At 43.7% G+C, this 1,153,433-nt stretch overlaps 2 protein-coding genes across 2 annotated transcripts; one reads left to right on the forward strand and one right to left on the reverse strand.

Annotated features, from left to right (window-relative positions):
• The first annotated feature begins 307,625 nt into the window (after positions 1–307,625).
• FAR2 (fatty acyl-CoA reductase 2) lies at positions 307,626–940,698 on the forward strand. Its single transcript, XM_029599995.1, is given in 13 exon segments — positions 307,626–307,796; positions 509,402–509,636; positions 689,227–689,402; positions 693,997–694,176; positions 744,118–744,295; positions 748,660–748,704; positions 789,335–789,453; positions 820,615–820,651; positions 820,653–820,683; positions 873,828–873,999; positions 884,866–884,995; positions 913,039–913,166; positions 934,849–940,698. Coding segments are annotated over 12 exon segments (1,548 nt in total). The 5' UTR covers positions 307,626–307,796; positions 509,402–509,447; the 3' UTR covers positions 935,012–940,698.
• A 27,509-nt stretch (positions 940,699–968,207) lies between these two features.
• On the reverse strand, positions 968,208–1,130,725 carry ERGIC2 (ERGIC and golgi 2). The gene is made up of 15 exons (XM_029599996.1): positions 1,130,501–1,130,725; positions 1,118,269–1,118,350; positions 1,102,636–1,102,781; positions 1,088,534–1,088,642; positions 1,071,642–1,071,688; positions 1,065,097–1,065,167; positions 1,062,816–1,062,856; positions 1,061,182–1,061,283; positions 1,037,269–1,037,364; positions 1,034,624–1,034,679; positions 1,017,590–1,017,688; positions 1,006,118–1,006,215; positions 991,157–991,319; positions 974,579–974,658; positions 968,208–968,939 (listed from the first exon to the last, which is right to left on the reverse strand). The coding sequence occupies exons 3-15, from the start codon at positions 1,102,739–1,102,741 to the stop codon at positions 968,874–968,876; spliced, it is 1,134 nt and encodes a 377-aa protein (XP_029455856.1). The 5' UTR covers positions 1,102,742–1,102,781; positions 1,118,269–1,118,350; positions 1,130,501–1,130,725; the 3' UTR covers positions 968,208–968,873.
• Positions 1,130,726–1,153,433: the final 22,708 nt, after the last annotated feature.

Consider the following 1,153,433-nt stretch of genomic DNA (forward strand, 5'->3'; position numbering starts at 1 on the left):
GGCAAATAGTATGTGCACATTATAAGTAAAAGAACATCACATCATGGATCATGCATATATAAATATTGTGTAGCAGTGGTACCAACGTGCGAGTGGAATGACAGCATCTTAAGCAGTGATATTGTTTCTCCTCTACCGGAGAGGACGCTCTCGCGCCATTTTTCAATGAACTGCAACCAATCAAAATTCAGGCTCCACCCAGGAAATGACGCACATGGTTGCTAGGTGATTTACAACAAAGAATACCATTCAATAGCTGCATTGAGCCCTTCGGGTTCTACACATCGTAATTGAAATATCCAGCGCTGTTCCTTCAGATTAAGAAGTTTCTGAAGATCTCCTCCTCTCTTTGTGGGGAGAATACGGTCAATGACCCGCCATTTAAGGTCAGTGAATTGATGTTTGTTGTCGAGGCAATGCTGGACAATTGGTGCATTGATTTTGCCCGTATTCACACAACTGCGATGTTCAATTAGACGTGTCCTGATGTTACGTTTTGTTCTACCAACATAAATTTTAGTGCATGGGCAAACAATTATGTAAATCACATGAGTAGAAAGACAGGTCGAATGAAAATAAGCCTCATGGGTCATGCCTGCATTATCAGTCCAAAGGGGGCCATCCAGAGATTGTGCACACATTGAACATTTACCACAAGCCCAGTGGCCGGGAGGTTCATCAGAGCCGATAGGAGCATCAGTGTATGTCCGGGTTTGAGTCAGCAGATCCCGGAGGTTTTTGCCTCTGCTAAAAGCAATTAGTGGAAATTCAGAAAAAATTTGATGAATCTGAACAATATGCCAATGCTCTCGAAGGATCTTGACAATATCTTGAGATCTGGAAGAATAACGGATAGTGCATACCAGCGGGGGTTCTGATCGTGCTTCAGTAGATTCCAGTAACAGCCATTCACGCTGTGCGTTAGAAGCTCTTTTTAAAGCTTTTTTGATTACAGACGGAGGGTAACCACGATGAAGTAATCGGGATGCCAAGTCTTGAGCTTGATAGGCAAACTCTACTTTATCAGAACAGAGTCGTCGGAGGCGCAAAAATTGGCCAATAGGAAGGCTTTTTTTTAAACTATAAGCGTGGAAACTCAAAAAGTGGAGTAATGTATTTCTGTCTGTAGGTTTTTTGTAAAGAGTAGTGACAAAATGGTCATTGTCTAATGAAATTAAAATGTCCAAAAATGAAATACTTGAATGATGATATTGCATAGAAAAACAGAGATTGGGATCTAAAGTATTTAACCACTGTAAAAAATTGTTTAAATGAGTAACGTCACTGTGCCAAAGAAAAAATATATCGTCAATGTACCGAGTCCAATTGGAAATGTATGAAAAAATAGGAGCTGGATATAGTAGCTGTTCCTCGAAATTTGCCATGTACAGATTAGCTAAACTGGGGGCCATAGTGGCCCCCATCGCTGTTCCATGTGTCTGATTGTAGAAATGATCATTTTCCAAAAAATAATTGTTACACAGGGCAAATTCAGCCAAAGTGACCAAAAATGTAGTAGGAACCCGATGAGGTCTGGGACGGGTGTCCAAAAATTGTTCCAGGATCAAAAGAGCCGTGGCCTGCGGAATGCTGGTGTATAGAGCTTTTATGTCAAGGGTCACGAGCAGACAGGTAGTTGTTACATGTATAGAATCCAAACGAGTAAGCATGGATTTAGGCACTATCTTCACCTGGCAACTTCGCAAAGTACCTAAACCACGCAAAGTCGCCTTTGCTGATTCTTCCTCTGGTTCTGATGAAGAGATCCCTGTAGCTCAACCACCTATAAATCCGGACTCGAGGTATAACAATTATCGCACTTCAAATAGGCGCACTGGTCGCCGTTTTTTTCGACAACGCGGGAACAATTGGCCAGACACGGGCGGCCGCCCGCAGACCAGATCTCAGAGCGACCGCAACCCACCGTAATCAATATATCATCACAGCAACTTTCATCTGCCCAACTTTCCCTGCTTGAGAAGGGGCTTTCCTTTGTACCATCTTATTGTTATGACGCTTTCTTGACTAGATGTGATCTATTTCAATTTTTTCGTAAATTACAGCTGAAATTATTTTTTGCTTCCCAACCGCCTACTATAGACAGTTCTATTGTTGCTTCTAAATCTTTCTGGCTTCCCCCGGGTCCAATCGACCCTTACATTAAAACTTTTATTGATTTAGTCCTTAACGCTTTATCTCGTATTGAACATAATAAAGAACAGGTTCAATTCAATTTATCACGTGATCAACACAAAGCGCTTTTAGAATTAAAACAATCTTCCTCCCTTGTTATCAAACAAGCCGATAAGGGTGGTGCCACCATCGTCATGGATAAAGTTTTCTACACATCTATGGTTTCTGTACATGTCTCTGACATTAACAATTATACTATGCTTCTTCATGATCCCGGTCCATCTCTGCTCACACAGATAGAGGACTGCATTGAAGATGGCTTTGCCACTGGTTTCATTACAAAAAAAGAAGCTGGCTTCCTGGTAAACAAAGATTACAGATCACCTGTTATTTATATGCTTCCTAAGATACATAAGCATCCAACTAATCCTCCAGGTAGACCCATTGTCAATACAATAGGATCCTTGTTAGAACCTTTGTCCATCTTCATAGACAGATTTTTACAGCCTCTGATTCCCCAGATGGCATCTTTCGTTAAAGACACTAAATCCATGCTTACTCGTTTGGATTCTATACATGTAACAACTACCTGTCTGCTCGTGACCCTTGACATAAAAGCTCTATACACCAGCATTCCGCAGGCCACGGCTCTTTTGATCCTGGAACAATTTTTGGACACCCGTCCCAGACCTCATCGGGTTCCTACTACATTTTTGGTCACTTTGGCTGAATTTGCCCTGTGTAACAATTATTTTTTGGAAAATGATCATTTCTACAATCAGACACATGGAACAGCGATGGGGGCCACTATGGCCCCCAGTTTAGCTAATCTGTACATGGCAAATTTCGAGGAACAGCTACTATATCCAGCTCTTATTTTTTCATACATTTCCAATTGGACTCGGTACATTGACGATATATTTTTTCTTTGGCACAGTGACGTTACTCATTTAAACAATTTTTTACAGTGGTTAAATACTTTAGATCCCAATCTCTGTTTTTCTATGCAATATCATCATTCAAGTATTTCATTTTTGGACATTTTAATTTCATTAGACAATGACCATTTTGTCACTACTCTTTACAAAAAACCTACAGACAGAAATACATTACTCCACTTTTTGAGTTTCCACGCTTATAGTTTAAAAAAAAGCCTTCCTATTGGCCAATTTTTGCGCCTCCGACGACTCTGTTCTGATAAAGTAGAGTTTGCCTATCAAGCTCAAGACTTGGCATCCCGATTACTTCATCGTGGTTACCCTCCGTCTGTAATCAAAAAAGCTTTAAAAAGAGCTTCTAACGCACAGCGTGAATGGCTGTTACTGGAATCTACTGAAGCACGATCAGAACCCCCGCTGGTATGCACTATCCGTTATTCTTCCAGATCTCAAGATATTGTCAAGATCCTTCGAGAGCATTGGCATATTGTTTAGATTCATCAAATTTTTTCTGAATTTCCACTAATTGCTTTTAGCAGAGGCAAAAACCTCCGGGATCTGCTGACTCAAACCCGGACATACACTGATGCTCCTATCGGCTCTGATGAACCTCCCGGCCACTGGGCTTGTGGTAAATGTTCAATGTGTGCACAATCTCTGGATGGCCCCCTTTGGACTGATAATGCAGGCATGACCCATGAGGCTTATTTTCATTCGACCTGTCTTTCTACTCATGTGATTTACATAATTGTTTGCCCATGCACTAAAATTTATGTTGGTAGAACAAAACGTAACATCAGGACACGTCTAATTGAACATCGCAGTTGTGTGAATACGGGCAAAATCAATGCACCAATTGTCCAGCATTGCCTCGACAACAAACATCAATTCACTGACCTTAAATGGCGGGTCATTGACCGTATTCTCCCCACAAAGAGAGGAGGAGATCTTCAGAAACTTCTTAATCTGAAGGAACAGCGCTGGATATTTCAATTACGATGTGTAGAACCCGAAGGGCTCAATGCAGCTATTGAATGGTATTCTTTGTTGTAAATCACCTAGCAACCATGTGCGTCATTTCCTGGGTGGAGCCTGAATTTTGATTGGTTGCAGTTCATTGAAAAATGGCGCGAGAGCGTCCTCTCCGGTAGAGGAGAAACAATATCACTGCTTAAGATGCTGTCATTCCACTCGCACGTTGGTACCACTGCTACACAATATTTATATATGCATGATCCATGATGTGATGTTCTTTTACTTATAATGTGCACATACTATTTGCCCTTGAAGAAGGCTTTTGAAGCCGAAACACGGTCCGTGTCGGGCTTGCCATCGTGCACGTCCTCACCTCCATGTCTCTGCTTACTCCTCGGAACTACTAAGCTAAGTGCTTTGCTTGAAATGCTATGCAAAATTTGCAATGTTACTTTTCTCACAATATGCCAACGGGCTTTAATGTTCACGTATGCAGAAGAAAATTCTTGAAAAAATTCTGGACACTATATGACCAATGATTATATTGCGGTATACTTATGCTAATTAGCATGAAATACGTATATCTTGTATGAGGTCTGCTATATATAAGACTATATTGTGTACTTACACCATTATTGAGCTTAGAATTTGGGTCCCTGGCTGATATTAATTTCTGTATTACTGGGCAGCCATTCCCCCCTTTTAATTGGGTGCTTTAGGACTGGTGTGATCATAATTGTCTTTTATTTGATACATGCTTTGGTCCATTTCCTCTCCCACAAAAGGTCCTTTCAGGACAGCCTATTGCAATCAGTCTTTCACCCACATACTGCCATGCATGTAACTACCCATGCAGATCTGTAAACTAATCTCTACCCTTCTTTCATCTGCCCTTACAGCTGGCTATGTGTAAGTTCTGGTTGTTAGGGTGTTCAGTGTATACTTAGTTTCTCTGAATGACCTTCCTGTAATGTACACAAAATTTCAGAGAGTGTAGTCATCATTTAACTCTTAGCTCATGGCTTTTCAAATTGTGCTTCAGGACCTGAAATGGAGTGACAAACCTCCATTTGAGGGTCAAAAGTGCCTCAAAGGGAAGAATTCTTTTAGAGATACCAGCAGCATTAGTAGTGGAAATGAGTGTATTGTCTGTGAGCCAGGATGAGAGCTGAGGAGCCTGCAAGCCAGAACACCTTCTTCACAGCAGAATGGATGGTACTCAGCAGCTGTGAGAGGTGTGGGAGATCTGGATACGGAAGGCCTTCAAGGTTAGCAGTTTATACAGAAAAGGCATATAAAATTGCTTGTATGTAATGACTATAATAATGAAAAGCACCATACATTTATATAAGTAGTCCCTGTCCAGTTAAGATCCTGGGCATGTGGACACACAGGGAGGGCCATGAACCACTCAAGGCCTCATAACCTCTCAGAGTTCCTGCACAGGGGAGTAGGTAGTGGGATGGAGGCGGGGGGCGGGGGGGGGGGGGTGTGGACAGAGTAACTTCATGGCCATAATGATTTTTTAATCACAGAGCCTTTTCCTGCTCACTAGTCAATCTCTCCAAAAAAACAACTCTGTACACCTGTGCTGTTGTAGGAAACAGGGACGGTAATTTTAAATATGAGTGTGCGAGCGCCTATATGCTGGAATTTTAAATCATGCGTGCAGTTGCGCACATAGGGGCGGATTTTAAAAGGGTTACGCGCATAAGTCCCAGGGCTTTGCTAGGGAGCGTGTCGGGGGCGGTGCGACATTCGGGGTGTTCCGGGGGGCGTTCCGGGGGCGTGGTGCCACCCTGGGGGCATTCGGGGGAGTGGCCGAGGCCTCCGGACCAGCACCCGGGTCAGGTGATGGCGCGCCAGCGGGCCACCAGCGTGCAAGAGTTATGCCTGCTTCGTGCAGGCGAACTTTTGTGATAAAGGTAGGGGGATTTAGATAGGGCTGGGGGGGTGGGGAAGGGAGGGGAAGGTGGGGGGAGGCGGAAGGAAAGTTCCCTCCGAGGCCACTCCGATTTCAGAGCGGCCTCGGAGGGAACGGGCAGCGCGCGCAGGGCTCAGCGCGCATAAGGTGCACAAATGTGCACCCCCTTGCACGCGCCAACCCCGGATTTTAAAAGATACGCTTGGCTACGCGCGTATCTATTGAAATCCGGCGTACTTTTGTTTGCGCGAACAAAAGTACGCGCTCGCGCTTTTTTTAAAAATGTAACCCATATGATTTAAAATACACCTACCATGCAAATGTGTGCTCCTAATTTTAAGCAGTTACTTGAGCAAACATATTTCGCATGGCTTTCTTAGGAGTTTGTTGGCTCACGCACAAGTGAGCAGATTTTAAAACATGCTCGCATGAAGGACATTCTCAGTTTTGCCTATTAGTCCACTAGTTTGCCCAGTCCATGTCGAGGTAATCCAGACCCTTCTAGTTCGTCACTCCCCGCAGTTGACCCAAACCCCTCACCCAGTTGTTTTAGGCATAAACAGAGATTTATGTATCAAGAGAAGAATTAAACATGTGTGGCTAACAGTTCACTGTGTGCTGTGGCTGCTGGATCTAAAATAAAGATTTACGTGTGTAAAGTTTGGCCCCGTCCCACAATGACCCTGACATGCCCCCAACTCCACTCCCTTATTTTTTACTCACACACGTGCATATATATGTGTGTATTTTGTGACTTTAAAAATATGTGTTGCTCATGCTTGGCCCATATATTCATGTATATGGGCCTTTTAACGTCAGCAATGCTTTTAAATTTACTCCAAAATGTTGGACTAATTGATGGCTGAGAAATGAATCTCCAAACTACTTTACATTATAAAAGTGTTTCTTTTTACCTCTTGACCCCAAAACAAGTCAGATCTTTGGGACAAGTACCACTTCAATCTTGGACCACCCCATAGATGGAAGTTCACTTAAAACCTTTTCTCTTAAGTATTTTTCTTTCTTTAGAATCCAGAACTGCTTGACTCAGACTCTGGTCTCCATTCCCTGATAGGGTGCCCTACCTCTTGCTACCTCCCTGTATCCTAGTCCCCAGCTAGTTGGACATCTTTCTCTCTGCACTCCTATGTACTTCCCACAGTACTCCTACATTATAACCCTTCTCCTCTCCTCTACGCCTCAACTGTGGAGATAACAGCCCTATGCTGCCTCTTAGTGAAGACACCCTGCCCAATGGGGAGTGCTGCTCCTCCATGCAACACTGACACAATGCTGACACCAACAGGCTAGGTCTAGTGAGGCTTTTGTCATGCTGAGGGCACTCAGACCACCTGAAGCCACATACAACATGTTTGTAAGGGATTGTGACATTTTTCATGGTTCAGAAAAAAAAACATATTGGAAACATGAAATGGTAGAGAAGGCTGATAGGGTCAGCAGTCAAAAATCATACTAGTTTGTGAGTCTTCTGTGTCCATGCCTGCTGGTGTTTTAGAAGTGCTATATGGTACCTTTCTCAGCCACAGGAAAGCCTAATAAACTGTTTGTGCTGTAGTAGGAGGTGCTAGACTAGGGCCCAAAGAGCTGTTCTGTTAGCCAAAAAAGAAGGCCCAGTGACTGTATAAAGAAGAGCCCACATTGAATGTGTATTGAAAATATGTACTCTTTCTCTTTTTTGCAGGGGAGGAGACAGGAGAGCCAGTGGCTTCCAACAGGCAAGGAGGCATTTAGGGATGTTGCCCACAAACCCAGAAGAGGCACTGAGGAGGAAGAAGGAGCAGCAGATAAGCTTCACCACACTGTCATTTATTTTCTTTATTTATTTAGATATTTTATATACTATCGTTCCATGTAAAGATTACAACGGTTTACAAAAGTAACATTCATAGCTATGATTCACATAAAGATGGGTCACAGAGGTAGCATTCATCAACAGGCATCAACTGAAATGTTCCATTACATATTAACTAAAGATCTAGGACATAAGGCGAGAGGTACAGAACATATAATAATAATGCAGCAGATTTCACATAATAAGTATAGATCTGCCATTAACACTGCAAAACAGGATTTCTATTCGGAGAAAATTCACAAATTTCAATTCAGTCCTAAAATCTTATTTGCTTATGTGTCAGATCTTACCAAATCTAAATTTTCTTTACATTCATCAGACAATCTAAATGACAAAACCAATGAATTTGCCACTTTCTTCATTGACAAGATTTCTCAAATCCTAAATAATCTCTCCACCACATCTAAGCAAGTCATTTCTCTCCCTTCAAACCCATCCATTAGCTGGTCATCTTTTGACCCTGTATCCTCCATTGAAATCGCCAATATTCTTAAAAAATGAATCTGGTGTCCCATCCTCAAGATTTCATTTCAATCAAATTGCTTCAATCGATTCCAGATACAGTTGCTCGATCATTAGCTGACATTGTCAATATTTCCTTAGAAAAAGGGCATTTCCCAGATTCACTAAAATGTGCGGTTGTCAAACCTATATTAAAGAAACCACAACTAGACTCCGATAATATAGCAAACTTCCAGCCAATTTCCACTCTCCCCTTCCTAGCAAAGCTGTTAGAAAAGGTAGTTAACAAACAACTAATGGATTATCTGGATAACAACCAATTGCTCTTTCCGTCACAATTCGGATTCCAAAAACTTCACAATACAGAAACTCTTCTCATTTCTCTCTCGGATACCATGTTAAGAGGTCTAGATTATGGAAACTCTTACCTCCTAATAATGCTCGATATCATGGCGGCATTCGTTGCTATTAATTATGATTCAATGATTATAAGACTTCAAGAAATCGGCCTTAAAGAAACTACACTTGCTTGATTTAAATCATATTTTTCAAAACAATCCTTCAAAGTAAAAATAGGGCCTGCTGAATCCAAAACAGTTCCCCTCATTTCTGATGTCCCACAGGGCTCAACCCTCTCCCCCATGCTTTTCAACATTTACATGGCACCGCTATGTAAACTTCTGGCAGGACTAGGACTAGGACTAGTCATGAAAAGGCTCAAACCCCTACTCCACTTCCAAGATTTCAGGACAGTGCTCCAAGTCACACTCTTTTCCAAAACAGATTACTGTAACTCTCTTCTACTCGGGCTCCCAACTTCATCCATCAAACCATTACAGATGCTCCAAAATGCTGCGGCAAGAATCCTGACTAATACCAACAGAGGAACACACATCACTCCCATACTACAGAACCTTCACTGGCTGCCAATCAAATATAGAATATTACACAAGGCTCTGACTATAATCCACAAAGTCATTCACAACCAACAACAACTAGACCTCCAGATTCCCCTCAAATTATACTCATCAGACAGACCGATTCGAGAAGCATACAAAGGCACCCTGCAACCCCCTACAACGAAATCCTCTCGCCTATCATCTACCAAAGAACGAACCTTCTCTACAGCTGGCCCAACCATCTGGAACAAGAAGCCCACAGAACTCAGATTAGAACCATGCCCGTTTACCTTCCGCAAAAAACTTAAGACATGGCTCTTCATCCAGGCCTTCACTTAATCTACAGTTCCAGCAATTCCTTACTAATTCAGACAATGACTTTTACCTAAAACTCTCTGACAAGTGTAGCCTATACACTTATGCCTCTTCTCATCATATTATTGTATTATCTAATTTGTTCAGTTATTCTTTCTATCGCTCCGGCTATCCTAGCCCTCCAGGTTAATACCCCTTGTTATATGTAACTTTCATTTCTTGTTATATGGTTGACTTTGTTATTCCCCTCATGTTATCTGTAAACCGATCTGATATGAATTCTCTTTCATGAAGGTCGGTATATAAAAATGTTAAATAAATAAATAAATATATCTATGTGGACGATGTCCAGATTCTCCTTCCCATTAAGGATTCTATACACAACACTCTTAAACTCTGGGAAATCTACTTTTGCTCCATAAAGCAACTTCTCACCCAAATGTCTCTCGCCTTAAACAACTCAAAAATGGAAATGTTGCTTATATGCAATAAAATTACAGAAAAAAATTAAATAAACATCAGTTCGTGCCTTCCTTCCTATGAAATCAGTCAAGAAGCTAGAAGTTTAGGCTGTATCTTGGATACTGAACTCAATTTGAAAGCCTTTATAAAAGCCACAGTCAAAGATGGATTTATAAATTACAAATATTGAAGAAATTAAAACCTCTGCTTCATAGGAGTGATTTTAGGACTGTTCTCCAAACCTTACTACTGTCCAAACTTGATTATTGCAATGCTCTCCTTTTAGGACTGCCCTTAGCATCAATTTGTCCCATGCAGCTCTTACAAAATGTGGCTGCTTTTCTGCTTACCAACTCCAGGAAATTTGACTATATCACTCCCATATTGATGGACCTTCATTGGTTACCAATTCATGCCCGAATTCAGTATAAATGATTAACCTTAATCCAAAAAACAGTACACTGTGAAAGCACAGACTGGTTAAATGCATCTCTTCGTAAACATACCCCCACCTCAGCCCAGGCCCGGTACCAGGGCCTGACCCAGAGGCCAGGTCCCAATGCCTTGGCCTTAGCAGAACCAGGTCCAATGCTGTGACCCAGATCATAAAACAAGGTTCCAATGCTGGGGCCTCAGCCTGGACTCAGGCCCAATGCAGGGCCGTGGCCTGAAGGTTGGGTTCTAATGCCTGGGTCTCTGCCTGATCCCAGGCATGATGTCGCAGCCCAGCTCAGAGGCTGGGTCCCAATTCTAAGGCCTCAGCCTGGACACAGGCCCTACTCTGGCGTCCTCCCTGGAAGCTACGTCCCAATGCCTGGGCCTCGGCCCAGGTCAGGCTCCGATGCCTGGGCCTCATCCCAGGCCCAGCACCAGGGTCTGACCCAGAGGCCAGGTCCCAATGCTTTGGCCTCGGCAGACCCAGGTCCAATGCTGCGACCCAGATCAGAAGCCATGTTCCAACGCTGGTGCCTTGGCCTGGACTCAGGCCCAATGCAGGGCCCCGGCCTGGAAGTTGGGTTCTAATGCTTGGGTCTCTGCCCAATCCCAGGCATGATGTCACAGCCCAGATCAGAGGCTAAGTCCCACTGCTAAGGCCTCAGCCTGGACACAGGCCCTACTCCAGTGTCCTATCTGGAGGCCAGGCCCAGCACCAGGGCCTGACCCAGAGGTCATGTCCCAATGCCTTGGCCTTGGCAGACCCAGGTCCAATGCTGCGACCCAGATCAGAAACCAGGTCCCAATGCTGGGGCTGGCCTGGACTCATGCCCAATGCAGGGACCTGGCGTGGAAGTTGGGTTCTAATGCCTGTGTCTCTGCCCGTTCTCAGGATGATGCTGCAGCCCAGCTCAGAAGGCTGGGTCCCAAATGTAAGGCCTCAGCCTGGACAAATGCCCTACTCTGGCGCGCTACCTGGAGGCCAGGTCCCAACGGCTGGGCCTCGGCAGACCCAGGCCCAATGCTGCAACCCAGATCAGAAACCCCAATGCTGGGGCTGGCCTGGACTCAGGCCCAATGCAAGGACCCGGCATGGAAGTTGGGTTCTAATGCCTGTGTCTCTGCCTGATCTCAGGCATGATGTTGCATCCCAGCTCAGAGGCTGGGTCCCAATTCTAAGCCTCAGCCTGGACACAGGCCCTACTCTGGCACCCTACCTGGAGACCAGGTCCCAATGCCTGGGCCTCGGCCCAGGTCAGGCTCCGATGTCTGGGCCTCATCTCAGGCCCAGCACCAGGGTCTGACCCAGAGGCCAGGTCCCAATGCCTTGGCCTCGGCAGACCCAGGTCCAATGCTGCAACCCAGATCAGAAGCCAGATTCCAATTCTAGGGCCTTGGCCTGGACTCAGGCCCAATGCAGGGCCCCGGCCTGGAAGTCGGGTTCTAATGCCTGGGTCTCTGCCTGATCCCAGGCATGATGTCGCAGCCCAGATCAGAGGCTGTCCCACTGCTAAGGCCTCAGCCTGGACCAGGCCCTTTTCCAGTGTCCTGTCTGGAGGCCAGGACAGGCCCAGCACCAGGGCCTGACCCAGAAGCCAGGTCCCAATGCCTTGGCCTCAGCAGGCCCATGTCTAATGCTGCAACCCAGATCAGAAGCCAGATTCCAATTCTGGGGCCTTGGCCTGGACTCAGGCCCAATGCAGGGCCCCGACCTGAAAGTTGGGTTCTAATGCATGGGTCTCTGCCCGATCCCAGGCATGATGTTGCAGCCCAGCTCAGAGGCTGAGACCCAATGCTAAGGCCTCAGCCTGGACACAGGCCCTACTCCAGCACCCTACCTAGAGGCCAGGTCCTGACACCGAGGCCTAAGTCTTGCCAGGGTATCCCACTGGACTAGATAAGTGGGGCCAGGAGTTTCCTTGCCCCGGCATTTTTCCAGGTGGGAGGGATGGGTGATGGGAACAGAATGGGAGGCCTTGGGAGAGCCTGTTTTTATATTTAAGTCCTTTTTGGCTCTTTAGATTTTTTTTTAATGTATGATTCATTTTTTACACAAATAAAATGAATCAAAATGAATCAAATGAATCAAATGAATCAAAATTCCACAAATCGAAATTCATGGGGAAAAAGCTCCCGTAAACAAACTGAAAAAGAAAACCAATATGTTATCCCTGCACACACTTAGGAAGCATTAATTGTATATAGTATTCAGTACATTGAGCACTCCTTGTAAATAAATGCACCTTCATCTTATGAAATGTCTTTAAATCAGTGTTCCTTTCCTATACAGCATAATATTGAGTCTGGTGATGTATCTCCTACAGTTCCTACTTATTCAGGTCGTGTGCCTCCTCCTCTTCATCCAGATTATTTTCTAATCCCTCTAGAGAAGGAAGGCCTCTGGTTTTGGCTAGGTTGTTAGACATGCAGTATGCCATAAAAATTGCACAGTCTTTAGTGGGGCTGTAGAGAAAGCATGCCCCTGATCTATTCAGGCAGTAGAAATTTCTTTTGAGTAGACCAAAGGTTCTCTTAATGACTGCCTTGGTCTGCCAGTCCTGTTGTAGCGAGCATACGCAGTGATATGTGGGTTAATTAGCAGGATCATGCGCCAGGTTTTGAGTGGATATCTTCAATCACATGTAGAGGAGAACACAGAGAAGAGCAGAGATGATATCTCTTAGGGGGAAGGGGTGTAGTTCACTGAGCAAGGTTGGAGCAATTCTCCTGGGCCAATGCTGTAAGTCAATCTAGATAAGAGAGAGACCAAAAGAAGAGGTTAGTTGCTGTGTGATTGTAGTGAGAAGTACATTCTAGAGATGTGCATTCATTTTAGACAAATTAGATAATTTCAACAAAATTGTCTAATTTGTCCTGTTTCAAGAGCACCCCGAAACGAATAACAATTTGCGAAATTCGGGAAAAATTTGAATTTCGTGTTAGCACATTTAAGACTAATCAGAGAAAATTCTTTTTCACTCCACAATTAAGCTCTGGAATTTGTTGCCAGAGGATGTGGTTAGTGCAGTTAGTGTAGCTGGGTTCAAAAAAGGTTTGGATAAGTTCTTGGAGGAGAAGTCCATTAACAGCAATTAATCAAGCTTACTTAGGTAATAATTGCATGGGATCTTCTTGGTGTTTGGGTACTTGCCAGGTTCTTGTAGCCTGGTTTGGCCTCTGCTGGAAACAGGATGCTGGGCTTGATGGACCCTTGTTCTGACCCAGCATGGCAATTTCTTATGTTCTTAACTGAAAATGGGACTTAGTGCACCTTAACTCCCTTTAGTGCACACTAACATGAAATTAGTGAAATATGAAAAAAAAAAACGTGGAAAAAATGAAGTTAACCATGGAAAAAACGAAGTACGAACTGATATGATATATAAAAACGATACATTCCTACCAAGAAGCCAGCCCCAGTGATATGCCCTTCCTGTATTGGTAATGAATTTCTGACTGTGAGAGGATGTGAACATCGTGACTGGATCCTGGAAACCTGGCCACAACATCTATGATGATCCCCTTGGCATCACAGACCACATGCATATTGGTCTGTGGAAGCCCTTGTGGTTATGGTAGGTGGCCTTATCATCTGCTTCTCTTATAGGAATGTGAGTGCAATCAATAGTCTCCAAGACAGAGGGAAGCCTCTAATGTTGTAAAAATTAGTAATAATTTGTTATTGCTGAATGCTCTGAGGGAAAATATATGTAATGGGGTTTTTGCCTGAGAAATGCAGACAGGAATTGCTATCTCTATATATGGAGGTTGCAGAGTGGCTTATTCTAGCCAGATCCTAAAGGTGTCTGGAAGTTGCTGGTAGCGAAAAATGAATACAGAGTTCTGTTGACATCTCATTGATGGTCATTCAATGAACTTACTGCTGTGCTTCTCCTGCCAGGCATGCATTCACCTCAGCTCACGGGCCTTCTTTTTCAAGTCCTCAATAAATAGAAATAAGAATAGAAGGGTTAGTTCAATGCAACTGCTTATAGGACCTCCAAAATGTCATGTTATCATTGTTTCTATTGAAGCTTTAAGTCTGCTTCCTGGCTACTTGCTCTCCCTTCATGCAGCTATATGTAGGGTCCTGGTACCAGGCCAGGTTATAGAAGTGAGCAGGAGCAACCTCAAAACATTCAAAGTACCCAGTATCAACAGGGAGAAAACAGGCCAGTGCAGGCTTTGGACAACTGCATTCTGAAGCTTTATGATTTAGGGACTACTGATACCTCACAGCTTTGGGGTATAAGTTAACAAGTACGAATGGTGAATGCTCTCCCTTCTGGAACAGGGACACTGGTCAGCTAGACAATAAAGTCCAGCAAAGAATAAAGAGATATGTCCAAGAGGAACTTGTTTCCCTTATTTAGATCTTTACTATATACATATGACCTTGGTATAAAGTTGTCCCTGTTTTTCCTACCCTTATATTTAAATATCAGTATGTAACATTAACAGCACATGTACATATGTCATGTCATTAATATATTACAAAACTAGTTCAGCATTCATATATGCCTATTGCCTCTTGCCCAACCACAGACCCACAATGGCCCCCTACCACCAACATCCATAACCCTTCCCATCCCAAAGGCCCCACCATCCTCCACCCACTTAAAGCCTCCCAAATGCCCTCTAATGCTCCAACCGCAAACCCTCCCCTAACACTCCCAACCCATCTTCAACCACCTCCAATTGCCCCAACACTTCCTTCTCCTCAATTCTCTATTGCCCCCTAATTGCTCCAACACCCTTACCCCTACCCCCCACTTCAATTCCTAATTTCCCTAATACACTATACCCCACTCCAATACCCTATTGTCTCCTAATTGTCCCAATATCCTCTACCCCCTTCCATAACCCCCTTTTGCCCTTAATTGCCCCATCACCCCTAACCCCACCCTTAACCTCCATTTCCCCCTAATCCAGCCTAACACTCCCTACCTACATATCCACCCTCTGAGTCCCATCCACTTTCCTAGTTCTCCCAATGTACTTATCCCTAAGGAGTTAGGAAGCTGGCCTATTATACCTGGCCTGCAGGTCCCTCCAGGCCTGCCTAATGTGTTGGTTGTGTCATCTAACATTCTGGATGGGGAACAGCTGATCCTTGTTACCCACCACCAGGGGACATTAGGGTATGTACATCCCTGGTGGTGAAGTTCAGCTATCTTGCTGGAGGGGCCCATCTTGGAATGAGCCCACCACAGAAGAGCCGGACGTTCACACATGCATGGAAAAACATACACATGTAGGGTCATGATTTAGCACAAATGTACACGCATATGAGTTCACTTGTACACAAACATTTACTCAAATAATTCGCTTTTACGCATATGTTTTCTATTAAAAATATGTATATTTTATAATCTGAGTAGGTGTATACATGCATATTATAAAATACAAGTGTACTTCTATGCGGCACTATATACTCACGTATATGGGGCCATGTAAATTGTTTGAAGATTATCCTCCCTGCCTGAAAGACATAATACAGAACTTTACAGTTATACACTTGAACAAATCAGGTTAAATTCATCATTTATTGAACAAGGGAGAAGAAAAGAGTTGACAAACAGTTTGAAGAGAGAGAAAGAGTTGAACAGCCAGAGATACTGATAGGAAGAGAACAGAGATAAGATAAAACAATAAGTTGAAACAGAGTTACTTTATTCAGTGGAATTTTGAATACAAGTAGGGAAAGTTTGACCTGGACTCTGAAAGAGACAGGAAGAGTGGATTTTCCTGAGAAATTAATTAATACAGTCATGAGTAAAGGGGCAAACTATAACATTCTGGGCACTAGGCAGGTGTGTTAATTTTCTAACACAATGAAAAATGCAACAGCAAAAAAACCCCAAACCTTGTTTCAGTTCATTAGAAAATGAACCAAAAAAATGGCAACAAAATTCACATTTTTTCCTATTTCTTTTCATTTGAGAAATGGGTGGAAAAACCCCTACATAATGTCACAATTTAAAAGTTAACCCCCCTCCTCCAAGCCTTGCTGAGTCCTGGACCTGATCTTACCCACTGTAGGGTTATAAGCAAAAGAAGCAGTCAGAATGAGGCAGAAGTGAATCCTAGTCGCTAGTCGCTACTACCCTGTTAGGCACCGTTTTCAAAATGCATTGGCCAGCCCAGAGGTCAACACCATTTTGTGAGCCAGTAGAGATTCATCCAGTTTAGATACACTCAAAGTCTCCAATACAACCCAACACCAACACTCTCCTTCCCTCAAGTCTTTTACCTGTTCTTCTCAACCCTTTTCTTGACACTGTCCCAAGCATGCCCAAACTTTGTCAAAATGATAGCCTCCCCATCTTTTGCTAGTAGGCCATTTCAGGCCCTGCCATCTTCAGCTTTATTTCTTGAAAAACTAGGTCTCAAGCCAAACACCCCAATGCAATCATATCAGTGCTGTTATGTGCTGAACTGCTGCTCTGTGCTGGTTACCCAGTGTGTCATTATCATCATTTGCCTCCAGTATCCCACTGTTTTTTTATTCCATTTTTGTCTCCATCATTTCCTCTAGAATGGAATTGTAAGCATACGCCACACTCTCCATAAAAAAATACTTTCTGACTCTGGATCTGAGTGTAAAATAAAGGAGCTAGATGTCATGACCCTTAGCTTTAGAATTTCCTTCAAATGAAAAAAAAAGTTTGGCACCACAAATATTTATTAGAAGTCAAATGCAACTTCTAATAAATACCTATTTGTGGTGCTTCAAACAAGCAAGTTCTGCTTTCTCCTTTCAATACTTGATATGGTCTTGAAAGAGGACTCATTTGATACCACCTCAGAATTTTCTCCATTGAATAATAACTGCCAAGCATTTGACCACTCCTCATGTCTCGTTCTGTCTATTCCCTCAGGGATGTCAACTCTGTGGTAGATCTTTGTGTTATCCACAAAAAGGCAAATTTTCCCTCTACCTGTTCCACAATATCACTCACAAAGATATTGAACAGTACTGACCCCAGGACTGATCCCTAAGGAACTCCTCTAATCACCTTTCTTTCCTCAAGTGAATTCCATTTACCTCTACCCTCTACTATGTATCATTCAACTAGTGTTTAATCCAGTCCACTACCTGAGGACCCACCCTCTGGCTGCTTAGTTTATTAATGCAGAACAGTATCAAAAACTTTGCTGAAATCCAAGTAACTCACATCTAATGCAGTGCATATCCTTGATTTAATTATCTAGTCACACAATCAAAGAAATTAATCAAATTTGTGTGACACAATCTAACACAGTTGTGAGCCCTTGGGCTGTGGCACAGTTGACTCAACCTAGTAGGTGAACCTACGGGGACTGGAGTTGGAGCTTCCCCTGTACCAGCCCTGTTCCCTGCTGGCTGAGCAAAGGCTCAGCCAGCAGGGAACAGGGCTGGTATTCCTAGGGCCAGCAGGGCTTAGGTGAGTGTCCCTTAAGGAGCGGTCATATAGAATCCAGGTTCGGGCAATGGTCAGGCAGGTAGCAGGCAGATGAAGTCAGAATCCAAGGCAAAGGTCAGAACTGGAGAATCAGACCAAGACAAACAAGACTCTGAGAGATAAGGCAGGGCAAGATGGACAAGTGAAGGTGGACAGGGCAAGGTAATGAAAGCAGGGAAACAGTACAGACAAGGCAAGGCAAGACAGCAGGATAACGAGGGAGGTACAGGGACAGCAAGTAAATGAACGGGAACAGAGAGACAAGGCACGGGGAGTAGCAACAAGCACTGCAAGGCAGGAGGACCTGTTGTTGAGGTGCTAAGGAATGAGATGGCTGGGCTTAAGAGGGCAGCCTCCCATGACATCATCAGGCAGCGCCACTGGAGCTTTCCTGCCACAGGTCCTATTTGAGAGGAGAGAGCATGTGCACTCGTCCCTATGGGTGCACATGGTAGCAGCAGTGTTCCAGCCATAAAGGAAGCAAGTTTGGTGTTAGGTGGGCCAACGGCTTCCAGAGGTAAGTGCAGCTGGTCATGGGGTCATCCTGCGACCAGCCATATGTTACACAATCTGCCTCTGGTAAAATCATGTCGCCTTAGATCCTGAAATCTACTGGATTGTAGACCACCTTTCCATTAGTAGAGTCTACATCTATTTATCCACCACTGAGGTAAGGCTAAACAATCATCTATAATTTCCAATCTCCTCCCAGTTACCACTTTTAAGTAGCGGGACCACATCTGCTGTAATACAGGCCCATGGACCTATACCTATCTCCAAAACTCTACTGAGCAGGATTTTCAGTGGATGTACCACAATCTCTTCAGCTCCCTTAATATCCTAGGATCCATCTCATCTGGCCCCATGGCTTTGTCCACTTTTAGTTTTGCTAGTTGGATACAAACACTCTTTCCTGTAAATGGTGTCATATTTATCTCATACCCTTGGTAATCATCAGTGGTCCTTCTCTAGTTCCTTCTTTAGTGAAAACTGAAGAGAAATATTTGTTTAGCATTTCTGAATTTTTCTCATCTCTCTTCACACATTGCTTCTTGTATTCTCTCCATCTTACAATCCCACTTCTGGCCTTCCTTCTTTCACTGACATACCTGAAAAAAGGCTCATCATTTTTTTTTTACCTCTTTACTATCTTTTCTTCTATTTTGTACTTTTGCCACTTTGACTTCTTTTTCCACTTCTTTCAGCTTTACCAGATATTCCTCTTGTGCTCTTCTTTTTGAGATCCTTTGTAATTTTAGAATGCTATTTTTTTTTTTTGCCCTTTACCTTATAGGCATTTCCTTGGAGAACCATACCAGTTTTCTTTTCCTTTTAAAGCTTTTTTCTGTCATATAAATCTATTGCCCTTACTATAGTTCATTTTCATTTAGCCCACTGATCTTCCACTCCCCACACCCCAGCAGCTCATTAAGGTACTTAACCCTTTTACCAAATTCAGAATTTTTGAAATCCAGAACTTTAAGCTTTTCATAACTTCTAGCCATAATGCTATTACATACCATCTGATGATCACTGGTGCTCAGGTGGGTGTCCACCTGAATTTAGAGAATCTGCCTCAGCGGGTAAGCACCAGGTCCAGTATTGTCCTTTCCCTCATGGATTCCATCACCAATTGTCTGAGGAGACCCTCTTGAATGGATTCCAGGATTTCTCTACTTCTCACCAAGTCCACTGACAGGAAACTCCAGTCCACATCTGGCAGGTTATGATCTCCCATGAACACCAGTTCCCCCTTCTTTTCTACCTGTTGAATGTCATTGGCCAGATCTCTGTCCAATTCCTCTCTCTGAGTCAGAGGTCTATAGACAACACCAGTGTAGATGGAAGTGACAATGTTCCCTTCCAATATATGTAGATGCCTCCATCTCTGATCATAAGGTTTAATACGGGAGCAGCTAAAGGTGACAGCTTCTCTTACACAGGACCAGAGGAGACAGAAAATCAAGCTAAAGAAGAAACAGGGGTGAATGTGTCTCTTTAATATTGCTGTTAGAATTTTTATTTGGTTCTAATTATGTTTCTTTAAAAATTGTGGTTATAAATAATGCATGCTGGTAGCTATGGCACTTGGTAAATACCAACATAAGCAGTACCTCCACCTGAACATCACTTAGAGTCGTATGTGCTAAGTATTTTTTCTATAGACACAAAAGGGAAAAAAACATTTAGAGCATCTGGCCCATTCTTTGATACACTAATGTAGCTGATTAATTTAACCAGGGGATTACAGAAATTGCTCAATCACTTCTGGATAAACCTTTGATTTTTTAGTGATTTATGCAATTATGTTCATTAAGGAGATGGCAGAGGAGATTTGAGAAGCTGGTTACTTTTTCTTGCCAAGCAATGCTTGGGAGGTTCTTATTTTCTATAAAATACCTCCTAGGCTTCTTTCTGTGATTGAGAGATTTCCAATGACTGTAAACAAACTTCCTCCACACCCAAACACCCACCCTTCACACTTCCAGGATTTTAATATAAAAAGTTGGCAAGTGTCTAACTTGAATTTGTGCCATTATTAATCTTCACTTGGAAAAAATGATGGAAAAATGTACCAGGTTTTTAAGTGCTGAGAAATGTGTTGAGAATCCTTGTGCTGAAGTATTTCCAGTGATGTAGAGTTTCTGCTTTATGTAAAATAGCCTTCCTGCAGCCAGGGAGATCATTTTGCTATCAAAATGGGGTCTGATCAAACTGCACCCATTGAAAAGCTCAATGATTGTCTTACAGCAATAGCCCAATGACTTAGCAACCACAAACTCAAACTGAACCCTTCTAAATTGGAACTCTTCTGACTCAACCATCAGGGTAATCTCCCTGTGCTCATTACTCTGCAGTCTCTTCTGACCCCTCCATTTCTGGCCCAATGGATGCTCACATTGGGCCGGATTTTAAAAAGGTAACGCACGCCGGGCCTGTTTTCAAAAGGCCCGGCGACGCATGTAAAGACCCGGGATGTGTGGGGGCGGGACAAGGCAGTCCGGAGGCGGGGGCAGGGGAAGGCTCCCGGCCCAGCATCCATATTAGCCACTGTGCCAGGGATCGCATGCCGGCAGTCGACCGGCAGGCGCAAAAGGTTAAATAAAAGTTGGGGGGGGTTAGAGTAGGGCTATGGGGAGGAAAGGTTAAGGGAAGGGGTGGGAAGGTCAGGTAGTGTGCGCACATGTACGCCCGCATGCAACCTTTTAAAATCTACCCCATTGTGCGTGGTACTCGATTGGGAACATTGTACTCGGAGAAGGAGGCTGGAGAGGTTGTGCTGGCTTCCCCTCTGGACCTATTGGCCTCTCTCTCCCCGATCGTGAGGGTTCCTCCAGCAAATCCTGCTGTCTTCAGGGACCCAGATGTGCTGTTGGGAGGGGTATGTGCTGATGTTGCTGATGCCCTGCGATCCCATGCAGGGTCAGACCATTTGGAGAGCAATGGAGGAGATGCCGGTGAAAGCCCCCTTGTAGGCTGTGCTACTCACCGATGGAGGGAACTATCCAGACCCAGACTGATTTTGTCTCTACCCCAGCTACAAGGCTTTTACATAGATTTTCACAGCCTACCCTGGTAATACCTAATTTGGTAACCCTTGACTCTATATGGGAGGCGATAAAAAATCTTGCAATTCAGTCCTGTTGTGGATAGAATTAATGTAAATAAAACTAGAGTTAATCTCCTGGAAAAGTCTAATGACTATCTTCAAAAGGGAATTAAGGAAATTAAACAGGAGGTACAAGGTTTGAAGCTTACCTAGGATCTACTTATAAAAAAAAATCAACTTTTGCATAATGAACTTGAGAAATTGGAAAATGCAATATGTGGGAAAAATCTTCATTTTATACATATTCCTAAAATTCCTGCAAAAGATATGTTTAGGATATATCTAATGGAAATTCTCAAGTTTCCTGAGATGGCGATACCTTTACAGTTGGAATCTCGATGTGGGATGTGGACCCTTGGCCTGAGTTGGGATTGTTGCAACCTGGGAGGATGACCTACCGCAGGTTCCCAACATCAGGAGGCGAGGATGGTGGAAGGCAGGGGCCGGCTGGAACTTCGCCACTACCAACCTCGTTCCCCGCAGGTTGAGCCCTTGGGTGCAGGGGCTGGCTGGACTTAGGTGGGTCCCTGTGTCGAATCTCCGAGGACATATCAGGAGCGAGATCCAAGAAGTGGTAGTAGCCAGATGGAAGGAGATCTGATCCGAAGTCCTGGGCAGGTGGCAAGTAACCAGCGTGAGGTCCGATCCAAAATCCTGGGCAGGCGGCAAGTAAACAGTGTGAGGTCCGATCTGAAGTCTGAAGCCAGGGAGGTCCATCCGAGGGGAGAAGGAACAGGAAGGGTACTGGAAGACAGGAGCAGGTACTAGAAGGCAGAGGCTGGAACTAGAACTGGAACGGAAAAGCTGGAGCAGGAACAGGAACTGGAAGGTGGAGCAGGTACCAGAAGGCAAAACGCAGGATCCAACGAGGAATGCAGCATGAAAGGAACTCATTGCCAAGTCGTGGAGGTGTTAAGGAAGCAGGCTAAATAGGCCAGGGCTGATGATGTCATCAGGCTGGGCCCCTGGAAGTTCCTGCTGCTGGCCCTTTAAGGCCACAGCCGCTCAAGTGTACGGGAAGGGCCCGGCTGGTTGAGGAGCTGGCGGCATCCAGCACACCGAGGGAGGCCCGACGTGGGAGAAAAGGAGGGCTGAATGTCAGCATCACGTCGGAGAGGGCCCAGGAACCGGAAGGCCGGCGGAACGAAGTTGGGGGACGCATGGGGCCGGCCGGTGAGTGCAACATCTACTGTCTAAATCATATTATATACCTCTTTTCAAGAGGCAGGAAAACTAAGCAGGTTCCCAGGGTCTGGATTCCATAATTCCAAATATGGATATATCTAAATTTCTAGAAACCTCAGACAGTACCCTTGCGAAGTGGCCTCAATGGTGGTCACCTTTGCCTTTGAATTCGATCATGATTGGGTCCTGAGATTATTCTTCAGGCACCGTTCTGAAATTTTTCTTCACTTTAGAATTAAGGTTTACCCCGATGTTTCTTGACAAACACAGAGGAGGAGGCAACAATTCTTATTGATGCAACCCAGAGTTATTCAGATTGGCACTTTCTTCGTCCTAAAGTTTCCATGCAAATATCTTCTAAAATATAAGGGTTTTTCCCATTTTTTCCTTACTCTCTCTCAATTTGATTTTTTCCTTAGTGAAAAGCCGACCTTGCAGCCTGTGGGAGATGAATTAGTTCAGCCTGTTCCTCCCTTAGAAGGATGAGTACCCTCAAATTGTATAACCCACTATATTAGCTAGGGATGTGAATCGGGCTTCGGACGATTGAAAATATCGGACGATATTTTCAAAATCGTCAGAAATCGGGGGCTCCCCCAAAACAATAGGAAAACCCTATGGTATTGATCGTGGGGGTTCTCTTATCGTTTTGGGGGAGGATGGGAAAAACGGCATACAAAAATAATCCCTAAACCCATCCCGACCCTTTAAAACTAATCCCTTAGCTTCCCCTACCCTTCCAACCCCCCAAAAAACCTTTTACAGGTACCTGAGGTCCAGTGAGGGTCCCTGGAGTGATCTCCCGCTCCCGGGCCATCAGCTGCCACTAATCAAAATGGCGCCAATGGTCCTTTGCCCTTACCATGTGACAGGGTATCCGTGCCATTGGCCGGACCCTATCACATGGTAGAAGCACTGGATGGCTGATGCCATCTTGTGCTCCTACCATGTGACAGGGGCTGACCAATGGCACCGGTAGCCCCTGTGACATAGTAAGGGCAAAGGCTATCGGCGCCATTTTGAATACTGGCAGCCAACGGACCGAGTGCAGGAGGTCGCTCCCGGACCCCCGCTGGACTTTTGGCAAGTCTTGTGGGGGTCAGGAGGGTCACCCAAGACTTGCCAAAAGCCCCTGGTGGTCCAGCGGGGGTCCGGGAGCGATCTCCTGCACTTGGGCCATCGGCTGCCAGTAATCAAAATGGCGCCGATAGCCTTTGCCCTTACTATATCACAGGGGCTACTGGTGCCATTGGTCAGCCCCCATCACATGGTAGGAGCACAAGATGGTGCGGGCCATCCAGTGCTCCTACCATGTGACAGGGTCCGACCAATGCCACGGATACCCCGTCACATGGTAAAGGTAATGGGCCATCGGCGCCATTTTTTTTAGTGGCAGCCGACGGCCCGGGAGTGGGAGATCGCTCCAGGGACCCCCACTGGACCACCAGGTACCTGTAAAAAGTTTTTTGGGGGGGTCGGGAGGGTAGGGGAAGCTAAGGGATTAGTTTTAAAGGGTCGGGGTGGGTTTAGGGGTTATTTTTGTTTGCCGTTTTTCCTGCCCTCCCCCAAAACGATAAGAGAACCCCCATGATCAATATCTAAGGTATTAGTTTTAAAGGGTCAGGGTGGGTTTTTTGTTTATCGGCTCGGGCGCAGCCGATAAACAAAACCGCGATCGGGCCCGATGAAAAAAAAACCACATGTGAATCGTAACCGGAATCTGAACTGATTCCGGTTCCGATTCACATCTCTAATATTAGCACTGCCTTTTTTTCTTTTCCTTATTCCCCCTTAAGGGATTTCTTTGAAATTGTGATATTGGATCCCTTATTGTGGACTTATGGAACTGAAGAATGATGTATTCCGTATTTTTATTGTTATTTGTATGTTTTTCTTTTTTTTCTTTTTTTGCTCGATTGTTTTCTTGAAAACTTATTGGAAAATTGCGTAAAGAAATAATAATTAACTAAAAAAGGTGGTAAGGACTACCTTTATGTACATGCTCCAGATTCACCAGCTATGCAACTGGCTAGACAACACTGTCTAGGCAGTAATCACCAGCCAAATTGACTACTGCAACTCACTGTTTGATAGAATCAGACAATATAGTATGAAACATCTCCAGCTCCTTCAAAGTAGGATTTTGATTGACGCCAAAACAACTGACCATATAAAACAAATACTCCATCAACTGTACTAGTTCTCATTCAAAAGCAGGATAACATTCAAAACTCTCTGCTTCACTTACAAGCATGCACCCAAGTACCTCTCCCAACCTCTCTCTTCCTACATACTCTCAAGAGATTGCTGGTCCTCCCAAATGACTTTCTCCATCTCTGACCACTCCAGATTGTCCTGCACTAGACTTTGTGCTTTCAGTTGTTATGCACCAAAAATCTGGAACATGTTTCCACTGCCCCTACAATTTGAACCTTGCTATCTTACATTCAGGAAAAAAGCTAAAGCATGGCTTGTCAGCTAGAGTTTCTGTGCCGAGTCCCCATTCTCTCTGATCTAACTCGCCTGGATCTGATCTAAGTCTTGAAGTTATGAACTTGATCATCACCTACTTCCTTTTCCTATACACATATTAGGGATGTGCAGAGCAAAATTTTATGTTCATATTTTTTATGTCCGAAAGGGGGTCCCACTTGCGGCCAATATGGACATAAAAAAAATCCAATGAGTTGGGTATATGTACATATGTGCAAAAAAAAAAATTAAACCCCCTCACCCTCCTTAATCCCCCCCCCAGACTTACCACAACTCCCTGGTGATCGAGCGAGGAGTGAGGACATCATTTCTGCAATCCTTGGCGAGAAGCATGTGACGTCGGTGGCACGTCGAGTGACGCGGCGTCACGTGATTCCCGGCTCGTTCGCGCCGGACGGCTCGTTCGGCCCAAAAAGAACTTTTGGCCAGCTTGGGGGGGCCTCCTGACCCCCCCAAGCTGGCCAAAAGTTGCCGGGAATCACGTGACGTCGCGTCTGAGTGACGCGGCGCCACGTGATTCCCGGCTCGTTCGCGCCGGACGGCTCGTTCGGCCCAAAAAGAACTTTTGGCCAGCTTGGGGGGGTCAGGAGGCCCCCCCAAGCTGGCCAAAAGTTCTTTTTGGGCCGAACGAGCCGTCCGGCGCGAACGAGCCGGGAATCACGTGACGTCGGCGTCACTCGACGTGCCGCCGACGTCACATGCTTCTCGCCAAGGATTGCAGAAATGGCGTCCTCACTCCTCGCTCCATCACCAGGGAGTTGTGGTAAGTCGGGGGGGGGGGGGGGATTAAGGAGGGTGAGGGGGTTTATATTTTTATTTTGGCTCAACAATCGCGATTTCCCACATATCGAACATATCTATGTTCGATATGTGGGAAATCCGATCGTTTATGTCGAATCAATTTTTTAAGTAAAAAAAAAATATGAGTTGCGTTTTACTAATGCGGTCAATCCGAATGCACACCCCTAACACATATTATAGCAAAAGGTATAATATGGTCTATCAATGCTATTGACTTCACTCACACTTATATACTGTGCATCAACTATTATTCTTTTGAAAATATAGCTATAAATAATAATGAATCTAAATTATTTAATGTTTGCAATAATTTCAGTTGCAAATAATAGGTGGGACTCACCTGAAAGGAGCCCACCCTTAACCGAAGCAGCGTCCCACATGAGGGACGGAGGGGAGGAAAGGGGGGGCGCCAGTGCGCACTCCCTCGCGGGTGCGGGCGCCCCTCCCGGCTTCTTCCCGAGGCAAAGAGTTCCAGCATTATTATTATTATTATTATTAATAAAGGCTTTTATATACCGACTTTCTGTCCAGAGCTATGAAGCAAGGAGGGAGCGACGCCGGCAAGGGATGATGATGTCGCAGGCCCCTTAAAGGGCCGCAGCACCTGGGAGGCGATCCCTTTTGTATCCCTCCCGATAAACCCACCCACCCACTCTGCAATTAGAAGATAATAAAATATAGGAGCAGTCAGATTGTTGAAATGATAATATTAACAGTTACAACTTTGTTTAACATGTTTATGTAGGTAGTGGGTAGAAAACCTATGTTAGTTAATTACTTAACCATTGTATAATGTTTGGGGGCCATTATCGCAGCTTGGCAGGAGGGCGGTGACCCGGGCAGGATGGGGCCTGGCAAGTGGTGTCGGCGGTATTGCAAGATGGCTGGGTAGCCGATTAGTGCTGAGGGAAGTGCAAAAGGTGACGGTGTGGAAAGTGCCAATGGGTGGGACCCCCCTTGCTCATGGACAAGGCAGGGGGCCAAGGATTAATGCTGCCTTGCTTGGTCATTACGGTGGGCAGCGATGGACACAGATTGCTGGCCTGGGTACCCAAGAAGGTTTATGATATGATGTGTAAATAAAAGCTGTGGCCTTATTCAACCAACATCAGTTTCAGTGTGGTTTACTATTAGAGATGTGAATCGTGTGATCGATCGTCTTAACGATCGATTTCGGTTGGGGGGGGAGGGAATCGGATCGTCGCGGTTTTGTTTTTTTAAATATCGTGTAAATCGGAGGAGGGCGGGAAAACCGGCACACTAAAACATCCCTAAAACCCACCCCGACCCTTTAAAATAAATCCCCCACCCTCCCAAACCCCCCCAAAATGTCTTAAATTACCTGGGGTCCAGTGGGGGAGTCCCGGTGTGATCTTCCACTCTCGGGCCACGGGTGCATTGATAGAAATGGCGCCGGCGCTACCTTTGCCCTGTCATATGACAGGGCAAAGGTAGCTCCGGCGCCATTTTGCTTCCTGTCCCCCGACGTCACGAGCATAGGAGATCGCTCCCGGACCCCCGCTGGACCCCCAGGGACTTTTGGCCACCTTGGGGGGGGCCTCCTGACCCCCACAAGACTTGCCAAAAGTCCAGCGGGGGTCCGGGAACGACCTCCTGCACTCGAATCGTGTTGCCGTACGGCCGGCGCCATATTGCAAAATGGAAGCAGTTTCCCTTAGCACCTTGGATGATACACTGCCTCCGGCAGGGCAAGGAACCTCAACACAGCAATTGGGTCCGAGCCCCGAAATGGGTGAGCGGGGCTTACCAATCTGAGGGGGCTGTGGAGATGGAAGATCCAGCGCAATCCTCCACGAACAATGGAGAGAGCTACCGCGGAGTTATGGATCAGGATAGAGGAGGAGACCAGACCAATGGAGAAGGTGAGCGGTCTGTGATATGCCCTCTTCCTCCCGAAGTAGCCTTGGCCATGCAGAGGCCGGAGGTAGTGACATTAGATTCACTATGGAATCTATCGCTTGCCATGGTAAAGGCTTTTGAGATATGCTCAGGGAAAATAAATACCATTTCACTACAAATGGAAACATTGAACAAGAGTTTTCAAGGACATAAATCAGAAATTGTTGAAAAAATTCAAAATATAGAGACTGAGATTAATCAAAGCAAACAAGTGCAGGCAACGATTATACAAGATTGTAATGCTATGAACAGGAAAATCGAAAATATAGAGAATAAATTGAGACATTTGAATTTGAGGCTACTCAATTTTCCCCAGGGTGGTTGGAGAAATTCCCAGGCTGACAACTAAGATATTTCTCTGAAGTATTGGAAATTCCCTCTGAGCAGACTCCACCCCTGGAAAAAGTATTTTTTCTACCTATTCTGGGTAGCCAGCAAACACAAGTGGCTCCTAATGTGTTAGAAAATCTAACAGCTTTTCTTGAAACATCTACATGTGAAGTTGCAGAAAGATCTACTTTATTAATTTCCTGTTTTAATGAAAATGATTTGGGAACAATCATGCGTGCCTACTTTAAGAAAATTAAAGCTGTGATTCTGGGATCAAATGTAAGAATATTTCCGGACTTAACTAAATCAAAGCAAGTTAAAAGGAAAAACCTTCTTGCTCTAAAACAAGAAGTACTTGCAGTGGGAGCCTCATTCTATCTAAGGTTCCCCTGCAAATGCATTGTAAAGTTTGAAAGTAACAGCTACATCTTTTTCCAACCAGAGCAACTCAGAAGCTTTATTGAGGCAAAGAAAACATCGCTGCAGTTAGGTAGCGGTTGATACCAACCATATAAGAAAACAACCAATCTCAACAAGTCGCCTATTTTTCTAAAAGTTATCTATTACTTTTTTTTCCCCTTTAATTTGCATGTACTCTACCCCTATTATTTAGGGGTCTAAAGCAGTGGTCCCCAACCTTTTTTGCACCAGGGTCCGGCTTCAAGCAAGACCATTTTTCCATGGCCCGGCAGGGCGGGGAGGGGGTGGGACAGGGGCGGGGCTTTGGTCATATGGGGGCGGGGTTATGGGAGGGGGTTAGATTTTAGTGCACACTTATTTAATTATGACATTTATAATGTGAATGTGACTCAACTCACCATAGGTTCTCACATGCATGACATACTGACCCATGATCGTCACGGGGCTAGATGTAAAAGTACAGTTTGCATCCACGGGAACCCCCCTGACCCACAATAATGGATGTAAAGCAGAATTATGACATTCCCCATACAACTCACCCTACAAAAAAGATATTATGGTTCTGGTGCCATCTCAGTAACAGCAACTCAAACTCCTTCTACTTCCAGGCTCAATGGCCCTATTTATGAAAAGACAGCAGTTTAGCACCAATGCATGTCCTCTTGAGAAAACACAACAAATAAGACCGATACAAACGCTTACATGCTAGTAAAATATCTCATCTCGGTAACAGACACAGAACCGACCTAACATACTCCCAGGATCTGTAGTAATGCACATAAACTAATCCGCACACAGTTACACCTGTATTATGGAATACACTCAAACAGGAGCAACCCTATCTATGAAAAGGCAACACTACAAATATTAAATCAGGTCTTAAAAACCAATACACCTCTTATTAGGAAAACAGTACTAGCAAGCAGCTATAGATCCCCACTCAGAAATAATTATAAAACTATACTAATAAGCAGAATAAATGTTTCAAAACAGCTATGAACAGAATAACATCCAACAATTAAAAACTCATAAAAACTATTAAACATGCTCCAAACACCAATAAAATATTTCAAAAAAGCAGACATCACACAATTAAAATGGCAGTCAAGAAAAATAAACTTAAAAAGCCACCTTTACTTACCTCCTCCAGCAGCTCTCCTACTCCCCTTCCCTGCAGGCCGTGGCACACACCAGAAGCAGCAGTAGAAGCTAAGCTCTATACTCATGGTCCTCTTCCTTAGTACCCATGTCTCTCACACACACACCATACCAGTCATGCCCCCATGACCAGTTTCTGTCTCTCACACACCAATCATCTCCCAGTCTTTGGCAAACGCACACCAGTCACCTTCCTGAACAGTTTCTCTCATGCCATACAAACACACACAGGCTTCCCACTCCCATGTTCTACTTACATATATGGGCTTCTCACTCTCATAATCACTTTCTCTGTCTCTCTCAAACACACACACACTCCCCAGTCTCTCACTCCCATGTTCTCTTTCAGATATACAGGCTTCTCACTCCCATGCTGTGTCTCACACACACCCAGGTTTCTCACTCCCATGCTCACTCTCTTCACATGCACAGGCTTCTCAGTCCCATAATCACTTTCTCTCTGTTACACACACACCAGTCTCTCTCATTTCCATGCTTACTCTCCACATGCACAGGCTTCTCATTCCCTGAATCACATTCTCTCACATTCACACACACCAGTCACCTTACCAACCAGTCTCTCTCTCTCATGCATGCACACTCACCCAGGTTTCTCACTCCCATGCTTTCTTTCACCCCCACAACACCAGGCTTCTTACGCCCATGCTTTCCCACATACCCAGACTTCTCACTTCCATGCTTTTTCTCTCTCTCACACACACACACATCAGTCACCTCCCTGACTAATGTCTCACACTCTCACATGCACATCAGTCATCTCCCTGAGCAATCACTTTCATTGTCTCTCACATACACACACACACACACATCAGCTCTCTGACCAGTCAATCACACACTGGCTGGCTGCTTCTCTCTCTTTCTCTCACTCAGTTCCTCCCCCCCCCCCCCCCCGAGCACAAATGGGAGCTGCAGCAGCCCCCGCAGGCCAAGAAAGAAGAATCCCATCGGCCGCGGGAGGCTCATGCTGCTGTCTCCTTTCCCGATTACCGGCTGCTTTGATTACACGGGGGCCAATGCTGCTGCTGCCGCTATTTTTCCACACGGCACGTCTCTTTCTCCTTCCCGCGCACCACTTCCTGTTCCGGTGGGGGGCAGGCTCGGGAAGAAGAAAAGGCCAGCCATGGGTGCCACAGCTTCCTCAAACACCGCTGCCGTTCCCACTGGGCTTGAACGTTCTGATAGCCCGGCGGCAACGGCAGCAGGGAAGGAAGAGCAGCGGGAGAGACCGGGAGCACGCGACACACCTGCCTGTGCTTGGCGGCAGTGCCGCGGACCGGCAAAAATCCCCAACGGCCCGATCCTGGTCCGTGGACCGGTGGTTGGGAACCCCTGGTCTAAAGGGTTAAAATCAATAATTTAAGTTGAACAAATCTGTAATTGTATTAATGTGGATTTCTTTTTTTGATTGTCTTAACCATATTTCATGACAAAGTGGATGCTTTATATGTTATGTTTAAAATTAATAAAGATTAAATATAAAAAAAAAAAGTCAAGCATTCAAATGTACGGGGTTCTGGAATAGTTCTTGAAGCTTCCTTCTCCCTTTCGGGGCCTGTTTGCTCCTTTCTGAGTCAGGTTTTTATTTCCTTCCCAGGAAATAGCCTGTTATCTAAATTCCCACTTTGGGTTTTAAAAGCTAGACCAGGCCAGATATCTGGTCCCAGTTGCCGGCACACACATGTTATAAAATCACAAATCCATGTGTATTTTTTAAAAATCTACCCGATAAAAAGGCAAGCCATTCATGCACAAAACATTTTTAAAACTTTCTATTATGGGTGTCAATCCTAAGCATGCCCCAGAGATGCCTCTCCTCTCCCAGAGCATTCAAAATTACATATATAATGAAATTAGTTACTTGCATATTATAACTTTGTTGAAAACCCACATTGGGCTCATACAGCTGACTTACCACTAACTTTCAAACAGCTGTGGAGGTGCTCATGTAGTGAGTGCCGACACAGTTACCACTTCCCCAGTTCATTGTCAGTTAGCCCAGGTAAAGGATAGGACTTTCTAACATCCCATGTTAAATAGCCTACCTTTTGCTCTGTTAGCCCCTATCCTTAAAATCCCATTAACCTCTTTAGATTTTTTGTTTCAAGACTTACACGTCATGCATAGCAGAAGTAAGGTTATGCGAGAGGGGACCCCGGTGCGCGCTTGCACATGTAAATACTTATGCGAAGATTTCATTGAGAAATCTAGGAACACCCATGCCCTACCCACAACCCGCCCATGCCCCACCTTTTTTTGGCAAAAACATTTTTGTTCACATAATGGGAGATACATGTGTTCTCGCACGCTTTTTGAAAATCCACCTGGCCTGACTTCTGTGCACATCTGCCAGCTTCGGCACGCATAGGGCTTTTAAAATCTGTCTTTTATTTTACAGTGGAAATTTTGAAACATTGAAACTTAGCCAGCAAATATGCACAAAGATGATTCACCAATTGTCAAAGCAGATAAAACACATAAGACCTCTATGAAAATTATCTGGTAAAACTATATGCATACAGTTCTATCTGCTTGTCATTGTGCATATAGTTTTGCTGAGAGAATTGAATGCGTACTTCTTAAAATCAAAAAGCATATCCATATGTTCCAGCCCCACCCAGACCTGGAACGTCTCCCCTATGCACTTAAAAATACAGCATTTTCCCAGTTTTCTAAAGGGTCATGTCTGCTGGTAAAGCACTGCTTTACCTGCAGAATCCCATTGAAAACTACCCCGCCAAATAAGCTTTTAAAAATGTACACCGAAATATACAATTCAAGACCAAGGAGAAGATGTACAACACATATGGGAAATCTTTTGAATGTATTTGGTAAGTTTTCTATTTCCAAACATTTACTCATGAAATTCTAGCTGCAGATGAAAGTCAATATATATATCATGCAAAATAGAAAGCGAGAACTGGTAAATAAAATGCCCCTGGGACTGCCTCACTATTTAAATTTTTAGTGATGTTGGAGATGGTAACCGCTTTCCTAATGCAGCAGTAGTGTGGGGGTAATGGAAAATCTGGAAAAAACCCTAGAAGCAGGTTCATGGTTAAAACTGTGGCAAAAGGTTTTGTAAATTAAAACGTAAATCAGCCCCTCTTAATTTAATTAACCCAGCCAAGAATACATATGTAAAAAATAAAGCTGTTTCCAAGCTTAAAATGGGTCACAAATAGCTAATACTCCAGGAGCTTTGGAGGTATTTGTTTTAAGGAGCGCGCTGTCTGTGCCATAGGTAGGCTAATATTGAAAGCCATTTTCTTGTATAAAACAGTGTTTTCCCTGAGGAAATGGGTTTTTTTGAAAATTGCCCTCTCTGCAGGCAAACTTTTGCATGAAGTGCCACTACACGCGTAACTTCTTTACCCACAGTAAGACGAGGCATTCCTGGGGATAGGTTTAGGGAGGGGCTTGCACGTAGGTGCATACTTCAGTGTATTTTTTCTTGAGAAAACTACCTGCAGAAAATAGCAAGTGTGCAGGGACTTTTCCTGAGATAATTTCCAAAGTGAAACTACATGGATACTTTCACTTTGAAAACTGGGAAAAAGTCTGTGAGTCAAAAGTGCCCATGGACATTGCACCAATCTGAGCAGTTAGAAAATGACACCTCGCCCAGCGTCCCCTACCCGCACCCTGATAGTAACTACCAAGCTGCCATTTGACAAGTAGCTGAGTAGAATTTGGAGGGTTTCCAATGCACTTCAAAGCTTTGTGGGCAACCCCTAGTGTGGAGGTATTCACTCCCCACCCTTGAGGCCCACAAACAGGTCAGGTTTTCAGAGTAACCTTAATAACTATGCATCAGATAGATCTGCATACAAGGCAGGCAGGGTGCATGCAAATCTATCTCATGCCTATTATTAGGAATATCTTGAAAACCTTGACCTGTTTGCAGCCCCTGGGGGCTGGGAGTGAATACCACTGCCCTAGAGAAAAATCCATGTCCATGTCCCATTTTCAGTTTTCACTATGGCTGCTACATATGTGGATTTCAGTAGGGGATGGTTAGAATGGAATACAGAAAGTTTGCCTGAAACATGCACATAGGTGTCATTACCAATCTTTAAACTGAACATTATAAAACCAGAATCGGCAAACACATACCATATTCCACAAGTGTATCGCTTAAGATCCTTTTGCACTGGTATTATGCTTGGATTTTGCTTTCCGCTTGTAAGCAAAGCCAGAGAAATGCCATTAGAATTTGTTTTCCTTACTTGTAACCTGAGGGAAGCAGGACATGGAAATTCTCTAGATATCTGTGGCATAGTTATGAAGTGAGAGAGACCTGGTTTGTGATCTTGCCAATGATATCTGGACATGTTAAGAGCTTTATTTTGTATATATTGGTGTCAAAATGGCATCTAGCTGTGTATGCAAAGGAAATGCTGCCCCACAGGGAAGTCTAACTGCCAATTACAGTACTATAAAAATTCCTCACCATGAGAGCAAGACTTCTTTAATTTTATAAATGCAATGCAATCAGCCCAGTGCAGCTTGGAATAAGGTGGACCCTGGCAACAACAGAATGGGTGAACCATAGCTGACCTTTGTGCTTTGGAACGTGCCTATTTATGGTTCAATTTATTTTGAGCAACTGAAGCAAAAATGGCTACATTTACATGGAAAATAGGGCCTTGGGTATGTGTCAAATCACTTCTATCATTAGACTTTAAAGAGTGGGATCATGAGAATGCATTTTAACAATTTTCGAAATCTGCAGGTAGTTTCTACTCACAGACTTTGCACTCGAATTGACCTGGGAAAACTATCTGCACACATATACACCTGGTAATATATGCAAGTAGTTATCTCAGTGAAATTTATGTCCATACTTGAAAGCTCTCCCTGACTCTACCCCCATAGCATACAGATAAAAATGTGCACATACAGACTCATTGATGTGATGTCTGTAATTACATGTTAGTAAATAAATAATTAACTTTTACCTACATTTTGGACAGGCAATTTTAGAAAAGCCTATTTCCACAAGAAAGCATCAGTAGAAACAGTTTTTAAAATTGTCCTTACAAGTTACACAAAGTAACTTGTAAGTCAGGGCTTTTTAAACTAGTCCTGGTGATCCTGCAGCCAGTTAGATTTTCAGGATACCCACTATGAATATGCATGAGATACATTTGCATATAATGGTTCTCGATTTATAATAACTTATCTTGCACAAACTTGTGCATATCTTGCAAACTCAACTGTCTGTGGGGTCACCAGGACAGGTTTGGAAAATCCTGTTGTATGTCATGCAAAATTTAAATGTTGCATGGTATACAAAATAGTATTTATACATAGGGCCCCATAGGGTTCCCTACTAAAGTTATTTGGAAGACAGATTAGGCAGGTAGCATAATCTTGGAGGCACCTACCATCTATTCCACTGCACGGTTTTTTTTTATTTTTAATTTATTCATTTTACAACAATTAAACAAATAATTCTTTGCTTTGAAACATAGATGATAACATATAAGAAATCTATTCATTTTTAATGTTTATTCAAAAACATAAGAATATCATCTTACTTTTTAAGAAATCAATTGGGAGAAAATCGGAAACATCAACTGAGGAGATACAAAAATGAAATATCAATAGGTTGAGCTATCCTGATTACCACATTTTTATCTATTATGCGTGATACCTGATCTAACTTAAGTTGTGGGGTTATGTACCCTAGTGTTTAAGAACTCCCTTAATTGTTCGGAATTATAAAAACGCTGGGGTAGATTTTATAAATTTGCACGAGCGCATACTTTTGTTTGCGCACCAGGCGCGAACAAAAGTACGCTGGATTTTATAAGATACCCCCGTAGCCGCGCGTATCTTATAAAATCCGGGGTCGGCGCGTGCAAGGAGGTGCACATTTGTGCAACTTGCACGCACTGAGCCCGGCGCGTGCCTCCTGTTCCCTCCGAGGCCGCTCCGAAATCGGAGCGGCTCGGAGGGAACTTTCTTTCCACCCCCCCCCCCCCCCGCACCTTCCCTTCCCTTCCCCTACCTAACCCACCCCCATGGCCCTATCTAACCCCCCCCTACCTTTGTTGGCAGATTTACGCCTGCTAAAAGCAGGCGTAAATCTGCGCGCGCCAGCGGGCTGCTGGCGCGCCATCACCAAACCCAGGGGCTGGTCCGGAGGCCTCGGCCATGCCCCTGGGCTGGCGCCACACCCCCGGTCCCGCCCCAAACCGCCCCTGACCCCGGACACACCCCAGACATGCCCCCTCCCCGCCCCTTTTACGAAGCCCCGGGACTTATGCGCATCCCTGGGCTGTGCGCGCCGGCGGCCTATGCAAAATAGGTGCGCCGGCACGCGAGTGCCCTGCGTGTGTAAATCCGGCCGGATTTACGCGTGTAGGGCTTTTAAAATCCGGCCCTAAGGGGTAGATTTTCAAACCGCGTGAATTGGCGTACTTTTGCTGGCGCATCAGGCGCCAGCAAAAGTACGCAGGATTTTAGTAGATACGCGCGTAGCCACTAAAATCCTGGATCGGCGCGCGCAAGGCTATGGATTCTGTATAGCCGGCGCGCGCCGAGCCGCGCAGACTACCCCCATTCCCTCCGAGGCCGCTCTGAAATCAGAGCGGCTTCGGAGGGAACTTTCATTTGCCCTTCCCTCACCTTCCCCCCCCTTACCTTTGTCGGGGGATTTACGCCTCCCGGAGGGGGACGTAAATCCCCGCGTGCCAGTGGGCCGCTAGCGCGCCGGGACGCGACCTGGGGGCGGGTACGGAGGGCGCGGCCATGCCCCCGGACCGCACCGGTCCGTAACCACGCCCCCGGGCCCGCCCCCAAAACGCTGCCGACACCCCCCCGAAACACCGCGCCGGCCGGGCCCGCCCCCGACACGCCCCCTCACCAAACCCCGGGACTTACGCGAGTCCCGGGGTCTGCGCGCGCCGGTAGGCCTATTGAACATAGGCGCACCGGCGCGCAGGGCCCTGCTCGCCTAAATCCGCCCGGATTTAGGCGGATTTAGGCGAGCAGGGCTCTGAAAATCCGCCCCTAAATGTATTACCAGAGTACTTTATTACACACTTTGCTGGATATCATAGTAGGAAATTTGCACCCAATGAAGTAACTTCTGGGCGCATGAGCCTCTCCCGGTCCGTTTCAGCATCCGGTAGCCCTCCCGACATAGTGAGGGCAAAAGTAGCGCCAGTGCCATTTTGAATATTGGCAATACGGCCGGCGCTACTTTTGCCCTCACTATGTCGACATAGTGAGGGAAAATTAGCGCCGGCGCCATTTTGAATATTGGCAATACGGCCCGCGTGCAGGAGGTTGCTCCCGGACCCCTGCTGGACTATTGGCAAGTCTTGTGGGGGTCAGGAGGCCCCCCCAAGCTGGCCAAAAGTCCCTGGGGGTCCAGCGGGGGTCCGGGAGCGATCTCCTGCACTCGTGACGTCGGGTGACAGGAACCAAAATGGCGCCGGCGCTACCTTTGCCCTGTCATATGGTATGGGCAAAGGGCCACCGGCGCCATTTCTTTTAACGCAGCCATGGCCCGAGAGCGGGAGATCGCGCCGGGACCTCCCCACTGGACCCCAGGTAATTTAAAACATTTTGGGGGGCTTTGGGAGGGTGGGGGATTTATTTTAAAGGGTCGGGGTGGGTTTTAGGGTGCCAGTTTTCCCGCCCTCCCCCGATTTACGATTTTTTGACGATAAATCAGGGGAATTGTTATTGTATCGCAGCTCTAACGATTTTTGACGATTTAAAATATATCTGACGATTGTATTAAATCGTCAAAAAATGATTCACATCCCTAATAATATTTACAGCTCCAATTCAGATTTTCAATTAAAATCTATAAATTATTAGATAGCAGAAAGATTAATAAGCTTATGACTCCACTTCTTTAGCAGTCTCACATCTCTTCTGGAAGCACTTTTAATCAGAAGAAAATACTTCTTTTCCCAGTTACTCCAAATATCAAATTTATCAGATTGAAGTAAGTTCAATTTTCCTTTAACGTTCCCAATTTATTTTCCCAGTGCTTCCCACTAAAGGTGGTCAGAATACAATCCAAATAGTTTCAGAACTTAATACCATATTTGATATTCTTCCTAAATCCTCTTGAATCAGTTAACTCCTTAGGCAGCACCTTAGGAGCACCTTACTCTCCCCTTATGTAATACTTCATATTGCAACCACAAAGTTCTTGTTACCTTTACTTTGCATCTTTCAGTTTCCTTCACTCAGATGAACTTCTCCACTTTTCTGTTTCTTTCAGAATGAAAGACTCCACACTCCCAAAGGTTTGGTTACTGAGTCCTGGGTACCAAGGGCCATCAGCTCCAAGTGGAACTAACAGTCTTTTGAACCCAAAAAGGGGAAACATCCCCAAACAGATGAGACAGTGCAAAAGACAGTTACTACAAAATATAACTCCTCTGCATCAGGTCACTTCAGATCTAACCTCTGAAGGAGAGATATCACACTGCAGGTCTTCCTTACCTCAAATCCAGCCTTGAATATAGGGACGCCCCAATCCACTACACCTTAGGGGACTGGCTCTCACAGGGAATTTTCAAAAATTGGCTTAAAAGAGTCAAAAGCAAGTTTAAAGTCTGGCTAGACAGGTCAACGGGAAGCTGACCCCTAAATGGGAAAACTTCCTTACCCCTTTCACATAAATTAGGAAAAAATGTAAGACAGGAGGCAAAAAGCTCCTGCTTCAACAAAATCCAAACTAAAATCCACAATCTGCTTCAACAGAAGCTGAACTAAAAATCAGTGAGGATAGATTATGTTTTGGGATGATAAATAGTCAGGTGACACCATCTGCTCTTCTCATATGAGGATCAAAACGCAAACCTCTCTCACTAGTTTCTACACAGAACCTCCCCAATCAATTGGTACATTCCTTTTAGTTAAGGAAACCAAAGGTTCCCTACAAAAGGAACAATAAAACAAGCAATAAAATAATGATAAAGGTAGTAATACAACAAAGTTGCTGTAAGCAACACTGTGATTCCTAATCATATCAAGACTATGTCAACATGGCACCAAAAGTGGCATGAAGAGCTCAAGGCCCTGCAAAGGGGCAAAATACTACTAGCAGTGGCAGAATTTCTCCAAGGCATTGTCAGTGTGATGAGCAGGAGAGGTGAGCCTTAGGACCACTCCTGGGTTGACAGAACCTTGGTGATGTTGGCTCAGCCCAGGTCCTGGCAGGTGGCAGTCCAGGAACAGTCTGAGGTCAGGGCAGGCAGCTAGCAGAGGGGTTGAGATCCAGTCCAATGTTTAGGTAGGTGGCATACCGCAGGAGCCAAGAAAAAAGCAAAGATCAGGGCAGACGGCAATCAGGTGAGGCCAAGGTCTATTCCAAATCAGCACCAAGAAAATTGCCTGAAGAGTGGAAATAGATAGGGCAGGAAGGCAAGGCAGAGGCAAGGCTGGGATGAAGCAGGAGTTGGAGGAGAAGGCAGGAACTGGACAAAGGGCTGGAACTGGAGGCAAGACAGGAACTGGAGGTGAAGGCAGAAGCTGGAGACAAAGCAAGAACTGCAACACACAACACACACTGCAGGCAAGAGCACGTATGAGACCTCTTGCTGAGGTGCTGGCTGGTAGAAGACTTCCTTATATTTATTTATTTAGTTATATTCCACAGTATTTAAAAAAAACGTTCATTGTGGATAACAATAAACATTCACAATCATCAACAAATAAAACAATTAAAAACAATAAAACAAATTCACATATTAAAAGCACTTTTAAAAGAAAAGCTTTCACTTATCTACAAAACATCATATCTGAGATGCTGTATAATTTTGAAAGCAAAGAATTCCAGAGTGTTGGGGCAACATATAAAAATGCTCTTATTTGTGTTCTCGACAATTTACATGCCTGGACAGGTGGCATACATAACAAATGTGCATCTTAAGAAAAAAGTGCCCTTGCTGGCTCATATCTCTAAATAGTATCAGCTAATGAGTATGGGTTTTCTGTGTGTAATAGTTTCAAAATAATAACTAACAGTTTAAACTGTGCTGTAAAATTAACTGGCAGCCAGTGTCGCTCATAAAGAATTGGTGATATATGATCCCTGATTGATATTCCAGTCAATACCCGCACAGCTGCATGCTGAACAGGTTGGAAAGCTTTAAGATTTTTTTTTAGCAAGCCCATGATAAAGACTATTACAATAATCCAATAGACCAAATAATAGTGCTTGCAGCACCAACCTAAACAATGTCAGGAACATTATAAATTTCAAATGTCTCAATACTTCAAACTGGTAAAATGTTCTTTTTACCACCTATTTAATTTGTGGGACAGAGGTCAAGCCAAATCAGTGTTGCGATCATCGCTGCTCAATGTCCTCACTCTGCCCTCTTTACCTCTGTGGCGACTCCCTCCGGGTCTGATGGACAGCTGGCTGCCGCGGCGTCTCCATGCCTTCTCCCTCCGGCGTCCCTGGACCGGCTCGAAGTTGCAGATCCACCATGTTGCCTGAAGACCTAGGGCACGCGCGCGTGCTCTGATTGAAGTGCCAGCAAGAGCACGAACTTCAGGGGCGTCCCCCTGAGATGACGTCATCCGCTTCCAATATTTAAAGGTCTCTATTTCGCTAACAAACTGGGTTAGCAAGGAATGTCATCAGACTTGCTTCGGCTATCCAAGCTACTCTGCCTCCTCGGACTTACCAGAGGTACCCGCTCCTCGGGGGCCTCGCTCTTTTTCTTTACTTTCAGATTACAGATAGGAACTGGTACTCGCTCCTCGAGGGCCCATGTTCCTGGACACTCTGAAGATTCTCTACTGCCTGGAAGCTATCGCTGCTACAAACATTTGTGAGTTAACATTGCTCTCTATCAGAGCTTTCCCTGGAACTAGGTACTCGCTCCTCAAGGGCCTAAACCTTTCCAGCTCCTGAACTTCCTTGAGACCTTATGTGAGTTTTGTCATCTAGTTCTGTTCATGAACTCTGCCTACTCACTTTCTACAATTTCTCAACAGCATGAATCCCCAGGCTGCATAAGAGAGGCAAAGTTGCATCAAATGTGGCATGAACAGCTCAAGGCACCATGAAGGGGGAAAAAAGCAGAAAAGACGTAGAAAAAGCCCCAAGACAGGGAGTCAAAGTAGCAGAAAATGTGGCATGAAGACCCAAAAGCATCACGAGAGATACAAAGCAAACGGCCAAAATGGCAAGAACTCACCAAGGATTCAAATGAGGGCCAAAGGGCACCAACCAAATTGGTATAAAGCCCTGAGGCGGGAGAAGCCAGAGGAAATCCCTGGAGGAGGCCTGATGTAATTTCCATATGGCATCATTAGGAGAAGGGGCTGGCTGTTTAAGCTTGGATTTCATCTTCCCCTTTGCTGTGTCTATTCTCAATATCATCTGCTTCCTTCATCTTTTCACCAGAAGCTAAAATGCTACTGACTAAAGACACCAAAATTTCTTCAGCCACTAGCTGTTCAATAACATGTGATCCAGGGAATCCAGGGTGATTCCCCTTCTGAATCAGTTTTTACAAATACTGCCTCCATTACCTGAGAAGCAGTAATGGAAGAGTGAGGTTCTGGTTTTGGTTGCTGCACTTCTGACCCTGCCTTTTTCTAATGTAATCTATCGAAGGCTAAATACTGGATGAGAGAAGAAAGTTTGAAGAAAAAATCCAAGAGGGCATGAAACCATTAAATATAACTGGTTAAGGTCTAGATAAAGAATCAGATTGTCAGGGAAAGACCAAGAGCTGGCAAGTACTTTAAGGTAAGAGAATTTTGAAAGAATGTCGAAAAAAACTGGAGCAGAAGAAGAATCACCCAAGAGTAGCTTACAGCACCCACCGCAGCAACAGTGGCACAAAAAAAATCACAAATGATAGGTGCAGAGCAATGTAGCAAGGTTCCGAGAGGACTGAGGCAGGAAGAAGAATGGCAACAAAAGCCTAAGGCAATAAGAGGGACAAAGTAGTATTAAGAATGGCATGAAGGGCCAAAAGTCCATGAATAGTACAGCAAGTGTACAAAGCATCATATTGCCAGGTCAAGACCAAAAGTCAGCAAGCACCATAAGGGAATGAAATTTGAAAAGAACCTAAAAGACAGCCAGAGCAGAGCAGGAATCACCTAAAGGTAGCAAGAGCACAGTAGCAGCAATGACATTGGTGATTAAAATCACAAACAGAAGGTGTAGGGCAATGAGGCAAAAGGAGTTGCCCTGCTTAGCAAGCAGAGTTAGAATGCTTGGCAATGCCATATTCTGTCTATTAGCTGGCTATTGCTATGTTGTTGAGTACATTACTAAACCCAACAACTCTCACAGTGTATGCCAAACTGTCTCTTACACATTGTGTATGTGTGCTGATTCTTTGTGCTCACACAAACTCTGAGACAGAGAAGATGCAGGCTGGTGTTCACTGCAGTCTGTTTTTGAAGTTAACAGTAAGTGCAGAATAGAAGACAAGACAGCAGTATACAGAGTGAACCAGAAAGACAGAGTGGCATCAGCTCCCTCCACCCCAAGTCATACAGTATGGGGAATCACAAACATAGAAACATGATGGCAAAAAAAGACCATATGGTCCATCCAGTCTGTCCATCCATCCAATTAATTTAGTATTATAATTCCCATCACTTCCATCAATATCTCCTGTATTTATCACATGCTTTCTTAAATTCAGATTCTGTTTTTGTCTCCACCACCTCTACTGGGAGGTTGTTCCATGCATCCGGCATCCTCTCTGTAAAGAAATATTTCCTAAACTTAGTCCAGAATCTGCCCCTTTCAACCTCATTGCATTACCCTTCATTCTAGAGCCTCCTTTCCACTGAAAAAGACTCACCTCCTTTGCATGGAAAGCATTGAGATATTTGAATGTCCCTATCGTATCTCCCCTAGCTTGCCTCTCCTCCAGGGTGTACATGTTTAGATCTTCAAGTCTATCCCCATATACGTTAGAATGAAGACCATTGATCATTTTAGTAGCCACCCTCTGGACCAACTCCATCCTGTTTATATCCTTTTGAAGGTGCGGTCTCCAGAACTGTACACAGTATTCCAAGTGAGGTCTCACCAGGGACCTATACTGGGGCAATATTACTTCTCTTTTTCTGTTGACCATTCCTCTTCCTATGCAGCCAAGCTTCTTTCTGGCTTTTACCATTGCTTTATCCACCTGCTTGGCCACCTGAAGATCATCAGATGCAATTCTCCCAGATCCTACTCTTCCTTTGTGCTTAGAAGAATTTCACCTCCAATACTTCCCTTGAGTTTTTGTATCCTAAATACATTTTTTAGTATTAAATCTTAGAAGCCAGACCTTAGACCATTCCTTGAGCTTTGCTAGATCCATCCTCATGTTTTCCACACCTCCCTGTTACAGATTTTGATATCATCAGCAAAAAGAAAAACCTTTCCCAACAATCCTTCTGTTATGTTGCTCACAAAAATGTTAAAAAGAATTGGGCCAAGTACCAATCCATGAGACACACTGCTAGTAACATCCGCCTCTTCAGAGAAAGATTCATTTACCACCACTCTTTGTCTCCTCCCACTCAGCCAGTTTCTAACCCAGCCAGTCACTCTAGGATCCATACCAAGGGCGCTCAATTTATGTCTTCTATGCAGAACCGTGTCAAAGGCCTTGTGAAATTCCAGTACACTACATCTAGTGCTCTCCCTTGATTCAACTCTCTGGTCACCCAATTAGAGAAATTGATCAGATTCATCTGACAAGAGTTATCTCTGATAAAACAATGCTGCCTCGGATTTTGCAATCCATTGGATTCCAAAAATTGCACTATCCTCTGTTTTAACAGTGACTCCGTTAGTTTGCTCACCACAGTGTTCAGATTAACCAGTCTGCAGTTCCTAGCCTCCTTCTTTCTTCCAGTTTTATGAATAAGAACCACATCCACCCTTTTCCAGTTCTCTGGGACTATTCCAGACTAAATAAGCATTAAAAAGGTTAGCCAGTGGAGCTTCCAGGGCATCTCTAAGTTGTCTGTTGCCTGCCCAGACCCATGCCTCACCTTGGACTCCTCTCCGGACTGCCTTAGGAACCTATTGAATACCTGCCACTACAGAACCCAAGGGCTCAAGAAGGAGGTGGCCGGTTTAGGTAAAACTCCAGCCAGTCCCACCTCCGGGCTTCTCTGCCAGCTGATGGTGTGGGCCTAGTAGGCTTGCACACTAGGCGGTATCAACTACACCTCAGCACCGAGGGTCCACATTCCTGTTGAGGCATACAATCAGTATATGTACCTGCATTACTTACAGCAAGTATAAAAGTACAAAGAAAGGGCAGAGCAGTTTTAATGTTTTTATATTTGAAACAGAGTGTTATTTCCTGGTTTGTGCTTTAAATGATATATTGTTTTGTACTGTAAGCCACCTCGGGCTACTCTGTAGAGTGTGGGATATAATTTTTAAAAATAAATAAATAAAATAAAGGGCACCATTGTAAAAAAAAAAAAGGGTATGTGAGGGACACATATGAGCAGAGGGAGTAGGAGCAAACCTAATTTGTATATATTTATAAAAGAACATCAGCTGTGAAACATCATCTGGAAGAGAATACATTTGGAAACATACAGGGAAAAATACAGATGGGAAAGGGAAGGGGTGATTGGAATATAGGGCATGCAACAGAGCATGGGGTACAATCTGAGTGATTTCAGTCTGTAAGGAATGAGTAAAACAGAATGAGTCAAGAGAAAAGGGAGCCAATGTGACAGCGAAGGTTAAGATGGATGAAGGGAGTAGGAGTTTGGAAGAAAGAAAAGTGAAAACAGAATTGGGAACTGCAAGAGGAGCTCCATGGGGTTGGGGGTATGTACCTGTAAACACCAATCAAATGAATTTAGTTCTTTCTGGGCCTATAGTAAATTGGTCTTTCTAGAGTCATTTGCACCTATTTTTGAAAAATAGATTCTTCCCATGGCTGGGGAGATGGGAGACCAGGAGCTTTACGTGATGAGCCAAATACCCCACAACTTGAAACAAAGTATCTTTACTGCAGAATAAGAAAAAATGTAATGGTGCCATTGATGTGACTCGGGTGTCCTTCAGAACAGAGATCAAGGTTTTCTGAATGAAAGTAGGCATTTGTCCTTAGGTTCAGCTTTCATCCAAGACATGCATAAGCCAAATCTAAAAGTCACTTAATTTTATGAAATAAGAGTTTAATTGTTGTTCTCAATGTTTACAAATTATTAATGGTAACTTAGTTTTGGACAGGCAGTAAATCAGAGACTTAAAACAGAAAAACATAGAATTCAGTTTGCGTAAAGATTTAACATTTGATTAGACTAAAACTGAAGCAGTTCCCTGGACTTTGGATTGCAAGTCGTTCTCGAATGTTTATGATGGCAAAGGCAAATATGTCTCATGATTTCCTGAACTTAACTGCTGGCTGTCCTTTCTGTACAACAACCTTTTGCCCTGCTCTATGACTAACGTTTTCATCTATAAAAGAAATTAAAGTGACGTACAAACAGGCTCACAGTGTATCTAAAACAGGATGCCTTTAGAGGCTTAGGCATTCCTTAGTTACCAGATCAAAATGTTTGCTGTCATTAGTAAAAATTCCCCCACTCTTTATTTACAGTATAAACACTGATTTCTGTTGGGGTTTTTTGTTTTTTTTTTTGCCCTTTCTCTGTCCTCAATGCTGATAATATGAATCTTACTTCTTGCTCCTTTTCTTTTTTTTATTCTCAAAGTTCAACTTAACTTTGGTTATTTTCTCTTGCTTTCTGAATTGCCAGGGCTGTGACTTAATGTTTAAATAAATGAAAGAATGCAATGAAATATGGGTGTGCAAAAGTCTCTTAGTTTTGCCGACATACGATTGTGGACAAGGACAAATCACTGCGTAAATGATAATAAATAATCTAAAGCACAGGTAGTAAATAATCTGAAGCACAGGTAAATAAAGTGCTGCAAAAGATATTTATGTTGATCTACTGGGTTAACGAATTCCTTAGTTTGTAAAGTAATCAACCAGACGGAGCATTTCCCACATTTAAAGTGACCATGACCTGGCTCAGAGGAAAGGATCTGATCATGTGATGTCTAAGCAAGTAAAGTGGAGAGAGTCACAAACTTGCTCAGATTTCTAGGTTTGGTGTAAGCAAATTGTATCTTTTTATCTGCAAACAAGGATGTAATTCCAGCACTGAGCAATGCTTTTCAATGATCTTATTGATTTTAGAAGCAAGATATGAATGATGTATTATAAATGTCAATGTTACGATCCTGCTCGCGGAGCCCATCCTGTGAGCAGGCCTCTCCACTTACCTCAGGCTGCCGCTGTTATCTGTCTTCGCGGCCTGGTGCCGCCGCCGAGTTGTTGCTCCTTTGCGGCATGGAGCCGCCACCCCAACGCCCTGTGGATGCCGCAGATGTTCTTCCCGAGCGGCAAGGAGCCGCTCCTGACACCGCCCTCCGTGATAGGAGGGCCGCCGCTGTCTCTTTCCATTTTTTGCGGCCTGGTGCTGCTGAAACATCGCTCCTTGCGGTCCTGAGCCGCCGCTGCTTCTTCCATCTCGGCGCCGCCGTTGGGGCTCTACTTCGCAGCAGGAGGCTGCCTCTGGATCCTCCTCTCTTGCGGCCTGTACATCGCCGCTGGTGCCTGCTCCTACTCACCATGCAGCAGGTACGCCGCTGTCCAGGGTCCTGCTTCTCCCTGGGCCCTCCTCTAGGCGCTGGCGCGCGCCTCTTCAAAGATATTTAAAGGGCTAGCGGCGGGAAAAGCCCACGGCCCCACCAGAAGTCTTCATTCTTCAATTTCCTGTTTCAGCCCTATAAAAGGGCTCAGTTCCTGTTCCTCGGGACCTTCGGATCCAGAATTCACAGTTGTCTGTGTTCCTCTTTGGGTCAAGGTCCTCCGTGGTCTTCACTTGTCTAGATGGCTCTTCGTTCCATGTTCCTGGTCTCCTTGTCCTGATGTTCCTGGGCTCATCCTCCATCGGAGCTCTTTCGATGCCTGTTCCAAGCCCTGATGTTCCATAGTTCCATTCCTGAAAGTCCTGATGTTCCAGATTTTCCATGTTCCTGATGTCCTGATGTCTTTGTCTTCGCCTCTGCAACCAGTTCCCAGATTCCTTGCATCAACCTTTCCTGGCATGCCACCGTCGTGGTCCGTGACCAGCCCATGGGGGGCTATGTAGGGCGCTTCGTGGTACAAGGCCTTCTTCTTGTCTGCTGTGCAAATCTCCAAGAGACTATTGTTTTTAATGTTCCAAGTTCCGAGTCTTGAATCCTGTCCCAGTCTTTGGAGTCCCATGTGCCTGCTTCCATCTATGCCCAAGACTCTGCCAGAACCTGCTCTGCTTCAGCGTGGTCCGCGACCAGCCACAGGTGGCTGTGTAGGGTGTGTCCCGGTGCAGGCCTCTACTGAATCTTCGACATGTTCCAGTCTGAAGTTCCACTACTTCGCCTGGAGTCTGCTTCGCGCTCAGCGTGGTCCGCAACCAGCCATGGGCAGCTGTGTAGGGTGCGCTGCGATGCAGTTCTCACCCAGTACTTTCGCCTGAGTCCTGAAACCTTGTCCGAGTCTTCTGAGTAATCTGAATCCTTGTCTGACTCCTTCCAAGTTCCAAGTCTTCGTCTCAGTCTTCCAAGTAACCTGAATCCTCATCTGAGTCCTTCCAAGTTCCAAGTCTGCATCTGAGTCCTTCCAAGTTCCAAGTCTTCCAAGTAACCTGAGTCCTCATCTTGTTCCTGCCCTCAGCCTCCGTCTGGCCTCACGCACTCATCGTTCCCAAGCGGCGGATCCAAAAGGGCTTTCGAGTGGTTGGAGGGCTACTCCTGAGACCAGCATTGCGTCGCTGGGTCTCCTTGGTACGTGTAGGTCAAGCAGAGGGCTGATCCTGCTTGGTGCCTGTCCCGAGTTTCTTGCTTTAGTTCCAGTCCTGCTTTGTTCCTGCTCCACCCATGCTTGCATGCGCTGACTTCCCACGGTGTAGCTCGGGGCTCCTCTGAGTCGTGCCATGTTTCAGGGGCTCACACTCTCCCAAGAGCTAGCGGCCATGCCCACATCAGGACCTGTAGGTCGCGGCCGCAACAGGATCTGAAGGTCATGATCCCAGTTAGCTGTGCCTGTGATGGGCTCAGTTCCTGGATATTTTTTTAACCTTGTTCCTTGCATAGAAACATTTTTTTGCTCCTAGTTCCTGGACCCTTTTGCCTGGTTAAAAATTTTTGTTATTGGTCTCTCTTCTGAGTATGTCCAGATTTTACGACCCACAGGAGGCGCCTGCATCTAGATTTTTTTAAACCAGTCCAGTCCTGGAACTCCTTTTGACCAGCAGGAGGCACGTGCACTTGTTCCAGAGACCATCTCTGCTCATCCCGCAGAGATGTGGTGTTCCATCCTGGGTTCCACACAACCTGAAGGAGGTGCCTGCGCCCAGGTTTCCACATCACTGTTACCAAGCTCTGCTGCTTTGCTGAGCATCTTCAAGCTTCAAGGAGTGTATGCCTACTTGAATTAAATTAAAGCAACTCCTGGCGTGCCACCATCATGATCCGTGACCAGCCCATGGGGGGCTGTGTAGGGCGCTTTGTGGTACAAGGCCTTCTTCTTGTCTGCAGCACAAACCTCCAAGAGACTATTGTTTTTAATTTTCCGAGTTCCAAGTTTTGAATCCTGAGTCTTGAATCCTGTCCCGATCTTTGGAATCCCATGTGCCTGCTTCCATCCATGCCCAAGATTCTGCTAGAACCTGCTTCACTTCAGCGTGGTCTGCAACCAACCACAGGTGGCTGTGTAGGGCGCGCCCCGGTGCAGGCCTCTACTGAATCTTTGACATGTTCCAGTCTCAAGTTCCACTACTTCGCCTGGAGTCTGCTTCGTGCTCAGCATGGTCCTCGACCAGCCATGGGCGGCTGTGTAGGGCGCATTACGATGCAGTTCTCACCCAGTACTTTCGCCTGAGTCCTAAAACCTTGTCTGAGTCTTCTGAGTAACCTGAATCCTTGTCCGAGTCTTCTGAGTAACCTGAATTCTTGTCTGAGTCCTTCCAAGTTCCAAGTCTCCATCTGAGTCCTTCCAAATTCCAAGTCTTTGAGTCTTCCAAGTAACCTGAGTCCTCATCTTGTTCCTGCCCTCAGCCTCCATCTGGTCTCACGCACTCTTTGTTCCCAAGCGGTGGGTCCGAAATGGCTTTCGAGTGGCCAGAGGTAGGGATGTGCAGAAGGAAAAAATGTGTTGCTATTCGGTATTCGTTGCGCCGGGACCCAAATCCATTGCATCTGTTTTCGGGGAAACCAGATTCATCCATTAGTTGCATTCAGTATTTGTTTTCCATTAAAGTTGGAAAAACAAAAAAAAAAAAAACCCATCCCAACCCTTTAAATTTAATTAACTACAACCCCCCATCCTCATGACCCCCCCAACACTTGCCAAAGTCCCTGGTGGTCCAGCGGGGGTCCTGGAGCGATCTCCTGTACTCGGGCCGTCGGCTGCCGGTATTCAAAATGGCACCGATAGCCTTTGCCCTTTCTATGTAACAGGGACTTCTGGTGCCATTGGTCGGCCCCTGTCACATGGTAGGAGCAGAAGATGGCACCAGCCACCCATTGCTCCTACCATGTGACAGGGGCCGACCAATGGCACCGGTAGCCCCTGTGACATAGTAAGGGCAAAGGCTATCGGTGCCATTTTGAATACCGGCAGCCGACGGCCCGAGTGCAGGGGATCACTCCAGGACCCCCGCTGGACCACATGGGACTTTTGGCAAGTCTTGAGGGGGTCAGGAGGGTAGGGTTTTATTCGTTAATAATATGTTGCATTCATGGGGTTTTGCCATACGTTTCATGGACCACTAATTCAATGAATATGAACCTATATGTTGTAGATTGCGCATTCGTTCAAAACGAATGGATATCCCTAGCCGGAGGGCTACTCCTGAGACTAGCATTGCGTTGCTGGTTCTCCTTGGTGCGTGTAAGTCCAGCGGAGGGCTGATCCTGCTTGGTGCCTGTTCCGAGTTTCTTGCTTTAGTTCCAGTCCTGCTTTGTTCCTACTCTGCCTGTGCTTGCATGCGCTGACCTCCCACGGTGTGGTTCGGGGCTACTCTCTGAGTCGTGCTGTGGTTCAGGGGCTCACACTCTCCCATGAGCTAGCAGCCACGCCCGTGCCTGCATCAGGACCTGTAGGTTATGGTCACAACAGTCAAAACTTCATCCATAATAGACATATTTCAAGCTTTTGTTAAAAGTAATGCTCTATTAGAAAAAAGAGTTCTCTTGTACTTTGGTAAAACTAAGAAACGTTTGCATACCTGGATTTCAGAACACAAAAATTATACAAAGAGCAAAAACTTGAAGTACCAATCATTTCTCATTGTGTAAATAAGAATCCTGATTTTGCACTTTAAAATGTTTTGTGAGCGATTAGATTAAAAGTAACCTGAGGGGAGGAGATAGGGATAAACTATTAGTACAATTACAGCAGAAGTGGATTTTTCATTTAAAATGACTGGAACTTCAATGGACAACTGAACAATCAAAGGATCACTGCTGTGGGCATCTATCTATCTGGCAATTCTAGATGTTTGGCTCCTCAACTAAAAACATTGAAATGTAACATAGAAAATGGACGACAATGTGCCCAAGACACATCTAGTCTACCCATTACTGAGCCAAAGCTGCAGAGTCTACCATCTCTCAGGCATTCTTTTCGTATCATGTAAGGACCCTATGTGCTTATCCCATTCTGTTACTGTTGTAGCCTTCACTATCTCCATTGGGAAGCTGTTCCATATATCTACCATCCCTTCATTGAAAAATTATTTCCTTATGTTACCCTCTTTGAGTTCTAGAGCTTTCTTTGCACTGGAAAATTCTTTCTTCATGTGCATTACTTACAGTTTTGAGGTATTTGAATGTACCAATGCTGTTAGCTTATGCAACCAGCATGGATGCTAGAGCAACACCAGACATTCCAGGAGCTGAGCATTTCTTTCCAGCTTCTGGCCACTGGAACAGGTTTATGGGTATTGCATTCCTCTCTAGATCAAAGGGAAATGTTCTGCTAATGGAGAAGGGGCTAGGCCAGAAGACTCCCATTGGGCACTATAGGCAAAGCAGAACCCGAGGAGAGGTTGCTGGTCACTGTAAGACTGCTGGGAGAGACAAATCCTGTGTCCAGCCAAATCCACTGTTCCCCGTTCACCCCTTCTTCCAGGAACAGTGTACATTAGACAACAACACACAACTAGTGGTTTTATGATTTACTGATATGCTGTATTTATGACTCTTTTAGAAAAAATTACTTGAGTAGGAACAATAATATATAGGCAGTAAAGCAAAGGCAGAGGTGCTAGTAGACAGACAATAACAAAAGACATTCAATATTAGGAAAGTTAAGGAACAGTCAGGCAGTGATTTCTCTGGAACTAAAACATGCAAAGTCAACAGTGACCACAAACAATTGATACTAATACAGGCTGGCGTGCACATGTTATAAAATGCCAAGTTGGCATGTACAAAGGGGGGAAAACATATGCACTTACGCGCTGTGAAACATCGGGGCCTTCCCAACCCCCTAGCCTGACCTCCTTTCCCCTTCCCCTATCTTTGCCCTCCCCCTATCCATATCCTAAATCCCTCCAAATGCTTTGTCCTACTTTTTGTTCCTGCTTCTGAGCAGGAGCAATCCCCCAGCACAGTGGCAAATGAGCAGGAGCAATCCCCCAGCACAGTGGCAAATGGCAGCTGTGCCGGGCGCCTCTAGCCCTGCCCCTTTCCTGGACAGCCCCTTTCACTAACCCCTGGACTTACACACGTTCTGGGGGTTTTCGCGCGTGGCCGGGCCCTTTGAAAATTGGCCCAGCACGCATAAGGCCCGGCCATGCGCGTAAACTCCCAGGATTCACATGCGTAAGTCTTTTAAAATCCGGCCCATATGGTGCAAACTTTATACTAAGATCTCATGATATTCTATATAATCACTTTTGATAAAGTCCTAATTGTTCTCATGCTTAAGTAACAATTGTCAAACACTTAACAATACTTTCAATCCTCCCCCAACATGGAGCACTTTCGTTTGCTTTGATATAATGTTGATCAACATTATATCTGACCCACTAGGCTTTTAATTTTATTTTTGAAAGGATTGGGAAAAAGTGGGCTTGACCGTCAGGGACATGTTTACATTTACCTGGAAGGGGGAGAGAGGAAGATTGGGCTGGGAGGACTTAAACACAGACTTTATTGTTTTTAAACACATCAGCACTTAACCAGATATATCCTTTGAATATAGCTGGCTCTGGCCAAATTTATCTGGGAACACGTTTCCAGATAACTTTAGACCTTCACTCAAGCATGTCTAGAGATAACTGAATATTTTGTTTGGCTAATTCCAAATATCAGAGATAGCCAGAAAAGTTATTCATCCAACTTGTTCCTGCCCCAGACCACCCCCAATATGTTCCTTTCTTATTTGGCTAAATCTTAGTAGAATAATGACTAATCCAGCTAATTTTTAGCCAGATAAGCAAATGGGATATTAAAACTTCCATTTGGCAAGAGGACCAAAACTTGGGCTTTCTGGATACTAAACTAGCATTCCGGATACTAAAATAAACATGGAAACTGAAATCACTACAGCTCTATCAATTAAAGCAGATAAAACGATATATTAAGAGAAACAACCTAGCCACTCTGACATATGTATTTGTCCTATCCTGTATAGACTACTGCAATACACTTTGGGGTGAATTTTCAAAGACTTGGATGCATAAAAATTAGTATATATACACATAAGTAGCATCTACTTGCACACCTGCTATTTTATAAAACTCAAACATAAGGGTATATTTTTGCTTTTGTTTACACATATACATGCATAAAAAGTGGTGTTCTAGGGGCATTCTGGGGTGAGGCTCAACATTTGCATGCTATTTTAAAAGATACTTATGCACCTAGATTTGCCAACTTACTTGCATAATTTTACACCTGCTGATTATCTTGCGTAAGTGATATTAAATGTGTTTATTGTGTACTATTGGCCATGTGAGAAGTCTGGATGAACTGAGCAGCACTTCAGGCTGAAGAACCAGGAAGGTCTCAGTTATATGGAAAAGGACTGGGCAAATGGTAAATTGGTAAAATTGGTAATTTCACTTGTGCATGCATATTTTAAAATATGCCGACTTATGTGCGCAAAACCTACTTTATATTCATGTGTAAAATATCCATGCATATACTTTAAAAATAGGAAGGAAAAGTATGCACTTTCAATTCATTGCTTGTATTTGCACATATGTTGCAGGGTAAAGATATGCATATTTTATAATAAGTATAGGTTATAAAATACGATGATAAAACTACAAGTGCCATAAAGGTGCATACAGTATATACCACAACATGCAGTTGTTTGAAAGTTATCCTCCCAAAGTAGGTCTCCCACACAAACTCCAAAAACATGTACAGTTAGTGCAGAATGCTGTCATATAGATCTTATCTGACTGCAGCTACAGAAACCACATTAGTTCATTCCTTCAGAGCCTACACTGGCTATTAATCCCCTACCAGACTCAATTCAAAGACCTCTGTATTGGCTTCATGTCACTAGATGACCAGGGCCCAATTCATCTAAAGGATCACCTGTCTTCCTACAAACCCTCTTGCAGACTAAGTTCTAAATTAAAGATACTCCTACAACTCTTTTTTCCTAAAGATTTTAGGTTGGCCTAGGTTTTGACATTCTCTCCCAATTTAAGCCAGACTGGCCATTTTCATATTGACATTCCACCATACACTGAAGACTTGGCTCTTCCACCAAGGTTAGCCAGCAACATCCTTTTGGTCACTCCTCTAAGCAAAAATACTGCCTCATATCTCTGACACTCTCACCCCAAAACTCTTCCCATTGACGTCACTGTTTTCTTACCATCCATCTTGATGTGTTATGTATTTAAGCTATGTTTTTATATTATGTATTATAATGTATTCGTATGTAACATACTGTGTAATCCTGTTCCTCACGCTGAGTACTCCAGTAAGAGAATAAGTAATAAATTTGCGTTATAAATAAATAAATGAAGCGGTCCATATACAACAATGGTTCAGTGTGTATAGGATAGGATAGTAAAAATAAATAAATAAAAATATTTCATGCTTACATATTGATGGGGGCACCTATGCCCCTGGAGATACCTCTTGGCATTGATCGTCATGGTCAGACGATGCAGGACAGCTGAGGAAAATTGGGAGGGCTATCATAGCCTGGGTGTGGTGGCCAGGCACCATTGAAAGCCCCTGCTGCACTTATGATGATTCCTGGAGAGCACTGAGAACATAATGAATTAATAAATGGGGATAGATTTGTTTATTTATTTTAATATTCCATTTTTCAAAAAGATATTGCAGATATTTCCCTATCCCCAGTGAGCTTATAACCTAATTTTGTACTAGAGGCAGTGAAGAGTAAAGTGATTTGCCCAAGGTCAGAAAGAGCAACAGTGGGATTTGAATGCTGGTTTCTTGGTTTAAAGCCTGCTGTTCTAACTACTAGGCTATTCCATTTGAGTACTGGGACTAGCCTGGGCGGCCTCTCACCACACCTAAGGAAACACTAAAGGCACATTTATTCGGGTCAGATGGAGCATGGATAAACAGCTCTTTAGAAATACAAGAGTTCCTTTTCAGGTTTTACTTCCAGCAGCTGCCTGTTCAGAATTTTGTCATGCTAACAGAGGCATGCTGATGGCTGCAGTCCCAGCCCAAGGAGGAAGCCTCTTGGGTGTGGGAAAAAAAAAACAATGTGAACTGTCAGCAGAGGGATCCCAGGGGAGCAAAGAGACCAGACGCCCTGGGATTTTGGGGGACAGAAAAGCTAATATAAAAAATGTAAAAATAAACTTGAAATGTTTGTCATCTATAGTGAGGTACTGAAAAGCTGATAGATGTAAAGGAATGTGAGGACTTTTAAATTGCACCACTTTCTGAGTGATATCAGCAGAGCAGGGATCTTCCCTGGAGGGAAAGAATTACAGTAAAAAGAAAAACAGTAATTCTGAAGATGGCTGGTGATTGGAAGAGACAGAGGCATAGTTCATTAGCAATTCCTGGTTAATATAAGACAATTAATATAGCCAGCTATCTTAAAGTTAGCCGGATAACTTTATCAAGCTAACTTTAGGACAGTTCTTTGGAATGACCAGACTTGGCTGGATAAGTTATCTGACTAACTTTGAACATTAGAGTTAGCTGGATAACTTATCTGACTAATGTTAACTCCTTCCCGAAATTTCCTAAATTATCTGGCTAAATTTTAGCTGGATAAAAAGATATCCAGCTATAATTTATACAAATAAGTACCTCTGAGTTATCCTGCTAAATGTCTCTGAATATAGACCTCTTAGAAAACACCAACCACCCAAGTGGGAACATTTATGGGAATATATAACTGATTAGTGTGTGAATGTGTGGGTTGGAAGGATGAATGAGTGACTTTGACAAAAAGGTGTTGCTGTTTCCCTGCAACCAGAAAAGGGAGAGAATAGATAATTTTATAGAAAAAAGTGGGAACGCAGGAAAGAACATCCTTCTTCATATATAGGGGTAGATTTTTAAAAAATGCGCGTTCGCATACTTTTGTTGGCGCACCAGTCGCAAACAAAAGTACGCTGGATTTTAGTAGATACGCACGTAGCCGCGCGTATCTGCTAAAATCCAGGATCAGCGCGCGCAAGGCTGCCAATTTTGGGCAGCCGGCGTGCGCCGAGCCGCGCAGCCTGCCTCCGTTCCCTCCGAGGCCGCTCCAAAATCGGAGCGGCCTCAGAGGGAACTCTCTTTCGCCCTTCCCTCACCTTCCCCTCCCTTCCTCTACCTAACCCACCCCCCCGGCCCTATCTAAACCCCCCCCACCACCTTTGTTTGCGGATTTACGCCTCCCGGAGGGAGAAGTAAATCCGTGCGTGCCAGCGGGCTGCTGGCGCGCCAAGACGCAACCCGGGGGCGGTTCCGGAGGGCGCGGCCACGCCCCCGGACCGCCCCAGGCCGAAACCACGCCCCCAGGCCCGCCCCCAAAACACAGTGTCGATCGGCCCCGCCCCCGACACGCCCCTGACACGCCCCCGACAAAAAACCCCGGGACTTACGCGAGTCCCGGGGCTCTGCGCACACCGGCAGGCCTATGGAAAATAGGTGCGCCGGCACGCAAGGCCCTGCTCGCGTAAATCCGGGCGGATTTACGCGAGCAGGGCTTTTAAAATCCGCCCCATAGAGAATAGCATAAAAAGGGTGAAAGTGAAAGTTTTCTTGGAGAAAAGAAAAGAACTGTGTGATAGAACACAGAGTATCTAAGAAACTAATAGGGGTGTGCATTCAGTCCCTACATATTGGCAATCCACAACGGATGTGGCCATGTTCGTTGTATTCGTGGGGAAGCAAAACGTATCGTGATTCCCCACGAATACACAAATCTTCGCCGAATTATTCGGCCGCCTAAAGAAACCTCACTCCGGCCGTCAGATGCCAGTACTCAAAATGGCGCCAATCGCCTTTGCCCTCACTATGTCACAGGGGCTGATGGTCGGCCCCTGTGACATAGTGAGGGCAAAGGCGATCAGCACCATTTTGAATACTGGCAGCCGATCGCCTTTGCCCTCACCCCGTCACAGGGGCCAACCGTTGGCCCCTGTGACATAGTGAGGGCAAAGGCGATCGGCACCATTTTGAGTACTGGCATCCGACGGCCTGAGTGCATGAGGTCGCTCCCGCCCCCCGACGAATCTGAATCCCGAATGCAACATATGGCGTCCCTCTGCACATCCCTAGAAACTAACCCCCTCATTTATCAAAATGCGCTAAGGCATTTTTGCATGCGTTAAGGGCTCTTTGCATAGGTATTAGCGCAAATTGCAATAAACTGTCTATTAGCATAAAATACGCCCCTTTTGCTATCGCATGCGATACTTATCACATTTTGATAAATCCAGGCCTAAGGAAGGTACTTGTAATAGTAAGCGGCCTTTGAAGGAGCTGAAGCAGAATATCTTTCTCTTTCCCATTTATTGACAGACACTGTCATACTGCTGTTATGCCATCTTCTAATCCTCAATCTGCTGAAAGCCTCAAAATAGGTTTTTCACAGGAATGGAGGTTCATAAGAGAAACTGGCATCAAAAAGAAAGAGTGGCAAGGTTTGAAAAAGTAGCTCAGAGAAAGCCTTACAGGCAGAAGCAGGCTATCTCCTGGCCCTCTTGGAGGAGAAATCATGCTGTGTGAAAAGAAAACACATCTTTCCATAAACTAGAGATTGACAGTTTAAAATTATAATGAAAATATAAATGAATGCGAGAGAGTATAAGTTTGAGGAATGTTCCCCTAACAAGGAAATAACAGATAGGGATTCTTGATTATCTGTTAATTTTTTCAGTTAATGACACCCTCACTAAGGAACATTCAGGATAGTAAGAATACACGACAGAAGGACACCTGACAAGGAAGAAACAATGAATGCCACAACCAGGACCATTGAAAGGAAGCTTCAAGAAGCATGAAGGTCAATATTCAACCGTGGAGCGGCTAGTTAAATTAGCTGGATGTAGCTATTTGGCTAACTTAACGAGGATATTCAGCAATGCAGCCATGCCACTGAACATCCTCGGCTATCTTAAAGTTAGCTGGATAGGTATATTCGGACAACCTTAGGACAGCCCTACGGCACAACCAGAGTTAGCTGCATAAGTTATGTAGTTAACCCCCCCCCCCCCCAATAAATGCTTCCTGCCTGCTCCTGGAATGCCCCTGACTTAATTGGCTAAATTTTAGCCTCATAAGTCATTATGTGGCTATAATTTAGCTGCATACAGCTTTATATATAGCCAGCTAGCCATTCAGACAGTTAACTTTTCAGTTATCCGTCTAAATAGCTTTTGAATATCCATCTCATGAAAGCTAATTGAGCTCATCCACATTGAGTAAACAAAATACTTTGAAGAAAATTTTCAAAAGAAAATGTAAATATAATATACTATCATAGAAATTTTCAAAGTCCATTTACCAGTGTTAAGTACACTTAAAGCTTGTAAAACCTATTGACAATTTAATATCATATATTGAAGCAAAGGCCAGGTGGTGCCATTTTGGACAACAACACTGCCTGGTCCCAGAGACTATGGGGAGCTCTGGGCCCCTAAGACCTCATCAATAATTAATTTGAGGTAAAAAGGGTCTGGGGGGGACTAAGAGGAAGATGGGGTGGATCCACTAGCCCACCAGGGATAATTTGTGGTTGGGGGAGGCCTTAAAGGAGGAGTCTTGGTCCCGGCCTATGGGGACCAGGTTTTATTGTAAAGGAGCAAGATTGGAGTTTCACCTTCAAGGGCAGCCGGGGGGGGGGGGGGGGGGGGGGGACAAGTGCAGTCTAAGCATACAGTACAGTGTACAAATCTAGTTTTCTTTCAACTCTCAGTGCTCCAAATGATACCCAATCTTCACAGGTGTCTACGGTGCTGTTTGTACCTGTAAAGGTATATCTAAAACTGCCCCCAAGCCTTCCCCACCCCAACCCCTCACCCTGGATTTTAAATCCACCCTATTATAGTGCTATAAATAGCAAAGTGACCCCAATGAAGGGGAAATAGGTGTAGTTATTTCCAGTGATAAAAGTGTTTTCACATGCAATAATGTATTATCGCATGCATTAACTGCCAAACATTACTATAAACTCTATCCTAACTCCACCCACATGAATACCTAATGCATAATCTGCATATTAACACACGTTACGATAATTAACGTGCACATTAAAGCACTAATGCAGGTGTTAAGCCCTTATGGCAAAATGATAACTGACCCTTTTAGTCAAATACCTTACTCCGTCTGAGTATGTCCCCACCCTCAAGCTAACTGAATAACCTTTTAGCAGAATAAAAAATTATCTGGCTAACTAGGGGGCAGACAGATTAGCAGGGTTTTCAAATCCCACTATTTCTCCAAATAAGTCCAAATTTAGCCAGACAAATGTTACCGAATATTGGTCTTGAAGTGTTCATACTATTAAAGATTTTTGTATCATTTGAAAAAAATGTTAACTTGTCCTATCAGATCGTTTACAATATTACTTACAAAACTATTGTTTAAAAATGGACCACATAGTTGCAAAGTCCATGAGCACATTTACCTGCAGACTTTGCACCAATTCTCAAAGAAAAAGTGCAAGCATACTTTCCTTTTGAAAATTGTGCATTCAAAAAAATACCCACAGAGATTTGCATCTACTTTTTTATGCAGATTCCTTGTTCTTTCAAAACATGTACACTTGTATTTACTATTTTATAATCTGCATGTGTATAAATTCACAGATTATAGAATAGGCATATCTTTTATCTAATATATAAGTATGTGAACTACGTTCACATATATTCATGCATCTGTGAACTTATACCATGAGCATGGCGGGCTCATTCCAAAATAGCTCCTGCCAGCATGCCAGCCAAATTTCACCATTAGGAGAATCTACCAGTTCCAGATTTCACATGGACCCTAGAGAAGGTCTCATGCATTCAAAGGTGGCCCCAGCCATCGGGCCTCCGTTCCCTGCAGTGCTTCTTGCGATTCACAAACTTTTACAGGTATTTCATCCCACACTACTCTCGTCTGGTCACTCCTCTCACTGCCCTCACCAGAAAAGCAGCCAACCCCAAGAAGTGGCCCCCTGAAGCGGTTATAGCCTTTAATAACCTAAAACAGGCCTTCCTTCAAGACACTTGCTTGTGCCACCCAGATCCTTCACGACCATTTGTCCTAGAGGTAGATGCCTCTTCTAGTGCAGTAGGTGCGGTACTGAGCCAGTGCTCTAACAAGGGGAACTTATGACCCTGCTCCTTCTTCTCCCAGAGGTTCTCCCAGGCCAAAAGAAACTACGGCATTGGGGATAAGGAGTTACTGGCCATCAAGATGGCATTTGAAGAATGGCGACAGTGGCTGGAGGGCACCCAACATACCATCACGGTATACACCGATCACAAAAACTTAGAGTACTTGCGCCACACCCAGCGTCTCAACACCTGCCAGGATCGCTGGTCCTTATTTTTCAGTTACTTTGATTTCATCCTCCACTACCACCCAGCCTCCAAGGATGTTCGGGCCGACTCACTCTCATGGGCCTTTGACTCTGACATGCCCGACCCTAAATATTACATTATAGGGATGTGAATCGTTTTTTGACGATTTAAAATATCGTCCGATATATTTTAAATCGTCAAAAATCGTTAGGGCCACGATACAATACCAATTCCCCCGATTTATCGTCAAAAAATCGTAAATCGGGGGAAGAGGGAGGGCAGGAAAACCGGCACACTAAAACCCCCTAAAACCCACCCCCGACCCTTTAAATTAAACCCCCCACCCTCCCGAACCCACCCCAAATGCCTTAAATTACCCGGGGGTCCAGCGGCACACTAAAACACCCTAAAACCCACCCCCGGCACACTAAAACCCCCTAAAACCCACCCCGACCCTTTAAATTAAATCCCCCACCCCAAATGCCTTAAATTACCTGGGGGTCCGTAGCGGCGGTCCGTAGCTTAAATTACCCCCGGGTCCGTAGCTAAATCGGGGAAAGGGGGAGAGCAGGAAATCTGGCACAGTAAATCGTGGTGTCTTCAGCCGGCGCCTGACCCCCACAAGACTTGCCAAAAGTCCAGCGGGGGTCCGGAACGACCTCCTGCGTCGAATCGTATTGGTCTATGGCCGCCGCCATTTTGCGGCGGCCATTTTGCAAAATGGCGCCGGCTGAAGACACCACGATTTACTGTGCCGGATTTCCTGCTCTCCCCCTTTCCCCAATTTAGCTACGGACCCGGGGGTAATTTAAGCTACGGACCGCCGCTACGGACCCCCAGGTAATTTAAGGCATTTGGGGTGGGGGATTTAATTTAAAGGGTCAGGGTGGGTTTTAGGGGGTTTTAGTGTGCCGCTGGACCCCCAGGTAATTTAAGGCATTTGGGGGGTGGGTTCGGGAGGGTGGGGGATTTAATTTAAAGGGTCGGGGGTGGGTTTTAGGGGGTTTTAGTGTGTGTTCACGATTTTAACGATTTTTCACGATAATCTAAACACCCAAACAGCGACGATACGATTCCCTCCCCCTCCCAGCCGAAATCGATCGTTAAGACGATCGAGGACACGATTCACATCTCTATTACATTATTGACCTGGCATGGATACTACTAGCTGCAGCACTACCGGCACCCCCTGGGAAGACTGTAGTCCCCTTGCGACATCACCAAAAGCTTTTGAGATGGGCCCACTGTTAGGAAAGCTCTGTGTTAGAGCTGGGAGTAGCAATCTGTTAGCGATCTGTTAGCGATTTGCTAGGGAGTTAGCAATCTGATGATTATCTGCTGCTCGAGTTAGCAATCTGTTATGGAGAAGATGCTTGATGGGAGGAGCAATCAGATAGGAGGAGCAATCTGTAGAGAAAGCTCTGTGTAGCGGGCTCCTGGAGAGGGAGGAGTCAGCGATCTTGTAGTCTCAGATATCGTCTTGCTAAGGAGTAGCAATCTGTAATGAATCTGATATAGTTGTGGGTGGATCCCTGGGCCGATGGCAGATGACCACGCTCTCGGGAGGATACCCCGAGAGGGACCACCAACTAGGCTGGAGTATGGAGACAGGCACACATTAGTTCTTTTATTAAACAGGTTATAAGAAACCACCATAGGTGGCAGTAGTGAGCTGATATGCCCGGCAGGGCTGTAGTCCCTCAGGAACTGGAACAATGATCCCAGGATGGCTGAGCTGTTGAGAAACTGTAGAAAGTGAGTAGGCAGAGTTTATGCATAGAACTAGATGATAGAGATGTGAATCGTGTGATCGATCGTCTTAACGATCGATTTCGGCTGGGAGGAGGAGGAATTGGATCTTCGCAGTTTGGGTTTTTTAAATATCGTGTAAATCGTGTAAATCGAAAACCGGCACACTAAAACATCCCTAAAACCCACCCCGACCCTTTAAAATAAATCCCCCACCCTCCCGAACCCCCCCCCAAATGCCTTAAATTACCTGGGGTCCAGTGGGGGGGGGGGGGAGGGTAAGGGGGAGGGCGGGAAAACCGGCACACTAAAACAACCCTAAAACCCACCCGACCCTTTAAAATAAATCCCCCACCCTCCCGAACCCCCCCAAAATGCCTTAAATTACCTGGGGTCCAGAGGAAGGGTCCCGGTGTGATCTTTTACTCTCGGACCTCCGTGCGTTGTAGAAATGGCGCCGGCGCTACCTTTGACCTGTCATATGACAGGTCAAAGGTAGCGCCGGCGCCATTTTGTTTTTTTGTCCCCCGACATCAGGAGCGTAGGAGATCGCTCCTGGACCCCCGCTGGACACCCAGGGACTTTTGGCCAGCTTGGGGGGGCCTCCTGCCCCCCACAAGACTTGCCAAAAGTCCAGCGGGGGTCCGGGAGCGATCTCCTACCGCGAATCGTTTTTCCTTACAGAAAAATGATTCGACTGCAGGAGGTCATTCCGGACCCCCGTTGGACTTTTGGCAAGTCTTGTGGGGGTCAGGAGGCCCCGCAAAGCTGGCCAAAAGTCCCTGGGGGTCCAGCGGGTGTCCGGAACGACCTCCTGCAGTCGAATCGTTTTTCCGTATGGAAAAACGATTCACGGTAGGAGATCATTCCGGACCCCCGCTGGACTTTTGGCAAGTCTTGTGGGGGTCAGGAGGCCCCCCAAGCTGGCCAAAAGTCCCTGGGGGTCCAGCGGGGGTCCGGGAGCGATCTCCTACGCTCCTGACGTCGGGGACAAAAAAACAAAATGGCGCCGGCACTACCTTTGACCTGTGACAGGTCAAAGGTAGCGCCGGTGCCATTTCTACAACGCACGGAGGTCCGAGAGTAAAAGATCACACCGGGACCCTTCCTCTGGACCCCAGGTAATTTAAGGCATTTTGGGGGGGTTCGGGAGGGTGGGGGATTTATTTTAAAGGGTCGGGGTGGGTTTTAGGGTTGTTTTAGTGTGCTGGTTTTCCCGCCCTCCCCCCTTCCCCTCCCCCTTCCCCCGATTTACGATTTTTTTATGATAAATCGGGGGAATTGTTATTGTATCGCGGCTCTAACGATTTTTGACGATTTAAAATATATCGGACGATATTTTAAATCGTCAAAAAACGATTCACATCCCTACTAGATGACAAAACTCACGTAAGGTCTCAAGTAAGCTCAGGAGCTGGAAAGGATTAGACCCTCGGGGAGCGAGTACCTGCTTCCAGGGAAAGCTCACAGTTTTTTGTAGCAGTGATAGCTTCCAGGCAGTAGAGAATCTTCAGAGTGTCCAGGAACATGGGCCCTCGAGGAGCGAGTACCGGTTCCTATCTGTAATCTTAAAATAAAGAAAAGAGCGAGGCCCCCAAGGAGCAGGTACCTCTGGTAAGTCTGAGGAGGCAGAGCAGCTTGGATAGCTGAAGCAAGTACGTAGTTGTTTTCTTATCCGTATCCTTGCTAACTCCATTTGTTAGCGTTTTCAAAGACCTTTAAATATTGGAAGCAGATGACGTTATCTCAGGGGGACACCCCTGAGGTTCGCGCCCTTGCTGGTACAAGAGTCAGGATGCGTGCGCATGTGCGCCCTAGGCATCAGAACAAGATGGCGGAGTTGCAGCGTCGAGCCGGTCCGGGGACGCCAGAAGGAGACGGCATGAAGACGCCGTGGTAGCCAGCCATCCTTCAGACCCGGAGGGAGTTACCACAGAGGTAAAGAGGGCGGAGTGAGGGCGTCGAGCAGCGACGGACGCAACACCCATGACTCACGCTTCGCAGGTCACCTTGGGAGGCTCTGAATTCTGGAACTCCTGCGACAATACTACTGGTGGCGGCACGTGGAAAAGGACGTGAAAGCCTATGTGGACTCTTGTCCGGTCTGCACCCAGCAAAAGCCAATGATTGGAAGCTCTTGGGGGTTCTTACAGCTGTTGCCAGCCCCCAAGGAACTATGGACCCACCTCTCCACTGATTTTGTGTTGAACCTCCCCCTCTCAAGTGGCTGCCATATCATTTGGGTCATCATCGACCATTGTTCGAAAATGGCCCACTTCACTGTTCTCCCTAATCTACCTTTGGCCCCATAGCTAGCGACCACTCATATATTTTGACAGCACGGCCTACCACAGTACATTGCCTCGGATCAGGGAGTACAGTTCACCGCTAAGTTTTGGTGCTCACTGTGCCACAAGTTCAACATTCAGTTAGATTTCACCACGTCATACCACCTGCAGGCAAATGGCCAAGCAGAGCGAACCAACCGCACCTTAAAGACATTCTTTCATTCGTTCATCAACAATCACCAGGACGATTCTGCCTCCCTCCTCCCCTGGGCCGAGTTCTCTCACAACTCTCACCTCATCTCGGCCACAGGCTCCTCCTCGCCATTCCTCCTAGTGTATGGGAGACAGCCCATGCCACCACTGTCGATACCGCTGGCAGTACCCTTCCCCACAGCTCAGTTATCTGCCCAGGCACTCCAAGACCTTCGGCTGTGAACCCAAAGTATGATCCCGGAGGTGGCTCGTAAGGTGAAATAAATGGCAGATAAGCACCAATGAGCAGCACCCCTATTCAGCCCAGGAGACAGAGTGTGGCTTTGCACCCACCACATCAGATTTAGAGTACTCTCAATGAGACTGGCCCCCTGCTATATTGGGCTTTTTTCAATCATCAAGCGTATCAGCCCGGTCACATACCAGCTACGGATCCCTTTGTCATTGAAGATTCACAATAGCTTCCCCATTTCCTTGCTTAAACCTCTGGTCCTGTCATGGCCTCGCTGGAAACTCCCAGATCCGCAAGACATCATATGATGAGGACCAGATTTACCAAGTAAAGGAAATCCTGGATGTCTGGCGGCGTCACAAGAGATGATTTCCTGGGAGGGCTTTGGGGCCTAGGAAAACAGCTGTGAACCTGCCTCCAACATTTTGGACAAAAGCTTGCTCAGAGATTTCCATACCTCATACCCCAGGAGACGCAAGCCTCCAGGAAGGGGGGGTAGAAGAGGGGGTACTGTTATGGTGGCTGGCCGCAAACATCCACGGCCGGCCTCCTCCATCCTCCACCATAGGACTCACCCCGTGTCGCCTCCAGCCTGCCGAAGGATTTGCTCCATGAGTGTGCAGCAGGGAGCCACCGCTGCCACCCCTCTCGAAGCCGCCGACACCATCAACCCCAGCTGGCCTCCCTAGGCATGCGTGCGCATGTCCCTCTCAATTTAAAGGGCCAGCGGCAGGGAAATGCTTTTGGCGTCCCCGCCTGCCAATCTGGTCAGGGGCCTATTTAAGGCCAGCTGTGTTGCTCTCTCCTCACCTCAGCAACAGGTCCCGCTCAGCCTTGAGAGAGAGTTGCTCCTGGTTTCCTGTCCATGATCCTGTGCCTGCTCCAGCTCCATGATCCTGTTCCTGGTTCCCCGTCCATGATCCTGTTCCTGCTCCAGCTTCTCATCCCCCTCGGCTTGCTTTCTGGTTACTGACTCAGTTCATCCCTGGATTCCGCTCCATCCACTGCCTTCCCTGATCTCTGGCCTGCTCACTGACTTTCCATCCTAGCCACCTGCCTTGACCTTCGGCCTGTTCCTGGTCTCCGTTGCCTGCTGCCGACCCTGACCACTGGTATGTCTAACTATGCCTCTGCCTCCCTCCTTCAACGGATTGCCTTCATCTGGAGGCCTGCACCTAAGTCCTGCTGGCCCTGTTACTCAAGGGCTCAACCTATGGGGAACGAGGGTTGGTATAGGTGAAGGGTCTCCACTGCCTGCATCTGCCTACCGATGATGAGGACCTATAGGGAGTTCCCTCCTATAGGTGGCACCAACATCGCCTCAGTTCAGGGGTCCACTCTCCTCACAGAAATTGGTATAAATATTGCAATTTTTCTCTCTCTTGTAACGTATTGAAGTCTTTACACAACAACAACAATACTAGTAGTTGAAATCAGCATGTGGTATGTGAGCCTGTACACACTGACAGGCCTTGGGGTTCTGTTTTAACAGGAAGCCCTACCTGAGGAAGGATTGGGATCACAGCAAAGTCTGTGAGTTTCTATGTTTCAATTGGCTGGTGATGATTTAAAGTATTGTAATCCCTTTTTTGTGATATGCTATATCCTAAAGGGCCATAAAAGAATTTGTATCTTGGGGCTAGCTCTTTTTTCCCCTTCTTCTGGTCCCAAAGGATGAATTATTTCTGTTGGGGGGAAGGATAACCTACTAGGCCAAGGGCATAGATGACATCCCTTGTGTGTTTGATCCTATGGCTCTTTAGGACATGTACAGTGATAAAATAGGCTGGACTTATTGGATGGATGCTAAAAATAAAATTTACTGTTATTGATTGTGAAAGAATCAATAGGAGCAAATAATAAAGTGTCCAGTTCATCCAGGTTCTTCAGTCATATAAGAGTACAGATTTTTGGTGTGTCTATCTCTGTGAATGTGTCCCTCAGGGTAGGATTTTGAGACTTTCTTATCCTCCATGAAAAAAGTGTCCCAAATTTGCCGGGGCATCCTAGATGTGGATGTCCCTGTTCCTCATCGTACCTGAGGTTCACAAGTATTCCCAATCCCCTATCTTTTCTTTTTTTTTTTTATAATTTTTTATTTATGTAGTTTTTTTTTTTAAACTTACAAGTATCCACTTGAACAGAAAAAGAAAAGATTAAATTTAAACAATACAAGATGTAGACAAAGGAACATTCTTAAACCTTTCAATTCCAATAGTCCTCAACTGGGGAATCTAAGTGAACTACTCAAAAAACAGCATTCAGAAACAAATATCAATGAAATTTAGAGAGGTATTTTGATAAGGTACTCAAACAACTAAGGAGGCAAATCAGAAGGTAAAGGGACCACTATCCCAGATTGAGGAATCACTTTATCGCTAAGAAACATTGATAACTGAGAAAGATAAAGTTATTGAGACCTTCTTAGTTATTCCCCTTGTCCTCCCTCAGTTCACTCAGACCTTCAAAATAATAATAGACAGAAGAATCTGATATCAAGTGTTCAAGATAATTAGTAGGTGTAAAACTGAGTGAATAAGTTGCCAAATATGCATGCATAAAATAGCAACTTAAGAGCGCAACTTTTAACCCCATGTCGGAACATCCTTAGAATGCCCCTTTTATGTGTGTATAAATGTGCACACCAAACCAAAAATCTGCACATACTTTTGTTGTTTATAAAATAGCATGTATGCAAATAAAAGCTACTTATACATATTTATGCTAATTTTACATGCATAACTCATTTGAAAATACACCCTTTAGTTTGTAAGCCCTCTGGGACAAGGAAATATCCACAGTACCTGAATGTAATTAACTTTGAAGTTTGTGAAGGGTGGAATATTAATAAATTAATAAAAAAAATAATTCAACATAAGCCTATTTGCATGCTGTTTCAAAACAGTGTGTTCTATTTTCAAATAGCACACATGATCATGAAATAATACAAATTTGTCTAGTATGTACTAAACAAAATAGCATACATTGTTATGAAACAAAATGAAAATATTTGTACAGCCCTACTTGCTGTAACCTCACCATGAGCATTTTTATGGAAAGGTGTATAAGAAATAAAGTGATCTACCTCTGGTGAAATTGTGTTGCCTTGTATCTTAAATTCAAGATATTTTACTATTTCCTGAATAATGACTCCATTAATTTGCAGTTTCCACCCCAGAGGTTAGTCTGACTGGTCTGTAATTACCAAACTCTTCCCTATTTCCAGATAAATGATGTCCCCTCATCTCCAGTTCTCTGGAATAATTTCTGTCACCAAAAAATGACTGAATAAAACTATGACAAGAACTGACAGAACCTCTTTGAGCTACTATAATATCCTAGGATATCCCATTTGACCCACACTGCCTTATCCTCTTTTTTAGATAATTGCATGCAAACCCTATCTTCCAAAAATGGATTAATAACTATGCCTCTGCCATATATATTCTTGCCATCTACCTCAGGGTCTTTACCAACCCCTTCTTCAGTAAAATTGAACACAAATATTTATTCAGTATGTCTTCCTTTTCTCAATTCCCATTAGAAGTTCTAGGTATTATACAGTTAAAAAATGTTGAATTTTTTAATTCAGCTACTTCCCTCACCTCCTTACATAGCAACAGAAGTCAATTTTGAGAATTAAACCCAGATCTCCCACATGGCATTTTACAGCTCTGCCACTGAGCCACTGGACCAACTCGTGACAAAAATTATTTTTGATGATTCTTAAGCAATCAACTGCAACTATTGAGTTAGTCTACATCTCCCAGACAGTATGGTCTGAAGTATAATCAAGAACTCATGCTTTCATCTATCTCATCCCTTAAATATTACAAGATGGTATACAGCAAGGAGACTTCTCTATAGGTCTTCCAGATTGCATACATCTGGAACACTAGTTTCCAAGGAATGTGTATTAAATAAATCCCATCCTTAGCAGTCCAAAACAATTATTCATGCTGCCTAGTTATTGACTATTGTCCTCTTTCTTTTCTGCAGCACAAAAGTAAGAAAAGAAGCAGGGAGGGAAAATACAGATATTCTTCCAACACTATAAAATAGTGCTTGACAAGCAGATTTCCAATGATTTATGTACCACGGAATGTTCCCCAGTTCTTAAGTCCCACATACTACAAACTATTTCATCATTGCTATTGGAAAGGCAGAGCTGCCAAATTTCCCTATTTAGGAGGGAGATTCCCTCTTTTTCAGTCAAAAGTGCTATCCTTTTTCCACTCTTTTTAAACATTTCCTTAATTTATTTGCGTTTTAGTGGGGGGATTAAGGCATCTCTCTCTCTCTTTTTCTTACTACATCCCCTTCTTGAGAGCTTTCAGGCTTTGGCATAGTTGGAATGGTGTCCCAGATACTGATACATTTTTTTTCTTCTTTTTTTCTTCCTTCCCTTTTACTCAGCACAAAATATGTCTGCTTTTCTATCTTGCCAAGATTTGCATATTTGCAGTTACATGTGTTGGCCAGAAGTTGGAAAAAAGTATACATTCCATCAAGAAGTGAGCCATTAGCAATAGGAAAAACTTGATTAGTGGATGGAGGCAGTATAAAAAAAAGTTCCATGCTGAAGCTCTAATTCTTTCGGTCTCAGACATTTCAACTATAAGTTCTGAAGTAGTTGGAAAAGAAGTGTTCATATCCCTGCCATTTACAGGTTGGTCAAATTGTACTATAATTTTAATTTGCAATAACATGGGTATGTTGGATTTGCTGTCTGTCTCCCAAGCCTCTTACCCATCACAAAATGAAGCAGACAATTGCGTATTGGGTTAAATTTGGCCGTAGTTTATTGACAATTTCACAACTCAACTAGAGCCCAATATATGTCATTACAGTACATCTAATTCAACTTCAAAGATAGTCCAACCCACATCTGGCCAAGCTTTGGGGTGACCCGCCACCAACCAGCAGTACCACCAAGAGTCTTACCAGTTTCCAAAGTAGCCCACCCATTCCACCCCCCCCCCCAAGTCCTCCAACTCAACAGTCCCTCTCTGCCACAACCCAGCAATATGGCCAGTGACCCCGTCACACTGTGTCTACTCCAGGGTTTAACTTTCCCAGTTTCCCCCATCTCAACCCCTAATATTTTTCAACATAACATTATGAATACAAAGTGTACACAATATTCAATCTAGACTTGGGTTATCCAGAACTGCAAGAATCCAGAACAATCTTTTTTTTTATGCTAAAATGATTTGGACCCAGAAGGAAAATATTTTTCCTTCTCTGTCCCTCTCTGGATGTCTTGGAGTTCTAGAGCCTTGCTTCTGCTGCTGCCCAACCTACTCCAGCTGCCCTGCCAACCCTCATGCCCTGCAGCTTTGCTGTACCACTTTTGTGGCCCGGGCTGTTCTTCCAGTTCTTGCTCAGTGTCTCTGTGTTGTTTGGCCATTTTTAGTACCTGGCCTGCTTCTCTTGCCTCTCTCTTTGTTATAGTGTGGTATTTTGTTTTAAAAAATAAAAAAAATATTAAAAAAGAATTGCAAGCCCTTCTTGGTTAAAGAATCCCTAATGAACAGGTTACAGCAAGAATCCCTAATGAACAGGTTACAGCAAGTCCCAGGGCTCTTCACAAACATGGAACAAAGTCAGCATGTCTTTACCCAAGGCAAGTCTTGCCTCACAAATCTGCTTCACTTTTTTGAAGGAGTTAATAAACATGTGGATAAAGGTGAACCGGTAGATGTAGTATACTTGAATTTTCAGAAGGCGTTTGACAAAGTTCCTCATGAGAGGCTTCTAGGAAAAGTAAAAAGTCATGGGATAGGTGGCGATGTCCTTTCGTGGATTGCAAACTGGCTAAAAGACAGGAAACAGAGTAGGATTAAAAGGACAATTTTCTCAGTGGAAGGGAGTGGGCAGTGGAGTGCCTCAGGGATCTGTATTGGGACCCTTGGGACCCTTACTTTTCAATATATTTATAAATGATCTGGAAAGAAATACGACGAGTGAGATAATCAAATCTGCAGATGACGCAAAATTGTTCAGAGTAGTTAAATCACAAGCAGATTGTGATAAATTGCAGGAAGACCTTGTGAGACTGGAAAACTGGGCATCCAAATGGCAGATGAAATTTAATGTGGACAAGTGCAAGGTGATGCATATAGGGAAAATTAACCCATGCTATAATTACACAATGTTGGGTTCCATATTAGGTGCTACAACCCAAGAAAGAGATCTAGGTGTCATAGTGGATAACACATTGAAATCGTCGGTTCAGTGTGCTGCGGCAGTCAAAAAAGCAAACAGAATGTTGGGAATTATTAGAAAGGGAATGGTGAATAAAACGGAAAATGTCATAATGCCTCTGTATCGCTCCATGGTGAGACCACACCTTGAATACTGTGTACAATTCTGGTCGCTGCATCTCAAAAAAGATATAATTGCGATGGAGAAGGTACAGAGAAGGACTACCAAAATGATAAGGGGAATGGAACAGCTCCCCTATAAGGAAAGACTAAAGAGGATAGGACTTTTCAGCTTGGAGAAGAGACGGCTGAGGGGGGATATGATAGAGATGTTTAAAATCATGAGAGGTCTAGAACGGGAAGATGTGAATCGGTTATTTACTCTTTCAGATAATAGAAAGACTAGGGGGCACTCCATGAAGTTAGCATGGGGCACATTTAAAACTAATCGGAGAAAGTTCTTTTTTACTCAACTCACAATTAAACTCTGGAATTTGTTGCCAGAGAATGTGGTTAGTACAGTTAGTATAGCTGTGTTTAAAAAAGGATTGAATAAGTTCTTGGAGGAAAAGTCCATTACCTGCTATTAAGTTCACTTAGAGAATAGCCACTGCCATTAGCAACGGTAACATGGAATAGACTTAGTTTTTGGGTACTTGCCAGGTTCTTATGGCCTGGATTGGCCACTGTTGGAAACAGGATGCTGGGCTTGATGGACCCTTAGTCTGACCCAGTATGGCATGTTCGCATGTTCTTATGTTCTTATGAGACGCTTTTCACAAACATGAGACTCTTGACCCTGGGTGCTAGGATTCCACCGGCAGACGAAGCACCAAGCCTTCGGGGCCCTAGATGGTGTGGGTGGTCTTTCTCCATACAATCTCAAATTTCCCACTCTTCACTTTCATAGATCCAATTGGTACTCACTTAGGTCATGTTCTTCAACCAGTTTCAAAGTAGGAGGTAACAAAACCACGTAATAGACGGGGAGTGGTGTTAAAATAAAAAATGGTTACTGCAACTTAAAAAATAAGATGCACACCAAGAACAGAAAAAAGCATCATTAAGAATGATAGCTCCCAGTATTATAGTCTCTTTATCCATCTCCAAACTTGAATCAATGTCCTTTCCCCATTGGTTGGAAAAGTAAAACAGTACTACAAAAGAAAGGGTAGGAAAGTGAAGGCCAAAACCACAATAACTTCTCTTTGACTTAATAAATCTCTTTCTGAGCACTGCAAGCCCACTTGACTAGCAGACAGGCAGGCAATCTCAATCCTGTTCCTTCCAAGAAGGGGGGCTTCCCTTCCAGGTTGGCCAGATAACAAAATAATAGGCCCAGCTCTCTGTAAGACAAAATTCTTTTCTTTTGTTTCTTTCCAATAGGATAAACTCCTGCTCTTTGAAGGTATAAAAATAGGATTTCTCTCTGTTATTCAGAAATCCTGGGATAACTGGATAACTCTGGGCTCTGGCAGAATAAGACCTGTGATTAAAAGACACTCTCTCTCCCTGCTGCTACCCTTATATAACTCCTGATATTGTCAGTGATCCGTGGGCATGAGCTGCCACACTTACCTCATGGGGCGCATCTCGCCCTTTGCTCCCTGATGCGGCTAGCTTCCTGGAATTCTTGTGGTGTGGCGCCACTCAAGGGTGAGGCAGGATGCCACCAACAGCCCTCACAGCAGGATGCCACCAACATCCTCCAGCTCAACTCCTAAGGCTTGCATACACCAAACATTGCTAACTGTAAAGGGCCTGCAGTAGGAAAGGGATGAGGGCACCTATGGATAACATCACTCATCCGGCCTATAAAAGGCTTCTGCAGATGCCCCACTGATGTCTTGGCAATACTGCAATAGGTCTCCCTACTGAGTAGCGTGCATTACCTCCGTGTTCCTGTCTCTGTGTCCTTCAGCTCCTGAGTCCTCATTTCCAGTTCCTATGTCTTCAGTTCTAGTATCTTTGTCTCCCATTCCAGTGGTCCTTGTATTGTCTATCAGTCCCAGTGGTCATCTCTTCAGGTCTTCAGTGTACCATGCCTCCTATGTTGCTCCTTGCCCACCTATCCTGCCTCTCCATCCTGCCTTTCCCTATGGATAGATTCCCAATATTGACTTTGGCCTGACTTCTGGACATCCTTAAATGCCACCTGTCACTGACCATTGCCTGCATCCTAGACATCCTAGAATGCCACCTGCCACTGGCCCTAGCCTGCATCTGGATTTTCCAGTACTACCCAGAGACCTCTAAAAAACTTCTGACCATCAGCAGAGGCCAACATATAAGACCTGCTGGCATTGGCACCCAAAGGGTCAACCCAAGGGGTACGTGGGCTGGTATAGGCAGGCCTCTGCTTCATCCACCTGCTGATGGTAGGGACCTGCATGGCTCCTTCCTGCAGGTTGCACCAACTCCATCTCAGTCCAAGAGTCCATGATTTCAACAGATTGCGGATGCCATGGACCCGGGAGGACTTGACATCTCTTCAGGCCATCCTGGATCTTGCTCTTAAGCAGTAGGAACAGCAGAAGATCATTGAGATCCACATGGTTGGACATTCCTATCCTTCCTTTGGCGCCACAGCCTCCTGTGCCTGTATCGCTACCGCCTACCTCTTCTAGTTGACCTTTATCTCAATAACCGGCCCAGCCTCGGCACGCCGGGGATCCCAAGCAATGGTGTGGCTTCCTAAACCAGTGCCATGTGCACTTCACTTTGCAGGCACCATTTTTCCCAGATAATTTAACAGAGACCACTTATATTCTCTCGCTTAAGAACATAAGAACATGCCATACTGGATCAGACCAAGGGTCCATCAAGCCCGGCATTCTGTTTCCAACAGTGGCCAATCCAGGCCATAAGAACCTGGCAAGTACCCAAAAACTAAGTCTATTCCATGTTACAGTTGCTAGTAATAGTAGTGGCTATTTTCTAAGTCAACTCAATTAATAGCAGGTAATGGACTTCTCCTCCAAGAACTTATCCAATCCTTTTTTAATCACAGGTATACTAACTGCACTAACCACATGCTCTGGCAACAAATTCCGGAGTTTAATTGTGCATTGAGTGAAAAAGAACTTTCTCCGATTAGTTTTAAATGTGCCACATGCTAACTTCATGGAATGCCCCCTAATCCTTCTATTATCTGAAAGAGTAAATAACCGATTCACATCTACCCATTCTAGACCTCTCATGATTTTAAACACCTCTATCATATCCCCCCTCAGCCAACTCTTCTCCAAGCTGAAAAGTCTTAACCTCTTTAGTCTTTCCTCATAGGGGAGCTGTTCCATTCCCCTTATCATTTTGGTCGCCCTTCTCTGTATCTTCTCCATCGCAATTATATCTTTTTTGAGATGCGGTGACCAGAATTGTACCATGGGCATCCCCTCTCTGGGAACATGCAGACCCTCTGTTGCACAACCTTTCACAATTCACAGATCTGTTCAAGATGGTCTTTGAGGAACCTGGTTGAATGACTTCGGTGGGCACAGACCTACTCCACTTCTATTAAGGCTCCAGAACCCTGGCTGAATATGCCATTGAATTAAGAACCTTGGCGACAGAGCTCAATTGGCAGGAGGACTGTCTGATTACTATATGATGGTGTTTCCTCCAAAATTAAAGATGAGTTCGCTGCACAAGACCTTCCTGCCTCATTGTAAGGACTCTTTGAATTAACTGCAAAATTAACTGACAACTTCAACAGAGAGAATGGGAGGTTCGCCCCTGCATAAATAAATTACTCTAGCACCCTGGTTCCCAAAGCTACTCTCACCACCCACTTCTGCTTCCTTGGTTTCTTCCAAAGAACTATTGTAGATGGGCTGCAGCCATCTGGCCCCTGAGGAGAAGCTCTGTCGAAGACTGCAGGGGCTATGCTTATATTGTGTCGGCCAATGCCCGCTGAAAGCAAGAAACTCCAGTGCCTAGGGTCCAGTGGGGAGATGACCCTAGGCCTTACTGTTCCAATTCCCCAACTACTATTGCTTGTGACCATAGAATTGGATCCCTTCAGCATCTCCATTCAGGCGTTCATGGACTTAGGTTCTGGCAGGAACTTCATTATGAAGGAATTCATGGATCAGCTCCTCAATCCCACCATCTGAATTAACTCTCCTTTGATAATCTCTTCAATCCATGGATATCCTTTTCCCGGCCAGATCACCTTAAGTACTATATGGGTAACACTGCACACAGACCTCCTCCACCGGGAAAAAATTACCTTCCATGTGAACCCCAGGGCTATCCACCCCATTGTGCTGAGGTTACCCTGGCTGCAAGAACATTATCCACAATTCGATTGGACTACCCTACTGATCTCCAGCTGGGGTCAAGAATGAACTCCTGCCTGGAGCCTGTGAGACCTCCTCAATGCCTGACCTTGTTGACCACTCTCCTGAGGCTTCCCCTGCACTATGCAGAATTCGAGGACATCTTTTCTAAGCAAAATGCTGAGACCCTGCCACCTCACCGGTCATACGATTGTGGGATTGAGGTCCTCTGGATATCACACCACCACGGGAAAGGGTATATCCTTTGTCTCTCCCTGAGACTGGAACCATGACAGAGTATATCAAGTGTTCCTGCCCTTTCTCCTCCCCGACTGGAGCTGGGTTTTTCATCGTGGAAAAGAAGGATGGCTCCCTCAGGCCCTGCATTGTTTATTGGGGCCTGAATGCAATAAAAAAAAACAAACGACTGCTACCCCTTACCATTGATATCAGAGCTCTTTGCCTCCAAGGCACAAAGATTTTTTACCAAACTAGACATCAGAGGGGCATATAATCTTGTGCAAATCAAGGCGGGTGACAAATGCACCCATGATGGACACCAAGAGTATTTAGTGATGTCCTTTGGCTAATGTAATGCAGCAGCAATTTAATAAAAGATGGTCAATGAAATTTTTCGTGACCTACTTTATACTTGTGTAGTCATGTACTTAGACATCTTAATTTTTTTTCAAGACCTCAACACCCACCGCCGAGATGTATGCACAGTCCTGCAATGCCTACAAGAGAACAATCTGTTTGCCAAGCTAGAAAAAATTCATTTTCGAGCATGAGGAGCTCTTCTTCCTGGGATACATCATCTCTCATGATGGATTCCACATGGACCCCAACAAGGTAAAAGAAATCAGGGATTGGCCATGCCCCGTAGGGCTCTGAGCTCTCCAGAGATTCCTGGAATTCTCCAACTATTAACAGTAATTTATCCCAAAGTACTCCATCGTGGCGGCTCCTCTCACTGCTCTCATGTGCAAGGTTGAAAATTATAAGGACTGGCTCCCTGAAGCCTTAAAAGCATTCCAAGATCTAAAGAATGCCTTTCTCAAAGGACCTTGTCTGCGCCATCCAGATCCCATGTGGCCCTTTATCCTGGAAGTGGATGCCTCAACACTGGGCATCAAAGCAGTTTTAAGCCAGCATTCTCTGAAAGGAGTACTTCATCCTTGCTCTTTCTTTTCAAGGACTTTCTAACCTGTGGAGAGTAACTATGACATCAGTGATTGAGAAATCCTGGCCGTGAAATTGTCTCAAAGAATGGCATCATCTATTCAAGGGAGCTCAACACAGTATATATATATATATATACAGATCACAAAACTTTTGACATATTCACAAAGCCCAGCAACTAAATAACTAAATGCAAGACAGGCTCACTGGTCCTTGTTCTTTGCCCACTTCGACTTTGAATTACTATATGACTCCATGATCAAGAACCAATGGGAAGACACTTTCTCACTTCTTTCAGATGGAGGACACCCTGGAGCCTCCCAGGCACATCATTGATCCTGCTAAGATCCTTCTGGCCAACTCTATGACCATCCCTCCAAGGAAGATGGTTGTACCCTCCAGCCTGCACAAAAAAAGTGCTAAAATGGGCTTATGACTCCCATGTCTCAGGTCTCCCTGGACGGGCACCCTTGAATTGCTTCAGTGGTATTACTGGTGGCCCCAAATGAAGCACGATGTCAAAGCCTATGTTGACTCATGTACAATTTACTGCAAAGTACTGGCATTCTCTTTGCGAGAAGCCACAACCGCATACCAGCCTTAAGGAAATGGACAAGCTGTACATACTAACTGGACTCACATGACCTTCCTTTGTTTATACATCAATGAGCACCAAGACAATTGGGCCACTCTCTTGCCTTGGGCAGAGTTTTCCCACAATACCCGTGTCAATGCAGCCATTGGATCCTCACCCTTCTTGCTGGTCTATGGGAAATAGCTGTCACCCCCTCTCCCATTACCGGAGACAGTACCCTCACCAGTGCCCAGTTGGCAGCCTAGGAATTGCAAGAACTATGGGCTCAGATCAATCTTTTAATCCAAGAGGCCGCTGATAGAGCCAAGAAAATGGCAGACACCCACAAAAGACCAGCCCCACAATTTAAAGTTGGGGAGAAGGTATGGCTCAGCACATATCATTTATGCCAGTCACTAACATTATCCCTACGTGATTTTTCTATCTAGGGACAGTAGGATGGGTTTTGATATTTTTTATTCCTCCCATTGGTATAACCCCACTTATTGGGAGTTAGGTTTTTTTGAGTTATATAGTATGATGGAGCATGCCCAGGCTTCAGTGGGAAGGTGACAGAGGAAGAGATAGGAATCATAACTAGGGATGTGAATCGTTTTAGGATGATTAAAATTATCGTCCGATAATTTTAATATCGTCTTAAACCGTTATGGAACACAATACAATAGAGATTCTAACGATTTATCGTTATAAATCGTTAGAATCGTGATCCGGCACACTAAAACCCCCTAAAACCCACCCCCGACCCTTTAAATTAAATCCCCCACCCTCCCGAACCCCCCCCCAAATGACTTAAATAACCTGCGGGTCCAGCGGCGGTCCGGAACGGCAGCGGTCCGGAACGGGCTCCTGCTACTGAATCTTGTTGTCTTCAGCCGGCGCCATTTTCCAAAATGGCGCCGAAAAATGGCGGCGGCCATAGACGAACACGATTGGATGGCAGGAGGTCCTTCCGGACCCCCGCTGGACTTTTGGCAAGTCTTGTGGGGGTCAGGAGGCCCCCCCCCAAGCTGGCCAAAAGTTCCTGGAGGTCCAGCGGGGGTCAGGGAGCGATTTCCCGCCGCGAATCGTTTTCGTACGGAAAATGGCGCCGGCAGGAGATCGACTGCAGGAGGTCGTTCAGCGAGGCGCCGGAACCCTCGCTGAACGACCTCCTGCAGTCGATCTCCTGCCGGCGCCATTTTCCGTACGAAAACGATTCGCGGCGGGAAATCGCTCCCTGACCCCCGCTGGACCTCCAGGAACTTTTGGCCAGCTTGGGGGGGGCCTCCTGACCCCCACAAGACTTGCCAAAAGTCCAGCGGGGGTCCGGAAGGACCTCCTGCCGTCCAATCGTGTTCGTCTATGGCCGCCGCCATTTTTCGGCGCCATTTTGGAAAATGGCGCCGGCTGAAGACAACAAGATTCAGTAGCAGGAGCCCGTTCCGGACCGCTGCCGTTCCGGACCGCCACTGGACCCGCAGGTTATTTAAGTCATTTGGGGGGGGGTTCGGGAGGGTGGGGGATTTAATTTAAAGGGTCGGGGGTGGGTTTTAGGGGGTTTTAATGTGCCGGTTTTGCGATTTTACGTTTTTTTCGATTTTTCACGATATTTTACCCCCCCAAACGGTAACAATACGATTCCCTCCCCCTCCCAGCCGAAATCGATCGTTAAGACGATCGAGGACACGATTCACATCTCTAATCATAACTAGAGATTCCCCTAGGATCTCACAGCAACAGTGGGTCAGGAGCTAAGGAAAAGAAAGTAAACTAGAGATTACTCAAAGATCTCAAGGCAACAGAACAAGAGATTTCCCCAGGATCTCAATGTAAGGTGGATGGAGAGCTGGAGATTCACCCTGGATCTTACAGAAGGTAATCCAAGCATTTGTCAAAAAGGTTTTGAGGAAGAGATTTTTAAGATTTCTTGGCCTTTTGACTGACCAGTGTCTGAGGGAAGGGCATACCCCTATTATCCCTCTCCCGGTGACTTGGGTTCTTCATGACACTTTTTGTTCAGCTTTGTCCCTGTCACAATCCCTTGGGCTATTCACGTTGCTCTTGGTGCTACTTTGCCCCACTCTAGTAGTCCTGGATTGCTGTTCCTCTGCTGCTGATACCTATCTGCGAGTTTCATTAAAATTGGATAGAAAACCCAATATTAAAGCCCAAAATAGCCAGCTTTCTTAAAGGTAGATTTCGATGTTATAACAAAAAACAAATTGTGGAAAAAATGACTTTGTTATAATACATAGGAAAAGAAAATCAGTAGAAAAGTTATGTTTCTACTGATTTATTTTTTTTTTGTTATCACATTAACATCCTCAGGAAAAAAAATAAAAATTAAAAACAAAGGTCCCTATATATGGTGTATATAACACTTGTTCATTAAAGAATCATTTGGATTACTTAAACACAGGGTTAGAAGAACAATTTTAGCTCATATTGGGTGATGTCTCTGCAATAGTGCAATTTTAATATGTTATTATAGTATCTCAAGCACCATAACAAAAGCAATTCTGTGGTCCATAAAAGTCTATACGTGCATGCACTGGACCCTATAGAGATGCAGTTCAACATTTTATTTTAATTACATAAGTAAAGCAAGATATACAGAGCATTTATATGTCGCATTAATTCTGTGAACTGTTTTTTACCTCCCATGCAAACAAGCGCCATAGGCAGCTCAGCAGAGATAATGTTTGTTCAGACCACCCATGTAAATGTAAACTAAACCTAAACCAACTTGAAAGGAAAAATATTCACTTTTTCAAGACAATCCAGAAAGGGCAACTTGTCTCTCACAGCACCAAACAGAGCAGAGGAGAAGACGTTTACACCTGAATATAAAGCAGGAAGCTATTTCCAGTCACACCAGCCATGCTTTGCTTCTTTCTCTTACATATTGATTAAACCCTGCTCCACATTTAGTAGCAGGCCCTTTTGGGAGATGAGTTACAAGGGATGAATTGTGTCAAGCAAAAGAAACAATGCCTCCTTGCTAAGCTTTGTAGCGGATTCAGTATAAATTTGCGTAAAATATTATGTGGGATTGGTGCAGTCAGCCAAGAGTTCAGCTGCAGAAGCCAGCAGAAGAACGGGCATAGGGCCAATGAGAGAAGCAAGAGATGAAATGAAGGATATTTGCCAAGAGAGGGGAAAAACGAGTGTGTGTGTGTGTGTGTGGTGGGGGGGGGGGGGGGGGGGGGGTATGCCAAGCCAGGGCTCCAGTAGCATAATAATGGAAATTAGAGTGCATCTGTGTGCCTGCCTGTGCTTTTTGTAGTTGTTTTGAATTACAGTTTTGCTCACACAGTATTCATAAGAGTAATACATTAAAAACAAAAGAGAAATATACCACGTCTCAAGGACATTTTTCTAGAAGGTTTCATAAAGGCAAAGTTCTTACAACATATCATCATTTCTTACCTTATATTACAGATGGGAAATCTCTGCTATTCTTACTAGAGATGTGAATCGTGTGATCGATCGTCTTAACGATCGATTTCGGCTGGGAGGGGGAGGGAATTGGATCGTTGCAGTTTGGGTTTTTTAAATATCGTGTAAATCGTGTAAATCGAAAACCGGCACACTAAAACATCCCTAAAACCCACCCGGACCCTTTAAAATAAATCCCCCACCCTCCCGAACCCCCCCAAAATGCCTTAAATTACCTGGGGTCCAGTGGGGGGAGGGGAAGGGGAGGGCGAGAAAACCGGCACACTAAAACAACCCTAAAACCCACCCCGACCCTTTATTTTTATTTTATTTTATTTTATTTATTTATTTATTTATTTATTTATTTATTTTAAGTTTTTCTATACCGGCATTCGCGATGGGTATCGCATCATGTCGGTTTACAATTAACAAGTGAAGAGGTAACAAGAGGTCATAAATAACAATAAATAACAATAAATAACAATAAATAACATAAATTATAAAGGTAGTAGTAATAATAAACAATATACAAGTGAAAGTTAAGAGTTGCAGTTACAATAAAACAAGGGAGTAATATAACTTGGAACAGAGAAAAGAAGCAGGGGTTTTAAACTAGATACATATGATACATATATGCCTATCTATGCATTTGAGGTGATAACGAATTGCCCTAATGCTGTGGAGTTAATTGTTATATTAAGGTAAAGTCAGAGTGACTAGTGAAAGACTGATTAAAGTTCAGTTTAGGTCAGGAAATGCTTTCATAAAAAGCCACGTTTTGAGTCTTTTCCTGAATGTGGGGAGGCAGGGTTCCTGTCGCAAATCTGGTGGGATGGAGTTCCACAGTGTTGGTCCTGCGGTGGAAAAAGCCCTGTCTCTGGTTGTTATGTGTCGCATGGTTTTGGAATGTGGTACTTGTAAGGATTCTTTGTAGGACTCTCTGATTGGTCTGTTGGAAGTAAATTTTTTGAGAGGAATTTGAAGGTTGAGCTGAGAGTGTTGATGTATGGTTTTGTAAATAATGGTTATGGACTTATATATAATTCTGTAGTGAATTGGCAGCCAATGTAAGTCTTTGAGAATTGGTGATATGTGGTCTCTTTAAAATAAAATAAATATTTAAAATCTTTAAAATCTTTAAAATAAAATAATAAAATAATTAAAATAAAATAATAAAATAATCTTTAAAATAAAATAATAAAATAAAAATAAAATAATCTTTAAAATAAAATAAATAAAATAAATCTCTTTAAAATAAATAAATATGTGGTCTCTTTAAAATAAATAAATTGGTGATATGTGGTCTCTTTAAAATAAATCTTTAAAATAAATTTTGCGCAAAATGGCGCCGGCTGTACGGCAACACGATTCCACTGCAGGAGGTCGTTCCGGACCCCCGCTGGACTTTTGGCAAGTCTTGTGGGGGTCAGGAGGCCCCCCCCAAGCTGGCCAAAAGTCCTTGGGGGTCCAGAACGACCTCCTGCAGTCGAATTGTTTTTCCGTACGGAAAAACGATTTGCGGTAGGAGATCGCTCCCGGACCCCCGCTGGACTTTTGGCAAGTCTTGTGGGGGTCAGGAGGCCCCCCCAAGCTGGCCGAAAGTCCCTGAGGGTCCAGCAGGGGTCCGGGAGCGGTCTCCTATGCTCCTGAAGTCGGGGGACAAAAAAACAAAATGGCGCCAGCGCTACCTTTGACCTGTAGGTCAAAGGTAGCACCGGCGCCATTTCTACAATGCACGGAGGTCCGAGAGTAAAAGATCACACCGGGACCCTTCCTCTGGACCCCAGGTAATTTAAGGCAAAATGGCGCCGGCCGTACGGCAACACGATTCCACTGCAGGAGGTCGTTCCGGACCCCCGCTGGACTTTTGGCAAGTCTTGTGGGGGTCAGGAGGCCCCCCCAAGCTGGCCAAAAGTCCCTGGGGGTCCAGCGGGGGTCCGGGAGTGATCTCCTACGCTCCTGACGTCGGGGGACAAAAAACAAAATGGCGCCAGCGCTACCTTTGACCTGTCATATGACAGGTCAAAGGTAGCGCCGGCACCATTTCTACAATGCACGGAGGTCCGAGAGTAAAAGATCACACCGGGACCCTTCCTCTGGACCCCAGGTAATTTAAGGCATTTTGGGGGGGGGGGTTCGGGAGGGTGGGGGATTTATTTTAAAGGGTCGGGTGGGTTTTAGGGTTGTTTTAGTGTGCCGGTTTTCCCGCCCTCCCCCTTCCCCTCCCCCTTCCCCCGATTTACGATTTTTTGACGATAAATCGGGGGAATTGTTATTGTATCACGGCTCTAACGATTTTTGACGATTTAAAATATATCGGACGATATTTTAAATCGTCAAAAAACGATTCACATCCCTAATTCTTACCATTCTTCATGTTGTGCTCATTGAAAGAATGAAAATAAACATATGTAAATGAGATACATGTAGGCAATGATATATAGAGTTAATAAAATACTAATAATATACCACTGAAAAATATAAACGTCCGCATTTTAAAATGGACGTGCGCATATAAACTGGCACTTACGTGTGTGGCTGGGCCCTGCGAGCACCATGGGCATTTTCAAAACGGCGCATAGGTGCCGATACGCGCACAAGTGCCGGGTCCTGAAAAAGGGCCGGGCCGGGGGTGTGGCCTGGGTGGGGAGAGGTGGGGCGGGATGAAGGCCAGCCAGGACAGTGGACATTAGCCGCTATCCCAGGGAAACATGCGCCAGCAGTTGGCCAACGTGAACAAACTACTTCTGCTCTAGGGGACAATAAGTAGTAAAACAAAACGTAAGTTGCTGGGATGGGTTTAGAGGGTGGGGAGGAGAAAGGAAGAGGGAGGGGGTTTAGGTAGGGGGTAGGGAAGTTCCTTCCCAGTCCACTCCATAATTGGAGCAGATTGGGAGGGAACTGGAGAAGGCCCGAATGCATCGTCACCGGAATTTAATACATTTCCGCTCCCACACACGGCCTACAGATTTTATACATGTGTGCACCAGCACGTGCATGTTATAAAATCCACGCATCCATGAGCGTGCACCGGGAACCATGAGCGCATGGACACGCACACGCGCACCTTTTACAATCTGTCCCAAAGTGTTTTAATCAAGGCTCATATTATTCCTCAACAGTGCAATCCAAATTTTATAAAAAATACTTCATACAATACTAAAGGATTCATCTTGCTGTTATACACATTTGTTGCACTTGAAAAAAATAGATTATAGAGCATTTCAAGAACATGGATAAAACTTTTAAGACTAATGATTATAAAGTGGGACGTTCTTAATGGCAGTGTTTACTGCAAGTATATTGTCCCTTGTGTATGATGGTCTTTATCTATTTAGAAATATGAGCCTGGGTTAAAATACTTTATATTTTTCAGTGGTAGTTCTTTTAGTATTTATTCAATATCTCTACTACAATTAGTTTATTTGTGGGAGTTACATAAGAATTAATTGTCATTTCACATTGATGAATACTGAAATCTGATAAAGTCCTGAAGGCACAGTCTATGAGTTCAATTTATCCAAATTCAGGGAGCTATTTGTTGACTTCAGCAAATAAAAAAACCCAGCAGCCTAAGTTACAATTAAATGCAACATAGGGGCCTTTTATATTGTGCCCAAAAAGAAATACATGGTGCTTTAAGACTAGTCCCTGCTTGGAGTCATGTAATTAATTTATTTATTTAAAAACTTATAGTCTGCATGATCCAAAGTACTTGGCAGATTACAGAGAAAACATACATATTCAAAGCAATAAAAAGAAAATACAATTATTTTACATAATTAAAAATCATAAAAAACAGTTAAAACATTCTAAATAATCATGAAAGACAAAACCAAAAACCACTGCTTATGGGATGTCATACTATTAAATTTCTCTGCAAATCTGTTTAATATACGCCCCCCCCCCCCCCCCCCCCCCCCGGAACTCTTGACAATAACCCATCCCCCTTTATTGAATATATTGCCAAAAACATATCCATAGACACCCCAGCAATCATTCTAGGTGATCTAAATCTACATTTTGACAGCACACCTCAAACTCCCTCATGCAACATCATACTTGAATCTTTGAGCGCATTAGGATTCAAGCAGACCATCAACTCCCCAACACACAAAGCGGGTCATACCCTTGACCTAATTTTCACCAACTCCCAGATACAGGCGGATCCCCCAACTTGCATGCCCATCCCCTGGTCTAACCACTACCTCATAAGAACCTCCTGCTCCATAAAGAAACCTCCTAGCTACCCTACCTCAGGCAACACCATACACTACAGGAAAACATGTAAAAGAGACTATCTCATCTCGGCCCTCTCTAACATGCCAGATAACCTAGATCTGTCAAACGCCAATGCTGCCCTATCATCATGGCACAACATTACAAATTCTGTGGCCAACAAGATCTGCCCTTTACAATCAAGACATATAAACTCTCAGCATAATAAAAGAAAAAAACCCTGGTACACTGAGAAAAGCTTATGGGGTTGTTGCACTGGCTAGACCCCCCCCCAAGAACTAAAAGACATGAAACAGAATCTTAGAAAAGTAGAAACGGCCTGGCGTAAAGATCTGACCCCCACACTCCTTGCCCGATTCAAATCCTCTTTACATTACTACAGGGAAAGGCTAAATAACGTCAAAAGGGACTTCTTTTCTTCCAGAATTCACCGATTTCAATATAATCCACAAACCCTCTATGACTATGTTGTTTCACTAACCAAAACAGCACCCTCAGACATACCGGAGGAAGTAGCCAAAACCAAATGCAGGAACTCACAATACACTTCCAAGACAAAATCAATAAACTGCTTACACGATTCCCCTCCTCCTCCTCACCAAACCAATCCACACAAGAAGCCTACCCAGCCCTTTCAAAACCCCTCACCAAAGGCCTGAATTCCTTAGAATACACCACTTCTCTGGAAATTGAATCTTTTCTTAAGAAAGCCACACCTTCCTTCCACCCCTCAGACACAATCCCCACAAAACACCTCCTCTCCATCCCTAACATAATAGCCCAACCCATAGCCAACATTATAAATACCTCCATCACCTCAGGCTTTGTACCAAACCCCCTCAAACAAGCAGTAGTCAAGCCAATACTGAAAAAACCTAAGCTTGACCCCACCAACCTGTCTAATTACCGTCCCATCTCAAATCTCCCGTTCATCTAAAATATTCTTTAAAAAATGATCAATAAGCAACTCACTGATGTTGCAACCATTGCTGCCCGACGTCTCCACTCTGCCCACCTTAGCTCTTATGCGACTCCCTCTTTGGTTGATGGACGTTTGGCTGCCGCGGCATAATCTTGCCAACCTCCTCCGGCATCCCTGGACCGGCTAGACGCTGCCTTCTGCCATGTTCTCCTGAAGCCTAAGGGCGGGCACGCAGTGTGGCCACGACTCAAGTACCAGCTGTGGTGCGAACCTCAGGGGCATTCCCCTGAGATGACGTCATCCTCACCGGATAGTTAAGGTCTTTGTTTTTGCTAGCTATTCGAGTTAGCAAGGGGGATTCTTCCAGGTATCACTGTGGATGGGATTCGCTCTCTGCATACCTTGCTACTCTGCCTCCTCGGACTTTACCAGGGGTACCCGCTCCTCGGAGGCCTCGCTCTCTCTCTTGCTTTTCAGTCGCAGTCTGGAACCGGTACTCGCTCCTCAAGGGCCCACGTTCCCAGACCTGCTACCGAATACTACTTCTACCAGGAAGTCACTGCTGCCTACAACACCAGTGAGTTACCATCTCTCTCTCAGAGCTTTCCCTGGAACCAAGTACTCACTCCTCGAGGGCCTACTCTTCCAGCCTCTGGGCTGCTTCAAGAGACTATTGTGTGAGTGTTACCACAAGGTTCTGTTCCTGAACTCTGCATACTCTGCCTACTCACTATATTCAGTTTCTCTACAGCTCAGCCATCCTGGGATCGCTGTTCCAGTGCCAGAGGGACTACAACCCAGCTGGGCTCTTCCAGCTCACTATTGCCACCTCTGGTGGTTCACTATACAGTTTAATAAAAGATCTAATGTGTGTGTGTCTCCCAACTCTAAGCCTGACCGGTGGCCCCTCTCGGGATCTTCCTCCGAGAACGTGGTCTTCTGCCACCAGCCCAAGGATCCACCCACAATTATCACAAATAATAACAATTGAATACCTTGATGACCATCACATCCTCTCTCCATCTCAGTATGGATTTCGTAAATTCCATAGCACTGAAACCCTCCTCCTTTCCTTGTCAGACCAACTCATTAAAGGCCTAGATAAAGGACAAGCATATATCTTAGCCTTCTTAGACATATCCTCAGCTTTCGACACCATGAGCCACAATATCCTCCTGCAGCAACTTAATGAAATTGGAATAGCAGGTGTTGCCCACAGCTGGTTCAAATCCTATCTCCATGAATCCAAAGCAATACCCCTTGACCAAGGAGTCCCACAAGGTTCCTCCCTGTCTTCCACCCTCTTCAACATTTACATCCTACCGCTCTGCCACCTCCTATCCAACCTCAACCTTCCCCACTATATTTATGCAGACGATGTGCAGATAATTATTCCATAAGAACATAAGAACATAAGAAAATGCCATACTGGGTCAGACCAAGGGTCCATCAAGCCCAGCATCCTGTTTCCAACAGTGGCCAATCCAGTCCATAAGAACCTGGCAAGTACCCAAAAACTAAGTCTATTCCATGTTACCATTGCTAATGGCAGTGGCTATTCTCTAAGTGAACTTCATAGCAGGTAATGGACTTCTCCTCCAAGAACTTATCCAATCCTTTTTTAAACACAGTTATACTAACTGCACTAACCACGTCCTCTGGCAACAAATTCCAGAGTTTAATTGTGCGTTGAGTAAAAAAGAACTTTCTCCGACTAGTTTTAAATGTGCCCCATGCTAACTTCATGGAGTGCCCCCTAGTCTTTCTACTATCCGAAAGAGTAAATAACCGATTCACATCTACCCGTTCTAGACTTCTCATGATTTTAAACATCTCTATCATATCCCCCCTCAGCCGTTTCTTCTCCAAGCTGAAAAGTCCTAACCTCTTTAGTCTTTCCTCATAGGGGAGCTGTTCCATTCCCCTTATCATTTTGGTAGCCCTTCTCTGTACCTTCTCCATCGCAATTATATCTTTTTTGAGATGCGGCGACCAGAATTGTACACAGTATTCAAGGTGCGGTCTCACCATGGAGCGATACAGAGGCATTATGACATTTTCTGTTTTATTCACCATTCCCTTTCTAATAATTCCCAATATTCTGTTTGCTTTTTTGACTGCCGCAGCACACTGAACCGACGATTTCAATGTGTTATCCACTATGACGCCTAGATCTCTTTCTTGGGTTGTAGCACCTAATATGGAACCCAACATTGTGTAATTATAGCATGGGTTATTTTTCCCTATATGCATCACCTTGCACTTATCCACATTAAATTTAATTTGCCATTTAGATGCCCAATTTTCCAGTCTCACAAGGTCTTCCTTCAATTTATCACAATCTGCTTGTGATTTTACTCTGAACAATTTTGTGTCATCTGCAAATTTGATTATGTCACTCGTTGTATTTCTTTCCAGATCATTTATAAATATACTAGCAGTACCCGGCCATGCGTTGCAGTGGCAGAGTCAGGTTCTTTACCCTCCCTCTCCCTTCCCCTTGCTCATTTACCTCAGTCACTCATCCTCCTCCTCCCTGGTCACTCACCCCCCCTTCCCTCCCCTGTCCCCACTCCAACTCTCTCCCCTCACACACACCTCGCCCCTCATTCTCCCTCCACTGACACTCATCTCCCCCCCTCATTCTCCCTCCCCTCACTGTCACCTCCCCCTGCCTACTGCCTACCCTTCAGATCAGAAAACCTTTGTCTTTCTATTTCTGTGGGAACCCCCCCACCCCAACTCCCCCCCCCCAATCCCAACCCTTTAAATCAAATAATAACCCCCTACCCTCCTGCCCCCTCCCAAGACCTGGGAAATTAAAATTGTTGGTGCTACATGTGGTCTGTCCCTGGGCATCTGTGCATGTTATGTAGCCAAATAGGGGAGTGCCTAACCAAATTTGCACTTCCAAATTTGTTTTGTGGTCTGGGGAGGGCTATTTTGGTGCGTTCCCGAGATCGTGCAAGTTTAGTGTATGTATTTGTGTGTGAACCTCCCCCTTCCCCCAAAAAACAACCCTATGAGAAAAGTTCTCTTAAACTAACCACCCCACACTCTCCTGCCCCTCCCCCCCAGCCCTGTGAAAAACAGTAGCCCACCCCCCTGCCCCCCAGAGATGCTGAATGAATGAAACCTGCCCCCCCTCATGACCCCTCCCCAAGATGTTTGCAATAAATTCATTACCACCCCCCACCCTCCAGACCCCCCCAAGACCTGATAAAAATGTCAGTCGGTGGAGCGGGCGTTCAGGAGCGGTCCGGGAGTGATATATTGGTGTTGGTCCGTCAGCTGCGAGTACTGAAAAGGGTTCCAACGGCCCTTTGCCCTTACTATGTCAGTGGGGTGGAGCAATGGCAGCGGTAGGTCCTCTGACATAGTAAGGGCAAAGGTCCGCCGGCTGCCAGTCCTGAAAATGGCACCGAGGGGCCCTCGCCCTTACTATGTCACATGGGCTACTGCCGCCATTGATGTCCCCGAGTGGCATAGTAAGGGAAAGGGCTGTCGACGCCATGTTGATTGCTGGCAGCCGACGGCCGTAGTGCAGGAGATGTGTCCCGGACCGGTCCTGGCCCCCCGCTGGAGCCTCCTGGACTTCTGTCAGGTTTTGTGTGTGTTGTGAGGGCCTGGGAAGTAAATAAATTTGGCATGTGTGTGGGGGGTGTGAGGAGGATGGTTTTGTGTGTGTTGGGAGGCTGTGGGAAGTAAATCAATTTGGCATGTGTGTGGGGGGTGTGAGGAGGGTGGTGGGTGTATTTTATCAGTAAAGGAAATAGTTATCTTCCAGCGAAAAAAGTGCGCGAATGTGTTAAAATGGAAGTGAAACATGGACCTGGACTGGCGAAATGATTAGTGTAGCGTGTATTAGTGTAAGGTGTAACAGATGGCGCTTACGTCCAGCAGATGTCGCTGTTTTCTCGAAACAATTTTTAAACCTATTTTACCTGTCACAGGTGTGACATATCTGTAATGTAAGTACAGAAGAAGCTTCCTGTATGCAAAATGAAGGTTGTGTCCAATTTGAAAGCAATCAGTTCAGTGGTTTCTGAGATTAGCGATTTTGTCCAAACTATTTAACATTTTTATTTATATAGATTGAAAAGTAAGGGTCCCAATACAGATCCCTGAGGCACTCCACTGTCCACTCCCTTCCACTGAGAAAATTGTCCATTTAATCCTACTCTTTGTTTCCTGTCTTTTAGCCAGTTTACAATCCACGAAAGGACATCGCCACCTATCCCATGACTTTTTACTTTTCCTAGAAGCCTCTCATGAGGAGTTTGTCAAACGCCTTCTGAAAATCTAAGTATACTACATCTACCGATTCACCTTTATCCACATGTTTATTAACTCCTTCAAAAAAGTGAAGCAGATTTGTGAGGCAAGACTTGCCCTGGGTAAAGCCATGCTGACTTTGTTCCATTAAACCATGTCTTTCTATATGTTCTGTGATTTTGATGTTTAGAACACTTTCCACTATTTTTTCTGGCACTGAAGTCAGGCTAACTGGTCTGTAATTTCTCGGATCGCCCCTGGAGCCCTTTTTAAATATTGGGGTTACATTTGCTACCCTCCAGTCTTCAGGTACAATGGATGATTTTAATGATAGGTTACAAATTCCAGTATCCGACACCCTTACTAAAGCCGTGAACATCTGGGAATCTATGCTACTTTCAATCAACAAGCTCCTATCCAACATTCACCTTGCCCTTAACATGGCAAAAACTGAACTTATGCTTATCTCACCACAGAGTTACCCCAATACCCTTCCCCTACTTCACTCCCTATCTCCACCAGTCTCGTTCTCCCAACAGGAACGAGATCTAGGGGTCATTCTAGACAATCAAATCAACCTCAAGAAATTCATTAACAATACATTGAAAGAGTGTTTCTTTAAAATGCACACTCTAAAGAAATTAAAACCTTTGCTCCATCCTCCTGACTTTCGTACAGTACTACAAACTACAATATTTTCTAAAATCGATTACTGTAACTCACTTCTCCTAGGCTTACCCAAAAACTCCATCCACTCACTCCAAATTCTACAAAACACAGCTGCTTGGATCCTTACTAACGCGCAGAAATGAACACATCTCACCCATACCAAAGGAATTGCACTGGCTCCCTATTGCATCCCGAATCCAATATAAGACCCTCTCTATCATACATAGGGTTCTGCACAATCCTGAGATGAACTGGTTCAATGATTCACTCATATTCCACGATACCTTCCTACCATACGTACACCTTCCCCTAAAAGCACCAACCTGGTATCCACAAGAGCACGTGCACTCTCCATAGCCGGTTCCACTTTATGGAACACATTGCCTGTAGATTTAGGCCAGGAGGAGTGCCATAAAATGTTCAAGCATAAACTGAAGACGTGGCTTTTCGCACGAGCTTACACCTAATCCTACCCATCCCTGTCAACAGCATCCATTTCTTTTACCTCCTCATCTTGATATTTATATACTTGAGACCTCTGTCAATATTCTTGATACATGTTTAATAATCTCTATCTCCTAATTGCTCTTACCTAATCTCTTAGCTACACTCTGTACCATACCTCTCTCTATCCTACACATACCACGCTCTATTCTGTACCTTATAACTTCAATCCACATTCACTACAGCAACTAACTGATAACTCTCCCCCTAGTGTATTATAAGCAACCTTGTAAATAATGTTAGTGCTGTGTATATAGGTCCTTATATCTTCTCTACACATTTGTCCCCCCATATATATTCATATATACATATATATATATATATATATATATATATATATATATATATATTCATATAGACATATATATTGTTCTTGGCATTGTATGTAATTGTTCTTGGCATTGTACTTATTTGTTATCCTGTTATCTGTCAAACGCCATTTAAGCATAGTTTCTCGTTTATTGTAAACCGGTGTGATATCCATGATGAATGTCGGTATATAAAAACCGTTAAATAAAATAAATAAATCAATTAATTAAATGCCTGAGAAAAATAAAAGACTTTTAATTGTCTCCTGAAAGTGGAATAACAGGAAACTGAGCAGATTTCACTGGACAAGTTATTCCAAAGGACCTGGCCTGCAACATAAAATGTCCTTTCCCTTGTCTCATCTAGGAGAAGGAGCATCTAGTAGGTTCTGACCTGCTGATCTTAAAGCTCTTGAAGGCTGGTATATTTTCAAAGAAATTACTTACACACAATGGCATATTATGACTGAGTGTACAATGGACTAATTTTGCAATTTTGAATTGTATCGTCCAATATATTGGGAGCCAATGCAATGTAAACAAAATAGAGGTGATTTGATCAACAAGGCTGGCTCCAGTTATCAGTTTACCTGCGGCATTCTATACTGCCTGCAGTCTCTTCAACATATAAGCTGGAAAGCTCACATACAAGGAGTTGCAGTAATACAACTTCAGCAATACCAATGATTGAATAATGGACCTGAAATCATTCATAGTTAGATAAGCCTTTAAATTGCAAAGAACAAGGAGTTTACCAGAGACACTCTTCATTCACCATTGTCTAAAATGAGCAAATGAAGCACTGAGCATGCTCAAACTAAGGAGAAGAAGCCCAGAATTCTTAAAGCACTGCCTCATTTACATCTGCTCAAAAATAATTATGGAACTCAGCTTCACAAGAAAAAATGGGGAAAAATGTCTTAGCATGGGATACCTTGACAGTTGACAGCAAACTATACAGAGCATCCTAGCACGGGATAAGTAGGGTGATGGCAAAAGAGATGCTCACCTGCTTCAATCAACACAAATATCCTCAGCTTTTAAAAGTTGATCACTTGATATACATAACAACAGAGAAGAGGCACTTTATAATCTGTAAAATATAGCATATATATACACACACACACACACACGAAATCTCACAGACAAATCAGCTAGATTTTGATATAAAATCTAATCAAGAAAACATTAACCCTGCCCTCTAGGACTCCACTGAAATGTTGACTAATGAACTGATCTTCCTGAGATGTTGCATTGCCTGAAGGTTTCACATTCTTTTCTACTTCTGTGCATCCCACACCTCAGCCTTCACAGGTTCTTCCTTCTGCCAAGGCAGATGATGCCAAACATACGTCTTATGGGGCATGTAGCATACCACAAGCACTTTACATGCTTTGGTTGGAGCAAAGGGCAGAAAGCATCTATGTGTTTCAAACAGCAAAAAGGAGTTTTCAGGAGTTAACAGCCAAGGCAAGAGGAAATACCTATTATCACCTTCAAAAGAAAAACAAAATAATGGCACATTATCACTTAAAATATTTTCTCAAGTCAGTCTGTTTTTTAGGATATCCACAATGCTTATATATGAGATAGATTTGCATGCACTGTCTCCATTGCAAGAAAATTTATCTTATGCATATTCATTGTGAATATTCTGAAAACAGACTGGCTAAGGGGTACTCCAGGACCAGATTCAAAAACCAACTTACAACACTCACATCACAGTTGCCTTACAGCACAGAACAACATAATACAACACATAAGGACTCATTCACTCTCATGCCTATCTTGGAAAGCTCCATACTGAAGATCATGAACACACATACACATACTGGGGAATTATATCTTGCTGTTATATTTACACTAGTTATGTGAACTTTGAATTGATAGATTTATGTATTTTATATTTTCCCTTTGTGCATTTATAACAGTATCTTTAATTATGAATTTTTGCTCAGATTAAAAATTCTTTATGCTTCCCTGAATCTACCTCTTCACTAATAAATATGGGATGCTTTATTTGGGGAACAAGAATAGATAGGTGCAATTTATTTTGAATGGGGCAATAGTTGTTAACATTAAGCATTAAGAAGACTAGGCTATATTATCTGACAACAAACTAGGAATAATGTGACGATATAAATGCTGAAAATATTAAAAAGCAAGCAGTATCAGCAGCCAAAGTTGAGTGCATGTTGTTATACATTTAGGGGTAGATTTTAAAAAAGTACACGCGCACTACCCAGCGCACATGCATGGACGCGTGATTTTATAACAAGCGGGCGCTGGCACGCACATGTTATAAAATGCCAAGTCGGCGCATGCAAGGGGGGTTATAATTTAGCAAATTCGTGCTCGGGGCCTTCCCCAGTTCCCTCCCAGTCCACTCCAATTAAGGAGGGAACTTCCTAACCCATTACCCTAACCTCCCTTCCCCTTCCCCTATTCTACCCTCCCCCTATCCCTATCCTAACTACCCCTATTTTTTTTGTTTTGCCTTTTGCTCCTGCCGGCACCCTGCTGGCGCGCGATCCCCCGGCACAGCAGTAAATGGCCGCTGTACTGGGCGCCTCTAGCCCCGCCCAGCCCCCAGACCACCCCACCCCGCCCCAAAAATGCCCCCCGGCCTGTCCCCTTTCAGGAAGGCCCGTGCTTATGCGCATACAGGCCTTTATGCGTGTGGCCAGGCCTTTTTGAAAACAGGCTCGGCGTGCGCTAGGCCCGGCCATGCTCGTAAAGGCCGGATTTTACTCACGTGGCCTTCTGAAAATCTGCCCTTAAATGGGAAACGGAAGCAATGAATGAAGATATTATCCTAACACTGAATAAGTCATCTGGCAGACCGTATATGCAGATCATTTTTCAGCAGGGGCGGCTCAAGGCAGTCTGCTGCCTGAGGTGAAGGATGAAATGGCCCCCCCCCCCCCATGGCCCGGTGCAGGTGAAATCACTGAGGGCCAGGGCAAGGGGAAGGCAATGGAAGGTGAAGTGACCTGCCCAAGGTCACAAAGAATGGCAATAGGATTAGAACCCTGGCTTCCTTTGCTTGCAGCCCACTGCTCTAACCACTTAGTTTTTGGGCTTAGAAATAGGACTCCTCCATTCCCTATTGCCTGCCTCCCTCCTTTCTCCAGGATCTGCCCCCTGGGGGTGTGAGAGGTTGGTGAATGATGGGAGTCTGTGTGTGTGATACACTCTCTCTTAGGGCTGATACAAGGTTATTAGATGCCCTAGACAAATCTTACAGCCTTTCATCCCCCCTTCCCTCCACTTCCCACATAATTAAAACTATTCTTTTCCATTTTAAAATTAATTAACTTCCCCAATCTAAAAAAGCAGATTGCATATAGAAAATAGACATTCAAAGTAAAATCTTCAGAAGTAAAAATATCACAGCAACATATATATTACATAGGCATACACTGCAAAAAACACACTTTCATTAATAATAGTTAAATAGACTTAATAAATTACCTTTCTCATAGGAATCAAGGTGGTTTACTGGATCCCATATTGCATTAGACCTATGGTAGGGTGCACTGGGTGTGGACTTGGCACACAGAAAGAAAGAATAAACTGAACTACAGTTCCAATATAATAAGCCTTCAATATCATAATTGCCAGCACTCAACCTATGATAAAGCCATACTGCAAATATTACATCAAGCTTTAAACACCAATACACCTCCTATTAGGAAAACAGATTGAATCCAGATTGTTATAAATCCCTACACAGAAACCTCATGCTAACAGAATACCTAAAGCCTCAGGCACACAAGCAGAACACAGATAAGACTCTCTCCAAATACAGAATAAATAGATCATAAAATATAAATTGAAACGTGCAGACAAAAACTGAACTGGAAATCACAAGAATCCAAACTCTGCAAGCAATGCAAGCACAGTCATCTATCTATATAAATAAAAATGTAAATGTTCGTTTGTTCAAAATCATAAATCTCCGAACGTTCTTCACCGATTGCTTTGAAATTTTGACACAACGTTGCATTCGAATATGTGCATTTTTATATACCTATATTTATATAGATGTCACACCTGTGACAGGTAAAAACATGCTTTTTTGGAAAAACAACACCATCTGTTGGACGTACAAGCAACACACGCTATCTACAATATAAATGGGCTCTGACTGACGGCCCGCAAATGCGCAGTAGAGAGCAGCTCTACTGCGCATGTGCGGACCATTGAGCTCTGCGCTATGTGCTGGGTGTCACAGAGGGGAGGAGGAAAGGACAGATGAGTTGCTGCTCCGAGAAACGGCTCAGCCTGTTCCTCCCCTGCTGGGGAAGGGGGGAGGGAGTAGGGACTGCCGGACAGTTACACACAGGAGGAGGAAAGGGTAGAAGAGTCGCCGAGCCAGTCCGTCCACCGCCGGGCAAGTGGGGGGAGGGAGTTGGGATGGCCGGAGCAGAGCAAATGCAGTAGAAAGCAGCTGTGAAGAGATCAAAAGCAGCTGCAGCCTGCAGCAGCCAAAGCGCAAAGAGCTGAACAGAGAACAGCTTGCCCTCCTTCCCCGCCCACTGAGTCCCGCAGATAAGGAGAAGCCAAGTAAATATCCTGCAACTGCTGGTGGGGGGGGAGGGGGAAGGCAATACTGTCAGCCCGCCTGTGGGTCTCAGCCGCCACGGGAAGAGTTTACATGGGCATCACTCCACCCCCACTCACAGCAAAGCACCGTGACGAAAGTGAAAGCCAGAGCCCTGCTCCCTACTCCCTCTCAAGCCCCCGATCAGATTTTTTAAAGGCACAGGTCTGCCAGAAAGAGCAAAGTAAGCTAGGCAATGTGTCCCAAATCTGTTGCAGTGCCTGCCACCTGCCCTTTGTGAGGGGGGGGACGGAGTGTTTTCTTCTCTCTCCCAGACACAACTGGCGTGGGAACTTTGCAAGCTCTTGCGAGTGCAGAGCAAAGACTTAGGTGTGGTGGGGACAAAAATCCCGCCCATTTTAACTGTGTGAGAGAGAAGTGTGGTAATGTGCTCTGAGTGCCAGAGAGAGAGGGAGACTACGTGAGGGATTATGTATGTGTGTGAGAGGGATTGGGCATGCGTGTGTGAGGGACAAAGGGAGAGTGTATGTGCAAGAGAGAGAGAGAGAGAGGAAGCCTATGTAGGGGGCTGTATGAGAGAGAGAGTCTCTACCCCCCCCCCCCCCAGCTCTCCACTTATAGGTTACAGTGGAAGGGGTTGAGTGTAGAGGGGAATGGGAGAGCAAAGGAGTTGGGGCCTGTAAGGATAGAGTGAAAGGGGTCTGAGCCTGTCCCTCCGCCACCGGGGAAGGGGGGAGGGAGTTGGGATGGCAGGACCAGTACGCCTCGCGAGATCCCCCTCGACTACTGCTGCATCTCCTACCACCGCTGCCGCCTCTGGCCCTTTGTGGTGCTGGGGGGCGGGTGGAGCGGAGCAGAGCAAAGACGTAGGAGAAGAGGGGACAAAAATCTTGCCCATTTTAATGGGCTTAATGGCTTGCACTAAATATTTTACGATTCCATTTCAATGTTTCCGATTCCATTGTTAAATTGAATTTTCATAGATTTCAATTTATTTTCATTTTGATTTAATTATTTCGTGTGACATTGCGTTGGAATTGAGCTGTGTCGTTTACCATACCATTCATTTACTGAGTATAGTTTATGTTTTTTCTTTTTTCATTCTTTTTCATTTCTAGATTTATGCGGTTTACATCTAGACACGGATTGCTTCTCACATGGACAATTATATGTTGCGTGTTCTAGAGTCGGCAAACCAGACAATCTTTATATCTGCACAGACAATGGAACAACACTTGTATTTAATGGTTGAAGATATAAATGTACCTATTTTAACAGAAGCTCATGTCCTTGGTGTTTGTTTTGATTCAAAATGTACTTAGATTGAAAGATTCAGATCAAAGAGGTTTCAAGATCAGCCTGAGTAAAAGGCATAGGAGTAAGTTTTCAAAGGGGTTTTGCATATAAAAATAGCATATGCATGCATAAGTAGCATGTATGCACTAAAATGCTATTTGATAAAAATTGTGAGTATGCACATAGGGGCAGATTTTCAAAGGGGTACGCGCGTAAGATACGCGTGTACCCCCCTAAAACCTGCCCCAACCTCCCCCGCGCACACCGAGCCTATATTGAATAGGCTCGTGGCGCTCGCAAACCCCGGGATGCGCATAAGTCCTGGGGCTTTGCTGGGGGGGGGCGTGTCGGGGGGCGTAGGGAGGGTGTGTCGGGGGCGTGTTGGGGGCGGCACAACATTCGTGGGTGTTCTCGGGGCGTGGTGCTGGCCCGGGGGCATTCCGGGGGCGTGGCCACGGCCTCCGAACCAGCCCCCGGACCGGAACAAAAAGATGAACAACTGGAAATCAACATAGGCTTAGAGTAGCTTGTACCGTCACTTAATTACACACTTCTCTTCCATTTACTGTCAATTTTATTAGGATACATAATACTTAACAATTGTTTTTTTCACACTCTCAGGCTATCCTATGGTTAAGATATATAAAAGATTATTTCTTTAAATAATATATGGAGTTAGAGAAAGGTTTCATATATAATGTGTAGGTGCCCAGCACCACTGTTTAGTGGTATTATAATCATTAACCTTTCTCCTCCTCCTTGAGTTCTTTTTTTAAGGTTTTTTTTGGAATTTGTGGTATCCCAATAAACCTGAAGACTCTTCCGTGGCGGTGGAATATTATTATTATATGCGTGTTCTGCGTTGTTAACTCTATGAGACTAAAAATGATGTAAATAAAGAGTAAAAAAACAGACTTCCCCGATTATTGTTGGTATGTCCGTCCTTTAGTGATGATCCCGACATGCACATTGCATGTTTCAGACGTAAAAGCCTTTCCTCAGGGGCCTCGATGAATACTGAAAACCAACTTCACGGAGACTGCAACTCTTCTCTTAGCGGTTCTTAAAATGCTGACTGTCTCTGCCACGTGGCGATCTCCCTCTACCGATCGCCGGAAGAATAGTCCGTCGGGTTTACTCTGACCCCTTTTATATATATCGGCTGGGACGAAATCAACCAATGAACAACCTCAAAGAAGTGAAAACAGTCATAACGTCACAATCGGACTTTATAGAGAACTTTCCTAATGCAGTGGCTATCAAATGTGCGGACCTGAAAGGGTCACTGTACCCAAAATGTTCTTGACTCGTTTTCGTTTCACTGATGACGTGGTATCTCCGACCTAGTTGGAAACTATAAGCGTATAAAATCTCTTTAACAATCCGGACCTGAAAGAAACATACTTGGTTTCACAACTGTTGATGGCATGATGAAAAATCTTTTTTGTCCGGACCTGAAAGATAGGTGTTCTTCCTGTTGATCAATAAAACGTTGAACTGTCAAAGCTCATCTGATGTAGTTCACAAAACGCTTATGATACCTTATTAAATAAAAATCTACAAAAGAGTGTTGAAATTAAGTTCATCATTCATACCTCGGGGTACGGAAGTTCTTAAAGTGAAAATCCAAAATGCTTCACGTAGATTCAAAGAGATGCGTATATCACCACCGCGTGGTGGGGGTTCTACGCGTTCTATCACCGTCCATTTTAAATCTGTGATGTTGTGTCCTGAATCTGTTAAATGTTGTACCATTGGTGCAGTTAACTTCAATGTAGTGAATCTGGATTTGTGTTCTCCTAGCCTTACCCGAATAGATCTCGTAGTTCGTCCAATATATAACTTAGGACACGGGCATGTGATAACATAAACCACATTATTAGATTGACAATTTGTGTTACTCTTCCTCCAAACTTTATATCCTGAAAGTGGATCTTCCCACGATATGCCTACAATCGTTTGTGCACACCAGGTACAATGGCCACATGGTTGGTGGCCCACTATAGATTCTTCTTTGTTAAAATTATCAATTTGTGCATGGACTATCTGATCTCTTATGTTTCTACCCCGAGACATTGCAAATGTGGGAAGTTCCAAAAAGATGTTATGCATGGAAAGTATGTGCCAATGCCTATGAATGGCTGCTTTTATTATACCAGCTGCTGTAGATTGCTTCAATACACATGTCAATCGAGCTTCATCCTTTCTTGGTTTATACTGTAAAAGAGCTGTACGTTCACTGAACTTAGCTCTTTTGTATGCACTATTGATAGCCTTCTGCGGATAACCTCTCTCCCGGAATCTGCCTGCCAGGATGTCTGCTTGTGTCTCAAAGTCCTTCTCAGTAGAACAAATTCGTTTAGCTCTAAAGTACTGGCTCACTGGTAGCCCCACTTTAAAGCTGTGAGAATGATGACTTGAAAACCTTAACAGGTTATTCCGATCGGTGGGTTTCCAATAGATAGTGGTGTAATATTTCCCATGATCTATGCTAATAGACACATCAAGAAATGTGATCTGGAGCTTTGAAGTATGAGATGTGAATTGCAAGTTGTTGTCCACTGTGTTAATCCATTCTAAAAAAGATTGTAACTGTATCTCTGAGCCTTTCCAGATGAAGAAAATGTCATCGATAAAGCGATACCAAGACAGAATGTACTGCCACCAAGTCGAAGTGTACACCTGGGTGCTCTCAAATTGGGCAACATATAGATTAGCTACCGACGGGGCTAACGGAGACCCCATGGGGATGCCGTGTATTTGGTGATAACAATTCTGGCCAAACCAGAAAAAATTGTTGTGTAACACTATTTCAGTCAATTCTAACAATGTGTGGGTTTTAATCCTTTCTGTTGTACTTCGTTGGTTCAATACATTTTCCACAATCTCCAATGCTCTATTTTGCGGTATATTGGTGTATAATGAATTTATATCCATGGTCACCATAATGATTGATTCCGACTGTACTTTTAACGCTTCCAAATTCCTCAAAAAGTGTACTGTATCTTTAATGTATGAAAGGGACTGTGCCACATAAGGTTGCAAAAATAGATCTAAAAAATTAGCAACTGGCTCCAGAACTGACCCATTTTGTGATACTATAGGTCTAATGGGCGGAGCAACTAAGCTCTTGTGTATTTTAGGAATGGAGTAAATCACTGGTCGCCTGGGATGGGTAACCGTGAGGTACACTTTCTCTTTGGTGGTCAGCCTCAATTCACATTCCACCACTTCTTGAACTTTGGACTTAAGAATCTCAGTAGGATCCTCTGTAATTAATTGATAGTATTTAGAATCATTTAGGTGAACCATTAAATCCTCTATGTACTTGGTCCGGTCTTGTATTACCATGGCACCCCCTTTGTCGGCTGGTTTAATGATGATCTGAGATGCTTTTTTTAGACTGGTCAAGGCTTCTTTCTGTGCTGGAGGAAGATTTTATGTTCTCCGATAAGACTTTGATTCAAAAGCTGATAAATCTTTTAATACGAGAGCTTGAAACGTTTGAATGTAAGGGTCCACTGGACCCGGTGGTGTCCAATTAGACTTGGGTTTCACTACTGAAGGGTCTGAATCCACTACAGGTTTGTCTGAAAAAAATAATCGCAAATTCAATTTGCGTATGAAACATTGAATTGAAATACGACTTTCAAAAGCCGAGTGTTTGGAGGTTGGAACATAAGAAAGTCCCTGATCCAAAACTGCTATCTGGGTGTTGGTCAAGGGGGTAGAGGATATGATGATAACTGACGAAGACTTGGAACCTGATTCCTCTAGTCTCCCTTGACTGACTGTTTGTCATTTTTTTTGACGCGTGGACCGTGTGGATACTGATCCCCCGCGATTATCTTTCTTTCCTCTCCCACGGTTGGACCAACGATTACCCTTGCTTGTTGTGCCTGAGTGTTCAGTGGTATCTCCAGGAATGACAATGGTGGTCTGATCATCTCCCTCGTCTGTACTTGAATTCTCATCCAATGAAAATGTAAACCGGACCTTCTTCGATGGTATTTTAGGACCCATCCAGTGATACACCCTGTCTAATTTGTAATCTGTTTGGTCCCGTTTTAATTTGGATACTTTAACGCTTTTAATAGCTGTCCGAAATTCTTCCAACGTATTCTGGAATTCTAACAACTTGTCCTCTAAAGAGATGACAAGAGGATCGGTGGTAAGTTGTTCCATAATGATTTTAGTTTGTTCGGTGAGTTCTTTTGTGCTGGACTTGGCTCTGTTTATGATTAATAACATCAGATCCAACGAACATTTATTAAGTATGGCATACCAAGTTTTAACAAATTCTGGATCTTCATTGAACAACATTGGGTCTTTAAGCATCCGAAGACCTCTAGGTATAATTTGCAATTTCACATACTCCACTAATGTTGCTCCATGTAATTCTGACCTGATCAATTTTTTAGACAAGCGTAAATATTCGTCCCAAGCTGCTTCTTGGTTGATCGTACTGGAGACTGCGAGAAGGGACTCTTCTTTTAGCACATCGGCTACCTGAGCTTCTGAAAAGCACATCGGCTACCTGAGCTTCTGGTCTTTGGATGCTTAAAGACCCAATGTTGTTCAATGAAGATCCAGAATTAGTGTTACACAACAATTTTTTCTGGTTTGGCCAGAATTGTTATCACCAAATACACGGCATCCCCATGGGGTCTCCGTTAGCCCCGTCGGTAGCTAATCTATATGTTGCCCAATTTGAGAGCACCCAGGTGTACACTTCGACTTGGTGGCAGTACATTCTGTCTTGGTATCGCTTTATCGATGACATTTTCTTCATCTGGAAAGGCTCAGAGATACAGTTACAATCTTTTTTAGAATGGATTAACACAGTGGACAACAACTTGCAATTCACATCTCATACTTCAAAGCTCCAGATCACATTTCTTGATGTGTCTATTAGCATAGATCATGGGAAATATTACACCACTATCTATTGGAAACCCACCGATCGGAATAACCTGTTAAGGTTTTCAAGTCATCATTCTCACAGCTTTAAAGTGGGGCTACCAGTGAGCCAGTACTTTAGAGCTAAACGAATTTGTTCTACTGAGAAGGACTTTGAGACACAAGCAGACATCCTGGCAGGCAGATTCCGGGAGAGAGGTTATCCGCAGAAGGCTATCAATAGTGCATACAAAAGAGCTAAGTTCAGTGAACGTACAGCTCTTTTACAGTATAAACCAAGAAAGGATGAAGCTCGATTGACATGTGTATTGAAGCAATCTACAGCAGCTGGTATAATAAAAGCAGCCATTCATAGGCATTGGCACATACTTTCCATGCATAACATCTTTTTGGAACTTCCCACATTTGCAATGTCTCGGGGTAGAAACATAAGAGATCAGATAGTCCATGCACAAATTGATAATTTTAACAAAGAAGAATCTATAGTGGGCCACCAACCATGTGGCCATTGTACCTGGTGTGCACAAACGATTGTAGGCATATCGTGGGAAGATCCACTTTCAGGATATAAAGTTTGGAGGAAGAGTAACACAAATTGTCAATCTAATAATGTGGTTTATGTTATCACATGCCCGTGTCCTAAGTTATATATTGGACGAACTACGAGATCTATTCGGGTAAGGCTAGGAGAACACAAATCCAGATTCACTACATTGAAGTTAACTGCACCAATGGTACAACATTTAACAGATTCAGGACACAACATCACAGATTTAAAATGGACGGTGATAGAACGCGTAGAACCCCCACCACGCGGTGGTGATATACGCATCTCTTTGAATCTACGTGAAGCATTTTGGATTTTCACTTTAAGAACTTCTGTACCCCGAGGTATGAATGATGAACTTAATTTCAACACTCTTTTGTAGATTTTTATTTAATAAGGTATCATAAGCGTTTTGTGAACTACATCAGACGAGCTTTGACAGTTCAACGTTTTATTGATCAACAGGAAGAACACCTATCTTTCAGGTCCGGACAAAAAAGATTTTTCATCATGCCATCAACAGTTGTGAAACCAAGTATTTTTCTTTCAGGTCCGGATTGTTAAAGAGATTTTATACGCTTATAGTTTCCAACTAGGTCGGAGATACCACGTCATCAGTGAAACGAAAACGAGTCAAGAACATTTTGGGTACAGTGACCCTTTCAGGTCCGCACATTTGATAGCCACTGCATTAGGAAAGTTCTCTATAAAGTCCGATTGTGACGTTATTACTGTTTTCACTTCTTTGAGGTTGTTCATTGGTTGATTTCGTCCCAGCCGATATATATAAAAGGGGTCAGAGTAAACCCGACGGACTATTCTTCCGGCGATCGGTAGAGGGAGATCGCCACGTGGCAGAGACAGTCAGCATTTTAAGAACCGCTAAGAGAAGAGTTGCAGTCTCCGTGAAGTTGTTTTTCAGTATTCATCGAGGCCCCTGAGGAAAGGCTTTTACGTCTGAAATTTGCAATGTGCATGTCGGGATCATCACTAAAGGACGAACATACCAACAATAATCGGGGAAGTCTGTTTTTTTACTCTTTATTTACATCATTTTTAGTCTCATAGAGTTAACAACGCAGAACACGCATATAATAATAATATTCCACCACCACGGAAGAGTCTTCAGGTTTATTGGGATACCACAAATTCAAAAAAAAACCTTAAAAAAAGAACTCAAGGAGGAGGAGAAAGGTTAATGATTATAATACCACTAAACAGTGGTGCTGGGCACCTACACATTATATATGAAACCTTTCTCTAACTCCATATATTATTTAAAGAAATAATCTTTTATATATCCTAATAAAAAATATATACCACTTGTTGTGTAGGGACAAACTTCACATTTAAATTAATTAAAAAATAGTAGAATTAATTTTGAAGTTGATACTGTTGACAGCGACAGAGCACAGCTCTAGATTGTTTTGTTCAGTTCACCAGTTCGCTGTATTTTGTGGTGTATTTTTGATAGATATTGGTTTAACCTATGGTTAGAGCAGACAGATTCTGTATAGCGACTCACTGAACTGGAAGGCTCCAGATGTGTGCTACTTTCCAATCTCTTATCCAGTTCTCTTAGGCTCTTCTTATTTTTCCCACTTTAAACACACTGTAGCAAATTTTCAAAGGAGTTACACACATAAAAAACAAGCATATGCATAGCAGTTTTCAAAAGCCCATACATACATAATGGGCCTTATTTTCAAAGGGTTACGCACGCCGGGCCTATTTTCAAAAGGCCCAGTGATGCACGTAAAGCCCCGGGATGAGTGTAAGTCCCGGGGCTTGCAAAAAGGGGTGGTCTGGGGGCAGGGGCGGGGAAGTCCAGGAGCGGGGTGGGGACGGGGCAAGAGGCTCCCAGCACAGCGGCCATTTACTGCCGGTGCACACAACTTACTTCAGCACCAGGACTGAAGTAAGTTTTGAAATAAAAGAACACAAAAGAAAAAGGTAGGGGGGGAAAGGGTGGGGGAAGTAGGGAAGGGAAGGTGGGGTGGGGGGGGTAGGGAAGCTCCCTCGGAGGCCGCTTCGATTTCGGAGCGGCCTGGGAGGGAACAGGGGAAGGCAGCGCGGCTCGGCGCATGCAGGTTGCACAATTGTGCACCCCTTGCACGCACCGATCCCCGATTTTATAACATGCGCGCGCCTGTGCGCATGTTATAAAATCGGGCGTCTTAAAATCTACCCCACAATCTTTTAAAAATTCAGCCTTATTATGGAGTGCATTTTCAAAAACGTTATGCATGTAAAAATAGCAATTTTCCAAAGCTCTTTATGCAAGTAAACCTCAGTTTTATGTGTGAAAATCCTTTTGAAAATTACCTCTGTAGTATTTTCTTTAGGTAAAAGCACAAACATTTTTCTACTCTTGTGTCCCCTTTCTGGCCTCTAGTCCGAGAAATTCCTGCTACAGATTCCAAACTGGAGAACCCTACTTCTGCAGCAATGTATCTGGGATTGGGGGTGGGGCTTTGGGGTTGCGGGTTGGAAGGGGAGAAAACATTTGACTTCACAAACTTCCTTCTGAATTCTCTGGCACAGTGAGGACATTGGGGAGCCATATTTCTCCCAGCTTTTAACCACCTTCTCTCTATGAGGAAGAGGAACATATTCTCTCTTCCAAGGCAATCTCAATGTAAGGATCCCCTGGTTTCCTTACCAGAAGGATTATAATAACTAGATGGAGACGTTCAGAGACATTTAATAAAGATTGGGTTAGTTTTTTACTCCCCTAAGAGGAAGCATCAGATGGTGTGCTCAGTTTATAACCCCCTGGATCTTAGGGTATGGATTTTTTTTTTTTTGGGGGGGGGGATTCTTCATTAACTTTTCAGAAGGCAGGATGTCTAACTTATTTAAGAGGGTTTTCCCAGTTTATCTCTGAGGGATCAGTCTTTTGCCTGATCTATATTTTTGGCTTTGTTCTTTGGTCCATTTTGGAGACTTTCACTGTGAGAGACTTGGTACCTCCTTCACAAAGGATTGGGTCATCCCTATGTAAAGCTGGATCAGGGGTAGGGAAGATTCTGCTGCTCTCTATCTCATCTCCGATATATATAGATCAGTCAATGACTAGATGCAGAATAGTTTCAACTCTGATTCCTGTTGCTCCTCTTCTCATTTGGGAGACAAGGAAGTTTTTCCACCCTTCTTATCTCTTGGTTTTTTTTATTTTATTTTTTTTTGGGGGGGGGGGTTATTTCCCCAGTTTTGTGTAAAAGTTACATTGTTACATTTGTAACTGATTGCCCCTGGTACCAGGGAAATGGTTCCCAATCTATTAAGGAAGAGGACTCTTTCAGTAAGGGAGACCTGACGAGTGGAAGATTCAAAGGGGAGATAGACCATATCTAGAAGGAAGAAGCTGAAGGTATTGTTCACGAGTTGTGTCTCTACTGAAAAGAACGTGATCAATTAGTGATTTCAGGAGGTGATCGAAGAGACATTGGGAAGACTACAGGAAATGTATGAGAATTGAGATTTGCTATGTTCTGATAAGGAATTGGGACTGAGATCCTAACACCTCACAATGGGAGACGATTGAGATAAATTTGTGAGTTTGAAGTAGCTTTTAATCTTTGTCAGCCTGAGTAATTAGAAAGGAAAGAGAGCTCTATGGTTAAGGAATTGGCTTTCATGAATCAGACACTTTGCTAAAAGAGTGAGGTCTTCTTCACTTCTTCACTGCTGTTCATAAACGTTACTTAAGTGCTATAGAGAATCTTCACTCATTCTAATCACCTATCAGTGAAGAAGTTGGAAACCACATTGCCTGTCAGTGTGATTTTTACTGTTAAAAACCACAAAGATTATCAGTGCTGTGTTCAGAGACTATGAAAATGAGCTGCGTAAATTGATTAATGCAAAAGGGCCTTGAAGCTCTGCTTTCCCCCACAGGGACCTCTGGACCTCAGAGGTGAATGCTTTCCTGGGGAACTGGTTGCAGATAGGGTCCATTTTATTTCTCTGTGTCCCTGGGTCCAGTACATGGGTTCTAGCCCACCCAGGGGTTACATCAAGATTGAAAAATTCCTATGGAGTCTCTGCTCTACCACCTATTAGCAACGTTATTGACTTTTCTTAGTTTCTCTCATGTTCAAGATGTTAAAGCAATTTAATTTACTTCTTAGGTTGATTTATATCTTCCATCCCTTTGGATGTAGGGCAAAAATGGATGTATATAAATGGTGTAAATGGGCGTCAAAATCTATCCCTTACTAGCAGTGTTGCCTTTGACCTTTATGGCAGCAATTGCCTCAACCGGCCTAACATGCCAGCAATGTGATTCAGAGGTATGAACAGACCCTGCCATTTGTGAGGTCAGTGTAGTGAGGTGTATTAGTGACGTGTACCGCTCTCCTTTGGGAGGGATCAAAATGAAATGGGTTTTTTGGAGTATCAGATAAAAGTTTCTTTCCTGAGGAAGATCTATAGGGCTACCTGACTGATTAAAGGAATTAGAAAGGAGATCTCTGTGTGGTGATTCAGAATAAAGGAAGAGAAGAAGATCTGACACCCAAAAAGTATTGGGAGGGCCTAGGGAGGAAAGGTGCCTTTCCATAAGAGCCTAGCTGTTTGGGGAAGTGTTTGAGAATGTGAAAGAGACCCAGCTTTATTTGTGTAGTTTTGTATTTTGTTACTATTGGTGCACCACTCACTAGTGTACTTGTTTTAGATTTTTTTTTCTGCAATCAGTTTTCAGTAAACACTTTTCTTTTGAACAACAAGTTTAGAATGGAGTGTGATTTTTTGGTGTGACTGAACTGGTATGCAAAAGAGCTCCAAAAAGGTGAAGAAAACCCAAAGGGCTTTGAAAAGCTTGAATTTTCCTCCCTGTGCGGGAATCCCAGGAGGTCATTGGGGGGGGGGGGGGGGGGGTCTGAGACCCTCCCTGTGTGCCCCTGTGCCCGAGCTAAAAAGGACCACAGCTACAGTAGAACGTACTCTATGTTAGGGAATGTGTTTACCATTTACCAAGGCAAACTTACTGTTGTATTAAGGGAAAGGCTGTTATAAGGAAAAGGAGTGTAAACAAAGGTGAGGAAAGAAAACAAAGGGGGAAAGAGAGCGAGAGTATAACTTTCAAACAACTCCATATGGCAGCCTATACGTGCATATATGGCTGCACATAGATCTACGATAGTATAGTATATAAACCCATGTGTATCACCTATGCATGTATTATAAAATATGCGCCTCTATCCTGCAACATATGCGCATATGTATGCTTAAGTGCGAATACATGCAATGCATCGAAAGCACGTGCTTCAATGCATTGAGCATGCGTGCTTTTCCTATCTATTTTAAAATATACATGCATATATGTTATGCTCAATAATGAAGGAGGACTTATTCGAGTAAAGCCTGATTTACGCGCATGTCAGTATATTTCAAAACATGTGCAGGGAATTGTAGTTACCATTTTACCAATTACTCCACCAGTTTGCCCAGTCCTTCTCCAGCTCATCAAGACCCTTCTGGTTCTTCAGCCTGAACTCCCCTCGGTTCACTCATCTCTCCCACTCAGTAAGATAATACACCAGTGGTCCCCAAACCTGTCCTGGAGGGCCACCAGCCAGTCGGGTTTTTGGGATATCCTCAATGAATATGCATGAGAGAAAATTTGCATGCACTGCCTCCATAACATGTACATTTTCTCTCATGCATATTCATTGAGAATATCCCAAAAACCCAACTGGCTGGTGGCCCTCCAGGACAGGTTTGGGGACCACTGTAATACACTATAAGCAAGTCTGATATCAATAATGCAAGATAATTAACAGGTGTAAAATTATGTGAGTGTCTTTTAAAATAGCAACTTGCTCCATCACACCCTTCGACCCCTTTTTTCCACGCGTATATGTGCACATGAAATGTAAAGTGAAAGGAATGGTGAATAAAACGGAAAATGTCATAATGCCTCTGTATCGCTCCATGGTGAGACCGCACCTTGAATACTGTGTACAATTCTGGTCGCCGCATCTCAAAAAAGATATAATTGCGATGGAGAAGGTACAGAGAAGGGCTACCAAAATGATAAGGGGAATGGAACAACTCCCCTATGAGGAAAGACTAAAGAGGTTAGGACTTTTCAGCTTGGAGAAGAGACGACTGAGGGGGGATATGATAGAGGTGTTTAAAATCATGAGAGGTCTAGAACGGGTAGATGTGAATCGGTTATTTACTCTTTCGGATAGTAGAAAGACTAGGGGGCACTCCATGAAGTTAGCATGGGGCACATTTAAAACTAATCAGAGAAAGTTCTTTTTTACTCAACGCACAATTAAACTCTGGAATTTGTTGCCAGAGAATGTGGTTAGTGCAGTTAGTATAGCTGTGTTTAAAAAAGGATTGGATAAGTTCTTGGAGGAGAAGTCCATTACCTGCTATTAAGTTCACTTAGAGAATAGCCACTGCCATTAGCAATGGTTACATGGAATAGACTTAGTTTTTGGGTACTTGCCAGGTTCTTATGGCCTGGATTTGCCACTGTTGGAAACAGGATGCTGGGCTTGATGGACCCTTGGTCTGACCCAGTATGGCATTTTCTTTTGTTCTTATGTTCTGTACTTTTGACTTTTATAAAATAGCAATTATGCGAGCACAGGCCACTTATGCACCAATATGCTAATTGGTACGCACATAACTCTTTGAAAATTCACCCCAAGGAGCACAAAAGGCAGACGGAGAGAGCGAGAGAGAGAGGAAGCAAAGGAAAGGGGAACGTGCAAAGGAGAGAAAGGAAGGAAAAAGCAAAGGGAAAAGAGAAGGAGAGAGGAGAAATGAGGCAAAAGAGTAGGAGAAGATAGGGGGGTATCTGACCGCATCTCTGTGGGGAGAAGGAGCAGCCACTCAAAGCCAATGCTGCGGAAGAATTACAGATCTCACTGGCATGGAGAAGAGCAGCTGGAAAGCAGAAAGAGAAAAAAGAAGAGAGCAGACCCCCCTCAGGTCTTGCTTGTGGGCTCAGCCCAGCCAGAACCCATTCTTCCATCCACTCCATCCACACCACAGCCTAGCAGTACAGAGACTGTGAGGCAGCATGCGCTTATGATCCTTGCAGTGACCCCCTTCCATTGTCATTGTGTGGATGATAAGCATGTATTGCCTCAGAAGTTCTCATGCTGCCAGGCTGTCGCTATGCCTTTTGGTGACAGGGAATGGCGTGGGAAGGGTAGATCAATGAGCACTGGGACATACCCTGGGGGAGGCCATGCGGAGGGGTATATTAGAATGCAGGTGCTGGGCAGGTTGATATTTTTCATTTCTTTCTCTGTATTTAGAAATAAATGCAATGGGTTTGGGGGTTATGTTTTAGTTAACCATTTTTATCCTAGTACTGTGTTGCACCTCTGGGCAAAACAAACCACTTGAATAACAGCTGAAAGAGTATCTACCCTGCAAGTATATCTGTCTGAAAAAGTAATTTTTTTTTCCAGCTGATGGGAAATGTGATTTCTTTTCATGAGGTGTTGTAGTTATTTCATTGAGAGAGACAGAACAAAACCTGCACATTGTCAATCCATGATTAAAAGAGGTTTCCCTCCTGGCTATGAAAAGTACTAACTACGGCAACATCAGTTTAGCTTTTTCAGACAGCAAATACGAACAAATCTCTAGGGCTTCCAATTGTCGCCCTTAAAATCATCTTCAAGTTTGCCTTGTTTAAAAAGGGTGTGACAGCTACAAGAAAAATGATACCATTCTATTTTATGCAAACAGAAGCGTAACCACATCTGTCAGGGGAAATGAGAAACTCTCCTGGCTTGTTCTCTGTGTGAGAAAAAAATCAATTATTAGGATTATCAGGTAAATTATATTGAAATCTTCAAGAGACCTGCAACTGCTTTCTGAATTTATAAGGGCCCATTTTCAATAGGGTGCCTAACTTTAAAAGTATGTGCACAAATTCAGCTGATTTTCAAACACAGGGTACCCAAGCGCATCATTTTTGGAAACTGGCTGGCTAAGTGGCTAAGAGCATGCAGGGACACTTAAGTGATGTTGAATGATGGCATGCCGTGCAGGCATCTATTTTCAAAAATTAAACATACACGCTTAGTTTTCAATTGCGCCTTCAAAATGCCCCCCTCTGGAATGCAATCTTTCTATACAACTAAAAATGGGCATGTTGTGAAAGTGCATACATATTTTTAGATAAAATTCAACATATGCAGCTTCTTACTCCAAAGAGCTAGGAATATTAACACTCCTGGAACAGCTCTCAAAGTCACTCTTGGAACCCATCCAAAAGGAAAGGATAGGAAAGAGTACTCACCTTCAGATATATGCAAAAGGAAGCTATCATTTCTCCCCTTGGAGCCCTAAAGAGCAGAGCCCCTTGGTTGCCTCTCCTACGTTTCCTAGAAGATATCTCTACTCCAGTGACTCAATGAGTTGCCTATTCAACCTCTAACTACTGGCCCATCCTTCTGGAGATGGACACTTACTATGAATGTATAGGGATCTTCTTAGTCCCCTACTAGAGTTAGGTAATAGAATATACCAATTGGTGTGGGTAGCCTAAGGATAATATTGTGGGTTTACTTTACAGCAAGCCCATGTGGAAGCTTGTAATGGTATGTCTCTCTAGCACTTAGAGCCAGTGCTCCATTTTGCTTTGTGGATTCCCCTTTTGATTTTAAAAAGGGGAATTTTTAAAAAGAAAGCAGCCTTTTGCTATTCTCTAATTTTTCCATTGATTTACTTCTGACTCCATGGAGCATATTATTTGGATGGGAGTTTCCTGCCACTCTTCCAATCCACCCTTGTCTCTAATTAATTAATTTAAAACTGGAGTGCCCAGTTCTTTGGGACTCAGTTAAGCTTGCTTAATTGTGCTCATCCATCAAATGAAAGAAGATCCTTTCCAGCAAGAGGAATCTGAGATCATCAGCATCCAAGGAGAGTATGACTTCCAGCCATCCTATGGAGAGGAAGAAAGAGAGAGGGGAGAAAGGAATTGAAATGGACCCTAACTGGACCCATGCACATCTAAAAAAAGATGAGGGGAAGAGGTGCTGCTAGTATCATCATGATACTGAACTGGGGAGAAAGGAGGAAGATGTATGACTTTCAGGAACAGTGAGGAAACTGAGGAGTTTCAAGGAACAAACTGCAAGGAGATAAAATGACTTTGTAATATAAATGCCATCAAAGGATATTGTTGCGGTCCCGGGCCGTACACCGGTCCCTCCTCCTACCTCAGGGACCATCCGAGACGCTGCGGCGTCGCTGTGGCCTGATCCGGCCTACCTGGCTCCTGCCCGCGGAGTTTCCTCCTCGAGGGAAACGCCGACAATGCGCTGTAGCTGGCCCCGCCCCCTATGTGCACACACGCGCAGGGGCTCAGCATTTAAAGGGGCCAGTGTGGGAAACTTAGCACCGCCCCGGGGATGACGTCAGACGCTCTCAGGGTTTAAAATCCTGCAACTAGCTACAACGAGGTTGACTCCTTGGAGTGTGCTTGTTGCTGTTCCTGTCTTGTTCTTCCTTCTGACTTCGGCTCATCCACTGGCTTCTGACTTCGGCGCGTCCACTGGCTTCTGTCTCTGGCTTGTCTCCTGGTATTCCGCTCGCTACCTGCCTCGACCTTGGTTCGTCTTCAGTTTCTGCTGTCAGCCGTCTGCCCTGAATCCTGATTTATTCCTTCCTTCTGCTCTTCTTCGTCCGGACCGCTCCATCCAGGAGGCCTCGCCTAAGTCCAAGTGGCTCGGGTCCTCACGGGCTCCTCCTGGGGGGACCTCGGGCTTCCAGTGGTGAAGTTCCGGTTGGCTTTCTGGTTCCAGCTTCTCCTCTTCTCCGCACTCCAGGACTTCTCTTTGGATACTCGCCCTCAGGAGACCGTACGTAAGTCCAAGCGGCCCAGATCCTCTAGGGCTTCTCCCGGGGGGAGGGGGGGTGTCTTGGGCTTCCAGTGGTGAAGATTCGGCTGGTCTCCTGGCTTGGACCGCCTCCCAGCTACAACCTCCACGGTGGGCCTTCCCACGGTGCGCCATCATCAGTTCTAGCTGGCTCAAGGGTCCACGGATCCAACAGATATATCACCCACAGTGGGAGGGAAGCCAATAACCTTCCCTAAATCCAATGGGAGGGAAGATCTAAATCACCTTAGGAAGTAAATTAAATTGCTTTAACATCTTGAACTAAAAAAGATTATGAGAAGTCATTGATTAGAGAACTACATCTATGTGCTTTATCATCTGCTTTATTTTGGGACTGAAAGAATCACAAACTTACTAAAATGTTTGTATTATGTTGAACGTGAGATACACAGCTGTAAAGACTTTAAATCATTTGCACCTTATCAGTGAAAAGAGAAATGTTGGAAACCACCTAACAACTCTCTTCTGAATTATTGAGTAGTGACTTTGATCATCATCTGTGCTGTGTACAAAGGACTTAAAAGTGAGAGACATAAGAGCAATATGAGGGCCAGTAGGATAACCAATTAACTTTCTTAGGCTGGAGGCAGGAACCACACTGACTCCAGCCTTTCTTCTTACAAATTCCAGCTGTATTTACAATTATCAGCATACAAATATGCAAGCTGCTTACCTCCAGCACTGTACATCCACCATCACCTTCTACCAGTGATGATTCAGGAGCTGCTTTCTCCTTGAGATGCAGGGGCCTCCTGTTCCCAGATAGGCTCAGCCTCTTATCCTGCTCTCTCTCTCTCTCTCTCTCTTTAGGGTTTAAGGTGGACCAGGCTAGATGCCTGGTCCAATACAAGTTAAAGAGAGGTATAGGGCCAGTCCCTTATATAACCTCCCCCTCAGCTTGAACCCATTGAGCGAGCACTCCTACTGAGCCTAGATCCAATTTAGGGAAGTAAGTTATCTTCCCCATGTGCCTCTTCTAGCAAGCCACCAATGAAACTTTGGGTAAGGGTTATATGGTGTTCTACCCTCTCACAACGGTTACTGTTAACCAACCCCCAAATATCACAACCACTCCTTCTCCCCTTGGCTCAGTCGCTACCCATAGTCTTTGATTTGAGTCCACCTGAGTTTTGATTTCCAATCCTCCCCTGGCCAAACTCTCTGGATTGCACTTAAATGTTCTTGTGATGGCTTTTCTTCCATTCACTGTAAACTTGCATTCTGTCAGGCTTCAACTCTCTTTCAACTTTTCTCATGGCGTCTTCTTCCTCCTCTGTGCCGTCTCCCTCTGCAATGCTGCTTTCTGGTGATTCTGCGGTAGTTGTATCTGGTGCACTGCCCCACCTCTCTCTGGTCTCTCTGTAGTGCTTCTTTTTGGCTCCTCCATACTGACTTCCCTAGGACAGTCTGTGCTGCTTCCATTCAACCACTTGGCACTGTCTCCTTCAGGGCACTCTGTGGTGCTTCCTTCAGGCCAAGTTTTCTGCCTGCACTCTTACACAACAATGTTACACATAGCATTAGAAACTAAAAGAAAGACACAGTATACTTTGGGGGGTACTCTGTACTGTTACCCAGGGGAAGGAATTTTCAAAGGAGCTATGCATGTAAAGTAGTATATATCGTAGCAAGTTTCAAAAACTCATTTACGCACATAGGGGCAGATCTTAAAGCCTGCGTGTGGGCGTAGATTTATTCGCGCAACCCGGCGCAAACAAATCTACGCCCGATTTTATAACATGCGCACACAGCCACACACATGTTATAAAATCTGGGGTCGGTGCACACAAGGGGGTGCAAAATTGTGCACCTTGTGCGCACCAAGCCCAAGTGGAGCCCCGATGGCTTTCCCCAATCCCTCCAAGGCCACTCCGAAATCGGAGTGGCCTTGGAAGGAACTTTTTTTTCGACCCTCACCCCCCCCACCTTCCCCTCCCTTCCCCTATCTAACCCACCCCCCAGCCCTAACTAAATCCCCCCCCCCCCCCCACCTCTGTTTCAAAAGTTACGCCTGCCTGGGGTGTGATTTTGGATCCACCACAGAGCAGGTAAGTGGGGACAATTTTTAGGATCTTGGCTGGCATCAGACCTGAGCCGGGGCCAAGACCTCGGCATTGCGTTCGGGGCTAGGACGGGCTAGGACATGGCTACTGCATTGGGCTGTGACCTATGATTAGGTGACCCAGCTGCTTTGGGCTAGGGATGTGAATCGTGTCCTCGATCGTCTTAACGATCGATTTCGGCTGGGAGGGGGAGGGAATCGTATTGTTGCCGTTTGGGGGGGTAAAATATCGTGAAAAATCGTGAAAAATCGTGAAAAATCGAAAAATCGAAAAAATCGCAAAACCGGCACATTAAAACCCCCTAAAACCCACCCCCGACCCTTTAAATTAAATCCCCCACCCTCCCGAACCCCCCCCAAATGACTTAAATAACCTGCGGGTCCAGCGGCGGTCCGGAACGGCAGCGGTCCGGAACGGGCTCCTGCTCCTGAATCTTGTTGTCTTCAGCCGGCGCCATTTTCCAAAATGGCGCCGAAAAATGGCGGCGGCCATAGACGAACACGATTGGACGGCAGGAGGTCCTTCCGGACCCCCGCTGGACTTTTGGCAAGTCTCGTGGGGGTCAGGAGGCCCCCCCCAAGCTGGCCAAAAGTTCCTGGAGGTCCAGCGGGGGTCAGGGAGCGATTTCCCGCCGCGAATCGTTTTCGTACGGAAAATGGCGCCGGCAGGAGATCGACTGCAGGAGGTCGTTCAGCGAGGCGCCGGAACCCTCGCTGAACGACCTCCTGCAGTCGATCTCCTGCCGGCGCCATTTTCCGTACGAAAATGATTCGCGGCGGGAAATCGCTCCCTGACCCCCGCTGGACCTCCAGGAACTTTTGGCCAGCTTGTGGGGGGCCTCCTGACCCCCACGAGACTTGCCAAAAGTCCAGCGGGGGTCCGGAAGGACCTCCTGCCGTCCAATCGTGTTCGTCTATGGCCGCCGCCATTTTTCGGCGCCATTTTGGAAAATGGCGCCGGCTGAAGACAACAAGATTCAGGAGCAGGAGCCCGTTCCGGACCGCTGCCGTTCCGGACCGCCGCTGGACCCGCAGGTTATTTAAGTCATTTGGGGGGGGTTCGGGAGGGTGGGGGATTTAATTTAAAGGGTCGGGGGTGGGTTTTAGGGGGTTTTAGTGTGCCGGCTCACGATTCTAACGATTTATAACGATAAATCGTTAGAATCTCTATTGTATTGTGTTCCATAACGGTTTAAGACGATATTAAAATTATCGGACGATAATTTTAATCGTCCTAAAACGATTCACATCCCTACTTTGGGCTAGTCCCAGGCTCAGGCCCCCAGCATCATGTTCAGGCATAGGCCAAGGCCCTTGTTTTGGGCCTCAGGCCTGGGCCTAGGCCAAACAGATCACTATTTGCTTTTGTTTTCAAAATGAAACATGAAAACCAACAAAATTTTGTCAGATTTTCAATTGTTTTGTTTTGAGAATGAAATGAAACGAAACAGGAAATTTCAGCTCATTTCTTATTTTGTTTCTCCAGAATATCCATCCCTGTCATTAACAAATTACAATTTCCTGGAGCAATATCAGTTTGGATTCAGGAAACATCATAACACAAGACTCTTTTACTTTCATCTGTTGAGATAATACATAGAGGCTTTGATATGGGTACAAAGTTTAAGTTAATTTCCCTTGACATTGCAGCTGCATTTGATTCCATAAATCATGAAATTCTTCTCAGCAGGTTCACAGCTCTTGGAATCACTGGGATTGCTATGGCCTGGTTCAGGTCAGACCTATCCCAATGCTTCCAGCATGTCCATGTAAAAATGCTAACCAGGAAATGGAGTAAAGAGAACACACATTCAAGTTACAGAGTTCAGATGTGTGAGACTAGTAATACTTTTCTATGTGAAGTCACATGGTTACCAATTGTGACTAGAGTTCCTCAAGGGTCTGCTTCACCCTTAGCTCTTCTCAATGTTTATATTATTCCCCTCTGTCATTTACTATCTAATCTGGAAGTTCATTATGAGCTAAATGCAGACAGACAATGTCCAATTCTTCTTTCCACTTAAATCCACTCACCACTCAATTTCCTTCCTTGGCAAACTGGTGATTGAATTGATGAGACTGGTAATTCCCTTCACGTGCATGTTTTAAAATTCACTGACTTGCGCATGTAATAGCTATCAACAGCTAAGGAAACTATGCGTGTGAAATATCCATGCATTAATGTTTAAAATTTGGGCACAAGGTAAGGATTTTCCAAAGGAAAAAGAAAGGAAGCAACTCCTAATGATGAGAAGCGCAGTAAAGAGTTATATTACATGAAACAATCAGAGGGTAACTTTCAAACAGCTGCACAGGCGTACATGTACGTGCATATGTCGGCTCATGCCTAGAGATGCAACCATTTTATAACATGTGCATATATGTGCATATGATATAAAATCAGCTGTATACACATACATGTGTGCACAATTTTATATGGACGCATGCACGTGTATGCAAATGTTGGCTCATCTGCGTAAGTGGGGGGGATTTTATTAAATACGTGTGCCTACACAATAGTTCTTTTTCACACTTTGCTCCCAATTCACCCAGTTAACAGATTGCATTTCCTAATCACCCCTGTTATTTAGCCTTCCTTTTATCCTTTTAACCTGATCTTTAAAACCCTGCTGACTCCCTTAGATATGCGGTAGGGGACCCTGGCGCGCACTTGTGCTCATAAATACTTCCATGCACATTTCAAACTAACTTCCCAGAATACCTATGCTCCACCTAGACCACATTCACTCCCTTCCCCTTTTTTAAAGTTTTTTTATTTGGGAGCATACCGGGAGACATTTGCATACTCATGTGCTTTTTAAAATCCGTGCAGTAGATTTCCCCCTATCTTTGGCCGGGAAGGCTAACTTATTCCAGATGATCATCTTGCCTAAATGGCTCTATATGTTCCAGACCATCACTTGTCATTTAACGCATACGGATATACAACGTCTGGAAAAATTAATGCGAACATACCTTTGGAAAGCCAATAAACCTCGGATTACCCTTCAAAAACATATGCACAAATGGGAACAGGGGGGACTGGATCTAGCTGACCTTAAATTGTACAATATGGTCTGTAATTTATGCCATGTAGCAGTTGGCTTTTGGGAACCCAATTCTACACGCCTCTAACAGTAGAGCGCTTTTTGCTAGTTCCATATAGATTGGGCAATCTTTTGCATTTCAAGCTCACGATACTACCACTCAACACAGACGGAGTCCCTTAGTGCTCCCATTGGTGTATGGGTGGCAGATGTTTTGTCGTATGCTACAGCTGGATTGGCGGGTCTCCCAGTGTTTGCCCTTGTTGGGCAATAGGGCATTTGAACCAGGATTAACCCAGGGGGCTTTTGGTAAAAGGAACACAAAGGGGTTAGCCTGGATCGCACAATTCTTGGAGGAAGATGTTACCATGCATTCTTTCCAAACCCTGAGGGAGGAATATGGGCTAAATAATAAAGATTTCTTTGCTTATTTGCAAACTCGGCACTATATTCAATCTTTACATGTGAATGATTGGGAAAATGATCAAAGATTGCTTCTATCAGAGCTTTTTGACATAGATGACCCTTCACACCATTCGATATCTTATTTCTATGCTGTTTTATGTAAACTTAAATCCAAGTCAGATTATGGTACCATACTTAGTAAATGGTGCGCAGAGTTGGATATGGCTCTCCCATTGACCCAATATAAACGATGCTTTGGGTGAATTAAATCTTTCACCACCAACATTGCACTCTGTGAAACTCAGTACAAATTTTTAGTGCTCTACTATTGCCCTCAGAAACAGGCGTAACTCATGGGAATTGCCTCCACAGAGATGTGTCCCAAATGCAAGGAAGTCCCTGGGACATTGGGGCATCAGTTTTGGTCTTGCCCCAAAATTCAACCTTTCTGGTGAACTCTCCTTACATATATTTAAAATGTAACAGGTTTTTCTATTCCCCTACAGGCCACGGTGCTTCTCTTTTGCACCTGGGTGCAAATATATGCTTGATGTTACCCAGGTAGATAGTCCATCAAGCTAAGAACATTGCACAAATCTCATCTTTGGGTGAGTTTCCTCACTCCGAAGGTCATCAGATCTTCACAAGAGAGCACTGTTCTATTCGTATGTCTCACTCTGAATGTCAAAGTGGCCCCTAACCCCTACACTTCTACCTAAACCTCACCTCGAGCAACTATGTGGGCCTTATATAGAGGTATAAATACCTAACCAGTGTGAGGGCATTATGGCTAGTCTCTCTCTCTCTCTCCCCAGTGGTTATAGGTAGGAATTACAGCAGTTGTGGCACTTACCACAAAGTGTGAAAAGTTATTGCACTCTGTGGTACTCTCTATGCAAAGCACTATGATAACTTATTTATTGCAAAGTGTGTTATTACCACACCCCATTGCATGCGATAGTTTGATGAATCTAGGCCTTAGATTGTAAGCCCTCTGGGGATAGGGAAATACTACAGTACCTGAACGTAATCTGCTTTGAAGTGCAAAAAGCAGAATATTAAAAAAAATTTAAATTAATTTATTGCAACTTCATTTTGCATATTTAATTTTTGTGAATGCAGCAAAACTGCTGCAGACATATGAGTGAATTTTAAAAGCCCTATGCATGACAAAGCCAGGAGTTAGTGATACGCATGTGTATCAGCCCAATGCATGCTGAGCAGATTTTAAGAGGTGCCCGGGTAGACGCATATCTCTTGGCACACAAGTAACATTTTTTCATAAAAGGGGTGAGGCATGGGTGTGGCATGAGCATTCCAGGAAATATGAATGAAACCAACCGGTAAGTATTTACTCACACCAGCATTCACCGAGGTCTCTATCCATGTAACTTTACTGCTGCTATGGATGATGTGTAAGTCATGAAACAGAAAAACTAGGCTAGTCAGCGGGGTTTTAAGGGTCGGGGCTAATAGGGTAAAAGGAAGGCAAGTTAGCTAGGGGGTTTAGGAAGTCCTTTCCTGGGGTGAACTGGGAATGAACTGGGGAAACAGGTAATTGCATCGGCACGCGTATCCACTAAAATCCCCTCAACTTATGTGATCAAGGTGGCATTTGCATGCACATGCGCACATCAGTGTAAAATTGTGCGTACATATACTTGCGTATAGATGATTTTATAATAGGTGCGCATATGTTATAAAATCACTGCGCCCATGTGTGCGAGCCAGCAAACGCGTGCACATGTGCTCCTACGTGTAGGCCTTAAAATTCACCTTTTAATGCACAGTGACACAATGTTGGATTCTGCAAACAGAGCCCTGTGTGTCCGGACAAGCAACCTACTCAGGACTTAGCTACTGAATAAACCTGTGTTATCCTACCTTCTGCCTCTGCTCACTCATGGCGACCAGCAACAGTCTGCATAAAAAAAGAGCTAGCAGCAACTGGCATCTGTACAGCATGGAAAAGTGTGAAAACTGTTCAGAAATAATATTTTCATTGCGTTTACTTTAATTCTTTTTCATACATCATGCATTTAGCAGCGTGAGCCAAACCTTGGGATGTTGGTTTAATTTTACCTCAGCTTTCTCACATAATCAATGTTGCATTTGAAAAACTTGCCACTTTATACATTCAGTGCACCACAGTCAATGAAACTCCTTTTCGAGAAGTGTTAGGAAAATTGAATTTTTTTTTTTTAATTATCATTATTCTGTTGGCGTCTTGTACACAAAGGGAAAACCTACTCTGACCAGATTATTTCTTCTTCATGGGTTCCCTGGACAGTTCTTTCTGGACAGAAATGATTATTTTTAGTTCTCATTTATAAAACTACAGTAATGAATTGTACCAGAGAAATGTGATATGAAGTAATGTAATTCAACAGGTTGTATCAAGCAAATGTAATATTCTCCCCCACGCACCTCCTATTTTTCAGGCACTTCCAGAAATAGGCAAGGTGCCGCCTTCCCATGCTGTTCAGGGTTGAGGAAATCCTGCCTGCAACTCTGGATCAGGATACAGCAAAGCAGTAAGACCCAAGGGGATCCCTCACAAACATGTGAATTTTCAAAGGTGTTGCATGCGTAAATGTAGCATACTATCATTAGAGATGTGAATCGTGTGCCCGATCGTTTTAACGATCAGGTTCGGATGATGGGAGAAAAAAATTGTATCGTTAGAGGTGTGAATTGGAATCGGTTCTGATTCCAATTCACATTGTTAATTTTTTAGTGAGGCCTGAGCAGATAAAAAAAAACCCACCCCGACCCTTTACAAATGACCCCTTTGCTCTCCCATCCTCCCGAACCCCCCCCCAAAATGTTAAATTACCTGGTGGTCCAGTGGGAGGGGGGGTCCCGGCGCGATCTCCCGCTCTCGGGCCATCGGCGCCATTTTGGCTACCACTGATAAAAATGGCGCCGATGGCCCGATTAAAAAAAAACCCACCCCGACCCTTTACAAATTACCCCTTTGCTTCTCCCACCCTCCCGACCCACCCAAAAACCTTTTACATGTACCTGGTGGTCTAGCGGGGGGTCCGGGAGCCATCCCTTCAATCATACCCTCGGTGCCGGTGCCAGTGCTGGAGTTTCAAAATGGCGCCGATCGCCTTTGACCTCACTATGTCACAGGGAGCGTTATCAGTGGTAGCCAAAATGGCGCCGATGGCCCAAGAGCGAGAGATCGCACCGGGACCCCCCCCCCCCCCCACTGGACCATCAGGTAACTTAACATTTTGGGGGGTTTCGGGAGGGTGGGGGAGGGTAAGGAATTGGTTTTAAAGGGTCGGGGTGGGTTTAGGGGTTGTTTTGGTGTGCCGGTTTTCCCGCCCTCCCCCAAATAATTCCCATGCCCTATTTAACGATACAATACAAATGCCCCTGACGATAAATCGGGGGCATTTGTATTGTATCGTGCACTCTAATGATTTAGAATGATTCTAAAATTATGTGACGATAATTTTAATCGTTCAAAAACGATTCACATCCCTAACTATCATAACATTTTTTCAAAGGCTATTTATCTGAGTAAAGTGCTCTTATGTGAGTAAATCCTATGGACATTTCAATGGCATTTATTGTAGCAATTTTTCAAAAACCCACTTACTCGAGGAAAATGCATTTACACATATAAAACCCAATTTTAAGTGTGTAAATGCTTTTTAAAATCAGGCCCATAGTCTCTCAAAAACAGAAAGTCTATATCAGAATGTAGTTTCAAGACACTTTTGCTGTAGACAGAAGTAAAAATTTGTGAGTGCAAGAAATATAAAAACAATTTTAAGAATCCACATGTTCATTAGCACAAAAAATATTCAGTTTCTCATGCTACTTGAAAATTTTCAGAGGGATAGCCATATTAGACTAGGTATAGCAAAAATGACAAGAGGTACGTGACACCTTATAGACTTGCTATGGGTGGTAAGCCTATCCTGGCTTGCCAACAACTCCCCAACTTCAAAGAATACTCACTATCAATCACAAATTGTACAACAATGACACCAACTCAGGAACCAGACCCTACCAGAAACCCAGATGCCAACTCTGTCCACATATTAACCCTGACAACATCATCACGGGACCCAATGACATCAACTACAATATCCGGGGCTCATTCCAATGTAATATGTCATTGCCTGCCAGCAACGTCTTTCTGATTATAGGACAAACCGGTCAATCCCTAAGGAAAATAATAACTTGACATAAATATGACATTAGAAATGGCATCATTCAGAAAGCAATGGGTTGACTTTAAAGTTTCCAAACTCCTACAAAGGAACTTTGAAACTGCTCAGTTGGAAATCATTTATTTATTTTATTTATTTAACAGTTTTTTTTATACCGACATTAAAATACACATCATATCGGTTTACATTATAACAGCAGGTAGAAAGTACATCGAACAGGGAGATGGGGGTGGAGAACCAGCAGGAACAAGAGTTAGAGGGGCTCTAACAGGGAGCCCGAGGCAATAGTTAAAATAGAAAAGGGGGAGGGGGGAGGAAGGGGGATCTATTTACACAAGAGGGAGTTGGATGGGTGTAAAATTAGGGGGGCTAAAATACAAGGATGGGGTGGAAGGAGGGGGGGCAAATATTTACAGGGACGGAAGGTGAGGGTGGTTTGTAGCAAAGTTAGTCCGGAAAGGCTTGGTGGAAAAGCCAGGTTTTTAGCATTTTACGGAATTTATTTGGGCATGACTCCAGGTGGAGGTTTGATGGCAGAGCATTCCATTGGGTTGGGCCTGCAATTGAGAGGGCACGGACTCTTGTTGAAGTTAGTCTGGCACTCTTAACGGGTGGGACTTGTAGGGTAAGTTTGTGGTTTGCTCTGGTGGGGCGGGTGGATTGTGTGAGACGGAACGGTTCACTGAGCCAGTTGGAGTTATCTTTGTATATAGCTTTATGTATGATGGTGAGTGATTTGAAGAGTATGCGTGATGGGATGGGAAGCCAATGCAGGTCTTTTAGGATTGGAGTTATGTGGTCTGTTTTTCCAGTGTTGCTAATTATCCTTGCGGTAGCATTTTGGAGGATCTGTAAGGGTTTAATGGTAGAGTAGGGGAGACCAAGGTATAGCGAGTTGCAGTAGACTAACATGAAAAAAACTTAACACCAAGGGCAACTCAATGTGATCTGCTGCCATAAGGATTCAGGTAATGAGCTCCATAATGTGGGTGCAGCAATTAAGAAGGATCTCTCTCTTGTCTCACACAATCAGGCAGAGGGCAAAGACAGTGCATCAAGAAGGCCTCATTGAGAAGATCTGATAGACCTGGATGGATTGTGAATGTCTAACATTGAGTTCAGACATGGTAATGCTTCTGAGCTGGTCATTTTCTGAACAAGACAAGCAAATTTATATTGATTTCTGAAATACACAAGGAGCCAATATAGCTCTTTCCGTAGAGGTGAGATATGGGGGTGTCAACCAAAAAAAACCCTGAAAAACAGCAAGACACTTGGAACTCACAATATATTAGGCCTATTGTAAAGTGTGTTAGGGGTAAGGCTGGCCCTCAGAAAGCCATGAGTAAGTTGAATTACATATTATAATAAACCTCCCATATCAAAACAATGTTGCCAGCACTCAAACCGTAACTACCCTACCCATGAATAGCAATACTGTATATACTACACTAGGCCCTAAATCACCAATACAGTTCTTATTAGGCTGCTATAGACCCCTACACAAAAACTACACAGTAGCAGAATACTTCATCTTAGTCACACATGCAGAACATAGACAGACCCTAACCAAATACAGAACTGAGACCATAAATTTTAGATATGTACAGACAAAAACTGAACTGGAAACTGCAACACGCCAGACTCTGTTAGCGTGCACTAACAAAAATTAACAAAAAGAAACAAAAAATAACAAAAATAAATGTTTTTTTGTTAGCGCGCACTAACCCGAAAAACGATTTTCACGAAAATTTGTGGGGAAAAGTGTTCGCTTCTCGTTTTAACCAATATATAACGAATTAAGAAGTACCCTTCTGGTACTGTCTAAGGAGTTAAAGGATATCTAAAAGATTTCTTGGAAGACATTAAATCTGGGACTAAGTTCTTATTAAATATTGGGACTGTATACATTCTAACCACTTTCAGTGGGAAGATTTAAGAATTAAATTAGGAGGTAGAGTGTAACCCTTTTCTGGAGGATTGTTCCTCCTAAGGGCATCCAACTAATTTACATGTTCTGAGGCTGCTCCAGCTAGCAATTCTATCCTACGCTGACTCTCAGTGCCTGGGAGGGGACTCTTTTCATGGGAGGAAGCTCTCACTCATGGTCCAGGCGCTGAGAAAAGGTTGCCAGTGTGTGTGTGTAGTCATTTGGTGCTTTCCATGAGGAGAGTGTTGCGCCCATTGGTCGCAAGCGGCTGTGACCTTTGCTGCTCACCACCTTTCTCTATGCAGCTCCAAGTCTGGGGAGAATTGTGGCCTCCGCTTCTACACCCCGACCCTCATGGTGTGCCCGGGATGGCGTGGGCGCTCCCGGAAGCCATCTTACATCCAGGGTTACCTAAGGCATGCGCGCAAGCGTCTGCCCCCTTCTTAAACGCGTCATGGTGGGAACCTGGGGGGTGTCCCCACCGCATCACATCATCCGCTTACCATACTTAAACTCAGCTGACTTCTTGCAAGATGAGTTAGCAGGGATTCCTGTCCTGCTATTTCTGCCACACTAGGACTCCATCTCACTATCCTACTGGGTGATCTATGTACCCGCTTCTCGGGGCCCTTGCCGAACTCAGGGCTATCTGCTCCTTGGAGAGCCATTACTTTCTGTTTCTCTGTTCCAGTGAGTTCCTGCATCGTCCTCAGATGACCCTTGCTGTTCTTATTCGGACCTCCTCGGTGCCTGATCCTCCATCTACTTCCACAGTACTGGAGTGAGTACAGAACCTGCTCTTCTACCTTTGTGGCACGGATCCTCAGGTTACCCCGCTTGCGGGCCACTACCGGATCCCTCCAGTCTTGTGCAACTTCCCATCATCTTTCGGCCTACCCCACGCTGTGGATCACTACCGGAGTTGCCAGCACAAGTTACGCCTAGAGAAGGTATTCACCGGACTACTCTACGCTGAGGATTACGACTCAGACCGACCAGCTGCAGGTCACTCTCTTGGGACTGACTCTATTGATCCGCTCCTCGGATCACCATTGAATGTATAATAAAGTTGTTTCCTCTGTTGTCCATCACTGCTGAGACCTTGCCTGTTGTGGTAAGGGCCCACAGGGCTCCTCCCTGTGGACGGTCTTCACTCGCCATGACCCAAGGGCGCACTATTAGTTCAAGACACACAGAACGTAATAGTGACAAGCTGTAAAAACTCAGACAGGATCTGGTCTGGGTGTTAAAATAAAGTTTACTGATTGATAATAATAATTTAAAGTCCATTATCCAGAAGTGTGAGTTTACATCTGGGTTTTTTTCCCCTATGTAGGTAGGTGTCATTAATTCAGACCTCTGGGTAGAACCCATGGTGATTTTAACTGTGCAAACTCTCCCAGCAGCTGTATGGGAATCCTAGTGGAGGTATCCCTAGATTTACTGCAAAAATCCTATCTTTTCGACATCTTCTCCTTGGACATTCAGCATATCCTGGTCCCTTGGGTGGAAATCCGGATGGGATCTCCTGATTCTGGTTCTTCCTTCCTTTAATGTGTTTGTTCTTTCATCCTTTACTCTCTGATGTTTCTGGAGGACTTCTGTTAAGGAAAAGTCAGTGAGATTAGGCTATTACCCCTGCACTGAAATCCTACTGGGGAGGGGGGATCCACTCTAAGTTGAAAACATACTTTAAACGTCGAACTGGATATCTTCCTGCCCTCACTGTCTCTCACAGCAGGATACATCATTGGTGCTTGCCTGTCTAGGGAGCAGAGTAGGCTCACAGGTCTTTGGTTCCCTGTAGAAAGCCTTTTCATCCCAAAGAGGTATCAGGTTTAAACTCTCTCTCTCTCTGCAACTTAGGAGAAGGACCCTCAAACAGGGAGTGCACTGGAAGATATCACTTTTAAAAGAAACTCCTTTGGATGAAGCTGAGAGGCCCCACCAGAGTGTGGAAAAATTACATCTTTACTCTTGACTTCTCTCTGACTAAATCCCACAGTGTAATAAAATGGGTGGGCTAATTAGTACTGAGGCATCCAATCCAGAGCCTCCAGGTGCGAGGGACTGAGGGTATGGATGAGTCCTTAATAGAGGGTGACATCTGGTGGGCAAACCCGGTAGGGGTGCTACAGGAGGATTGAACTAACTTCAGTCTACATAATCTAAGGAAATTGAGTAAATGGGAGAAGAAGAAATTTCAGTGTAATAAGAAATTCCAAAGTGATTAAGACACTTTACTAGAAGATGTGAAGTCACAGGTTTATTCTGTCTGCTGTCTTATTGTTTATTGTGGCTAATCAATTAAATAAGAGAAGTGTAAATATTATTCACTCATCTGATCAAACTATCAGTAAAGAAGTTGGAAACCACCAGTCCTCTCCTGTGTGTTTATTGGATGTAAAGCCAGTGTAAATTGGCAGTGATGTGAACCAAAGGATGGAGACAAGGCTTGATCTTTAAAGAAGTAGGGTGTAAGACCTATTGTTTGTCCCGACAACTGGGAGCCTGACCTCAGAAACTAAAGCTATCTGTGGAGTAAGGGAAATATATACAGAGACTGTGGAGATGTTTTAAGCAGACGGGGTCCAAAGTTTATTCTTTCTATGTGCTCCTGGGTGCCAAATAGAGGATCCATCCCGCACAGGGATTTCAGTACAAATATCAATTAATTTAACTGTTCTCAGATCATTCTCTCTTTTCACTTACCTCGGTTGTCAGTAGGCTGGACTATAATTAACTATTAACACTATCTTTCCTTACCCTGCCTGCCTAATTCAGTGCCTTCTCTTTGCTCTGTATATTACCCACCTCTGTATGACACTTCCTGCATCTGAGGAAGTGGACTCTGTTCTCATAAGCTCCTGCCTCTTGTCATTCATGATACTTGAGTCACTTAGTAGGAAACTGGGGCCTCTTCGTGCTTCCCATGGGGTAAGCTTTCCCTTCAAACCCCCCCAGAAACTGAAGAATCCTTCTCTCCCAGTTGAACAGTTTGGCAAATACCTGGTTTATTTCTGCAGTCTTCTAGGCAAGCTATCCTGCCCCTGCTTCCCAGACCACTGCAGGCTACAAAACTCTTCCAGGAATCCCTTCATCTGATTTAACAGAGAGGGGAAGAGAGAGAGAAAACATCTTTTCCAAAGGACTAGAAAGACAAAGCCCCTTTCAGTTCCAGGAGTTAAGAAGTGCCAGAGCCCTTGCTGCCTCTCCTATGCTCTCTTAATCGATGACAGTATATGAGAGCAAATGCCCACCCTTTTTGGGGATAGACTGAGTACCATTCAATTTAATACACATCAGGGCCGATGCAAAATAGTGTGCTCAGCGCATTGTTTAACCCGCCTTTGGATGCATGTTGTGTAGGCTTCGTCCACTGCCTCTTATGCTATAAGGGGATTAGCGTGTCCACAATGCATGTCCAATGCTTCGCGAAACTAATAGTGTTCATCACACGCAAATGCATGTCGATGAGGCTATTAATTATTCAACCCACATGCAAAAAAAAAAAATATGTGTGCCAGACCTGCACATTTTTATGCTCAGAAATGAATGCCTGCCCAGAGTAGGCGTTAATTTCTGAGCACCCAAAAAAGTTGTACAGAAAAGCAGAAAATACTAGGGTGTGCATTCGTTTTTGACGTATTGGCAATCCGCAACATATATGTCCCTATTCATTGTATTCGTGGGGTCACGAAACATATGGAGACCCCCCACGAATACAATGTATCTAACGAATAAACTCGCCACCCTCCTGACCCCCCCCCCCCCAAGACTTACCAAAAGTCCCTGGTGGTCCAGCGGGGGTCCTGGAGCGATCTCCTGCACTCGGGCTGTCAGCTGCCAGTATTCAAAATGGAACTGATAGCCTTTGCCCTCACTATGTCACAGGGGCTACCGGTGCCATTGGTTGGCCCCTGTCAAATGGTAGGAGCACAAGATGGCGCTGGACGTCCATTGCTCCTACCATGTGACAGGGGCAGACCAATGGCACCGGTAGCCCCTGTGACATAGTGAGGGCAAAGGCTATCGGCGTCATTTTGAATACCGGCAGCCGAGAGCCCGAGTGCAGGAAATCGCGTCTGGACCCCTGCTGGACCACCAGGGACTTTTGTTAAGTCTTGGGGGGGTCAGAAGGGTGGGTGGTTATAGTTAATTAAATTTAAAGGGTTGGGATGGGGGTTTTTTTGGGAAACGAATACATACGTAACTAATGAACGGATCGGGGTCCCCCAAGAATGGATGCAACGGATTTGGCTCCCCACAAATACGAATGCCGAATGGGATGAATCCGACCCTGCTGCACATCCCTAGAAAATATTGCTTTCCTGTACATCCTCCAACTTAATATCATGGCACTATTAAGTCAGAGGAACCAAAAGTTTAAAAAGTTAAAAAAAAAATAAAAAAGTACCAGTGGTCAAGTTAGGGAAATGGATGTTCAGTTAACGAACATCCATTTTCCTAACCCGGGGCTGTGCACCAGTTAGGAAAACAGACACTTGTAAAATTGAGTGTACGCTTTCCTAACCCACGGACAGCCAACCTCTTCTGGGCAACCACTGCCAAGGAAATGCTAGGGGCATGCAATCAACCCTAGCACCTCCTTGGCAGTGAGACCCCTAATTTAAATATTGCATAGCATCCTCAGGAGAGGTGCCTGGGCACACGTTAGGAAAGCAGGTGCATCGGCCCCATCAACTGGAAGGGCTGAAAGCAGTGGCGTAGCCACGGGTGGGCCTGGGTGGGCAGGTGCCCACCCAACTTAGACCCAGGCCCACCCAACTGGCACCGGAACTGCAAGGCTGTCGCGGGATCCCATCCCCGCGACAGCGAACAAGAGAACCCACGCCTCGCGTGCCATCACGGCACACATAGGGAAGCGCTGCTGCGGCCGTATGGCCAACCGGTCTTCCTGTTCGGGGGGGAGCAGAAGCGCCGCGCGCAGCTTCCGCTTCCTCCCCCCAATGCAGGAAGATCAGCTGCCTCTCCTGCTGCCACCCGTTCTCCTGCTATCTTCGGACCAAACGGCCCGCCGAATTTCCTGTTTGGGGGAGCGGAAGCGCCGCGCACAGCTTCCGCTTTCTCCCCCAAAGCAGGAAGATCAGCTGCCTCTCCTGCTGCCTCCAGCCTCCTGCTATCTTCGGGCGTCGGGCCGTATGGTCCGCCGATCTTCCTGCTTGGGGGGGGGGGGAGGAAGCGGACGTTGTGCGCTGCGCTTCCGCTCCCCCCCGCCCCCCGACAGGAAGTTCGGACGCCCGAAGATAGCAGGAGTCCGGTGGCAGCAGGAGAGGCAGCTGATCTTCCTGCTCTGGGGGAGAAAGCGGAAGCTGTGCACGTGCTTGAATGTGTATGTGTGGATGAGAATGGGAGTGTGTGTGGGTGAAAACTGGAGCCTGGGTGTGTATGTGGGTGAGAATGGAAGCTTGAATATGTGGGTGAATGGGAGCTCGAATGTGTGTATGTGTGGTTGAGAATGGGAGCCTGGGTTTGTGGGTGGGTGAGAATGGGAGCTTGAATGTGTGTATATATGGGTGAGAATGAGAGCCTGGGTTTGTGTGGGTGGGTGAGAATGGAAACTTGAATATGTGGATAAGAATGGGTGCTTGAATGTGTGTATGTGTGGGTGAGAATAGTACCTTAAATGTGTATATGTATGGATGAGAATGGGAGCTTGAATATGTGTGGGTGAGACTGGGAGCATGGGTTTGTGGGTGAGAATGGGAGTCTGGGTTTATGTGTGTGGGTGAGAATGGGTGCCTGGATGTGCGTCTGTGTGTGCATAAGAATATAAGCCTGGGGAGGGGTGAGAAAGTGAGAACTTGAATGTGAGCTTGTGGGGGGGGTGGGGAGAGAGCATATGAGAGTGAGAGCTTGAGTGTGTGAGAGGGAGTCTGTGAGAGAAAGCGTGTATGTGTGTGTGTGTGTGTGTGTGTGTGTGTGTGTGTGGAAGGGAAGAAGACAGTAATAGAAGAAAGACACTGAAAAGGAATTAGGAAATGAGCTATAAGGGAAAAAATGGGAAAAAGAGACCAGGACCAACTGATTAGAAAAATACAAAGATCAGACAACAAAGGTAAAAATATATATCTATATTTTGAGATGTTAGCAATTTAAATATAAGCAACACAACCGCTCTCTCAAAATTTATGGACAGGTAGGAGCCGTGTATAAAATCGTAATAATAAGAAGGCTAAAGTACCACAAATCACCGTGAATTATGTTTGTATCATTAAGTAAACCTCATACTTAGGCGTAGATGTGAATGCTATGCTGCATAATTTGGCATTATTTATCAGTAAAAAAACAACTAGTAGACCTGCATGCCTACAGCCCACCCATGTTAACCTTGTGCCCACCCAAAAAAATCAATTCTGGCTACGCCACTGGCTGAAAGTTTGCACTTTTCAAAGATTTAGGGAAACCTAGTCAGTCTTACACAAACTAAAAACAAGGCATGGGTATCAAACTCAGCCGTGGGGCTGGCAGATGTTCCAAGGCCCTGGCAGTCAGTAGACAGCAGGACCACAGTTGACTAGACAGGAAGTGAGAGGAAGAGCTTCGGACAACGTTGCTGATTCTCCCAGACTCCCAGCTCTTTTTCTTATACTGCAGTGAAACAGACAGTGAGCCATGAACTGCTGCTGTACTCTGTCTCCCACATGTGCTTCTTGTTGCTGTGGGAGCAAGAGGGAGAGTGGTTGAAGCTGGAACAGAAGCTACTGCTCTGCTCCCAGGACTTCTGACACAATGCTGGATACCAGCGGGGAGGAGTAAGGAGCCTTCCGGCAAACTAGATAATGTGCAGTGAGAGACATCAGTTCTGAAATTGGTTGAGACAAGGAGGTGGAGAATGCTGGGGGTAGGGTAGGCATTGATGAATGTCAGGTGAAAGGTAAAGAAGGAGTGAATGCTGGGGGAGAGGCAAGGTAGGGGTTAATGTCCTTTTCCTGAAATGAGCACTGACACCTCCCAACTCCTCTTGCATCACGGAGCCCTCGCCAGGACACCTCCCTCCTGATTGCCCCTTCCCCATGGCAATGAGAGTGGATGCCTCCATCCACCTTCCACTCGGGATGTGCCTCTTTCTTCACTGGCAAGAAGGACTGTAGACCCCCCTCCTGCCAGCACAGTTGCTGAACTCTGAATACTATTGTCTTCTCTAGTAGCATTTCACCATATATCTGGCATAGTGCCACTAGGAGTTATCATTTGGATTTCAGCATCTGTGCCGGCAGGATGGATCTACAGTGCCTCCTGCAGGTAAAGAAAGGGTTAAATTCCCATTCTAAAGAAGTGGATAGAGGTGAAGGGTCTTGGGTACCCCACAGAGGTCTCTTTCATTGCCGTGGGAATGGGAAGTGGGAATCTGCAGAGAGTGCCCCAGAAGGGGGCGTTTTGTCATTGCCGTAGGACCAGGGAGATCAAATCTCCCCTACTAACCTAGCTTTTTCCTCTTCAAGCCAGTTTAGCAGCAAGGATGTCCTGGCAGCTAGTGTGAACAATACATTTTTCTGTATTAATGTCCATGTTAGTACCAGGGCCACACTTTTGAGGGAAAGTTTTAGAGTGCCCTTGGTAAAATGTGTTGCATAGCATTTAAAGTCCTGTTTTAACATGCGTGTAAACATTTTAACAAACTACATCTTTAATTATTCCATGGTAAGCACTTTAGTATATACTGGTGGAATATCTGTGCAGTTAATTATTCCTCATTTGCATGCCCAAGCCTATTACCATATTTACATAGGCCACCAAGATAACGCTTATTGTGGTCATAGCAATGCCATTTATCACATCTTAACAGACATAGTAAGCAGTTCTTTCATATTGCAAGGTGTTTCTCATGTGAGAAATGTTTTATTCTATTTTAGTGCATCGGTCCTCATGTCTTTACAGGTACAGTGAAAATATTACTGTAGAGTACTTTAGCATTAGTTTAAAAAAAAAAACAAAAAACCCACTGAATTGCTTTGAAAATGTGAAAACCAATACATTCTCACCAAATGGCCTCTCCTCTTTTCTATATGCCCAGAAGTACAAGCTTATAATATACCTGTTCATACAGGCTTCACAGTGACTCAGTGTTGTATTAAATCTGACCTTTCTGAGTGAGTCAACTGGCTTTCAGTTAAACAGATGTGGTGATAGGCCCCTCTCAAACCTGCTGTCTCTAACACAGGACTTTTTCCACATTTTCCTGAAGGAGTGGAGGGGGGAAGCCGTCTCAACAGCAGCCAGCTTCTGTGACCGACATGCCCTATGTTTCAAAATCCCAAAGTTTGTTAGTGTGCCTTAAGCAGGGATTCCATGCTTACATATATACATTTTATCAAATATTCTTTGTGAACGCAGTTTGACCAGTTCCCCTTTTAAATGTGAATTCTAATGTCTTTTCAGTCTTTCCAATTTTCCTCAATTTATCAGCATTTTTATGCTTCTGCTGCTAAATATAACTTCCCTGAGTATTTTTTTTCCATTTCATCTGGATTTACTTAGCTGTGATCTCTGTTTTCTATATTTTAAAGGGCAGCCTTTTTTATTTTACCCTTGATGTACCTTATCCCAGATTAATATTGCTGGGCTAGTTTTTAAAAAAAATCTGCATCTTTATTGAAAATGGAATTTTGTGGCTCCTGTTTCAAAAGTGAACTGTTAGCCCATTCATTTTTGAACTGCACACATTCACTGAGGTCCAGAAAAGAATCTTCAGAATGCATCTTCTGTCATGATTCCGATTTCCTGGGAATTCATGAATGTTTCATTTTATTATCAAATGAAATCCAATGTAAAAAATAAATCAGTTTGCATAGTATGAAGACGCTTTTATTAAATGTTCTGAAACACAAGGACACCATATGCATATTGTCATTCTCTAAGACTGTTCGCTACAAACCAAGTCCTTCTGAAAACTAATTTGTCACAGGTGGACATCAGCCATGACTTTCTGAAACCAATTGCTTGATCCAACTAAAAAGAGTGATTGTTGCAAAAGTTACTGAAATGTAACAAATGAATATAAATAAAAATATGCTACAGTTGGGTCAACCCAGTGGTTCAGGAGGTTATCCTTTTTAAGACTAATCGGAGAAAATTCTTTTTCACTCAACGCACAATAAAGCTCTGGAATTTGTTGCCAGAGTATGTGGTTTGTGCAGTTAGTGTAGCTGGGTTCAAAAAAGGTTTGGATAAGTTCTTGGAGGAGAAGTCCATTAATGGCTATTAATCAAGTTTACTTAGGGAATAGCCACTGCTATAAATTGCATCAGTAGCATGGGATCTTCTTGATGTTTGGGTAATTGCCAGGTTCTTGTGGCCTGGTTTTGGCCTCTCTTGGAAACAGGATGCTGGGCTTGATGGACCCTTGGTCTGACCCAGCATGGCAATTTCTTATGTTCTTATGTTCTTAACCTCCTAAGCCATTGGACTAGACCAGCTGTAACAAAAGACTTGGCCTAGGATTGATTCTGTTTCCTGGGCCAGCATGGGTTGGGAATATTGTGGAGACTGTGTTCATGGCCCCTGGAGCAGAAAGAATCGCAGTCATTTCTCAAGAGGGACATCTACTTGTTGAACTTAGTGTCCACAGTCACTAGGTTCTGAGAGGAGCCATGGCCCCTGGCCCCAAGCCAAAAGCTGCTGCTGAAAAGGCTAGGCTCAATTAGGAATGAGGCGATATAAAATAGGGGGGGAAACACTGGATAGTAACAAGTGAAGGCTCTTAGCAATCCAACAGAATCCCCATCTCTGACTGAGCTGAAAACCCAAGGGAGCAGGAGGAAAGTGCCGAGACAAAAAGAAAAGTGTTAAGATGAAATTTTTTTGAATTGTCAGCTTGGGAAATATACATACTGAGGCCAATATTCAAAAAAGTTTAGAAATGACTAACTTATCCAGCTAAAGTTAGCCAGATAGGTTAAACTGGATATTCAGCCTACCCACATAACTTTGAAACCTAACTGGCTAGATTTGAATATCAGTGTTAGGTTGCAAAGTGTCTGGAAAGGTTTATCCATATTATTTTAACTTAACTAGTGATATTCAAAGAGCATCACTATTTAAGCAATGATTATTACCAGAAAAAAACACCTTCCTAGTGTGCTTCACTGCCCGATTCCCCATCATCCCAGTGAAATATTCCTGAGCCCTCCAAAATGAAGATTTTATTTATTTCCAAGTTGTGGACTTCTAGGTCCAAAAAGCCTTTCACTTCTTCCCCTTTCACTTCTCTCCTCCTCACCCCAAACACATAAAATAAATATCAAATCAACGCTGTATGCACTGGGAGTCAGACACAAGATCCCGGTCAGACACCAGCTCCCGGTTGCCAGTAAAGTTTGGGGGGAGTGCAGGAGAAGCAGGAGGATAGGAATGAATTGGTGGGGGTAAATGGAAAGGGGGAGGAGATGGTACTGAATGCTGAGGCCCTAAAAACGTTTTTTGAACTTTGGGGGAAGGGAGGAAGTGGAAGGTTTTTCGGGCCTAAAGGCTCACAACTTTAATCCTCATTTTGGGGATAACACCGTAACGATTGAGATAAATACCGCAATGCAAAACACATATACAAATTTCAAGTTAGTAGACAAGTGGGAGGAGTTTGGGCAGGGTTAATGAAAATGAGGATGTGCTAGCACTGCGTGCGATAGAGTATCGCACATTGCTGGATTTATAGAGGGAAATAACTACACCTTTTTTTTTTGTGGTACAGTGAAAAACGTATTTATTGCGGCCGATATCACGCTTATTATTGTGGCAAATATCGCACACAATAAAAACTGGAATGATAACAGACGCACCTAGCAGGCCTTTCTGGCCCAATAAAAATACCTGTTCTTACCTGGTCTACCTTCCTAAAGCCATATTGTTTGTGGCAAGCGTAATTGTCACGGCATACTGGATGCACTGGCAGGCTCGCCACAGATGACAACATGCGGAACAATAACAACCTCAAGTACAGCCAAGGCCTGTTCCAAGCCCTCCTAGGGAAGCAGCAGCAGTGCAGGCAGAGTCACAGGTCCTGCAGGTTTAGGGCCTGGGCCAGTGGCCAGTGGCCAGCACGCAGGCAGCCACAGTGCAGGAGGTACAGGAAGCATATCTTTCCTCCACAATCATCCTTGCTGGGCATGCCAGAGGACTTTATGGTTAGCAGGTATTGCCTCAGCTCTTGCGCTATCCTGGAATTATATGAAGAAATCTGAGGGAATCTGGCTCCACTCACTGAACGATCCCATACTGTCCCTGGCCTCACCAAAATCTTGGCCACCCTGCATTTCACAGCAAGTGGCTCCTTCCAAACCACAGTAGGGGTCATGGGGGGAATGTCCCAAATCACTTTTTCACACTGTCTGAACCAGGTCATCAAAGCAGTCACTGACCGCATTCCTCACTACATAGCATTTCCTCATAACAGGCAGGACTTGATGGACTTGAAGAGAGGGTTTTATACTTTCGCATACTTTCCCAATGTTCTCAGAGCAATTGACTTCACTCCGTGGCCATCGTTCTACCCCGTCAGAGGGAGGAAACGTACTGCAACAGAAAGCTCTTCCATTCCATCAACGTGCATGTGGTCTGCGGCACTCAAATGTGCATCCTGGACATGGTGGCCAGGTTCCCAGGAGCTGCACATGATTCCTTTATACTTACGCAATTGGGCCTGTTTGAAAGTTTTGAGGACGGCCTGTATGGTGACAGTTGACTCGTTGGTAAGACACATGCTTCTTTCACAATTACATCTCTGCCTGTTTGTGGCAAATGCCACACAAATGGGGGGTGACTGGGGGGAGGAAAGGATCAGTGCTTAGCTAGCGCGGTGTGGCTTCCCAGTGGACCCCTCCCCAGTGGACCCCGTCCAACCCCTCACATGTATATTACATAGTGCCAGAAGTGTGACGCCACCCCAACTCCTCAAGCATGGAGAGCTACAGCTCTAGAAATGCTATAAATGTCAAATAGCTCTGAAGCTTAAAAGGCACATCTGAAAGATACAGGTTAGACAGTTTAAACTTTCACTGAAAGATTTCCCATATTACACCCTTATTCCAAGGTGCTAAAACCTGTGTATGTGAAGTGAAATCCCTGTACTGGGTCTGCTTACTGTCATATGGCCATGTCCATAAAGAGCTGACACCACTTTCTCACCAGTTTAAGAGCCACTGCAGACTAGTAATTCCAAGCACATGCAGATTTACAGCATATGTAGATCCAGTCCTGGTCTGACTGCCATGCATGCAGGTCTTGATAGACTTGGTTAGGCTTGCAAAATCTATAGGAAAATCTGATTAAATGCTTGCATGCAATGGCTTCCAAACCAGAACTGGGTTTACATGTCCAGAAAATTGGAGCTAGGTGGCAACAGTTATGGGCACATCACAGTGCTGTAGTAGCACGCCTTACATTACAATCTAGGTGAAAGCAGTTGTGCTACCTGGTGCTGTTCCCACAAGCTCCTTCCAGACTAGCATTCCTCTTGGTCATTGCCTCACCCTGACACAGATGCACCCTACTACACCTAGGTATGCTATGTATAAATGATAATGTGCAAAAGGTGAGGGCTTTGGCTTCTGTGATATCATGTAGGTTGTGTTTGCTTCTTGGAGAGCCTACACCCGGCTGCACGTGGGGCTCTGTGAAGGCAGGATTGGGAATCAGATAGTGTCCTGCCTTCACTTGTACTTTTCTATCACCTCTGAGATGTCACATCACAGTATAGTTTCTAAGCAGTCTTACAGCACCCACATCTCTCCTGAGCCAAGATTCACGTCATACAGGTCAACGGTAATGTATGTTTGAACCTCCAGCATTCAACTGTGCCATTACACTTACCCTTACTCAGAGATGGAGATGTGATATTGCTGCAAGTCCCTTGTGTGTTATACGTCACAGGTAGTCATGTGGCGCAGCTGTATGCACATATGTATGTACTCAGAAAATATGCATAGTCTTTACCTTTTACCTATACCTACTACGTCTTACAGTCCTACAGCGATCTGTGAACACCCTTAAAGCACATAGGCTGAACATTCCTGCGCCAAACAACTTGCAGATAGTTTCGTTAGCAACGTCACTGCACTCGTTTCCATTCTTTCATAGTTGCAGGCCCTAACTGATCCACATTCATGTCACAACTTCTGGGGAATCAGGAATGGCTGCTATCCTCTAGGCTATGCGTCATGTGGTGTCAGTCACTTCTACAGTTAGTGGTGAGCAGGGCAGGTGTGCTCCTACACTGTCAATGAATTGCTCCCTCTAGTGGGCTGTCTTCAGGATCTGGATGTTTCCTGTAAGGTTATCCTTACATTACACATATTAAATAGCCACCCGAGCCAGGCCAGTACAGGGGTCTGTGGAAGTGTGCCTGCTCCCCTGCAACAGAGGCAGCAGCCCTCTATGCCCTCAGCTCTTTGCCTGTGGACATTGAGGAGAAAAGACTACTTCCTCACTCCTCCTCCCTACTTGTCACAGTGCAGCGGACACTGTCACAACACTCAGCAAGTACACAGCCTATTAGGTTGACTGTGAAAGCTACAAATGATTGTTTTCACATACCCTTTCTATCATGACACAAATAAGGGGGCCAAATAGCAAGTGTTGTGTGATGATGACTCTAACTTCCCCTTAACACCACACAAGCTCTACATGTACACAATAATCTGTGTTGGGCAGGAAACTACTGTACCTGTCACATGCAGGTCCCTGTAAGCAAGAGTGGCCTAACATTATAGTGTGTGAAGAAGGCAACAAGAGGCTATAGTAAAGGTCCCCAGTAATGAGCTTCTTATTTACCTCTGGCTGTCTTCCTTAGAACCATACACTGAGGGTTCACTTGCATGGCATAGGCCATATGGTCTTGCCTGCTAGATAAGTGCCAAGTTTGAATATGCTAGGGCATTCTAGCATGCAAAGTCATGTGGAGGGAAAACTTTGTACCTACTGAACCGTTAACACTAAAACCACACAATGAAAGGAGACAACCTGGATGTTTCTTTTTCAAAAGTCACCATTTTATTAGAAAAGACATGTAGTCCACTGTTTGAAATAAAGTCAATGTCTTAGGTAATGACAATCTGCAAGGACAAGATAGCAAATATCAGACAACATTGTAAATTTCATGAACTGCACATTCTGTCTACACCTGTACATAAATAGTTAGAAATGGCATCATTAAATATACTGGCTTAGCATCTTATCCTTTACGCACAATCATGATTACAAGTAAAAGAACAGAAAGCTGAAATGGCACCCCAATACTTACAGTATTGCTGTAATGTTACAGGTTAAAGCAGCACTACTATGTGCTGTAAATCCAAGGCCCCAGACAATCCATGTTGAAAGAGAGTACTGAAGGGGACAGCTTAAGGGTCACAGCAGCAAAGTTCAGCATGGAGGCAGCAGGACCAAGAACAAACAGTTTAGCATGGAGGCAGCAGGACCAGGACTGGAGAGTGCAGTATCAATGCAGCAGGAGGAGGTGAAGACCCAGCAGCATGGAGGCAGCAGTTGCAGGAGATGAGATGTGATGAGAAGAGGCAGCAGGTGGACAGTTTGTGGAGGCAACTTCAAGGAGGCTGGAATATGGGCAGAGCATCCAGGATGCCTTCTTAATTAGGCTACTACTGGATGACAATGGTTGACCATCCGTTCTGCATGCAAACACAGGAACTCTGTGGAGAGGATGGGCCCAGCAGGCTTCTTCCATCTAAACGGCACAGCAATTCTATAGTGAGGACGGGCCCAGCAGACTTCTTCCATCTATACAGCACAGCAACTCTGTACAGAGGCTAGGCCAGGCTTGTTCTGTAATGTTCTTCTTCGACCTTAGAGGCCAGGTGTCTCAGCTTTTCATGGCCCCTTGCCACATCGAGGCTTGCCACTAAGCACGCACCCCGATCCTTCAGATTTAATTATTTACAATCCCCCACCCTCTCGACCCCCCCAAAACTTGACTAAAGTCCCTGGTAGTCCAGCGGGGGTCCCGGGAGCGATGTCCCCATCTCAGGCCATCAGATAGGGATGTGCAGAGGGACGCCATATGTTGCATTCGTGATTCGGATTCGTCAGGGAGCAGATACGTTGTATTCGGCTGTATGGCACCCCGATGCTTAATACGGCGATTTCTATTCGTGTCCCAGCTAAAATTAAAATTAACTACAACCTCCCACCCTCCTGACCCCCCCCCCCCCCAAGACTTACCAAAACTCCCTGGTGGTCCAGCGGGGAGTCCGGGAGCCATCCCCTGCACTCTCACACCCTCGGTACCGGTTTCATCATGGCACCGATAGCCTTTGTCACAGGGGCTACCATCACATGGCCATCGGCGCCATCTTGTGCTCCTACCATGTGACAGGGGCTGACCAATGGCACTGGTAGCCCCTGTGACATAGTATGGGCAAAGGCTATCAGCGCCATTTTGAGTAATGGCATCGGACGGCCAGAGTGCAGGAGGTCGCTCCGGGACCCCTGTTGGACCCCCAGGGACTTTTGGCCAGCTTGGGGAGGCCTCCTGACCCCCACAAGACTTGCCAAAAGTCCAGTGGGGGTCCGGGAGCGACCTCCTGCACGCCGTCCGTCTGATGCCAGTACTCAAAATGGCACCGATCGCCTTTGCCCTCACTATGTCACAGGTACTGACGGTCGGTACCTGTGACATAGTGAGGGGAAGATTCGTATATTCGTGGGGAATCGTGATACATTTCGCTTCCCCACGAATACTACGAATAGTGTAATATACGTTGCGGATCGCCAATACGGCAAAAACAAATGCACACCCCTACCATCAGATGCCACAAATCAAAATGGTGCCAATGGCCCTTTGCCCTTACCATGTGACAGGGGCTATTGGTGCCATTAGCCGGTCCCTGTCACATGGTAGGAGCAATGGACAGCCGGCACCATCTTAAAAAATGGTGCAGGCCATCCATTGCTCCTACCATGTGACAGGGGCCAGCCAATGGCACCGATAGCCCCTGTCACATGGTAAGGGCAAAGGGCCATTGGTGCCATTTTGATTTGTGGCATCTGATGGCCCGAGATGGGGACATCGCTTCCGGGACCCCTGCTGGACCACCAGGGACTTTAGGCAGGTTTTGGGGGGTTGGGAGGGTGGGAGATTGTAAATAATTAGATCTGAAGGGTTGGAGTGGGTTTGGTGTTTTTTTTTCTGTGTGCTGTTCCCCACCCCCCTCACAAAATGATAAGAAAACCACACAAAATTTCGTGGAGTTTTGCTATCATTTTCAGGGACCCCCGATACATGACGAATTATGAAATATCGTACGGTATTTTAATTCGTCATAAAAACAATACACATTCCTACTGCTCAGTGCTTCTTGCTACTCTGCTGCACCTGCTGATAGACTGTGTTATATTCGGCCAGATCTGCCTCTTGGCTGCATTGAAGGTCTTGGCTGCTTGGTTGCCAAACAGCATCGGATAATTTTGCAGGATCTCTGGGAAGACCATATTGTTCTCTTGCTTGCTGAACTTTATTGCCCTGAGATGCTAGCGTGGTGCTGCCTGGCTGCCTGAAGGGGATGCCACATCCTCTTCTGGAGAGGTGTCCTCCCTTTCCTTACTCTTTGTCCCATTCCCCTCTCCACTCCCTTTCTCCCCCCCCCCCCTTCCTGCTCCTGTCCTGCCAACTCCCTTCCCCTCTGCCCTCTCTCTCGACCCTTAGCCTGCCATCCTCCTCCCTCTGTCCTCACCTGCCTATCCCCTTACCCCTCCCAACTCCTCCTATCCCTTCCCTCCTGCCTATCTGTACTCCTGACCCTGTCCCTACTCCTACTCCTACTCCTCCTTCCTCTGGCACTTTTGCCCTGCTCCCCTCACCTCCAGCCTCCTACCCCTCCTCTCCTGTCACTTCTTCTTTCCTTGAATGAGTAGATGTGACTCGGTTATTTACACTTTTGAATAATAGAAAGACTAGGGGGCATTCCATGAAGTTAGCAAGTAGCACATTTAAGACTAATCGGAGAGGCGTGCCGGGGGGCATGGCGGGGGCGTGGCGGTCGTGAAGCAGCGTTTCGGGGGCGTGGTGTGGGTGATGCAACGTTTCGGGGGGTGGCACTGCGGGCGTGGTTTCGGCCCGAGGGCGTTCCGGGCCCTCGGGCCGAAACGCCCTCGCCCCGCCCTCCGGAACAGCCCCCGGGTCGGGTGATGGCGTGCGCAGATTTACATCTGCCTCCGGCAGGCGTAAATCTGGCGATAAATGTAGGGGGGGGTGGGTTAGGTAGGGGAAGGGAGGGGAAGGGGAGGGGAGGGCGAAAGAAAGTTCCCTCCGAGGCCGCTCCGATTTCGGAGCGGCCTCGGAGGGAACGGAGGCAGGCTGCGCGGTTCGGCGCATGCAGGCTGCCCAAAATTGGCAGCCTTGCGCGCGCCGATCCCGGATTTTAATGATACGCGTGGCTACGCACGTATCTATTGAAATCCCACGTACTCTTGTTCGCGCCTGGTGCGCGAACAAAAGTACACATTCGCGCTAAATTATAAAATCTACCCCACAATGCACAATAAAGCTCTGGAATTTGTTGCCAGAGGATGTGGTTAGTGCAGTTAGTGTAGCTGGGTTCAAAAAAGGTTTGGATAAGTTCTTGGAGGAGAAGTCCATTAATGGCTATTAATCAATTATACTTAGGGAATAGCCACTGCTAGAGATGTGAATCGTGTACTCGATCGTCTTAACGATCGATTTCGGCTGGGAGGGGGAGGGAATCATATTGTTGCCGTTTGGGTGTGTAAACTATCGTGAAAATCGTTAAAATCGTGAGCCGGCACACTAAAACCCCCTAAAACCCACCCCGACCCTTTAAATTAAATTCCCCACCCTCCCGAACCCCCCCCCCCAAATGCTTTAAATTACCTGGGGATCCAGCGGTGGTCCAGAACGGCAGCGGTCCGGAACCCCCGCTGAACGACCTCCTGCAGTCGATCTCCTGCCGGCGCCATTTTCCGTACGGAAAACGATTCGCGGCAAGAAATCGCTCCCGGAACCCCGCTGGACTCCCAGGAACTTTTGGCCAGCTTGGGGGGGCCTCCTGACCCCCACAGGACTTGCCAAAAGTCCAGCGGAGGTCCGGAACGACCTCCTGCGTCGAATCGTTTTCGTCTATGGCCGCCGCCATTTTGTGGCAGCCATTTTGGAAAATGGCGCCGGCTGAAGACAACAGGATTCAATTGAGGGGGCCGTTCCGGACCGCCGCCGTTCTGGACCACCGCTGGATCCCCAGGTAATTTAAAGCATTTGGGGGGGGGTTCGGGAGGGTGGGGGATTTAATTTAAAGGGTCGGGGGTGGGTTTTAGGGGGTTTTAGTGTGCCGGTTTTCCTGCCCTCCCCCTTCCCCCGATTTACGATTTTTTAACGATAAATCGGGGGAATTGGTATTGTATCATGGCCCTAATGATTTTTGACGATTTAAAATATATCGGACGATATTTTAAATCGTCAAAAAACGATTCACATCCCTAGCCACTGCTATAAATTGCATCAGTCGCTTGGGATCTTCTTAGTGTTTGGGTAATTGCCAGGTTCTTATGGCCTGGATTGGCCACTGTTGGAAACAGGATGCTGGGCTTGATGGACCCTTGGTCTGACCCAGCATGGGTCAGACCAAGGGTCCATCAAGCCCAGCATCCAAGGGTCTTCTCCACAACCTCCACTCCTCTACACACCTCCGCACTCCTCCACTCACACACACCACTCTTCCACACACCACCACTCCTCTACCATCACTCCTGGACACAAAGATAGACAGACAGACAAACTGCATTAACAAACAAACACTTTCAGTCCAACAAAGAAGACAAAAGACAAAAGTAAAGGGAAACAGATGGCAACAGAAAACAGTACAACTCACTCAGATAATCAGAAAAAACACCTCTAAACTCCATCTAACACTAACCTCCTCGCTCACCAACGCCTGAAATACCCTCAAAGAGGCACGTGCAGAAAACCTGTATATTTACAGGGAAAAAATAACACAGCGCACGATGCCACAACCCCACATCAGTAATTAGCTATGCAATGCGGCAGGCTGTTAATTATCCTTAACATGCCCCTTTTTTTTATTGCGTGCGCTATTTTTGCTATATTTATAGCAAAATGAGGAATCTAGGCCTACGTTTGGCTAAAATATGGCATCTGATTTAGGGGCCTAATTTTCTGGATCCTGATTTTAAAACCCTAAATTGGGTGCCTAATTTCAACCAAACTTAGGGACCTATGAAGTCGATACTGAGAAAGCCTGGGGAGTGGGAAAGTTTTGGGCATGTTTATCTGGTAACTAGAACTGGATATTCAGTGAGACTTAGCCAGATAAGTATCTCCTGGCTACATACTCGGATAAGTTTACCCAGGTAATTGTAAGGCAGTGATTTACCTGACCAGACTTACAAGGATAAGTTTATCTTGCTAGTGCTAAATATCAGCAAGTCAGGACCCCAGAATGCCTCCTGCCCTGCTTCTTTATTTTCTTGGCTAAAATTTCACTTTTAAGAGAGGCAGGAAATGTATAACTCGGGGTTTGTTCAAGTTACCCAGACAAATCCTTTTGAATATCAACCTCTAAGTTTTCAGCTAAAAATTCACCTACATTTCAGTTCCTAAAACTTAGTGTCTAAATTCAGACTACTTTCTATTTATCCTAGAATTAGGATCCAAAGGGCTTGATTTACTAAAGTTTTTCTCCTAGTCTGTGTCTATGGGGAAAATGCTTAGTAATTGAGGCCCAAAGTTAGGTACCTAGTGCTGAAAACCAGTGCTAAGTGCCTAACTTCTTTTTCAACCTATGTTCGCCTCCATATCCACCCACATTTTAGGATCATAAATTTATGACAGAGCCATGCGACACCTGAGCACAACATACAACACCACAAGCTAGGATATTGTTAAATGGAGGGGGGCTTTGAGTTTTCTTTTGATCCAGCAGTTTCCTCCGGCACCTTTGGGCTTCCAACTCAATCAGAACTTGAAGAGAGATCCTGGTGCCAGAAGCCTTCATTCACAACTCCCAGGGATCTTTTATTCCCCTCAACTTTCTTTAATCCAGTCATTGCAGTGTCTGTACTAAGCTGATGGCCATGCACCAGGACTCCATTCAGAACACTGCAGTCATGGGACCCTAAATCAACCACTAAGTGTCACCCCTCTCCCAGTCATGCCCTCCCCACACACAACTAAAGATTATTCAGATTTTACATGATTTTATTCTGAGCTAAAAATATCGGAGAAAATATTCAACCACTATACAGCTAGTTGTTAGCCAGATACACATAGCCGGCTACATTAATTGGGATAGTCAACGGTATAGCCGCACTGCTGAATATACCCGGATAAGTTAGAATTAGCCGGATATGCATTAACTTAACCGGCTATTTCTGCTCCTCCCCGGAACGCCTGCCTCCTACCTAGGAATGCCCCCCCCCCCCCCAACTTATCCAGCTAAATTCTTATCCAGATAAAATTTAGTCAGTTAAGCTTTTTAAATATGCAGCTATGTCATTTAGATGGATAACTTTCCTGTTATCCATCTAAATGGCTTTTGAATATGTACCCCATCACTTACAACAACATCTATATTATATTTACATGCATTGCTGTGGTGCTAACTAGAAAATCCTGCAAAACAAGTAAATGAAAAAAGTCACTTGGAATCAGTATGGTATTAGGCCTATGGCAGCGCATGTTAGGTGTAGGCTTGGCCCTCAGAAAGTCACGAGTAAATGGAATTGCAATTACAATATACTAACCCTTCCATACCAAGACAGGACTAACTACCAGCATTCAATCCTACCTATGAAAATACAAGCTAGCAGAGCACCTCACCTTGTTCACAAATGCCGAATGCAGACCCTCACCAAATTACTAACAGAGAGATTGTAAAATGTAAATAGAAATGTGCAGACAAAAACTGAACTGGAAACCACAACAAGCCAGACCGTATGCAGTGCAACTATGGAAAAACAGAAATACCGCCATTCCTCATAAAACAAACAAAATCTAGAAACATAAATCATAAATAGTAAAACCATACTAATAAAAATTTTAAATATTTCAAAACAGCTGATGGATAGAACTTCCACTAATTAAAAACTCATATCTTTATCCATTTCTAAAAGTCACTAAAATATTTCAAAACAGTTGATATATCAAATATCACCCAATAATTAAAACTAATAAGGATAAAAAAAAATCTCCAGCTGTCCATACCTGGGAAATGTTCATTTCCAAATGACCTGAGATTGTCATGGATTAGTAGGGAGAGAGGAGGGGGTTGTTGCATACGAACTTTCTTCATGCTTTCCCTCACACATGCGCTATCATATACCACTTGCACACTTTTGTTCTCTCATGCTCAACTATATACACACACACACATGCTCATTCTTTCTATTTCTCTCACACTCAACCTCACACACTCACACCACACATTCATATACTCATTCAATCTCTATAACATGATAGATCATATACACATAGAGGTTCATTCTCTGTCACAGGCTCAGTCATTCACAGATGCTCATATGCTTCCTCTTACACATGCTCAATCACATACACGTACACACTTGTTCATTCTCTCATGCTCAACTATACACAAACATACATATACTCATTCATTCTCTTTCATATGCTCAGTCACACACACAAACACATGCTCATACCTTTCTCTCACATGCTCAATCATACACAAACTTATAGGCTTTCCCTCATATGCTCAATCACACACACACACACACACACACACACACAGGCTATCTCTCACAAGCACATACCTCTCTCACATGCTCAGTCAAACACACACACACATGCTCATACCTCTCACTCGCATGCTCAATAATACACACACACACATAGGCTCTCTCTCACATGCTGAATCAGACACACATGCTCATACCTCTCTCTCACATGCTCAGTCATACACACTCATAGGTTCTCCCTCACATGCTCAATCATACACACACACATAGACTCTCTCACAAGCTTATACCTCTCTCACATGCTCAAACACACACGCTCATACCTCTCTCGCACATGCTCAATCATACACACTCATAGGTTCTCCCTCACATGCTCAATCATACACACACACATAGACTCTCTCACAAGCTCATACCTCTCTCACATGCTCAAACACACATGCTCATACCTCTCCCTCACATGCTCAATCCCTCACATGCTCAATCCCTCACATGCTCAATCTCACACACACACAGACATTGTCTCTCTCTCATATGCTCAACTGGACACAAACACTCTCATAGACTCCCTCTCTCATCTAGCTCCAGATATGCTGAAGCATGGGGAGGGATGCCAATGCTTCTTGGCATCATGCAAGCCATGCTGCTTCTGTTCATTGCTGCTCCTTGCATCCCTGGGGCCATACTGCTCAGCACTACTGGGGTGGGGAGGCGGGGGAGAAGGAGACTGATAATTTTGGCTGCCCTATGGACAGCACTACTTTTCATTGCCGAGGTGAGGCAGAGGGGGTCAGGAGTGTGAGCCATATCTGTTCTTCATTGGCCTGGTGGGAAGAAAGAGGAGGAGCTCAAGTTTTCAAGCCAGGCAGGGGCGTAGAAGGAAGAGGAGGCTGGAATCTGATAGTTTTCACATAACGGCATCCCTAGAGGATGGCATTTATGGCCGAGGCCACATCGGCCATAGGCTAGCTATGGCTCTGATTTATGAGCCTAGAAAAACTAGGACCCTAAATTTAGGGATTCATCCCTAGTTCATTTTCAAAAGAACCAATTTGGGAGTCTAACTCCCAAAGTTAGGACCCTAAACCCTTTGAAAGACTGACCAGAGAGGGTAGTTTTGAAAAGTATTTCTGCAGGTAAAACAGTGCTTTATCCACCGAAATGGGCTTTTAAAATATTTGTCTGCCCAATATGCAGGTGAGCTTGTGTGCATATTTATTTATTTATTTATAACTTTTATATACCAAGGTTCAATTAACAAGATTAATTATCACTTCGGTTTACATTACAACCAGCAAAATTAACAGAGACAAAGTCTTGTTTTACAAAGAACAGGGTAGAAATAACCTGGATAAACAATGAACAGGGTAGAAATAATTTGGAACAACATATTCTGGATAAACATAAAGTGGGTGAAGCAAGTATAGAGAATAGGGTCTGTATAACTTGGGCGAAAAAACAGGGAAAATTGGGTAGGGGAGGACTATGAAGGCCTAAAGTTGGATAGTGTACTTATGATGCGGATAAGAACCATGGCTGAGGTGAGAAGTTATGGAAAGGCTTGTTATGTTATGAAAAGGCATATGTCCTCCAAGCATAAGTTTATCTGGATTGAGCAGAGACATTCTTGTGGGTGGATCTGGGAAGGGTTTGTACTTACCACTTGCATTTAAAAATTCAAACATATCCACATAAATTTTCACAAAATAATTTCCACATTCTCATTAACAAGTGTAAGTGCATGCAGGTAAATCTGGTGAGATGATTTTCAAGTGGAATTACGCATTTAAGCCCACTCAAAAATTGGTGTAATTTATGAATATATTTGGCAGCTAACTTATGTGCTAATTATCCCCAGCAGGTCAAGATTCAGCAGCATGGGGAGCGGGAAGTTAGTCAGATAAAGTTACATACCAAAACTAATAAAAGATCATTGGTATGGGTTCCATTATGAAATCATCAACTTTGTATATTATAAAACCCAACCTTTGAATTTATTAAATCTCACCACATGAGGCACTTGACGTATAATTAAACTTATACACTTCAAAGTAAAATTTTTATAGGGTGAAGGTAGTGATTTCATGCACTCTTATGGCAATCACCATCAAGATTATGCCCCTCTTTTTTTTGTAATCATAAACACACCAACTCTCCTCCTATTTATATTTTCAGTTTTGGTTCTCCTTGAAGGCCCAGGTGACTTTAAAATTCAATAGTGAAACATTGAGTGTCAGACGGCCATTAGCACGCTGGGGAGGAGGCTATCGAGCACCTATGTTACACCAGAGTGGAACAAACTGCAGCATTATATGAACAACGGCTCATAATGACAAGATAACCCTTGAAGAAAAACTTTATTCGAAACTTGTACAAGTCGGGCGGAGTGACGGATGAATGGGTTTAAGGAGATGTTACAATCCACAGCTAAGTAACTTTGGCGGCGGTCATTCAATAATCAGGAAGCCATGCACGGCTCAATACAAGAACAAAGAGTTTATTTAGGTGGCACATTAATTTAACAAATTTCCAAGCATTGGGCACAAAGTTGAAAACTGAAAATATAAATAGGAGGAGGGTTGGTGTGTTTATGATTACAAAAAAAAGAGCGGCATAATCTTGATGGTGATTGCCATAAGAGTGCATGAAACCACTACCTTCACCCTATAAAAATTTTACTTTGAAATGTATAAGCTTAATTATACGCCAAGTGCCTCATGTGGTGAAATTTAATAAATTCAAAGGTTGGGTTTTATAATATACAAAGATAAAGTTACATGGCAAACTTTAGCCAGGATATTCAGCAAAACAAAAGTGCCACTTAATATACTTGACTAACGTTTCCCAGATAAAGTTATCCAGGTACCTTTACCACTCACTGGGCTATTGAATATTGTGAAAAAAGAAATGGCAGGCTGGAAGTGGGTCCTTCCTTCCACCCCTCACTCAAGTTCTTAAAAAAAAATATCCAGGGATGGGTGGCTTATTCAATTCCATCCCATCCCAAATCAAATTAAAAAAATAATAAGCAAGGCCAAGCGAGCAATCAGCCATCCCCAAAATGGGTTCCAAATTTTCATTCCCCCCACCACCTCTACTCCAGCTCTCAAAAGCACCTGAAACTCTTGTGGGACATAAGAGAAACGTTTACTTCCTCCCATTTGACTGCTGTGTAAATGCAAGTACAGTTCTCACAGTTCAGTTATGGGGCCACTTGCAATAGTGATCATACAATTTAACTTGATAACTAGGCGGAGAACATTAAGGGAAAAATAGTGCTCTAGCAATTAACGTTCAAAAGGTAGACTAGACTATGATAAAATGAGGAAAACAGAAAAAAAAAAAAAAGATGCAGCGGCAAATGTTAAGAGTTTCAAATCAGGAGTGGACATTGTTTAAAAATAAAATCTTGGAAGCCCATACAGATGTGTTCCATGCATTTAAAAAATATGGAAGGAAAGCCAAACAAATGCTGGCATGTTAGTCCTTAGAGCTATGGCATGTTTGCTTTTTCTATTTGTTTTAATTTTATGAAAGTTCACTGTGTAAACTGCTCAGAGCTATAGTGATTGGGAGATATCTAAATATTTTAAATACATAAAAAAATAAATAAGTGGTTAAAGGATGAGGTAAAAGACCATTATAGTCAAAATAATTTCTTTCAAAAAATGGAACGAGATTCGAATGAAGGAAATAGGAAAAAGCATAAGCATTGGCAGCTTAGATGGCAGGCAAAAAGGGAATTTGAAAAGAAGCTTGTTGTATAGGCAAAATTTAGAATAAAAACGTATTCAAATACATCCAAAGCCAGAAACCTGTGAGGAAATCAATTGGGCTGTTAGATGATTGAGGGGTAAAGGGGGCATTTAGGGAAGACAAGGCCATAGTAGAAAATCTAAATTAACTTTTTGCTTTGGTTTTTACTGAGAAGGATGTAAGGAAGATACCCATGCTGTAAACTGTATTTAATTTTAATGATTTGAAGGAACTGAAACTTAACCACCCCAAAGTGTCACACAGCTACCATACCAAATGCAGCAAAACAAATTTGCTGTTTTATAGGGATGTGCAGAGCAAAATTTTATGTTCATATTTTTTATGTCCGAAAGGGGGTCCCACTTGCGGCCAATATGGACATAAAAAAAATCCAATGAGTTGGGTATATGTACATATGTGCAAAAAAAATATTTAAACCCCCTCACCCTCCTTAATCCCCCCCCCAGACTTACCACAACTCCCTGGTGATCGAGCGAGGAGTGAGGACGTCATTTCTGCAATGCTTGGCGAGAAGCATGTGACGTCGGTGGCACGTCGAGTGACGCGGCGTCACGTGATTCCCGGCGAGTTCGCGCCGGACGGCTCGTTCGGCCCAAAAAGAACTTTTGGCCAGCTTGGGGGGGCCTCCTGACCCCCCCAAGCTGGCCAAAAGTTCTTTTTGGGCCGAACGAGCCGTCCGGCGCGAACTCGCCGGGAATCACGTGGCGCCGCGTCACTCAGACGCGGCGTCACGTGATTCCCGGCAAGTTCGCGCCGGATGGCTCGTTCGGCCCAAAAAGAACTTTTGGCCAGCTTGGGGGGGCCTCCTGACCCCCTCAAGCTGGCCAAAAGTTCTTTTTGGGCCGAACGAGCCGTCCGGCGCGAACTCGCCGGGAATCACGTGACGCCGGCGTCACTCGACGTGCCGCCGACGTCACATGCTTCTCGCCAAGGATTGCAGAAATGGCGTCCTCACTCCGCTCCATCACCAGGGAGTTGTGGTAAGTCGGGGGGGGGGGGGGGGATTAAGGAGGGTGAGGGGGTTTATATTTTTATTTTGGCTCAACAATCGCGATTTCCCACATATCGAACATATCTATGTTCGATATGTGGGAAATCCGATCGTTTATGTCGAATCAATTTTTTAAGTAAAAAAAAAAATGAGTTGCATTTCACTAATGCGGTCAATCCGAATGCACACCCCTACTGTTTTATGATTCTGCTGTCCTTGATCCAGCTGTCCCTGAATATCATTATCCTCTCAGGTAGACAAGTTTGCATCTCAATTGCGGCATCTAGCCAAGCTACCCTGGAGCTGAGGCTTCTTGTCCATTCCAGACAGGTTCCAAAAAGAATTCCACTACTGTTACCATATGTGAAGGCTCCCTATCTCCTGACATGGATGCAGCAGCTCAAACAGAGGGACAGTTTTTGTTTTCTCGATTCTCCAGCACCAACTACCATGTAGCTTATACTCCCAAGGCCCAGCTTCAAGCCATCAACACTCTGGTTCCCAGTCAAAGGTGAGCAGGCAAAGGAAAAACAGATCTGACTCGTGAACACCGGCACGCAGGCAAAGGAAATAACCAAAAACAGCCAATACTGGTTTACTAAAAAGAAGAAATAAAGCAGGACAACACAGCCTCTGGTTGAGCCTGCCCCTTTAATTTCCTTCTGATTGCTCCAGAGTGGCTGGGATTTACCTTTTCCCCTAGATACAGCAGATTGAATGCTCAGGAAATTCATCCCCTCCTTGTCTACTTCCTCTCAGAGCGGAAAACCTTTTCTAGGAAAGACAATGGTGAAGTCCAAAGATGCAACACTTTCCCGCTAATTTCACACTGGGACTTTTACTGCTTAGCTGTTCCTGCCCTTCTCCACTACTTTCCCCCGCTCAGGTGTTTTTTGTATTTTATTAATTTATTTTATTTATTAATTTATACCCAAAATGTATACTCCTTCACCACAAGCAACTAACAAGGCCAAAAAACACAATATATTTCACCGCTTGGAGGAAAGGGCTCTTCACTCAAACAGCAATTAAATGGTAAAACATTTTACAGATGTAAACTATCATGATTGGAACTTGAAACAACTTTGAAAAATAGACAAGTTTTAGAGAGAAAGCAGATCAGTGACTATGATAATGTTGTCAATGTTTAGGGAAAGTAGCTAATCCAGAGATTTAGTGGACTTACCTTGTGCCACATATACACAGTTTGTTTTTCCACAAAGAGATCATTATTAAGCACATACAAAAAAAAAAAAGACTAAATTTGATGGTCTTTTATCAACCTAACCCATTTTATTTTATTTTTAGAAAGATCAATAAGAACTTGTGCCATGTTCCTTTTAATGAGATGGCATCTGTTTCCTACTAAATGCATGTGGACATTTGGCCAAAGTTTAGAAAAGGTTTTTGAGGTTGTGTTGTGAAAAAAATGGGAGACATAGCTATATGTTACTTTGAAAACATACTATAAAAGCTTAAATATATTAATATGCATTTGGGGCTAGTGGAGAATGTATTATACAAAATACAATTCAAATAGAAACCTATGACATAAATAGCCTCTCTTGGGTGCCAAACATTGCACTGATATTTTGAGGAAGCTTACATTTCGACCCCAGGCAATACCAGAAAGGATTAAAAGTTGTAAATGAAAAAAAAAATAAAGATGTGAGCCTCTGGAGACATAAGCCTACGGCTCAATGTAGCCCAAACATGTCTACTGTGCACCTAATGTCTCCTGTACAGTGTCTATAGCATTTACTGCAGTTGAAAAACATGCAAAAAGTAAGGGACGTCTTTCTTGTAATCGACAGACTAATTGCTGCAGTCAGCACAGAACAATTCATTTAATTAAAAAAAATTGCCATTTGCACCAATCCCAAAGTTATCTAATACTGTCCTCCAGCACAACCCTTTCATGCATACTTAGCAGGATTGGAAAAAAAAAAGAATATAATGAGTTTTTGTGTAGTTGTGGATAATGAAAGCTGTTTTAACATCTACAGGGCTTTTACAGGTGAAATTTGAGCCAGTGTACTGGTTAGATGCCAAATCAAACTCAGCCACCCTCCCAAATCAACAGCAGGGCACAATTTAATTCTATGTTCCTTTTCCCACCTTTATCTTAAAAGAGTAATTCCTTGAAACTTACTTTACATCAATGGGTCATTATTTTGGGTTGTTGTTTTTCTAAGAATTAGGTCTACTGTTTTGCTTCAGAAAAAAAATTAATGTGATTATAATACTTATTTCACCAATGAGGAAGAAATACACGTTTCTTACCTTGAATATATGCCCTGGTCTGTTTTAGAAACAACTTAACACTAGCTAAAAGCCTCTCATCCCCTTTTCAAAATATCACATATTTGATCAAGACCACCAAAACCATTTCCCCTGCGACTCCAGACCAAATTGAACCCATATGGAGAGACTGGAGCAATTACTACAGTGTGCTATAGGCATATTTTATTCATGCTTTTAGTTTTTATTCTTTCTGCAATATTCTTGCACTTCTTTTTTTTTATCACCCAGCTTTCATCAAAATTCTCTCAAGCTGAGAGTCTAGGATTAAATACTTCCTACATATATGTCCAATAGTGCTGTGACCTGTAGTGATTGAAAAAAAAAGTAGGATATGGCTTTATAAAGAGATACTTCCAATTCTCTACTTTTGCCAGATACTATTATGTGTTGCTAGCATATCCAGCAACATTTGAGATCCCAAATCAGGTATAGTTTAGCTGGCCAAGTGAGCTAGGGTAGCATTTCAAATGCAGGGAAGGCAGGGTCTGAACGAAATAGTATGCTTTTAAAAAGTGAAAAAGAAGATGGAAAGAATAGTGTAAGGGTAGCAAGAGAATAAAGGGTAGGGATGTGCAAAGGCAAAAATGTGGTTTGAAGTTGTTTATTTGAATTATAGATGGCAGTCATTCATTTGGTTCATTTCAAATGAAAAAAAAATGATTGTGTTTATTCTTTTTATTCGGTCATTCATTTTCCATTATAGTTAATGTAGGAAGCAATGAAGCCTATTTTAGGCTCTGAAATTGGGATTTTTCTAATCACTTCTAATGAAAATAATAGATAGACATCATCAGAAGGGTGAAAGCAGGCCAACACATGAAGACGATGTCAATGCGGCACCGTAAGTGGCACGAAGAGCCCAAGTATTTGCAATGTGGCAACATGGTACCAGCAGTGGCAAGAGTTCTCCAAAATACCATCAAAGGAGAAAAGCAGCAGCGAGCGGCCAGAACGCCCAAGGAGCCAAAAGTGGGGCATGAAACCCCCCAAGGTTGCAAGAAAGGGGCAAAGTGGCACCAAGTATGGCATGAACATGAAGGGGGAACAGAGCACCAAAAAAAAGGCAGGAAAATCTGCAAGACAGTGATAGGTCAAAGCAACGTAAAGAGTGGCATGTAGACCCCAAAGCATCACGAGAGGTGCAAGCCAGGCAGAAACCCAGAGTAGCACGAACACCCCAAGGTTCCATATGAGGGGCAAAGGGCACCCCCAAAATTGTTAGAAAGCCCTAGGCAGGGAGAAGCGAGAGGAAATCCTTGAAGGAGGCCTCATCATTTCTGCATGTCATCCTTAAATTAAGGAGATGGTTGTTCAGGTTTGGGGTTGGTTTTCCCCTTTACTGTGTATAATCCGATTCTCGGAAACAATAGAGTTAGCTAAACTAACACAAACCCACCTAAAATATAATGAAATAAATATAAAGAGTAAGACAGTAACTTTTAAACAGCCGCGTGGGAATACATGTACGTGTATATGCCGGAAATGGACTCAGTCATTTTATAACATACAAGCCGTAAAGCCCGTTAAAACGGGCTACATCCCTCTGTCTCTCACCTCCCCCTCATTCTCTCTCCCCTCACTCTTCACCACCCCCCTCCCCCACCCACTCCTCTCCACCCTCCCTCTCCTCTCACTCAGTCCCCCCTCTCCCTCCCACTCAGTCCCCCTCTCCCTCCCTCCCACTCACTCAGTCCCCCTCTCCCTCCCTTCACCCACCTCCATTTCCTCCCGGCGCCGTAAGCGCGACTTCCCGCAACCCTCACCCGGCTCCATTAACTCCTCCCGCTCCTGCCGGCAGATCTCGGGGGGGGTCACTCCCGCGCGCGCGGCAGTGACCCCCCCGAGATCTGCCGGCAGATCTGGGGAGGAGAAGTAGCTACTTCTCCTCCCGCTCCTGCCGGCAGATCTCGGTGGGGGGGGCGCGGGAGTGACACCCCCCCCCCGAGATCTGCCGGCAGATCTCGGTGGGGGGGGGCGCGGGAGTGACACCCCCCCCCGAGATCTGCCGGCAGATCTCGGTGGGGGGGGCGCGGGAGTGACACACCCCCCCCCCGAGATCTGCCGGCAGATCTGGGGAGGAGAAGCAGCGGCACCGCGCGCGCGCGCGGCGCCGCTGCTTCTCCTCCCGCTCCTGCGGCCCCACCGCCATTTTTTTTTTCTGATCGACATCCTTGCCCGCACATGCGCAGTAGAGCTGCGCTCTACTGCGCATTTGCGGGCCGTCGGTCACAGGCCATTTATAAGGTAGATGCACGTATATGCGCACATTTTATAAAATCTGCTGTACATGTGTGCGCAATTTTATATGGACATGCACACGTGCGCGTAAATGCCGCCTCTACTGCATAAGCGAGGGGATTTTACTAGGCATACGCGTCGACACAAATACCCATTTCCCCAGTTCATTCCCAGTTCTCCCCGGGAAAAGAATAGGACTTCCTAACCCCCCTAGCTAGATAGCCTGCCTTTTACCTTATCAGCCCCCAACCCTTCAAACCCCGCTGACTAGCCCTGATTTTTTTATTTTAAAACCTACATGCCATCCACAGCAGAAGTAAAGTTACACGGTAGGGAACCCCAGTGTGCAGTTGTGTGCGTAAATACACGCACACTTCAGGTTACAGACCCAGAACTCCCATTTCCCACCCAAGCCCCAACACTTTTTTTTTTTTTACTTTCTGATATGTGCATGTACCGGGAGATACATGTGTACTCAGGTGCCTCTTAAAATCTGCGTGGCCAGACTGGCCCATGATACTCGCATATCTCCCAATTTTGGTGCGTGTAGAGCTTTTAAAATCTGCCTGTAAGCATTCAAACCAATATAACAGAATATTTAAAATAACTGAAAAGACAACAAAAACAACAATTATAAACAAAAGTAAAATTATATTTAAATAACAATCACTAAATAACATTTATATACAAATCTTCAAAGAACATAACCCACCTAAAGGTATACAAATACCAACCTCCACTTTATTTTACATCATATCCCAATCACAATTTTAATCACAAAATAATATACAAATCCACAACACAAACCTGCCCAACCCAAAAAATATTTTTCATAACAGAAACCCCCTCCTCTACATCAGACATTTTCCCTCATACAACCAACCAAACACAATGCAATAACTCCCCCCACTTTTTAAACTTAAAAGCAAAAATAAAAATATAAACATAAAGATTTTGCAGCACTATACTAGCCCACCAAATTTTTCAAAGGATGAATACTTTCTTTAATACTAGACACAAAATCACCAGTGCCACAAAATTCTTCAGTTCTCTACTCCTGCAGCACCACAAACTTCCAGTGAAGTACACATGTACATTTGTCATTTTAAACACTCCTGTAGCATCACAAATATCTGATGAGATCAGCATCGCATATCACCACAAACAGAACCTCACAAAACACCAAAGACTTCAATCCCAAAGGAAAAAAATCAACAAAGCATGTTCCTAAAAGAAATGTATCTAAAGAGCTGCTGATGGACACTGCATAGATTCAAATCAAAGCTCTGCAAAATCATTAGCACAGTCACATTTTGTGATAAAAATATCCTTTCTTGTTTTAATCCCTGTGGAAATTAGCATTTTTGGAAAAGGGCTTTCATTTGTCTTTACAGCACAATATGATCCTTTAAATTTTGTATATGTTTATTTGGTTTTAAGAGATTTTTGAAGATTAATGGTTTTTCTGCCATTATCTAATGAATCAGAGATGCTAGTGGTAGCTAGGAAGTCCATATGGCTTCCAACTATTCCAACTATTATTGTCTTTGTTACCGACTAAAATTAGAACAGCCATAATGCCCTCTGCCGAGATAGGTATTTAGATCCCTATGGAAGGCCTACCTAGTAACTCGAGGTGAGGTTTAGGTATTAGTATAGAGGTTAGGGGCCACTTTGACATTCAAAGTGAGACGTACGAACAAAACAGTGGTCTCTTGTGAAGATTTGATGATCTTCGGAGTGAAGAAGCTCACTCAAAGATGAGATTTGTGCAAGGTTCTCTCCACCTAGCTTGATGTTACCCAGGTAGAGAGTCCATCAAACTTGATTAATAGCAGTTAATAGACTTCTCCAAGAACTTATCCAAACCTTTTTTGAACCCAGATACACTAACTGCACTAACCACATCCTCTGGCAACAAATTCCAGAGCTTAATTGTGTGTTGAGTGAAAAAGAATTTTCTCTGATTAGTCTTAAATGTGCTATTTGCTAACTTCATGGAGTGCCCCCTACTCTTTCTATTATCCGAAAGTGTAAATAACCGATTCACATCTACTCGTTCAACTCCTCTCATGATCTTAAAGACCTCTATCATATCCCCCCTCAGCCATCTCTTCTCCAAGCTGTACAGCCCTAACCTCTTCAGCCTTTCCTCTTAGGGGAGCTGTTCCATCCCCTTTATCATTTTGGCTGCTCTTCTCTGTACCTTCTCCATCACAACTATATCTTTTTTGAGATGCGGCGACCAGAATTGTATACAGTATTCAAGGTATGGTCTCACCATGGAACGATACAGAGGCATGACATTTTCCCGTTTTATTCACTATTTCCTTCCTAATAATTCCTAACATTCTGTTTGCTTTTTTGAATGCTGCATCACACTGAGCCGACGATGTTTAAAGATGGCGCCGGCCATCCAGTGCTCCCTCCATGTGACAGGGGCCGGCCAATGAAACGGGTACCCTGTCACATGGTAAGGGCAAAGGGCCATCGGTGCCATTTTTGATTAGTGGAGTGGGAGATCGCTCCCGGGACCCCCACTGGACCAACAGGTACCTGTAAAATGTTTTTGGGGGGGTCGGGAGGGTGGGGGAAGCAAAGGGATTAGTTTTAATGGGTCAGGGTGGGTTTAGGGGTTAAATTTTGTATGCCATTTTTCCCGTCCTCCCCCAAAATGATAAGAGAACCCCCACAATCAATATTGTGGGGTTTTCCTATCGTTTCGGGGGAGCCTCCAATTTCTGACGATTTTGAAAATATCGACGATATTTTCAATCGTCCGAAGCCCGATTCACATCCCTATTAGTTAGTGTGAACAGTTCAATAAGCTGTCGAGAACATTACAGGCTAGGGAACACGTGTAGTTACCCGAAGACAAAGTGGTGAAAGGAAGTTAGGTTTCTTTATTGATTTTGTAAAGTGTTAGGTAATAGGTGCTGAGGAATGAGGAACAGAGTCGGTAGAGAGGAAAAAATCCAACCAACACACCCCAGCAGCGAACCACAAAATCAGCAAGCAAGAAGAAAGAACAGAATGTATAACAAGTGTGTACATACCATCACAACATACAGATCTGTTTGACAAAGACAGTGAGTTACAGAAAAAGAAAACACTAATAGAAAAGAAAGAAAGAAAAAATAAAAGGAGAATAGAAAAGATATATAAAGAGAGAGACAGAAAATACAAGAGAAAAGTACCATACTTACCTCCAAAACACTCTTGAGACTATCACCAAGGAGATCTTCAGTGGTTTCCTGAAAACAAAAATAAAATACCTACAAAGAATCAATTCTTGCAGTTACAAAATAGAAATAGAAAATTAAAGTGAAGTAAACGTTATTGTATTTATACTAATACTTATCTGATATTAGACAGTAGAATGTGTAATAGGGGTGTGCATTCGGATTGACCGCATTAGTGAAACGCAACTCATTTTTTTTTTTTACTTAAAAAATTGATTCGACATAAACGATCGGATTTCCCACATATCGAACATAGATATGTTCGATATGTGGGAAATCGCGATTGTTGAGCCAAAATAAAAATATAAACCCCCTCACCCTCCTTAATCCCCCCCCCCCCGACTTACCACAACTCCATGGTGATGGAGCGGAGTGAGGCGCCATTTCTGCAATCCTTGGCGAGAAGCATGTGACGTCGGCGGCACGTCGAGTGACGCCGGCGTCACGTGATTCCCGGCTCGTTCGCGCCGGACGGCTCGTTCGGCCCAAAAAGAACTTTTGGCCAGCTTGGGGGGGTCAGGAGGCCCCCCCAAGCTGGCCAAAAGTTCTTTTTGGGCCGAACGAGCCGTCCGGCGCGAACTCGCCGGGAATCACGTGGCGCCGCGTCACTCAGACGCGACGTCACGTGATTCCCGGCTCGTTCGCGCCGGACGGCTCGTTCGGCCCAAAAAGAACTTTTGGCCAGCTTGGGGGGGTCAGGAGGCCCCCCCAAGCTGGCCAAAAGTTCTTTTTGGGCCGAACGAGCTGTCCGGCGCGAACAAGCCGGGAATCACGTGGCGCCGCATCACTCAGACGCGACGTCACGTGATTCCCGGCAAGTTCGCGCCGGACGGCTCGTTCGGCCCAAAAAGAACTTTTGGCCAGCTTGAGGGGGTCAGGAGGCCCCCCCAAGCTGGCCAAAAGTTCTTTTTGGGCCGAACGAGCCGTCCGGCGCGAACTTGCTGGGAATCACGTGACGCCGCGTCACTCGACGTGCCACCGACGTCACATGCTTCTCGCCAAGGATTGCAGAAATGACGTCCTCACTCCTCGCTCGATCACCAGGGAGTTGTGGTAAGTCTGGGGGGGGATTAAGGAGGGTGAGGGGGTTTAAATTTTTTTTTTGCACATATGTACATATACCCAACTCATTGGATTTTTTTTATGTCCATATTGGCCGCAAGTGGGACCCCCTTTCGGACATAAAAAATATGAACATAAAATTTTGCTCTGCACATCCCTAATGTGTAATATTGATGTCTATATAGAATTCTGAAGGAATAGTAGCTTTAGTCTAAGACAATGGAAAACATAATGAAAGCTCTATTTGTTATATATTGTTTAACATTGGTTCAATAACTAAGACATTGTTACCGCATACTATCTTAAAATAAACATTGTTACATTTTGAAACCTTTTAAGGGATTTATTCCTTAACTTTATCCTCGCTTCCCTTCTTGACCTGGGAGAATTTGTTTGGTGAGTTTCAGACCTCTATCCCTATTTCCTTTGGGAGACCTAACAAGGAGGAAGGTATTGTAACTGTCAACTGTGCATCATCGTAAGATCCTACCTAGAGGCAGAGCAACTATACTGGTACAAAAAAAAACTTTTAACAGTAGGAAGGAATCTTTATTATAGGGTGGCAGTTTACATTTTGTACATCAATGAACCAGAGACTCCGGTTCAAGTCTCCTGATTGGGGAAGGGGTATGTGTGTGTGGAAATCCAGAATATCATGGAGGCAATGATCTTGAACTCTTCTTACAGATTCTTGTATGCATGTGTTTATCTTGACTAGATTGTAAGCTCCATAAAGCAGGAAGTCTTATGTGTGTCTGTACAGAGCTGCATATGTTTGGTAGTGCTTTATAAATGATAAATAATAGTGGTGTGCATTCATTTGCAATGAAATAGGAAATAAAGATTATATTTCCTATTTCGTTGCATTTCAGGAAGTGAACAAAAAAGGAAAACCCACAAATTTTCATGTGGTTTTCCTATCGTTTATTTTTTTTTTGGGGGGGGGAGAAAGGGCACATTTACTTAAAAAAACAACCCCAAACCCACTCCAACCCTTCAAGTTTAATTAACTACAACCCTCCCCCCCCACGACCCCCCCCCCCCCCCAAGACTTGCCGAAAGTCCCTGGTGGTCCAGCGAGAGTCTGGGGAGCAATCTCCTGCTCTTGGGCCTTCAGCTACCAGTAATCAAAATGGCACTGGTGGCCCTTTGCCCTTACCATGTGACAAGGGCTATTAGTGCCATTGACTGGCCTGTGTCACATGGGGTTGTAGTTAATTAAATTTGAAGGGTTGGGGTGGGATTTTTTTTTGTTTTCCTGAAATTGTACAAAAAAGGTTTTCCGATCTGGGGAGTGGAAAGACCCAGAAAGAAACTCCAATGAAAAAAAAAATGTATGCATACCCCTAAAATTATATAGTAATAGTAGTAGTGCTAACTCCTGGGAGGGATGAAGGGCCAGCATCACTATTATAGCAATCATTGGTGGCACAAGAGTGATACTGAGAGTTTGTCTCAGAGATTTTCCTGCCAGTCAGTTGCCAGTTAGAACACTTTTACCACCTGGCCCTAACATCTGGGAACAAGAATTAGGATAATGGTAGAGGGTGGGGAGGGAGGGTGAAGTTAAAAATAGAGAAATGAGGGGGGTCACTTGATGCGGTGACGCCGAGCGGACTCTCTTAGCCCGGGCTCTGTGCCTCGCCCTCCTACCATCGGCTAAAATCCCCTTCATCTCAACACCAAATTGCGATTTTTTCAAAAGGTAACAAAGATCAATGTCTATAGACCAATTTACGTTAAAAGGCACAAATGCCATGCCTCTGAAGGGAGGAAAAAAAGATAAACTGGCTACGACGGAATCTAAAATGGCGGACGCCCCAGCGAGACCGTCTATGCCGAGTTCACCAGCGACAACCCCACATTCAAATGAACTCACAATAAATGTCACCAATGCAGTCGTGGCAGCCCTGGACGGTAGATTCAACAAGCTGTCCACACAATTTAAAGAATTAAAAGATTCCTTCACTGAAATACACCTGCGTTTAACATCGGTGGAGGGGCAGGTTTCCTCTATCGAGGATGAACATCTCATAACGCAAACCAAGTTAAAAGAGCTGGAACAAGTGGTTATTACCCAATCGGACAAAATAGATGACTTAGACAATAGAGCATGCCGCAACAACATTCGATTGGCAGGCTTCCCGGAGGAGGCAGGGGAAACTAATTTGGAAGTGATGCTGGAAGCATGGCTTCTGGAGGCCTTGGATTTGACAGACATGCGGCCTACCTTCCATATCGAGAGTGCGCACCAGCTTGGGAGATGAAAGGAAGGGGATCAGAGACCGCGGCTCACCATCGCCAAATTATTAAACTGGTCTCAGAAACAAAAAATAATGCAGGCTTACAGAACACATGCTGCATTGAAATACAAAGGTGCAGATATACGCCTCTTCCAGGACTTTTCGGCAGCCCTTGCCCAGAAGAGAAACCAATTCAATCCCTTGTGTATGGACTTGTACAACAAAAATATCAGATTCCAGCTCGCCTATCCAGCTACGTTGAAATTTAGTCATGGCAGTAAAGAACACATCTTTACGGAGTTGGCACCGGCGAAGCAGTATATAACAAACATCGGAACTTGAGGATTCTTGGTTTTTCATGAAGACAGGACCCACCGACTGGCGAAATTCACCTTTCAAAGTACCCTGGTACATGTCATCTCGGCTGAGGGAAAGATGGAAGGAAAGAGGGAAGAAAAAACTGCAATTTGCAACTGAAGTTCGGTAAACTGCATGAGAGTTAAGAGGCATTTTGCTCATGAATGGCTTCTGCATACCAGTATCTTATTTCAGGCACGTATGTCTTTCTTCTGTCTCACTACCCCCACGGACAACTAAGAACACCAATGGCATTTTACTGCACGTGCCAAGGTTGACTAGTGCCGTAGAGTCACATCGCCATGACACAAGAGACTCCAGGTATGGACTGTGAGACAGACTTCGTAAGGGGTTTAATGGAGCTAAGTGACAGACTGTGTACACGCACTTTTCATAAATTAAGGAACTCAGTTTGTTTTTTTCTCTTTCCTAAGGTCAAACAGCCAAATACTGTGAGGGTGAACTACCGTGGCTGATAGCGTGGGATTCCTTCTGCTATAAGAATGTGTTTTTCAGTTCAGTTGTGGGAGTTTTGATATTTACAAAGTTTTTAAGCTTGTTGTATACCTTATCCATGGAGGGCAGGGCACGACACATCAAAACGTACCCCCAGTTATTTGTTTCCTTGTGAATAAAGAAATAAAATGTGACAACTAAATAATCAAAGGGATAAAGGTAGGGAGGGGGTGGGGGGGAGGAGGTGGGGAGGGAACCAATACACAGTGCAGGGGATTCAAGCATCAATAATGTTATTTCATACTCTAGACTACCAAATTTTAAGCAAGCAAGAGTGCGAGACGGGGCAGAGCTCACTTTAGTTTTCTTTTCGTTGGTGGGTTCAGGCTGGGGAACCCACTATTTTCTCTGGATAATCACCTCTCATAGTATTTCTACTAAGAGACGCTTGGTAGGTCTTACATGAAACTAGCCAGCTTAAATGTTAATAATTTAGACCACCCTATCAAAAGAACTAAAGTACTGCAATTTCTCAAGAGGTTGAAAGTCCAAATTGCCTGCATTCAGGAAACGCATCTCAAAGCAGTACAAAATATAAAGCTAAGAAGAGACTGGGTAGGTCAATGTTTTTTCTCTGCTGCAGTGGGAAAAAAAGCAGGAGTGGCAACTTTAATCCATAAAAGTCTCTCCTTTCAGATGACGAAAGAACTAGTAGATCCAGAGGGTAGGTTCATTGTGATAGTAGGGAAATTGAATGGGAAGGATATAACCATTGGCAACATCTATGGCCCAAACTCTCCTTCTCCGTCATATTTCATAAATATCATTAATCTCCTTACCACTCATGGTGTGGGAGAGCTGATTTTAGCGGGAGACTTCAATACTGTGCATGACCCTTTATTGGACTACACCCATGTATCTAAAGCCCATGGTACGCTCTCACATATAGACTACATACTTGGATTGGTAAACTTGTTTCCTTTTATTACATCTGCAGGTATAGGCACTACAGGCATGTCTGACCATGCTTTAATCTGGGCTGACATTAATTGGGTTGACAAAGTACCCCAAAACAATTGGTGGAAATTTCCAACCTATATGAAAGATGACAGAAATTTCCAAGATTACTTAAAAAACAAGTGGGAACAGTTTCAGGAATTCAATCACCAACACAAAGGGGACCCGGAACTGTTTTGGCAAACAGGAAAAAGTCATATGGGGGAGATAATCCCCCATTTTATGCCATAGGAATAAAATTTTGAATGCGGATATATTAAACCTTGATCGACAACTTAAAACGGATAAGTTAGCCCTAATACAAAATCCGTCCCAAGCTCACTGGGCAAAATATCATGAAACGCTAGGAAATTTTCAAGCTTTACTACACCAAAGGGCTATTAAATCTTTACATTATAAAGAACACTCTTTTTTTCGTTTTGGCAATAAGTCAGGGAGGACATTAGCTAATCTGGTCAGACTCTGTCAAACTAAAACTTATATAGAAAAACTAAAGATGTCAAAAGGCACTTGGGTGCATAAAGGGGAAGAGATAGGCGAAATAATGAGAATATTCTATACTCACCTTTACACGGAAGACCGGACAGGTGGGCCTACTGAGGAAGATGAATTCTTCCACAGCATCCGCCTTCCCACCCTAACAGACTCTCAGCGCGAAAAACTAAATGCCCCTATCACAAAGCAAGAAATCCTGTCTGTTATAAACAAAAGTAAATCTGGGAAAGCACCCGGCCCAGATGGGTTCACATATGATTTTTTCAAAATACTTGGAAATAAGATAGTGGATTCTCTACACTCTTTCTATCTCAATGCTCTTTCTATCTCAATGCTCTTTCTATCTCAGTTATTGCCATTGTTGAAGTCTTCTCTTTGTCTTTTGAAGCATGGGATGGATATTGAGGCTATAGATGGTGTCTAGTAACTTGGGTACTAATACTCCTAAATATTTTATAGGCCCTAGGGCCCATTTTAGCTGAAAAGACGGGCCCCAGATTTGTTGAAGGTTACCATATATTTCCAGGGCTTCAGATTTATCAGTGTTTATTTTAAGACCAGAAAAGCTGCTGTAGGAAAGTTGGTGCGAGAGTACTTTTGGTAAAGCTTGTTGTGGGCTTGTAAGGAAAATTAGTATATCATCAGCGAATGCTGCAATTTTAAAAACTTGTCCCTTACAGTCTAGACCAGGGATCTGTGTATCCTACGCGATACATCTTAATAATGAGTCGATCGCTAAGATATATAATAGGGGTGACAATGGGCATCCTTGTCATACCCCTCTTTGTGGAGTAAAATCCCTTCTGATTTTAATAAGGCATACATAACTGTTCTTCCCAAACCTGGTAAGGATCCAGGTCAACCAGCCTCATACCGACCAATTTCCCTTTTGAACTGTGACCTCAAACTCTTAGCGAATGTCTTGGCAACCCGAATGAGCCTAGTCTTACCTGACCTTATTTCTTCACACCAGGTGGGCTTTGTCAAGGGACGCTCCTCGAATTCGCACATAGCTAAACTGCTCACAGCAATTCACTATTGTCAATCACACCAAATCCCCGCTATGGCTGTGACCTTCGACTCCGAAAAGGCCTTTGACAGGGTCTCCTGGGATTAATTATTTTCAGTACTTAGACGGTTTGGTTTTCAAGGACCTTTGCTGTCATACATTTCTCTTCTCTATCACCAACCATCGTCACATATACTAGCGAATAGGGATGTGAATCGTGTGATCGATCGTCTTAACGATTGATTTTGGCTGGGGGGGGAGGGAAATCTGATCGTCGTTTGTTTTTTTTTTTAAATTGTTAAAAATCGTAAACCAGGGGAGGGTGGGAAAACCGGCACACCAAAACAACCTTAAAACCCACCCCGACCCTTTAAAACAAATCCCCCACCCTCCCGAACCCCCCCCCCCCCAAATGTTTTAAATTACCTGGGGTCCAGTGGGGGGGTCCCGGCATGATCTCCCGCGATCTCCCGCTCTCGGGCCACGGCTGCGTTAATAGAAATGGCGCCGGTGGCCCTTTGCCCTTCCCATATGACAGGGCAAAGGTAGCTCCGGCGCCATTTTGGTTCCTGACACCCGACGTCACGAGTGCAGGAGATCGCTCCTGGACCCCCACTGGACCCCCAGGAACTTTTGGCCAGCTTGGGGGGGCCTCCTGACCCCCACAAGACTTGCCAAAAGTCCAGCGGGGGTCCGGGAGCGACCTCCTGCACTTGCGCCGTATTGCCAATATTCAAAATGGCGCCGGCGCTACCTTTGCCCTCACTATGTCATATGGGTCTATGGTGGGGGGATTTGTTTTAAAGGGTCGGGGTGGGTTTTAGGTTTGTTTTGGTATGCCGGTTTTCCCGCCCTCCCCCCTCCCCCGATTTACGATTTTTTGACGATAAATCGGGGGAATTTTTATTGTATCGCGGCTCTAACGATTTTTGACGATTTAAAATATATCTGACGATTGTTTTAAATTGTCAAAAAACGATTCACATCCCTACTAGCGAATGGCCTTCTTTCAAAGGCTTTTACTCCACAAAGAGGGGTACGACAAGGATGCCCATTGTCAACCCTATTATATATCTTAGCGATCGACTCATTATTAAGATGTATTGCGCAGGATACACAGATCCCTGGTCTAGACTGTAAGGGACAAGTTTTTAAAATTGCAGCATTCGCTGATGATATACTAATTTTCCTTACAAGCCCACAACAAACTTTACCAAAAGTACTCTCGCACCAACTTTCCTACGGCAGCTTTTCTGGTCTTAAAATAAACACTGATAAATCTGAAGCCCTGGAAATATATGGTAACCTTCAACAAATCTGGGGCCCGTCTTTTCAGCTAAAATGGGCCCTAGGGCCTATAAAATATTTAGGAGTATTAGTACCCAAGTTGCTAGATACCATCTATAGCCTCAATATCCATCCCATGCTCCAAAAGACAAAGAGAAGACTTCAACAATGGCAAGAACTGCCTCTCTCTTTGATTGGACGAGTCCACCTTCTAAAAATGATGGAGTTGCCAAAATGGTTATATCTGTTCCAAATGCTCCCAGTCTGGTTAACATGAAAGGACCTATTCCAGCTGAATGGAGACATTAGAAGGTTTTTATGGAAAGGGAACAAATCACGTCTAGGCCTAAAATACCTTATGCAAGCGTCTGGAGAGGGTGGACTAGCATGCCTCGACCTCCGTAGATACAACTTGGTTTGTATGTTACGCCATATTAGGGATTGGTTATTAGGCACGGAATATTTTTCCCCAACCGCCTTCTTACAAGGCGGTTTACAGGGAGCTTCCCCAGCTGTGTTGATGCAGATAGATTCGCAAAGTTTACCACTGGACTGTAAACAGTTCCTACTGGTTAACTCTGGCAGGAAGGCCTGGGCCCATTTCTGTAAGATTATTGCACTTCCTCGCCCAGAGACCTCTATCATACTAACCCTAACTTTACCCTGGGACAGGGACATACTGTCTTCCAAACTTGGGCATCTAAAGGTTTGATTTTGGTCTCTCACGTGATCCAACCAGCTACCGATCACCTGTATAGCTTTTCTGAACTCCAAGCCAGATTCGACCTACCTAAACATGATTTATATGCCTACTTACAACTAAGGCATTACATATATTCAACTGGATTTCTCACCATATCAGCTATTTAAAGAGAACGCGTAGAATGTATTTTAGACATCGGACACCCCATGAGGTTCTCGTGTTCCCTCTTTTCCAGGTTGTTAAAGGGTCGCCTGGGCTCTACTGCATGCCAGACCATTAGCGAGCATTGGAAAGGAGTACCAGAAATGGCCATCACCCCTGAAATGGTCAAATGTTACCTACTTAATATTAGAACTATTACTGAAAATGTAACCCTGCGAGAAATGCAATTTAAATTTATTTGGAAACTTTATTGTACTACTGCCAATGCCTACCGGATGGGGATTAGTAACACACCCATATGCTTGAAATGTGATCTAGACACTGGAGATTATCTCCATAGTTTTTGGTCCTGTGTGAAGATTCAGTCTTTCTGGTTTGCTATACAAATTCATTGCTCAAAGCTCTCCAACTGTTTACTCCCCTTACACCCTACCTTTTCGCTCCTGGGCAGTGAAATGTTCTCTTCTCTTGACCTGGACCCTTTAGTAGCACAACTAGTGGATAAAGCTGGTTTACTAGCCAAACCATTTTGGCAAACTGGACCTCTAAAATGACTCCACATTACAATCAGTGGGTACAAAAGATGATCAAGTTGGCAACCTTTGAGCAAATGATGGCCACCAAGCAGAGTGAAGGACATGACGCAATTTGCCCTTATTCAGTCTCTCACGTGGACTTTGCTCCAACTTTGCGATTTATTTAAATTCACCAGTCTTCCCAAAAAGCTATTTGCCACAGCCACCTTTCTGGTCTCAGACTGAATGAGTCATTTCTTGTGATTATTGCAACATTCTGGTACACAGTGTCAGGGATCCACAATCCAGCATGGCTGATTATTGAAAGCATGATGGATGCCATGTGGAATGATTCTTAGCACAGTGCTCTGCAGATAACTTTAAATAAATATACTGTAGCTTTCCATAATGGGATATCCTAGATAGAATGACAAGTACCGGTAATACAGTAGATTCTTATAATTTAAGTGATGAAATACAAATAAAAAAGAAATAGTCAATTCATTTTCAATCCATGTAGATAATCTGTTTAGAATGTGTCTTCACAATGACACTGTCATAAGCATCGGCGTTCCTAATTTCCTACACTTTCTTCATCACAAGTGTCCTGCACCGTGAGAGTTGAAGCCTTAAAGTCATGGATTAGCTCACATTTTCATGGGTTTTAGCTTTACTGCTTTTAGTTCTAAATGCTTAAATCCAATGCTACTTGCTAGGTTTTGACCTCATAATGACTTGACTAAGAGAGAGTCATAGCTCTTCCCTAGTAACAAAATGAAATAAGAATAATAGAAACAGAAGAACAGATCACCAAAATACCCTACATGTTATTGACCTGTTGGTTCATCTGTTCCTGTGTACAGTGTTAGAACTGCAGTCACTCCTCAGCCAAGCCACCATGATAGCTTCCAACACTGCCTGCTGTGCTGCTTGGCCTGTGCTGGCAGTCCTTCAGCAATATATGACCCAATGATTTCAAGGTTTGAATATTTTTAACGGATTCCCTAGGGTCTTGTTGGCTAAGCTGAGAGGTTGAAGGACGTAAAATTGAGCAGTTCTTCCCCTAGTTAATAGGTGTCAGTGTAAACAATGGGAATTACCGCAGAGGGCTTCATGGATCATTGGCTGAACATAAAAAGCAAGAATACAAAGAAAAAGAACAGCTGACACTTTATGAGATCAGATGTTACTAATGAAAAGATATTTTGTAACATAAAGGAACTTTTGGACTGGGCACTGTGCCATGTGTAATGCAATGCTGTCCTGGTTGATCCCATCCTAATTAGATTTAATATGAGATAAAGTCAACAAATAGCTTCACAGTCACAGATAAAGACAAGAATTCTAGTTGTAGCTATAATTGCTTCCAGGAAACTGTCATATACCTACTTTTTATAAAGCATGGTAACATAGAGAACCAGAAATCAGATATCTGGAATCTGTCATTCAGACACAGGATCTCTGGCTAGGCTCTTCTACCCGCTCCTTCTGCTGCCACCACCATTCATCTCCCTCTCACATTGTTCACAGCTTAGATCAACTGTTTGAATTGTGTGCTGCTAATCTACAGGTGATTCAAATAGCTGATCTGAATTTTGACCAGAGTTTTGAACCAAGACAAGCAGTGGCAGAAGGAGATTGTTAAGAGGAAAGCTGGGCAGCGTTGCACCATGGGATGGGGGGAGGCCACGTTAGAACATGCGAAGTTCGGAAGGGTCAGGACATGGGCTGGACATGTTGGGCTGCTGGGATTTGGGTGAGCCAGAACTTATATTTTCCAGAAAAAAAAATCCAGAATGGGCTTGATCCTGAGCTTTTCAAGTAAATGGTACTCAATTGTACTTTACAGTACAAATTTTAATATAATGTAGGCATTAAAGTATTTAACTACTGAGAAGTCCATATTCAGCTGCTGGCTGGCTAGCAAAGATATCCAAATCAACTTACCTGGCTACTTTGGGAGGGATATTATTCAGTGGCACAACTCTTCAGCTATCCTAAAGTTATCCAGCTATTTAGCCAGATAATGCTGAAAATAGCCAGGTAGCATGTTCTGCCCCATCCCGGGAGTTAGCTGGATAACTTTTTAGATGGATAAAATGTTATTCAGCTAACTTAGGACCAGTCAGAATGGCAGGATTTTAAAAGTTTATACTTAGTTAGACAAATAGCACTGAATATTGGCCTCTATAGTTTCATAATACATTCCCAGTATTAAGAAACTGGTATAAAATTGTAAAATATAGAACACAAATTATTAGTAACAAATTTTATGTAGGGATTTTTTTTTAAAGAAACAAAGGAGAGAGGAGCCTAAACCCACTCAATAATTACAACATACACTTTTCAAAGGAATTTTTGTGCAACAATTAATTACCCAACAAATGACAATATCATAAAGATATCCGCTCCAGTAGTGTAATCTGCAGCCTCTCGCCACGCAATGGGCCGCAGGCTGTTATCAGCTTAAAGAGCTTCCTTTATTTAATCATTTATTGTCATTTGTCCACCCACCGGTTACCTTTATTCAAACTAATTCCATAGCAATATAAATTTTTAAAAATGGCGCTACAGCTGTAGCTGTAGCGCCATTTTTGAATCCCCAGAGAGACTGTAAAACTTTTGGTCCGGGGTATATGGACTATATTGGCCTGATTTGAGAGTTACAAATTCCCCTGAAGAAGACTGATATCTCAGTTGAAACATGATTCATGTTGGGATGTTTAAAATTTAACAGCAATGCACTGTAGCTGCTTGATTGAAAACGTTTACGGCTAAGTATTCTATTTTTTGAATTTGACATTTAAAGAACGTTCAGTTTTAAGAAAGGTTGATAACTTAAAAAATTTAAAAATTTATATTGCTATGGAATTAGTTTGAATAAAGGTAACCGGTGGGTGGACAAATGACAATAAATTATTAAATAAAGGAAGCTCTTTAAGCTGATAACAGCCTGCGGCCCATTGCGTGGCGAGAGGCTGCAGATTACACTACTGGAGCGGATATCTTTATGATATTGTCATTTGTTGGGTAATTAATTGTTGCACAAAAATTCCTTTGAAAAGTGTATGTTGTAATTATCGAGTGGGTTTAGGCTCCTCTCTCCTTTGTTTCTTGATCAATTTGGAGAGGTAGTTGCTTCATTATTGTGGGATTTTTTTTTATGCTGAATATGTTTGTTTTAATTTAAGTTGACAGTAATTATTCTTATAGATATTTATATTGCACCTTTCAGGCACTTCAATGCAGATTATATGCAGGTATTGAAGATAGGACCTTGTCCCTAGAGAACTCATAATTTGTGTTTCTATCTGAAACAATGGAGAATGAATTGACTTGCCTAAGGTCACAAGAGCAGTAGGGGGTTTTGATTCGAACACTGGCTTCCCTAGTTCATATTACTGCTTTAACCACTAGGCTAATTTTCCATTCTTTGGTTGCATAGAATATCATACTCAGCTAAATAAATGCATTGCTTGATGCTTAGGAAGAAGAAAACTATATACTTTGCCTTGTTGAAAAAGTGCACAGAAATCAATCTGGCCCTTTGGTATATTAATTACATAAATCAGCATCATATCTGTTGCATAATTCTTCATTTTCAAAGAACTGGAGCATGATTGAAGTTTTTCAAACGATTTGAATAAAGATAGGATAGTCGGTACTGTCAGTCCTTTCTAGGGGATAGGAGTTCTCAACTTGGTCCTGGAGGCACACCCAACCATTCTGGTTTTCCAAATAGCCACAATAAAAATGGATGAATATATTTGCATGCCCTGGGTCTCCTGCACATTTATTGTGAAGACCCTCAAACAAAACAAACCAGTTCAGTGTACCTATGGGATTTATACCCTGCTTTATTCAACTACACAAGTTGAGCTCCAGAGTCTCAATACATGGTTGAGACAATGGTACAGGGAGGAGGGCTTTCGATTTGTTAGCAACTGGGGAACATTTGGGGAAGGGGAGCCTATTCTGACAGAATGGGCTTCACCTTAACTAGCACCAGATGTGGGCACTAGCAATTAAAAAAGAGACAGAGCAGCTTTTACACTAGATTACTGGAGAAATCCAACATTCGCTCAGGAGCACATAGTTTAGACTGAGGTATCTTCAAAGGATATTGAGAGGAAGTAAGAAAAGCTGAAGTAGCTCAGGTAAATTTAAATGAAAAGCAGACAAATATCAATGTTTCAAAATTATCTAAATCTTTGGTTAACAATAAGAAGACTATTATTAAGGATACAAATTATTTATTAATCTGATTACAAATACCAGAAGTCTAAAAAATAAGATTGGATTGTTAGAATGTATGGCACTGTATGCAGAGACATAATAGGCATCTTAGAGACCTGGTCGAAAGAGGATAACAAATGGGATATGGTGATATCAAGGTATAATATATAGCAAAATGACACATAGATCAAACTGGGGCATAGGGTGGTACTATATGTTAAGGATGATATACAATCAAGAAGGATTCAAGTTCAACAGGAAACTGTTACGCATCCGCTTACCTTGGGCCAGGCTGCAGCACACCCCGGACGACAGGTATCTAATTTAATGGCAGCGCACGTGGGGGTTAGTCAGGGAGCGGTGTGGTTTCTGACAGGCGCCCCGGACGTCAGGTCTCTAAATTAATTTTGAGTTTGCCTCTGGGATCGTTCGCTGCCGGGGGTTGGTTGCGAGTCCGAGGCGATTGTGTGGTCAGGGCTCCATCATTCTCCTCTGTGTTTCCGGGTGTTCCTGACATCAGGTTTCTAAGGTTCCACGATTTGTTTACTTTTATTTTTAAAGGAGCAGTAATTTCTTTTTTTTCCCTTGAGCCTATTTCTGTCATCACAATGACATCACAATGCAGGGATTATAAAGGAAAGTTCCAGCACAGCACTAGTGCTTTGGCAACATTTTCTTTCAAGTGTGAAGTCCTTTATTTTTTATCTCCTGTAACTCCTGAGGTTCTGGGCTTTCCTGTGATATTTGGACTTGCTGTAATTTACAGAGTTTTTCCTTGTATTTTATGATTCCTGTTGTCAAATATCAGTAATTATTTTTAATAAATTCTTAAATTTTTGGCTGACATCCATTGATCTTCGCTTTCTACTTTGATCCACCTGTCTGTGCTGAGTCCGGTCCTCAATCTGAAATCCCACGTAAGTCCAGCTGACTCCGGCACCCAAGGGCTCAACCTAAGGGGAACGAGGGTTAGTTTTGGAGAAGATTAGTGGGGTTTCAGTGTTGTCCAGTCTTGTCTCCTGAAGAAAGGATTTCAACTTACGTCCTGGTCACCTTTCTTCAGCTTAAGGGTCCACTTCATAATAGTCTAGAACAGATTTCCAAAGCATGGATCCTGCAGAGGCTATTCCAGGCTTAGCTCAGAAGATTTTGGAACATCAAAGAGGTTTGGAGTCTTTAGCAGCTTCTATGGATCGGCTCTGTGCTCATTTTGATTCCATGGTATCTGGAAACATACCTTCAACTTCATCTATGCCACTACCATCTGTCCGATCAACTATTTCACTACCTACTCCTCCTCGCTATGCTGGAGATCCGTTGCGATGTCGAGGATTTCTTAATCAGTGCAACATGCATTTCTGCCTCCAGAGTTCTTTGTTTCCAGACAATATTACAAAATCTACATTCATTTTATCTTTACTTGAGGGTAAAGCATTAGCCTGGATGTCTCCTTTATGGGAACATTCTGATCCCATACTCCAAGATCTCCCTCGATTTTTAGAACTTTTCCGAATAGATTGTGAAGAACCAAGACCAAGGACGCTGGGCTGGCAATACCCATGAAATAGAGGCCCAGCATCCTTGGTCCAGAGATTTCTCAGTGATGGGCAAGTCACTGCATCAAGGATGCTGGGCTTGGCCTGGGTGTTTCATGAATGCTGATGGCCCAGGGTCCTTGGCCTAGAAACTGCAACTCCACTGTAGAAATCTGGACCAAGGATGCTAGGTCTGTAACCTCCATGAAATAGAGGCCCAGCACATAAATGGGTTTTTGAAAATTGCTACTTTTAGGGCTGAATTTTTTTAAAGACTTATGTGCGTAAATAGGCTTTTGATAATTGCTATGGTATATACTACTTTTACACTTAAGACTAGTAGTATAAAAAAGATTTGGACAAGTTTCTGGAGGACAACTCCATACATAATTATTAGCCAGATAGACTTTGGTTTCTCCATCCCTAAGTTATTGGGAACAGCGACATGAAACAGACTTTTATATTGGGATTTTGCAGGTACTTCCAGGTGACCCACTGTCAGAGATAGAACAGCATGCTGTGCTCGATGGACCATTGGTCTGACTCAACATGGCAATTCTAATGTTTTTATGTTCTTACTGTAAAAACAGAATAAGTTTATAAAGTGCTGTCATATCTTTCATGCATGACCAACTTAAATATTGCATGCATTATTTTTATTTCTTCTTCTGTCATTGCATACAGTGCTGCCAAGAACCTTAGCAATAAAAATGCTGGCAAATATATTTACAATTCATCTATTTCTGCTGCTGTACCTTCCCATTAGAGCAGCTCTGTAAAATAAGTAATAACATAGCAACATAGTAATGATGGCAGATTAATACCAAATGGTCCATCCAGTCTGCCCAGCAATTATCTTATGGTAGTAACTGCCATGCCGTGCAAGTTACCCCATGCGTTCTGTTGAGGGTAGTTACTGCCGCTCTGTGCAGGTTACTTCCATGTAGAACTGTTACAACGCTCTTTCTTCATTTCAACTTCAAGCCTTTATGGATCTGCAGTGTTTGTCCCATGACCTTTTGAATTCATTTACTACTCTCGTCCTCACCACCTCTTCTGGTAGGGTATGCCAGGCATCTACCACTCTCTCTGTAAAGAAATATTTCCTGATATTGGTTCTGAGTCATATCCCCTGGAGTTTCATATCATGACCTCTAGTTCTACCATTCCCCTTCCAATGGAAAAGGCTTAAAAAATGTGCATTGTTAATATCTGTCAGGTATCTGAAAGTCTGTATCATCTCCCCTGCATCTCTTTTCTTTCAGGGCATACATATTTAGATCCTTCAGCCTCTCCTTGTAAGTCTTCTGAAATAAATCCCATGCCATTTTGGTCTCCTTCCTCTGGACCATTTTCATTCTGTCTCTATCCTTTTTGAGATATGGTCTTCAGAACTGAACACAGTACTCAAGGTGAGGTCTCACCAAAGATCTGTACAAGGATATTATCATCTCCCTTTTCCTGCAGGTTATTCCTCCCTCTATGCAGCCCTGCATCTTTCTGACTTTAGCGACTGCCTTGACATATTGCTTCACAGCCTTCAGATCACTAGACACAATCACCCCAAGGTCCCTCTCCTTGTTCATGCACATTAGTCTTTTACCCCCACCTCATCACATCTAGGGTCCAATGCAATAAGACGCACAGTAAAACGGGCACTCGTATTGAGCACCCGTTTTCCTAATGCATGCTCAGCCACCTCTCCTGGTCAACCAATGATATATTAAAATGAGCTGGTGCAGTAAAAAAGTAACGTAAGGATAAATTGTGTGTCCCTTTATGCTCAAAAGCATCTTGTATCCAGGAGACATGGCTGTTTGCTATGGACACTCAATACAATTACTATAGGCACTCAATAAAGAATTCTAATGTAATGGATGAAATACATTTGATTTCATCCATTACTTATACAAAACTGGATGCACAATATACATGCACATTCACATGGGGTGAAATTGGCCTGGAGTGTGTGTATTGTGCATCCAGAAATTTTTTTTTAATCACCAAAAACAGTAGATGAACCACAAAGAACAGTATTTTTGAATTTCTTATAAGCCTTTGATTCGCAAGGCCAGCTTTGGGGTTGGCGTAAAATTTGCTGTGCTAAAATGTGTGTGTTGGGTGCCCAGGGATTTATTGCATCAGGTAGTAGCTAATAGCCTCTTCTACATGGAATTTACATGTGATGAGCGCTATCAGCTACTCTGTTGTTTGGGCATGCGTTTTGGATGCGCTAATCCCCTTATTGCTTCCGGTGTTAGTCTAGCACGTCCAACTGCATGTTAACCTGTGGTCTAGGCTGAGCATACTTTATTGCATCGGCTTCTCAGCTCTTTTGGATTATCGCATCCCAGGTGTATTACTCTCCAATTCTTGGCATTGAATCTCAGCTAATAGTAGTATCTGAACTTGAAAATAGTTCTATCAATATACCAGCCTAGGGTCACAATACCGCAGGGTGGTATGATGGTCCTTTACATATAAAATAGTTATATTAAATAAGATGTGGCATACAATCAAAGTGTTAAACTTGCTATATGCGTACATTTTCTACTTTTAGATTTATCATATTGTATGCTTTGATATTGGGATTATATTTTTGTAATTGAATCTCAGATGCTAAATCTTCAGCCAATCTTCAATTTTCTTAAATTACTTTTTATTCTCTCTATTCCTTTAGGCATGTCCACTCTGTTGCGAATTCTTAGTATCATCCATAAAAAGGCAAACTTTTCCTTCTAATATCTTCGCAATGTTGCTCGCAAAGATATTGAACAGAATCAGTCCTAAAACAGATCCTTGAGGCACTCCACTTAGCACTGTTCTCACAAAAGAACAGGTTTCATTTACCATTACACTTTGTCTGTTGTCAGTCAACCAGTTAGTAACCCACTTCACCACCTTGGCACCCACACCCAAACTTCTAATTTTACACATGAGCCTTCTATGTTGGACTGTAACAAAAGCTTTGCTGAAATTCAAGTAAATCATATTGAGTATTCTTCCTTGATACAAGTCTCTATTCAACCAATAAAAAAAATCAATCAGATATTCTCTGACATGACCTTCCATTGGTGAATCCAAGCTGCATTGGATCCAGAAACCTATCTGATTATAGATAGTACACTATCCATTCCTTCAGCAGAGTCTCCATTAATTTTCCACTCATCAAGCTGAGGCTGACCAGGCTGTAGTTTTCAGATTGCTCTCTGTTACCACCCTTGTTTATTTATTTATTTAAAGCTTTTTTATACCGGCATTCATGATAGAATCACATCATGCCGGTTTTCAAATAACAAGGGGGGTGATAACCTAGAACATTTAACAGGTGACAGGAAGCAAGAAAGTTACAATAAAACAGGGGAAGCAGGAACTGGGAGAAGACAAGAGGCCTGAATAGTTTTTAGGAATAAGAACAAAAAGGAGAACTATTTACATAGTACTGGAAAGTAACTTGGTGGTTGTTGCAGTCAGTCCGTTGGGTCCATTGGGTCGGGAAAGGCTTGTCTAAATAGCCAAGTCTTAATTCTTTTTCTAAATGTTAATAAGCATGGTTCCTGTCTGAGGTCCGGGGGAATTGCGTTCCAGATAGACGGTCCTGCAGTGGAGAAGGCTCGTTCCCTGAAGGTGAGGTGGTATGTCGCTTTGGATTGGGGGACATGTAACGATCCTCTGTAGGCTTCTCTGATGGGTCTGATTGAGGAGTGTCATTTGAGCGGGATTTGAAGGCTAAGAGGGGCTTAGGAATGGATGGTTTTATGGATGATGGTAATGGACTTATGGAGGATTCTGAAATGTATTGGTAACCAGTGCAGATTTTTGAGAATAGGAGAAATGTGATCTCTTCTTCTGGTGTTTGTCAAAATTCTAGCTACTGAGTTTTGGAGCATCTGAAGAGGTTTAATGGAGAAGGAAGGGAGACCTAGCAAGATAGAGTTGCAGTAATCTATCTTGGAGAAGATCACTGCTTGGAGAACTGTTCTGAAGTCCTGGAAGTGGAGGAGTGGTTTGACTCTTTTTAGTACTTGCAATTTGTAGAAGCCGTCCTTGGTGGTGCGGTTAATGAATGATTTTAACTTCAGCCTGTTGTCAATTAAAACTCCAAGGTCTCTTGCTTGGGTGACAAAAATATTAGATGGTGCGCTTTGTGTGATATTGCTGTTTTCCGGGGAGATGAGGAGGGGTTCTGTTTTAATTGCGTTTAGTATCAGGTTTAGACTAGAGAGAAGAAGGTTAATCTCTCGTCGAGAAGTTTCCCAGTGCTCAAGTGTTTTAGTAATGGATTCTTTGATGGGGATCAGTATTTGCACGTCGTCTGCATAAAGGTAGTGTTTTAGTTTGAGGTTAGTTAGCAGCTGGCAGAGTGGAAGGAGGTATATGTTGAAAAGGGTAGGGGAGAGGGAGGAGCCTTGTGGAACTCCCAGTGATGAGTCGTAGCGGAGGGATTCTTTGCTATTAATTTTGACCTTGTAACCTCTGTTGCTAAGGAAAGATTTGAACCATGAAAAAGCCATTCCTGATATTCCGATGTCTGCCAGACGGTTCAGGAGGATGGAATGGTTGACGGTGTCAAAGGCCGCAGACAGGTGGAGGAGAATTAGTATAAAGGATTGGCCTTTGTCCAGGCCCATGATGAGGTGATCAGTCAGCGAAATGAGAAGGGTTTCGGTATTTAATGCCTTGTGGAACCCGTATTGGGTGGGATGCAGTATTTTATGATCTTCTAAGTAATCAGAAAGTTGAGAGTTGACTAATTTTTCCATTATCTTGGCCACAAAAGGAAGATTGGAAATGGGGCAGAAATTATTGGGATCTTTAGGATCAAGATTCGGTTTCTTTAGGAGAGGTTTCAGAGATGCCAGTTTTAGAGCGTCTAAAGTTTTAAAGCGTCTAAAGTAGTTGTTAAGTAGGACCCCAACCACTCTTTTCCAATCTTGCAACATCAAGCCTGTTTCCAGGGATCTATTGAATAGGCCTTTCAGTGGACTCACCAACACATTTCTGATCTCCCTTAATATCCTTGGATAGACCCCATCCGGCCCAATGGCCTTGTTCACTTTCAATTTTCCAAGCTCTTCCCATACCTTCTGTTCTGTAAACATAATTGCATCTACCCCACTCCCATCCATGCTCTTGTCAACCAGCAACAGTCTATCTCCAGGGTTTTATTTAATAGGGATATGCATTTGGGAGAAATTAAATGGGAAATTAAAATAAAATTTCCTATATTGTTTTGGATCTTTTTTCAAAACAAAACAATTTAAATTCCTAATTTTGTCGGAAACTGATATCATTCAGAAAATCTAAAAAAAAATTAAAAAGTAATCCTTCAAGCCTATACCTAGGCCCAAGGCCAGGGCCTCACCTAGAAAATAGGCCAAGACCCATAGCAGGGGCTGCAGCCTACTTCCGAGCACAATATCAGTGCCTCTGGGCCTAGCTTAGGAATAGACCATGATGCAATGCAGGCATCATGGCCTATGTCCAAGCACAAAACTGAGGTCTCAATCTAGGCCGAGGCTTTGGCTGAGAGCTGAGCAAAGGCCGAGGTCTGAAAGATTTTGCTGGGCTTGGGAAATTTTCCTGACCCTGACTTACCTTCTCCGTTGGAGATCTGATGCCATGAGCAGGCCCGTGCCTGATGCCAGGCACCTTCCCAGAGGCTGGGACTGAATGCCTAGACTTTGGCCTAGCCTACAGACTGGGGTGAGATCCGACATTGGGGCCTGATCCAGAGACTGGGTCCTAATGCCTAGGCCTCAGACCGGGCCAAGGCGCTAGGTCCCAGCCCAGAAGCCTGGTGCCAATACCTGGGCCTGAGCCTAGTGTCAGGCTCTGGGGCCAGAGCCCAGGTCTTAGAGGTCCTCTTCCTAGATCTTCTTTCTTCACTCTTCAAAAGACGGCGTCTACTCAGGACATGCCGGAGTTAATTAACTCCCCAGTGGAGGGCACCATTTTATATACAGCTGCTAACTGAACTGCTGTAAATCAAAACAGTGCCCTCCGCTGGGAAGGATGCGCCATGCTCATGTAAATGAAATTACCAGTTTTCTGATTCCTCTGCCAGTTGGCCTACTACTTCCCCAGATCATTGAGGCCTTCCTGGTTCTTCAGCCTGAACTCTGCCCACTTCACCCACCTGGCCAGTAGTGCACAATAAACAAGTTTGACATCAATAAAAGAACATAGAAACATAGAAATGAAGGCAGAAAAAGACCAATCGGCCCATCCAGTCTGCCCAGCAAGCTTCCACACTTATTTTCCCATACTTATCTGTTTTATCAACCTTGTTGGTAACTATTTGATTCAAATTTCCTGCCATCCCCTTTCATTGATGCAGAGAGTAATGATGGAGTTGCATCAAAGGTGAGCATAAGGCTTATTATTAAGGGTAGTAATCGCCGCATCCAGCAAGTTACCCCGCTGCTTGTTTGCCCAGACTGCACAGATTGATGCTTTGTTGGATGTTGTCTGAATGTAAATCCTTCTTTCCTCATTTTCCCCTACTGTTAAAGCAGAAAGCAACGCTGTATATGCTTTCAAAGTGATGTATTAGGCTTAATTGGTTTAGGGTAGTAACCGCCGTAATAAGCAAGCTATCCCCACGCTTATTTGTTTACCCAGATTATGAAGTTGCAATACTGCAATATAAACGGCTGAATTTTAAATACCCAGCGCGTGCAAAAATCAGTACTTATGTGCGTGGCCGGGCCCTGCGCACGCCGCACACATTTTCAAAAGGCCACTTACATAAGTGCTGATATGCGCACAAATGCCGGGTCCTGAAAAAAGGGCGGACAGGGGCAGGATGGACTGGGAGGGAACTGGGGAAGGCCTGATTGTATCGCCACGCTTAATTTGCAAATATTTACCCCCCCACACATGCGCTGCCCTCACAAGCGCGTGGGGATTATAAAATATAGCGCAGATGTGCACGTGGGCACCAGATTTTATAACATGCGCGCATAATGCACATAATGCACTTACTCGGATAAGTTCCAATTTATTTAGCTTAGTAGTGGCAAAGTTGCCATTTAGTCAGGTAAGTCTTAAAACACCACTTATCTTGCTAACCACGAGATTCATCAAAATGCTATAATATCTCATGGATAACACCTGCTGTAAGGGTGTGTTTAGGGTAATTTTTTAGAATTACTGCACTACACAGTAACATAGTACAGTAAACATTTTGCACCCTGCAATACTTCTTATTTTGCAGCTCATAAAGGGGCAGATTTTAAAACCTGCACGCGGGCACAGATTTGTTCGTGCAACCCAAGGGAAATATCTGCACAACTCAATAGTTAGGCAGCTACATCCCCTTTGAATGTCAAACCCGTAAATATCCTTAAAAAGTCACCTCAGATAGATATGTATTAGGAAGGATATCATATGGCCTGAATGATGCTGGATTACTTATACACTTAATGACCTCTTAACTTCAGAATGACAGTTAGGGGAATCCAGAAGGGAAAGAGGGAAAATCATTAATATCAAGTTAATATAAATAATGTGCCTTCTATTCCGGCTGTGAAATAGTCTATCAATGCAATCATGTTGGAATTTCTTTAACTTGTTTTTCTTTTTATGACGTGTTCATGTCTATTTTTAAAATAGTGAGATTTTTTTCCTGGAAAATCTGGAGCATTTTGAATGGAAACTTCAAATCATTACCTCAGGCTTATGGTGCTAATTGTTATTAACCCCAGATGGTGAGGACTATTTCAAGTCAAAAATGTCTGAATACCGAGTAATATGGCCTGTACATATCAAAGCTGAAATACAATTATCAGGCTAGTAGGGAGACTTTAAATAAATAACTATCTTTCCATCAGTGCCTATTTTTCTCTGATATGCAAACAGCATTCTTCATGAAAGTAGAAATGAAATATTCCAGCACTAAGCAAAGTGGTTACAGCAAATGTGATCTAGTTAAAATGGAAACCTATGATCAATTGGTCTAAACTAATGAACCTATTTGTTCATATTGGGCCTGATCTTAAAAGGCATTTATGTGAATAAAATTGGGTTTTACATGTGTAAATGCACTTTTCTCGAGTAAGTGTAGCGGTCACGATGGAGGGAGCGCTAGGGGGCACTCCCCATTGTGGGACAAGGAATGTGCACCCTTGCGGTGAGACGTCCCTGCTGGGAAGACTGGAGATCCCGACCCTCTGCCGTACTTGCACACTTCTGTGAGACCACCAACGCAATGGTGGTCTCTGAATGGTCCTCCGACCATTCCAAGCCCTTTCGGACTAGCCACTGGGTAGCGGCTTGAAGCAACAGGCTGGACAGAGGTCATGGGTGAACGGGGACGTGGCACAAGACATGGCAAGACAGACAAAGACATCAGGCGTGGCAAGGCAGACTAAGACAGGTGTGGCAAGGCAGATGAAGACTCAAGGCGTTGCAGGACAGACGAAGACTCAAGGCATGACAAGGTAAATGAAGACTCTAGGCCAATGCCAAAGGGCACCCTACTCAGCCCAGCCGGGCTGGTCGCGGACCACACCTTAGACAGGCAAGACAGAGTTCTTTCGAGGAGAAGGCAAGAGCAGAAGGAGAGACAAGTCCTCCAAAAACCACGGACAGAACCCCAGGCTTCCCAGGCTCGGCGTACAGAACTCGGAGCAGAGGCTCGGAGACAGGCCAGAACCGAGGCTGGAACCAGGAGCAACAGAAGGTCCCGGAGAGTTGAGCTGCCAATCAGGAAACAGGTCAGGCAAGGTAAAGCAAAGCAAGGCAAGGCAGATATCAAACACGGAAGACATCAGGACATCAGGAACAAGGCAGGCCAGACAAGAGATGAGATGACTCCATGGCACTGTCAGATGGAAAGACCCACCAGCGCCCTACTCAACCCAGCCAGTCTGGTCACGGACCACGAAGGATGGGTCAGAGCAGAGCTGAAGACATAAGGAACAGATGGGCATCGGAACATCAGGAACAGGCGGACAATTGGACGTCATGAACAGGAAGACATCTGGACATCAGGAACAGGTGGACTTCTCGACATCTTGAAGATATGGACATCAAGGAACATTGAAGACATCGGAGCAGAGACCGGAACATGAAACAATGACGAAGACATGGGATCCCACACAGAACAGAGTGCCTAGGAGGAGAAGCAGACTTGGAGTCCAATGGAGAACTTACTCCTTGCGAAGGCGATGAAGGAATTACCTGAAGAGCCTTTTGTAGGCTGAAGAGGCAGATCCTGGAAGTGAAGTCATCCAGGGCCCATTTCCTCACTGGCCAAGAAGGGCAGAGAGATGCGGCCCCGCGCCTCTGGAGAGGCAGAAAGAGGAAATGCAGGACCACGGACAGCAGTCCTGCTGAAGATGCTGAAACACTGAAGCAGGGGAGGAGCTGGAGCTCAGCTGTGCAGGCACCAATGTCAGCGGCAGCATCCCTTCCGCACAGAGAGGATTGAGGGTGGCTCCAGCTGCAAGAAGACACTGAGGACTGCAGTCTCCGGGCCGTGAAGAGGAACTGGAGTCTGTGGCTCCCTGCCGCGTTGGAGAGACGTCGGCAGTGGCCTCCCACAGTGAAACCCCGGCACGGCCCCTGCCACCGGAGGTGGACCCTTGGGCCAAGGTGGGGTTGATGCAACCCGTAGGAAGGATCCTACAGGTCCCCACCATTGGCAGGCGGAGTGGGCTGATGGACGGAGGCTGGCTGGCACTTCACCAATACCCACCCTCGTTCTCCACTGATTGAGCCTTTGGGTACCAGGGCCGGCTGAACTTAGGTGGGCCTCTGTATGTTGTCGTCGATGGAAGGATCGAGGTCAGCCCAGAGACAGAGGTCTGGGCTTGGAGAGAGTCAACAACTTGGTTAGGCAAAGCAGAGTCAAAGTCCGTGAAGGCAATCTGAGGAAGGGTTGAAGTATAGGAACGCAGGAACAAGGAAACCAGAAACAGGAGTCAGCGAGGATCAGGAACACAGGAACGAGGAGAATCCCTCAGGAGGCAATGAGCACTCTACCAGCGAGGATACCTGTTGCAAAGGCAAAGCTAGGGAGCGGAGCCCGGGCTTATATACCGGTGATCCGCTGATGTCATCATCCGGGGCCATGGATCGGTTCCCGCCGTGGGCCCTACTTAAGTCACAGTGATGCACGCTCATGCACCTAGTAGCAGCGTCTCTCCACGGGCAATGTGGAGAGGCCCAACACAGAGCAGCAGGAGCGGTAGCTGGATTAGAGTCACTTGAGAGAGGTAAGGGGGCCGGGCCAAGGGGCTGCCGCGGACGGCATGCATAACAGCAATTCTATAGCGGTAAGTGACAGGCCTCATTGGTAATGGTTGGAACATGGCATGCCATACCTGTAAATGACAGGCCTCAGTGTTAATAGAACATGGCATGCCCTAGCTGTAAGTGACAGGCCTCATTGGCAAAGGTTGGAACATGGCATGCTGTAGCTGCTTTAAGTGACAGACCTCATTGGTAATGGTTAGAACTCGGCATGCTGTAGCTGTAAATGAGAGGCCTGATTGGTTTTGGTTGGAACATGGCAGCTGTAGCTGTAAGTGACAGGCCTTGCTGGTAATAGTTTGAACATGGCAATCCATAGCTGTGACAAGCCTCATTGGCAAAGGTTGGAACATTCTTATGTCCAAAAAATGTAATAATCTCACCCTATTTGTTCATTCTTGTAATCTAACAACGTGATTGCTAGTGGTTAAAAAATAATTTAATGCGGCCTTGCTCTTATTTTGCTATATAATCATTAACTTACCTCCCTCCCACTCCCTTTATTTTATGCAAAAAAAAATTTTTAGAATTTTATTCAATACTTTATTTAATTCATTTTCTTAAAAAATGTGATATTCACCTTATCTCTAGGCTTTCCACATTTTTGAAAAATTCTGCCTTTAAAGACTTATGAATGTTTGCTTTTAGTGAAAACTTGAATCTTATAACCTAATCGATGAGGAATGATATCACTTTTATCTCCAACTAAGAACTTATTCGTGAAAACGCCAGAATTATATTATAAATGCCATATCGTTATTATATATCATAAGGAGATGTCTATATGATATATCATATAGTCTATATGAAATATCATATAGAGATAAGTCTATATGATATAAGAAGAGGTATCCTTTAGGATGTAACGTCCTCTGCTTGAATGATTAAATGAGTGTAATATTCAATGATCCATGTAGGGCAGACCTCTATTTGTGAAGGCTCTAGATATATTAAATTAGTATGGTTTACAAGGGTTTCCGATGGATGTGTTTTTCTGAAGAAGGGTATTACAATATGAGGTCAATATTTACAGCCATTTAGCCAGTCAACTGGATAAATGATAACTTTTTAAATATTTGGCCATTTACCTTGCAGCTTATGCTTCCAGCACTTGTTTTATCAGAAAAGCAGTAGAAACACCAAGAGAGGATAAGAGGTTACCTCGCTTCTGGCAGGGGATTTTGGGGTCTATGGGGTTGGACAGTGGGGGGTGCAGGTTATTGAGGTTGTGGATGGGCGGAAGGTGAGGAAGGTGGAAGCAGGGAGGCTTTTAAAAATATAACAAAACAGAGAAGGAAGGGGCTATACAGCATCAGAGTCATGATAGCTAGACAGACTAGCAGGAAGACCTCCAAGTTGTAGAGTGCGAAGAATCACAAACAGCAGAAAGGCATGAAAATCTCCAAGATGTAAATTGCAGGAAATTGCAAACAGCACAAAAGCATGAAAACCCCTAAGATATACAGTATGGGAAATCACAAACAGCACAATGGAATGAAAAGCTCTAAGGCCTACAGTGTGAGGAATCACAGACACAAAGGCATGAAAACCCCCAAGGAGTATACTGCATGAAATCACAAACAGCACAAAAGCATGAAAACCTCCAAGGCATACAGTGCTTGAAAGTGTAAATAGCATAAAGGAATGAAAACCCCCAAGGTGTACAGTGCAGGGAATTGCAAATAGTGCAAAGATGTACAAACTCCCAAGGTTTAGAGTGTGGTCAAGCACAAACAGTATAAAATGTTAATACCCCTAAGATGTAAAATGCTGAATTTTCAAAATCTGTGTTTATAAACAATAGCACTTACATGTGTAAAATAGTATATACATGAGTATATGCTATTTTAAAAACTTCAACACACACACATAAATCAGGTGAGTAAATTTACATATGTAAAAAAGGGGAGAGCCAAGGGCATTCCAGGGAGGGAGGCCAACATTTACTTAAGTTGCTATTTTATAACCAATTTATTCGTGTAAATATGGCATCTATAATTCTCCTGCTTAGTATCAGGAGTAAGTGATCATAAACATCTTAAAAAAAGACAGAGTAGGGGGTCTAGGTAAAATGGGGAGACTTAATTTTGAAGAGCGAGGAGAGTCTTTATGACCTGCAGATGGACTGGGAGAACTGGTAGGTTAATTGCTAAAACTATATTATTCAATCAATCAACAGAAGCTAAATATCCTCACCTACCAATTCACTCAATACAAAAAAGGAGCATGTATTATATTCTTTTTTATAATTTTTAAAGTGCTAAATAGATTATCCTTATAAACTAATTACATAGGAACGAATACCATCAGTATTAGTGCAAATGGAATTTAATCCATCGCCTCCCGCCACGCAATGGGCCTCAGGCAAATTCAGCGATTATTCAAGCACTAGGTGTATAATCATTTGGTATCGTTCCTCTATTTATTCAAAAGCATTTTTTAATTTTAATCCACTAAAAAATGTTTATATTATTTTCAAAGTTCATTTTATCCCAAAACCCAAAAACTCATTTATTTGTGTGTTTCTAAAATCTCTTATACTTATTTTACCCTTATCCCTTCCACAATTTGAATGTCCACCGTCATTTAATTTGTTCAATCATTGAAATCCTAGAATGAAATCCTAGAATAAATTATACTTAGCCCCACTGTAGATGTATTATTTCTCAATTTGAGACAATTTGGGACAATTTGAGACAATTTGGGACAAATTGAGAAATAATACATCTACAGTGGGGCTAAGTATAATTTATTCTAGGATTTCATTCTAGGATTTCAATGATTGAACAAATTAAATGACGGTGGACATTCAAATTGTGGAAGGGATAAGGGTAAAATAAGTATAAGAGATTTTAGAAACACACAAATAAATGAGTTTTTGGGTTTTGGGATAAAACGAACTTTGAAAATAATATAAAAAATTTTTAGTAGATTAAAATTAAAAAATGCTTTTGAATAAATAGAGGAACGATACCAAATGATTATACAACTAGTACTTGAATAATCGCTGAATTTGCCTGAGGCCCATTGCGTGGCGGGAGGCGATGGATTAAATTCCATTTGCACTAATACTGATGGTATTCGTTCCTATGTAATTAGTTTATAAGGATAATCTATTTAGCACTTTAAAAATTATAAAAAAGAATATAATACATCCTCCTTTTTTGTATTGAGTAAAACTATTTTATTGCCATGTTTATGTTAGAAAATCATCTGACTTACGCATTTAAAAGCCAACTTACATGGGTAAATGCGTCTAAATAATGTGAGTAAAATCTACTCACTTATCCCTTTAAAATTTGACATAGAAATCCATTGCTTTATCATTTGCATATTCTTATTTGTCTAAATTCTGACTTATCCAGCTAAGTAGCACCTTAGCCACTACTTAGATGGACAAATTTGATCTTATCCGGATAGGTAGCAGCCCTTATCTGGCTATATCCCAATTTATCCAGCTAAGTAACAGCAGGCACTACTTAGTTGGATAGGTCCGAAAAGTGCTACTTGTCCATCTATGAAGCACTCGTCAGACTCATCCAGGTAAAAAGCTAATGCTGATAACCTTAACCTTGCTTAACCCTATTTCTTCAATTTTTGACCAAGGTCATTCAAAAACTGGTTCTTTGCTAACTGCAAGAATTCCTACATTACAATAACATTCCACATCCCTCACAATTTGGGTTTTGCCTTCATCATAATACTGAATTGCTTTTGCTTTCAGGTTTTGAGGAAATATGTCAAGGAATCAATGTGGTTACAAATATCTTCTTGTCTTATTAGATCTGATGACAACATTTGATAATCATGCTATCCTACTATAGCACATGGAACTGCTTGGTATCTCTATCATAGTCCTTTCATGGTTCTTCTCTTATCTAATGGATTGCTTGTGTAGGATGACACTGGAGGATTTTAGCTCTCAATTAACCTCTCTATCTACAGGGGTACCACAAGGTACATACTTGTCACCATTACTTTTCAACATTTATCTCCTTCCTTTATGTGAGATTTTAACTCAGTTGATATCAATTTTACAATATATGCAGATGATATACAGTTTGTTCCCTGTTATTTCATGGGAGCTAGCCATGGAAAACCTTTATAGCTATCTACAGAAAATTGATGAATGGCTTAGCTGTGAATGTGACTGAGATCCTGCTATTATCTTTCCCTGAGGTAGATGATGCTCCTTCATCTTGGTCATTTGCATGTCCAGAATCTTGATTAAGTCTGAAAATGTTTTGGAGATTATCATGGATTCTACCCTATCTCTTTGTCTTCAAGTACAAGCACTATTTCAGAGTTCTTTTGTTTTTTAATTTGTCTTTTATGCTCAATTAAAACATTCCTTGGGTATGTAGCTTTTCAAGAGGTTACTCAATCTTTGATACTATCCTCACTAGATTATTGTAACTCACTTTTCCTGGGCTTACCACAGTCCACATTGAAAGCCACCCAATCAATACAGCATTCTGCAGCCCATTTGATCGCTAACTGCTCAATACAGTCTCACATTACCCCAATGTTAGCTAACCTACACTGGCTGACAATTTTCTGGTGGATTCAGTTTAAAATATTATCCTTGGTATTTAAAGCACTTCATTGATTGGGTCCTCTATGTGTTTCATCAAGGCTGATGCCCTATTGTCCATCGCACACATTATGCTGATCTGCCAAGAACCTTTTGAAGATCCTCTCATGGAAGGACATTAGGCTGAATGAATCATGAGGGCCTATGATTAGGGTTGCAGGTCCTACACTTTGGAATGATCTCCCAGAATCTTTAAAATCAGAACAGGATTTCCTAGGGTTTAGAAAATTATTAAAAACTCCTCTGTTCAATCTTACCTTTGAGGGGTATGTCGACTCTTCATAACACTATAGAAGAATGGGGATGATGTAACCAGTGCAATTTGGGGTATGGGTAGGGAATAGTAAATTGGCAGGTTGAGTTTTTTATGGAGTATATATATTTTTGGATTTATGTTCTATGAGTGTTATAGTATTGTGATTTAATTATGTATATAATTTTGTAATCCATTGAGATTTGTGGACCAATTGAATATAAATTTTATAAATAAATATGTAAGACAGCCAGAAAAATGTAAAAAAAAAATTGCTTCTTAGCTGCATAAGTCTTAAAATGTTATTTATCCGGCTAAGTCAGATAGCCAGATAAATCTAACAGCTCTTCCTATCCAGCTATCAGATTTAGTTGGATATGTAGTACTTTTTCCACTTCTCAGGCTTTTTGACTTAGCAAAGTAAGTAGCATTTTAAGGCTTATCCAGCTTTAGATTTATCTGGCTATCATACATACCTGGCTAACTCCGAAAAGTTCTACTTAGATGGACAAGTAATGCTTTTCAGACTTCCCCAGCTAGGTGCTGTTACTTATCCAAATAAGACCCAAACTTGCGCGGCTTGCAGTTTTTACATGCCCAAGCATGTTTGCATGCATATGTACTCATATTTTATAACCAGTGCATATCATTTTTCTGCAAGTTATATAATACAGTAGTAAATTTGCATGCACCCATACACATGCATCTATGGGTGCATGTGAGTAGTTTTGATAGTTATCCTCTCAGTGTGGGTCAATCACAAAGAGCACAAACGTGTCTAACCCCTAAAGCACAGAGTGTGGTCAATTACAAACATGTGAAGACCTAGACAAGGTAGTCAATAAGACAGAAAATAAAAAAAGAGGTAGGGTAGGAGGAGAGACTCATATTTTTTTTCTTCTGTCACATTTGTATTTTGGGGACAAAATACCCCAGTATAACCAAGAAAGTAGGGTGAGAGAACTAGACTGGAATCTAAACAGCAAATAATACAGATGCACCAAAACTTTGAAGTTCGTACATCATAGGCATGGCAGGAAGGCAGGGTGGCAGCAAAATCCCTAAGGTGGTACATAAAGGGCATGGCAGATAGATATAGCAGTAGCAGGAAAACCCTCAAGTTGCTATATCAGGGTCATGACAGCTAGCTTCCGGCCTACCCCGCGCTGTGGAGCACTATGGAGTGCCAGCACAAGCTAAGCCTAGAGAAGGTATTCATTGGACTACTCCACGCTGAGGATTCTACTCGAACCGTCCAGCTGCAGGTCACCCTCTCGGGTACTGACTCTGTTGATCCGCGCCTCAGATCCTCATTGGATCAGAGTGGCAGCAAGAACTCCAAGATGTTTTCAGCCATTTTGAGATGAATAAGAGGAGATATGATAGAGGTCTATAAAATAATGAATGGAGTGGAACAAGTACGTGTTACTTGGTTGTTTACTCTTTCAAAAAGTAAAAAGACTAGGGAACACACTATGAAGTTACTGTTACATTCTGTGTGCCTTGAACTAGAAGTGGGCCCTTGGGTCGTGGCTAGTGAAGACTCCACCCACAGGGAGGAGCCCTGTGGGCCCTTAGCACAACAGGCAAGGTCTCAGCAGTGATGGACAACAGAGGAAATAGCTTTAAAATACAGCCGATGAGGATCTGAGGCATGCTGAGGATTCTACTCGAACCGACCTGCAGCTGGTCGGTTTGAGTAGAATCCTCAGCGTGGAGTAGTCCGATGTATACCTTCTCTAGGCTTAGCTTGTGCTGGCACTCCGTAGTGGTCCACAGCCCGGGGTAGGCCGGAAGCCGGTAGAAAGCTGCACAAGACTGGAGGGATCTGGTAGTGGCCCATAGATGGGGTAACCCGGGGATCCATGCCACAAAGGTAAATGAACAGGTTCTGTACTCACGCCAGTACTGTAGAAGTAGATGGAGGATCAGGCACCGAGGGGGTCCGAACCAGAACAGCAAGGGTCTTCCGAGGACAATGCAGGAGCTCGCTGGAACAGGGAAGCAGAGAGTAATGGCTCTCTGAGGAGCGGATAGCCCTGAGTGCGGCAAGGCCCCTGAGGAGCGAGTACCTAGGTCACCCAGTAGGATAGCGAGATGGAGTCCCAGTGTGGCGGAAACAGCAGGACCGGAATCCTTGCTAACTCGTAGTGCAAGAAGTCTGCTGAGCTTAAGTATGGTAAGCGGATGACGTCATGTGGTGGGAACACCCCCAAAGTTCCTGCCATGAAGCTTTCAAGAAGGGAGCAGGCATGCGAGGATGTGCCTTAGGTAACCCCGGATGTAAGATGGCTGCCGGGAACACCCATGCTGTCCAGGGCACGCCATGAGGGTCGGCTTGTGGAAGTGGAGACTGCCATTCTCCCCAGATTTTGAACTGCATAGAAAAAGAAGGTGAGCAGCAATGGTCACAGCCACCTGCTACCAACGGGTGCAACAGTTACTAGGTGATACACTTAAAATTAATAAGGGAACATATTTTTTACTCAATGCATCATTAAGCTCTAGAAGTCATTGCCAGAGGATGAGGTAAAAGCTATTAGTATAGCTGCATTTAAAAAAGGTTTGGACAAATTCCTGGAGGAAAAGTCCATAAACCAATAAGCAGCATGGTATCTATCTACCCATTTGGAGCCTGCCAGATATTTGTGACCTGGATTGGCTACTGTTGTCTCTTTGGTCTGACCCAGTATGGAAAGTCTTATGTTCTTATGATAAGAACATAAGAACATAAGAAATTGCCATGCTGGGTCAGACCAAGGGTCCATCAAGCCCAGCATCCTGTTTCCAACAGAGGCCAAACCAGGCCACAAGAACCTGGCAATTACCCAAACACCTAGAAGATCCCATGCTACTGATGCAATTAATAGCAGTGACTATTCCCTAAGTAAACTTGATTAATAGCAGTTAATGGACTTCTCTTCCAAGAACTTATCCAAACCTTTTTTGAACCCAGCTACACTAACTGCACTAACCACATCCTCTGGCAACAAATTCCAGAGATTTATTGTGCGTTGAGTGAAAAAGAATTTTCTCCGATTAGTCTTAAATGTGCTACTTGCTAACTTCATGGAATGCCCCCTAGTCCTTCTATTATTCGAAAGTGTAAATAACCGAGTCACATCTACTCGTTCAAGACCTCTCATGATCTTAAAGACCTCTATGATATCCCCCCTCAGCCGTCTCTTCTCCAAGCTGAACAGCCCTAACCTCTTCAGCCTTTCCTCATAGGGGAGCTGTTCCATCCCCTTTATCATTTTGGTTGCCCTTCTCTGTACCTTCTCCATTGCAACTATATCTTTTTTGAGATACGGCGACCAGAATTGTACACAGTATTCAAGGTGTGGTCTCACCATGGAGCGATATAGAGGCGATATAGAGGCATTATGACATTTTCCGTTTTATTAACCATTAACCATTGAAACTCTGCAAAGCCCAGAAAAGGCAAATTGAGTTTCAAAAACATCAACTTTTCCATTAAGTAACTTCAGCCTGGATCAATGAGGGATCACAATGTCCCCTGTCACTGAGAAGACATGTTCACTGGGCACACTGGTTCGTGAGCCATCTTAGCCAGCTATAGCCCAACTGCCAACTTGTGTGCACAATCTGCCAGTGCATCTGTGTCCATGTCTGCAATGAGATCTGTGAGATAGTGTGTCACAGAAATTTCTGCTACGGTTTCCTTTGCTGTGGTGGGCTGAGGATCTCTTTTGCTAGCTGCTTTTTGTGCAATCTGTGTCAGGGGAGATGGTTCTGTGTGGGCAATCTACCTTTGGCAGATTGAAGTGGGGGATGCGCTAGTTGACAGGGTGCTGCTCGCACTATTCTCTCAGGTGTCCACTCTTTCCTGCACTACAATCATAATGTGCCTCTGTCTCTGGCACTCTTTTCACACACACACACACACACACACACACACACTAGTTACCAGTAAATCCTTCATGTATGTGAGACACTGGGACAGGAGGGTGAGACTGCTTTTCACCTGTGGTCATAAAGTGTAGCAAGTATGCATGTATTGCTTTTATTTTCACTTGCACCAGCTGCTGCAAGGGTCCACAAACTGCAACACCCCTGCTTTCATTCCCTATTGCTCATGGAAACCCTCTAAGTTTTCCTCCAGATGATCCCACCAGCATGGTGCTTCTGGAACTCAGATCCTCCATGGCATCCTTGAAAGGCTTCAGGGTTTATATCAGTTACTTTATGACTACCCATTCATGATGCCCCAGGGGGTGATTCACACCTATCTCTGTTTCCAAAGACAGATCATGAAAGGGTGTCTGCTGCTCCATTAACCTCTGCAACATGATATAGGTTGCAGAGGTAAATGGATCAGCAGACATCTTGAATCAGACACTTATGAAGTATCTTGACTTTTTTCTGCTTTTCACAGTGAAGCTGACCTCCCCCCCCCCCACCCCACCCCTTTCACTCTTTGATGGAAATGCCTATTTTTCTGAGACTCTCTATCAGATCCTTTCAGAATAGATCCCTGTCTTGGGACCTATCCCCAAGGCATCCCTTACTGCTAGGTGCAGCAAATGTGCAAATCAACAGCTCCAAAAGCCCCCTTTTCTATTGCCGTTATCATATTTTTTATACTGTCTGTCACAACAAAACCTGCCTGAAAACTCCTGACTGTCCTGTCTAGCTGCCAACCCTCCAGCATCTTTCTTATGGCTGATAGAATATTGCACAAGCTATGAGAGCTATCCATCATCTGTGTGTGCAGCATAGCTCACCTGCACCCTTTTATTCAGGATCTGCTAGAGCTGCTGCCTATGCCAGCCTCATCCAGTTCCCACCAATGTGCCATCAGGGAGAGGTAAATGTGTGTAGTGTTTGCACTGGTCCAGATATTGCAGATAAAATACATGCTACTCCCTTCTGCCTTAGCCAACTGCACTTATATGTGACTACAGCACTGGTTGCATAGGGTGTGGTCAACCTGTGTACTAAATGTAGTACTGCAGGGAACTTTGTAATTGGGGGCTAACATATGCAACAGATGCTTAAAGTCCATGTTCTTGACTATCTGCAGAGGATGGTTATCCAGGACAATTATTTCCCTAATGAACCTTGTTTCTACTTTCATTGTTGTCTGCCTTTTGCCCTGGGAAAATGATGCAGAACACCACTCCATTTCCTCTATGATGGGTTGCCACTGCAGACACATGGCAGGAGCCTTCTGGCCTGCTATTTAACTGGTAGAAGAATCATGGGATCAGCGTGCAACAAAGTCTTACCCTTTTCAAACCTTTCCTCTGGCTTTTACTCTGAGTGGCAGAAGGGGTCACCAAGCTAGTACTGTGATCCTTCCCTAATGCCAATGCTAGCAGTTACTAATTCCGCAATTGATTGTACATGCCAGCATTTGTAAGATGCCCCACTTACTTACCTTGACTTATATCATTATTGCAGTGAATACACTAAGAAAAATGTGGGTCTTCCTTCAATTTAAAGTGGCTCCAGACCAGGGGTATCTTGCACAATCTCTTCTCTGCATCAATGGGGGCAGATGCTGGCACTGGAATTGAGGTTGAGGGTGAATCTTAAGGAAAAAACCTAGGGTCATTGCTCATGCTCTCTACCTCCACTGCCTGCTCTTCCTGGGGATTGGTCTCAAACCAATCAGTATCATCTATCTCCCACATCACCTCACTGGAGACTAAGACACTACTGACTAATCTCCCAAATTTTCTTCAGTTTCTAGTTCTTCAACAACTTCTGATTCAGGCAATCCCAGACAAGACTCTTCCTCAGAATCAGTTGTTGCAAATACTGCCTCCATTATCTGAGAAGCAATAATCACTGCTGGTTTTGGCTACTACATTTCTGCTGCCCTTGTCCTGCTAATGCCGGTCTTAGATGGTTCTCCCACTTTTTACACTTGCTCCAAAACAAGAAGAAATTGAACAGGTGGTGGTGGCATATTCTCTCCAATTTTCAATTTCTAATGCCTTGAGTTGACTTCCACTCCTGCCATTCTGTAGCTAAAAATGTCTCTGCTCAGTTTAGGGGCAGGACTGTCTTTTTTCTTGCTACTACTAGGAAAATCATCTCCCCCCTCCCAGCCCCGCCATTCCCTGCTCTGCCGTTTCCTGTCATGTGGGAATTTGAAATGCCAACTGTGAGTTTTGATATCACAAAGGAATTAAATTTATTGATATTGTACTACCTTTGCAGTACCACTCTAGTATATGCAAAATTGTCTGTCAGTGTCACACATAAACCTACATACATACAGTGTATGTGTGTGCACTGCCAATTAACTACTTTTCCACAAACAGAAAAAAAAAGACTATAAACAGAACCAAGAAGGCTGGTAGCCTGGCAAGGCTCTTCTTCATTTCAATGCCTCTGCTGAAACCTCACTGCACTGTGCTATGTATGTCAGTCACTCAGAGAATGAGACAAAAAGATTACTAACACTATTCCAATCTCTACTCCAATCCTACCCTCCCTGTTAGGATTATTCTACTCATTCCAGTACACTGACAAGTTTGTCATAGCTTGCATGCTGCTACCAGTCCCCCACGTGACAGAGATGCCACCAGCAGCAAGGCCCAGGATGCAGCTCCACCCTTCATGGGGTACTACTGACTGCCACTCCTCCCAGCCTCCCATAGGCATGTGCATGCCCGGCAGCCCCACACTTATAAAGCCTGTGGTGGGAACTTCGCCGTGATGCCCTCTGATGACATCATGACCTCATCTGCATATAAGGCTCTTCTGGGGGTGCATCAAATGCCTCAGCATCAGGTATTCTGTTTGCAGTGTGTGTTGCTACTTCCTGCATTCCTGGTTCCCACATTCCAGCCTTGCCTCATCCAGTCTTACCTCATCCAGCTTTGTCCCCCAGCCTCATCTTGTCTCATCTCATCTAGTATCTCTGTCAACCCTTGGCTTTCCTCTCTGGATCTTGACCTCTTGCCTGGACCTGACAACATTTGCCTGCCACCTGAATCTGGACTCTTATCTGGATGGTCTATGTTTGCCTCCTGTCTAGATCTGACCCCTTCCCTGTCCCTGGCTATTCTTGCTAGCAGCTTGCTGGGACCATGGCCCATCTCTGAATCTATTAGCCTGCTGCCTGCTCTGACTCTGGTCTCTAGTTATCACCACCATCCTAGGGACCTGCCTAGGTCCTGACAGCCACCAGATCCCAAGGGCTCAACCTACAGGGGAGGTAGCTGGTAAAGATGGAGTTCCAGATTGTCCTGCTACAGGGCACATTTTCCATCTGCCAGCATAGGCTTCGGGGGTTCACCATCAAGGCTGCATCACCTAACCCACAGCACTAAGGGCTCACACATTTTTTTAAACTCTGAGAGAGCTTTTCAATAATAGATCCAATTGGAAGAGAGGTGATAGAGTTTCTTGCACATGCTCAGACCTTTCAGTGGGAGGATGTCAGCATCACTTGATCCAGATGGCAGCTATATGCTAGTTAAAAAGATGCTTCATAATGATCTGTCCTCCATTTTGTCTCCATGCCAATTTTTCCTATATCAGCTCCCAAGAGGCTGTGATATCACACAGGGAAGAGTTGGTTGCTATAGTTACTAGTTTTGTTTGTTTGTTCAGCAGTGCACAGCCATAGACTTGAATGGAAAACTATACAAATGAGATTAAAATTTTCATTCAAATTTGTGGTCCTCCTCCATTTGTTTCAGAAGTCCACAAATGAAATAATAATAGACTCATTCATTCCATTTTACTCATTTGTTTCAAATGAATGTACATCTCTAGTATTAACACCAGTTGTAAAACCTGTTTAGGGTAAGGATCCAATCCATACAGGAATGGATGACCTATCTTGTAAATGTTGAGATATGTGTTGTGCTGTTGCGAATGTATTGTGCTGTTTATTGTAACTGGGAAAGATTTGGTTTATTTGTCTTTACCCACAAATATTTTATTTTGGGAGGGAGTGGATATCATGGGGTGCATAATTCTCCCCTTTCTAACAGTAGTACCCTCTCACTCTTATAGCAGCAGTGGCTTTATCAAGTCTGCTCACCAGAGTGTTTCGTCAGAGGTCTCAACAGACCCTGCACCTATGTATAAGGTCAGATTAGTAAAGCGAGTTAATGTAGTATATTACTCTCCATTGGGAAGGTTTGTGATCTAAGAAAACTCTTTTGCCAATGTGACACAAGGGGAGGCGAAAATCAACCTTAGTACAGGGCTGAGGGTGTGTGTGAGCCCTTTATGCTGCAGTGTAATTGACACAATCTCAAGGGTGAACCCATGAGGCTTATGATGACAGCTGGCAAATGATCCCTGTGGTGGGACAGCCTGTAGCTTCACCTATACCAGCCACCTCCCCCGCAGGTTGAGCTCTTGGGCTCTGGTGACCGACAGGACTTAGGCAGGTCCCTAGGGCGGTGAAGAGAATTAGAACCCAGAAGCACACCAGGGTCAGGGCAGGCAGCAGACTAATGGAGTCAGAGACAGGCCAAATTTGGGGCAGGTGGCTAGCAAGAATGTTCAGATCCAGACAAGAAGTCAGGTCCAGGTGGCAGGCAATCATGATCAGGTCCAAGCAAAGAGTCAGGTCCAAACAGCAGGCAATCATGGTCAAGTCCAAGCAATTGATCAAGATCCAGAGAGACAGGCTAAAAGTAGACAAGGACACATGGACAACACTGGACAAGATGAATAGGACAAGGCAAAGCTGGACAAGGTGGGCTTGACAAGACAAGGTTGGACAAGATAAGACTGGATGAGGCAAGGATGGAAGGCAAGGCTGGATGAGGCAAGGATGGAAGGCAAGGCTAGACTCAGGACAGGAACATAGGAGAACAGGAGCCAGAAACATGCAAACAACATATACTGCAAGGTAGGAGACCCATTGCTGAGGAGAGGTAATGCTGCAGGGCCCTTGCTTAAATAGGGAGGCACCATTCAGATTTTTTGCCACGGGGCCTATATTATGCTTGCTCATAAGTGCACATGTGCCTAAGGGACGGTAGCAGCCTGGCTACATCAGTAGTGGTCAGCAGCATGTGGCAACGGTGGCTTTCTGTCACAGCAGAAGGCCTACAGGAGAGTTGGTCAGCAATGGGGATGAGTGCAGTGACTTGCAGGGAAGTCCTGTGATCCATCAAATGTCACACTCTTTATGGAGATCACCTAGAGGTCTTATCCCTCCACAGGCAAGGTCTGGGGAAAGGAAGAAGTTCAGTGTTCCAGAAAGGGAAGTAACCGGTAGCCCAGAGCCAGGAGTTCAGAAGGAAGAAGTTCTGGGATTCCAGATTGTGTTCAAGAAGAGTCCTGTTGAAAAGGAGTGAATCAGAGGAGACCAGGGATTTTCCAGAGTTCTAGATAAGTGTACCAGGAAGGTTCTAGAGAAGATATTATTGGCCTGGGAAAATCCACAAAGTTAAAGACTGATCTAGAATTTCAGTCAGAAGCTCTACAGAGGAATCAGAAAGAGCGGAAGTTAAAAGAGAAGAAGATTCAGCCATCCAAAAGATATTGGGATAGTTTAGAGAGGAATGGTACCTGTCCCTAGCAGTTTACAATTATGGGAGAATTATGAAGTAAGTAGAAAGTGACGGTGTCTGAAATTTGTGCTAATATTCGAATTCTGATACTATAGTGCACTACATACTGGTTGTTAGGAGAGTGGATCCTTGGGCTGTGGAGTGGTAGGCACAGCTGGATGAGCAAGCAAGGCCATATAGCCCACACCAACAGCTGGCAGATGTATCCCAATTTGGACTAGCTAGAGCTCCACCTATACCAACCATCTTCACTGCAGGTTGAGCACTTGGGTTCTGACAGCTCACAAGTCTTAGGTGGGTCCTTGGCGTAATAGCTAGAGAGAGAACATTCAGGTCTAGGTGATGGTTAGGGCAGGCAGCAGAGAACGAGATCCAGTAAACAGGACAGAGGTTGTGTGAAAAGGTTTGATAGAAGTATTGGGGTTCACCACTAGCAGAATTAAAAGTTATTACAGAGGATCCTGCTTGGATGAATACCCTATACTTAAATCCTCCTTTCTACCCCTCTTGCCTTATAGACAAAAAGTTTATTATTTAAATGTATTCATTTTATTCATTTTTATTCCAGAACTTTATTGACCAATAATTCATGCAGCACAGCATGCACTTAGAATAAAACCAAACAATTTGTAGTAAAAAATATTTTCTTTATTTCAGATAAAGAAAGATATCAATATTAAAATCTCTAAATGATTCTAAGAAACATTTCTATGTTCAAACCTTAATTTTATCAGACTATACGCTACAATCAATGTGAAAACCATTAATAGGGTGACTGAAAAAAATTAAAATTAGATAAATGTCAACTAATGACATTATCTTTTAATTAATTAATGCATTTCTAATACATATGCCAATCTAGAAACAATAGTAATTAACGGTTCTCATATGCTTGAATATAAGATAATATCTTTACCAGATATCTGAAGCAGTCCTGCTCTTTGTCTCTCTCTCTCTCCACGTGTAAGGAAAAAACCAAAGTCCCAGTTTTTTCTTTCTTTGTCTGTGTCCCGTTTTATACCCTAAAAATCCTCTGATCTAAAGCAACTGTATTATTTCTGTCAATACGACTATCTTTAGCCTTTGAAGAACTTAGGGGGTCATTTATCAAAGTGCTATAATGGCGTTTTTGCATGCAAAAAACACCATTAACGCATGCAAAAGCACCATAACGCATGGTGTGATACAAATAAGAAAAAGGGGAGGATATTGGGGAGGGATTTTTGGCCAAGTGGGCTGGGCTCACAGTTTTGCAAAGCCCTATCGCACAGCTTTAACGTGAATTTTAATTAACTACACCTTTTTCATTTGCGTAAAGCTGTGCGATAGGAATTTGCAAAACTGTGAGCCCACAAATCCTCCCCTCTTTGTTATTTGCATCGCATCATGTGTTATGGTGCTTTTGCATGTGTTAATGGCATTTTTTGCATGCAAAAACACTATTATAGCACTTTGATAAATGACCCCCTCAGTTTGAAAACCTTGAAAAAGGTTCAAACAATTTAATTAATATCAGGATATGGAAAATAAAATTATAGGAGTTTTTCCTACCCGATTAAAGCGTTGTCCATTTTCCAGTCTTTTATTCAATGCCAAGGTGTACCAGGTGAAAAACACTCTTAAATTCTTTTTCTTTTCTTCTAACAGTTCAGAGACAAGAGACCACGCACTTCCCTCTATCCTAGGATACACACCTGAGCAACCAAATGGTTGAGGCTGCCCAAGGCCATAAAATTAAACATTCCTTTCCCACTATAGATAAGGGATTAGCTGTAAACAGCTCTTCTCAAGGTCTGTAAAGGGGGAGAAGAGGGGACTGAAATTTTTCCAGCAGAGGCCTTGACTAATGCTATGGTTTCTCTTATGGCCTATTGATTACTGACTACACTGAATATAAGTATTTATCAATAAAGCACAAAATAATAACATATTTCCTGACAGTTGAGGCAGGCAGGAGACAGTAAGTCAAGTCCAAAGCAAGAGTCAAGTCCAGGAGACAATCAGAAGAGTTAGGGAACAAGCTGAGGTCAAACCAGGAAGTCAAGCCAAGGGAGACAGCACAAGACAAGAACAGGAACAAGCACAACAGAAAGGACCAGGACTGCACAGAGAGGACAGACCAGAACACAAAACCACAGCAGGAAGCAAGAATACATGAACATAAGCAAACAGGATCACGTGCGGACAACGCAGTGAGAAGTAATATGCACCGAGGAGCAGATCCCTCAGGAGACCTGTTGCTGAGACAAGGAATGTGGTACAGAGCAGGTTAAAATGCCTAAAGGCCATTGGCATCATCCAAGAGTGACTCCTGCATTTTCCCACTGTGGCATGTATTTTATGTGCATTCTTGGGAGCACACACCTAAGGCATCCATTGCTAGATCCCCTCTGTGTGCTTGTAATGGCAGCATTCTGCAGTGACTCTGTGGGGAGAGAGTAGCTGGGGACCCTGGGTTCTACGACTGGTGCTCCAGAATGTTATATACATTGTTTTTAACTGCCACCAATTTCAGTAAAGTCTTTCAGTTTTAGTGTGAAGAGTGATGACTGGTCTGTAAAGCATCCCCAGAAAGAGGAAAAAAAAATCCTAAGGGCTTTGAAAAACAAGTCTTTTCCCTCTGTGCGGGATCCCTGGTATGTCATGGGGCGTTGCATTGTCCATGACCCTCCTCATGTGCCCCCAAGCCCAAGAGCTGACCAGGAAAGGGGGTGCACAAGTTACTACAATGCAATATATTTTTCTCACCAGTTTATAATTACTTTCATGATACCAGTCAACGTTTCCATTTTATTGAAGTCTCATGCTGTTGACTTGGTGCTTAAAATCCTTAGAAGCATAGCAAGCTTTTATTTTACAGTTTACCACATCTAGGGGCTGATACAATACAGTGTGCTCAGCCGAGGGCATTGTTCAACCCACAGTTGGACGTGGGTTGTGTAGGCGCTACCTAATCTCCTTATACAATAAGGGGATTAGCGCCTCCACAATGCGTGGTGAAACTAATAGCACTCATCAGATGCAAATGCATGTTAATGAAGCTATTCGTTATCACCCGAAATGCATAAAAAAAACCATGTGTCTAAAACGCACAGTTTTGCGCTCAGAAATTGATGCCTGCCTAGAGCAGGTGTTAATTTTTGAGCACTCCCAAAAGTTGTATGGAAAAGCAGAAAATACTGCTTTTCTGTACATCCTCCTACTTTATATCATTGCAATATTAAGTAGGAGGAAGGAAAACTTTAAAAATGTTAAAAAAAAAAAATGTTTAAAAAATAGTGCCGGCAGACAGGTTCGGGAAACGGAAGCTCAGTTAGCAAGCATCCATTTCCCGAACCTGTAGCTGTGCACCAATTAGGAAAATGGACACCGATAAATTAAATTCAGCATCTGTTTTCTTGACCAGCAGACGGCCGCTGACAGCTGATCGCTCTCAGGCTCCCGCTGTCAAGGAGGCGCTAGGGGCTCACAATCGACCCTAGCACCTCCTTGACAAAGCGACCCCTAATTTAAATATTGCATGGCGCCCCCAGGAGAGGTGCCTGGGGGGAGGCGTTAGGGAAGTGGACGCTGAACACGCAGCGCCCGCTTTCACCGCATTTTGTTTTGCATCGGCCCCGTAGAGCACTATACAAAAAGAATGCTAAATCAGCACTTTATAAAGTGAATTTTAAAAGCCCAAAGCCCACCAAAACCAGGAGATGTGCGAATATGTTAGGCCAGCGCTCACCGAGCGGATTTTAAAAGCTGCACGAGTATGCACATATCTCCTGCTGCACCCACAAATGGAAAGTTTAAAAAAACTGGTGGGGTGTGGGCGTGGTTTCAGCAATGCCTGGACATTCCTGGATTTCAACTTCAAATTAGCATGTAAATACCTATGCGCACAGGCACGCACCGGGGTCCCCTGCTGAGCAAATTTACTTTTGCTATGGATGGCAGATAAGTAATAAAATTAAAAAAATCTAGGCATGTCAGCAGGTTTTAAGGTCAGGGCTAATAGGGGGGAAAGAAGCTGTTAAACTATTGAGGATTGAAAGTCCTATCCCTTACCTGGGAGAACTGAGACTGAACTGGGAAAACTGGTAATTGCATTGGCGCACATATCTATTAACATGCTTTCCCACCACTTACACAGTAGAAGTGGCATTTGCGTGCAGCAAGCGCCGAATTAAAATCAGGCGCACATGTGCATGCATTTAGCCTATTTCATAACATGCACGCATATGCATGTATGTTATCAAATGGACACGTCCCTGGGCACAAGCTGGCAAATGTGCACATGTGCGCCTGCGCGCCTCTGTAAAAGTTATTAAGGGCCTGGTCAGAGGATTGGAGAAACACTTGTGTGGTAAAGCAATCAGTACTTCACAGGGTCCCTATTTGGGGGAACTCATTTTACCAACAGATCATAAGAAGTCTCCCAATGGACAACTGACATGTTGCAAATGCTGTCCCACAGAAACATTAATAAAATGTTAAAAAACTGCTGATATATATTAATCTGTGGCTAGTTCATGGGCAGATGTGGGCTATCTTGTGAGATGTGCCATACAAATAATAGTGTTGCCTGTTTGTACCCACATATTTCTCAATTATTGCCTGAGAGGATTTACAGCTTTCTAATAGTACATATTGTATTTTGCAGAGGCTGCAGAATGTTCTATTAAATTTATTGACTTTCTTTCTTAAAAAAACAAAACAAAAACTGGGAGCCAGCGATTCTATTTGCAAGAAAAACTCTCTAGAGTAGATTAACATTTATGAAGTAAGGTTGCCTTTTCCCCTATGCTTAGGCCTCACCATCCTCCCTCTAAAACCCAGTTGCCATGGCATTAGGCCTAGGATCCCTTAGGATCCAGGGGCCACAGATCCTGTCAGAGCCTGAAACTTGGGCACCCTGATTCCACCCATCATGTCACTGTTGGAAGTTGATTGGGAGGCCATGCATGCCTGTCCTGTGCTGGCTGCATCTGCGGCATCCCCAGACCCTGCCGGCTCGATGACCAGGATGCAGGTTCAGGAATTGTTCACAGGTTGCTTACATGGCAGTGCAAACCCTTGGCACTGAGCCATCACACCAGCTTATACTTTGTAAATGTGGAAAAATGTTGACTTTCACGGTTTCATTGCTAAAGAATTTGGAAAATACACTTTGCCAGAAAAAAGAAGTGACATCACAACATTGTACACCGTAGGGAAAAATCTACAGTAAAATGTAAAGAGATTTGAAACGAAAGAGTAGGTGCTCAAAATAAGTAGAAGTTCAGCTTTGGGCCTGATTTACTTTTTTCCCATTCTGGGGTAAATCTTACTCATTCAAAGTGCTGTTCTTTTAGTTGGGCTATGTTTGTGTGGGTAAAATCACTACCCGGAGCCCACATGAATTTAGCAAGGTAAAAAAAGGGACCCAATCCAGGCATTTCCAGGGCAGGCTGTTTAAATTTGATTGAATAGCGGACAACTCTATTTACACAAAATAACTGTCTTAAAACTATCCAGACAATATTTTGCAGACAGATATTGCCCAATACTCAGGGACACTTTTGGCACATAATTTGTTTAGCACATACCTGAGATACGCAGTGCTGCGCAGAGGCACATAGGAGGTAATTCTCAAAGAGCACATAGTCTGGGGATAGTGTAACCCATAGACTTTAGGCAAAGTCTCACAGCAGATGTATACGCTTACCTTCGCTTTGAAAATTACCCCAGGAAAGCTACCCGCACATATTTATTCCTGGTAATATGCACAAGTAGTTTTCCCAGCAAATTTACGTGCATAATTTTTTTAAATGCAAAAATATGCACATAACTCAAAACCCCTTCCTAACCCCCTCCCTTCAAGAATGCCTTTCTAGTATGTGAATTAAACTGTGTGCATACAGATTGTACGCATATATATTTATCACAGATCAGGTGGGTAATTGTATAAAAGCCTATTTCCTTGAAAATGGCTTTTAAAATTGCCCTCTCTATGGACCGTCCCTAATCAGACCTCTGCTAGATATATCTGGATCTGTTCACTGCAATCAATGCAGATAGAATATATCATCACATCGATTCTAATAAAATCTTTGCAATAGAACAGAAAGGTAACAAAAGAGGAGCATATAGAACAAAAGACCAATTGATGCTGAATAAAGCAATTATGACCAGTTGTATACATAGTCAAAACCTTAGTATAGCATGAATGATTATAAGAAAGCCTTTGATAGCATTCCATACTCTTGGATAATAAATTCCCTTTAAATATATAAAGTGAATCCTGTACTGCATAATACATCAAGTTCACCATGAAAATGTGGCAATATTAAGGTCCAGCAAGGAATATTTCAGGGAGATTCCCTGTTACACTTTTGTTTTGTCTGGCATTAAACCCACGGAGTGATCTCATTAACTTTTTGGGTTATGGCATTGGCCTTAATCCTAGAGTGACCAGTTCCCTCCCAAAGATATCTCACTGTTTGGTGATGATCTGAAACTACAGTTCTTGTGATGCTCATATAGTGGAATAACTTTTTGTGGTGAAGAGTTTCTCAGATGACATCAGAATGATTTTTGGCTTGGACAAATGTGCTAAGGCAACTTTCCTTAAAGGAAAATTAAGCAATACTGAAAACATCTCCATAACTGAAGATTGCAATATAAAGGAACTAGAGCAGGAAGGTGTATATAAATATCTAGGAATAGAAAAAGATTGAAAAATTCAGCATAAAGTATTGAGAGAAAAGATCAGTAAAGAGTACTATAGAAGAGTGAAGCTGATATTGAAAAGTGCCTTAACAGCATAAAATAAGATACAAGCTATTAACCAGCTTGTAATTCCTGCATTATCATACAGTTTAGCAATAGTAGATTGATCTCATAAATATCTTGAAGAATTTGATGTTAAAACAAGAAAGCTCTTTCATGCCCATCAAGTAATTTATAAGAACCAGTTTATGCCAAGATTGTACATCCCTAGGGCTGAAGGTGCTATGGGTCGTATTGAAACTGGTTTCACCTAGACAGCAACCATAATAGGCCTTCAAGCATACTTAATGGTACCATGTGATGAGCGATATTGCATTCACTCTGCGTCAGATGCACATTAAATATGTGCTAATCCCCCTATTGCATTAGGGGGTGGATTAGCACCTATTTAACCTGTGTCCGAGTACAGGTTATACAGTGCGCTCGGCTGAGCGCACTGTATTGCATCAACCCCATTGGAAGCACAACCCTAATAGAATTGAATAGAATGATAAAGTTGTGATCACTGGGACATTCCTATTCCCACCAATAAGAAGACTGATAATGCCTAAACCAGATATTGTGGTGAAGGAGAAGAACACATGAATCACATTGTTGATAGAGGTGTCAGTACCCAGCAATTATTCTGTAGATTGTATGGATAAAGCAAAGATCCTTAAGTACCAAGAGATGCAATCAGAGACCAAGAAAATAGAAAGATACAGAAATAATCCAAATCATATTGGGTACCACTGTTCTGATTAAGAAGACTTTTCAAGCACATCTTAATAAGTTGATTGTTAAGATTACACTTTATGAACTCCAGAAGGAGGCTTTCTTTGGTACAATGCAAGTAATAAGATGCACTTTAGCAATAAATTTGAGAGATTGAGATCATCCCCAACATAACATGGCTTACGAATGAGGTTCATTTCTTTCAAGGGATGCACAAAACAAACCCATTTGGAGCAACTGTCCCAGGAGCTCACAAATGGAAAGTATGCCATTTCAGAGATATAGTGTGCCGCTTGTATGATAGGATCATCCACATTAGGAGAGTGTATTGAGCAAAAACTAAATCACCCAGCCTTTAGAGAGGAATAGGAAAAAGAGCACCATCAGTACCATCGAACAGTACAACTTATACAGTAGACACATTTCCTTCACACTCTGACAAACAGGCCGATACAGTACAGTGCGCTCCAACGGAGCGCACTGTTAGCCTGCTCTTGGACGCGCGTTTTCCCTTACCCCTTATTCAGTAAGGGGAGGAAAACGTGCATCCAACCCGCGGCACCTAATAGCGCCCTCAACATGCAAATGCATGTTGAGGGCCCTATTAGGTATGCGCGCGGGATACAGAAAGTAAAATGTGCAGCCAAGCCGCACATTTTACTTTCAGAAATTAGCGCCGACCCAAAGGTCGGCGCTAATTTCTTCCGGCACCGGGAAAGTGCACAGTAAAAAAACTGCTTTTCTGTGCACCCTCCAACTTAATATCATGGCGATATTAAGTCGGAGGTCCCGAAGAGTAAAAAAAAGTTTAAAAAAAAATTTTTTAATTCGGCCCGCGGCTGTCGGGCCGAAAACCGGACGTTCAATTATGCCGGCGTCCGGTTTCTGAGCCCGTGGCTGTCAGCAGGCTCGAGAACCGACACCGGCAAAATTGAGTGTCGGCTGTCAAACCCACTGCTTTCTGTCAAAAAGGAGGTGCTAGGGACGGGCTAGTGTCCCTAGCGCCTCCTTTTGCCCGGATCTACCACCCGCTCTCCCACGGACTTTACTGTATCGGCCTGAAAGTTATTTCATCAACCACATTCAACAACAGTTACAGCAGTTTCCCATTCAGAAGATGACAACAATTAACATAAATGATGTGCCAAGTCAACTGTGGATCAGTTTCCTCCATCATTTCATCACAAGGGGTCACCCCTTTTTACTCTAAGCTTACTATCATAAAAATCAGGTTTATTTATGCATTTAAAAAAATATATTGCCTGCATGCTTCACTTTTCATAGCAGGTCTCATAAAAACATTCATATAAAAACAAAGGTACAGACTAACAATGATCACCTAACTTCTTGCACCTATTGGGTACAGACACTGCATCAAACATTCTAGGGACCTTTATAGTGGCTTGTTGCTCAAGGTTGGCATGCAAGTTCTTTTGGCCTGGACTAGTTTCAACTTTCATTCTCTTGAGATCAGTCTCACTGCTCAGCAGCATTTAGATACTATAGCATTCAAAGACAGAATTTGAAGCCTGCCTGTCAATTTAGCCTTTGATCCAATTGTGATCCCAGTTCTGATGAAACTTCACCATGTTCCATTTGCACTCCTTTGATGCTGAACTGGATCACCTCATTGCACAGAAAATTGTAAAGCTTGTGTCGTATCCCTCATGGGTGACACAGATTGTCACCCCAATAAAGGCAAATGAGAGAATTAGAATTTGTGGTGACTACAAATGCACCATGAACAAAGCCCTGAAATAGCACCCATAGCCAATTCCAGTGGTGAGTCATCTCTTGGCTTCTCTTTCAGAAGGCAAGATTTTTGCCAAGTTGAATCTGGCACAAGCATACAAACTGTTGATGCTATGGCTGATGCTCAGACAGACAATCACCACTCACAGAGGAGCTTTCCAAGTAAAACGCCTGCATTTTGAAGTCAGCATAGGTCTTGGAATTTTCCAGAGTTTCATGGAAGACATCCTCAAAGGAATTCCTGGGGTTGTTCTTTAATGTGATAATGTTATGATTGCTGCTGTATCTGTTGAGCAACTTAATATGCAGCTGTGGGAAGTTCTGTGCCTATTTGCTAAAGCTGGTCTATAAGTCAAATGAGAGAAGTGTGGATTTGGCATTACGCAGGTTGAATTTCCTGCCTACATTATTGATGCCAGTGATATAATTGTTCAAAATTAGCCAAGGTTCAAGCAATCCATGAGGCACCCATAATACCTCAAAATAAACAGGAACTTCAAGGATTCCTGGGATTTTTTTTTTTTTATCATACCTTCCTCTGTCATAAGGCCACCATAGCAGAACCATTTCATTGATTTCTTGACACGTGTGCAGAATGGAAGTGGACGGCCCAGCATCACCAAGTTTTGAGTGATGTAGTGTGAGTCTTTTAATCTCACAGTCCATTACGAAGAGCAGAATGCAGGCCATCCTCAGTCATCTCCATGAGAATTGTCGAAAGGTAACCATTGCTTTTTCATCTAGAACCTTGATATCAGTTGAAAGGAAGTATGCCCAGAGTGACAAGGAAGTGCTTGCAATTGTGGCGTGCGAAGAAAATCCATGAGTAAGGGCTCTATCCAATAAAGTTTAAAGTGAATGCAAAGTCCTTTTAGCACATGTTAAAAATATTGTGCTACACAGTAAGAACTTAAAACAAATGTTAAAACTAGGGATGAGCATGGAGATTATTTTCATTTTGTTTTCATTAAGCGCCATTTTGTGGCTTTTTTCATTTTTTAAATATTTTGTTAGGTTCCAAATTTCATTTTAGTGTGCATTAATCACCATTATTGCATGCTATTTACCATTAATGTACCCTATTTTGATTCAGTGCATACTATCTCTATTTACGATAGTGCGCAGCGACTCAAATAGTGTACACTATTAGCGAATAGTTAGTGGCATCCTACATATGACTCCACTGCTTGGCATCCCATGACCCCAAAAGGCATCTCTTTTCCTCTGCTTCCCATCCCATGGCATCTCCTCAGATGTCTCGCCTCCCCCTGTATAACAGGGATCCACCCCCACCCCTCTGGAAATAGGTCCTCACAACTGTTCCAAGCACTTGTCTCTCTCTCTCCTGCAGCTCCAGGGACTCTAACCTTAAGTCCTTGGACTGCCTATGGAATAAGAGTAAAGAAACTTCTGATTTCCTCCACTTTGAGTCTCTTCAACCCTAGACCCTTCCCAGTTGGGAAGTGTCAGAAAATATCATCACATTTCTTACCTGACCTCACTGTTATATGTCTGTGAAACCGCCCATGCATCTCTAGTAAGCGACAGGGCTATTTTAGAACCTCTTTACATACACAATGGGACCTCAGCTCACATATGAGGGATTTGGTACATTACTTGACAAAGGGCTAATCCACTATGTCACTTCAGCTCCTTTCCACCCAGCAACCAATGAGCAGACAGAACTGATAATCAGGATGTCAAAGGAAATAGTGAAACAGATTTTGCTAGCACCTGGAATTGATACCTCACAAACTTCTTTATGTCACAACATATTACATCATGTACTACCACCAGTGTAGCTAAATAGTGGTGTGCAGATCAAAAACGTTCTTGTTGTTTCATTTCATGACATTTTTCAGTCAAATTTCTGTGTTGTTCAGGGTTTTTTCCATTTTTTTTGTTTTGTTTTAGATTGATTAAAATAGTTCTCTCTGTCTCTCTCAAATTGCACATGACATAACGACTCTAGCACCTCATAGAAATACCTACTCAAAAACAAAGTCCTCCAGCTCCATGTCTCACACTACTGAACTTACCTATTGGTGGCAGCTCCAGCACAGTGTTCTCTTCTTTGGTGGTATTGGCTCTCACCCTCTGAGCCTCGTGCTGGTAAGATTCTGCCACTCTCAAACTTTGGATGCTCTAGGGGACTGCCTAGTTTGCTTAATGGAAGCACCAGTACTGCTCCTGGGAGCCAGACCACCCCCATCCTAGCCCACCCTCCTGATATTCTAGACTTACCAAATCTTCTTTGGTGGTCTAGTAGGGGCCTGGAGGGACTCCTAAGCTCTGGACCCAGTAGCCGCCATTTTCGAAAATGGCACCAGCCAGGCCTTTGCCCCTATCAAATGACAGGGGCTACCGGCAGGGCCAGTAATTCCATTAGGCAAACTATGCCCAGAACATCAAAATTTTGGGGGTGCTGTGCTAGAGCCAATACTGGCAAAGAAGAGTGTACTGTGCTGTAGCCATTGCAACCAGTAGGAGGGAGTACTGTGCTGGAGTTGCAACAATAAATAAATTGGGGAGGGGGAAAATGTTCAAAGATTTGTCTAAGGCATCAACTACACTTGCATCAGCCCTGGCTGCCAGCGCCCTTTGAAAAATGGCAGTTCCTGGTCTGAAGTGTAGGGGTAGTTTTGGGCCTTAACAAGATCACCAGGGTAGATTTTGTAAGTCGGGGAGGGGGGGGGGCATGAAGGTGGGCTGGGGTGGGGGTTGGCAGGTGAGAGCAGCTCCCAGGGAACTATTTTTCAACAAAGGGGAGGATTGGGAGTAAGGGGCGAGATCTGTGCCCATCACAGCTTAAAACCTTTTTAGGGGAATTGGTGCTCTATTTCTTCACTATTTCCAAATATTGAACCCAATTCCTGAATAGTGTGCACTGTTTGCAAATAATGCACACTAAAAACGATAGAAAATAAAGCATGAAATTTCAGGGGTGGGGAAGAGGGGGGGAGTTCTAGCTATCCTTTTGTTTTGAAAATGACATGAATGCACATCCCTATAGTCAAACCATTCATGAAAAGGCAAGTTTCATCCTATTGGATCACATGATTCTTGACATGACTGAAGTCCATCAAAGGTTGCTGATGGTAATGAGGCTATCAACAGAGTACATATTTTAGTTCCATCTAATCCTGTATATGTTAGGATCTACAGTTATGGACCAGGACTCTTGCAACTGTGACTCAGGCTACTCCTTCCAGTCTCAAACACTAGATCATCTGGTATTGCAGTGAATCATTGAACAAATGAGGGGTCATGTTCCAAAGCCACAACTTCCCATACAGCTTAACAGTGATATTCCTCAGGTCCCAACAAATCTCACTGTTTCTGAAACAAAATGAATTAAACCAACATTTGACACTGAACCAAAGCAGGAGCTCAGTGGTCATCAGGCCCCTAGACACATTCCCAGGCCCCATCAACTGCACAAAGATGTTGTCAGAGCCTAAAGTTGGACGGGACAAGGAAGAGGAGGAGAGTGAGAGGAGAAGGGAGGCCAGAGCAGGTGGAGAAGGAGGAGGAGGAGTGGGAGGAAAAAGGAGGGGGCTGGGCAGGTGAGGATCAGTGGGAGCGAAGGAGAATGTAATGGGTAGGTGAGGTGGGAGAGAAGAGAGGAGCAGGAGGGGAGAGGGAGACCGGAAGGAGTAGCCTGAGTCACAGTTGCAAGAATCCTGGTCCATAACTGTAGATCCTAACATATACAGGATTAGATGGAACTAAAATATGTACTCTGTTGATAGCCTCATTACCATCAGCAACCTTTGATGGACTTCAGTCATGTCAAGAATCATGTGATCCAATAGGATGAAACTTTCCTTTTCATGAATGGTTTGACTATAGGGATGTGCATTCATGTCATTTTCAAAACAAAAGAGTCAGACTAGTGGGTGAGTGAAGGAGAGGGTGCTGCAAGGGCAAACCAATGTATGAGTGAAAGGGAGAGGGCTGCAAAAGTGAACCTGTGGAAGAGAGGAAGAGTATTGGGAGAGTGAGAGGGGAGGGGGAACAGTGGGATGGGGAGAGGGAGAGGGATCAGCGGGAGATTGAGAGGGGAGGGAGAGTGAGAAGAGAGGGGAGAGGAGAGGAGGGGAGGAGTAGCATAGGGCACTTTAAAACTAATCGGAGAAAGTTCTTTTTTACTCAACGCACAATTAAACTCTGGAATTTGTTGCCAGAGGATGTGGTTAGTGCAGTTAGTGTAGCTGTGTTTAAAAAAAGGATTGGATAAGTTCTTGGAGGAGAAGTCCATTACCTGCTATTAAGTTCACTTAAAGAATAGCCACTGCCATTAGCAATGGTAACATGGAATAGACTTAGTTTTTGGGTACTTGCCAGGTTCTTATGGCCTGGATTGGCCACTGTTGGAAACAGGATGCTGGGCTTGATGGACCCTTGGTCTGACCCAGTATGGCATTTTCTTATGTTCTTATGTTCTTATGGAGAACTGTAGGGGGAAGAGTACACATCCCGACACCTCCCCCCACTATCCACTATGCACACCCCCCCCAATTTGCCCAGCCCCCAACACACACACACATGCACCGCCTAAACACACACCCACATACCTCCCCACACATACCCCGCCACACAAACTCCACACATAAGCTTGCTCACCCAACCAAACAAACATGCATAAATCCCCAAGCACATACCCCCCACATTCACATGCCACGCACACATGCACCACCCATATACATAGCCCCACACACATGTACCCCACACCCATACATTCACCCCCATACCTCCCACACACACATGTATGCACCCCCACACAAATGCACAGACCACCCATGCACACACATGTACCCCTCACAAACACACATGCATGCACCACCACATAGACACATGCACAATCATACACGCAAATGCGCATCTCCCACCACACTCACATACCCCCCCACACATGCACCCTCCACCAGTCACACAAACATGCACTCCACGCACACATAGTCACCTACACACCAACAACCCCACACCATCCCCATATGCATATACCACATGCCCAGCCACTCCTCAATACACACACACATTTACACATACCTTCAGTTATTTCTCAACACTCATCAGTCACTCACATCAACTCCCCCTCCACAAACCCACAGCTAGGGGGAGATGAGGGGAGGGGCAAAGTAGAGAGTGTGAGGTGGAGACTGTACACACACACACCCCAGCTCACTCTTCCCCAGACATGTGCACTCACGCATACACTCACACACAAATATGCACATACACACAATTCATCTTTAATATCACTCACACCAGCCCCACAACAAGCACACACATGCACACACACATATTAAGTCACACACCCCCCCACACACCCCCCCCCACAGGGAGGGGAATGCAAGAGGGAAAGAGTCAATCCCCCAATATGCACTTACTCTCATTCTCACCTTTGTACAATATACACACATCCCTCCGCACGCACACACACACACATATTCATGGAAGAGGAGGAGGAGGGAAGGAATGTGGATCTGGGGAGTGCAGTGCGGGAGAGAATGAAAGTGCACATGCAAACACACTAACACTCCCAAACTCGCACATTGGAGGAAATGGATGGTAGGAGGGTAGGTGGAAAATAGAGATGGATCCTCCCCCTCATGCACACATACATACTCCATGCACCACCTAATACCACTTACACAGCTACCACTCACAGTCACAACCCATATACACGGTTCCCACACATGTGAGAAGAGAGGTAGGAGGGAACATGGAGAGTGCAAGGGGGAAAGGTGCATGCACACATAGCCCCCATCAGCATTTGAACCCTCCCCTACCACCACTCACACCACCCCAGCAACACATACCACTTACATCACCAAATACTTGCATGCACCTCACCCATCACCATATACCCCACCATCACCACCTGCACCCTTCCACCATCTCCCTATGCTGTTGCCATCTCCCTATGCCGTTGGACCTAAACCCTTCCCCACTGAATGCTCCACACACACACCCACAGAGACATCTAACACAATTCCTCCACCTCCAACAGAGCAAGTACAAGACACCAATAATGTCCACATCCAGCTCATGGAGTCATAAAATATGCTTTTTGATGTTACCATGCAATTATCACGTTCTCTTTTTTAGGGGTTCCTTTAACATCCATACACAATCAGTCAAGGGAGAAAAATAAGGGGTGGGATGGAGAATTCTATGACTTTCTCTCTGTCCTTCCTTTCATTAGGGTTACTTGCCCTACCCAGCCATTCCTTGCATTTTCTACCTACATGGAACAACATAGAGTCTAGAGCAGAGAGCCGATTGGCAGGGTTGGTGAGTGAAGTAAGCAGGGGCGCAGCCCCTAGTAAAAAATAGTTACATTACATTTTGTGTTCTCGGAGTAGCCTAGCATTGGAAAAGTGGAGTGCTATTTCTTCAGGTAAGAAAAGGTGCTGCTGTGCCATCTTAGCTGCCACTATTACGCCTTAATGGATAGGAGAAGAGTTAATCAGACCTCAACGAAGTGGGGATTTTTGGCTTTGGATGAATTTTGAATTCTGGCTGTCTGTGACTACAGTTCACAATAACAAGTTTTTGATCTGTGTCCTTCTGCTAGCTATTTCTGCATTGTTTCTTATGAGGCAGGAGCACAGAAGGGTTTTTAGAACATATTTAAATAAGGCCAAGTAGCACTTTAAATGTGGTTTTGGCATATTGCCACACACTGATGTCCTGTCGTGAACATGTTCTGTGCATTTCCATTGCCTTATTCAGATATCGATGATGTCAGCACAGAGGCTTTACATATACAAAAAGGCACAATGGGCTCTCTGCATGTTGTAATAATGTCAATATTAAATGCCATAGATCAGAGGCAGGCCCAAAACACTGGGTAGAGGGGCTTCATTCCATTTTTCTCAGCAGCATTTTTCTAACTCAAGATTCAATACATTTATTTGCTCAAGCCAGTAAATACAATATTCATACCAGAAATGTTTCTAAGTCAGAATGAGGAGTGAAACGACATCTTTAAAATCTCCTAAGACGAGCTTTCAGATTTTGCCATTTACACATTTATTTGGTGAAACGGTTTCTTGGGGCTTTGTGGCATTCATGGCTTCATGTTTCTAGAGGCTATCCATTTAAGTCTCCGCCGAAGCTGTGTGTTTTCACTTTACAGTGCAAGGACGAAAAGTAGTGCAGTAAGTATTCCATTTGGGGAGCTCACTGAAAGCAATGTAGCATCCTTGTTCTCAAGCCATGCTTCACCCCTTTCCCTGTACCTCCCCTTGTCCATTTCTGGCTGATAAGCAGAACAAAAGAAAAAGGAAAGCTGTTGTTCAGTCACATTGTCCTTGTTTAGCACGTACAATGTGAAGGCCGAATCAGACCACCTAACATGAAGATCTCCTTCTTAAAACAACACCCAAAGAAAATGATCCAACATAGGATGCTGGAAAGGTTGGGATTTATGAAATGAGAGTGCCCTCTGATGGTACGAATGGGAAAATACCAGTCTGAAGTGGCTTTTCAACCCAAATCAAAAGTTGGGAGATTGATCAGGAGAACGTCTGATATGCTCCAATTGAAACTGCCATGGCTGTCATGACTGTCCTGGTTTGATATAGAATTTCCAGAAATAAAAGTAAAATTTCCAAGAATTGAATCTCCTAATTAAATCTCAGAAGACGAGAGTCCAAAATGGACAAATATGTTTTTTAATCTCCTCTAGGTGAATCCTTTATTTATGCAACCATAAAGTGTGAAGCATAATCTAGTTGTTACAATGCAGAGCTTCAAAATTTAGAAATCCTGACAATAAAACTCAAATTCCACATTTGAATATCATTTCCATTGCTCTTACTGTATGAACCTTGATCAAGGTGCCAATCCTGCCCAAATTTCCTCTCATTCTCTCTGTTCGCAAACTGCTTTATGAAAGGCACTGGATGCTGAGATTGTTTTTTCTGGAACAAGGACTCTCTTTGTTATGGACAAAATATCAGTTTTATTGGATATATCAAAAACAAAAGATTAAGAGGAGAGCTTTTTTTTTTTTTTTTTTTTTTTTTAATGATGCATCAATAATTTCCAATGGCTCAGATATTTTCTTAAAATTTCATTTTAAATGTGTGGTTACATATCAGGGAAAATGATTTGTCATTTCTAATCCTATACATTTGAGAGTTTTTCTTCAGGATAAACCCATAAAAGGTGACCTCTGCTTCTGAAGATTATAATCCCTATCAGGACAATTTTCAAAAAAAATTCTTAGTGCTTCGCTTAAGTGCCTTAACTTTTAGACTGCCAAATTTTGGCAGATTTTCAGCTAAAAATGTTCCCTAAAGTTAGATGCCTAAGTTTTGGGCACTTATATTTGGGCCTGTAAATCATTTGCTTAGATTTAGGGACCTAAACTAGGTGACTAGGGCTTAAAATGAATGCTTAGTGCCTAACCTTTTCCCCTGCCCTAACTCCACCCCCGACCCTCTCCAATTAACTATCCACTTTTTAGGGACTTAAATTTAAGGAACTGGGGTTTAAGTTCTGATATTTGTATTATTAAGGCACTGAGTTTTAATTTGTGAACGATGGAATTGTATTTGTTTTCTTTTGTTATTTCTTTTACTTTAGTGCCCCCCTTGAATTTAAGGGCTACACTCAGCATTGCATGGGGTATTTAAGTTTATATTTCTTCATGTCCTTTTTTGGTTCCTTATAGGTTTAATAATATAGAAAACATGGATATAAATGTATTTCCATTATTCCTTATGGATATATTTTAATCTGATTTTTTTTTTTTTTTTAAATGGGGGTGCATGAGGACCTACCCCCTGGCTCAGGCAGTGCTATGGATTGGGAAAATTAGGTCTGGGGCCAGTCATTAATGGTGGTGTATTCAGGATGGAAGAGGGAGGGAAGATGATCTTCCAGTTAGAGTTCCCCACAATAATAGGAGATGCTATCTCGTGAAAGGGATTCAGAAGTGGGGAAGGGCACATAAAATGTGAACGGGTCTGGCACCTGAGTGAGCCAAGTGCTAGTCTCTTGGTATGAGTTTAAGAAAATAAGGGCCATATGATATAGTGGGCTTGGGCCCAGAGGCAAGGGCAAGTTTTTCCTACCGAGCAGGATAAGGAAACCATTCATTTGGTTCTCTATCTACCCCCTTGACTGCATGTTCAACTTAGCCCCCAGCGACCTTCTACCAGCAGATAAAATAAAAACTTGCTCTGAGGTACAGCTTAACAATAACCTTTATTTTCTGTTGTTAACAGCAGTCAAAGTTTACATAAAGGTTTAAAACAGTAATAAAATCAAGAGTTCATAGGCTCTTATAATCAGGCTATAGCAGCATCAACATTGATATCAACAGGGAGGATAACTTTCAAAAAACGACATGCCACTGCTTATAGGCTTGTATATGGCCACCTGCAGTTTTACCACTGCCTCTATCACATAAGCATGTATTTTAAAATATGTGCATTTTTACCCCACAACATATGAGCACATATTTGTGGTGAACCCCTGATTGGTCACTACATGGCCCTAGTTTTGTTTTGTTTTTTTTAACTTCTCAGTTTTGGTCTTCCCGTTATTGTTAATGCTGTTTCCTTCTTTCACCGTATAAAGCCTGTTACCTCTGTAGATCCCCTGAGGTCCCTGCCCTGTTCCATGTAACTTTCATCTCTATTGTTAACAATGTTCGATGTAAGCTGGCATGATGTATTTACGAATGTTGGCATATAAAAACCTTAAATAAATAAATACATAAATAAATAAATAAATAGTTCTCTACCCTAGAAGATAGCTGTTAAGGGATACTACTGTTCATCACCTCCCCCAGAGGCTCACTGTAGTGAGTGGACCTGTTTACTATAAGTAGGGGCTAGGAGTAGTAAAGGTGTAGCACTTGAGTTGGCTTTTAGAGAGTGAGGAGCTCTGGGAGTTTTTTTTCCTTTATAGTGAGGCCTACTCCCTCACTGAGGATATTTTTGGAGTGAAGTCTTTTCCAGGTACTACCTGCTTGTTAAAGATGTACTTCAGCTTTAGAACATAGGCTTTATTTAAAAAGATTTTCTAATTGTGAATTATTTTACTGGAGGGCAGTCTAGTTTGCTCTTGGAGATGGCTTTTCCCTGGATCCGGAAGCCAGGACTTTGAAGATCTTCCAGTATTCTTCCAGGTCAGATAAGGATTGCAGTGACAGAAGCATTTTGGAAATTTTAGTGAAGGATTTCTCTTTTGTTTAAGAGAAGGTTTTTATCACCCCTCCACTCCAGTGGAGACTGGACTGTATTGCCTGATCTCCATCAGCTAAAGACTTTTTCCTCTGAAAGGTAATTAAAAATAGAGGTTGGAGAAGAGAGGACGAGAAGCCAGAATTGGAGACCCACCACTGGATCTCCCCCTTGAGACACAGGCACAGATTAGGTGAAAGGAAACCAACAGTGGACTCAGGTAGACAGTTCTATTTTCAAGGGGATCCCATGCAGAATAGGATTTTTTCCTGATTTTGTGACTTTACCTACACAGTACAGGAGTGACAGGAATCATCACTAGAACCTGAGTCAGATACACATACACAGAGAGAAGAGGACCACATCTGTAATTTCAGTTATCAAACTGAAGATTAATTTAAATTTTATTGAATCAGTAAATTATAATTTGGTCACCCCGTACTGTGTCCTGGTTCATCTGTCCCTTGCTAGCAGCATTACATCACATCCTTGGACAAACATACACAATGGAATTTACACCACTGCCTGGGCCATAAGCATCAGCTTCCCCCCACAGAAAGGACTTACTCCGGGATAATTCAAGCAAGAGGGGATAAGTATCAGTGAAGGTAGCCCCAGAGATATAAATTACATTTATGTGCCCAATTTACATGCATAAGTCAGCAAATTTTAAAACATGTGCACATCAAGGTAATTAACCGGTTTATCCATTAGCCCACCAGTTTGTCCAGTCCTTCTCCAGATCATTGAGACGTTCCTGGTTGTCAGCGAGAACGTCCTCCAATCCACCCAGACCTCCTATCCAGTCAGAACTATACAATAAATATATTTAATATCACTTATGCCAGAAAATAAGCAGGTGTAAAAATATGAAAGTTGAAAAATGTGCACACGTGTCTTTTAAGATAGCAACATACACGCTAGCAACTTCTAGTCCAGAGTGTCCCTCCCTGACTGGTGTCCCCGGGTGACCTGAGTGAGGAGAACACCCCATACAACCCATGGAGAGATGATGTGTCCGAGTCCTCCTCAGAGGACTGAGAAACTGCCCTCTGATGGCTGCCAGCAGCTGCCGGCTCCCCTTTCCCCAAGGGAGTTGAGGCCCATGATGTTGATGCCAAGGGACCAGATGACCTGGGGCCTAACAGCTTCTCCATTTTGTCAAGGCGTGCATGGCGACCCTTGGGGGTTATTTGGGCCCAGCCTACTTCTATTTCTTTTCATTCCAGGTCTGGGTCATCTCCATCTCCCTCGCTATTGGGGAAAGACCGGTCCGAGCACCGTGGGAAATCGAGAAAGCACCGTCATCGGTCTCCGTCCTCGCATGACACTAGGTTCAGGAAGGCACCAGCACTGACTGAGATGCCTTCGAAGCAGCCCCAGCCTGAGGAAGTGTTGACCTCCATTGAAGCTGGAGGCCCGAGCTAGTCCCCACTGATTTCGGTGCATGACACTGGTCTCCCTTGGGGCACCGGGGGAGTCCAGATCACACTTTCTGCTCCTTCTCCAACTGTCCTTTCTTTTTAGTATTTGAGGTCAGCTGGTGGTCAGTTGGTGGTCAGATGAGCCCTACAAGGTATGGACCCACCAGCCCCATCGGGGCCACCACTGATACTGGAGCCTGTGCCGTCGGTGCTGGCACTGTTGCTGGAGCACTTGGACTTGCTCCTTGGTGTACTACCTACACAGCCGATGCCAGTGCCCCAGGTGTCCATAATGCCCCGGGAGCACCGATGTTACCCCCAACAGAGTCCATTCCCATCTCCAATTCCTCGGATGAGGGTGGACCATCAGGACCAATGGCTCCGCTTTCGGGGACGACCCTGCAGCCAGCGTTGCCCAAGACCCTGCCAGGTCCCTCAAAGGCCTTAAGGCTCCCATTGCCCTTGGTGCCATTGGTGCCATCGGTGCTTCAGGCAAAGGGCATAGTAGCGGCATAAGCTATAATGGCAATGTTGGCACCAGAAAACAAAACTAAAAATGTTTTGCTGCAAATTTTCAATTGTAATCATTGTCCGACGCTTCGTGGATGAGAGTCCAACAATAGTCACCCAGCATGGAGGGGTTCCACTTGCCTTGATACCGTTTCTCCATTTTGACAATGTCTTGATGAAATCTTTCACCATATTCATCACTCACAGCGCCAAGGTTGTCTGGGAAGAAATCCAAGTGGGAATGAAGAAAATGTATCTTCAATGACATGTTGCACTTCATCAATTTGTATGCCTGAAGCAGATTCTCAACCTGTTCTACATAGTCTACTGCCTTATAGTTGCCTAGAAAGATATAAACGACATTCTTGAAGGCTGTCCACGCAACACATTCTGTACCTTGCAGAAGACCATCAAAGTGACTGTCCTTCATCACAGCTCGGATTTGTGGGCCAACAAAAACACCTTCTTTTTTCTTGGCGTCACTTATGTGTGGATGAGCTGGGGCTTGCCCGAGCAAGTTCTGGCATGATCAGGCACAGTTACTTGGTGTATTTTAAAACAAGTTAGTCTCTGTTACATGTTATGTTGCTTATGGCCATCAAAAGTATGACATGAATTTTAAAAATCATAAAAACTACTGTCCAGCAAGTAAATATATGTTCGCGAGATTATGTTTTAAAATTTCACAATTATTGTAACACAAAATTGGCTGTTTTTCAAAAACAAATTTCAAAGTAATATCTGTGATCAGCATAAAAAAATCTATTTGGAACACCAAAAAGCCTGAAGGAAACAAAAACTTTGTTTACCAGTGTCACCTGCCCTCTGAGCCATCTCCCCTGGAGGAGAGGCATTGATCCCTTCCCGAGGACCTGACGCCTGTGGGTTTTGTACGGGCCTGTTCCAACTCCTGATGGAGGAGGACTCCAGGCACAAGATGCTGGAAATCCTCCAGTTTGTGGATGTGCCTATGGAGGTGGTGGCTGTCCCAGTTCATGACATTTTTAAGGACTTGTTTGTCAGACTCTGGAAGCACCCCATCTCGGTATCCCTGGTGAACAGGAAGACTGATGCGGTGTATCTGGTTCAGCCCACCAAGGGGTTTGAGAGGCGTCAGCTCTCAAACCCCTTGGTGGTTTGAGAGCTGTGGTGATAGAGTCCGCCCTAAAGAAAGCAAAGTATTCTCAAACACATCTTTCTCTCCCCGGGCCAAGAACACATGGCCTGTGTTCTTGGCCCAGGGAGGAAGGTCCTTAGGGAGGAAGACCTTCCTCCCTAAGGAGGAAGGTCTTCTAGGGCTCCATGCTGGCAGCTCAAATTGCCTGTTATCAGCTGTATATGAGCCAATATTCCAGGAATCTCTGGAAACAGGTCCAAGATCTGGTTGAGCGCCTGCCTCAGCAACTGCAGGAAGACTTCCTGAAGGTGGTCCAGCAGGGTTTGGAGCATGACAAGCATGAGATCTGGTCTGTCTATGATTTCTTTGAGACAGCGGTGAGGATGGCGGCAACTGGCATTGGTGCCTGCCATATGGCTTGGCTCCAAATCTCCAACCTCCATCTGGAGGTTCAATAACGGCTTGCGGATCTGCCCTGCACTGGAGAGAATCTATTTGGTGACAATATTAAGGAGGCAGTAGTGCAGCTGAAGGATCATCATGAGAAACTCCAGCATCTCTTGGCCAGCATCTCAGACCAACATTCCTCGGGCAAGAAGTCCTCACAGAAAGGGCCCTGGTGCCCTTTCTACTGTTCGAGGAGGTACTACCCTCCAGCAGCCAGCGTTAGGTCTCTGCCCTTGTAATGGTCAGGGCAGTCAAACCTGTCAATGTAATGGCCAGGGCAGTCGAACCCATCCCCCCAGGGCAATGAGGCAGCAGCATCTACGCCAGATATTTCCTGATTCCAAAGAAGACAGGGGACTTCATCCTATTCTGGACTTAGGGCCTTGAACAAATTCCTTAAATAGCAAAAGTTCAAAATGGTTTCTCTCTGCACCCTAATACCTCTCCTGTGGAACGGGGACTTTCTTTGCTCCCTCAATCTAAAGGACGCCTATTCCCATCTCGAAATTTCCCGTGCCCACAGGAAGTACCTGCGGTTCATCATGGGCAGGAACCACTTCCAGAACCGAGTGTTGCTATTCGATCTGGCATCTGCATCCTGAGTTTTCACCAAGTGCCTAGTGGTGGTGGGCATCTACTTGTGGAGGCTGCAGGTGCAGGTTTTTCCCTATCTGGACGACAGGCTCATTAGGAGTGCCAACCAGGGGGAGAACTGAGGTCTCTGCACGCCACCATTCGGGTACTAGAGACCTTGGGTTTTCTGGTCAACTACCCGAAGTCTCAACTGGTCCCGTCAACTCAGTTGGACTTCATTGGGGCCAGGTTCGACATGGCACAGGCTCAGGCATTTTTACCCCAAGACTGTGTGCTCAGCTTAGTGGCCTTGGCAGGAGTGATCTCTCAGAGTCGCCAAGTCTCAGTACACTGTATGCTGTGGCTGTTGAGACACGTGGCGGCTACTGTCCATGTCACTCCCTTTGCTCGTCTGCACATGCGCAGGGCTCAGTGGACCCTCCGATCCCAGTGGCGGCAGGCCACCCAGGACCTTCGAGCGTGCATCCGGGTTACTGAACCGCTCCGGGTCTCCTTGTCATGGTGGGAAACCCTATCCAATTTAGAGACAGGGTTACCCTTCCAGACCTCCTCTGCTCAAGTTGTGCTCACCATGGATGCCTCCCATCTTGGCTGGGGTGCTCATGTAGAAGGTATCTGCACCCAAGATCGGTGGTCCGCTCAGAAGGGCAACATCAGATAAAGTTTGTGGAGTTCTGGACGATCTGATATGCACTTTGTATGTTTCGAGAGCACCTAGCCAACAAGGTGGTCCTTATCTGGAAGACAACCAGGTGGCAATGTGGTACCTCAACACGCAGGAAGGCATGAGATCATTCCTCCTATGCCAGGAGGCAGTCCAGATATGGTCATGAGCTCTGTCCCAAGGCATCCTGCTCTGTGCCATGTTCCTTACAGGGATGTAGAATGTACTGGCAGATGGCCTAAGTGCTCATTCTGCCCCCATGAATGGTCCCTGAAACAGGAGTTTGCAGATCGGATCTTCCATCATTGGGGAACCCCGGACGTAGATCTGTTTGCCTCTCCCTGCAACAAGAAGGTAGCTTGTTTTTGTTCCCTGATTGGGGAGAACAGAGAGCCAGCATCGGACGCCTTTGCACACCATTGGAGCAGGGGTCTCCTGTATGTGTATCCTCTACTTCCACTAGTGTTGAAGTCCCTCATGAAGCTCCAGAAGGACCAGGAGACCATGAACCTCATCGCTCTTTATTGGCCGCAGCAGATCTGGTTCCCACTCCTGCAAGAACTTGCCCTGAGGGAGTCAATCCATCTGGAGGCCTCCCCAGACCTTATCACACAAGAGCGCCTTAGCCTTTTACCTGGAGCAGACGACAGGTCATAGGCAATCTATGCAACTCTTTCTCTCTTTTGACAGAAACCGATTGGGAGTTGTGATAGCCAAGCAGAAATTGTCCAACTGGCTGGTGGATTGTATCTATTTCTGCTATGCACAGGCAAGACTACAGCTGGGGGCCATGTCAAGGCTCACTCTGTTCGAACCATGGCAGCTTCAGTGGATACTTGCGAGCGGGTCCCGTGGACAAGATCTGCAAGGCAGTGACATGGAGTTCCCTCCACACCTTTGCCTCGCACTTCTGTCTGGACAGGGATGGCCAAAGTGATTGCAGTTTTGGCCAGTCTGTCCTCCAGAATCTCTTTCAGTATAAAACCCAACTCTTCCTGCCTCAGCCTTGTTTGGATTCAGGCTGACTCCCTCTGTTACCCACAGCACCTTGGTTATTGTGCCCGTTGGCACCTGGTTAGGTCACTGTTGGTCCCCTTGTTTCAGGAACAGCCTGTAACTAGGTATTCGCCCACTTGTGAGGACTACCATCCTGCTTGTCCTAGGAGACAGCAGAGTTGCTTACCTGTAACAGGTGTTCTCCTAGGACAACAGGATATTAGTTTTCAGGAAACCCGCCTGCCACCCTGCAGAGTTGGGTTTTCTCCTCGTTTGTTATTTTATTTTTTCGTAATTCCACATTACAAGATTGAAGAGGCACCCCACATGGGCACATGAATAGTAGCATGCTGGGCATGCTCAGTGTGCCAGTCAAAGTTTTCCATGCCGGGTTCCATCTGATGATGTCACGCACTTGTGAGGACTAACATCCTGCTGCCCTAGGAGAATACCTGTTACAGGTAAGCAACTCTGCTTTATTTACTCTAGTAACTGCAGGGCTGGAAGAAGTAGGCAGATACCACCTGTCCCCTACTTTGGACTCTTTCCAGATAGGACAGAAATCTTGAAACCTAAAATAATTTTCCAATGTTTGTATCTGTAGTTTGAAATTATCCTCTGTCTCTGCTTGACCTTAGCTTTTTCTTCATTTCCTCTCTATCTCCTCATTTCTTTCTTATTTTTTATTTTTTTCCCATGATTATATATCTGTTTCTTTCTACCTGCAGTCTCTCCATAGCTTATTATCTTCTCTCACTTCCTCCTAGTATCACCCCCTCCTGCGACTTCCATCCCTCTTCTCACCCCTTCATGCCTATTCCTTCTATCATAATCCCTTCTTCTCACAACCATTCTCTTGGTTTATCTCCCCATCAGCCCCTCTCCTCTCTAACCCATAAAGCTCCTTTCTCAGTACTCTTCGCTTCTGCCCCCCTCCTGTTTCTTTAACCTAACCTCTTGTCCCAGCTGGGGCCAACACAAGGATATTAGGCACCCTAGGTGAAACTCAAATAATGGCTAGTGTAAATTAGATTTTAATACTTCTGCTTTTCATAACCAATTTCTCAATTACCAGAAAAAAAATGTATTTGAGAGGAAAAGACCTCAGTACTGGTAGGAAATGTACAGCACTGAATTCACAACCAGTTAGTACAGTCACTGGTCTAAAAAAAAACCTCTCTTTTTTCATTTATATTGAAAGTCCATTTTTCTCCTTTGTTCTTTTTCCAAATCTCTCTCTTTCAATTTTTATAAAACAGAAGTATACCCAACTATAAAAGTATAATGAAAAGAGGAATTGTCCGCGTTTAATTTATCTTAATTTGTCTCACTGTTACTTTGTTTGTTTCTCCAATTAAAGAGGATCTATGAAAAGCTAAGAGAATGGAATCTGTAAAACGCAGACATTACTAATGTTTTGCAGTTGCTGTGTCAGAGCATTCAATATACTTCTCAACCATCTCAGGTACAACTGCCTCATCTCGCCTATCTATAATTAACCCCCACCCTTGCCCCGTGCTGTCATATTTGCAAGAAACCACTGTCAGTCCATTATCCGAAAGAAGATCTTTATTGGATGGATATGGCCGCAGCTTGGGTTATAGCATACAACTATTATAATACAAAAACAATTACTAACATTCATTCAATTTACAAAACTTCAATTACTAAAATATTCTCAATCCTCAGGAGTGATCACACCCTCACCTGCTGAACTTCAATTCGCTAAAAGCTCCCTAGGATCCTGCTATTGCAATGTAGCACCATTGTGGATGCAGAGCCTTTGAAGCCATGCTTCATTTTCAGAAGGGCTCTATAGTATCATGCTAGAGCAATGTAGCACCATTGGGGGACACAGGGCCATCGAAGTCTTGCCCCTCAGGTTATCCTGCATTTGATCCTGATTACTGACGAAGTTCTAGAAGTGCGCTGAAGTCCTGCACCGTAAAAGAGCCAGTGTCACTCAACTAAGCATGCCAACATATTTTTTGGGTGATGCGCAGGCCAATCCCGGTCATCAAAGCCAAAGACTTGACAGTCAACTCATCTCGCTGTCACCCACCGATGCAACATAGGAGCAGGAATACATTGCTACTTGGTATTCTGTAGCCCACCAGCTTTCAAGAATTGCACATGCCGTGCACTCCAGGTCCTGGTCAACCTCCGCCACAAGTCCATGGTAGTGACGCCCTACTTGCCGTGGGCATCCCACCAACCCAGCTGCGGCCATATCTTACAACCACTGATGCTGCCTAGAGCTTTAACAACTCTTAATGCTCTTGTTCCATAACTTACCCGAAATGTATACTGCTCCAGAGATAGCACCATCCCTCCAGAATCCACAGGAGGATACTGCAAATTGTCACCCACACCATATCTTACAACCCACTGATATTGCAATATCTTGTGCAATATCTTACCTGAAATGCATACTGCTCCAGAGATAGCATCATTCTTCTAAAAATCCACAGAAGAATACTGAAGTTTGTTACCAACCTCTGTGATTGCCTCCATTCTGGAACGTGCTGAATATTGCCATGTGCCTGTCGAGCCCTTTATCCTGAAAAAATATGGGGCTTATTACCTGGGATGTACTGTATGCAGTAATAATCAAATGGGAATATGGTAGTCCTGAATCACCCCAACTGCAGCTCATTTATCGAGGATAGATGAATAATGCTAAATTGCCTAGTGCTCGGTCTGGATACTTTGCCATAAGAAATGTTAACTATTATAAACAAAGTGGTTAAGAAGATATGAAATGTCCACACTGGCAAGAATATATCCGCTCAATTGCATATCAGAGGGTCTGCAGACCTTGCAGTAAGGAAATAATAGCTATCATAAAAGGCTACACTGGAAATGCCATGAGGACTTGCATTCATATCATTAAACTCTGAGATTATATGCTCATCATATTACATGGTAGGTTTTAGGTGACCTCTACTGCATAACTACATTATGGACTAGAACAGTGGTGTGCATAATTCACACTTCCATTTGCCTGCCAGAACAAGGTGATTAACCACAAAATAGCATCAATGCTCCGCCATCCGTGATTACTCCTGGATGAACACTGAAAGAACTGCTATGTCTGGCACATGAGGTCGCTAGGTGTAGCACACGTTTGAGGAAGAGAATAGAAACACTGGTGTGAAAATGAAGTATTAACGTTAGGGCCTCTCCGAGAACACTTATAACAACACCTGACTAGTGCTACACTGACCTCATATTTAAGAATAGCTGCCTAATACAGGGGGGGGGGGGGGGGGAGAGCAACTTTATGCAGCAATATTTCTTATGATAGGATCAATACTCCAGTCAGTCAATTTGCTTGGAAAATAGCAACAGGAATAATATGAGCACTAGAAGACAAAAATGCCCCAAATGCAATGAATAACCTGCAAACCAGAAGCTGGCTGTGATTTTCATAACATTGATATTGTAAGACTGGACATGCATAGATACATAGATACATAAAAATGATGGCAGAAAAAGACCAAACGGCCCATCTAGTCTGCCCAGCAAGCTCTCACACTTATTTTCCCATACTTATCTGTTTCATCAACCACCAAGTTCAGAGGCCTTATTGGTAATTGTTTGATTCAAATTTCCTGCCACCCCCTGCCGTTGATGCAGAGAGTAATGTTGGAGTTGCATCAAAGGTGAATGGTAAGGCTTAATGGTTAAGGGTAGTAACTGCCGCATCAAGCAAGTAACCCGGTGCTTGTTTTCCCTGACTGCACAGATCAATGCCTTGTTGGATGTTGTCTGAATGTAAATCCTCTTTTCCACATTTCCCCCTGCCGTTGAAGCAGAGAGCAACACTGTATATGCATTCAAAGTGAAGTATCAGGCTTAATTGGTTTAGGGTAGTAGCCGCCACAATAAGCAAGCCTCCCCCATGCTTATTTGTTTACCCAGACTGTGTAGTTCAGTCCTTGTTGGTTGTTGTCTGAATGCAAATCCTATTTTCCACATTTCTCCTTGCCTTTGTGTGCCAAGGGGGCCCCTGCACTCCTGCCATGGGTGAATCACATCAAGTGAACATTCCCTGAGTGCCACCAATGATCTACTAAAGGAAGCAAGAATGACATACAGAAGCTGCCAACATGAGAGTGATGGAGATGTATCCTCTGAACTATCCTATATTGATCAGACATTAACTGCGGAAATAAACGAAAGACAATAAATGTTCCAGGAAATGCAGATGGTTTAACCTGGGAAATATAGTTGCAATGGAGTGGCATTTTGCAGTCCTGTTAAGATAATTGGGATTGATACAGGAAACAAGGAGCCGCCAAATGAGGCAAGCGCACCCTAATAACGGTGTGAAAATATTAAAGCTGTATTAGACAATGCAGAGAGAAGCATCACTGTGCCAGTTCACCCTTTTCCTAAAAGTGCATCATAATGTTCAGCCAGAAACGGAAAAGTGTAACCAATCTTACCTAAAATTGTCCACCCAAATAATTACCGAAGAAAAACATGCTTGACAGCAGCTAGCAACAAAATTGCTGACCTCCCCTGCTACCATACCGGCACAGCGCGACAGATATAGCTCAAAAGGCAAAAGGATGATTTAGTATTTCACAAAGATGAGAGCATAAATACTCACCCGAATCACTCCTAGTGTCTGATGCAAGTTGCCGCATGTAATTGCTACCCATATGGCATTAACTTTCAAAAAGGAAATAGAGCAGCTTTTAAACTAGAACAAGGGGGAAAGCCAACAGTCACTCAGCAGTGCATGGTTCAGAGAAATGTAACCTTGAAGGATACTAATGAAACAGGAGAGTTAGGGCATCCCAACAGAGAGGTTCCATTAAAAGCAAACATAGTCCATATGCCTATATGTAAAAAATCACCAAAGCTAATGATTTCCGAATTATCCCAAACAAATGAAAAGCAGGTTGTTAAAACAAACAAAAACCACTCTTTGAAATGTCTGCATGCCAATGCCAGAAGTCTAAGAAGTAAGATGGGAGAGTTAGAGTGTATAGCAGCCAATGATGAGATTGACATAATTGGCATCACAGAAACTTGGTGGAAGGAGGATAACCAATGGGACAGTGCTATATCAGGGTACAAATTATATCGCAATGATAGGGAGGATCAACTTGGCAGGGGTGTGGCACTTTATGTCCAGGAGGGTATATAGTCCAACAGGATAAAGATCATACAAGAGACTAAATGCTCAGTAGAATATATATGGGTAGAAATCCAATGTGTGTTGGGTAAGAGTATAGTGATAGGAGTATACTACCGTCCACCTGCACAAAATGGTCAGATAGATGCTAAGAGAAATCAGGGAAGCAAACCAATTTGGCAGTGCAGTAATAATGGGAGATTTCAATTACCACACACTATAAACAGTTATAATAAAGCACAACGAGTGCACTGGAGGCGAGGTGACAGATTATTACGACTTCGACAAAGCGAACAACGCTGGATTTTCACACTCAATACAGTACATCCAACTGGACTTAATAAAGAAATAGAATGGGTGCATTTTATGTAAATGTCACTTTTCCAGCCGACTTGGCCTGATCTCACACAGCTGCCGAATATAAAATCATGTAATACCAGCTTGATTTCACACAGCTGCCGAATGTAAAATCATTTAAAATCAGCGAGAATCTCGTGGCAACTCTGCTCGGACGCCAGAGAGAGAAACACGGCGGCAAGGTTGGGTGAGTGCATTACAGTTCTACTCAGTTCTACCCAGGTACGTGCCAATTTTAAATTATGAGCGTGCTGCACAGTTTATTAAATAATAGTTGTTTGTCCTTCACCGAAGGCTAGAAGTAAGCCAACAACTGAGTAACGGGGCAATTTATCTCCAAAAATAAAAGCGGAGGATACTTGTTTCAGTCCCTGATGAAGCGGAGTGAAACGCGCGTCGGACTGGGCTTTAAATAAAATTTCCGAGTTTCTTCAACGAGCGTATTTACCCCGATATTGAATTTTACAAAAACAAAAAATCCAAAAAAATTGGTGAAAAATAAAGGACTGGGGCCAATGATTAAAAATGACCTGAGGTGGCAAAACCTTCAAGCAAAACATGCTGGTATGCCTGCAGGTGTTATGATGGCTCTTTAGATAATAATAATAGCACCTTTAAGAAAAAATCTTAAGAATACCATTACACAACGTCTTGATAGTGAGATTTCAATTACCCCAATATTGATTGGGTAAATGTAACATCAGGACTTGCTAGAGATATAAAGTTCCTGGATGTAATTAATGATTGCTTCATGGAGCAATTGGTTCAGGAACCAACAAGAGAGGGAGCTATTTTAGATTTAATTCTTAGTGGAACGCAGGATTTGGTGAGAGAGGTAACGGTGGTGGGGCCACTTGGCAAGAGTGATCATAACATGATCAAATTTAAACTAATAACTGGAAGGGGGACAATAAATAAATCTGCAGCTCTAACACTAAACTTTCAAAAGGGAAACTTTGATAAAATGAGGAAAATAGAAAAAAACTGAAAGGTGCAGCTGCAAAGGTTAAAAGTGTTCAACAAGCTTGGACATTGTTTAAAAATACAATCATAGAGGCACAGTCCATATGTATTCCATGCATTAAGAAAGGTGGAAGGAAGGCAAAACGATTACAGTCATGGTTAAAAGGTGAGGTGAAAGAGGCTATTTTAGCCAAAAAATCATCCTTCAAAAATTGGAAGAAGGATACATCTGAAGAAAATAGGATAAAACATAAGCATTGTCAAGTTAAGTGTAAAACATTGATAAGACAGGCGAAGAGAGAATTTGAAATGAAGTTGGCCATAGAGGCAAAGACTCATAATAAAAACTTTTTAAAATATATCCAAAGCAAGAAACCTGTGAGGGAGTCGGTTGGACCATTAGATGACCGAGGGGTTAAAGGGGCTCTTAGGGAAGATAAGGTCATTGCAGAAAGACTAAATGAATTCTTTGCTTCCGTGTTTACTAATGAGGATGTTGGGGAGATACCAGTTACGGAGATGGGTTTTCAGGGGTGATGAGTCAGACAAACTGAACGAAATCACTGTGAACCTGGAAGATGTAGTAGGCCAGATTGACAAACTAAAGTAGCAAATCACCTGGACCGGATGGTATGCATCCTAGGGTAATAAAGGAACTCAAAAATGAAATTTCTGATCTATTAATTAAAATTTGTAACCTATCATTAAAATCATCCTTTGTACCTGAAGACTGGAGGGTGGCCAATGTAACCCCAATATTTAAAAAAGGCTCCAGGAGCGATCCAGGTAACTATAGACCAGTGAGCCTAACTTCAGTGCCAGGAAAAATAGTGGAAATTATTGTCAAGATCAAAATCGTAGAGCATATAGAAAGACATGATTTAATGGAACACTGTCAACACGGATTTACCCAAGGGAAGTCTTGCCTAACAAATCTGCTTCATTTTTTTGAAGGGGTTAATAAACATGTGGATAAAGGTGAACTGGTAGATGTAGTGTATTTGGATTTTCAGAAGGCGTTTGACAAAGTCCCTCATGAGAGGCTTCTACGAAAACTAAAAAGTCATGGGATAGGAGGCGATCTCCTTTTGTGGATTACAAACTGGTTAAAAGACAGGAAACAGAGAGTAGGACTAAATGGTCAATTTTCTCAGTGGAAAAGGGTAAACAGTGGAGTGCCTCAGGGATCTGTACTTGGACCGGTGCTTTTCAATATATATATATATATATATAAATGCTCTGGAAAGGAATACGACGAGTGATGTTATCAAATTTGTGGATGATACAAAATTATTCAGAGTAGTTAAATCACAAGCAGATTGTGATACATTACAGGAGGACCTTGCAAGACTGGAAGATTGGGCATCCAAATGGCAGGTGAAATTTAATGTGGACAAGTGCAAGGTGTTGCATATAGGGAAAAATAACCCTTGCTATAGTTACACGATGTTAGGTTCCATATTAGGAGCTACCACCCAGGAAAAAGATCTAGGCATTATAGTGGATAATTAGGAAGGGAATGGTTAATAAAACAGAAAATGTCATAATGCCTCTATATCGCTCCATTGTGAGACCACACCTTGAATACTGTATACAATTCTGGTCGCCGCATCTCAAAAAAGATATAGTTGCGATGGAGAAGGTACAGAGAAGGGCAACCAAAATGATAAAGGGGATGGAACAGCTCCCCTATGAGGAAAGGCTGAAGAGGTTAGGGCTGTTCAGCTTGAAGAAGAGACGGCGGAGGGGGGATATGATAGAGGTCTTTAAGATCATGAGAGGTCTTGAACGAGTAGATGTGACTTGGTTATTTACACTTTCGAATAATAGAAGGAGTAGGGGGCATTCCATGAAGTTAGCAAGTAGCACATTTAAGACTAATCAGAAAAAATTATTTTTCACTCAACGCACAATAAAGCTCTGGAATTTGTTGCCAGAGGAAGTGGTTAGTGCAGTTAGTGTAGCTGGATTCAAAAAAGGTTTGGATAAGTTCTTGGAGGAGAAGTCCATTAACGGCTATTAATCAAGTTTACTTAGGGAATAGCCATTGCTATTAATTGCAACAGTAGCATGGGATCTTCTTAGTGTTTGGATAATTGCCAGGTTCTTGTTGCCTGGTTTGGCCTCTGTTGGAAACAGGATGCTGGGCTTGATGGACCCTTGGTCTGACCCAGCATGGCAATTTCTTATGTTCTTATGTCGAAGGCTACACAGGACGAAATCAAAGATGTCAAGCAGGAAAATGTGAATGCCAAGGTGCCATAGAATGACCTGATACAGAAAGACAAAGGATGACAGAAAATGTTACTTGCGGTGGGATCCTTGGTACTACCCAACCCAGATGTCTGATAATGGTTGGGCATTGACTGGGTGAATGGAGCCAACTGTCAAAATTGTTCTAGAAACTGCATGAGAACTTTTGTTGTCGAGTGGCAGGTCTCATCTTTCATCGGCTGCCATGTGAAATGAAGAAAATTGCTTTTGCTGTACTCTGTTGCCAGGAGACATGCTATTTAAATAGCAAGCCAGCATATACATTAACTAAGAAACCTAAAATCCAAGATATGCAAACAAAATTGGCTACAAACTACATATGTTATCAGAGAATAAGCAGATCGTGGATTCGATTTAAAATGGGAAAAGAAGTGAACCTTAAAATGCATGCCAATGCTAAAAATCTTGAAACTAAAACTGGGAGTCAGAATGTATGGCACTGTGTAGCCATGGATCTTACTGGCTTATGCTGTCACTATGTTACTTCCCTTAAAGGAAAGTTATGGGAGGTAACATACACGAGGCAGCAGATGACATCAGTGACAGCATGGGGCAACTAGCACATAGCAGCAGCCATTTCCCCAAGAGAAAGCATGGTGGTAAAATGCATAGAGTGGCAGCTATCACCCCAATGGAATGCATGGGGATAACCTGTATGGAGAGGCAGCTACTACCATCAACAGGAAGCATGGGGGCAATCTGCACAGAATGGCAGCCATCACTCCCAACAGGAAGCATGCAGGTAACCTGTACAGAGCAAGTCTACTTCCCCAAAGAGAGGGCCTGGTGGTAAATTGCTGTGAGCGGCAGCTAGTACTCTTACTGAGAGGCATAGCTGCCCAGAGCAGCAGTTAATATTATCCATAATAGGACTAGAGGCAGCCTGCATGCAACAGCAGTTACTACCTTTAATAGAAGGCATGGGGGTGACATGCGCGGAGCGACACTTAATCCCTACAGAAGTCATGTTTCTACGGTTCATTGTGTATGAACACCAAATGGCCAACTTTGAACTAGGCCAATGTCGCCCTACTTGTGCACTGTTAACTGTTACAAATTACAAAATGCACTGAAGGGATATTTTGTGTTTCACCTGGCATTCACCTCTCCACCAGCAACAAGGGAGCTCCACTTTGGCAGGAATATCGCTGCCGATCAAATTAGGCAGATTGCTTGCGACCCCCTTTTCTGACACTAAAGGGAGCAGCAAGTGCTCCTCCGAGAGCGGACCAAATGGTCCCTTGCGCTCCTTCTTCCCCCAAGGGACAACCGTTGTGCCAGAACGTACATCAAAGATCACCTCTTTCTCTGTCCTCAGTGTTGCACCAATGTGGGGGTCCATCCTTGCATGGCCCGAAAACAGGTCAGCTTCATGCTGTGATCAAGACGTGGGCCAGAAGCCAGGCAGAGACCAAGATGGCGCAGGCCAGTGGACCAACCAGGACAGCGATCTCACCCCAAGGCCAGACGCCTGGAACTGCTGGGGGGGGGGGGAGGAGGGGAGGGAAAGCAGGCTACCCACAGTAGCTCTGCTTGGTTAAAAGGGCCAAAATCCCCATGCTATCCGCTAACAGCCATGGCCTGTTCGAATGCCCCACCCAATGCTCCCTGCAAACAGCATATGACCTCGTGCTGCAGCTGAGGATAAAGCTTGCAAAGAGCAGGCAAAAGCAGAGATGGCAGGAGCAAAACTGCCAAAAGAAGAGGCTGGGGGATTGGCCGGCTCACCTTTAAATTCTGTTTGCTGGCCCAACCCCCCAGCCCCTGCCCCCTCCCTTGCTCCAGAAAGCCCATCTTTTTTCCCAAGAATACCTCTCTTCACTTAATTTATTATGCCTGCTTTGAAAACACACTGGGAAACGTTTGTCATCAAAATGCTCTTAAATAATGAAATGCTACTACTAGATGATAACCTGTGGCAGGGGTCCTCTGTTTGTGCCATTTATCTCTGAAGGGTGTTCTTTCAGCCTTAATACAATGGCTGCTCATATGCAAGCACAGATGCCCCCAGTTAAGAATCACTAAAAAACATCCTTCTTCCAGACCCTTACGCAAACAGCCTAGGGCCAGACAAGCTACGCAAACAGCCTAGGGCCAGACAAGCGACGTGACCATGAGCAGCTGTAAGACTTCCCAGAAAGTCATGGCCTCCCATGGAAAGCAACCATGTCGGAGCAGGCAAGGAAAGCTAATTCTTTGAACCCATAGTCTCTGCAGGGCAAAGCAGGCTCTTATCTCACTGAGTCACCATAAGGCTGGTAAAGCAATGTAATCTTGTCACTGGGAAAATGAAGCAAGACGGCAAAATGTTGTAGCCATGGTGAGGAGCCACCATAAGGGCGCCCCCATGCTGCTGCATATTTCAAAAGGCCCATGGCATGATCTTGCTTCCCCTGTCAAAGTTCAGGCCCCACCCCACCCGCCGTATCATCAGCCCAGCAGCGATCATGCCGATAGGGGTAGGAAGGCTCATGTGCTGGAGCCAGCAACACAAACATGGCTGCCCAAATAAAGGCCCTCTACTCACCGCCACACACATCAACACTGTCTGTAGTCAGAGGAAGGCATGACCTGCACTGCCACCACTCGCCTGCCACCTGCACCACAATGAACACCAGGCACCAGGGGAACAATGTTTTTGGCAGTCAAAGGCACAGGTGGAGCCGTGAGGGGGGGGGGGGGGGGGAAGCAATCATGGGCCTAGGACAGAATGTGAAGCTGGGAGGAAGCCTCACGCCCTTCTTGGATGAGGGGGTGAAATCGGCAACAACTCTGCTCTTACACCACCAATTGGGCCACCGGCCTGCTTTTTCAAAAGCTTTCCTGTTGCTTCTGCCCGGCCCTGGAAACATCAGCCTCCGGTGTTGGCCCCTCCTGACACGGTGGCAAGAGCAGGCGCCGGAAGGGCAACCTGAATCAGGCACTCAAATTCCTCCTAGCCAGGACAATGCAGTCCCTACAGCATCCCCACTGCCATGCTGCCCAAATACCTGAGAAACTGTGTTCTTACCCCGGCTCCTGGAAAACGTCACAGAGGAGACCCGGCAGTAGGGATGTGAATCGTTTTAGGACGATTAAAATTATCGTCCGATAATTTTAATATCATCTTAAACCGTTATGGAACACAATACAATAGAGATTCTAACGATTTATCGTTATAAATCGTTAGAATCGTGAGCCGGCACACTAAAACCCCCTTAAACCCACCCCCGACCCTTTAAATTAAATCCCCCACCCTCCCGAACCCCCCCCAAATGACTTAAATAACCTGCGGGTCCAGCGGCGGTCCGGAACGGCAGCGGTCCGGAACGGGCTCCTGCTCCTGAATCTTGCTGTCTTCAGCCGGCGCCATTTTCCAAAATGGCGCCGAAAAATGGCGGCGGCCATAGACGAACACAATTGGACGGCAGGAGGTCCTTCCGGACCCCCGCTGGACTTTTGGCAAGTCTCGTGGGGGTCAGAAGGCCCCCCACAAGCTGGCCAAAAGTTCCTGGAGGTCCAGCGGGGGTCAGGGAGCGATTTCCCGCCGCGAATCGTTTTCGTACGGAAAATGGCGCCGGCCATACGCGTATGGCCGGCCCTCGCTGAACGACCTCCTGCAGTCGATCTCCTGCCGGCGCCATTTTCCGTACGAAAGCGATTCGCGGCGGGAAATCGCTCCCTGACCCCCGCTGGACCTCCAGGAACTTTTGGCCAGCTTGTGGGGGGCCTCCTGACCCCCACGAGACTTGCCAAAAGTCCACCGGGGGTCCGGAAGGACCTCCTGCCGTCCAATCGTGTTCGTCTATGGCCGCCGCCATTTTTCGGCGCCATTTTGGAAAATGGCGCCGGCTGAAGACAACAAGATTCAGGAGCAGGAGCCCGTTCCGGACCGCTGCCGTTCCGGACCGCCGCTGGACCCGCAGGTTATTTAAGTCATTTGGGGGGGGGTTCGGGAGGGTGGGGGATTTAATTTAAAGGGTCGGGGGTGGGTTTTGGGGGTTTTAATGTGCCGGTTTTGCGATTTTTTGATTTTTCACGATTTTTCACGATATTTTACCCCCCCAAACGGCAACAATACGATTCCATCCCCCTCCCACCCGAAATCGATCGTTAAGACGATCGAGGACACGATTCACATCCCTACCCGGCAGTCATGATTGATTTTTTTTTTTTAATATCGCTGCCAACCAAATTAGGTAGATTGCTTGCGATCCCCTTTTCTGACACTAAAGGGAGCAGCAAGTGCTCCTCCGAGAGCGGACCACATGGTCCCTTGCGCTCCTTCTTCCCCCAATGCACAACCGTTGTGCCAGAAAGTACATCAAAGATCACCTCTTTCTCTGTCCTCAGTGTTGCACCAATGTGGGGGTCCATCCTTGCATGGCCCGAAAACAGGTCAGCTTCATGCTGTGATCAAGACGTGGGCCAGAAGCCAGGCAGAGACCAAGATGGCGCAGGCCAGTGGACCAACCAGGACAGCGATCTCACCCCAAGACCAGACGCCTGGAACTGCTGGGTGGGGGGAGGAGGGGGAGGGGAGGGAAAGCAGGCTACCCACAGTAGCTCTGCTTGGTTAAAAGGGCCAAAATCCCCATGCTAGCCTCTCTCACCCTCACATCCTGTGTACTCCCCCTCTCCCACAGCTCCACTATCAGCACCTCTTCCCCTCACAGCTCCTCTCCTCCTTTCCCAGCCAGCATTCCCAGCACTTCTATCAACCCTTCCCTCACCCCCATGATAGCGCTTCTGTCCCATTTTCTCTCTTCTAATACTTCTCTCAGCAGCCTTCCCTATCTCCATTGCACCTCATGAAGCTAGTATGTCTTATACTTCTGCTACTCTCTAGTACCCATGCAGCCCATTGGTCAGATATTCCATAGTCAGCCAACAGGCTGCAGGGTGAGATGGGAGCAGTAGCAGGGAGATAGAACCACTTATTTTCTGTCCTCCCCTAATGGTTTACAGCATAAAGCTCTCAGCTACCTATTCACAATAGTGCAGGAGACAACTGAATCATCAAAACATTTTATCATATTTGAATCATCACCTTATCTTCCCAGACTGACACAGGAATGCACCCTTAGACCTTGGCAGGACCCAGGATCCTGCTAGAGCCTCTCACACCCTTTTCTCCTCCACAAGAGTCAGTCCCAATATTACTCCTCCTTCCTTCAGGGCTAGGGTGAGTTATCCTGGTTATTTCTCCATAGAGAGAAAAACACATCTCCAGCTCAGGTTTTTCCCCTTGAGGGAGAAAGTCCCTGCAGAGCCTTCTACTTGGGAAGAGGTGCTCCGGGTGGCCCAACTGCTGTGCTCCCTGAAAATCTCTCCAACTCCTCCTTCCCTATCTTCCCACTGGACTTCATCTCAGGATTATATATTCTACCATTTGCCTCTCTACCCCAACCCACTTGAAGGAGACACATTGCCTAGATTCAACCTTCACCCTTCAGTCACATGCATTGTGTGATTTTACCAAACGTATCGCCATCTCCTAGAATTCAATGAAATAACATCATAAGAATTTTTTCCTAACATTCAAACATAAAACGATGTACAGCTATACAGGTAGAGTTTGTGAACTTCCCCACTCAAACTCTCTACAAGACTCCGATACTACAGGTCCAAATTAGGGGGCTCATCACAGGCATAAAAAGGCAAACATTTTAAAAGGAAATTTGCAAACTAATTCATCAAATGCTTAGAAATTATGCATGTTCATGGGATTGGCCCTTGAGCCCTTTTTAAAATGGCTACATTATTGGTAAAATTGGCATCACACTCACGAAGATTTTCATGGATTTACTAAATGCATGTGGTAAAAAAAATATCTGATGGATTTTTTCCTGCAAATCTCCAGAAAATCTGAAAATGTGTTTCAAACTTAAACCAGGCTGAAATCCACCCATATGTGTTGGAACAAACTGTTTCTCAAATGCCTAATTGATGCTAGCATACCTTTTTCTTATTAAGTCTTATAACTACTATGCACGTGCATTTCTCATGTACTATTTCTGGTAATTTATCAACCTTATGAATGCAGTAGCTTAGGAAAATATTCATACCACAGGATACTCAAAAGTGAATGTCAGATCGGCCATGAGGCTGTAGTAGTCATAAATGTGTCACATATACCTTTATTGTTTGTTTCACTATACACAGCAAATTGATTTTTTTAAATACTCTTTTTCTATTGATGTATAAAGTACCAAAGTACATTTAAAAAACTGTTTCTATAATGCAGCTCCCAGAAGGCTTAACATTTATTGCCTTCATCGCTTCCATAAACTTCACTCTCTTGGTGGGATAACAGCCAATAAGAACTAAAAGTTAATGAACTGTAATTTTTGCAATCTTTCAAGGGCATTTTTTCCACAGCACTGGGAACCTGATTCATACTTTTCTCCTGGAACACTTCCCCAACATAGGGGACATTTACAAATATCTACATGAAAAGGTTTTATCCCTTCTTTGCATAGCATACACATTTGTGGGGGTAGGGGGTGGGTGGGAGTATATGATTGACCCATACATCAGGGGAGTATCTGATCAGTACAAGATGTAAAATAAAAAAAAGCTGCTGCATCCATGAAATATTTCCATTTCATAGTTCTGGTAATATGCTAAACCCTAATTTTGCTTTTGTGTGGAACACCCATCACATGATGATATACAATATTCCAAGAACCTTCCTTCTATTCCAGACTCTGCAGTTCTGACCAGCTATTGATACCCAATGGAAGGGCTCAACAGATGGAATATATTAAAAGTTTATTCTCATCAGAGTCCACTCCATGCTGATACTAAATGATTGGGACATGACTCTGAGCAGCTTCCCCTATCATAAAGGGCTGATAACTTGGGATTTCATTTACAGATGGTTTAATGCACGAGCACTTAGATGACAGCACTTTCTTTTCTGTGTTTAACCAAGGATTATCCATGCAACTTTACAATACGGACTCATATCTGCAAAATTGAAACTAGAGAGCCCTCTGGTGGTCGTCCATTAAAACCATATTATAGTTTTATATATGTTTGTCATACACTGCCAGGCAGTAAAATGTAGACAACTCTTACAGGCTAGAAACTGTAATCTCCCACAGGGATCTGTTGCTGGCAATGGAGATGTGAAGAAAAGGCAAAATGTGACCGCATGAGTCAGACTTTTCACTGTCCAACAGTGTTTTCTAGCAATGGCTCAGAATCATCCAACTTAAGATCAACTGGTAACTGAATCGTTTACAATTTAGATGTCCCAACTGTGAATTAATTGTCAATCTTGATATAGTTCCTAAGGAATATATATCCTATCACAGAATAAATGAAAACATTTCCCTTCATGGAATGAACAGACTGAAAATTCCATCTAAATTTCGGCAGGTATAGATTGTGTTGTGACTGTTGCAATCAGAGATTTTTTTTTAAGATGGTACAAACCCATACATCATACTGGCACCTTCATCTTCATGACTGTGGAAGCATCAGCCCACATGGGCCAAAGAGGTAGTGCCCACAGGTGACATTAGCATCAGCAGCAGCAGCAGCAGTCATATGTGCTAAAGAAGTAGCACACACAGGTGACACTGGCAAAGAAAAAGGCAATGACTGGGGCAGACATCAGCATCAGTAGCAGCCACATGGGCTGAAGAGATGGGCAGAGGTGGCATACCTTGTGCGAGCCCACACAAAGCCACCGGAGCCAGTGAAAGGAGGTAGAGGAGAGCTGTAGTGCTGCTTCTGCTGTGACAGAAAAAGAGAGAATGAGATACACTAAAAGAGAGAGAAACTAATGGCTGGGGATGAAGATGAAGGATGAGAAAGACAGAGAGTCTGCTGGGGACAGGGTGTTTGAGTGGGAGAGAAATATTGCTTGGGGTGCAAAGCTGGACTGAAAGAGATTGCTGGGGATGGGGGAATATGAAAGAGAATGATAGACATACCTGGGAACTTTTAACTTGAGATTGTTGTCAATTAGCTGGGGGAAAGTAGGGGTGCAAATGCACACAAACTTTCTCCTCTCTCATACTCACAAACTTTCATGTGTTCACTCTCATACTGTCTCTCACACACACTACATGCTAATTCTCACATACATGCTCAATCACAGTCCTCTCATTCTCCCATGTGTACACACACGCACTCAACTGACATGATCATTCACATTTCTCTCCCACTTCCACACATATATGTACACTCACTCTCTCACACACATGCTAGTCCTGGGGAATTCTGTGCTACTGTGGAGTACAGAATTTGCACAGAATTCCCCCCCCCGCGCAAAATTGCCAAATTCTGCACAGAAAATATCAAAAGAGACCCTGGCATGCCACAAATGGAGCGCAGGAAGACGAAGGCCCGCATGTGCCGGGGGACGCGCTCTGTTTGCAGTGAAGATGAAGGCCCCAGCGTGCCATTCACAGCAAAGATAGAAGGCCCCGATGACAGAGAATGGGTGTGAGAGAGGGGAGGGGAGGGGTGTGAGGGAGGGGAGGGTGAGAGAGAGAGCATGGAAGGTAAGAGTGCGGGGTGAGGGGATGCTTGAGTGTGAGTTTCAGAGAGAGGGAGCCTATATGAGGGGAGGGGATGTGGGGGAGGGGAGGGTGAGAGAGAGCGCATAGGAGGTAAGAGAGCGGGGGGAATGCTTGAGTGTGGGTTTCAGAGAGAGGAAGTCTATATGAGGAGATTGTGAAGGAGTGTGTATGTGTGTGAAAGATTGGGAGCTTGTGTGTATAAAAAAGTGATCGTGTGTATATGAGGGTGCTAGCCTCTGTGAAGGGATTGTGTATTAGTGTGAGACAGAGCCTGTGTGAAGGGGTGCATGAGAGAGAGACATAGGAGGCCTGTGTGAGGATGTATGTGTAAGAGAGAGAAAGGGAACTTGTTTGGGTATGTATGCAAGAGAGATTGCCCTGTATGAAGGGATGTGTGTGTGTGTGTGCGAGAGAGTGAGGGAGCCTCTATGAGGGTGTGTGTATGTGTATTAGAGAGAGGGAGCATGTGTGTGAGAGAGGGAGGGACAGAGGGAGCCTGTGTGAGGGGCAGTACTGAGAACGGGGTCAAACGCTGGGACTGGCAATAGAGTGGAAGGGGTTGAGCCTAGAGGTGGAGGGGTGAGTTACTGGCAGGTGGAGGAGTTGGTGCCTGAGAGGGCAAAGTGGCCAGGGGAGCAGGGAGAGTGAGTGGAAGGGACACTCTTTTTTTTTTTTTTTAAATTATTTATTTCATTTTCTCAAACAATTTACAAAGCAATATACTTTGTACAGAAATAAAGAAACAATTTTAAATAAGAAAATAATACATTTTTACAGTGAATTTCTAGGGAAATTCCTCTCAAAATATTTAAAATTCTGCATCTTTAAGTAATAACTTTTTTCTGTATTAATTTAAAATGTAATTACTTAAAGACTGTCATGTAAATTGTGTTATTTTGACCAATATAAAGTGTGCAGAATTTTGCACAATTTTAAAATTTTTTGCGCAGAATTCCCCCAGGAGCAACATGCTCACTTTCATTCATATACTTGCCTGCTCACACTCTCTCACAAACATATGCCTGCTTACATACACTCACACACTTGCCAATTCATTTTATCTCACACACACATATGCCCATTTACATTCACACTCTCACCCACACCTGCCCACTCACACACTTCCACACACATGCTTACTTAATACTTACACATACTTCTCTCTCTCTCTCTCTCTCTCTCACACATCCATGCTCACTACACAGAAATTGACATGGCTAAATCTAGTGGCCCATTTGGATTCATGTGAACACCAGGTTGATGATCTTAGATTTTTTGTTATTCAACAGATCTGGGAGGATTTTCGAGGTGAGATTACTCGTGCCCTGTGGCGAATTGAACAAAAATGTATTTATTGGTGGAAGTATACGTCTCTACTGGGTTTGAATAGTAATGTGGGGTGAGAGGCATTTTACTAATTCTGTAGAGGGGATTGGCTTAGGGTATCTGTATTGTGATTGTACAGTTAGGGTCCATTGCTCAATTTGTACAGACCAAATATTTGCAGAATTGAACTCCCAGATACGTAATTCCATAACATGCTCTATGTTTGAATAACTCAAATCAGTGAATATTTGCAAAACATTGCGGTCATGGGGCTTTCAGCCAATACTTGATACACATACACATACACACACATACACATACACACACATACTTGAGCAGCCCACACATGAGGCTGGCGATATGTTAGACCTTATTTTCCTTCCAGATGGACATACTGGTTTTCATAAAAGTGATTTGGCTATTGTGCCTACAAAGCCTGTGTCTTCATCGAAGGACTGGTCTGATCATTTGCTCATTTCTTTTCTACTGAAATTTACAAATCAGTCTGTTCTCTTTCATACACAGGCCGATGCAATATAGTGTGCTCAGCTGAGCGCATGACTTTACATATGCTTGGACGCGCGTTTTGGATGCGTGTTTAAAACCCCTCCTACAATAAGGGGTTAGCATGTCCAAAATGTGCGTCCAAACTAGCGCATAGTTAATATTGCTCATCACATGTAAATTCATGTAGATGAAACTATTAGCTATTATCACCCAATGCAAACAAAATGTGCACCTGACGCGCATATTTGTACTTTCAAAAATTAACGCCTTCCCTGGAGCAGGCTTTAATTCTTGAGGAGCCCCAAAAGTTAACAGAAAAGCAGAAAATACTGCTTTTCTGTAGTTCCTCTGACTTAATATTGTGGCGATATTAAATCAGAGGAACCAAAACAAAGAGAACCGGCAAAAAAAAAAAAATGTCACCAGCGGTCAGGTTAGGAAAATGAACGCTCAATTAATGAGCGTCCATTTTTCCAACCCATGGCTGTGTATAGGTTAGGAAAATGGACACTCGTAAAATTGAGCATCCATTTCCTAGCCCGCTGACAGCCACCTCTCCTGGGCACCCGATGCTGAGGAGGCACTAGGGATGCACAATCTCCCTTAGTGCCTCCTTTTTACCATAGCAGCCCATTTAAATACAAAATCGGGCGCCAGAGAGCAATGGATCAGGGCATATTAAGAGAGTGAGCGCTTAATCATGTGTGCCTGTTTAACGTGCACCAATATTGCATTGACCTAATAGTGAGGAAGTTTGTATGCTCTAAAGCAGATTTGGATCCAATTCAATGTTTTTCAGTTTTAGGGGATCTTGCTCAGCAGCTTGATGGATTACCTTTAGAAGCTGGGGTTGTGAATGGTGCACGGTATTATCAGGTGCAATTTTTGCATGACCCCTCTTAAGTCAAATATTTTTCATGTATCCCAAGCTTCTCCTTGGTTCTCAGAAGAGGATAGGCATGAAGAGAGAGAAATGCAAATCGGAACAGATAGAAAACATAATCCCAGCTATACTCAAGAACTTTCCAGCAAGGGGAGGTCCAGGGAGGTATGAGTGAAGAAATGATAAGAGGTTCCTTCCCCCAAAGGGGATGGGATTTGGAGAGGGCATAAAAGATGGCTCCCTTGAGACCAAAGAGGAGTTATTACAGGCATATTTTAAGTGGTGAAGAACTGTAGCCTAGGGTCGGCAGGCCACAGAAAAGGTGATTCGCTGGAGTTAACAACTAAAGCTCATTATGGTAATGGCTATGGGCCAGCCGGGAAGATTAGGACTCCTCATTTTATTTAGCATTTTAATTTATATGTTAAACAAAAACATATAAATATAATAATTTAATTTGTAATATGTTACATTACTGTATTTAATATAGTGTTATGTTTTTATATTTATTGTATTATGCACATTTCTAAGTTGTCTTTATTTTACTGTTGTAAGTCGCTTTAGGCATCTTCTTTGATATGATGAGTCAACAAAATGAATAATAAATAAATAAATCCAAACCAATCTGGGTAAATTTTGATTGTATTTATTTATTTTAGAAACTTATATTATGCCCATATTAGAAAAAATATGCTAGACAGATCAATAATACATTCATAATAAAACAATTAAAAGAATACAATTTGACAAAATTTAGATTAAACACTTGACATTAAAATATCCAGCTAAATCATAAAACAAATACACAATTATTGTCCAAATGCTTTCTGAAACAGTAAGTTTTAGGTTATTCATGGAAAACTGCAAGATCAGGCCAAGAACACAGCCACTTTGAACCAAGTTGAACCTATCAGGTGTATTTTCAGAGGAGTTACGCAAGCAATTGTAACAAATTATTGTATCAAAATATATCTACCCGGTGCGCACAAATGTACACCCAATTTTATAACATGCACGCGCTGCCGCGCGCACCGAACCTTTAAAACAAATCCCCCACCCTCCCGAACCCCCCCAAAATGTTTTAAATTACCTGGGGTCCAGTGGGGGGGTCCTGGCGCGATCTCCAGCTCTCTGGCCATGGCTGCGTTGAGAAATGGCGCCGGTGGCCCTTTGCCCTTATCATGTGACATGGCAAAGGTAGCGCCAAGCTGGCCAAAAGTCCCTGGGGGTCCAGCGGGGGTCCGGGAGCGATCTCCTGCACGCGTGACGTCACATGATAAGGGCAAAGGGCCACCGGCGCCATTTCTCAATGCAACCGTGCTTCCAGATGTCTTCAGGTTCCTGATGTCCTTTGTCCATGTCTTCAGATGTCTTCATGTTCCTGATGTTCTTCATTTGTACCTCCTGATGTCCGATGTCCTTCCTGATGCCTTTATCTTCGCCTCTGCCTCCACACCTTAGTTTCTTGATGTCCACTTTCCTGGCATGCTGTTGTCGTGGTGGGCTGTGTAGGGTGCCTCACGGTACAAAGGCCATCTTCATTTCTGCAGTGCAACCCTCCGGAAGACTTCTGCTTCAGTCCTACGTTTTTAATCCTTGAGAATCATGAATCCTGTGCTTGAGTCTTGTCCCAGTCTTCAGAGCCTATTGCAATTCGCATCCATCCATGTCAAGACTCTGTTCGAACCTGCTCCGCACCAGCATGGTCCGTGACCAGTCTCGCGGGTGGACTGTGTAGGGCACGCACCGGTGCAGGTCTCTTCAGTATCTTCGTCATGTTCCAGTATCAGCTTCTACTATCCCTCCTGGAGTCTGCTTTGAGCCCAGCGTGATCCGCGACCAGTCCCGCGGGTGGACTGTGTGGGGCGCACTGCGTCACAGTCTCGACCCAGCACCTTGATCCTTGCCTTCATCTATAGCGCCTTGATCCTTGCCTTCGTCTACAGTGTCCTCGCCTGAGTCTTCGTCTACAGTGTCCTCGCCTGAGTCTTCGTCCAAAGTCTCCTGTGTTTTAAGGACTCCGTCTGCCCTCATCCTCTGTCCGGCCTGCCGCCTCTTGCAGTACCCAGCGGCAGGTCTGAAAGGGCTTGGAGCGGTCGGAGGACTGTTCATCGATCAACATTGCGTTGTTGGTCATCCTGGGGCATGCAGGTCCGGTAGAGGGTCAGACCTTGTATCCTTGTCTTCGCTTCAGCCTTGTCCTGCTCCTTGCTACCCATGCTCGCACCAGCTCACCTCCCACGGTGTGTCTTGGGGCTCCTCCCTGAGTCATGCCGTGGCCCAAGGGCTCACATCACCGGCTTTAGAAACAACCGTGCCTCCACGCTCGTAACAATAGCTGAAGGCCTTCAAACCCTTGGTCCGTAACAGCTGCTGGAGGCCGCGCTCGTAACATGAAGAACTTTAGTTTTCAATAGCTGCAAATTGATCAGGTATTCAGAATATCGTTAATGAATATTCATAAGATAGATTTATGAATAATTTAGGTAGCATGCATGCAAATTTATTGCATATATATTCATTAGGGATAGCCTGAAAACCCAACTAGTTTTGTGGCCTTTGAAGATTGGAGTTGGGCACCTCTGCTACAAAGGTTCACGAATACTTCAACTAATTAAAATGTGGTATGATCTAACCATCCTAAATTTGTACTGCTCCTGTTGGACAGATAATATGATAACTTCTGAAGAAAAATCTGAATGGATGCAGAGCTGAAATGCACCATCCACCAATGTCCAATGTCTGCCCTTTAGACCAGTGTTCTTTGATTCTAGTCCTTAAGGGTTAGAATCAGGTCTCATTTAAAGGTAATATAAACAGGAACAATAATATGACTCTTGAACTAAATATACAGATATCTATATCTATATATCTCTCTCTAAACTGTATACTACATATGTCATATACATGTCTGTGTATGTCATGGATATACATTGTTAAGATCCTGAAAGGTAGGCCTACTTGTTTGTAGCTCTTGAAACCCTGCTTTAGACATTGCTTTAATATCTTGATCTCATATAGTTCTCAATCCAGAATTGCCAAATACCATCCTCTGCCTGATTTTGTTTTACAGTTCTTGAACTCAACTGGGAGACTACATGCCATAAACAGAAGGTCTCTTCTTTAATTCCATTTAACTCATCTTTCTTACTATTCCACACCAACTCTAACTTTAAAGTGTGGTATTCTACAAAGCCGATTCAATTATCCCAGTTCAAGCTACAGGATAGAGCTAAAATATTTGAAAACAATTTCTGTTAACCCAAAATACTTGGTAGGTTTATAAACAATTATTTAAACTTGAACAATGGTAGGGAGGATGCAATCAAATACCGAGAGAAAATAAAACCTCTATATTTGGATCAGGAATCATTACACTACACTACATCTCGCAAATCTTATGTTTCTACAATGGCAAGATTCATAAGGCATCTGTTTTATAGTTGCATTATCTGGACTGTAGGAATTTAAATTATCACAAACAAACTTTGTTGTACCGTACCCTCACTCTGACACCAACCCTAGTGATATTTGGATTTTAAGCAGAAGAGATTAAATTGTCCTCAGTCAAAACACATTTTGTTTATTATTTGTGGCAAGAAACTCTATTAAAATGGAAAGTTGACTTCACCACTTTTTTTTTTTAAAACAGACTGGTAGCTGGAGTCCAAGAACATGATGAAAGGAGAAATGGATAAAATAAATAAGCTTAAACTTAAAAATTCCAAGATGTTTGGGAACTTTTCCACAAAAAAATGTTTTTAAGTAAAGTTAGTAATTGCAGTAGGCCCCCTTTTCAGCTTTCCCTCACGTGAGTTTGAAATGAATTCTGTTTTGAGTTTTAAATGCATGTGAATAAATGTGAATGAAAACCAAAGAGAATGCATTTCAAAATCCTTTCAGAGAGCCTGAAGTAATGAAACGTGAGTACAAACGGTAAACTACATTTTAGTCACATTCTCTTTACTCAAGCAGCAAAAATTCAATTAACTCCCAATACAGTAATCTAAAGTATCAGAAGTTTTAGAAAGTGCCCTAATCTTCAAATGTGCACAAAATGACAATGCTTATATAGAGAACGCTATGGGTTCCTACTAAGAAAAGTGTTCTATTCTCATAGTGGGAATAGAAGTAGTAGCATGTTCAGTTTTAGATCCCCCATGTGGAAGACTATATGGTACAGTCCACAGAGTATACAAACCCATGCCACCATGTTAGGGCATGGACTCTTTATTTATCTTTAGTGGTGGCAGCATGACTTTATGCTGGTTCCTGTTTTGTTTGGGGTTTTCTTAGGAAAGGATCCCTGGGCCTTTAGGATTGAGGTCTGGGCATGGCAAAGAAGAAAGGAGGATGCCTTTGCCTAATCTTAAGACACCGGTTTGAAATCCCTATGGTTTAGAGAAGGGAATTATTCCACCCTCCCTCTCTCTATTTTTGGTTTTCCTCTTTCTAAAGTTTTATGTTCTTCTATGTGTCTGAGTATTCTAGGGCCCAGGAAATCAGTGTGTTCCATATCTCTCATCCAGAAGGAACCTGTGAACTACTTGTCAGGCCTGTGGAATAATGAATCTGCATTCAATCCTAGGGAGAAGAAGACTGTGAAGAAGATCTGTGGCACCCATCAGATGATAGCCACATCAACATTATCAAGATGTTGAAAAAAGGAACGAAGAGGTACCATCCTGGTATCCATTAAGGAAGTAAAGAGGTGAAGGAGTAATGTCTGAGATATCTAGACTAAAGGCATGAGACTTGGGATAGTAAACGAGTGCATGATCCTATCTACCAAATTGTGGGAGGAAGCTCAAAAACTACCCTATTAATTGGAATTGATTAGAGATAAGGAAAAAAGTTGGCATCAGGAAATGAATAAATTAATTGTAAGTTGAAAGTCACAAATTTATTAAAAGAACTGAAGCGGTAAATTGGACAGTAAAAAACAAGAACTTGTAATTGAACATTTCATCAGTTTTCCCTCTTTAATCAGTTAAAGTTAAGAGGTAGATTTTAAAAGCCTTGTGCATGCAAAAATGGCCACATGCACAAGGGGCACTCGCAAGGGGCACGCAAATGGCCGGGAAAGATGCATGCCCAGAAAAAGGGAATGGGTGTTCCTGAGGCTGGGTCAGCACATAACCCCTAATTTTCCAAAGCTAGTGCATGTTTGTTACACATATAACTTTGCTACAGCTCCTCAGTAGGTGTTGAGCGAGAAAGGGAGAGAGAGAGAGAGAACCTTTTGAAAGGGCTCAACCTGACACTCAATATATGCACCATTGTAAAGGGGGTACTTTGATTCGGGGTGAGTTTTTGGAGATGGGTTGGGACTTGGGGGATAGTGTCACAGAAACATTCAGAGGTATTCATTGTAAAACTGACATCATTAAAGAAACACCAGCTATGTCAGGCAGGGGTTGGTGGAGCAAGGACTTTCAAAACATAAGATAAAGGCTGGATTTTAAAAGGCCTGCACGCATGAAACCCAGGGTTTATGTGCATGGCCAGGCCTTGCGCGCACCACGCAAATTTTCAAAGATGTCCGGCCACGCACGTAAACCCCAGTACACACACAAGTTCCGGGTCTCTTCAAAGGGGCGGGCCGGGAGTGGGGGAGGGGTGGAGCGGGGGGGCGGGCTGGGACAGCTCCATTGTACACTGTCCTGATGACTCGCCAGTCAGCGCATGCAGCTTACTTCAGCTCCGGTCCTGAAGTAAGTTATAAAACAAAAAAAAAAAAAACACGATAGATAGGTAGGGTTTAGGGGGTGGGGAAGAGAGGAGGGGGAAAAGGGAGGGAGTTTTGGTAAGGGGGTAGGGAAGTTCCCTCCCAGTCCGCTCCTTAATTGCAGCGGACTGGGAGGGAGCTGGGGAAGGCCTGATTGCGTTGCTGTGCGCCAATTGCAAAAGTTCACCCCCCTGTACAAGCGTCGCCTGCACAAACACGCACAGTTTGAAAAATCTAGCGCACATGTGCACGTGGCCACCCAATTTTATAACATGCGCGCGACGGCACGCGCATGTTATAAAATTGGCGCGTCTATGTGTGCACGCCGGGAACCGCGCGCGCATTTTTAAATCTACCCCAAGTTTATATGGCCTTTGATTTTAAAAAATATTTTATATGCAGAAAAAATAACTTCTTTAAATAAATTGTTAATGAGACCTATGATTATAAAAAAATTGGGCTATTTTCATTTAAGTGGTTGGGACAAAGTGTTCAAATCCAAAAATTATATATATTTTAAGCCCATGTTTTCATATGAAAGTTTCTATAGGATAACTTAGGCTTTCTGACTCCATATAGGGTGGTTCTTTTTTTTTATTTTAATATAAGATTCATTACCACAATCTATAATGGTTTTATTATTATTTAGAAAATTTGTTTTAGCAGATTAGTTACTGTACACATTTCATCTGCAAATTCTGAATATACAATATGTAAGAAATAATTTTCTCTTATTTTATTCCTTCTACTTTTTTTGGATTTGCATAGTTGAACCAGGACAATTTATTTTTCAAGTATCTAAATGACACTGTGTATACTGAAATAAGCTTGCGACTAAAAAAATTGTAATTCATTGCATTTTAACTTATAAAAATGTTAAGCTGGTTTTTAAAATTCCAAATCCTCAAATATATCTTGTTTTACTGTATTCTTCAGTTCACCTGAAACATAATATGTATCAATGAGCTGATAATATACTTAACATACAGCAGAGAGTGCTGTTGTACAGATTGCCATCTGTCAACTCATGCCATGAGCAGGATTTCAGTTTATTTGATATTCAAAGCTAACCTGTTTAAAGAGAACCAATTATTGATTTCAGTTGAAAGCTTAACAAAGGCATCTATAGGGGTAGATGTTATAGGACAGAAGAACTGTATGTCATCAGCATACATACTGAATGATACACTGAGCTTTCTGAGGTCAATGCAAAGGGGCAATAAATAAAAGTTGAAGAGCATAGCAGACAAAGTTGAGCCTTGAGGTACACCAGTGGACAAGTTATGTGAATCAGACATTGCACAGACATGGAAAGGTACAATGAAAACCTTGCAGATGGGATAGAAGGTAAGGTTTGTCTTTTTACGGATGATACTAAGATCTGCAACAGAGTGGACATGTCGGAAGGAGTGGAGAGATTGAGACGTGACTTAAGGAAGCTGGAAGAGTGGTCGAAGATATGGCAGCTGAGATTCAATGCCAAGAAGTGCAGAGTCATGCATATGGGGAGTGGCAATCCGAAAGAATTGTATTTGATGGGAGGTGAAGGACTGATGTACCCGGAGCAGGAGAGAGACCTTGGGTGATAGTGTCTAACGATCTGAAGTCAGCGAAACAATGTGACAAGGCGATAGCTAAAGCCAGAAGAATGCTGGGCTGCATAGAGAGAGGAATATCTAGTAAGAGAAAGGAAGTGATGATCTCTTTGTACAGGGCCTTGGTGAGGCCCCACCTGGAGTACTGTGTTCAGTTCTAGAAACCATATCTCCAAAGGGACAGAGACAGGATGGAGGCGGTCCAGAGAAGGGCAACCAAAAAGGTGGATGGTCTTCACAAAATGACTTATGAGGAGAGATTAAAGAACCTAAATATGTACACCCTGGAGGAGAGGAGGAGCAGAGGAGATATGATACAGACTTTCAGATATTTGAAAGGTTTTAATGATTCATGGTCAACATCAAACCTTTTACAATGGAAAAAAATCAATAGAACTAGGGGTCACGATTTGAAGCTCCAGGGAGGAAGTCTCAGAACCAATGTCAGGAAGTATTTCTTAATGGAGAGGGTGGTGGATGCCTGGAATGCCCTTCCAGAGGAAGTGGTGAAAACTAAAACTGTGAAAGATTTCAAAGCAGCGTGAGATAAACACTGTGGACCATAAAGGCTAGAGGATGGGAATGAAGAGTAGAGCCATGGGGGTGGCTTGCTGGAATGTTTACTACCTGGTGATTACTATCCTTACTCAAAATCCATGTGGTGTACGCGTGTGCTAATCACATGCATATCTCCCAGTTTTTCAGCGAACAATCCTTTTAAAACTACCTCTAAGGTGCAACCTACTGGGCAATAGGCATGTGCATTTGTTGCTCCATTTGTTTAATTCATTTTGGCGGTATGCACATATCTGATGAATGGATAATAGGCGCACCAAAACGGATGGTATATGCAAATGTAGTTGGCGAATATACATGTGCACACCATCTGTTTGACACACTTACTATCCATTCATCAGATATGCGCATACTGCTGAAACGAATGAAATGAATGGAGCTAAGAATGCACATCCCAAAGAATGCACATCAGGCAAACAGAAAAAGAAGGACTGCTACAAATCCCAACAAAGAAATTATACGCTAGCTGAAATAATGCCCCTCGGTCATACATGTGGAACACATACAGACCCTTACTTAATACAGAATAAGAGACAACAAATTAGAAAAAGTGATCCACCATCTCAAATGCAGCGGACACATCCAAAGGCACCAGCAGAAAACTAGTACTAGAGTCAAATCCTCTCCTGATAATATCGAAAGAGGACAACAGAAGAGTCTTAGTGTTATGATGGGCCCGGAATCCATTGGCTTGTATCTAAGAGGTTGTTCTACTCAACATAGTCTTGAAGCTGATTTAGGGCTATGTTTTCCTTAATCTTTGGCAAATGTGGTAATTTGGTATTTGGATAATAATTGGACAGCCCAGCTGGATTTAAAGATGGGCTCTTCAAAATATGGTGGATAAGAACATAAGAACATAAGAAAATGCCATACTGGGTCAGACCAAGGGTCCATCAAGCCCAGCATCCTGTTTCCAACAGTGGCCAATCCAGGCCATAAGAACCTGGCAAGTACCCAAAAACTAAGTCTATTCCATGTAACCATTGCTAATGGCAGTGGCTATTCTCTAAGTGAACTTAATAGCAGGTAATGGACTTCTCCTCCAAGAACTTATCCAATCCTTTTTTAAACACAGCTATACTAACTGCACGAACCACATTCTCTGGCAACAAATTCCAGAGTTTAATTGTGCGTTGAGTAAAAAAGAACTTTCTCCGATTAGTTTTAAATGTGCCCCATGCTAACTTCATGGAGTGTCCCCTAGTCTTTCTACTATCCGAAAGAGTAAATAACCGATTCACATCTACCCGTTCTAGACCTCTCATGATTTTAAACACCTCTATCATATCCCCCCTCAGTCGTCTCTTCTCCAAGCTGAAAAGTCCTAACCTCTTTAGTCTTTCCTCATAGGGGAGTTGTTCCATTCCCCTTATCATTTTGGTAGCCCTTCTCTGTACCTTCTCCATCGCAATTATATCTTTTTTGAGATGCGGCGACCAGAATTGTACACAGTATTCAAGGTGCGGTCTCACCATGGAGCGATACAGAGGCATTATGACATTTTCCGTTTTATTCATCATTCCTTTTCTAATAATTCCCAACATTCTGTTTGCTTTTTTGACTCCCGCAGCACACTGAACCGACGATTTCAATGTGTTATCCACTATGACACCTAGATCTCTTTCTTGGGTTGTAGCACCTAATATGGAACCCAACATCGTGTAATTATAGCACGGGTTATTTTTCCCTATATGCATCACCTTGCACTTATCCACATTAAATTTCATCTGCCATTTGGATGCCCAATTTTCCAGTCTCACAAGGTCTTCCTGCTTGTGATTTAACTACTCTGAACAATTTTGTGTCATCTGCAAATTTGATTATCTCACTCGTCGTATTTCTTTCCAGATCATTTATATATATATATATATTGAAAAGCACCAGTCCAAGTACAGATCCCTGAGGAACTCCACTGTTTACCCTTTTCCACTGAGAAATTTCAACATTTAATCCTACTCTCTGTTTCCTGTCTTTTAACCAGTTTGTAATCCACGAAAGGACATGGCCTCCTATCCCATGACTTTTTAGTTTTCTTAGAAGCCTCTCATGAGGAACTTTATCAAACGCCTTCTGAAAATCCAAATACACTACATCTACCGGTTCACTTTTATCCACATGTTTATTAACCCCTTCAAAAAAATGAAGCAGATTTGTTACTCAAGACTTCCCTTGGATAAATCCATGTTGACTGTGTTCCATTAAACCACGTCTTTCTATATGCTCTACGATTTTGATCTTGAGAATAGTTTCCAATATTTTTCCTGGCACTGAAGTCAGGCTCACTGGTCTATAGTTACCCGGATCGCCCCTGGAGCTCTTTTTAAATATTGGGGTTACATTGGCCACCCTCCAGTCTTCAGGTACAATGGATGATTTTAATGATAGGTTACAAATTTTAACTAATAGATCAGAAATTTCATTTTTTAGTTCCTTCAGTACCCTAGGATGCATACCATCCAGTCCAGGTGATTTGCTACTCTTTAGTTTGTCAATCTGGCCTACTACATCTTCCAGTTTCACAGTGATTTGGTTCAGTTCGTCTGACTCATCACCCCTGAAAACCATCTCTGGAACCTGTATCTCCCCAACATCCTCATTAGTAAACACAGAAGCAAAGAATTCAGTTAGTCTTTCTGCAATGGCATCTTCCCTAAGAGCCCCTTTAACCCCTCAGTCATCTAATGGTCCAACTGAGTTTATGAGCTTTTGCCTCTATGGCCAACTTCATTTCAAATTCTCTCTTCGTCTGTCTTATCAATGTTTTACACTTATCTTGACAATGCTTATGTTTTATCCTATTTTCTTCAGATGGATCCTTCTTCCAATTTTTGAAGGGTTTTTGTTGGCTAAAATAGCCTCTTTTAGCCATGATGGTAATCGTTTTGCCTGCCTTCCACCTTTCTTAATGCGTGGAATATTTATGGACTGCGCCTCTAGGATTGTATTTTTAAACAATGACCATGCCTGTTGAACTCTTTTAACCTTTGCAGCTGTACCTTTCAGTTTTTTCTAACTATTTTCCTCATTTTATCAAAGTTTCCCTTTTGAAAGTTTAGTGTTAGAGTTGTAGATTTACTCATTGTCCTCCTTCCAGTTATTAGTTTACATTTTATCATGTTATGATCACTGTTGCCAAGTGGCCCCACCACTATTACCTCTCTCACCAAATCCTGCGTTCCACCAAGAATTAAATCTAAAATAGCTCACTCACTTGTTGGTTCCTGAACCAATTGCTCCATGAAGCAGTCATTTATTTCATCCAGGAACTTTATGTGTCTAGCAAGTCCTGATGTTACATTTACCCAGTCAATATTGGGATAATTGAAATCTCAAAAATATTATCATAGAGAGTCAATACAGTAACCTAGAAAACAACAGTAACCTAGAAAACAACTGGAAACAATGAGGGAAACCAAAGAAAAAAAAATATATAGAAAAAGCCTAAGTGACGGTGTCAGCAAGCCTGACGTTGTGATTTCTAAAAAAGAACCCAACCGGTCTTCTAATCATTCACCATCACTTTCAAAAAGGAAAAACTTTTATTATCTCAAAAATATTTTTTAAATGTATTTTTTCTTTTTGTCTTTTTTGTAAAAATCAACTCTAATCCATAAGAGAAGTATAGCCAGCAATCTCGATGTAGAATGATAAACGCAGCCCTACATGGCTGGTGTTTCACAATTCATGCTTCCTCAGGGGCATATGAAATTGCTATAACAAGAGTCCTTGCCGTTTCAAAATGGACACAGCATCTCTACTATCTTCTTCATCCTCTTCAAGATGAAGAAGACAGTAGAAACACTGTGTCCTTTTTAAAATTACCTGGTGGTCCAGCGGGGGGGGGGGGGGGTGTCAAGGTGGTCATTTTAAAGGGTCGGGTGGGTTTTTTTTATCGGGCCATCGGCGCCATTTATATTAGTGGCAGCCAAAATGGCGCCGATGGCCCTAGAGCGGGAGATCGCACCAGGAAAACCCCCCCCCCCCCCACACTGGACCACCAGGTAATTTAAAACATTTTGGGGGGGTTCGGGAGGGTGGGGGATTTGTTTTAAAGGGTCGGGGTGGGTTTAGGGGTTGTTTTGGTGTGCCGGTTTCCCCCCCCTCCCCACGATTTACGATTTTTCATGATAAATCGGGGAAATTTCTATTGTATCGTGACTCTAACGATTTTTGACGATTTAAAAAATATCTGACGATTTTTTTTAATCGTCAAAAAAGGATTCACATCCCTAGTATATGGAAATTATTTCACAATGATAGGGGCCAGGGTTTATAGTAAGTTGTTTAGAGTTGTTCTTTATAGAGAAAATTTCCCATATTCTGTACCTGAACTCTGGTTATTGCATTTAATTTTTTTTTTGTTTTGTTTTGCATGAGTTCCCTCTTACTACTCTAACTTCTTATGACATTCAGTACAGGAAATGATTTTTCTTGGGCATCGTTTGTCTTGTGCCAATATTTCTTCCTCTTATTGAGGGCTTTTTTGGACAAACCACCCCAGTGTAATCAAGCATCAACTGGGTGGGAGAACCAAGCTAGGACTGTAGAGGGGCTGTATGCCCACTGACTGTGCCATACTAATATGTGTGTTTAGGGAACACAGACAATGCTACACTAAGTGGTAGATTTTCAAAGGGCTACGTGCGTAACTCCGAAAACCTGCTCTTGCACGCACCGAACCTATTTTGCATAGGCTCAGCGGCATGCGCAAGCCCCGGGACGCGCATATGACCCGGGGCTTTGAAAAAGGGGTGGGAAGGGGGCGTGGGCATGGTGCCAGTCCGGTGGCGGTCCAGGGGTGGGACTGAGGCCTCCGGCACAGCAGCTGTGCCGGGGGATGGCGTACCGGCAGTTGGCCGGCGCGCACAAGATACGCCTGCCAAAGCGCAGGCATAAAAAGTGAAACAAGGTGCGGGGGATTTAGGTAGGGCTGGGGGGTGGATTAGATAGGGGAAGGTGGGGGGGAGTGGAAGAAAGGTTTCCTCCGAGGCCGCTCCGATTTCATAGTGGCTTGGAGGGAACGGGGAAAGCCATCGGGGCTCCCTTAGGGCTCGGCGCGCTCAAGGTGCACAAGTGTGCACCCCCTTGCGCGCACTGACCCCAGATTTTATAACATGCGCTCGGCAGCGCACGCATGTTATAAAATTGGGTGTACATTTGTGCGCGCCAAGTAGAGTGCACAAATGTACTCTGCACATGCCGATTCGAAAATCTGCCCCTAAGTGTACACAGTATTCACTAGTTCTGACACTGCTGAGCTGAGTGATAACCTCCACAACACTTCCTTTTATGCTTCATTCTTTGCCTTGTGCCCACTGCCTACTGTCCACACTGTCCACTGCCCACTGCCCAGGAAGAGACAAAATCAGTAGCAAAAAACTTTTCAGTCTGCTTCCAGTCTCTACAAAGAAAAAAAAAAGAACAGCAATCAACACAAGTCTGCTTTGATTCTAGCATCCGACATAGTGCTGCCTCACTGCTTTCATCTTACATGTGACTAACACAATGACAGTGTAAAATGGGCAGTAGTCAAAAATGCATTTGGGAAAAGTTAACTAGGAACTAAGAGAGCACTCAAATAGAGTCCTGCTTCACAGACAATGCCTTCAGAGGAAATGCACAGCAAATCTCAGACATGCTTAGTCTTCAAGATCAACACCAAATTATAAATTCTGCTATAACATAGAGCTTATGTCCAATAATCAAAGGATGTATATAGCGATCATCATATAGCGCCACTGGCTGCTTATGGCTTATAAGCGAAGCCCTTGGAGTGCTAGGGCTTTCTAATCATAGATCGCATATACAAGAGTTCACATTTTCTCCATGTAGGAGCTATACAATATCAGAGCAATGCACCACATATAGGAGCTGTAATGTGCACTTATCTCTGGGCAATAATCCACGAATGTAGCAATGTCTTTTGCAGTTCTGAAGTCCGTCCGGCACTGCAATGTTTCGGAGTTGTGAAACCCCTTCCTCAGGGAGCTTCAGAATGGAATCTGCGGTGGATGATTTGAATTGCACAGGTGCGGTCAGACTATGAGCGGGTTAAGACAACTGTACGCGATGCTCGGTGCTGTGAGCTACCTGCTAGAGTTTCTCCCTGTCGCTGATATTGTATAGCTCCTACATGGAGAAAATTTGAACTCTTGTATATGCGATCTATGATTATTTATTTATTTATTTATTTAGGGTTTTTATATACCGACATTCTCGATATTCATATCAAATCAAGTCGGTTTCCATATAACAAAACTGTCGCCGGTAAGGCATTACATTAAACAATAGACAAAGTATTGAACAGAGAACGTGATTAGAAAGCCCTAGCGCTCCAAGGGCTTTGCTTTTAAGCTGTAAGCAGCCAGTGGCGCTATATGATGATCGCTATATACATCCTTTGATTATTGGATATAAGCTCTATGTTATAGCAGAATTTATAATTTGGTGTTGAGTACTGTTTTTTCCTGCTATTTTTGGGTAGTGATTTGTTTTAATCTTCAAGATCAGCATTACTGAATTTAGTGCAGATTAATAGATTGGATTGAAAAAATGCTTTACAGGGACATGTCATCCCCGTTTTCTCCTTGACAACATGTCCATCCTTCCCATGTCTGCTAGCTGGCTGTTCTATATTTTGTATCAATTTATAACTGTACACCTGTTCCTCTCCTATTGATTTCTATGAGGCCATTGACTTTAAAGGCTTATAGAAATAATTATTTTCAAAAAGAATGAAATGTATTTATTTATTTGTGGGTTTTTTATATACTGGTCATCGTTTCAAATTAATAGGAATCATTTAATTGAGGGCCCCAATGAATTAATTATGGGGATCTTTGAAACAAATTGGTCCATATTTGTTTCTTTTACCCATTTGTTTAAAATGAATTTGCATTCTTATTTTCTACTCAGCATTGCTGCCATATACGGACTTTGCACAGTCTTGCTGTCACTCTGTCTTCCTAATTTACCCCACTCTACACCTTGGGGTGTTATTGCCATTGTGGCAGACAGCTTTCCACTCTTCATGATGCTTTGATATGTTAATGTCACTATTTGTGCTGCTCTGTCCCTTTATTAGTGCCTTGCAGTTTTCTTGCCATCTTTTATGCTTCATTCCCCCTTCATGGTGTCTTTGGATGTTGATGTCACTTTTGTTGCCACTTTGCCTCTCATGCAGCCTTCATGCCACTTTTTTGAAGCTCAGAGTATTCTTCCTACTCCTGCTGCTTCTTTGCTTCTCTCACAATGCCTTGGAGAACTCCTGGCACTGCTGGTACCCATTTTTTCCTTAAGGTGCCTTAGGCTATTCTTGCCACTTTTGGTGCTATTTTGCCACACTCTAGGTAACCTGGAGTTTCTTTTCCTCTTCTGATGATATCTTCCCACAAGTTTCACTAGAACTGAAGAAAACCCCAATTTGGAATCCCAAAATAGGCTGCAGTGCTTCCCCCTTTGACTTTAATGGTAAATGAATGAACAAATAAAATGAAGACATGAAATTTGTGTTTGTTTGAAACTAATGAAACAAATGGTGGTGTCCTACAAAATGAACAAACAGATGAAAACAAAAATCTTTCCTCTGCATATCCTTAACATACACATATATTCACACTGCTTAGTATATATTGCTAAGATTTATATTTAGATTAAAAAGTCATGAACTAATTACTGCAACTTGCTCTATGTTGCTGCTTATGCACATAAACACAGGCAACCTACTGCAAATAACTAAAGTAATGTATGGGACAAAAAGGCAATAAATCCACGAAAAACAGATGCAATATACTTACAAGAAAAAATCCAATTTGCGCTTAATGTGAAAGCACTATGGATGAGTAGATTACAGTCCCAGACAGATGGTAAATGATCCTACATATTGGGAGATTGGTAAGAAAGTAGCTTGTTTAATAAAAGTATTTTCTCATTTCAACATATCAGGTCATGTATGGAATATATTAATTAAAATATTTCTATTTCCTTAATTCACCCCATTCCACTAAAACATTTCTAGCACACTTTGGGGGAAAAGAGGTGTATTCAAACTACATATGATCTATTTTGGTGTTGCATTTGAGGGATTTAGAATTGGGTTCCAATAATTTAAGATGGTTTGCCTTTTTTTGCATCAGCAAGATTTCTAGGTAAAGGTAAGAGGAAATAAATCAAGCAACAACTCAGTATGGGGTTCCACAAAGATCTTCCTTGTTCCCAATATTTTCTGGTTTAATATGTATTTACAGCCTCTAGAGCGAGTGATCAAAAAGTATGGAGGTCAGTTTCAGGATTTATATAAATCACATTTAATTTTTCTTCCACTGTATCCCATTAAATTTGGAGTCTATGATAAATGCTTACATGTGGTAAGGGAGTGGTTATTTAACAATAGGCTGTTTTTTTTAAATGTAAAAAGAGGGAGGCACTGAAGACTGAGATCATAGTCTGTGTGTGTATCAGTGATGTTATGGTTATAATATCAAAGGAGCTGAGAGATTTAGGCATTTTGTTGAATTTCATTTTGTTGATAAAATCACAGCTCAGAGCAGATGCTAATGTGGCCCTCTACTGGCCACTAGAAGGGAAAAGTATAGAGTGTAATGGTATATTTATTATTAGGAACTTTCTAGAGGTGGGAAGATTTTGTGGCATGACAAGGGGTATTGTGTGGAGTGAAAAGGGGTTCCTCTCAGGTAGAAAGGTATATTTCCTGGGCTTGAACCAGGGTTTCCTCAGTCTGAGGCCAATGTGCTATGTAATGAGCCATGGGATGGCTCAGAGAAAGGCACATTCAGCCTAGGGATAGCCTCCTATGTGGCCCCACACCTGAAGATCTGGATTGGTTCTCAGGGGGCTCAAAAGGTGTTCCCAGGTGTGGGATCCCAGAGGAGACACATGAGTTATTACCCTGCTATGTATTAATATGATATTGTACTGTCATGTTGTGAAGACTGTCTACAATTGTGGATGTGCTGTTACTGGAAGGAATTTACCATGCAAAACTGGACTGATTATCTGGATTGAAAGTAAGCCTTATTACCTTTGTTTACCTGCAGTGCATAAATCAGGAAATGTTCTATTTGTATCTCTAATAGAACTTCTATTACATCATATATCCTGTGATTATGTGCTGCAGAGTCTTATGTTTGACAGTTCCTTCCCTCAAAAGGGGAAGGTAGAAAAAAAGGGGCTTCCACAAGACTAAGGGATGAGTTTACAGGGAGAGTCCCAAGAGGGCATTGTGAGATGGATTTCTAAGGCTGTGGATTTTACAGTCTGGTAATATACCCACTGAGGACTTCAGGGCTAGATAATGGCTGAGGAAGTTTGCTGGAGGAGGAGTAGAGCTCCCTTCAGTATAGCTGTGTGTCACCAAGAAAACTAGAACTCCTGGGGCACATCAGGTCTGTCTGGGAAAGCCCACATTTGCAGAAGTGCTATAAGACGTGAAGGTTTCTTGACTGTTCTTCAGTAGGTCTCATGGAAGGGAGAAACTTTGGAGGGAACTTGAGAGTGAAAAATAATAGAGGATTTTGGACTGTAGTGATTGGGAGAAACAGTGAGTAACTTCTGTGAAGATTATTTTGATTTGACTGAGAAGCTGTCTTCGATAATACATGCCAGACTGTATTTTTCAATGTTTTCTAATATTCTAGTAGTGGAAATGTTATTTTAAAACACTATAAATAGAAGCAGATTAAATAAAAGCCTTGACCGCTCATGTTTGTGCCTCATATGATGTCAGAAATGGAATTTGATGAGCTAGAGTCAGCCAGAAATCCACACCTCAAGAAGAAAAGAGAGAGAGAAATGTTTTTCCTATACAAATGAATCTAGACCTAGGCAAGGCACAGGCCAGGCAAGCAGTGAAGTAGCATAGAGCAGTGATCAAACCAGAAACAAAGAGAAGAGAGGTTTTTTTTCTGTGGTTTCTTCCAGAGAAGCAGTCTGATGCAAGAGCAAGGCTGATTTGGTAGAGAGCCCAGATTGTCAAGATTTTACCTGCCATGCAGCCTCTCTATGCCTGATCCTTCCTATTATGACTCCTCCTTGCCTGTAGGTGCCTTCAGCATTCTTCATCACCAGCCTTGCCAAGATCCTTCTCACTACTCTTGCCATGCCTGAGTCTCAGCCCTATGTAACTCAGCCTTGCCAGAACCACCTTGCCTCTTCATGGAGTTGGCTCTCTGACCTGGCCTTTCTTGTTTTGTAACTTGCCTTGAGTCCTTCAGGCCTGCTTTTGTCATGAATTTTGTCTTGTGACCTCTAGCCTTCTTGTTCCTTTTTCTTTGCTTTGTGGCCTATCTAGACTTTACCTTGCCTTGTGACCTACAGGCCTTCTTGTTACTTACTCCTTCCCATGTGGCCTACTCTAGGCCTAACCTTGCCTTGCGGCTGCTGGGTCTACTTTGCTCTTGCATCCTGACTTGTGGCATTTCTTATCCTAGGTTCCTATAACCTAGTGGCCTTTGGGCCTCCTGCCTTGCTGTCTTGGGCTTCTAGGTTCTTTGTTCTGTGTTATCTTGCCTAGTCCTTGCCTAGTCCTTGTCTTTGCTTGGTCTTACCTGTCCAGTCTTGATCCAGACTACTCAGCCCTGCTCCTGCCTGCCCAGCCTTGCTCCAGCCTGTCTAGCCTTGTTCCAGCATGTCCTGACTCACCATGATGTACTGCCACTACAATAAAGATATACTGGCCCCCAGCACCCAAGGGCTCAACCTGCAAGTGAGGGGGCTGGGTAGGCAGAAGACTGGCCCTTGTCTAGCCTTGATTATCTTGCAGTCCTGCACAGCTCCTGGGTGGTGTACCCAAATCCCAGCAATCCTGACAGAATGAAGAGGCCAACTTCTACCCATAGGATTGGGTATAGGTCCCTCAGCCCAACCAGTGAGTCCTAAACAGATTTTTCTGCTATAGACAATAGTAGTTATGTTCCTACTTCAACACTGTAGGATCTCTTAGAAAACTTTTTTTTATTCAACCTATTTGCCTAGCTCAGGTTTCTTGCATGCTCTTTGAGCACTGCCAATATAATTTTTGTAATTCAGAAAGCTGGAGGTGCAAAAAGTGTAGTTCTAACTTTTCACAATAGAAACATAGAAATGATGGCAGAAAAAAAGCAATCGGCCCATCTAGTCTGCCCAGCAAGCTCCCACACTTATTTTCCCATACGTATCTGTTTCACCAACCACCAATTTCAGGGCCCTTGTTGGTAACTGTTTGATTCAGGTTTCCTGCCATCCCCTGCCATTGATGCAGAGAGTAATGTTGAAGTTGCATCAAAGGTGAGCAGAAGGCTTAATGGTTAAGGGTAGTAACCGCCACATCAAGCAAGTTACCCCGATGCTTGTTTACCAAGACTACACAGATCATTGCCTTGTTGGATGTTGTCTGAATGTAAATCCTCTTTTCCACATTTCCTCCTCCCATTGAAGCAGAGAGCAACGCTATATATGCATTCAAAGTGATGTATCAGGCTTAATTGGTTTAGGGTAGTAACCGCTGTTATAAGCAAGCTATCTCCACACTTATTTGTTTACCCTGATTGTAAAGCATAGAAACATAGAAATGATGGCAGAAGAAGACCAAATGGCCCATCCAGTCCACCCAGCAAGCTTTCACACTTATTTTTCTCATACTTATCTGTTACTCTTGGCCCTTATTGGTAACGTTTTGGTTCCAATTTCCTTCCCTTCTGCCATTGATGCAGAGAGCAGTGCTGGAGCCGCATCAAAATAAAGTATCTAATTTAATTGGTTAGGGGTAGGAACCGCCACAATAAGCAAGCTACTCCCACTTTTATTTGTTTACCCAGCCTGTGCAATTCAGTCCTTGTTGCTGTTGGCTGAATATAAATCCTCTTTTCTTCATTCCCCCTGCTGTTGAAGCAGTGAGCTGCGCTAGATACGTATTCCAAGTGAAGTATCAGGCTTATTTGGTTTGGGGTAGTAACCACCGCAACAAGCAAGCAACTCCCCTGCTTATTTGTGAATGCAAATCCATTTTTCCACATTTTCTCTTGCTATTGAAGCCATTGAAGCATTAACCGTGTATGTGTTTATTGAATAAGGGTATTAATCATCAGGTAGTAGCCATCATTCCTGCAAGTCATCCCCATACCTCTTCTCCTCATTCACATCCTCTAGATTTTATGGATCCACAATGTTTATCCCATGCCCCTTTGAAATCCTTCACAGTTTTGATGTTCCCCACTTCCTCCAGAAGGGCGTTCCAGGCGTCTACCACCCTCTCCGTGAAGAAATACTTCCTGACTTTGGTTCTGAGTCTTCCTCCCTGGAGTTTTAAATCATGACCCCTGGTTTTGCTGATTTTTTTCTGATGGAAAAGGTTTGACATTGACTTTGGATCATTAAAACCTTTCAAGTATCTGAAAGTCTGTATCATAATACCCCTGTTCCTCCTTTCCTCCAGGGTATACATGTTTAGGTTCTTCAATCTCTCCTCATAACTCATTCACTGAAGACCATCCACCTTTTTGGTCGCAAGATCAGTCCTTGTTGGTTGTTGTCTGAGTGCAAATCCTCTTTTCCATATTTCCCCCTGCCATTGAAGCAGAGAGCAACGCTGTATATGCATTCAATGTGATATATGAGGCTTAATTGGTTTAGGGTTGTAACCACTGCATTAAGCAAGCTACCCCCATGCTTATTTGTTTATCCAGATTGTGAAGTTCAATCCTTATTGGTTGTGGTCTGAATGCAAATCCTCTTGTCCTCATTTTCCCTTGCCGTTGAAGCAGAGAGCAATGTTGGAGTTGCATTAACCTTGCAAAGGCTTTTTGAGTAAGGGTAGTAATCACCAAGTAGTAGCCTCCACTCCAGTAATCCACTCCCATGGCTCTTCTCTTCATTCCCATCCTCTAGCTTTTATGGATCCACAGTGTTTATCCCATGCCCCTTTGAAATCCTTCACAATTTTAGTCTTCACCACTTCCTCTGGAAGGGCATTCCAGGCATCCACCACCCTCTCCATGAAGAAATACTTCCTGACATTGGTTCTGACCCTTCTTCCCTGGAGCTTCAAGTCATGACTCCTAGTTCTACTGATGTTTTTCCAACGGAAAAGGTTTGTTATTGACCAAGATCATTAAAACCTTTCAAGTATCTGAAAGTCTGTATCATATCACCCCTGCTCCTCCTCTCCTCCAGAGTATACATATTTAGTTCTTCAATCTCTCCTCATAAGTCATTTTATGAAGACCATCCACCTTTTTTGTCACCCTTCTCTGGACCGCCTCCATCCTGTCCCTGTCCCTTTGAAGATACGGTCTCCAGAACTGAACACAGTACTCCAGGTGAGGCATCAACAAGGCCCTGTAGAAGGGGATCATCACTTCCTTTCTCTTACTAGATATTCCTCTATGCAGCCCAGCATTTTTCTGGCTTTAGCTATCACCTTGTCACATTGTTTCGCCGACTTTAGACACTATCACCCCAAGGTCTCTCTCCTGCTCCGTGCACATCAGCCCTTCACCACTCCCCCCCCCCCCACCACCACCAAATACAGTTCTTTTGGATTTCCACACCCCATATGCATGACTCTGCACTTCTTGGCATTGAATCTCAGCTGCCATATCTTCGACCACTCTTCCAGCTTCCTTAAATCCTGTCTCATTCTCTCCACTCCTTCCAGCGTGCCCACTCTGTTGCAGATCTTAGTATCATCCGCAGAAAGACAAACCTTACCTTCTATCCCGTCCACAATGTCGCTCACAAAGATATTGAACAAGACGGGTCTCAACACCGATCCTTGCGGCACTCTGCTTAACACCGCTTTCTCTTCAGAGTAAGTTCCATTTACCATCACACATTGTCTTCTATCCATCAACCAGTTTGTAATCCAGGTCACCATCTTGACACTCACTCGTAAGCTTCTCATTTTATTCACAAGCCTCCTGTGCGGGACCGTATCAAAAGCTTTGCTGAAATCCAAGTAGATGGCATCAAGCGCTCTTCCTCAAATAAAAATTCCTTAGTCATGCTTTTCTTGTGGGCATCTGTTGATGCAGATCACCACAAACATTAGAATCTGCCTGCATACAAGCTGCGGAGAGAACTCCCAGCACAGGTTTTTTTCAAAGCTCAGATCTCTTGTAAACCTAGGGATGTGAATCGTTTTAGGACGATTAAAATTATCGTCCGATAATTTTAATATCGTCTTAAACCGTTATGGAACACAATACAATACAGATTCTAACGATTTATCGTTATAAATCGTTAGAATCGTGAGCCGGCACACTAAAACCCCCTAAAACCCACCCCCGACCCTTTAAATTAAATCCCCCACCCTCCCGAACCCCCCCCCCCCCAATAACTTAAATAACCTGCGGGTCCAGCGGCGGTCCGGAACGGCAGCGGTCCGGAACGGGCTCCTGCTCCTGAATCTTGTCGTCTTCAGCCGGCGCCATTTTCCAAAATGGCGCCGAAAAATGGCGGCGGCCATAGATGAAAAAGATTGGACGGCAGGAGGTCCTTCCGGACCCCCGCTGGACTTTTGGCAAGTCTCGTGGGGGTCAGGAGGCCCCCCACAAGCTGGCCAAAAGTTTCTGGAGGTCCAGCGGGGGTCAGGGAGCGATTTCCCGCCGCGAATCGTTTTCGTACGGAAAATGGCGCCGGCAGGAGATCGACTGCAGGAGGTCGTTCAGCGAGGCACCGGAACCCTCGCTGAACGACCTCCTGCAGTCGATCTCCTGCCGGCGCCATTTTCCGTACGAAAACGATTCGCGGCGCCGGCAGGAGATCGACTGCAGGAGATCGACTGCAGGAGATCGACTGCAGGAGGTCGTTCAGCGAGGGTTCCGGCGCCTCGCTGAACGACCTCCTGCAGTCGATCTCCTGCCGGCGCCATTTTCCGTACGAAAACGATTCGCGGCGGGAAATCGCTCCCTGACCCCCGCTGGACCTCCAGGAACTTTTGGCCAGCTTGTGGGGGGCCTCCTGACCCCCACGAGACTTGCCAAAAGTCCAGCGGGGGTCCGGAAGGACCTCCTGCCGTCCAATCTTTTTCGTCTATGGCCGCTGCCATTTTTCGGCGCCATTTTGGAAAATGGCGCCGGCTGAAGACGACAAGATTCAGGAGCAGGAGCCCGTTCCGGACCGCTGCTGTTCCGGACCGCCGCTGGACCCGCAGGTTATTTAAGTTATTTGGGGGGGGGGTTCGGGAGGGTGGGGGATTTAATTTAAAGGGTCGGGGGTGGGTTTTAGGGGGTTTTAATGTGCCGGTTTTTCGATTTTTCGATTTTTAACGATTTTTCACGATATTTTACCCCCCCAAACGGCAACAATACGATTCCCTCCCCCTCCCAGCCGAAATCGATCGTTAAGACGATCGAGGACACGATTCACATCCCTATGTAAACCACAATTCATCCAGTTAACTCAAACTACACATCTAATTTACCCACAGCATGTCTAATTGATTGAAATTCCTTACCAGGAAAGGTGGAATTCTCCTCTGATTCCAGCTCAGATGTTCAGGGACAAATGCATGCTGTGTATAGTTCTGTCCTGTCCCCATTGGTAGAAACTCTGAATCAAGCAAAGCTAATTAAACCTGCCTCCAGAGCTCAGAGAACTACAGCTGCTTGCAGCAACTTGTTAATGAGTTCAACACTAGCTGCTAGTAACATAGTATTAATTTTTCTCTGCCTCTCTCCTTTCATCTTCTCACTGGGAACACAGTTTAGAAATCAAACTATATCCTGCTACACAGACTCCATGCTAGATTGCTGTTCTGACTCCTACTGCTGTTTTGTCTCCAGGAATCTCCAGTACCGTCAGCCGACCGTTGGCCCCTATGACATAGTGAGGGCAAAGGTAGCGCCGGCGCCATTTTGAATACTGGCAATATGGCCGGCGTGCAGGAGGTCGCTCCCGGACCCCCGCTGGACTTTTGGAAAGTCTTGTGGGGGTCAGGAGACCCCCCCAAGCTGGCCAAAAGTCCCTGGTGGTCCAGCGGGGGCCTGGGATCGATCTCCTGCACGCCAGCCCTATTGCCAATATTCAAAATGGTGCCAGCACTACCTTTGCCCTGTCACATGGTAAGGGCAAAGGGCCATCAACGCGATTTTTTTTTAGCACAGCTGATAGCGTGGGAACGGAAGATCGCTCCCCGCGGCCCCCCTGGACCACCAGGTATGTGTAAAAAGTTTTGGGGGGGGGGGGTCGGGAGAGTGGGGGAGGCTAAGGGGGTAAGTTTAAAGGGTCGGGTGGGGTTTTTTTTTATCGGGCCATCGGCGCCATTTATATTAGTGGCAGCCAAAATGGCGCCGATGGCCCGAGAGCAGGAGATCACGCCGGGACCCCCCACTGGACCACCAGGTAATTTAAAACATTTTGGGGGGGTTCAGGAGGGAGGGGATTTGTTTTAAAGGGTCGGGTGGGTTTAGGGGTTGTTTTGGTGTGCCGGTTTTCCCGCCCTCCCCCGATTTACAATTTTTCATGATAAATCGGGGGAATTTCTATTGTATCACAACTCTAACGATTTTTGACGATTTAAAAAATATCTGACAATTTTTTTAAATTGTCAAAAAATGATTCACATCCCTAAACAATATGATATTTATTACAATGGTCAGACAGAGGGTTGCATCTCCACTGTTGTAGACTGTTGTAGACGCAAAGTGGAGTTTAGGACCTGTAGGAACACGGTAAGTTAGGCTCAGTTTGGATCTAATGAAGCCTTGTATAAAGGAGATAGGTATGTAGTCATAGACAGAGTTGTGATCCCTCCGGGCGGTGATATAAGGCATGGTATTTTTAAGCCTAGTTGACGTGAAGTGAAGCTGTTGAGTATAACAGTATTGTAATACACAAGGATATTAAGTGCTTGCATGTATATCTGTTCAGTTTGTTTAAACTTCAGATGTATAACGTAGGAGGGGGAGGGTTAATTGTGATTGGTTCTTGGAGTTTAAATGGACGCACGATAGCGGGATAGAACGTAAGCTTGTTATGGAATGGTAACCATCCGGTGAATGCCGTGGGACAGTTTTACATGAGTAGAGATTTTATATTGTAAGGTTATTGACGAGTATGAAGATACGTTGCCAGTTCATATATTTACCGCATGGTGGGCAGTTTAGATATTTATAGAGGATTTGGGAGTTTTAGTCTTGTCAAAAACGGGTCTGTATGAAATGAGTAGGTTGTTGGCTCCCGCTATGGTTAAAAATGTAAGTCTTGGGTGTATATGTGTCCAGAACATTTAAGGAAGTTGTAGATTCAGATACGGTATCACATTAGTTTTACGTAATTTAATGTCGTGATCGAGTGGTTATTGTTATAAATAATCATGGGGAGGTAATTTATATCTAGGTGTATTGAGTTTAATGGTGAATTATTTATTCAATACAGGTCGGGAAGTGCACCAGTCAGTACGCGTTAAGTTAACCATCTGAACATGAAAAAATGTTGACCTTGATGAAATAAGCATAGTGGTCTGACAGCAAGAGTTGGCTAGAATCATTGGAGTCCCTCTTAAATAGATAAAATAGTGATGTCCAACTTTGAACCGGTATTGGATACTGACAACATTGGATTGGCTGGTACTATTTAAATATATGGTGATGGTGTATAAGGTTGATGTACCTTTTATTATAGTTTGAGTAGACAGTTAAATTAATAGTGTAGTTTATGTTATTGTTTACAGAGTCCAGCGCTATGTATTGATTCTACATGTATAACATATTAACAGTGGAGATGTAACCCTCTGTCTGACCATTGTAATAAATATCATATTGTTAAGTGAAGACGATCATATTTTGATTATGCCTGCATGAGAATATATTACTTGGAGATGTAACATCATTCCCTGAGGAAGCCCTGTTGTATGGGTGAAACAAGAGCCTCGTTGGATTATGTAAAAAATGATTCAGGATTATGCAAAAAATGATCCACATTTGGAATTATTTAAACTATGATTTATGTTATAATGTAATTGTTAAAAGTATCTCAAATTTAATATAAGGGGTATATTTGTATGCAATATGCGTCTCTATTAACTGTCATATGTGATATGTAGAAGTATTAAGCTTGTCAGCTTATTAGATTTAGGGCCTCATTTTCTAAAGTATCGCAGGCCTGCGATACTTTAGAAGATGAGGGGCGGGAGGCCAAAAGGGGGGGCGGGCCTGTGCTAGCCGGCAGCGATCGCACCGTCGCGGTGCGATCGCTGCTGGTTTCGCACCCAATAGCGCCACCATAGGAGGTGTAGCTATTGGGAGCGAAAGCAGACGCGAAAAGGGCCTTACCTTTTCGCTGTCCTCGGCATCGGCGTAGAGTCGGCCCCGGTGATGCCCCGACTCCTCCTCTTCTGGGGCTGACTCCGCCCCGACTCCGCCCCCATCCTGGTATCGCACACAATAAGGGACTTTTTGCATGCGAAAGGTCTCTTATCGCGTGCGAGCGGCTTGGAAAACGAGGCCCTTAGTGATTTTATGTGGTATGAATGGAGTGAATGGAGGGTAGAGTATGAATGGATTGTTTTTAAGGTAAGGAAGTTTTTGTGACACATAGCAGGACTTATATAAAAAGTTTGTAAATTATATTGAATTAAAATCATGTGTACAGTAAATTTTTGGCATTATATATTGCCGAGTCCCTCTGTATGATTATTCTAGGGTGTGACCAGATGTGGCATAAAAATTGAAGGAGATGAGGGTTGGGGGGGAGTTAAAATTTTCAGAAATTGAAAGACATCATGTAATGTTATTATTATTAGTGAAGACATGCAAGTTTATGAGTTCACTTTCCCAAAGTAATGGATATAGAAGAGAGTAGAAACTAAGGCAGATATTTGTATAACAAGAATATTTTATATGAGATATGCAAACATGTTACAAAGTTATATTACAGAGACTGATGCAGTGCCTTACAGAAAGAGAAAAGGAGGCAGGTGTGATGGGTCAGAGGTGAGAAAGGTCTGTAAAGATTTGAAAAGGTTGCCTGTATCTTCCTTCTTGTTTAGGTATTGTTCTTGATGGTTTTAGCCTTTGTTAGACAAAGTCTTTAATTAGGTCATTTTGTGTCTCTATGTATTTTTTAAGATGACTGGATCAGTCTTCAGATGTATATTCAAGTCAATCAACCTTTAGGATTTGCTCAGTGTCTTATCAAAAAGTACTTGTCTCCCAATAATTTACAGTAGCATCTGTTCAGGCCTGATTAGATCAAGTTAGGTATATGTGTATTGTATATCATACAATGCATGTAGACCCAACTTGAATTACATTGTAGATATGTACAATACTGACAGTCATAAATGATGAAAAGTCATGGAGCTGCAACCTTCTTCGATCATATGACCTGATTGTGCAAGCCTTTACACTTCTCAATTGCATAATAATGTGCCTGCAGCAGTTCTAGTGAAACTATACTTCAATAAGAAAAAGTTTCATCAAATACCTGTAAAACAGCTGTTAAAATATAAAAGATATTTTAATTTATATTGTAAGTAATTCTTAGTTTTCTTTCAATTATAGATCCTAAAACATAGTTGCATATTTTAATGCCAATGACTATATGCATGAAAATAGAGATATCTTGAAAACCCGACTGGCTGGGGGGTGGGGTGGGTGGGCCCGTAGGACCAGTTTGAGCCCTCCTGTTCTAGAGTGTTAGCCACTCCTGGTGGTCTGTAGTACATTTTTAGATTTCACTATACATGCACAGTCAATTTTTTAACTTTTCTTCTTAAAGATTTTTTGGTTATTGCATCTAATTTTATGCTTATTTCAAAAACATTTGCTATCAACAAACCAAAGCCCTATAATGAGTTCCTTAAGTCATTTGATATTAATAGTAAAGAAACCACTGTTATCACATACTATACCACTAAACCTTTGAAATAAACAAAATGCAGAATTCTTGACTTTACTTATTAGAGAGCATCAATCTGTTCACCAAAATCATTTGCTTTCTTTCAATTATAGAACCTAAAACCCAATTGCACTTTTTTGTGCATGCAGCTCATCTAGGGTGTTAGTCATTCCTAGCACTTCCAGTGTTTAATCCCACTAGTAGGTCTAAACGCACTTTTAAAGCTCATACTATTCAATTAGTTTATTGAAGAACTTACATTACTTTGAAGAAGTGAGTATGTCAACAGCTATTAAAGGGCAAAAAATGGAGGCGTGATGTTGACAAATTCAAATGGATAGAGACTCCCTAGAGCAGTGGTTCCCAATCTATAGCATTCAAATTTTATCTCATGAATATACATTGTGGATATCCTGAAATCCTGACTGGCTGGGGGTCCTCTAGGATAGATTTGGGAATCTCTGCCCTAGAACAAGAGTAAATGGAGGATGGAAGAAATTGCAACTCCCATCATCCTAAATGAGAGTGAGAAGAAATGGGGCTCTGGAAGTGGAGCCTCTCAAAGTTGAGAGAGGTTAGGTCTTTAAAAAGGGCCATTAAAAAGGGAGAACTGTTATTTTCACTTTTTGAACAACACTGAGGAGAAAGAGGGAGGGCAGATTGAATAAATATTCAATAAAACATTGAATAAATATTTCTAAGGAAATAGGAAAGATATGGCTAAATAACTGTTTCCTTGCACATTGGCCTACTGCAGCCTAGCCTGAGATTTGAAAACAGCAATTGTTTTGGTGTGACTTGAACGGAGATTTAGAAGCTGTGATTGCTTGTTTTTGCATGTTCACACTCTAGCATGAACTAAGGTTTCAAAAGCATCAGAAAAATAAATGTGAGCATTTTTTCCCCTCTTGGTATTTTTTTGTTTTACTTGATCTATGTTACACCATATGAGGAGGAGGAAGAAATTATAGCCCAGACTTCTAGAACTCTAAATGGACTGAGGCAGCAGACTCTGACGGAGGGGTTTTTTTTTTTTATTTGTCAGCCTAAACTTGGGGTACTGCAGAGTGGAAACACATCCTGAAACCTGGGCTAAGTTAAGTATTGGGACAACAACTCAAATTGACTAAATTGAGATGGAGTTGTGCAGGGTACAACTGGGCTTCAGATGTGGAGCAGTGGATAGGAAGATACTGCATGCAACACATGGTGGCTGTGATGGGATAAGGCAGGCAACATAAGATACCCTAATGGTTGGTTTGCAGATGAGTAGCCAGGCAAGATTGTAAAGGTGTGACCCCTCTGGGAGGGTGGACTCCAGTAAACTCAAAGGACCATCATGGCGACTGAAGGGATTTTGAGATGGCTTGCAAAGTAACTATAGAAACAGGAATCTTCATACCAGATAATAAAGCAGCAGTAGCAGCAATAACAATACCTTGTACACTAGCTCAGTGGCCCCAAACCTGTCCTGGGGAACCCCAACGAGTCAGGTTTTCAGGATATCTGCAAAAAAATGTGCATGAGAGATTTGCATGATCAAGGACTGATCCCCAGTCTGATACTCAAGTGAGATAGAACTTGCTTCTGTCCAGACTAGGTCCTGGGGTGATTCTGAGACCTTTCTTAATGCATTTCAGAGGGTAGCTGAGGTAGTGGTTGACTGGGGGATCAGTGGGCTATAGGCCTAGTGCCACTATTATCTGAGGCAAAGGCTGTGTATATAACCCTGGACAAAAAATATGCAAGACTGAAAAATTACTTAATGTCTTTGGATTTCCTTTTATCAAATAGCAACTTTTCCTAAGTATCAACCAGACAGTATCAATCTAGATAGTAACCAGGCTTGTTTCTGCTTAGTTTCCAAGATATAACAAGATCAGGCTCCCCAAGGCCACTGTTACTGGGGATAATGCATATTACTTGCCAGTTTACTGTCTGTCTTCAGGCTGCTGGTCTGCTATCACTACCGCTGATCTGTCAGGGAGGAAGATTAGTGTAGGGTCCTAGTGTATTTCAGAAATCAGGACCAAGGATTGAAATAAATATATTTATTAATATATGTAGCTCCCAAACAGTTCAGTTCTTCATATGCTTCCTTAGTCTGCCTGTGTTTGAAGAGTCTGAACATCTGCCCATTGGCACCTTCATGATGCTATCCCCAAAACAAAACTGAAAGACAAAGAGGTACAAACACATCTAATCTTGCACCCTTTCAATCCAAGAAGATTGCCCAAAACAATTTACAGCATATTAAAATACAATTTATGGATACAAATTAAATACAATTCATAATTTTTTTTTCAAAAATGGGATTACTGGGAAATGTCTCAGGATGTATGTCCTGTATCCTTGAGATGTGAGTGTCTATTTATTTATTCTTTTTATAGATCAAACGCCCTAAAAGCCTGGGGCAATTTTCAATATACATAACAATAAAATCAATCGATTCATGTACAAAAAATAACATTGTATACTAAAATGGTAAATAACATATTGATGCACAGAATATAACTATATAAAATATAGATTAATATAACAAAATAATATACGAAATATATTGCATGTGCATGGGATTGTCTGCCTGACTATTAACGTATGTTTGTAAGTGAGATTGTGGTCGCATGTATGTGGGACTGCATACCACTGAAAAGGGAATAGCAAGAGTGTGAGACACTGAAGGAGGAGAGTAGATGGGCAGAGCCTGAAAGAAGGAAGATTGAGGGAGTAAAGGTAGTGAAAGGGAAGTGGCAGGGAGAGAGAGACTCAAAGAGAGTAAAAAATAAAAAAGGGAATTTGGAGTAAAATAGAGGTGCATGAAAAAAAAATAAGATTTTAAATAATGGGGTATAGGAGTGATATAAAAGATAAGTAGCAAATGTAAATAAAAAGAAATAGCTAAAATAGAATAAAAAATGTAATGAAGAAAAATACTTGGAAGAGAATGAGAAACAATGGTAAATGAACAAGAACAATAAAGGACTAGGAGATAGTTTTAAGCCTTTTATGTTTTCTGTCTTTTTAATTTATAGTTAATGAGTTAATCACTCAGGTAAGAGGCATGTGGTTAGCCACATGTTAGACCAAGATGTAGTTCTGGAGCCTCCAGTGTTTCTCTTCAGTAAGTGCATTTAATAGTTCTCTATTAACACACATAAATCTAAATGTTTGAATGGCAGAAAAGGGGAGTGCGTGTAGGTGTCATTCGAATCAATAAAATTCACATAGAATGCCATATACAATGCTTAACATTACTTTTTTTAATTAAATTGTCAGGGTGTCATGAAAATGTCCCTTACTAGTGACTTCCGTATTTCTATAGACACTGCTAGAGGAGGTCAGAGTAGGAGTATAGTAGGGTTTCTGATGCTCCCTATCTGAAGTGAGCACGTTTAACAAAACTCATGAACCCCTGTGACTTGGCATTCCTTCCTTCCTATTTCCTGTTCTGAAAGGCTGTTCCGTGGACTCAAGGGTAGGGTCCCCAGGCCCTTAGCATCAGAGAGAGCTGTCCTGGGTGATCCAAGAATGGATTTCTGTGATATTTCAAAGAACGAAAAAAGGGATCAAGGAAAAGGGGAGTTAGTTCAATAATGATTAACTGTCTGAGAGAAATGTCTTCAGTGTTTTGGAGAACAAGGATTTTTCTTAACTGGGAGTCAGAGGGTAGACTACCTTGCATGGAGAAGGCCCTACAAAGCTGCTACTTAAAGGAATGTATCAGCATAAACATTTCTGAAGTGTATCACACAGAGGTTCTGGTTTCCTACCGTAGTGGGAAGGCAGCTGTATCCATACTGTAGGTACCATCCAGGGAAGTGCCCAGGTAGGATTCATTGTCAAGAATACCTACTGCCAGGAGTGTAGGTTTTCCAGTAACTGTATTTATTTTTTATTTTATTTATTTATTTAAAACATTTTTCTATACCGTCGTTAAGGTGGGTACCGTCACAACGGTTTACAGTAAGGCACAATAGAAATGCTATTAACCTCTATCAGTTTACACAGGTGCCATAAAGTTCGGTAACATAGTTTTAATCAATGTTAGTTGTTAAATGAGAGTGAATGCTATCATGTCCCGTTTGATTCTATAGCAGTTTTGAGTCAAGGACTCATTCTATAAGTAACTTATCCTTTACTGATGAATTCTATTAAAAACAAATACATACACCCTTAGTGATTTCTGTTTCCGTGGGTGTTTTGTCCCTTGCACTTACCTGGTTTAAACCTTGCATTTCCCTGGATTCTATTCTCCCTTCTCTTTTTGAAAGGCTTGTTTGAATAGCCAAGTTTTAAGATTTTTTTCTGAAAGTTTTGTTTTCTCTTTGTAGTCTTAATTCCAATGGCATGGAGTTCCATAATATGGGTCCTGCTAAGGATAATGCCCTTTCTCTTACTTGTGTTAGTCTTGCTGTCTTGACTGATGGAATCGTCAGAAGCGCTTTGTTGGCTGATCTTAAATTTCTGTTGGGGATGTGTACGCAAAGAGCTGTGTTCAGCCAGTCTGCGTTTTCGTTGTGTATTAATTTGTGTATGGTGCATAGTGTCTTGTACTGTATTCTTTGTTCAATGGGAAGCCAGTGCAACTCAGCCAGTTGATTTTCTTTTAGGGACTTTCTTTTCTGTATTGAAATACACTGTTCCAAAGTGTACCCATATGGCTACATTTTAAATCCCCTGTGCACGGGGAAAATGGGGGTTACGCGCGCGGCGGAGCCTTGCGTGAACCCCGCGCATCTTCAAAGGGGCCCGGCCACGCACGTAACCCCCATTACACACAGAAGCGCCGGGCCCAAGAAAAGGGGTGGTCTGGGGGGGCAGGGAGGGGCGGAGTTGGAGGCGGCTGGTACAGCGGCCATTTGCCGCTGTGCCAGGGGATCGCCTGCCGGCAGCCTGCCAGCCAGCGTAAATTCTGAAATAAAGAAAATAAAAAAAGGTAGGCCCTGAAAAGGGGTTGGGGAAGAGGGAGGAAGTGTAGGTTGGGGGGGGTAGGAAAGTTCCCTCCTGGTCCGCTCCTTAATTGCAGCGGACGGGGAAGAAATTGGGGGAGGCCCAATCTCGTCAGCGCGCGTAAACTGGCCAAATCTATCCCCCCTGCGCATGCCGGCCTGGATTTTATAATATACACGCGCCAGTGCACGCATGTTATAAAATTGTGCGTCCATGTGCATGCGCACATGTATTTTTTTAAAATCTACCCCCCTGTGAATTTTCATCTGCACAAAAATAACCAGTAAGAGGATTTATTTTTGAGCAGCTGACTGTGCGTAGTATGTTTCTTTTATTGGAAGGGGAAGAACTCTAAAGGAAAACTCAGGCCTTGAAAGACTGCTTATTTCCTTCCCCACCCCCCTTCAAGAAAGTCACCTCCCCCCCGCCGGGAGTATAGGTGACAATCTGGTCCCAGCACTCCCAAATGTACCATTGAGTTGTTAGCTGGTGGGATAGGGGCTAAGCGTATATATATATGTATGTGATAATCTATTTTAAAAATGGTGTCTAAGATTAAAGAAATTGCATATTTTGAGATTAACATTTATTTTTAAGGAGTGGGTTATTTCTGTATCCACATTATTAGATGCTTGCTTACAATTCTCAGAGTGAGATAAATTGTAAAGCTCTAAAGTATGCAGATGAGCCATGGCTAGAAGTGTTTCTTCTCTATCTCCCTGCCAGTTGAAGAGAGAACATATGGGGCTACAGCAATCTTGGAGATACATAGAGAAAAGTGGCATGATCTGCTGCAGCCAGCATGAGTCATCCCTTCTGGTCAAATAAGAGATTGAGAGGACCTGCTTAATGGTGAACAGCTTCACTGACATATTATCAAACTCGTAAGTACCAGCTCTGTTAGTGCTTGAGTACCCCCCAATATCAGATCTGCCTCCAATGTTTTCTTCAGTCTCTCCTTTTCTTTCAGCTGCAATGAGTCTGGCTGACTGAAGAGGCACATTGAGAGACAAATCTGATATTAGGGATGCTCAAGCACCCATAGCACCCACAAAGCTGATGCCTATGATCAAATTGTGCAAAGATTGAGCAATAGTGGTGCAGCCTACTGGATGGGCTGGAAGAGAGTTAGTCTTGGATTATATTAGTTCAAGAAATCACTTCTGCAGCTTATTCAGTGCCTCCAGTCTGTGAGCTATGCTCACATGCTTCCAAGTTAAAAATGTGATCAGTCTGTGTGCATCATGCTTTCTTCTCTTCCTTTTGTGAATTTCTTTAAATAAGAACTCAGGCTGAAAGCAAGGACAAAGCTACAGAGCATGGCTTTTGCCTACATGGCAAAATAAGATAGAAAACTAACTAAGACAAAGGGTTCCAAGGTTTGTGGCTATATGCTATTGATAAAACGCCCTTGATAAGCAGTGTGTACTATCCAATAACTATAGATTTTGGGACAACAAGCAGTGATCACCTACTGTCTGACTGCTACTTGAAGATGAAAGAATTATTATTGCTTGTTTTATTTAAGTGTATGGATATTTGGATTTGAGTAATGGCACAATCAAGCAGCAAAAATGCTAATGCTCACAAATTCAATTTCTGCAACTTATTTTGCAAATATCTAAGCCACAAAATGTTTTTTCTGGAGCTCTGACAACATTTTGAAAAGAAGGAGTAATTGTTGTTAATGATTCCTATTGTGACACTAGGGGGTAGATTTTTAAAAACGGCGCGTTCGCGTACTTTTGTTCGCGCTCCAGGCGCAAACAAAAGTACGCTGGATTTTAGTAGATACGCGCGTAGCCACGCATATCTGCTAAAATCCAGGATCGGCGCGCACAAGGCTGCCGATTTTGGGCAGCCGGCGCGCGCCGAGCTGCGCAGCCTGCCTCCGTTCCCTCCGAGGCCGCTCCGAAATTGGAGCGGCCTCGGAGGGAACTCTCTTTCGCCCTCCCCTCACCTTCCCCTCCCTTCCTCTACCTAACCACCCCCCCGGCCCTATCTAAACCCCCCCTACCTTTGTCCGGGGATTTACGCCTCCCGGAGGGAGAAGTAAATCCCCGCGCGCCAGCGGGCCGCTAACGCAACCCGGGGGCGGTTCCGGAGGGCGCGGCCATGCCCCCGGACCGCCCCGGGCCGAAACCACGCCCCCGGGCCCACCCCCGAAACGCCGCGTCCCGCCCCCAAAACGCCACGTCGATCGGCCCCACCCCCGACAAAAAACCCCGGGACTTACGCGAGTCCCGGGGCTTTGCGCGCGCCGGCAGGCCTATGGAAAATAGGCCTGTCGGCGAGCAGGGCTTTTAAAATCCGCCCCTAGGGCTTTAAACTCAGTTTTTTTTCTTTCTTTTTAAACAGTTAATCATTCATTTGGCCTCTTCCCAACCAGCAGGCCCATTTTGTTGATCTGAATACTTGCCAATGAAACTGAATTAATCCATCCACAGGTGCTTTATATTTTACTCTGTCATCACAATGAACTCCCAGTTGACAGTATCCAGGGAAAACAAGAGACAGGTGAATAGATGTAGCAGTTGAAGGTAGAAATGCTATTATTACAAATGGAGCGTACCTCATTTAAACAATTTTCTGTATTTCTTATTAGATGGAGCCATCTCAGACCCTTAGAAAAATACAACCTCATTGCCTGCTTTTCATTGCAGACCCCTTGGGGTTATTGTATGTGTAACGCAGCTATATTTAACATTAACAGGATAATTTTAAAATGAGGGTGTGTGCGGCCATTCACGTACATATGGGTGGACGAGTGGACATATGCTGGAATTTTAAATCATGCACACATAGAAACATAGAAACATAGAAATGACGGCAGAAGAAGACCAAATGGCCCATCCAGTCTGCCCAGCAAACTTTCACTCTTATTTTTCTCATACTTATCTGTTACTCTTGGCCCTTATTGGTAACTTTTTTGTTCTAATTTCTTTCCCCCTGCCATTGATGCAGAGAGCAGTGCTGGAGCTGCATCAAAGTAAAGTATCCAGCTTAATTGGATAGGGGTAGTAACCGCCGCAATACACAAGCTACTCCCACTCTTATTTGTTTACCCAGCCTGTGCAATTCAGTCCTTGTTGGTTGTTGTCTGAATATAAATCCTCTTTTCTTCATTTCCCCCTGCCGTTGAAGCAGTGAGCTGCACTGGATATGTATTCCAAGTGAAGTATCAGGCTTAATTGATTCTGGGTAGTAACCGCCGCAATAAGCAAGCTACTCCTACTCATTTGTTTACCCAGCCTATTCAAATCAGTCCTTGTTGATTGTTGTTTGAATATAGATCCTATTTTCTTCACCCCCCTGCTGTTGAAGCAGTGAGCTGCGCTGGATATATAATCCTAGTGAAGTATCAGGCTTAATTGATTCGGGGTAGTAACCGCCGCAACAAGCAAGCTAATCCCACGCTTATTTGTTTACCCAGACTATGCAATTCAGTCCTTGTTGGTTGTTGTCAATGTAAATCCTCTTATCTTCATTCCCCCCCCCCCCCCCCATCATTAAAGCAGAGAGCTACGCTGGATATGCATTGAAAGTGAAGTATCAGGCTAATTTGGTTTGGGGTAGTAACCACCGCAACAAGCAAGCTACTCCCTTGCTTATTTGTGAATGCAAATCCTTTTTTCCACATTGCTCTATGCCTCAACGGCAAGAGGAAATGATGGAGTCGCATTAACCATGTGTATGTTTATTGAATAAGGGTATTAATCACCAGGTTGTAGCCGTAATTCCCGCAAGCCACCCCCATGTCTCTTCTCCTCATTCACATCCTCTAGATTTTATGGATCCACAATGTTTATCCCACGCCCCTTTGAAATCCTTCACAGTTTTGGTGTTCACCACTTCCTCAGTGTTGCGTCTGTCGCTGCTCTCTTTTAACCAGTTTGTAATCTTTTCATGGCTTACAAACTGGTTAAAAGACAGGAAACAGAGAGTAGGAAACAGAGAGTAGGAAACAGAGAGTAGGACTAAATGGTCAATTTAGTCCTACTCTCAGTGGAAAAGGGTAAACAGTGGAGTGCCTCAAGGATCTGTACTTGGACCAGTGCTTTTCAATATATATATCAATGATCTGGAAAGGAATACGACGAGTGACGTTATCAAATTTGCGGATGATACAAAATTATTCAGAGTAGTTAAATCACAAGCAGACTGTGATACATTACAGGAGGACCTTGCAAGACTGGAAGATTGGGCATCCAAATGGCAGATGAAATTTAATGTGGACAAGTGCAAAGTGTTGCATATAGGGAAAAATAACCCTTGCTGTAGTTACACAATGTTAGGTTCCATATTAGGAGCTACCACCCAAGAAAGAGATCTAGGCATCATAGTAGATAATACATTGAAATTGTCGACTAGGTGTGCTGCAGCAGTCAAAAAAGCAAATAGAATGTTAGGAATTATTAGGAAGAGAATGGTTAATAAAACGGAAAATGTCATAACGCCTCTAAATCGCTCGATGGTGAGACCACACCTTGAATACTGTGTACAATTCTGGTCGCCATATCTCAAAAAAGATATAGTTGCAATGGAGAAGGTACAGAGAAGGGCAACCAAAATGATAAAGGGGATGGAACAGCTCTCCTATGAGGAAAGGCTGAAGAGGTTAGGGCTTTTCAGCTTGGAGAAGAGACGGCTGAGGGGGGATATAATAGAGGTCTTTAAGATCATGAGAGGTCTTGAACAAGTAGATGTGACTCGGTTATTTACACTTTCGAATAATAGAAGGACTAGGGGGCATTCCATGAAGTTAACAAGTAACACATTTAAGACTAATCGGAGAAAATTCTTTTTCACTCAATGCACAATAAAGCTCTGGAATTTGTTGCCAGAGGATGTGGTTAGTGCAGTTAGTGTAGCTGGCTTCAAAAAAGGTTTGGATAAGTTCTTGGAAGAGAAGTCCATTAACTGCTATTAATCAAGTTTAGTTAGGGAATAGCCACTGCTATTAATTGCATCAGTAGTATGGGATCTTCTAGGTGTTTGGGTAATTGCCAGGTTCTTGTGGCCTGGTTTGGCCTCTGTTGGAAACAGGATGCTGGGCTTGATGGACCCTTGGTCTGACCCAGCATGGCAATTTCTTATGTTCTTATGTTCTTATGCTCGATGCCCTCACTCCGCCCTTTTTACCTCTGTGGCGACTCCCTCCGGGTCTGATAGACGGTTAGCAGCTGCGGCGTCTTCTTGCTGTCTCCCTCCGGCGTCCCCGGACCGGCACGACGCTGCAGATCTGCCATGTTGCCTGATGACATAGGGCGCGCGCACACACTCCGATTGATGTACCAGCAAGGGCGCGAACCTCGGGGGCGTCCCCCCGGGATGACGTCATCCACTTCCAATATATAAGGTCTCAGTATTCGCTAACGAATCTAGTTAGCAAGGGGATTGCTGGGGATTGCTTCGGCTTTTCTCCCAAGCTACTCTGCCTCCTTGGACTTACCAGGGGTACCCGCTCCTCGGGGGCCTCGCTCTCTTTTCTTTATTTCAGATTGCAGATAGGAACTGGTACTCGCTCCTCGAGGGCCCATGTTCTTGAATACTCTGAAGATTCTCTAACGCCTGGAAGCTATCGCAGATACAGACAATTGTGAGTTACCATCGCTCTCTCAGCGCTTTCCCTGGAACCAGGCTCGCTCCTCGAGGGCCTAACCTTTTCCAGCTACTGAGCTTCTTAAAGACATGTGAGTTTTGTCATTCAGTTCTGGCATGAACACAGCATACCCTGTCTACTCACTATCTATAGTTTCTCTACAGCTCAGCAACCTGGAGTCGCTGTTCTAGTACCTGAGGGACGTCAGCCCTGCCGGGCATATCAGTTCACTACTGCCACCTCTGGTGGTTCTACTAACCTATCTAATAAAAGAATTATCTGTGTCTGTCTCCATACCCAAGCCTAGCCGGTGGTCCCTCTCAGGATATCCTCCTGGGGGCGCAGTCATCTTCCATCGGCCCAAGGATCCACCTATCTACATTCCTCTACAGCTGAGTGCCCTCTCCAAGCACTCTGCTGGTAACAGATTGCTACTCTTCCCATCAGGAGTCTTCAGCAACAGATTCATAACAGATTGCTAACTCCGCAGTCTATAACTTAACAGATTGTTACTACTCCCTCTACAGGAGCTGGGCATATCAGATTGCTAATTCCTCCTTCCACAGGAGCCAGTTCATAACAGATTGCTAACTCCTCCCTTCTTAAGGAGTAGAGCATAACAGATTGCTAACTCCTCTCTTCCATAGGAGTAGTTCATAACACTCAGTAACAGCGAGAGGGACAAAAAATAATAGAAGGATTAATAACTAACCCAAATTTCCAAGCTAAAATGTTATCTAGATTGTTTGCAGATTTATGTGAGGAGACACTGGCTCAGTTGATTAGAAAATGGAATGATGACTTCTCCTTGGATTATAATGAGGATTATTAGAGGGAGCTTTTGAGGAAAACCCTTAAATTGTCCTGTTGCAATAAAGCCAGAGAATTGAGGTTCAAACTCTTACATCGCACTGATAGATCTCCCTGACTTTGCTCCAGATTCAGTTCCTCCGGTCCATGAAGTTGGAAGGGCTGCAGCTCTCACACTTCCTTTATTCACATAGAAACATAGAAATGACGGCAGAAGAAGACCAAGTGGCCCATCCAGTCTGCCCAGCAAGCTTTCACACTTATATTTCTCATACTTATCTGTTACTCTGACCCAGTGGCGTAGCCAGAATTGATTTTTTGGGTGGGCACAAAGTTAACATGGGTGGGCTGTAGGCATGCAGGTCTACTAGTTGTTTTTTTACTGATAAATAATGCCAAATTATGCAGCATAGCATTCACATCTACGCCTAAGTATGAGGTTTACTTAATGATACAAACATAATTCACGGTGATTTGTGGTACTTTAGCCTTCTTATTATTACAATTTTATACACGGCTCCTACCTGTCCATAAATTTTGAGAGAGCGGTTGTGTTGCTTATATTTAAATTGCTAACATCTCAAAATATAGATATAAATTTTTACCTTTGTTGTCTGATCTTTGTATTTTTCTAATCAGTTGGTCCTGGTCTCTTTTTCCCATTTTTTCCCTTATAGCTCATTTCCTAATTCCTTTTCAGTGTCTTTCTTCTATTACTGTCTTCTTCCCATCCACACACACACACACACACACACATACACGCTTTCTCTCACAGACTCCCTCTCACACACTCAAGCTCTCACTCTCATATGCTCTCCCCCCCCCCCAACAAGCTCACATTCAAGTTCTCACTTTCTCACCCCTCCTGAGGCTTATATTCTTATGCACACACAGACGCACATCCAGGCACCCATTCTCACCCGCACACATAAACCCAGACTCCCATTTTCACCCACAAACCCATGCTCCCAGTCTCACCCACACATATTCAAGCTCCCATTCTCATCCGTACATATACACATTTAAGGTACTATTCTCACCCACACATACACACATTCAAGCACCCATTCTTATCCACATATTCAAGCTTCCATTCTCACCCACCCTCACAAACCCAGGCTCTCATTCTCCCATATATACACACATTCAAGCTCCCATTCTCACCCACCCACAAACCTAGGCTCCCATTCTCAACCACACATACACACATTCGAGCTCCCATTCACCCACATATTCAAGCTTCCATTCTCACCCACATACACACCCAGGCTCCAGTTTTCACCCACACACACTCCCATTCTCATCCACACATACACATTCAAGCACGTGCACAGCTTCCGCTTTCTCCCCCAGAGCAGGAAGATCAGCTGCCTCTCCTGCTGCCACCGGACTCCTGCTATCTTCGGGCGTCCGAACTTCCTGTCGGGGGGGGGGGGAGCGGAAGCGCAGCGCACAACGTCCGCTTCCTCCCTCCCCCCCCAAGCAGGAAGATCGGCGGGCAGTACGGCCCGACGCCCGAAGATAGCAGGAGGCCGGTGGCAGTAGGAGAGGCAGCTGATCTTCCTGCTCTGGGGGAGAAAGCGGAAGCTGTGCGCGGCGCTTCCGCTCCCCCAAACAGGAAATTCGGCGGGCCGTTTGGTCCGAAGATAGCAGGAGAACGGGTGGCAGCAGGAGAGGCAGCTGATCTTTCTGCATTGGGGGGAGGAAGCGGAAGCTGCGCGCGGCGCTTCCGCTTCCCCCCCCCCCTCAACAGGAAGACCGGTTGGCCATACGGCCGCAGCAGCGCTTCCCCACGTGTGCCGTGATGGCGCGCGAGGCGTGGGTTCTCTTGTTCGCTGTCGCGGGGATGGGATCCCGCGACAGCCTTGCAGTTCCGGTGCCAGTAGGGTGGGCCTGGGTCTAAGTTGGGTGGGCACCTGCCCACCCAGGCCCACCCGTGGCTACGCCACTGCTCTGACCACTAAGGTCAGGCCCTTATTGGTAACTTTTGGTTCTAATTTCCTTCCACTCCTGCCTTTGTTGTAGAGAAAAGTGCTGGAGCTGCATCAAAGTGAAGAATCAAGCCTAATTGGTTAGGGGTAGTAACCGCCGCAATAAGCAAGCTACTCCCACGCTTATTTGTTTACCTAGCCTGTGCAATTTAGTCCTTGGTTGTTGTCTGAATATAAATCCTTCATTCCCCCCTGCCGTTGAAGCAGTGAGCTGCGCTGTATATGTATTCAAAGTGAAGTATCAGGCTTGATTGGTTCAGGGTAGTAACTGCTGTAACAAGCAAGCTACTCCCACGCTTATTTGTTTACCCAGCCTGTGCAATTTAGTCCTTGTTGGTTGTTGTCTGAATATAAATCCTCTTTTCTTCATTCCCCTGCCATTGAAGCAGAGAGCTGCTTGGATATGCATTGAAAGTGAAGTATCAGGCTAATTTGGTTTGGGTAGTAACCGCCGCAACAAGCAAGCTACTCCCACGCTTATTTGCGAATGCAAATCCTTTTCCCCACATTTCCTCTTGCCATTGAAGCATAGAGCAATGTTGGAATCACATTAACCGTAGGTATCTTGTGTACCATGAGCGCCCTACACAGCCACTACCCATGGGCTGGTCACCGGCCACAACATGGCACGCCAGAAAGGAGGCAACGAGGAACCTGGGGTACAGGACATCAGGAACAGGTGAGAAACATCAGGACTAGATCACAGACATCAGGAACAGGTGTGGAACATCAGGACTGGATCACAGACATCAGGAACAGGCAACGGAGATCAAGACAAGACATGGCACTCCAACAAAGAACAAAGGCCTGACGGCACGCTGGCAGGCAAGCATCCAGGAGCATGTAACTCTAATGCAAGGCAAAGCAGAACTGAAAGCAAAGTCCTTTTATAGTGCAGGAAGCAGGCAACTCCCTGGGAGGGAGTTTAGATGGGCCACACCTGGCTGGCCCTATAACTAGAGAAGAGCTGCAGGCCGGCTCCTTGGGAAGAAGGGGCAAGGCCCAAACCAGAGAGTCCAGGAGGAAGCAGAGCAGGCCTCAGGCAGGCCCAGATGGCAACAAAGGCCTCCCAGTCCTTGGAGCAAAACCGGGATAGACTGTCCAGGCAAGGCTCCGGCTTCAGTGCGGCCTCCAGAATAAAGGTGAGAGGCTTCCTGTGGCACCACTACAGGAAGAATCGTAACACCTATGGCCAAGGCCATATTGGCTGCAGGCCTCTTCTTGCAGTGATACTCAGCCCTGATAGGGTGGGCCTGAGCCCAAAGTCAGTGGGCCATGACCCACCCAGGACCACATGTGGCTATACCATTGTACCCCCTTGAATCACCCATTGCATTAAAATTCTTAGGGCCAAACTTTAAAAGCATTGCTTGTCGTAAAAGGCCCATATACACGAGTATGTGGACCACACATGAGCAACGCATACTTGAAAAGCTGCTAAATCTGCTTGTATATGTGTGTGCTCGAGCTTAAAAAAAGAGGCGGGAAAGGGGCAGAGCTTGGCCATTTGGGGCCAGGGCCAACAGTTAACACATAAATCAATATTTTAAAATTGGAGCCTGCAGCACATGGTGGCTTCTTAGCTGCATATATTTACTGCTGCTCCTGATGAGGTATTAAATTTGCAGAAATTTCATTTTAGGCCTAACACTACAGGGGAGGGGTCTGAGTTAACTTGGTGGAATGCAGGATGAAAAAACCAGAGGGGTCTGGATGACTTCAAGATTGACTGGGCAAACTGGTGGACTAATTAGAAAAACTGGAAATGCCCTTTGCATGCGCATGTTTTAAAATCTGCTTACCTATGTGCGTTAAAGCTGCAAAAATCCTAAGGAAGTTACACAAAGTATGCTTGGTCAAGTAATAGCTTAAAAGTAGGAGCATACTTATTCACAGTAAGGGGCGGATTTTAAGAGCCCTGCTCGCCTAAATCTGCCCAAATCCGGGCGGATTTAGGCGAGCAGGGCCCTGCGCGCCGGTGAGCCTATTTTACATAGGCTCACCGGTGCACGCAGACCCCGGAACTCGCGTAAGTCCCGGGGTTCTCTGAGGGGGGCGTGTCGGAGGCGTGTCGGGGGGCGGGCCCGGTCGTTGCGGCGTTTAGGGGGCGTGTCGGCAGCGTTTTGGGGGCGGGTCTGGGGCGTGGTTACGGCCCGGGGCGGTCTGGGGGCGTGGCCGCGCCCTCCGTACCCGCCCCCAGGTCGCATCCCGGCGCACTAGCGGCCCGCTGGCGCGCGGGGATTTACGTCTCCCTCCGGGAGGCGTAAATCCCCCGACAAAGGTAAGGGGGGGGTTTAGACAGGGCTGGGGGGGTGGGTTAGGTAGAGGAAGGGAGGGGAAGGTGAGGGGAGGGCGTTAGAGGATTCCCTCCGAGGCCGCTCCGATTTTGGAGCGGCCTTGGAGGGAACGGGGGTAGGCTGCGCGGCTCAGCGCGCGCCGGCTATACGTAATTGATAGCCCTGCGCGCGCCGATCCAGGATTTTAGCGGATACGCGCGGCTCCGCGCGTATCTACTAAAATCCCGCGTACTTTTGTTTGCGCCTGGAGCGCCAACAAAAGTACGCCAACGCGCCTTGTTTGAAAATCTACCCCTAAGTGTATTTTAAATCAAATGCGTGCAAGAACATAAGAACATGCCATACTGGGTCAAACCAAGGGTCCATCAAGCTCAGCATCCTGTTTCCAACAGTGGCCAATCCAGGCCATAAGAACCTGACAAGTACCCAAAAACTAAGTCTATTCCATGTTACTGTTGCTAGTAATAGCAGTGGCTATTTTCAAAGTCAACTTAATTAATAGCAGATAATGGACTTCTCCTCCAAGAACTTATCCAATCCTTTTTTAAACCCAGCTACACTAACTGCACTAACCACATCCTCTGGCAACAAATTCCAGAGTTTAATTGTGCGTTGAGTGAAAAAAAAACATTCTCCGATTAGTTTTAAATGTCCCACATGCTAAATTCATGGAGTGCCCCCTAGTTTTTCTATTATCCAAAAGAGTAAATAACCGATTCACATTTACCCGTTCTAGACCTCTCATTATTTTAATCACCTCTATCATATCCTCCCTCAGCCGTCTCTTCTCCAAGCTGAAAAGTCCTAACCTCTTTAGTCTTTCATCATAGGGGAGCTGTTCCATTCCCTTTATTATTTTGGTTGCCCTTCTCTGTAGCTTCTCCATCGCAACTATATATTTTTTGAGATATGGCAACCAGAATTGTACACAGTATTCAAGGTGTGTACAAGGTGTGTACAAGCTGTGTACAAGGGAGGAAGACTCAGAACCAATGTCAGGAAGTATTTCTTCACTGAGAGGGTTGTGGTTGCCTGGAACGCCCTTCCGGCAGAAGTGGTGAGGATCAAAACTCCTCAGTAATGGCCATCTATCACTCAATAGAGCAGTATACACATGCATGCATCCTCCCTCTGCCAGCCTGGCCGATCAGCTGTGCTGCTGGTGACGGCCTGTCTGCAAGGTGGCTGCCAACAGTCAGCCCATCACCTTTGTGGCGAAATATGTGACATGTGGGTGGGTACCCCCATGTCGCAGCTCAGTGCAGACAGCACTGCTGACACTTTCTACAAGTGACATGTTATGACAGGAGTATGTACGGCCTGCATTAAATGGTGGCTGTGTGTCCCAACAGGGGACATCTATATCATGAAGAGTCTGACGGCCTGTGTTTGTGCTCGTTCCATGAGCATGCATGGCCATGTGGCTTTTTCCTTGCTTCTCATGTGCACTGTGTTGATCACTAACTCCATCAGATGTGTGCCATATCTGGCATGACACAGGTGTGTGGTATCCCTTGGATGGCAGGTGTGCCGTGGACAGCAACCCTGAGCTCTGCTGCTATTCCATCGGTAGTTGTACTGTGAGTAAACAGTTCATAATGTTGCTGGGGACATGATGGGCAAGGCGTTACATACTAGAGATGTGCATCGTTTTTTGTGTTCATGTCGTTCTTCGTTTTTCGGCCGCCATGGAAAATGTAGTTTTTTTTCAGTTTGGGTCTTTTTTTTTCGCGAAAAATCGATTTTTAGTTAGTGCGCGCTAACTCCCCGTTAGTGCGCGCTAACTCCCCGTTAGTGCGCGCTAACTCCTGTTAGTGCGCACTAACAAAAACCGTTAGATTTTGTTAGTTTTTGTTACTTTTTGTTAGTTTTTGTTAGTGCGCACTAACAGGACTTAGCGCGCACTAACTGGGAGTTAGCGCGCACTGACTCCCGTTAGTGCGCACTAATCGGAAAGACGAATTTTTGCGAAAAAACAGGAAAATCCTGATTTTTTTCGGGCTCCCTGAAACATGCCGAATTGGACAATTTCGTTGCAATTTTCCAATTCGGCAAAAACGAATGCACATCTCTATTACATACTGTACAAATATTCACAGACCATATACATGTACGGTAGACAATGTGCACATGAGCACCTCATGATTGACATTCCGACACAAGATACACGGTGGCTGCACCCTTTGCAGCCACAACTTCCCTGTTGTTACAGCAATGCCCGGCTGCCATTGAGCCCCACATCACTGGTTTCACAGCCAGATACGTGATGTGAGCAGCCATAGTTTTCAAGTGGTACTTCATGGATATGTAGGCCTGAACACATGTACATGCAGAGTCAGTTACAGGGAGCCCAGTGGAGGGTGTGTGTGTACAAACCGTGACTGATGTTTCATGTCTGTATGACATGTGTTTATGGAGGCTGATACACAGTATTGGTGGGCCCATGACAGCACAGTGGCCTACATACTGCCATAGCTGTGTGTGTGTGTGTGTGGGGGGGGGGGGGCAAACTGTACATGCATCTCCTTTCCTTCGCTGCGATTCCTTGTAGCAGCATACAGCCGCCACAACCATGTGCATGCAACCAGATAGCTGCCTCTCCTTTCGGCCAGCTGCAATGACCCCAGAGGTGTGTTGATGTGGGATGCTACAGTGATAAGGGGCCTTCAGATAGGTGTGGGCAGCGCCAGATGTGCTTTTTTCTCACGCACCCATTCCTGAGGCATCAGGAGGTTGTAGGGCTCAAATGTGTTCACTGCTGTGTAATGATCCTCTGCTGCCTAGGCACTCACTGATACCACTTGCCTACTGAAGGGTCGTTAGTGTTGCTGCAAGACGCACATGACAATAATATTGAGGTTTGGGAAATAGGGTAAGAGTGACGTAGGTAGGGTTCATTAGTCCTAATAGGCGTCAATGATGCACCGATATGCATGTCAACGTGATAGCATTAGGGACTGACAGAGGTGTTGGGCATTACAGGTACAATTATTGTACAGTGTTAGCAAATCAGGGGAGGCATGTGAGTGTGTTGTGTCTCATGGGGACAAGTGTGTACAGTACTGTCATCCTTGCTGGGATGTCAGTATGTAGCAAGTGCTTAGTGCAATGGCACGGAATAAGTAACACACATACAGCACCTCAGCAGAGCCTTGAGGCAGCCCTTAGCCACCCTATTATGGGCTATATCCTCTGATATAGAGCACCACCCCAAACTGTTGTTGGGTGGACAGACTTAGCAGATGAGGCATGTAGCCGACTGAAAAGGAGGTCTGCACATTAAACTATGTCCTAACCCATCAGTGGGCAAACTGCCCTGCTGGGGCATGGTTCAGTCCCAGCCAAACTTAAAAGTGTGTCTATATAAGGTGTTGGCGAACCTGGCTACCACTGACTGTGTTTTCATGCCGTCGTGCACGCACACATGGGGGATCAGGTCTGAGGTTTGGATCTATAGCCACAGGTATTCCATGCTGAAGAGCCACATTATGGAACACACAGCAAAGCAGGATTATCCTAGCAACCTTGGGGGGAGCATAGAGTAACGCTCCCCCAGTCTTGTCCAAACATCAGAAGCGGCTCTTCAAAAGGCCGAAGGTACATTCGATGACTGAGCGTGTAGCACATAAGGCCTCATTATAGGCAATCTGTCGTACCGTGGCAGGCTGGAGGATTGGGGTCATAAGCCAGGGCCTGTATCCATACGCTGAGTCTCCTGTAGCAATGAAATAGGCAAGCCATTACAAATACTGATGTTGGTGTCACATGCGTGTAGGTGCTCACTACATGCAGTAGAACCGGATGGCACGAGGCAGCCCATTCCAGTTTCCGAACACCCTATGTGTGTGGCTTCATGATTGCTTTGGCCACAGCAGGTGTGTCGCTATTAGGCGGTATAGCACGTGATGGGCCCCTAGACAGTGAGATTTATGTCAGCAGTGTGTATGCGGTAGGTGCGTAACATCACTGTCCTTACAGATGATATCCCTGTGTTCGGATCATATGCATCATGCACTCCAGTCATTGTGTACAGACATATCTGCTCAACCGGACCTTTTATGTAGGTATGCATTCCCAATAACATACATGGTGTAAACTGGCTGCCCCTGAATGTGCACAACTGACTAGAAGTGATCATGCGAAGTGTCATGAACGTCAGGACCTCACGAACACCTGTGGATGTGAGCTGCCCTTACATGACAATTCTAAAATCACCTTGGACACTGCCATTAACCATGGCTAGACCAAATATGTGTAGGCTGTCCACTAGAGCAGTGAGGTGAACAAGCCATGCCACATACAAGCCATACAGGGGCTGCTGTGTACCTCGTGCTTGGCAGCCAAAAGCAAGTGGTTGGGTGCATGAGCCATTCCACCACTTAAGGTAACACTATGAGGTACTGAGGCCTGTTGTGATGGGGACATATGACTTCATCCCGACAGGCGTGTACATCACATTTGTGTGCCATAACAGAGATGAACATTGCAAATATGTAAGACGTATGGAAACGTCTGTCTTACCTACAAGCCAACCATCGCCATACAGGCCAGCTTCGAATTTGCGAAACAGAGATGATTGCCTGAGTATGAAGGAATCGTGTGCTGATCCCGGAAAGCTGGACATCACCGAGAGGATCCGCATTCCAGCATCACACATCACTTGCACGTTGAGGGAGTGGAACTGCTTTCTGTTGCGGTAGACTGCCTCCGTCTGACGGGGTGGAACGATGGCCACATGAGTGCAGTCAATAGCTCCAATGACATTCGGAAAGTGGGCAATATCATAAAAACCATGCTTGAGGTCCATCAGATCCTGTCTGTCACGTGGAAATGCTATGAAGCAAGGCATGTGGGCCATGACTGCTTCAGTGACCTGGTGCAGACACCGTGAAAAGGTGCTCTGTGACATCCCACCCACAACAGCTACTGTGGATTGGAAAGAGCCACTTGCTGTGAAGTGCAGGGTGGCCAAGAGTTTGGTCAGGCTGGGGACGGCACGGCTCTTTTGGGTTCGAGACTCAAGGGCACCTCGTATGTCTTCATATACTTCCAGGATGGCACGAGCGCTGAGGCGATACCTGCTGATCACAACATCCTCTGGCATACCCAGCAATGAGGTTCGTGGAAGATCGATCCGCTGCCTGTACCTGCGGCGACGTCGACCAACGTCCTGGCGTCTGCGTCGGTCCTGCTCAGCCATGGAGTGCGCCTGCCCCATACACTGGGAATGTGTAGATGGTGTTGAGAAGATAGACCTACTAAGAACAGGCCTTTTTATTGGGTAGCAGTACCTTTGTAGGTGTGTGGGGATTGGTTTTCAACATTTTCGTTGAACGCGATAATATCGAGGTGCTCGCTATACGCCGCGATACAGTGTATCGCAATTGAAAGAGATGTAGTTATTGGCTGAGTTAGGAGCCGCGCTAACAGCGCAGCTGTTTCGCGGCACGCGATAAGTCCTCCCTACTTTACATTTGCCCCACCCCAACTCCGCCCCTGAATACGAAATTCAAAATTTGCATTCGCAAACCGCGGTAACTGCTGTTAGCGTGGTTTGCGGAATTATCGCTCGCGATACAGCCGTATCGCATGCGGTAAGTCCTTGGAAAATAACCCCCATAGTGTAGTTTCTGAAAATACTAGGGTACCTTATTCATTAGATACTGTCCTTACAGAGAAAAGAGAGATTTAGGGAAGTGCATTTGTTTGAAATAGGAAACTTTAATGAAATTTCCCATTTTGTTTTAATTTGTTGTTTTTTTTAACAAATGAAAGGAAAACAAAGAAAACTCCATTTGTTTTCTTTAGTTTCATTTTAAAATGCTACCACATACCAAAAAACCCCCAACCCTCCCAATCAGAGGCAGCAAAATACCTTTTTGGATTAGGGGGTGCAAACTATTTAACCTCTGCCCCTGCTCCCCTAGTTTCTGATATTGTGTGGGCAAAACATTGGTCGGGCCATGGCCCCAGTGGCTCATCTCATTGCACTGCCTATGCTTCCAATCCTCCTTTCTGCCCCAATAGCCTCTGAATCCTCTTACAGTTTTATTCATGGAGCAGGGGTGATCCCCATTCATTCCTGTCCCACCAGAGGTGCACTTAGAAATGGTGCCAGCAGACTGAGGCAAGTGCTATTTCTTCCATACAAAATGGCACTAGCCAGGCTCAAACTCGGCTGGCATCCTTGCATAAAGAAGAAATTAAATGTGGCTCTGGCTTCATTCTGCTGGTGCCATTTCTAGGCATACCTCCATTGGAGCAAGAGTGACCAGAGACCATGCCTGCCCCTTGAAGATAAAGAAAATATGGTAAGTGGGTTTGGGGAGAGAGGATAAGAAAAGAGGCCTGGTAGGGATATTTTTTCTTCAGCAGGATCTGACTTTTTTTTCCCCCTTTTGTTATTCCTTTTGGGGTTTTTTTTTCTTTCGTTTGTTTTTTCTTTCGTTTGTTGTTTCTTTTTTTTTTTTGCTTTTTAAATAAACAAAAAGATTAAAAGATTAAAACAAAAAAAATGTAAAACATGAGTGCACACACTGCTGAAGAGAATTGGTCATAGCTGTGCCATGCTTGTCTATAATTAGTTCCATATTTCTGCTATAAAATAACAGTATATGCTTAGTAGGACATCCTTTCACAATTTATATTTCCGAAACCCACAAAAAAAAAAAAATATTTCAGGGAGGGGTAACTATTCTTTTCCCTAGATCCTTTATACACACAGAATCCCTCTTGAAATGAAACATTATTACTGCAAAGGGCTGTAATGCCACACATGATCCAGTTCAAGAGGAATTACTGGTAATGTGATCAGATAGTTATATATGAGTTACACCAATGAAAGCCCTTGCTATTCCAAAAAAAAAAAAATAACATAAATTTGATTATTATGCTTTGGAAACGAATTGCAAACTACTCCCAAATTTCCTTTGGCCATAGAAATGGCAAGCACCTTTGGCATTAATGGGGTTAAGAAGACTGCTTGCTTTGCTACCTTGTTTCATGAGTCAGTCTTGCAAGTGTTTTCACTTTGGAAACCAGGGAACCTGATCACCCAGAGAAAAACTCCTTCCCTCTATTGTTGAACGTGTGCAGTAAGGTTTCCAAGCAATTGCATGCATGCCTTAAGTAGCTGCAGTGTCGAGGAACTCTTTTTTTTTTTTTTTTTTGTAACTTGAGCTTTGTGCAATTAGCATACAGATTGATATTTCCCTATTGCGAGACCTCCCCAGAACCTAAGACTCAAGATTACATCAGCACTACTTTCCAGGAAAATCCTACCTTAGTTATACTGTAGTTCTACTAACTGAAATTACATCTACAGAGATCGCTTTTGCCTTGTGTATTCCTTGTCTAAAATGAATGATGGTTGCTTTCTATATACAATATTTATGCTAATTTTCTCATGGTTTCTCTTTGAAAATTAGCATACTGACGAGTGTTAAAAGCAGCCAGGTGTTTTGTACTTGTTCTGTTTGCACACCTATTTGTAAAAATATCATTTCTATGCACTGTTCCTGTTCCTCAACTTCAGCACCCTTCTGGGAACACTTCCTCACAGCCTGGCTACACATGTGCCTACTATGGAAGAAATTGCCTAGTTTTAACCAGCCAGAGAAGGACAATTTTGCAGCAAGACATTTTACCCAGATAAATTGCTATTTGCCTAAATAGCAAATGACTTTGAAAAGTATCCGCCTATGAATATTGCTATTTTAAGCTCGTGCATTTGCTGGAAAGTCATAGTAAAAATTATTGGTGGTTGGTTTTTCAGATACGGACTTCTTTGTAGCTGGTACTTGTAATATGATTATATTTTCTGAGGAACTAGCTACAAAATTAGATTTGGGAAAAGAAATCCAAACAACTAATCAGATTATTTTCTAACTTGCCATGGCAATGTTACTCTCCATTGCTTTTTCTTAATATCCATGTGGCTTATTGAATGTGACTGGGCACTTTTCTCTCCTTCGTGCACTGACTTGGTATACCAAATGATTGAAGTTGAGAGATTATGAACCATGCAGGTGCAGAAGAAAGAGATGCCAGCACTGTGGCAGGAAGAATCCTTGGGTTACAGATGCTGGGCCGGAGCATGGAGGAGGGAGGTGAGGGGAAGAAAGGGGCTGGGCAGAAGGCAGGAAAAAATTAATAGCTTGGGGGTGGAAGAGCTCCACTCGCTAGAAGAACATGGCCTTGTTCATTCAATGGAGACTTGGGGAGGGGGAGGGGGGGGGGGTGTCAGGACTCCTACACTTGGGGGTTTGGGTAGGGAGGGAGAACAGAAATTCTCAGATTGATGGGGAGAATAAAGACTCCCAAATTGTTTGGGAAGAGGGAAGACAAAGATTGGATAGTGGGAGACTAGAGAATTGGGGATGGGTCGGGAGAACAGGTGCTGAGAGATTGGATTGGTAGGAAGAGTGGGGAATTAAGAGACTGAGCAGTGATTGGGGAGGTAGTAGAGATCCATGAAAGGACGGTTTATTTGCATACCCTTCTGTTGCCAGAATTTTATGTGTATACATTGTACATGCATGAATAGATAAGATACGACACAGATGAACACCATTGTCAGGAACATAAGGAATTCCTACAACAGTTTACTGTACAGAATGCCTAAAGAAATATAAGTTGAAGGTGACAGCTGAGTGCAAACATGGTTTGACCCAGTTGAAGGAAGGGGAGGGTTTTTTGTTGTTTTTTTTTGGCAAGTCTTGGATTTCTGACACCCCATCCTGATATAGTATGGTGCATGGAGTGCTGATTTCAAATGATAAAAGCAGGGATTACAAATATTGCAATGCGTCAAAATGAAAGTTCATAACCCATGATAGGCCAAATGTCTAACTCCTAGAACTGGGTCAACTGCAGATGTGACCTAAGAAAGGGGCTGGTTAGTATGAAAAGAAAAGAGATATAGTTGATAAAAGGGGAAGAGAAAATAGAGATTATCATACACGCTAGAGATTTTATGAAGAAATGAGTGCTCGAGAAAAGAAATTGTCCTTAAACCATAGCTGAAACAGGCACTTCCCCCTTAAAAGTAAAACATGAAGAAGCAGAAAAAAAATATAGGCAGAGAGTTTAGAAAATGAGGAAGTGTGATAAAAGTTTTACGAGAAGAGTGTGAATGCAGAAAGAGAAAGTTAATCTCTATGCTGAATTTAAATTGCTCCGTTTGTGGGTTGGTCACTCTATCATGCTCCAAAAATCACATTTTCACTGACTTGTCAGCACATTTACTGATTGACTGTTTCCCTGCAGTTTCTGCATCTGACCAAATATTGTCCCTTAGCAATCTTAACTGAACAAGAAAAAAATTAAAATGATTTTCCTTCCTGCTTGTCGCCTCTTGTAAAATAAGGCTAAAAGTACATGTGTTGTTTCACAATGTGAGTAATTTTAACCGTATCAAGGGAGGGCACTCTGAAGGAAGAAGATAATGTATGTTTATATGTATGTAAGTAGCAAATGAGAACCAAGATGAAAAAGAGAGTAGACAATAATCAAATGGCAAAACGAAGGCAAGATGAAACAAATAAGCAAAAAAGTGGAAAGAGAAAGGCTTGCCAGAGACAGAAGAAGAGAGTCTGAAAGAGTAGAGCACAGTAGATTCAGTGAAGATGACACTAAGTTGTGAATTGATGAACAGGCAAAAAATGAGTTTTGAATCTCCAGAAATCTTAGATTATTTTTAATTGGTCAGTTCTGTCCTCCGAAGATCTAATCCAGGTGGTAAGAAGGGAATTTTATCTTTACAGTTACTATCTGTGACTCATATTTTAGGAATGTGTTTGGATTCCTCTCTGTCTTGGGAAGGACAGTTTAAAACAGTTACTTAATTTGCCTTTTTACAAACTTAGCAGCTCATTTACTAAGCCACATTAGGCCATTTATCACACATAAAATGCTTTTTTTTTTGCATGGTAAAGATAGGAAGCTTGAATGTTTTGAAAATAGAGTTAGATTGTTGAACATCTGTGTATTGAATTTTCCAAGCAAAATTTTGTTGGCAATTTTTTGTGCCATTTTCGAACGTGTTTTATTAGTGTTTTCAGGTAATTTGAAAACGTTTGAAATGTTCTGGTTGGTTGCGGAAAGGTCCCGTGATTGACTGCACTTAGGCCCAGGACACTACTAAAGTCTTCTGCAAGGCTGGGACACTGCCATCATGCCCGGGGTCCATTGCATCCTGCCTCTCCGGATTTCAAGGCCCTGAGGCGGGAAAGCCTGGCCAATACACCTCTGATGATGTCGGGGTGGCTGGGAATTGAAACCCCAGCCGTGCTCCACTCCAGTGCCTCAGCAACAGGTCTTTCTGCAGCCTTGCAGTGCATGTTCCTACTCTAGCCTTTTTCCTGATCCCACCTTGACTTGCCTTGCTCCAGTCCCAGCCTTGTCTCGTTCTTGTTTTCAGCCTAGCCCAGTCTCAGTTCTCCCACTGCCTGACTACCTGGTACTGATCTCTGCTAAGGACCCCAATCACGTCATGCTCGCTGCCTGCCATGACTCTCAGCCAGAACCTGGTAACTCTTTGCTTGCTGCTTGCCCTGACCCTTGGCCTGAACCTGGTAACTGTCTGATCACTGCCTGCCCTGACCTTTGGCCTGAACTTGGTAACTAACTGATCACTGTGCAAGCCGTAGACTGTGAGGGGTTGAAAACTTTTGTCATGGCCGTAATAGATGTTAAATATCACAGTTGTGAAATGCGGAAGCAAATGAACCGATGTTATACCACAGTTTTACAGTTTGGCAGTTAAAACTTTTCTTTTTAATGATATCACTGTCTCCATTTATGTTGAAACAGTATCCAAATGTTAGTCACAAAAACCTTATAACATAACATGAAAGATGTATATATACGTATGTAAAACAAACTATATGACTTTCTTATAATATTATTTTTCTTAACGTTCTTTTATGGAATTCACTTTTAAAATATATTCAAGAAATCAACATCTATAATGAAGTTACTATCAATGTCAAATTATCAGATATGCATCCTATTACATACTTTACTTTAAATTCAATAAGAGTCTTTGATCTATTATCTTATGATTTGATTCTTTGTTTTAAATGTTTTTCAGTTCTGCTGCATATGATTGGTGAACGTCCAATTTAAGTTAGCATGTTCCGTGTTTTTTTCTTTTCTTACTTAAGTTTTCCATTATCAGTTTTTTTCTATAGTATGCTGCGCTCAGGCCTGGCTATGTGTTTGTTTTAATGCGTATTCACTTATCTGTTTCGGTTTTCTTCTTTTCTCTTTCTTTCATTGCTGGCCAGTGTCTGTTACCTTCTTTTCTTCTTTCTTTTCTTTGCTACTATACTACACTTTAACTACATCAAAAATGGAAACTGACTGCCTGTATCGCTCCTGGATCTTCCGCATTCTAATCAGTAATCTTCCCGGTGCGTATGTCCAAGATGGCTTACTGTCAGGCCAATACAGAATAGTGCGCTCAGCCGAGCGCACCGTTTAGCCCCCATTTGACCGCACATTTTACACGCACTATTATTACCCCTTATACTGTAAGGGGTAATAATAGCGTGTGGAAAATGCACGGCCAACCCCCCGAAACTAATAGCGCTCATCACGTGCAAATGCAACTGCATGTTGATGAGCATGTTACTTATCCTCGTGGGACACAGAAAGTAAAATGTGTGGCCAAGCCGCACATTTTACTCTCAGAAATTAATGCCTGCCTAAAGGCAGGCATTAATCACGGACAACACCGGGAAAGTGTACAGAAAAGGAGAAAAAACTGTACACCCTCTGACTTAATATCACAGCGATATTTTTGGAGGTCCCAAAAAAAAAAGCAGCTGTCCGCCAGCCCGCAGGTTGGAAAACGGACACTCAATTTTGCCGGCATCCGTTTTCCAAACGGATGCCGGCTGTCAGCGGGTTCGACAACCAATGCTGGTAAAATTAAGCGATGGTTGTCAGACCCGCTGACATCCACCGCTTCTGCTAATAAGGTGGTGCTAGGGACAAGCTAGTGTCCCTAGCGCCTCTGTATTAGTGCGGGCCCTAATTTAAATAAAGAATCGCACGCCCAGGAGAGGTGCCTGGGCGCACGTCGGGAGAGCGGGCGCTCAACCTGGAGCGCCGGCTCCCCCCGCGGAGTTTTTTTGAATCGGCCTGTGTGACTGTGAACATTCTAGTTATTCAAATGAAATAAAATTGTTTTTCTCTGTTTCTAAATAAAAAAGTGGCTTTATTCACTTTACCCAGTTTCTCCTCCTTTCTTTAACTTTTCCTTATCCAGTTGATTAATTCCGGATACTATAAATATTACTTTCTGTCTAATATTGTCTGGAGTTGCCCTATTTTGTGATGCAACTCATATTTTAACTTGAAAAATTACTCTAATTCTTACTTAAATTAACCTAGAAATTCATATATATATTCACTCCATTCATTCATCATTCATACTAAAGCTGTTCTTTTAATGTTACTAGTTACCCTAAATTTAGTAGGTCTAAAAATGGAGAGAGAAGCAGCATAGCTCCTCAGCTAATTAAAGCCGGCTCCTAACTGAACTTGTCTCTTAATTGTCGCTTGCTTTTTTTGCTAGGGATATCCCTGCTAATAGTGCCAGGAGCTCATTGACTATTGCTCTTAATTGTGTATATATGCTTCCTTTTCAATTTATTTTGAATACATTTGATGTCAATAAATTTTTGATATCAATATATATGAAAAGTCTAGCCCAAATATGGCTGGGGATTGTATAGTTGCAACTGGGGAAGCCTCATATAGTGCCGTAAAATGGCTATTTTAATGCCTATATGGCTACTGGAAATCTGACTCCACGGCTGTGGATGTCAGAGAAAGTTGTAATCATTAGAGATGTGAATCGTGTCCTCGATCGTCTTAACGATCGATTTCGGCTGGGAGGGGGAGGGAATCGTATTGTTGCCGTTTGGGTGTGTAAACTATCGTGAAAATCGTTAAAATCGTGAGCCGGCACACTAAAACCCCCTAAAACCCACCCCCGACCCTTTAAATTAAATCCCCCACCCTCCCGAACCCCCCCCAAATGCTTTAAATTACCTGGGATCCAGCGGTGGTCCGGAACGGCCCCCTCAATTGAATCGTGTTGTCTTCAGCCGGCGCCATTTTGCAAAATGGCCACCGCAAAATGGCGGCGGCCATAGACCAAAACGATTTGACTGCAGGAGGTCCTTCCGGACCCCCGCTGGACTTTTGGCAAGTCTTGTGGGGGTCAGGAGGCCCCCCCCCAAGCTGGCCAAAAGTTCCTGGGGGTCCAGCGGGGTTCCGGGAGCGATTTCCTGCCGCGAATCGTTTTCCGTACGGAAAATGGCGCCGGCAGGAGATCGACTGCAGGAGGTCGTTCAGCGGGGTAGGACCTCCTGCAGTCGAATCGTTTTGGTCTATGGCCGCCGCCATTTTGCGGCGGCCATTTTGCAAAATGGCGCCGGCTGAAGACAACACGATTCAATTGAGGGGGCCGTTCCGGACCGCCGCCGTTCCGGACCACCGCTGGATCCCCAGGTAATTTAAAGCATTTGGGGGGGGGTTTCGGGAGGGTGGGGGATTTAATTTAAAGGGTCGGGGGTGGGTTTTAGGGGGTTTTAGTGTGCCGGTTTTCCTGCCCTCCCCCTTCCCCCGATTTACGATTTTTTGACGATAAATCGGGGGAATTGGTATTGTATCATGGCCCTAACGATTTTTGACGATTTAAAATATATCGGACGATATTTTAAATCGTCAAAAAACGATTCACATCCCTAGTAATCATTGGTTACCCCAGAAGGTATGATGCTGTACTGACTATTAAAGCTATCATATGAGTCCGGATAAAGATGCTGGTATCCAAGAATGTGTTTTACCAGATTGTGTTATGCTCACTGTTTTGGCGCCAAGATTGTAAAAAAATATTCATGCTGTGAGTGTGTCAGTCCCGACACTGCAATGTTTCGCATCAAAATTCTTCCTCAGGGAATCACTTATTAGCATGGAGCATGCACATAAATCTTGGCTGTTATAGGTACTCAGGTAGTAGTGGTCAATGCGCTCCCACAGTTAAGACTCTTGGTGCAATATGTGATCTCCGTCTGCACGTCCAGCTGGTTTAACATATTTGGGCTAGACTTTTCATATATATTGATATTTTATAAGTGTCTAGTATTATTGGATCTGTATTTCAATGAATCTTTGATAGCATTGATGATACTTAGGCTCTTGCTGATTTTGAATTTGGTTTCTGTGCTTTGACTGGCTTTAGTATTCTTGTGCTGGTCTCGTCACCCGGGGAAGCCGTTGTCATGTTACCCCAGATATGGCTTTGTTTCCTCACCCGGTTGTCAAGGTGGTACCCAGATACTAGTGACGTGCTGGTCTGTTCCATCTATCATAGGGGTGGGAGGGTCTAAACCACTATTGCTAAATATAATCATTTTTCTCTCCTTTTGACTTTAAAAAGTATTTATTTTGTTGATAAAAATATTTTCTAGCTCCCTTTAATTTTCCTTAAGCTATTCTGAATTCTGTTGAAGCCTCAAAGTCCCTAGAAATATTTTTTTTATTTTTTCCTTTAAATTCTGTTTGCTTTAAAAAAATGTTCTGGTATTTCTTTCTGCTGACCCTGGTCAGGAATCTCTTATTTTTTGAAAGTTTTATATCTTTAAATGACAGTGCTTCCCCTGGGACATTTTAAACTTGCCTTGGAAGTGGGGAGATGACTTTGCCCCAGTCTTCATGGTTCCCTTACCTGCTCATTATCTTTTGTCTATTTTTAGTCTATTTGGTTTCTTTATTTTCACTAAAATTGGTAGGCCCCCCCACCCTCCCCTTCCTTCCCGATGATCACAGGTGCCTGTTGACGTCCTTTATGATGTTTCCTATCCTGGCCTTAACTGTCTCCCTTCTTTGGAGTTACCAGCTCAACTGCAATGATTTTTCTTTTAAAGAATTAAATTAATTTTAAATGAGTTCAAAGGCCCTCACTGGAGAGGTTATCAGCAGTGGCGTAGCTACGGGTGGGCAGTGGCCCACCCACTTTTCGTTCAGGCCCACCAACCTTTTTTGCAGGTCACCGCAGCCAATAGAAAGCAGGCAGCATCGGCAGTGCAGAGAGCAGCACCCAACGGCTGAAAAAAAAAAATCAATAAGGGCGCGCTGTCCTAGTCAGAAACAACGGTTACCCAAATTGTGCTGTGCATGTCAAGAGTCAGGCAATCGGCGGAACTTCGGCAATCGGTAGGAGCGTGGCCAGGGCTGCACCGCCAAGAGGAGTCTGCGAGCACCGCGCAGGACACACGATTGCACTGCAGAGGTCAGAGAGGAGCACATAGGCAGCCCAGCAGACTGCACGAACCTGTTAGGAAGCAACTAAAGGGTCAGGTGACCGAGGCAGGCGTGGCTGCCTTGCTTGCGCACCCCACACTACGGAGGGGAAGCAGGGCTGAATGCTAAGGGGGTAAAGCACTCATCTGCCACTGCTGGCAGTAGTGAAAGAGGTTACTTTCCTGAAGCCGGATGGAGGAGGGGGGAAAAGAGTGAGGGGAGGGAGAGGAAGGGAAGAGGGGGGTCAAAGATGTGCTTGGGGGGAGGGCTTGACTGTGAGGATGATGCTGGATATGGGCTTGAGGGGGAGGGGGAATGAGTGTGAAGGGGCAAGAAATTAGCTGGGAGGTAAGGGGAAACGAGTGTGAGGGGACAGAGCTGGGCTGGGAGGGGGAGGGAGCTTGAGCGTGAGGAGGATGCTGGAGATGGGCTTAGGGGGAGGGGGCTTGAGCCAGGGTTGCCAACTGTATGGATTTTCTTCGGACAGTACGGAATTTTATGGAACTGTCCGGAAGCTAGTCAGAGGGCTAAAATGTCCAGAAATTGTCCAGATTTTAACCCTCCAGTCAAGCACAGCTACGTTTTTATTTGCATTGCCTTACTCAGACTGAAGATGCTGTGGTTTAACTCCACAGCCAACGGTGGTGCTTCAGTCGCTGGCAGTTGCCTGCTTATTCAGGCACAACCCCTCTCCTTACTGCCATGCATCCTCCGGCTCACTGCCAAAGCCAGGTCACCATTATCTACCTTCCTGTCCTCAGACCACGATAAAAGGCCCTGCGAGGCTGCTGGCAGCTTCTCTCCTGCTCGCGGTGCAAAAAATAAAGGTTCAGTATGGCAGTCAGCACCTCTTCTCCCGACTGCATGAAAGGAGAAAAGGCCCCCGCAGAGCTGCTGACACCTCACTGCCCGCCCAATGAAGAACTAAGTAGGATCCTCGGTACATTGCCTCCCTCCTGGAGTGCAACAAATAAAGACCACCAGCACCTTTATAGCCCACCCATGTTAACCTCGGGCCCAGCCAAAAATTAATTTCAGGCTACGCCACTGGTAGTAGTGGCAACAGGAGCTAGTAGGCCTCTTTCTTTTCTTTTTAATTTTTAGCGGCTCTGGTCCCGGGAGAAGGACAGATCCGGCCCTGGCAGCCATCATTATCACTGCTGCCCACAATGTCGGGAGCTTATTTCTCCTGTTTCAGTTCCGAGGCTTCATATGTTTGATTGCAGCAGTGCGTCCGTGTAAGGAAGGACCGGTGTCAGTGGCAATCCGATGCCTCGTCTCTCACTGGCTCAGTCTCCTCAGGACTCTTCTGCCTCTATGTTTTTTTTCTTTTCTTTGCGGCCTCTTGAGGCTGGGAAGTCAGTTCCTCCTTGGCCCATTGGGGTTAAGTCTCACTCTTTTCCTAAAGTGCACAAAATATGTGCACATGCATGCCCTCGATACTATTCATGTCCTCGATGTCCCTTGGCACATGACAGTCATCGTGGTGCCCCATTGTGGCTTCGCGGCCTTCCAACAGATAACTCCCCACAGCTGTCACACTCGCACGAGCTTTATCCATCAGTTACAGTCAAATCTGTTACCAGCATCACCGGCAAAGGCCTCCTTATTGGCAATTTTGACACCAGCTCTGATGCCCTACTGACATCCTACAGACTTTGCCTCTCTCTCTCTCTGACAGGTTTGTATACTGGGAAGTGGCCTGATTCTCATTTCAGCTAATGTTTTTTTTTTTAGTGCTCCGTTTTTCCCTTTGCACTGTCTTCTTAATTCTTGGGATGGGTTTCACAGTCACACATTGTTGTGCTTTTTCACTGGGTGGACTACCTTTTTTTTCTGTTGTAGCTGATTTTTCTTTTCTTCTTCTTTTTTTTTTTTTTTTTTTACAGGTTCCTTCACTTCTCAGTTTCCAGACTCTGATCTCCAACCTCTGGCAGTCCTTTGTAGCTTCGCAGAGCGATGCCATCAGCCTTTGCCCTGCTGCCGTCACTGCCTCTGGCCTTCTCAATTCAGAATTCATTATCTACGTGGATCAGGCAAGCCTATTTATTTTATCTTTAAATTTTAGGGTATTCCCTTTACAACTGCCTGCCCTGATCCTCGGCCTGAACCTGGTAACTGTCTCATCACTGCCTGCCCTGACTTCAGCCCAGCTCTGACCACTTTCAGGGACAGTCGCCTAAGTCCTGCCAGCCCCGGAACCGAAGGGCTCAACCTGCGAGGAATGGGGCTGGTATAGGTGAAGGTCCAGCTCAATCCCAGCTGTCAGCATGAGCCAAGTGGGTTCATCTACTAGGCTTAGACAACTCTGAAGAACTTTATGCTCCACAAATACCTTTTGACTTCGGACTCACAATCGTGACACTGTTTGATTGTGATTAAAGTGTTATGCTTTTCAGTTGTATGTTTTCATGGTCTGTGTGAGGAAAGTTTTGTGTGTGCATTTGGTAATGTCTGAGGAAGCATGTGGGGACTAGTTTATTTTGCCTACATACTTTCTCCCTCCTAACTTCTCAGGATAACAGATGTGAGTGGTCCAGGTCTTCTTGCTGATTAAAGGCTCATGAGGAAATCTGCTTTGAGACTGAACCCATTCGTTCTCCTCCCCAACCTTTACTCAGACCGATAGCTCCTACACCAGGGAATTGCATCTTCTCTAGACGCTAAGAGCCACATGCTCCTCACCTGTGCAGCACTGCTGATGCTTGTCAAGTCCAAACAGCCAGAGCAGCTGAACCCAGATCTCCTTCATAGCAGTGTACGATCTACTGTTGCCAAGTCAAAAAAGCAAACCATGTATAAGTTCTGAAATGTTTTAATGGAGTTGTTTCGAAGGGCTGAGCAATTGCTGGTTGCATTCTTAAAATGCATGGTACATAGTTATGAGTGGGCTGTATGACTGTGGTACGGTAAAATGTTTTGATGTCATGGTTAGAGACTGTGAGATGACAGACTAGGACAGGGTGGGCCAACTCCAGTTCTCAAGAGCCACAAATAGGTCTGGTTTTCAGGATTTCCACAATGAATATACATGAGAAAGATTTGCATACAATGGAGGCAGTGCATGCAAGTCTACCTCATGATTATTCATTGTGGATATCCTGAAAACTAGGAAAACAAAAGAAATAGACTCGGCCTGAGTCGGGCATTGTTTTTATAAAAATATGTCTCTACTTTAATAAACGCTTGAAAAAGGACCAAGGCATCTATTTCTTTTGTTTTCCTGACAGCTATCATAGATCGCCTACCTCTTTGCTTTTTGGGACTATCCTGAAAACCAGGCCTATTTTTTTGATTCTTGAGGAGCTGAGTTGGCCACCACTGGGCTAGGAATTTATGCACTGAAGGCATAGTATACAAGGACAGTACTGATTCCTTTCAGGTCCAGTGCTACCTGTGTTACCACAATTACTACTGTGCTGCCTCCTCTGGTGGTCAACCGCGTTAAGTCATGGAAGGTAGAGCCTGTGAACACAGACCCTACAGTGGCCCTGCCTACCAGATTGTTTCTTACTGAACAGGAAACCTGTGCTTGAGAAGGGCTGAAGCCACCCAAGGACCCGTGAGAACATACCGCCTCACAGGTCTAGTTTTGAGGCCACTGCCTCAATGAAGGAATTTGTTAAAATAAATAAAATTTAAAAAGTCTTCCTCCTCTCCCTTGCATACCCTTTCTCCTTCTTTTCCCTTAGCATCTCCTTCCCCTTCCATTTTCTTTCTATCAACACCTTTTCTTTCACCTCTTCTCCAAATTCTCTAGTATTATTGTTCTGCTCTTGCTTAAAGGCTACATTGCTCTCTCTCTCTCTCTCTCTCTCCTGGTACTACACAGGCCATGGGCTGTTTCAGTTTCTAGCCTGATCGGGCCTCCACCTTTCCTTTTCTCTAACTAGAGCTCATCAGCCTGACAGCACCAAATCCCCCTCAAGCCTTGATCCACTGCTGTCCCTCCCCTTGCTTCCCCCAAAGCCCTGATTCGTAGCTACCCCTATCCCCAAATCTGCTGCTGTCTCCTCCAGGCCCGTATCAGGCCTCTTTGATCCATCCTCTCCATCACCCTTTCCATCTCTAGCCCCATATGTCCATTATTCACCTCTATGTCCCTCTTTTCTTACCCATCTGCCTCCAGCTGATGGAAAATGCCACTGGCCCCAAGACTGCGGCCACCAGCTTCTCCCATTTGGCTGCTGGTGCCTGGGGAGAACCACCTCAGCTCCGAGGCTACAGTTACCACTAGGGATGTGAATCGTTTTACGACGATTAAAATTATCGTCCGATAATTTTAATATCGTCTTAAACCGTTATGAAACACAATACAATAGAGATTCTAACGATTTATCGTTATAAATCGTTAGAATCGTGAGCCGGCACACTAAAACCCGCTAAAACCCACCCCCGACCCTTTAAATTAAATCCTCCACCCTCCTGAACCCCCCCCCCCAAATGACTTAAATAACCTGGGTGTCCAGCGGCGGTCCAGAACGGCAGCGGTCCGGAACGGGCTCCTGCTATTGAATCTTGTTGTCTTCAGCCGGCGCCATTTTCCAAAATGGCGCCGAAAAATGGCGGCGGCCATAGACCAACAGGATTCGACGGCAGGAGGTCCTTCCGGACCCCCGCTGGACTTTTGGCAAGTTTTGTGGGGGTCAGGAGGCCCCCCCCAAGCTGGCCAAAAGTTCCTGGAGGTCCAGCGGGGGTCAGGGAGCGATTTCCCGCCGCGAATCGTTTTCCGTACGGAAAATGGCGCCGGCAGGAGATCAACTGCAGGAGGTCGTTCAGCGAGGCGTATGGCCGGCGCCATTTTCCGTACGGAAAACGATTCGCGGCGGGAAATCGCTCCCTGACCCCCGCTGGACCTCCAGGAACTTTTGGCCAGCTTGGGGGGGGCCTCCTGACCCCCACAAGACTTGCCAAAAGTCCAGCGGGGGTCCGGAAGGACCTCCTGCCGTTGAATCCTGTTGGTCTATGGCCGCCGCCATTTTTCGGCGCCATTTTGGAAAATGGCGCCGGCTGAAGACAACAAGATTCAATAGCAGGAGCCCGTTCCGGACCGCTGCCGTTCTGGACCGCCGCTGGACACCCAGGTTATTTAAGTCATTTGGGGGGGGGGGGTTCGGGAGGGTGGGGGATTTAATTTAAAGGGTCGGGGTGGGTTTTAGCGGGTTTTAACGATTTTAGCGGGTTTTAACGATTTTAACGATTTATCACGATATTTTACCCCCCCCCCAAACAGCAACAATACGATTCCCTCCCCCTCCCAGCCGAAATCGATCGTTAAGACGATCGAGGACACGATTCACATCTCTAGTTACCACTGCTCCACAATAATGTTAGCTGACGGTACTTGGAGAACACTTCCATCCCCAGGGCAGCAGTTTCTTCCAGCTGCTCCCCAACTTCTTCAGTTGACTGGGGGAATCCTGTCAGTTTTGAACCTGCAGTCGCTGGCTCCTCCATCACTTTGATGTTACTACCCCCCATGATGCTGACCTGTGCAAATTCACAGGTTGCACATCAGGTTGTGCCATCCCCAATTCATTCTGTGAAATGCTGTCCTGGCTGTTGGGTCTGCACTCTAGATCAATTTCAACAGATTTAATTTAGTGATAGTAAACTAAAGTGCTTTCATTGTATGCTATCCTCTTTTACTCTTTCTTGCTCAGCTTTGGAAAACAACAAAAGGAAGGTGTGACACTTTATGATTGCAGGGAAAATATCTTTACAGTCCGCACTCTGTTATTACTTCTAGAATACAGCTTCCAGGACAGCTCCTCCTTCCTTACTGCTTTTTACTTAGATTCTGCAAAGCAGCCCCTCCCCCTCGTCTCAATGCAGCACCGTGAACTTTGCTAAATAAAAGAAAATTGAGTCAGAAACCAACCTCTTGAAAAAATCCGGCAAAAGAATGTTGATTGTAAAAGAAATATATTGCCTGGAGAGGATAAACTGTTTTTCCACTGGAGTTTTTTTTTTGTTTTTTTTTAAGCTTCTAGAGATGAGACCATAGCGGTACAGTGAGAAACACTGGGTGGGGGGGAAGGGAGGCGTTGCTTGCAAAACAGCAGTGACTTCGGCTTCTGTTGGTTTTATGTGTGTGTCTCCGGGCTGGGTTTATCTCTCTCTCTCTCTGCTCTCCCCTTCTTCGAGAGTTCCGTCCAAAGCAAGGGGGAGGGAGAAATCCTAAACCAGGCAGCCTGCCCCTTCACCCCAACCCCCTCACCGCGGGAGCCTGCAAGAGATTCATGATCAAGGTAAGAAGAGAGATTTAAATAAGAAAAAAAGAAAAGAGGTACTTCTGAATTCTGAATTGGTCACCGCTTCCTCTCGTTCGGTAGCGTGGCCGTGGGGGGGGGGGGGGGTTCGGATGCCAGACTGAAAAGTACACGGGTGGGAAAGGAAAGAGCGAGGAGTCCTGGCTGGCGATGTGCTGCTGCCCCCGGAGAAGGCGACAGAGGAGGCAGGGGCAGGGCGCGTTCGGCACGAGGCGCGCGCCGCTGTCAAATAATTTTTCGGGCTGCCCGGGAGCTTTTTAGACGGGTTTTTTTGGGGGTTTTTTTTTTCCAAGTCAGTCTGAGCACAGTGGGAAACTCAGCAGAAGACGGTGACTAATTTCTCTACGGGCCTGGAATGACTGTTGGCTATATTGAAGTACATTTTTAAAAAAGTGATTCTGGAAGAGACGGAAAGGGTGTGAAAAAAAATAAACGCCGGCTTACATTTTTTATTTCTGCCATTAGCAGTTGTGTATGTTATCTTTAAACGGAGCTGAGTGACGCTGGGGACTGGGGAGATAATATTTTACGAATGAAAGTGGAAGTGAATAGAATGCTTGAAAGGGGAGTGAGACTAAAGGGCATGGCCTTTTTTTTGGGGGGAGGGGGTAGTTTGGAAAGGGAGGATTGGAGGGTTGATGAAAAGCATCTCTTCTTGCAACCTGTTTCTTCGGGATGCGGAGTGAGAGAGTCGTTTTTGCTGTTCCAGCTGAGCGCACAGACTAAAAACAAACACAAAAATGAAGCAGAAGAAGGGAAAGATTGTGCTAGAGAAGTCTAGAAAGAGAGCAGTGTGTACACTGTGCCGGCGGAGAAAGAGGGCGTTCAGTCCTGGGCGAGTCTCGGGAAGGAAACGGGGCGATTTGCAACAGTTCCGATCAGTTGACAGCGAGAGCATGACACCGATGGGTGGGGAAAGATCAAAGATGCATGCAATTTTCTCGGGGAATTACCAAAACATTCAGATCTGAAAAGTGGACATTTCAAGGACTTTGGTGGAGTGTTTTTTTTTTTCTTTGATTTTAATATATTATTAAGGGCACATCAGACCTTAAGTAAATGCTTGCAAAAGACGAATTTAAACTATTAGTCATTTTTTTAAAACCCTGATAAAGCAGCGCAGTTTTTTTTCCTGCAGCATGAGTATGTCAGATTTTGGGAGTATTTTATAGTTGATGATGTTAAAAATAGCGGCAGCAGGACTCACAACCAGTTGGTAATTGGGGTGGGCACTGGGCAGTGATGACGGCTCTTACTTATTGCATTAATAATGTGCTCAGGAAGGAGATGTTGCTGGTTGCCCATGGATTATTTTTTTGTGTCTTTTGCTGCTCCTTGAGAGTTCATGGTGAAGTGCAAACACATGGATGATGATGATGAGTGTGATGCTATGAGCAGAGTTTCATGCTCTACTTCACAGCTTCTTTGCTGGAGGGCAAAGGGCAGGAGAAGGAAAAATCCACTTTTAGGACATTTATCACCTGCAGAAATAAGCATGGGGTTATCTGATACATCAAAATAAAGATTGTTTTTATGGAATGTCTGTTTTCCTCCAGTAGCATAAGAGAAGTTATATAATAAAAATCTTTGAAGTAAATAGTAATTTTCGGGCTTCATGATGACCTTCTAAAAGGCCAAGTTTCAAACTATTGCAGCTTTCTTTTTCTAGCCTGCCCCATACATGATAGCCGTAATGCAAGTTTGATTTTATCCTTGGGTAATAGAAGCACTTATCTTTTCCGTATACTGTAATGTGAGAGGAGAGAATTACAGAACACCTCACACTAGCATTGTAAAAAAAAATGATCACATTAGACAACCAGGATATCAACTAAAATCCTGTGAGGTTTGTTTTCTGCTTATAAATCTCCAAAACAGAGAGGGAAGAAATATCTGATTTCCAAAAAAAGGTCCTTTATTAATTTAAAACTTGTGATACTGCTGTTTCAACTTGCAAGAAATATGAGAATATTCCTAAATTTGGATGCATCAGTCTTTATATTTTTAAGTTCCTGACAATTAAATTCAGTTGAATCCTTGTATGTAATGTAATGTGAAATTATTTATCATAGTAAGTTCTTCTAATTCTGTCATCTAGTAAACATCTGTCTAATGCAGAGGTGGTCAAAACTGTGGCCCCCTGACCTTGTTTAATGCAGCTCACCCATTTCCTGCCTCTGTTCTATTCTGTCCAGCTCGCCAATGCCTCTTCCTGGTAGGACAGCTGGGGCAGGTTGAACTGCTGCAGCGGTTAGTCTAGTGACTAGGCTGTAATGCATATGACAAGGACAGGAGAACACTATTTATCCAAGTAAACTCTGCTGCTTTTGATGTTGCTTATGTTATTTGCAAAGATATTTTTTTTCACTGGTTATGCCTTCTCAACAGAAAGTTATTAATAGCAAATAACAAGCATTTAAAAAAAAATGGAAATTAGAATTGAGAACTGAAACGCCAAAGAAAAACATTTCGAGCTTCATTCCTGGTGCACCTAGTTTAGGAAAATATGTTGTATGCAATATTATTTTGCTTTAGAGTGGTTACAGTAAGATTTTCAGGCCATCGGTTTACTAATAGTATGGTATGAGAATCCTTGACACAACTGGGAGGATTTGATTTCTGAATGGACCATATTGATATGATAAAGCTTGTAATAGAATGCAGAGGACAGATAGATGTATTTGTAATGTTGAAGCTTGTATTTTAGACATAGATACATGTTTGCATGCTATTACCTTTCCCCATCCCTTTTGCCTCCCATTAAAATCTACCCTGTCTAGGAATGTCTTACATTTTGGGGAGGAGAAGTTGTAATGTTTACAATATTTAGTGGCTACAGGATTAGGTTATGATTCAGGAGAAGATCTGGGACATTCCCTCTGTCACTTAGGGGTCGATTTTAAGACCCACACATGCACATCCATGTGTGCGCGGTTATAAAATCCGGTGGCCTTGCGCGCATGCGTGTCAATTTTAAAATCCGCGCGTGCATGTGCGGGCAGCCCCCTACTCGCGTGTGCAGGGGAAGGTGGGGATTTTAGCAAAATACGTGCGGCGACATAATCAGGCCTCCCCCAATTCCCTCCCAATCCGCCCCAATTAAGGAACAGACTTGAGAAGGAACTTTCCTATCCCTAATCCTACCCTTCCTACCTCTTCCCCTCTCCTCCCCAACCCCTAACATAACCCCACCTATCCATAATTTTTTTATTTTAATACCTACTGCTGCCCGGGAGCAGAAGTAATCTCTGCATGCCAGCTGGCTGCCGGCGCGCGCTTTCCCGGGACAGTGGCTAATGGCACTGTCCTGGCCCTCCCCTTTTGCAGGGCCTGGCATTTCGGCGCATAGCTGGGCCCATTCCAAAATGTGCGTGCAAGGCCCAGCCATGCGCATAACCCCCGTTTTTTTAACGTACGTGGCCCGTTTAAAATCGGGCTGTTATTCTACAGTTATTGCTGCCAGCTGGCTCCGTTGTTTCATGGTTTTACCCCATGCCATGCAACGACTTGTAGTTCTTATTCCCCTGTTGCAGCGGTATTCACTCCTAGCTTTTAAGGGCCACCAATAGATTGCATTTTCAGGTTATTCCAAATGAATATGCATGAGATAGATTTGCTTACAATGGAGGCAATGTGCATGCAAATTTATCTCATTAGGGACATCCTAAAAGCGTGACCTGTTGGCAGCCCTCAAGAGCTGGGCATGAATACCACTGCCGTATTGCAGTCCCTAAGAAAAACAAATCCATGCATGCCTCAAGGTAAAATCAGGGCTCGATCAGCCTGTTCTGAGAATCTGGATCAAGTTGGCTATCCTACGTACAGTACTAATAGCTGTTTTGGCCTTGGGGAAAAATTGAGACTTTGGAGGTTGTAGGTTACTATCAGTCATGAAACAGCACACAGCAATTAGATGAGGTATAATTGTATTTATTTATTTATTTATTTATTTATTTATTTATTTATTTAAATATTTTACCTGGCCTATTGAAACAAATACCCAGAATGAGTTGCAATATAACAATCATAATAAATACATGCAATCGATTAATAACAAGCACCATAAAACATACAGTCTGGTTGAGACTTATGTAAATTATTATTATTTTTTTTATTTCAGAGACATAAACGTGCATTATAGCCTTAGCTTAGTAAATATACCCCTTTATTTGCAGTGATTCAGACTGCTTAGGCTGCTGTTTTCTTCAGTTTATCAACACTCATACTCTGTTTACTTCTTTTTACCTGTTAAAGTTTGGAATTGAAGAAGAGGCCTCCTCTGCCTGCAAACTTAAGCTATGTGTTTATGCTGTGCATAGGAAATATGCAGTGGAGACAGAATTTCTATTTATTTATTTATTTGATAAACCTATATTCCTCAAATTCCATGGAATACATCCAATGTGGATTACAATTTTACATACATAAGAACCACCAGAAGAAAAGACATAAAATAACATTAACACTAAAACAGAAATACTGGTCTATTATAACATTATGAAATATTAAAAACAAAACAAAACAGTTTCTTAGCGTCTAGTCAGATGAATCCAGAACAAGTGGGTTATGCACCTCTACCAGCAGATGTAGACGGAGCAAACCGACATCACAGTTTATATATACACCTGCAGTGACATCAGCCTGCCAGTATTCTCCATCTCCAGTAGATGATGGACATGCATCTCCTTACTGGGGATTGCTTCATTTTGAGAAAGGAGAATTAAGGAAATAAATTCACCCCGCTCTCCAGCAGTGATACCAAATGGTCCCTCCCACAGTTGAGAATTCCTGAGGTGATTTCTGTTGTCCCTCAGATGAGTGCCTTGGTAGCTGGTTTCAACCGGTGTGGACTTAGCTAATTAAGCATCTGAAAGGCAGTGGGTGCAAGAAATCAAGCGTGGCGGTGACGGCATATGCCCTTTTCCCCTGCAGCCGGAGACCGTCTCTTTTCTCAGGCAGGTAAGGCTGAGCTCCGGTAAGTTAAAAAAAGAAAAAAGAAAAAAATATATATATATAAACTGAGACTTAAAAGGAGGCTTTTGTTGTGTAGGGCTTTCTCCTTCTCCCCGGTCTCCATGCTCGATGCGCCATTACGATATCCTGCTCTGTGGGAGGTTGAGGGACATGGGCAGCCTGGTGGGTTGAGCAGCCTCCTTAGGCTAGGCTCTGGTTTGAGGCTTTTTTGTTGCATGTCGCGTGGTAGGCTGCAATGGCATTTTGCACTCTTTCACAGGCTGCCCGCTGCAGTATTGTTGGTTCGGCGTGTGCGTCTAGCTGTGTGTCCAGGTTGTGCACCCAGCTTTTGTACGCACAGTCGGGCCTTATACTCTGTGCATCCCAGTTAAGTGGCACTGTAGTGACCACACGCTTACCTGTGTGCACAAGTTGTACTGTGTTCTTTTTTGGGGTGCTTACCTTTGGGACACCTAAGTCTTGGATGCCTAGTTAGGCATCTAGGTGTGGGTCACCTAAATGTTGGATGCCAGCACTGTTTGGTGGCTCAGGGAGAACTATCTTCCTTTGATTTCACAAAACCTGGTTCTTCCCAGCCGAATATAGGTCTGTATAAGGACGGCTCAGGTGGGGCACCTGAATTTGGATCTCCCCTAACTGGTTCCTCAGGGGAGGACGGTAGCTCAGTGAGTATGCCTCAGGTGCCTCCAGGTTTGAATACTTTTACTTTTTCCAGGGGTTGCAATTTTTTCTTCAGGGCAGTCTTCAACCCCATCCAATGCTCCCAGAGCAGAGGCGCAGGTAGGAACCTTGTCTGGACCTTCTGTTAAGAGTTGGATTATTTCTAGAGCGGCAGTGGGACCTCCTGAAAAAGATCCAGATAGCACAGATGGTGACGCCGATCCTGACTCTCTTGAGGATGGTGAAATTCTTCCAGGATTAGAACCATAAAGAACTATGCTACGGGTTTTTCATAAAGATGAACTGCCAGCTCTGGTCTCCCAGACCTTGGAAATGCTGTCGGTTCTTGGGGAAGATTCCGGGTCTGAGCCGAAGAGAAATCCCATTTTGGTTTCCTTGAATAAAGCCTCTTGTTTTTTCCCTGTGATGGAGGCCATTTAAGAAATGATTGATCTTGAGTGGGGTGCTCCAGAGGCTAATTTCAAAGGGGGCTGGGTTTTGGAAGGCCTGTACCCTCTGGATCCAGTGGTAAGAGAGCGCTTACCTTTTATGAAAGATGCTCTTGTGTGTGCAGTTTCCAAGCAAACCACTATTTCCGTGGAAGGAGGAGCGGCCCTGAAGCATGCTCGATAAAAAGACAGAATCTATCCTTAAGAAAGAATTTGAAATAGTGGCAATGACCTTGCAGATTGCTTTTTCTTGTTCCTTAGTGGCTCGCTCTTGTTTGCTTCTCTCCCAGGAGGTTGATGATTCTGGGGTAATCTCCAGGCCAGTTATGGAATCAGCTGCTGCCTTCTTGGCAGATGTAGGCTGTGATTTGGTCCGCACATCAGCCAGAGGGGTGGCTTCTATAGTAGCGGCCAGGCATCAGTTATGGTTGAGAAATTGGTTGTCTGATGCGACCTTCAAGGCTAACCTTACCAAACTGCCCTTTTAATGGCTCACTTTTAATTGGGAGCGAGTTGAAGAAATTGGCCAGTTAGTGGGGTGAACCCCCGGTTCTCATTTGCCGGAGGATAAGAAGCAGGCACAGTGCTCCTTTAACATGAGAGGTCATACTAGAGGATCCAGGCATTTTCGTCCCTATAGAGGAGTGACTTTTCAGAGGACTTGACCTTTCAGTAGGTCTCAGACCTTTAGACCCAGACCTCCCGAGCCTCCCAATGAAGGTTTGTTGACCCACCTCTGGGAACAGGAGATGGGGGACGCCTCTCTCTCTTTTATCAGAGGTGGGTCGAAATCACATCGGATCAGTGGATCCTGGAAGTGATATGAGAAGGATATACAATGGAGTTTTGCAGTGTTCCTCAGGACGTGTTCATGGAGTCTCCCTGTTACTCCCTGCAGAAGAAGCAGGCAGTGGAGAGTACATTGGCAAGGCTTCTCAGTCTGAGGGCTGTGATCCCAGTACCCACATCTCAAGAAAATATGGGGCGATATTCCATTTATTTCATTGTGCCAAAGAAGGAGGGATCCTCTTGTCCCATTCTGGACCTCAAAGGTGTCAACTGTCATCTGCGCGTGAAACATTTTCGCATGGAAACCTTGTGCTCAGTGATAATGGCCGTGTAGTAGGGGGAATTTCTGACCTCCCTGGATCTGTCTGAAGCGTATCTTCACATTCCCATCTGAGTAGAACATCAGTGCTTTCTGTGGTTCACAGTTCTGGGATGCCACTTTCAGTTTCGGGCGCTGCCTTTGGTCTGGCCACATTCCCCAGATCCTTTTCCAAGGTAATGATAGTAGTTGCGGCAGAGTTGAGAAAGGATGGAATCCTAGTATACCTGTATTTGAATGACTAGCTTATTCAAGTCAAATTGCTGGAAGAGAGCCACCTTGTGATTCACAAGGTGATTTCCCTGTTGCAGGAGCTCGTCTTGATGGTGAACCTAGCCAAGAGCAATCTTAAGCCTACTCAGTCACTGTAATACCTCAGGGTTTGGTTCGATATGAAACAGCAAGGTGTTCCTGCTGGAAGCTCGAATTCAGAAGTTCTAGCTCAACTCCGTTTGTTGTTGAACACTCTGCACTCGACAGTATGGACTTACCTGCAGGTACTTGACTTAATGGTGGCGACCCTGGAAGTGGTACTGTGGGTAAGGGCGCATATGCATCCTCTTCAGAGCTCCCTACTGTCTCGGTGGAACCCGCAGTCTCAGGACTAGTCATTTCAGCTTCACCTGCCATTGGAGGTCTCTTCCCATCTGCAGTGGTGGCTGCAGATGGATCATCTTCAGAAAGGAGTTTCCCTAACCCCCACCGGACTGGTTAGTACTGATGACAGATGTGAGTCTCCTTGGTTGGGGAGGTCATTGTCAGGAGCTGACAGTGCAAAAGTGCTGGATTGCATAAGAGGCTGTCTAGAACATCAATCGGCTGGAAGCCAGGGTGGTCCAGTTGTCATGTTTATGGTTCGGCGACAGGCTGTAGGGTCAGTTGGTCCTAATAATGTCAGACAGTGCAATGACTGTGGCTTACATCAATCGGCAAAGAGGTACCAAGAGCCAACAAGTATCGCAGGAAATAGATCAGCTTATAGAATGGGCAGAAATAAATCTCTAGATGATCTCAGCATCGCACATTGCAGGCAAAGACAATGTAAGAGCAGACTTTCTCAGCAGGGAGAGTCTGAACCCAGGAGAGTGGGCATTATCAGATGAGGCATTTCAGTTGATTCAGAATCACTGGAGTTTCCATTCCTAGATCTGTTGGAGACTTTGCACAATGCGAAAGTTCTGCGATTCTTCAGCTGCAGTAGAGGTCTGAAGTCATTGGGGATCGATCCCCTAGTGCAAGAGTGGCTGGAAGACAGATTGCTATATGCCTTTCCTCTGTGGCCTATGTTGGGCAGATTGATTCGAAGGATCAAACGCCACAGAGGGATAGTGCTCTTGGTTGCCCTAGATTGGCCCAGGAGTCTGTGGTATGCAGATCTGCGGAGGCTCCTGATGGATTCGCCTCTTCGACTTCCAGCGTGCAGGAACCTGTTGCAGCAGGGACCTGTTCTTCACGAAGATGTGACTTGATTATGTCTTACGGTATGGCCCTTAAAAGGGCTCACTTGCTGAAATGTGGATACTCTGCGGCAATGATTTCCATCATGCTAAGAGCTAGACCGTTCTCCACTTCCTTGGCCTATTTGCAGGCTTGGAGAGTGTTTGAGGCCTGGTGTGCGGATTGAAGTACTTTTCCTTCCTTGGTCAAGATTCCACTCATTTTGGAATTTTTGCAGGATGGCTTGAATAAAGGCTTGGCCCTTAATTCCTTAAAGATGTAAATAGCGGTTCTCACCTGTTTCAGGGGTCAGTAAATGGTGGATCCTTGTTGGCTTATCCTGATGTGGCCTGTTTTTTGAAAGGAGTGAAACATCTTCGGCCTCCTTTGGGGTTTTCAGTGACCCTATGGAGTCTTAATTTGATTTTGGAGTTTTTAGCAGGCACTATGTTTAGACCGCTATGTACGCTGTCCTTGCGGTTGCTGACCTTGAAAACGGTTTTCCTTGAGGCAATTTGTTCTGTGTGTAGGGTTTCCAAACTGCAGGCCTTGTCTTGCCGGGAGCCATTTCTCCAGGTAACTCAAGAGGCAGTACACCTGCTAACTGTTCCTTCCTTTTTACCAAAGGTGGTCACTGAGTTTCACTTGAATAGTCCATCTCCTTGCCATCTTTGGACAGAGAGAAAGATGTAGAGGAGTATCGCCTATTGTGACCCTTGGATGACAAAAGACATTTTGCCAGGTATCTAGAGGTTACTGAGCCTTTGTGGAAATCGGATCGCCTATTTGTGCTTAACGGCAGTACTAGACAGAGCCAGCCTCGCTGGCTACAATAGTTTGCTGAATTAAGGAGGTAGTCACGGCTGCATATTTTACCTAGTCAGGTTAGGGATCATTTCACTAGGGCTCAGGCAGTGTCATGGGCAGAAGTTAGATTGTTATCTGCTGTCGACATTTGCTAAGCTGCGATGTGGTCCTCCTTACCCACCTTTTCCAGGTATTATTGTCTGGATGTGCAGACCTGGGAGGACATGGCCTTTGCACGCGTGGTTTTGATTGGACCACGGGCAACCTCCTGCCCTATTTGGGAGTAGCTTGGGTACATTCCACTTGTTCTGGATTCATCTGACTGGACGCTAAGAAATGAGAAATTGCTTCTTATCTGATAATTTCCTTGTCCTGAGGACAGTCAGTGAATCCAGTTTCCCTTCCTTGGCTGCCAAATGATTGTGTAATGATCCTCCTGTGTGCCTACTTGTTACAGGGTTACTCCAATCCCTAGACTAGTGTTGTTACATTGTTGCCTGAGCTCAGTGTTTCCTGTTGGCTATTGAAATGGTTTTCTGTTTTTAATCAAGTTTTTTGCTAGGTTGCTTTTGCAGAAAATACTGGCAGTCTGATGTCACTGCAGGGATGTATATATACTGTGACGTCAGTTTGCTCTGTCTCCATCTGCTGGTTGAAGTGCATAACCTACTTTTTCTGGATTCATCTGACTGTCCTAAAGAAAAAGAAATTATCAGGTAAGTAGTAATTTCTCAGTGCTGTCTCTGAAATCACAGACTCCTTTGACAAGTTAATATAGCATTCACTTATAGTAATGTTATTTCAAAAAATCTGTTGGTAGTCTTCTTTTAAAAAGATGTTTGTGACATCTTTCTAAACCAACAAATTATTTCAAGGCACCTGTAATAATTCTTTTCATTTAATGCTGTGATTGGATTTTACTTTCCTTATTTTATTATATGGTTTCAATGGAACAAAGCACTGACATTAGAAATATTGAAACTCTCAATTGTCCAATTTATTCAGTATTATCAAAATAGTTTGACTAATCAGTATTGTGTTGTATAAGCCTCTCTTTTCTCTAAAAGAGACATGAGATTTTGTTTATATTACTTTTATTGACGTTTTTACTTATACGTCCACTCTTTTTCTTGTGGCACAGCTTGCATAGCCTATGTACAATGTTCAGCATGCTATCTTGTAAGGCCGCCATTTGAACCAACAAAAATGAAGAATGTTTCTCTAATTTTACCCCAGGTTTATTATTATTTATTAAACAATTATCTCCAGTGAGCATAGAATTCAATAGCAATTAATACCTTCTCCACAGAAATTGCAAGTAAGGTTGAGAGCCTTTAACCCAGGTTACGGGTGAAACTGCTAATGGATGCCATATTCAGAGGCGTTATTTCTGCATTAGAATTTGTTGCCGCTAGTTTTTTTTTTTTTTTCAATGCTAATTTTTAAAATCAAAACAAAAGACATGAAACATCACAGTTAAATTGCGGAGAAAAGGCATTTCTGGAGAATGCTGTTAATGTCTTGAATAAAACGGAAAATGTCATAATGCCTCTGTATCGCTCCATGGTGAGACCGCACCTTGAATACTGTGTACAATTCTGGTCGGCGCATCTCAAAAAAGATATAATTGCGATGGAGAAGGTACAGAGAAGGGCTACCAAAATGGCAAGGGGAATGGAACAGCTCCCCTATGAGGAAAGACTAAAGAGGTTAGGACTTTTCAGCTTGGAGAAGAGACGACTGAGGGGGGATATGATAGAGGTGTTTAAAATCATGAGAGATCTAGAACGGGTAGATGTGAATCGGTTATTTACTCTTTCGGATAATAGAAAGACTAGGGGACACTCCATGAAGTTAGCATGTGGCACATTTAAAACTAATCAGAGAAAGTTCTTTTTTACTCAACGCACAATTAAACTGGAATTTGTTGCCAGAGGATGTGGTTAGTGCAGTTAGTGTAGCTGTGTTTAAAAAAGGACTGGATAAGTTCTTGGAGGAGAAGTCCATTACCTGTATTAGTTAAGTTGACTTAGAGAATAGCCACTGCCATTAGCAATGGTAACATGGAATAGACTTAGTTTTTGGGTACTTGCCAGGTTCTTATGGCCTGGATTGGCCACTGTTGGAAACAGGATGCTGGGCTTGATGGACCCTTGGTCTGACCCAGTATGGCATGTTCTTATGTTCTTATGTTCCATTTAATCAGATTGCCTAGACGAGAGGCAAACTATGTATTTGGCTTTTTTTTCTGGTAAATTGGAGACTCCTGACTTTTGATCTGAAATTTGTTAGCCCTTTGGTAAATTGACCCTGTAAGTCACAAACTGTAATTCATACTTCTTTTTTTTTTTCAGATATTGGTTCACAGTCGGCGAGTAATTTATGGCAGTTTTTCTCTGGATAATTTATTGACTGAATAGTAAACTTTTTGGACCTATTTAAAGTAGATATCTGAACAGCAAAAGGCAAGGTGGTCAAAATGCCACTTGTTTCTTCTTTTTTTTTCTCTTTAACTTTCTTTATATGTTTTCAATTATATTTCACAAAGCAACAAACTGTCACAGATCAAATAAGAGCATAATCCAAGTAATAACAAGAATAAAAAATAATCAACTAATAGCAGATTACAAAGTAGAGATGCCCTATTTCAAGTCCACCAGAAGGGGTTAGAAGGATTAATGGAGGGGGGGAGGCAGGATTCAAAGCTACCCTACTATCCAAAAGTGATTTTAACTGCCCTGGTTTAAAAAAGCTACTCGTTTATTCTGAGTGGTATTTCTGTGATTCTGGAAATGTAAACTGAAGTTTATAATCTGCAAATTGTAATATCTCAAACTCAATTAGTGATCTGTTAATTGTTTGTTTCCTGTTATACCTAGTGAATCACAGATCAAGGCCTGAGGAAGGATTCTGATTAATACAGAGTGATGTCTTCTCTGTTTTAAAAAAAAAAAAATAATAATGGCATGTTCTAAGAATAAATAGATTTAATGTCAGGTACTGTATGTGGATATGAAGACTATAGCACATCACGAGTGAGGTTTTATTCTACCTTTCTTAACATGCTTTCCTCATTGCGGAGGGAGAACAATATAGCTAAGGCTATGTTTTCTGTTAGGCAGAGCAAGCAGCTGAGTAGGGGATACCTTCTGTTCTGACAGTGCCGTGTGCCTTTACGGGCATACAGGTCCAAATGGAGAGAGGGGTCGCTTAGAGCAAGGAGAAGATGCTGCCTACTAATAGGGTCACCTCTTTGAGGCGGGGTGAAGAACAACCCCCCCAGTACTCCTGTGTACCCTGGCTATCTCTTTTGTAGTTTGAGTTTACATCTGTTCTTGATATTTTAATCCTGACATGAGACAGCCACTTTTTATTCAGATTTGAAGAAAACTGAGCTGACCAACCAGCTTTTGTTTTTCTTAATGGGAGATCTAGTCCTCCCCTTTAGGCCATGGTCCAAATGATTTCATAGCTACACTGGGGTAGGGTTGCAGGCCATTAAACTCCACTTCCCCTCCTGAATCATACAGGTTCTCAGCTAGAAGGGCAGAATGCTTTTATCCTCAGCTCATTTCTCAGATCTTACTCTCAGTCATGGCTGAAAAAGAAGCTCAGAATGCTGCCTATTCCTGGGCAGGAGAGCTGAGCTGCCTAAGAAATGTCAGAACTGAATTACCAACACCAGTATCAGTATCTTTTCCTTTACTTTCTAACCTGCACTTGCAAATTACTGATGGACAAACATTTCATGTGTCTGTAATATTAGTAAGTATGAACTAAATGGCATGTCCTTTTAGATGCCAAATCATCTAACCGCCTGGAACTTCTAGCTGCCTTACACAGGCCCACTGTTACTGATTTAACTGTTTATCATGAATAAGTACATTTCTTCTAGGAAAAAAAAAGTAAAACAAATCTCTTTTTGCTTGAATGGCAATCTTCTCTAGTAAAAGAATTCAAAATGTTCTTGAATGGGATGTTTTCTTTCATTCAGTACCTTGTATCATGGTCCGAATGCAGCCTGTTAAACTGATGGTGAGCCAGGAGCCATCATATGTAAGGGGACGGGGGTGGTCAATCTTCAAATAAATAAATCTGCTTGCATAGATACAAAGTCTGCAGGTATGTTTATCCCTACAGGCTTTGCACTTATTTTCCAGAGTACAAACATATGTTTCCTTTTGAAAATGCCCTGGCAAAAAGTACATTCAGAGATTTGCGCCACCTTGCTCTGTGGGTGCTTTTTTCCATACAGAGCAACACATAGATTTTGAAAATGCAGTCTATGTTCATTATTTCCATTCCCTGACCTAAGCATACCTCTTGGCCTGCATACCTTTTTTACCTGGCTAAAAGGTAAGACAGTTTTAAGCAGGTGCGTGAGCGCACATGTGCACAACGTTCAGTGACCCACGGCCAGAGACACGTCCATTTGTAACATATACGAGTGTGTGCGCTCATGTTATAGGCTGGATGTGCATACATGTGCGCTCAATTTTTAAATTGACGCATGCATGTTTGCCCAAATCCTGCATCTACCACATAAGTATGGGAATTTTTGCAAGGGACGCTCAGCGACGCCATAGATAGTTTACCCAGTTCGTTCCCAGGTCGCCCATATAAAGGATAAGATTCCAAACCCTCCTAGTTTAATATCTTCCTTTACCCCCTGTTAGCCCGACCCTTAAAACCCCACTGACAAGCCTAGGTTTTTTTTTTTTTTCATACTTACACACCATCCATAGCAGAAGTAAATTTACGCAGCAGGGGACCCCGGCATGCCCGAGGACGCATGAGTATTTGCGTGCACATTTCTTGGCCAGGGCCTGACACGCCCACGCCCCCTCCCAGACCATGCCCATTCCCTACCCCTTTTTAGAAATGTTTTACTTGTGCACGCAATGGATGATACACGCACCCATAGGTGACTTTTAAAATCTGCTTGGCGTTCGCCATCCCAACTTGTGCATGTAGCTCACGGTTTTGGCGCGCGCAGGGCTTTTAAAATTCACGTTTATGCATGTTGTTGATCCTCATATCTACTTTTAGCCAGGCTATGGCCTGGCAGCTTTCAGGCAGTCATTTTACCTAGATAAATTGCTATTTACCCAGATAAATGGCTTCTGAAATATGCCCTCATAAACGAATAATAGTCCCCAAGGCAGGGCATTAACTGATTGATGGTGCCCTGTTTGAATTAAAGACCCAAGGCACATTTCAACAAATGTTAATAGTGAATGTTCTGTCCATCTGGGCCTTTTTGGTTGATATTTTAATTAAATTGCAGTTGGAAGTAAAGTTTTTTTAAACTTTATACAGTAAAGCTTTCTTTTTTATTGCTCCCAAAGTATCAGGTAACTTTTAGATAAGATTGAAATGAAGCATTGGAAAGGTCTTGGGACAGGCTTACAGGCATGAATAATTCTGCTTTTTTCATGCTCATCAAAAAATGTCATCTGCAAATGTATGGTAATTAAAATGTCTGAAATTTGAAGAGTGTCTATATATGGACAATAGATAGTCATACAGTAGATGAACAGGATACTTTGGGTTTTTTTAATCTCTTGTCACTACTATCTTTTTTTTTTCTTGCTCTCACTCTTTTGTTTGGAAACGTGGTAATATAGTAAATGACATCAGATAAACACCAGTAAACCCCTAGCTGAGATTTGAATGATAGACACCAGAGGGTGGTAGTAAATGGAATTTGCTCCGAGTGCCATAGGGATGTGTCCTGGGGCTGGTTCTGTTCAATAAATTTGTGAGTGATATTGCAGAGCATTTTAGAAGGAAGGGTTTGCCTTTTTGTGTGGATGACGCTAAGCTCTGCAACAGAGCGGACACCTTTTGAGGAAGTAGACAGAATATGCAATGATTTAAGAAAGCTCGAGGAGTGGTCGAATGCTTTTCAGTGCAAAAAAAGTACTGAGTCATACATTTGGCAGTGCAGAAATCCAAGGGAATAGCACATGATGTGGGGGGCGGGGAGGATAGAAAACTGATATTTCAAAGTCATCATGCCTGATGATCTCAAGCTAGCAAAACAGTGTGATATAGCTGGGGCTAAAGCCAGAGGCATACCAGGGTGCATAGGGAGAGGCATAACCAGTAGAAAAGGTGATAATTCCTCTGTGCAGGTCATTGGTGAAACCACCATGAAAATAGTTGTGTCCAGTTCTGGAGGCCATTCCTCTGAAAGGCTTTTCATCTGTGCCATTCCACAGAGTAGCGGTGACAGCTGGAGGGAGATGCTGATCCCGCTCCCCCCCCCCAAAAAAAAAAATCACTCTCTCTTTTTCCTTCCTTTTTCTCTCCCAACCAGCCTCCAGAATACAGTTCTCCTAACGTCTTCCCTCTCCTTCTCTTCCCTGTGGATCTTTGGTCAGTTGAGGCTCATCCTGAGGTCTATTCACCAAGAGAGCAGCAGAATCTTAAGGAGTGCAGCCAGAGACTCTCAGCATGTGCTCCGCTGTCAGGCTCCATGGCGGCCCTGCCCCTTCCTGGCTTCCGTACAGGAAGCAGTCCTGAGAGTGGCACTGGCCCTCCTGGCTTTCATATGGGAGGGCCCATACCCTCAATGATATATTTTGTACCATATAATTAAATCTCCCCACAATTTCTTTGTCCCAACTCTATTTGTTTTCCTTAAAATAATTTTTAAGCATTTAAAAACTTGTATTTATCCTTTGTGGACCTCACGAACTCCAAGTATTGTAAACCTGCTGTTCTCAGCCCTCTTATTTAAAATTAAGGATCCTATGAATTAAAATTGAGCATGCCATTAAAGCCCTCACCTGTATGCTAGAAATTATTGAGCTGTGCAGGATGGCTTTCCCGTACATGTTAAAGTGGTCCTAGAAGACATTAGCATGACCATGCAAAGATTTTGCATGTCTGCACATGCAAATGAAGGAATGTCATATGCTAATGTGGGGTGCGTGAGCTCATGCTAGATATCATGGTATGCTCACTCTCCATGCTATTTAGTGAATGTTTGCTAAATGAAAGTAAGTTAATACCTACCTAGGACTGGTGTTACCTTAATAAAGTATGCATGCCACTTATCAAATGGAGACTAAATAGTATGATCATGCTAAACTGAGTATGCTCTTGAGAGAGCTCAGCTAATTGAAAACAGTTGACCTAAAAAATGAAGGACATAAAAAACTGTACCCATAGACGCTTGGTGATGAATATTTTTGACTGCAGACTTTGCCAAAAAAAAAAAAAATCCCAAAGCTAACACACACGTTTTTCCCAAATTCTTACACACACATGCATGCCTCCATACCACCATTATGTCTTCTCAGAGAAAGCAATGACACATCAGATAAGCTTTTCAAGCATTGCTCCACACACCTCATAATGTTTAGGGCACAACTGTTTCATAGTAATGTATTAACAGACAGGCTATAAGGTACTGGCATGATTCTCAGAATCATTGTTATTGCTGTGGTTACTCTGGCCACTTAGCACTGCAGGCATTCAGAGACTTCATCCTGAACAGTAATTTTTGTGGGAGTCCCCGGACCTACCCCCTCTCTCTGGGGCTGATGCAATATGGTGCGCTGAACCGAGCGCACTCTTAACGTGCAGTTGGACACGGGTAGAATAGGCGCTAATCAATCCCCTAATACAATAAGGGGAATAGCACACATTCAACACGCACCCCATGTACTAAAAACCAATGCCGAGTTTATCGGTGTCGGTTTTCCTTAGCGGCGGACAGTCACGAAAACCGATACTGATAAACTCGGCGTTGGTTTTCAGCGAACTCACGAAAACCAACGCCGGGTTTATCGGCGTCGGTTTTCATGACTGCCATATGCTACCTAGCGACCCTAGCGCATCCTTGCTAATGTGACCCCCTAATTTAAATATTGCATGGTGCCCCCCTTTGGGGCGCCATGTGCGCCTTAAGAGAGTGGGCGCTGACAGTTCAGTGCCCGCTTTCTATGCAACTTTATTGCATCAGCCCCTCTAGGGGCAAGTGATTACCCATGATTCCCGTTAAGTCCTTTCTCTCAAATATACAGAGGAATTTTTCAGAGGAGCACCAGCAAGACAGCGAAGAAATGGAAGAGAGGGAGAGTGTAGCATATTCAGGCCTGCTGCGGCCACAGGAATGGTTCAGGAATGCAATAAGACTGGACCAATGTAGTTATGGTACAGATATTTATTTACAGTACTTCAAAGATACAAGAATGAAAATAGTAGCTCACCTTGCATCAGGCATAACTATCAAGTAAACTATCAAGTCCATTGTCTGAGTGTATTGTGAGGTCTTACCAGCTCCCTGGGGCCTCCTCATGCTCTCTAGGTCTGGGCTCATATGGCAGGGTGAAGGGAACTTCGCTTCACCCAGAATCCCTTGCAGCCTTCTGCCTTAAGGAAACCTGGGTTAAAAGCCTGAACTGGGCTCCTTAAAGCAGAATGAGGGCATTGTCGGTACACTCCCATCACATTCCTTCCCCCTCAGCTCGGCCATATCTGGTCGATTGTTCAGACATTCCCAGGGCACACCCTGGCTCTGTCTCAAGTGCCTCCCCCCTCTGGCTGTATTGTCCTCAGCACCCATGAGTTGTCTCCATAATGTTGCAAAATGGGGATAATCTCGACCCAGGACTTATGGAAGCTCGGAGAGGACAGCCACTTCCAACATGGCTTGTCCATTGCGGGCATCGAGGACATGGGAAGTTGAACAGTTTTGCTTTTCCCCGTGTATACGTGTTACTGTCTCTATTTTGTATCATTAATATGTCCTTGAAATAATAAGTCCTGGTGAACGAGGGTTTTGCAATAGCCAGAATGTATCAAGACCTGGGTAAAGGCTCCTTCCAGTTTCATCTGGATTATAAAATCCTTAAGTCGTACACGTGATACCCCCACAAAATTGCAGCTTTGGAGTTTTGACAACTTGTATACCCCAAACATTTTCCCACGTGTCATTAATATTCTGGGGCTTTGTCCCCATTGTTTGCTCCTTCTCATGTTCCGCTAACGCGTTTGAACTCCAGGTTCTCGAGCCAAGGGCTTTCTTCCTTTAAATGACTTCCTGTTTTACACTAAGCACACTCCCAGAAGGCCGGTTGGGTTTCTGCCCTAAAAGAATCTTTGGTCTCTGGCTGTCTATATGGACAGGTCTTCTTCATGCCCGTTCTCTGCACAAAAGGCACAGAGAGGGTCTGCAATGCCCTGTTTCTGGGTTCCCGCCTCTCTGGATTCACCTTTTTTTTTCCAGGTTGCGGGTCGTCGCTGCTTTAGTGTTATTTTTAAGTATGTGTATTCCTTCTTTGTACATTGGCTGGGTCTCCAGGCTAACATCCATAGGTTTGCTTCAGCCATACTAACAGTTCCTTGCCAAGTGTTCTTTTGAGGTTCATTGCTGAGATTCTTTATCTTCTCTACCATGTCAGGACATTGTTATAGGTTGTTTCTCTAAGCCCTTTATGCCAGCAGGCATTGGCTGTGCCTGGTAGAAGGCTTCTGCCACTTCCAGGGCTCTCTCCAGGGTGAGCCATGTATGTGAGCAGATCCAATTCTGCATGGGCTGGTCCAGACATTCTAGGAACTGCTCCAGGAGTATTTGGTGAGCCATTTCCATTCCCAACCTTGCCTTCGATGGAGCCACTTCCACTTGGCATATTTCAAATGATGAAAGAGATTTCTGGGGCTCTCCCGGACTGTAGGGCCACTGCCAATAGTATTCTGGGAGTATCCCGCTCTCTGTAGTATAGCGGCCTTGACGTCCTCATAGGAAGCCCTTCCATATGGATTACTGGCCTGGAACATTGATTGACTTTTGCCTGTGAGCAAATTAGCCAAGTAAATTGTCCAGCTGGTCTTTGGCCAGGCCGACAGGCAGACAGTCCATTCAGAGTTCTTTAGAAAGACCTCAGGGTCCTCTCCTCCATTCATCTTAAACAGGATATGTAAAGGTGAGGGTGCCTGAGGCATTCTGGACATAGCCGATTGCAGGGTCACAGCTTTCTGAGTTAAGACTGCGCCTTATTGCATTAATTAATTGATTAATTAATAAACAGTATTGTAGCCAATACTGTTTATTTATTTGGGTTTGTACAGCATTTTGGAGCTATTGCTGTCCTATGGCCAGGACCTATATTACCTGCTCTATTTTATCTCCCTTTTGGGCCAGCTCCCAAATGGATAACTCACACAAGACAGAGAAAAAAAACACCTGTTGGCCTGTCCGGCCCTAACCTAGAACTTGACCCCTGACTGCTCAGGCTGGGATAGTCCCTTGGCCTGTTGGAGTAGAAATTGAAGTAAGAAAGCCCCCAGGAAAAATCTCTGTTAGCAATTTTTTTTTCTTCTTGGAGGCTGTGGGTTTTTACTTGTGCTTCCTGCTTAAGCAAAAAAAGAATCCCCGAACTGAAACTACGTGTAGCGTATTTGGGCTGCAGGAATGGTTCAGGAATGCAATAAGACTGGACCAATTTTGTTAAGGTGTAGGTATTTAATTTTCTGTTTGTTTTTATTTATTTGTTAAAATTTTATATATCACCTGTAAATTGCATTAACCAAGTGGGGATACAATAACACATAAAAAGAAATAAAAATTTGTGCAGTTAAATAAACAAATGGGAGAAAAAAATTACAATAAAGCATACCATCATTCTAATTAAAACAAAACTCAGTCTTTCCTTAAAAAAAATAACAAAACTAATACAAATAAAAGGAAAAGGTACATTGTTATTAGGCAATGGTAAATGCCTGTGTGAAAAGCAAGGATTTTACTGCTTTCTTAAACTTTACAAAATTAACTTCAACATGAAGGTCAAATGGTAGCATGTTCCACTAGAGATGTGAATCGTGTGCTCGATCGTTTTAACGATCAGGTTCGGATGGTGGGAGAAAAAAATCGGATCGTTAGAGATGTGAATTGGAATCGGTTCCGATTCCAATTCACATTGTTAATTTTTTAGTGAGGCCTGAGCAGATAAAAAAAAACCCCACCCCGACCCTTTACAAATGACCCCTTTGCTCTCCCACCCTCCCGAACCCCCCCAAAATGTTAAATTACCTGGTGGTCCAGTGGGGGGGGGGGGGGGGGGTCCTGGCACGATCTCTCACTCTCGGGCCATCGGCGCCATTTTGGCTACCACTGATAAAAATGGCGCCGATGGCCCGATAAAAAAAAAACCCACCCCGACCCTTTACAAATTACCCCTTTGCTTCTCCCACCCTCCCGACCCCCCCAAAAACCTTTTACATGTACCTGGTGGTCTAGCGGGGGGTCCGGGAGCCATCCCTTCAATCATACCCTCGGTGCCGGTGCCGGTGCTGGAGGTTTCAAAATGGCGCCGATTGCCTTTGATCTCACTATGTCATAGGGAGCGACTGTCGCTCCCTGTGACATAGTAAGGGCAAAGGCGATCGGCGTCATACTGGCAGTCGATCGCCTTTGCCCTCACTTTGTCATAGGGAGCGACCGTCGCTCCCTGTGACATAGTGAGGGCAAAGGCAATCGACTTGGCGCCGATCGCCTTTGCCCTCACTATGTCACAGGGAGCGACGGTCGCTCCCTGTGACAAAGTGAGGGCAAAGGCGATCGACTGCCAGTATGACGCCGATCGCCGATCACCTTTGCCCTTACTATGTCATAGGGAGCGACGGTCGCTCCCTGTGACAAAGTGAGGGCAAAGGCGATCGGCACCATACTGGCAGTCGATCGCCTTTGCCCTCACTATGTCACAGGGAGTGACGGTCGCTCCCTATGACAAAGTGAGGGCAAGGGCGATCGGCGCCATACTGGCAGTCGATCGCCTTTGCCCTCACTTTGTCACAGGGAGCGACGGTCGCTCCATGTGACATAGTGAGGGCAAAGGCGATCGGCGCCATTTTGAAACCTCCAGCACCGGCACCAGCACCGAGGGTGCCCTATTTAACGATACAATACAAATGCCCCCAACGATAAATCGGGGGCATTTGTATTGTATTGTGCACTCTAACGATTTAGAACGATTCTAAAATTATCTGACGATAATTTTAATCGTTCAAAAACGATTTACATCCCTATGTTCCACAGCAATGAAGCCTGGTAGCTAAAAGAAGAATCTCTAGTTGAGTCAAGATGAATCACAGATGGTGAAGGTAGAGTTAACAAACCTTTCTGGGAAGAATGCATACAGTTTCATAAGGAGATAGCAATTTAGTGAGAAATGATGGAGAACCTGTATGTAGTGCATGAAAAGTGAGACTTAAAATTTTGGATTTGATACGATAAATGATTGGAAGCCATTGTAAGTCTGACAAAATAAGTGTAATGTGATCATGTTTCTTGAGTCCATAGATCAAAGATACAAGAATCAAAATAGTAGCTCATCTTGCGTCAGGCACAACTAACAGGTAAATGTTCACTGTCTGAATGTATCATGAGTCCTACAGCTCCCTGGGGCCTCCTCAAGCTCTCTAGGCCTGGGTTCTGGGTAAAGGAAGGTTCCCTTTGTGGAGTCCTGCCTTAAGGTTACCTGGGTTAAAAGTCTGAACTGAGCTTTTTAAGGTGAAATGAGGGAGTTGTCAGTACAGGTGTAACTTTTTGCGCATTAGTTTGTATACATTATTGCAGATCCTGGGAGTCTGTTAGGTGCTATATTTCTGTTTCCATTTCTTCAGTTTTGCACTGAATGCCGAGTGGCTTTTTTGGGTTTCCATTCTAGTTTCTGTCTCCATATTTGTAATTTGTGGTCTTTCTGTACTTGGTGAAGGTCGATTCTATGTGTGTGACCGAGGTGACTCTCCCCTATCAGGGGAGTTGACCGAATTGCATACTTACCTCTGCAAACTTTAAATTTTGCTATGGCTGCAGTTTTTTTTTTATTGTATGTGCAAGTTTGAATTCAGAACTGAACACTTCTAACTATAATAAAGAGGAAAATTGCCCTGTACCTGAATTGCCAGTATGCAAATTGATCTGTTCCGCTCTCCCTCCTTGAACTCTTCAGCTCCAATCTGTTCTCTCTGAATGTAAATTGAACTCTGCTCCGTCTCTCCCTGTAATCTCTAGCTCTGCCCCACTCTCCAGCTCTGCTGCTCTCTCTGTATTGTTCAATCCACTGTCTACTACCACATATGGAAATTGAGCCCTGTCCCTCTCTTTGGTTGTACTCTCTAGCTCTGCCCCTCTCTCTCTCTCTCTCTCTCTCTCCCTGAATTGTTCAGTCCCCCTCTTTACTACCACACAGTGCACCTGAGCTCAGCCTGCACTCTTTGCCACATCTCTCTTAAACACTTCCTCTAAGTATTTCCCTGCCTTGGCGCGCCTTTACTACTAGTAGCAAAGAAACTGAGTGTGCAAATAGCTAAGATAAGTGAACAACCAACAATTCCTCAAGCTTTGGCTTTCTTTTGATAATGGAGTCCTGTGAGCTTCTGTCATTAATCCATTTCTCTCTTCTGTAAAAGTGTACATACAACCTGTAGATAGCTAGAAAGATAGGGGACAGAAGTGGATGAGACCTCATTTGTATAATAATGTTGGATTCGAGGATCCTTGAGCTGGCTGGGACAGATGATGACACACCGTGGATAAAGACCCACAGTGGATGTCAAAGCCGGGAGGTGGCACAGGGCAGGAGACCGGAGGGATCTTCACCACTGGAAGCCCGAGATCCTCCCAGGAGGAGCCCGTGAGGACTCGAACTGCTTGGACTTACATGCGGTCTCCTGTGGGCCGATGTCTGAAGAGGAGTTCCAGAGGATTGAAGAGAGGAGAAGCTGGAGCCAGGAGGCCAACTGGAACTTCACCACTGGAAGCCCGAGGTCCCCCCAGGAGGAGCCCCTGAGGACCCGAGCCGCTTGGACTTAGGCGAGGCCTCCTGGACGTAGTGGAACAGGACACCGAGAGCAGGTCGAAGTCACGGACCAGGTACAGAAGCTAAAGTCAGAAGCCAGGGACGAAGCTGAAGTCAGAAGCCAGTGGACGAGCCGAAGTCAGAAGCTGAAGTCAGGAACCAGAAACATCAACTAGCAACCTCTGGAACAGAGAGAACCTTGTTGCAAGGCAAGGAGTGGTTCTAGATGCAGGGTTTAAATACCCTAAGAGCGTCTGATGTCACCCCAGGCTGTGCTATTCCTTCCCACACTGGCCTCTTTAAATGGAGAGCCCCTGCGCACGAGTCTAGGGGGCGGGGCCAGCCAAGGAGCATCGGCTGCGTCTCCCTCGAGGAGGGAGCGCCGCGGGCAGAAGCCAGGGAGGCCTGTACAGGCCGCAAGGACGCCACAGCAACCCGGACCGTCCCCGAGGTAGGTGGAGGGACCGGGGCACGGCCCGGGACAGCAACAAATAACATTTACTAATAGTATAAATTGTAAGAGTTCCTACATCATGAGCTTTTGCCTGCTTGGAGATAAAATAAATCTGCACCTAATACATAGCTATGCTCTTAATAATTTGCTTTCTGAACATGTACTCATTCTGAAATTTTTGAAAGCAAATAATGTGTATATTGTTCATGTGATATGTTTGCACAATAGATTTTTAAAACAATTTTACAAGTTTATCTTTTGTTTTGTTTTCTGTGACATAAACCATTTTTGTTTGCTCATTCTGGGACCAAGTGTTCCATAAAACTAAAAAAGTTTTACAGAAAAGGATTAGACTTATGGTAGTGGGGAAGGGGTATATTAGTACAAGAGTGGAAAAATACAAATTTCCTGCAGAGAACAAATGATTCTTTAGAGAAAAGTGAGCCCAGCAACATGGGAGAGATCTAAGGTCCAACTAGGCTAGTATCTGGATGGAGATCACCAGAGAAGATCAGGTGCTGTGGGCTGTAGAAGACCATGTGAAACCCCCGCCAAGCGAAAGTCACAGGACCCATGATGGGGATCTGGTTGCCTAACATGGGTAGAAACAGAGAAAAGTGAAAGCTGACTATCTAGTGAGGTGGTATCCTTTCCTATGGTTTGCAAGCTCTTCAAATGTCTATTGCTGTTATCTTGGTTTATAGCTGCTTGTTTCTAAAATAGTCATGTTAACCAAGGAAAATTCTTTTGTGGTGCTATTTAAGATACTGAAATTGAAAGCTGCATATCTGTAGAAGAAAGCTGTTACATGACCTGTCAGATAAAGCCACAAATACATTAAAAACTGTTAGCCAACTGATTTTCCTTCTGTGGAAACCTCTGGTATCAGACTTTTCTGTTTGACAAATCTATATTTGTCCTAACTCCAACCTGCTCACACATGCCTGCAGAAACAAATGTTTCTTTCTGAATCACCAATAGCAACTATATCATCACAGTTATAAAGAGTATATTAATGGAGAAAGAACATGGTATTTGCTTAGCAGTAAAATTTGTTTATATTAAGTAGGTCTAGCATAAAAGGCTTAGAGTATAATATTTGCTAGGTGCTTCCTGCAAAAGGACTAGTTGAGATCTGCCCTTACAAGTGGTTTCATTTACTCACTGGGATGACGATTTGCAAAAAGCAGTAGTTTACGGAAGTGGCACTAAATTTACACAGTTTGGTTGACTCTAGTATTTTCTCATGGACTGTAGACTGAATAAGTTTTTCATTGCTAAAGTTCCAGAGTTTTCCACTTGACCATAGAAACCTGTTTCTCATTGCTATAATACTGTACTTCACCATATGTCTTTTCTATCCAGAAGATAATATACTGTCTGTTTTCTTTAAATAACTAGATGATATTGAATTTAATAAAAAGTAGATTCTTCACCTCAATTACTCTTTAGGGTGAATGCATCTCCCTCTCTCTATACACCCTTAACCAATAAGCCTTGATGCTTTTATGGTATGGGGTACTGATAAGCAAACATAAAGGAAAAAGCACAGGACTGCTTCTGTGGCCAAGTTCAGAAACAAAACACATCAATCAGCATTGTCTGAATTTTCAAGAAGACTCCTCACCCAGTAAAAATGTTTTCATGTTAATATATAAGGCTTGGGGATAACCTGCATGGAGCGACAGTTGCAGTCGTGGGAGACTTGCTGGGCAGACTGGATGGACCTTTTGGTCTTTTTCTGCCGTCAATAAATACTATGCCACTATTTCTTGTATTATACTCCTAAGGATAAGCATTGGCTTTCCCAAAGCTACCTGGCTAATAGTTCTCATGTTGTTCAAATGGGTAAATAACCGTTCCCTATTTACCTGTTCAACCCACTCATGATTTTATAAATTTCATTCCCTGTACGTACCTGGATCAGTCCAGACAGTGGGTTATGTCCCCAATCCAGCAGATGGAGTCAGCACAAGCTTTGAGGGGGCGTATCCATATATACTACTACCCCCTCTGCAGGAGTCAAAGTGCGGTTGTACCATGAAACTATATAAAGCATTTATTTATTTATTTACTATTTATTTATTTGTATTTATTGATTGCCTAATGGCAAAAAGCTCTAGGCCATTCAAAGACAGAATATTAGGTTTATTAATTTGCCAAAGACAAGAATGGTTACTCCTATGGAAATATTAAGGACATATCTTCTTGAGCTATTGAAGATTCCATAAAATCTTATACCCCCTATTTCTAAGGCATTTTATTTACCGTCAAAAAATGCCCCACAAGATGGGTTCTTTGGATGTCCTTAATTTGACTACTGAGTTTAAATAATCTGTAGATGATGTGATATCACCAGCGACTCTTATAGTCATTCTAGTTTTTGTTTCAAGCTGTGATTACATTTAGAAGTTATTGTTTCATAATAGGGAGTCATTGTTTCGAGGATTAAAAATACTTATTTACCTAGATATCTCTAAAGCGACCCAGGGTAAAAGGAGGAGATTTTTGCTATTGTGATCTGGGGTTTTACAATTGGGTGCTTTCTTTTGGCTTAATTTTCCTTGTACATGTATTGTTAATTTTCAGGGGGTCAAATATGTTTTCCTTGATTCTTCTCAGTTAACTGTTTTCTTGAATGAAACATCAGGGGAACAGCTCCAGGATCCCAACTCTTGGAGCCACTTTGTCACCAAATTGTTAGACTCTAATAGGTTGTTTGAGGTCTAATCATCGTTTTGTCCTTCTTTTGGGTATGTAAAGATTTTTTTTTTCCTTTGTCCTTGTAATAGTCCTCTCTCCTCACTTTGTGGACTGATATGACATAGAAGTTATATATTCATGATGCCATATCCTGTATTTACTAATTTTTTCTCCTTATATTGTTTCTTAACAAGTGTATTAGGTGGTTATTAGAACTTAAACTGATATAAATAAAAAGTTGTAAAAAAAACCTTGAGGCTTGGCAACATCCAACAGGCAGCGTTTCAGGGAGCATAATTTATCTTCTTGCAAAAGGAGGCCTCAGTCTTTAGGACTGAATAACATCCTCTGTGAAGGGATTAAAACATATAATTAAAAAGTCAAAGTCTTATGGAATGTACATGATAGAGATGTGAGAGTAAGGTCTGAGAAGCATTACCTCTTTTAAAGGGGGCACACTCAAACCACAAACACATACACATTGACACCTAACCACTAAAACAGAACACACCAGGCCAGAGATTTTAAAAAATTGCCTTTTTATTGGCAACCAATTGGTTTTCAAAACAAAGAAGTTACCGTATTCTTTGCAAGACCACCATGCAGATAAAGAATAAGTGACAAAAGCCAAGACTAGCTTTACACCTTAATGGGGGGAAAACATAGATACAATCTATCACAAATGGCATACCGAACAAAAGTTAGATTGCAAGCATGTCATCTTATCCTTAAGTACCCAGGTGAACACAAAGAACAGAGCACATTAAGCGGAAGTGGAAACCCAAATGAAGAGAACATTGGCCCCATGACTAGATAGTGGAATGTGTCCATACATCTGTATAGCTAAGCACTATTAAGTCCTTCTATTCAGTTCAGAGGTACAGGGCAGGCAGCCTTCTGCCATAGGCAATGTAGGAAAATGTCTAGGGGAAACCAATCATGAAAGACGATAACCAACATAGAGGCCAATGCAGGAGACTGGAGACCAGATGTAGGAGCCAGAAGCCAGGAGCCAGGAGACTGATGACCAAATGTAGAAGCCAGGAGCCAGGAGACTGATGACCAGATGTAGAAGCCAGGAGCCAGGAGACTAGGAGACCAATTAGATGCATTCTTTATACAGAGCACTTCCACGATCACTATGTCAGTGGAGGTCTGCTTTCAGTGAAGAAAGACTTCTAGAGGCAGGTAGTATCCACTGCACACATAGCTATACTCTTCTTCAGCAGCATCTCTTTCAGCTTCTCGGGCAGTAGAACCACATTTAGGAGCTACAACTATGCTGTATGGATTGCTTCTGGACATATATGCCATCACCCAGGCACAGAGACTGTTCAATCAGGGCAGGCCCAACAGGCAACCTTCCTTCACCCAGGCACAGGGACTCTTCAGCCAGAGCAGGCCCAGCTGCAAGGATGACGTAGCACAGGAAACCCTGATAAAGAACAACTCTTCTGTACTGCTATTCATCTCTTGCCTCTTCTAAATCTCTTGTCAGTGGGCTCTTCTTCCCCTCTGCCCATGCCATGGCCATATAGCCTGGGACTGTTTCTGGGTATGGTTGATGAAGATGCTGGACTGGTGGCCACCTGCTGGAATGCTTGCATTGTTTGCAAGATGATGCTTTTTAAATTGTTGATGGCTGTTGTCAGGCTTGTATTTAGTGTTCACAAAGGCTACGAGAGTGTTGAAAGATTATCAGGTGGTAGTGTTTGCTGCCGCTGGACTTACCACATCAATTGCATTTTCCCAGCGACGGCTTCTTAGGTCCCGGTGGAGTGTGCTGCCTTGCAGATGTAGATCCTCTTGTATGTTGGCCAAGTTGATAACTGGAAGCTGTGGGGGTGCCTGTGTTTTTTAGCTGAGCTGGTGGAACTGTGTGCAGAGACCATGTAGACAATGTTTGTGGATGCTAGTACAACTGTCCCATCTGCTCCTTCTGTAGCCTCAGCCCGGCTGTCCTCCTCCTGTACATATGGTGGTGTGGTGGTAGTGTCTGGCAAAGTGGGCATGTTCTCCTCCTCCCATGTAAGATCTGGTATAAGTTTTACCAATGAGAGATCTGCCAGCTCCAGATCTTCATTGTGGCTGTAACTCTGGCTAGGCCCGTCTTTCTGGCTATGGGTATGCGGCCTCCTCCACTGTAATTATGTGTCATGCTGGGTCCTGTGAAAGGAAGCAGCAGAACTTCTGAATGGACTGGATCACTGGATCAAACTGGATCAAACTCAGAACGTACACAAAACCTGCATATCATCCCATTTCACGACAACAAAGGCTAATCCCAATAATGATATCGCCAATTACACAAATCCTAAGTCTCTCTCTGTTTACTCTAACCCTATTCAACGCTCAGTCGCTCTCCAAAAAAACGCACATCCTCAATGATTATCTTATAGAATTCAACCCAGACATCTGTGCAATCACAGAAACATGGTTAAAACATACAGATACTGTACTAACAAACCAGCTTCCCACTCAATCTTACGACCTCTTCTCAGTCCCCAGACCCCAAAAAAGGGGTGGAGGGCTCCTCCTGGCAGCAAAAAAAGGACTAGGCATAACTTTACAACATACTAACATCTCCACCAAACTAGAATTATCCCTCTTTAAATCTGAACAACTCCAATTAGCCCTCATCTACGCCCCACCATGAACCTTAGAATCAGACCCCTCTCCTTTGATTGAGCTTTAGCCAAACACATTAACGCCGACAAACCCGTAATAATCCTTGGAGACTTTAACCTGCATGTGGATGCTTCTCCACAATCCATCAACTGCATAACAGTTCTCTCCTCACTCAATCACTTGGGTTTTACTCAAATTGTCAACAGCCCCACCCACAAGGCAGGCCATACATTGGACCTCATCTTCATTAATGATAGCTTTACCATCTACTCTAATCCCACCTGCTCTCCAGTTCCCTGGTCAGACCACAGGGTCATCTATACGACCCTTAAGATCAACAATCCACCACCTCAAGTCTCTACCAAATCCACCATCCATTTCAGGAAACCATGTTCACTAGACCTACTCAGTGAAAAGATGTCTGAAGCACTAAATCAACTAGACCTCACAGACGCAACCACAGCAACCACCTCATGGATCAATTTCAACAATAAAATTGCGGATCAAATCTGCCCAACTTCAACCAAAACCATACAACCCGCTTTGGACAGCAGAAAACCTTGGTTTACCCCTGAACTTAAATCCCTCAAGCAAACACTAAGAAATAAAGAACAAAGCTGGAGAAAAAACCCGACCACTTCGTCACATGCTATCTACAAATCCCTTCTCAATACATACAGGAACGCCATCCTTAGAATAAAGAAAGACTTCTACGCAAAAAAAATCCACAACTTCATTTTTGACTCAAAGGCACTTTTCTCCTACATCTCTTCACTAACTAAACCATCTCCTCCCACCATTCCAGACCACCAAGCACTCAACAAAGCCAACAAACTCGCCAATTATTTCAAGACAAAAATCACCAACCTTACCTATTCTCTCACAACCAACAGCCTCTCCCCAATACACCATCTCATAACCCTGCCTCAACAAAACGCTAGTCTCGAGTCATTTGAGCCCACCTCTTCACTGGAGATAGAAAATACCCTCAAGAAACTCAAACCATCCTCCCACCCATCAGACCCATTACCAACAAATCTGCTCATCGCCATCCTGAACACCATCTCAAAACCAATTTCTGAAATTATTAACACATCTCTTTCTCAAGGCCTAGTACCTAACCAGTTAAAATTGGCAATCCTCAAACCACTGCTAAAAAAAACCAAACGCCTCTCCATCGGACCCAGCTAACTTTCGACCAATCACAAACTTACCTCTCATTGCCAAATTGATGGAGAAAATTGTCAACAAGCAACTGACAGAATATCTGGAAGATCATAACATTCTGTCCCTGGCTCAGTACGGCTTCCGTAAATTCCTAAACACCGAATCTCTCTTACTATCACTCACGGACACCATCCTCGTTAACCTGGAGAAAAAACAATCTTACCTGCTTGTTCTTCTAGATCTGTCTGCAGCTTTTGACAGGGTAAAACACACTATACTTATAGACCAACTAGCCAACATAGGCATCAAAGGCTCAGCTCTCAGTTGGTTTCAGTCCTTCTTGAGCAACAGATTCTATAAAGTCAGGATAAACAACAATGAATCTCATCCAGTCCTTACAGATCAAGGAGTCCCTCAAGGATCTTCACTTTCACCCACCCTCTTCAATATCTACCTCCTCCCTCTCTGCCACCTATTCTCAAACCTCAAGCTTACCCATTACCTCTATGCGGATGACATACAAATCCTTCTCCCGATTACAGAATCCCTTCAAAAAACGATCACCTACTAGAATGACTGCCTTCAGCCAATTAAAGACTTACTCTCTAGCCTCAATTTAGTATTGAATGCCAATAAAACTGAAATGCTCATTATCTCCCATGACCCCCTCACCATCTCATCAAGCTCCTCTCAATCAATAAACTCAAATAGCATGTTCTCACCTGACGTCAGGGATCTTGGAGCCTGGCTAGACAACAATCTAAACCTAAAAAAGTTTATAAACACTACCACAAAGGACTGCTTTTACAAATTGCAAGTCCTCAGAAAGCTAAAACCCCTCCTTTACTTCACTGACTTCCGGCTAGTACTCCAATCCATCATACTATCTAAGCTCAATTATTGCAACTCCCTTCTTCTCGGTCTCCCCACAAATACTATCAAACCCTTACAGATGGTACAGAACGCCGCCGCCAGAATCCTCACAAACTCTAACAAAAGAGAACATATCACTCCAATCCTTCGTAACCTTCATTGGCTTCCTATTAAACACAGAATCCTCTATAAAGTGCTCACAATCATTCACAAAGCAACACACAAACTTGCTCCTATCATGTTAAGCACACAACTTCAACCTCATACATCTTCCAGACCAATTAGAAGCACATACAAAGGCACACTGCATGCCCCACCGGTAAAATCATCATTGAGCAAACGAGCACTATCTTCAGCAGGCCCCCACCAATGGAACGCGCTCCCCTCAGATCTAAGACTTGAACCATGTCATCAGGAGTTCAAAAAAAAGCTAAAAACCTGGCTTTTCCGCCAAGCCTTCCCAGACACTTAATGCTGCCTAGACGCGATGATAAACCCAAATTATGGGATACCTCATTGAGTTATACTATTATGATTTTTTAACTGTACTATGATTTTGAGTTCAAACGTTTCTTGTATTTATACTATATTATACTATTACTATGTTTAATTGGTATTTTGTTCTATTGTTCTATGTAAAGCCCCTCCTCTTTTTTGGGCATTTCACTGTTTTACGTAAACCGGAGTGATTTGTATTTCATACAAGAACATCGGTATATAAAAATAAAAAATAAATAATAAAAAAATAAATCACAATTTTGACTTGATGGGTAACATAAAATATTCACTTTTCTAATCTAAAAGTTGAATATCTTTATTACTTTTCATCAACCCTCTGGTATACTCCCCTTATACCTGCCCAATGCTTATCTGCCATCTCTTCATTTGCTGTGTGCGTATTGGGCACCACTCCTTGAAGACATATGGCCCCAATTGTCTCAGTTGCTGTTCCATGGGTGTCATTGTAACATAATAATGATGCAGAAAAGAACAAAATGGTCCATCCAGTCTGCCAGCAAGCTTCTTATGGTAATATCTGCCATACCGTGCAGGTTACTCTATTTTACTCTTAAAGGTAGCAACTGCCACTTGCTGCAGTTATTCCCAAGACTTATGATATCCCCTAAAAAAAATTACTGCTAGCAACATTTTTATTGGGTGATGAGCCTTCTTGAAAATTCAGACAGTGCTGATGTGTTTTACTTATGGACTTTGCCTTAGAAGCAGTCCTGTGATTTTTCACTTATGTCTGCATATCAGTACCCCAGACCATAAAAGTCAGGGCCTGTGTTGGTTGTCTGAATCCAATTCCTCTTCCACCTCTGCCCCACCCAATGTCATCACAGGGGAGAGTGATGTTGTAGTTGCATCAGAGCGTCAAGGCTTATTGGTTAAAGGAAGTAATCCCTTGCCTTCTGTTTAGGGTAGTATTAGCTGCTCCATGCAGGTTACCCCCATGCTTATGTTCCCCAGACCGCAAACATCAGGGCCCTCATTAGTTGTTGTCTGAATTCAACACCCCTTATCCCCCTGTCATTAAAGCATAGAGCAATGTTGCAGTTGCAGCAAAAGTATCAAAGCTTATTGGTTAAGGGGAGTAACCACCACACAGGCAAGTTACCCCATGCACCCTTTTCTTCATTTCCATCCTCTAGCCTTTAGGGATTCACAGTGTTTATCCCATGCCTCTTTGACTGTTTTTGTCTTCACTTTCTCCTCCAGGAGGGAATTACAGGCAACCACCACCCTCTCTGTGAAGAAATATTTTTTGGTGTTGGTTCTGAGTTGTCCCCCTTGGAGTTTCATTTCGTGAGCCCTAATTCTACTGATTTCTTTCCAGCGTAAATAGTTTAGTTTGTGCATCATTAAAACATTTTAGGTATCTGAAGGGCAGTATCTTATCTCCCCTGCACCTCCTCTCTGCCAGGGTATGCATATTTAGATCCCTCAATCTCTCCTCATAACTCTCTTCCGATACTGACCCCACACCATTTTGGTTGCCCTTCTCTGGCCTGCATGTATCCCGATCTACCAGTGAGAAGATGTGAGATAAATAAAAAATAAATGAATAGATGTGTACCTAAGAAGGTAAAGTGACTTGCCATAGGTCACAAGAAGTGTTAATGGATGAAATGAGGCTTTCAGCTCATTGCCTTAACTACTAGGTCACTCCTTTTCCTTGCTTTTGTGTTTCATAGGTATGACTTCATATCTAACCATTAATACATTTTCCAGAAACTATTTTATTCTTACTTTGTTAAAAAAAAAAAAGACATTACTTTGTTAAATAAATGCCATCTGAATTTAGGGAGAAAAAAAATCATATGATGTGAAAGGCATTTTCATTTTTCTGTGTTCATTGAGTGTTCCAGGATTCCGGAACAGTCCATATCCTGCTGATAAAGCTTTAAAATCCATTTTCATCATTTGAGAATCATCTGTGTGGCCACAACAGCAAACAACACTGAACAATTTATTCTTAACTGTTAGCAGCTATGCCTGTCTAACTTTTCATATATAGTACATGTAGCTTAAAGAAAAAGAAAGCCCCTCCAATTAACAACCTCGCTCTAAGAGAGAAAATAGTCTTGTGTTTTTTATATGTGTACTATCAGAGTAACTTTAGCTCCGGCGGTGCCCTGCGCAAGCAGGAGGAGCAGTGCTCTCCATGGGCAGAGAGGAAGGGGAAGTGCTTCTGGTATGCTGTGAGCAGCGACATCCTTTTTTAAACCACCACAGCACCTCTGAAAAGGTGGCACCCTGTTACGGCTGCAGAGCACAGGCTGTGGTCTTAAAGCACAGTTATCCTGATGCAGTGGCCTACTTTCAATTTGAAAGAAGACACCCGAGTTATTATCAAAGTCTCTATTCAGAATAAATAAAACATACATAAATCTGTTCCAGTTTGTGGCTGACATATTTGCTTATAAATTGCAAGCTCAGAGTATGACAAGTGGGGCATAAATTTTCCTAAAGCATTATGGGATGCTTTTTTTTTTTTTTCCTCAGGAGTCCACCCAGAGAGCAGTATTTAGAAAACTCGTGATTCTGAAACCAGCAGAGAGCACATTTAAAATAAAAGTACTTTCTGAAGCACATGGTCAGAAGGTATGCAAGCAGACCAGGTTTGACAGCTGGCTAGAAATAAGTTCCAGAAACAACTGAAGCAAAGCATTTATTTCTCTATAGAAACAAGTGAAAAAAAAAGTCAGAAAATCGTTAATAAGCATCTGTAATCACAATACAAAAAATTAACTTAAGCGCATACTCAATTGATGGATGATAAATACTATATTGCTACCGCTTCTCTAGGAATGAAGTATGAATGTCAAGATGAGGTACACAGCATCATTCAGCATAGGCATATGAACTATTTTCCTCATCTTCTTTCCTTGTCCTTTGCTCAGGCCTTTTCTCTCTTTTTTTTTTCTGACCATGTTCCTGGAAGTCTTTGGAAGCTTATTTGTGTCCCCTACCCCCTCATAATAATTTTTTTTTTGTTTAGTATCCTATCCACATCAAATCTTCAGTACATCAAGGGGGATCCTGACAGGGAATTCATTTTTTGATCCACTTATACGCATGGATGCGTGCGGTTCCTGAAAAATATGCTTCATTAGTTCTGTAGGGATTTTCTTGTTCTTATTTGTAAAAGAAATATGGGAAAACATTCATAGAAAATGGAAGAAAATCTCAGTAGAGAAGGAATACGATGTGACATAAGTTAGTAGAAAATGAAAAAAAGAATGCAGAAAAGTATTAAAGGTGTTAGAATTTGTGGAATAGCCTCCCAGTGGAAGTGGAGGAGGCAAGAGAAACCCCCAAAAAACAGTAACAGAAATTAAGAAAGCTTGGGATAATCATAGAAGATGCTTAGCTGAAAAGAAGAAAAGTTAAAGCTAGCTGTGGTCTGTAACAACTGCAAAAGAAAATAATTTGGGCAAACAAATGTAGACAAAGAGCACCCAGATGTGAATGACTCTAAACTGCCTGTACCATTTGCTAACAAGCAGATTGTGAATACAAAGAGAAATGAAAGTATGGTAAAAAAAACAAAACAAAAAACCACCACACTTTAAAATGTCTGCATGTGAGTGCCAGAAGTCTGAACAGTAAGATTGGTGAGTTAGAAAATATGGCATTTTATGAAGGTATAGAAATTATAGGCATTTTAGACACGTGATAGAAAAGAGGATAATCACTGGGATACTGTGATACTAGGGTATAACTTATACCATTGTGATAAGGCAGATCAAATTGATGGAGGGGGTGTCACTATGTGTAAAAGAAAGCATAGAGTCAAGCATGATAAAAATCCCGTAGGAAAGAAAATGTGGTGTGGAATCCTTATGGTTAGAAATTCCATGTGTGATGGATAAGAATATAGCAGTGGATGTATGCTACCGGCCAAAATGAAGAAACAGACTTGAAATGTGAGCTGAAATTATAAAGGCAAATAAATTTGGCAATACAATAATAATGGGAGGTTTCAGTTACCTCACTACAGAATGGGTCAATGTCTCATCGGGACATGCTAGAGAGATAAAGGGCCAGATTTTTGAATCTACGCCTGATTTTATAACAAGTGCGCGCAGCTGCACGCACTTGTTATAAAATCCAGGGTCGATGTGCACATGGGGGTGCACACTTGTGCACCTTGCGCGCGCCGAGCCCTAGGGGAGCCCTGATGGCTTTCCCCGTTCCCTCCGAGGCCGCTTTGAAATTGGAGCGGCCTCGGAGGGAACTTTCCTTCAGCCCCCCCACCTTCCCCTCCCTTCCCCTATCTAACCCCCCCCAGCCCTACCTAAATCCCTCCCTACCTTTATTTCTTTATTTACACCTGCCTGTAGGCAGGCGTAGGTTGTGCGTGCTGGCCGAGTGCCGGCGCGCGAGCCCCGGCACAACTGCTGTGCCGGAGGCCTCGTTCCCGCCCCCACCCCGGCCGGTCCTCCAGGCCATTACAGACCTAGCACAGAGGATCCTGCAGCAGCAGCAGCAGCTTCTCAAGATCCTGGCAGGCTCACTGCCCATCTAGATGCCACCGCAATGTCTGCTGTTTCTTCAGCTGCTGCAGCACCTCCAGGCATGCCTGCTCCACCCATGATCTGCTTACCGGCTCTATCCCAGTATGCAGGGGACCAGAAAAAGTGCCGAAGGTTCCTGAACCAATGCTTTATGTACTTTTCTCTCCAGTCGGTACTGTTCCCTAACAACGCAGATAAGACCACTTTTGTTCTTTCCTTATTGAACAGGAAGGCCTTGGCCTGGACCTCCCCATTATGTTAGTGAGCAGATCTTCTTCTTCAGGATATGCAACAATTCGTTAAAGCCTTCAAACTCGTCTTTGATGAATCCAGCTGGCTGACCACAGTGGGTTTGGATCTCCTTCACCTATGCCAGGGCTACCGGACCTTGATGGACTACGCAGTTGAGTTTCGGACCATGGCTACGGAGGTGAACTGAAGAGAGGACAGTCTCCGTAATATTTTCATGGAAGGGCTATCTTGAACTCTGCCTGCTCTGACCACAGCCTGAAACTGTCTCCGTTTTCCTGCTGCCTGTCCTGACTGCTGCTCATCCTGACTCCACTTTCTTCACTATGCTGGCCTGCAACCTATGTGATGGATCTTTACCTCCACAGAGGCCTGCACCTAAGTCCAGTCAGCCCCGGCACCTGAGGGCTGAACCTTAGGGGAACGAGGGCTGGTATTGTTGAAGCCCCAGTTGGGCCTCTGTTCCAGCCAGCTCTGCCTGCCTATAGTGGGGACCTGCAGGGCTCCTCCCTGCAGGTTGTGCCCACTCCACTTCAGACTAAGGATCCACTTCCACAACAAGGATATTAAATAAAACTACTACTGTAGAAAGAGGAAATTTGAAAAAAACTAAAAAGAGTTGAAAGGGTTAAAAGTTTGCATGAGGTGAACATTGTTTAAAAATACCATTTTGGAAGCCCAGATAAAATGTATTTCATGAATTTAAAATGGTCAAAGGAAGATCAAATGACTGCCAGCTTTGTTTAATGGTGAGGTAAAAGAGGCAGTTAAAGTGAAAAGGGCATCATTCAAAAAATGAAAAGTAGACCCAAATGAAGAAAATAAGAAGAGCATAAGCACTGACAAGTTATATATAGAACAGTAGTTAGACAGGCCAAGACAGATTTTGAGAAAAAGTTTGCCAGTGAGGCAAAAACTAATAATAAATGTTTTTTCAAGTATATTTGAAGCTAAAGGCCTGTGAGAGAGTGCGTCAGAATGTTAAATGACTGAATGATAAACGGGGTGCTCTGAGAGGACAAGGAAATGGAAAAACTGAATGAATTATTTACCTTGGTCTTCATGGTGGATAATGTTGGAAAGATACCCACACTGAAGCATTCTTTAATGGTGGAGATTCTGTGTAACTAGAACACATATTTATGACAAAGGAGGATGCAATAGATCAGATTGACCAACTAAAGAGTAACAAGTCACCAGGACATCCACTCCAGAGTTTTAAAAGAGCTAAAACATGAAATTGCTAACCTGTTACTAGTAATCTGTAACATTTCATCTAAAATGGCCACAATTCCTGAAGACTGGAAGGTGGTCCAATGTGATGTTGATTTTCAAAAAAGGCTCCAGGGCTGATCAGGAAACTATAGGCTGGTGAGTCTCACATTGGTATCGAGCAAAATGGTAGAAGATGTTCTTAAAAACAAAATCACTGGCAATATAAATAGACATGGCTTAATGGGGAAATCAACATGGTTTTAGCAAGAGAAAGTCTTGTTTTACCAATCTGTTAGAATTGTTTGAAGGTACATAAGAACATAAGAATTGCCATACTGGGGCAGACAAAGAGTCCATCAAGCCCAGTATCCTGTTTCCAAGAGTGGCCAATCCAAGTCACAAGTACCTAAACATTAAATAAATCTCAAGCTAATATTGCTTATTAATTAATAGTAGTTTATGGATTTTTCCTCTAGAAACACAGTTACACTAAGGGGCAGATTTTAAAAGCCCTACGCTCATAAATCCAGCTGGATATACGCATGTAGGGGGGTTATGCGCGCCGAGCCTATTTTGCATAGGCCCGGCGATGCATGCGAGCCCCGGGACATGCATATGTCTCGGGGCTTTCTGAAAGGGGCGGGGAGGGGCAGGGCCGGGCCGAGGCCTTCGGGACAGCGGCCATGCTGGGGGATCGCGTGCTGGCCAAATGCCCGGAGGCAGCTTTAACTTGCATAATAAAGGTTAGGGGGGGTTTTAGGTAGGGCTGGGGAGTGGGTTAGGTAGGGGAAGGGAGGGAAAGGTGGAGGGGGGGGTGGAAGGAACAGGAAAAGCCATCGGGGCTCTCCTAGGGCTCGGCGCGCGCAAGATGCACAAGTGTGCACCCCCTTGCGTGCGCCGACCTCAGATTTTTTAACCAGCTTGCAATCCACAAAAGGACATCCTCCTATCCCATTTCTTTTTAGTTTTCTTAGATGCCTCTCATGAGGGACTTCGTCGAATGCCTTCTACCGGTTCACCTTTGTCGAATGCCTTATACCTTTGTCGAATGCCTTCTACCGGTTCACCTTTGTCCACATGTTTATTCATCCCTCCAAAAAATGTAGGAGATTTGTGAGGCACGACTTCCCATGGGTAAATCCATGCTGGCTGTGTCCCATTAAACTATGTCTATTAAATGTTTTGTGATTTTATTCTTTATAACAGTTTCCATGATTTTTCCCAGCACTGAAGTCAGGCTCACTGGTCTGTAGTTTCCGAGATTACCCCTGGAGCCCTTTTTAAATATTGGTGTATAAATGAAAGTAGATAAAAGTGTAAATAAACATGTAGGTAAAGGTGAACCATTTGGTATAGTGTATTTGGATTTTCAGAAGGCATTTACAAAGGTCCCTATCAGGGATTCCTCAGGAAATTACATAGGATAGGGATAGGAGGCAGTGTTCTATTGTGGATTGGTAACTGATTAAAAGATAGGAAACAGCGGGTCAGTTTTCAAAATAGAGAAAGGTTTTAGTGGATTACCACAGGGATTGTGCTATTTAATATATTCATAAATGATCTGAAAAAGAGAATGACAAGTTGAGGTGATCAAATCTGCAGATGACATAAAATTATTCAAATTTGTTAAAATGGCAGTGGATAGTGAGCAACAGCAGAAGAACCTTGTAAGAATAGGAAATTGGGCAATTGAATAGCAGATGTAATTTAATTTAGAAAAATGCAACCTGATGCTTATAGGGAAAGTAATCCCAACTATAGAGGTACACGATGCTGGGCTTTGTATTGGGAATCATTACCCAGGAAAAGGATCTTAGCGTCCTTGTGGACAATATGTTGAAATCTTCAGATGAGTGTGTGGCAGTGGTCAAAAAAGCAAATGGAATGTTAGGAATGGTTCCAAAAGGAAATGAGAATAAAATAGAAAATATATTGTCTCTGTATCTAGCCATGGCGTGACTGCACCTTGATTATTGTGTGCATTTCTGGTCACTCCTTTTAAAGAAGGACATAGCAAAACTAGAAAAGCTGCACAGGAGAGCAACAAAAATGATAAAAGGCATGTAATATCTCCGCTGTGATGAGAGGCTACACAGGCTAGGGCACTTCAGCTTGAAAGAAATGACTGAGAGGGGTCATGATAGAAGTTTATAAAAACATGAGTGGGGTGGAATAGGTAAGTAAAGGACAGTTATTTACAACCAGCAGATTTAAAACAAATTGTAGAAAGTACTTTTTCACTGAGTCCAATATTAAGCTGTGAAATCTTTTGCCAGAGGACGTGATCAAGGTGATTTGCATAGCAGGGTTTAAAAGAGGTTTAGATAATTTTCTGGAGGAATAGTCCATAACTAGAGACCATTTTTTTCAATATTATACCAAAATAAAAAATATGACTTTTCCACTGATTTTTCTCCTGTTTGTTATAACAAAGACATTTTTCACTGATTTTATTTTTGTTATAACAATGGAAATCCCAGGAAAAATAAAATAAAAACCTAAAAAAGAAGGTCCCTATCCATAACATATTCAGGCCAATGCAATGCAGTGCACTCAGCCAAGCGTACTGTTCAATCCCTGGCTGGACATGGGTTTTGGACGTGCGTACACAACCCCTTATTCTATAAGGGGATTAGCACGTCCAAAACACACATCCAACCCCCTGAGAAACTAATAGCGCTCATCACATGCAAATGCATGCTGATGAGCCTATTAGTGATTCTCTCCCGATTCAAAAAAGAAATGTGTGCCCGGAGCAGGCATTAATTTTGGTGGAGCCCAAAAAGTGTACAGAAAAGCAGAAAATACTGCTTTTCTGTACTTCCTCCGACTTAATTTCGTGGCGATATTAAGTCAGAGGAACAAAAAGGAAGTCATCTTTAAAAAAAATAAAAAAATGTGCCGGTGGTCAGGTTAGGAAAAGGGGTGCTCAATTAATGAGCGTCTTTCTTCCAAACCTGTGGCTATGCAGCCAACCTCTCCTGGGTGCCCGCTGCCAAGGAGGCACTAGGAGCACACAGTTTCCCCGAGCGCCCCAGAGAGATCGATCGGCGTGCGTTGGGACTGAGTGCCCGTTTTCCCCATGCTGTATTGTATCAGCTTGATTATGAGCCAGGTAGACTAAAGAAAGCTATTGCTATCCCTGGGACTGAGTACAGGAAAGAGATCTGCTTTATGGGATCTGCCAGATACTTGCAACCTGGATTGGCCACTGTCGGAGACAGGATGCTGGGTTTGATGGACCTTGACTGCAAACAGCTGGTGGTGGACCACAAAAGCAGTCCATATGTACAATATTTGGGTAAATTGGGAAGGTACCAGGGCAAAGCTTTGGTTTCAAGTATTTCTCCTGCTTTCCATTTAAATGTTGTCTGGATAACTCAGTACCTGAACAAAATTTAGCCGGAGAAGAAAGAAGTGATGGTAGGGCATTCCAGAGGCAGGACATACCGGTAACTGTAGCTGGTTAGCGCTGAGATTCAGTGCTGTCTAGATAAGGTTTTCAGAGTAAGTCTGATTGTGCAGGAAGGCTAACCTAAAGTTCTATATTAGCTGGGTATATTCAGCAGAACATGTCCTGCTGGCTCTCAGAGTACTTTTACCCAGATAACTTTCCCATTCCTTTGCTTACTCAGTATGAACCTCATAGCCGTTATCATTTTGTTTAGTATTTTATTGTGGGCTAAAGCACATTCCCTGGTTTGCTGTTGAATACTTTTTAGATTACATATCAATGTTCTGCGATGAAAGATTATCTTAGATGAATGGGAATTTATACTTAAAGATCAATAAATATTGATTTGTTGATTCTTCAAATGTTAATCCAAGGTAGGTAATTTGAAATGGGAAAACATGATTGCATTGTACACTTGTAAAAATTAATTTTAACATAGTTGCTGATCAAATTGGAAAATTATACAGATGTCTTTTCTTTTTTATTTGTTGTAACTTTCAGTGGGGGGTTACTTTGCAGGTAAACTTTGTGTTTTCATTGTAGAAGAAAAATGTTAAAACCAAATGAGCAGACAGATTAGTTAAAACACATTTAAGGTGAAAAGCAAACTTTCCAATAATTGTGATTTGTTACTTCTCATAGAAAACTAGAAAATAATTTATAACGCAGTACTTTTCCAGGAAATTAATGTGAAACATTCCAGCTGCAGAGACCTTTCCTCAACCATATTGCATTTTCATGCTTATTTAATGGAAAGTTAATTAAAACATGTACTTCAAGGGAGTTTGTGTGTAATCTATAGTAGTGGCACAGACTTCCAATTCAACACAATAAGAGTACACTGCTCTGTGAAACTGTAGTAAATAGTCTAAAATAAGTCATTATTCTTATACACCCCTAGTGTGCAAAATTTGGAGGTGAGCAAAAAATTATGCATGGGAGTAAATTTCTGCAGGACAGAGCTAAATAGGCTGTCAGGATATGTTTATCTCACCATGAGGAATAATGTTTGGATTGTGAATACTTCCAATTCAGCCATTTATGTGGCTCGGAATTTTGCAGACCAGAAATCAGCATTTCTTCTGCGAGTTTTATATCATTTATTCAACTACAAGCCATAATTACTCTGTATCATTCAAGGTTTTATTATATGGAATTTTTATGCTCTCTGATGCTGATGGATGAAAACCACAGTCTGATTGATGAGACTCTTTACTGTCATTTTCTTCTATAACTACCTAAGGTTAGATCATGCTTTATTTATTTTTATAGAATGAGCTAATAAAATCAAAATACAGTATGAACATTCAGGTTTATGAATAGTAGTACTACCTTCAGCCAAACAGGACCAGTTACACTTTAGACACCTGTTATTCAAGGATTATAAAATTCAGTATCTTCTGCAGGCAGACATCACAAGAGGCTTTTCGATACAAGGTTGTATGGTACCTTCTGGAGGAGAAAGGATAGAAAGCAATGTTACTTAGTAGCCAGTGATTAGAACAGCAGGCTGAGAACCAGGGAAGCCAAGCTTCAACTCCTGCTTCTCCCACTGATGCTCCTTGTGACCCTGGGCAAGTCACTTCACCCTCTGTTGTTTCAGATACATATCTAAGTCCTGATTTACTAACCATTTTCTCCCATTCTGTGTCTATGTGAAAAATGGTGAGTAAATTGGATCTTTTACAATGTAAACTCTCTGGGGACAGGGGATAATGTACTATACCTGAATGTTACTCACCTTGAGTTACCAATGAAAAAATGTGAGCTAAATCTAATAAAATAAATAAATGCAGCATTGGAATATAAAATAGGTCATTTTAGATTACTACTGCTACTATTACTATTAGTCATTTCTTTTTTTGATGAAAAGTTTTTTATTAGACAATAGGCGATTACAAAATAAATCTGTTCACGACATAACTTGAACCATATAACCATACATCATCTACAGATAACTCTGCAACCAAAATGCCTTATAATCCAATACAATACAGTGCCATGTAATACAGATACAATACAATAAAATAAAATAAACTGAACTAGTATGAAATTCAGTCATCTGTCCTTTGTGGATTTTTTGGTTTATAATAACACTGTCATGCCGAATGAACACCTTCAGCATTGTCCATTTTATTTTCTTTAATGACTCTGTACCCTCAACCCCCTCCCCCACCCCCACCTATGCCCTGAAATAACTTATCATGTGGGAAATGTGATGCATGAAAGAAAATATAAGGAAACATAAGTATACATAAATAAACAATAGGGTAGAAATTAGCGGTCAGTCAATGGGTTACTGTACTGGTAGCTATCTCCTCAGAAGTTGCCTTATAAGTCATCCACTGTATATGGTTGCCACAATTTCTCAAATTTGGATATCAGCTACGTCGAATCGCTGTTAAGCGACTCAAACCATAGATTTTCTGCAGTCGCTGTGTGACTTTTAATAACTACGGGGCCTGTGGATCTTTCCAGGAGTATGCTAGCACCTCCCTTGCTGCTAACACGACTTGCTGTCCTACAAAGGGCAACTGGATTCCTGTATCTATAGCGGGAATCCCTAAAAACACCGTAGCAGGATCCAGTGTTATACTGGATGCAATCATACCCTCAATGAGTTGTTTCATCTCCTCCCAGAATTGCGCTACAACAGGACACTCCCAACACATATGAAAATATGTACCTACAGTGCCACAACCCCTCCAACATTTGTCAGATGCCGATTTGGTAAATTTAGCAAGCTTAGTGGGTGGGAAATGCCATCTATATAGTAATTATAATGTATGATTATTCCCGCTGAGATGGAACTCTTCTGAATGCTGACATAGCAGATCTCCCAGTCTTTGCCAGTGAAATGCCTTCCTATATCCTTTTCCCATGCTTGTACATGAGCTGATGGAGAGGTTTTTAAAAAAAGCATGTTATACAAGGTCGCAATCACCTTAGTGGCAAAACGTGCTTTTTCACAAAGCCCCTCGAACAGGGTTTTGCCTTGGGATAAATCTGCGTGTACACCCGACCTAGACATACAATGACCCAGTTGAAGATAAAAGAATGCATCTGAATTGGTTAGGTGAAACTCCGTCACCATTTCCTCAAACGTTTTGACCTGAGTCCCCTTCCAGACTTGTCCTAACTGCAAACATCCCTTACTAGCCCAACGCCTTTCCCCGGTTATCGTACAACCCAGTATGAAATCCATATTGAAGAAAATTGAGGAACTGAAAAAATGGGTCCTCTGACCCACCAAGATGTGCTTCCATTTATCCCAGAGTCAGAAAGTGAGTGCTGCCATTGGAGGTATCACCTTCGAGTGAATACGACTAGGTTTTGGAAGCCAGACTAGCGGGTGTAAGGAAGAAACCCCCATCAGTGCTGCCTCCAACCCCACCCATCGCTTGTCTAGTCCAGTAAGATGCCAACTTAAAATTGCTCTTAACTGGCCCCCAAATAATATCTTTGCAGGCAAGGGATCCCCATATCCCCTTTCTTTCTTGGACGCATCATACTATTTGTCATTTCTATAGAGCTACACGATGTACGTAGCACTTAGAGAGATATAAAGTTTGTGCCCTGCAGAAATTTACTCCCATGCATAATTTGTTGCACACCTCCAAATTTTGTATAAGAGTAATGACTTCTTTTAGTTTGTTTATTGCAGTGTTATGGCGCAGTGTATGCCTATTGTGTTGCGTTAGAAGTTTGTACCACTATTATATTGTAGAGCACACAAAATGTGAAAAAGAGGAGTGAGGCATGCAATTCAAAATTTACTGATTGCTTACCCGTTCGCATAACAATTAGATGACCTGTCAGAAGAAAAAAAATACTTTTCTATGCAAATCTAATATCAGTCTCCAAGTAGCAGGTAGCCACTACCTAGGAGAAATCTGTACAGTGTCCCATTGTTCTGAGTGGATTTGTCTACCACGCTTAAGTGGATGGTGTGGCTGGAAGACTTCCAGTTTATGTTGCTGCTGGCAAACCTCCAAACTCCTATCATATTGTCTTGAAGGTGACAACCTCGTTTTATTTCTAGACACCCTCCTCCACACGCTATTTTCTTCAGTTGATGTTGTGAAAAGTCTGTTATAATTGCAAAATGTTAACTTCATCTTTCAGTTTTTAAAAAAAAAAAGAACCATACCCTATAAAATTAGTCTCCTTGGCACATTGACAGGAACCCTTTGGTTTGATGATTGTGAAAGGTTTCACAAATTCATCTTTTGTTTACGGTTTTAGATTGCATTAATGACTGATTTAACAAACTATGGCCTGGATTTATCAAAATGCACTAAATATCACATGCAATAGGAAAAGGGGTGTGTTTTATGGTAATAGGCAGTTCATCACAAAGTGCGCTATCTTAGCGTGTCGCACAGGTACAACCACAATAACATTTTCGCACTTTGCAGTAAATATCACAATTGTTGCAATTCCTACCTACAACCACTGGGGGGAGAGAGAAAGAGAGAAGAAGAGAGAGAGAGACTAGCTATAAGGCCCTCATACTAGGTAGGTATTTATACCTCTATAGGAGGCCCACCTAGTTACTCGAGGTGAGGTTTAGGTATTAGTGTAGGGGTTAGGGGCTACTTTGACATGCAGAGTGCGACGTACGAACAGAACAGTGCACTCTTGTGAAAATTTGAGGACCTTCGGAGTGAGGAAATTCACTCAAAGATGAGATTTGTGCAATGTTCTCTCAACCTGGCTTGATGTTACCCAGGTAGAGAATCCATCTGTTGCGCCGGAGGTGGACCCTTGGGCCGGGCTGGGGGTTGATGCAACACGTAGGTAGGGACCTACAGGTCTCCACCATCGGCAGGCGGAGTGGGCTGATGAACAGAGGCCAGCTGGAGCTTCACCAATACCAACCCTCGTTGAGCCTTTGGGTGCCGGGGCCGGCTGGACTTAGGTGGGCCTCTGTATGTAGTTGATGAGGAGATCAAGTTCAGCTCAGAGACAGCAGGAGAAAGGTAGTACAGTCTTACACTGGACAAGGTAGTGTCCTGGAGACTCGGGCGCCAAAGGAACGAAGGCAGACAGGGGGCGCCCGATCAAGAGCAGGCCGAAGCCTGAATTGACCAAGTCCAGGAAGTAAGTTGAAGAGGCATCAAGGAACAGGCATGAGTCAGGGCTGGCGGCAATCTGGAAGCAGTGGCAATCTGGAAGCAGAGGTCTGATCACGTAGATAGTCAAGCGTAGTCGAACAATTCTGAGATCTGGGTCTGGAGAGAGGCAATGACGTAGTCAGGCAATGCAGAAGTCTGGGTCTGGAGAGAGGCAACGGCGTAGTCAGGCAATGCAGAGATCTGGGTCTGGAGAGAGGCAACGGTGTAGTCAGGCAATGCAGAGGTCTGGGTCTGGAGAGCGGCAACGGGGTAGTCAGGCAATGCAGAGGTCCAGGCTTGGAGAGAGGCAACAGCGTAGTCAGGCAATGCAGAGGTCTGTGTCTGGAGAGGTTCAATAGCGTGGTCAGTTGAAGCAGAGGGCCAGGCTTGGAGAGAGTCAATGGCGTGGTCAGGCGAAGCAGAGGTCCGGGCTTGGAGAGAGTCAATGACGTGGTCGGGCAAAGCAGAGGCCCGGGCTTGGAGAAAGTCAATGACGTAGTCGGGCAAAGCAGAGTCAAAGTCCGTGTAGGCAATCCAAGGTAAGGTGCAAGGCAGGAACGCAGGAACATGAAGACAGGAACCAGGATCAACAAGGAACAGGAACACAGGAGTGAGAAGAATCTCTAGGAGGCAACGAGTACTCGACCAGCGAGGAGACTTGTTGCAAAAGCAGAGCTAGGGAGCGGAGACTGTGCTTAAATACTGAAGCTCCGCTGACGTCATCATCCGGGGCCACGGCTAGGTTCCCGCCACAGGCCCTACATAAGCATTGGAGATGCAAGCGCGCCTAGGGAGGGGTGCAGTGCCGAGTAGTGGCGTCTCTTCGAGGGCCACGTGGAGAGGCCCGACGTGAAGCAATGGATGCGGTCGTTGGACCGGGAACGCCAGGAACTGCAGCTGAGCCGGAGGCACCAGGGGAGGCCCGAGGACGGAGCTGGCAGCCCATCACTGCCAGAGAGGAGGAACCAGGAGCTGAAGTTACTGCAGAGAGGTGAGGGGGTCGTGTTGCGGGTTTGCCGCCGATGGCACATGTAACGCCATCAAGCTAGGTTGAGAGAACATTGCACAAATCTCATCTTTGGGTGAGTTTCCTCACTTCGAAGGTCATCAAATCTTCACAAGAGTGCACTGCTCTGTTCGTACGTCGCACTCTGCATGTCAAAGTGGCCCCTAACCCCTACACTAATACCTAAACCTCACCTCGAGTAGCTAAGTGGGCCTCCTATAGAGGTATAAATACCTACCTAGTATGAGGGCCTTATAGCTAGTCTCTCTATCTCTCTTTCTCTCTCCCCCTCTCCCCTAGCAGCTTAAAATACTGAAAACGCTATTTGTGAAAATATCACAAAGTGTGAGAAAGCCATATTGCATGGCTTAACGCAAATGAAAAAGGTGTAGTTAAAATTGTGCAATATGGCTTCGCAAAGCCAGCCCACTTGGCCAGAAATCCTGCCTCCAAACTCCTCCCCTTTTCCTAATTTGCATCACACCTTCGTTATGGTGATTTCGCATGCGTTAAAGGCATTTTTGCATGCGTTAAAGGTGCTTTTCGCATGCGAAAATGCCTTAACACATGCGAAAATGCCATATAGCACTTTGCTAAATGACCCCCTATGTTGCCTTCTGTGGGTTTTTGTATTTGGAGGTGCCAGAATTTTTTTCACGAGTTCTGCTATGATATCACTATCCATTGGCATCTTTAAAATAAAGAGCAACGGTATTATCTTGTTAAACTTAAAGCAAGTTCAGCAAACAAAATTGTACTTGCCTATACAGCTGGTTGCTGGTACACTCATAATAATAATAAAAAAAAGGGGCCACATTCCAAAACACTCATTTTTTTCTGGGTATGTTTGTTTTATGCTGCAGACCACACCTATCCTGTCAGAGACTAACTAAAGGTTGTGATAAGATGTTTTAACTTCCTATTCTAGGGTAGTATACAAAGCTAGTGAAATATCATAGCAAGTGAAAACAATATAGCCAGTGTGTATTTCCTATGTTTTAAGTGGTGTTGTCATAGCAACAGGTCTGTGGTAAAATAAGACTTCAAATGGCAATACAGTACTTTGGAAAATATTTTGCAATAGTATTTTGGTTACCAAGACTATGTTTAAAATGTAATAGAACTAAGATAATTCATACATTCAGAGCGAAATTGCTGTAAGAGATGCCTTTGAAGCAGTGCACCTTTTTTTCAGTGCTGGTGCTGATTATTCAGGGTAATTAGATATATAAAGTAATAATTGTTACATAATAAACGTTAATTCAGTGTTTTTGCCACAACTAAAAACAGATGCCTCAAAAAGCAAATATACAGTTGGCAGATTTGATCTCATGCAGCAGCTGGGTTGTTTCAGAAGAGGAGAATTAAGGGTTAGCATTTTATGTAGTCTCTCCCCCCCAATTCCTGGTGTAATGCTTAGCTGGGGGACATAATACCAGGGCTCACTCCCGATGCAGTCCTGCAGCCCTGGTGTGGATTCTCTAAAAGGAAAGGAGGTGTCATTTCCAGGGCCCAAGCACTTAGATGGTGAGACACCCAAAGAGACTCTGGAAATGAGGTATGGTGTTCTAAAAATTGAAAGTCTTTACTGAAAAGTAAAAAATCAGGACAGTTGCAATTTTCAGTTTTTGTGCATTTAGAATCCACAGCAGGTACCAGAGTGCAATTACATGCTCCTAGAATTTCCTCACTTTTGTGCTTGTGGTTTGAGGCTCCCTTGGATGGATGGTGGCTCCCTGACCCCCCAAGGACCCTTCCTGGCATCTGCTTCTCCAATGCTTGAATCTCTCTCCTTCCAACACATCTCCTTCCTTCTCCTGAACTCCTGGCTCTCTCCATCTCACCTCTGCTTTTTCCACACATCTGGCACAGTCTGGACAGGCACCTGACACTCACTTCTTGCTGGGTCCTGTGCAGATCTTCATATACTTTGAACGTTAATCAAGGTCCTCCATCCTCTATAGAAGGATGAACCTGGGGTGAGAGGTTTACTCCCTCAAAGCAGAGACGCTATCCACTCCATGGATGCAACTAACAGGAGCAGTTACTTATAGCTAAATATCAGAAGCATCACCTTAGGGAATATGTAGTAACAGGTAGGCTTTACTCTTTCTCAAATCCCACACTACTATGGAGAGATGGGAGACAATGCTTCACTCTCAGCTCCTTACCTTATTGACTAGTATCTTCTCAGGCTTTTCTCTCCATCCTCAGGACTGAACCATTCTGGCCACTCCTAGAGGGGAGTGCCATAGCAAAATGGTTTAGTCCACTCTCTTCTCTGACATCCACAATATGTCCCCCACTGGGAGCAGCAGAGACCTAGTGAAAGACTGTATGTCCCTTTACATTTGTATAAGGGATTTTGACAGTATTTTGATGTAATTGTCAATAGTTTTAAAAATTTTAATTATAGGTTACTATAAAATTATCACTTTTCAGTAAAATACAATACAGTACAATATTGTTTTATGTAGTCAATGAACTTAACCTCATGTACTTGTGCTACACAAATTTTACATATTTAAAATGCATTTTGAATGAAGAATAATTTATTCCTTATAAAATACAGGAAATGCATTAAAATGTGGGTCTTTGAGAGCACGTCAGTAGATTTGGTATGCTTATTTTAAGAACTGAAGGACTTCTGTTTATACTTCTGAATGCTCCTCGCCTGGAGCGCTTATAACAGAAAGCGGGTTATAAATCTAAAACAACAAACAGTAATACATTTTAAAATGTGTCAGTTGTCAAAGAAATATATTCTTCTTCATTGAGAAATAATTGCCTGTGTGACTGTACCCTAGATTTGGATATAGTAGAAATAAAGGTCAGAAAACAAGCTGCAGGTGACGTGTTTTGTTAGAGGGGGGTTAATAAATTTGCTGCAAAAGTGAAACCATTGAAAACTAGGCTATTTGCTTGGGGAAGTAAATTTTGTGGAAAATTTGCATGTCTCTTAATCCACAGCAGGAGGAGCGGAGGAGGCAGAGTCATCCCAGTTTTCACCAAGTTGTGCAGCCTCTTGTGGAAAGGCACTACTGCCATGGCTGTGTGTACTGTGCTGAGGCAGAGCTCTCATTCTTCCTAGCGCCATCAAGCCACCACGTTGTATCGCAGGAGGGGGCACCACTATCGTGGGAGAGGGGTGTTGCCGTGATAGTGGGGCTTCTCCCCCGAAAGCATCGTGGCTGCTTGATGCGCTCTTTGCTCCCTCCTCTTCCCCCAGCTTCACACTATGTTATCCAGCTCGGCCCCCCATCCCCTCACAAAAAAAAGCAGCTTAGCCTTCATCCTTCTTCTGGCTCTTTCATCCCTCCTTGCACCTGTACAAACACTCTGGCAGATGTGCAATGTTAGTTTCTATATGTGTGAATAGGAGCTGAAACATTCATTTTCTTTTATGATTTCTGCCTTTCTCCTCTCACTGTCTGGACCTCCATTCATTCCTTATTCCCCCATCTCCACCTGCACAGACCTCTAATCTCTCCTGGCGCCCCCCGGGGGAACTCCACCACCCCACATCACCTCCCACATAGACCTCCACGTCACACTTTTCCTTTTCAGGGGAAAGGGTGGGAAGGGAGGTGGCGTGGGGCCCAAGACCATTTCCTTTTAAAGCAAGGGGCTGTCAGTGTCACTTGGGGGGGTCGGGGTGGGGATAGGAAGGGGGACTGGAGCCTTTATTTTGTTAGAGGATTTGGGGGGGGGTGTGAGGGGCCAGGGCCATCACGGCACGGGTGCATTTTTTTAAATTTACATTTTGGGGGGAGTTGGGGGCCACCTCAACTGGTGGCCCTGGGTTGAGACAGGGCTCAGCACTGACCCCACTCAGCTTCCCCTTACAAGCCCGCCATCGGTCCCCCTTCCTATCCCCACCCCGACCCCCAAGTGACACTGACGGCCCCTTGCTTTAAAAGGAAATGGTCCTGGGCCCCACCCTCTCCCCTGAAAAGGAAAAGTGTGACGTGGAGGTCTATGTGGGAGGTGATGTGGGGTGGTGGAGTTCCCCCGGGGGGTGCCAGGAGAGATTAGAGGTCTGTGCAGGCAGAGATGGGGGAATAAGGACTGAATGGAGGTCCAGACAGTGAGAGGAGAAAGGCAGAAATCATAAAAGAAAATGAATGTTTCAGCTCCTATTCACACATATACAAACCACCATTGCACATCTGTCAGAGTGTTTGCACACGTGCAAGGAGGGATGAAAGAACCAGAAGAAGGATGAAGGCTAAGCTGCTTTTTTTTGTGAGGGGATGGGGAGCCGAGTTGGATAACATAGTGTGAAGCTGGGGGAAGAGGGGAGCAAAGTCAGATGTATAGGGCTAGTAGCAAGATCCAGGTCACAGGGTAGTAAGAGAAGGGGGGGGGGGGGGGGGCGGCGGGCGAAGATAAATGAAGAGCCGGGAGAAAGGGGAGTGTGTGTGTGTGTGTGTGTGTGTGTGTATGCATGTGTCATAACAACAGATGTTAACAAATCTCCAAAAACACAACATAGATAATAAAACTGATGGTATCATATACGTAGTGCCACTGGCCACTTTGTCATTAGTTAGTTAAATGACTGTGACAGTGTCAGTGTCCAAAAACAATGTGACATAAATAATAATCAAAAACAGACATAGAGCATATGTTTTGTTCGTAAACAGTGTGGCACTTATCTGCATGTTTTTAAAGAGTTGCAATGGAGATGATCTGTATAGCATCAAAACTTTCCCAGCTTGCAATACAGTTGTTTTGATGAAATGTTCCCTCACTGATTCACTGATGGACCAAACGCTAAGAAATACCAGTGATAACCTCCATGTCTGTGTTTCAGCGAGAGTGCCTGCATCTGGAGGTATAAATCATTTGTCTAAAAAATAAAATAATGCAATCTACACCTATGTTGTGTTAATGCATAAAAATATCAACTCACAAATGTATCAACCAGACCAAAAATCTCACAATGGTGTGGAAAATGGCAAGCCAAAATTACATCCCTTAAAAATACAGAGCCAATCAGTGACTCATCCAAACAAACAACCTCAGCAATGTTCAGAAAGCTTTATTGTTCACTCATAGAGGGTCTTAAAAAACTGTTACTTAATTCAAAATAAATTCAAAGAATTGCCCCCACCAGAATAGGAAGACTATAAGGATCAAAAAATATTCCACTTGATTTCTCTGTTTAGCTCAACAGGAGTAACAGTCTTATAATGATAAATTAATGTTTGTTCGTGATTCACTAGTAAATGATTCAAATCCCCTCCCTTTACTGTAGGAACATAAAGAACAGTAAATGTCAGCTCTTCAAATCTGGGTCCAGCAATCATGCACTGCATAACCAAAGGAGCCTCAATCTGTGCACAACTGATGCAGCTGCAATGTTCTCCTAGTCTTGCATGTAACACTCTGGTAATTTTCCCTATATAAATCAAACGACAAGGACACCAAATGGCATAAACAGCTTGTGAATTACAGGAACTCCTAATTTTAAAAATTATGATGTGGAAATAAATCAGAGGATAGTTGGCTTCCAGCAAATGATTATGGACAAAGTAAACAGCGTCCTCTAGGAAAATATCCCACATTTATCTCAGTATTCACATTATTTATCATATGAGGGTCTGAAGAATAATGCCACACCTTCTTTTCAATGCAAAAAAAGGGAGTTCATGAAAAACAGTGTCATTTTAAAATACCCTCATTTTGTCTAATAGATTGTTGAATTAGATGAATTTTCCTGGTAAAAGGAAGGGCACACACCAACTGTTATGTCCTTTTGATTTTGTATGTATACATGGTTTCTGTAGGCTCACTCAAGGGCATGATAAGATTCGCTCTTTTCAAGAGGCTGTAACCAATTGGACTTCCAGTGAGGGAATAGTACAGCTCTATAACAGCAAGTAACTTGACTTCCACACCAGTCTGGCTGTTTCCCAGGAGCTTTCCTTATTTTGGAGTAACTGCAGCTGTTACGGGAACTGGCTGCAGTAGGCCGCAACCGGCTCCCTCCACCTACTACCGCGGCCGCCCGCCACTCCCAGGACGTGGCCCTGGGAGTCTCACGGCCGCGGGGTGCTGCGGTCGGTGTGCTCCTCCCGAGCTGGGTCCTCGCCAGGCCTCCGACGCTGCTGCTCCTTCCCGACCGGGATGCGGCAGTGCCCTGTCCGGTACCACGGGCACATCTTACACTACTAGGCGCACACGTGCGGCCTCTGACATCACTTAAAGGAATCGCTATGGGAGGTGCCATGGCTCCTCCCTCCTTATCAGGGACTATTTATGGCAAGGCCTTCCTGCAAGTCCTTGCCTTGGCTACTCGGATCCTGCTTATGTTCCTGGAAGTTCCATTCCTGTGTTCCTGCTTTCTGACCTGCCAAGACCTCTGCTTGTACCTGACCTCCGAGATAGGCTGCCTGCCCAGACCACTGCCTGTATTCGACCTCCGAGACTCACTGCTGCCTGACCTCAGCGTGCACCTGACCTTCGAACTATGCCACCTGGCTAGCCTTGCCAGCTCCTGCCTTCTACTCATCACAACCTGCCAAGAGCTACGCTGGCACCTGGACCCTGTCTCCTGAGTCCCCACGTATGTCCAGCCGGCCCCGCTACCCAAAGGCTCAACCTGAGGAGAATGTGGGCTGGTAGTGGTAGTGGTAAAGCGTCAACGGTGTCTCAGGCTTCCCATAGCCTCGCCTGCCAACGGTGGAGGCCTTTGGGACTCCTCCCCACAGGTGGTACCAACTTCCCCTTGGCCCAAGGATCCACGCTCCATAACAGCAGCAAATAGTTCAGTTACTGCACCAAGCTAGATAGAAAGTACATTGTACAAATCAACTCCTCTTTTACCTTTTATCACTCCAAATGACAGAAAATCTTCACTGTTGTCAACTTTGCTGTTCGTATCTCTGACTATGTATGTAAAACTTTCCCCCCAAACCTACCCTACCCCCCAAATCTCACCCGAGTTAAAAGTGCCCCCTCTTAAAGTGGTATAACTAGTAAACTTACATGTCAGTCTCTCTCTCTCTCCCCCCCCTCCCCAACTGGCATTTGTAATAAAAACCTTTTCGGTCAGTAGCACCTGCAGTGGATTAATCAGCATGTGATTTATTTATTTATTTATTTATTTATTTATTTATTTGTTTGTTTGTTTGTTTGTTTTTCTATACCGACATTCGAAATGGAATATCACATTGGTTTACAGTGTAACTCATTACATAATATGGCAACGGTGTCTTATTATTTTTACATGGAAACATAAAATTATTTAACAATTTGGAACTCTAGTTTGATAAACAGAGAGAACAAAGTAACTTAATTAAATCATTTGGAACTTTAGTCTGAGAGGTATAGAAAGCATGAAATGGTGAAGTGGCGGTGCCATTTTCATCTTGATGGGGCAGTTAATATGTAGATGGCAATTTAGCCACTTGATAAAGGACTAGGTGGCTGGGAGAGGAGGGGGAGGGGGATGGGTGGGGGGAGTAACTGTATGGGGGTTTATGTGAAAAATAGCATAGGTGCGATTTGTGTATTGTGGAAATTACCTATGCAGGAGCAGGCAAATTAGCCTAACCATGCCCCCTTCCCCTTTTTTTTTTTTATCATGGGTGCTATTTCCACTGTATTTCTAGCAAATTGCTGAATAAGTTAGCTGGATAGAGCCGTAGGGTATCCCAAAGTTATCCAGATATACTTATCCAGCTAACTTCAATAAAAATGGATATATTCAGCGGCACAGCCGTGCCGCTGAATATCCCTGTTAAGTTAGCCAGATGGTGTGACCAGAGTTAGCCTCATTGGTTAAGTGGCTATCTCTGAATATCAAAGTTAGCTGCATGGCTCACTGTGAAATGCCTCCCGCCTGCCCCGGACAGCCTCTGAATTATGCAGCTTCAAATATCAAAACTTTGCCAGTTATCCATCTAAATGTCTTCTGAATATTGGGCTCTTCATTTTTAGTACTTGCATGGCGGCTTCCTTTCTTCTGCCTTTCAGAAACTGTCATACAAGTTGCCAAGAGTAAAACAGCTGCTGTGGCTTCTAATCTAAAGGTGGTTGCATGTATATTCCTAAGAGTAGAAGAGGCACTACTACAAGAGTACAAAAATAAAAAGGAGTGGCAGATATCATACAAGACTCCAACATTACTCTCTGCATCAACAACAGGGGGTGGCAGGAAATTCGAATCAAACAGTTACCAACAAGGACCCTGAACTTGGTGGTCGGTGAAACAGCTAAGTATGGGAAAATAAGTGTGGGAGCTTGCTGGGCAGACTAGATGGGCTGTTTGGTCTTTTTCTGCCGTCATTTCTATGTATCTATGCATGTCAATTAAAGGAATGTCTCAATTTATACTCACACATATATAAAATTAATATTGCACATTCTTAAAACTTTAACTTAATAACAATTAACTATTGTATAACCAACCAAACTATAACCAAATGTCAAAAACAAGTACCTAATAAAGCTAATACAAAAATAATATGGAAAAAAGAACAAGTTCTAAAGTTTAAAACTGAAGTCCCAAGTTTTGGCAGCAAATGGCAGTTACAGGGAAAATGTAAAACTGCAATGAGAAACGCATCACTATTTTCCTTAAAGTCTCGAAAAGATAATGCTGAAGGTATTCCAAATAATTTTCCTAGCATGAGTGTTGGCCATAAATCCTTTTTTCTGTCCAGTGGTTTCTTCCTGTGGAGGAAGAATTGCTTGCAGGCAGGAATCTCTCAATGTCTTACCCAATGATAAACTCACAGTGAACTCAGAAGATTGTCCAATCTGATGTCCCAGGGTACTATTTCTGGTGATATAAGGTGCTCTAAAATACTTTGAAGCAGAGCCCCTCTCATATTTTCAGTATTCATCTTTAGAAATGATTCTTTTTATATTATTTTTGCATTGGTTTAAAATGTTTTTAAGGATATACAATATTATTTTGTATATGTATAAGATGACTCGTTACTTTAATTATTTTAGGATTTCAACCGCTCCTCTTTTTTATGCATGTATATTGCTCCTAGGCTTTGATTTTCAACTAATTTGAGATCAGGAAATTACAAAGTCATGGGATAGGAGGCAGTGTTCTATTGTGGATTGGTAACCGATTAAAAGATAGGAAACAGAGAGTAGGACTAAATGGTCAGTTTTCCAAATGGAGAAAGGTTGTTAGTGGAGTACCACAGGGATCAGTACTGGGACCTGTGATGTTTAGTATATTCGTAAATGGTCTGGGAAAGGGAACGATGGGTGAGGTGATCACATTTTCAGATGATAGAAAATTATTCAAATTTGTTAAAACAGCAGCAGATTGTGTGTAAGTGTAGAAGACCTTGTGAGAGCAGGAGACTGGGCAACTGAATGGCAGATGAAATTTTATATGGGAAAATGCAAAGTGATACATATAGGGAAAAATATTACCATCTACAGCCCATAGGTACAGAACTCTGGGTTCTTTATTAGGAGTCAATATCCAGGAAAAAGCCCTTGGAGTCTCCGTGGACAATAAGTTGAAATCCTCTGCTCAGTGGGGCAGATTTTATAAATCTGTGCACACGCGTACTTTTGTTCGCGCACTAGGAGGGAACTTTCCTTCCACCCACCCCCCCCCCCCCCCGCACCTTCCCTTCTCCTACCTAACCCCCCCCCCCCCCCCCCCGGCCCTATCTAAACCCCTCTCCTAACTTTGCGCGTGCCGGGCCAGCTGCCACGCTCCATGTTCCGGTCCGGGGGCTGGTCCGGAGGCCACAGCCATGCCCCCGGAACGCCCCTGAAACGCCCCGTCACTCGCGACACGCCCCCGAAACGCCGCGTCCCTTCTGGCATGCCCCCGACACGCCCCTCCATGCAAGTCCCGGGACTTACGCGCGTCCCGGGGCTTGCACGCACCGCCAAGCCTATGCAAAATAGGCTCGGCGTGAGCAGGGGGGATTTGGGGTAGGTTTTCGGGGGGTACGCGCGTATCTTTCGCGCGTACCCCTTTGAAAATCTACCCCAGTATGCAGTAGCAGTCAAGAAAGAAAATAGAATGTTAGGAATGATCTGAAAAAGAATGGAGAATAAAAAAGAAAATTTCATATTACCTCTGTATCAAGCCATGGTGTGAGATTATATTACATATGGCATAAAAGCATAAAGGATCATTGTCAGAAAGTTAGTGCCAGCAGTAAAGCCAGCACTGTATTTTCTAATGAAGGGAAACAATGTTGCTTTAACATCATAATTCTATGTATCACCTCATTTCCACATGAAATTGACAGTGCACAATATTGTAATGATCTGAAAAATTTGATTTGCAAAGGAAGATGATTACTAGCTTAGGAATTTTGCACTCCAAATTCAGTGTTGCTGAAAAGCATGGGCAAATGTGGTTGTACTGAGGGCAGTATTCAAACTATTTTCACAAGTAACAGTATTTAAACCGCAGACTTCTGCTTAGCACTTCTATAGTGCTACTTGATGTGTGCAGTGCTATACTAGAATATATAAGAGACAGTCCGTGCTCGGTAGAGCTTTCAGTCTAATCAAGACAAACATACAGAGCAAAAGACTTTGGGAATTTCATTTATTAAAAAATGATTACAAAATTAGAATTAATAAAGCTATAAATGGGACAGTCAGATGTTAAGATTTAAGAGCAGCCTCAAAAAGGTTGTTTTTTTAGACTGGATTTGAATGTCAAGAAAGAAAGCATGATGCACCAACTCAGGAAATCCATTCCAAATATAAAGTACAGCCAGGTAGAAAGCATGGAGTTGGGAGTTGATGGTAGAGAAGGGCATAGCTGGAAGTGATTTGCCTCATGGAGTAGGTAGAGATAAAAGACAATTTGTAACCAACCCCACTCATAAAGCAGGACACATCCTTGACCTAATTTTCGCCAATCACAATAACTGTAATCAATTCTTCTTACAACATATTGCCCTAATCTGATCACCAGCTATGAAAGGCAGAAATAACTCTCCTCACCACACAACAAACAAGCTCACATAATAATCAATCTTTCCAATACAGAAAAAAGATAGAACCAGAAATACTTGAAGAAACAATTAAAAATAAAATAACTGAGTTTGACCACGATAATGCCTCCTCATCATTTGACTCCTGTGATAAAATAATCTGTGAATAGTGGATACCATATGCCCAATCTAGAAAAAAAGTTTCAAAATGAAGGCAACACAACTAAACAAACAAAAAAAAAAAACACAACACCTTGGTTTAACGAAGAGCTAAGACACACTAAACAGACCCTGAGAAAATCTGAAAAGCAATGGCGAAAATGACAATCTATGGAATCCCTAGAAAAATACAAATCCCTATTAACAAAATACCATGAACAAATCAATAAGGCAAAAAAAGTTTACTATGAAAAGCAAATTTATAGTGTAATATTTAATTCCAAATTACTCTTCGACACAGTTAAAAACCTAGTCAAGGACCATTTCTCCTCTATCTCAAATAACTACATCTTTTCAAAGAACTCATGCAATGAATATGCTACCTCATTGGTAAACAAATTCAATACACTAAAAAGACAATTCTCCACCTGCTTACCAACAAAAGAACCTGAAGAAAAATTTGATCAAGGGAAATGGAACTCATTTGACCCAGTATCTAAATTTGAAATAAACCAAATCATCACAAAAATGAAGCCTGCTACCCACCCACTGGATCCTGTCCCTGCAAGTGGCCTGAAAACAGTATACAGCGTAATAACTTTGATAATCACAACCATAATAAACCGCTTGTTAACAGAAGGTTTAGGGCAAAAAAGCTGTGATTAAACCAATCCTAAAAAATAAAACCGTCAGAATTGATGACTGGGACAATTACCGACCAATATCCAACCTGCCTTTTATCGCCAAAGTCCTAGAAAAAGCAGTGTTATCACAAATAGAGAACCACCTAGAAGACAATGATATACTGTACCCATACTAATTTGGATTCAGAAAAAATCATTCAACAGAAACCCTACTCATTTCCTTAGCCATCCCTGTACTACAGGGGTTTGATAATAATGAATCATATATCCTGGTACTAACAGCAGCATTCAACACAGTTGACCATACCCTGCTATGCCACCAGCTGAGAGAAATTGGAATAGACTTAAATGTTAACAAATGGTTCTCTTCCTTCCTAAAAGATAGGACTTTCCAAGTCAAACTGAGCAATCAAATTTCTGAACCTTCCCATTTAATACAGGTGTCCCCCAAGGTTCAGCACTCTCGGCCATACTATTCAACATTTATTTACTGCCTATTTGTGCATTACAAGCAAATCTAGGAATCAACTTCTTCCTATATGCAGATGACATTTAATTCTACATTTCTTTTGATAAAACATTTGAAAAAACTGCATCATCTCTGTCAACATACATGAAGGCTATACAACAAAAACTTTCTCAACTGAAATTAACTCTAAACCCCCAAAAAACTGAAATAGTGTGGTTAAGGAGAAATACCACGATAATCAAACCGCCAATCCTAGCCCTAGGAATTATAAATATCACTCCCTCAGATCAGGTATGAGACCTGGAAATACAGATTGATGAGTACTTCACTATGAAAAAGCATATAAGTAAATTAATCAAAACAGGATACTCCAAGCAGAGAATATTACATCGGCTGAAACCTTTATTAATAATACAGGACTTCCGTAGTGTCTTATAAACACTATTTTCAAACCTAGACTACTGCAATGCCTAATTACTAGGCCTACTCTCAAGACTACTAAAACCACTACAATTACATTTACATTTATTAACATTTGTGAATTGCCTAATTCTAAAAAGGTTTAGGCGATGAACAAGAATACAATCATAAAAATAAAATCAATATAACAATACAATAAGATAAAATAGAGCAAACAAAATAGTTATTAAAAGAGAAAGTAATGCAACATAATTATAATACAAGTTAAATAAATATAAACAGACATAAAAATGAAATAATGTTTAAAATTAAAAGTAGAAAACATAAAAATATGCTAGGTTGAAAAGAAAAGTCTTAACTTGCTTTCTGAAGTTCTAAACTGAGTCACATTGTCTGATATCAATCTGAAAAGAATTCTAGAGTTTTGGCCCAGCAATGGAAAAGGCACACTCACGGGTCATGTGTAGTTGTGCGTCTTTGGATGATGGAATCTCAAGCAGGCCACGTTGAAAAGAGCACAAGGCTCTTGTAGGATGATAGAATTTCACTATTGCGTTGGCCTAGTGGTAAGTGGGGTCGTTGAGCAGTTTGAAAATTAAGATTTCAACCTTATATTTAACTCTCTCATTAATTGGGAGCCTGTTATGGAGTGGTCCTTGGGCTGGCTAGGGATGATGAGAGGCCGTTGAGGGGTGGCCCACAGTGGAGTCCATAGCCGGGAGGCGGATCAAGGCCAGGAGACCAACTGGAGCTTCACCACTGGAAGCCCGAGGTCCCCCCGGGTGGAGTCTTTGGGGACCCGGACCACTTGGACTTAGGTGCGGTCTCCTGGTGAAGAAGAATCCGAAGAGAAGTCCAGGTCAAGGCAGGCAGAGAAGAAACGTAGTCAGAGAGTCCAGAGGTCATGGCAGGCGGCAGAGAAGCACAATGAGGAAACAGACCAGTAGTCGGGGCAGGCAGCAGACACAGAGCACCAGAAGCAAAGCCGAAGTCAGAAACCAGGAAGACAAGCCGAGAAGAAGCTGGGACTGGAGCGAGGACTCGGAAGCAGGAACTGGAGCAGAATCAGAACAGCAGGATCAGGAACAGCAGGATCAGGATCAGAAACAGCAGGATCAGGATCACAGCACCTAGTGACTCAGAAGAGTGAACCTCGTTGCAAGACAAAGTATAGAAGCAGCAGCTGGGTTTAAATACCCAGTGGCGTCTGACATCATCCTAGGGGCCGGGCCAAGGTTTCCCCTCCACGGCCCCTTTAAAACCCGAGCCCTTACGCACGCGCATGCCTAAGAGCGGGGTTTGCAGCAGGAGCTTTGCGGCATCTCCCTCATGGAGATGCTGCCATGGAGAGGCCCAGCCATGGCCCGGGGAAGGCCGGAGAACGCCGCATCTCAGCAGGAGCCGACAGCAAGGCAGGTGAGAGCCCAGCAGTCTCCCGTGGCCGGGATTCATAACAGAGCCAATGTAGTTCAATTAAAGTGGATGTGATATGGTCCCTATGCTTTAAACCTGTTAGCAGACATACAGCGGAGTTCAGCAGCAACTGCAACGGTCGTATTGAAGTTTGACAATTGGGGAAAATGGATGCTTGTAGAACTGTACGGAATCCAGGCAAATGTAAAAGATTCCTGAGGCCTGTAGTTACTTCAAAATGCCTCTGCTAGAATCTAACTAGGGACAAGGAAATTTGACCACATCTCCCCCTCGCTGATAGCACTGCACTGGCTTCCTGTACAATCCAGAATTCATTATAAAGAATTTCAGTATCATCAACAATATTAATCCATGCTTATTAGGAGTGACACTTCAACATTACTCATCACAGAGAGCCCTAAGATCACAAAACAAAGGACTTCTAATCGAGCCTTCTACTCAGAACACAAACCTAATGAAAATAGGAAACCAAATGTTTTCCATAGCGGGCCCCAAGTTGTGGAATTCTCTTCCAGAGTCATTGCATCAAATAACAGAAATGAAGAGTTTCAAGCACAAACTGAAAACATGGCTCTTTAGAAAGGCATACGATTTAACGTAAAATACCAATATGCTGATAACTTCAACATCAGTACCAGAGATAATGTTAGTAGAGCGAGCAATAAGCAGTAAATGATCTAAAGTGTATTGTTAGTAGAATTAGAATTTGTATTTGCAGTTGTGTTGACCTAGAATATGGATGAATATGAACCAGAATATGTATTTGTGCTGTTGACCTAGAATATGAATGTTGACCAAGAATATGAATGCTGATTTTGTAAACCATTGTGATCTTCTTTTGGAATGATGGTATATAAAATGCCTAAATAAATAAATATAAATATAAATATATAAACAAATATTTGTTATGAGCTGAGAGTAGCTTTTGTAATGGGGAAGAGCTGGTGGGAAGCTAAGGGGTCAATTTTAAAAGGAGATTGTGCGCAGTTCCCGGCACACGCACATGGATGTGCCGATTTTATAACATGCGCGTGCAGGCGCACATGTTATAAAATCCGATGGCTGTGTGCTAGGGATGTGAATCGTTTTTTGACGATTTAAAATATCGTCCGATATATTTTAAATCGTCAAAAATCGTTAGAGCCGCGATACAATAACAATTCCCCCGATTTATCGTCAAAAAATCGTAAATCGGGGGAAGGGGGTGGGGAAGGGGGAGGGCGGGAAAACCGGCACACTAAAAGAACCCTAAAACCCACCCGACCCTTTAAAATAAATCCCCCACCCTCCCGAACCTCCCCAAAATGCCTTAAATTACCTGGGGTCCAGAGGAAGGGTCCCGGTGTGATCTTTTACTCTCGGACCTCCGTGCGTTGTAGAAACAAAATGGCGCCGGCGCTACCTTTGACCTGTCATATGACAGGCCGGCGCCATTTTGTTTTTTTGTCCCCCGACGTCAGGAGCGTAGGAGATCACTCCCGGACCCTCGCTGGACCCCCAGGGACTTTTGGCCAGCTTGGGGGGGCCTCCTGACCCCCTCAAGACTTGCCAAAAGTCCAGCGGGGGTCCAGCGGGGGGGTCAGGAGGCCCCCCCAAGCTGGCCAAAAGTCCCTGGGGGTCCAGCGGGGGTCCGGGAGCGATCTCCTACGCTCCTGACATCGGGGGACAAAAAAACAAAATGGCGCCGGCCTGTCATATGACAGGTCAAAGGTAGCGCAGGCGCCATTTTGTTTCTACAACGCACGGAGGTCCGAGAGTAAAAGATCACACCGGGACCCTTCCTCTGGACCCCAGGTAATTTAAGGCATTTTGGGGAGGTTCGGGAGGGTGGGGGATTTATTTTAAAGGGTCGGGTGGGTTTTAGGGTTGTTTTAGTGTGCCGGTTTTCCCGCCCTTCCCCCCGCACTGGACCCCAGGTAATTTAAGGCATTTTGGGGGGGTTCGGGAGGGTGGGGGATTTACTTTAAAGGGTTGGGGTGGGTTTTAGGGATGTTTTAGTGTGCCGGTTTTCGATTTACACGATTTACACGATATTTAAAAAACCCAAACTGCGACGATCTGATTCCCTCCCCCTCCCAGCCGAAATCGATCGTTAAGACGATCGATCACACGATTCACATCTCTACTGTGTGCACATGCACGCGCAGATTTTTAAATCTGTGCATGCATGTGCGGGTGGCCTGTGACTTGCGTGTGCAGGGGGGGAATTTTACAAAGCAACGCGCAGCAATACAGTCAGTCCTTCCCCAGTTCCCTCCCACTCCACTCCAATTAAGAAGCAGAATGGAAAGGAACTTTCCTACACTTAACTCTATCCTTCCTCCCTCTTCCCCCCTCCTCCCCACCCCCTAAACCTACCCTAACTATCCCTAATTTTTTAATTTTAATACTTCCGTTCCTCCAGAGCAGAAGTAATCTGCACAGCTGGCGCGTGCTTCCCCAAGATAGCGGCTAATGGCGCTGTCCTGGCCCGCCCCCGCTCTGCCCCTCCCCACCCAGACCATGTCCCCCAGGCCGCCCCTTTTCCCTCAGCCGGCACTTCTGCCCATACCCGAAATTTACGCACATAGCCCTTTTAAAATTCAGGCTTAAGGGAGTAAGACTACAGATAGGTTTATGAGCGCCTAGTCTCACCAAATTCACAAGCAACTGGAGGAAATTGGATTTAAAACTGATAGGCACAAAGGTTTGAATTGGGTCTGTGGTAAACATAACCTTTCTACATTTGTTCATATTTCTCAGGGTCTTTACCTCTTTTGGACACTTGTAATATATTATAGATATTTCTTGTAGATAAAAAAAGGGGAGGAACCCTTTGGTAGGCCTAGCTTTTTATGTTTTTAGAGTCAGTCACCATTCAGTCAAGCTGTTTGCTTTTCAGGTGCATGTCCCCAGGCAGAGACTGCCGCTGTGCTCAATAACAAAAACTCCAAAGACTGGAGGGGAGAGTGAAATTGACAAAAATTATTTAATTACAATTCAAAAAATCTTTCATGTACGGTTTTTCTTGATAGTCTTTTGTAAAGCTGATCTCTTCAACATGGGATGATTTTGTTCCTTATTTTTGTTCCAGCTGTATTTCCTTACTTGACTAGCTGGCCTAATATTAACTGACATTTAGCTGATCCCCTGTTTTCATTTCCCCTGCTATAAATATTAATTAGCTCTGGCAAGGAATGCAATCACATTATGAAAACTCTTAATTTGAGAGGCATGTTTGCAGAGACTTTTCATTGTATGTAACAGTCGAGTTAATTTCACTGATATTCCAACAATGATCTGTTTGTCCTGCCCAGGGTACAAAATACATTCACTAGTAAACTAAAACACAGTTGGTAGTGAAAAGATGCACAACACTTCAGCTGGATGCCATTCATCTGCAGCTCTATTGTCGGCTGACAAATAATTGTCATTGCAATGGAAAAATTCTAGATAGAATATAGCAGTTAAACCATTATAACATTTGGCATATTTTAGATGACATTTCAGTTTATTGTTGTATTAAATAAATAAAAGTTTGTACCGATAAACACAGGGGTGGCTAAGGTGGAAAGTGTTTTCTTCATCTTTTTAGATTGTATCAATTTTCAAAAGCCCATTTACGAATGTAAAACCTTTTGAAAATTACCTCCCAAGGTTTTAATAAATCCCTCAAATACTGTAGGCTGCTATTTTGTAAACCATAAAAAACTAATAAAATACTAAAAATAATTGGCAGCCAGTGTAAATAAAGCAATACTGGGGAAATATGATCCTATAACCCACATGGAAAAATGAAACGTAATTTTGCAATAATTGTTATACTCTGGTTTGATGTTTTGGAAATCTCTTCATACAGAGAATTACAATAATCAATGGAAGATAGAACGAAAGCCTGTACAACCAACCATAAATCTTGACTAGGTATCTGACTATGAGTAATTTTAAAAAGCGGCTTTTCAGACAGCCTTAAATTGCAGTTTCAGCGTGAGTTTTGGTTGAAATGTAATCCCTAGATCTCTGAATTCTGATAAAAAACAAATAGCAAAACCAGCAACTATTAATTTAGGGAGGGTGGAAGCAAGAGTAGAATGACTCAGATACAGCACCATGGTCGATTTAGCAGCAGACTATTGTATTTTAATCAAGAATTGATAGCTTGAAGACAACTGGTGAAAAACTCCATGGATGTGAATATGCTGTCACATACAGAGCAAATCAACTGAATGTTGCCAGCATAGATTTTGTAAAAGAAAATCTCACAACTTGCTTTTACATCACAACGCGGTTGCATTATATACATTAAAAAGTGCTGATGACAAAGCAGATCTCTGGGGTACACCCTTAGTGATAGCTCACCAGGGAAAAGTGCAGTCATGAGGTAACTTCTCTAGTAGAATATTTTGATTAACAAGGCAATGAGATACCTAATAAAGACCATGATGAATAAACCTCCTGCATCCAAATGTCGCAAGATCATATCAGTTACAGAAACCAGTAAAGTCTTGGTGCTTTAACCTACATGAAATCTACATTGATGAACACTAAAGATCTTTGAGAAGATCTTTAAGTTGGATCAGTACAACTTTCTCTAGAAGTTTACCAAGGGAAGGAAGATTAGAGATTGGCTTGTAACTGGCAGGATCATGCAATAGCAGGTTACCCTTTTTAGAAACCGGCCAAGCCAACACCCTCTTTTAAGAGAATTTGGGACAATACCTCCCTCAAGAGATAATACATTCTGTCAAGGGATCCACAAATAACCCCTTTAGCCCCCCAAAAAAACCAGGGGGTGCAAACATCCAGGTGGCATAATGAACTCCTCAGATGGGGATATATTACAGTCCACTGCAGAAGAGAGAACCGATGAAAATGTCTCCCACAAAGCAGTCTGACATGGAACTATTGGATCACAGACAACAGCTCCAGATCCCAGTTTAGCCACTAAATTATAGTAAAAAAAACTCAAGTATTTCAAAATACATTCAGTGATTTTAGGGAAGATAATTTTCAAATGGATCAAGGCATAATTAAAATCAATTTAGGCAGCTAGATGAGGTAATTTGAAAATTGCCTACCCCATCCTTCAGTGCAGGTGAAAATTTTCTCACTATTTATTTATTTAAAAAAATTCTAGACTGCCTTGCTGGAATGTTCAAGGCAGTTTCAGGTAAAAAAAAAAAAAGATAGATAAAAACAAATAAAACATTTATGCAATACTGATATGATCAAGGATAGTTGAATGCACTTTCGCTACAATGTGGAGTTGAGGCATGAACCTAGTCAATGTTTCAGAATCAGATTCCATTTGAAAGAGATGGGCTTTCAGTAACTTTTTAAATGCTTTGGAGTAGGAGGTGTTTCTGAGGAGTGCTGGCAGTGAGTTCCACAGGCTCACTCTGGTGCCTGAAAAGGCACAGTCTCTGGTATCAGAGAGGTGAGTGAGCTTTGAAAATGGGACAGTGAGAAGTCTGGTTTGCAATGACCGTAGTGTTTGGGTTGTAACGTATGAAACAGTGTAGGAACTATTACCTGTACTGAAGTGTCTAGGGACAGGGTTGTGGTGGGAACAGGACAGTATAACAAAGATTATTTTTAAATCTCTGTGCATGCTTTGAACTCAGCGGGAGCTTCCCTTTAAAAAATTAGCTTGCTGATATATGGTTGACCTGCAAGCTTGTCTTCATAGAGTACATTAACTAATCACTTGTTATGTAATGTTTAAAAGAACATGTTCATATTAGTCCTTAGGAGTAAAGGGAATACATAAATAAAGTTTGTATTTTATTGAAACACCAGTGTTTCAACTTGAACAGTTGTTCTTTAGCTAACCTTGCAAAATTCATTGTTTTCTTTTAAGTTATACAATTTCTCTTCTTTTGCTAGATGATGGCTGTCGTCTCAAAAAATATGTTACAGTGTACTAAAGTTATTCCTCAGGGTGCTGTACTAAATGGTTCCAGTTATCCTTTTTTTCTGTTAGTACTAAATGCACTTTTACATTTCTTTCAGGCTGTGATTGGTGAACACCTAAATCTTCTGAAAAACAAGTGTTTCAGTTGTGGAAGGTGAAACTATGTTCACCAAGGTCACAGAAATGGTTCAAACAAGATATTTAAAAATAACAAAGAAATGCAAGTCAGTCTTTACTTGGTCTAAATTTGGAGTCAGAGCTATAAGGAAAGGATAAGAATTGGAAAATGTCTGCTTCTCCTTCTGAGGCCACATCACCAGAGTAGATACAGATAGAACCAGAGTAGATATGGTTTAGGCTTATCAAAATGGTGCAGTCTGCTTGCAAAGCTCAATGGGATGAGAGTTAAAGAAATGTAGAAACTGTTGACAGGAAAGGACTACGTGCTCCACTCTGTCAGCTTCATGCTTACTATGTTGTCACAGGTCTTATAGTACTTGATGTGTGATCTTCTCCCTCCATCCGCTAGGGGTGTGCAGATGAAAAATTTGTTTTATTATTATTATTATTATTTCCTTTTATATTGTTTTGGTATAGTGTGCATGAATAGAGGTCCATATTCAGAAACATTTAGCTGGATAACTCAGAAGCTATCCTGCTAAATGAATATTTGGGCACTTATCTGGCTAAATTCTTTCTGGATAATTTTTTATTCGGCTAAAATTTGGCCAGATAAGTCAGGGGCGTTCCAAGGGCATAACCGGGAGGAGCTGAGTTAGCCAGATACCTTATCTAGCTAACTCCCATTTTAAGAGTTAGCCTGGTAACGTCGTTATATAAAAAGCGTTAAATAAATAAATAAAATCAAGAAACATAAAGCATCAGTTATAACAGTAAAACCATACTAATAAAAGAATATTTTAAAACTACTGATAAATAGAATTTCTATGATTAAAATCATATATATTTTTTACAATTTCCCAAACAGCAATAAAATATTTCAAAACAGCACATATATCAAATAACACCCAATAATTAAAACTAATAAGGATTTTAAAAAGCCCCTGCTGTCCATATGTGGGAGCTCTTGATTTCCAGTCACCCTGATATTGTCGAAGATTAGGAGGTTATCCTCTCTCTCTCTCACACATACTCACATGTCCATTCTCTCTCACACATACACTGTCACATACATACACATTCATGCTCTTATATCCACCATAACCTCTCGCTCTCACAGACACTGACACACTCTCAGGCTCTAAGACACTCTCTCCCCCTCCACACAGCCCCTCCCCCCCTCCACACAAACTCTTACTCCCCTGGATTTTCTCATACACACTCATGTTCTCACTGGCTCCCTCACATACACACAAACACACACACCCAGGCAAGCTCCCAGTCATTCTCACACACCCACACACACCCACACACACACCCACACACACACTGACCCCCAGGCAGGCTTCCATTCATTTTCACACCATTCCCTCACCTACATGTTGCTGGATTTCTTTTGCGTTTTAAAGAAATATATCACAAAACTTGTGGTTTCTTCTTTGAGCGCTAAGTGGGATTAGGGCACCGAAGTTACAGCAAACATCATATTTGGATGGAATTTATTTGGAAAATGAATGACCCACTGATGTTTAAACAGAGCAGACTGTGGAACTAACAGAAACAATGACACGAAAGATGGTGGTTGGAAAAGAAACTTGAACATTTTACCTGCGGAAAGCAGGGGTTTCTGGTGGCACTTCATATTGAAATCTAATTTTGCTGGCGCTTTCCCATGGATGCGACTTCCTGCTTATCCTAAGCCAGAATTTGCACAGATTTGAAAGACTAAGGGGCAGATTTTAAAAAAGAGCACGCGGGTATACAGGTGCGTGCGCTATCTGGCGCTCACACATGTACGCCCGATTTTATAACATACGCGCGCAGGCCGACTTCCAACCTTCCTTTTCCCCCCTACTTTTGACGTTTTGTTTTTTTTATCTCCAAACTTATTTCAGCCCTTCACAACGGTTCACAAGAGGCACACAATATAAAACAGTATAAAAAAAAATAAAAATGAATAAAATGCCAAACATCTTACTTAAAATACAATCTTACATAATAAAAATCACAATAAATAATGTAGAATTCGTGGACCCTTGGACCGATCGGAACCAGATGGTGAGCCGCTGAGTAGGGTGATAGCGGAGGTCCCGATCGGAAGGCGGCAGGGACGGAGCTGTGGGTGGCTGGAAGACGATCCTGGAAGGCCCTATGCGACCAAGGGCCGTGGCAAGGAAAGAAGGAACTGTGGAGCTGGTACAGTGGTGAGGTGGTCTTTGCCCTGGAAGCCGAGCCTCCCCCGAGAGGAGCTCGTAGGAGTTCGGCCGCTGGGACTTAGGAGATTCACCCTGGAAGCCGGCGCCCCCCCAGGAGGAGCCCGTAGGGGCCCGGCCGCTGGGACTTAGGAGAGCCCGCGGGGGCGGAGTCAGACGGAGTCCAAGGTTGTTGCTCACCAGGCCGGAGTCGTGTACCAGGGGATCGTCGCTTGCCAGTCCGGGATCAGAAGCCAAAGGATCGCTGTCAGCCAAACCGGGGTCCGAGAGCCAGGAGACGTCGTAAGCCAGTCCGAGGTCCAGAGCCAGAGGGAACACCGAAAGCCGTACCAGGATCAGAAGCCAAGAGTAGTCGTAAGCCGGTCCAGAGTCAGAAGCCGAGAATCGCCGTAAGCCAGACCAGGATCAGGAAACACCGGAAATCAGACGGAACAGGAAGACAGCAACTGGAGGCAGGGAACACCTGGGAACCTCGTTGCAAGGCGACGTTCTGGTCCAGCTGCAGGGCTTAAGTACCCTGGAGGCGTCTGATGTCATCAGGAGGCGTCCCCAAGGTTTCCCGCGCTGGCCCCTTTAAATATTTGAGTGAGACGCGTGCGCGTCTAGGGGGTGGGGCTTAGCGCCGCGAGGCGCCGGCTGCTCGGCGAGGCAGGGGAGCGGGAGCAGAATCAACTGTGGGCCCGGGCGAGCTGGGGAGGCGCCGGGCCTGCGGCCGCCGGCGTCCCTGGAGGCCTGGGGAGCGCGAGACCCGCGCCAACCCGCGAGCAGGTGGGTGGTGATTCCGGGGCCGACCCGGAATCGCAACAGTACCCCCCCTCCTACGCCCCCTCCCGGGGGGCCGTGGTTTATCCGGATGTGCCAAATGAAATTGGCGAAGAGATCCTTATCCAGAATATGGGCAGAGGGCTCCCACGAGTTCTCTTCAGGGCCGTATCCTTCCCAGGAGAGAAGATACTCCCAGCGATGGCGACGGAACCGAACGTCCAAGACCTCTTTCACCGTGTACGTGGTCCCAGGATCAGAAGCAATCTCGGAAGGCTCCGGAGGCAGAGGTCGAAAATGAGAGAGGACCACTGGCTTGAGGAGAGAAACGTGGAAGACGTCGTGTATCCGAAGGGTAGATGGAAGACGTAAGCGGTAGGAAACCGTGCCAACCCGTTCGGCTACCTGGAAGGGCCCGATGTAGCGAGGAGCTAGTCTCATGGAGGGAATTCTGAGCTGGATGTTCCTGGTAGAGAGCCACACCCTGGAACCGGGCAGAAATACCGGAGCGGGTCGCCGAGACTTGTCCGCGTAAGCCTTGAAGCGTGCGGCGGTGTGGCGGAGATTCTCTTGCGTGGAGTGCCAAAGTTGCTGAATCTGGCTGGCCGTCAGTTGCGCCGCTGGCGAGGAGGTGGAGACAGATAACGGTAGTGGTGGCTTGGGGACCTTTCCATAAACCATCTTGAAGGGAGACTGTTGTGTGTTGGAGTGTCGATGCCGGTTGTAAGAGAATTCGGCCCAGGGGAGGAGAGCCACCCAGTTGTCCTGCTGCTCCCCTACAAAAGCGCGGAGAAACGTTTTCAGGGTTCGGTTCATGCGTTCCACTTGGCCATTGCCCTGGGGGTGGAACGCCATGGTCAGGTCTACCTGAATCCCAAACTTCTTGCAGAGCGCCCGCCAGTACTTGGCCGTGAACTGGGGCCCACGGTCTGAGGTGATATGCTGAGGCAAACCGTGTAGGCGGAAGACATGATGGACGAAGAGTTCTGCCAACTCAGGTAGTTTGGCTAGTGGCACAAAATGAGCCATCTTAGAAAAGCGGTCAACCGTGACCCAGACCACCGTTTTCCCTTGTGACGGGGGCAACTCGACGATGAAGTCTGTGGAGATGTGGGTCCACGGCTCCGCGGGTACAGGGAGTGGCTGAAGGAGTCCCCAGGGGCGACCAGGCAGAGGTTTTTGCTGCGCACATGTGGGACAGGACTGGACGTAAAGGCGGACATCCTCCTTTACTCTCGGCCACCAATAGAACTCAGTCAGAAGCTGGAGAGTCCGGGCTACCCCGGGGTGCCCCGCCGTCAAAGAATCGTGTGCCCATGCTAGGACCCTCCTTCGGGCACGCACAGGAACCACCATTCTCCCTGCCAGTTCTAGTTCGGTGGCTGCCATTTGGACCTTGGCCGGATCCAGAATGTATTGAGGAGGGTTGGGACCGTCCTCACTCTCAGAGACGCGTGAGAGGGCATCTGCCCTAGTATTCTTGGCTGCTGGCCGATATCGGAGAACAAAATCGAACCTACTGAAGAAGAGGGACCAGCGTGCTTGCCGCGGATTGAGCCTCTGTGCATGGGACAAGTATTCAAGGTTCTTGTGGTCCGTGTAAACCACGATAGGATGTTGGGCCCCCTCTAGCCATTGACGCCAAGCTTCGAAGGCCAGCTTAATGGCCAGTAGCTCCTTGTCTCCTATGCCGTAGTTTTTCTCAGCAGGCGAAAATTTTCGGGAGAAGTAGGAGCATGGCCGGGTCTTCCCGTCTTTGGAGACTTGGGACAGGATGACTCCCACGGCCACGTTGGAGGCATCCACCTCCACAACGAACGGACGTAGGGGATCCGGGTGTCGGAGGCAAGTGTCCTGCAGAAAGGCCTCTTTGAGATCCTGGAAGGCCTGGACGGCGGTTGAAGACCAATTTCGTGCATCGGCACCCTTGCGCGTGAGGGCCGTTAAAGGTGCCACCAGGGAGGAGTAGTGCGGAATAAAGTGGCGGTAGAAGTTGGCGAAGCCTAAGAACTGTTGGATAGCCTTCACTCCCACTGGCTGGGGCCAGTTCCGGATGGCAGCAACCTTCTCAGGATCCATGCGGAAGCCGGTAGAGGATACAATGTATCCCAGAAAGAGCAGAGATTCTTCCTCAAACTGGCATTTCTCCAATTTCGCATACAGTTGGTTTTCCCTCAGCTTTAGCAAAACCTGTCGTACATGCTGCCGATGTTCCTCGAGGTTCCGGGAGTAAATCAGCACATCGTCAAGGTAAACAATGACTGATGTGTACAAGAGGTCACGTAGCACCTCGTTCATTAAGTTTTGGAACACCGCTGGAGCGTTGCAGAGACCGAAGGGCATGACGAGGTACTCGTAATGGCCGTCCCTGGTATTAAAGGCGGTCTTCCACTCGTCGCCTGGTCGGATTCGTACGAGGTTGTATGCCCCTCTAAGGTCCAGCTTGGTGAAAATGCGAGCTCCTTGCAGGCGATCCAGGAGCTCCGGAATCAGAGGTAATGGATAGCAGTCTCGTCGGGTAATCTGGTTCAGGCCCCGGTAATCAATACAGGGCCGAAGAGACCCATCCTTTTTGGCCACGAAGAAGAAGCCGGCTCCAGCCGGAGAGTTAGACGGTCTGATGAACCCTCGGTCCAGGTTCTCTTTAATGTAGGCGGACATAGCCTTGGTCTCGGGTAAGGACAGAGGATATACTCTCCCACGAGGAGGCGTGGTGTCCGGGAGCAAGTCAATTGCGCAATCGAATGGGCGATGCTCTGGGAGTAACTCTGCCTTCTCCTTGGAAAAGACATCCTGGAAAGACTGGTACTGGGGTGGCACAGTCAGAGGAGTGGCCAGGAGCGGAAGCATCTGTAGCGGGCGAGCAGGAAGACAATGGTGGGCACAGCCTGGACCCCACGATGTGATCTGGAGAGAGGACCAGTCGATCACCGGAGAATGTTTTCTTAGCCAGGGCAGTCCGAGGACGAGTGGGTGAATGGACCTCTCAAGAATGAGGAAAGAGATCTCCTCTTTATGAAGAAGGCCCACCTGAAGCTGAAGCGGAGTCGTACGAGTAGCTATGGTTCCTGGGAGGGGGGTCCCCTGGATGGACGATACTCGCAAGGGTGGTTCCTGAGGCACGACTTTGAGTTGTAGTTGTTGCGCCAGGTCTCGGAGGATAAAATTCCCCCCGGACCCGGAGTCGAGGAGTGCCAGGGTATCGAAACCCCCTCCAGAAAGACAGAGTTTAGCTGGAACAGTACATGGGGAGTCCGGAGAAATACTGCCTGGAGTCAACTCCCCACTAGACCCTAGGTTCGGGCGTTTCCCGGGCGCGCTGTGCAGCGAGCCAGAAAGTGTCCTGCACCACCGCAGTAAAGGCATAAGCCCTGCGAGCGCCGACGTCTCCGCTCCTCGGCCGAGAGGGGACCCCGGCCCAACTGCATGGGTTCTTCAGGCGGGGGAGCGGCTGCCGCAGGAGGCGAAGCTCGAACCCGAGGTGGCGTGGTTCGACGAGCAAGCTGTCCCTGGGTGACCCTTCTCTCTCTAAAATGGCGCTGGATGCGCCGATCCACTCGTCCGGCCAGTTCTATCAGCTCCTGAAGGTCGTCTGGGAGGTCCCGAGCCGCAAGTTCATCCTGGAGCCGAGGGGAAAGAGCCTCGAGGAATATTCCATGCAAACTATCCTCCCCCCAGGCCAGCTCGGTGGCCAAGGTCTGGAACTCCATTGCAAATTCCTCGAGGGGGCGATTGCCTTGCTTCAGCTGGAGGAGTTCTGAGGCGGCTGTGGAAGCCCGGGAAGGTTCGTCAAAGATCCGCCGGAAAGCCTTGACGAACTGCACGAGGTTATTCAAGTGGGGGTCTTGGCGCTCCCACAGGGAGGAAGCCCAAGCCAAAGGTTTCCCGTCCAGGAGGGAAATTATGTAAGTCGTCTTAGACCGATCCGTGGTGAACTGCGCCGGCAGGAGGTCGAAGCGAATATAGCAGTGGTTGAGGAATCCCCGACACGCCCTCGGATCTCCCGAGTAGCTAGGGGGCGCTGGCATCTGTACCGGGACCGAAGAGCCCGGATTGACCTGAGACGTGGATGCTGCGGGATGAGCTGCGGAAGTCCCCTCCACGCGATCCGCCAAGCGTTGGACGGCTAACATCAGGGTGTCGAGACAGGATTGCTGTTGCTGTAGCTTCTGGGCTATGCCTGGGATAGCCTTTAGACCGGCAAGGTCCGCCGGGTCCATGGCCTTGCAATCTGTAGAATTCGATCGGAACCAGATGGTGAGCCGCTGAGTAGGGTGATAGCGGAGGTCCCGATCGGAAGGCGGCAGGGACGGAGCTGTGGGTGGCTGGAAGACGATCCTGGAAGGCCCTATGCGACCAAGGGCCGTGGCAAGGAAAGAAGGAACTGTGGAGCTGGTACAGTGGTGAGGTGGTCTTTGCCCTGGAAGCCGAGCCTCCCCCGAGAGGAGCTCGTAGGAGTTCGGCCACTGGGACTTAGGAGATTCACCCTGGAAGCCGGCGCCCCCCCAGGAGGAGCCCGTAGGGGCCCAGCTGCTGGGACTTAGGAGAGCCCGCGGGGGCGGAGTCAGATGGAGTCCAAGGTTGTTGCTCACCAGGCCGGAGTCGTGTACCAGGGGATCGTCGCTTGCCAGTCCGGGATCAGAAGCCAAAGGATCGTTGTTAGCCAAACCGGGGTCCGAGAGCCAGGAGACGTCGTAAGCCAGTCCGAGGTCCAGAGCCAGAGGGAACACCGAAAGCCGTACCAGGATCAGAAGCCAAGAGTAGTCGAAAGCCGGTCCAGAGTCAGAAGCCGAGAATCGCCGTAAGCCAGACCAGGATCAGGAAACACCGGAAATCAGACGGAACAGGAAGACAGCAACTGGAGGCAGGGAACACCTGGGAACCTCGTTGCAAGGCGACGTTCTGGTCCAGCTGCAGGGCTTAAGTACCCTGGAGGCGTCTGATGTCATCAGGAGGCATCCCCAAGGTTTCCCGCGCTGGCCCCTTTAAATATTTGAGTGAGACGCGTGCGCGTCTAGGGGGCGGGGCTTAGCGCCGCGAGGCGCCGGCTGCTCCGGCGAGGCAGGGGAGCGGGAGCAGAATCAGCTGTGGGCCTGCGGCCGCCGGCGTCCCTGGAGGCCTGGGGAGCGCGAGACCCGCGCCAACCCGCGAGCAGGTGGGTGGCGATTCCGGGGCCGACCCGGAATCGCAACAAATACATTACAACTATAGTTATTCATCTCCCCCTTACATCTGCAGGCTCTAAAATAAAATATCTAAACATTTTTAAAAGGATTACCATATCATAAAATAAACAAACATATAAAAAAATAAACAAATAAAATCTAACCCATTTCTACATCTCCTGGTCTCTGTCGTAAATGCCTGTGTAAAACAGCCACATTTTAAGATCAGTTTTAAAATGTTTATGGTCAGTACATACTCTCAGTTCCTGAGGCATTGAGTTCCACAGTGCCAGGCCCGCTAATGAAATCGCTCTCTCATGTACTTGGGTAAGCTGTGCGGATTTTAATGATGGTATAGGTAAAAGTGCTTTATTTGCGGAACGCAAATTTCTCTGTGGCACATGTAATCGGAGTTTTGTATTAAGCCAATCTACGTTTTCACCATATAATACATGACTATGTACATTGCTAATAGGATGTCAAGCAGCACACTTATCTACTCATGGTTAGTAGTCTCAGCCTACACAAGTATATACATGTCTACATTTAGTATTTGGCAATTTGGGGTTGTTGGCCCCCACAGTATACCACCCTATAGAATCGAAGGGACCTCTTGCGTTCCCAGTTACTCAAGTATTATTATGCTCCCCCCTTTATCCCAAATCTCATCCATGCGAAAAGATGTAACTGGGCTGGTGGGCAGTATTGGCTTAGGGGGGTCCATTGTATCTAAACTGTCTCCTTCCGCTCTGCTGAGAGACACAACTCCGCCTCCTGGACTGCCGCTGGGGTCCACGCCCTCCTGGGGGACCTGACTCCACCTCCCTGTCTGCCGCTGGGGTCCAAGCCCTCCTGGGGGACCTGACTCCCCCTCCTGGTCTCTGCTGGGGTCCCTGCCCTCCTGGGGACCCGGCTCCACCTCCCAGTCTGCCGCTAGGGTCCACGGTCTCCTGGGGGCACTACTTCACTTTCTGGACTGCTGCTGGGGGTCCACGCTCTCCTGGGGGACCTGACTCTGCCTCCTGGACTGCCACTGGGGTCCCCCTTGCTCACGGGGGACCACTTGATTTCCAGATCTGCCACTGGGATCCCCTCACTCAACGGGGGGACCACTCCAGGCCTGCTGCTGCTGTCCTTTAGTTCTCCTCTCTCAGTAGGAAGGTTTTCTGTGGCTTGGGTTTACAGTTCCAATAGGCTCATGGCTGTTTTAGCGTTCATAGGTTCTGGCTCTCTGCAATCTCAGCTTTCAGTGATTTTAGGTCCACAAAGCTCATGGCCAGCCATGTGCTGTTACCCAGCCTGGATAAGTCACCTTCTCTCAGCTTAATCTGTTGTCTGACCCAGTATGGGTCACCTCTCAGCCAAAAAGCCAAGCCCCAGGCAGGACCACAGAGAGACCATGTGCACGTCCCTCTATCCTGCCTGGCCAATCACTCTATTTTATGGGAACTCAGCACCCAGTTGTCTGAACACCCTTGTTAGGGTGAAAATCTGTTTGCTTCCTAGGACTTTTCTCCTATGGAGTTCTCTCATAAATCCCTTTCCCAATCATAGTTCTATAATTTAGGAGTTTGAATCCTCTGATTATTTTTAGTGATATTTCCTATAAATTTACCAGCAGAAGTTCAGGGGGCCATGATATGCAAATTCCCTACCTGAATATCTGACTAATCTATTTAATGGTCAGTTAAGTAGAGATGTGAATCGGTACCGGAATCTGATCGGTTCCGGTTCCGATCCAAATCTTAAAATTTTTATCGCCCAGCCTGATTTGAGTTCTGATTATCGGCTGCGCTCGATCCGATAATGAAAAAACCCTCCCGAACCCCCAAAAAAGGTTTTAAAATTACCTGGTGGTCCAGTGGGAGCGCGGGGAGCGATCTCCTGCTCTCAGGCCTTCGGCTGCGTTAATAAAAATGGCGCCGATGGCCCTTTGCCCTTACCATGTGACAGGGCAAAGGTAGCGCCGGTGCCATTTTGAATATTGGCAATACGGCCTGAGTGCAGGAGATCGCTCCCGGACCCCCGCTGGACTTTTGGCAAGTCTTGTGGGGGTCAGGAGGCCCCCCAAGCTGGCCAAAAGTCCCTGGGGGTCCAGCGGGGGTCCGGGAGCGATCTCCTGCACTCAGGCCGCATTTTGGTGTGCCGGTTTTCCCGCCCTCCCTTCTCCCCCTCTCCCGATTTATGATTTTTCACGATAAATCGGGGGAATTTCTATTGTATCGCGCCTCTAATGATTTTTGACGATTTAAAAAATATCTGACAATTTTTTTAAATTGTCAAAAAACGATTCACATCCCTACAGTTAAGTACCTTCACACTAAGGGGTCTTAGGACCTTTTCAATTTCATTCTGTGTTTCCTGAGCTGGTAGCTCATGTTACATAGCTGTATTGTCCTCCCCTTTTTTTCCTCCTACAGTTCACTTAAATGATAGCATGTTCAAACCTGCGTCTCTTATATGTGAGGGGTTTCACAAATATATACTTTTGAAACCTGAACACTTGAATAAATTTCTAAATGATAAGGATTCTACTTTATAATGCTTCTTCCAGTTATTGTAAGGTTTGTGATAGTGATATTGTTCCTTTTTATGAACAGATCGAATCCTAAGAGTAATGTTTTCAGTCTTCACATCTGTAACACCTCCTCCTTCTTCCTATTTTGTGCTTGAGATCATTTCATGGACATTGTTTTTTTCTTTTGGTTTATTTTCCTTGGTAATCTGAATATTTCTGCTCATGAAAATGATATTCTTTTATTTTTTTCTTCCATGTACCTAAATAAATGGCTAATAAAAAAAAATTAGAAGCAGCACCAGCCACCACATGTATATCGAGCTGTAGTACTAAGTAGTGTTTGCCATTTGTTACTAGCTTTAATGCAGCAAAACCTCATCTTTAAAATCACTCTGGGCTGTATATTTCTGCTTGTTCTGGAGACCTGATCTTCTTGGACAAATATTGGACATACATCCTATGCTTGCAGGAAATAATTTGGCACAATTGACAGATGGTCTTGTGTGCAGGATATGCTCATACTTAAACCTGATGATCTTATTCAGAGCACAATCAGTGCAGCTGCACAGGGGCACTGCCATTTCAGGGGTGTCATGGCTTTTTTAAATGGGTACTGCTGTGATCTGTGACGCTTAATCCCCTCCCCCCCCCCCCCCCCCCCTTTACTTAAGGAGGATGCCAGTCTGCCCACTGACACTAAAGCTAGCCTTTCTCAATGGGCTGAATTTCTCATTGCCTCATCCCCAAATATGTTTACCATTCATGAACTGCTTCTTTCAAATTATCAATTGAGATCCAAATGATTTAGCTACAGCTGTGCCTAGTCATTGTAGCAATTTGTTAATGTTTTTGAAATCAGGATAATAAAAGAAATGTAAATCTAAACCAGGTTATTACAACATTTTAATCTGAACACATTAGAACTTAAAGGGATTCCATTAGTACAATCCAAAAATGATCCAGCAAGGGAAGATTGTCAGAAATACAAATTGCAGATCATTTGCATAGTTCTGTTAATAATTGTGGAATGATTCGACATTAGGAAGGACTTTCTAACGCTAAGGATATTTGAGCACTGCAACAAGGTTACTAGAAACTGGAAGATGGTGAAATCTTCAAGTCAGAAAACAAACTAGCAAATTACTCTTTCAATACCAAAATATTACAAGAAATGCAAAAGAGGGGAAAAGAGGTACAAATACCCCCCCTCCCCCCAGAAAGGAAATGTATATCTTGCCTCTCTGAATGTAGACACACAAAAATAACCATATAATTCCCACTAGTAGATTAATGTATAGCAATCTAAAAACCAAGTGGATATCACTTCATAACCAATGGTCAATGAATGGAGAAACATTTAGAACTACAAAATCAATAGTAATTTAAAGCATACATATAGAAATAGGTTGCTCAGTCTATCAGCAGAAAAACAATTCAATAGAATTTCAAATCAGAGATTCAATTATCACACAAGGAATGAAGTGAGAAAAAAAACTGTATAAAAAGGTTCCAACATGGTTAGAGCACAAGATAGAAACAGTCTTCTCTCAACCCTCCACTCAGCTGTCACAAATCTCCAATCCCTTCAGCCCTCTAAGCCAGTCAACTAGCCATCCCTAGCCCCAGCCAACCACCACTGCTCACCCCCCAGTCATGCCAGCCAGCCAGGCCACATCAACTCCTAGCTACCCCTAATTAATCACTTTTCGCTAACCAATATCCCCAGCCAGCCACTCCCCCAGCTGGCTAGCCACACCTCACTTCCATCATCCCATACCAGCCAGCTACCCCATCTAGCTAGCCACTTCCTTCAGCAACCTCCTCCCTCCCAGCTAGCCAGCCCCCCTCCCTTCTTCACCTTGATGTCTGCTAAGGTTGCTGCTGCTACTGCTGCCTTAGCCACTGAATCAGTGATATATGTTAATGATTCCATGACATACCCTAATAATATTCTACTCACAATATTTCAGTCTAATATTCTGTCCAGAAGCACAGTGTTTTTCCAGTCGCACATGTAACCATTTAGATCAGGGCATATATTAATGGTCAGACCAAACATAGCATTGTAGTGAAGGCCAATTGGTCATCCTTTTTTTAAAATTAAAAAAATATATATATTTATTCGGTCAGCAAGACAGAAAAACAAGTAAACACAGTGAAACAGCTTAATATAAAAACAATTTCCACACACTAGATAAAGAGAACAATTGAAATGACTAGATTTTGCAAAAACCAAACCCCACACTCACACACCACTCAGACCAATATTCATACTACTAGTATCAATCTAATATGTAACAAAAAGCAATAGCTATATAAACCCTAGGAGGCCAAGCGAAAAAATCTAAATTAAATATCATACTTAATTTTCATCCAAAAGTAAAAATATAACGTGTGGGCTGCCCACGACTCACACTCGCCGGGGGGGGGGGGGGAGTAATTTTACAGTGCTATGTGTGACGATGCGAGTAGGGCTTCCCCAGTTCCTTATACCCGTATCTAACCTTTCTACCTTTTCCCCTCTTGTCCCTATCCCTACCCCCTACCTAACTCTTAGATTTTTTTTTTATTATTTACCTTGCTGCTTCTTCGGAGCAACACTAGATTCTGTGCGCCGGCTGACTGCCAGCGTGGGCTTTTCCAGGATAGCGGCTAATGGCACTGTCCAGGCCCGCCCCCACCCCGCCGCCCCTGCCCAGACCACGCCCCTGGCCCGCCCCTTTGGAGAGGCCTGGCACTTTGGCACGTAACGGGGTTTACGCGCTTGGCCGGGCCCCTCTGAAAAATGTGCACGGTGTGCGCAAGGCCCGGCCACGTTATAGGTGTGGCCCTTTTAAAACCAGGCCAATTATAATTAGTAACAGTTTTTCAAAAAATGCTTCTTCTTTCTTTGTAAACACAAATTCTGAATGTTATGCTTATAAATCAAAAAGCAATAGTGGCAAGCTTGCAGATAGGCAAAAAAATGATTAGCAGGGAGATTCCTTTAATCTTTTAATTGCTGGAAATATATTATTCAGTTCAGGATCTCATATTCCTCCAAGCAAGAGAGACCACCTATTTCACAAGCTTGAAACACAGATCATCCTAAACTAGGAAGAAAATCCATATTCCCCATAAGGGACAAAAAAGGAGAAATTCCAGTCTTTCTATCCATACTTAATCTCCCCTATTTTCACGCTTTTCTCATAGCCCCTGCCAAATGGTCATCTTTTGCATCGCCATCATCATTGCTTAAAATCCAGGCCATTGTGGGTAATACCAGAAGCATTTCCGAGATTTTTCAGAAGCAACATAACCTTCCCACTTCTGCCTTTGAGAAGTATAATGTGAGCAGTGTTTTTGAGAAACCAACAAAACAGAGATAGGGATAAGTCCTATCTTTCCCACCATACATCATTTTGGATAATGGAGTTTGTGTGTTCAGAATCATTTATGCTATGCACATACCCTGTTTATTACACACGCTTACCCCAGTTGTGCATTCATTTCTAAAACATGGTCTGATTACACAAGGGATACTGGCTGTTGCCTAATTTTATGGGCATTTTTGTCTTTCCACTATCAGAGCTCCATGGAATGACCTGCTAGAGGATCAGCTGATGCAGAACGTGTTTACGAGCTGGAACTGAATCCTAGATATGCTGGAAAATTCTTTAGCAGCAAAGCATACCCTGCTATACCTTGATCAACAACAGTTTTTCTCAGTCTGGCTTAAGGGGATCTGATGTCTTACTAGTACAAATTGTTGCTAGAACGTTTGGAAGAGACAACTCAAAAAATGAGTGCTGGCATTACCATTCTAAATCAAATCATCACTCTTATGGAGTTACTCAGCGACAATTGGAATAGAAGAGAGAGGAAATATCCAGTATTGTGCTCTGGGGGTTGCTTGCTTTGTCCAAAAAATCTTTTCTACCCAACTGAAGGTCATGAAGATTCGTCAGTTTACAGTGTTTGAAATCTGGTTAATGATGGTATTGTTCTAGTCCTCTTTCTTCCCCATCAAGCATAGACATTAACATGCATGAGGCACTGCTTATTATAAACATCTCTTCAGAAATGATGGTGCTAGAAAGCGACTGATTCTGCTGCTGCTACAGCTTATTTTTTCTGTTTATGATGCGGCAAAGCCCTTTCCATATATGGTTCAAGCTGCTGCTAACTATGCAACCACAAAAATAAAATTTGCGGTTTGACCTGGACATCCAGACATATATGCAGGTGAATAAGATGCTAACAGTTATCTTTCTGCCATGGAAGCAGATTCTGCCTCCATATTACTCAGCTGCTAGCCAAAGAATCTCCTTTGTGTGCTTTTAATCACACTTTTATGTTTGTATCTATTCTGTTGTCCAAATTTTAAAGATGGGATGTGTTTATCTTAAAGGAAGCTTAACATGGAAAAAATGTCACCCAGATTCCTTGAAACAATGAATCAGTGTATGGGACTGTAAACAGCAACGTGAATCAGAAGTTACAACATGATCAGGCACCTCATCATTTATCCCCAATTTCCTGGGTACTTATTGCCATAATCTATGATTTAAAATGAACTAAGAACTTCTTAATATTCCATATGCATTGCACAGTCCAGATGGTGATTCCATTTCTATGCAGAACTTTTGCAAGGCAACACTTTTACTAAAAAGCCAGCGGCTGCCATGAAAGCAATATCAGGTGCATTCTGAGATGGAAGAGCTATCCTTTAAGGAACACGATTTACCTAAAACTAAAATAACAATATAAGCAATGTTTACTGAACAGAGAAATAACTTTCCAAAATGCTATAATTGCCACCAAGGTATTTAACTATGACAGAAGCATAGAAATGAATTTTCAAAGGGTTATACATGCAAAAATTAGCATATACACTTGTAAGTAGTCTGTATTTTTTTCTGTTTATCTATTTATTTATTTCATCTATTTATATTCCGCATGTTACACAGTTCACAGCGGATTACACTTGTGTACCTCCATAAATTAAGAAACATAAAACGGATTGTCAGACAATACATAAAACAGGTTAAAATGCATAAAAACAACTAAAACACAGAAAATCAAATCCCAGTGCAAACAATGTACTCGCATACAAGCTATTTTATAAACATCAAACATACACATGTATTTTGCTTTCACGTGCACATCTATATGTGTAAAAAAGGGGTAGTGTAGGGGTGTTACGAGGTGGGGCCAAGAGTTGCGCATGTTAATTTGCTGTTTTATAACAGATAACTTACTTGTGCAATGTTACACCTGCAAATTTTCTCACACAATTGATATCAGATGGGTCTGTTGTCAATTATTGGTTGGGGGGCGTTGAGATTGAAGAACTAGGAGGGTCTCGATGACTTGGAGAAGGACTGTGTGAACTGGTGGAGGAATCAGAAAACAAGATTTCATATATATCGACTTCTACACGTAATTCGGCTTTTATACGAGCGAGTCCTATTTTTTTTCTCATATAAAATATATGCGCTAATGTTTCTAAAATAGACAGGCGTGTATGCGTGTTCAATACAATTGAAATATGCTTTTTCAATGCGTTGCAGGTATTCACGCGCATGCGTTCGTGTGTTCTATAATCTGTGTGTACCACATACACGTGAGTAGAGGGCCGTGCAGAGTGGTTTGAAAGCTAACCCCCTGTCTTTAATAGAGAAACAGAAACATACGGTTCTCTTCTGTCTGAGTTTGTACACTGTAGCTCATTGCTCATGTTGAAATCTAATTAGGTTTGGAAATATTTCAATGGATTAGCTGAAGACCTAATTAGATTTCATTTTTGCCTAAGAAAGGCAAAAATGTTGATTGTCTAGCTCTGAGGGATTTTGGCAGGGGTGTAACTAATCTAAAATAATTTTTTTTAAGCCAGTTGTTATAATGAAGCCAAAGATTATGCTAAAGTCTTGTAGCCAATTGCCTTCTCACCTTATTCTTCTTCTGATGCTCTCTCAAAAGGTATCCTCCAGTTATATTTGCTGTCTCACTCAGATCTTGGCTTTGATTTAGAATAGCATCTCATAAGCAATGTGCAGGATAAGCATTTGCCACCCAAGCCTTTTCAAGTTTTGTTTTAATTTTTTTTTTTTTGTTATTAAGGGAAAGACCTTTAAACAACAGCAGCATAGCCAAGACTGAATAAATCCCTTGTAAACCAACCAGATTCGTCTCTCCTAGCTAACCCATAACTGAAATATGTACTGCAGGTGGAATTCTATGCAAAACAATTACAAATTTTATGCAAAAAAATTTCAAATTATGCACAAAATATTTTACAGTTGTGCAGACTTTGTTCAGATAACACAGTGTAATCACTGTCTTTGAATAATAATTATTCATTTATAAAGCAATACAGAAAAAGTTATGTCAGACAGGCAAATTTTTACATTTTTAGTGAAGAATTTTCCCATCATAAGGCCTTTGCCCTCCCGCAGGCTCAACGATCACCTCCCATGCTTGATCTTTCTTCTCCCTCTGGTCAGCATCCCAGTTTGTTTGCTACCCCCCCCTCCCCCCGTTGATCCTTCTCTCATCCCTTTCCCCTTACCAGCTTTCTCCCTTACCAGCTTTCTTTCTCTGTCTCATCAGGATCAAACCTCCCCCTGCCTTTGTTTACCCCTCACCCCCTTTGCCTCCTCCAGGCTCAAACTCCCTACCCAATCCTCTTCCTATCCCCTTCAGCAAGACCCCTAGCTTTCAGTCTGTCTGCCCACCCCACATCCCTTTGAGCAAGACCTTCAGCTTTCTCTCTGCCTCCACTCAGACTTGACTCTTTGGGTGGCAGACAGAGAGAAAGCTGCCCCCTCACGAGTTCTCTCTCTCCACACCAGCAACTCCCCCCCCCCCCCCCCCCTCAGCTTCCTCCCTGTCCTCCACCCCCTCTTTAGAAAGATCCCCATCTCTTTCCTAATTTCCTCCAAACCCGCTGTCTACCTCTCTTGTTCAGCCTCCATTAGACCCCCGCTACTGCATCCATTGTTTGGATGGCTCAGGGTAAGGCCAACATTGCAGGCTTATCACTTTCAGCCTCTGTTGGCTAATGCCAGCTTTCTCAATTCTTTTCTAGTCTGTATAGGCAAACCTGTCACTGGTCCTTTCTCATTTTCAGCTAACACCAACACTATTCCTTCCAGCCTGTGCAGGCCTCCACTTCCATTGCTGCTGCTCTGGGGGAAAGTTTGCCCGGGACTGTGAAATTTCGTCTCTCTCTCTGCTGGGGCTTGGATTGGATTGGGTTGGTTTGGTTTGGGACTGTGAAATTTCGTCTCTCTTGCCCGTCCGAAGGAGGGTGCTTTGTTGCGCTCCCTGCCTCCGATCGCCGGCTGCTGGGGCTTGCTGGCGCCGGGCGCTCAAGGCAGCGGGGTCTGTAGGAGAACCATCCACTTCCTGGTACCTGTCATTTCAAACGTCATTTGAAATGACGTTTGAAATGACAGGTTCCAGCACACCCAGGATACTGTATAGGCGCCGTATAGCGCCTATACAGTAAAACGGATTGTGCTTTATGGACGCTTCTTGGATGCGCTTTGGACGCGGCTTGCATTTGCATGCCATTTAAATACTGTATCGAGCTGTATGTGATCCGGACTGTGCGCGCGGCAAACGAGCGGGCGCCCGGCACTGCCGCACTTTTTCTTACGCGCCCTTACTGTATCGGCCTGTATGTGGGGAAAATGCAGAATTCTGCATGGGAAGGTAATTCTGTGCAAATTCTGCACAACTGCACAACACAGAATTCCCCCAGGTGTAAACCTAGTAATCAGTATAAGCCCTTAGCCCAAACTAGATTTTTTACTGGGTCTGTACTGAAACAGTTAAATGGCATAGCTGGCCACTAGAGACAGCCAAGATTTTTTTTATAATCAATAATCTTTTGAAATGGTGGAGCTCAAATCTTTGTGAGATGAACCCCTCAGATTCCAAGGAATGTGACTCACAAACTCTATATGTGGATCAGTTTGTGCCACCTATAAGTGAAAGAATCTTTCCTTCAGCCAATCAGGAAGCAGCACTCAGTGTCTCTGCTGGAGGAAAAATCAATTCCTTCCCCGTCCCATTTTCCCCGAATACTGATCTAGGGAAAGCAGTAATACTGTGCTTGCTTACAGTGCTGTCTCTTTTGGTCTTCTTGGGCCTAGGAAGGGAATCTATTCCCACGCTGAGCACAAGCGTTTCCACTGTAGAAGTGCAATGGGATTCCTCCAGGTTTTCCTTCAATTCTGCACAGGACCTTAGGGCCTCTGTCAGAAGAACAATGAACAGTTTGGTTTGTGGAATGAAGAGTGTGTCTTAAACATGATTTGTGGTCTAGTAATCAAGTAGATTACAATTCAAAGCTCATAAAACTTGTCAGTTCATCTGTATTAAATATAATTAATAATAATAATAATAATAATAATATTAATACAGGTCCCAGGTCCACTTTCCAGAGGCAGTGAATATAATAGAATAAGATACACACAAACGGTCAAATTTTTATTCAGCCACGCACGTAAATTCCGGCTTTTACGTGCGTGCCAGGCTTTGCGGACGCTGAGCCAATTTTCAACAAGGCCTGGCCACGCATGAAAAGGCCGGTACGCGCAGAAATGCCGGGCCGAAGGAAAGGGGCGGTCTGGGTCGTGGAGGGGCGGGGCTGGAGGCGGCCGGTACAGTGACCATTTGCCGCTGTACCAGGGAAGGGACTGCCGGCGCGCACATGTTGCTATTGTTCCAACGGAGCAGTAACAAACAAAATAAAAATTAAAAAAAGGTAGGGTAAAGGATTTAGGGGGTGGGAAGGGCAGGGTAAGAGGGCGGGAGTACGGACAGGGGGTAGGGAAGTTCCCTTCCAGTCTGCTTGTTGTCTTTTCTGCTAGGAGTTAGCAATCTGTTATCGGTTGGACTGCAGAGTTAGCAATTTGTAGATGGAGCCGCTAGGAATTAGCAGTCTGTTAGGGTTTGCTCCTCCCAAGGGGAGAAGTTAGCAATCCTGTTGAGCTTTGCTCCCCCAGAGGGGAGGAGCTAGCAATCTGTTAGCGACTCTGCTAGGATTTGCAATCTGTTGGCAAACTGTTATGGAGTTGCTCCCCAGAGGAGAGAGGTCAGCAACCATAGAAGATCTGTTCTTCCAGAGGGGAGGAGTTAGTATCTGTTATGGATTTCCACACAGAGTGGCAACCTGATATACGAGAGTTCCCCTGAAGGGAAGTGTTGGCCACCTGAATGGTTCCTGCTAAGAAGTAGCAATTGGTAATGATACAGTTCCTGAGGAAGGAGATGTTAGCAACAGTTGAAGGTTAGACTGCAAGATAGCAGTTTGTTGTACTCAGCTCTTGAAGTGTGAGAGATGAGCACTCTAATGTAGAATGGTGAATCCTTGGGCCGATGGCAGATGACAGCACCCCCAGGAGGATATCATGAGAGGGACCACCGACTAGGCTGGAGTATGGAGACAGACACACATAGTTCTTTATTAGACAGGTAGTAGAACCACCAGAGGTGGCAGTAGTGAGCTGATGTGCCCAGCAGGGCTGAAGTCCCTCATTTCCTGGAACTGCTATCTCCGGGTTTGCTGAGCTGTAGAGAGAGACTCGTAGATAGTGAGTAGACAGGGTATGCCGGATACATAACCAGAAGTAGATGATACACTCACATAGATTAATAAGAAGGCTCAGTAGCTGGAGAGAGTTAGGCCCTCGAGGAGCGAGTACCTGGTTCCAGGGACAGCTCTGAGAGAGCGATGGTAACTCACAGTTATATATCTCTGTAACGGTTTCTAGGCAATAGAGAATAGTTAGTATATTCAGGAACAGGAGCCTCTAGGTGAGTACTGGTTGCTATATGCAAACTGAAATAAGAACTCAAAATATCTGTATATGAAATAGCTTCTGAAATAGAAGAGAGTCTTTGGAGGGTTTTAGGAACATGGGCCCTCGAGGAGCGAGTACCGGTTCCTATCTGCAATCTGTAATAATAACTCAAGATCTCCGTACCTGCGATAGCGTCTTAGAAGAGAATCTTCAGAGTTCTAGGAACATGGGCCCTCGAGGAGCGAGTACCGGTTCCTATATGCAACTGGAATAGAAACTCACAATGTTCACATCTGCGATCGCTTCCAGGCAATAGGGAGTCTTCTGAGCGTTCAGGGACGTAGGCCCTCGAGGAGCGAGTACCGGATCCCGTCTTAGCAATCTGAAAACAAGAAGAGAGAGCGGGGCTCCCGAGGAGCGGGTACCCCTGGTAAGTTCGAGGAGGCAGAGCAGCGGAGAATGAAGCGGGTTGAGTTGATTCCCGCAATCAATCCCTTGCAAGCTTGATTCGTAAGTGTAAGCAAAGACCTTTTATGTTGGAAGCGGATGACGTCACTACGGGGGGATGCCCCCGAGGTTCGCACCCTTGCTGGTACAAACTTCGGAGCGCGTGCGGGCTCCCTACGTCATCAGGAACATGGCGGATCTGCAGTATCAGACCAGCCCGGGGACTCTGGGAAGAAACGGCGAGGAGAAGCCGCGGCAGCAACTGTCCATCAGACCCGAAGGGAGTCACCTCAGAGGTAGAGAGGGTGGAGCGAGGGCAAGAGCAGGCAGGAACGCAACACTGCTCCTTAATTGGAGCGGATTGGGAGGGACCTGGGAGAAGACTGTTCTTGTCGCCTCGTATAATTTTGTAAAATGAGGCTCCCCTGCACGCACCGCCCGCACATGTGTGCGCAGCCCCTGGATTTTATAACAGGTGCGCGCATGTTATAAAATCGGTGCGTCCATGTGTGTGTGCCGGGAAGCGCGTGCACACTTTTAAAACTCTACACCAAAGGCAGATATTTATGTAATAAGAATATTTTAATATGAGATATAACCTTGTTACAAAGAAAACTGTATATCACAAAGCATATGTGAATGAGGGTATATTACAAATCTGTAGCAAAGAGAAAGGAAAGTGTGTGTGCGTGTTTAAGTCTAGAGAAATCTGCATATGTGTGTGTGTGTTCAGTTTTATGGCTCTTATTTCCATCTCCCTCTTATTCATGGCCAGTCGTGTAAAGTGGCCTTCGAAGTGGAGATTTTTTGTTTCTCACATTTAAGTGTGATTTCTTTGAAGTTAGAAGTAATTGGACGCACCAAGTGATAATTTTAGGGATCAGCAATAGTACAGTATTATCCAGAAAATCAATGGGCATAGTCATGTCAGGCAGGTTTGCTATTGTGGGTGTTGTGAGTGAGCGGTTTAGTGGACCCTTGGGCCGACCTGTGAGAGACTGGGGGGAGATGTACTATAGTCTCTAGTGAGTGACAGGTCGGGAGGCGGATACCAGGCAGGAGCTGGACGTGAGCTTCACCCTGGAAGCCGGTACTCCCCCGGGAGGAGCCCGTAGGAGCCCAGCTGCTGGGACTTAGGTGATTCACCCTAGAAGCCGGTACTCGCCCAGGAGGAGCCCGGCCGCTGGGACCTAGGAGATCACGGAAGCTGGAACTGGAGCGGGCAGGCAGGGACTGAAGCAGACTGGGACCGAAGCAAGCAGGAGCTGAAGCAGGACTGGCCACTAAAGCCAGACAGGAGCTGAAGCAGGACTGGCCACTGGAGCCAGACAGGAGCTGAAGCAGGACTGGCTGCTGGAACCAGACAGGAGCTGAAGCAGGACTGGCTACTGGAACCAGACAGGAGCTGAAGCAGGACTGGCCACTGGAGCCAGACAGGAGCTGAAGCAGGACCGGCCACTGGAGCCAGACAGGAGCTGAAGCAGGACTGGCCACTGGAGCCAGACAGGAGCTGAAGCAGGACTGGCCACTGGAGCCAGACAGGAGCTGAAGCAGGACTGGCTACTGGAACCAGACAGGAGCTGAAGCAGGACTGGCCACTGGAGCCAGACAGGAGCTGAAGCAGGACTGGCCACTGGAGCCAGACAGGAGCTGAAGCAGGACTGGCTACTGGAACCAGACAGGAGCTGAAGCAGGACTGGCCACTGGAACCAGACAGGAGCTGAAGCAGGACTGGCCACTGGAGCCAGACAGGAGCTGAAGCAGGACTGGCCACTGGAGCCAGACAGGAGCTGAAGCAGGACTGGCCACTGGAGCCAGACAGGAGCTGAAGCAGGACTGGCTACTGGAACCAGACAGGAGCTGAAGCAGGACTGGCTACTGGAACCAGACAGGAGCTGAAGCAGGACTGGCTACTGGAACCAAGCTGGAACTGAAGCAGAACAGGTTACTGCAAACAAGCCAGACAGAAGCAAGACTTGGGCATGGAGTAAAACAAGTCTCAGGCAAATTTTCAAGGTTAAATGAAACTAAGATAAAGGAAGGTGTCTTTGTTGGCCCTCATATTCATGAACTTCTTTGAGATGATGCATATAACTATGCTTTGATTAGCAAGGAAAAGATGATGTGGAAAGCCTTCCAGTTAGTGGTAGCAAATTTTCTCTGAAACCACAAAGCAGACAACTACAAGGAGTTGATGGAAAGCCTCTCCAAAGCATACAAAAGCTGTGGTTGCAACATGTCATTAAAGATACAATTTTTGCACTCTCATCTAGATTTTTTTCCATCAAACTGCAGAGCATTGAGTGATGAGCATGGCAAGCGATAAATCCAGGACATTGCAGCAATGGAAAAATGGTATCAGGGCAAATGGAGCTCATCAATGCTTGTAGACTAATTGCTGGACAGTGACAAGAGAAGTTTCATTTAATAAATACAAGAGTCTAGCCAAGAAGAGCTGAGTAGCCACTGAGTAAGGACTAAACTATGTACATATATTTACATAATAGTTTTTGGCCTTTTGTTTCATAGTAAATTTTTTTTTTATAATCTTTTTGCTGATTTTATTTTTAAAGTTTTACATAAACAGGACAGGTAAAATATTATGATTAAAACTACACACTATCTACACAATGGACAGACATAAAATGTAAAAACTTAAGTATCATGGAAAGAGTAGCCAATCAGCTGGTTTAATTGTCATATTTGAATTCAGTATCAACACAACTCCCTGACCACCCCTGCTGTTCTGAAAGGGTGGCCCGACTGAAGTGTTGGGCTGCCCAGCCGTAGCAGGCACGGCGGATGTGCTCCGTCGGCTTGGCGCCGGGAGGGAGAGCACGGAGGGACAGCGGCGTTCAAACTCCCCACGTGGTGCTGACCCATTGGTTGGGCGCTGCGGGGATTCTCAGGAGCCCCTCCCCTTCTTACCCGGATTTGGCAAGCAGCGACCCTCCCTCCTGCCCTTATATTTTTGTGTTAAGAAGCAAGTGGGTTGCTGTCGCAGCTGGGGGGGAGGGGGAGGGGATCGCCCGAGCCTCTTTAGTGCTAGATGGTGGCTCGACGGGTAGCCAGTTGGGGCATCAAATGACTGGAGCAACACCCTTCGGGCGATTGGTATTGCTGGGATTGGCTCCTTGCTGGCCGGTGGCGGGGGCCGGTTTTAGGTGGCAGGATGCTGCCTACAAAGGACTTGGCCAGGTGGCCTGCAGTTGTTTATCTTGCTGGCAGGTGGCGGATAACGGCTGGGTTATGTTGTAAATGGCTCGGGCTAGTTGTATATGTTTATAAAACTGTGGCCTGTTCATTCCCAGTATTTGAGTACTGGTTTTTACCGCCCTTTCACATGGAATACATGTGAAAGGGCGGTGAAAAATGGTGGAGCGAAGTTCTGACTGCGTGTGTTATATTTATGACGAATCAAACAAACAAAAAATGGAACAGCCCAAAATAAATAAATCCATTTATCTTACCCTTTATTCAATCAATATTATTTTAAGTACAAAAACAAATTTATAAATTGTAAAGCCTATAGAAGAAGTAAATCAATATTAAGATCTAAATACTTCATTCAATACTGAAAAATATAAATAAATCACAATTCTAAATTTTAAGAACTAATACCTCCCAACACTTTCTTACATCCAGACCTGATTGTCCCCACACTTCCATACATACACACTCACCATCATTCATACAAACATTAAAAAACACTAAAAAATCATATACAGAGAGTTCCGTGAGCAATTTCACTCCAAGAAGAGATTTGGGCAACGTTCTCTCAACCTAGCTTGATGGACACTCTACCTGGGCAACAACAAGCTAGGTTGAGAGAATGATGCCCAAATCTCTTCTTGGACTGAGTTTCCTCACTCCGACGGCCAGCAAATCTTCACTAGAGACCACTGTTCTTTCCGTATGTCTCATGTTGAATGTGAAAGTGGCCCCCAACCCCCTATGCTCATACCTAATCCCCACCTCGAGTTACTAGGTGGCCCTCCGATAGGGATACAAATACCTGTCTAGGGCATAGGCACTATAGCAGGTCTCTCTCTCTCTCTCTCTCTCTCTCTCTCTCTCGCTCGATCTCTCTCCTCTCTCTCTCGCTCTCTCTCTCTCTCCTCTCTCTCTCTCTATCTCTCTCTCTCTCTCCTCTCTCTCTCTCTCTTCTCTCTATCGTTCTTCTCTCTCTCTCTCTCTCTCTCTCAGGTTTGAGACATATAACATGTTGCTTGCAGCACCTAAGAGTGGAAATAGGCTGTTTTGTGTACTGCGAAGATTCATTGGTTGTTTTATTGCGGTGCACGATGTTTTCGCCATTTGCGGAAATGGATTCGCAAATCGCGAAAACATCGCGTGACGTGATGTTTCCCCACTGCACGAAAAATGCCTTATTTGCATGGGACACGCCCCCTCATGCATTACCACTGCGATATTGGAAAATGAGGCCCAATGTCAGCGTCAAATAACCAGCTTCCAAATATTTTGTATATCCGATGAAAGGTAAAACAACCGATGAAAGGAATATATGGCTCATCCGATTTGAGGAATTAGCTTATTATAAGTTAGAACTGAATCCACGGTGTAGAGGCGTGGAACAACCCAAGGGTGCTCCCTTCTATCTGTGAGTCTGTGTTGCAGGAGCACAGAGCATCCAAAATGTTCTCACCATGGAGCAAAAGACTCCTGTTACTTTCTATTGTTGAATTTGAATTACAGGAGCGCAAGAGAACCAAGGTATACTCCCTTCTCTTCATTCTATGAATTTATATTTCAGGAGTACGAAATGCATGTATTCTCCCAAAAATACATTCTAGGAACACAGAGCAAATCTAGAACAAATATATTCTCCCGATGCTGCAGTGTTTTGTCACCCTATTGCCTGCATCAGGGAATTCCCAAAGCATCGTCATTCAAACTATCCACAAAGAGAGGCGTGCTCTGTGTTATCTAAGTTAGCGGTCCAGCTTAGATGGAATATTCAGCAGCACAGCTAGGCTCTTGAAAATCCCCATAATAAGTGGTACTTAGATGGATAAGTCTTATCCATCGAAGTTTAGACCTGCAATTAAGCAGATCTAAATTCCGCTACAACTTATCCGGCTAACTAGATATCCAATTAAGTCCTACTTATCCAGCTATCTTGTGTCTGAATATCGATCTCATAGTGCTTTTGGCTAGGGAACCCTCAACTAGGCGAAACTATGCTTTTCATTAGAATAGATATACTAGGTTGTGTCAGCAGAATGCCTTGGATCTGTTCTCTTGTGAGCTCAAGCTTTTTTTGTCCTACTTACTCTTCCTTTCTGACTCAGGCCTTGCTACATTCTCTATCAGAGTACATCTTGGTGCCATAGCGGCTTATCATTTCACAATAGACAGCAAGCCCATTTCCACTCATCCACTGTATCGAGATTTATAAAAAGCTTATGGCATGTGAAGCCTCCAGTGGAGAAACCTCCAGTTCCATGGGACTTGAATGTTGTCTTTTCTCAATAAATGAAACCATCTTTTAAGCCTTTAGAAATGCTTTTCCTAAGATCATGACATGGAAAGTAGTTTCCCTGGTGGCCGTAACTTTGGCTAGAAGAGTCAGTGAACTTCAGGCCCTTGTTCATTATCCATTATACATGCAATTCTTTCATAACAGGGTGGTCCTCTGCACTTACTCAACGTTTCTTCTGAAGGTGGTCTTGGCCTTCCATATCAATCAGTCAATCAAGACTGCCTACCTTCTTTCCACACCATGAAGGTGCAAACACACAGGGTCGGTAACTTTCAAACCAGTGTGCATGCGCACATTTGCGCGCATTTGTTGGCCCACGCCTAGGTACGTGGTCATTTTATTACATATGCACGCATATGTGCCCATGTTATAAAAGAGCCTGGCCACGCACATGTGCGCCAAATTTTAAGTGGGTGCACGCATTTGTGCAAATCTTGCTTCTACTGCAGAAATCAGGAGATTTTATAAGGGGCGCGCGCCAACGACATTTCCAGCTTTACCAGTTCATCCCCAGTTCACCCAGTTAAAAGATAGGTCCTAACCCCCCCCCCCCCTGCCCAGTTAGCCCTGACCCTTAAAACCCTGCAGATCTGCCTAGTTTTCTTTAAATTTAAACTTACATGGCATCCATAGCAGAAATACATTTATGCAGCAGGGGGCCTTGGTGTGTGCCAAGTCACATCAGTATTTATGCACACATTTTAGGTTCACACCCGAAAATACCCATGCCCCACTCAGACCACACCCACTCCCCACCCCATTTTGAAAACGTTTGAGATGTGGACGCTGCAGGAGATGCACGCGCATCTTGGCGGCTTTTAAAACGTGCTTGGCACGCACGAGCCCGACTTATTCATGCATCCCCCAATTGATGCGTATGTTGGGCTTTTAAAATTCACCTCTTAGATTGCAAAAGAGCTCTGGTCTACTGCAAGAAGGGAACTCAGCCACATCGACATATTTCACAGCTTTTTGTCTCATATGATCCAAATAGACTGGGTATAGCAGTCGCCAAATGTACTTTGTCCAGTCGGATAGTGGAATCATTAAGCACTGTTCAGCAGGCTTGCAAATCACAGATGCTGTCAAAGCTAGTCAGGCGAGAACTATAGCCTCTTTTTGCCCATTTGCGAGAAGTTCTCCTTGAAGACATCTGTAAAGCTGCAACATGGTCATCTGTTCACACTTTTACATCCCATTACTGGCTGAACAATCTCTCAAGAACCGACATTAAATTCAGGCAAGCAGTTCTGCGCAATCTGTTCTCTCAGTAGTCTACTCTCCATGGTGGTTGATTACCCAGTACAACACTCCGCTGCAACTTTCAGCTTGGGACTTCCCACATGTAGTGGCTGATTCAGCCTGTTTATTATCAGAAAAAGCAAGTTTGCTTACTGCAAATGGTGTTTTCCATAGATAGCAGGGTGAATTATCTATGGAATACTCACCCCCCTCCCTGAAGAGTTGAATACTACATTGAAATTAGCTCTGATATTGACTGAGGAGGCTTATGCCCATGTGTGAACTCCTGCACATGTTCAGTAAAGCTCAAACTCTACTAGCTAGGAGAGACGAGTCAGCTCAGTGCTGCTGGATGATGTCACCTATATGTAATGGCTAATTCATCCTGCTATCTATGGAAAACACCATTTACAGTAAGAAAATGGGTTTCCTATTCCACAAGATTGCTGTATTGTGATATTTAATGTCATTTGTGCACTGCATTTTCAAAGGCCTATAGTGTGTTACAGGTAAAGTGAGGAATTTGGTTAATGTGAATATTAACTGGATAATTGAATATTATCTACTCAATTTTTCAGTTACTGTTTGCTTTATCTAATGCCTCACTTTATCCATAACATTCATCTCACCCCCACCCCCACTAACAAAAGGCTTTGCAACTTCATGCACTCAAAAAGTTAGAGAGGTTGAAATGCTCTCTGAGGGTGTATGGTACCAAAATATAGTGCTTTGTATCTTAAAAAGAAAATTAGTTTTAATTAAAACGAACTATTTTTCTGACATTTCAAATCTTGGCATGGGAATCCTTGCCTCCACCATTCCACCCTTTAAGCTGTGCTGCAATTGCCCTGCACAGCTTATAACATAGCATGAGGTGTGGAAGGGTTGGGACAAGAATACAGGCTTCTAGTAACTTCCAGGCTTGCATCAGCTTCTGGGATGTCAGAGGGTTACAAGATGCGTGACACTTGGAAACAGACCCTTGATATGTGGTGAAAATAATTTTGAATGTAAAAATGACATCTTCATTTGAGGATGCATAACATGCCACTGAAGAGCGATACACCCTAGAGAAGCATCTTAACCAAGCTCAGCTGAGTAAGTCATCTCCATTGACTTGAAGCAGATGGGTTCTGTCTGCTTGTTGATTTTCTTTTTTTATGACAAGACAACAATCAAACCAGCTACCCACCAGACGTACATCTTAAAATTCTGCCACATGCTTCATCTCTCTCCAGGGAAGAATAAACGAATCCCACTAAAATGACAGAGCACAAAACTATTAAGTAATAATCTAAGTGGCACAGACTTGATGCTGTTCTGTACCTCTACTGTTTAATGTGGTTGGCCTGCAATAATAGCATACAGCCAGCATGTTAATGTCAGTGTTTTATATGAATGATGATCCCTGTCATTTAGGAAAATGATGCACATAATCATTTGGGAAGGTTATATAGTACATCATGAAACAATTCCAGCTAGGTGAGGAAGAATGCACCTCGTTTAAAAAGGACAGAGTAAACCATAAGACACATATTATTATCGGGCCTATTAAAATTAATGCAAGTCATGGAGCAGCAGGTTGTGTTTCCACTAGGAAATTTAAGGAATGTTATATTCCATGCTCACTTAAATTCCATGCTCACTTAAATTCTAGTTTTTTGGTTTTTTTTACAAGCAGTGCTTATACATATGAACTTTCAGCAGTATACAAGCAGAAAATGAGGGGACTAATAGCTGTAAAACCTATGGGGGCTCCATGCTAAAACTCATACAACATTTTTTTTTGTTTTTTTACTGTGTCAGTACCATTTTGTATGGAATAAATTAACAATGGCATTAGCCATTTCTAAGGTTACCACTGGTGGGGTAGGAGTGACTCGGGATCACTCCTGAAGAAAGAAAAAAAATCTGGTAAATTCTGGTGAGTTTCAGAGGTTGAGGGAGATCCGGTAAAGGGCGCCTGGGAGGGTTTTGTGTTTTTGTTGGTGGCAGTGTTGTGTTTGTGTTGTGTTTGTGTTGGCGGCAGTGTTGGAGATGGTGAAAATTTGATTTGAAAGAACGCATCATTTTTCTTTCCTTAAAATTTCCCATTTTTGTTTCAAATGAATGCACATCTTTAGTACTGGCACAGACTCCTCTTCTCCTTAAATGTGAAACACTTTGCTTCTCTGACTTGACAAGTCAGTATACTTCTTTTTCTCATTATAGAATCACAGCAGACTCAGCGCTGTGTGGGTCCCAAACCCCATTTGGATAATCCAACTGGATTTCCACTGCCGGGATTCTTTCCGTTCCTGGAAAACGCCTGGAGCAAGAGCTTAAGTTCCAGTTCTTCTAGAAACTCTCTCCTCTGTGTTTTCAACAATACAGGACACTTCGGGCATGGAGAGATTTGATTTGATTTTCCCCTCTCTTCTCCCTGGTAGGTGAGACCACAAACTCCTGCCTGAGTCTACAACTGCTCCCTCTCCAACCGCAGTTAGACTTCCATGCTCTGTAGGCACATTCTGCTGTGGTACTCACTGATGGAAATGCTCGTACAAATGGAACATGCCACAGTCATCTTACTCCAAAAATATGTCCTTGTAAGTAGCATCCATGGTAGTGTGGAATGTAAGGGATTCCTACATTTCATTATGCTTGAGTTTTCTTTTGTCTCTTTTACTTGCTTTTCATTCTTTTCTACATCTTTAGATTCTCTGTGTTCTCATTTATTTTTCTTTTTTTTTACCCCTTCTGTCTTTGTCACTGTTCCTATTTCCTGTCCCTTTCTCCTCTTCCCTTTACTCTGTCCTCTCTCCCTCCCCTTCCTTTCTTCACATTTTCTGTCTTTTCTCACATTTTATTGTTTCCTTTTTTTTCCTTCTCCTCTCCTTTCATCACATCGGTGACGCCTGAGGCTGCTCATAGGTCACAAAGGCTCCTCCAGGATCACATCCTTGCCTGAGGTGCTTCTTCATGCATTGAGGGGAGGTGTGAGAAATACAAAGAAAAAGGTGGAGGCGGCTGATTCCCTTAGAGAGGAAATGCCAGAGACCTAGTCTGGTCAAATAAGCCTTCTATCTTCAACAAATCTGGCAAGTTTCCGTCTCTACTTTAGAAATATGTCTCACCATTGTTGGTAGTGATCTGCATGACCTGTTCCAACAGGGAGAGGAAGGAAGGGAGAATGTTAATTTATATATTAGAGCAACTTTTAACGAAAATGGTTGGGACCTAGGTCATTCCGTATTTTTTTCAGATAATGGGTGAACCCCGTGTGTTAAAAAAAGAAAAAAAAATGATGGCTGCTCAAAGAAAAACTGTTGATTAGTACAATTTAAAAAAATGATGGGAAGCTGCATGTGCAGAGTGCCTAAAAGTCTGTATTAATTTATTTTTTTGGTTTATTGATTTTATTATTCAGTTTTTAGTTATTTAATGTTTATTTTGCCAAACTGAAATAAACATTAAAAGAAAGCAACCTCGAAAAATGAAGGAAAGCAGGGTCTCTACAGGCTCCTGTCTGACCCCTGCCCACCTGCTGCTGCCTCAGGTTCTGGAGTCTTCCAGGGCCTCATGACCCCCCCCCCCCATTCCCTACCAATAAGCCAGGTCCAGGGCCTCCCCCGATGTGCTGTCAAGCTCAGCAGAGGCCGTCCTGGGCCCCTCTGATCCCCCCCTGCACAAATCACAAATGGGCTGGGGACCTCTCCATTTACCCCTTCCATGGGGGCCTTCAATTACCAATTGCTATTGCCCTGCTGCCATCCCTTTAGAAATGGCACCAGCGGGCCTTGTTTGATGTCAACAGAATGGCACCATCTGAAGCTGTACAACCAAATGTCATTGTCTGGCCCAAAGGCTGGAACCATTTTGTTGATGTCAAACTTGGTACTGGTCTCAGGGTTGATTGGCTCCATTTTCAAAGGGACACTGGCAGGACTGGAGTGACTAGGGATTGCCCCTGCCCCTTTCTTCATTGAACACCCTCACAAAAGGGATAAGTGGGGGCTGGGTAGGTCCCCAGCCCTAGCTTATTTGTGATTTGCAGGTGGGGATGGTTGAAAGGGCCTGGGGAGACCCCACCTGAGCCTGACTCAGACCCGCCACATAAACCCTGGCCCTGGTTTATTGGTGGAGGTGTGGAGGTCAGAAGGGCCTGGGTATACATCAGGTGACCCCAGGACTTGACGCTGAGGTAGAGGGAGGGCCCTTCTAATTTTTATTTTTTAAAGATTTTTTGTAATGAACTAAAATTATCCAAAATTTTTCAGATATCTTCAGGCAAGTCTATCTGTGGTTCATTCTATTAAGAAGTAACTGAAACAAACTTTTTCATTCTGAAAAAAATATTAGTTTACAAACGAATGCACATCCCCATAGTAATGGGATAGATGCTACAATGTACTGGTGCACACTTACATTCCACAAGGACTCTTACATTGTCAGGTTATTCCAGTCATATGCAGCAGCAGCTATCATGATCATCTGTCACTCAATGAAAGTGGGTGACTTATAGGCCTGATCCACTCACTTTTTAGCAGGAGATAAAGAGCAAGGCAAGATGACACTGAGGCACTGGAAACAAGAACATGCTTTGGATAATAGAAGGACTAGGGGGCACTCCATTAAGTTAGCAAGTAGCACTTTTAAAACTAATTGGAGAAAATTCTTTTTCACTCAATGCATAATTAAGCTCTGGAATTTGTTGCCAGAGGATGTGATTAGTTAGTGCAGTTAGTGTAGCTGGGTTTAAAAAAGATTTGGAGAAGTTTTTGGAGAAGTCCATTAACTGCTATTAATCAAGTTGACCTTGGGAATGGCCTCTGCTACTACTGGCATCAGTAGCATGGGATTTTCTTAGTGCTTGGGTACTTGCCAGGTACTTGTAGCCTGGTTTGGCCACTGTTGGAAACAGGATGCTGGGCTTGATGGACCTTTGATCTGACCCAGTATGGCGATTTCTTATGTTCTTTAGAGTTTGAGTTATGAAAGCATCCTTGACTTCTTGATCCATTGAATAAAGAAGGTACAGTTGGGTGGTTAGAAGGTGCTAAAAAGAATAGCTAAATATCCTGCCGAATGGATAAAACATACCTCTTCATTTTCATTCTTGAATTTTTCTCTGGAAAAAGCTTGTTCATTGTTTGGCAATTCACACCTGGACTCAATTTTGGTGTTTAAAGGTCTTTGGGCCTGTTTTCTGCATGAAATGCTGGGGACAGGTGAGGGCACTTTTTCAAACTCACTGCCATCAGGAAATTCATGTAGTTTGAATCATTTTGGGCGATAGCACAGAGAAAGGGCGGAGTAAACAGCACACACATATAGAGAAAATCACAACAAAAAAATGTGCAGCATATAATATACTGGACAATAACCATATGACAACAAAAAATATTTATTTTATGTATGCATGGCATCCAATGTATAGTATACAATATTGTAAATGCGACAGGGCCCTGTCATATGGTTATTGTCCAGTACATTATATGCTGCACATTTTTTTGTTGGGGTTTGAATCATTTTGCCAGGCTCACCACTAACACAAATGCTAATTGTCAGGGGGAGTAGGAATCAAACCTGTAAGCCTAGGTGTTTAAGGCCCAGGGATCTTGCAGTGGAGCCACAGTAATACTGAGTCAGCATAAATCCAGTAGAAACCATGGAGCTAAAACAGTGTTAGGGAAACCCATCCCCAGAAGCTACCTATTGGACCAGCATTAGGGAATTTTCCAAATTGAGGGCTGTATATCAGAAGCTGTAGCCTGACACACCTTTGCCAATCCAGCAGTCCTCATAGTGTTTGCTCTGTAATATCCTGTTGCCTGGCCTTTTTCCTGTGTGTTTCCTGGTGCCTGCTGGATCCTGATTCCTGCTTCATGCAAGAAATGACAGATACTCCAGGCAGAACACATTGACTTTGGACCACCTGTCCTCTCTAAGATATGCCCTTGGCCAGGCTTGGGGCCTTCTCTCTGTCCTTAATAGACATTATCTGCTGTAACTATAAATTGTTGCAGTTTGATGCTGCTGGAGAAGATAGTGGACCCTTGGGCCGGCCTACCTAGGGAGACAGAGTAGGCCGGGGGGCGGAGCCACAAGCAGGAAGGGTTCACCCAGGAACCAGGGACCCCCCGGGAGGAGCCCGTAGGGTGCCGGGTCCTCGGGACTGGGAGCAGTCTATAGAATGTCCAGAGGTTGAGATGGGCGTAGGCCGGGACCAGAGCAAGCAGAATGAATAGGAAGTCCAAGGTACCCGGAAGGCAGGGGACCGGCTGCACAGGGCCGAGGGCCGGCTGAAGGCAGGGCAGCAGGCGGCTGCGGAGTCTGTAGCAACCGGAGACAGAGGCAGGCAGTGGGTGAAGCGGGGTCAGAAGCAAATCGGAGTCTGAAGCAGGCTGTAGGCTGAAACGGAGTTGGAAGCAAACCGGAGTCTGAAGCAGGCTGCAGGCTGAAGTGGAGTCAGAAGCAAACCGGAGTCAGAGGCTGGCTGCAGGCTGAAGCGGAGTCGGAAGCAGACCGGAGTCAGGGGCTGGCTGCAGGCTGAAGCGGAGTCAGAAGCAAACCGGAGTCAGAGGCAGGCAGCGAGCTGAAGTGGAATCAGAAGCAAACCGGAGTCAGAGGCAGGCAACGTGGAGATCAACAGGAACGCAACTGAGAACAACTAGGGAGTTGTGAACCTCGTTGCAAGGCGTTGAGAGAGAGTCTGAACGCCGGTTATATCGGTGCTTGGGCGTGACGTCAGCAGCGCGGGCGGGGCCAGGCTTCCGGGAGCTGGACGCTCAAGAGGGACGTCCTCGCGCACACAACCGCCACGTGGAGTGAGAGAAGCCCCCGGGGTCCGGAGCGGGTGAAATGCGGTGATCCCTGAAGCGGAGGTAGGCGGGCCTGAGCCCTAACAGAAGGGAAGCGGTCGGGACCGCAACATAAAAGGCTCGTGAACAAGGCAGGAATGAGGCTGAGGCATTATCTTATGATGCCTGTATGACATAGAAATTCTATATAATATAATTTTTTTTTAGATAATGGATCAGGGCCAGGGGACTGCAATTTTTCCAGATAATGGGAGTTTGCTTTAATGTATTCTTGTTATTATTACCTAGTTAAATCTGGGCAAACAAAGTATATAGGAGGTGATATGACTTTTTTAAGGTTGCACAGAGTCAGTGAAAAGATACAGCTTAAACTCAAGTTTCAGGAATTCTCCTAACTCCTACTTCACTGTTCTTATCAGTACACAGCCTTTCATAAGGCAAGATGGGCCGTCAACTACTAGGGATGTGAATCGTGTCCTCGATCGTCTTAACGATCGATTTCGGCTGGGAGGGGGAGGGAATCGTATTGTTGCCGTTTGGGGGGGTAAAATATCGTGAAAAATCGTTAAAAATCGTTAAAAAATCGAAAAAATCGAAAAAACCGGCACATTAAAACCCCCTAAAACCCACCCCCGACCCTTTAAATTAAATCCCCCACCCCAAATAACTTAAATAACCTGCGGGTCCAGCGGCGGTCCGGAACGGCAGCGGTCCGGAACGGGCTCCTGCTCCTGAATCTTGTCGTCTTCAGCCGGCGCCATTTTCCAAAATGGCGCCGAAAAATGGCGGCGGCCATAGACGAAAAAGATTGGATGGCAGGAGGTCCTTCCGGACCCCCGCTGGACTTTTGGCAAGTCTCGTGGGGGTCAGGAGGCCCCCCACAAGCTGGCCAAAAGTTCCTGGAGGTCCAGCGGGGGTCAGGGAGCGATTTTCCGCCGCGAATCGTTTTCGTACGGAAAATGGCGCCGGCAGGAGATCGACTGCAGGAGGTCGTTCAGCGAGGCGCCGGAACCCTCGCTGAACGACCTCCTGCAGTCGATCTCCTGCCGGCGCCATTTTCCGTACGAAAACGATTCGCGGCGGGAAATCGCTCCCTGACCCCCGCTGGACCTCCAGGAACTTTTGGCTAGCTTGTGGGGGGCCTCCTGACCCCCACGAGACTTGCCAAAAGTCCAGCGGGGGTCCGGAAGGACCTCCTGCCGTCCAATCTTTTTCGTCTATGGCCGCCGCCATTTTTCGGCGCCATTTTCCAAAATGGCGCCGGCTGAAGACGACAAGATTCAGGAGCAGGAGCCTGTTCCGGACCGCTGCCGTTCCGGACCGCCGCTGGACCCGCAGGTTATTTAAGTTATTGGGGGGGGGGGGTTCGGGAGGGTGGGGGATTTAATTTAAAGGGTCGGGGGTGGGTTTTAGGGGGTTTTAGTGTGCCGGCTCACGATTCTAACGATTTATAACGATAAATCGTTAGAATCTGTATTGTATTGTGTTCCATAACGGTTTAAGACGATATTAAAATTATCGGACGATAATTTTAATCGTCCTAAAACGATTCACATCCCTATCAACTACTACAGAAGGCTATCTCCTAGCTGTCCTGGGATAAGTTATATGTCCCCTTTTTAAAGAAACTGCGTTAGGAGTGAATTTCTGTGGCTGAATAATAATGCACATATCTTTCGACAGGCAGAAACTTCACTATAATTACATCCACTATTTTTAAACAATCTGCTCCTCATTGGTCAGTTCATGTTGTATTCATGCACCAGGGATGTCATGCTGATGCTATTGAAGATTTAGGGGGCAATTATCAAAGGAAATAACATTTGAAAGGGGTGGCACCAGGCATGGGTTTAAAGCTTGCCCAATGAAATATGGACAGGGATTTCATTTTGAAATCCTTGCAAGTTCTTTACAACACATACATTGCTCCTGTAAAATGTGCAAAGACTCTCCATGGCACCTGCTGTCAGACTTTCAAAGATAAACTCTGCAAGACATTTCCCTGTAAAAATTGGCTTGCAGACCCATGGGTGCAAAGTGGATAGAACAGGACAGGAAAGGATCCAGGATGATGGATGATAAGAACATAAGAACATAAGAACATAAGAAATTGCCATGCTGGGACAGACCAAGGGTCCATCAAGCCCAGCATCCTGTTTCCAACAGAGGCCAAAACCAGGCCACAAGAACCTGGCAATTACCCAAACACTAAGAAGAACCCATGCTACTGATGCAATTAATAGCAGTGGCTGTTCCCTAAGTATAATTGATTAATAGCCATTAATGGACTTCTCCTCCAAGAACTTATCCAAACCTTTTTTGAACCCAGCTACACTAACTGCACTAACCACCTCCTCTGGCAACAAATTCCAGAGCTTTATTGTGCGTTGAGTGAAAAAGAATTTTCTTTGATTAGTCTTAAATGTGTTACTTGCTAACTTCATGGAATGTCCCCTAGTCCTTCTATTATTCGAAAGTGTAAATAACCGAGTCACATCTACTCGTTCAAGACCTCTCATGATCTTAAAGACCTCTATCATATCCCCCCTCAGCCGTATCTTCTCCAAGCCGAACAGCCCTAACCTCTTCAGCCTTTCCTCATAGGGGAGCCGTTCCATCCCCTTTATCATTTTGGTTGCCCTTCTCTGTACCTTCTCCATCGCAACTATATCTTTTTTGAGATGCGGCGACCAGAATTGTACACAGTATTCAAGGTGCGGTCTCACCATGGAGCGATACAGAGGCATTATGACATTTTCCGTTCTATTAACCATTCCCTTCCTAATAATTCCTAACATTCTATTTGCTTTTTTGACTGCTGCAGCACACTGAGCCGACGATTTTAAAGTATTATCCACTATGATGCCTAGATCTTTTTCTTGGGTGGTAGCTCCTAATATGGAACCTAACATCGTGTAACTACAGCAAAGGTTATTTTTCCCTATATGCAACCCCTTGCACTTGTCCACATTAAATTTCATCTGCCATTTGGATGCCCAATGAATCTTCCAGTCTTGCAAGGTCCTCCTGTAATGTATCACAGTCTGCTTGTGATTTAACTACTCTGAATAATTTTGTATCATCCGCAAATTTGATAACCTCACTCGTCGTATTCCTTTCCAGATCATTTATATATATATATTGAAAAGCACCGGTCCAAGTACAGATCCCTGAAGCACTCCACTGTTTACCCTTTTCCACTGAGAAAATTGACCATTTAATCCTACTCTCTGTTTCCTGTCTTTTAACCAGTTTGTAATCCACGGAAGGACATCGCCTCCTATCCCATGACTTTTTAGTTTTCATAGAAGCCTCTCATGAGGGACTTTGTCAAACGCCTTCTGAAAATCCAAATACACTACATCTACTGGTTCACCTTTATCCACATGTTTATTAATCCCTTCAAAAAAACGAAGCAGATTTGTTAGGCAAGACTTCCCTTGGGTAAATCCATGTTGACTGTGTCCCATTAAATCATGTCTTTCTATATGCTCTACAATTTTGATTTTGAGAATAGTTTCCACTATTTTTCCCGGCACTGAAGTCAGGCTCACTGGTCTATAGTTACCCGGATCGCCCCTGGAGCCTTTTTTAAATATTGGGGTTACATTGACCACCCTCCAGTCTTCAGGTACAATGGATGATTTTAATGATAGGTTACAAATTTTAACTAATAGATCAGAAATTTCATTTTTGAGTTTCTTCAGAATCCTAGGATGCATACCATCCGGTCCAGGTGATTTGCTACTCTTTAGTTTGTCAATCTGGCCTACTACATCTTCCAGGTTCATAGTGATTTCATTCAGTTCGTCTGAGTCATCACCCCTGAAAACCATCTCTGGAAGTGGTATCTCCCCAACATCCTCATTAGTAAACACGGAGGCAAAGTATTCATTTAGTCTTTCTGCAATGGCCTTATCTTCCCTAAGAGCCCCTTTAACCCCTCTGTCATCTAATGGTCCAACCGACTCCCTCACAGGTTTCTTGCTTTGGATATATTTAAAACAGTTTTTATTATGAGTTTTTGCCTCTATGGCCAACTTCATGTCAAATTCTCTCTTCGCCTGTCTTATCAATGTTTTACACTTACCTTGACAATGCTTATGTTTTATCCTATTTTCTTCAGATGGATCCTTCTTCCAATTTTTGAAGGATGTTTTTTTGGCTAAAATAGCCTCTTTCACCTCACCTTTTAACCATGACGGTAATCGTTTTGCCTTCCTTCCACCTTTCTTAATGCGCGGAATACATATGGACTGCGCCTCTTTGATTGTATTTTTAAACAATGTCCAAGCATGTTGAACACTTTTAACCTTTGCAGCTGCACCTTTCAGTTTCTTTCTATTTTCCTCATTTTATCAAAGTTTCTCTTTTTAAAATTTAGTGTTAGAACTGCAGATTTACTTATTGTCCCCCTTCCAGTTATTAGTTTAAATTTGATCATGTTATGATCACTGTTGCCAAGTGGCCCCACCACCGTTACTTCTTTCACCAAATCTTGCGTTCCACTAAGAATTAAATCTAAAATAGCTCCCTCTCTTGTTGGTTCCTGAACCAATTGCTCCTTGAAGCAATCATTTATTACATCCAGGAACTTTATGTCTCTAGCAAGTCCTGATGTTACATTTACCCAGTCAATATTGGGGTAATTGAAATCTCCCATTATTATTGCACTGCCAAATTGGTTTGCTTCCCTGATTTCTCTTAGCATTTCATCATCTGTCTGACCATTTTGCCCAGGTGGACGGTAGTATACTCCTATCACTATACTCTTACCCAACACACATAGGATTTCTACCCATATAGATTCTACTGAGCATTTACTCTCTTGTATGATCTTTATCCTGTTGGACTCTATACCCTCCCGGACATAAAGTGCCACACTCCCACCAAGTTGATCCTCCCTATCATTGCGATATAATTTGTACCCTGATATAGCACTGTCCCATTGGTTATCCTCCTTCCACCAAGTCTCTGTGATGCCAATTATGTCAATCTCATCATTTGCTGCTATACACTCTAACTCTCCCATCTTACTTCTTAGACTTCTGGCATTGGCATACAGACATTTCAAAGTGTGGTTTTTGCTTGTTTTAACAACCTGCTTTTCAGTTGTTTGGGATAATTCGGAAATCATTAGCTTTGGTGATTTTTTACATATAGGCATATGAACTATGTTTGCTTTTGATGGAACCTCTCTGTTGGGATGCCCTAATTCTCCTGTTTCATTAGTATCCTTCAAGGATTCATTTCTCCGAACCATGCACTGCTGAGTGACTGTCGGTTTTCCCCCTTGTTCTAGTTTAAAAGCTGTTCTATCTCCTTTTTGAAAGTTAGTGCCAGCAGCTTGGTTCCACTCTGGTTAAGGTGGAGCCCGTCCTTTTGGAAAAATATCCCCTTTCCCCAAACGTTTCCCCAGTTCCTTACAAAGCTGAATCCCTCTTCCCTGCACCATCGTCTCATCCACGCATTGAAACTCTGGAGCTCTGCCTGCCTCTGGGGACCTGCATGTGGAACAGGAAGCATTTCAGAGAATGCCACCCTGGAGGTTCTGGATTTCAGCTTCCTACCTATAATCCTAAATTTGGCTTCCAGAACCTCTCTCCCACATTTTCCTATGTCGTTGGTGCCCACATGTACCACGACAGCCGGCTCCTCCCCAGCACTGTCTATAATGATGAAGAGGACTGGGGATGGACTGAGAGAAAGCATCTTGGATTGGGGGAAAGAAGGAATCTAGAATGGGGCTAGAAGGGGAGGGAAGAGTCTGTAAACTACCCTCTAAATGTTCAGCATAGAAGCAGCCTGATAAATGTACAGTAGATCTAGAGTGATGAAGGATCACTCAAAATATTTAAATACCGCTTAGAAGAAAATAAGAAAAGGTACATTTTAGTTATTTTCCTTGTGTTGAGAATGTTTTAGGTAATACATCTCAGGAGATAGGTCCCACAGTTTAGAATTTTAAGGTCCAGCATTCAAAGATTAGACTTGAACTACAATTCTGATTGCTGAATAGAAAATGCTATGCATATGTTAAAAATGACTGTGCTTTGCTAAGTTCAGTGCATAACATTAAACTTCGTTTGTTGTTTATTTTTCTCTGAACAGATGAGTAATGGGATAAACTGCTATTAATCAATAGGTATAACCTCTGCTTGTTGCCAGCATTAATAGCATGAGATCTATGTAATATTTGGGTACTTGCTAGGTGCTTGTGTTCTGGATTGGCTGCTGTTGGAAACAGGATGCCGGGCTTGATGGATCCTAGGTCTGACCCAGTATGGCAAGTCTTATGTTCTTATGGGGCAATGTTGATATTCAAAGAACATCTCATTGGTTCTAGTGATTTGTCAGTTTAGCAGTTTAAGACTGCTGCACACCTCCTTTCTCTGACCCTTCTGTACTCACTGGGCAACTGGAGAGAAATGATGATGTCATTTAATTCATAACTTTGTGACTGGTCACATTCTATGAAATAACACAAGACTGGAAAGGCCTTACTCAGGCCTCAGCAGCTGCAAATCAGTGTCTGATTGTCTGAAAAGTCCTCAAGCCTTCCTTGACTACATATAATTAGGCAGAAAATTAGAAGCTCTATTGTTTGGGATTGCACCAGTTTAATTTTTTCCATTTACATTTCGATTGTAAGGTTAGAACCTGCTGATAAGTACTGTAAAACAGATGCATGAAAGTAAAAACCTTGCAAATTCTTAATAACCAGATTGAATAAAAATATCCCCAAACTAGCTGCCATTCTATCTGTGGGTAATTAGATGCAGATCAAGTGTATTTTCTATTAAAAAAACAAAACAAAAAAACCCACCTAAAGCTGCTAACTTTGTGCTTAAATATATAAATAAATGTTCTTTGGTCTTTGATTGGCAGAGGATATTTTCTCCAGACCATCTGACCTATCTAAATATGCTTAAATATTTATTTGTTCTGTCAGTTGTGTTATGTATGCATTATGACTGTTCTGTTTGTGACCTATTATTGTAACATATATAGAGACAGGTATATAGTATCAAACAGATAGTCATAGAAGAATATCTCCCTTTCTCCCAGCTTTGTTGAATAGATGGCCCTTTTAAGAAGCAAAATATTAGAATTGTGATGCAGCAGTCCATTAGAAATAGAATTTTATATTGTATCTTTGTCCCTTTTCATGGCCTTTAGTCTGAAAATTTTCTGAGCCATGTGAATACTCAGTTGGTTGGAGATATTGGGCCTATGACATTTTTTTTTTGTTTAAATTTATTGAAAAAAACAGAATAGAGATTAACATGTACAGCTTGGATAATAATGAAACATACCATAAATCTTACACAGTTTGAATACACTGCTGTATGCTGCAGAAATCTTATTTACAAGCAATTCCATAGATGAAAAAAAGGAGAGAAAAGAAAGTAACAAGGAAGAAGGGGAGAAGATATATAACGGAAAAATATAAGAAACAGAGAGAGATAAAGACACAAGAAAAGAGATAAAGAAAAAGAAAAAAGAGAAGAAGAGATAAAAGAGCAGCGAGAGTTTGGCATAGAAAAGACCATGATCGCCAAAACAAGAGAAAAAAAAAACATTCATTCTACTGCAACGAGGATATGTAATCATTGAGTGGTTACCACACCCTACTCCAAGTGGTCAAGCGATTATGTTTTATAGCCACTGACTGTTCCTATTTACTGTAAATACAAACTGAATTCCACCACAGGTGTTCCGAAAGCAATTCACTGCATTTCCAGTTTGACATTATATTGTGGATTGCTACAGTTAATAGAAAATCAAGCAATTTACAAGAAGGGTCAGGAAGGTTAATAGAAGGGTCAGCTCCTTTTAATATGACCAGAGAAAAGGTAATAGGCTGAGAAAGGCCCAGCACTAAGGAGGTGGTACGCCATATTTGCTTCCAGAAGGAGGATATTAGAGGACAGTAAAAAAGCATGTGAGACAAAATGCCTATACCAGTCTTACAGGACCAACAATTATAAGAGATGAGCAGGCCAGCCCGATGCAACTTCCATGGTGTCCAAACTGCTCTATATAACACAAAAAAGGCCGTTTGGGTGAGACTAGAGGACAGTGAAATGTGGTTGGAAACCTTCCACACATAGGACCATTTCGCCTTGAGCGGTGTGCATGAGAATTCAGAGGACCAAACAGAGTATAAACTGGCGAGAGAATGAGAAGCAGCAGAAGAAGCTTGGAGTAATTTATAAAAGCAGGAGGCTAAATGACCTAAATCATCATATGTCTAGTAAATCTTAAGGGCCAGTGGCAACTTCATCCCGCATAAGGCCACTGTAGAAATGCCTTGTAATGCGTTGCGGAGTTGAAGCCAGGCATAAAATTGTGATGTTGGCAAGGAGAAATGCTGTCGCAACTGCTCAAAGGACAGAATAACATTGTCCTGAATGATAGAGGAGAGAAACCAAATACCATGGGATTGCCACAAGGGCCACCTGATAGGATGGTCACCAATATGAATTAGTGAATTGCCCCATATCTGCGCAAAGCAAGATAGGCTCCAGGAGCTGGAATCCGGTATCTGAATCTTGTCAAACACTTGAAAAGCCTTGTGAGTAACACATAAAATAGGGTTAAGTGCATGCTTAGGTGAGATCGAAGTGGCAGGAAAGAATTCAGCAGGGTATGGGTGTAGCAAATGGAGTTCTAAAGGAAGCAAGCGGGGGATATCGGATGGGGAAGCATGGGACTTGAAAAATTGATAACCTTGAGGTAGTAGAAATTCCTGATGGTAGGAATAGAAATCTGGAAAATTAACTCCTCCCTCTTGGGACTTTTTTTTTCAACGGACAGTGCTATTCTGGGGGTCTTATTATTCCACAAAAATCGCACCAATAAGCGATCTACTTGTGTATAAAAATCCGTGGCGAAAAAAGCTGGAATCATAGAAAGTAAATATGTAATTTTAGGTGCTAGTACCATCTTAATTGTGTCTAATCTGCCCCACCAAGAGAGGTGTAGAGGAGACCAGCATAAAGAGGCATTTCACATTTGTTGTAATACCTGGGATTCACAGTTGCTAACCGTGGTGACAAAATTGGTATAGAAATGGACCCCCAAGTATTTGAGGCCCTTGGTCACTTTTTGGATAGGAAAGTGGGATAAATCTGCTAGAGAACCCATCATATTGAGTGGTAACATCTCAGTTTTATGCCAGTTGACTTTGTATCCAGACACCTTTGAATAACCAGAGATTAGGTGAAATAGAAAGGGAAGAGAAGATTCCGGATTATTAAGAAATAACAAAACATTGTCCGCATAAGCGGATAATTTATATGTTTTGTTTCCAATAGTAAAGCCTTCAATAGCGGATGATTGTCTAATAGCCAAAAGTAATGGTTCCAAAGTCAAGTTGAACAATAGGGGGGAAAGAGGTCATCCTTGACTGGTTCCTCTATTGAGTTGGAAATGAGGGGATATTCTGTTATTTATGTAAAGATAGGCAGACGGGGAGTAGTTCAGAAACTGAATCCATGAGATTAAAAAGCAGCCCAAGGCCAAACCACCGGAGGACAGAGATGAGAAAAGGCTACTCCATCCTATCGAATGCCTTCTCAGCATCTAGGGAGACAGCCAAGCCGGTGTCGAAAGAGTGGAGGTATGATTCTGTATATGTAAAAAAAGTCGAGTTTTATTGGCAATTAAATGATTTTTAATAAAACCAGATTGGTCAGGATGTATGAGAGAGCTCAGAGAAAGAGATAGTCTAGTAGCCAAGATTTTAGCGAATATTTTGTAATCAGTATCCAGTAGTGAAATAGGCCTATAGTAAGACACCAATTTGGCATCTCTCCCCGACTTTGGAAGCACCACTATACAGGCATCATAGAAGGCAGTAGAAGTACCAACATGTTCAAGAAAGGAAGAATAATAAGTATGCAAGTGTGAAGTGAGGTCCTTTTTAAAAGCTTGGAAAAATCCGATGATTTCACCCTGTATGGAAGTCTTGAAAGCATCCCATAAAGTTAATGAGGAGAAATATGGAGTCACGTTAGTCTGAAAGTAATCAGTGATCTTTGTACGAAGGGTGTCCATGAAAGAGGAGTCGGCTAATAATGTGGGGTTGAAGTGCCACTGATGGTCCATCATCAGAGGTGATGACAGTTCAAGTTGAAGTGTTACAGCAGCATGCTCCGAGATTATAATAGGGCAAATGGACGCTGAATGCACTGTAGGAAGCAATGGTCTTGATAACAGAAAATAATCAATCCTGGAATATGAAGAATGCGGAAAGGAATAAAAGGTATAGTCTTTAGTGGTTGGGTGTGATATCCACCAAGGATCTGTAAGACCAAAAGAGTCCATTAAGTGTTGGAGCACTTTACATGATTTGGAGATATTAGGACAGGCGGAGGTCTTCTTGTCAAGGAAAGGGTCCAGGGGTTGATTGAAATCTCCGCCGATGATATAGGACGAAGAGCCCAATGATAGCAAATTAGTGAATATAGTTTGAAAAAAAAAGAGGATCGTCTGCATTTGGAGCATAAATATTGAGCAGGGAATATGTGGACTGCGCCATGGTGATTTGAGCTAGTATCCAACGATTGTCCAGGTCAGCAGCCTGGAGTGTAAGCTGAGCATCCAGTCGTTTGTGGAGTAGAATAACAATCCCATGTTTCTTCTGTTGAGCAGGAGCGTAGAGGACTTGGCTGACCCATTGTTGCTTTAATTTAGCCGAGTCCCCCGCAGTAAGATGGGTCTCTTGTATGTAAGCGACATAAATATGAAGGGATTGCAGATACGTTAAAATCTTCTTCCGCTTGATAGGGTGGGAAACCCCCCCAACATTTAGGGAGGTGATAGTGATAAAGTTAGATGCAGTCGCCATGAGGGAGTATTTGGATATATAAATGAGTGGTAGAGGTCAAACTGAGCGTGAAAGCGTGGATGTTTGGCTACTATAAACATGATTGCAAAGCCAGCCAGCCAAGAGAACCAACATGAAGTAAGTGCTAAGAAAAAGAGGAGAAAAATTAGCTCACATATTGAGAAGGTGAACTGCTTAGGGAGATGAAGGAAAGCCATCCAAGGCTGTTGGGAAATAAAAGAGCCTCTTGACAGGTCCAAGGCTGCCAACACTCTTGTCTTACACCAGACATAAAGGGGTAGATTTTTAAAAACTACGCCAGCGCGTACTTATGTTCGCGCGACTGGGGCAAACAAAAGTACGCCAAATTTTAATAGATACGCATGTAGCCGCGCGTATCTTATAAAATCCGGGGTCAGTGCGCGCAAGGCTGCGCAAAATCGGCAGCCTGTGTGCGCCAAGCCGCACAGCCTGCCTCCGTTCCCTCCGAGGCCGCTCCAAAATCAGAGCGACCTCGGAGGGAACTTTCCTTCCACCCCCCTACACCTTCCCCTCCCTTCCCCTCCCTTCCCCTATCTAACCCACCCTCCCAGCCCTATCTAACCCCCCCCTACCTTTGTTCGAAAAGTTACGCCTGCCTGAGGCAGGTGTAACTTGTGCGCAGCGGGCCGGCCACTGGCGCACCATGTTTTGGTCCGGGGGCTGGTCCAGAGGCTGCGGCCATGCCCCCGGCCTGAACCACGACCATGGCCCTGCCCCCGGAATGCCCCAGATGACGCGCTGGCCGTGACACGCCCCCGACACGCCCCCCCCCCCCCCAGGAAAGCTCCAGGACTTACGCACATCCTTGGGCTTTGCACCTGCCGGCAGCCTATGCAACATAGGCTCGGCGCGCACAGGGGGAGAAAAATGAACGATCTGTGAACCCTCTGTTAAAAAAAAAAAAAAATCTGCAAATGTGATTACATCAGTTTTGTACAAAGCCTCACCATGAATAAAAAAAAATTCAAAGTCAGGAAACCATCTCAGCTGTATCCACAACTGTTTGTAAAAATTCTGCAAGCTTCTTCGGGTGTTGAAAGAGTTGAGAGTGATTTTGATATGTAACTTTCATTTGGGCCAGGTAGAGCAGGCCATATTGTGCTCCTACAGCACACAGTTTAGGGCGAAGAGCCAAAAAGGCTTTCCGCTTTTCAGCCGTGGCCTTGGCAAAGTCAGGAACAAAAATAATCGTTTGACCCTGATATTGGATAGGGGAATTGCGCTTCGCGGCTGCCAGAATTGTGAGGACCTGAGGGTATCTTAATACTTTAAAAATGAGAGGCCTCGGGTATTTCAAGTTGCGCTGGGGCCTGGAAGGCATGCAATGGGCTCTCTCAATTTCAAACGGAAGGTCAAATTTTACCTGCAGGCAAGCCAGTATCATCTCAGTTAGAAAAGCTATCACATCAGCGCCTCTTGGGACTCCAAGCACTCTTAAATTGTTCCTGAGATTGTGATTATAAAGTTCCTCCATTTCCCTCTGTAACAGCATGATGTCATTATTAAGCCGGGGAATGGATGCAGCTGAAAGCAAGAAGATGACTTTTGGGATTCCACATCTTCAAGCCTGCTCTGAAAATTAATGATCTGTTGTGACATTGTTTGCAGGTCTGTTCTGATCGCTGTGGTGGCATCAATATTATGTTGAATCAAGTCCTTGAGTTGCCTTAGTTCCACCAAAACGAGTTCCGCCGATGCCATGCTTTTCGTCGCAGCGATTTTTTCAGGGGTTGGTGAGTCCTGTTTAGCTCATTTTGTTCCTGCTGCCACCGCAAATGCGGCTTCTATTTTGCCAGCTTTTGGTGAAGACATCGTTCGGAATACGTTGAGACAGTTTTGATGCGGTTATATTCGGAAATAAAGTGGATTTGTCAGGATGTCAGGCAAAGTCCAGTGGAGCTACAAGATTAGGCAGCCATTTTAGAAGCAGTGCAAGAGCGCCCCCCGGGCCTATGACATTTTTTAGCATGCTGCAATAAAAGATATTCAGGTTATTGTTGCGCTCGGGGGTGGACGCTTGTCTTGGAGGAGTGGAGAACGGCTCCCTGGTAGGGACCAGGAAGCACCTGCTTCCAGGGGGCGGAGCACTGGAGGAGACAGAGGCTTGGATGAGCTTCACCACTGGAAGCCCGTGGTCCCCCCAGGTGGAGCCCGTAGGGACCCAGGCCGCTTGGACTTCTGTGGGCCTCGCAGGGTCTCCTGGAGAGGTAGTAGACAGGCATGCCCACGAATAACAAGGGAGCATGGTCGGACTCGAAGCTGTAGGTCTGATGGAGCAAGGAGGACCAAAACCAGGAGATCAGGCAGAGGTCAGAATCCGAGGGTCAGTCCGAGGAGTAGTCAACAAGGCAGAGGTCAGGTTCCGGAGGTCAGACGACAGGCAGCAGACAGGTCAAGGAACAGGCCGAGGTCAGTACCAGAGAGACAGTCTGAGGGTACTACCTGGGGAGACGAGACAGATGACACTGGAACAGAGGATGCAGGAACAAGGCTGGAACAAGACTGGAACAAGGCTTAGAACGCAGTGACAATCTAGCACACAATACAATGTCGACCCGATTGCCAAGGCAAGGAAGTGCAGGCAGGAACTTCCTTAAGTAGTTCTTTCAATCAGGGCGCGCAGCGGAGCTAGGACCCGCCCCTGGCCCTACAAGAGGCCGGGCGGTCCGCGTGCGTGTGCGTAGGGGCGTGGCCAATGCCACGGGAGATGCCGAACTCCAGCGTGAGGCCTGGTGCGCAGTGGAAGGCCCGATGACCACCACCGTGGGACACCAAGGCTTGGAGGAGCTCGCGGCTGCGCTTGGGAGGCCGACCCGTGACCTGCAGAGGAGCCAGAGAGGTGAGCAGGCCCGTGCGCTGGCCGGACACGGACGGGGCGCGCAAATTATGGACCTATGTTTTATTGTATAAGAAAGTCATGTTAAAATGTATGCAATTTCCCAACTTTTCCTCATTACTGTGCTTTTTTTCTCTTTTTCCTAGAATTTCTTTAATTGCATTTTTGTTGCAATTTTTTCTCCTTTATCTAAGAAAAGCTTTGTACTGTGTGTATTGGCTCAAAATCATGTGTCTTCTCTGAAGTAAAGACCTGGAGGGATTTTAGCGCTAAAGCAAAGAAGATCAAAAACAATTCTGCCAAACAATTCATCTAAGCAGTGTGTGCACAATTTTTTCTGCAATTTGTTTTTTCAGAAGTCAGGAATTTATTTCCTAGTGACACCTGGTCATCTCATTGTTGCTGAGAGCTGTGAATGCACATAGACTACGACAGCAGATTAGGATAGGGCTTTTCAGCTTGGTGACGAGATGACTGAAGATAGAGGTTTATAAAATCATGAGTGGTATAGAACAGATTAACAGGGAATAATTATTTATCCACTCAAACAATTCTAGGACTAGGGGACACTCCATGAAGCTAGCTAGTAGCAGATTGGAAATGTATTTATGAAAGCATTTCTTCAGCTGTGAAATTTGTTGTGAAAGGACGTGCTTAAGCCTAGTACTGTAGCTGGCCCGGGTTTAAAAAGGTTTGGACGCATTTCTAGAGACAGGCCCATTAACAAATATTAGCCAGATAGACTTGGGGATTTGTCACCTCTTCATCTGGGAACTGATCAACATAGAATTTCTTTGTTTACACTTTTGCAAATTTTCTTTTTTCCCTTCCTAACTTTTGTAATGTGTATATATGTTTAAGTTCCAGAGTCTTTTGATTTTTCTGAAGGTGAACAGACAAGTTATACGGAGACAGATGGAATGCCAGAAGGATATCCCTGATGGGTGGGGAGGCTGGAGGGAGAAAAGGAAGAATACTACTGAGTAGGGGAGGAGAAGGGAAGTACCACCAATGGGGGAGGAGAGGATACTTCTGATGCAAAGGTGTGGAAAACATTGATGAAGTGAGGAGTGGATAGGAAGGCACCACTAACGAGCTGAGGAGAAGACAAGAAGGAAGGTATTAATGAGAGGGAAAGGTGCCACTGATGGAGAGAGAGGGACCCCTCATAGTCTTCAGCAGACCTCAGAGGGGACTCCTCCACACTCCTCAGCCACAACTCCATGCGGGGAAAACTCTGGACCTTCACCAGCTTTTCACTCAGGCCCATTTTTGTGTTAACATTTTTGGTGAAAGAATAACAAAAAAAAAATCTTATTTTTAAAGAAGTTCCAAAAAAGATACCAATTTGACTGCAGATATTGTGTGGGTCTCTGCCTTCAATTATAATAAAACCTACTATTTTCTCTGATTGGGAAGTGCAAGAGGCTCTATTTATTTTGTCTGGGCTGCACAATAGGATGCATAGAGGAATTGTGCATCATTTCAGAATCCATGCTTTATGTAATGGTTTTAAGACGGAATCTTTGGCTCAAAACATAGTTTTACCCTGCGGCCGCTGTAGAAAATGGATTTGCACATACAAAATCATTTTTCAAGATGTGCCATAATTGAAATTGCCTAGATGCAAAGGAGCTTTATAAGATTTCAGTAGTGGTTTTGGGAGGGGGTAGATCCCAGCCCTGGAGTGCTCAGGAGGAGGTACTTGTGCCACTCGCAATCAGTGGGGGGAAAAACAGGTTCCCTGATAGAATGGTTTTTTTTATCTCGACGCCAGCATTAACAAGCAGAGTGGACCCAGCCACTTATTGAAATGAGTTCATATGTAGCACTGTAGATCATATGACATTAATCAGTGTCAGATATGAAGGAAACATTGCTTCTAAAATGGACCATTTTCTTTCTTGGGCAGTATGATTTTTTCTCTGCAGCAGGGACATCTGTACTCTCTTTAGAAAATAATAGTAATATAACATTAGAAAAAACGAAGAAAAATGGTTGAGCATTCCAGCAGAATGGAGCTTGCTTGCCACAGTTCCATCAGCTCTGAAGTTTCAGTGAAGATCAATTCATTGATTTAACATTTCTCCATCAGTGTAGAGACCTGAGGATTATCACAGCAAACATATTTCAAGTACAGTTTCGGAGGGGCCAGCCTGGTGCTCTAAAGATAGCTTTGCTCATTCAGATCTTTCTATGGGCTCTTATTTATCAGGCTGTCAAGGGCAAGGAGCACAATTAATACTAATAATGTTTCTGGCACTACCTGTTTTGCTGCCCTGTGCAAATGATTATTCTGCTGCCACTTTTTGCCTCCTTCTTCTCCCATCCCCCATACCTACCATGATGGAGTGAAATGGAGCCTTTTACAGGCTTCTCTTTTTTCCCAATAATGACTTTGAGTGCCTGAACATCTCTATGGGGGCCGGTGTGACAGGATTAGAGTGAGGCTACCAGATTTCTGTTGGGTGAATCTGGGACACATGTTTCCTCATAGTACATGTAGTGAGTGAGCAGGGGGGTTGTTTGTCCAGAGGACCGTCCCCCATGGAAAATTGTAGTAATCTACACTCAAAATATACCTAAAAGCACATTCTTTAAGTTTTGGTGCTAAAAAATATTTTGGACCAAATACAAACGCTTCGGGCTGGCAGGTATGTCCCACATACAAGAGAACTAATTATGGATCAGAAAGAGTCAAATCAGACAATAAAATCCTTCTGTTCACAACAAGTTAATTCTGTTAATTCTGTTATAATTATTATAATTGTTACCATGTTATAATGTAAAATAGGGCCGATCTCGCCCTATTCGTTTAGTTACCTGGAAACCGATGTGATATCTCGATCGAATGTCGGTATATAAAATAAATAAATAAATAAATAAATAAAGTAAAGTCTGTGAGGGAGATGTGTCTAGGACTAGGTCCTTTAAATTTTACACTCATGAATTAGTGATATTCAAAAGTATCCAACCTTTGGTACCTCTAGCTTCATTTTCTGAATTGGTGTGTCTCTTTATTCCCATTCTGATCTTGTCTCTGTTTGTTTGTTTTTTTTTTTAGGGGGGTCCTTTCTCTTTCTCCCTGATGTCCTGCTTATTTTTATTTATGTTTTGGATCCCTCTCTTTATTTGTCTCTTTCCTTCAGAGTGAATATTTTAATACGTTCTCTTTCCTGCTTTTCTCCTTTCTTCTCTTCTTTCCCCATTACTCCTTTCTGCTTTCCCTTATGTTCTTCCCCATTCCTTATCCTCTTCCTCCATTCTAGATTATTTCCCTCCCCCAATCCAGGAAGCTTTCTCTCAGTCCATCCCCAATCCTCTCCATCTCCCACCATCCTGGATCCTCTCCCCTCTCCTTCTATCCCCTGTTCCAGCTGTCCTCACATTTCCCCAATCATGGATTCTTTCTCCTTCTCTCTTCATCCATTAAGCACTTCCCTCCCTCCTATCCTGGGTCCTTTCTCCCTCAGTTCCAAGTCCTCCCTTTCTGTTCTTCTCCCTTGCCCTCACTCCATCCCTCCAATCACTGGTCCCAGCTGGTCCCCTCTCGTGTAACCCAGTTCTCCCTCCCTCCTTGCACCATGGCTCACATTCAGTCTTCCCTCTGAGTCCTAGAAAGCTTGCCCCACATGGCCCCCTGAAGGTGCTCCTCAGATTTTCCAAATCCTGACATGCTCATCCCCAGCTCCAGTTGGCTCCCTGCCCTCCATTCCCAGTGTAGGCTGGTCTTCCATTCCTTGATCTAATGAGCAGTATGGCCTACCTTCTCTTCCTCACCTGAGGCTGGCATGCTTTTCTTTCTTAGTAGCCCAGAAGGAATCCACTGATATGCAGCAGTAAGTGAGGAGTGGAGGCTGAGCTCGCAGGTGAGCTCACAGGTGGTTTTGTTCTGAGGGTGGCTCTGTGCCTAGCCACCGGCATGTGATTCTTTCCCAATAGTTTAGTCCAGCAGGGCTGCATGGGGCAAGTGCCAGCACATGGCTAACACAAGGAGCAACACTTAACAAAGCATCAGCTTATAGTGCCACATGGGGCCAGTCTTGTAGTATGAACCACATAGATCTCTATGTGGCACACAGGGCTGGTGCATCCCAATAGGCGAATTAGGCTGTTGCCTAGGGTGCCAGCAACTAGGGGGTGGCAAAAAGCAGCCATATGGGGTCATGAGCAGAGCCCATCCCACTCACGGCTGAGAGGAGAAGAGACTCATGGACCATGATCAAAGCTTCTGTTTGTGTGTGTGTGTGTGAGTGAGATGTTTTGTGTGTGTACGAGAGAGCAATGGTGTAAGTGAGGTCGGGGCTGGAGCCGGGACCCGGTCAGAGGGGGAACGGGGGGGGGGGGGGGGCGCAGGTGCCAGGCAAAAGGTTCGCCTAGGGCACCTAATATCCTTGCACTAGCCCTGGTGGCACAGGAATCTGAAATTGTATCAAATGTTGCACCTCCTGCCAACTGCAAGCAGGGGGGAGAGGTAAGCTGGCCTACATCTTCACCATTTGCACAGGCATTTCTGCTGTAAGTGTGAAGGAGAGGAAGAAGAGTAAGATAAGTCGGGTAGTATCTCTGCTGTCTTGTGCTACTCCTCAGCTGCAGCTTCTGCTTTTCTGGCTGCTCAGGTGTGTGATGCTGTCCCCCTCAATTTGCCATCCTGTGCAAGTGCATAGTTTGCACATCTGGTCGCTCTAGCCTTGTTAATTATTTCTGTGGCACTACTAGATGTACACAGTACTTTATAGACACAGATAAAAGACAGTCCCTGTTTGATGCAACTTACAGGCTGGTCATTGTGGCAGTCTCATTTTCAAATGGACCCAGATTAGCAGGCAAAGGTGGGAAAGGAAAAAGAAGACAAGAGTATTAGGATAAATATATGAAGGCAGTTTTAGCCTTATATGTGAATTATGCTTAAAGAAATATCAAAGGCAGAATATGAAAAAGAGGAAGCTAAAAAAATTAGGTCTACCTCACTGAACTCTAAAAGGTGAAGTTTAAAAGCCCGATGCGCACATCAGTCAGGGGATGCACAAATAAGGTTTAAAATATGCGCCGAGCGTATTTTAAAAACCGCCTGGACATGCGCATATCTCCAGCTTAGCGCACAAATGAAAAGTTTCCAAAAGGGGCGGGACATGGGCGTTCCAGGGTTTTAACCTGAAATTAGCGTGTAAATACGCACGTTGGCCTGTGCCGGGGTCGCCAGCCACTTAACTTAACTTCTGCTGTGGATGACATGTAAGTGCTAAAAAAAATATTAGGTAGATCAGCAGAGTTTTAGATGTTGAGGCTAACAGGGGGGAAGGAAGGTTATTAAACTGGGGGGAGGGGGGATTTGGAAGACCTATTTCTTAACCTTGCGAACTGGGAATGAACTGGTTTTAGTGACGTTGGCCTTGGTCCTTTTTAAAATCCCCCCACTTATGTGGTAGAAGAAGGATTTGCGTGCACAGGCACTTGCCCACTTAAAATATGTACACATGTGTGCATAGCCTGGCTATTTTATAACATGCACGCATATACGTGCATGTTATAAGAACATAAGAAATTGCCATGCTGGGTCAGACCAAGGGTCCATCAAGCCCAGCATCCTGTTTCCAAAAGAGGCCAAACCAGGCCACAAGAACCTGGCAATTACCCAAACACCAAGAAGATCCCATGCAACTGATGCAATTAATAGCAGTGGCTATTCCCTAAGTAAACTTGATTAATAGCCGTTAATGGACGTCTCCTCCAAGAACTTATCCAAACCTTTTTTGAACCCAGCTACACTAACTGCACTAACCACATCAGGCAGCATGATATGAAATAGCCGCGTCCCTGGGTGCGGGCCAACGAACATGTGCACATGTGTGCCTGTGCACCGCTTTGAAAGTTACCATCTCTTTGTATAAAGCAAATTGATTCATGTTATGGAATCAGATGGTCTCATAGGAACTTGAAGGTGGTATTAGGTATGCGACGACCGTTACAACTACCCCACCCCCAATTTTTTTTTTTTTTTTTTAAGTGTCGAAATCATCCACAAGGAAGTAATAATAGGAGCTGCACTGCTGTGGCAGTGGTCTGGCTCAGATGTATGTGAACCTCAAGCAGGAGTAAGTATATTTGCTTCTGAGGTCTGCATGATGGGCCCAAAAAGGCTGCTATGTATTTGGTGAATGAATGTTTGTACAGAGGACGGAGGGTGGTGTGGAGTAAAGGGTTATAAATGGAGTGTCTATTGTGGCCCCTCCTTAACTGACTATTCCAAATTCCTTTCTTTAAACCATGACAAAATATTTTCTTTTTAGTTAACTATCTCCTGAATATCTGTTCTTAGGACATTTGCTTTCCTGAGAACTAAATGAGTTTGGATAAATGATTTTGCCCTATTTAAAAAAGCATGTCTCCTGTCTCTGTTTTAGGGTGATAATTCTCTAAATACTGCATCTCTACTGCCCATACAATAAACAAGCTAGTGAGGTAATGCTGACTGGGAATTTTTTTTTTCACTTTAGAAATGTGATCTGAGAAACAGCTGGGGAGGACAGGGTTTGTACTACAGAAGTGGCACAAATAAGTAGAATGTAATTTGTTCATGTTATGAATGAGTGGCACGTAAAGTCTGACACTCTGCTGAAAATATATCAGCTGCACTGACTGTATCAGAGAGCAGTAGTACCATAAACAGGCCTGGATTTGTCAGTAGGTACAGTAGGCCTGTGCCTTGGGCAGCAAAAACCTGGGGAGCAGCAGGCTGGTTGAAGATGTGCTTGCTGCCTTTCAACTGTGCTGAATATCACTCAGCAGAAAACATCACCCTGTTTCCTGAACCAGCCCTCTCCTCCAGGCAACATGTATGCAGGGAACAGGAGAGGAAAGGGGACAAACCTGCAGCAGACAGAGCAAAGGGAGATCATTTTGGGGAGATTAGGAGGGGCTGAGTAGAGATAATTGGAGGTGAGAAGAGAGGCTGTAGGATGAGAGGGATCAGCTGGGGAGTGTAATATCTGTGTGTGAGAGACAGGGGAACACGAGTAGGGGGGGTAGTTTTGGAGTGTGGGAGAGAGAAGGGATTGGTGCCAAATGTGTATGTGTGTATCATATTGGGTGGGATGTTAGAGAGGAGATGCAAGCAGGAGCAGGACCATAGCATGGTAGGGACATCCCCTTCTTCTCTTTCCCACCCAGTGCAATTCAGATTGTCTGATCTTGGATTCTATCCCCCCGATCCTGGAACCCAGTCCACAAACCTTCCGCCTTTCTTTCCTTAATCTTCCTCATCTCCCCCGTTCTTAGTCCTTTTTCCTTCTCATTCTCTTCCCCCTATTCCTGATCCCCCTCCCTTCCTTTCGCCATCCCTGAGGTCTCCTCCCTGCACCGATACTTGAGATCACTTCTCTTCACCAATAAAAGTGTTAATTATAGTGTAGAACGAATATAGTTTTATAATGTGATACAACAGATGGAAATGTTTGCCAATTTGCTTCAGAAGTTTTGCCTCAGAATCTATTCCTGAGCTGCCACTGGAAAAGAGGGGATTGTGTCTTAGACCTTCTGCTCCCTGTTGTCCAAACTTGGGGGGCAGAGGGGAGTGATGGAGGCGACAGCACCAACAGTTCCTAGGGGTGCCAAAATACTAAGTCCATCTCTGACTATAAATATGCTTGGACAATTCAGTTGGCAAAATGGCAATTAATAATGAATAATAACTAAACAAAATCAGTGTTCATTTGGATTAATATGCTTAATAACCTGTGTGGTAGAAACTCATGACTCCGAAATTATGAACAAAATCTTTGCCCTGATACCTCAGATTCCCTCCTCCTAGCCCTCATACAACAAACTAAAAATGTATGAAATTAAAAACAAAATCAATAATTCTATTACTTCCCTTGCCAGTTTAACTGGAAGTAACTACTTTATAAATTGCAGCCTGGATGGAAGGTAGTGATATATATATATAAGCAGTTTTGAGCAGGGTTTGAATGCTACCAGATGTTCTTCTCCCTTCCTTTTGGTCAGCCGTATTTAATTCCCTATTTATAGTTTCTTCTCCTCCCCATTACACTAGTAAAATTATGAAAAAATGTATGCAGTTCTTGGGCCATCAAAATGAACCTATACTTAGATTTTCCAGTGCTATAATGTGTTGCACAACACATGATCTTTGTTGTGATCGCTTTTGTTCACTGTATTTCTCCACAAACTTGTTATTTACTGAGATTAAGACCTGGGAATGAGTATTGGGGTCAAACTGTGGTAGGATATTTTATAAGTTGTATTTACCATTTGCCCAAGTTTGATTTCTTTGTAGCTAAGGCTACAGATTTGTGTTCTTGGCACATGGCCAACTGTGTAAACTCCATAGGCGTTTCCTTTTCTGGTAAGGCTGTATTTTTCCTGCTCAGACCTGGAGGTCACAAACCTCTCTACTTCTACTGAAAACATAGCAGGAAAAAAAAGTCCAAAGAGAATATTTAACCATAAATATTTCATTATATGCAAATATAAGATTTTTTTTCCTCATACATTCTTTGTATGGTTTGAGAAATAAAAATAAAAGAATTTATTTTGCACATTTGCCCAATTTATTTGCACATTTGCCCAAAGCCTTCATTCTCACAGGACAAGCAGGATGTAGTCCTCATATGGGTGACATCAGTGGACAGAGCCCTGTCACAGAAAACTTTTCTGTCAAAGTTTCTAGAAAGCTTTGACTGACACTGGCACACTGTGTGCACTGAGCATGCTCAGCATGCCATTATCCCTGTGACCACAGGTGTCTCCTTTCAGTCTTCCTTTTTCTGCGCTGCAGTTAGCATCGCGGTCAGGAGCTCTGTGAGAAATTCTCACAACTTTTCCTCACGGAAATACTTGAAGTTTCACTTCACAAATAATTTTTCCCTACTCGGGTCTCCCTTCACGTACATTTAATCGACGCTCGGTGAGTACTATGCCCTGTTTTCAGTCGGTTCCTGTCACATCACTAACGGTTTCCCCGGCCTACCAACCGAATTGCGGCCTTCCCTCTACCTATGTTTTCATTCTTAGTTAGCCCCACAAAGCCTGCGAGTGTCCTCCTATGATCCTCCACCTGGTTATTAGGGCTAGTGGGATAGGGACATCCACAGTTACCGCTGTGGAATCCATGCCTCCATCGATTCCCTCGGTACCTCCGTGCGGTTGATGCCCCCATTGATACAGTTGGTACCTCCATCCATGCCGCCCTGCCTCCATCGATGCCCCCCCTTCGGTCCATCGATGCCATCGATCCCCGCATAGATTCTATCAGTGCCATCGATGTTTGCATCCATGACACTGATCTCTCCATGAATTCCTTCGATGCCCACATCGATGCCCACTTTGGTGCCATCGATGCCTGGGTTGATGCTGTCGATGTCCATGTCGATGCCATCAATGCCGACGATGGCAATGTCAGTTTTATCCATGCCATCGACGGCTGTGTCCATGCCATCGACGCCCGTGTCATTTCCATCAGTGCCATCGTCGATGCCCTCGTCGATTTTGTCGATGCCAGCATCGATGTCACCGATGCCATCGATGTCTCTTTGATTCTTTGATGCCACATCATTTCCATCAATACCTTCGCCGATGCTGTCGGTGATTCCATCAATGTTATTGGTGCTCTGCTTGGGCCATCAACCCTTCCATCGTTGCTTTCAACAATACCCTCGAGGCTGCTGTCAATGCCGCCATTGATACCGTCAATACTGCCATAGCACCTAAACGCAATGCCCTCAACTAAACACAATGCTCCATACTTCGGGTTCTTAACCAAAGCCCCGTATCATCCTAGGGAACTACATAGTGCTAGGAGCAGTGCAGGCATGCTGACATTTCGTTACCACTCGCCATCCAAGACAGCGAGGGCATCCACCTCGACGCTGGGGAAAGACTGGGCCGAGCACCGTGGCAATCATCATCACTGGCACAGTGACCGTCCGCCACCGACGCAATCCAGGTCATCGGTGCTATCTTACTCAGTGCTGGAGAATGTCCGGGCCGAGCACCAAGGGAAATATCGCTACTGCCACCGCCACTGTTCTGCACAGCGGTGGCAGTCCTTGGTGCCGGAAAATGCCTGGACTGAGCTCCGAGGAATACCTATTCCGCACAGGCATCAATGTACATTGAGCTAGTTGCGAAGCGGGCCTGAGTTCATGAGTCATGTGCTCCTCTGCACCCGAGGCGCTGATGAGTTCCCCACTGACACTGGTGCGGGGTTCTGAGTCACCACAAAATAATGTGGAAGCGCCAGACACACCTAGCCTGTCTCCTCTGTAGCTGCGCTACCATACCAGATTACAGAGTTGATTCGGACGTTTACGTCCTTCAGGCTGTTTTCGATGCCTCCCGAAATTCACGGAGCCATCGATATTGACCGACTCGTCCTTCTGCGATCCACCACAAAGGACAGTAAGTACTCTAATCCCGCTTCAGCAACAATCCCATCGAGACCTGGTTGCTAAATCGGGCCACATGGTTTCAAAAGGTTCTAGGTCGTGTTATCTTCCAAGAACTGTATTAGTGTCACATATTGCTATTGCCAGCTTTGTTTGACACAACACCAAGAGAACCTCTCAACCAATAATTTGGGATTGCATTGAGACATCTTCCTGTTGTCAGCAACGGGATTCTGTACTCGATAATACTCTGGCTTCTGATTCCTAATTAAGGCCTGAAGTCCCAGATGCATTAGCTGATCTGCTAGACACAAGATCCAGCAAACACTGCCTCAATTGCAAGCCCACCTCGAGACCTGGCGACACCTCTTGACGTTTTCTTGCACAGCAGACAGAGCTGCGCATAAGACTTTTACTGCTCACGGGAGATTAGCTGATATCCAGATTACATTAGCTCTGCCAGTTGGACACCTCCTGGTCTCTCAACTTGCCGGATATCAAAGCGGCCACCTCACTTAATACCAGGGTTCAGGGTACAGTCCCCTGGACGCTACAAAGCACGGGGGGGGGGGAGTTTTTAATCTCACTATTCCTTCTTTCAACAGATAGCAGATACTCTCCGCCCATCCTGGACCTCAGAAATGTCAACTTTCTTCAGCAGGAACAGGTAAAATGGTGTCTCTCGTCACCATGCTTCCCTTACCGCATTAAGTGGGTTGCCTCTCTCCTCTAGTCTTTCTATGTGCTTCATAGTGAGTCAACAAAATTACAATCCCAAGTTCTGCCGGTTGCACTAGCTTCGACAACTTGGGTATTTCACCAAAATCAATAGCAGTGACTGCTGTTTCTGTACGGAGTAAAACATCATTCATGCTTTTCCTTGCATAGACAACTGCCTAATAGCAGTCAATCCAAGCAAGGAGCTCTATCTTCTCCAGGACTCACTATAAATCTACTACCTAGGATTGCAGTTTAGCTACCATAAATCCCATATGGAGCAGTTCTGGACACTACAGTCGCAATGAACTTCCTGTCCAACAGCCGCGCAGACATTTTGACAAATTCCTACACATCTCTGCACGCATGTAATATAATCTCAGCCCCTCAATTCTTTCATCGATGGGCCATGGGGTTTCTTCACTATCCACTTTACTCATATGCCCAGATTCGCTATGAGTAAGATTCAGTGGAATTTTCAATTATCAGTGGATCTAAGCTGTTCAACCGCTTTCGTCCGTGATCCATATTACCGATCTAGAACCAAATCCTCAGCTGGTCCTGCTCACGATCGCATTTACTTAGAGTTGAAGAGTTTGAATCTACATCTTCCCAACCCAATATGCGTCTATTCCGCTCCATACAGAGTTTCAAATCAACCTCCTGGAGCTTCGAGTCATGAGTTATGCCCTTTATACCTTAAAATACTGCCTCTGCAATAAACCTTTGTGCATTCAGACAGACAGCATAGTGGCAATGTGGTATTCCAACACACAAACTCACACAACATCTTAGCTGCTTTGCTAGGAATCTACGCAGCTCTATCCTTTGGCCCTTGCACACTCCATGCATTCCCGGGCCACTTACCTAATAGATTTACTGAACGCACTACCAGACCTTCTCCATAGATGTTTCCATCCTCTCGAATGGTCTCTGACTACATGTGTAGTGGGCAAAATCTTCTAGTGCTGAGGTCAATCGACATTGCCCTCTGCGTCTGAATCGAACCATACGATGAACAGATTCTACTCCCTACACATGTCTCGGAATGCGTTCCCATGGACACCTTTGCTCATTCTGCAACAAAGGCCTCTTATATGTGTCTCTTTCGATGCCTCTCATAGCCAGAACTCTCATTATGCTGCACAAGGACGGGGTTCGCTGTTTCTCAGACCCACATCCTGACCGCGACAAGTATGTTTTTCCCATACTTCTCAATCTATCACACCATTAACTAATTCGCCTTCTCACAGGTCAGTCTCATTTCACGGACTCACTGATGTTCTCAGGTACTGGTAGTGTCACAACAGCCTTCCACACATAAATCTTTCCATTCGAAATGGCATGATTTACCACATGGCGCATACAAAAGATTATTACCCCCTTTTTTTTCTACACCACTCTTTTTTTTTCTCTTACTCCCTCGGATTCTGCTTTCCAGACATCCTCCACATGGGTACACCTCGGTCCCAATTTGGTGTACCACTTGGGAGTGGGGTTACCTGATTAACGGTTCAACCCCTTCTGAGTCAGCTTACCATGGATCATCCACTGATTAAGCCGCCTCTCTTTTCCATGGTTACGGAATGGGGCCTACATTTAGTGCTTACAAGACTCATACGTTCCCCGTTTGAGCCTTTACATGCCTGTCACTTAACAGTCTGGCATGGGAACTTCTTTCCCTCATAGTCATCACTTCTGCCAACAGGGTCAGTGAGTTACACACCTTGTTACATACTCACCCGACCCTGCGTTCCTCCATGACCGAGTGGTTCTACATACTCAGCCTCATATCCTTCTTAAGGTAGACGCAGAATATACTCTGCCCACTTTTTCCCAATACCTCTCTCTCACCAGGGTGAGAGGGTTTTCCACTCCTTGGACTGTAAGAGTGCACTTGCATTCTATCTAGACTGCACTACAGTCCATAGGAATTACACCTAACTCTTTCCTTCTTTGGCAAAAGACAAGCTGCGAGTTCCAGTGGGCAAACAGACCTTTCCTCCTGGTTGGCAGAGTGTATCTCCTTTTGCTACCAGCAAGTAGGCATTCCACTACAAGATTGTGTGAAAGCACACTCTGTTAGGGCCGTGCCAACCTCAGTGGCTCACCTTCGGTCAGTGCCACTTGTTCATATTTGTAAGGCCGCAACCTGGAGCTCTCTCCATACCTTCGCAGCCTATTATTGCTTAGTTAAGGCTGGCCAGCAAGCTTCCATTTTTGGCCAGTCTGTTTTACACAACTTGTTTTCAGTCAACTACCCAACATCCTTCCACCAACCCGTTCAGGGTTTCAGGATACACTCCTTACCAAATTCCACCCCTGTTGTTGTGCCTGTTGCACATCTTTGGATGCATTTCGTACATTGCTCGGGGATCCTCAGCTCGGTACTCACCCATATGTGAGGACTACCATCCTGCTTGTCCTGTGAGAAAGCAGAGTTGCTTACCTGTAACAAGCGGTCTCACAGGACAGCAGGATGTTAGTCCTCATGAAACCCACCCGCCACCCCGCAGAGTTGGGTCTACATACATTTTATTATTTTATTTTTAGCTTGCACTTTTTGCTATACACAAGACTGAAGGGAGACACCTGTGGTCACAGGGATAATGGCATGCTGAGCATGCTCAGTGCACTCAGTGTGCCAGTGTCAGTCAAAGCTTTCTAGAAACTTTGACAGGAAAGTTTTCCATGACAGGGCTCCATCCACTGACATGACCCATATGTGAGGACTAACATCCTGCTGTCCTGTGAGAACACCTGTTACAGGTAAGCAACTCTGCTTTATTGTGTTTTGCTGCTCACGCTGTCATTTTTCTGTTTGTGTGTCTGATCTATTCGTACACAAGAAACATCAAAGCATTACATTTGCTTTCAGTACAATAACAATTTTCTTGTGAAAAAAAAAGGCTAACAGGAGATTAGTGGTTTGTGGTGTCAGGATAATGCAAGAGTAAACAGACAGGTTTTGAGCAGAGATGTGTGAAAAATATCAAAGCAAAACTGGCAAAGCTTGTGCATTTTACCTTTTATAGGAAAAGGAATTGTGAAAACTACTTTTACAAATTTATTTTGCTACAGAATTTATGGGAACATTTCTCCTGGGGAAATTCTGTGCTACTGTGGAGCACATAATTTGCACAGAATTCCCCTCCTGAACAAAATTTGGAGGAAGGCCTGAAGGGCAGTGAGCAGAGCCCATCCCACCCGTGACCAAAGAGCAGAATGGCAGGTGGTCCGCAAGTGGAGTCCAGCCTGCTCACAGCAGAGAAGGCCCAACATGAGAGGCAAGAAAGCAGTGCTCGTGAACCTGTGTGTGAGAGACAGAGGATGTGTGCTATGGGGTGCCTGTGTGTATGTGTCTGTGTGTGAGAGAGAGAGGGTACAGGTGTGTTAGGGAGTGTATAAGTGAGGAGAGATTGTGAGGGAGTGTGTATGTGAGTGAGAGATTGGGATACTGTATGTGTGAGAGAAGGATTGTGTGTGTGTGTGTGTGTGTGTGTGTGTGTGAGAGAGAGAGAGGGAACCTGTTGAAAGGGTGTCTATATGCAGTGAGAGAGAGTGGGTGGTAGCCTGTGTGTGTGTGAGAGAGAGAGAGGTAGCCTGTGTGCCAGAGAGAGCCTGTGTGAGGTGAGTATGTGTGCAAGCAAGAGAGGGAGCCTGTGCGAAAGTGTATGTGTGTATGAAAGAGAGGGAGTGTGTGTGAGAGTGTGTATGTGTGTATGAGAAAGAAAGGAAATCTGAGTGAGGGTATGTGTGTGTGAGAGAGGTATAGATAGAGCTTGTGTGAGAGTGCGTGTATATACAATAGAGAGAGGGAGCCTGTATGAGAGGGTATTATATATAGGAGAAAGAAGAAGCCTCTGTGATGGGGTGTTTGTATTTGTGTGTGTGAGAGAGAGAGAGAGAGAGAGAGAGAGAGGGAGCCTTTGTAGGGTGTTTGTGTATATGAGAGGGACAGAGGGAGCTTGTGTGAGGGGCTGTATGAGAGACAGGTCAAAATGTGGGAGTGGAGGATGTAAATAGAGTGGAAGGAGTAGAGCCTGGAGGGAGAGTGAAGAGAGAGTGGAGAGTGCAGGAGTTGGGGCCTGAGAGGGCAGAGCGAACCCCAGGGAAGTAAGAAGAGAGGTGGAAGGGGCACTCTTACAGTCTACTTCTAGGAAAATGCTGCTGAAAATATTTAAAACTCAGCATCTTTGAATAATAACTTTTCTGTATTACATTTTAAGTTAACTACTCAGACTGTAATGTGTATTGTGTTTTTTTAACCAATATAATGTATGCAGAATTTTACATTTTTGTGTGCAGAATTCCCCCAGGAGTAGAACATTTTTTATGAAGCAGCTGAAAAGGGAGAAATGCACCTTAAAACCTTTACAAACATTTGTGATATGCTGCCGGACATTTGCAGAATGCTAAGGAATTGGCAAAATGTTCCATTCTCCCCTTTTTGTGCAGAAATTCTCTCATTAAAGTCTAAGACAGTTTTACTAATATGCAGATATGGATTATTTGCAAAATTTAGCAAAATGAAAAAATGCATTTTTCACATATCCTCAATTTGAGTTCTTGTGAAGAATGACAGGCACCTGATTCCATCAGAAAGGATCGATTAATGGAAACATCTAAAAAAAACAATAGGAGGCCTGATATATAACCCTGGAGGAAAAGTTAAGATAATGATGATGATCTGAATCTGAAATGCCCAGGTTCAACCCTGGAGAGTATTTACTTACACGAGTAAAGGAGGGGAAGGTGGAAATGTATTCACAAATAGTTACATCGTACAAGAAGCCACGTGAGATGTGGGGGGGGGGGGGGGGGGGGGCTTTGATTCCCATCCCAGGTTCCTAAAAAGGCAGGAACTAAATCTAAATAATAAAAACTAAAATAAAGTCTTAGAAAGCCTTGTGATAGTAAAATAAATCTAACTTATTCACAAAGGTATCTTCTTACAGTTGAAATCAATGCAGGGAAGCCTGTCCCAGCTGTCTTAAAACAATGGAATGAAAGGAAAGCAGGAAGTTGATGCTGCCGACCTGTTCTGATGCTGCCGGAATGCTGCCATAGCCCTGGCCGTGCCGTGCTGCTTTCTTCGGCACACACACACGCATGCCCATACTGATTATCTAGGTTCCGTGGCAGGAATCCTGCATGGTGATCCCCGATGACATCAGCCCTATTGGGCTATTTAAATGAGAGTCTCACATCAGGACTTTGCCTCAGCAACTGGTCTCCGTGCTTTGCAGTGTGTGTTGCTTCTTCTGGTGTCTTGCCTTGCTCTTTATATTTTGCTTTTTTCCTTGTGCCTTGTCTCGTCCCTCTGTGCCTTGCTCTATTGCCTGCCTTCTTGTTGCTCAGTTCTGCTTGTCTGCCTGTCTGTGTCTGGTCCCCAGTACCTTGTTCTTCTTTGTCCTTTGTCTTGGTTGTCTCCCGGTTCTGACCCGTGCCTTGGATCTCGACTGCTCTCTTGTCTGCCACCTGCTACTGACCTTTGCTACAGACCCAGACTACTCCTTGCTTGCTGACCTCAACCTGTCCTGGACTCGCACTCTCTTAATCACTCTCGGAGACATTCACAGAAGTCCTGCCGGCCCGTGGAACCCAAGGGCTCAACCTGTGAGAAACGGGGCTGGTTCAGGTAAAGGTCCAGCTTGGAACCAGCCTGGGGTGTGTCTACTAACTATCAGTGTGGGCCTGGTAGGTTCACCTTCTAGGCTGCATTAACCCTGCCGCAGCACAAGGGCTTACAACCATGCCACTCACTCTGTTGCTGGACCTCCTTCAGCGCGCGAGTCCATAAGCGAGCGGTTCCCGGTGCGTGCACATGGACGCGCAGATTTTATAACATGCACGCGGCGTCGCACGCAAGTTATAAAAATGTGATATCCATGCGCACATGCATACCAGATTTTAACATCCCTGCTTTCATATGCGGGTGGGTGACTGTCATGCGCATAGTGGGGGGTGGGGGGTGGGGGAGAGGGATTTTTAAAAAATACACGCGACGACACAGGTAGACTTTTCCCAGTTCCCTCCCAGTCCGCTCTAATTAAGAAGCGGACTGGGAGGGAACTTCCCATACCCTATCCTTCCTCCCTTTTCCCCTCTGCCCCTCTCCTCCTTGACCCCTAAACTATCTCTAACTACTGGGGTTTTTTTCATACTTACTACTCCTCCAGAGCAGGAGTAATGTCCATGTGCCGCCTAGCAGCCGGCGCGCTTCCCTGGGGCAGCATCTAATGGTGCTGTCCCGGCCCACCCCTCCCCGCCCAGACCCCGCCCCGGCCTGCCCCTATGCTCTGGCCCAGCATTTCGGGCTGTAGCTGTGGATATGCGTGTGGCCGGGCCCTTTAGAAAATGTGCATGGCGCGCGCAGTGAAAGGCCAGGTGCATAACCCCCAACTTTGAAGGACTGAAGAAACAGCAAGGAAGGCTGTCTAACAAAGCCGTGAGGGCAACAAAACAGGATTAGCAGCCAATGTCCGGGAAATTGGATAATCTTTATTGTAAGATGACACGAATGTGTAAAGAGTGCACTCTTTACACATTTGTGTCATCTTACAATAAAGATTATCCAATTTCCCGGACATTGGCTGCTAATCCTGTTTTGTAACCCCCAACTTTTACATTCGCAGGACTTTTAAGATTGGCCCAAAAGTATATAACTGGGAAGAACCAAACCAGGTGGGTTACAGCTGAAATTGACTGAGCAGTGCTGCAGCAAATCAGCTCTGCTTTCTAACAAAGCAGGAACTGGATTAGGATGGTTGGGACTCCAGGCCAGCTACCTGGTACCCATTTCCTTCCTCTCACTGGTACGTTAATGTCCATGAGAGACACCAGGCACCTTTCCATAAAAATTAAACCAACAATTCAGGATATTTTAAACAAAACCAGACATTTAAACCAATGCAAAAAACAAACATTTAAACCAAAGCTTTAAGATATAGTACATTCCTCTTCACTGCAAGGCACATGGAAGACCAAAAGGTCCATATTCAGTCACTGGCCTGATTGCAAATTTAGCCAAATAAACTTATCAGACTAACTTTGGAGGAATATTCAATGATGGTCCCGCTCCAGCTAACTTTAGAACACTTCTATGGCATGACCAGAGGTAGCTGGATCATTTATCCAGCTAACAAGTCCTTTCAAAAATGGCCCTGGAACACACCTAAATTTTAGCTGAATAATGAGATAACTGGCTAAAGTTTAGCTGGATAAATGCCCCAAATATTCAAAAGTTGTGTGTTATCCAGTTAAATGCCTCTGAATATGGACCTCCAAGTGTCTTCTCAAAGCAGAGGACTGATTTTAAATAGTAGGCTTCAAAGTGTTATGTAACTTTAAATTAACAGATTGCATTATAAATCTGCAGCAGTAAATAACAAAGTAATATAGAAAACAATTATTTTGTTTCCTTACGCATCCCCTTTGAGGAGTTGCAGTTGTTGAATGGCTCTATTATATAATTCAAAAGGCGAAGCCTAGAGTCCACCAAATAACACCCTTGGCACATATAGATTAAAGCACAAAGGCAGTGAATCACCAGGCTAAGCAATAAATCAAATAGAAAGTTATGATAAAACAATGGGAAAACCAAAGAGTGAATAAAATGTTCTTCCACCTGCTTTTTTCCTAAAATGCCTGTAGATGTTTATTCATGCCAGCAATCACTAAGGTGATTCATAATGCTATGTACAGTACGTACCTCACCCCTTTACCTACACATCAATGGGAGAAATGCTAGAAAAAGGCAAGCCACTAATCAGATTATCTGATCATATTTTTCCAGTCATTATTTCTTCTCTGTGCAGCAGATGTATACTCGCAACATTATTCCCAAATGGTCCCTATTGTGAATGTCGCCTATAGGTTGAGTAATTTCTTTTCCTAATGTTTTCTTTAATTGATCTTTTGAGAAAAATAAGGTGAGCTTGACACAATTAGGGGTCAATGTACTAAAAGCACATTAACTCTGACACAAGCAATTCGGGGCCCGATTTTCAAAAGCATTTACACACTTAGAAATGGGTTTTACCCGTCTAAATGCGCATATAAGTGGGCTTTTGAAAATTGCTACAATGTATGCTGTTGAATTGTTGATAGGATATACCCTGCATATGTGTACTTTAAGTGGGTAAATGGCTTTTAAAAATTGCTGCAATAGTAGTTATATTTGCACATGTAAATCCTTTGGAAAATTACCCCAATTTGTATTAACCGCCTGCGTTATTGAAGGCAAGCAATCAATGTACTTCAACAGTACTCTGTAATGCATATAAATCAACTTGCGAATGTTAATGTTATGCTAATAAGGTAATGAGATGCAAAAGTGTGCAAAATAGCTTATTTAATATCAGCGCAGCAGAAAGGTTTGTGAGTTAAAACATGCAGAATGTATCACAGATGCAGTAACATAAAGGGCCAGATCTTAAAAACATACGCGCAACCCGGCGCGAACAAATCTACGCCTGATTTTTTTTTTTTTTATTTATTTATTAACTTTTCTCATTTACATAATCATATATATCATTTGCATACATTTTTATAATGTGTGGGAATAGTAAATAGATTTCCAACAAATATCCAGCAAAGTAAATCTGTCAAACCTTTACAGAACTTAATTGTACAATAATTGATAATATTGGAAAACTTTCTAATATACTTTAATTAATATTTACTTAAGAAACTAAAATAAATCCGAGCACTATAGGCATTTACGAAGGAAGAAAATTTTTAACAGGAAAGCATACAGCTTTAAGTAATTAGCAACCTTACAATGGTTCATTTCTATATCCTTGTATATCAGGGTTCAAGTGGAGACGAGGTTATTGGGGTACGTGTCTCAACAAATTGTTTTAACTGTTCCACTTGGGTAAAAGCAAAAGATTCTGTTCCTCTCTTTAACACGCAGCGACATGGATATTTTAAGGTAAAAGAAAAACCTAATGATAATACATTTTGCCTTAATTCTAAAAATTGCCGTCGTTTAGCTCATGTAATCGGTGACAAATCAGGAAATATTTTTACATTTTGTCCCAAATATGTTATTGGGAATTTCTGAAAATAAGTTTTCATTAAAGTGGCTATGTCAGGTGTAGATATTAATGATACACTTAACGTTTCTCTCTCTAATACATGAACAGCTGAGTTTTCCAGGAAACTGGTTAGGTTAAATGGTACTGAGACTGCCATACCAGAAGTTCTTTTTTTTAAGAAAAAACACAAATTTACCGATATCATATTGTTTTCAGTGAAACCCAGAACTTCTGTTAGGAATCTCTTTAAAGATATATAAGGAATTTCCCCAGCTATTCGTGGGAAATTCATAATTCTCACATTCAATTGCCTAGCATTATTTTCGACAATTTCCAATCTTCTAGAACATAAAGCATGGTCTTTTATTAATGCTATATTTACAGCCTGTATAGATTTAATATTCCCTTCTGCAGAAGCAATTCTAACGTCAAATTCATTTACTTGTTGTTGTACACCTATAAACTGCTGTGAAAGGTTTGAGGACACAGTATCTATTTTCCTTTCTAGTCTGTTGACTGACTCGTTCAACCCATTTACCAAGTCCCATATTGAGCCCAGAGTAACCATTTCTGGTTTAGATGTTTTGGGCCTTACAACTTCAAGATGTTCTCGTTGAGAAGAGTCATGGTGAACCGTAACAGTCTCTGCTGCTATTTTTTCTAACTTCTCAAGTGCCAGGTCCGCTTCACAAGTAGCTCCCTCTAATGCAAGCGGTGCACTACCCACTTCGGTAGGTTCCGCTGCAGCTACTTCATCAGCAAGGCGTTGGCCAGGTGGAGGCCTCATAACAGGGCTAAGGGAAGCCTCATCCTGGGTATCCCCCTGTTCTTCCAACAGAGGGCTTCCAACGGATTCACTGGAACCCTTTAAATCCAATTGTTGCATAAATCTGTCTATCTCTAATTGTAACAAGGGAGGTAGAGGTTCTGAGGGAAAGACCCTCACATTTCCTTTTCTTTTGGCGGGCACTATAATCAAGCAAATAAACCTTAAATTTAGAAATAGAAGATTTACCAGTGCTGTCCAAATGTGTATGGCTCGAAAGTTGAAGACCGTCGCTCTCCTCCTGCTCAGCCTGTGCCGGACTAAGCCGGACCAAGCCGGGCGCACCCCTTAGGTGCGCACGGCTTTGGTGGTGCGCCGGTGGCGGTGGAGCGCCGCTGCTGCGTCGATTTTAACTGCGCTCCGGCTCCTCCCCTCACGTGGGCCTCTCTGCGATGTTCCGGGCTGAAACTGGGGGGCTGCAGGTACCGGTCTCTCGAGTGTCTCAGTACTGCTGCATCGATTTTAACTGCGCTCCGGCTCCTCCCCTCACGTGGGCCTCTCTGCGATGTTCCGGGCTGAAACTGGGGGGCAGCAGGTACCGGTCTCCCGAGTGTCTCAGTATTGCCACGTCGATTTTAACTGCGCTCCGGCTCCTCCCCTCACGTGGGCCTCTCTGCGATGTTCCGGGCCGAAACTGGGGGGCTGCAGGTACCGGTCTCCCTACGCCCGATTTTATAACATGCGCGCGCAGCCGCATGCATGTTATAAAATCCAGGGTCAACGCGCGCAAGGGGTGCACTGTTGTGCACCTTGCGTGCGCCGAGCCCTAGGGGAGCCCTGATGGCTTTCCCTGTTCCCTCCTAGGCCGCTCCGAAATCGGAGCAGCCTCGGAGGGAACTTTCCAAACGCTACCCCCCTCCTCCCCTCCCTTCCCCTCCCTTCCCCTCCCTTCCTCTCCCTTCCCCTATCTAACCCACTCCCCAGCCCTACCTAAACCCCCCCTACCTTTGTTGCATTAGTTATGCCTGCCCGAGGCAGGCAAAACTTGTGCACGCCAGCTGGTTGCTGGCGCACCATGCCCCAGTACAGGCCGCTGTGCAGGAGCACTCAGCCCCGCCCCCGAACCACCCCCGCACCACCGCCATGCCCTCGGCCCCGACCCCGGACCATGGCCCCGCCCCCGGACCGCCCCTTTTTCGAAGCCCTGGGACATATGCGCATCCCGGGGCTTGTGTGCGCCGCCAAGCCTATGCAAAATAGGTTCGGTGCACACAGGGGCAGATTTTTTCGGTTTACACGCGTATGTTATGCACGTAGCCTTTGAAAATCTGCCCCAAAGAGCGTAACTACACCTCAGAGTGGTATTAATTAAATGTGTTACTAAAGTATCTGGAAGTATGTATACTTGTATGTGTGTGTAGTTTACTGTCTGCAGTAATACATGCAGCTCTTACATCTCATAAACATCGGCCATTAATGCTGACATTATTAGCCTGAAGTTAACGCACTTGAATAATTGGCTCCTTCTGAGATAATCTTCAAAAGTATTTAAGAACATAAGAACATAAGAACATAAGAAAATGCCATACTGGGTCAGACCAAGGGTCCATCAAGCCCAGCATCCTGTTTCCAACAGTGGCCAATCCAGGCCATAAGAACCTGGCAAGTACCCAAAAACTAAGTCTATTCCATGTAACCATTGCTAATGGCAGTGGCTATTCTCTAAGTGAACTTAATAGCAGGTAATGGACTTCTCCTCCAAGAACTTATCCAATCCTTTTTTAAACACAGCTATACTAACTGCACGAACCACATTCTCTGGCAACAAATTCCAGAGTTTAATTGTGCGTTGAGTAAAAAAGAACTTTCTCCGATTAGTTTTAAATGTGCCCCATGCTAACTTCATGGAGTGCCCCCTAGTCTTTCTACTATCCGAAAGAGTAAATAACCGATTCACATCTACCCGTTCTAGACCTCTCATGATTTTAAACACCTCTATCATATCCCCCCTCAGCCGTCTCTTCTCCAAGCTGAAAAGTCCTAACCTCTTTAGTCTTTCCTCATAGGGGAGTTGTTCCATTCCCCTTATCATTTTGGTAGCCCTTCTCTGTACCTTCTCCATCGCAATTATATCTTTTTTGAGATGCGGCGACCAGAATTGTACACAGTATTCAAGGTGCGGTCTCACCATGGAGCGATACAGAGGCATTATGACATTTTCCGTTTTATTCATCATTCCTTTTCTAATAATTCCCAACATTCTGTTTGCTTTTTTGACTGCCGAAGCACACTGCACCGACAATTTCAATGTGTTATCCACTATGACACCTAGATCTCTTTCTTGGGTTGTAGCACCTAATATGGAACCCAACATTGTGTAATTATAGCATGGGTTATTTTTCCCTATATGCATCACCTTGCACTTATCCACATTAAATTTCATCTGCCATTTGGATGCCCAATTTTCCAGTCTCACAAGGTCTTCCTGCAATTTATCACAATCTGCTTGTGATTTAACTACTCTGAACAATTTTGTGTCATCTGCAAATTTGATTATCTCACTCGTCGTATTTCTTTCCAGATCATTTATAAATATATTGAACAGTAAGGGTCCCAATACAGATCCCTGAGGCACTCCACTGTCCACTCCCTTCCATGGGTACAACAGTGCTTTTACCTTTGGAAATGGCCTGTTCGAAAATTGCCCACTCAACATGCAGGAAAACTCACTCATGCATGTACTGCATATGCATAAGATTACCCAGACTGATCATAGGTTTTCCCAGGTTATTGGGAATGAAGAAGGGTTTGCACTTTCCTGTAAATGTCTGCGTGCAAATTAGCAGGGGTGATGTGTGTGGTAGTTTTGGTGAGATAATTTTCAAAGTGAACTTACATGCATAAGTTTGCTTTGAAAATTGATGTAATTTACGTGTGTAATCTGTTGTCTTCTTTATAAAGGCTGTTTTAAAATAATTCCCTTAATGAGCTTTCAGAAAGAAAGATAAACACCGGGGTATTCCTAATATTTAGGGATGGTAAATATGTGCTTTCTTCCATTTATTTATTTTTATTTATTTAGGGCTTTTTTATACCGACACTCATGATACCAATCATATCATATCGGTTTACAATAAACATCTGTGCAATAACATTAACATCAACATGAACAATAGGCGAAGAGAAAAAGTGAATGAAAGTTACAATATAACAGGGGCAATAGAACTGGGAGGAGGAAAAGCAAAGTCATGGCTAACATAGAAATAAATAATATCTAGTCTCAGAAATAAATAATATCTAATCATATACTTAGGACTATAATAATCACTTGTACTCAGGACTGAATATTATCAAATGTGTAGTTCCATGTAACACTTCGGGGCTTTGCATACTTCAAAAATAGAAAAAGGATGTATTTGTATTTTTGTCCAAAGCCTTCATGATTGACTGTACTTTTCATGCAGCCATTTTTCTGTGTGTTATCATGTGCCCAGTTTATGCGTGCGCTGTTTTCTATGCCTAAAAAACCACAAAGCATTGTATTTGGCTCATGTTACAATAACAATGTTGTGGTGAATACAAAAACGTAAGAGGGGGCTAGTGGGCTTTAAGCAGAAATGCGTAAAAAGATTGACAGCAAAATTGACAAAATCAGTATTTGCTGCCTCTGTAAAAAAAAAAAAGACTATGAAAAGTAGTTATGCAAATTATGGTTCTGATTTACTAAGGCTTTTCTCCCATTTTGTGTCTATGGGAAGAATGCTTAGTAAATGAGGCCCTGCGTTTTCTATAGAATTTATGAGCCCATTTTTTTTTTATTAATTTCATCAATTAAAGCAAGAATTCACCTTACTTACAGAAAAAAGATGATTGTTTATACATTTCAAATAAAGGAAAACAATAATAATAAAAAACAGAAATGCATCCAATAACAAATCATCTTTACAGGAAAACCAATACGAAAGAGAGGGCAGAAATAATAGGAGACAAAAGGAAAAGAAAAATATATAGGAAACTGGCGTAATTTGTATTCGCATTGATATATCTATGGGATCAATACAGGCCTGCTAATTCCCAGGAGGAGAAGACAGAACACTCCTGGAGTTAATAAAAGACTTACCCCTAGATTCATCAAAATGCTATCATTTCGCATGGATAACACCCGCAGTAAGAAAAAGGGGTGCATCTATGATAGACACAGCACATGCTATGCATAGATAGCATTGCAAGGCATGTGTGCAGAGGAGAGAGAGAGAGAGAGAGAGAGAGAGGGAGACTGAGACTCTTTAGAAGGCTTCACAGTAGTCAACTATTTATATGACTATAGGAGGGCCAGCTAATAACTCAAGGTGATGCTTTGGTGGTGGTTTAGGGTTTGGGGGCCAATTTTACATGCAGAGTGAGATGTACGAACAGCACAGCACACCTCAGCGAAGATTTGATGTCATTTGGAGTGAGAAAAGTCTCACAAAGATGAGATTTCTACAATGTCCTCTCGCCCAGATGGCCCAGATGCTGAGACTTCTGAACTTCTACCCTTGCCTGCTCAAACTCCTGACACCTCTGATGGAAAAAGCCATGTCTTCACCAAGAAGATGTAGGGTGGGATAACTAGGCTGGGATCCAAACAGCAAAAAACAGAAGCATCAAAACAACTAACTTAGCATATCTGGGGCATGGCAAGTAGGAAGACAGTCAGAAAGTACCCTAAGATGGCAGCTAGATATAGCGGCAGCAAGACCCCCAAGGTGATACATTTGGGGAATAGTAGCTAGGAAGGATGGTAGCAAGATACTCAAGGGAGAACATCTGGGGCATGGCAGCTAGGCAGAGTTTAGCAAGACCCCCTCTGTGGAACATGTGGGGCATAGCAGCGAGGCACAGTGGCAACAAGACCCCCAAGGATATATATGTGGGGCAAGCATCTGCAAAGAATGGCAGCAAAGTTTCCAAGGTGCTTTCAATCATCTTGCCACTTATATGGAAATTCTGGAATGCCCAGAAAAAGGAGATTGATGTTTAAGAAGACCAGATTTTCTGGCAACTCTAGCACCAGCCTTGAAGGCTGAGGGCACAGAATGTCTCCTGCCATTATGACGATATATTCACTAGGCACACTGGTTGGTGGGTAGGAAAGATAAATACTGAACCACATGGCCAGTTCAGGCGAGACCATGGACTTGTGTGCCCAATATGCCATTGCACCTGTGTCAGTGCCCTCAGTGGGCTGTGTTAGATAGCGTGTCACAATACGTTTTGCTGAGATCTCCTTTGCTAGGGTGGGGCAAGGGTCTCTCTTGCCAGCTGTTTTAACTATGGCCTGTGTCAGGAGAGACAGTTCTGTGGGAGCAATGTAGCTTAGGCGTATTGAGGTAGGGGAGGAAGTGCTAGCTGACAGAGTACTGCTCATGCCTGCGCTACTCTCTGGGGTGGTCACTCTTACCTGTTCTACATTCCCTTTGTGTCGCTGCCTGTCACCCTCCAGCTCATGCTCCCTAACTGCTAGTATCTCCTTCATGTATTTGAGATGCTGAAACTGGAGGGTGAGATTCCCATTCACCCATGGATCACAAAGCATGGCAAGCATGCAAGTTTTGTATTTTGTCAGATGTTTCAGTCTCTCTTCACCTGCTGTTGCATGGAGTCAAAAACTACAATACGTCTACTTCCATTCCCTCCTGGAAACCCTCTAACTTTTCTTCTAGAATATTTACTATAGGGATGACCCTGCCCATGATGCTACGTCTGGAATTGGATTTTCCATCGCATCCTTGAAGGGTTTCAGGATTTGTATCAGCATCTTCATCACAACCCAATTATGGTGCTCCAGTGGGAGATCCACACCTATACCTGTTTCTAGAAACAGATCATGAAGGGGTGTCTGCTGCTCCACTAACCTCTGCATCATCAGATAGATGGAATTCCAGCAGATAGCAATATCTTGAATCAGATGCTTATGAGGCATCCTGAATGTATTTATTTCAAACCATTCTATATTCTGCTAAATCCTATATTCTATGTGGATTACATATTTATGAATTCTTCCTCCTTTGCATGGGGAAGCTGCCCTCTTCATGCTTCAATGGGAATGCCCAGTTATTGTCCTGAATCTATCAGGTCCTTCAAAACTGGATTCCCATGGTCCTTGGGCCCAGTACAGGGCATCCTTCACTGCCAAATGCAGCAAGTGTGCAAAACAGCAGGTCCCCCCCCCCCCAATCCCCCATCTTTCATTTTTCCTTATCATATTTTTCCCACTGTCTGTTGGAAAGAAACCTACATGAAGACTCCTGCCTCTCTGGTCTAGCTGCCAACCCTCCAGAATCTTTCTTATATCTGATAGAAAATTGCACGAGATATGAGGCCTACCCATCACTTTGTTGTGCAGCATAGCTCACCTTATCCTGATGCTCTTCCCCTAACTCGGTCAGGTCCCATCAGTGAGCCAGCAGGGAGAAGAAAGCATGCATAGTGTTCATTCTGGTCCAGCTATTGCTGGTGAGATGCATGCTATTCTACACTGCCTTAGTATGAGACTTTGGCACTGGTTGTACTGGAGATATCCTGCCTATTAAATGTAGTCCTGAAGGGCACTTTGTAGAAGGGGACTAACACATGCAGTAGACTCTTAAAGCCCATGTTCTCCACTACCAGCAAGGGCTGTCAATTAGGGATGTGCATTGTTTTTCTGACGGATGAAAATATCATACGATATTTTCTAATCCATCAAGTATCAGGGGGTCCCCGAAAGCGATAGGAAAACCCCATGAAATGTTTGTGTGGTTTTCTTATTGGTTTTGGGGGGGGGGGGAATAAAGGGCACACAGAAAAAAACCCCCAAACCCACCCCGACCCTTTAAATCTAATTATTTAGAATCCCCTACCCTTCTGAACCCCCCCCCCCCCCAAAAAAACTTTCCTAAAGTACCTGGTGGTCCAGCGGGGGTCCACCACGAACAGGGAAGGGACTCGCCTCCCAAATGGTGCCACCTGCAGGAATATCTGCAGCAACTGCAGGCTCGGCGCTAGTGCTCGTCGATGGGTCCCAAACACACAGCTGCCCACAGCTTGGGCCACACAGTAGGCCCAAGCACCTCATCTCCCAGCACTTTCTCACTCACTGCTGCCAAACTCAAGTCACTCGCTGTCGCTGTCCATGATGCCATCATCCGCAGCAGCTCGGCCTGTAAGAAAGAAGGAAACAAAAGCACCACCCTGCAGACCAGCACTAAAGAAAATTAAGTGAGAACCGGCTCAAACGTTGGCGCTGGCTTGGTTTAAAGGGGAGCAAAACACAAAGAACCAAAACACTTGTTTTGTCTAACAAACTCTTAAGCAACCAAAAAAACAAAGTATAGAAAATTTCTTGTAAAGTGCTAATATACACAGCAGTTTTGAAAATAATTTTTTACAAAATAGTATTTTTCCAAGAATATTTTTATCTTTTTTATATAATTAAATTTAATTTAAACCGCATCAGCAAGCCTGACAACGGCAGTGAACCCACTTGCCGTCCGGACTTCTCGTCATGTGCGGCATGATGTTTACCTAAATATTATTAAAGTGTTTCTAATAGGAGGCAATTCGTTAGATATCCTCTAAATCCTGTTTTTGAGTGAAAAAAACATCAGGAAAACCCGCACTGTCCCAAATAACACCCGACAACGGCCGGTGTTTCGCGATCAAAATCGCTTCATCAGGAGTAAGTATTCACAAATTCCTTTGTTGCGGCAGATGCTTTCTGTTGGACCTGATGGTCTCACAATGTTTTACAGCCGTACGGGACAGGTACGGCTGTCCCGTACGGCTGTCCCGTACGGCTGTAAAACATTGTGAGACCATCAGGTCCAACAGAAAGCATCTGCCGCAACAAAGGAATTTGTGAATACTTACTCCTGATGAAGCGATTTGATCGCGAAACACCGGCCGTTGTCGGGTGTTATTTGGGACAGTGCGGGTTTTCCTGATGTTTTTTTCACTCAAAAACAGGATTTAGAGGATATCTAACGAATTGCCTCCTATTAGAAACACTTTAATAATATTTAGGTAAACATCATGCCGCACATGACGAGAAGTCCGGACGGCAAGTGGGTTCACTGCCGTTGTCAGGCTTGCTGATGCGGTTTAAATTAAATTTAATTATATAAAAAAGATAAAAATATTCTTGGAAAAATACTATTTTGTAAAAAATTATTTTCAAAACTGCTGTGTATATTAGCACTTTACAAGAAATTTTCTATACTTGGTTTAAAGGGGTACATGCCAGCCAAAAAAGGAAACCCCCATGGTAATCTTATCTCATCATGCCTCCTTACTAGATTTAGCTATCTTCCCATGTCCCATACCTCAGGTCAGAGGGGCTTAATTTGAAAAACTACCCACAGTGATATCTACAAAACTTTTGGGGGGACAGATGTCTGTAGTACAAGAGTCCAAAACATGTCTCACCCTTGCTTTTTCTGGTGCTCAGGCAAAAAGATTTCTCTGAATTCAGTCCTTCAGGATCCAGGGGGAATGCCCTTACATCCAGGCTGAACCAGTCTGTATCCAAAATATTCTCTCTACTTCTAAAAATCCAGAAAATCCCAACTGTATATCCTGACCTCCAGGGTGGAGGCAAAAGATCCTGCAGCCCAGCTTCTACTTCTCTCCAACCTCTTGCTTAAGATCCAGGGATGATCTTTGCTTTTTCCAGACTCCTCTCTCTTCTCACTTGCCTAACCTACTAAAGTCTGAGCATGCTCATGGGGATTTTTATATCCCACACAAGTCTTCTCTCCAAAAGCTGGGGTTATGGCAAGGGGAGAAAAACCCCCTCCTACTGCCCATTACCGGAAAAATACTTGGGAGCAAATGTTAGTGACTGGCAAAGCCCCCTCACATTTGTAATTATTAAGAAAACGCTCTTTTTGCCTTATTCTGAATGTGGTGTAATACTAATGATATTCTGGGTGGCAATTACTGTAATCTATTAGTGCTGGTAACAGTAGTCTGGTTCTGCTTGTGGTACATCTTTTGATCCAATTCATTTTTGAGTCTGCTAAGAGACATTGCTATTTATGTTGCCAATTATTAAAAGAAATGATGCAAGATTCGATGCTCTCAGAACACAAATTCCCTATTTATTATTTTTTATGTCAAAACGATTAGATCATTTCCAACATGTTTTGATCAGAATTTCTGATAAATAGCAGACAGACAGACAGATGTACTTTTCAAAGTCATTCCAGTGGGTAAAACAGTACGTTTTCTGCAGAAATGGCTTTTTAAAAATTGCCTGCCCTATATGCAGGTAAACATACTACATGGCATCTCTTATGGAGGTAATTTTAAAAGGATTTACGGGCGTAAAATAGAGTTTTATGTGTGTAGATGGGCTTTAGAAAATTGCTGCTTTTACGTGCCATCTCCTATAAAAATTCACTGCATAGTGCTGAATTGTCAAAAGGTTTTACATGCATAAATGAACTTTTGCAATTTGCTATGATATATTCAACTTTTACGTAATTCCTTTGAAAATTACCTCAAAACAGGTGAATTTTCAACGGAGTTATGAATGTAAATGTAACATACTATCATAGCAATTTTCAAAAGCCGTTCACATGCGTGAAGTGCACTTACGCGAGTAAATCCTATGGACAATTCGATAGTATATATTGCAGCAATTTTCAAAAGCCCACTTGCACGCATAAAGTACATTTGCATGTGTAAAACTGACCCAAAAGTATAAGATCTTTCTTGGAGAGTAGTTTTGATTACTTTTTGCCGGGTAGCTATTTTATGTTCATCTCTTGGATAGCCTCTTGGTAACTATTGACATATTCTAACCAGTGATAGTCTTTTCCATGATTTCTAAACCGATACTGCCTGCACATAGCAAAGCAAAAATCACACATAACAGAAAACCCTGGGAATCTGAGAAATCCAAGTCAGCTTGTTTATCACAGGTATGATACCAGAATTGTGTCAGTAGCCTTGGGTTCTATAACTCATATTTTCACATGAAGAAATCTATTCAGTCCAGCTTGAATGTATTTAGAGTATTTTATGGCAGAATTGTTAAAAAAATATATATTTTCCAAAGGTGTCAAATGAGAAGAAAGCTTGTTACAATTAGGCAATTCTTCGTTGTAATTTATGATATATTTCTTGGACCAACAAGAGATTGTGTAATACATGAGCTTTCCAGATCACACAGGGCCCTTCCTCAGACATCACATCCAAGAAAGGGACCTATTTGGTCTGAAAAGTCCATTATTTTTTGTTGGTGCAATAAAAACTATCACATCCCTTTTAGTCAGATTGAGGAGAGGTTTTCCCAGGGGCAGGGAGACAGAACAATGGATTTTCAAATCTATGCGGTGAATTTTCAAAACTTTATATATACCCGCATAGGTAGCCTCTATAAGTGTGTTCTATAGTTTATAAAAGTAAAAAATACACTTTATTTTCACTTTCATGCACACATATAAATGCATAAATAAGAGGTGGTCTAGGGACATTCTGGAGCTGGGCCAATACTTACTCATGCAAGTTGCTATTTTAAAAGTTACTTATGTGTGTACATTTTCCAGCTTATTCTTGTATTACACCTACTAAACTGATATTAAACATGCTTATTGTGTAATACTGAGTGGGAGGTCTGGTTGAACTGTGGGGAGTTCAGGCTGAAGGACCAGGAAAGTCTCGAAGGCTTGGAGAAGAACTCACAGAGACAAGGCTCAAAGATTATGATGTCCCTATCCTTAATCATTGTTGTCCTCCAAATTATTCCTGTGTTTTCAAATCTAGACCAGGTCCTAGGGGAGGGTTTAGACATCTTTTTCAAGAGGCAATTTAATTTTACACAGTTTTACATTTCTATTCCATCGCAATATGAAATACTAAAATCTAATCTTATAAATATCTCTCTCGCCTATTGTCTTCCTGGTTTGCTCTCTCATAACTCCTCCCCCATTATTGAGGCCTTACTGAACTTGATTTAGATCTTACTAAAACAATTGTTTTGGGAGACTTCAATCTCTATATTGTTGCACTTATTCTAACTCATGGAACCAAAGTTTTCCTAGATACACTTTCTGCTTGTGGGTAGCCGCAGATTGTTTCTGTTCCCACTCACAAGAGAGGACATTCTCTTGATTTGGTTTTCATTAATAGATCTGGATTTTCCCTGGTTAATGCAAATATCTCTGCTAATGAAATTCCATGGAGCAACCACTTCCTCATATCTTTCTCCATTACTTCTACTGATCAAAAACTAAGACTGATCAAGGCACCATCACAAAGCAAGGTTTTATTGACCCACATGATTTGGCAGCAGAATTTCTACCACTGTTAGACAATGACTCTTGTGATTCCCCAGATGAATTGCTTAATTTATTGGATACTTCATTAATTATTGCTCTTGACAAATTAGCACCTGTTAAAAAGAAAACATCTAAAATATCTTGGTTCAATATCTCCTTTCAACATAAGAAGAGAGAGGTGAGAAGATATGAAAGGAAGTGGCATCAGCATCCAACTCAATTAAATGTCTCAATATAAACTTTGTCTTTCAAGTTACCAGGAAACCATGGTGAAAAAAGAGTACAGTTATTCGAAACTAGCTCTCATTTAACAATCCTAGGGAACTATATTATTCTTTTAAACAGATTATTAACCCCACCATATCCCACAGTATTACTCACCTCATCTCCTGGACAGAACATAATGGAGACAGTTGCTGCTTACTTTAGCGAAAAAGTAATTAGTGTAGGAAGCACATTTCAAACTCCTGTTGACATTATCACTGATGAATTTCTTTCAGATGGAACAAAATGGGAAGAATGTGACACTGTAACTGAGTCAGACATTACTCATGTCATTTCAGAAATGAACTCTTCCTCCAGACTTCTCAATACTTGTTCCACAGCTTTATTGAAACTAATTAGGTTCAAACAGCCAGCTACATTTCAAAATTTGTAAATTCTTCTTTCAAGTATGTTTTTTTCCCAGATTCCCTAAAATGGACTTTTGTCCATCCTGTTCTTAAAATAACACTACTAACCCGAGTCTAATGTGAAATTGTCATATCTTGCTAAAATTATAGAAATTTCAGGCCTTCATCAGCTCACAATTCTTTTTGACTCTAATAATACACTGGACCAATATCAGTTTGGATTTCGGAAGCATCATAATACCGAATTGCTCCTTCTCTCCAGCTTTGACACTATCAGGCAAGACTTTGGGTGACTTCTTTCACACTCATTTTACTGGATATTTCTTCTGGATAGTTCTTCTCTCAAGGTTACGATTTCTTGAGATCATGGTTTCCATTCTTTCTTGGTTCACTTCTTATCTTACGAATAGAGTGCAGCAAGTCAAGGTTGGTTCTGAGAGTTCAACCTGGATTCTTCTCAGCTCTAGTGTTCCCCAAGGCTCTGCTTTATCAGCGGCACTGTTTAACATCTATTTGACTCCATTATGCCATCTTCTCACAAGCCTTGGGGTACACTTTTATATGCTGATGGTATTCAGTCTTTTTTTCCCCCTTAAACATCATGGGCATTTACAGAAGAATTCATCAATTGTTGCCTTTCTACCATCCATGGCTGGCTCGGTCGGAAAAAACTTGCCCTTAATGTCACAAAAACTGAAATCATAATTCTGTCTCAATTTCTGCTTCTATGTATTCCAGAAATGCTTTCAATAATCAAAATATCTCTATATCAAAGGTTATTCACAACCTTGGCATCCATATAGAATCATCTTTGTCAATGCAGAATCACCCAATCTTCTTTTCATAATATACAATAATTATGACATCTGAAGCCTTTATTAGATCCCAATGATTTTTGTACAGTTTTACAATCTTTCCTCTTTTCCATCCTTGATTACTGCAACTCTCTTTTTCCTTGATCTCCCAGCTTATATAATGTGTCATCTTCATATTATCCAAAATTCTACAGCTAGACTGTTAACAGTTGTAAAAAGTTGTCATACAACTCCAGTTGTCCCGGGGCTTTCCTGGGGGACGTGTCGGGGATGTGTCGGGGGCGTGTCACGGCGGTGCGTCATCCGTGGGCGGGGCTGTGGGCATGGTTCCAGCCCGGGGGCATTTCGGGGGCGTGGCCGAGGCCTTCGAAACTGCTTCTGGGCCTGGGAATCACGCAGCCGGGGGGGCTGCGTGATTCCCAGCCCCCCTGGGGCATGCAGAGAGACAGACACAAAGAACACAATGCTAAGATAAGTGTCTGGTTTCTTTAGCAAAATTTCTTCTTTAAAAAAAACATTTCAAAAAATAGAGTGGTCACCGATGATTATAAATTGGTTATACAGTCAAAGACAACTTAATTGATGTATACAACAGCTGTTAAAACGCAACACAAACTCAGCATGAGGGACTTAAGAAAAAGCCCCCGCAAATTTATGAGGTGTCCACACAAAAATTACAGATTACATGGTATTAACTATTTTTCAACTCCTGAATATGGTGTTTCTGTGTCCTTAATTTTAAGTCGGTATGCACCAAAAGTCAAGGAATGGGAAACTGAAAAAAAAGAGTCCTAGTTTTTAGTCCAGTGGCTGCCCTCAGGATACTAATTTCACTGCATAAAGACTAGAGAATAGTATCTAAGTTTAATTATTTGATTTATCATTTAAAGTAACCAACTGTTCCTAATTATATCTTTTTCAGTAGATTTACCAACCATATTGCTTTTCAATTTAACCCCAAGGAGCAATAGTTCTTAGAAAACAATACTTGCTGTGCTAAGAAGCTAATCTAATTTTACAAAACAACCATCCTTAGCAGTTGAAGTATTTTTACTAGCATAAATTACAAGGTGCTATAACATTACAGCAGTTTCCAGATTTGGGCTATCTAACTGAACTGGCTGAGATTGCTAGGGCTATGCATGGAAAAAAATGTTTTTTCATTTATTTCATTTAATTTCGAAAAGTATATCATTACATTTGTTTTGTTTTTAGTGTATGCTATATTTTACAACATACATACTTTTGCAAAACTTTTAGTGTTCCATAAACACTTAGGGGTAGATTTCTTTTCCATTATTTCTTTATTGAATTTTCCAAATAATAATACAAAGCAAATGTAAACATCTTTGTACAGAAATACAAGTGATCTCATCCAGGTAAGATATTACAAAAAAAAAAAAATTACCATAACAGTAAATTAAGATCTCTCTATAATGGTTCCACAACCATAATTTACTAAGGGGTTTCAAAAACTAAACAAAGGTAAATTAGGAGAACATAATTTCACAAGATTCCAAAAAGAAAGAAATTATCGGTTAAATTATTCCATTATTAAATTGAATTTGTATATGCCTAAAGGGTTCAGATATTACTTTAACTTAGGGGCCTTTATGACTTTCCAGAAAAGTACTCAGTTGTTCAGAATTAAAGAAAATAAAAGTATTATTTCCTTTTTTAACCACGCATTGGTAAGGATACCGCAGTGTAAATGTTGCCCCAATTTCCAAAACTTTTTGTTTCAAATTTAGGGAAGCCTTACGACAATCCTGTGTAATTTTTGCAAAATCGTGGTAGATCCAAACTTGGCCACCATAAAAAGACATTTTATAGTTTTGGAAATAATGGCACATTACCAGGTTTAAATCTTGAAAAGATGTAAACATCAAAAGAAGAGTAGCTCTCTCAAGAACTTCTTCCATTGATGTTTCTAAAAAAGCTGACAGATTATCCAATTCTAAAGAATTAGAAGAAATTTGCATTAAACCCTGTTTTTTCTGAAATAGAAGGAATGAATTTTTTACTAATCACGGAATTTTTTCCTCTGGTATTTTTAAATTTTCCATAAAGTATTTCCTCACTGTTGTAAAAACAGGTAAACCGAAAACTTTGGGGACATTTATTACTCATAAATTGAATCTACGAGAATAATTCTCAAGAGATTCTATTCTCCTAGTGGTATATACATGGTCTCGAATCATTGAGGCATTTATTTTCTGCAATTCTTTAATATCAGACTTAAAAGAATCCATAGTAGAGGAATGTTCTAACTAAAGTTTTTGATGGTCACTAGCAACTAGGTCCACCTTTTATGATACCTCCTCTAATCGCTCAGATTGTTCTCTGGAGAGTTTCATTATCCCTGCAGTCAAGTCCCAAAGAGATTCTAATGTCACGGTAGCTGGTCTTTCTATTAACTGAGGAGAAACCAAAATATCTGCAGATCTTAGATGTACAGTTCCTTCTCCTCGAAGTGAGATTGGTGGGTGTAAAACGTCTGCAGCAACAATCTCTCTCTCCTGAAATGACCACCTCCTGCAGGGGGATTGGCATGTATATTTGCACCCCCTGAAGCGGTCGCATCATCCTCAGGGATAGTAAACATTAGTGTCTTAGGCACTGGCGGCGTAAGTGATTATATCCCCAGATGACAAAGATACTCCTCCATTACTTATATCATCAACGAGACTTACCCGTGTAGGGTCAGGAGTAGAAATAGCAAAGTCTGTGATGACTCTTTTATTTATTTATTTTTATTTAAACAAATTTATATACCGTTTTCCAGTAAAAACCTACTGACCAAAGCAGTTTACAACAACAGGTAACCTTGAACAATTAAAAGGTTAAAAGTAGTTAGTACTAGAAAATAAAACATAAAATGAAATAAAATAAGTATGAATAAAAATACAGCATATTAAGTGATCAATAAAAGTAATGGTGACGGAGCAGGGATTGGCCAATTACATTTAAAAATTAAAAGCAGGAATAAGTAAAAGTGATACTGTATAGTTCAAACATATTTAGCCTTATTTACTTAACTAAGATATTTCTAAATCTTTGAAAGCTTCCTGAAAGAAATGGGTTTTTAAAGCCTTCTTGAACTCCTTCCGGCTACTTATTAACCTAAGCGGGTCTGGCAATGCGTCCCAGAATATAGGGCCAGCAACCGAGAAAGCTCTGTTCCTTGTTATGCTCAATGCCACATTCTTTACTGAGGGGATTTCCAGTAAGTTTTTACCTGTAGATCTTAATTCTCTCTGTGGTTTATAGATATGTAGTGTGAAACACATCCAGATGGAGTCAGTGTTGTTCAACAGAGAGTGAATTAGCATGATGATTTTATAACGAATTCTGTATTTAACTGTGAGCCAGTGTAATTTGTGCAATATTGGTGAAATGTGTTGTTTTAATGGGGTGCCGGTGAGAAGTCTAGCTGCCGAGTTCAGTATCAGTTGTAAAGGTTTAGTAGTAGAGTTCGGCAGTCCCAAATATAAGCCGTTACAATAATCTAGGCCAGACAGAATCAGTGCTTGTAGCACTCTTTGATCTGGAGGCAGGGAGGGTTCCGAAGGAAATACCCTCACCCTGCCCTTCCTTTTATGTGGCATTATTTTTTATTGAATACTCTTAAAAACTTAAGCAGAAAGTCTTGGAAGAAGATCAAAAGACTTATTATTTTAACCAATATATAAATTGCTACCCCTTGTGGGGACCAATACCTGATTGGAGAGGTTAGGAAATGTAGCAAAATGAAGTTCAATGAACAAATTCTCAGGCAAAGCCGTGCGCCCCTTTGGAATGCACGGCTTTGGCAGCACGCCGGCGGTGTCTGCGCGCCGCTGCAAGCCGATTTTTGTAGCTCCTCCTTGGCGCAACTGGAAGTGACGTCACTGGCAATCCGATTCGGTAACCAGGGTCTTTGAATGAGTGGTAGAATTCAGGAAGCAGGGCAATACCTTTCCAGACCAGGTCCTCTCTGCTCCAACAGTAGGTCCCAATCTGCGCGCTGCTGCGAGCCGATTTTTTTAGCTCCTCCTCGGCGCAAACCGGACGTGACGTCACTGGCAATCCGATTCGGGAACCAGGGTCTTTGAATGAGTGGTAGAATTCAGGAAGCAGGGCGATATCTTTCCAGGCTAGGTCCTCTCTGCTCCAACAGTAGGTCCCCAGGGGTAGATTTTAATAGCTGTGCGCGTGCGTACATGTGCATGCGCTTGCCAGTGCGCGCACTTGGACATGCTGATTTTATAGCATGCAAGCGCTGGTGCACGCATGTTATAAAATCGATGGGCCACGTGCACGTGCGGGCCAGATTTTTTAAGTGGGGAGGATTTTTGCAAACTTCACACAGTGATGCATTTTGGCCTTCCCCAGTTCCCTCCCAGTCCGCTCCAATTAAGGCGCGGACTGGGAGGGAACTTCCCTACCCCTTACCCTAACCTCCCTTCCCCTTCCCCTCTCCTCCCCAACTCCTAAATCTAAATTATTTTTTTTACCTCTGTTGCTCAACTTACTTCAGCTCCTGTGCTGAAGTAAGTTGCGCGCGCTGGCAGCTGGACGGTGCGCGAGGCTCCAGGACAGCAAACAATGGCACTGTCCCAGGCCCGCCCCACCCCACCCCTCCCTGCCCTCCAGCCTGCCCCTTCCAAGAGGCCCGGCACTTGTGCGTACTGGCCTTTACACATGTGGCCGGGCCTCTTGGAAGATTCGCCTGGCGCACGAAAGGCCTGGCCATGCACATAAAGGCCACAATTTACGTGCCCTGGGCATTTAAAATCTGCCCGTTAGAGGCTCATATTCAAAAGGATTTATCTGGATAATTTCCGAGTTATCTGGATAACATTCAAAGTTTGAATATCTTGGCCACGTATCCGGATAAATTTCATCTGGATAACTTCAAGGTGTTCTGGGGGTTTTCCAAAGCATTGACTTAGTCAAATAATTTATTCAGCTAACTGAATTATTTGATTATATCTAGATGTGTCTCAGAGCAGGGGTGAAGTTATCTGGGAACTTTATCTTAACCAGCTGTATTTAAACGATGTAGCCAGTTAACTGGTGACCCAAAATACAAAAAAAGCCTAGTGGGTCTGCCAGCACATTCCTCCCAACCCCCCACCCTCCCACCTCAATGAAACAACTGTTTGACATTGCACCCAGTCTCCCTTCCCCAAGTTTCCTAAAATATATCACAAACATAGCAGGACTATAAGCCCAAAAAAACACCTTTCCTTTCCCCCAGTTTGCAAGATAGAACGTCACCTTCTTGTGAAGCCTACCTTCCCTTCCCCCTCCAAAAATCTGATTTGCCCACCCATCCGAAACCCCCAAATGCCTTACTGCCTCTGGGAGCTCAGTATGTGTCTCGATCCTGTACTTAAATGAGGGGTCATGCTAAAAAGAAGGCGCTAGGGACCATAGCGTGTCTCGAGTGCCTCTTTATTAGCGGAAACCCAGGAGAGGGCTGTCAGCAGGTTTCTATAAATTGATGCTCAATTTTACGAGCGTCGGTTTTCCGAAGCCTCTGACAGCCATGTGTTAGGAAAATGGTCACCAGTAAAATTGAACATCCATTTTCTTAACCTGACCAGCCGGCACATTTTTTTAAAATTATTTTTAAAATATTTTTTTAAAAACATTTTTGGTTCCTCCAACTTAATATTGCTAGGGTATACTTTTTTGGGCTGATAGCTCTATCCCGGCAGGCTCCTGCCCCGCCCTCGCTCCCCTCATACTCTGCTCCTGGCCTGCCCCTTTTAAAAAAACAAAAACTTTGTTGTGCACGTACCAGGAGATACGCGTGTGGCTGCAAGCATTTGAAAATGTGCGTGGCGCGCCCGTTGCCTGGCCACGCGTGTATCTCCCCATTTTGGCGTGTACCGGGCTTTAAAAATTAGCCCGGAATTGATTAATCAATTCAGCTTTTCCTGTTAAGAAAATCTATGCCCTGGAGTTGGATTCAGAGTCTAAAGAGATGGAATTGATAAGTATATGATATGGACAAGTATTTGTCTCAAGAAATATAATATGCTGATTCTTAGGTTTGTGGTCTGTAAATTAATTCAGAAAGTAATTTCTACCTAAAAATAAACTTTTCTCTCTACTGAGTGAGTACCATTTTTACTACGATTTTTCTGCTTTCAGGCAATAATGTATTAGTAAAATTGCCATTACTGCTTCAAAGGATCAAAATCAACTACTTTCTCATGACTGGAGAATTATTTAGTTATGTTCATTTTGCCCATCATTTGGAAGTTTTTCCCCTCATTACCCAAGGGCAGAACCTAGCAGCTTGACGTTAATTAGACTGAGTGGTATAGGGCACAACCAGAAGTATTTTGTTTTAAAATCAGTAATCCAATTCATTTGGGACAGTTCTATGGCAGATGTTCAGTGTGTTTACAGAGACCATTAGACAGCCAACCCCTCTCCCTCCCAAACTTCATAGATACTTGAAATAAAATCAGCACTTACCAGGTACAGAATGGTAGTCATACAAAATCCCAAGTTATTGCAGCAGTATTAGAGAGAAAAGCAAATCTTCACAGCCAGATTAATCACAGATATTCAAAACTTACAAATTATTATTTTGGAAAAAAGAAATGATTGTGATAGTATATGCATGTAATAATATGTGCTTGTATATTACCGGGTATTGCATAACCTTTGCCTCCTCATTGCAGAAGCAACCAGAAATCTGATAAAAATATGCAATATACCATTTTAATCAGCATTCTAAACGGAATTAAGCAACATATAATTGATAGTTGATTTGCCCACCGTTAGCTTGCAAAGGAGCTTTAAAATGAGCAGGGTGTGAACACAACATATTTTGAAATAAATTGGAATCATTTTCCAAATTTCATAAGAACATCCTTGACCACTTTCCTTAAACATTAAACTCTCCATCTCTTCTTTAATAATGGTACCTATGTTTTTGACAGCATTCACGTCTGGTGAGTTCCCTGGTAAACATAGTTACCCCAAGAATCAATGCCATTTTCTTTACACTTTCGGATGATAGATGGACTAGGGGGGCATTCCATGAAGTTAACAAGTAGCACATTTAAGACTAATCGGAGAAAATTATTTTTCACTCAACGCACAATTAAGCTCCGGAATTTGTTGCCAGAGGATGTGGTTAGTGCAGTTAGTATAGCTGGGTTCAAAAAAGGTTTGGATAAGTTCTTGGAGGAGAAATCCATTAATTGCTATTAATCAAGTTTACTTAGGGAATAGCCACTGCTATTTGTTGCATCAGTAGCATGGGATCTTCTTGGTGTTTGGGTACTTGCCAGGTTCTTGTGGCCTGGTTTGGCCTCTATTGGAAACAGGATGCTGGGCTTGATGGACCCTTGGTCTGACCCAGCATGGCAATTTCTTATGGTCTTATATATATTCTTGTTTCTATGCTCTCTCAATGCCTCATATTACCAATCCCCTATTATAGTGGACTATGGCTATTATAGGAGATATATTTGGTATGATTATGTAATATTTAATAATTCAATAAAATAAAATATAAAGTTACTGGATGTAAAGCTAGACATTGCTTAATGGAGAAGAGACACCATGGTTTTAGCATGTCTTGTTTTTCAAATCTCTTAAATTTTTTTGAAGGTGTAAATAAACATGCAGACAAAGATGAACCAACTGATATACTGCATTTGAATTTTCAAAAGGTATTTGAGAGATACCTTAGGAAATTAGAAAGTGATAGAAAAAGAGGTAGTGTTCTATTGTGGATTTAAAACTGAATAAAAGACAGGAAACACTGGGGCTAAGTGTTTAGTTTTCCAAATGGAGAAAGGTCAATATTGGAGTGTCCCAAAGATCTGTACTGGGATCTGTGCTGTTTAACATATTAATAAATGATCTGGAAAAAAGGGAACAAAGAGTGAGGGTGATTAAACTTGTGGAAGACACAGAATTATTCAAATTTAAAGCAACAGTGGATTGTAAGAAACTGCAGAAGGGCCTTGCAAGACTAGGATACTGGGCATCTGAATGGCAGATGAAATTTAATGTGGAAAAGTGCAAAGTGATACACATAAGGAAATATAATCCCAACTACAATTTTGGGTGATGTATTAGGAGACAACACCATTTTGTGGACAATATATTGAAACCTTTATCTCAGTGAGCAGTGGTGGTCAAAAATGCAAATAGAATGTTTTGTGTGATTTAAAAAGGAATGGAGAATATAAGAGACTGCATTCCTCTGTATGGAGCCATAGTGTGATCATACTTTTGAGTATTGTGTGCAGTTCTGGTTGCCTCATCTCAAAAAAAGCATGGTGAACATAAGAATATATGAACGTAAGAATTGACATACTGGGTCAGACTGTGGGTCCATCTAGCCCAGTATCCTGTTTCGAACAGGGCCAAATCCAGTTCACAAGTATATGGCAAGATCCCAAGTAGTAAATAGATCCCATTCTGCTGTAATGCAGTGATAAGTTACGGCTATTCTCTTAAATTTACTTAGTTAATAACAGTTTATGGACTTCTCCTCCAGGAACTTGTCCAAATCTTTTTTAAACCCAGCTATGTTATCTGCTTTAACCTGAGGCAATGGATTCCAGAGTATAATTGTGTGTTGAGTGAAGTATATTTTTCTCCATTTTGTTTTGAATATGTTACTAACATCATGGAGTTCCCCTATTCTTGGTATTTTTTGAAAGAGTAAATAACTGATTTACATTTATCCATTCTATTCTACTCGTGATTATCTAGATCTCTATCATATCCTCCCTCAGCCTTCTTTTTTCCAAGCTGAACAGCCCTAACTTCTTTAGCCTTTCCCATAGGGGAGCTATTCCATCCCCTTTATCATTTTGGTCACCTTCTCTGTACCTTTTGCAGTGCAACTAAATCTTTTTTGATACACGGCGACCGGAACTGTTCCCAGTACTCCAGGTATGGCCTTACCATGGAGGGAGACAGAGGCATTATGATATTTTCCATTTTATTCTCCATTCCTTTCCTTATAATTCCTAACATTTTGTTTGCTTTTTTGACTGCTGCTGCACACTGAGCTGAGGATGTGAAAGTATTTTCCACTATGACGCCCAGATCCTTTTTCTGGGGAGTTATTTCTAATATGGAACCTAACATTGTGTAACTGCAGTGTGGGTTAATTTTTGCCATATGCAACTTTCCACTTGTTCACATTAAATTTTATCTGCCATTTGAATGCCCAGTCTTCCAGTCTCACAAGGTCCTCCTGCAATTTATAACAATCTGCTTGTGGTTTAATAATTCGGAAAAATGTTGTGCTGCCTGCAAATTTTATCACCTCACTTGTTCCCCTTGCCAGATCATTTTTAAAAAGCACTGGTCCTAGTACAGATCCCTGAAGCACTCAACTGTTTGCCCTTCTCCCCTGAGAAAACTGACCATTTAGTCCTACTCTCTGTTTCTTATCTTTTAACCGGTTTGTAATCCACAATTGGACATTGCTTCCTATTCTGTAACTTTTTAATTTTCTTAGAAGTCTCTCATGGGGCATTTTGTCAAATGCCTACTGAAAATCCTAATAAACTACATGAACCTGCTCATCATTATCCATATGTTTATTAACCTCTTCAAAAAATGTAGCAGATTGGTGAGTCAGGATTTCACTTGTGTAAATTCATGCTGGCTGTGTAACATTAAACCATGTCTTTCTATATGTTCTGTGATTTTGTTCTTTAGAACAGTTACCACATTTTATCCAGGCACTGAAGTCAGTCTCATTGGTCTATAGATTCCCAGATCATCCCTGGAGCCCTTTTTAAAGATCAGTGTCACACTGGTCACCCCCCAATCTTCAGGTACAATACACAATTTGAATGATAGGCTGCAAATTACTAGTAATAGATTTGCAATTTCATTTTTTAGTTCTTTCAGATCTCTGGGGTGTATACCATCTGGTTCAAGTGATTAGCTACTCTTTAGTTTGTCAATCTGCCTTATTACATCTTCCAACTTCACCGTGTTGTGTTTCAGTTCTTCTGAATCATCACGATTGAATACAGTTTCTGGCATGGATACCTCCCCAACATCCTCATCAATAAACACCAAAACAAAGAAATTTAGTCTTTCCAAGATGGCCTTAGCTTCCCTAAGTGCCCCTTTAAGCCCTTGATCATTTAACCACCCAACCAATTCCCTGACAGGCTTCCTACTTCAGATATATTTTTTAAAGTTTTGTTATGAGTGTTTGCCTCTATAACCAGCTTCTTTTCAAATTCTTTTGTAGCCTGCCTTATTAATATTTACATCTAACATCCAATTCTTATGCTTTTTCCTATTTTCTTTAGATGGATTCTTTTTCAAATTTTTGAAAGAAGCTCCTTTGGCTAAACTTATCTCTTTCACCTCACCTTTTAATAATGTTGGAAGTTGTTTGGCCTTCTTCCACTTTTTTAATGCATGGAATACATTTGGTCTGGGCTTTCAAGATGATATTTGTAAACAATGACCACACCTAATGTAAACTCTTAACCTTTGTAGCTGCACCTTTTTTCTAACTATTTTCCACATTTTATCAAAGTCCCACTTTTGAAAGTTTAATGCTAGAGCTGTAGGTTTACTTAATGTCCTACCTCCTGTCATTACGTGGAAAAGGTATGGAAAAGTGCATCAGAAATGATAAAGGGGATGGAATGGCTCCCATATGATGATGCGAGGCTACGCTGGTTAGGGCTTTTCAGCTTGGAAAAGAGATGGCTGACAGGGGACATGATAGAAATTTATAAAATCATGAATGGGGTAAAAAAGGTAAATAAAGGATGGTTATTTACCCTTTCAAATAATATTAAAAGAAGGGGATACTCTGTGAAACTAAAAACCAGCAGATTTTAAACAAATAATAGAACATTTTCATTCAATGCACAAACTGTGGAATCTGTTGCCAGAAGCTGTAGTCAAGGTGACTCGCACAGCAGAATTTAAGAGAGGTTTGGACAAGTTGGAGGAAATGTCCATAAACTGTTATTAGCCAGGTAGACTAGGGAAAGCCATCTCTATCCTTGGAAGTGGATAATAAGAAATAGATGTACTTTTTTGGGATTTACCGGGTACTTGCAATGTGGACTGGCCTCTAGGGATGTGCATTTGTTTCGGCGGTACGCACATACATCGCTTACTTTATCGTACATGCGAGAAAATGGATAGTATGCACATAACTCATTATTAAAAATATACACATGCTATCCTTTTTTTCATGTGTACTATAATGTCAGCGAGGTATGTGCGTACCCCAGAAATTGATGAAACAAATGCACATCTCTATTGGCCACTGTCAGAGACAGGATGATGGGCTCCATGGACCTTGATCTGATCCAGCATGGAACTTGTCAAGTTCTTTTGTGCTCTTACTCCAGGTTTACTATCTCCTTTTTCCTAAATGAGGACTGCCCTCATTAGATAGCCAAAATGACCTAACAGTTCCATTTTGTTTAACTAGGCTTTCAAGATGAAGAACTAGGAGGCTGGCAGTAAGTACATTCAGTGTCCTTGTCTTTTTTTTTTAGCATAGATCAAATGAAATATCTAAGGATGGATCCTGCTTGGCTTTTTAGCTGAGAATAAGAGCCTGTACAGTACGGGTAGCAAGGTGTGGGTTTATTGATTTTGTAACCCAGTCCCATTAGGGACACAAAACTTTCTGACTTTGGCCGAACCAGGGGAATTAAATCTCTCAGAAAAATAATCAGAAAGGAATAAATCTGTAATGGTTCAAGAATTTTCTTTTGCAAACCCACCCCCAGGTCTGATACTGGCTATGCATAAAAGGAGTGAAACTCGGAGCTAATATTAATATTATTAGAATAGCATCAATTTTCAAGGAGAGCTATCTGGAGGTGAATTTGTTTGCCAGAGCAATCTGTTAAAAAAGCAAGGGTAATGGTGGGTTTTAAGTCTCATCAACAATGTAGAATTTCTAGCTGCTGTCAGTAAATACAGAAAAAGCACCACTGGAAATTGGGACATTCACAGCACCAGTGGAAATTCATGCAAAACATTTCAAAATAGTATATTTATTTATTTTTCCTATTTGGTCTCTCACTTTCTATCCCTTGATCTTCAAGCCAATTTACACACAAATTATAAAAGCATAAATAAGCAAAGAAACAAATTAAAAAAAAAAATACAATTAGAGAATAAAACATAATACAACAAAATTGTCATCAATTTGACAGTATAAAACTGCTCAATACAATAACAAACCATCATTTTCTGAAAACCAGGCATTCATCCTCCAGTACAATATTCCATCCTTAATCTCCATTATTAGGCCTTCAGATAAAGATTGAAAACTGAAAATAACAAATGGAGCTTCATAACATTATCGAATGGATTAGAGTCCTTTCTTTTCAAACAATTGATTGCCTGCTTTCTCCAGTATTTATTCTTTGTATTGGTTACTGAATTCTGCATGTTTCACTGATGGAACTGGCCACAGGTCAAGATGGGATATTTTAGATGAATAGGGATTGCAGGGGGAATAAATCTAGTTGGTTACATGGCTGATTGTCTACAATTCAGCTTGACAAGTTTTGGAACATATGTTTCTAACCTAGTAAACCAGATATCGTTAAGCAATAAGACAATTAGGTTTCAAAACTGACTTGCTAAATGAGGGAATGTAAATGCTGTTTTAACAATGTGAGAGGGAAGTGAGTTGTGAGTTGTGGGAAGTTGTATTCAGTTTATTTAAGATTCATACTTCACCTTTTTTTCTACAAATGGACTTTCTATTCTGCCAGGTAACTGACTCCTCAATTTCTCCAGTATTGATTAATTGTATTGGTCTCTGAATCACATAGGGTCTTCTTGATATGATTTGCTAGAGGTCCACATCAGGACAATTTTCAAAAAGATTTGCAAGGGTAAAAAGTGTCTTACTTTTGTTACTTTGCTGTCTAAAAATTGCTCTCCTTCACTGCAGTAAAAATCTGCATGTTGCACTTTTAGGTGCACCAAGAGGAGGCATCTTCTAAGTTCATACACACATACAGCAGCTACCTGTGACTAAGGCTACCCGTGATGGGTCAGGTGAGGCAAATAGCTTCTAACACACCTTTGCGTTGGTTTCAATGACGTGAACTTTTTCTTAAGAGACGTGTGGGTGCTGTTAGAGTCATTATAAACTCTAGTGTGACACTGGCATTTCTGAGGTGACTTGCAAATACAAGTGAAGGTATGACAGCATCTGATTCCCAATCCTTCCTTCACACAGTCTGACCAGCATCCTTGTGTCGCTTCCCTGAGAAGTTAACCTAACCATCATGACATCCCAACAGCCAAGGCCCTCACTGTTCTGTACATGATAGGTGTAGCAGGTTGCACAGATGCTTTACTAAAGGCTATAAGTAAAGGCCTGCTAGGTGAGCACTCTGATGTCTGCAGTGGCTCTGAAACAGCTGAGACAGTGCTGTCAGCAGTGTCTTTGCAGGTCCATGTGTCACAAAGCATCCCAAGGACAAGTGCCTAACTTCACATGCACACGGTTGTCAGCAATGGGATGAGACTGTAAAAATGGGACCTCTGTGATTGATAACTTACCTGTACAGGTAAATGTGAATCAGTTATTTACTCTTTCAGAAAATAGAAGACCTAGGGGGCACTCCATATAACTTTATGGAGTGCCCATAGCAAGTAGCACATTTAAAACTAATCGGATAAAATTATTTTTCACACAATGCACAATTAAGCTCTGGAATTTGTTGCCAGGGGATGTGGTTAGTGCAGATAATGTAGCTGGGTTTAAAAAAGGTTTGGATAAGTTCTTTGAGGAGAAGTCCATTACCTGCTATTAATCAAGTTGTAGAGAATAGCCACTGCTATTACTGGCATCAGTAGCATGGGATCTACTTACTGTTTGGGTACTTGCCAGGTATTTGTAGTCTAGATTGGACACTGTTGGAAACAGGATGCTGGCCTTGATGGACCCTTGGTCTGACCCAATATGGAAATTTCTTATGTTCTTAATGGATGGCTAGGACAGGGTCCGAGGGGGAGGTCTGCCAAGCAAAATCTGCAAGCTAGACCAAGCTATGTACACTGTGTTGGCAGTCCTACACAAACTCTTTGGCAACATATGCCTCTTTTAGACTCACTGTTGGTCAGAAAACATTAGGCCAGCTACATGTATTTGGTGTTATCTTTACTTTGACTACTATTTTTCAAGTACAGTCTGCTGCTCCATTCTCAAGATGAAGCCTAAGTAAGTATACCTGTTTTCTGTTACACATTGACCCAGGCAGAGGAGCAGTGAGTGAAAGAAAGCGATAGAGAGGAGACAGCTGCAAACACTCTACTGGCCTCCCTTCCATGGAAGAGGATGGATGGGTGAGGCCTAACAGGCAAAGTAATGTTCTATGAGGTTTTGCTGAAGCTGGCTACCTCTCAACATGTGTCCTCGGCTTGTGTGGGTGGACATGGGGGATCAGGGGGGAGACCAACAAGTATCTCCATTGGTATCCCATGGCATAGAGCAAGATTAAGGAATAAACAGCAGAGCAGCACTGTATCTCCTACTGTGGGTGGGGCATACATTAAAGCTCCCCCCATTTTTTTCCAAACAGCGAAATCTAGTTTTCAGATTTCCGAAGGTACGTTCTATGACACAGCAGGTAGAACATAAGGCCTTGTTGTACCTCGTCTCCGCCGGCATGTTGGGAATAGCAACAGGGGTGAGGAGGCAGGTCCTGCGACCGTATCCCCGAATCTCCTGCAGCAAGGGCATCAATCACACCACAGTCACTTTGAGATCTGGCTGCCAAAGCACAGCATGCTGTAAAACAGTAGAAGCTAGCCTGTAGTTTAGCCTGAGCTTAAAAGCCTATGTTCCTACCCTAAGTGAATGCCACCTTTTTCTGACCAGTATAGCATTAGATGAATCTAGGTCACATTTTCCTGACTAATAAACTGCATCTGGGAATTCCACCAAATGTGTGGTAGTCTCCCACAACAAAGCTACTCGTTCTTAGCAGCATTAAGTCAGAGCTGCCACACCTCTCCAAGCAGAAATACTTCTATCTCATGCTCTGAATATGCAAGTCCTTGGCTGCTCTGCAGTATGTCCTCCAGAGATACAAATTTGTCAGCCCAGACACAGGGAATATGCTAGGCCCCAAAATGCACAGGCTGCTGCTTCTGCTTTACCTGTGTGATCGGCAAGACAAATTGTGCCTGACATCCTGGCTGGCCCATCACTAACAGCCCACACCTGACCTGCAAGAACCAGCAGTGTGGACACTTAAAGGTTGTGATTAATCTCTGAGATTTCAACTGCTTCAAATGGGATGATTGGAAAAGGCCATTTTTTACAGTGAACCCATGGAAAGTGTGTAGTGGCTGCTTACACACCAAGCTTTATGGGAAGTGTATTTTTGGCCTCAGAAGATTAGCAGGCCTCTGGAGCATGGGGAGAGAAAGACAGGCCATGGTGCAATGGCATGCAGACCTAACTTGACAAGCCACTTGTCATGTCAGTGATGCTGTTACTTCCCCCACAGCCCCCCCCCCCCCCCCCCCCGATATCCATGCCATTTGCTGCAAACTCATTGCCAGAGATGGAATAGAGAAAGAAGCATCTCTCTTACCTCAGAGCCAGCTGTCATCATTGAGCCTGTCCTCAAAATTTTCATACAGGCCCTATTGCCTAAGTATAAAGGAATCGTGCATGGCTCCCGGATACCTGCCCACCACGTCGTCTAGGATGCGCATTCGTATGTCACAGATACTTGCACGTTGATGGAGTGGAAGAGCTTTCTGTTGCGGAAGATCTCCCTGTCACGGAGTGAGATGATGGCTATATGAGTGCAGTCAATAGCTCATTGAACATTGGGAAAGTTAGCGAAGTCATAAAAGCCTTTCTTCAATTCCATCAAGTCCTGCCTGTTCCAAGGAACTGCTATGAGGCGATTCATGCGGTCAGAGACAGCTGGTCCAGACAGTGGGAAAAAGTGGTTTGGGACATTACCCTCATGACCCCTGCTGTCATTTGGAAGGAGTCGCTTACCTTGAAATGCAGGGTTTCCAGTAGTTTGGTGAGGCCCAGCACAGCGAGGGACCTTTCTGTGACCATATCCCCTCTGATTTCTTCTTATAAATTCAGGATAGCCCGAGAGCTGAGCCGATACCTGCTAACCACGTAATCCTCTGGCATGCCCAACAATGAGGCTTTAATGCTGCTTTGTTCATATTACGGTTCCTTGGATTATTCATCCTACTCTTGATGCCACTTTTTCACACCTTTTGTGCCTTGCAGTGTTCTTCCCTCTGCTTCTGATTACCTGCTTCAAAGTTTCATTAAATTTGGATGGAAAAGCCCCACTGTTAGAGCACAAAATAAGATGCATTACTTCCCCCATTGACTTTAATGGCAAACAGATGAGTGAAATAAACTAAATTTTGCACCAAATGACCCAAATCACTGAGCGAAACAAACCGTGCACAGCCCTATAATTACTACTGTATGTCACTACTTTAGTTTACTTATCTTCTATGTATAGAATCTGAATATCTGCCATGGGCCTATCTACTGTCGAGAAGATGAGTTCCGGTTCAACAGATGCTAATGGTAGGTCCCAAGTAGCTGGTCCTAGTTAATTGAAGCAAATTATGAGATGAAATGTCATACTTCAGATTGTAGGCTTATTGAAAGCTCTTAATTGCTTTAAAGCCATTATACTTTTAGTCATTTATTTAGATATGATTCTTTGAGTCATAAAGGTGCAATTTCAGAAGGAAAAAATGTTATATTGTTCCTGTACATGACTGCTCATTAATGCGCTATCAAGCATTAGTACTGACAACATTTTGAATTTTAATACAACACAAATCCTCTAGAGCTCAGTACTAGTGATTTTTGCTGTTGAAATATTTATAGTGCAAGAAAAACCAATTTAAATGAAAACTAAATTAAAGCAAAAGGATGCTCGGAATATGCTTGACAGTCCTGCAAATGTGTTTATAGCACAGAATGAGGTAAGAAGACAAAGGAGGAAATTGCTAATTCACATGCACTGACTCTACTTTAAGAATAGAGAGGTCCATATTCAAAAGCCATTTGGATGGATAACTCATCTAAATGGCCAACTAGGCATATTCAGCCACTTATCCAGCTATATTTTAGCCGGATAAAAAAGGGGCGTTGCATGGGCATTCTGGAGAGTGGTTGAATTATCCGACTAACCTAGCTGAATATCGCATATATCCAGCTAAGTTATCTGGCCTTCTGTGGCCGGATAACGTGCTACTTATCCAGATAGCTTCAAAAGATATCCAGGTAAGTAGCGCTTTTGACCAAAATAAAACAAAACAAATTGAAGAGGCCTATGGCCTGATTTCTTTTCTCTCCCCACTTAATATTAAAGATGCCCTATCTGGCCTTGCATTCCCCACCCCACATCTCGCAAAAAACAGAAATGTCCAGGGATTGCTGCTTCTGTCCTTCCCCCTCCTCACCCACATACATCTTCCTCAGATTAAAACATAGAACTGAGTCAAGGCTGTCCCATCCCCCCCCCCCCCCAAATGTTACCTAGGGCCCTGCCATACCCCCAGCCCTCCCCCAGGACTGTACCCCCATCTCCGAAGGCCTAAAAAGGTCTGTACTTACCCGCTCCCAGTGAAGTAGGTATCCTTCTAGCGCTGGAAGCGTAACCTGAGTGTAGTTTGCGCTTCCAGCGCAGCTTTGACAGTAGCCACGCTGGACTTTGCTAGGAGTGGGTAAGTGCGTTCCCGGTAGGGACTTTAGGCCTTGGGAAGGGGGGGGGGGGGTGCGTGGAGGTATGGCGGGATACTAGTTAACATCTCAGGGGAAGGGATGTGAGGGCCTGACCTCGGATCTATGTTTTAATCTGAGGAAGGTGTTTGTTGGGGGGTGAGGGGGAGGGATGGCAAGCAGCGATCCCGGGATATTTTTGTATTTGCGAGATGTGGGGTGGTGGGGATGCAAGGCCCAATAGGGCATCTTTAATATTAGATGGAGGGAGAAAACTAAATCGAGCCATAGGCCTCTTCAAATCTTTTTTTTTTTTTGGATCAAAAGCGCTACTTACCTGGCTATCTGCTGAAGATATCCGGATAAGTTGCAAGTTATCTGGGCACAGGCCTGGATCTGTCAATAGGCCCCCCTAGGCCTGTGCATAGGGTGGCAAAACTCCTGGGGTCAGCAGGCTGGCTGAAGATTTACTGCTTTCCATTGTTGCTGAATTTCACTCAGCAGCAGAGAATAGCCCTCTGCTTCCTGACCCAGCCTCTCCCTTTCCAGATAGCGTGTAGGGAACAGAATGGGAGGGGGTGATCCTGGAGCACACAGATCAAAGGGGGTTATTTTGGTAGTGTTAGGAGGGTCTGAGTGAGGATCATTGGGGAGTAAGAAGAGAGGCTATGGGATGAGAATGGATCAGCTGGGGGGAAGGGGCAGTTTTGTGTGTGTGAGAGAGAAGGGTTTGGTGTTGGTGTGTGAGTCAGATTGAGAGGTTAGACAGGGAATGCAGGGGGGGGGGAGCACGACCAGAGCATAGTAGGGATGCTTGCCCCCTCGCCTTCTCTCCCCCCCTCCCCCCTCCCCCTCCCCTCCAAACACTGCAATTCAGGTTCTCTCTCCCTTGATCTCAGATTCTAATTCCCCAGATCCTGGAATCTCCCTTCCTTCCTCTCCCTGCTCTCCAGATCCTGCAACCCACCTTCCAACATATCCTACTCCCTTACCCCCTTTCTCTATCCCAGAACCTCCCTTCCTCTCCCATCCCAGATTCCTGATTTTTCCCCTTTCCTCCCCATTCTACATCCACAATCCTCTTCCCTTCTCATACTCCTCCCTCCTATGCCCATTCCTTTTACCTTCTCCTCACCTCATCACTAGTCCTCCTCTTTTCCTCTCCCCAGCTCTGGTCCTCTCACCCTCTGGTCCTCTTCTGCCCATCCCTGACATCTCAACCCTGTACCGACACTTAAGGTCCCTTTTCCTCACCCAATAAAAACAAAATAATATAGACACAAGCAAGGTTGGAAAATTACTTAATTTTTATAACATAATATAAAAGATGGAAATGTTTGCCATTGTGCTTCAGAATTTTCCAGTTTTTGCCACACTGTAGGGGCTGTGCCTTCGATCTTACTGGTAGGGGGGCAGGTGGGTGTCTGGGGGCGACAGCAGCAACAGTGCCTAGGGGTGGCAAAACCCTAAATCCATCTCTGTCTGGCCACAGAACGCTGGATAACTTAAAAAGCTAAACGGCTATATTCAAACATAGCCGGTTTGCTTTTTAAGTTATCTGGGTACATGTAGCAAAGTAATTTTAAGCAAGTATATTTAGTGGGACTTTTGTCCTCACTGATGTATGACTTTCCCTCTTCTACTTGCTGGTAAATGTTAATTTTAGCATTTAAAGTGATAGGTGACTGTCTGTGAATGTTAAAGACTTATGACTAAATTTTCAAAGAGATTGTGGGTGGAACATTAGCATATATTTGCATAAGTAGCCTTTATTCGCGATACTATTTTATAGAGGTGCGCACAGCAAAAACGTTTGTTTAGTTTCTCATGTCATGCAATCAATAAAATCCATCTCAAACCCGAGGGTTCTTCAGAGACTCCCCTGTTCCAAACCCCCTCCCCTACCTTCCCTGGAGGTGGCTGCTTCCCCAATAAAAGTAATATTTTTTAAAATAAAACCCCAGTCACAGGACCCCACGCACCCTAGTCGCTCCCGTATACCCCCAGGAGTTAGCCCATCCTTCCACCCCCCCCCCCCCATCGCTTCACAAAATTCTTCCTGCTGGTCTAGTGGGGGCCCAGGAGCAACTCCTCCACTCCTGGACCCAGCAGCCACTATTTAGAAAAACGGTACTGGATGTTCTTTGCTCCTATCATGTCCCAATGGCATCAGTAACCCCCATCACATGATGGGGTAAAGGGCAGTCAGCACCAATTTTCAAAATGGCACCAGCCAGCTCTTAGTCCCTATCATGTGATGGGGCTACCTAATAGCACTGGTAGTCCCTGTCACATGTTAAGAGCAAGGGGTAGCTGGCACCATTTTTAAAAATGGTGGCTGCTAGGTCTAGGAGCAGAGGGATCACTCTCGAGCCCCCTCTAGATCACTAAAAAGAATTTGGTGAGTCTAGGAGTGTGAGCCAAGGGGGTATTTTTTAACAAAGGGGAAGAGCTGAAGGGTGAGGGTGGGGGGCCTGTTACCAGGGTTTATTTTTTTAAATATTACTTTTTTCAGGAAACAACCATCTCCAAGGGCAGTAGAGGGCTGGGATTGGGTCTCCAAGGGCACCCAGTTGTGCCGTTTGTCAAGGTTCCTCCATGTACTATTTACAAATAGTGCACACAAAAAAACGATAGAAAAACATTTTTGTTTTTTTCTATCTTTTCATTTCAAAAGCAAATATTATTGATATTTTCTATGCTGTTTCAAACTAATTTATATACCTACTGTTTTAGAAACCTCGAAAGTACATGCATATTTTTATTTTCACATACACATTTATTGGCACAAAAAAGGGGCAGTCTAGGGACATTGCAGGACAGGGTCAAAAGATATGTGTGGAAGTTGCTATTTTATAAGATTATATTCGCTTATAAATTATTTAAATTTTTCATGCAATTTTACACTTGATAATTGACTAATTTGGTTGAAATTAGATTTGTCTATTGTCTGCAGTTTTGGATGTGAGGTCTGTGTGAACTGGTGGAGTTCAGGATGAAGTTCTAGAGGGTCTAGGTGATGGATTGGGTTAACTGGCAACAGTATTGGCAAACTGGTGATTTCAAGTATGAACACGTACTTTAAAATATACCTGCTTCCGCGGGTTTTATGCATACATGTAATATTTTTTGCTTGCAAAATATACATGTATTTATTTTATTTATTTAGGCGCACTTATTAATCACCTTACAGATTAGGTAAATCTCTCAAAGTGATGTACAATAAACAGAAACATTGGACATCGAACATCAAACCAGAACTATTAAACCAAACCAAGAGTTTGAACCAGAACATATGGATAATACAGTTAAAGTGGTCGAGAATTAACAGCCAGGCAATGATGACTGTGACGGAGTGGGAAGACACCTAAATTCTGAAGCCTTTTATATATATTTTCTGATGATAATTGATATTATATTCACCTGGAATATATCGCCATGGTGGAATAGGGTAGTTGCGGTTGCAACGACAGACCAGTCATGGGGAAAGATGCCTTCTAGTGAATGCAGTTGCTGGTAGTGAAGAATGAAGAGACTTATTCATAAGATGAGGGTTATAGCTAGGAAGATTGGTTAATCTCTGATAGGACTGGGGAATGACTGGATGGCAATTCAAGGTTAGAGCTGGTAGATTGGTGTTATTGTGGGTCAGACTGAAGATAGATCTCATTGAACAGCCATATCTTAGCTCTCTTCTGGAAGGTGAGGTAGTGTGATTCAAGGTGAATGGGCTGTGGAATCTCCTTCAGGATTCTGGGAGCATAGCAGCTATAGGCTCTCTGTCATTTGCAGGATAGTTTTGCAACAGCCAAGGGAGGGAAGAAGAAGGGCCATTTATGAAGAATAGAGTTTTCTAGAAGGGGCTTAGGGTGTCAGGAGCTATGAGAAATATTCCCGGGCAAATCTCTTCACAAATTTGAAGGTGAGGAAGAGAATCTTAAATTTTATCCTGGCTTCCATGGGGAGCCAGTGTAGATCATATAGGATGGGCCTTATATGGTCTGAAGATTTGGCGCCTAGCAAGAGCCTGGCAGTGGTGTTTTGCATGATTTGCAAACATAAAATGTTGGTCTTAGAGATCCCATTAAGTAAGACATTGCAGTAACCTAGTTGACTGGTGATTAGAGCATGGATGATTGAAGCTAAGTTATTTTGATTGAAGTATTGGTATAGTTGTATAATTCGATGAAGGAGCTTGCAGGAGGCTCTCACTACATTGATAATGCGGGACATCATCGATAAAGAAATGTCAAGTTGACCCCCAGGCTCTGGACTGATTCTTTTGGTTGGAAGGGGGTGTTTTCTAGGGATGGTAAGGAGTGTTGGGGGTGACACTGTCATCTCAGCCAGAGGAGTTTTGATTTGGATGGGCGCCGGTCCAATTTTCAAAGGGCCACGTCACATGCGTAAACCCCTGGGATGCGTGTAAGTCTCGGGGTAAGCAAAAGGGGTGGTCCGGGGGCGGGACAGGGTGGTCCAAGGGCGGGGCTAGAGGTGCCCGGCACAGCGGCCATTTGCCACTGTGCTGGGGGATTGCTCGCCGGCACCTACTTGCTCCTGCTCAGAAGCAGGAGCAAAAGGTAGGGCAAGGAATTTGTGGGGATTTAGGATAGGGTTAGGGGGAGGGCAGGATAGGGGAAGGGAGATTAGGCTAGGGGGTTGGGAGGGGAATGGGAGGGAACTGGGGAAGGCCTCGAAACGTTGCCACGTGTAAATGCATATGTGTTCCCCCCCCTTGCGTGCGCCAAACCGGCATTTTATAACATGCACGCACCAGCATGCGCATGTCTTAAAATCGCGTGTCCATGTGTGTGCGCCAGGTAGTACATGCACATGGACGCGCGAGTGTAACTTCTGAAAATCTACCCCATTGTGTTTTGTTGAATAAGAATGACTTATTTATTTATTTATTTGTTTATTTATTTATTTATTTATTTATTTATTTAACTCTTTTTTATACTGGCATTCGTAGGACACATCATGTCGGTTTACAAGTAACTGAGAAAGGAAATTACAATGAACGAGGAGGGGGCTAACTGGATAATATGCAGAAATACAATAGAGGAGAGTCAACGAGCAGAATTACAACGTTTACATTCAAATTAGGGTTAGATATGCAAATGAACTTATAAACAATGTTAACGTGGCATGTACACTTAAGCAATTAGCATATGAAAGCTTATTTGCAGTATGAGGCGGCAAGTGCACGTATGTACAGTTAAATGCTGGTGAGGGGGGAGTAAAGGGGGAGGGAGCAAGGGGAAAGGGGCGGGTGGGGTGGAGTGAAAGGGGTACATTAAAGCACGGGTACTTTCAGGGGGGGTTGCTATGGGGTGAGAGGGCGGGGTATAGGGGGACTGAAGGGCGCTAGGGGAGGGAGTGGGAGGGGTAGTGGAAAGGTGTAGGGGAGGTCAGGGAGAAGGTATAAGGCTGAGAGTGAGCTGCAGTGGTTCAAAGGACTAAGGCTAGGATTGAGAGGGATTGGGGTATGCCTGTCTAAAGAGCCATGTCTTGATTCCTTTTTTGAAATGGCTCAGGGACGGTTCTAGGCGGAGTTTGACGGGGAGGGAATTCCAGAGGGTGGGGCCCGCAATGGAGAAGGCTCTATCCCTGGTAGTGGTAAGGTGCCCAATTTTAAGTGAGGGGATTTGGAGAGTTCCAGCAAGGGAGTTTCTAGTGGGGCGATTAGCTTGACGGAATTGTGGCATATCTTCAAGCCAGGGTGAATTGTTATTGTATAATGTGTTATGGAGGATGGTGAGTGTTTTGTACTGGGAACGGGAGGCGATGGGGAGCCAGTGGAGATCCTGGAGTATGGGAGTGATATGGTCTGTTTTTCTGGTGTTTGTTAAGATTCTTGCCATAGCATTTTGGAGGATTTGGAGGGGTTTAATGGTGGAGGCTGGTAGGCCTAAGAGGAGGGAGTTGCAATAGTCGAGTTTAGATAGTATAGTGGTTTGCATAACAGTGCGGAAGTCGTGGGCTTAAACCAACAGAGGGCAATATCGGTGATGCCAATGTTTCTGTGTCGTTGGATGAGAAGATTTTGGTTAACTATGTTGAATGTTGCAATAAGATCGAGTAGAATGAGGATGGTATTTTCCCCTTGATCAGCATTGAGATGACTCCCAATTGTAATGTCTAGGACAGTTTCCGTAACACGTCTTTTCCTGAAGCTGGATTGTTGGGAATGGAAGAAAATCCCCTCTTCCATGCATATATTTATAAAATAGGTAGAGAAAGTAAGCGCTTCATTACATTGCAAATATTCATGCATATTACATACTGAAACATACACACAAACTTCCAAAGCAGAACTATGCTGTATTTTATAAACTGTGCAGCAACCCTCTGTGCAGTTTACAAAGTATTAAGATAAATCTCCATGCGTCCATTTATGAATGAAAATGCAGTACAGCAAATAGATCTGAAAGATATCCTTCCTCTGAATAGCATGCTATTTTTAGCATGTGCAAAGCAGCGTTAATCTGCATGTTAAACTTTACTGTGTAGGCTCTTAAATATTTGTTTGAAAAGTGAACTCTACTATTTAAATAGCTTTGAAAGCAGTCAGTTTAGATAAGGAATCAGAGATATTTGAAAGATCCAAAAAGTTGAGGTGAAATTGGCAGACAAAGATGCTTGAAATCCACCTTCACCAACATCTTGCTTCAATATATCTTTACAACCATGTTCTACTATGTAAAAAACTATAATCAAAACAAAGTAACAAACCTTCTACTATTTTAACTGTTTTTCAGTCAAGCAATGAAAAAAAAAAAAAGCTCTCTATGGGTAACAATTATCTAATTTAGAGAAATTAATGATATTATGACTCTGTTCTCCAAATTTTCAGATTGCATCCGTAAAGCAGTATTGTCCTTTCTCTATGCATTGCAAATATTTTAATTACCAGAGCCATCTTCTAGCAGTATTATTTTGTGCCTCAGTTTTCTGTACTGTTAATCTAATCCCAAACAGGGGCGGCTCAAGGCAATCTGCTGCCTGAGGCGAGGAAAGAGATGGTGCCCCCCTCCCCCCATCCTCAAAGGCATGGTGCAAATCAAATCAGTGAAAGGCAAAGGAGGCGGGTCCTCCTTGGAGTCTAACCTTTTTGGTGATTTGAAATCCTAGGGATGGGGGGAGGCAGGGTTCATGGTTCCCAGAGAGTGGCAGATAGCGTGTTAGTGATAATATTTCCAGTAAGCTAGGAATCCACTCACACTCTCAGGAACCCTTTCACCTGCCTCTTACCCTTTTGCAACATTTGCCCCCCTTGGGGAAGTGGGAGAATGGTGCGGGTGAATGGTGCAGGTGAATGGTGCGGGTCTCTGTGCGACATTTGTTTATTTGATATATATTCCACCTTTTAGCACTTGAAAGTGGATTACATTCAGGAGACATACTCTCTCTGGGCCAGTACAAGGGTATTGGGTGCCATAGGCAAACCTTACAGCCTTGCAGCCCCCTCTCCCCCCCACACACACATTTTATGCCCCTTACCCCATATAATAAAAAATATATGGGTAGATATTCAAAGCTGGCCATGTAAGTAACTTAGCCGGTTAGAACTTATGTGGCTAAGTAACAATGTATATTCAGTGGCTTGGCAAAACTGCTGAATATATGTGTATATATATATATATATATATATTAGGGATGTGAATCGTGTGCCCGATCGTCTTAACGATCGAATTTCAGTAAAAAATTGGTTTTTCCGATTAGTACGCACCAACGGGAGTTAGTGCACTAACAGGAAGTTAGTGCGCACTATCCATTGTTAGTGCGCACTAACAGAAAATGATACAATTTGACACTTTTCAGGTCAGTTAAGGTCAGTTTAGGAATGAATATATATTCCTATTGGCTGCCCTCTTATTTTTTGATGTTACCAAGGTTCCCACTGACGTGATGGTTTAATATATGGGGGATGGGAAATGGAAACGGTTGGTAGCTTGACAAAAAAAGTAATGTGATCAGTCAATGTGACTAGAACTTGTTTGTTTATTATTTTTGTTACGAGGCACTGGCACGTGAAATGCTAGTGCATGTTTTGAATTTGCCAATCCCTGTGCATTTTAGAAAGGTGGTCCTGGAATTATTATACACACTTCGAATATATGTACATGGTAATTGTTGGTAAGTGTATTTTTGAAGTGGCCAGTACGTTTACTTTCCCTCCTACTTTTACTCACCAGCTAAGCTTTATGAGAAGGGCTTCTCTGCTTGTGTGTTGCTTTTGTTTGGTGTGAGGAGAGGAAAAACATCAGCTCTTTATTCAATCTACTAGATCTATTTTATCAACCTACTCAATTCTTTATTGATTTATTATATCAGTGAATTAACTTGGGAGTGTTGTGATCTTCCTGCATGCACAAAAGTTAGAAATGCTAAGAGGATGGGGCTTCTTTATAGGTATACTTTACCCTTATTACATGTTGTCAACCTGTTGGGCTATGATTGTGTATTTTTTAAATTAGGATTAGTCATGCGGGTAGGGGTATTATTGGTTTACTGTCCTTTTGCTACTGATTGTGATGATATTGGATTCCTTTATTATTGTTCTGATTCTGCAGTTTTCTTCTTTGCTTGTGCCTAAAGATTTTAGTCTTCATTTTAATGATTTACATTGTTTAAAAACTCAGTTTTATTTCTTTCGATATATGTGACTTGTAGTAATTGGTAGAGATTCCTGTCTTTGACTTAGTGATAGATTCTGAACAGCTGAGAGGAGAGGATCACCTTGCTGGTGGCTGAAAGGAATCAGTAAGTTTTTGCTTGGAACATTTTCTTTTTAAAAAGTATTGGGGCAAAGCTAACTATTTGGGAATATTATTTAGTGTGTTTCTGTGTTTGTGCTTTTAATAGTCAGTAAGGCAGCGAATAAACAGAAGTTAGACTGTATTTTTAAATAGTAAGGCAGCTAGTAAGCAGTAGTTAGTATGTTTATTTTTAAAAGTCTGTAAGGCAGCTAATAAGTAGAAGTTAGAGTGTTTGTATATTAAAAACAAAAAGAAACAAAAGAAACAAAAGAAAAAAGTAGCCAGAAGCTAGAAATAAGCTAGGAGCAGTGTATACCTAAGTAAAAAGGTCGAAAAGTTTAGTTCAGTTACTCACCTTGGAAAGGTGTTAAGATAGTGTGATTTGGTTTGATTAGGTACCAACATTTGTTAATCAAGAGAGCAGTGAGTCACTCTGGCTGACTAACTGAAGTTAGACTGTTTATTTTCCCAACCCACCCACCCCTAGCTCATCCTTTAATTTATAGGCAGGTTCCACTTTCAAAAAAAAAACCTTATTGAGAGTTTGATAATTCCCCTGTAGGCCACTACCAGACATATAGTGGATTCACTAATATATTTAAAGAACATTAATTAGACACATTACATCTCCCATAGCAACCTAAAACTTAAGTAGGAACTGAACAAATTTGAGATGAAAGCAGCAGTCCAGCAGCAAGAGGGGGGCTTCCCAGTCTTTTGCATCGAGTGTCACATGTTTAAATTTTTACCCGCCAGTGAGAAATTGTACATGTGCATAATATGCAAAGAGCTCCTGGCTCTCAGAGAATGATCCAATCGCTGGAGGCTAGAGAGGCAGACCTGGAGGAGCTGAGGCAGACAGAGAGGTATATAGATGAGACCTTTAGGGACATGGTAGCCAAGTCCCAACTTCAGACTGGCAGCCCTGGTGCTGCCTTGGAGGAAGAAGGTCTCATGATTGGAGAGCATCAACCTGGTATAGCAGTAAAGGATCCTATAGCAAGGACCTGCTCTCCAGGTGGTGCATTGTCCTTTCGCACCGAGGATATCTCCCAAAGGCCTACTGCCCAGGAGGGAAGGGATAGGTCAGCCGTCATAGTTGGTGATTCGATTATTAGGAATGTAGACAGCTGGGTGGCTGGTGGGCATGAGGATCGCCTGGTAACATGCCTACCTGGTGCGAAGGTGGCGGACCTCACCATTACCTGCTATTAGTTAAGTTGACTTAGAAAATAGCCACTGCTATTACTAGCAACAGTAACATGGAATAGACTTAGTTTTTGGGTACTTGCCAGGTTCTTATGGCCTGGATTGGCCACTGTTGGAAACAGGATGCTGGGCTTGATGGACCCTTGGTCTGACCCAGTATGGCATGTTTATTTGCAAGCTGGGGATTCCATGCCCTGGTGGTTAACCATGCTGATCCGGGTGAGAAGAAAGTGTGAGAAGAAAGGATTAGGGTATTGGAGCAGAGGTAGGGTGGATCTGGATCAGTTTGGGAATAATTTAGATAACTTTGCCCTTACGGTTTTAGAAAGGGGAGTTAATGAGATGGTAGATTAGTGGAATTAGTTGATTTTATCAGTATTGGCGGTTCCCCTTTCAATCGGTATCTCAGGTATAAACAGTGTTTGCATTGGTATGGAGATGAGCTCTAATACATTAAAAAAGATATCTGTCACTTGGAGCACTGTTGGAAAAAAATCTCATCTTTTCTCTGTATAAATTGGAGAAAGGTGGATAACAGTTATAAGAGATTAAGTATTGAAAAGAACAAATAATCTGTCTCCAGCTCTATTTCTATTCTGTGACATTCACTCCCAGACTTATAAGCAGGAAATTTGTAACTAGAAAGATTTTTAAGTAGCAAGTTCTTTGTGCGGGCTTTTAACTTAGTTGTTTAAAGTGAGCTGTGAACAGTGTTAAACTAATCTGATGCTTTTAAATTTGTATTTTGGTTTCTTAATTTTTTTCTTTGTTTTTAATGTTTTCACTATTTATTGTTGTTCGATTTACTGTTTTGTAATAATTTCATGATAGCTATTATATATGTTGACTTTATTATCCACCCAGAATAAGATTTATTGGATGTTGTGATCTATAAATATTTTTAAATCAATCTATTTTTGCATATTTTATTAGATGGTAATGCCAATAAAGAATTGTTTGTGTTATTCAGATCGCTTTTGGATCAGGCTACTAATGGAAGATGTAATGATTCTATGCCAATTTTGTTTTTATTTTTAGTAAAATAAACATATGGCTTGCTGTAGCAATTGGATAATTACACTATAATGCCCCTCCGAAACTGCTAAATGAAGATTTGATTAATGTCTCATGTGGCATCCCTGAGGTGGATGGTGTGCAATTGTCTAGTGTTTCTCAGCAGGTAGAGTTTGTGCAATTGAATAGCATTGGGTTAAAAGCTATTTTAGGTAAGATGAGACCTTCTAATAGCCCATTAGACCCATGCTCTTCAACATTTAAGATATTTGTCAGGAAATAATCTGGACTGGATTTGTAAGATCTTTAATATGTCTCTTGCAGAGGGTTCTTTATTGCCTTAAGAAATCAGTGGTAAGGCCTATTTTGAAAAAGCCACAGTTAGATCCCTCTCATATGAAAATTACAGGCTTAGCTCCAATCTCCCATTCTTGGCTAAACTTATTGAAAAACAAGTGACAGATTTCTTGGAATAAATTAGTAAACTGGACAGTAGCTGATCTGGATTCCGACCAGGGCATAGCACAGAATGAGTTCTGCTGTCATTATCTGAAGATGTTCTCTGAGTCTTGCTGCTTTTTCTTGATTTACCAAGTGCATTTGATTTGGTAGAAAAATCAGTTATTGATTTCAAAGTGCCACAGGGCAGTGATTGGAAGCAAGGCTTGTCGTTGGGGTTTTTTTTTTTTTCTTTTGTGAAATGATATGTTTCAGGTGATACAAGTTGGAATGTTTTCTCTGCGTCATCACTGGTGGGGGGGGGGTTGGAGACCCTCAGGGCCACAGCCTCTTTCCATTGCTGTTCAGTGTTCTTATGTGGCCTTTAGCTGGAGTCTTTTTGCCGCTGGGCATCATTGGCCATATATATGCAGATGATATCCAGTTCCTGATTTCTGTCAGTGATGACATTAATAAAGCCATTACTTTCTAGAATGCATGCTTAGCCGAGTTAGCTGGTTGGTTGCAGTTGAGCAAGCTGGTCTTAAGAAGAAAACAGAGATTTTGTATGTAGACAATTTTAGTGAGAGGTTATCAAATTTGACTGTTTCCCCAGTATTGGAGGACCATATGCTAATGATTTCCCCTTGTGCTAAAAACTTCAGGGTCAATTTTAATACCCACACGCATGCATCCATGTGCACGCGGTTCCCGGCGCACGCATATGGACGCACCGATTTTATAACATGCGCATGTCGGCATACGTGTTATAAAATATGGGTCCCGCGCGCACATGCACGCTGGATTTTCATGTCCACGCGTGCAGGGGGGGAGGCAGAGTTTTGAAAAACTACACGCGGCAACGCAATTGGGCCTCCTCCAGTTCCCTCCCAGTCCGCTCCAATTAAGGAGCGGACTGGGAGGGAACTTTCCTATCTCTAACTCAATCCTTCCTCTCTTCCCCACCCCCTATACCTACCCTAAGTATCCCCAAATTTTTTATTTTGCTACTTACTGCTCCTCTGGAGCAGAAGTAATCTCCATGCGCTGGCACGTGCTTCCCCAGGACAGCGTCGAATGGCGCTGTCCCGGCTCACCCCCCTGCCCCACCCAGACCATGCTCCCAGGCCTGCCCCTTTCTAGAGGCCCAGCACTTTGGCACATAACTAGGACTTTATCCAGCCACATTTAGCAGAGCACCTAATCGACAGATATCCATGATAACTTATCCAGCTAACTTTAGTGAAATAAATTGTCCACTTGCCACACTGCTGCTGAATATTGAATTAATTTTTAAAATTCAGTTACAGTACAGTAAAATGCAGTAAGATTTTAGATGACTCTTTCAGGTACTGAAGTTATTAGGCAATGCCATCCCATTGCTGATGATGTCATTTCCTCAAAAAATGATCCAGAGCTTTGCATTCCAATCAGTTAATTTTTTCACAATGAATGACACTTTGAAGATCGCTGTTTTCCTGGTCTTACACTGTGGTGTACAGATGGAGCAGAGAGTGTTTAAGAGGAGAACTCTCAAGTTTATTTCCTCAAACGATATTTCTGGATATATAGCTCATCAGTTTAAAAATTGCATTTTAATTATGTAAAATGTATATCTCTACCCATATTCTCTCAAAAACAGGAATAAATGATCCCATAAAGATGACATTATGCTTTAAGTGTATGAAAAAAAACAATTAAAAAAGAACAAATGTGATGCAATTGACAATTAGTTCCATTATGCTAACAGGAGAGTTTAGCTTTAGATTGTTCTCCTTCTCTTTTTTGTATTCCTTTCTCTTTCTCATTTATTTGCTTCCAAATATATCAGACCATCTAATTATCTCCTCTTTTATAAGGAGATTCTGGAAGAGCACATGGATTAGCAGTTGGAATGCAAGCTGCAGAATGGTTTGATATACCAGGTGTGAGAGCCCGGTCCTTCCTGATTACACAAAATCAATAGGTTTACTTTTTTGCTTGTGGTCTTGAAAGCTGGATAGGAAACTGAACCTCCACTATACACGAGAATGCAAACGCTGTTACATAGGATGCAGGATCCAAAAGTTGCTGAAATTGTTTTGCATCAAAATGCAAAAATGAACAAGTGTTGTCAAATCCAAAAGCTCAGCTATATAAAGCATGATTTTTAGATATGCCTTTCTGGGGTGACTTTCATGCAGGCAGTTTTCTATTGTGCATTAAAAACTCAGAAGAGGACAATTATCTCCTACAGAAAAGCATATTTGCTGATATATTCAGTGCATGCTTTTAAATAATTTGGGTGTATATGTTGCATACATACAACATGATGCATTTGTGTAGTGGAAATCTGAAATTGTTATGTAAGTACCCTTCCTGTCAGAGCATGCTGGGCATTAGAAGTCTTGTTCTTCCAAATGAAAAGGATTAACAGACAACAAATCCCTGAGTAAAATGAGACAGAAGAGAAATCATAGGGCTGAGTCAAACCATTTGCCTGGGCTACATGCAGTACGCATCTCCACTGTATTTACTAGAAAAGCTTGAATTAATCAGAATTGACCAGAATGACCTTTCCAGTGGGAATAAAAGCAGAATTCTGCAGCAGCCTATAAGTCAGACAAAGCGTTAGAATTAAGCTGTGCAATTTTTCTCTCTTTTTTTTTTTTCAATTTTTGTTTGGTAGCTTCTAGTTGGATTCTACTCTACTCTCAGTCAGCACTAGAAAGCAAGGGGAAGGGGAGCATTCTAAAGGGGGTTAAAGTGCAGACACTATTGAGCGATTGCTGTATTTCCCCAGTATCATCATCACATGCCCTGCATCATCCTTGACATCACAGTGACAATGATAATGAAGGGCACATGAACCACGGGCCTTTCCAGAGCTCTGTATATGTATGCTCTTTGGCTAGTTTGTAGGTGTCTTTGTTGAACAATGTCTGGGCCTCCGTAGAGCTCCAAGCCTCATCTACCAAGGAAACAGAAATCAGGTCCAAAATGTATATTTTTGTAAGTCTTTAGCATGGCAGTGGTAAGCCCTGGAGCAATTAGGTCAGCTCATTTTTTTTTTTTTTTAATAAAAATACTTTTAAAGCTCACCCTTATAAATGAATTATATAGACACTGACTCATTGTAGTTTAAAGCAGTAACTTTTGAGTGGGGTTTTAATTTTTGGCCAAGTAAACTTCCTCCAGCAAGCATGGGGTGAGTTTTCAAAAGCATATACACATGGAAACTGGCTTTTTGAAAATGACCCGAGGGAGTTCTACACATAAAGGTAAAGGTTGTGCATACTTTTATGTGTACTGCAAAGAGGCATTTCCCAGGAGTAGAGCTAGGACAGGGTAATCATTTAAGCGCAAACCTTTGATTTTCAAAAGCATGTGCATAAAGGTTTGGGTGAATATTCACACCTCTAGCAGGCGGAAATTGCGTGCCAATGCTGTGTGTATTATGCATATTCGTCTAATTTGAAAATTAGGGCTGATGTTGGGATGTGCTTTCTCTCCCCATGTACAACAAATAGTGGAACATAAGAACATAAGAACATGCCATACTGGGTCAGACCAAGGGTCCATCAAGCCCAGCATCCTGTTTCCAACAGAGGCCAAACCAGGCCACAAGAACCTGGCAAGTACTCAAAAACTAAGTCTATTCCATGTTACCTTTGCTAGTAATAGCAGTGGCTATTTTCTAAGTCAACTCAATTATTAGCAGGTAATGGACTTCTCCTCCAAGAACTTATCCAATCCTTTTTTAAACACAGTGGATTGGCCACTGTTGGAAACAGGATGCTGGGCTTGATGGACCCTTGGTCTGACCCAGTCTGGCATTTTCTTATGTTCTTATGTTCTTACAGCTATACTAACTGCACTAACCACATCCTCTGGCAACAAATTCCAGAGTTTAATTGTGCATTGAGTGAAAAGGAACTTTTTCTGATTAGTTTTAAATGTACCACATGCTAACTTCATGGAGTGCCCCCTAGTCTTTCTATTATCCGAAAGAGTAAATAAACGATTCACATCTACCTGTTCTAGACCTCTCATGATTTTAAACACCTCTATCATATCCCCCCTCAGCCATCTCTTCTCCAAGCTGAAAAGTCCTAACCTCTAGTCTTTCCTGATAGGGGAGCTGTTCCATTCCCCTTATCATTTTGGTAGCACTTCTCTGTACACTTCTCCATCGCAATTATATCTTTTTTGAGATTCGGCGACCAGAATTGTACACAGTATTCAAGGTGCGGTCTCACCATGGAGCGATACATAGGCATTATGACATTTTCCGTTTTATTCACCATTCCCTTTCTAATAATTCCCAACATTCTGTTTGCTTTTTTGACTGCCGCAGCACACTTTAACAGAGTAGTTAAATCACAAGCAGATTGTGATACATTGCAGGAGGACCTTGCGAGACTGGAAGATTGGGCACCCAAATGGCAGATGGAATTTAATGTGGTCAAGTGCAAGGTGTTGCATATAGGGAAAAATAACCTATGCTATAGTTACATGATGTTAGGTTCCATATTAGGAGCTACCACCCAGGAAAAAAATCTAGGCATCATAGTGGATAATACTTTAAAATTGTCAGCTCAGTGTGCTGCAGCAGTCAAAAAAGCAAACAGAATGTTAGGAGTTATTAAGAAGGGAAAGGTTAACAAAACAGAAAATGTCATAATGCCTCTGTATCACTCCATGATGAGACCACACCTTGAATACTGTGTACAGTTCTGGTCACCGTATCTCAAAAAAGATGTAGTTGCGATGGAGCAGGTACAGAGAAGGGTGACCAAAATGATAAAGGGGATGGAACAGCTCCCCTATGAGGAAAGGCTGAAAAGGTTAGGGCTGTTCAGCTTGGAGAAGAGATGGCTGAGGGGGGATATGATAGAGGTCTTTAAAATAATGAGAAATGTTGAACGAGTAGATGTGAATCGGTTATTTACACTTTCGGATAATAGAAGGACTAGGGTGTACTCCATGAAGTTAGGAAGTAGCACATTTCAGACTAATCGGAGAATTCTTTTTCACTCAACGCACAATTAAGCTCTGGAATTTGTTGCCAGAGGATGTGGTTAGTGCAGTTAGTGTAACTGGGTTTAAAAAAGGTTTGGATAAGTTCTTGGAGGAGAAGTCCATTAACTGCTATTAATCAAGTTGACTTAGGGAATGGCCTCTGCTATTATTGGCACCAGTAGCATGGGATCGTCTTAGTGTTTGGGTATTGCCAGGTTCTTGTGGCCTAGTTTGATCTCTGTTGGAAACAGGATGTTGTGCTTGATGGACCCTTGACCTGACCCAGCATGGCAATTTCTTATGTTCTTTTGGTACGGTTCTGCATAGGAGGCTAGTGAATAAAATGAGAAGCTTGGAGTGAGCGCTAAAGTGGTGGCATGGATTACAAGTTGGTTGAGTGATAGGAGAAAGTGAGTAATGATAAATAGAACCTATGCTGAAGAGAGAACTGTGGTAAGTGGAGTGCCACAGGGATCGGTACTGGGACCGTTTCTGTTCAGTATCTTTATGAACAACATTGCGGAAGGGATAGAAGGTAAAATGTGTCTATTTGCAGATGATATTAAGATCTGCCACAGAATGGACATGCCTGAAGGAGTAGAGAGTATGAAAAGTGATTTAAGAAAGCTTGAAGAGTAGTCAAAGATTTGGGATTCAATGCCAAGAAGTGCATGCATCTGGCATGCAGGAATCCAAAGGAGCTTTATGTAATGGGGGTAAAAGTCTGTTGTGCATAGAGAGAGGAATAACCAGTAAGAAAAAGGAGGTGATAATGCCCTTGTACAGGTCCTCATCTGGAGTATGTTTATTTCTGGAGCCCATATCTCAAAAAGGATAGAAACAGGATGGAGGTGGTCCAGAGAAGTGTGACCAAAATGGTGTGGAGTCTATATCAGAAGACCTATAAGGAGAGGCTAAAATATACTCTGGAAGAGAAGATGTGCAGGAGAGATATAATAAAGACCGTCTGATACCTAAAAGGTTTTAATGATGCATGGACTTTGAGCCTTTTCCATTGGAAAGAAAACAATAGAACCAGGGGCCACAAAATTAAACTCCAGGGGGGATGACTCAGAACCAATGTCAGGAAATATTTCTTCACGGAGAGGGTGGAGGAGGCCTGGAATGCCCTTTTGGAGAAGTGGTGAAGACAAAAATAGTCAATGAATTCAAAGGGGCATGGGATAAACACGGTGGATCTCTAGAGGACAGAAATGAAGAAATGCATGTAAGAACATAAGAAATTGCAGCCGTGCAGCAGTTACTACCCTTAGGTAGAAGGCATGGAAATTACTACCCTTAACCAATAAGCTTTGATGCTTTTAATGCAACTGCAACATCACTCCCCGCTTTGACAGCAGGGAGGGAAAAAGGGGAATTGGATTCAGAAAACAACCGGTGCCTCAGCTTCTATGGTCTGCGATTCTAATTCGCATATATAAGGGGAAAAGCATAGGACTGCTTCTACGGCCTAGTCCTAAAGGAAATGAAGAAAGCGTGCAGGGGGCTAACTTGCTGGTGCGGCGGTTACTAGCCTTAGCAGAAGGCATATAGATTACTACCCTTAACCAATAAGGCTTGATGCTTTTAATGCAACATTGCTTCCCACTTTGGCAGGGGGAAAAGGGGAATTGGATTTAGACAAGAACCAAGAGGGCCTGACTTCTACAGTGTGGGGTACTGATACTCAGGCCTAAGGGAAAAAGCATAGGACTGCTTCTATGGCAAAGTCCAGAAGCAACATACGTCAAGTCGCATTGTCTGAATTTTCAAGGAAACTCATCACCCAGTTAAAAAAATGATGCTAGCTGAAATTTTTATGGGTTATCATAAAGCTTGGGATAACTGCACAGAGCGGTAGTTACTACCCTTAAGGGAAACATGGGGCTAGCCTGCATGAAGTGGTAGTTGCTACCTAGGAAATCTTGCGGGCAGACTGCATGGACAATTTGGTCTTTTTCTGCCATCATTACTATGTTACTATGAAATATGCAAAATAATTTATCACAGTTTATGCATGGAGGCAGATATTTTATAACATATGCGCATGCTCCACTTATGAAACTATTTATGCGCCTACTTTTAATAGCCAGTTTGCTGACACCACCACTGTTTCATTCACACTTCCATCAGACCCTCTGTGACTTCATCCTGACCCTCCCACTACTTAACCCAGATCTCCTACCGAAAAACTGCAGACAAATGACAAGTACAATTTTATTTCCATGACTCAATTAGCAAGTGTAAAAGTGTGTGTATAGATTTGGTAATGTAAGGGCGGGTACCTGCTTACAAAATATTAACTTGCAGGTAAACTACTAAATCCTGCCCTGGAACCCCTAAACCAGCCCTCCCCCCCCCCCTTATTTTTTTAAAATTTTACATGCATCACTACTAGTATGCACATACTCCAGGCTATTATAAAATACTATTTGTTCATGTACACGCTACATACATGTATGACTTCCAGTTTTACACACTGAAACCTTTCAAAGGTTTGCCCCCAGGTGAGCAGGCCCCTCCTTCCCCGATAAGCCTCCAGTGCACTGCACTCCTAGGAAGTCTCCTACTCCCTCAGTTCATTTGTCTAAAACCGGGGGATGCTGCTGATGCCAGTCCCAGACCCAGCTGCTAGCAATGGCAATCAACGATGACATCAGTGCAGGACCTATGAGCTGGTATGTGCTAATGGGCCCCTTTCCATGGTTTTTCCTTCCTACATGAAATAAAGGGAGGCCCAGATGGTTAATCCTGCTCTGAGCAGGAAAAAAGTATAGATTTGAGGTTGAGCCTTCCAGGAGGCAATTCATTGTTCTTTGTGTGTGGGTGTCTCGTACTGGGCCAATTTGAGAGTAGAGAGAGAGAGGAGCAGAGGACATTAGTAGGGATGTGAATCGTTTTTCTGACAAATTGAAATATCGAACGATATTTCTAAATTCGTTAATATATCGGGTAAAAAAAGAAACGATCACTTTTCCCCCCAAATTTTCGTAAAAATTGTTTTTCGGGTTAGCGCGCACTAACAAAAAACCATTTATTTTTGTTATTTTTTTGTTACTTTTTGCTATTTTTGTTAGTGCGCGCTAACTCATGTTAGCGCGCACTAACCCGAAAAACGATTTTTCACTAAAAAAAAAAAAATGGGGATCCTTGGGAAAACGAGATTTTCCTGCGGCCAGACGATCCCGAAAGCGGGAACGATTGGGCACCCGATTCACATCCCTAGACATTAGTGAAGTGTCCATTGTGTCTCTGCCTTCTGCATGCCCTAAGTTTCTCATTTTTTGCATTTGCAAATAATTATTCACTTGCGTGTTATTTTCCATGGCTTGAAAAAAATAAGCATGTCAGCTGATGTAAACTGCTATGTGAAGTGCCTCATATCAACTGTGGACGTTTGGTTACAGTATTCTGGGTAAAAGAAAATCCATAGGCGTAGTTTTTGACAGGAGATGAGGGCTAATGAGAGATGGAAAATTGTTCCTGAAATACCCCTGAGAAACAGATATGCTTTCTTTCTATTTTCCCTTTTTCAGTAATCTGAAGGGAAAACACAGGAGGGAAAGTAAATCATTTTCTTCATTGATTTTAATACTGGGATTTGCATTAATTTAACTACTGCGATCTGTTGCTTATTGATCATGTTCCATTAGACATTTTTCAGGATTAGATTCTACAGTGTATTAAGCCAATTAAATTATGGGTATAGGTTGTAAGCATAGCGGCAGGGATTTCAAATGTTGCTGCTGCTGCAGCTTTTATCATTGTCCATCCATTTAAAATCCCAGCAGGCTGGCCATGCAGTTGCCACTTGTTAATAGACAGGGCACACAAACTTTAATAGCTCTCAAGACACCATGACATGCACAGCTAATGTTTTATTAAATATTCATAACAGTGCAGATTCTGTCATCCAGCCAGCCATTGACGCACGTTCTCTTCAATCATTTCCAGGTCAAAGAATCAACTTGTGTACATGGGGACTTGTCAACAAACTCCCTAGTCATAAGACATTAACATTTGCTAGGAACCATTTGAATGTCAATCTCCCTTCAGCAGGGAGTTAGGTCCTAGCCTTCAGCGGTGAGAGTATGCCAAATCTAGCAAGAAATGGCATTGCCATGCCAGGAACGATGTAACTTTCGGCCCATTGCACCTTTTCAGCCCCTTCCACTACACCACTCATAGGGAACACTCCCCCCGCCCCCCCCCCCCCCAGACTCCCGCCCACATACCCAGACTAGGGTCCCCAGTGCGACCCCAGGGTCAAATGTTTTGTCCATCCCTAATCTAGGAATCAACAGTAACTTACATCACTATAATACTGTATTTCTGATCCTCTCAGCTGGCCTGACTTAAATCAAATGAACAAGTAGTTTCGGTGCCCACACCTCAAGATGATTTAGGGATGGTGTTCATCCAGGACCTTCACATTCAGTGCATCTCCTATCTTCTTGTTTTCTTGCAGTTCCTGTTGCCTGCTAGGGATGAAAAGAGAATCAGAATTCTTATGGACAGTTTTCATGCCCAAGCAGCAGACATTCCTTTATTTCTCGGCTTGACAGCCAGTGAGCTGAGGTGCCAGTCATTATCTGGGGGTTTTCTCGTTGTGAATCTCTGGCATGAATTTCCAGACCTCACTCTGACTCAGTTGACAACATGCTTGCCTTTCTCATTTGATCTGAAAAAGCTCTGGTTAATGGTTTAGAGATGATTACAGGGTCTTGCAAGGCTGCCTCTTTTGCAGTTGATGTGCAGGCAATCTGTGTGCTGCAGTGGCTTGTACTGCTGTTTACAAAACTGGCTGGTAATGAGATTAGACAAATCCTGTCTGTAGGAAAGGCAAAAGGGTGCTGTGATACCTTGACTTTCACATAGTATAGAATTGCAACTTGTAGTACCCAACAACAGAGCGCAATTAGAAGAAACTGATTTTTCTCTCTCTCCCCCCCCCCCCCTCAAACCCATCAGAAGGAATGATATCAACCATTCCATAAATTTAGAATAACAAAGGGTTCTGTTAGGAATCATATACTGTGAGACCAAATATTATTTTCATATAGATTAATACTTATTTTATACCTTACTACATACCTAGTATGTAGTAAGGTATAGCAATGTAGTAGTAAGGTATGGCAATGATGGACTTTGTTTTCTGCTCGCCACTCACCTCCTGTTGACTCGCAGCAACTTCTCCCTGCCCTGCCTCCTCCACCCCCATAGCCATCCGATGGCAATCTGCCCTATTCCCCCTCTCCACACTGCTCCAATGTCCAAATAATTTGCTGCCTCCAGATTTTTGCCACACTAGGTACAGGCCTAGTGTGCCTGTTCTTAAATCCAGGCCTGAATGGCATCTCTTATTACTATAAAAATGTACTACATGCACTTTGGATTTCAGGTCCTTAAGGCAAACAAAATGAGGAGAGCAAGTATGTCAGTAAAACATGGCAGGCAGTATATATTATTTAAAAAAAAAAAAAAAAATTGACCTTGAGCATCTTGATCAGTTTTTGGCCATTGCAAGTCTGGTTCTGCTCCAGGGTTGGAGGATTCTGTTTCATCTCTTAATTCTAATGAAAACTCTGCTGATAAGTATGGATGCTTTTTGATGTAAGTTTCCTTTTGTAGTGGTTGACATTTATGCTTTGCAGTATCTAGTAAATATGCTGCCTGTTTATTTTTTTTTTTTTCATCTTGCATTCTTATCTTCTCTGTATGTGGACTTCATATACCAGTATGAATAATTTCTTGTTTTCTTTCTTGTTAGACTGAGATAGTCTCATTTTTTGGTTTTGTATCCTATTGACAGGTGATAATATTTTTTTATCTGCATAAACATATTGAAAATAATAAATGAGCTGTTGAAAAAAATAAGGATGAACGTGCGCTGTATATATAAGCAGAGTTGACAGTGTGCCAGAATGAGAGGTAGAGAAATGTCTGTGTTTGTATTAGGGGATGGGAGAGTACCAATATGCCAAGCAGTTTGGTCGGCTGAATGCTCCTAATGTCCTATAATATTTATTAGATGGTTAACAAAAATTGTACTTCTCTACTATGTATAAGTAATGTCTCGGAAGCTTTTAAGGTTCATATTCAAAATGATTTAACGGGATAACTCAGAAATATCTAGCTAAATGAAGACTTGGGCACATATCCGGTTAAATTCTAACCAGACTTTAGCTGGCTAACAGGCAGATACAGTAAAGTGCGCTCCGATGGAGCACACTGTTAGCCCATGTTTGGCTGCACATGTTTGATGCGCTATTTTTACCCCTTATACAGTCGAAAACGTCAACCCAACTGAAACTAATAGCGCCTGCAACATGCAAATGAGTGTTGATGGCCCTATTAATTATTCCCACGCGATTCAGAGAGTAAAATGGGCAGCCAAGCCACACATTTTACTCTCAGGCGTTAATTTCGGCCGGCACCGGGGAAGTGTACAGAAAAGCAGAAAACATGCTTTTCTGTACACCCTCCGACTTAATATCATAGCGATATTAAGTCGGAGGCCCCAAAATTTTAAAAAAATCAAAAATTTAAAAAAAAAAATTAAAAATCTGCCCGTGGGTCGGAGGATGGACGTTCGAGAACCGAAGCTGGTAAAATTGAATGTCGGCTGTCAAACCCACTGATAGCCACTGCTTCTGACAAAAAGGAGGCGCTACGGACGCACTAGTGTCCCTAGTGCCTCCTTTTACCACGAGCCCTAATTTACATACCTGGGCTTTCTGTATCGCTTGCCCAGAAGAGTGGCCTGTGCGCGCATCGGGAGAGCAGGTGCTCGCCGTCTCTCCCGCGTGTTTTTCTGTATCGACCTGTAAGTTAGGGCATTCTGGGGTGTAACTGGAAGGAATTGAGTTAGATGGCTATGTTAACCAGCTAACTCCAATATTCAGAGTTAGCCGGTTAACATGCCCCTAGATTCATCATTTTTTTGCAGGAGGATTCCCACTATCCCACTATCAAAGCCCCCTGCTCCCGGCCTCCACCCCCTGGCTCCCCCTGGCATTATTCAAACTTGACTCCCTTCCCCCCAAAGTGACTCAACCCTCACCCCCAGCATTACTCACACCACACCTCCCGGCCCACCCAACATGACTAAACCCCCCACATTCTGCCCCCAGCCCCCCGAAGTGACTCAACAACCAATCCCTGCCCCCCAAAAAATTACAAAATGGCATCGACCTGACCTTTCCTCAGCCATGTGACTAGGGTAACGTCCGGAGGGTGGTGGTTGAGACATGTTGGGGACCAGGGAGAAAGGGGATGGTGGTTGAGTAATTCTGGGGGGCTGGAGGGTGGGGTTTGAGTCACTCGGGTGGGTCAGGTTTTGACTAATGCTGGGGGAGCCTGGGGTTGGGACTCTTTGACTTGGGGGGGGGGCGCCGCTTGTCAAATTAAAATGTTTTTTGTCCTTTTTGGGGGAGTCAGGGCCACCTTGACCGGCAACCCAGGGTTGAAATGGAGTCAGCACTGACCCCCGCACAACCTCACCATTTGGCTGCATTTTTTTTTCTGGCTGCTTTAAATGTGTGGCAGGAGCCTTGGGACCCACATTAGGGTCCCAGGCCTCACACTGCACATCTAACACTTTCCAGGGAGATGTTGTTATTTGATCACAGCTGACCAGCTTCTCGGTTGGCTGCGATAAATTATTTGCATCAAATGGCCAATTAATGATCTTCTTTGCATGCATTTGCATTATTCATGCATGCAAATTGCTTGCAAATGAGGTCATTGTAATAGGGAAGGGTATCTTGGCAGGGAGATGCAAAATATCATGTATTTTGCACGATATATGTAATATAACGTGCATTAGAGTTCTAACGTAGCTTGATGAATGACCCTGATAGCAGGCCAAGTCTGGTCGGGCCAAAGAACTGTCCTAAAACTAACTAGATAAAATTAACTGGCTAATTTTAAGACAGCCAGCTATATGTAATAGTGCGGCTGCATTATTGAATATACATCCAAAGTGAACCATATAAGTTTATTCAGCTAATTATGCTATCTGGACATTGACTGAATATGGACCTCATTTGTTTTATTTTTTCTATTCCTATCACTCAACAAGTTGTTGTTTTTTTTAAGAGGGCTGGGATACATTCTTGAGTCCATTATTAATGCACTGTCAATGACTTACCGAATTATAGTCTCAATGGTTCATTCAAAATATTTCTAGCCGCTCTGATAACATCAGACTAATAAGCTAGACTGTAATATGAGATAAGTACATCAATAACAACGCAAATGAAGAAAATTCCTGTTGTTTTTCAATAGGAAAATGTATCATTTGGCAAACATATCCAAAACCGAAGGCAATACAACTACCACAAAGTTGTGCAAAGCTCAAAATGTAATTGCATCATTAAAAACAGAGTCTCTTATGACCCATCAGTTGACCTTGGGGCCAGGGGGCCATTCTGAAGAATGCAGTTTTAAACTAGAAGGTGAATTTTCAAAGGGATTTTGCACATAAGTAGCATGCTCAGGCATATATGCTATTTTATAAACCTCAAGTGTTTGTGCTTATCTTTGGTTCTGCACATACATTTTACCAAACGAAAAAAAAGGGACATGCTAGGGGCGTTCCGGGGCAGGGTTCAGAACTATATGTGGTAGTTGCTATTTTGCGAGAGACATATACATATACTTGACCTAATTTATTCATACACTTTTTCACCTGCTAATTGACTCGCGCCAAGTGAAATCGTACTTGTCGGTTGTCTGGAGTTTGTGGGTGAAAGGTCTGGGTAAACCGGTGGGGGTTCAGGATGAAGTTCTGGAAGGTCTTGGTGAACTGGAGAAGGACTGGGTGAACTGCTGATTCCAGTTATGCGCAAATATTTTCAAAACAGTATACGCACACATTATAAAATATTTGCCTCCACTTTTAATTCTGGGTGTTTATTTGCGCAGTGAGATGATTACTTCATATGTAAAATATACACATGTACCGTATTTTTCGGACTATAAGGCACACATAAAAACCTACGATTTTCTCAGAAATCGGAAGTGCGCCTTATAATCCGGTGCGGCTTATATATAAATTTTTCTGCTGCCACTCCTTTTATATTGTCTTTTTTTCTGTTTCTTTTCTCTCCATCTTCTTCCCTCAAACACACAGGTTCTCATTCTCACATGCATTTCTCTCTCTCACACACACACAGGCTCTCACTGTCACATGCTGTGTCTCATACAATCATTCATACACTCAGTCTCTCACTCCCACATGCTGTCTTGCTCAAGCACAGGCTCTCACTCACCTCTAGGCCTCCTCTTTGCGGGTCGCCGCAGGATGGGCTCTGCAGTGGCCCTGCTACCGGGCCTCTTCTTCTTCTCGGGCCGCTGCGACTTGAGATTCGCAGCGGTCTGTAAACACAAGTGCTGCTCCACGTCTGCACGCGCTGATGCTTCCCCTCCTTCCTGCCCATGCGGCTCCGGCAACGTTTACTTCCGGGGACGCACAGACAGGAAGGAGGAGGAGCATCAGCGCGTTTAAACACAATTTTTTTCTTGGCAGCCGCCCACCCCTCGCTACGCCACTGCTGCGCCTTATAATCCGGTGCGGCTTATATATGAATCTGGACGCCTTAGCAGGCGCTCATTGATAATGCGCCTTATAATCCGGTGCGCCTTATAGTCCGAAAAATATATATATAAAATAGAAAAAGCATGCATTTGCTTGTATTGGAAATATTTGTGGGTACTGAAACATGTACATGTACTTTTAGAGCAGAAATATGCGTTATTTCATAAACTGTGCTGCTTCCGCAATACTAGCATTAATCTCCATGTGTCCACTTACATGCGCAAATGCTGCACCGTGGATAGATTTGAAAGTTGGGCTCCCTGTCAGTAGTTTTTAAAGTAATTTACAGCATGGGTTTATACCCATAAATGGGCAATTATAACATTGTGCTGGAAACTGTGCACAGAAAAGTACGTGCAAAACCTGATTTTGCGCATACTTGTAGGCATACAAAAATATAAATGTTCCGGGGACAGGGTTGGGATTTTCTGGAAAAGGGATGGGATGTGGGCATGGTCACCTTTAAATTTGCACGTAAATACCTATGTGCGCAGGCACTTGCTGGGGTCCCCTGCTTGTAACTTTGCTTCTGCTATGGAAGTTGTGTTAGCAATAAAATAAAGATAAATAGATAGATCGGTGGGGTTTTAAGGTCGGGGCTAATAGGGGAGAAGGGAGGCTTTTAAACTAGGGGGGTTTATAGACCTATCCGTTACCTGGGTGAACTGGGAATGAACTGGGAAAACCGGTAATGGTGTTGGAGCACATCTATTAAAATCCCCTCAATTATGCAGTAGAAGTGGCATTTGCTCGCATAGGCATGCGTCCACTTAAAATTGCGCATGGTCAGGTTATTTTATAACGTGCGCATATACGCATGTATGTTATAAAATGGCTGCATCACTGAGTGCAGGCTGACAGACGTGCACCCACATGCCTGTTTAAAAGTTACCATCTTAATATAAGAAGTAGGGGTGGGAAGAAAAAAAAATTAATTTTTCACAAATTTTATTTCATTTCATATTTATTTTGTTAAACAAAATAAATTTTTAAAAAAACAAACAAAAATGGGGCCTCTCAAGGCCATCCATACCTCCCACCCATACTTCCTAGCTACAGAATCACTTCCTGCTACATCAAGGTGATTACCTCCATCCAGGTGATCTTGCTCTTCCAAGGTAGCACAGGGGCTACCAGATTGGAGATGAGACTTGGCTACTATGACCCTGTAGGTCTCTGCACTCTCTGGGGTACATTTTTAAAGTTATGCGTGGGCGTAGATTTGTTTGCCCATCCCGGCGCGAACAAATCTACGCCCGATTTATAACACGCGTGCGCTGCCGCGTGCATGTTATAAAATCCAGGGTCAGCGCGCGCAGGGGGGGGGGCGCACAATTGTGCAACCTGCACGCGCCGAGCCGAGCAGCCTGCCTCCGTTCCCTCCGAGGCACCCCCGCACCTTCCCCTCCCTTCCCTCTATCTAACCCACCACCCAGCCCTAACTAAACCCCCCCTGACCTTTGTTGAAGAAGTTACGCCTGCCTCCGGGCAGGGGTAACTAGCGCGCATCGGCTCTCCATCCCCCGGCCCGGTGGCTGTTCTGGAGGCTTCGGTCCCGCCCCCGGAACACCCCCGGGCCGGCGCCCCGCCCCAGGCCTGCGCCCCAGGCCTGCCCCCGGAACGCCCATTTTTCCAAGCTCTGGGACTTACGCGCGTCCCGGGGCTTGCGCGTGCCGCCAAGCCTATGCAAGATAGGCTCGGCGCACACAGGGGGAGACAGGGGTAGGTTTTTGGGGGTTGCGCACGTATCTTACACACGCAACCCTTTGAAAATCTACCCCTCTGTCTGTCAGTCTAGCTTTCAGAGATCGGAATGGCTCTCTGAGAGTGAAGAGCTGTTTGCACTGGGCACACCCATACAACCTTTCACCAAATGACAAATAATCATACATATGGTACTTGGTGCAAAAGACTGGAAGGCCCCCCCATCTTGCTGCTGGACTGCTGTTTGCATCTTAATTTTGTTGTGTTCTTAGTTAATTTACCCCTAGATTTATTATTCTGCTATATTATTAGCAGAATGATGAGGCATGACAAAAAAGGGGCAGGGGCGATAGTGGGCAGCTGGCCACATTGCAGCAGTGTGGTTTTGCCCACTGCGGTGCGGCTGGGCCATTACTCCTACCATGTGACAGGGGCCGGCCAATGGCACGGATACCCTGTCACATGGTAAGGGCCATCGGCGCCATTTTTATTAGTGGCAGCCTATGGCCCGAGAGTGGGAGATCGCTCCCGGGACCACCACTGGCCCACCAGGTAATTTAAAACGTTTTTTTGGGGGGGAAGCTAAGGGAGATGTTTTAAAGGGTCGGGGTGGGTTTAGGGATTGTTTTTGTGTGCCGTTTTTCCCGCCCTCCCCAAAACGATAAGAGAACCCCACGAACAATTTCGTGGGGTTTTCCTATTGGTTTCGGGGAGCCCCCGATTTCTGACAACTTTGAAAATATCGTACGATATTTTCAATTGTCAGAAATACAATTCACATCCCTACTAATGACGCCAAAGGGTCGCAAGGCCAGAATGGAGAAGATGGAACTTCTCTTCCGTGCTCAAACCCCGACTCCGTCCATTGCATCGATGACATTAGAGCTGGCACTGTCGTCAGAGCTGGCACCGTCAACTTCACACCGGCCGGTGATCGCCCGGCATCGACAACTTCTCGGCCATCGACACCCTCTACTCCCCCTCAGGACCGAGGGGATCGCAGGGACAAACATCGCCATCGACACCGTAAGTCTCGGACCATTGAGGGAGCGAAATCATCTATTGTCCGAGCCGCTGTCGAAGAAACCTCGTCCAGAAAAGGCACTGACCATTTATGCGACCAGGTCCCCGAGGCAACCCTCACCCGACAGGGGATCGGGAGCCAGGACTCTGTCTTTAACGGGGGTCCCTCTGACTATGCCTCTGCCTCCCTCTTCTGTTCCGGAGCCGGGGCTGCTTGCTCCAGGTCTCCGAGAAGAACTGGACTGGATGGTTCAGGAGGCCATCGACAAGGCAATGCAATGACTTCAGGTTCCTCCGGCTCCGACACCGGCACCGCTTGCAGAACCAATCATCGACCCGATTCTGGCAGCACTGGCACCGCTGCTCTCCAGGATGAAAGCACTTATGGCTGCTTTTCCACCGATGGATCCCAGGTCTCCGATCACTCCGGTGCCCTCCCCACGTACAGTGTCATTGGGAGGAGAAAACCGTTCCACATCCTTCCATCGGGAGTTCTGCCTCAGCCATCGATGCCGATACTTCCGTCTCCACCGATCCAACCATCGGTGCCGATACGTCCGTTGGCGCCACTGAGCCATCCATCGATGCCCTCGATGCCTGCGCCGGTGCCTTCAATGCCATCATTGGTGCCTCCGATAATTCCTCCGATTCCTTCGGAGCCTAGACCGGGACCTTCAGGTATCCCACCACCCTGTCCCTCTCTAGTTCCTAGAGGGACACGTGCTGATCCTTATACCTGGGCTGATGATTCCTCGACAGACATCGATGATTTACCTTCACCACCTTCATCCACTGAAAGTAGGAAGTGTTCTCCTCCAGAAGACCTCTCCTTTATAAACTTTGTGAAGGAAATGTCTGAATTGGTTCCTTTCCAATTACAGACTGAACAGGATGATAGGCACCAGATGATGGAGTTGCTCCAATTCCTGGTTGCCCCCAAGGTAATCACCTCTATTTCCATCCATCAGGTCCTTCTGGATCTCTTGAAGAAGAACTGGGAACATCCTGGTTCCATTGCTCCAGTGCACAGGAAAGCTGACACTACCTATTTGGTGCAGTCAGCTCAAGGTTTTCAGAAATCACAACTGGATCACCATTCTGTCGTGGTGGAGTCTGCACAGAAGAGAGCGAAGAGGCCAAAGCCTCACTCTTCTATTCCGCCTGGCAAGGAACAGAAGTTCCTAGATAACATTGGTCACCGTGTCTTCCAAGGCTCAATGCTCACCTCCTGAATTGCCACCTATCAGCTTTATATGACCCAATATAACAGGGTCATTTTTAAGCAGATACAGGACTTCTCGGACTCCCTGCCTCAGCAATTTCAAGAACAATTACAAACCCTAGTAAACAAGGGTTTTGAGGCAGGTAAACATGAGATCAGAACATCTTTTAACATCTTTGATACTTCTACTAGAGTATCTGCAGTTGCTATTTCGGTGAGACGGTGGGCCCATCTTAAGTCTTCTGATCTTCGCCCTGAAGTACAAGACAGGTTATCTGACCTGCCTTGTGTCGGAGATAATCTGTTTGGTGAACAGATTCAACGGACAGTGGCGGAACTAATGGACCATCATGAGACCCTAAGACAGCTCTCTCTGATGCCTTCCGACTTCTCTTCAAAACAGCCCTTCAGAAAGGACTCTAAGAAGTCCTTCTTCTGCCCGAAGAAGTCTTACCTGCCACCAACCAGATCCCGTGCCACGAGACCTTATCAAAAACTGCAGTCTCGTCAAACACGTAAACAAAAACCACAAGCAACTCCTCAACCAGGGCCTGCTTCAGGTTTTTGACTTTCACCTAGAGAGCAGCAGCCAGATTCCTCTGCCTCACATACCAGTGGGAGGTCGATTGTGCCACTTTCACAACATATGGCACTCAATCACCTCCGACCAATGGGTATTGGCAATAATTGCTCAGGGTTACCATCTGAACTTTCTCTCTGTGCAACCGAACTCCCCACCTCTCCGATGTGGAGAACATCCTATCACTCCATTCTTCTGGATCAAGAGGTCTCCCTCCTTCTCCAGTCCAAAGCAATAGAACCCATACCATGCTTTCAGCATGGCCTAGGGTTCTATTCCCAGTACTTTCTAATCCCCAAAAAATCAGAAGGCATCCGTCCTATTCTGGACCTAAGCGAGAAAAGTTGAAGATGGTCACCTTGGGCTCGCTTCTACCTCTTCTAGAAAGAGGAGACTAGCTCTGCTCTCTGGACCTCCAGGATGCATATACTCATATTGCAATAACTCCAGCTCATCACAAATACCTGAGGTTTCTAGTAGGCCCCAAGCACTATCAATATCGAGTGCTTCCATTCGGCCTAGCATCTGCGCCACGAGTCTTTACAAAATGCCTCGTAGTCGTCGCAGCCTTCTTCAGAACCCAAGATGTTCACGTCTACCCCTACCTGGACGATTGGTTAATCAGGGCTCCCACTCAGCAAGCTGCTCTGTCGTCCCTCAATCTAACCTTACACACTCTAATTTCATTAGGATTTCTCATCAACTACGACAAATCCTACTTAGTCCCATCTCAAACCTTGTCATTCATTGGGACAGACTTGGACACCTTACAGGCAAAGGCTTTCCTGCCTTGACAATGAGCACTGACTCTTGTGTCTCTTGCTCACCAGCTGCAGTCTCAGCACTCCACGACTGCACGCCAATTTCTCGTCCTCTTGGAACACATGGCGTCCTCGGTCCATGTCACACCAATGGCCTGCTTGGCCATGAGACTCATGCACTGGACTCTGCGGTCTCAATGGACTGAATCCATTCAGCCCCTGTCAACCGTTATCCATGTCACCGACTCACTCCGTCTGTCTCTCGCCTGGTGGAAAAATCAGATCAATCTCCTCCAGGGCTTGCCCTTCCAAGCTCCAGACCCTCATATCACTCTCACCACCGACGCTTCCAACCTCGGTTGGGGAGCCCATGTGGCTGATCTGCAGACACAAGGATCTTGATCTCCAGAGGAAGTCAAACACCAAATAAATTTCCTGGAACTTCGAGCAATCAGATATGCTCTCAGGGCATTTCAGGATCGCCTCTCAAAACAAGTCATCCTGATTCAGATGGACAACCAGGTGGCCATGTGGTACATCAACAAGCAGGGAGGCAAGGGCTCCTTCCTTCAGTGTCAGGAAGCTGCGCAGATCTGGGCGGAAGCTCTCTCCCATTCGATGTACCTCAAGGCCACCTACTTGCCGGGAGTGGACAATGTGCTGGCAGACAAGCTGAGTCGCGTCTTTCAACCACACAAGTGGTCTCTTAACCCCTCGGTAGGGAACTCCATCTTCCATCAATGGGGATATCCTCAGATAGACCTCTTTGCATCCCCACAAAACCGCAAAAAGTGGAGAACTACTGCTCTCTCGTTCGCAGCAAACTCTCTCAACCCAGAGACGCATTCTCCCTCTCATGGGCAACCGGTCTGCTCTACACATTCCCTCCACTTCCTCTTCTCTTGAAGACTCTCGTGAAGTTATGTCAGGACAAGGGAACCATGATCCTGATAGCACCTCACTGGCTACGCCAAGTGTGGTTTCCAATACTGCAGGATCTCTCCATCCGCAGGCACATTTCCTTGGGAAAGGACCCGCTTCTGATCACTTAAAACGACGGGTGCCCACGCCATCCCAATCTTCAAGCCTTGTCCCTGATGGCATGGATGTTGAAAGGTTAATCCTTCAGCCACTTAACCTTTCTGAACCAGTTTACCGTGTCTTGATTGCTTCATGGAAGCCTTCCACGAGAAAAGCTTACTCTTACAAATGGAAAATTTCACGTCATGGTGCTCTTCTCAGTCCCTTGACCCCTTTTCCTATCCAATCCCAAAGTTTCTGGACTATCTCTGGCATCTATCAGAGTCAGGTCTTAAGACTTCTTCCATCAGAATGCATGTCAGTGCGGTAGCCCCCTTCCATAAAGGTGTCGGGGATGTCCCTATATCAGTACACCCCCTTGTAACACGTTTTTTGAAGAGCTTGCTCCACATCAAGCCTCCGCTACATCCTCCGGCCCCTTCTTGGGACCTTAATCTGGTTCTGGGTTGGCTCATGAAACCACCATTCAAGCCTCTTCACTCTTGTGAACTTCAATATCTCACATGGAAAGTGATTTTACTTTTGGCTATCACTTCAGCTTGCAGAGTTAGTGAATTGCAGGCTCTAGTTACCTATCCGCCTTACACTAAACTTCTGCAGGACCGGGCGATACTCCGCACTCACCCTAAATTCTTACCTAAGGTAGTTTCGGATTTTCATCTCAATCAATCCATCATACTCCTTAACTTTTTTCCCAGGCCCCATGCCAATCCAGGAGAATAGGCTCTGCATACCCTTGACTGTAAACAGGCTCTAGCATTCTACCTAGACCGTATAACTGCCCACAGGGAAAGCACTCAATTGTTCATCTCTTTCCACCCCTAACAAATTGGGGAAGTCTTTGGGTAAGCAGACTCTCTCCTCCTGGTTTGCGGACTGCATATCCTTCTGCTATCAGCAAGCGGGCATTCCATTTCAAGACCGTGTTGAAGCACACTCTGTGAGGGCCATGGCGACTTCAGTAGCACACATATGATCGGTGCTGCTTCCTGACATTTGCAGGGCTGCCACCTGGAGTTCTCTCCACACCTTTGCAGCCCACTATTGCTTGGACAAAGCTGGAAGACAAGAGTCCATCTTCGGCCAGTCTGTCCTTCGTAACCTCTTTACAACATGACGTACCAACACCCTTCTGCCTGCTCGGTAGGGTTCAGGATGCCCTCTACCAAATTCCACCCCAGTTGTTGTACCTGTTGCATGCCTTTGGGTACATTTGGTGCATGTTCGGACATCCTCAGCTGGGTACTCACCCATATGTGAGGACTACTATCCTGCTTGTCCTGTGAGAAAGCAAATGTCGCTTACCTGTAACAGGTGTTCTCACAGGACAGCAGGATGTTATTCCTCATGAAACCCGCCCACCGCCCCGTGGTGTTGGGTTCGTAACATTTTATTATTTTATTTTTCGGCACTGCCTGTAGCTTTTAAATAAGACTGAAGGGGGACCCCTGCTGGCTGCAGGGTTAGTGCCATGCTGGGCATGCCCAGTAGGGGCCAGTCAAAGTTCTGGAAACTTTGACAGAAGTTTTCCATGATTGGGCTCCATCCTGATGATGTCACCCATATGTGAGAACTAACATCCTGCTGTCCTGTGAGAACACCTGTTACAGGTAAGCAACATTTGCTTTTCTTATACAATTTTGTTGTATTTTATTATGTCTATTGATGTATTATGTCATCATGTTTTACTATTTTCACTTGTAAACCATCTTGGACTCCCTTTGAGGGTGGAAGGTGGTATGTAAGTCTAAAAATAGAAAAAAAAATTAAATATAGAATTAAATCTCACTTTATAGTTATATCTTGCCATTCTGTAAACCAGCCTTAAACCACAGGTTACCCAGGCTTCTGGAATGGTAGTACTCAATGTATTACAGTCTCCCTTCAACCAGTCCTCGCTCGTGCTGTTCTGTGCCTTGCTGGCACTTTCCTGCACCTTGTAGTCTCTGCCTAACAGCTCCTTTCCCCTCTGTTCATCACCTGCTCTCACCAGCTTTTTCAAGGGCCTATTTTCTGCTTAAGTCATGCCCTGAGTATCTGCATCTGGTTTCCCAGCTCATGTCTCCTTGGACCAGTTTTACCCAGCAATCCCTTGCCTCTAATGACATCACTTCCTTTCATTTTTCCTCTTTGTAGTGCTTTCTGCTTCCCTAGAAGGCTAACTGCATCTTATTCTTGAAATGCTTCCAGTTGTGTGGAATCCTACCTCTACTAGAGACTACAACCACCTGTAGCTTCCTCTTTAAAGACACATTCCTTCTTTCTTTTCTGCTCTTCCTTTTACATTGCTCTTTGCATGACAGTCTATTAATTGCATCTAGCTAATACCTCAATATACAGTACATACTCAGCTAGCATTTATTATTTCATTGCTTCATGAGCAGAGATGATGGATTCATAGATTCTGATATATTTGCATGTTTCTATTCCTCCTCAGGCATCTCTCAATCTAAGCTGGAAGGAGGACAGACCAATCTATCATCATGTCTTCAATTGCTGCATACTATACTGGGAAGACCATACTCATCACTGGTGCAACTGGATTCATGGGCAAAGTGTTGCTGGAAAAACTATTGCGTTCTAGCCCTGGCTTGAAAGCTATTTATATCCTTGTGAGGCCGAAGGCTGGACAGTCTATGCAAGAAAGAGTGGCAGACATGGTAAAATGCAAGGTAGGCCTGTTCCTATTTTCTGACATTGAGACCGATGATTGCTAGGAATATGAATTTGTTGTCAAGAAAAGTCATAAGTAACTTCTTCATTAAATTACTGATTAAATTATAAACTAGATCCATCTGGCTACAGAAGATATTGTTTAATTTTACCAATGAGATTCTCCATCCTTATGAGGAATTATTTGGTTACACTATAAACTTCCAAATCTGAGATTTTTCTGCCAAATGCTAGAGGAATGTTCCTCAGTCGATGTCCTCTTTTTAAATTTCCTGGACCGGGTTCACTTATGTTGAAATTTGGATTTGTTCACTCTTATAAGGACTTTTTAAAGCCAATTTTTTGTTTCATAATTACTGAAATTAAGACAGATCTTGCTCAGTGGGAAGACTTGAGTGTTTCCTGGGCTTAAAATGCGTAAAATGAATACTTTCCCCCCTTTGTTGTATCTTAACATCTGCCCTATAACATCCCTGTTTCTGTCTTTGAAGACTTGCACAAAACCATGGCTAGATTTATCTAGCAGCGTTAACAAGCTAGAATTAAACTGAGCACTTTGTGGAGACCTAAAAACCTTCTGAATCTTCATATCTATTATTGGGCTTCGAGGCTGATTTGCCTCAAATCCTGGTTATACCAGGGAATATACCTTTCCTGGATATCTCTGGAATAAGAGTTTGTTGGAAAACTAGGCCTTCATTTTATTCTCTTTACTCCATCATCTTTCTCTTTGGCTAGAACAATTTCTTGATGTGGTCCAATAACTGCACATGCTACTAAGATATGGCAAGCTGTTACTCAGTTTTTAAATCTCTGAAGAAAAGCTTTAGCCGCCCTATCCAATCTTTCAAAACCCTGGCGTATCTGAGCTTACCTTTTCTAGGGGATTTCAGGGTTGGGCAAAAAAGGACTTGTCATTTATAGTTTAATTGTGGGATGACACTGAGCATAAAGCCTTTGATATCCTGAAAGATGAATTTGATGTGGAGGATAGATCTAGCTGCATAGAGGTCTGGACCGATTGTAAATATCTCCAACCCTTTCCATACCTTTAATGGAATGGAGTCATTTTTGTTGACATGGATTTCTGTAATTTGTCTGGGGATATTACATGTTAAATTTGGGTCCAGTTTGGTCATATAGAGGTCCATATTAAAAAGTATTTAGCCAGCTAACTGAGAAGTTAGCCAGCCAAATTAATATTTGGACACTTATATGACTAAATTCTAGCGGGCTATTAAGATAGTCGGCTAGAATTTAGCCAACTAACCACTAGATTCATCAAAATGCGTTATTAACACATTGATAAAGCTGGCGTTAAGAAAAAGGGGCGTGTTTAGGGAAATTTTAGAATTACCGAGAGAGAGAGAGAGAACCTATCTATAAGGCCCTCATAGTACCTTGTTATAACATGGTAGCCTGTTATAGAGTCCATCAAGCTAGGGTCAGAGAACATAGTAGAAATTTCATCTTTGTGAGACTTTCCTCACTCCAAATGATGTCATATCTTCACTAAGGTGTACTGTGCTGTTCGTACATCTCACTCTATATGCGAAACTGGCCCCTAAACCCTAAACCACCTGCAACATCTTGTCCTATTAGATGCCCCTCCTATAGAGATATAAATAGGTGCACACAGTGAGGCCCTCCCCAGAAGCGCTCTCTCTCTCTCTCGCTCTCTCTCTCTCTCTTCCTCCCTACCTCAAGCCCAGAAATGGCCAAAATGCAATTCAAAAAATGTATTGTGAATTGCGTTATGGCCATTTTGGGCACAGCCTAATGACAGGAAAAAAGGTGTAGTTATTTCCGGGATTTAAACTGTGCGATATTTGCATTCGTGCCGTGCATTATTGTAAGTTAGAGGCATTCTGGGAGTATAACTGGGAGGAGTTGAGTTAGCTGGGTAAGTTATCTGGCTAACTGCAATATTCAGAGTTAGCCAGATTACTTAACTGGCTAAGTCTGGTCGACTCATAGACCTATCCTACATACTAGCTATATTCTAACTGGCTACATTTTAGCCGGCTAATTTAAGATAGTCGATTTCTGAGGGAACATATAAGAAACTCCCTCAGAACACCTCCTTAACTTGCAAGGGATTCTGGGCCAGGCCAGGCCAGGGCCCAAGGGATGAGGGAGGCCCTAGAGAGAGATCGAGCCTTGACATAACAAAATGTAAGTTACAATTGTTTTGTTGAACTGCACAAACCAGCTAAGTTATTTTGTTTATTATTGTTCACCAATAAAGAAGCTTATGTTTGCCAGAGTCCAACCTGGAGTTTGTTCTCTGGCTAGTACTGACCACTCTTCATCACCCGGCTATATTCAATAGTGCGGTTGCACCATTGAATATACTTCCAATGGGCAGTGACTGAATATAGACCTCACATTTAATAAATAAATGGAATGAAGATTTAGATCTTGCTCTTACTGAAAGGGACTGGAAAAATATGTGGATTGTTGTGCATAAAGTATCTATTTATGCTAGGAGAGTTAAATAAATGGCTAAACTACTGCATAGGACATAGCCGTGTGCTGAAGAGATGAAGAAGTCTTATACTCACTCACTTAATTGCCAACAGAGGCTCATTCCCATCATGATATCCCCAGTCACACAAATTCTCGGCCTTGCATTATTCTCACTGACTTTATTCAACGCGCAATCCATCATCAGGAAAACGCACATACTCAATGACTTCCTTTCAGAAACTAAACCAGACATCTGTGCTATCACAGAAACCTGGTTAAAAACCACAGACACAGTATTAATAAATCAGCTCCCCTCTCAGGCCTATGACCTCCTCTCTATTCCCAGGCTCAAAAAAAGAGGAGGAGGGCTGCTCCTGGCAGCCAAAAAAGGGCTAGGCCTAACCCTATAGCTCACAAATGCCTTATCCAACCTGGAATTTGCCCTCTTTAAATCAAAATACCTCCAAATCGGACTAATCTACGCCCCACCAGGAATTCTTGAAGCAGACCCCTCCCCCATTATCGAACTCACCGCAAAACACCTTAATGCCGAAAAACCAGCCATCCTGATGGGAGACTTTAACCTACATGTTGACGCTCAACCACGCTCCACAAATTGCGAAACCCTACTCACCACACTCAGCCATATGGGATTCAGACAAATTGTCAACAATCCTACTCACAAAACAGGACACACTTTAGACCTTATTTTCATAAATGAGGGAATATCGCCCCATACCAACCCAACATGCTCACCAGTCCTGTGGACGGACCACCAAGTCATCTCCACTGTTCTAGAGATCAAGGAGCACCCTCCCCAAGCAACCCATTTAACTTCAGTAACAGTCAGGAAACCCTGCTCCGGAGAACTCCTCAGCTTGCATCTTTCCAAGGAATTAGATCACCTCGACCTCTCTGATGCCAACACTGCCACTACATCTTGGATTAACATCACTAACAAAGTAGCAGATCAAGTGTGCCCCATGACCACAAAAACACTTCATCCGGATAAGGACAACAGGAAACCCTGGTTCACTCCATAACTGAAGTTGCTCAAACAGGAGCTTAGATGTAAAGAACACAGGTGGCGTAAAAACCCTTCCACAACAACCCTCTCTGCCTACAAATCCTGCCTAAACTCCTACAGAAATGTCATCAACAGAACTAAGAAAGAATTCTTCTCTAAAAAGATCCACCACTTTATCTTTGACTCCAGAGCATTGTTTTCCTACGTATCAGCCCTCACAAAACCAGGTACACCCCTCATCCCAGACGACCAAGCTACCAACAAGGCCAATGAACTGGCAGTCTACTTTGAGAGAAAAATCTCCACTCTCGTCGCACCCCTCATGGGGCCCTCTCCTCCGCCTATTTCTTCATTCCCCACCGGTTCTCAACTCTCGCACTCAACCCTCCATCAACAAAATTCAACCCTAGCTACCCTAGCTACCTTCGAATTGACATCCTCATTAGAAATAGAAAACATCCTTAAGAAGATGAAACCCTCGTCTCATCCTTCAGATCACATCCCATCCAACCTGCTTTTTTCCATTACAAACATCATCGCCAAGCCAGTAGCAGACATCATAAACTGCTCACTGTCTCAAGGACATGTCCCAGACCAACTCAAGCTTGCAATGCTTAAGCCTCTCCTAAAAAAACCCAACCTTCCACCCTCAGACCCAGCCAACTTCCGCCCCATAGCTTACCTTCCTATGATCGCCAGACTCATGGAGAAGATAGTAAACAGACAACTATCCGAATACCTCGAAGAAAATGACATCCTCACCCCAACTCAATTCGGATTCCGGAAGGCCCTGAACACCAAATCATTACTAGCCTCTCTCTCGGACAACATCCTCCTAAACCTAGAAAAAGGTCAACCATTCCTACTCGCACTTCTGGATCTATCCGCAGCGTTCGATACCGTGAACCACACGACCCTACTACAGCGACTAGCAGACATTGGCATCACAGGATCTGCGTTTAACTGGTTCAAATCCTTCCTTGAAAACAGGTTTTACAAGGTAAGGATCAACAACAAAGAATCACACCCAATCAGATCTAATATGGGGGTACCCCAAGGATCATCCCTGTCACCCACCCTATTCAATATTTACCTCCTCCCACTCTGCCATCTACTCACCAACCTCAAGCTAACGCACTTCCTATATGCGGATGACATACAGATCCTCATCCCTATCTCTGAGTCACTCCACAAAACATGGTCCCATTGGAATAGCTGCCTTATAGCAATCAACAACCTACTCACCAGCCTCCACCTCGTCCTTAACACCAACAAAACCGAAATCCTTCTAATAGCTCCGGACAACTGTATTCCGCTCAACCCCCCAATTTCTTCCCAACTCTCCATAACATCTATTGACCACACACCGCATGTAAGAGACCTTGGTGTGCTGCTCGACAATCAACTCAACAAACAAATTTGTAAACAACACCACCAAGGAATGCTTTTTCAAATTGCAAGTATTAAAAAACTAAAACCACACCTGCACCTCCGAGATTTCCGCTTGGTTCTACAATCTATCATCCTCCTGAAACTGGATTACTGCAACTCACTCCTTCTGGGACTACCCGCTAACACAATCAAACCACTTCAGATGGTCCAGAATGCGACGGCCAGGATCCTCACAAACACCAACAAAAGGGATCACATCACCCCTATCCTTCAGAACCTTCACTGGCTGCCAATTAAATTCAGGATACTCTTTAAAGCCCTCATGATGATCCACAAGGCTTTACACAACATCTCCCCCCTCAACCTAACCTTCCAACTTCAGCCGCACTCTTCCAATAGACCCATCAGAAGAGCGTACAAGGACATGCTATACACCCAGCCGGCCAAAACCTCACTAAGGAAACGCGCCCTCTCCACAGCTGGTCCTCCACTTTGGAACTCGCTCCCACCGGACCTCCGCCAAGAACCCTGCCCTTTGGTATTCAAAAAGAAACTAAAAACATGGCTATTCAGCCAGGCGTTCCCTGAGAGCTAAGGTCCGATGAATGGCGCTTCATAGACGTTGCTCCACTTATTCCACTGTAAATATGTTTTGAATTGTACTAATTATGTCAGCTAATTATGTTTTTAAATGCATTCCACTTGTTCACTGTAAGTTCACTTCAACCTTGTTCCAAGGTATCCGCCCCTGAGGCGACAGTTCAGTTCTCTGTAAACCGGTGCGATATGTATTCTATACAGGAACATCGGTATATAAAAATTAAAAATAAATAAATAAATAAATAGGACATACTGCACTCCTTGTTATTTCGCTAACATTTATGTGGGTGCAATTCCTGTTTCCTCAATTCTGGCAGGCCTGACACAAGAGATTTCTGATATTATAGATTGTCATTTTCATCAAGAGCTCTTGGGTACTGGGCAGGTGGGTTGGTTCGGGGGTTACTGTTAAACACAGGGTTTTGGTGTAGCAGGTAGCGACATGATTTAGGATTGCCACTGCAAGGAAAAATAATTCTAATGTAGAATACTGGAGGGACTTTGCAGATATGGAAAAGTAGAAATATAGTGTTCAAGGACAGAAATCCAAATATAATTCTCTCTGGAACTGTTATGGAAGTACTATGATATGCCTCATGTTCACTTCCATCTGCACTTACATTATTTCTGTCGCATGTAACTTCTTGTAACCTCGTTCTGGGATAGCAGCTAGCTACCAATGGGGCCATAAAAGTACTTATAGTTCTTGGGGCTGGATCCATTTGCACTAGCTCTCTCACAAAACTCTTTCCCCAGGGCTTAAGTTCTTTGCTGGTGGGGGGCAGGAATTCCTCCTTCAAGACCCTGAGCGGCAGGGGTGACTCTGTGGCTCTTTTTCCCCCCTGGAGTAATATAAATCCTTCACCGCAATGGGTGATATAGGTGCCAGTAACACACAGGAGACTCAGCTTTGAGTGTCCAAAAGTAAACTTTGCTGATGGTCAATCAGATAAGTAAATGGCACAGTTCAAACAGTTCTTAGTGCCACAGATTGACCTTTACTGTCCATAGTTCTTACTCTATCTGTGCAAGGGTCTCTTACTACCAGGGCAGGGGAAACACTCATGCTCCAGTGCATGGATAAAATGAAGTTTCCAAGTGGGCAGGGTATCATTGTGCGGGTAGGAAAATCCTCTTTGCCAGTGTACTACTCTGTATATGCTTTAATCATTTATTTATTTAAAAGTTTTTATATGCCGCAAATTGGGCAGGACCCCCTGACCATCTAAGCGGTTTGCAAATGAACATACATAATTAAAATAACAATACAAGTAAAATCATAACATATATTACATTTACAGCGCTGACTAATTCTTACAAAAGAAATCCATTAAGGGAGCAAAAATGTTTCTTTTAAGATTCAACTAATTTTATAGGCAGTGGTAAAAAGATGGGTTTTTAGGGATTGTTTGAATTCCTTCTTGTTGGCTGTCAATCTAATTTCTTCGGGAATGGAGTTCCAAAGGATGGGTTCTGCAATAGAGAATGCTCATTTACATGTTAGCTCTAAACTTGCTGTTTTTTATAGAGGGTACTTCCAGAGTGCATTTTTCCATCGAGCGAAGTTGTCTTGTTGGTTTATATATTCTTAATAATGAGCAGAGCCAGACTGAGTTAGCATTATATAGAAGATTGTGAATTATTATTAAAATTTTGCATGTGATGCGGTATGATATGGGAAACCAGTGGAGGTGTTGTAAAAATAGAGTAATGTGGTCTCTTTGTGATATATTGAATAATATCTGAGCTGTGGCATTTTGGATAATTGGAGTAGTTGAATAGTGGATGTGGGTAAGCCTAAGTATGAGGAGTTGCAATAGTCTAGGTCTGTCAATATTAATGCCTGAGTAACTGATCGAAAGTCGGACGGAAACAGCAGGGGTTTTAGTTTCTTTAACATTTGCAATTTAAAGAAAGACTTATTTACTAAGGCTGAGATGTTATTAGACATGGATAGCTTGGAGTCAATAAGGATACCTAGGTTTTTTGCATAACATTTTATAGGGATGTCTTGTCTTTCGAACGTGAAGATCTTGGGAGGTTGATGAATTGAATCCGGTACTGTAGATAGGAAAATCAATACTGTTTTTGAAGTATTCAATTTTAATCTATTATGAGATATCCACATTTTTATTGTAGATAAGTAAAGTTGGAGGAGGGAAAACGTTTTTTTCCAAGTGTCAGAGAATGGAATGATGATTTGGATATGGTCCGCGTAGATTTTGAAACATAGGCGATAACATAGGGGTAGTAAGTAAATATTAAAAGAAGTGCAGAAAGTGAGGAACCTTGTGGAACTCCAGACTTAGTTGTATACCATTCAGATTTAGAATTTCCAATGTTAATGCGCTGAGGTTGTTCTGTTATGAAAGATGTAAACCATTGTAGAACTATTCCGTTGATACTAATTTGTTTGAGATCGAATAGCAGGATGTCATGGTTTATGGTATCAAAGGCTGCTGAAATGTCAAGTAGAACCATTATATAATCTGTGTTTGAATCAAAACCTCTGATTATTGTATCAAAGGATGAAAGGAGTAGTGATTCTGTACTATGGCCTTTTCTGAAACCGTGTTGACCAGGGTGTAGCAAGCTGTTTTCTTCTATATAATGGGGTGGTAATTTGATACATCTAATGGGTCTTGGGTTTTATTCTTGGGAATTGGCAAAATAGAAGTTTGTTATTTTTGTGAGGTTCCTTCAATCTGTTGTTGACTCCTGCTGACCTGGTAGACTAGCTCTCTTCAAGACAACCTATCACCAGCTGCTTTCCACAGATGCTGCATGGCTCTAACAGGATCATATATCAAACCGCGATGTGGCCTTATTTCATGCGTTAGGGCCTTATAGCAGGCGGTAACGCCCTATTGCATTTGATAAGTACCGCATCGCAGCGGTAATATTTACATTCGGGAAAGGGGAGGGGTTTGGGTGGGCTAAAAACATTTTAATTCCAGTACCACTTTGGGCGATAATGTTTTACACATTATCGCTGGCAGTAGCGCCGGAATTAACACCACCTTTTCCATTGGCAGTATGGAGGCGATACAGTGTGGCACGGCCACATCGAGGTGGTGCATTTTCACTTCCCAGACCCTTTTTTTAGCACGGTTCATCATTCTGCTATATTTATAGCAGAATGATGAATCTAGGCCTGAATGTGCTACTTGCTCTTGGCGAAGAACGTCAGCCAAAGCATTTATTTGAAATCTATCAATGTAGGATGCTAACTGGAGTTCAGAGCTTCAAACATAGAGGACATTATTTGATTTCCCCTATTAATCATGGTGTTACATTAAGCAAGTAACTTAATCTTCCTGTGCTCAAATACCTCTTGTAAACCTTTTGTGCAAGGTATATTGTAAGCATGTAAAGTATCTTGTACAGGCCTGTGTACCTAGATGGTACTGCATAAAGCAGGAAACACAGTGGTTTGGTACATTTTAATGGCATAGCAAAAAGACGGGCTTTCTGCAAGGCCATGCCAGTGTGCAACAAAGATCAATAAATCACTTTCAAAAAATGTAGAGTGTCATCAGTTGATCAATGAAAACACTTATTTTAACACTTGAAACTATGTCTGTGTTTGTTTATATTAGTTAATCTCTCTGTCTATCCTAGTGGGTTTAATATGTACAAGTTGGGTTAGGCCTTCAGTTCAATCTTCCTGGTCAACCACCTTGATCAGCTTAATGAGTATGGTATGTACAGTATATAATTAATAAATGAAATGAAATATTGTATCTTCTGCCAATTTCAAGCCATATTGAAATGGACCAACTCCAATCTGTCAGGTCATCACAGAAAGGAGGTTCATGAAGAAAAAGTAGATCTGGTCAATCTGATTGGGCAGTTTAGCCTTTTCTGATATTTAGAGGCAGTCCTGGACGTGTAAGCTTACAATGAATTTACCCGTCTAACACTTCCTCTATCAGAGCAGTGCTGGAGCACTGAGAGCAGGACAGAGGGTCCCTCGCTCCTGGCTCGGATCAAAAAGGGTTTCGGGATGACTGAGGAGGGTTATGGGTTATAGGGATGGAAGGGTAGGCACTACTATGATTTGTTGTGGTTGAAGGGCAGGGAGGGAGGCAGTCTATTTCTGTTTAATAAAAAATCAGGACCGGGGCCAGCGTACAATGTCGGCCCCTTCCTGTCTTTATAAAGGTTGGGGGGAGGGGGGTTATGAAAGTACGGCCTGAGGGCCTTTGTATTAAGCTTTGGGAAGGGATGGAAGGGATTGGCCCTCTGAATTTTACTTTGGTTTGATAATGACAGCACTACTTAGCCAGTAATCTTTGAAGATATCCGGTTATGTAGCACGTTATCCAGCCATACAGGGCCGGGTAATTTTAGACTGCTAACAAGCAGGTTTAAAGTTATCTGGCTAACCTAGCCGGATATACCCAATATGCAGCTAGGTTAGCCGGATAAGTCAACCCATCCTGGGAATGCCCTTGAAACATCCCTTCTTTATCTGGCTAAACTATAGCCGGATAAGTGGTTATCCGGCTATAATTTAGCCAGATAAGTGGCTGAATATGCCACATTTGCTATTTAGACAGATAGCTTGTGAGTTATCCATATAAATGGGTTTTGAATATGGGCCTCCCTTTATTTAAATATTGCACCGTGTTGATAAATGATGTGAAATGCTTATTTTTTTAGTCTACCTTCTCAACAGGCTGCTACCATCATCTATATATTGCTTATTCATTTTATTGAAATTAATAAAAAATAAAAGCTACAAGCCAACATATCCATGTAACTTTTTTTACTAATCTTATACTGAGTATCTTGCAAGCAAAAGTAATCTGTTCATTAAATCAGCCTACAAACTAGGACAGCTTATAAATCTGTGTTTACTGAATTCTTTTATGAATACCTCTGGGATCTACAGAAATGATCAACATACAAAATACATTTATCTACCTTTTTGTTAAATGTAGGATGGCTACATTTTCAGTGCTGTTTATCTGAAATTTTCTTTACAATATATGCATCATGAAAGTGTTTATGGGTTCAGACCCAATCAATTCAGAGCAAATAGCTATTGAATTAATTCTAAATCAAGATAACTACAAGCATTTTTGTTCCTTGTGTGTAAGATATATTTAGTGCCATTAGCTGATTGCCAGTGATCCCAGTTGTTCAACCCAGTGGTAAATAAACCTCTTATTTTCATATGCTAAAAGATCATTTATTTCAAAGCTTAATTATTTCTTATAGTAATAGGCTAGAGTTTATCCCCTGAATTAATGCAAATGTTTTAATTGGAAGCAATGAAAATAGCTTTATTTAGTGACGGCCTGGTTATGAGTATGAATAAATATTCAGGACTGTGAATGGATTTTTGGATATTCCATATTGTCAAATGTTGGTGAAGGTATCAGATAAGAACATAAGAACATAAAATTTGCCATACTGGGTCAGACCAAAAGTCCATCAAGCCTAGTATCCTGTTTCCAACAGTGGCCAGTCCAAGTGGCAAGATCTCAAAAGGTTGACAGATTCCATGCTGCTTATCCTAGTTCATCAATACACAAAAAAAATTCAGCATTTAGTGTGCACTTATCTGAGTCCTGAAGTTGGTCCTCCAACTCTGCAGGGTTTCGGAGTGAGTTACACTCCTTCTTCAGGGAGCTTCAGGATGACTCTGAGGAGTGACTTCAGCTTATTATAGCCTATACTGACTCTTTGAGAGGTGGTCTATGGAACGCGTTGGAATTGCCAAACAGTGCTTGTAGCAATATGCAATCTGCTGTGATTGCGTCCTTGACGCGGCAAAAGGCAATCACAGCAATTTGCATATTGCTACAAGCACTTCAGGACTCAGATAAGTGCACACTAAATGCTGATTTGTGCACTTTCTTACGTTCATCATAGCATAAGCAATCCTAATGCCTGTACAAAAAGGTGAGGAATGACCGATGATTAATCTGGATTGGGTGCATTAAAGCTATACCATTCTACCCTGCTGCACCATAAATACCAGGTATTGGTGTCATTATAGGCTTTGTCAATATAGCCAGTGACAAGACATTTATGATGGTCATCCTCTACACTTATATAATATAATATGAGTTAATAGCAGCAGAATTTTTTTTGTGTATTGATTATTCTAAAGTTTCTGCTTTATACAGGGGTATTTTCACTCTTGCTTATCCTAGTTCAAAACTCAGATCCCCTTTTCTGTCTCATCACCATGTCTTTCTGAAACAGTCTGTGTCCAAAACATCCAGCCTTCCCATACTAATAAAAAATTTGGGTTTAACTATGGTTACTGTATGCAGATTATGCCAGTCACTGTCTTCTTGGAAGCCCTAGGGATAAGCAGTGGATTTCCCCAAGTCCACCTTAATATTGGTTTATGGACTTTTCTTCCAGGAACTTGTTAAAACCTTTTATCAACCCAGCTACACTAACAGCTTTCATCACATCTTCCAGTAAAGAATTCTAGAGTTTAATTATGCTTTGAGTAAAAACATATTTTCTCCTAATTTGTCTTAAATGTATCATCTACTAACTTCATTGAATGTCCCTTAGTCTTTGTACTTTTTGACAGAGTAAACAACTGATTTGCATTTCATTCCACTCATTTTGTATGAGTCACTGCCATGCACACATGCCATGCACACATTCCATTCATTTTGTATGAGTCACTGCCATGCACACATGCTGAGGACTTCAGCCTGCTACGCAGAGCATGCTTTACAGTTGTTGCTGATTCATTGGACTGAATTTATGCTTTCAAGTTTGAACAAAAATGGAATCTTGAGATTAATTTATCTGTGATATCTGGAATGTACAGAATGTATCTGAGATCTCCCCAGGAAATGCAAGGCAAAAAGATTAACACAGTGTTTGTTTGGTGTCGTTTGAAAATGGAGCCTTTTTCATGTTTTGTTTGAATGATTAAATACCCAAAATATTATTTGCAGTCTGGATACAGCCTGACATTGAATGTATAATGAAAGTATGTGATGCCAAAAATTGAAGGTTATTCAGTACTTCATGCCAATTTAAGGTTCAGGAAATTTCAGAAATCAATAAGCATTAACAATATTTATTTGTTGATGCCAACCCTAGTCCATTTGCATTACAGTATCTATTAGAAAACACAGACACTAAAACATTAATTTCATTGTGGTTACATTCCAGATGCATGCAAGCCTTGCATGTAAACCGAAAGGGAACTTGACTGTATTCTACAGTTTTTGTGTAATATAATATAATCTGCTTTCTTAACCTCTATAGTATGTACAAGTCTGAGACCAAAATTGTAGATATTCTTCAACAAGCATTTAAACTAAGCAATGAAGCAGAGAATGCTGGGCCTGGGCGCACATTTTCTAGGATTAGGCACAGCTATTCGGTTTGCCTCCTGTGCTCCTGCACTTGGTGATTCCTCCTCTTCTCAGCAGCCAGTGAACAGGCAGATGGTAGAGGACCTACGACATGTGTCCATGCGCTGACTGGTGAGAAGGGAAGATTGCTGTGAGCAAGAGCTGTGAGCTCCAGAGCTGCCTGCTGCCACACCAGAGCCATTGAAGAATGGCTGAGGAATGGTTCTGCTTCTGTCTGACCCAGGAATCACCACCAGTGCTCATCTGCACTGAACCAGAGCCGTCGAAGAAGGGACTGAGGTGGTCCTACGCTTGACCCAAGAGTTGCGGCTGGCAAGGGGGGGAGGGGGGTCTTAAAGTTCAGTCAGGTGAGAAGGGTGAACAAGGAAGAGGTTGGGAGGAGAGAGTGAAAGGGCAGGGGAGAGAAAGAGTGAGATACTGGGCAAAGCAAGGGGGGAAGGAAGAGAGAGAGACTTGGAAAGTGTGGGCATGAGAAAGTGAGGGAGATGCTGGCCAGAGCATGGGGAGAGAAAGATAGATACTGGGCAGAATGTGGAGATACTGGGCAAGGGGAGGCTCCATGCCGTTTGAATATCTGTCCACACAATGTGCCATTCCCCTGCCTACACAGCATGTACCACACAATAAATAACAACAGAAAAAGGCCAAAATTGGCCTATCTAGTTTGCCCAGTTGTAGTTCTTCCATTTCAGGTAGATGAACATATAAATTTCCATATGCAGCCCAGCACAAGTTCCGTGTCCCCCATGTCTTTCATCAGTACTTTCAACCTTTTTCCTACCCGTGCCCGCCATATTAGTCCCAAATATGCCCTGAACATTAAAGTATTAACCTCCGCTGGTAGCCATTTCTGGCTTTGTCATCCTCTCCTTTGATTCTTACAAAACCATACCTAGTTCAACACTCAGATCCCCTTTTCTGTCTCATCACCATGTCTTTCAAAAACAGTCTGTGTCCAAAACCTCCAGCCTTCCCATGCTAATAAACATTTGGGGTTTAACTATGATTACTGTATGCAGATTATGCCAGTCAGTGTCTTCTTGGAAGCCCGATGCATCCTTACCACTGCGGTTAGGGTTGTAACTACCACTCCATGCAGCTTATTCCAAAGCCTTCTTGAAAGCCGGATGCCATCATCCTACCACTGCTGTTTGCATTGTACCTACTGCTACATACAGGTTACCCCAATATATATGAACCCCACTAGTCTCATGGCCTGTGGTGCCTAGGGCACGCTTCTGCTATCTCCCTTAACTCTTTTGAAACTAATTATGCTCTGTTTAGCTCATGCCTTTTTGAAGTACGCCACTGTTTTAGCTCCATCACCTGCTCTGGGTGGGGGGCTTTGCAGGCACCCATCACCCTTTCTGGGAAGAAATATTTCATGACAGAAAGGGTGGTGGATGCCTGGAATGCTCGTCCAGAAGGGGGTAGTGAAGATTAAAATGGTAATGCCACCTCTTCAACTTTATCCCCTTCTGTTTGCCATACCTGGAAACTTTAGAGGTTTGGTCACCCTGTGATTTAATGTGGATTAGTGGGGAGGGGGCACAGGGTTCCACTCCATCTTCCCCCCATCACCACTCAGGCTCTCTTACCAACACAAACATTCTCTTTGCCCCCTTTCCCTCAGGAATGATCCTAGCACTGTCCCCTCTATCCCCAATCCTGACCCCCAGCACTCTCTCCCTCTCTAGGAATGGGCACATGGGGTTCCTGCAACTAATCTCCCTCAGCAGAGAACAGCCCTGTGCTTCCTGCTTCGGTCCTACCCCCAGCAGCATGTAAAAAATCAGAGCGGAGAGGCAGGCAGCCAGTTTCCTAGGAAACATGGAGATTTCATTGAAATTCCTGAGTCCTTGGGTCAAACCTGGAGACCTCCAAGGTATTCTGCATGCCTGCCATCATGTGACAGCCATGGTTTTCATTTGTGTCGCTGCTGTCCCCCCCCCCCCCCCCCCATGCTCATTAGTCATGACCGCCAGCTTTGAGTACCATCTTCACTCAGCAGTACTACTCCTGTCCTGGAGGTGAAATTGTACAGTCACTGACCGAGATTCTACTTGGTGAGATCGTCTACTGCAGTAGTAACCCTGGGTAGGAAACAAAGAATAAAGAAGGAAAGTGGTTGCTGTTTTATAAAATCTAACTTTATCTGCTGTATTGAAATTGAAATAACTTATAAACTGAGCAGATGTAGCACAGAGGCTGCAAACAAGGAAGTGTGGGATTGTCTGGTACACAGCAGGGGAGAAAGCCAGTGTGCTGGCCCCTGATAAACCAGGGAGATTTTATTTGCCAGACTTTTACCAGCCTCCACAAATTCTAAATCCTGCTGTGCTAAGAAAGTAAATACAATGCCATTATTATCTGTAACCTTTTAAGTTTTAAAAAGACCATATTCATCACTACTGCCACTGGGCAAAGTGTTGGATGAGAAGCTATTGCATTCTAGCCCTGTCTTGAAAGCTATTTATATCCTAGCATTTGGATGATAGACAATCTAAGCAGGAGAGAGTAGCAGACATGGTAAAATACGGTATTTGCAATGCAGGCCTATTGCTATTTTCTGACATTGAGGTGAATGATTACTAGGCATATGAATTTGTTGTTAAGATATTCATCAATGTTTACCCACTCTATAAGTTGAATTTCTTTGATTTTAGTAATTGAGTTTGTGGTATCAATATTTTGAAGGCCATAAAGAATCTCTTTTAATGAATTTCTTTTCTGTTTCACTTTGAAACCTTAAAATTCTTCTTCATCAGAAGATTCCTTTGCAAAAATCAATGCTGTCCATTACTACTGCTACTTATCTATATATATGTATATAAAAGGCTTGTGTTGGTCGATCAGTCATGTCAGTCACACTGTTGTGTCTGTCTGTGGCCACCAGGTGGTGCTCAGAACAGTGGAAGGAGCAATGTGCAAAGAAAACACACTCTACAAAGCACTATTGCAAAAACACACAAGCGCACACAGGCACGCATACACATATGCAAGCACACACAGGTAAATTCATAGAGGCAAGCATACATACACTTACACACACAGGCACCCAGACATAGGCAAACACACAGGAAGACAGGCACATGCCCCCACTCACACCCACAGTCGCAGATGCACACGCACACTCACACACAAACACACACACACACAGAGGCTGGTATTGACCAAACAACCCAAGCAATGCTGGACAATATCTGTTAATAATTTATGTTTGCAAAGCCCTGTTTCTCACGCTCCCACACACAGGGACAGGCAAGCATAAACGCAAGCACATAGGCATGCGCAGGTTCGTGCAAGCTTGCAGAAGCGCACAAAATTGTGCAAGCAGATACAGGCTTCCACATACACACACACACACTGACTTGCACGTGCACATGGGCTTGCACATGTATACGCACGCACACACGCACATACACAGACTGAGGCCCCCTACACACATGCACATATGCATACAGGCTCCCCCAAACACACATACACACACATATGGAGGCAGAGGTAACTACACATACACATAGGCACAGCCCCCCCCCCCCCCCCCCATGATTTATAGACCAGACTACCTGAGTAACACCGAGCACTTTTCTCTAGTCATTTATATGGCACTACAAGATGTATGCTTGTAGTGCTGTACAACTCCACATAAGAGATTTTCAGGACAGGTTGATTCAGTCCTGGATTTTCTTCCCTGTATGCAGGTACTTATAGTCTTGATTTTCTTAGGAAATGCAATAGGGAAATCAGAATAAGTCCCAGCATGCAATGGGATAAAACCAGGACTGTATCAACCTGTCCTGAAAATCTGGAGCCAGTTGGCAACCCTGTCCATAGGACACAGTCTAGTCAAGGCAGCATACAGAAAAAAAGACTTGGGGAATTTCATTTATTAAGTAAATAGTTAATACCAATAAGGCTATGATCAGGAGAATCAGGGGTTAAGATTGAAAAACAGCCTCAGAAAGGTGGGATATTAGACTGGATTTGAATATGGCTAGAGAGGTAGCATAATGCACCAACTCAGGAAGTCTATTTCAAGTGTACATCCTCAATTTCCTCCAAGCTTTTCTTAAAGTTATACTCTTTAAAGCAGACTAAGCATATGCCACATTGAAATTGCAACCTTAATAGAGTACTGCGAATATATTCTTGAAGAGTTCCTTCATAGTTGAACAGCTTCCTCATAAAATCCCTTTTGTTGATGGATTTTGATATTTCTCTGATCCATAGGCTGCATGAGTGAAGTGACATTTGCAGGCAGGAAGATGATAAAAATATTTCCAGAGACTAACTCTGGTTCAGGAAGGTGAGCTTGACACTTATCTAAAATTATGTGCCTTCTGGCTTTCCAAATTTCTTCTTCAGATGCTCTTTCACTGCTGATACAGAGACATGATGAAATGAGTACAAAAATATTTCCTTGTCTAGCGATGCATTAGGTTGAGTGGAGAAGTCGTCTAGTGATTAAAACAGTGGGTTACAAAGCAGGGAGACTAAGGTTTAAATCTCCAGCATTTGCCCCTGTCATGTGATGGGGAAAAGTTAGAGCAATGCCATTTTGTAAAATGGCATTGACTTGGGCCTGGAGTTCAAGGGCGCTCCATGCCCCCCACTATACCCTGAGACTTTGGAGAGGTGGAGGGGGTGGTTGGGCTGCTCCTCTAGACCACCAGGGTCATTTCTTCTGGGGAGGGACTTGAGGGAACCACTAGAACCCCAGGGATTTTGTATTTATTTTGCTCAAGGGGGGAGGGGGCAGGGCTACTGTGCGGGGGGAGAGATAATGGAAGGGAGGGTGAGCAGCTTTAAGACCAAGGGGAGAGGTTTGGGAAGGGGCAGGTGTCACTGCATTTTCAAAGGGGTTTTTTTTGGGATGCCTTGTTGTCTCAGAAGGCGACGGGGGACTTTGGTCTCCATAGGACCCTTGGAGGGGGGATTTGCCATTGTTGGGTGATTTTAAGGCCTTGGGCAATTTTACATGATAGCAACCCTGGCAGAGGTAGGTCACCATTCCACGAATAGGCCTCTTTTTGCAGAGTGAATTTTTTGTCACGCATTTGTCCTGTGATAAAAAGTTGTGTGGTGATAGCGCCGCAATATTTTGTTGGGAAGAGGCTAAATATCGCAGGAATGTCCATTCTCCATGAGATTAGTAAATGACTGTTAGACTGGGAGCCCACTGGGGAAAGAGGAATACTTTCAGTACCTGAATGTAATCCACTTTGAAATGCCTAAAATAGTGTAATATAAATCAAACAATAGGTTGTACTGTTGCGTCCGTCGCTGCTCGACGCCCTCACTCCGCCCTCTTTACCTCTGTGGCGACTCCCTCCGGGTCTGATGGACGGTTAGCTGCTGCAGTGTCTTCTTGCCGTCTCCCTCTGGCGTCCCCGGACCGGCACAACGCTGTGGATCCGCCATGTTGCCTGATGACGTAGGCTGCGCGCGCACATGCGCTCCAATTGATGTACCAGCAAGGGCGCGAACCTTGGGGGGCGTCCCCCTGAGATGACGTCATCCGCTTCCAATATAAAAGGTCTCAGTATTCGCTAACGAATCGAGTTAGCAAGGATTCGGCCAAGCTACTCTGCCTCCTCGGACTTATCAGGGATACCCGCTCCTCGGGGGCCTTGCTCTCTTTTCTTTATTTCAGATTGCAGATAGGAACCAATACTCGCTCCTCGAGGGTCCATGTTCCTGAATACTCTGAAGATTCTCTACTGGCTGGAAGTTATCGCAGATACAGACAATTGTTAGTTACCATCGCTCTCTCAGAGCTTTCCCTGGAACCAGGTACTCGCTCCTCGAGGGCCTAACCTTTTCCAGCTATTGAGCTCCTTAAAGACCTTATGTGAGTTTTGTCATCCAGTTCTGGCTATGAACACAGCATACCCTGTCTACTCACTATCTATAGTTTCTCTACAGCTCAGCAAACCTGGGATCACTGTTCCAGTACCTGAGGGACTTCAGCACTGCCGGGCATATCAGCTCACTACTGCCACCTCTGGTGGTTCTACTATCCTGTCTAATAAAAGAACTATCTGTGTCTGTCTCCATACCCAAGCCTAGCCGGTGGTCCCTCTCAGGATATCCTCCTGGGGGCGCAGTCATATGCCATCGGCCCAAGGATCCACCTATCTACATTTCTCTACAGCTGGGTGCCCTCTCCAAGCACTCCGCTGGTAACAGATTGCTACTCCTTCCCCATCAGGAGTCTTCAGCTACAGATCCATAACAGATTACTACTCCGCAGTCTATACCTTAACAGTTTGTTAACTACTCCCTCTACAGGAGCTGAGCGTATCAGATTGCTAACTCCTCCTACCTCAGGAGTCGATGCGTAACAGATTGTTAACTCCTCACGGAGAACCGTAACAGATTGCTAACTCCTCCCTTCTTGAGGAGTAAAGCATAACATGTACCAAATACTGAACAGGTAGAATGTCCTTTGAATGCTCTTGGTTGCCTGAATTTTCCCACCACTAACAGCTTGACTGTGTGCTTGCTGCATTTGCTCACATAAACCACAGTCAGGCAATTCTTCTTCATCTTAAAACCAGATGCACTAACCTCACCTGCACCAGCCAGGATAGAAGTTGACAAGCAATGCCAAAATGGCTAAATTCCATACTTTAGTAAATGGGCTCATGCATCAGGCAAGGATAGTAGCTTATTCAGAGGTATTGTCTGTTCATGGTAAGGAACATGAAAGGGTTATATCGCCAAATTTAACAGCCTCACCCCAAGGCAGCAGTGATATGGCTACATTGTGCTTCATGGAAGACATGGAATAATCTGCACAGAGCAGCAGTTGCAACTCTAAAGGGAACACAATGGGATTGGAAGTGGATTCCATGTGGGAATTTGAGCTACTTTGGAAGATGTGCATAAAATCACTGCTGGGCAGACTAGATGAGTCTTTTGGTCTTTATCTGCCGTCATTTATTATGTCAGGATGCACTTTTTAGACTTATCTGGTATCTGACTTAGCCAGATAAGAAGCAGATTTAAAACGTATTCAGCTAAGTAGCGGCTTTGCCGAATAACTTGGAATTTATCCGATAAATGCAAAAATGTAGTTGCATGATTTTTCATGCACATACCTGTTCCATGGTGCATTTATGCATATATTATAATCTGTATATTTCGTATATATGCAGGTATAAAATACTGGAGCAGTTTTGTGTGCACCTATATACAGTATACACGTATATGGGCACATGCGTGCACATTTTAAAGTTATCCTCCCTGTGTGCCTTTTTTTTTTTTGTAATTGAATTTCTATTATGATTGTTTGTCAGAATACAAAATAGTTTATTATGTATTTATTTATTTAAAAATGTGTATATACCGCTTTTACAAATATAATTTAATCAAAACGGTTTACAAAAATTAGTAAAAAAACATAAAATAAAAATAAAAGATAAAAATTACAAAAACCACATAGTAAATAGTTGTGCTCACAGGCACATTAAACATCATGAAACACAAACAGTTAAATATTCAACCATATTTATCCCTTCTGAGTATGCCCTCCCCTTCCCCATCCCCCTTCGGATTGTCCATTCTTACATTCTCAAGTCTCCATGATTTATGTAGCATGATCTGACTTCTCCCAGTATTCATAAGGCGAACATAATTTCTGGAACTGCTCTAGCCTGTCCTGGCATACGGCAGTCAGTTTACTAAGATAGTGAGTCTTGGCCAATCTCTGCCAAACTTCTGTGATATTGGGACATGCCATTTGTTTCCATGCTGTGGCTATTGCCTTCTGGGTAGCTATGACCACCTGGTTTATCAATATCTGATGATCTTTGCTGAAATCCAGATGTGGGAAGGTAAGCAGACAACATTTAACTTCTTTAGTTACTGTGTTGCCTAGCATTTCATATAATTTTTGAAATACTGAGTCCCAGAGAGAACTTATGCCAGGGCAGGTCCACCACATATGCAAAAATGTTCCCTCTTGTATACAATTTCTCCAACAGTTACTGGGAAAAATATAGGATATTAGAGATGTGCTTCGGGTTAGAATTTTGTGTTGGGCTTTGTTTGGGGGTCCCCCGCAAGAATTTCATTTTTCCTGTGGTTCATGGGTTTTTTTTGGGGGCCCCGATTTTCGGGTTAGCGCGTGCTAATTCCCAATAGTGCGCACTAATATGGCAGAGTTAGTGTGCACTAATGGGGAGTTAGCGTGCACTAACCTGAAAATGAATTTTTTCTGAAATTTCGGAAAAAGTTCAATCTTTTTTCTGTTCTCCCGAACCATTCCGAATTTCGTTGAAATTTCCTAATTAGGAAAAAATGATTGCACATCCCTAGGGTATATCACATGTAATTTATGAGGTGTCATGTATCATCTATATAATAATTTTTAACCATTTTCTATAAGCAGGGCAGAAACTGAACTTCGCTTGATACTATGAAAACAGATTTCCCATTCCTCTTCCTCTACTTCCTACCCCAATTCTTTTTCCCAAGTGTGGATGTGTGTGTGGGGGGGGGGGGGTTGGGGTCTTTCATGTTGCCCAAAAGATATAGGTACAGTCTGGATATCAATTTCTTAGGTTTTCCCACTATGGTGCATAAACGTTCAAATAGTGATTTACCTAATTGTAGTTGATCTTTGACTTTGGCGTTTGAAATATAATATACTAATAGGGCCAGATTTTCAAACCCATGTGCGGACGTAGATTTGTGGATGCAACCCAGCGCACACAAATCTATGCTTGATTTTATAACATATGCGTGCAGCCGCGCAAATGTTATAAAATCCGGGGTCGGCGCACACAAGGGGTGCACACTTGTGCACCTTGCGTGTGCCTAGCCCTAGGGGAGCCCCGATGACGTTCCCCATTCCCTCCGAGGCCGCTCCCCACCTTCCCCTCCCTTCCCTTATCTAACCCACCCCCCAGCCTTACCTAAATCCTCCCCCACTTTTATTATTTAAGTTGCGCCTGCCTCCAGGCAGGCATAGGTTGCGTGCGCCAGCTTAGTGCCAGTGTGCGATCCCCCGGCCTAGCAGGCCTTCGGAGGCATCTGGCCATGCCCCCGCCCCGCCCCTTTTTTCAAGCCCCGGGACATACGCACATCCCGGGGCTTGCGCGCGTCACTGAGCCTATGCAAAATAGGCTCAGCACGCGTAGGAGGGGTTTAATATACGCGCATAACCCTTTTAAAATCCGCCCCATTGTTTGTACATAAACATGTCTGAGTTAGGCAAATTATTAGGGATGTGAATCGTGTGCCCGATCGTCTTAACGATCGGTTTGGCTGGAGGGGAAAAAGAAGCTGATCGGTGGAGATGTGAATCGGAATCGGTTCCGATTCACATCGTTAATTTTTTTTTAGTGAGGCCCGACCCTTTAAAATTGACCCCTTACCTTCTCCCACCCTCCCGAACCCCCCCAAAACTTTTTACGAGTACCTGGTGGTCCAGTGGAGGCGCAGGGACCGATCTCCCGCTCTCGTGCCATCGGCGCCATTTTGGCAGCCACTCAAAAATGGCGCCGATGGTCCGATAAAAAAAATAACCCACCCGACCCTTTAAAAATGACCCCTTAGATTCCCCCACCCTCCCAATCCCCCCAAAACATTTTACGATGGCGGCGGCCACCCAGTGCTCCTACCATGTGACAGGGGCCGGCCAATGGCACGGATACCCTGTCACATGGTAAGGGCAAAGGGCCATCGGCGCCATCTTTATGAGTGGCAGCCAACGGCCCGAGAATGGGAGATCTCTCCCGGGACCACCACTGGACCACCAGGTAATTTACGATGGCGGCGGCCATCTTTAAAGATGGCGCGGGCCATCCAGTGCTCCTACCATGTGACAGGGGTCGGCCAATGGCACGGATACCCTGTCACATGGTAAGGGCAAAGGGCCATCGGCGCCATCTTTATGAGTAGCAGCCGACGGCCTGAGAACGGGAGATCACTCCCGGGACCACCACTGAACCACCAGGTAATTTTAAAATGTTTTGGGGTGGATCGGGAGGGTGGGGGAAGCTAAGAGGTCATTTTTAAAGGGTCGGGTGGGTGTTTTTTTTTATCGGGCCATCGGCGCCATTTTTGAGTGGCAGCCAAAATGGTGCCGATGGTCCGAGAGCGGGAGATCGGTCCCTGCGCCCCCACTGGACCACCAGGTACTCGTAAAAAGTTTTGGGGGGTTCGGGAGGGTGGGGGAAGGTAAGGGATTAGTTTTATAGGGTCGGGGTGGGTTTAGGGGTTGTTTTGGTGTGCCGGTTTTCCTGCCCTCCCCCCAAATAACTCCCGTTAGTGGACACTAACGGGAGTAACGATTTTTCACGATAAATCGGGAAAATTTCTATTGTATCGCGCACTCTAATGATTTTTGACGATTTAAAAAATATCGGACGATTTTTTAAATCGTCAAAAAACAATTCACATCCCTACAAATTCTATTTGTCCTGTAGGTTCTCAAAACATATTGTTTTGCTCCTTTAATTGCCCTACTGTCCGAATGCCCAACCTATATCATTGTTGAAATCCCCCTTTTGTGAGGCCTGGTGGGAATTCTTTATTGTCACAAATAGGGGTACTTCTAAAGATTGGTTTCCTATTAATATGTGTTTCCAACTATCCCATAGTCTAAAAGTATGTAAAGAATATAGTGATAGAACCCGACCCACTGTCCTACTGCTTCGAGGGAGTCAAACCTGTCCTGCCAAGCCTTAGCCAAGACGTCCTCTATTACGACCCATTGTTTACTCAGATGTTCTAGGTGCCATTCAATTATAGCTTTCAATTTAGCTGCTAAGTAATATTTTTTAATGTCTGGCATTCCTACTCCTCCTTGTACTTTTGGTCGGTATAGAACCTTTCTGGCTACTCGTGGGGGTCTCCTTCGCCAAATGAAGTCAAAGATGTGTTTCTACAATTACTTCACATAGCTGTCAAGGACTTCTATAGGCAATGTTTGGAACAGGTATAATAGTCGAGGAAGTATGTTCATCTTCAGAGCAGCTATGTTCCTCAGCCATGATAGATACAGAGAATTCCACACCTCTAAGTCATGCGTAATTTTTTTTGCTAATGGGTTAAAGTTAAGGTGAAATAAGTCTGTACCTGTGTCGGTCAAGTTTATACCCAAGTAGCGAATGATATGATGTGCCCATTTAAATGGGTATTATGCTTGCAGATGCATCTGCATGTCATTGGTTATACAAATCGGTAATAATTCTGTTTTATCATAATTCATTTTAAGGCCCAAAACATTGCTGTAGGAGCTTCATTCTGTGATCAAAGCTGGAAAGGTAGGTAGTGGGAAGCTTAATGTGAATAAAATGTTCTCGGAAAACATGGATATTTCATATGGAGTACCTCCTACTTTTACCCCTTGAATCCTTTCATTATTATGTATTCTGGTAGCAAAGGGTTCTAGCACCAGTGCAAATAATAGGGGAGAAAGTGGACAACCCTGTCGGGTCCCTCTTCCAACTGCAAACCTTGACGAATAGCCCCCATTAATTTTAATGGTTGGTTCCGGGGATGTGTATAGCTGTCAAAGCCATCGGGTGAAATTAAGCCCTAGTTGGTATTTCTCCAAGACCTGAAATAGGAAGGCCCAGTGTACTTGGTCGAACGCCTTTTCGGCATTTACAGACATTAATACTGATAGCAGTTGTCTATTTTTGGCTACCCATATCACGTTCAGGACCCTACGGACAATGACGATACCGTACGTCTGGGGACGAAACCAGATTGATCTGCATGGACCAAGCTGGGCAGAAGATTCCCCAATCTATTAGCCAATATTTTTGCTAATAATTTTAGATCAATATTTAATAAAGAGATTGCATAATATGAGTCGCGTTGAGTTGCATCTTTGCCCGGTTTAGGCAGTACCATTATGCTGGCTGCAATAGTGTGGGGCCTCAGGGAAGATTCCCCAAGCAATGAATTAAAAGCTTTGGTGAGGAGGGATGTCACTTGATCTGTAAAAAGTTTGTAGAATTTCCCTGTAAAGCCGTCTAGGCCTGGGGCTTTCCCTGGTTTAAGTTCCTTAATTGCCTGACTTGTTTCCTCCAAATTTATTTCCTTATTTAAGTAGTCTTTCTGTTTATCAGTAGATAAGGGGAGCGTTACTGTGGATAAATACTCCGTTATATCATCCGTAGTTATGGAGGTATCCATTTTATATAATTCTGTGTAGAATTGGACAAACCTATCTCTAATTTGGGTAGGCTTATATAGAAGGGTCCCTTTCCCATCCTTAATTTTAAGAATTTGGGGCTGTATTTTTTGCTTTTTTAGTGCTTGTGCCAGTAGCCTCCCGGCATTATTGCTGCCTTCAAAGTGGCATTGTTTTACCAAGTTCAATTGGTGGGCTGTTTCTCAGATAATCAGGTGTTGTAGTTCCTGGCGAACGGTATATAATTTTTCCAAGTCACTAAGCCTCCTGTATTTCTTATGTGCTATTTCTAACTCTTTTATGTGTGCTTCTAGTGCATTCCTATGTTGATCGTGGATTTTTTTCTTATAGGAGGTCTGCACAATCAAATGGCCTCTGACCATTGCCTTGAAGCCTTCCCACAGGGTCATTGGGGAAACCTCTCCAGTATCGTTCAACTGCACATATTCCGTGATTATGTTCTGTTTGTTGTGTTTGTGTACCATAGATTTATCCTCAAATAAAGAATCATTACATCGCCAGAAGCGTTTTCCTTTATCATCGTGGGGTAAACTTATTTCACACAATATTGGTGCATGATCTGACCAAGATATAATATCAATAGCTACTGTTAAGATTTTAGGGATTAGCAATTTGTCTATTAAGAACATATCAATTCTTGAATAAGAATTATGTGCAGCTGAATAGAAAGTGTAATCCTTAGTGTTGCTATTCATGAAGCGCCATATGTCAATAATCCCAAATTGGGCCATAAAGCATTTCAAGCCCTTACTCCGTTTAGCTGATACTGAACTCCTTCCTGTCGAAGTGTCTAGAAGGGGATTCAGTGTGATATTAAAGTCACCCGTAACTATTAAATAATCCTCCTGGATTGTACTGAGATGAAGCTGAAGATTTTGGTAAAATATGGTTTGATTATTAGTGGGGCCATGCACGTTTACCAATATATATTTTCCCTGAGGAATGTTCATTTGTAAGATCAGAAACCTTCCAAGACTTGATGCATTAACTGAAAATCTGCACAACATGGCTAGCGATCATAATTCCTACTCCTCCATATCTATTAGAAGCCCTGCTGGGCGTGAGAAATGCCTTTGGTTAGTGACTGTTATCTCGTAATAAACCTCCGTTTTTGCTCCATATATGTGTCTTCTGCACAAAAAGAATATCTGCATGGAGACGTTTTGGTTCTTTAAATAGCATACTTCTCTTGTACAGAGAGTTTAAGCCTTTCTCATTAATAGGTACTATTTTAAGCTTACTCATGTTGATTTCCTACTGTCACTTGTCTACTTGACCATACTTTCATATGAAAAATCTAAAAAAGGAAAAAAAGGAAAACAAAGAAAGAGGTAAACTGTCATCACCCAAGGCTCCCGCATGGTCCCCTCCACTCCTATCCATTTCTTTTCCCACTTTACAAAGATTTTGGACTTTTGTATGCAATCTATGGCCGATCCGATTTTCCCTTAATGCCCCCCTCCCTCTCTTCCCAACCCTGCATATTATGACAGGCTGTTCAAATATCAGCCTGTGAAATAGGTGGTGAAAGTGAGTCCTCTCGCGACACCCTGCCATCTCACCGCCATGTTTTAATTTAATATCAGCAAAGGTGATTAAATATACCCATTTTAACATTTTTACATTTTGAAACCTCTGAGAACCTTTCATAAATGGATTGAGACCTATATTTTCTATGTGGCATAGATCTATGTTGCAATCTTAGGCATATTAAGATTCAAACTTCAGTATGTTATCGGGCCTCATTTTGAGGGTGCAGCTGGCCAAGTATCCTGCTGCTTAAACCATCCGGTAGCCTTTTGAGGTAATAAGAACACATAAAGAAAGAAATACTTGCGATGCTTCCAGATAGCGTTGCATCTGGCAGCCTGTTATTTAGGTAGCAGTCTCGCTCCGGTATGGATGAAAGTCAATCATGTTTCCGCATCTGTGGATGAAGTGGAGTTCCCCAAATTTCTCCTCAGCCTTCTCCTTCCCTGATGTTGCTCTTTGCCATCTTTTATGGAGGTGTCTTTTATGGAGTCTGAATTCGATTCTTGGTGTTCTGGTGATGCAGAAATTGATATCTCAGCCGTTTTGTGAATGCGCGCAGCTTCTATGTGGGTTTTGACCCTTGATGTGATGCCGCCCAATGTGAAAGCAAGCCCAAAAGGAAACAACCATTTATATTTTGTATTTTCTCTGTGTAGGATTTCTGTTATTCCTTGGAAGCTCTTCCTTTTTTGTAGTGTTAGCGGTGATTGGTCGATGAATATCATAATTTAATGTTCTTGCCACAGAATTTAGTTATCTTTTCTGGCAGCTTGAAACATTTTTCCTTCAGTTGATAGTTCCTGTAGCATGCTATTATGTCTCTCGGTAAAAGTTGTTTCTCCTAGTGCCCAGAGATCTTTGTGCTCTCTCTATCTGTATGTTGCCAATATTGCTTTCCTCTTTGTTTTTTAGGAGAATGAGTTTGCTAATCTGTTGAACCACCATTTTAGCATCTTTGTATTCTTTGAGTTCTGGTATCCCCCGGAAGCGGAGATGACAGCGTTGGGATCTATTTTGAAGATCCTCTATTTACTCTTGTATCAGGGTTTGTGATGCTTCCATGTCCTTAAATTTTTTCGAAAGCTTATCTGCGGTTACCATTTGCTCCTCCATCTGGTTCTCCATATCATCTACGTGTTGTCCAATTGCTCCAATATCTTGTCAGTGCTCAGTGACCAATTAAGATAACGCTGTTTTAATTCCTCCAATGTTGTTATTCAATTCTTCGAACCATTTAATGAAGGCCGATTTTGAAACAGCTTCATAGTGGTTTAGATTAGATCCTTCTGTTTGTTGCTTGTCATTGCATTTACTTTGTTCCAATGCTGCCCTGGTGGCCATTTTGTCCCGAGAGTCGTCATTATCGTATGAAGTGGCTGACGCATACGAGTATTGTCGCAGATCTATTGTTTTACTCTTAAGTGCCATCCGGAGAGGTGTTAGTGTTGTCTCCTATTGAAGTAGGCAGCTTTTTGCTATTTTCTGGGTTTTTTAGTATTAGTTTTCATGGCAGGGGATCAGGAGCTCCTCTGCTATGCGCCCATTCGTGCTGGTGACGTCACTTCCCCTCCCTGTGTGCCATTTTGGCCCTGCTCAGCCATCAACGTAAATAGGAGGCACAATGTACCCAAACTTTTTAAAGTTGCATACATTGTGACCTCTAATTTTTAAAAGAGTAACAACACAGTTGCTTTTCCATTGTATAAAGAACTCAATTTTATAACATCCGCATAAGTCCACTTTGAAAATTAGCAGAACCGTGCATACCTTAGTGTGGCACAGACTAGAGAGCAGGTGTAAATGTCCACACAGACATTTATGCACACACGTTTGAAAATAGAAAGTATGCGTGGAAATTTCACCACTTGCCGCCTCCCCCATCCCCTGGGAATGCCTCTTTGCAGTATGCTTAAAAGTACAAGCAAAATCGCATCTGCGGATTCTTTACCAAATACAACCCCTGCAGGTTAATTTTCAGAAAGCACATATATACACGGATATGCTTTTGAAAATTACCCCCAATGGATGCATGTTAAAAGCACCCATATAGTTTACAACTATGTGGGCTATTTGAAAACAGTTCCCATAATGCTTTGCATGTGTACAATAAGTATCACTAAATAATGTTGGTGCACCTATTGTTAAGCATCAGCCTGCCATTCTGTATTTAAAAACTGGGTTTTATGCACATAAGAGGCTTTGAAAATTACCCTATGAAAAGAAAGTAGAAAGCAGTTAATACTATTTGGTTATGATTAAGTCCATTTGGTTTTTAGTGGCTCTTCAAAGATAAAGAACACAATTCACAAAAAATATGCCAAAAATAAATAAGATGTAAAAAAGCATTAAATAATAATGCACAGTTTCATGCACATAAATGACCTTTTAACAAATACCTGGGGAATTGTGCACATAAAAGTGCATGCACTGCAAAAAGATATTCTGGGGCAGAAGTGGTGCAAGGACATGATTTACACTCATACTTTGTACGTGTATGTTGGCACTGGTTCTGCAAAAACCCACATATTTTTCAAAAGGTCCTCACAGACATTAGTCCATACTGGCTCTTTTAAAATAGTCCTTACAATAATTCTTAATTGGGCACATAACAATGGTTTTATGTAGTATTTCTGAAATGATAGCAAATAGCAACATTCAATTTTTACTGAATATTTCCCTATTCAAAAATAGAAAATGGAGACAGAGATAGTATTATGAGTATGTACATATTAGAGATGTGAATCGGAACTGGAATCGATGGCCCGCGCCATTTTTAAAGATGGCGCCGGTCGTCCATTACTCCTACATGTGACAGGGGCCGGCCAATGGCATGGATACCCTGTCACATGGTAAGGGCAAAAGGTTATCGGTGCCATTTTTATTAGTGGCAGCCGACGGCCCGAGAGCGGGAGATCGCTCCCGGAACTCCCACTGGACCACCAGGTACTTGTAAAAAGTTTTTTTTTTGGGGGGGGGGGGGGGGGGGGGGTGGGGAATGCTAAGGGATCCGTTTTAAAGAGTCGGGGTGGGTTTAGGGGTTGTTTTTGTTTGCCATTTTTCCCGCCCTCCCCCAAAACGATAAGAGAACCCCACAAACAATTTCCTGGGGTTTTCCTATCGGTTTCGGGGAGCCCCCGATTTCTGACGACTTTGAAAATATTGTACGATATTTTCAATCGTGAGAAGCACGATTCACATCCCTAGTACATATATATTTGTCTTTTCTATTACATTTTAACCAATCCATGTATTGCTTTAGCAACATATGTACAAACTGTCATGCCCATAAGTTTCCTGAATCTGGGTGTGTGTGTGTGTGTACATGCAATGTCATCCATGCAACCCAATTTTATTTATTTCTGAGCATCAAAATTCTTAGAAATTCTACTCAGTCTTCATTATTTAGAGTTAATAACAGACTTGGATTATGCCAGTAAAGATGATTCTGTTTTTGACATACTTAAATACAGCACATTCAAGCTGTCAATCCTCTACTGCTGGCAGCTGCGAGATAACTTTGGCAATGTGGACAGAAATAAGTGGGCACATTGGAAAGGCTGAATGATCTTTTTCTACCATTATCTATAATGTTACAATATTAGAACTGTGACAGTCCTAGAATAGAAACCCTGGTTCAAGATTATATCAGGTCAAGTCATGCTGATTTCTTAGTCTTCCCAAAATTACCTCAGAAGGTCTGCAGTAGGTTTGGGTATTGGAAGAATTCTTCCTCCACCTACCAAAATCTCAAGTTTCTTTGAACAGGCTAATAATTTCATTAGGGATGTATTCTTTGCAGGTAGTGATATATCTATTGAATCAACATTGAAGTTGTCCAAAGATGTTGCATTATATAGCCTTTTGAGACAATTGTGTAACATACTTTTCACTAACCTTTCCTTAACAGAGTAATGGAAGCACTGCAAATAGAATTGTTTGAGCATAGTAAAGCATGAGGTTGCTGTCACAGACCCAACAAGACCATCTACCAGCAAACGTTTACTTTGGAATGGAATCTCTCTCAGCATCACTCACTGTAATAAGTTTCTGTTTGCTTTTAGCATATTGTTTGCTGTCTTCATGCCCTTTCTAGCCTTGATCCTAGAGTGGAGCAAGAAAGCAGTTCCATACTAGTTTTTCAAACCCTCACAGGACATATTCTCTAGTATAAAAATGCTGCAAATAAACAGTTTACTTTATCATTGTCCCACTGTCCTTTCTTGGAGAGAAATTTAACAAACAAAAGGATTGGGTTTAAACCAAAAAAAAAAAACCAACTTTCTCCATAAACACAAACAGTTAATTTTAAAAGGAGTTATGCGTGTAAATGTAACGTACTATTGTAGCAATTTTCAAAAGCCATTTACTCATGTAAAGAGTACTTATATAGGTAAATCCTATGGACAATTCAATGTCATATATTTTAGCTATTTTGAAATACCCACTTACATGTGTAAAGTGCATTTTATGCGTAAAACCCAGTTTTACGCATGTAAATACTTTTAAAATTACCCCCATAATAAGGGGAAACCTACATGGGAATGAATACATTTTTCACAGGTTATTCAGGGAGATCAGTGGGGGAAAAAATGTTTGCAGTGTTAAAGAACCCTATATGATCTCAAGACATAGTCCTGGGGGAATTCTGCGCTACTGCGAAGATGAAGGCCCCGGTGCGCCATTCATGGCGAAGATGAAGATCTCCTGTATATGCGGGATGCGCTCCGCTCACACCGAAGATGAAGGCCCCGGTGCCCTGTTTGCGGTGAAGATGAAGGCCCCCATGTGCCACGAACGGAGTGTGGTCTGCTTGCGGCAAAGATGAAGGCCCCAGTGAGACTGAATGAGTGTGTGAGAGGAGAGGGAGAGGGGTGTGAGAAAGGGGGGGGGGGGATATGAGAGAGGGGAGGGGAGAGGGTGTGGGGGAGGGGAGGAGAGGAGAGGGGAGGAGGGAAGGAGGTGTGAGGGGGGGGAGGGGTTGTGGGGGTGGGTGAGAGAGAGAGAGCAGGGGGTGAGCAGGAGGGTGTGAGAGAGCATGGGAGGTGAGAGAATGGAGGGGGGGGGGGTAATGCTTGAGTGTGGGTGCCAGAGAGAGGGAGCCTATATGAGGAGATTGTGAAGGAGTGTGTATGTGTGTGAGAGATTGGGAGCTCGTGTGTATGAAATAGGGATCGTGTGTATGTGAGGGTGCTAGCCTGTGTGAAGGGATTGTATATGTGTGAGACAGAGCCTGTGTGAAGGGGTGCATGAGAGAGAGACATAGGTAGCCTGAGTGAGGATGTATGTGTGAGAGAGAAAGGGAGCTTGTGTGATTGTGTATCCAAGAGAGAGGTACCCTGTATGAGGGGATGTGTGTATGCGAGAGAGTGAGGGAGCCTGTATGAAAGTGTGTGTATATGTGTGCTTGAGAGAGGGAGCATGTGTGTGAGAGAGGGAGGGAGGGACAGAGGGAGCCTGTGTGAGGGGCAGTACTGAGAACGGGGTCAAACTCTGGGACTGGCGATAGAGTGGAAGAGATTGAGGCTAGAGATGGAGGGGAGAGATACTGGCAGGTGGAGGAGTTGGGGCCTGAGAGGGTAAAGTGGCCAGTGGATTAGGGAGAGCGATTGGAAGGGACACTCTTAGTGAATTTCTAGGGAAATTCTGCTCAAAATATTTAAAATTCTGCATCTCCAAGTAGTGAATTTTTTCTGTATTAATTTAAAATGTAATTACTTAAAGACTGTCATATAAATTGTGTTATTTTGACCAATATAAAGTTTGCAGAATTTTACAGAATTTTAAGTTTTGAATTTTACATTTTTTTGCATAGAATTCCCCCAGGAGTACAGTGACATATCTGGGTCAGGGTGATTGGGGGCACCTGCTCCAGTCACAAACCAAGAGAGGACACAGAACTCCGATTATCCGACTGATATTTCAGAACTAAATCTAATAAGGTTATTTAGGGCCGGATTTTAAAAGGGGTACACGCATAAGTTATGCGCGTAACCCTCTTAAAAGGCCCCTGCGCCCGCCAAGCCTATTTTGCATAGGCTCGGCGGCGCGCGCAAGCCCAAGGACGTGTGTGTAAGTCCCGGAGCTTTGCAAAGGGGGCGTGTCGTGGGCGTGTCGGGTGGGCGGCGCGAATTTCAGGGCGGGGCGGGAAGCGTGCCGGGGCGTGACGTCGGCCCAGGGGCGAGGTCGAGCACTGCGGACCAGCCTCCGGGTCAGGTGATGGCGCGCCAGCAGCCCGCTGGCGTGCGCTGATCTGCCGACAATGGTAGGGGGGGTTTAGATAGGGCTGGGGGGGGGGGGGGTTAGGTAGGGGAAGGGAGGGGAAGGTATGGGGAGGTGGAAGGAAAGTTCCCTCCGAGGCCACTCCAATTTCAGAGCGGCCTCGGAGGGAACAGGCAGTGTGCGCCGGGCTCGGCACTCGCAGGTTGCACAAATGTGCACCCCCTTGTGCGCGCCGACCCCGGATTTTATAAGATACACATGGCTATGCGTGTATCTTATAAAATCCAGCGTATTTTTGTTCACGTGTGGTGCGCGAACAAAAGTACGCGCACATGCTGTTTTTGAAAATGTACCCCTTAGTGTGCTACGTTTTTCATATTTACTCCAATGATTAATATCAATATAAAACTATAGAACTCTCATGTGAACCTCCATGAACAATGGCAGTATGCAGACATGTTGGAATGAAAGGGTCAGTTCATGAAATTTGCCCCATGTAAAAATATTTTGATAGAAGAGAATAGAACAGATTTTTCTTGCAGCTCTATTACTCTTTATAGGAAAAATAAGTAAACTTTTCTTTCTTTCTATAGTAAAAATATTTGTTTTTATGCCTTTGATGTTTTGAAAACTGTATGAACTTCCCCTTGTCGCTAATCAAATTTAGAAATTACGGGGTAGGTATTCAAAGCTGGCAGTGTGTGTAACTTAACTGATTAGAACTTATCCGGCTAAGTTACGATGTATATTCAGTAGGGATGTGCATTCGTCCTGGTTCGGCCTCCCCGAAAAACGAAGTGGATTTTCCCGAAATTAATTTTTCTTGGTTAGTGTGCGCTAACCCTGAAAATCGAGGCGGCCGAAAAATAATCAGCCCGAACCACGGGAAAATGAAATTTCCTGCGGCGGGCCAATAACGAAGGCTGAACTGATAGGTTTGGCTGAATCACATCCCTTATATTCAGCGGCACAGTGAAGCAACTGAATATACGCATATGTGTGCAAACTTCACTGGATAAGTTCTCCCCTTTGTGCACCCCTTCGTGCAATCCTTGGTGCCTCATTTAATATTCTTTTGTTGGTACTTTTTCTGTTATCTAACCCTTTCTTCCAAGTTATTTACCCTTTTGGCTTGTTAACAAGTTTAGTTTTAATTGTTCATTGTATCAGACTATGGAATTATTTTTCCTGCTGTTTTTGTTTTATGTAAACCGGTATGATTTACATTTAATGTAAGAATGTGTTGCGATCCCCCCTGCTGCTGCGCTGCAGGAGGTCTCTTACCTTCCTCCAGAGGCCGCTCTGAAGCCAGGGCCTCGCCTGCGCATCATCCAGGACTTGCTCCAGGGCCTGAGAGGCCTAGCTGCTCCTGAGGCATGCCGGTGGCTTGCAGCCTCAGTGTTTGGACTTCCTGTTGGGCGACGCCCTTCCCTAGGGGCTGGCCCGCAGCTCTCTACCCTAGTTATAGGACCAGCGGTGGGGGGTCCTGGCAAGCTCCTCCCAGGGAGTTGCCCTCTACCTCCAGTATTTAAGGACTTTCTGTTCACTGTGTCCTTGCCTTCGGATTGGGTTACACAGTTGCCTGTGGCCTCTCCCGATCCAGGTCCTCCATGACTCCGACTCCTGCTTGTCGTCAGCATGCCTTGACTCCGGTCCGTGACTCTGACTCCTGCTTGTCTTCAGCCTGCCTTGACTCCGGTCCGTGACTCCGACTCCTGCTTGTCTTCAGCCTGCCTTGACTCCAGTCCGTGACTCCGACTCCTGCTTGTCTTCGGCCTTCGGATTGAGTTACACAGTTGCCTGTGGCCTCTCCCGATCCAGGTCCTCTGTGACTACGACTCCTGCTTGTCGTCAGCCTGCCTTGACTCCAGTCCGTGACTCCGACTCCTGCTTGTCTTCAGCCTGCCTTGACTCCGGTCCGTGACTCTGACTCCTGCTTGTCTTCAGCCTGCCTTGACTCCGGTCCGTGACTCCGACTCCTGCTTGTCTTCGGCCTTGATCAGGCCTTACAGTTGGCTGTAACTGTGCTGATCCAGGTCTTCCATGGTTCCTTGTCCAGTGTCTTTGCCTGATGTCTGCTCCTGTTTCTGCCAGCCGAAAGGGCTTCGGATGTGAGTATCCCAGCATCGGAGTTCCTGTTCGCCTGGGTCTTCCCCGCGCCCTCCTTCTCAGCGTGGTCCGCGACCAGCCTTCCTAGGCTGTGTAGGGCGCGTCTGGGACAGGGTGGTCCGCGACTCAGTCCCACGGGTGGGCTGAGTAGGGCGCCCTGATGGACAGTGCAATGTTCCCGTCCAGCCTTGTCTTCAGTGTCTGCTTCAGCCCTTGTCCGGATGTCTACCTGTCTCTGCCTTGACCTGGTTCCTGAGCCTTCTGTCCTGTTGGGCCCTGGAGTGGCCAACAGGAGGGATTCGTCCCACGGGCTCTTGAGCTTCTGCCAGCCGAGGGGGCTTCGGATGTGAGTATCCCAGCATCGGAGATCCTGCTCGCCTGGACCTTCCCTGTGTCTCGCTTCAGCCCTTGCCCTGATGTCTCCGTCTTGCTTCAGCCTGCTTCTGCCCCGTCTGATGTCTTCAGTTTAAGGACTCTGTCTGCCCTCGCCTCTGTCCGGCCTGCTGCCCATTGCCGTTCCCTGCGGCGGGTCCGAAAGGGCCGGGAACAGTCGGAGGACCGTTCATTAGTCAACTTCCCCGTGTTGGCTACCATGGGCATGCAGGTCCGGCTGAGGGTCGGACTCCCTGCTTCAGTTCCTGCCTGCCTGGCTCACCATGCCTGCTCAGCTCACCTCCCACGGTGTGGCCTTGGGCTCCTCCTGGGGTCCTGCCGTGGCCCAAGGGCTCACCACCCGCCCGAGACGACCGCGCCCGCGCGCGCTCGTAACAGAATGTCGGTATATAAAAATTAAAAATAAAATAAATACATAAATAAGTCTACCCGGCTAACTTTAGACCTACTCTATGGGGCATCTAAACTTACACATGTACTAATGCAGCTAACTTCAAATATCAATAGTTGGACATACAAGTTAGATGGCTAATTCGCTTCGCCCTTGATCTGCCCAGTACACGCCTACTTTTTGTACGTGTAACTTTTAACCATACAAGGGGCTTATTAGGCTAAGCAGTGACTGCAGAACATAGGCGCATATGTTAGCTAGATAAGTCCCGCTTATCTAGCTAAATAGCACTGAACGCACTTTGAATATCGGGAAATGTTTCCTAATACCCCTGCCCTATCCCATACCATAGACTGTATCTCAGAAAGGATAGAGACAGGACAGAGGTAGTCCAGAGAAGGTTGACCAAAATGGTGTGAGGTCAGCACACGAAGGATCTGAATATGTTTACCCTGGAAGAGAGGAGGTTCAGGGAGATATGATACAGACTTTCAGATTCCTGAAAGGTTTTAATGATGCACAAACTTTGAACCTTTTCCATTGGAAAGCAGACAGTAGAACCAGGGGTCATGAAATGAAATTCCAGAGGGAGGACTAAGAACCAACATCAGGAAATATTTCTTCATGGAGAAGGTAGTGAATGCCTAGAATGCCCTTCAGGAGGAGGTGGTGAGGACAAAAACAGTAAATGAATTCAAAAAGGCTTGAGATAAACACTGTGTATCCCTAAAGGCTAGAGCATGTAAATGAAGTAAAGGGTGCATCAAGTAGCAATTACTTACCTTAACCAATTAGCTTTCATGATTTTGATGCCATTGCAACATCGCTCTCCACTTCAGCAGTGGGGTGAAAGAGGAATTGGATTCAGATGACAGCCAAAACTGGGCCCTAACTTTTATGGTTAGGGATATTGATATGCAGACATTAGGGAATAAGTGCAGGACCGTTTCTATGGCCAAGTCCAAAAGCATACTACTTTGCTAGTAGTATTGCTATCCTTAACATAAGACTTGGGGTAAACTACACAGAGCAGCAGTTACTATCCTTATGCAAGGAGTGGCAGTCACTACCATAAGAAACTTGCTGGGCAGACTTGGTGGACCATTTGGACTTTTTCTGCCATCATTACTATGTTAGTATGTATGGGTGGAGAGGCCTGAGAGCAGAGCAGAGCAGACATTGACTCAATGTTACTTCGGCTCATTAGCATTCGGTGGCAGCTGCTTGCCTTCCAGAGATCAGGCCTTGGAAATGGCTCCAATTGGAAAATAAAGTTTTGCGAGGATGAGGGAGGTGGACGAGAAGGAATATTAATTATAGAAATGTTGCTGGCTGGCATGGGGAAGAAGAAAGAGGGATTTTTGTTAATACGAACCCATGGCTAGATGGGTGAGAGGGGGAAAAAGAGATGGAGGGATCTTTTTTTCTTGTTTAAAATGCCCAATTGCTGGATGGCCGTATTTCTTTTTGAATTGTCAATAGTGACTGGCTGGGAAGAAGAGAAAGGGAAGGATTTGTTTCCTTTTGTGCACACAATATTGTTGATAGGCTGAGAGAGAGGAGGGGGTGGCTCTTTTTAAAATATAACAGCAACTTGTATTTAGAAAACAATTCTCTTAATTTGGCTAGCTACTTTCTTAAAATGACATGGACACGTTGCAGGGTTGACCCGTTAGATTAAAGGGCAGGTGGAAGAGGGAGCCTATACCCACCCCCCTGCTCTTTAATCTTCAGAGGACCCCTTTCCTCATCCCCCCCTATCCCCTTCCAGCTCATCAGCACTGCAAATGGTCCACTTAATTTAAGGAAGATAGCTAGTTGATCCCTGGCATAGACAAAGTTGAGAAACACTGATCTAGTGGTAACATCTTCTAGTATCAACTGTCCTATATTACATTCAGGTGAGTGACTGTGAAAGGAAACTCTCTGTATGAATGATGGATTTTCTTTGGTGATCTGGGTTCAAATGTTTATGTCCCAGATTTAATGAGTTTGCTGTTCTCAACTAAGTCCTTTATCCATGTGATAAATTCATCAATTAGCTGCAGTTGGCCAGGACCACTTCAGGAAGACACTCCTGAACTAGAATAAAAAAGATGATGTACAGAATGAGGGAGTTTGCAGATTGCCAAAAAAGAAGTTTACTCTTGCTGCTTCTATTAGTCCTGAGGCTAATGTTATGAGTCATCCAGTTAAGTCCTCCAGATTGCTGGCTAAATATGAACATCTGACAATAATATCAAGGCAGAACATATATTAAAATATATTGAAAATACCCTCTGCATAGAACTGTCTTATATAACTGAGTTTCACATCACGGTCACATAAAATTGAATTTCAGTAACTCAAATCTTTAACATTCTGGTCCCCGGGTGGAAAAGCCATGGTTACAGCCAAAAATAAATGCACTTCACACAAACAAGTAGCTGCTTCTAATTCCCCCCCCTTTTTTTTTTTTTAGCTAGAACTAGCATCAAGTGCTCATGCTCATAAAAAGCATATCCCATTCAAAGTTAATTGCTTTCAACGGTACTTCTTACTCCTTTTCCCCTGCTCCTCTGCTTCAGAGGGCAGATTGTCCTTGAACCAAAACAGCACATGCAAATTGGCCTCCTATCCAGGAGGTTATCTCTACCATTATGGAATCCTTTTACCACCATTGAAAGACTGGAATAGTCTCATCCGTCCATAAGAACGTGACCACATGGGGATTATTCACTGGTCCTGTGCCAAGATGAGTTCGGATATTACTGAGCTCCATCCACCAACAAGATTTAGCATCTCCAGCATTTCCAGCCATGCTCCTCTCCTCCTGACTGGCAGGAAGATCTCTCTAGCTTTCTCAGCACACCCCAGCTTACATTTCCTCTAGAAGTCCTCATGAATTTTTTTACGCTAGCATATCTCACATGCACGTAAACTAGAGGCATGCATAGGACTGTATCACTATCCGCCCTGCTTTGTTATGGAACCCTGCCCGCGGGTCGTCCCCCCACGAGCAGGCACTCACCCCATGTTGCCTTTTTCTTCGCGGCGTGATGCCGCTGATGTTGCCCCCCCCCCCCCCCGTGTGGCCGGTGCTGCGGACTTTGTTGCTCTTCGCGGCCTGGAGGCCGCCCATGTCACCTGTCTTCACCGCGGCCACAGCCGCGGACATTTACCTTCTTTGCAGCACGGAGCCACCGCCGCTGTCACCGTCCTCCTCCGGGGCTGCAGGCCGCATCCCCGGGCTCGATTTGCGGCTGGAGTTGCCCCCGGGGCCTCCTGCAGCGGCTGGAGCCTCCGTGGTCTTTGGGCCTGTGTCCAGGGCCAGCCCTGTTGCTTCGTGGGGACATTGACGCTGTGCAGGCCGCTGTCCATGGTCCTGCACAGCCAGCTTCCTGCCCCTTAGGTGCCAGCACGCGTCTCTCTGCTGAATTTAAAGGGCCAGACACAGGAAGTGTGCTGGCCCCACCTATGATTGAACTTCCTGCCTAGCCCTATAAAAGGGCTGTCTTCACAGTACGTCTGCCTTGCATTGGAGTTGCTTCACTCTGGAGGCTCCTGCCTGCTAGAGCTCCATCAGAGCTCCGTCAGGTCTTCTTCGTGGAGCTCCTCTTCGTTTCGTCTTCATCTCAAGTTAAGTCAAGTCAAGTCTTCATGCCTGAGGTCCTCGTCCAGGTGTCCTGGTGTCTCGTCTTGATCCTCCGCTTCCTGATGTCCCAGGTTCCTTGGTGTCCTACCCTTCTTGGTGTTTGCTTCAGCACTCCTGAGCCTTCTGAAACCTGTCAGACCCGACTCCCTCGGATGACATCTTTCCCGAGTGTGGAGTGGCCTGCAGGTAGACCGTGTCCTGTGCTCCTGAGCCGTCATGTTCTCCCAGCCTTTGTGGTGCTTCGGGCGACATCTGGCTCCGTCATCGGAGTCCCACCTCAACTGGATTCTTCCCTGCGCTTGTCCCATTCTCAGCGTGGTCCGTGACCAGCCTCCTCGGGCTGTGTAGGGCGCGCAGTGGGACAGGGTGGTCCGCGACCAGTCCCGCGGGTGGACTGTGTAGGGCGCCCTGAGAGATAGTGCCAATGTCCTTCCGCCCAGCTTCTCGTCTCGTCTGGACTTCGTCAAGTTCCTCGTCTCGTCCTGGATGCTGTCGCATCGACCCTGGTCCGGGATGCTGTCGCATCGACCCTGGTCCGGGATGCTGTCGCATCGACCATTGGTCCGTGATGTCTTCGCATCAGCCTTGGTGTCATGTCCTCAACTACCTTGGTGTCATGTCTTGTTCCAGCCCTCGTCTCTGATGCCATCTGCATCAGCCTTGGTGTTATGTCTTCGTCTGCGATGCTGTAGCATCGACCTTGGTGTCATGTCTTCATGTCAAGGCCCGTCTGCCCTAATCCTCAGACCAGGCCTGCTGCTCCATGCCGATCCAAGCGGCAGGTCTGAAAGGGCTCAGAATGGTCGGAGGACCATTCACATTCCAACATCATCCTGTTGTTGGCCTTGGGAGTTTGCTGGCCTGGCGGAGGATAAGACCGTCTGCCATAGTGGAACACGTCGTCAACCCTCGGTTCGGTCCTGGATCCGTCTGGGGTCGGGCTGAGGCCCAAGGGCACATTAAAACACCCCATTATCTAACAGCTTTATGGAATGCCTTCGCATTTCATAAGGCAAACAGGCCTTACATTTAGTTGGCTAGAGACACTTCATTTTCTCCAACTGCAGGAAGCTCAAACCCCCAGGGTGTTACCAAAAAGTTCTCCTGTAAGATTTGCAGTGCATCGTTCACAGGCCGAGCGGAAATGGACACCCACAAGAGAGCGCATATTGGGCCAAATTCATTCAAGTGTCCAGACTGTACTTTCCAGGCTATGTCTTGGCCAGAGGTCAGGGTAGGTATGACTAGCTAACTAGGAGGAGGACGAGGAGGAGGGCAATGCAGACTTGTTATTGGGACATTGATTCTTGGAGGAAGGTAATGCAGCTCTGTGTATGGGACATCGGTGCAGGGGGAGAAGGTAATGCTGCCCTGAGAATGGTCACTGACTCTTGGAGTGGGTTGGGGAGGGTATTGCAGTCCTATGTATGGGAAACTGACTTTTGGTGGGGTGGGGGGAGTGGGGAAAGTAATGAAGCCCTGGATAGGAAATGACCTGGTTTGACCTCTGTTGGAAACAGGATGCTGGGCTTGATGGACCCTTCGTCTGACCCAGCATGGCAATTTCTTATGTTCTTATGTTAGTGCTTTTACAAACACATTTTAAGTAACAAAGTGAACTATCATATGTCACTTGGGGATGTATTTAAATCTAGGTTCAAATGAATTGTGGAAAAAAAATCAGAATAGCAACCTTTCATCCTCAGTACAAAAGAAAAATGCACAGCAAGTACTGTATGAGGTCAGGCTTTATGGCCCTGAAAAGGCAACACTGGGACTGTGCTTACTAAAGAACACCTGCAGATAAGAATATTGGCAATTTAATTTCTTTCAAAGAGGATCCCAGCAAATGGCTGTCAGGTGCTGCGCCCTTTCTCCTCCCACCTCTCAATTGCCTTTTGCCTTCTGACATTAGTTGGGTGTCAGTTGTATTACATTATTACTTTGCAACATAATAGACATCTTCATATCTTACTGGTTGACAGGTTTTCTATCATTTTAATGAACAAAGTTCTCCTAATAGCTCTCCCTCATTCTAACTTGCCCCTACAAGAACCCTGTGACTGTCCTTGAGAGTCTTGAGGAACAAAAATACAAATATGCCTAGAAGGTGTTACACCTTGGGGAAATTAAAGAAATGTGCAGATGAATTCCACTTGTCAGGAAGTGATAGAAGGGTAAAGAAAGACTATGTACCATGTCATGCAGAGTAATAAATTCATCTGTGAAAAGGTGACTGTTAGCTTTTCAAATAAAACTTGAATGTTGCTTTTATATCAGTGATAGAATGTACTGTCAGGTTGGAGGCCCTTGCAAGTACAAGCCACACTTGGTTTAGAAATAAAGGCTTCAACAGATACACAGCAATGTTCTAGTTTATATTCTACAATGTAAGTGTACTTATTTCTCGGTTCAAGACCATAGGAATATACCTTAAAATAGTAAACAAAATTAAGAGGAAATAGAGACTGATCTGGGTACTCAAAGGAAGTGGCTGAAAAAATAAAGGCAAAAAGAACAATGTTCAAGAACAATAAAGGATCCCAAAAAGAGGAACAGAGGGGAGAATACCTGGTGAAACTGAGAGAGATGATGAAAGAAACCAGGAAAGCAAAAGGTCAAGTGGAAGAAAGGATTGCCAAAGAGGTAAAGCAAGGTGACAAAACATTTTTCAGATATATCAGAGAAAGAAGGAAGGTCTGAAGTGGTATAGTGATATTGAAAGGTGACAAGGAACAATGTGTGGAGAGAGATGAAGAAATGGCAGAAATAATAAATAAATACTTCAGTTCAATGTTCATTAAAGAAGACCCTGGAGAAGGATCTTACTGGTAGACAGATGGGGATAGAAGAGCTAGGTAAACTGAAAGTGGACAAGGCCATGGAGTCAGATGAGGTACATCCCAGGATATTGAAGGAGCTCAGAGATGTGCTGTGATGTGGAAATCCAAAAGAGCTGTAAGTGATGGGGGGGGGGGGGGGGGGGTGAAAGACTGATGAGCACAGATTAAAGAGAGATCTTGGGGTATTAGTGTCTGGGGATCTGAAGATGGCAAAGCAATGTGACAAGGTTATAGCAAAAGCCAGAAGAATGCTGGGCTGCCTAAAGAGAGGAATAACCAGTAAGAAAAAGTAGGTGATAATGCCTTGTTCTGGTCCTTGTAAGGCCTCACCTGGAGTATTATGTTCAGTTCTAGAGCCTTTATCTCAAAAGGATAGAGACAGAGAAGGGCAACCAAAATGATAAAAGGATGGAACAGCTCCCCTATGATGAAAGGCAGAAGAGGTTAGGGCTTTTCAGCTTGGAGAAGAGATGGCTGAGGGGGAATATGATAGAGGTCTTTAAGATCATGAGAGGTCTTGAATGAGTAGATGTGACTCATTTATTTAAGAATAAAAATACAATTGTTACAGCAAAACTCTCGACCAGGTATCTAACTTATTCTTGCACTTTTTGTGAACGCTGATATATTTTGAGTGCAAGTGGTGCTCCAGTGAGTTTTTGGATGCTTCACTTTCAAAACAGATGCCAGCAGGAAGAGAGAACCATATAGTAGCATGTTTTAATGATGTGCCAGCAGGGTTCCTGTACTCTGCCAGAAGAAAGATCTACACAGCCAAATGGTCCCTATCACCCACCAGCAGGTGGATGATTTTATCATGCAGTGCAGTAATTAAGTTGCTGACATGAGGAAGAAGACTGAGGGGAGGTGTGAGTGAGAGGGGGAGGGAAGTCTCTGCTGGGGAATAGCCCCTCCATCAAACTTAATGAGAATTTGTTTCCTCCTCCTTCCTTGAAGTAGACTGGGGATGGACAGGAAGCAAGAGCTGTCCATATGCTAACCACCCAGTCACTGAACTAAATGTACCAGTTCCCCAGGCGCCACAATGGCATAAAATTCCCCCGTAGTCACTAAAGCTCGGTCTTACAAGCAAACTAGTTCTTTTAGTGCTTATACACATAGGATCACCCAGAAGCACGCACACCTGAAGCTACAAAGGTAACACACATACATACATAAGACAGGTAGTCTAATGGCATGAGTTAGCAAACTCCCTCCATTGTGATTATTTTTGAATAGTTGGTGCAGGTTCCAAAATTAATGTGTTTTCTCTCTCAAAGTCAACCCCACCAAGTTGTGGCATCAGGTATGGAAACATAGAATAGAAGAAAAGCTAACCATTAGGGATGTGAATCGTTTATCTGACGATTGAAAATATCGGACGATATTTTCAATCTCGTCAGATATCGGGGGGTCCCCGATAGCGATAGGAAACCCCACGATTAATTTTGTGGGTTCTCTTATTGTTATGGGGGGGGGGAACGGGAAGAAAGGGCACTTACAAAAACACAGCCCAACCCTTTAAAATTAGTTCTTTAGTATCCCCCCACCCTCTGGACCCCTCCAACCCCCCAAAAAATTTTTTAAGTACCTGGTGGTCCAGTGGGGGTCCCGGGAGCGATGGTCCTTTGCCCTTAGTATGTGACAGGGTATCCGTGCCATTGTCCAGCCCCTGTCACATGGGTGGAGCAATGGACGGCCGGCGCCAGTGCTCCTACCATGTAACAGGAGCCGGCCAATGGCACGGATACCCTGTCATATGCTAAGGGCAAAGGGCCATCGGCGCCATTTTGTTTACTGGCAGCTGACGGCCCGAGAGTGGGAGAACGCTCCCGGGACCCCCACTGGACCACCAGGTACTTAAGTGGAGGGGTGAGAGGAGAGAGATCCGGTGCTTAGCAATAGATCTGGCTAATTTAGCTGGATAAGTGTCAATATTCAGCCTTATCTGGCTAAGTTAGCCATTTAAGTTAGACTTGCTGTCTTAAGTTGGCCAGAAAAACTTATCCAACTAGCTAGTAGATAGCCAAGTATATTCAGCGATAAGGCTGTGTGGCTGAATAACCAACCAACAGGGGCATTTATCAAAATGTGTTAGGGCCCTAACGCGGGCAATAACGTCATAAACGCAGGTGATAAATACCGCATTGCAAAATGCATATGCAAATTTAAAATTAGTATTCGAGTGGGAGGAGTTTGGGCAGAGTAATTGGAAATGAGGGTTGGTTAACTTGGTGTGTAATAAAGTATCACAGGTTTTAACACCAAAAATAACTAAACCTTTTTTAGGCCTCGCGTTAGCTGTGCATTACTGACCGAAACAGTATTTATCGCAAATGCCAGGGGGGGAGGGTGAGAGAGAGAGAGCCTTTGTGGAGGGTCACTTATAATTAAACTTTTTAATACCACTGTAAGAGGGGTGGGGTGGGTTTTGGGGGACAGTTTTGCATGCACAGACATACGTACGAACAGCACCACCAAATGAAACAAACTTTATTCGTTTGTCTCATTTTAAACGAATGCATCAGGCCTAGGTCTAGGCTCGAAGCTAGGACCTTGCCTATGGCATAGGCCAAGGCCCAAAGCAGGGGTCTGTGGCCTAGACCCGAGCATGATGCTGGGATCTCAGCAGAGGCATGGGCCGACAACGGAGCCTCGGCTGAGATGCCAGAAAATTAAAAAAAAAAAACAACTTACCTGGTCCATTGGGTAATCCGATGAAGGTCGCATCCCAATGCTGGGGCTTTAGCCTAGGCCAGGGCCCAGACCCAGACCCGACACCACAACCCAACCTGGAGGCCGGCTCAGGCTCCGGCCTAGGCTGAGTCCCAGCCTTCAGGATCCAGCCTCTGGGTTGAGTCATAGTGTTTGGCCTGGGTCTGTGCTGAGGTCCTGGCATCGAGACCCGGCCTTTGGGTCGGGTCACAGCTTTGAGCCTGTGTCCAAACCCTGCCTAGACCGAGGCCCTGGTGTCAATACCCGGCCTCCAGGTTGGGTCACGTTGTTGGGCCCAGGCCATGGTCCTGGAGTCGAGACCTGACCTCTGGGCTATGGCATTGGGCCTGCATCTGGGCTCTGGCGTAGGTGAACTACCACAGACTCGGCCTACATAAGTCTGAGGCTTCGGCATAGTCCTAGCCAGGGGATCCCCACTGAACTGTGTAAGTGAGGGCCGGGGGATCCTGGCCCTGGCAGTTTTCCACGAGGGTGAGAAGGAGATCTGGTTTTCATTTTTTTGTCCGTTTTTGGTGTGTGTGTGTGTGGGGTTATTGTTTGATTTGTTTTTTTTCACACAAATGAAACAAATCAAGCAATCCATGAACCGAAATTTGGGGAAAAAAATACTCCCCAAAATGAACAGAAAACAAAAATGAACTTTTTTCCCTGTACATCCCTACCTAATCCCTAATAAGTGTCCCAAAATGTTTAACTTCTAACAATGGCGTATACAGTCTGTATGAGGAGCTTTCCTTTGGGGATACCAAAGTCCATACATATAATAACAGGATGATGATCAGAGAGGGAGCAGGCTAAGATACCACTTTTACTAATCAAAAGGACCAAACTGGGGGTGCGCATAATATCGTCCAGCCTGTAATACATTCTGAGGCCGATATTTAGTGCCACTTAACCAAATAATTAGCGCCATCTGGCTAAGTGGCAGTCACTGAATATCTAGCTGTGTTCTGCGGCCACCACATAGCCAGATAAGTATTTATATGGTTAAGTAGATAGGGGCATGCATTGCGCAGATCAGGGTGAGGCTACCTATCTGGTTATCCTACTTATCTGGTTTTCCTAACCAGATAAGTGCCGATATTTGGATTTATCAGGTTAACCACAGAAGTTAGACTTGCCATTGAGGAGGTCTAACTTACCTGGATTTAACGTATCCGGCTAAGTAGCAATATGTGCATGAATATTCAGGAGCATGTTGAATATTCCGTTCAAGTTAGCCAGATAAGCCCTATCTAGCTAATTTAAATAAATGTTTAGTTTTGAATATTGTGCCTTGGTGATTAATATATGTAGTCCCTGCTAAAATGATTCTGAATCCTCCTGATATCTGCAGAGTGAAAAGTGTCTACTAAATCTGTTAACACTGAGCCTATCCCTCTTCCACCCTGAGGTGATGAGATTTTCTCAAGAAGTGGGTCTGAGCAAACATTTTAGTCCCCACCTATACACAAATTAACCATCTTAGATTGCACCACTTTATCAGTGAGAGAGCTGTAGAACTCCCTGTAATTGACATGAAACCCATACATTCTGGCCAGAGCAAACTGCACTGAGTACAAAGTACAGTCCAATATAACATATCTTTCTTCATTGTCAACAATGGATCTATGAACACTGAGAAGTAAAGATTTAGCAATCAGTATGTAAACACTCCTACTTCTTGGAGTTATATGACAAGTAAAATATTTGCCCCACCCAACCTGATTTAAGTTTCTCATGCTCACCTTTAGTTTCCTGTAACATAAGCATCTAAGCTCCTTGCCTCCGAGCAAATTGCAAGATAAGTTTTCGTTTTATGGAAGTGGAAATACCCCTAATATTAAGAGATATACAGTTTACTAACCAGCTCATAAAGCCCCCAGCATAAGGTACAGACCAAATATGCATGACCAAGAAATAAATTCTCTCAGGAACTGACCATGCTGCGATCATGTATGCAGTTAAGTGTATATCATATTACATATTGCCATATACACCATTTTAGTAAACAAATTGTACCTGCAAACAAAATAGTACCAACAAAACTTGTCCAACAGTACATTATTATAATAGGCCTCAACCTGAACTTGGGCTTACTATTCAAACATAAACACCCTTAAACGCCCTAACCCCTTCCCAAATCACAACTATCAGAACCCCCCCCCCCCAACTTATCACCCCCAGACTCTCCCTCTTGACCCTACAACCTTCAGGTGGGTCATTAGTTAGGACGTAGAGAATGGGTCACTCAATAGAGATATGCCCAAAATATCTACCCAACCAACCTATCCAACCCATACCCACCATCCCACTTAAAGCAAAAAGAAACTGAAATCAGTCCAGTCCAATGTAAAAGCATAAGAAAAACAATTGAGAAAACTGTGACATAGAATTAAAATAAGCAAAGAAATGCCAGATAAACAAACAGCATTGCAGCACCCAAAATGCCAGTCACTACTACACACCAGATACCATAAATTTTTATTTTTTATTTTATTTAAAGATTTTATATACCGACAACCATTTGCACATCGTATCGGTTTACAGATAACTTAGAAATGCCAGCAAAATCTGAAAAAAATAGCAAATGTAAATGTAACACCAATATTTAAAAAGGGTTCCAGGGGCGATCCGGGAAACTACAGACCGGTTAGCCTGACTTCAGTGCCAGGAAAAATAGTGGAAAGTGTTCTAAACATCAAAATTATAGAACATACAGAAAGACATGGTTTAATGGAACAAAGTCAGCGTGGCTTTACCCAGGGCAAGCATTGCCTCACAAATCTGCTTCACTCTTTTGAAGGAGTTAATAAACATGTGGATAAAGGTGAACCGGAAGATATAGTATACTTGGATTTTCAGAAGGCGTTTGACAAAGTTCCTCATGAGAGGCTTCTAGGAAAAGTAAAAAGTCATGGGATAGGTGGTGATGTCCTTTCGTGGATTGCAAACTGGCTAAAAGACAGGAAACAGAGAGTAGGATTAAATGGGCAGTTTTCTCAGTGGGAGTGGACAGTGGAGTGCCTAAGGGATCTGTATTGGGACCCTTACTTTTCAATATATTTATAAATGATCTGGAAAGAAATACGACGAGTGAGATAATCAAATTTGCAGATGACACAAAATTGTTCAGAGTAGTTAAATCACAAGCAGATTGTGATAAATTGCAGAAAGACCTTGTGAGACTGGAAAATTGGGCATCCAAATGGCAGATTAAATTTAATGTGGATAAGTGCAAGGTGATGCATATAGGGAAAAATAACCCATGCTATAATTACACAATGTTGGGTTCCATATTAGGTGCTACAACCCAAGAAAGAGATCTAGGTGTCATAGTGGATAACACATTGAACTCGTCGGTACAGTGTGCTGCGGCAGTCAAAAAAGCAAACAGAATGTTGGGAATTATTAGAAAGGGAATAGTGAATAAAATGGAAAATGTCATAATGCCTCTGTATCGCTCCATGGTGAGACCGCACCTTGAATACTGTGTACAATTCTGGTCGCCGCATCTCAAAAAAGATATAATTGCGATGGAGAAGGTACAGAGAAGGGCTACCAAAATGATAAGGGGAATGGAACAGCTCCCCTATGAGGAAAGACTAAAGAGGTTAGGACTTTTCAGCTTGGAGAAGAGACGACTGAGGGGGGGATATGATAGAGGTGTTTAAAATCATGAGAGGTCTAGAACGGGTAGATGTGAATCGGTTATTTACTCTTTCAGATAGTAGAAAGACTAGGGGGCACTCCATGAAGTTAGCATTTATTTTATGTATTTATTTATATTCTTTTTTATACCAAAGTATAGCTGTGTGCCTTCACCCCGGTTTACAGAGTAACAACATTATACAATGAACATGTTATAAGAAATAACGCAGTACAGAACACAGAACTATAACATCTCGGCAAAAAGCAGAGTATAACATGTTATCAGGAGACAATTTAAGACTTGGTTATAAGATACTTATTAAAGGAACTTTAGGGTTCAAGAAGAAAAATTGATATTAATCATAACAGTCTGTGAATGATTGTCTAAACAACCATGTTTTTAATTCTTTTTTGAAGGTTTTGGAATCTCTGATAGAACTTAGGTATCCTGGGATGGAGTTCCATTCTGTCGGTCCAGCTATCGAGAAGGCTCTATGTCTTGTAGCAGATAGTTTCGCAGATGACAGTGGGGGAATGATTAGTTGTAATTTGTCAGAAGACCTTGAAGAGCGGGGTGATTTGTGAATTGCAATCATGTTATCCAGAGAGGAATTGTTGTCCTTGTAAATTTCGTTATGTAGAATGGTTAAGGACTTGTATTTAATTCTTTGTGAAATTGGAAGCCAATGAAGGTTTTTTAGAGTTGGAGAGATGTGATCAAACTTCTTTTTGCCAGTGAGCACTCGTGCAGCGGCATTCTGCAGTAATTGTAGCGGTTTTAGGGTACATTTAAAACTAATCGGAGAAAGTTCTTTTTTACTCAACGCACAATTAAACTCTGGAATTTGTTGCCAGAGGATGTGGTTAGTGTAGTTAGTATAGCTGTGTTTAAAAAAGGATTGGATAAGTTCTTGGAGGAGAAGTCCATTACCTGCTATTAAGTTCACTTAAGAGAATAGCCACTGCCATTAGCAATGGTAACATGGAATACACTTAGTTTTTGGGTACTTGCCAGGTTCTTATGGCCTGGATTGGCCACTGTTGGAAACAGGATGCTGGGCTTGATGGACCCTTGGTCTGACCCAGTATGGCATTTTCTTATGTTCTCACGTGATCTCTCTTTCTTCCGCAATCTCGCCAATGTATGCATCGCGCCGCACAATGCCCTTCCATCAACCACGGCACCCACGGCACCCTGCTTACTTCCAGCACCCTAGGCAGCCACCTAGTTTGCCTTATGCCGCCCTGCTGAGACCAGCTGTACTGTTGCAGCATCATATTTCGTAGAAAAATTCAAACACAGCTCTCTAGTAAAGCGAAAGGTCAGGCCAAAACTGGACTGCAAGGGCAACAAATTCCAACGATGTCAGCAAGCAAAGGCTAAGAAAAAAGCTAATTAGTTAGAAATAAACAATGTAAAAGTTGAGAACATTGCAGTTATAAGTCATGTTATCATGGCAGATAGGAATTCCTCCACTTTGACACACCATTTTTCTGAGCTGCATTGAGGACCCCGAGCATCACTCTTGCCAGGCTAGATGGATCCTAAAAAACCCTGAGAAAATGGCAGCTCTATACTTGGCCTCAGCCACACAGACCTGTTTAGTGTCAGCTAACCATTTTTCTGCAGCTTTCACCATATCAACCACCACTGATTTACCATTGTCCATTATTTTGAGTTTTTCAGGATAAAGCATTACATATCCCATTTTCAATTTTTTTGCAGTTCTTGCATCACATGGACAAAGGCCTGCCACTTCTTTTGTAAGTCAGCCGAAAAGTCAATCATCACTTAGTTTCCCTGAAAGGATAGGTCCTTAAGCTCCCATGCAGCATTTAGAATCTCACTATTATTGTTGTAATTATAAAGCTTGACAATAACTGCACAGGGACGTCCACTCTGTGAAGTAGCAAGCACTAGAGCTCTATGTGCCCAATGTACTTGAATCAAACCTTTTCTGCAGTTCATGTTCAAAATATCCAGCATCCATTTTGAGAAATATGCTACAATGTTGTTACCTTCTGCAATGGTACAATCTGTTCTCTAGGTCATCGAGCTTCTCAAGAACATCCAAATATTATTTAAAGTTTCTCTATTTTAGCACTTTGATATCAAACCTTTTATTGATTTTCCATTATTAACCACATTAACAACAAAGCATACACTGGTGTACACTTTCCAGAGTCCGCTTTAAAAAACAAGTTACATCAAGAAACCAGGACGTCAGAAACAACCCCCTCCCTCTCCACGCACTTCCCAACCCTTCGCGTACCAGGGGCACTATTGGGTAAGCGTCTGCCGCTTAGAAACACTATAGTCATTTAGGATCTGGCTTCACATCTTCGGCGAGAGGGAATGTAAGTAGGTATCCTAGGTCAGAAGAAACATCCTTCGTTTTTTCATCAAGTCCATGGCTTCCATATATTTTTCATGAATACACATGGAGTGTATCTGATTCCTCAGATGTGTCATATTGAGGGGATCCTCATCGAGCCAGCTGCACAGAATCGTTCGCTTAGCCAGGAGTAGCACTTTGCGGATCCAAAGTCGCACATACCCACACCCGGGCATAACCCCCCTCAGCTGGTCAAAAAGCAACACTTCCGCCTTCATGGGAAGGGAAAAGCCCGTTAATTTGTGCACATATGCGACCAGTGCCCTCCAATAGCCCTGTATTTTGGGGCACTGCCAGAACTGGTGTCCCAAAGTTCCAACAGCTACTTTACATTTCACACACTGGTCAGATTGGGCTTTGCCCATTACATACACCTGCTTTCGCGAGTAGTGGTAGCGTATCAAGAATTTATAGTGGAGTTCCCGTAGGTTAGTATTGGGAGTGATGGATTTAAGGTGCCCAAAGCAGCGCTCAAACTGTGCTAAGGATAAATCTATATTCTATACACCATAAACGCAGTATTGTAGCATTGTCCAGAGGAGAATGGAATTTGCAAAGAACAGCATAATAATGCGAGATAGAGTGTCGTGATGGGTCCACTTTGGGATTGGATGAGTTGCAACACTTTCTTCACGCCTAATTATGAGTCTGATTTTGTAGTGATTTGGGGCCAGATTTTAGTAGCTACGCGTGGGCGTAGATTTGTGCATGCAACCTGGCGCGCACAAATCCACACCCGATTTTATAACATGCGCGCAGCCGCGCGCATGTTATAAAGTCCGGGGTTGGCGCGCGCAAGGGGGTGCACACTTGTGCACCTTGCGCACGCCGAGCCCTAGGGGAGCCCCGATGGCTTTCCCTGTTCCCTCCAATTTCGGAGCGGCCTCGGAGGGAACTTTCCTTCAGCCCCTCCCCTACCTTCCCCTGCCTTCCTCTATCTAACACGCCCCCCAGCCCTACCTAAATCCCCCCTACCTTTATTTTATAAGTTGCGCCTGCCTCCGAGCAGGCGTAGGTTGTGCGTGCTGGCCGACAGCCGGCCCGCGATCCTGGGCACAGCGGCAAATGGCCATTGTCCCTGGAGGCTCTGGCCACACCACGCCCCCAGACTGCCCCACCCACACCCCACCCCTTTTTTTGAGCCCCGGGACATACGCGCGTCCCGAGGCTTTACGTGCGCCTCTGGGCCTTTTGGAAATAGTAACCCCCCCTACGCGTGTAAATTCACCTGGATTTATGCGCGTAGGCTTTGAAAATCTGCCCCTTTATTTGCAAATTTAGCCATCAGACCATTACGCCAAACTAATGGTCCTTAGAAGACTGAAATCCCTGCTAACACTGAATAATTTTCGCACAGTCCTACAGGCAATGATATTCGCAAGCACAGACTACTGTAACTCTCTGCTATTAGGGCTACCTCAAGTTACTATTAGATCACTCCAAGTATTGCAAAATTCCACTGCTAGAATTTTGACAGGCAAAAAGAAAAGAGACCACATCACAGGTACGCTTGCTGAACTACACTGGCTTCCAATTGAACAAAGAATACAATACAAAGCATTGTGTATAATTCATAAACTAATCCATGATGAAAAGGCCGACTGGCTTAACACAGCACTGCGCGTACATGTACCACACAGAAACCTTAGATCTGCCAATAAAGCTCTATTAACTATTCCTTCTGTTAAATCAGCTCGCCTCACTCAGGTAAGGGAGAGAGCATGGTCGCTGGCTGGACCTGCTCTATGGAACTCAATGCCACTCGAAATAAGACTGCAGAGAAATTTGAAACTATTTAAAACTAGTCTGAAAACCTGGTTTTTTAAACAAGCTTTTTATAAAGACAAAGAGAAGGAGAAAAACAGTTGAAAGATAATGACGCACCAAGTAATCAGTTTTTTCCTCTAATATATCCAATTGCACATTAACGCTAGATTTGAACCACTTGACAGTTTTTCAACCGACGTATAAGCCTTAATTAACACATAGTCTTTTCTTATTAAAATATGTTACCGTACTATGTTGGCACATGAATAATTTGTAATCTATACCAATTATAGTTTGGGGTTTTTTTCTTATTGTGCCTCTCTGTAAACCATTGTGATGGTGAATTAACTTAACGACGGTATAGAAGAGTTTTAAAATAAATAAATAAATAAATAAATAGATGTATATATGGCAGGCTAACGTCGGAATCGAGCTCCTTGGACCCCATCTTGCCCTCTCATACCAATTCCTTCATGGAAGCCACATTAGCTTGTTTTTCAACTTTTTAAATGTTGAAGCTCAATCTTCCCAAAGCAATGGGATCGACTGCTTATTTATTTATTTAACAGTTTTTTATACCGACATTAAAATACACATCATATCAGTTTACAATTTAACAAAAAGATGGAAAGTACAATAAAACAGGGGAGGGGGAAAACAGGACAACCGATGAATAATCTATAGGAAGCAGGGAAGAAGTAAGAATTTACCAGAACAAAAACCAATAAAGAGTAATTACAAATGTCTTTGGCTTGAGATATCAAGTAAAAGTATATGAAACAATACAAGCCTGGTGGGACTCAGTCAAGGTTGCTACCTCTTCCGCTCAGAACATGAGAAGTTCTCTACCTGCTATCTTTTCTGATGTATTTTGTTTTTATTGCAAACAAAAGCCAGAAGCACACAATAAGAACATAAGAAATTGCCATACTGGGTCAGACGAAGGGTCCATCAAGCCCAGCATCCTGTTTCCAACAGTGGCCAAACAAGGCTATAAGCACCTGGCAAGTACCAAAACACTAAGTAGATCCCATACTACTGATGCCAGCAATAGCAGTGGCTATTCTCTAAGACAACTTGATTAATAGCAGTTAATGGACTTCTCCAAGAACTTATCCAAACCTTTTCTAAACCCAGCTACACTAACTGCACCAACCACATCCTCTGGCAACAAATTCCAGAGCTTAATTGTGCATTGAGTGAAAAATAATTTTCTCCGATTAGTTTTAAATGTGCTACTTGCCTCCTATAACTTCTGTTATCTGAAAGAGTAAATAACCGATTCACATTTACCCATTCTAGACCTGTCATGATTTTAAAGACCTCTATCATATCCCCCCTTAGCTGTTTCTTCTCCAAGCTGAACATCCCAAACCTCTTTAGCCTTTCCTCACAGGGGAGCTGTTCCATCCCCTTTATCATTTTGGTCACCCTTCTCTGTACCTTCCCCAGAAAGAACATAGAACATAGTAAACATAGTAAATGACAGCAGTTAAAGGCTAAAAAAGCCCATCTAGTAGATATGTGCATAAAAAAAAATTTCATGCCGGTTCATTTTTCAGTTCGGAGGTGGGCCATTTCAGTCCCCCGGAGGATGAGGGGCTTTCAGTTTAGTTCAATTTGAAGGATTGGGGTGGGTTTTGAAGGATTGGGGAGGGTTTTTTGGGGTGGGTTTTTTTTCTTAGATGTACAGTTCCCGAAATGCAACAAAATAGGACATTTCATCTTTATTTCCTATTTCTTTGCAAACGACTGCACATCTGTACCATCTACTCTGCCCAGCAGTAAATTTTAGGTCAAATTCCTACATAGAACCCAATCCTGCCGTGTCCTCTTTAGAGTTCCAAGACCAAACCCGCTATCATCAGATCAGGATTTGGAAAGTGTTTTGGGTGGTTATAGAAATGACGTCAGAAAAGGGCCAAATGATCTATCCAGTCTGCCCAGCAAGAATATGGTAGTATCTGCCGCACCATGCAGGTTACTCCCATGCATATCAGTTTCTCAGACTGTAAAAGTCAGGGTCCTTGTTGGTTGCTGTCTGAATCTAATTTCCCTTTATCCCTTGCCATGGAAGCAGAGAGCAATGTTGGAGTTGCATCAATAGTATCAGACTTATTGGTTAAGGGTAGTAAAAGTCGCATCAGCAAGTTATCCCCATGCTTATTTGTTTCCCAGACTGTAAATGTCAGGACTCTCGCTGGTTACTGTCTGAAACCAATTCCCCTTTATTCCCCTGCTATTGAAGCAGAGAGCAACGATGGAGTTGCACCAACAGTATCAAGCTTATTGGTTAAGGGTTGTAACTGCTGCTCCAGCAAGTTACCCCCATACACTCTTTCCTTCATTTCCATCCTCTAGTCTATTTTTGGAGCCTTGTCTTGTATAATATATTTTTTTTATAGTATTTGTATTTAAGTATCATTTTTTAAAGACATAAGAATATAAGAAATGCCTTGCTGGGTCAGACCAAAAGTTCATCAGGCCCAGCCATCTGTCTCCAACAGAGGCCAACCCAGATTTCCAGGAATTACCTGACAAATGCATTCCTGGTTGCTCAATCCAAGGGATAAGCAGTGATTTTCCCAAAGTCTACCTGACTAATAGTTTATGGCCTTTTTTCCCCAGGAAATTGTCAAAACCCCTTTTAAAGCCAGCTATGCAAGAAGAATTAATTACATCCTCTGGCAGCAAATTCCATAGCTTGATTGTGCGCTCAGTGAAAAAAATACTTTCTCCAGTTTGTTTTTAGAGACATTGGTTGATGTATATATAAAGTTGTTGAGATGTGTTTAATTACAGCTGTGCCAGCCCTGCCTTGTTAGTGCTGTAGCCGGCTTCAAGTATCTCTGATGTCTTTAATTCCCCAAAAATGTTTTTAATATAAGCAGACTTCAGGTGTGAGGTAGATTGATGTGTGAGGTCTTTTATGAAAACAGAATTTAAAATTGTAGTGCTATGATATATGAGAACAGACAGAGGTAGATTTCAAACATATGCGGGTGTGTCCATGTGTGCGCGGTTCCCGGCATGTTATAAAATCTGTTGGCCATGAGCAAGCATGCTGGATTTTATAATACTCGCGCGCACAAGGGGGGTTGAATTTTTGCAAAGTTTGTGCGATGACGCAATTGGGCCTTCCCCAGTTCCCTCCAGTCCGCTCCAATTAAGGAGCGGACTTGGAGCAAACTTCCCTAACCCCCTGCCTAACCTTCCTTCCCCTTCCCCTCTCCTCCCCATCCCCTAAATCTACCCTACCTTGCCTCTATTTTTTTTTTATTACTTACTGCTCCTTGGAGCAGAGGTAATTTACGTGCGCCGGCCAGCTGCCGGCGCGCGCTTCCCCGGGACAGCAGCTAATGGCCACTGTCCCGGCTGGCCTCTGCCCCACCCTGCCCTCCCCGCCCATAACACGCTCTCCCACCCACCCCTTTCTCAGAGCCCGGCACTTGTGTACATATCGCCACTTACGTGCGAGGCTGGGCTGTTTGGAAAATGTGCACGGTGTGCGCAGGATCCAACTACGCACGTAAGTGGCGATTTTTACGTGCGTGACCGATTTAAAATTCGGCCAATAGTGTACTATGTGAGGTTTTGTATGAAAGCAGAGTTTAGAATTTTAGTGCTATGATAGATGAGGTATGCATTTGTATAATTTTATATCTCCCTTTATGTAGTGGTTCTGCATTCATTTCCATAAACATATTAAATTCAGTGAGAGCCTGCTGTCCTTTATGATGCAATTATGTGCATAAATGAAATGCATTCAACTTTTCCAGTCTGCAAAGACATGCTACAGTATTTTAGACACCATCAAGCCTCCATTAGCTATTGGAATGATCTGACATTGAAAATTCAGTGTTCTTCAGGGGAATTTTCAGTCTCTTTCTCATTACATATTCATTCCGAGAGCTGGCTTGCCAAATGTAGGAAACATGTAAGTGGCAGATATCCAGAGAGCTTCACTGCATAGAATTTTACCTCCAGCTCACAAAATGATGTTTTGCATCATTTTCTGGTGTTCATTTGCTGTCATGCAAAAGTATTTGACCTAAGTTTCTAACTCCTCTCCTTGATCTGGATTTCTGGAGTTATTCTGTCAAAACTGAATTAAACTCCTATGCACCATATCAGTGCCTCTCGGTGAAATCTATTTAAATGCATTTTTCCCTGAGGTATGAATGAACCACAGAGCTGACCTCAGCCTTTTGAAGTTTCCATTTCTTCTCCCTCCTTCCCTTTCTTCCCAGCCTTTTATTCCTTCTTTTCTTCCTTATGCCCCCTTCTCCTCTCTCTGTCTCTTGTGAATCATGAACCCGATCTATAGGTACTTGAAAATGTACTTTTTTATTCCAAGTCTGGGCAAACTCTTTTCCTTGCATGCTTTTACTCTTTGGTGACATCAGCAGTTGAGGAATGCTCAGTTGCATTTCTGTACCACATTCCCCAGTGTGCATTGGGTTATCAGAGGAAAACCTACACACAAAAAAAGGGATCACAAGAGAGAAGACTGTGAAATGAGGCAGATAATGTATTCTGCTACTAAGAGCAGGGGTGGGGCTTACAAGCAATGTTAGACACATTGTGCTATATTCATGAGCATCTGCATGCCTTTTGCCCCATTTTGTAACAGTCAATTCAAAACGGTCACTTTGAATATCACTGTGCATGATTTTTTGGACATCTATGAATCTGGCTAATTGCGTGCTTAGTATTTTATTTCAGCCATTAAGGCTTGATCTAGTCTATTATACTAGACATTAATATGGCTGAATGCAGCCCAGAGAATGTTACTGAACAGGATTTAAATTAGCTGACTAGGTGCCATATATTAGATAGTTACCACTATCTGGTTCCTAAGCATTTTTCTTTGTACTCCCCTGTTGGGTACTGTCTGCTACTGAACACTACTAGCTCTATCTATGACTTTTATGCAGAATTCTTTTTTTAATATATATTTATAATTTTACAGTAATTTCTACAAGGAAATACTACCTTGTGTAAGATGATGGGGCTGACAAATTAAAAAAAAACAAACAATTATTTAGACCTCAAAAACAGCCCAGTCCAGCTGCGGGATTTGACTGGCAGTGAGAGAGTGGAGACCACCTTGCAGTGCCCTGCCCATCGGTCGGGGGCCGTCTGTGCCTGTTCGCAGACCGCTGAACCCCTGTTACCACTGACTATTGTACAACATAGCTACCGCCTGAATTTCTGGACAGTTCCAGCGGATTCTCCACCTTTTCCAGAACAGGACCTATCGGAGCATCAGGAAATGCTCGAGCTAGAGCTCTCAGCCTTGTTGAAGGCAGGCACAGTAGAACCCATATCCAGCTCCCAGCAGGGCCAGGGGTTCTACTCAAGATATTTTCTGATACCAGGCGGCTCATTCTCAGCCCATTTTCAACCTCAGAGCCTTAAACAGCTTCTTGCAGTTAGACCATTTCAAAATGGTCTCATTAGGCACTCTGATCCCTCTCCTTCAAAAAGGAGATTAGCTCTGCTCTCTTGATCTGAAGGATTCATATGCACACATAGAAATATTCCCGCCTCACAAAAAATATCTCCACTTCTTGGTGGGGCCATGACATTTTCAATACCGGGTGCTGCCATTCGGCCTTGCTTCAGCCCCGCGGGTCTTTACGAAATGTCTGGCATTGGTAGGGACACACCTGCACCACAGTTGGGTATACGTATTCCCCTACCTGGATGAATGGCTCATCAGGAGCACCACTCAGGAGGGTGCTCTGTGCTCCTTTCGCTTGAAAGCTGAGCTGCTACAGTCACTGGGATTCATGATCAATTTCCCCAAATCCCATCTGAGTCCGTCCAAATGGCTGGCATTCATTGGGGCTCTACTGGACACAACTCTGGCCAGAGTGTTCCTACACCAGGACCTCACCCATACCCTGGTGTCATTGGCATACTCTGTCAACCACCTTCAGATGGTCTCTGCCAGGGTTCTGCTCCGCTTACTACGCCATATGGCAGCATCAGTGCATGTTACTCTGCTCACCCTGGTTATGCGAGTAACACAGTGGACACTCCGCTCTCAATAACTCTAAGCCACCCAGGCCCTCTCAGCACCAGTCCAAGTTACCTCACCGCTCTGGGCCTCCCTCTCCTGGTGGGAGAATCTGTCCAACTTGGAAAGAGGTCTTCCCTTCCAAACGTCATCCCCCAAGTGTTGACCACCAACTCCTCCATCTTGGGCTGGGAAGAACATGTGGGCAGTCTCTGCACGCAGGGCATGTGGTCAGAGCAGGAAGTAAGTTGTCAAATCAACTTCCTGGAGCTGTGAGCAATCTGGTACGCCCTTTAAGCATTCTAGGATCACCTGGCCCACAAAGTGGTTCTGATCCAGACCGACAACCAAGTCGCAATGTGGTACATAAACAAGGAGGGAGACACAGCCTCCTTCCTGCTCTGCCAGGAGGTGGTACAGATTTGGGCCTGGGTCCTGTCCAAGGACATGCTCTTGTGAGCAGTTTACCTTACAGGGACAGAGAATGTAGTAGCGGACTGCCTGAGTCAGACATTCCACCCCGATGAGTGGTCGCTCAACCTAGCAGTTGCGGTTGGGATCTTCCGCTGCTGGGGCAGACTGGACGTGGATCTCTGCCTCCCCTCGAAATTTCAAAGTGATCCACTTTTGCTCCCTGTACAAGGAGGACGGGGAACCAGGCACAGATTGCCCGGTTTTGGGGCAAGGACTTACTGTACGCGTATCCTCTGCTCCCACTGATGGGGAAGACACTCGTGAAGCTTCAGCAGGACAAGGGCACCATGATCCTGGTTGCCTCATATTGGTCGTGACAAGTGTGGTTCCCAGTCCTGTGTGACCTCTCGATTCGGGAGCCCATACGCCTGGGCACCTCCACCAACCTGATCACGCAGGACCAGAGCACATTGCGCCATCTGAACCTCCAGTCACTGGCCCTCACTGCTTGGATGTTGAAAGGGTAGTCTTACAGTCCCTCAACCTCTCTGATAACATGTCGCAGGTATTTGTGGCTTCCCGAACGCCTTCCACTAGGAAGTCTTACCAGTTGAAGTGGAGAAGATTCTCCATTTGGTGTGAGGCAAAAGGCATAGACCCTTTCTCATGCCCCACTCCACAACTGTTGAACTATTTGTGGTCCCTCTCGGAGTCTGGGCTACAGACTACCTTGATCCGAGTCCACCTGAGTGTGATCAGCGCTTATCACCAAGGGATAAGTGGTGCACCCATTTCCGTGCAACCCTTGGTGGGCCACTTCATGAGGGACCTGTTATAGCTAAAGCCCCCTCTGTGTCCTCCTTTTGTGTCCTAGGACCTCAACGTGGTTCTTGTGCAGCTCATGCAGCCTCCTTTCGAGCGTATGTGCTCCTGCAAGCTTAAACATCTCACCTGGAAAGTCATTTTCCTGGTTGCGGTCACCTCCGCTCGCAGAATCAGTGAACTTCAGGCATTAGTGATGTATCCACCCTATACCAAAGTCTTTCATGACAGGGTGGTTTTACGCACTCACCCTAAGTTCCTGCCTGAGGTAGTGACTAATTTCCATCTCAATCAGTCCATCGTTTTGCCCACCTTCTTCCCGAGGCCCCATTCCCACCGAGGTGAACGGGCTCTGCACAGCCTGGACTGCAAGCGTGCTCTCGTCTTTTATCTTGAGCGCACAGCAGCCCACAGGCAGTCCACGCAAAATAGGCGCGCGGTGTGCGAGTGCCCTGTGCACGTAAATCCGGCCGGATTTACGCGTGCAGGGCTTTTAAAATCCAGCCCTATATCTTGGTCTGCCTCAATCAACAATACAACCACTACAACTTGTACAAAATGCAACAGCCCTAATGTTATGTAATGTATCACGTAGAGACCATATCAAACCGACATTACACTATCTACATTGGCTCCCAATATCGTATCACATGACATATAAAATCTTGTCCATAATACATAACCTTCTGTATAATTCTAACTCCATTTCGTTATGCTCATTACTGAGAATATACAGGCCCACCAGACAGCTCCGTTCACTAGACAAATGTACTTTGGAAATTCCTTCAATAAGATCTGTCAGTCTTGCACTAACCCGAAAACGCGCTTTCTCCGTAGCCGATCCGATGTTATGGAACTCTCTCCCAGATCATATTCGATTCACAGCAAATCATAGAGAATTCAAAAAGTTACTAAAAACTCACCTCTTCACACGTGCATATAATCTATATTAACGAACTATCTTCTATGAACTCCAATTTTGCTAGCACAACATAGTACTGTAATGTAATGTATTATATTTTAATTGATGTAAGTAACAATTTTGTGTATGTTTTATCTTGTAAACCGCCTAGATGGATAGACCCCTACCCCACTGTGCAGTATATAAAAACTTTTAAATAAATAAATAAATAAAATGTTTAAATAAATTGGTAAACAGTATACTGTACTTACTTGCCTTCCTTTGTTAACTTTCTTTGTTTTCTTGTTTTTTGTATCAATATGCTTGTTTGATTTTTTTTAATTCTTTATTTATCAATTTTAACATTTTTACAAAGTGACAAGTTTACCACACTTCAATCCTCATAAAAAAAGTATTTAACAGACAATTAAATCAGTAAACTTTTTTCTCCACTTTAGTTATAAAGAAAGAAATGGAGGATCTCTGGATAGGAATAAATGGAACAACAAAATCAAAGTAATCTATAAAGAATAGGAGGATAATAGCATCTATTACTTTATCTCCTGCTATGGTTTCTTGTTTAAATTTATCAACATAATTTCTCATCTGTGCAGGATCATAGAAGATATAACTCTTCCCTTTATGTTGCATTAGACACTTACAAGAATACCTAATGTTAACCAGGGCTCCTAATTGTCTTGCCTCTTGAGCTAACCCTAGAAAGATTTTTCTACGATTCTGTGTATCTTTCATAATATCTGGATAAATCCAGAGTTTTTGACCGTAGTACAGTTTAGTACGATTTTTCATGAACAATCTTAACACTAAATCCCTTCCAGCCGGGTGGACAAAAGATACTAATAATGTTCCCCTTTGTTCTAACTGCTCTTCAGTAGGGGCTTCTAAATATGCTGTTAAATCTGTTTCCAGATTTATATTTAAGGCTCCTTGTCTTAAATCGTTCCCATTTTTTAATACAGAAACAAAATAAATTCTTGATATCTCTGGCATAACTTCCGTGTTCATTAAAAGTATATCTTTTAAGTATTTTTTGAATTGTTCCTTAGGGGAAATCAATTTTATACTTGGGAAGTTAAGAACTCTTAAGTTCAAGTACCGCATTTTATTTTCTATGTTTTCTAACCTCCTCCTTAACATTGAATCAGATTGAATCAAAGTATTCTGTACTTCTTGTATTGATATTATCTTGTTAGTAACCTCTTTAATTTGTATATCATGATTATTGACCCTCGGCCCCATAATTTGTATCATATTTTGTGTATTATTCATTGAATTAGCCAATAAAGAAATAGATTTTTCCAAAGTTATTGCTAGCCAAATTGAGTCCAAAGTTATAACATTAGGTTTATTTATTTATTTAACAGTTTTATATACCGACCTTCATAGTAAATAACCATATCGGATCGGTTTACAATTAACAAGAATAAAACTGGGGTAACTATTCAAGTAAACGAAAGATAAACAGTAGGTAGGAATGAGTCAAAGTTACAATCAACAGGGAAGAGAACTTGGAAGCTTGCAACAAGCTGGAAAGAAGATAAGGCAGGAAATAAATATGAAGTGATACCATATGGTATCACTTCATATTTATTCACTTCATACCTTCTCCACGCGGCGACCCGAAGACCTGCGCGACCGGCGCCGGAGCCCCACCGGGGGAAGGTCAGGTCAGTGCTCGGCCTCCCCACCCGGGGGACCCCGACGCCAGCCGCGCTCCCCGAGGCCCAATCCGGCGATCGCATCGAAAACATTAAAAAAAAAAAAAGCAGAGAAACGCGCCAAGGCCCGCCCAAAATAAAAAGGCAGCCAACCAGAGAGAGCCCGGCAGGGCTTTAAATCCCGACTGCAGGCGCCATTTCCTCCTTCTCCACGCGGCGACCCGAAGACCTGCGCGACCGGCGCCGGAGCCCCACCGGGGGAAGGTCAGGTCAGTGCTCGGCCTCCCCACCCGGGGGACCCCGACGCCAGCCGCGCTCGCCGAGGCCCAATCCGGCGATCGCATCGAAAACATTAAAAAAAAAAAGCAGAGAAACGCGCCAAGGCCCGCCCAAAATAAAAAGGCAGCCAACCAGAGAGAGCCCGGCAGGGCTTTAAATCCCGACTGCAGGCGCCATTTCCTCCTTCTCCACGCGGCGACCCGAAGACCTGCGCGACCGGCGCCGGAGCCCCACCGGGGGAAGGTCAGGTCAGTGCTCGGCCTCCCCACCCGGGGGACCCCGACGCCAGCCGCGCTCGCCGAGGCCCAATCCGGCGATCGCATCGAAAACATTAAAAAAAAAAAAAGCAGAGAAACGCGCCAAGGCCCGCCCAAAATAAAAAGGCAGCCAACCAGAGAGAGCCCGGCAGGGTTTTAAATCCCGACTGCAGGCGCCATTTCCTCCTTCTCCACGCGGCGACCCGAAGACCTGCGCGACTGGCGCCGGAGCCCCACCGGGGGAAGGTCAGGTCAGTGCTCGGCCTCCCCACCCGGGGGACCCCGACGCCAGCCGCGCTCGCCGAGGCCCAATCCGGCGATTGCATCGAAAACATTAAAAAAAAAAAGCAGAGAAACGCGCCAAGGCCCGCCCAAAATAAAAAGGCAGCCAACCAGAGAGAGCCCGGCAGGGCTTTAAATCCCACCTTGCTAGGCGCCGCGCGCCAAGCGTCGCGCGCCGAAGGAGCGCGACAAAGGGGCCTGCCCCTTTGTTTCGCCCCTTCGTTTCATCCCTCGCTTCCCCGAGCAGCATCACACCAATACCTCACTAGAGCTCATCCTGCGTCCATCTTGCTTACGTTCCTCCAGCTCTCACCCAGCAACCACCATCCCGCGCCCAGCCATCGCCATCTCAGCAAGTATACAGCAAGCAACCATCCTGCAAACATCCAGCAAGCAATCCAGCAGCAATCACACAGCACCACAGCGCTCCCAATCACAGCAGGGCCAGGAGCCCTTTAAATTACACGCGGCGACGGAAACCTACCTCTTCGCTGCCTGCATCAACGCGATCGGACCGTGCGAGGCCTGCGCGGCCGGCGCCAAGACCCACCGGGGTAAGGCCTTGATCGCACCCTCGCCTCGGCGGACCTCCGCGCTGACCACGAGGCTCCAATCCTGACCCAGACGCCTCCTCCAGACCTCTCCGGGCCGGCAGCCAATCACACAGCACCGCAGCGCTCCCAATCACAGCAGGGCCAGGAGCCCTTAAAATCACTCGCAGCTCCTAGGCGTCGCACGCCTTGCATCGCACGCCAAATGAGCACGTCAAAGGGGCCAGCCCCTTTGTGCGCCCCCCTTAGTGCAGCCCGGAAGAGCAGCCCAACAACCAGGCCTCTATCCCAACTGGTTCACAAAGTAAGCCCGACAGGCTATTCCGTTAGCGTCAGTAAAAGCTGCGCCCTTATAGCGGTCCTAACCTCCCAGCCCTCGACGAACCCTCAGTGTCTTATCGGAACCTACCACCCGATTCCTGATACTACTAACTAGAGGGTACTCCAAATTGCTGTCCACACACCCGCTCATCCTTCCACCATGCAACCACTTACTATCCCCATCATCTACAACCAAAGGTGGAGAGCTCCTAAGCTCCCCACACCCCACCTTAACCGCCAACAGAGAATTAGGCCCATCATGCTGACACCCATAACCCAATGTCTAGGCCTGGCTCTTCTTTCACTCACATTGTTCAACGCACAATCCATATCTAAAAAAACCACCATATTCAATGACATCTTATCTGACTCTAAACCTGATATTTGCGCTATAACAGAAACCTGGTTAAAACCCACCGACATTGCCCTAATCAACCAGCTTCCTATCCAGAACTACGATATACTATCCATACCCAGACATAAAAAAAGAGGAGGAGGACTTCTCCTAGCAGCCAAGAAACAACTAGGCCTGACACTGCAGACATCCAACTCCATAGCAAACATAGAATTTGCGCTTTTCAACTCTAAACATCTGACTGTTGCACTAATCTACGCTCCCCCCGGAAGTCTGGAATCAAACCCTTCCCCTATCATAGAGCTAACAGCAAAACACCTGAACTCCGGAAAACCAACCATTTTGATGGGTGACTTCAACCTCCATGTGGATTCCCAACCTCAATCCTCTAACTGTATAACTCTACTCTCCTCCCTCAACCATATGGGCTTCAGACAAATAGTAAAAGATCCCACCCACAAAGCAGGGCACACCTTAGACCTTATCTTTATAAACGAAGGTCTCTCATCTCACACCACTCCTACCTGTTCTAAGGTACCTTGGTCTGATCACAGCATCATCACATCCATGTTAGAGATGTCGGAGCCGCCCCCCTACACAACCCAATCAATCTCCATTTCGGTTAGAAAACAGTGCTCAGGAGATCACCTCAGCAAATACCTTACCAAAGAGCTAATGAATCTAGACCTTACGGACACCAACTCAGCTACAGCTTCTTGGCTCAACATCACCAACAAGGTCGCTGATCAAGTGTGTCCCATAAAAACAAAGTCCATCAACCCAGACAAAGACAACAGGAAACCTTGGTTCACTATAGAGCTGAAATCACGCAAACATGAGCTTAGATGCAAAGAAAACCAATGGCGAAAAAACCCAACTAAAACATCCCTTCTCAACTACAAATCATGTCTTAACACATACAGAAACGAAATAAACAAAACCAAGAAAGAATTCTTCTCCAAAAAAATACACCACTTCTCATTTGATTCAAGAGCCCTCTTCGCCTATGTTTCAGCCCTCACCAAACCTCCTGGACCGTGCATTCCCGATGACCAAGCTCGTAATAAAGCCAATGAACTAGCCAACTACTTCGACAACAAAATTACCTCAGTCGTTGCCCCTCTCAAAGGGACACTCCCACACTCAAGTGGCACCAACAACCACAGCTCCCAAGCAACTATAGCACCCGTTCTTCAATACAACACTTACACTACAGAGCTTACATCTCTCGAACCCACGTCCTCCTTGGAAATAACAAACATTCTTAAGAAGATAAAACCTTCTTCTCACCCCCTAGACCATATCCCATCAAACCTGCTGAGTTCCATCACTGACATCGTGGCCAAGCCACTTGTAGATATCATCAACTCTCACCCAAGGCCAAGTTCCCAACCAACTCAAGTCTGCAATGCTTAAACCTCTCCTCAAAAAACCTAACCTTCCCACCACAGATCCTGCCAACTACAGACCCAGACCCATAGCAAACCTTCCTATGTTAGCCAAAATTTTGGAGAAAGTGGTCAACCGTCAACTCTCTGAATTCCTTGATGACAACAATATCCTTACCAATAACCAATTTGGATTCCGGAAGAAAAAGAACACTGAATCACTACTAGCCACTCTAGCTGACACCATCATCTTCAATCTGGAGAAAGGACAACCTTGCCTTCTCGCACTCCTGGATCTGTCAGCAGCATTTGACACCGTGAACCATTCTAGCTTACTACAACGACTCACAGACATTGGCATCACAGGAGCAGCGTTCAACTGGTTTAAATCCTTCCTTGAGAACAGAACATACAGAGTCAAAATAAACAACAAGGAATCTCATCCCATCCAAGCCAAAATGGGGGTACCACAAGGATCCTCACTCTCCCCCACCCTTTTCAACATTTATCTTCTCCCACTCTGTCACCTCCTCACTAACCTCAAGCTCACCCATTTCCTATACGCGGATGACATACAAATTATCATCCCCATAACGGACACCTTACACAAGACCATGGCTTACTGGAATAAATGCCTCTCATCCATCAACGAGCTTCTAACCAGCCTCAACCTGGTTCTAAATACTAATAAAACGGAGATCCTTATAATAGCACCGGACAAATCTACCCTGCCTACCTCCAGCAACACTCCAAACACCTCAGGATACACCACCTCGCCGCAAGTCAGAGATCTGGGTGTAATTCTAGACGACAGATTCAGCCTCAATAAATTCATTAACACCACCACCAAAGAATGCTTCTTTAAATTACAAGTTTTAAAGAAAATAAAGCCACTCCTACGCTACAGAGATTTCCGCACAGTGCTCCAGGCCATCATTCTCCCGAAACTGGACTATTGCAATTCACTTCTGCTGGGACTCCCCGCATGCTCTACCAAACCCCTCCAGATGGTCCTAAATGCCACAGCAAGAATTCTCACCAACGCAAAAAAAACAGACCACATCACCCCAATCCTCCAGCACCTCCACTGGCTTCCCATTAAATACAGGATACAGTTCAAAAGCAGCATGATGATTCATAAGGCTCTACATAACATATCCCCACTCAACTTAACCTTCAAGCTACAAATTCATACTTCGGATAAGCCAACTAGAAGAGCATATCAAAACAGATTGATTACCCAGCCTGCAAAATCCTCCCTGAGAAAACGCGCTCTATCAACTGCGGGCCCGTCTCTCTGGAATTCTCTACCACCAGACCTCCGCCTTGAGCCGTGCCATACTACCTTTAAAGCGAAACTCAAGACTTGGCTCTTCCTGCAAGCATTCCCTGAGAGCTAAGAACTAGAAGATTTAAAAAACCCTGTCCTTTGGTTTTAATGTATGGTTTCTCTGCCTTTATTTAATCTAGTCTATTAATTGCCTTATTTATTTACTTAAAGTTGAGCTTAGTTTTTGGTTTTACCTATTTATTTAGATCAAGTGTTTTTTTTCTTGTTTCAAGTCTTGTTCAATGTAAACTGTTCCATGTAAACTGTTCTATGTAAACTGCCCCCCGGCAGTAGTTCTTCTGTTAACTGTGAACCGGAGTGATTTGTATTGTATACAGGAACTCCCGGTATATAAAAACTATAAATAAATAAATAAATAAATATGGGCGTACGGGTTAAAGCTTAATGGTCCTTTAACCTGGGAGAGTCAGAGTCCATTCGTGAGTATAATCACCATAACGGGTAAGCGTGAAGGACAACTAGTGATTGTCTGGTGGGTCGGCGAAGGCTTGGTGAAAGAGCCAGGTTTTAAGTCTTTTTCTAAAAGTTAACAGGCAAGGCTCCACTCTGAGACTTGAAGGGATGCTATTCCAGATAGATGGGCCAGCTATCGAAAAAGCTCTGTCTTTGGTCATCGAGAGGCGTGAAGCTTTAGTAGGGGGAAATTTCAGGGTGCCTTTGAGAATATCTCTAGTTGGTCTGTTAGAGGAGTGGAGTTTGAATGGGATTTCCAGGTCGAGTTGAAGATGATGATGGATAGTTTTATGAATTACGGTGATTGATTTGTATAGAATTCTGAAATTAACTGGTAACCAGTGTAGGTTCCTGAGGATGGGAGAGATGTGTTCGCTGCGGCTGGTACTGGTCAGCAATCTCGCAGCCGCATTTTGTAACATCTGCAGTGGTTTGGTAGTGGATTTGGGAAGGCCTAGGAAAAGGGCACTGCAGTAGTCTATTTTGGCGAACAGTAGCGCTTGGAGGATTGTCCTGAAGTCGTGGGAGAATAAGAGTGGTTTAAGTCGTTTTAGAATCTGTAATCTGAAGAAACAGTCTTTGGAGGTTGTGTTGACCATTTTCTTAAGGTTTAGACGATTGTCTAGTATTACCCCAAGGTCTCTAACCTGCTTGCAAGTAATGTGAGAGATGTGTGGAGATGGTGGGGAGATATTGATTTCGTTTGAGGATATGTGGAGCAGCTCTGTCTTGGAGGCATTAAGAACCAGGTTTAAACTGTTGAGTAGATTAGTGATGGATAGAAGTCAGTTGTTCCAATGGGTGAGCGCTTTTGAGATTGATTCTGTTATCGGTATTAGAATCTGCACGTCGTCTGCGTATAGATAGTGAATTAGGTTGAGGTCTGTTAACAGTTGGCAGAGGGGGAGGAGGTAAATATTAAAGAGGGTAGGAGATAAGGAGGAACCCTGAGGTACGCCAAGAGTTGATTTAGTTAGGGGTGACTCTTTATTGTTGATTTTGACTTTGAAAGTCCTATTGCTGAGGAAGGACTTGAACCAGTTGTGGGCAGATCCGGAGATGCCGATGTCTGTTAGGCGATCCAGCAGGATGGTATGGTTGACGGTGTCAAATGCCGCCGAGATGTCTATCAGGACCAACAGAAAGGAGTGTCCTTTGTCTAACCCCATGATAATATGGTCAGTAAGTGAAATGAGAAGGGTTTCCGTGTTGCGTGATTTACGGAACCCATATTGCGATGGGTATAGGATCTTGTGGTCTTCAAGATATTCAGAAAGCTGGGTGTTTACCAGTTTCTCCGTTAGTTTGGCAACAAATGGGAGGTTAGAGATGGGTCTGAAATTAGCTGGTACATTAATTTAGGTAATATAACACCAGCTTTCAACCCCCCTGCACGGCAGGCTTCCGAAATCATTTGCATTTCGCCTGCCAGCTCTTCTCCCCTCACAACATTGTTACTTGCACCATCAATAACATGCAAAAAGTCCAAGGTATTATGACTCAGTCCTCCCTCTGCCTCCAGGGCTCCTTGGTCTCCTGACCAGTTCTCCTGGATGAAGTCTAGGTGCTTCCCTTGGTTTGGAGGTGGAGGAATAGCAGGTGCACCTGGGCTAAGAGATGTTTGTATGTCTAAGAGGGTTAGGTTTTGTTCCTTCCCTAATCCCTCAGCAGACTTCTCTCCAGGTGTTGAAGCTGCGGCCAGGGTAAACAAAAACCTCAATTCTCTTTTGGGAGGGGGTGCCTGGGGTAGAGGCAGTGGATTCTTGCCTCAGGCGTCCCTTCCTTTTAGTATGAGGCATAATAAGGTTCAAGAAAAAGATTGAGGGCTTACCTCCGGATACCTCCTCTCAACACCTTCGATCCTTCCTGGAGGAGTTCAAGGAAATACAAATCTGGAACAAATCTGGAGCAAAGTCGGAGCTAAGTCGCACGCGCACCTTGGGCGCGCACAGCTTAGGCGACACGCCAGCGGACGCGATGCACCGCTACGGGTCCTGCTCTTAAGGACCCGCCGGTCCTGATGTCACATGGGAGGGCGTGGCCAGCAATGCCGTCGGGGCCAGGAAAATTACAAACCTTACCCCCGGTATGCCAGACAGTTCTTTTAGCCTCTCCTATTCCTTTTCACTCCTCCATGCTTGTTTGATTTTAAGCAAGCCCTTTTTCCTCATATGTGCTTCACCCTTCTACGATCAAGGTAGCGTGTGATTTTCTAAAGGGGAGCAAATTACTGGTAGGAAATACTGCAGTACTGCATGTTAAAGTCATGCTTCCTCCCTATCCCTCTAAACTTTTGCAGAACCTGTAGCATTAACAGTGTTAGCCACCAAAAAGTTTGGTCTTAGGCTGAGAGAGCAGATGTAAAGTGCATGCATGAGAAAATTTGTCATTCAGTTGTTTTTTTTGAATAAAGAAAACTTCTAATCAGTTTTTTGTCAGCACAAAATGCTGACAAAAATGCATGGTAGTTTATTTTAAAATAAGGGAGGAAAAATCAGTATGTTTTACTGCCTTGTGGCTATAGTGCTCCCAATTATACTCTGCTTTTGTTGTAAAAGACATATGTGTTTTAAAACTCTTATAGTTTGAGTCTGGTAACCTTTGATATAAAAGTAAGTAGTGAAACCTCTTGGAGGAAGTTACAGTCTGTAATAAGAGGAAGCCTAAGTGTCAATGCCTGTTTTGCTGTGCTCTGGATTTTCCAGCATAGAGAGTTTCTATCTATCTATCTATTTATTTATCTATTTATTTATTTATTTATTTAAACTTATTTATTGGTTGCTTACTCCAGTGATCACAGCGACTTACAGAATTACATTCATAATTAAAACGTAAATTGACATAAAACAAAATACAATAAAAAATGTTTGATGTAATTAAATATGATCTTACAATCACTTTTTCATACATGTTCTTAGTTAAGGCACCAAATCCTGTGGAATGCATGACTTTACTGATCACTTAGTTTTAACCCTTAGTCTATTTTGTTTGAATGCTTTCTTTAAAGGCGTGTTTACATAAACAGATTTTAAAATCTTTTTAAAAGATTTTTCATCGCTCATCATATGGAGCACCTGAGGCATAATGTTCCACAAAATGGGACTGGCTACTGATATAGCTCGTCCACGCATCTCTCCCAAGTGTGCCTGCTGTATCGTAGGAACTAATAGTAGACCTTGGTTAGCTGATCTCAAACAATGCTGAGGTGTGTACATTTGGAGAGTGGATCCTAATAAGCTTGCATCTACTTTATAAATGACTTTGGGATAGATTTTCAAACCCTGGCGCGCGTAAATCCCGGGCTTTACACGCGTGGCTGGACCTTACACATGCCGAGCCAATTTTCAAACAGCCCGGCCACGTGTGTATACCCTGGGACATGTGTAAGTCCTGGGGCTTGAAAAAGGGGTAGTCCGGAGGCGGGGCAGGGCTAGAAGCACCCGGCACAATGGCCATTTGCCACTGTGCCAGGGGATCGCACGCTGGCAGATTGCCGGCACGCGCAACTTGCTCCTGCTCTGAGGCAGGAGCAAAAGGTAATAGTTTTGCTGGAACTCCCATTAAAAGAGAATTACAGTAATGAATTCTTGAAAAAAATAAATTTTTCAGAATCAATTGAAAATCATAATGGTTCAAGAAAGGCTTCAATCCTCTCAGCAGATGAAGTTTAAGAAACCGGACTTAACTAATTTTTTGACTTGGGCTGTCATTGTTAGCTTGCTATCTAGCATGACTCCAAGTTCACGAGCAACTGAGGATATAGGAACCCCTTGACACTTGAAAACAAACTTGCAGGTCATTCATCAAAATGCGTTATGGCATTAACACCACAACGCATGCAATAATAATGCTAGTGCATGGCGCAAATGCAAATTTTGGGAAGAGGAGGGACTAGGGAGGATTTATGAAAATGAGGGGCACTATTGCATGGTTTTAATGATGGAAATAACTACACCTTTTTTCCTGGCATTAAGCTGTGTGATATGGCCGAAATGGCCACAATGCAATTCGCGATACATTTTTTGAATTGCATTTTGAACATTTCTGGGTGGGAGAGAGAGGGAGAGTGTGCAACTATTTATATGCCTATAGGAGGGGCATCTAATAGCTTGAGGTGAAATGTTGGTGGTGGTTTAGGGTTTAGGGGCCAGTTTTTAATGCAGAGTGAGACGTACAAACAGCACAGTACACCTCAGTGAAGATTTGACATCTTTTGGCGTGAGGAAAGTCTCACAAAGATGAAATTTTGTACTGTTATCTCGGCCTGGCTTGATAGTACCTTGTTATAGTCTATCAAGCTAGGGTGAGAGAACATAGTAGAAATGAAATCTTTGTGAGACTTTTCTCACGCCAAATGATGTCAAATCTTCATCGAGGTGTACTGTGCTGTTCATATGTCTCACTCTGCATGGAAAACTGGCCCCTAAACCCTAAAACACCACCAACACCTCACCTCGAGCTTTTAGATGGCCCTCCTATTGAGATTTAAATACTTGACTAATATGAAGGCCATTATTGTGCATCTTAACTATAGGATCTCATTTTTCCTAAATTTAGTGACAAATAGTTAACAAACAGCCATCTGTTAATTGCATGCATATATATTTTCAGTTCTTCAAGTGTTGTTCTGGGGATTCCTTAATAGAAAAAAAAGAACTGGATATCATCTGCAAAAATCCTAAAACTAAACCCTAAAATCTTGAACAATTTACATAAGGGTGATAGGTACACATAAAATAATGTGGCAGAAAGTGATAATCCCTGCAGGACTCTGGTTTTAACATTAAGTTGGGTAGAATTTCCTTTATCTGTAACCACACTAAATTGCTGGTTACAGAGAAAGTATTTAAACCAGTTGAATACCTTATCAGTGATACCTAATTCCTCTAAGCGTGTTAGCAAATTCCTGTGATCTATTGTGTTGAAAGCCACTGTTGATATCTAGGGAGACAAGAATATGGGATTGTTCATAATCATATCCTCTTAAGATGGTATCTTTTAGTGAAAGCAATAGAGTCTCTGTACTAAAGTGTTTTCTAAATCCAATCTGATTATGGTTTAAGAGTGAATTATCTTTTAAATAGTCTGAGAGTTGTTTTTGTACCGCTTTTCCAATTATTTTTGCTAAAAAATAAAAAGATGAAATGGGCCTATATTTATTTGGATCAGATGGATCCAACTGGGGTGATTTCAGAATAGGTCTTAGTGTGGTCCTCTTTAATGGGTCTGGAAGATTTTGTTCCATCAAAGAGACGTTTACTATTTAGTAATGCATTGGGTAATGTCATCACAAATGACTTTCAGGGGGCCTGCCTGAATATAGTTTAAAGAACAAAAGGCTGTGTTCCATTTTTTAGAATTAGCTGTACTTCAAGTTGAGACAATGTCTCAGAATCATCCCATTTAGTGGCTAAAATTATAGTGGGAGTTGTTAATTCCTCACTTATATCAGGGAAGTTAACTGCAAAGTTTCATGATCTTTTGTTGAAAGCAAGCTGCCATAGTACTACTATCAGATTGAACTCTAGTGAGGGGATTAGTGAAAGGATAGCTCACATTTTTACTGTCAGATACAGACATGTAGCATCAAACCCAGTGTCGTATATCTTCCTAGAATAATAAGATTTTTTTTGCAGCCTCAACCATAAGTTGATAACTTGATAACTGTTCTGTATATATCTCTCTTGATTGATAGACATTTTCATTCATACATTCTCAGTAGCTTTTTTCTTCTCTTAAGGATTGGGAATACCAGGGAGGCTTTTTATATTGTTCCTATTGGAATAAAAGAGTAATATGGGTAAATCTTATCAGCCACTTGTTGGCAAACTTTCTTCCAAGTATTTACTCTCTCCATACACACAAGCACACACCTTCCAGACTCCTCCTCCTCCTCCTCCCCCTCCATACCCACACACTCACACTCCCTCCAGACTCCTTCTCATCCTCTCGCCCTCCATATGAACACATACACTGCCCAGACCTTTCCTCCTTCCACCCTCCATACATACACACCATCTAGACAGGGCCAGTGGATAAGAACATAAGAAATTGCCATGCTGGGTCAGACCAAGGGTCCATCAAGCCCAGCATCCTGTTTCCAATAGAGGCCAAACCAGGCCACAAAACTGGCAATTACCCAAACACTAAGAAGATCCCATGCTTCCAAGAAAAGAGTTACACATGTGTTTTCAAATCTGCATGCATATTTTTGAAGCAAACTTCTACCTGCAGAAAATGCAAGTGACCATGACTATTTTGTACCCACAGCAGTTTTCAAAGTGAAAGTAGGCATGCATTTTCACTTTGAGAATTGGTGGAACGCCCATGGGTGAAAAATAAGGGTGGTCTTTGCCTCAGTGTGGACAGTTTGAAAATTGCCCTCAACGGAACATTGTTTTCTCTATTTCCATGGTTAGGAATAGTCTCTCTCTTTCCCTCTTTCTTTTTGGAGCAGATAGTCAATCTTCTTTGTCGATGGCAATATTTGAGGCAGTTTTCAAAAGTAAGCATATAAATGTAAAGTCTGAAAGTAGAAGTGGGGATTTGGATCCTGTCATTATTGAGCACTATCGGCCTTATTAAACCATATCATTTTTGAGTGAATTGATGGAGAGAGAGGTTTATAGTTGGTTTAATACCTTCCTGGATAAGATCTTGCATTGTTGTCAATTGGACTTTTGTCCAAAATCTAGGACCAAGACAACTTTGTTAGCATTGGTGAACAGTATCAAAATGCATGCAAACAGAAGCAAGTATTCCTTGCTGATCCTGCATGATCTGTCGCATCTGATACTCTTGACCCTGAATTACTCGTGGATCACTTACAAGTTATTGGCTTGGAAGGGAAGGTACAGCAGTGGTTCAGATTATTTTTGGTAAATTATAAATGTATGAAATGGTCAGTACTCAGCTCCCTTGCATCAGAGATGCCATGGGATTTAGTTTTATTGTCAGGCCTGTTTAACATCTATAAAGCACCCTTTGCAGTACTTATTTGGAGGATTGCCAGCTTTATTCAGATAATATCTAGATTCTGGCTTATCTGGAGGGTAACCAAGAGCCTAGATTTTAAATTTGAATATTTTTCTATAAGCTATAGCTAACTGGGTATTCCAAAATAGGCTAAAATTAAACTGACAGAGTTTGCGTCCCTTTGAAAGAGATGATTACCAGTTTGGAAGTATAAATGAATAGCTATTTGTCTATGTCAAGCCAAATATTTGCCAGAGTACAGAGGACATTTTTGTCTCTTGGACAAAATCACTAATTTAGGATGTTCTTGAGAAAAAAGAAACTGGAAATTAATATACATATACTAATAATGAATCAATTAGATAGTGCTTTGTAAGAGAGGCTTCCAGGCAGATTATTTTGCAGAATACTGCAGCCATGTTATTGGCTAGTAAAACCTGAGGAAACTATGTCATGCCAATCTTACACTGCTCTGACAGAAGTAGCACCGTAAACGTAAACTTCAATGTTAGCTTATGCTTCCAGCACTGCCTCTGTCAGAACAGTGCTGGAGGTGCCAGGAGCAGGGCAGAGGATCCCTCGCTCCCAACTCGTATTAAAAAAAGTTATGGGGTAGATGGGGAAGGGATGGGGGAGGCAGGTAGCCCGATTCATCCACGTGCTGGGGGGAAGGGGGGAGGAGGCGGTCAGATCATATATATATATATATATATATATATATATATATATAAATTGGGACCAGGTTTAATCACAGCACAGCTTTAATGTTTAAAACGAAGTGTGTGTGTGTGGGGGGGGGGGGGGGAGGAGGGAGTTAGAAGAATAAGGTTTTGGTGGAGGAGGAAGAGGATTCCATTATTGAATCTTATGTGAAGACAACGCTACTTAGCCACATATCTTTTAAAGATATGTGATTAAGAAGCGTCTTATCCGGCCACACAGTAGGGCCGATGCAATACAGTGCGCTCAGCCGAGCCTATTTAACGCGCGTCCGACACGGAGTGAATGGGATAGTGGTCATCCCATGCAAATGCACGTGAATGAGGCTATTACTCATTCCCTCCAGTGAAAAAAATAAATGCGTATCTCAGATGCACATTTATCGCTCAGCTATTAACGCATTGAAAAAAAGTACAGAAAAGCAGACAAAACTGCTTTTCTGTACTTCTTTAAAAGTTAAAAAAAAATGAGAAAAAACCCCTCTGCTGGCCGCTTTGAAGACCGACGCCGACATGCTCAGCGTCGGTTTTCATAACCGGCTGGCTGCATTATGAAAACTGATGCCAATAAACTCGCGTTAGCAAGGAGGCGCTAAGGTCACCCTAGCACCTCCTTGCTAGCGCGAACCCCTAATTTGCATATAGCATGGCGCCCCCCCCCCCTTGCAGGCGCCATGTGCACGTTAAGAAAGCGGCTACTGACTTTTCAGCGCCTGCTTTCTGCATTTTTTATAGCATCGGCCCCAAGGCCGGATAACTTAAAAAAAAAAAACATTAACAGCTGTATTCAAAAAAGGAGGTGCATTATGGGGTGTAGTGAAGTTATCCATCTAACTTAGCCAATATAAAGCTAAGTTAGCTGCATAACTCTAGGACTGCATCAGAGCACTCCTAAAGTTATCCGGCCAAGAGTGGCCAGATAAATTACTACATAATTGGCTGGCTGTATTCAAAACAATATAGCTGGTTAAGTGGCTGTAGAAAAAACAAAAGAGAAAGGCTGTTGGTCTGGCTGCTCGATTGCCTAACTCTGTTCAAGTGAGGCGTAGCTTGACCCAACTGCCACAATATCTTCTCCTCCCAAGACCCCTCAAAGAAAGCTTCTAAGTACAAGGTCTGTCTGCTTGATAGGTGCCTCTGCTCCCCATTTTAAAATGTATTTTTCTTTGGCGCCTACACAAGCTTCCTGCCTCCCAATCAAACAGGTAAGGGCAAGGGCATTATCTTTAGCAGGACCCACACTCTGGAACACAATGCCTTTGGAGACCAGATTACAGAGAGACCCCAAAACATTCAAGAGAAGTCTAAAGACATGGCTTTTTAAACAAGCCTTTTATAAAGAGACCGGAGAATAGAAAATACACTGGAATAAACAGAAGAGCACCGGCACACAGCACTATTCTCAAAAATGTGCATTACAATATTTTTTCAAATTTAGCACACAACGAACGTAATAATAAAACACAGGAAATGAGATTTTTTTACCTGTAAAGTACCTTCCAGATACACCTGGCCAGAGTCTACATCACTAAACATTTATGCGTATTTTGATGATTTAATGTAACCGAAACTTAATGGCACCTGTTAGAATGTACTATAGTACGCTTACTCCAACATTACTTATATGCCTACATGTAAACCGTTGAGATAGTCTATATCTTAGTGATGGTATAGAAAAGACTTAAAATAAATAAATAAACAAATAAATAAATAACTGCCCTTCCCACAGCAGCTGGACCTCCTAAAACCCTAAAATGGTAACTTTTAAACGTGGGCGCACATGTGCTCACGTTTGCCAACTCACGCCCAGGAATGCGGCTACTTTATAATATGTGCTCGTTATAAAATAGGCTGACTCTACACACATGTGCGCTCAGTTTTAAGTGAGCGTGCCTATGCTCCCAAATCCTGCTTGCACTGCGTAAGTATGTGTGTGTGTGTCGGGGGGGGTTAATAGACACAAGCGCCAACGTCATTGCCCGTTTTCCCAGCTCACCCAGTTTAAGGATAGGCTTCCAAACCCCCCCTCCCCCCAGTTTCATAGGCCTCCTTTCCCCTTTTAGACAAGACCCTTAAAACCCCACTGATCTGTGTAGTTTTTTTTATGTTGTATGACTTACACGCCATCCGTAGCAGAAGTAAAGTTATGTGGCAGGGGACTCTGGTACGTGCTTGTGCGCATAAGTATTTACACACTGATTTCAATGTGAAATCCAGGCATGACCAGACCATGCCTACTCCCCGCCCTTGTTTTTGAAAAAAAGGTTTGTGCACGTGGCGGGAGATATGCAAGTGTCTGGGCAACTTTTGAAAGACACTCGGCCCGTGCCGGCTCGACATATTCACATATCTTCCAGTTTTGGTGCACATCGGGCTTATTATAATTCACCTTTTAGAAGGCAGATGCGGGCATTAATTAGGGGATGTGTGAATATGCTGGGCTCGCGCCTATGTCCCTCAGTGCGCACATCTCAAAAGTTTTCAAAAAGGGATGGGCATGGGTGTGGTCTGGACAGGACAAGGGAGCTTCAGGTCCTGAACCTAAGATGTGCGAGTAAATACGGACGTGACTCGGTGCACGCCGAGGCCCCTGCCATGCAACTTTAATTCTGCTATGGATTTCGTGTAAGTTAAAATGTAAAGAAAACTAGACAGATCCGCGGGGTTTTAAGGGATAGGGCTAACTGGGGGGGGGGAGTGAAGGCTATCAAACCAGGGGAGGTGGCAGGACCTCTCTCTTAACTGGGCAAACTGGGGATGAACTGGGAATGGCGTCGGCGCACGCCATTTTAAAATTCCCTGATTTATGTGGTAGAAGCGGGATTTGTGTGCACATGAGTGCGCGCCCACTTAAACCTTTGGTGCACATGTGCGCGTGGCCAGACTGTTCTATAACATGCATGCATAGGCTGACACATGCGCTGAAATGTGCGCGCATGCACCGGTTTGAAAGTTACCGTCTAAATGTGACCAAGAGCTTGAAACTAGACTCCAATGCATCCAGCATTGTTGGGGTAGGAATGGAAGGTTTTATACCTGATAGGGAAACGGGGGGGAGGGGGAACAGGGGGCCAATAGAGGGGGCTGGAGGTAAGTAATTTTTAAAACCTTCGGTGGTAGGGGGAGAAGAAGGCATTGATTGGCCAACTAGCCCATGTACTTAGGTTTATTTGGGTGGGCAGGGTGGGTTGAAGAGAGGGGGATTGTGGTGCTAGGACCAAACGTCATCTTACTTTGGTGGGGAAAGAATGATTGTGCCACTAGGTCTGCTCGCCTTCTTTCTCTTCCGTAGTCACTTAACCAGGTATATTCTTTTCAGTATAACTGGTTAATCTTAAACTTACTGTATATCGCTACTTTTAGCCAGATAGCTTTAAACCTTAATGACTATATTCAAACATGGGCCTGATTCATTAAGACATTTTCCCCTAGACACAGAATGGAAGAAATGCCTTAGTGAATCAGGCCCATGGCCAGTTAGGTTTAAAATTTATCTGGCTAAAGTTATCTGGAAAACTTTATTCGATGATAGTAAGCAGGACATTTATCCAGCTGAATATTGTGTATAACTTGTCTGGCTAACTTCAGCTGGATAAGTTCTCTCTTTTCGGTTTTTTTGAATATTGCCTTCTAAAGTGCTTAGGGGCCGATTTTAAATTTTGCGTGCGTGGGGTACAGCGCGCACAAATGTACACCCGATTTTATAACATGCGTGCGTTGCTGCGCGCATGTTATAAAATCCGGGGTCCGCGCTCGCAAGGGGGTGCACACTTGTGTACCTTGCAAATGCCAAGCCCTAGGGGAGGCCCGATGGCTTTCCCCATTCCCTCCAAGGCCGCTCCGAAATCGGAGCGGCCTTGGAGGGAACGTTTTTTTTGGTCCCCCCCCCACCTTTTCCTCCCTTTCCCTATCTAACCCACCCCCAGCCCTACCTAAATCCCCCCCACCTTGTTTCGTAGAGTTACGCCTGCCTCTGGCAGGCGTAACTTGTGCGTGTTGGCTCACTGCAGTGCGCCAGGCCCAGACACAGGCCGCTGTGTCAGGGCACTAGGCCATGCCCCGGGACCGCCCCCGGACCACCACCATGCCCCGGACATGCCCCCAAACCACGGCTCCGCCCCTGGACTACCCTTTTTCCGAAGCCCCGGGACATACACGTGTCCCGGGGCTTGCGTGCCGCTGAGCCTATGCAAAATAGGCTCGGCACGCGCAGGGGTAGGTTTTCGGGGGTTACGCGCGTATCTTACGCACATAACCCTTTGAAAATCTACCCCTATATATGTACTCGAGAAGGTCATATAATTATAAACATTTAATGTTAATTGTAACTGCATTTCCTCATCACGTCTATCTATGTTTTTATTGTATTCTTTGCACCCCTGTTTTTTATGTAAACCGACATGATGTGAGCGCTTCATGAATGCCGGTATAAAAAAACCTTAAATAAATAAATAAATAAATAAATTTTGATCATGCAGTACTAAGATCACTTCAGCATTGATTAAAGGAAGACCTCTTTGGACCTACTAGTTCCATATATGTAGACAATTATGCTTCCTAGTTGACATTCAGACAGAAGTTCCTTTGCTTTTCTGTGCAAGATCTTCTTTAAATATTTAGTAAACTATATGTTGCCAGCAGTAAAAATAGAAGTCAGCATGGGGAAGTAATTAAAATGAAGTTGTCTCAGGTTGCTGACATTTTACTCCTCCTACAGACCACATCTTTTCAAGATAAGAGCTGCCTATTTTCCAAAGCGAACTGCCTGTGCACACTGCACAGAGAACCTGGACAGGAGTCTGGAGGGCTGTGGTTTTATGGTTAACACATTTCCACTCCGGAGACTTGCTTCCAGCCTTGATGGAGCATCTTCCAGCACGCTGAGGCATTTTTCAGTGTAACAGAGTGTGGGTCTCACTGGCATTGCAAAGCATCTGTCAGTAACATTGGGAGGAGGTTCCACAGTAAACCCTATGAATCTGGCCTAATGAATGGGTTATAGTACATTGAGGAATGGAGGTTTGGTAGGGAGAGGAATTGTTCAGTGAAAATGAAGTTATTCCCATGTTATTTGCTCTACTTCCTGCTTAGTTGCCACTGTAACAAGTGCCCTTGAAGGTAATTTATTTTAGAAGACTTTTCAAATATAATAATGCTGTCAACTAATTTGCTTTGAATTTTAGAACTCTTGAAGGAATTAGTTGACAGCATTATTATATTTGGAAAGTTAATGCACAGCTGTGAACGCCAAACATTAATGGGCAGATCATAAAAAGTTCTGACTTATTTCAGTAGATTCAGACCCAAAAAGAGTCTGATTAGTTTTGATTCACTCTTGAAATTGGACATTTTTTATGACAGATCTTTTTTCCTCAGTGTCTTGTCTCTTTTTTTTCTTTCAAGGTGTATATTTCTCTTCTTCCATCTTTTTTCCCCGCTGTTTCCTTCTCTCTCCATCCCTAATATCTGTCTGTCCTCCATCCCTAATATCTGTCAGGTCCTGCATTTTATCTCGTCCTTCACTCAAGCAGCCATTGTTCTCCGATCCCCACTTGCATGGGAAAATGGGGCGCTGGCTTTGCTTTCAGACAATCGCAGGGACACTGCATTTTTCTTTCACCTAATGTTAGGTTGGCAGTCCCAGAATGAGACAGGAAGCTGTGAGAATGTTTCTAAAGGCTTTCTGAAAAGGGAGGGAAACGGGTAAGAAGTCTGAGGACAGAAGCAGTTGCAGCAGTGGTGCTGTGGCAAAGAAGATGATGAGTTTTGTGAAGATTTGTTTAAAAGAGTATGGCTGTCATGTTAGTCCATTTGAATATTTAAAAAAAAACAAAAAAAAAACCAGCCAAAGGTCTTGAAAGATAGTCAGAAAATGTATTAAGCTAGCCCAAGAAAAAAAAGTTATCTCCTACAACTTTTCTTGTCAACCTTTATTTCTGTAATCACCAACGAACCTCGTTCCCTTTGTTTAAAAAATCTCCAACACCCACACATCAAGGGAAACCCTTGCTCGGTGGTTATGTGCGGTGGCTATATTTGAGGACAACCACTTTGTAATTGTCCCTCTCAATAGTCCCATATTTTGCTCTTTATTAATTACTCAATATTTTTTGTGTGTCCATTTTCTTCTTATTATTATTATTTCACTTCTCCCCGGCTGTCTATCCGACCCATCCAACCGTTTTTTCTTTTTCCATGTACTTATCTAGGCTGCCGCCCTTGCTGCTTCTTATGGGTGCGGATCCACCTGCCCGACATTGGCCATGTTTCGGCAAAACGTTGCCTGCTTCAGGGACTGCGGGAGAAAGTCTTGCTGTGTCCGTGCCAGGTCCACAGTTATAAAGACATTTCTTAAACGAATAAAATCGAATTAAATACAATGCATAATACCCTAAAACTGTAAAACTATGTGTATACCACCATACAAGCTTTTACTATTTACTATTGAAGTTTGTTCAAGTTTCTTAAAGTGAGCGACTCCTTCATCTTCTCTCTCTACTCTGTCTGCTTTTAAAGCTACCACAGGCCAATCACTACTTCCCCCCCTCAGACCGAGGCTGCTGACTCCCTAAGGTGCCTCCGAACCAATTTATTTAATATTTCCACTAGACTCCGGAATTCTCCTTTAATCCAACTTCTGTTCTAATGTACCCATTTCCTATGTGTTTTTTAAACTTAACCTAAAATTGCACTTTGCATATTTCAATCGAGAACAACTCTTGGGTAGTATATTAATAATCATTTCCCATAGCGGACCTGTGAGAGACCCGTTCTTCCCTCGGGCCCCTCCTTCTTTATGTCTGGCGGACCTGATGGTGGTCCGATGGAGTGCATAATACAACACTCAAGTTATCAGTAAATGATCAGTTATTGCCCTGAGATGAGAGATGGGCGCTAACTAATCGCTGCACAGTAAGGGTAAAACTAGACATCAAATTAAGTGGGAAAGTAGTCAGGACACATAAAAAGAGAAATCTTGGGTAGAGAGAGAAGATACAATAGATTTGATGGAAGTCAGTGCGATCCATTGACAGGACAGTAGCGGACGTGGACAGCATCAGAGCCATAAAAGAGCTTGTGGATTGGTGATTAATGATAGTGGCACAGTTCACATGTTTAATAGGATGAAAAAAAATCTGTAATTAAAAGTAAAACAACAAACAGAATTATAGATTATGTACAGGAGTATGCAAGTTGTGAATTAATAATCACTGAATTACTGCATTTAAAAAGCCTATTTAGTTAGTATATTTTTATACTGCATAACAAGTAGAGATGTGCATTCGTTTTTGCCGAATTGGAAAATTGCAACAAAATTGTCCAATTCGGCATGTTTGTGGGAGCCAGAAAAAAATCAGGATTTTCCCGTTTTTTCGCAAAAATTCATTTTTCCGATTAGTGCGCACTAACGGGAGTCAGTGCGCGCTAACTCCCCGTTAGTGCACGCTAACTCCCGTTAGCGCGCACTAACAAAAACTAACAAAAAGTAACAAAATCTAACGGTTTTTGTTAGCGCGCGCTAACAAAAACTAACAAAATCTAACGGTTTTTGTTAGCATGCGCTAACAGGGAGTTAGCGTGCACTAATGGGAGTTAGCGCGCACTAATGGGAGTTAGCGCGCACTAACTAAAAATTGATTTTTTGCAAAAAAAAGACCCGAACCAAAAAAAACCGACATTTTCCATGGCAGCCGAAAAACGAAGAACGACACGAACACCAAAAACGATGCACATCTCTAATAACAAGCAGAGCCATAAAAGCGATGTATAATAGAACAAACATAATACCAAAAGGAAATAAATAAAATAAAAATAAAATAAGGTAAAACAAACAGAGGGCCTCGTTATGGACTGCGCTACGGGCCAGAAAAGGATTATCACCATCCACAATAGTTCCAGGAGAGAGAGAGAGAGAGAGAGAGAGAGAGAGAGAGAGAGAGAGAGAGAGAGAGAGAGAGAGAGAGAGAGAGAGAGAGAGAGAGAGAGACTTACTATAGTGCCTATGCCCTACATAGGTATTTGAATCCCTATGGGAGGGCTACCTACTAACTCGGGGTGGGGATTAGGTATGAGCGTCGGGGTTGGGGGCCACTTTCGCATTCCACATGAGACCTACGGACAGAACAGTGGTCTCTAGTGCAGATTTGCTGGCCGTCGGAGTGAGGACGCTCACTCCAAGAGGAGATTTGGGCAACGTTCTCTCCACCTAGCATGTTGTTGCCCAGGTAGAGTGTCCATCAAGCTAGGTAGAGAGAACGTTGCCCAAACCACTTCTTGGAGTGAGCGTCCTCACTCCGACGGCCAGCAAATCTGCACTAGAGACCACTGTTCTGTCCGTAGGTCTCATGTGGAATGCGAAAGTGGCCCCCAACCCCCGACGCTCATACCTAATCCCCACCCCGAGTTAGTAGGTAGCCCTCCCATAGGGATTCAAATACCTATGTAGGGCATAGGCACTATAGTAAGTCTCTCTCTCTCTCTCTCTCTCTCTCTCTCTCTCTCTCTCTCTCTCTCTCTCTCTCTCTCTCTCTCTCTCTCTCTGCAATGATTGAAGTCCAAAAACCAGCAAATATCGTGCACTGAAATAATCATCGCACACTGGGAAAACATCATGTGCAGTGCTAATGTTTTCGCGAATGGCGAAAAGATCACCGCACGCGATGTTTCCCCACTGCACGAAAGAAGCCTCATTTGCATTGGTAACGCCCCCTAATGCGTTACCAATGCGATATTGGAAAATGAGGCCCAGAGCCAAAGGCCACATTTGATGGTTTTGTCTTATTTTGATATGGAAAATCAAAGGATGTCATCCAGTTTTTAGGCACATTTGCTATGCAAGCGAACAAGCTGTTAACTTTGCGCTGATGTGTCTCTTTGAAAATTAACAATATCAAACTGCACATTTCCACGTACTTTGAACCTACAATTTGCAGGGGCAGCATAACAGGGCAGAAACATTTGAAAATTGAATGTACATGAATTCTTTTTTCATCTCCTGACATCAGCATGCTAACAAGAACGCCTCTTTTTCCCGCAGCTAAAAGTATGTTCACTGTGGAACGTTTAGCAGAATTTAGGCCTGGATTCACCATTCTATCACAGAATGTTGAATCCAGCGAAAATAGGGGACAGGCCTGCGAAAGCCAGCAGCCATCGCACCACCGCGGTGGTTATAGCTGCCAGCTTTTGCACCCAGTAGCGCCACCGTGAAAGGTGTGCTACTGGCGACAATAACGTGGCTTACCTTATTGCCGCCAGCAAAGACATCGCAGAGTCCGCCCCGCCGCTGCCCCGACTCCGCCCCTAGCAAGCTATCGCACGTGAAAAGGGACTTTTCGCATGTGATAGCGGCTTATCGCATGCGATAAGCTTTACAAAATGACCCCCTTAGTTTGGCACCTTTTAGTTAGGCCATTTCACCCGGCATAACTAATTTATGGGGTCATTTATCAAAGGCTTATCGCACGCGATACGGCTGTATCGCATGTGATAAGCCTCTATCGCACGCGAAAAGGCCCTTTTCGCGTGCGATAGCATGCATATTAGGGGGAGGGGGCGGAGTCGTGGTGTCTTCGCTGCCGGCAATAACGTTACCGTTATCGTCGGCAGTAACGTGCTGAATAGCGCCACCTTTCACGGTGGCACTATTCAGTGCGAAAGCCGGAAGCCGGCACATCGCGGTGGTGTGAAGGCTGCAGGCTTTCACAGTCCCACCTCCCCCTTCGCCCACCCCTTTGTTTTCGCTGGATTCATCATTCAGTGATGAATGATGTATCCCGGCCTTACTCAGGTAAATGACTTTGAAACCTGCCCTCCCCAGCCTTAATTAATCCATCTGACATCTTTAAATTTCACTTCTCCTGACTCCCCACCCCCCGCAGCCTGCTCACTACCTACGGTATCAGGCTGCATTTAAATACATGCTCTGGGTCTTTAATGAATATTTCGGCTCCCATCTTGATTCTTTTATGCTAGCAAACAACACTTTCTTCATTTATTTTGAAAACTGGTTATGGTTTGCTCTCTAACAAATTACACCTGCCTTCACCTTCCCTCTAGCTTTTCCAATTTCGGAGCTGCAAACTAATGCCAAGTCATGAATGACATTTTGGGTGTTATTTAATAACAATTTGTTTCCATAGGCATGGAATGGGAAAAGGTCCCTTTTTTTAGTGGAGACCTTTGAGTCAGTCTGAATTTTCTTTTGCTCCCTTGGACTCATCTTATGGAATTAGTTGAAAACTATGTATCCCTTAATTCATATCAAATTAGGTAACTAAATTCATATTGTGTGCAGCTGTATTGCTACTTTTTTTATTCTACAGAAGTTAATCAGATGACTGTAAGTCTGAAAACATGAATGAAAAAAATGTCATCCTTTTCAGAGTGAATCTGAATGAATCACACTTCTGAGAATCAACAAAAAACCTCAGTCAGGTTTATAATCCTCAAACAGGTTTTTTTTTAAATTTGATGCAACTTGTCCAAATTACCCATCAAAATATGTGAAGGCAAAGGAATTTACTGTGTCTTTTTGAGCAAGACATGAAATGACAGAGCTGCAGGATTTCACTAAATAATTTCTATATACTCTCTCTATGCTTAGCATTAGTTTATTGAAAGCATTAACAGCATGATGGGATGATTCTCAAAAATCAATTTGCATCCATTGCAGAAATACTCTCTTGAAACCTTCGCAATGCACAGAAAGTATGGTCAGTCAGCTGTGGTGTAACTCCTTACTGGTAATGGGTTTCAATTCATTCCTCTTTAATGCATTCCATATGAGTTTCTAATGCATTCAAAGTAATCTGTTTAATACCAAAACTGATTGCTATTTGAGGCCTTTTTGAGAAAAAGTTAAATTAGCATTGCACTATAGATAATGTAACCACATTTCTATGTATAGTAGGTATAGTAAATATGTAAATTTATGTAAGTGCGTAATGGTAACTTTCAAAACAGCGCACGGGCGCACATGTGTGTGTGTTCTTCAGCCTGCACCCAGGGATGCAGCTATTTTATAACATACACGGGTATATGCACGCATGTTATAAAATAGCCTGGCTGCATGTACATGTGCGCTCAGTTTTAAATGGGCATACACCTATACATGCAAATGCTGCTTCTACTGCATAAGTGGGGGGATTTTAAAAGACATGCACCCCAACGCCATTGCCACTAAAACCAGTTTGCTCCCAGTTCGCCCAGTTAAGGGATGGGTCTTCCAAATCTCCCTAGCTTAATAGCCTCTCTTCCCCTTGTTAGCCCTGACCTTTAAAACTGCTGATCTGCCGAAATTTGTTTGTTTTATCACTTATATGTCATCCATAGCAGAAGTAAAGTTACACGACAGGGGACTCCGGCACACACTATTGCACATAACTATTTATGTGTTAATTTCAAGTTAGAATCCTGGAATGTCCATGTCCTGTCCAGACCACTCCCGTGCCCCACCCCTTTTAAAAAACTTTGCATTTGTACACACAGTGGCATTTTACACGTGTATCCAGGCAGCTTTTAAAATCCACTCAGCGCGCGCTGGCCTAATATATTTGTGTGGCCCCTAATTGATGTGCATGTCAGGCTTTTAAAATTCATCTGCAATTATCATATTTTGTTTAATTATTTTAATACAAACTTTCCATTGATCCATTCTGTCTTCCAGAACATTCAGTCCCAGGTTTTCCCATGTAAGATTTGTCATTATCCCCAAGTTATCATGAAAATCCATAGAGTTTATGAGATGCTTGATAGAGTTGTCTTATAAGCGGAAGGCAATAGGGAGCACTACTACACCTTTGCAAAAAAAAGGTTAATCTAAAAATAGTGACAGGAAGAAATTTAGCAATGACTCTTCTGATATGACCTGAAAATCAGGTCCAAATGTTTACATTTTGTGGAAAATACTGAGATGTTAGTGATGGCTGGTCTTAAAGAGCAATGGTGCGATTGCAGTATCATAATAATAATTTGGATTCTTAGCCCACCTTTCCAAATAATGCTTAAGGAAGTTTATAGAATTATTAGAATTTGGGTACAATAAGTCACTGCCCAAAATAATTTATATACTAAGTGGGCATTATTGTTAGGTTCAATTTCAAGTTTATTATTCACTGGATGACAAGACACTCTAAAAGAGTTACAATGAAGTGTCTAAGGCAACGGGAGAAAAATAACACCCAAAGTCAGATGGAGTGTCATTGGGGAAATGGGATTTTAATCCTCATTTCTTTGGTTCTCATCTCGTTGCTTCAATGACTAGGCCACACCTTCTCTAAAGATAGCCTAAAAGAAATAAATACAGTACTAATGTGCTGTCAACAGGACAGCCCTACAACTTTCTCTCTCCTTTATTATAGTAAATGTTCAGAGGTGGTCTGTTACAGCTGCTTGTATTGGGAGGAAAGGTGATCATGTGCACTGACTGAGGATCTACACGAATGCCTGACTCAGTGTAACTCCATCATATTCCCCAGAAATGGAGTCTGGAGCCAGTATTGGAACTATAGGGGGGGATTCAGTGCTCTTAGGTCCAGACATGTCTACATATACAAGACAGCAATAGTTCCACCAAGCTACTCATTAAAAAAAGCAGCTGCTGCTTTGTGGGACTTGCCAACCAGGCTGCCATGTCAAGAAGCCAGTGCAAGCCCACCAGACAGCCAGCGATTGAAGGAACTATTGCAACAATGGCTCCATCTGCTTGTTGATAAGTGAAAGAGCTGCTGAGCAAGTGTGGCCCATCCACGTCAGTCTGCTATCAAATGAAGGAGCATGAAGGTGTGCGACAATATCTGGTGAGAAAGATTTAGAGACCGATGGTAAGATACGAGAGAGTCTGGGTATCAGAGAGAGGAGGGCTAAGAGGTGAAAGATGAAGAGGGAGATGAAGGCATGGGTGGAGATATAGAAGGATGAGTGAGAAGTGGGTAGGAATACAGAATGAGGACTGAGTGGGTATGAAATACAGAAAGAAAGATGTGGTCAAGAAGAGGAAGGGAAAGAGGGGACAAGAGAACAGAAGAGATAGCAAGATGAGAAAGGAAAGGCAGTAGAGAACTGCTATTAGCTTCTCTGAAACTGATTAGGGAGCTAAGAGACTCACAGAAGACAAAAGAGAGGCAGAACAGAACATAATGTCAGAAAACAGTTCCTAGATTTTAGGAAAAAAGGAAGAACAAGGGAAATTTGAAGGAAAGAGGGGAGGCGTGAAACAGTGGAAGAGAGTCATGGAGCATGGAAGATTGAGAGAGCTAAGTGCCAATGGATGAGAGAGAGGAGAACAAGGAGAAATAGTGGACTGAAGTGTGTGGGAGGGAGGTTGCATTTGTGGTAGGTAAACACCTGTACTAACGAGGCACAACAGTACTCACCAGTTGCCACTGTGAAATGGATATCATGATTACCATTAGGTTATGGGCTGTAGAAACGAAGTGATTCTATGCATATCAGTTGAAGTCTCCAGGCACCAACATCTGAGGGCCATCCAATATTATCAGAACCAACAGTTCCCCCCAGTTCTATGACAAATTCTGCTGCACAGCACAATAGTTAATACACCAGCAGAATGAAAAATAAATCGTTCAAAGGAAACAATGACTTTTTGTTATGCTAAATTGTGTTATGCCACAGTAACCCTATTATAAAATATTATGACAAGTTTACAGCAAGTGACATTTCACGCAGCTGACAAAACATTGGCTATGCTTTAATGCTTTTGGAGGGTTTAGAATACAAAAACATATTATTAACCACCTTCAAAAAAAAAAAAAAAACCCAGCTTCTGAATTAAAAGCTTGATTTTTTTGTAACTAAGGATTTGGGAGCACACCCAAAGAACATTTATTAGAACCCTGATGGCTCCCCTGAATCTTCAGCACCCTATAAAAGAGAGATGTATTCCCTCACTGAATGCGTGACTGCTTCAGCAGGAGGACAGTTGGATTGTAACTGCGTCTGAAGACCATTCAGCCCATCTAGTCTGCCCATCCACCTGGTTGGTTTCCGGAGAGTTGCAACCTGTTAGTACCAACCTGAATATTTCTATGGCCTGTGATATTGCTGGTCATGCATGGTCTGCTCATTGTTTTTATATTGCCTTGCTGGATGATTCCTGGCCATAGCCGACCTGGTAGCATTAACCTGATTTGGTTTCTGGATAAGTGTAGTCTGCTGGGTCTAGTACAACTGTCCCATGACACGCAATAATCTGCCCTTGTTTCTCCTTATTACATTTCCTCTTGCTTTCACTCCGGAGTAAGTGAAGGTGTAAATTGTTTGCATATGCAATCTTCCAACTCTGTTCCTACCACTGCCCCAAGCATGTTGAATTCTATCACAGTACTGGTTTCTTTCACCTCTACCACCTTGGACCAATTGCATGCAGAGGTGAAAGAGTGTTTAATCAGATTTCCTCTGAATTTTCCTCTCTCATTATCATGACCTTTTGTCCTAGAAAATTTGTCTATGGAAAATTTCACCTTCCTATAATTTGTCGAAGCTTATCAAATATTTGAATGTTTCTATCATATTCCTTTTTTTCTCCAGCGAGTACATTTTGAGTGAGTTAGGCCTTTTTTTTTGTCGTTTGTTTTGCATCATTTGTTCAGAGTAGTTAAATCACAAGCAGATTGTGATAAATTGCAGGAAGACCTTGTGAGACTGGAAAATTAGGCATCCAAATTAGGCATCCAAATGGCAAATGAAATTTAATGTGGATAAGTGCAAGGTGATGCATATAGGGAAAAATAGCCCATGCTATAGTTACACAATGTTAGGTTCCATATTAGGTGCTACAACCCAAGAAAGAGATCTAGGCGTCATAGTGGATAACACATTGAAATCATCGGTTCAGTGTGCTGCGGCAGTCAAAAAAGCAAACAGAATGTTGGGAATTATTAGAAAGGGAATGGTGAATAAAACGGAAAATGTCATAATGCCTCTGTATCGCTCCATGGTGAGACCACACCTTCAATACTGTGTGTAATTCTGGTCGCCGCATCTCAAAAAAGATATAATTGAGATGGAGAAGGTACAGAGAAGGGCAACCAAAATGATAAAGGGGATGGAACAGCTCCCCTATGAGGAAAGACTAAAGAGGTTAGGACTTTTCAGCTTGGAGAAGAAACGGCTGAGGGGGGATATGATAGAGGTGTTTAAAATCATGAGACTAGGGGGGCACTTCATGAAGTTGGCATTTAGCACATTTAAAACTAATTGGAGAAAGTTATTTTTCACTCAACGCACAATTAAACTCTGGAATTTGTTGGAGGATATGGTTAGTGCTATTAGTGTAGCTGTTTTTAAGAAAGGATTGGATAAGTTCTTGGAGGAGAAATCCATTACCTGCTATTAATTAAGTTGACTTAGAAAATAGCCACAGCTATTACTAGCAACAGTAACATGGAATAGACTTAGTTTTTGGGTACTTGCCAGGTTCTTATGGCCTGGATTGGCCACTGTTGGAAACAGGACGCTGGGCTCGATGGATCCTTGGTCTGACCCAGTATGGCATTTTGTTATGTTCTTATTTTGTTAGCCCTTTTCTGATCTGCATCCATTCTGTCAATAGCATTGTGAAGGTATGGCCTCCAGAATTGTAGACAGAACTCAAGGTAGAGTTGCACAAGTATGTAAAAATTCCCAGGGAGGGTCACCATAGCCCCCCTCCCCCCCCGTTCCACCACTCCCACTGCCTCTAGAGGCGGGCGAAGTGAAAAAATGTTTGTAAAATACCTCCAGGGTCAGTTCCTGCTCCCAGCCCCTCCCATTTGACTAAACATTGGCTCCTTCCCAGAGGCCGAACTCCATCCACTGTATACACCTGGACTTTCCAAAGTAGCCCTGGTTGTCTAGTGGGGGCCCAGATTGTCCCCCACCCCCCGCCTATGCTTTGAACCCAGAGGCAGCCATTTTCCAAAATGCTGCCAGCCTGCCAGCAGCTTGCCTTTGTCTCATCATGTTAATAGGGACACCAAAATAAATTTTCTAGTGTGTAGACAGATGGATTTAGGACCAGTGGTTTACAGCAGATGGAGACGGAGTAAACTGACGTCACAGTATATATAACTCTGCAGTGACCCCAGCCTGCCAATATTCTCCGTCTCCAGCAGATGGTGGATGTGCCCTAAATCATGCATATCAGCTAATTACTACCCTAAAACATGCAAATCAAATAACACAGTTTACCTTAAAACTCACAAGCCATGTTATTTGAATCAAATTTGGCTACAACTTAATTTCCGCTGGAAGCATAGGGTTACTAACATATGTCCTGATGCTCCTGGGGTCATGTCTTAAAGGCGCCAATTGGACTCAATTAACACACCCCCACCAAGTATGTAAAAATTCCCAGGGAGGATCTCCATAGCGCCCCCCCCCCCCCCCCCCCCGTTCCACCACTCCCACTGCCCCTGGAGGCGGTCGAAGTGAAAAAATGTTTGTAAAATACCTCCAGGGTCAGTTCCTGCTCCCAACCCCTCCCATTTGGCTAAACATTGACCCCTTCCCAGAGGCCGAACTGCACCTGATTGCTGTGAGCTTTCTGAAAGGAGAAATTTGAAATTCTAAATTCAGGAAAAGAAAGCCCCACTCTCCTATGATGATACCTAAAGGTCCCTCCCCCAGTTGAGAATTCCTGTGGCAATTTCCATGGTCCCACAGAGGTGTGCCTTGGTACAGTAGCTGGATTTGCCGGCATGGAGTTAGCTGCTAGTTCAGCGGAAAGGCAGCGGGTGCAGGAGGCCGAGCTCAGTGGTGATGGAAGATGCCCTCTCCCCCTGCAGCCGGAGATCGTCTCTATACTCAGCCGGTAAGCGCTGAGCTCAGGTAAGATTTAAAAAAAAAAAAAAAAGGAGAAAGTTTTACCTGAATCAGAGACAGTTATAGTGATTTCAGGACCTCCTCCAGTCTCCTTTCTTGGCATGCTATGCTGATGTTCATTCCCATTCCCTTTGAGGTTGGGGAACTTGGCAGCCTGGAAGGTTGAGCAGCCCCCAGTGGCCTAGGCCCCGCACTTAGGCTTTTATCTTGCACGCTCCATGATAGGCTGCCGCAGCCGTTTTTGGTGTGCGTGTTCTGCTGCCCTCTATACGCCGGTGTGCGCAGTGTGTCGGCTCTGCGCATGCATTGTGTGCTTGGTTTTTGGGCGCACTTTTTATGCGCACAAACTTTTTTATATGCTTAACTTGGCACCCAGGTTGTGAGTGCGCCGTGCTCCGCTTTCTTCTAGGTGCTTATTTTTTGGGCGCATTTCATTTTTGAGCACGAGTCATTTTGACGCATGTTTACGGATAAGCAAGAAGCCTAAGCGTCTTCCTATTTGTGTTGTCTGTCATATTAGGGCTTCTAAGCCGGACCTAGCTGCTAACCTTTGTCAGTGCTGTTCAGACGCTCAGGGAAAGTTGTCTTCAGATTTTGCTAAGCCTGGCTCTTCCCATTTTGATGATGGGTTGGTCACGACCTTGACTGGGGAGACGCCAGATCCTGGTTCTCCCTTGACTAGCTTCTCTGCTGGAGAGGGAAGTTCTGTGGGACCAGCTCCAGTTCCTTCAGGGCTTGGTCTGGACCTGGCTGCTTTTTCTTGGATGGAATTCTTTCAAGGCTTCCAAGCCTTTCTTCAGGTGCAGTCCTCTGCTTCCCCTATTTCTGTCTGGTCGGACCCTCAGCCAGTGGCTCCTCCCTCTTCCAGTCCTATGCTTAAGTGCCGGGTCTCTTCTCTGCTCCCTGCGGGTGTTCCTGAGAGGAATCTGGATGGCACTGATGATGAGGTTGATCCTGATTTCCTGGAATATGGGGAAATTCCTCTAGGGCTGGAACCATATTGAACCATGTTGCGGTTCTTTCATAGAGATGAACTGCCAGCCCTGATTTCCCAGACCTTGAAACAGCTGGGTGTCCTTGGTTCGGATGCTATGTTACAGTGGAGGAAGAATCTCATTTTGGTTTCCTTACGTAAAGCCTCTTGTTTTTTCTCAGTGTTGGATGCCATCCAGGAATTGATTAATCTGGAATTTTAAAGGGGGGCTCGGACATTGGAAGGCCTGTAGCCCATGGATCTGGCTGTAAGAGAGCCTTTGCATTTTCCCAAAGTGCATGCACTGGTATGTTCCTAGTCTAAGAGGATGACTATCCCTGTAGAGGGTGGAGCGGCCTTGAAGGATGTACATGATAGAACGATTGAGGCTATTCTTAAGCAAGCCTTTGAGGTAGTGGCGATGAATTTACAGATTGCCTCCTGTTGCTTCCTAGTGGCAAGATCTTGTCTGCTTCACTCTCAGGAAGTTGATGAGTCTGGAGGGAATTCCAGAGCGGTTCTGGAGCCTGCTGCTGCCTTTTTAGCAGGACCAATCACAATATAAAAATTCAGCTAAAAAAAGAAACTCTTTGAAGAGTGTATGGCACAACCGTCATAAATAGCCTCAGTATGCTTGTGGCTTATACTGAAAAGCCCGTGATGCTCTGGGCTTGTCTAATCATGGGTTGTGAAAACACTTGTGATGCACCGAACAGGGCTATATATGCAGCGCAGACACTGTGAAAATTTTCAATAACTAGTGTATGCACTTATCTTAGTCCACGTAGAAGTTAGATGGCAAACAATCCTGAAGTGCTTCCTCCCGACACAGTCAAAAGTGCAGCCTGCCATCATTCTGTTTAACTACGTCAGCATTCTGTTTAACTAGGGGGGATATGATAGAAGTCTACAAAATCATGTAAGGACTTGAATGAGTAGATATGAATCAGTTATTTACACTTTCGGATAATAGAAGAACTAGGGGGCACTCCGTGAAGTTAGCATGTGGCACATTTAAAACTAATCGGAGAAAATTCTTTTTCTCTTAACGCACAGTTAAGCTCTGGAATTCATTGTCAGGGAATGTGATTTCGCAGTTAGTGTTACTGGGTTTAAAAAAGGTTTGGTGCTTTAAAGTACTAAATGTTGAGTATATGGGGGGGTTAATCCGGATATTTCCAGATTTATCAAGAATTACACAAACACGCAGAAAAGTTTTTCTTTCAATGCGCCCGGAAACTAGAGCGATCGGGGCAGATTTTCTTTTAAGATATCCGGCAAGATGCGTGATAAAACATTCTGGTAATGTCTTTGTTTTCTATAACCCTGAACACCTAAGGGAATTTTTAAATGCCATAGTCACCCCCACGAATTAAGATAATACTCGCGATTGAAATGAAAGGGTAATGGTTAATAGGGAGTTTTCCTTTATGATTAGTTTTTCTTTTAAGCTCCTGATGTTTCCTTAATTCTCTCTCCCCAATATTACTTTGAAATATTGAAAGAATTGTTTCGATTGGTGAATGATTTAAACAATCTGAAATATATTGCTTATTTGTAAACTTTCATTAATTTCTCTACAAAGGTTCCTTTGTTATGTATTTGAAAATTCAGTAAATAAAAAATTAAAAAATAAAATAAAATAAAAAAGGTTTGGATAAGCTCTTAGATGTTAAATCCATAAACTGCTATTACGGTAATTAATAAGCAATAGTAGCTTGTGATCTGTCTAATGTTTGGGTACTTGCCAGGTACATGTGACTTGGATTGTCTACTGTTGGAAACAGGATATTGGGCTTGATAGACCCTTGGACTGACCCAGAATGACATTTCTTATGTTCTAAACAGAAGTAAAAAAATGTGGTATTTATTTATTTATTTATTTATTTGTTTGCTTATTTATTTATGTTCAATTATTTATATACCGTCTAACAATAAAATATTGATCTAAATGGTGTACAATATACATAAACAAACAAAAATAAAAGCAGATAAAGATACAATCATGAAATTATATTAAAAATTTGTTATGAATGCTGCTGCCCGCGGGTTTCCCCGCGAGCAGACTCACTCACCGTTGCTGCCTTTCTTCAGCCGACGCGGCAGGACGCTGCCGTCGGTCTTCCCATGCGACTGGAGCCGCGGTCTGCGCACTCCCCGGAGGCCGCCCATCAGGCTTCCTTCCATCGCTGCCAGAACCGTGGACTTTCTGGCCCTCTCAGCGTGGCTGGAACGCCGCTGACATCATCTTCATCTTCGCGGCGCTAAGGTCGTATCCCCGGGCTGGATTGGCGGCAGGAGCCGCCCCCGGGGTCTCCTGCAATGACTGGAGCCGCTGCCGACGTTGGAGCCTGCGTCTAGGCTCAGCCCTGCTTCCCTTACGCCGTACGTTGGTGCAGGCCGCTGTCTGCGGTCCTGCACAGTTCTCCTGCTTCCTCTAGGCATGCGGCCACGCCTCTCTTCCACATTTAAAGGGCCAGGCACAGGAAGTGTGCTGGCCCCACCTTGGGACTAACTTCCTGCCTTAGCCCTATAAAGGGCTGCTTCGTCAGTCTGTGCTTCGCCTTGCATCATCGTGACTTCTGTCTGGAGGCTCCTGCTTGCCAGAGCTTGTAAGGTCTTCTGTTCTTCATGGAGCTCCTCGTCTCGCCTGCCTTCTTCCACGTCTTCATGTCTTGGTGTTCCGCCTGAGGTCCCAGTCCATGTTTGATGTCTCGTCATGATTGTCTTCCTCCATGTCCTGATGTGTCTTCCTGCCAGGATGTTCTTCCCTGCGTCTTTGTCTGGTGCTCCTGAGCCTTCTGTTCCTGTAAGCCGGTGCTCTCGGATGGTGTATGCCTGAGAATGAGGTGGCTTGCAGGTGGGAAGTGTCCCTGTGCTCCGGAGCCTTCGTTCCCGCCAGCCTTAGAGGGAGCTTCGGGTGACACAGGCGTCTTCATTGGAGTCCTTCTTTGCCTGGACCTTTCCCTGCGCTGTCCCGTTCTCCTCGTCATCCGTGACCAGCCTGCAAGGGCTGTGTAGGGAGCGCAGTGGGACAGGGTGGTCCGCGACTCAGTTCTGCGGGTGGCCTGAGTAGGGCGCCCTGAGAGACAGTGCCAATGTCCATGTCCATGCCTTGGGTTTTGCCTATTTGGATGTCAAGTTCCTCGTCATACCCGTGATGCCGTAGCCGCGTGATGCGTAGCCGCGCGCATCTTATAAAATCCGGGGTTGGCGCACGCAAGGCTGTGCAAAATCGGCAGCCTGCGCGCGGCGAGCCGTGCAGCCTGCCTCCATTCCCTCCGAGGCCTCTCCAATTTCGGAGTGGCCTCGGAGGGAACTTTCCTTCGCCCTCCCCCCACCTTCCCCTCCCTTCCCCTACCTAACCCACCCCCCTGGCCCTATCTAAATCCCCCCCCTTAACTTTGCACGCATCGGCCGGCAGCCCCGCTCCGTCCTCCGGTCCCGAAGGCTGGTCCGGAGGCCTCGACCACGCCCCTGGGCCGGCGCCATGCCCCCGGGCCCGCCCCCGAAACGCCGCAGCACGCTCCCGAAACGCCGCGTCGTTTCGGGAACGCCCCGGACACGCCCCCTCCCGCCCCTTTTCAAAAGCCCCGGGACTTACGCGCATACCGGGGCTTTACGCGTGCCGGCGGCCTATGCAAAATAGGCGCGCCGGCACGCGAGGGCCCTGCGCACGTAAATCCAGAAGGATATACGCGCGCGGGCCTTTTAAAATCCGCCCCAATGCGTTTATGAAAGATTTGTATCTGGGGTGACAAATGCTTTTGTGAAAAGATAAGCTTTTAGTGATTTCTTAAATTCTTTTGGATTTGAAATTTGATGAAGGGGAGTAGGTAATGAGTTCCATATTTGCGGACCAGCTGCTGAGAATGCTCTTTTTCTTGTAATGTTTAGACGTGCTAAGTGTATCGATGGAATGTCTAGTAAGTTTTTGTTCAAAGATCTTAAGTGTCTAGATGGTTTGTAGATTTGAAGAATAGTGCAAAGCCAGATAGAGGATGGATTATGTAGTAGTGAATGTACAATGGACAGGATTTTATACTGTATTCTCAATTTAATAAACGTAAGAAAGTAGATGCCGAAGAATGTCTTTTCCAAATCTTTTTTGGCTGGAAACACATAAAACAATAAAAACGCCCGACTCAGGCCGAGTTTTGCCACAACCGTGTGGCTGCCTCAGGGGCTATGAGACAAACATACATAAATAAATAATGAATAATTCAAAATCATAAATAAATGAAAACATATATATAAAGTATGAGAAATGGCATACAATCGATAACATAAAATGGATAAATACATAAAATCAAAATTAGAGACCTCACATAATTAAATAAATAAATATAAAACAAAAGAGCAAAACAGTGATATACCATTATGTCAATCATGCTAAAATTAAAAGCATATAGGCAACATCAATCTAAAACGAAATAAAATAATGCGCACTTTTAAAAGAGTGTGTGACACACCTGTGTGAATTATTCTAAAAAAAATCTAACAAATCTATGTATATCTTAAAAACAACACAAAAATCAATCTAAAACCAATTGAAAAAATGTGTACTTTGAAATGGGTGTTATGAACATGTGAATTGTTCTAAAAAAATCTCTCAGACCTATGTATGTCTTTTAAAAAACAAACATACTAGAAAAAATATTTAAAAGTGTACCTTGCAAATAACTGTCAAATTTGTAGCAGGTTGGAATTTATTCGCAGCAGATTGATCATATGGGTTCTTAAACATAAACCGCAGCACAGCACGTATCTATTGAAAAATAAAAAATAAAAAATAAAAAACTAAAAGCATGTTAAATGAGCCAGAAGGAATAAACATATAAAAGAAAAACAATATATTAAAACAAACCTTAAAGAAGATCAAGTAGCTCATACACTCTTGCTGGCTCCATATACTTAATGGTGCCTTATACTGGATTTAATATACAGCCAATGCAGAGTATATAATGTGGGGGAGATGTGGCTTTTGATAGATGAACCAGATAGGATACAGGCAGCTGAATTTTGAATCAGTTGTAAAGGCTTGATTGCCGAGTCGGGAAGTCCCAGGTAAAGGCCATTGCAATAGTCTAGTCCTGAAAAAATTAAGGATTAAAGAACAGAATGGAAATCCGGACAGAATAGATGTGGACGTAAGCATTTAAGAGATATAATTTGTAAAAATAATTTTTAACTGTTAGAGAAATGTACTGAGATAGTGAAGTCGGAGTTTAGTAAAACTCCTAAATTACAGGCTTTGGTAAGTATAGGTATAGAAATGCCGTTTAATAAAAAGTGTGAAGGAGGACCATTGGGGGGGTCAGCAATTGAGCTGAGGAATAAGAATTTCAGTTTTGTTGGGATTTAGTTTTAAGCGGATATGAGATAACCACATCTATGGCACAGTGGATAGGGTTTCTGTCCATGAGGTTTTATAGGGTACGAAAAATTGTATATCATCAACATATATCTTAAATTGGACATCCAAGGCTGAGAGTATATGACATAGTGGAATTAGGTAGATATTAAAAAGAATAGGGGGTAATGAAGATCCTTGAGGGACACCAGAATGGTTAGTGTATGGAGCAGAGGAATGTGAACCAATATTGACCTGATAGGTTCGGTTCGACAAGTAACTTTTAAACCAATTGAGTACTGTTGAATTTAGTCCTGTAGATTGAAGACTAGATATTTGGTGATCTAAAGTGTCGAAAGCATCCAAAATGTCTAGAAATACCAGTATGAAGTCAGTATTTGAGTCGAAGCCACGTAAATAGGTATCGAAAGATGATAAAAGTAATGTCTCGGTAGAGTGACCTTTGCGAAAACCATGTTGACAGGGATGTAAATTTCGTGTTCTGAGAGATATTCATTTAGTTGGTATAGAACAGTTGATTCGATGAGTTTTGATAGGGAGGTAAGGGAGGCTATAGGTCGGAGGTTGGCAAGGTCTGTGAAACCTAGAGCTTTGGTTTTTTTGTACGGGGAGAATGGATGTTTGTTTTAGGGCATCTGGAAAAATCCTGGACTCTAATGATTGATTGATTAATTTGCAAAGGTGATCATTAAATACTTCTCCCAGGGCCTTAAATAAGGGACCTAAGCAGGGGTTTAAAGGGGAGTTTGATTTTTTTTTGTTTATGAAGAATTTGAAGTACTGATGCATTGTTTATTTATTTATTTATTTATTATTTAACAGTTTTATATACCGAAATTCTTGTAAGAAGTTACAAATCAATTCGGTTTACATTGTAACAGTAACAGTGCCTCAGAGAGAGCAATTACATTGAACAAGGGTTACAAAAAACTAAGATCATGAAACTGAAGAAAAAACCAAGGGTATAACTCAAAAATATATTAAAAGGCTAGTAGGGCTATGATTAGGTTTGAGACCGTGGTATTGGCAAAAGATCTTAGTATTGGAACTTAAGATAGACAAATAGTGTTCGTCTATATCGAGAGAAATGATGGGGAAAGTCAAAGGACTACTAGCGAGCGAACTGATTTAATTCTGCAGATTATCTGATTAAGCAAAGGCCTGATTGAATGTTTATAGTTGAAAATGTTGACCAGTTGGTTCCTGGTATTGAGCAAGGGAATTTTGGAACCGGAAGGTTAGAACATTCTTCTGAAACTTTTGTTTGAAAATGTTTAGCAATTTGATTGCAAGTAAAATCGTTCATATTTGTGTTTGAAGTCTGGTCAAGAGTGGTTAATGATTTTCTCCATAATTCCTCAGATTATACAAGCAGTTATTTAAGGCTAGGGGAAACCTGGTAAAGACTTTATTCCTGCCATAATTACAGACCCATTTCCTTACATAGTTTTGATTGTAAAATTCACTCTTAGGGGCGGATTTTCAGAGCCCTGCTCGCCTAAATCCGACCAAAACCGGGCGGATTTAGGCGAGCAGGGCCCTGCGCGCCGGTATGCCTACATTCAAAGAGGCCTACCGGTGCGCGCAGACCCCGGGACTCGCATAAGTCCCGGGCTTTTTGGAGGGGGGCGTGTCGGGGGGCGGGCCTGGTCGTCGCAGCGTTTCGGGGGCGTGTCGGCAGCGTTTTGGGGGCGGGTACGGGGCGTGGCTACGGCCCGGGGCGGTCCGGGGGCGTGGCCGCGCCCTCCGTACCCGCCCCCAGGTCGCGGCCCGGCGCGCAGGAGGCCCGCTGGCGCGCGGAGATTTACTTCTCCCTCCGGGAGGCGTAAATCCCCGGAGAAAGGTAAGGGGGGGTGTAGACAGGGCCGGGCGGGTGGGTTAGGTAGAGGAAGGGAGGGGAAGGTGAGGGGAGGGCGTTAGAGGATTCCCTCCAAGGCCGCTCCGATTTCGGAGCGGCCTTGGAGGGAACGGGGGTAGGCTGCGCGGCTCGGCGCGCGCCGGCTATACAAAATCGATAGCCTTGCGCGCGCCAATCCAGGTTTTTAGTAGATACGCACGGCTCCGCGCGTATCTACTAAAATCCAGCGTACTTTTGTTTGCGCCTGGAGCGCAAACAAAAGTAGGCCTATTCGCGGAGTCTGAATATCCGCCCCTTAAGATATTAGCCATAAGGTTATCACAAATTGTGAAAGATTTAATCCATTTGAATCAAACAGGTTTTTGGAAGAGGAGATTAGCTGCAGATAACAGGTCAATTCTTTAAACCAGGAATCCCCCTCAATCAGTGCTTTTTTCTGTGGCTGTCATGTCCCTAAATGTAGAAAGGCCATTGATCACATTGAGTAGGATTTCCTATAGAGTCTTAGCCGAGGCATAGGAGATGGCTTTATTGACATAGGAAATGGCTTTATTAACATGGTAAAATTATTATACTCTTGTTCTGTGGCTCAATTATTTATTAATTATTCCCTCTCTACTTGTTTTCCTCTAAAAAGGAGCACCAGGCAGTGGTCAGTTATTCCCCATTATTTATTATTGCTTTAGAACCTTTATTTATTTATTATTTATTTATTTATTAGTTTTTATATACCGCCGCTCATCAAAGATATCACGTCGGTGTACATAGAACAAAAATACGCAATTGCGTGTACATATAACAGAATAATAGTAGCTGAAATCCAAATTACATTAAAACAGTATAATACGGTATCAAGAACAACTTATTTAACTAATAATAGATAATAAAATATAGTAAAAAATAACTGTAATAATAACTAATAACTAATAATAGATAATAAAATATAGTAAAAAATAACTGTAATAGCATAACTTAATCTAATCTTAATCTAATAGCTATTGCTGTTCGAAAGCAAGAGAATATCCAGGTGTCATCTTGAGCCTTCTTCAGGCACAGAACAGTAATGTCCTATACTCCAAATCAGCCAACACTTCATAGGCTTATTCCCCGCTGCAGAACTCTTCCATGTAGCATCACTGCTCAGAGCCTCGGCTACAGCTTGAGTAGTTGCTGTTAATCTGAAAAAAGCTCAACCCCCCGGTAATAAGTACCTTGCTTTGCGTGGCCTACTTCAAGACTCTCTCCAGGCACAGTTCAAGGCTTTTATCTCTGGTTTAAACCCTTACATCTAATGCCTGTGGGCTTGGTTTAGGGACAACGAAGCCCTACTGCCTCCACCCACCAAAACTTGTAGGAGGGAACCAATTCAACAATGCGTCTTGCCCACCTACTGCTACATCCACCCACAGCAGTTTCCTTAGGTCCTAACCTGTTGGGTGTCCATGTCTCCTTGAGTGGGTCTCCACCAGTCCTCTCCTTCCTCCATTGTTATGGGCTCCAGGTCTGGATTCTCCGGTAAGTCTACCTCCACCTTCTCCATTTCTCCTGTCTTTTGTAGTCCTTCTTTCTGTTCCTGTCCAGCCCCTTCATCAGGTCACCTCCCTGGCTCCTCCCAGTTCACCTGGATGTTCCCGCCCTCTTGATGAGTTGCCGGCCGTGCAGTCCCTCCCTCTCAGTTCACCTCACTTCCCCCTCTCCCAGTACTTTTCAGAGCAGGATCTCTTCCCCTAACCTGGGGTTTCTTTGGTTTTGAGGGTTCCACCCAGGTTTCTTGCCCCAGTCTTCCCCGGGGTATATAATAACCATCACACCAGGGTATCTTTTGAAAGGGCATTTTCTTATAAACAGTCTAAAATATGCTGGTGACATCCTACTGTATTCATCTGTCTTCATTCCTGTTCTTCCCCAAGAAATAGGTACTTTTGCCCCATTATCTGAATACTGTGCAAGATTAACTGGGATAAATTAGATCGAGGGCCAGCCTTTGGTTAGGACAAGCTGGGCAGTCACCCGGGCTTCAGGTGTTGTTAGCACAGCCCATTGAGCTGGTCAGTCAGTGGGCCAGGCGCAGCAGTGATCATAAGTGCCCAGTTTAACATGAAGCATGAGGAGCCTAAGCCTCCTCAAAGCTCGATTGGTCAGCTATGCCTTCACGCCTCCTCCACCCTTTGTATGGCTGGAAGGAGGAGCAGCACTTAATGGCACAACAGCTTCTTCTGCCATTCTGGAGTGGAGGAGTAGCCTAGTGCTTAGAGTATTGGGCTATAAACCAGGCGAGCAGCGTTCGTCCCACTGTTACTCCTTGTGACCTTGGGCAAGTCACTTTATCCTGTATTCCTTCAGGGATAGGGAAATACCTTCAGTACCTGAATGTAATCTGCTTTGAAGTGCCAATCTCAAGATATAAACTGCAAGATTATGGGATCTCACAGCTCAGACCATGGCCCCTAGCAGTAGAGGAAGCTGATGTGCTATTAAGTGCCATTCCTGCCAACTGTGGGGGAGAAGGGGATACAGCTGTGAGGGGGAATTGAAAATCTTGGGGCATGGACTCTGAGACCTTCATTATATAGGGTATTGGGAGAGAGAAGGCGACTACATGGGGTGGTGGAGACAGTCAGGTAGACCTGCACGGAGTGGTGAGAGGGAGTTGGCAGTCCTATGCAAAATTATTGGGTGTCACATGGATTTTTGGTGTAGGCATTTGTGTGACTGAAATAATTTTCCAGGGCACTGCCTTGCATCAGATACATACTGTTATTAGGAAAAAGGTTTCTAGCTTACAGAAAATGTCATATTTTTTACATTTAGAAGGTAATTTTGAAAAGAATTTGTGCATATAAAAGCAAATTTCAAAAGCCCATTTATGCATGTAAAGTGCACATATGCAAGTAAATCCTATGGACAACTCAATGACATATATTGGAGTAATTTCCAAAATCTCATTTACACTGGTAAAGTGCATTTACACACGTAAAACCCAGTTTTGAAAATCAGGCCCTTTAAGTGCACTTACACACATAAATCCTACTGACACAGTTCAAAAGTATATATTGAAGCAATTGTCAAAAGCCCACTTATAAGTGCATAAATCCTTTTGAAAATTACCCCTTGAATTTGTAACTGGAAAAATGCAAAATTAGCATCAAAATAAATATTTTGTCTCATTGGGAAAAAAACAGTAATAAAAAAACGACAGGTTCTGTTTAAGACTCTTCTGTAACAAGTCAAATTTTGCTTGAGAAAAAGAACCTTTGGTATTATGAGAGCTTGTGCATTAAATCACTTTTAAATTGTCCAACGAAAGGTATCTGATACAGTATAATTATCTAAAGTAGTTGTGCCCTAAGTGCTATAGATTGAAGCGTATGTTGCGGTCCTGGCCGCGAGCACTGCGGCCAGGCCCTTACCTCTTGATTCCCGGACCTGCTCCCGCCTCCGGAGTCCTGGCTTGCGGCCTGTTTGGCGGCGCAGCCCCGCTGGGGCAGCACCGCCGTGAAAGTTCCGGTGGACGCCCTGTTCCTAGGCGCGCGAGCCACTTGGGCGCCTTTGTAGCCAGTTTCCCGCCAGTGCCGACTCCGCCCAATTCCTGATATCAGACGCCGCGGCCTTGATAAGCCGGCCACGGCCATCCAACCTTTGCCTTGCAACGGGTTAGCATTCTGGTTTCCTGTTGCATTGTGCCCCGGAGTGACCCGCTTGGCTACGTCGCTCCGTTCCTGCTACAGTACCTGCTTGGTCCCTGCCTGGTTCCAGTACCCGAGTCTTGCAACAGTTCCTGCCTGGTTCCAGTACCCGAGCCTGCTACAGTTCCTGCCTGGTTCCAGTACCCGAGTCCTGCTATAGTTCCTGCCTGGTTCCAGAACCCGTACCCAGTTACAGTATCACTACTGTCCTAGTCTGGTTCCAGTTACCTGTCCTGATCCACAACCCGCCTAAGTCCCAGTGGCTGGGCCCCTACGGGCTCCTCCCGGGGGGGCTACGGCTTCCAAGTCTGAAGCCACCTAAGTCCCAGCGGTTGGCCTCCTACGGGCTCCTCCCGGGGGAGCACCAGCTTCCAGGGTGAAGAGCATCTACGTCCCACCTGAACATCTGCCTCCCGGTCCGCTGTTCATCAGAGACATTGTCCATCTCTTCCTAGTCTCCAGCAGGTCGGCCCAAGGGTCCATGAAACTGAGACTCCCACAACAGTGTAAAATATACACAGAATTTCTGTATCTCATAAAAGGAGGTCTTCTCCCCCTGTGCAGGAACCCCTGGGATGTCATGGGGTCTGCTCTGGCCTTCCAGCAAGTTCCTTTGCCCAAAAGCTGATTGCAACTGGAGCTACACATGTCTTGGTACATCAGAACAATGTCTTTATTTGACAGGATTCACTGTATCGTTACTTTCTCATTATTATGCCGCTGTATCATTTTCATTGCATATTCAGGCTGTTGCATATGCAGTATAATACTGCACACTTTGGGTTCCCAGAAATGAATGCTGTAATTGACTTGAGAAGAAGCAGCAATGCCCTAAACCACAAGAGTGCCATTCCACTCTCTTATGAGAGGCCATGGAGCCTTGATATCTCGTTGTTTGTGTGTGAACAGAACTCAACTGCTGCAGCCTTGGAAAAGACCCATCAGCTTATTCCCTTGTTAAGGTATAATAAATAATGTATTTAAATGATGTTGAAAGTATACTCATACATAACAGTTTCTGTCTTACGGTGCATGAACTGTACATGCCTTTCATTCTCAATTTTGCTGCATAGAAATCCAACAGAATGCATGACTGAAGTCTACGAAAGGTAGGAAACAGAGAACAAAAGTACAGTGGGTTTATATAAGTTTATTTCCTGCGGCTTTTGCCTCCATAATAATGTGTGTTTATAACAAGTCTCCTGAGTCCCTATGACTGAGTGGCTGGGGCACATTTGAGCTTTGCAGCTTAATGGAATAAGATGATAAAGCAAAGTTGAGCCATTCTATCTGAAGTCAGAGTGGTGAATAACAGCCTGTTAATTCAATTACAGGGACTTTGGGAGCTTTATGTACAGTAATGATCTGTTTTGTTCTTACTTTAAAACAAAACATCCTCCCTTCTGGTGGTTGCAATGAAATGAGCCCACTGTAGAGGTGGCATGTAATGTCCCAGCAATCAATGGTTTGATTAGGTAAAATGTAATCTATGCTCTATAATAAAAATACATTGTTCTCACATTTTAAATGCTGGGTCCAATCAGTGAATTCCTCTCTGATTAGAGCCAGGAGCCACTGTTTTGTTTTATTTTGGGTTTTTTTTTTTGATTACAATGGCATGCTTTCATTTTCCATCACCAGCATTTATCATTAGAAACTTGCTGGGCGGACTGGATGGACCATTTGGTCCTTTTCTGTCATCATTACTATGTTAATATTCACTGTATTATTTTCCAAAGCAACTTAAACCCTATTAAACTGCACAACTACCTTCTTCCACAAATCTCATCCCCTCTTGCCACACGTTTCATAACAGGGGTGGGCTTCTTGCTGCAAGAAGGAGAAACCTATAAGAGAAAATTCAAGCTTGCATATATTTCTCTTTGGTTGGGTAGAAATGACATCTCTATAAGGCTAATGAATATTTAAACATTAAAGATTTTGAGATTAGTCATATGTACCCATTAGGGATGTGCAGAGGGACCACATATATTACATTCAGTATTCGTATTCGTCAGGGGGCAGATACGTTGCATTCAGCAAGGGGGGCCCCCAATCCATTCATGCGTTCCATTCTTATTCATTTTTCAGCTAAAATTTAATTAACTACAACCCCCCACCCTCCTGACCCCACCAAGACTTGCCAAAGCTCCCTGGTGGTCCAGGGGGGGTCCGGGAGCCATCCTATGCACTCACACCCTCGGCTGCCGGTATTCAAAATGGCGCCGATAGCCTTTGTCCTTACTATGTTCATTGCTCCTACCATGTGACAGGGGCCGACCATTGGCACCGGTAGCCCCTGTGACATAGTAAGGGCAAAGGCTATCGGCGCCATTTTGAATACCGGCAGCCGACGGCGTGAGTACAGTAGATGGCTCCCGGACCCCCCCCCCGCTGGACCACCAGGGAGTTTTGGCAAGTCTTGGGGGGTCAGGAGGGTGGGGGTTTTGTTTAAATTTGCTCCTTTAGATGGCCGAATAATTGGGTGAAGATTCGTATTCGTGGGAATCGCGATACGTTTTGCGACGCAACGAATACAACGAATTTGGCTCTATACGTTGCGGATTGCCAATATGTTGCAAACGATAGCACACACCTAGTACCCACCACAAGCAATGCTTGTTTAAACATTCATTAGCCTAACAATGATTATCAGTTCTACCCAAGTACTTTGTCTTTGTTTTAACTAATTTTATTTTCAGTGGCTAAAGATGGTAATCTCTCTCAACTGCTTAGTTTTGTTATTTTAGTCTTAGAGCAGTGGTTACCAAGCTGAGGGCCACAGGACCATCCCAGAAAGTTTAGCCAGGGAGAAAATTAGTGGGCTGCTACTACCTGTGATTAACTGAGTTGCTGCCATAGGCCAGGAGAGTGAGAATGGGGTCTATTATGGCCCCCAAAACTTCACCCCACATTGCTGGAGACCAGGAAGGGGGGGGGGGGCAGAGAGGGGCCATTCACACCCATGAGAAGCCTCAAACCAAATTGCCATGATTAGCGGAGGTGGGGAAGAAGGGACTGATTGCAAACCCAATTGCTGCATTTCATAAGGATATGCAGAAGAGAAGGGCAGATTGTGGTTTAAGGTTCATCAGGGTACGTTTACCTGGACAACTTTAGACTTGCTCTCCAGCACGACCTGACTTCATCGGCTAAACTTAGCCGGAGAGCACTGAATAATGGCACTGCCTAGCTGAAATTAAGCCCTGCCTTGGAATGCCTCCATGCTACCTGTTTTTTATTCAGGTAAATTTTAGCTGATTAATAACTTTCCTGGCTAAAAGCTATCCACTGTGAGGCTTAGGAAATTGAAAACTCAAGATTTATCTGGTCAAGTCCCGAACTTAGTTGGAATATAAACTATCTAAACATAAGGTAAACTTCAGGAAACCACAAAATGCAGATTTTTGAAGGAGGTGACCTTTTCCTTTCCAAAGTTTTATTATCTATTATTCTACTTGAATTTGGACAAATGTGTGGAACTAGTGGGGGAGGAGGGTTAATTAATCTTGCTCCACTTTGAGAGGGATTATGGGTAAAAACAGTTGTATGGGGGAAGAGATGCCACCTATTCTTGGAACCCTCATTTCACCAAATCGCCAGCTTAAGACTATTTTACAGGCCTCCAACTGAACCATCTTTATCCCCTCAGTCTACTCAAAGTTCAGCTGCATGACTTATCTGTCTTCAATGTTGCTATGGCCCTGTAACTCCTCTTTTCAAGTCACTACACCATCTCCCTGTCCACTTCCACATAAAGTTCAAGTTTCTCTTTCCTATAAGTCCATTAACTCTGCGGCTCGACATGACCTATTTTCTCTTCTCTCTCCCTAAACCCTTCCTTGTGGCCTCTGTTCATCCAGCAGATTGCTCTTATCTCTGCCCTTCTCCTCCACCCTCAATCCCATCTCCTTACTTTTCACCGTGCTGTGCCATATTCCTGAAATAGACTTCCTAAGCTTTACGCTCCCTCTCTGGCCATATTCAAATCAAATTTAAGAACTCACCTTTTTGAAGCTGCTTTTAAATCCTAACTAATTCTCTGCTATAAATATATTTCCCACAGACTCTTGTTTATCATGTATGTTTGTTTTTACTAGATTTTAAGCTCCATAGTGCAGGACAGTTACTTATGTGTATCTGTACAGCACTGCATATGTCTAGTAGTGCTTTAGAAATGAAAAATAATAGTAGTAATAGTAGTAGTAATAATTTTGTCTACTTTTATAAAATATTTCTGGCAGGATGTCGTATTGTGCAGTTACTTTTTTCATAGAGGAAAAAAAGATGCTGGGTGAATGGTTGTTTTTAAAGGAGGTTTGTAAAAACCACTGCTGATTCTTTGGGCCTTATCCCTTTTCTTCCTATAAAACTTACTGATGAAAAATAAAGCATTCTGCCATAGGTTATATTCTCAGAGACTAGGCAAAATTGTGGTTTCAGAAATAGAGAGATCTTTCCCTTCATAAGCTTTCTAATTCATCATCATCATCCATTGGCCGATGCAATACCGTATGCTCAGGCTAGCACACAAGTTAACCTTTGGTTGGACGCGCGTCCATAAGGGGATCAGCGTGTCCAAAACATGCATCCAAACCAAGGAGTAGCTAATAGCACTCATCACGTAAATGCCATGTTGATGAGGCTATTAGCTATTATTTCCTGATATAAAAAATAGCCATGTGCCCGATGCACACATTTTAACCCTCAAAAATTAAAGCCAGCCCTGAAGCTGGTACTAGGTTTGGAGGAGCCCCAAAAGTAGAACTGAAAAGCAGAAAATACTGCTTTTCTGTGGTTCCTCTGACGTAATTTCATGGCGATATTGTCAGAGGAACCACAGAAAGCAGCAACGTGAAAACAAAATGTAAAAAAATATCTTGACGGTGGTCAGGTTAGGAAAATGAGCGCTCAATTTACGAGTGACTGTTTTTCTAACCCATGCACAGCCACTTCCCCTGGCACCCGATGCTGAGGAGGCGCTAGGGTCGCACAGTTTCCCCTAAAGCCTCCTTTTTAATGCAGTGGCTCATTTGCCTATTGCATCGCATGCTCGGGCGTGGTGGATGGGCGCGTGTTAGGAAAGCGAATGCTCAATTATGAACACCCATTTTTCTTGCACAGATATTGCATCGACTTGAATGTTTTCTTAACCCAAACTGGACTAATCCTACTTCAGTTCAAGGGAGCTTTACCTACACAGTCTTTGCAGGTAAAGAACTTTCACATGTTTGTAAAACCCTCATTCTGTGTAGTTTTCGAAAATATAAGTTGTTGTTAAAGGCATGATTGAGTAACAAAGAAAGGAGAAGGAAGGCCCCATAATGTGTCATCACTACCTAGGAACCACTGACTTTTCCTCTTTGGAAATCAATAGTATAACAATGAATTATCATTTTACAATTATGTAGCAGGGGATATATGACCCAACTTTGTTTCACAAAGTGCTATTCACAACGTCCCTTCAAATGAAGGTAGTGTGGGGCATTCTGGGGGAAGGGCTTAAATTTAGCCAGTTAGTGCCGATATTCAGAGCTATTAGAATAATGTTTTCTGGGTAAATCTGATCATACCAGTAAGGCTGACCTAAAGTTATCCAGATAGTTTTAAATAGAAAACTTTGACTTTATCCAGCTAAATTCATCAGAATGCATATATGGATATGTTCTGCTGAATATCTGAATAAAGATGCCTGGGTATCTTTACTGAATATTGACCTATAAGCTTTTCTCATAGACACAGGATCGAAGAACAGCCTTAGTGAATCAGGCCCTTGGTCTAGTTTCAGAAATAACTTGTTGAAGTATGCTTTATTGTTCACTCATACTCAGGGCCGGTGCAAGGGGATTTGGCGCCCTAGGCGAGCCTTCTTCCTTGCGCCCCCCCCCCCCCCCCCCGGTCTCGGCCCCGACTCCTACCTCATTCTCAATCACGCCCGCTGACTGGGGTTTTCTGGGTCGCGAGCAGATTGGGCACTGCTTGCGGCCCGCCAAATCTCCACTCCTCTTTGCCACCACTTGCGGCCCCATATGGCTCGCACCCAGTGGCGCACCAAGGGTCTCCAGCACCCGAGGGCTAATGCATTTGTGTGCCACAGAAAATCAGTGGCATCTCTAGACAGAAGAATTTGTTTTGGGTTGGGGGGAGCCAAAATGACATTTCTTCATCACACCCACCTCTATAGCATGGATCCTGCTTTAAAATTGGTTATAAAAAAAAGTGTTGTTAAAAAAAGTCCAAAGGGTCCTCTGCATTATTTAAAAAAGCTGGCCAGTTTCACACTTCTAGTAAAACTACTATAAAATTATTTGATAGCCTCATTCAACTAATTCTATATGGATTATGAGAGTGAAGTCTGGAATTTATAGGAAGGGACAAAATGTCAATATAAATCCTGCACCTCCAGTTCTGTAACTCTGTGCATCCACTGAAATTCCCCCAAACAATGGAGCTTGGATGTTTCCCTTACAGCTCATCATACTAAAAGATATTTTCAAATTCTGGTGTCACTTCACAGTAACAGCAGCACAAACACCTTCCACTGCCAGACACATTGTGAACTAACACAAAACCTCGCAAAAAAAAGACACTCAAAATCTATACTGCAATCCCATCATAACATAACAGTAATAACACCAAGGACTCAAACAACAATAACCCTACCTGTGAATAAGCAAGGGTAAATATTACACTGGGTCCTAGAATACCAATACACCACCTACTGAGGAAACAAAACAAACCCAATTGCTATAGATCCCTATTCAGACACTACATGTTAGCAGAATCTCTCATCATGGTCACACACACAGAGCAGAGACAGACCCTAACCAAATACAGAATACAAAATAAAGGAGCACAAATTAGACAAAAACTGGAATGGAAACCCCAAGAAGTCAGACTCTGTGTATTAGCAATGGAAAAACAGAACAACCATTCCTCATAAAACAAATAAAATCAAGAAACAAAGCATCAGTTATAATAGTAAAACCATACTAATAAAATATTTTAAAACTACTGATAAATAGAATTTCTATTAATTAAAATCATATACATTTTTTACAATTTCCCAAACACCAATAAAATATTTCAAAACAGTACATATATCAAATAACACACAATAATTAAAATTAATAAGGATTTTAAAAAGCCCTTGCTGTCCATACATGGGAGCTCTTGATTTCCAGTCACCCTGATATTGTCGAGGATTAGGAGGTTATCCTCTCTCTCTCACACATACTCACATGTCCATTCTCTCTCACACATACACTGTCACATACATACACATTCATGCTCTTATACCCACCATAACCTCTCGCTCTCACAGACACTGACACACTCAGGCTCTAAGGCACTCTCTCCCCCCCCACACAAACTTTTACTCCCCTGGATTTTCTCATACACACTCATGCTCTCACTCTCACTGGCTCCCTCACATACACACAAACACACACTCCCAGGCAAGCTCCCACTCGTTCTCACACACACACACACAGGCAAGCTCCTAGTCATTCTCACACTGAACCCCAGGCAGGCTCCCATTCATTTTCACACCACTCCCTCCCCATCCCCCAGGCATGCACACATTCATTCTCACACACACAGACCCCCAGGCAGGCACCAATTTATTCTCACACACACCCATACACCACAAACAGGCAGGCACCTATTCTCACACATACAAACCCCAGGAAGACACCCATACATTCTCATGCACTGACACACCCTCAGGCAGGCACCCATGCATTCACACACATACACCCCCAGGCAGACTCCCATTCATACACATGCACACACTAAAGGCAGAGACCCCCTCTCTTTCTTTTGCCAGCAACCTCAGAGCCTCTCTCATTCTTCTGCTGCCACTGTCACTGCCGCTGTATGGCTATTGCGGAGGTGCTGATTGCTGCTATTGGCACTGAAGCCCATTCTGCTGCCTCCTCTGTGCAGGCCCCATGGGCTTCCAGTTCCTCTATGCTGATCTCGTACATTGTGAGATCCGCATAGAGAAAGTGCTACTCTTGCACATTCCCAAAGATTACATGTTCCAATCAGTAAAAAGTAATTTATTTCTTTTTACATTTGCTGTCTGATCTTAGTTTTCTAATCGGTTGGTCACAGGCTTTTTTTTTTCCACCTTCCCTTTCTTACTTTTTTGCCAATTCCTTTTATAACATATTTATTTTCTCTCCATCTGTCTGCTTCCCTCAAACACACGGTCAGGTTCTCATTCTCACATGCTTTCTCTCTCTCACATACACAGGCACTCATTCTCACATGCTGTTCCTCATACAATCATTTATACACAGTCTCTCTCTTGCACATGCTGTCTAACTCTCACTCCCACATGCTGTCTTGCTCAAGCACAGGTTCTCACTGTCACATGCTCTCTCTCATACAATCATTCCTACACACAGGCTCTCACTGTCACATGCTGACTCACACACACAGGCTCTCTCTCACTCCCACATGCTGTCCTGCTCAAGCACAGGCTCTCACTGTCACATGCTCTCTCTCATACAATCATTCCTACACACGGGCTCTCACTGTCACATGCTGACTCACACACACACACAGGCTCTCTCTCACTCCCACATGCTGTCTTGCTCAAGCACAGGCTCTCACTACCACATGCTGTCTCTCACACACACAAAGGCTCTCCCATGCTGTCTCTGCAAACATTCAGGTCTTCACTCCCACACACACACACAGTCTCTCAACTCATCTCATGCACGCACACATACACACTGTACAAACCCTCAGTCTCTCTCTCACCTCTGGGCCTCCTCTTCACGGGCCACTGCAGGATGGGCTCTGCAGCGGCCCCGGTCTTCTCGAGCCGCGCTGATCCTCTTCTGAACGTGGCAGATGCTCCTCCTCCTTCCGGCACGCGGCTGATGCTCCTCCTCTTTCCTGCCCGCGCGGCTCCGGCAACATTTTTCTTCCGGGGCCGCGCGGGCAGGAAGGAGGAGAAGTTCCTGCATTGGCTGATGCTCCTCCTCCTTCCTGCCCGCGCGGCTCTGGCAGGAAGGAGGAGAAGTTCCTGCATTGGCTGATGCTCCTCCTCCTTCCTGCCCGCGCGGCTCCGGCAACATTTTTCTTCCGGGGCCGCGCGGGCAGGAAGGAGGAGGAGCACCAGCATGTTTAGACGCGACTGTACCACGGCCCTGCGATCTTCTTGCTGTGTGTATCTGCCATTGGGATGACGTCCACCGGCGGCCATTGGCCGTCAGCGGCTCGGCGCCCCCTAATGCTCAGCGCCCTAGGCGATCGCCTAGTTCGCCTAGTGCTTCCGCCGGCCCTGCTCATACTTTTTATAGGGAAAATTGTACATAGGCTCGAGGCCTTTTTAACTGAGTCCCAATACCTCTTTACCCTGTAAAAATGAGCAGTAAAGAATCTGGACAAAAGTTATGTTTTCTGAATTTACACAAAATTCTGTGTACTGAAATGTATGTGACCTAAAGCATCATCCTGCAATTTAGTAAATTACAAACACCATTTCCATTCAGGAGGGTATATTTACATGTCTAGTCCAGTTCTTAAATTCTAGTATCCATGCTATTAGTAGTTGTATCTTTAAACTTTTCCCCAATTTTTTACTTAAACCTCTATCATTGCTATTCATGGGTGGATTTTTTTTTTTTGTAGAAAAGGATGACAGTGTTTGCCTATTCCTTTAAGTAAGTGTGTAGAGAAATGACATCTAGAGGGAACATGCCCTGTGACTATAAGTCTGAGTGGGAGTATATGATTCTAAAGGAAGAGATTCTTAGAGATTCTTGGGGATTCTAGAGTTGGAGCCCAGATGGACAGGACCCATGCTGGGTTCTGGGAATATCCCTTAAGACCTACTGATTCTTCCAATCCAGCAATACCTCTTCATTTCCGTAACTTACATTGGCTTCCAGTGAACTTCAGAATCCTGCACAGATCACTCACCATAATCCACAAATCCATTTACAGTCACATACATCTGGACCTGGAATTCCCTCTCAAACTCCATACCTCTAATCGACCAACAAGAGAACCATACAAAGAAATCCTACAAGCACCGCCTTCTAAAGCTACTCGCCTCACCTCGACCAAAGACCGATCCTTCTCTACAGCAGGCCCAGCAGCCTGGAACAACATCCCAGCAGACCTTAGGCTGGATCCCTGCCTCTTAACTTTCAGGAAAAAACTGAAGACATGGCTTTTCTGCCAAGCATTCTCAGATCCCCTGGATACACACCAGACAACCGAACATCTTCTTGAACTATGATTCACTGTACCTACTCCAGTATTTAATAAGACCCTTATCATATTGTTTACTCTTCTGGTCCACTGCGTTCCTATGCCTTTTCCTTCCAGCAGCATTTACCTCCAAGTTTACCGACCTTGTTAAATGTAACTTTATTCTTCCGGTTTTTACTAATTTTTCTTTACTGTTTTTTTTTTGGTTACTGTTCCCCTGTTCGATGTAAACCGATCTGATATGGTCATCCAGCCATGAAGGTCGGTATAGAAAAGCTTTAAATAAATAAATAAATACATTTCACTATGAATGTAGGAATGCCAAAGATCTACTCCTGGGCGCAATATGCCTAGCCTCTTATCAAGAGCCTTATGGGAGTTATGAAAACAAATAGCTGCCAGATCAGTTTCTGGTAAGAACGATCCTTTCTGCTAATATACTCAGGGCTATTAGTGAATACTACCAGGTGTTAATGTGAAATCAAGCTGGAGATTGTGCCTTCCTTCTTTTTGATTACTGAGCTACCTAAAGTTCTGATGGCTCTTTTAACATGTCTTCTTCTCTTAATTGTAATGGTTTAGTAGTGGAAATGAGTGGGTTTAGAGATGGGAGGGAGGGAGGGGATACTGATGATAGTGGGGAAAATAAGAAAAGATATATATTGTTTCGTATTGTATGTGGCGGGTGTAATGTTCACCACACGCTACATAATGATTTATTTATGCTATTGATTTCTTTAATTAAGAATTTAAACATTAACTTTCTGATGGCTGTGCTGCTATAGGGGGCTGGGGGTAAGACCCTATGATTAATTCTGTTGTTTTTGTGATTACTATTGATTTTTACTGCTGGTACCCCACAGAAGAATTACAATGCATTGTGTGAGAGTATTTTTGTGGATCAGAAGAAGCATCCTGGTGCAAGGAGTTCCACAGTGGAGTACAGTTTAGATCAGGGGTGGGCAATTCCGGTCCTCGAGGGCTGCAAACCAGTCGGGTTTTCAGGATGTCCTTAATGAATATGCATGAAAGAGACCTGCATACACACTGCCTCAGTTGTATGCAAATCTATTTCATGCATATTCATTAGGGGTATCCTGAAAACCCGACTGGTTTGCTGCCCTCGAGGACCGGACTTGCCCACCCCTGGTTTAGATGGTCACAGAGGGGAAGAGTTTTATTTTCCTTTTCCCTGTTTTGCAGAATAATACACCCCATTGCCCTGTGAGCAAAGTCCAATTCAGCATCTTACCCAACCAAATTTTGTGAATCCACAGAGCTTGTGCTAGGACAGAAAAATCTCCGCATCAAGTCTCTTTTTATTTTAGTATCCCTAGCATGGTTTACACATATATTTCTGCATATATTAGTTAATCTAATTTTAGGAAATACAAGTATTTATGTGCATTTCAGTTATTCTTTATCTTAGACAAAAGCAAGGATGTGTGCCAAGTTGCTTTGAAATAGCCTAAAGCCCACTCCTGTTTTTCCCTACATACACAGTGACTGAGCAATAAGGCATCCAACCATGAGTCATATTTTCTGATACTAGACAATATGACATATGCAGAAGTGCATGGCCCAGCTATCTCACACAAAGCTTTATGACTCATAACTTTCCTCCCCTCCCCATGATGTAGAAGATGAACAGGGATCGTTATAGAAAACATATACATTTGCTCAACTTCAAGGAAAATTATGGGTAACAAAACTTTGTACTAGAAATGTGAGTTACGCGTTCATAAACATTATCCTGTATGGTTGCAAATGATATAAACGTGGAGCATGCCACTTGATTATTTTCCTACATTTTGCTTGTGAGAAAAGTTGAGAAGGAGACTATGATAACAGGCAATCCTGATTGTTGGATCGGATTCCTTGCTTCCCACCAAACTTTCTCATGGCATATGGTGAAAAAAAAAAAAGATTACTCACGCCTTGTTATTGAAAACAGAGTCAATTTTATCAAAGTTCACTGATAATCGAAGTTTCCATAGACCTATCCCTAGGTCTATGGAAACCAAAAATATTTCTATGGTGGCTTTCTCACCTTCCTCCAGCTCTGTCTTTTTGCTTGGTCTGCTTTCTTCCCCTCTGATCCTCTTTCTTTTTATCTTCACACTTTTTACCACCTTCATCCCTTGTGAAAACCCCTCCCCTAACTTTTTGCTTACACATTCACTTCTCTTTTCCTTTGAATTGTTTGCCTTCATGCTTCTATTCTCCTCCTCCTTATCCTCCATCTATCTTTCTACATGATCCCCTCATCCATTTTCTCTCTTCAGTTTCTAGCTTTGCTGATGCCCTCCTCCCCATCTACTTGTCTTTCACCCTCACCAGAATCTTGTTGTATATTTTTCCCATATTTATCTGGCATCTAATGAGAGCCTACATCATACTAAATATTGTAAAAAAAAAAAAAGTTTAAAGCTTCAAAGTGTTAAAATTTAAAGGGCAATGGTATACATGGTGGTAGGTCCTATTAAATATAGAGTTGCTAGGCTCAGTCTATGGTGCTGATCCAACTGGGCGTGAGTGCACCTCAGAAGTAACATGTTCAGGCCTGGAGAGGGTTAACGGAAAGACTGCTGCAACTACAGTGGAAGACCCTGGTCAAAGAGTGGTGCTAAAGTTGCCCTTGGGAGGAAGTTCTCCTCGAGCCTGTAAGAGTTCCTCACAGTTATTCAGGAATGCCATCTGGACAGGGGGGAATACAAAACAGAGGGTAGAAGAAAGGCAGAAGAACTAGGTTGCCAAATCATTCCATCTTAGAGTCCAGGCAGCTCAAATCCTGGCTTTACTTGCTTGTGTGCTTGGATTTGTAGTTTTGATTTCCCTAAGACAAGCAGGACTACAACTCCAAACATGCAATGGGCTAAATACCAGGACTGGATCAGCTTGTTTGGAGAAACTGGATCCAGCTAACAACCCTACCCTCTTAAATAGGCCAGCATGCCAATAATCCAAGATAAAATTCAGTGCCAAAATTTCAGTGTTTCAATCAGTACTTTCATCTTCTGAACATAAAAATACAAACTCTAAATTGCAAATGCTGTTGTGATCCTGCCCGTGAGAAGCATGGGCAGGCTCTTACCTTCACAGACAGCCAGCCGGGCTGCTGACGCTGTTGCTTGCTTTCTCCCTGAATCAGCTGGGGCTGTCCCCGCAGCTGTTTCCATGTGGCCGGCTTCTCCGTTCCTGCCTTCCCCCGACGTACTGCTGCGATCCCGGGACCTTTCAGCCAGCAGGGAGGCTGTCCTTGCCAGTGCCTGCTTCAGCCCGGGTCCTTGCCCAGCAGGGAAGCCGTCCCTGCCGGTGCCTGCAGCCTGCTACAGCTCTCTACTCTGCCTGCAGTCTCTCTGTTCTCCCTGCAGCCAGCTTACCTCGCTTCTGCCTTCCTGCTTCAGCCTTGCTGTGTGGAACGGTGCCTGCAGCCTGCTACAGCCCCCTGCTTCCCCTGCAGCCAGCCTTACCTCTCTCTGCTTCTTCCTGCTTCAGTCCTTGCAGCTGGGAGCTGCTCCAGTGACCTGCCTTCACCCAGCTCCAGTCCAGGGCTGCTCCACTGCTTCCCTGGGCCTTCCACGTGGCTGAGGACGCCACCAGCTTCCAGTTCTTCTCTCCAGCCTCCTAGGGCGCGAGCGCGCGCCTCTCTGCTCTTCTTCAAGGGCCAGCCAGGTGTGGCCCCCTGCTGACCCCTCCCTGGGCGTTGTCCACCTCAGCCCTACTGAAGGGCTCAGCTTTCAGTCTGTCTTTGCCTTCGCAAGGAGTTGGTCACTCCTGAGATCCTTCGCTCCAGGAAGTCGTCCGTGTTCCAGCACTTCTGCAAGGTCCTGTGTTTCGTGTTACCTGTCGGAGCTCCTCGTCCAGTCCTGATGTCTGCTTGCTGTTCTAGTCCCAAGGTCTGTCTTTTGATCCAGTACTTGTGTTCCAGTCCTGATGTTCCTGCTGTTTCAGATGTCCATGTTCCAGCCCTGAGATGTGTCTCCTGTTCCAGTATCCGTGTTCCAGTCCTGTTGTTCCTGCTGTTCCAGATGTCCTTGTTCCAGCACTGAGGTCTGTCTTAATCCTTGTTCCTGATCCTGATGCTTTAACCTGCCTTGTGCTGCCAGGAGTGCAGTGTATCCTTGCCTTGTGCTGCCAGGAGTGCAGCGAACCTGCTTCCTCTTTCCTGTGCTCTCCCGCTCTCTGCGTGGTCTGCGACCAGCCTTCCAGGGCTGAGTAGGGCGCGCATGAGGCAGGGTGGTCCGCGACTCAGTCCCGCGGGTGGTCTGAGTAGGGCGCCCTGAGGGACGGTGCCCATGTCTTCCTTCAGCCCTCGTTCCTGATTCCACCTCTGTGCATCCAGTCCTGAGTCCATGCCTGTGCCTGTCCATGTCTATGCATCCTACACCTCATTCCTGAGTCCACGTCTTTGCCTGAGTCCACGTCTAAGGATCCTGCATCTATGCCTGAGTCCACGTCTATGGATCCTGCACCTCGTTCCTGAGTCCACGTCTATGCCTGAGTCTACGTCGTTCCTGAGTCTCGTCTGAATCCATGTTCCAGTCTTCGCTGCCCTGGCCTCCATCTGGCCTGCCGCTTCGTGCCGTACCCTGCGGCAGGTCCGAAAGGGCTGGGAACGGTCGGAGGACTGTTCACAAGACCAACATTGCGTTGTTGGGTCTTCCGAAGCATGCAGGTCCGGAGGAGGGCCTGTCTTCCATGTCTCTCCAGCCCTGCTCCCGTCCAGCCCATGCTCGGGCATGCCACGCCTCCCGCGGTACCTCTTCAGAGCCCTCTGGGGTCGAGCCGTGGCCCAAGGACACACATCACCCAGGAGTGGGATCGCTCTCCTAGCGCTCCACAACAAATGCCTATGCTGAAACTAACACCCATCTTAATAGACCACCTACGGTGTCCTACACAGCCCAATAGGCCATAAGAATCATTACAAATATACAATGTCCCATAAAACAAACAAAAAGAACATATAGACTAGCTCAAATGTTTAAAAAAAAATGGAGGAATCTTCAGACATTTTGAAACATTAGACTAACTTGCTGGTATTCCAGGTGACCTTATGGTAACTTAGAAATGCAGAAAAGATATGGATCTGAAGAAAACAGAGGATGTGAGAATTAGAGTTCATTTTATGTTTAAGAAAGAGCAATCATGGCTTCCTGCTGTTCCTTTCTATCTGTAAGCTGACTTCCAGGGCCAATGCAGTCTATAAGAGAGCATAGGCAACTGCTTAGGATGGCAAGCTGCAGTGCACGGCAAGAATGTTCCTGGGCCTGTGCTGACACTCCTATTTATTGCAGACTTAACTATTGCAATCCTCTCTGCTCATTGTACCCACCCTATCAGCTGTTATGGGCAGCCTTGAATCAAACTGTGTATGAGACTGCAGAGACCGAGAATTATCCGTGCTCACAATTCCTGCAGAAGTGCAGCCATTCTTCCTTTTCCTTTGGAATCACATCCAGAAGGGGGAAAAGGGGGAATCATGGTGCCACAGAGTCCCTGCATAATGGCTCAAATTCTGCAGTCACACAAATAGTGTGATCCAGAGCAGATGAGGAGGAGGTCCAATTGGGAGAGTTAGCATTAGAGGTGTCACCAGCAGTAGAAGGGTTCCAGTGGAGGAGAAAGCCCAGCGGGAGGAGGGAGGGCAGTAGAAGCCTGGCGTTGGAGGATGGGGGTATTGTAGTGGCAAAATTTGAAACCTTGCGCTGGCCCTGCTGGCTTGCACTTTCATTCGAAATAAATCAAATGCTTCCAATACTGTCAGTCTGGCAATATTTGCATAAATACAAGCCAATCTGAAAATGCAAGGTTTAATAAAATTTGGGAATATTTGAGCCAGATTGAAGTTGACTGTTTATTCAAGTACAGCAAATTCCAAATTCCAGTTCAGTATTTATACACCCAAATCTATATTAGAATGGGGTAGAAAAGATTTCACTCAACCCTAGTTTCTAACAGTAGCAGTCTAAGCTATGCTGTAGTTGCTGCAGTGCAAAATGCTAGAAAATCTCTATGAATAGAAATACTTTCTCTTTTCAGTATACATATTCAATTTTAACCTACAAACTATTCTCCAATTTTCATTATTTTCTAGTTTTGTAGAGAGGTTTTGAAGGCCTGGCATATGTTGATAAATTTATTACCAGATTTTTTTTTCTTTTTCACATGAGTTATACAATTGAATATGACATTTACCCAGATTGCCTTGCCTGGTGATGTGTGAACTTAGTGGATGAATTTAGCTTCTGGTCAGTGCTCTGCAGTTCAGATCCCAAGATTAGGCCCATTATTTGTACAGCATGAATAAAGAAAATATGGGAAGAGCAAGCTTTTTTTTTTGTTGATTATTAGAGGTTTCTTTTTGTCATATTATTAAACTGTAGGTACTAATTCAGACATGAAATGGATAAGCTTGGTCCCATTTATAGCTGGTGGACTTTCACTTGCTAAAGGATGAGATCTCAAGGGTAAATTTTCAAGTTTAATTAAGATCTATACTGTAAGAACAGGTGTTATGTGGGAAGAATGACCAAATTCACCTGTGGATTTTCATCCTGTAAACGTATGCATGCAGTTTCACAACACATACATTTAGCCATAGTAGAGAGACATTCGCCAGGGATGTCAGGAGAGAATGCTGTATCAGTACATTTAATTTTCAGAAATGTATGCACGTTGATAATGTTTGTACTTTCTGCTTCATTTAAGATGAATGTGAAGTATGTCCATACTTTTTATCCACCTAACACAATCTTCAAACACAAACTATAAGGATACTTTGGAGTCTATGCACTAAAACTCACGAATAAATGTATTTAGTATGCAAACTAAAACACCACTTAATTGGATTAGTTTGTTTAAGTTCTTAATTGAATTGTAGTAAAGTATCAATGCTGTGTACGTCAAAATAAATAGACTCAAAAAGAGAATTACATAATAAGCATCAATAAATAGCAAATTACCATCAAAACTAAATAAATGAAACCTATAAAATGAATGAGGTCCATATTCAAAAGCATTTAGCTGGCTGTCCAAAGTTAGATGGATAAACTTATCTGGCTAACTTTAAGATAGCTGGATATATTTAGTGTCGCAGTTATATCACTGAATACATGGGCTAAGTTAGCCGGATACGTTTATCTGGCTAACTAGCTGAGCCACACAGTTGCTGAATATGGACCTCAATTAAACATTCCCCAAAAAAAGAAAAAACAAATGATAATATAAATTTCATGTATATTAAATACATCAATAATCAGAGAACAAACTGAGGTAAATCTTCATTAACAAAATATATTTATAGTAGTATAAATACATTAAAAGAGCTAAAGATCGAAGGCCTGGATAAAAAGTCTTGACATCTTATTTAAATTTCAAAATATTCATTTCTACTGTAAATCAGCAGGAGAGTATTCCATAGCTGAGTGCTGAACAATGTGTAGATTCTAGTCTGGTCTTAGAAGGCGGAGGAACAACAAATAAATTTAGTTGAGAAGACCTTAGGGCCAGATTTTCGTACCTACGCACAGGCGTAGATTTGTGCGTGCAACCCAACGCACAGAAATCTAGGCCCGATTTTATAACATGTGCGCGCATCCGCACGCATGTTATAAAATCCGGGGTCGACACACGCAAGGGGGTGCACACGTGCACCTTGCACGTGCTGAGCCCTAGGGGAGCCCCGATGGCTTTCCCCATTCCCTCCGAGGCCGCTCTGAGATCAGAGCGGCCTTGGAGGGAACTTTCCTTCCTCTGCCCCCACCTTCCCCTCCCTTCCTCTATTTAACCCGCCCCCCAGCCCTACCTAAATCCCCCCCACCTTTATTTTTTTATTTACGCCTGCCTCTGGGCAGGCATAGGTTGCGCGTGCCGACCGAGTGCTGGTGTGCGATCCCCCGGCATGGCCGCTGTGCCAGAGGCCTCGGTCCCGCCCCCGCCCGTGGACCGCCCTTTTTTCAAGCCCCAGAACATACGCGCATCCCGGGGCATGCACGCGTCGCTGGGCCTATGCAAAATAGGCTCGGCGCATGCAGGAGCAGGTTTAAAAGGGTTACGCGCGTATATTACATGTGTAACCCTTTTAAAATATGCCCCTTAGGGTCTAGTCAGATGATAACATGCATCTTGGGATAACACTATATTCTGAATTGTCCATGTCATGTTATATATCCTCTGTTGTCATATCCTCTTTCTATTAGATTCATTTACTCAAACGCCTGTAACTTCTTCTTAATCTTATGTTGATGTATGTGTATGGTTATACAGAGTGAGGATAGTAGCCCTTTAATTGTGAATTACTTCTTCTTAATCAACATGATTTCCATTTAACATTACAAGCATTAATTTTAACTGGATTAGATTACTGTAATTCCTTAAATTTAGGTTTGTCTGCCAAAAGAATTCATCGTTTACAGCTAATCCAAAATTCAAGAGCACGCAGCCTGTCAAATTCAGGCCGCTATGACCACATCCTTATTGCATTGTCTACCAATCTCATTTCGCATTCAGTTCAAAATCTTGACAATGATTCATAACTTCATAATAACTTATGTACTTACCTTTGCATTTACAAACCAGCAAGACAGCTCCAATCCGTGAATAAAAATTTATTTGACGTCCCCAATTTAAAAATAGCAAGACTAGATCTCACAGGAAGGTGCTCATTCTCGATAGCAGGCCCTATTCTTTGGAACTCTCTACCTGACTTCCCCAGCAGCTAGCAGATACTAAAGAGTTCAAAAGAAATTTAAAAGCCTATGGGGTAGATTTTAAAAAGAGTGCATGCGCGTCCATGTGCGTGCGGTTCCCGGCATGTGCACATGGATGCGCCGATTTTATAACATGTGCACATGTGCTGGTGGTGCACGAAAGGGGGGTGAATTTTAGTAAATTATACGCGGTGACGCAATCGGGCCTCCCCCAGTTCCCTCCCAGTCGCTCCAATTAAGGAGCGGACTGGGAGGGAACTTTCCTACCCCCTTGCCTAACTTTCCTTCCCTTTTCCCTCTCAACCCGACCCCTAACCCCTACCTGGCTACCCGAAAATGTTTTATTTTTCTACTTACTTCTCTTCCCTAGCAGAAGTAGTTTCCACATGCTGGCCGGCTCCTGGCGTGTGCTTCCCCATGATAGCAGCTAATGGCTGCTGTCCCAGCAACCTCCGTCCCACCCCACCCTGCCCCTCCCCAGCTCCCTGGCCCACCCCTTTTCAGGGCCCAGTATTTGTGCGCATATCGGGACTTATGCACATGGCCAGGCCCGTATGAAAATGCACACAGTGAGCACAGGACCCGGCCACGTGTGTAAGTCTCGATTTTTACTCATGCGGCCCTTTAAAAATTTGCCCAGCTAGAATTTCCTGTACTCTTTTGAATACCTATCAGAACTTTAAAATTTTGTTAACACAAGTTAAAACCTAATATACCTATCTGAATGCAGAACTGGAATTCCATTTTTTATTGTTGTTTAATTTGAATACTATTCATTCTTATTGATTCTTTGTCTGATATATGTGTGTCGTTATGATGTTTTAATTTGAATGGAATACTGTAAACTACTCTGAGCAATTTTCTTTGCAGGGAGCAGTATATAAAACTATTAAATAAATAAATGGTAAGACGTCAGAAGACCTTCTAGATTCCATTGATTATCCCATGATCACATTTTAAAATAAGACATCAAATTTTAAATCTTATTCTTCAAATAATAGGTAACAAATGAAGATCAATCAACAAAGGTGTCACATGATTAAATCTCTTAACACCCTAAAGCATTTTAGCTGCAGTATTGTATGGAAGCGCTAACTACCCTTGATACATCCTAGATATAAACCATTATAGTAGTCTAATTGACTAGCGATCAAGGCATGAACAAAACATTGAAGGTGTTGCGTGATGGGTGATTTAGTGTGCCCTTGGGCCTCAGCCCGACCCCAGATGGATCCAGGACCAAACAGAGGGTTGACGGTGTATTCCAGCATGGCGGGACTACGGTCTTACCCTCTGCCAGGCCTGCAAACTCCCAGAGCCAACAACAAGATGATGTTGGTAGGGGAACGGTCCTCCGACCGTTCTGAGCCCTTTCGGACCTGCTGCTTGGATCAGCATGGAGCAGCAGGCCAGCCTGAGGATGAGGGCAGACGGAGGCCTTGACACAAAGACATGACACCAAGGTTAAAATGAAGACATGACACCAGGGCTGATGAGCGGACATGACACCAAGGCTGATGCTACGGCATCAGGGATGAGACGCTGAAGTGAAGACGTGCCACCAAAGCTGAAGCAAGACATGACACCAAGGCTGATGCAACGGCATCAGGTGTGAGATGAGGAACTTGAAGTCCAGACAAGATGAGAAGCTGGGAAGGTGGACATTGGCACTGTCTCTCAGGGCACCCTACTCAGCCCACCTTCACGGGAGGACCCAATGGGCTGGTCACAGACCTCCCTGTCCCACTACGCACCCTACACAGCCCTAGGAGGCTGGTCACGGACCACGAGGAGAGCAGGACAAACGCAGGGAAGAATCCAGCCGAGGCAGAACTTCGACGACGGAGCCGATGTCATCCGGAGCTCCACAAAGGCTGGCAGGTCAAGGAAGCTCAGGAGCGCAGGAATGAATTCCACTTGCAAGGCCACTCCAAACTTGGGAAAGATGTCATCCGAGGGACCAAAGGCCTGACAGGAACAGAAGGCTTAGGAGCGCTGAAGACACAGGAGCAGGACACCAAGGAACCTAGGACATCAGGAAGCGGAAGATCAAAGACGAGACACCAGGACTCCTGGACGGGGACCTCAGGCAATGAAGATATGGCATGACGAGAAGATGAGACGAGACGAGGAGCTCCACGCAGAAGACAGAAGACCTGATGGAGCTCTGGCAGGCAAGAGCCTCCAGAGTGAAGTAACTCCGATGCAAGGCAACGAGGAATAGCAGGAACAGCCCTTTTATAGGGCTGAAGCAGGAAATCAGTCCATAGGTGGGGCCCAGGGCATATCCGGCCATGGGCCCTTTAAATATTGAAGAGAGGCGCGGCCACGCGCCTAGGAGGAAGGAAGCAGGGCTGTGCAGGACCGTGGACAGTAGAACATCTGTACAAAATAAATCTATTATAACTCCACTCACCTTTGCGTTTGTAAGAATAATGTGTTTTTGTAACATCAGAGAACATCTTTAATGGGTGATTATTCCTAATGGGTTTTGTGGATTTAAAAAAACAAAAATGTTCATAGTTTTCTTGCATATTAGAAGAAACTGAAATTGCAAAATGAAGCTGGAATTTTCATCTTCACCTCTTCCCTCAGCTCCCCTCATTTTCTTTCAGGGAAACTGTGGTGTATTGTTCAATTGGGCCATGGAGGATTGAAAAATCCCACATCACTGCACTGTCAGCAAGTGCCTGGCACAAGCAGACCCATTAATACTGTGCCAGCAGTGCCCCTGTAACCACTACAGAGTTCAAATATTCCTTCATATCCAGCACAACACATTTGTCATGTTGATGATTTAGGAAAGCTATTCTTTCACACTAAAACTGTATAAATGTGTAGGAAATTCTTTCTGACACATGCACAAAGCATTTAGCCTTTTGATTCACCCACACTTCCTGTTTGTAGTGTGAAATGCCAGTTTCAGTGACTGCTTTTTTTAATCTCAGCTGCAGAATCAGATGCTTCAAAATACAGTAGTAGCAACAGCAAATGGATTAGCATCGTAAGGAGGCAAAGTTCAGAATCTTTAATAGCACAAGGCCACAATTTAAATAACACCCATGTGGACCTGGTCCCAGGACACAGACCTTTGAGAAGCTAGTTTGCTTTTCTTCATTGCTGTTGAATGCTTAAAATTGTGGAGAATACAAGTTACACTTCTAAACCTTGTCCAGCTGCACCTTATGGCATTCTCTTCTCCCTTTCCTATATCCTCCCTCCTCCCCCCTTCTTTTGTCCTCTCCCTGAAAAACTCAGATCATCCAAAGACAAGGACGTCCATATTCAACACATTTGTCAAGCTAACGGGGTCATTTATCAAAATGTCTTACGGCGTTATCCCAGGGCCCTAATGCTCAAGATGATGCCATAACGCATGCGATAGTTATCCCAACATGTGGTGCGAATGCAAATTTTTCAAATTTATTCAAAGGGGTGGGATTGGGAAGGGGTTTGGGCAGGATCAATGAAACTGAGGGGCATTTTCTGTTACGATTCCTGCCCGCGGAGCTACCCTCCGCGAGCAGGCCTCTCACCTTTCCAGTCGCATTGGCTTCCCCGACACGGGTGGGGGGCTGATGGGGCTCGGACACCGCCAGACTCCGCCCACACGGCCTGGGACCGCTGCCACTGTTGCCCGTGCCGGGAGCCTCTGCGGCGGGCTGACACCATCTTCATGCAGCCTGAAGGCCGCGCCTATCAGCTCCTTTTGCGGCAGGGAGCCGCCGCTGGGGTCCTTCCTGAGCGGCAGCGGGAGGCCAGTGCCGCTCTGATGTCATCCCGCAGCCGCCCTGAAGCCTGCCCGCTCCTTTGTCTGTCCTGTGCGGCAGGGCGCCACTGTCCGTGGTGCTACTTCCTGTTCCTGCCTGCCTCTAGGTGCCGGGGAGCGCCTCTTCAAGTTATTTAAAGGGCCCGCGGCAGGATAACCCCGGGCCCCATCTAAGACTGCTTCCTGCTCCAGCCCTATAAAGGGCCCTGCCTGCCTTCATTTAGGGCCTTTGGATCGAGTCTCACAGTCGTCTGTGTCTTCATCTTCGGTCTAGGTCCTCCGTGGTCTTCTCTTGCTTTGATGGCTCCGTCTTCATGTTCCTGATGTCCTCGATGTCCTGGTCCTCCGTCGTCTCGATGTTCCCAGTGTCTGAAGCTCCTCTGTCTTGATGTTCCTGTTGTCATGGTCTTGTCCCTCGTCGGAGCTCCTTAATCCGTACCTCCAGTTGTGTTCAAGTTCCTGATGTTCCCTTCCTGATGCCCTTGTCTTCACCTCTGCCTCCAGTTCCTTGGTCCCTCGGTGTCCACTTTCCCGGCGTGCCATTGTCATGGTCCGTGACCAGCCCACGGGTGGGCTGTGTAGGGCGCCTCAAGGTACAAGGCCATCTTCTCCTCCGCAGTGCAAGCCTCCAGAAGACTTCTGCTTGTATCCTAAGTCTTGAACCCCGAGTTGGTTGAGTACCCTGTATCTTGAATCCTGAGCTTGTATCCTGTGCCTGTGTTCGGAGTCCCTTGCAATTGCGTCCATCCATGTTTAAGACTCTGTTTGAACCTGCACTGCTTCAGCGTGGTCCGCGACCAGCCTCAGGCGGCTGTTTAGGGCACGCCCTGGTGCAGGCCTCTTCGGGATCTTCGCCATGTTCCAGTCTCATCTACTCCACACCTCGCTAGAGCCTGCTTCGAGTCCAGCGTGGTCCGTGACCAGCCCCGCGGGTGGACTTTGTAGGGCCCGCTGTGTTGCTGTCTCAACCCAGAACTTGATCTTGCTCCTGTATACTTTTGTCTGCAGTACCTTGCTCCTGAACCCTTGTCCAAAAGTCTTTGCCTGAGTCTTTGCCTATGTCTACATCCAAGAGTCTTCCATGTTCCAAAGCCTCCGTCTGCCCTCATCCTCTGTCCGGCCTGCCGCCTATTGCCGTTACCCAGCGGCAGGTCCGAAAGGGCTTGGAACGGTCGGAGGCCTGTTCATTGACCAACATTGTGTTGCTGGTCTTCTTGGGGCGTGCAGGTCCGGTAGAGGGTCAGACCTTCAGTTTCTTTGTCTTTGCTCCAGCCTTCTTCTGTTCCTTGCATCAGCTCACCTCTTGCTGTACTCTCGGAGCTCCTCCATGAGTGGCGTGGCGATCCAAGGGCTCACATCTCCCATCAGAAGCGACCGCGCCTCCGCGCTCGTAACATTTTCGCAGCGCACAATAGCATACTTTACGCTATCACGTGTTTTTAATGCTGGAAATAACTACACCTTTTTTCCTGGTGTTAAGCTGCTTGAGCAGTGGCCACTCATAAGTACATAGCAATTTAGGGTGTTCTACCACCAGGATCTGGGACATGATGGATGTAATTCATGTTAATGTCACCATAATAATCATTCTGATTTTTTATCTTAATTTATCAGTAGGCTTCTTAAATAAACACAGAATTAGAGACAACTCACTTCATACTCTTAGTTTTACTTCATGTTAGATGAATATTCCATAGCATGCCAGGCAAAGGCTAGCCAGTATTTTGGTTTACTGTTTGTCTTTCAATTGAAAGCCTGTGGTGAGTGAGTGATCTTTGAAAAGCATAAACATCGCCTCACTTTGATTCTATTTAGACAAAAAAAAAAATTATAAAGAGAATGAATTCCACACATTTTATGGCAGGTAATTGGTTTTTCCCCTATGATTTATATTTATTTATTACAGTGGCAGATTAAGACATTTAAGCAATTTGTGACGCTGCAGTGCAAAAATTGGTGCTGGGTACGGAGAGCTCATCACGATCAGTCCTGGTTCACAATATGCCTTTTCACCAGGCCTGGGGGCGAAAACAGTGATTTTTAGATAAGTTTGCCTCAAAAATACTCTGCTGAATTGCTGTCAATTGAAACCATTACCCGGCACTCAGTACTCCAGTAACATGGGAATTATGTTGTTATCCATTAGCCTAAAAGAATGAGGTTTGACCACGGAGAGCAGACACCACATGCAAATGGAATCCAGTTTTTTTAGGCTAATCTCCTTTTACTATCTGGCACTGTGCTTAAAAGCAGTATCAGAAAAGAAAATCAATTTCTTCCTCAACATCTCCTAGGGGCAACAGATCACCATTTGGGTTTGTAACTACTTGTGAACATACAGGTGATTGAAATATAATCAATAGAATTACATAGGAACCTTAAACTTTTTCTTTTAGCATTCCTTAGAAATGCATAAATAAATTGTACACTATGGGGTGAATTTTCAAAATGTTACACACGTAAATATTAGCATATGCACACATAAGTAGTCTCTACCTGCGTAATCGGTATTTTATCAAAATTGAAAATACACATGTATTGTCACCTTTGTGGACATATATATGTAAACAAGGGTCAGTCTGAGGGGTTCTAGGACAGGGCCAACACATACGCAAGTTGCTATTTTAAAAGTCACACGTATATATTAATCAACTTAATTGTGTATTTTTACATCTGCTAATTATATGGTGTAAATGATATTAAACATGTTTATTGTATAGCACTGACAGGGAGGGAGGTCTGGGTGGATTGGGGGCGCGTTCAGGCTGAAGAATCAGGAAAGTCTCGATGATTGTGTACTGATGTGGACCCTTGGTCCGGAGAGAAAGAGTGTACTCACCGAGGAACAGTCCCGATGAAATTCCTCTCCGGGAGGTAGTGTGGGCAACCGTCCAGGCGAGGGCGAACCTCAGCTGCTAAAAGCCCTCCGAGGAGCGGATGGCCTGGAGGCGTCGGGAAGCCCCCGAGGAGCGGGTACAACTAGAGCTCCAAAGCAGGCAGCAACGTGGTGTCCGAGTCCAGACAAAGGTCGAGGCAGGCGGCAAGCACGGCAGAGTCGGAATCCAGGCAAGGTCAAGGCAGGCGGCAGACAAATACAGAGTCGGTGTTCAGGCAGGGTCAAGGCAGGCGGCAGACAAAACAGAGTCGGTGTCCAGGCAAGGTCAAGGCAGGCGGCAGGCAAAAGCAGTCGGTGTCCAGGCAGGATCAAGGCAGGCTCCAACACAAACCAAGGGAGGTACACAATCAGGCAGCCACTCAAGAACCTTATTGCAAGGCATCTGCTGGTTCCCAGGGAGAGGTTTAAATCTCCCCGGGTGCTGACATCATCTTCCGGGGCCGGCCAGATCTTCCCGCCGCGGCCCCTTTAAGGGACGGAGCCTGCCACACTCTCCCTGATGCTGCTCGAGGAAGCGCCAGAGAAGTCGCGCCGCAGCCTGCGTGATCTGCTGCGCCTGCGGAGGGTCCTGCTTGGCTGCATCGCGACGGTAGGGGTCCTGGCCGGGGGCTACCACGGCCAGGAATCACAACAGACTGAACAAACTGGTGGACTAATTGGTAAACTGCTTAATTAAATTTATGTACGTACATTTTAAAATTGGCCGACTTAGGACATAACACTTTGTTTTGCTTTAAAATATGTGCACGTTTATTTTTAAAATAGGTAGGAAACAATACGCGTTCAGCGCATTGATATACGTGGTTTCAATACACTATGGGGCGGATTTTAAAACGAGCGCGAATAGCCTACTTTTGTTTGCGCTCCAGGTGCAAACAAAAGTACGCTGGATTTTAGTAGATATGCGCGGAGCCGCGCGTATCTGCTAAAAACCTGGATTGGCGCGCGCAAGGCTATGGATTTTGTATAGCCGGCGCGCGCCGAGCCGCGCAGCCTACCCCCGTTCCCTCCAAGGCCGCTCCGAAATCGGAGCGGCCTCGGAGGGAACTTTCCTTTGCCCTCCCCTCACCTTCCCCTCCCTTCCCCTACCTAACCCACCCGCCCGGCCCTGTCTAAACCCCCCCCTTACCTTTGTCGGGGGATTTACGCCTCCCTCCGGGAGGCGTAAATCCCCGCGCGTCAGCGGGCCTCCTGCGCGCCGGGACGCGACCTGGGGGCGGGTCCGGAGGGCGCGGCCACGCCCCCAGGCCTGCCCCCGGAACGCTCCCGACACGCCCCGAAAACGCCGCGCGGTTCGGGCCCGCCCCCGACACGCCTCCTCCGAAAACCCCGGGACTTACGCGAGTCCCGGGGCTCTGCGCGCGCCGGTAGGCCTATGTAAAATAGGCTTACCGGCGCGCAGGGCCCTGCTCGCGTAAATCCGCCCGGTTTTGGGCGGATTTACGCGAGCAGGGCTCTTAAAATCCGCCCCTATATATTCGCATATAATCTTACATACATGCATATGCTGCGGGGTAGAGATATGCATATTTTATAAAATGTGCATATATCATACAGAGACACAGGCACAGGCCCCATTGCACATACACAAGCACACACACACAGGCTCCCCCAAATACACACACACACATGCAAGCGCAGGCACCCACATAGACAGGCAGAGGCATCCACACATACATACATACAGGCTGTTATAGATCAGACTACCCAAGCAACACTGGACTCTTTTCGCTAGTAATAAGCTAATTGTAAGGATTTGATACACCAAATTACTTTTGGTCTCTGGATGACAAATAGTGGGAAAAAAAGGAATAGCAACTGTTATAAAACAGAGAAATGTTTGACAACAAAAATTTATCGCAGCTTGAAAAATGATATTCATGCCATGGTAGAAGGGAAGAAACTGCCATACACACTCCATTAAAATTCAGATCTGCCTCAAATACGAATGTGCATTTTTTTCCCTCTAGCAGTCATTAGACATGAATATATGTTATTTATTTTATTTATTCCATTTTATATTCTGCCAATTCCAAATCCAGGGCAGATTACAGCTTTTACATTCATAAATGTATCACATAATACATAAAAATAACATTATACATTAAAACCATTAATAAAATGAACACAAAATATAAAATAAACACAATTAAAATCTCTGCGCTTTAAATTCTCATTAGACTTCCTCATATAATTGTGTAAAGAAAAAAGCCTTCACCTGTTTTTGGAATTTTAAATAATCTGATTCTTGGCGTACTTCCACAGGCAATGAGTTCCACAATTTAGGAGCTGCCAGTGAAAAAGAACTGTTAATTGTAAATTTTAATCGATAAGATGCCATCACAGGAAGATCCATTAACCTTTGCCCAACAAAACACAAAAAGCATTTCTGATTATACCACTGTAGTCTGCTTATTAAACAAAAATTCTCCCAATACATAGTTTAATTGCCATAATCAAAGCTTTCAAACAAATATGTTCCCTAACTGGTAGCCAGTATAACTTCTTACCATATGGTGTCAAAACCGAACCATATGGTAAACCAAATATAACCCGTAAAGCAGCATTTTGTACTAGTTCTAAAATGTTTATAAGATTTTTTGGTAATCCTAAATAAAGCAGATTACACTAATCTAATTGTTTTAAAACTACTGCTTGCACTACAATCCTAAAATCTTCCTCAGCCAGTATATTTTTTAATGGATGGTATTTGAGTTTTAAACGAATGTTCTGAATCTAAAATAATCCCCAGAACTCGAACCTCATCATGAATTTTCAAGGGATATCAAAACAATATTTCTTTATCGGTCAATGCTAAAGGAGATGATCTTTCTCATGATTTAATATCATCCCATGTAGTTCCATCCAAGTATCTACCTCCTTCAGTACCTGTCTAAGGTCAGCCAAAGGTACTTCACCCTTGTGTCTGCTTGAAATAAAAATATGGACATCATCTGCATACATTTTAAACAGAAACCCAAATGACTTTAATACATTCGTTAATGAGGTAATGTAAATGTTGAAAAGTCCAGCTGATAGACATGACCCCTGAGGGACATCTCTGTTGATTGGATACCATTCTGAAATATCTCCGTTGTTACTAACTCTTTGAACATGCGCAGTACGTCTGCTTGAAGCTGGTATAAGTCTGGGCCAGATATGTACTGCATCCATAAAAAAAATAATTTTACACCTGCAGAAAATTAAGAAATCTAGCTGAAACAAGCTATTTTCTTTTACTCTATCAGATAACAACCCTGTAAAAATTTAAACAACTTTTCTTTATTTTAAGAAGCTAACTCTAGTTGCAAAATTCATTTTTAAAGGGCCATTGCCAATTTTTTCTGTTGAATATGGAGGCAAAGAAGACACTTCAGGCAGCTTTCATCGCAGGCAGGAAAAGGACTTGAACACAATTCAGCGCCCTCTTTTATTGTACATTCATACAAAGGCAGATGATGTGTCATTACATGATTGGCTACTTTCCCCATAGCAACAGACGAGTCTCTACACTATTGGCTTGGCTCAGGGGGTGTGCACGGATCATATCATTGGCTGCTGAAATCTATACCTCCTGACTTTGTCCTGCCTCTGACTAGGGAACACCCAGCCCCTCCCCCAGGAATTCAGGGCAGTCAGGTATCCTTTCCTAGGCAGAGAGGCTTAAGCACAAGTGATGCTTTTATTCAGGCAAGGCCAGGGAGAAGGGAAGATAGTGTAAAACCCTGAAATGGCTTGCTGGCAAAGCTTATAATTCCCACATCTCACCCTTTCTGTTTTTGTTTAGGCAGCTCAATAAAGCTTTAGACCCTTACTGAAATCTGTTATGTCTTGGTAAGGGCTGGAAATAGGGGAAGGGGGATTATGGAGAGAAGAAAGCTGATTCGACGTGGTGTGCCAGCTGCCGATGAGCTCCTGAATCTCCATATCACCCAGAGCTGGTGCAGCGTGGTGTGCCAACGCTGCAGGGCTCAGGATTCCCTATTAAGCATCTTACAAGACATCTTTATATCTGGGCTGAGAGCAAGGTTTCAGTATGGATATGAAGTTTGGGTATGCACTGAATACAGCATCACAGGCAGATAATTAAGACAATTATGGTCATTATAATAGAAATCACCCTTTTGAGACCAGAAATATCAGGGAGCCAGGACCATAGCCAGTCCCATGGAGAAGTAGGTATTCTGCCTGAAAATGGTGCATCAGCAACCATGGTTTCTATCTGCTCTATGGTATGTGTGAGGTTTGCTTTATAGTCTGATATGTACACACAGCAATGAGATCCAATTAATGCACAAACACCACCCTTTAAGGCTAAAATAGTGTCCAAGGTATAGCTGTTCTGTAATGCTACTTCTCTAATCTGAGAGACTTCTGTTGTGAGTAGTTTTAATACATGGACTGTCTGATTAAATAGGACAGTAGTCCAGTTAGCTAGGATGTGTAAGTCTCTGTAATTCATATCTGTCCCCATTGGGGGAAACAGGCTTCTAGCTATCTGAGTTTCTGTATACTTTTCTATGGGATTATTTATCGCCTCCCTTTTGTTATGGAGCCTTGCTTTAGGTAAATTTTTGACTGCATAATATGAGGGGAGGATGTAGCCTAAAGTGCATCTGTCTCTCCATCTTGGGGAAATGTACATATATGCTCTACGCCCACATAACATCCATATGTTTCCTAACAGATTAGTGGACATTTCATTGGTTATCATTTGGGCTATATAACTACAAAGGGTAAATCCCTCGTCCCCTCTATACTTTCTGCACCTGCTTGGGTCTCCCACTGCACATCCTGAAATCTGCCAATTGCATACATATATGTGGTATAATTATGTAAGTGTTCAGTGATTAATACAAAAGTTTGGTTACAATATGGATATTTCCCACCTGAATTCCCTTTCCATCCCCTGTATCATAGTCCCAACAAAGAGCGGCAGTCTCTTGAATAAGGCTACCAATGTGTAGTATGGTATTATTAACTGGAGAGTTAATGAAAACACCTCTCTGTAAAGGATAATTAGTCCATACTGTAAGGTTAAATGGTACAGCATGCATCAGTCGTTCTCCGCAGGCTTGGGTTGGCATGTGTGCGCAGATCCAACAGTCTGTTCGATTCAACAGGTGTGAAAAGTTCTGTGCATCGAGGATGTACATGTTGTCCTGTCAGAGTCCTTGTTCTGAAATCGCCATAGCTGGAGAAATAAGGCAAAGGAAGAGGGTGCAGAACACAATTGTTAATGAGTTGGCATTCAGGCAAGAAAAGGCGGCTAATAAGTTCTCTGGAGTTTTCTCAAGGCCTTGCTGTTCTAAGAGTTGTGCAGATTGGTTGGATAGGGCCTTGATCTGTCCCCAGGTCATGTGGTGCTGCTTTTTGCAAGGAGTCCGGTCTCTGTCCTTCTGAGGGCTGTGGAGGCTCAGGGAGAAGTTTGGGATCAGGTCCTGTAGACCTGGACACCTTTCCATATTTCCACGGCTTGATATACCTGTGGAAGCAAGCAGAGAAACATATCCTCGTCCCTTTGACAAGGGGACGGGACCATACCAGACATTAAATATTCTATACAAAACTGATGGCTGTGGGTGACTAACCCTAGTCCCATAATGATTACTCATGGCTGTGGTCTTAAATTTGATATGTTTGGATGATTTAAAGTGATTTAAAACAATACTTTGTTCTTGTTCAGCCAGTCCTTCTTAGGGGGAAGTCCAGGGGCAATCCCTCCTTATTCTTTTTGTTTGGTCCAGAGCTCTTAAGGGTATGATTTGCTCTCTCCACAATGGCTTGCCCTGTGGTGTTGTAGGGGATGCCAAATAAGTATTTAATGTTCAATTATTGACAAAATTCATGCAAAGGAATGGCTGCAGTAAATAGAGCCATTATTAGTTTTCAGAACAGAGGGTAACCCCATTATCAAGAAAGTTTTTATGCAGTGATCAATTTTCATTCAGTAAAATAGCAATAAATGTAAATTAATCATTTAAAGGAAAAGTCATTTGAAGTAAGCAGAATCAAATGACAAGTATATTAGACATTACATTAAACATATGTTACACAAGACTGACATATATTCATTCATCCTGCAAATATTCATTTACACAAAACTGACACATATTCATATTCATTCTGCAAATATTCATTCATAGTCTTCTTGGCATCAAGACAGACAACAGATAACACATAATTTGAGCTAAAAATCTTATCAAAAAGTTATCAAAAACAAAATTAGATCAAGGATCAAAAGTCAAAAGGCGTTAGAAAAAATAAACTGCAAAGTGTTCACCTTCACATCTCCTCATGGCAGGAAGGCTGTAAATCTGGAAAATATCAAAAACTGGCATACTGCAAAAAATTACTAAGGTAAGGATTAAAGTGAAATTCTTACTTTTTTAACCTTGAAGAATCAATTCTATCATTCAATTTAATAAAATCAATTTGGATTTGCAAGAAAAGGCTTGGGAGGGATTGCTTTAGATGTAGCAACCTCTGTCAGTGAAAATTATAAGGTTCAGAATTCTGTATAAATTTTGTGAAAAAGAAAATAAAACTGAAGTGTCCTTAATACAGAAGGGCTGTAGGCCTGAAAAATAAAAACTATTATACAACAGAATTATTAAAACAATAATATAATATAACATGTAGAATAGCATAGTGCCTCCCAGTGGAGACACCATCATTACTTTATAGAATGCAACTATTGTTCCAGGTTGCAATCAATAATACTCTGAGCTTACTTTCAATGTGGAATATCAGAATACAATTTCTTCATATAATTATTAGAATAGGAAATTAAACACGCTGTTCGCGCAGCTCTGTCAGCTGCACGCTAAAGTTTGAAAGTATTAAAAGATTAACAGAAAGAGAGTGAGACGAGGAAGGGCTAGTACAGGAATGCTGAGTTATAACATATAGAAACTAGAGAGAGAAACTGCAGGACTAAGTCCAGTTTTTTTTTTTTTCTTTTCAAAAGTTCTCCCTCCCTCCCCCATGAGTGGCAAGCAAGAGTTAACAGAAAGACAGTAAAGGGAGGGAGGAGCAGTGTTTCTCAAAAGAAAAGAACTGCACCCAAGGAGTTAATCCTTCAGTCAATAGGAACTGAAAGATAGCATTGTTTAACAATCTAGATAACATCAACCAGAGACAATGGCTTGGCAAGGACTTGCTGATTTCTTGCAGACAGATTCTATCTTTCTCCTGTAGGGAAAATTACAATAAGAATCTGTGTGCTGGCAATTCAAGCAATTGCTTATAAACTTAAATCTCAGAGAAATGGAGTCATTTTAAATGTGAGCCAAATAAACTTTGCAAGAAGTGAACATTTCACATGAAATTCACACAGCAATTGTTCAAATTTCAGTACAGTTTTAACATAAGGTTCTGCATTCACTTTGTGGGGGAAAATACTCTCAAAGTATGCAGATTTTTTGTAACTGAATTCAAAGACTAAGAGAAACCATTTTTTTCCAAATCTGTACTGTCTGTGCAATTACTCTGTTTAATCTGGACTGCAATAGGTCATTGAAGTGTATAATTAAATCATTATTTTCATATTGATATTTTCTTTGCTTGTAACGCAGGAGTGCAGCTGCTTGGCCCAAGGTCTTATACGCTGATTTCTTTGAAGACCTGGGGGCATAGCCACTGCTCATGGCACTCCGGGCGGCACTCAACTCTATTGCTGCCACACCCAGCTCTTTAATTCCTTTTGTAATAGGAGAGGCTTGAATCCCTTTCAATAATTCCTCTCTTGTGAGATTTCCATGTTCTAGGTGAAATCCCATGCTGACCGCGGCACATAAATTGTTACCGGGAGCAGTGGTTTGAGATGGTAATTTACCTGGACAAATTGATGATGCAGAATCAATGACTGTCTCAGGCAATGGCAAATAGGGGTACAGGGAGTGGTTGGTGGGGGAAGGGGGTTGCAGGCAAGATGGAGGAAGGCTAGTTTTTCTGACCTCAGTGTTTTCAGTTTCCTGGGGCCTTTTCTCTGAGATGGATGCAGAGGAAGCCACAGCTTGAAGTCCTAATAATTCTTTTTCTGTAAGGTTTTCTTTCTGCTGTTTCTGCTGAAATTCAATGCTAATCACCCCACCCAGGCCAGGTTGTGGCTCAATTGTTCTCAAGGCCTGCTTTTTCTAAAGAAGTGGGGAAGGTGTGAATGGGCTTGGGTGTGGGTATGGAGAGCTGATACAAAGAATTTGCTGTCTCTGAGGAAGACTGAGCATAAGATGGGGGAAGGGTATTCTGATTGAGTCTGCCTGCTTCTAAAAGCACATGGTTTGAAAATGCTGCCTTGAAACTTTTTTTTTCTATGTGTTCTATGGCCTCTGTACATTTTTGCCATAACAATAACTGCCTGATTGGGGACCTTGGAGCCGTATGAAGACAATTGCCTATTAAAATCCAGTCCTGGATATTCAGAGTTCCCGCCTGTGAATACCAAGGGCAACGGCAAGCTATTTCACTTATTAATTTTTCTAAGTCCCCCAGGCTGACTTGTGCTTTTTCTTTTCTTCTGGTGATGAAATTATGATTATTGATTATTTTCTGCAGCTCCTTGGCATGTAGCCTTTGCTGTACAGATAAATCACTTCCCATGCTCACGAGTGTGGGGAACAAATTTACTGAGAAATACTTTAAAAATACTAAAAAGTACCTTAAAAATACTTACGATTGCAAATCTGTTGAACGGTACGTACCTAAAGCTATGACCAGCCGAAATGAGCAGAGAGTATATCATCACGTGTGCGGGATCACCAGATGTTGAATATGGAGGCAAAGAAGACACTTCAGGCAGCTTTCATCGCAGGCAGGAAAAGGACTTGAGCACAATTCAGCGCCCTCTTTTATTGTACATTCATACAAAGGCAGATGATGTGTCATTACATGATTGGCTACTTTCCCCATAGCAACAGACGAGTCTCTACACTATTGGCTTGGCTCAGGGGGTGTGCATGGATCATATCATTGGCTGCTGAAATCTATACCTCCTGACTTTGTCCTGCCTCTGACTAGGGAACACCCAGCCCCTCCCCCAGGAATTCAGGGCAGTCAGGTATCCTTTCCTAGGCAGAGAGGCTTAAGCACAAGTGATGCTTTTATTCAGGCAAGGCCAGGGAGAAGGGAAGATAGTGTAAAGCCCTGAAATGGCTTGCTGGCAAAGCTTATAATTCCCACATTTTTCTCCAGGACTAGTAGCACTTTTCTTGTAAAAATCTGTTTAGCATACTGTAACAACTAGAATCTCAACTACAACATATACACCATTTGTCTAATTCCTAATCTTAGATTTCCTTTCATTTATATCTTTACTCCCTTCTAATGTATATTCAAATATATATTTTAATCATATTCAAAACATGTTTTAAATGCTTGTAAATCCTTTACTGCATATCCATCTCTCCTCAACCATCAAACACACATCAGGACACTATGGATTTCCAGAACTTTAGAGCTATCTAAAGCAGCGATTCTCAACCGGTGTGTCGCGACACACCAGTGTGTTGCCAAGCGACGGCAGGTGTGTCGCAGCTCCCGGTGTCCCACTGCTCCGGTTGTACTTCCCTTCTCCCTTTTTCCAGCCCCCATGGGCCAGTGGGAAGCCTCCTTTCTTCCTGCCCCCACTGCCCAATGGGAAGCCTCCTTCATTCTTCTTGCCCCTGCACAGGCCAATGGGAAGCCTTCTCCCTTCTACCTGCCAGTGGGAGTAGGAAAAAGGAGGAAGTCTCTGGCCAGTGAGGCAGGAAGAAGGGGCATCGCATAGCCCGAGGGTGGGGTGGGAGGAATCGCAGTGTCGAACCCCGACAAAGCAAGGCCACCACAGGAGCTCATCCCCGTGGTGGCAAAGAGGAAATCCAACCCCGACCAAGACCGCCATGGGAGCTCATCCCCGTGGCGGTGAAGAGGAAGGTCCACCCATGGCGGAACTGGAGCCTATCCCTGCAGCAAAGGAAGAAGAGGTTTGGTGGTAAAAACTTGTGTGTGGGGGTGTGAATGAGTGCCTGGGTGAGAGATTGTGTGTGTGGGTGCCTGAGTGAGAGCTTGTATGTGCGGGTGTGAATGGGTGCCTAGATGAGAGCTTGGGTGTGTGGGTGTGAATGGATGCCTGGGTGAGAGCTGGTGTGAATGGTATGAGTGCATTTGTGTGTGATTGAGAGCTTGTATATAAGAGAGCATATGTGTGATTGAGAAAGTGCCTGGTCAGGGAGGTGATATGTTTCTGTGTGAGAGAGAGACTGGTCAGAAAGATGACTAGTGTGTGTGTGTGAGAGAGACCAAGACTGGTCATGGGGTCTAATTGGGTGTGTGTGTGTGTGAGTGACTGGTTGTGGGCGCTAAGGATGAGGACTGTAAGGGCAGAGCTTCAGCACCCTTGCTGCTTCTGGTGAGTGCTATTGGCCTGGAAGGGAAAGGAGTAGGAGAGTTGCTGGAGAGGAGTAAGTAAAGGTGGCTTTTTAAGTTTATTTTTCTTGATTGACTGCCATTTTAATTATTGGGTATTATGCAGTGTCTACTGTTTTGAAATATTTTATTGATATTTGGACATGTTTTAATAATTTTTATGCGTTTTTAATTGATGGATGTTATTCTGTTCAACAGCTGTTTTGTAACATTTTTAGAATAGCTTTACAATTATTTCTGTGTGGGGCTCTATAGCAGCTTGGCTTATTCTGTTTTCCTAATAGAAAGTATATTAGTGTTTAGGGCCTGGTTTAATATTTCTAGTGTTGCCTTTTCATAGATAGGGCTGTTACTCTGAGTGTATTCCATAGTACAGGTGTAACTTTGTGCAGGTTAGTTTGTGTGCATTATTGCAGATCCTGGAACTTGATAGCTGCTATACTTCTCTTTCCATTTCTCCCAGTTCGCACTGCATGCAGAGTGGCTTTTTTTTGTTTTCCATTCCAGTTTCTGTCTCCATATTTATAATTTGTGATTTTTCTGTACTTGGTGAAGGTCAGTTCTGGGTGTGTGACCGACGTGTGGTATTTTACTAGCATGTAGGCATTTGTATCAATCTTATTTGTTGTGTTTTCTCAATAGGACATGCATTAGTGGTAAATCACTGTCTTTTCATAAGGAAGGCTATTGTGCCTGGTAGTAAAGGGAGTTTGTTTTGCTTTTACTGAGATATCATCAGAACCAGAATATCTTATTTGTATGGCGAGTTGTATAGGGTAATGCCCTAGTTCTGCTCTGCACTCACTGATGGCAGCCAAGGGGGTTCCTGTGGATGCAGAGTGCATGTTTACATTTAGCCCCGTGACGGTCACATGTTCAGTGTGTCACGCATGTGAGAACCATCTGTCAGGTGCGTCCCGGCCAAAAAAAGGTTGAGAACCACTGATCTAAAGCACATGCAGGTCTATAATACTGCTCTGTTTCCCTAGGAAAGCATGACTCAACCATAATGACTATTCATAACACGAGGTCGCACACTTACCGGCAGTCATATCCCCAGCCTACTACTTACTGTACACACATTTCACCCGCACTCTGCCTCCACGGCATCCAAATTTTATCTCATGCATATTCATTGTGGATATCCTGAAAACCTGACTGGCTGGGGGTCCCCCAGGACAGGTTTGGGAACCTCTGCGTTAAAACATATGACCTTAACCTATAATTCCAGTCTATCGATAGACTCATAGACAGGACAGATTATTAATATGAACCCACCATTTAACGCAATCTAAGATTAATATGCAAAGACATAGAAAGCAACCTATGGGTGTCAAAAGAAAAAGCCTCCAGTGTACATTTTATGGGTCTCAACAGGCCCAGATTTAGGCATAAACATAGGCAAGATCCTAGGCTGCAGAATTGTGAAAGGAGTCAAATACCTGGTTCAATCAAAAGTCTGATCGCACGTCCTGTAGGGCCATGCACTGGTGATGCAATCGTCTTATTTCCGAGGAATAAAGCCTCCCCCCATTTTGCATTTGCATTTTCTGATCTCCAGGGGAGCCAAAACCTTAAATCCAGCCTGGGGTTTCTGCTAGTCCTGGATTATCAGATGGAGAAAAGTAGCCGGTCTGCTTTTCTCACAATCGTTTGTGCAGCATCTGTAGGCATCATCTCTTGAATCAATCAGGAAAAGAGGAAAATCATGTGATGGGCGCAGCATAGGAGTCCCAGGTGTGACCATTTCATAGAGATGTTACAATATGTATTTTTAATTTTTATTTATGGCTTCTTATCCAGGGCAGCATTCAAACTTATCACAAGGAAAAAAAGCCAATGAAGACTTTCAATAACAGCCCATATACTTTGTGTCATAAGAGAATGAGACTAATACAAAGTGTGAAATGTAGAAGAGAATATATATCTACTTTTTACTTTTTACTAATACAATTATGTCAGCTTTATCAAACATATGTAGAACATTCGCCATAACTTCGGTAAAAGTGTTTTCTTTATTTTCATTGTATCTATTTTTTTCCCATTTGTATGGGTGTCACCAAAGTATCCCTTACTACAGGGCTTCCAAAACCTGTCCTGGGGACCCCACAGGATCTCCACAATGAATATGCATATAATAAATGTGCATATACTGAGTCTCTATGACATGCAGATGTATCTCATGCATATTCATTGTTGCCATCCTGAAATCCTGACTGGCTGTAGAGTCTCTAGGACTGGTTTGGGAAGCCCTAGCTTACTATATGCATCTGAGTCTTCAAAGACGTTGGATGCATGAGGTCAGAGAGAATAGGAGTATATTGTGTTATCTGACCATTCCCAGTAAGAGGTGACTACAAAGAGTAAGTTTCACCAAACTCCTGAGCCAACTGACTCATGTTATTTCTTCCAGTCTTCTGTTCTAAGAGAGTGGCTGAGATTCAAGGGAGGAGAACTTGGGCCCCACAGAATGTGGAAGCAGCTTGAGTCCTGAAGGACTTGTAAGCAGGAGAGGACCAGAGGCTAGAGTTGGTGAAAGTCCCATAATTCTGAGCTGTTCTCAGGAAGTTTATCATAGTTGCATAATAAGGCAGTGATAAAGAAATACATCAGCGATCCTCCAACACAGATTGCGTTTCGACAAACTGCATTGGGAGGGACCAGATCGAATAGTCATTGTATACACAGAATTTACTAACAAAGCATTTTCAGGGATTTGTACACACAGACTTGCGAAACGGAGCTTATCAAATATTTACAAGCAGCATCTTTAGAGAACAGCTCCATTTTACAACTCCAAATCCCTGAAAATGTTTTGTTACTAAATTCTGTGTGCACGACTATTTGATCTGGTCCCTCCTGATGTAGTTTGACAAAATGCGGTCCATGTCAGATAACTGCTGGTGTATTTCTTTATCATTGAACTCTGCCTTATTATACAACTATAATAAAACGTCCTGAGAACAGCTTGGATGCTCAGAATTATGGGTCTATTTATTTAGAAACTTTTATATACCGGTATTAGGGGGTCTATAATAAAACTTCCTGAGAACAGCATAAACTGGTGGACTTAAGTTTTGTTTTCTGACCTCCTATACCTCATCCACTTTGGATTTCACCACCTATTTGTGTGCCTGTGCAACCTAAAGGTAGAAATGACTGGCTGGGTCATAGGAGGTGGAACGGAGGAAGTCTTAGAGTTGCCTTCCTCTTCTCTTCTTACCCATATGGCCACTAATCAAGAAATATATCTGTGAAATAGGAGACTTACAGAGGCCAGAGGCTTCAAACAATGGCAAAACATTTTCCTGAAGAGATGCGTGGCTTTGGCAAGATGCGCACCATTGGCCCAGCTGTTATATGGGCAGGCCTATGGATTGCACCAGACCCAAGTGTGCTGTCTGCCAAGTTGTTCCATCTACAATTTGTATATCAGTGAATGTTTTAATTTTCTGTGGGCCCCAAACTGTTTTCATTCTCCCATTGAAGAACCCTCGGAGGCTGCAGCAATCTAGCTGAGACCCTGCAGCACCCAAACGTGCTCCTTGTCTGTGGTAAGGATGGGACGGGGATTACTTATTGATTCTTGTGGAATATGGTCACCAGGGCCAGTTTCCCATTAGACAGACAGGATCCTTATCCTCTGCCAATTTAAATAAGAAGTCTGAACTATGGGAATGCAGAAAAGGGAAACCTGCACTGCATGTTCAGATTGCAGGGGGAAGTGCAGCTCTGCTGAGAAGCGGATTGGGGAAAGGATTATGTTTAAATAGGGGTGGGAGGAGAGCTGAGGGGTGTGTGAGATGTAAATCTGGCCCTGATGGATGTATAGGTGCTTGAGCATATTTAAATGAGATTGTATTGTGATTTAAGTGTGAGAAAAACTTTTTTGACTTCTAGTCCTTACTTTCTGACAAGATCATGGCACAAGCATGCAGATCACTTTGCTCATCCAATTCCAGATGCTGATGATCTCAGAAGAACAACTTTGCATATTGTAAACAGGATAATGAGGATCATACATAATGTAATAAAGCAGATAATGATGTATGTGATTCAGAGAAAGAGCTTATTAACAAACCTGTATAAAAGATGTTTATTCAGTTTTCCCAAGATATGCAGGACCTCTAAAACACATTTTCTTATCATAGGATGTAATTATCTTTATTTCGCAATAAATAACTTTCTGCCAGCAATTATTCAAAATCCCATATTTGGATGAATTGACCCTTGAATGTTTTCCGGCTACTCTACTGATTTTTATAATTTGAAAGTCTATGGTGTCTACATTCCTGCTGATTGATCAGAAGTTCTTGAAGTTCATTAAATTTGGCCTTTGCCTTCAAATGTTAGAGATGGAACAGGTAGAGTAGCTTCTCGTGCCACTTTTCTAGTTGCTAAGGATCTTCTTACAGGCCAGGTTTGCCTGAGATGCATGTTACAGTATTTCACTTGCATGAACTAAATTTGGTAAACTGCACAGAAACATGAATCTGGCTGCTTTTTGCAAACATCTCTGCAGTTTCATTTGCATGTAAAAGCACATGGCGGTGGAATGGGATCATAGCTCAAGGGCTGTGTACACAGCTAGTTAGAAGATAATCCACTTGCTAAATTTAGGAGATTGGAAAATGTGTTTTCTTTACACGTCTTTCTTTCTAGAAAAAAAGGATGCCAGTACTCATATGCAAGATGCATTTTTTTTTTTTTTTTTTTTTGTTTTTGAGGGACCACATGGTAAATCAAGCAGGTGGCATTAAAGGTGCCAGTCCCAGCAAGTACCCCTGGAAAAAAAAAACTGGTTTTTTTTATAAGTTGCTTTATATTTGTATTGCAAATAATAGGTGAACAGTCAAAAGAATAACTCAGGTTTTGGGCCAGGAAAGAAACAGGGAGCAAAACTGCAAATGTCATAACAACTTATGTAGGACTTGATTCAAGCTAGAGTCTTTTCATTTTTTTTTAATCACTTTCACTTTTTTCATGCTGAACATGAGGAAACACAGTGCCAATTTTCTGGAAAAAAGGTGCCCATATTCACATGTAGAATACATCTTTTTTTTTTTTTGAGGGACCACAGGGCAAATCAACAAATAGAAGAAAAAAATGTTAGTATTGAACAATATTCCCATGTAGATATCTATCTAGCTATCTATATATATACATACTGTACTTGTAAATATATCTAAATATGTTGCTGGAGATATTTAGGCTCTTTAAGTTACTCTGTGTCAGGTTAGCCAGCTCTGCTTTAGGAGAACTTGGTTTAGAAGATGCTGTCTGTCTGTAGCTCCATCCTGAATCTTAGAACATCAGAGTATCCCCTCTGCATCCAGCATCACAGGGTTTGTAGGAAGAGAAAGCACCGCCTGGAGGGAGAGGTAGGGGAGAGGGAGGCTTTCTTCTGGTCAAGTGCCCTGTGACAATGTAAAGAAGAAATCTTGCACAGGATTCTAAGTAAGTGAATCCAAGTGTACCTCCTTCATGTATACTTAAAGTACAATACAGTCAGTATAACAGGAAGGATATAAATATGCTAACTCTTTTCATATCCGTTACTTCGTGGCCGTGGTACTAAAGTGTCTTGACATCAGCCATTAATGTGTTACTTAGCTCGCATTAACGATCTATGTTAATGACATGCAACGGAGTTTTGCAGTAATTTACAAACATTTACAAGGATGTGATCACAAAAACAAAACTACTTCTACTTGAGCTGTATTTTTTTGTGTTAATGGGTCTATAATAATTTTTGTGAGATTTAATATGCAGCATTTTTCTGTGCTCTAATAAGTAATGAGATGTTTTGCATCCATTACCTGATTAGCATAACTTTATATATTAAAACACACAAGCTAATTTATGCACGTTACAAGCACTATTAATATGCGCTTAGTAGACTGTATATTCCAACAGCACTTTCAATGCACTTAGGGGCAGATTTTAAAAGCCCTACGCGCATAAATCCAGCTGGGGTTACGCGCGCCGAGCCTATTTTGCATAGGCCCGGTGAGGCGCACAAGCCCCGGGATGCGCGTATGTCCCGGGGCTTGAAAAAAGGGGCGGGGCAGGGGCGGTCCAGGACGTGGGCGTGGCGTGGCCAGAGGCTTCCGTAGGCCCACTTGGCCAGCGCGCAAAACCTACGCCTGCCCAGAGACAGGCGCAATTTGCATAATAAAAGTTAGGGGGTTTTTAGGTAGGGCTGGGGGCGGGGAAGGGAGGGGAAGATGGGGGGGAGGGCGGAAGGAAAGTTCCATTCTGCGTGCCGGGTTGCACGTACAAATCTACACCCGCGCATAGGTATTAAAATCTGGCCCATAAATACTTGCAAAAGTATTAATGTAGTGTCACATACTCATGTGCTAGCAGTTGATATTATTTGTGGAAAAGATATTCCAGTTTGTTCTTCTATAGTGGTTTTCATATAAGTAAATCATAATGTTTCGATATATATTATGAAATTCATTCATCAGGATCCATATTCAAAGGCATTATGCTGGATAACTTGTGAGTTATCCAGCTAAATACCAATTTTTTAAAATTTTGGTCATTTACTCATCTAAATTTAGCTGGATAATATAGAGCATGCCAGGGTGGAGTTAAGTTAGCTGGATAAGTTACCCAACTAACTCCAATATTCAGAGTTAGCTAGTAAGTTATCCAGTTAACTCTGGTTGTGCCATGGGGTAGTCCCAAATTTAGCCAGATAAATTTGTTAGCTATCTTTTAGATAGTCAGTTATATTCAATGGTTCAACTGCATCACTGAATATCCTGCCCAAGTTAGCCAGATAAGTCTAGCCAGCTAACTTTGTAAGCCGGGCAATAGTTGAATATTGCCCCCATCATTATCTGGGGTACAAAGTGGCTGGATTTGTTCAATTAGATCTGAAATTATGATTTGTAAATCACACTTCTTATGAAAACCCTTCCTCCTGCATCCCCAGAAAGTGGATCTAATTTTTTGTCTTGGTAAAATAGTGATTTGCAGATTGTGATTTCATATCATAATTACATTATGAGGTCCAGTAGTTATCTGGCTATAATTTAGCTGGATAAAAAAGAAGAGTTTCAGGGGCTTTCTGGGCAGGGGCTGAGATATCCAGCTAATTTAGCTGAATATTGGGTATATCCATTTAGCTTAGCTGGATAGCTTTAGGCCTGGACTTGTGTGGCCGGGTAACTCCCTCCTTACCCGATCTTTGAAAGATATCCAGGTAAGTAGTGCTGTCAGAGAAGAAACAAAAATAAACAAAAAGGGGCCAGTGGCTCAATTCTTCCCCTCCTGATCCCCAAATTTTATATATGGCTTCTTGGGCCATGCACCCCCTACTCTGAAACATCTTCTTAAATTTGTAATAATCCTGTAATAAGCAGATCACTGCCCCCCCCCCCCCCCCCCCCAATTCCCAGTGACATAGATCTGAATGTGGTTCCCTTCCTTCCCCCAATCCCTCCCATCCACCTGCAGTGTTAGTAGTCCTTCCCACATCTCCCACCCCCATCCAAAAAAAAACCTGCCAGGAGAAGGTATAAGGAATTCCAAGACTGTACTGTAGCGTGAAGGATACTGCCTGCGTCCCCATCACTCGCTTTCAGTGGAATACTGGCAAGGCTACAGAAACTTACCACTTACTACCTTATACATGATCCAAGAAACCCATGAATAGACAAGCATTTATCTCAAGGTCAGACCTTTCTTTTCAGACATTTCAGAATTACTACTCCGAATAACACATACAAACTGTATCTCTTGTGTAAGAAAGTTTGGCTACAGTCCTTAACACAGCATGAACTAATAATGTTGAAAGCTTAGCATATTATATGTGAACTCAAAGCACTCCACATCAGAATAACCCTTGACTTGCTTAGGTATTTAACTATCCCCGTAACTCTTAGAAATTTACTATGAGTCTCACCACAAGAGATGTCTGTGTCATGGAGCTGTGAGAGAGACAGGAGTTCACAGAGGATGTCTCTGTTAACAGGGACACATGTCCAGGGCTGTGTCACCTGCTGGACTAAGAGGACTTGTTTGATCACCGGAGAAGAAAAAGACAGGTTTGACTCAGGCTTCTAAGCAGTAGGCAGGAGGCTCTCTTATGTGCAGTGACCTCCAGTTTGCTGAAGCTTGTCCGCTGGTCTATAGGCGGGGGGCCAGAGAGTGATGGCTCAGGTGTTGTCTTCTGGTGGTGTTAATGGATCAGCTTCACTGCCTCCATCTAGAGCCCCCTCATTTATGTTGTTTTTAAAAGCCAGAATATGCATATGCAAGAACTCATCCATAGGAGCACAAAATGGGGTCTCTTTTTCACTTTGAATTTCTGGATTCTTCCCCAATTGAGACCCCCTTTCTTAGAGGGGTCATCTGTCTGGTGCATGACAGTGTTGACCAGTGCTGCTGAACTGGCTGATAAGGTCTCCCTTCTGGATTGGATGATCCAGTATCTAGGCAGAACTAAGCTCTGCTGAAGGTTTTAGATTTGCTCTTATGCACACCTGGCCTGTGTTGTCTTAGCTCAGTTTTGTTTACAGAGAGAAGTTGTTACTCCTTCAGAGAGGCCTTGTTAAACAGCTGTGCTGGCAGAATAAATAACTCAATGTATTGCTATTCTGGCCAAAGTTCATCCTCTCTGTAATTCTGCTGAAATACAGGTCAAGCATCTATTTTGTGAAGTCAGAATTAATATTTTATTGCATACAACCATAGTTATTAATTAATTAATTAATTTACTTATTTATTTATTGATGGATAGGGGATAAGTAGTCAAAACTATTTTAAAATATATGAAAGGTCACCTTTCAGTTTGGAGTCAAATATAGCGAGAAGTCCTGCACTAAGGAGGTATCACTATATGTGTGACTCAACTGTATATCTGCTGGCTGACTCTAAAATTAGATGTAAGCTGCATTTCCAAAGTGAACCAAGTCGTAGTTCCTGAACACAGATATATGGCTGTTGGAGGATATTCCACCAAGCACCAAAAGTTCAGAAAAGGCAGTAGTTCCTGGAATAGAAAAAGGAAATATTTCTTCATAGAAATGGCAGATGTATAGAACAGCTTCTTAGCGGAGGCACATATAATATCAGAATTTAAAAAAGGAATAGGTTAAGTACAGAGGATTTTTAACAGTAGGGACATGAAGGTTCTGACAGATTAAGTAGGAACTTTGGTACTGTAGCATGAAACGATAGATCAGATGGGCCATGAAGTCTTTATCTGCCATTATATTCTATGTTTCCATGAGCAGTGTTCCCTCTAAGCTGTGCGCACGCACATGGCCCGTGAAGGCCACGCACATGGCACAAAGTTTAGCACACAGAGTTTATAATCCTAGAGGTTTTCCAAAAACTAGGCAAATTATTAGGCATAAAATTATTATACTTGCACAGCAATGATGGGAGACACCTAACATGCGCTACATAATGTCTGTGCCACTCTGTTGGTTAAGAGATCTCTGACTCATCTCTACACTGTCCATAGTATTAGTTTAAACACTTGCTCCAAAGTTTCTGTAACCCCAGTGAATTTAGGCCTAAGTGCACACACTGATGCGGCTCTCTGACAAAGGCCAGGATGCCAACTGTTACTTAGAACTGACTGCTAGCCTGCTAGGTCATTAATGGGATGAGGTCAGGGAGAGTTCATACTCCCAACCTCCAATGGCATAGCTGCAGCGGTTCAGGGTACAGCGACACAGTGTGGATGGGAGGGATGCTAGCATTGCTAGGCTACACAATACACACGCGTACAAGAATCTATGCGCTGCATTAGCAGCTAGATGACTGAATGTATATGACGCCATGTGGTAATATAAATCATTTATAAAGAACATTAGAAAAAGATAGTGTCAACTGGTTAAGTTTAAATAAGTTGATAATATTTGTTAATTACAATTAAGATAATAAGATTTGAACACATAAAAACTGAAATGAGTAAAGGTGTTAAACGCAAGAGAACAGGTAGATCATTTAAATCTGAATGGCTAGATGAGACTGTTGAAACTAATACCACGAAGTCGCACGGCCTAACTCGTGTAGCCCTGCGCGAAATGTTTTTGTATGATGAAGATAAAGAAGTCATTTGTCTGATCTGCACTGAAGCGAAAGCTGTAGGAGAGTTTTCTATGGGTAAAAGTTGGAACGAGGTCTGGAAACTGGATTTCCTCAAAAGACATCTAGTAAGTAAATCTTACATTGACAGTGTAACAAAATTGAAAAATATTAATTCACTATTTCGCAGTGGGTTGAAGAACCTGTTACTAGAGACTCCAGAAGAAAAGCAAAGGAGGCAAATCGTTGTAGAACGAAAGCATTCAAATCCAGATGAGATAACGGTCCTGATTGACAGCGTCTTGATAGCCATCAAATTGAACTCCTCTATGCTGGCTGTTACAGATATAAATGAACACATGGCCAAATTTGTCAAGAAATCATTGATGCCTCAGAGCATGATTCAGTGGCATTCAGATCTTTAAATGAAGTGTGATGGCTGTCGAGGCATTTTGCTGACTCTAAGAGTACTTGCCAGGTTCTTATGGCCTGGATTGGCCACTGTTGGAAACAGGATGCTGGGCTTGATGGACCCTTGGTCTGACCCAGTATGGCATTTTCTTATGTTCTTATGTTCTTATGTTGCTGTACAAGCTATAGTTCGAAGCTATGCTGTTTTGTTACAATATTTCGAGGAAGAGCGGTGAAAAGACCCAATTGCCAAATACTGTTTCAAGAAGCTGAGCACGTCTGAGTTTAGGGTAGCTCTGGAAATTTTGAATGATGTTCTATCAGATTTGGCTTCATTGTCTCTTCTTCTTCAGAAGAAGGGTTTAACAACTCTAGAAGCTCAACATCTAGCTCAAGGCAAACTGAACAAGATCAGAAGTCAATATCTAACAAGCTCACCCCAGTGTAGTCAAAGTGTTAAAGCACTATTACAGGTACCAACCAATAGTGCAGTCGACACAAGCTCGCTGATCACATTTATCAATCTCTTGTGTGTCCATCTGGATATTGGGTCACTTGTCAATTGTGACTTCGATTTCGGAATTGATAACATAAAATCACTTTGTGCTCAATATAATGATCAATACAACGACTTCAAATTTATTGTTGCTGAGAAAATCAAAGACAAAGTTGTTTCAAATTTGTCATCTATGTTGTCATTTGTAATTCAAAATGAACAATTCAAAGACCTCGCTGTGTTGATGGATACTGGAGGAACATTCATGGCATCCAGTGTAGATTGTGAACGTGGCTTCAGTTTAATGAACGCTATGAAAACCAAATTGCGGAATTGGTTACATACGGAGCATTTGGATATGATCATGCATATGAAGAACTAGATGGTGGAAATATAGATCTTGACAGAATCTATAACGAATGGACAAATGTCAAGGACCGCAGGGAAAAAATGTAAATATTATGGACTGTGAAGTTGTGAACTGATTTATGAGGCGCAGTTGCCCAGTGTGTATGGTATAAAACAAATAAACTGTTACGCTTTCTACTTGCTATACCTTAGTAGCCGCTTTAGTTAAGAAGTATATAAACATGTTAACATTTCACTTGGTCTTCACTTCTTTTTTAACTCAAGTAGGTTGAGTTGTAAGTTTGGACGCACAACATTAAGTTAAGTTTCGGAAAAGTTGCACACAACTAAATTTTTGCGCACATAGCATGTCAGAAATTAGAGGGAACATTGTCCATGAGTCAATAACAAATAAGAATATCCATAAATAAAGGCTCCCACATCCACCTCTTCTGCAAGCATTATCTGCCAGCATGTGAAAGAACTTCAAAAGAACTGGAAATGGAAGGGTGAAGGAAAAAGGCAATCTTGGCTTGAAAACAAGTATTTTTTCTTTTATTTTTACTGTTCAGTTCACATTTGACTGCAGTTTAAAAAAAAATCATAAATAAAAAAATACAATGTAACCTTAACATTTCAAAGCAGATTGAAAATCTGTGTTTTACTTGCTTAAATATTATTTCTAAAGTAAACCATTCTGATGGCATAGGTTTTCTATGTAGTAAACATGCAAATACATGAATATTCAGTACAGCAATAAATGCAAACATGGCCAATTTATTACCATTGCATGTTGCTGCATATTACAGTAATGTCTTTGTGCAGTAACATTCTTGGGACAGATGTTCTTATAAGCAGAATGTTCATCTGAATATATTTGCACAGGAGGTAACTCAGGAGTTTTGGAAAGGTTCTTAAAAGCAGGAGGTTCTTTCACTCAAAGTTTATGTAAATGGACTCCACCAGATTGCAAATATAAACTAATGAAATTATGTTTATCTATACAAAAAGTATTCCCTGTCAAAGAGCATTTATTTTATTAAAAGGAAAAATGTATTTTTTTGCTATGTCATTTCTTGATGAACATGAAACATCTATAAAGGGGGCCTGTGGTCTTTTCTCCTCCCAACGGAGGATATAATGAGAGCGGCAGAGTAGAGTCATGAACTAAACCATTTACTATGGTACTCTCCTCTAGGAATGCCCACAGTGGTGTAGTCCTAAGTTGTGTTAGAGCAGCCCTAGGATTTTCTATTCAGAAGAAAAAAGAAGGGGAGTGAGAAGTCCAGTCTCTCATCTCTCTCTGAGAGAATGGAATTTGGGAAAGGGTAAAAATCGGCCTCTTGTCCGTGTTGCTCCATTATCTGTAGTGAGCATAAAGGACCACCTTGTGATGGTGCTTCTTATACTTTACTAAAAGTAACTGCCCCTATGGGTCCATAGGCAAAGCCAAGGCAATCTACCATGGCCTCGACCTATGGAAGTCTGAATCTTTGGCCTAGTCTGAGCCAGTGGATCCCCACCAGACTGGGTAAGTGGGGACCGTGGGGGATCCTGGCTCTGGTATTTTTCTGGGAGGGTGGGTGCAAGGGCTCATTTTTATTTTTTGGCCATTATGTTTTTTTTTTTTAATTGCTTGATTTATTATTTTCACATGAATGAAATGAATCAAGCAATCCATGAACCAAAATTCATGGGAAAAAAATGCCTAAAAACGAACTGAAAAATGAAAACAATTTTTTCCCCTGCACATCCCTATTGGAGATTCAGGTATATCAGGTTTCATGGGAGTCAAGGAGCCCCACATCTGACCAAGGGATTCCTCAGGAGTGAGGAGATCCCATGAGGGTGCACCAGCAAGGATTAGAAATTCCCTTTGACAAGTTAGTATTAGCTTTCTGGATTTCAGTGCTTAAAGACTGCATATATTGCAACTTACTATTTTTTAACTATTTAGTAAAACCTTTTAATATTAGAGCACTATATCTGTATCAAGTGTCTCCTTAGTGTCATACCATTCAATGCCTTGGGCCTGGGACGTTAATCGTCCCCTCACTATTGAAGAATTCATGTCAGGTTTCCAGGACTGAGTCAGGACTGTAGCTGGTATTGAGTGTGCCTCCCAGCTAATTTCCTACACCAAGAAGAGGATGGGGGGTGGAATCTATACAGTAGATGATGGATGTGATTTGAATATCAGCAGCAAGAAGGAAGGTGCTCTTCAACCAATAAGGATTATCAAATCTATGAAACTTAACTAACAGTGCTTATTTTGTCATAAGTCGTCAAACATAAGTGCCAAACAATTTGACCCATACTGGAAGACAATCTCTGCTCTTATGTGTTCTCTTTGTCTGTGACTTTCTGTAACATCTAAAGAATATAGCTTACTCTTTTTCGTTGTACCTGGGTAGAGGAGTGACACCACTGATGAATGAACTAGATTTGTACCTGATCAGAAGGGATAAAAACAAGTAATATGGATAATACTGTTGTGATCACCCATCCCTCCTCTTCCCTCATTTGTATCTGAAGGACTCAGATGCTGAGGGTAATAATGGCAAACCATGTTCTGCTCAAAGCTAGTTACTTATAGGCTGAACAAAAGATCAGCATCTTGTGTGGAAAAGTTCAATTGTTTTTTTAGGAAAATTGAGGGTGCCTGCAGCAAAATGAGGGAGTTTGTGAGCCAAATAGGAAACAAAACTTTATTGTTGTATTACTCTTCCCTTTTTCTAAATAAAATGGGATTTTCCAGATCCTTAATCATCTCTGAGATATATAGGAACAGTAGTATTTCATGTAGAAGGGGTGCTGCCTATCTGCATGCAAGAAACTGAAAAGCCTTACTTTCATCCAATTTCTCTATGATTTGACTGCAAGTTGGGACAATAGAAAAATGGCTCAAATTTGTTTGATGTGGTAGGCCACTGGTTTGGGCTTCCTGACACTTTCTGCATTATAATCGGCAGGTGCACATGCCCTCTCCTTTGCACCTTTCCCAGAGAGAGGTTCAAGATGTCATGTGAGCGATGCATAATGAGAGGAAGAGAGAATGAAATGAGGAGGTGTCCTGTGCCAATAGGCCAGGCCATATAAAACTTCAGCACACGCTTCCACTGAGTCCTAGTTATTAACTTAGAATGTAGAGTTACATATTTGCTGCTCACCAACTGCCAAACTTAGCAGAACTAAGTCCTATCTTTCCCTGTTGCCAACATTTCCAAGCTAGAAACTTATGTATGCGGACAACTGTATCTGTCCTTAATTTTTGGCAATCTATTGCTATCTTATTTGGAGTGCCTTTCTTTTTCTAATGAGAGAAAAGGAATATTTGTTTCTGTTCCATACTTAGCTTAAAATCAGCAGTACTGCCTCTCATTTCTAGTATTCCAGTCTATAGCCAGTATTCGCTGCACAGTTCAATAAAATGTTGTTATGTAAATGCAGTTGGCTAGAACACCACTAACAAAACAGATGGCTCAATCTTCTTAAAGAATGTATAAATTCCTCAAGACGTGAGCTACTTGGATGTGACGGTGGGACTAATTTTAATCCTGTATTTCCTTGCTTGTGTGGGTTGGCAACAGTAAAGATTGTGACTGTGTTAGGACAAGCTGAGAGTTGTTTCTGTATCATTGGGCATAAGAAAAGTAAGACTGGGACCTAAAGGCAGTCAAATCCGAAAGATTAGGGACAGTTTATTAGCCATTGATGCACCATTTTCAGCTGTGTTGGGTTATGAAAAAATGAAGAAACCAGAATTAGTTTCATGTTGCATTACAGATTCCTATTTACAGTATGTATGTTACTGGTTATAAATGTATAATAGTTTGCTTCTAATGCTCATAGTATTTGCTAGTTATACATCTTAAAATATATAGTCACATGCTGGTGTGATAACAGATATGAGTCATTTAGACCAATGTTTGTCAGCCACTGGTCCATGGACCCTGGCAGTAGTTTTGCTGGTCCACAAAGCAGCAGTCATGGCAGAAGGAAGCAGATCTGTGTTGCAGTTGGCCCACTGTGACTCCCACCTGGTTATCTGCAACCATGACTGTGACATTCTCTACTGCTGTATAGCCCTAGGCCAAAACATCCTAGTAGCGGCTTCACTCCAGGCCCCATACCACTGACCACTGCTTCCCTGTGCAGGGGCAGACTGCTGGCATTCCAGATCTTCGCTATTGCCAGCATTGAACAGCTGATTGGGTTGGTAGACTAAATACGAACATCAGCCTCAGCTGAGCCTCAGACTTCCCCGACTCCAGTTCTATAAATAAACAAAAAACATTAAATGGGTTGCCCTGCAAGAAGTACAGCTCCTCTGTCATAATTCTTCTAATTAAAACATTAGGCGTGGCTGGGTTGAGACTGGGGGGAGGCTCCTGAAGGAAGGGGCCCCATGCTCTTCAGTCATAAGAGGGAACTCCTCCTCCCTCGTCTTCAGGAGTCTTCTCCAGCTCTAGCAGCCAGCTAGTCCTAGGCATCAAAAAGGTTGAGAAACACTGTCTTGAACCATGCTGCTACAATCTTTTTATTTATAGGTATAGTTAAAGGGAGCAATATTCAAAGCCATTTCCTGATTTACTTGTATAAATGGGGAGTTTGAATATTGATCTCCCCCCTTTGTTGGGTAAAAAATAAATGCCCACACTGTGGGCAGAGTGGGCACACTTTGAATCAGGTACAAACAATATGTAGATGAATTTGTACCTGATTCAAAGGAGGTGCAGATGCATGTGCCAAGATCTGGGCCCCATTCTTGTAGATAGTGAATTTTCAAAAGGAAACCCTGTGTGGGATTTCCCTTTGAAAATGAGCTTGCAATCTGATGGGGGCTACAAACTAACCACAGTTTTTTTTTATTATTACCCCAAAGACATGGCTAGGCAATTTGGCACCTATGGCCAAATGAAGATGTGCACCTCCTCTGTCCACCCTCCCCCCCTAGCTACATCCCTCCTCTCTGTCCCTCTTCCCCTCTCCAGCCACCACCACCATCAACATCCTTCTCCCATCCCCCCAGCTACCAGATCAACATCCTGCTCCTGTCTCCTCAGCCATTCCATCAACATCCCCATCTCTGTTCTCCCCTCCCCAGCTGAGCTAATTTATCCTTTTATTCATTTCCTGCTGGAAGTTGTGACTCCTGCTGCACTGCTCCCTTGATCCCTAGCACAGGGTATGGCATTTTTTCTCTCTCACATTCCTCTACCCTGCCAGGCCACTGGTCTCCTACCAGCCTCCTTCAATTCCCCAGACTTCACCCTTGACTAGAGAGAATGTACTTCTGGGATACCTGTTTCAGTGGAAAATCCCCGATATTCGACTGTGACATTTGTGTTTTAAGTCAGGCCTGCAGCCCTCGATTCCTTGCAGCCAGGGTCCACTCTGATCCCTTACAGCCAAAGTCCTGTTCCTCTCAAGTCCTTGCAGTGTGGCTCCTGCATCCCGATCTCTTGCAGTCAGCATCCCATGCTCCCCTATACCTTGCAGCCAGAGCCTCACTGATTTCTAAAAGTGTGAAAGAAATTAGCAAGGAATGTGTTACCTGCATGAGTGAAACAGGACCCAGCAAACACAAAGAAGGAGCCTTCCTTCCCTCTGCCAGGCCACTGCTGGGAATCCCAGCTGATGACATTGACATGTTCCAGCAGGGGGGAGGGGCAGCAGCCCAGCTATTTATAGTCTGCATAGGTTTGCCAACTTTTTGAAAGAGAAAATCCCGCCAGCTGTCTTTCCCTTGACCTTCCCTGTGCCTCTCCCTTGCCTTACCCCTCCTACAATAACTGCCCACCTCAGACATATGATCCATGTCTCCCAGAGCTCCCACAAACACAGGTGTTTAGTCAGAGGGATGCTGGGCTATCTAGGGTGAGGCATAACTAGCAGAATTAAGAAAGTGATCAGTTATGTCACTGAACAGGCATTAGCGAGGCTTCTCCTGTCTTCCCAAAAACAACATTAACTGTGAGGACTCAAATAGCAGCAACCCTACCTATGAAAAGGCAGCTTTGCAAATATTACATTAGACCCCAGAACACCAATATATCTCCTATGAGAAAAACAACAGCAAGCTGTACTGCCACAGATCTTTTCTCAGAAACTACACACTAGCAGAATCCCTCACTACAGTCACACATGCAGAATACAGACACCCTCGCTGAATACAGAATAAGGGACTACAAATTTCAAATGATCAGGTAAAAATTGAAATGGGAACCCCAAAATACATGCACTGCAACACTGGAGAAATGCATTTTCTTCTGTACTGAGCAAAGCACAAAGATTGAGATGCATAATCCCAAAGCTAACTTCTTCCAATCACTAAATTGAATATAAAATGCTTTTATCTATCTTTGTTGTTTGGTCATTTTGTTTTTCTAATCGCATTAGTCTTGGTCCTTTATGTCTGCTTTCCTCTTATCTTTCTCTAACTCCTTTTCCAGGGTTTCCCTGCTTGTTTTCAGTTTCTTCTCTCTCCCTCCCCTACATCTGTCTCTATCTATCCTATTCTACCGTGCCTTCTGCTGTATTCTTGACATAACAGGGCTCAGATCAGCTTGCAATTATGAAATAAAAGGTCTGCTGGCACGGGAGAAGGAGCAGGGCCATCCTGGCCAGTTGATTGCCAATGTGCATTAAAGAGGTGAGCATAGCAGCACTCTTCTTGCATCACTACCCTCTGAACTGCAGCCTTTGCTTTCCAGCCGTGGCAACTATGGCCATAGTTTTTTAAATTAATTTATTTTAAAGCATTTGTTACCCAATCTCTTCAAAGTTCAGGGCAGGGTACGTGAGAACAATAAAAACAGAACACAATTCTCATACAAATATGAAATAGCAGTGTTGGTTTAAACAATCAACATAGTGACATAACATACAGCTATGGCACTGATTACCCCCAGGTGAAGGAGTAAATAAAAAGGAGCCTCAAAACACAAGATATCTGGCCTGATCTACCTTAAGGCACAACCCAGAGGGGCATCCTGGTCTGAGGGCTATTACCTCAGCAGGGGATTTAATAAGCAAGCCCAAGAAGGAAAGGGAAGACCTCAGAGAGGAGAAGAAGCAGAAAATATGCCAGGGCATGTTTGATTATTGTGAATTTTCTTTAAAAGGCTACTGAGATAAGCAGGCCTTTTTCTGCTTTTTATGTATAAATAATAAAGGATTTCTTTTGTGAAGAAAGCCCGAGTCCAGACTGCTCTGTATTCTGGCAAGCTTAGAGCTGCTCCCGTGGTATTAAGCCCTATTATATATTGTGCATCTTATATGTAATTGTGAATTGGGGCATTTTCTGCTATAAAGAGGCTGAGTCTATCAATGATGAGACAATATATAAGACAATATATAAGACAGGATGAAAGAGAGACTGAAAATATTTTAATGCATTATAAATTTTAATATGGTTTACAATGTTAGACAATGGTATCAGTGCACCAGGTTTTCAATTTTTATGGATAAATACAGCTGGAACTGAAATTTCAATATTGCTTGGTTTTACTTTTTATCTGGAAAAAGGCAAAAAAAGTTAAGATGAATAAGAGTCAGGCAACGTGAACAGGAACCACTGGGTTAATCCAAACCAACCTGTCCTCAGGGACCCCCACCCATTGAAGTTTTCAGGATATCCACAATGAATATGCATGAAATATTTGCCTCTTATTAATGCAGTGCATGTAAATATTGTAACTTTTCCTGGTTGAGGGGTGGTCCTGCAACTGTCAGCACTCACCCCCACAACATTAGCAGCCTTCCAGCAAGGTAGACAAATGTATCAATCTCTTCAGTGGCTGGGTGCCACCAATGCTGTCAGTCTCCGGGCCCTCCTGGCTGTGTGTCGCAGAGCCAGTTTAAAAAATCTGTGGTGGGAAACCATTGAGCAATGCTCTCCTGGTACCAGCCAAGAAATAGTGTTCTGCCACACTGCATCTAACAGGGTCCACTTAACCATCTGCATGACCCACATTGTTGAACCCACAAAATAAATTAGACTGACCCTCACCATATGGGTTCAGATTTATTCATTATTTTATGTGCCCAGGGAGTGAGGTTACACTTGCATGAATGCCATTGTGAAAAGATTATTTTATATGTCCATTCATGCAGTGTCTTTGACTGTTTCATCCATCTCCTGGATGCAATGTTCTGTCACATCAGGGTGCAGGTAACTTTTGACAGCTTTGTCACAGTTTCCATAGTGTTCTTTGCAAGGATGAGCTTGTAGATGGTTCTTGGTTATCTATAAGGCCAGTCTGACATGTTGTAATATGACTTTTTTCATGGCTTCACTTCCTTGTAGGGAACTCAGCTATCCTATTTGTCCTACTACACCTAAGCTTCATCTAGGCTGGGAGGAAGAAGAACCAGGACATGAGGTATCTCATGTGGTCTTTGGAGTTGCTTCTCATGGTGAATCTGATGCAGTTGCACATAGAAATGCTCTGCAGCATGGTGGTGAGGTCAGGATTCTCTTCCCCCTTTCAGGTGTTACTTTAACAAAGCTGAATGTTTTAGTTTGCCTTGAAGCACTGGTATTGACTCTGGCCATTGCTGCCAGAGGAGGCCTCACCTCAGTCATGTACAATAGCACTAGAAGAATATCATTCTTAAGTACCAGGACCTTCTCGTCAATGGACAGCTTCTTCAGTCTCCATAGTACCAGTTTCTGGTTCACTTTTGCAAGTCTCTCCTTCTAACACATTAGGGCTGCCTAATCTCTTCTTGAACCACACCCTTAGGATCTTGAGCAGTCCCTATCCTCAAGGAGAAGGAGAGCAGGTCTGAAGCTGGGTGTCGGGATCCAAACTGCATGGTCTCCAATGTCAGGCAGTTCACTCTTGATTTTGAAGTTCTCCCAAAGTCCTTGCATACATCTGCTAACATCACCACCAAGACCTGGTAGGCAGAGAAGATGGTGATGTTGTCCATGTAGAGAAAGCATTTCTTATGCTGTCTTTGTTGAATGCATGGTACAGTAATCCCTCTGATTCTTATGTGCCATCTGATGTGTTCCTCAAAGAACTCTATAACACAGAAAAGGTAAGAGAGGGTAGCGTTGTCTCCTGATGGGAAAGGGGTCTGTTTCCACTAAATATGTCAACATTCATTATCTTGACTTACCTACAGAGCAATTTGCTCTTCTTGAACCTGTGAAGTACTCTACAATAGCTCTTGTAATTTGCATTCAGCTGGCTCTCAGCCCTTTTCTTGGCTAAGATCCAAGCACGGGGTCTGTTCTATGATCTGAGGATGGTTCCCCCTTTGGCTCTATGACTGAGACTGAGAATCTGTATAATATGGAGTTAACATCCTGCCACCCATCCTCATTAGGGACATGATGATGTAATTGCTATTGCTAAACAAGAGGATTAAACCTCCTAAAAAGTTTGAATTAAATTGGTATTTGTTATTATGCTATTGGTAATAATTCATATCTAACTAAACTTAATTCATTGTTTTATTAAGAACACCCAATGTGCAGTGAAGTGAAAACTAAATGGTACCATTATGTAAAAAAACATAAAACAGACGTATTTATAGTTAGGATATTGATTGGCATGTAGAGAACCTACAGAAATTAAATTAATTTTCATCTATTATATATTTCAGTTGTTTGCTTTAGAGCAACAAAGCTCTTTCCTAAATATCACATCAGATGATTTTTACTCTATTGAGGCAATGTTTAACAAAAGAATTCATTAGAAGCCATTTGTTCACAGATAATGAGGAAATCTCCAGTGCCATTGTTCAGAGATGATTAGATGAATTATACCTCCCTTATATAAAGGACAATTGTATTCCTTAAATATAAACTCCTGGGTTATGGGAGGAGGGCCAAATGCCTTGCTACTACCTTTTCTCTCTTCAAATGTATTTCTCCAACAGTTGTATAAACCTAGGAAAATAATCCCTACAGCTGAATGCAGACTGCTTTCTGTGTGTGACTACTATGAGTTACATATACAGTTCTGTCTCACACGTCAGTATATGAGCCAGTTGGTCAGGAACAGTTGCACTATGATTTATGAGCTCCCATATCCTCTGTTGGTGCTGTAATCATTTGTATGCAACTTCAAGGATTCCACTGGAACAAAAATGAAGCACTCTGAGACACGAATTCACTAATACCACTAAGTCATTAGCATACTACAAGATGGATAGCCTTTTAGCGAGAATATTAAAAACTCAAAATTTTATTTCAAGATTTCATGAATGTATGTTAGATATTTCTAGATAAGACAGCAAGGAAAGCTAATAAAAGCAGCAAATAGTTATGCTACATAGTGATAGGCTGACTGAAAAATTAAGTAGAAGTCCTAGCAGAAATATAGGTGCTCTCATGCCTGGGTCTTTCTGGTAGGAGACCTCAGAAATCAAATGTTTGAGCAGCAGCCATGCTAGTATTGCTGGCTGTTTAGATTATTATGGAGTCTTGTGGTGCGGCATGGGAAAGGTGGGGTGCTGGAGGGAACTAAGTGGTATGCAGTGGAAAAACTGTTATCACCCACTTGGCAAAAGGAGGTAGTAAAGAGGCATTTCCCACTATTTCAACAAAAGGTATTAATTTGCTACATTGTTTTGAAGGCATAAATAGACATGTGGATAAAGGTGAGCCAGCTGATATAATGTATCTGGATTTCCAGAAAGCATTTGACAAAGTCCCTCGTGAGAAACTTCTTAGGAAATTAGAAAGTCATGGGATCGGGGGCAGTGTCCTATTGTGGATTGCCAACTGTTAAAAGATAAAAACCAGAGAGTAGGGCTAAATGAAAAATTTTCCCAATGGAAAAAGGTGAATAGTGGATCTGTTCTGGGACCAGTGCTTTTTAATATATTTATAAATGACCTGGAAATGGAAACAAGTGAGGTGATCAAATTTGCCGATGACACAAAATTATTCAAAGTTGTCAAATCACAAGAGGACTGTGAGAAATTCCAAGAGGACATTACAAAACTGGGAGACTGGGCATGCACATGGCAAATGAAATTTAATGTAGACAAGTGCAAAGTGTTGCTCATAGGGAAGAGTAACACAAATTATAGCTACAGAATGCAAGGTTCCACATTAGGAGTCACCACTCAGGAAAAAGATCTAAGCGTCATCACTGAAAATACGTTGAAATCTTCTGCTCAGAGGGCAGCAACAGCCAAGAAAGCAAATAGAATGCAAGGGATCATTAGGAAAGGAATGAAGGATAAAACAAAGAATATCATAATGCTTCTGTATCATTCCATGCTGCAACCTCATATTGAGTATTGTGCTCAGTTTTTGTCACTACATCTCAAAAAAGATATAGCAAAATTAGAAAAGGTACAGAGAAGGGCCACCAAGATGATAAAGGGGATGGAACAATTCCCCTCTGAAGAAAGGCTAAAGAGGTTAGGACTCTTCAGCTTGGACAAGAGATGGCTAAGGGGAGATATGATAGAGATCTATAAAATAATGAGTGGAATGGAACGAGTAAACATTAATCAGTTGTTTGCTCTTTTGAAAAGTACAAAGACCAGGGGACACACAATGAAGTTACAAGGTAATGCATTTAAATCTAATGAGAAAATGTTTTTTTACTCAATGCATAATTAAGCTCTGGAATTCATTGCCAGATGATGTGGTAAAAGCTATTAGTATAGCTGCATTTAAAAAGGGTTTGGACAAGTTCCTAGAAGAAAAGTCCATTAAGTTGCAGAAATCCACTGCTTATTCTTGGGATAACAGCTTGGAATCTATCTACCCCTTGGGATCCTGCCAGGTACTAGTGGCCTGATTTGGCCACTGTTGGAAACAGGATACTGGCCTTGATGGACCCTTAGTCTGACCCAGTATGGCAAGTTTTATGTTCCTTATGCTCTTTCACCCAAGATGGTAGAGTACAACGGAGGAGGACAAAGACCGTCTTGGGAGGGAAAAATATGAGCTTGAACCATCTACATACTTCTTGTAATCTTCCATATACAGATGACATTAAGACTATTTGGACTGGAAAATTTGGAAAACATACACAAGTCTAATTCTGTTAGCTACCACCAATCATGTTATAAACCAAAAAGTATTTATATTTTTCTGCCACACTGAAAAGGGTAGGGTCCCCTTTGAAAGTTCAAAAACTACTACAATTGCCATAAATCAGAGGCTTAATGAAGGAATTTCAATAAAGTAGCTATTGCAGATTTCCCCTGTTTTATAATCCTGCAAGCCATTCATACTTTTTGCAGGCAGGGATTTTCTCTCCATCTGTCTGACGCAGATTAATTTAATGCCATAAGATAATGGAGGATTTTATATCATTTTTTAATGCAACAGCTGCTGTTCTGAGGTTGCAAAAGAACGGCAGCACTGACAATATTAAGGGTAGTTATGACTGTGTCCTCTTGCAGACATACCCCTGGGAATATGGAAATATTTACAAGCATTTAAAATGATATGTTCTGCAGTCAAAATAAGCTTATTTTGTGCATATTTTATCCAAATATAGAATTATATTGTAAACTTATTTTGCTTCAATTTTATTGGTAATCCATCATAAAGAAAGATTTGGTCTAGTGAATATAGAACATCTGTTTTAATTTAGCCTAACTGGATGTGTGCCTTTCTGTCACATTTTAGGCCTATGAGAAAAATCCTTGATAAATCAGCCCTACTTTACTCAGCTCACCTTTACATTGATGCTAAATAAAAATACTAGTAGGGGATTTTGTTGCTTAAGTGTCATTAATTCATATTAATTGGATGGGTTCCATGACCTGGACACCATAATAGAGTCCATCACATGTTGGCATATAATGAATACACCTGCTCATACAATCAAAGCAAAATATAGTGGTTATAATATAGAAAATAAAATTAGAAAACTGCCTCCTTTTAAGAATTAATCATATTCCTTTTAAACTGAGCAGGTAAGATTAATTTGATCTGGATCTAATCCAGATCTGTGAGATTGAAGGAAATATAAATCATGAATCACAATTATTCTTTGGCTCACATTTTTTATGATCTAAGAAAATCCCTTTCCATAAGTGTAAGGAGAAAGCAGACTTGTTTCTTGGAATTCCCTAGGTCTGTTAACATTCCTCTTTCCTGATAGGAAGCAAGTAGGGAAAAGTCTACAGAGGCATGGCTTTAGAAATGTTGTCTTAACATTCCTGAAGCCATGTGTGTTGTGTGTACAGGGCTGTGTATGTAGGGGAAGTGCAATTTGGAGATTGTGTGCATGTTAGGAGTGGGGTGTTTGGGTATGTGGGAGGCATGCCTGGGGATCTGGAGGGTGTATGGGAGTGTAGATAAGTAGGGTGTAGGTTTGGGATTGTGTGTGAGGGTGTATCATTGGGCAAGTAGGAGTTATGTGCATGTTTGTCTGTGTGTGTAGCAGGATTGTATGTTAAGGGATGTTGTGGGATGTGTTCTTTGGATATATGGTTGAGAGAGGCTATGAAGAGGTGAAAGTGTGATTGGAGCATAAGTGTGTGCACATGTGGGGATGTGTGTCTAGGAAGGTGGAAAGGTGTATGTGAATGGAAGTGTGTTGGAGGAGGGATGACTTGGAAGGCACATATCAGCACCATCCTTCATCAGCTGCTTCCATTGTTTTCCCTATTTCATTGTGTGGGGGGGTTGTAGGTGTGGGTGTGTGGAAATGTGCTGGAGGCAGATGTGTGTGAATTGTGGAGGGTATGGAAGTGTATGTACCTTGGAAATGTGGGCAGGTGGCTTAGAGGCACCTTTCAGTGCTATTTTTTCCCAGGTGCTTCAGTGATTTTTCCCTATTACTGTTTGTCTGTGTTGCTTTGTGCAAAAATTCTGGAAGGATGATGAAGGCTTTTGGAATGGAGCATTGGTCAATATTCACCAGCCTCCAACTGTTTCCCATGGAAAGCAATGGAAATATTTGAGAGACTCAATTCTCTGAAAATATTGATCCGATGTTTCTGGTTTTTAACTTATCACATTTTCTCCATGCATGCCAAAATTTGAATTCCTGTCCCTTTTTTTGGAGAATTGTTATACTGAGAAATGGACAGATAGATAGATAGACATTGACCCCTTGTTTCCAAATTTCCATATACTGGAAAGCATAACATGGAGGGAAAGCACGTAGAGGCATGATTTCAGGAATGTTTTCCAACACAGATTTGTAGAAGGTGTGTGAATGAATATGGAGATTTGTGTTGGGTGTGTATTTGGGGAGAATGGGTTATGTGTGTATATATTTATTTATTTATTTGTTAGTTTTAAAACATTAATATTCCACTTATAAAAGGCAGCCCATACTAGGCAGATTACAATATTACACAGATCATCAACTAAAACAATCATAGCACATTAGACAACAAACACTAAATCTACAGTCTAAAACAGCCAAAATATAGGTAAAACAAGGAAAGGCTTGCAAAAACAAAAATGTTTTAAGCTTCTTCCTAAAGTGAAGATAGTATATATGCAAATATCTTCAGACAGCTCATTCCATTTCACAGGACCAATAACAGAAAATGCTCAAGAACGTCAACTGCATTTGAGCATACTTCAAAGAAGACACCAAAAGCAGTTGTTTACCTGAGGAACGTAGATTTTCAAGAAGGAAGTGCAAAGAAAGCAAATTAGCCAAATAAGATGGACTATCTAGGATGAAGGCGTTAAATACCAGACAGAGGATTTTAAACTGAATCTTATATCTGACTGGTAGCAATAGAGTGTGCTCAATCGGGATGTGTACTGATTTTTTGTGTGTCATTTTCATTACATGTTGTTATTTGTTTGATTTCATTTTTTGGTTCATGGTGTTGCGGTCCCGGTTGCTAGGCTAGCGACCGGGTCCTTACCTTTCTGCTGCTTCTCCCGGTCTCGCCGCGATCCGTTGCTCCTAGGGCCTGCAGGGCCGCATGGCAGCGTCTCTCTCCACGTGGAGACGCTGCCGAGGGACGACTCTGACTCCTCCCACTGCCAGGCAACACGCGCGCGCGAGCAGGGGGCTCTTAAAGGTCCAGCACCCGGAAGTGCTGAACCGCCCCGTTCCTGACGTCAGACGCTGGCCGGCTATTTAAACCAGCGTCTGACTTCCTTGCTTTGCCTTTGCAACGAGGTCGCTCTTATGTGTGCTTAGTTGCTTCCCAGCGTTGTTTCCAGCTTGTTCCAGCCGTGTCTTGCTTCCAGCTCTGGTTCCTGCTTGTTCCAGCCGTGCCTTGCTTCTAGCCCTGGTTCCTGCTCGTTCCAGCCGTGCCTTGCTTCCAGCTCCGGTTCCAGCTTGTTCCAGCCGTGCCTTGCTTCCAGCTCCGGTTCCAGCTTGTTCCAGCCGTGCCTTGCTTCCTGCTCCGGTTCCAGCTTGTTCCAGCCGTGCCTTGCTTCCAGGTCAGGTTCTGCTTGGTCCTGCTGTGCCTTCGTTCCAGCTCTGGGCCCTACTTGCTCTCTACGCATCCTGACTCCAGCTCCGGTTCCTGATTCTCCTTGACTTCAGCCAGCCACGACCCTTGGTCTTCTTCACGATTCTCCTTTGTCTTCAGCCTGCCACGATCCTCGGACTTCCTCACGATTCTCCTTGTCTTCAGCCTGCCACGATCCTCGGACTTCCTCACGATTCTCCTTGTCTTCAGCCAGCCACGACCCTCGGACTTCCACACGTTTCTCCTCGTCTTCAGCCAGCCACAGACCTCGGACTCATTCACGATTCTCCTAAGTCCCAGCGACTCGGACCCCTACGGGCTCCTCCTGGGGGGGTCTCGGGTTTCCAGGGTGAAGACGTCATCAGTCCGCTCCAGCTGAGTGCCGCCTCCCGGCTTATTAACACCTGTGGACGTTGTCCACCTCAGCCGGCCCAAGGGTCCACTATTGACTTTCGCCATAACATAACAGTTTGCAAAGGCCATGGACTCGGCGGACTCCTCTCCTATGCAGGCCATCCCTGGCATGGCCCAAAGAATCCAGCAGCAACAGCAATGTCTGGAGGTCTTGGCTGCTACGGTGGATCGCCTAGCCAGTCGCTTGGACGCCAATCCTCCACCGGTGGCACAACCCCCCGCCTCCACCGGCGGTTCAAGCTCCCGCGCAGACTCAGCTTCCAGCGCCTACTCGATATTCCGGGGATGCCAGATCGTGCAGGGCGTTTTTGAATCAGTGCTTCATCCGCTTCACCTTGCTACCAGGGCAGTTCCCGTCGGATGCCGTCAAGGTAGCATATATTTTGTCTCTGCTTGATGGGAGGGCTATGCTATGGGCCTCTCCCATGTGGGAGAAACAGGACGCCATGCTGCACAATTTGCAGGATTTCGTGACTCACTTCAAACAGACCTTTGATGAGCCAGCTCGTGCTACCACCGCTACCACTGAAATTCTACAGCTACGACAAGGTTCCCGCTCTCTGGCGGAGTACGCTATTGAATTTCGTACTCTGGCGATGGAACTCGGCTGGCAGGATGACTGTTTGCGGGGTATTTTCCTGGAAGGCCTTGCAGGTCGTATCAAGGACGAGCTGATGGCTCGCGACCTGCCCCTCACTCTGAACGGGGTGATAGACTTGGCCGGAAGGATTGACCGGCGATTGCAGCAACGAGCCAAGGAGGGTCGAGTTTCTCGTCGGCCTGTCTCATTGGCACCCTCCTTCTCCAGGTCTCTGACTGTACCTCACAAGACACCATCAGCCTCCCACAGCTCCTCTGAGGAAAATATGCAACTTGGTCGGGCGCCTCTAACCGAGGAGGAGAAGACACGTCGCCGCACTCAAGGCCTGTGCTTATACTGCGGCACTAAGGGTCATTTCCTGGGTCAATGTCCTGCGAGGCCGGGAAATGCTCAAGTCTAGGGAGAGATGAGGAGGTTCCCCTAGGCTATGTTAATGCTACTCCTCAATGTACAGTTCCTATAACGTTGGAGTATCCAGGTGGCTCCTTTCAGACTCTAGCTTTCATTGATTCCGGAGCCGGAGGGAACTTTATCTGGAGAGAACTGGTACGCCAATTAGGACTACCTACTAAGCGCCGGATACCTCCGTTACGGGTTACCTCTATCCAGGGAACCCCTCTACCTGGATCTATTTCTGAAACTACGATGCCTCTTACTTTACGGACGGGACTGCTTCACACGGAGACAATCTCCTTTTTGCTACTTGATAAATCGGTGCACCCTGTGGTCCTGGGACTCCCTTGGTTGCAACAACATGCTCCAGTGATCCATTGGGACTCTCTTCAAATTGCGCAATGGAGTCCTTCCTGTTTCCAGAATTGCCTGGATCCCGTTCCTAGACCGGAGATATTACTCTCTCACTCTGCCCTGGACATTCCTTTGCCGTACCAGGAATACGCTGACGTGTTCTCCAAACAAAAGGCTAAACTGCTTCCATGCCATCGGCCCTTCGATTGTGCCATTGATTTGCTACCTGGTTCCACTCCCCCGCGGGGTAGGGTATACCCTCTTTCTCTGCCAGAAACCCATGCAATGTCAGACTACATTACGGAAAATCTTGCCAAAGGGTTCATTCGTCCTTCGCACTCCCCTGCAGGAGCAGGGTTCTTTTTTGTGTCCAAAAAAGATGGCTCCCTCCGGCCGTGCATAGACTATCGAGGTCTGAACTCCATCACTAAGAAAGATCGCTATCCCTTGCCTCTGATCCCAGAACTGCTCGATAGACTTCAGGGGGCCAAGATCTTTACAAAATTGGATTTACGTGGGGCGTACAATCTGGTTCGTATTCGTCCCAGTGACGAGTGGAAGACAGCGTTCAACACGCGAGATGGACATTACGAATACTTGGTAATGCCTTTCGGCTTATGTAATGCCCCTGCTGTCTTCCAGAATCTGATGAATGAGGTACTCCGGGAGATGCTTCATTCTTTCGTCATAGTGTACCTTGATGACGTCCTGATCTATTCCCAAGATCTCTCTTCCCATCGCCAACACGTCAAACAGGTCTTACAAGCTCTAAGAGACAATCATCTATACAAAATTCCTTGCTCTGCCAATTTAATATTGTAGGGCAGTGGTTCTCAACCTTTTTCCCATCATGACACAACTGACAGACCACGCTCACATATGTGACACACTGCTTATTATAGTTCACGGCAGAAATAAAAAAACACAAATAATAAAATTGATAAATAAAATTGATCATAAAATGACAAAAAAGGAAAAAAAAGGAAATAGCTCTATGCTTCTAGAAGTAGGCTAATTTAAAAAGAAAAGTATTAATATGCTTCCTAAAACTCCTTACAGAGTTGCACTCTCTGATACCAATTGGAAAGGAGTTTCAAAGAAAAGGCCCAGCAACAGAAAATCACATTCACGAGTCCATTGATCTAAAGCGTCAGAACAGTTATTAAAAGGCAGATTAGTGAGTAAAGGAATAATAGAATTATAAAATAAAGAGGTGTCAATGAGACCTCAATGAAGGCAAGAAATAGAATCTTGTGATGCAGAAGTAGTATCAAGGTCAGCAGGTAAACAAAACTTAATTTAACAATGATCTGACCAAGAGATAGGTGTAATACTTAAGCTCTGAGGGATAATGGATGCCACAGAGTTAATGATAAATACCAGATCTAAAGAATGGCCAAGTTTGTGAGTGAGGCATTAATAATCTGAGACCATCCAAGTGAGAATAGAATATATAGGAACAGGGAACATCGAGAAGACAATGGCAATACATCCACATGTAAATTGAAATCACCTAGAATGACCATCTTGTTTAAATCAAACTTCGAGAGGCGTAATTGCTCACAAAAAAGAGAGAGGTCAGATGATATAAGTTTGGGTGGGGCATAAACTAAACAGATAGCTGCTTTAGAGAAAAATAAGCATTTCCAGCAAAGCATTGCCATTAAGAAATTCTGATTTAGCACACTAAATGTTTTTGCAGATAATGAGTAAGCCACCTCCACATTTTTTGGGACGAGGCAGCGAGATGAAAGAATAATTGGGAAGACAAAGTTGATTTAAAACAAGATGGTCAGAGTCTAGCAACCAGGTCTCATTAAAACAGTAGATATCTAGTTTATCTTTAGAAATAAAGTCATGAAGCATATGCGTGTTGCACCGGAGGTGGAACCTTGGACCGAGGTGGAGTTGACACTACCCATAAGAGGGATCCTACGGGTCCCCACTGTCGGCAGGCATAGAGGGCTGATGGACGGAGGCCGGCTGGTGCTTCACCAATGCCAGCCCTCATTCCCCGCGGGTTGAGCCTTTGGGTGCCAGGGCCGGCTGGACTTAGGTGACCTCCGTCAATGGTCGTCGATGGATGGCTCGAGGTCAGCCCAGAGGCAGCAACTAGTGTAGGTATCAGTCTGTACTGGATGAGGCAGAGTCCTGGAGACTCAGGCGCCAATAGGAACACAGTCTGACAGAGGGTGCCTGAGCAAGAGCAGGCCAAAGCCTGAATGAATCACGTCCAGGACAAAGCTGAAGAGGCGTCTTTAAGCAAGCTGGGATCAGGGCTGGCGGCAGTCTGGAAGCAGTGGCAAGCAAGGCTGAGGTCTAGACGAGGAGAGAGTCAAAAGGATGGTCAGATGAAGCAGAAGTCCAGAGGTAGGAGAGAAGCAATGGTGTAGTCAAGTGATACAGAGGTCCAGGGCTGGAGAAAGGCAACAGAGTAGTCAGGCAGTGCAAAGGTCAAACCAGGTTAGTAATCCGAAGGAGAGACAAAGGAACAGGAACACAGGAACAAGGAAACAGGAACGAAGGCAATCAGGATCGGGAACCAGGAACTGAAGAGGCAACAAGTACTCGACTAGCAAGAGGACCTGTTACAAAGGCAATTTGAGAGAGCGGAGCCCAGGTTTATTTATTTATTTATTTATTTATTTAAGGCTTTTATATACCGATGTTCCTGTACTAGTACATATCACGTCGGTTTACATAGAACCAAAGTTGGAAATATACCTTATATATACCTTATATTATATATACCGGAGCTTTGCCGACGTCATCATCCGGGGCCACGGCCAGCTTCCCACCGCGGGCCCTATTTAAAGACTAGCTGTGCACGCGTGCCTAGGGAGGTGCGTGGTGTTGGTCGGGACGGAGTCTCTTCACGGGCCACACGGAGAGGCCCGACACAGAGCATCAGGAGTTGCAACAGAGCCGGAGGCCCCAGGGGCGGCCCGAGGCCCCAGGGGTGGCCCCAGGGGTGGCCCGAGGACAGAGCCGGTGGCCCACAGCTGCCAGAGACGAGGGACCAGATGCTGGATCACTTTGAAAGAGGTGAGGGGGCCAAGCCACGGGTCTGCTGCGGCCAGCATGTGTAACAGTATCCCCCCTCTATGCACCCCCCTTGGAGGTATGGGTTTACCCGGATGGGCACAATGAAACTGGAGGAGGAGTTTCTTATCCAGGATGTTATAGGCTGGCTCCCACGAATTTTCTTCAGGGCTGTAACCCTCCCAGGAAAGGAGGTAATCTCACTGGCGGCCCCTACGGCAGAAATCAAGAACTTCATGAACCTTATAAGTGGTGTCGGTCTCTGCAACCAGTGGAGGAGGTACAGGAGCCTTTCGTGAAGGCCAGGATAGGACCACAGGTTTTAGGAGTGATATGTGAAATGTATTGTGGATTCCCAATGTAGGTGGCAGCTGGAGTTGGTAAGTTACTGGTCCGACACGACAAATGATTGGAAAAGGTCCAAAAACTTGGTGCAAACCTCTGAGAAGGTATCGAGTTGAATATAATGGGTGCTTAACCAGACTTTCTGGTCAGGAAGGAGCCGAGCGATGATAGCTGTCAGTAGATCTCTTGGCCTGGGAAGCGGCTTGGCGTAATCGAAGATTCGTCTGGTTCCAAAGTGCCTTGAGGGCAGCAGGACAAGGCACTGACAATAATATGGGTAGCAGTGGTCGTGGTTGTTTCCCGTAAACGATGGAAAATGAAGACATGCCTGTTGCAGTGGCAATGTGGAAGAACTCCGCCCAATTGTCCTGTTGATTGTTTATATATTCGTGGAGGAAGGACTTCAAGGAGCAGTTTGTACGCTTGGCTTGTCCATTGGCTTGAGGATGGTATGCTGTTGTTAAACTGATGTTAATGCCAAACATTTTACAAAGGACGCCCCAATATCTGGCAATGAATTGTGGGCCTTTGTCAGAAACAATGTCCTTGGGTAAGCCGTGTAGTCGGATGATGTGTCAAAAGGAACAAGAGTGCCAATTCAAGTGCAGATAGTAGGCCCGGTAGTGGAACTAAATGGGCCATTTTGGAGAATCTGTGATTGTAACCCATATGACTGTATGGCCTTTAGATGTTGGCAAATCCATGATGAAATCCATGGAAAGATGTGTCCATGGTTCTTCGGGAGCTGGAACTAGCTGGAGTAAACCCCAAGGTCGCCCGACCGGGGGTTTCTGTTGAGCGCAGGTACGTAAGGAATCAACATATGCTTTAGCATCAGAGACCATAGTGGGCCACCAGAAGAACTGCTGAAGCAGCGCTAGGGTTCGCGCTCGCCCTGGGTGACCGGCAAACTTAGAGTCATGTGCCAACTAGAGGACTCTTTCATAGAGTCGAAGGGGCACCACAGTTTTCCCAGTAGGAACAGGATGAGTAGCTGAAAGACAAATGCAGGCCGGGTCAATAATATGACCAGGTTCATCGGGTTTGTCTTCATGTTCAAATGAACATGATAGGGCATGTGCCCGGAGATTTTTCTCTGCCAGGCGGTAGTGAAGCTCGAAGTTAAATCTGGAAAAGAACAGAGCCCATTGGGCTTGACGGGCATTGAGACGTTGGGCTTGGCTCAAGTTTTCCAGGTTTTTATGATCTGTGAACACTGTAAATTTATGTTGGACACCCTCTAGCCATGGGCGCCATTCCTCCAAAGCCAGCTTGATGGTGAGTAACTCCAATGCTGTAATTTTGTTCTGCAGCAGAGAATTTGCATGAGTAGAAGGAACACGGTGCGTGGCCAGGTCCTTGGAGAAGATAAGAATGTCATCCAAGTACGCCACAACTTTGATGTACAAGAGATCCCTGAAGATTTCATTAATCATTCACTGGAAAACTGCAGGTGTGTTACAAAAGCCAAAGGGCATTACTAAATATTCGTAATGTCCATCTCTGGTTTGAAAGCAGTCTTCCAGATGTCATCAGGGAAAATACGTACCAAGTTATAGGCTACGCGTAAGTCTAGCTTGGTGAAGATAGAAGCTCTGTGTAGCCAATCAAACAGTTTAGATATCAAGGGCAGAGGGTACTTGTCCTTGAGAGTGATTACATCCACACCGCGGTAATCGATACACGGTCTTAAAGATCCGTCCTTTTTTTGTGACGAAAAAGAACCCTGCGCCAGCAGGGGAGGTAGAGGGGCGAATGAACCCCTTTGCAAGATTCTCCCGGATATATTCCGTCATGGCCTTGGTCTCGGGAAGAGACAGAGGATAGGAATGCCCTCAAGGAGGCATGGTTTCAGGCAGATCAATGGGACAATCATATTTCCAAAGAAGGGGTAGGAGGTCCGCCTTCTGCTTCGAGAACACGACTTCGAAGTCTGCGAAAGGAGCAGATATGCCTGAAGAAGTGGTCGCCAGAGGAATCACTGGTGGGGGCGCCACTTTATGAAGACAAGTCTGGTGACAGGTGGAGCCCCATTCTGTCAGCTGGAGACACCCCCAATCGAATTGGGGAGAGTGACATTGGAGCCAAAGTAGTCCCAGAACTACCGGGTGGATGGATTTCTCTAGAACCAAAAGTTCAAGTAAGAGAAGTTGGAAACCATCTTTTTTCTCTGTGTTTTGTGGGTGATAAGACTGTGAAACTTATTCAGTGCTGTGTACAGAGGTCGGAAAAGAACTTATATTGCAAAAAACGGGTATAAGGACTGTTGTTCCCATGTGGAATCCTAGAACTAAGAGTAAATACTGTCCGTGGAAAGAGTTAGAGAGTAAAAAGGAGATTTGTATAGAAAGGATCCATCCTCTCTCTTTTCTGTGTGCCTCTGGGTGCCACCTCAAGGATTCTTCCTGCCCAAGGGTTACAATACATTTTACCAAATCATGGTGTGTGTCTGTGTATGTGGTGGGTATAAGTGGGGATTAGAAGATGTATGTGGAGGAATGGATGTGTGTGGGGTGTTTGGTTGCATAAGAGGCAGTGTGAGTGGGAGTTATAGAAGGAAGTTTCATGGGGATTGTGTATTTACAGGGGTTTTGAAGTGTATGTTTTTGAGGATTAGGCTATGTATGTATAGGTAGAGGGTGTGGGTGTGTGTAGGTGGAAAGTGGGTTGTATTTGTGGGTGTGGGTGTTAATGCTTGTGTGCATGTAGAAGAGTGAGGCTTGTTATGGAGGGGTGTGGTATAGATGGGGTTGTGTTTAATTGTGAGGATGTGTGTATTAGTCATTGAAACATAGATTTTTAAAGCGCCACGTGTGTGCCCATAAACACATGTATCTCGCTGCGCACAAAAATACACACTGTTTTATAACTTATGCATGTAGGTTGTAAAATACTCTCCCCGCGCGCAAAGCTGGAGCTGTGCGCACATACATATGCAGTCCACTTTGCAACTGCTCCTTGTTAGTATGCATCAGGCAAGAGAGAGAGAGAGAGAGACCCTCTTCGTAGGGCTCACTGATATATATGGACCATTGTAAGTGTACACTTTCATTTGGGGTGCGTTTTCGGGAGGTGGGTTGAGGTTAGGGGGTGTTGTTACAGACACATTCAGAGGTATCCATTGTAAAATTTGCCTCATTAAAGAATTTTAGACCTTTGCAGTAGCAAAGTGGTGTGTGTATGTTTCGCGTGCCAACTAAGGAAAATTAGAGGCTACATCTGTCCATGCTGGCTCCATCTCTGGAATGCCCATGCCCATGCCCTGCCACTTTTCGGCCCACTTTTTCTGGGCATACATACATCAATGTATGTGCGCCTTTCCCGGCTATTTAAAATAGCTCCTGCTCGGGCCACTAACGTGTGTAAATGGCCGTTTTTGCATGCACAAGGCTTTTAAAATCTACCTTTAAGAGTTTGTGTGGCAAGGTTATGTATTGGGGATTGTGGGGTGTGTTCTTTTGGGGCATGGATGCAAGTGTGTAGATAGGGGGCTGTGAAGAGGTGAAGGTATGCGTATGGGTATGCATCTGTGGTTGGGGATCTGTGCATGTGTAGATCGGGGTGGGGTGCCTGGTGTGTTTATGTGGAGGTGTGTATGACTTAAAAAGTTTGGAGGGAAGTGGCTTGGAAGGTGTCTTTGTACCTTCCTTCATGAGCTGCTTCAGTTATTTTCCATGATTCAAATTCTGTACAAGGCGAGAATGGGGCTGTATGTGTGGGTGTGCTGGGGGCAGGTTTGTTTGTGTGTGGGGGGGGGGGTTATGTTGGGGGCAAGTATTTGTTCCATGTTCTCTCTACCTAGCTTCATTGCAATTAGGTAGAGAGTGCATCAAGCAAGAGAGAGAACATGGTACAAATCTACTCTTCTTTCAACTTTCATCACTCCAAATCACAATAAATCTTCCCTGATGGAAACCATGCTGTTTGTACATATGACTGTACATATAAAATAGCCTCCTGAACCCCAACTCACCCCCAAACCTCACCCCAAGTTCATAATGCCCCTCTTACAGTTGAATAAAGAGTTAAAAAAAATCAGTGAGCCTACACAGAGGCTCTCTCTCTCTCTTTCTCTCTCCTCCCCATCCCAAAATGCAATAAATCGTGTTACAGCTATAGCACATAGCTATTGCAGGCATAACTCCAAGATAAAAGGTGTAATTATTTCCTGTGTTAAATCCTGTGATAGCATCCGTTATTGCATGTAACGTTAATCAACCCTGATTTCCATTTACTCCACCCAAACTCCTCCTACTTGAATACATTTTTCAAATTTGCATATGCATTTTGCGATGCAGTATTTATCGCATGCATTATGGTGTTATCGTGACCATTAGGGCGTTAACACCCACGATAATGCCCAAATGCAATTTGATGAATGATCCCCTTTAACTGGATAAGTAGTGATATTCAGATTTATCTGGTTCACTTAATCAAATAAGTTACATCTGCCATAGAGCAGGACTAACTTACCCGGATAAGACTTGTCAAACAAAGTAGCAATTTGTATGTGGATATTCAGCAGCGTAGCCATGTAAGTTAGCTGGATGTCTTATCCGATTAACTTACATACCCAGATATCTTTTGAATAATGAGCCCAATGTGCATACATTGTTACCGAAGCATAATTAACAAAATAATATAAATTGCTTTCAAACTTGGTATTGGAATATGTAATCTGCAATCTGGGATACCAAAGGGGTAAAGCACAGAATTATTTATTTAAAATATGATACGTGACAATAAAATCTCAGCAGCCAAACAGAGGTATTTTCCTGGTGCCCTTTCTGCCCCATTATAGCAGAATCTAATTATAAACTGGTACATTTTCAAAAGCTGGCGCTCGTAAAAACTGGGAGATAAGTGCATGGACAAGCCGCATGCATGCCCTGGGGATTTTTAGAGGCACGTGGCCATACGCAAATCTCCAGGTATGCGCCGAAGAGCTGACAAAAAGGGACGGCCCGGGGATGGGGGTGGAGGTGGGATCAGGGCTGGGCGGGGGCTGGCCAGGAAAGCACCATTAGGCACTGTCCCAGCGAAGCATGTGCTGGCAACTGCAACTTACTACTAGGGATGTGCATTCGTTTGCGCCGAAATAGGAAATAGAGACAATATTTCCTATTTCATTGCATTTCGGGGGGTGGGGGGGGGGGCAACGAAACGATAAGAAAACCCACGAAAGGCACATTAAAAAAAAACAAAACCCAAACCCAACCCTTCAAATGTAATTAATTGCAACTCCCCACACTCCCGACCCACCAAGACTTGCCTGACCCCCCCCCCCCCCCCCACAAGACTTTTTTAAGATGATGCCGGCTGCCATTGCTCTTACCATGTGACAGAGGCCGGCCAATGGCACAGATAGCCCTGTCACATGGTAAGGGCTAAGGGCCATTGGCGCCATTTTGATTACTGGCAGCCGACGGCCCGAGAGCGGGAGATCACTCCCGGACCCCGCTGGACCACCAGGGACTTTCGGTAAGTCTTGGGGGGGGTGTCGGGCAAGTCTTGGGAGGTCGGGAGGATGGAAGGTTGCAATTAATTAAATTTGAAGGGTTGGGGTGGGTTTGGGGTTGTTTTGGGTTTTTTTTACAACCCCCCCCCCCCGTTGTAATTCATTACATTGGAAGGGTTGGGGCGGATTTCATGCTTCGGTTTGGGGTTGGACGAAATAAAATCGGCCCGAACTGCAGGAAAATGAAATTTCCCGCGGCAGGCCGATAACAAAGGCCAAACCAAAAGGTTTGGCCGAATCACATCTCTACTTTCTACTGCTCCAGAGAGCAGGTAAGTGTAGAAAAAAAATTCCCATTGTTAGAGGAATTTTAGAGGTCAGGGAAGAGAGGGGGAAAGGCAGGCAGGGTAGATAGGGGGTATAGAAAGTTCCCTCTCAGTCCATTCCAATAAAGGAGTGGACTGGGAGGGAAGTGGGGACAGGCCCAGTCCATCGCCACACGCATTTTATAAAATGCTCCCCCCCTTAAGCGTGTGCGAGCTGACACTTGCACGCTGATATTAAATTGGGCGCACATGTACACGCAGGTAGTGGATTTTATAACATGCGCACATTGACGCACGTATGTTATAAAATCTGCGCATCCATGTGCGTACGCCGGGAACCACGCTCACATTGATGCCCGCATGCAGGTATGAAAATTCATCTTAAAAGTGTAGTTGGCGAAGTACTGGCTTTCCAAATAGACTTATGAGTACTAGTGCTGAAGTCAAGGGGGAAATGAAGGAAACATGGCCTGACCAAATAGTTTTTACCCTAGGCTCAGAATGAAAGAAAGAGTTTGATGAATAGCCCCCAAGTGTATAAAATCTAAGGACTTATAATAGGTACAGGCTGTCCTCACTTTAGCACCTTTTTCATTTGTACCTCATTTGGATGTGGTTCCTCCTCCTTTCTGTTATACAGTGTGCATTCACATAGGGCCTTATTTTCAAATCATTTACACACTTAAAACTGGGTTTCACATCTGTAAATGCACTTTGCCCATGTTGAGTGGCTTTTGAAAATTGTTAGACTATGTCATTGAATTGTCAATTTTATCTGCTTTAAATGCACTTAATGTGGGTAAATGGGCTTTTGAAAGTTGCTACAATAGTATGTTAAGTTTACATGTGTAACTCCTTTGAAAATTCACTTGTAAGAGATGCTAGGGAAATTGAAGTGATCTTCAAACAACAAATTATTTTTGCAAGCCTTGGCGTTCTGAGGTTTTTCCGTTGGTTTTCGTTAACTACCATTTGTTTCAACCCAAGATTGGATATGACCACCAAAATCACAACTACGAAACCTGGCAGCAGAATTCTCAGCTGATAATAATATAAGATTTGTTTTCATTTTAATAGTTGCTCTGTACTTAAAGGTGACTTAGCTTAGCCAGAATACCTGGACTGAGCATTCGCACTGTGATTGGCTGAGCAGATCAGCCACGTCAAGGAAACCTACTGCTTTAAATCATCTACACACATTCAGTGTTGAAAAGCAGTATATAAATTCTATGTTTTTTAGCATTTGATTTCAATTTAACAGAGTAATCATAGTCACAATAGTAATTAGGATCTCTGTGTAAAGTATTTTCTGTTTAGTAATGCCTTGGGCTCTTAATCTTCCCGCCAGAGCATTAACTGTCGGTAAATGTCCTTCTTATTGACTATTATTGCTTCATCACAGCAATGTGTTTTATAACAAAGGCTTGTTCCTGATTGGTTAACAGGATTCTAAAAGGTTTTATTTCAACAGCTGAGAGATGTGCTGCCAAGAAATCATATTACAGTAATAGAACATTAATTTTCAATTGCCATAGATGGTTTGAAAACCCCTCAGCTCATCTGTTCTTTAAAGTGATGGTTTGCCACTTGAAAAAAAACAAAAAAAAACCCACAACACCAAGCTATCATAATATCAGTAAAGCACTGCAGTTTGATCTTGTGCTGTATTATAATCCCCATAGGATATTTTTGATATTCTTTGCTATTTTATTATGGTATAACAACAGCAATGGCAACCTGTTGTGCAAATGTGGCTCACGGCATGCATCTGTGTTTTTAGCTTTTTGACAGAGTGCGGGAAGATTACCCAGATTTCCAGGAGAAGCTGGTGCCCATTAGCGCAGAACTCACCCAACCAAATCTGGCCATCAGTGCTGAAGATACACAGAAGCTCCTGGCAGATGTCAATATTGTTTTCCACTGTGCAGCAACCATTCGCTTTGACGAGCCTCTGAAGTATGTAACTTCCTGTGTTTTCTTTGTTGTGTATCACTTCTACCTACTTTTATCAGTCTGGCTCTAAATGAGAACCTAAATATCCCAAACGCCAATAATACTCAAAAGCAATCAAAAAATCGATTTAGCCGAGAAGGTATGCAACCTCGGCGTCATAACAGACACAGAGCTAAACCTCAAACAGCACATATCACTAAAGTTAAAGAAGGGTATGCTTAACTAATGGTACTAAAGAAACTAAAACCATTACTGACATTATCAAACTTTCGCACAGGGCTCCAAGCGTTAATATTTGCGAGTACTGATTATTGCAATGCCTTACTGCTAGGTTTACCGTATACATCAATAAGACCACTGCAAATATTACAAAACTCTGCGGCTAGAATTCTCACAGGCAAAAGAAAACGAGATCACATCACAGATGCACTAGCAGATCTACATTGGCTACCCATCGAACAAAGAGTTCAATCCAAAGCACTTTGCACAATACACAAACTGATCCATGACGAAAAAGCAGAATGGCTGAACACAGCACTTCGAGTACAAGTACCACATAGAAATTTAAGATCAGCAAACAAAGCTCTCTTAACCATTCCATCAGTAAAAACAGCAAGACTAACACAAGTGAGAGAGTGTGTATTATCACTGGCTGGTCCCATTCTATGGAACACCATGCCCCTAGAACTAAGGCTACAGAGAAATATCAAAATGTTTAAAACAAACCTCAAAACCTGGCTTTTCAAACAGGCTTTTTACAGAGAGAATGTTGAAAACAAATAAGGAAGAGCCGGCATAAAGCACCTAGCACATAATCTCCAAGTGCCTACCTGGAAATTATCTTTGTCACACTGATAAGCGTAAATAACAATGAACCGCATGTACCCACCCAAGAGTCAGCTACTAATGGATATTTTACGTCAGAAATCAAATAGTTAATAACGATTCAATTGTTACCGGTTATTAATGGCACCTTCTTTGTAAAGTTTTAGCTATTTTTTACTATTTGTGCCCTATTGTAAACCGTTATGATGGTAAATAACTTAATGACGGTATAGAAAAACTTTTAAATAAATGAATACATACTGACACACACTCATATCCAGTATACAGGAGTACTTACTTATTGTCTAATAAAAATGAAGGAATAAAAAAGGGCCCAGTTTGTGATATATATATAGATATATATGGAAATGATTTTGCAGTATCCTTCACTCTCCTTTCCCAGTGACTGACTATATGGTAAATTTTCAAAGGGGCACACAGGAGTGCATGGGCGCACAGTTCCCGGTACACGCACATGGACACGCCAATTTTATAACATGCACGCATCGACACGTGCATGTTATAAAATTGGCTACCCATGCGCAAGGGGAGGATTTTAATTAGAAGCGCGCAGTAACGCAATCGGGCCTTCCCCAGTTCCCTAACCCCCTAACTATCCTTCCTCCCTTTTCCCCTCTCTGCCCTGACCCCTAACCCCCCGACTCACCTACATTTTTTTATTTTACAACTTACCTGCTGTCACGAGCAGAAGTGAGTTCCATGCGCTGGCTGGCTGCCAGCATGTGCTTCACCGAGACAGTGCCTAATGGCGCTGTTCCGGCCGGCCCCCCGCCCTTCACCGCCCCGCCCCTTTTTTACAAGCCTGGCACTTCCACGCATACTGGGAGGTACGCGCATGGCCTGGTTGCACCTTCTAGAGACCCTGCCTGCCGGCTTCCCTGCTCCTCAGGGTTGCCCCTCGAACAACCTTACTGCTTTGGAGACTGCACTCCGTGTTTCCCCGCTCCTTGGAGCAGTGCCTACATTCTACACCAGTGACTGTACTCCGTGCTTCCCCACTTCTCAGGGCAAGCCCTACGTTCTACACCAGTGACTATACTCCGTGCTTCCCCGCTCCTCGGGGCAGTGCCTCCATTCTACACCAGTGACTGTTCTTCGCTCCTCAGGGAAGTGCATTGTTTCTCTACCAGAGATTCCATTGTCACTACTTTGCAGATTAGACTCGGGCTTCCCCGCTCCTCGATTCAGCCTATGTCATCATACCAGAGCCTCACTCGCTATGCTGTCCCGCCCCTCAGGGCAGTCTCTGCTGCATTCCTCCTGAAGTTCCTGTCTCACACTCCCCTCTCCTTGGGGTCTGCCTAGCGCTCTTCTGTCGGAGACTCCTGCTCTGGTACTTGCATCTCTAGTCCTGCCTGACACAGTTCCCTCTGAACTGTGTCTCTTACCCCACTCCTCGGGACACCTCACAGTATCCTCTGTACAAGCTCCTGTGATCACATGGCTGTGACGCAGGATGTCCTATCTCTCTACCACTACTACTGGACCTCTTGCTACAGCTGGCTTCGCCTCCCGACGATGAGGACCTGTGGGGCTCCTCCCCACAGGTAGTATCAACCCTCACCTCAGGGCAAGGGGCCACGAATCCTAACAAATTGTTTCAGGAACTGATGAGAGAGGAAGCAGTTTTAGATCTAATTCTCAGTGGAGCACAGGATCTGGTGAGAGAGGTAACGGTGGTGGTGCCGCTTGGCAATAGTGATCATAATATGATCAAATTTGAATTAATGACTGGAAGGGGGACAGTAAGCAAATCCATGGCTCTCATGCTAAACTTTCAAAAGGGAAACTTTGAGAAAATGAGAAAAATAGAAAAAAACTGAAAGGAGCAGCTACAAAGGTAAAAAGTGTGCAAGAGACGAGGTCATTGTTAACAAAATAACATCCTAGAAGCACAGTCCAGGTGTATTCCACACATTAAGAAAGGTGGAAGGAAGGCAAAATGATTCCCGGCATGGTTAAAAGATGAGGTGAAAGAAGCTATTTTATCCAAAAGATCTTCATTCAAAAATTGGAAGAAGGAACCAACAGAAGAAAATAGGATAATGCATAAGCATTGGCAAGTTAAATGTAAGACATTAATAAGACAGGCTAAGAGAGAATTTGAAAAGAAGTTGGCCGTAGAGGCAAAAACTCACAGTAAAAATGTTTTAAATGTATCCAAAGCAGAAGCCTGTGAGGGAGTCAGTTGAACCGTTAGATGATCGAAGGGTTAAAGGGGCACTTAGAGAACATAAGGCCATTGCGGAAAGATTAAACAATTTCTTTGCTTCGGTGTTTACTGAAGAGGATTTTGGGGAGATACCTATACCGGAGAAGGTTTTCATGGGTAATGATTCAGATGGACTGAACCAAATCATGGTGAACCTAGAAGATGTGGTAGGCCTGATTGACAAACTGAAGAATAGTAAATCACCTGGACCGGGTGGTATATACCCCAGGGTTCTGAAGGAACTCAAAAGTGAGATTTCAGATCTATTAGTAAAAATTTGTAATCTATCATTAAAATCATCCATTGTACCTGAAGACTGGAGGGTGGCTAATGTAACCCCAATATTTAAAAAGGGATCCATGGTCGATCCGGGAACTACAGACCAGTTAGCCTGACTTCAGTGCCAGGAAAAATAGTGGAAAGTGTTCTAAATATCAAAATCACAGAACATGTACAAAGACATGGTTTAATGGAACAAAGTCAGCATGGCTTTACTCAAGGCTCAAGGCAAGTCTTGCCTCACAAATCCGCTTCACTATTTTGAAGGAGTTAATAAACATGTAGATAAAGGTGAACCGGTAGATGTAGTGTATTTGGATTTTCAGAAGGCATTTGACAAAGTTCCTCATGAGAGGCTTCTAGGAAAAGTAAAAAGTCAAGGGATAAGTGGCGATGTCCTTTCATGGATTACAAACTGGCTAAAAGACAGGAAACAGAGAGTAGGATTAAATGGACAATTTTCTCAGTGAAAGGGAGTGGGCAATGGAGTGCCTCAAGGATCTGCATTGGGACCCATCCTTTTCAATATATTTATACATGATCTGGAAAGAATTACGACGAGTGAGGTAATCAAATTTGCAGATGATACAAAATTATTCACAGTAGTTAAATCACAAGCAAATTGTGATACATTACAGGAAGACCTTGTGAGACTGGAAAATTGGGCATTCAAGTGGCAGATGAAATTTAATATGGATAAGTGCAAGGTGATGCATAGAGGGAAAAATAACCCATGCTATAGTTACGCAATGTTAGGTTCCATTTATTAGGAGCTACCACCCAAGAAAGAGATCTGGGCTTCATAGTGGATAACACATTGAAATAGTTCAGTGTGCTGCAGCAGTCAAAAAAGCAAACACAATGTTGGGAATTATTAGAAAGGAAACAGAACCATGAAATTGCAAGCTGGTATTTTGAAGAATCTAGCTAATATTGCTGCTTTAATATGAAGCAACTTATTCATCACAAATGTCATAGACAAACATTTGAAAACATCAGTTTGGACCTAAAATTGTTTACATCATGGACTTAAGCTGAGCTTCCTTCAATAAGAAATTTCTCATAAAAGGAAACTGCTGGTTTGACTTCTTTTAAAAAAATAACAATGAGAAGGAGAATATGCAGTCCACAAAACAGAATTCAGCATATATATAGATATATAGTTACGGATAATATATAGCAGAGATTGCATGTTTATATTATAATATGCCAGTGTTAATTGTTTTCTTTCTATATTTTTGCCTGTCATCTCCATTATAGGCATGCCCTACAGCTGAACGTCATAGCAACGCAGCAGCTACTAGTGCTGGCCCGCCAGATGCAAAATCTCGAGGCCTTTATCCATATCTCTACTGCCTATGCAAACTGTAACCGAAGACACATTGATGAGGTCATCTATCCACCGCCTGTAGAACCCAGGAAGCTGATAGACTCTGTGGAGTAAGTTGAGTTAGGGGCTACTCGCCTGCAACCTTTCATTACTTAAACAAAGATTGGTTGATTTGTTTGTGATGTTCTCTGTGGCATGTGTGTATCATGTGTCTTCCAGTTAAGTTGTAAAACCATAGACAAATAGCTATGCAGACTTTTCAGCTGTCTACTTCTTTTCCTGTTACCGTGGATGGAGTAAGTACAAAGAGTAAGGACTCACATTCAATCATTTTAGAGAGGGGAAAAAGGGTCATCTGAATGTGAAATTCCTATCTGGTTTATGCTGAATGAATAGTACTAAGTGATGTGTCTTATGATATAAGGTATCTTCGCACATCGGTTAGGGAGAGGACATCTCTTCTTGTTTGTATCCTGCCCTGAAATGTGGAGGGCGCAGGAAATAAATAGTTTCAAATAAATAAAATAAATAAACAATTGGGGTCATCACAATTGGTCTGAGCTGATCTCTCTTATACTATTAAATACCTTAGGATGTAATTTTCAAAGGGATTTGCAAGTTTACAACTGGGTTTTACCCGTGTAAATGCACTCTATGCATGTGTGGGCTTTTGAAAATTGCTACAGTATATACTATTGATTTGTCAACAGGTTTTACACATGAAAGGGCACTTATAAGCGTGTAAATTGACTTTTGAAAATTGTTACAATAGTATAATTAGGTTTACATGCATAACTTCTTTGAAAATTACCTTCGTAATGCTTTGAATTTTCCTTATATGCATGTGTAGGTTGGGTTATGAATGTGATTTTTTAATGTGTGTATGTTTTGTGGGTTATTGGTGTTTACTAGAAATTTTAATTCCTATTATGTTCCATATGGCATTGTTATATAACTGAATACTTTCTTGTCTTTAAATTTCTTCAAATTTATCTCTAAAATGATTGTAATAAAATAGTGACATTTAATTTTTCCCTTCTATTTTTTATGGCAAACAAAACAAGCCAAAACCTGAATTAAACTAAAAACAAACTGAAACCAAAATGTTCCGCCTGCACATCCCTAGAGCCTAATGCAGAGGCAGCAGGCAGAACCTCTGGTGGGAGGAGGAAATTTATGACATTGCACGATGGAGACATGAGGCGGCTAGACTTAGCTCTCATGATTGCAGGTTCCAGAAGGAGTCCCAATGTGTAGCCCCCTAGCCAAGGATTGCCACCGCAATGACCAGGCTAAGTGAGTTGGAAGGGGATATAAAATAGAGGAAACATTGTCATGTACTTGTGAATGAAGACTTATAGAGGCCTATATTCAGAGTCACTTAGCTGAATAAGTTTCAACTTATCCGGCTAAGTGGCACAGTTTAATTATTCATCTGTGGTCAGCGGCCATCACTTAGTATTTATCCGGCTAAGTGATGGGAGACGAATGAGTGTAACAGGGAGGAGGTTAGTTAGCCGGATATGTTATCTGGCTAACTCCAATATTCAGAATTAGCAGGATCACTTAGCCAACTCTAGTCACCCCTACACCTGTCCTAAAGTTAGCTGGATAAACTCATCCAGCTAACTTTAAGATAGCTAGATATTTTTAGTGGCACAGCCATTGAATATATAGGCTAAGTTAGCCAGATACATTTATTTGGCTAACTATTCAAGCTGCACAGTGGCTGAATATGGACCTCATAGTGCCATAGCCTAATGGAGTCTTGTTTTGGTCGAGCTTGAAGCCCAGAGGAGCAGAAGGAAACCTCTGAGCCAAAAAAAAAAAAAAAATCTGGGATGTAGACATTCAGGGAGCATGTTTCCAAGTGCCCACCTAGGTGCACGTACTTACCCTTTGAAAATCACCACATGTACAAAGTACCCACTGACTTTACACCTGCTATTTACACCTGCTATCTCACTCTCTATGCAGCTGAGCATCCCTTTGGCTTAAGCTAATGCCTTGTCACATTGTTTTGAGTCTTCAGATTATCAGACACTATCACTCCAAGGTCCCTCTCCTGGTTCATGCACATTAGTCCATCCCCCCGCCCAAATCACATATGGCTCTTTTAGATTATTGCACCCCAGATAAATGACTCTGCACTTTTTAACATTGAATCCCAGCTGCCAAACCTTCAACTACTCTTCAAGCTTTTGTAAATCACGCCTCATTCTTTCCACTTCTTCAGGCATGTCCACTCTGATCTGTTGGAAAATCTGACAGACCAATTTATCCAGCTAAATTGCTCTTTCAGGGCAATTTTCAACAACCATTTATTCAAGTAAATTGGTTGTCAGAAAATGACCCATCCTCTTCACGAAATAAAAGTATACCTGGGGATCAGCAACACATGCACTTTCACGCACGGATAAAAGCAGGCTATGAAGGGTAGTGCATGTGTGAGCCCTTTGTGTTGTGGCATAGTTGAAACAGCCTCAAGAACGAATCCCCAAGATCTATGCCAGCAAGTGGCAAATGCACCCTGAAGCGGGACAGTCTAGAGCTTCACCTTTACCAGCCACCTCCCCGATAGGTGAGCCCTTGGATTCTGGTGGCTGGCCGGACCTTAGGTATATTTTTAGGGCAATGTAGATTACTAAAGTCTAAAGGCACGCCAGGGTTAGGGCAGGCAGCAGACTAATGGAGTTAGAGATAGGTCATGGTCAGGGCAGGCAGCTAGCAAGAGTGGTCAGGTCTAGGCAGGGGGGTCAGGTCCAGGTGGAAGGAAATAGTCATCTGGTCTAAGCAAGAGGTCAAGATCCGATGAGTCAGGCCTAGGATGGATGAAGACACACTGACGACACTGGAAAAGACGGATAGGACAAGGCAAGGGTGGACAAGGAATGCTGGAAAAGATGAGGCTGGATGAGTCAAGGAGGGAAGGCAAAGCTAGATGAGGCAAGGATAAGAGACATGGCTAGATGAGGCAAGGTTGGAAGGCAAGGCTGGGAAAGAATCAGAAACACAGAAACCAGGAATGTTAGGCAACACACACTGCAAGACAGGAGACCCATTGCTGAGGTGAGGCAATCCTGTGAGGCCCTTGCTTCAATAGGCTGATCAGCCTGATGTCATTGGAGGGTGCCACTAGGTGTATAACACTACAGGGCCCATATAATGTACTCATATGTGCATGCCTAAGGAGATTCCGGGACAGGAATCTCCTGTCCCAGAATCTTGGTGTGTGGGGCCACGCTCAGCAGCTTTGAGGAATGGGCAGTGTCCCAGCCCCAGGAGCATGTTGCCAATGCCTGGGCCACTCTTGGCAACACTGGGGTAAGTACAGTGGCTTGTGGAGGCCATCCCGCAAGCTGAGTTTCTAACAGTATCCACCCTCCAAAGCCTCCTACCCTATCTTCTGTGCTGGGGCTTCCTGGGGAATCTCCTGTGGAATTCAGGTATGAGTTGGGGGGCTTGTAGGTTGGAGGCTGGCTCCCAAGAGTTCTCCTCGGGTCCATAGTTCTTCCAGGAGATAAGATACTGCAACTGGTTTTGGACTCTTCAGGAATCTAAAATCTCCTGATCCTCAGAGGTCTGGAGGGGCAGTCAGCCCAGCTAAGAAAGAATGGCAGGTTTCAACAGTGAAACATGGAAAACATCATGAATTCGTAAAGATGCTGGTAGTTTGAGCTTATAAACCACAGGGCCCAGTGGGTTGTTCAATGGGAATGGACCCACGAATTGTGGGGCAAACTTCAGACATGGCATCTTCAATCATAAATTTTTAGTGCTGAACCAAACTAAGCTTCTCGAGCGCAGTTAAGGCGCAGGGCAGCGTTTCTTGTCAGCGTGCTTTTTAAAATGCTCTGCCGCTTGCTCTAGGAGATGGTATGTCATCCGCTTCCTGCTGGGTAAAGTCAGAGATCAGAACAGGCCTATGCGTACAAAATGGCATCCGAATACAATGTAGAAGGGTGATGACCCTGTGGAACTGTTCACATGGTTATTATGGAAGAATTTGGCCCATGTGAGGAGGGAGGCCCAGTTATCCTGCCATTGGTTCACATAGGTTTGTAGAAAGGCCTTGAGACTCTGATTTACCTGCTTGGTTTGTCCATTGCTCTGGGGTGATAAGCTGAGGTGAAATCCAATGTAATTCCAAACTTCCTGCACTAGCCTTTCCAGTAGTGGGCTGTGAATTGAAAACCCCCCCCCCCCCCCCGGTCTGAAAGGATATGAAGAGGGAGGCCATGCAGATGGAAGGTGTGTTGTACAAAGAGTTTAACAAGTTCAGGTACAGATAGGAGACTTGGAAGGGGTGTAAAATGAGCCATCTTTGAAAATCTATCCATTACTACCAATATGGTAAATATGGTGGTATTGCCACCAAGGAGGGGAAGGTCAATGACAAAATCGGTGGCCAAATGGGTCCAGCATTCCTTGGGGGCTGGCAGCAGCTGTAACAACTCCCAAGATCATGCAAGGGACAAGACTCTACATAAGGCTTCATGTTGGTCTTCATCTGAGGCCACCAATAGTGTCAGATGACTAATTTCAGGTTCAGGTGATACCTGGGTGCCATGCTAAATAGGAGTCATGACAGACATCCGCGCAGGCTGAATATGCCGCCATTAGCAGTCCCATCAGGTGCTCATAGGGGACAACCATAAAATATAAAGAACCTTCTGTCGTATGCACCGAGGAGCCACAGTCTTCTCAGGAGGAACCTTAAATGTGACAGCAATTACAATCTTCGCAGTGCCAATGATATGCCATGGGGATTCCAGAGAGCCCTCAGTATCAAAGGAACGTGAAAGGGCATCAACTCATCAGTTATTCTCAGTGGGACGGTACCACAACTCAAAGTCAAACCAATTAAAAAAACAAGGGTTCAGTCAGTGCTTACGCTAGATGCTCTAGGTTCTTGTGATCTGTATAGATAGTTACTGGTGCTTGGTTTCTTCCAGCAGGTGTTGCCATTCTTCCAAGGCTAGCTTGACCACTAGTAGCTCAAGATCTCCAAGGTGCTTAGCTGGACAAGTCACTTATCCAGCTAAGTGATGCCTACTGCAGGATCCAAGATGGCTGCTGCTTGAAGCCAGAGTCAGCATCCTTTTCTCTGTCTGCTTAATTTTATTACTTCAAAAATGCTACACACAGCCCATAAGCAGAGGGCTAGGGAGAAGACATTCCCCACGGACTCACCTGATCCCACCGCCACAGGACCTATGGACGCCCACGTACTTTGTGGGATCAGATTGGGAGAGGTGGTGATGGAGGAGGCTAGAATGGATTTACCGGCTTCCCCACCAGACCTGTCGGTATCCTTGTTCCTGATCTCCAGGGCTCCACTGGCAAATCCAGCAGCCTCCAGGAATCAGGACACCCTGTCAGAGGGGCCGTCAGCCAGACATGCGGATGACCTCCTTAACTGAGTGGGGACGGGTCTACCCGAAGATACAGGAGGAGAGACTGGATTGGGCCCCTTTCGGGGTGAAGCTAACTCACTAAGGAGAACTTGGACCAGGCTGTAACTGCCTCTATTCCAATATCAAATCACTTTGCAAAATCTGTGTCTACTCCAGTGAGGCCTAAGCTGATTACTTTAGATACTATCTGGGACGCAATTTCCAACTTAGGGTCTTCTATATCTGTCCAACTTAACCTTAAAATTGATAAAATTAATAATAGTGAGCCCAGAGTTTTAATATTGGAAAAATCAAATGAAAATTTTGTTAAAGATATTGAGGTGGTTAAATAAGAAATGCTTGGCCATAAGTCAACACGGAATTTATTGATCAAGGAGAACCAGTTGCTGCATAAGATTGAAAATCTAGAGAATACTTTACGAAGGAAGAACTTAAGTTTTATAAATTTTCCCTCATAGTTCCATGAAAGAAATGTTAAAAGAAATATCTTATGGAAATCTTGAAAGTTCCTGTGTCTAAAGTACCACCAGTGTCTAAAGTGTATTATATATCAGCTTTTAGGAGAAATGAAAATCTAGAGCAACCTCAGAGAATGGATTTTATAGCTCCAATTAATATATCTCAATTACTAGGTTCATCAGACAGCAATATGGTGCAACCAGCTACAATGGTGGTCTCTTTCGCGTTTGACATGGATCGTGATTGGGTTCTCATTGTATTTTAGACATCGTACTGACATTTTTTATCATTTAAAAGTTAGAATATACCTAGATGTATCAAGGTCTACACAAAAAGGAAGATAACAATTTTTGTTATTGAGACCTAGGGCTTTGCAAATCTTTTGTACTGAAATTTCCATGCAAATGTTGTGTCAAAAGGTTGTTCTTATGTAATTTTTGTTCCATCTTAGCTAACTTTTTTCCTTTGTGATAAACCTTTGTTGCAAGTTGAGAATAGTAGTGCAGTTCAATCTGATCTTCTTCCAGATAACTGAGTGCCCCATTGAGATATAATGCCCGTCATTTACTCTGCTTCATAATTTGTAGCCTGTTTCCTTGTATATGGATTGATTTTTTCTCTTTCAACCTTTGGATCCTTGTTGTGGACTGGTGGGATAGAAGAATTATTTTTTCTATTTCTTTATTCTTGATTGTATATTCCAATTTGCTTTTTTTTCTCTCCCTTTTCAAATTCAAGATGTTTTCTTGATAATTTATGGAAATTGCATGAATAAAAAAAGATCTCCATGTAACCATTAGCAATGGTTACATGGAATAGACTTAGTTTTTGGGTACTTGCCAGGTTCTTATGGCCTGAATTGGCCACTGTTGGAAACAGGATGCTGGGCTTGATGGACCCTTGGTCTGACCCAGTATGGCATTTTCTTATGTTCTTATGTTCTTATAAAAAGTAGGAACAGGTCACGAGTGTACCGTTATGGTTGTACTGCAAGAGGACACCGCCTACCCTGAGGGTAGATGCATCTACCTCCAGGATGAATGGCTTGAAAAGATTTGGATGGTATAGACACGGATCAAGGGTGAACTCCTCTTTGAGATACTCAAAAGCTTACATAGTATCCATGGTCCAGTTTTTGGTGTCCAAGCCCTTTTTAGTTAGGGCTGTAAGTGGACTACCAAGGAGGTGTAATCATAGATAAATTGCCTATAATAATTTGCAAACCCCAGGAAGCACTGCAGCACTTTAAGGCCTATGGGCTGGGGCCACCCCAAAATGGCTTTTAATTTATCTGGGTCCATATGGAGGCCTTTGCAAGAGGTACTATATCCCAAGAAGGGAAGTTCTTCTTGTTCAATGGTACACTTCTCTGTCTTGGCGTAGAGGTGGTGCTCATGGAGTCTTTGGAGGACCTGTTTCCCATGAAGTCAGTGCTCTGACAATGACTTTGAGAAGACTAGAATATCATTCAGGTAAACTACCACATGGGAGAAGAGAAGGTCCCAGAAGATCTTGCTTACCATAAATTGGAAGACTGCAGAGACGTTGCACAACCTGAAGGACATCCCTCTATCACAGGTGTTAAAGGTGGTCTTCTACTCGCCATCTTGGATTCTGATCAGGTTGTATGCCCCCCTAAGGTCCAGCTTGGTAAATATTTGCATGCTCTGTAGACATTCAAATAGCTTAGAGAACAAGCAAAGAAGGTAGTGATTCTTCTTGGTAATATAGTTAAGAACATGATAATCAATGCAGGGACATAACGACCCATCCTTCTTCCCTAAGAAAAAGAGTTCAGCCCTTGCTGTTAAGGAAGAGGGGTGAATGAAGCCTCTGTCCAAGTCTCTTTAATGTACTTGGTCATAGCTTCTTTTTCAGGAGCAGTGAGTGGGTATACTCTGCCTCTTGATAGGGACCAAGTCTATGGCACAATCATAGGAGCGAAGTGGCAGAAGGACCTCCATCTGTTGTTTAATGAAAACAGAAAATTCAGTATACTGTGGTGCCAGGCCTGGAAATTCTTATATAATTGACTGAGCCGCAGGTACCATAGGGGAAATTTTGGTGATGCATTACTCATGCCAACTAGGAACCATCTGGCAATTTGTAAAGTGGTCCAGTCAATGTGGGGCTTATGTAGCATGAACCAAGATAATTGTATTGATTACCTTGGGCAACATGTAGAGGCTGATTTTCTCTCCAAGCAGGATCCTTGTTTGCATGGTCAGTGATACTGTGGCTCTTGTAGTATGTCTAGGCAAATGTTCTCCATAAATGGAGGAGATCGAGAGTGGGGTATTCAAGGGAACCGTCGGTATGTGGTAATGTTAGACCAGAGTCTCATGGATAATGCTGCCCTCATCACCAGTATCCAGAAAGGTGAGAGCATCGATAAGAATGTCCTCAAGAGATAAGCATACTGGGACTAGCAGTTATGGAGAGGTGCAGGGATGACCTAGAGTGGTCTCTCCCACCAGACCTAGATCCTTGCGTTTCCTGGTTTATTCGGGCAGTGACTTCCGAAATGCCCAGATGCAGCACTGTATAAGCACAGGTTAAAGTTATGGCGCCTCTGCTTCTTCTCTACTGACAGCTTGAAGTGATCCACCTGCATGACTTCTACTGGAGCATGACACAACACCTGAGGAGAACGGAAGGCTATAGGACTGTGTAAATTTGGGGCAAGGCAGACAGGGTGATGAGCAGAGCCTCTCTCTCTGGCACGTTTCTAAAATCTCAGATCTAACTGTACAGCTAGGCTAATCAGGCCTTTCAAGGGATCCAGCAGGTCCCGGGCAGCCAGCTCATCTTTAATGCACTCTGAAAGTCTTAGTTCAAAAATTGCAGTCAGGCTGTCACTGTCCCACTGAAGTTCAGAGACCAGAGTGTGGAAGTGCACTGCGTACTCTCCCACAGACTGGAAGCCTTGCCTAATCTCTAGGAGTTCAGATGCCTTGGAAGCCGAGTGACCGGGCTCATTGAAGATTTGCTAGAATTCTTGCAGGAAGCATGCAAGGTCCCCCAAGAGTGGATTATACTTTTCCCAAAGGGGTGAGGCCAAAGCCAGAGTGGTGCCGCCCATCAAGGAAAGAATATCAGTCACTTCGACCCAGTCTGTCGGAAACAAGGCTGCCTGAAATTCAAATTGCATCTGACATTGTTTGAGGAATCCTCTACATTTTAATGGATCTCCATTGTACCTTGGAGGCGGACGCAGAGGCAGTTGGAATGTGGGAATAGCAGGCCGCATGATGGGTGCTGAAGGCAAAGCCGGAGCAGGCCAGGCCACAATGCTCTGAAGATATCCAGTCATAGGATTAAGCTGATTCTGCTGCTGTTGGTGTGCTAAGTTGGCGATAGCGCAGGCTGGAGGTGAGTCCACCAAGCTCAGGCCCTCAGCAAACTGTAACAGGTAGCAGGTGTGTGAGCCCTTTGTGTTGCAGTGTAGTTGATGTAGCTTCGAGGGCAAACCCATGAATAACAGTCTGGAGCTTCACCTTTACCAGGCATCTTCCTCACCTGTCCTGTCAGCCGCCAGAACCCAAGGGCTCAACCTATGAGGGAGGTGGCTGGTAAAGGTGAAGCTCCAGCCTGTCCCACTACAGGGCTTGTTCTTCAGCCGCCAGCGTAGGCCTCGGGGGTTTGACCCTGTTCATTCAGTCTCTGTCCTGGGACCAACAAAAACAAAACAGCTGCTTCTAGTGACACAAACTTTAAAAACTGATATCTCCTTCAAACCCTGAGTCAGCACGCCCTCCCCAGGATCCCATGACCCATACAAGGGTATTAGATACCCTAGGTGAATCTTTTAGCTTTGTACACCCCTCGTCCTCCAGACCTTTCCAAACACGCAGTTGAGTTATTCATTTATAATATATTTTACATGAAAAAGATCAAATTACAGTATGCTGAGGTAAAAATATCACTTACATTATATTATATTTACATGTACTGCTGTGTTGCCAACCAGAAATCTCTGCAAAAAAGACACTGGGAACCCATATGGCATTAGGTTTATTGTAGGCTAATAAGGAGTGGAGGTGATGAGAGGTATACAGTTAGGTAACACCATAGAAGAGAGTATAGCGCTATAAAGGTTCATGGATCCACTTTTAAACAGTTTGCAAACCAGAAAAGGACATCACCTCCTATCCCATGACTTTTTAGTTTTCTTAGAAGCCTCTCATGAGGGACTTTGTTGAATGCTTTCTGAAAATTCAAATACACCATATCTACTGGTTCACCTTTGTCCACATGTTTATTCACCCTTTCAAAAGAAGACTCTCTATGCATTGCAAAAGTGGAAAAACAGAAATCATCAGCATTCCTCAAACATCAAAGAATAAAATCAAGAAATGTAATAAATAATCATAATAATAAAACATAACTAATACAAATATTTCAAAAACAGCTGATGAATAGATCAAATAAAAAACTTATATACAATTATTTTTTAAATCTCTCAAACACTAATAAAATATTTCAAAATAACAGACACATCAAATAATACCCCAAAAATAAAACTAATAAGGATTAAAATATCTAATTATATAGGCATATATATGTATATATATGTCTATATATAGCACTCTATATCTGACACAAGGCACTTCCAGTATATCCTTGTTAAGTTTACTACCTTAAACCTCTGCCTCTGGCTTCTTCTGCTCCCAAGTTCCCACGACCTTGTTTTATTGTAACTTTTGCTTCTTCTTCAATGTTAATGTTATAACCCCTTGTTCCTTGTGAACCGATATGATATGATTTGTATCTTGAATGTCGGTATAGAAAAGAGTTAAATAAATAAAATAAAGATATATATATATGCACAGTATATACATACATATGGTCCCTTGCACACACACACACCACACACACATCTGGGCTTATCCACTCTGCTTTGGTTGTGATCCGCCAGTAGGCCAGGGCTCTCTTCACTTTGGCTGCTAGCAGGATAGGATCTGCCTGCAGCCCCATTCTCTCTCTCTCTCTCTCTCTCTCACACACACACACACACACACAAAATCAATCCAGGAAGGCTTCCATTCTCTCTCTCTGTCTCTTACTCACACACTCACACAATCCAGGCATGCTTCCTTTCACATCCACACACACACACACACACACACCTCCAAATCCCAAGCAGGCCCCACTCATACCCACACAAATCCCAGGCAGGCTCCCATTCACACATAATTACCCATTGCAGGCAGGCTCCCATATACACACACACACACACACACACACACACACACACACACACATCCAGGCAGGCTTCCATGCACACAGAATCATCCTTCCCAAGTAGGCTCCCATTCACACATGCAACCCAGGCAGGCAGGATCTACAGGATTTCGTATTCCTCCTGTGTGCTATTGCTGCCACTTCATTGGGGGAGGAGAGCAGGAATTGCTTTATAACTGTAGCCTGTAGGAGCCCATTCTGGGGCTCCTCCTCCTCCATGCCAGTCCCACAGTATTCAACACTCGGGATGCTAACACTTCCTCTAGGCTAATCTCGTGCATTGCACCATAGAGGAAGTGTTAGCACCGCAAGTATTGAACAACACATGGCCAGCACATGAGGAGGAGCTGCAGAACAGGCTCCATCTACTTCTGCTCCCAGGTCATGTGCACAGAGTGTGGACCTGTCCTTTCTTTTGCCGCCAGTGGGGTGGGGGTCAACTGGAGGCTGCATGGGCCTCTCCCTGCTCCTTTCTTCAGTTCCACCGTTGACGCCACCCCCCGCCGCCAGGGGGGCTGCCCTGTGCCTCCGTTCAGTCCAGATAAGCTTGCACACCTACAGGACATACACATGCAAGTTTACCTGCATATTGGACAGCCAGTTTTATAACAAGGCATTTCCACGGGTAAAGTCCCATAGCTTTAAAATGTATTCTCCCCATGTTTTATTTTTAAAATTATAGTTGTTATGTTCTTTTCCACATGTGTGATATCAACACAAACAATTGTAAGCAAATTTTGGCATCCAGATATAGCAGTGAATCTTCAAAGGATGATGCAGGCAACCGATCTAATTGTTCCATCATTTTCATTTGCATTCGCTTTGAATGCAGGAACCCAGTCTTGTAGCAGATGAAGCTATTCCTTTGGCAGTGAATTTAATTAGTGAGATGTATAACAACGTTTGTTTATATCCACTTTTTCAAATATTGTCTTAACGTGCCACGTTCAAGTAAGGGCTCTGCATGCTGTCCTTAAAAGCTCTACTCTTTTACGTATTCCTAAATAGAAACCCAGTAACACCTCTTTCACAAAGATGGGCTTCTGTAGTGAACTGACAGGATAGAAGATGCATCCATGGTTGTAAATGTGATTTTTAACTAATTATTTCCTTTTTTAATCCAAAAACTGCTAGTTACAGAGGTCTGCAACACAGGAGAAATCTATTTATGCAAACATGCTATACCTGCATTATGCCTCTTTGGAAAAAGTGGGCTAAAATAATTTTGATTTGATGTACTCATTTGTATACATTCTAGTGCTTGGAAAACAAGAAAAAAAACCTTCTTCCGCCTCATTGGATGTCTCTGGTTTCTCCTAATAAGTTGCTTCCTTCTGCCAGCTTGGCAGCAGGAAATTTAAGTGTTTTTCATTTTTATCTGTACACATTAACATTTCAACAGCCAAAAAATGTAGGTGACTAGAAACACAAGGAAACTTAGAGAGCCTGGCTGCTGTAAAAAACATCAGGTCTGCTCTAGAAGCCATCAAGTGGATAGTGGTAGGCGGCTTCATTTTGAACAGTGGGGTACCGATGTAACTTTGCTCTTTTCATAGGTATGGAAAACAATTTGAAGGAGAGACCTCCTTTTTATTGGACTAACATACCTCATCTGTGACTAGCTTTCGAGGGCTATTTACCCTTCACCAATGAAAAGGTCTCACCTACAACTTGTCCGTTGGCCCTTATTTCTACATATTTAAATGGGCTAATACTCAACCACAGTACTTTGCTCTTATCATAGGCAACATTGGAGAAGTAATGGTTCATTTGTATAATTTCATGTACAAACATGTCAGGTACATCAGATGAACAAATGATCTGGTTGCCCTGGGGAGGGAGCAGGCTTGTTGCTGAAGCAGTTACACTGATTGCTTTTCTTACAGGTCCATTCTGTTTTGTTTTTGTCTATTTTGAGCTTGAACTAATTATACTGATACAATTAAGAAAATTAAAATTCCTCAGAAATGTGAGTGTGTTCATTTTAGAATTAAATTTACATCTCTGTCTTCACTGTGGAACTTGATGGGAATTGCCATGGGTTTTACATCTGTTTCTCACATACGTTCACCTCCCCACATGTCATAGCAGCATATTCAGTTTCTCCTTAAAAAAAAAAATTTGCAACACTTCACCACTTTCACAAATAATGCTTTCCCTATCGGATTAAGAAGTGACAGTTACCAGGAGAAGTGCCAAATAAACCTTGCAGAACCAATACAAAAAAAAAAATCATTAACAAAGAGGAAAAAAGAGCAATAGGTCATTAAAAAATGTTTCAATGAATCTGTACAAAAAAAAGCAATTTAAAAATTGTTATACAAAGAATTTACAAAAAAAAATGTAAAAATTGTTATACAAAGAATTTGCATTTAGAGTTAAAGTAAGACACATTTCTAGCATTGTTCAGAGTATAGCAGGAGTATTTTCTTTGTTAACACTTTACACTTTTGAGACAATGTATTTTTGTTGATATATTTAAAACTGTGTTTATAAAAGGACTATATCTGGGGTGACTAACTCCAGTCCTCAGAGCCACAAACAGGCCAGGTTTTCAGGATATCCACACTGAATATGCATGGAGGCAGTGCATGCAAATCTCTCTCAAGCATATTAATTGTGGAGATCCTGAAAATCTGGCCTGTTTGCAGCTCTTGAGGACCAGAGTTGGCCACCCCTGGGGGAGTTGAGGATAAAGAGTCAGGAGAGTTTCCATGACCTACAAATGGACTGGGCAATCAGGTAGACAAATTAGTAAAACTGGTAATTTCACTGACATATGCATGTTGGAAAATCTGCCAACTTACACGCATAAAAGCTGATTTATGGGGGGGGGGCAGTAAAGGTGTGTAAATTACATATGTAAAAATCATCCCATATATATTTTTAAAGTGAGAAGTAAAACATGCAGAGCAGTTGCATGCCACTTAGCTGGATAAATTTTGACTTATCCAGCTAAGTAACATAGCTGTATAAGTCTTAAAAGTGCTACTTATCTGGATATCTAACCAGATAAGTCTTATACTTAACCAGCTATCTTACTTAGACCTGGAATCACTAAGCTGCTATATTTTATCATAGGAGGGCCCAATATCACTGGGGGCATTTCTGCAATATTTTGCCTCTCCCCGACAAAATATTACAGAAGAACATTAGAAGTTGCCACATTGGATCACACCAAGCCCAGTATCCTGTTTCCAACAGTGGCCAATCCAGGTTACATGTACCTGGCAAGTTCCCAAATATTAAATAGATCCATTGCTACTAATGCCAGTAATAGCAGGGCTATTCCCTAAGTCAACTTGATTAATAACAGTATATGGACTTCTCCTCCAGGAACTTATCCCAAACTTTTTTAAACCCAGCTACACTAACTTCCCTAACCATATCCTCTGGCAAGGAATTCCATTGCTTAATTTTATGTTGTGAAAAAGAATTTTCTCCGATTAGTCTTAAATGTGCTACTTGCTAACTTCATGGAGTGCCCCCAATCCTTGTATTATCCAAAAGAGTAAATAACAGTTTCACGTTTATTCATTCAAGACCTTTCATGATTTTGTAGACCTCTATCATATCCACCTCAGCCATCTCTTCTCTAAGCTGAACAGCCCTAACCCCTTTAGCCTTTTATCATTTTGGTTTCCCTCCTCTGTACTTTCTCCAGTGCAACTATATCTTTTATGAGATGCGGTGACCAGAATTGTACACAGCATTTAAGGTGTGGTCTAACCACTGAGCGATACAGAAGCATTATGACATCCTCTGTTTTATTTTCCATTCCCTTCCTAACAATTCCTAACATTCTGTTTGCTTTTTTGACTGCCAAAACACACTGAGCTGACAATTTGAATGTATTATCCACTATGACACCTAGATCTCTTTCCTGGGTGTTAGCTCCTAATATGGAACCTAACATCATGTAGCTATAGTATGGGTTATTTTTCCCTATATGCATCACCTTGCAGTTGTCTACATTATATTTCATAAGCCATATGGACACCCAATCTTCCAGTCTCATGAGGTCCTCCTGCAATTTATCACAATCCGCATGTGATTTAACTATTCTGAATGATTTTGTATCATCGGCAAATTTGATCACCTCACTTGTTGTACCTCTTCCAGATCATTTATAAATATATTAAAAAGCACAAGTCCAAGTACAGATCTCTGAGGCATTCCACTCAACCAGAATTGCACCCAGTACTCTAGGTGCGGACTCACCATGGAGCAATACAGAGGCATTATGACATATTGCAGCAGTATCACTGCGTTGTTTTGTCTCAGGATAAAAATCCACTGCAGTAGAAATCTGTACAAAGCACAATGGTAGCCCCCAACGCACAGGACCTTACCCAGTGGCTCAAACCTACATTGTCCCAAAAAGTTAAAAAATAAAATCTCACCCTCCTCCTCACCCCAGGGCTGCCAATCGAGGCAGTTCCACAACAAAAAGTAAAATATTAGAATAAATATACTCCATGATGATGACCCCACTTGCCCAATTCTGTCCATAGAGATGAACCCCTCCCTAGAGTTATCCCCCTGCCCCCCACCCCTGACTTCTCTTTCCATTAAAATCATACAGAGGTATCATGCCCCCTTCCCCCCTAAATTATTATTCTTCTTCTTAAAAATAAAGAGTGGTGCTGTATAGTGTCCCCAACTCACACCCCAATACCTTTAATCCAGCATTTGTGGTCAGTGTAAGGGTTCAGGGTGCCCTCTAGGTCCAGGCCCAGTTAGCATCATTTTGCAAAATGGCACCAACCAGGCCTTGCCCTGACACCTCCCCTGTTTTTCTCCTGGTAAAATGTACACACTATACTGAACGTATGCACATAGGGCCGTATTTTAAAAGGGTTACGCAGCGACGCGCATAAAGCCCCGGGATGCGTGTAAGTCCCGGGGCTTGCAAAAAAGGGGAGGGGCGGGGGCTGGGCCGGCGCGCGCAACTTACTTCAGCCCCAGGCTGAAGTAAGTTCTGAAACAAAAAAAAAGGAAAATGAAAAGGTAGGGGGGAAAGGGCGGGAGGAGGCAGGGGAAGGGAAGGGAAAGTGCGGTAGGGAAGGGAGCATGGCTCGGCATGCGCAAGGTGCACAATTGTGCACACCCCCCTTGTGCGCACCGACCCCTGATTTTATAACTTGCGCGTGCTTGCACGCGTAAGTTATAAAATCAGGTGTATATATACGCCACGTGCACATAGTATAAAATCTACCCTATAGTCTTTAGGTTTATAAAATAGCATATATATGTGTGTACATGCTATTTATGCACTTATATGTTATTTTAGCAAATGGAACTCCTTTAAAAATGCACTCTAAAATAAGATGTATGCACATACACAATATTTTCTGCACTGAAAGTATTTTTTGTGCACATAAATCATATGTGCAGAAAATATGCTTTCTATGTGCAAAGCATGTTTTCTGCACATAAAAGACTTTCATGCACACTAAAAGTGCATTTTTGTTTTTCTGTTCAGAAATCATGAGTTTGAGAAACTCCTTTCCCCCCTTTGGAATTAAAATCTGCACTGAGCCTATGCAACAGGCTGCACACATATTTTATCTTGAGCTTTTGTGCTTTTTATCTTCTGATGCATTACCATACCATTTGCTTACTGCATCAGGAGTTGAATTTGGTTCTGCTACGCAGGGTAAACCTGTGTGCTGATGGTGATGCAAATGGAACAGCAGCCACATGATTCCTAGGACAAACAAAACAAAAACACAGCTAGAGGAGATCCAAACTGAAAGGAGCTAATTGTTTTCTAAAGTTGATCAGAATAAAAATGTTCTGTCTTCTAATTTCCCTTGTAAAATATGATGGATTTAATCTTGTGGCTCTGGGCATGAGTTGTCACTTCTATAACCCCATCCATTCATCGTTCTAGAAAAGGAAATCAAAGTTTTCATAAGAACTGAAAAAAATCAAGATAGGGTTTTCACTCTGTTCACTAGTCTAAAAACCCCTCAAAAATGGCAGGAGCAAGATGGCATAGACGTACATGCACTCTCCCCACCTCCCCCACCTCCAGGAATACCACCTCTCTTGGAAGTGGATGTCACAGCCTGCTCCACTGGGGACAAAGAGGAGGTACTGCATATATGTGGCAGGGATGAACCGCGTAGATGTCAGACGTGCAGGAGCAAGTATTCTGTCCTGAAGCAAGAGTCTGTTTTATTTATTTATTTTATTATCTTTGGCCTGTAGCAAAAACAGTGTTAGGCAAAGTACAGAATATAAAATCACTTAAAAAATGCATCAAAATCTCTAAAAGCAGACAAAAAATTAAAAAAAAATAAAAAATAAAAAACAGTACAGTTAAAAAAACTTTCTAATTACATTGCTGAAAGTGCATCTTGAAAAAATATGGTCTTAAGATGTTGCCGGAAGATCTTAATGTCATCAATCTCTCTCATATAGCTTGGCAAAATGTTCCAACAATCTGGACCATAAATAGGAAAAAGCACGATCCTAGTGCTGACAATTTGAGCAGATTTCACAGGGATTACAGTAAGCAAGTTTTTACTAGATCGCAAGTATCTATCTGGAATATTAATTGCCAGCTGACTTTTAAATAATCAGGTCCGTTAAGATTCAACACTTTAAATAGAACAACTAGAACTTTAAATCTTACCCGCTCCTTTACAGGTACCCAGTGTAATTCTTTTAACACTGGTGAAATATGATCGTGCAAATAAATAAATAAATAAATAAATAGATAGATCTTGGCATCTGCCTGTAATTAGGCAGGAGGCAGAATTCAATAATATCTGTATAGCTCTTAATAAAGAATTTGGTAAACCAAAATAGAGCGAATTACAATAATATACACAGGTTAACACATAAGGATTATAAAACAGTATGAAAGTCATGAGGTTCAAGAATGTACTTTACATGTCTTAATAAATGCAATTTGTCATATCCGCCTTGCAAAACCTGTTGTAACTAAGGTTTAAAGGATAATTCAGAGTCAGATAAAACTCCAAGATTAAGTACAGATCTTTGAAAGGAAGTAATGTACACAACAATGAGAAAGTGGAAAGATTGTCATCTGCCAAAAAAGTTTTATTCCTAGAAAAGCATACTTGTTAGGATTCAACATCAGCTGGTTCTTGCACATCCAATAGTTAATTGGATCCAGGAATAGAAGCTGAAGACCAAAATCAGAGCCAAGGACCAGAACAGAAGCAGGAATCAGAATAGTAGCCGAGGACTATGATCAAAGCAGGAACCAGGAGAGTAGCAGAGGGCCAGGATTGAAGCAGTAACCAGGAGAGTAGCCAAAGACTAGGACCAGAATAGGAACCAGGAAAAGGCAGGAACAAGGCCAGGCAGGAGGAAATCACTGAGAAAACCAACCCTATGTGGGCTGTTGGACCAGCAAAAGTGTGTCAGGTTAGGGCTTCTTATATACAGCCCTCAATTTGGGACAGACATAATGCTGGTCCAGCAGGGAGCCTCTAAAGGTGGTTATCCCTAGCTTTGCTGCAAAATCCCCTGATCTTGAACACCCAGGCTATGGGTTCAATCCCTGTTGCCTCTGACAATAGACAATGCATGTACTCATTGCAGGGATGTAAAACTGCATGCATTACTCTTACCTTCAGAAGCACAATTTATGCACATCACACCTGTGTCCATGGGAAATGCATAGAAGTCGAAACACATTTTAATTGTATTTCTTCTTTAATTATGATTCCTAAGGGACAATTTTGGGAGGGATAAGTATCCCCTAAAGAAAATAATCAATCATTAAATGTACTAAAAAGGCAGTAGGGGTGTGCTTTTTGATTAAGCGGGACTGATAGAGTGATGAACACACAAACTAAACAAAATATATATTGGTAAATTAGTGTGATGAAGTTTGCATCCCACACAGAGACAAAGGAGGGCAACAACAGGAAGATGAATACAAGATAAATATGTAGTGCCATGGAGAGCGGTCTGACTTAGCCTCAGAGAGAAAATGCAGAAAAGGAAAGCCTCACTGTAAAAATAGATAGGACCTTTGGGCTGAGCTCTTTGAACTGGGAGGCCAGAATTCCATAACTCTGCCACACTTCCTTTCTTAAATAGGTGGGGCCTCACAGAGGAAGCAGAGGAGGGAAGGAAAAGAGGAAGGCACTAGCCAAAGGTCCTCACTCTCTAGGTTAGAAGCAACAATCCCCATCCTCTCTAATGGAGAGAAGGATTCAGAGGTAGGGAAAGACTACACTCTAAAGAAAGAGAAATTACAAACAGACTTTTGGCTTCTCACCTGAAATTAGAAGTACCCATGCTCGTAGATATGAGCACAACAGTAGCTTGGTGGATTCCAGACTTCTTCTGGTGAAGAGACCCTTAGGACAGATCTTGCTGCCCAGTGAGGGCTAGATGGGCCCAAAGACATAATAGAGGCCAATATTCAACAGGCCATTTAGTGGACAAGCTATCTGGCTAAACTTAGCTGGATAACTTGTCCTGTATATTCAGCAGATAAACATCCTGCTGAATATACTTGCTTAAAGATATCCGGCAACATGTAGCCAGATAACTGTCAATCCTAACCGGCTACCCATCTCATTCATCAAAATGTGTTAGGGCCCGAACACGCGTTAAAAGGGTTTAACGCACGCAATAAATATCGCAAAGCAAGTACATTTTAAATTTGTTATGCAAGTGGGAGGAATTCATGCAAATTGGGATCTACTACCATGGAATGCGGTAGATTAATGCACAGTAACATGGGATTTAACGTCAGAAATAACTACACCTTTTTTTTTTTTTGCAATAGAGGGGGAAAACTTTTTATTGTGCAACCACAGCCATTATGAGAGAGAGAGAGCGCCTGTAATAGAAAGAATAGAACTCTAGATATTTCTAGCACTGTAGATGGGCTCATTCAGGGTAGATTTGGGGAGATGGTGTTACATGCACAGCCTGAAAAATTAACTGCAAATTTGAAATCACTGAATAATTTCTATCATTTGAATTGATGAAAGGTACAAGAGGAGTTGATTTGTACAATGCAATCTCTAGCTGTCTTCAACACAACCCCCCAAACCCACCCTGAGTTGAATGTGTCCATCTACAGTGCCATATATATAGAGAGAGTCCTATTCTCCCTACTATAGTTTTCTCTCTCTGCCAAGAAGCAGCTGGTATATACATAATTCAAATAGCATACATAAATCAATGTATGTCATATGATGTGATACTGTATCTCACTTTGTGGAAATTAGCATAACCACACCTATTTTTTATTGCAGGTGTTATTTCTGTTATATTTATAGCATTTTGATTAATCTAGGCCTATGTCTGAAAATAGCCAGTTAGGTTAGGGAGCTGTACCTGCCAGGGAGAATCACTGCAGGTGACATCTGGCCATCCACAGTCTTGTCATCTGACTCTTTGGAGACTATAAATGGTGGCGAGCTGCAGTGTGCTCCTACCAGTGCGCCTATGCCATGCGCCCAAGGGGCACGCCCCTTATGCCCAATTTTTCCCTAATAGAAATGGGGAAAAAACGAAAAGGCAAAATCTTTACATCCTCCAGCTCTATCCCCTTAAAGGACCCTATGGATCAACATGTAGTTTGTACTGTACAAGTACTTCAGTATTCGCTCAGTACTGATCTGGAAAATGTTTCCTTGAGCCTGGAGGTAAGATCTCCTCCCCAATAAGAAGGAACCTCCGTTATGTAATGTGGTTAATGTATCTTTAAGGAACTCTATGCTAGATATGAGCATAGACACACCATATATCTGGTGCAGCTCCAGCTTGGTGTGTCATGCCAGAGCCTGTGCATTTACCAGCGGTTTAGGAAAGGAATGCTTTGGTTAACGTTAGTGAACAATCTGATATTTCCTTAAAAGACGTTTGGAACATTGTTACACGTATTCAGATGTCTTTTTCCAGTTCTGTTTCTTAACTCTGTCAGTTTTCATCTGCTGACTCCTCTAAGTTAACTGAGGTAGACAAAAAGTTGGGAACAATTGAAGATACCTTAGGAGCACAGGGTGGAGCAATTACTAATATTCAAGTTTTTCCTGATGTCTTCCCTTCCAAGAGAGTTTATTCCACTTATCTGATGTTTGTATAGGATGCCATCATCTCATATTAAATTCATATTTCCACTGCGAAAATGGAGACGTCTGCCCTGGGAGATGAGGTTGATTATCAACGTGGCAATGTTTATTCATGGATGCATCTGAAGAATCATATAAAGAAATTTCGAGTTACATTTGCAGGGTCCTCCGATGACTCTTCAGGAGAGGAAGGTACTCTTAGCAATCAACCAGTAACAAATAGTAGCAATCTCAGTGGCAATGACACAACATTACAGAAAGACCCAGCAGAAACCAATACGAGGAAAGTGGAGCTGGTCGGTGACCACATATAAGAATTCGACAAATGCGGAATTGTCACAATCAGGGGTTATAAATTTATCTACAACAGCACTAACAACTGCACAAGAAGAACTTCTTAATAATGGGCTTTCTTTTTCCCCTACAAACATATATTCAGCTTTTGAAGGGGAGAAATATTTACAGAAATTTGTTAGACAATTGAAGTTAAAGCTATTTTTTTTTCCAGTCCTCCATCTACTGTTTTAGATTCCTTGGTGATATCACGACCATCGAAGTGGGTGCCTCCGATCATACATACCTTCACTGAGTTAGTCAGAAGGGACAATTCTCAAATGTTATCAAGGCCACATAAGGTCCAAAGTAATCTGACAAATATGGAAATACAGGCTATCCAACAGCTACGATCAGATCCTTCCCATATTATCAAACTAGCAAAGGTGGTTCAATTGTCATTCAGAATAGAGCAAATTATGTGGCTGAAGCAGAGCGACAACTAAAGGATGACACTTTTTATTTAAAACTCCCCGAAGATCCTACGCCTTACATAAAGCGTCTCATAGATCCTTTGATTGATGAAGCCTTACAAGCTGGTTGGCTTACGATTAAGGAAAAACAGTTCCTAGAAGTCTCTCATCCGGTGTGTCCAGTTTTATATTTGGGGCCCAAGGTACATAAATCCTTGGAAGCCCCTCCTGGTAAACCCATAGTTTCATCAAAATGTTTCCTTGAGCCTGGAGGTAAGATCTCCTCCCCAATAAGAAGGAACCTCCGTTATGTGATGTGGTTAATGTATCTTTAAGGAACTCTATGCTAGATATGAGCATAGACACACCATATATCTGGTGCAGCTCCAGCTTGGTGTGTCATTCCAGAGCCTGTGCATTTACCAGCGGTTTAGGAAAGGAATGCTTTGGTTATCGTTAGTGAACAATCTGACAAATTTAGTGAACAATCTGACAAAGTACTTGCCAGGTTCTTATGGCCTGGATTGGCCACTGTTGGAAACAGGATGCTGGGCTTGATGGACTCTTGGTCTGACCCAGTATGGTATGTTCTTATGTTCTTAAAAGGCTTTTTGTTAGAACCACTTTCACAGTTCGTAGATATATTTCTAAGGAAGTTTATTCCGAAAATACCTTCATACTTTTGAGATTCAGCCCATTTGATGACTATCTTAAAGATTATGAGAAACCAGCAGAAGAAGTCTGGCTAGTGACCATTGACATCACAGCATTGTATATAAGCATTCCTCAAACAGAGGTTTTACACATCATTAACCAGGTACTGTCTGACGAAGAGGACACTAATAGGATACCTATGACTTTTAATATGTACAACTTGCCACCATCGCATTACAACAGAATTACTTTATGTTTCAGAATCAAACAGAAGTTTTACATATCATTAACCAGGTACTGTCTGACAAAGAGGACAATAATAGGATACCTATTACTTTTAATGTACAACTTGCCACCATCGCATTACAACAGAATTACCTTATGTTTCAGGTTGAATTCTATCAACAAATAAAGGGGACTGCCATGGGGGCAACGATGGCCCAGATCTGGCTAATCTATATTATTATTATTATTATTATTATTTAATTTTTATATACCGAAGTTTCATGAGAACATAGCACATCGGTTTATAATATTTAACAAATATTTGTTTAAAAATATTTGCATTTCCAAAATTAAAAGGAGAGAAGAAAATACAGAGTTTCATAATAAACTACTAAAAAAATAAAATAGTAAAATAAATAAACAAAATTTAAACAGTAAAGAGGCAGAACAGTAAGAGCAGAGATAAAATAATTAACTAAGTGCTTATATTAAAGGTGAGTATAATCCTTAGGTTAAAGTTCTTGGAAGGCTTGATTGAATAGCCATGTTTTAATACCCTTTCTAAATATTTTAATATACAATTCCAACCTTAGTTCCTGGGGTAGAGAGTTCCACAGCTGGGGCCCTGCAATGAAAATAGCCCTTTCTCTGACGTTATTTAAATGAGCAATTTTTGGAGAAGGTATGGGTAGCATCCCTGTACTTGCTGATCTTGTGATTCTTGATGGGATTTGAAAATGTAGTGTAGAGGTTAACCATTCTATCTTTTCATTGTAGATGGTTTTATGAATTAGCGATATAACTTTATGCTGCGCCCTATATTTAACAGGTAACCAATGGAGGTCTTTCAGTATTGGTGTAATGTGATCAGATCTTTTAGTTCCTGTTAGGAGTCTAGCTGCTGAGTTCTGTAATAGTTGTAGTGGTCTTGTCACATTCGATGGTAGGCCTAAAAACAGTAAATTACAGTAATATAATTTTGATAAAACCAGAGGGGCAGATTTTATAACCTGCGCGCGCGGGGTACATTTGTGCGCGCTACCTCTGGCAGGCGTAACTTGCGCGCGCCGGCCAAATGCCGGCATGCCATCCCCTGACACATCCTCTGTGCCTGAGGCCTCGGTCCTGTCCCCGGACTGGCACCATGCCCCTGCCCCCTTTTTCAAAGCCCCGGGACATACGCGCGTCCCGGGGCTTGCGCAGGTTTTCGGAGTTATGTGCATAAGTTAAGCGCATTACCCTTTGAAAATCTGCCCCAGAGCTTGTAAAAATGTTCTAAATATATGTAGCCAAGTTTGAGGAACAGTGGTTGAGGAATAGTCCTTTTCAACAGCATATCCATCTTTGGAAACACTACATAGATGACATTTTCGTCATTTGGCACAGCACAGAAATAGTATTACAACAAATCATAAAGTGGCTCAACATATGTAATTCACATCTTCAATTTACGTTCCAGTGCAGTAGAGACAGTATACCATATTTAGATATACAAATGACTATATTTCAGGGTAAATGTCAGTTCTTGATTTTCCGTAAGCTCACAGACCACAATATACTTTTACATTATTCTTCGTTTCATCCCCGACATTTGTGGGATAATCTTCCAGTGCGTCAATTTCTGCATCTTCGTCATCTCTGATCCACAATAGATGAGTTTCAGATACAAGCTGAACATATGACAACAAGATTCATGCAGAGGGGATACCCCAAGACCGTAGTCAGGAAAGCATATAAACGCGCTCGATGGGCCAATAGAGATTTGTTGTTACAACCACAGAAGCCACAGGTGAATAATAGGATGGTTTGTATACTACTTTCTACACCTCAGACACAGTCTAACATGCAGTATTATCAAACACTGGCCTCTTTTGCTGATACACCCTATTTTTCAAGAATTACCCATTTTTGCTTATAAAGAGCAAGAAATGTAAGAGATATGGTGGTTCAGTCATATCTTCCATCTCCATTGAGAGCATTGGTTGATATAGGGGAACCTGGACATTTTAGGTGTGGACAGTGTAACATTGGCCAATTTGTAGTTCAAGGTCAAACGCTCGAGATTCCGGGGAGAGATGCAAGTTCACCTTTCAACAACATCTATCTTGTATTTCAGAGGGCATTATATATGCCTTGTGGTGTCCTTGTAATCTTGTTTATATTGGAAAAACCATGTTATGCCTGTCAGTCGCAGACGGCTGCGATCGCGAGTACTCACTTCTTGCACCGCTCTTCTGCCCTTTCCTGGTCTGCTCACAGCATGGGCCTGCCTACACTGCCACATTCCTTGGGACTCCTCACAGCGGCATGGTCGCCGCTACTTCCTACTTCGATGTCGGGCCTTCCTAGGCAAGTGAATGCATCACAGGCCCCCGCCTTTAAAGCCTCTTTGGCAGGAACCTCAGGAGCATCCCAGATTGATGATGTCTTCAGACTCCTGTACTTAAGCTCCACCTTTGCCCCCAGCTAGCCGACTTGGCAACAAGTTCCTTATGATTCCTCAACTCCTGCCTTGTGTTCCTGAGATGTCACTACATGCCTTGCTCCTGAACCCTATCTGTCACCCGCTCCTCGGGGGTCAGTGTGTGCTCCTACGGGGACTTGCTCCTGTAGCCTACCCTGCTCCTCGGGCTGGCTCTGTGCCTTTTGGGTTCTACTCTGCTTTGGCTCCTGCTACTCAGGTCTCCCTTGGAACACTGGCAACCTGTGAGTTCCTTGGCTTGCCTTCCCTGCTTTTCGGGGTTTCGCCTGTGTTCTAGCAAGACTGCGCTCTCCCACTTCTCGAGCCACCCTTAACATTCAAGAGACTACCTAGAGCCTCCCTGCTCCACGGGGCTGTGCTCCTGGTTATCCAATGACTGTCAGCTGTCCCGCTCCTCGGGCCAGCCTCTCTACTATACTGCTGGCATTCCTCCGCTCTCCGGGTTCCTGCCTACGTCAACAGCTGAGATCGGGCTCCAGGCTTCCCTGCCTCGTGGGTTGACCTGCGCCTCCAAGTCTACGCCCACTATGCTACATCTCTGCCTTCGGGGCTGTCCTCCTGGAGAACCTTCTGCATGGCTAATCCCGCGTCTACCACTCTGCGGTCCACCTGGTGCCTCTCTCTCCAGGGTCTTACTCCATGTACTACCAACTGTCTGTCACCCTACTGGAGCTACCTCCTGATCCCTGGGGATCTCTCCACCACTGTGCCCAGAGCTCCCCGTTGTGCCTGTACCTCGCCTCCTGATGGTTCGCCTCCTGATGGTTCGGACCTGAGTGTCACAGCCTGTGGGGCTCCTCCCCACAGGCTGTGACACTCGCACCTCGGGCCAAGGGTCCACATACCCACAAACCATAACACCATACGTAAATTAAAGATATTCTTTATACAATTACATCTTTATACAATTACAATAATGAAATCAACTTAGCTAAAAAGAATTTCTATGCCTCTAAAATACACCAATACCAATTCAACCCAAAAGCCCTATTTGATTACGTCACTTCACTCACTAACCTTACCCCTAATCTCATTCCTGATGAAGAGGCTAAAAATAAATGCGAACAATTGGCTGAATACTTCCATGATAAAGTTAACAAAATCATGACACGCTTTCCTACCATCTCCCACACTCCGCAAAATAGTTGCACCGTGCAACTTAGCAAACTCTCTACCAAACTTACAATGTTTGAACACACCTCTACCACGGAAATAGAATCCATACTCAAAAAAGCTAGACCATCATCCCACCCCTCTGACACCATCCCGACGAAGCATTTACTCACCATACCTGATATAATAGCCCCCTCTATTTCAAAGATCATCAACGCTTCAATTGACTCTGGCATAGTACCTTTCCCATTAAAACAAGCCATCCTCAAGCCCACACTAAAAAAACCCAAGCTTGACCCAGCGGATCTTACCAATTACCGTCCTATCTCTAATCTCCCGTTCATTGCAAAAATTTTAGAAAAAACTATTAACTGCCAACTTAGTAACTACCTGGATGAACATGAAATCCTGTCTCCATCGCAATACGGATTTCGTAAATTACACAGTACAGAAACCCTTCTTCTCTCTCTCTCTGATTACCTAATCAAAAGCTTAGATAAAGGACTATCCCATCTCCTAATCTTATTGGATATTTCTGCTGCGTTTGATACTGTAAATCATCAGATCCTCCTTGAGCGCCTCTCCGATATTGGTATAACTGAACATGCCCACAAATGGTTTAGGTCCTACCTCAGCGACAGACATTACAGAGTCAAAGTTGGCAACCATGAATCTAAAGAAATCCTCATTGCGCAGGGAGTCCCCCAAGGCTCCTCACTATCATCCACCCTATTTAATGTCTACCTCCTACCCCTCTGCCAACTCCTCTCAAACCTCAAGTTACCTCACTTTTTGTACGCTGACGATGTACAAATTCTTATTCCCATTACTGATTCCATTCCAAAAACTCTTGAAATCTGGCAATCCACACTCACTTCAATTAACAACCTCCTAAACTCTATCCAACTTGCCCTTAACTCCACAAAAACAGAACTTATGGTTATTTCACCTCCCACCCCCCTACACGCTACTCCCTCAATAAATATTATTCCACCACACACACATTTTTCTCAACAAGTCCGAGATCTAGGAGTACTATTAGATGATCAATTGTCCCTCAAAAAATTTATTAATGCTACCCCTAAGGAATGTTTCTTTAAGATCCATACACTGAAAAAACTTAAACCTCTACTTCACTTCACTGATTTTCGTACTGTGTTACAATCTTTGGTCTTCTCGAAAATTGACTATTGTAATGCGTTACTATTAGGTCTGCCTAAAAATTCCATAAACCCACTTCAAATCCTGCAAAATACGGCAGCTCGCATCCTCACTAATACACCTACAAGGGAACACATTACCCCCATACTTAAGAAACTACATTGGCTCCCTGTCCACTATCGTATACAATACAAGATATTATCACTCATTCACAAATCCCTCCACAACCCAGAAATGAACTGGCCCGCCAACACCTTTCAATTCTATAATTCTAATAGGCCAGTTAGAAATCCCTATATTGCTACACTACAAACCCCTTCACCTAAACTATTGAAATATGTATCCACCAAAGCTCGTGCCATTTCCATAGCTGGCCCTATACTATGGAATGCTATGCCCACTGACTTACGCCTTGAACCGTCCTCTAAGACTTTCAAGCAAAAGCTCAAGACATGGCTTTTTACTAAAGCCTATACTTGATTCTTACCTGTTCCCCCCTAACTCTCTTGTTCCCAACATTATACTAACCCACACGATCTTTCTTAACTCTTAACATTCCCTTTTTTAGTCTGTCAACTTTTCCATCTTCTCCCTTATCTATTACCCCATCTTTAACTTATCTTTTCCTTAATCTATTACTCCATCTTTACCTAATCTATCACTCTGTCTTTTCCCTATTCTGTTACCCTTAACTTTTACTTCATCCATGCCCTTTTCTGCTCATTCCTTCTACTTCTGTTACCATTCTTATAACTTCTTATTTTGCCTTCTGTATATATGTATTTAACCCTTTCCCTCCTGACCCTTTCTTTTCCTTCCCGTTCCAATTTGCTCCCCACCCCTCTCTTCCCTCCATTTTTTGCCTTGATATTAGATTAAGTTATGCTATTACAGCTATTTTTTACTATATTTTATTATCTATTATTAGTTAAATAAGTTGTTCTTGATACCGTATTATACTGTTTTAATGTAATTTGGATTTCAGCTACTATTATTCTGTTATATGTACACGCAATTGCGTATTTTTGTTCTATGTACACCGACGTGATATCTTTGATGAGCGGCGGTATATAAAAACTAATAAATAAATAAATAATAATAAATAAAGATACAGTTACAAGAACATTTGAGTTGCATTAAGAGACAGAAGGAAGGGGAACCTCTTGTGGATCATTGGTGATCAGCAGCCCATCAATGGGGAGATTTTACAGCTGTAGCATTATGTTATGTCCCTCATTCACCATGAGGGGGAGATTATAATCTAAAATTGATCCAGATAGAACAACAGTTCATTTTTTCATGGGATACGGTAGCCCCAAAGGGACTTAACAAAGAGCTAGAATGGGCTGCATTTTATTAGGATCTATGGAGAAAATATAAGATCCAACATATGTGGACCCATAGGGATTTCTAAAGGATGTACATCATAAAAAGGATCCGGGAGGGTTTGAATTATACAACAACTTTAGAGTAGCTATGAAGTAACAAAGAGAACAAGGTTGGACGAGCTGTTAGAGACTGTCAGAAATGAAAGTAAAAGTAATCTCCATTGACAAATTTAGATCCTCATATGGAAAAGAAAAATCATAAATACAGTGGAGCACCTCTGGAAGATGATGTTAGAAATTCTCAGCAGAGCACCGTTGGAAGAGCATGTTAGAGAATATCAGAAATGAAGGTAAAAGTAATCCCCATTGATAAACTTAGATCGTTATATGAAAAAGAAAAATTATAAATACAGTGGAGCATTCCTGGAAGATGATGTCTGTACAGATAATATGAAATTAACAATTCATTTTGGATTTTTTTTTTTTTGATCTGTATTGTAAAAATAAGACAAGATTGCGAGACATTCGGCTGGGATATGGAGGTGAAAGTAGCCTTTATAGACAAATTTAGAACAGTCGAAGATGACTACATGAAAGAAGCAAAATAATATAGAATACGGAACAGTTTAGAATTCTGGCTTGAAATGTCAACAGACTATGCCCAAGAGAGAATGGAGAAAGGAAAAGAATTAAGAAAAGAGGACGTGGGGGAGAACTACTACAATGATCAGGTCCGGTTCAATACATCGCAAACATCTACAGTATCATTTTGAAACTATATTATAGTATAACTAAAAAACAAGGAAAAGAGGAAAAAATGAGAATCAATAGATGATGATTGGGAAGTACATCCTCTTTTTTATGAGTTTACTGCATGAGATAAAGAGGCTGAGGGCAATGATAGCTGTCGGGCCTATAGGGGAAAAATAGTCATTATGAGGACATGATGGAAGACCTATGAGCACACAGAATGAAGTGGATTGTAACAGACAAAAAAGGGAACTTAATCGCGAAGTCAAGACACACAGCGAATAGTAGTTGAAATAAAGAACATAGGATGTGGTAGGGAACTTCTGCAGGAATCAGGTCTGTTCAGAATTCACCAGCAGCCTCGCTCTGAAACGATGATAGGTAATTGGTCCCTTTAACATTTAAATAGTATGGAGAGTTTCAGGCACACCATCTGACAGAAAATCGGCATGCCATGAGGGAATAAGACGCCAGAAATGTAAGTAATAAGGATTAAATGTACACAGATAGATGATACCGGGTTTTAAAGAACTTTGGAAAATTTTAGACTTCCTTTAAAATAGCTCTCCTAGTCCCTGAATAAGACGGGATCGTTGAAACACTGGCAGTGTCAAGGGGCAGACAGCTCCATTTTCGTGGTGGAAATATGAATTCAATATGAGATGATGGCATCCTATACAAACATCAGATAAGTGGAATAACTTTCTTGAAAGGGAAGACACGATCAGGGGTGACCGTGCAGGAGAGCTATTTATAGACAATCTTGTGATTACAAAAGGAGATGGTCACAAATGATTCAAATGGTAAAAAATCTTTTAACAAAAAATAGCACTGAATGGGGTACACTAGTAAATGAAATATTTAAAAAATAATATTATATAAATTAAAAATGGTATACTCATACGGGCGGATTTTAAAAGCCCTGCTCGCATAAATCCGCCCGGATTTACACGAGCAGGGCCTTGCACGTCGGCGTGCCTATTTTCCATAGGCCGCCGGCGCGCGCAGAACCCCGGGACGCGCGTAGGTCCCGGGGTTTTTGGAAGGGGGCGTGTCGGGGGCGTGTCGGGGCAAGGCCGAACGACACGGCATTTTGGGGGTGGGACACGGCGTTTCGGGGGCGGGCCCGGGGGCATGGTTTCGGGCCGGGGCGTTCCGGGGGCATGGCCGTGCCCTCCGGAACCGCCCCCAGGTCGGGTCTCGGCGCGCCAGCAGCTCGCTGGCACGCGTGGATTTACGTCTCCCTCAGGGAGGCGTAAATCCATGGATAAAGGTAGGGGGGGGGGGTTTAGATAGGGCCGGGGGGTGGGTTAGGTAGAGGAAGGTGAGGGGAGGGCGAAAGAGAGTTCCCTCCGAGGCCGCTCCGATTTTGGAGCGGCCTCGGAGGGAACGGAGGCAGGCTGCGCAGCTCGGTGCGTGCCGGCTGCCCAAAATCAGCAGCCTTGCGCGCGCCGATCAAGGATTTTAGAGGATACGCGTGGCTATGCGCGTATCTTATAAAATCCAGCGTACTTTTGTTTGCGCCTGCTGCGCAAACAAAAGTACGCGATCGCACAGTTTTTAAAAATCTACCCCATAATTGAAGCTATATCTAATATATGGTCTAGCTCAGATAAGAAATACCGGACAATTGTGTACATTATATATTTTTAAGTCTTCTGTTGGTTGACAAGTTTTTAATATTTACCCCAATGGTATCTTACGCAGAGTCCAGGAGTTGAAAGTCCAAGTTCACCATTCTAAAAAGGGAGAGTACACAGCAGGAAAGTGTCCTCAGCAAGGGTGAAACAAAACAAATAGAGGCTGGAGTGGGGCTGAATATTCACCTAAGAATCCCAGGAGTGTCCACAGTCTCCTTTTCCTGGAAAAATTAAGGGGTAGATTTTCAAAAAGCGCGATTTGGCGTACTTTTGTTGGTGCATCAGGCGCAAACAAAAGTACACTGGATTTTAGTAGATACGCGCGTAGCCGCGCATATCCGCTAAAATCCTGGATCGGCGCGCGCAAGGCTACCGATTCCGTATAGCCGGCGCGCACCGAGCCGCGCAGCCTACCTCCGTTCCCTCCGAGGCCGCTCCGAAATCGGAGCGGCCTCGGAGGGAACTTTCTTTTGCCCTCCCCTCACCTTCCCCTCCCTTCCCCTACCTAACCCACCCCCCCGGCCCTGTCTAAACCCTCCCCTTACCTTTGTCGGGGGATTTACGCCTCCCGGAGGGAGACGTAAATCCCCGCGCGCCAGCGGGCCGCTAGTGCGCCGGGACGTGACCTGGGGGCGGGTCCCGAGTGCGTGGCCACGCCCCCGGACCACCCTGGCCCGTAACCACGCACCCGGACCCGCCCCCGAAACACTACGTCCCGCCCCGAAAACGCTGCGTGGATCGGGCCCGCCCACCGACACGCCCCCCTCGGAAAACCCCAGAACTTACGCGAGTCCTGGGGCTCTGCGCGCGCCGGTAGGCCTATGTAAAATAGGCGCACCGGCGAGCAGGGCTCTTAAAATCCGCCCCACAGGACATACATCATTTAGTTACTGGTTTGAAGTCACCTTTAAGTGCATCCCTTAATACAAGAAAGGTTTCTTGGTAATCACCATAAAATATCAGTTTCAGCTCAGCATATCATAGTCTTTTTACTTCAGTTACAGCATGGAATATATTAATTTGGCAGCAAAATAACTTGGTGGTCACCTACATGAAATATATGAGCAACCTCCCATATACTTCTATATACTTCTATATAGAGCACGTGCATTATCAATCGCAGGGCCCATTCTCTGGAATACAATGCCAGTTGAACTTCGCCAAGAAGAATGCCCAAAAACTTTCAAGCGCAAGCTTAAGACCTGGCTCTTCACCAAAGCATACACTTAAATTCTCATTTCTCTCATCTATGCCCTCCCATCTCTGTCCCCCTTGACCCAGATTTTCACTAAATGCGGATGAGTCCCCCTCGAACTGGTTTCTCCCTAAGCATACATCATTCCTCCTCTCACTCCCTTCTGTGTTACCCTACCCCCTCCCTACCCCTTCTTCTCCCCCCCTCTCCTCACCCCTTCCCTTCACATTTGTTATTTCATGTTATTCCCTATAATTGTACATTTTGTATATACCTGCAATCTTTGCCTACACTAATTTATTAATCTAATTTCATTCTTCTGTCACTTTTCCTCCTTTTTTCTCTTTTTACCCTCTTGTATTCATGTTATTTTAATTTTAGATTAATGCTTTATTTCCCCTACCTTTCCTTACTCTCTAATTATTATGTTTCAATATGTTCTAATTGTATTATGTTAAACTTGTTCGATGTAAAGCGCTGCCACAGGCACTAGTTTCTTGTTTCGCTGTGAACCGATGTGATATCATAGATGAATGTCAGTATATAAAACCGTTAAATAAAATAAAATAATAAATAAATTTATCAAAGTAACAAAACATTGAGAGGAAAGAGAAATTGCTAACAATTGAAGATTTTCTCCTTAATGTTGGAATAGTAGTAAGTAAATAACCTTATCTGTTCTCTAAGTTATATGAAAAAAAAGTACTGCAACACGTCAAGAAAAATTGAACCGCATTCATCACTGATACAGTCAAATCCGCAACTACAGAAGAAAGATAAGAGCAAGAAGATAATGTTTTTTTCATAGCATTTATAAAATTGATTGAAAAATCAGTTTGTAGTAATAGTTTAGGGCTTTTTTTTTCCAGTCTAGAAAAAGAATAAATGGGTTTATTTTTATCAACAGAGCCACATAAATTGAAATAAAAAAGGTTAGAACATATACACATACAGAGCACAACACCCTCACTACAGTTCATGCAATGGTTTTAATGTGATTTTTAGTCTTGTAGTTACGATACCTTTTTAAAAGGGACCAACAGAAAATAGTATGTAGTACATGAGCCTTTGAGACCATAAAAGATTTCAATTCTTCAGATATGACTATAGGACTTCAAGAAGGAAGCCTTTATATCACAAAATATTATTGGGTGGAATTCTCACACTAGAAGCCATTAAGTGTCCAGCAGAATTTAGATAGCATCAATCAGAGACAACTAGCATTTTTCTTTTTTTTGCTGGAGGTATTGGAATTGGAATCAGAATTGTTGTGATTCAAGTGAGAAGGTAACACCATGTCAGATCTGAGTTTCTTTTAACCTTTCATTTAACTGTGGCAATCTATTCACACAATATAATTTTATGGTCATTCAGTTTGGTCTATAGTAGGGGTCCCTCAGTTTTGTGGAACATGAACCCCTTTTCAACTTCTAAAACTTTTGTGGACTCCCACAGGCTCCTGTTTCATTTTTAAGTACAGTTAAATGCCATACAAAAATTGATTAATGTGATACATGTGTGTCTGAGAGAGAGAGAATCTGCATGTATGTGTGAAAGAGAGAGTAGCTGCATGTGTATGAGAGAGAGCACCTGCACGTGTGCATGAGGGAGTGAAAGCCTGCATATGTGCATGAGAGAGAGAGTGCTTGCATTTGTGTGAGAGCACCTGCATGTGGATGAGAGAGAGTGTGTCTCAATGTGTGCATGAGAGCCTTTGGATGTGCACGAGAGAGAGAGAGAGAGCCTGGGTGTATGCATGAGAGAGCCTGTGTGTGTGAACCTGGCATGTATGTATGAGAATGGCAAAAGAGTCCCAACATCAGACTGATGTATAAGTCATTTTTGAAATTTCAGTGCAGTTGAATAATTTTTTGAGTTTTTTATGCAATTAAAATAAGCATTCACAATAAATCACCAAAAGTGAAACACAGCGTGTTAAAACTTCTCTGAAAATCCTGTTGTATCCGATTTCTTATATGTGCCTCCAACACGTTGCTTAATTTTCCCTGGAAAACACATAATCATTGTATAGTACACTGAATATTCAACTGCATTGAAATCTCAAAAATTACTTATACATCAGTCTGATGTATGTATGAGAAAGAGAGAGAGACTGAATGTGTGTGTGAGAACCTGCATGTTTATGAGAGAGTGCCTATGTGTCTGAAGGAGAGAGAAAGAGGATAAAGATTGTGTGGCCCCAGTCACCCAAATCCACAACAATCTTTGGGAAATCAAAAGATACCATGTATTTTTTAATTTAATGGTATAGAGAGCAGGAGATTTTTTAAATTTATTTAATTATTTATTATTTTAAATTATGGGGTATTATTTCATGTGTCTGTTATTTTAAAATGTTTTATTGGTGTTTGGGAAATATTAGAACAAATTTATGTGACTTTTTAAATCATTAGGAGCCCATTATTGAAAGATGGCTGTTTAAGTAACTTGGCTGGATATAATTTATCCGGCTAAATTACATGGTACATTCAGTCGCACATCTGTGTTGCTGAATGTACGCATATATATTTGTACTTTGTATACATTATAACCATATCTAACGTGGCCGAATATTGCTTCTTAGCTGCATAATCACCCCCAACTTATGCAGCCAACTTTTTAGCCATATAAGGGACTTATGTGGCTAAACAGCATCTACTACCGGTAAATGTAAACGCATTTTCAGCGGCCACTACTTAACAAAAAACGTCCTGCTTATCTGGCTAAGTAGCTCTGAATGTAAACAAAGAGAAGTGCAGACTGAGTTTCATCGATCCAAGCATTTAATGTGTGATCATATGGCAACTCCACTGTTCTTATTTCAAATATTAATTCAATACAAAGTGGGGGTCCCCCAACAAAGGACCCCATGTTTCGCACACTGGCTGCGTCGGGAGGGACACCGTTAAATCAAGTACAGCGATAAGAACACTTCTCTTTGTTTATATTAATTGTTTAAAGTGCAGCATCAGCTCATTTCGTGGTTTGGATTACTTCTAAGTAGCTCTGAACCCACTTTGAATCTTGGGTCCCCATATTTGTTGGCTATTTTGACATATTTATTCTTTTCATTGTTTTAATATTATGAATGATGACTTATATCACTTGATTTTATTGCTTGATGTTTTATGAGGAGTGATTATGATTCTGTTTTACTATTGTTGCACTGAATAATACCGTTGGGCTTGTTGTAATTACCAGAGCACGTTTGTGAACAATAGAGAACAAGTGAGCCAATGAACATATGTTTGAGCAAGAGGACTATTTAAGCCAGTGGGCCTGTGTGAATATAAAAGAGAGCAATTGAGCCAGTGAGCATGTATATGAGCAAGAACGAGTCAGTGACCATGTGTGTGTGAGCATGTATATGAGAGAGCAAGAGTGAGCCAGTGAGCAAACGTGTGAACAAGAGCATTAGTGTGGGACACAGTGAGCATATATGTGAGAGCATCTGAGCCAGAGAGCATATACAAGAGAGAGTGTGTGATCTAGTGGGCATGTGTGTGAGACAGAATATAAGGAAGTTTGTATGAGAATGAACATTGTGTTAGAGAAGAAAGTTTGCGCATATCTCCCACCCCTTACTAATCCATGAGAATCTCAGGGTGACTGGAATCTAAAGTTCCCAGGTATGGAGAGGAAGGGATTTATTTTATCTTCAATTTTAATTTTAATTATTGGATGTTGTTTGCTATGTCTGCTAGTTTGAAATATTTTATTGATGTTTGGGAAATTTAAAAAAATATATGTTCGTAATCATTGGATGTTCTTTTCATCAGCTGTTTTGAAATATTTATTCTTTTTATGAGTTTGGTTTTTCTATTGCGATTGATGCTTTATTTTTCTTGATGTTATTGTTTGATGTTTAGTGAAGAATGATATTTGTTTTCATTCCATACAGAGTCTGACTTGTTATGGTTTCAAGTTCAGTTTTTGTCTGCATGTTTCTATTTATACTTTATCATCTCTTCATTTTGTATTTGGTGAGGATCTGTCTGTATTCTACATGAGTGACTGAGGAGAGGTATTCTGCTAGCATGTAGAAATGCTTCCTCCAAGGAGTGTCTAGGTGTGTATAAATTTTTTTTTGTGTGAGCAACAGTTTTTTAAACCAACAATTTTTGAGCGCCAACATTAGTGTTCCATTTCTATATATAGCACAAAGAAAAATGTATATGTGCGATCATGTAAAACCTGTGAGCAGTACTCTAAAATGTATGAGCAATCACTCATGCGCTCAGCTTAGAGGGAGCTATGGTGTGTTGTTTCTGTGCAGGGATCTATAACAGCTTGGCTTGTTCTGTTTTCCTAATAGCAGGTATATTGGTGTTTTAGGGTCTGATGTAATATTTTCACTGTTACCTTTTCATAGGAAGTTATTACTGTTTGAGTGCTGGCTGTTAGTGCTGTTTTCATATGGGAGGTTTACTGTACTGCAATTCAGTTTACTCAAAGCTTTCTGAAGGCTGAGCCCACACCCAACACCCTTTACAATAAGTTGTAATACCATATAGCTGCAGGTGGCTTTTTTGCAGAGTTTTCTGGTTGGTGCCATAGTAGTCCATGTAAATAATATACATGTTGTACGTAATATTTTTACCTTAGATGACTGAATGTTTTTTTCATGTAAAATCTGTTGTTATAAATTACCCTTGCACCAGCCCTGGCTGCACTGGCTCCACAAAAGAAATCTGGATTCCCATCTGGAGCTGGGTTAGTGGCTCTCCCTCATCTCGGTCAGGGCTTGTTTTTCTTTTTATAAGCCCAGGGAAATATATGGATCACTTCTGGTCCCCTAGCCCCTGGAGATGGTAGGCAGAGTCAAGCCTGGGCATAAAAGCAGCAGACTGTGTAGCATGCAGTCAATAGGAATGCACTGGAGTGGTAGGAGGGTAGCAGAGCAATGGAGGCAAGGTACAGGGACAGGAAGGGAGAGAGTGAGCTGGGAGGAAGTACCTGTGCAGTGTTGGGGAGGCTTCTGTCTGAGGTGACTGGTCTGATCTGTGAGAGCCGGAACCAGCAAGTCTCAGATTGGCATTGGAAAAGAAGGAGGCTGCAAGAACTTTAAACGATCATGCTGTAGTGCTGAGGTGGGAGGTACATACTATATGACCACATAAACAGCAGCACAACAGCAGCGTATTAGAGTGTATATCTGTGTCATACATTTGCTTTGTGTCAGAGGGAGTGCGTGTGTGGGTGTCTCTCTTTGACACAAACACACTCTCTCAGTATGTGGGTTTATCTGTGCGTCTGTGAGAAAGTGTCTAAGAAAGAGAGTGTGTGTCAGTGTATATAAAGTTTCTGCAATCTATAAATCTGTTTGTGTGACTGAGCATGTGTGAGTGTCTGACACTGCAGTGTAGTTATCTCATTACTTTTATTAGTTCAGAGCTGCTTGGTTGGCCAGACCAGGATATGTGTGCGTGTATGTATGTTAACCGATTTGAATGGATGGAACAGGGTTTGCAGCTTTGTTTACTCACTGCTGGTCTAGAGTATGCTCCATTTCTTAGTTATTTAGGAAAAAATGTGAAATTTTATTGAGGGCTAATTCTGCCAGGTCACAGAGTCGACTTGGCATGCTTTAGGGAGCTGTTGACGCACGTGCTGCAGAGAAAGTGCATGAGGGAGTTAGATATCCTGTGGGCCAGTTTCAAAAAATTCCTTCAGGCTGATATTTTCCTGCAATCCACCTCTGGGCAAGCCGAGTTTCTATTACCTGAAATACAGTTAAAAAAAATTCTAATTAGGAAAAAAGAAGAGCTTTTAGTTTCTCCCTAAAAATTTTAGTACAAGTCTCAGCTTTCATTTATTCAGGAAGAGAGTTTGAAAGATTTGGACCCACAACTGCAAAAGATTTGGCTCGTTTCTGATAAACATGCTAGATACGCAAATGGAAGGTTCAGCAAGATATTACCAGAGGATATTAAAGCTCGAGGAGGTCTACAGTGAACTTAAACAAATTGGAGCTTCTTCACATAAAGATCTATGTATCAAAATAAGTATCTTGAAACTAATTCTACATCGTATAGGGAGCCAGTGTAGAGAATGCAAATGGATGAAATGTGGTCCCCCATCTTACAGGTACATTTTAAAAGGAGCGCACATGTGCCCATAAATGTGCATATTGGCACGAGAGCAAAGATACGCTTAATTTTATATCATGCGTGCAAGTACACACGTATCATTTAAAATATCCCGGCCACACATATCTGTGCAGCCTTTATGTGCATATTTTAAAAACATGCTCACACAAGTGAGAGAGAGAGTGAGAGAGCCTCTGTTACAGAGAGACAATATGATACTCTAACGCAGTGGTTCTCAACCTTTTTTTGGCCGGGTCACACCTGACAGATGGTTCTCACATGTGTGACACACTGAACATGTGACCATCATGGGGCTAAATGTAAACATGCACTCTGCATCCACAGCAGATCTAGGGCATTACCCTGTACAACTCACCATACAAAAAAGATATTCTGGTTCTGATGACATCTCAGTAAAAGCAAAATAAACTCCCTTTACTATCAGGCACAATAGCCTTCCTTATGAAAAGACAGTAATTTACCACTAATGCATATCCTATTGAGAAAACACAACAAATAAGATTGATACAAATGCTTACATGCTAGCAAAATACCTCACCTCGGTCACACACCCAGAACTGACCTTCACCAAGTACAGAAAAACCACAAATTATAAATATGGAGACAGAAACTGGAATGGAAAACCAAAAAAGCCACTCTGCATGCAGTGTGAACCTGGAGAAATGGAAAGAGAAATATAGCACCTAACAGACTCTCAGGATTTGCAATAATGCACACAAACTAATTTGCACAGTTACACCTGTATTTTGGAACACACTCAAACAGTAACAACCCTATCTAAGAAATGCAACTATTAAACCAGGCCCTAAACACTAATACATTTCCTATTGGGAAAACAGAATAAGCCAAGCTGCTATAGACCACACACACAGAAATAATTGTAAAGCTATACTAAAAATGTTTCAAAACAGCTGCTGAACAGAATAATATCTAACGATTAAAAACTCATAAAAATTATTAAAATATGTCTAAATATCAATAAAATATTTCAAAACAGCAGTCATCGCATAATACCCAATAATTAAAATGGCAGGCAATCAAGAAAAATAAATTTTAAAAGCCACCTTTATTTACCCTCTCCAGCAACTCTCCTACTCCTTTCCCTTCCAGGCCAATAGCACTCACCAGAAGCAGTAAGGGCTGCTGAAGCTCTGTCCTCACAGTCCTCTTCCTTAGCGCCCACAACCAGTCACTCTCTCACACACACACCCCCAATTAGACCCCACGACCAGTCTCGGTCTCTCCCATACCAGTCATCTTCCTGACCAGTCTCTCTCTTACAAACGCACACTAGTCATCTCCTGACCAGTCTCTCTCACACAGAAACACATCACCTCCCTGACCAGTCTCTCTCTCAATCACACACATGCTCTCTTATATACAAGCTCTCAATAACACACAAATGCTCTTGCACCCATTCACACCAGCTCTCACCCAGGCACCTATTCACACCCACAAGCTCTCACCCAGGCTTCCATTCATACCCACAGACACAAGCTGTCATTTAGGCACCCATTCACACCCACAAACACAAGCTCTCACCCAGGTACCCATTCACACCAGCTCTCACCCATGCATCCATTCACACCCACAGACACAAGCTGTCATTTAGGCACCCATTCACACCCACAAACCCAAGCTCTCACCCAGGCACCTATTCACACCCACAGACACAAGCTCTCACCCATGCATCCATTGACACCCACAGACACAGACTCTCACCCATGCATCCATTGACACCCACAGACACAGACTCTCACCCATGCATCCATTGACACCCACAGACACAAGCTCTCACCCATGAATCCATTCACACCTACAGACACAAGTTCTCACTTAGGCACCCATTCACACCCTCGGACACAAACTCTCACCCAGGCACCCATTCACACCCACCAACACAAGCTCTCACCAGGCACCCATTCACACCCTCAAACATAAGCTCCTACCCAGGCACCCATTCACACCCACACCCACAAACTCTCACCAAAAACGTCTTCTTCCTTCACTGCAGGGATGGGCTCCAGTTCCACCGCAGCTTTACTCTGGCAGGCCTTCTTTTTTTGCTGCCACGGGGATGGGCTCCAGTACTGGCCCCGGTCGGGGTCGGGTTTCCTCTTCACCACCACGGGGATGGGCTCCCATGGCGGCCTTGCTTGGTTGGGGTCGGGTTTTCCTCTTCACCGCCACGGGGATGAGCTCCCGTGGCGGCCTTGCTTCGTCTAGGTTCGACACTGCCATTCCTCCCACCCCCAGGCTATGCCATGCCTGCCTCACCGGCCAATCAAAGGCTTCCTCCCACTCCCACTGGCAGGTAGAAGGGAGGAGGCTTCCCATTGGCCTGCGCAGGGGCAGGCAGAATGAAGGAGGATTCCCATTGGGCAGTGGGGGTAGGAAGCAAGGAGGCTTCCAATTGGCCCGCAGGGGCTGAAAAAAGAGAAGGAAAGTACAACGGGGCAGTGGGACACCGGGAGATACAACACACCTGCCAAGAATCGCTGCTCTAACAGGTAGATTTTAAATGCCCAACGCATGTAAATCCCGGGGGTTATGTACGTGGCTGGGCCTTGCGCTTGCTGAGCGCATTTTCAAAGGAGCCCGGCCATGACCATAACCCCCATTACACACAGAAGGGCTGAGACCAGAGAAAGGGGCGAGGAGGGGGGCAAGGAGGGGCAGGGCTGGAGGTGGCCGGTACAGCAGCCATTTGCTGCTGTTCTGGGGAAGCGCATGCCAGCAGTCGGCTGGCGCACACAAGTTGCTTCTGCTCCAATGGTAAGCAAAAAAATTAAAAAAATTAAAAGTAGGCGAAAGGGTTTAGCGAGTGGGAAGGAGAGGGGAAGTGGGAGAGAGTATGGGTAGGGGGGTTAGGGAAGTTCCTTCCCAGTCCGCTCCTTAATTGGAGCAGACTGGGGGGAATGGGGAGAGGCCCGATCTCGTTGCTGCCCGTACTGTTATAAAATTAGGCCCTCCTGCACGCACTGTCTGCACATGCGCACGCGGATTATAAAATCCGGCGAGCATCTCCATGCGGCCTATGGCTTTTATAACATGCTGGGGCACGCATGTTATAAAATTGGCGCGTCCATGTGTGCGCGCCGGGAAGCTCGTGCATGTGAACAGACGTGCACCTTTTAAAATCTACCCCTGTAAGAGGGAGAGTGGAAGATAAATAGAGTATCATATTGTCTCTCTAACAGAGGCTCTTCCCTCCTCCCAGTGTTCAGGACTCCTCTGGCTCAAAATCTCCAGACGTGCTCCTCATCAGGACCAGCAGTAAAGTTACGCAGGTAACATGGCAACGCGTGCCATGATCAGACTTTACATTGCCTGCCCTTTTTCTGCCTCCTTATTCTTGGTGTGCATACATCTATGTATTCGCATACTTCCCGGCTTCTTAAAATTCGTATTGCTTGCACGTGGCCCACATATGGGGCCGTTTTTGCGTGAGCAACACTTTTAAAATCTACTTATTCGAATTTTTTTAAATTCGTTTTCAAACACATCAGAATTACAAATTATTCATAAAGGATATAAAACATCCTACAAATTGTACATAAATTAAATTATTTCAACTTTGATATATTAGTCACAGTTTTGTTTTTTGCCAAGCTCAGTAAATCCCCAAAACCTGCTCATACCCCTCCAATCTGTCATTGAGAGCATGTGTAATCCATTCCATCAAGGCAGTTTTCACAATTTCACCCCTTCAGTCTGTGGTCCAGTAGTAGTTTCTGTTCCCAGAGAAATGCTATGGTGATTCTTGCCGCATGAGGTAGATGTAAAGTCAATTGCTTTGGTCTTTTGATAAGCACCTGGGACTCTCATCTGCTTAGGAAATATAATTGAGCAGACAACTCCAAGTTGTGACTAGTGATTGATTCAATACCTTTCTGTACTTCAGTCCAGAAACCTCTTACAATAGTGGATACCCACCACTATCCATCTAAATGGCTTTTAAATATTGACCTTTATAGAACTAAGTGTCATGAAATCAAACTTCAGGAGGGACAACTCAGAACTAACATCTGGAAATATTTCTTCACAGAGAAAATGGAGGATAACTGGAATGCCCTCCTGGAAGAGGTGCTGAGGATGAATACAGTAAATGAATTCCAAAGGATATGGGATAAAAATTGTGGATCCCTAGATGCTAGATGTTAGAAATAAATAAAGGGGTGCATGGGGGTAACCTGCATGGAGTGGCAATTACTGCTATGATCAATTTCCTGGGCAGACCAGAAGGACCATTTGGTCTTTATCTGCCATCATTACTATGTGTAATGATTTGTGGGTATGTGGGCCCTTGGCCCAAGATGATCATTGTTACTATCTGTGGGGAGGGGCCCCACAGGTTTACACAGTCAGGAAGCGAGGTCTGGCTCAGCAAAGAACTCTGGGAGAGACTGTGGAACGGTCCCGAAGAGCGGGGAAAGAGACACAGCATGAAGGGATTCCTACAGTTCGTGGAACAGGCTGGAAATCAGTACCTGGGCAGAGACTTCTGGAGGAGACGGCACAAGGCAGGCCCGCAGAGTGGGGAGCACAACACAGGACGTGCAGGAGGTATTCCGGAGAGGCAACCCCGAGGGGCAGAGCTTCACCATGAAAGAGGTACTGGTGTGATGACATCGGCCAACCTGCGGAGTGGAGAAGCCCTAGTCAGGTCTCCAACTGATGACGTTAGGGCAGCCCGAGGAGCGGGAGGCACCCTTGAAAACCATCTCAGGAACTGATATTTCCCCAACACCCTCATTAGTAAACATCGAAGCAAAGAATTAATTTAGTCTTTCTGCAATGGCCATAATGCACATGTAAGCACTGAGACTTTTCAAGCTCCTTAATCAAACTCTCTAAAAACACTATATATATACCTATGGTATGAGAGAAGCTGCAATATAAGATAGTTTATATATAAGAAGTTTATATATAAGATAGTTTATATATAAGATAGTTTATATATATAAGATATATAAGATAGTTTATATATATAAGATATAAGATATATAAGATAGTTTATATATATAAGATATATAAGATAGTTTATATATATAAGATATATAAGATAGTTTATATATAAGAAGTTTATATATAAGAAGTGTCTTTGATGGACTCCTCTCCAACCTAAATCTAATACTAAACTCTTCAAAAAGCGAACTCCTCCTAATTTCCACCGAAAACAGTAATACAGACGCAAATCCTCCACCGAATTTACAAACCCCACAAGTAAGAAACCTAGGAGCTATCTTTGATAATAAGCTAAACCTTAAATCATTCATAAATCAAACCACTAAGGACTGTTTCTATAAACTCCAAGTCTTAAAAAGAATAAGACCACTGTTTCACTTTCAAGACTATAGATCAATTCTTCAATCAATAATATTCGCGAAACTAGATTACTGCAACTCCTTACTATTAGGTCTTCCCTCTTCTCACACTAAACCCCTTCAGATGGTTCAAAACACGGCTGCAAGAATATTAACAAACTCCCGGAGAAGAGATCACATATCACCAATTCTCAAAGACTTACATTGGCTGCCAATTCACTACAGAATTATTTATAAGTCCATTACCATTATTTACAAAACCATACATCAACACTCTCAGCTCAACCTTCAAATTCCTCTCAAAATATTTACTTCAAATAGACCAATCAGAGAGTCCTACAAAGAATCCTTACAAATACCACATTCCAAAACTATGCGACACATAACAGCCAGAGACAGGGCTTTCTCCACCGCAGGACCATCACTGTGGAACTCCATCCCACCAGATTTGCGACAGGAACCCTGCCTCCCCACTTTCAGGAAAAGACTCAAAACATGGCTTTTTATGAAAGCATTTCCTGACCTAAACTGAACCTTAATCAGTCTTTGACTAATCACTCTGACTTTACCTTAACATAGAAATTAACTCCACAGCATTAGGGCAATTCGTTATTACCTCAAATGCATTGATATGCATATATGTATCATATGTATCTAGTTAAAAACCCCAGCTTCTTTTCTCTGTTCCAAGTTATTACTACCCTGTTTTATTGTAACTGCAACCCTTAACTTTCACTTGTATATTGTTACTATTACTACTACCTTTTTTAATTTTTGTTATTTATTGTTATTTATGACCTCTTGTTACCTCTTCACTTGTTAATTGTAAACCGACATGATGCGATACCCATCGCGAATGCCGGTATAGAAAAACTTAAAATAAATAAATAAATAAATAAATAGTTTGGAAAGAAATGCCTGTATTTATTTATGTATTTACAATTATTTGTTTACCCTTGCTCCAAAAAGATCAAGGCACTTTATAGAATTAAAAACATACATAGGATGTAACTACAAACATCAGCACAGTACATACATTGAAATATACCAATAAATCTCTGAAGTCACATATTTGGAAGATATTGATGGAGTAAACTGCAATAGAAATGAGATGTTACACATTTTCAAATGCTGCCTTGAAAAGCCAGGATGTTGCCTCAGTATCTGTATACACACAGAAACAATTAGTTCCATTTTCCTGTCACCTTCAGACCTACAACACAGGACAGTGATTTTTTAGACAGGTACCACTTCCACCTCAGCCCCCAGGTCTTATGCCCTCTGAAGGCAGCATTAGCTGCAACAGAACACCACTGTGGAGGACTGCCAAAATGGGATTATCAAAAGCACCTGAGCTTCCCCCACCCTGAAAAAGAGAGCGGCCAAGAAAGCATTAAATTTATATAATATATTATTTATCATTTTGAGCATACCATATAAATCATGTTCACCATCTAAAATGCCTTTATATCAGAGTGTTCCTTTCCTGTATAGCTTGCCATTGACTCTGGCTAAATATTTCCTGAAATTCCTCCTGACTTAGCTCCTCTTCCTCCTCCTCTTCATATCGATTATCTTCCAATAGCTCTGGAGAAGGCATGTGTCTGGTTTAGATCAAGTTATGTAGCATACAGAAAACTAGAAAGATCTCACAGACTTTAGGTGGGTTGTAGAGAAGGCATCCCTCAGATCCATCCAAACAGTGGAAGCATGTTTTGAGTAGGCCAAAGTTTCTCTTGATTACTGCCCTGATCTATTGGTGGGCCCTGTTGTAGAGAGCCTCTGTTGTGCTCTGTGAGTTAGCCATCAGGATCAGGAGCCAATTTTGAGTGGCTCCCCTTTATCACCTGTAGGGGAGAAGAGCAAGTAGACATGCCTTTGGGTTGGGCAATGGAGTATTTCACAGAGCAGGGTTAGAGCAGTCATCTTTAGGCCAAAGCTGTCAGTCCACCTAGATATGAAAGCGATAGTAAAAAAAAAGGTTAGTTAGTGTAAGATAGTGATAGTACTAAGTGTATTCCTACCTAAAAGCCAGCCGCTAGCGATCTGGCCTTCCTTAAAGCGATAAGTAATTCCTGACTGTGAGAGGATGTAGGCATCATGAGTGGATCCCTTAAACCTGCACAGTGTCCAGGATATTGTCCTTGGCATCGTAGACTGCCTGCATATTGGAAGAGTGGAAGCCCTTGCAGTTTCAATAGGTAGCCTCATCTCCCCTGGTGCACTTATAGGGATGTGAGTGCAGTAGCCCCCAAGACAGAGGGGAAGTGTGCTGTTTGATAGAAATCAGTCATGATTTGTTGTTCTTGTTGATGTCAACTCTGAGGGAAGGATATACAGTAGTTTGTTTTCCGGAGCAAAACTGCTAGGAACTGCTTGATACATATGATGGTGATAGACCTGCTTATTCCAGCTGTGACACCTATAGGTGTTTGGGAGGTGCCGTGGCAAAAAATGCCAGTGTGGTAGTTGCTGTGACGTGTACTGGCAAGGCGTTGCCCCTTCAGTTTGGTAGGTTTCCAGTTCTGCTCTAACTGCTGGCATAGGTACAATATAATTTCCTTATCAAACCTGAACCTGTGCATGACTTGCCCCTCTGACATATCCATAAAGGGCCAGATTTTCAAAGCCCAAGCACGTAAATCCATAGGATTTATGCTTCTAGGTGGGTTTATGCTTGCCGGGCCTATTTTACAAAGGTGACGCGCGTAAAGCCCCGGGACGCGTCTAAGTCCCAGGGCTTTGAAAAAGGGGTGGGGCCAGAGGCCTCCAGCACAGTGGCCATTTGCCACTTTGTTGGAGAATCGCCTGCCGGCAAGCTGCCAATCCACACAACTTGCGCCTGCCCAGAGGCAGACGCAAGAGGTAGGATAAAGGTTGGGGGGTTAGGTTAGGAAGTTCCCTCCCAGGTCGCTCTGAAATCAGAGCGGCCTGGGAGGGAACGGGTGAAGGCCGCGGGCGTCAGTGCGCGCACAGGGCACACAATTGTGCACCCCCTTGTGCCCGCTGACTCCCGATTTTATAAAATGTGCGCACGTTATAAAATCGGTCATCCATAAGTGAGCGTCGAGTAGCGTACGCATATGGACGCCCACACGTAGCTTTTAAAATTTGCCTCAAATTGTGTCCTAATCCTGTATACTCTCTCTAAGGGGTACTCCTCTTCTCTGTCCCTCTTTAATGACCTTATGGATACTCCTGTCACATCTGCTAGAGTCATACGGAAAAGTTAAGCACCACCTCTGACTCCCACTCGCCAGTTGGTCCCAGTATGTCCTAGTAACATGCACTCCCATCACTCTGTATAGCCCTTTATTTCCCAATTCTCCACAATCTGTTCCAGTAGCCCCCAGTATCATCCAGCATATCCCATTTACCACCCAGCGTGGCCCAGTCTATTCCAGACACACTTGCTTCCACCCTCCCTTTGTAACCTTGTCTATCCTAGGTACATTAACTCTCACAACCCCTTCTTTGACCCAGTCTGTCCCAGTGATCCCTGTGTATGACCCAAGTGTGTCACAGTTTGGTCCCAGTCTGTCCCTGGTACACTCCCTCCCACCCCCTAGCCTTGTTCTATGTCCACTCACCCAGAGAAGCCAACCCGTCAAACACCAAGTCCAAAATCAAAATGAAAGTTTGCTTATGAACGCATAAATGGGTAGTAGTAAATGAGCGCACATAGGTTGGATGATTTCACTCATGCGTCACTTTTAAAATACTTCATTATGCTTGTATGTGCTAACTCTACCCTGATAAACCCCTAACATGCCTCTTTTTTTGCGTATGTAGTTTTGCAAGCACACATGCATTTTCATGCTTATGTGATCTCTTTTTAAAATACATATTGCATGCGATCAGACCACATCTAAATGTATATGAAATTTTTAACTTGAGTAAGCCTTTGAAAATTTACCTTTCAGGTTTCCAGGTAGGATTTAGGGAAAGGTAGACCATTCTTTTCCAGCACCTCATACAAAGATGTTGGGATTGGTCACCCTACCTGAATAAATGCAGGTAGAGAAGGGAGTTGGTGTGGCATTTTTGATTTGGATTGTGGAGTAGAAGGAGATTGTTGGAGTGGATCTAACATTCTGGCCTCACAGCTTGATACTAGAAAGGGAGAGACAAAGATAGATTCCTGGCCTTGTACCCAATAGGTCAGGCAGGGCTTGTCTTGGTGGTGGAGCAGTGGAAGATTTTTGTGTTGGTTGTGGAAACAGCCTGTTTCTGTTTTCAAGCAGACTAGCCTGGAAGAGAGCAGGAGGAAGAGAATTGGACATGGAGGGCAGCAATTCTTACCTCCGGTAGAGAATTGTTTCTGAGATTTTGAGAAGAATTTGGTTCCTATTTTTATTGGGGGGATTTTTACCATTCCTTCCTGGGAGGTTGAGAAGGACATTATGTTTTCTGTTTTGGGACTGTTTGTCTGAGAGGCTGCTGGGAACACCAAGGAAGGACAGTGTTACACTGGTACGAGGAACCAAGGCCGGTGACTGCTTACCTTGAGTAGTTGAGACCCTTGGAACCGGAAGCTCGGAGAGTGGCATTGTGTAGGAGACCCCTGGTGGTCCAGGTAGAGCCAGTAGCGATGACAGTAACCAGAAAGAGTAGCAGGTAACGTAATCCAGTAACAGTCCGGGTCAGGGCAGGCAGCAAACAAGAGGAACCAAGGCAACTTATCCAGAGGCAGTCAGCAAGCAGAGTAATCCAGTAACAGTCCAGGTCAGGGCAGGCAGCGAGCAACAGGAACCAAGGCAACTTATCCAAAGGCAGGCAGCAAGCAGAGTAATCCAAAAAGCAGTCCGGGTCAAGCAGGCAGCAAGCAGCAGGAAACACAGCAAAGAAACTCCCCAACACACTTGTGGCCGAAGCAAGGTGAAAGAGAAGAGGCTCTGTATATATAGGGCAAGTTTCCCACGCTGCCCCACACTTCCGCCGGTGTCTGACGTCATAAGGGGCGTGGCCAAGCCCCGATTCGCGTGGAGCCGCGCCACGAAAGAAGCCAGCATTAGGGGGAAACGCCGACGCCATTGGGAGAGTTCCTGCAGGTAACAGTACCCCCCCTGCAAGACCCTCCTCTCTTTTCTCTTGGTCTGGGCTTGAGAGGAAAGCGTTGATGGAACTTTTTAAGCAAACGAGTTGCCTGTATATTATGAGCAGGTTCCCAAGTGTTCTCTTCAAGTCCAAAGTTCTTCCAGGAAATTAAATATTGGAGTTGTCCCCTACACCTTCTGGAATCCAGGATGTCCTCCACTTCGAATTGGTTATCATTCTGTATTATGTGCATATTAGGCCTTCTCCTTCTGGAAGGCCAAGACATAATGGCAGGCTGCCGGCAGGTGCAAGAGGTAAAATAAAGGTCGAGGGGAGTTAGAAAGGTCCCTCCCAGGCCGTTCCGAAATCGGAGAGACCTGGGAGGGAACGGGTGAAGGCCACGGGCGTCGGCGCATGCAGGGTGCACAATTGTGCACCCCCTTGCGGGTGCCGACCCCCGATTTTATAACACGCGCACACCTGCGCGCGCGTGTTATAAAATCGGGCATCCATGTGTGCGCGCCGGGTAGTGCACGCACATGGTCACCCGCGCGTAGCTGTTTAAATTTACCCCTTAGGTAATAGTTCTGATGCGGATGGGATTATATGTGATAGGAGTTTTCATGAGAGAGGCAAGCCGAGTGTGGACTTCTGTGTGACTTTTGATGTTTATTGTGGTATATAAATATTTTAATTATGCATAAATGTCTGTTACTCATCTAGAATAGCAGATAGAGCAGGATAGAGATTTTTAATAATAAATAATTAGTGTTAACTAATTATGTACTGCTATATAAATATATATAGACAACTCCTGCTCCAGAGAGTTTACAATCCAGTGAAGACAGACACAGACAGAAAAATCAGACAAAGAAGTGCTTAAGGAGAGGCTGAATTCTATTATCTGATATCTTTTTTATTTTAATGTGTGTAGATTTCTTCCAATGATTTCTTTTTTGAGCAATAGGACACCAAAAAACTCCTACCTCTTCAGATTTACTTCCTTTTCTGTCCTCTGCATTTTTTTTTTTTTTATTCAGAGGCATCATGAGATCCTGCTATTTATTCTTGTGTTCTTTTGTTTTAGGTGGATGGATGACTCTGTCATTCGAGAAATCACTCCCAAATTGATTGGAGACTGGCCCAACATTTACACATATACCAAAGCACTGGCAGAGTCTGTGGTGGATCAGGAGAGCAGAAATTTCAAGGTTGCCATTATCAGACCATCCATTGTTGGAGCCAGCTGGAAGGAGCCTTTCCCAGTAAGCAGCACTGCATTTTTATTATTCTGTTTTCTACTTACTGCCTTCTGGCAATTCTCTGCTGAACCCCCTTAGGATAGGAGGTGGGATAATATAGAAATAAGGCAGCTAAGGATTGTAAGGCCGATCTTTTCTTCCAGTTTTACTGCTTGTGCAATGCCGTAAAAACCCCATTGATCCCTGGCTTTCTCCGCACATTTTTGCAACAAGGAATTGTCTGTGTTTATCCCAGGCTTTTTTTGATTTCCGTTAATGTTTGTGTCTCTACCACCTCCATGCATCCAGCACCCTTCCCATGAAGAAATATTTCTGATGGTGCCCCCCTCACCTAGTGATTAGAGTAATAGACTGGAAACCAAATTCTGCTGCTCCCTCTGGCCCTTGTGGTGATCTTGGATAAGTCACTTTTTCAGCTGATGCTCAGCTACCCATTTACAGGCCTATCCTGTAAAGTGCGGCCGCGTTTACCCTGCTCCTAAGCCGTTTTTAACTTCGTTTTCGGCCGCGTTAGCCCTTCCTGCGATCCCGAATCCCCTTTAACCTACTCCTACCGCGTCCTAAATTCCCTGGGCAACCCCTTCCGCCCGCGGCATGCATATTGCAACCAAACGAGCGAATTAGCACGATATTGCATGCAAACGAGCGAATTAGCTATTCACCTGCAATCCCGTAACCCGCGCCCCGACTATTGCTAGTTTCCCTGCTGTTTTGTCGCGCGTTTAACCTGCAAACTTACCGCCTACCCTGACCCAGGCGGTAGAGGCATGGGTAAGGGTAGGTGGAAAGCTTTCCCCCAGTCCCCGCTCGCCTGCCCCGGCCGCGATCATGGGTGCCGGTTTCCGTGGCAGCCCCAGTCCTCTCCCCTGCTCCCGAAGCCAAAAAAAAAAAAAAGCGTAAAAAACATTGCAGCCCCCCTCCGATGTCCGGACTGGGGCTGCCACGGAGACTACAACGGCAAAGCGACTTTTGGTTTTTTTTTGCTTCGCCGCTGTCAGTGTGCCCCCTCCTCTCGGAGCAGGGCGCGAAAAGCAGCCTTGCTCCGGGAGGAGGGGGAGACACTGACAGCGGCGAAGCAACGGCGAAGACAGCGGCGAAGCAACACGAAGACAGCGGCGAAGCAACGGCAAAAAAAAACCAAAAGCAATTTTGTTTTTTTTTTTTTCAAAGCGACAATTTTTTTTTTTTTCCAAAAGCGACTTACTTTTGGGATCTTGACAGACTTACTTTTGGGATCTTGACAGATCCCAAAAGTAAGTCGCTTTTGGAAAAAAAAAAAAATTGTCGCTTTGAAAAAAAAAAAAAAACAAAATTGCTTTTGGGTTTTTTTTGCCGTTGCTTCGCCGCTGTCTTCGTGTTGCTTCGCCGCTGTCTTCGCCGCTGTCTTCGCCGTTGCTTCGACGCTGTCAGTGTGCTCCCCCTCCTCCCGGAGCAAGGCTGCTTTTCGCGCCATGCTCCGAGAGGAGGGGGCACACTGACAGCGGCGAAGGAAAAAAACCAAAAGCAAGAAGTAAGTCGCTTCCCCGCTTCACTCTTCCCTCCACCCGGAGCAGGGCGCGAAAAGCAGCCTTGCTCCGGGAAGAGGGAAGAGTGAAGCGACTTACTTTTTGCTTTTGGTTTTTTCGCTTCCTGGTATCTGTCATTTCAAATGACATTTGAAATGACAGATACCAGCGTGCCGTGAAGCCTCAGGCCCGCGCACCCAGGATACTGTATAGGCGCTCTATCCAGTATCCTGGGTTGCGCGGGCCTAAGGCTTTTCGGACGCGGCTTACATTTACATATAATTAGGGTTCAGGATCGAGCGGTAGGTGAGCTGCACTGTGCGGGCGGTAACCGCGGGTGCCGTAGGCACTAACGCAGCTCTTCCTACCGCTCGGTACTGGATTGGCCTGTTAGACTGCAAGCTCTTTGGGGAGAGAACTCATCACATATAGTTTGTCATAATGGGCCCAGAGTTAGAGTGTTAATGCTAAAATAAAACACTTTACTGTGATGGCAAACCAGTCTCATAGTAAGAGGCTTTGAAAAGCTCCCCTCAACTTGACATTTTTTGTTTTCATAAAATAATTTAACAAGGAAGTCCCACAGCTCCTTCCAGCATACCCCTGCAACTGTTTCAGATATCTAGGCAATATTAAATGGAAAGCTTGATGCAGTCCAGGTGTCCATGAGCTCTTCATAAGAAAGGCAGTTTTCAAAGGCATTCCTGTGGATAAAACATGCCTCACACATAGAAATGCTCTTTCTAAAGTTGTAAACACAATATACAATTAGGCTTGCGCGCGTATGTCATTTTTGCGCTTATGTTTACCCGGATGAGACATTCCAGGGGGTGGAATCGGGAAGGGACTTACACTAACGCACAACTATCCGGTTAATTCCTCTTCGAAAATTAACTACAAAGTATGAAACTGTGTGTGTGTGTGCGCACTTTGAGGTAGATCTTAAAAAAGTATGCCAGATTTTATAAGATACGCACATAGCCGCGCGTATCTTATAAAATGAGGGGTCGGCGCGCGCAAGGCTGTGCAAAATCGCCAGCCTGTGCGCACCGAGCCGCGCAGCCTGCCTCTTCCCTCCGAGGCCGCTCCGAAATCGCCCCTACCTTTTGTTGTGCAAGTTACGCCTGCTTGAAGCAGGCGTAACTTGCGCGCGCCGCCTCGGCATCCCCCGGCACAGGCTGCAGTGCCGGGGGACTCAGGACTGCCCTCCCGGCCCGCCCCTGAACCATCACCACGCCCCCGGACCCGCCCCAGACCGCCCCCTGACCCCCGGACACGCCCCCTGACTGCCAACACGCCCCGGACACGCCCCCTCCCGCCCCTTTTATGAAGCCCTGGGACTTACGCGCATCCCGGGGCTTTGCGCGTGCCGGCGGCCTATTCAAAATAGGCGCGCCGGCGCACAGGGCTTTTAAAATCTAGCCATTTCCATTTAGGCAGACTATTGAAAATGTCCCTTCTAAAATCTAATTCAAGAAAACCTGCATCATGTACATGGAAATCATTTTGACTAGTACTGTAGAGGCTGGGCGAGTGCATGCTATAGGATCCAATGATGTACAAATTTGCTAATGTAGTTGTAGTACACATCTTTTCCTAAAAAAAAAGGTAAAACAAAAACAAGCCCAGCTTATCTACTATTATCCTGAGTTATATTGGGAACTTCTTTTTTTTTTTTTTTTTTTAGCAGACTTTAGATACACTATCAGGCAAATTTTTAAAGCCAGTGTGCACCGAAATGGGGAGATACACGCATGGCTGGCCCGTATACATTTTCAAATACTCGTGGCCACATGCGTATCTCCCGGGACATGCACAACATAGTATTTTTTAAAAAGGGGTGAGCCAGGGCAGGGTATGGGTGAGACAGGGGCTGGCTGGGACAATTCCATTAGGCATTGTCTCGGTGAAGCGCATGCCGGCAGCCAGCCTGTGCACACTACCTACTACTGCTCCGGAGAGCAGGTAGGTATAGGAAAAAAAAAACTTAGTAGAGGGAATTTAGAGGTCTGGGAAGAGAGGGGAAAAGGCAGGAAGGGTAGGTAGAGGGTGTAGGAAGACTGGGAGCGAACTGGGGAAAGCCGCAATTTGTCATCGTGTGCATTTTTTAAAATGACCCCCCCCCCCTTTGCGCGTGCGAGTCGGCCCTTGTGCAGGTAGAGGATTTTATAACAAGAGTGCATTGGCGCGCATGCAATAAAATCAGCGCGTCCATGTGCACGTGCCGGGAACTACGCGCATATGGATGCCTGCGCGTTTCTTTTAACATCTACCTTTATATGTGTAACTAAAAATATCTCTGAACTCATTTATCTCATAAGTGTTTGCTTTCTACCACAATTAAGCTCTTTTGTTTTAATCTTTCCAGAAGCCTGTTTATAATAATTGTTCAGCGGGGATAAACAAACAGTTCTAGATATACTAAATGATAGGGATGTGCATTCGTTTCATTCGTTTCCCATTACATGTCCATTAGATGTGCATTTGTTTCATATGTTTCATACGTTTCATATTACATGCTTGTATAGGAAATGGATGAAACGGATGAAACGAATGCACATCCCTACTAAATGATATGTTGGAATTTTGTTGTAAAAAGAAAACTTCTACCTAAAATCTGCCATGGTCATGTTACATTTACTGTTCTTAAAAGGGGGAGGGGGGTAATCCTAAGAAGTAGAATATGAACCCTCATCCCTGTGCTCCCCAGGAGGTCTACTTGATAATGGTATCGGCAGTAGAGATGCATAATTTTAACTTCTGTACTCACTTTAACTTATTGAAATAGAAAAATCACTTGCCCTCCAGTCAACTACATACCTCAAAGCTTAAAAACAAACATTATTTCTTTTTCTCTTACAGGGCTGGATTGACAATTTCAATGGACCAAGTGGACTGTTTATTGCTGTATGTATATACTATTTGCTCTTTGATAAGCATGCCATTTGTCCAGTCCCCAGTATATACAGGAACAGTAACTTTTCAACGGGCATGCGGGTGCACATGAGCGCGTGTTTGCCAGCTCACATCCAGAAACACATCCATTTTATAACATGCATATTATAAAATAGGCTGGACGCATGTACATATGTACACAATTTTAAACGGACACGGGCATATGCACGCAAATCCCGCATCAGAGAGGGGAATTTTATAAGGGACGTGTGTTGACGATAGTTTTCTCAATTCCTTCCCAGTTTGCCTAGTTAAAGAATAGGACTTCCTAACTCCCCTAGTTTTATAGTCTCCCTTTCCCCCTGTTAGCCCCGATCCTTAAAATCCTGCTGACTAGCTTATATTTTTTTTATTTTATTACTTACATGCCATCCATAGCAGTAGTAAAGTTACGGGGCAGGGGATCTTGATGCGCACCTGTGCACATATTTATGTGCACAAGTGCGCATATTTATGTGCATATGTGCACATATTTATGTGCACATCTCTTGGTCTTCCCCAATACGCCCACGGCTCCGCCTCTTTTTAAAAACTTTCAACTTGTGCGCCTAGAGGGAGATACGTGTGTACGCAGGCGGCTTATAAAATCCACTTGGTGCACCCTGTCCAAACTTTTACCTTTAGGCAAAAGTCCCGGGTTTTACCTTTACCTTTTACCTTTAGGCGTTTCTGCCCGGTTTTGCACACTTAGAAATAAACTTTAAGACTCACGCACATGTGCGTGTTTTTGCCAGCGCATGCACACGGGCACGAATATTTTATAACACGCACATGTATGCGCACATGTTATAAAATCAGCTACCCGTGCGTACATGCACGCACGATTTTATATTGATGCGTGCATGTGCGCGCGAATGCCGTCTTGAACGCGTAAGTGAGGGGAATTTTAGTAGGTACATGCGTGACGCATTAGGGCTTCTTCCCAGTTCCCTCCCCATTCGCCCCAGTAAAGGAGAGGACTTCCTAAACCCCCTACCTAACTTGACTCTCTTTTACCTCATTAGCCCAGAGTTTTATAACCCCAATAATTAGCTTCATTTTTATTGTTACTCGACTTACCCACCGTCCATAGGAGTAGTAAAGTTACACAGGACAGGATCCCTGCTTGCGCTTGTGCACGTAACTGACTTCATGGTGTGGTCCCGGGCCACCCATGCCCACCCAGACCATGCCCACACCCCGCCCCTTTTCCACAAAACTTTTTTTAATCGCATATCTCCCGGTTTTGCTATGCGCAAGCCTTTGAAAATCAACCAGTTAGGGCTTTTAAAATTCACCTTTAAGGCTTTTCTCCCATTCTGTGTCTATGACAGAAAATGGGTTTTCCAGCATTTTAGAGACTTGTTTTCTCAGAGCTAAATCACAGTATGTATGTATACTGTGAATAGTGCAAGGTACTTTTCTATCAACCTGCCTAAAGGTAAAATCTGTGTGGCATGGTACATTGTGCATAAAAAATGTACTGAGTATTTTCAAAGTGAACTTATGCATGTAAGTTCCCTTTGAAAATACTTGGATAATTGGCAAAGTAAGTGCACACATTCCTGAGTGGAAATGTGTACCTCCTCTCCAGAGGGCATAACTCTATGCATGTACACATGCATGCATACTTTTAAAAATGAAATAATATGCACGCGTGTGACAACTGTGCCCCCTGAACCTCTCTGCTCAGTTTGCATAAAAGTCTGTGCATAACTGGGTTATGCACACAAGCGGCTATGAAATTTACTCCCTGTCCAGTCTCTCCTGTTTCTATGTTTTCTCTTAGTAATCAACAATATAACTTGAATTTGGCAACCTTAGTATCCTTGACGCACAAACAAAATCCAGAACCCAGAAATCATCAAGTAAAAATGGCAACTATAAGCATACATCAAATAGCATTCCCATTAAAATTAAATATTCTCTTTCTAGTCATCTCTGTATAGTCAAATGTGTTAATATATTACCATAAATTAATGGAAAATAATACTTGTTAAAATTCCTACATTTAAAATACTGATTTTCTCAAATTATTGTCTTAGACTTTTTCTTTCTGGATGATAACATAAGGGTTTACACAAATCAAAAATTTGAGAAAAAAGTAATAACATTGGCAGCTTGCACTCCCGGTGTCCCCCCTTCCCCCTCCCCTATCCGATATCCATCAAATTAACCACACATATACCACACGTACACCTTTGTTGGTGAAAACAGGCCGCAGCTTTTATTAATAATTAATATAAACCAAACATTTCGGTACCCGAGTATTAGTGCGTCTATCACATATATATCTGACCGGGCTTCGTACCGGCGTCCGCCATTTTAGCCAGTCCGCCACACGATCTTCCCGGCCCCCCGCCATGTCCAAGCCAGGGGGCCACCCCCGGGCAGCCCACGCCCACCTCTGCGCACTTCCTTTTCCTCTCGGACCCGGTTTATCCACCGTGTCCCCCAGGCCCCTCCTGGCCCCTGACTCGGGTACCCCCGCCACCCCGCTTGCTGCGACAAATTGTAAACTATAACATTCCTTGCTAACATTGTTCCCTGACTATCTGGTACTATCGTGCCACCTCCTATGCCTTGCATCCCTCTTTTGTTGCTGCCCCTGTTGGGTGGGTGGGTGGAAACGCGAGTGCTGGCCAGCCGAAAAGGCCTGGCCCAGCGCTCGCCTGGTATTTAAGGCCCGAGGTCTCGCGAGACCTCGGGCCGAGATTTGCGCTTCGCTGTGCGCTGTCGTGATGACGTCACCGCGCGCCTGCGCGGCGACGTCATCACGCCCTGATGCCTGCCCCGGACCTCACCACGCGCTCCCGCCGCCGCGGCAACCTCTCCCGCCGCCGCCTGGACGCTGGGCCCCGGGATGTGCCTGGTAAGCCGATCCCGGGGCAGGGAACAGGGGTGGGGGGGGGAAGAGGTGGATCGACCGGCCGGCAAGCGCCATGTTAAGGGGTCCCTCCCCGCAGGCGCTTGTCGGTCCGTCATAACATTGGCAGCTTGCACTCCCGGTGTCCCCCCTTCCCCCTCCCCTATCCGATATCCATCAAATTAACCACACATATACCACACGTACACCTTTGTTGGTGAAAACAGGCCGCAGCTTTTATTAATAATTAATATAAACCAAACATTTCGGTACCCGAGTATTAGTGCGTCTATCACATATATATCTGACCGGGCTTCGTACCGGCGTCCGCCATTTTAGCCAGTCCGCCACACGATCTTCCCGGCCCCCCGCCATGTCCAAGCCAGGGGGCCACCCCCGGGCAGCCCACGCCCACCTCTGCGCACTTCCTTTTCCTCTCGGACCCGGTTTATCCACCGTGTCCCCCAGGCCCCTCCTGGCCCCTGACTCGGGTACCCCCGCCACCAGGCCGGGACAGTGATACACTTGTCCCGGACCCCCCAGACACCCCCACTGCGGCCCCAACTAGGTCAGTGCCCTCTCGATTGCCTCCTGTATTGCGTTGTTAAATATATCGTACCCCACGTCCGATAAGTGAATCAGGTCCTTCCTATACAGGCCCAAGCATGGCTCGTCGGCCCACTCGTGCCGTATGGTAACTATCGCCATTGTTTTAGCCCATACCTCAATCTGCTTGTTCACCTTTTTCCTCCCTCTGGCCCATAATCTGTCACCCTGCCATTTAAGCCTGGGTATGATTTCGGACCATATTATGATTGTATCCTGTGTCAGCTCCCGCATCTCCTGCAGATCCCTTTTTATGCTGTCTATGAGCTGTTTAGCCGTCGTCCCCCCCAAGTCATTACCCCCTAGGTGTATGACTATGGCGTCTGGCTTCTGGCGGGTACGCAGGCCGCTCCGCACCTCCGGGATCAGTTGTTCCCATCTCATCCCACGGATTCCCATCCATGTCAGGAGGATTCCCCTTGGTGCCATCCCCAGGTGTGCTCCGTACGTTCGTTCCCGGGCCCTCTTGGCCGCCCAATGCACGAAGGAGTGTCCCATAACCCACACTATCTTCCTCCGTAGGCCGCGACCTGCGGGCAAGAGGAATTGTATGATTAGTGACCCCAGTGTACAGCCCCCGGCCTAACGTATCTGTTGGCCGCCGCCGACCGCCACCTCCCGATTTTTTGTATGACCTCCATGGGTAAACCCGCCTGGGCTGCGCTCGTCGCCGCCCCGATTCGGAACGAGTGGGTACCGTATTCACCCGGGTTTAGCCCGATGGAGGCCAATCCCTTACGTAGTACTGCCGCAAATTGAAATTTAGTGAGTGGTACCCCGTCCCCGTGAATTAATAAATGGCAACCCCCCTCCGGTCTGATCCGCAGAAAATTTAACACGTTCTTCACAGGGCATGTTACCTGTGACGTCACCTGGGACAGCCTTACCTCTACCCCCTTTGCCCTCTGATCGGTTTTTGATTTATGTACCCTTAGCCTGATTACCTGTCCCTCGACTACCACATTGTGCAATAATATGCCGTCGTGTCCTGTGTCCTGTTTGGACGCAGCCACCAATTCGCTAACCCTTAAGGCCGCGAAGAATGCCGTACAAAAGGCGGCCCTGAACAATATCACCTCGAACCCGTCGGCACATACCTGCGCGGCCGCGTGCCATAAGCGCACTAATATCTCGTGCGTTATTGGCCGCCGCCTATCTCCCTCCCATACAACTGTCCTGGCCCATCCTGCCAGCATCTTTTTGACCATGAAGTCATCGAGGGGGTCCCCCCAGCCTTGTGCCTTCGTGAAGAAGGCGAAACCCGCCAGCTGGTTGACCGTCGCCCCCCTGGATAAACCCTCGTCCTTCGCCCAAGCCACGAATCGCTGCAGGTGCCGGCCCTCTATCCTGCCCCCTTTCCAACCCTGCCCCTTCAAGAATGCCTGTACTCTGGCGAACCCTTTACAGTAGGCCTTCCATGTCGCTGGAGCAACGGATGCCTTCAGCAGTCCCCATTCGGTTACATTCCAATCAGCCATAACCGGCTCGGTATGGGGGCTCCTTCGGCGTCTGCCTCTGGCACCTGTCGATGAAAGAGATCCCACTTAGCTCGGGATAGCGCATCGGCCACCTGATTGTGAACCCCAGGCACGTGCTTGGCCCGGATTGTCGTGTTCATTCGCAGACCTTGTAGTACCACCTCCCTCAGTAGTTCTGCCACCTTGGAGCAGCGTGCCGCTTGCCTGTTAATAACTGTCACGACTGCCAAATTGTCCGACCAGAATATTATCTTTTTGTTACCCAATTTCTGAGCCCAGACCGTGATAGCCACGAGAATCGGGAAGAGCTCCAGGAATGTTATGTTCCTTACCAATCCGCTCTGTATCCATTCTGGCGGCCATGGTGCGGCGCACCATGCACCCTGGCAGTAAGCCCCAAAACCCCATCCTCCCGATGCATCAGTGTATATGTCTAGATCGTGATTCGACACTGCCTCGTCCTGCCATATTGATACCCCGTTAAAGTTATCCAGGAATTCTAGCCACACCGCCATATCCTTCTTTATTGGTCGTGTGATCCTGATGTGGTGCCGCGGGTTTTTAACTCCCTTTGTTACGTCGGCCAAACGCCTCAGGAATGCCCTCCCCATCGGGATCACTCGGCAGGCGAAATTTAAACTCCCGATTATGGATTGAATGGCCCCCCAACGTAAGTTTACTGGATGCCCCCGCCCCCCGGAGCATGGTCCGTAACTTGTGCAACTTGTCTAGCGGAAGCCGCGACGTCATGGCCTGTGTGTCCAGCTCGATCCCCAAGAATGATAATGTGGTCACCGGTCCCTCCGTTTTTTCCCCGGCTAACGGGACCCCGAATTCGTGGGCCATATCTTGGAATGCAGACAAGGTTTTAGCACAAGTGTCTGCATGAGCCGGCCCCACAAATAAGAAATCGTCAAGGTAGTGCGCCACATTGACATTCCCTGCCTTCTGCTGCAACACCCAATGCAAAAACGTACTAAACATTTCAAAGTATGCACAAGAAACTGAGCACCCCATCGGCATGCACTTATCGAAGTAATATGACCCCTGGAAATGAAAACCTAGGATGGGAAAGTTATCGGGGTGTACCGGGAGCAGTCTGAATGCCGACTTAATGTCTGCTTTTGCCATCAATGCGCCTGCGCCGCAGCGCCGTACCAACGCTACGGCCTGGTCGAAGGAGGCGTATTGCACTGTGCACGCCTCCTCTGGCAAACCATCGTTTACGGAACGCCCGGGCGGGTACGACAGGTTCTGGATAAGCCTGAACTCGCCCTGTTCCTTTTTTGGTACTACCGCCAAGGGTGACAACATCATGTTAGTAAATGGCGGGTCCGCAAAGGGACCCGCCATCCTCCCCTAACTCTATTTCCTTCTCTACCTTACTTTGTACTATGTCTGCTTGTCTAACTGCTGAAGCTGAATTCGTGTAACCCGTGCCCGTGATCCTACCCTGAAATGGAATCCTGAAACCATATGCAAAACCTTCCCACAACTGCTGAGCCTCCCTTCGCTTTGGGTATTTCTCCAGCCATTCCCCCATGGCGGATAGCCGCACCGGGGACGGCGCCTTACCCTCTATTCTACCGCTTCCCTTTACCATTACTCCCGGCTGAAAACCCCTGCCCCTTCTTTGGGCATCTTGCTGCCGAGTGTGGTGCTGCACATACGGCGCAAATGTGTTTGAACCGACAATCCTGGAAGGTGCACCCCGCCTTGTTAAAGCGCCAGCACACCTTACTGTTACCGCTGTCCCCCCAATGAGAACTACCCGCGCCGGCCTGTCCGCCGGATGGCCTCGACGGTTTGCGTACCGCCCCCGACTCCATAACCTTGCTAGTCATCTGACGTAGCCACAATCCCACATCCTGCGCCGCCCATGACAAGTTCTTATTGTCCTCCATCCTATCCCTGAACTTCTCATCGTAATTCAGCCAACACCACCCTTGATACTCCTTGTATGCTTCCAAAATTGAGTCCGCATAACTCAGCATGGGGGCGTATTGCGAAGGGTCCTCCCTCCCGATTACACTAACCATCCTCAGGAATGCCCGTGTCCAGTTAGTGATATTTCTAGCTACCTTCACCTCATCCCCTTTCTGCTCCTCCTTCTTCCTTCCTTTCCTTTTCTCTGCCGCCCCCTTCCGGCCCTCCAATATCGTGAATATATCGATGTATTCACGCTTACGGATTTTTCCCCGTAATGCCTTTGGCACGCTCTCCCACAGCTCATCCATGTTCGGCATAGCTGTTAAGGTCGCCTTGTAGGCCCCCAAGTCACGAGCGGGGGAGGCCGCCGAGCCCCCTGACACCTCGCTCTCCTCCGACTCCTCCCCTGAGGATCGCCCCGATGAGCCACTTTCGTGTCTCTTTCTTTTGGCCCTCTTGCCTTTTGTGTTGCCGGCCGATGCCGTCCTTCCTTCCTTGGGTCCGGTCGCCTCGTCACACGCCTCTCGTGCCGCCTCTGCGTCGCTGAGTGCCGTCCCGGTCTGTTCGTGGGCGTCAGCGGCCTCGCCCCGAGTTGCCTCTTGCACTGTGGTAACGCCTGCGTTACACCCCGCCGCTGGGTCTTTCGCCGTCTCTCCTCTCGCTCCGCCAACGGATGTCTGCGCGCCCGCGCTGGTTGCCGGTGCATTGTACCATGGCGGTGGGACCTGCCACCATGGCGGGAACATCTGTGCTTGCCATGCGTTGTAGCTGCAAGGGCCGCCCTCCTGTGTCCGCTGTGCCGATGCTGCCGCCTCTGCTCCAACCGGCCCCATCGAAGGCCATGAGGGCCAGCCCCATGGTGGTGCGCTGTATCGGCTGGCCTCTGGCTGCGCCCCGCTCACGCCTGCAGCCTCTCCAGGCTCCGTGCTGCCTTCGGCTGTCGGTGCCGGTCCCTTTGCAGCTGCTCCGGTCTGCCTCTTGTTTCCTTTCTCCGCTTGAGTCTGTTCCCACTCTCGGGCCTTGGGCGTGGCTGTCCTAAGGCGTTTTCCCCGACGCCCTCCTGCCTCGCCCGTAGGATCTGGTCTCGTCTTGGTCCCCGTCCGTGGTTCGGGCGCCTTCCGCTGTCGAATCCGACCCCTTTGGCTGGTGGAAGGGCCCACGTTTCTTCCTCTTCCTGCCATCCCTGCTTCGCCGCAATTCGGAACCCTCGCCTGCGAAAACCTCACTTGCAACGGCCTCGCCTGCAACAGTTTCACCTGCAACAGTCTCACTTGCAACCGTCTCACTTGCCAAAGTCCCGCCTGGCCCAAAGTCCTGATCGCCAAGGTCTTGCCTCTCTGCCGCGTTTCCTCCCAATCTTAAGGTTCCGGTCCGCTTGAAAAAAGGGGCGCCCCACGCTTTAATCCCTCTCTTTGCGAGTCTCTCCCGGCTTTAAAGCCTCTCTCCTCTTAAAAGTCTCACGCGGCTTAAAAGGTCTCCCTCAGCCTTGCACGTCTCTCTCTCGGCCTTTAAAATCGCCTCCGCTTTAAAAGACGCCCCCGGCTCCAAAAGTCCAATCCCCCCTGTTTGCGGACCGCGGCAAAAGGTAAACAATTACTCACTGTTCAGCTGCGGAGGTCCCCCAGCTGCTGTACCCGCTGCGTTGTCTCGGCAGGGGGTGTGGGGGGGGGGGTCTCCACTGCCCGGAGGTCCTCGGGTGCACCGATGCCGTTTCGATCCAGACCTTGCACTGCAGGCTCTTGAGCAACGTCCGTTGGTTTGGTCCCTCTGCCTCTCAGCTGGGCTACCGCGTGGCCGCCGGGCGCTCGGGCAGCAACGCGAGCTCTCCGCTCTCCCTTTTTTTTTTTTTTTTTTTAATTTTATTGAATCCGCGCAGGCCTGACTCCCCGCGAGTGTCGGCCAGCCCCGCGGGTTGGTTGCTGCCCTTTCGATCGCTGCCGCCGCCGCCGCACTCGTGCAGGCCCCGCCGCTTTTCTTGCCGCTTTCGCGTAAACGGAAACGAAAACGCGAGTGCTGGCCAGCCGAAAAGGCCTGGCCCAGCGCTCGCCTGGTATTTAAGGCCCGAGGTCTCGCGAGACCTCGGGCCGAGATTTGCGCTTCGCTGTGCGCTGTCGTGATGACGTCACCGCGCGCCTGCGCGGCGACGTCATCACGCCCTGATGCCTGCCCCGGACCTCACCACGCGCTCCCCGCCGCCGCGGCAACCTCTCCCGCCGCCGCCTGGACGCTGGGCCCCGGGATGTGCCTGGTAAGCCGATCCCGGGGCAGGGAACAGGGGTGGGGGGGGGGAAGAGGTGGATCGACCGGCCGGCAAGCGCCATGTTAAGGGGTCCCTCCCCGCAGGCGCTTGTCGGTCCGTCATTATGCCTGCATGGAAATATATTGAGCTCCATATCTGAGTCCAGGGGGCAGGTTCAGGAGTGCATGCCATACTGATGAATCTAGTAAGGGCACCCAGTTACTGCCAAAGAGAGAATATTAGAGTTCCTGGTCTGCACTTGTCCGGAAATATGGAAGAAAACAACATTTTTTTTATAAAACTATTTTTACCTCCTAAGCTTTATAAAATAGCAAGCTATAAAATGGTGCTCTACATCCACAAGGGAGCACTTCAACATGACCAGTTTTTGAATCAGCTGTGAAGTGCTGCTTTAAAGTATAAAAGCTATTTAATGACAGATTCAGAGCTCAACAGTATAAGGCTCTTGTGTTTCTAATAAGAAAAAAAAAAAGAGCTGCTATTTCTTCTAAGCCAAGTGCAATTCAAGTTGCCAAAATCCTGGGATAATGTCATTTTATTCCATCTGGCTATAGAATTCATGGACTAAAAAGCAGAATGGTATACTTGGGAATCAGTAATTTACTCTTTCAGATAATAGAAGAATTAGGGGGCACACCATGAAGTTAGCAAGTAGCACATTTAAAACTAATCAGAGAAAATCTTTTTTCACTCAATGCACAATTAAGCTCTGGAATTTGTTGCCAGAGGATGAGGTTAGTACAGTTAGTGTAGCTGGGTTTTAAAAAAGCTTGGATAAATTCTTGGAGGAGAAGTCCATTAACTGCTATTAATCAAGTTGACTTAGAGGTAGGTTTTAAAAGGTTGCATGCGTGCATCCATGCGCGCGCACTTCCCGGCACGCACACATGGATGCCCGATTTTATAAAATCCGCACGTTATAAAATCAGGGGTTGGCGCATGCAAGGAGGTGCACATTAGTGCAACTTGCACACGCCGACGACCTTCCCCCATTCCCTCCCAGGACGCTCCAATTTAGGATCGGCCTGGGAGGGAACTTCCCTACCCCCTAATCTAAACTTCCTAGCCCTTCCCCTAACCTTCCCGCTCCCTAGCCCTATCCTAAACCCCCCAAAATGCTTTTCATACCCCGAGGCATGCGCAGGTTGCGTGCGCCGGCAGCCTGCCGGCACGCAATCCTCCGACACAATGGCAAATAGCTGCTGTGCCGGGGGCCTCTAGCCCCGCTCTGCCCCCCAGGCTGTTCTGCCCCCTCCCCACCCCTTTCTCGAAGCCCTGGGACTTACACATTCCGGGGCTTTATGCGCATGGCCGGGTCTTTTTAAAATAGGCCCGGCGTGCGTAGGGCTTTCAAAATCCGGCCCTTAGGGCATAGCCACTGCTATTACTGGCATCAGTTGCATGGGATCTACATAGTGTTTGGGTTCTTGCCAGGTACTTGTAGCCTGGATTGGCCATTTTTGGGGAAGGGGAAGACTGGATTGGTGACTGTTGGGGAAGGGGGATACTTTTCCAAAAGGACGGGCTCCACCTTAACCAGAATGGAACAAAGCTGCTGGCACTAACTTTTAAAAAGGAGATAGAGCAGCTTTTAAACTAGAACAAGGGGGAAAGCAGACAGTCACTCAGCAGTGCATGGTTCGGAGAAATGTATCCTTGAAGGGTACTAATGAAACAGGAGAGTTAGGGCATCCCAAAAGAGAGGTTCCAGTAAAAGCAAATGTAGTCCATGTGCCTATATGTAAAAAATCACCTGAGCTAAAAGTTTCCAAATTATCCGTAACAACTGAAAAGCAGGTTGTTAATACAAACAAAAAACACACTTTGAAATGTCTGTATGCCAATGCCAGAAGTCTAAGAAGTAAGATGGGAGAGATAGTGTATAGCAGTAAATGTTGAGATTGACATAATTGGCATCACAGAGACCTGGTGGAAGGAGGATAACCAATGGGACAGTGCTATATCAGGGTACAAATTATATCGCAATGATAAGGAGGATCAACTTGGTGGGGGGTGTGGCACTTTATGTCCGAGAGGGTATAGAGTCCAAAAGGATGAAGATCATACAAGAGACTGATGGGTACATTTTAAAAAAGAGTGTGCGTGCGTAGTTTTGTTTGCGCACCAGGCGCGAACAGAAGTACGCTGGATTTTATAAGATACGTGCGTAGCCGCGCGAATCTTATAAACTCCGGGGTCGGCGCGCACAAGGGGGTGCACATTTGTGCAACTTGCGCGCGCCGAGCCCTGCGTACACTGCCTGTTCCCTCCGAGGTCGCTCTGAAATCGGAGCGGCCTCAGAGGGAACTTTCCTTCCACCCCCCAGCATCTTCCACTCCCTTCCCCTACCTAACCCACCCCCCCCGGCCCTATCTAGACCTCCCCCCTACCTTTATTCGAAAAGTTACTACTGCCTCCAGGCAGTAGTAACTTACGAGTGCTGGCGTGGCAGGCCCTGACACAGGCCGCTGTGTCGGGGCACTCGGCCACACCCCCGGACCGCCCACAAGCCCCCGAATACGCCCCCGAGCCGACACCATGCCCCCTGGCCTCGCCCCCGACCGCCCCTTTTTGCAAGCCCCGGGACTTACGCACTTCCCGGGGCTTGCAGTGCCGCCGAGCCTATACAAAATAGGCTCGGCGCACGCAGGGCCGTTTTAGAAGGGTTACGCGCGTACCTTATACGCGTAACCCTTTTAAAATCCGGCCCTAAATGCTCAGTAGAATCTTTATGGGTAGAAATCCCATGTGTGTTGGGTAAGAGAATAGTGATAGGAGTATCCTACCATCCACCTGTACAAAATGGTCAGACAGTTGAAATGCTAAGAGACATCAGGGAAGCTAACCAATTTGACAGTGCAGTAATAATGGGAGATTTCAATTACCCCAATATTGACTGGGTAAATGTAATATCAGGACATGCTAGAGACAAAGTTCCTGGATGTAATAAATGACTGCTTCATGGAGCAATTGATTCAGGAACCAACGAGAAAGGGAGCTATTTTAGATTTAATTCTTAGTAGAATGCAGGGTTTGGTGAGAGAGGTAATGGTGGTAGGGCCACTTGGCAATACTAATCATTACATGATAAAATTTAAACTAATAACTGGAAGGGGGACAATAAGTAAATCTACAGCTCTAACACTAAACTTTGATAAAATGAGGAAAATAGTTAGAAAAAAACTGAAAGGTGCAGTTGCAAAGGTTAAACGTGTTCAACAGGCATGGACATTATTTAAAAATACAATCCTAGACATGAGGTCCAGATGCATTCCACACATTAAGAATTTGGAAGGAAGGCAAAATGATTACTGGCATGGTTAAAAGGTTAGGTGAAAGAGGCTGTTTTAGCCAAAAAAAAACATCCTTCAAAGATCAGAAGAAGGATCAGAAGAAGGATCCATCTGAAGAGGATAGGAAAAAGCATAAGCATTATCAAGTTAAGTGTAAAACATTGATAAGACAGGCGAAGATTATGGACAGACTATTAGGATATTTCCTGATATATCTCGTACAACAAGAACTAGGAGGAGGGAATTTTTAGTAATGAGGGAAGAGGCACAGAAAAATGGAATAAAATTCTTATTGAAGTATCCCTGTCAATGTATTATTATAAATCAGGGAAAAAAGTATATTTTCACTCAGGCAACCCAGCTGAGACAATACCTAGATGCCCAGTCCTAAAGTCCTCCAATGTGTTGGTAAAAAATACAATATAGGAGAAATGATAGAGATCCACTATTATTAGAGTCTTTACTTATCTGCTCCCAGATAGTTTAAACTCTCCTGCATTTCTTTACTTAATTTGGTTTTCTATGGATGGATAGGCACAGTTTGTTATATATCCTGATTTAGTTATTGTATTTCCTGAATATTTTCTTTTAAAGAACTGTGTAAATGTATCTAAATATGGTATGAAAATTCAATAAATAATAAATTAAAAAAAAAAAAAAAGACAGGCAAAGAGAGAATTTGAAATAAAGTTGGCCGTAGAGGCAAAAACTCATAATAAAAACCTTTTTAAATATATCCAAAGCAATAAACCTGTGAGGGAGTCGGTTGGACGGTTATGACCGAGGGGTTAAAGGGGCTCTTAGGGAACATAAGGCCATTGCAGAAAGACTAAATTAATTCTTTGCTTCTAGTTTACTAATGAGGATGGGGAGATACCAGTTCCGGAGATGGTTTTCAAGGATAATGAGTCAGATGAACTGAATGAAATGAAAGTGAACCTGGAAGATGTAGTAGGCCAGATTGACAAACTAAAGAGTAGAAAATCACCTGGACCGAATGGTTTGCATCCTAGGTTTCTGAAGGAACTAAAAAATGAAATTTCAGATCTATTAGTTAAAATTTGTAACCTATCATTAAAATCATCCATTGTACTTGGAGGGTGGCCAATGTAACCAATATTTAAAAAGGCTCCAGGGGCGATCCAGGAAACTATAGGCCAGTGAGCCTGACTTCAGTGCCAGGAAAAATAGTGGAAACTATTCTAAAAATCAAAATCACAAATCATATAGAAAGACATGGTTTAGTGGAACACAGTCAACATGGATTTACCCAAGGGAAGTCATACCTCACAAATCTGCTTCATTTTTATGAAGGGGTTAATAAACATGTGGATAAAGGTGAACCAGTAGATGTACTGTATTTGGATTATCAGAAGGCGTTTGACAAAGGCCCTCATGAGAGGCTTCTAAGAAAACTAAAAATTCATGGGATAGGAGGCGATGACCTTTCCTGGATTACAAATTGGTTAAAAGACAGGAAAGAGCAGTAGGATTAAATTGTCAATTATCTAGGTGAAAAAGGGTAAACAATGGAGTGCCTCAGGGATCTGTACTTGGGCTGGTGCTTTTCAATATATTTATAAATGATCTGGAAAGGAATACGACGAGTGAGGTTATCAAATTTGCAGATGATACAAAATTATTCAGAGTAGTTAAATCACAAGCGGATTGTGATACATTACAGGAGGACCTTGCAAGACTGGAAGATTGGGCATCCAAATGGCAGATGAAATTTAATGTGGCAAGTACAAGGTGTTGCATATAGGGAAAAATAACCCTTCCTGTAGTTACACGATGTTAGGCTCCATATTAGGAACTACCACCCAGGAAAAAGAATTAGGCATCATAGTGGATAATGCTTGGAAATCATCGGCTCAGTGTGCTGTAGCAGTCAAAAAAGCAAACAATGTTCGGACTTATTAGGAAGAGAATGGTTAATAAAACGGAAAATGTCATAATACCTCTGGATCGCTCCATAGTGAGACCGCACCTTGAATACTGTGTACAATTTCTGGTCACTGCATCTCAAAAAAGATATAGTTGCAATGGAGAAGGTACAAAGAAGGGCGACCAAAATTATAAAGGGGATGGAACAGCTCCCCTATGAGGAAAGGATAAAGAGTTTAGGGCTGTTCAGCTTGAAGAAGAGACGGCTGAGAGGGGATATGATAGATGTCTTTAAAATCATGAGAGGTCTTGAATGAGTTGATGTGAATCGGTTATTTACACTTTTGGATAATAGAAGGACTAGGGGGCTCTCCATGAAGTTAGCAAGTAGCACATTTAAGACTAATTGGAGAAAATTCTTTTTCACTCAGTGCATAATTAAGCTCTGGAATTTGTTGCCGAGGATGTGGTTAGTGCAGTTAATGTAGCTGGGTTTAAAAAAAGGTTTGAATAAGTTCTTGGAGGAGAAGTCCATTAACTGCTATTAATCAAATTGACTTAGGGCCGGATTTTAAAAGCCCTGCGCGCGTAAATCCGGCCGGATTTACACTCGCAGGGCACTCGCGCGCCGGCAAGCCTATTTTGCTTAGGCCGCCGGCGCACGCACAGCCCCAGGACACGCATAAATCCCGGGGCTTCGTAAAAGGGGCGGGGAGGGGGCATGTCTGGGCTCAGGGCGTGGTTCGGGCGGGACCAGGGGTGTGGCGCCGGCCCGGGGGCGTGGTCGAGGCCTCCGGACCAGCCCCCGGGTCAGGTGATGGCGCGCCAGCAGCTCGCTGGTGCGCGCAGATTTACGCCTGCTTTCGGCAGGCGTAAATCTGCCAACAACGGGGCAGATTTTATAAATCTGCGCACACGCATACTTTTGTTCGCGCACCAGGCGCGAACAAGAGTACACGGGATTTCCATAGATATGTACGTAGCCGCGCGTATCCATTAAAATCCGGGGTCGGCGCACTCAAGGCTGCCCAAAATCGGCAGCCTGCACGCGCAGAGCCGTGCAGCCTGCCTCCGTTCCCTCCGAGGCCGCTCCGAAATCGGAGCGGCCTCGAAGGGAACTTTCCTTCGCCCTCCCCTCACTTTCCCCTCCCTTCCCCTACCTAACGCACCCCCCCCCCCCCCGCCCCCGGCCCTATCTAAACCTCCCCCTACCTCTATCCCGAAAGTTACGCCTACTAGAAGTAGGGGGGTGGAAAGAAAGTTCCCTCTGAGGCCGCTCCGATTTCGGTCCCACCTCGCCCTCTTATTTTTAAAAGCCCTGCACTTTTGGGTGTGGCTGGGCCACTTGAAAGTGCACTCAGCGCAGCCACGTGCATATCTCCCTGGATTTGCACGTGCTGGGCTTTTAAAATCGGCCACTAAATGCATACATCTTTTAGTATTCTCTAAATTACCAAACACAAAGAAATGGTGGCAGATTGATATGGTGTGAGAGTTTAGTGGCAAAGTTTGCATGTGCATCTGTGAGCAACTTTCTTGAATAGTTGTACACTAGGGGTGTGCATTCGTTTTCGACATATTGGTAATCCGCAACATATATGTCCCTATTTGTTGTATTCGTGGAGTCACAAAACGTATGGCGAACCCCCAGGAATACAACGTATCTGACGAATAAAGCCCCCACCCTCCTGACCCCCCCAAGACTTACCAAAAGTTTCTAGTGGTCCAGCGGGGGTCCTGGAGCGATCTCCTGCACTCAGGCTGTCGGCTGCCGGTATTTAAAATGGCGCCGATAGCCTTTGCCCTCACTATGTCACAGGGGCTACCGGTGCCATTGGTCGGCCCCTGTCACATGGTAGGAGCACAAGATGGTGCTGGCCGTCCATTGCTTCTACCATGTGACAGGGGCCGACCAATATCACCGGTAGCCCCTGTGACATAGTGAGGGCAACGGCTATTGGCGCCATTTTGGATACAAGCAGCCGACGGCCCGAGAGCAGGAGATCGCTCCAGGATTGCAGCTGGACCACCAGGGACTTTTGGCAAGTCTTGGGGGGGGGGGGGTTCCGACCAATGGCACCGGTAGCCCCTGTGACATAGTGAGGGCAAAGGCTATCAGCGCCATTTTGAATACCAGCAGCCGACAGCCCGAGTGCAGGAGATCGCGCCAGGACCCCCGCTGGACCACCAGGGACTTTTGGTAAGTCTTGGGGGGGGGTTCAGGAGGGTGGGGGGTGGTAGTTAATTAAATTTAAAGGGTCGGATGAGGTTTTTTTTGGGAAACGAATACATACGTAACTAATGAACGGATCGGGATCCCCCAAGAACGGATGCAACGGATTTGGCTCCCCACGAATACGAATACCGAATGGGACGAATCCGTCCCTGCTGCACATCCCTATTGTACTCTAGTGCAGGTAAGAGTCAGGGTATGTAAAATAAAATAAGGACCTTTGTCAGCCTTTATTTTTAGAAAATTTGTATATCAAACAAGTGTTCCTTTTAGATGCATCATGTTTAGTAGTATTTCACCTTATTGATAATTTTAACATTATATGCAGCAAATAAATCCACTATCCGCATGAATAGGGAAATAGTCCATGTTTGTTCATTCAATATGACTGTTATCTAAGAATCTCCTGCTTCCTGCTCCAGGCAGCACTCTGCAGGGAACAGAATGGAATGGGGTAATTAATGCTAGAGTAGGCAGAGCAAAGGAGAGAAAAACTTCTCTGCTTCTTAATCCAGCCTTCTTTCTCTTGTATGGAACAGCAGAAGAGGTAGTAGTGAGCAGAGCAGAGTCTAGAGAAAAGCTTCTGTGCTCCTTAATGTTGATTAGCATTCTGTTTAAATCTTCTTAGCAGCAGTTTAAAAAAAAACCAAAAACTAAACTCTGCTAGTTGCAGGTTAGTTGAGCTTTCCAGTTGATCGAGTGCCAGATAATTGGGGGGGGGGGGGGGGGGGGGGGTGTTACTGTAGTGATGTTTTGATCGCCAACTTTAAAAAAAACCTTTATTTTTTTTAAGAGGTAGCATATTTAAAGACCGACATTCACACACCTAAGGCAACAAGTTAGGCATGTTTTCATCACATCACAACAGTAAGCATTCCTAATTATTAGAAAGCTTAGTTTTTTATTAACCTGCATAGTGGTAAGGTCTGCCTATACGTGTACATACAGACTTTACCGAGTGATTTCAAAGCAACCTTACGTGGATAAATAGTTTGCTTTGAAAATCCTTGGGTAATTGGCCTAGTGTATGCATAAATTTCCTCGCTCAAAGTAGTGCTTAACTTGTACAGGGTAACCTTAGGTGCAGGCTTTTTAAGAGGATAATATTCAAAGGCACTTATTGCATAAAACCTGGCTATATGAGTGTGACCCTTTTAAAATACCCCTGACAGGTATGCCTGGAAAAATATGTGCAGGAACACAATTTCACACACATTTTTAGGTGCATACTAAACAGCTGTTCTGGAGGGGCAGGAGTTGGGGTGGGATTGGGATTGGGAGTTATGCACATACTTTTCAATTTTCAAATGTATGAGTGTAAATCCACATGCTCAGAGTTACTCTTCGACTTGCGCAGATGCAGTTTTGTGTGTCTATGAATGGAATCTGCAGATTTTCCAAGCGGATGTGTGTGCAGAAATCTGCTTTGAAAATTCTGGCTAAAGAACCTACAGTCTTTAGCCCATGTGGGCTGTTGGGAAAATTATCCTCTAAAATAATAAAGTGTGAGTGTGTAAGTGACAACTGTGCACCCTGGAGCACCTCTCTTCAGTATACAGAAAAGTCTCCAGGAAACTGGGCCACGCGCACATTTTTACATGCACTGGCCCAACTGACTGACTTTCACAACTCCACTTACATGCAGGAAACAGGTGTAAATATCCATGCAACCATTTATTTGCAGCGTTTCAAAAATCAAACATAGGTACGTAAACGATTTCCTCACCCAAACTCTGCCCCCAGAAATGCCTCTTTGCAGCAAGGGAAAAAAAAGAGAGTGCCTACTTGCAAAATTGGACATGCATATAATGCACACCTAGGCTATTTTAGAACATACACGTGTATGTTATAAAATTGATGTGTCTCTGGGTTAGTGCCAGCACATACGTGTACATGTGTACCTGCATGCCCGTTTGAAAGTTACCGCTTTAAGGCGAATTTTCAAATGGCCGCGCGTTTAAAACACAGCACTTATGCGTGTGGCCGGTTCCTGCACACACCATGCGCATTTTGAAAAGAGCCCAGCCACGAGTGAAAGTACCGATAAGCGCATAAGTGCTGTGCCCTGAAATAGGGGCAGGCCAGGGGGGCATGCTCTGGGCAGGGCAGGGATCGACGGAGGCTGGCCAGGACATTGGGTAAAGTTATAGAGATGTGCATTCATTTTTAACGTATGTGCAATCCATAGGTCCCTTTTCGTTGCATTTGTGGGTCCGCGAAACACATGGCGAACCCACACGAATGCAACATATCATTACCGAAATTTTTGTGCGTCTTAAGGAGCGAATATAAAAGAAACTAGCTAAAACCCCCACCCTCCTGACCCCACCCCCTCAAAAGTCCCTGGTGGTCCAGCGGAGGTCCTGGAGCGATCTCCTGCACTCGGGCCGTCGGCTGCCAGTATTCAAAATGGCGCCGGTAGCCTTTGCCCTTACTATGTCACAGGGGCTACTGGTGCCATTGGTCAGCCCCTGTCACATGGTAGGAGCACAAGATGGTGCTGGCCATCCATTGCTCCTACCATGTGACGGGGCCAACCAATGGCACCGGAAGCCCCGTGACATAGTAAGGGCAGAGGCTATTGGCGCCATTTTGAATACTGGCAGCCGACAGCCCGAGTGCAGGAGATCGCTCCAGGACACCCGCTGGACCACCAGGGACTTTTGGCAAGTCTTGAGGGGGTCAGGAGGGTGGGGGGTTGAGGTTAATTAAATTTAAAGGGTTGGGATGGGGGTTTTTTTTCCAACTTTAATGGAAAACGAATACCGAATGCAACTAATGGACGAATCAGGTTTCCCCCTATGAATCGGATGCAACGGATTTGGGTCCCGGCGAAATGAATACCGAATAGCAACACATTTTTTCCGTCTGCACATCCCTAGTAAGTTACAATACAAAACCAAAAAGGTTAGGCAGGCTAGATTTAGGGGTCGGGGTGAATAGGGTACAGGGAAGGAAGTTCAGGCAGGGGGGTAGGGAAGTTCTCTCCCAGTCCGTTCCTTAAAACCTGCCATGATGTCCCCTTCCCTTCCATGGCTCTATATTAAAAAAAAAAAAAAAAAAGATAGTGCTGATGGACCCTCCCTCCTACCTGTTCTATGTAGAAAAAAGATTACCTGAATGTCTTCTTCTCTAACCAAACAAATACATGTAAAGGGGTTTTTTTTAACGTAGATTATACGTTACGCCAAATATTATGAGGTATTTACACTTTTCCCCACAAATAGCAATTTGTACGGTACATTAAAATATGAGCATAATTATTTTTAATGATTAAAAGTCATGCACCATTTATTTTGTGCTCAGCAGTATAGACTATATTTGGCAATATCTCCCACACTATGGTTGCTCCAACTGTTTATGCTATATTAATATACTTTTGATGTATCAGGATGAGCACAAGCCTAGGATTCTGGCACCAATCAGCACAGCATGCCTGCAGCCAATTCAGGATGTAACTTATGTTTCGCTTTGTTTTTTTCTGTGCCAGACTATTGCTTAATAGCTTCAGAATGAAAGAGAGAAGGAACAACATTCCATGTGTATTGGACAAAGAATTAACTATGCTATATTTTAAAATAAAATTGACTTTAAGTGGGTAATTTTGCAGCATTGTGCATAAATTAGCTGGCAAATATGGTTATAAATAAATCCACTTTGAAAATTATCCCAGCAAAACTATGCACATACAATTAGACCTGCTATTTTGTGTTCATAATTTTGCCGAAAGAATTTACATGTATAGGAGGTAATTTTCAAAGGAAAATATAAAAGTAATATACTAACATTGTAGTTTTTTCAAAAGCCCATTTGCCCACGTTAAGTGCACTTAACATGCGTAAATGGGCTTCATCGTCATCCGATCAGACCTGTCCAGATGGATGGGTTATACACCTTGACCAGCAGATGGAGACAGAGTCAAACAGGCTTGCTGACATTGCTTAATAAGCATCTCTGCTGACATAGCTGGCCAGTATTCACTATCTCCAGCAGATGGTACATGTGCATCCTGTGCTGAGGACTGAGGCTTGGTTAGGCTTATTTGGAATCTTTTGGGCAGCTCCTGAGGTGACAGGATTCTCTCACTCTCTCTCTCTTTCTCTCTCTCTCATTTGAGCAGTACACAGGCATTGAAGCAACTAAAAAGGTTAGGCAGTTCCTGCGGTGACAGCTGTAGGCTTCCTCAACCCAGTTGGAGCAGGCCGGGACCAGGGGGCTTCTGGACTGTGTTGGTGTCTTGTTCTTCTAGCCCTCTCTCTCCCCCCTCCTACCCTCACTCAGATTATTTTTTTCTCTCTGGTCCTCTCTTTCCCCCACTGCACTGTTCCTGCTCTCCTTCTCCCTGTCTTAAAAAAAAAAAAAAAAAAAAAGACAACGGTGCAGAGCAAAGGACCCTGGGGCTGCTTGCCTTTCTTTTCTATTTGCTGGTTGAGTTCAACCAGGCCGCAGACCATGGCAGCAGCAGACGACCTCCATTGAGTGTTGCAAGGTTTTTTTTTAGGAGTGCTAGATCGTGGCAGCCCTTTAGGGGGAGGACAGATAATGGAGGCAACAGAGCATGGGAAAAAGTCTGCACTTTGCATGCGAAGCTCAATGATTATCTCTGGAGGGCCACTAAAAGATCCGCATGTGTCTGGCAAAAGAGAAGGATCTATGGGGCAGTTTTCAGCTTCATCTAGCAGTTCCTCTCTGTTGGAACAGACCAGACAGCAGACAATATCCAGTTCCAGGTTAAGGGTAAAGGCAGGCAGCGAATAGACAAAATCAGAATCCAAGGCAAAGGTCAGAAAAGAGAATCAGGCCACAACAGACAAGACAGTGAGGCAAGGCAGACAAGTCATGGCAATGGAGGCAGGGCAAGAGCACAGACAAGGCAAGGCAAGACCGCAGGATAATGAGGCAGGCACAGGGACAGTAAGAAAAGGCACAGGAAGTAGCAACACACACTGCAAGGGAGGAAGACCTGTTACTGAGGTGCTGGCTGGTTGCACAGGGCTTCCTTATATACCTGGTCAAGATGTGATGTCATCACATAGCCTTTAAAAGTAGCTCAAGGGAAACAGGAAATGTTAAACATGGCCCTTAGATGCAGCAGGTGCAGGATACTTTGCCAGAAGTGCATGAAGGTAAGGGGCATTACAGTACCTCCTTCTCTAAGCCCCCTCCCTAGGCCCCTGGGCTTGAGCCTGTGGCAGGGAAGAGTTGATGGAATTCTCTGATGAGCTAGGGAGCCTGCCTGAAGCTTCTTGTTTGGTTCCCAGATATCCCCTTCCAGACCATACCCTTTCCAAGAAATTAGATGATAAAGTTTTCCCCGTTTCCTTTTGGTGTCCAGTATTTCTTGAACTTCATATCCCTTATCTGGATCTCATGGTATGGGGGTCAGAATGGGTCCAGTAAAGCGAGGGGCAGACTTCACTGAAGAAGTCTTTGGGCAGAGATCTGTGCTCAGCCAGACCTTATCCCTTCATTTAAACTGGAGTGTGGGTTGGTGCTTTTTGCCAAACTCAATCGGGGGGTATGGAAGGCTCGAAGGACCCACATTTAAGATTGTTCTTTATATCATCAGATGTTGCCGATGTCTCAAGGATAGATTGAGGGTGTGCTCTATCAAGATGAGGTACCTGACCAGGAAGGAGGTCAATAGCACAATCGTAGGTCCGGTCAGGTGGTAGCATTTCCACTTGTTCCTTATTAGTGCCCTTCTTGCAGGTTTCTGGTAGCTGGGGTGATAGTGGGAGCATGAACCAAGCAAGGGTCAGTGATGAGAAGACTTATTTTAAGCACTTCTGAGAACACCTGGGTCTCCACTTATTTATCTTGGCTGTTGACCAGTCAATGCTTGGGTTATGCTCATTGAGCCATGGTAGCCCTAATATAATTGGGTTAACGGACTTGGGCAAGGAAGAGAATATTTGTTCCAGGTGTAAGATTCCTATCTGGAGGCTCTCAACGGTTGAGGCTGTCTGTAGCTTCCCTGGTAGTGGTTGTCCATTTACTGAGGAAATCATGATTGGGGAAGGCTGAGGGGGGATATGATAGAGGTCTTTAAGATCTTGAGAGGTCTTGAACCAGTAGATGTGAATCGGTTATTTACACTTTTGGATAATAGAATGACTAGGGGGCTCTCCATGAAGTTAGCAAGTAGCACATTTAAGACTAATCGTAGAAAATTCTTTTTCACTCAGTGCACAATAAAGCTCTGGAATTTGTTGCCAGAGGATGTGGTTAGTGCAGTTAGTGTAGCTGGGTTCAAAAAAGGTTTGGATGGATTCTTGGAGAAGAAGTCCATTAACGGCTATTAATCAAGTTTACTTAGGGAATAGCCACTTCTATTAATTGCATCAGTAGCATGGGATCTTCTTAGTGTTTGGGTAATTGCCAGGTTCTTGTTGCCTGGTTTGGCCTCTGTTGGAAACAGGATGCTGGGCTTGATGGACCCTTGGTCTGACCCAGCATGGCAATTTCTTATGTTCTTATGTTGTATCTCCATACCAGGTTTTCCTCAATAAAAGTCTCAGCTTCTCCGGAGTCCATAAATGCCTCAGAGTGGATTTACATTGAGCCACTCTTCAATATTACTGGGATCAGCATCTGCATGGAGGGAGAGGACATGGATGATCTAGGACTGCCTCCCCTACTAGCCCTAGATCAATCAGTAATTTCCCTAACTTCTCTGGACACTGTGTAGCATAGTGCCCTGACCTAGTGCATTATAGGCAGAACTGTAGGCACTGGCATCTGCGCTTCTCCTCAGAGATCTTGGCTGTACTGCATTACATGGGTTCCACAATCAGAGGTGGTAGCACTGACTCCTCTGGTGAGATTACAAACAGTCCTTAAAAGTGAGGAACCAATTCCAGGTGTCTACGGGAGGAGTCTCTTTCCCGGCTCATTTCTGGAATCGCATGTCAAGCTGGATGCAAAGGTCTAGATGACATCTGGATGAGGTCATCCAGGCCCAAGGGTATGTCCTTATCAGCCAACTCATCCTTTATACAGTCAGCGAGATCCTGTCAGAAAAGAGCCACCAGGCTTGCCTGATTACAGTATAGTTCCGATGCTAAGGTTCTGAATATGATGGCATACTCATCCACTGTCTTCCTTCCCTGCCGAAGGCGAAGCAGGTTTGTGGCCGCGGAAGAAGAGAGTCCGGGTTCATCAAAGACCCTACAAAATTGATTTAAGAACTCCTTGAGGTTCCCCATGAGGGCTTCATTCCTCTCCCATGGGGGGAGAGCCCAGGCTAGGGCTGACCTGGATAGCAGTGAAAGGATGAATCTCACCTTTGCATGGTCATTTGGGAAACTCATTGCTTGCAACTCAAAGTGTGTCAAGAACTGTTTGAGGAAACCATGGCAGGGATGAAATCTCCTCCATAAGGGATGGGGATGCCACAGGGGGTATAGGTGCTGGCACAGGGGAGGCCATCACTAATGGTGAAGGCTGTGGGACTTGGGTCTGAAGCATGTCTACACATGAAACCAGGCCTTGGAGTAACCCGGAGAGCTGCATTAACTGCTCTTGCTGTACCCTGTGGACCAATCCTGGTAAGTCTTGAAGCGAGAGCATGTCTGCCAAACTTTGTCACAGTTGTGAGCCCTTAGGCTGTGGTGTGGTTGACGTAGCCTAGTAGGTGAACCTACTAGGCCCATGCTGACAGCTGGCAAACATGCCCTTACTGGGACAGGAGCTGGAGCTTCATCTGTACAAGTCCTATTTCCCACGGGCTGAGTCTTTAGGTTCCAGAAACTGGCAGGAGTTAGGCGAGTGACCCTTAAGGAGTGGTCAGAGAGCAGATTCAAGATGGCATCTGAGGGCACGGTATGAAATGGCTTCAGTTTCACTTTTACCTCTTGATGTTTTCCTGCATCTTTTCTATGTTGAAACAAAAAGGAAAGCTGTGGGCAGTTCCCCCTACTCACCTGCAGAGCCCCTCCTTGCATCAACCAACGATTCCAGAGCACTTCTTATCTTCTTTACCCATGCCTGGGCTGATCTTCAGTGCTGCTGTGGACAAGGGAGTGTCGCAGTGGCTTAAAGATAGTGTAAACATCTCACTGAGACCGACAAATAGAGCTCCTCTCTCTCCCGTGTTCTTGATGGTAGTGCTGCTGGATGCTGGAGAGACCCCGGTGTGTAGGATCCTGGATACTGGCAAAATAGGGCCAATGGCTGTGTCAGACAGAACTTTAGTCATCATTGGGGGAGGTTGTGCTGGAGCACTTCCAAGAGAAAGAAATGCTGAGGGGGCTATTGGAGAGGCAGGAAGCCCTTCCTCAGTTGGTGAAACAGTTGCTGGTTCTAGAATTATGCCTTTAGGAATTCAATCAGGGGCCTCTGTTGTTATTCAAGTCATAAGCCTTTCCACGCCTAAACCTTCTCCTATCACCCTGGACAGTATATGGAATATTCGTTCTTCCACAGAAAAGTTTTGAATTATCTTACTTCATCTATGAACAACTGTTCAACATGAATACAAACAAGAGGTGGTTTCCCTGGGACATTCAGCGATCACAGTGCTAGAAGTGGATATAGGAAAACTATCTACAATGCTAACTATTTTGGTCCAAGACAAAACTGCATTGCATCACATGATAGAGGTCTTGGAAAATTCTATCAGATCTGCAAACCTTCATGTACTTAATTTTCCCATTGTCTCTATGAACTCTCCTTCAGAACTTTTTAAGTCTTACATACGAGAAGTTCTGGAGCTATCACAATCTGTTTTGTCTCTTCTTGAAAGAGCTGTTTACCTTTGTGGATCTCGAGGTTCCACTGGTATAGAAGCAAGATAAGAATTCCTTAATCAGGATGCAGTTAGCCTGGAAATTTCTACAATTTTGGAGTCCATGGCTGTGGATGAAGATCATAAGGCTACACTTTTAGTATCGTTTGCCTGTGTTCAAGATCGTGATTTGATCTTATGCCTGTATTTTTGTGCAAGACATTTCTTTTATGGGTAGTAGAATTCAAATTTGTCCTTGCTATTGTAGGGCCACTTAGGTGTGTAGAAGGGAATTCTTGGGTATGTGCCAAGAAGTGTTGGCTTTGGGAACTCAATTTTTCTACATTTCCCATGTAAATGTACAATTATTTTTCCAGTTGAGAAATGTATCTTTTTTAACCTTATAATCTTCATTTGTTTATTAATGTTCAAGTCCCCAATACTGGATGAGGGATTTTGGGTACGATTTATTTAGTTCTTTTTTGGCTTGCTCTATAATCATATGTAAAAGAAGCATCACTGTATCCTCTCCTTACAGTTTTCCTTATGTTTGTTGTTTTTCTTCTGTAATTTTTCTCCCAGTTTCTGGGTCCTCTTTCATTTTAGACCAGATTTAAGGCCTGTGCGCATTTTCAAAATGGCCCGGTATGCGCACAAGTGCCGGGCCCTGAAAAAGGGCAGGCCAGGGGTGTGGTCTGGGTGGGGAGGGGAAGGGCAGGGTGGGATGGAGGCCAGCCAGGACAGCAGTCATTAGCCACTCTCTCTCTCTCGTCTGAAAACATTATTGCAATTTTCACTAACTTAGCTCTTCACATAGGTAATTAGCACAAATTGTGATAAACTGTCTCTTAGCATAAACCACACTGCTATTGCATGTGATACTTATCACATTTTGATAAATCCAGGCCTTTGTAGCCACAGCAATTTGCCAAGTAAAAGCCCTTCATACTTTCTCTCTGAAAATTGGTGCAAGGACTGTGGGTGAAAAATACATGCGGGACATTGCACCAAGGCATGCAGTTTGAAAATTAACTTCCTAACAAGAATCCTGCTTCACTTGTTCACATAGGGTTGGGAAACACTGCTCTGTCCTGGGGATCCCCCAGCCAGTCGGGTTTTCAGGATAACCACAATGAATATGCATGAGAGAAGATGTGCATGCTATGGTGGCAGTGCATGTAAATTTTCTCTCATGCGTAGTCATTGTGGTTATCCTGAAACCCGACTGGCTGGGGGGTCCCCAGGACAGGGTTGGGAACCACTGACATAGAGGAATGACTCCAGCTGCTTCAATCTCAATATCTAGGGGTGGGCCAGCAGCAGAAGGTCTCTGCCAGGAGTACGCAATTCCACAAACAGGTCTAGTTTTAAGGATATTAACAGTGAATATGCATGAGATATATTTGCATACAGTGGAGACAGAGCATGCTAATATACTTCATTCATATTTATTTTGGATATCCTGAAAAGCTGATCTGTTCGTGACACACCAGGACCGGAGCTGCCTACCTCTGCAGTATAGAAACATATGAGGAAGATATCTAACTTTGTCTGAAGTGTCTGAATACTAGGTAAATTAGAACATGAGGAAAGAATTGGGTTTCTAATAGGGATGTGAATCGTATTTCTGACGATTGAAAATATCATACGATATTTTCAAAATCGTCAGAAATCGGGGGCTCCCCAAAACCGATAGGAAAACCTCACGAAATTGTTCGTGGGGTTCTCTTATCGTTTTGGGGGAGGGCAGGAAAAATGGCACACAAAATAACCCCTAAACCCACCCCGACCCTTTAAAACTAATCCCTTAGCTTCCCCCACCCTCCCGACCCCCCAAAAAACTTTTTACAGGTACCTGGTGGTCCAGTGGGGGTCCCGGGAGCGATCTCCATTGGCCGGCCCCTGTCACATGGAGGGAGCACTGGATGGCCGGCACCATCTTTAAAAATGGCACGGGCCATCCAGTGCTCCTACCATGTGACAGGGGCCAGCCAGTGGCACGGATACCCTGTCACATGGTAAGGGCAAAGGGCCATCGGCGCCATTTTTATTAGTGGCAGCCGATGGCCCGAGAGTGGGAGATCTCTCTCGGGACCTCCACTGGACCACCAGGTACCTGTAAAAGATTTTGGGGGAGTGGGGGAAGCTAAGGGATTATTTTTAAAAGGTCGGGGTGGGTTTTTTGTCTATCGGCTCGGGCGCAGCTGATAAAAAAAAAAACCCAATCGGGCCGGATGAAAAAAAAAATCACGATGTGAATCTGAACCGGAATCGGAACCGATTCCGGTTCCGATTCACATCTCTAGTTTCTAATGCTGGCCATGTCTCCCCATATAACTGCAGAGAGAGTAAATATCCTGAATACATTTCCTATTTAAATTGCAGTATCTACTGTGCTTTTCCTGATGCTAGTTAATTTCAGACAATTTACGTAAACATACAGTAGAGATTGTGTATTCTGTGCTAATTAGCTCCCTATGACTAATGCGTAACCCTTTTAAATCCCTCCTGTGGCGATGCGCGCAAGCCCTGGGATGCACGTATGTCCTGGGCCTGGAAAAAGGGGGTGGGGAGTGGGTGGGGCGGGGCCGGAGCCTCCAGGCACAGCGGCCATTTGCCCGGAGGCAGGCGCAACTTAGCAGATAACAGTAAGGGGGGGGGGGGGGGGTTAGGAAGGGCTGGGGGGCGGGTTAGGTAGGGGAAGAGAGGGGAAGTTAGGGAGGGTGGAAGGAAAGTTCCCTCCGATTTCAGAGCGGGCTTGGAGGGAACGGAGGAAGGCTGCGCGGCTCGGCAAGCGCAAGGTGCACCCCCCTTGCGTGCGCCGAGCAAGGGGGTGGATATGTCAGCCTCCTGGGAGAAGGCTGACATATCCAGATAACTTAGGTGAATAATGCCAACTTTCAGCCTTATCTAGGTAAGTCTTGTTGTGCCGGCAAGGAGCGCTAAAGATAACTCTATCTGAATAACTTATACTTTATCCAGCTGTATTCAGCGGAACACGTAACTGAGTAAAGTTATCTGGGTCACCTCCTTACTCGCCAGCAGTATAAATATGATTTAACTATGTGTCATGGCCTATACCAGTACTCAGAGAATAATTTTTAAAGTGATTTATGCAGGGAAAAAAACATTTTTCCTGCATTAATCAGCTGTCTGAAAATTGCCCTTCTTCAATGCAGCTAAACATTCACACATTGTCCCACAATACATGTATTTTAGCTGCAGCAAGAGGAGGTGCTTCCAAGGGGTATGCTCAGGTCAGAGTTAAAAAAGCATATGGGTTTAAAAGAAAATGTATCGGTCTGCTTATCTGTGATATTTTTCTTAATTTTTTATGTAATAAGTTTCTCTAAAGATAGAAATTACTCTCTCCAAAATTTCTTTTTCAAGGTTTAATAATAACGTAAAGGGGTCACGGAAATGTATCTCTTTTAAAAATGCTATTATTGTTTTGTTAATTTAAAAAAAATATTTCTTGTTATTATTGTAACCATACTTAATACAAAGGGGCGGATTTTCAGAGCCCTGCTCGCCTAAATCCGCCTAAATCCGGGCGGATTTAGGCAAGCAGGGCCCTGCGCGCCTACCTCCGTTCCCTCCTAGCAGGACCCTGCGCGCCTACCTCCGTTCCCTCCGAGGCCGCTCCGATTTCGGAGCGGCCTCGGAGGGAACGGAGGTAGGCTGCGCGGCTCGGCGCGCGCCGGCTATACGGAATCGATAGCCTTGCGCGCGCCGATCCCGGATTTTAGCGGCTACGCGCGTATCTACTAAAATCCAGCGTACTTTTGTTTGCGCCTGATGCGCCAACAAAAGTACGCCAAATCGCGCTATTTGAAAATCTACCCCAAAGTGTATTCTTTGTTTAGTTATTGTAAAGCTTAGAAATAAAATTAAAAAAAAAAAGCATATGCACGGATGGCATGTTCAAATCTTTATGCATACTTTTCCAAAAAAATGTTGCTCACAGAAAAACAGATACTTTATATCCATGGCAAGTTTCAAAGAGAAAATACATTTGTATTTTTGCTTTGAGACCCGGTACAAAGTCCATGGGTAAAACGTTTGGGGTGAAATTTCAAAACATGACGTGTAAATAGCCTCTACTCGCTTATTCTGTATTTTATAAAAATCTAATATATGCGTGTATTTTCACTTTTGCGCACACAGATGCATATGTAAAAAAAGGGGTAGTCTAGCTGTGTTTCGGGGTAGGGCTAACACTTGCACACACAAGTTACTATTTTAAAAGACATGCATATTTTTGCCAACTTATACACATATTTTTACACCTGTTAATTATCTGGCATAACTGATATTAAGCATGTCTATTGTATAGTACTGACTGGGTGGGAAGACTGCATGAACTGGAGGGAGGTCAAGCTGATGACCAGGAAGATCTGATGACCTGGCGAAGGACTGGGCAAACTGGTGTACTAATTGATAAACTGTTTAATTGAATTTATGCGTACATGTTATAAAATTAGCTGAGTTATGCGAGTAAGTCCTACTTTACTTTTGCTAACATATACATGTGTATAGTTTCAAAACAGGTAGAAAAAGTACACATGTTCAATGCATTACTATACGTGGTTTGAATGCATTGCATGTTATGCATCTAAGCCTACATATACATGTATGTTGTGGGATAGAGATACGCATATTTTATAAAACGTGTGTATATGATACACGCAGGTTATAAAATATTTGAACAGATCTGCTTGTGGCCATATACATGCATATATGCCACCACACACATTTGTTTGAAAGTGATCTATGTGTCATTTTTGTTACAGTGCTCTCAGCACTGGGAAAGCAGTGCTAATAGTGGGAAAATCCGCTAATAGTTATAAAACTACCAGTATTTAATCAGAAATTAATCAATTTTTTTCAATCACAGAGTGCAATGGTAGGGGCAAGTGGAGGTGAGGGAGTAACAAGAAAAGAGAAGAGGAAGGGGGCTTGAGTGTTTGTTCAGTCATACAGACCTTTAGAGAGCCAAAGAGGGGAAAATATAAACCAATGTTCAGAAAGTTGCTATAGAACTGCAACAGGCATCCAAGAAGGTTGGGGTAACCTGAATGGAGCAGCCATGATTTTAATCTTGACATCAATGAGCAACCAGATGTTATGGGCAAAAGCCTCACTACTGTTGGTGGCTGTGTGGATAATTGCAAAGCTTGTTGCTACAACATGAAAGAGGTTTTGGGTGTTGGATTAAGTATGGGACTTGAGAAGCAATGAGGAAGGTAAAAATACCTTGAACAGCCTAGCAGCAGAGTTGGGAGAGGCCAGTATGCTCATGAAATATAAAAATGCTTGGGGGTGGGGGGAATCCAAGTTGGCGACCTAGCTCTACACAGCAACATATCTCTTCTTGTGTTTGCTTCCTGTCGCACCTATTATGCCTCATTCCAGCCGCAAGTGAAGGGCTAAGGAGAGGGAGGTCTCTTTGCCTTCTCCTGAGGGTCCTATTGTTGGCCTGATGGATGTAAACATACAGTGAGGGGTCTGTTTACCAGGGAGAGAATCGCTGAAAGAGAGCCAAGAAGAAGAAGAAGTAGTTGACTCCTTCCCCGATTCACTTACATCACTGTCCCTGGCAGAAAGGATGGCCCCTGTTAATCCCACTGCAGCAAGGATCCTCTCACTACAATGGAGCTTGGCACATCTTGATGATGTCGGGCCTTCTGAGCCTTGTTCTGAAACCGCATTGTCTGCCTCCTTTGCTGCAGAGTCCGGCAGGGTTTCTGCCAGCCTTACAGGAGCAGTTCCCCTCAGAGGTTGTCAGCAGCATTTTATTTATTTAGTTATTTAAAGGCTTTTATATACCGGAGTTCATGTACTAGTACATACCACTTCGGTTTACACAGAACCATTTTGAGGAGGAACTCCCTCAAGGAGAAACTTCACCAATGGAAATACCTTCTCTTAATCCCTTTGTCATGGTAAGACCTCCTACATTCGCCTTAGAAACTGTCTGGGATGCTATTGTGACTTTAAATTCTAATATAACCGCTCAGCTGAATCCGTTAGTTAAACAAGTCACCCAGATTGGAAATCAAGTCCAGTCTTTGAAAGAGGAGAACATGAAGATTAAAATGGAAATTGATAATGTGACTGAGTTACAACGATCACTTATGAAAGAAAATCAGGTTTTGACTAATAGGATTGAGAATTTGGAAAAATCAAATCCGCAGAAGGAATTTACGCCTTATTTACTTTCCTAAGGTTCCGTATACTTCGGCAAAAGATATGTGGAGGTAATATTTGATTGAAATATTAAAGATACCTGAACAAGCAATTCCACCAACTGCAAGGATTTATTATTTACCACCTTTTAAGAAAAAACCTGACGAGGGACAAAATATGCAGTCTTTAACACCTGTGATTTCTGATAACTTAAATATCTCAGCGGTTCTAGAGACCTCTGATAGTGAAATAGCTCAACCAATGACTTTGTTTCCTTTCTTTTAGAGTCAGATAGGGATTGGACTCTTAAGATATTTTTTAGACATCAATCAGAGCTTTTCCTTAATCTTAAAGTTCGAGTTTTCCCAGACCTGGCTAGAAATACACAGAAAAAGAGGAAACAATTTATCTTAATGAGACCTAAAGTTCTGCAACTGGGTGCCCTCTTTATTCTGAAATATCCATGTAAATGTCTTATAAAATATAATGATATTTGTTATATTTTCTTTCACCCATCTCAGTTATCTAATTTTCTTGTTGATAAAGGGTTAAATGTGGAAGGAAATCCACCTCCAAATGCTAGCTAACCTCTTATGAGTTGGGAATGTGAGTCCTCCTTATGGATATGATACCCCTCTGTAAGCTAGTTATTTTTCTTATATCTGTAATTTCTTCTGGAATAGTGCTTGGATCCCACATTTGAGGACTTGGATTATCATTTGGCATTAATAAGCTTTAATATATTGATTTCTCTACTAGTTGGCCTGTATAGCTTACCTTCATACATATTTGTATGCTAATTGTTTCCTTTCTCAAGTTTCGCTTGAATGTATTTTGAAATGCAATAAATAAAAAAATAAAGATGCTTGGGACAAACAGAAGGCAGTGGTAGAACACGGTTAGAGGTTGGATAAACGATTTTGGAGGGGGATAACTGAGAGGAGAGGGGCAGCTGGGGTTACTTTAAGCATGATGATTTATATACATCTACCCAAAGTGGTAGACACCTGGGCAGACTGGGTGGGCCAATTGGTCCTCCTTTGTTATCATCCAATATTTTAAATAAGGTCTTCATCCTTTGCTTTCCCCATATTCATTGCTACTATTATCACCACCACATCCTTACTCACGACTAATTGTAAATAAAAATGTGTGTTTAACTTGTCATTGGTCAACTCTAAACACAATCAAATCAAGCAAAACATGACTGAATATTTTTTGAACCTTTACAACTTTTTTCTTCCTTTCTGTAGAATTGTGATTGTTATTATTTAAGGTGACAGCTTGTCCCCATGAATACAAAGAGTTTGTATTACATATTCATGCTTCACTGAATACTGAATTCTTCTCTCTCAAGTGCAACTCGGTCTCCTTGGTACAGAACTGCTCTGTCTCCCTGAAGAGAAGCTTTGTGTTTTGCCCTTGTGTTTTGAAAGGTCAGACAAATTCAATCATGTTTCTCCTGAGGAGGATCGGAGACTCAGTCTCTCTGTACCAGACTCCTATCTGTAACATTTCAGTTCTGTAAATTAATAGCTATTTGTCACTAAGGATGCTGTTTCATTTTTAATTTGTGCACATAATGCATGGCAGTTCTTCCATACCTTTTCTGCTTAGGACTCTAACAAAAAGCTATGAAAACACCGATGTGACCCACCATTAAAATTAAATTACTCCAAACCATAGCTTTCATCAGCATTTCCTCTCTGGAGCCTCCTGCCCTTCTCCTCATTTAGACACAAATGTGTAGAATGTAAGCACATTGATGTGAGAGCAAATTGGTATATACATGGGGTAGTAGCCCCAGTGCATAGCAAGTGAATTTTCAGAAATGTGGGAGTACATGAGTACTGCCATGAAAAAGAGTATACACACACACAAAGTCGGTGTTTTGAGGGCATTCTGGGGCAGAGTTTGAAAATAAATGCACATTTATGTATTTTATGAACTGAGTATGGGTATGCATAATCAAACATGTGCGCATGTTTTTACATCTGCAAATCAAGCCACAGAAATGAAATCTGACTTCTCTTTGGTTTTTGGGTGGGAGTGTGGATGAACTGGTGGGAGGGTGCGAGTCATCTGGCAAAGGTCTGAGTCAACTGGGGGAGACCTCAGAGAACTGATGCTTGGAAGCCCATGAGCAAGTAAGTATTTTCATAAGCAAGATACATGCATATGTCAGCCAACTTTACAAAATACCTGCCTCCACGCGCACACTGAGGGTTATTACGTGCACACATTACAATTATTTTGCACATAAAATAGAATGCATGCACTTTTATAAAAATAGGTATATATATATATATATATATATATATATATATATATATATATATATATATATATATATATATATATATATAACCTATGTGGATCCCTGCACTAAAACATTCGCACATACTTTTGGGTCAGTAATATATGGAATTTTACGAACTGTGCGACTTCTGCTGCAGAGTTTATAAAACATGCTTGCAAGTGCCAAGTTATGCACATTGTTGAAAATTACCATCATTAGGTTTTAGGTAGTTCAGTGTTTGTTACAGATAATTATCTTTCTTTCAGAAATAATTACAAAATACAGTCTGACTATTCTTCATTCTATGCCCTCTTAGTTTTTCTAGAGTAAGGTTTGGGGTTTGTTTGTTTTTTTTCCCAGCTTATGGCAATATTTTGTGCTCTCCATTTAAGTCTTCACCCAGATGTTGGTAACTGCTTCCAATTCTAAGATGCTATGGACACAGGAAGATAATTTTCAAAGCCATTTCCGCAGGTAAAGCAGTGATTTTTTAAAAAATAGCCCTCCCTGTGTGTGGGTAAACTTCACACATGATATCACCATACCCTTAACTTTACCCACTTTAACCTATTTGCAGTACTGGATTTATGCATATAAGTGGATGTGTAGAGATTTATCGTAGTTCAGGGTTGCTACATGCGCAGGGGGTTGCTACATAGTATGTAGCATAGTATGTAGCATAGTTTGCTACATACTATGTAGCAACCCCCTGCTACATGCGCAGGGGGTTGCTACATAGTTTATAAAATTCAGCACAGTTCTGCTCTGAAATTGTTTACCTGTATTTTTCAGTACATGCAAATATTTGCAATACATTGAAAGCGCTTTCTTTATATATTTTATAAACATACGTGTGTATGTTTTACATACAAAAAAATTCTAATCTGCACATGTAAAAACCTTGATTTATAGGAAGAGGCGAGTATTTTATTCAATATCCACAAATACCATTTTGAAAGTATTTGATAGCATACTTGGAATCACCAATTTGCTGATACCTCCACCAGTTCACCCAGTCCATCTCCAGTTCACCTATACCATCTAGCACTTCACCCTGACACCCCCAATTCATCCAGGCCTCCACCCAAAAACTGCAGAAGGCAAATCCAATTTCACTTGCGCTAGTCACCTCCAAATCGACACCAATATGATCCCAACAACAACACAAAACAACAAACACCCACAGATCACGAAAACTCACCACAATTCCCACGCACACAAACAATCTAATCACAACACTCTCAATAATATCATTACTTCTACTCAATGCACAGTCCATCACCAAAAAGATACCTATATTACACGGCCTACTAATCGACTCACACCCTGACATACTCTGTATAACAGAATCATGGCTCAAAAAACACAGGACATCGCCATCATCAATCAACTACCCAAAGCAATCTACAATATATACTCAATACCAAGCCCTAAAAAAACACAACATCACAGTCCACCCCATCAACACACCACCCCCCTATTTGGTGTTATGCGCCTTCTAGCCAGGGATGCCACTCTTCAAAAGCCAGTTTGATCGTGAGAAGCTCCTTGTCTCCTACCCCATAGTTTCTCTCAGCAGGTGAGAATCACCTAGAAAACAAGGAGCAAGGATGGAGCACATTGGATTCGCTGTACTGACTTAGAACTGCCCCCACACCAAAGTGATACGCATCAACCTCCAAGATAAAAGGACGGTGTGGGTCAGGGTGACGGAGACATGGCTTCTTTTGAAAAGCCTCCTTGAGCGTCATGAAGGCTGAGATGGCTTCAGGAGACCAATTGTCAGGGTTGGCTCCCTTCTTGGTCATAGCAGTTAGAGGGCCTGTCAATGATGAGTAGTTTTTAATAAAGGATCAGTAGTAATTGGTGAATCCCAAGAAGCGACGCAATGCTTTCAGGCCTGTGGGTTGAGGCCAGTCCTGGATACTCTCAAGTTTCTTGGGGTCCATTTGAAAACCGTTCTTCGAAATGATATAACCCAGGAAGGGTACAGCCTCTTTGTGAAATTCACATGTCTCAAGCTTTGTGTAAAGGTGGTTCTCATGCAGGCATCTTAGGACTTTCTTAACATCCTCCTGATGACTTTGCAGATCCTGAGAAAAGATCAGTATATCATCAAGATATACTACTATGCATTGATACAGTAAGTCCCGTAAGATGTTGTTCATCATATTTTGAAAGACTGCAGGGGTGTTAATTAAACCAAAGAGCATGATGAGGTATTCAAAGTGTCCATCATGGGTGTTAAAAGCAGTCTTCCATTCGTCTCCTTTTCAAATACGCACTAAGTTGTAAGCTCCTTTTAGGTCGAATTTGGAGAATATTCTGGCCCCTTGGATTTTATCAAACAGTTCATATTTTAAGGGCATGGGTACCTGTCCTTGATGGTAATCTCATTCAGACCCCTGTAGTCAATGCAGGGGCATAAGATGCCATCTTTTTTCCCTACAAAAAAGAAGCCTGCACCAGCAGGGGATTTGGAAAGTCTGATAAATCCCTTTTGTAGATTTTCTTGTATGTAGGTAGACATAGCTTTGGTCTCAGCTACAGAAAGAGGGTAGACTCTTCCTTTGGGAGGTTCAGAATTTGGCTTCAGATTTATGGCACAATCGAACTCTCTGTGTGGCGGAAGAACATCAGCTGCTTGCTTAGAGAAAACATCCTGAAAGGAGGCGTATTGTGGAGGTAAGCCAGGTAATGATGGAGTGGTAGGCATGCAGATGAGCGGTGAAACTTCAGCAAGACACTGACCAGGACAGTCTGGTCCCCACTGGGACAGTTCCAAGGTAGCCCAATTAAATTCTGGCATATGGTCTTGAAGCCACGGCAGGCCCTACACCACTGGATGCATGGCATTTTTCAACACTAGAAAGGAAATTGATTCTGAGTGTAGGGCTCCAGTGCGCAGGCCAATGGCCTGGGTGGTCAATGAAACTTCTCCAGGAAGTGGTTCTCCATGGATGGATGACAATAGCAGAGGCTTAGCTATTGGTGTGGTAGAAATCCTCAGATGTTCGACAAAGTGCTTCAGAATAAAATTACCTCCGGCACCAGAGTCAATGAGAATGAGAGTCTGAAATTCGAGACCTCCGCAAAGCAGAGATACAGGTAAAGATAATGGAGGTGAGGCTCAGGAGAAGTCCTCCCGCAGATCCTAGGCGCATCAGTTTCCCAGACAAATGGGACAGGTTTCGACTGCATGACCCAAATGGCCACAATACATGCACAACCCCATGTGCTTGCGATAATGTCTCTCCTTAGAGGTCGTGGCTTCGGCCTAGTTTCATAGGCTCTTCCTCCTCTAGGGGTGCAGACGGTAAGCTGGAAGCAATAGGCATAGGTTTAGGACGGTTAGCCTCCACTGTAGACTTTCGTGGACTCTTAGCCTCTTGAGTACGATCGCGGATACGGCGGTCAATTCTCCCTGCTAGTTCCATCAGGGACTCAAGGGAATCAGGCAAATCACGAGCCACTAATTCGTCCTTTATGCGAGAGTTGAGACCCACCATGAATATGACACATAAGTATCCAGTGTCCCAATGCAGTTCGGATGCTAGAGTCTTAAATTCAATAGCAAAGTCTGTAAGTGGCTTGTTACCTTGCTGAAGGTTGTGCAAGGCGGATCCAGCGATGGTCAGGTGGTCTTTGAAGCCTCAGTGGGAAAAAGGGTAAGCTGTAATGAAAAATGCATGCTGCATTGATTGATGAACCCTCTGCACATCTTGGCTTCACCTGTGAAGCGGGTAGGTGTAGATAAAGGCACAGTGGTTTTAAGGGTTACTACTGGAGGCAGCAATTCCTTTACAGGAGGCGCTGAAGAGTTCAGTTGAGCATGTAACTAATTGATGGCAGTAGCTAGGTTCTCCAAAGACTTTTGTTGTTCTGTAATCCACTGAGCTAGGCCAGGGATGGCCTGCAGGGCTGCGAGCTGAGCCGAGTCCATGGAGTTAGCAATCTGTTGTGTTTGAGGCATTGTGGACCCTTGGTCGCAATGGATATGACTCCGTCCACGGGGAGGAGCCTTGTGGGGAACCACTGCGATAGGCTGACAAAGATAGCAGACACAGAATGGATAGAGTCTTTATTGTACTGCTGTAAATAGATGGTAAAGCAGGAAGGTAAGGCACTGATCCACGAAGTGCCAATACGATCAACAGGCTCAGAAGTATAGTTTCACCCAGATGTTCACAATAGGCAGGAATCCGCAGTGCGGGTAACGCTGCAGCTGGTGGGTGGAGTTGGAGCACCGGATCGTAGAGGTACTCACAGAGTGAAGGCGTCTTCCTGGTGGTAGAATGGTGGGACCAAAGGTTCGTGGTGCAGGATATGAAGTAGATAGGTCCTCGAGGAGCGAGTACCCAATGATCCAATATCCTGGAAATGTAAAGAGAGAAAAGACCCCCGAGGAGCGGTTTTCTTGGTTAGTGAGGACCCCAAAGGGAAGTTGGAAGCGAGAGACCCCCGAGGAACGGGTGTCTAGAGTTTCTGCTGGAGTGAGGCCCTTAGCGTGAAAGTGGCATCTAAGCTTACAGCTTACAGCAGGCAGAGTAGTGAAGCGAAGTCCTTGCTAACTCAATTTGGAGCGGAAGCGGAGGCTAGATATACCCGGAGGGTACTTACATCATGCGGTGGGGGCCGCCCTCGATGTTCCCGCTATGACGTGTATTTCAGCATTGGAGATGTGCGCGCTCGCGCCCTAGGATGCCACGGGAGTGAGCATGACAGATGGGGACGCCCATGCTGGTCTGGAAACGCCGAGGCCCTCAGCACCGGAGACAGCCATCTTGCCCAAAGAGAGAGAAAGGGGAGAAAAAGAGATAAGGCAGAGCGGTCACAGCCATCTGCGACTGACGGATGCAACAATATTTAGTCGGAGGAAGTACAGAAAAGCAGTATTTTCTGCTTTTCTGTGCACTTTTTGGGCTCCTCCAAAATTAATGCCTGCTCAGGGTAGGCATTAATTTTGGAGAGTAAAAATGTGCGTATCAGGCACACATTTGTTTTTTTTTTTTTGCATCGGGGGGAATAGATAATAGCCTCATCAACGTGCATTTACATATGATGAGCACTAATACCTACGTGCGTTTTAGACGTGCTAACCCTCATTTTGCAGCGGGGGGTTATGGACGAGCGTCCAGAACACGCATCCCATTGAGGCGTGCACTGCGGCCAGCATATGGTATTGCATCGGCCTGATTGGGTGGGCAATTTTGTAAAAGCCCAGGCACACTGCTATACCCATGAACTAGCTTTGTAAACTTCTCTCCCTAAGATTAATATGAACTAAAAGAACGCACAATAGTCCTATTATGTGTTTGGAGGCCCAGGAAACCCTATACTGAGTTCTCACAATTAAAATTGTTTGCTACTGTCAGTTACCTGGAGAGCCCCAGGTTGCTACCACATGATCATGCCTGGGATGGAAGCAAACTCATTTAGGAAAGAGATTCACATGAGATCCATTGAGGTGCTGCTTTTGAAGGCCTGGTAACAGTGGGAGGGATGTTGCCTGGTGCCATCTTAACTGCTGTACGTGCTGACACTGACCAAGACTCACCGCAGGTTGTAATTTCTTGTCTACATTTTCAAAAGAACTGCTGAAAGCCCAGATTAGAGAGCATCTTTTGATGAAAGGTTTAGTTCTGGAGGAAAGTACAAATTAGCTAACAATGAAAATGAATTGTTCCTAGGCTTTGTTTTTTGTTTTTTTTATAAATATATGCTCATAGATATATGCTAATACATCTAACTCATAATTTATCTGTATGGTTTTCTAATATTCATGAGCAAACCAGAGCTGAACGTGAAAGACATCACTTGCACAATCTAGACTAGTTTAGGCACTTCTAATTTATATATTTAGAAACATTAAAAGGTAGCAATTATTAGCAGTGGATGAGCACTGCAGTGTAATGAGGCTGCAAGAAGTAAAACCTAAAAAAAAAAAAAAACCCACTGAAAAGAAATTTTGTAATCAGTGCCAGGTATTCTCTTGCTGCATGCAAAGTGCAGTTTATTTCAGTGCATCCTACAGATGTAAAATAAACATGGAAAATTATGTTTTAATACTCAGTGATGACTTCTACTACAATTGGGCCTGGATTTAGGCATAGGTGTAGGCAATGTAGGTAACTTTTATAGCAAATTTTGCTGCCTATGTCTAAATCCAACTCTGCCGCTGTGCCGCCGGCTTCTCTCTGTCTTGTGGCACTGGTTCCAGTGGCATCAGCAACAGAATATGAGGAGAAATCAGAATGGAACCTTCCACAGCTTTCTTGCGCTGAAGGTCCTTGTGGTGCCCTGCACCTCATATGGGTTTCTCTAGTAACTGGAAGCCTATGCACGAGGAGGGGCCTGCCCTGATTTTTCCTCATATTCTGTTGCTGTTGCCATCGGAGCTGGCGCTGTGACTTTAAGTGAGGAGGGAGGGAGGGGATACCCCGAGACAAAGTTTGTTCAGGAGGAATTGTACCCTCCCCTCTTCTCCCCTTGCTCCCCACCTCCCCCAGCAGGGAGGAGGAGGAAGATAGCTCTCCCTCCTCTATGGGTGACACCAGTTTAATCCGACCCCAACTACAATGCACAATTGATTTTGATTTCAGTTTTTAAACTTTCTCCCTCTGCGAACAGGGCCTTGATTTCTTGAGAATTAAACTATTGGTTTGCAGAAAGACAAACTGATCTTCAGTGGCTTAGGTTGAGGAATCTCTGGGAACATTGCACAGTGTGGTTCAAGAGACGTAGAACATTAATCACATGCTGTAGTGTTCAGTGTAACGAATCCTACTTGGAGGAAACTGGGTGCTGACTAGTTCTTTCTGTGTGTGTTTTATAGGCTGGGAAGGGGATCCTGCGTACCATGAAGGCCAATAATGATGCAGTAGCAGATTTGATTCCAGTAGATGTTGCTGTCAATCTCACCTTGGCTGCTGGCTGGTACACTGCAGTTCACAGGTATGGAGAAGTTTCTGTCCATAGATTTTTGTTGATGGAGCACAACATGGGGCTTCAGTGTGTCCTAGGAACAAGAAACATCAACACTGTTTTCACTTCGATTCTGTTTGTTTCTGCAATTAATTCCACCTACCATACAATAAGGATGTGTGTTGGAGTCTTATGACTGAAGACAAAGGAAAGGTAGCCCATTCCCACCCCTACCCCCCACAAGAAACCTTACTGTTGCTATTTGAGGGGCTAGGGCTGCTCTAGTGCCAGACTCCAGGCTTCTGAAGGTTAATGCTTTTCTTTCTTTTCTTCTGCTCTCTGCACACGCTTTACTGTGTTTTCTCATTGTTCTAGTGCCTTAAAAAAAATGGTTGAATTAGTTAGATGTGCTAACTCAACCAACTAAACCATTTTTGTGTGTGGTACCCCGAATATTTCAATATATGTTAGATACTTTCTGATGCCTATAAACAAACTCCAATGACGACAAAAATTGCTCAGGTTCTTTTATCCAGTCAGATTTAAAAGTGCATGCCTAGCTTGAAAATAATTTGGTTTAACATTTTTTTCTGTATTACTTAGTACCCAAACTTTGTTTTTTGGTCAAGCAGTTTCATTCTGCTGCACTGAGCTTCCAGCTCAGACAGAACCAGACTTCTTATGGGCTATGGTGCGATGAGCATTCATTCACAAATACCCAGATATGTCCCTTATTAAATATAAATCTTCAACTTCACCTATCCATCTCCTGGACAGTCATCAACCAGGGGCCACAAGCTGCAGCTCTCTCAAGAACTTGACTAAAGTAGACTGTAAGCCTGGCCGCTAAGCAATGGCCAAGACCCCATCCCTGAGCCTATGAAAGCTGCCTCTGCAGCATCTCCAGCCACAGCCAGGGCAGCAGAAACCTGGCGCTGGCATCAAACTAGGCCAGCTCTGCTTCAAAACTTTTCTAAACTTCTAAGGTGGCCATAGAGGCAAAAACTCATAATAAAAACTTTTTAAAATATATCCAAAGCAAGAAACCTGTGAGGGAGTCGGTTGGACCATTAGATGACCGAGGGGTTAAAGGGGCTCTTAGGAAGATAAGGTCACTGCAGAAAAACTAAATTAATTCTTTGCTTCCGTGTTTACTAATGAGGATGTTGGGGAGATACCAGTTCTGGAGATGGTTTTCAGGGGTGATGAGTCAGACGAACTGAACGAAATCACTGTGAACCTGGAAGATGTAGTAGGCCAGATTGACAAACTAAAGAGTAGCAAATCACCTGGACTGGATGGTATGCATCCTAGAGTACTGAAGGAACTCAAAAATGAAATTTCTGACCTATCATTAAAACCATCCATTCTACCTGAAGACTGGAGGGTGGCCAATGTAACCCCAATATTTAAAAAAGGCTCCAGGGGTGATCCGGGTAACTATAGACCAGTGAGCCTAACCAGTGTCGGGACAAATAGTGGAAACTATTCTCAAGATCAAAATCATAGAGCATATAGAAAGACATGATGTAATGGAACACAGTCAACACGGATTTACCCAAGGGAAGTCTTGCCTAACAAATCTGCTTCATTTTTTTGAAGGGGTTAATAAACATGTGGATAAAGGTGAACCAGTAGATATAGTGTATTTGGATTTTCAAAATGCGTTTGAGAAAGTCCCTCATGAGAGGCTTCTACGAAAACTAAAAAGTCATGGGATAGGAGGCGATATCCTTTCATGGATTACAAACTGGTTAAAAGACAGGAAACAGAGAGTAGGATTAAATGGTCAATTTTCTCAGTGGAAAAGGGTAAACAGTGGAGTGCCTCAGGGATCTGTACTTGGACCGGTGCTTTTCAATATGTATATAAATGATCTGGAAAGGAATACGACGAGTAAGGTTATCAAATTTGCGGATGATACAAAATTATTCAGAGTAGTTAAATCACAAGCAGACTGTGATACATTACAGGAGGACCTTGCAAGACTGGAAGATTGGGCATCCAAATGGTAGATAAAATTTAATGTGGACAAGTGCAAGGTGTTGCATAAAGGGAAAAATAACCCTTGCTGTAGTTACACGATGTTAGGTTCTATATTAGGAGCTACCACCCAGGAAAAAGATCTAGCCATCATAGTGGCTAATACTTTAAAATCGTCGGCTCAGTGTGCTGCAGCAGTCAAAAAAGCAAACAGAATGTTAGGAATTATTAGGAAGGGAATGGTTAATACAACGGAAAATGTCATAATGCCTCTATATCGCTCCATGGTGAGACCACACCTTGAATACTGTGTACAATTCTGGTCGCCACATCTCAAAAAAAGATATAGTTGCGATGGAGAAGATACAGAGAAGGGCAACCAAAATGATAAAGGGGATGGAACAGCTCCCCTATAAGGAAAGGCTGAAGAGGTTAGGGCTGTTCAGCTTGGAGAAGAGACGACTGAGGGGGGATATGATAGAGGTCTTTAAGATCATGAGAGGTCTTGAATGAGTAGATGTGACTCGGTTATTTACACTTTCGAATAATAGGACTAGGGGGCATTCCATGAAATTAACAAGTAACACATTTAAGACTAATCGGAGAAAATTCTTTTTCACTCAACGCACAATAAAGCTCTGGAATTTGTTGCCAGAGGATGTGGTTAGTGCAGTTATTGTGGCTGGGTTCAAAAAAGGTTTGGATAAGTTCTTGGAGGAGAAGTCCATTAACGGCTATTAATCAAGTTTACTTAGGGAATAGCCACTGCTATTAAGTGCATCAGTAGTATGGGATCTTCTTGGTGTGGTCAGAAATATAGCTATCCTAAAGTTAGCCAGATAAAATTATGTGCATATCTTTTTCTGGAAATATTCAGATTTGTGCACATATGTCCCATTGAATATTTGGATAAAGTTACAAATGAATATTTCCGTATGTTTGCACCAGAGTAAGCCCAAATTTTAAGAGGCCTGCGTACATAAAATCCGAGGGTTATATGCATGGCTGACCCGGACGTGTGCCGAGCGCATTTTAGAAATAGCCTGGCCATGTGCGTAACCCCCCGCGCAGAAGTGCCAAGCCAATGAAAAGGAAAGGAAAGGGGCTGGGCAGGGGAGGGGCCGACCAGGACAGTGTCCTGGGAAAGTGCTTCTGCTCCAAAGAAGCAGTAAGTATTAAAACAAAAAAAAAAAAAAAAAAAAAAAAAAAAATATATATATATATATATATATATATATATATATATATATATAATAGGTGTTAGGGAGGAGAGGGGAAAAGGTAGGAAGGGTAATTAGGTGGTTAGGGAACTGGGAAAAATCTACTCTGCATTGTTTTTGAAAATTCCCCGCCCCCCCCCCCCCCCGGTTGCGCATGGAAGAGGTCACCCGCCTGCACATGCGTGCGTGGATATTAAAATCCGGCATGCATGTGCGTGTTGAAATTGTATTTTATTACAAGTGTGCGCCGAAACATGCATGTTATAAAATAGCCACGACCATATATGTGCAGACTTTTGAAAATCTACCTGAATATTGACATTTTTGTATCCCAGAACATATTTTGTAAACAAACCACTTCCTGAGGGAGTTTTGAGTGCATCTTGGTTTTAGTTCTGTCCCTTACTTCATTACCCAATGAAGAAAGTATAGATCTTAAGAGCTAGTCACAGATTTATTGAGTTAATACAATAAAACGCGTCAATGACAGTTTCTTTGTTGAACCTTAATTCTATATATTCAAGTAGACTAACATGGCAACCCCAAACTGTTTTCCTATTTTAATGAAAAGTTTACTAACTCATCATAGTTGGGAACTCTCAGGGTTTGATCCAAAGCTTCTTAGTTTATAAACCAAATTCATCCATATTAAAATGAGATATTGCTGCAGAATAGAAATTGAGGGGACTGGGGAGAAAGAAGGGAAGAAAAACTAAGGGGATATTGGGAAAAAGAAAATGGATGCTTGAAGAGGCTAGGAATGAGATGGAGACCTAGGAAGAGAGGGGATGAGATGGTACTTGGGGGGGAGAGAGGATACTGGGGTTAAGAGAAGATCACCTAGGAAAGCTCTATGCTCTTTCTCTATGCTCCTCTGTCGAGGAGCATAGAGAAAGAGAGGAAGAAACTTGTCAGTTCTGATAAGGGTCTACGGGCTAAGAGATCCAACTCTGGGTCTCCAGCAAGTTACAAGTTTCTCCGGGTCACTCATCCCTAGATTCATCAAAATGCACGCTATCTTAGCAGAGGTAGTTTATCACAATGTGCATTAGATTTTTCACTCCTTGTGATACTTGTACTTTGCAAAGTGCCCAGACAAGCATTTCCTTGAGTGAGAGAGAGAGAGAAAGACTCTTTCTAAGAGTTTCATATTAGTCAACTATTTATATTACTATAGGAGGGCCAGCTAGTAACTCGAGGTGGAGTTTGGTGTTCTATGGTTTTGGGACCAGTTTTACATGCAGAATGAGACGTATAAACAGCACAGTACACCTCATTGAAGATTTGATGTGATTTGGAGTGAGGAAAGTCAAACTAAGATGTGATTACTTCAAGGTTCTCTCACCCTAGCTTGATAGTACCCTGGTAGAGAGTCCATCAAGCTAGGGTGAGAGATCATTGTAGAAATCTCAATCTTTGTGTGACTTTCCTCACTCCAAATCACATCAAATCTTCAACAAGGTCTACTGTGCTGTTTGTACGTGTCACCCTACATGTAAAACTGGCCCCAAAAACCCTAGACCACCACAAAACCTCACTTCAAGTTACTAGTTGGCCCTCCTATAGCAGTTATAATAGTTGACTACTATCTGTGCCACCCTAGAGGCTCAAGCTCGCTCTCTCTCTCTCACACACACAGAATTTACAATATTTATCACAAATTGTGTTTCGGCTGTTTTGGGGATATTGCACCAGCTTAACACCAGGAAGAAAGGTGTAATTATTTCCAGCATTAAAAGCATTGCGTTACACTATCGCACGGTGTGATATGCCTCTCATTTTTCATTGATCCCACCCATTTGAAAAATTTGCATTTGCGCCACTCATTGTGATAAATATCATGAGCATTAACGCCATAATGCATTTTGATTGAATGACCCTGTCAGTAAAGGAAATAATTTACAGCAGTGTGACGTTTTAGAAAGGAGCCAGGCCTTGAGAAAAGTAGAGAAAAAAAAGATGAGTCTAAGCAGATGTGATGGAGGTATAAAAGCTTAAGAGGGAAAGGAATGATGGCATGGGAAAGACAAAAGTGGAAGGGGTGAAAAATCTAGAAGAGAGGCGGTGGGGGCATTATTAATCATTTTCTGGTACACATAATGGGGCGGATTTTAAATGCCCTGCGCTCGTAAATCCGGCCGGATTTATGTGCGCAGGGCCCTCGCGCGCCTATTTTGCATAGGCCGCCGGCGTTTTGGGGCGCGACGCCGGCCCAGGGGCATGGTCGAGGCCTCCGGAACCAGCCCCCGGGTCGGGTGATCGCGCTCAGCAGCCCGCTGGCGCGGCGTAGATTTATGTCTGCTTTTAGCAGTGTAAATCATGAAACAAAGGTAAGGGGGGGGTTTAGATAGGGCCGGGGGGGTGGTGGGTTAGGTATGGGGAAGGGAGGGGAAGGTGGGGGGAGGGCGAAGGAAAGTCCCTCCGAGGCCGCTCTGAAATCGGAGCGGCCTCGGAGGGAACAGGCAGCGCGCACAGGTTGCACAAATGTCACCACCTTGCGCGCGCCGACCCCGGATTTTTATAAGATACGCGCGTATCTTATAAAATCCAGCGTACTTTTGTTCGCACCTGGTGCGCAAACAAAAGTACGCGATCGCACAAATTTAGAAAATCTACCCCAATAAAAGTAGATTTTTTTCTGTTTCTTCATATTTAACTCATTGTTGACCTACTTAAAGATAAAGCACATTGGTGCCTACTTAAAAGTGAATTTTAAAAGCCCGGCACATGCCAAAACCGAGAGATACGCACACAAGTCGGGCAGGCATGTGCCAAGTGGATACACTGCGTGCACAAATGAAAAGTTCAAAATAGGCGTGGTCTGGACTTGGCATGGGGATTCCTGTAATTTAACTTGAAATTGGCACGTCACTGCCATGTCACTTTACTTCTGCTATGGATGACGTAAGTTATAAAACAAAAAAATCTAGGCAGATTATCAGGGTTTTAAAGGTTGGGACTAATAGGTGAGAAGGAAGGCTATTAAACTAGTGGGGATTTGGAAGTCCCATCTTTTACCTGGGTGAACTGGGAAAGAATTGAGAAAACTGGTAATAATGTCAGTGCACTGCTTTTAAAATCCCCCCACTTATGCCGTAGAAGTGACATTTGCACGTATAAGCGCGTGTCCGCTTAAAATTGCGTGCGCATATCATAAAATGGCCACATCGCTGAATATGGGCAGACGAATGCGTGCACATGTGCGCCTGCGCACCGGTTTAAAAATTACCATCCCTGTGATTTCTGTTCATTCATGTCTACTGGAAAACACTGAACAAATTTCTTCTAATATTGCTGTCCTCTACCCTCACCAATCACAGGACAGACAAATTTCAAAGGTTTCTGGGTACGTTAATCATACTGTATTTAGTTATCTATTCACAAAACGTATAGCCCACCATAAATTCCAAACCTTCTCTTCCTGGCGGATAACAACCAATATCGAAAATAACAGATTAAATAATATTAAATTATAATTATGTTTTCAAGAAGATGGGGGGGGGGGGGTTCTAATTTCTTTGTGTTGAAATTTATTTCAGTTTTATTATTTTAGTTCCACCACCTTAATAACATATTATAAAAACTGAATATTAGAATCAGTGTTTACACAATTTATGAGTTACTAGTGTATTCATCCAGAGTACTGTACATTACTTAGTACGGAATACCTATGTCAAATTAGTGCAGAGGATTTCGGGAGGCTATACTCTACAAAATTTGTACTGTAATCTAGCTGTGACAATGACATTAGCCTCCTTACGTTTGTGAAAGGCACCATGGGATCATTAATGATCACGCAGCAGGTAGGTCATAATACGGCTTTATACTGTGCTGACAGAGTGGGAAATATTGCCTCCTCAGCTCTTCTACCAGTGATCCTCAGACACTTCTTATCCAAGTGCTAGCTATACCCAACCCTACTTTTAAGATTTTTTTTAATCTTTCGGGACAGAAACAAAGATGTTGAAGCTGTGCATGTGTCTTCATCTGTAACACCTGAGGTTTGATTGGGTCCAGATTAAAATAAAATATTTTCAATTTGCTGTACAACTATAGAGGATCAATTTTCATTAAATGCAAATTTGCATAACATTTCAACCGAGCTAGAAACATTTGAAAGTTTTATCAAATCAGCTTTTTTTTTTTTTTAAACAAAACATTAAAGAAAACCAAATCTGAAGCAGATCCAAAACGCCATTTCATTTCTTTAAAATAATCAAAATCAGATTTTGACAAAAATCTGATTTAGATTATCTAACAGATTTGCTCAGAAAAAGTCCAGATTTCCCCAGGAGATCTGAGGAAAATAAATGGCCTTTAAGCTCAAGCCAGGCTAAAAAGCACCTGGTTTGAGTCAGCTTTGAATTGTTCACACGTCTTTGATTGCAACATTGCATCGAAATGATTGGCACCTCATTTTGGTACAGAAATATGATCAGACATTCCAAAGATTATGGGTTATGTCCTTGGAGTTGTGAAAAACAAGGAATAATTAAATCCTTCTTGATTTTATTCATAAGTACCACCAACTGGCCTGAGCTTGCCATGGAAGGGCAGACTACAAATGTAAAATAAGTAAATAAACCATGTATACTTGGACATATGTAAATTGCCTGCACCATTATTCATTTGTCAGGAATCTGTCACAGGAACCATGTAATACAATTTGTGAAGCTTTATGTTTCTTTATCATTCCCTTTAAACAGGATCCAAAATCCAGTTGTTCTTTGTACAGGATGAGCCTCAGAAGAAGACAACCTCCAGAGCACTAGGACCACAAAATAAAATCAAGCCAGCCAGCTTTCTAATAACTTGTTTCATTTATTACAAAAGCTTTCCATCTCCCTTTCTGCAATGTTCAGATACCAGCCCTGGTTTATTAACCACTTCTCCTAATGTGTTCCTGTTTATTTTATCTTTTGGTATCTTAGTAAAGAGGGAAAGGGGAAGGCTCAAGGCCCGGGCCAGGCACTGCTATTATTATTATTATTTTTTTATTGTATTTTCAATAATCTTTATAATAACGAATTATAAATTTAAATACAGATATTTTGCATTATTACATAATCATTTTCAAAATAAAAAGAAAAATTTTCTTATAGTTTCAACATATCTGCATAATTCAGGTAATATTTACGAGCTAATAGTAAATAAGCGGTTATTTTGGAAAATGGGGATCTCGCCATCCCTCATATAATACAATCAGAGGTTACAGTGGACTTCTTTCAATTTACTTATAGCCAGTCTCTGTGGTAGTTGGGGTATGGAAGTCCAAAACATTTGGAGCTGAGAAACTTCAAAAAAGGGAATGGTTAATAGAACGGAAAATGTCATAATGCCTCTGTATCGCTCCATGGTGAGACCACACCTTGAATACTGTGTACAATTCTGGTCGCCGCATCTCAAAAAAGATATAGTTGCAATGGAGAAGGTACAGAGAAGGGAACCAAAATGATAAAGGGGATGGAACAGCTCCCCTATGAGGAAAGGCTGAAGAGGTTAGGGCTGTTCAGCTTGGAGAAGAGACGGCTGAGGGGGGATATGATAGAGGTCTTTAAGATCATGAGAGGTCTTGAACGAGTAGATGTGACTCGGTTATTTACACTTTCAAATAATAGAAGGACTAGGGGGCGTTCCATAAAGATAGCAAGTAGCACATTTCAGACTAATCGGAGAAAATTCTTTTTCACTCAACGCACAGTAAAGCTCTGGAATTTGTTGCCAGGGGATGTGGTTGGTGCAGTTAGTGTAGCTGCTTTCAAAAAAGGTTTGGATAAGTTCTTGGAGGAGAAGTCCATTAATGGCTATTAATCAGTTATACTTAGGGAATAGCCACTGCTATTAATTGCATCAGTAGCATGGGTTCTTCTTAGTGTTTGGGTAATTGCCAGGTTCTTGTGGCCTGGTTTTGGCCTCTGTTGGAAACAAGATGCTGGGCTTGTTGGACCCTTGGTCTGGCCCAGCATGGCAATTTCTTATGTTCTTATGACTTGAATAATTAATTTCACATCTGCAAGGGAATTTTAGCAGAAATCTAACTCCAATAGCTTATACATCTGGTCTTAATCTCAGAAAAGTTTTTCTCCTAACTTGCGTTATCCTTGCCAAGTCTGGATAAATCCAGATTTTCTGGCCATGGAAGATTTCTATACGCTTCTTCAAAAATAATCGCAAAACAGCGTTACGGTCTGTTGGAAACACAAAAGATACAGATAGTGAAGCCCTTGTCTTAATTTCAGTATCTATTGATGTTTCCAATATTTCAGACAAATCAAGAGATCTTCCCAGAATCTCTCCACCAGGTACTATGTCAACTGTAGATCTTACTGGTAAATAATAAACTTTAGAAAAAAACAGGCAACGTTTGCTGTTGCATCTTCAATATTTGCATTAAATACCTATTAAACATTTGTTTAGCGGAAATTAATTTAAGCATTGGGAAATTCAATACCTGAAGGTTTAATTATTTTATAGAATTTTCCCTAAATTCCAATTTTTTTTCATTTAGCAATTCAGATTTAATAAACTTCTGCTGAAATTCTTCTACTTTTCCCAATCGACTTTCATACTTTTCCATATTTGATTTATTTGAAGCTACTGAATTTTCCAAATTTATAAAACGCTATTGAACATTTAATGTATTCTGAGATAAATTAACTATAGCTTTTTCTAAAGATTTAATCGCAGTCTAGAGTGAGCCAAGTGTGATCTCTGATGCTTTTTGAGGTATAATTAAATTCTCCAGTATGGACTCTCCTTCTCGCCCCACAGCCTGGTCTCCTCTCCTCATACCTTCAGCTATCTGAAAAGGTAAATCCTCTGGACTCCCATTCCCACCAGGGGTACTTCCAACTCCCGTTGAACTCGCATGTTGAGGTGGGGAGGGAGTGCTAAGAGCTCCTGGGCTATTATTTTTGCTGTTAAAAAACATTTCATGGGATTGGGGAGTGAAGCTCTTGGCCAGTGGGAGGTGGGGGGGGGGAGGGTTAATTGTGGTGAAGGAGGTGGGAATCAGGCTGGGAGCAAAACCAGTGCGTCCCAATAGGCGAACTAGGTGGTCGTCTAGTATGCCAGCTATTGGGGGGAGGCGGCAAAAAGCCATGTGGGCCCACGAGCAGAGCCCATCCCACTCACGGCCGAGAGAAGTAGACGCTCAGCAGGCCGTGAGCAGCAGAGGGAGGGGGTGGGCACAAGGCATAAAGTTTGCCTAGGGTGCCTAATACCCCTTGCACCAGCCCTGGCTGGGAGACCCATGACAAATTGTTTTCTTTTCTTTTGAAAATATCCAGATAAGTAACTGGTTATTTGGCCACACAAGGACAGATAACTTTAGTCCATCACCAGCCATATTCAAATGAAGGCAGGCTAGGGTTAAAGTTATCCGGCTAAATTTAGCTGGATAACTTGTTCACTAAATGGCCTACTAAATATTGGCCCCATTGGGTTTATGATCTTTCATCAGCCTAACCACTTTGGTGTTCAAGTCATTCAAATTCATTTTGGACTCTAGAGGTCACCCTGAGTGTCATTTTCAAATAAACTTTTCCTATTAACATCTTTGCGGTATTCCTCACAAAGATATTGAACAAAATTGACCTCAGGACAGACCCTGAGGCACTCCATTGATTGTCCTGACTTTGCTACAGTAAATTCTACTTATCACTATACTCTGTGGGGTAGATTTTCAAATACCGCGAATAGGCGTACTTTTGTTGGCGCTCCAGGCGCAAACAAAAGTATGCTGGATTTTAGTAGATACGCGCGGAGCTGCGCGTATCCGCTAAAATCCGGGATCGGCGCGCGCAAGGCTATCGATTCTGTATAGCCGGCGTGCGCCGAGCCGCGCAGCCTACCCCGTTCCCTCCGAGGCCGCTCCGAAATCGGAGCGGCCTCGGAGGGAATCCTCTAACGCCCTCCCCTCACCTTCCCCTCCCTTCCTCTACCTAACCCACCCCCCCCGGCCCTGTCTAAACCCCATCCTTACCTTTGTCGGGGGATTTACGCCTCCCGGAGGGAGAAGTAAATCCCCGCGCGCCAGCAGGCCGCTAGCGCGCCGGGACGTGACCTGGGGGCGGGTCCGGAGGGCACGGCCATGCCCACGGACCGCCCCGGGCCGTAGCCACGCCCCCGAGCCCGCCCCCTGGAACGCTCCCGACACGCCCCTGCGCTCGGTCCCGCCCCGACACGCCCCCCTCCGAAAACCCCGGGATTTACGCGAATCCCGGGGCTCTGTGCGCGCCGGTAGGCCTATGTAAAATAGGCTCACCGGCGCGCAGGGCCCTGCTCGCCTAAATCCGCCCGGTTTTGGGCGGATTTAGGCGAGCAGGGCTCTGAAAATCCGCCCCTGTATCCCTTAACCAGATTTTAGTCCTCTTCACTACCGTGGTGCCCAGATTACAGTCTTCATCTTTTTAAAAACACTTAACCAGACTGTGTATTCTACACAAATTAACTATCTGTTTCCCCATATGCCTTCTTCCAATCTTAGCTCATCTTTATATTCTCTGTCACATACATACATTATTTATATCTACAGTGGACATCTGCATAAATGCTTGTACACTCATATCTATTATTCTTGCTCTCACACAATTATTCTAGATATAAGAAATGATAATGCACAGTACATTTATTACACTATTTAAGTGAAACCCCCCTAACAAGAGACAGAGGATTGAGCATGCTACCATTTAAGTGAACTTCAGCAGAGAAAAAAAGGACAATGCAACTTTGTAACTTGAGCCATCAGTCCAGGAAATTGAAAAGATTGCTAGACCCATTACTGTGAAGGTACTTAAACAACCATTGAATAGGCAAGTCAGGGATTCAGGTAGGGGATTTGCATGTCACAGCCCCTTGGACTACAGCTGGTAATTTTGCAGGAAATATTACTAAAACGTAAAGGACCCAACTCCACCCCCTGGACTGCCATTGGGGTCCATGCCATCCTAGGGGACCTGACTGCACCTCTGGACCTACCACTGGGATCCCCTTGCTCAAGGGGGGACTGCTCCACCTCTGGATCTGCTGCTGTCTTTCAGTTCTCCTCCATTGGTAGGAGGGCTTTTCCTGGCTTGGATTTTACAGCTCCACTTGGTTTATGACTGTTTAGCATTCAGTGATTCAGGTCCTCTGCAGTCTCAGCTTTCAGTGATTTTAGCTTCACTAAGCTCATGGCCAGTCATTCACTGTTATCCCACCTGGATAAGGCAACTTCTTTCAGTCTAGCTTTTGCTTTCTCTGATGTCTGACCCTGTATGGTCACCTTCTCTCATCCAAAAGGCCAAGACCCAAGCAGGATCATGCAAAGAGACCATGTGCATGCCCCTCCATCCTGCCTGGCTACCCCTTGTGTTGTCTGGGAACTCAAGTTTCTGAATACCCTTGTTAGTCAGGGTGAGAATCCGTTTGCTTCCTAGGACTGTTCTTCAATACACTTCTCTCATAAATCCCTTTCCCAATCATAGCTCTATAATATAGTAGTTTGAATCCTTTGCTTTTAGTAATATTTCCTGCAAAATAACCAGCTGTAGTCCAGGGGGCTGTGACATGCAAATCTTCTACCTGATTCTTTCACTTGCCTATTCAATGGTCATTTAAGTACCTTCACAGTAAGGGGTCTAGCTATCTTTTCAATTTCCTGGGATGGTGGCTCAAGTTACATAGTCCAATAAAACAAATCGGAAGGCGGTCCCACGTAGCCAAGGCAAAAACAAACAAAGGGACAACCTTATGCCGTGGAAGAATTTTATTAAAGAGCACGACTCCGACCGAGTTTCACCAATTAAGGCTGCATCAGGGGCTAAAAATGTAAAAAATTTAAAATTAAAAAAACTTAAAAAAAAATTACAAAGTCAATTACAGTCCTTCACAACTTTTACATGTAAGCTCCATATTCATACTCCTGTGTATTCATAAAAAAACAGAATATAATATGGTAGCGTCTAAATTGAATAGGTTTTCAAAATGAAACAAGATTCTCACAAAATTTCATCAGAATTTAACTCATTAAAGTTTGAAAATGATCTGAAATGAAATAGGAAATTTCATCTCATTTTCTATTTTGTTTCTCCCAAATTCCCATCCTTACTGGTGAGCGCCAATACATTATCATTAAAATATATTGTAATATCAAAGGCCCTAGTAGCCAGTTTAAATTCCATCATGCCACTACAAGGAAATGGGAGAGGAGAGTTTGGCAAGAGCAAAGGATTGGGTGGGTGTTACTACAGAGCCAGCCCAGCCTGTCAGGAGTACAAGCAATACTAATAGCAGCAAGAAAAAAAGGAGTCCTGCCACTAAACTTAAGAAATTGGAACCTCTGACAGAAAGCAATATTTACATACTTGCCATGCTTTCTGATCCATGGGTGAAAGGGAGTCTTGCCTTCTAGTCCCAGCATCTCACATGAAGGAGGAGTTACTGGTGGCTAGGGTTCACAAACAGAAACACCAGAGGCACAGGCACAGTGGGGATGAAGCACAGGAAAGAGTGGCCTCCCCAGAATGTAGTGCAAACATAAGCAGCACCCTGTCAACTACCACTTTGTCCCCCAAATTAACAGCCAAAGCCACACTACACCCATAGAACCATCTTACCTGATGCAGGCCAGAGTTAAAAAAGCTGGCAAGAGAGACCCTCACCTCATCCCAGCAGAAATTTCTGTGACTTGCTAGCAGAGTCATTTAAAAACATGGACTCAAATTTGCTGGCATATTGGGCACACAAGACCATGGTCTCGCCAGACCTGTCCAAGGTGACTCAGCATAATCTCTCCTTACCACCAACAAGTGTATCCAGTGAACATGTCTTCTCAATGATAGGGGACAAAATGAGCCCTCATTGTTTAAGGCTGGTGCCAAAGTTAACAGAAAAGTAGATCTTTTTGAAAATCTGTCTTTGCTAGGTTTGTCAGAATTTCCATGTAAATAGCAGGACAAATGAAAGTACGTTGGAGGTCTTGCTGCCACTCTCCCTAGCAACCATGGCCTTGATGCTATACCTTGGGGATTTTGCTGCCACTCTGTTATACTGCCATCCATGCCCGTGATACTACACCTTGAAGTCTTGCTGCCACTCTGCCTAGCTTCCATGCAGCTTATGCTATACCTTGGGGGTCTTGCTGCTACTCTTCTAGCTGCCATGCCCCTGATAGCATCTTGGGATTATTGCTGCCACTCTCCCTAACTTCCATCTATGCCCAGCTGCTACATCTTGGGAAGGTCTTGCCAGTCTGCCTTGCTGCTATACCACTTATGCAACAAACTTTTGTGTTTTCTGCCCTTATTCTACTCCTTTGTGCTCTTGCTGCTGCACTACCTAGCTGCCATGCCCCTGACACTACAACTTGGGGGTCTTGCTGCCATTTTGCCTTGCTGCTATAACCCTTAATCTACTTCTTGAGGGTTGTTATGCTAACATGTTGTTTGCTAATTGGATCCATCTAGTTCATCCATCCTACTTCTTTCTTGGTTATACTGGGGTATTTTGTCCCCCTCCCCAGGCCTCAAATAAAAGAAAAAAATACAAGCTTCTCCTCCTACCCCACCTCTTTCATGGTTCTATACCTTGCTGTCTATATCTGCCACTGTTACTTCCCAGCCTGCTCTTGGCTATTTCATGGTATTATGGAAAATACCTGCAACTACATGTATCATTTTGCTGCTTTGCAGTGCTGTGAGGAATTCATGCCACTGTTCCTGCTCTTTTGGTGCCTTCATTGTTGTGGACTGTCGATGCAACTATTCTTGGTTCCCTTTGCCCTTCTCATGATGTCTTGGGGGTTTTGATTTCTCTGCTGTTTGTAATACTCAAACTTCATTCTACACCTTTGAGGTTTTGATGCCTCTGTGCTGTTAGTAGTACTCCACACTCTATATGTTGGGAGTTTTGATGCCTCCATTCTGTTTATGATACCCTACCCACACACTACACCTTGGGGTCTTTAAAGCCTTCATGCTGTTTGAGATAACCCACCTTTCAGTGCCTTGGGGTTTTTGATGCCTCTGTACTATTTGCAATACCTCACCTGCACTATATGCCTTGGGGGTTTTGAGGCCTCTGTGCTGTTAGCAGTACTCCAGACTCTACACTTGAGAAATTGTGATACCTCTATGCTATTTGTGATTCTACACAATCTACATCTTGGGGGTTTTGATGCCTTATTGCATAGAAGACTAAGCGTGATGAACTTTGCCCACTCTTCTCCCATTTGTTCCTCTTGGAAAGAGACAATAATCATGCAGTATCCCAAATTCCACTGTGGTATTTCCTACACTCACCACCAATAGTGGAGGACTGATGCCCAGGAGTGGTTCAGAATTACCCCCAAGTTCAAAAGGCACAGTTCGGTGTAGTACAGCAGTTTTCACTATAACTGCCAAACAAATGCTTGGTGGCGATTAAAAAAAAAGTACTGTCCTTAATCAGTGTACATAGCTTTCAGGTGTGGTTCCTCAGACCAGTCCACTTCCATCTCATCGCCCTCCATCCATGACTGTAGCTGTGTTTTTCTACAGAGGAAAACAGCTCTTTCCCCTTCCTTTCTGTCCATTAAAATGTTGCCCTCACCCTTATGCCAAGTGAGGTCAAAGTCCTCACCCTTCTCTTTGAGACCCCACCCTCCGAGATCCATAATTCCCTAAGTGTATTAATCTTTCCAGGAAATGATGTTTCTATCCTCTCTCTCTCTCTCTGCTCTGGGGTTCTTCCTGACAGCTTGCCTATATGCCTTTCATCTGGGACACTTTGGCTTCCTTGCCCTCAATACAGATTCGCTATCTGTTACATTCTCTATATCCTAACCTGACCTATAGGAGGGGCGTCCTATGGATCTTTGTATCCTAGTGTCACTGTGAACTGATTCTCCAGTAAATGTCTCATTCCCCTATGAGAAGAGTCCCAACTTATCATATACCATCCCCTCTTTTTATCATTCTCTTTTGAAAACAGATGTAACTAACTGAATGCTGCTTAGAGAGAATGTCAGTATTTATTTCACCCTTACCTGGTCTCTAAAGGACCTGAAATTTATAGGATTATAAAGCTAAGTACCATTTTTTAAGATGGGGGTTTGTGTTCTTCATCTGATTAAGCCATTTTAAAGGAGCATGATTGGTAATTTGCACAAACTTTCTACCTAACAAGTAGTAGGGGAGTGCTTCTGCTGCCCACTTCACTACTAAGTACTCCTTTTTAATTGTGGCATAGTTTTGGTCATGGAGTAATAGTTTCCTACTTAGATTGAGGACTGGATGCTCTTCCCCTTGGTGAATTTATAACAGAACAGTGCCCAATCCCAGTGCAGAAGCATCTGTTTGTAGCATGAAGCTCTTCAAAAAATCAATCCCTTTTAATAACAGGATTCTGAAATAAAGCTTCTTTTATTGACTGAAAAGCAGCTTGTTCTAGCAGACCCCAGTGAAACTGGTTTGGTTACCTTTTCTTCAGCAGCGCTGTTAGTGGACTAGCTTTATCTGTGAAATGGGGAATAAAACGGTGGCAATGCCCTATGAGTCTTAAAAATGCTCATGGTTTCCTCTTAGGCAAGGGAGATTCCTTTATACCTTGTTTAGCATTGGATGAACCATTCCCCCTCCCCACTATATGTCCTATGTATTAAACCTCATGATGAGCTAGAGCACCACATCATATAGTCATGTCCACACCACTTCTATTCTAGGTAAGTGGGATTCCCAATCTGAGGAATTAATAATGATATCATTAGATAAACAGCTGCATACTGCTGATGGGGTTTGAGTATGGCATCAACCAACTGTTGACAGGTTTCAGTAGCTCGATGTAAGCCAAAGGGCATTTGAATGAACTGGTACAACCCTTGAGGGGTCATAAAGGCCATTCACTCGTGCTGTAGGGTAGGCATTGAATTGAGATATAGCATTAACCTGTTTAAAATCAATGTAAAAGTGCAAAGTACCATCTGCCTTAGGAACCAGGACCACAAGGCTGGCCCACAGTCATAACAGCTCAAATACTTCTTTAATTACCCCTTGGTATTTTGTCTCTGGGAATCTATAGAGATATTTATGGATTATTTTTCCTGATACAGTGATGATTCTGTGAGACACTAAAGTAGTGTGGCCCAAGTATGGTGAGAAAACATCCCGTATCTGACATAAAATACATATAGCATTAGTTCTGGTGAAATCGTAAATTCTGCTCCTGCCTCCATCTCCCTGACTTGGGGTCCCAACTCCTCATCCTCTTGTGACTGGGGGAAAAGCAATGAATGCCTTTCAATCCAAGGTTTCAACAGATTAACGTGGTATACTTGGGTATGTTCCTTCCATGTTTCAATTTCTTAATCTAAGGGATTTAATTGCTTTTTTTATTGTGGCTGGTCCTTTCCACTTAGCCCACTGTTTGTTAGAAGATGTTGGAACCAAAATTAACACCTTGTTCCCTGTTTCAAATGGTCTTTTTGGGGCCTGCCAATCATATTATGTCCTCTGTTTATCCTGGGCCTCTTTCAAATTTTCAGAGGCTACTCTCATAGCCTCTATGATGCAAATTTTAAGACCTGCCAAATAAGATAAAACATCTTGGGGATACTTGTTTCTCCCTCCCATCATTCAGGCCTATCCTGTAAAGTGCGGCCGCGTTTACCCTGCTCCTAAGCCGTTTTTAACTTCGTTTTCGGCCGCGTTAGCCCTTACTGCGATCCCGAATCCCCTTTAACCTACTCCTACCGCGGCCTAAATTCCCTGGGCAACCCCTTCCGCCCGCGGCATGCATATTGCATGCAAACGAGCGAATTAGCGCGATATTGCATGCAAACGAGCGAATTAGCTATTCACCTAGCATCCCGTAACCTGCGCCCCGACTAACGCTACCTTTCCCTGCCGTTTTGTCGCGCGTTTAACCTGCAAACTTACTGCCTACCCTGACCCAGGCGGTAGAGGCATGGGTAAGGGTAGGTGGAAAGCTTTCCCCCAGCCCCCGCTCACCTGCCCCCGCCGCGATCATGGGTGCTGGTCTCCGTGGCAGCCCCGGGCCTCTCCCCTGCTCCCAAAGCCAAAAAAAAAAAAAAAAGTGAAAAAAAACGTTGCAGCCCCCCTCCGATGTCCGGACTGGGGCTGCCACGGAGACTGCAACGGCAAAGCGACTTTTCAGTGTCCCCCTTCCTCTCGGAGCAGGGCGCGAAAAGCCGCCTTGCTCTGGGAGGAGGGGGGACACTGACAGCGACGAAGCTTTCCCCCAGCCCGGACACCGGCGAAGCCAGAAGACAGCGGCGGAGAAACGGCGAAACGACTTTTCAGTGTCCCCCCTCCTCTCGGAGCAGGGCGGAAAAGCCACCTTGCTCCGGGAGGAGGGGGGACACTGACAACGGCGAAGACAGCGGCAAAGCGACATTTCAGTGTCCCCCCTCCTCTCGGAGCAGGGCGCGAAAAGCCGCCTTGCTCCGGGAGGAGGGGGGGACACTGACAGCGGCGAAGCGACTTTTCAGTGTCCCCCCTCCTCTCGGAGCAGGGCGCGAAAAGCCGCCTTGCTCCGGGAGGAGGGGGGACACTAGCAACGATGAAGCAACTTACTTTTCTGAAGCCATCATCAGGAACACATGCGATCGTAGCTCCTCCCGATGAAGACAAAGATGGCCGCCTGCACGGGGAAAGTGTGCAATTGGCCGCTCAAGATGTGATGTCGTGACGTCACGTCTTCAGGGGCCAATTGTACGCTTTCCCCGTGCAGGCGGCCATCTTGTTGGGAGGAGCTACGGGAGCCAGATCGTGTTCCTGCTGATGGCTGATGGCTGCAAAAAAGATAAGTTTTGCCGGCGTCCAAAAGCGACTTACTTTTGGGATCTTGACAGATCCCAAAAGTAAGTCGCTTTTGAAAAAAACCAAAATTTGCTCCCCTTTTTTTTTTTGCTTCGCCGCTGTCACCTCTTCTCCCCCCTCCTGGAGCAGGGCGCGAAAGCAGCCTTGCTCCGGGAGGAGGGAGAACAGACTGACAGCGGTCAGGTCGGGTCCGGGCTGGGGGAAAGCTTCGCCGCTGTCATCTCTCTCCCCTCCTCCCGAAGCAGGCCTTGCTCCGGGAGGGGGGGAGAAGCGCTGTCGGGTCAGATCAGATGGAAAAGTAAGTTGCTTCGCCACTGTCATCTCTCTCTCCACCTCCCGGAGCAAGGCCTGCTTCGGGAGGAGAGGAGAGAGATGACAGCAGCGAAGCAACTTATTTTTGCATCCGATCGGACCAGACTTCCTGGTATCTGTCATTTCAAATGACATTTGAAATGACAGATACCAGCGTGGCGTGAAGCCTTAGGCCCGCGCACCCAGGATCCTGTATAGGCGCTCTATCCAGTATCCTGGGTTGCGCGGGACTAAGGCTTTTCGGACGCGGCTTACATTTACATATAATTAGGCTTCAGGATCGAGCGGTAGGTGAGCTGCACTGTGCGGGCGGTAACCGCGGGTGCCGTAGGCACTAACGCAGCTCTTCCTACCGCTCGGTACTGGATCACCCTGAATCAGGGTGATCCAGCATCTAACAAACTGCATGATTGTTAACCAAATAAAAGCTCAAATGATGAGAACCCGGTAGATGATGAAGTACTTCTCTAATAGCCAATAATAGGAAAGGGACATGCTGGTCCAGGTCCTGGGTCTTGGAACCCGACATTTTCATATCATGGCCTTAAGGGTCTGGTTAAACTACTCTACGAGTTCATCTGTCTGCGGGTGGTATGCAGAAGTCTGAATATGCTTAATTCAAAACATGGAACAAAACTGCATCAGTAACTGAGACATAAAATTTATACCTCTCAGTACACACCTCCTTGGGAAACCTACCTGACAGAATATCTTTATAAGTTCTCCAGCGATATATTTTGCCAAGGTCGACCTCAAGGGTAGAGCCCAGTAAACGAGTTGCATAGTCTAGCATCACCATACAGTATTTGTGGCCTCTCTTACTCTTAACTAAAGATCCTACACAATCTATTGCCACACCTGCCATCAGTTCTTCTATTACTGGTAGTAGCATAAGATGGACCTTAGCTGGAAAGTGTCTGGATATTAACTGATATTTTGGACAAGATAAGCAAAGCTGTCTAACCTGTTTATACAGCTCAGGTCAGTAAAACCTTTTAGTCTGGTTATCATTGCCAGAATCCCCAGATGTCCTGAAAGGTTGAAGATGTACAAGGGTAAGGGCTACCTATAAGATTATGCAGGAGCACCAGCTGCTTACAGAGATTATCTTTATGTAGACTTTCCTCCACTCTATATAGCATTCCCTTCTCTCTCTCAAAATGAGGACTTGCAGTAGACCTCTCATTGCTTATTGTTCCTCCGTCTATCTTGGACACATGCTCAAAAACATACTTTAAATTCATATCACCCCTCTGCTTCTCTATAAAGCGGAGAAATTTATCCAGAAGCAAGTCAGAGAGTTCCATCTACCTGTGTTGCCTAAGTATCTTCTTCTGGGCTCTCTTCCTCTTTTCCAAATTTCTTTGAGCCCTAGATCTCCTACCTTCCAATGACTCCCCTCTGAAATGGGAATATCTGTCCTAACAGTGGTTTGTAGTTTTATTTTTGGGCTTGCAGGGAGCAAGTAGCTACATAAACATCTCACATCCCAATAAATGTCCCCAGCTTAGGCCAGTTCCATCCCAAGATCAACAGGAAAGGGAATTCTTTTATTAAAGCTGCTGGTACCGCATCTGTATTTCGCTGCCATCCAATGTGTAACAGGACTAATGGATAGTCACGAGTTTAACCATGTATGCACCTAGCTTTAACTCTGTGAGGGCCCTACTTTTTCTTTGGGAGGTAGAGTGAAATCAATATATTGGGGGCTCCTCATGATTGATTTTTCCCAGTATGCAATAGTGCACATACTTTAACCCCAATTACTAATTCCTTGTGTAGAAATGGATGAGAAGGACCTGTCAAAGAACCCCTAATAGCCCCAAATCCTCCAGACACCTTGGGGCATTCCTTTTATATAGGTCCCCTCTGACTACATGAGTATCACAAGATACTGATTTTCTTGTTGCTCAACTATCTGACTAGTTAGGAGATAATACTTGCATCTTGCAGCAGGAATGGGATGCTTACTTGGCATGATCCCAGGGTTCTTTGGGCCTAAAAATACAAACATGCCCAAGTGCGATTACATCCCTGAGAAGGCTTTCTTCTTGGGCCATACTTTGATACCTCCCCCTTCCCCAGGGTTTATCCATAGCTCAAAGTTCTCTTTTCTAGCACTTTATATATTTATAACCACAGAAACGGCTCCCACTGCCAATTACCTTTCTGGTATCCTTCGCTTCAAGGCCTATGCACAATTACCTTGACATATCTTGAGGTATAGCAATGCCAGAAGTCTTTGTGATCCTTGCCATATTCTGCAATGTGTGTCCCATAGATAAAACTGCTCCCACCATTATGTCGTGTATTCCTCAGAAGACTTTGTGTGACAAACTTTGCTTACTCTTCTGTCGCTTGTTTTCCTCAGATGCATACAATAAGTATACAGTATCCAAATTTCATTGTGGTAATTCCTACATCCTCCACCAATAGTAGAGGACTGATATCCCAGGAATGGTTTAAAATATCAACCCCCCTCCCTTTCCGAGTACAAAAGCCATATTTCAAATTTACTGTAGTAGGGCAACTTTTGCTACATCTGCCAAACAAACGCTCAAGTAGCAATTAAAAAACACAGTTCAAATTCACTGTAGTAGGATAGCTTTCACTGTAACTGCCAAACACTCAGGTAAGGATTCAAAGAAACAAGGTACTAGCCATAATCAATGTCCATGTCTTCCAGTTGTGGTTCCTTAGGGCAAACCACTTCCATTTTGTCTCCTTCCATCCATGGCTGAAGCTCTTGAGGAGAACAATTACTTCTTCTTCTTCTGTGCCCTTTGAAATGATGCCCTCACTCTTATTCCAAGTGAGATCAGTGTCTCTCAGAGACCCCACACTCACAACCCCATAATTCCCTAGGTCGGTTAATCTTTCCAAGACATGGTGTTTCTGTCCTCTTTCTCACTGATCAGGGTTTTTTTTCCTGACAGCCTGTCTATATGCCTTTTGTCTGAGTCACTTTGGCTTCCTTGCCCTCAACACAGATTGCACTCTCTATATCCCACCCTGACCTATGGGAGGGGCCAACTGTTGGTCCTGCAGATCTGCGTACAATTAGGGTCCTTTAAATGTGTCAGTGTGTTCACTATATATCTGGTAGTGACCTACAAGGGAATGATTAACTCTTGATAAAGTGTGGGGAATTTCTGAATTTAAGTTAAAAGGCTGATTAGTTTTTAATTTTTTTTAGTGTGAAAGTGTCACCTGCCTATAAATTAAAGGATGAGCTGTGGTGCGTGGGGGAGATTTGGGAAATACAAGCACACAAACTTCTGTTTTTTGCCTGCCTTTTTGACTATTTGATACAAGCCTTTCTGACTAATGTAAAACACACAAAACTCCTAGTTGTTGCCTGCCGGCTGACTAGCTATTCAATACAGGCACACAAAAAACATACTAAATAGTATACCCCAATAGTTTTACTTCTCCCCAATACTTTTAAGTTTTAAAAATTTCCCCAAGCAGTACTTACTGATTCTTTTCAGCCACCAGCAAGGTGATCCTCTCCTCTCAGTGTTCCCACTGGATTGTGATCCACCATTGTTTTCTGAGGCTGCCATATTTCTTCTGACTTGATTTTGAAAAAATAAAGGCCTTCAAAATTTGCTTGCCGTTTCCTAATAAAACTGAAAATTAAAATTTTATCTCATACATATTTCCAGTGCTTTACTACATGTAAAGAAAAGGTCACAGATTTCTTAAGTCATGCAGGCCATGAGCAGAGTAAACGCTTGACAGCATGGTCAGTCTAACAGGAGATGAAGTGGATCCCACACAGGGTCCCATAACAAGGGAAGTTAAACAAACTATTCCTTTTATCTTACTAATGTAACGGTGCTCCTGGTTGGCTGCGCTAGTGGCGCTACAGTGATGAGGATCATCCAGCAGGGGAGAAACTTGACTTCCTGGGCCCTTGGTGTAGACATGGTCTGTAGTCACCAAAAGTCCTTTTGCTGTTCTGAATTGGTGCCAAGCTTAATGTATCAAGGATGAAATAACATAGTACGAAATTTCATCTTTGTGAGAATTTCCTCACTCCAAATGACATCAAATCTTCACCAAGATGTAGTGTGCTGTTCAAACATCTCACTGTACATGTGAAACTGACCCCTAAACCCTAAACTACCAGCAGCACCTCACCCCATTAGGTGGCCCTCCTATAGAGATATAAATAGGTGCACACTGCGAGGCCCTCCCCAGAGGCTCTCTCTCTCTCCTCCCCCCCCCCCCCCCCCCAAGCCTAGAAATGGCCAAAATGCTATTCAAAAATGTAATTGCAAATTGCGTTGTGGCCATTTCGGGCATATGGCACAGCCGAATGCCAGGAAAAAAGGTGTAGTTATTTCCAGCATTAAAACCGTGCATAGCATGCATTATGCATTCACATGATGTGATATTGCCCTTCATTTAAATAAATCCCACCTAAACCCCTCCCCGATCCTGCCCTCCAAAAAATGTTCGTTCGCGCCATGCGTTACAATTCTTATCGCATGCGTTAATGCATTGTCATGTGCGGTAATGCCATAACGCATTTTGATGAATGACCCGGTGTGAGTGATATCCTCCAGTCCAACCTCCAACAGAAACCATCAGCACAGGAAGATTTGTAATGTTTGTAATAGAGAAGGAAATCAGAGGCACCAATCTGACTATAGAAGAAAGGCCTCTTAATTCCCATGTAGGCTTAGAATTATGTAATAGAAAGTTATGGCAAAGAAAAAACTATTTTTTTGAAATTATGATTTTTTTTAATTACAGAGAATAATATACTTAAAGAAAGAAGAAATAATTTGCACTGCATTAACAGCTTCCTGGAATAATGTACAGCTAAAAAGAGAGAAAACTCAAGAGATAGTGTGCACTTAAAGAATCTTTGCTATTGTACAAATGAGTTTTCATTTATAAAGGAATTTTATCTATTGTAAGTCCATTGTGCTATTTTAATCCTTCAATGTATGCCATATTAAATTTTGATGAATTTCTTTTTTAGATGTAGTATAACATTGTTGTATACTATTCTATGGAAAAGAAATAATAATAGCAATAACAACCAGTCAAAAGCTGAACATTTATCACAGTGCTGAAAGTGTGTGGCCTCACAATGAAGCTTAGATGATAAGGAACAAATATGAAGACTCAATATAACGACAATCTATAATAACTGCAAGTGCCCTGATTACAGTGAAAGAAATTAGTGGTCATTAGGTCAGAACAGGTTCTAGCACTTATTTTTAAAGACTCTAACCCAAAGCTTATGCACCTTGGAAATCATAATAAAAATCTCTTCTGTCGCCTTTTCCCTGAATTACAATCTACTTCTTTTTATTAGCATAAAAATTATTTTTAAAACCCCCCACTATGTATAATGAAACAAAATCAGATTCAAAAAAATTTGTATTGAAACTATACGGCCCAAGAAGGTTAAAAAAAAAGTGTAGAACCAGTTGAGGCTATCTTCAAAGTGGCAAAATCAGGGCCAAAGTGCCCTTGCTGGAGTTGCCAGTCCTAGGACTGACCAGATGTCGCAAAGTTCAGAAACTGTGGCATTGAAGAAAACAAAGTCAAAAGTTGACACAAAATACAAGGCACTAACTTGTATTTTGTGCCAGAAAAACAGAGAGCCAGGATATGGCCTAGGCCTGGTCAAACGGGGTAAATTCTGTACCTAACAGGGCAGCTGATAGCAGTGGCTTAGCCATGGGTGGGCCTGGGTGGGAAGGGGCCCGCCCAGTTTGGGCCCAGGCTCACCCAACAGGAAGAGGCCTGGTTAGAGCAATGCCACAGTGGAATCCCATCCCTGCGACAGCAAAGAGGAAGGTCGGAGCTGCAAGGCCGCCATGGGATCCCATCCCCACAGTGGCAGAAGTAGGACTATGGTTGTGTGGCTTGTGCCTAATGAAAAGGCCCTGCATGCATGTGGATGAGAATGGGAGCTTGAATGTGTGTATGTGGATGAGAATAGGAGTGGGTGTGGATCCGTATGTGCATAAGAATGAGTGCCGGGGGGAGGGGGGGTAAGAAAGTGAGAGCTTGCGTGTGTGAGGGAGGAAGGGAAGAAAACAGTAGAAGAGAGACACTGAAAAGGAATTAGGAAACGAGCAACAAGGGAAAAATGGGAAAAAGAGACCAGGACCAACTGATTAGAAAAATACAAAAAAATCAGACAACAAAGGTAAAAAAAATAATTTTGAGATTTTAGCAATTGGAATATGGCATCTTTGAGAATGCGCATTTCTTATATATTTGTATTTTGCTCTTTCTTCAGTATTCCACTGTTCAGAGTCTAGTTTCTCAGGCTATTTCGGTTTTGTCTGCATGTTTCTAATTTGTAGTCTCTTATTTCTATATTAGGTAAAGGTCGGTCTTTGTTTTGCCTGAGTGTGTGTGACTGAATTCTGCTCACATGTAGTTTTTCTGTAGTAGTCCAGCTTGCTTTGTTATTCCAGTAGGTGATGTATTAATGTTCTAGAGCCTGGTGTAGTATTTGCATTGCTGCTTTTTCATTATTTGAATCCTGAGAGTGAGTACTGTGTCTCTGTGGTATGGCAAGGTTCTAGATGTCTCTTTCTTTGCAGGAATTTGTGTTACTTCACAAAATAGCAGTAGAGGGATATTTTTTCCTGAGATGACACCAGAATTTGAATATTTTTTTTCATATTAGTTGTAATGTGAATTGTCCTAGCTCTGCACCTGTTCTGATAATTAATGATATTTTATTGTAGTTATGAAGATTTCTAGCTTTCTGCAAAGAGGATTCATGAAACAATACATTCATTTTTGTTTTATTACATGATTGGATCTGATTGTTTTCTTTGCTTTTTACATGATATACTTGTACATTTATAAACTGCAATAAATATAAAATAAATGCAGATTAATAAGGAATGTTTAATGCTGGTAAGTGCTTGAAATAATTGAGATAAAATGTTTTAAAGTTTCACGCATAATGGCTGTTGCAAATTACTTAGAAAGCCATTGTAGGGTGCAGTATATGGCATTATTTATCAATAAAAATATAACTGGTAGGTCTCAGACCTACATGCCTATAGGCCACCCAAGTTAACCTTGTGCCTACCCAAAAAATTAATTCTGGCTATGCTACTGGCTGATAGTCCAGTGCACTAATTCACTGCATTGAGCAAAACATCTTCCAGCACAATAAAACAATATGGAAACACCCCCTAGGTAGCAACTGTGAGAAGGCAGGCAACACAGTCGTGCCAATTCTGCAGCTCACTACAGGGATAAGCTACTTAAAAAACAAAAGCAGTCCACAAAGTCATAGAAGCCACACAGGAAATGTCTCCCAAGTAAAATAAAATAAAACATAAATCCCAGAGCACTAAGGAACAGCTGTGGCAGTTTTGTAGCTACTCAGGGCCTGTAGAATCTATAAAACGTGCTTTAATTAGCAAAAGAAGTCCATAAAATTTCCATTTCTATTTAGTTTTATAGTCTGCCTTTTCAATCAAAAGACTTCTCAGAGTGGCTTTTAATGAATCCAAAATTAAATAAACACAATTCAATGCATCATCATAAGAAAGGAACAGGCACAATCTGCTTCTATATTAGTAACAATCACATCAACTAACCTGCAATCAAAACATTTTCTATTTTCTGTTTTTGTTAACTTATTTTAATTTCCAATTTTTTTTTTAATTTTTTTAATTAATTTTTTTATATATGTGTGAAATTGTCTCATTTGTATAACATTTGAAAATCTTTAAAACAGACGTTTGAAAAAATATATGGAAGGTGTAGAGTGATGCTTCATACAACTTAAGGAGCACTATCCAGTGAACCTTACTTGGTTTCTTGTTTAATCATCAGCACCACCGTCCACCCTAAAGTCCTTTAATTGTTTTTTCAAAAACCTATTTTTTGTGTTTGTTCAACTATTCTTCTAAAATTAAAACTTTTATGTTTGTGTTCCAAATAGCTTCTTTGATACAAGTGTGACCACATAGTTTTAAAACAGAGGAACTGTGGTCGCCAACGGATCTTTCAAAAAGCGGAGCCAAATTTAAATGTCACTTATCTACAATTCCAACGCTCAGGCTTCGATGTAATCCTTAGCGGCGTGTACCCCAACAAGGCCAGGTTCGAATTACTTCTTCATAAGGGAAGCCACTCGATCGCTACACATCCCTGCTCACTTCCTTCATTATTTCAATCCATTGAAGAGCTCGTAAAATGCTCAAGAGGAGCTTTAACCAAGCAGCGTTTTTTACGAGCTCTTCAATGGATTGAAATAATGAAGGAAGTTGAGCGGGGATGTGTAGTGATCGAATGGCTTCCCCTGATGAAGAAGTAATTCGAAACCTGGCCTTGTTGGGGTACACACCGCTAAGGATTACATCGAAGCCTGAGCGTTGGAATTGTAGATAAGTGACATTTAAATTTGGCTCCGCTTTTTTTTGAAAGATCCGTTGGCGACCACAGTTCCTCTGTTTTAAACTGTGTGGTCACACTTGTATCAAAGAAGCTATTTGGAACACAAACATAAAAGTTTTTAATTTTAGAAGAATAGTTGAACAAACACAAAAAATAGGTTTTTGAAAAAACAATTAAAGGACTTTAGGGTGGACGGTGGTGCTGATGATTAAACAAGAAACCAAGTAAGGTTCACTGGATAGTGCTCCTTAAGTTGTATGAAGCATCACTCTACACCTTCCATATATTTTTTCAAACGTCTGTTTTAAAGATTTTTAAATGTTATACAAGTGAGACAAATTCACACATATATAAAAAAATTAATTAAAAAATTTTTTAAAAAAAATTGGAAATTAAAATAAGTTAACAAAACAGAAAATAGAAAATGTTTTGAGTGCGGGTTAGTTGATGTGATTGTTATTATGACTGCCCCCACTGTGGTGGATTGGTAGTAATAGAGTGTTAAGTATTGTTCTCTATATTAGTAACAGCAGCCTTTCCACTCCTATCCCCCCACCCCACCAGGCACCAGCACTGGCTGCGTGGGGATACTGTGAGCCTGCTCAGTACTCTTGACCCTGCAGCTGCTCTACCCCCTCCCCACATGAGCTTCCTTTCCAGGAAAGAAGTGTATGAGAGGCATCCATGAGGCAAGGAGACCACACTCCCACTGTTTCCTTGTATCACTGTCTTCACTTCCACCAGTTTTAATGCTTCATGATTTCAGTATCCACGGGCCAGTATTGCCTCTGCATCTCCCTTGCTTTCTCCGCATGTCTCTCACCTTTTCCCCCACCCTCACTCATGACTATTTCTCTCTCTCACCAATTACGGTCGCCTGTTTTATTCTTTCTCCCCTGAATGTCTCCCTTTTTTTTCCCAATATCTGTCTTCTTCTTTTCCCTTCTGAACAGGAGAGGCAGAGATTATTATAGCACACAATGGATGTCATTCTCCACAACTCCCTCCTGCAAAAGACAGGAGGGGAATTATGGCAAGCAATGATAGTGAAAGGCCAGGGTGACTGAGGTACCTCCAAGTGCTACAGCCCAGCATGAAGGAAAAAAGCTCAAGCAGTCAATGGGAGAATTGGGGGGGGGGGTGTTAAGGACTAGACGGCAGGAAATGAATCTCTCCTGCACTACTACCCCCGCCTCCTCCAAAGGCCTATTGGCCAGGTATTTCTGTGCCAGCCAATAGGCTACAAGGTGAGAGAAGGGTCATTTTGTTGGCTGAAGGTGCTACACTCAAGGTGGGATTACTAGACTGGAAAAATTTCATAATGGGCCAGTCCAAGTCCAAACCCCGACTACTGCTGGAAGAGAACTCAGTAGCCACAGGAAAGGGCAGGCACCTTCAGCCAACAAAATGACTCAGATGACTTTTTATGCCTTCTTCTATAATAATTAACTTTAGATTGGAGTCTGTGGAAGGTGGCAGAAATTGGAGAGAGATTTTCTATTTGTTGAAAGCTCTCTTTCAGCCTGCCAACCCCTTTATCTGGAAGCGAATGCTGACTAAAGGAAAAAATCGTATTTATCATAGTTAAGCGTATATACTGGAATTCAGAGTCCTTGATTTTGGGTAAACCAGTTTTCTGATTCTTAAAAGAAATATTTTCAGTTGCACTGTGAGGTTTCACTGACTAGGTGAAACACCTTGTCCATGGGCTAGATAAAACTGAAATCCACCATGCCAGACTTCATTCTTTTGGGGAGCTATTATTTTTATTATTATTATTAAATTTAGATTGGGGACAGGGAAATACCTACTGTATTTATTTATTAATAAAACTTATTAAGCGCTTTCCAGTTTTTACAATAAAAGCTTCCAAAGTGATGTACATAGCCAATTTAAAACATTAAACAAATTAAAACATAACATAGAATAAATTAAAACAACCACTTAAAAAATAAAAGCTTCTATCATGTCCTGTACCTTATTATCACTTGCCTTGCACTACCAATGAAAACGCATGAGCCAAGTCTAAATTGTTTGAGGCAATGGACCATAGGGACAGGCAGATTCACAATATACAGTATAAAAAAAAACCCCTAAACCTAGCACTATCAGAACTCTTGACTGCACCTGAGATAGCAGTAACAGCTAATGGAGTCAAGCTAAGTTCATTAGTCCCTTCCAGCAATCAGACAACAAGGATAGCTGAGGCCGTAATAGAGTTTCACCCTTGTCCCCTTCTCTTCCTTGGTCTAGGTATGGTGAATCATGTGAATGCTGTAGGCATGGGGTGTTCAAAGCAGTCCCATGGGCCTCCCTAGCCAGTTGGGTTTTCAGGATATCCCTAATGACTAGGCATGTGATTTATTTGCTTGCACTACCTGCTGTAGGCACCCCTGCTGTAGGCAGTGGTGACTCCTCTCAACCTCCCCTCCGGGGCTGTCTACAGCTGCCCCTATTCGCCCTGATTCTCTGCGTTCTTAAGCCTAATTAACAGTGGGGGTTGGAGTTTGCTCCCTTTCTCTCTCCAGACTCTACACAGGGACTCCTCCTTTTTTCTTTCTCTCCTCAGTTTTCCAAGCTTTAGTCCTCATAATTCTGTTCTTGGGTTAACACTGCCGCTTCCAGTACCTTTCTATCTTCCACTGGGTACTTGTGTGGGGGTTATTTATACAAATTCCCCATTACCTGCAAAAATTCAAATGATAAACTGTTCCTGTGGTTCTAATGAAAGTCTGTGGCATAATTTTTATATTTGTGGTTTCAAAACCAGCTAGGATTTTTTCTTAAATACTGTTCATTATAATTTGGTAACCTGCCCCCAGTTATAACTAGTAACAACTCTAGAAGGTGCAAAGGACATACTGTAAAACTTGTAAAATTGATACACACAATCCAATGGGTAAGAAGTACAAATGGTTCAAGATTTAATTTGAACCAGGTGAACTTCAGCCTGGTTCAGGTTTGTCAGAATATTCAAATCTCCCCAAATTCTTTGGGGAACTGTGTCTAAATTTTCTCTATGAATTTGGGGAAAATTTCAAGCAAATAGGATGTAAATTAGTTAGATCAGGTGAGTCTGCTTGAACTCAAATGTGGATTCCCCAAATGTTTAAAAAAAAAAGTTTGACCAACTAGTTTCTCAAATCTGCAATCCTATGGCGCTGTCAATGAACTAGTTCTCAAACTTTTTTTTTTTTTTTTTTAAATATGCACACCCCTGCTTTTGAGGACTTTAGCACTCCAGCTCTTTTCCATCCACCATGGAGTCTCCATTTAAAAAACTCCTGCTATCCAGTTAGTCTCTGTTGCTGACATAACACTGGTGAGGAGGAAAGAAGGAAAACTTGGGTAGGCATGGTTACCATAAGCATATTTTTTGTGAGTTTGCAGGAAGGAAGGCAGAACACTTCTGCTTGAAAATTCTACAGCTTTCAAAAGGTCTTAAGTTCCTTCTGATTGCTCCCATTTTCTTTTTCCAGACCAAAGACAACGTTGGTGTACAACTGTACTACTGGCGGGAATCAACCCGTTCTACTGGGGAGAGATAGGTGAGTTATAGATGAAAAACAAACTTTTCTGTGGCTCTCCTGGTTTCCAGATCTGTAAACCTGTGCACTTAACCTAAAAAAAAAACCACAACAGAACTGTAAGAGCTACTAAAGATATCCCTGTTTAAAATATTTTAACCACGTGTATGGCACAGTATGGCTTGATTGCCACTGTACCCACTCTCTGCCTGTCCAAACTATTACTACTGAACAAGTGCAGTTGCACACCGGTATGAAGTAACATTCTGAAGAAGCTTAGATTCATCCCTCTAGTCCAGGTCTTCCCAAACTGTGGGTCAGGACCCCAAATAGGGTCCTAAAACGTTCATCTGGGATCACAAGTGCCTCAAATGGCAGAACTCGTCAGATGCCAGCAGCATTAGTAGTGGAAGTCAATGTAGGGCCTGTGAGCCATCATTGCTGTGGCACTACCATTGCATGAGTTTCTGTGGTGACAGGAAGTCTTGCACAATGAGGGATCAGGGCCACTGCAGGGCCCATGAGCTTGTACTAGTCCACAGGCCCCCATGCTGACTTTCATTAATAATGCTGCTTCTGCTGCTGCTACTTGGAGACTACTGTTGGGCTTAGGATCTGCCATGACGAGAGGGGAGGGCTGAGTGTGCATGGCTCAGTGGAGATTGCCACTACTTCTCACCTACCACCAAACCTACAGAAGAGAGAAATGTTGTCCCTGTCATCAACCTGCACTCTTTTCCCACTGGTTGTCATCCACCTTTGGGCCAGGGCTGAAAGGAAAATGTTGGCACTGACCCTGGCCAGGTGGATGTTTAGAAGAGGGATGATAAGCAGGAGGGATTTGAGGTTTGGAGAAGGTAGAGGAGTTGGCTTTGGGGGTGGGAGAGGGACATTACAGAAGATCAACTGGGGATGTAAGAGGAGGTGAGAGGTGAGGGAATCGGATGGGCATAATGTAAGAGAAGGGGTGGAGGGAAGGAGGTGAGGCTGGAAAGTGATAGGAGGGGGATGGGAAAATGAGTAAGGAGGGAATGGGGGAGATGCGGTGAGAGGGAGAGAATAAAAGGATCGGGGGTATAAGAAGGGTTTGGGGATGAGAGAGGATCAGCAGGAGGGATGTAAAAAGGGCTGCTGGAGTAAGAGAAGGAAATGGGCAGTGGTTGTGAGAGAGGGTCCCTCTGGAGGGAGTGGAGGCTGAGAGAGGGGTAAGCTGGAATGTGGGAGAGTGAAGAGATTGTTGGACCGGACACACATTGCTAATTTGTTTCGTTATCCTCCGGGGTCATGTGAATTTTCAAGTGCTAAAATGGGGTCACGGTTAAAAGTGTGGAAAGCCCTGATCTAGTCTGTTATTGTTTTAAAACCAGAAGAGAACCTCTTCAGCCACTTTACTTCATTGCCCAAAGAAAGGCAGCATCCATATTCTTACAATCTAAGTACATCCTGTCTGTAAAACAAATGTTTAATGTGAAAAATATATAGTTTTGGTAAATGCATGCTAAGAAATACAAGATAAAGCTTGATCACGAGTCCTTCATCAGGAAGGAACTATGAAAGAACAATTAAGCCTAGTCAGATCAAGATTTTATATTAGCATTGGGATAGAACATAGAAAATGTGAAAACGTGGGGGTCTCTGCTTTTGTATTGTTCCAGCAAGCCCTGGTTACTGCCCCTTGGGATCATTAAAACTATGGAATGCGCCCTTTATAATGGAAAGGAATCCAACCACAGCACTTCACTCAATGGTCTCCTGTAGCTCAAGCAGTAGAGATTACTTGTTTTTGAGATTGCCAGCTGTAGGTTCTGCTTCAACAACTGTCTACTTAACAATTTACAGGAAAACAATCAAACTAGAGAAAAGTAAAATAACAAATTAACTGGATAAATATTATGGGGCAGATTTAAGTTTCAAGCCAAAGCAGAGTAAAAAAAAAAAACAAAAAAACTGCACAAACAGCAAAAATTTTGCCAGAGGATGATGATTCCTGCGGTTTCAGGAAAGGAAAAATATTCCATGGGAAAAAAAATTTGATGGAGAAGGTACAGAGAAGAGCAACCAAAATGATAAAGGGGATGGAACAGCTCCCTTATGAGGAAAGGCTGAAGAGGTTAGGGCTGTTCAGCTTGGAGGAGACGGCTGAGGGGGGATATGATAGAGGTCTTTAAGATCATGAGAGGTCTTGAATGAGTAGATGTGACTCGGTTATTTACACTTTCGAATAATAGAAGGACTAGGGGGCATTCCATGAAGTTAGCAAGTAGCACATTTAAGACTAATCAGAAAAAATTCTTTTTCACTCAATGCACAATAAAGCTCTGGAATTTGTTGCCAGAGGATGTGGTTAGTGCAGTTAGTGTAGCTGGGTTCAAAAAAGGTTTGGATAAGTTCTTGGAGGAGAAGTCCATAAATGGCTATTAATCAATTTTACTTAGGGAATAGCCACTGCTATAGCCATTGCATCAGTAGCATGGGTTCTTCTTAGTGTTTGGGTAATTGCCAGGTTCTTGTGTCCTGGTTTTGGCCTCTCTTGGAAACAGGATGCTGGGCTTGATGGACCCTTGGTCTGACCCAGCATGGCAATTTCTTATGTTTTTATGTGCAGCAAAAAAATTCTGCACAAAATTTTAAAAAATTGGGTCAAAGGCAGCATTGCTTTTTGTACAGGATTTTATGCTTGCATGAGCATTTTTTCTGGTTAAGTGTTTCTCTCTTCCAGAAGCTGCAGAAAACAAAATCTTTGGGCAAAAGGTGGACCATTTCAAAATTGTGCAAACTAAACTGGCTTGTGGGCTTTTTGTCCAAGTATTTAATCTTGTTCAAAATAATCCATCATTACCCTGAGGTCCTTTTAATTGACAGAGCCCCTGCAGTTATAAAAAAAATTAAACTACTAAATTTTACTGCATTGTTTAAAGAAACAGAATAGAACAAAAATAGAAATTATATTTTCAGGTGAAAAGAAGATAATATATATTGTGTATTTTTTGAGAAACAACTGGTTGCCAAGGTGACTCCTAGACCATTAAAGTCTGAATAATATGAATTAAAGGTTTATAAACCTACAATTGCAGTTTTTTTTTATCTTAAAGTATTTGGAGGTTTATGAGCAAAAATTAGTAAACAGAAGTTTTCATTTCTAAAATAGAGATGATACTCTGTATTGTTGCACTTTATTGTACAACTTAGGAAACCAGATAGGGTACCTTAGCATGTAACTTTCCTGAATATTATGATAGATTAACAAATCTTTTTTCCCAGTGGAAGTAATCCTGTTAATTAAGACTAGTCTTTGCCATCATTAGGATTGTGTATCCTTTATTTGTTTATGCAAATGAGTTTACAAAATTTCTTAGTCAATTAAAAAGTTACAGGGAGTATTCCAAGAATGGGGAATATTGGAATCTGAAAAGAAACTTAGAAAATGTTTTAATAAAAATTTGTATTTTCATTCAAATGAATTCCATGGATATTTGCATCTAGGGCCTTCACTGTGGCCTCATACCCAGTGCTTTGCATTTCCAAGATAGACCCCTGAACCCTGTCCCTCTCTCATGATCCAGATTTTGCACCTTAATATTCTCTGGGATAATAAGTGCTGCTGGAGTCTTCCGGCAAATCCTTTAGCTGAGATGAAAATTAGAGTTTCAGTTATGCGCTAAGGATTGTCCCGTCTTGTCTGAGACTGAGGGCTTATATTCTGTGGGGGGAATGGGAGTTAACACCTTGTAACTCGACCCCACTGAAGACACAAAACTGTTTGAACCCCAAAAATGAGAGGATTAAACTTCCTGACTAAAAAGGAAAAAACACAACTGGTGATCCCCAAGAGAAGGGTTGGGACAAATCAGGCTATTAGCGATTGGTCAAAAGTCTTAAAAGTAGCTTTTAAAGAGAAGTGTACCGTGATTACCTATTCATGTGAGCTCACTGCATTACTTGACCTTTATCTGAGGCGATATGAGAGAAAAAAAACAGGGAAGATACCAAAGGTTGCATGTGATGCCTCAGTGATAGGTGACAGGCATGAGAAATAGAAAAAGCATAGAGAGTTAAATAAATGCACCTCTGTAGGGCAGTTCTGGGTACAAGTATGTTTGGCACGTCACTAAAGTAAAGATGCATGCTGTGGCCACATACTAGGGATATGCAGCAATATTTTTCATGTGTGTTGTTTTTGCATCCGAAACAAAATAAACCACATAAAGAAACTTCTTTTATGTTGTTTCAGATGTTCTTTTAGAAACATAGAAACATAGCGGCTAAAAGACTAAATGGCCTATCTAGTCTACCCATTCACACCAACTTATCACTTCTACAATCCTTAGACTCCTTCAGATATCCCCTGTGCTTATCCCATGCTTTCTTGAATTCAGATACTGCCCTCATCTCAATCACCTCCACTGGGAGGCATTTCCATGCATCCACCACCCTTATAAAGAAATACGGTACTTCCTTAGATTACTCCTAAGTCTACCCACTTTCACATTCATTCTATGACCCCTCATTACAGCCACCTTTCAATTCTAAGAGGCCCACCACCTGTGCATTGATCTTGAAATTATTTAAATTTCTCTGTTATATCTAGCCTAGCTCACCTCTCATCTGAGGTAATCTGCCCTCATATGCATTAGAACAAAGACTACTGACCATTTTAGTAGCTACTCTCTGGACCAACCCCAAATAGTATATATCATTTTGAAGATGTAATCTCCAGAACTGTGCATTTTTTTCCAAATAAGGTCTCTCTAGGACCTTATACACAGGCAACACCACCTCCTTTTTCCTGCTGACCATTCCTCTCCCTATGCACCCAAACATTTTTGGCTTTTGCTATTGTTATCCACCTTTTTGGCCACTTTGAAATCATCAAATGCTATCATTCCCAGATCCTAAACTTGTTTTGATCATGGAAGAATTCCACCCCCTTCTCCCAGACTGGAGCATTCCCTTGGGTTGTCGCAGCCTAAATGCATGACTCTGCATTTTTTTTAGCATTAAATCTTAGCTATCAGGCTGTAGTCCAGTGGTTCCCAAACCTGTCCTGGAGGACCCCCCAGTCAGGTTTTCATGATATCCACAATGAATATGCATGAGATCAACTTTGCATGCAATGCAGTGCATGCAAAATCTTGTCTTCAGTGAGCTATTGATCAAGTCCTTCAGGATATTCACCAGAACCTCTCTGAGCTCTCATAGTATCCTTGGATGTATCTCCCCCCCCCCCCCCCCCCCGACTTTGTCCACCTTCAGTTTCCATACAGTTTCCAAGTTCCATACTTCCATAGCTGTGCACATCCCTAGAGAAGAGAGATACAGCTGGTAGGGGAGAGGTGTCAGGAGAAGCAAAAAGGAGGAAAAAGACATTTCAGGGAATTGATTGAAGAAGGGATGGCAGAATGGGGCAGGGAGGAATAAACAGAGGGCAGAGGAAGGGCAGAGGAAACAAGTAAGGAAATGAAAGATTATAGGTGTGTGAAAGAAATTGGAGGGGGAATGGAGGAAGGAGAAAGAAAAAGAGGAACTTTTTTGATGGGGAGAAATGGTGGAATAAGAAGAGAGAGAAGGATAAAGAAGAAAGGAAATGGGGACAATTAATAGTAAAAACATAGAATAAATGAGATGGGGCAAAAAAACTGAAATGGAGAAAGAAACAGGAAAAATACAAAAAGTATTATTCTAAGGCATTTGGAGATTTGAAAACTATTTTATTTTATACTCTTAAAGGTGAATTGTAAAAGCCTGGCGTGCGCATCAAGTCAAGGGATACATAAATAAGTCAGGTTCACACGCACTAAACATATTTAAAAAAGTTCCTAAATCTGTGCATAAATCCATCGATGTTCACATCTCAAAACTTTCCAAAAAGGGGCAGGGTAGTGGGCATGGTCTGGGTGGGACATGGGCATTTCGGGGCCTGGTAAACAGATGCATGCATAAATAATTAAGCATCCTAGTGCGTGCTGAGGTCCTCTGCCACCTAACTTTACTTCTGCTATGGATGATGTGTAAGTTATAAAATAAAAGGACTGAGCCATTTCTGAAGGGTTTAAAGGGTCTGGGGAAACTGGGGGGATTGTTAACTGGATGAACTGGTAAACTGAGAATGGCATGGGCATATACCGTACCTCTTTTAAAATCCCCAATTTATGAAGTACAAGTGGGAATTGTGTGCCCATGTGTGCACCCACTTAAAATTTGGTACTCTCGCAAGTTATAAAAATGGCTGCATCCCTGGGTGCAGGCCAATGCACATGTGCTAATGTGTACCCATGTGCCAGTTTGAAAGTTACCATCCCATCTGAGCATCATTTAAAATTGTGACCTGATTTTAAAAGGACCATGCTCGTAAATATTGGGGGTTATGTGTGTGACGGGCCTTGCGCCTGCTGCGCGCATTTTCGAAAGGGCCCGGCCATGCACGTAACCCCCATTATGTGCCAAAGTGCCAGGCCTCTCCAAAGGGGCGAGCCGTGGGGCGGAGCGGGGGATGCCAGCAGCAGGCCAGCATGTGCAACTTACTTCTGTTCATCAGAGCAGGTAAGTTTCAAAACAAAAAAAAAAAGGGTAGGTAGGTAGGAGTTAGGGGTCGGGGTGGGGTGGGAAAGGTGAGGAAGATTAGATAGGGAGTTAGGGTAGTTTCCTCCCAGTCCGCTCCTTCATTGGAGCGGACTGGGAGGGAACTGGAAAAAAGGCTGATCGTGTGGTTACTCATAATTTGAATATCCCCCCCCCCCTTGCATACAAGTCACAGGCCGCCCGCACATGCACATTTTTAAATCTGGCGCACATGTGCATGCGGCCATTGGATTTTATAACATGCGCGAGCTGCAAGCACATGTTATAAAAGCGGCACGCGGGTCTTAAAATCGACCCCTTAGGATTTTCATTAAAAATTGCATTTTTGCACACATCAAAGAATTCATGAAAATATACTAATTTCTGCATATATGTTTCAGAATTGCTGCAGAATCTCAAAACCATGAATTTTCCAACCTTGGCTACAGAATGTATCCTGAAGTTGCCTCAGAAAGCCAAGTGCCTTGATTATACATAGCTGTACAGTGACTTTGAATGGAGCTCCATCAAAGCTACCGTAAATACTGCAGCTAAAAATTGCAATTTTCATTTCACAGCGAGGGTGAATTTTAAATTACATGTGTAAAAATTAGCATATATGCACGTAAGTAGCATCTACTTCCTTACATGCTCTATTATACAGATCAAACATATGCTCATAGTTGTTGCTTTCACATGCACATATATGCACATAAACAGGGGGCTCAGTCTAGGGGCATTCCAGTACAGGGACAACATTTACACATGCAAGTTGCTATTTTAAAAGACACGTCAATTTGCCAACTTACTCGTATAATTTTGCACCTGCAAGTTGTGTATGTAAGTGATATTAAACAAGTTTGTGTATTATTGGTTGAATGGGAAATCTGGGTGAATTTAAACTCACTCCATACAAGTTAGAGATAATCCCTCCATACAAATTGGCAATTCTTAAATCGCCACAATTAAACATCAGCATCATCTATTGTCCCCCTGGAATACTTCAAAAAGACTGTTCGCCTTTAATCAAAGTATTCACTTCACCCAAATCCACTCTCATGGTAGGTGACTAACTTATATGTTGATAAAACCGCCATATCCTGTGCTTGTGAAACCTTCTTAGAAACTATGGAAGCAATGAGATGGTCACAATTTGTAAATGAACCAATACATAAAGCTGAACATACTCTGGATCTGATATTTATAAACCACAACAATTGCAGGATAAATACCTCTCACACAATTCTGCCTTGCTCTGACCACCAACTACTTAAAGCTAATATAACCATCCTCAACACAAGTCAAAACCCAAACATCAACCAGACATTCACTTTCAGAAAAAATAGAGCCATATCTACTCACTGAAACCATAAAAAACTAATCAACCTCAACTTTCCTAACATCTCTGCATCATTTAACACATGGGATATCATGATTAATGAAACAGCAGATAACCGAAGCCCAATCCAAACAAAATCAATCCAACCCCATCAAAGTTCCTCTAATCAAATGAAACACTAGTACAATGAACATTTAAGACAAGCAAAACAATTATTGAGAAAATCTGAGAAACTTTGGCGAAAAAGCCAGACCTCAGAATCACTTGGAAAATACAAATCACTACTCTCTCAATACCATTCTTCTATCAATAAAGCGAAGAAAGAACAGTATGCTAAACAGATTCATGGAGTGATATTAAACTCTAAATTACTATTTGATGTAGTTAAACATCTAACCAAAGACCCGTCTTCTATCTCAAGCAATAACTGCTTCTCTAAGAATGCCTAATATGACTACGCCAGTCATCTGTCAGAAAAAATAACCAGACTAAAAAATCAATTTTCTGCACACCTATCGACCAGAGAACATGAAGAACAAGAAGAAAATCATCAACTATCAACCAGAGAAGGTGCAGAGAAGGGCTACCAAAATGATAAGGGGAATGGAACAACTCCCCTATGAGGAAAGACTAAAGAGGTTAGGACTTTTCAGCTTGGAGAAGAGACGACTGAGGGGGGATATGATAGAGGTGTTTAAAATCATGAGAGGTCTAGAACAGGTAGATGTGAATCTGTTATTTACTCTTTCGGATAGTAGAAAGACTAGGGGACACTCCATGAAGTTAGCATGGGGCACATTTAAAACTAATCGGAGAAAGTTCTTTTTTACTCAACGCACAATTAAACTCTGGAATTTGTTGCCAGAGAATGTGGTTCGTGCAGTTAGTATAGCTGTGTATAAAAAAGGATTGGATAAGTTCTTGGAGGAGAAGTCCATTACCTGCTATTAAGTTCACTTAGAGAATAGCCACTGCCATTAGCAATGGTTACATGGAATAGACTTAGTTTTTGGGTACTTGCCAGGTTCTTATGGCCTGGATTGGCCACTGTTGGAAACAGGATGCTGGGCTTGATGGACCCTTGGTCTGACCCAGTATGGCATTTTCTTATGTTCTTATGAACTTGAAGAACAAGAAGAAAATCACAAAACAGCTAAATAGACCACCTTTGACAGAATTTCTAAATTACAAATCACACAAATAATTACTAAGTTAAAACCTGCAAATCACCCGCTCGACCCTATCCCAGCTAGCTCCTTAAAACTAATACAGAGTATGATCACTTCAACAATAACATCCTTAATCAATCAATCTCTCAAAGAAGGCCTAATCCCAGACAAAGCAAAACAAGCAGTGATAAAACCTATCCTAAAAAATAAAACCAGCAGAATGGACAACTGGGAAAACTATCGACCTATATCTAACCTACCCTTTCTATCCAAAATTCTTGAAAAAGCTGTATTTTCACAACTTGAAGACTATCTAGACGAACAACACATTTTACATTCAAACCAATTTGGTTTCAGAAAAAATCTCTCTACCGAGACTTTACTTGTATCCTTAATGGACTCCATATTACGGGGATTCAACAATGATGAACCTTAAGTGCAAATTGACCTTTCGGCTGCCTTCAACACTTTTGACCATACCCCTTCTATGCCACCAGCTAAGAAAAATTGGAGTTGACGGTGATGTAATGAAGTTGTTTACCTCTCTCTTATCTAAAAGGACATTCCAAGTCAAACTGGACAACCATATTTCCAACACCTTCCCAATCGAAGCTGGTGTCCCTCAGGGTTCAGCACTATCTGCAATTCTCTTCAACATCTACATGCTCCCACTATGTCAATTACTATCTGATCTTGGAATTACTTTCTACCTATATGCCGATGACATTCAGTTCTACATACATACACCATGCACGGGTTATAAAATACTAATGTAAAGCTGCACATGGCCATATAAGCATGTACATGCTACCATTCGCAGTTATTTGAAAGTTATCCTCAATCATAAGTTTTCACATAACATCCAGTGATAGATTTAGAATTTTGCTGCCCCATAGGCACTGTTGGTGCTGTTGCCTCTCTGCCCCCCTTTTCTTGCCCTCTCCCCACTCCCTCTTCAGACAATAGAGCAAAACATCTAAAAAAAACCAAACCAAACAACCTTCTTTGTTCCACTCATTCTGCTCCAGACTCACCTCATCCTCTTAATTTCATGAATGACAGGAGGAGGGAGGCAGGATTAGGCAGCAGAGTGACTTTTCTTGGTTTCCTGCTGTAGCTGCTGGCCTCACCTACCTCCTCCTGTTTCCTGCACAGGTCAGGAGAGGAAAGGCTGGAATAAGGAGAACAGCAGTTTTTCTTTGCTCTGTCCTTTCCTTCCTGTTTGCACGCTGGAAGGAGAGGGTTTGGTGCAGGAAGCAGGTCATTCTCTGCCGAGTGAGATTCAGCAGAACTGAGAGGCAATAAATCTTCAGCCAGCCTGCTGCCCACCAGAATTTTGCCGCCCTAGGCACAGGCCTAGTGTGCCTATTGGCAAATCCAGGCCTCATAATATCCCATGAGAATCCACATGCACAGATTCACACATAATCACTAGTCAAGTTTCTTATATCTTGGCGTACATATTTCCCCATCAGAAATTAATATGGTCTTTCAATCTGGTGCCATACATTACAAAAAAAAACAAACAGGAAGATTGTTTTCAGATTGGCCATCTCAAAAATTGTAGCTGCAGATCATTTCTCCACAGATTTTTTCCATTACCTCCTCCAATTAAAAAGCTGATTTCTTAAAATGTAATAGTTCAAGCAGCATGGTCTTCAGATTTCCAGTGATGGAGTTTTTCCGTATATCCAAGCGATTAAAAAAAAACAACAACCCAGACATTTTTGCCACTAATAGCAAAAAATAATCAGATGTAACTGTTCACGGTGAAGAGATTCAAATTCCTGTTAACGCCAAATAACATCTGAGCTGAGCTGACAGAATCTGCTAACTTGCAGACGGCAGATTTTTAATCCTTCTGATGCTGACTGTTCAGGGAGCAAATGTGAGTCATAGGACAAATGAAATCATCGCTTGTATATTTGAGCACCAAGAAATCCACTGAGAAATCATGCTGTATGTCCACCACGAAAAATGTAACAAAACAGGAAGCAAGAGGGGGGGGGGGACTGATTTGAGGAGAATGACACAAAGTTGCAGCTCCCCTTCTCTGTTTTTGTTTTGGTTGATAGTTTGTATTCTTTATTTTTGTCTTTACATAATCAGCATGTGCCTTATATCCCTGATAGTAAGGCACTGTTGCCATCTAAAGTTCAAATGCAGAATACTTCTTCTATGGGTAGATACAGGCATTACATCAGCAGATACACAGAGGGCAACTTGCAAAGTCATTTCCCCCCCGGTATATCAGCCTCTCTAAAAACTACCCTCTTTCCAGTTAAAAGAACCTGCGGGGCTTCCATAGTGCGCATACCTTTTGCCAGGTTAAAAAGAGATGTTCCTATGGGCATATTTAGTTCAGAAGGTGTAAGCCAGCACATGTGCCTTCAATTTGCAAGTGGATGTGCACTATTTTGTCCCGGGTCCGCTATCCGCAGGTGGCAGGTGCAAAGCATGCGGGATGTATTTAGAGCACGTACTTTGCAGCTGCTAAGTATCAAAGGCAAATAAAAACGTGAGGGGTTTCCCCTTTGAAAACTGGCTACAGTGTAATTATTATTTATAGCATTTCATGTACCGTCTTTCTAAAATAATGAAGGTGGGCTGCAATAAAACAAAACGCATGAATAAATGCTAGCTGCTTCAAAATGCTCACGTAGATGGCAAACAACATAATGCATAATAGCGAACCGTCAGGATCAATACAGCTTCCAAAACTCCACGCTGCAATTTTCTCTTTGTGTGAACACTTGGGACTCCAAACGTTTTAACACATGCACCACTTTTTCAGCCATTTACCCATGGAAGATCTTCCAGTGCGTTGGAGCTTAAACATCTGTTCTGCTACTAAGCTATTTTAAAACGTTTTAAGAACCAGAAGTGTTCTTGTTGAAATCAAGAGGCGAAAGGCAAACTCAGAAGTACAGGAAGTCCAATAAACAAACATTTACCACAGTCAAGGTATGTTGGTTATCGGAAAAAGCAACTGCTCGGAGGTCAGAAAAGAGCGATAAAATGGTTCCCAAATATCCTGAAAACATTTCTTTTTCCCACATGAGAAGTACGGATATTGTGAACCATATTCCAAATGAAACAGATCTTTCATTAAAGCTCTCCACATGTCTCCAAATGGAGGAGGCAATGCTATCCATTGCAATAAAATACATTTTTTTGCAATTAAACATGCCTTAGAAGTTAAAAGAACAGTATCAACATTGATCACGGCATCTCCATAATCATTATTTAAAATGCAGAAGGAGCTTAACCATGTAACCTCTGTACCCAGATATATCAAAAGTTGTGTATGCACAGCTTCCCAAAAAGTTTGTATCTGTTCGCATGACCAGAGACAGTGGATAAGGGAAGCAGGTGCCTGACCACATTTGACACAGGCATCTGAGGTTGTCAAATGTGCTCTGTGGGCTCATAAGGGAGAGAAGATGGCTCTATGAAATCTCTTTCTTAAGTTGCATTTCTCTAAGATTCACATTGACAGTCATTTTATTAATAGAGAGATAGCACTCACGAAGCATAGTGTCTTCTAATTCTTCTATAAAGTCAGGCTGCCACTTTTCAAGGAGGGTGGGAAAAATAGAATAAGGTTGGGAGCCTTGATAAAAAGCATATAAATTCAAGAGTGAAACCTTGTTTAGAGACATACAAACTTAGTAGTAAATTATACGTAGGGTTTGTCAAAGAATCCCCATGTTCTTTCATTTGATGATGAACAAAGGTTCTCAGCTGACAATATAGTAAGAATTGAGTAGGTTTGAAATCCAGCATTTCTTGACACTGAGCAAAGGAAAGTAAGTGACCAGAGTGGGGATCCAATAATCCCTAAGGTGCCACTCAGCGGAGGTACGCAGATTGTGGCGTTTAGGCAGATTCAGCAGCGGGATGCGCGGATTCCCTCTAGCAGGCATTTCTGGAGAGATATATGGGGATAGTTTCAACATCTTATGCATTGCTTTTATCAGCCCTGAACGTATCCCACCTACGTGAGTTCACGCGAGTACGCGTGCAGGACAAATCTGGGGCTCAGAGACCCACAAAGCATGTTTATCAATCTACTCTCAGTGTAATCAGAAGTATTATTTACCCAGACCCTATAAAGCGAAGGTTGGCTGCCCATGAATAAGGCCAAAAATTAGGGACATTTAACCCTCCTTGCGTCCGTGGGGCAGATAATGTAGAAATGGCTAAGCGAGCCCGCTTACCCTTCCAGATAAAGGTCCCCATAATTTTCTGCAGCAAGTTATGTTCCCTGATACATAAAATAATTGGGAGCATTAAAAGAAGATACAAAAGTTTCAGGGCCAGTACCATTTTTATAGCTGCTATGCGGCCTAAGCGGGATAGAGGGAGATTTTGCCAGCTTATTAACTTCAGACGCATTTTATTTTATTTATTTATTTATTTTGTTTAAATTCTTTTAATATACCAATGCTCAAGACAAAGTCTTATCGTACCGGTTTACAATATAACTGGGGAAACCAATTAACAAAGAGAAGATAAAGTTACAATAAACAGGAAGCATAAACATGGGCGATTAGAAGAGAAAGAAGAAAGAAGAAATTCAAACAGATACGACTGGAGGGTAATGTAAAATAGGCAGCTAGCAGTTGATTAAGTAGCAGGATATATATGGTTAACAAAGAGTTGCTGAATTCAGCAGGTAATTTAACATAAGCAATTATTAGCATAACTTAACATAATTTAACATAAACAGTTACTAGCATAACTGTTCCTTAGGGTGAAGGGGCAGAGGCGGTGACTACAGAGGGAATATTAATGCAATACCATTGGCTAACATCACTGTGAATGTGGATACCCAAGTACTTGATGGTATCCCCAGCCCATTTAACAGGGAAGTCTACCCACTCCTTGCATAATGCGCAGAGATATCTAATGCCTCAGTCTTATCCAGGTTTAATTTGAATCCTGACAACGCTTGGTACTGCGTAAAAATCTGCAGTGCCTCTGGAAGAGATTGTTTGGCATTAGAAATAAGTAGCAGAATATTGTCTGCGAATAAAAGTGTTTTGTACTGAGATAAGCCCATCTGAATTCCGGTGACCCCCTGAGTTTCGCGTAGCTGGATAACCAAGGGTTCCTACTGTCAATATAAGTAGTAGTGGGGAAAGAGAGCATCCTTGACGCATTCCCCTACATAATTGGAACTCTTCAGACAGTAGACCATTCACTAAAATCTTAGCTGTAGGGTTGGAGTACAGTACTTGGATTGATTTTCCCTACAAAACCAAATTTTTCTAGCGCACCTCTCAAAAATGGCAAAGCCACACGGTCAAACGCTTTTCAGCATCGCAGCTGACCATCGGAGGCACGTGTTTCTAAAGCAGCCCAGACCTTATGGATGTTGACCATTGAGCGTCTCCCTTGCACGAACCCCACCTGGTCCAAAGAGATAAGCAACGGCATAAGGTGTTTCAGACGGTTTGCTAAGACCTTGGCATAAATTTTAATATCAATACTGAGAAGTTAGATGGGTCTTTATGAAGAGGGGAGTTTCCTATCCCTTCCCAGTTTAAGTAACGCCACTATCGTGGCTGATTGCATGGTTACAGGCATACACCCCAACCCCAACATCTCTTCATATACAGCACACAATTTGTCTGAAATATAAGAACACAGAGATTTATAAAACAAAGTCAAGCCCATCTGGACCCAGGGCTTTGAGTGCATGGTCATTCTTTAAACCACGATGTGCCATTATTGCATGCGATACTGGCCGCATCATGGTGATACAATTTAAATCAGGGGAAGGGGAGCAGTGTAGGCAGGGTTTGGGTGGAGTTATAGCCCGGCAGTGCTGCAGGTGATAATGTTTTCCACATTATCACTGGCACTACCACGGGAAATAACACCTTTTTCCATGATGCTATGGGGGCGAAAGTGTGCGGCCCAGCCACAACAACAGAAGGCAAAAACACACTGCTGTGATGCGGCCAGCTACATACTTTCGCCCCTGCCCCTTTTTGTCCCACGGGCCATCATTCCGCTATATTTGTAGCAGAATGATGAATCCCAGAGTAAGACAGGAAAAATAAACAATGCAGCTTCTCAATTCAGCTCCCCTCCCCCATACACATTTATATGCATGCACACACACACTACGTCCCCACAACTACACCCAACCATAACCCCTAAAAAAAGCACACCCCACATCTCCCTTTATATGCACAACCCTGCCACACATTACACCCATAGAATCTACCACACAAACTCACACAAACACACATCCCAGCACTTACACATATCCCCCCCAGACACCCCCACACTTACAGACTCTATACACATGTCTAACTTACACACTACACCCATACATCCCTCACCAAAATAAATACCCCCACATACCCTCATGCTCACATCTACTACTTACAAACACAAGCCATAACCCCTCAAATAAACTCCCCCACAATTCTCATATACACAGAACTCCTTTACAACCCCTGACTCAGCCAAAAATATACACCACATATTCATCCCTTTAGATATTCCTTCCACACCTCCACATCCCCAGACACACACCTCTACCACCCCCCCCCCACACACACCCATCCTATTCCACACACACACCCCATTCCCCTCTCATATACCCACACCCTCCATTCCCCGACACACCCCATCACACCTCTCATCACCCACCGCCATACCTCTCACCCACACCCAACACTTCTATAAATCTATGTTGGAAAACATTCCTGAAACCATGCTTCTATATGCTTCCCTAGTTATTTTGACTTCAAGAAGAAATATATTTCACAAAACAGCTTCTGTTTTGCCACAAGCTGTAATTAGCCATCACAATTTGGCAAATTCGTTTTAGACTGTACAACATGAAATGACAGGAGAAACATTTTTGCAGTATGACATTGCATCTCATGTCTGTTTTGATTTAGGCACAAATAGCCAAAAGCTGTCAGCACTGAAAGCCTACATAAAAAGAGAAAAATGTCATTTTCCAAAAAATGTTTTAATGTGAAATAGTACTGCCTTAGCACCATGGGCTTGACTAGTTAACAGTACAAGCGGATGAAGTATAAAGAAAACAAAAATCATATTAAACAACCTCTGAGAAGAAGTGAAAGTCATTGGTTTCTAGTCTATTAGGGAACAGGTAAACTCTTTGGTTCACAAGCAGCACTGGGTGCACAGCTGCCCTGATTTATAATCTGCTTTCAGGCTCTGGGCACACAGCAGCAGTGATTTGATCTGGGAGGGGAGGAATGAAGGCTGAAAATATCTTTGGATTGTCATGGAGTGTTGATAATGAGGGTAATATCAAAACAGGCTCCTTATCCAGTTCCCTAGAACCCTGTGCATCTGATCAGGATGGGACCAAGGACATTCTATTTAAAAAAAAAAACCAACAAACAAACCAGAATAGATAGTAAGTGAAAATTATTCTGCAGTCCACTTCAAGGAAACTTGTGAAAGGTATGTGATAAGGTGTACTGTATATCAATTAAGATCTGGGAGTTCTTTTGGGGTCAGCATACGGGAAGAGCAGTGTTTGTGTGCCTTCACATCTTGTCTGGAGGGCCATGAAAAAAGTCACCACTGCTTTGTGCTGACACTCAGCCACTCACAGCAAGAAGAGACACTAGTGGTGGCTCCTAAACATGCAGGAGCTCCTTTCTAAGAACATGTCTAATCACGCGTGTCTTCTCAACAAAAGCCTTTTCAGAGTGCAACTCTGGGGCATGAGCCCCAGAGTAGCAATTAATAGGCGGTATATAGGGCATGGCTAGCTGGACCCTGCTTTGTGCAGCACACGTATCTCACACAGCAGCTCCTCATCTTCCTACTCCCCCGCCCCCCGAGTTCTTCCAGCCTCTGTCTTATCCCCAGGCTGTGAGCACTGGATGTGACTCACTATGAGTGCTGACAGCAGCAATGAAGGAGCTCCGGCAGCCAAGAGCCACAGCCAAGGTAAGTAACTGAGCTGGCTGCCCGCACCACGCTAATTTCTCCCTTTCTCCTGCACTTGTGTGTAGAGGGACCTGGTCCATTATGACAAGTTCATGTGTGTCTCCGTCTGCTGTCTCCCTTTGTTTTAAAATTTGGAAGAGAGCCTGTTGGGGCTTTCAGTGCGTCCCTGGCTCTTCTTTTGGCCAGGTGAGTCCGTGCCATGTTCGCACTGCTTGCTTGGTGGAGGTTGGTGTGCCACACAATATTTTTGTTAATGTAGGTGTGCCTTGGGCTTGAAAAAGTTGGGGAAACACTGGGGTAGACTAAGTGACTCTTTGTTTCTACAGGGGATAAAATTCCTATTAATCAATGCCCTGAACTGAATGTTTAAAAAATATGCTTTAAATTCAGCATAGATCCTAGAGAATTCTTCCAAGTCTATTAAGTAGTTTATGGATGATTAAAAGGCTTTTTTGATACATGCCTAACCCCTCCACTATCATTATTCAAAGAAGAAGATTCTCGTAAATGGATTACTTTCTGTATTGGTTCACAAATATCAAGACTTAAGCTGAGTTGGCATCCAAAGTGAAAGACATCAAGTATTTTGTTTAAAAAGCAAGCAAAATACATTCAAATTAATTTCATTTCCTCCTCCTAAGCCAATGGCTCTTTATCTCTTTCTTTAGATAAATTTGGATGGCTAAGATTTTCCTTCAAAGTCACAGACTACTCCATCGCAATCTGTTTTCAGTCGTCATCTCTCTATACATGCACTTGTGCCCTCTTTATTCCAGTCACATTGTTTCCTCGGTAAAGATGTGTGAATTTTTATTTTAAAGTTTGCAAACTAGATTAACTTGAAAGAATTTTTCAGATTCATAAAATTAATTCAGCAAACTACTTAAAAATCTGATATAGATACCTTGAAAAGGCAAAACTGCATCAGGGCTCAAGCAAATTTAAGGAGTTTGTAGTGGAGAGATTTGATATGGATGCCTGAAAGCTGTCAAATCCATGGTGAATTCACATGAGATCTGGGTCAGCTTCTCCCCAGATTCACTGGCAAAATCCCAATGAATTTCTCTATGGCCTAAATCCACAGTGAGACACCATGAAGAAATAGTTTAGGAGGATTCTCACAAGGTGGTGGTCATCCGAGCCCTGTACTTCGATGCCGCGGGCAACAGGCACCACATGTCTATGCTGCCAAACCCCCCACCCCCACCTCACATGTTGAGTCACTGGCCTGGCCCATCCTGTTACATTTCCTCCTCCCCCTTTTCCCCAGGACTCACCTGTGGTGGGGGCAGGGAGGGGTAAAATCCATGCTCCAGTGGTGGCCCAGGCCCCCAGGGCCACATCTCATCAGGCCGTGTGCCTCCTTCCAGGAGGGATCCCATCGAGCCATGCAACGCGTGACCTCACTGGCTAGCCATCTGTAAGGAGAAAGGGGAGAGTAAGCCATTGCTCTCCCCTTTCGGATCAACATTTCCCCGGCCAGTGGGCATATTTTTGCTTGTTTTGCACCAACCCTTCCCTCCGGCCTTGCTGCAAGCAAAGCCGCAGCTAGAGCCCGGCTTCTGATGCTTGAATCAATTAAAAAAAAACAAAAAAACAAAGCTACATGTGCAGGGTTCCTGCACTTGATTTGGGCAGAGCACCCAGCTGCCTGTCCCCCAATTGGCGATGAGTCAGGAGGATTTGGCACCTATTCCTGGAGTGGGCCTCCCCCACCAGGTGATGGGCTAGACACTGACCACCTAAGTACCCCAGGAGCTAGCTGCGAGGGTTTTTGAGGCAGAAGCACTGAATCTGGTTTCGGGCAGGCCCACCAGTAAGTCCAATGGACTAGAAAATCACCTGCACAGCCAAGACAGCAGCCATGATCACGGGCATCTATCCTCTCAGTCCCATCAGCAAAGCAGTTCAGACTCCCCTGGGAGCTATAGGCACCGCTACAAACATCGCCCTCTTGGATCCCATAGGCAGAGGAGTTCCGGCACCTCTGGGGGCTACAGTTACCACCATATGCGGCAATGAGTTGGGTCACCATAGCTAAGTGGTTCTACCTCATCTGGTGGCTATAGGCATTGCCAGGGATGGCGATCAGAAGGTTCTTGGTGGGAGAGTGGCTCTCGCTCCTCTGGGGGCTAGAGAGAACTCCACAGGTGGACCCAGTGAGGATCCAGCTCCCCAAGGGGCCACTGACACCACCATCGTTCAAATTATTAAGGGCACCCTGGCGAGTCTGGATTCCCCCACATGGATATAAGGGAAGCCACAACCGCTATTTTGGGCATCACTGTTCCCGCACCCCAAGGAGGCATTCCCCCCAGTGTGTGTATGCGGAGTATGAATATAGGCAATGCCATCACAGTCATAGTGATAATCATGACAGCGTGAGTCGCTCCCCTCGTGGTCACAGTTATCACATCGTCAGGGCTCTCCTGCCTTCTGGAAATAAGGGAAGTAGCATCACCCAGATGGTCTTGAGGCAGCCCGTGCTTCGCCTTCCTCCCTTTCGTCTCTTGCAAATCCTAACATGTCATCTACAGAGATTCTAGACTGACCCCCGAGTGAGGCCCAGGGTGGAGGTTCAGAATTTGCCAGCCACTCATGGGGCTGCTCCATTAGAAGACCAGCAGAACATCGGTGAGACTTCGGTGTGGCGTCAACATCTGGCAGTGTCATCCCCAGCAGCCCAGGTGCCAAGGGACCAGGTAGCAGAAGAACAAGGTAAAGATAGGCATTTTGCTTATAGAGGGTTCAGACAATACTGTAGGAGGTACTCCTCTGATCGTAGTAATCATAACTCTTCCTGTAGCTCACTCAGCTCAGGAATATTGAGAGGGTCTTTCCTCCAAGGGGAGCAACATGTTGAGCAGCATGGCCCTTCTGATTATCCCAGGCTGTGGGACAGCTTTCCCCAGATAGATGTGACGCAGGATCTAGAGGCGGCATTTCATAGATATTTTCCACTTACTGCAAGGGCGAAAGACAGGATCAAACTCAGCAAAATAACATGTAACACTTTTGCATGAATACATGGCTTTCAAAGTATCTGGATCCCCAGTCGGCAGGTATCTTGCCGGGTGATTTCAGGGATGGATTCCAATTTCATACAAGGGACCTCCTGATGAACTGGACCCTCCACCTTACTGAAATTGTCCAAACCAAGCTAGACAAGGAGATCTTACTGGGTCACGTATGCAGCTCTTTTGAATCCAGGCCCTTTCCCAATATGCTAGTCTCCCCATTAGTGATGATCCCAAAAAAGGAGGCAGACAAGTACAGTCTGATCCTTAGTAAATGAATTCATCCCACAGGATGAATGTACAGTTCATTAAGCCTCCTGTGACTACGAACTAAGACTGCTCTGTGAGTATGGCCATGGTAATCTCTTGGCAAAGGTGGATATTGAGTCCGCCTTTATGCTGCTCCCAGTTCATCCCCACTGTTTTCCTCTTTTCAGGTTTCATTTTTAAGGTGTGTACTATTTTGATAGATGCATGCCGATAGGATGGTCTGTTTCTTGCACTCTCTTTGAGACATTTAGCACTTTCTTGCACTGGGTGATGGCACAAGCAGCTGGAATAGACAGCATCATCCATTATCTGGATGATTTTCAATTCGTTGGCCTAGCCAGCACTGCTGAATGCATGATCCTGTTCCAGCAGTTCCAGGTGGTGTCTCAGGAATTTGGCATCCTATTGTTGGCTGACAAGTCCCAGCCTCCTTCTACTGTCTTGACATTTCTGTGTACTAAGCTCCCTGTGAGGGAGTCGGTTGGACCATTAGATGATAGAGGGGTTAAAGGGGCTCTTAGGGAAGATAAGGCCATTGCAGAAAGACTAAATTAATTTTTTACTTTTGTGTTTACTAATGAGGATGTTGGGGAGATACCGGTTCTCCTAGGATAAAAGCAGGATGGTAGTTCTAACATGTGGGTGACATCATCCGATGGAGCCCAGCACGGAAAACATTTGTCAAAGTTTCTAGTAGCTTTGACCAGCATAATTAACATGCCCAGCATACCACTATCCACGCATCGTCCCCCTTCAGTCTCTCTTTTTCCACGGTGCAGTTCCCTCACGGTTCGTGGATCTCTGGTCTTTTCTTGCGAAAAAAATTCTTTTTCCAGTTTTTCCATCGTCTGGTCCCCCTTCACGGTTGGTGCCGACTTGGCGCGGTAAGTTGACACTTCTGTTTTTCCTGCTTCTTGCGATCGATTCCTGGCTACTGGCCTCCAAGTGACTGCAGGTCATCGACTGCGTGTCAGCTATTTTTCCATGGTGTCGTCCAGCTTTTGTCAGTGCCCCCAGTGCCTGTGGACCATGCTCATCACGGATCCACATGAGGTTTGTATCCTCTGCCTGGGGGCTTCACACGTCATCCGAGGGGTGTCAGCTGTGTGACCAGATGACCCCCAAGGGCCGTCATGCATGCCTTGATAAGATGGAGAAACATTTCTATTCTAAAATGGCCACTCCATCCTTACCAGTGTCAGAGCCATCAATATTGGGGGGGAGGGGGGGTTCAAAGGGGGCCACTTGATACGCTCCCTCTTGCCACGCCTCTTTCAACTTCCTTAAAGGATCGCAGAAACGGTGACCTTTCCTCCATAATCTCACCAGTTTCTAGGGCATCGGGATCCTCCGCCTCCTTGGCACTGGGGAAAGACCGGGCCTCGCACTGTGGGAGGTCCCGCAGTGGAGAACTTTGTGGCTCCAGTTCTGGTGCGGTACTGGTGGCTGCTGTACCGCCACTGAAGAGACCCATTCCTTGGAGACCCCACACCGCCATTCCCGAGAGTCCTAGGCACTTCCCATCAGTATTAGTGGTGGGCACCGTGCTGCCTTGGAAAATCGAGGATGAGCCAGTGATGCCTCATCCTCTTCCCTCAGTCCAGGCCACACTGGACTTTCAGGAGGAGTTGGACCACAGGGTGCAGACTGCGGTGCTCAGAGCTCTTCAGAGCATCGAGCTGCCCGCACCACTGGTCCCCATGCTGGTGCTAGAGCCTCCGCCGTCTATTTTGGCACCTCAGCTTGAGCATTTTGACATTCTTAGGCACCCTGCCATTGCAACCAGTGCCTGAGGGACCTTCAGTTCTCCAGCAGCCACCGATGGCCGCCTTGGGAGCGATCCCTATGACTGGATCCTCCGAGGAGGAAGACAAGGCCGGTGCCGTGTTCCTGAGGCCTCGATTCCCCAAGCCATTGCCTGGGCCCTCCGGCCTCCTGCAGCCCTCTGTCCCCCTGATGCAGGGGAACTATCGATTCCTGCTGTGCCCTCGAAGCCTCCAAACTCATCGGAGCCCAGGGATGGGATCCCTCACAGGCCTTGCCCACATCACGCTGGCCTTAGTGAGGAGGAAGGCCTTATGACCCTTGGGAGGATGATTCCTCGGAATCTTCATCTGAATTTTTGGATGACCCCCTCTTTGAGCCTTCCTCACTAGAGGAAAGGCGTTGGTCTCCCCCCCGAGGACCTTTTCTTCACATGATTTGTCAGGGTCATGGCTGAGGCTATTCCTTTCTAGCTCCTTATAGAGGAGGATGCGCGACATAAAATGCTGGAATTGCTTCAGTTTGTCGATGCTCCTAAGGAAATCATGGTGGTTCCCATCCACAATATCTTTAAGGATTTTCTCCTCTGGATGTGGGAACACCCAATCTTCATAGCCCCTGTTAACAGGAAGGCAGATGCCTCCTATTTGGTGCAGCACACCGTGGGGTTTGAGAAGCGGCACCTCCTCCACCAGTCAGTGGTTGTGGAATTCACCCTGAAGAGAGCCAGGCACTCCTGTACCCATGCTTCTGCTCCCTGGGGCAAGATCATAGGGAGCTTGATGCCTTGGGCAGGAAGGTATTCCAGGGTGCTATATCCCGTGTTTCCGCCTACCTGCTGTACATGACCCAATACCACCAGAACCTCTGGAAGTGAGTCCAGGACCTTGCAGAGAGTCTGCCTTAGCAGCAACAGGAGGTGCTCTCAGCTATCATCCTGCTGGGTTTAGAGGCTGGCAAGCATAAGGTGTGATCCATCTACAATGCCTTTGAAACGGCGGCCCGCGTAGCTACTGTGGGCATCTGTGCACGTAGGATGGCCTGGCTCAGAGCTTCTGACCTCCACCCAGAGGTACAGGAGAAGCTAGCTGACCTCCTCTGCACAGGTGACAACCTCTTTGGGAATAAGGTCCTGGATGCAGTAGTGCAATTGAAGAACCACCATGACTCCCTTCAGCAGCTTTCCACTAGTGCTTCCGACACACCTTCCTCGGCCAGGAAATCTTCCAGGCCAGGATCCCGGAAGCCCTTCTATAGGCAGAGGAAGTACTGTCCTCCGGCCTCCCGAGCTAGCACGCCATGCACTAGCTCCAGGGGCCACCCTGCCAGCAGTGAGCGCACAGGCCACAGCTGGCACCCCAGCAAGCCCCGGCTACAGGCTTTTTGACTGGAGGTGAGGGAGCATGAGTCAGTCGAGCGCACCCCTGATGCCGTATCCCCCAGTGGGAGGCAGACTCATTGGCTTCACCAATCACTGGGAGGATGTCATTTCAGACCGATGGGTCCTTACCATAATCCATCATTGGTACCGTCTCAACTTTACACAGCTCCCAGGGACTTCTCCCCCATGTCCATCGTGGGGTTTGTCCGCCCAGCAGGTCATACTTCAAACGGAACTCTCCGCCCTTCTCGCAGCAGGCACGGTAGAGCCGGTCCCTCACCCCCAGCAGGGCCAAGGGTTCTATTTGAGGTATTTCCTAATTCTTAAAAGGAACGGCGGTTAATGCCCCCATCCTCTACTTCAGGGCGTTGAACAAGTTTCTCTCAAGAGAAATGTTCAAGATGGTCTTTCTGGGTACGCTGATTCACCTCCTCAAAAGAGGAGATTGGCTCTGCTCCCTCAATCTCAAGGAAGCTTACACCCACATAGCCATTTTCTCTGGCCACAGAAAATACCTCTGCTTCATGGTGGGGAAGGCTCACTATCAGTACAAGGTGATGCCTTTCGTGTTGGCCTTAGCCCCTCGCGTTTTCACAAAATGCCTAGCAGTGGTGGCTGCGTATCTCAGGCACCGTGCAATGCAAGCCTTCCTGTACTTAGACTGGTTAATCAATTCCCACACAGGGGCGCTGGGTGCTTTAGCCCTGACAGTGCGGACTCTACAAGCCTTGGGGTTTGTGATCAACTACCCATAGTCTCACCTCTGCTTGTTTCCTCAGCTGGACTTTCTAGGCCCCACGATCGGACTTTATAGGCCCTTACCTTGCTGGCAGCCTTCATTCGCAGCAGCCAGCAGGTGACTGTCCGCCTTCTGCTCCATTTATTAGGCCACATGGCAGCTTCTGTCCATGTTAACCCTCTTGCCCATGCGGGTGCCTGTGTTCTGGTGGGAAAACCTCTCCAATTTGGAGTGGGGGATTCCCTTCCAAACTGCTCTGCCTCAAGTGATCCTTACTACCAACTCCTGTCCTCAGGGCTGGGGAACCCATGTGGACAGCATCCACACACAGGGTCTCTAGCCAGCTCATGAAGCTTGCTGTCAAATAAACTTTCTGGCGCTTCGGGTGATCCGTTATGCCCTATGGGCATTCAGAGACCAGTTGTTGCACAAAGAAATCCTGATGCGGATGGACAACCAGGTAGCAATGTGTTATATCAACAAACAGGAAGGCACGGGCTCATTACTCCTCTGTCACGAGGTGGTGCAGGTGTGGACCTGGGCCCTGTCACAGGAATTGTCATTGCGTGCGACGTACCTGCCTGGGACTCTTAATGTGCTGGCGGACTGGTTGAGTTGCTCCTTCCAGCCACACGAAAGGTCCCTTAATCTGGAGGTAGTGGCCAAACTGTTTCATCGGTGGGGTACACCAGATATGGACATCTTCCCTCCCCACACAATCACAAGGTGAGCAGGTTCTGCGCCCTGTAGTCCGGGGGCAGACATCTGGCCTGCGATCCCTTCTCCCTCCACTGGGGGAGAGGTCTGCTGTATGTGTTCCCTCCTCTCCTGCTCCTTTTGAAGATCCTGCTGAAGCTTCATCAGGACAGAAGGACCTTGATCCTCATGGTGCTGTTTTGGCCCTGACAGGCCTGACTCCCTCTCCTGCGGGACTTGTCGATCAGGTCCCCCATCTGACTGGGGACTGCATCCGATCTGATCTCACAGAATCAGGGCACCCTGCACCATCCAAACCTTTGGGCTTTGGCTCTGACGGCTTGGCTTTAGAGTCCTTCAACCTTTGGCCCTCTCAGACAGCGTCTCCCAGGTGTTGGTGGCTTCTAGAAAACTTTCCACCAAGAAGTCCTGCAGCTTGAAGTGGAGAAGATTTTCCATCTGGTGTGTGGAGCAGGGCTTGGATCCTTTCACATGCCCCCTTCCCCAGCTGTTGGACTACTTGTGACACCTTTCCGAGTCTGGGCTTCAAACCAGCTCAGTCAGGGTTCATCTTAGCACTGTGTGTACCATCGAGGTCTGGCTGACACGCCCATATCGGTGCAGCCTTTGGTAGGTCGCTTTATGAGGGGTCTGCTCCAGCTGAAGCCCCCTCTTAACCCTCCTGTTGCATCCAGGGACCTCAACATTGTCCTGGCATGGCTTATGCGTCCTCCCTTTGAGCCGCTGCGTTTCTGCGACCCAAAGTTCCTCACTTGGAAAGTTATATTCCTGGTGGCGATTACTTTGGCTCGTTGAGTCAGTGAGCTTCGGGCCCTGGTTACATACCCTCCATTCACGAGGTTCTTCTACGATTGTGTGGTCTTGCGTACGCACCCTAAGTTCCTGCCTAAGGTTGTGACTGATTTTCACCTTAACCAGTCCATCGTTTTACCCACCTTCTTTCCTAGCCCTCATTCCCACCCAGGGGAACGGGCTCTTCATACCTTGGATTGCAAGAGGGCCTTGGCTTTCTATTTAGATCACACAGCCAGTCACAGGCAGTCCTCTCAGCTCTTTGTGTCCTTTGATACCAACATGCTGGGAATAGTGGTGGGTAAACAAAATTTATCCAACTGGCTGGTGGATTGCATCGCCTTCTGCTATGCACAGGCAGGCCTTCCACTGGCTGGCAGGGTTAAAGCTCACTCTGTGCGGGCCATGGCGATGTCAGTGATTCAACTGCAAGCAGTCCCTTTCGTTAAAATCTGCCGAGCCGCAATGTGGAGTTCTCTTCACACATTTGTGGCTCACTACTACTTGGACAAGGATGGGCGTCAGGACAGTGCCTTTGGTCAATCCATCCTGCGCCATCTGTTCCAGACCTGAACCCAACTCTTCCTGCCTTGTGCCCCTGGTGGGAGCCAGATAGTCCCTTGCCGACCAACAGCACCGCAGTTGTTATGCCTGTTGGCACTTTGTTCGGTCACTGTTGGTCTCACCTGCTAACAGGGACAATCTGGAGTTTGTTATTCACCCACATGTGAGGACTACCATCCTGCTTGTCCTAGAAGAAAGCGCAGTTGCTTACCTGTAACAGGTGTTCTCCAAGGACAGTAGAATGTTAGTCCTCAGGAATCCCGCCTGCCTCCCCACGAAGTTGGGTTCTCCTTCAGGTTTGTTGTTTTATTTTTTCACTCGTAGTTTTCTATGTTACGAGACTGAAGGGGGACCTCGCGTGGACGCATGGATAGTGGCCTGCTGGGCATGCTCAGTGTGCTGGTCAAAGATTCAAGAAAACTTTGACAAATGTTTTCCATGCCGGACTCCATCAGGTGATGTCACCCACATGTGAGAACTAGAGATGTGAATCGTGTGATCGATCGTCTTAACGATCGATTTTGGCTGGTGGGGGGAGGGAATCGGATCGTCGCGGTTTTGTTTTTTTAAATATCGTGTAAACTGTAAATCGGGGGAGGGCGGGAAAACAGTCACACTAAAACAACCCTAAAACCCACCCCGACCCTTTAAAATAAATCCCCCACCCTCCCGAACCCCCCCAAAATGTCTTAAATTACCGGGGGTCCTGGTGTGATCTTCCACTCTCGGGCCACGGGTGCGTTGATAGAAATGGCGCCGGCACTACCTTTGCCCTGTCATATGACAGGGCAAAGGTAGCGCCGGCGCCATTTTGGTTCCTGTCCCCCGACGTCACGAGCGTAGGAGATCGCTCCCGGACCCCCGCTGGACCCCCAGGGACTTTTGGCCAGCTTGGGGGGGCCTCCTGACCCCCACAAGACTTGCCAAAAGTCCAGCAGGGGTCCGGGAACGACCTCCTGCACTTGAATCGTGTTGCCGTATTGCAAAATGGCGCCGGCCGTATGGCCATTTTGCAATACGGCAACACAATTCAAGTGCAGGAGGTCGTTCCCGGACCCCTGCTGGACTTTTGGCAAGTCTTGTGGGGGTCAGGAGGCCCCCCCAAGCTGGCCAAAAGTCCCTGGGGGTCCAGCGGGGGTCCGGGAGCGATCTCCTACGCTCGTGACGTCGGGGGACAGGAACCAAAATGGCGCCGGCGCTACCTTTGCCCTGTCATATGACAGGGCAAAGGTAGTGCCGGCGCCATTTCTATCAACGCACCCGTGGCCCGAGAGTGGAAGATCACACCGGGACCCCCCCACTGGAACCCAGGTAATTTAAGACATTTTGGGGGGGTTTGGGAGGGTGGGGGATTTATTTTAAAGGGTCAGGGTGGGTTTTAGGGTTGTTTTAGTGTGACGGTTTTCCCGCCCTCCCCCTTCCCCCGATTTATGATTTTTGATGATAAATCAGGGGAATTCCTATTATATATCGCCTCTAACGATTTTTGACGATTTAAAATATATTGGACGATATTTTAAATCGTCAAAAAACGATTCACATCCCTAGTGAGAACTAACATCCTGCTGTCCTAGGAGAACACCTGATACAAGTAAGGAACTGCGTTTTTCAGAGATGGTTTTCAAGGGTGATGAGTCAGATGAACTGAACCAAATCACTGTGAACCTGGAAAATATAGCAGGCCAGATTGACAAGCTAAAGAGTAGCAAATCACCTGGACGGTAGGCACCCCAGGGTTCTGAAGGAAATCAAAAATGAAATTTCAGATCTATTAAAATTTGTAATCTATCATTAAAATCATCCATTGTACCTGAAGACTGGATGGTTGCCAATGTAGCCCCAATATTTAAAAAGGCCTCCAGGAGCGATCCAGGAAACTATAGACCAGTGAGCCTGACTTCAGTGCCAGGAAAAATAGTGGAAACTATTCTAAAGATCAAAATCCCAGAGCATATAGACAGACATGGTTTAATGGAACACAGTCAGCATAGATTTATCCAAGGCAAGTCTTGCCTCACAAATCTGCTTCATTTTTTGAAGGGGTTAATAAACATGCGGATAATGCTGAGCTAGTAGATGTAGTGTATTTGGATTTCCAGAAGGCTTTTGACAAAGTCCCTCATGAGAGGCTTCTAAGGAAATTAAAAAGTCAAGGGATAGGTGGTGATGTCCTTTCGTGGATTACAAACTGGTTGAAAGATAGGAAACAGAGTAGGATTAAATGGTCAATTTTCTCAGTGGAAAAGGGTAAACAGTGGAGTGCCTCAAGGATCTGTACTTGGACTGGTGCTTTTCAATATATTTTTAAATGATCTGGAAAGGAATACAAAATTATTCAGAGTAATTAATTCACAAGCGGATTGTGATAAATTGCAGGAGGACCTTGCGAGACTAAAGATTGGGCATCCAAATGACAGATGATATTTAATGTGAACAAGTGCAAGGTGATGCATATAGGGAAAAATAATCCATGCTATAGTTACACGATGTTAGGTTCCAAATTAGGAGCTACCAGCCAGGAAAAAGATCTAGGCATCAGTGGATAATACATTGAAATTGTTGGCTCAGTGTGCTGCAGCAGTCAAAAAAATCAAACAGAATATTAGGAATTATTAGGAAGGGAATGGTGAATAAAACAGAAAATGTCATAATGCCTCTGTATCACATCATGGTGAGACCGCACCTTGAGTACTGTGTACAATACTGGTCACCGCAACTCAAAAAAGATATAGTTGCCCTGGAGAAGGTACAAAGGCTAAAGAGGTTAGGGCTGTTCAGCTTGAAGAAGAGATGGCGGAGAGGGGATATGATATTTATTTATTTACTGATTTTTATATACCGCCATTCGGTGAGCCATCATAATGGTTTACAACAGTAAAATTACAACAAAGTAAAATACAGTAAAATCAAAATACATAGAATTAAGGGTGGCGTAAGAACATCATAATAAAATAAAAATGATAGAGGTGTTTAAAATCATGAGAGATCTAGAACAGGTAGATTTGAACTGGTTATTTACTCTTTCGGATAATAGAAGGACTAGGGGGCACTCCATGAAGTTAGAATGTAGCATATTTAAAACTAATCAGAGAAAATTATTTTTCACTCAACGCACAATTAAACTCTGGAATTTGTTGCCAGAGGATGTGGTTAGTACAGTTAGTGTAGCTGGATTCAAAAAAGGTTTGGATAACTTCTTGGAGGAGAAGCCCATTAACTGCTATTGATCAAGTTGACTTAGAAAATAGCCACTGCTAATACTAGAATCAGTAGTGTGGGATAGACTTAGTTTTTGGGTATTTGCCAGATACTTGTAACCTAGATTGGCCATTGTTGGAAACAGGATGCTGGGCTTGATGGACCCTTGGTCTGACCCAGCATGTCAAATTTTTATGTTCTTATAACAACAGCTGCAGCCATATATATTCCAAATCGAAATACCGACTCCTGTCTATTTCTAACCCATGCTGACCTGGGGGGCGGGGGCTGATCGGTGGGACCAAATGCCTCTGTTTTGATCTTTCTTGTGATGAGTGGTAGTGGGATCCTTTATAGTAGCATACTTGTTTAGAGTATATTCAATGATCAAAGTAACTTTTGGAGTATACTCAAGCTATGTTTCAAGTTGAAAATTTAAGAACTTCCTCTTATATTCCCTTTGTACATCGCCTAGGATATAGGCAATATATAAATCATAAATAAAGATAAAGATAAATATGACATTAGAGAAATAAAAACAGCTATATTTGTAAATATTGATTAATATTGATTAATGAAAAGGCATTTCCTGGCAGTTAATGGCAACTGAAGGGTTGCCTGGCCTCTCATTTTCCTGTACAGTTAACGGTTAAGAAATGCAAGCCCTATTTATTTTGTTATTTATGAAACTTACAAGACTCAATTAGGTCACAGTAGTGTGCACAATGAACATGCAGACAAAATGTATTTCATGCATTTAAAAAGGTTGAAGGAATGTATTCCATGCAATAAAACAAGGTTGAGGGGAAAACAGACAACTGCCAGTGTAGTCTAATAGTGAGGGTAAACATAGCTTTTGTTGATGAGTCAAGTGTAATTTTTAAAAAAGGTTTTTCATATGTATGGTTTGTTTTATTTCATATTGCTTATCTGTATGGTCATTACTTACCTTAATTTGAATGTTCTTACCTGTTTTATGTAACACTAAGTATGTTTTTATAGAATCCTCTTGGAACCTCAGAATATGCAGAGTTTAACTCCTTTAAATAAATAAACAAACAAACAAACAAACAAACAAAGCCAAAAGGGCATCTTTCAAAAATGGAAAGCAGACCCAGATGAGGAAAATAGGGAAGAACATAAGCGCTGGCAAATTAGATGTAAAAAAAAAGATAAGCAGGTTAAGGGACAATTTCAAAAGAAGCTTGCAGTAGAGGTAAAACAAAGTAATAAAAGATTTCAAGTGCATGCAAAGCAAGAAGCTGTGAGGCAGTTGGCCAAACACACTGAGGAGTAAAAGGGGTAATTAGTAAGAACAAAGAAATAGCAGAAAATCTAAATAATTCTTTGTCTCTGTTTTTACTGATGAGGATTTCAGGGTCATAACCACACTGGAAAGATTTTTAATGGTGATGACTCTGAATGACTAAATGAAATCATTGTGAAATAGGAGAATGTAAAAGTAGATTGACGGACTAAAGAATAACAAATCACAGAGACCAGATGATATTCACCCCAGAGCTCTGAAGGAACTCAAACATGAAATTGCAGACCTGTTTCTTTTGCTTTCCAACCTGTCATTTAAAACATGGTACCTGATGTTACAACTGAGGGCCCAGCTAAAGCTGGTGAACCCCCATGTGAGTAGTCCAGGATTTCAGGGCAATACAGCAGATCTTGTGCCTCTATCAGCTACCTCCCCTGCAGGTTGAGCACTTGGATTCTGATGGCCGGCAGGACTTAGGCTGTGGCTGGAATTGGTGCAGGCTGGGCAGGACTGTAGGCTGAAACAAGACTGGGGTCTGAAGCGAGGGCTGCATCCAAGGACAGGACTAGACCAGAGAGGGACACCACCAGACAAGATGGATGAGGACAGGACTAGACAAAACAGAGAACAAGGAACACAGATAACCAAAAGCAGCAGGCTAAATAGTGGTCCTAAAAAGGCCACAAGGCAAAACTAAGCAGAAGACCTGAGAGGCCACAAGGCAAAGCTAGAGCAGAAGGCCTGAGAAAGCCACAAGGCAAGGCTAGAGCAGAAGGCCTGAGAAGACTACAAGGTAACACATGGAAGAATGGAGCCAAACAGGGAGCTGAGTAGACTCAATGACAAGGCACTGGACTTTGCAAGAGGCAGTGTTAAGTAGCCTGGGCCCTGCTGAATCATGGGACCATGGAGACTGACTAGAGTGAAAGCAGGTAGAGCTCCTAGGGGGCCTCTGGTGGCAGGGAGGCTACATAACAGGCAGGATCCTATCAGTATCACCCCTTAATCCCCTCTCCCACAGAGTCCCACCTAGAAGGAGAATCTTTGGCATCAGGTGTATAGCCAGGGTGGAACTGAACACCAGGATGCATAGGAGACAGGGTCTGAAAGAATTAGGGATGTGAATCGTTTTTTGACGATTTAAAAAAATTGTCTGATATTTTTTAAATCGTCAAAAATTGTTAAAGTGTGTGATACAATAGAAATTCCCCCGATTTATCGTGAAAAATTGTTAATGGGTTAGTGTCCACTAACGGGAGTTATTTGGGGGGAGGGCGGGAAAACCAGCACACCAAAACAACCCCTAAACCCACCCGACCCTTTAAAACTAAACCCTTACCTTCCCCCATCCTCCTGAACCCCCCCAAAACTTTTTACGAGTACCTGGTGGTCCAGTGGAAGCCCCGGGACCGATCTCCTGCTCTCGGGCCATCGGCGCCATTTTGGCTGCCACTAATAAAAATGGTGCCGATGGCCCGATAAAAAAAAAAACCCACCGACCCTTTAAAAATGACCCCTTTGCTTCCCCCACCCTCCCAAACCCCCCAAAACAGTTTTAAAATTACCTGGTGGTCCAGTGGGGGCGTGGGGAGCGATCTGCTCTCAGGCCGTTGGCTGCCACTAATAAAAATGGCGCCGATGGCCCTTTGCCCTTACCATGTGACAGGGTATCTGTGCCATTGGCCAGCCCCTGTCACATGGTAAGGGCAAAGGGCCATCAGCACCATTTTTATTAGCGCAGCTGATGGCCTGAGAGCGGGAAATCGCTCCCCGCGCCCCCACTGGACCACCAGGTAATTTTAAAACGGTTTTGGGGGGGGTTCGGGAAGCAAAGGGGTCATTTTTAAAGGGTCGGGGAGGGTTTTTTGTTTATCGGCTCGGGCGCAGCCGATAAACAAAAAACCAATCGTGCATGACTATAAAAATTGGAAGATTTGAATCAGAACCGAACCGATTCCGGTTCACATCTCTAGAAAGAATATCTATCAAGGTCTGCTGAGAAAACCTGGGACTTGGTTGTCAGACTGCATTTTTTTCAGAGCAATGTTAGTGGACTAGAGTTTTTCAGAAGCAAGGCTATAAGGTTGGAATCCCTCGGAGGCAATGCTGTCATGGTAGACTAAGGATCCTCCTGGAGTGGTACAGCTGCCATGGCTGGTTGGGGCTCCTCCCAGAACAGCTTGACTGGGATGGCTGGCTTGGGCTCCTCCCAAAGTAGCTCGGCTGATGTGGCTTGCTTGGGTTCCTTCCAGAGCAGCATGGCTGGCGTGGCTGGCTGGGGCACCTCCCAGAGTAGCACAGCCAGACTGGACCCCTCCTGGGGAGGCACAGCCGGCTGGACCCTTCCTGAGGAGGCATGCTTGACTTGGACCCCTTCTGGAGCAGCATGGCTGGAGCTCATATGATAGCACTTACATCCTTGACCAGATTGTTCAGGGCAGGATCTGGAACATAATTAAAGACTGTAACATGGTTAGAGTTCTCTTCAGAGAGTAAAGGCAGACTCTGGATACTGAATATCAGATCCTTATCAGGCAAAAGGTTCTTTACAGAAGAGTGAGGTAGAAAACCTGGGGGTGGAATGAATGGATTCTGTTTTAGGATAAAGTCTGTTTTAAAATTAGACTCTAGGCACGTAGTTACTCTGGCTGGCTGAGTCTGTGCCACAGGATCAGAGCTGGGAGTAACCCGCACTACTGAAGTAAACTTTAAGGCATCATCCACATGGTTAGACTTAATTAAAGCAAAGCTAACCCAATATGGTAAAAAAAAAAAATGTACAAGCTGCTTTCCGTGGCACTTGAGCTCTAATTAACCTTGGATATATTCATGTATAAGTAAATCTTGTAGATAAGTCATGGGCAGTTTTGGCTGAAAAATTAAGAAATTTGCTATGACTGATGGATAAGTCAAGGCTAGGCCCAGTCATTCACTCCTTCCCTCCCTCCTCCATGGCTTTCCCCAGTCCATTCACTACTGCCCCCCCACCCAAACATGGCTATCCCCGGCCTGTTCACCCGTGGGCTGAAGACATAACTGAAGCAGCTAGAAAGAGGGCAGTGGCAGAGATAACTTCTCCCTCTTATCCCCTCCCAATCCCTGAACTCACCTGCTGCTAGCAAGACAATGACGAGTATTGTGGTTGCTCGGGTGTGGCCTCCTTCCTCCCCCAGAGGGGTCCCAGTGTCGCACTTTGAACCGCGTGGTTCTAAATGCACCAATCAGGCCCTGACAAGCAAGGAGGTAGGATGCGCCTGAGCAACTGAACTCCCATCGTTGTCTTGCTAGCAGCGGGTGACGTAAGGGATCAGGAGGAGGTGCGAGGGAGAAGCTGTCCTACTGCCACTGGCCTCTTTCTAGCTGCTATGTTATGTCTTTGGCCCATGGAGGAAGAAGTGAAAGGACCAGGGATAGCCGTGGAAGGAGGAGGGAAGGAGTGAACAAACGGCAATAGCCTTCGGGGAGAGTGGAAAGGAGTGAATGAATGGGCATAGACTCAATTTATCCATGAGACATAGCAAATGTCTTAATTTTTGAGCCAAAAAACTGCCCTTAACCACGAGATCGACTTATACACGAATATATCAAAGGTTAACTGGAGTTTCAAGTCTCAGGGCATGGTTTTCGGTATTAGTTAAAAGAGTAGAAAATCTTGAGCAGTTGAATTGGATCTTACCAATTCTTCTTGTTCAGACACTGTTTTTAAAGATAAGTTAGCCTTAACTGGAAATGAAATACAAACAGATATAGCCATTAATCTGGTAGAATCAAGAAGTTAGCATGTGGCACATTTAAAACTAATCAGAGATAGTTCTTCTTCACTCAATGCACAATTAAACTCTGGAATTTATTGCCAGAGGACGTGGTTAGTTCAGTTAGTATGTGTTTGAAAAAGGATTAGAAAATAGCCACTGCTATTAATAGCAACGGTAACATGAAATAGACTTCGTTTGTGGATGCTTGCCAGGTTCTTATGGCCTGGATTGGCCACTGTTGGAAACAGGATGCTGGGCTTGATGGACCCTTGGTCTGACCCAGTATGGCATGCTCTTATGTTCTTAAGAGTTAGATTGGTATTCGGAGCAGAAACACAAGGATCATTTATTAAAACAGATACCTTTGTAACTGGATGATAACACTTTTCTTTTTTAAATTGACTGCCATGTTTCTCCTCCATTGATTTCTGCAAAGAACATAAGAAATTGCCATGCTGGGTCAGACCAAGGGTCCATCAAGCCCAGCATCCTGTATCCAACAGAGGCCAAACCAGGCCATAAGAACCTGGCAATTACCCAAACACTAAGAAGATCCCATGCTACTGATGCAATTAATAGCAGTGGCTATTCCCTAAGTATAATTGATTAATAGCCGTTAATGGACTTCTCCAAGAACTTATCCAAACCTTTTTTGAACCCAGCTACACTAACTGCACTAACCACATCCTCTGGCAACAAATTCCAGAGCTTAATTGTGCGTGAGTGAAAAAGAATAGTCTCCGATTAGTCCTAAATGTGCTACTTGCTAACATCATGGAATGCCCCCTAGTCCTTCTATTACCCGAAAGTGTAAATAACTGATTCACATCTACTCGTTCAAGACCTCTCGTGATCTTAAAGACCTCTATCATATCCCCCCTCAGCCGTCTCTTCGCCAAGTTGAACAGCCCTAACCTCTTCAGCCTTTCCTCATAGGGGAGCTGTTCCATCCCCTTTATCATTTTGGTTGCCCTTCTCTGTACCTTCAGAAAAAATCAGAGCAGGTGTCTTAGAGGCAGAGTGAAACTGCCTTTTTTCCTTTTTTAGTGCCTTGTCCTGTGAATTAACTTTCATGCAACATAGGGGGTCCTGTGAATGTGAGTTAATTGAAGCCACGATGGAACTAGGTTTCACTTGCAGGACTTCCATCTTGCTTCTACTGACAACAGAAATACTGGAGTCCTCTACAAAGAATATACTCTTAACTTGACTGCTGTGTTTCTCTCTCTGTGTCTTCTGCTGACATGTATTTCCTTCAGAAGGAATTAAGATAGGTAATTTCAACAATTGATCATGATTTTCTGTTTTCAGTGTCTGATGCTGCAGATTAAATAACTACAGGGTGATCCTGGGATCTCTGTGTATACATATTAAGTGAAACCAATGTGAAACCAATGTGAAAATAGGCTTTTCTTGTAAGGCTTTTGGAGGAACAGCTATTTTATCAAATAGATTTAGGCACATCACAGTTAAGACAAATCCCTATAGACATGGGATTCACACATATGCACTCCTATGTAGCAGAACTGGGAGATTTAAACATGCAACACTTTAGGAATCCTGACAGAATATGTCCTTGGCAGTAGAGCAATGAGAATTCAGTAGAAATAGAAAAATTGTTTACTGGGCTTACCAGGTAGGCAAGGAGTCCTGTACCCACTGCCCTGGGGACAGTATGGCCTTGTCATTCTGTTATGGCTGAGAGCCCAGCTAAGGCTGGTGAAACTCCTGGGAGCAGCCCAGGACTTCAAAGCAAGACAGCAGATCTTCTGCCTGTGCCAGCCACCTCCCTGGCAGGTTGAGCCCTTGGGTTTGGTGGCCAGCAGGACTTAGGCTGTGGCTGGAGTTGAGGGGCAGGCTGTGGAGGGCTGGAGGCTGAGGCACAGGCTGAAAGAAGGCCGGGGTCTGAGGCTAGATACAAAGACAGGACTAGACCAGACCAGACAGGGGACACCAGAACGAGGACAGGACTAGACAGAGAACAAGGAACACAGATGCCTAAAGGCAGCAGGCTAAATATAGGGCCTCAAAAGGCCACAAGGCAACACTAAGCAGAAGGCCTTAGAGGCCACAAGGCAAAACTAAGCAGAAGGCCTGAGAGGACACAAGGCAAGGCTAGAGCAGAAGGCTTGAGAAGGCCACAAGGTAATACACAGAATAATGGGACCAAGCAGGGAGCTGAGTAGACTTGATGACAAGGCACTGAACTTTGCAAGAGGCAGTGTTAAGTAGGCTGGACCCTGCTGAGTCATGGGAGCACAGAGACTCTAACTAGAGCAAGAGCAGGTGTAATTCCAAGGTGACGTCTGGTAAAAGTGAGGCTTTATAACAGGCAGGATCCTAAAACATGAAGACTGGAGGCAGTGGAGGGTGGCCAATGTAATGCCAATTTTTTTTTAAAGGGGCTCCAAGGAGCCCCATAGGAAACCATAGTTCTGTGAGCCTGATGTCTGTGCTGTGCTAAATGGATTAGACATGGTTTAGTGGGGAAAAGTCAACATGATTTTTGCAAAGGAAGTCTTGCTTTACCAATTTATTAGATTGTTTTGAAGGTGTAGATAAACATGCCAATAAAAGTGAACCAGTTGATATAATTTATTTGGATTTTTATAAGGCTTTTGACAAAGTCCCTCATGAGAGATTCCTTAGGAAATTGGGAGATCTTGTGATGGGAAACAGTGTCTTATTGTGGTTTGGTAACTGGATAAAAGACAGGAAATAAAGGATAGAACTAAATGGACAGTTTTCAAAATGAGAATGGTAGTGAATTGCCCCAGCGGTCTGTACTGGGATCTGTGCTGTTTAGCATATTCTTCTATGATCTGGATAAAGGAACATTAAGTGAGAAAAGCAAATTTGCAGATGACACAAAATTGTGTTAACAAAGCAGCAGATCTGAGGAACTACAGAAGGACCTTGTGAAACAAGAAACCTGGGCATTTAAATGGCAGATGCAATTTAATCTGGACAAGTGCAAAGTAATGCACATAAGGAAGAATAATCCCAACTACATATAAATGTTGCTGGGTTTTGTGTTAAGTCACCACTAAGAAAAAGGAGTCCTTGTGGACAATGCCATGAAATCTTCAGCTCAGTGTGGAGTGGCAGTCAAAAAGACAAATAGAATGTTAGGAATTATTTGGAAAGGAATAGAGGACAAATCTGAGAATTTCATAATCAGAGACCCCGGTTTTTTACAGCAGATTTTCAAGATTCTATGTCAAGAATTAGCAAATTCTATGGCAAAGTTTTCAAAATTCTGTGGTAATTATTTGAAAATTTTTCATAATTTTGCAGAAAGATGCTAACCTGTAACTATACAAAAAAGTCAATTTTTTTTATTGAAAAACTTTGCATTGTTTGTAAACAATATTTAAACTATATAGAGCTAAAATATACCAAATAATAAAGTAACTATTTATCAAGACATATATTACTAACTTAACTGTGAAATGCCACTTCTGGTTTGAACTGAAATAGTGCAACCATTCTTTTTATATTTTCTTGAGAAAGTCATTGGTTTCTTTTCAAATATATGAGTTTCTTATGCTATAACGCCCTCAACATGAACAGATATGTGCACATGTACTGGATACAAAAAGGGATTGAATTAGCACAAGTTTGAAATTTGTCACCAGTAGTGTCAGTTATCAAGGCTTCTTTGAATTGAAATTAATGCATTCTCTGCCTACTGAGAGAGTTCCCTGCAGGCTGTTTGCAAGGAGAGGGGCTAGAGTAGGATGAGAGATTGAAGGAAGGCAGGGACCATGCAGCTTTCTTCAAAAGATGTAAAAGCTTTCAAAAATGTTGATTCTGTGGCAGGTTGTCAAATATGTGACACCATGCTAATTATTTATTTTTTACCATGACTGCATAATCGCAGGAAGCTAGAGGCACTGAGCATAATGCCTTTGTATAGATCCATGGTACAACTACACCTTGATTATTGTGTGCAGTTTTGGTCACCCTATTTCAGAAAGGCAAAGGTACTGAGAAGGGCAACACAAATGATAAAGGGAAGCAAAAGCTCCCTTTTAAAGAGAGGATAAACAGATTAGGGCTCTTCAGCAAGGAAAAGAGAAGACTGAGAGGCAATATGATTGAAACTGATAAAAACATGGGTGGGGTGGAATGGTTAAATAGGGAATGATTATGTACCCGTTCAAATAAAACTAGGACTAAGGGAAATTCCATGAAACTTAGCAACCAGCAGATTTAAAACAAATCATAGGAAGCATTTTTTCACTCAGCGCACAGTAAAGCTATGGAATCTGTTGCCAGAGGATGTGGTCAAGGCAACTGTCATTGCGGGATTCAAAAGAGGGTTGGACAGTTTCCTGAAGGAAAAGTCCATAAGCAGTTATTAGGCAGGTAGACTTGAGAAAGCCAGCGCTTATCCCTGGGAGTCAGATACAACTGTTGGGGATCTGACTCCCAGGGATCCCAACTGTTGGGGATCTGCCAGGTACTTGTGAACTAGACTGGCCACTGTCAGAGACAGGATGCTGGACTCCATGAACCTTGGTCTGAGCCAGCATGGCACGTCTTATGATCTTATAAAAAGCAAAAAACAAGTATTGCTGTTATGAACCATCAAAGTGTTATGTTTTGAAATCTTTTTAACTAGGTTTCCACAAGAAAACATTTGCATCATTGGTAATGGGCATATTATCACCATTAAGACAGACAAATGAGTTGATTTTACTTTATTCAGGTACTGTGGTGTTATTGTTAAGAGAGATGCCTGGGTGTCCACAGTGTTTCTGACAAACACAATAGGTTCTGCCACACTCATAATGGAGTAGTGAAAATGGATTCTTGAGATATTGCTAATGTTAATTGTGTTCACAGCAGGAATATTCTGATCATTAACGCTGTGGGGTAGAAACAGCCTCTACTCTTGTCTTAGAATATTAAATGAAAGAATCATTGAATCTGACATTTATAGCACAAGGCATCAGAAGTGTCAGCATTTATGGAATATATTAAGTCATGTTCTAAATGTAAATTTATGTCCAAAAGGCTAACACTATCTATGTAATGGTTGGAATTTATAATGATAAAATATTTGATTGTTTCTGCTAAATAGATTTGTAACACAGCTTAAACAGACATTTACTGTACTGATAGGGTAATAGCTGAGGCAAAATCAACTGACATAAATACCATTCATAGGATAGCAGATAAATCAAGCACCTGATGGCATAGTGGATTAGGTAAGAGCCAGAACATAACCATGAAGGTAGAGTGCAGGACAAACACAGAGGAGCTGATCATGAAAGCTTGGAATGGGGTTTCAAACTGATCTGTTGTACCAGCAGGAAGCATAAACTGACAAGGAAGTTATATACAACAGCCAATTTTTGCTGGCTCCTATCAGGCCAATAAACTGGCAGAGGGTGGGTCTGATGCAGACTCAGACCATGGGATAACAGCGCTGGGAGGAACATGGATACAACATTGGGTGGGAGGGAGTGCCTGTCATTAGAAGGGTGGGATTTAAAAGTGGGGGGAGACCGAGTGGGAGGGCAGTGCGTCACGAGGGGGGATGGAGTCAGGAAGGCTGTGCTCACCACCCAGGTCCTTTATTAAGCTTGCCCACGGCCAGCAGAGCGCTCTTTCACTCGGATCTTGCTGTCTCGTACCCTCCTGCCCACCCTAGTGGCAGGCATTGAAGGAGGGATAAGGGCCTCTGTCGCAGCATAACAGGAAGGAATTGGTAGTGGGGCTGGCCAGTTCTGACATCTGCAGATCTAACGTTAAGCCAATCACAGACTTTAGCCACCTTGGATGTGACATTCTACATTAACTGATACTTCAGCTATAACAGACGTATAGCATCTCGAGCACTGTTCACCACTTCGATGGCAGGAACTGATTGCGCTGGCAGCGGATCCCAGAGATCAGCGTTCTTTTACAGATCAGGGCACTAGGGCTGTTGGGAATTATAGCAATATGCTTTGTTAGGCCTTGCACCCCAACCATTTCAATGGCCAATGCTGGGACTAGTTCAGCGTTACTGTTGGCATAATGGCACATTATGCAGACTTGTCAGTTGCTAATCTGTTAAATTGTGGGTAATGATGCAATGTTGTAGTTTGCTGTTTGCTATGTTATGCTGCAGCCTGAAATATCCATATTATTTGTGAGGTTCTCAGTACATAAGAACATAAGAAATGCCATACTGCGTCAGTATCCTGCTTCCAACAGTGGCCAATCCAAGTCACATGTACCTGGCAAGTTACCAAACATTAGATAGATCACAAGCTACTATTGCTTATTAATTGCCGTAATAGCAGTTTATGGATTTAACCTCTAGGAACTTATCCAAACCTTTTTTAAACCCAGTAACACTAACTGCTGAAACCACATCCCCTGGCAATGAATTCCAGAGTTTAACTATGCGCTGAGTGAAAAAGAATTTTCTTCGATTTGTTTTAAATGAGCTACTTGATAACTTCATGGAGTGCCCCCTGGTCTAATATCAGAGAGTAAATAACCAATTTACATTAATTTGTTCAAGACCTTTCATGATTTTGTAGACTTCTATCATATCCCCCCCCCCCCCCCCCCCCCCCCCCCCCCCAGTCGTCTCTTCTCCAAACTGAACTAACTTCTTTAGCCTTTCCTCATAGGGCAGCCGTTCCATGCCCCATATCATTTTGGTCGCCCTTCTCTGCACTCTCTCCAGTGCAGCTATATCCTTTTTGAGATGCAGTGACCAGAACTGAACACTAATAAAGATTTGTTCTAACTATACAACTTGGTTTCTTGTCTTTATTATTGCCGGGACGTTTGTCTATTGGTCACATACAAAAGGTCTCTCTTCCTATACATGTTGTGAAAAGAAGTGGTGAGATTGCTGGAAGGCATCTAGCACTAGGTGGACAGACAGCCCACTAGGCAAGACTCGAAGCTGAGAAGTTGTAGCATACTGGTTCAAGACTGACCAGACCTGACAATGCCACATTTCAACATAGAGTAATTTTCAAAACCCATAGGGAACTTGACCAGCATGCTCATTTTCAAAGTGAAATGCCCTGCAGGATTTCCTTTTTTTGAGCGACCCATCCGTTGTCATGCCACCCCCTACCGGCTCGAGTCAAACTAGTTTGACTCGAACTGGTAGTCAGGATGGGTGAGGACGGACGGGTTTCTCATCGGTGAAATATCCTGCCAGCAGCTGCTGAGCTGCCACTACCGCTGCTGCAGCAGCGGCTGTCTCTTCTCTAGTTTGACGTGAGTCGGTAGGGAGCAGCGTAATAGGGGCAGGGCTTGACAGGTAGGAACAGGCGCAAGGAAGAAGGTTGCCTAGGGCACCTAATACCCTTGCACTGGCCCTGCTCCCCCAGAGATTAAGAGTCAGCATGGGAGTGAATGGTTAGCTGGAGCAGCCCCAAAGAAATGAATTAGATTTTGTGCCCTTGGGACTTCACACACCCCAAGTAAGGGTTACACAGACATCAAATAATTCAATATTTCAACTCAATATTTATTTATTTGTTTTTATATACCGACATTCGATCGAGATATCACATCGGTTTACATATAACTAAACAAATAAGACATAACTTGCTTATTTTACATTGTAACATGGTAACTGTTTGTAACATGGTAACAGGTACGAACGAACAATTGACTATACATGGTATTTGATGAGAACAAGCAATTGACTGTATATATGGCTAAATAAATAAGGCACGATCTGCTTATTTATATTGTAGCAAGGTAACTGATAATAATGAGGAAGAGAAATATGTACAGGAATGTTCTAATATTGCACTGTGGAGATGCTATAAAGGATATTCTCTACGGGAATCTTTGGAAAAAAAGATGTGTAGAGATTCTTGAGGTGGGGAAGGGGGAGGAGGGTGAGAAGGGAGGAGGTGGGTAGAAGGGAGGATGGTAAAGCTGGGTGAGGGCTGTGGGTGGCTGCGTGAGGCTGTGGGTGGCTGGGTGAGGGCTGTGGGTGGCTGCGGTAGTGGAGTTGTTTTCAAGGGAGGGTTGTGTGCGGAGGGGGTGAGTTAAGTATCTGGTGGGAAGGCTTTTCTGAAGAGCCAGGTTTTGAGTTGTTTTATGAATACTTGAGTGGAAGGTTTATTTCTGAGGGGGGGCGGGAGGGTGTTCCAGAGTGCGGAGCCTGCCACGGATATGGCACATTTGCGGGTTGATAAGCGGTGTGCTGTTTTGGAGTTTGGGACAGCTAGGAGTCCAGTGTCTGAGGACCTGAGGTTTCTATGTGTGGAATGAGGGAGTATGGCATTGTTTAACCAATTCATCTCATTGTTGTTTATTTTCTTGTGGATGAGGTTGAGGGTTTTGTATTGAATTCTTTGGTTGATGGGAAGCCAGTGAAGCTCTTTTAGTGTGGGAGTGATGTGGTTGCATTTTTTTATGTTTGTTATTGACCTTGCGGCGGCGGCGTTTTGTAATAGCTGAAGGGGTCTGATAGTGGCTTCGGGGAGACCAAGAAGTATTGTGTTGCAATAGTCAATTTTCGAAAAGATTATTGTTTGCAGGACTGTTCTGAAATCTTGAGCGTGAAGAAGGGGTTTGAGCTTTTTCAGTGTTTGCAGTTTGAAGAATCCATCTTTGATCATGTTGGAGACGTGGTGCTTGAAGTTGAGTTCTTTGTCGATAGTCACTCCCAGGTTTTTTGTAGATGGTGTGAGTTGCACCCCAATGTTCTTTATGGAGGTGTTGATTTTGAGGGGGGCAGAGGGGTGATCATTGGAGATGATAGGAATTCAGTCTTGTTTTGGTTGAGGCAGAGGGATAGTTGTGATAGCAGAAGCGTTATTTTTGTGCTAATTTGGTTCCATCTGTCTAGGGTGCATTCAATGGTTTTGTTTATTGGGAATAATATTTGGATGTCGTCCGCGTATACAAAATATGTGAGGTGTAATTCTGCTAGGAATTTGCAAAGTGGAAGGAGGTATAAGTTGAATAGGGTGGATGATAGGGATGATCCTTGCAGGACACCGTGTGTGATAGATATTTTGGAGGATTTCGAGGTGTTTATATTTACATTGTATGATCTATTTGTGAGGTAAGATTCGAACCATTTGATTGTAGTGTTTCGTTATCCAATTTCTTTGAGTCTGGTGAGGAGGGTTCTGTGGTTGATGGTGTCGAATGCAGCGGATATGTCAAGGAGTATCAGGAGGTATGATTGACCATGGTCAAGTCCTCTGAGAATGGTATCGGTCAGTGTAAGAAGGAGGGTTTCAGTGCTGAATAGTTTTCTGAAGCCATGCTGTGCAGGTTGTAGGATGTTGAAGGTTTCGATGTGTTCTGTCAGTTGATTGTTGACTGTTTTTTCTAGTATTTTCACTAAGAACGGGAGATTGGATACCGGTCTATAGTTAGCTGGATCAGATTTGTCGAGTTGTGGTTTTTTGATGATTGGTTTGACTATAGCGTTTTTGAGTTTGTCAGGGAATATTCCTTGTTCGAGTGATAGGTTGACGATGTCGGTAATAGGCTTGGTGATGGTCTTGCTGATGAGCTTTAGGGTTTTAATGGGAATGGGGTCTACAGGGTGGGATGCAGGGTTGGTTTTTTTGATGATGGATTCAATTTCAGTTGTTGCCACCGGAGTGAATTTTGACCACGTAGAGTTAAATGGGTGATATTGTGTTGCTTCGGGGTGGGCTGGGGGGGTGGGGGAATCTTGGCGATGATAGTGTTGACCTTGTCTTTGAAGTATTGAGCTAGCTTTTGGCTGGAGATGGTGGTGATGTCCATGGCTGAGTCATTTTGAGTTGAGTCTGTTAATTGCCAAAAGTCGGTTAATTGCCAAAATATAATTGCCAAAAGCTTGACAGTAAGTAATAAACTCTCATATACAAATGCAAAGAGCATGAGAAAGTATAGACAGAAATACAAAGAGAGCTGTCAGTCAGTTTGAAACACAGCAAACAACAATGTATTTACCATGCAGGCCTTGTTACTATCATATCACAGTTTATAACATTCCCAGATTTTGTCAAATTTAAACCTCTCACCCTTCAAGACATATCTAAGCTGTTCTAAATATCCTACCATTTGACATTATTTTTTCCAGTTATCAAAACAAGGGTTGTACTAACAGAACGTAGCATTTGTTAACTGTGCTGAGGGTAAGAGTTGTGAAACCAGCAACTTGTGTCTGGGGAAACCAGAGTGTGCTCCAATCTTCCAAGCAATCCAAAATTAGTTGTTAACTGCATGGGAGAATCAATAATATTGGCTATTTCTTACATCATTTTACCCCAAAAGTCTCTCACTCTCAGGCAGTTCCACCACATGTGAAGCTACATGGCTCATTCCTCACAACCTTGCCAACAGTTAACATCAGAACCCAGGAACAAATTCGAAAAATACTTCAGTGTGTGATACAGTCTATGCAGTAGCTTAATCAAGACTTCCATTCTAGTAGTACATATATTTATTTATTATTTTTTATATACTGACATTCGATCCGAGATATCACATCAGTTTACATTCAGGTACTGTAGGTATTTCCGTATCCCCAGAGGGCTTACAATCTAAGAGGCACTGTAAGCATTCTTCCAAAAAGACTTCCATGCTCTCTCATTTAAATTCATCCCCAAGTCAGCATTCCATTTAGTAATTAAAGCCAAGGACATGTCTTTCCTATATTTTGCATGCAAAATACCCCAATATATTATAGAAATCACTTTCTAATACGCATATCACTTTAATAGTCTTCCATACCATTAAGTTGCCTAATAGGTCTTTGCAGATCAAAGTGGGTGCCTAACAGCTCCCTCGATTGCTGATAAGTCTCCAAGGACTGATCTTCTAGGTCAAAATCTTGCTGAGGCATTGAGAAAGTTTTGAATCCAATGTCGGTCAAAATGTGTGCTAAAGCCAAAGATCTCCCTCTCTCCTCCAGTCTTTATAATCCAGTCAGAAAGTGCATGGAGCAATGCTCACATTTTTAGATAATGGAGCAAATGGAGAGAGGTTTTCAGTAGAACAACCCAAATATTTAGACGCTTGCCACCACACTCCCACAGTATATGCAAGGAGGGGCTATTCCTACAAGCTAACTAACTTAGACAAGAAATTGCCAGTATCAGTAATAAAGTAAGCAACTCAAATCTGCCAGTCTGCTCTTTTTCGAAGGGCATCCAGGCATTATTTCCATTAATAAACCAGGGTTTGAGACATATCAACCTAGCAGCTCATTAGTAGATCCATAGACTGGGCAAGGCTAACCCACCCTGACACTTAGACATCCAAAGTTGACTCAGCCTCACCCTGGCCTGTTTATTATTCCAGATAAACGTGGTCATAACTCTGCAGATTATTGAACACATCTGCCAGGACATTACATGGGAGGTGTTGCAACATGTACAGTAGACTGGGCAGGATGTTCATTTTAGCAAACTACAGCTACCAATCCATGAAAATGGAAAGTCAGACCATTTGTTAATTTCCTCTTTAATCTTAGTAAGGAGCACATTATAATTTAGCTTAAAGAGGTCTATGAGCAATGCCCCTAGTATTCTCTAATTTACCTGTGCAGGCCGGGCTATTTGCCAGGTCCATCTTACTCCACTAAGGAGAGAATGCTCTATCAGCGGGATCCCGCAGGGCAGGTAGAACTCAGAGGGCATAACCAGAGACTGGGGAATAAGAGTTGGGATCCAAGTGGGAATAACCAGACCAGGCCCTGGTGTCTGGGAGGAAGGCAGCTTCTGTAATGTAACACTGTCCAAACACTGAGCTGAGAGAAAGCAGTACAAACTGTGAGCAGAGAGAGTACACTGTCTGAAGGTAAAGATAGTCTACTGTTGTGGTATGATTGAAGCTGTGAATAAAGATTATGTTTTAAGAAAGGCTGGAGTCGGGCTAGTGTTGTCTCCAGGCCTGTGGGAATCACCGCTCTTTCCCACAAGGTCATTATAAGACCTTGCAATTTGGATATTCAGGTATCAAAATCCATGCTTTACTACCTTAAACTCAGAGCAACTGCAGGGGATTGTGTTATTAAAGCTCTGTTGTTAAAGCTGGGAATTAGCAATCTGTTATTAGAGCTCTGTTAAAGCTGAGAGATAGCAATCTGTTATTAACGGAGTTGCTGGAGATAGTAATCTGTTATTTAGAATAGTTGTGGGTGGATCCTTGGACCAGTGGCAGGTGACCAAGCCCTCAGGGGAGCTCCCGAGAGGGACCACTGGTCAGGCTTGGTGTAGGAGACAGACACACACTAGTTCTTTTATTAGACAATATATTAAACCACCAGAGGTGGCAGTAGTGAGCTGGAAGCACCGGCTGGGCTTAGTCCCTCAGGTACTGGAACAGCAATCCAAAGGTGGCTGAGCTGTAGAGAAACTAAGAAAGTGAGTAGGCAAGCCATGCAGAGTTCAGGAACAAGTCCTTGATAGTAACACTCACACCATAGTCTCTTGAGGCAGCCCAGGAGTTGGTATGCATTAGGCCCTCGAGGAGAGAGTACCTGATTCCAGGGAAAGCACTGAGTGATAGCTAGAAACTCACTGATGTTATAAGCAACAAAGACTTCTTAGTAAGCAATATATTAAACCACCAAAGGTGGCAGTAGTGAGATGGAAGCGTCCGGCTGGGCTGTAATCCCTCAGGTATTGGAACAGCGATCCCAAGGTAGCGGAGCTGTAGAGAAACTAAGAAAGTGAGTAGATAGGATATGCAGAGTTCTGGAACAAGTCCTTGATAGTAACACTCACACCATAGTCTCTTGAGGCAGTCCAGGAGTTGGAATGCAGTAGGCCCTCGAGGAGCGAGTACCTGGACCCAGGGAAAGCTCTGAGAGATAGATGGAAACTCACTAATGTTGTAAGAAGTGATGACTTCTTAGCAGAAGTGGTATTCAGGAGCTGGTCCAGGATGTGGGCCCTCGAGGAGCGAGTACCGGTTCCGGACTGCGACCTTAAAGAAAAAGAGAGAGCAAGGCCCCCAAGGAGTGGGTACCTCTAGTGAAGTCCGAGGAGGCAGAGTAGCTAGGTTTGCGGAGAGCGAATCCCATCCGCAATGATACCCGGAGGTAGCGAATCCCCGTGGTAACTCGTATTGTTAGCGAAAACTGAGACCTTAAATATCTGGAGCTGATGACATCATCTCAGGGGGATGCCCCTGAGGTTCGTGCCAACGCCGGTACATCAGTCAGGCCGCATGCGCACCCTTAGGCATCTGGTGAACATGGCGGCTTGCAGCGTCGAGCCGGTCCAGGGACACTGGAGGAGGACGGCCTGGAGACACCGCAGCAGCTAGCCTTCCATCAACCTCGGAGAGAGTCGCCAACGAGGTAAGGTGGGCGAAGCAGAGACGGACAGCGACAGACACAACAGTACCCCCCCCCCCCCTTCAAAGGGCGATCTCCTCCTCGGGTACCAGGTTTGGGTTTTGAAGGATGCATGAGATGGAATCGACGAAGCATCTCTTTATCCAAGATATTGGACTTAGGCTCCCAAGAGTGTACTTCGGGGCCAGAACCTTCCCATCTCAGAAGGTATTCAAAAATCTTGCCTCATATACAAACATCCAGTATCTCTTAGATTTTGATCTCAAGTCGTCTTCTGCAATGATGACAGGTGGATCTTGAGATTTGGAAGACAATTTGCTGAGTGTAGATGTTTTAAAAAATGAATCGGGGAATGCGTTATGGAATAATAAGACCAGGTGGTAGCTTCAGACAGTAGGTGACTTCGCCAATACGTTGAAGAACTGGGTATGGACCCACATAGCAAGGAGCAAACTGAGAGGAGAGCAGTTTGAGTCAGAGGTGCTAGGTTGACAACCAGACCTTGAAGACTGGAGCTTGCGCAAGGTGCACAACGTAGTACTTCTTAGCACGGTCACTCGCTTTAATTAGCATGTCTTTGGTCTGAAGCCACAGTCTATGGATATCATCAGCAGTGGTTTGAGCTGATGGGGACGTCACTGAAGCTTCAGGGGAAGTGGCGGTGTTGGAGAATGTCCAAGAACCACTTCAAATGGTGACAGTCCAGTACATATTGCTGCATGAGAATTGATGGCGTGGCGTTGCCAGTGGATACAGACTGGGCAGTTACCAAGAGTATCTCCTTCAGTTCTATATGTGCTGTGGCTCATCAGGCACATCCTCCGAAAGGAAAGAGCATAACAGAGATACTCTAAGGTATATAATTCGTGAATATGGTTATTTGATGTTGAACGCCTTCGAGCCAAGTTGAACGTTGAAGGCGTATGAATATCAGCAGCAATGGGTAGGGCTGCTGGGGACATCATAGCATTCTTCAATAGAAGTGGCGGTGTTGAGAAACGTCCAAAACCCACTTCAAGTTGTACTGCAATAGTGGATCTTCTGAATTGGCAAGAGGACTCCTCAGATATTCCACTAGAGTTTTGAGAATAAAGTTGCCTCCTACCCCTGAGTCCACCAGGGCAGGAGTCTGAACCGAACCCGGTCAATAGGTCGGAGAGAATGTGGAGGAGAAGACACGGCACGGCCCAAGAACAGTCCTCCTGCAGGACTCAGGCCCGTCTGTTTCCCGGACAACTCGAGCTTGTAGAGACGTCATGGCCAGGCTGACCACAGTACATGCAAAGGCCGTGCTTCTTCCGAAATCTTCTCTCTTTAGAAGTCAAATGTCCATGACCAAGTTGCATCAGCTCATCTTTATCAGCAGCAGAAATTACTGGAACCTTTCAAGGTACGGGTATAGAGCTAGCCTGATTCAACCCAGATAACATCTTAGGCCAGAGTTCCTTCACCTTGTCCCGAAGCCGGTGATCAATCCGAGTGGCCAAGGCTACTAAATTCATCCAGCGAGTCAGGTGTTTCACGAGCAGCCAGCTCGTCTTTGAGACATTCAGGGTTCCAGCAGAGTTCTGCCGCAAGAGTTTTAAATTATATGGCAAATTCAGCCAATGATCTGTTGCCTTGCTTCAATTCCTCCAAAGCAAAACCGGCTACAGACGTTCGAGCAAGGTCATCGAAAACAGATTTAAATAAGTCCATAAATCCTTCTATGTCCTGCAAAATAGAGTCCATGTGTTCCCACAAGGTAGATGCCCAAGACAAGGCCCTACCATCCAAGTAGGAAAGGATGTAGGTAATCTTGGAGAAAGCAGTAGGAAATAAAGATGGTTGTAAGATAAAGTGCATACAGCACTGGTTTAAAAAGCCCCAGGTCTTCTGTATTTCTCCAGAGAAGCGGATCGGAGCAGCCAGTGGTACAGCAGTCTTTAAAGTTACCTCCTGTAACTGACCTTCATGGTTAGAAGCAGTGTTTTGAACCTTGTGTGTGTGTAGCTGATGAAAAGCTGAAGTAAGTTTTTCCAAGGCATCCTGTTCCACAATGCGCTGGGCCAGGCCCGCTATAGCCTGTAAAGCATTGAGTTGTGCTGGATCCATGTAGTCAAGCTGGAACCCTGGAGTAAGCCGGAACCCTGGAGTTAGCAATCTATTATTACAGCTCTGTTGTTAATGCTGGGAATTAGCAATCTGTTATTACAGCTCTGTTGTTAAAGCTGAGAGATAGCAATCTGTTATTAACGGAGTTGCTGGAGATAGAAATCTGTTATTATTTAGAATAGTTGTGGGTGGATCCTTGGACCAGTGGCAGGTGACCACGCCCTCGAGGGAGGTCCCGAGAGGGACCACTGGTCAGGCTTAGTGTAGGAAACAGACACACACTAGTTCTTTTATTAGACAATATATTAAACCACCAGAGGTGGCAGTAGTGAGCTGGATGCGCCCAGCTGGGCTGTAGTCCCTCAGGTACTGGAACAGCGATCCCAAGGTGGCTGAGCTGTAGAGAAACTAAGAAAGTGAGTAGGCAAGACATGTAGAGTTCAGGAACAAATCCTTGATGGTGACACTCACACCATAGTCTCTTGAGGCAGCCCAGGAGTTGGAATGCAGTAGGCCCTCAAGGAGCGAGTACTTGGTCCCAGGGATAGCTCTGAGAGATAGATAGAAACTCACTGATGTTATAAGCAACAAAGACTTCTTAGTAAGCAATATATTAAACCACCAAAGGTGGCAGTAGTCAGATGGAAGCGCCCAGCTGGGCTGTATTCCCTCAGGTATTGGAACAGCGATCCCAAGGTAGCAGAGCTATAGAGAAACTACGAAAGTGAGTAGATAGGATATGCAGAGTTCTGGAACAAGTCCTTGATGATAACACTCACACCATAGTCTCTTGAGGCAGCCCAGGAGTTGGAATGCAGTAGGCCCTCAAGGAGAGAGTACTTGGTCCCAGGGATAGCTCTGAGAGATAGATGGAAACTCACTAATGTTGTAAGCAGCGATGACTTCTTAGCAGAAGTGGGCCCTCGAGGAGTGAGTACCGGTTCCGGACTGCGACCTGAAAAGAAAAAGAGAGAGCGAGGCCTCCAAGGAGCGGGTACCTCTAGTGAAGTCTGAGGAGGCAGAGTAACTAGGTTTGCGGAGAGCGAATCCCATCCGCAACGATACCCGGAGGTAGCAAATCCCCGTGCTAACTCATCTTGTTAGCGAAAACTGAGAGCTTAAATATCTGGAGCTGATGACATCATCTGAGGGGGACGCCCCTGAGGTTCACGCTAACACCAGTACATCAGTCGGGCCGCACGCACGCCCTTAGGCATCTGGTCAACATGGCGGCTTGCAGCGTCGAGTCGGTCCGGGGATACCTACTGTTAGTACTGTATCGCGCACCCAGGAGAGGTGGATGGGCACGCATTAGGAAAACCCGGCGCTCATTCATGTGCGCTCGTTTTTCACACACAGATATTGCATCAGCCTAGATGTGTATTTCCAACGTTGCATCTGCATCATAAGAGTGAAATTCAGGCTGTGGATCACTAAACTGAGTACTCAAACTGTAAAGTAAAATAGATGGGGCATCATGGTGATAGAGTTTTGTTTTGTTTTAAATTTTATATTTATTGAATTTTTTACAACATAATACAAAGGATTACTTTGCATAGCAATACAACAAAAGGTTAAAACACATAAGAAATATATTCCTTTCTATGGTGTTTCACTAATAAAAGGTAAATTTCCTTTTATATTTTCTCAAGAAATATTCAGGAGAGAGATGAAATAATAAAGGAGAAAAATAGAAGAAAATTTAGTAAGGCTCTACCCTCTATTTATTTTTACGCGAGTACTTTATGATGGTGGGGGTGACTTCTTGGCATCAATGAACTCCCTTAAATGATCAGGATTATAAAACACGTACACATTTCCTAAGTATCTAATTACGCATCTAGCAGGGTATCTCAACAGAAATTCTCCACCCAGTGTACGAACTTCTGGGCGCATTTTCAAGAAATCTTTCCTACGTAACTGGGTTACTCTGGATAAGTCAGGAAATATACGGACGGGCCCTCCCAAATAGGTAACACTTTGAAATAATATTTCATAATCAGAGCTTTATCTTGTTCAGAATATAGTGAGACATACAAAACCAGTCTTTCCATAACTTCAAAACCTGAGCTTTCTAAGTATTCAGATAAATTCTCAAAATCAGCCGTAGCCCCTATAGGGGAAATCTGAATTTGAGTCTGTCTTTGTTTCAAAAAGAGAATTTTCTTTGGTGTTGGTATCTTCTCTTCCAGGATCTTCAGAATTTCCTTTAGATATCTTCTAAACGTTATTAAAGGTAGTTCACCAACTACCTTAGGGAAATTTAGTACCCTTAAATTCAGTTGTCTTAAATAGTTCTCCATAGATTCAAGCCTACGCATAGAGGCTGCTTGTTCTTTCAAAGACATCACACTCAGTTCTGATATCTGTTTTAAATCATTTTTCACTTGTATTAAATTGTTTGTTCATCACTATTTCTTTTTAGCTGAGTTTCCAAAGAGGATATTTTTAAAGAGTCTCGTCCGTTTCCCGGGTATATTCATTTACTACCCTATTCATCCCGACTATCAGGTCCCATAGGGATTCCATAGTGATTACAGCCGGTCTTATTACCTGAAAAGGGCTTCTCATACCACCTGTATCTCCATTTTCTCCTCCTCCCCTTGATAGACTTTGGGGTATTCTCTCGGCTCCTACCTCGTTCCTTGCAGAGTCCTCTGGAGCCACGGAGAAAAGTGATATAGTCCCTTGCTCGATAACCTCGTCAGAGCTTCCACCCGAGTGAGAGAGATCTGCAACTTCATCTGCAGACGACTCCACATGATTGACGGGGTCTGGAGCGGTTGTCCTCGGCTGTTCTCGCGGTGTTGGTGGGGTCAACGATACTTCCCCAGGCGGCGACGGCTCTCCTCTGCCTGTCCCGCCAGCGGGGCTCGAGACCCGATTTGGATTTAGTGGCGTCGCAAATTGTGGGATGACACGCTGCCCACTTGGAAGGGTTGGCTCGAATGGATAAACCCTCACTTTACCCTTTCTCTTGTGAGGCATTTCAAAAAAGAAGAAATTTAATCGCGGTAAGAGGAAAGTTTGGGGAGCGTCCGTATATGCGGCTGTTCAGGGAGCCATCTTGGATCTCTCTCCCGGTGATAGAGTTATTATTAAAGACAACATTGATCTAGATGGTTTTCTGGAGAGTTGTAGCTTGCTGGTCGTAACCCAGTTACGCCATAGGCTGTTGTTCCTGTTTCCTTTATCTTCTGATTGGACATTGAAAAATAATGTTAGTACAAGTCATGGTGAAAAACAATGTAATAAATCTCTTAAATCATTTAACTATCTTTCTTTTTCTTGCAGAATATCATGTCATCTCCACATTCAAAAGGAACCCCCTGGAACAGGCCTTCAGGAGACCAAATGCTAATATCACATCCAACTCTTTAATAAACCAGTACTGGATTACTGTCAGTCATATAGCTCCAGCACTTCTATATGATTTCTATTTGAAGCTGACTGGACGAAAACCCAGGTAAAGAATTATGTTGTTCTGTAATTTATTATGGTAAGAGTATAAAAGGGACTCATTGCCTTATATGGTATAGATTTCTTCGGCTGAGGGGGGATATGTTAGAGGTGTTTAAAATTATGAGAGGTCTAGAATGGGTAAATGTGAATCGGTTATTTACTCTTTCGATAATAGAAAGACTAGGGGTCACTCTCCATGCAGTTAGCATGTAGCACATTTAAAACTAATCAGAGAAAGTTCTTTATCATTCAACGCACAATTAAACTCTGGAATTTGGTGATGGGGGATGTGGTTAGTGCAATTAGTGTAGCTGGGTTGAAAAAAGGATTAAATAAGTTCTTGGAGGAGAAGCCCATTACCTGCTATTAAGTTGACGTAGAAAATAGCCACTGCTGTTAATAGCAACAGGAGCATGGGATATACTTAGTTTTTGGGTACTTGCCAGGTTCTTATGGCCTGGATTGGCCACTATTGGAGACAGGATGCTGGGCTTGATGGACCCTTGGTCTGACCCAGTATGGCAATTTCTTATGTTCTTCTATAGTCATAGAATGGGAAAAATTCCTTTTTGAATACAGGGAGGAGGAATAGCCTAGTGGTTAGAGTAGTGGACTATGAACCAGGAGACCAGGGTTCAAGTCCTGCTGTCGCTCCTTGTGACCTTGGGCAAGTCACTTTACTACAGTACCTGAATGTAAACTGATGTGATATCTCAATTGAGATTGAATGTCAGTATATAAAAATAATAAATAAATAAAAATTTCAGCTCTAGGAAAATGACTTTCTAACATAGCGTTATATAGCACAGTAGGGCCATAAAGAGATTTACATGGCTATGGGGCAATATTTAAAGGTTTTTACATTGTAACACACATTTACCTGCATTAATAAGTGGTTTGAAAGTTGTCCCACCTCACCTTACTGCTTTTACCCACAGTAGAAAGTAGACTGAGTTAGGTGAGGGGAAGGAAAATACAGATTTAATTTTGAAATCCCTGTGCCTGCTTTAACTCGCGCACTTTGTACTTGCTTTAAAGCAGACGCAAAGCACACGGTACAAAAGTGCCCTCATGCTGGCCAGCGTCTTCACAGGGAAATTTCACGGGTGAGTTTTCCTTCGAAAATCAGCTTGCAAGTCTATCGGTACAAATGGCCTGCCAGCACCACGGGCAGCATGAAAAGTGCCCTCTAGCAGGGTAATTTCAAACAGCCCACCTAAATTGTGCAGCATAAAACACACATAAGTTATACAAAGTTTGATTTGAAAATTATTCCGAATTTGCACGCACACAATTACACTTGCTGTAACGTACGTGGAACATAATTTATGGAAAGTTACATTGCATCTTTTGAAAATCAAAATGTATTTGTGCAAGTCCAAAACAATCCGAACACTGCCCACAAGAATGGCTCCACTCAGCTTGGGCAAACTGGCACACCAAGACATATCCATGTAAGGTTACCAGCATATCAGGTGAACAATTTTATAACAGGCCATTTCTTTGGGTAAAACACTGTTTTACCCATGGAAGCAGTTTTTAGAATTACCCTCCCTAAATTACAATTGGCTGTTGTTTTATACAGTTCTTAAGAAAAATGTAAAGCTTGTCTGAACTTCAGATTTCCACCTAAATCTCATTATTCTGTCCTTCCTTTTGCTCTGTTTCATTATCTGCCACATTAAAAAAAAATGATTTGGACTGAATCAGCTATGGGCCCTTCTTCTACCCTCTGCACATTTCTACCCATGAATACCATCCTGCAGTGCAGAACAGTCTCATCTTTTGGAGAAGAACAGCTTCTCTGAACTAATGCTGCACACTTGGGGCGGATTTTAAAAGGGTTACCCGAGTACCCGCTCCTACGCACGCCGAGCCTATTTTGCATAGACCCGGCGACACGCGCAAGCCCCGGGACGCGCGTATGTCCCGGGGCTTAAAAAGGGGCGGGGAGTGAGCGGGACCGAGGCCTCCGGCACAGCATCAGTGCCGGGGGATCGCGCGCCAGCACTCGGCCAGTGCGTGCAACCTACGCCTGCTCGAAGGCAGGCCCAACTTAGGGAACAAAGGTTAGTGGGGGGTTTTAGGTAGTGCTGGGGGGGGCGGGTTAGGTAGGGGAAGGGAGGGGGAGGGGCAGAAGGAAAGTTCCCTCCAAGGCCGCTCCGATTTCAGAGCAGCCTCGGAGGGAACAAGGAAAGCCATCGGGGCTCCCCTAGGGCTTGGCTTGCGCAAGTTGCACAAGTGTGCACCCCCTCGCGTGCACCAACCCCGGATTATATAACATGTGAGCGGCTGCGCACGCATGTTATAAAATCGGGCGTACCTATTAAAATCTGGCCCTTACTGTCTCACTTTGATGTCCTCAAAGAGATTTTTTTTTTTGCCTGTTTGTAAGGCAGGCATTATATTGGATCAATATTATCTGGGGAAAAACATTTTAAAAAAGATTCAATAGCATTTGCTAATCAGTGTTTTCAGGGCATAGGTCCTCTCTTTCTCAACCACACAAATGTTTTAAGTAAAGACCATTCATTCTTGCAAATGGGTGGCAAGCCGACTGAACAATGCTGAGAAAGTGGTATAGACAAATTAAAATGCTTCCTGGTAATAATCTCCCCTCTGGGCTTTCAAAGCTGGAATTGACTCCAATAAGTGTCCTAAGTGAAGAGTATAGGTGGGCACTCTATTCCATTGTATTAGGTTTTGTGACTTGATTACTACTATCTGGAAAGAAATAATTCACATAGGAGCTCTATCAGAAACATTTTTTGGTGCAAAAACTATTGTTTGCTGGGTTGGTAGAAGATGCCCATTAGCAAATTTAGGATAAAGCTTCTCCTACTGCAAGAAAATGAATTATGTTAAAATGGCTGGACCTAAATCCTTGTGATATCATCTTCTAGAGCCAAAATGTATGATTATGTACTCATGGAAAAGATGCCAGTTTTACTTAAGGGCATGAGTCTTGAAAATATTTTATTTTTTTTCTCAGTGCTGGAGTGACCCACTGTGCACATGCACTGGGCAGCATTTCCAAGGGGGCAACACCACATTGCAGAGATTGGAGTCTAAGCAGCACAGATAACCTGACTTATACTCTCCGTGCCTTATTGCATCCCCCTGGCTTTCAGTAGGAGTGGATCTTAACAAAATGACAATGGCATATGCTGTGAGGGCCAATCTTATAGTATGATGAATAAGATCTATGGAATCCATGTGTGGGACTCACGCAGTACAGGAAATTGACACTGTTAAGCACCACTCCTTCTGCCAAACAGGGAGGATCAGGAAGAGGCCAGGCTGCACTGGGTTCATAGGAAGAAAGGATCAAGGGATATGGAAGGCAATGTGAGAGAGTTTTTGGAGGGGAGGAATGCAGAGAGCTCTCTAAGGGTGGAATGAGGGCAAAGGGAAAGTTTTCTAGGGGTGAGATGGAGAGAATTCTAGGGGTGGGAAGATATGTAGGGGGAGCTTTCCAAGGTTGGGAGGGAGATAGGGGAAGAGATTTCTGGGATCAAGGGGAAGGAATGTAAGGAGAGCATTCTAGGAATTGAGGAGAGGGAAGATTGAACCTTGGATGGGTACAAAGAGTCAGAGGAAGGACATGGGGATTAAGGAGATGGTAAAATAATGCAGGATGGAAGGAAGAGGAGATAGAAAAGACCAAGAACTGAGGGAAAGAGGACAGGAGATGGGGGTTAAGGACCAGGGAAAACTGGGGCCTAAGAAGGATGTGAGGGAGAAAGAAATGAGGACAGAGGAAGAGGGAAAGGGAGAAAAGACCCATGATGGGAGATGGGAGGAAGAAGCAGGGATGGACTGAGCGATGTGACTCTGCTATGATCTCCATGAAGAGATAGCAAGCTGATGTGTTCTCCGTGCGGAAATAGCAATCTGTTGTCAAAGCTCTGTAGAGAAAGCTGGGATTAGCAATCTGTAGTTATTTAGAGTAGTTGTGGGTGGATCCTTGGACCAGTGGCAGATGACCATGCCCTCAGGGGAAATCCCAAGAGGGACCACTGGTCACGCTTAGTATAGGAGACAGACACACACTAGCTCTTTTATTAGACAATATGGTAAACCACCAGAGGTGGCAGTAGTGAGCTGGAAACGCCCATCTGGGCTGTAGTCCCTCAGGTATTAGAACAGCGATCCCAGAGTGGCTGAGCTGTAGAGAAACTAAGACAGTGAGTAGGCAGTATAAGCAGAGTACTGGAACAAGTGCTTGATGTTAACACTCACACAATAGTCTCTTAAGGCAGCCCAGGAGTTGGTATGCATTAGGCCCTCGAGGAGCGAGTACCTGGTTACAGGGAAAGCTCTGAGAGATAGATGGAAACTCACAATGTTGTAAGCAGCAATGACTTCTTAGCAGAAGTGGTATTCAGGAGCAAGTCCGGGACGTGGGCCCTCGAAGAGCGAGTACCGGTTCCGGACTGTGACCTGCAAAGAAAGAGAGAGAGCAAGGCCCCCGAGGAGCGGGTACCTCTAGTGAAGTCCGAGGAGGTAGAGTAGCTAGGGTCGCTGAGAACGAATCCCATCCGCAGTGACCAGGAGGAAGCGAACCCCTTGCTAACTCCTCTTGTTAGCAAAAACAGACCTTAAATATCTGGAGCTGATGATGTCATCTCAGGGGGACGCCCCTGAGGTTCGCGCCAACACTGGTAATCAGTCGGCCCGAGCGCGCGCGCCCTTAGGCATCTGGTGAACATGGCGGCTTGTAGCGTCGAGCCGGTCCGGGAACGCCGGAGGACGACAGCCTGGAGGCGCTGCAGCAGCTAGCCTTCCATCAACCCAGAAGGGAGTCGCCAACAAGGTAAGGTGGGCGGAGCAAAGACGTCGGACAGCGAAGGACAACACAGAGTGGATTTGTTGGTTTTAGGGAGGATCTAAAATGATAATGTGGGGAGAGAAATGGAGGAAAGAGCTTATGATAAAGAGGGAGAAAGGAAGAGGAATAAGGAGTTAGCAGGCAGAAAGAATCTGAAAAGGAGATCAGGAGGCAGAGAAGCAGGAGAAGAGAGCAGAAAGAATGAAGAGAAAGTATTAAAATATTCAGTTTGAACAAAAAAGTCAAAGAAGGGAGAGAATTTAAACAGAAAAAAAGGACACAAGAGAAATAACAAAAAAGGAACAGAAACAAGAACAGAGAATTTTAAAAGGAAATGCTCAGCCAGAAAATTTAAGCCAGAGAAAATTTAAGCCAGGTTGTAAACTATGTAGGCCCCTGGTGGAGCCCATCCTGCTGGTGGCCAAAGAATATAAGACAGATCCTGAAGTCACTAGCAAATCCCACCTCACTAGCAGCTGAAAAGTAAGAGAGGCTCCTGGGGTCAGTGGCAGACCCCAGTCCACCTGCAGCCAGACAACAAAAGCAGGCCCCAGGGCCACCAACAGAACCCATACTGTTAGCAGCCAAACTGAAGGAAGAAGCCCTGGCATCACCAGCAGAGTGCTTCTCATGGCACCCAAAGAGTAGAAGAGGCCACTGACAAAGCACAAACACCAGTGGCCTCAGAGAAAAAGAGACCCATGGAGGAGTCCATCCTGCTCTTGGCCAAAGAGCAAAAGGCCCCTGGATCTACTGGCAGAACTCATCCCACCAATTACTATATTGTTAAAGAGGCCCCAGGACCAGCAATGGCGCCTAGTCTGCTAGTAGCCAAAGAGTAAACGTGGGTCCCAAGGCTGCCAGCAGACCTCATTCTGTCAGCAACTGAAAAGAAATGAGGCCTCCGAGGGGAGGGGGACCAAAGAAGAGGGGAGAATTTAGTTTAATATAATGATATATCAAGTCCAAAAAGAAGATCAATGTGGTTTACAAAAAATAAAAATATAAACATTCAAACAATATAAAATACAACTTAATACACTGTACATACAATCAAATAAAACAACAGCAAATTATCTAAGATAGTAGGGTTGTCCCCTCAAACATTTCAAAGTAATAAATCTGAAATTTAATATAGAAGACAACTGGGAGCCAATGGAGAGTGAGCATGTGTGTGTTAGAGAGAGTGTATGTGTATATGAGAGAGAAAGGGAAATGTTTGTGCATGTACCCCGTCCCCCGTCCCCCCCATCTCCAGTAAACCATAACAATCCCAGTGTGACTGGAAATCAAAGTCTCCCAGGTATGGAGAGCAAATGATTTTTTTTAATCCTTAGTTTTAATTATTGGGTGTTATTTAATAAGTCTACTGTTTTGAAATATGTTATTTGTGTTTGAGACATTTTTTTAAATTGTATATGTTTTTAATTATTGGATTTTCTATTCATCAGCTGTTTTGAAATATTTATTCTTTTCATTATTATGATTATACTATTATGATTGATATTTTATATTTATTGATTTTGTTTGTTTTATGAGGAATGGTGGAGATTCTGTTTTTCCATTGTTGAACTACATACAGAGTTTGGCTTCTTGTAGTTTCCAGTTTAGTTTTTGCCTGCACATTTCTATATATACTTCATGGTCTCTTTATTCTGTATATGGTAAAGGTCTGTGTTCCATATGTATGACCAAGGTGACATTCTGCTAGCGTGTTGTTTGTATGGATCTATAGCAGTTTGGCTTACTCTTTTTTTCCCTAATAGGAGGTATATAAGTATTTTAGGACAGTGTTGCCTTTTCATAAGTAAGATTGTTGCTGTTTGAGTGCTGGCAGTTAGTTCTATTTTGGTATAAAAGATTTACCATACTGTTATTTTAATTCAAGTTTGTGCATGGCTTTCTGAGAGCTGAGCCCACACTCAATATGAGTAGAAAATAGGCCTAATATTAGCAAGGAGTGCATAACCAAAAGGCTTTAACTGTTCCTTGTATTCCAAATAAACATCAAGAAAGTTCAATCAGTTCAATGCTGTTTTATTCAAAAAGCTCCAAAAGGCAGAGGTACTTCAGCAAAGTTTAGTCCCCTAACATAGCCATCTTTCACCAGGGAGGCTGCAACGGGAGGGACAAAGATGGATATCCTTGTTACATCTGTTGAAAAAGAAAAAAAAAAGACTTTTGGTCATAAAAGAGGAACAGAAGGCGACAACAAGAGTAAATTACACTAACGAGGGTTACATACAAAACTTATGGAGCAATATAGCTTCAGGAACAACATAAGACAACACGTAACGACAGTTTATATCTGTCTGAATAAGATCAAAATAAAGGTTCAATAACAGTTGGATAGCTGAAATTAACAGATAACATGTACAGTGTGTCAACATATATTACAGTGTTACAGTCTTATCGCTATACAAGTAATAAAATAGGATGAAAAATTGTGCTAAAATGGATCTGATCAATCAGAGGGTAAACACGTGACTGGAAACAATCAATCAAACACAGGGCAACAAGTGCTGCCAGTAGCTGAGGAGGGTAGGAAGAGAAATAGCCAATCACAGAGTGCAAATACTATACAGGCAATATCTCAAATTGCAGTTTTATACGGGTGGTATCACAAAAAAAGCCATTCAATTTCACAGTTGAATCCTAAGGGACACACGGACTGGAGTTCTAAAATCCATCTCTGCTCTTTACAACTCAGAAAGGTTGAAAAATAATGCCCCCCTCCTCCCCGATAGAACAGTGAACTTGTTCAAGGACAAAAAACTGTAAATTGAGCATAGTATGTGATTTTTCCAGCCAATGGTTTACCAAAGGCACTTCAATTCTGCTGGCACCTAGTCAAGCACAATTTTCAAAAACACCTATCGTCTCCAGCCATCTAATCACAATTCTGGAACAACTCACTTTTCCCATAGAACCATTCTGGTTGGTCACAATGGATAATATCCCTCAAGAGGAGGCCATTATGATAGTTAAATCTACTTTGAATCAATGTTCTGGCAACCAATGTATTCCTACTTCATTTCTAGTGTCCCTTGCTTGGCCCTCAGAAGTAACATTTTTGCTTTTCCACACAAATTACTAACAAATTAAGGGTATGGCAATGAGAGCTACAATGGACCCCCTCTACTGTACGTCTCTGTGTAGCCAAATTTGAATCCAATCATGTATATATCTCTTCTTTCTGACAATACAATCCCTTGTGGCTGCGCTACATTGACTATGTTTTTCTACTCTGGTCAGGAACCAATATCCAGTTTTTTAAGTTTTTGGACTGGCTTAACACTTGTAATCCACACTTACAGTTTGACTTTACTATACAGCATTCTCAGATTTCATTTTTGGACAAATTCATTACAGTAGAGGAAGGAGTTGTTGAGACCACATTGTTTCATAAAGTGACGGACTGTAAAATTCTGCTTCAGTTTACAAGCCCACACCCCTGCTGCCTAAGGGATAATATACCAGTTAACAAATTCTGCAGACCCTACAGAACTGGCCCTTCTCACACTGAGTACATGAAACAAGCTGAAATTATATTGACCCAGTTTTTGGATAGAGGTAATCCCCTTCAAGCTGAAAAAACAGCCTGTGGGTGAGCCCTATAATTGAATCGCGATCTGTTGTTCCTTCCTGTACCCCTGAACAGACAGACCACCTTATTTGCTTCCTCCCGTATTCTGCATGCATTCACCATGTTTGTAATATTATCAAACGCTACTAGGCTGTTCGGGCCCCATATGGTGTTTTCCATAACATCCCTAGATCTGCTTTTTGCAGAGGCAGAAACCTTTGGGATATTCTAGTGTCATCTAAACTACCTCCCATTCGGCCTCCCTGGGAAATTATCTTGCCTGGACACTTGCCTTGCTGCCAATGTTTCGTGCGCCCTCATTCATTAACCGTGTCATCGTTCCCAAATCTGCATACCAGTAAAATATACCCCGTTAAAAGTTCAACCAGTTGCCTGTCAAAAGGAGTTGTTTATATCATGTGTCCCTGCCCTTGCCTCTATAGGGAAAACAACTCACACGCTAAAAACAAGAATTTTTTAACATCTCGCTTGTCTATGTGCCAGCGTGAAATTGAATGGCTTTCTTTTTTGTGATACTGTATAGTATTTGCATTCTGTGACTGACTGTTTCCCTTCCTACCCTCAGCAGTTATTGGCCTCTCTTTTTGACTTGACTGTATGTTTCTAGTCACATATTTACCCTCTGGTCAGATCCATTTTGGCACAATTTTTCATCCTATTTTATTACTTGTATAGCAATAAGACTGTAACGCTGTCAGTTACTTATTCCCTGAATGAATTGGTATGTACGTATAATATATGTATAACACCTTGCAATATATGTATGATGCTTTATACATGTTTTCTGTTAATTTTAGCTATCCAACCATGTTATTAAAACGTTTCTTTAATCTTATCAACAGATATAAAATGACATTCGGGCCAATACAGTAAAGTCCGTGGGAGAGCGCCGGTGCGCGCGATTCTGTATTTAAATTAGGTGACACGGTAAAAACGGGGAAAAGGAGGTGCTAGGGACACTAGCGCGTCCCTAGCGCCTCCTTTTTGACAGGAGCGGCGGCTGTCAGCGGGTTTGACAGCAGACGCTCAATTTTGCCGGCGTCGGTTCTCGAGCCCGCTGACAGCCACAGGCTCGGAAACTGGATGCTGACAAAATTGAGCATCCAGTTTTCAGCCCGACAGCCGCGGGCCGAATTCTAATTTTTTTTTTTTTTTTACTTTTTTTTACTTTTCGGGACCTCCAACTTAATATCGCTATGATATTAAGTCGGAGGGTGCACAGAAAAGCAGTTTTTACTGCTTTTCTGTGCACTTTCCCGGCGCCGGAAGAAATTAGCGCCGACCTTTGGGTCGGCGCTAATTTCTGAAAGTAAAATGTGCAGCTTGACGGCACATTTTACTTTCTGTATCCCGTCGGAGCGCACTGTACTGTATCGGCCTGATTATGAATTATCTTATGCTGTTCCTTAAGCTACATTGTTCCTTAAGTTTTTATGTAACACCCGTTAGTGTAATTTACTCTTATAGTGGCCTTCAGTTCCTCTTTTATGACCAAAAGTCTCTTTACTGTACAGATGTAACAAGGATATTCGTCCTCCCTCCCGATGCAGCCTCCCCAGTGAAACATGGCCATGACGGGGGACTGAACTTTTGTTGAAGTACCTTTGCCTTTTGAAGCTTTATGAATCAAACCGCATTGAATTGATTGAGCTTTCTTGATGTTTATTGGAATACATGGAATAGTTAAAGACTTTTGGTTATGCACCTTTGTTAATACTATCCTCCACAGGTTGTCTTCTTCAAAATAGGCCTAATACCAAATGGATTTCAAGAGTCTTTTTTTACTGGGCTTTCTGATTGTCGTCACAGTAGTGCATGTATATATAATATACATGTTATTGTAAGTGATATTTTTACCATAGAAGACTCTACTTTGAATGTCCTTTTTCATATAAAATCTGTTCCTAGGCAGACTGGAAAGGCTATTTTGGTCTTTCTCTGACAATTTACTATCTTACAATGTTGCTATATTATAAATTACTAATTTTTAATTGTGGATGGAGTGGGCTGTTGGGAGAACAGAGGCAGTTAAGGGGTAGGTGCAAGACTGTAAGATTCGCCTAGGGTGTCTAATACCCTTGCACCAGCCCTGCTTGTTCTAAGTTTTTTTCATGCCAATAAAAAGGATTTAATATAAAATATGATTTCACACCTACAGGGAACAGCCAAAATACCAGTAAAACTGAACATACCCTCAGTTAATAATTATAGGTGTTGTACCTGCTCACAAGACCTACAAGTAGTGAGTGATTTATCTAACTCTGTAAATTTGAATTTTAGAGATGTAAAAGTGCTTTATATCTGGCTTATTTTGTTAGAAAAAGCATTCTAATTCCACCATCCTAGTCTAATTTTGTATCTTTACATGTATTAGCGTGATGTGAGTTAATTATGCACAATAAAATAGTATCGATTTTTGTCCATTATTTCAGGATGATGAAGATCTTCAACCGACTTCACAAGTCTATGATGCTTATTGAGTATTTTACTAGCAAGTCCTGGGAGTGGAATTCAGACAATACAAGCATGTTAATGAGCCAGCTCAATCTAGAAGATAGGAAGGTAAGTAATGCATATTCGAAAAGCCTTTCCACAATTCTGTTTACTTCAGTTTTGTAACATAATCCCAACACATCGATTAATTTGATTGATGTGTAAATCTTCATGCTCTGTGACATCATTGTGTTTTGTTTCATCAAACCTGAGATACATGCAGCAACACAGAGACCAATATTCAAATAAACCTAAAAAGAACAACTTATCTAGCTAAAGTTAACTGGATGAGTTATTAGGAATATTCAGTGGGATAAATGTCCCACTGAATAACCTTGAATAACGTTATCCAGGTAAACCTACCCAGATAAGATTGAAACTTAACCGCTTATGTTTGAATATCTCCAGTTAAGTTTTAAAGATATCTGGGTACATGTACCCAGTGCCACAAAAATTGGGCCTACCAGCCCAAGCTCCCCAGCTCCTCCAAACATTGATGTAAAGGTTAAGAGGTACAAGGCCAATTGTTGGTTCTCTTCCAATCCTGCTCTCTGCATTTGGTCAAGAAAAGACTTGTCCCTAGCCCCTCTTATTGTCCCCTGTCCCATCCCATCCCCAGACCCAGCATAGGTTTCACAGAAGAAAGGGGATCAGGCCACAAGGCCCACACATCAGCTTTTTTTCCCCATTCAATCAGTGCTTAAGCAGCGATATTCTTTAAATATTGCCTGTTAAGTTAAAGTTATCTGCGAACATGTACCCGGCATTGGCGTAGCCAGAAATTAATTAATGGAGGAGCCCATGGTTAACATAGAGGGGAAGTTGACATACAGGTCTAGGCCCTACTAGTTGTATTCTTAATGATAAATAACATCTTAAAGGTGAATTTTTAAAAGCCTGATGTGCGTATCAATTAGGGGATGCGCAAATATGTCAGGCTCGCACACACCAAATGGAATTTAAAAGCCGCCCAAATACGTGTATAAATGCCGCTGTGTACACATATCGGAACTTCTCAAAAATGGGCAGGGTATGGGCATGGACTGGGTAGGGCATGGGCGTTTCAGGACTTTAACAGGAAATTTGCATGTAAATACTTGAACAATCTGGCGTACACCAAGGTCCCTTACCGCATATATTTGCTTCCATTATGGATGGTGGGTAAGTTAAAAAAAACAAACCCCAAGCTATTTCAGAGGGGTTTAAAGGACCTAGGGTAACTGGGGGGTATACAGGCTATCAAACCAGAAGGGGTTGGGGGACCTAACTGTTAACTGGGTGACCTGGGAATGGAGTGGTAAAATTGGCAAATGCGTCAACATGCAGCCCTTTTAAAATCTCCCCACTTACGTGGTAGAAGTGGATTTTATGCGCACAAGGGCGAGTCCACTTAAAATTGGGCGCACTTGTGCATGTGGCCAGGCTATTTTATAACCTACGCACATATACGTGCATCTATATAAATAAAAATGTTAAATAGTTTGGACAAAATCGCTAATCTCAGAAACCACTGAACCGATTGCTTTCAAATTTGGACACAACCTTCATTTCGCATACAGGAAGCTTCTTCTGTACTTACATTACAGATATGTCACATCTGTGACAGGTAAAATAGGTTTAAACATTTTTTCCAGAAAACAGCGACATCTGCTGGACGTAAGCGCCATCTGTTACACCTTTCACTAACACACGCTTCACTAATCATTTTGCCAGTCCAGGTCCACGTTTCACTTCCATTTTAACACATTCGCGCACTTTTTTCGCCGGAAGATAACTATTTCCTGTACAGATAAAATACACCCACCACCCTCCTCACGCCCCCCACACACATGCCAAATTGATTTACTTCCCACAGCCTCCCAACACACACAAAACCACCCTCCTCACACACCCCCACACACATGCCAAATTTATTTACTTCCCAGGCCCTCACAACACACACAAAACCTGACAGAAGTCCGGGAGGCTCCAGTGGAGGGCCAGGACCGGTCCGGGACACTTCTCCTGCACTACGGCCGTTAGCTGCCAGCAATCAACATGGCGCCGACGGCCCTTTCCCTTACTATACCACTCGGGGACACCAATGGCGGCAGTAGCCCATGTGACATAGTAAGGGCGAGGGCCCCTCGGCGCCATTTTCAGGACTGGCAGCCGGCAGACCTTTGCCCTTATTTTCAGGTCAATACAGTAAAGTGCAGCCGCGGTTACCCTGCTTCTAACCCGCCTTCTACTCACAATTTGGCCGCGTTAGTCCAACCCGCGATTCACTATCCCCGTTAACCCATTCTTACTGCCTCTTTAAATCAACGAGTAACCCCTTCCGCCCGCGGCATGTATATGTGATGTAAATGATCGGATTAGCTATTCCCCCCATTCAGTAACGCGTGCCCCGACTATCGCCTTTTTAACCTGCAGTTTAGCCGCGCATTTAACCTGCTAATTTACCGCCTACCCCTACCCCTGCACGTTAGAGGCAGGGGTAAGGGTAGGCGGCAAACTTTCCCCCAGCCCTCGCTCACCTGCCCTGGCCACGTCCATGGGTGCCGGTCTCCGGGGCAGCCCAGTCCTCTCTACCCTCCTCCCGAAGCAACGAAAAGCAAAAAAAGCGAAATTTGGGTGCTCAAGCGACATTTGAAATCCCCTCGTGACCTGACACACAAAGTTTAACTTACTTTTCCCGCAGCCCTTTCTCGGAGACGGACCGCGGCCCCCCTGCCTCCCGGGGGCTGCCCCCTGCCTCCCGGGGGCAGCCGGCGGTGAAAGCGGCCCCCGCCGCCGGCTAAGACGGATGCCTGCACGGGCCCTCTGCCACGATCGTTCCCGGGCGAATTCCTTACCAAAGCGCGGCCTCTCCTCCAAAGCTTCTCCACCCTTCCGTCAATTCGGGCCGCCAAGCCAGCAAAGCGCACGAACGGGCGTACGCCGTGACGTCACGCACGCACGTTCATGCGCTTTGAAATGACATTGAAAAGACAGGTACCAGCGCACCCAGGATACTGTATAGGCGCTGTATAAAGCGCCTATACAGAAAAATGGGTTGCGCGGGCCTAACGCTTCACGGACGTGGCTTGCATTTGCAAGCTATTTAAATACAGTTTTGAGTGGTAGGTGAGCCGGACTGTGCGTGCAGCAAACATGGGTGTGCCCGGCACTAACGCAGCTCTTCCTACCGCTCCTTACTGTATCGGCCCGTTTGACAGAGGACCTACCGCTGCCATTGCTTCACCCCACTGACATACAGGTCGATACTGTAACGTGCGGGTGAAGATTTCCCGTCTAACGTGCTGGGAGCGCACAATTCGGACACGTAAGGCGATTCAGCGATACAGTCTCCAGTTTCACACGTCCTTAGCACTTCTTAAAACAGACGCATAACCCTTTCCGCACGCAGCATGTATAAGATATGTAAATGAACGAATTAACTGTATAATGAAGGAATTAGCTATTCCCCTCCGATACTGTGACGCGCGCTCAGATTATCTCCTTTGTAACCCGCTATTTTGCCGCGTCCTTAACCTGTTAGTTTACCGCTACCCTCTACTTGGTGTTAGTGTGGTGTTAGTGTGGTGTTCGAAAATTAAAACGGGAATAAAGTGTAAAAAATGGTGTAAAAAAAGTGTAAAAACATTGCTTACCTGCCCTGGCCCCGTCCGGTCTCCGGTGCAGCCCCAGTCCTGTCCCCTCCTCCCGAAGCAAAAAAAAAAACAAACCGAAAAAGTAGCAAGGCTCGGGCCTGCTACGGTAGTCCCTTCTCCCTTCTCCTCTCGATTTCGGCGCTCAAGGCGGCCGGGTGGGCGTGCATTCATCCAGGCAGAGGGAGCCGGCGGCGAAAGCGGCCTCCGGCTCCCTCTGCCTGGATGAATGCACGGCCCCCGCCGGCAGTGAATGAATGCCCGTGCGATTTCGGCGCTCAAGGCGTGACGTCACGTCATGTGACTGCCGAGCATCGGGGAACATAACTGTCCACTTCCTGGTACCTGTCATTTCAAATGTCATTTGAAATGACATTTGAAATGACAGATACCAGCGCGGCCGTGAAGCATTAGGCCCGCGAACCCAGGATACTGTATAGGCGCTCTATACAGTAAAATGGGTTGCGCGGCCTAACGCTTGTCTAAGGCTTCGCAGCCGCGGCATGCATTTGCATGCAATTAGAAGAGAGTATAGAGCGGTAGGTGAAGAGAACTGTGCGTGCGGGGAACGAGGGTGCGCCTGACACTGCCGCACTGTTTCTACCGCGGCCTTAGAGTATCGACCCGATAGTAAGGGCAAAGGGCCGTCGGGACCCGTTTCAGTGCTCACAGCCGACGGACCAATGCCAATACATCGCTCCCGGACAGCTCCTGAACGCCCTCTCCACCGACTGACATTTTTATCAGGTCTCGGGGGGTCTGGAGGGTGGGGGGTGGTGATCAATTTATTGCGAACATCTTGGGGAGGGGTCACAAGGGGGGGCAGGTTTCATTCATTCAGCAACTCTGGGGGGGGGCAGGGGGGGCTACTGTTTTTCACATGGCTGGGGGGAGGGCAGGAGAGTGTGGTGTGGTTAGTTTAAGAGAACATTTCTCATAGGGTTGTTTTTTGGGGGAAGGGGGAGGTTCACACACAAATACATACACTAAACTTGCACAATCTTGGGAACACACCAAAATAGCCCTCCCCAGACCACAAAACAAATTTGGAAGTGCAAATTTGGTTAGGCACTCCCCTATTTGGCTACATAACGCGCACAGACGCCCAGGGACAGACCACTTGTAGCACCAACAATTTTAATTTCCCAGGTCTTGGGAGGGAGCAGAAGGGTGGGGGTTATTTGATTTAAAGGGTTGGGATTGGGGGTTTGACACAAATAGAAAGACAAAGGTTTTCTGATCTGAAAGGCAGGCAGTAGGCGGGGGGAGGTGCCAGTGAGGGGAGGGAGAATGAGGGGGGAGGTGAGTGTCAGGGGAGGGAGTTGGAGTGGGGACAGGAGAGGGAAGGGGGGGGTGAGTGACCAAGGGGGAGGAGGATGAGTGACTGAGGTAAATGAGCAAGGAGAAGGGGGGGGGGGGGAGGGTAAAGAACCTGACTGCCACTGCAACGCGTGGCTGGGTACCGCTAGTATGTTATAAAATAGCGTGTTTCTGGGTGTGGGCCGACGAATTCGTGCACATGTGCACCTGCACGCCTAGTTGAGTTACCATTCTTAGAGTGCACCTGACAATGGATTTCTAAGTAGTTTCATCATGAGTGATTCCTTAAAATATTTTAATTCTATTTCAAGTACTTACCAGCATTAAAAATACCTTATCAATTATTTTATATTTATTGCAGTTTATAAATACACAGCATCATGTAAAACGTAAATATAGAACACTTAAGGTAAATAGTATCCAATCACATAATAAAGAAATAGCAGAGAATATCATAATTACAATAAAACAGCAATAATCATAATAATAATCATAAGAACTTAAGGTTTGCAGTAAGTGCAGAACAGAACTAGGACATGCAAAAAAACCAAAATTTTAATTCTAGTGTCACATGAGTAACAGCAAAATAAACTCCCTCCACTGCCAAATACTTTGTAAAGTAAGACAAATCCCTACAAAAAAGAAGATGCCTAAAACCTTGCCATACCATAACATTAACAGCAGTAACTTTCAGGTCTCAAACAGCAGCAAGCTTACCTACAGAAAGAGAGCAAAAGCAAACATTACACCAAGCCCTAGAATGCTAATATACTACCTAGAGAGCAGACAAAACAAGCCAAACTTCTACAAATCCCTACAGAGAAACTATACACTAGCCCAAATACTGCACAACTGTCATATGTGCAACACAGATAAACCATTATTCAATAAAGACTAAGGGACTACAAATTAGAAACAAACATGCAGACAAAATTAAAATGGAAAGCCTGAGAAACCAGTTTCTGCAAACACTGGAATATTGAAGAAACAGCAAAATGCAAATATATAAGAAATTCACATGCCCAAAGATAGCATATTTCAATTACTGAAAGTCAATTTATTTTATTTTACCTTTGTTGTCTGATCTTATTTTTCTAATCGATTGGTCCCAGTCTTCTTGTTCCCCTTGTCCGTCTTTTCCTAATTCCTCTTTCCTCATGTCTTATTGCCTTCTTCCTTCCTACACACAGACTCTCTCTCAAGCTCCCACTCCTACACAAGCTCTCTCACTCAGGTTCCCACTCTCATATGCTCTCTTTCACATGCAGGCTCTAATCCTCACATGATCCCTTTCAAACACAAGTTCCTACTCTTTCACATATACACACAGGCTCTTGCTCTCACATGCTGTCTTCTCATACGCAGGCTCCCATTCCCCCTCAAAGACACATACAAGCTAAGAACATAAGAAAATGCCATACTGGGTCAGACCAAGGGTCCATCAAGCCCAGTATCCTGTTTCCAACAGAGGCCAAACCAGGCCACAAGAACCTGGCAATTACCCAAATACCAAGAAGATCCCATGCTACTGATGCAATTAATAGCAGTGGCTATTCCCTAAGTAAACTTGATTAATAGCAGTTAATGGACTTCTCCTCCAAGAACTTATCCAAACCTTTTTTGAACCCAGCTACACTAACTGCACCAACCACATCCTCTGGCAACAAATTCCAGAGCTTTATTGTGCGTTGAGTGAAAAAGAATTTTCTCCAATTAGTCTTAAATGTGCTACTTGCTAACATCATGGAATGCCCCCTAGTCCTATTATTTGAAAGTGTAAATAACTGATTCACATCTACTCGTTCAAGACCTCTCATGATTTTAAACACCTCTATCATATCCCCCCCCCCCTCAGCTGTCTCTTCTCCAAGCTGAAAAGTCCTAACCTCTTCAGTCTTTCCTCATAGGGGAGCTGTTCCATCTCCCTTTATCATTTTGGTTGCCCTTGTCTGCACCTTCTCCATCGCAACTATATCTTTTTTGAGATGTGGCGACCAGAATTGTACACAGTATTCAAGGTGTGGTCTCACTATGGAGCGATACAGAGGCATTATGACATTTTCTGTTTTATTAACCATTCCCTTCCTAATAATTCCCAACATTGTTTGCTTTTTTGACTGCTGCAGCACACTGAGCCGAGGAGAAGTAAAGGGTAGCCAGGGTCCCTGCCCCAAAGAACTTACAAATAAATTTATGTTCCCCTCCATACTCGACTTGTACTTTAAGGAGGGGTTACATTTACAATACACAGAAAAAGTTCTGAATGCTGCCATGCAGAGGAGCTGGGTTTGATTTTGTGGCTCAGGTTTTTCACTCCCTGAGTCAGCTGGAACAAGGGGTGCTATGGAGGCACCATTCACAGCCCCTGGGAAGGGTGGGAATCATAATTATTGTGCAGTGATGACACCTGGTGGTTGGATTGAGAGCACATGATTGTAGGGTTCTGGAAGGAGTCCTGGCACATGGCCTCTGGCCATTGACTGTTGCTGCAAAGACTGAACTAAATGTAAGGCGATATAAAAAGTTGAAAAATCCATGGGTATTTGAGAATGAAGGTGTGATAACTTGGGTGATAGCAACTTGGGAAACAGCTAGGAGGAATAAGGAAGCAGACTGTCTGCTTCCTTTATGTAATATTTATTTACAGTGAAAAGCAAAATCAAAGAATGCAACTCACCTTAAGTTCAAGTGGCACACAGACATCAAATATAGCAGGTCTTTGCTTAGCAAGGGTTCCTGCCTGCTTCCCAGAGCCTCTCTAACTCTTCTAGGCCCTGAGTTCTTATACTCTGGTGAGGGGCTCCTCCCTTCAAACAGGATTCCTTGTGGGTCTGACTCTTAAGAAGGACCAGGTGAGGCAGCTGTGCCCGGTCCCTTTTCTATAGACTCCCTCACAGAAGGCGGCTCCCACCCCAGCTCTGTTTCCATTTGAGCTAGAAACTCAAGGAGTTGATGAAAACTGCTTAGTTATTTAAAAAAAAAAAAAAAAGGGGGGGGGTCTTTTTATCCACAAACTGTATTTGAAACCTTGTTTCATAATGCAAAATGTGCTATGTTTAGAATTCTTTATTCTACTGAAGATCACTATTGATGCCTTGGGCATTCTACAAACTACTATAGACCAGAACTGGTCTTCAAAGCTTTTTTTTTTTTTTTTTAGTTAACATATATTAGTGGGGAAAACACTTATTTAAAGTCTGCTAAGGGAATACAGTGGCAGAAGGAATATTCTTCAAACACAGAAGTCTTGGAACGTGTCCCAAATTACCAGCCAATCTCACTTAGCAAAATTCTACTTCGGGGGCTGTAACATACGGTTTACAAATATCAGTGAAGTCTTGGAGGAGCCTCCTAGGAGCATGTTTGTTAAATTATATTATGAATATAAAGAGTACCTCAGTGAATGGCGCAGAGCTGGTGAGAGCCTCTTGATAAGATACCTGTAGAAATTAAAAGCATTTTGCTAAGAATATTATGCAGTTTGTATGGCTAAGTGTTGCGTTTGGCCGGTCGCAGACCCGTCCCACGACCAGCCACTCTTACCTCGCCCCACAGGCCACAGCAGGGCTCCTGACGCCAATGGGAAGAAGTCAGCCACTGTGAAGGCACGACGCACCATGCCAGGGCTGCCGCTCAGCTGAGCAGGGATGTCCCTAGGTTCGCGAGACAGCTGCACCTATAAAGGGCTCACAGTGGGAAATTCCCTGCGGTGCCGTGAAATGTCCCAGGCCTTTCCTACTTAAGGCCTGCTCTGCCCAGCTTCTGACGCCTCGGCAATAGGTCTAACTCCAATGAGTAGCTGTTTGCCACACTGTTCCTGTGCCCTGTCTTTGATTCCTGATCCTTAATTCCTGTTCCTATGTCTTTGTTGGTTTCTGTCTCCTCTCTGGTTATTCCCAGTCTATCTGCTTCCTGCTGCCCTACCTTGTCTTCTTCCCTTCAGATTCTCTCTTCAGCTTTTGGACCTTGGCTTGAACTCTGGCTTCTTCTTCAGTATTGGATTCTCGGCTGGCCTCAGACCTCCTAGACCCTTCGATTGTGCCATTAATCTCATACCCAGCTCCACTCTGCCATGAGGGAGGGTATATCCCTTGTCTATCCCGGAAACCAAGGCCATGTCCTAGTATATCAAAGAAAACCTTGAGCATGGATTCATCAAGCCTTCCATGTCTCCTGCAAGGGCAGGATTTTTCTTTGTGTTGAAGGACGATTCGCTACACCTGTGCATAGATTATTGGGGCCTCACGCAATCACGAAGAAAGACTGCTACCCCTTGCCACTCATTTCGGAACTTCTTGATTGCCTCCAGGGAGCCAAGGTATTCATGAAGTTGGATCTCTGGGGGGCATACAACCTCGTTTGAATAAAATAGAGCGACGAGTGGAAGACGGCGTTCAATACATGGGATGGTCATTATGAATATCTGGTAATGCCCTTTGGTCTGTGTAACGTCCCCACGGTATTCAGAACATGATGAATGAGATCTTTAGGGATCTGTTGTACGTCTCTGTCGTGATCTATCTAAATGATATTCTCAGTTTTTCAAAGGATCTCCAATCCCACCGGCCAAGACATCTACCGTGTCCTCAAACCTCTACGTCTTAATAAAATACACTAAACTAGAGAAATTAATCTTTGAGGAGGGGAGCCTACCCCTTTTGAAATATGTAGTTTCCAGCCATGGCTTCAGTATGGACCAGGAGAAAGTGAGCTGCATCCAAAATTGGGTACAACCTACTGGCCTCAGCGCATTGCAGAGGTTTTTGGGGTTTGCAAAGTTCTAACGACATTTCATCCCCAATTATTCTTGGATTGCAGCCCCCCTTAAGGCAGTCACCAGGTATGGCCTCCTGAAGCCGTTACCTTCCTAGAATTGAAGCTGGCTTTTCTCCAGAAACGTGGTCTCCATCACCCAGATCCCACACACACATTTATCCTAGAGGTCGATGCCACCTTCTCAGGCATAGGCGCCGTACTAAGCCAACATTCCAGTACAGGGATTCTTCGTCCCTGCTCCTCCTTCTCCCAGCAATTTTTGCCCACCAAACAGAATTATGGAATTGAGGACAGAGAGTTGTTAGCCATTAAGATGGCACTCGAGGAGTGGCGACAACGGTTTGAGGGTGCACAACACTGGGTTACGATATATACCGACCACAAGAACTTGGAACACCATCATGCTCAATGTCTGAACGCACGCCAAGCCAGATGGTCCTTGTTCTTTGCCCGCTTTGACTTTGATGTGAGGTATCGGCTGGCAACCAAGAATGTTCGGGCAGACGCCTTCTTTCAATCCTTTGAGGCAGAAGACACTCCTGATTTTCCACAGCATATTATTGATCCAGCCAAGATCCTTTTGGCCTCTGCAGTGACCGTCCCCCCAGGAAAGATGGTCATTCTATACCGGCTCCACCAGAAAGCATTGGAATGGTTCCACAATTCTCATGTTGCAAGTCATCCTGATTGGGCCCAGACTCTTGCACTGCTCCAGCAATATTATTGGTGGCCCCAGATGCAGAGAAACATCACGGCATATGTGAACTAGTGCCCTACATGTGCACAGCAAAATCCATTGGTGGGATGACCCTGGGGGTTATTACAGCCGTTGCCAGCCCCAGGGAACCTTGGACCCATTTGTCCACCGACTTTGAGGTGGACCTCCCCTTCTGTAATGGCTGCAGCACTATTTGGGCTGTTATCAACCGATTCTGTAAAATGGCTCATTTTATCCTCCTTCCAGGCCTTCCCCTCAACACCTGAATTGGCCCAGTTGTTTTACAACCATATTTTACGCCTGCATAGTCTACCTAAGCATATTGTCTCAGATAAGGTGCACAATTTACTGCCAAATATTGGCAGTCCCTCTGTGGTAAGTTTAATATCACACTGGACTACACCACCGCCTACCACCCTCAAGCCAATGGTCAAGCAGAAAGAACTAACTGGACCTTGAAAACCTTCCTGAGAGCCTTTGCCAATAACCACCAAGATAATTGGGCTGCTTTCTTCCCATGGGTGGGATTTTTGCACAATTTCCATGTCAGTGCAGCCACAAGAGCCTCGCAATTCTAGATTATATATGGGAGGTAGTCCTCCCCTCCGCTGCCGGTACCCTTGTGCGTGCCTTCTTCAACAGCCCAATTAACCACTCAAGAACTCCAGAATCTCTGGATCCACATAGAGGAGATGCTCAAAAAGGCTGCACAAAGGGCCAAGAAAGCAACCGACGCACATCAACAACCGGTGCCACAATTCAGACCAGGGGAAAAGGTAAGGCTGAGCACTCACCATATCCAGCTTCAAATGCCTTCCATGAGACTTGCACCTTGCTATAGTGGACCGTTCCTCGTTGCATGCAATGTAGGTCCAGTGACCTACCAGCTTTGCCTACCCACCTCCCTGAGAATCCATGACTATTTCCACATCTCCTTCCTCAAGCCATTAATCCTCACGCGGCCATCCTGGAGAGTACCAAAACCTCAAGACATCTCTGCTGAAGAAAATCAGGTTTACCAGGTGAGCGAGGTACTGGATGTACGACAGAGGAGCAAGAGATGGGAATACCTGATTTCCTGGGAGGGGATTCAACCCAGAGAAAAATACATGGGAACCCACCTCGAATATCCTAGACAAAAATTTCTTAAGGGCATTTCATACATCACACCCTAAGAAGTGTAAGCCCCTTGGGGGGGGGGGGGGGGAGGGTTAGAGGAGGGGGTACTGTTGTGTTCAGCTGGTCTCAACCCCGTCCCATGACCGCCTGCTCTAACCTCATCCCCCCAGGCCGCAGCAGGACTCCTGACGCAGATGGGAAGAAGACGCAGTTGGCTGCCACGAAGGCCCAACACACCACGCTAGGGCCGTCACAACTACTGTACCTTTAAAGGGCCTGTGGCGGGAAATTCCCTGGGATGATGTCCCAGACGTTTCCTACTTAAGGCCTGCTCTGCTCAACATCTGACGCCTTGGCAATAGGTCAGGCTCCATTGAGTAGCTGTTTGCCATGCTGTTGCTGTGCCCTGTCTTTGGTTCCTGATCCTTGGTTCCTGTGTCTTTTTTGGTTCCTGTCTCCTCATCTGGTGATTCCTGATTCGTCTGCTCCCTGCTGCCCTGCCTTCTTCCCTTCGGATTGTCTTTTTGACTTTTGGACCTCTGCTCGGATCCTAGCTTCTTCAATATTGGATTCTCGGCTGACCTCAGACCTCCTGGACTTTGCTATTTTGCTACCTGCCCTGACCTCTGTTTTTGTATCTGCTGTCTGCTGCCTGCCTTGACCTATGCCCAAACTGATCTGTCTTCTTCTTGCTGTCTTTCTTCCACAACTGATCCTCCATCATCCAGAGGGTTGTGCCTAAGTCCAGGCGGCCCCAGCACCCAAGGGCTCAACCTGCAGGGAATGTGGGATGGTATTGGTGAAATCTCTGTTGGGCATCTGTTCCAGCCAGCTCCACCTGCCAAAAGTGAGGACCTGCAGGGCTCCTCCCTGCAGGTAGCACTAACCTCACCTCAGTCCAAGGGTCCACACTCTCAACACTAAGTTCTGGATTTAACTGGACAAATATGAGGTTTAAATATGTCCCACCGCTGACTGAATAAGTTTTACCTGGGAAATTCATTAGCTGGCTAAAACTTAGCCAGATAAAAAGGAAGCAGTGTGATAGTGGGGGTGGGGGTGGGGGTCAGGCTTCAATTTAGCTGGCTAAGTCTGGCCATGTGTAAAGATGTCCTAAAGTTATTTGGATAAAGTACCATATTCAAAATATAAATACATAAGTACATAAGATTTTCCATATTGTGTCAGACCAAAGGTCCATCATGTTACACTCCTGCTCATGGTTTTAGCCACGAGCAGGCACTTACCTTCACAGCACGGAGCCACAGCCAGTTCTCCTCACCGTGGCAGGAGCCGCGGATTCTAGTGTGCCTTTCCTGCATGGCGGGCCCGACCACCATGCTCCAACGCGGCTGGAGCCACCACCAACGCCCTCTCCATCTTCGTGGCCCAGAGGCCACAATCCCCGGGGCTTTCCTGGTGGCTGGAGCCACCCTCTGTCCTTCCTGCAGCAGCAGGAGCTGCTGCTGACATCGGGGCCTGCTCCACAGCCCAGCTCCTGCTTCAGCTCTGCTTCTCCAGCGACGCAGCGGCAGCATGGTCTCTGTCCATGGTCCTGCCCACTTCCCCTCGTGATCAGAAGTCGAGACTTGAAGGTGTGGAGAGTGGACACCTTTGATATTATCAGATTGATGAGTTCCTGAGGAAGCCCCAGGTGTGGGGTGAAACAAAGATCTGTGTCGGACTAGGAGGAATGTGATCGCCCTTCATGATGGATATTAGAAGAGAATCTTGAGTTGGCATATCCGGACATGAGTGTCGGATTCATTTATAAGTGGGAAGTTTATATAGAACATAATCTCATTGATGTTCATTGTTATAAGATATTGAAACAGACTGAGATATAAAAATAGCATTCAATATATAAAAATTGTATTTATGATCACAATGTCTATAGGTGCTATTGGTTTTTAAGGTGGTATGAATATGTGAGTGGGTGCCATGATTAGATAGTTTTTAAATGTTTAGATAGGATTTTCTATTTTTGGAGATATTAATAAAGTTTATACATATAGTGTATTTAAAATTGTATGTACAATTTATTCTCTGTGTATGAGTGGTATTGAGACGAATAGAGAATTATTTTACTATATCCCTGTGTGTTTTTTCACTTCCCCTTAGGGGCAGGGCCACTTCTTCCTTGAAGATTTAAAGGGCCAGCCTCCTGGCCCCACCTGGACTCTGCCTTGGGCGCTTCTTGATCTTCAGCCCTATAAAAGTGCTCTGCAGTCAGTCTGGCCTTGCCTTCACAAGGAGTTAGTTTCCTTGAGGTTAGTCCTCCCAAGGACTTCTCGTCTTCACTCCTGCTGGCATTTTCCTGTTCTTCGTGGGATCCCTCGTTGTTGTTCTATGTTCCTGGTCTCTTCTGGATGTCCTTCATTTTCTTCCTGATGTTCCATGATCCGTTCCGGATGCTCTGTGATATTGCTACTTTGATGTCCTAAACCCTTGGTTCCTTGTAGTCACCTCTAGTGACATGCCATGTCGTGTTTAGTCACCACGTGGCATGTGCCTTTCTTCTCGTCTGCAGCTCAAGTCTCCGGAGGGTCACCCTTGCCCGAAGCCAGGTCTCATCTTGGTCCTGTCTCTCATGTTTGAAGCCAAGTCTCATCTTGGTCCTCCATCCCGACTCTCTTTGCAGCCCTCTGATGTTCTTGAGACTGCTCTGTCCATGCTTAAGTCTCTGACTGAACCTGTTCCATGACCAGCCATGGGCGGCTGTGTAGGGCGCACTTTGGTACAGGCTTCTACTGAATCTTTGCCATGTTCCGGCTTCATCTTCCACGTATTCGTCTGGAGTCTGCTTCATGCTCAAGTGTGGTCCGTGACCAGTCCCGTGGGTCCGCCCTGTGGTGGGCTGTGTAGGACGTGTTGCGTTGCAGCCTCAACCCAGTACTTGACTTTGTTCCTGAACCTTGATCCTGAGTCTTCACATCCCAAGTTTCTTGTCTGTGTCTTCGCGTCTCCAAGTTCTTCATCTCAGTCTTCATGTTCCAGAGCCTTCGCCTGCCCTCGCCTCCTGTCCGGCCAGCCGCCTTTGCCGTTCCCAGCAGCAGGTCCGAAAGGGCTTGGAGTAGTCGGAGGACCTCTCAGAGACCAACCTTGCGTGGTTAGCCTCACTCAGGCTGTGCAGGTCGACAGGAGCCTGGCTTCCTGGTCTCAGCCCAGGTTCAGACACGTCTCGCCTGCCTCGGCACTGCCTTGGAGCCCTCTGGGGTGGTGCCGTGGGCCAAGGGCACACAATCCCCTTGGAAAGGGGATCGCTCTCCTAGCGCTCCCTAACACATCAAGCCCAGTATCCTGTTTCCAGCAGTGGCCAATCCAGATCACAGGTACCTGGCAGGATCCCAAGGAGTAGATAGATTCCATGCTGCTCCCAGAGATAAGCTGTATTTCTGCAACTCTACCTTAATAATGGTTTATGGACTTTTCCTCCAGGAAGTTGTCCAAACTTTTTTTTAATGCAGCTATACTAATAGCTTTCACCAAATCCCTCTGACAATGAATTCCAGAGCTTAATTATGGGTTGAGTAAAAAAATATTTTCTCCGAGTTTTAAACGTATCAGCTAGTAACTGCATTTTGTGTCCCCTAGTCTTTGAGCTCTTTGAAAGAGCAAACTGTTTAATGTTTACTCGTTTCACTCTATTCATTATTTTATATTCCTCTATCATATCTCCCCTCAGTCATCTCTTCTCCAGGCTGAAGAGTCCTAACCTCTTTAGCCTTTACTCATAGGTGAATCATTCCATCACCTTTATCATTTTGGTTGCTTTTCTCTGTAGCTTTTCTAATTTTGATATATCTTTTTTGAGATGTGGTGACCAGAACTGCTCAGTACTCAAGATGAAGTTGCAACATGGAGTGATACAGAGGCATTATGATATTGTTTTATTCTCCATTCTTTTCCTAATAATTCCTAGCATTTTATTTGCTTTCTTGGCTGATGCTGCACACTAGGCAGATGATTTCAAAGTATTATCAGTGATGACACCTAGATCCTTTGACTCCTAATGTTCAACCTTGCAGTGTGTAGCACATTAAATTTCATTTGCATGCCCAGTCTCCAGGTTTTGCAAGGTCCTCTTTCAATTTATCATAATCCTCTTGTGATTCAACAACTTTGTATAATTTTCTGTTATCGGCAGATTTAATCACCTCACTCATTCCAGGTCATTTATAAATATATTAAAAAGTAGTGGTCCCAGAATGGATCCCTGAGGCACTCCACTAGTCACCTTTCTCCATTGGGAAAATTTAACATTTAGCCCTACTCTATGTTTTCTTTAACCAGTTCCCAATCCACAATAGAACACTGCCTTCTACCCCATGACTTTTTAATTTCCTAAGCTCATGAGGGACTTTGTCAAATGCTTTCTGGAAATCCAGATACACTATATCAATTGGCTCACCTTTATCCACGTGTATATTTACGTCATCAAAAAAATGTAGCAGATTGGTAAGGCAAGACTTCCCTTAGCTAAATCCATTTCAAACTATGCCTATCCTTATGTTTAACAGTTTTGTTCTTTATGATAGTTTCTACCATTTTCCCTGGCACAGATATCAGACCCATGGTCTGTAGTTTCCTGGATCACCCCTTGATCCCTTTTTTAAAAATCAGTGTTATATTGGCAACCCTCCAGTCTTCAGGTATCATAGATGTTTTTAATGATTAGTTTACAAATTACTAATAGCAGGTCTGCAATTTCATTTTTCAGTTCTTTCAACACTCTGGGATATATATACCATCTGGTCCAGGTGATTTGTTACTCTTTAGTTTGTCAATTTGCCCTATTATACAATATATTCCAGGTACACAGAGATTTGTTTCAGTCCTGCTGAATCATCAGCTTTGAATATCATTTCTGCCATGGATATCTTTCTTACATCTCCCTCAGTGAAGACTGAAGCAAAGAATTCATTTAGTCTCTTTGCTATGGGTTTGTTATCCCTAAGTGCCCCTTTTAGTCCTTGATCATCTAATGGTCCAACTGACTCCCTTGCAGGCTTTTTACTTCAAATGTACCTGGAAAAGGTTTTATTATGAGTTTTTGCTTCCATGGCAATTTTCTTTTCAAATTCTCTTTGCCTTCCTTATCAATGCTTTTTGCATCTAACTTGCCAGTGCTTATGCCATTTCCTGTTTTCTCCATTTGAATCCCTTTTCTATTTCTTGAAAGATGTTCTTTTAGCTAATATAGCCTCTCTCACCTCACCTTTTAACAATGCTAGTAGTCGTTTAGCCTTACTTTCACCTTTTCTAATGCATGAAATAAATCTGGTCTGGGCTTCCAAGATGGCATTTTTAAACAATGTCCATGCCTGATGTAAACTCTTAACTTTTGCAGCTGCTCCTTTAACTTTTTTTTCCTAACCATTTTCCTCATTTTATCAGTCACCCTTCTGAAAGTTAAATGCTGTCACAGTAGATTTCTTTAGTGTCCTCCCTCCAGTTAAGTCAAATTTGATCATGTTGTGATCATTATTGCCAAGTGGCTGGAACACTATTACCTCTCTCACCAAATCCTGTGTTCCTCTAAGGACTAGGTCTAAAATTGTTTCCCCTCTTGTTGGTTTTTGTACCAGCTGCTCCTTGAAGCAGTCATTTGTTTCACCTAGGAACTTTACTTTTCTAGCATGTCCTGATGCGAAATTCACCCAGTCAATACTGGGGTAATTGAAATCACCCATTATTACCTTGCTGCTGATTTTCTTAGCTTCCCTAATTTCTTTTAGCTTTTCATTGTCTGTTTATTTATTCTGGCAGGTGGATGGTAATACACCCCCACTGCTGTTTTATTTCCCTTTTCAACTGGAATTTCTATCCATAAAGATTTAATATTGCATTTTGTTTCCCGCAGAACTTTTATCCTGATGACTGAATGTCCTCTTTAACATACAGTGCCAACCCTCTCCCCATTTGATCTATCATTTTGATATAATTTGTACCCTGGTATCACAGGGTGTCTGTGATGTAGCAAAATTAAATAAAAAGTCCTTCAGGGCCAGCAGGGCCCAATCCCTCAACCTCCCATCTCTCAAAATTGTTGGGTATAAAATCAAATTCCCCTCCCAAGCAAGGACAAAGTACTATGACCCTTTGTTGGGGTGTTCTGCTTGTTGCCAGCATTAGTAGCTTGGGATCTATCTAATGTTTGGGTAATTGCCAGGTACTTGTAACTTGGATTGGCCACTGTTGGAGACAGGATTGCTGGGCTTGATGGACCCTTGGTCTGACCTAGTATGGCATATTTTATGTTCCCAAAGACACATACTAATTTTTTTTTCTTTGGGGCTGCTCCGGTTAGAGCTTTGGTCCTTTTTGTGGGGTAAAGTTTAAGCTTGTGGCCCAGGTGGTGGCGGTGCTTCTAGATCCTTCTTCCTTAATAAATTTAATGCTATTCCTAGGAAAAACAGGCAGGACAAGTACTGGGTGTTCATCATAAAAATATACTGATTCTTAAAAGTTAATTCAAAGTCCAATTTATCCAAAAGGTTGATATTAAAGTTGTCTGGTTTACAGTTGTTAAACTTCCTTTGGGTATGTGTCCTTAACCACAGGACCCTGAGAGAAAGTTTACACTGCTGTTCTATATGCATAAACTGCCCTAGTGTCCAGGGAAAACTTGCTTGAGGGGATGCCCCTTAAACCCAGAAATATCCCTCCTGAATCCAGATCTTAATTCTCAGTCACCTGGGCCTGTGTCCAGGGCCCTTTTTGTGAAGATTGTGTGTGTGTGTGGGGGGGGGCCCTCCATGATCTTGGTCTTTCTTTACCGAAGTTCTGTGGTCTGTGACTTCTCTAAAGGAAAAATCTGCTGTGGACTGGAAACTGGCTATCCCAGCCCTGTTTCCAGGTGAGATGGGGTGGGTCAAAAAGCCTCCCCACAAACAAAATGGGAGAACCTTCTTAATTTCAAAAATCTCTGATTTTATGCTGTCACTAGTGTTTTCCTCTTCCAGGGAGTAGAAAAGGGCTCACAGGTCTCCAGCCCTTGTCTTTTGGATTCAGGGAGTTGCCTTCTCTAGAAGGGTTAAAGGTTTAAACAACAATCCCAATCTCAAAAAAATGAGGATAAATTCTAGCCATCAAAAATCCCACGCTGAGAAGCACTGTCATTGATGCTTGCCTCCCCTAGGGAGTAAAAGGGATGGCTCACAGGTCTTCAAGCCCCTGGTCCTTCGAAAAGAGACCATGGTTTTCCCCAGAATGAGAATCCAAAAAAGAATCTGGAAAAAATTCTATTTCTCTTCCAGATTTAAGCAGGACCTCTCAGACAGGGAAGTGTACCGAGGGGAACGTCCTGGGGAGAGCCCAACTTAAAAAGAGGAACCAAAAGAGCTCATGCCTCTCCATAGGCTAACTGAAAAGGACCACACTGAAATTACCTCACTAAGTACCCCGAGACAACCAATCACAGCCCTCGAGGTCGGGTGGGGCCAAAAAGGAGTTGAAATCTCACTAAGCTATTATTTTTTGATAAAGGGCCATCTGGTGGCAGAACAAGGGATCTGCCACACTGTTATGGGCCATAGCAGCCTGAGGGGCCCTGGCCCTACCCCCCCCCCCCCCCCAATTTTCCAAAAAACAAACAGGCTCAGTGCCCTCTCCTATCATCTACCCACCCACAAGCCAAACCTTTCCCCCTCCCGCTCCACCCAGATCCTGCCAAAAGACCCAGAGCTCCCAGCAGCATCTAGCCACTTAGATTTATCCAGGTATGTGTACTCAAATAAATTTAGCTGAGTATATTCAGTGGGAAATTTGGCCCACTGAATAGTAGGGATGACCATTTCATTTATTTTTTTTTTTTCATTTTGTTTCGATTAGTGCACATTAACTTTTTTTTTTTTTTTTTTTTTTTTTTTTTTTTTTAAGTGCGCACTAAAAAAATTAGTGTTCACCAAATTGAAATACTGCACACTAAATCAAAATATTTGGAAATTGAAAACTAAAAAAAATGTAGTGTGCACTAAAAAGAAATGAAGCAATAAAAATTAACAAAAACTGAAAAACAAAATAAAACAAAGGCTGCACATCCCTACTGAATATCCATGACAAGTTATCCGGCTAACTGCCGGCTGCACCCACTGTGTACCACACCAGCTACTCTCCTTACCGACCCTCTGTTCCAAAATGCACCTAGCAGTGTTCTTCATTTTGTGGACCTGACTTGTGACAAACTATCTGCTTCTACTCTTATAAGACCCAGCGGCCGGGGCTTCCTGTGGTGTCCACTGATGACATCAGCACCTCACAGGCTTATAAGAAAACTCAGTGCAACAGACGCATTCCTCAGCAACAGGTGCTACTGTGGATTCCTGTGCCAAGGTGGTTTCATCGCTCCTGATCCTGCCTCCTGTTCCTGCTTGTCTGCCTTCCTGTTTGTTGTGTTCCTGCCTCTGTTCCAGTCCTTGCTTCCTACCCACCTTGCCGTTTTAACTTTGCCTTTGGACCGACTGCTGGTTACTGAACCAGCCTGGCCCTTTGACTTTGCTTCGTTTGCTGCCTGCCCTGACTTTCTGCATTTCTTCTCGTCTCTGCCTGAACTCTGCCTGCCCTGACCCTCAGCGTGTCCCTTCGTCTCTGCCAAGTCTCTGACTGTCCTGACCGTGGCCTACAACACATCAGCTGCCGCCTGTCGGGGTCTATCCATGCTCACATGAACCAGGCAACGCCAATCCGACAGCGGTCCTAGGGCTCACATTCCTGAAGTGCGACAGTCAGTTTCATTTTCCCAATGTGCTGGCGTAAATTTTCTGCAAAATTTCCACTGAAACAGTGAAAAATTCAGAAGACTTCTCTTAGCCAAGAGCTGAAGCTCACAGCAGCTTGAAAAAACAGACTTACTATTTCATCCCATTATAGAAGTTATTTCTTACCCAGGTTTCTCTGATTCAAAATATACTGTGTTAGATGAGTTAAGAATATCAAAGAATATTAAAACAATCCAAAATGGCTAATTTCTGTTCTACTTAGTTTACAGTACATTTAATTGAGGCACCTATACACAAAATTCCAAATGTATGGGCTATGAATAAGAATGTAACACAAATGTCTTCTGTCAAAAAGAAGAAAATGAAGGAAGAAAGTGATGCAGATGGACACTTTTTTCCAACCCTGAGAATGCTAGTATGGAAGTAATATCTAAAAGGGGCCTCTCTCTCTTGCTACTTTGCTATGTAAACGCAGCAGTAACTGTGCTGATGATCCTTTCCAGAACCCCATGCAAGTGTGGCATGTAAAGAGAAAATATAGCAAAGGTCAACTGAAGAGTATATTCATATAAAATGAAAAAAAACACAAAAACAAAAAACCAGGCATTGCATCCTGATTAAAAGCTGCATACCTTTTATTACACAAGAGTTCAAGAAATAAAATACATTAGAGCAAAAAGGAGATGAGACTTAGAAACAGACCAAAAAAGGAAGCAACTGTCCAAAACAAGCAAGCTGACTGAATGCTAGTAGTTCTGCAGTTTCAATCCTTTATTTGGATTCATTCTTCTTTGTTTTTTTCCCCCACATGGTGCACAGCCTAGCTATGTCACTTTGTTTTACAAGACCAAGTACACAGATTGTTCTTCTAAATCTAAAGAGCTGATCTACACAAGAGTTCCTTTATATCTCTAATGAGAGCTATTATTAAAACCAGTTGACCTAATTTTATTGCCTTTAAAGCCACTGTGCACTGCATTTACACAGGCTGCATGTGAAATGCAAGGTGGGAAGACAATGTATTAGGGATGTGAATCAGGCTTCGTACGATATTTTCAAAATCGTCAGAAATCGGGGGCTCCCCCAAAACGATAGGAAAACCCCACGATATTGTTCGTGGGGGTTCTCTTATCGTTTTGGGGGAGGGCGGGAAGAACGGCACACAAAAATAACCCCTAAACCCACCTCGACCCTTTAAAACTAATCCCTTAGCTTCCCCCACCCTCCCGACCCCTCCAAAAACGTTTTACAGGTACCTGGTGGTCCAGTGGAAGTCCCGGGAGCGATCTCCCGCTCCCGGGCCGTCGGCTGCCACTAATCAAAATGGCGCCGATGGCCCTTTGCCCTTACCATGTGACAGGGTATCCATGCCATTGGCCGGCCCCTGTCTCATGGTAGGAGCACTGGATGGCCTGCACCATTTTTAAAGAGAGCAGGAGATCGCTCCCGGGACCCCCACTGGACCACCAGGTACCTGTAAAATGTTTTTTTTTGGGGGGGGGGAAGCTAAGGGATTAGTTTTAAAGGGTCGGGGTGGGTTTTTTGTTTATCGGCTCGGGTGCAGCAGATAAACAAAACCGCGATCGGGCCGGACGAAAAAAAACAAAAACACGATGTGAATCTGAACCGGAATCTGAACCGATTCCGGTTCACATCTCTACAATGTATACATAGGAAGGCCAAAATTCTGCGCTACTTCTCCGGATAAGTGGTAGCTGCTGAATATCTGGCTGCAATTAGCAGTCACCACTTAGCTAGATAAGTACTTATCTGGCTAGATAGCTAGAATACTTGTGGGCAGATCAAGGCAGAGCTACTTAGGCTATTTGGTCTTATCCAGGTAAGTTAACCAAATAAGTTAGACCTGCTCGATAGCAGATAAAAGTTAGTCAGATAGAACTTAGCCCACTAACTAGAACTTACCGGCCCCATAAGGTTGGGACCACCATCGTGTTAAAGGGCTGTTCACCGTGTTCTTTTGTGCCTCTATTTTCCATGAGAGAAGAGAAGGCGCCATACAGCCGTGATGCTTCTTTGAGGGAGGGGTCCCACTATCACGGTGACACCTCCCCCGCATTAGTGGGACCCCTCCTACGAGAAAACGTGACTTAGTGTATTCAGGGTTTAGATAACCAGATATCTTTGAATATTAGGCCCAAAGTAGTATTGGGATTATTCCTTACTAAAAGTCAAGAGCTAGTTATGTTCTGTATGTGAGACCGAGGTGAGGTATTCTGCTAGTGTACAAGTTCTGTGTAGGATCTGTAGCAATCCAACTTTTTTCTGTTTACCCACTAGAAAAGTGTATTGGTATTTTTGACCAGGTAGTATTTGCAGTGTTGCCTTTTCATACAGAATTGCTGCTGTTTGAGTTCTGGGAGTTTGTGCAGTTTGGTATGGCAGTTTGCCATCTAGGTTTTGAGTGACTTTTTGCAGAGTTTGGTGTTATTTCACAAAGTGCCTAGTAATGGAGGGACTTTGTCTCACTGTTACTGAAATGACAATATAATTTGAATGTTTTTCTTATGGTAGTAGTAAGGGACAAAAATTCCTGTTTAGCCCAGCCAGCCATCTCAGCAAGTACATTTACATTTATTAAAATTTATGAATCACCTAACACTAAAACTAAGTCTAGGCGATGTACAAGATAACATACTTAAGTATAATAAAACATTCACCCATGGTAGTATACATTTTTAATTGATAAATTTAGATATTTCTAGGGAGTTTTTTTTTATGATCTCCAAAAATCACAGATTATACATTCATCAGACATTGTGACATGATTTTTGAAACATATTTGTAATTCATGTGTGTGTATATATTTATAACTGCACCAATGATAAAAGCCCAAGATCACACTCTAGATGGGAAAAGTGATGAATTTGCAAATTCTTTTCATGATAAAGTTAGTAGGCTTACTGATCTACTTCATATGCATGTTGCCCCTGATATCACTACCTCATCAATGACTGGTACTACTTGGGACCAGTTCCACAAAGTCTGAGTGAGTGAGGTTGTGGAGACAATTGCTGCACTTAACACATTTTGTCTGCTATCTTTTTGATCCAATGTGCATTTTAAAGTTATGAGAGAAGATCTGGGCCAATCTTTCGTCAGATAGATCTGGGCCAATCTTTCGTCAGATAGTTAATCTATCGATGAATGACGGGCAAATACCTAAGGCAAAAAATTGCCTCGGTTCGCCTGGTACTGAAAAAGGCTAATCTTGATCCACTAGAATACCTAATTACCAGCCTGTCTCCACATTTCCGTTAATTGCCAAAGTTTTAGAGAATATAGCATTGAAACATCTCAGTAAGTATACTGAAGAAAGTGGTCTATTAGATATGTACAAATTTGGTTTTTGCACAGCTCATAGGACTGCAACTTTGTCACTGATCAAAATATGTCTTAGAGGATTTGATAACAAAACAGGTTATCTTTAAATGAAGATCATAAGAAGTTGCCATACTGGGTCAGACCAAGGGTCCATCAAGCCAAGCATCCTGTTTCCAACAGTGGCCAATCCAGGCTAAAAGTACCTGGCAAGTACCAAACACTAAGTAGATCCCATGCTACTGATGCCAGTAATAGCAATGGCTACTTCCTAAATCAACTTGATTAATAGCAGATAATAGACTTCTCCTCCAGGAACTTATCCAAACCTTTTTTAAACCCATCTACACTAACTGCACTAACTGCATCCTCTGGCAACAAATTCCAGAGCTTAATTTATTTGCATGCACTACCTCTTGTGTATGCAAATATTTCTCATGCATATTCATTAGGGATATCCTGAAAACCCAACTGGCTGGGGGAGCCCATAGGACTGGTTTGAGGACTCCTGCTTTAAGCCAGACTAAACGAGTTTTAAGAAATTATTTTTATAAGCTTCACATGTTTAGACAACTGAAGTCTTATATATCAGAAGAAGATTTGAGAACTCTGTTGCACACCATGGTACAATCTACCATTGATTATTGCAATTCACTTTATTTGGGGCTACCTTAATCAACACAAAGCCTTGCAGGTTGTCCAAAATGACGCTGCAAGAATTATAGCAGGTCAATGTATTCAAACACATAACGCCCATGTTGGCTAAATTGTGCTGGTTACTTATTAGTTACTGGATTAGGTTTAAGGTAATTATGCTTACTTTAAAGGCTTTAAATGGGCTGGCACCTCACTGTGTTAATGCTATTTTAAATGCATATCGACTGGCACGTGTTACCCAACATCTGCTAGATGTTCCGTCATTTGAGCAGGTGAGATTGTCAATGTAGGAATAGTCTATTTTATGTTATGGGACCAAGTATCTGAGGGTGTCAAAAATAAAATATCCCTACTCAGCTTCCTTAAGAAGCTGAAAGCTCATTGAAACATAGAAATGAAGGCAGAAGACGACCAAATGGCCTATCCAGTCTGCCCAGCAAGCTTTCACAATTATTTTTCTTATACTTATCTGTTACTCTTGGCCCTTATTGGTAACGTTTTGGTTCCAATTTCCTTCCCCCCTGCATTTATTTAAGATGGCTTACCGTTAATATGACAACAGGCTGGAAGTTATTTTCTAATAGTCATGTTTGAGGTGTAGAAACTGGACTATAGTCAGTGTGGAAATAACTAATTGTACTTGCCTATGTATGTAAGAGTAGTTTGTTAATGTACAGGAACATAATATTTAGCAGTCTTTGAATTTACGTAATATGTTTTTAATTTAACCATTTCTTGATATTTTATCTTTATTTTTAAACTTATTATATGCTCTTAGTTTTTCAATTTTTGTGCTCCTCTGTTTTACATACCTTTTAATGCATGTTTTTTTTTTTTTTGTTTAATTTGATTTTTCTTTCATGGGATGTATCTTTGTAATCTGCCTGAAATTGTGGACAGGCAGAATATAAATCTAAATAAATATATATAATGTAACATACATACATATACTGTATATACACACACACTAAACAACATTTAATATTTAAAAGTATGATGTCTAATTATGTCATTTTACAGAATTGTTCTGGGAAGGGTTGTGGTAGGGACATAATGATTGCTGAGTTTGGTTATCAAAATCTCAGGGATGGTTATGGGCCTGAAAATTAATTGGGGAGAAGGCACAAGGCCATAAGGAAGTGGTTCCCAAACCTGTTCTGGAGGGACCCTCAGCCACTCAAGTTTTCAGGATACCTCAGTGAATAAGCTTGTGTGGGAGAATGGTTGGGGCTCACAGGCCCTATGCTAATTGTAAAGCTCTGCAGCTATTGCCACTGCAAAAAGATCTGTAGGATTGCAGCTCAAGGAGCATAGGAGGTAGAAAAATGGGGAGATGGGGGGGGGGGCAGCAGCTGGCACTTGGCAGGGGGTGAAGGGATTGCTGCTGGGCAGAAGGTTGGAAGAGAGGAGGTTGCTGCTGCAGAGTGGAGGACAAGGGGCTGTAATTGTTGGACAGGAGATTGTGGGAGAGATGGGGGGGATACTGCTGGACAGAGGGATGAAGGAGAGAGGACTCCTGCTGCTAGGCAGGGGATTATGGGGGAGAGGAGGATACTACTGGGCAGAGGGTTGGAGAAAGGGGGCTTCTGTTGCTAAGCAGATGGTTGGGAAAGATTGTAAATATTATTTATTGTAAAATGAGAGTATTTTATTGAGGTAAACCACTTTGGGCATAATTTTATGGTAAGGTGGGTAGTAAAAATGGTGGTGGTGGTGATAATGATGGATGCTAGGTAAGGGCGGGAAGAGAGTGAGGGAAGTTTCTAGGCAAGGGATTGGTGGGGAGATGAGGGATGCTGCTAGACAAGTAGTGGAGGAGAGAATGGTGGGAGAGGATGAGAGGGGGATACAGGGCACACACAGAGGAGTGGACTGGGAGAAAGAGAGATGCAGGGAAAGTAGGTAGGGGAGAGGAGGGAGATTCAGGGCACAGAGTGGATTGGGGGATGTAAGGATAGAGAGAAAGGGGGATTCTGGGCATAGGATGGGAGAAGAGAAAGATATTCTAGATAGGAGAAGAGAGAGTGGGCTGTTTTGCTGGAGCTGCTGCTGCCTCCAGAAAGACAGTTGTGCCTTTGCCACCAAAGGAGAAAAGTGCTGTATCAGAGCTGCCATTGGTAAGTCAAGGTGCGAGGGGGGGGGGGGGGCCGTAATTTGGACACAAGACTGCTATCTCACACTCAGCTTCATACTCTATCAGTTCAATCAGAAGGGCGACCAGGAAGGTGGAGGGTCTTCATAGGATGACATACAAGGAGAGATTGAAGAATCTAAATATGTACTCCCTGGAGGAAAGGAGGAGGAGCAGGGGTGATATGATTCAGACTTTCAGATACTTGAAAAACTTTAATGATCCAAAGACAACGACAAACCTTTTCCATCAGAAAAAAATCAGCAGAACCAGAGGTCACGAGCTGAGGCTCCAGGGAGGAAGACTAAGAACCAATGTCAGGAAGTATTTCTTCACAGAAATGGTGGTGGATGCCTGGAATGCCCTTCCGGAGGGTGGTGAAGTCTAAAACTGTGAAGGACTTCAAAGGGGCGTGGGATAAACATGTGGATCCATCAAGTCTAGAGGGCGTGAATAAAGTGGAGGCAGCAAAACACTGCACGGAGCAGCAGTAGCCACAGAGGCATTCAAACACTGCACGGAGCGGCAGTAGCCACAGAGGCATTCACGGAGCGGGATGCCAGTGGCCAGTAGTTAGTGTTCCACCTTCACGGAGCGGAAGGATGGAGGGCTGCTATCTCTAAAAAATAAATAAATAAATAAATAAACCAAACAAAAAAATAAAAACAGGGGTGGGTAAGAGTATGGGGCAAGGGGGTGGCCTGCTTGTTACAGCGGTTGCTACCCCTAATTGAGCTGGATGTCACTTGGATGCAGATACGGAGCTGCTCTCTAAATTGGTGGTGGAGTGGAGGGGAATTAGGGCTGGAGGGTACTGGAAGCCAATAGTAACAGGTGGGAGAGAGAAAAAGGGAAAAAAAAATGGATAAAGTGCGTAGCTTGCTAGGCAGACTTGATGGGCCGTTTGGTCTTCTTCTGCCGACATTTCTATGTTTCAATCCTTTTGTGAAAGCAGCTAGAAAATTATGCACTCTGACTATTGAAAAGTACTTTTTGTGCTGTATGTTTATTTATTTATTTATAACTTTTATATACCGAGGTTCCTGTATGGGATACAGATCACCCCGGTTTACAAGAAACTGCAACTTTGCACAAAGGCAGTACATAAAACAAGTGAAAAACAAGAAATGGTATAAGAAACAAGTGTATCAAATAACTGGTACAAAGAACTCAATCTGAATACTGAATATTATGTAATAACAAAGAACTCTAGCTGAATATTATATACTAAGAATCGGTCCGGGAGACCGTCACAGGGAAATTAATGGGAGAGTGAGAAATAAACAAACATAAAACAAGTACCGTATGCGGGTAAAAAATTCTGTATGCTGGGCTGAAGGAAGGGGAGAGAAAATACACTAGGTAAATGAACATTGGGAAACTGGACAGGACTGAACATTGGTACCTGGACAGAACTGTAATTAGACCGAGGCAAAAGTTAAGTGAAGGTACATTGGTCTAGGCTGTTGTTGAACCCAGGCCAGGGTTAAGTGTCAGGGAAAGCTTGGATGAAAAGCCAAGTTTTTAGTTTTTTCTTGAAAGCCAAGGGGCATGGTTCCAGTCGTAGGTCCGGGGGGAGAGCATTCCATTGGTGGGAGCCTGCTGTAGACAGGGCACGCTTCCTTAGTGATGTTTTCGCTGGAGGGGCATATAGTGTGCATGTGTTGCATTCATCTGTTCATTTTTGTGTCTATTTTCAGGCTTTTAATTTTGACGTGCGTCAGCTTCACTGGCCAGAGTATATTGAAAACTACTGCATAGGAACGAAGAAATATGTGTTGAATGAGGATATGTCTGGGCTTCCTGCAGCAAGACAACATCTAAAAAAGTAAGCCCTGCTTTAACCCATAACCTGCCTTGAACAGGATTCTCCAAAAAAAAAAAATGTTGGCCAGCTAAAGCGAGGAGAGTTCTTGCAAAGCATATACACTTCAGAGTTCTTGGATAAACTAATTCTGACATGTACAGCCTGATAAAGCAGAAACAAATCCCTTCACAGTAAGTAAATGTAGCAGTAAATGAGCCTGCGACAGGTAATGAACTGCCAGGGCTGATTTAAAATTCAGAGCTAGAATACCTAAAAAGCTTCCTACTTTCTAAATTAAATGGCAGAGAATTGAATACTAAGGTCCCTCGCCCACTTCTTTCACCTCTCTGCCTTATTTATCCAGTTACTAATCAGTTGCTATAGCAGGAGCAGCTAATTAATGGTTGTTCACAAACATGTTTCGTTAGTGAATGGGCCCCCTTGGAAATAATGGGGTCTGAGGTAAATAATGCACCTTTGGGAATAAGAGTGTAACTGAAAATGGTACAGAGAAAGGAGGAGACTCTACTGCCATTTAAAGCATGCAACCAAGTACATAGCATATTAAAGAATATTTTTTACATTTTCTGAGCAAGTACATGATATATTATCAATGGAAGGGTCCTACTTGGTGTCACCTTTATAAATCCTCTGAGGTCCCTGCAAAAAACTCATTTGCTCAATGATCTTGTTAAAGTGAAAAAATGTTACATTGTGAGAGTTTAGTTATTTTTTGTGATATATATATATATATATATATATATACACACACATCTTATGAATATGCTAATCAGCATAGGTGGTAAAAACAACTCTGCTCACAAAACATTTAAGTAAATTATTCAGAGGCCCGTGCGTGCAAATACCGGGGTTTACCGCGTGGCCGGGCCTTGCGTGCACATTTTATAACAGGCCCGGCCATGCACGAAAACACCACTACATGTGCAAGTGCAAGTGCCAGGGGGGTGGGGAAGGGCGGGTCAGGCTGGGACAGAGCCATTTGTCGCTGTCCTGGGGAAGCTTGCGCCGGCAGCCAGCCAGCACGCTGAGATTACTGCTGCTCCAGAGGAACAGTAAGTAGTAAAATAAAACATTTTGGGAAAGTTAGGGTTAGGTTTAGGGGATGGGGAGGAGAGGGGAAGAGGGGGGAAGTAGCAAAGTTTCCTCCCAGTTTGCTCCTTAGAGTGGACTGGGAGGGTACTGGAGGAGGCCAGATTGCTTTGCTGCGCATATTTAGTGAAAATTCGCAACCCCCCCTCCCCCCCGTGCACCGCCCGCATACACGAGCGTGGATTTTAAAATCCGGCGTGCACATGCGCACGGCCATCAGATTTTATAACATGTGCACGCCAGCACGCGCGTGTTTTAAAATTGGCTCGTCCAAGTGCATGCACCGGGAACCATGCGCACATGGATGGGCTCGCTGCTTTAAAAATTGACCCCTTCATTTTTTCTAATCGATAACAAAAATTTTGTTTTTAAGGGGGTAATTTTGTAACAGCCTGTATATAAACGTCAGCAAATACAAACATAAGTCACACCAGTTTTCAAAGTGATCTTACACTCACTCATATATTTACACTTTGAAAATTATCACATCAAAACTATTCGAATACAAAAATACAAATATACTTGATAATTTGTGCATAGGAAATTGTCAAGAACATCCAAAAGTATGCACATAAATGCAAAAGTTCTCCCCAGCCCTACCCCTGGGAACGTTTCTGCTCCATCTGGGTCTTATTATATGTATCATGTGGACAACTTTGTAACAAGCTATTTCCACTGCTACATTTTTTACCTGCAGAAATGTCTTTTGAAATTACCCTCTACAGATAACATAGTATAGTATAAGATAGTAAATGACAGCAAATAATTAACGATTGGCTCATCCAGTTTGCCCAGATTGAGATTCTCTCTCTCTGGTTTTCTACCATTTGGGAGAGACGAGCATATAAAATCCAATGGCCTATACTAATGCCAGTTATTCCCTCCTGCAGTCTCCCACCCATATTCCCACCATCGCCCTCTTTCATTTCTTCTACCTGTTATACCCTCCCCTTCCCCTGCCGCCATCACCACTACCAGGCCTTGTGTCTGTCCCAAACATTTTAAAATGTTGTCATAGCTTTGATTGTCATGATCTCTGTCAGTAGGCTATTTAAGGCACTAGGGATGTGCATTTGTTTGAAATGAATGGGTAAAACATGACAAAGGAGTCTATTTTTGGTTTGGTTTGCTGTTTCAGGAACAAATGGATGGTGCTTCAAAAATGTCCGAATATGGTTCATTTGTTTTCCTATACATTATAGGCCGAGGCAAGGAAAATTGCATTATTTTGCTCTTGAAGCTAGACAGAGCAGAGTTGGGGAGGGACAGGGAAGGAGGACCACTTAAGGTGAAGTACTTTTTCAACCAGCCTTTTCCAGCATTTCTTTGTACTTTTTAAAAACCCAAACTGAAAATAAAATGTAACTGAGTAGTCGCCATTTTGTTCAGATATTTGTCTATTGGATTTCAGACAAAGGTTCTGATTCTGAAACTCTCTCAGAGTGGAAGAAAAGGATTATAAAAAGATATATAAAGGAAGGAGAAAGCAAGGTGGGCTGTTTTTGCCTGTTGGCACAGTGTTGTTGTATCGGAGAAGGCACTGTGATGTCCTTGTTGACTGTTACAGGATTACTGGAGTTAAGAGTGTATCTGTCTACAATGCAATAAGAGATGTGTGTTTCACAGCAGTGGTATACAGCTGCAACTGACTCTTGACTGGCAGTCAGCTACAGAAGCCATTCCTTTGGCCTCTGACTTTCTGTGTGTGCAAAAGGGAGTCAGTATACCGTGTGTATGGCTTTTCCTAATGGTTGCTATTGTAAATGACTGTTCTGCTGTCTGTGTGAGTGTACACTAATACAGGGTGTACAGTATATTACACAGTGCAAGATTAAAAGAAAAACCTAGGCATTACTAGTGATCTGAGTATTTCGAATTATATCATGTCACTGGCATGAAAGGATAAATGTGGCAACAACCATGGCAGAGAAAGAGGAAATACCTTTCCTCCCATAGGGACCTAGGGCCAGCGCAAGCAGCACTACTGGAGTCCTCCATCCAAGACAGAGATTTTTTTAAGCGGGGGAAAGCAGCACCGGCAGGTTTAGGTAAGAAGCAGGAAGAACCTCTCCACTAGGTGCAGGGGCAGAAGAAGGCTGAGTCACTGAGAAGTGGGAGAAGAAAGAGCAGCCCAAACCAGTACAACATCAACCCTAGTTTCCTCCTGAGCACTGCCTGTAGGAGATGTTACAGCAAACTACTGATTCAGTTGAATCATGTCTGGGATTTTCAAAGTCAGAGGATATTGAAAATCTAGGGACCAATATTCAAAGCCACTTAGCCAGATAACTCACAAATTATCTGGCTGAATGGCAAGTTTTGAAACTCCTGGTACATATCCGGCTATCTTTAGCCAAATAAAGAAGGGTCGTGTTGAGGTGGGAACAAGTTAGTGGAATAGCTTACCTGACTAACTCCTATAGTTATTCAGCTATCTCTAGATGTGCCTGAGAGCAATGGGCCCCCAGACTCCAACTGATGCCCCAACCACGGGCTTTTGACTGATGGCAAAAGGCTCCTCAGCTTCGTTCGGTGCTGGGAAGGGATCACGTCAGACCGCTGGGTCCTCTCCATTGTCCGTCATGGGTACTGTCTATGCTTCAGCTAGCTCCCAGACACCTCTCCCCCATGTCCATCATGGGGTTCATCCACTCATTTGGTCATTCTTCAAACTGAACTCTCCACCCTCCTCGCAGTAGAACCGATCCCTTGCGAACAACAGGGCCAAGGGTTCTACTCGAGGTATTTCCTCATCCGGAAAAGGAATGGCGGCTTGTGCCCCCATTCTCGACCTCAGGGCGCTGAACCGATTTCTCCTAAGAGAAAAGTTCAAGATGGTGTCTCTGGGCACGCTGATCCCCCTGCTTTGAAGAGGAGACTGGCTTTGCTCCCTCGACCTGAAGGAGGCATACACACACATTGCAATTGTCCCCAATCACAGGAAGTACCTCCGCTTTGTGATGGGGAATGCACATTTTCAATACAGAGTGCTGCCCTTTGGGCTGGCATCAGCCCCCTCGTGTCTTCACCAAATGCTTGGAGGTGGTGCCTGCCTACCCTCAGGTGTCACTCAGTCCACGTGTTCCCATACCTGGACGACTGGCTGGTCAAGAGCAACTCTGGTTCCAGAGCCGTGCAAGCTCTGGCCCTGATGGTTCAGACACTGCAAATGGTGGGGTTCGTTATCAACTTCCCCAAGTCATAACTCTGTCCATCCCTGCAGCTAGACTTCATAGGTGCCAGGTTGGACACAGCACGTGAAAGTTTTCCTGCTCAAGGACCGGGCAATTGCCCTCGCTTCGTTGGCCACCCTCATCCGCAACAGCAGGAGGGTGCCAGCCCGTCTCCTGCTTTATCAGCTGGGCCACATGGCAGCCTCTGTCCATGTGATTTCCTTAGCCCGCCTCCGCATGAGGAGCCCTCAGTAGACCTTGCGGTCACAGTGGCAGCAGGCATCTTAGGATCTGGAGGCTCTGATCATGGTCACAGACCCTCTCAGGCTATCTCTGACCTGGTGGGAAGCCCTCCCCAATCTAGAACATGGGCTTCCCTTCCAGTCCGCACTGCTCCAAGTGACCCTCGCCACCGATGCTTCTGCTCAGGGGTGGGGAGCCCGCATGAATAGCCTACACACTCAAGGCCTTTGGACCATCACCAAAGCACATTGCCAGTTAAACCTTCTAGACTTTCGAGCGATATGGTACATCTTGTCAGCATTCTGGGATCAGTTGTCATCCAAGGAAGTTCTGATCCAGACGGACAACCAGATCGCGATGTGGTATGTCAACAGGGTGGCATGGGCTCGTTCCTCCTCTGCCAAGAGGCAGTGCAGGTCTGGAACTGGGTCCTCTCCCAAGGGATGTATCTGCAGGCGAGCTATCTGCCAAATGACCTCAACATGCTTGCGGACAGTCTCAGCCAGTCCTTCCAGCCACACAAGTGGTCCCTCAACCCGGTGGTAGCAGCCAGTTTCTTCTGCCGCTGGGGTACGCCAGGTGTGGACCTATTCGCATCCCCTCTCAACCACAAGGTGAGCAGGTTCTGCTCCCTAGTAGCGGGGAACGGCCATCCGGCCTGCGATGCCTTCTCCCTTGACTGGGGGCAGGGCCTCCTGTATGCGTTCCCGCCTCTCCCGTTTCTCTCAAAGACTCTGTTGAAGCTTCAGGAGGATGGGAGGGCCATGATTTTTGTGGCACCCTCCTGGCCTAGACAGGTTTGGTTCCCACTTTTCTAGGACCTGTCATTGCATGCACCCATCCCGCTGGGGACAGCGCCCAACCTCACAATCGCAGAACCAGGGCACCCTGCACCACCTGAACCTCTGGGCACTGGCCCTCACGGCTTGGATGTTGAGCACATAATCCTCCAGCCCTTAGAGCTCTTGGACTGTGTTTCCTAGGTCCTGATCAAATCCCGGAAACCTTAGACCAGGAAGTTCTTTACCTCAAAATGGAAATGCATTTCTATCTGGTGTGAAGGGCATGGGTTAGACCCTTTCTCGTGCCCTCTCCCCCAGCTGCTGGACTATCTGTGGCACTTGTCTGAGTCTGGGCTCCAGACCAGTTCAGTCAGGGTACACCTCAGCGCTGTCAGCACCTTCCACTGAGGTGTCGCTGGTACACCTGTTTCGGTCCAGCCCCTCGCTGGCCGTTTCATGTGGGGTCTCCTCCAACTGAAGCCCCCTCTTGGGTCTCCGGCAACCTCCTGGGACCTCAATGTTGTCTTAGCAAGACTGATGCAGCCTCCCTTTGAGCCTCTGCAGTCCTGTGACGTGAAGTTCCTCACCTGGAAAGTCATATTCCTGGTGGTGATCACTTTCGCTCGCAGGGTCAGTGAGCTTCAGGCCCTGGTTACATACACATCATACACGAAGTTCTTCCATGACCATGTGGGTCCTGCATTCACAGCCTAAATATTTGCCCAAGGTGGTGATTGATTTCAACATCATTAAAATCATCCATTGTACCTGAAGACTGGAGGATAGCAAATGTAACCCCAATATTTAAAAAGGGCTCCAGGGGCGATCCGGGAAACTACAGACCGGTTAGCCTGACTTCAGTGCCAGGAAAAATAGTGGAAAGTGTTATAAACATCAAAATCACAGAACATATAGAAAGACATGGTTTAATGGAACAAAGTCAGCATGGCTTTACCCAGGGCAAGTCTTGCCTCACAAATCTGCTTCACTTTTTTGAAGGAGTTAATAAACATGTGGATAAAGGTGAACCGGTAGATATAGTATACTTGGATTTTCAGAAGGCGTTTGACAAAGTTCCTCATGAGAGGCTTCTAGGAAAAGTAAAAAGTCATGGGATAGGTGGCGATGTCCTTTCGTGGATTGCAAACTGGCTAAAAGACAGGAAACAGAGAGTAGGATTAAATGGGCAATTTTCTCAGTGGAAGGGAGTGGACAGTGGAGTACCTCAGGGTTCTGTGTTGGGACCCTTACTGTTCAATATATTTATAAATGATCTGGAAAGAAATACGACGAGTGAGATAATCAAATTTGCAGATGACACAAAATTGTGCAGAGTAGTTAAATCACAAGCAGATTGTGATAAATTGCAGGAAGACCTTGTGAGACTGGAAAATTGGGCATCCAAATGGCAGATGAAATTTAATGTGGATAAGTGCAAGGTGATGCATATAGGGAAAAATAACCCATGCTATAATTACACGATGTTGGGTTCCATATTAGGTGCTACAACCCAAGAAAGAGATCTAGGTGTCATAGTGGATAACACATTGAAATCGTCGGTTCAGTGTGCTGCGGCAGTCAAAAAAGCAAACAGAATGTTGGGAATTATTAGAAAAGGAATGATGAATAAAACGGAAAATGTCATAATGCCTCTGTATCACTCCATGGTGAGACCGCACCTTGAATACTGTGTACAATTCTGGTCGCCGCATCTCAAAAAAGATATAATTGCGATGGAGAAGGTACAGAGAAGGGCTACCAAAATGATAAGGGGAATGGAACAACTCCCCTATGAGGAAAGACTAAAGAGGTTAGGACTTTTCAGCTTGGAGAAGAGACGACTGAGGGGGGATATGATAGAGGTGTTTAAAATCATGAGAGGTCTAGAACGGGTAGATGTGAATCGGTTATTTACTCTTTCGGATAGTAGAAGGACTAGGGGACACTCCATGAAGTTAGCATGGGGCACATTTAAAACTAATCGGAGAAAGTTCTTTTTTACTCAACGCACAATTAAACTCTGGAATTTGTTGCCAGAGAATGTGGTTCGTGCAGTTAGTATAGCTGTGTTTAAAAAAGGATTGGATAAGTTCTTGGAGGAGAAGTCCATTACCTGCTATTAAGTTCACTTAGAGAATAGCCACTGCCATTAGCAATGGTTACATGGAATAGACTTAGTTTTTGGGTACTTGCCAGGTTCTTATGGCCTGGATTGGCCACTGTTGGAAACAGGATGCTGGGCTTGATGGACCCTTGGTCTGACCCAGTATGGCATTTTCTTATGTTCTTATGTTCTTATCAGTCAGTCAATCTTGTTACCCACCTTCTTTCTGAGGCCACATTCCCACCTGGGGGAACGTGCTCGCTACATCCTGGACTGTAAACAGGCACTAGCCTTTTACCTAGACCTCACGGTGAACCACAGACAGTCCACCCAGCTCTTTGTGTCATTTGACTCCAATCGACTGGTTACAGCGGTGGGTAAACAAACCCTATCGAACTGGCTGGTGGATTGCATTGCCTTCTGCTTTGCGTAGGCAGGCCTCCAGCTAGCTGGCAGAGTGAAGGCTCACTCTGTGCAGAACATGTCAATGTCGGTTGCTCATATGCATAGTCTTCATTGCAGGAATTTGCCAGGCTGTAGCCTGGAGTTCCTTCCATGTTTGCAGCTCACTATTGCCTTGACAGGGATAGCAGTCAGGACAGTGACTTTGGTCAGTCCGTCCTGCGCAACCTGTTCCAGACCTGAACCCAACTCTCTCTACTCATGCTCCTTGTGGGACCAGACCACCCCATTTCCCAACAGCGCCGCAGTTGTGTTGTGCCCGTTGGCACCTTATTTGGCCACTGTTGGTCTCTCGCTGCTTGACTGGGGCAGTCTGGAGCTCTGTACTCACCCACATGTGAGGACTAACATCCTGCTTGTCCTAGGAGAAAGCGCAGTTGCTTACCTGCAACAGGTGTTCTCCTAGGACAGCAGGATGCTAGTCCTCAGGAATCCCACCTGCCTCCCCACGATGTTGGGTTCACCTTCAGTTTATTTTATTTTTTCAGCTCATCTGCTTTGCTATGTTACGAGACTAAAGGGGGACCTTGCGTGGACGTGCGGATAGTAGCAGGCTGGGCATGCTCAGTCTGCTGGTCAAAGCTCCTAGAAACTTTGACAAAAGTTTTCCATGCTGGGCTCCATCGGATGATGTCACCCACATGTGAGGACTAACATCCTGCTGTCCTTAGAGAACGCCTGTTACAGGTAAGCAACTGCGCTTTATAACCAGCAAATTACCAGACCAATATTCTAGGCAGTTTACATCATCACATACATAATAAAGCAAATCAAACATCATAAATCAGACAAAACTACATGAAAACTTATCCAAGAGCACTGCAAAATAGATAAGCCTTACCTACTTATGAAAAATGCTATAATTCTGAAACTGCCTGATTTTCTGCAAACATGGTGCTACACAAAATAAAAGCCCTGTTTCTCGTCTCTTGGAGTCTCTGTGAATGTAAGGGTCTATTTGGCATATACCTAGACACCACTGCCTTTAGGTAATCCTGGTTATCACCCCACATGGCCCTAAAAGTCAAAGAAACATTTTAAATTTAATTCTCTGATTAATTGGAAGCCAGTGCAAAGATGTCAGCACTAGGAAGAAATGGCTCCTTAAGGGAACCCCATCAGCAGTCGTGCAGCAGCATTTAATACTAATTGCAATGCTCTAAGATGACAACGAGGTAAACCCACATAAAGAGCATTACAATAATCCAAGGTCAAAAAACAAATGCTTGTATCAACTCCCTAAAATCATTCCTATCTAAAATATACTTTAACTGTCAATTTCCCAAGTTTATAAAAACCAGCACGAACAACTACATGCAGCTTTCTCAAAAGGAGAACTCATTATCTACTAATACTCCCAAATTCTTTACCCTAGTTTTAATGGAAATTGCATGATCCTCTAAAACTATATGGGGGTAGACTAGTAACAGTGTTCTGAGAGATTTGGAGGGCCTCAGTTTTGGAGACAATCAACAATAAACAGATCTGGTGCATCCAATCTTTCACTTATCAATACAATTTGAATGTGGGAAAATATCTCACTTACATTCCCCTTAACCTGGAAGGCTATCCGAAGGTCATCTGCCATGAAAAATACACCCAAATCTTGTAACATACAGCAGTGCGGAAGAAGATACAAATTAAAAAGGATAGGCAATAGAGAAGAACCTTGGGGAACCCTGTCACCATTGAGGTTCATAAAGTACTAGTGCTGTCAGTGCAAATTTGTTAACGGTGCTTCAAAAAAGAAGAAAACCATCGGGAAACTGCATTCTCAATCCCCACCACTTCTAACCGTTGACTTAATGTCTTATGCGACAGAGTCAAAGGCAGAGGATATATCAAGTAGAGATGTGAATCTGTTCCGGAATCATTTCCGGTATCGTGTTCGTAGAACTGCGGGAAATCTTAGTTTCCTGCAGTTCTAACTGCTTTTTTTTCCGGCTGTCCCGAGCCGAGAAAAAACCAAACACACCCCAACCCTTTAAATCTAATTATTTAGAATCTCCCACCCTCCCGACCCCCCCCCCCCAAAAAAAAAACTTTCCTAAAGTACCTGGTGGTCCAGTGGGGGTGCCGGGAGCGATCTCCCGCTCTCGGGCCGTCGGCTGCCAGTAAACAAAATGGTACTGATGTCCCTTTGCCCTTACCATGTGACAGGGGCTATCGGTGCCGTTGGCCGGCCCCGGTCACATGGTAGGAGCAATGGACAGCCGGCACCATCTTAAAATGGCGCAGGCCATCCATCATTCTTAACGACAAAATGGCACGGGCCAATCCCACATTCTTAACGACTACCTCCTGGAAGCTAAACAAGACATCTGTGCAATCACAGAAACTTGGTTGAAACCCACGGACACAGTTCTAACTAATCCACTTCCCACGCAAATCTATGACATCTCCTCAATCCCAAGACTCAAAAAAAGAGGAGGCAGTCTTCTTCTAGCAGCAAAAAAAGGCTTAAATCTAACCCTGCAACATTCTAATTCAGTTTCCAACCTGGAATGTGCCTGCTTCAAATCCAATCACCTCCAAATTTGCCTTATCTATGCTCCACCAGGAATCCTTGAAGCTGACCCCTCTCCCCTCATTGAATACATCGCTAAACATCTCATACCTGATACCCCTGCAATAATAATGGGAGACTTTAACTTACATGTGGACACATTGCCGCACTCCCCTAATTGTGATACTCTCCTATCTACTCTCAGCTACATGGGATTCCAACAGATCGTTAACAGCCCCACTCATAAAGCGGGCCATACACTGGACTTAATCTTCATTAATGAAGGCATCGCTCTCTCTTCCAAACCCACTTGTTCTTCAGTCCCTTGGTCAGACCACCAGATTATCACTACGGTCCTCGAGTCCTCAGTTCTTCCTCCTCTTTCCTACCCCAAAACCTCAGTCCAATTCAGAAAACCCTGCTCGTTGGATCTCCTAGGGAACCAACTCTCCAAGGAATTGACATCTTGACCTGTCAAATGCAACTGCTGCCACCACATCCTGGTTTAAAATCACCAAAGTAGCAGAGGTAACTTGCCCCCTAACCATTAAAGTGCTACACCCTTCCCCGGACAACAGAAAACCATGGTTTACACCTGAACTGAAGTCCCTAAAACAAGACCTCAGAAGCAAAGAACATAAATGGCGCAAAAACCCCTCCTCTACAACTCTGGCTGTTTACAAATCTACCCTAAACGCCTATAGAAATACCATTCTCAGAACAAAGAAAGATTTCTTCGCTAAAAAAATCCACCATTTCATCTTTGACTCCAAAGCGCTGTTCTCTTACGTCTCGGCCCTCACCAAACCTACCCCACCGACTTTTCCGGATGACCAAGCCCTCAGCAAAGCCACAGAACTTGCTAATTACTTCGAGAACAAAATCAAACTTATTAACACTCTCTCTTCATCCAATCCTCCACCCCCCTCCACCCTCACAACTTCTCCTCAACGAACCGCAACGCTTGAAGCCTTTGAGACTACTTCTTCACTTGAGATAGAAAACATTCTTAAACTCAAATCCTCTTCCCACCCTTTGGACACCATTCCTTCGAACCTTATCTCCATCCCAAACATCATTGCTAAATCTATCGCAGAAATTATTAACTGCTCTCTAACTCAAGGTCTAGTTCCAGACACTCTTAAGCTTGCCATCTTAAAACCTCTTTTAAAAAAACCTTACCTTTCGACAGCGGACCCTGCAAATTTCTGTCCTATCGCCAACCTGCCCCTCATTGCCAAACTTATGGAGAAAGTTGTCAAACAACTCTTAGATTACCTGGAGGAACACAAGATTCTAGCTCCACCTCAATTTGGATTCCGTAAATCTCTTAACACAGAATCCCTTCTAATTTCTCTCACAGACTCAATTATCATGAACATGGATAAAAGACAACCATACCTACTGGCTCTTTTAGATCTATCCGCGGCCTTTGACACCGTCAACCATGCAATCCTCTTAGACCGCCTTGCAGACAAAGGCATCACTGGTACGGCACTCAGCTGGTTCAAATTCTTCCTTTGCAACAGATCTTTCAAGGTCAAAATAAACAATAAAGAATCTCATCTGGTCAGCTCCAACTGGGGAGTCCCCCAAGGATCTTCCCTTTCACCAACCCTTTTCAACATTTACCTTCTACCTCTCTGCCACCTACTCTCTAAGCTAAAGATCACACATTACCTCTATGCGGACGACATACAAATCCTCATTCCGATCACCGAATCTCTACATAAAACCCTAAGCTTCTGGAATAACTGCCTCCATTCAATTAACATGCTTCTCGCCAGCCTCAATCTAGTCCTCAACACCAACAAGACTGAAATCTTCATCATCTCCCAAGAGGACAACAACCTGCTTCTCAACGCACCAACCTCCATGCATTCCGCTATCCTCAATCACTCGCCCCATGTAAGAGATCTTGGCATTCTCTTGGATAACCAACTTAACCTTAAAACATTTGTAAACACTACCACTAAGGAATGCTTTTTCAAACTGCAAGTCCTAAAAAAACTGAAACCCCTCCTAATCTTTCACGATTTCCATCTTGTACTCCAATCCATCATCTTCTCAAAGATTGACTATTGCAACTCTCTTCTTCTCGGCCTTCCCGCTAACACCATCAAACCCCTACAGATGCTGCAGAACTCCACCGCCAGGATTCTGACGAACACAAAAAAAAAGAGATCACATCTCCCCTATCTTCTATAACCTCCATTGGCTCCCCATCAAATACAGAATTCTCTATAAAGCCCTTACTATAATTCACAAAGCCTTACACAATCTCCCCCCTATTGAGCTCACCATCCAACTACGTCCTCATAACTCCATCAGACCGATCAGAAGAGCCTATCTAGGCTCTTTATACACGCGCCCCCCCCCCCAGCAAAAACATCCTTAAGGAAACAAGCCCTATCTACAGCAGGCCCCCCACAATGGAATACACTCCCTCCGGACCTCCGTCAAGATCCATGTCCCTCTCTCATTCAAAAAAAACCCTCAAAACATGGCTCTTCAAACTAGCATTCCCAGAATGAAGACTTCTGTTCTTTTCTGTTCACTTGAAGGGATTCTTATACTCCGTCTTTAAATATGTTAATTGGACTTTTTAAGTATTTATCAAGTTCCGTTTGAAGTATTCATTTATTTATTAACTATTCTGGTTATTCTTATTTATCTCAATGGGCAAGTTCACAGCCCCGGTTTTCCTATTACTTACTTGTACCTCATTTTGTTCCATGTAATGCTCAAATGTGATGATATGTTTATTGTAAACCGGTGTGATTTGTAGTCTTTACAGGAATGTTGGTATATAAAAGTTAAAAATAAATAAATAAATAAATATCAAGTAATACAATTATCACATCCTACCTCTGATCAAACGTATGTAACATAGTCCGAGACTAATAACATCTCAGTTCCCTGACCTTTCCTAAACCCAACATTGACGCTCATATAAAATCTGATTATCCTCAATATAATCCACTAATTGAGCCAATACCATTCTCTCAATTACGTTACCCAAGGAAGGGAGAATCGTAATGGGATGCTAATTTTCCAGTTCATTGGGGGATAAATGGGGATTCAGGATTGGACACAATATACCTCTCTTGAACTGAGATGGCAAACTCTCTTCTAAAGACCTGTTAATTAATGTACTTAGGAATGTAGTTAAGACAAGGAGAGGCCTAGATAACCCACAGAGCAAGGCTAAGCCCATAGGCCAGAAGGCAGGGCAAGAGGCAAGAAAGCCCACAGGGTACAAGGCAAGGCAAAGGTCAAAAGACCCAGGGGCTACAAGGCAAGGCAAAGCATATAAAAGTTCAGAAGGACAGAGGCCATGAGGCAAGGCAAGGAAAGGCTGAGGTCAGAAGGCCAGGAGGCCACAAAGCAAGGCAAGGATAGGCCTGGGGAGGCCACAAGGTGAGAGTGACTGGGAGCCAAGGGTGACTTGATGCAGAAGCATCTTGGGACTGACAAGACAGGGTTATGTAGGGCTGGAGTCTGAGTATGGAGCAGGCAGGAGGGAGAGTATGCTTTTCAAGACTTCCTGGTGGAGGGGAGGCTGCAAGGCAGGTTGAGTAATGAGACCAGGAACAAGTTAATGAGAACAGTTCATAGCAGAACTGTTAGGGAGTCAGCCCTCCGGGAGCCCTTTCAGACTACTATTGGTAATGGGGTCTACTGTATGGAGAGGTAGCAGAATGTGCTACATATGGGTGAACCTGTGTGGCTACCCTGACCATGGGCAGAAGTGCCTGGTAGAAACCAAAGAGTGCTTCACCTGTACTGGCCATCATTCACACAGGTTTAGCCCTTGGTGCAGATGGTCAGCAGGACTTAAGCAGGTCTCAGCACATGGCAGAAGAGAGAGTCCAGGTCTGAGTGCAGGCAGGGGCAGACAGCAAGTAGCAGGTCCAGAAAGTGGTCCAAGGTCACGGCCGGCAGCAATCAAGCAGAATCCAGAAGGCGATCTGAGGTTGGGATAGGCAGCAGGCAAACAGAATCCAGAAGATAGCCCAAGTTCAAGGTAGGCAGCAAGCAAGCAGAAGTCAGGTCCAGAACCAGAATCAAAACTAGGAAAACAGCCAAGAGAAACTGACTGACAAAGGGTAGGAAGCCAGGAGCAGGATGAGGCAAAACCCCAAGGACTGGAACACAGAGACAGGGCCAGGAAGACAGAGGCAAGAGACACAAACTAGCATCACACACTGAGGAGCAGACTACTTAGGAAACCAGTTACCAAGGTGCCAGCTGGTTGCAAGAGACTTTTTGATATATCTCTGGAGGAAAAGGATGTCACATCATCAGCCAATACCACAGGAAGTCCCAGCTGGGGGACCTATAAAGGCCATCCAGGTTTACAGGAAGTTCTATCCTGGGTCCTTGAAACAGTCTGCTGCTGGAGGCTATGTTGGAATTGCTTCGAATCAGAGGTGAGGGGCGGCTGGGGCCTAACAGGAGCTCACCAGAGGCCTTTGCTGGTAGGAATGTGTCCTCATCAGGGTACAGTGAAGTTATATAGCAGCTGAAATCGTAACACATCAACACTGGTTGTATAAACTACCAGTGTTGCTGGTAAAACAGAACTTTGCTTTGCTGCCAAATTTTGTATCAGTTGGAGATCCTGAAATTGTTTCTTTGGCAATCCTAGATAAAGGGCATTACACTGATCATTCGGAGATGTTTCCATTGCATATAAAAATAGTTTCTATATTCTTCTCTGACAAAGAAGGACAAAGATGTCATAATACCTTTAAATAATAGAAGGCGGCCTGGACTACTGAGTATATGAGCTTTTTGTGATAATGCAGAATCAATAATGCCTAATAAATGAGTTTTCTGTTTGATCTCTAATACAAAACCATCTGTCATCACAGAAGATAATGGCAGAGAAAAAAAGAAGTTTGCTCACTCATTAAATGTTATACTCTATTGAATTTATTTATTTAAAAGGTTTTTATATACCGCACATATGGGCACTTGCGTGTCCGTCTAGGCGGACACTAAAACTGCTTTCAAACCTTCATTCCATTTATTTAAAAACAAAATCTTGTTGGGGCTCTTCTTTAGCTGCATATATGTGTACAGTGTCTGCATGCATTAAAGAAAATGAAAGTTTAAATTTCCTAATCAGTAAAGAGAGTAGGGGACAGCATGGCTCACTGGGTGACTCCCCCTGCCACTCCCACAGCCATGGATCTGAAAAAGCAGACCTTATCTTTTAAAAATGACTACAACCACTGCAGCATGCTACCTTTTAATACCAGTATTAAACACACAAATAAAATGGCCTGGTCAATAGTATTAAATGCCAGTGACAGATCTAGAAGGACTACTATGGAGTTCCAATCTCCATCTAAGTTTTTACATCCAAAAGAGCTGTAAGAGAAGAGACTGTTCTGTAGCCAGATCGAAATTCAGACTTTGGGGGGGGGGGGGGGGGGGGGGGTTCCAGTATCTATCTGTTCTCCAAGATCTGTGTAGTTGAGTCACCATAGCTCAAAAACAGAGATTAGCCACATGGTTTGTAATTGGCAAACTGAGAAGAAATCTACTTTCTATTTCTTCAATAGAGGCCTAATCAGGGTGGTCTTTAATTTGTCTGGAAAATTGCCATCTCTCAGGGAAGCATTAATCATTGAATTTAATGGCTGAATTAATGATCCCTTATATTCTTTAATCACAAAGGCAGGACAGGAATGAAAAAGATTCCATAATGGTTTAGCTTGCCTGCGAATATTTTCTGTCTCTTTCAAGGACAGCATCTCAAAAGATTTCCTGGGAATTCTCCTCAACAAACCAATTAATATAAACAAATTAAAACAAGTAATCAAAGAACCAGCTAAAAAAAAGCATGCTTAGAGTCCAACATAGCCATGTTTCAGCACAAATGCCTGCCTTGGGGGAATATTAAAGACAAAATCATTTCACTTAAATAGAAGAAATTTATTTCTATAGTGTCTCATGTGACAGTCAAACAGAAGTACTTATTTTCACCTGACCTAAATGGAAGCTAATGGTGCAGTCGCTCAACAGAGACTCTTTCCAATTGAACTGGAGGTTCAGAAAAGAAGAAAACAGTTAATAAAAAAAAAAAAAGTATAGGGAGAGAGATTTACTAATTGGTGCTCCAATTCCCTAAAGGCAGTAAATGCAGAACAAACATGATGTTCAAAGTGAAGGGCAGATGAAGTCCTTTTGCATGGATTTTATTGGACCGACAAAAACAAATTATATAATTATACATACTGTATATTAGTTGTGTGTGACCTTATATGGCCCTTCTTCAGATATTTCTGCAGCCATCCAACTAGGAAATCTTATGGGGAGAGCGTGTGATACACAATTCTAAAACCTTAATTTAGCATTCTCTCTCTCTTTTGACATTTGTAGCACTAATTGTAAAAAATGGAATCGTTTGTATATTAGCCCACTGCAACGGTCTTCTGCAATCTGCATTAACTATAGGCCAGATGTACTAGAGCAGTGATGGCAAACTCCAGTTCTCGAGTGCCACAAACAGGCCAGGTTTTCAGGATATCCACAATGAATATGCATGAGATAGATTTACATACAATGGAGGCAGTGCACGCAAATCTTTCTCATTGTAGCTACCCTGAAAACTTGGCCTGTTTGTGGCACTCGAGGACTGGAGTTTGCCAGCTCTGTACTAGAGGGGTTTCCCCCCCCCCCCATTTTGTGTCTATGGAAAAATTGCTCCTTAGTACATCAGGCCCTATATAAAAAAAGACAGGAGGAGAGGTGCACAGCCCCATAACTACAGCAAAGATGGACCAGGTAGTGCTGGAAATAGGAATACGAAAACACCAAACCTTACAGAGACAGCTTGGTACAGTTACAGAATAGAATTTAATAATGGAATCAAGAAGAATTAAAGGATAAATTATAAATATAGAAATGAAACCATACTATAAACAAAGAAACAAATCATTTGATTAAAAAAAAAAAAAAAAAAAAAAAAGCTCCATTATCCAGCAATCTGCTATCCGGAATGCTCTGTTAACTTGCATCTCTCCCAGGCAGCACCTTTTTGTAGGAGGAAATAAATGGAGATGGTTAGGGTTGGTTGGATTAGGAAGCTCTGCTCCATCCTTTGCAGCCTCCCCCTCCCCACCCACCCATCACTGCTGCTGCCTGGGATTTGAAGCAGGAAACAGAGAGCTCTCATATAACTGGTATATTTGATTCTCCATGGATGCAGGATAGTAGAGCTTTTATTATTAAAACAGATAATCAAAGAAATGGTTCAAACTGTTATGCTGAGAATCCCAACATGGCTGTGTGCTAGCACAGATGCCTGCCTCGGGGGAATATTAAGAAAATTGATTCACATAGATAAAATATTCCTCTATAGGTATGGCACGCGACAGCCAATCAAATATACTTGTCGTCACCTGACTTGTCTTATTGAGGCAGATGCTAAATGGCCGTAGGAAACTGTTCAGAAATGCTGCAAGAAAATCTCTGAGGGATTGTAGAGTCAATGTCCTGGTGATTCAAACATTTTTCACTAAATGTAGCAGGCAAAGCACCGTGTGCTTCTGAATAGAAGTCATAAACAATTGGACTGTGCCTCGATAGCTCCTTTGAGAATTTCCAACAGCTCCTTACAGGAGCGAAGGAGTAGCCTAGTGATTAGAGGAGTGGGCTGAGAACCAGGTTAAAACCCATTTCTGCTCCTTGTGACCTTGGACAAGTCACTTAACCCAAAAGGATAGATGCCTTGATCTTTTTCAAAAATACAGCTATGCCGCTGAATAACCATGTATATATTGCATCTTAGCAGGCTAAGTTATATTCCCTAAGTTTAGATCTGCTATTTAGCAGGTCTAACTTACTACTTAATTCACTAAGGCTTTTCTCCTATTCTGTGTCTATAGGAAAAATACCTTGATGAATCAGGCCCTTAGATGGACAAGTTATCCGGCTAAGTAACAATATCACTACTTAGCCGGATAAGTTACCCAGCTAAGTAACGTTGCCCCAAACCACCCACAAAGTTGTCCACCTAACAGATAGCAGGATAAGTTACTTATCCAGCTATCTAAAGGCAGCTGATTGCGAGCAGATATTCAGTGGCTGCTAGATAACCGGATAAGTCCTTCTCATCCAGCTAGCTGCTGTTTGAATATCGAGCCCAATGAATATGCATGAGATAGATCTACATACAGTGGAGGGCAATACATGTCAATCTATTTCATGCATATTTATTGAAGATATCCTGAAAACCAGGCCTGTTTGTGGCTCTTAAAGATTGGATGTGGCCATCTCTGCCCTAATCCTTTATTATCTCCCTTTTCAGGTTTAACTTTAGTAGCCTCCACCCTTACCCCACAACTCTTCCTCCACCAGTTTATTTCTGGTTTAAGCAAGTTAATTTTTTTTAATGTGAACAGGTTACCAGCTTGTAGCATAAACCCCCAACATGGATGACCTGAGGTCAACACAGGTGCCCTGGGGCAGAGCCAGTTGCAGGGGGGAGAGGCCCAAACTCCCCCTTGGATGATGCAGTTGACCCACCGAGATTCCTCTATAATGATGCAATCGCAAGCATGAAAACTCTGGAGAGCTCCTGCCGGGATAGCAGCAGCACAGAATGCTGTCATCCTACCTCCTAATGAGGTGCAATGGCGTGATGTCCCAGGCAGTCACATGCCTCCTTGCCCACTCCCTTCTGATGGCTTTGCCTTTAGTCCACTCTGACTGGTTTTTTTGAGACTTATTCAGGAAGGGTATTCTTATGCCCTCCGACATAGCTTATGCCCTCCAACATAGCTCTGATTAGCCAAATACGCAAGCCTTTTCAACAACTTCAAGGTGATAGTCCCTAGAGTATGCTTAACCCGTGATAGATTATTTGATAGAAAACATTCTTCAGTTCTCAGGTGCTGTTCATTATGGATTATAATAATAGTCTACAATATGCAATACATTCAGAACATCTGGCAAAATTAAACACATTCTTGAGGTCCCCATTTGCCCTCCCAATTTGAGAAATGCTATATAAAGCACAGTACCCATGAACACTCCGCCACTTGCATAAGGCAACAAAGGGTAGAGTTATATGGAGTTTACTCCGAGAAGGTGGCGTTGCTATTGGTGTGCCCCAGGAATCCGTCCTGGGACCTCTTCTTTTCAACATTTTCGTGAGCGACATAGTGGAAAGATTGTCAGGAAAGGTTTGTCTTTTTGTTGACGAGACCAAAATCTACAACAGGGTAGACAGCCAGGAAGGTGTAGAAAATGTGAGGAGGTATCTAGTGAAACTCAAGGAATGGATCTAGAGACTGGCAGCTAAGATTTAATGCTAAAAAAAAATGCAGAGTAATGCATTTAGTTGAATAAACCCCCAAGGGAGAGGTGCAGTATTGGAGATAAAATTCTTCTAAGCAGAATCTGGGAGTGATTGTATCTTATGATCTTAAAGTGGCCAAACAGGTGTCTAAAGCAACAGCAAGTGCCAAAAAGATGATTGGCTGCATAGGGAGGAATAGTCAGCAGAAAAAGGGAGGTAATATTGCCCCTGTATAAGTCGCTGGTGAGATCTCATTTGGAATACTGTGTACAATTCTGGGGAGCGCACCTTCAAAAGTTTATATAAAATGGTTGGAGTTGGTCCAGCGGGTAGCTACTAAAATGATCAGTGGTCTTCATTCTAAAGCATATGGTGATAAAGAACTAAACATGTAAACCCTAAAGTAAAGGTGAGATAGGGGAGATATGTACAATAGGTTTTCATGCACAGGGAGGCTAGCCTCTTCCAATGGAAAGGAGACTCAAGAACAAGGGGGTCATAGGCTAAGGATGAAAGGGGGTAGACTCAGGAGTAACCTTAGGAAACATTTCTTTACAGAATGAGTAGTGGATGCATGCCACAGCCTCCCGGTGGAGGCAAAAACAATATCTGAATTCAAGAAAGCATGGGATAAATGCAGGAGATCTCTGAGCGACTGATAGAATTGTAAGGGCTAGATAAATTAGATGGATGGGCAGACTGGATGGGCCATATGGTCTTTTTCTGCAGTCATGTTTCTATAAGCATACAAAAATCCACATATTATGTAGGTCATTATCCATAGACACCTTCCCAAGGCACTTAAGCAGTATAGAAAGATAAAAATAACTAGTTTGTTTTATAGTTTATAATATGGGGTTTTTTCTATAACTTCATTTAATTCATCCAGATTTCATTATTCATTTCTATATTGTACACATAGCATAATATCATGTGATGTGCCAACCTGTCTCTATAAAGTATTTGTATTCCCATTTCTACCACTTTCTACCTCTTCTATGCTACAGCTGTGGTGCTGTGCCTCTCTCTTGTTTGATAAATTATACAGATCCTGATGTACTAAGCATTTTTCCCTTAAACACAAAATGGAGGGGAAAAAAATTATCTACTTCATCTGGCCTACAGAACACTGCTGAAATAGGCTATGATCCAAATGATTCCTTTTTTTTTTTTTTTAAACAATTAGTATTACACATTTGTCAATAAATAGAGAATGTTAAGAAAGCCCAATAGGGAAGAAATTAGGGAATAACTGACAGTTTGATAGCTGCAAAACTATGTGAAGAAGGGGCCTATTTAGTCACCAGAACTAATATACCTTAGCAGTTATGTACAATTTCTTTTTGTTGGTCCTATAAAATCTATCGTGGTCTTCAAAGTAACCTATACAGCTCCTCGTCACCAAAAGGATTTCATCTTCCCTCCACTTTGAACTTTAAATTTATGCTGCATTTACTGTTTTCAAGTAATTACAGAACAAATTAGCAAACTCTCACCCTAAACATGTATTTTGCATGTTTCCTCCTGCCTTCCAGAACAGTCAGAACCAGCTGTGCTTCCAGAACAGTCAGAACCAGCCTATTAAGCTACAGCCTTCATGCCCAACTGCCTGGGGCTTCTCCCATTCCCCTTTCAATTCAATTAGTCCAGTTATTGCAACAAGAATCCTAAGTCTAGCCACTAGGTGTTGGCATTGCACAATGCCTGGAATGCCTTTTTCAGAGGGGCTGCAAGCACCACCTGTGCAGCATCACCAAACCCAACTAGGCCTGGGAATCAAACCCAGATCCTTATGACATCTTGTGGCCCTGCAGCTGAGCCACTGGATCGGCCTCCCCTCTGTTTTTGGTATGTGTATGGAAAGCTAGATTGCTTCAGGATTCAAAAATGGAGAGCGATCATTATTCATTATGTTTTCCCAGCATTGAAAAACAAAATGTTTGATTTCTCTGTAATTCTGATTTTAGTAACTGGGTTTTTTTTTTTGCTGCTTTACTTTTTATCCAGGCTAAGGAACATTCGGTATGCTTTCAACACCACCCTTCTCGTGATCATCTGGCGCATTTTCATCGCGAGATCGCAGATGGCTCGGAACATCTGGTACTTCGTGGTGAGCCTCTGCTATAAGTTTCTTTCCTACTTCAGGGCATCCAGCACCCTGAGGCACTAGAAAAAGGAACACAACCTCTTCAAGAAGGGATTCCAGACCTACAAACAGCAATTCTGGGCATCAGGGTTTGAAAGTAGAAGGATCAAGTAACCATGCAAAAAGACTACAGTCAAGGTGCATCCTTATGTGGGCACAAGACTTTTACTAATGAGTAAATAGTAAAATGTTTTTCATCCATGGAATCACACTGATTTTAAAGCCATAATTCTAGTTTTCGGCACAGTTAATTCTGGAACTTGTAAGTTTCTAGTATAGAGTGTGTGTCACAAAAGCTACTTTCCAAAAACTTACCAGCCTATTTTTTTGTTCTTAAAGGTTCGGATTAGAAGGCAGAAAGTTGAAAGGGCATGGAAACCATGTATGCTGTAGAGTAGTAACAAGGCCTTGCTCTCTTGCCACAAGAGGCAGAATGATTTCATTCTATTAGAGAATATATTTGAAGAACAGCATTACATGTACAGGACTACCTTAGTGGTAACAATATAAAAGTGCTTTCTAATGCCACTTTCTGTCTGTATTCTGTCAGATTTCTAAAAGCTTGAGCTGCAGGCTGATTGAAGCTTATTTCAGTACTATTCTACATTGCTCATTTTTAAAAATCTAATTTAGCAAAATGCTTGCACTGTGAAAAAACTGAAGAAAAAACACACCTGCCGAGCAATTTTTCTTCCTTCTCCTTAAAAACTCTCCAAGCTTGCCATCCTAATTAAGTATTCATCCCGTGGTGAAAGCCAATTTTAGAAATGAGGTCACTGAGTTACTTGTGCCTGTCCCAATATTTCTAATTATTATTCCATTGTACTGTATTAGCCAAAATAATTTGTTTTATTCACTGCAGTAAAAATTGATCAAATCATCATACTGTCTTATTTTAGTAATGGTAATGAATGAATAGTTTTCAGGTGATATTTTGAGGAAAAAAGACAGTATAACTTTTTAGCCTACTCTCTCTATTCCTAATTTGAGTAATAGTAGACATGAGCAAAAGAATTTCCTCTTGCAGTGACTTATGAAAAGGTACTTTTACTCTCTTCTGGTGAAAATCAAGGGGGAAAAAAAAAACAAAACAATGAAAAGACTAGGTGGCCATCAGTTGATTTTTTTTTTTTTTAAGCCAACAAAAATAAATGTGCAGATTCAGCAGATGTAACAGCATCTAAAAATAAAATACAAGAAGAAAGCATGGGTCAGGTGTAGCACACACATCATTTTGAATGTCCTGACTGAGTCAGGTAGCGTCAAACAAGGCATCCACTGTTGGCCTTAATGCCTTGCCTGAGCTGCCAGGATACGAGGCAAGGGGTAAGGGCAAACCAAGAACAAAGAAGGAGAGATGTGCTGAGGGTGCAACCAGTCTACACGTTTAAAAGGCAAACATTTGTGTTCAAAACGTAAGGCTGCTTATGGGCCAGCCACGCGAGTCTAGACCCTGGCTGGAGAGTGTGTTTTAAGCCCAAGACTGCAGAGGACTAGCTTAGCTTGAAATATGAGTCCTGCTGCTGTTGAGAATATTCATTTTATATAAAGTACAGTGCAACAGTCAAGAGATGTTAGCATGCCCCCGGTTCCCCCCTCTCCCCACACACGGATACTGATGTTACGCTGCTGCAGCAGCACTTATGGATACTCCTGGCCTACAATATAAAGTAAATAAGGACTGTCATTGTGCAACCTGCTGGGTGCCAAACAAATAATAAATTGCCTTTCTTCAGAACACGACGCTTCCCAAGTAACACTCATTTTCAAACCGCGAGAACAGCTAAGGCTTCTATGAAAACAAGGCGCACACATTTCAAGTCACTAACTACAATTGAAAACTTTGACAGAGGTGCTAGCTTTTGCATTCACTTTACATTTTAATAAATTATTTTCAGCTGGGTTAACACTTGTAAAAGTTTAAGATGGGACAGTAAAGTATGTGCAAAAGCCAACCTCTGACAAGGTGGCAAGGGAGTCATCACACAAAAGTTGAGGGGCCTCAACAACAATATCAGAAAATAAATACATGACAGGGCTTTGGACATCTAGACAAGACTTCCAACAGATGATGGGGCCAAAACAGTGGCAGAATTCAGGTATGCATGGGATAGACACAAAGGGACCTTAGGGCGGGTGGAAGTAGAAGGCCACAGATTAAATAAGACCTGTAACAGCACCATAACTTGATGCAAATGGATAACAGTGGGTGGACCAAGTGATCCTTAGCTGTAGCCTATGCTTCTATGCTAGCTTAAAAGCACCACAGGCTGATACGCGAACCCCACTGACCTAGAAAGCTTGCAGTATTGGTGCATCTCTTCACATTGGCAAGAGGCTCAGTTCCAGAGAAAACTCCACTGCAAGCTAACCATGCTTGTGGCCTTGATTGACTATCTGACAGCTATTACCCCCCAGATGGGAACTGTTAAAGTGTTTAGATTATTCAAAATGTGACCAAAAGGAAATTGTGTTATAATATGAACCTGGGTCATACTTAGAATACTCATACAGAAATATCACACTTTCCTAATGCAGAGCCAACAGGTGGCCTTACAAACAAGGAAACTAAGAATGGAAGAATAGAGGGAGTATCAGACTCTTCCTTGTTTGTAAGGGCACCTGTTGACTATGTTAAGGTACAGTATCCCACCTTTCTAAGTGTGTTTAATTTCAGTATGGGTGTGAAATTCACATTTTCATTTTTGCACACAGTATGAATGTGGGACATTCTTCAGAATGTTACATAAAAAGATTTACTTGTGAACTGGTAGCAATATTTCTTCAGATAGCCAAATCTACAAGGCCAGCACAGTTGTTCAGTGACCGTGTTGTGCACTAGTGGGTGGAAGACACAGATTTGATTCATGGGCCCAGCCAGGGGTGATGCGGAGACGTCATCACTTTTACAGACTGGTTGTGGCAGGAGTGGAGAAGGGAAGAAGAAGTGTAAATTCTAATCATTGTTCAATACTGATACCTACTGGCTGGAACTAGAGTGAATGCATACTAGGTTCAAAAGGGAATCCTGGTCTCTGGTCCCTGGGCAAGGGCCAATCACTGCTATGGCTGGGCTAGTAGAGGGTACAACAAATAAGGGAAAATAGCCCAGGTGTTTACAAAATGAAGGATCATTGCACCGTTGCCCAATAAAAGCCAGTTTTGATTGGGCTGGAAGCCTAACAAAACAGAAAGAAACTGCAGGCCCCAAGAATAAAATAAAATATAAAACAAGATAGCCACAATCAGAAATATCAGAGGATCAAGGTGCCTCATCAGAGAATGCAATTTATGAGCTAAAGGAAATGTAAAGAGATGATAAATAAAATTGAATAGAACTCTTACCTGGTAAGATAGATATAAAAATAATCTAATAGAAGAAAACAAACACATGACTACAAACTTTACAGATCAGTTACATCTGGAAATTGGCCCTGTTGGTCCTGAAATGCATGTACATTATTTCTGATTCATTTTTATTTTGGTCCAGTAAAAAGGACTTCTGCCTGCTATGAGTCAATCTTTATAAACACATTTTACTGGAGAGAAAAGACAAGGTTGTGATATAACTTCCCCTGCATCTAACACAAAAAAGAACTGAACTAAGCTCTTTCAGTTCATTTACCATTTTTCTCATCATCTTGCCTACTTTTGCCTGCTGATTAAAAAAAACAAAACAAAACAAAAAACCTAGCAGAATTGGGAAAACAAGCAGAATAGCAGATCGCTGCTGTTGTGTGGTATACTGGGAATCTGTTTAATGAAGTTTAGGTCCCTGAAATGGGTGTTTATTTCCTGTCACAGGGTGACTTATCCAGCTAAGTAGCTGTGATCTGCACCAGATAGCCGGATAAGTACTGAATTATGCTGCTATCTGGCATCTGCCTCCCACTGTCAAATAGATGGATAAATCAGTATTTATAAAAATCAGAAGCAACCACCTCTCAGAATAATCAACAATAAAGACAAACAGAGAGGGAAAAGGATCAAAGTCCAAATCTCATGAAACAATCCTTTAAATCTTTTTAATCACAAATGACATCATAAAAAACAGCTCCTAGATGTTTTAATCAGCAGCCTCTCTTCACATAATGGGCCGCAAGCTGTATTCAGCCTTTAGAGCAGTATGAAATTTTAATCATTTATTGTCATTTGCAAAAAAATATCTCCTTATATAATTTTTATTCCCAATATAAATATAAGTAAATCCAACAATGATTTTTATGAATCAAAAATCTCAACACTCCCAATTTTTAAGCATCAAATAATTCTGAAAAAATAGTTAAAAATAGAATACTTAGCCCAAATAGTTGAAACGTTTAAACCAGCAAAACTAGCTTATCCACCACAATTCTCAACATTCCCAACATGATTCATGTTTCAACTGTACATCAGTCTTCTTCAGGGGATTTTATTATAACTTCATGTAGGCAAATATTCTCCAATCCCGGACGACAATACCCGTCTCTTCAAACAATTCAGCCTCTCGCCAACATCGCGGTGGCGCCATGTTTTGAATTGTTTGAAGAGACGGGTATTGTCATCCGGGATTGGAGAATATTTGCCTACATGAAGTTATAATAAAATCCCCTGAAGACGACTGATGTACAGTTGAAACATTCTTAGCCACATTCAAAATGTGCTCTCACCTTCCTAAAAATAAATGAAACAAGTGACTAATGAAGCTCTTTTTCCTCAAAATGTCAACAGAAGCTTTTAGAAACAAATCTTAAATTTAAGCAATCATTTAAGGAACAAATACTTCTAGGCAATTACCAAAAACAACAATATGCCTACCTATCACAGATATTCAATATACACAAAAGGAATACTTCTCAGCAGAATGTATTTTTTTCAGGGGCATTGCTGCTGCTTTATAACTTTTTAAGTTCATTTTTGTAAAATAAATCAGTCACCACTGCCTGTAATGTCTGTGTATATTGCGAGATGTGTGACTACTTTTACCCCAGTAATTGATGTCCTCATAATGCACATTACCAGCTAACCACGTAAACGACATATGTTGTCAGCATATGGATTTATGCTTGCTCATCTCTTCAGTGCCCTTCAAGCATCAGTCATGTTTCATGAGTATTTCTGTACTGAGAAACATAACGGAAAAAAAATTGTAGCCATATGATTTTTAGGAGGGCTGTTGTACTGTTGAAAGCAAATCTGCATTTTTGCTAATTGCAATGAAAAAAAAATGGATATACTCTACATTCCTAGCAAATTTACTGATAAGTCTGCTACCTGGTGCTAAACATAGGTAAGAAGATAAGTTGTACTTACTTAAGGAAAACAAATGTAAACCTGTGCATCATGACATATTTGTAAATTAACAAGTTAAAGATGTTCCATCACATTTTCTCTGTTAAACGAAAGGCCCAATGTACTAACCATTTTTCCCCATAGAAAAATGAGAGAAAATCCTTAGCTGAAAACAGACAAAATCCAGGATAATTTACTCTAATGAAAAACAAGATGTTTAGAATTTCCTGTAAACCCATCCATTACAGATACGGCTCCTCATCAACGGAGAGGGAGAGAGGAGAGAGAGCGCACCTCTGCATAGAGTTAGTCTGGCACTCTCTATATAGGTACCACGCTAGAGGGGCACTTGGAATCGGGGTGGGTATTACACACACATTCAGAGGTATTCATAGTAAAATTGACATCAGTAAAGAATTATAGTCCTTATAAGTGATGAAAAGGAGTAGATTTGTACAATGCAGTACACTAGCATTCTTTACTGATGTCAGTTTTACTATGAATACCTCTGAATGTGTGTGTAATACCCACCCCGATTCCAAGTGCCCCTCTAGCGTGGTACCTATATAGAGAGTGTCAGACTGACTCTATCCAGAGGTGCTCTCTCTCACTTTCTCTGCTGTAAAAGTATGCAAGGCAACAGTATTTTAAATGCTACATGCATACTTTTGCTCTCGCCGCAATATGTGCGTTTATGGGTGCACGCGGGTTCCTTTTAAAATTTGCCCGATAGTTTCTTATGAGCCTCACACTGCATTTCCTTGAAAAATGTGCTACATAACCTTGACAGTGGAGTGAGGCTTGCTGTGAAGTGAAATGTCCTTCTTTCTACAATCTGCAAGGCTAAATACTGAAGACATACTTATACACATATGACAACAGTAGACATTTCTGTATGCATGTGTGTATTATATATATGGAAAATATTGAAACTTAACAAGAGAAAATTGAAATAAAGCGAGCCTTAACTATGAAACTGTCAACATAAATTTATAAATGTAAACCATGCTGAACTTATGAGGTTTTCTATTGTTCATTTTGGGTTCAGTTTTACGTGGCATGGGCTATTTTAACAGAGAAAGACAGTGTGTCTTTAATTAAGATACTTTTCCCCAAAATTAAGTTGTATTGCTTTTATTGCTTTTATTTTTTTTTTTTTTAACTCCAACATGTATTAATTGGAAACTGTCATTAAATTATTTTTTTTTTTGATAAAAGTAAATCATTAAAACGTGGCTTACCAATGGTCTTTTGGTTGAAAGACTCATTTTCTTATTCCTAACACTTAAAAGGCATGGTAGCGTTGATCTCTTGCATAGTTTTAATGCAAAGATGAGATACTCACCTCACAGGTATAAATGAGGAATAAGAAGCAAACCTTTTAGAGGAAAAAATGCACTAGAGGTCACTGTATGAAACATTTCATTTTCATTTCATTTAATAAAATGTATTAATCGCCTAACACTGAAAAGGCCTAGGCGATATACATAATAAACATACATAATGATAATAAAAACAAAAACATAAATAATACAATCATATATGTAAGGTTTCATAGAAACCATATCAAGTTATACAGATCTAACAATAGAGACTTATCCGTACGAGGAGATTCACTGAGTAACATACTTATGGTAGATCTAACAGGGAGATTCAACAAATAACACTCCATGAGTTCACTTTAACATGTTGAAAACATTCACATTGTATTTATACAATATTAAATGCGCAAGTAAGCAAATAACTCTTAAATGCCATCTTAAATTTTTTAACATCTTCCAGCACACGGATTTCAAAAGGGATGAGGTTCCATTGAACTGGAGCTGCTATGGAAAAAGAAGTTTCTCTAGTATTAAAGAGTCGTGCCTGTTGAACTGAGGGGATCTCCAATAAGTTCAATTGTGAGGATCTTAGGGATCTAACAGGGTTATAAATTCGTAAGAGCACATTAAACCAGACAGTTGACTCAGAGACATGCAGTTTAAACACTATCATACCTATCTTGAATATTATGCGCTCATGAACAGGTAGCCAATTAAGTTTAGACAACACAGGAGAAATCCTATCAGAACGTTTAGAGGAAGAAACAACTCTAGCAGCTGAATTCAGGATAAGTTGGATCGAATGAATTACAATCTTAGGTAAGCCAATATATAGGCCATTACAATAATCGATGTGTGGAAATATTATGGCCCGAACAACCATCAAAAAGTCAGAATCATACAACAAATGTCGTAAACCTATCAGAAGTCTGAGTTTAAAAAAACCTGATCTGATAAATGATCTTATCTGAGGTTTAAATGATAATGTAGAATCGAGCAGAACACCCAAGCTCTTAATGGGGTTAAGAAAAGAAAAAGAGAAACCATCTATTGTAACAGTGTCATGTAAAGGTATGCAATGAGGTCTATGGATTAGAAGCATAGAAGTCTTACTAGTGTTTAATAACAGCTTATTCTGTTTCAGCCAATGATTAATAGTGTTCATGCATAGCGATAGTAAATCAACTGTAGAAGACCAAGAGTTCTGAACTTTTATATAAAACTGAATATCATCTGCGTAGACCTTAAATCCCTAGGAGATGATGGACAACAACTTGGCTATAGGGGCAAGATAAACAGGAGTGCAACAGGAACAATAGAAACAGAAAATATTTCTTCACAGAAAGCATGGAATGGTTTCCCAGTAGAAGTGGTATAGAGAAAAAAAAAAAGAAGCATGGAATGGTTTCCCAGTAGAAGTGGTATAGAGAAAAAAAAAAAGACTATCGGAATTCAAGGAAGGACAGGAAAAGCACACAGGATGCCCAATTGTTAAGAAGTGAGGGGAAAACCAGAGATCAGTGGGGAAGTATGAAATTTTACTAGTTAGATGGGCCTAATGGTCCTTATCTGCCATCATAATCTATGTTTCAGTATAGTGATAACACTGCATTAAGCAAAGAAAAAGGATTAATGAGCTTTTATAATCTAGTTTAAAAAAAAAAAAAGGAAGTACACAGTCATATCCCCTCCCCCAGGAAAATAAGACAAAAATAACAAGAACACCAATAAAAATTGAACTATTTTGACCTGTGCAATAAAAGGCAATATTCACTTGCCCATGTTGGTGCAAGGTCAGCTGGTGTTTTCCCTTTGAAAATTAGCTTTAAATTATGTAGGACAAAAGTACCGATGGACCTTGTACCTGCAAAATTTGCAGGGCAAGCAAACATAGAAAAGCAAGTTTGCTTACTACAAATGGGGCTCTCTGTAGACAACAGGATGAATTAGCAATAGCATGAGGGTGATATCATCTGACAGCAACAATACAGATTCACTGAACGCAATGCAGCTTTGCTCTTCTGAGAATGTGCAGGAGTCCCGTTGAAATCACAGCTTTTGAACCCCCTTCAGTCAATTGTAAAGCTGATCTCTCCAAGGAGGCAGGTGGGTTTTACATTTGATTGATACTTCCTACCGTCCACAGAGAACCCCGTTTAGGGTAAGGAAACTTGCTTTCTCCATCAACAAGCAGGGCTGGATTAGCAATAACATGTGGGGAGTCCCAAGCTGAAGGCTGCACCACAGAGTACTTACTGAACAAACAGCGAAGCTCCTCCATGAAGAGTGGTTTACTGGGTGAACAGGCTGCATAGAACTGTCCAACTTACTGTGATTTTTTTGAAAGACAATCCAGACAATGATGGGATACGAAGGTATGTACATTTGATCAGGTTGCTGCTGTCTTTGATAGAAATCGCTCCTAGATGAACAATTGAAATGGTCATGGTTCTGACTTGATGAGCCTTGACAGAGTCTGCAATTTGAAGGCCAGCCAACACACTGTGATTCTTTTATGTTGGTTTGCTGCAATAACATTAAGATGCTTCCAAGCAGTTGAAAATTCAGTCACTAGGATAACGAACAAGACTATGAGCATATTATACCAGTGCTGAAGTCTCCTCATTGGCTGCCTATCTATTGGAGAATTTATTTGCTCATTCATATTGACTGCTTATTCAGAGAAATCTTTGGTTAAATAGTACATAATATAACAATAAAACAAATTTAAACATTACAATTCAAAAATCATACAAAATAAAATAAAACAAAAAATAAAATAGTGACTGATTCAATGTACTTTAGGCCATGATATTTCATAGTCAGTTTCTCTCTTATCTATAAACCAAGGAGAATGTTAAGGTCAGTGAACTGCAACTTGTTAGAGGTGCCATTGATTAGAGGCTATCAATTTGGAAGTTTTCTAGATTAAATTAGGTCTATTCAATGCTATAATCTAGTTTAAAAAAAAAAAAAAAGGAAGTACACAGTCAAGGGAGCCAAGTAAAAGAAAACTTAGGCTAACAAAACACCGGGCCCAGGAAGCATCGCGGCGAGAGAGCCGCGCCTCCTAAGCAGCCTTCCAGCCTATCAGAGGGCGACTACTGCCCCCTTTAAACCTCAGCACAATCTGAAAGGCGCCGCGCGCCGGGCGTCGCGCGCCGGAAGGAGCGCGACCTAAGGGGCCTGCCCCTTAGCGCGCCCCTTGGAGTGCCCCAGGTCCAGGGCCTACTCATTTAGAAGTGAACCTCCTCAGATCCTTTTAAGTCCAACTGACCTCCGGTCTATCACGCGGCGATACCACCGAAGGAGGACCAGCTGAAAGGACGAGCCTCGCAACCGACGCTAGGCACACCGGGGTAAGGCACTCTCTAGACTACTTTTTACACTCGCCCTAACCCGCCGAGCCACGTGGTTCGCACCTCCTGGCACCTCAGAAACATACCCACACTACAATCACAGACAGACAACTCTCCAGGGCTTCAGCACCCACTCAACAACGCCAGACTCAGAATAAGCAAACTTCACAGACTACTCAACAACGACAGACTAAGACTACTCAACAACGACAGACTAAGACTACTCAAACTTCACTCTTGCCCCTACTTTGGCAGCTCACAAAAGCATTCATCCAACTCCCATTCAACCTACAGCAGCATTCAACCAGCACACAGCCAACCTACAGCAGCATTCAACCAGCTCTCAGCCAACTTACAGCAGCATTCAACCAGCACTCAGCCAACTTACAGCAGCATTCAACCAGCACTCAGCCAACTTACAGCAGCATTCAACCAGCACACAGCCAACCTACAGCAGCATTCAACCAGCACACAGCCAACTTACAGCAGCATTCAACCAGCTCACAGCCAACTTACAGCAGCATTCAACCAGCACTCAGTCAACTTACAGCAGCATTCAACCAGCACTCAGCCAACTTACAGCAGCATTCAACCAGCACTCAGCCAACTCACAGCAGCATTCAACCAGCACCAAACCAGCTCAATACAGCATTCATCCAACTCTTATCCGACCTACAATAGCATTCATACGGCCATTCCCCTGGTACCTATAACAAGCATTCATTCAACAGACAATGCTCTGCCGCCCACGCACCTACAAATCCCTCATCCCAATCATGATTTCCCCTACCACACAGTTTCTAGGTCTCACCTTATTTACCATCTTCCTATTTAACGCACAATCAATTACCAACAAAACTTTAATACTTAACGACCTACTGCTGGACTCAACACCGGATTTTTGCGCCATAACAGAAACATGGCTCAAACCCACTGACATCGCACTTATTAACCAACTACCAACACAGATCTACGACTTCTTCTCTATCCCAAGACAAAAAAAAAGAGGAGGGGGTATCTTTCTAGCTGCCAAAAAATCCCTGAGGTTCTCTCTCTATCCTATCAACACAAATACCAAATTAGAACTAGGATTGTTCAAATCAGAAGATCTCCAAATCCTTCTAGTCTACGCCCCTCCAGGCCTGCTAGAGTCAGACACCTCTCCTATTCTAGAAACTATAACTTTACACCTAAACCTTGACTCCCCAGCTATAATCTTGGGTGACTTCAACTTACATGTTGACAAAATTCCCCTTTCAACGAACTGCGAAGCCTTCCTCACCGCAATGTCCGCAATGGGTTTCAAACAACAAATCAACAAACCTACTCACAAAGCAGGACACACACTCGACCTCTTCTTTACAAATGCCGGCATTTCCCAAACAAATCAACCTGACTGTCAACAAGTCCCATGGTCAGACCACTCCTTAATCTCCACCAGCTTTTCCCTACTACAACCAGATTCCAAGCCTGACTCAAGACCTTCTTTCCTCTACAAAAAAACATGTAACTCTGAACTCCTCAGCAAACTTCTAGCCCCAGAATTACCATCCATCGATGTTTCTACACCTAACAGCGCTCTTCAATCATGGTCCAAAATAACAAAATCAGTAGCAAACACACTTTGCCCACTGACCACCAAAAAACACTCTTCAAAGGCATCCAAAAGACAACCCTGGTTTAATGATGAACTGAGAAATCTCAAACAACTACTTCGGCAGAAAGAAAGAAAATGGCGTAAAGCCCCTTCACCAGCCTCACTCTCAGACTACAAACGCACGCTCCACCAATACAAAAGCAGTACACAGAAAACAAAAAGAGACTACTATGCCCGTCAGGTTCATCACCTCATCTTTGACTCAAAAGCCCTATTTGCCTTCGTTTCCAATCTCACTAAACCTATCACTCCTGATATACCACCCGAATTCTCTCAGACCAAAGCAGATGAACTGGCTCTTCATTTCAGCAAAAAAATCTCTGACCTCCTCAATCAACTATCACTAACCACTAGCTCCCAAGACAATACATACCTTCTCCCTAACAAAGATATACAGCTTAAAGCATTCGAACCCATCACTCTCACAGAGATACAATCAGTGCTGAAGAAAATGAAAACTTCATCACACCCTTTTGATCAAATTCCTTCCAAAATGCTACTTCTCATTCCTGATACTATATCAAAATCCCTTGCCGAAATTATAAACTGTTCCCTCTCCCAGGGTATCTACCCAGATGATCTAAAAACAGCTTCAATCAAACCCCTCCTAAAAAAACCGAATCTAAATCCAAGTGATCCCAACAACTTCCGCCCTATTTCCAACCTTCCATTCATAGCCAAAATAATGGAAAAATTGGTGAACACCCAACTTTCCAACTACTTGGAAGACCACGGCATTCTGTCTCCAAACCAATATGGTTTTCGAAAAGCTGCAAGCACAGAAACACTACTTCTTGCACTTTCAGACTTCCTCCTCGCCGGCATCGATAAAGGCAAAGCATTTTTACTAATCCTCCTCGACGGCCTTTGACACCGTCAACCATTACCTCCTCTTAAAACAACTGGCAAATATTGGAGTGACAGCTACTTCACTAACATGGTTCAAAACCTTCCTGGAAAACAGAGGATATAGGGTCAAAATTCACAATACAGAATCCCAATATCACCACTCCACCAGAGGGGTGCCACAAGGTTCATCCCTCTCACCCACCCTATTTAATGTATACCTCCTACCACTCTGTCAACTACTCACAAAACTAAGCCTTAAACACTTCCTCTTCGCGGACGACGTACAGATTGTGATCCCTATAAAAGATTCAATCTCGTCAACAATGGAATATTGGGATAGTTGCTTATTAGAAATCAAACACCTCCTTACCAGCTTAAACCTAGTCCTTAATGCATCGAAAACGGAATATCTCCTTATAGCACCTGAAAACAACATCACGCTCTCAAAGCCACCTACCCTCCTACAAACCACCCATGTAAGAGATCTAGGAGCCATCCTAGATAACCGTCTTAACCTCAAACCATTCATAAACTGAACTACAAAAGACTGCTTCCACAAATTACATATTCTGAAAAGAATAAAGCCACTTTTCCACGCGCAAGATTTTAGATCAATCCTGCAAGCAATAATCTTCTCCAAACTAGATTATTGCAATTCTCTACTACTAGGCCTCCCAGCTTCTTACACCAAGCCTTTACAAATGGTACAGAACACAGCAGCTAGAATACTTACAAACTCCAGGAAAATCGACCATATCTCCCCCATCCTCAAAGACCTTCATTGGTTACCGATCCACTTCAGAATTATGTACAAAACCATCATGATTATCTACAAGAACATCCATCAACACACTCAACTTGACTTACAAATCCCTTTTAAAAAATACACATCCGCCAGACCCATCAGGGAACATTACAAAGAATCACTTCAGGTACCTCATGCCAAAACTTACCAACATAAATCCTACAGTTCAAGAGCTCTTTCATCAGCAGGTCCAATCCTTTGGAACTCCATCCCACCGGACTTAAGACAAGAACCATGCGCCCCAACTTTTAGGAAGAGACTAAAAACGTGGCTTTTTAAAAAAGCGTTCCCAGAACTGGATTAAATTCCCCACCCATCAGCACAAACACAAAGTTAGTGAACTGTAATAAACCCACTAACTTCATACGCAGTCACAGCATCTTATTATTATACTTCACAACAGCATCATATTTGATCATTTTTGCTACGCATCTATATTTTTATAATACTATACTTATTTATTAATTGATACAGTTGGCTAAAATGTTAATATTCTTCCTTCAATTTCCTCCCCCTTTCAGATCCTAGTTATTTTTCCTTGTTTTTTGTAACTTTCTCACATCCTAAATATTGTTATTATATCTGTTAAGTTTCATTCTATATGTGACGTTGAATTGGGAAATGTTTTACTATGTTACTCTCTGCCTTTACTCACATTGTTAATTGTAAACCGGGTTGATGTGATTCCTATCATGAAACTCGGTATAATAAAAATAATAAATAAATAATAAATAAATAAAATTTTACTTTCAGGAAACAAGCAAAGGTGTTTTTAATCAAGCAAACATTCAGAGGTAGGAAATAGTGAAGCATATTTATTTTAATGGTAGCCCTATCTATAGGCAAAATAGGTAATTTATGTCCGTTTTAAATTAATTTTATGATACTTTTAGAGAATGTGCCTACTGCATAAGAACATAAGAAATTGCCATGCTGGGTCAGACTAAGGGTCCATCAAGCCCAGCATCCTGTTTCCAACAGAGGCCAAACCAGGCCACAAGAACCTGGCAATTACCCAAACACTAAGAAGATCCCATGCTACTGATGCAATAGCAGTGGCTATTCCCTAAGTAAACTTGATTAATAGCAGTTAATGGACTTCTCCTCCAAGAACTTATCCAAACCTTTTTTGAAACCAGCTACACTAACTGCACTAACCCCATCCTCTGGCAACAAATTCCAGAGCTTTATTGTGCATTGAGTGAAAAAGAATTTTCTCCGATTAGTCTTAAATGTGCTACTTGCTAACTTCATGGAATGCCCCCTAGTCCTTCTATTATTCGAAAGTGTAAATAACAGATTCACATCTACTCATTCAAGACCTCTCATGATCTTAAAGACATCTATCATATCCCCCCTCAGCCGTCTCTTCTCCAAGCTGAAAAGCCCTAACCTCTTCAGCCTTTCCTCATAGGGGAGCTGTTCCATCCCCTTTATCATTTTGGTTGTCCTTCTCTGTACCTTCTCCATCGCAACTATATCTTTTTTGAGATGCGGTGATCAGAACTGTACACAGAATTCAAGGTGCAGTCTCACCATGGAGCGATATAGAGGCATTATGACATTTTCCGTTTTAATAACAATTCCCTTCCTAATAATTCCTAACATTCTGTTTGCTTTTTTGACTGCTGCAGCACACTGAGCTGATGATTTTAAAGTATTATCCACTATGATGCTTAGATCATTTTCCTGGGTAGTAGCTCCTACCTAACATCGTGTAACTACAGCAAGGGTTATTTTTCCCTATATGCAACTTGTCCACATTAAATTTCATCTGCCATTTGTATGCCCAATCTTCCAGTCTTGCAAGGTCTTCCTGTAATGTATCACAATCCGCTTGTGATTTAACTACTCTGAATAATTTTGTATCATCCACAAAATTTGATAACCTCACTCGATATATATATATAAGCACCGGTCCAAGTACAGATCCATGAGGCACTCCGTTTACCCTTTTCCACTGAGAAAATTGACCATTTAATCCTACTTTCTGTATATCTAGCTACTATAACCTGCCAAGAATTGCAAATTGTGTGGGATTAAAGTATTGTAAAATAAAACAGATAACAGTGTGCACCACAGTCTACCAGCCAATTGGAAATAAATCTTTTGGCAAGTGCTATGCCCATTGTTAGGATTACAGGAGACAAACAATTGCAACACCTGTTAATGTGGTTGCGTTCTTTGCAAGTGTATGGCCATCTTACACATCAACAAATGAAGAGCCTTCTTACCCTTTGTGCATGTATGGTTTTGAGAAACCCATGGGCAAAGAAAAGCTTGATGAATATGGAACACAGACAACTTTTAGGAGAAAATTTGGGAGAGTACATACCACCACCCTATTGTGAAAAACTAGAGTGAATAAGAGCATGTAAGCAATTTGAGGGTGTTCTGTAACCTGTCTGATATTGTGCACTTCATTCCCCCCCTCCTCCACACCTTACAGGATGGGCAGTGCAACTGACTGATACCTCTCTCATCTCCTATGCCTTTGCAATCCAAATAGTACAGAAAAGGCCACGGGATTTTTCTACAGAATCAGACTTTTCAGGTTTAGCAGTTAGAACAAAATAAACAATATATATCTCTAAAGTCCTTGCTGCTTTGCATTAGTATATACTAAATAGAGCTCTGCATCACTAGTGAATTCAAACATTTCAGAGGCTTTAATCTACTTTGGATATTTTAATAAATATATATAACCCACCCCCCAACGTTAGATTACCTTCTGTTTCACGTTGTAGCAGTCTCTGGGTGGAGGTCTCAGTTTTAGGTGAAGAGAAGTTGTATTTTGGTCCCTGTGCTGGCTGTCCTTCAACCCAAGCAACCAGGAACAGGCAAGAATCTCTTACATACAGACAACTCATCTCAGATACAGGAGTTCTCCCTTCACTGCTGGGAGGGGCAAGGGTGATGTCTTGGGTGTCATCAGGTGTTGATTGTCTTTCCTTCGCTGACCCTCCTTTGGCACTTTTGCTGGCTGCTTTTATCAGGCAAAGCATAAATATGCAAGAGAGCTCATGCATAGTTAAGTAGCAGGATAGTCAGGGTCATTTCCATCCAGATGGCAGACCCCCCTTTCTTATCAGGGGGGGGGGGGGGGTTCACTGCTCCTTCTGCTCCCAGACTAGGGTATGCTTTCGGTGTTGTCACTTTTTGACCAGCACTGCTCTGCCACGTCAGTGTTTTTCTGTAAGCTGACCTGTCTGATAGTTGACCTGGCCCTTTGGATAGTTTTTCATCTCCAGGTAGACTCGGGTTGTTTTTCTGGTCCATACACCTGGGCAGCTTACTTCATTATTTGCTGAGAGAAGCTTATAGCCTTTAAACAGGCAGATCAGATAATCTAGGTAGTAGTGTTGTCCTGGTCAAAAGTTCCTCATCTTGTTTTTTGGTGCTGTCTCTTTGCTCCTTTGCTGGAACACCGGTCAGTGTCCATTAAAGTTAGAATTCATATTGTGTTGCATACAGTAGTGAAACTTCTGATATTGCCTATATGCCTACATTTCTTCCTTCCTTGAGCTGGCAAGGGAGCTTATCACTGCTTAAGGCTAATTACCAGACTACTGTGCATGTCTCAGCCATCATGATATGTATTAGAGATGATGGCCCACGCCATTTTTAAAGATGGCGCCGGCCATCCATTACTCCTATCATGTGACAGGGGCCGGCCAATGGCACGGATACCCTGTCACATGGTAAGGGCAAAGGCCATCGGCGCCATTTTTATTAGTGGCAGCCGACGGCCAGAGAGTGGGAGATCACTCCCGGGACCCTCTCTGGACCACCAGGTACTTTTAAAAAGTTTTTTTTTTTTTTGGGGGGGGGGGGTCGGGAGGGTGAGGGAAGCTAAGGGATCTGTTTTAAAGGGTTGGGGTGGGTTTAGGGGTTGTTTTTGTGTGCCGTTTTTCCCGCCCTCCCCCAAAATAAGAGAACCCCACAAACAATTTTGTGGGGTTTTCCTATCTGTTTCGGGGAGCCCCTGATTTCTGACGACTTTGAAAATATTGTATGATATTTTCAATAGTCAGAAAAACGAATCACATCCCTAATATGTATAACCACTAATGATAATCCAAAAAACAAAAGAATCACAACTAGTCTTGTCGCCTTAAAACAAGCAAACCCAATAAAGACTCAAAATATAAATTTTAAAGCTGTGCACACCCGATGTGTTACAATGTGTTTCAAAAGTTTTGATGAAACCGCATCAGCAAGCCTGACAACGGCAGTGTGATCACTTGCCGTTCAGACCACTCGTCATTTGCGGTGTTTGTTAATCAATTCAAAATTTTTCAAAATTTTAACAGTCAAGTGAATGACATCTGTTCCTCAGGATGTTGTAGAAGAATAATAAGCCCGACAACGGCCGGTGTTTCGCGATCAATATCGCTTCTTCAGGAGTCAATTGCAATAGATTATAGAACAGATGCTGTTTGGAAACAGAGGAATATACATGAAACAAGTGCAATTTTGTAATGTACTTAACTTGAGATGTCACAGCATGCAGACCTTTATCCCGGACGATACCGTCTCCAAAGTTGATAAACTAAAGCGGGACAGAACAAACCTTGAAAAACCTACCCTTTAAAAAGCCCGCGGTTTTGAGCACGTAATGACGTCAAAACATCATCTGTAAACCATTGCTATAGCGACCCATCAACAACCAGCTGTGATTAACCAAAACGGAATTCAGACGTGATGACTTGTGACGTCCCGTTATGCTGACGGAACCGTAACCAAGGCAGCCTTGGTTACGGTTCCGTCAGATTGACACATCCTCCCTGTACTTCTTAAAAACAGATTTTACTTGGGTTTTGAGACAGTTCACAGATTGTCGTTCCACAGGATTGATTTATTTGATACAATGCCCATGCAATTTTTGGTATGTGGGTAAGACTCAGCAAGCACTCAAAACTCGACTTATAGAACATCGGTCCTGTATTACTACGGGAAGGTTGACAGCTCCATTGACGTCCCATTGTCTTCAATATCAACACAAATTTGATGATTTAAGAGCTTGCGTGCTGGAGCAACTGATTCCCAGTTGGCATGGTGGAGATTTTAACAATCTGTTATTGCGCGCTGAACAACGCTGGATACATCGTTTAGATACGGTAGAGCCTAATGGACTTAATTCAGCAATGGAACTTCAAGCATTTTTATAAAGGATACAATGGTTTCCATTCCTAAGCACATCTAATTGTTTATTGCAAGGCTGCCTTGGTTACGGTTCCGTAACAATGTCTATGCCTCTTGCACTCTATCTTTGTAGCTGCTCCTTTCAGTTTTTTTCTATTTCTCATTTTCCCAAAATTTCCCTTTTGAAAGTTTAGCGCTAGAGCTGTGGATTTACTTACTGTCCCCCTTCCAGTCATTAATTCAAATTTGATCATATTATGATCACTATTGCCAAGCGGCCCCCACCACCGTTACCTCTCTCACCAAATCCTATGCTCTACTGAGAATTAGATCTAAAATTGTTCCCTCTCTTGTCTGTTCCTGAACCAATTGCTCCATAAAACTGTCATTTATTCCATCCAGGAACTTTCTCTCTCTAGCATGTGATGTTTCATTTACCCAGTCAATATTGGGCTAATTGAAATGGAGAAATTACTTACCTGATAATTTCTTTTTCCTTAGTGTAGACAGATGGACTCAGGACCAATGGGTATAGTGTACTCCTGATAGCAGTTGGGAGACGGAGTCAGATTTCAAGCTAACGTCAGCCTACATATACCCATGCAGGAAGCTTATCTCCTCAGTATTCTCCTTGAAAAGCAATTGTGGATATATGTGTGCTGTAATAACTTGATTAACTTGATTAACTAGGACTGGCTCAACTGATTTCAATTGGAGACCGCTAGTGCACTCAACAGAAAAACGCTGACACCCGGCAACTATGGGTGTCTTGAACTAGGGGTAATACCTGGCTTACCCGTGCTTGTCTTACTCTCGGGGATTGTCACCAGAGGTTTCCTGATTTTGGAGCAGCCATGGGCGGGATGTTGAGTCCATCTGTCTACACTAAGGAAAACAAAATTATCAGGTAAGTAATTTCTCCATTTCCTAACATGTAGCAGATGGATTCAGGACCAATGGGATGTACAAAAGCTACCCCCGAACCGGGTGGGAGGCTGCCCGTGGCCCACTTAATACTGCCCTTGCAAATGATGTGTCCTCCCAGGCCTGGACATCCAGGCGGTAGAACCTGGAGAAGGTATGTATGGAGGACCATGTCGCCGCCCGACAGATCTCGGCAGGTGACAGCATCTTGGTTTGAGCCCAGGACACTGCCTGGGCCCTTGTAGAATGTGCCTTGACTTGTAGAGGTGGAGGCTTCCCTGCCTCTACGTAGGCTGCCTTGATTACTTCTTTGATCCAGCGGGCTATGGTTTCCCATGAGGCCACTTCCCTCTTGTTTCTTTCTGCTGTGAAGGACGAATAGGTGATCCATCTTTCGTAAGGATTCTGATCTTTCCAGGTATTTGACTAGGAGTCTGCCGACATTTAGGTGGCGAAGAAGGCTTGAATCTTACGAGTCCTTACGTTCGTCTGGAGATGGCAGAGATATGGTTTGGTTGAGATGAAATTGAGAAACCACCTTCGGAAGAAAAGAGGGGACCGTGATTAGTTGTATGGATCCCGGTGTGAACCTGAGGAATGGTTCTCGACAGGATAGGGCTTGAAGCTCGGAGATGCGATGGGCTGAACATATTGCCACTAGGAATGGTCAGTAGCTGTAGTGACAGTAGCTGTAGTGACAGACCATGAGTAGGTCTGTCACTACAGCTACTATGAAGTCTAGTACTAGATTGAGATTCCATAGGGGCACCAGCCACTTTAAGGGTAGTCTGACTTGTTTAATCCCTCTCTCAGGAAGCGGGAAACATCTGGATGGGGTGATAGACTGATGCCGTCCACTTTGGCTCTGAAGCAGGCCAGCGCAGCCACCTGAACCTTGAGGGAGTTGAGACACAACCCCTTCAAGCTGTCCTGCAGAAATTACAGGATCATGGGGATTTTGACCGTCCGCGGAAGGATCTCGCGGTCCTCACACCAGGCTTCGAATAGTCTCCATATTCGTATGTAAGCTAGAGATGTGGAAAACGTGCGTGCTCGGAGCAAACTGTCAGTCACTGCCTAAGAGTATCCGCTCTTCTTCAGGCGAGTCCTCTCAATGGCCAGACCATAAGAGAGAATAGAGTCGGGTCTTCGTGGAGGATCGGTCCTTGCCGGAGAAGATCCCTGTGTGGAGGTAGGCACAGAGGGCTCCCCTGCAAGAAGTCTTCACATGTCCGCGTACCATGGCCTTCTTGGCCAGTCCGGGGCCACTAGGAAGTACTAGCCCCCTGTGGTGTTCTCTCTTGCGGATGATCCCGCCCATTAGTGGCCATGGAGGAAAGGCATACAAGCAGGTCTTCCTGTGGCCAGGTCTGGACAAGGGCATCGATTCACCGGTCTGCAGCTGAAGAACTTGGGCGTTGGACTGGGTTGCTAGGAGATCCATGGCTGGGGTTCCCCAGTGGTTTACTATCAACTAGAAGGCTGTGGTCAACAGCATCCATTCCCCTGGGTCTAGACTCTCTCTGCTGAGGTAGTCCACAGTGACATTGTCTTTTCCTGCAATTTGGGTGGCTGAGATCCCTTGCAGGTTTGCTTCCGCCCACGCCATTAGGGGGTCTATTTCCAGGGAACTGTTGGCTTCTGGTTCCTCCCTGGCGGTTGATGTAGGCAACTGTTGTGTCATTGTCTGACATGACGCTGACAGATTCGCCCCGGAGTCTGTGACTGAATTGTAGGCAGGCTAGCCTGACTGCTCGGGCTTCCAGTTGGTTTATGTTCCATCCCGACTCTTCCTTGTCCCATTGTCCCTGGGCCGTCAGCTCCTGGCAGTGGGTTCCCCACCCTCGCAGGCTCGCATCCGTGGTGAGCAAGATCCAGGTCGGTGGGGATAGTCTTACTCCCTTGCTCAGATGGTCTTCCTGTCGCCACCATTGCAGCTAGGTCCTCTGCCAGTAGCTGGAGGCAAACGGAGTAGTTCTGGGACACTGGATTCCATCATGACAGAAGGGAATGTTGTAGTGGGCACATGAGGGCCCTTGCCCATGGGACGACTTCTAGGGTTGATGTCATGATACCAAGGACTTGGAGGTAGTCCCATAACTTGGGGCGAGCATAGTTCAACAGTTTTTGCAACTGGTCCATCAGTTTCCTTCTTGTAGGGGGAAGAACGACTTTGTCTTATTTGGTGTCGAACTGGTCTCCCAAGTACTCTAGCGATTGGGAGGGCTGCAGGCAACTTTTGGCTGTGTTGATGACCCACCCGAGATTCTGCAGTAGATTCTTGACTCTGGTGGTCACCTGGTAACTTTCCTCTGGAGATTTTGCCCTGATCAGCCAATCGTCCAGATACGAATGTACGAGAATTCCTTGTTTCCTCAGTGTCACCGCCATGACCACAATAATTTTGGTGAACGTCCGAGAAGCAGTAGCTAGTTCGAAGGGTAGCGCCCGGAACTGGTAATGGTCCAGTATCAAAGTGTAGGAAGCGCTGATGGTCATGAAGGACCAGGATGTGGAGATAGGCTTCAGATAGATCCAGTGAAGTCAGAAATTCTCCAGGTTGTACTGCCCTTATGACTGAGCATAGGGTTTCCATGCGGAAGTGCAGTACCTTCAGGTAGCGATTGACGGTCTTGAGGTCCAGGATGGGCCGGAACATTCCCTCCTTTTTGGGGACAATAAAATAGATGGAATAGTGACCAGTATTTTGTTGGTGCATGGGCACAGAGGTTATCGCCTTTAGGCTGAGTAGTTTTGTCAGTGTGGCATGGTGATCTCACAAATTTGTCTGGAGGGATGCTGTGGAAGTCCAGATAGTATCCCTCTCGAATGATGGTTAGGACCCACTTGTCAGACGTTATCTCGACCCATCTTTGGTGGAAGAGGATAAGTCTGCCCCCTATGGCTTCTTCCTGTGGATGGGTCTGTTGATTCTCATCGTGGAGTGCGGCCGGGGCCTGTACCTGAGCCGGCTCCCCTCTTGTTGTGCCTGTTCCAAAAGGACTGGGCCCTGCCTATTTGGGGGGGGGGGGGGGGGGGGCGAGATGCTTGGTATGTGTTTTTATACGGTCTAAAACGCTGGACTCCTCTCTGCCCTTGGTTCTTCGGGGAGAGGAGCGCTGGGTTCTTTTGTTCCTGTCCTTCGGTAACCGAGGGACTGGGGATTCACCCCATTTGTTGGCTAACATCTCCAGTTCGCTTCCGAACAGGAGGGCTCCTTTAAAGGGCATTCTCGTGAGTTTCGTCTTGGAAGTTGCATTGGCTAACCAGCTTCGGAGCCAGAGTTGCCTTCTGGCTGCCACTATGGATGAGACGCCCCTGGCTGAGGTGCGCACCAGGTTGAAGGTCGCATCTGTGAGGAAAGATATCGCCGGTTCTAATGTTTCGACAGATGTGGTTGCATCCCTAGACAGCGACAAGCAGGCATGTGTCACCACGGCGCAGCAGGCAGCGATCTGTAATATCCAACTCCGCCAGACACTGAGACACCAGGTCGGAAAGATCCTCCTTAGGGAAGAACCGCCTCATGGTTCTATAGGGCTCAATCCCTGGGGGAAGGTCCCCCTCGTCCGGGAGTTTGGACTCGTCCGGTGAAACCTCCTGGTCCGATTGATCTGGACTGTCCAGCGGCGGGAGGTCCCGCTCACGATAAGGGCGTGAGGGTCCAGGAACAGGATCCGCAGGAGCCGCCACCGCAGTCGCAGTCACCGCGGGAACCGCAGAAACAGCAGGAACAACAGGAACAGTAGGAACCGCAGGGCCCGGACGGGAAGCCGTTTGCATCTGTACAAAGGCATGAATCCCCTTAAAGAGATCCACCCAGGAAATGGAAGCAGCCTCTAATCACCGGGGTACAAGATCCCCCGGGATTCCCGATTGGTCGAGACTGCCCGCTAAATCCAGGGTAGCCCCTGGGGAACTGTCAGCAAACCGTGGCTGAGACTGGGCCTGGCTCGAGAGTCCCACGGCCTCCTCACATTGGGCACATAGGGAGTCTGGCTCTTCACTGCGCGTGGCTCTAAGCTGGCATGCAGAGCAGAGGCCAAGGGCTTAAATGCCTGAGGCAGGCGGCTCCGCCGCTGAAGACGCTGTTGCGTTCTGTTCCATTGAAAGAGAAGCGGCAATAATATACATTTAATATAACAGGCGCGCAATAATAATATGCGGCAGCAATAGGCGCTTAATACAACGGGCGCACAAGAATAATAATATGCGGCAGCAATAGGCGCTTAATACAACGGGCGCACAAGAATAATAATATGCGGCAGCAATAGGCGCTTAATACAAGGGGTGCACAATAAGAATAATATGCGGCAGCAATAGGCGCTTAATACAATAGGCGCACAAAAATAACAATAGGTTCTCAGCACTAGGCGGTCATGAAAACAGCACAATTGTATGCAATACGCTCTCAGCAATATGCCGCCAACAATACACGTTTAAAAGCTTTCAATAAGCGCTCAGCAATATGCGGTTAGCAATACACGCTCAATGGCATTCAATAGGCTCTCAGCAATAAGCGTTTAGCAATATACGCTCAATGGCATTCAATAGGCTCTCAGCAATAGGCGGTTAGCAATATACGCTCAATGGCATTCAATAGGCTTTCAGCAATAGGCGGTTAGCAATATACGCTCAATGGCATTCAATAGGCTTTCAGCAATAGGCGGTCAGCAATACACGCTCAGTGGCATACAATATGCTCTTAGCAATATGCGGTTAGCAATATACGCTCAATGGTATTCAATATGCTCTCAGCAATAGGCGGGTAGCAATACACGCTCCGTGGCATTCAATATGCTTTCATTAACAGGCGGTTAGCAATACACGCTCAGTGGCATATGCACACAGCAATAAGTCAATATACGCACAAGGAGGAATAGAGCCGCGCCTATTATGAGCGCTCAATACCTGAACAAGGCCCCAAAATGGGGCCTTGTTCAGGTATTGAGGAGCAGAGGATCGGCGGCGTGCCACGCCGCCGATCCTCTGCTCCTCGGAGACCAGAAATAAGAGATGTACGCCTTACCTGATCCTCGGTGCTTACCGGCTGGAACCCGGGCGGTCTCCGGCTGCGGGGGAGAGGGCAAGTACTTTCACCGCCGCGTTTGATGATATGCACCCGCTGCCTCGTCCACGCCGGGACCGAGGCACCTCGAAAGCCTCACCCGAACCTCGCCCGGGGGCTGTGTCCCTGCCGCGATTCGGTCACCGGACCGAGGACTTACACCTCCGGGGTGATCACGGAAATCACCCCGGGAAACTCTACTGGGGGAGGGACCTTAGGGTATCACCGCAGGAGTGCGGGGCTCGATGCTATAGAAGTTTTAGTAAGTAGAAAAAGAAAAGTAGATTTGGAAAACACGCTCAACTAGCATGCAGGCTCTCCAAACTGCTTTGGAGACGGAAATTACTGAGTTGCTACGCTTCCTGTGGGGATATATATACCCCGTGCTGACGTCAGATCCGTCTCCAACTGCTAGCACGCGGATACTATCCCATTTGTTCTGAGTCCATCTGGCTACACGCCAGGAAATACTATTTTGTGTTCCATCATGAATACTTTTTACAAGTACAGGGCAACACCATGGGTGTAGCAATAGCACCAGAAATTGTGAATATCTATGTTACAGCTTTTGAGGAAATATATATTTATCCTAGAATACAGTGGAGCTCCAATAGATATATTGATATATTTTTGGTATGGAAGGGGTCTCAGGCATAATTGAAGGAATTTCATGAATGGTTAAATCACTTGGATAATCTGCTGAGATTTTCTCTTTCATTCCATTGAGAGGATATTTCATTTTTAGACATGTGCATTCAGAATCATCATAGGAAAATTGGTTCTTACCTGATAATTTTCGTTCCTGTAGTACCACAGATCAGTCCAGACTTCTGGGTTTTGCCTCCCTTCCAGCAGATGGAGACAGAGAAGTTTTAAACAAACTGCGCTATATCCTAAGGTGCCCCCTACAGTCCGGCAGTATTACTCAGTATCAAAGCAGAATGGTTCTCCAGCAAACTAACTATATGCAAATAACCTTTTAACAGAACTGGCTCACTCAATACAAATGGGAACAGAACCTGTTGAAGACTGTCTAGAAAAAAAATGACCTTCAGACCCAAAATAGACACGACTGCTGAACTAGCGGACTCTCCCTTACCTGCATGTCAAACATGGGCGGGCCTCTGGACTGATCCGTGGTACTACAGGAACGAAAATTATCAGGTAAGAACCAATTTTCCTTTCCCTGTATGTACCCGGATCAGTCCAGACTCCTGGGATGTACCAGAGCTGTCTTCCATGGGATGGGATCCAGAGAGGCCTGCTCAAAGCACACCTTCTCCAAATCCACCTGATCCTGGCGCCTGGACATCCAGTCTATAATGCATCGCAAAGTATGCAAAGACTTCCAAGTAGCCGCCTTGTAAATCTCCTGAGGTGAGACTTGTTAGCATTCCGCCAAAGACACTGCCTGCAAATGAGTGGAATGTGCATGAAGGCCAATCGGCAGAGGACGATTACATAGTAAATATGCTGAATGTATCACCTCTTTCAGCCAACAAGAGATCATAGCTTTAGATGCCATATTACCCTTCCTTGGGCCATACCATAGCACAGAAAGATTGTCGGACACACGAAAAATGTTCATAACTTCCAGAGAACGCAGCCAAGCCCTGTGAACATCCAGTTTCCGTAAGTCTAGACTAAGGATCCGACCGATCCCGATCCGGAAAGAACGGAAGCTCAACCGATTGGTTCAAATGAAACAAGGAAAACCACCTTCGGGAGAAAGGAAGGAACCTTCCTCAAACTCCAGAAACAGAAATTTGCAAGAACGGTTCCCTACAGGATAGTGCTTGAAGTTCCAACACTACGAGCCGATGTGATAGCTACAAGGAAAAAAAATCACCTTTAATGTAAGTTCCGTTAAGGTAAGTTCCTTCAGGTCGCCCTTTTCAGAGGCTCAAAGGGCGCCGTACCGAGGGCTGAAAGAACTAAGTTCATTCAGGCTCCAGGAAAGACAAGGGTACCTGACTGGAGGACATTAAGTGCTTCGCTCCCCTAAGGAAACGCGCCATCAGATCAATACGGGGTATGACTCATGCGTTGCCTATGAGGTGAAAAAGACTCGTTTGCCAACTCCCACTCTCTGGGATCAAGACTGTGTCGACTAAGAAAATCTGCCTGAAAATTGTGAGACGCTGCGATGCTGATGGTTCGCCCAGTGGATCAGCTGCTAAGCCTCCATCACCACAGTTTGGCTCTTTGTTCCTCCTTGGCAATAGATATAAGCCACAGTGTTCGCATTGTCGGACAGGGTTCTGACCGACCTCCCCTGGAGGAGCGGAAGAAAAGCGTGCAGAGCTAATCGCACGGCTCTTGTCTCCAGATGATTGATCGGCCACTGAGATTCTTCCGGGGACCGTTGTCCCTGTACCGAACTTCCCAGACAAACTGTCCCGTCTGGAGAGGTTGGCATCCGTAATCACCACTGTCCACTCAGGTACTACCAAGGGAACTCTGCGGGTCAAGTTGTCCGAGAGAAGCCACCAATCGAGTCTGGATTGAGCAGTATCCATAAGGGGAAAGAGGCAGATGAAATTGCTCAGAAATAGGATTCCATTGAGAAAGCAATGCTGACTGCAAAGGACGCACATGAGCAAAGGCCTAGGATCCCAACTCCAGAATGGAAGTCATTGATGCTGGGACCCGTAAGTAATCCCGAACTCTAGGTGGATGCTTGACCAACAATTCTCGAACCTGCCTCTGCCGCGTGCAAATTCGTTCTGAAGTAAGGAAAACTCTCCCCTGTTGCGTGTCAAATATTTCTCCTAGGAATTCCAAGGACTGAGTGGACACTAGTTGACCCTTGGCCAAGTTGACTACCCAACCGAGCGATTCCAGTAGCTGACACACCTTGTGGACCGCCAGACGGCCGATCAGTTCCGACTTTGCCCGAATCAGCCAGTCATCCAGATATGGATGTACCAAGAGCCCCTCCTTCCGGAGCTGTGCCGCTACTACAACCATCACCTTGGTAAAAGTTCTGGGTGCAGTGGCAAGGCCGAAAGGCAGGGCTCAAAACTGAAAAATGATGACCCAGAATCGAGAACCATAGAAACTTTTGATGGTCGGTCCGGATGCCGATGTGAAGATACACTTCTGTGAGATCCAATGAAGCTAGAAATTCTCCTTGTCACACTGAGACAATCACGGAACGTAGAATCTCCATGTGAAAATGAAGCACCCGAAGGTATCTGTTGATTCTTTTCAAATCTAGGATAGGCCGGAAGGCATCCTCTCTCTTGGGTACCACGAAGGGAATGGAGTAATGTCCTTTTCCTCTGTTCCACTGGAGGAACGGGCACAATGGCACAGAGTTGGCGAAGGCGCTACAGCGTGTCTCGTACCGCTTTCCACTTCTCTTTGTAACCTCACGGATAGACTAAAAAACAGTCCCGAGGGCGACGTGCAAAATCTAAAGCGTAGCTTCGTCTTACTACAGTGAGGACCCACTGATCCTATGTCAACTTGGCCCCTTCCTCGTAAACAGGGACAATCTGCCCCCTGTTTACAACCTGCACCGAGGAATAGACCAGCACCCCGTCATGGAGAAGACGGATTAGCAGGTCTGCCAAAGTGCTGGCCATGAATGGGCGGAGCCCAGGTGTGTTGTTTACTCTAAGTCTGCCGAAAGGAAGAACCTGGGCCCCCTAGAGGGACGAAATCTTCGATTCTCCCTGAACCGAGTCCTCGAAGAAAAGGAGCCCCTCGATTTGGGCCTAGCCTCTGATAAACGATGACTCTTCTTTTTTCCCAGGGATTGAATCATGTCATCCAGGTCCTTTCCAAAAGCAAGTTGCTCCTGAACGGCAAAGAACCCAGCCGCGCTTTAGAGAAAAAATCCGCAGCCCAGATCCTTTACCAAAGAAATCTGCGGATCGAGACAGTTGACACCATAGGCCTGGCCAAATTCCGCAACAGATAGTAAAGAGCAGCGGCACTGTAAGCAAATGACGCCGCCAGGCGTCCCGCCTGAAGAGCTTCTTCCACCAAAAGACCGGCGTAAGCCTGCAATCGCTTCCCCCAGTTAAGGCCTGCTCTTAAAGAAAAAACCACTGCACATGGCCGCTTGCACTCCCAGTGCGGAGACCTCAAAAAAAAAATTCTTTTTTTAGTTAAAGCTCCAATTTTCTATCCCGTAGGCCCTTGAGGGCTGTCGCTCCTGTAACCGGGATAGTGGTCTTTTTTGTGACTGCAGACATCACCGCGCCCACCTTGGGGACTCGAAGAAGGTCTAAAAAGTTTCCACCGGCAGAAGATATAGCTTAATAACCTTCAACCCCAATCAAGGGTGTCCTCGTCTCTGAACAGCAAGTCCGTGACGGAATAAAATGAATAGGAAAAGTAGTAGTAGGATCCCGCAGGCCCAACAATACCGGATCCATGGCCTCCAGTACGGGCACCTCTGGCAGTCCGTCAATGCCTAACTCGCCTAGAAGAGCAGGGATCAGCAGACCCAATTCCTCTTTTCGAAACAGGCGGACCACTTTTGGGTCATCCCCCACAACATGGGAACCTCGACCTGGATCCTGCTGCGGATCAGCGTCCAAATCTACTCCCAGTGGGGGCTTGGACTGTATGTCCTGGTCCTGCGAGTCAGAGAGCGGTCCCGAAGAACCTGAATCTGGATGGGACACCCCTGACCTTAACGGGCGCTTAACCTTCCCGGAGCCAGCGATATCCTTAGCCCGCTGCCGCGGATTCAGCCTTGGACCCAGTAAAGGAGTATTCACTCCAGCCTGCTGTTTTCCTGACTTTTTTTGGCCTCAAAGGCCTTGGGCATTAACAACTCAAAATCTGATGAGAAGTATTAATAGGAGGAGGAATCAGGAGCCCCCTCAGGGCTGTCCTCTGCTGCAGGCGGGTGCTGACCTGAAGTTTTGCCGCCCCCGGGGGCCCTCTGCTGTGGAGAAAAAAGGGCGGCAGGAAAATCCCTTCCCCCATCGCGTCTTTTGTGGCAGCTCTAAGAGAGCTCAAAATGTCGCCCGTTCCCGCGCTCAGCGGGAACGGACCGATAGAGGAAGGCTGCGATGCCCCAGCCCCCGGAACCTTGCAATTGCTCTGCCGAACATTTGTCTCATCAGCGGAGGGTCCCTCCTCCCCGGGGAGGCACGTCAAGCAGAGGCCATCCCATTACAAACACGATCATGCCAAGCTTTTTGGCATCGGGCAGGCAGACAAAAACAGTCAGAACGTGACCAAAAACAGAGGCAAAAAACCCAGCCACGACAACAACGGGGAAAAGAGAGCCTCAGCCGAAAAGCCCAGACTTAAATTTTGCTTTCTTTTTTTTTTAATAAACAAAAACTTGGCTGTCAGCCATCCAGAGGATTCTGCTCCAATTGGGGAGGGGGGGTTGGGGGGGGGGGGAGTGAGCCGGGCTCCCTGGTATCACCCCAGAGCTGCTGAGCTCCCCGGTATCACCTCCCTTCCAGCAGATGGAAACAGAATTTTTAAACAAACTCTGTGCTATATCCTAAGGTGCCACCTACAGTCTGGCAGTATTTCTCTGTCTCCAGCAAAAGGTGGAGGTGCAAAACTAAAGTCTGTGCTGATTGCTTAGGGTTCTTAAAAAAAAAAAAAAAAAAAAAAATTAGTCAGTCTTAGGGAGTTTATCCTTTGCAATTTATTCTTTGTTTGAAAACAAAGTAAAAGCACCAGAGGACCGAGGCAGAGTTCACCTCAGGACCTCACAACCCCCTGGGAGGCTGAAAATCTGTGTCTCTGTCCTCTGGTGCTTTTACTTTTTTTTTTAAATAAAGAATAAATTGCAAAGGATAAACTCCCTAAGACTGACTAATTTTTTTTTTTTTTTTTTTTTTTTAAGAACCCTAAGCAATCAGCACAGACTAAGTTTTGCACCTCCACCATCTGCTGGAGACAGAGAAATACTGCCGGACTGTAGGTGGCACCTTAGGATATAGCGCAGAGTTTAAAAATTCTGTTTCCATCTGCTGGAAAGGAGGCAAAACCCAGGAGTCTGGACTGATCCAGGTATGTACAGGGAACAGGTTAACTACATCATCGTATAGAAGCCGAATGAAAGTAATCCTTTTTTCTAGCTTTCACCCTAGCCATTTAAACAGGAATTTACTGATAGGCCAATTTCTTTGCTTGAGACTATTCTGCTCTGATTTCAAAGCACAAGCTAACAGCTCATTTTTCAGAACAAGGATACCTGGTATCATGTGTCAAGCAAGCATTTTGTCGGGCCTTAGTTAGCAATTGTGATTTCTAAAGGGAAAAACCTGATCATCAGTTTTGTGTACTGAAACATTTGACCTTGTCTTCATTGGCCCATTCTATGAAACCATTCAGTGTTAGGAGGAGGTCCCATGTTTGCATTTTCAAAAGGACAAAATATCAAGGAGGTGGTTCGAGTATTTCCAGATGGTATGGATAACAGTGGTGAAACAATTCCCTACATGTGATGATCAATGTCAGATCTATTTACAACAACTAACAGTCAAATTATATTTGCAACATGTAGAAGGATTGAAGTTCTACATGGGGTATCCTGTCGAGCTACGTTGTTATCAATGTGATTATATGTCCCTGCAAACTGTAGTACATTGGTAAGATGAAAAGAAAGTTAACACAGAATCATTGAACACAGAAGTTGTTTAAATACATGTCGTTTAAATGCCCCCATGGTTCCACATTTGTGCAAAATCATGTCTTTAGTGACCTTAAATGGTCTATATTGGACTATGTATGCATAAACTGGCGGAGAAGGGACAGTGTGAAGGATGTAAGTCAAAAAGAACAATCATGGATTTTTTCCTCAATACTACACAAAGGGATGAACACACCTAGATTCTCTAGAACGACCTTGCATGTTAAAGAAGTGTGATGTCTGCTTCTTATCCTCTGGCAAGTGAGAAACCAGAAATTCGCCCCACTTACTGGCCAGTTTTTCCAACTCGCTGCCAAATAACAGCAAGCCTTTAAAGGGCAATTTGGGCAATTTGGTAAGGTTAGCCTTGGAGGTCCCATCGGCCAATCAATTTTTCAGCCATAACTGATGCCTGGCCATTACTACGGAAGCCACTCTTCTGGCTAAAGAGCGGACCAAATCACAGCCCACATCTGCCAGAAAAGCAGCAGCTGGTTCCATAACAGCCCTGGAGTTCACCCCAGAGTCAGCAACCTCCTGGGAGAGAAGCAAACCAGATCAAGCCACCAGGGAACAACAAGAAGCAATCTGCAAGGTTATTGCCAAAGCATCAAAGGCTTGCTTAAGGATAGTCTCAATCTTATAAGTATCCTTCAAGGCGTCTCCTCCTTCCACGGGAATAGGGGTCCATTTTGAGACTGCATACACGTGTGCATCCACCTTCGGAAAACATGGACACTCTCTTGCCATTGGATCCAGAGTGTACAGGCCTTCCAAAACCCAATCTCCTTTGAAACTAGCCTCTGGGACACCCCAGTCAAGATCAATAAATTCTTGAATGGCTTCCATCACGAGGAAAACACAAGAGGCTTTATGTAAGGCAACCAAAATCGGATTTTTTTTGGGCTCTGACCCGGTGTCTGCCCCAGGAACCCTGAGCAATGTTTGGGAAACCAAAACTGCAGTTCATCCTTATGAAAGAACTGTAGCACAGTTCTATATGGTTCTAATACTGGAGGAATTTCACCATCTTCAAGGGAGTTAGGATTGGCATCATCTGTGCCATCTAGACCTCCATTGGAAAGTCCCACTGCCACTCTAGCAATACTCCGGTGCTCAACAATAGGGCCTATCAAGGTTCCAACATGCAACTCTGCCCTGGAAGCATTAACAAGTGAATATTGTGCCTGGAGAAAGTATTACAATCCCTGAAAAAAGTCCATCCAAGAAAAGGTAGAAACATCCAATCCAGGATATACTTGGGGCATACATACTGAGCTACCATCCCCTGCTGAGGAACCAGTGAAGGGAGTTCCAAACTCAGGTGCTCCACCTGAGCCGTCTGTACCCAAGCCTATATCCAGCTGGGAAGAACCAGGTTTAGCGAAATCAGGAGAGGCAATTCACCCTGAGCCTCTAAACAGCACTGGCAAAAGTTAGTAGGCACTCCTGGCTGAGAAGCTTGAATATGAAAGGCAGTGCATAGAGAAAGCCGCTTAGCTTTAGACGCCATTATGGTTGACAGTGTGCTGAAGTGGCAGCCAGAGACATGCATTTAGCTGGGTTTTTTTTTGTACGTCCAAAAATACTAGGCGTCCAACACTTAGGCGTCTCACACCCGGGCAATCCCAGTGCCTAGGCGTCCAAAACTTAGGAGTCCCAACTTAGGCGTCAAGGAAACTTGCTTGTCCACCATCTGCTGGAGACAGAGAATACTGGCAGGCTGATGACACTGCAGGAGTAAATATACTGCAATGTCACTTTGCTCTGTCTCCATCTGCTGGTGGGGGTACATAACCTTCTTGTTCTGAATTCATCTGACTAGATGCTAAGAAATTTCAATTTTATATGGATTTAAATTGCTAACAAAATGAATAGAACTGAATCACTCCTTATATCTAATCATGAAGTGGTACTATTGTTGAAACTGTTTATAAATGTGCAACTTTTATGTTTTATTTATTTTCATTTTCTAACATGGTTATTGTTTTAATTGATTTTATATTTTACTGTGAATGTGTCAACTGCCCTTCAATACTTTTTGAAGGGTGCAGTATATAAAACATCTAAAATAAATAAAAATAAGGATAAGGTGCAGGTTTAGAAACACAAAATATTTTCTGTAGTTCAAGCTAAGAACAGGGACAACTCAACTCACCATGCACATGGCAGTGTTGAACAACTATATGTAGGCCATAACATGCAGCAAAATAAAATTCTTTTATTGAAAAAGTTTTTAAAATAGTTCATCCAGGGCAGTGGAAGCATAATAGGTGCATCTCGACACGCATTTTGTGTGTGATTTTTCACTCTACACCAAGTATACTCACTGGCTATACAATTGAAAACCTTATTTTATTTTTAGTTGCCTTTATACTTAACAAGGAATCCTATTTGAGCAATCAAGTGCATGACATCTCACACACAAGAGGAACACAAGTAAATGAGCTTTGCAAAACACTTGCTATCATGTCCCAAAATATGTCACACCCTCCAGCAAGGAAAACACTAAAAAAAAAACCCAGCAATTTACAAAGAAAGATGTGCAGTTTGTCAGGTAGTATTATTTCTGAGTGGATTTTTTAAGCCCTGATCCATCAATTACGTAGAAAGTTTACTAAATTTTCTTACAAGCTTGCTCCAAATCATTCTACAGTTTTTGGGTTTTTTTGTTTTTTTTTTTTTTAAACATCTGTATACAGTAACTGAACATGTTTAAGGATATTGCTCCATTCCAAAAATTTAAAAAAAGAATAAAAGGATTTGGAGGAAACTGCACAGAACATATTGCACAATTCTTTTTTCTTTTATTAAAAAGGTCTTTTCAAATCAGGCCATATAAAACTCCAAAGATTTTCAAGGAGGCGCTAATGTGTACTCTTTTCTGTAATTAGAGGTAAGTGGTTGTTTGCGTGACCATCAACGACAGAAACCTAAAAAAAATTAAAAAGAAAAAAAAAAAGTTATTCTGCAGGACACTTAAATGATAGAGCCTCTAGCAAGAGATATTTTTATGAGATAGCAGCCTATGCCAACAGATGCTAAGAATCAAGAGATGAAGACATTTAATATAGCAAGGCAAATTTCTGCTAATGCCCACTGTGATAGAATTAAGTGTTAATAAAACAATGGAACTTTAAATAAAAAAATTCAAGATATTTCTACATTTTTATTAATTTATTGAGACATTTTACCAAATCTTATTTAATTTCTAATATCAGATAGTGGCAAAACTACTTTTTTTTCTTATTAACAAAAAAAGTGAGTATACTACTAAGAGCTGATATACTAAAGTACAATGCTTTATATTCATACTAGGGCAAAGAATGTACTTTACAGCTAATCTTGCTTTTATGTTAAAACTTCTTTATTAAGAAATGGAACAATTTACAACATACAATATGCAGTAAATTGAAACATCAAATATTCATCACTTCCACATCAAAACAGTAATACACATTTTCATTTCCTCCCACCCTTTTTCTTCCTGCTTCTACTTTCACCCAATCCGCATTACCAGTAGAAAAACAAACAGCAATTAATAAAATATGGAAGCAAGGCCAAGGCGCATTTGGTTCTTTTGCACCCAAACCATGCACAGAGACTAAGACTATTAGTTTAAAAAAAAAAAAAAGCCCTTTAATTCCAAAGCACTAAACCAAACTTTCTCCTTCTCCAAGCCACCATCATATTTCAACCTCCTTAAGCTATTAGGGTATCTCAGGTATAAAGTCACAAAAACTAAATATGTATAGAAAATACTGAAGACAAACCTGGACTTTACATGTAGTTGAGAACTTCACTATGTATCCTTTGAAGATAAGGCTCCCAAAGAGTAAAAATTAAAAAAAATAAATAATTGCCTCCGGTGGAATGATGTTCCACAAGATACTTTCCATCATCATATAATGGAAAGTATTTTGCCATTGCCAAAATAGAGGAAGAAATCACTCCTTACCTGATAATTTCCTTTCCTCTAGTAAAGGCAGGTCAATCCCAATGAGTGGGTTATGCACTTCTACCAGCAGGAGACGGAGCAAAAGCTGACGTCATAAGAAACTGCCATACTGGGTCAGACCAAGGGTCCATCAAGCCCAGCATCCTGTTTCCAACAGTGGCCAATCCAGGTTACAAGTACCTGGCAAGTACCCAAAAACTAAGCAGATCCCATGCTACTGATGCCTGTAATAGTGGCTATTCTCTAAGACAACTTGATTAAAGGCAGTTAATGGACTTCTCCTCCAATAACTTATCCAAACCTTTTTTAAACCCAGCTACACTAACTGCATTAACCACATCCTTTGGCAACAAATTCCAGAGCTTAATTGTGCATTGAGTGAAAAAGAATTTTCTCCAATTAGTTTTAAGTTTGCTACTTGCTAACTTCATGGAGTGCCCCATAGTCCTATTATGTGAAAGAGTAAATAACCAATTCACATTTACCCGTTCTAGACCTCTCATGGTTTTAAAGACCTCTTATCATATCCCCCCTCAGCTGTCTCTTCTCCAAGCTGAACAGCCCTAACCTCTTTAGCCTCTCCTCATAGGGGAGCTCTTTTATCCCCTTTATCATTTTGGTCGCCCTTCTCTGTACCTTCTCCATTGCAACTATATCTTTTTTGAGATGCGGCGACCAGAATTGTACACAGTATTCAAGGTGCGGTCTCACCATGGAGCGATATAGAGGCATTATGACATTTTGCATTTTATTAACCATTCCCTTCCTAATAATTCCTAACATTCTGTTTGCTTTTTTGACTGCTGCAGCACACTGAGCTGAAGATTTTAAAGTATTATCCACTATTATGCCTAGATCTTTTTCCTGGGTGGTAGTTCCTAATATGGAACCTAACATTGTGTAACTACAGCAAGGGTTATTTTTCCCTATATGCAACACCTTGCACTTGTCCACATTAAATTTCATCTGTCATTTGGATTCCCAATCTTGCAGTCTTGCAAGGTCTTCCTGTAATGTATCACAATCCGCTTGTGATTTAATTACTCTGAATAATTCTGTATCATCTGCAAATTTGACATGTACAGCGGACGCCATGTGACCTAGGAAAATGAGAAAATGACGAGCTGTCGAATAATGCCGATTCTGAAGGCATTGTGCGAGGGATATGAGAGTACGAGCTCAGTCCTGAGGGAGGAATGCTCTTGCCCGCATGGTGTCCAGGTTGGCTCCTATGTAGGATAGGATTTGAGATGGAACTAGACTAGACTTGGGGTAGTTGATCAGGAACCCGAGAGACAGCAACGTATGGATAGTGAGACGTAAGGAGGCTAATGCATCCATCTGTGTCTGAGCCCTTATCAGCCAATCGTCGAGATAAGGGTAGACATGGACACCCTGATATCTCAGTTAGGCAGTTACGACTACGAGGCACCTGGTGAAGACTCGAGGAGTGGATGATAGGCCGAACAGCAGTACCCGGTACTGAAAATGTCGGGGCCAGACCAGGAAACAAAGGAATATGCGGTGGGACAGAGTGATCGAGATGTGTGTATATGCATCCTGAAGATCTAGAGAGCAAAGCCAATCTCCTCTTTGTAGTAGAGGCAGTAGAAAACCCAAGGTCACCATCCTGAACTTCTCCCTCTGTAGATATTTGTTTAAGGCACGCAGGTCCAATATTGGATGAATGCTGCCTGACTTTTTTGGGATGAGGAAATACCTGGAATAGAACCCCTGCCCTTGCTGTGAGAGGGGCACTGGTTCTATTGCCCGGGATTTCAGGAGGGTTGATACCTCCTCTTCCAGAAGAGAGGAAAGGTCGGATGAACCCCACATGTTGGCCGAGGTGGGGAGTCTAGTGGTACTGATAGGAAGTTGAGGTGGTAGCCTTGGGTCAGTACAGCAAGTACCCACTGGTCTGAAGTGATCATGTGCCACATGTTGGTGAAATGGCACAGTCTACTACCGACTGGTATGGACGGTAGAGGAGGTTGGCTTATGCTCTCCAGCGAGGAGTCAAAATCCTCAGCTGGGTCCAGTTGAGGGGCTGCCTGGGTCTTCTGAGGTCGGGCTTGCCTCGGCTGACCCTTCTGGTAAGGCCTGGAAGGACAACCTCGAGCGGCAGGAGGATATCATCTCCGTGGCTTGAAAGACAGTCGCTTAGAGTCCCTTCGGAAAGTACTCTTAGAAGTGGATGGGAAATCAGAGGGTACTGAGGAAAGCTGGCGCAGCGTTTCATGGTGGTCCTTCAGCTGTGCCACTGTTTCCTGGATTTTGTCCCCGAACAGATTATCTCCAGCGCAGGGCAGATCTGCTAATCAGTCCTGCACTTCTGGTCATAGGTCTGAGGACTTCAGCCAGGCCCACCTTCTTGCACTAATCCCCCGCTGCAGACACTCTGGAGGCAGTGTCAAAAATATCATAGGCAGCGTGGCCCTCGTGCTTGCCAGCATCTAGGCCTTTGAGCCAGAGCAATGAGTGGATCCTGGAATTGTTCTGGCAAAGATTCAGAGAAATCTTGGATCTTCTTGAACAAGTCCCTATTATACTGGGTCATGTATAACTGATAGAAACATAGAAACAGAAACACAGAATTGACGGCAGAAGACGACCATTTGGGCATATTTGATGCAAGTTAGGGTATCATAGTCGGACCCCAAGCACAATATACAAACTCTATGCGGGTCTGTGATGGACATTGTCCAAGGACAAATTGGGGCACCAACAAAAACCCGACGCCATGGCCTCAACAAAAATGTAGCTGCAGTGCGGTCGATGGCCAATAGGCCCCGAAGGAAAAACTTGATGGGAATCGACCACCAACGAGGGTAAAGCCTTACCTTTCGACTGCGGACTACTGATATCGATAGGGGACCCCTATGGGGTGGAATGTTTTGAAAATTTTTAAAGAAGTTCCATGAGGAAAATTCCTGTCAGGAATCTCTAGAGAGTTCCTTAACCTGCGTGGCTACTGCTGCACGGAAAAAAAAAAGAGACTGAAGGGGGATCCCTGCTGGATGCAGGGTCAGTGCCATACTGGGCATACCCAGTAGGTGCCAGTCAAAGTTCTAGAAACTTTGACAAAAGTGTTCCGTGATTGGAATCCATCCTGATGATGTCACCCATATGTGAGGACTACCATCCTGCTTGTCCTGTGAGAATATAAATTTCATTTTAAAAAAGTAGGCTTTAAATACAAGCCAACTAGCAATTTCCAAAAAAAAATGATTTTTCAAAACAGTCAGTTTTTACAAAGTAGTATTTGCTGATTCTATCAGCTTCTTTATGTATTTATTAGGGATGTAAAATATTAAATGGTTAAATTGTGATATATTAATAGTAGGATTAATACTTATCGGTTAAGCCAGAGCTCTGAAAGAAAGCAGTGATTTACCACTACTTCTCCATTTGCTTAGTCACTTCACTTGGAAAAAAGGGACCAATCCCCATTCAGAACTAGGGAACCAATCACGCCAGGCCCCAGCCCCCTTTTTCCCCCACAAGCGAAGGTATCACCACATCAGCCCTATGGCAGTCTCTCTATCTGGCCCAGGTGAGTAATGGCAGGGGTAGCATTCTCCATCTTTTTTTTTTTTTTTGGACAGTTTTCTCTTACTCTGCCTTCTACTGATACGAGAATGATGCCTTTATGTCTTCTACCATTTTTTTTTTTGAGACTCAATCTTTCACCTTATAAATTAACTATTTTATTTATTTATTTAGAAACTTTTATATACCGGTATTAGTGGGGACATCATACCGGTTCAACAACTTTAGATTGTTGAAGATCAACAATCTTGTTGAAGATTGTTCAATTCTTGTTTAGATTGTTGAAGATCAACAACTTTAGATTGTTGATCTTCATAGTTAATGTGTCATTTAATTAATGCCAACGAAGATCTTATTTTTCATGTTTCTTAATGACAGTACAGAACTGAAACAGGCCAATAAGGTAAGAATTGTGGGAGAGCGGGCACTCCGTTTTGAGCGCCCACTCTCCCGATATGCACCCAGCCACCTCTCCTGGGCATGCTATTCTTTATTTAAATGAGGGGTCGCACTAATAAGGAGGCGTTAGGGACAACAGTGCGTTTTCCTAACCCATGGCTGTCAGTGGGTTACTTTATCATGGCAGTAATGGGGCACGGTGGCCAAGTCAAATAGTACACTAGGCTTGCAAAAGTGTCATGTGTAGTCCAACACAATGACATGAACAATTGGACTTCTAGTTTTTTGGAATGTACTCTTTCATGGTATTTTCTTCAAAATATGAGGTATTTTTAATGAACTCGTTACTAAATTGCAAGTCAACAGGAATATGTTTTAATAGTAATCATGTTGGAGAAATGTATATTGTACCATCTACATACTCTTGCTTTTTTTTTTTAATTCACCTTGTATACTAACTTGCACTCCTTTTATTTATGTGAACATGCCTTTACTTTTGAATGTAATCTGCCTTGTGACTAACAGGAAAAAGCAGACTATAAAATGTTTATAAATAAGAAATGTGAATGGTCATAGGTAAGTTGCTACAAAACTATTTTACCCTCACCTTTACTTATTATTGGTAAAAGCTAGAAGATATAATGAAGATCAGGTAAGCAGACTTACGGGTGCTGGTTTGTATACTCCAAGTTTGAAACGACAGCAGAAAATGTCCACTATGAATTCTGCAATTCCATTCAGCATACCTGAAATGTTAAAGAGGTTATTAAAATACTGGAGAAAAATACAAGCAAATACTCAGTGTCTGCATTTTTAAAAAGCCAAATACTACACTTCTAGCGATTTCTTGCCAAACCAGGGAGGCAGTAAAATTTAATAAATAAATTTACAATCTCAGAGTGCATTCAGCATTTTAAATCCTTCACGGAAATGTAAGGGCAGCATTCAAAAGGCCTGCACTAAACTAATCTGAAAATAAAATCTATATTATAATGCAATAGGCTGCATAACTATTCTAGCTAGAAATGTCACAGAAAATGAATTTTTTTTTTTAATACAAACAAGAGTTTGAAAAAAAAAATCAATGCTGAATAAATTCCTTAGCCAATATATTACGGTCATCCAAATTATTCAGGATGAAGAACAAGACATCCAAACTGAAATAAAAAGTATGCAACACTATTACAGACAAGTTTAATATTTTCACTGGTAACAGTAAATGCAGAAAATCTATGCTTCATGTTCTCTAGGCCATAAGCATTCAATCTCACACTGACAGACCATGATATTTTAGAGAATCAGACTGTTTGTCAATGCATGGGAATTACAAGAATGCGTACTAATGAGATAGTCCTGTGTTGTCCCAATCATAGACACATGAAAAGGGGACATGCCAGGAGCAAATAGGCTTTAATAGATTGCCTATTCAAGCCTTGCATTAAAAAATAAATTAAGAAAGAACTCATGCAATCTGCTAAACACAAAACAAAATTTGAATCATGTAGATGACTTACAAGAAATAAGAGGTAGAGGCTCTTTTTTTGAAATCCTAAAAATGAGACCCTTTCCACCTCTAGGGAAGTAAAACAGGGTTTTCCTCACCCCCCCCCCCCCCGCCCCCAAATATCCTAGTACATTTAAAAGCCTTTTTGTATGTTACTGCAAAGTTAAGTTGCTCTTCCAGTTTCCAATACTCTATGGTTAATGTATTTTAATGCTGGTTTTGGTGATTGTACACGAATACATTTAGTTGAGTACCCTTTCATCCATCAAGATTTTGGATAACGTTACCCATGTATGTATATCATGATTAGTGGTGAATACAATTACAATCAAATGGCTTGATCATTATTTTTGCAGTGTAATACACAACATGTAATTCAACAGTTTCCTAGTCATGAAAATTCTTCATGTTGCACGAGTACTGCTGGTGATTTTAATGAATCTGTTTAGAGCATTATCTGTATATTTGTCTTCAAACTCCCAGATTCTGATTTCATTGAGTTTACCCAAAATATCAAAGAATTAATATAAGAAATGAAAAATCTTCACTCGTTTTCTTTCCTTTTTGTAGGGCCATGCATAAAAGTGTCAATATCTGTCACTATAATCAGAGCATTTGCTATAGGAATTTAAACATGCATAGTTCATTTTCCATATTGCAGGGATTTCAACAGCATTATACAATTCTGTACAGAAGTTTAGGCACTCTTGGGTCAAATTGTATGTTTCAATGAATCTCTAAATGGAGGGATTTTAAAAGGCTGGCATGCACAAATCCCGGAAGATACAGCACCATTAGGCCCTGTCCTGGGGAAGCGCCAGCTGGCGTGCAGAGCTTACTATTGCCCAGGAGAGAAAGTAACAACAAAAAATAAATAAATAGGGTAGGTAGGTCGGGCTTAGGGGTCCAGAAGGAGAGGGGAAGAGAGAGGAAAGTTAGGGAGAGGGATAGGGAACTGGGCAAAAGTTCAATCACATCGCTGCCTGTTTTAAAAGAAATTCCCCCCCCCCCCCCCCCCATGCTCACCGATACAAAATCGGACGCATGGGTATTGGATTTTATAAAATCAGCATGTTCATATGCGTGCCCTGGGAACTGTGCGTACATCAACGCGAGTGCGGGCCTTTAAAAATTTACCCCTAAGTGAACAGAAGCTGACAACCTCTACATGATACAAAAGTTGAAAAAATTTCTGTACCGATTAATGCAAACTTATTATTTGCTGATTTTAACAGATTGAAAATAACGTGAATATGGATTGTGCAAAAATTTGAACACCCTTCCAGTTGATTCATTACTACTTAAAAAAATAAATAAATAAAGTTTTAAATGAGATCCAAAACAGTGATTGACTCATTAGGTCTTCAATTAGTCAGATGGTTTAACAAATACTTTGACTCCCACTGTTGTTCTGTTTACTTTTAACAATCACAGGCTCCTCTAAGCAGCTGTCTACACCAGGGGTTCTCAACCCAGTCCTTGGGACACCTAGCCAATGAGGTTTTCAGGATATCCACAATGAAATGCATGAGATATATCTGTATACAATGTAGGCAGCGCATGCAAATTTATCCCCTGCATATTCATTGTGGATATCCTGAAAACCTGACTGGCTAGGTATGTCCCAAGGACTGGATTGAGAACCGCTGATCTAAGCGCATTTGAAAATGAAGATAATTCACTCTTACAAAGCAGGGGAAGGCTATTGAAAGTTCTCTAAACATTTTCAGCTAGTAATTTCAATGGTCAGAAACATTAAGAAGTTATATGGAACTGCTGAAGTCAGGACAAGATGTAGAAGACAAAAAAAAAAAAAAAGTGGGATAGAACTACCTGAAAACTGATCAGATCAGAAAAAGAGAACCCACAGATCACGGCAAATGACCTGCTAAAAGGTTTAGCTACCACTGGCGTAGCTGCCCATAGGTCCACTGTTGCTTACACAATAATCTACAACATGGAATTGTGAAAAGGAAACTTTTTAAGAACATAAGAAATTGTCATACAGGGTCAGACCAAGGGTCAATCAAACCCAGCATCCTGTTTCCAACAGAAGCCAAACCAGACCACAAGATCCTGGCAAGTACCCAAACATCAAGAAGATCCCATGCTATTGATGCCAGTAATAGCAGATGCCATTCCCTAAGTCAACTTGATTAATAGCAGTGAATGGACCTCTCCTCCAAGAACTTATCCAAACCTTTTTTAAACCCAGCTACACTAACTGCACTAAAAACATCCTCTAGCAACAAATTCCAGAGCTTAATTGTGCATTGAGTGAAAAAGAATTTTCTCCGATTAGTCTTAAATGAGCTACATGCTAACTTCATGGAGTGCCCCCTAGTCCTTCTATTACCCGAAAGTGTAAATAACCGATTCACATCTACTCATTCAAGACTTCTCATGATCTTAAAGACCTCTATCATATCCCCCCTCAGCTGACTTCTCCAAGCTGAACATCCCTATCCTCTTCAGCCTTTCCTCATAGGGGAGATGTTCCATCCCCTTTATCATTTTGGTCACACCTTCTTTGTACCTTCTCCATCACAACTATATCTTTTTTTGAGATGCGGCGATCAGAATTGTAAACAGTATTCAAGATGTGGTCTCACCATGGAGCGATACAGAGGCATTAGGACATTTTCTGTTTTATTAACCATTCCCTTCCTAATAATTCCTAACATTGATTTTTTGACTGCTGCAGCACACTGAGCCGACGATTTCAAAGTATTATCCACTATGATGCCTAGATCTTTTTCCTAGTTGGTAGTTCCTAATATGGAACCTAACATCATGTAACTACAGCAAGGGTTATTTTTCCCTATATGCAACACCTTGCACTTGTCCACATTAAATTTCATCTGCTATTTGGATGCTCAATCTTCCAGTCTCGCAAGGTCCTCATCACAAAAGTTCTCTAAAATATGCAAAATAAAACCCTTATAAGACTGAATCTGTTTGGAACAAAATGCTTTGGTCTGATGAAACTGTTCAGCCATAAGCTTTTAGATGCATGTGGACAAAAAAGGGTGAAGCTTTTTAAGAAAAGAACTCCTAGCACAGGGATGGATTCCTTATGCTTTTAGATTGTGTGGCAGCCATTGGCATATGAAATATTGTGCAGGCAGAAGAATGGATTAACAACATATATCCTAGAACTGTGTTTCTCAGCCCTCTCATGGAGGCACACTTAGCCAGTTGGGTTTTCAAAATTTCCCCAATGAATATGCATGAGGTAGATTTGCATACACTGGTTCTTCAATGTATGGAAATCTCTCATCCATATTTATTGTGGATATCCTGAAAATTTGACTGGCTAGGAGTGCCTGCAAGAGGATTAGGAAACACTGTCTTAGAAGTTAATGTCCAACAGTCAGTGAAGAAACTGAAGATGAATAGGTTGGATATTTCAGTAAGACTACAATCTGAAACATATTACAATCAACTATGAAGTACTTATAAGAAAGAAAGATGAAGATTTTGGAATGGCCTTTACAGTCCCCAGACTTGAATATTATTGAAAATCTGTGGGGAGATCTCAAATATGCACTGTATGCAAGATGACCTAAAATTATTTGAGCTAGAAGATTTCTGCAAGAAGAATGTGAAAAAAATTCCAAAACAAAAATAGAGAGACTCTTAGCTGGCTACAGGGAACACTTGCAAGCTATTTCTGCCAAAGATGGTGTTACAAAGTACTGACTGAAAGAGGTGCACAAACTTTTGCACGTGCCATATTCACTTTCTTATTTTGAATCTGTAAAAAACTGTAAATAGTACCTATGCCTTAAAATGTACAGAAAGATGTCATGTTTAACTTCGAACCAAGTAGAGGTTTCATCAGCTTCTGTTCAATTTGAGTAGGTGAGGGTTAACTCTGGAGTGTCATAGCCAGGTCTGTGTTTCTAGATAACTCTAATGAATATGTATGAGGTATATTTGCATGCATTACCTCAATTGTATGCAAATATATTTCATGCATATTCATTGAGGATATCCTGAAAACCAGATCAGTTTGTGGCATTCCAGGACCAGAATTGCCTACCCATGACATTCTGTATATCTCAAACATACAATTTGACCAGGGTGCCAAAACCTTTTGCTCACAACTATATATACAGCAATGCAATCCCTCTTTCCTTGTGAGATCTCCCAATTTTGCAGTTCTTTTCCCTACTTCTTTCTTTAAATTTAAGAAGCTGGTCTAACCTGTCCATTCCTCCAAGGGCCTTTTTTTAATGCTAGCTAAAATTATCTGCTTGTGATTAGCAGGTAAGCACAGCAATCCAGTGATATCCTCATCAAGTTAATCCTGACTCATTTGGGTCTTTACTGGAAATCATTTTAAAAACTCTTCTTAGAAAACATTTTCTGCTTTTTTTTTGGCAAAGGACTTAGCTGATAGGTTGCATTTGCTGTCTGTTATATTCCTGTATGTGGGTTTGATCAGGAAGCAATTTTTCAAAGTTAATCATTATACAAGAATGGTTTATGGTACAAGAGCTTGGGAATAAATTGTGAAAATTGATTCATAAAAACCTGTCACATCATACCACAGTTTCTCTAAATTAACAATGGATTTCCTCCCCTCCACCTTCTTACTCTCACCTCCCAACCCAGATATTCTAGCATTTTTTTTTTTTTTTTTTAATAAAAGCCATACGTTTCAGGAAATGTGAGCAATAATGAAATAATGATTGTGTTTTTCAGAGGTGATGTGCTTAGGCTCTATAGGGAAAAGATGACTTGTACATGAATACCTTCTTGACCCTTTGTTTTGACATTCTTCAATCACAGTGAAGGCTTCCTTTCTAGTCCTGTGTCAGTAAAGGAGCCTAGATTCCCTAAATAAATCATTCAGAGATGGTGGATAAAAGGAAACAGCATTGAAAAATTTCAGAGTTTATTCTAAATAATTCTTTTTGCAGCTGCTAATTAAAAAAAAAAATATTGAGAGTATCGCTGCTGAAAAGAACAAGTCTCAAAAGTAGACCCATTTTCGAAAAGCAGTATCCTATATCCAGTACCCTTCATCTCCTACAAGTATGCAGCTTATGGGAAAGACTGCAACTTCTAATCTATCCTGCAAAATGTCTTCTCAGCAGAACTGGAATGGAGGTGCAGGTAGGTGCGGGTTTAGGTGTAGGTGTAAGCTGCTGCGGTAGCTGCCAGTACATACCCCACCTCAATCTAGGCTTCCTTAGACCAGCATTTCCAACTAGTCTGCAAGCTTTTCTTCTAGTTGATAGCCAGAACCCCATAAGAATGCAGGCACTATGGCAGTCTTCATTTTATCTTTCCCCTTACAATAGTTGGTCTGCAGGATGTCCTCTGGCCAGCATTGAGATTCAGAGTGTACTTTTTCTGCTGCTGCTTCTGCTTCCCCCTCTGCAACTGAAACTCCACAGGATTGTGTAATTTTGCAAGCACTGCTGGCCCCATTCAGTTCTGACTGCAGAGGGAGAAGAAATTACTAGATAAGTGCTGCTGGCATGGTTCCAGGACATGAGGGAGAAGGGACAGGAGAATGTGCCAAGATGCTAGGAGAGAGGGAAGAGATGGTGATATTGCCAAAGGGGTGCCAGGAGAGGGAAGGGATAAGGTGATGATCATGCTGGGGTAGGGGTGGGGTGCAGAGGAGAGGGAAGGAAAGAGAAAAGAAAGTGATGCCAGGAGGGTGGAGACAGAAGGGGGAAGGAGAAGGTCATGATGCCAGAGGGTGGGGGGAGAGAGAAGGTGATAATGCCAGGGGCTGGGAATGTAAGTTTAAGAGAAGGGAAGCTGATATTCACCAGGGGGAGGGCGCAGTAGGGATGTAAGGGAAGCAAAAGTGATGACACAAGATGGTGTGAGGGTAGTGGAAAAAGAAGATAAGGTGATGGTGCCAGAGGGGTAGAGAGAAGGGAGTGAAAGAGAAAGTGATGATGCCATGGGGTGGGGGAACAGGAAAGATACAAGAAGGTGATGATGCTGGTAGTAGTGAAAGGAGAGGGAGGGGAGGGGAGGTGAGGTGACTATGCTAGGGTAGAGATATGAGAAGATGCTGCTGGGGGGAGGTGGTGGAGGGAGAGAAAAACCAGGAGAAAATGATTATACCAGGGAAAGGGAAGAGAATGTGATATGGGGGAGGGGTAGAGAACTGGGAAGAAAGGGAAGGGAACGATTGCAAAGGGATGAAGTGGGAAGAGAGTAAGGGATGCTGTTAGGCGTGGGGGATATTAAAGGGGGAAGGGAAGAGAAGGTGATGATGCTGCAAGGTTGGAGGAAGAGAATGAAGAGAAAGTGATGCCAGGAGAGTGGGGGATAGGAAAGGTGATGGCATGCCACAATGAAGTGAGCCCTGTGCCAGGTGTGCTACTCATAAAAAAAAAAAAAAAAAGGTTGTGAACCAATTGCCTTAGAGCATAGCAGTGGAAACATGGCACCTTCGGTTGCTTTCTATTCCTGTGCAGCAGAGAGAGGGTCACAATATTGCCCTTTGATCTGCAATGCACTATGGCATTCTCTCCCCACTCCCCTCCCCAATTCAAAGTGCAATAGTCTGACCCCAGACTGCATAGAAAGACGCAGCAGTCCAAGGCACTGAATTGCAACTCCTATGCTCTAAGGAAGCAGTTACCATTGCACAGAGGAAGGGGGTTCTGGAATGTGTGTAAGTGAATACAAGAATCAGAGAGGGTGTGGAGTATGGCACGCATGTATGTGACTGAGTGGATCAGAGGGGATGTCGGATTGAGTGAAATGATAGGAGTAATTTGGAATGTGTATGTAAAAGAGTGATCAAAGTGAGGGCGCATGTAGACTGTGCTTGTGTGAAAATGAGCAAGGGAACTGGATCTGGTGTGGGATGTATGTGTATGAGCAAGTGAGAAAAGTTATTATAGAGAGGAAGGGAGTGAAAATGTATCTGTCCACGCTCCCTCTCCTGATTCAGGATCCCCTTTATGCACCCTCTTCCCTTTCTTTCCTCTGCTCCCAATTCTCTCTTCATCTCCTATCCCCAAGATTCCTTTTCCATCTCCCTTCCCATTCCCCTCTCCCCCTCCTCCTTTCCCAGCACTGATCACCAAGATCCCTTTTCCTCTGGAAAAAAAAAAAAAAAGAGGAACAAAATACATTATCTGGACACAAGAAATGTCAAAAAAGGAAAATTGTTTACCTGCTAATTTTCATTCCTGTAGTACCACAGATCAGTCCAGACCGTGGGTCGAGCCTCCTGTCCAGCAGATGGAGACAGACAAAAACTGAAAGGGTATCCTATATCAGGACAGACCCACCACCACCACCACCACCAGTGGGCAAGTTCCCAACACTCCTTAGGTATAAACAAAATCAAACCTGCCCTCTACCCCAAACCAAGAACTGCTCAGTGTGTTAAAGTTACTAAAATTATTAAAAGATGTTTTCCAGCTTAAATAATTTTGTATGCAAACTTTTCTTTTGAAAATTATCCCACAAAAACTACCCACACATGTACATTTGGTAATTTGCTCAAGTATATTTTATTTTTTGAGCACATTTATTTACAATATTTATATCCCATCATTCTGTTAAACAATCCAGGCAGCTTACAAAATGCTATACAGCAATACAAATAATTAAATAAAAACAACACAGAGAAAATTAATACATATAACAAGTTTGCTAACTTGTTAAAAAGGTTATCCACAGATAGCAGGATGAATTAGCCATAACGCATGGGTAATGCCATCCAATGGCACCAACACGGATCCAGCTCTCACAGCTAAGTAAAGACTTTACTGAGTGGGAGATCCCTCACATGCACACTGAAGCTGTGTCAGGGCTTCCAAAACCTGTCCTGGGGACCCCACAGCCAGTTGGGTTTTCAGGAAATCCAAATGAGAAATTTGCATATCATGGAGACTCAGTACATGCAGATTTCTCATGCATATTCATTATGGATATCCTGAAAACCCAACTGTGGGGGCCCTAGGATGGGTTTGGGAAGCCCTGAGCTATGTAGTCAATCTCCAGAGAGGCAGGCGGGTATTAAATATGGCTAATTAATCCTGCTGTTTATGGAGAAACTGCTTACAAAAAGGCAAACATTTTCTCAGTTGACAAGCTGGAATGAATTAGCCGTTAACACATGGGTAGTCCCAAGCTAAGGGTTGCAAGAGAACAAATTCTTAGACAACTTGGCTCCACCATGTGGACAGTAGATTTCTAGGAACACGCTGCACAGAACTGCTTGTCCAAAGTTAGTTTCTTCGGGACATGCAGTTCAGACAGTAGTGGGAAATGAAATATTGAAAAAATGACCAAGTAGCAGTTTTGTAAGTGTCTTCAATAGAAGTGACCCTGAAATGAATCATGATTGAACCTGTAATCTATAAACCAGCCAGCACACAACAGTGCACTAGTTAGACAGAATTCATTTGGCAACTGCCCTTCCCAATCTATTAAGATCAAGGGACAGTCCCGGTGATTACAGGAATCAGTGGATATACAGTATATAGAGAAGATCGATACTCAAGTATCTGTAACTGATTTGTAGCGGCTCAGATTCATGGAGCAAAACATCTCGTCTTTTGTAGCTTCCTGAGGTGAGCAGATCAATCACTCGCCTTCGGCAGTGACTGACAAGTCATCCATGATTCCTTGATACAAACCATGCAAGTGGTCCTTGGAACACTTTGCTGAGGTGGTCTGCCAGCATGTTCTGGATCCCTGACATTTGTGGAGATGGGCACTGATGTCCCGCCCACATCCAGATTTGGAGGGCCTTCTGTTAGAGGGCATAAGAGCCCATACTTCCCTGTTTACACAGAACACAGCCACTTGTTTGTTCATCTGGATCAATATTCTCTTTACCAAAACAAGGTGAGAAAATACCTTTAGCACACCACAAATGGCACTCACAGTCCTAGGTGGTTGATTTGTAGAAAAATCTTCATAGGGAACACAAAATTTGGGTCCACGCCACACTGGTGTGCATCCCCTACCCCTTTGATGGAAGAGTCTGTAGATAGGTCACTTGATGTGGTAGAACATACAACAAGAGTCCCACATTTAGAGCCTCAGATCATCCACCACTGAAGGGATGCTCTCATCTCAGTGGTCACTGAGGTTTGGTGGGATATTGCCTGATAAAAGTTGAACCTACGAGCTTTCACAGGCCTCACGTGTCCAAATGAATAAGAGGAACCATATCTATTTACAAACATTTGATATTCTGCTTTTTTCCAAGAATAGTCTTAAAGCAGATTAAAACCAGTTTAAACTAGACTCACAGATACATTAATAGTAGCATATGTTATAGTGTCATGTGCAATCAATCTTGCATACATATCCCAGCATACTACCGGTAGATCTTAATACTCTGACTATTAGGCTAAAGAAAGGTTTGAACAGCTTTATTGATTTTCTTTGGAAAGAGACGTAGTAGCATGGTTCTCCAGATTTTTTTTTTGTGCAGTTCAATTTTGCTGATGACAAAGGGGGGGGGGGGGCAGATAGAAGGGTAGTTTGTGAGGACTGGAGATTTCTGGAGGGTGTGTAAGAAGCGAGGAAAAACTCTGGAGTCTATTCACACATTTGAAGATGAGGCAGAATGTTTTGAATTTTATCCTGCTTTCTACTGGAAGCCAGTGCAATTTATGTAGGATGGGACTGATGCTTTTGCCCCTACCTGAATTCTGGTTGCAGTGTTTTGTAGGCGTTTTAAACTGTAATGAGATGCCATTCATTAGTAAGTTATAGTAGTCAATTCAACTGGTGATTAGCAAATAAATTACAGTAGTAGCCAGGTTGTGCTGATTGAGGAAGTTGCATAGCGGTTGAATCTGACTAAGATACATGAAGGAGGCTCTTACTGCCTTATGGATGTGAGCTTGCATTAATGCATTTTGTTCAAGTTGAACCTCCAAGGTTTCATAATGAGTCTTCTGGCTGGAGAGGGGCTCCTGACAGAGAAAATAGAGATAGCTGGGGATCCCTCAACAGATGAGCCAGAGGAATTTGCAGCATCCATGTGTCCAAGAAGGACCAGGACCAACCTTTAGGACATTGCATTCTATTGAAGGAAAGACCTTAACAGGCTTTTCAACTAAGAGAAACGTTTTCTCCTGAAGTGAGTCTATCAGACTCCTATGAATTGCATTCTTTGAGCCAAAACCTTTTCATTTGGCAAAGTTGACCAGGGAACCCAGGGTCTGGAGGAGCTGTATGGTCTTTTCAAAGGACTCCAGAACTCGACTGAGATGGATCCATCACTAGTCAATTGTCCGTGTATGGGTATATGCATACATTTTGCCACAAAGCTGTGCCACCACTACTGCAAGAGATTTTGTGAACACCCTTGGGACTGCAGAAAGGCATTCTTCAGCTCCGATGGGTGAGATGAATGGGCATGTGTGCATAAACATTCTTCAGAACCAGAGTGCACGTTCAATCCTTCAGCTGAATCAAGGGAAGAATAGTCTGGAATTAATTCATCTTGAATCTCTACTGAACCAACAACTTGTTTAGTCTCTGCAAGTACATAATTGACCTTAATCTCCCTGCCACATCCTCATCTGCAGGTCCTTGAGAATTTGTGAACCAGGATAGCTATGGTAACTTTTGGGAGTTGAAGGAATGAAGCAAGAGACATCTGTCCTCTGATCCTTTTCCTTTCTAACAGTGATGGACAGCATCTTGCCAGCTCAGCCAAGAACCTGGAATATCAGATATTCCTCAGAGGAATCCCTCAAATCCCTCAAACCCTCAGAGGATTCCCTCAAATCCATCAAAGGATTTGAGGGAATCCCCATGTAATCCTCTTCCTCCCCTGACCACAGGGGAACACAGTCACAACCCCGACGATGAGAGCAAATAAAGAGTTTTCCACCGGTCTGGGGAAAACATCTAGTAGGAACTCAGAATGAAGAGCTCCTACTACTACCCCTTCCAATTCATGAAGGAACTCTCCTGGAGGAGAAGAATTCATCACCTCATGGTTAGGACTTACACCCAATGCTGGAAGCTCTAAAGAAGAGGTACATATCAGTGTGAGACTCTAGGTGGCCCCACTATGTGAAAAAATGTCCTCCATCTTGAACAGAAGAAGTTCTAGTCTTCCTCTCTGTTCTTCAGGGCTTATAGAGGCAAGTAAATTCTTCACTAAATCTAACAACTGGGCTCCCACTGGCTGAGGAACCCTCTGTCGCAGTTTGAGAAACACCCTCTTCAGAAACCTTGATAGGTTTTACAGATAACACTCAGTGGAGATAAGCCTAAGTGGAACTCTGTGCCATTGCAGCTATATTACTGTGGCAGCAGCTGGCTCTGAGGTGCTCTGCAAGGCTGTATCAACAAGCCCCAAATGGTGCCTTGGTCCATGTTCGGTACCAGCAGCATCTCTTTCTGTGCTGTAACATTAGCAAGGGACTCTTGGGCCTATATGCTGAGGCATTTCCTATACCATGCCAAGTTTATAGACTGCGCCCTGGAATGCGAACTCTGCACCGATGACAGATGGCACTCTGCTCATACCCAGGTCTGAGTAAAATAACTCAGTGCCAAGAAGATCTTTCACACGATGATAGGACATGTGCCAATGAGGCTATGTCCTGCCTCAGTGTCAAGAAAAGGCCTGCACCGGTGGAGTCCTGCGCTAATCTTTTGTCTCAGAGGGAGATGGCCCCAAAAGGCATCCCTCATGTTTAACTGCTCTTCTCAGCGACTCATCTTCTGCTATATGCTTCATACCATATTCAACCCCTGACCTAAGGCTGATTCGTAAACTGGTGCTATAGGTGGTGCAAAGGAGCTTTCCTGGGCTTATGAGCGCGAAAGGGGAAGGTTCCCATCTGAATTTCCTGTGCCAAAAGTCCAATGATACCTTACTTCTGGACTAGAAGTGGCTCCATTGCTCAGCCTCACACTGCTGGAGCTTTCCTTAGGGCCACCATACCAAATAAATGCAATACTTCAACGACAGCAGATGGACTCCCAACGCTCATACATACAGGTCTTCAAGCTGCTGACAGCAGACTTCTTGGCCTTGGGCTTTTCCACAATCATGTAACTCATCTTTAAAGTTCCGTTTGATAGGCTGCTGAGGCAGCAGCAAAAAAACAAAACAAAACTAATGAGGCAGTAAAAAAGGCAGTAAATGAGGCAGTAAAAAAGGCATTAAAGCCAAAACTTCCCATACATGCTTGGTAAAATCTCTGAGCTGTGAAAGCTGGGTTAACGGATGACACCACCCACATGCTATAACTAAAACATGCCTGCATGTTGTATTTTCATGTATTCACACTGTGTCACATGACTTGTCACGTGCCACCCCATGCAGCTCCGTATGTTTAGAGCTATAGAACCCAGAACTGTCACAACTAAACATTACCCATTCACACTTTATGTCTTTTCTTTAGTAGCATAGTAAATGACAACAGAAACAGAGCATATTAGCCCATCTAGTCGTCTCAGTGGAGATTCTTCTTCTTGGGTATGTAAGCATATAAATTCCCATATGCAACCCAACACCTCATCTCTTATGTCTTACTTGAATTTTTAATCCTTTTCCTACCACTACCATATCAGTCCCAAGCATGCCCACAATCTGTTAAGTACTGGCCTCGTCATCTTCTAGGATTCTTACAAGAACAATAAATCCAACACCCACATGCTTTTCCACATCTTAGGGAGAAATTTGTTCTTACCTGATAATTTTCTTTCCTTGAGTCCAGTCCTGACATATGGGTTATGCCCACTAACCAGCAGATGGAGACAAAGACAGGCTTGCTGAAGTCATCCCATATATGTATCTGTCGTGAGCTCAGCCTGCCATTATTCTGTCTCCAGCAGATGGTAGAGTATGCATTCCATGCTTTGGACTGAGGCCTTGTTGGGCTGATCAAGATAGAGAATTAAGTGGCAGCTCCAGTGGTGAAAGACTCCCTTTCCCTCCCCCTCAGGCATCACCCTAACCTAGGAGGATTTTTAAAAAAATTAAAAAATAAAAAGTTAGAGGGCAGCTCCTGGACAGGGTGTGATAAATTCCAAGTTTTCTAATAATCCACACAGCTACCCAAATTAATGAAGGCATTTGTTCAAACTATTCAGTCTCCCCATGGTCATGAAGTTTAGATATTAACCATGATCACTTCATGCAGGTTACCTCAATGCCAACTTGGAAACTCAAAGCAGTCTTACCACTGCTGTTTAGTCATAAATGCTTCTCTGTGCAAGTTACCCAAATACCTTCTTGGAAGCCACTTCTGTTAGGGAAGTATCTGCCACTCAATGTGATTTTACAGCTGTTTGTCACAAATAAGAGAAAGTGAGCCCTTGGCCACTGCCAAGTTGGCACTGCCTTGCCCATAAAGAGATGGGTAAGGCTCTGACAGGCGGTGGTAGACTCATTCACTGACAAGGGCCATGGAGCATGGTGTCTTCACATGACAACCCCTTTCCTCGCAAGTTGAGCCCTTGGGTTCTGGGGGCCAGGAGGACTTGTGGCCCCCAGAACCTAAGGGAGACGAGGTCCAGGCAAAGGTCATGGTAAGCAGGCCAGAAGCAGACTCAATGTCTATACTAAGGTCAGGGCAAGGAGCTGTAAAGCAGAGTAAAGGTCCAAGCCAAGGTCAGAGCCAAGAAGTCATCCAAAACAATGAGAGAGGGAAGTAGGGGATGGGCCTGGGAGATAAGAGACAAGGACAGAAGGGAGGAAACCAGGGGAAGACATGGCAGACAAGGAATGCAGGAAGGAGACACAACAGGAACACAAGAAGAACATGGTAAGGCAAGGCAGGAGACAAACACAGCAAGGTAATGAGAACTGATAAGTGCAGGGGACCTGTTGCTGAGGTGCTAGCTGGAAGCAGGAAACTTGCTTATATAGCTAAGCAAGCAGTGATGTCAGTCAGTGACCCCCAGTAGTAAGACCTATAAGAGAGTTCCTGGAGCAGGAAGTGCTATACATGGCCCTTGGATGCTGCACGACATGGGACACTCTGCCAGAAGCATTTGGAGGTAAGGGAGCTTTACACTGCGAGGACCTTCTCACTTGCATTGTTGCCTTAGTCATTTACTTTAAAATCAAGCCATATTATACTTTGCTACTTCATTTCCATTACATAGTGACATAGCAAATGATGGCAGATAAAGACCAAAATGGTCCATCTAGTCTGCCCAATAAGCTTTTTATTTAAATTTTAATTTTTAAAGGGTAGAAGCAACTGCTGCACTGTCCATGCTACCCCCAAGTCTTTTGTTAAATGTAAACTTCAGGAGTAATAGTAAAGTTACTCCATTTGTTTATTTCCATTCTTTAGTCAGCAGGGATCCTCTGTATTTGTCCCATGCCTTTCTGAATTCCATCACCACCTCCTCTGGGAGGGCATTCCATGCATCCACCACCCTTTCCGTGAAGAAATACTTCCTGACATTGTTCCTGAGTTTCATATTGTGATCCCTAGTTTTACAGCTTCCTTTCCATCAGAAAAGATTTAATTTTTGTACATCATTAATTAATCTCCACTACATGGCCCATCAGGGTGTATTCTAGGAAAACACTTGCCTTTAGATAATTGTTAAAAAAAACAAAACAAAACATTTTTTAGTCCAATTTAGTTGCCATTTCTTCAGTAAACTAAGAATTATCTCTTCTGTTTACTTTTTATCTTGACATTTTTTTTTAATCTAATGGCATTAGATCATTTTAAAATGTCAACAGGAGGCCCAGACCTGAAATCAGCAGGGATACATTCACACTCAAATAGCTTAACTGTTTAAAGGGATGGAATTCATTTCTTCCCCTATTAGCAACAGGCATACAATCAGTTAGTACGACTTGCTGCCACTAACAAGAAGCAGAGGTTTATGTTCTTTGAAGCAGCTAAGAGTGCCCAGAGCAGTACTTTCATTCACTTACTTTATCAATGCCTACTAAAAGGACAAAGGCAACTTTTGCATTTCCTTACCAGGGAAACAGCAAGCTCCATCCCCAATGAAGCAGAGAGAAACATGCTTGCATATGGTAGACCGTGTACACCAGGAATATGCTAATCCCATATGAATGCAGGGTAAAAAAAAAAAAAAATTCCCCCCTCCCCCCAAATGACATGATCCACTTAAAATGGAAAAGTGGAAATTTGTCATAACATTTAAAAATGACAAACTCCCCCTTAAAAAGTAAATCTATTTGTGTTGGCCTCGTAGCTCAGTAGCATGCACAACACCCAGTTTCAATTTGTGGCCTATCTTCTGCTCCCCAAACTGGCTGGGGCTACTTTGGAAACCACGTCCACAGCCCCATGAAGAGCGTCCTAACCATTATACAATGCTGACACCTAATGGCTGAAATCAAGGTGCACATGTATCAGGTTTTGGAAGGAGCTGGGGTCAGTAGCCCCTAACTGATGGCTGCTGGTCCAATGACTAAGCTAAATGGACAATCAAAGTTAGGTGGTGAGGGGAGAAAGAAAGAGGGAGGGAGGGAGGGAAAAATAACCCAGCTAGTTGCAAAACTAAGGCACTTGGTGCCTGCAGTCCAACAGATACTAGGTCCAATTGACCTGGAAGCCTAAAGGAGCAGGAAGAAACTGTTGTGAATAAAATAAACCAGAAATCATGCTAATTTAGAGAAAAGAAAATGAATTGACATTTATAACCGTTCAAGCAATATAGTCCTTTTAATGATTAATTCTTATGGAGTAAATAGAAATCTAGTTAACATTGCTACAATGCTTTTCTCCCTCTTCCCTTTTCACAAAAGACAGTTTTGACATTACCTGTTGTTGAGAAGATTCCTCCAACGATGCCACAGAGCCTCACTAAGAACTGCCAGAACGGCATGTGGTCCTCTGTCACAGTCACCATTAGTGAACTAATATCATATTTCATAAATATCCCCGATACCCCATGGCTGCCTGAAGCATGGTCGATCACACGCTCCTAATGAACAGAAAGGTACTGTGTTAGAATGTCAAAAAACACACTTTGTTAAAAGTAAAGTAGTGGGTAGAAATGATATCATCACGATAATGAGTTTTAAGCAGAAAGCTTTCAGAGATGTTAAGTTCCCTTCCTCAGGGAAAAGGGAGAACAGGTGAATTGTTCACAAGTGTGGAAACTTGAAATTACATAATTCATCGTTAATGATACTTCACCATACCTTTCTGGCATATACCTTTGAAACAAACAATCTTTCCTGTAAAATTTAATACACATTTATTTATTTTTAACTTTTATATACCGATCTTCTTGTATAGGATACAAATCAAACCGGTTTACAGTGGGACAATAACTTCGCATGAGAGCGTTACAGAGAACCTTAAACATATAATAACTTTGAATAAAACATTCAATAGCTTTGAATAAATAACATTAAAATAGGAGGGGCTTTGGATGCACCAAGGATGATCCGAAATTGGTACATGAGGTACGAAAGACTAAATAAATGAAATACAGAGTTAACTTGATACAAAATACCATGCTTGCTGGGTGCCATGAGACAAGTTACGGTGAGTTGGTATGGCTACCCGGGCGGTTCTGGGAACGCTGATTTAAATAGCCACGTTTTGAGTTTTTGTTTTTTGTTTTTTTTAAGGAAATTGGGCAGGGGTCTAGTCGCAGTTCTGGGGGGGGAGAGTTCCATTGCGTGGGGCCTGACTCAAGTGAAATTCTGCTGGGGTACCCTATCAAATTAGTACATAATCTTGTGTCAGCCTGGGGGAAGGTGCCACAAAGTAAGTGCAACATGCGGAATATGTAGGTAGCACTTACTCCATTTATTATAAATATAGAGATTTCCCAGTAAAGGCATTTTATTATCCTCTCCTTAAAAATGCAGAAACTGGTTAATTAAAAACTCAGCTGTCACAGTGCAGTGAAAATGTCTCGTGCTCTAATGTACAAGATGAGACCAAGACAAAAGAAGATGTTGTGGAAAATTAATTTATTTAATTAATTTATTTATTTAAAATTTTTATATACCGACATTCATCCAGGATATCATATCGGTTCACATTGTAACGCAAAAACAAACGCACGGCATGGCGCTTTACATTGAACAGTAAAAACATGATAACAAGGCATTAACGAGAGGGGGGAACAATAACATGGGAAGTTTTGCAATAAAATTATTAACAAAGTTTGCAATTATATACATATGTACAAAAGAAAGAAAACTATGAGGTTAATTTTAATCAGGCTAGGAGATAAGATGGGGAAGAGAAGGGAGGAGAGCAAGGAAAGAGGGGGGGCAGAGAGAAAGAAAAGAAGGTGGTGGAGAAAAAGGGAGGGGAGAGAGGGGCGGTAGAATGGGAAACAGGGGAGGAGTGTGGAGAGTGGGGACAGTGGTGAGGTATAGTGAAAAATTAAGTGTATGCTTTTGCAAAGAGCCAGGTCTTGAGCTTCCGCTTGAAAGATGAGGCATTCTTCTTGCCGTAGTTCAACAGGCATTTTGTTCCAGAGGGTCGGCCCGGCTATCGATAGTGCACGGGCTCTTGTGGAAGTGAGTTTATAGAGTTTAGGAGAGGGGATAGGCATGGTTGCGAGATGTGCTAGTCTGGTGGGCTTATTAGACTGGTGAAAACGGAAGGATTCATTGAACCAGTTCATTTCAGGATTGTATAGGGCTTTGTGGATGAGAGAGAGAGCCTTATATTGTGAAAATTAAGAAAATTAAGAAGCTATTTAATGTGAAAACTTTGTTAACAGGATAAAAATTACTGGAACAAAGAATCACTAATATAGCTAGTGTAATTGCTTAACATAAGGCCTATAAGTTCTGAGAATAAATATGCCATTTATCTTAGCTTGCTTGTAACTATAAATAAGTCATGTGATCAGATATATTAATAAGCAGTTACTCATGAGGCTAACAGGGAAAACAAACATCAGCAACCTAAACCACACCTAATTGGGCATCCCAAACTTAAGCGCACAATGCGCCTAAATTGTGAACACATGCAAGCGCGCGGCTAACACAGAGGCCGCTATCACCTGGACACCCAAAGCAGGTGTCCGACTAAAAGCAAATAAAATGTTAAGAATGGTTCGGAAAGGAATAGAAAAGAAAACCAAGAAAGCAGAGTTGTTAATTTAACAGGGGTTCTCCAAGGATATAAATATATCAATCCTCACACACAGGATGACATTATCCAATGAAGCCTGGCATGGAAAACTTATGTCAAAGTTTCTATAACTCTGACTGTGCCTCATTGAGTGTGTTCACACATGCTATTATTCCACATGTCCACATGGGGTCCCTTCAACCTTGTATTTTGGCATAAAAAAAAAAAAAAAAAAAAAATCAGAAAAACCAACTACAAGGGGAGGTGGGAGGGTTTTGTGAGGAAAGACATCCTGCTGTCCTTGGAGAACACCTGTTACAGTAAGCAACTTTGCTTTCTCTGAGGACAAGCAGGATATCAGTCCTCACACAAGGGGAATCCCTAGCTACAGGCTAACCCTAATTTAAAAAAAAAAAAAACAGAGGGGAAACTACCAAGTGCTAAACAGCACAATAAATTATTTTTGTTGGCAACAAGCTTTTTGCCCTACATATACCCTAAGAGGAACAATCTGGAACAAAAACAACTGGCTCTAGGAGGGCATGGAATTGAGCTCTATACTTCAAACAGGTTCCAAAAGACAGACTGGCTAAACCTACTGCCGGCCATGTCAGCCATCAATGTACAAACAGTAATGAGATGTGAATGTGTTGAGAGAGTTCCATATTGCAGCCTTGCAGATCTCCTCTATGGAGACTGATCACAGGTGAGCCACCAACGCTGCCATGGCTCAAACAAAGCAAGCCTCAACACGGCCCACCAGATTGAGCCCTACTTGGGCATAACTGAAGTACGTGCAATCTGCTAGCCAATTATATAAAGTCTGTTTGACAATGGCAAACCCCCCAGTCTATGTTTCTGTGTCAAAAGAAACAAAAAGCTGGATGGACTTTCTATGGGCTTCAGTTTGCTCTAGGTAGAAGACTAAGGCTCTTGTGCTGCCCAGACTGTGCAATGCTTGTTCACCTTGGAAGCCATGTGGCTTGAGAAAAAAAAAATGCTGGAAGGACGACAAGCTGCTTAGAATGGAATTCAGACACCACCTTAGATGGAAATTTCAGATAAATGCATAAGACCATGTTATGATAAAATCTGACACAGAGGGGTCGATTTAAGACCCGTGTGTTCGCACAAGGATGTGCCGATTTTATAACCTGGCACGCAGGTTATAAAATCCAATGGCTGTGCGCATGTGCGGGCAGCCCACAATGCGAATGGGGAGGGGGGAATTTTAGCAAAATACATGCGGCGACTCAATCGGGCCTCCCCCAGTTCCCTCCCAGTCCGCTCCAATTAAAGAGCAGACTGGGAGGGAACTTTCCTATCCCTAACCCTACCCTTCCTGCCTCTTCCCCTCTTCTCCCTGACTCCTAAGCTAACACTACCTATCCCTAATTTTTTATTTTTTTTTAAATTTTAATACTTACTGCTCCCGGGGAGCAGAAGTAATCTCCGCACGCTGGTAGCTGGCCAGCGGCTAATGGCACTGTTCCAGCCCGCCTACCGCCTCAACCATGCCCCCCAGCCTACCCCTTTTGCAGGGCCTGGCACTTCAGCACTTAACGGGGGTTACATGCGTGGTCGGGCCCATTCTAAAATGCACGCAGCATGCGCAAGACCCAGCCACATGCGTAACCGTTTACGTGCGTGGCCCTTTTAAAATTGGGCTGAAAGTGAATAAGCTACTAGAGCCTGAAGCTCATTGACCCTGCTTGCTGAAGTGACTGTCACCAAAACCACAACCTTCCAAATCAGGTACTTCATGTCACAGGAATGCAGTGGCTTAAAGGGAACTTTCATCAGATGGGACACACATACACAGATCCCAAGCCACAGCAAGAGGCCAGATGGGAGGCTTCAAATGAAGCACGCCCCGCATAAACTGGAAAACTAATAACTGTACAGAGATGGATTTACCTTCTACATGGTAATGGTAGGGGCCAACTGCACTAAGGTGAACTGTTACGGAGTTGGTCTTGAGACCAGACTCAGATAAATGTAAAAAGTAATCAAGTAATTATTGTGTGGCAGAGAAAGGATATAGGGTCATCTGTTAACATCACACAGCAAATTTCCTCCTCTTAAATCCATACAATTTTCTAGTGGAATACTTTCTTGAAGCTAAGCTAACTCAAGACATTGTCAGATAACAAGGGGGTTGCAAAGTCAACCTTTCAGCATCCAAGCGGTGAATGACAGGAGTTGATGTTGGAATGGTGCAACCTTCCTGAATCTGAGTCATGAGATCTGGGGAAATCCCTAGTCTGATCGCTGATGGACCTCTCCTAGAAGAGAGGAAACCAGAATAGTCTCAGCCAAAAGGGGATTATGGGTATCATGGTCCCCTGTCTTCTTTGAGCTGCAAAAGAGTTTTCGTAATTGAGCTAGTTTGACACATCCCCTCTTTCTGGAATAGAAGAGTGGGACCTTTTAGTTCCAAAGGATAACAGAAAGACTAGGGGGCACTCCATGAAGTTAGCATGTGGCACATTTAAAACTAATCGGAGAAAGTTCTTTTTCACTCAATGCACAATTAAACTCTGGAGTTTGTTGCCAGAGGATGTGGTTAGTGCAATTAGTATAGCTGTGTTTAAAAAAGGATTGGATACGTTCTTGGAGGAGAACTCCATTACCTGCTATTAATTAAATTGACTTAGATAATAACCACCGCTATTACTAGCAACGGTAACATGGAATAGACTTAGTTTTTGGGTACTTGCCAGGTTCTTATGGCCTGGATTGGCCACTGTTGGAAACAGGATGCTGGGCTTGATGGACCCTTGGTCTGACCCAGTGTGGCATGTTATTATGTTCTAACACAGATATCAGACACATTACAAATACAATATAAATTTCAAATAGCAAAGTAAGCAAGTAACAATTTTGCCATTCAAAATCTAAAGAATGATTTCTTATATTAATCCCTACCACTTCCTCTATAAGGATAGGATTTATAAACCTAACCTGTGGCAGCTGAGGGGATAGAAAGCAGCTTCCCTCCCTCAGTTTTTCAAACTAACCAATAGATATCGGTATCACCTCCCCCGCCTCCAGGGGCTACAGGCATCTGCTTTCAAACAGCTCCTAGACCCAGCTAGCCAACAGAAAGAGGCAGGATGTTAAACTATGCCTCCAGCATGACAAGGCTGCAGTACAATGGAAAGCCTACAAGGAAAATTGTTTTTCACTTCTAGACCATCTCTCTGACATCCTAAAACCCTTACTACTTTGCTAGCATTAAGGACCAAGGTTGTATACTCTTGATCTATGTCTTTCCAATTACTGGTAAATCACCCAATAAAGCTACAAGAAGCCACAAAGGAAGATAGAACAAGGAGATAGAACCAGACAAGTACATTTTAAAAGGCCCGCACGTGGTCAGGCCTTGCATGCGCTGCACGCATTTTACAAAGGGCCCCGTTAATGTAAGCAAAAACATTTCAGTTGCTTTCATGCATGCAGGGCTCTGGAGATGGGCTCATTGCAAAAGCGGTCATTACGCACTGAAGTGCCGGGCTCAAAGAAACAGGTGGGCCAAGGGGTGTAATCTGGGCAGGCCGGGACAGCACCATTCGACGCTGTCTTGGGGAAGCGAGCGTGTCGGAAATTACTTCTGCTCCAGAGGAGCACTAAGCGAAAATAAAAAATTTGGGGATAGTTAGGGTAAGTTTAGAGGGTGGGGAGTCGAGGGGAATAGGGAGGAAGGATAGGATTAGGGAAGTTCCCTCCCAGTCCACTCAATTGGAACGGCCTGGGAGGGAACCGGGAACTAGTTGATCAAGTTAGCTGTGCGTGGATTATAAATTCCCCCTCCCTGCGCGCTCATGAGTTGCAGGCCGCTCGTGCGGATTTTAAAATTTGCTACGCATGTTATAAAATATCAATATATATGCAAAGTCTAGCCCAAGTATGGCTGAAGATTGTATAGTGACAACTGGGGAAACCTCATATAGTGCCTAATATAGACTATTTTGATGCCTATATGGCTACTGGAAATCTGACTCCACGGCTGTGGATGTCAGACAAGGTTGTAATCATTGGTTACCCCAAAAGGTATGATGCTGTACTGACTATTAAAGCTATCATATGAGTCAGGATAAAGATGCTGGTATCCAAAAATGTGTTTTACCAGATTGTGTTATGCTCACTGTTTTGGCGCCAAGATTGTAAAAAAATCTTCATGCTGTGAGTGTGTCAGTCCCGCGGGACTGACACACTCACAGCATGAAGATTTTTTTACAATCTTGGCGCCAAAACAGTGAGCATAACACAATCTGGTAAAACACATTTTTGGATACCAGCATCTTTATCCTGACTCATATGATAGCTTTAATAGTCAGTACAGCATCATACCTTCTGGGGTAACCAATGATTACAACCTTGTCTGACATCCACAGCCGTGGAGTCAGATTTCCAGTAGCAATAGGCATCAAAATAGTCTATATTAGGCACTATATGAGGTTTCCCCAGTTGTCACTATACAATCTTCAGCCATACTTGGGCTAGACTTTGCATATATATTGATATTTTATAAGTGTCTAGTATCATTGTATCTATATTTCCATGTTATAAAATTGGCACATCCATGTGCATGCACCGGGAATCGCATGCACATGGACACGCACGGGTCTTAAAAAATCAACCCCATAGTATATAGGGCAGTGTATTTGTTATGGTAAAAAGAATAACAAAAGTACAAAAGATTCACTATAAGGGAAACAAAAATAGGTATTTAAAATAAAATAAAACTGTATAGTCCCAACAGGAGAAAATAATCCCATACATGTACAATCTACCTTTTAAGAAGCACACTTTGCTGAATGTGCATTTATAAAAGTAGATGATAAATATGCTGTCAGGTAGAACTTGCTGAGGAAATGCACTGGCAGCAGTAAGAGCTGTAATGTGCTAAACAGAAATCAGCAACAAGCAGCTAATAAGGGAAACTAGATCCAGTGGGGGAACACTAAATAAAAAGACAATTTATCATGGAACAGGTTCACTGCACTTCAAGCATGTGACCACTATCCATTTAAAACAATCTTCTAACAAATAGCAGCATTGCACAACTTAACTGCACAGCAACTGCCTAAAATATGTTTTTCTTCCAGCAAGTTAGACACATTTGCTAATCCCAAATATACTACTAATCAACTGTAAATACACTAGTGCTCCTCTCAGTCTTGAAGAACGAGGAGGATAAATAAGGTCAACATGTAGAACAGCATTTCACAGTAAAAAAAAAAAAAAATAAATAAAATAAAAACCCAAAACAACATTTCTGCATATTATGACAGTGAAAAGAACTTGAAAAGAAACCCTTATTCAAGCAATCATTTTCTTCATGTTAAAATAGATACAAAATCATTGCTGCTACTTTCTTGCCAACGGCCTCCCAATTCCCACTTTGCAAAAAACCCAATCCACTCATTAACTGAGGTTTTAATTGTACTAATTCATTTTTGAGTGAGAGAAATTATCTTTTTGTTTCTTAAAGACAAATTCTGAAAATAAGTTTAAGATCAATAAAAGCTAATTTTCTTCCTTCCTTCAGATCCAGGTTTTTCAGAATTAGATAGATGGGCGGAGAGAGGTAACTAAGCAAAGGATAACATAAGAATCGCCATTCTAAGTCAGAAAGAGGGCCCATCAAGCTCAGTATCTTGTTTCCAACAGTTGCCAATCCAGGTCATAAGTACCTGGCAAGATCCCAAACAGGAAACAGATCCCTTGTTACTATTGTGCAGTGATAAGTAGTGGCTATTTCTTAAACCTACTTGGTTAACAGTTCATGGATTTCTTCCTCCAGGAACTTGTTCAAACATTTTTTTAAACTCAGCCCTGCTAACTGTCTTAACCACACCCGCTGACAATTAATTCCAGAGCTTAAGAAAAATACTTGTTCTTGGAAAGGTTGGTAACTTGTGGAGTCAAACCATATTTTTACTAAGTGTCATAATATATGTTATGCGGCTTCTTGACAGTTCCCATTTTGTTATTCCAAGTTGCACAGCATCTACACTGGTTTGTCATATTCAAGGTCAATTAAGGCCCATCCTAGCTGAGGGAACATACGTGACACTAGTGCAATTAGCTCATCTCATACTGCTCTTTTCTCCATTATTAATACGCTGGTATTCTAATGGTAGAAGTTGGCATTAAAAGGAGAGTTAACAGCTAAGAGATTTGTGCTTTATACAAAAGTTGAAATTTAACATGAACACAATAATAAACACACACTCCAAAGATGTTAAAACAAAAATAAAGTGTAGATACCTATAAATATTGGATAATTGGATCTAGCAATTCTGCCAGGTGGTCACAAAATGAAGCTGACAGATCATTTTTTGTTGTGATCAAATTTGTATTTGGAAAATATTTCTGCTGATTTTTAGTTATTAGCTGACAGATTATTTTACGTGCACAACATAATTAAAACATTGCCTGTAAAATCAAAAGGACTCCGAGGGTAGATTATCATTTGTAACACAAATCAGGTGAGAGCAGTTATTTCTGACACTGTCAATACAATACAGCAGAAGAGGACAAAAACTTTAGAGAGTCTGTGAGACCTCAAAGCAGAGAGGAATTTTCTTTTAAGATTTTTTTCATGAAAAACCTAACGAGTTTGCCCCACATTTCAGTTTGTAACACAACAGCGCAAAATACTCCTCCTGAGTGACGAGTCCAGGAAAGATTAGGTATCCATAAATGCAAAATGCTCAAACTTAAGGAGAGGAAGAATGGTTGCACTGACCCCTACTGGCTAGAAAGTGGTACTATAAAGGTTACTCAAAACAGACTTCCCTCTTTCCCTCAAAGTTAATAAAGGCTCCACTGTCACAAGGGTTGTAAGAGGGAAAAATAAAAAAAATAATTCTCTAAGTTACAAAATAAAAACTGAATGGGTGACACAGAGGCAAATACACAAAACAGCAACATGTAAATGAGATGTGTGTCATGTCTACGAAAGGAAAAGCTAACCAGGAAACATCACAAACATAACATTTCTGTTGAATTTAAAAGGAAACATTTTTCTTCCCATGGTAGGGAAATAAGATGGTGAAGAACAGCTGTTTAGGATACAAATAGTTAATATTAACTCATTAGGCAAATTTGCTTCTCTTGAGAAAGTTTGTTTTATTTTGTTCAGTTGTACATGCAACAAAGATGAAAATTTATGAACCTTTAGTTAAATTTAACGATGTTGATTCTAGCTTTTACGTGAAACAGTAAAACCAGCAAGTACAATTTTTTTGAAAGGTTTAGTTGCCAAGCTGTTGTACTTCCATGTTATGGGGGCAATGGGAAGTTTTTTCTGTGATGAAACCTGTGTTTACCCAGGAAAAAACATGGTATGATTATTGCTATGTTTCACCCCCCAGAAAGTATGCACACTTTCATAGCATGCATACTTTTACACCCCTAGAAAAAGGGGCAGAGAAGGGAAACTATGCACAGTGATTGCATAAAGCAAGTATATCTTGAACCCAGTATACATTAAGTAAATTATTTATTTATTTAACATTTTTCTATACCGGCCTTCAAGGTTGAATACCCTATCAGGTCGGTTTACATCGAACAGGGGTAGATCAGTATAACATAACGTAACATAAGGAACAACTTTTTTTATAATTAGCGGAGACAAAGCAGAGAAGCCAAAAGTTACATAATAACAAGGACCTTGAACTTGGAAGCTGGTTCAGCTGGAAAAAGAGAAGCCTTACAAGGGTATTAAATTAAATACGTTGTTTTTAAATATCTCTCTCACATGGGTGACATCCTCCAATAGTGCTGAACAGACCCTTCTCATAGCTCATACAGCTTTTGCTCTACTGAGCATGTGTGGGAGATCCCAAATGCGCACTGTTATGTTCCCCTCGGTAGATTTTAGAGCTTAGCTTTAGCAAAGTAGATGACTCTCCAGGAAGGTGGGTGGGTATTAAGCATGACTAATTCATCCTGCCGTTTAGAAGACTGTTTATAGAAAGCAAGCTTGTTTTCTCCATCAGAAAGCAGGGCTGAACTGGCAATAACATGTAGGAAGTCCCAAACTGATAGCTGTAGCAGAGTATTTACCAAAAAAGCAACCCGAACCCCACCCTCCTCCCCATGGAGAGTGGACTACTAGGTGAACAGGTAACACAGAACTGCTTGTCCAAAGTTGCTGTCACTTCCTGACAAACTGTCCCATGAAGGTATGAATTGATGCTCAAAACTGTAATTTCGTAAATGTCTTCAATGGGCACAGCTCGCAGATAAGCCACTGAAGTAGCCATGGTTCTTTTTTGATGAGTCCAGCCAGAGCACAGCAATGTACAATACATCCTGCTAGCCAGTTGGACAGCATGCATTTGGCCTTTGCTATTCCAAGTCTATTAGGATCAGAAGAGACAGAGTTGACAATGTGGTCGAATTCTCTTCAGATAATAAGCTAAGGTCTTTTGCAGTCCAGAGAATGGAGGGCCTTCTCTCCTTTTGCATGAGGTTTTGGATAGAACATGGACAAAATGATTGCTTGATTCAGATGAAAAGCTGACACTACTTTTGGCAAAAACTTGGGGTGAGTCGACAGCACCACTCTGTTGTGAAAAACTTGTATGCACAGAAATTAATAAGCCAGTGCTTTAAGATCACTGTCTCTTCTAGCAGATATAATGGCAACTAAGAACTCTGCCTTCCAGGTGAGGAGCTTCAATGAAGCCGACTAACTCTTTGTAAGGTGGTTTCATTAGCTGTGCCAATATCACCAGATGTCTTGTTTGCCACAAGCATTTCATGAACTTTGACACTAAAGGATGTATAGATATCGGTTTACCATCCACTGGAACATAGTAAGCCACTAGGGCATCGAGATGCACTTTGACCGATGACATATTGAGACCAGAGCTGAAGAGGGAGAATAAGTATTGAAGCAATTTGGCTTGCAGGCAAATGGGTCCAGGGAGCTTGCTTAAAACAAGGATGAGAATCTTTTCCATTTAAAAACTAAATTCTTCTTCTTAAAGGCTTCCTGGTGGAGATTATAATAGTCTTAAATTCCTTGGATAACAATAGATGATACTAGCTAACATTCAACATCCATGCCGTCAAATTGAGAAAGGGAATATTCGAATGACTGACTACCTTCCTCCTAGGTTAAAGTCAGATCAAATCCCAGAAGGCTGATCGACAACCAGATGAGGTATGAAAACTTAATTTGTGGGGGACCACACTGGAGTAATGAGGATCAGATGCGCCCGATCTTTGAACGCTTTCTGAAATGTTCTGGCCACCAACAGAAGCAATAGAAAAGCATACAGTAGATTTGTATCCTATTTGAACAGACAACCATCCAGAGCGGACCTGAATTTGCTCTGAAGAATGGAGCAGAATCTTTACACTTTCCTGTTGCCTTCCGATGTGAATAAGACAAACTAGATCAAATGATAGCAGACAGGTTGTTTGATCTTGACACCATTCGTGAGGACAAAACACTGCTGAGGCAATCCCCCCAACATATTGGATATCCTAGGAGGAATGGCTGCTTGCAGGAAGGCTTCAGGTTTGTAAGCACACTCACAAATTCTCAAGGATTCCTATCAGAGGATCTATGACCCTGTGCCCCTTTGCTTGTTGATGTAAAACATTGCTACTTGGTTGTCAGTATGGATCAGAATTCTTTCCCTGAAGACAGGCATGTCTAATCACTTGTAGCTTCAGAGCAATCCAGGTTTCAGCGTACAGTACAGAGACTGCTTTAACTACTCTCCTAAATGATATTTAGCATTAATTTTGATGGTAGCAAGGTTGTAATCATGGTTCTTTTAGAAATGAGTAAAGCCTTTGATACCAACCATTGACCATACGTTACTGATAAAATGGTTGACTGATCTTGGATTGAGAAGCTCTCCACTCAACTGGCTTACTTCTTTTCTCTCTAACAAGTCATATTATGTTGACTGGAACTCATCCTCATCTCAGTCTCATCACATGCCTGTTATGTTCCACTACTCTTTAAATCTCTCTCTCCCTTAGCTACTTTCATTGAAAGCTTAGATTTCGCTGTCTTTCTTTATGCGGACGACATTCAGATAATTGCCTGCACAGACTCCATCTCTCATTATTGTCTAGCAAAGTTCAACAACTGCCTTTCTGAAGTTGTTAACTTGCTTCACTCATCTAAACTCAAGTTAAATTCCACAAAGTTAGAAGCTATTTGGTTCACTAATACTGATACTTCTAATCTTGCATCTCCCTTCATTGCCGACTCTCAAAATCGTTTAAAAAATCATCACTATTTTGGTAATCAAGTTTGACTCAACTCACTTTTGATGCGCAAGTATCAAAATTGGTTCAGAACTCTTACTTTTATGCATGCCTTATCTGTGTATTGCTGATTTGAAAACTAACTCATTCACTTGCAATCAATAAACTGGATTACTATAATGCCTTACATCATTGTCTTTTTTCTCATGCAATGCATCCATCTTCAAGAAGTCCAAAATATGGTGGCTAAATTTATTTTTAGGGAAAAAAAAGTATGACTATGTGACTCCATTATTGCAATACCTTCACTGATTGTCTCTCTGAGACTTGAATTAAAAATTGTCTTTTTAAAGCTTTGCAATCAGGCAGTTCATCTCATCTTGTCAAATCTGTTAACGTCCTATGTCCCTATCCTTAGTCTGCCGAAAGAAAGAGGCTGGAAGGTGGACCGGCCCATCTTTAAATTCTGTTTGCTGCGCCCCCATTCAGTTCCCCTCCCTTGTTCCAGAGATGGAGCGTCTCCCTGCCTTAGTTGGGGCGAGTCAGCTCCTCAATCATCTCAGATGTGAAAGTCTCCTCTTGCCTATCTATAATTAACCCCACCCTGTCCCCAAGTTTGTTGTATTTGTAAGAGACACCTTTGTCAGTCCAGTATTTGAAAATATCTTTATTGGATGGATATGGCCACAGCATAGGTCACTACAATTCAATTAATAAACAATTACTAACATTCATTCAATTATCAATATATTCTCAATCCCTAGGGGTGACCATGCCCTTACTTGCTGAACGTCAATGCACTAAATGCTCCATATGATCCTGCTACTGCAATGTAGCACTGTTGTGGATGCAGGACCATTGAAGCCGTGCTCCAATTCACAAGTGCTCTTTAGTATTATGCTACAGTCATGTCGCACCATTGGAGGACACAGGGCAGCTGAAGCCTTGTGCCAGTTTTCCTGCCATTCGATACTAATTGCGGTGCTATGAAGTCCTGCTCTGTAAAAGAGCAGGTGGCACTCATTAAGCTTGCCATTACAATTTTGGGTGATGCGCAGGCCAAGCCTGACAATTTTGTCGCCCAAAGTGCAATCCCTCGCATGGGCGGCCCCACCCCCCGGCAGCGAATCGCTCCTGCCACAAGGAGCCCCTGCTTCCGAAGTTTTCTTTTATAGGTTTGTTGTTTTTTGGTTTTTTTTTTTACTCACAAGTATCATCAGGGAAAGGAACACAAAGAAGAACTACTTCCCTGAGAGTTGGCAGAGTCTGCAGGCTACAAAAGGGGGGAGGGAACTGGTCCCCCAGCTATCACCCCCGGCACACAGAGGAGCACACAGACAGGGTCACCAACCCTGCTCGTTCCTGCCTACAACCAGGGGGAGGATAGTACCACCAGGACCTCACAACCTCCTGGGAGACCTGTTTCTCTCTGCACAGAAGTTCTGTTCTCCTTCCTTCTTTCTTTTTTCCCTAGGCTCAGGTACAGAACCACAGGTTTTGTACTACTTCCATCTGATGGAGACAGAGAAATACTGAAGAGTAACAGGTGGCACACTGGGTTATGAGGCGGAGCCTCAAACTTTCTCTTGTCTCCATCTGCTGGAAGACAAAACCCGGGAGTCTGGACTGATCTGGGTACGTACAGGGAAACTGGGTTTACATATTGTTCAAAGTTTAGAACATACCAAAACTATTTATTCAAAATGTTCTAAAGGGTAGTGCGATTCATCCCAGGTCTTGAGTTGGTTCCATGTCAGCTAGCATCTCTGCAGCACAGTTTCTGGGCACAAGCTTTTGGAAATGAAATCAGAGTGCAGTATGCACCAGAGGAATCTGACTAAAGCCCCTACCACATGAAAAAGACAGCAAAGTTTGAAACATTGAATATGCTGGTATAAGATGCAATATTTGGAGTAAGTCTAATTCTGTTTAAAGTGCTTTCAGCATGGGCAATCCTTTAGCCCAGGCTACAACACAATGTGGTGATTTCAGGTTCTGACGGGGCTGGCATGCACAGGCCCAGTAAGAAAGGGAGGGAAGCTGACAGCTGTGTCAGTGATGGTCCCTACCAGCCAACCAGCAGTGCTGAGCATGTGCCTAGGAGGCGGTACTGTCCTTCATGCCTTGAGACAGCATGGCTTTTAGCAAATTGCTTTGCATGATGATTAGAAGTACCCTTCTCAATATGCAGAAACAGATAAGGAAGCAATTGCCCTACTCTGTCACAATGAAAGAGGTATCAAGGTCATTGATGGCTGTCAAAAACTGTAAACATTGCAACTGGAAGTGGAATTTTTAGAAAGAAACAATAATGCTTAATCTTACCAGAACTGTACTCATTTCTTTTTGACATTCTGTTAACATGATGAAGTAGTTTAGGTATGAAAGTAGACTAAAATGCCATGGAGCCAGTCATCTCCAACTTACCCTTTCTGTCACTGAAAACTGATGAGTATCTGAAGAAATTTTGTATGTATTGAGTTTTGTTGGCACAATCGTGATAAAATACTGAAACATCTGGTTATCTGAAAAAAAAAATTTGAAATTTTTCTACAAAGCTGAGAACTGTCACTTTCTATAGCATTTTTATTAAAATTATACGTTTGCTACCGAGAAGAAAAAGAGGGTCATTTTACATAGGTCACACAAATTAAACATATATGTCTGAATTACTTTAAATATTATACTAAATTCTTCTCCTGTCCTTGTCCTAAATTTGTGATAAGCTATGCAGTAGAATTCATAGGAATCAGAGGCTGCAGAATGAATGCAATTGCCATGGTCCCTGGAACTGGACTGAGAAACTCATTTCACATAGACCACCTTTCTAATTTCCTATTGCCTGTGCTGATTTGAACTAGTGACCTAGATAAAAGGCTCTGTAATGCTGACAATTCCTTTTAGCTAAAGTTGCTGAAACACTGTGCAAGAAGGTCTGGTATCTGGTCAGAAGTTTTCCCAATAAAGCAGAGTTGCTTACCTGTAACAGGTGTTCTCCCAGGACAGCATGATGTTAGTCCTCACAGATGGGTGACATCATCAGATGGAGGCCTGTCACGGAATACTTTTGTCAAAGTTTCTAGAACTTTGACTGGCACACTGAGCATGCCCAGCATGCCACTAACCCTGTGGCCACACGGGGTCCCCCTTCAGTTTCATTTTATAGCAAAAGTACGAGTGAAAAATAAAACAAAAGCGAACCCAACTCCGCAGGGTGGCGGGCGGGTTTTGTGAGGACTAACATCCTGCTGTCCTGGAACACCTGTTGCAGGTAAGCAACTCTGTTTTCTCCCAGGACAAGCTGGGCCAACAGACACCCAATAACGTTCAACAAGCACAAAACTGGGGTGCTGTTGGCAACAACGGGACAGCCTGAACACCAGACTGGGCCCTAGGTAGGAAGAGTGGGAAACACTGGAAACAGACTACGGAGGACAGACTGGCCGAAGACGCTATCATGTCGACTGTCCTTATCCAGAGAGTAATGGGCTGCGAAAGTGTAGCGGGAGCTCCATGTCGTGGTCTTGCAGATTTCGGCAATAGGGACTGTTCGGAAGTGTGCCACTGACGCTGCCATGGCTCTCACTGAGTGCGATTTCACGCAGCCCTCGAACGGAAGGCCTGCTTGCTAGTAGCAGAAAGCAATATAGTCCACCAACCAATTAGAGAGTGTCTGCTTGCCCACCGCAACTCCCAGTCTATTGTTGTCAAAGGAGACAGAGTTGGGTGGACTGACTGTGGGTTGCGGTGCGCTCTAAATAAAAGGCGAGAGCACGCTTGCAGTCCAAGGTATGCAGAGCCCGCTCACCTGGGTGTGAGAGTGGCCTCGGGAAAAAAATGGGCAACACAATGGACTGATTTAGGTGGAAGACTCACTACCTTAGGCAGAAACTTAGGGTGAGTGCGCAGTACCACCCTGTCATGGAAGAACCTCATGTAAGCTGTATAAGGTCACTAGGGCCTGTAGCTCACTGACTCTGCACGCAGAAGTAACCTCAATGAGGAAGAGGACCTTCCAGGTAAGGTGCTTGAACTCGCAGGAGTGCAGTGGCTCAAACGGAGAACGCATGATCCACGACAGCACTATGTTGAGGTCCCAGGCCACAATAGGAGGACAGTAGCGGAGGCTGTAGTAAGCCTCTCATGAAGCACCCGAAGGGCTGCACAGAGACTGGGGTGTCACCCACCCCTCGATGTTATGCGCTAATGGCACTCAGATGCACCCTGATTGAGTTGGTCTGTAGTCTGGACTCAAAGGTACCAGAGGTAGCCCAAAAGCCTCGGCATGGGGGCAAGAGAAGTGGTCAAGGGCTTCTTGAGTGGACCACAAGGAGAACTGCTTCCACGTCGCCAGATATGACTTCCATGAGGAAGGCTTTCGCGAAGCTACTAGGACCTGCGAGACATTGGCAGAAAGGTTGAGAGAATGGACAATCAGGCTTTAACATCCATGCGGTTAGGGACAGGGACCGTAAGTTCAGGTAGCGTAGCCTGCCCTGATCCTGAGTGATGAGGTCAGGCGAGGTGCCCAGGCGAATGGGTTCCTAGACAGAGAGGTCGCGGAGGATGGGGAATCAGACCTGACACGACCAATGCGGGACTACGTGGATCATGGAGCCTCAGTCCTGCTGTAGCTTCACGAGAGTCTTGGTTATTAATGGAATTGGAGGGTACGCGTATAGCAGACCCACACTCCAGGAGTGGGCGAAGGCATCCATGAATGGTTTCCTGTGGTCCCCCTGTAGGGAGCAGAATCAGTCCACCTTGTGGTTCTGTGGGGACGCAAAGAGATCGACATCCAGTTGACCCCTCCGGCGGAAGATCCTGGTCGCTACAGAGGGGCTCAGGAACCACTCGTGGGGCTGGAATGTCCAGCTGAGGTGGTCCGTCACTACATTCTGAGTGCCTGCCAGGTAGGTGGCTCGCAGGAGAATGGAATGCAACAAGGCCCAGGCCCAAATCTGGCTACCTGGTTGTCAGTCTGGATCAGGATGATTTTGTTGGACAGGCAGTCCTGAAATGCATAGAGGGTGTACCACATTGCCCAGAGTTCCAGGAAGTTGATCTGGCAGGCCGCCTCTGCTCTCAACCACATCCCTTGTGTATGCAGGTCGTTGACATGGGCGCCCCAGCCTAGGTTGGAGGCATCAGTGATCAAAGTTATTTGAGCAGCTGGGGGCTGAAAAGGAAGCCCTTTTCTCAAGTTGGACTTCTGCATCCACCAGGTGAGGGAGAGCCAGAGTGGAATGGTTTATGTGGACCTGTGCTGAGAGTTCCCGAGAGGCTTGGCGCTACTGGAACGGAGAGTCCACTGGGTGACTTTCATGGCTAGGCGGGCCATTGGGGTTACGTGGACAGACAGTGCCATGTGACCGAGCAACCCAAGGAGCAGGTGAGCAGAGGCTGTCAGCTGGCGGCGGATGGAGGCAGCCAGGTTGGATAGGGAGGCTATGCGTTCGCTGGGGAGTAATGCCTTGGCCAAAGTTGTGTCCAAGTCTGCCTAGACAAATGACATTTGTTGAGACAGAGTCAAATGGAATTTTGGGTAATTGACTAGGAACCCTGATGACTGAAGGAGTTGCAGAGTCAAGTAGAGGGAATGAAGGCCCCCCCCCCCCTTTGGATGAACTTTTTATGAGCCAATCGTCCAGATATGGGAAGATATGTATGCCGTCTCAGCGCAGATGAGCTGCGACAACTGCCAGGCACTTCGTAAACACCCGGGGCACGGAGGCGAGCCCAAAGGGGAAAACCCTGTACTGGAAGTGACGATAACCCACGACGAACCGCAGATATTTGCAATGGGATGGAAAAAATCACAATATGTGCATAAGCGTCCTGCAAATCCAGAGAGCAGAGCATTTCTCCCTGCTGCAGTAGCGGGAGTAGGGTGCCCAAGGACACTATTCTGAACCACTCTCTGCATAGGAACATGTTTAAGGCCTGAAGATCGAGAATGGGTCGGAGGCCGTCTGACTTTTTTGGGATGAGAAAATAGCGGGAGTAGATCCCTTGGCCCCACTGGCCCCTGGGAACCGGTTCCATGGTTCTAAACTGTAGTTCCGAATCAGTCGTAGTGTGATTGACCAAACTCCATGCCGGAGAAGGTGGGGAAGTCTGGTGGTACTGCGAGAAGATTAAGGTGGCAACCGTGGGCTATGATGGACAATAGCCATCGGTTGGTGGTGATTGGAAGCCAATTCTTGGCAAAAGAACTGTACAGATGACCTCCGACAGGCGAGTTGGCTGGAGCGGGCAGGGGGAGTTGGCTTGTGCTCTCTGTATGTGAGTCAAAACCCCGCTGCAGGGCTAGGCTGGGAAGCAGGCTGTGGCCTAAGTGCCCTTTGTTGGCGAGAATGGCCTCTTTGAGAGGGCAGAGCTGTATGAGCATGAGTTACTGGGGGGTAGTATCTTCGTGGCTTGTAGAATTGTTTCCTAGAGTTCCTACATGGACCTAGACGGGCCGCTGAGGGAGCTTCAGTGGTAGCAGACAGCTGACTCGGGGTCTCATATAATGATCTTTGAGTTGGGCCACTGCGTCATGGATCTCGTCTCCAAATAGGTTCTCTCCTGTACAAGGGAAGTCTGCCAATTTATCTTGCACCTCAGGACGAAGGTCTGAGGCCTTAAGCCAGGCCCAGCATCTGGCACTGATGCCAGCTGAGGTTCTTGAGGCCGTTTCTAAGGCCCCGGACCCACCTTCCCTGCAACACAGCCTACAAATCACCATCTGATGCCTGGAAGAGTTGGACTTACTGGTCAACTACGAAAAGTCCAACTTGTCAGTCTATGTGGTGCCACACACGTGCCTACACATGCGCAGACTACAGTGGGGCCTGAAAATAGTGGACACAGTATCTGCACCCCATTGTCATGACAAGGTCACTACAAGCATGAAAAGGGATCTCCAGGGGTGGCTGCGCCCTAGGACACTGTTCATGGGAATGCCCTTTCGACAACCGGCCCCCATCAGATCGTCCTGACCATAGACGCCTCAAGCAAAGGCTGGGGTGCCTACATAGATCAGTTTCAAACCCAAGGCCGATTGTCAGACTGGAAGAGGGCGCAAATAAACCTGTTGGACCTTGCACACATTCAGGGATTCCCTATGGGGGAAGACAGTCATGGTCCACACAGACAACCAGGTGGCTATGTTCTACATAAACAAGGAAGGGAGGGTCCGGTTCATGGAGGTTCGGCCGAGAAGCTGTACGCATCTTGGAATGGGCGGAAAGGGAGTCCATCGCACTCCAAACGAATTAACTCCCCAGTATAGAAAACTCAAGAGCAGACAGACTCATCAGGATTTTACAGCACCACGAATGGGAACTCAACCAGGAGATGGCAGACTGCCCTAATTCAAGTATGGGGCCACCCCTCTCTATTTATTTTTTATTTATTTTGATTTTTTCTATACCGGCATTCGTAAAAATGTCACATCAAGCCGGTTTACAATAAACAATGGGTGATAACCGGAACAGAGAACGAGATAATATGTACTAAACATACTATAGATGCAGTTACAATAAAACAAGGAGTCGTACAACTAGGAGCAAGAAGAAGAAAAGATAGTAACTTTAACATAGTATATTAACCCATAAAATGGTAGAATTTCCAAAAAGGGAAGTGTGTGATTTACAATGAATTGTTCAGATCACAAAGATGTAGTTTTTAAAAGGATGGTTGTAAAAAGAAAGTTGTTGCTTGGAGGTTGAATGTCGGAGAGAATTGGGTTTAATCTGAGTCTGGGAAGGCTTGTTTGAAAAGCCATGTTTTGAGTCTTTTTCTGAATGTCAGTAAGCAGGGTTCCTGTCTTAGTTCCGTTGGTATGGAGTTCCAAAGAGTGGGTCCTGCTGTGGAGAAAGCCCTATCTCTGTAAGTTATGTGGAGGGAAGTTTTGGAAGGCGGTACCTGCAAAGACTCTTTGTAGTACTCTCTTATGGGTCTGGAGGATGTATCCTTTATGAAAGGGATTTATAGGTTGAGAGGAGCGATTTGTTGGATAGTTTTGTAGATTATAGTGATTGACTTATAAAGAATTCTGAAATGGATTGGCAGCCAGTGTAAATCTTTAAGGATTGGGGAGATGTGCTCTCTTCTCCTTGTGTTTGTTAGAATTCTGGCTGCCGTATTTTGAACCATTTGTAGCGGTTTAGTATGTGCTGATGGGATACCTAATAAAAGAATCTAGATCTCTTCACCACGGAAAACAACAAGAAAGTGCCCTCATTTTGCTCCACCTAGCCCAGCAAGCATCACCTGGCACAGGATGCTTTCCTCAACCCGTGGATGAAAGGATTGCTATATGCCTTCCCTTCCATCCCACTTATATTGAGGACCATCCAGAAGTGCATCACGGTCAAAGCCGATCTCATTCTCATAGCCCTGGCAACCATGGTATGTCTACCTATCATCCAGTCAGTGCCCCTCACAGGATGGAGGGTCCCTTCTTCACCCCATGCGCTCCTCACTCCATCTCACAGTGTAGAGATTGAAAGGATAGTATTAATATACCTGACCTTACCACTACCAATTCAAGATGTATTGGTGTCCTCCAGGAAGTACTCCACCAGGAAAAACTATCAGGTCAAGTGGATCAGATATTCAAAGTGGTGCAGAGAGCATGGAGTAGACTCTTTTTCCTGGCCTCAGGAATGCCTGCTGGAATACCTCCACTCTATTCCAGGCAGGACTGGCAACGGAATCTGTCAGAGTACATGTCAGCGCTATCTCAGCTTACCACCTCCCTCATGATGGCTTCCCGGTGTCATGTCACCCGCTCATCTCTAGATTCATGAAGGGCATTCTACAGCTGCGCACACCAGTCCAGAAGCCACCAGTTCCATGGAATCTCAACCTAGTTCTAGAACAGTTGATGTTCCTGCCCCTTCAAACTTCTAAACAGCAGTCACATGAGATATCTCTCCTGGAAAGTCCTCTTCCTGGTCACCCTCACCTCAGCAAGGAGGGACAGTGAACTGCAAGCATTGGTTCACTATTCACCATACCTGGAGTTCCACCACGATAAGGTGACATTGATGACTCATCCTTTTTTCCTCCCCAAGGTGGTATCAACATTCCACCTCAACCAATCACCTTACCAACCTTTTTCCTGAAGCTCCACAAATCAGAAATGGAAAGATGGCTTCACATGTTGGACTGCAAATGTGCCTTAGCTTACTACAAACGGCGCACACATTCGAAGTCCAGGGCTTCCCAACTCTGTCTCCTTCAACCTGCCCCTGGGCTCCCTGTCTCCAAGAGAACCCTATCGTCTTGGATCTCCAAATGCATCCTGTTCTATACAACAGAAGATCATAAACCCTGTCTACCTCACCAAAGGCCCTCCGAGTCAGAGCAAGGGTGGCCTCTATCGCTCACCTAAGCGAGATGTCTATCCAGAACATATGCAAAGTCGCCACGTGGTCGTTGCTGCATACTTTCACTTCACACTACTGCCTCAACCTGCAGGCGGCTGCAGATGCTGTGGTGGGACAAGCCATACTTCTGGCAGGAACAACTAAAGAGAGACTGTCCGCAAAGGCGTACCAGGTTGAGCCCACCTCCTGTAAGAACTGGAATGAACTGCGCACCACTTCCAGACACCATGCGGTGCTCAACCTTCCAGCTGGGGACTCCCAGGCAGCATGGCTAATTCACCCTGCTATCTATGGAAAACACCGTAAGCAAACTTGCTTTTACACACAGTTGGCTATAAATGCAGCTTTTCTTAATAGTAAGTTTAATGAAACATAGAAACATATAGAAACATAGAAATGACGGCAGAAGACGACCAAATGGCCCATCCAGTCTGCCCAGCAAGCTTCACACACTTTTTTCTCTCATACTTATCTGTTTCTCTTAGCTCTTGGTTCTATTTCCCTTGAGCTGCATCCAAGTGAATATCTAGCTGATAAGTTAGGGGTAGTAGGGGTAGTAACCGCCGCAATAAGCAAGCTACACCCATGCTTATTTGTTTTACCCAGACTATGTTATACAGCCCTTATTGGTTGTTTTTCTTCTCCCCTGCCGTTGAAGCAGGGAGCTGTGCTGGATATGCTTGAAGTATCAGTTTATTCTTCTCCCATGCTGTTGAAGCAGAGAGCCATGCTGGATATGCATCGAAAGTGAAGTATCAGGCACATTTGGTTTGGGGTAGTAACCGCCGTAACAAGCCAGCTACTCCCCGCTTTGTGAGTGCGAACCCTTTTTTCTTCTCCCCTGCCGTTGAAGCAGAGAGCTCTGCTGGATGTGTGTAGTATCAGTTTTTTCTTCTCCCCTGCCGTTGAAGCAGAGAACTATGCTGTATTTGCATAGAAATTGAAGTAACAGGCTTATTTGGTTTGGGGTAGTAACCGCCGTAACAAGCCAGCTACTCCCCCCTTTGTGAGTGCAGATCCTTTATTCCACATTTCCTCTTGCTGTTGAAGCTAGAATGATGTTGGAGTCACAGTAAGCATGTGTACGTTTATTGAATAAGGGTATTGTCTCCAGGCATTAGCCATCATTCTGGCGAGTCACCCACTCTTCATTGGCGGCCTCTTGACTTTATGGATCCACAGTGTTTATCCCACGCCCCTTTGAAGTCCTTCACAGTTCTGGTCTTCACCACATCCTCCGGAAGGGCATTCCAGGCATCCACCACCCTCTCCGTGAAGAAATACTTCCTAACATTGGTTCTGAATCTTCCTCCCTGGAGCTTCAAATTGTGACCCCTGGTTCTGCTGATTTTTTTCCTACGGAAAAGGTTTGTCGTTGTCTTTGGATCATTAAAACCTTTCAAGTATCTGAAAGTCTGTATCATATCGCCTCTGCTCCTCCTTTCCTCCAGGGTGTACATATTTAGATTCTTCAATCTCTCCTCGTATGTCATCCGATGAAGATCCTCCACCTTCCTGGTCGCCCTTCTCTGTACCGCTTCCATCTTGTCTTTGTCTTTTTGTAGATACGGTCTCCAGAACTGAACACAGTACTCCAGGTGAGGCCTCACCAAGGACCTGTACAAGGGAATAATCACTTCCCTTTTCTTACTCGATATTCCTCTCTCTATGCAGCCCAGCATTCTTCTGGCTTTTGCTATAGCCTTGTCGCATTGTTTCACAGACTTCATATCATTTGACACTATCACCCCAAGGTCCCTCTCCTGCTCCGTGCACATCAGCCTTTCCCCCCCCATCGAATACAGTTCATTCGGGTTTCCACTCCCCATATGCATGACTTTGCACTTCTTGGCATTGAATCTCAGCTGCCATATCTTCGACCACTCCTCCAGTTTCCTTAGATCCCGTCTCATTCTCTCCACTCCTTCTGGCGTGTCCACTCTGTTGCAGATCTTAGTGTCATCCGCGAAAAGACAAACCTTGCCTTCTATCCCGTCCGCAATGTCGCTCACAAAGATATTGAACAGGACCGGTCTCAACACCGATCCTTGCGGTACACCACTTAAAACCGCTCTCTCTTCAGAGAAGGTTCCATTTACCATCACACATTGTCTTCTGTCCGTCAACCAATTTGCAATCCAGGTCACCACCTCGGCACTCACTCCCCAGCTTCTCGTTTTATTCACCAGTCTCCTGTGCGGAACCGTGTCAAAAGCTTTGCTGAAATCCAAGTATATGATATCGAGCGCTCTTCCTTGATCCAATTCCTTGGTTACCCAGTCAAAAAAGTCAATCAGATTTGTCTGACAGGATCTTCCCCTGGTGAATCCATGTTGCCTCTGGTCCATCAATTCTCCGGACTGTAGATAGTTCACTATTCTCTCTTTCAGCAGTGACTCCATTACTTTTCCCACCACCGAAGTGAGGCTGACTGGTCTGTAGTTGCCAGCCTCCTCCCTGTTCCCACTCTTGTGAAGCGGGACCACCACCGCTCTTCTCCAATCACTCGGCACCACTCCCGTTTCTAGGGATCTATTGAACAGGTCACACAGTGGAGCCGCCAGAACATCTCTGAGCTCCCTCAATATCCTTGGATGAATCCCATCAGGCCCCATGGCTTTGTCCACTTTCAGGTTCTTTAGCTCTTCCCACACATTTTCTACTGTAAAAGGATTTTCATCTATTCTACTTCCCACCAGTTTTTTGTTGTGTAGAGATGGTCCTTCTCCAGGGTCTTCTTTAGTGAACACAGAGCTGAAGTATTCGTTTAATATTTCTGCCATTTCTTCGTCTCCCTCCACACATTGATCATTACCACCTTTCAATTTCACTATACCACTTTGGATCTTTCTCTTTTCGCTGATGTATCTGAAAAATGTTTTGTCACCATTTTTTATCTCCTTGGCAATCCTCTCTTTCGCTTGACTTTTTGCCAACTTGATTAATTTCTTTGTCTCCCTCAGTTGATACAAATATTCTTCTTTGTGTTCCTCCCTTTGGGATCTTTTATATGTCTTGAATGCTGTTCTTTTAGCTTTAATTTTGTCCGCCACCTCCTTTGAGAACCAGATAGGTTTCAATTTTCTTTTGCTTTTCTTTACATTTCTAACGTATAGAGCAGTTGCCTTGGCGATTGCTCCTTTTAGATTGGTCCACTGCTGATCCACATCTCTCTCGTTCTCCCATCCTTTAAGTTCTTCCTCCAGGTACTTCCCCATTTCCTCAAAGTCTGTGTTTTTGAACTGTAAAACTCGGGTCTTTGTGGTTCTTTTCCCTATTCTTTTAGTGATATTAAACCATACCGTTTGATGATCACTGCTGCTGAGGTGGGTACCCACCTGGACATCTGAGACATTATCTGCATTAGTGAGCACTAGGCCGAGTATAGCTCCTTCTCTGGTGGATTCCAACACCATTTGTTTGAACAAAGATACTTGCATGGCATCCACTATCGCTCTGCTATTTTTAGTTTCTGCAGATGGGATTTTCCAGTCTACATCTGGCATATTAAAGTCACCCACGATCACCACTTCTCCCTTCTTACCTATCTTATGGATGTCTTCAACCAGGTTTCTGTCCAGCTCTTCCTTTTGGTTTGGAGGCCTGTAAACCACTCCAATATAAATGGACGCTCCGTCATCTTTTTTTAGGTCGAGCCATAGAGCTTCTTCCTTACCCCAACTTCCTTGTAGCTCAGATGCTTGGATGTTGTTTCTGACATAAAGAGCCACACCTCCCCTTTTCTATCCTCTCTGTCCTTCCTTAACAAGTTATAGCCTGGTATTGTTGTATCCCAATCATGAGATTCTGTGAACCATGTCTCTGTGATAGCAACAATGTCCAATTCTGCCTCAGCCATTAGGGCCTGCAGATCTGGGATTTTATTTCCCAAACTATGAGCATTTGTGGTCATAGCCTTCCAGGTACTCTCTTTAAGGTTATTGCTTTTCCTGGACTCCTTATAAGATATTAGTTGAGATTTGCTATTCACTTCACTCTCTCTTTTTTTAGTTGTGCCTCTGTTGACAGAGTTATTCATCTGAATTAGATTTTTCTTTTGGTTATGGATCTTGAAATACTGCATGCATTGTGTTTTTTCTCTCATTTCTGGTAACACTTCAATGTTTTTCTGAAGAACTTCTTCAGTTTTTAATATAGAGATGGCTTGTTCTTTTGCATTTGGTACATTGTGTGCCAGATGATCAAGAAGTCCCTATGCACATCCCATGCATATTGCAAAAAGCAGCCCCATTCTTGCTGGAAATGGCTTGCGTGATATTTGACATGTACAATTATCTTCTTAGTTTACCCTGCTTCCCATCCTTTTAAGCTGTTGCATACTGTGCTTGTTTGGAAGCAAATGGTCTATAGTGGCACAGGGTTAATTCAATCATTTTGGAATATAGTATTTGACAACAGCCTAAAACTGAAAACTTAAGTTAACAAGGTATGGTAATTTCTATTGCCACAATAAAAACAGTCTCATAGTTCAAATCCGTATTTGTTGTTCAATACTTACGGTCTGAAGCTATTTTTTCTGTTCCATCCAAAGGATTAATAAGTCCTGGAAGAAGTTCTCCAAAAGACAAATGATCTATTCTATGTGAAAAGTTGTATGCTTTAAAAAAAATGAACAAAAAAGTATAAAAATCACTTGAGTACAAATTTTTAATTTTAGTGTTTTCAACAAGATACATTTGACTATTTGAAAAAAAGGCCTTTATATTTTTTAATTCAGAACAGTGGATGTGAGAAAGAAATGAAGGAAATACAATGGAAGTTGCCATTCTAAGTATCATGGAACTCACTGCTCACTGGGGCAAATCATTCCAGTTCTTTACAGTTTGGAGCTGTGTCAGTGTCTAGCTGAGCTACATATTTGCTCACAATGTATATGGAATATACATATCATTAATGTAAAGTCACAACATTTTAAGGCCTCTGGTTTACACAGTCCTTTACTGCCTCTTCCTTTCTTCACTTGCTGAGGTGGTTCCACCTGCCAAGCCCCAGCTGCCTCTCCCTCTCTTACATGCTACCCTCCTGCAGTCACAATCATGTTTTGTGCTCATGAACCTACCCCTCTGGCTGCATCAGCACTTTGCCTACTGCACTCCATGCTGCAGGTACTAAAAGTAACTCTGCACTTGCAGAAAATAAGAGGCAGCAGAGAAAGTGATTACCAAGGAATGCTAGACACAGCAGTGGTAGCTGGCAATGAGGAGAGCTGGGGAGTAAGAAAGGGCCAAACCGAAGGATGAAAGAAGGATAAGGTACTGTAAAAGAAGAAAAAGACTGGGGTAGTCAAGGGAAGTAAGGTATACTTTAGGAAGGAGGGAGAGATTCTGTAATAAGGATGGGTAAAAGCTTGAGAAGTAAAGAGAAAAATGAATGAAAACATTTAAAAAAAAAGTGTGAAAACATTAAAAGAAGAGTTTATAAAAAATGGCTTTGTACCCATAGACTTGTACATAAGCCTGCTTGAAATTTCATGGGCATTCCCCGCACATGCACAGGAAACATCTTCTCCTGAACAGATGTAACTCTGTGCAAGTAGATTTATGAACATACTTTCCCCCACCCCAACTCCACTCCCCAGAACATCTCTCACAAGTGCACATAAGAGTTATAGAAAAATTGGTTCTTAACTGCTAATTTTCGTTCCTGTAGTACCAAGGATCAGTCCAGACCACTGGGTTATGCCTCCCTTCCAGCAGATAGTCAGAGAAAAAAGCTGAAGGCACCCCCTGATAACCCAATGTGCCCCCTATGATCCCTCAGTATAATCAATATCAAAGCAGAATGAAGTAAATTTAAAACAACCAATGACTAGATCATAAGAACATGCCATACTGGGTCAGACCAAGGGTCCATCAAGCCCAGCATCCTGTTTCCAACAGTGGCCAATCCAGGCCATAAGAACCTGGCAAGTACCCAAAAAGTAAGTCTTTTCCATGTTACCGTTGCTAGTAATAGTGGTGGTTATTATCTACATCAACTTAATTAATAGCAGGTAATGGACTTCTCGTCCAAGAACTTATCCAATCCTTTTTTAAACACAGCTATACTAACTGCACTAACCACATCCTCTGGCAACAAACTCCAGAGTTTAATTGTGCGTTGAGTGAAAAAGAACTTTCTCCGATTAGTTTTAAATGTGCCACATGCTAACTTCATGAAGTGCCCCCTAGCCTTTCTATTATCCGAAAGAGTAAAAAAACAATTCACATCTACCCATTCTAGACCTCTCATGATTTTAAACACCTCTATCATATCCCCCCTCAGCTGTCTCTTCTCCAAGCTGAAAAGTCCTAACCTCTTTAGTCTTTCCTCATAGGGGAGCTGTTCCATTCCCTTTATCATTTTGGTAGCCCTTCTCTGTACCTTCTCCATTGCAATTATATCTTTTTTGAGATGCAGCGACCAGAATTGTATACAATATTCAAGGTGCGGTCTCACTAAGGAGCGATACAGAGACATTATGACATTTTCCGTTTTATTCACCATTCCTTTTCTAATAATTCAACATTCTGTTTGCTTATTTGACTGCCGCAGGACACTGAACTGATGATTTCAATGTGTTATCCACTATGACGACTAGATCTCTTTCTTGGGTAGTAGCACCTAATATGGAACCTAACATTGTGTAACTATAGCATGGGTTATTTTTCCCTGTATGCATCACCTTGCACTTATCCACATTAAATTTCATCTGCCATTTAGATGCCCAATTTTCCAGCCTCACAAGGTCTTCCTGCAATTTATCACAATCTGCTTGTGATTTAACTACTCTGAACAATTTTGTATCATCTGCAAATTTGATTACCTCACTTGTATTTCTTTCCAGATCATTTATAAATATATTGAAAAGTAAAGATCCTAGTACAGATCCCTGAGGCACTCCACTGCCCACTCCCTTCCACTGAGAAAATTGTCCATTTAATCTTACTCTCTGTTTCCTGTCTTTTAGCCAGTTTGTAATCCACGAAAGGACATCGCCACCTATCCCATGACTTTTTACTTTTCCTAGAAGCCTCTCATGAGGAACTTTGTCAAATGCCTTCTGAAAATCCAAGTATACTACATCTACCGGTTCACCTTTATCCACATGTTTATTAACTCCTTCAAAAAAGTGAAGCAGACTTGCCTTGGGTAAAGCCATGCTGACTTTGTTCCAGTAAACCATGTCTTTCTATATGTTCTATGATTTAGATGTTTGGAACACTTTCCACTATTTTTCCTGGCACTGAAGTCAGCCTAACCGGTCTGTAATTTCCCGGATCTCCCCTGGAGCCCTTTTTAAATATGGGGGTTACATTAGCTATCCTCCAGTCTTCAGGTACAATGGATGATTTTAATGATAGTTTACAAATTTTTACTAATAGGTCTGAAATTTCATTTTTTAGTTCCTTCAAAACTCTGGTGTGTATACCATTCGGTCCAGGTGATTTACTACTCTTCAGTTTATCAATCAGGTCTACCACATCTTCTAGGTCCACCGTGATTTGGTTCAGTCCATCTGAATCATTATCCATGAAAACGTCTCCAGTACGGGTACCTCCCCAACATCCTCTTCAGTAAACACCGAAGAAAAGAAATCATTTAATCTTTCCGCGATGGCCTTATCTTCTCTAAGTGCCCCTTTAACCCCTCGATCATCTAACGGTACAACTGACTCCCTCACAGGCTTTCTGCTTCGGATATATTTAAAAGAGAACTCCTCTGAACAATAACCTGTGAAAACTACGTACATGAACAGAGTACGGATTAGAATACTTCTTCATAGTCTTAAAACACTGCAGAAAGAGAAAACAATGGTGTGGAGTCTCCGGAACACTATACCCCTGGACAGCCATCTGGACTGATCCTTGGTACTACAGGAATGAAAATTAGCAGATAAGAACCAATTTTCCTTTCCCTGTATGTATCAGCATCAGTCCAGACCGCTGGGATGTACCCAAGCTGCCCTAAATGGGGTGGGACCCGGAGAGTCCCGCTCGAAGCACACTGCTGCCAAAAGAATAGACATCCGGAGTCCGGACATCTAAACTGTAATGCTTAGCAAATGTGTGCAAAGATTTCCAAGTAGCTGCAAATCTCCTGTGGCGAAACACATTGGCTCTCTGCCCAAGATGCTGCTTGAGATCTTGATCGAATGAGCTTTAAGACCATCTGGCACTTGCCAGCCATGACATATGTATGCCAAAGCAATGGTGTCCTTCAACCATTGGGCAATAGTAGCCTTGGAAGCCTTACATCCCTTCTTAGGACCGCTCCCATAAGACAAAAAGATGGTCTGACAAAGGAAAAGCATTAGTCACTTCCAAGTACCGCAGAAGTATCCGGCAGACATCCAGTCTCCTCATGTCATGAGCCTGAGGAGAATTCCGATCTAAATCTGGAAAAAGCCGGTAACTCAACTGACTGGTTAACGTGAAACGCCGATACCACCTTCGGCAGAAAAGAAGGCACTGTCCTAAGTGAAACCCCAGAATCCGAGATCCGCAAGAACGGTTCTCTGCAGGACAATGCTTAAATCTCAGATATTCGTCTGGCCGAACAGATGGCCACGAGGAACACCACCTTGAGTGTTAAATCTTTCAACGTAGCCCGCTTGATAGGCTCAAAGGGAGGACCACAGAGCCCACAGAGAACCAAACAAACTCCACGAAGGACACACTGCACACACCAGCAGGTGTAAATGTTTGGCTCTCTTCAAAAAACGCGCCACAATAGGATGTCCTGCAAGAGACGTACCATCAACTTTACTTCTTAAACATCCTAACGCCGCTACCTGAACCCGGAGCGAGCCGTACGCCAGTCCCTTCTTTAAGCCTTCCTGCAAGAAAGCGAGAATGTGCACAATAGTGGCTTGACGCGGGGACACCGTCAACCCGCAGCACCAGGAACCGAAAACCTTCCACACAAGTGAGAGAAGTAGAAGTCTTCCATGCGCGCAGCAGAGTAGAGATAACCGCATCTGGATACCCCTTCTTTCTCAACTGCAGTCTCTCACTTATTTAAAGTTTTCTATACTGACATTCGTTGATGGACATCATATCGGTTTACAGGCAACAAGGAATCAGCAACAGAGCTTTACAGTGTAACCAATATATCAGCTTTAACAGAGTAACTATATTCAAAGTTTAACAGAGTAGTTGGGCAGGTTATGGATGTTCAGAGCAGATGTAACAGATTTATATGCAACAAGGTACATGTATATATATTTAACTAATATAATTAAAGTCATAATAATATAATTAGGTGTGTGGACTGTGCCATGATCAGTATATTGAAATCTGGTATGTAGAGGTGGTCATATTTGCGGGAGGTTTAGTACTCTCTGTAACGTGGGGTTACTGCGAGCTGGGGTGTTAAGAATGGTGAGGGGAAGGTATAGTGTGAGCGGGGTATTGGGGTGGAATAGGATGCAGTGTAATGTCCTTGAATTCATGAGTATGCTTGGGTGAAGAGCCAAGTTTTTAGTTTTTGTTTAAATTTTTGTAGGCAGTGTTCTTGGCATATGTCAGCTGGCATAGAGTTCCAGCTATGACAGAGTGTGGGGCCAGCTATGGCATAGAGTGTGGGGCCAGCTATGGTGTCTTTGGTGGCATTATAGTGGGTAAGTTTGGGTGTGGGAATGTTTAGGGTTGCTAGGTAGCATGATAGGGTGAGCCTGTTTTTGTTGCGGAAGGTGAAGGTGTTATGCAGCCATTTCATATCTGGGCTGTGTAGGAATTTGTGTATTATTGTGAGGGTTTTGTAATGTATGCACTGTTGGAAAGGTAGCCAGTGTAGTTCTTTGAGGATTGAGGTAATGTGTTCGTTCTTGCGCGTGTTGGTGAGTATGTGTGCAACTGCGTTCTGTAGCATTTGGAGAGGGGAGATGGTGTTTTTAGGAAGGCCAAGGAGTAGTGAGATGCAGTAGTTTATTTTGGCAAAATTGTGGATTGTAATATAGTCCGAAAATCATTGAAATGTAAGAGTGGTTTAAGTTTTTTTTTTTTTAAGGTTTGCAGCTTGAAGTAGCATTCCTTTAGGGTGGTGTTGATGAATTTTTTGTTGTTGAGTTGATCATCTATGATGACTCCTAGATTCCTTGCGTGTTGTGATGTGAGTTGAATTTAGGGGAGTGTTGTGTTGATTAGGGATGAAAAGTTTGTGTGGAGGTGTTATCAAGATTTCTGTTTTTGTGGTGCTGAGTGCAAGGTTGAAACTAGATAGGACATTGTTGATGGCACCAAGAGAGGTCTCACATGTTTTGATGGCTTTAGGTAGGGAGTCTGTGATTGGGATGACGATTTGTATGCCATCTGCGTATATGTAGTGTGTGAGGCCAAGATCTGAGAGGCGGGTGCAGAGGAGCAGAAGGTAAATATTGAAGAGGGTGGAAGATAGGGAGGAGCTTGGGGGACTCCTTGTAGAAGGTTGAATGCCTTGGAGTCTTGGTTCCCTATTCTGACTTTGGACTGTCTGTTTTTTAGGTATGAAGTGAACCAGCGGAGGGGAGTCCCTGAGATACCAATTTCAAATAGTCGATAGAGTAATACGTTATGATTTATGGTGTCGAAGGCCGATGATATGTCTAGAAGTGCGAGTTTGAATGAGTGGCCTTTATTTAATTCTTTGAGAAGGTGGTCAGATAGAGATATGAGGAGGGTTTCAGTGTTGAAAAACTTACGGAAACCATATTGTGAATTGGATAGGATATTGTTGCTTTCTAGGTATTCGGTTAGCTGGAGGTTAACTATTTTTTCCATTACTTTTGATATGAGCGGTAGGTTGGATACTGGGCGGTAGTTTGTAGGTTCATTTGGGTTTAGTGTGGGTTTCTTAAGAATAGGTTTGATCACCGCTTGCTTTAAAGCTGGGGGGACATGTCCTAGGGTGAGAGATTTATTTATAATTTGAGCTATTGGTTGGGATATAGTGTTTGGGATAGCGAGGAGGAGTTTGGTGGGTATAGTGTTGTATGTGTGAGAGGATGGCCTCATTTTTTTTTAGACATGATTCAATTTCAGAGGGGGTGGTGTTCTCAAAGGAGTCCAGAATGGCTTGTGATGTTATGGTGTGTGCTTTTGGTATAATTGGTGATGATGATGATGAGGTTGTGGGAAATTGTGTCATGATTTTTGCTATTTTGTCATGGAAGAATTGAGCTACGTCCTGGCATTTGTTTGCGGCTTCTTCGTCAGGGATAAGTGAGGTGGGGGGGGGGGGGGGCAGGCTTTGGTTAGGTTGGCTATATAGTCAAATAGTGCTTTGAGGTTGAAGTGGAATTTGTGTATGCGTTGCGAGTGGAAATCCAGTTTGTTTTTTAGGATGTTTTCACAGTACATGTACAGGGCGTGTTTGTATTTGGTGAGTTGTGCAGCAGATGGGTCTTTACGCCAGTTCTTTTCTAATTTTCTGAGGTTATGTTTTAGTGTCTGTAATTCTGGGGTATACCAGGGTTTCTTGGGGTTAGGTGAGTGGTTCATTTTCTTGGATTGTAATGGGCATAGTTTGTCAGCAATGTTACTAGTGATTTGGTGCCAGGATGAGAATGCAGTTTCTGAGTCAGTTAGATCCAGTTTGCTGATGTCATTTGTAATGGCTGTGATGAGGTCGTCCCTAGGACAGGGTTTTCTAAAGTGAATGGTGTTCATAAGCCAAGCCACTAAACAAAAGCGAGCCGCTTGATCGAAAAATACTGGATTCTGTCAAAATAAATTTGGAAGGTGACAGACGCAAGGGACTGTCGACCGATAGGTTGGCCACGGCCTCCGTGGCCATTCCAGAGCTACGAGAATCACCCGCCCTTAGTGGGACTCTATTCTCCTCAAGAATTTTCCCACCAACGGCCAAGGAGGAAACACAGAGTAGTATGTCCCAGGGCCACAGAAGGACCGAAGCATCTACCCCTTCCGCCCCGTGCTCCCTCCTGCGACTGAAGAAACGAGCTACCTTTGCATTCAGCCGAGTAGCCATCAAATCCAGCCAGGGCATTCCCCACCGACGAATCAAGAGCCACATTGCCTCCTCGGACAGCTCCCACTCTCCGAGGTCTAGCCGCTGGCGACTGAGAAAATCTGCCTGTTGTCCACTCCAGCTATATGAGATGCCACTAACCGGACCAGATGGCGCTCCGTCCAGACCATCAACTTGTCCACCTCTGTGGCGCCTGGACAACTATTTGTTCCTCCTTGTCTGTTGATGTACACCACAGTTGTCGCATTGTCGGACAGAACCCTCACCAACTGACGCCAAACAAGCGGGAGAAAACTGTGCAACGCTAGACGAACCGCCCTGGTCTCCAACCGATTTATGGACCACTTGGACTCCTGAGCTGTCCATTGCCCCTGTGCCGATCTTGACTGACAGACTGCCCCCCAACCGGAGAGGCTGGCATCCATAGTCACAATCATCCACTGGGGATTCTCTAGGTCCATCCCCTACTGTAAGTGATCAGGAACTAACCACCAATCAAAGACTGGTCCTGCGGGATCTATGAGGGGCAAGGGTAAATGGAACTCTTCGGACTTGGGGTCCCATCGGGAAAGCAATGCCCTCTGCAAAGGTCTCATATGAGCAAAACACCCAGGGGACCAACTCCAGAGTAGATGCTATAGAGCCAAGAACTTGCAAATAGTCCCAAACCTTGGGCAAAGGGAGGGCCAAAAGATGGCGCACCTGAGACATCAGCTTGAGCATTCTGTCCTGTGGAAGAAAAACCTTGCCCACAACCGTGTCAAAATGGGCTCCCAGGAACTGCAACCCCTGGGAAGGTACCATTTGACTCTTCGTGAAATCGACTACCCATCCAAGTGAGTGGAGACTATGCAAAACTGACCGAACTGCCACTTTGCAAAGATCCTCCGACTTCGCCCGAATGAGCAAGTCATCCAAATAGGGGTGGACCACCTCTCGTCTGAGGGCTGCTGCCACTAACACCATCATCTTGGTGAATACGCGAGGAACCGTCGCCAAACCAAACGGAAGCGCACGAAACTGGTAATGCTCGCCCAAGACCATGAACCGTAGAAACCTCAGATGACGCTCTTGGATTCCTATGTGCAGGTAAGCCTCCGTCAGATCCAAAGAGGCCAAAAATTCACCTTTGTAGATGGCCGCAATGATGAATCTCAATGTCTCCATGTGAAAACGAGGTACCCGAAGCGCTCTGTTGACCTTCTTTAAGTCTAATATTGGATGGAAGGAGCCCTCCTTCTTGGGCACTACGAAATAGACCTTCCGGTCCGATGCTCATCCGGCGGGACTGGGGCAATCACTCCCAGAACCTTCAAACGAGCCAAAGTCTGGAGTACCACCTGCTGCTTTGCCCGGGATCCGCAAGGAGACACCAAGAACAGATCCGTAGTGGGTGAGCAAAATCCAAAGCATAACCATGTTCTATGATGTTTAGAACCCACTGATCCGAAGTAATCTTGACCCATTCCTCATGAAACAGAGAGAGGTGACCTCCGATCTCCAGAACGGAAGACTGGGCTGGCGCACCTTCATTGAGTAGACTTGTTTGCAGAGAATCCTTGGGAGGCTCAGTCACGAGGAGGCTGTCTACCGCGAAAGGAATGAGCCCAAGACTGGGACCGTGCCAACACTTGTCGCGGAGGAAAGGATGGGTCCCTACCCACATGAAAACGGCGTTGATCCCGAAGAGAGCCAAAAGGGTGAGAAGACCTGGGCTTATCCTCCGGGAGCCTGTAAACCTTATTGTCCCCTAAGGACTTAATTAGGTGCTCCAGGTCATCACTAAACAACAGTTTTCCTTTATATGGGAATGAACCCAGCTGAGATTTCGACGAGACATCAGCCGACCAGTTGCAAAGCCAAAGAAGCCTCCTTGCTGACACCGCTGAAGCCATCGTGCACGAGGATGTATGTAGGAGATCATACAAAGCATCCATCATATAAGCTACTTCCGTCTCCATACGGTCCACCTGTTCCGCCTCCGCCAGGGGAAGCTCCTGAGTTGTGAGCAATTGCTGCACCCATCTAAGAGTAGCTCTCTGCATGAGACTACTACACATGGCTGCCCTGACGGCTAGCGCCGATACCTCAAAAATCCTTTTGAGAAGAAACTCTCTTCCTATCCTGGAGGTCCTTAAGATGCCACTCCCATCACAGGAATGGTCGTGCGCTTAGCGATCGCTGAGACGGCCGCGTCCATCTTCAGAATCTTAAGCAGATTCAAGGACTCCTCCGGAAGCGGATAATGCTTTTCCATGGCTCTACTAACTCGCAGGCTGGCTTCAGGTGCATTCAATTCTTGAGTCATAAGCTGCAAAAGCATCGGGTGAAAAGAAAAGGTTTTATGGGGGGCCCGAAGACCCGACAAGACCGGATCCCCCCGAGGAAGGCTCCGCCATGGGCTGCGGCGCCTGAATATCTAGTTCCACGAGCACCTGAGGGATCAAGGGTTCCAGCTCCTCCCTGCGAAATAACCGGAGCACTCGAGGGTCATCCCCTTCAACCAGGGAAGCATTATCAACATCATTGCCCGTGAAAGGATCCTGAGGATCGGGAGCTGGCTGGACAGGGGATGGCAGCACCACAGCGTCAGGAACTTCACAAGGTGGCTGGATCCTAGGGGCCGCTGTACCCTCTTGCAGGCCTAGGAAGCTTTGCAGGTGGAGGCTCCTGCAAATTCCAATCTGCCTCCGCCTCCATGTAAGTTTTATGCAACAATAATACAAATTGAGAAGAAAAGGGGTGCTGCCGCTTTAAGGGCCCCCCGCTGGAGGCAAGAAGGGACGAGGCGGGGAGTCAACACCCAAACCGTGAGGCCTTTCAGGGCTTAAATTATGAGGAGAAAGCCGCGGAGGGGATTTCCCTCCCCCGGAGCCGTGCGCAGTATCAGGCCCTGAATCAGGCAACATGGCTGCTTTTCCCTCACTTCTTGGGGACGGCCTCTGATTGCGAGCAGGGAGACTTTTTTCTAACCCTGGCAATCGCGTAAGGGATGGCCGCTTACCCGGTAACTGAGAAGGGCCTTCCCCCCCAGGGATGCAACATGAGCAAAGTCCCTCGCGGGAAAGCCGCGCTGCTGGCTCTCCACAGGCAGAGCAGCGCACTCCCTGCTGCATGGTCGTCCGAGCTGCCACAGAAAAATTCACTGGGTAAGCAACTACCCCCTCCGGAGACCCAGGAGATTACAACCGGCTATGTTTAAAAACTTTTAAATGCTCTTTTTTTATTTTTAAACTTTTAACTTTTAAAGCCGGCAAACCAGGGGAATGACAAGTCCCTGGGCTCTTAACAGAGGAATGAAACTTCTCTGTATCGTTAGGGGGGGAGGGACCGGTCCACCGGTAAATCCCCCTACTCACCGGGTTGAGGCACCAAAATTCTCAGGGAAATTAGGCTGTAGGGCACCTGGCCCAGCCTTGCCTGCTACCAAGTGGGGGAAGACTGCCCCCCCTTGGGAGGTCTGCAGCCAACTGCTTGCTGACTGACATTATTAAATTCGAAAACTACTTCCTCTATATTTTTTTTTTTAAAGTAACAGTTGATCTAGCCAAAGGTAACTAGGGATACAAAGAATAATCCCTCACACTAATGAAAGATCAAAATTTGTAAAAGGATCAGGACCGCAGGTTATGCCATCCTTCATCTGCTGGAATCAGAGAAATATGGAGGGATCGCAGGTGGCACACTGGGTGCCTTCAGCTTTTTTCTCTGACTCCATCTGCTGGAAAGGAGGCATAACCCAGCAGTGTGGACGTACAGGGAAATGTGTAATTTTACATGCAGAGATCTTCGATTGATTTTGAAAAAGCAATTTGTGTGCATAAACCGGGTTTTAGCAAATGTTGCTTACCTGTAACAGGTGTTCTCACAGGGCAGCAGGATGTTAGTCCTCACATATGGGTGACATTACAGGATGGAGCCCAATCACGGAACACTTTTGTCAAAGTTTCTGGAACTCTGGCACCTACTGGGCATGCCCAGCATGGCACTAAACCTGCAGCAAGCAGGGGTCCCCCTTCAGTCTTGTTTAAAGCTACAGGAAGTGCCGAAAAATTAAAATAAGAAAACGTAACGAACCCAACACCGTGGGGTGGCGGGCGGGTTTCATGAGGACTAACATCCTGCTGTTCTGTGAGAAAACCTGTTACAGGTAAGCAACATTTGCTTTCTCACAGGACAAGCAGGATGGTAGTCCTCACATATGGGTGAGTACTGAGCTGAGGATGACAGAGAAATGCACCAAATGTACCCAAGATGTGCATACAAGGACTGGGGTGGAATTTGGTAGAGGGCATCCTGAACCCTAACGGGCAGGCGGAAGGGTGTTGGTACATCAAATTGTAAAAAGGTTGCACAAGACAGATTGGCCGAAGATGGAATCTTGTTTTCCGGCCTTGTCTAAGCAATAATGGGCTGTAAAGGTATGGAGAGAACTCCAGGTAGCAGCCCTGCAAATGTCAGGAAGCGGCACAGAGCGTAGATGTGCTACTGAAGTCGCCATGGCCCTCACAGAGTGTGCTTTAACACGGTCTTGAAGTGGAATGCCTGCTTGCTGATAGCAAAAGGATATGCAGTCCGCTAACCAGGAGGAGAGAATCTGCTTACCCACAGGCTGCCCCCAATTTGATGGAATGGAGAGAGACAAACAATTGAGTGCTTTTCCTGTGGGCAGCTGTACGGTCTAGATAGAATGCTAGAGCACGTTTACCATCAAGGGTATGCAGAGCCTGTTCTCCTGGATTGGAGTGGGGCCTGGGAAAGAAGGTAGGTAGTATAATGGATTGATTAATGTGAAACTCCGATACTACCTTAGGTAAGAACTTAGGGTGAGTGCAGAGTACTGCCCGGTCCTGCAGACGTTTAGTGTAAGACGGATAGGTAACTAGGGCCTGTAACTCACTAACTCTGCGAGCAGATGTGATTGCCAAAAGAAAAATCACTTTCCATGTGAGACAGCAAAGATCACAGGATTGGAGAGGCTCGAATGGTGGTTTCATGAGCTGACCCAAAATCAGACTGAGGTCCCAAGAAGGGGCTGGAGGGCACAGTGGAGGCTTGAGGTGAAGCAAGCCCTTCAGAAAACGTGTTACGAAGGGTTGTACTGAAATAGGAACATCCCTGACAACTATGGAAGGCAGCTACCGCACTGACAGGTTTTTAGACCTGATTCTGACAAGTGCCAGAGATAGTCTAGAAACTTCGTGGTGGAACAGGTAAAGGGATCAAGGGATTGAGAAGAACACCATGATTTAAACCTGTTCCATTTGTAAAGATAAGATTTTCTTGTGAAAGGCTTCCGTGAAGCAATCAGGACACGGGAAACTGGCTCCGAAAGGTTAAGTGGCTGAAGAATCAACCTTTCAACATCCAGGCCATCAGAGACCAGGCCTGAAGATTGGGGTGGCGTAGGCACCCATCGTTCTGAGTGATCAGAAGCAGGTCCTTTCCCAAGGGAATATGCCTGCAAATGGAGAGGTCCTGAAGTATTGGAAACCACAGTTGGCGAGGCCAGTGAGGTGCTATCAGGATCATGCTTCCCTTGTCCTGACGTAACTTCATGAGAGTCTTCGAGAGAAGTGGAAGGAATGCATATAGGAGACCGGCTGCCCATCAGAGGGAGAACGCATCTCTTGGCTGAGAGTGTTGGCTGCGAGTGAGACAGCAAAAGTTCTCTACTTTGCAGTTTTGAGGTGACGCAAAGAGGACTATGTGAGGATGACCCCAACATTGGAATATTGAGTCCGCTACTGTGGGGGGTCAAGGGACCACTCGTGCGGTTGGAAAGGCGCGACTCAGCTTGTCTGCCAACACATTGTCCACTCCCGGCAAGTAGGTGGCCCTGAGGTACATCGAATGGGAGAGGGCCTCCGCCCATATCTGCGCAGCCTCCTGACACGGTAGGTAGGAGCCCGTCCCTCCGTGTTTGTTGATGTTCCACATGGCCACCTGGTTGTCCGTCTGAATCAGGATGACCTGGTTGGAAAGGTGATCCTGAAATACCCTGAGAGCATATCTGATTACTCGCAGCTCCAGGAAATTGATTTGGTGTTTGGCTTCCTCTGGAGACCAAGCTCCTTGTGTCTGCAGATTGGCGACATGAGTTCCCCAGCCAAGGTTGGAAGCATCAGTGGTGAGAATTATTTGAGGGTCTGGAGCCTGGAAGGGTAGGCCTTGGAGGAGATTGATCTGATTTTTCCACCAGGCTAGAGACTGACGAAGTGGGTCGGAGATGTGGACAATGGTCGATAGAGGTTGGACAGATTGAAACCATTGTGACCTTAGCATCCACTGCATGACCCTCATGGCCAAGCGGGCCATTGGGGTAACCTGTACTGAGGATGCCATGTGTCCCAGCAGGATGAGGACGTGGCATGCAGTCAAGCGGTGCTGAGACTGTAGCTGGTGTGCAAAAGAAATGAGAATGAGAGCTCGCTGTCGAGACAGAAATGCCTTTGCTTGAAGGGTGTCCAAGTCTGCCCTTATGAAGGACAAAGTTTGAGACGGAACTACGCAGGATTTCTCGTAGTTGACGAGAAATCCTAGTGAAATCAGAGTGTGTAAGGTAAGATGTAGGGACGACAGAGCAGTTTACTGAGTGGAAGCCCTGATCAACCAATCGTCTAGATAAGGGTAGACGTGAACACCTTGATTCCTGAGGAAGGCTGCTACTACTACGTGGCACTTGGTGAAAACTCGTGGTGCAGATGCCAGGCCGAATGGTAGCACTCGGTACTGATAGTGCTTGGGGCCTACCAGAAATCTCAGAAATTTGTGATGAGATGGAGTTATTGCAATGTGAGTGTACGCGTCCTGGAGATCTAGAGAGCAGAGCCAGTCTCCTCTTTGCAGAAGAGGAAGAAGGGAACCCAAGGTTACCATCTTGAACTTTTCTCGGTGGAGGTACTTGTTGAGGACACCTAGGTCCAGAATTGGACAAATGCCACCTGATTTTTTGGGGGATTAGAAAGTGCCGGGAATAGAATCCTAGGCCTTGTTGGGAGTAGGGCACTGGTTCTATTGCTCTGGACTGGAGGAGGAGGGCGACCTCCTGTTCCAGGAGTGGTGAGTGGTCAGATGTTCCCCATGCTAGCAGAGGTGGGGAGTCCGGTGGGATGGAGAGAAAGTTCAGGTGATAACCCTGAGAGATTATGGCAAGGACTCACTGGTCTGAGGTGATTGTGTGCCACCTGTTGTGGAAATGGCACAATCGACCTCCCACTGGTATCTGAGGCAGAGGAAGCTGGCTGCTGCTCTCTATGCAGGAGTCAAAAACTGGAAGCAGGGCCCGGCCGAGGAGCTGCTTGCGGCTTTTGTTTCCAAGATTGACGAGACTGGGCCTTTAGGAAAGTTCTCGTGGAAAGAGTTCTAGATGGTGGTGGATAAGACTTCTTTGGACGGAAAAATGACTTTTTAGTATCCTTCCTGAATAGCTGTTTGGAGGAATACTCAGAAGGCATCAGAGAGAGTTAGCGAAGGGTCTCATGATGCTCCTTGGGTTCCGCCACCATCTGTTGAATCTGTTCGCCAAACAGATTGTCTCCTACGCAGGGCAGATCAGACAATCTGTCTTGTACTTCAGGGAGCAAGTCCGAAGACTTAAGCCAGGCCTATCTTCTTGTAGAAATAGCAGCTGCAGATACCCTGGAAGCGGTGTCAAAGATATCATAAGAGGATATTATTTCATGCTTCCCTGCCTCAAAACCCTTGTGTACCAGGGTTTGAAGCTGTTCCTGGAATTGCTGAGGCAGGGACTCTGCAAAATCCTGTATCTGCTTGAATAAGACCATATTATATTGGGTCATATAGAGCTGGTAAGAGGCAATCCGAGAGATGAGCATTGAACCCTGGACCACACGCCGGCCAATGGCATCCAGGAATTTCTGCTCCTTACCTGGGGGGAAGGAAGAATGGGGTTTTGAGCGTCTTGCCCTCTTTCGGGCAGATTCTACAACTACAGATTGGTGATCCAGCTGAGGTTTCTGGAACCCTGGGGCTGACTGTACCAAGTAAGTGGTATCTGCCTTTCGGTGGACTGAGGCTACGGAACCAGGGTGTTCCCAATTCTTTTTGAGAAGATCCAAAAGAACCTAGTGAATAGGGATGGAGGTTATTTCCTTGGGAGCATCCAGGAATTGTAACAGCTCCATCATTTGGTGCCTATCATCTTGCTCAGTCTGTAATTGGAAGGGAACCAATTCAGACATTTCCTTCACAAAAGTTATGAAGGACAAGTCCTCTGGAGGAGAATGCTTCCTACTTTCAGTAGGAGAAGGTGGCGATGGTAACTCATCGGTGTCTTGAGATGAATCGTCAGTCCAGGTGTCATAGGGCTCAGCACCTGCCCCTCTAGGAACCTGAGGAGGACAGGACGATGGTATTCCTGAAGGTCCTGGTCTAGGCTCTAAAGGCATCGAGGGAAATACTGGAGGCACAGATGAAGGCATCGAGGGAGAATACTGGCGCGAAGTGGACGGTGCCGATTCAGATGCCGTCTATGCAATAGACTGCGTCAGAGTTTGAGAACAGAAGAGAAGTTCCATTTTCTCCATTCTGGCCTTGCGACCTTTTGGTGTCATTAAGACACATTTGGTGCAAGTCAGGACATCATGCTCGCACCCGAGACACATTACACAGACTTTATGTGGGTCTGTTATGGACATGGTGCAAGTACAGTCTGGGCATCGACGGAACCCAGACGCCATGGCCTTTGAAAAATTTAGCCGCGGTGCGATCGACAACAAGTAGGCCACAAGGGCCAAACTCAACGGGAATCGACCGAAAATGGTTAAAAAAACTTACCGGAGTACCTGAGGAGTCAAAAATTCGAAAGAGGGACCCCTGTGGGGTATGAAAGTTTTTAGTAATTCCGTGAGGAAAATTCCTGTCAGGAATCTCTGTGGAGCTCTTTAAATTGCGTGGCTACTGCTGTGCGGAAAAAAGAAGACTGAAGGGGGACCCCTGCTTGCTGCAGGTTTAGTGCCATGCTGGGCATGCCCAGTAGGTGCCAGTCAAAGTTCTAGAAACTTTGACAAAAGTGTTCCGTGATCGGGCTCCATCCTGTGATGTCACCCATTTGTGAGGACTACCATCTTGCTTGTCCTGTGAGAAATGCATGTATATCCTTTAAAAAATCAACCGCTAAATTTAACAAGAATACAGTAGTTTAAACATTGCTCTGACTCTTGGCTTATTCTTACACATATTCTTACCACTGCACTGTGCACTATATCCACTAAGTCAGGAACATTGCCTAAGATGAAGGTTAGACTAACCCTTTTGAGCATCCCCATAACAAATCTCATTTTTTAGAAAAGGGGATTCTTGACCTCCCAAAAAAAAGCAATTTATGTATAGAATTTGCTACAGCAGTAGGAATAAGACTGGTTAGTTCCTGGACCATGTGATAGAGATATCTTGATTTTACAGAAAACAGCCAGAAAGGGATGTGTTCCCATTTCTCAAAGAAGCGCATTATGTGGCAACTGAACACAATATAATCTTTTCTACATTAATCTTCTATACTAGTTACAATGGTACACTGTGTCATTAATATTTTCTTGAAAAAAATAGAGAACAAGCTTACTGTCATGGCTGACCAGTGCTGCCAAGTGTGCATGGCCTCGAGGGTGAGGAATTGCCCTATAAAACAAAAAAATATTTTAAGCACAAAGTGTCCAATCCAGACATTCCAGAGCAAGCCTTTATCTCCCACAATATAGGGATGTACATATGAGAAATCAAATCGGTCAACTGGATTGATTTAGCTTTTTCTGATATATGTTCAACCCTCTCTATAGCATAGTTCAAACACATGCAGCTAAGGCTTAAGTTTAACCCATTATGTCCCAAATTGTTTAAGAATCTGTGCTCTAAATAGGATACTGAGACAAACGGTTAAAAGATTTTCTGCTGAAAAAAAAAACAAAAAAACGAGGTAATTGTATATAATGGCTGACAAACTAAAATGGGCCATTCAGTCTGCCTAGCTGAGAAACTTATATAGATAAGCATAAAATCCAAAACCAGCTTCCCCCTTCCTCATGTACTCTACTGGACCTCTCAACCCATGCCCCACCACCACTCTCACATCAATCCCAAACATGTCTAAAATCCACCACAGCAATGGTCTCCGCCAGTAGGTGGTGGACTCAGGCCCTGCCATCCTCAACTTTGCTTCCCATAAGACCAACAGTCAAGTTAACAACCAAGCTTATATCCACATCCCATTACCATGCCCTGCAACAATCCCCACAGCCACTAAAGACAAGACCTCATCTTCTAAAAAAAACCATGTTTTGCTTTTATGCTGATTAATGTCAGAGGGAAAAAAATCGGTCAATCTATTCAATTATTCGACACGATGCAAATAGAGCATGTCACTCACTGTACTTTACGTAGCCATTTTAATTTTTTTCCCAAAACATTAAATAGGTCCAACTACTTAGAGCTCAAAGGTTCTGGGCTCATCCCACACATTCTCCATAAGGTTCAATAGTTAAAGAATCCAGATTTCAAGAGCATCAGTTTTTTGTTTTGTTTGGCATAGAAGAAGGATACTTTATCCATTAAACAAGTAGTTCTTTAACAGTTTCATTATTCACTGTATTATATCTTGGGCTGTAAAACAATCATTCTTGAGGTGGGGAGTATTCATTTTTAGGAATTTTTATTTTTTAAGTCAACAGCCCACACTACTGGCAGTAGCAGCATTCATAAGGCCAGTTCTGCTGGGATCTAAATAGGAACCACCACCAAATACAACCACAATGAAAGGCTTCCATAATTGTGAGAAGAGCCTGCTATATTTCTTCATAGAATTTATCTCTTTTTGAGAACTCCAATGTGTAGAATTTACCTTTATTAATCTTTTTGGATGTTACTAAGAATTTTTATAGGCATTTACCTTAACCAGGACAACGATCCAGGGGGGCTTAACCTCATCAGCAAGATCTACCAACTGCACTGATACCAAGACTAACTTTAATCCCCAAAGTCAGCCCCAGATTAGAAGACATACTAACCAGGAAATGTCTCTTTAAAACATATGCAAAGTATAGTACAAAAACGTGCTAGTGAAGAAACGAGTTTGTCCCAATGACCTCTTCTTCCCCTATTCATTTTTCTAGCATGACACCTAGAATTCCCAGGTTTTATATGGCACAAGAGAGAAAAGCTCTTTACAGGCCAGAAAAAAAAAAGAGATACAGGGCTTGATTTCCTGCAGCCGGCCACACTTACCCCCAAACGCTACCAATGCAGCTGAGAAGCCACCATATCCTGGATCTCCCTAGGCGTGCAGCATGCCAACACTTGAAAGCCCCACGGCAGCAAACAACCACTAGCACTCGGTGATGTCACATGGCTGGGTATTTAACCCCAGACAAGCTCCAAGCCTTGCCTCAGCAACAGGTCCTCCTGGTTTGCAGTGTGTGCTGCTTGCTGTCTCTGTGCTTTACCTTGCCTTGCCTCTTTGTTCCTTGCTTTGTCGTCTTGTTTTGCCCTGCTTGTGTCTTGGTCCCCAGTGCCTTGTCTTAGTCTTGTCTGACTTTGCCTAACTCCTGATTCTGACCATTGCTATGAACTTGACTACTCTTCTGCTCGCTGCCTGCTCCGAACTTGGCCTGGACCCAAATACCATTTGCTCGCTGCCTGCCCCAACCTTGGTTTGCTACTTACTTCTTCTGACCACTCCTTACAGGACTCTTGCCTAAACCCTGCTGGGACCTGGAACCCAAAGGCTCAACCTGCGGGGAACGGGACTAGAATAGGTGAATCCCTGTAAGAGCAAGTCCACCTGCTGTCAGCATGGGCCTAGTAGGTTCGCTTGCTAGCCTGCATCAGCCATGCCACAGCTCAAGGGCTTGCATCCATAACACTCACATTCAGTGCCTCTGGGAAAATCTTTTGAAGATATCATAGCTCAGAAAATGTAAAACAAATAAGTAATTCCCCATATTCTCTCTGAGCACATTAGGGTATTAAGACCAGAAAGTACAATGTTCCAGTATTTGAACATGTATCAAAAGGAGCCACAAGAGTACAAAAATCCTGAAGAGCTCCTGGAGAAGGAAGAGACTAAAAAAAAAAAAAAAAAAAAAAGATGCATCTTTTTGTTTACCCACTGCCACTGAACTTTTAACACATTCTATTAAATATTTCCTGAATATAGCAATGGATCTTTAACCAGAGATATTGTCATTGCTTAAAATTATTTGAAAATGAACATACTTGCCCACAGTGATATGAAAGTTCCCTGCTACTTTATTGACGTATAGATGTCCATGTATTCTGCATGCATCTCGAGGCTGCGATGAATGGTCTTCCCTATTAGAAAAACACAGTGTAACCTATTAAAGTACATGCAATACAGCAACTAAGGGAGACAATTTATGGAGGATAAGATTTGTTTATTTAGATTTTTATATTCCGCTTTTCACACTTTTTTCAGTGCTTCAAAGTGGATTACATTCAGGTACTGCAGGTATTTCCCTATCCCCAGAGGGCATACAATCTAAGGCCTAGATTTATCAATCTGCTGTAAATATCGCATGCGTTAGAAAAAGGGGTGTGTTTTATGGTAATAGCCTAAAATAGCCTGTTAGCACTTCGCATAGGTATTACCGCAAAGTGTGTTAACATTTCACACTTTGTGGTAATACCTACATAATTGCATTTTCCTACCTGCCAAGTGAGAAGAGAAGAAAGGGAGAGGGAGACTATCTACAAGACCCTTGTAGTAGTTAGCTATTTATATCTCTCTAGAAGGTCCACCTAGTAACTCGAGGGAGGGAGGGAGAGCGAGAGAGAGATCCACTTCCCTCAGAACACCTCTCCCCCCCCACCCCTTTTACGCGATTACATTCTAACAGAATAACTAATTATTCAGCTAGAATGTGGCCCCATACAGCATTGAACATCAATTTTGCCATTTAGATGGATAGCTTTTTAGTTATCTGTCTAAATGTCTTTTGAATATTGACCTCAAAAAGTCTTGATTGCTTAAGTCTTCACACCCTTTGTCATAGAAAACCTAAATTGGCTCCCATTCAAAAAATTGCCTTAAAGTCCATAAATTACACAGAGCCCAACTGGGTCCAATCACAGTAGTTGAACTGATTCTGATACTCCTACATGAAGAATCAAGTTTTCTCTGTTGTATATAATGAATTGGAAGCAAAGATTAAAACATGCAGAACAAGTAACTGCAAAAAGAACTCAGGGATAGCATGTAAAGGTACAAACTGAGGGGATCCTATAAGAAAATTTCAGTATGTTTGAATATCTCAAGGGGATATCATTGTAAATTGGAAATAGTTTGTCACCATCAAGACATTACCACGATGAGACCATTTCTTCAATATCAGTTGCCATGGTTTAAGGAAACTGCTGCATGTGGTTACTGAGAGGCCTAGGATTACTTTAAAAGAACTGTAGCGGTCTCTGGCCGAGACTAGGGAAAATGTTTTCTGTTCAACAATTTCAAGAATAATTCCACAAATATGGCCTGTATGAGAGGGTGGCAAGAAGGAAGCCATTGCTGAAGAAAAGCCATATGATGTGGTGTATAGCATTTACAAAAAAACACTTAGGGGACAATGCAAGTATGTGGGAGAAGGTTTTGTGGTCTGATGATGCCCAAGTGGAACTTTTTCATCTCAATTCTAAGTGATGTGCATGGCAACATAGCACATCACTCTACCACCATCCTTACAGTTGCAACATTGTGTTATGTGACAGGGAGGCTTATGAAGATTGGCGGAAAGACCAATGGAGCAAAGCACAGGGAGATTCCGAAAGGAAATTACTTCCAGTCTGCCATAGACTTGGGACTAGGGAGATTCAACTTTCAGCAGGACAATGATACCAAGTATAAAGCAAAAGCAACAATAAAGTGGATCAGCAAGAAGAAAGTGAATACTCAAGTAGCCCACTAAAAGCCCAGACCTGAATCCAACAGGAATTCTGTGGCAAGAGTTGATTCTCAGATGTATAGGTTTACTTCCTTTGTAAGGATGCAGAAATCAGTGCTCTAGAACAATGGTTCCCAATCTGGGGTCCATGGACCCCTAGGGGTCAAGACAACTACATGGGGTCTTCCAGAAGGGAGGCAACCAAAATGCAAGTGCTGAGAAACAGAGCAGACTGACCTTGGCTCTGAAGAGCTCTGATCTAAGGCTCCTGCTGCTTAATCCTCACTGCCTGATGCCATGCTAAGGAAAAGAAATTTGCAGCCTCAAGAAGCCCAAACTGACAGGAAGGAGGTGGGGGAAGAGTGCAGTTGATTGCCATCACGAGTCTGAAGCTGCACGGAGAGGAGGAAGGGATGTGTGCTGCCATCAGCACCTTCAACAGCTACTGCTCCATAGAACCAGAGGTAGTAGTAAGTAGGGTCATGACCCAGAGGAACATTTCTGGCCACTGCTACGTGTGCTCTGGCTTTCCTGCTGGCTTCACAGTGAAGAAAAAAGCTGCACTTAGGGAGTAACATAACCATAGTGGAATAAGCAGTCAGAATGGGGATCACAGGGAGCAGAGTGCAAGAGGGAGAGCATAAGAGGGAAAGAGCAGGAGGAAATGCTATAAACTGCTTAGCACCTTACAGAGGTGACAAACATGCTGCTGCAACCTATTGTTTTATTGGGATGTTTGTATGTATGAGTGGCTTGAAAATGCTACCACAACCTATTGTGCTGAGATGATTGTATGTTTATCTAATTAATCCTGTATTAATTTTATTGAAATGTGTTGTATTCTTTGATTTGTGTTGACTTATTTCAAGTGTAGTCTTGCTCTACATTTTATCTATTTTAATCCTGTTGCTTGATATCAAGTTTAGTCCGTGCTGAAGTTTCCCTCCGACTTTTATAACCTGGGTCCATTCTCAGGTTATCAGTAAGCCCTGGGTGTTTAGTATCAGTCCACTAGCTAGTGTAGCAAACCCTTACTGGTGGTCTTGACTAGGGTCGGGAAGGATTCTGCCCGGCCAGTACACAACATAAGAACATGCCATACTGGGTCAGACCAAGGGTCCATCAAGCCCAGCATCCTGTTTCCAACAGTGGCCAATCCAGGCTATAAGAACCTGGCAAGTACCCAAAAACTAAGTCAATTCCATGTTACTGCTGCTAGTAATAGCAGTGGCTGTCCACTTAATAGCAGGGTAATGGACTTCTCCTCCAAGAACTTATCCAATCCTTTTTTAAACACAGCTATACTAACTGCACTAACCACATCCTCTGGCAACAAATTCCAGAGTTTAATTGTGCATTGAGTGAAAAAGAACTTTCTCCGATTAGTTTTAAATGTGCCACATGCTAACTTCATGGAGTGCCCCCTAGTCTTTCTATTATCTGAAAGAGTAAATAACTGTTTTAGACCTCTCATGATTTTAAAAACCTCTATCATATCCCCCCTCAGCCATCTCTTCTCCAAGCTGAAAAGTCCTAACCTCTTTAGTCTTTCCACATAGGGGAGCTGTTCCATTCCCCTTAATATTTTGGTCGCCCTTCTCTGTACCTTCTGCATCGCAATTATATAATTTTTGAGACCAGAATTTTGGTAACCAGAATTGTACACAGTATTCAAGGTGCGATCTCACCATGGAGCGATACAGAGACATTATGACATTTTCTGTTTTATTCACCATTCCCAAATAATTCCCAACATTCTGTTTGCTTTTTTGACTGCCGCAGCACACTGAACTGACGATTTCAATGTGCTATCCACTATGACACTTTGATCTCTTTCTTGGGTAGTAGCACCTAATATGGAACCTAACATTGTGTAATTATAGCATGAGTTATTTTTCCCTATATGCATCACCTTGCACTTACCCACATTAAATTTCATCTGCCATTTCGATGCCCAATTTTCCAGTCTCACAAGGTCTTCCTGCAATTTATCACAATCTGCTTGTGATTTAACTACTCTGAACAATTTTGTATGATCTGCAAATTTGATTACCTCACTGGTCGTATTTCTTTCCAGATCATTTATAAATATATTGAAAAGTAAGGGTCCCAATACAGATCCCTGAGGCATTCCACTGCCCACTCCCTTCCACTGAGAAAATTGTCCATTTAATCCTACTCTGTTTCCTGTCTTTTAACCAGTTTGTAATCCACGAAAGGGCATCGCCACCTATCCCATGACTTTTTACTTTTCCTAGAAGCCTCTCATGAGGAACTTTGTCAAACGCCTTCTGAAAATCCAAGTATACTACATCTACCGTTCACCTTTATCCACAACCTATCTGGTGGGAGGTTCTCTGAGTGCATATTTTGGAATTTAAACTTTTTAAGTGGTAGGGGCCTTGCTGGTGCCTGTTCAGCTCCTGGGTGCAGGGAAAGGGGAATCTTGGGTCTGGGCAGGTTAGGGAAGACCTGCCCACCCCAATAGCTTTATCTCGCTGTGCAGAAACAGCAGAGTATTTTTGCCAATTAGAAGGGGTGTTTCTGCCCAAAGGACACCCTGCCCACTTGGGAACCTATTTTTCCAACCCCTGGATGGTAGGAATTCCCTTGGCTGGCCTGAGATATTCCTGCACAGATTTGGGAGAACATTTAACAAACTATTGCACTGTGCTGCTGTGGATCAAATAGTTGTGCCATTTCCTATTTCTTGTCTTCAGTAAAAAATGATTTTTTGGACACTAACACAGTGACTCCAGCGTGGTTATATGGCACACAGCATATAGAAAGTACCCCTCTCCCAGGGATACCTAAAGAGAATTAGCCACCGCACTGGGAACAGAGAGGACTCCTTTCACCCCCAAATCTAATGAACCTACATCCTGGGAGGGAAGGAAAGTAGTACAGCTAACCTGGGTTCCTGCCCCAAAGAGTACAAATACGTTTATGTGCCTATCCATACCAGATTTGGAGGGGTTACACTTTGTTATCTTTTGAATATGTTGTACATCGCCTTAGGTGAATTTCTTATTCAAAAAAGAGGTAATCAAACACACTTGGGATGGGGCCACAAGAGAAAAGAGAACACGAGGCAAGGCACTCGGGAAGGAGTCATGAGGAAGGAAAAGCACTTGGGCAGGGCCATGGTGGCAGGCTAGGAGCGTGGAAAGGAAAGTAGTCAGGAATAAGGGAGACCAGGGATGGGGACACAGCAGGGAGAGGACAGAAGGGAAGGCAACTGGGGCAGCAAGAGGGCAGGAGGTGAGCACTAAGGAAAGGGTCACAGGAGAAAGGCAGGAAGGGCAGAACCACAGAAGTGCTTCAGGGAGGAAAGTTCAGGAGGGAAAGCATTTGGGAAGGAGCCATGGTGGACGTAGGAAGTGGCACTTAAAAAGGGGCCATAAGGAGAGGGCAAGAAGAAGAGCAGAGTCATATCAGAAACCATTCCTTATTTAATATTTTTATACACTAAAGCAAATGTGTACCTCAAAATCATTTGTAATCAGTTTTCTGAATGTTATTTAACTGTGTGTAAAATTAGAGATGCATATAGCGGTCTATGAAAGTTCTGAAAATTGAAGAGAGGTCCATGCGCCACAAGAGACTGCAAACACCTGCTCTAGAAGTAGGTAATAGCAGCAGTTGAAAGACTCCCCTGATGCAGAGATAACATTTTGAAACATGGTGCTGTGTCATGCTACATAAATGTCCTTATATGAATCTATTCTTTAATTTTAAATGCTAAAAAACATACAAAAAAAAGGTGTTGAGGATCAATGACTATAACTGAGCACAACAGGTAGAAAAGATAGCTTGAGGTATGATACACCCAGAGGAACTTTTTATGAAGGTTCCTTACAGTTTTTCTTATTATTTCCGATATAGTGGAAAAAGTTTGAAAGTTATTTGTGTGGATGTTGTAAGCAGAGGAAGATTTGAAGACTGCAGTCCACAAACTATCCCCAGCCAACCTGAAAGAGCTAGAGCTTTTCAGCCAAGAACAACAGGCAAAAACTGCACCATTCCACATGCAAAGTTGGTAGACACTTTCTTAAATTCATGACTTATTGCTGCAAAAGGGGCATCCACAAGTATTGTGTCAAGAGGTTTAAAGACATACAGTCAAAACTATTCTTAATTACTTTGGAACATATCTAATTGTTCTTTCACAATCAACATGCAGACTATGTTATGCAGATCTGTAAAATAAACTAATTTTATGTAATTTTTAAGACAGCAAAATGTAAAACATTGAAGACTTTTACAAGGTACTGTAAACAGGATTCTCCATAGACAGCAGGATGGGCAACATCATCTGATGGCGCCAACACAGACCCAGCTGTCAGAGCTCAATAAATTCTTTACTGAGAATGCTCGTGAGTTCCAGACATTCACATTACCCCATGAGCCTCTTCAGTCTCTTCCAGAGCTTAAGCTTTAGCAAGGTAGTAAACTTTCTAAGTAGAAGGTAGGCATTAAGAATGACTAATTCTTCCTGCTGAGAACCCCATTTACAGGTAAGCAAACCTGCCTTCTGCATCAACAAGCAGGAATGAATCGACTAATATGCATAAGGAGTCCCAAGCTGCGGGTTGCACTGCAGAAGCAGTTAAAGACAACTCGGCTCCACCAGGCGAAGAGTGGACCACAGTGAACAGGCTGTGCAGAACTGCTTGTCCAAAACATTAACTGGCTCCTTGGGACATGTTGCCAGATGATAGTGGAATGTGAATGTGTGCACAGACCATAAAGTAGTAGCTCTGCAAATGTCTCCGACAGAATTGGACCAGTTATGAGCCATTAAGGTTGCCATGGCTCTCACTTGATGAGCCTTGACAGAGTCTGTAATCTGTAAACCAGCCAGCACTTAAGTACACTATACAGTACACTAACAATCTGATAACTTCCATTCCCAATTGGCTGGGATCAAAGGACACAAACAACTGAAGCGTGATGGTGAAGTTGCATGCTATTTAGGTGATACACTAAGGGTCTTTCATAGTCCAAAGAATGAAAAGCCCATTCTCCTTTGTGCACGTGGTTTTTGAAAGAACATAGGTAGAACAATAACTTAATGGCCACAGGAACACTTTCCAGGTGAGAAACTTCAAGTCCACTGATTTAAACGGTTTGAAAGGAGGTTTCATGAGTTGATCTAGGACTACATTGGGATCCTGAGATATTAGAAGTTTACTGAATGAAGGTCTAGAATGCCACAATACTTTCATGAACTTAGATACAAAAGAGTGGAGAGAGATTAGAGCCTGGTGATATCCTGCAGTGGCAGTGAGATGAACCTTGTCTGAATAGGTATGAAGGCCTGAGTACATGAGGAAGAATGGATACTAAAAGCAAGTCCCTCAGGCCACAGAAGGGATCCAGATGGCTGGTCCCACACCAAGTTGAGAACATCTTCCACTTGAAATTGTAGGATCTTATGACTGAACTTTTCAGCAAAAATCAGCACATCCTCCACCTCTTTTGGAAGGAGTCAGACGACTACTGCATGCTCACTATCCACAACAAGCAGACCAGTGATGGAAGCCTGGGATGACAGAGCCTGCCATCTTCCTATGTGATGAGAGTTTGAAATATCTCCCAAGGAAGTGGAAACTGAATTAATAGATGGACCTAATATGGAAACCACACTTGCTGTGGCCAAGCAGGTTGGTGAGTATTATCCTTGACTTGCCAAAAAGATGTTTGGACAATCCTGGCAATTAAAGGAATCAGTAGGCACACATAGTAGACTGATGTTCTAGTTAAAAAGGAAACCACTGTGAGCTGATCTGTAGTTACTCAGATGAATGGAGCAGAACTTTTTTTTTCTTTCCAGTTTACTTCTGAGAAATAGGTTGATCACCAGCATTCCCCTGCAACTGAACAAGTTAACCATGACTCTTTCATATAAGGACTATTTGTACAATAACACCCTGCTGAGATCCACTAAAATGTTCTGGATTCTCAGAAGATAAGTCACCTGGAGATGGGCATTGTGATGTCCTGCCCATGACCAGATTTGGATGGCCTCCTGGCAGAGGAAATAAAAGAACCCATAGCATCCTGCATATTTATACAGAAAATGGCCACTGGTTTGTCCATTTGGATTAAGATTCTCCTTCCCAAAAGGAGGTGAGAGAACGTTCTTAGAGCATATAGAATGGCTCACAACACCAGGTGGTTGATTTGCAGTTAACTCCACTGGGGACTACAATCCTTGGAGCCGTGTCTCACTGGTGTGCATCCCCTACGTGGGTGGAGCTGTTGGTAGACAGAGTCAGTTAATAATGTGGGACTTGCAGCGAGAGACCAAACTTTAGGACTTCAGGATTATCAACCACTGAAGGAGTTGATCCAATTAGCTTCAGAAACCTGACTGAAGGCCCCACCTGTGCAGATGAGTCAGAGTAACCACAACACAGCAGCAGCCACCATGTGACAAAGACGTAAGACTGACCTTGCTGATACACGTTCCTATTGGAGGTTTAGTAAGAATCTTCCTATCAGCAATGCAACTCTTTCAGCAGGGAGAAACACTTTTTTTCTGGAGTGAATCTTCTCAAGCTCAGGGATTGTAGTAGCCATATGAACTTTGAAGGACTCCAGAACTCCTGGAGTATGGGAATACCAGACTCCCAGCTGATGAAACTGTGCCACCACCATCACAAGGCATTTTGTGAACACTCTTGGTGCTTTGAATTAGCAGTGTGCATCTTTCACCATGAACCAGAGGAACCTTCAATGAATGAAGGAATGGAAATGTGTGCGTAAGTGTCTTGCATTTCCAAAGCATACAACCAATCTCTCAGCTGAATGAAAGGAAGACTTGCCTGGAGGGAGTTCATCTTTAACCTCTCCTGAACCAGCTGCTTGTCCAGTATAGGTCTCAACCCCCTTCACTTCTTGGGGGGGGGGGGGGGATTAGGAAATACTGGGAATAGAATCCTTGGCCACACTCCTGGTAAGGTACCAGTTCAACTGTCTTCTAAAGATGGAGTAACTCCAGCTCCAACTGCAGTTGGACAGATACATAGAAACATGATGGCAGAAAAAGACCATTATGGCCTATCTAGTCCACCTATCCACAACAACTATTACAATCCCTTCAGTTCCCTCAGAGATCTTCTATGTTTATTCCATGCACTCTTGAATTCAGATACTTCACTGGTCTCCAACCACCTCTATGGGAAAGCTGTTCCTTGCATCCATTACCCTCTCTCTGTAAAGAAATACTTCCTTAGATTACTCCCAAACCTACTCTTTCACCCTAATCCCATGACCCTTTGTTCTAGAGCTTCCTTTCCTTTGAAAAAGAGGCCTGCTTCTTCTGGATGGAAACCTTGGAAGTACTTAAATGTCTCTCTCATATCTCCCCTATCCCAACTTTCTTCTAGGGTGGACATGTTTAGATCTTTAAGTCTATCCTCATGCTTTAGAACAAAGGCCACTGACCATTTAGTAGCTACCCTCTGGACAGAATCCAATCAGTTTATATACTTTTGAAGATGCAGTCTCTGGAATTGTATACCATATTCCAAAGGTGGTCTCACCAGGGACAAAATCATTTCTTTTTCTTTTTTGCTGATCATCCTTCTCCCTATGCACCCAAATGTCTTTCTGGCTTTTAATGTTGCCTTAGCCACCTTAAGATCAAATATAATCACTCCCAGATCTTACTCTTCTTTGTGCTTAAAGAAATTCACCCCATACTGTATCTCTCCCTTGGTTTTGCATCCTAAATGTATAATTGCAATTTCTTATTTTTTTTTTTAGCATTAAATCTTAGCTGCCAGACCCTAAACCATTCCTCGAGATTCATTAGATCCCTCATCCTATTTTCCTGGCTGCCTATCCTGTTGCAGGTTTTGATATCAGCAGCAAAAAGCTTTTCCAGATAAGCCTTCTGCAATGCTACTTAAAAAAAAATCATTGACAAGAACAGATCCAAGAACTGATCCCTGTGGAGTTTTCTCTCTTCAAAGTGAACTCCATTTACTACTACTCTTTGTCACCTTCCATTCAACCAGTTTCTAACCCAGCCAGTCACTTTAGGCCCATAGTAAGGATGCTCAGCTTATGTATAATTTGACTATGTGGAACAGAGTCAAAAGCCTTGCTGAAATCCAACACCACCATAATCAAGCCTTCTCCCCTGATCAAATTCTTTGATAAGATTTGTCTGACAACACCTACCTCTGGAAAATTCATACTAGCTCAGATTTTGTAATCCACACTGGATTCCAGAAATTACACTATCCTGGCTTAGCAGCAATTCCATTAATTTGCTCACTAGAGAAATCAGACTAACTGGCCTGTAGTTCCTAGTCTCATCCTTACTTCTACTTTTGTGAACAGGAACCACATCCAGTTGTCTTCAGTCCTTCAGAACTACTCTTCACTCTAAAGCAGCATTGACAGGTCAGCCAGAGTTGCTGCCAGAACTTCTTTAAGTTCCCTTAAAACCTTTGGATGTACCCCATCCAGCCCCATCACTGTATCTACTTTAAGTTTAGTTAGCAACTCACAAACACACTTTTCTGAAAATCAGTTAAAGTTTGAGAAGGATTACAGTTGAAGACCAAAATCATGCAAGTTGGAAGAGGGTGAGAAGCGCAAGCAGTAGTCAGGTCAGTCATATTACACAGTTTTCAGTACCCATCAATCCTTGGTGATCTGAAACCATTCTGGAAGGACTAAACCCTTCACCCCACTGAAGGAGGTGGGCCCCCAAAGTTGTCAAGAACAGTGCCTGGCTTAGGCTGCATCTGCTACCTGGGCTGATGCCTTTCCCACTGCCAACCTCAAACAGGCAGCTGAAAAAGGTGGAAGGGACATCTCTGGAACAATGGACGTCTCCGATTTAGACATCTGTTTTGATCTAGAACATAAATGTTTTGCTGGTTGGCTGCCTAGGCAGTGCGAAAAAATTTTTTTAGCAACGAGGCGTAAAAAAAAAAAAAGAAAAACCCAAGGTGGTACTAGGCATCAAGAGAGAAAAATCTGAGAAAGAACGTGATACGTCCATGTGATAGCTCAAATGCAGAAAGACAGAGGCTCACAAGACAACATGTGCCCGGCAGGGGCTCACACCACAGCACATACAAATAAGGACTCCCATGCTTGCTCAGTATAGCTTTACTGAGCTTTTGAGTTAGGTCCAGGTCGTGCTGTCGGAAGATGTCACCCACAAGTAACGGAGTAATGATTAACTGATGCCTGCTTATCAATGGAGAATGTAAAAAAGTTAACATTTCAAGAGCATTGACTACTCTTCAATAAAAACCTGATATTATCAGGCCGATACAGTAAGGTGCGGTAGAAAGAGGTGCGTTAGTGCCGGGCCCTACTTTTTCTTACAGTCCTCTCTGCCCTCCTCCGGAGGCACGCACCGTGGCTCCCCTGCCCCCCCGGGGGCAGCCGGCAGCGAAAGTGGCCCCTGCCGGCGAAGATGGATGAACGCACGCCCGTAGTGCAATTTGGGCGCTCAAGCCAGCAAAGGTGCATGAACAGGCGTGCGTGACGTCACGGCGTTCGTTCATACGCTTTTGGTGCCTTGAGCGCCTGTCCTACCCTTACCCCTGCCTCTAACGCAGGGGTAAGGGTAGGCAGTAAATTAGCAGTTAAAAGACGCGGCAAGATTGCAAGTTAAAAAGGAGATAGTCGGGGTGCACGTTATTGTATGGGAGGGAATATCTAATCGGATCATTTACATACATATACATGCCGCGGGCGGAAAGGGATACGAGTCGAGTAAAAGAAGCGGTAAGGATCGGTAAAAACAGATAGTGAATCGCGGGTTAGATTTACGCGGCCAAATTGTGAGTACACAGCGGGTTAGAAACGGGGTAACTGCAGCCGCGCTTTACTGTATCGGCCTGTAATAAACAGGTAAAGAGTGATTCATACATCAGCAGACTATACTAATACAAGCAGCCCCTCAAGATTGCTTTCCCTAGCATATACAGTATAAACTGAGAATTAGATATGCTGAATACACTGAGGATTTCACTTCCTTCTTTTAATCTCCAGTATTGTCCCATCATTATTAAAACAAACACACGGCAGAGAGACCTCCTACCGAGGAAGTCAGTCAAAAAGAAGCCTCTTCCTGTGAACAATGGTTATGTGAAGCAATGCTATCTTGTACAGTTTTAGAAAGAGGAATGTTCAGTAACTACAGTAGGCATGCCATCTGGTGGCAAAATACTGACACCAAAACATAAGTGATATGCAAATGACACAAACCAGAAAGAGACTGCAGATAGATAATTTCCTCTCATCTGGAAAGAGATTTCCAGATGAGAGGAAATTAATGTGTCCATATCCTTTTCCCCTCCACTGCAAATATTCAAGAAGAGATTCCATATTAATGGAACACTTTACTATTCCACAGATGCTATTTTATTGAAGACTTTCCAACTCAGTACAATCCAGTTCAATAAAACTGAAACAAAGATATACCATTGAACCCTAAAGCCAGCAATTATCAGGATCAATCTCACTGTCATGTACACTAATAGCTACACAGACTAATCTGAGAAAGATGATCACAGATTAAGTAGCAAGCACTTGAAAGCAGGAAAAGCAGGACTGCATACCTGTAAAAGATGTTCTTTGAGGACAGCAAGATGTCAGGTTTCACGCAGAGTGACATCAGCCCAGCATGAACTTTTATTTCAAAGTTTCTAGAATTGGATGTGTGCAACATACCATACTTCCATGCATCCACACAGCAACTCCTTCAGTCTATAAATTGCACTTAAATTATGGATAAGTTAACTTCCAGAGGAGGCGGGCAGGTTTCATGAGGACTGACATCTTGTTATTCTTGGAATAAACCTATAAGTAAGCAACTCTGCTTTCTCTGAGAAAAAGTAGGAAGGCAGTCCTCATACATGGGGGATCCCTCACTACAGACTACTGAAGAAAAAACAGGAGGCAAAACCAGAAACACTGCCAAAAGGCAAAAGCCGTTTTTGGTGGTAACAAACCATTTTTGTATGTTTTGTCTTTTTATAGGGGCAGCCTGGAACAAAACAAACATTAAGGGGCATGGAGTTGGTTTCTACACTACAAAGAGATTCCTCCAGACAGACTGGACAAACTTGAGTTGTTGGTAGTCCCTGTCCAAAACAGTAATACAATGTGAATGTGTGGTGAGAAGTCCATACCGCAGTTTTTCAGATCTCCTCCATGGAAATCAATCTGATGTGTCTATGGCTTTCCCACTATGATCTTTGATATGACCCACTAAATTTAGGACAATATTATTTAACACCAACAAAAACTAATCATCATATGTAATCATCATACAGCAGAGAACTGGCTTCATATAGTACAGTGCATAATTTTACACTTCAAGGGCTACCAGTATCTTCATTAGATATAAATATTTACTTTTCCATGTTTTTAAAGTGTCCTTGTGAACTAAGGGGTAGATTTTCCACATATGCGCCGCAGCCAGGTGTGCGTGCTTCCTGGCGCGCGCACATGGACACTGATTTTCTACCATGCGCGCACTGGCTCGCATATGATGGAAAATCCGTGGACCGCATGCATATGTACGGGCGGCGCACACAAGGGGGGGTGGATTTTTGCAATTTCCGAGTGGCGACGCATTCAGGCCTTCCCCAGTTCCCTCCTAGTCTGTTCCCCCTACCCATATACTCCCTCCCTCTTCCCCTCTCCTCCCCACCCCCTAAAGCCTACCTTTTTTCCTTTTCCTTTGTTTGACAACTTACTTAAATTTATCTTATAAACAGCTGGTTGGCAAGAGTATGGATGGGAGTGAGGTAGACATAGCCCCATTTACAAATGAGAGTGTTTGGGAGGTACTAATACAACTGAAAGTGAACGTGGTCAAGGGGCTGGATGAGATACATCCCAGGATACTAAGAAAGCTCAGAGAAGGGCTGGTGGTTTTGCTGAAGGACATGTTCAATAGATTCTGGAGACAGGAGTAGTGCCACAAGATTGGAGAAGGGTGGTTTTGGTCCTGCTTCACAAAAGTGGTAACAAAGAGGAGGCTGAAACTATAAGCCAGTTCATCGTACCTTGGTGGTGGGAAAATTAATGAACACCCTGTTGAAGGAAAGGATCGTGAACTATCTACAGTTTGCTGGGTTGCTGGACCCAAGGCAACATGGTTTCAACAGAGAAATGTTATGTCAAATGAATCCATTGATTTTTGAGATTGGGTGACTAGACAATTAGATCAAGGAAGAGCATTTGATGCAATTTACTAGGATTTCAGCAAAGCTTTTGTATGGTCCCAGATAGTAGGCTCATGAATAAAATGAGAAACCTGGAAATGGATGTTAAAGCTGTGGTATGGATCACTAATTTGTTGACTGACAGACAACAGTGGGTAATAGTAAAAGAAACCTAGTCTGAAGAGAACATAAGAACATAAGAAATTGCCATGCTGGGTCAGACCAAGGGTCCATCAAGCCCAGCATCCTGTTTCCAACAGAGGCCAAACCAGGCCACAAGAACCTGGCAATTACCCAAACACTAAGAAGATCCCATGCTACTGATGCAATTAATAGTAGTGGCTATTCCCTAAATAAACTTGATTAATAGCAGTTAATGGACTTCTCCTCCAGATTGACAAACTAAAGAGTAGCAAATCACCTGGACCGGATGGTATGCATCCTAGGGTTCTGAAGGAACTCAAAAATGAAAGTTCTGATCTATTAGTTAAAATTTGTAACCTATCATTAAAAGCATCCATTGTACCTGAAGACTGGAGGGTGGCCAATGTAACCCCAATATTTAAAAAAGGCTCCAGGGGCGATCCAGGTAACCATAGACCAGTGAGCCTGACTTCAGTGGAGGAGTGCCTCAAGAATCAGTACTGGGACCAGTATTGTTCAATGTCTTTGTGAGCGATAATGCTGAGGGGTTAGAAGAGAGTGGACAAACCTGAAGTAGAGAGAAAGCTGGGTCAAAGGATTCATGCCAAGCAGAGATTCATGCCAAGATGTATAGTGTCATGCATTGGGGTGCAGTAATCCACAGGAACTGTATGTAATGGGGGGGGGGCAACAGACTGATGTGCACAGATTGAGAGAGACACCTTGGGTTGATGGTGGCTGAGGATCTGAATGTAGCAAAGTACTGTGGTAAAGCGGCAGCTAAGGCCAGATGCTGGGCTTCATAGGGAGAATCATGACTAGCAGGAAAAGAAAGTGATAATGCCCCTTTACAGGTCTTTGGTGAGGCCTCACTTGGAGTACTGTGTTCAGTTCTGGAAACCGTATCTCAAGAAGAAGAGAGAATGGAAGTGGTTCAAGAGAAAGGCAGGGTGCACCAGACCACCTGCAAGAAGAGTCTGTAGGAGAGTCTAGAGTCCAACAGGATAAAGATCATATGAGACACTAAATGCTCAGTATAATCTATATGGGTAGAAATCCCATGTGTGTTGGGTAAGAATATAGTGATAGGAGTATACTACTGTCCACCTGGACAAAATAGTCAGACAGATGATGAAATGCTAAGAGAAATCAGAGAAGCTAACCAAATTTGGCAGTGCAATAATAATGGGAGATTTCAATTACCAAAAATGACTATGTCTATTTATCGAAGGAACGACGACGTAAGTTAACTTCTCAAAAATCACGTTGTGTCACAAATAATTTTTTCTTTATATTGTTGGTGCTATAAGCATTTCATAATAGTATTTCATCACAATTTATATGTAAATTTGGGACCTTCATAACACCCATGGTTTAACAAGCAAAGACTTGTGTTTGCACCGCTACGGGTCCTTTTTAATCATCAGTCCACTAAGTCAGTTTTGCAAATTTTTTTTTATTTATTTTTTTTTTTTTTTAGAGTTTAAACTTTTTACTTAAAATATCAAAAAACAGTACTTCCCTTATTCTTTGAACAGGTTCCAGAGTCAAGAGTCCAAGTCAGACATGTACACGCTTCGCGAGCCGCTGCTTCATGGACTTCTCAAATTGACTCACTCAGCCCAGCGATCCTCAGGATGATTCACAGGATGCTGCTGTGGGAAATCTCCGTATATTTTTGGCAAGAATATTTTCGACATATTTCTCAAATTTAGTAGGGGTCCCGCTAAATCATTAAGACCTGCCACCATTTTCTGCTTCCCGCAGCAGCACCCTGTGAATCATCCTGAGGAGCGCTGGGCTGAGTGAGTCAATTTGAGAAGTCCCTGAAACAGCCAGACTTGGACACTTGACTCTGGAACCTATTCAAAGAATAAGGGAAGTACTGTTCTTTGACATTTTAAGTAAAAAGTTTAAACTCTAAAAAAAAAAAAAAAATATTTGCAAAACTGAACTAGTGGACTGATGATTAAAAAGGACCTGTAGAGGTGCAAACACAAGTCTATGCTTATTAAACCATGGGTGTTATGAAGGTCCCAGATTTCAATTTCCCCAATATTGACTGGGTAAATGTAACATCAGGACTTGCTAGAGACAAAGTTCCTGGATGTAATAAATGACTGCTTCATGGAGCAAATGGTTCAGGAACCAACAAGAGAGGGAGCTATTTTAGATTTAATTCTTAGTGGAATGCAGGATTTGGTGAGAGAGGTAACGGTGGTGGGGCCACTTGGCAATACTAATCATTACATGATAAAATTTAAACTAATAACTGGAAGGGGGACAATAAGTAAATCTGCAGCTCTAACACTAAACTTTCAAAAAGGAAACTGACAAAATGAGGAAAACAGAAAAAAAAAAACTGAAAGGTGCAGCTGCAAAAATTAAAAGTGTTCAACAGGCATGGACATTGTTTAAAAATACAATCCTAGAGGCACAGTCCATATGTATTCCACACATTAAGAAAGGTGGAAGGAAGGCAAAACAATTACCGTCATGGTTAAAAGTTGAGGTGAAAGAGGATATTTTAGCCAAAAAAAACATCCTTCAAAAATTGGAAGAAGGATCCATCTGAAGAAAACAGGATAAAACATAAGCATTGTCAAGCTAAGTGTAAAACATTGATAAGACAGGCGAAGAGAGAATTTGAAATGAAGTTGGCCATAGAGGCAAAAACTCATAATAAAAACCTTTTAAAATATATCCGAAGCAAGAAACCTGTGAGGGAGTCGGTTGGACCATTAGATGACCGAGGGGTTAAAGGGGCTCTTAGGGAAGATAAGGCCATTGCAGAAAGACTAAATGAATTCTTTGCTTCCGTGTTTACCAATGAGGATGTTGGGGAGATACCAATTCCGGAGATGGTTTTCAGGGGTGACGAATCAGACAAACTGAACAAAATCACTGTGAACCCGGAAGATGTAGTAGGCCAGATTGACAAACTAGAGTAGCAAATCACCTGGACCGGATGGTATGCATCTTAGGGTACTGAAGGAACTCAAAAATGAAATTTCTGATCTATTAGTTAAAATTTGTAACCTATCATTAAAATCATCCATTGTACCTGAAGATTGGAGGGTGGCCAATGTAACCATAATATTTAAAAAAAGGCTCCAGGGGTGATACGGGTAACTATAGACCAGTGAGCCTGACCTTCAGTGCCAGGAAAAATAGTGGAAACTATTCTCAAGATCAAAATGGTAGAGCATATAGAAGACATGGTTTAATGGAACACAGTCAACATGGATTTACCCAAGGGAAGTCCTGCCTAACAAATCTGCTTCATTTTTTTTTGAAGGGGTTAATAAAAATGTGGATAAAGGTGAACCGGTAGATGTAGTGTATTTGGATTTTCAGAAGGCATTTGACAATGTCCCTCATGAGAGGCTTCTACGAAAACTAAAAAGTCATGGATAGGAGGCGATGTCCTTTCATGGATTTCAAACTGGTTAAAAGACAGGAAACAGAGAGTAGGATTAAATGGTCAATTTTCTCAGTGGAAAAGGGTAAACAGTGGAATGCCTCAAGGATCTTTACTTGGACCGGACCAAACTCCTTCACCCGTGAGACCCCCCCGGAAGGCCGGACTGCGCTCCTCCCCCCAGGCCGACGCTGCTAACGTCATCACAGTGCGCCGGGGGGGGGGGGGGGGGGGATAAAGCACGGGCTCCAGCCCGGAAGTGCCGCACGCTATTGTCACACAATTTGTAAGCCCCTTCGTACACCCTGAGAAGCTGAGAACAGAGACGAACGAATGGCACAACTCGACAATATTGATGATGGATAACAAAGGAGAAGAACAGGTAACACAAAAGATCAAAACCTGCCTTAACAATGGTAAATATGGGAAGAAATACATGAACTACAAAGATAGACACTATAAGGAAAACTAAACAAACACAAATTACCTTGTACAAATTAAAAGAACCAATAGCACAAACAATGCAGGGTTAAGTAACTTATTAATGATTACTTTTTCTTACTTGTAAACGCACAATCCATAACAAAAAAAATTCCCAATTATCACGGATCTATTATATGACATCAAACCAAATTTCACTGCAATTACCGAATCCTGGCTAAAAAAATCAGACAGTCCTAAAAAAACAAATAGTGCATCGAAATTATGACGTCTTTTCAAATCCCCTATCAAACATCTTAGATCCTAAGCAAAACAAAGAACGGAACCAATTGAATTCAAATATAGACCACCTTATCACATTGAAACATTAGGAAACAAATTAGAAGAAAAACTAGCAGAACTCGACTATAAAGATTGCCACTCAGCAACAAAAGCATGGATAGAAACAACTAACAAACTAGCAGATGAAATCGACCCCATGAAATATAAACACATCAAAGAAATAAAACAAACAAACCCCTGGTACAACGAAAAGATAAAAGAAGTAAAATGTAAGCTTAGAATAAAAGAAAAAGATTGGAAAAAACATAAAACAAATAAAAACCTAACTAGATTCAGAAAACACTTAGCTTACTAGAAACAAATAATTTATGACGCAAAAAAACAATACTACAGCTCAAAAATTGAAACATTTGCAAATAACCCAAGGACATTATTCACCACAGTTAAAGATCTCACCAACGATAAAAACAGAGTCCCCCCCCTAAACTTACCTGAAAATAGATGCAACAAAATAGCACAGTTGTTCAATGACAAAATAGCAATCCTAAGAACCAAAATCCCTAATACAACCAAACAAGAAATTAAAACGAACAAAAGAGACGCCACACAATGGTCTAGTTTTGATGAGACAACAGACATTCAAGTAGAATCCTTGCTGAAAAAGATAACTCCTGCTCCACATATAATGGATACCCTGCCCACTACTGACATTAAAAAATTAACAGTTACTCGTATTAATCTCCGCCCAGATGAGACCAGAAAATCTACTCTCTTGTACCCCAAAATTAATCTCACCCTATTGTGTGTTTTATAGAACAACAATTTATTAAAGAATGATTTTTAAAAAAAATAATTGTTGCGGAATGGGGTAAGTTTCATATATTTTGACGCATGCCTCCACGGCCTTGCTTCAATTGTTGTATTATAATCATCAACTTACCACCCTCCCACTCACTTTTAATTCAACTTTTTTGAAATTTTAAAAATGTGATTATGTGTAAATCAATCTGTTCACTTAACCATATCCCCAAGTTCACCAAAAAAATGTCTCCAAAAATTTTAGAAATTTTTAACTCTGTTAGTCCTTACTTTTTTATAAAAGTCAAGCTAAGGTATTCTTCGCTCTTATTCCAATTGTCTGTTGATGTTATTCACTATTATCTGGTGATCTTTTTTTCTTTATCTATGGTTACTTTGTTTAACCCAAGTGTTTCTTTATTCATTGAAACTTTGTTTCTTCATTGATTCATTGGATACAATTAGATATTCTCTTAATCTAAAAGCTTGAATCTTATATGACTCTCAAATAAACTTTTGCTGTGGCTTGAAGGATTTGGTATATATGAGGATCTAATATGACATGAACTTGACAGAATGAATATTCTCCTCAAACGCCAGTTAAATATTGCAAATCGCTAAAACTTATCTCCTATATGCTCCCATATCTCCTCAAACGGGAGATAAGTTTTTGTGACTCATAATATTTAATTGGCATAAGTTTTAGCGATTTGCAATGTTAGGTGCACAAAGGGCCAGCCCGCACCGACAGACAATGGGGAAAAATGGCGCTGCACCAAACCGTGTGCAAGATGGTGCCGCTGCAGCCAGCCACATGGAGTGCCCACCTAGCCTGAAGCGGGACCTAGCCTATCAGGGGGGAGGCTCAACCCGCTCGGAAACCCCCTTCCCCTAATGGGATTGGGAACAACGTCGGTACAGTGCACCGAGCAAGGAGACAGGAGGAAAGACTTACCGAAGCCCTTCCACGTCTGTGAATAGAAGTTCTTCACTACTTACCTGGGCTCAGTGCTTACCGGCTGAGAAAAGAGATGGTCTCCAGCTGCGGGGGGAGAGGGCTTAGGCCGTCACCGCTGCGCTCGGCTTCCTGCGCCTGCTGCCTTTCAGCTGCTTCAGCAGCAAAGTCCACGCCAGGAACCGGCTACCGGACCATGGCACACCTCTGAGAGATCGCGGAAATCACCACAGGAATTCTTAACTGGGGGAGGGACCTTTAGGTATCACCGCAGGAGAGCGGGGCTCGATATTTCTCCCAAATTTAGAGGTAAGTTTTACATTTGTTCTTCAACTAGAGCTGCAATCCCGCTAAACACCGCTACTGGAATGGGGATAGCGCGTCCACATCTCCTAGGAGATGGAGAGATACTGAATAGCTGAGTTCACTGCAGGGGTATATAGTCTGTCAAACTACTCTGTCTCCATCTGCTGGAAGGGAGGCAAAACCCAGGAGCCTGGACTGATCCATGGTACTACAGGAACGAAAATTAACAGGTAAGAACTAATTTTCCTTTGTTGCATTTTCTGTTGCACCTCAGTTCTTCAGTTCCCTTATCCTCCAATACAAAGCATGTGGCATTTCTACATTTGTGATGATAGTATGATGATGGATGCAGCACTCTGTTGATAGCCGAACGGCAAAGTGACTCTGATTTCGCCCAAATCAGCCAGTCGCTGAGATAAGGATGTACCAACAAACCTTCCCTCTGCAGCTACGCTGCTACTACCACCATTACCGTGGTGATTGCCCTCAGAGCAGGAGCCAGGCCGAATGGCAGAGCTCGAAACTGGTAATGTAGACCCATAATGGTGAATCTCAGGAACTTCTGGTGGTCATCCCGAATTCCGATGTGTAGCTACGCTTCTGTTAGATCCAGCGAAGCTAGGAATTCTCCACGTCTAACTGTGCTTCAGTTAGACGTGACAAACTGCCACATCTCCATGCAGAAGTGAGGAATGTGAAGATATCTGTTGACCTGCTTTAAGTCGAGAATGGGCCGGAAGGTCCCTGCCTTGTTTGGCACCACCAAATAAATGGAGTAGTGGCCCTTCCTTTGCTCTGTCAGAGGAACAGGCGTAATATCTCAGAGATCGAGAAGGCATTGTAAAGTCTTTTACCACTCGAAGCTTCGTATCGTACGCCTACGGGGAGACTAGGAAACATTGCCGGAGACAGCATGCAAATTCTAAAGCGTAGCAGTGTCTTATCACAGCAAGGACCCACTGGTCCGATGGCACTTTGATCCATTCCTCGTAAAATAGAGACAGTCTGCCCCCCTACGATCAGAAACGAAGAATGGACTGGACGCACATCATTGCGGAAGCTTACTACCCTGCGCCGACTGGGAGAGTCCAGGCCTGGAAATTCGCCATCTCCGAAAGGACTGAAAACAGGACTGTTGCCTGCCAGCATCCTGCCGATAAGTGATAGTGGATCTAGAGGAAAACGACCCTCTCTGTCTTGGACGATCTTTTGGCAACCTGTGAACCGTGTTCTCTCCCAGCGACTGAATCGTATCTTCCAGCTCTTTTCCAAACAGCAACTTGGCCTTGAACGAAAGAGAACCCAGCTGAGACTTGGAAGAAACATCTGCTGTCCAGTTCCTTAACCATAACAGTCTCCTCGCTGAGACTGCAGAAACCATGGACCTGTCCGAAGTTCTCAACAGTTCATAGAGAACATCAGCACTGTAAACAATCGCCGCTTCAAAACGTCCAGCCTAAAGGACCTCCCCTTCGGAGAGGGACTCGTTGGCCTGCAGCTGCTAAATCCAACAAAGACCCGCTCTCGCAGCAAAATTGTTACACATAGCAGTGCGGAAACCTAAAAAATCTTTTGAGCTGAAGCTCCAGTTTTCTGTTCTGCAAGTCTTTGAGGGCCATCAACCCAGTAACTGGAATGGTGGTCTTCTTAGTTACCGCCTACACTGCCGCATCTACCTCGGGAACTCTAAGAAGGTCCAAAGCCTCCTCCAACAGAGAATATAGCTTATCCATTGCCTTAGCAACCTTCAGCCCCAATTCCGGGGTGTCCCATTCTCGGAAAAGCAAGTCAGTGGCAGAAAAATGAAAAAGAAAAGACGTAGGTGGACCCCGCAGGCCCAATAAGACCAGATCTGTGGATCCCAAATGGGATTTCTCCTGGGGAGCCTCAATACCTAATTTTCCTAAAATACCAGGGATAAGAGGCCCTAGCTCCTCCTTTCTGAAGAGATGGACCACCTTCAGGTCGTCTCTGTCCAAAGCATGAGACCTCCGCACAGCACCCTGCTGCTGCTGGTCTGCATCCCCTTCAATCCCCCTTGGGGGCTGGGATGGAAGGTCTGGCTCATCCTGTGCTGAGAACTTTGAAGAGGTATCCATGGCTGTCTGGGGGCTATTGACCTTAATGGGCATTTTCTGTTAGAGAGCCCAGCGCTGTCCTCTGACTGGGACCTCTTCCTGTGCTTGGGCAGCGGTACTGACCTTAACAAGTTCCCAGCAGACCTCTTTTTGCCTGCCTTCCTAGCTTTGAAGGCATTCAGTAATAACAGCACAAAATCCGAGGAAAAAGAAGATAAAGGAGGAATCTGCCTCCCCCTCGGGCTTGTCCTCTACGATTTTAGCAGCATTCCCTATTGCTCTGCCCCGTTCAGGGGCCGTTGGTTGAGGTGATAAAGGCAGTGGGAGACTTCCCTCCCTGCTGCATGCAGCGCCACAGACCTCATTGCCGACGGGGAAATATTCAAAATGGCTCCCGTTCCCGCCCTCAGCGGGAATGGACTGAGGGAAGGAAGCGGAAGCTCCACGAAAGCTCCTCTCGCCATTTGGACCCGAACTACGACCCTCCCGGGGGACATGGAGGTTCCCTCTCCCCCCGGGAGACAGACTGCGCACAAGCCAGCTCGTGAAAACAGTGTGCCCGCCGCACTGCAGCAGTACTTCAGAAAGTAAAAGCTGAAAAAGAAAATCTCCCCCCTTCTCTAAACTACAATTCGTGAAGGCCCCCGCAAAAACAACAGCGACTCAAACACACAATCGCAGCCGCAAAGGAAAGGAGACCGAAACCAAAAAGTAATGAGAGAAATTTTTTTTTTTTTTTTTAAATCAAACCTGGCCGGCAGTCTGTGGGTCCTGGACGTTCTGGGGTGAGTGGGCTCCCCGATTTCACCCCCAGCGCTGCTACCTAGTGGCTATAGGGTTCTCAACCCCAACTGCAGCTGCCTCAGTAACCAGGGAGGAATGGTCCCTTCAGGACCTGGCAACCCCCTGGGAGGCTGACAACAATCCTCTTAGTCCTTCAAGATTTCCTTCTTCTCTTTCCTTTTTTTTTTTTTTTTTTTTTTAAACTGTCTAGGAGTATTATTATTATGATTATTTTAAACTAAGTAACCCGAACAGACTGTAGGTTTTGCACCTCCACCATCTGCTGGAGACAGAGAAATACTGATAGACTGTAGGTGGCACTTTGGGATATAAGGCAGAGTCTGTCAAAACTTCTGTCTCCATCTGCTGGAAGGGAGGCAAAACCCAGGAGTCTGGACTGATCCAGGAACTCTTAGTTACCCAGTACTGGTACTGTGTATTCATGCACTTTTTTTATTTGACTGTGAAAGTCAAATCAGAACAAACATATGTTATACAGCTGAAAACAAGACACCTAGGAAGAAGGTCACAGATAGTCGGTAGCAGAGGGGCGTCTTGAACTCATGCCTTAGGACTTCTGAACCACACCTCAGTGCTCAGTCACTAAATCACTCCTCCTCCCTTGCATTTGTAAAGCACTTCCTATCTCCAACTAAGCAACAAAAAATTATAATCTAGGAGGTAAAACATTGTAAAGTGAAGCAAAAAGCTATCTACACAGCAGTTGCCAAATGGGATTGTTTTGTGCATACGTTGACAGGAACGAACCTCATTCGTAAACCAGGGTATTTGGAGATTATCTCAATCTCACCTGGGTGGCATTGCCGTTGTTGCGCTTTTAATGGCACTTTTGAATATCACATCCTGAAGAGAGTGCTCCTCCTGCAGCCTGTTGTGAATGAGCAGCAGCATCCTAAAGGCAGTTATAAAGAAAAAAGGTAAGTGCTGACAAACTTGCAGAGCCAATGATTTACATAAATTGGAATTGCTCTGTAGAACATACAGACTTCACAAAGATAACTAAGCGCAAGCAGAAATACTAACTAAATAAATTTCATGAAACACAACAAAAATCACAGAAATATATCAAAAAAGAAAAAAATTCCACAGCAAGGCTCAACCATGCTGTATGCTGCCACTGAAAACAAAACTCAGCCTGTATACAATCAGTCAGCCTCACTCTTTGGGGATAAGTCATAGCAATTGTGAGATGGCAGTTTGTAATGTGTTTTATATTTAGGCCTTTGCACTAAGTTGTGGAAAATTCCTAAGGAAAAACTCTGAGATTTCCCAGGAGGCCCCTAAAATTGGCTTTATATATTTCTGTCAACCTCTATTCAAAAATAAAATGAAAGCAGTCAGAGATCTGTATGCAAACTGATGAACAGGATACAGTCCAGGATCAAAACCAGAGAGCTCTTCGAGTGTAACATGAAATTAATGCTTCATGTTATGATCCAAATAAGCTTTTACAAATCGGCAAACATTTCAATATTTATTACATTTCAGTAACTAGACCTGTATTCCTGTAACTAATACTTATGCATAAGATTACGCATTGCCTACATGATGTAATGGTCCAATTTGCTGTAAACAACCTTATTTCTATATATAGTAAACTTAAGCTCCTAATGAGTATATATTTCCTAGCATGCTCAAGCTATGTCACTTTAGTTCTCGCGCCTTTAGCAATTTCTCTGCCAGCCTGCCTAGCTAAACAGTGCAGTCTCAACCATTAAAACAACCATCTGCATAACTAATAAAGGACTTCAAAGCTGGAATTCCTGAAATTTACCACACCATGCAACCAGGTCCTGCTCCTCCCAGCAGTTGCAGAGCTACACTGTGATTGTCTACTAAAGGCAACACAGAAGCACCAAAGGAAATGAGATTGCAATGTTTTTGGTTTAAACAGATAAATCCAATGTCCACGTTGGACAGGAGAGGGAGCATTCTTACATTGTAATGATTTAAATTGGGAAAGAAAAAAAAAGCAAAATCTGTAAGTATATTGTACAGACAGCATTTTAATTAAAAAAAAATCCAGTGAGCATTTTTTTGATATTAAAAATATATTGGTGATCTAGTGTTTTAATAGTGTGTATTGGAAAGCAGTCTACTCTGTAGATTCCTAGCCCTAGATCTAATTCCTTGAGTCAGTAGTACTTCTGTAATCACAACAGTAGAAGGAAATTTTCATAACAGAGCTTGTTCCATATTATGTATTGTTATATATTACTTTCTGTAGATAGTATTAGGCTATCTTATACATCGGGGCAAATTTTTATTTTATTTTTTTTTTTTTTTACTACTATTGTCAAGGCTGAACAAATCCAGGGTGCCAAGTCACCATGGCACCCAGGATTCACTTCTGCTCCTTGACCCTAAGCATTCATCCACCTTACTTAATTAATTTACTATCAGCACTTTAATCTTATTCCTTACCTCTGCCACTGTCTTTGCTGAGGAGAGAGATCAAATATTACCTATAGCAAAGCAAAAGAAACTAAATTAAGCAATTCAACATCCCCCAAAGCATCACAATTTCCCAAAGAATCAATTGTGAGATAGGTGAAGCTACTACAGAAAATATTAAAAAGAATGGCTTAGTGTAAAGAATACCAATGTCACTTTTTAAGATTGTTATCTTTTCTTCAGCCTGTATTCTGAATTGTTGGTGAGAAACAAATTCAAAATACTGGAAATTCCTAAAAAGTTGCATCTCCTTATGAATGATATATAGGAAACAGATGTGTCAAACGATTTATCAAGGTCTTTTCCATAAACGTGAAATGGGGAAAAAAAGACCTGGTGAATCAAGCTCTTTATAAGCACAACTTGTGAGGTTTCTCACAGCACTGTACAATGAGCACAGAGATATTTGTTCCCTCAGTTCACTTCCTCCTGCATCAGGCTGCCTTCTTCCAGAAAAACCCCTTGAAGAGGGAATTCAGGACCGACCTTCGGTATTTCAGACAATGAAGTCAGTTGTGCTCACATCCATTAAACAGAGCTGAATTCATGAGATTACAAAACTATTAAGAAACTACAAGGTCCAGAGAAATACCCTGTGAAAATGGAGAATAAAACTAAAAAAGCACATACTGCAAACACAACCATAAACTTTAATTGGATACTTTATAGGTATTAAAAAAAAAAATCACATTTAAAACTATGCAACTGCCATAACCAGCAGTAGAAAAGAATGCAATCGCTGCAACCACTTTTAGCTCAAATTCTATATATTTAAAAAGAACAAAACAAGAAGTACATACATTCCAGCGTCCATATGGTGTCTTTACAAGAGCACCTTATGATAGATAAATAGGTGGCACAAAAAATAATCAGAGAAGATAACAAAAGGATCAGGAGTCACGATAGGAGAGATGGATATAAGGATACTTTGAGAAGCACCATCTTAGACAACCAGAGGAAGTTTGTTCCAGAGATACAGTCTGAGCAGTGAGCATGCTCTAAAGCAGGAAGGTAGACTAGTCAGTAATGTTTAGGCCTGTGATCAGAATGCATGAGTGGCTTTACAGCATTGGATGAGAGCACAAAAATATGTGGGGGTGGTCAGCACCATAGATACATTTCCAGATAAGCATTAAGAGCTTGTATATGATCCTATATATGACAGCCAGCCAATGAAGAAAAAGCATCAAGGGTATGGTATGCGATTAGTGAAGTAGATGGTAGGGGAAGCACATAGCAAAGCTTTGGGGCAAGGGGAGTATCTATGTCAAAAAAGGAATCAAAGTTGTTTGATCATATCAATAAATGTCCACAGCATTTAGAAAGTAAGGAATCCATGCCAGTTTCCATAGGAACCTCAATCCTCAACTAACATTTAAAGAATGGCAATGAGGGCAATGTATTTAACTGCGGGTTTTACATTGCACCATAAAAAATTTCATGCAAAATTTTTCTATCCATACTGCATGCAAAATTTTGGAAGGAAACATTTTGCACAAAAAAAAACTACCAGTCTAGAGAGAGATATTTTCACATACAGGTCTGCACCACAGACAGTTGATGAACTGCTTTACATGAATTTGTTACAGCAACTCAACTATGAATTCAAATAAAAGTTTTGCAATTAGCAAACTTAATGTTAAATTTTACTAACTGCTAATGTGTGAAACATCACAAACATGTGCTAGATGCCAAATAACATGTTATCACAAACATGCACTATTTTGGGATTTTCAGTACATTGCCCTTAGCACTGAAATCAATAGCTAACGTTAAGAAAGTGCTTCTCTCTCAGGCTTCTAGATGTGTAGCATGGTGTCTGCTACCGGATTATGCCCATTGGACAATCTGGAATTTTGTTAGCAAGTACAATTCCAAAACATATTTGTGTATATGAAGTATAATTCAATAAGGGCTATACTTGTTTAAGCACTACCAATTAACAAGTACGGTTTCTACCTGCAGTATTTGTGCCCCGGTGATTAGAATTTTCCAACCTATCACACAACACAGCAAGACAATTTTGTGATAACCATTAAAAAAAATAAAAAAATGTCATTTGCAGAAAAACATATCAATTTTTAAAACTTTGTCTTATTTCAAGTGCTACTTCTGCCCACAGGGAGGTCCTCCTGGTTTGTGTTTTATTTTAGATCGTTTAGAACTGCCAACATAACCAGTTAATATTTTATCATCATCTCACAGCTATTATGTCTCAAAGTCCCTCACAAAGAGGCTGTGGAAAACGTACTGGCTCATAGACCAGGCCATCTGCAGATGTAACCATTGTTTCTGCTAAATCCAGTACATCGGCTCCAACATCTACATAAAAAAAACCAAAAAAAATGTGAATATTAATAGAAATCTGAAGTAGTTATTTATAGATGACCATAAAGGCAAAACTACTAACTGAACACTCAAATTTTACCAAGCAGTGAAAAAAACCTCAAAAGGAGTCACGGTCAGTGGTTTTCTGTACTTTTTTAAAAGGTAAATTCTGAATCAATTTAAGATTTTCAAATTGTTTTGGTGTAGGTGAGCCCAGCATTGGATACATTAACTCTGTACTATTCCAAATACATATAGCGCTTTGTGAAGAAACATTTTTAAGTCTCTTGGAGAAAATGTCAAAGGCAGAGAAAGGCCAGCATTTTTTAAATCATGGGTTTCAAAGGATTAATTTACAAGATTGAAAGAACAGTACTTTTTTTTTTGTTTAGATAAGTAGTTAGAATTTAGGGGGCAATTTTGTAATACCCTGCGTAAGAAAGTCAGCAGATACACACGCTACATCAATTTTCATAACTAACGTGTATCTTCAATTTGAAAGTTACCCCACCAAAACTACCTGCGCATAATTACACCTGCAGACATTTGAGGTAATTTAGGCACATACTTGTGAAACTACAAAAGATGTGCGCGAGTCCAAACACCCCTGACCTTCATCCCCAGAAATGCCTTCGCTGAGTCCAGGTGAACTTTTGCCCATACAAGGAGGTACACGTGCAAGTTCACCTGCCTATCAGATGGGCAATTTCAAAAGGGAAGGTATGTACAGATTTTCCCTTTGAAAATTATTCCAGGAAATCTATCCGCTAATGTGTACGGGGAAAATTCAAAAGTGAGTATATCATTTCAAATCCCACCCACAAGAATGACTTGTGGGTGGGATTTGCAGGCCCAAATTGCATGCTTTTACCCACATACGGGGTGGACAAGTTTTAAAAAGCTAATTTCTGCAGGTAAAGCATTGTGTGCACCTTTAGTCCCCTAAAAAGTATAAACAATATGATGATTATAATAGATTAACGAGAAATAAGAACAGAAGTAGTTTAAGAGGGTAATTTTCAAACAGCTCATAAGAACATAAGAATACGCCACACTGGGTCAGACCAAGGGTCCACATCAAGCCCAGCATCCTCTCTCCAACAGTGGCCAATCCAGGCCTTAAGAACCTGGCAAGTACCAAAAAACTAAGTCTATTCCATGTTACCATTGCTAGTAATAGCACTGGCTACTTTCTAAGTCAACTTAATTAAAAGCAGGTAATGGACTTCTCCTCCAAGAACTTATCCAATCCTTTTTTAAAGACAGCTATACTAACTGCACTAACCACATCCTCTGGCAACAAATTCCAGAGTTTAATTGTGCGCTGAGTGAAAAAGAACTTTCTCCGATTAGTTTTAAATGTGCCACATGCTAACTTCATGGAGTGCCCCCTAGTCTATTATTCAAAAGAGTAAAAAACCGATTCACATCTACCCGTTCTAGACCTCTCATGATTTTAAACACCTCTATCATATCCCCCCTCAGCTGTCTTTTCTCCAAGCTGAGAAGTCCTAACCACTAGTCTTTCCTCATAGGGGAGCTGTTCCATTCCCTTTATCATTTTGGTAGCCCTTCTTTGTACCTTCTCCATCGCAATTATATCTTTTTTGAGATGCAGAGACCAGAATTGTACACAGTATTCAAGGTGCGGTCTCACCATGGAGCGATACAGAGGCATTATGACATTTTCCGTTTTATTCACCATTCCCTTTCTAATTCCAAACATTCTGTTTGCTTTTTTGACTGCCGCAGCACACTGAACCGACGATTTCAATGTGTTATCCACTATGACGCCTAGATCTCTTTCTTGGGTAGTAGCATCTAATATGAAACCTAACATTATGTAACTATAGCATGGGTTATTTTTCCCTATATGCATCACCTTGCACTTACCCACATTAAATTTCATCTGCCATTTAGATGCCCAATTTTCCAGCCTCACAAGGTCTTCCTGCAATTTATCACAATCTGCTTGTGATTTAACTACTCTGAACAATTTTGTGTCATCTGCAAATTTGATTACCTCACTCGTCGTATTTCTTTCCAGATCATTTATAAATATATTGAAAAGTAAGGGTCCCAGTACAGATCCCCGAGGCACTCCACTGTCCACTCCCTTCCACTGAGAAAATTGTCCATTTAATCCTACTCTCTGTTTCCTGTCTTTTAGCCAGCTTGCAACCCACGAAAGGACATCGCCACCTATCCCATGACTTTTTACTTTTCCTAGAAGCCTCTCATGAGGAACTTTATCAAATGTCTTCTGAAAATCCAAGTATACTACATCTACCGGTTCACCTTTATCCACATGTTTATTAACTCCTTCAAAAAAGTGAAGCAGATTTGTGAGGCAACACTTGCCTTGGGTAAAGCCATGCTGACTTTGTTCCATTAAACCATGTCTTTCTATATGTTCTGTGATTTTGATGTTTAGAACACTTCCCACTATTTTTCCTGGCTCTGAAGTCAGGCTAACCGGTCTGTAATTTCCCAGATCTCCCCTGCAGCCCTTTTTAAATATGGGGGTTACATTAACTACCCTCCAGTCTTCAGGTACAATGGATGATTTTAATGATAGGTTACAAATTTTTACTAATAGGTCTGAAATTTCATTTTTTAGTTCCTTCAGAACTCTGGGGTGTATACCATCCGGTCCAGGTGATTTACTACTCTTCAGTTTATCAATCAGGTCTACCACATCTTCTAGGTTCACCGTGATTTGATTCAGTCCATCTGAATCATTACCCATGAAAACCTTCTCCAGTACGGGTACCTCCCCAACATCCTCTTCAGTAAAACACTGAAGAAAAACCTCACAGGCTTTCTGCTTTAGATATATTTTAAAAAGTTTTTACTGTGAGTTTTTGCCTCTACGGCCAACTTCTTTTCAAATTCTCTCTTAGCCTGTCTTATCAATGTCTTACATTTAACTTGCCAATGTTTATGCTTTATCCTATTTTGTTCTGTTGGATCCTTCTTCCAATTTTTGAATGAAGATCTATTGGCTAAGATAGCTTCTTTCACCTCCCCTTTTAACCATGCCAGTAATAGTTTTGCCTGCTTTCCACCTTTCTTAATGTGTGGAATACATCTGGATTGCGCTTCTAGGATGGTATTTTTTTTTTTTTTTTTTTTTTTTTAACAATGACCACACCTCTTGCACACTTTTTACTTTTGTAGCTGCTGCTTTCAGTTTTTTTCTAACTATTTTTCTCATTTTATCAAAGTTTCCCGTTTGAAAGTTTCCCTTTTGAAAGTTTAGCACGAGAGCCGTGGATTTTCTTACTGTCCCCCTTCCAGTCATTAATTCAAATTTGATCATATTATGATCACTATTGCCAAGCGGCCCCACCACCGACCCTCTCACCAAATCCTGTGCTCCACTCAGAATTAGGTCTAAAATTGCTCCCTCTCTCACTGGTTCCTGAACCAATTGCTCCATAAAGCTATCATTTATTCCATCCACGAACTTTATCTCTGTAGCGTGTCCCGATGATACATTTACCCAGTCAATATTGGGGTAATTGAAGTCTCCCATTATTACCGCACTATCAATTTGGTTAGCTTCCCCAATTTCTCTTAGCATTTCACTGTCAGTCTCACCATCTTGACCAGGTGGACGGTAGTATACTCCTATCACTATAGTCTTCCCTGACACACAAGGGATTTCTACCCATAAAGATTCAATTGTGCATTTAGTCTCATGCAGGATGTTTATCCTGTTGGACTCTATGCCATCCCGGACACAAAGCGCCACACCGCCTCCCGGGTGCTCCTCTCTATCATTGCGATATAATTTGTACCCCGGTATAGCACTGTCCCATTGGTTGTCCTCCTTCCACCATGTCTCTGAGATGCCAATTAAGTCTATGTCATCATTCACTGCTATACATTCTAATTCTTCCATCTTACTTCTCAGACTTCTGGCATTAGCATACAAACATTTCAAAGTTTGTTTTTTGTTTGTATTTTCATTCTGCTTTTTAATTGATAGGGATAAGTTAGAATTTTTTAGCTCAGGTGAGTTTTTAGTTACAGGCACTTGGACTACTTTTCTTATTATTGGAACCTTACTGTCGGGATGCCCTAATTCTAATGCATCATTAGTATCCTTTGAAGATACCTCTCTCTGAACCATGCGCTGCTGAGCGACTGTCGGCTTTCCCCTTTGTTCTAGTTTAAAAGCTGCTCTATCTCCTTTTTAAAGGTTAGTGCCAGCAGTCTGGTTCCACCCTGGTTAAGGTGGAGCCCATCCCTTCGGAAGAGACTCCCCCCTTTCCCAAAAGGTTCCCCAGTTCCTAACAAAACTGAATCCTTCTTCCTTGCACCATCGTCTCATCCACGCATTGAAACTCCAGAGCTCTGCCTGCCTCTGGTGACCTGCGCGTGGAACAGGGAGCATTTCAGAGAATGCTACCCTGGAGGTTCTGGATTTAAGTTTTCTACCTAAGAGTCTAAATTTGGCTTCCAGAACCTCCCTCCCATATTTTCCTATGTCGTTGGTGCCCACATGTAGCACGACAGCCGGCTCCTCCCCAGCACTGTCTAAAATCCTATCTAGGTGACGCGTGAGGTCCGCCACCTTCGCACCAGGTAGGCATGTTACCAGGCGATCCTCACACCTACCAGCCACCCAGCTATCTACATTCCTAATAATTGAATCACCAACTATGATGGCCGACCTAACCCTTCCCTCCTGGGCAGTAGGCCTTGGGGAGATATCGGTACGAAAGGATTGTGCTCAGAATACATTTTGCCTGCAGACTCTAGCCAGAATTTTCAAAGCTGATATGTGCCCTTTGAAAATTCATGCTAAACCCTGCACGGCACACACACAAAGTTACATCTGCACAAGAGCAGGTATAAAATATTGCACGTGTGGATTTGCACACTCGTTTTCAAAAATTGAAAAGTATATGCCTAAATCTCGATCCTGCCCTAACTCCGCCCCCAGAATGCCTGTTTAGTATGCAGTAACTTTTCCAAGGGGTACTGCACATAAGAAGTATACACATGTATACGTGCTATTTTATAAAAGTCAAGAGTTCAGGTATATTTTTCAATTGTACATTTGGGGGGGGGGGGGGGGAGCGCAAAAAAAAAAAAAAGGCAGGCAGGCTAGGGGTGTTCTAGGACAGGATTCAAAATTACAAGTGGTAGATGCTATTTTGTAAGATATATGCCTGTATACATTACTGATCTTTTTTGCAGTTTTACACCTGCTAATTGACTCATGCAAGTGAAATCAGACTTGCATGTTGCCTGCAGTTCTTAGGTGGGAGAACTCGTGGGGATTCAGGGTGAAGTTCTAGGGGGTTTAAGTTAACTGAAGGAGGACTGGGTGAAACAGTGGAAAAACTGATTCCAAGAACTCACATTAATCTACACGCCCACTTATACACATAGGGGTAGATTTTTAAATCTACGCCCAATTTTATAACATGCGCGCGCTGCGCACGCATGTTATAAAATCCAGGGTCGGCGCACGCCGGGGGGGGGGGGGGTGCACAATTGTGCAACCTGCGCGCGCCAAGCTGAGCAGCCTGCCTCCGTTCCCTCTGATGCCGCTCCGATTTCGGAGCGGCCTCGGAGGTAACTTCCCCCCCCCCACCTTCCCCTACCTAACCCACCCCCCAGCCCTAACTAAATCCCCCCCTACCTTTGTTAAGAAAGTTACGCCTGCCTGAGGTAGGCGTAACTTGCGTGCGCCAGCAGGCTGCCGGCGCACCATTCCCCAGCCCAGGAGCTGGTTCGGAGGCCTTGGCCACGACCCCACCCCCGGAACGCCCCCAAATGCCGCGCTGCCCCGACACGCCCAAGCAAAGCCTTGGGACTTGCGCGCGCCGGCGGCCTATGCAACATAGGCATGCCGGCGCGCAGGGCTTTTAAAATCTGCCCCAACTGCTGTACTGTGGATAGGGTTGAAGGTTGGGCTTTCTGTGAGCAGGACTACATGCAAAATTATGTTTTGTGCATACCCACCGTGGCTATTTTTGAAGAGCCCCTTAACACGCATAAAACTGGGTTTTAGCTGAAGGTCATAGAACCAGAAGCCTAAAATGACAAAGCTCACCGTGTACTGTTTTTGTTGATAGTTAATCTATTACTACACTTGGGATTTTCTAAATTTAAGAATATAGAACTAAAGGTAAAAAAAATGTATATGCGCAATACTTTTTTATGTATTGGACTAACTTGGCTCTCAAAAGCTGGTCAAAAAGTTATGTTCCTTTTATCAGGTCAAAGTAAAAAGAAAACATAATAAATCAAGGGGAGTCAATGTGAATTTAAACATAGTATTAAAAGTTTAAATTCACCTTATTTATTGATGCCCCCTCCTATACCTATATCTGCACTGTACAAATGTACTGCGATATCTGTAATGACGCAATAGAAAAGCCAGTCACATTTTAGGGAAACTAGAACTATCAATATGAAATAAAATTGCCACCATAATGGAATACTTACATTGACATTTCATAGCAACTGTGATATCTATGTTGATTCTTAATTTACTGAAAGAAAAAAAAAAAACACACGGTTATTTACCCCTGCTAATAAAAACACTTATTTATAAAATTTTGCTCTTCAAATTTTTTGTTATACCACAATGCATGATCCAACAGATTGAACCAATCTACCTTTTACAATAGAAAAATGTGATTTAAAAAAGAAGAATGAAATCAAAATGTTTCCTGAAATGACCCCAAGTCCCAAAATAACTGAGTGTTACTTGGGAAACCTTAACTGCTTCCTTCTTTTACTTAACTGTAGAATTACAAAGTTGACCAGCAGCAACATTTAAATGCTATTTGAGTGTTGATTAGAGCCGAGACTCCATTAAGAGCACTGAGAAGCAAACCCAGCAGCGACAGAAAATTCTCTGTAAATTTAGCAAATGCAGTATATGCTAATTCTTTTACAAGAGTGCCGTTTTCAGCAGGCTCAGTGGCAGTGCTAGGCACGGCTATGTGGAAGGTCCCAAATTCAATCTCCAAGTCGGCTGAGGCAAAGTCAGCGCTCACAGCGCCCCCCCCCCCCCCCCCCCCCCCCTAGAGTAGGCAGGGGAAGGAGTCGTGATCATTGCTCAAGGGGGGTAACGACTAATGGCCGGATTCAAGGACTATGACTGCAGGGTACCAAAAGGAATCCTGGTACATGGGTCATGGCCGGGGATCATCAATACAATGACCACACTAGGTACACTGCAAGGTGGGAGAAATGGAAGGGGCATATAAAGCAGGGGGAAAAAATCCCCGAATACTTGAAATGAATGAGGGCTGATGGTGCCGGGATCCCAGCCCCGATTCTGATTGAGCTGAAAGTTCAACAAAACAGGAAGAAACTCTCAGGTCCAAAAATAAATAAAACAAAGGCACTATTTCATGAAACTATAGCTCATCACAACCAATTTTCTGTCGCTTCTGGGTTTTTGGTGCACTTGGGAGTTGCAGTAGAGGGCACCAAGCTATAGCAAAATGATGCAGAGCCCCAGGCACACTGATTCCTACAAGAAATGGTGTGGAACAGTCAGTTTTGCAATTAACTAAAATGAGGAAGTTTTTAGGATTTTCCAAGCAACTGTTTCACAATTGTTGATATTTGGGAATCACTTTCTAGGCAATTTGTGATGATATTTTACGGTACTTTTCTTTAAACCCTTTATAAAGAAGATAAAACCAGTCAATGAGCCATAAAGATAATACATCTGAAAGTTTTCAAATTGTAATTATATTATACATTAATGAAATATTTGTAGTTCTTCCCACCAAATAACCTTAATCTACATCATAGGACTATGAAAGCAGCTCACTGAATCTTATCAACTAGGTGTCCTACTCCAGGGAAAATCAACCACCAGTTTAAATAGCCTGTATATCCCAAAATGTGTAATTTATGATTACTGAATATTTATAGCATAAGAAACATTGCTTTAAAAAAAAAAAAAAGGGAGGTGGGGGGGAAGTAGTTATCCTGAACACAGCCAACATCATTCCTTGAGGGTCATAAACATATCTTTTTGTAGGCTATATATGTTTAAGAGAAGCAGTATATAAAGTATAATATAATAAATATACACATGCATGTGCTCCATGAACTCAGGTAAGAGGCATATTTTTAGTTATCTTGAAAACCAGATCTGCTTTCAGCCCTCAGGTACTAAAACGGACCATCCCTAAAAATATCCTCAATGTTAGCCTATGGCAGGGGTTCCCAACCCATTCCTTGGGACATACCCAGCCAGTCAGGTCTTCAGGATATCTATAATGAATGTATATATGCATGCACCAACTCCATTGTATACAAATCTCTCTGATGCATATTCACTGTGGATATACTGAAAACCAGAGTGGTTGTGTGTGTCCTGAGGACTGGGTTGAGAACCACTGGCATATGGGGTGTGGCCTGTAAGCCATACAAGAGTGTCTTCTCATCTGTGTCTTCTATTTATTTTACTCTGAGCTAGGTGAGCTATTGCAGACATCCTTTCCTGCTTCAGTCAAACCTAAAGGTGGTGGGATAGCCCAGTGGTGGTCTTCTCTATTGCAGGGGTAGGCAACTCCAGGTCTGGTTTTCAGGATATCCACAATGAATATTCATGAGGTGTATTTGCATGCACTGCATCAATTTTATGCAAATATACCTCATACATATCCTTAAATATTCTAAAAACCATACCTATTTGTGGCACTCCATGAACATAATTTGGCAATCCCTGGTCTATTACCTTCTATGAGATCTGGATTTGATATTCGAGACCTGAATCCACTGCTGCTCCAACAGGCAGATACAGTAAAGTCCACGGGAGAGCGGGTAAACGCCCACTCTCCTGTGCGCACGATTCAGTATGCAAATTAGGCACGGCAGTAAAAACAGGTAAAAGGAGGCGCTAGGGACACTAGAGTCTCCTTTTGGACCGGAGCGGCGGCTGTCAGCATGTTTGACAGCTGACGCTCAATTTTGCTGGCGTCAGTTCTCAAGCCCGTTGACAGCCAAGGGTTCAGAAACCGGACACCGGCAAAATTGAGCGTCCGGTTTTCGACCCACGAGCCGACTTCAATTTTTTTTTTTTTTTTACCCTTTTGGTAACTTTCGGGACCTCCGACTTAATATCACCTTTGGGTAGGCACTAATTTCTGAAAATAAAATGTGCGGCTCGGTTGCACATTTTCCTTTCTGAATCGCGCGGGAATACCTAATAGGGTCATCAACATGCATTTGCATGTTGCAGGCGCTATTACGTTCGGGGGAGTTGGATGCGCGTTTTCGGCCCCTTACTGAATAAGGGGTAACGCTAGCGTGTCGAAAACGCGCGTCCAATCGAGGATTAACAGTGCACTCCGTCGCAGCGCACTGTACAGCCCACAAGTTAGCAAAGGAAATACTCAGTGCTTGGGAGGAAGAGAAGCCTAAGTGTTGCTTTCTAGTCATACCTACAGGATGGAAGCTCATTGATGCTTGATAAAAGTACTTAGCTTAATTGTAAGAGAGGAGAGGGGGGACCAACTAAGCTAAAGATCCCACAAGAACTGCTGGATCATTGCTTCTTGCTCAAGAGAAAGAAGGGGCTAAAAGGCCCTTAATGCAAAATAAATCTAAAAAACAAAAGTGTTCAACCAACTTATAATTTTGATTTTCTTCCTCTCTCTTTTTTGTCTTCTAGCTCAAATGGAATCAGTACTGGGATTCTGGCCCCATGAGTCTTCATTTACAACTATTCAGATTTTTCCCCTATTTTATTAGGCCTTCCCCCCTCCCACTGTTCCTAGTCTGGTCATTTCAACAATGATCCTAAAACCAACATCCATGCACCAGGGCTCATTCCAGAACCCAGTATCAAGGACTCTAAATCCCGGCTTTAGCAATAACCTTATTTTCCTCTCCTCAAGTGGATGTGAATGCTACCTCTACAGAACCTCCAGATCCAGCCAACCCAGGGTGCCGAAAACCCAATCCAGGAACTTAATCAAGGATCCCACACATGGCAGTGCGTAGTCTTGCATTGAGCCAGCCCATTATAATTTTTATCCATTTTTCAGAGCAAACGGAAAAACAGTTTGCATATCAAGTGTTATTACTAGTCTCTTTGGACATCAAACTAGTGTTGTAGAACATTCACTAAATTCATCAACATCTGGAAGTATACCTGGCTATGAAGGAAAGGGGTACTACTGAGATCACAAAACAAAAGGAAAATTAGTTCTTACCCGATAATTTTCATTCCCATAGATCAGTCCAGACAAGTGGATTTATGCATCCCTACCAGCAGATGAAGGCAGAGAACAAAACTTTTGAGGCACTGCTACATAACCGAGAGTGCCACCTGCAGTCCCTTGGTATTGACCTGTACCCAAGCCAAGATATCTACCTTAACAAACCCCAATAAACCTTGGGTGAACAGAGACTTAAGTTGGAGCCTCCTGCAAACTAGACTCCCTTGATATAACAAAACCTATATCAAACTATGTACACCTCTCAACAGTCTGAGAATATCAGATGCCAGCACAGTCAGCTCAGGTTTCTCCAGAAGCAAGGAAATCTTTCGACAGATGGGGACGGGTCTCTGGACTAATCCGTGGTACCTTCAGGATTGAAAATTAGCAGGCAAGAACCAAATTTTCCTTTCCTGTTCATACCCCGGATCAGTCCAGACAAGTGGGATGTACCAAAGTCCCTCTATTCTGGGCAGGATCTCAAAAGACCCACGCACAATACACTCTCTCCAAACATCGCCTCTTCTGGAGCCCACAACGTTTGGTAAAAATGTAAAGAGAAGACCACATCGCCGCACAAGTCTCCTGTGGAGAGAACACCTGACACTCCACCCATGAAGTCGCCTGTGCCCTGTAAGGGGCAGGTCAGTGCCAACCCCTCCGGCACTGACCTGCCCCTTACAGATGGAAGCTGAAGCTATCATCTTCTTTAACCATTGTGCTATAGTGCCCTTGGAAGCACTATTTTCCTTCTTTGCTCCACTGAACAGAACAAACAGATGATCAGATCTCCAAAAATCATTTGTCACCTTTAAATACCTCATTCTACGCACATCCAATAAGTGCAGCTCCCTAGCTATCGGAGCACCAGCTGTCAAGTTTGGAAAGGCCGGAAGCTCAACCACCTGATCAAGGTGAAAAGAGGACACCACCTTCGGCAAAAAGGAAGGAACCATACGTAAAGACACCCCATCCTCCGAAAAACGCAGGAAAGGGTCCCTACATGACAACGCTTGCAGTTTAGATATTCGCCTAGCCGAACAGATGGCCATCAGGAAAACAGACTTCAAGGTCAAATCTTCAACGATGACCTCTGCATTGGCTCAAAGGGAAGGCCACACAGCACCCAAAGAATCAAATTGAGATTCCATCCCAGGCAGATCTTCCGCACCGAAGGCCGCAGATATTTCATCCCTTTGAGAAAACGAGCCACATCTGGATGAGATGCCAGCAGTCTAACCTGATTCCTACCATGCAGGGAACCCAAGGCTGCTACCTGGACCCAAAGGGAATTATAGGCCAAGCTTTAGCCAAATTGCTCTGCAAAAAGGCCAGGATCTGCGGGTGTCCACCTTTAAAGGCTGCACCCTGTTCTGCAAACACCAAGATTCGAAAACTCTCCACACCTGTACATAAGCCATTGAGCTGGAAGGTCTCCTCACCTGAAGCAAAGTCGCAATCACAGGCTCCGAATATCCTTTCAAACGGAGTCACTGCCTCTCAAAAGCCAAGTCGCAAGGCAGACGTGATCCTCCCAGTCTGAAAATACGGGTCCCTGCCATAGCAACCCTGACAGATGAGCCAAGTGAACGGGACCGTCCACCACCACACGCAGCAGGTCCACAAACCACGGCCAATGCAGCCACTCGGGAGCCACTAGAATCACCCTGCCCGGATGGAGCTCGATGTACCACAGCATTTGACCTACAAGAGGCCACGAAGGAAACACAGCAACAGATGCGGCCACAGCTAAATAAGAGTGTCGATGCCCTCCAATTTGACCTCCCTTCTGTGACTGAAAAAATGATCTGCTTTTGCATTTGCTAGAGTTGCCATGAGGTCCACCATGGTTCTGCCACGAGGCAAAGGCTTCCACTAACAACTCCCACTGCCCTGGGTCCAGACTCTGTCTGCTGAGGAAGTCCGCCTGTATGTTGTCCATTCCGGCCACGAGAAGCAGCTATTCTCACCAGATGTTTCTCCACTCACACGAACAGCTCTTGCGCCTCCAGACGACTTTGTACCACCTCGACAATTGATATATACCACTGTCATCGCACTGTCCAAGAACACTCACATCGACTTGTACCGGACAAGTGGAAGAATCGCCAACAAGGTCTTGTGCACTTTCCTGGTCTCCAGACGGTTGACAGATCAAGTTGCTTCCTCCAACAATAACAGACCTTGGGCTGATTTTCCAGGACAAAATCGCCCCCCCAGCCAGAGAGGCTGGCATCCGTGGTCACCAGCACCCATTCAGGTAATTGCAGATCCAGTCCCTTCTCCAGACTGCATTGAGACAGCCATCATGAAAAACTGGACCTGGCATCCTCTGGCAACAGTAAAGGAAGCTGAAATTCTTCCAACAGGATAACAGAGCCCCCTGCAGAGGACTCATGTGAGCAAAGGCCCATGGCACTAAATCCAGCATAGACACCATGGAACCCAGCACCTGCAGGTAATCCCAGACCCTGAGCACTGACAGATCCAGCAGCCGAAGAACCTGACTCTACAACTTGAAGACCCTCTCCATAGAAACACCTTCCCTAGCCGGGTATCAAAGCGAGCTCCCAGATATTCCAAGGATTGAGTAGGCTCCAGATGACTCTTTGTGAGCTTCGTCACCCAGCCCAGTAACTTCAGACGCTGCAGTACCCGCTGGACCAATTGAGCCCACTCCACCTCTGCCCATATCAATCGTCCAGATACAGGTGCACCAAGATACCTTCCTTCCTGAGAGCAGCCACCACTTCCCACCACTTTGTGAAAGTGCGTGGGACTGTCACCAACCGAAAGTGAAGAGCTTGAAACTGGAAGTGTTCCCCCAGCACCATGACCCTCAGAAACGTCTGGTGGTCAGTCCGAATGGGAATACGTAGGTAGGCTTCTGACAAGTCCAACGACGCCAGAAACTCCCCTTTGCGAGCTGCTATCACCATGTGCGACATCACCATCCAAAATCTCAGCACCTGGAGGGCAGCAATGACCTTCTGCAGATCAAGAATGGGCCGAAAAGTCCATTCCTTTTTGGGCACCACAAAGTACATTGCGTAGAGACCCTGTTTCCTTTCCAGGGGATGCACTGAAACAATGGCGTGCAGCAGCTGCAGACATTGCAACATCTTCCGCACCACCTCCCGCTTGCTCCAGGAGAAGCAAAGGGAGATTACAAAAGCATCTCTGAGCGTAGCCGCTTCACCATGTGAAGGATCCACTGGTTCGATGTGAGCTTGGTCCACTCCTCGTAAGAGAGGGCCAGATTCCCTCCAATAGCCTCTGGAGAAAAAAAAAAAAAAAGAGTGGAACTGCACACCTTCATTGCTCGATCTTGTTTCCTCCTGCACCTTGAGACCCATTGTGCTGGGCTTGAAAGGACTACTGTCATCCAGAACTCTGCTTTAAGGCCACCAACACCTGACTCCTGCCAGTGCGAAACTTCCTTGCCTCCCAAAAATTGAGAACGTGGAGGAAAAAACTTCTTGGGATTCTTCTTGTCCTCAGGCAACTTGTTACCCTTCAACTCCCCCAATTGCTTCATGAGCTGCTCAAGATCCTCTCCAAAACAGCAGCTTCCCCTTAAAGGGCAGATTAGACAGTTGGGCCTTAGACCACACATCCGCTGACCGATTTTGCAACCACAGGAGCCTCCTCGAAGTCACCGCCAATACCATGTTCCTGGCAGAAGTCCGAATCAAGTCGTATAGGGTATCCACCACATAGGCTGCTCCCGCTTCCAAGCAAGCCGCTTGGGCTGCCTCCACAGTCGTTAGAGTTCTTATCATGCTCCTTCTGAACCCATCACAGACAGGCTCTCTGCATCAGACTCCCGCAGACTGCCGCATGCAGGCTCAGAGCCGAAACTTCAAACAGCCTTTTAAGGAGGATTTCCAGTTTCCAACCTGAATATCCTTCAAGGTCGCTGTACCTGCACTGGAATGGTAGTCTTCCTGGTAACCGCGGATACCACCACATCCACCTTGGGGATTTTCCATGACTCCAGGGTCTGCTCTGGCAAGGGAGACAATTTGGTCATAGCTCTGGCTACCTTCAAGTCCACCTCGGGAGACTTCCACTCCCGATCCACCAACTTCACCATCTTCAGTAACAGGAAAATCTTAGGGAGATCCTGCAATCCCTCCTGACTGGGTTCACTCTTTCATTGTCTGACTTCTCCTGAATGACCTTAATTCCCAGTTCCTTTAGAACCTGGGGGATCAGTGGGCCCAATTCCTCCCTGCAGAACAAGCAGACCACCCGAGTATTATCCCTGACAGCCGCCGGAATCTCGTCTGGGTCCTGTATAGGATCCCTTCTAACACTAATAGGATCCTGACCTGGATCTAGCAACTCACCAGCAGGGTCCCTACCCAGATCCACTGGTCCGGATCATCAGTCTCAGACATGTCCTTTTCCACTGCAGAACTCGAGACCCACAATCCTCAGGAAATCTCCCAATTCCACCTGCTTAGGCTTCTTCGCCACCCAGGACTTCCTAGGCAAAAGCTGCTTGATCCCAGCTCCCGTCCTGGTCAAATAGGCCTTATGCATCAAAAGGACAAAATCCCCAAAAAAAGATTCTGGATCTGAAGAAGGTGGGTCCAGATCCGCGTCCCCCTGCACCTGTTCCTTCGCCCTGCCACAGCAGGGTCTTGTTCTGCAGGAAAAAGTGTGGGAGAGGAGTCCCAAAGCCCTGAAACAGCAGCCAGGTGCCCAGCATGTGTGCACAAAATGGCTGCCGGTTCCTCAGACCTCTCCCACCACCCCTCTCCCCTCGGGGCCTCCAAAACCTGCTCCACCAAAAACAGGCTCCTACTGCCCCTCTGGGCACCCGTGGAGTTCTCCACCCCACCAGAGACACATTCCTCACAAAACACAGCCAAACTGAGGCGAGAGCGCCTTGAGCCGCAGCAAACCTTCCCGTGCAGCACGGGAGGTGCCATGCTGGCAAAAAAAAAAAAAAAAAAAAGGGGGCCTAAAAATAAACCCTGCCTGCGAGCACTGCAAACGGCACTGTCCAGGTGTTGAACAAGTGCTCCCAGCCCCGACACACATGGCAATTCGACCCCGCTCACCTCAAGTTGCCTTGCGACAACAAAACTAAAATCAGCCGCCGGAGCACAAGCTAAAGCTGCTCCATCCACCGGCCCCCCCTTTTTTTTTTTTTTCACACACAAAAGCAATTAAAGAGACATACACATAGAAGGCTGCAAAGAAGGCTGAGCCCAGGCCCACAACAGATGCCCAGAGGGGATGAGGGAACCGGAATAAGCAGCTATCACCCCTCCCCCAGCCCCTGAAGATAAGGGCAGAGCTATCCCAGGGATCATCAACCCCCTACTCTACCCGAGGGATGGCCCACAAAGGAACCTAACACCTCAGGGAGCCAAACCTTTTTCTCTTTAATAAATATATAAAAAAAAATTTTTAGACTCCAGACTGTAGGTTTGCACCTCTACCATCTGCTGGAGACAGAGAAAAACGGAGGGACTGCAGGTGGCACTCTTGCTTATGTAGCAGTGCCTCAGAGTTTTGTTCTTTGCCTCCATCTGCTGGTAGGGATGCATAAATCCACTTGTCTGGACTGATCCAGGGTATGAACAGGAAGGGGAAAATAAGGAGGGTTACTCAGATAGTAATACTCAATAAGTAGCACCCACGAGTCAATTAGTAGTGACCTGGATCTCAAAGACTCATATTTAAAACACTACATCTCATTTGTTGTAATATTTTTAAAAAGTATGCTCCAGAATAACAGTTGGGTACCACTGTCCTAACTCATTAAATAAATTAACCACTTCAATTTCACATATATATACTCAAGCTGGATTAGATGGTTCGCTGTAACTTTATTATTTTTTTTTATGTAAATTTAAACCCTGATATACACATACAAAACTTTTCTTCCCACAAACCACAGCCCTTTATTTTGGCCCAGCAATTTTGGGCTTCCATTTCAATCAGAACCAGCCTCCTTTGGCCTACAACATCACGAGCCTTCATTCACAGCTACCAGGATTTTTCCCCATTCTTTTTTTTTTAATTTCCTCTGCCAACTCACTTACAGCTCGATACAGTAAAGTTCAGTTGAAGATTTCTCGTCTGTAACGAGCTCGCTGCGCACAATTCGGACGCGTAAGGCAAACCAGCGATACAGTCTCCAGTTTTGCGCATCCGTAGCGCTTCTTAAAACAGACGCGTAACCCTTCCCGCACCCAGCATGTAAATGAACGAATTAGCTGTATAATGAAGGAATTAGCTATTCCCCTCCGATACCGTAACGGGCACTCAGGTTCTCTCATTAGTAACGCACTGTTTTGCCGCGGCCGTAACGTGTTAGTTTACCGCCTCCCCCTAGTAGGAGTTAGGACTGTGAGTCTAGTAACAAATCCATCGACACCGCTTAAGATACTCAAAAACAATAAAACACAATTTAAAAAAAAAGCGATACAGAGATGATCGAGAAAATGTAATGTGGGACACATAAAACCTGTCAGAAGAAAAAATAAAAATTTTTAAATACCTGTCGGAGGGCCGCGTGGGTCCAGGTGGTCGCGTGTTAAATCTAGGCCGCGGGCGGGTGGGCGCCTGTTCCAGGCAGTGGCGGCAGCGGCGGCAGCGGGGGGACACGCGTTAGTTCGAGACGGCCGGCGGGCGGCGGGTGGTCGCGTGTTAAATCTAGGCCGGGTGCGCGCCTGTGCGACCCCTGCGATTCGGCGCTCAAGGCGTGACGTCACGGCATGTGACTGCCTTGAGCGCCGAATCGCAGGGGTCGCACAGGCGTGCATTCATTCATCCAGGCGGAGGAGCCGGTGGCGAAAGCAGCCGGCTCCTCCGCCTGGATGAATGAATTCATTCACTGTCGGTGGGGGTTGCCTCTCCGGCAGCCCCCACCAGCAGTGAATGAATGCGCGCCTGTGCGGACCCGGCCTAGATTTAACACGCGACCACCCGCCGCCCGCCGGCCGTCTCGAACTAACGCGTGTCCCCCCGCCGCCGCCGCCGCCTGGAACAGGCGCCCACCCGCCCGCGGCCTAGATTTAACATGCGACCACCCGGCTCCCGCCGCCGCCGGCCGCCTGGACCCACGCAGCCGTCTGAAACTAATGTGCGTCCACCCGCCCCCCCCCCCCCCGCCGCCCGGAACAAGCGCCCACCCGCCCGCGGCCTAGATTTAACACGCGACCACCGGCCCCCCGGATCCCGCCGGCCACCTGGACCCACGCGGCCCTCCGACAGGTATTTAAAAATTTTGATTTTTACACTTCCTGGTGCCTGTCATTTCAAATGTCATTTGAAATGACAGGTACCAGCGCACCCAGGTTACTGTATAGGCGCTGTATTAAGCGCCTATACAGTAAAATGGGTTACGCGGGCATAACCCTTCCCTACCGCTTTAAAGCCGCGGCATGCATTTGCATGCGATTAGAGGAGAGTATCGGGGAGTTAGTGAAGAGAACTGTGCGCGCGGGGAGGAAGGGTGCGCCTGACACTACCGCACTGTTTCTACCGCGGCCTTACTGGATCGACCTGTTAGCTGGGCCACTGCAGCAACAATCCTCACTTTGGAGCTAAACAGAAAGGGCTCCTTCTAGAATCCTATAATCATGGACCTTAAGTTCATCCACCAGGTTTCACCACTGCAGAACAACTAAGACTCCTCCACCCCCCCAACAGGAATTGCGAATGCTGTCTCTGTAACATAACCAGCTTCCTGATCCAGGAACTGAACCCAGCTCTACCAGGCCAGCCCTACAAATTAGCCTGCTCAGGAGAAAAATTTCAAAGGAGTAAATGCACGTAAAAATAGCATATATCATAGCAATGTTCAAAAACAAATTTATGCAGGTAAAACCTGGTGTTTTCCGTAGATAGCAGATGAATTAACCATGTTGTCTGGGATGTCCTCCAGGTGCATTACTTCGCTTTATCATGGACATATGATCAGCAAAATGTGCGCTCAATACTTCAGCTGGGAACTCCCAGACAGCATGGCTAATTCATGCTGCTTATCTACAGGAAAAGAGCAAGTTTGCTTACCGTAGATAACAGATGAATTAACCATGCTGACCCTCCTGCCTCCCCGGACAGTTACCAGTATTGCATCTAGTCTTGCTTGGATACAGACTGAGGAAACTCTGGGCAGCGCAGGAAGATACACACAGGCGCACCTCACTGACAAAGCTCAGTGATCTTTGAGAGCTCCGCTACCTAGCCACCCGGAGGACATCCCATACAGCAGGGCTAATTCATCTGCTATATATGGAAAACACCATTTCAGGTAAGCAAACTTGCTCTTTTCCCGTAGATAAGCAGCATAAATTAGCCATGCTGTCTGGGAGGCCCCAGCTGAAGTATTGAGCGCACATTGTGCTGATCCTATGTCCATGATGAAGTGAAGTTATGCGCTCAAGACAGCTGAAAGAGAGGCAGACAGTTCTTGTGTGTTTGCATAGTATTCAAGTAGTGCCCGACATGAGAATTACTTTTCCCCTAAGTGCGTCATCCGCGATCTGCTTGTCTAAAACAGTAGTGGGATGTGAACGTGTGTAGAGAGGACCATGTGGCCACCTTGCAAATGTCCGAAGAGGCATTTCGTGGAGATGAGCTATTGACGCAGCCATAGCGCAGACCTGGTGCGCCTTAGGGGTGGCGAACAGGGTTTCCAAACACTTTTGATAGCAGAATTGAATACAGTTCGAGAGCCAGGATGAGAGTGTCCTCTTGGAAACTAGAAGTCCTGGGGTGTTTGGGTTAAAGGAGACAAAGAGCGGGAGACTCTGCGGTCAGAATGAGAGTTTATAGTAAGCGAGTGCTCGTTTACAATCCAGCATGTGGAGTCTAAGCTCACCCTCATTGGCATGAGGCTTTGGGTAAACATTGGGAGGGCGATGGATTGGTTGATGTGGAAAGCTGATGCTACTTTTGGGAGGAAGGCGGGATGTGAACGCAGCGTAACCTTGTCATGATAAAACTCCAGGTAGGGCGGATAGGGTACTAGGGCTTGTAGCTCGCCAACGTGCCTTGCGGCGCTGAGGGCGACCAAGAAGAGCACCTTCCAGGAGAGGAACCTGGGATGACAACTGTCCAGTTGTTCGAAGGGTGGTAGCATTAATTGCTTTAGCACTATGTTTATATCCCATGGGACTGGAGGTTTTCAGACCATAGATGTAGAACCCCCTTCGTGAATCTGGAGACAAGTGTATGACAAGAGATTGGCACCTCATTGAAAGGAGAGCGGTAGGCGGCTATGGCACAGAGATGAACTCGAACCAAAGATGTGGCCAGCCCCTTCCAGTAAAGGAGATGGAGGTAGTCCAGGAGACGCTCCGGCAGACTGGTGAGCAGGCTTGCGCCATTATCCGAGCACCAAGAGGCATAGCGTGCCCATGTCTGCTGATAGTTGAGTCTTGTAGAAGGTTACGGGATGAGATCAGAATATCCTGAAGCTGAGGAGAAAGGTTCAGGTGGTGGAATACCAACCTTTCAATCTCCACGCAGTGAGATTCAGAGATGAGTGAAGCAGATGAAACAGAGAGCCCCCTTCTTGGGTGAGGTGGCATGAACTGTTGCCCAGGGGAATTGGTTGGTCCACCGATAACTGAACTAGGTAGGCGTAACAACCATACCGAGCCCACGCCAGAGTGATGAGAATTAGGTTTGTGTTGTCCTCGATGCACTTTTGAACTGTGCGGGAAATGAGAGGTATTGGAGGGAAAGCGTAGAGTAGACCCTCTGTCCAGTCTATGAGGAAGGCATCCTGCGCTAGCTGGTGGTAACTGGGATACACCGAGCAAAAGGCCTCCACTTGCTCTGTTGCAAGTGGAGGCCTTTTCGGGTGTTCCCCGAATCAAGAGGTTGATTCGGGGAACACCCCAAGTGAGAAATGTCTGATCTCCCACATCCTGATGGAGTTCCCACTCATGGGGGGGGGGGGGGGGTGAAATATCCTGCTCAGTCTGTCGGCCCTGGAGTTGTTGATCCTGGGCAGGTAAGTGGCCTGAAGAGAGATGGATCTGCTCTCTGCCCATTCCAGGAACCTGAACCTCCTTTGTTGATGTAGAACACGGCAACTTAATTGTCCGTGTGAACCATGAGTCTTTCTGTGGAGAGTATGCTCGAAGACCCGAAGAGTGTTCCGAATGGCACGGAGTTCCAGGAGGTTTATTTGTTGTGACCATTCCCAGGTGGACCTCAGGCCCTGAGTCTGTAGGTGGGTGAGATGGGCACCCCACCCCTTGATGGAAGTGTCCGTGATGAGGACAGTGTCGGAGAGGCAAGCCTGATATGAGCGCCGATGGTGTCAGCCACCACTCCAAATCCCTTTTTATGCTGGATGTAAATGTGACAGGAGTGGAGAGAGGTTTGAAGAACTGGCTCCATTGGGACTTCAGGCCCTATTGTAAACGTCGCATATGCAGTCGAGTGAGAGGTACAACATAGACCGAGGCGGCAATGTGACTGAAAATGAGGAGGAGTTGGCAGGCCAGGGCAGTGGTGGCCCCTTGGAGGCGACCAGCAAGTGTTGTTAGGGCAAGCGCCTGGGACTCCGGAAGGGTGTCGATATGAGCCCCGATGAACTGTAAAACCTGAGTGGGTTGCAGATTTGATTTCTCATAGTTGACCAGTAGGCCCAGGTTGTCCAGGCAAGATATGGTTCTGAGAAGATTGCTTCGTAGGGTGGACTGGCTGGGGGCCACCAGCAGCCAGTCATCCAGATAGGGAAATACCTTCGACGACAGGGGATCCAGATGAGCCACCGCTAAGCATTTGATGAAAACTCTGGCGGCGGAAGAGAGGCAAAATGGGAGAACCTTATACTGGAAATGGTGGCCATTGACCGTGAAGCATCAGTATATGTGCATACGCATCCTTCAGGTCCAGTGAGCACAACCAATCTCTGGGGCGAAGGAAGGGTAGGATGGACTTGAGGGACATCATTTTGAATTTTTCCCTCATCAGGTATCTGTTGAGAACATGCAGGTCCAGGATGGGCCAGAGGCCACCCGATTTCTTGGGAATGAGGAAGTATTGGGAGTAAAAGCCCTGGAGGAGCTGTGAGGAGGGCAGCTCCCGAATGCACTGCTGCTTGAGAAAATGGTTGATCTCCTCTAGCAGGGTCCGCAGTGCACACTGAGGTGTTTTTGGTGGACCAGATGCGGTAGAGATGAGAGAGAATGAAAACGGAGGGAGTATCCTTCCCGTATGATGCGCAAAACCCAGAGGTTGGATGTGATGACTTCCCAGGCTGGAAGAAAGTGGGAGAGCCTGCCCCCCCTCCCCACTGAAGGCAGCGGTAGCGATGGGGACAAACACCCTAAAAATCCTGAGGGGCTTTAGGGGGGTTGGGATCCGGGGACAGACAAGGCTGCAGAGACAGGTGATGTTGCTGCTGCCATAGGCTCCAAAGGTGTGTTGAAGATTTTAATTATCCCCATGACCTCCTGCCTGGGGTCAGGAACTTTCAGAGTCTCTACATTGAGGCACTGCCCCACCTTTTCCATGAACTTGGAATAGGAGAGATCCTTCGGCGGACAGACAGGCTCAGGTGGTACCTTGGCAGGGTCCAAGGGGTACCCTGTGGAGGACCCTGGTGAAGTGGACAACTGGGGGGAATACTCTGCAGAAGGAGACGTCGGCGGAGGCTGTCCAGCGGGAGAAGGCTCTGGACTGGGGCTGTCCTGCAGTGACATAGGGGCATCCAGGGGTCTGTCGGGTGGATATTCACCCTGTTGCTCCACGGTCATGAGAAACCGTGAAAGTATGAGGGAAATTTGTGACATCGCCTGAGAGGCCAAGCTTGTCTGAGAAAGTTGCCTTGGTTGTGCTGGAGCGCTATTCAGAGGCACTGCCACCAACAGAATGTCGCTGTCCGGACCCTTGGGCCGAGTGGTGTCCACAGGCCGCCCCTCTTTCTCCCTAAGAGCTCCTGAAGGTCTGATTTCCTTTGGTGCTTGGAACCGTGGAAAGGCCCGAGAATACGTTGGACGAGGCTGAAGAACTGTAGGAGACGGCTGACGAAGAAGTCCCACATCTGAATCAACCACCAAAAGGGAAGAAGGCTCCCTGGGCCATTTGTGCCCGGAAGAATGTTTTTTAGGCAGCTTAGAGGCACTATGCATCGGTGTCGCTGAGCTCCGGTGGTTTGTGCGTGGGCGCTGATGCCTTGTGTGGACGGTGCTTCGACACAGGTGCATTGGTGTGTCTGATGTCTTCGGCGCCTTCGACACATCTCTGGTGCCGTGCTTTGGCATCGCCTGATCTTGCTTCGGTGTCGGCCCAGACAAACAGCGAGGCCCAACCGAGGAGGCTCGATGCTGAGAGGACTCCTTGGAGGTCCGGGGGGGAGACGGGACCCAGAGAAGATCTTGCAGAGTCCTCCAAAGGGACATAGGAGCCCGACGCCGCCTCCTTTAACTAGGCGATTCGGGCAGCCCCATGCTGCTGGGCCCAGGGGACATGCTGCCACAATCCCGGCACAGGTAGATTGATCGTGGTCTGGGCCCAGACAAAAATGTTGCATCGATCGTGGCCGTCAATAATCGACATTATTTTGCCACACTGGCAAAACTTAAAATCCTGGCGGACGTGTTTGTTTTTTTAAACTTTTCCTCTGAAGGAGAGCGCAAGCTCTCTTTCCTCTGAAGGAGAGCGCGAGCTCCGCCTGAAGTCGGTCGCGCAGAAAAAATGGACTGAGGAGACTTGGGGCAGTGCGGGAAGATACACGCAGACACACCTCACTGACAAAGCTCAGTGATCTTTGAGAGCTCCGCCACCTAGCAGCCCGGACGTCCCAGATAGCATGGCTAATTCATGCTGCTTATCTACGGGAAAAAGGTCAGCCCTATGGAGTGAATTTTCAGAAGGCGTTGAGTATAAAAGTAGCAATTTTCAAAACTTAATTTACGCACGTAAATTCTTTTGAAAATTATCTCTTTTTTTTTTTTTTAAACTTAAAGAGGCTTGGCCCAAGAAGACTTTTTGGAATTCTTGGTAGTAGGAGTGGCATACAATCCTGTAACACAGAGGATGAATTTACATATGTGATAAAGTAGGGCACATTTTAGGTCATCAGCTGAAGTGCATCATTTAGAATTTTCAAAATAGCACAAGGAAATCAATTTTCTACAAAACTCTAGAAAATCCTACCTAGAAAAATCCTTGTCTACTTCATATTCATACTTCATCCAGGTGTTTCGATATACGAAGAACTCCATTATTGAAAGTAATGCCATAGTTGTAAAAGCTATTATGGAAACTGAAAATTCAGAAGGGAAAGGGGGGGGAAAAAAAAAAGCAATGACTGAAAGTGTGACACAAAGTATTCAGTTTTAATAAATCAAGACCAAACATTTAAGAAGAGGGTAAAATATATAGGTCTAAATGAATGATTTTCAGTGTAAAAGACACGGATCACACTGTTAAAACACACTTTACATTCATGTTCCTATGCAGTGCCCATGATTAAGCATTTGCAAATATGTTTTTTTACTGCTAAAGTTTTGAGAAATAGGTTTTTTTCCCCCCAGTTTGTTCACATGAAAAGTATGTTTCATGTAAACGCAATATGCACTCAAGATATTGGATATGGAGACTGGTAAGAGTAGTACTCAATGTCCCAATTTTGGCCCTTTGCTTTTTCTGTCCTCAGAAATGTCATGCACATTTCATATCTGGGATGTCAACAGCCTAGGCATGGAAGGCATGCATAATTTAAAAAAAAAAAAAAAAAAAAAAAAAAAAAGAGTGCATACAGGGTGCTGCGTTTCACATCTCAACAGCCTCCGTCATTAAGCCACATATCTTAGGACCAATTAAAAACAAAGTCTAAAACTGCCAAAAACATTGTAATATACATCATATTCCAAAAGCAGATAGTCAAAATTTTTACATTTTCTGGAAAGTTTACCAATTGGGCAGCATAAAAAAAAGCAACGACTAGCTTTTTTAGTCATAAGAAGGGTAATTTTCAAAAGGTATTTGATAAAGAAGCAAGTTTGCTTATCGTAAACAGTGTTTTCCGTAGATAGCAGGATGAATTAGCCATGCTGTCTCGGACGTCCACTAGGGGGTGGCCTCAACGGAGCTTCACAAAGATCAGAGCTTTGCTCTGTGCAGTTGCGTGGCTGCTCTTCCTTTCCCGCGTGGCACCATCTTCCCTTCAGTCCATAATAAAGCCGAGGCTGTCCAGGGAAGCGGGCAGGTCAGCATGGTTAATTCATCCTGCTATCAACAGAAAACACCGTTTACAGTAAGTTAACTTGCTTTTCTTCTCCCATCGATAAGCAGGTATAAATTAGCCATGCTGTCTGTGAATTCCCAGCTAGCCATACAGAGCAGTAATTGCAGTCCAAGCATGGTGCTCACCATATACCTGACAGTCCAACCGCTCAAGCTACGTTGCTGTGGACAGTTTCATGGCTTGGAAAGTGAATGAAGTACTGCCCTGCCTAGGGCTGTATCTGAAGAGGCTTGTTGGTCAAGGCAATAATGCGACATGAAAGCATGCAACAATGACCACGAGGCAGCTTTGCAAATATCCAGCAACAGTATATTATGAAGATGGGCCTCAGAAGCAGCCAACACCTTCACTTGATGAGCCTTCGATTGCCCATAAGAAGAAATACAGTTTATAAAAATTATACTTGTAACTAAAAATGATACATGTATAAAAGGACAAGATTTATCACATTTACCAAATAGTATTGATCATGAAATTATGTAACCAAATCTTTATGGCATCTGTTTAGAATGTATGACCATTTACATTTTTCAACATTAATTTGTATGTCTTCCTGTAAACCGTTGTGATGGTATATTACTTAACGATGGCTTAGAAGAGAGTTTAAATAAAGTATTTCCGTCTGCACAGAGTAGCAGAAACGTATGCACTGTGATATCCAACTGGATACAGTCCACTTGGCCTGAAGCATTCGGGTTGAAAGAGATGAACAGCTGGGAAACGCATTTATTTGAATGCATGCAACGCTTCTAGTAAGTCAAGGCTTGTTTACAGTCCAGCGCGTGGAGCAGTCGCACCCTCTCGTTGGCATGCAGTCTTGGGAAAAAAGCCAGTAAGGTTATGGTTTGGCTGAGGTGGAAAGAGACCACCTTTGGTAGAAAATCGGGGTGCATCCATAACATTACTTTGTTGGGGTGGAATTCGCCCGCAGCTCACTAACTCACCTAGCCAAAGTCACCGCCAACAGAAAAAGCACTTTCCATGTGTGATACTTCATGTGGCAACTGTGCAGGGGTTCAAATGGGGACAGCATAAGCTGATCAAAGACTAGTTTGAGGTCCCTCGGCACTGGAGCTTCGCCACTGGGCGGGGGGGTGGGGGGTAAGCGGATGATTCCTCTCATGAAACGTGAGACCAATGGGTGGTGTGAGACTGGCAGAGCCTCGACTTACTACAAGCATCAGAAGCATTCAGATAAACGGGTTTCCCAGCTGTTCATCTCTGTCAACCAGAATGCTCTGGGCCAAGCGGACAATATTCAATTGGATATCACAGTGCATACTCAAATGGACCCGAGGGATGCTGACACTAAGCCCTTCTGATCTAGGGATCTGTTCACCGCAGTACAACTGCGGTGAACAGGAAAAGAAGTCTACCTCATGACTCCTACACCAGGCTAAATACCTTAGCCACTTGCCCTGTCAATTCCTCCTGGTGGACACTAGGACATCTTGGATTTCCACCAGAATTTGCCATTGGCTCAGTACCGTCCTCTCAACCTACAGGCCATCAGATGCAGAGAGGAATGCATGGGGTGGAGAAGGGTGCCATTGTCCTGGGTCAGAAGGTCCTCCCTGTTGGGCACAAGAATTGGAGGAGCAACAGAGTTTCACTAGATAGACGTACCAGGGCTGCCGGGGCCACGCTGGTGTGATGAGAATGAGATCTGCGACATCCGCCATACACTTTTGAACAGACTGTGACAGAAGAGGAATTTGAGGATAAGCATAAAACAGGACCCCCCCCCCCCCCCCCCCCCCAATCTATGGAATGAGAAACATTCGGAGCAAAAACTGTCCACCTTCTGGTTGAACACTGTTGCAAAGATATCCATGCACTCCCGGAAGAGGTCATTCACTACCTCCAAGTGCAGAGCCCACTCATGGGGATAAAAGATTCCTGCTCAGCTTGTCCGCTCTGGTGTTGGCCACACCGGGAAGGTATGTAGTCTGTAGGGAGACCGATTGCTTCTCTGCCCACTCCAGGATTCGGATAGCTTCCTGGCATAGGTTCCAGGAACCGGAACTTCCTTCTTTGTTGACGTAGAACATGGCCATCTGGTTGTCCATATGGATCATGACCATCTTGCCTTGTACGAGTTGGCGAAAAGTGTGGAGGGCGTTCCATATGGCTCGCAGTTCTAGGAAGTTGATCTGCTGAGTCTGCTCCCACAGCAACCAAAGGCCTTGAGTCTACCCAGATGCACTTCCCACCCCTTGGTGGAGGCGTCCGAGGTCAGGATAAGCTGATGGGCCGGAGGACGGAACAACGCCCCCATCCCCAGGGTGGCTAGACATCACCACCACCTCAGATCTTTCTTCATGGAGGGGGTGCAGCGTACGTTCCGTGATAATGGATGAAAGAAAATCCACTGCTGCTTCAGGCCTCACTATAGGCACCACATATGCAAGTGAGTTCGCAGAATGATGAATATGGCCACTGCCATGTGACCCAAAAGAGTCAGGATTTAATGGGCTGAGGGGTACATGCTGCATTCGAGTTGTGCAGCCAAAGTGCATAGAGTTTTGGCCCTGTCAGACAGTAGGAATGCTCTCCTGACCATGGTGTCTAACGCCCCGATGAATTGGAGCATCTGAGTGAGTTGGAGGCTGGACCTCTTGTAGTTGATGAGGAACCCCAGGTCCTCTAAGCACTGGATCATTGAGACCAGATGCTGGTGTAGCTCAGTAGCACTCTGCGCTATGAGCAGCAAATCATCCAGGTAAGGAAAAAGCTGAATTCCTTTTCTCAGCAAGTGGGCCACCGCTACCGCCAAACACTTTGTGAAAATATTTTGGGTGAGGACAAGAGTCCAAAGGGGTGGATTTTGTACTGGTAATGACTGGCATTGACCAGAAAACATAGGTAACGCCAGGACCCAGGGTGTATAGAATCTGGGAGTAAGCATCTTTGAGGTCCAGTGAATACACCCAATCGCTGGGCTGCAGGAAGGGCAGAATAGACTTGAGACACATTTTGAACTTCTCCTTCAGCAAGAATTTGTTGAGGGCTCATAAGTCCAGGATTCGGTGGAGCTCCCCTTTCTTCTTGGGAATGAGGAAGTACTGGGAGTAAACCCCCTCGTTTTGCTGTTAGACAGGAACCTGCTGGATCAAGCGGTGTTGAAGAAGGTTTTGTATTTCTTCCTGAAGCAGGTGTGCCTGGCAATGGAACCCTGGACAAAACAGATGCGGAAGGGGGGTCTTGTCTCAAACAGAGAGAATCCTTCCTTGACAATACTGAGTAACCAATGGTCTGAAATGTGATCGCAGCCCAAGAGTCATAAAGTGATATTCTTCCTCCCACTGGTGACTGTAGAGGTGGCCTTGCCATCTTCAAAAAACCCTGCTGGTTTTTGGGTTCAGGTGAGTTGTGGCAGGCGTTGTTGCCAAGGCCTGTGCGGCCTGCCCCGGTTTGGTTGCTGCTGGGATGGCTGCCAACTTGGCTGGCAGGCTGGAGGGTGATACGTGGGGTACATCCTAAACACAGTTGTCTCTGCTGGTAGGTTCGACGGTAGTTATGAGGAAACAGCCTACCCGCATTCCATTGCTCTGCCGGCGACATAGAGAGAGAACAGCCACATTCTGCTCTTTTAACTGGAAGACCATCTCCTGCAGCTTGCCTTCAAACAAGTTGTCCCCTTTGCACGGAAGGTTTGTGAGCTTCTCATGGACATCCTTGTGAATGGTGCTAGCTCTCAACCAGGCCAGCCTCCGGGCCACTATTGCCCCCACCGATGTTTGGGCAGATGTTTCAAAAGCCTCAAATTGTCCTCAGCAGGTGTCACAGAACTTCTTCCAGATCAGAGGAGGAATGTGGGGGAGCCCCATCTGAGGAGGGGGAGACTAAGTGGGGCTTCAAAGACTGTAGGCACTCAGATACTGCGCAATATAAAACCGATGCTGCGGTTATCTTCACATTTAACATGCCTGCCTGGTAAGCACTCTTCCCAAAGTCGTCCAGGTATTTACAGTCCCTGCCTGGTGGGGTATTGGAGTGAAGGCGAGTCTTTTTGGACCGCTTCATTGCGGATTCCACCACCACTGAGGCATGGGGAAGCTGCCCCGTGTTGTAATATGGCAACTGCTACATTCTAAATTTCAGGTCAGTCTTCCTTGAGGTGGATTGACCAGAGACAGTCTCAAGTCTTTGCCATCACTGCATCTAGGACAGCATGGGATGGTAAAGCGGTGGGCTCAGCTCGAACCTCAAAGACTGAGTATACCTAACACCTCTGCACGAGAGTCCAGATTCTTCATCTCAATCCCAAGACAAACCCCCACTTTCTCTACAAACTTAGAATAAAACAGGTCTTCCAGTGGAGAGGAGGGCTCCGGCTGCTCCTCGGCAGGTCCGAGGGGATGCCCATGGAAGTCCCCGAAGGGGATTCCTCTGGTTCTGAGTCCAGTCGTGGTGATGAAGGCGGATTCTCGACTAGGCGCCACACCAGCAAACCCTTACTGGGAGATTGCAACGGCGACCTGTGCGGTCACGGAAGGCAGTCTTGAGGAGAGCAAGGAGGGCTAGAAGGACATCCCTCTTTATCCTCCAAATTGTGGAAGAACTGTGAAAGTATTGGGGAGATCTGGGACATTGCATGTGATGCCAGAGAAGCCTTGGCCGCTGTGGTCTGCCCTCAACGGCCTTTGGTTGAGATTGCCGCCCACAGGATGTCTGAAGGTGGCCCCTGGACACAGTGCACCATATGATCCTCTGCATGGGAAGCCTTGTCCCATTTTAATAGGGGCTCCTGCAACTGAGGAGAAGCCCTAGCACCAAGAAACAGAGGAAAGGTCAGAGAAAACCCGCTCCGAAGAGCTTGAAGACAGGTGCTCCGAGAGGGGTTCCACAAAAGAAAACCCCATGTCAAGAAGCTCCTCCAGTGAGAAAACTACTTGGGGGTCCACCTGTTCCTCTGCAGACTCTTCTTGTGAGGCTTGTGAGCCCGTGGTGTTGGATGCTTCGGTGGCTGAGCATCCGATAGCGTCAGATGCAGACTACTTCTCCTGTGTCAACTGCACCAAGGTGTCCTGCATTGAGTGGGTGGAAGAGCACTGATGCACTAGCCACGCTCGACGCAGCTGTGCGTCGTAAGACTTTACCTTCGACGCATGCGTCGGTTTATGAGTCAACAGCATAGATGGGGATCCACTAGAAGAAGCGTGTGTCAGCTTTAATGCCTCAGATGTCGCACTTTTTCACTTATCGAGCACATCTCCCTTGTGCTTCTCAGCAGCGTGGGGCCATGCAGACACCTCAAGGGGAATAGCTGCTTTCCCCGACACACCCGAGGGCTGCAGGGAAGCAGTTCTCTTAGCCTTATGCGGCCTATCAAAGCATGGCCCCAGGGAAGAATGGGCTGAGTGCCTCTCCAACAACGAGGTACATGAACCAGAGCCCTCCTCTCGAAGCAGAGAGATCTTCTGCGCTCTCTGCCTTTGGGCCCAGGGGAATATGCAGCCACAGTCCCTGCAGCTGGATTGATTGTGCTTTGGGCCCAGGTAGAGGTAACAATAGTTGTGGCAGTCTGTTGCAGACATTTTGCCACACTGGCGAAACTTGAATCCTGGTGGTCGAGGCGGCATGGTCGCACTGAAAAGTGCTGAGTGAAGAGTCACCTCAAAAAACTGGCAAAAAAGCTGAAGAAAAGGATTGAGAAGAGATCTCTGAAGCTTCGCGTGCAGCTTGCAATGCAGAAAAAAAAAAACAGACTGAAGGGAAGATGGGGCGCTCAGGTAGGAAGAGCAGCTGCGCAGAGCAAAGCTCTGATCTTTGTGAAGCTCCGTCAAGGCTGCCCCATAACGGACATTCCAGACAGCATGGCTAATTCATCCCTGCTTATCAACGGGGAAAAATGATATTTTATGCTCAGAAATGCTTACTATAAAATTGTCTACCAGATATACAGGTAAACTTACACATGCAAGTTTACCCAGATTGAGCAGTGGCATTCCCATGGCCAGAACTAAGGAGGGGTTTTGGACACTACTGTATTTTCAAAAAGTACACAAAAATTTTTGAAAGTTTCCTGTATACATATAGGTATAATAGTATGCAGGTAGTTTTGGCAGGATAATTTTCCAAGCAGACATACACAAGTGCATATGTTTTGGAAACTGGTTTAATTTATGCACATATTTGCCACCTCTTATACAAAATTACCCCCAAACTTTCTAAGTAAAACCTCTGTACTTCACACTCGGAGTTCATACTTTTTTTGTAAGATTATACAGCCAATAGAACTTCCCTGTTTTCTGCTTGGGCTGCTTACATTTTATATTTTAAACTGCACCAACATGGATTTTGTACCCAAGTATTGTACATTTTCTAAATGTAATCACTCAGATTCCCATCTATCATGCTGATGTCTACGGATCCCATGACTCTTCTGTTTTTGCCATAGTTTTCTCCCTACCAGGGCTGCAGACATAATGCGGCACCAGTCCTTAGATGATCACTTCTGAATTGCTCTTCAATTCCTGATTTTGAACTATTGTCTTAATGGCAACTGTGCACCAAGCCAAAACACAAGATCAACTCCAAACCCAGCTGCCCCATGCCACAATGCTGCTATCTAAACACTAGGTCAACTTACATAATGTTCTTACTTTTTAATGATTAATTGCATAGATATAAGATAGCAGCTCCAGAAATTAACTACAGTCTATTCTCCAAGCAAGTACAGAATTATATATTTTCTGCTAATTTTAAGATGTCTGTTGGATATTGTCCAAGACTTTAACCTTGACAGATTGCAAATTAGTGTTTTGCTTTTCCTGCAAGAGCCTCTTCTTATTTCTTCCCAGTTTAACTCTCTCCAGGGAAATTTATTTTATTTATTTATTTAGGGTTTTTATATACCGGCATTCGAGAACGCAGTCCCATCATGCTGGTTCACATTAAAACAAGTGTGCATCGTAAACAAAACTAAAACAATGGTGCGGAAAAAGGCAGTTACAAATAACAGGGAGATTAGAACTTGGCAGAGAGAGAAGAGAAAGGACAGGTTATTAAATACCAGCTTTATTCAATTTGGTGGTATAAGGATCAAGTTCAACCCTCACAAATAGCCATCAGCAATTTCTCCAGTTCTTCTGAGAACAACTCACATGCAAGTCAACTATCACATCAAATCAGGAGGATACAGCTGTTCACTGTAGAGCTACTCCCAGCCAATGGTGCCATAAAAATACTACTCCTGGGGGAATTCTGTACAAAAGAAATTTACAATTTTTGCACACAAAAACTTAAAATTCTGCATACTTTATATTGGTCAAAATAACCCAATAATGATGATAGTAAGTAATTAATTTAAAATGTAAAGAAAAAAAAATATTACTTAAAGATGCAGAGTTTTAAATATTTTGAGCAGAATTTCCCTAGAAGTTCACTGTAAGACTCTTCCACCCTCTCCCTACCCCCCTGGCCAGTCTCCTTTCACTTTGACCTCTCAGGCCCCAATTCCTCCACCTGCCTCTCTCCCCTCCCCCTAGGCTTAACCCCTTCCACTCTATCTCCACTCCCAGTTTGACCCCTCTCTCAGTAAGCCCCTCATACAGACTGCCCCCCCCCCATGCGTGCACACACAGCCCCTCCTACAGACTGCCCCCCCTCATACGTGTACACACAGCCCCTCATAGACTGCCCCCCCATACGTGCAAAAAACAGCCCCTCATACAAATGGCCCCCTCTCATATGCGCACATACAGCCCCTCATACAGGCTCCTGCTCTCTCTCGAACACACATCCTCATACAGGTGCTCTCTCTAGTGCGCACACACACATCCTCATATAGGCTCCCTCTCTCTCGCACACACATCCACACAGGCTCCCTATGTCTCTCACACCCCTCTAAACACTGGCTCCCTCTTGCTTACCCCACCTACACATAGGCTTCCTCTGTTACACACACACACCCCTTCACAATGGCTCTCTCTCACATACAAACACTCTCACTCACAAACAAGCATCCTCTCATGTACACAATCCCTTTTTCACACACACACACACACACACACACACATCAGCTCCCAATATCTCACACACTCCTTCGCAATCTCCTCATAGTTTCCCTCTCTCTGGCACCCATGCTCCTCACACATGCTCACACATAGTCTGGGTTAAAACAAATAAGCATGGGTGTAGCTTGCTTATTGCGGCGGTTACTACCCCTACTACCCCCTAACTAATCAAGCTAGATATTTCACTTGGATGCAGCTCCATCACTGCTCTCTACATTAATGGTGGGGGAGGAAGGGAAATAGAACCAAGAGCTAAAAGAAACAGATAAGTATGAGAGAAAAAATGTGTGAAGCTTGCTGGGCAGACTGGATGGGCCGTTTGGTCTTCTTCTGCCGTCATTTCTATGTTTCTATGTTTCTATGCTCTCTCTCTCTCGCCGCCCAGGCTCGCAGTCTTACACACACACACACATTCAATCGGGGCCTGTTCCATCTTCACTGCGAGCGGGACGGCCTCTGATCGTGGTACGCCAGGTCCTGCCAAATTCTGCGCAGAATCTACGTGGCTGCGTAGGAGGGGAATTATGCGGGAATTATGCGCTCCGCAGTAGCACAGAATTCCCCCAGAACTAAAATACAATACATTTATTTTCATTTATAATGACCCAAGGATTGGCAAATAAGCCAACACACAGGTCCCCTTCACAGCAGCAAATACATTAAGCCAAACCAGTATGCTCTATTTGTAAAATAGGTGAAGATAGTTATCATTAGTGTACCTGAGTACAAGTCATTAGCTCTGCAGAATTAATTAGCAACAAGAAAGCAGGCCTATGCATCTCTGCTAATGCTCTTTAATCTTGGACTAATATCTCCTCCCAACCACAGAAGCCCCAGGACAGAGACAATTGTATCAGATTTTGTGGGATCTTGATAAGGACAAACACCTCTTTGTGGGGCTCTAGTCCTTAAGCAGACCATCTGGATTCTTAGATCTCATGCCATATCTTCAGTTCTGTGGAAAGCAAGAGTTGACTCAGCTAAAGGTGGAATTAGCTAAACCTAGATTTACTTCTTACCATATACTGTATCATGAAAAACTGCTTCCACAGAACATCTGAAAAACTAGGTATAGCTGGATTATAGCTATTCTAGTAGGATAAAGCTTGTGTGAGAGACATATAAAATGCCTTCACCACTCTGGAAATGGAGGTCAGAAAAAGCATCTGAAATGGTAACAGAGTAGAAGATAGATACCTACTGTACACAAAGACCAAAAAAGGCAGTGTGAAAAAATAAATAAAAAGCTCCAACTGCTGGGGGCCTCTTAACAGAGACATATTTGGAAGGACAAAAAAAAACAAAAAACCAGATGTTACATGCCTACCAGGATCACTAACTAGTAGGAGTACAAAATGTTTAGTATTACAGATGCAGAAAAAAAGGATTCTGAGGTTGATGTCACTTGGTGATCAATCACTGGAAAGAAATGGGATCTGTATAATACAGAAGGTGTCAAAAAGTTTAGGGGATGAGTTTAAGTACCTGGCAAAGACCATAGCAATGTTAGAGGTATCTAGGAGGAAGAAAGGCAACATTTGACTTACTTCAAATCATGGCTCAAAACCTGATGTAAACACGAGGATTTTAGATATATTTGAGTCTAGGGCCAAATGTGAAACAATAAAGGGGCTACATTGTGCTGATGGCCTACATCTGTCTGCAGGAGGAAAAGAGGACCTTAGTTGATAAATTCACTTCAGACATTAACAGCTGATTAAATCAGATAAAGGGGGTGGCAGATGGAAACCAAATGATTTGACCTGTCAACCCTAACGAATGCATGAAACTATTAGCAAAAATGCACAAAAGTGAGGATCTCACAAGCCTACCTTTGAGAAGCAGGTGGTAGATAAAGGGAACACAAATATGACTATGCAGACAGACTGTAAATAAGAGGAAAAATAGCTAGAAGCCTATAAGCATAAATGTTCATAATCTAGGCCATAAAACTCCAGATTTCCTAGCTCTGATGGTGGAGGCAGACCTGGATATTTTTGCTATCAGAGAAATAGGACTCATTGAACTATGACTGAGATACAACCATACTGGGCTTAAATCTTTTTAGGAAGGATAAGCATGACAGAAAAAGAGGGCGAGAGGATAGGAGCTTTTTATGTAAAAAAACAAACAAACATCTACACAACATCAAAGCTAGTGAAATACAGGGTGTGTAGAGAAAGGAGGCAGGGAATTATCTGGAAAAGGAGCGATACCACGTCCATCCACACCAGTGTGGTCTATAGGCTCCAGCACAGGTGGAAGAGCTAGTCAGCAGTCGTCAAAAACATCCAACAGGTGGGAATGAAGAGGGAGTTGGTGCTTGAGAGAGAGATTTTAATCTGCTGCATGTGGAGTACCCCATCTGAGGGGTCAGGGAAAAGTCGAGAGATCTTGGACTCCCTTCATGGGGCTCTTCTCACACGAACCGTAACAAAATCTATGAATAGGGACCTTTGTTTTTAATTTCTCAGTTTATAACAAGCAAAAATGGAAGAAAGGCAGTGAAAAAAAAATGAGGTTTTCCTTCACTTTCTCCCATTTTTGTATATGTTACAATACTGATCCTTGGTATAAGTGAATTCTGGATTGATTTGGTATAGATCTCTTATACCAGGGTGGGCAAACACTTTTTTGCTGGGGCCACACTACAAATTATCAGATGCAACAAAAGGAAGGGGGTTCCCCCTTGGAGCCCCTAAGCACAAAAGGTGAACCCCCAGCATTTGCTGCAGGCATTTCAGTACCCAGCAGGTTTGAGCACCTGAGCACCACACATCCCAGCCTCTACCAAAATCAGCAAAACCTTCAACCAACAAAGTTTTGCCAGCTAGCAGAATACTTTACTTCAGTCACAAATGCAGAACAGAGACAGACCCTCACCATATAAGAATAAAGACCATAAAATATAAATTGAAAGGTGCAGACAAAAACATTGAACTGGAAACCCCTAAAGGTAGACTCTCATACAGTGCAATAATGCAAAAACAGAAATATCACCATCCTCATTAAACAAAAATCAAGAAATAAAACCAATGATTTAAAATATGCTATACTAATAAAAAGAATATTTCAAAACAGATGATGAATAGAAGATAAGAATAAGGATAAGACAACATTAAACATTTGCCAAAAGTCAAATATTTCAAAACACCCAGAGGTCCATATTCAAAAGTCATATAGACGAGATAATGTAAAGTTATCCATCTAAATGGCTTACCTGGCTATACTCTGCCTTTATCTGGTTAATAATTTAGGGGGTTAGAATTTAGTCAGATAAGGTAGGGGTGGTCCAGAGGCATAACTGGGAGGAGTTGAGTTAGCTGGATAGGTTAACCGACTAACTGATATTCAGCTAGCCGGACGACTTAGCCAGTTAAAGGAAAATTGGTTCTTACCTGCTAATTTTCGTTCCTGTAGTACCACGGATCTGTCCAGACTGCTGGGTTGTGTCTCCCTTCCAGCAGATGGAGTCAGAGAAAAAAAGCTGATAACCCAGTGTGCCACCTGCTGTCCCTCAGTATAATCAATATCAAAGCAGAAGAGGTAAGTTCAATAGCCAATGACTAGATCAAAATAGTGAAACTGCACCAAAAAGCTGTCAAAACTATATACATAAAGAAGAGCACGGATGAAAAAAAACCCGTATCCAAAATCTTCAGTCTTCATACTCTCCGAAAAGAAACTGCAAAGAGAAAACAGAAAACAAGTAAGCGGACTCTCCTGAACACTATACCCCTCGGCGGGCATCTGGAATGATCCTTGGTACTACAGGAACGAAAATTAGCAGATAAGAACCAAATTTTCCTTTCCCTGTACGTACCAGGATCAGTCCAGACCGCTGGGATGTACCCAAGCTGCCCTAAATAGGGTGGGACCTGAAGAGTCCCGCATGAAGCAGACTGCTGCCAATTTGATATACAGATTTAGTATCTCTCCAATCTGTACTGTTTTTGTATTGATAATAGATACTGAGAAATTCCTAGGAAAAATAAAATAAAAACTGAACAAAAGATCCCTACCCATAAGGAAAGGAGCGATACTGGACCTGGTACTTTCTGTAGTAATCTTTTTGTGCATGCTGTCTTCTTGCTTACAGAAATCTTCCTATCCATAGCATCACCTCCGGTTCTATTCTGGAACACCTCTTGCAGCTAAGTAGGCAACAGCACCTTAATCTGTATTATTTTATATTACGTGTGTAACAGCCCCTTAGTTCCCTGTGACCAGAATCATGTTCCAAACTATTCCATGCAGCCAAGAAATGTCATTAGTTACAGCGCAGTTGTCTTTATTGACCTTCTCTTTACCTTTCCTAGTTCAGATATTTTTTTTTTTCAGATGTGGTGACCAGAACAAAACACAATATTCAAATGTGCAGCATGGACAGATGCAGAAGCATTCTATTATCTTCCATTTTATTCTCCATTCCTTTCCATCAGCTATCAGTGAAGGGACCAATTATTAGTCTATTCATCAGAGTGAAGCGAATAAATGAATGTTACATGCTGGTAAAGCGGCAGTTAGTATTCAGTTGGGTGGGAGGAGAGAAGACTCTCTTCCTCCTGGTTGTTTTCTAATCTAAAGCACCTTTAGGGGATTCAAGGTGGGGGATTTGTCCCAACTTTTTTTTTTTTTTAAAGCTACACAATTTGAGGTGAGTGGTGGAGGAAGGAAAATATATGCAACTTTTTCAAATATATTGAGAGGGGAAGCGGGGGGGGGGGGGGGGGGCAACTTGGTACACAAAACCTTTACATTAGAAACCAGAGATTATAAACAGAATTTCATTTGTTATCCAATTATGAATTTGAACTTGAATCACCAGTGCCATAGTCAGCAGACTAAAACCCTGCCATTTAGCACACTCCCTGTATGGACTTTTTGTCTTATTTAGAAGGATTGTATTTTCCTCCTCTTCTACTGCAATAAGAGCAAAATCATGCCCACTTTAGTCAGACTGGACATAGATTCCCACAATTGTTTACCTGTTCCTCTACTTGCTGAGGTTTCCACATAGCTCTCGGGAACCTTAGGAAATGCATCAAGCTCTTTCACCAAATTCAAGGTCTTTTTCCGATTTAATCGCCTCATCTTCAGCAGATTCCTCCACTTCCTCCTTCATATATTCACTCTAGAACGACAGAATGCAGAACATACATAACACGCTTCATATTGTAAAGATGATCTAATCAATAATCCCAGATAGGTCTGTTTTGTTATTATAAACTGATTTAGGAAGAAATATGTAATTTTTTTTTTTTTTAAAGAAAGCAGTTAATAGAAACCGTCCAAACAGATAAGTGATGATTATGGGACATTTTTACAAAACTAACACCTAGTGTCCAAGTGCAGGAGTAGCCTATGGGGGAAAAAAGCCTAGTAAATCAGGCTCTTAGATTATAAACCCTCTGGGAATAGGGAAAATACCTACTGCACCTGAATGTAATCTGCTTTGAACTATTATGAAAGGTGTAATATAAAATTAAAAAAAAAAAAATATGCCACTTAGACTACTCAGAATCAAGCTGCATGTTCTATTTAGACTTCTTTATTAAAAAAAAAAATTGCCACATATTTTGAGTTAGCTCAAATTAAAACAGAGTTATCCAAAAATGTATGTTTATGGGCAAATATCAAAACTGAAGGCTTATTCCTTGTCATTTCCATTCCTTTCACTTGGCAAGTCCACATCCTTTAAGATGGTATCTAGCATTTTTAGATATCCTTCTTCTGTTTCCAGGTAGTAGAGCCAGTTTACTTATAAGTCCAAACATGATGAAGTCTGCTTTGAAAGCTAGTTAAATTATGCACACATTTGCCAATTAAGTTATGTGTGGGGGGGGGGGGGTTATAAAAAAATTATTTCCTTAATTATCAAATGGTGTTATGAAAGAAGCTCTAACCTAACTAATGTGAACCAATGAAACTATTAGAGCATCACCTACTTCTCCAACAAAATGTCTCAGAAATTAACAAAGTGCATCATTTGAAAGGGAATCATGCAGTATATTACAGAGCTTTATCTATAGGTTACCATGCAATTCAAACATACCGCTCACTACTGCTCTAACATTCAGAATTTAATTCTATACAATAGTTGTGACAGTAATAAGTAAATTAAAAATTGTATTTAAAAAGGCATAAGCCAAATGGAATGATTCCAAGTTACTGCAAAAGTTTGTTCCAAGCAGGGATCTCAGGATTTCAAAACATAACTTCCTTAGATGAGCTATTAGATCTTAATTACTGTAACCTGGTTACATTTTACTTTTTTTTTTTTTTTTATTAAACCTTGTTAGAAACAAGTCAGAAACCTCTTTAAAAAATGTTAGATATACCCAAGTATTTATCACACAGACACAGTGACCACTTTGAAACCTATGGCAAAAGGCCAGATTGCCACATGAAAACTAGGATTTGTTTACAAACACTGAAAAACCAAGCATACATTTACTTTCTAAAAATTCAAAACAAAAAGCAGCAGCAATATTGTTCCAAAGAAAGAGAGACACTTTTGAGAAAGACTGAAAAAGAAAACTGAAAAAGGGTTAGGGGAAGGAACGGACAACCAGATTAATATTATAAACAGCTCAAAATGAGGTGAGGAGGAAACCCCACCAGGGAAAAGGAGAAACTCAGTGAAAGCAGAATGGGACAGAAAATTAAAAAAAAAATCCCCAACATAGCCATGATAGGATTTTTTTTCCCTTAGATTGCTTTTATTTTCCTCCCTTTAATGTTCCCTTCTTTAGTTTCCTCTCCACCTTGTTTTGCCTCTCCCTTCCTTTCCTCCCTACTCTCTCTATTTTCCCTTCTTACTGTCCCACTTAACTGATTTTTAAGCTTACAAACCAAAAAACTTCCTTCAAAAATTGGAAGAAGGATCCATCTGAAGAATAGGATAAAGCATAAGCAATGTCAAGTTAAGTGTAAAACATTGATAAGACAGGCGAAGAGAGAATTTGAAATGAAGTTGGCCATAGAGGCAAAAACTCATAAAAACGTCTTAAAATATATCTGAAGCAAGAAACGTGCGAGGGAGTCGGTTGGACCATTAGATGACTAAGGGATTAAAGGGGCTCTTAGGGAAGATAAGGCCATTGCAGAAAGACTAAATTAATTCTTTGCTTCTGTGTTTACTAACAAGGATGTTGGGGAGATACCAGTTTCAGAGATGGTTTTCAAGGGTGATGTGTCAGACGAACTGAACCAAATCACCTTGAACCTAGAAGGATGTAGTAGGCCAGACTGACAAACTAAAGAGTAGCAAATCAACTTGACTAGATGGCATGCATCCTAGGGTACTGAACGAACTCAAATATGAAATTTCTGATCTATGTGTTAAAATTTGTAACCTATCATTAAAATCATCCATTGTATGGAAGACTAGAGGTGGCCAATGTAACCCCAATATTTAAAAAGGGCTCCAGAGGCGATCCAGGAAACTACAGACCAGTAAGCCTGACTTCAGTGCCGGGAAAAATAGTGGAAACTATTCTAAAGATCAAACTCGTAGAGCATATAGAAAGACATGGTTTAATGGAACACAGTCAACATGGATTTACCCAAGGCAAGTCTTGCCTCATAAATCTGCTTCACTTTTTTGAAGGAGTTAATAAATATGTAGGTAAAGGTGAACCGGTAGATGTAGTATACTTGGATTTTCAGAAGGCGTTTGACAAAGACCCTCATGAGAGGCTTCTAAGAAAACTAAAAAGTCATGGGATAGGAGGCGATGTCCTTTCGTGGATTTCAAACTGGGTAAAAGACAGGAAATAGAGAGTAGGGTTAAATGGTCAATTTTCCCATTGGAAAAGGATAAACAGTGGAGTGCCTCATGGATCTGTACTTGGACCGGTGCTTTTCAAATTATTTATAAATGATCTGGAAAGGAATATGACGAGTGAGGTTATCAAATTTGCAGATGATACAAAATTATTTTAGAGCAGTTAAATCACAAGCGGATTGTGATACATTATATTAGGACCTTGCGAGACTGGAAGATTGGGCATCCAAATGGCAGATGAAATTTAATGTGGCCAAGTGCAAGATGTTGCATATAGGGAAAAATAATCCTTGTTGTAGTTACACTATGTTAGGTTCTATATTAGGAGCTACCACCCAGGAAAGAGATCTAGGCATCATAGTGGATAATACTTTAAAATTGTCGGCTCAGTGTGCTGCAGCAGTCAAAAAAGCAAACAGTATTAAGAATTATTAGGAAGGCAATGGTTAATAAAACGGAAAATGTCATGATGCCTCTGGACCCAGCCAACCCAGCAAATTTCCGCCCCATCGCAAACCTACCTTTTATAGCTAAAATAATGGAAAAACTTGTCAACTTCCGTCTCACCGACTACTTGGACTCCCACAATATCTTATACCCTTCTCAATTCGGTTTCAGGAAACGCCTAAACACAGAATCCCTCCTTCTTTCTTTAACGGACACCATCCTGATGGGCCTTGACAAGGGACAATCGTACCTCCTAGCCCTACTCGATATTTCTGCGGCGTTTGACACGGTAAATCACGACATCCTCATCAGCCGTCTAATGGAAATAGGCATCTCTGGCTCCGCACTGCTCTGGTTTAAATCCTTTTTGAACAACAGGCACTACAAAGTTAAAATAAACGACAAAGAATCCCACCCTGTCCCATCAAAACAAGGAGTACCACAGGGCTCTTCTCTGTCCCCTACCCTGTTTAACATATACCTACTTCCTTTATGCCAACTGCTCAATAGCCTCACCCTCACCCATTTTATATACGCAGACAATGTGCAAATCATAATCCCCATCTCGGACCCCATCTCCTCAACTCTAAATTTCTGGAACGACTGCCTACATGCCATCAACCAGCTTCTCTCGAATCTCAACCTGGTCCTAAATACGTCCAAAACGGAACTCCTGGTTATCTCCCCTAGCGATAACCACCCCTTCACTAATAACACAATAACCCCACTAGCAGGCCATGTCAGAGACCTTGGGGCCACCCTTGACTCCAGAATGAATTTCAAAAAATTCATTAACGCTACAACTAAAGAATGTTTCTTCAAGCTACAGGTCCTGAAGCATCTAAGACCGCTCTTACACTTCCAGGATTTCCGTTCTGTGCTTCAAGCAATACTGTTTTCAAAGATTGACTACTGCAACGCTCTTCTACTCGGTCTCCCCGCCTCTTCGACCAAACCTCTACAGATGCTGCAAAACGCAGCGGCCAGGATCCTTACAAACACACGGCGCAAGGACCACATCACACCTATCCTAAAAATCTTACATTGGCTCCCTATTCAACATAGAATACTGTTCAAAGCTCTCACTATCATCCACAAATCGGTCTACCAACAATCCTCTCTCCAACTCACCTTCCCTCTGGAACTACATACATCATCAAGACCGATAAGAACTGCCTACAAAAGTAAGCTCATGGCCCCTCCCAACAAATCATCAGTTCACAACTCCATCCACAAGCGAGCATTTTCGAGAGCAGGTCCCCTACATTGGAATTCGCTTCCTCAAGACTTACGCCAGGAACAATGCCATTTAACCTTCAGTAAAAAACTTAAAACCTGGCTGTTCACACAAGCCTATCGTTGAAGGATTCCATTTTAACCAACTCTCTCTCACCCTCCAACCCACCCTTCTCCCTCCCCGCACTCCCAACCTTTTTCCCTTCTCCCCCCGCAACCTCAACCCACCCTTTCCCCTCACCCCCGCCACTCCTCCCATTTGACATACCATGTATATTTCAGCTGTATATATTTCCATATATATATATATTTCCATGTATATTTCCGCTGATTATAATCCATGTTTCTGTACTACTAATTTATTGTTTTATGTTAATTTATAGTTTGGAATTTTTGTTAACTTATTGTTTGATTACTTAATTCTGTCCTATCTTCCGACATCCATGTTTTTACTCTCCCTGTTTTAATGTAACTTCTCATTTCCACTTATACATTAATTGGTTTTTTTCCCCTTGTTCTAATGTAAAACGGTACGATAAGACCTGGACTTGAGTGTCGGTATAGTAAAAAGAAGTTAAATAAATAAATAAATAAATGTTGAGACTGCACTTTGAATACTGTGTACAATTCTGGTCGCTGCATCTCAAAAAAATATATAGTTGTGATGGAGAAGGTACAGACAAGGGCAACCAAAATGATAAAGGGGATGGAACAACTCCCCTCTGAGGAAAGGCTGAAGAGGTTAGGGCTGTTCAGCTTAAAGAAGAGACAGCTGAGGGGAGATATGATAGAGGTCTTTAAAATCATGAGAGGTCTTGAACGAGTAGATGTGAATCTGTTATTTACACTTTCGGATAACAGAAGGACCAGGAGGCACTCCATGAAGTTAGCAAGTAGCACATTTAATATTAATTGGAGAAAATTCTCACACACTCAATGCACATTAAGCCCTGGAATTTATTGCCAGAGGATCTGGTTAGTGCAGTTAGTGTAGCTGGGTTCAAAAAAGGTTTGGATAAGCTCTTGGAAGAAAAATCCATTAACTGGTATTAATAAAGTAATAGCCTCTACTATTACTGGCATCAGTTGCATGGGATCTTCTTGGTGTTTGGGTACTTGCCAGGTTTCTTGTGGCCTGGTTTGGCCTTTGTTGTAAACAGGATGCTGGGCTTGATGGACCCTTGGACTGACCCAGCATGGCAATTTCTTATGTTCATTATTTAAATACGGGCCGATACAGTAAAGCGGTGCCGTGGTTACCTGGTTTTTAACCCGCTTTGGACGCACGTTTTGGACGTTTAAGGCGTACCCGCGATTCAGCATTGGCTTTTACGCGTCCTTACCGCTTGCCGAAAAGGACGTGTATCCCTTTCCGCCCGCCGCATGTATATGACATGTTAATGATCGGATTAGCCATTCCCTCCGATACAGTAACATGCGCCCAAATTATCGCCCTGCTAACCAGCTCATTTACCGCATCTTTAACCTGAATATTTACCGCCTACCCTGTCCCTGGCATTAGTGTGGGAAGTGGAGTATATGTGCACATGTTTTTCACCTCACACTCTACGTTCCCCTTGTGTGTGGGGGAAGTGGTGAAGGGGGATGTGCATGGGGTGGTGGTGCTGGTGTACTGCATTTGTTGGGTTGGCTGGGGTTGAGGGGTGCTGTGTATATGTATGCTTTTCCTTCTCTTTTCCTCCACTGTGATTTAAACGTGTGTGAGAGGGAGTGGTGGGTGTGAGGGAACAGTGCGGGTATGGGTGTATAGAGGGAGGTTGGAAGGCTGTGTGCACAAATTCCCTGTCACATTCTCCACTTCTTCCCTCTACTCCCCCCCCCCCCCCCCACCAGACTCCTGTAACTCATCCCCTCTCCTATCTTCTTCTCAATTATCTCCCATTTAAGTCCTCTAACTCATGCCCACCCTCCTCCCCTCTTTCTACCTCCTGCTTAGTTTTCCTGGCACTGGTGGGCCTTAAGTAACCCCACCAACCTTTCCACATCTGTTTGTCCTCTTTTCTGTTCCTCTAAGGGAGTCTGTAAAATCCCAGATACCTTTTTTTTTATTTCTGGCTACCACTGCTAGAGTGCTGATTGTGCCAACCATAACCCTGCATCAGCTTCAGCCTTGTGCTAGCCTGTTCCTCTGCCCCAGATGAACATTTCAATGCATGTGAATGCACAGATGCCCTTTGATGTCACCTTAGTTTGAGGTTGTGGGAGTGGACTGTGGAAGCACAGAGGGTTTGTTTGGGGGGGGGGGGGGTATATGTATTTTGGGGGGGGGTTCGTGGGAGCATTGGTGATGTTTGGGGATTGTGTTAGGGTGAAGGTGTATGGGTGGGAACAAATGGGTAATGTGGGTTGTTGGCCAGAGGCAAGTAGATGTGCAGGGTGAGTGTTACAACTTGATTTGTGGTTGTATGTGGTAGGGGAGGGTGGAAGTAAAAAGGGTTGTGTGTGATATGGCGTGAGTCAGTGTGTGAAGGATGAGTGCTACTTGGCTTGCAGTAGTATAAGTGGCTGTGAGGGCTTGTGAGAAGATGCATTTTTGTGGTATGTGGTGCTGTGAGGGGATGATTGGCTTAGGGGGCTGAGCATTGCAGCTGGGTTTGCAGGAATGTGCAGGCGTCGGGGGCATGTATGGGTGATGTGTAGTGGTGGTGTGAATGTTCTGAAGGATTGAGTAGATGGTGTGAAGTAGTGAGTGGGTATGCGGAAGGGGGCAAATATTGTGACTGGATTTCCAGCGGTGTGCATGGTGTAGGTCATTGTGCTTAGGGTGCTGGTGGGGGATGTGCGAGTGTATGTTTTGGTGGTGTGAAGAGGCTGAGTCACCAGGAAGGAGGAGTAGGTCTGTGAGGGAGGGACAGTGTGTTGCAACTGGATTTGCTGAGGTGTGTTTTGGGTGGTGATGGAGGTACCAGTGGGTGAGTAGGTGTACAGGTGGGTTGAGTGTTGTGAGTGTTGGTGATGTGAATAGTCTGAAGGGTTGAGTAGTGGGGTGAAGGAGTGTGCATGCAGAGGGAAGGGATGGTGTGTGTGGGTGGGCATGTATGCCATGGCATGTTTTTGTGATGCGAGGGGATGTTGCCAGAGCGGGAAAGTAGGTTTGCGGGGAAGGGGGTAGAGTGTTGCAACAGGGTTTACGTTGGTGGGGGTGGGAGTTTTGGTTGTGGAGATGGTGTTGGTGGTGTGCAGTGGGGAGTGTTACGAGTGGCTTTCTGATGAAGTGAATAACTGTGGGGAGTTTGCGTGTGGGTGGTTTTGGGAGGCGTTTCAGGATTGCTTTTGTGGTGAACTGTTGTGGGTGGGGGTAGAGGAGCGATTGGGTGTGAAGGAGAGCACAGGAGTGTGGAGATTTCTCATTGCACTCCCCATTTTATTATCCTTCTTACTGTCTACTTCCAGACCTTTACTCCCTCCTGCACACTTTCTTTGCACTTGTCTGCTGTCAGCACACCCTTCCTCCTCCTTCCTTGAGCAAGTGAGCAGCCTCTGGGACTTAAATTTCACAGCTTTTGTTTGCCGATTGGTTCTCTGCCTGCTGCCCATCCCTTCCATATCATCACCGACTGGGAGGATGTAAAGCCCTTTTGGGGTTTTGCTTGCCTTCCTGCTTCTATATGCGTATAAGCTGCCGCAGCATGCATTTTCCTCACATCCTACAGTCTCTCCTGCTCAGCATTTGTTTCTTCGCCCGCCCCTGCCAATCCGTGCGTACACTGCAGCTTGCACATGTGCACTTGTGCTGAAATGATTACTCAGAGCCCCTAATATTCTTATAATAGAGAGAAATATCTTTTTAGAAGCCACAATATATTTTCTCACAAAAGGATTATTTTTTAATCTTGCACACATTTAAGATCGTAACCAGGGAAAAAGATACAACTCTTAAAAGATAGTTGTTTTTTGGTTAATGCAAAATTAAGCTGGGGAATTTTGGTTCCAGAGGATGTGGTCAAAGCTGATAGCATAGCCGGGCTTAAAACAAGTTTGAACACGTTTCTGGCATATAGGTCCATGAACACTTATTAGCTAATTAGCCATGGGGAATACTGAATCGTTCATCTGGGAATCGGCAACAGAAAACTAATCTGGGTATTTCAAGTGACCCAGATTGGCCACTGTTAGAGACAGGATGCTGGGCTTGATGGACCATTGGTCTGAGTCATGATAGCATGTTCTTATGTACTCTTTGCTGAGCTCTTGCAGAATGCCAGCCCACTGTAAACAAGACCCTGATAATACTCAAGAGGTTACGTGGGCCTGCAGAACTTTAAAACCTGTTCAGAAAATACTAAGAAATTAACCTTTTTATAAAGTTATTTTACCTCCAAAGGTTAACAAAACATTGTTAAACATTCATCCTGGGGCATTTCAAAATAGCTATCTTCTGTATAGTCTATTAGTTTAAAGTACCTTTTTTGAAAAAAATATTTTTATTGTTGTTAGTGGTACCACTATTATACACACAACTTCTTAACGCAAGAACAAAACAAATATAAATAGTACCATACTAAAGCAAATGAGATGTATGCTGATATAATTTCCGTCCTAAATTTCGGGATCCATTTGGGGTTATTTTTCAATTTCTTACAGATGCAAAGACACAGTGGGCTCTTGTCCTTGAAAGCTCAGGCCTCAGTATTTCAGGAGTCCACTCTTTGTCAGTCCATGTGTGAAATCTCAAGCAGACTTTCATCCTTGAAGGCTTGTGCGTCAATAGATCGGTTAGTTTTTGAGGTGCTATAAAAATGATATGGGGGGGGGGGGGGGGGGGGGTAGCTACAGGATACAGCTGCTCCTCCCAACCTAAGCCTGCCACAGGCAGTGACCACTCGTTTCTGGTTCAGGCCATTGCAGAGGCAATGTAGCAATGCAAAAGAGAACTTGGCTTTTAATTTTGTATATAGGCATGAAATTCCTAGTCACATCACCACTTGCAGTGCCATGCAAGATCCTAGTGGCCTTACAGTCACATCACTGCAGCCCAATTGCAACTGCCTGTAGTAATCGATTTACAAGCACCTATGGAAAAATACAAAACAAGGGAAGTAAGACTGCCTTTTAAAATAAGTATAATTTCCAAAATCCAAGTCTCCTATGATAAGTAATTACAGATTTATAGATAAGAAAATTAGGTTCTTACCATTGATAATTTTCATTCCTGTAGTACCACGGATCAGTCCAGACTCCTGGGTTTGCCCCCCCCCCCCCCTCTAGAGATGGAGACAGACGTTTACAAACAAAAACTCTGCCTATATCTAGGCTGGTGCCACCTACAGTCCCGGCAGTATTACTTAATGTCAGAGCAGGAAAATCACAAATCAAACTGGCTAACGAACCTTCTAACCAGGACCAACAACACCAGTCCAACAGAATCCTCATTACCGGTTCTCAACGCCCAACTGGGAAAACAAACCAGAGATACCGATAACAGACAGAAAAGGAGCAAAATATCAAACAGACAGCAGCACGTACACTATGGCCTCTCCCGATAGTAGCACTTATCCGGGTGGGATTCTGGACTGATCCGTGGTACTACAGGAATGAAAATTATCAAAGGTAAGAACCTAATTTTCTTTTCCTTGTACGCACCCGGATCAGTCCAGACTCCTGGGATGTACCCAAGCGCACTTCACCTGGGTTGGAATCCGGAGAGGCCCGCTCTAAGCACACCTTCTCCAAACCCTCCCGCACCGGGAGCCTTGACATCCAAACGGCAGTGCCGGGAAAAAGTATGCAAAGATTTCCACGTGGCCGCCCTGCAAATCTCTTCCGCCGAGATATGTTGACATTTCGCCCAAGAAGTGGCCTGAGAGCGAGTAGAATGGGCACGCAGCCCCAAGGGCAGGGACCGACCCTGCAACATATACGCCGAATTGATGGCCTCTTTCAACCATCGCGCAATGTAGTCTTGGACGCCACATTGCCCCTTCGAGGACCACTCCAGAGCACGAACAGATAATCGGAAACCCGAAACGCATTAGTTACCTCCAGATAACGTAACAGGACGCGCCGCACATCCAATTTACGGAGGTCCTTAGCCAAAGGATCTGAATCATCGAGTTGCAAAAACGACGGTAACTCAACCGACTGGTTGACATGGAAAAAAGAAACCACCTTGGGTAAGAAGGATGGAACCGTACGCAAGGATACCCCTGACTCAGATATCCTCAAAAAGGGCTCCCTGCACGACAAAGCTTGAAGCTCGGAAATCAGACGCGCCGAAACAATGGCCACTAAGAACACTACCTTCAGTGTCAAATCCTTCAAGGTGGTTTTGCAAATAGGCTCGAACGGAGCGCCACACAAGGCCCGAAGAACAAGATTCAAATTCCAGGATGGACAAGGCTGACGAATCGGAGGCCGCAGATGTTTCGCCCATCGCAGGAAACGTGCTACATCAGGATGAGTCACCATTGGTTTCCCCTGAATCAAACCACATAAGGAACCCAGCGACGCCACCTGAACTCGCAAGGAACTACATGAAAGACCCTTAGACAAACCGTCCTGCAGGAACAGAAGGATATCCGGCACGGTCGCTCGCGTAGGAACCACGTCCCGGTCCAGACACCACGATTCAAACAACTTCCAGACTCTAACATAAGATAAGGAAGTAGACGTCTTCCGGGAGCGTAATAGAGTAGCGACCACCGGTTCCGCGTAGCCCTTAGATCTCAGCCTTTGCCTCTCAAAAGTCAGGCCGCTAGACAAAAGCGATCAACCTGGTCGAAACACACGGGTCCTTGGTGCAGAAGGTCCGGAACATACGGGAAACGGAGAGGCTCCTCCACCGCTAGGTTCAGGAGGTCTGCGAACCACGGGCGCCGTGGCCACTCGGGCGCCACCAGAACAACGTCCGCCGAGTGTACCTCGATCCGCCGCAACACCTTTCCTATGAGTGGCCACGGAGGAAACACAGAGTACTACGTTCGTCGGCCATGGAAGAGCCAGAGCATCTACTCCCTCTGCTGCCGTCTCCCGACTTCGAGCAAAAAACCGAGGCGCTTTCACATTGCGGAAGGTTGCCATCAAATCGATCACAGGTGTGCCCCACCGAGCACAAATGAGCCAGAAGGCATCCTCCGCTAGCTCCCACTCTCCTGGATCCAGCCAATTTCAGCTCAAGAAATCGGCCTGAACATTGTCTACCATGGGAGGCTGCGAGACAACTGAGATGATGCTCCGCCCAGGCAAACATGAGACAAGCTTCGGACGCTACAGCCTGACTCTTGGTTCCCCCTTGTCGGTTGATGTACGCCACCGTGGTCACGTTGTCAGACAACACTCTGACTGCCCTGCCGCGAATGAGTAGTAGGAACTCCAGAAGAGCCAGCCGAACCGCTCTGGTTTCCAGACGATTTATGGACCACGACGCTTCCTAAAGCGACCACTGCCCCTGTATTGAAAGCTGTAAGCAAACCGCTCCCCAGCCGAGCAAACTGGCATCCGTGGTAATGACCGTCCAAGACGGGATCTCTAAAGGAACCCCGCGACTCAAGTTGGCCGGACACAACCACCAATCCAAGCTGTCCCTGGCTGTCAGAGTCAGGGGCAGATAGAATTCTTCAGAGAGTGGGTTCCATCGGGAGAGCAACGCTGACTGTAAGGGCCACATATGAGCGAATGCCCAAGGTACCAATTCCAGTGTTGACATCATGGACCCCAACACCTGCAAATAGTCCCAGACAATGGGCACCTGCTTGGATAACAATCTGCGAACACGCGCTTGCAATGTGAACATTCGGTGTTGTGTAAGAGAAACCGTTCCCTGACGCGTGTCGAACAACGCTCCCAAAAACTCCAGGGACTGCGATGGCGTCAACTGACTCTTGGAGACATTGACTATCCAACCGAGCTTATCCAACAATTGGAGAACCCACTGGATCGCTGCTCAGCAGAGCGTCTCCAACTTGGCACGGATTAGCCAATCGTCCAAATACGGGTGCACCAACAGACCTTCCCTCCAGAGGTGTACTGCCACTACCACCATAATCTTGGTGAACGTTCGAGGCGCTGTGGCCAGACCGAACGGGAGCGCCTGGAATTGAAAATGCTGCCCCAGCACTGCAAACCGAAGGAACTGTTGATGCTCTGCCTGAATGCCGATGTGGAGATACGCCTCCGTGAGATTCAGGGAGGCCAGAATCTCCCCCGTCGCACGGACGCGATCACAGAACGTAAAGTTTCCATTCAAAACCGAGGAACCCGCAGACATTTGTTGACCCCCTTCAGGTCCAGGATGGGCCGAAACGTTCCTTCCTTTTTTGGTACTACAAAGTAAATGGAATACCAGCCCCTGCGAAGTTCGTTGACCGGAACGGGAACGATCGCGCCGAGCTCCCTGAGACGATCTAGTGTGGCCCGTTTCGCTCGTCGCTTCGCTGAGAACCCGGCAAGGGGATACCAGAAAAAACGGAAACGGCCGGTGTAAAAAATCTAACTCGTAACCGTGTCTTATCACATCTAGACTGGTCCGACGTGATCCTGGGTCCATTCCTAGTAAAAACGGCCGAGACGCCCCCCAATTCTGGGAACAGAGGAATGGACCGGCCGCCCATCATTGTGCAGGTTTGCCCCCCTGCACAGGCTGACCGGCGCCCGAACAACCGAAACGGCGCCCGCTAAAGGACTGCGAATAAGATTGTTGATGCTGTGCACTGTGACGAAAAGAAGAAACGGATCCCCGGGAGATTAGAGGCCGGTGACTACCGCGAAAATGCGACCTGGAAGGGCCAGCCCCCCCGAGACCACGGCATGTCCTCCGGTAAACGGTGAACCTTAATTCTCCCCCAGGGATTCAATCAAATCTTCCAATTCTTTACCAAACAACAGTCTCCCCTTGAAGGGCAAGGAACCTAGTCGTGCTTTAGAAGTCACGTCCACCGACCAATGTCGTAACCACAACAGCCTCCGCGCGGCCACCACCGAAACCATCGTCCTGGCCGAAGTGCGAAGAAGATCATAGAAGGCATCCGCACTATAAGTGATCACCACCTCCAAGCGACTTGCTTGGCGTGCTTCTTCTGGCGACAGAGACTCATTGGCCAAGAGCTGCTGTGCCCAGCGGAGACCTGCCCGAAGGGAAAAATTACTACAAATCGCCGCACGAATTCCCAATGCGGAGACTTCGAAGATCTTTTTCAGCTGCACCTCCAGCTTCCTGTCTTGCAAATCCTTAAGAGCAGTACCTCCGGTGACCGGAATGGTAGTTTTCTTTGTGACCGCCGCTACTGCCGAGTCTATCTTCGGCATGCGCAGCATGGCCAGGGCGTCCTCCGGTAAGGGATAGAGTTTATCCATCGCCTTCGCCACCTTCAGCCCCAAATCCGGAGTGTCCCATTCCTTAAATAGCAAATCAGAGGCAGAAAAATGCAAAGGAAAGTCTGAAGAAGGCCCCCGGAGACCCAAAACGACCGGGTCCGTTACTCCGAGCCGGGACTCCTCCTGTGGCACCTGGATCCTTAATTCCCCCAGAATTTCTGGGATAAGAGGTCCCAGCTCCTCCTTCCGAAACAAACGGGTCACCTTCGGGTCATCCCCCTCGGTAGCATGGGCCCCTCGGTCTCCGTCCCCATCAACCCCCCTCAGGGGCTGGGACGGAAGCTCTGTATCCCCGGACGGGTCCTCCGGCTCATCCATGTCAGATTCTAGCTCCCCCCTGGGAACCGAGGACCGGAGTGGTCGAGCCCTACTCTGGCCCTCCGACCCCGGACCTGGCTTGGACCTTTTCTCCGCCCAAGGCCCCGAATCCGGGGTGGAGGTCTCCCATGCCCTCTTCTTGGCCCGTCTACGGGCCTTGAAGGCCTTATGCATAAGCAGAACAAACGTGGACCCAAAGGACGAGTCCGAGTCCAAGGCCTCTTCTTCCTCCCGCTCAGAGGGATGTGGAGAGAAAGCCCCCATAGCAGAAGCACGACTGTCCCCCTTGGGACCCCTCCGCTGCGGGGATAACCTCGGCGGAGGGTCGCCCTCCCCCTCACACGCCGGCAACGCGCCTGCCGCGGCTTCCCTCGGACCTAAAATGGCCGCCGAAAACGCCGGCGAAGAAAACAAAATGGCGCCCAGACCCGGCGTCCCCGAAGCCGGCCCCGCACTAATCGCCAGCCTGCCAACCTCGGGACCGGCGCATACCTGCCTGCTGCCCCGGGGACCCTGCCAGCGTCACGGCCCCCCTCTCCCCGCCGGAAACGCATGACGAACACAGGCTGTCCCTTGACAGCCACGTGGCCGCGGACCCGCAGGCCTGACATGCAGCTCTCTGCGGCATCGCGGCCCCGACGAGGAAAAAAGGGTAGGCACAGTACAAAAAAGAAAAGATCTCCCCGGCGACGGCAGTCCTCTACCTCCTCCCTCACAGGAACAGGACAGGAAAGACTAAGCACAGACAAAAGAAGAAAAAAACAGGCAGTACTTTTTTTTTTTTTTTTTTTTTTTTTTTTTTTTTTTTTTTTACACACACACACACACACACACAGTTACCGGTAAATCAAGTCCGGGTCCAGCTGGGGGGAGGGAACTGGGCACCCCGATGTCACCCCCAGCCCTGATAAACGCTGACAGTGGAGCTCCCCCACGTAACAGCGGCCTCAACCAGAGGGGATGGCCCCTCAGGACCTCACTACCCTCTGGGAGGCAGGCTCGGTGACCAGCAGGCAAGCCTCTGCGGTCCGAACCCCAATCCGTCGGCTTCCTACTCTCAAACTGCTTTCTCTTCCTTTTTTTTTTTTTTTACACACTAACTACCACCTAAATCTAGGCCTCAACACAGACTGTAGGTTTGGCACCCTTTCCACCTGCTAGGAGACTGAAGAATACTGCCGGACTGTAGGTGGCACCAGCCTAGATAGAGGCAGAGTTTTTGTTTGTAAACTTCTGTCTCCATCTGCTAGAGGGGGGGGCCAAACCCAGGAGTCTGGACTGATCCGGGTACGTACAGGGAATTTATTTACAGTAAAATGCCTACCAAACACTCTGTGATTCTTCACTTTCTGAACATTTTATCTAGAGGTGTGTACTGCTGAGTAAAAAGATTAGTAGCTTAGTAAATAATGGCAGATATAGACCCAATCAGTCCATTCAAATAGTCCATCCAGCAAGTCATAATGGAATGTAAAAGTTACATGCATCACCTTCTTACCTTTTCTCCTCTTTTTTTAACCAGAAGATTTACAGAACAATTTACACCAAAGCAAAAATGCTCAGTATTACGGAATCAAGTTCTGAAAGACAAGATGAGAAATGTTAATTGTATATTTATCTGACAAGAGATATTTTCTATTTAAATCTCATAACCAGCTAACGCACTATGGGCCGGATTTTAAAAGGGTTACGCGCATAAGTTATGCGCGTAACCCTTAAAAAAGCCCCTTGCGCGCACCGAGCCTATCTTGCATAGGCTCAGTGGTGCGCGCAAGCCCCGGGACTTACGCGTGTCCCGGGGCTTTGCAAAGGGGGAGTTTCGGGGCAGCGGCACGAATCTCGGGGCGGAAGGCATGTCGGGGGCATGGTCTAGGCCTCCGGATCAGCCCCCGGGTCGGGTGATGGCACGCCTGCAGCCCGCTGGTGTGTGCAGATTTACGCCTGCCTCTGGCAGGCGTAAATCTGCCAAAAAAGGTAGGGGGGGGCGGAAGGAAAGTTCCCTCCGAGGCCGCTCCAATTTCGGAGCGGCCTCAGAGGGAACAGGCAGTGCACGCCGACCCCGGATTTTATAAGATTTGCGCATATCTTATAAAATCCAACATACTTTTGTTCGCGCGTGGTGTGCGAACAAAAGTACGCGCGCGCTGTTTTTGAAAACGTACCCCTGTGCAATTACAATCTAACTTCCATGAACTGGCCAACTGGCAGCAGCTATTTTCATTACATGTCTGTTCCATGTCCTGCATAACACTATACAAAATGCACAAAAAGAGCATGTTGGATGCTAGGGGGGGAGAAAAAAAAAAAAAAGTTGCTGTACCAAAAAACTTCCCTGTCATGCAGAAAAAAAGGCAGCAGTATTATCACATTACTGTACATCAATTTCACAGTTGATCATTAAGATTTCACTTTGAGCATTCTGCTTATTTTCAGGAAGACAAGCATTTTGCAGTTTTTAAAAGCTCCTTTCATCATTATTTATTTATTTATTTATTTAAAGTTTTTATATACCGGCAATCATGAAAACATATCTTGCTGGTTTACATAGAATGGGGGTGCAATAAAATACATAGAACTTAAGAATAAAGAACTAGAACTGTGGTGACAGAAGGTACAGTTACATTTAACAAGGTGGCCAAACTTGGAGTAGGAAAAATAGAAAAGAGGATAGAAAATGGTTAAACAATATACAATTTAAATGTAGTATACAAAATAGATAAATGTTATAAACAAACGGCAAGGTGATTTAGGAGTTATTGGATTGTGTCATTGAGTTGTGTCCGGAAAGGCTTGCTTGAATAACCAAGTCTTAAGTTTTTTCCTAAAATTTGGGAGGCAAGGCTCCTGTCTGAGGTCTGTAGGAATGGAATTCCACAGTAGAGGGCCAGCTGTGGAGGTGGCACGATCTCTTACGGTAATGTGTTTGGTCGTTTTCGCTGGGGGAACCAGGAGGGAACCTCTATATGCATCTCTGGTAGGTCTGGTGGAATTATGTACTTGGAGAGGGAATTGGAGATCGAGAGTGGTGAGTTGATGTATAGTTTTATAGGTGATAGTTAAGGCTTTATACATGATGCGGAAGTATACGGGTAACCAATGAAGCTCTTTCAGGATGGGTGAAATGTGGTCTCTTTTCCTTGCGCCTGTCAGAATACGGGCAGCTGAATTTTGAACCATCTGTAGTGGTTTGGAGTATGATGAAGGTAGACCTAGCAATAGGGAGTTGCAGTAGTCCAGTTTCGAAAATATGACTGCTTGGATGATCGTTCTGAAGTCTTGAGCGTGGAAAAGAGGTCTTATCCTTTTCAGGACCTGGAGTTTGTAGAAACAGTCTTTGGTTGTTTTGTTGATGTGTGCTTTGAAGTTTAGCCGGTTATCTATTAACACTCCTAGGTCTCTAGTTTGTGTGGTAGGGAGATTGGTGGGAAGAGTACTGTTGTTGGTGTTGTTTTCAGGTGAGATAAGAAGGATCTCAGTCTTGGAGGAATTTAAGATGAGGTGTAGACTGTTGAGTAGTTTGATTTTTTGGTGGCATGATTCCCAGTAGTCAAGAGTATTAGAGTATGTGTCTTTGATGGGGATGATGATTTGGATATCGTCTGCGTATAGAAAAAACTTTAGATTGAGGTCGGTGAGAAGTTGGCATAGAGGAAGAAGGTAAATATTGAATAGAGTCGGAGATAATGAAGAACCTTGTGGGACTCCTATGGTAGAGTCAAATCTTGAGGATTCCTTGTTTTGGAGTTTGACTTTGTAACCTCTATTGTTGAGAAAGGTTTTAAACCAGGAAAGGACGGTGCCTCTGATTCCTATGGATGACAACTGGTTTAGGAGGATAGCGTGGTTGACCGTGTCGAACGCTGCGGATAGGTCTAGCAAGATCAAAAGGAATGAGTTTCCTTTGTCGAGGCCCAGTAGGAGATGGTCTGTCAAAGAGATAAGGAGAGATTCTGTGCCTCGGTTTTTTCGGAATCCGTGTTGAGGGGCAAAGAAGAGATTATTGTCTTCGATGTAGTTTGACAGTTGAGAGTTGACTAGTTTTTCCATGATCTTGGCGATGAATGGGAGGTTAGCAATGGGTCGGAAGTTGTTGGGGTCCTTCGGGTCAAGGTTGGGTTTCTTTAGGAGTGGTGAGATTGAGGCCATTTTGAGATCATCTGGGAAGGATCCTTGGGCTAGAGAGCAGTTGATGATATTTGTTAATGATGTGGCTATTGAGTCAGGAATAGATAGGAGTAGTTTGGTGGGGATGTGGTCAGCAGGATGAGACGAAGGTTTCATTCTTCTCAGGATGGTTTGTATCTCAGTGGAAGAGATGGGCTCAAAAGTGTTTAGGCTGGAGTTTATGTAAGTCGGGTGATTATATGTCGGGAGGGCATCAGCTGTATTGGAAGGCAGTTGAGTTAAAAGATTGTTGATTTTATTTTGGAAAAACTGGGCGAGTTCTTCAGCTTTGGATTGTGTCAAGTCGCTGGGGATTTCTCGTGGTATAGTTTGAGTGAGGCTGGATACATAAGCGAAGAGGGCTTTAGAATCAAAGACCAAGTTGTGAATCTTAGATGCAAAGTAATCTTTTTTTGATTTTGAAGTGAGGGCTTTGTATTGGTATAGCGTGGATTTGTATGATGAAATGGTGAAGTCACAAGGAGTTTTACGCCAAGTCGCTTCTTTCTTTCTTAAACTTTGTTTTAGTTTTCTGAGTTCATTGGTGAACCAAGGTTGTCTGTTGGAGGCATTGGTGTGAGATTTTTTTATAGTTGAAGGGCAGAGCTTGTTTGCTATATTTTCTGTTATATTATTCCAGGAGCGAATGGCAGTGTTCGGGTCGGTGAGATCTAATAGAGGGAGCTGTGACTCTAGCAAGTTGTTGAGATCATCTGGGGAGCATCGCCTCCTGTATTGGAATGAAGGTGAAGGGATATTAGGAGTGGTGGTTTCTTTCAAAGTGAAAGAGGTAGAGATAAGCATGTGGTCCGACCATGGTACTTTTTGGATCTTCAAATTTGATGTAGTCGTAATGCCTTTGTTGCTGAAGATCAAGTCCAGTGTGTGGACTTGATCTTGATATTATGAATATAAAGTCAAATGGACCATTGCTATGATGACCATTTTCTACATAGGCATCACATGGATACACAAAGCATAGAGTAAAAATACCAACACAGGGAAAAATGTTAAATAAATGGGATATTTATAATAAATAAATGATTCAGTGGTGGTTGAATCCACACAGAAGAAAGCAAAGAGAACAAGAGTGCATTCTTCTAATCCTCCTGGGAAAGACAACCACTTTCTGGATAATCTAGGTCGTAAGGTATTCCAGGGTGCTATGCTAAATTCCAGAATAGCAGCTTATCAGCTATATATCACCCAATACCAACGAAACCTCTGGAAGCAGATGGAGGATTTCATTCCATCTCTCTCCCCAAGAATACAGAGAGTCAGCACAAAACCTCGTCCACAAGGCTTTTGAAGCTGGAAAACATGAGGTACGAGCTGCATACGATTCTTTTGAGACATCATCCAGAATTGGGGTGACATCGGTAATGGAGCCCTATGACGGAAAACTTCCTGTCAAAGTTTCTAAAAAGCTTTGACTGACACTGGCACACTGAGTGCACTGAGCATGCTCAGCATGCTATGATCCCTGCGTCCACAGGGTTCTCCCTTCAGTCTCATATGTAGCAATAAGCTTTAGCAAAAATAAAATAATCAAATGTATCAGACCCAACTCCGCGGGGTGGCGGGTGGGTTTCGTGAGGACTACATCCTGCTGTCCTGGGATAACACCTATTACAAGGTAAGCAATTTTGCTTTATCCCAAGACAAGCAGGATGCTAGTCCTCACATATGGGTGATTAGCAAACTAGAGGCTGAGTCATTTTGTAGTGAATCAACATTGCAGTATTGTTGGTAAAAATGAGGAAGCCAAAATCACAGCAGGTTGGATGTAGAAGGAGTTGGGAATATATTGGAAACAAGTTCTGTAAGACAGATTGTCTAAAGGCTGAATCTTGTCATTCTTCTTTGCCCAAGCAATAATGAGCTGCAAAGATGTGAAGGGAACTCCATGTTGCAGCTTTACATATGGTAATAATGGGCACTGAACGATAGTGTACTACTGATGTAGACATTTATTTATTTAGTGATTTTTTATATACCGCGGCACGTTAAAAACATCACCTCGGTTTACAATAAACAATAATTCAGCAAGTCTTTACAGACAAATTGAAATAAAGTGGACATGATATATATCAAAATAACAACAACATAAAAACAAATACAATAATCCAATGGAGATCATATTCCCTAGTTAATGGCAAGTCTAATAATAAATGGTAGTTCAGAGACCAATAAAGTCAAAATTAGCAGTGAGAATGATAAAATCGGCGTGTAGCAATGATTCAGGGAGAACAGGAAAAGAAATCGGCATTTCAGAAGAGGAGAGGATCATTAGCCGTTATTAGACATAGCCATTATTAGACATAGCTGTTATTACGTGTGCTGTTACTTGCCCTTGGAGAGGAACTTTTGCTTTTTCACAACAGATTTCGATACAGTCTGTTAGTCAGTCGGAGAGAGTCCGTTTTAATACCACAACTCTTGGTTCATTTTTTTTGTGAAAAGAAACAAAGAGTTGGTTGGATGTCCTATGGACTGCTGTGTGGTTCAGGTAAAAAGCTAGTGCACGCTCCCAGTCTAAGGTGTATAAGACTCTCTCTCCTTGGCTAGAGAGAGGTCTTGAAAAGAAAGTAAGCAAGAGTATTGACTGATTAAGTGATGATCTGGTACTACTTTTGGTAGGAATTTGGGGTGAGAGCAAAGGACTACTCTGTCATGCAGGAACTTTATGTAGGGTGAGTATGTGACAAGAGGTTGCAACTCACTGACCCTCCTAGCCGATGTAATGGCTACTAAGAAAAATACTGTTTTATGTAAGAAATTTCTTGTCGCAGGAATGTATTACAATTTAATGATCAATGGTCGAATGGGAGGCTTAAAGTGAAGTAAGCCTCTGATAACCGGACATACTAGGGGTTACGCTGTTATTGGCGTATACCCGTTTCCCCTGTGGTATGCCAATAAATAATAAATTAGGCCCCCTCTCCCAAAAGTACAAAAATCTAATAAAATACTAGGACAAAAAAAAATAAAATATATATATATATATATTTGAAACTTTTATATACCGACATTAGTATACATCATACCGGTTTACATTATCAACTAAAAGATGGAAAATACAATGAACAGTGTTGGGGGGGGGGGGGGGGGGCTAACAAGGGTGGATACAATGCAGAACGACAGAGAAACTAGGCAGAGGAGAAGATAGGTCAACTTCACAAAAAATCTCAACCGGGCATTGGAGGTAAAATATTTACACGATGAGTACATAGGTAAAAAATATGGTAGTTAACATAAGCACTGGGGGGAAAGAAATTTTAAAGGTGAGGGGAGGATGAGGTAAGGGTCTTAATGGAAGAAGTGGCGGAGGGATTAAGGTTGCAAGATGGACAGGGACAAGGGGATTAGTCTGGGAAGGCTTATCTAAAAAGCCAAGTTTTTAGCTTCTTTCTAAATTTCAAGGAGCAAGGTTCCGTTCGGAGCACTGTGGGAAGGGCATTCCAGTGCTTAGGACCAGCAATGGAGAAAGTGTGTTCTCTTGTAGTGGTAAGGTGGGCCTTTATGATGGAGGGTGCCTTTATTGATGTCCCTGGTTGGTCGGTCCGTGACATATCACATGTCCGTGATATATATATATATATAGCCAAACTTTTGGTATATGTATACCTAACTGGTGCTTAGTATAAACTACAAAAAAATCCAAAGGGGGAAGGAAAGAGAGCACCTATATTGTTTTATAAATGTTAGATACCACAAATTTTTGCTATATTAAAAATTAATATTTATTAGAAATGTTATAAAAAATGATTTACATACAATACATATTATTCATACATAAATTTAATATTAAAATTCCTCATTAACCTCATAATACCTCCTCAACCCTAAGCTATAACTAATCTCACAATGTTACCGATTTGACCACCTCCTATATATCAATGGGATATGTGAGATATGCAATTACGTTATCAAAAGATACCCCATCAGTTTCCCACTGTAACTGAAATATGTGATTACACCATCAAAACCACACAGTGGGCAAATTATAGTTATTAAAACATAACTTGGAAAAGGAGCTATTTTCTCAGTAATGTACTGTATTATTTATTAATAGAAAATTGGATGCATGTTACATGTAGTAAACAAGTGACTTGTATTGTATGTACTTCTTGTATGTATTATTTAATAGTAATGAGCCATATATATAATAGCTTCATAATAAATTAAAAATGTATTGTGTTGATATATAGGGGGTCGTCAAATTGGTAACAGTGTGAGATTAGTTATAGCTTAGGGTTGAGGAGGTGTTATGAGGTTAATGAGGAATTTTAATATTAAATTTAAATATGAATAATATGTATTGTATGTAAATCATTTTTTATAAAATTTCTAATAAATATGAATTTTTAATATAGGAAAGAAAAATGTGTGGTATCTAACATTATAAAACAATATAGGTGCTTTTTTCCTTCCCCTTTTTAGGAGTTTTTTGTAATATATAATGCTCATACCCCATGGTGTATAGTCTATATATATATATATATATATATATATATATATATAGACTAAAGCAACAGAGGCGAAAAACATGCAAGTTGCTACTGTGAGAATAAAATTTACTATAGACACCACTGTAACACTTTGGCATTATGTTGTAGCAGCTTGAAAAACAAAAAAAAACTCAGATCACAATATGAACATTTTTAATTATGATTCTAGCAATATTAAAACTTGCTGCTTTTAGATATACACAGAACTAGGATTTAAATCAGGGCATCCCAAACTTGTAGCCAATATGACCCCATTTTAGTACTCAAAAATTCACATGACCCCCAGAGGAAGACCAAAAATATTAGGGGGAAGGTACCCCTCCAACAAGCACTTATCACTCTTCCTGCAATTCAGAGGGGCCTCTTCTCCTCTAGCGGGTCCCCTCTCCAGCTCCCTCCCAACCTTTCTGCATATCACCAGCTGAACCCTCTCTAAGCTCCAAGCCCTTCTTTATAACTTATTTATTTTATTTAAGAGGTTTTATATACCGATGTTCATGAAAAATCATATCCACTAAATTAGTAACTTCCCACTGATCCTCTATTATCCCCTCACTCTCACCCTAACCCCCATTCCCTCTCTCATCTCCTACAAGCCCTTCTTTCACACTCCCCTACTGATTCCCTCACATCTTGCCTCCTCTCTCATCCTCCACAGGCAATCCCCTCCCCTCCTTATCTAGCCCTCAAATCTCTCCTGCATCTCATCCCACCTTGCAAATAGACCATTTGCCAAATATTCCTCTGGCCAGAGTAACTGAAATTTTCCTTTTGGCCTTGGGCCACATGTGGATGACAGCTGGTGGGAAGAGAGGTCAAGCTGCCGATGGGGGAAACATTCTCTTATGTAGGTTCAGTGTTGGGTGAGAAGAGAGGAGCAGCAACAATATAACACTGACCCAAAGCCCTTCCCTCATGGCTGGTCCTTAATGGAGGATGGAGATCTATAAGCAGCAGCATTAGTATGGGGCCAGTGGGCTACTGCAAGCTCATGGGCCTTGCAGTGGTCTTTATTCCACCTCGTGCATAGCTTCCCAATACCACATAAGATCATACATGGGCAGTGCCATAGCAAGGCCTGTTAAGTGTATGGCCCCACACTGACTCCATTACAAATGGTGCTGCTGCTGGCAACTGAAGACTGCAGCCATTTCAGGCACTTATGACCCCAGCTGAAGCTTTTGTGACCCCATTTGGGGTCCCATCCCACAGTTTAGGAGTCCCGATTTAAATATTTGATTATGAAACCCTAAGCATCCAAGCTAAGCAGCTGTGGTGCTGAGTAGTTTTATTTGCGTTCTCCAGTAAGCTCATCATGGTCCAGGAATATAAAATCTGGAAACATTAATTAATATATAAAATACACATAAAAGCTTTATTTCATCAAGTTTCATTTGTTCATATATTCCTTGGCTTACACATCCTAGATATGTTAAGAGTGACAATTGTGGTATACATTTATTAGCAGTATCTCTGATGCAGGGAAGGCAATTCATAATGTCTAAACCCTATAATTTTGCATACATAGTTGTTTTAGTATATTCAAACAGGAAGCAGCTCAATCAGTGGTTCTCAACCTTTTTTCCCCCATCGTGACACACCTGACAGATCACATCACATCTGTGACACACTGCCCATTACAATTCACGACGGAAAAAAAAAATAAAGGCCCAGTATTATTTTTATTGCTAAGATGGACATAAGGGAAAGATAAGTACTCTGTCTGAACAGAAATTGCATAAATAGTGAACATCCCATACCAAAACAGCACCAATTTCCAGCACTCAAACAGTACTACCTTACAAGACAAAACTGAAATTATTATACAAGGCCTTAAAACTCCAATACTACTCCTATTCAGAAAACAGACCATGCCAGGCTTACACAGAAACTACACACCAGCAGAATACCTCACCTCAGACACATGTGCAGACCTTCACCTAACAAAGAATAAAGAGACCATAAAGCATAACTAGAAACCATGCAGACAAAAACTGAACTGGAAACCGCAACAAGTCAGAGAGACTGTATGCACTGTAACAAAGGAAAAAAGAGAAACATCACCGGTCCTCATAAAACAAATCAAGAAATATAAAATCAATAGCAGTAAAACCATATTAACAAAAAGAACAGATTATTTCAAAACAGCTGATGAATGGAATATCCGATAATTAAAAACTCGTATCAAAAATTTCTAGAGACCAATAAAATATTTCAAAATAGCAGGCACAAAGACCCAATAATGAGCAGTAATAAGGATAAAAAAATGCTTTGCTCTGCATATCTGGGAACATTTGATATCCAAGTGCCCTGAAATTGTTTTGAATTAGCAGGAAGAGGGATGGTTTGCTTACAACTTTCTCCTCTGTCACACACAAACTGGCTCTCAATCACAAACATATTTATATACACATGCTTTTTCTTTCACTTATATACGCTCTTAATCACACACTTACATACATGCTGTCTTTCCCTCACACACTGGCTCTCAATCACACAGACATATACTCTCTCTCTTACTTATACACACAGGCTATCATACATACACATGATCTCTCTCACTTACACATGCACATTCTCAATCACACAAACAGGTTCTCAATCACTTATATACATGTATGTCTCACACACATACAGGATCTCAAACACAGGCTTGCTCACTCTCATTCTCCCCCCACTGAACTAGTGACAGCAGCAGCCTCCTTCATTTCCCATCTTAGCAGCAGCAGCAGCCTCCACCACTTCCAGCCCTCGCGGGCTCGAGAAAGGACTCCCATCAGCCACGGGGGGCTGACGTTGCTCCTTCTTTACTCCGTGCCGCTCTTCTTCGGGCTAATGCTGCACACTCTAGCATGGTCTCTTCTTGCCATGCACGCGGCCGCTGCTCACCACTTCCTTTTCCGGGCCACAGGGGGCAGGAAGAAGAGACCATGCTGGTACCACCGACTCCAGCTCTCCTGCTGCATTCCGCCCGGGCTATCAGCATTTTAAGCCTGGGCAGAAGATAAGTTATCATCTCGCTGGGGCAGGGGGAGCAGCTGGACCAGCGGGGGACCGGGAAGTGTGGCGACACACCTGAGTGTGCTTGGTGACACAATGGTATGTCACGACACACCAGTTGAGAACCGCTGTATTAAATACTGTGCAAATATAAAATCAAGGAACAGAAAATAAAACCAAGGATATCGTAAAGCATTTCTATTAATCCATACAAGCACCAGAATCTTGAGCATTGTGTGCGGTCCAGCTTGTCCCATCTCACAAAAGATAAATGAATCTAGAAAATGTACAGGGAAATGCAACCAAAATGATAATGGGAACGAAAGTTCCCCTATAAGGTAAGGGTATAGTCATTAGCGCTCTTCAACTTAGAAAAGAAACAGCTGAGAGGAGATATGACAGGTTTATAAAATCATGAGTAAGGTGGAATGAATCTGGAATGGCTATTTACCCTTTCAAACAGGACTAGGGGTCACGCCATGAAATAGACAAACTGCAAATTTAAAACAAATCAGAAAAAGCATTTCTTTGCACGCAGGCAATAAGTAAACTAATTTGTTGCCAGAGGATGTGATGAAAGCAGTTAACATAGCTGGATTTAAAAAAAAGCATTAGACATGCTAATGGAGGAAAAGTCAATAAATCATTGTTAGCCGTATAGAGATATCACTGGATCTGTTCTTTGGGATCCTGCCAAGAGCACTGGTGACCTGGATTGGCCACTACTAGAGATAACAGGTTGGGTTTGATAGACCTTTGTCTAACCCAATATGACCTTTCTTATGTTACATGATGTTCTCAAGATTGAACATTACTTTTCATTTGGTTCTGCATATAAATGCTCCAAACAAAATCAGCAGTTCAAATAGTAATATGTCAAAACATATTCAAAACTCACTTACATTGTGTTACTTCTCAGCAACATTTCTATTGAAACTTATTTGGCATGTAGTTTTAGAAATTCATTTAACACAATGTGCTTGCTTCTTGAAGGCTTTTAACAAACACTGCAGCCTATCAGCATTGGCCAACTTGCATTTACAGTAGCACCACCTCTAATGTAGGTATGACTGTAAGGAAATCGGTTATATTACATTACAAGTTTCTACAGTTATTCAAACTGTTATCTTAGAAGGATTCCCTCCATTAACTACACATTAATAAAATAGTTACCAAAATCACCAAATATGTAAAAGGGAGGAAATCAGCAAGTTTGTTCCTCGCGAGGGAGGAATGATTTGCCTCTACTCCCTCCCCCAAGCTGGATTGCAATTACAGTTTTTCAAACTATTGCTATGATTTTGTTTTTTATATCCCTATTTCTTTTGCCCCTCCCGCTCTGAAAAATATGCTGTAGGGACTCTTGTACAGTTCCAAGTTCATTTGAAATTATTTATACGCCAAACAGTTAAAAACGAACAAGGAAAAAAAAAAACTGTCCAGGTCGTTTTACAAGCAATTCACTAACTAGACTAACTGCATCTCCTCAAAACTCAAGTTTATTTTTTGAGTTGAGCTACAACATTCTCTGCTGTCACCCCCATTTCAATACTTGTTCGATACAATACTCAACTAACTATTAAATAAAAAAAAGAATGCAACTATTCAGTCATTTCTTCTCAACCTATATTAATGTATAGCGAGCCCTGTCAGTCACCGTCTACTGTTCCTTGAATATCACTGAGAAAGAGAAGCAAGCGCGGGAAAAAAAAAGTATTTACAGGATTACAATATTTGAAGGGAAGAAGAGAAACAGCAATCTGAAGGAATAAACCACTAGACAAGATGGAAAGCAAGAATATTTGAAGATTTTACAGCATTAGAAAGCAGGGCAAAGCAGAGAAAGAGAAGCTATGAAGTTGTGGGGGGGGGGGGGGGTGTATTCAGTATTCAGGCTACATGGAGGGAGGGATAGTTAATGCCACCTACAAAGGTTAATAAAGAATCGGTCCAGAGTTTGGGAGGGACACACGCAGGTTGCTGCTGCCCAGGTGCAGGTAGAACATTCATAGGTTCTGTGCACCAGAAGGTCACACAGAGAGCGCGTAAACCTACCTCAGGATCACGCATAAGCCCGGAGATCTCGGCACTGCACAGCATTTCACGTCAGAAGGCGCGCAAGAGGAACATAGGAACGGGAATCATTCGAAACCAGCAGCAGCAACCCCTCCACACACCGGGAAGTAGATTCTCACCGCTTCCTTTCCACCATGAAAGACCAGCTGGCGTCAGCTGGCCCCGCCCCTTCCCCAGTGCGCAGACTCGGCGGCAGACGCCCTCCCCCCTTGTGTTTTGGCAACAATGCGCATGTGCAGTGATTTCTGCTGCTTTCTGATTTATCTGCGGCTGCGTTTTGGGTTTTTTATACTCTGTATTTGAATGACGCGCTATTATACTTTATATATTATCTTCTGTGGACAGGTGGTGGTGTTCTTAGAGGTGAAAAACCTGCAGTCAGAATGTGCCGAGGGCTGAACCTTGCACATGTTACGTTGCATGAAAGAGGGCAATCCTTATAAAAGACAAATCATACATTAGATTTTTTTTTTTATATTCCGCTTTTTGTATTTTTTATAAGTATTTCAAAGTGGATTACATTGAGGTACTATAGGTATTTCCCTATCGCCTGACGGTTTGTACCTGAGGCATTGGAGGGTAAAGTGACGTGCCCAAGATCACCAGGAGTGACAGTGGGACTTGAACGGTGGTGTGCTAGTTCATAGCCTGCTGCTCTAAGGCTACTCCTCCACTCCTAGGAGATAAAATCATCTAACACCATAAAAAGTTCATATATTAATTTTAAATAACATTGAACTCTATAAAACATTTTTTGAACAAACACTTTATGGCTTAGTAGCTTTATTCAGCATTTTACTGATTTATTTTATTTATTTAACACTTTTCTATACCGACCTTCATGGTAGAGACCATATCAGGTCGGTTCACATCGAATAGGGGAACTGAACCAAGAACTGTAACCAAAACAAAAGGTTGAACATGAAAAAGCAAAGTTACATTTAACAGGGAAATTAAACTTGGAGGCATAGACTGCTGGAAGGAAGGAAAGGCTAGAGACAGCGGAGAAATTATTAGTATAAACAGAGCAGTCAGGAGGCTCTTATTCTGGGCTTAGGGGTAAAATGGAAATCCATTGCTCCTAAAGGAAGTTCTGTCGACTATTGTGTGTCATGGGTATCTGAGAAGGCTTGGCGGAAAAGCCAGGTCTTAAGTTTTTTCTTGAATGTTGGTAGGCAGGGCTCCATTCTGAGGTCAGCTGGGATGTCGTTCCAGATAGTTGGGCCTGCTGTTGAAAAGGATTGGTCTTTAGTTGAGATGAGGCGTGTGGCTTTTGTAGGTGGGGTCTGTAGGGTTCCTTTATATATTTCTCTAGTCGGTCTGTTGGTGAGGTGGAGATTGAGGGGGAATTCGAGGTCCAGATGCAATTAGATTAATTTTGAGAAAGTGTGGAGATCAATTATTTTTCTATTGCTTATGCTCTTAACATTGCACTGCACCTCTTGGTGGGGAGAGAGAGAGGTGGTACCATCCATAGCCTTAGGTTTTGAGCTGGACAGGTGAAAGCAAGCATTCCATTTCTCTCTGCTGGTTTTGTACACTCCAGGCATGGCACAGTAGCAGGGGTTATCATAGCTTCAATGAAAGCAGATGGAATTCATAATAAATATAAGATATGGTAGAAAAAGATTGCATTAATCCATCCAGTCTGCCCCCCAAGCTTAGTTTATTTATTTAGTTAGTTACCCCAGTTAAAAACCATCCTAATGCTTTATAGCCTCTAAGTCAAGGGATCCTCTCTCTTTCTACCACACCGTTTTAAATTACATTCTCTATTTATCTTCACTACCTCTTCTAGGAAGAGATGGCATACTGCCATAACCTTTTCAATGAAAGAGTAGGTCCTGACCTTGTGGCAGAGGCTAGCCCCTTAGCATTTCATATCAGGTTCCCTATTTTTCCAGTTTTCTTTTCATAGTTGGTCTGTTTTAATTCTAATTTCCCTAACTACACTATCAGCTACAAAATAGCACAGCACCTACCTCCATTATATTATAACTAAACTAAAACTAACAAAAATGTTTTGAAAACAAATCATGGTAATAGTTGGGAATTTACTGCTTGCTCACAGGTCTATCCAGTACCGAGCAGTAGGAAGAGCTGCGTTAGTGCCTGCGGCACCCGCGGTTGCTGCACGCACAGTGCAGCACACCTACCGCTCGATCCTGAACACTAATTTTATGTAAATGTAAACCGCGTCTAAGAAGGATCCGTGAAGCTTAGGCCTGCGCAACCCATTTTACTGGATAGAGCGCCTATACAGTATCCTGGGTGCACGGGCCTAACGCTTCACGCCACACTGGTATCTGTCATTTCAAATGTCATTTGAAATGACAGATACCAGGAAGTCGGGACTGCCAATCCCCCCTCCCCCTCCTCCCGAAGCAGGGCGCGAAAAGCAGGAGGGGAGAACCTGACAGCGGCGAAGCGAAAAACCAAAAGCAAAAAGTAAGTCGCTTCGCTTCTTCCCTCCTCCCGGAGCAAAGCTGCTTTTCGTGCCCTGCTCCGGGAGGAGGGGAGAAGCGGCGAAGCAACTTACTTTTGCATCCCCGATCGGACTTACTTTTTTTGCAGCCGTCCGGCCATCTGAAAAAGGTATCGTGGCTCCCCTGCCTCCCGGGGGGAAGATGGATGCCAGCATGGGGGAAAGCGGCCCCTGTGCATTCAATTGGCTGCTCAAGACGTGACATCACATGCCGTGACGCCAAACGTCGTGACGTCACGTCTTCAGCAGCCAATTGAATGCACAGGGGCCGCTTTCCCCGTGCTGGCATCCATCTTCCCCGGGGAGGGGAAGATACCTTCTTCAGATGGACCGGACGGCTGCAAAAAAAGTAAGTTTAGGCAGGAGAAGTCCACTTATCCAATCATCGACTGCTGATTGTTATGCTGGCATGCGTTTCGAACCTTTTGTGTATAAGTTGCTTTTTTACTGCCGGCATACCAATACAATAGATTGGATGAAACAACGTCGATGATTGGATAAGTGGAATTGTGGAGCCCCTGAGGCAGCAGCTGTAAAGCTGCGAAACTCGGCCTGAGTCGGGCGATTTTATTTGACACGTCTCTGCACCAATAAACCGTTGAAAAAGATCCATGCATCTATTCTTTTTGTGTTCACCTTCGCTATCAAGACATAATTTAAAAACCTCTCTCTTTAAATGTGCTTTTAACATCAATGAGGCCATTTAATCTTGCCTCTCTTAAATTTTGTTTTATATTCTATTTATGTTTCCCCATTGCCGTCTTTGAACTCTTACAAGCTATACTGCTCTTATTTTTTTCACCTTCTAATAGCTTTTTAATCTGTCCTTTATTTTTATGAATTATGTTGTTTTAAGTTCTTTTAAAAGTCATTACTATGCACTATTTGTGATTTTTAATGTATGTTACATTGTAAACCGTTTTGATTACATTTAGTATAAAAACGGTATCTAAAACATTTTAAATAAAGTTATTTTCAAGTATAATCAGTTTCTCCACAGTTTGGCTTTTCCAGAGAATACTGGCAGGCTGTCAAAGCAAGGCTATATGTCCGTGACATCAGCTTTTACTCTGTCTCCATTTGCTGGTAGTGGTGCATAACCCACTGGTGTGGATTGGCCTGCCTTCCTTAGAGGAAAGGAAATTAGTGTCTGGGAGAGTGTACCGGGAATCTTGGTACAAAGTGGGGTGGCCGCTCTGATATCCGGCCAGTTGGGAGACCAGGAGGTGTCCAACTGGAGGGGCTGATGTAATCTGGATATCATGTAACCTCCCATGGGAGCGTGAGCGGTAAAGTCTTACCCGCATTTCTGTGTGCTGTACAAGGAGACATCAAGACCTGTCAGGCTTCAAGGTGGACTTGCACTTGAGGTAGTATTTGCTGGATCTCGTGTTTAGCAGAACAGCAAATGCATCTGGAACTTTGGTTCTGAATTAGGAACCAGAAGCCACAGCATTAATCAGTACCAAGCCCCGTTGCTGAAAATGGGAGGATGTCCTGATGCAATCCCAAAGAAACGATAGAGAGGTTCTCTTGGTATTGTGGCTGACATAGCTGGCATAGCGATATGTGACAGTAATACGGTTCTTGGAAGGTACATGACCTAGAACCTTTCAAACCATATGGCCCGAATTGGAGAACACATCTCAATGGGAATACCGCAGAAGCGGGTACTTATCATCCGACGTGGATCGCCGAAGGACGAGCCGGTGAAGATTGCTGGCTCTGTGGATTTCAGGAGTCATCGAGGGGTAGCCTGTGTGACGCAGATGTCCGTGTCAACTCTGATGCCTGGTATGGTGGCGCAGGTATAGAGGAGACAGGCTGGGCATGGCTGGCGCTACCACTGTAATTAGTGGAGGGCCACAATCCCGCACCGATGTCTGTGGGGCACACCTCGGAAACAGGGGAGCCATCTTTGGCTCGTGAACCCGGCCCTCGCCGCAGTGGCTCGATGTCTCATGACGCCAGTGCAGAATTCTTTGGAACTCATTCCGGTGTTTCTGGAGCGCCAAGGACTGCCAGCCCTGTGCGGAACAGTGGCGATGGCAGTGGTGATGTTGCTCGGCCCAGGCATTCTCCAGCACCGAGAAGGATAGCACCGATGTGCTGGATGGCGTCGGTGGTGGACGGTCACAGTGTCGGTGATGATGCATTCCACGGTGCTCAGCCCGGTCTTTCGCCAGTGCCGAGATGGATGCCCTCGCTGTCTTGGATGGCAATTGATGGACTGTCAAGCCTGCCTGCACTGCTCCTGGCACTATGTAGTGTCGTAGGCTAATACATAAGAACATGCCATACTGGGTTAGACCAACGGTCCATCAAGCCCAGCATCCTGTTTCCAACAGTGGCCAATCCAGGCCATAAGAACCTGGCAAGTACCCCAAAAACTAAGTCTATTCCATGTTACCGTTGCTAGTAATAGCAGTGGCTATTTTCTAAGTTAACTTAATTAATAGCAGGTAATGGACTTCTCCTCCAAGAACTTATCCAATCCTTTTTTAAACACAGCTATACAACTGCACTAACCACATCCTCTGTCAACAAATTCCAGAGTTTAATTGTGCGTTGATTAAAAAAGAACTTTCTCCGATTAGTTTTAAATGTGCCACATGCTAACTTCATGGAGTGCCCCCTAGTCTTTCTATTATCCGAAAGAGTAAATAACAGATTCACATCTACCCATTCTAGACCTCTCATGATTTTAAACACCTCTATCATATCCCAAAGCATGGAGCACTGTGTTTAGGCGAGGGCATTACATGGAGATGCTATGTCTGTATTGACGGTGTCGATGGCGGCCGAAGCAGCCTCGAGGGTATCGTCAAAAATATATATGAAAAAACATCGATGACCCAGGCAGAGCAATGATGACAGTGAGGGAAGCACTGACTGCATCAGCGTAGGTATCTATGGAAATGATGTGGCATCGAATAATCGAAAAAACATTGTTGGCATCAGAAAAATGATACCGGCATCGACAGAGTCGATGACCGCATTGATAGGAACGTCAAAGACACTGATGGAAACGACGTGGGCGTCGAGGGCATCGATGTATGGAGGCGGGCACCAACGGCATCGGTGACATGGCCACGGGCATCGATTACATCGATGCCATCGATGGAATTGACCTGGGCATCGATGCCATGGACAATGGCATCGATGGAAATGTCCTGGGCGATGGTGGCATTGACCCAGGCATGATGGCACTGATGAACCCTAAGGAAAAATCAGTGCCATGGATGAAAAAACATGGATGGCACTGATAGAAACGATGCAGGGACCGATGTCATCAGTATACCGTGGGGGAAGGATACCGATGGCATCAGGGGTCCTGGCAGCAATGGAAACCGTGGAAGTCCCTGTCCCACTAGCGCTAATAACCAGGCAGAGTGTAATAGAGGGACACTCACAGGCTATGTGTAGCTAACTGAAAACATAGGGAGAGGGAAGGCCGCAGTCTGTTGGCAGGCCAGGGAAGTGACAGGAACCGACTGAAAAAAAACAGGGCATAGTACTCACCGAGCATAGACTAAACATATGTGAAGAGAGACCCGTGCATGGAAAGTATTTGTGAAGTAAATGTTTAAGTGTTTCTATGAGGATAAAGTGTTAGAATTTCTCACAGAGCTTACTGCATAGCGGAAAAAAGAAGACTGAGGGAAACACCTGTGGTTCACAGGGATAATTGCAGGCTGAGCATGCTCAGTGCACTCAGTGTGCCAGTGTCAGTCAAAGCTTTATAGAAACTTTGACAAAAGTTTTCCATACAGGGCTCCATCCTGTGATGTCACCCATACGTGAGGACTACCATCTTGCTTGTCCTGCGAGAATCCCAGATAGCTTCAAGAGAAAAGGTAGCAGGTCTTACCAAAGATAAAGATTGTAAAAGTCTTCCCTGCTCCAAATCGGTATTCTCCTCTTCTCTCTGACAAACTGCCTCTGTACCAGTCAGCTGCGCTTCATCAAAAGTACCTTTTATTTACTTATTTTCACAAAATTCAATTACTTTGAACTGCAATCTACTTATCTTCTCCTTTTTGTTTCCTTACAGTTTATACCTTGAACTGACTGAATCAAATATATTTTTAAACACCAGGTTTTCCTGCGAGTATTTCTGGCCATAAAAAACTATATGCATACAAAATAGCTCACATGGTCACTGTCCTCTGATGTCTTCTAGCTTGTGGTCTGGCCAGATCAATACTTATCTCCCTCTCTCAAAATAAATCAGTAAGAAAGCTTTTCTCTTTTGAGTTTGTTCTTTTGGAAGCTTGAATATATAAGTAGGCCTCATTCACCTAGAATGCTAAGTAAAAAAACACTGTTTAGCTAATAGTGAAAAAAAAAAAGCCAAAAGAAACAAAAAATACTTCTTAGTCTTATTTTTCAGCAAGTTCCAATTTCACTTTTAGTCTAGGTTTTCTTACACACTGCTCACGCACATCAGCTATCTTTAGCATTGTATTCTAAAGGTTATGTGAGGGGCTGTCTCTGGCTATAGGACCAGTTTTTCTGTTCAGAACTATTGCTCAGGAAAGTATCTAGCTTTTGGCACTACTTCACAAGCGCACGTTTCTAGATGTTGCCGCTCTCCCAGCGCTGTGCCGAGTGCCAGTTGACTTACCAGTCTGGCCTTGCGGTGTCCTCACACTAACTCAGCTGCTCCTGGATACAGTAGCTCTTGTCTTTAGCCACCTCTTGGGATGCCCACTTTTTCACAAAGGATTTTTCTTTAAACATTCAGTAGCGTCATTCACAAGAGTTATCCCTCTCAAACCTGCTTTCTTCTTTTAAGGATGTCAGCACCTAGAACAGCTGTGCTTTGTAACTTCTCATTTACTCGCAGGCATACACCACTCCAGTCACATCTGTCCCCTTTTACTCTTCACCGGAGCATTAGAACCAAAAATCTCTATTCCACTGATTTTTCTCCTATGTTATAACAAAATAGCAGTGGTATAAATGACCTTGATGTAACATTGATATTCCAAGACAAAATAAAATCACTGAAAACGAAGGTTCCTAAAGATCCTGAAGAACTATGAGGTTATATTGCTGTTTTCGGAAAACTGGAGATGGTGATTTGCAGGAGACAAGAGAATACAAGTATGTTGATACATCATATATTTTAAATATGAATTAATATGTTTTGCTAACAATGCTTTCATAGAAACCCGAACGTAATCTGCTTTGATGGGTCATGAAAGATGGAATCTAAGTTTAAAAAAAAATGAAATTTTCAGTCCCAGATAGCCTTTAGCTCTACACTGCAACAATCTCACCTTTGTTTTGTTGCTTTTAGTTCATTTCCAGAAGCTTCAGGTCCTTCAGTCTCCTGCTATGCAAAGCCCCAATCAGCAGAGATACTCACTGCTTGCTGCCTTCCTTTGAAGTAACAGTACCCCAAGTCACCTTTGCTTTTTATAAGCCACCCTCCTGTCATTATGACATCACAGTAGGGTGGGAGAGACCATGTGAGGCTGGTTTAGAGGAGAGGTGGCAGAATGAACTGAGTTTAGTAGAAATGTAATAATGAAATAAGTAATTCCTGAAATAGCCTGTCTGCAGTTTGCTGAATCTCTGCATAGTGGTTCTTTGAATTTACTCTCTTCTTGACTTTTAACTCCATGATTGCATAGCCCAGGATCACTGCTTGCGTCACAATGCAGTGATAGTGTCACTGATGGCAAACCATAAATTTTGTCTTGTTAGCAGGGCCTGGCCTTTCTGATTAATAGTGGAACAGTAAAACATTAAACAGAGGGGTTGGAGCCAACAACCAGACAGCTGATGCTAGTATTTCTATCCATTTCTATAGCGCTACTAGATGTAGAGAACTCCCCACCTCATCTTAGCCCCTATAATTTGCTATTGCACTTAAGAAAAAAAAAATTCTGAACAGTGGAGACTCACACTAGTCTGGAGGAATACAGCATCTTATAATCAGAGCCCCTGATTTCCTATGGCAGATGTTTCAAGATTTTGCAGCAGGAGTTAAATTCTGTGGTCAAAAGGTTGGAAGACACTGCATTAAGATTCCTTCTCTAAGAACTGTGTCCAGTTAATTTATTTGGTTCTTAGAGAAGGAATCTTAGTGCAGTGCCTCCCAACCTTTTGAAGCCCAAGGCACATCTACTTCAACAAAAATGGTATGTGGCACACCACCCTTCATAGCGCAGGCAGGGCAGACATGCAGATGACTCATATAGCCAGAAGACATGCTAGGGAAAGAAAGCTCCAGCAAAGTCTTCCAAAGTTTTAAAACAAAAGGGAGACTGGCATTAACCAGCTTCCTCTATTTAACAAAAGTGCAGAGTAAGGGATAAGCCAGTGTCATGCGGGCAGCCGGTTCAGTTACTTTTTCTGCCAGAGCTCTTCTACTTCTGCTGTTTTCAACTCTCCGAGTAAGTCACATGCAGTCCTCAGTGCATGCTTTGTCCATCTCACTCAGCCTGGAGATGGAAAAAAAGAGGCGAGAAGAACTCAAAAGAAGATTGCTCAGGAGAGGGAAGACTAGAAATTATTTGCAATGTGTGTACAGCACAAAGTAGGATCCAGCTATCAGTGCCCTGCATGCTGTCCATTAATTATCACACCTCAAAGCTCATGCTACAGCTAGGGAGAGGTGGCATGCACAATTCCACATTCTCAGAAAAGAGCTCCTACATGTTTACAAGCCACCACTGCTAAGAGTGGAGCCCAGGTGCTGGCTTGGCTCTGTGCATCAGGTCTGAAGGTACACTAGTTGGGAAAAATCTGAACTAAAGGAGATAATAGGGTTACATGGGGGGGGGGGGGGGGGGGGAGGAAGTAAAGGTGAAAGTGTTTTCAAATTAAATGACTGGAAAGTGTAATTATTTTATAATTCTAGTTGTAATGTTCAACACAGAAGATTGGCAGTGGTCTTTTTAGCTTTGCATTCTGTCACTTTTGTTCTCCCCATTACTTCCTATCCTTGTCTCTCTATAATCCACCTTTGAGCTGTCTGCGGAGGAGATGTGGAAGGCAGAGAAAGAGAAAAGCTGGTGTGAGGGAGAGAGAAACATGCTGGCTGTGCATGAAAGATGCGGTGTGCAAGGAAGTTGTATGTTTGGGAATATAAATATGGTTGTGTGAAAAAGAGACTGGGTGTATTAGGGGAAAAATCAATAGATGCCACTTATCTCAAAACTATTGCTCCCAACAGACACTAACAAAGATGGTGATGCTGGATTTTCCCGTTGGGAGCACTAATTATGAGGAGGCCAATATTCAATAGGCCATTTAGTGGACAAGTGATCCAGCTAAAGTTAGCCAGATAACTTGTCCCATATTTCAGCAGAACAAACATCCTGCTGAACATACAAGTGTTATCCAGCTACATGTAGCCAGATAACAAAAAACCTAATTGGTTGAATTTGAAAATAGCCAGGTAGGGTTTTAGTTATCCCGCCTTGTGTGGCCAGATAACATGCTACTTAACCGGATATCTTTAAAAAGTTATCTCCACTTAAGTAGCACTGTCACTAAATAAATAGATCAGCAGACCATTCCCTCCCCCCCCCCATTCCAAAATATCTTATAAAGGCCCTCACCCCCCAAATCCTTTAAAATGTTAGAGATCTCCCAGTCCAGTGTTTTCCAAAATCAGGCTACTCCCCCTTCCTTCCCACCCCAAGGATTTACAACATCGCAGCACTCCCCTTCCTTTCCCCCTGACCCTCCCGAAATGTTATATTTGATTGCCAAGAGCAAGGGACCCTCTGCACCGCGCTGCTCAAAGGAGACAGCACTGGAAGCGCTGCCTCTAGCTCTGCTAATGCAGTTGAAAGCAACAAAATAGCAGCCAATGTCTGGTAATATTTGAGGTTGCTTCACTTAAAAAAAAAAAAAAAAAAAAAAAAAAAGTCTTAACACAACTGCTATAAAATTTCTTTAAAAATGTTTGGATATGCAGCTTTTGGGCACATGTGTTTTTGAAGTAAATGAAGGAGAAGAGGGTTTTTTTAAAATTATCTATTTATTTGAACTTTTCAAATTATACAGAACAAAGTCCAGAAATAACATTATAGATGAGGTTTTACATAGGAAATTTTTGAATTATAATAAAGAAACATACAACCCCCATTCTATATATGTATAATAATACAGTTAATTGAAAGGGGACATGTCTTATAAGCAGAATTACAGGAAATACAGTAAACTATACAACACATGCTTCAGAATGACTAGTGTTACTTATACTCTATGTCGACTTCCCCTTAAAGATTAATCAGACAGAGTCAAGAAACACATGTAACTGTTCTGGCTCACCAAATCTATATCTTGAATTTTTATATACTATTGTACACAAACATGGAAATCGCAATGTATACTTAGCTCCCTTAGCCAAAGTTTCTTTCCTCATTTCTAAAAATTGTTTCCTTTTGATTTGGGTAGCCTTTACGAAATCAGGAAAATGTTTTATAGGATAGCCATAAAATTTCAGTGATTGATTATGGAAGAATGTTCTTAAAATTAAATCTTTCAGTGGATGTTGCAAGCTGTACAAATAACATCGCTCTATCTTCCACTACTAATTAGTGGGATTTTTCCAGGATAGATGATAGATCAAATGTGGCATTTTCCTTCTCTTTCTGTTCTCCATTTTGTCTTACTCCAGTTGGTTGAGGAAAGTAATAGATTTTTTCAATCTTTGGTAAACCTTGTTCTGAAAATGTTAATACATTAAGAAGATAACTTCTAAAGAGCTCCCAATGTGCAAGTAATCTCATTTTAGGAAAATTAAGAATCCTTATATTATTTCTTCTGATTAAATTCTCAAGATTTTCCATCTTCGCCATTTGAATATTCTCTGATTTTATCAGATTTTCTTGAATCTTTTCCATTTCCACAATTTTCTTTTCCATTCCATCCACAACAAATTCAGTTTTTTCAATTCTTCCTTCCAGAAGTTGATTCTTAGAAATACTTTAACCATAGCTGTTAGGGATATTATTGCTTTTTCCATGGTAGAAATAGCCTTCAAAATGTCCTCTATTGTTACATTTGAAGACATAGATTTGGGAGCTTCACAAATCACTCCCTCTCTTCCCTCTCTCTTTAGGGGGTCAGCTCCCATGGTAGCTCGCTGCAGTGCTTCATCGGTTAGGCCTCTGGAGCCTGATAACTCAGAGCTCACCGAGGGTAATGTCTCACGTTCATTCCCTCTGAGATCCTACTTCTAGCAGTGTTGGCATTTTCCCTTCCAGCAAAGTAGATATTATCGGTTCAAATTCTCTCCCCTCAGACGGGGGAGCTGGAACAGTTGGCGCACCGGGGCTCAGCGATGTTTCCAAGGCCAGGTGGCTTAGCATCTGCTCTTCGCTAACTCCTCCAGCGGCCCCTCCCTCCGGTGTCGCCAAAACTAGTCCTGCAAATGCTTCCTCAATCCGGGGTTGCCGCGAAGTTGAAACTGGAGTTGAGGTAATATCTTTCAGCTTTACTTTTCGTTTCGTGTGCGGCATTTCAACAAGGGAATAATTGAATTGCAGGCAATATCTAGCAAAGTAAACAATTCTCCTCGGGAGCTCAGCGTTTACCGTCCTTCCTCAGCAGCCATTTTTTCCAAGAGCTCTTAATATATGGTGCCTGAATTGTGGTGCTATTTGGTCTTGACTTGCTAGTATTTTTGTCTTTAAAAAAATCTTACATTTACCTGAAAAATTATCAACATTTTTGTATTCAGATTTAAGCAGCTGTTTTTTTGAAATCACTCACTCAAAAGAGGCAGAGGGAGTATTCAAGTTTTATTTCAGATTTTGAAAAATTGAATTTCCCTCTTTTTGCAGTTGGGTGTTTTATTTTGTAAGGCTAAAGATGGAAACCATGCTAAAGGAAAAAATGCTCATATTTACTGAAGATTGTCTTTATGCAAACATTTTTGCAAGGCCATGCCACCATGGAAACTGGAGTATCATCTCTAGGCTCCTAGGTAGTGCCCAATAGAGATGTGAATCGTGTCCTCGATCGTCTTAACGATCGATTTCGGCTGGGAGGGGGAGGGAATCGTATTGTTGCCGTTTGGGTGTGTAAACTGTCGTGAAAATCGTTAAAATCGTGAGCCGACACACTAAAACCCCCTAAAACCCACCCCCGACCCTTTAAATTAAATCCCCCACCCTCCCGAACCCCCCCCCCCAAATGCTTTAAATAACCTGGGGATCCAGCGGTGGTCCAGAATGGCGGCGGTCCGGAACGGCCCCCTCAATTGAATCCTGTTGTCTTCAGCTGGCGCCATTTTGCAAAATGGCCACCGCAAAATGGCGGCGGCCATAGACAAAAATGATTCAACGCAGGAGGTCGTTCCGGACCCCCACTGGACTTTTGGCAAGTCTTGTGGGGGTCAGGAGGCCCCCCCAAGCTGGCCAAAAGTTCCTGGGAGTCCAGCGGGGTTCAGGAAGCGATTTCTTGCCGCGAATCGTTTTCCGTACAGAAAATGGCGCCGGCAGGAGATCGACTGCAGGAGGTCGTTCAGCGGGGGTTCCGGACCGCCGCTGAACGACCTCCTGCAGTCGATCTCCTGCTGGCGCCATTTTCCGTACAGAAAACGATTCGCGGCAAGAAATCGCTTCCTGAACCCCGCTGGACTCCCAGGAACTTTTGGCCAGCTTGGGGGGGCCTCCTGACCCCCACAAGACTTGCCAAAAGTCCAGCGGGGGTCCGGAACAACCTCCTGCGTCGAATCGTTTTTGTCTATGGCCGCCGCCATTTTGCGGCGGCCATTTTGCAAAATGGCGCCGGCTGAAGACAACAGGATTCAATTGAGGGGGCCGTTCTGGACCACCGCTGGATCCCCAGGTTATTTAAAGCATTTGGGGGGAGTTCGGGAGGGTGGGGGATTTAATTTAAAGGGTCGGGGGTGGGTTTTAGTGTGCCGGTTTTCCTGCCCTCCCCCTTCCCCCGATTTACAATTTTTTAACGATAAATCGGGGGAATTGGTATTGTATCGTGGCCCTAACGATTTTTGATGATTTAAAATATATCGGACGATATTTTAAATCGTCAAAAAACGATTCACATCCCTAGTGCCCAATGGCACTCATGAACCACAGCTACCTTGTGAGAATTAGTAAGGATTTTGCTGAGATGTACTGTTGCAAGAGATCTGAAGGGATGCAAGTACTGATAGGACTTGCTTGAAAAATGATTCATACAGCTAAGATGCTTGAGAACCAAAGACAGCCCAGTGAAACAGAGAGTCAAGTTCTAATTTTTAGAGTAATTAAAGAAGGGAGTCCTGATTATTTAAACCAACTATTGAACCTTTATAAACCAAATCGTGCATTATGTTCGCAGGATGAAGTGTTATTAGATTTGTTATCCCCAACAATCCATTATGCAGAAACCCATAAAAAGGCTTTTTCCTCAGTGGGACCACAATTGTGGCATGGAATATGTCACCATCTAAAAGCAATAATTGATATAAAAATTTTCCATAAGCAATTGAAGGCGTTTTATTGAAAGAAGCTTATTCTGATTTGTTGATTTAGGAACAGAAATAGAGAAAAAATGTCTAGTTTATGACAGATTTTTAAGGTATGTTTTATATTTTGTTATATGTTTTCATGTTCACCGCTTAGTTCAATTTTATTTGCATTTTGCGGTATGTAAGTTTTAAAATAAGATTTGATACTGTACTAAGGAAGAAATATAAAAGTATTTGTTTTCTTGTGCTACTCATCTCTGTGAAATCTAATGATTCATCCCTTTGGTAATTATTATTGTGTATAGACTATTTGTAACCCAGAATATGAGTATATAATTTTGCAACATACTCCATAAGTGATACTTTGGATTACTCTGATTCCAAGGTTATAGGTTTGAAGTGCCAGTTTGCCACTTAAGGAATTAAAGATTTTACTACAGAGATGTTGTCAAATTATCAGAAGAAAAAGGGAGGATTTTGTTTCTCTCTCTGTCTGGTATGAAAAGATACAGCCCTTGTCTAGGTCCAGTTCACCTTCTGCTTGACCATTTTATGAATTTTGAACCTACAGAAGCAAGAGCTAGGATCATAAAAACCCAGTAGCAGAGACACTTTTTTATGTTTCCTGAGAAGGGGTTATAGGAAAATAAGATAGGATATGCTAAATCAGACCAAAGATCCATTGAGCCCAGCATCCTGTCTCAGTCAGTGACAAATATGGATAATAAGTAACTGACAAAACCCAAAGGGTAGATCCATTCCTTATTGGTGAATCCCAGGGATAAGTAGTTCTTTTCCAATTTTACCTGGTCAATGTTTTCTGGACTTTTCCTCCAGGGACTTGACCAAACCCTTTTAAATCCAGCTCTTCAAGATGCTTTTACCACAACTTCTGGCAACAAATTCCATAGCTTGTGTGTTGAGTGAAAAAAATTTACTACCTGTCAGTTTCATAGATTGCCCCTACAATTTAAAAGGATAATTAAGTTACCTCTTGCATACCACTCAGGATTTTACAAACCTCTATATCCCCTCAGTTGCCTCTTTCCAAACTGAAGAGCCCTAACCTGTTTAGCATATTTTTATAAATGAGCCATTGCACCTCTATTATTTTCATTGCTCTTCTCTATACCTATTCTAGCACCACTATCTTTTTTGAGCTGCGATAACCATAATTGCACAAAATACAAGGTGCATATGCACCACGGATCAATAGAGGCACTATGATATTCTCAGTTTTATTCTCTTTTCCTTTCCAAAATCATTCCTAACATTCTATTTGCTTTTTTGATTGTTGCTGCACACTGAGCTGTCAGTATATTGTTCACAATGACTCAAAGATCCTTTTTGTGGGTGGTAATGCTCTACATGGAACCCAGCATTGTGTAGCTATTTGGATTTTTTTTTGCTTGTGCCCTTCAGTTTACACTTGTCCATGTTTAATTTCAGCTGCCATTTAGATGCCCAGTCTTGCAAGATCCTTCTGAGCAGATTATAAGAAACTGAAAATTTTAACAATTTTTGTATCTATAAATTTGATCACCTCACTCATTGCTCCCTTTCCCAGATTAATGAAGTTAATCTGCACCGGTTCCAATAGAGATCCCTGATATATTCTATTATTTACCTTTCTGCATTGGAGAAACTAACCATTTAATCTCAGTTTCCTGTGGGGTTTTTTGGTTTGGTTTTTTTTTTTTTTTTTTAAGTTACCAAACAAGACATCCTACCCACATGACTTTTTAATTTCCTGAATAGTCTTTCATGGGTGCCTTTTGTAAAATTCTTTCTGAAAATCCAGACACATTAGAATTGACTAGCTGACTCCCTTCAACATTTTAACAACTTCAAAAGTATCTAGTAGATGGAGGAAAAGAAAATATGAGTTTAGCAAAGAGAAGTCCTTACCAAATAGGTCAGAGTCATCCCTACTTCTAGTAATTTTGTTTTCAAGAATAATTTTTATTGTGTTTCCCAGTATGGATGTCTGACTCAGTCTATAGTTTTCTAGATCAGCCTTAGAGCTTCACTCTTCAGGTACTATAGTTTTAAAGGATAGCTTACAGGTCTGAAATTTCTTAATTTATTTTTCAGAACTCTGGGATGAATACCATGTGGTTATGGTGGTTTTACTCTAGCTTGTCAAGTTGCTTTATTGTTACCATTTTCACAATAATTTGCTTCAGCTCTTCTGAATCAAAGAATGCATCAGGTGTGGGTATCTGCCCAACATTCTCCTCAGTAAAGACTGAAGCAAAGAAGCCATTTAGTTTTTCTTCTATGGCTTTATCCTTGAGCACCCCCTTTTTTTTACCCCTTGTCATCTAGCAATCTGACACCCTCATAAGTTAGTTTCTTTGAATGTATTTGAAAATATGAGATGTCACCTCTATAGCTAGTTTCTTTTCAAATTCTCTCTTGAACTGCCTTAATGTTTTATATTTAATTGCCAGTGCTTGTGCTTTTATTTTCCCCAGTTGGATCAGCTTTCCATTTTATGAAGGATGTCCTTCTGGCTTTTAACTACCTCTTACCTCACCATTTAAGCATGCCGACAGCTGTCTGGTCGATTTAACTTTTTTTTTTTTTTTTTTTTATAAATGAATACATTTTATCTGGGCTTCCAACATGGTATTTTTAAACCTTGTGTAAATTAACTGCTTTTACTTTTTTTCCACTAGAATCCAAAAATTTCTAATAATCCAGCAGCAGTGCTCAGGGATCAAGGTCATGACCCACGAGTATCACAGGGATATAGCTGGTAATCTATCTATTGAACCAACAGATTGAACTAAGCACTTGCCACTTTTTCCCAGCCCAAATTGGAGACATACTGTATACCTTTAGTTTAAATCTACAGAACCTTCTTGGGCTAAGACTGGGAGAAACTCTAGCTTCCTTGACTAACTGTAAGAAGAGACTTGTAGTGATCCTGCATTCCAGTGAGAACTAGATCTAAAATAACCCTCTTTCATTGGTTCTAGGACCAGTTGCTCCAAGAAGTGGTCAGTTATGGTGTCTAGGAATGTAACCTCCCTGACATACCCAGATGAAACATTCACTCAATCAATATAGGATAACCAATATCATTGAAATGCAGGATTTGGTACAAGAGAACAGTGTTAGAGCTGCTTGGCAACATTGATCATAATGCAGTCAAATCTGAGAGATAGTCACTGGAAGGAAAAAAACCCACAACTATAAAAGAGGAAGCTAGTTAGAAGAAAACTAGAAAGGAACAGCTACAAGAGTTAAGTCTGAATGAGAGTGTTTAAAATCTTGGAAGCCCAGATTAAATGCATTCCTTAAATTAAGATAAAAAGAACAAGCAACTGCCAGCATGCTTAAATGTTATGAAAGAGCTATCAAAGTCAAAGAGGCATCTGTTAATTAAATTGAAATCAGGGAGGAATGAAGATAGGAAGGCACATAACCACTTCCAAATTAAATGTAAAACACTAATAAAGCAGGCCAAGAAATAATGTGAGAGACATGTCAAAGACTAAAGCCAATAAAAACCTTTTCAAGTACATTAGAAACAAAAAAACCTGTGAGGGAGTTAGCTGGGCTGTTAGATGACTGGAGGTAAAAGGGGTACTCAGAAGATAAGGCCATATCAGAAAAGCTAAATTAATTATTTGCTTTAGTCTTTACTAAGTAGGATATTGGAGAGATACCAATACCTGAATCATTTTTTCTGGGTAATGACAAAGGAACTGAATCAAACTCAATGTGAATCTGGAAGAGGTGCTAGAGCAAACTGATAAACTAAAAATAATAGCATATCACCAGTACTTCATGGTATTCAGTCCAGAATTCTAAAGGAACTCAAATATGAAGTTTAAGACCTACTACTGGTAATTTGTAACCTATTCAAAACTTCTGCTATACCAGAGGACTGGATGGAAGCAAATGTAATGCTAGTTTTTAAGATGGGCTCCACAGGTGACCCAACGGAAGATGGTTAAGCCTGTCTGGTAAAAAGGTGGAAGCTATAATTAAGAACAAAATTCCTGGGATTATGAATAAACATGGCTTAATAAAGAATAGCCAGTATAGATTTAGCAAAAGAATGACATGCCCTAGTAACATTTTAAAATTCTTTGAAGCTGTAAATAAGCATATGGATAAAAAAGTGAGATTGAGAATGTTTGAATTTTCAGAAGGCATTTGATGAAGTCCCTCATGAAAGAGGCTTGGGATAGGAGCTATGGTCTTCCTGGTTTTTGGCTTTTTGGTCTGTGTTCTTCTGAAATTCAAACTAAGTTAAAAATAAACAAGGAAAAATAGGATTAAATGGACAGTTCTAATTAAGAAAGGTGAATAATTGGATGCCCCAAAGATCTGACTTTGGACCAGTGTTTAACTTATTCATTAATGATCTACAAAAGGGAGAGAAAAGTGAAATCGCATTTGCAGATGACACTAAATATTCAAAATAGTTAAAAACACAAGCAGACTAAGGAAATGAAGGACCTTGCCAGACTGGGCTACTGTGCATCTAAATAGTAAATTAAATTTAATGTGGACATATGCAAAATGATGTACATAAGGAAAAGTAATCTTAACGTTAGATAAACAATGCAGAGTTCCTTTTTAGGAGTAACCACCCAGGAAAAAGATCTTGAGTTATCGCAAACAGTATGTTGAAATTCTCAGCTCAGGATGTGGCTGAGATGGACAAAAGTTAAAATTCTAGTAATTATTCTGAAAGGAATGGAGAATAAAATGTAGGGCATAATAATGCCTCCTACTGATCCATGGTGCAACTGCACCTTGAGTATTGTGTACAGTTCTGGTCACTCCATCTAAAAAATGATATGGCAGAATTAGAAAAGGCACAGAGAAGGGCAACAAAAATGGTAAAATGGGCTGAAATTGTTTCCTCAAAGAAATGCTAAACAGGTTAAGGCTCTTCAGCTTGGAGAAGATTCAGCCAAGGGGATATGATAGAGGGTTATAATCCCGATGGGGTGATAAATAACCATTATTTATCCTTTCAAATTATACTAAGAAAGGGGCATGCCATTATCAGGTAATAGATTAAAAACAAAATCTGAGAAAATATTTTCTCACTCAACACACAATCAAGCTTTGGAATTTGTTGCCAGAGGATGTGTTCATGGCAACAAGAATAGCTGGGTTTAAAAAGGGTTTGGATAAGTCCCTGGAGGAAAGCTCATAAATTTAACCAGGTAACTGCAGGAAATCCACCACATATCCCAAGGAATGAGTAACAAGAAATTGCATCTGAAAAGGGGTTGGAGCAAGATGGCAGACGGGTGCTAGTTTGCCACAGTCCTGGTCTTGCCTGCTATTTTCTTTAATTGTATTTGCCTTCCCATGCTATGGAGAAGAGGAAAGGCAGAACCCATGTAGTTCCATCTGAGCCCCCAATGTTTCTGGACCCATCAATTGCTTTGTTGACCAAGGCCAGGATCAATTGGATATCTCTGATGTTGGGCCATTTGGAAGTTCAATGGAAGAAATTTTGCCAATGGCCTCCTTGACCTTGGATACATCTTTTGAGCATGGAGGAGCCTAGGATGCCAGTGGGTCCAGTGTTGGTAGGTCCTGATGTTCTCAAACGGGAATGGTCCCCGAATGATGTCACCGTGATGGAAGGTCTCCTCCAGTCAGAGCAGCAAGAGTGTGCTTTAGTGTTTGGGGACAGGGAGACTCCAGTGTTGGTGGAAGCCCTCAAGGTTTGAGGGATGCGCAGGACAGAGGAAGTCTGCTTTCTGGAGGGAGAAGTAACTGCTGGGCTACCAAAGGTATTTTTCAGTTTGGATAAGTCCCAAGTCTTTAAACAGTTTGGTTAGCAATTGAGGGACAGGGGAGGAATATGACTGCACAAATTTCTTCCAAGTTTTAGGATATTAATGGGTAGCTTTTAGCCTGTCAAAAAATTTGAGGAGAATAAATGATGGATCATCTGGAACAAAGTGTTTCAAGTCTAAAAAAAATGAATATCCTGGTGAAAGAATTTAGTTCTAAATTGTACTTTGAGAACCTATAGAATATTTCTAAGTCTAAGAATTTGATTATCTTTTCTAAGGCAGACAATTTCAGCAAAGGAGATATTTTAAAAATATGTTTGAAATGCTCAAGATTTTGAGTTTTAACTCCTAGATCTAAAGTTTTTTTTTCTCTTGCACCACCAAAGGGCGTTTTGAGAAAGGAGGAGCAGAGAAGTGTGTCCTTAATTTCATTGGACAGTTTGGACTTGACAATGTTTCTAGAATCTAAAAGTACAAGTGAAACCTGTAGTCTTAATAGTGACCTTGCTATTGGAATCTGCTCATGACTAGATTATGAAATTCTTTTTCAACAGAGATGAGCTTTTCTTTAATTGCAGAATTAGAATCTTCCCATATGTGGCTTGTGTGACTCGAAAGAAAAAAGGAAACAATTTTTGCTAAAGAGCAAAACTTCTACTGATTGGGACTTTGTTTGAAGTATCCTTCAAAATGTCTGATTAAAAATAAAGGATGTTAAGTTTATGTTCCTGTTCATACCCCAGATCAGTCCAGACAAGTGGGTTTTGCATCCCTACTAAGCAGATGGAGGCAGAGAATAAAAACTTTTCAGGCACTGATACATAACCAAGAGTGCCAACTGAAGTCCCTCAGTTTTCTCTGTCTCCAGCAGATAGTAGAGGTGCAAACCTACAGTCAAAAAAAAAAAAAAAAAATCAAAGGGGATCCTAGATGGCGATGTAGCTACACCACAGAAGTGTCATTTTGTCTATGTGGTTGGAAAACCTTTTTTTCTTCAAAAATAATGCCACATTCGACCCAGAAAAGAAGGGCTAAAGAGCGGGAATCGATGGAGACCCTTCTGGGAACCCAGAAATCTGGACCGATGAATGCCCATGTGGTGTTTGGACTCACCAAACCAGGAGGACATCCGCAGGAGATGGATCAGGAGAGCTCTGGAACAGCGGACCCTAACCAGGACTTAGAGACATCGATGTCCCCGGTATTTAGAATGTCACCAGAAAATCTCGGGGAGCTCAGGGAGGCTCATCGGGAGTAGAGTCCGACACGAACAGATGATGTCACCAGCTCTGGAAGAGCGAGGGCAGAGTCAACAGCTAATGCAGTGTTGGAGTCCGAAGTTATCAGAGGTTCTCAGCAGATCTCAGCGGGAGGAGTGAAGCTAATATCGACGGGTCTAATCGTGGAGAAGCCAGAAATGTAGCAACGGAGAAATTTTATATTGCTGGTGAGACCTACTGATATAACAGTGGGAACTATTTGAGAGACTTTAGAAGTCCTAAATGAAAATATTTTTCTTCAGTTAAATCCTGTTGTAACTAAAATGGAGGACTTGCACAAACAAGTTAAAGTCCTACAAGAAGAAAATGTTAAACAACAACGTGCAATGGAGTCAGTACAACAGAATATAGGGAATTTAAAAGACCTGTATTTAAATGTGATAAAGGAAAATCAGTCATTGGAGAAAAGACTTGAATATGGAAAATCAAGCACGAGGGAAAACTTTGAGACTGATAAATTTCCCCAGGGTGCCGATGGTCTCGGCAAGAGATATGTGGGTGAAATATGCACAAGAGATTTTAAAGTTTTCGAACTAGATAATGCCACCATTAACAAAAATCTATTATGTGCCACCCTTAAAAGCAAAATCTACCGAAGGCCAGGAATTTCAAGTACTTTCCCCTCGAAACATATCTGAGATGCTAGAAACATCGGATACAAATTTAGCACAACCTGCAACATTGTTTCCTTCCTGTTGGATTCGGACGCGGATTTAGTGATGAAAATGTACTTTAGAAATTTCAAAGAATTGTTTCTTCAGATGAAAGTGCAAATTCCCAGATGTAGCTAAGAAAACACAGGAAAGAAGGAAGCAATTTTTGCTTATGAAGACCCAGGTTTTAAAAATGGGAGCAAAATTTAAGTTAAAATTCCCTTGTAAGTGTTACATCAAGTACCAGGAAGTTAATTATATATTTTCTATTTCATCTCAATTGTTAAAGTTTATATCAGATAGAACAACTCCGAGCACAGAGAATATTGGCCCAGATGAAGCTTCCCCTCAGTAAACTGAGAAATTCTATATATGTAAGTTGTAAGTCCAACTATTAAGTTTCTTCCTTTCTAGTAAATATTATTATGACTTAAAGCTCTCATGAGAATTGGATCTCTCCATTTTCTGAGGATTATAATTATACAACCAAATACCAATGTTAGAATATGTATTGTTTAGTTTATTACCAAAATAATATTTGTGGATTATGGATATATGGTTGATATATTTTTTTCTTGTTCAGTCAAGATTATATTGATTGTTAAAAGTTATAATTTCAATAAATAAAACATTTAAAAAAAATCAATAGAAAGACAAAAGATAGAAGAGGTGATCCCCGAGGTGCTAGATACCTTAGTGGGCCATCCCTCAGTTGGAGACTTGCAAACGGGGAGTTGGCAATCCCTGTTCTGCCTCAGCCTGCAACATCCAGAGAGACTGAAAGCCAGGGCTCCTGGCTCCTCTGAGGTCTTTTCTTCCACATTGCGGCCAGATGCAGAGAAGTATGCTTTCTTGTTGTTTTTCTATGGAAGACTTGTTCCTTTAAAAAAAAAAAAGGAAGGGGGGTGGGGTGGGAACGGGACTTCAATGGTGAAAAAGACTTGGACCGATCTGGTGTAGCTTTTGAGCAACAGAAGTGGCAGGCACTGGGGAGAGAAGAAGCGCCAGGTCCTCAGCACAGCACCGGGGTCCAGAGCACCTGGGAGGAAGTTACTCATGCCGCGGAGGTGACTTGCACCACTGGCAAGGTTTTCGGGTAATCACGGCAGGAGCTGATGTGAGCACACCACGTGTGCTGCTTCCACGGTGCTGGCCTTAGAGTGCAGAAGAGCCTGTCAAGTTGTGGCCTGAGACTCGTGCTTCTCAACTCAGCCATGGTCTTCTTGGAAGAGCTGGCTGTTCACAGGTCCTTTTCCCATTCAGCA

Source organism: Rhinatrema bivittatum, chromosome 4 (genome assembly GCF_901001135.1).
Source record: "Rhinatrema bivittatum chromosome 4, aRhiBiv1.1, whole genome shotgun sequence".
Lineage (NCBI taxonomy): Eukaryota > Metazoa > Chordata > Amphibia > Gymnophiona > Rhinatrematidae > Rhinatrema > Rhinatrema bivittatum.

Coding starts and splice junctions, on each gene's coding strand:
- ERGIC2 (XM_029599996.1), bottom strand. CDS start 1,102,741: ATGAGGCGATTAAATCGGAAAAAGACCTTGAATTTGGTGAAAGAGCTT. Junction 974,659..991,156: donor AGGAATCTTCTCAACAACAG/GTAATGTCAAAA, acceptor TTAACATTTCAG/GTATGCTGAATGGAATTGCA. Junction 968,940..974,578: donor GAGTATACAAACCAGCACCC/GTAAGTCTGCTT, acceptor AATTTTTTTTAG/GTTTCTGTCGTTGATGGTCA.